Source organism: Pezoporus occidentalis, unplaced genomic scaffold, assembly GCF_034315485.1.
Source record: "Pezoporus occidentalis ecotype Australia unplaced genomic scaffold, CSIRO_AGI_Poc_V1 ctg37, whole genome shotgun sequence".
In the NCBI taxonomy this organism is placed as follows: Eukaryota; Metazoa; Chordata; class Aves; order Psittaciformes; family Psittacidae; genus Pezoporus; species Pezoporus occidentalis.
Window position 1 is genome coordinate 5,844,882 of NW_026915691.1, and position 915,995 is coordinate 6,760,876.

The 915,995-nt window shown below is 44.2% G+C and overlaps 1 protein-coding gene and 5 long non-coding RNA genes across 31 annotated transcripts in view; 4 read left to right on the forward strand and 2 right to left on the reverse strand.

The window, feature by feature from the left end:
* The window catches only part of LOC134170260 (uncharacterized), a 14,015-nt gene extending 8,283 nt beyond the window's left edge, over positions 1-5,732 (reverse strand). Inside the window, exon 1 of the long non-coding RNA XR_009967179.1 lies at positions 5,619-5,732. This is a non-coding gene — a long non-coding RNA (uncharacterized LOC134170260). The remainder of the gene's footprint in view (positions 1-5,618) is intronic.
* Positions 5,733-25,993: 20,261 nt separating this feature from the next.
* Positions 25,994-559,976, reverse strand: FBRSL1 (fibrosin like 1). 26 transcript variants are annotated; one of them, XM_062631515.1, is made up of 20 exons: positions 559,038-559,976; positions 416,039-416,239; positions 323,513-323,614; positions 312,481-312,516; positions 205,040-205,069; positions 125,234-125,287; positions 84,498-84,543; positions 54,298-54,694; positions 52,510-52,763; positions 47,979-48,466; positions 45,744-45,794; positions 44,704-44,799; positions 41,339-41,410; positions 40,738-40,776; positions 39,814-39,885; positions 38,391-38,523; positions 34,263-34,340; positions 32,392-32,475; positions 31,136-31,376; positions 25,994-29,126 (listed from the first exon to the last, which is right to left on the reverse strand). In XM_062631515.1, the coding sequence occupies exons 1-20, from the start codon at positions 559,329-559,331 to the stop codon at positions 27,893-27,895; spliced, it is 4,002 nt and encodes a 1,333-aa protein (XP_062487499.1). In that variant the 5' UTR covers positions 559,332-559,976; the 3' UTR covers positions 25,994-27,892. The 26 variants fall into 26 exon arrangements, with proteins under 26 accessions (XP_062487499.1, XP_062487502.1, XP_062487501.1 ...); XM_062631518.1 differs by having other exon boundaries at positions 48,000-48,214; positions 559,038-559,975; XM_062631517.1 differs by having other exon boundaries at positions 40,747-40,776; positions 47,979-48,214; positions 559,038-559,975.
* A 4,746-nt stretch (positions 559,977-564,722) lies between these two features.
* Positions 564,723-567,763, forward strand: LOC134170324 (uncharacterized). The gene is made up of 3 exons (XR_009967234.1): positions 564,723-565,173; positions 566,421-567,133; positions 567,236-567,763. It is a non-coding gene; the product is annotated as an uncharacterized LOC134170324 (long non-coding RNA).
* Positions 567,764-657,710: 89,947 nt separating this feature from the next.
* LOC134170325 (uncharacterized) lies at positions 657,711-659,489 on the forward strand. The gene is made up of 2 exons (XR_009967235.1): positions 657,711-658,377; positions 659,174-659,489. It is a non-coding gene; the product is annotated as an uncharacterized LOC134170325 (long non-coding RNA).
* Positions 659,490-692,355: 32,866 nt separating this feature from the next.
* Positions 692,356-698,291, forward strand: LOC134170326 (uncharacterized). The gene is made up of 3 exons (XR_009967236.1): positions 692,356-693,009; positions 694,255-694,391; positions 698,188-698,291. It is a non-coding gene; the product is annotated as an uncharacterized LOC134170326 (long non-coding RNA).
* A 32,214-nt stretch (positions 698,292-730,505) lies between these two features.
* Positions 730,506-741,785, forward strand: LOC134170264 (uncharacterized). Its single transcript, XR_009967183.1, has 4 exons — positions 730,506-730,591; positions 732,967-733,089; positions 737,943-738,059; positions 740,792-741,785. It is a non-coding gene; the product is annotated as an uncharacterized LOC134170264 (long non-coding RNA).
* Positions 741,786-915,995: the final 174,210 nt, after the last annotated feature.

Genomic DNA, 915,995 nt, shown 5'->3' on the forward strand with positions numbered 1-915,995 from the left:
GAAATTTTAATACTGATGTGTAAAACTAAACCATGACAGCAGAACAGGCTTATCTGCAAGCGTCACGTTACTTCTCCTGGGATCACTACCTTCCCACTGGTGCTTCTGTCATCTTTTCCCTCCCCGCCTGAATCTCACTTGACCTGAATTCTCATGATTTGACTCCATAATCCTCTGGTTTCCACTGTATGCACACAAAAGATTATTGTACAAAAGCGAATTCCCAGGGCCTTGGGCTTTGCTTTCCATTTAGTTAAAGAATTATCCTACAGTAGTGTAGGTGCTGGGAAACTTGTCCTGTAGATTATTGCCTACGGGGCAAACGCTGAGGAGGCTGCTAACAAGAGAACAGATGTTCAGTGGCTTATGAGCCTGCTGAATGCAAATATCTTCAGCAAGTGCTTGTCAATAAGCCTCTGCCTGAGAATCACAAGCCGTATGGACAAAATTGACTCCCAGTGTAAATGCATGGTCTTAGGCAGAATTATACTGAGGGAGAAGCTGGTCCTTATCTGCACCAGAAGGACAGAGTTCAAAAGCTTGTACAGAAATGGAGACTAAATGTCATGAAAAGTTAATATTTTTACATAAAACCTTGCCTCTTTCCAAGAGAAAATGCAGCTCTGGGATCTGCTATGATACAGGAGTCTTAAAATAAACAGATTTCACTGAGATACTGGTATTAGGGGAAGCAAGATTTTACAGTGACTGGGTCTCTCAAGTTTTGCTTGCTGTGTAAAAGGTTGTTCTGCTTACAGGGCCTCGGTTTCATCCAGTGGATGTTGTTGTGCCAGGCAGCAGCAGTTCAGTGGCCTGTGGGTGAAATGTTCTTCCAGTCTTCAGAACACATGCAAACTTTCAGCTCCCAAAGCAGCACATTTGCTCCCCATCGCTTGATGAGTGACCTTCAGCGCATGTACACTTGAGTGATAGCTGAAGAGCAGATTGCAATCAGTTGGTGTTTCTGAGTAGCTTTTTCTTTCTGAGGCCTTTTGGCAGAAGACCAAGATATGCAAGGAGGACACTTGGCCCAAAGCTTTACCCCTTCCAGCCACTTTTCCTGTGGCGTGAGCAAGTTGACCTTCCTTTGTGCCTCATCTTTGCCATAGCAAAGCTCAGTTGTACCTACACTGCTGGAAAGCCACAAGCTCTTGCTGGTCATAGATTGCCACTTCACTGCTGAAGTTCAACAACTGCCCTCTCTCATCAAGTTGCTTGATATGGTTTCCTGGATCCACTAATGAATCCAGCTCTCTGTGTCTTTGCCAAGTTCTTTTGCAAAGTTCTCACTTAGGCATGAGAAGGGAAGGTGAGTGAACAGGATCTCTCTTCTATCAATGAGTCCATGAAACCATGAAGGGACTGTTTTTTTCTGAGAGTCCTTTGTTACAAGGGCATAACTACCGTCTGAAAAATAAACAAACTAACTCCACCATGTACAACATTTAATCGAGAAGGCTGGCTGGTGAACTGAAACTTTGGACACCTGGGTCAGCTACTGCACTGCTTTGTGATGTGGAGGAAATCGTTTTGCTTGCTCACTCCTCTGTCTCATCCCAATCAGATTGCCAGCTCTGCACAGACAAGACTGAGTTTTGTTAAACATGTATACTCTATTGAGCACAGTGAAGCCCTTGTCTCACCTGAGGCTTCTAGGTATTCTTGTAGCACGCAATAATAACACTTAACAGTTCAATCTCTTATGGTGGGAAGTCCCATCAAAAATATTTAGTACATCCCTTTGTGTATACAAACGTGCTTGGCATGAAAGGACGCCACAGAAAATACTGTAATTACAATCTATTCTTTTGGAGATAGGCGTTTACTACTGTAATGGGATCACCTCTGGGTGGGAAGCAGCAGCTGTTCCAGACCGCACAGGAACAGCAGCACACTGCCAGGACTGACACGCAGCATCTGCAGCAGGAGCACAGGCAGGACCCAACCTGCTCTGCCTTGCTTCTGCCCCTTCCCCTCTCCCTGCAGGCAAACCGCAGCTGGCAGGGCTGAGCTACAGAGCTGGGCCTGGCCAGGACAAGAAGGTTGACACCCCAATTGTCACCAGAGCTGCCATGGTTTATTAATACATAACCAAAGCTCTCTGCAGCATCTTGATGCTCCTGTGGGCACCCCAGCCCGCACCCCAGCCTGCCCTGCTTAGCTTCTGGGGCAAAGCAGTGCCTCAGCAGCCAGGCTGAGGTTAAGTAGGCAGGAGGTATACCAGCATGCAAACCTCTATGGAAATATATAAATATTAGATATTCAATCACTGCTGAACCTTGCAGCATTTTTACCATGAGATCATTAGTATCTAGAATGTTTTGAGCTTAAGCAAAGCTATTTGCCTGTTTCCTGAGTCCTTTAGCATCTGTGGGGCAAAGCAGGATCTACCGCAAAGTTGGGGCTTGGCAGAACAGCGTAGGATTTTCTCCCCCGCCTTCATCGTCCAAAATGAAGGGAGTTACCGGTTTCAGAGTGAGCGGGACCCCATGACCTGCACGGGGAGCCCCTGCTCGGCTCCCGGGCCCGGTGCTGGAGCGGGATGCGATCCCTGCGCCTGTGCTTGTGCTCCTCGGCACTAGATGGCAATGTGGGTCTTCAGCAGCTGTGGGAAGACAAGCCTTCGGGGAGCCCGGGGGCCTGGGTACCCCTGGGCACCCTGGGCATCACTGAACATCCCTCCCCATAACCCTCTCAAGACCTCAGGCGGTCTCCTAGACAAAATGCGGAAAGAAATGCTCCTCAGTGGCTGTCATTGTCCTGTGTCGCCAACAACTGTCTCGTTTCACAAATTGGATTTTATCCATCTCTGGAAATAAAAGCTTCAGCTAGCAGCTAGTGCTGGCTGCAGCACATATTCCTGTGGATGGGGAATCGCTGCCCAGCCTAACCTGCTTGTTTCTGGGACCTACAATATCCATTGGAGACAATACAGGACAGGAAATCTCATCTGCAATAATCACAATGTGGCAGCATTACATTTGTGCCCAAGCTGTTGTGTGCCCAAACACACCCTCAGTTCTTGCATGCAGCACTGGTAGGAAAGCACCAGTCTGGTCACCACCAGGAACTGCCAAAACTGGCTGTCTTCTGCGGCCTTTCTGCCCAGAAAAGGTTAATACTTCCTTTTCTGAGTATAAAACAACATTTTTGAGAGTTTGTGTCTGGACATTTTAATTACCCATAATCTTGTGACCTTTCTTAAGAAGAACCTTTTCTGTTGTTGCCTTTGAATGGAGTTCTAACCATCAGTCATGGGCAGGTTTTTAAGATGAAATTGCAAGATGAATGATTGAGGACACCTGAACTCTGTAACAGAGATGATCTGCCACTAGGTTTCTAGTCTTCTGTTTAGTTTTTACATCTGCCATGCGATGGAACACTTAACACTTCAGTTTCAGTATTAATGGGCTTATCTCCTATCTTACACCTTACCCAGTGGTAGTACGTGTTATATGAGTTGTTTCCTCCAAGCTTGTCATAATTCTGTTGTACTTCTTACAGTTGCCTCCACTTTGTGTTATCTCTGCCGATCGCACTGCTAGAATTAACATTTCATGAGCACAAGATTACAGCAGCAATGTGCTCTGCAGTGGCTAACAGTGGGCTGTCAGTGCACGCAAGCAAACTCCCCATCCTGATTTGTGCTGCCTGTTGCACCAGGGACTTACCATTAACTCTGTTGTCATTCCTTGTCTGCTTTAACATGATTGCTTTCAGGGTTTCTCTCTCCAGGAGAACATCTGTGTTTTGGATTAGTTTTCCCTAGACAGATTTACTTACAGTTTTTCCACATTAAATCTCCGTATTTTGTTGCTTTCTAGTCTATCTAGCTCCTTTTTTGGTATTATTCCTCCAGGTGCATTCAGAATCTCCCTATTTAATGGAGTCAGCAAAGTGCTCTGGTATCCCAATTTACTCTTTGTATTAGACTATGAATGAATTACACATTCCTGGATGTCCTTCTGTTACACAGTGCATTCATTTCTCGCAGTCCTTTGTTTACAGTTCATGCTTTTGTCATCTGCATGATTGTGCCAATATCCAAAAGGATTTAAATTACTCTTTCCGTCAGACACATATGAAAAAGCTATAAAACCCAAAATATTTCTCCCAGTTGTTCTGCTTATCAGCCACCTGTTTTATTTTACTAAATATAAGCTTACAGTAACTTCCAGACCACTATTGATTCCTGTTTGAAATTTGTTTGGATATTTAATTTTCACCTTGTTTTCTGTCTGTATAACATCAGTTTTCCATTGCTTAGTTGTAACCGGCAGAAAATATTTCTTGTCCTTTAATTCATGGACATAATACTATAAATATGCCCATAAAATGAATGAAAAACTTTGAATGGCAGCAGTCATGTCTGACAACAGAATGAAATCAGATGGTGAATGAATTCAGAGTCTGGTTTTCTGCCCTTTGTTTTATCCATGTACCGAATTCAGGGTGAAAGCATATGTAGACTGCATCCCTGAAACACACATCCCATTGTCAGCATTCCTGTAGTTCATCCAAATACGCGTTGGTGTTTTTTTTTTGACCCTGATACTCTCAGGTCAAATACTATCCAACCTCTCTTGGAGAAATAGCAGAGCTGGAGGCTTGGGCTGCCACAGCCCTAAAGCTCACCATTTAAATCAGATGAGAAAACTTACACTGAAGGATATACACACAGCAAAACTGCCAAGAGTGGCTAGCTAGTACATCCCAGTGACTGTCCAGCTTCATTTGACCAAGAAATTAGGAGAGAAGGAGGCTTAGTGCTAACTTGCTGTGCTGCCTGCTGGCAAAGCAATGAATGATGGCTATGCAGCACACTTGCATTATTTTCTACTTCCATGTCCTAGCATTGCTTTCAGTGAAAGCTAATTCCATTTCCCTCTGCTCTTTTCTCAATAGGGAGACAGATCCCTCATCTTATGTTCACTCTTATTCCTGGTAGGTTTGCAATTTGAGCACTGCAGTATGATTTACTCCAAGGACTTGTTATTTCAAGGCATTTCATCGCCCTTTTCTTTTGAACACACTTGAGAAACAACACCCATGTAGTGTATTCTTCTGATGAGTAACAGTAAGAGGATTTTTACCTCTACAACTAGGCTATTGACTGATTAAGTCCTTACAGCAATCACAGCAAAGACCATCCAGTTAGCAATACATCTCCCCTAACTCAGGTACTCCATTGCTTCACTGTCACCTGACATAGCCCCCCCCCCAGCCGTTCTGTGGTGAAAACAGACATTTAAATGTTCCTAAGATTCCTTTTTCCATTATTATTTTAAAGCTAAGTGTGGGATCAAGCAGCTCAGTTCCCAGTGCACTTTTGGGGAGATGGGACTGAAACACTGGTCACACTAATGCCTTCTGCTGACTGCCACAGACTTTGAATACACCCTTCATGTGGGAGAGAAGAGAAATGTGTCTCTGAAGACCTTTCTTAGCCTGATACTGATCTTTGAGGTCATTGTGCTTTAGTTTATGCTCGTTCTCTACATCCTCCCACCCTTGCCCCCTTTATCTTTACTGAGGATGATAGCCAAGTGTGGGCACAGTGGGAGTTGAAGATTCACTGTAATCATTTACAATAGCAATTAGCAAATGCTTGTGCTCACCTGAAGCCTCTATGGTGTGACAGAGCATCCTCCAAATCCCAGCCCTGCTCCAGGCTGTACAAAGTCCTGTAGGATCAGGACTCCCAACTCAGCATTGCTGACAGACAGACAAAGACAGAGATAGCAGCAGTATTCAGCCTTATTCAGCTGTGCCTCCTCCTCTTCCCACCTGTGAAGCTTTTGCTGTGTTAGAGCTTAGTGCATTCAGCTGTCTTCCACCTCCACCATTGCTTTGATAACTGATAGCAGGGAAGGTATTACTTAAAGAATCTGGGTGACTGTTAGCAAAATAAACAGGAGATGAAAGATAAGACAGGCTCCTTGATGCGTAATTACCTTAAATGAAGGTCTGTTTGCTAGTACTGTTGTTTTGATGTGCTAAATAGCTTGGTCTTAATGCCCCAGAAGACACTAAAACTAACTTAACCCCCAGTGATGTCACACCAAGATTACAGAGACTGTGGGGAGGCAGGAGGTAGGGGAGGAACATCCACAAAGCACTTGTGTGTAGGGAGTGCTCCCAAATCACCTGGTGTGGCAGGCAGCAGACTCATCTTCTCAGACAGCTCTGCTGTCAGCACAGGTTTGCAAACCCCATGCTTCCAGGAAGGCGAATGGCTCCCTCAAAGTCACCTGCTCCCTCCTGACTAGCCTGATCTTGAGGAGACGCCCTCAGGTGTGCAGCAAGGAGAGCTGTTTGCAATCCTGGCAGCACTTGCTCACCATTTCTTCCTGTAAAAAGCGAGACTTTCCCTTTGCTCTGAATTGTGTTGAAAAAAAAGCTGCAGCTGGTTTACCTGCAAGTATACATGATCTGAGCTGTGTGTGATTGCAGGGTTCCTCTCTTTTATTTAATTGTCTGCCTGGAAGCATCTCCTGACCTAATTATGCCTGCAGTTGTGTCACTTAACTTGTCCTGAGTGCCGAGTGGCATAGCATAGCAAGGAGCTCTGTGCGCACACTCTCACACAACTGAGCTAATAGAGACTGACAGGGGGTATCGGTTTTTTTAAGACTAAGAAGTCTCCTGGGGTGTTACTAATCCCCTAGAGGTGCCATTAGCTTATGATAACCACACCTTTGAAATTGTTTTATTGCTTTAATAATGTGGTGATGATGGAAAATGGGGAACATGCCACATTTATTATTTATGCTGGTAAAAGATGAAAGTTAGCAATTAGAAGCTTTAAACCACAGATTCAGCAGAACTACGTGCCTTACATTCATTTTTGAACTATCCAGCCCAGCACTGGAATGCCCTTACTGCCCAGGTTTGTTAAGTTGGGCCGCCTACATAAACCACACAAAGTGGCAGGCCAGCACAATTAACACTGCAAGACAGATACACATCTTAACTGCAGGGATGGGTGGAGATTTCCTGGTGGGGAGCTGTTGGAAGTGGAACAGTGCTTTATGATATCTGAACTAATCTTGCGCTATGATAATTCTCTCTTGCTTAAGTGCTTGCAGCCTCTCTGAGCTGCGTAGTCATGCTGTGGCAGCTGCTGTGTGCATCTGATCCAAACTCGCTGCTTCCCCACACACTTAATTGGTAAAATTGCCACCTATTGTTTATAAAAAAGCATGGAAAAAGTGAGTAGAATCTTGGTCCCTAGGACTGCAGTGCAGTGGCTCTGCTGCCACATGGCTGGGAATCACACTTTGTCAGCTCAAGGCAACACAGAGGGGATATATGTTGTACCATATGTGTCGTGACATCTATGTCTGGATGAAGCAGCTCTAGTGAAATAAAAGAAGCTGGTCCAGCTTATGGTAGAGTGCAACATCAGGCCTTTCATGGCTGCTATGCTTCTAAAGTGTGGGGTTTTATCCTGAGTGCTTTGAGAAGGGGACATTGACACCACAGCAAAACTGAAGAAAAGGGAGGAAAGTTAGGCTTGTAAAAGAAACTTGCCGAGACATCATATGTCTGTGCTTAGAGCTGTAATGGAAGCGATTTCACTAATCTGCCTTGCAGCCCCTTTTCTCATTCTGTGTGATCCTTCAGTGAGGTTGCAAGCTTGTTTGATCGCTTCACCTTAGGATCAAATAAGCAGAGGCCTGACTGGGTGTTTTATCTGCAGTTGGCAGAAAATGGAGGTGAGAGGGAGCAAGCAACTGAGTTCCTATTAAGAAGAGAGAGATTAATGCACCCAAATTTAATTGGAATTGCACAAGCAGGCAAGAGGTGTCACGCTCGGAGTTCATACATAGAATATGAGGGTGTCCTATGTACTACGTTTTGAACATCTGCAGCATGACTATCTAAGCCTTGTACTTTGGTCCTTAGCATGAGCTTTTATGTTGGTTCCCACATTTATACATCCTTATGTCTATTGTACATCCTCCTGCCCTTTGTCTCATTGCACTGCACCACTCCCATTGTAAGGCTGTGTGCAGACAGAAGTGACACAGGGACATTGTCCATGACTTGGTATCTCCCTGGCTCCAACATACCCATTATTATCAGTGTCACACCTGTACCCTTACCGCAGCCTGGAGAGAAGCCCCTTCCCTGAAGCAAATCCTGAAGCAAACTTAGGCCAACTGCAGGCCATGTCCAAAGCCTGGTGGTTTTGTGGGTGAGCACTGTTGGAGCACAGCAGCTGGCCATGCAGGGCAAAGCGAGACCCCTGGCATATCTAACATGCTTCTAGGAGGGATGGGCACTCATATCACTGTGTTGTTAACTGGCATCCATGTTCCTCCGGAAGGCTGATTCAATGGCTTAAAACAGGAAGATTACATCAAGGTCAGCCATTGGGCATCTACATTACTCAGGCAAGAAGAGACCATGTACGCAACTTGGATTCTCAGCCAGCATCCCACGCCTGACAAGCTCTCACTTCACAGGACCTGATTCACTTTATGGATATCTCTTTTTCTTCAAGCAAAGGCCTTAGGGCTGTACATCCCTTCCTGAAGAAATTACACATGATTGCAGCCAGGCTGCTGAAGGGTTGAAGCTCATACAGTCAGGACTGCCAAGTGTGAGCTGCTACCACTTAGAGAAGGTAATCAGTTTTAAACCCATTCATTACCTTCTCACATGGACATCGCCCTTTGACAAAACCCCATGCCTTTGTTTCAGGTTATTCCTGTAAGGCTGGAGCTTAGCAATAGCCATGGGCAAAGCTCAGCCTGGAAATGGGTTTCGTTTCTTTTCCTTGAGGCTGCTGTCAGCCTTGGCTATGCTCAGGGACCTTCCCCAGCAGCACAAGCAGGCCAAGGAGCCCACCCTCACTCAGAGGATTGTGCTGTGCTAGGAAAAATGCTTCTGGCTCTTCTCAAGTGTATTTGGGGCAGAAAGAAGGTGTAGTTTAGATTAGAGCAGTGCAGCTTTATCAGTGTTTATCAGTGTAGGAGTTCTGCTCCGTGTAGCATAACAGCCTCAAGTCCTTTTAAACCCTGACATCAATATGTGGTGATAAGATAACACTGGTTATCCTGTACCGGTTGCTCTAGATAAGATAAACCTTTTTATGCTTTAAAACAGGACTCAAAGTTTCTGCTATGTTTTCTTTTCCTTTTAATGTAGCAAACTCCAGAAACATTTTATTTCTAAGGGAGTGGTATTTATAAGAGCAGATAAAAATAGTACATATCATAAAGAAGACTTTCCAAACTTGCTCATGCAGCATTAAACATTTTCCTTCATAGACTAAATAGAAATGTGCTTGTAGGCAGTAGATTTCAATGTCTTAGAAAATTGTTGGATTAATTAGAAGCTAAAATTATTCCAAGTAAGTGGTCATACCCACATTTATTTTGTTAGAAGAGTGTCCACATGGTGATATTTCAACAGCAGTGATATTAATTTTAGGTAGTTACTTTTAATTAACATGAAATGACTTCTGTGGAAGTATTGCTTGAGACAGCATTATGGGGCATTTCCATTTTGCATTAAAAGCTGGGACTAAATCTCTCTGTGAAAGCCAGTATATCCATAAATCTACAGCACTGACTTTTCAAGTAGAGACTACATCTTTGGAGAATTTAGAAACACATCCATTCATTAGTGAGTTAAAATTAATAACTAGGTCCTTTATGAAATTTAGCACTTTAGTCTTGTTTGCCCCAAATGATTTTAACAATGGAGTAACAGACTCTTCACATTTTCCATATAATTAAAATTAATTGAAATGATGTGCGTTAGTTGTAATTAAGCTATGCAGCTAAGAGTGGTTGTATCTAATTGCTATGATTATATAGGCTACAAACAAGCTCTAGTAACAAAAGTGGAGTTATTGTGACACAAGAACTCAACCACCTGCCACCTTCCCATGATTGACGGTCTGCACAGGGGGATTCCCTGGTCTGTAGACTGTTCCCTGGGATGAGGCAGTGCTACAGCAGCAGGAGATGCTTTGGTGGTTGAGCTGGCTGCCCATATCCTAAAGCTGGCTGTCCGTATCCTAAAGCTCACCACAAACCTGAACATTAAAGGGTGCCGTTGCACCCTTTGCTCAATATGGCACTAGTTGGGGAGAAACTGAGGCAGAAGTGCAGCTCATGTAAAGCACAGAAGCCCCTGGTGCAGGGTCTGGCACAGTCTATAAATCACTGAATTAATCGGAAATTTAGCTCCATGTTCACCAATGCATCCCAGTTACATGAGGCACCCCCTCAGCCCAGTACCAGATGTACTGCAGGAGCTGTGCAGTATGCAGGTGACCTCTTGCATAGCTCTGACTATCCCCATGTCCCTGTGGAGACATTCTGTGGCTGCAAAGCATCTCCAGGCTGCTTTGTCCAGCCACTTCCCACCGAAACTGCCCACAGCAGTGCCACAAAGGAACAGGGAAAAAAACAAAAAATTCCCCCTCTGCTCCTTAAAGCTCAGTTTGAAGTAATCAGGCCTAAATTGAAAATTTGTGGTCATTATGTAGGTCACTACAGAGTCCGGTTGCGGTTGCTTTGACTGTCATACCCTTGCAATCACCTTTTTTGCATGCTCTGCTTAGACTTTTCTGAGCAGACTTGAGAGTGCAACTCTAATTGTGGGTTTTGTCCATTCATAATGCATGGTTTGGGGAATAACAAGTCCCTTATATTATTTTTTTGTAATTTTTTTTCCTTTTCTTTTCACTGCCCTGTGGATACCGAGCTTCATTTCATGGCAAACCCAGGGGATAATTGTTTGTAGGCTTCTTGGTACAGGTATAAAAACAAAGATTTGAACTGATGCTGTTGTAATCTGCCCTCTCACCACCTGCAGCTGCTTTGTGCACAATGGGCCCCAGAACACCGGGCTGTGTCATGTCTTGCAGGATGTTAGAAAAATGAACATTTCAGCAAGGTTTTGGCCTCTACAGCACATGGGAGGAGGAGGGACATGGCTTGGCTTTGCCAGCTGTTCACATGCCCACATTACTAAGCAAAACAGCCCCATTAAATCATTTGCCTGGTACACCAGCAGCAGAGCAGATGCAAAAGCTCAATACACAGTAGGCAACAAAGAATTATAAGCTGCCCAAATTTCCTGTCTTACAGTGCATTGGGAATGATTGACAAGGCTGCCAAGCAAAGCCTCTTGGAATGTATAGCACATGGAAACTTTCCTGTTAATTAATGGGGGATCATGCTTTGGGTGAGTGACTCTTAAAGCATTTCTCCCACCCCATCCCTAACTCGGGGCTGGTCTCTGCCAAGGAAGCTCTGTTTACTCCCATACTCCAAACACTCCAGATGAGGATGTAACCTCCAGGCATCCACCTTGGATGAAACCTCTTGGCATGCCTCAGCCTGCTCCCCCATAAAATCCCAGAAATCCACTTCCTGTTTTGTAGCCCAATGTTGCAATGTCAGTTTTATCCTTGAAAGACTCAGCTGTCTGCCTTCAGGCTGAGAAACATGATTGCAAGAAAATATTTATTCCTTACAAATAGGTGTAAATTAGTGACACACTCTCTCTCAAAAGTGTGGCAATCTGCTGAGTTCCATCTTGTCATTTCTTTGATGATCTGCAGGCTGTGAAGTTCAGTGTACATATTTAGATAGCCAAGGTGTAACCATAGAGCCCAGGTGTGCTAGCACTATTGAAGCTCCACTAATATTATTACAGTGGGGAAACAGAGCCTTAAAAAAACCAAACAAAACCAACCCCAAACCCAACAAAAATCCAAACCACTCAGGATGGACAGGCTGTGATATTGGCTAGGGGGTGCCTGGGAGAGTGCAGAGAAGTGAGAGAAACCCCATTAACACTTTGAAGCATAAGTCAGGAGCCTGGGGACCCACTATAGCACATAAAACCCCAGATAATTTAGTAAAGGGAATTCAGCCAAAAAATGGAGAGGTTTCAGTTTTTCAATGTCTTTTTTTTTTTTCCCCACCATTTAATCTCCTGTTTAACCATTTGAACAGATAATAAAGTCCTGTGAGATAAGGAATAATCAGAACTGAAGTAAAGAAATAATGCTCAGAAACATGTAGGAGTCATCCAGTATACTAGGAGGCAAGTAAATCGGGACAAAACCAGAGCCTCCTACCCTATCCCAGGAAATGTGAGGAACCTGCTGTGCATTTCCATCAGACAGCAATGCAAACCAGCACAGGGCCTGTGTACGCAAGATCCCATCAATAACCCCAGGCTTGCAGACTCTGTGACCTCCAGTCTCCAGCTATTGCTGGAGAGTTCAAGTCACACACTCAGCAGTGAGACATTGGACTGTAACAAAGGTGCAGCTCTTGCCATTGCCCCTTCTTACTCAAAAGGAGAAATTCAATTTGGGATTTTCTGCCACTGAAGCCAAGAACCTTAGCAGGAGCAGAGTCAGACTTTGATGTCCCATTTACTCTGTTTGAAAGTTAGTATTTTAACTTCTGTACAGCTTCTGTCTGTACTTATCTTTGCTAGTAAATATTTTGGAGTGAATAAGCAGCTGAGATTTAATTCCACCCCTCCTGGACATGTTGTGTCTTTGTCCTCTAGTTATAGAAATTTCAAGAGGCTAAAATACAGATACAAAAAAAGCTGAAAAATATAGGTTCAGGTATACATGGTAGTGTGCATCTCACCACTGCTCTGCTTGTGTGATAGGGCACGTGCTCACACACATACTCAAAGCCATGCTCCTCTTAAAGTCAAAGCCACAAATGAAGACACCAGTTAAAGCCCTATATTTCAAACAGAGAATTCCATCATGCATTTCTAAAGCTCTGAGTTGCTAGAATGTAAAGTTTGGGGTCAAAAGACTATGAAGGTGAGGAGATGGGGAGCTTTGGTTTTGCCCCTAGGAAAACCGAGGTGCAGCCTGGGGGGACAAGATGTGCATTGGTGTGGGACAGCAGGCACAGGCCAGCCAGAGCTGTCTCCCCAGGAACAGAACTTGTCTCCTCCACTTGCAAGAAGTGGTGCAGTTGCCCAGCCACTGGGGTTGCTTCCCTGTCCTCTGCCCAAAATAAAACTTCATTAAAAGGAAAGGCTGATGGTACACGAGGTCTAAATGCATTCATGTGTCTGGGGGGCAGAGGTGCACACCACCGATGGATTCATGAGGCTGAGCTGCCAACCAGTTTAGAAGTGAAGAAAAACATCGCATTAAAGCATTCAGTAGGGATTGGGGTTGGCTGAACATGAGACATGCTGCTGGAGCCCAGCCAGGAAGGGGAGCTCAGCACGGGAGAGCTGCAGAGGGAGCAGGCAGGGGCTGGCAGGAGCCCAGCAGCCATCCTATGGCACCATTGCAAGGAGAACCACGCCACCAATGATCCTGCTGCTGGCTAGGCTAAACAGAGAGGAGCTGGGAGTGTACTGCTACCGGAGAGACCTTGTGAGCAAGCCAGGGACACCAGGACAGGTAGCTGGTCTGCTTGTGGCAGCAGCGCTCCTCCCACTGCCTAGTAATCCCTGCCTACCTGTGCTGCAGGGAGGCAAACAGACCACAGCAACCAAAGCCAAGCCAGGCCTATCTTGGAAGAGCCAACACTGCTGGCCAGCTCTGCAGACTGAGGTCAGGCAGCCTGCTGCTTGGCAGCAAGGCTTGAAAGGGTCTGCTGTGGGGGGGGTGTTTTCCCCAGGCTCTGCAGAATATTTAACACAGCACCTCTGAGGCTGGGGTGTGCAGGCAAGCAGGGCTGCTTCTGAGCTGCAGGGACTGCTCTGACGTGTTTAGTGTCTGCCTGGTGGGAGCTGAAGAAAACGTTTTTTGACTTTTCTCTGTTCAAAGCAAACAAGCAAGGTGGCTCATGTCTAAAAAACAGGCACTTGAAAAAAGGATATGTTTTTAGGTATTAAAAGATGTGGATTCCTTAAGCGCACACGCCTCCTGATTGATCCTATTTCATACTCATTTAGTATCTGATAGTCAGTTTTCCAAAACATCATCTTTGTTTAATGATCTTTAAAGGCTGTATTGTGTCCTTTGCCCCTGAAGGATTTCACCCAAACTATATAGTTCTTAAACACATCCTAGCTAAGGTGTTTGGGCCTTTGGTATCCAGGCTTTCTACAAACAAATATTTCCTATCTATCTTCCTCACAATACTCCCTTATCCTCCCCAAAACATCAAATACATCTTGAGAGTAATCAAGAAGCCACAGCAACTGCTCCTGGCAGGAAGCTGCTGAGCTGTTATCCAGAAGCCTGACCGGCATTATTTGGAGCAGATGCTCTTTCAGCTTTGTAATTTTCAGCCAAAAATAATGGCAGTAAGTAAAAGTAAAGCTGTAGGTCAAAGGAAGGCTAAACTGTATGAGAATCATGTGAAAATATTTTTGATTTCACACATCCTCTCATTCACAGCACATGCTTTTGAAATGCTCTGTGAACTCTAATGTACAGCTGCAGGTTTGGCCTCCACACCCGTGACCTGGATTTGCCACCAAAACTCACTGGGAGAAGCCAAGCACAGGGTCACCATCCCACTGGAGCCCTGGAAGCAGGCAGTGCTGCAGGAGATGACCCATGCGCCTCTGTGCTGGGGAGCTGGGACAGACCTCAAGATCTGTTGCCGCTTGTACCTGTGACACCTGTCAGCCCATGGGAAGCTGGATGACACTGGATGAGCTTGGTGACATTACTGGCCAAGCAGGGGGATGCTCTTGACACCAGCCAGCATCTGGACGGCTGAACAATTTTGGCTTACCTGAGAGCAAAGACCATTTATCAGTGTAGGAATCGAGGTGGCAGCCTGCTCACCTACACGGCTGTCTTAGCACCCAGGAGCTCGTGTGGCCTCAGGGAGGCAGGCCCCGTCCTCAGGGGATCCCAGGGCTGCACAGGGCTTAGGACAAGGGCTACAAAGCAGAATGAAACTTTCAGTTACTACGACCAGGCAGGCAAATCTTGGTCTCCCCAGCTGAACGAAGGGTCTGCGGGCTCATGCCATCCCTCCTCTTCGCTGGGCATGTGCAGTTTAAGAGAGCTCAAGAAATGAGCAAGTCTCAGGAAATAAATGTTTTCAGTCTCTCTTTTTTATTGCCTGTAAAATAGCAGGAGGCTTTCAAAGCAACAGCAAATCCTGTTAGAAAAAAAAAGGTAGAGAAAATTAAAGAAATGTTTCTTGTCTCAGATCCAGCCCTTTTCACCTCAACTTTCCATCATGGTACATAAAATTTTGTATATTTTGGCAGAGCAAAGAAATAGCTTTTCCCCCTTCTCTTCCTTGCACAGCCCGGGAGCTCTGAGTGAGCTTTAAAACAGAGTTTTGCGCAAACACAGAATGGCCAAATAATAGAGCAAGAAAACAGCATTAAACTTTGTAGACAATCAACTTGATTCTGTGTCCAGCAGCTCGTTTCTCCTGCTCTCAGCAGAAATAAAAATTTACAAGTGTTCTGGGAAAGCATTAAAACCCAAACACGTCCAGACAAAGTCTAGTGCAAACTACTTGGAAATAGATCTGTGCATCACCTTCTGAAAGGCTCATTCCAGCTGCACTGATGTAGCTAAGCTGACGGCATCCAAAATAAATACACCCTGAAAGTTCAGGGTGGGATTTGAGGGTTGGGATTTTGATACCAGTCATCAGTGTGTCCCAGAGAGACAGTCACAGTTCTCTGCTCTTGTGAATCTTCTCATCAAAGACCTTTCCTGCACCATTGCTTGCACACTGCCACAGAGGAAGGATGCCTACATATCTGGGAGAAGGTGGAACCTCCCAGCACCAGGAGGAAAAACCCAGCTACTAAAGAGAAGGGATCAAAGATAAGATGATAGGATGCATTCACTGACACACACCTCAGCCCTTTCCGTAGGGAGCATATTAGGTTTGCTGTACACTCTTATTGCACTGAATGTCATCTTCCAAGCATAGCAAATAACATTTTTATAAAGCACTGCTTTTAATCAAGCACAACCTTCACATCCCCAAAGGAGCTATCTGGAGTCTATCCCTGTTGTCTACTGTTCTTTTTTTTTTGCCCCCTTTTAACTCCCTCCCTTAGAGGCTTGTGCCTCCAGCAAGGAGGGCTCCATGTGGTTCCCTTTGGAGCTCATTAACACGGGTCCATCCATCAGGCCATGGGGCTCAGAACAAGATGCACGGTGCCCACAGCCCCCCCAGGGGCAAGCACGCAGCCTGTGCACAGGGCTTGGCTGTCGCACAGCAATGCATCAATAACCACGGTGCTCACATGAAAACCCACTGCAGTACCTGATCATACAGCCCCCTGCATGCTGGGACACTCAAGCAGGATGCCAGGCTTGATGAGGCAGTGGGATCCATCACATGTGCTTATGCAGTATATGAAAAACACTAATTCAGTGTCATCCAAACACAGAGTGGATTATTTGCGTGCCCAGTCACTCTTGCAGATGGGATCAGAGGCTGGGGCATCTGGATTGAAACTGCCTAAAATGCATTTCATAATATCAATCCAAAACACTACTGTCATTACCGCTGCAGTAGTGACCAGTCCCTTTTCAAGCACCAACTCCATGACCTCATGAGTGATCACCAGCGAACCTGTTGATGGGCGAGCAGCATGTGGGGGTCAGAGCAAGACAAGCTTCCCAAAGAGTCAGACAGTTATTTCCTGTGTGGCAGATGCTTTCTATCCGACACAGAGAAAAACCTTCGAAATGTGTTTGTTTCTTTAGCAAGTACTAATGCCTGGGGCAAGAGGTTGAATTCCTCTTCCTTGCACAGTTTGCAGTAAGTGTTCCTGAACAGAAAGGCAGAGCCACCACCAGCTGTACAGAGGATAGGACTGATGTCTAATGAGTGGTCAAGGAACATTGATACAAGCACAGTCTTAGCTACACACATAGCACTGTGGTCAGTTTTACCTTTCCTCCTGGCTGGCTCTGGGCAGAACCTATGATGTCTGAGTCTTAGAGCACAAAGACTGATCAGGAATGTAGCAGACAGAAGGCTTTTGCTCTCAGGTGCAAATGGTTCATTATGGCCTTTCTCAGACTATGCTGATGAGAGGAATCATTCTTCATTGATGAGAAATCCTGCATTTTCTTCTCTGGGAGAACACAGCTTTGTTCCCTTCCCCCAGTTAATAATGCACAATTTATCAGGCTTAAATTGGTGAGCCTGGTAGCAAGTGATTCAAATCAACTTCAGCAGCTATGAGCAATCACATACACTTGAAGAAACCCACTTATACCACTTTCTGCAAAACCTGAGAAAAGCTGGCTATGAATGCACTACTGTAGCCTATTAATGCTCAAGAAAACCCATTTAAATGAACCTCTAATGGCTGACTGAGACACCTATAACGAAACTCCGTAAAGAGTCAGCTCCTTCCTTCAGCAAAGTGCCTCCCTGGCTCTCTTGCTAGCTGTGGGTAGGAAAAGCAAAAGGATGGAAGGACAACTGCTGTGCTGTGGGGAGAAAGGAGGGAAGTGTCCTTGTTTTTCAAGGGTTGACACTCTCAGATAGCCTCATCAGCAAGGTCACAAGGTTGTAAGTCTCGCCTGTGTCTCCTGATACTACGGGAAGCAGTTTATTGGAGTGCAGTGACCACTGCGCACAGGAGAGCTGTCTGACACCTTCGCCCTACACAAAGCACAAAAGTGTCTGAAGGTGCAGAAGGAAGGGCTGAAATCTCTCACAGTTTCGCAGGCTGAGCTCTGTCCTTGTTTCCATAGGAGACCTGCCAGGCCACATTGGCAGCTCTGATGGAGCCCTTCCCCTAATTCCTCACTGAGTCAGTGACCCAGCAAAGGGCACTGAACCCCTGAGGGTGCTCTGAGTCCTGATGATGAGCAGAAAAGCCTCCAGCAGGCATTTACTGTGATGGCACAGAGGGTGTTTAACCCTTGGGGGCTGGTCTGCATTCCACCATGGGGTCAGGACTGCCCTACCCAGCTCATTGAACACCTTTCCCCTCCTAGCATTTTCAATAGCTCAAGTCACAGTTTGTTAACAAACAACTATGCTTCCCTGCAAGGAAAAATGTAATCTGCAGACTGCAAAACCAGCCATTGTCCTGCTGGCAAAAAAAGGCATCTCTATGTTCCCTTATAGCCCATATTAGCCCAGTGTTTTAAGCCTGCCCAAAATCAGTGATGCTACATAGACTGAAGGTATGGAAGGGGAAGACAGTCCCTGCCAATCCTAACTGCTTATCTCACCTCTTCTCATCTCCTGCTGCTGCCTGTCTTTGGGTGCATCTGAACAAGGATGTGGTCAGCAGGGAGCTGCCTTGCCCCATCAGCCTTTTTCAGCATGTAGCAGGGCCCCCACATAGCAAAACATGAGATAAAAATGGCCACAAACCTTTCAAAAGCATTCATGTGCCAAACACCCACCTCCCCTTCTAAGCAGCAGCAGCACGACTGAGAAACATCCCTTTGCTCAAGAAAGAAGCGGCATGGATCCCTTCCCATCCCTATGAACCCTTCAGGTTCCCAGTGCCTCCCAGGTGCCTCTGTTTTGGGCAGATTGGCACTTGCCAGCAGCTGAGGGGGGATTTGCCAAGCACTGTGTCTGCAGGCAGCTGGCAATGGGATCCTGTGAGCCTGGGCTGTGGCACAACCCCCCTCCTGAGCTTGGCTTTCCTGTGCCCCCCCCAGGCCACAGCCACCGGCCCCGGTGGTCCCTGAGGGGTCGCATCATCCCACTAGAGATGTGGGTGGCCATCAGAGGGAGCTGGGGCACGGAGCTCAGCGCGCCTGGGCCCTCCAGCCTGGAAAGGCTGTGGGTGCCTCCAGAAAATGAGGATTGTCCTCCCGTGCCTGCTTTGTGGTAGCAACTGCTGTGCTGAGATAAAAGCTTTTGTTTGCATTTCCTCTCCTGCATTCCTCATCTCCCTCCGTGCTGGTCTCCCCTATAGTCCATCAAGCACTTTTAATCTCTAATTGCATATGACTGATGAGCCTGAACTCCATACACAGCGTTGCCAAGAACCACTTTTTTTTTCAGAGCCTGCTTTAGCTCTTTAGGCCAGTCATAACACACTGCAGGACCATTAAGAGTTTATAGTTTGTATACATAACACCCTCGGAGTACCAGAGGGTGGTTTATCCAAACAGAAAAGAATTGAGATGAATGAATGCAGAAATGACTTTTGGCCAGGAAATACTTTAATTTTAATTAGGGGGGAAGGGGGCGCGAGAGGAATGAAGAGGCTTTCTTCTCTCACAAAAGACAAGACTAATGAGTTTACAGCTGCAGGCACTGACCTTGGAGCATCCCGTATAATGCTAGTGCTGAAATGTTTGGATGTGATGTTAGACCCGATAACCTTGCTTCTAAAAGGAAGGAATAAAGGGAAATGGCTGAACGGGGAGGGATTCATTTCATGGGGATGTACGGATGTATTTATTTATTTTCCCCCCTCTCGCGTTCCCGTTCAACTGCCTTTGGCCACGCAGCCGTTTGCCCAGCTGCTGACATTCCTATGGGCCTCTTCTCTTTTGCAGGCAAAATACCCGCTTACGGCAGTTATCCCATATTTAGGACCCTCCCTCATCCCAAAGCCTCTCTCGCAAGTCCCCACCTCCTTGGAGCCGTGACTGGAGGGAACAGGGTGCCAGAGCCCAGTGGAGCCCCAGCGCTGGGCAGCCCCTGCATGGGGGAAGATGCAGCCAGGGCTGCTGGAGCAGCGGCTTGAAAGAGGCAGAAAGCCTGAAACGATCCTCACTGGCACAGATGCTGCCACCAGCTTTGCTGGGTCCCTGCCTCGTGGTGGTTGAGCCTGTGCCAGCACCCACAGCGCTGGGCTCAGCCAGCCCCAGCCCGGGGGGCTCCTCCTGCCCTGGCAGCATCTCAGCGCGGGGACCCCTGTCCAGGCACGGGCAGGCAAGGAGCCGCCCGCCCATGGGCCATGAACTGGCTTGAGTTGTCAGTGGGGTCATCCTGGGGCTGGTGTCGGAGCAGCAGCGACAAAGCCCTGCGCAGTCCTGGCTCTCCCCCCTCGCCAGGGCACTGGGAGGGCTCTGTCTCATGCTGGGCTGGTCCTGCTCCTCCATCCCTCGGCACCGCTGCACAAGGGTGCAGCTTGCACCTCCTCCAAAGCCTGCAGAGCTGCTGCTCCCACCTCGCCTGTCGCCTCCGGGCTGGGGACATCAGCCATAAAGCCTGCCAGCAGCTTCCAGGCACCCCGGCACCTCCTTCCTCCCCTGGAGCTCTTTCCGTGGCCCCATAAAGCCTCATCTGGCCCTGCAGATCCTCCCACGGATGCTGCCATGCTACAGCCGTGGCGATTATTAAACTCCTGCACCACAGCGTGAAGCTGCTGTGAGCTGTTGTGGCTGTGAGGCCAATTTTGCCTCCGGGGAATCAACACCCCCTGCCCTGCTGAGTCGGCAGCCAGACAGGCTGGAACAATAGTGCAAGTTAATGGAGCAAAACAACCATCGGTGTTTCCTATTAAAAGTATTTTTATGATGATGATTATTATTAATATTATACAGGGGCTGTAATTTTCTCCCGACTCACTGCAACATCTCACAAAATAAACAGTTGCTGTATTATCCCCTTGTAAATGAGACCACAGGATTGTAAACTTTAATTTGTTACTTTTGGCTGCTCTCAGGTTTGGCAGACAATTAAACCAATTCATTAGTTCACGAAGGCACATTTTTGGCCATGTCTGGCTGCGTGAAGTCATCCAGTGAACCCGTTGGAGGCAGGGTGCAGAAAACCCGTGCAGTGCCTTTGCCACAGGATCTGTCAGTAATGGTCCAAGTGGGCTGGCAGGGACTTTGCAGACCCAGGTGGGAGGTGTCTGGTTCCTCCTGTTGCTCTGCTGAGCCCTGGGCATGTGCCATTGGCATCCCCGTGCCCTGCGTGCTGGCCAGAGATGCAGTACTGGTCCTGTATCTGACCAGAAGCTGGGTCACGCCTGAGGCTTAACCTGTAAATTCTGCAGAGTTTGAGCAGTGAAGCTCCAGCTGGAGAAAATGCTGAGCTCAGCTGGCCATGGGGGAGGGACCTCCAGAGCCATCCCCACCAGCTGAATTAACTCCTTGACTAGCTGGACTGCTTTCCACCCCTGCCTTCTCAGCTGCACACACATGGTTAGCCTGTATAGCCCCATGACAGCAGTGCCTGGCTTTTGGCCTTTATGGGGCTATCAGGCAGTTAAGGTGTGTTTTATCAAATGGAAGACATAACAGTGTATTTTATGGCACTATCACCTCCCCTGTACAAAGGGGCTTAGTGCAAACCACCAGTCAGGTGAGGTTCCCTTGTCAGACATTTTTCACATGCTGTAGTTTCTTAGATGTCCATAAAAAACCCAAGGGGGCCTACAAGAAATCTGGAGAGAGACTTTTCACAAGGATGTGCAGTGAGAAGGCAAGGAGGGAATGGCTTTAACCTGACAGAGGGGAGATTGAGATGAGCTCTTAGGCAGAAGCTCTTCCCTGTGAGGGTGCTGAGGCGCTGGCACAGGGTGCCCAGAGAAGCTGTGGCTGCCCCATCCCTGGCAGTGTTCAAGGCCAGGTTGGACACAGGGGCTTGGAGCAAGCTGCTCAGTGGAAGGTGTCCCTGCCTGTGGCAGGGGTTGGAACTGGAGGAGCTTTAAGGTCCCTTCCAACCCAAACCAGCCTGGATTCTGTGACAGACAAGGCATGGCTGCCCACATCTTAATGTATTTATAGGAATCTACATACAATTGGCTGAATGCATCCTTAAAAGCAGGCAGGAGGCTTTCAGTTTGCAGCTCATATTGGTGAAATACACAGAATAATACAGATTCCGTAGGGGAACTTAAAATACTTCAGGTCAGTTTTCTTCCAGCTTTTTCACTCAACAAGCCATTAAGGACACACTCTTAAATCCTTCCATCCTCCTTCCAAAGCATTGCATTGGCCCTGTGTCCGTGACAGTAATTCAGCAAGACCCCAGGAATGATTTTACAGGTCATGGTGGTTCCTGCATGTCTGTTCAAGAGCCGTTGACCTGGATGAAAGGACTTTCCAAGTCACACAGGACGTGAGTCAGGAAGGATTTTTGCCTTCTGGTATAATTAAACTAAGAGGAAATTCCAGCACCTCCACTCTGCTGGTACCATTAAACCGATGTGGAAGAGACCCCGACCCTCTTGAGGCTTGGTCTCACCAGCACAAGCCTCCGATGTGGTGCTCAGCTGGATTCATTCCCCCTCAAGTTAAAATTAAACATTCCTTTCTTATTTCATCAAATTGCCCCTCTCTCAAAAATCACTTTTTTCTCAGGGGTTTTGGAGTCAAAATTTTGAGTGCTCTTTTACAGCACTCAGAATGAAAAGAAAGATTTTTGAATGACGAAACCTAAAAGCTCCCCCAAACCAGGTCCCCACCACTCTGTTTATCACTGCCCAGCCCTTTAGACTTGGATTTCCACAGAGTTCTCCTGGTCTGCAGTTTTCTCTGAGCGATCCCTCCACTGCCACCCACTCCACAACAGATGCTGAGGAGCATTGCTGGGCACTGACTCTCCATCAGCTGGCAATGATGGAGAGGCACAGCTCCCACATGTGAAAAGCTGGTGACTTCCTTCAGTGCCTGGGTTTTCCTTTTCCTGAAATAGTATTTATTAACAAAAGTGTTGGTAAACCAGCAGCAAACGCTGTGTAAGAGCTCATTGTGACTGCTCACATTGAGACAGCTCTTCTGCAAACCAGCAGCAGAATCCTGCCTGCCCCAGCTGAGCTGTTGTCCTCAACGGCTCCTCCTGCCACTGGCAAGGACAAGTGTGTGATGGAGGCTGATGTGGGTGTGAGCTGGGCTCTGGTCTCCTTTGGGCGTTTGATACATCCTCTGCTCCACAAACTGCTTTCTGGGGGAGTGATGAAGGGCTTCACCCTGCTGTGGGCAGCTGCATGAATTCATGTCAGGAGCTGGAGGATGAAGCTGGTTGGGTTTGGAGTCAAAAAATCCTCTCTTTTTCTCCTCTCAGCTATTTACCAAGGCTCAGTGCAAAGGGCCTGACACCCGGCCCAGCTGCTGTGATCTGTGTGACACACAACCTGCCACGGAGCCGGTAATGAGGCACCTTCTGCTGCCCGGCCCGTTGGGCAGCCGCTGCCTGCGCACAGCTCCATCGGCGGGAGGTGCGGATGGGTCTGTCTCTATTTGAAATGTCCTGGCTGAATGAAGAGCAGAACAAGCAGAAAATGGCTGATGATAAATGCAGCAATTAGGGGAGCTTAATGGAGCAGAAGGGTTTTTGTGAGAAGACAAAGAAATCGCCGTGCTGACACCTGCAAGGAGGTCCCAGCCGCTACCATAGGGAGGGCTCCAACTGTGCTGCAGCAGCAGGGGCTGGGGTGGGGGGAGAGGACCCTTTTCCTTCACACACATCCCTCAAAGGCCTTGGAGAAATATTTTCCAGGTTAAACTCCAAAACACCGCTTGATTTTTCCTTTTTCCTCATCATGTTCAGAAATGGCAGCCTGTAACCTAGGCCTGTTGCAGCCCTCCCCTGCTCCCTGTTACTGGGCTCCACATCATGCAGCATGCTACAGCAGCCCTCTTCCCAAAGCACCGTGCTTCCAAGCTAAGCCGTGGGCTACCAGCTCCCCAGGGTATCAGTGGAAGTGCTAGCTTTGCCAAAGCCCCCTTTAACTGTATTTCCTTGGTTGGCCTCTTCCCAAAGAAAAGTGCCTGTGCAAAGGGACACCAAGAAGCACTGGGAAAGCTCTGTAAGGGGGTGTGCAGGGAAAGACCCGGCAGCCCCTGGCATGCTGAAGCCCAAGTTTCAGTGATGGGCAATGCCATTTCGGTCTCTCAAGACCATTACCAAAATCCCCCGGAGCAAACCACAACACCGCTGTTTTCCTAGGACTGGCAAAGAGGAATTTCCTGAAGGAGGTGAAGGAAACGTTTCCTTTTTCTGTTCAGTACGAGCCAAAGCAAACACAAACCCTCTTTTCCCCGCCACCGAGGGCTTCTTGGCTAGAGCCTGAGCTGCGCGCCACTGATGCACCCCTTCTCTTGTCCAGGGGCTTGCTCTCCTGCTCAAAGCCAAGCCGGTGTGCCTGGCTCTTGCCTCAGCTCCCAGGATACTGTGTTTCTGTAAAGCTGGTTTCTTGCGCTGCCCCTCCTCTGCACCCAGGTGATACTGGCATTGCAGATGTGGTGGTGGCAGCTCAGGCTGCTGCAGAGTCCTTGAGTTCCCCTGAATCAACCCTTTGTTCATCTAACTCGGGGTCACCAGTAACTAAATATTTATGGTGTCTGTAAAGGCTGGAATGGACAATTGCCGCATGCTCATTTTAGGCAATAAAGCTTGCTTTTTAGGTAAGTATGAGATCTTTTTCTCACAAAACAGCTCCGAGGATTCATTACAGCTTTACAGATTGGCTTTTTCCCTCACTCCATGAGCTGGGTATTTGTCTGTTTTATTGACTAGTTCTCCATAACTGAGGTGGGTGCACACCAAACCCCATCCCACTGCACTGCGGTGGCATGCAGCATCCCGTTTCAGACAAAAGGTGACACAAGTACAGGAGCTGGTCTCCTTCCTTGTGCTTTCCTGAGCAACTTCTCAAAGACTGGTTGCCTGAGGCAAGCAAAGAGCCTCACAAATCCCATCCTCTTCCTTCCTCCCACTGCCATTTGTTTGCTAAATCCCACCCTTTGTCAGTGACCGAGAGAAGTCTCAAGGGAAGCGAAAGAATAAAAATGGTGAAAATGGCACAAAACAAAAGCTCAACAGTGGCAGAAACGCACAAACCCAGGGAGTCCTCGTGCACCAGCCCTTTCTAGCAGAAGGCAGCTCAGCTGGGGTGCCTTAAAGGAATAAGGCTGAATTAATTACTTTCTCTCTTTAGGTAATAAAACCATTAATCATGATGAACCATTCTGGGAGCAGGCGGGTACTCGGCACTGCGTAATTCTGCAGGAATCCCACTGTAGTGCAGCATTATTGATGGGTCATCCTCTGGAAGCTCAGAGCAATGCCTCCCAACACAGAGACTGGCAAGCTGCTGAGTCTCTTTTAATATTCAGGCTGCCACAACATCAGTCATGCCAAATTCTGCTGGCACCGGCGTGGCTGCAGTAAGCAATCCTTCAGGAATACCAGGGGAGCATGGCATCGATTTAATGCTCACTTTTAAAATTGCACACGGACCAAACACTTCCAAAGGGTAAGGTCGTGCATCGTTCTGAAGTGTGCAGTAACCACCCCTTGCTAGCAGTCATCTGCATCAAGGAGATGCAGCTCTGGGCACTTTCCAACAGAGGTTTGGGAAGCCCGTTTACATGGGTCTGCCTCAGCAGCGGTGTCAAGCAAGATGCCATGATGGACAATGGCACCAGGAGAGAATTACAATCCCCCAGGCCAGCATTACGGGTATCTTTATGCCGAGCCCAACACACTTTTCACTTCCACCATGTGTTATATGTTCCTCCGATTTCAGCTGGCAGAGCAGGTGCTGATTTTTAACGCCTATTTTGTTTTAAGCCTCCTTTCATCAGATTAAGGACCCTGCTATTTTATTTCATTTTTTTATGCTCGGTAATTTAGTCACATGCAAACTTAAAACCAGAAGCTGTGACATGGTGTTAAAGCACAGGCACCCACTGTTAAATCAGTTACTGAGAGCGAGGGGGCTTGGAGCACTTTTCCATCCCCCTGCAGATGTCTGCTCTCAGCCTGCGGGAGAAGCTGGGGAAACGAATGCAAATGCACGTGGGGACAGTGCTTGAGGCGATGCCGTTCCTGTGGTGGTGCCGGCAGCACCATCCCTTTAGCAAGCTGCTGCACAGAGCCTGTGCTGCCCTTTCCATCCTCTGTCGCCCAGCGGAAGCGTCAGATCAGTGCAGGAGCCGGGAGCACCTCTCTCCTCCCCAAGCCCTGACCCCACAGCGATCGCTTCCCAAGCACTTCATGGACCACACTCCTTGTGCCAGGCAAGACCCACCAACAAAACAAACCCCTCTCCCGGCACCGAGCCCTTCGCCAGCAGCTGAAGCGCTGTCAATAAACCGTTAGCCTCCAAGTCAACAGTGGTGGCTCTGACACAGAAACACTCAACTGCCTTTTTCATCCAAAATCAATGTTGTATTTATCTTCATTGATCTACAAGGAAACTGAATGTTTAAAATTACAGGGGGTGCAGGGGGGAGGATGGGGAGGGGGGGGAAACAAGAGTTACAGAGCCAAGAAAATAGTAGCGGATGGCTGAATTAACTAGAGAGAAAAAGCCCAGGATATATAAAACATGGACACTGAAAAATAAAATAAGGGAGGGGGGATGGTACAGCAAGTAAAACATGGCAAAATTTACATATGGATGAAAAGTAAAATTGGAAATAAAAAATAAATCATGCCAAAAAGCAGTTCAAGGCAGAACCACACTGAAACAAACATCTGCTGATGGTCTTCATGTACTAGAGAGAATATATCAGAATTGCTTTTTTTTGTTTTTTTTTAATCAACCATTAGACTTTTTTTTTCTTTTTTTTTTTTTTTGTTGCACTCCTAAAATTCTACTTTGTCTTGTATACAGATTCCAATAAGAACACTGCACGATTAGCACAAGGGGTCCACGGAAAATTGTCCTTTGTCCTTGCTTGCCAGCGATCCTGCCCACAACACAAAAAAAAGAGGAAAAAAAAAGAAAAAAAAAAAACAGGAAAAAAGAAAACCAAAAACCAAGGAAAGGGTCTGCCGCATGGGTCTGTGCCAGTTCCATCTGCTTTTGCCAGCTTGAGAAGTAGGAAACCAAAAGTCCCTTCCAGGAGCGTGTGTCTCTCTCTTTCCTCGCCGAACTGTCCCTTGTGTTTGTACAAAAAAATACAGTCTCTCTTTTAGCTTCTTTTGTTGAACACAAGCATCCCTCTTGCCGCTCACTTGCCATTCCCGTTCTGTCTCCAGCGTTGCGAGTTGGTTGTTTTTTTTGGGTTGGTTGTGGTGGTTTTATATTTTTTTTGTATTTTTTATTATTTTTTAAACCTTCCTCCCCCCAACATCCACTACGACCTGCCTCCGAGTTCTTGCATAGTTGAAGTATATATGCCGTACTTAGCTTTCTGAGTGTGAATTTCTGACTGTGACGAGAGTATGAGTTGTAACCATGTTAACAAATAACCAGAGTGGTTCTAGAAACCATTTTTATAAAGTCTACCTATGTTAAGAATTTAATATTGGTGTACATTTATATTAACAGACTATTTACAGTTTGCTTTGTTTTGTTTTTTTTTCTTTTCTGTTTTGTTTAAAACAAGAAGTCAAAAAAAATTCCTCTTAAATTTCTGCATAATATAATAAGGCAAAAAACAAACAGTTTTGTACATTATTATTATTATTAATATTTTAATATATATCTGTAACTTCGGTTCCAAAGTACCAAGGTAAGTGATCAATTGGCCTCAGAAGGGAACCTCACAGTGGACTGTAAAACTACAGTATTTCCATAAATAATACTTTTAAGAAACCCTGGGTATTTTTTTTCTTAAGGATCTGAGGCCTTTCAAATGCAAATTTAACTAAAAACAAAAGCAAAATTTCTTCTTTTTTTTTTTTTTTAAGTGAATAAAGAGCACAAAATTAAAAAAAATACAAATCCATTAAAAATGTTTCTCACATTTGGGAAAAAATGTACAAACTTGCTCTTTGTATTCCTTTTTTTTTGTTGTTTTTTCTTTTTTTAGCACAGAAACAAAAAAACAAAACCAAAAAATCAAGACCTATATATTAAATTCCCATTCTCAGCAACCTTCTTGTTGGAAAGTCTGCATCCCCGACCCCGTTATTTATGGAAATGTGCTTAACTTCTACAAATTTTACATTTAAAAACAAAAAAAGAAAAGTTTACAGCAGTGCATTTTGTAAAAGGTTTGTTGGTTTCTGGTGTTGGGTTTTTCTGTTTGTTTTCCTGTTTGTTTCTTTGTTTGCTTGTGTTATATACAGGCGAGTTGAAAATTCACTGGTGGGGACTATCGTGCCTCTACTTCTTTGGGGTTCCTAGAGGGGGAATAGTCCCTGGCCTCTGAGTTTGTGAGTGGAGTAGTCCTGCGTGGGGAGGCAGGTCTGGTGCTGCTCGCTGGTACAAGAGGCGGTGGGGCACTCAGCGCTGCGGTTGGTGGGTTCCTGTTTAAAATCCCATTGTGCATGGCAGCGGATGGACTCAGTCTGGGGTAATGCATCCCGCTTAAATGAGGCATGAAGGATGGCACGTGTGCCAGGTGACTTTCGATGGGGGATGAGTGCAAGTGGTGCATTCTGGCACGCTCAAGTTCTTCCCGTAAGTGCAAGCGCTCTCTTTCCTCCACTTGCCGCAACCGCTCCTGCTCTCGGCGGGCTTCAAGAAGGTTTTCATGGTTATAGTCGTGCGGTTCCCTGTCTCTATAAGAACGCTCATGGTCATAAAATCCGGAGGTGGTAGGGAACCTATGGATAGGATCTGTCCGGAGCTGGAAGTCCATTCGACGGTGCAGGTCTAAGCTCCGGTAGGCATCTCGCAGTGGGTCCCTCATTGGGTCCCAAGAAAATCCAGGATGCGGCAGCCTCTCTCTTCCTGACAACGGATTCATGCCTATGAGCGGGGTCATCATTCTGCTGCGGTCCAGAACATTCATGTTGTTCATCTGGTGCACACTACCCATGGAGATGGGCATAGAGGTGGCCATTGAGTGAGGCAATGATAATCCATGCAAAGTAGGCGGTGGGGGATGCTCCACTGATCGGGAGTGCTGTGAGGGTTCAGACCCTACCACCAGCACATCACTGTCTTCCTTCCTCTCCTCTTTGACTTTGATGTCATTCTTAATCTTCTGGAGGTCGCTGGGAAGCTCTGTCTTTCTCTCCATGTCCTTGCTCATTAGATTGGTAAGCTTCAAGCTCTCACTTAGTGCAGGTTTGCTGTATGGGGATACAGACTGGATTACTGGCTTTGTGTTGTCCTCAGAGGGTCTCTTATCATGGCTTGGAGTTTCCTTCACTGGGGAACGGCTCTCTTTAATCTTGTGTTCTGCTATGGGTGGCTCTCTCAGCCGGTCAGGGTGCTCTCGCTCGGGTTCTTTGGACCTTTCCCTTTCATTGAGGCTAACCTGCCTGATGGGATCACTGGAGGTTTGGCTGTTGCTGCGGATGAGATTGCTTATTTGATGTGTCACTGGAGCCGATGCCGGTGAGGATCTGTTTGAATGTCTGTTTTTATCCATGAGGTCTCTGTAAGAAGAGAGAACATACACCCTTGGTTTTGTGTGAACAAACGTGATGTTGGACCCGCACAGTGCTGTGTCTAGTTGTGCAATCTGAGATTGATCAGAAAACTATCTGAAAAGCTCTGCTAGCATCAGCTATAGATGTGATGCTACACTAAAAGATATGCACTACCCGCCTTTACATACTACATAGAAAATGTTAAATGTCCACAAGCTGGGGACTAAACTGGGGATGCATTTGACAGAACAGTCTATTCACCCTAAGAGAAAGACCACTTCACTGAGAAATGGAGGACAACAAGAACTCTAGACAGCTTATTTTAAAGAAATGATACTTATTGTGTGTTCATATATACATCTGGCTGCCAGATAACAATCTTCTTGGCTGCAACACTCTTAACTCAGGCTTCTTTCCTAAAATATCAGTCCAGAAGCCTACAGAAATGTATGTAGGCCCTTCACAAGATAGCCTGTTGACTGGAAGCAGTGATAATGCTTATTTTCCTATGGAGCTGCAGGGGAGTTTTTGCTGTTGCTGGTTTTGGCAGGTAAGCTAGGTGCTTAAGTTAGAAATCTGTGAATAGGCCACAAAAGTGAGTCATTGACCTCTGCTTGGAGGACCTGCTATGATGAACAAGGGGTTGATGACAATGACCATGGTTTAGAAAGAGAAGCATGAGGGTTTACATTTATAACTGCACCACTATCTGAGCAAGCCAATTAGTCACAGTTAATCCCACCTCTTTAAGAGGGGAATAAATAATGCTCAGCTTTTAAAAGCACTTTGCTCTACCTGAGAGACACTTTAAATGCAAAGTATGACGGTATGATTGAGAGAACTGCATTATGCAGCTGAGAGGCTCACTGATGCTGAAGTTTTATGCTGGGTTTGCTTTAAAGAGCTGTAAGACCCGAGTGCTAAAAACTGGAAGTGTTTTGGGGAGTTCTGTAAGTATTTATCCCTTATGATTACATTTGCTAACCCAAATTTCTTCCTCTGCGGTAGTCTTGATTGCTGGTGAAGGATGTGGTTTATTAAAACCATATCCAAATAGGGATGCTTGAGGACAGCTTAAGCTGAATTAATAGAAAAGTAATAGAGATGTTAACCCCTGTGTGAACACTCCTGAGAGTAACCTTGGTTTGCAGACAAATTACACTAAAGCCAAGAAGGGAGCTTCCTACCTGAATGACTATCCATGCAAAGGTGTCAGACAATTTAACATTTAAAGACGATTTTCAGCCTTTTGCTTCCATGTAATCTTGTTCACAGGCACTGACTGAAGATCTCATTAAAAGCACTCCAGGCAAACTATTCACTACGCAAATACACACATCTAAGACTTGCAGGCTGTTATTGCCTACAAAGAAATAGCCTGTTGGGGACAACTGGGCTTTGAAATATAAAGGGCTTTACATCTTCAAAATGATATAACTGGAAGCTAATGAAGTATCTATAGCCCAGGTGATCCAGTCCTGTCACTGTTAATAAGGGTTTGTCTACAATGCAATTTTTTAAGATCAGTTTTATTAATGGCTTCATGCACTCTGCTCCACATACAGGCATTTGCATTTTTATCTCATTAATGTCCAGCTAACATTTGAATTCATCAGCATATTTGTACACTAATGAGAACTATGACTGTCTCCAAAGGGTCTATCACAATGCTGCCTTCCTGTCTTCAGAACATCCAGTGATCCTAAAGCAGCTGCACTGAAAACAGCCAAGTATACCCTGAAAACACACCAACATGCTCATTTCCTCAGCCTGGTGCTTTTTATTAACCTACTAGCAGAGACTGGTTTACCGTATTTTCACTGAGGACAAATCCTAAAAGAAAAAGAGGGGTTTTTTTTTGTGTTGGTAGTCCTTGTACTTATCTGAAGAAGAGGCCTATTAGCTGCTTCAAAGACAAGCAATGCTTTGCTGTGAAGATCATTTTATGATTGGAAAAATTGGGAAAAATACAGAGGAAAAATAGGTCCAGAAAGAAGGGCTCAAAAGCTGCTTACCTCTCTTTGTCTCTGTCATCTTTGCTCAGAGAAAGATCCCTCTTCTCGGGCTCTCGCTCCCGCTCTCTGTCTCTGTCATGGTTTGTCACTGAGGAGCTTCGCTCAGAATCAGTGGGCTTGGGCCACTGTGGAGGTGTTGGGAAGGACGGTGGGGTCCGATGGAGTCTATTCCATGGCTCATGGGGATTGTTGAAATTCTGCAGGTTTGGGCCGTCTTTGTGAGTAAAAATGTTGTTGTGAGCTACAATAATGGCAGGGGGAGGAACAGTTAAAAATAATTCAAACCAAATAATTACATAAATATTTTTGACAATGCTAATCACAACCAGAACTGTCCTTTCAAATCTTTTTCATGTGGAACTAATGGTGAGGGGGAGCTACTAGCAGGAGGACACAGATACCTCCAACACCGGGTGCAAGATCCACCAGCATTTTTAAGGTGATGGGTGGAGGAAGCTTTAACTACACATCTGAGTAAGTCAGGCATGACTGAAAATGCCCAGCTCCTCTTCTCCCCCCACCCCAGCAAGGGTTCCAGCACAAACTCAGTATTTTTCCTCAGCTCCTCTCACTGGCAGAAACTTTAACTTGTGGATAGTTACAAGCAATCAGCTGCCTGCAGCTGAAGGATCAGGGACTTTTTTTGTTAAAGAAACAAGACCATTTGGTGGTATGTATGTGTGTGCATAAAAACAGAGCTTGGCTGTAGGCTTTTCAGAACAGTCACATGATTTTCCTCCGTCAATCTTAAGCTGATTTCTGTTGCGCCATGAGATGCAAAAGCATGCTCTCTTATGTGTGGCTCTCAAGCGTGCCTTGCCTACAGGTAAGATGTTTTTGAATAATTTTTATACAGGCAATTTAAACTTTAGACAATGGGTACAGAGGAAGTCTACACGCTGCATTAGGAGAGGTATCAATAGCTGTTCCACTATGCATCTTCGCTGTTGAAGGGTGTTACTTTAGATGCCCATAGGGACCCAGAGCTCAGTGGGTTCTTGCAGCTCTAGCACCTCTAGGAGCATACAAGGTACCAGCCTTCAACAGCGAGGAGACAGAGCACAGCTAGTGATATTTGTGACATGCAGAAAAGCTCCCACCGCAGAGACCTGGAAATCTTAGGTGCAGTGTTTTCAGATAGGAGAATGGAGGTTAGGAATTAAACTTCTTTAAAAACTACCACCAGCTGCTGTAAATATTAGCATGTGGCTTTTCTGGAAGGCATGTTTGTCTGCAGTAACCCAGCCAGTACTTACTCAGAGCATGACTGCCTAATCCTCCAAAGGCATTGCTGCCTAAGTTCCCAAGGCCGCTGAAGGTGCTTGACCTGCTAAATGGATCTGGAAAGGCAAACAGGGATTTAGCAGGCATTTAGCCAAGAATGCTGGAGAATGAAATGCACCCCTCCCCTTCTTAACGGTCTGAATCCAAGTAGGATTAGGCCAGACTTCAAGCTGATCCTTCTCATTGCAAGGTTCTTTGCACAGAAAATTCCCATCATGTTAAAATGGAGAAGGGATTCAGTGCTCTGCAAACAGGTGCTGTAATAAACTTTTGTATGCCAGTCAGAGGGGAGCTAGAAATTAAGGTCTAATAGCTGAAATTAGGGTGGTTGCTGCTAAGCCTTCCTTACCAGTACTAATAGTAGAAGCATTGCTGTTGCCTTGAAAGAAGAACCTCAGCAGGCTCCTCAGTCAGCATACTGAGGGGATGCATCGTTTCACTCTTTTCTCTATACAGCCTTCCACCCTCTTTGTAACAGTGGATAGAGACAGTCTTAAGCTAATTGCTATGGATATATACTTTGCTACATCCATCCTTACACCAGTTAACTCTGGCCTGTTTGTGCCAAAGTTCTCTCCCATAATGGCTTCCTTGATCCCAGTGGTGATGGAAATGATAGTGTAGTCTTAGGAGCTACTATGACAAAGGGATGGGAGGATTGTAGCCTTTGAGGCAAAAGATGAATATTGTCTTTCCTCATCAAGTATCTATTTGGTTACTGGCACTTGTTTTTATAAAAAGTCCTGCTTTTCTTTTTTTTAATATAAAGATTCCTCTCTGAGAGGAATCCTATCTGAGTGGATACAGCCAGACTCAGGTTTCTGCCCTCCAGAGATGGCTAGGGGTTAAATCATACCAGTGTATTTGTTTTCTTTCCTACTGGCCATCTCTAAACAACTCCTTCTGCCTACTGGCTTCATGACTGCCCCTTTAAAGTCTTTATCTCACCATATTACAGGAGCTATTTTGCTCTCTACTTCCTCATGGATATCGTTATATTTAAAATACCAGTGCAAATAGCACAAATAGCTTGGATCTTTAAGCAAACAGCTCTTTGCTTATTTACTTATTTTTAAATAGCCATTCTTGCTCTTTGCCTTTGACATCAAGTAACTGAGTGACTGTAGAGATACACAGTTAATTTTGACAGAGTGTTCAGGAGTTGATGTAAATCTGGGTATTTGCAATAGAAAAAAGTCTACCAGGTCATGTGGCATGCCACATGTACTGATTGGATGAGTGTTACTAAAACATTAATCAACAGAGCTTGAACTTTAATTGGCAATGAGCTGCTTGTGAGCTTCTAAAATGAGGAAATTTGAGAAAATCAGGCTCTACTTACTGCCAATTAGGAAACTGAAAGCCTGGCAAAACGTGCAGAACAGCTATTTGCCAAGAACTGTTCACTGAACTTTATTAAAGAACCTAGCCAAGAACTCTCATAGGTGGGAAACAGCATGGGAGGAGCCCATTTAAAGCTGTGGCTTGTTTGAGGTACCTTTGCATACATTTCCCCCATTTCCTTGGGCACATTCAGCAGCAAAGAAGGGCTCTGAAGGTCACATTTCAGCTCCTATGCAGTGTCTCAGCAGTGACAGACTTGACTGCTCTGCAATGCCCTCTTGCAAGAGAGGGTCTGCTAATCCTGCTCCTTCTTTGGAGGAGAGCAGAGGGAATGTGCTGGGAAGCTGGCATGGGTGAGAACCTGGCTAGCTTCTGGTTCCTGAGACAGTTTAAACCTCTCCCTCCCCTCGCGCTACAGTGCCTCAAGGCAGGACCACACTGGAGGGCCAGAAATGCGTCACACGTATCAAGGTATAAGGCACAATTTACTGACACTTACCTGCCAAGTGGTTAGTGGGCAGGAAACTGCTGTGGTGAGGTGAAGGACCAAACGGGGTGGTGGCTGGATGTGTCGCACCTGTGAGAACAAGGTCCCTTTTTAGTTCAGTGGCAAGCGACTGCTTGCATACACAGAGGTCCTGGCCATCACATTCAGGAACCAGATACAAAGGCACAGGACAGGCTTGAACACAGCAAAAGCAGGGGAAGACCCTGAACACCAGCTGAGTGAGATATAAGCAGGATTACTCAGAGTGCCCTTCAAAGGAGTCTGTGGGCACTAGGAGGCAGGAGGAGACCTTGCCTGATGTGCTGCTGCTCACCTGTAGTCATGAGGAAGTCAATCTCTTTGTCTGGCATTTTCAGTCATTACTCTGTGTTTATATTAAAAAAGGTCAGCCCAGGTTATGGGCCCAGACAGAAGGTGCTCGGAAGTGACTGATTAGAGTCTATATGGAACACCAGTTAATGACAGGCACGCAGGGAACATCAATCATGCCTCTCCCATGAGAGCTCCATCTACGCTCTCACATCTGTCTCTGCATCCACAAGCTCCCGCTGCGGTTCCCCCCCCCCCCCATCTCCTTTCCTAGACACTACTCATTGCCATGGAGCCATGCTACCTCGTGGGAAAGCAGCACCACTGCTGAGTATGCTGGATTACATTAGGTTGAAGCAAGGGGCAAGAATGGGCTGAAACAAGCTGCTCTGCCCTGTATTTCAAGGTGGACCAGGCTCACACAGAAAATTTTGCTCTCCTTTCAAAGCAGAAAATGAGAGATTTGTTTCCTTTGCAGGCAGACACATGCAAACCTGAACAGGCTTGCAACCGCAGTGTGAAAAGCACTGATGTCACCTGCCACTGGGATACACGTTTTTTGGAAGAACATTAATTCCCATGTGTCCTGCAAATGACGGTATGTCTGGGCAATCTCATGGGCCCAGCTTTTGCTCCCTCAAGTTAGTAGAGATGATTTTCAGGATGCACCTGAAATCAACTTTTGAATATTTATGTTTCAGATGTGAGTGACAAAATGTTTCTGTGGCTCCAGTATTACACTGACAAGACCAGCCCTCTCCAACTGTTCAGACTATGAATGTCCTTTTGGTGCCTCCTCCCTGCCAGTTCTTCCACCACTGCAGACGAAGCAGAATTAGCAACTATCCTAACTTTCAGATGCTGCCTGGAGGCAAACACAACTTCTGCCTCCTTTGCAGGAAGCAAGACTTGCCATACCTGTGCATTAACTATCTCATTTTGTTAGAAAGTAGTCATTGCACACAATGACAGAAGCAGCATTTTCCCAAGGATATGTTACATCATGCGCAAAACAGACCAACCCCTAAATAAAGATTTTCAGTGCTTGTCTTATGTATTTTGTTGGTGAAAAGTTAACTTCCCTTACTGGGAAGTAACAGGTCAACTCTAGGAAATATCAGCATACTAGGCATAAGCGTGGGCTCTTCACTAACAGCTCCCTTACCCAGTCACTGCTTTCTCAAATGATAACTTTCCACTATTGAAGAGAGGATTACAATCCTTCCCCTCCCACCTGGCACTCAGCAATCCAGTCACCTTCACCACAAAGACTTCTCCTTGTCTGTGGCCCATATGGGTGATTCCCACCAGAGGCAGACCTGCTCCTCCAAGCCACATCAAATGCATGTTTCCACCATATGACATCAGTGCTGGTAATGCTATGGAAGGTCACAGCAAAAGTGGGGGGAAATGGAGAGAAGAAACTAAAATGCACAGGACAAACTGTATCCCAAACACAGCCCGAACAGTGTTTTATGGAGGTGCTGGTCAAGTCCCTGATCTGGTCTTGGTGACAACCCAACAACAGACAGCCACTGTAAAATGCACTCGTGTTCAGAACATGAGCAGACTATAAAGCTGGAGAGGGAGACAGCGCTGCACGTCTCTCACCAGCTTGGGCACCACAAACCTAAGCAGCCAGAAAATGAGTTGAGGAAACTTAAAGAGAGACCACGGCAACGAGATCTGGAGTTATCTATAAACATTCTGACTGCTCCAATGCTTCAAGACGGATGGAGACTGTCATCTTTCTAATCCTTTAAGATTTCAGGAGGTGTATAATGGATGGGAGATTTCTTCAAAGGAGACGGCTTACAAACTCAACTACACGGGCTGATAATAAAAAATCCTCCGGAGAAAGCCAGGAGCAGCATTGCAGGCTGTCAGGTAGTTATTAAATATAGCATCTGCCAGGCAGCCAAACATCCGTCCTGCAGACAGGTGGCCCTAAGATAACTTATGTCTCCCACAGTAACTAGGCAATGCAGCAGAACCAATGATTCACATCAACTGCACGCTTGCTGGATAAGGTGAAAAGAATGCCTCGGATATTGCAGAGTAAAAGATTTATTCATCTATATATTACTGCTGCAATGTTTGTTCACTTTGATAGCACTCTTTACCTAGATGTACCGTGCGATGGCTCTTGTGATTAATATAGTCACAGACAAGTTGCTGTAAGGTTGTTTATCTCTTGTGAAAGTTTTTTATTAATTTGCCTTCTTTACTCTTTCTATTTCATACTATTTCCCCTCTTGCTTGTATGAATGGAAAAGCAAACCATGCTGGCATCTTTAGGAGAAAAATACAGCCTCCAATAGCAAAATCATACACAAAACAAGATTCTTGTAATGACAGCACAGGACAGACTAAGGACTGTGATTAGGAAAGAGCTGCCATATGAAAACTGTCAGAGGTTTTAAATAAGCTGTGCTTATGCATCCAACCAGATGCAACAAATATCTTGGCCCTGTACTATCAAAGTAATTTTACAGAGACCAAAGTACAGGGCAGCATCCTACAATGTACAGCTAGTATGAGCACTGATTGTATGTGGTAGAAAAATGCATTTGATGTTTCAGAATTTCCATTCAGATAAGGGAAAAAAAGACAGACTGAATCACTGGTGGGCTTCCTGAAGGCTATCTCATGACTGTATTTGAAACTCAGTCCTCACAGAGGTTTCAGTTTGATTCTTCTCTGTTGCTTTTCTGTCATACTGAGGACAGAATTCAAACCATTTCTACTCTCATTCATTTCAAGAAGGCTGAATCAAGGCTGAATATGACCATGTCTGCACTGAGTTAGAATAAGAGCACAATACTGCCTCATAAAAACAGATTAACATTAGAAAAGAAAATACATTATTTGCTAATTAATTATACACATAAAGAACTCAGTTACATCTCCATCAATTGATACAGCTCATTCAGAAAGCAGATTTTAGCATCTCAAACACAGAACAAAAACCTGAAAAAGTCTAGGGGGAAGATTAAGCCTGGGAACAGAGCAAAACCAACATTTGGTAGATTGACATTGACATGAATCTACAGTGACCTCCAAAACCAGAATGTCAGAGTTGCAGTCTCCTATGGTCAGAGCCATTGAGAAGACTGCAGTGGAGCTTACTGCACTTTGGTAATTACATTAATCGTAATTGCTTCTCCAACAGATTGGAAAGCAATTGATCAAGGTAAACTATTTAATTCTTTGGGGTTTTTAAAATCCAATATGCCATTTTAAGCCTTAAAGACTGCTGGACTTTGTAACACATAGTGGGTTTATATCTGAAAAACAAGCACTTCACAAACATGTTCTGTGATATTTTCAATGCTGTTATTGGAAGCTTTCCTTTTACAGAAAACCCTTATTTTCAGAAAACAAACACAAACTTGGTGAGTGGAGGAGCTGAGAAGAACATGGCAAATATAAAAGCAAGAAAGAGACCGAGGCCACTTCCAATCCTGCGCAATGGAAACATTTTCAAGTGTTTTGTCAAAATCACTTTTAAAAATCACTCCATAGCCTATTAATCAGGCACACAAGAACCAGCTGCACAGACTTGAATGTAAGAGCCAACTGCTGCAGCTCAGCGTCGTGCATAGGATCCTGCACTGGAGGCGGTGGAGAGCCCAGCCCAACTCTGAGAGCCCCAGTCACAACAGTTGTCAGTGTCTCCACACCCTCTGAACTAATCTTGTCTGCTTCCATTTCTAAGGCATACATATCTGTACAGATACACATCACATATGTTGACTGGTTTTTGTTTGTTTTTTTCTCTTACTTCTACAAATGATGATGTTCCCTTACCTGTGGTAGAAAACAGAGGCCTGGCAAGATCCTGTGGATAATGGAAGCCTGGAAACACTCCAGGGGCAGGAGGTCTGCTGAACAGGTCAAGTTTACCACCTATCTCTAGCTTGTGGGGATCCAGCTGCATTTGCTGTCAAATGATATAAAAACAATCTCATTATACACTTCCTTTTTTAAGGGAGAAACAGAGAGGGAGTTCAGGCTCACTCCTGCTTAGCCCTGCCAGGGAGAGTTAGCGAGAGTGACAGCAGTGTCTCTGGTCACGTACTGCAGTCATGCTCTGACAGCATTTGTAAGGCCATTTCGCTCCACAGCCTCTCAGTTGCCTGCCTCATTCACATGAATAAGGTCTGAAGTGAGTTCTCAGCCCCTCAGCACACACAGTGGAGCATGCAAGATGATACACTGAGTGTGCTGCACCCTAGGATCAGTTGGTGCTCTCAGCCTGACAAGAAACATTCTGCAGGCAGAAAGCTGCCAGCAGAAGTCTTGAGAGAGGGGTGATGGACTTGTCTGTTTTGCTTCTCCAGTTTGGAAAGAGTTCCTAGACTATGCCCTTCTTGCAGCTAGCATAGCTCAGAATGCAGACAAGGGACAAAAGGATAAAGAAAACTACGAGGCTCCTCCAGAGGCTATATTTATCCTTCCCTTACAGACAGGAGCATGGTCAGAACTGCACCCAAGTCCTGTAAGTCTCTCAATAGCTTAAATGTGATATACTTGTTTATTTTAAAAAAAAGGACATAAATCACTTGTAGAGACACTAATTACAATGCACCTACTTAAGCACTGAATAATCTTCATTAATGGGACAAAAAACTACAACAGGAGCTATGAAAAAAACATAATAACAGTCCCATTATCGACTATTCTGCCTGTCACAGGGAACTTTGAGTCTGTAACAGCACCCCAGAGTACCTACATCTTGTTACCTCTTGAGCTGTAACAAGAGGTTACAACTCCTCCCTCTGCCCATCATCACTGCAGTGCAGAAAGCCCAACACCGCCTAACACAGTAACTATCAATCTACTTGCCTGCTGTTTTCTAATATGCTCTTCACCATATTGGTCATTTCATTACCTCCTCCCAGGGAGGTACCAGTACAGAAGGGGAATGACGTTAAACATATATGCTTTGTAAAAAAGATTGATCTGGGGCAAAACTACCCTCTGCCTCCATCTCTTCAACTCTTTCTGGCTGTGCACTTAGTATCTCTTGCTCATTTTGTTACCCTTCAACCCAATCCCTCTGCCCTCAGATAAACTTTATGGTTGCTACAGTAAATGTTAAAGCACTGAAAGTGTTAGTTAATCAATACAGCCAAGCTTGAGAATCACCAACAGAAACTGCTTCCTGCTCATTACTCACTAAAACATAAGCCAGAAGACTTGGCTTTGTTCCAGAAACTGTCTGAATTACCTTTATCTTTTGCTGGTGATGGTAGATCTGCCAGGCAATCTGTACGTGAACCGCACACCACTTCCCGGGTTTCTGCAATGGAAAGCACAAGAATTTAGATTAATTTATACGTTAGCAATCTACATCAGATAGAATGTTTCATTTCCCTTACTGTCAAACAGGCAGCTAAGCAATGAGAAAGGCTGATTACTAAAATGGCACAATAGGTGATCAACACTTCTATGTGTACTGCAGCAGATGATGTTTAAATTCAGGAAACAAACAGGAAGAATGAGGGATATCTTTCTCATCTCATGGAGACCTGAGATGCCTGCCTGTCCTACTTGCACTCTCCACTTCCCAAATGGAAATAAATGGCAGCAAAGGCAGGTATGCCATGCTCAAGAGAAATCAAGTAATAGTTAACAGTTCTGTTTCTGAAAAGAGCCCTGTTCATTCATCCCTGCTGCACCACAGGCCAAGTCATGCGTGGTTATTATGGCTACTTGCATTTGAGGAGGAAAAGGGTACAGACAAACAATCACCAGGGATGAGCAGGGCCACAGCTGAACAAGTTACTGTTTCACAGCTGAGCTGTGGTTCTCGCTGCTGGGTGGTTTTTTTGAACATGAGAAGCACAAATAAAACTCACAGACCGAAGCCACCATAAATCTGATCACTGCTGAATGTCTGTCCATGCTTACAGTCACTTATTTCTGTGACCCTTATTTCATACTGTGGACTGTTAATGTACATAAAGGGATGCAAAATAAGGCTGGGATTCAACCTAGATGTTATTAATCAGAAGCAGTTAAGAGTTTACGATGACATTTTGCTTTAAATGAAGGATAAGCATGACATTTTCTACTAGGCATGTTAGATTTCAAAAACGCATGCACAATATTTGAAGTGCGTGTATATATGTATATAAAATCCCCCACAAACCTTACTTACTCTTACTGGAGGCCTATAAGGGTCTGACACCTAGGGAAAAAGCAGAAATAAAACAATCAGCCTTTCTAAAACTAGCCAATATACCAAAAGGCGGAGAACTTCCTTCCTCTAAACAGTAAAAGCATTTAAAAAGCAATGTTCCAGAGAAGTCCCCTGTGACACAGGAAACCTAAAAGGTTTAAAGAAGGCTTAAAACTCCTCTTTCATTCCTTGCACCATGCTCAGCAGAATTTTATGATAAACAAAGCAGCTTCATGCCAGCAACTGAACAGTGTGAGTGCTTTTCTGTACATTATAATCTTTCTGAAATGGAGCACGTAAAACTACGCTCCAAGCAATGCTTAGGGGAAAGACCTTGAAGGGGGTTCCTGCCCCATTTCCCTCTGACTTTGAAAAAGTCAATACATCTCTCTGTATTCACGACCAGTGGAGGCTACTGATGTCTCACCAGAAAAAGAAACTTCTGCCCTGACTGCTTGCCCCGAGTCTAGGAAGCAAATTTGCTCACCAGCTGCTCTCTTTTTTATGAGCAATCATTGTGTTTACCATAAATCCAGATAAGCTGAAAGGAAGGTTATATATTGTTGCCTACCCCTGGAGTCTTCTGCAGCAGTGTATGGTGGACTGTGCCTGGTCTACCTGCTACATCAATAGGGTTTGAAGTCTGAAAGACAAGAATAGAGCGTGAATAATACTGTATCACACCAGCGGTACATTTAACATCTCTATCTGATGTTAATGGCATTAATTAGTCCATGTTTGTACTGTGCTTTGAACACGCATATTGCTACATTAGTGCTAAATGTTATCTCTTACTGACAGCCAACAGCATTTAACCACCATGTCATCTATTATTCTTTAGCAGCAGTAAGAGTATTACAGCAGCACCCCTAAGCCCCAATGAAATCACAACCTCATTGTGCTATGCAGTATGCAAGTAGATGTGAAGGGACAGTCCCTGCCCCCCAAGCTTGTTCTTTAGACAAAACAGGCAGGCAGTAGGACAGAGAATGAGGGGTGGACTGACTCCCTCCATGTTTCAGGCAGCAACCAGTACAGCAGTCAGGAATGGAACAACTAAAGCATCCTAGTCCCATATTCCACCTACTGGACTGCAGCCCCTCTCCAACTGGGGCTAGATAACACAACGGCTAAAATGGCAACAGCCCATCTATTTGCTTTGACAAGACAAAATGAGAAACCTTAGAAGGTGCTTGTGGGTCTTTTATAGCTTTGCATTGTTTATCCCATCATTTTCCAGCAAGAATTAAACACTCCATTGAATGAATCCCTGTTCCTCCTCCGGATCCCACCTGCTGCGCTGCCCTGCCCTATACGATCCCTAAGAACTCGTTCGTCTTCTCACCCTGGCATTCCTCCATCTCCCACTCCCAGAGCAACTGCAGCTGGTGCCTCCACACAGCTGAGTGCAGAGGGGTTAAACCTTATTCCCTTAAAGATTATTTCACTCACATTTTAGGTCAAACTGTACGAGCCATGAATATAATCATGGGGGTGGGAAGAAAGATAGGCTTTAATTTGTCTAAAGCTATGTAACTTTCAGACTCATTAAAAAGAGAACTCTTGTGTGTAGGTAAGTCAATGAACTCCACAGGCAGATCTGTGCTCTCAGGGGCTCTCTGACAACTGAGGTATATATAAGTGGCAAATAAGTTACAGCTATCATACAGGCAAGAACTTTAAGATCACAACATGTTAATAGCATGGTGTCATCCTGCCCCTCTGTCCCCTGGAGAAAGATGTGAATGCTTCCTCCAGCAAAGTAAACTGAATACTTCTGACCTTTTCAAGTTCTTAGCTTGTGAGAAACGGCCTTCGGGACACTCACTGAGAAGTTTACCGTCAGCCTGGATTTATGTGCAGTGGATTTACATGCACAGCTGTAGGCAACTGACATGGGAAGGGGAAAAACAAAACCAAGACCTCTGCTTTGAAAAGCAAGAAGTGCAGGACTCAGTGTGCCAAAACCACATCATCAGGTCTGTAGAGATTACGAAGGCTTTAGTCAAACAGCTTGGGAGGGAGAGAGCATGAAAAATGAAGCAGTAATGATGACAAGAGTGGCTATGCCTAGCTGTTCAGCTCTGTTTCCTCTAGGAAACTGGAAAATAATGTGCCAAAGTGGCAGATCCATTTTTCAACCCATCCCTCTTTTTTTTCAGATGTTAGACTGCATCTAAACATAGCACTGTACAGAGATCAAGTGATGGTAGTGATTAACCATGGCACCAGAGCATGACCTTGTGCTCCTTAAACTCAACCTAGCACATATTCCATATATCTATCATTAAAATGAATTAAAAGCTAGTTATAATTCAGCACTAAGAACTGTTTAAAAATGTAATGGGTCTCTTTCTTTCTCTCTATGTAACTGCTTCTCTTTGTTCTAATGATATTTTGCAGTGAGATGGTATCTATAAAGCTCTTTAACGAAGATGGAAACCAGAAGAACATGCTATTGTATCAGAAGCTCCTCATTAACAGTAAGTAGCCTTACAGCAAAATTGAAGCCTATCTTCACATCAGCAAAAAATTGCCAATTCCACCTTATCTGTGCAGCTCCTTTGCTTGGAAAGTCAAGTTCACACCCTGACACCTCAGGGTCTGCAGGGACTTCCTGGCATCCCTTGCAAGAATAGCAACAATTAACACTGGTAGGCAACTCCATCAAGGGACAGCTATGTTCTGTCCCTCCTGCTCCCTCTGTTTCGATTAAACTACTCCTTTTCTATGCCTGTAGCTACTTCACACAGAATCTGTGTTGAAAAAAGCCATTTTAGAGACTGCTATTTGCAATGTATCCAGAAAATAAGGGATTTGATAGACACTGAGGAATACTCCAGCTTCCATTAAAAATATGAAGTGGGAAGGCTGCTACTGACTTCCACTGATGTCAATGAGACTGCGGAGGGAAGCACACCCCACAGCCCTGCTCGGTGTCACCTTCCAAATGAAAACAGAAACAGCCTGGCTACAGTGCTGCTCCTTCCAGGCTTCTGACACAGCAGCAAAGCTCTATGGAAATGCAGTTCAAGATAAGAAATCTCTAAAATCACAGAATGTAAAGAAACCAAACACATCACCTTACAAACAGAGTAAATGCTCCATTTTCAAACAAATATTACATAGATACAGTGCATATTTCTTGTTTGGAAAGATTTAACAGTTTCTGTACATTCAAAAATAGTTAATAAAAAGAACATGTTGGGGAGAGAAAAAAAAAAGCAGTGCACACCACAGAATTTGTCAAAAATGGTGGTTATCATGGCAACATTTCCAAATGCCAATCAGTGCTAGTTATAATGATATGTTACAGTTGCAGTGCACCTTTCAAACACACTATCTCAAAGAAGCTTGCAGGCATTAATCAACCCTTATAAAACCCACTGCAAGATCAACTTTATAGATGAGGAAGCTGAGGAACAGAAGATTTAAGCGACTTGCCCAAGGTCAGACAGCGTCGGAGGTGGGAATAAAGATTCAGTGCCTTGAAATTGCTCTACCCACTTACAGCAGTCTCTCCCTATTGTTCCCACACTTATACAGTCAATTTATTTTTTTTTTCTGGGAATAAACTCAGTTTATCTTTTGCCATCTCAGACCATTAAATTTATAAAACGATTGGGGACTCTTTGGTCTATCATTAGCTATAAATATTTCAATCAAATAATGCATTTGACTGTATGCTTCTCCTTCAGTTTCAGCTGACCTCCTGAGTGAACCACTATATCCTTTTCCAAGGAATGATCTGTAGCGCCAAGAGAAAATGCCTAAAGTGTTGGCTGGTTTGTGCAGAGGATGCTCATAGGCGTGCAGGGTGATCAGTTCCAACCCTGTGCTGCACTTGTGCTAGTTAAATCATGTGCTACAAAATCACCAGAGACACGACTCTGAATACAGTAAAAGAACAAAGCCTTCAGAAGAAGAAGTTTGTACCTTCGGTTGAAATGCTCCCTGAAGTGACCCAAAGGGACCTGAATGTGGAAGCATGGGTGGCATTCCAGGCATTGCTGGAGGATAGGTTGGAAAGAACTACAAAAGAAAAAGAGATGCTTATGTCACAGGACAACTTGAACAATAATGGAGGTAGGTGCCAATCCTGGCACACACAAAAATAGTACTGTGTTGAACAAGTGCCACGGTGAAAATACACACTGAATTTGCTTTCAAAATTTGTGAGAGCAAAGCCAAAACTTGAAAAATGCGCTCAACTGATGAATTTTCTAGCTAGTGCTGAACAAGTGTGCCTTTAAAATTGGTGGACTATTGCAGGAAGCACAGAGCATTCATTCACCATTTTTAGAGGAATCAGAATAATCTGGGTTTTATGTTCACTTCTTGTTAACTCTGCGTTTTTTTTGCAGTAGCAAACAAATTGACCCCGTTTTGAAATGTGCCCTGCTTTAATTGTCAAAGCAAAAAAGAACCACAAGATGCTGCATTGCACACTAACCACAGGCAACATGCACACCACCTTGTAGTTGCGTAGGCTGGGTTAAGTTTTGCTTAGGCCTCTCCTGAGCTCATACAGCAGTTTCACAAGTCCCAGAACATGTAGTTTTTGCGCTTTGGAGCAGTGGGGAGCACCAGGAAGAAACCACCAGTTTGACTTACTCCTGTGACCTGAGCAAAATCTTGTGAGAGAGCCATGCACTCCAGGCTGCAGCACTGTGAGAAGCACCAGCTGCAAAGATACTGCAATGACCACTGATTTAGCCGTTTGTGCGCATTCCCTGCCATCCCAGGCACAGCAATATAGAGCTGCAGCAGCAAAAATGCAGTAGGCAAAGATTAAAAAAACAAAAAAAATAAAGCCCAAAGAAAATTCTGTACCTTAAAAAAAAATAAACAAATCAAGACAGAAAAAGAGCTTTAGGAATGAATGAATCAAACCACTACCGATCAATCGAAAACAGGCAAAAGAAGTGCAAGCAGAACCATTAACAAAGACACCACCTAGAAAGGTAAGCACTCACGTTGGAATGTCGAAAGTAAGGGTTGTCTAATTTGGGAGCGTACTTGTCAAACTGGAAAGAAAAGAGAAAAAAAGGAAACACGTGAGTCGGGTTTCAATAGTAGTGGACACATCAGGATTTCAACACAGACAAATATCACGGCCCATCTGTACAGCATTTAACAGAGCAGAACTGACTGGTTATTCCATTCTCGCTCGTCAGGGAGCTGACTGATTTCCCAAAGCTAATGGAGACAGAAAGGTGCTAGCCCTTGGGTTGTGCTGGGTGCTGCCGAGCATCTCTGCAGAACCCTGTTTGCAGGCACTACATGAAGAGGATCCTTCACTATGAAGAGAGCAGTCCTGATAGCTACAGTGCAGTGAAACACAGTGAAGTTCAGCTCCAGGTCCAGGTCTGAGACTTACCCCTGGAACACTGAACTACATCACACACTAGAAGGTAGGGAATGCTTTCCACTAGACCCCAGCTTCTACTGTGGGGCAACCAATAGCAATTCCCCATTTCCTGAGTTCCTGTAAGTGCCAAAATTGTTTGGAATAGGGCTTAATTCCTCCGGATGCACTAGTCTCTCCATATTCCCCCAACCCCTGCAGAAGAAAGAGCACCCCAGAGAAAAGGTGATTGCTATCGTTTTCCCTTCCAGCATGGGGTTTTAACACCTCCATGTGTGCAGTCTGTGCCCCATATTTATTTTTATGACCATTTGTCCTGTACCACCTTGGAAACAAAACCAAAGCATATATACATTGCATTTTTGAACAGTATGTGCATTCTGCTGGGGAGGAGGGAGTGGGGAAAAGGCAGGGAAGGGAGCTGTAGGACCCCATGAAAAGCTGCTTATTTGGCAAGTCAGCTGCTGTTTCACACTCCTCTATGTGCAGGAGAGTAGATTTGTAATTTCATTAATTACAGTTATTACTGGAGCCATGTCCCCTCCAGTGTAAATACCATAAATTACCAAACACATGCAGCTGTAAATTTCAACACTCTTCTCTGGTGTTGGGATTAGCAGACCTGATCTAGTGGAATATAAGAAGATGTGAGTGAAATATAACAAAGGAGCCTTGCAAGTTGGTTTTAGTATGAAGGCTGACATCAACAGGACAGGGGTGAGAGGGGAGGGAGCTGTTCACAGGATCGGATATTATGATTCTGAAATAACAGAGGAGGTTTCTGAGGAAAGATTCAAGAGTGTTTTACACAGACCAAGAAGGGAAGGTGTTTACACATGAGTACACTGAGCAAACACCTGGGGCTGGATTTTGGGTGGATGATATTACTTCTAATTGTCTTGCTGCTAAGCAGATTACAACCCAAGAATGTCATCGGGCACTCAGCAGTGGGAAAGAAAAGTGAGAACCATTCTCCTCCTTGAATCCTTTGTAGTTCTTCCCAAATGCTGCTTTTGTTGTTACTCTTGGCTTTTGCTAGCCTTAGCAGAAGAGGGCTGTTTCTGCATTTTAGACACAGTGTGAAACTGAGAGGGGGGAAAAAGCTAAATCTTGTTATTTCAATTTCACAAAGTAATTGCCAGAAATGGGAAGAGTGCGTTTTAAAGCACTGAGAAAATCCATTTGTGGCAGACCTCTAACAATTCTGTAACAGCTGCAGCAAAGTCTCACTGTGTTACAAGCAAATTCAATGGTAAAACGCTAACGCTTACGACATGGCCAGGAGGATCTCTCCTGCAAGAAGAACCAGCCCACACAAATTGCTGTTTGTTGATGTAATCAAATAATAAATGCCAAAATTGATATAGATTAGGGAATTAGGAGGAAGAGGGGCAAAACTCGTATCAGATGAGATGCTGCATTGGTGAGAGTAAGTATGGTCTGGGTAAGCAAGTATGGTCTACCCCACAATCAACAGTTGTGGGAACTGTGTTTGGTACATCAGATGCCATTGATCTTGTGGTGTTTTGGTGTCATGGCACCTGGCTCTGGGAAAGGGAGAATAGAAATACATAGCAGAACACACAGAAAGGGAAACTAAAGGGAGTCTGGACTTGTCTCATGGGTGTGCTATCTGCCCACGGGTAGCAGCGTAGCAGACCCAGAGACTCAGCGTGGAGGCTCTGGATGGAAAAGGAGCCCCTTTGGGAGTGCTGGGCCTGTCTGTCCAGGCCTCCAGTCAGAAGGTCAGGGACAGCATGCCTGTATGAAATGCAGAGGACTGGGTTTTGTCTGACAAGAGTGGGTTAGGCTTTTTGACCAGAGATGCTCTACTTATCCTCACATTTTGGGCTGGGGTACGCACCATGGGAGGTGCAGAGGGCGGCATGAGCGGCGTCTGGGGCAAGCTGGATGGAAAAGGAGTGAATGTGTGCTGGTGGGTGTGTTGGTGCTGATGCGTGTGTTGGTGCTGGTGAAACTCCGCTCTCAGCAGCGGCACCGGGCCAAGTGAGGCAGCGGCCCGGTCCGAACTCTGAACCAAAAACCGGTTGTTCAGCTCTTGCCTGAGCAGTTCGTGATCTAGAGGAGAGAGAGAGAGAAAAAAAAAAGACACAGAGGCCCGTGGGCCCGTGAGTACCACAAAGACGGAGGAGAAAGAGTCAATATTCACCTGGCATTCCCTGTTTCTGCAGGTCATGCTGTGGTGGTTTTCTACGTGAGGACTCATTGGTGGAGGTAAGAGAGATGCCTGTGACAAAGTACCAATCAGAATCCCCGAATGAGGCTGGCAATACATGATTGGTTGGTTGAATGATATCAACAGGCTGGTATCTAAAGACAAGAGAGAACACCATGAGTCATCACAGCAGAAAACATCATGGGGGCTCAGCAAGCACCGCCCGCCGCCCCCCAACCCGCCCCCCGCGCGGCTCCCAAAGGATGCTCCTCCTCCTCCTCCTCCTCCCCGGCGCCTGCCGGCCAATGGCTCCTAGGTGCCTCCGGGAACGGACCTTGGAGGTCCGGTCTTGCGGCCATGGTGGCCGGACCTTCCCATGCCAGCAAGATGCTGGGGAGTGCCCTCCAGGACAACGGCTCGCTTTAAAATGAATAATACTGACCTGTTTCCTTTGGAGGTGTGAAAGGCAGAAGCATACATGTACACTGAAAACGGATGGTGGCCTAATGTGTGTGTTAAACTCTAATATATATACTTAGAGAGGTGAAATTGTGACAAGATCTACAATGCGGTGACATAACCATGGATTTGGGTGGCTGGAAACTACCTTCTTGGCCTGTACCATCCTCCCCCTTCTCAGCCCCATGACACGCACACAGTGATCAAGAACATCCATCCTACAAATTGAGGCCTTCTTTGTTTTTTTTTTTGAGATTCTAAATACTAAGCAGTCCTTTCCTAAATGTCTAACAGGTTATAATCATCACTTCTTGTCCTTGCCTCCAGGCTTTTCTCCTATGAGAAAATATGGAGGATCATTGGGAAGAGGAGGAACATTGAACTGGCTCAGGGTTGCAACAACTGCAGAAACAAAATTATATGTGGCCTCTTCTCAGCATCTTCCTCTGGAAGAAAAATCTGCACTGAACTTGATGTGGATTAGGGCAGTGGAAGATATTAGCACTTCAGAAATGATAGAAATGACGTGACTGAAGACAGTAAGGACAAATTCCAAAGTCCACTTCCCCAGAATGTTGGCTGGTATCAATTAAATCCATCTGTGCTTTTGCCTAAGAACTTCAAACAGGAATCAGCACCCAACATGTTATGTATTTTCTAAGCTAAGAGTAACCTCTGTCACCAGCTGTGGATGACATCCACCCAGTCCTGACTGACCTACTTGCTTCTAAATTTACATGAATCCGCTTCTTTCAGTATAACACCCCTTTTTAAACTACAGCACTGAATATAAAAGGGGTGAAAGAATACATGTGCTTTGAAGTTTTCTTTCATGTTCTATAGGCATTTCTTTTACTTAAATTTTCTAGAGTAACATTAGAAATATCTAAATCAATCACCTTCTGAAGTGACACAGTTAAGATCTATAAAAACAGGCACTCTGATGGGGAACTTCAAGGTCTCTACTACCACTTAGAAGCCTACATCCTATTAAAAGTAAATTCTGAAAGCAAATTTTAGGTGCTTTTCAGTAATATATGTACTGCTAAAAGCAACTACTGTGTATTGCTACAATCTTTGTAATAATATAAAAGCAGAACGTATATAGACTCGTGATACTAAAGCCTAAGGCACTGGAGAAAAAGAACCTATAATGGAGCAAGCAAACAAGAAAAAAATAGTAACTAGGCTTGAAAGCACTCAGGTCCAAACCCTAACCTCTTTAAAGAATATGAGTATTATTTCATGTGTGTGTGTTTACGCATTTAAATCTGGCATGACTTAAAGAAACTGAATCCTTCTGTTAGCATCAAGATAATCCACTTTTCTGGAGGGAGAGATAAAAGCAAGCTGGCACTTGTAAGTGCTCTGATATCCAATTTCTTTAAGAGACTTGAAGTCAGACTGATAGATTTGCAGCTGGCTCCAGCCCACAGCCCTGTACCACAACTTTGGCCTTTCTCAGAAGAAGAAAAGGCCTGGAGATGTTTGGAGAAGCAGTGTGGCACTTGGAGAGGTGGCTGCTTCATAGTAAGGATGGGACTGCACAGTAATAACCAGCTCTGTGAGGGGCTCTGGGAAATGTCAAGATCAGAACTGAGTTGTGCCTGCTAATGATGCCTTGTCCACCAGGTCTGGCTATGTAATAACACAACTAGGAGCAGAGCAACTGAGCAGCCCTCTGAAGGTTCAGACACTACTGCTCTGTGTGCACACATGGGGTGGGCAGGGCAGAAAAAGATCAACCCTGCTAATGTTGCTAGGTATCCTCATGTGCAGAAGATAAAGACACAAAGACTGCTGTTTCCTCTGTGTATCCTACATGAGGGCCAGACTCAGTGCCCTTGAGTAGAGGGCAGCAGCCCACACAAGGGTTGCTCCTAAGTTACTTGTATAAGCTTTAGGTTTCAAAGGGAAGAAATGCCACCAGAAGTACATTCCTGTTATTCAAAGACCTGAATCTGAATCAGTGAATGCAGAAGCTCTTGAGTCCTGCTTCTCTTCCTGGTAACACCAACAAGCGTGCCAAAGTAAATTTAAAGGAAGAGCACATTTTCCTCCAAAGCGGGGGGACAAAAGATGACAATAAGGAGACTTCAAAGGGTCATACCCTCTCCGGATGGCTTTTCTAAGCTGCGCTTTTACTGAGAGCACACATGCACTCAGATGGCACAGCAAGGACTATGCTGCTAGCGGCAGTTGGATCCTAGCTCTTCAGGGCTGCTTAGCAATATTGTTTGCTTTTAAGAAACTTTTATGGGAATGACAACAGAAGCTCCTGGCTCTGCAGCACTCGGTATTGATTTTATGATGTGCCAGTTTGCAGGCATTTCATATAATGCAGACAAGAGGCATTTCACTGTCTGCAGGGTTAGACGCCCAGACCTTTCTCTCCACTAACTTAGGCTTCTCCTGCTTAAATTGCAGGAGAAACCCTTTTAGTAGGAGCAAGACTGTTACCGTTTCCTGGCAAGCTGCTGAATGTGAATAGGTCACTTGATCTTGCACCTCCTGAAGTTAATGGTGAAAACATACTTGCTTTCAGTGACTGCAATATCACGCTTTTAGTGAGCACACTGCTATTTCCTTTTGCAGTACTTTCAAAGCCTCCATTACAGTAGTCCTTTGCCTTAAACAGGGGAAGCAATGAATAGGTCTCCCACAGTGCTGCCAACATCTTCCCAGCCATGTGGTTGAAATTCTAGATGGTGCCAGGGGCTGTGAAAGCCAGCAGCTTTGGCCTATGTGGTCCTGTTTCTGGCTGGAGCCCCAAGCACTTCTGTCTATCAACATTCTGAGAGCTCGCTTTGGACCAATTCACATGTTTCTTTCATTTAAAGAAGCAGTTATAAATAACGGGACATTATTTAGCTCCTGGGACAAAAATAAAGGGGATGCAAGGCCATCACATTTTTCCACAGCAAATCTGCCCTCTCCTTATTCCTTTAACTGGCTTCATAGGAAACAAGCGAAACGCCTGTCCTGTTTAAATCCCTGCTGAGTTAGTTGTGGAGTCAAATGCCAGATCAAAAGGAGGCCCCAGCAAGTCAAAGTTGAAGGGAAGTCTCCAGCTGCCAGGGTCTCTTCCAGGGACAGCTGTAGGCTAATGGATAAGCTATAAACAGGGCATTTAGGGCAGAAGTGACAACAGAATGGGGGCCAGGGTGAACAAAGGAAACGTTTTTAAAGGGTGCAAAGATAGTGAGAGCTGAACAGCAGAGCCTGTCAGCTTGTCTCTGCCTCAGACAGAAAGGCCACAGAGCCACAGGCACACAGAGACTTTGAGCTGCCACAGGCAGAGGTTCCTGCTCTGCCAGCAGGATGTGCTGCTTGTCTAAGGGGGGAATAGATGTTCAGTTACAACAGCTTTCTGGCATGATTAGAAAGTTTTTTCAAGTCATTTCTAACAGCAGAGCTTTCATTAGTGGGGACAAAGAAGGGGAGAATGGAAAACCGTAAATCAGTCCTTTCTTAACATAAAAAAAGTCCTATGACGGTAGAACGCCACAGTGTTTTGAGACTTCTTAAAGGAAGCTACAGTGCTGTCTGTGTGAAATCTCTCATCTGGTAAAGCATGTCCACATCTCCTACCTGTTTCACAAGCACTCCCAGTTCCAGTACACACTGCCTGCGGAGGAGTCTGCGTCACTATGTTTTACCTGCCCACCAGCCAGCCCATCTCTCAACACCCTCCAGTACATGCACAGAAGATGAGCCCTGAAAGAAGAAGGGAACCTACCTGCAGGGTGACCTGGTATCACGAGGCTGTTGGTAGGTAACGCTGGTGGAGGTGGCAGCGTAGGTGGGGTGGCAAACATGGCCGGATGGTGCTGGTGCTGGGTCTGCGATCTGAGAGAGAAGTGCGAGGTAGCGAGATTAGATATGGAGAGGGGCAGAGCTGGGCCGGAGGAATGGTGTGGAGGAATCTGGGGCGACAGGGGAAGGTGCTTCGGGAGGCTGATGCTTGTTGCACTGCTAGCACTGCTGCTCCGGCTGCAGAGAGAAAACATGGGGGGAAGAGAGGGGAGAAAGACAGTGTGTTACAAGATTGAAAAAGTGCAAGAAATGTACCACCAGAAACAACACAACAATGTAGCCCTGACCTCCCCAAGCTTATGTTTTTGTTTTTCATAATGGCAGTGGTGACGTTAACAAATCTCAGCGAACTTCTCCAGCAGGGCAGGACGGGGCTTGGGATCTCCAGAGTGACATTTCCTCTGGTGCTTGAACAAGTTACAATCCTCAGAGCTATCTATGAGATAATGATGAAGGCCACAGAGGCAGCTGAATTTTCCACCTTTATTTAGCCTCTGATGACCTTGCAGTAGCCATGTGCGTCCTTGTGATCATACGACGCAATTACTTCAATTCCGTTTTCTGTGGCTCTGGGTACACACAGTTGTATAGCGTGAGTGACTTTGGGAACACGTTGTATCTGCTGTGCACGCTGTGCAGTTATATTCACAAGCATGCAAACACACACCATCTTAATAATTTTTTCTTGCAATAATTTTGTATTTTACATCTTCTATTATTATTACTCCACTGTGAGTGACTGAAGCTTTTCTGGGGTGAAAGGCACTACCACTGCAGTTAGTATTCAGTGTAATTCCCACCATAGCAATTAGTTGTTGCCATCTAAACCTCTGACATATATTGAATAGTTTGCAATATTATTAACCATTTATTTTGTGGTGGCATTTACCGTGTAAAATCACAACAGAGCTTAAGTATGCAGGATACTATGAAATACACATTAATGGCAGCTCTCCATTCATATTTTGACCCATGTGCAGCCAAATACTATGTTTTAAATGATTTTTTTAATCTTGTTTAAACCAGCCTGGCTCTGGTTTGGGAGGCAAGGTGTGTTTTCTGTACCAGCACAAAGACTGGCTCCAGTCAACTTTTCTCTAGAAACATTTTATCCATACCATTTTCACCCATCCTACTTACTGGATGGAGGCAATTTAAACAGTGAAGCTAAGCCTCCTTCTGCATCTGAATGTGTCAGATTGAAGCAGATTTCTCAGCCTACACGGAAGCCCTGTTCTAAGGGACACAGCATTTTCCAATATAGATATCCCTCTTCTGATGCCGGTGAACAAAAAAAATCCTGTGATAACCATGAACAAACCTACTCCAATGGAAATCGTTCTTGATATGAAACAAGGGAGTTGCTCAGACTCTAACCACCTTAAATTTCTAAGGCACAAATTAGCTCAGACAAGACACTGTGAAACTCCACTGGAAACAGGACAATACAGGTTCAACCTTAACCATGTGTAACCTTGGTTACAGATGCCTTTTTCCTAGAAAGGGAGAATTTATCACCATGTTTCAAACAGTTATCCACCACTGCTGGAAAATCCAGCCTGTGGAGTCAGAAAGTCCAGTATCTAAAACCTGCAGCATCTTATACAGACAGAATGCTTGTCTTGCCTCTCAGCAATTTCTAACCCATTTGAAACAAGCTGTAGCCCAGCATCAGGACAGGCCAGATGACATGAGTATCCCTTTCCCATACCTGATATTATTGAGTCCGTTGTGGGCCACCTGGTGATGCACTTGGTAGTTGAGAGGTGGAGGGATGTGACTCGGAGGCTGGGTCCGAAGCTCAGGTATTAACTGAGGCTGCGACTGCGGCCGAGGTTGAGGTTGTGACTGTGGCCGAGGCTGCGGCTGAGGCGTGAGCCTTGGTGGTGCTGGTGCTGAAATCACTGGCTCCTTCTTCAACAGTGGGCTTGCTCTGGCACTTGATGTGGGCGCTGAGGAAGTAGAAGTCACAACGGCAGCTACTGGCTGGGGGCTGGGGATAGGCAGGGCGAAGGGCACGTCGGTGCTCAGTTCCCGGCTCCGCTCTAGCCCAGACACCTTTGGGACATTGGCTGCTTTTGCTTCTGGCTTGTCATTCAAGGTGGGACCTTAGAGAGCAATGAGAAAAAGAACAAAGTGCATGCTGAAAGGTCTGTGTTTGTTTCTCTCCTTGGTAGAACATATGCCTGAGACAAAAACAAGTCATGTTTCAGCTCGTGGGAGCACTGCTGCTACAAGACGGATGTGTGTGTGTCTGTCCTTCTGCTGTCCTTGACTGGCCAGTCTACAGTACTCATTAGTGTGTGTGTGCAAGAGACTTAGTTGTCATTAAACGAATGCATTCATACAATGAATATACAGCTCTATGACTTCTACAGAGTTCCAAGGTTACGTACAGTAGGAGTGTGAACCTATCTCAAGTTACTGTTACAGTATTTCCTGCTCAATCCAAGTTTTAAGGCTGATAATGAGCTCAGAAACACAAGCCTGATCATGAAGACATTTCATTTTCTCAACACTCTTTCAAGGTAATCTACACTGTGTTTAGGCTCAACTCCAGCTACAACGCACTCAGACCCAAGCACTAAATCATTCATGATAATCCCATGTGGCTTCTAGGGAGGAAGGTACCTGGAATCTTCGTGTAGCAAAGGATGGGATAGTTCTGCAGCAAAGCCACATCACTGCTGCTCCCTGGCCACATGCTTGCTTGGAAGAATGGAACAGAGAAGGCTGGAAAAATCCAGTCAGAAGTGCAGTGAGCAGCCAGGTGTAGTCCTGCTCACCCTAAGTATTGCACACGCCTGTATGCACAGCATACCAAAACTATCAGGAATGCTGCAACCTTGCAAAACGCACCTACAGTGAGAATTCCATATGGAATTACTCAGTCTACAATGCCAAGTATTTCCTTTTTTTTTTTTTCCTTCCAAATTAAGCTAAACAAAGCAGCCCAAAAGGCTGGAAAGAAAAAAGAGAAAAGGGAGGAACAGACAGGTATTTCAGATCAAACAGTATCCAAAAGGTCAAAGACAAGTGAAAGGACCAACATGAACATGATTCAACTCCCACTGTGACTCCCTTTTCGACATTATCTGTATATCCTTGTGTGTACAAATACTTTCACACAAATTACAAGACAAGCTGCTCATGGGTTACAAGGACTAGTACAGTTTCACATGCATACACCCCACTGCACACACAGCACTTCAATCTGACATTTAGGATACATACTTCTATTGTCCACCAAAACGTGTTGGGGGCTGTTTGTGTTTAGGTGGCTTGCAGACATGCAAGAGATGCTACCTACACTCATTAACATGCTCCCAACACCCTCATGAACGAATTCCACCTTTGAAATTTTCCCTTCTCATCAAAGGACTGAGCCAGTTCCTGATGTAGGAGGTGTGGAAATAACACACAACACACACCACAGGCTAATTCTGGCCGTGCAGATGCTCTAACCAGGCATTTGCGAACACAACCTATGTGAGGCCAAGAGTCATCACTGCTGCTGCTTGGGTGACTGGAACGCCACCCTGCTGGTGTTAGGTGAGAGGAGGACAGGGATCAATCAGAACCCGTAGCACAACCGCTCGCCTTCTGCACAGAAAATGCCTGCGTGGTGATGGCATCTCCTTCCTTGAGATGAAAGGCAGTTTCCCACAGTGCAGCTGGCTTGCTTGCACACTCACCATTGCACCATTTCCTTCATCAATCAATCAATAAATCAATTAATAAATCTGTATAAATTTGGAATGTGAAAAAAGAATGAATGGAAACATATGAACTGTATTTACCAGTTGAAGAAGGCTGAGGACTTATGGCCTGAAACTCATAAATAACAGGAGCAGAAGTCTTTCCAAACACTAGCACTTTGGCTGGCCGCAAGTATGATCAACCCTGTACTTTCCAGCACCTTATACATCTTCACAGGTTTGACACAATGTCTGGAGGTCCTAAATTATTCCCTACAACAAATATGAGGCTAACTCTTGTTTCAGTGAATTTCTTTTTTCAAATATGAGATCATGAGTCACAGGTACCCTGGTTTTGAGATGTACCCAGACTTGGTTCCAATGTTATTTAAGGTGTCAAAGAATTTATTTCTAAAATAGATTTCTCTTGTGCACCATTATTTTTTATAATGCCACCTATGTTTGTAAATTTTCCTGAACTGAAAAATTACCATTGACTAGACAAGTCAGGAATCCACACACTGGGTATTTTGGATGCCCAGTGTAGATCCCTCTGTTTTTCAGGAGCTACCCAGTAAAAGCAATTGTGTTTCACTCCTGTTTCATCCATAGGTTTCCCAAGAGCTTAGAATTTAGCCCAACAGTAGGATAAAGATGACATGAGTATCGCTTTCCCATGCCTGATCTTATTGAGTCCGTTGTGGGACAATGGCGGAGCACTTGGTAGATGAGAGGTGGATCCCACAGCTGTAGAGCCCACTGTTTTTCAGGAGCTACCCATTAAAAGAAATTGGCTTAATTGCTGATTCATTCATAAGTTTCCTGAGAGCCTATTAGTTCATTCCATCCAACAGGCCTCTTCCTACAGTTAAACTTATTGTGTAATTATAGACAATGTAGACAACTGGTATATATTCAAAACACACTGGCACCACAAAAATTAGTTGAATATAAAATCAATTAGATCCAAAACAAATCAATGAAGTCCTGTATTAAAAGCAGCTGTTTGACCAGTGTTATGTACAACTATTGATTCCCTGTGGTTTCTGCATTAGCTTTCATTTGCAATTTTCTCCAAGCAAAAGCTCATGCTCCCATGCTGACTGAATTGACCAGCCACCAGCCAGCCTGGTTGCATGAGTTCGCACTAGGGGTACTGACTGTTTTTTGCTGCTAACTTGCATCTCTCAGGTTGCAGTACTGAAATTTTCCTGTGTTTCATTCTTGACAACAGTGAAAATAGCCCAATGCCTTTTCCCCACCTCTGGAAAAGCTACAGGCATGAGCGTGTGTGAGTATCTTCTTTTTGTAGCCACACAGAGCAAAAGCAGAGGTAGTGAGAAGGGAAAGATACAGTGTGAATTCATAGGCAAGCATGGAGAAGTACGTGAGAGACAGCAAAATCCCCAAGCCACCGCAGCCACCACACAGGAAGGATGGTGGTGAATCCTGGTGTTTTGGTGACTTTGCTGTTTTATCTTCTGATGGTTGTGGTGCAATACAAGACAGAGAAGCTGCTTCACGTGGCTGACTTGAGGGTGAACTGCAATAGCTGAAGGGAAGGGAATCACACGTGAACAAAGGCAGGACAAGCTTTTTTCTTTGACACTTCTATCAACACTTATTCCTACCTGTTCAGTGCCTGTTTCCAGTACCACTCAGTAGCTAACCGTACCCAAGAGGAGTACTTTCCCTGTGCAACCAAAGAAACAACGAATTTTGAAGGCTATAATTACCTTAGGGTTTCTTAGGTACTTAACAAGATCCTTATGATACTTATCGCAAAAATCTCTTCTTCAAGACTTTCTTTTCCATTCACATGGAAGTCTCTGAGCTACCTTCCCTGAAATCCCTCAGCGAGTTAATTTTAATGATTTTAACAAAAGATGTTGCCCATTTTGCTCATGATCTCAACCTCTGCAGTTTCTCTGTAGGATGCTCAACTATCCCTCCTATAGGAACTATACTTTTGTTCCTTCCAACTGGCTGGGCTGACTGCTTGTCACATATGGAAATATCCCAAGGAAAGAAACAAAATATTCCTTTTTGTGCATGCTGGATCAGGTTTCATCAGGATTCTTTCAGGAATTTCTGTACTTTGGCTCCTCATCTGCCCCTTCTTAGCAGATGGAGCTGAGCACAACTGCCCCAACACACAGGCCCATCAAACCACACCTAAATGTTCTAGAGGCAAAACCGCATTTATTTTTACTGAGTCCTAGAGCAATTTTCGTGCTTAATGATAACAGGCTGAGCCAATTTGCCTAAGACTTGACAGTCGGCTCCAATAATTCAACCTTAATTAAACCTGAACGCATGTCAGTTCAGCTCGTCCCTTCACAGGAAATCTGACATTTGCAATGATTCATGTTTCAGCCATGCTATGGGAAGGCTGGATCACATCTGCCGTTTTCCACCATGCAGAGCGCTACCCCTTTTCAGCATGCCAACTTTGTTTATTTTCTAACCAAACACTTTGGACTTCTTCCATTGAGAGGTTTTCTTAAATGAACAGACAGTGAAACATGTCTTGATCTCACAGGGATGAATGATGACCAGGAGAGACAGGGAAGAAAGGGCTGAAACTGCTCTAACAAGAAAAACAACAACAACCTGGGATTAGTAATTCCTGCCTCCTTGATTGACTGATTCTTCATTTGGAGTGTTGCAAAGTTTTAACCTCTCTGTGGGTTGGGCTATGTCCCATTCCAATTTAACCTGGTAAAGGTGAAAACTTTCAGCAACTTTTAAAAGCACAGAGATCTTCAGCTACTGCTGCTGTATATCTGTAAAAACAAGAGTTTTTACAGTGAAGTGTAAGGGAAATGCCAACATCGACTACAGCTGAATTTGCTGCTGAAAGTATGTTTCAAAAGGAGGTACCTGCACCTGAAAGACCATCAGCACGGATCCAACATGAACCTTGTGAATTCAGACTCTGTGATTGGAATAAACATCCGCTGCCCATCCCCATGGCTGCACACTGCGACATGCTTGCCAGGGTATAACTACACAGCACTACAGGCTAAATACAATACAGAAAGTCCCAGACACAAATTAAACCTTTCTGTTACAGGAATTTGCTTTCAAGCTGATTAACAGCAGCTCAAGTGCAAGGGATTAAACATGTAAAGGCTGCTTTGAGAACTCCAATAAGCAGTTACTGCGTTATACAAACAGTACTTAGGGCACCAGCAGTTCCAGCCCTGCCTCTTGCTCTTTGCAAGCTGCTGGTTGCTGCTGAAAGGGGACTGTCAACACACGTACAATGTGATTGGAAATAATCTAATCTTGCTTGCACGCCTTTCCTTTGTCTCTTGAAAAAAAGAAAAGTGGAGTCATTCAGATGTCTTTCCGCAGTCTCCCTTGTTGTATTCAAACAGCAAGGGTGATGGGGTGATGTGAGAAAAAAATTCCTCTCCTACATCCATCAATGACATCTTTACCAATGGCAATTTCCCAAGAAATACAACAACCACCATCTGCAGCCTATCTATCCACCCTGTACACATCCTTGAAAACAGACACAGGCCAGGCTGGCTGTGATGAACCCTGCTCCATATTAGAATTCTAGCAAGAAACACTGCAAAAGCATCACCACAGGAATTACAACGACGTATGTGGCAAGAAGCTGAGTATTTCAAAGTTGGCTGATGAGTCCCAGAGACGAGTTTTGAACCATCAGCACACGGAATGAGTACAGAAGAGCATGATTTTACAGCAAATTACTACAGGAGTGTATTCAGTGAAAGCCAATAAACCCTCTTTAAAAAAAACCCCAGCTTTTAGAGTGCTGCATAATGTATTGTGGATATGCAACATATATAAGCACAAGAGAGAATGAAGCATTTTGCATTGGCAATGATAGCACTGACACTGGTAGAGTGCTTACGAGTGAAAATCAATATTTAAGTGCTAATTCTTTACCCCTAGCTGGCTTTTGCTTTTATATAGATCGCTTTTTCATTGCATTTTAGGAGGGAAGCACTACTTAAGACATGAGACAATTAGCTTTGTCTGCAAAGGTAAGGCAAGCGGAGCTACAACACAGAAGCTACCCAATATGTGGGACACCGAGTTCCTCCACCTATTTTAAGGCAAAACAGATTAAGATAAGAAATAAAGACTTGTGCCTTGTACACAAAACCGCTGTCTGGAAGGCTCCATGGTGTGCAACGTGAACCATTTTTAACATTATAGTGAAGCAAAGGCCAAATTTCCATCGTGACAGCAGTGTACTGCACATGTTATGTCGTGTCAAATAAATGCTCTCCTGTGACGAGGTCTCCTCAGAACATCACAGGCCGCTGGTGGATGTTCCACAAGTACCTGCAGTGTTTTTTCACTGAGAAAAGCTGAGAGTAAGCACAAACCCTCATGACTGGCCCGGGACCCGCGCTGCCAAGCGCAGTGCCTGCATGCAGGCAGCAGGGCTTTGTTCATGGCTTTCAGTGGGAGCTCCTCCGCAACCCGGTTTGGATCCAGCCCCTATCACTCAGTTCATTTATACAGAGCTGTCCGTCAAGTCAGATCGCCTTGCTGCAATCTGAAATACCCCCTGAACAGCTGCCACTATCAATTACTCTCCCAGACAGCCTTGACTATCAGGAAGAGAACTGGAGCGAGCACTTGCCAGTTTTAATAAAGTGTGTTGCCCAAGTCATTTAACCTGCTAGATTGCTCTACGCTGGGGCTGTAACAAGCCTTCAGCTTTTCAACCTAGAAGAAAGCAATGGTGGCAAAAAGCTGTCAGCTTAGTCCTCAGAATTAACATCCAAGGGTGTCTCCCTCCCCCCCCCCCCTTTCTGAAGCACCCAAATTTAGTAGTAAAATATCTTCAAGTCATTTTCATAAAGTCATGACAAAGAAAGCATCTCACATGTTTAACACAAAGCCAGCAAACCCAAGACTGAAGGCCGACATGCTCCACGAGCTTCCTGTTAGGAGAACACAGAGAGATCTCCTCTCTTCTCTCACACCCGTGTGGGCACACTCCAGCATCAGCTCTATCCATGGTCATCACCACCCCAGTGATGCTGATGCAGCCAACGGCTTTGGGCTCAGCTCCCCTCCGCTCCAGCCAAGTTCCTTACACCCTCAGTACAATTACAGTTTCCCATCCAACTGAAAACTCAAGCACGGCCAATTTACATTCACTCTGGTACTTTCAGGACCAGTAGGAAAGATTACCTAAGGAAACATTTACTTAAAATTAAAACACTTCCATCTGGATCAGTGTTTTCAGTTTGTGGCTCATGTATATACCACCATACCTGTGAACGTTAATGAAAAAGAAAAGGTCTGTTGTCATTAGGATTAATTTGCCATACAGGAATCTGCACTTCCCGTAGAAAGCTTATTGGACTCTGCAAATCAAGAAGATTCAAAACCACTGTGCTACATGTTCTCCTTAGCCAGCTATGTAGATAAGAGCCTTCACTGTGAAAGCTTGGAGCACAGAAGGATTTCACGGCCTCCCCTAGAAACTGAGAGCCTCAGCATTAAGACCTATGGACCTGATTTGCTGCTTTATGGTTCTTTAATGGGATGTTTTATTCCTAGAGATTTGGGAGCTTTCCATGCTTTATCCAGGCATGTTAGCTGTAAGCAATGCACGATGACACTCCAAAGCTGCAGGAGCTGAATGAAAATGGGTGCCAAACACAGGGACTGGGGCCAGAGCATAAGGAAGAAGGATCACCCTTAAAAACCCCCCCAAAGTAAGTCACACTGCATTTTCCTAGCAATGCTGCTTCTGGCAACATTTCAATGCAAAGCTGAAACTGGATTTGCAGCTAAAGCACCTACTGTGGATGCTGCTGTTGTAATGAGATTGAAAGTTTCATACAGGCTTTTAATCTAAGGCTATAATGGTGGATCAAACACTGCAGGGTTAAATCTCCTCAGCGCTGCTCCTAAGCAGATGCTGGATGCCTAAAAACCAGCGACGTAAGAGCCACTCTATTGCTCTGGCCATAAAATGCTAGTAAAGCTTCTTGTAGTTACTACTAAAGGTGTATTAGCCTTGTTTTGTTCTGGGTTTTTTGTGTGCAATGGCATATTGTACACCTAATCTGAGCAACACACAAGCAACAAAGTAAATAAGCTATTACAACTGCCCCCAACGTGAAAGCAAGCAAACACAAATACTCAACTCCAGATATAAGCTTTTAAACAGACAAAATTCCTATATACCAAGGAATCTTATGATTCTAATTAGTCAAACAATGGCAAATAATAAACCATCAAGTACTACATTACAGGAGAAAATGTACTACTTTTGCTGTTTGAAATCTGTATCGATTCCCATCTAGCCTGCGAGTGAGTTATTAATCACTTCAATTAAATCATGAACACAGGTCTTTACGCTGAAATTGAACCCCCACCAATAGATCGATAACTCAAACCTCCAAGAGCAATTACCGCTCAGCGTAATAGAGCAGCCTCTCACAGAGCACTCCATGCAGACCACAATTCTGTCACATCTTTCACAGGCAGTGCAAACAAACCAGGGAAAGAAAAGATTTTATAACTATTATTTTCACAATAAACAGACATCTGCTTAGAGTTACCTAATCTCTCACATCACAGGGGCAGAGCTGCCAAGGTCACACTGGAGACATGGTTACATTTTTCCCCAATTTGTTATTCTATCAAAGCCCTGATAAGATTGAACTATTGAAGTTCACACTCTGCTTTAATTTCAAGAGGTTAAATGCCAAATCCTTTTCTTATTGCTACAAGGAAGGGATCTGCCAGGCTGCATAATACCCTGTGTGGGCTAAGACAACAATTTTGTTTCATCTGCACAGCCTTATGAAGGTTTTGATTTTCTTTATGACATCAGAGAACTCCAAACTCCCAAAGAATCAAAGTAAGATCAGAAAGTGAGAATGTTCCGCAGGAGTGCGAGTGACCTTTCAGACCTTCCAGCTTGGAGAAGTTAAGTCAACGGCTGGCTGAGAAAGCACACTTGCTAACCAAAACCAGAGAAAGGCAAGAAAGAACATTCTCAAACACCAGATCATCTCTGCTGGGAACAGGAGATGATTACCCTAACCAGCCAAGCATATGCAGGGTCACAGAAATTACCATCTCTGCCTTGGAAGACAACTGATGCTTGTCCTGATGCAAGGAAAAGAGGAACTGCCTGCGCTCAATCTCTCCGAGTGTCGCCATGCTGCTTAGCTCCACCTCCCATGGCCTTTCCAGGTGAGAGCTGTATTTCTGCACGCATCCTTGCTTCTCATGGGTTGGACCCTTCAAGCAGGCCCCTGAGCACTATCCATCATCCTTCATTAGGGAAACTATTGGCAGCCAATTAAGTGGTGATGGACCCACACCATGAAGCTAATCAAGATGAGTTCATACCATACCCTTTAGCCTGCAGGCTCTGAATCCTGTCTACCATGTGTGTCACATTACTGCTCTTCCCCTTGCTGGCTCACTGCAGATATATCAAAGCAGCCTTCGCCAAGGCTAAGCATACACATGGAAAACTGACACCAAATCAGGCAACACAAGGAAACAAGCAGGCAGAGGGGCAGTGCTGGGATCTCTCTATGGCTTTTCATGACTAGACACACAAGTAGCTTTTATAAAAAAGAGGGTGGAAGACAGATCATCTGCTCCCCAGTGCAGCAGAGAGAGCCCAAACCACAGTTTTCTTCCTACCTAAAGACCCAGAGATTTTTACTGGGGTTTGAAAGATCAAATCTTCTTGTCCACTCATCTAGAATGTGGTATGCACTACTCATGTGAACTACATCAGCTCAAAATCCAACATCCCACACAGATTTCCCGAAAGAGAGCTCATCTCAGGTCTCCAGATGACCACTCGCATTAAATTCTGTGTTCATGGTTGGCTTTTCAAACAGTTTTACTGGAAACACACAACAGAAGCACACAACATATACTTTAACACATGCACATCCAAATTCAGCAACCAGACAGACACATGGATTTAAACTGGCTTCTCAGGGCAGAGAAGAATGCTGTAAAAACCGAAATTCTAAGGGAAAAAGCCCTCCTTCCTATAGATAAGGATACAAAGAGTCTTACTTAGAGCAGAGAATTGCTTGTAACAGTGTGTGGGATCCCCCTTCCCCAGAACTCAAAGGCCAAGACGCACAAATTTTGTTAGGTTCTTAACTGACACCATTCTAAACCACTGATCTTCAATGCTGAACAGCAAAGAGATCCAGATTTGCTTGAAGGCAGCTGTGATTGGCCTCCTCAGTTCCAAGTATAAAGCAGGAAGCTCTGTGCTAAACCCTGCCATTTAAATTTTCAGGGATGACAAAAGCAGCAGTAATAATTTCTGATGCTTAAAGTCTGCACTGTTTTGTTGCAAGATGTCAGAAGAGTGCAGAAAAAGACCTGGTGTGTCTGTGTGCAAGACAAAGCTGCTTTTCTGGCCCAGGAGGGTCAGAACTGAAAGATGTAAAAGGGTGGCAAACAGAACTGTTTAGATACTGTCTCAGGAAGTTGACTAACTTCCATACCCGATGTTACGGCTGGAGTCGTGAGAATGGAAAGTTCTGCTGCAAAGTGACTTAGTCTCTCCTAAACATGAACTGAAAGGAGTGACTGACCATGTAGAAATTAGCAAAATCCTGTCTTATTTATTTGTTAAGCGCAGCCCGCACAGCTCAGTAACACATCAGCACTAATATGCTTGTAATTGGGAAGATGACACTTGAGATTCAGTGCTTGTCAAGCGGGGCCAGTGCTTTCCAAGCAGCAGCTCCACATACACTGCAGGCTCCCACTGATCTCCCTCTCCATCCCCAGGCACAAGGAGGCACCTTCCATGCAGATCCTTCCCTTACAGTCAGTAGCAGCACATTACTACACCAATACATCTAGCTGTTACCAAACCACCCTCATTTTGCTGGCAGTTGTGCAGTAGCACCTCTTTCCCTGAACTTTCTTCAGAATTTAGAGTCAGATAAAGACAAACTGGAGGAATTTTCCTACAAGCTGAGGAACAGTAAGGTCTCCCACCTCATTCCTATCTGCCTGGTCAAAATCCAGCCCTAGTGCTGGAACAGCATCTTAAATAAAAATGGAGATATCGAAATTAACAGACTGAATACATGAGACAACATTTCAAACTGCATCACGGATAATTAAAATATTTAACGGACAAGCTGCAAGTTGTTAATCAGGGAAAATTTACTTGAATGGTGTGTGCCCTTTGGATTTGGTCCCTATGGCAACCAAATACCCACTCCAAAAGGATGCGCTGGAAGAAGCATGTCAGGAGCTGCCTCAATGTTTTAATTCACAGAGTGAGCAATGAATAACGCTGCTGACAAGCACAGCACAGGCAAAAAAGGTTTGTAAACAGCATTAGGAAGCCACAGATGGCCTTTTGCTTTTTAAGCTTGAAAGAGTCCACTTCTCCTCTAAATACACCCACTATAAAGATCAAGAAAACTGGACTGCATTGCACATGGGGTGTTGAATCGCATCTATTAGCTACTGATAATAAAAGTTTTATGATAAAGGAGCTTTTCTTCTCAATTCTTCAGAAATTGTGATGGTTTCCACTCTCCACGTCGGAAGATGTTACATCTAGCTCAAAAGGAGACAAAACTCCGAGAATGCAAGAGCATGCGAAGGACAGCTTGGCAGCATGCTCAAGAAGGAAAATGTGAGGGATGACTGGCCTTTCCTTCAAAACAGGAAGAGTGGCTTGCTATGCAATAAAGAGAAGAATACTTCATTGCACCGCAGAAGGCAAACACCTTCAGCGTGATCTCAGTGTGCACAGCTGTGAAGCTCCTTCCAGCTTTCTCCTTTGATGAAGTGTGAATTCTTCAATGGGCAGTAGAAATTTTGGAAACACTTTGGTGCCGGATATGCTTGAGGATCATGTAGGATCTGGCATCTAGTAAGATCTAACAGAGGAACATTGTGCTGTGCACTGCAATGGAATCACACCCCATTAATGAAAAGGTACTCTTGAATCTCTTCTTGCATAAAGGTTTATGGCTGTGGAAAGAAACCTTACAAGGCTAGAGGTGCGGAACTGCCGTGATGCCAGCCTGAATGTGCAAAAAGCCTGAAACAGTAACTCAAGACTTGCAAACCCAAATGCTTGCTCTACTCCTCTTCCTGTTAATTCCTTGGAGTCCCTTTCCACCCACTGTAGTGGCCCTGCAATGACTGTTAGACATAAGCACAATTTCTACAAGCTGCAGGTTGTCAAGGCCATGGAAAGCACTTATGATTCTGACATGCATGAGGAATACTCATTGTAGTGAGGGAGAGCCAGTCAGTTGAGCATTCACTGAGCCACCAAGTGATGTGTTTTCTTGGTGCCAAGGGTTTGCTGGGCGCCCCGCAGCATACAGCTCTGTTCTCTCTTACTTCCCAGGCAGAACCACAACTCACAATCCCCATGTTACCCTCTGAGATGGAACTGAGCTGGCATAACCTCCATCTTAGGCAGCAAACCAGTACACACTCAGACATCTGTAAGGATAATCACAGGAACTGTTTCATACAAAACTGCTGCACATTTTTATTTCAGTATTGGGTGAAAGAAAGAGACAAGTATCTGGGTTTAGCCTGCAGATACTTTCCCAAGACAGTAATTGCTGCGTAATTCATATTCTTGTTTTCACGTGTTTGCCATGTGTACCAACAATCCTACTGAATTCACTGTAAATTTTTCCTTCAAGCCTTCTCCATCTCACATTTTTTCATAAACAGCAGAAAGACAAACAAGCAGAAACCCGGTGTTAAGCAACAACTTGGGTTTGGCAATTTCCTGTAATCCCAAATTCTTGCACATTAGCAGGGGAAAGTGGGGTCCGAGCTAATACTTCAGAGTTTCCACTCCACATTAGCACAGCAGACAACACCTTTCACTCATTAGATCCGTATTTCCCCGCAAGCAGTTCTCTGTAAGGTCAGAACTGAGCCTTCATCTCTCTACCCAAAGCCACCTGCTCCCCATCAAATCCAGATCACACAGGCTGGAGGAATGCTGCCCCCTACATGAGGCAAGGCTCCTAAGTAGAATCATAAAACCATTTATGCTGGAAAAAAACCTTTTAGATTGAGTCCAACCATTAACACCACCAAATTATATCCTTAAAAGTGCCACATCTACATGCCTTTTAAATGGTAAGTATTTGTGACTGGTAAGAAATCTTGGCACAGTTAGAAGCAATTCATAGCTTCAGCACCAGAAAGGCTCACAAAGAAGTGGTAGTGATGATGCGGGTCCTCAACTCAGCCTTTCAGCAATGGTTTGAAGCAGCTTTGCTCATATTAAACAAACTGGAGATTACACAGTAGATACTTGCAGAGAGTGGACTCCTTCTGTTAGGAAATGCATTTGTTCTAATGGACACCAAATGGTTAAGCAATCCAATGATTACAAATCACATGCCTCATCTCTCAGTGGGTAGAATCCAAGTTCTGATGCCACTGGTTTTGAGGACACAATATGGTTTTGGTTTTGAGGACAACACTCCAAACTGCCAGCGGCGAGTTTCAGGGAGCCACCTCCTCCCACATCAATGTATTAATTCGCAAAATCTATTACATATGTTGCGTGCAAACTGGCTAAGAGTTTGATTCAGCTTTGACAGCCGAAAACCCTCTAGCCCAAATATCTGAAAGTAATAAAACCCACACCATCCTCCTGATTCCTCACCCTAACTGTGAATTGACTTAGGTTTACTTTGCACTATCAGTAGTAGGGAACCTACACAGATATGTAACCACAATTACAGACAAAACAGAAGGGGTATCAGTTTCTAACGTGTCTTCATTTTAGCTTCCTTCTCCCTTGGCTTGAAGTAGGGATACCAACCCTGCACCTAGTGTTTTGCCTTTCCACTGATCTTCCGCTTTAACAAGGGAAACAGGAAGCCCTGTTCAGCTCCCAGATGCAACTGTAACAAGGATGACAGATGAAGCTGAAGGACCAGAGCAGTGCAGGACTGGCACGCTGCAGTGCAGGAGAGCAAACCTGTCTGGCTGGTCTGCTGTGCATGGAACACTGCAGAGCATCTGCATCCCTCTGCCCTGCCTTCTTGTTTTCCCAGCCCCATCCAATGTGGTTTTCTTGGGTATCTAACCAAATTGCAACAGCAACTCTTCATCTTACGCAGAGGTACATGCTTGCTCCTAGGAAATGGCAAGCGGTACCAGTGGTTCATGGCTGTGGACCTCACAGTGGGATAACTGTCACATGAAATCCACACGCAATAGTGATTTTTGTTACAGTATATGCCCATGGCTAATGTTAATGATGGGACTACCACAGCCTACCTTATGATCACTCCACAAACAGAAATTAGGCCAGAAGGGACAGAGCACCCTTTATTTCCTATATAGACGTGTGAAGCAAAGAAAATCATGGAATAACCCCTTGCAGACAGTAGCTGTTCCTGTGATTTTTAAAACCTTCTCCCCACCCCTTCGGCAGGCAGGCGGGCTCAGAGCTGGGCTGTTCCCACAGACCCTGTGCTCCCCAGATCTGTCCAGCTGCCGCATGCTCCAAGTGGCTGCTCTAAATGAATAGTTTCTCCCCATTAAGCCACGTTTTCCTTACAAAAGGTGCTGCGTGTTTCTGAAAAATCTCATCCTCTTCCAAGACCAAACACAACCAAGAGTGGCAAGAAGGAAGCAAGGATATTTCCTGTCATGAAAGGAGGGAAAATGCACAGAGGGAGCAGTCAGCCTCCCTGATGCCACACCGCATCTCCAGGGACTGAAGCTTCACTGCATCCACAAGATAAATCCACCTTCTGCTCCTCTTCCCACAGCAGCAGAGAACAACTCCCCTGTTACCAGTGCTGCATGCCAGTAAAGGTCTCCCTTTTTCTTCCTTGTGTAAGGCATTTCCCACTCCTTTATTTTATAAATTACCAGAACAGACATTTAAATGTTCAAGAGTAATCAGAACAGAGTATTCATGCCTTGGGCATTTTTATGCTCTACAAGGAGAGAAACAAAAAGGCCTCATTTAATACCTCCCTACAGCATTCCCTGCTCCTGCTCTTCCCTTGTGAATCTCCACAGGCAAAAACTCTCAGTAGTTCAAGGCTTCTGCAATACCCCAGTCTTCCCCTCTCCCCTTTTAAGAGCAAGGTGGGCTTTTAACACAACTCTCGCTGGCTGACTGGAACAGGTGGTGGGAATGCTTTAAAGGACAGAAAAATCATTTGTAACTAATAAAAAGAGAAGGAAATTCATATTCCCGCTGTTCTATTAAGCCCCCAAGGGAGTCATTTGGACTATAGCACATCTGCTTCTTCTATGTGCTTCCGTGGCTCCCTTGGCACCCCAGCACCGGAGCTGTGGGACAGACGGGACGAACGGCCCCTGTGCACCTGCACCCTCTCCTCCCAGAATGCGGAGGAGAGGGGTGGCTCTGCCTGCTTTCTACTTTTATCTGGGGCTGATGCCAGCATTGTTATCAGTCCCAGAGCCTGATGGCCAGGGGCTGAGCCTATCTTCTGCCCAGGATTTTGAGATCTAGCTTTACAGAACCAGGAGAAACCTCTACATTCTCCAACACAGAGAAACCATCCAATGTTTGAGCAAAGTTTTGTGCTAGATCAAAAAGCAAAACCTGTAAAACCATCCCTGGGGCTTTGCTTTTGTTCTTTAACAAAACCCTCCCTTACAGTAACTTTCAGATTCTCAGCCTCAGAGAGAAACATCACAATATACCCAGGCTAACAATATACTTTAATCTCTTGCCTTATAATTGTCATGTAAAGAAGTGTAACTAGGAAAGGACCCCCAGGGCACAGCTGGCAAAAGGTGGGTCTGATGTATGACACTTGGAGAAAGCAGCTTTCCCAGAAGGTAGGGAAAGAACTGCAGCCCTGGGACAGCAGTTTGCTCCCACCTACCCTTTCCAGCTGCACCGACCACCTTTCTTCTTCCCTTATTGTCAAAACTGAAGAAGGGAGAGGCGACAAGCTGGAAAGGCATAGCCAAGACTCAAGAATGAGAATTCAAAGCACTCCTGCTGCACTCCAAAGTGTTGTTACGGCTATTCCAAGTGTGCAGGGAATTAGGATATGGTCACAATCCAGCTAACAGCAAAGGAAGCAGGGAAATAGATGTGCTTTCTGCAGAGACCTCAGGTACTGCTCCTTTTCTGTATTAGCTGGCAAGCACAAGGTACAGAAAGATCCATGGCTAAGAGCAAATGCTGGAATCCAGGTTTATCTGAATGTGATCTAAGGGATGCTTTGCTATGATGTGGCTGATACAGTTGTTAGCTCAAGAGCTAAAAGGAAAGGATATTTCTTCTACGGAGGAGGACCAGGAAATTAAACCCGGACTTCACTCAGATCTCCTTCCTTTCTCATATGGGTTTCTCTCCACAAAGAGGGGTGGTGCTGGGCTGGAGTATTCTCCAAATGTGACCTCCCTTTCCTCCACAAGTAATCTAGAGAGAAAAGGGTCTGAAGTTCCTGCAGTCTTCTACAGATAAGCCACATTCTTGAGCTCTGGGCTTCTCCCTGATTCTTTGTTTCTCCATATCAACTTAACCAGTTCACAACCTGCACTGTCGTCATTTCAAGATGCATGTGCCCACCGGTCCCCATGCACAGCAACTGGTGATGTCTCCATCTATGTCTGAAGACATGTTATCACTGAGCAGCTTTTCAGCAGCCATTCCCAGCAGCATCAGAAAACCTATTTCATTTGCAAGTCTACAAAACCTGGCATATACCTTTACACAGTCTGAAACACCACTGCAGCATTTATATCCCTTCCAAAGAACCACAGAACATTTATCACTATATGATCCAGCTCTAGTCACATACCAGCACTGGCATCCTGGAGAGGGACTGTACTGCAAACAAGTGCCCATCTCAAGCACTTCTGGAGTATTCAGCATGTTGTGGCTGCACTGAATTAGTTTCTGACCAGAAAAGGGAACGCTTTCTTCAATCACACCATAGAAATGTTTTCCTTATGGCCACACTTTAGAAATATTCTCCACCCCACATTGAGGTTAGTTTCTCTAAAAGCTGAAGATCATAAAGTAGCCACGTGTTTAAACAAGAGGTCATTATCCACCAGCTCCAGGGTTCAGTGCAAGCTTCTCAGCGAAGAGCAATTTGAAAATAGAGCTGTTAAAGCACTAACAGTAATTTAGAATAGTTTAAGTTTCTGTTTTACTGATTTTTCTGGCTAAGATTCACAGGGCTATCAAATTAGCATCTGGATATCTTGTTGAGGGGAGTAAAGTCAATAATCTAACAGGCCCATTTCGCTTCTCTTTACTGCTGCAATCGTGTGACTTCATTGATACTCAGACCTGAAGGCAAAGGACACAGGGACAATGCCCCATGGCAGGTGCCGAGCCCCTGTTTAGTGTGTCATACAGCACAGTCCAACAGATGAGATCTGTGAAAGAGCAGCCAGAAGGAAATGGCTCTACTCAAGATTCCATACCACCAAAGGTTTAATATTAACTTATTGGTTCCCACCACAATTACACAAAGGGAGATTTTTCAAAGTGTAAAGCTAGCAAGAGATTGAGGGTTTGACCCAAACCTTTAAAAGCCTCATAACCACACAGTCCATGGGCACCACACCCTGGAAACTTTTGAGGGCCAGCAACAGCAGCAAATGACATTTGTAATGTAAATAAATGTACCCTATTAACTCTGCAGAGAAATCTGCATTACCCAGTACCAACCTCCTCAGTCTCTCTCTAGCTTCATCTACCCAATGTGACAAGAAGGGAAGCTCCTCCTTGCCCTTCCCTCCTCTCCCTCTTCGCCTCTGGACATCATTTGCAACAGGGCTTTGTGCTGCACTCAGGGCTCCACGTCGACAGACTGGTCAAACTCGCAGATGGAAGGAAAGACGCCTTTCCATCCCCACCTCTGGAAAGACGCAGATGTGGTAGGAAAAGCCCTCGTTCCTTTTGAAACCCGAGGAGAACAGATGAGCAGCACATTTGAAATTAATTATAGCAAACCTACTGCATTGTTCTCTCCTCCCCTTCCTTTTTCCCCTGACCCCCTCATCGCAGAGCTCTCACTGAAACCTCTGTGCCGTGTATATTTTCCTTAAGTTGCCAGGGCCAGAACGGTACAGCTGAGACATTCACAGAAGTCAAAGAAAGTGCAGACCCGGGTTAGTGCACAGGGGTACAATAGTTCCTTAAGAGTGAGCGTCAACCCCGCCACCGCCCCCCTCCTCCCAAACCTTCCGTCTCTAATGAACCTTTGGTGTCTGTCCACAAAAAACAAACATCAATCAGGCAACAGGCTGTTCCTTTTCCCCTGTTGCTAGTCTGAAATAACAGTCATCCCCCGCTGGGCTGGGAACACCACTTCCCTCTCCAGCACACATACGGGATAATAAGGGGGAGGCGAAGGAGGGAGGAAAACCCGCTCCAAGGTGCCAGAATACACAGTGAGCTGTGCCTTTCCAAGCCAGAGAAAACTTGGGAACACAACAGCTTTTGATTCCTCCTGCCCCACTGGGTACGTTAATTATTTAATAGTTGGCCTGTGAATTGGTGGTGGTGGTAGGAACAGGGTGGAAGGGAAATCAGGCTTTTCCCACTCCTTGTGCTGGCAGTGTGTGTGTGTGTGTGTGCACACAAGTGCGTGTGTGAGGCTTCAGGTACGCCTGAGAGACTACTCAGAGCTGCATCCTTCCTCCACTGCTCTCACAAGACCCTCCTTGTTGGCTTGTGACCACCGTGGCTGCAGACAGCATGGGACAGCATCTGGATCAAATGAGTTATGGGGCAAAGAAACACACCCAGTCTGCTCTCCGTTTGGAGGCCAGTACTTTTCACATATCAGGGGAAGGGCACGTCAGAGTTTACATTGGATTTCGACAGAGTTGGAAACGGAGCTGCAAATCAGAGATTGGCTTATGATTTGCAACCAGGGCTTTCTAGGTGTCTGAAGCAACACTTTGGAAGGAGCATGGGGAAAAAGAGAATGTAACTACATCTCATTTGGATGGAGAGGACTCACAGATGTTAGGAATATTTTTGATCAACAGCTTTCCTGGCACTGCTCGTGGTGGAATCCACAACCTTGACGGCTAGCTGAGTAAGAAAGTGCTGGCAAGCTCCTGTCTGCATGCAGGCAATTTGCAATGCTGCCAGTCAATATTTCAGTGAAAACAAAATTGCAGGGATCATATTAAAAGAGGGGAAAAGGGAAAATAAAACAAAACAAAACCCAGCCTTGCCTTCTAAGAGAAACTCTGATATGACCTGATGGGAAAGACCTTCCCAAATCAGAACACCCTCTCTGTTTGTTTAAAATTAACACGCCGTGATGGGAGTCCTGCCGTGAGCATGCAAAGGCAAGCCCGCCAGCAGCAACAGAAGTAGGCTCAGCAAGAAGTGGCTTTACACGGGGACACCTGGGTGGCATGTTTAGTACAGGCTTGCAGGAAATGATGCAGAAAGAGGTTTATAGTTGTGTCCATTTGGTGGAGGAAATGTATGCAGCAGGCACGGGTCTGAGCCAAAAACCTGGAGCTAGTCCTCTCCAACTGTTGGGAGGGGAGGGAAAGGGATGGGAGGAAAAGAGTGGCAGTATTTTCAAGATCCACATCTGATGTAGCCATGCTGGCCTATTCTTAGTTTAAAACAACAGTATTCTTGGGGGAGACTGCAAGCAGTGTAGCCCAGGCAGTACTTCTCACTGGACCAGTCTTGCAATGGCTGACACAGGCTCTCCTCAGGGGCATCTAAGCTCCTTGTGCAGCTCTCACCACCATTTGGAGTATCTTTAGGGTGTCCCTGAATTACTGCATGGCTTGTGGAAGGTGTGCTCTGCTGCTCACCGCCACTGGAGTCAGGCCCTTTTCTGCCCTGGCCTCAGGACTAGGCCTGGCTGACTACACCGCCACTGCCAGTGGGGAGTCCTCAGACGTCTGCTTGCATTGAACTGCTGGAATGACACAAAGGGTCCAGAGACTGGCCTGTAATGCAAAAATATTCCAGGCCAAAAGGTACATTATGCTCAGAGAACTTTTTTCACTGAGCCAATGAAAGGTATAAAATAATCTGCTCTACTTTGGTTATTAAATCACATGGGATGAACCTATTCTAGTTGCTGGCTTCAGGTTTCTAGCTCAGTTTTGAAGAACGGTTCACTAATAAAAATGATGACAATGTTCATTATTGTATAAACATTCAGTGCTCACACCATAAATTTCTTCCTCTAGCCATTAAGCCCGTATTAAATCAGGTTGTCTCTGAAGAGCTTGCACTGTGAGCACCTCTCGCTGTGCTCAGGGAAGGCCAGCCACGTAGGAAAGCAACTGGCTGGGGACAGCTTAGCTGCTTGGAAGCCAAATCACATAGTACTGAGAAAATTAAAATGTTAGCTGCCTCATCCAAGGCTGGGCCTTTCCTGCCACCCAGCTCTGTGGATAGCTGCCCAGGGAGCAGGCTCTGGCTGCGCTTTCACAGTTTAACATTCACGAGCCAATGTGGTTTGAGGTGGGTTTGCTAACCCTGGTGTGATCTTTGGCGATGCTGCCTGGCCCCACACTTCCCAAGATGTCATAGGGACTCATAGGCCTGCAGGGACAATCTCTTCTTCCATGGGTTTCACACTGTGAGACAGGGAGACAGTCTCAAAACTAGATCATCAATAAACACGGAAATACAGAACAAACTGAGCAGACACCAGCAGCAGATGCAGGTTCATAGACGTCTGCTTGTTACCAAACCTCACTCCAGCTGAGACTTAAATAGCCTCCTTTATGCAAAATGGGAGAGGGAGTGAGATGGAAGGAAACTGGCAATTACACAATTTTATTTCCCTCCTAGCCCATTCGCTTTTCATCAGGTGGCTCTGTGCTCACATACGAAAGGCGCTTGTGAGCGCTAAGTTAAGCACAAAGCCAGCTTGATACTTTCCTTTCACTGGGAGGAAGTCTCCGTGGGCTGTTCTGCATGCAGTGGAAAAGCACAGTGCACACATTATTTTATATTACTCTGAAAGCACCAGGAGTGCCTGAGAAACAGGGACTTCCAGGCTGCCGCATCCTCTTTTCCACCTCTCCCAAACTCCATGGCACTCATAAACACATGCCAAGATCTAAGTTTAACCCCACGCCAGGATTTATCTGTACAGATCCATCTGGAGTCTTCTTCCTCCTCACCTTTTAAAACAAACTCTTCCCTTCTAAAACCCTCATCCAGACTCCAGAGGGCTGATGGGTGAAGAACCCCCAGCTCACAGTGCTGGATGACATACTTGGCTGCAATCAGGCTGCTCACCTTGCTGGTATCTTTGAAGAATATTATCTCCAACAGGGAAAAAAGTTAACATCCATTTCATTGGAGAGAGATCTGGAAGTCTGACTATTCCCTTACGGATAAGCGTTAAAGAATTTATTAGTGATGAAACCAATATGTTTCTTCAGAAACTTAATAGGGTTCCATAAAAATTACTTCAATAACTTTTAAAATTTAATGGCAAACGAGAACCTTTCCACAGGCTTTTTGAACTGTCCGACAGGATCCCAGAGCAGGGATTTAACTCTGCAATAAATTCTGCAGGATGGTTAAAAAAAAACTAGAGAGATTTTAATTTCCTATTACCTCCTGTAAGACTTTGCCATCAATTTAAAGCAAATAAATGAACCAAAAGCACTGCAGTCACTTTTCTGTCCCAGCGATTTACAAGAAAATATTTACTGTTTGGGAAGAAACCCAACAAACTAGAACAAGTATCCTTTTCAGAAACACGGACACGCAAACACAAACACTGTGCCAAGTCCTGCTCTCTTATACATAAATCCAGCGAAGTCAATGGAGTCAGTATGGCTTTACCTGGCTGAACTGAGCCCGAGAGCCGGGCCAAGCACAGAGCAGCAGAGATGGAAGGAAAGCCTCATGCTGCGAGTCCCCAGGCAGCCCGGCAGCAACATTAACAGGCTCCACGGGGAACTGTGTTCAGCCCTTGTTAGCAGGAAGGATGGTCAGTGAAGCACAGAGGTGAGAGCAGTGGCGAGCACATGCACGCTTGGCTTGAGCAGTTATTAAAGGAGAAAATGGCAGGAACCCTGTGGGCTGAAAGCAAGCCCCAACCCTGGCCTCCCTCCTCCCCTCCCATGGGACAGGACCAGAGAGCTACATCACTCACAGCAGTGATTTCAAATGGAGCTAATATATTAAAGCAAAAAAACAGCATGAACTACTACTGCTTGCCATACAGGCTGACCGGGACAGCAGGGTCCTGCTCATCAGCCACATCCCTATCCCAGGAGGAAGAAGTCCTCAGTCTATGTGGGGACAGTGAGAGGAGAGGAAGAAGCAGTGAGATGCTGACAGCATCCTCTTTTCCTGAAGTCTCCACTGCTGGATGCTGGGGCCTCGCTAGGACTTACAGACCCTGCCAGCACTGCACACAAAAGAGTAACCAGATCCATTTACAATTCAACAGCACGCCCTGGTCCCATTGATCACTCTCATTGATTGCCCAGAAGGAAACACAAGCCAGCCTGGGGTCAGATCCAGCTTTCCCCAGCACCAGCCTCCTTACCCCCCACTGCCTTGTCAAATTACTTGTTGACCGTCAGGCTGCCCTGTTCTATGCCGGTGACCTGCATGGAGCGTGGGGTTACCATGTCCCCAGGAGTTCCTAATGGGCTATTACACAGCACAGGATAGCTGCCCATCGGTAACCTGTCAACAGCTTCACTGAGGCACAAACAGAGAGAGCGGAGTGGACAGTGCCACGGAAAGGAGCATCAGAGAGCTTAAAAACCCAGCAGTGAACGCACAGTGCACACCTCCAGCACAGGCCATGGGGGGCTGCACATGAGGAGGACTCTACTTTGTGAGCAGCAAGCCTGATTTAAATGGGGACATGGTGGTCACAGCATGCTCAGACCTGTAGAAGTCCAGACACCTCCCCAGCATTACTTCACATGAAGAGCGGATCAGGTTTATACCCAGCATTTAATTTTCTAAGAAACTGGAAAATCTTACATGAATAAAACATGTCTCTGAGGGATTTTAAAAGCAGAACTGAGAAGACCTGATAGCTTTGTGGGGGTTGCGAGGGCTGCTGTTAACATCAGCACCCGACAGCATCCTTCTGGTGCTGAGATAGAACCTGTACTGACATCCTGCAATCAGGGACAGCAGCTGGAAACAGCACTAAGGCTTGGCTTTTGCTGCTCAGGAAGACAGATAAGCAAACTATAAACAAGGAGTAAAAAGATGGTATCTTTCAAATATCCTTTAAAAGTCCAGGCAATGTAAACTACTACATGCATTTGGAAGGAATTTCCTTTTTTTTCTTGATTTACCATTTGATGGTCCTTTTATCTACTTTCACATGAACCAAGGAAAGCTAGAATGTGCCTCCTCCATCAATACAAGTTTATGCTGGCTTTTAGGGTTTATTTTAAATAAAAAGTATAATTAAAGAAAATAAACCACCCACTTCATAACATTTATACAGCGAAGACTTTCTTTATTTTATTTACGTTTTGGTGGGCAAGGCACAGCATGCAGTTAGCTTGCCGTGACACTTAACAAAGCCGCATTTGAAATTGAAAATCTTGAAGGAAATGAACAAATTCTGCGGAGGAAAGGCAGCCGAGCAAAGAGACTTCTTACGTTACCCTAGGTAATTGTGCATATATATGTTTCTGCGTGCCTCCCTACTCCAAAAGCATAGCCAGAACTTGGATGCTTTAAATCAAAAAAGCAATCTCAGTCTGTAATTCTCAACTAAATAATTAAACACATTTTATCTCCTACAGTATTGCTTCTATTCATTTTAATCCCACTGACAGGAATGCAGCAACATAACCCACATCCTTAAAATAACAAAACAAACACAAGATACCAACCAGAAGGCCTGGAAATGTTTATAATTCAACTTTTCAACTCTCTTGGCTGCAGCCTGAAGCTACAAAGAAAGCTCTATGCTGGCTCATTTGGAGGAGACAAACCCGGAGATAGCTGTGCAAACCGCTCAGCAAATGGTGCAAGAAATCCTGCCCACTTGAAGAAGGCAGCTCTCACTCTGGGAGCCATACAGCTCTGTGCTGCAATTAACGAGCTATCTACTTCTGCAGCCTGAGTTTTACACAGTTCACCGGACAGTGTGGTTAAGGTGAATGGTCTCTTCTACCTGTCCATCATATTTTCACAGACAGCTGCTATGGATAGGGAACTTACTAATAAATACACGTAACATAGCTAACGAGAGACAGAGTACACTGCCATTCCCTAAAGAAAGGCTGAGAGCTTTCCAGAGCCTGCAAAATCAGAAACTGCAAGAAGACTGCGAGACTGCATCGAGTGCACTATTTTTGTGTTGGGCTTTGTTTTGAAATGCGGCTAACTGGCTGTGACTTGGGTGATTATCTCAGTTACCCACACTGTTTGGAAATCAAAGTCCTCCTCCTTCTCAGGCCGCTCTGTAATTCCATATCTGCATACGCAAGAAAGCCAATGTTCTCATCCAGGGTGACAAAATAGAACTTTTCAAAACGAGGGTGCCAGGATGGGTGCACATGCTGGATTTAACGGTGGTTCAGGGTATCAAGTACTGCCAACTCCCCAAGCACTTACAAATCACAAACCATCTTTAAAAGGTTAAAAACAAAGTATCTGGGCTTCTTTTTGACTGCCTCTGGCTTTGAAGCACAGAAGAATCAGAGTTCCAGGTTCTTCTCTGTAGCCAGGAAGACTAAAGTCTTGTGTAAAAAATGAAACTAAAGCACAGATTTTTGTGCAATCCTCCAAGGGCCTGGGTTTCATGAAAACACAGAACATTGTAAAGTTGTGATAAAATCACAAGAGATGCAACACAGGGAGTAGAGCAGCTGCAGAGCATCCTCAGCACTGTGTAAATCATAACAAAGTGGTTGCTATCTAAATAAATGTATTACTTATTTTATTTATTATTACAGATGCTGCTGTGGAAGATTTTGCATGCCTGTAATTATGGTGGACTTGTGTCCAAAGATTCAGCTGTAAATTATCATCCCCTCAAGGTCACTGACTGCGCAGGTAATCACAGAAAAGATGGTGACCTCACTGAAATGTAACCAACACCTGGGGATAAAACAGATCAGGAGACAGGATGCACCACTGTGTTTCCTGCATCTCAGATCCCGCTGTGGACCCACACAAGAAAACTCAGCAAATTTATGGTATCTCTGCTGACCTCCATTCATGTAAAACACAGCTAATTGCCTGACTGGGTGCTGTGGGACTTGTTTGTCTGTCTAAGCAGACCTTCTTGTGATGGAAAGCCCTACATCCTGCATGCTAAGGTGGAGGCCCTGAAGGAGAGGTGGACTTGATTACAGGAGATGCTATCTCAGCCCAGACAGGGAGCCTCTGACCCTGACAACTGCAGAGAGGGCCAGGGGAACAGACCAAAGCACGTGAGCAGCACAGCGAGCACAGGGGACACAGGGCTCTTGATTCCCCTGTCAGTGCTGAGCAACCATTAAGCTGTGCTGCTGCTGCAAACCTGTGCCAAGCACGTTACTTGGCGTTCAGCTGCATTCAGGTTGTTTTCTGCTTCACCAGGCACTCAGAGGTTCCTCCTGGAGAGCTCACTTGCTGCCCTCCCATCCTGCTCCTGCCCTGCTGCCCCTCTCACCCCATCTCACAGTAATAACCATCAGTTTTTAACAGCACGTCCTACACTGGAGGTTTTGTAGCTTCAGCTTTTAAAATGATTTAGTGTGACGGTTTAGTGCTGAATTAAAAAAAAAAAAGAAATAAAAAAAGAAAAAGGAAGAGAAGAAGCAGAGAGAAAAAGGAGAGACAGTCCCCTTAAGGCAACAACATTATGAAGCAGTGATCTCAGAGGAACAAGGGTTCTTCTCTGGTTCAGATGTGCTTGTCAGAGCTCAGCGTCGTCTCTGAACAAGAAATCTCCCTTGCTGGCTCAAGGCATGGTTTTGTGGTCAAGAGGACAGAAAATAAAGGGAGGGAACTTCAAAGAACCATAAGCTGCATTAGCCCGCTGGGGCGGGTGGCTGCGGCACATCCCATGGCTGACAATTACGACCTGCATGCCGAGAGAGCTTGCCTCCCTCTTGTCAGAGGGATAAGACACAGGCTGTGAGCTTTAGAGCTTTGAGGATGTGTACAGTTCATGATGAAAGATAGCACTTCAAAGCCCTCTGCCTAGAAACCAAGGGAGAAGTGAGAGCAGAGGGTAAGCAATCTTTTTTCCTGGGGGGTGCATACGTGGGGGAAGGATAAGACTTATTTTCACTGTCATTTATTATTGCCATGAAAATGGAGCCTTGCACTGTTTATGGAATCTCTCATTAAAAGGATCTCTTGATAAATTGCTTGATAAACATTCATTAATTAAGTCTCTCAGCGCACTTGGCTGACAAGCATTAGCCTTCATTTTGCAGGAAGGGGAAATTGAGGCATGGAGCTCAGTAAGCCCCCCATCAGCCTGGAGCGGAGCTGGGTCCCAGCCAGTCGTTCCATGCCACCAGACAGATGGATTACGCTGCTCCCTCCATGTCCAGCTTGATTTTGATCCAAGGATAGGAGCCATATACTTGGCTTCAATAAACTTCAAAGCTCTTGTACTGCAAGTGCCACGCAGGGCCACAGGGCAAATGTAGCTGTGTAGTTCTGGCTCCTCCATGGGAGGCTGATGCCCTGGGGGGGCCTTAACACCCCCACACCAATAGTCTGCTTGGGATTATGAATGGAGGAGACACCTTAGCTGCTGCCCAGCCTCTTACTTCCTGATCAATGTTAAAGCCATTTGGGAGACATATACTGTAAGACAGTCATTTCACCCTAACCTCGCCAGTGGCCATAGGTTCAAACACTGGCAACTCAGCAGGTCTCCTGGGTTACAGCTGCAAGGTTACTGTAGTAGCAGACACCACATCTCTCACTTTCCCTGGCATACAGCAGGGCTGGAACAAGGACAGGTGGGAGACAACTCAACCGCCTTCAGCCAGACCTGTCAGGGAAGCCCACTGCAGGAGGGAGCCAGCAGCAATAATGCATCACTCAAGTCCTTAAAACACAAACCATCCTGCCCCACACATACTTGAAAATCTCATCACGGCCGGTAGGCAGAGGTCCTCCCAGTGACATGGGGGTGAACATCCCTCTCACCTCCTCAGACCCACAACACATCTGCCCTCCTATCAATCATCGTCACTCCCCTTGCCTCATCCACCCACTGGGAGACAGAGGCACAGATTCAGCTTTCTCCTACACCTCCCCAGCCCTGGACAGCACTTGCCCTTCAGAAAAAGCAAAGGACTGGCTGGGAGATCCCTATGAGAAAGGAGCTGCATGAGAGAGCAAACAGACCTTTATTATTTGTTTATTGATTTATTCACCAGGAGGCGTAACACCTGGCCCTCGGCAGCAAATGCCCTTGTAACTCTGTGCTGCAGTGACAAGTTGGCTCAACAAATGCTTTTCTTCGCCAGAAAACAAAGACCTGTCAGCAGAGCAGATCAGGGATTCTCTGCTTTTACTTTTAATTATTATTTCCTTACACAGAGGATTTAATCTCTTCTTCTCCTGGAAGCTCAAAGTGCTCCATTCAGCCTGTTTCACAGCTGCGACTACCGAGGTCACCCCGGGTCAGGACACCTCTCTGTGTCACATAATAGCAACTGGTCCCCGAAGTGGACATCTACGTCGTGCATCTGTTGTTGCAGATGAACTGATGTCAAAAGGAGGAGCACCACCACTGCCACAGCCCCGGCAGCAAGGGGGCAAAAATAAAGGTTACCCACAGAGCCCCAGACAAAGGACACTGCTCCCCAGGCCTTTTGTGGAGCTGTGAAATACGGTCAAAGGTCATGTTTTACAGCTGTTCCAGCCTCAAATAAGCAAAACCCATCTATCTTAATACTTAATTGCATTGCTAAGCTGCTGATAAACTAGGACAGCATAAAACAAATACATGGGGCTAAATGCATCCCCAGGGAAAGTTTGTGGGAACAGGGGGAGTTGCACCAGACAATGAATCCACTTCACTGTGTTTTAAAAGCCTCGCTACCTTCAACAAAAGCTGTAGCATGGGTGCTGCAGATCGCTAGTTCATATCTCTCCAAAAAGGCCGCAAGTGTTTACAAAAGAAGGGCACAGTGCAAATGCCCACGGGAGAAGATGAGCACGTGCCGCACCACGCGTGTGCCCATCGGAAACCGTGCTGAGCTAATCCCCTCCCCAGGCAGCCACCAGGGCTCCAGCCCTTCAGAACACAGCCTTAAATCAACGCTCTTATCTCACAAAAGGAATTTAAGCACAACACTTTGAAAGTCACTTTCTCTTGGCCATATGGCATCACTGAGCCTGGTCCTGTCGGAGCGGCCTTCATTTGCATGTGCGAGAGACAAATCTGACTCTCGTGTTGAGGGAGTGGTAACAGGGCAAGGGGTAGAATTTAGCAACTGTTTGGGTTTCTGCACAAAATCTCATCAAAGCAAATTTCTCCCACCTCTCAAGCCAAGGGTCAAATGCTGATGTAGCCCAAGCAGAGCCTGCCCTCAGCTGCAGCCCATGCTGACCAGCCAGGCTCCACCAGCACAGGGCCACAGTGAAAGAAAAGTCTGAGACAAAAATCATGATCTGAACAATGTCTACACCCCCAGTACACCGAACAGGAATATGCTTAAACTACAGGGATATAAACAGCAGTGAACACAAACTTCAAGACAGCAAATTCACAGGCATTCACACATTTAACTTCCTGATAGGGAGGTATTTTGAAAACTCATGTTGCTGAGCTGCGCCATGATACGAAGGGGTGGGGGATCTCAGGCTTCAGCACAAGGAGGAGCCAACAAAGCTGCTAACGCTTCAGCATAAGCCTCTCCGGCAGATCTCTGTGCCGTGCATTTATGCAGGATGGCAAGATTTGTGTTTTGCTGAGGCATTGCCGTATGGGCAATCTGGTTTGCCTTATCAGTGAGCCAAGGCTGAGGGAAGAGAAATGCTCTTCCCCACCATTTGTTTAAACTTCCCTCCTTCCCCCACATAAAGCTGCATACTTTCATGAAAATATCTGCAAATGTAATAACATAATGGGCTTGTCATCGGTTTCCACATTTGGCATTGAAAATCTGCAAAGCTTGGAAAGAAAGAGAATTCCTAATACTTACTGCTGCTATAGAGCCCAGCTATACAATGGGCCTGGATCCAGGTAATGGAGCACACAAGCGCCAAAATGCCTTTCCATCTCCAGCACCTACTCCTACGGAACTCCAAACTAGTCCTTCCTCCGCCCTCTTGAAATAATGCAAGAAGTTTATTTCATCACTTCTTATTAATGGGCCTCATCTCTCTGCTTTGCAGTATGTGCATGTCCTTAGTACTCATTACTGCTCTGAACTGATTTTATTCTGCAGCTCAATGCTGGGAACACTGCAGAACAGCACCAGGACCTGACAATGCATTCAGAGCCACACCACCAACCTCCTCACATGATAAAGAGGAACCGTTCCCAGCGCAATGCTTTCCATCATGTACCACACTTTGCCCTTTCCAAGGCTGTTCCTTCAGTATTTTTGCCCAGTGAGATTATCCCTGGGAACACATGAAACTAGAGCAGCCCTGTTTTACAGCTGTACCGAGCCCTCAAAGGAGGGCTGGGTGTATTTAGAGATCTGTCACTGCGCCTCCCCAGGGGAATGGGAAATGGCACAGTCTCTTAGCAACACCCAGCACGTGTCACAGGTAACTCTCAATTAATAGGAATAGTGGGAGCTGTGAGCCGAGACCCTGCAAGGCGCCAAGCACCTTCCACCTCGCTGTGGAGAACTGAGACATATAGACACAAATGCTCACTGTGCACTGGCAGCTCTGAGAAGGATGTGCAAGCCCTTGTAAAGATAATACAGATAACACTGAAATATTGATTTGTTTAAAAGAAATGAGGATTTGATTGTATTAGAGGGAAAAGCATATCCCCTACAGTAAAGGCTGACTTCTCCTTTGTCAGTAATCCTTCTCTTGAAGACATTTATTACAAATCTCACTGGCAGGGAAGAAGTCCCACCCCACACTGAGACAATGCAGCTCTAAATTTTAACTTAATCATCGCAAGGCTGTAAAGCTGATCTTTATGACAACGTGTGTGGCACAATTAAAGGCGCTGGCAAAACCGATGTCCTGCTATTCACATGATATGGATTTACAGCTCAAATCTCTTGCTCTAAGATAAGGAAAGCATTTCTCCAGATCACTTACCTTTATTTGCTGCAGGGGAGAACAGCTTCTCAGAGCCTACAGAAGCCTGAAAAAGAAAGAGAAGAAAGGGATGAGCAATACTAAAGGAGACTTTAGGAAGGCTTGCTCACAAAAACACAGCCCATAAAACAAGTCGGTTATCTGTAGACCTGCAATTACACATTGCACCTGGAGGGTGCAATGTTGTGCCATTAAAGAATAAGCATGCATCCTAAGATGAAAGCAAAGCAGATACAAGTACTGTCCTAATCTCACCCAACTATATCCTCCTGTCTCGTTTATTTAGGCAGCCATGCAGTGCACAGCTATTTTATCCATGATTCCTCTTATAAAAACAAAACTAGTGAAACTGCTATCAAGCTGAGGAGAAAAACAAACCAAAAAACAACAACAAAAACCATTTCAAAGCCTCTCTCATTGAAAATAAGCTCTTTTCTTGCTGAACATGTAAAATTTAATTTGTGTATTGGGAACACAAGTTGCAACTGAACACATTCGTATGAAAGAGGGTGTTATTTAACATTATGCCAAATGATAGGTACGTGCTGCTATGCACTTAGTTGAGTATGAAATAGAATGACTTCCTCTTGGAAGAAGCCCATCTCCTTGCAAACTGGGTTGCACCACGCTGTTTGAACTCCACAGCAGTGTATTTGTGCTCCTCACAGCTCTGGGAAATAGTTAAAGAAATCCAATTAACCTGAACCTTGTAAACAGCTTCGTGATAATCAGGGTCACTGGGTTACAGACAAGACGATAACGACAGACAGGGAAAAAAGTCCATTCATCCTAAATAAAGCTTTTACGAGTTAATTTGATGGCTTCCTCCCCCTCCTCCCCCGATATGAAACAGTCAACGTATTTTGGCATGAGCTTTTCCTCCTCACTATCTGATAAAACAGCAAGTAGCCTCTCCGGAATCAAAGCTGGTCTGAGAGCAAAGAGCATGATCAACATTACCACCATCCACAAGATAGCTGAAAATATTGGCACTGCTGCATGAATAAAATGGGGTGAAGTACAGAGCTGAAGAGCAAAAGATACTGAAAGTGAAAAAGTCTTTCTCCCCTGGCTCTGCTTTAAAAACAATGAATTAATTCAACACATGGCTGAACGAAGTTGATTTTCTTTTTGATTTTACCGATTTTATTCTAAGGTGCCTTGGGAGATTTGCATGAAAAAGAGCACTATGAATTGCATCACACTGTTATAGATTTTAAATGACGACTCAGAAGGAAAAAACCAAACAGTAAAATGCAAGATCTGCATGAGATATAGTAAGGAGCAAAAAAGAGCGATTTATTAATGTTACTTCTAAGGAAAGTGGCACTGCAAGCGCTGAATGCCTTACTAAACACAAATGCATAAAAAAGAGGGAAAACAACATGAAAAATAGGTTAAGGTTGAGACACATAAAGAAATTCTGAATCATGTCCACGATAAAGCTGCATGTGTAGCTGTGGCATGTATGATCGTTACACAGCTCAGCAAAAGGATCCTGAAATTACCTGCACGATCCCTTCACTGCATGGATTAAAGAGAGGAAGAATCAGGATTAAACAAGGCTTTGCCTAGGCTGGTTTGCAAAGAAAGTGTAACAGCATCACACAGCAGCAACAACAGTGGTACATAAAACATTTGACAGCCAACTCTGAATTTACAACCCATTGTTAAGAGATTTTTCACTTATAATCACCACAAAGTCATCACGGATGCAGAATGCAGGCTCCAGGAACTCACCCGTACTAACAGCCCACACAAAGGCAGGACCTAGGCTCAGAGCACTCCATAAGCACTAGGACATGTGGCAGGTGGATAAATAAGATTCCCCCATTTTACAGGCAATGAAACTCTGGCATGGCTTGCACTAAAGCCCAAGCAGTAAATCGGCAGCTGAGGCACAAATCCTAAGCACCAGGTGTGTAGCCCATGAGAGGAGCCTGCTCTCTGGCAGCAGGACCCACTGGGAGAAGCTCTGTATGTTGCCTGGTCTGGAAAGTTGGGTCCTGCCCACAGGGCTTTATGGCAACCACCACCTTCTGTGTAATTCAGCACCAAAGATCCAATACAGACTGGCACTGTTTAATCATGAGCTAAAGGTCTCAGTGTTACAGGTCCAGACTACATAAAAACAATGTTTAAGGAAGTCAAGCAAGAAAACACACTTTTAAGAGAAAGTAAAACACACACGGATTATTGCTCAGTCTTCTGATATCACTACGTGGCACCGCCTTCAACAATCAGTCAACATTTGCAGAGCAGCGTTTTCAACATCACAGCCACAGTTTACAGACACAAACCTTCACACCTAGAGTTTACAGCAACTTTTGCTCTCACTTCTGGTGATTCCTAGCTCCAGATCTGAGCAGTTTTTGGCATGAGCACTGTTCTGAAACAGTGAATGCCTGTTATTAGGATATTCTGTGAGCTGCTGTAAAGGGAGAGGGAAGCTGGGGGAGGAAGAGCCTGAATACATAATTCAATTCCATCAGCCACCCTTTAAAGGAAGCGTACAATAAAACCTATGTGTTTGAGGGAGCCCACTAATGAGTGCAAAAATCCAGCAAACCAACGCATCTGCTAAAACAAGTCCCCTCCCAATTTTTCTGCTGTTTCAAGCAAATCATTTGCATATGTTTAAGAAGGGATTAAAAAAAAGGAATCTTCCCTTGTGAGCAAACCCAGGCGTTTGGAGTCCTTTATGTGCAGGGTTCAAGTCATCCCAGGAAATCACACTTTTGATTACAAAATGAAACGAGGAATTTCCCTTTCCCCTCCCTCTCACTGCCTCCTGCCTGTTTCCATCTGAAGGACCACCTCAGGGATGAGGGCAGCTGGAGCAGCTCTGTGCACCCCTTAAGTCTTCCACTGCTCCCCCAATTCCTTTTTGTTGCTGCATAAGGCAGAGAGGCATCCCCAGCATGAAACTCGGACAAAAGCCACCTCCAGCCTTCCTTGTACTGGTGCTGCTCATCTCCCTCCCCATGGAGTACCACCACAGAGCCCAAGGCAGACCTGTGTTCATAAAGCTGCCGCTTCCAAAGTCCCATCCCCAGTAACGACCACTGCATTTTAAACATATCTAACATCTGTCCCCAAAGTGAAACACACACAAATGATTTCAGAGAGCAGCAGATTCTGAGGCAGACGCATGTTACTGAAAGTTTTAAGACCCAGCACGCTGTTGACACACTAAGATCTGCACCAAGCCTTGCAGGTCCCCATTTGTGGTTTATTCAACAAAGTGAGCAAGTCTCTGTCCCATTTTGATTTTCTTTCTTTTCTACACCAGATGTAAAAGGCAAAACGTCTCCACCCAGTTCTGCGACGGTTTGAAACCAGGCTGAATACACTGCAGAGAAAACACATTTCTACCCTTTACTGCTTTGTGCAGAGCAGGAGCAGTGGGTGCTCCAGTCCCTCATCCCTCCTCCCCTTGATCACATACAAACACTGACTCAATTTTCATCACTATAAGCTTATCAAAGGCAGCTTTTTCCTCAAAATACAAGGTGGCAACCACAAAGGATGTAGCGCACACCCTCTCCTCTGAAGGTGAACACTGAGGTATAATGAAGTCCATGACTCATTCACCCTGGTTCCCACTAAGTCAAGGCAGCTGAAAGGTGTAAGAGCCCTTGCAGATTAATAATTTAATGATTATATATAACAGAACAACATCATCTGGCAGAGACAGCATTATAAACTATGTCAGGCCTCACAGTAATTACTTTTGTTCTTTCTTTCCTGTAGCCTATAGAATGGCTAACAGGGAATAAAACTGCTCCTTACCACCAACCACAGAGGCTCTGCAGACTTCCATGCAGTCTCCTGGAGCACCGAATGCCAGATCCAAGCCTGATACTTCAAGACACTGGAAAATTGCTAATAAGGCTGCAGTTCTGGTTCACAAGGAGCAAGGGCTTGTGGTGTTAGGGACCTGGTACATATGCTTTGTACAGGGCAAAAGCAGAGCATTCCCCCCAAATCTGAGTCCAGGATGACAGGCAGGAGGAAAAGGAGGCAGTAAATTACAGTTTGAATTTGATTTCTGACTAGCTGCCTATCTTCTGGACAGCCAAGAGCCAGTCTCAAGAGGGACTGTTTTGGAACTTAGCAAACACTAAAATGCTTACAAGAAAACCCTTCTCCAGGAGATTTTCTAACTAGAAGTGTCAGACCGACTTAGAGAAACCTCCAGGATAAAGCATGGATGCTACCTGAAAATTCTGGATGAATTTTCATTCATCCCTTTGTTCCGTTTCCCGTGCTTTTACCTACCACTCTCACGCCACTTGATTGCTTCTCTAGTGGAGAATTTCACTGCATGTCAGTATTGCTTTACTAGTTTCCAGTTGATTTTATACGTCATTCATAACAGACCCCTTCAGTAATATACAACTAAAACAGGAAGATATTGTTTGGCTTGTGATTCTTCTATAGGAAATAGAAATCGATACGTATGGAACGGCACAAGAGAAGCCTAGAAATCAAAAACACACACATACAAAAAAGAAACTGAAATTCCCCCTTAAGACCAAGAAAGTATTCAACACATTCCAGCATACAGAAGCAACCCACGGTAACACTGCCTGCATTGTGAGGGGGTGTTTCAAGTGAACCTATGGTCTTTTCAAAACTGGGATTATTTTTGGAGGGAAATCACAGCTCAATTAAAACAAAAGGCAAGTTAGACCTGTAAGTCAGCCACTTCATGCACCACCACTGGAAAAAAGCTGGAGTAAGGAGTACATGGACTATCTTCTCGGAAAATCCAGCACTGTGGTACACAGCTGGCTGGGAAAGAGCACAACCCATCTGTGTAAGGGATTAACCAAGAGGGAAACAGGATGCACGCACACTGGACTTCTACAAATCCACACTGCTTATTGTGATTACCTTCACCCAGAATTTATAGACCGGGCTTTCAAGAGGGCTCAGCACTCAGCAGCTGCCCTCGGGGCACAGACCTGATGGAGGTTTCCAGGTATGGAACATTTCCAAAAATCCATTTAGACACTTGAATGGTTGTCTATTTCAGACCAGGTTGTTCTGAAAAGTCTGGTTCCAGCTGATGGTCCAGATCCAATGCTGGCTGTTGATGTCAAATAAGAGCTAATAAGAAATAATATTCCCGAAGCAAGAATGAATGCCAGACATGTCCAGCTTTCTAGCAACATTCCTAATACTTCAGTTGTGCCTTTAGCTACACTATAACATGTCACAGTGAAACACTCTAAACAGACAACTGCTTATTAAAATGGCAATGCCTTAAATGATCAAGATACTTCTAGTTCAATTTTGATTCAATGCCCTCTCTAGGAGGTACTGATGGCTCCTCCTTATCTTGCACGAAAGCTCAGTCTACAGAAGGTCCACTAGAAGCAAAAAGCTTTTTAGACTGTACTTTCACCCAGCAACATACTTGTTTGGGTTCACACCTCACATTCATTTAGCACATGCATATTCAGTACTGCTGTAGTCCTGGAAAGGGCCTTTCACCATGCACCCCTCTGCGTCACTTTTTCTTCCAAGAACACTTCTCTCGCTCAGCAGTTTATATAACCAGGACTATTTTTTGCAACAGCCCCTTTGAGAAGCTAGCACAAGTCTGGGAACAGAGAATTAAATTAGGCCATAGAGAGCCTAGAAGCAGAGATCACTGGTCCCAATTCACTACTGAGTTACACTGACTTTACATGCCAGCAAACAGAAAACAAGGCAAACTGGATGATGACTGGAAGGCACCGAAGGAAACGCTGTGTAGACAGTTTGACTCAGCACAGGACAATGAGGAGCCAAGCCCATTGCTTCTCTTCAAGTTTGATGTTATGGTTTTGCTTTAGACCTTCTCTTCTGGCAACACACTGATGAGCTTAAAATAACACCATTCTAAATCCAGAACATGTTCCTTATTGTTTTATAACCATTTTGGGATAGATCAAATTAGTTTAGATTAAGCAGCAATTGTAATTCTTAAACATACGCCGCTGTGGTCTGTTGACTTATTGCATAGACGTGCCTCTCACCATGATGAAGGCTGACCTAATGCTCCGAAAGCAGCGGGATGCCTGACCTACAGCATGTCTGCTCTCAGAGCCTTGGGGCACAGCCTTGCTAACTCCTCTTCACTCTCTTCAAAAACCATCCCTTCAGCCCCTGGAGAATGGCTATAGCCCAGAGTTCTCCCCTTCCTATCCCCTCCATTAGCCATGCTTTATGATTCATCTTCCTCTGAGCAGTTGCTGTCTCCCAAAGGAGAAGATCAAACTCCCTCTCCTTCCCAGCTCAGCTCCAATAAATAAATAAATACATGCACTGAAAAAAACCTCAGTGAAGGAGGAGAAGGGAGGAAGCTGGGGAGCTCCTGGGCCTCACCAAGGCTGGTCATAAAGCTGCAATAGGTCCCTCGGCTGTTTGCAAAGACATTGAAAAGAAAATTTCCAGCTGTCCCCTATTAAGCCCAGCCAAAACACTTGCTTAATGTCATTGTGCCTGTGTGTCCTAATCTACATTAAGGTGCACTGTGTCCTTATCTCAGTATCCTCCTCCCTCAAACCTCAGCTCCTAAACTGCTACCAAAACCTACCCCGATTTTACACTCCTGGCTATTTTCCATATCAACCAGCACTGACTTCCCCTTTACTGCATGTCTGTGTGCTCCATATCCTGACTTATTCCCACCAAACAAGTGCCAGTTACAGTTAGCAGGAAAAAAAGGTAAAGCAGAATGTGAAGATGTTCCTGTTCTTTTTCTCACAATGCACTGTTTTTGTTTCTGCTTTCAGGGACATCACCACCAGCATAGCTTCTGGGCTGTCTGGTCTATGAATGGCATTCAGAGGATAGTCCTCTCCCTGTGTCACTGGATTAGGCTGCACCTCTCACCATACATCAGAGGCTGCAGCGTGTCTATGCTAAGGGCAGCTGACAGATGCCCCAGCCAGTGAAAAGCAATTCTCCATGATACACTTATAAAAGGGCTTTGTGCAACCTGCTGTTAAGCATCTCAAACATCAGAGATATCATGCTTCTTCCCAAGAGCTGATCCCAACCCTGAACAGACAGGCTTGCCAGCCTGGACTTTCACAGTTAAAATTCTTCCATTACCCAGGCACTGACTTGGGCAACCACAGATCTGATTACTGATCGAGCTTTTTCTACACATGTAGATGAAAGCCTGACTATGAGTAGTAAAGGTTGGGACCACTGTGTTACACACTACCACAGTAGTTTGTATTACTGTCGTTACAGCTTGAAACTATCTAGCCAGACCATCTATTTGGCTGGGATACGGGTTTTTATTTGCACTAAATCAAACGGAATGGCAAGTGCTCTTTGCAGAACTACCTAAAACTTCTTATAATTCAAAGGCTGCATTGTAGGAAGAGTGATGGGGGAGAGCAGGGACTGTACTGCAAATGACAGGTGGCAGACTGTTGTTTGGTACCTACCAAATTACTCTGCTGCTCCCAGGGCTGCCTTGGCATTTCATTATCCCAACTCTCTCCTGGAAGGATGCGGACATAAATTCACACCTCATGTCCTGGTTTCCGTCAAACTGAGTAAGAGTGCAAATGCTGGCACCAACTGGGAATGCCAAGCAGGGCCTGGCATGCTAGAACAAACTCTCAGCTCTGGTCTTTGCCAGCTACCTGCATTTATCATTGTAATGGCCTGCCAGACAGGACTTGGCAACCGACAGAGGAGGGTGGGAGGAGGAGGGCCAGGCTGTGCACTGCCAAGCAATTCATTCCTGTAGCTCCTGCCATCACTGTACCAGCGGGGCAGCCTTCATTTTGTTTTATCTTTTAACCAATTACGCGTCACCCAAATCCCACCTGCAGCCTTCTCCAACACAAATAGCTATAAATCACAGTTCAGAGACCAAGAGGGCTTTCGCAAGACATTTGATTTCATAAAAAGGTCACTGTCTGTCTGCGAATTGCTGCAGTTCAAAACCGCACTGAATAACAACCTGCATTGGCAGACAGGGAAGGAACCGCTTCCATGTCCTGCTGCATGTTGTCAGATAATATTAGAACAATTAGGAGGCCAGCAATGGCAGAATCATTAGGACTGAGCCGAACCAAAGGGCTGATACAGATTCAGTGAAATATCTCCTCCTTTCAATTTTTGATGACAACACAACTGATTCAGTAAAAAAGTGAAAATTGCATGAGCACTCCAGAAACACTGACATAACCACCTTGAACAGGCAAAAGCAATATACTCCTGTCACCACTGCAGCCTGCTCCTACCCGCCTGGGTGCTTCAGAGCTTAACACCATGCTTTGCTATTTCCCAGGACACTGCAATACTCCATGGCCTCAGACCACTCAGGCTGGTCTGCTGTCCAGGGGAAATACTACCATATCCATATGGTGGAGATGCAGTGGACCTTCATGTGAACACATAGCAGAGGTTTGGGGACACTCAAAAACGTTTTGACATTAATGGTGTTCTGGACGCCCTCTGTGTCCACCCCTTTTTTGCAGCTGATGTGTCCTGCCAGACAGCCCTCTGACAGACCAGCGCCCAATTCTCTGCAGAGGATCAGGCTAAGTGCAATAGATACATGAGATGCAGAGAAGATTGCACTGTCCTCCTAGCCTGGAACAGAACACATGACACACAGACACTGCTCTGACACAAGTTCCCAGTTAGGGATGGGATCCTGGCGTGGCCCTTTCCTGGGCTGGGTGGTCAGGGAGCTTATCAGGAAGGCGGCTCCTGTCCACCGCTATGGAAACCCGCTGTATTACTCGCAGCAACCCCAAAGGAGTGCCTCTGCAGAAGGCTCTTTTGTTGTTGTTGTTTCTAATTCACTGCTCCAAAATATTTCTTGGCTGCATCCCAGGGCTGAAGCCTTATCTGCCCATCCCCCCCGCAGACACACAGCAGCTGCGGAGGCTTATCACGGCTGCCTGTCCACTGAGTTTACAAATTAACACCCTATCGAGGCTGCACGAGGGCTGATTAATCAGAGAGAGGCAGTCTGAGGGCCTTTATCACCGTGAGCGGCTGCTGGGAGAGAAGGCACAAATCTCTCCGGAGGCCGGAGATGCCTTACAAATGAAAGAGCAGGAGGCCAGAGAGGAGGAGGGCGCAGTGCTACGGGAAGCAGATATTTTAGAGATAGTGGTGGTGGAGGTAATGGAGCGGTGGGAGGGGGCGAGCTGCAGGCAAACGCCAGTACATTATGACAGCTAAAAAAAAAGATAATTAACAGCCTATTCCTCATGATTCTAGCTTTCCCTCCCCAGGCTATAATTTAGCCTATTGCTCCTTTGCTCCAGAGGACAATAAACATTTATTATGTTAAACACATAACTGTGCTGCACAAAAGCACCGTTCTTTCCCAGGTCCACTCCTTTCACAGCTGTGCAATCCAGGAGGAGGATGGGGCTTCTGAAGTGGGTTCCCCTTTCATGCAGAAAACAGCTCTGCTTGGACACAAAACACTTCCCTGGCTTCACCCAAAGCTGCAGCATGCTGGGTGAACATTTGTAATGAAACTGGAGGCAAATCCTAAGAGACCAAGAGCGCTTAGATGGGTCTGCTGGTCCACCAGCATCTGATACCCAGCGTAAGGATGCTCCTGGGTGAGAGCATCTGCACTCTGGAGCAGCTCCCACTGCAACTGCAGAGATCATGTGGCTCAGGCAGGCTTCACCACCTCAGAAGTATCTCCTCCTTTTAATTCACAGCCCTGCTAAGAGGTTTACTGGGAAATTTCCAATTCCACCAGAATTACGTGTAGAAGAGATTCCTATTACAAGATGTGTATTACAGTTGTGTGAATCATTCTGGAGCAGCGCTGGCTCTGCCCCCTCTGAGCACTTCATCCACTGTAATAGCACAGAGATTCAGGAGATTTGCCTATGCTAGTGCATTGTGGTTCAGGCACTGCTCTTCCTTTACTTCAGTGCTAGTACCCACTGCAGCCCTCCAGCCTTGTGCTTGAGCCAGGACAATGAGAGGTAGTTACACAGACCAAGGGGTCTCACACTAAAGAGGTTTAAAAACTAATATATCTTTAAAGGAAACCAGACTGGCATCTGTTTGCATTGGCCAACATTCTTTTGTATCTTTAAGTTTTCAAGTATAATCCTTGCAATAAAAACACAGCTATCCTTTGAAGTGTAGTATATGTATCAGCTGAGATTCTCATGCAGCAACATGGCTCCAGAAGGCTGAGCTTTTAGGAATACATTACAAACATGAAGACATGCATAAACAATCACTGCAACCACCTCCTGCCCAGTCCTTTCTATTATCACACCAGTAAACAACCCAACAAATAACCTCTGGATAAAAACCTCATTCACTGCAGCTTTGCCACCAGCAGCACTGGGCTTGTGCATGATGTTGGGCAACGTCCATTCCCATTCTGCCCATGGAAATTGCAGAAATCCAGAGGAGGACTGCCACAGGCTTACTGAACACCTTCAGGCTAGCTCTGTCAGACAGCACCAGAAGGCAAAATCAAACAAGAATGAATCATCTGCCTTCTCCTCCTCTCCTGATCCAATGAGAAAGCTATTTCCTGAACCACCCCGATTACTGGTCTGTGAACTCTTGCAGATGCCCAAGTTTTAATAATATCCATTAGGTTAATTAGAAATGGGCAAGTAGATTCTGAGTATTAGTCTAGGAAAGGAATGACAGCTTTTTTTATTAGAGAACTCCCTGCCAGGCTCTGCGCAGTAGGCAGCTGCAGGTCTTCTGACAGCTTTGCTCCATGAGCAGACACCAGATTAACCTGAGCTGGGCTGGCCACCACGCATCACATCCAGCAGACCCATGGGTAATCAGACAAAGCAGCTACAAGGTGATGATACCACCCATCACCCCAATCAGATAAGAGCAACTCTATACATGAAGGAAACATCAAATATTCACTGGGTAAACAATACCAATGTGGTAATCCTGAAATGTGGTGAAATTCTAGAAGCTGTCTCTCTGGTGTTTATCAGATCGACTCTTTAAACTTCATTATCAAGTCTGCCCATCAGCCCTTCTCCCTCTCACATCTTGTGTTTCTATGTTGTAGGGAAAATATGCTCCTGTTGGACTAGCTGCTCCCCACAGCACTGTTCCTGCATGTGGATACCCCCACACTGCAGGGTGCAGTAGTATTTGAAGGCCCAACAGATGGGATAAGGAATACCTAAAAAAGGGAACCAGGACAGCACATAGATTTTCCTACAAATGGAGGCTGTAAGGGAAAAAATATGGAAGAAAGACTATGGTTCACATCTGCAAAGCATTTGGCTCCCTACCACTCACTCATTCAAGGACAGTGCAGTGCACTGATCTACATATTACAGGGAAGAGGCACCAGACATTTCTCCTGTGCTATCCAGTAAGTCAAGAAAGAAGCTCTCATCATTATACTTTGATTAAATATGGCATTAACTGACCTCATCTTCCGTGTAAGAAGGCGGTGAAGGGGGCAGTCCACCATTTGCAGCTAACATGTAATCTGTCTTCTCCAATTAGATATGCTCTGCAACAAGTGTGGTGGATCCATTTATTTCCATACTGCAATAATGCAGATAAATCCAACTCTGGCTCCAGGCCCACTGCTTTCAAAGCTGGGGCTCCGCATTTTCAATCCTTGCCCTCATTTTTTTTGTTCCCTTTCTGCTGTAAAATGTCACCAATTTACTTTAGCCTGGGGGCCCATTTCGAGTTTTACCGCTAATATACGAGAAATGCATTTTTCAAGCTGTTACCACTTAACTGTACTGATATCAGCCACTCAGGGGACACAATATTGTTTACACATCCTGCTCTATGGAATAAGCACGGATGCCAAAACTCTGCCTGGGTTGTGAAGGAGACGTTTACTCTCTGTTTTATGAGATTTCCTCGATTTGTGGCTGCCTCAATGGTCGTAAAACCAGCTGTAAATCAAAAGAGCACCACAAAATTGCAATAACAACTGTCGAACTCGGCTCTAAAGAGCATAACTCCCAGCAACAGAAGGTGGAAGGCTTTCTTCTGATTTAATACCAGGTGTGGGGGAGCCATAGCAAGTCTATGTGCAGCACCGTGTCTGCCCACAGTCACTCACACACAAGGCTCAGCCCAAACCCCTCTTTTTGGCTGATCCCCTATCACTTGCCCCTACTCTGCCCCACATAGTTCCTTCCGGTCTCTTTCCTCCTCTTTTCTGGAAAACAGAAGGCTATTTCAAATGCCTGGAGAACGCTTATACAAATAACTGCTGAATGCACAGCCCTGTTTAAAGCATTAAAATAGACAGAAAAGTCAGTCCAGTGTTCAAACACGACTGCGCTTTGAATTGTGGCTGCTTTGTAACATGGGAATGGCTTTAGCAGATTACCTCAGCAAGAGCCCGTCGCCTTGCTGCTGGCCTACCCGAGAGCCCAAATTCCTGCAGTCTCTCAGCCCAGTTTTTAGGGAGTGGAGTGAAGGAGGAGAGGGCTGGTGAGACATGAGTTATTAACACCCGTCTTCTGGGAGCTGATTCTAGCTAAAATGGTTCCAGAACAGGCAGCTCCATTTGCCCTGACAGTCTCCAGCAAGGACCGGCCAAGCAGCAGATGCACGAATTCCATCGTTTTCTGTTACTCTGTGCCACTGGCTACAGTCCAAACCAAAGAGAGAGTTTCACCTCGTGGGTAAAACAGCCTTCCTGGATTTTTCCATGCCCCATTCCAGTTGCTTTCACAAACAATCTTCTCATCCCTGTCTCCAAAAAAACCTAAAAGACTCTCAGTTCCTGCATCTCACCGCCCTCCCCAATCTAAGACTACCTCAGCCAACAACAAACTTCCTTCACCACCTCCCAGCTCTTGGAGACATCAGCTGCGGCACCGACAACCCACACTATAAAACCCAGGCCAAGGGTTTGCCAAGCTCCTCTGTGTCCTCTGTCCAAAGCACAGACATCTTCCTGTCCTCACCAACCAGGTCTTCACTCTCTTTTTCACGTTTCCTCTTAAATCAGTCGTCTTTCACGGCATTTAAATAGCCTGACTTCCTTACAGAAGGAGGTTTATATATGAATAAGCCAAAGTACGCGAAGAAACGGAGAGATATTTCAAAGGAAGTAAGTTTTGATGCTGTTCGTCTCAGTTCCCTTTCTATCATCCACACTAGACTAAAATACACTTGGGTTCCAGTGTGTCACTGTATCTGTGCCTGGTGGTGGTTTTTTCCAGATGCATATCCTAATTATGCTCTTCAAATAAATGTCCCGTGGAGCAAGGTAGTGGAATAGAAAACCTCTTTACAGTCACCACCATGCTGTGATCCATTCTGGACAGGAACTCCCCCCTGCACTGAGAGGGCAATTTAATTTCCACGGACCACCTGATGAGAACGAAAAAAGGATCTATATTCTTTTGTCTGAAGCCCACAAAGTGTCAGCCCTTCTTTTCTCATTCTTCTGGTAGACATGTACATTCACATTCCTGAGAAAATCCCCAATAGACGGGAATGGTCTTTCACTTCCATACATTATGCCTCCCTGCTATAATCTTTTCCTTCTTGTACAATGCCTCTTGACTTTCCTTTGGCTCTCTTCTTTGCATTTTTTCCTTTATGAATACAATCAGAGACAAAACAAAAAATCCCACAAATCCAAATGAACAGACCCCATCATTCAGAGCCTCTGCCAATGATGTTATTGGCTAATCCAGTTGAGAAACCATCTGTACAGACATGAACTGATCTGACATAGGGAACAGCTAGTTTGATTTGAAAAAGCTATGTGTTCTCAATGTTCTGGGTACAGGAACCCTACAAGCCAGCTGAAGCTAATAGGGTGAAAATGCAATCAGCTACACCCATGCAGCTCTTCCAAGTGTGTTTCTTTTGTACAACAGCAACTATCTCGGGTGGGGTTGCAAAAAAACCCATTAAAGCAGTCAAACATATACCATGCCAACTGCTGACCACAAACCAGGCCATTCCCTCATGCACAAACCATAAAGAACTTCTTCCAGTTACTGGCTTGTAACAGTAACCAACTATTTTCAACAAAAAACATGGTTCTGCTTGCTAAAAGTTACCAGATTTGGAGCCCAGTAAGTCTCAAGAAGGATGGAAGACTGAACTCTAGATGCATGCCTTGTACTGGGAAGGTGGCGTACTTTAGCAGGACAGTCCATCTAACAGCAGTTGTTATGATAAGGCTTAATTACATGGCTCTTACTACGTTTATTTTCCATATGTGCTGATACGATTTCACCTGTGAAGTTTCATTTGCCTGTCGTGAGTGGTAGATGTCTGCCAAGGGGTTTGGGCTCTGAAACCTTCTCCTGTGTTTGCTCATGGACCTGTGAATAAGCAGAGCACCACTGACCTGGCTTTTCTCTTCTCCCTTCATGGTGATGTCTAAAGGGTCTGTTTTTGAGTCATCAGCTAATGCTTGCCATGCTCAGACACCAACTGGAGACCTTCCAGGACACTCACACACACAAGGTTTGCAAAGGGCCACACTGGCTCTGGGCAGAAGCAAGCTGGCCAAATTGGAGGAGAGGGAACACGACTGGTGTGTGTGCTCAACCACCGCCCTTGCACAAGAGATGCTTTTAGAAGGAAGAGGGGAGCAAACTGTACTTGGCCTCTCTTTGCCCAACTATGTGCTCATTTGCCAAGACAGCAACAACTCAATTGTGCTGTCAGGTCTTTTACCCCCCCAGACAACTGCACCTTCAGGAGCCAAGTGCTGAGCTCCCCAGCATGGTCCTGGCTTATCTCCCGTTGGCCTCTTAGTGTCTAGGGCTGAAGCCACCAGTGCCCTTTCCCCACCTCCCTTCAAAAGTCATACAACAGCTAACAGTGCCTTTCACTGAAGCTTGTTTCTTGAACTGGAGGCGCAAATGTAGTGCTGTAAAACACCTCTGTGAATCTGTGCCTGCTTAGTAAGGAGATGAAAAGCCTACAGTAAGAAAAGAGGCAGAATAATCCTGCATGTTAATACACAGTAACTAACACCTTCCTGGTGACAATCTCCTTGTACTCACTGCAGAGGGATGCGTGTAATGATCCTCCAGAGACACTGTCTTGAAAATGCACAAAAGGTTCTGATCAGACCCCAGCATGTTCAGATTAGCTTAGCAAGAGCAGCAGAAGGGACATAAATTTTCTAGAAGGTGCATTCAGAAAAGCACTTGATCAAGCACTTAGCTCCATGTATGTGCTTAATCTTACTGTAGCTGAAGCACTTTCCTAAACCAACACCTTGTTTACTTCTTCTGCAAAGACTGAAGTGATGGAAAGGCCTCCAAAACTAAAAATGTACACTTGAGTAAGTCAACAGTTTAGGAAATTCTGATGAGGCTTTGGATTTCTGTGGCTTTCAGCTTATCTGCAAAACAATCTGGAAGTGCTGACTTTGGCAAATGAGAGGAGGAAAGAAACAGAAAATAAAAAGAAATGGCCACAGTGAATAAAGGTGCTATTGTATTGCAAAGATTGCCTGGATTAGTCCAAAGCAAACGTATATACTCTGTTGGGAATCCTCATCCTCAGATTTTACTGATGTTTTTCTAATTTTCCTAAAACAATACCAGACACACCTTTACACATCTGGCACGCTGCAGCCAATCCCTCTGCTTCTCTACATGGGGCATGCTGCAGGAAATGGAGTTTTTCTCTCCCATTTGCCTTCCAGTCTCACTGCTGCTGCTCCCCACTAACACACTCCCAACTCCTTTCCCTTCTCCCTTGGCTGGTGGCTGATTGCTGGACTTGGAGCAGATGGCTGATGGAGACAGGACTGCTGTTTCCTATGCACCTCAGTAGTTCCAATCTGACCTTGGTGTCTCCTGCCTAGCTCTGGAATAACACAAAGCAAAAGGTGCAGCAGTTCTATACCCAATGAGCCAAAGCCACTTTTTAAGCTCATTTCAAATACATATTTTGCTACATATTCTCAAAGTAGGCATTTGCAAATGAATAAGCTAAAAGCAGTGAAAAGTCAGGCACTTAAATAATTTGTAGTTTTAATCCATTCCCCCCCAACACACCTATTCCAACTTTATCATTTTGGACAACACAATCTTGTGCAAGACCATATGCACAACTCTGCAAGACTGACTAAGCTCCTCTTCAGCACAATCAAGGAAATGCTGGGTTTTCTACATTTAATCCAAGCTTTAAGGTCCCAAGACTTACTGCTGTACCTCATGGGAAGAGAAATGCAAAGAAGTCAATCCCTACACCACTACCTTAATCTCCAGACACGTAATTCTAGTGCCCCAAGTCCTCCTCCAGAGACACAGAGCAGCCTGAAGCTGGTTCTGAACTGGGTACTCACAAAAAAACACTGTGGTTTTTGTTGTCTTTATTGTGAACACTTCAGGGCAATGACCACCTTTAATTTGTGCCTTCCACAACATCAAACATGATATTAAAGCCTAAGAAACAGTTGTGCCTGTGCACTATAACCTGAAGGCTTTTTATTTGCTCTAAACCACTTCCAGCATGTACAGACAAAAGGAATAATGTCATCCTGCCTCCAACACTCTCAGCCATCAGAGGCAACGTTAGCCAGAACTTTGCTTCTGCTCTACATTAATGTTTCTGCGCATTAGAAATAAGCACCTCATTGAAAGATCTCTCCCCAATTTATTCCACTCCAAAACAGGAGACAGATGGCAGAAGACAGAGGGTTTTACAGTAAGAGGGGTTGGTTTTTTTTTTTCCTCTTCATTTGTTCCCTATGCTGTTTCTTATCCTTGGGGACCTGGAGTTTCTTTTGATAGCACCGTGCTGCCTAATAGACACACATACAAGCACAGTCACAAGTATACATCTATCATCAAAGAGCCCTTCTTGTCTCCACTCCCCACAAAGTTGATTAATGATTACGTGTTTAACACATACATTATACATGGGAGGGGGAGACGAAGAGAGTAAATCCAAGCCCCTGTATACATTTACATATATTTACATACTCATATAAAAAAAAGCAGAGGAAAGCAAGAGAGAGCCATTCCCAATAGGGCAAAAATCCATTTTGGTAAACATACCCTCCTGGTTCCCCTTTTAAAACACACAAAGGCATGGAGGGAAGGCTCTACCTGGCCTACGGAAGACACTAAAGAAGGAGCAAGCAGCCTTGTTTGGTTCCCGCAGTTCCATCTTGACACAAAACTATTAACTCCATTATCAGCAGGCGCATTACTTATGGTTTGTAAATGTGATCTTACAGCTGCAATGTGGTTTAACAGAAAGGGGTTAAGGTTTTAAAGGTGCTCTTGGTTTGTATTATTAATTTATCCAGCTGAAGTCCCAGTTTGGCAGGCAATAAATTAGATAATTAATTCAATTAAATGTCTCCTTTATGCAGAAAGAAAAAGAATGATCTATCTTGTCACATCAATCAATACCCAGAGGTACTGGGAGAATTTCATGGACTACAACCTGGGGTGACTGCAGCTCAGCCACAAAGCCAGGCCTGATCCTTAAATGCAGATGAAGGAGAGGTGGAGTGCAGAAGGGTACAATATGGCAAACTTCCTTCTACATCTTTCCAGGCTGAGCCAAAGCTTGGACCTGGATAACTGCCCATGTAAAATAAAGCAGCCTGAAGGCTGCTTTAATGATGCTGACTGCCAGTGGTCTCAAGCAATTGTTCTAGCAGCTGGGGTACCAGCACTATCGTAAAGGACTCCCCTGACAAAGTCCCTTCTGGCAGCTGGGACAAAGCTGGCACCGAAGCTGCTATTGTGGCTCTCTGCTCTCCAAAGTGTCCTCGTGCAGAGTTAATCTTCCAGCCACCCGTGCTGCTGGTTTTCAAACATCTTTGCAAGGGTCAGAATTAATACTGCTCCATTCAGAGGGGGTTCTTGTAGCACGCTGGTGACAGACAATTGTGTTTGGCACTAAATCACCACTGAACCAAGCTTTCTGCTGGTCCAGCTCCAGCAGGCAGGGCCACAGCACACGAGCTGGTGAACACAAAGTGTCCAGCAGCAGCCACTGACAGTATTTTTGTAATGTACCTGCCTAGAATCAATCCTAAAGAGTGGAAGGCATAGACTGGGGGAGCAACTGGATGACGCGTTAGAAAAGGAAACCTTCCATACCCAGGTCTAGCCATGTACAGCCAGAAAGCTCAGCTACCCAGGAGGCACAAATAACAAGCTCCATTATTCTCCCTCTTGTTTTTCACCCCATAACCTTTTAACTGTGGTCATGACCACTGACCCTGGGACTTCACACTTTCTCATTCCGTAAAGCACAGGGCCTGAACTAAACAAAGCAGTCCCCTTCTTACACCTTATTTCAAATATAAACACAATCAAAACACAAACATTTTCTTTAGCTTTAGAAGAGTGGAAGATATTTGCCTTTTTTAAATAGCAAAATTCACAGTGCTCAGGAAGCTGTAGCTAGGAGCCTCCACTTAAATTCAGACAATCACCAGCCTGCTTTGTCTTGCCTGTATCCTTTCCTCTGGATAGGATACAGGCCCTCCCAGATCAGGGTGTTTCAATACACTTCACCACACCGGGAACTGAAGCGGATGTAGAGCATTGCCACAAACACGTAATAATATAAATCTGCAGCAGCCATTCTAAAGTATTAAGCTAATTTGTGCTGAAATGAAGCAGTCCAGAGGTGAACTGTGTCACGATGCATGGCAGCACATCCTTCTGCTGTGTGTGGTCACTGTGTACCAACACCAACTGTAGGACCAGGGCTTGCATTGACCCAGCACACACAATTTCCTGGGTACACTTTATCACTGCCTTATATAAATACAAGCATACTTTTTTCTGCATTGCTACTAGTAGGTATTTTGGCTCTATCCTGGCTACAGCCACGAGATTTCATCTTTACAACAGTAAAGAAGTTAATAAATAAATACAGCTCCATCAAAGTACTCTTGGTTCACCTCCATTAGTATCGACTCTGTACCTGATCTCAGCCAGTGCTTATTTGTTTAAAAACCTAAAAACCATCTCCAACACACAATGGAAAGACATGCATAGTAAAAATACAACAAATACTAAGCCATCCTTTCCCAGTCTAGAGGTTTGAGAGCCACATCTAGTTTGTCCTAGCTGGCCTCCAAACCAGGGAGTCAGATTTCTGAGATGAGAGGTAAGAACGTAGACAGTTTTGATTCTGAGACAGGGAAAATGATCCCATTCAAGGTGCCGTGGCTCAAGCGAGATGTTAGCATCATGTCCCTTCCACCGCTCCTTGGCTGATGTCCAGATGGAAGTCACAGTGCTGTCTTTCAACAGCAGCAGTCGCTCATGCCCACTGTTTATGTACTCAGTGAAATGGGTTACGGTGTCAAACATGTGCTATGTGAGCTGGCTGAAAGTGCTGCCTGTTCCATTGTCTTGCATGCGGCCAGCGTCTGACAAGCACTGTAATGAAATTCACTTTTACCTTCACTACTACTAGATTGCAAGTTCTTTTGTTTCCAAACTGACAAAATGAGCAGGGCAGTCACCCTGCGGACTGTTCAACAACACACGGCTGAAGCCTCAAGACTACACAGCTGCCATCTCTGAGTAATGCCCCTTGCACAAATCTGTGCCAGCAGAAAAATAGCTCAACTTGCAGACTCTGGGGACTTCGGGGTTGAAGAAACCAACAAATAATGCATGCAATACCTGACTGGTCTTTGCATCTTTTAAAGCATGGAGATTATGGTAGAACAAAGAGAGAAAAGCCAACATGAAACTCTTTCTAACTAAACAGTGTGCAAGACAAGGAGAGAACCACAACTGACTAAACAGGGACCAGCATTCCTGCACCCGCTTGAAGACAGGATTACAGTCCCAGCTGAAGTGATATGACATTTCTAAATCGAAGAGATTTTGAACTATCTCAGACACAGATGCCATGAAAATATGAGGCATGACTGGAAGATCTCCAAATACCATTTGAAGAAAAGATTCTGCTCTCTGGAGTAGTTTCAAGCCAGTTGATATCTTTATCGTGTCATCTTGCCAAAACAAAAGCCACATAAAATTCCAAGTGGGATAAGGGCCATCTTCAACCTGCTGTCGGGTAGGTACCCAGGAATGATGCCCCATAGTAACCACACCTAAGACATCTTTGAACAGGCAGCAGTGAAGAGCAGGACATGAGAAAGCGAAGGAGTACAACAAGCCAAGAGAGAAGGTTTGGATTATCAGGTTCAAGGTCTGGGATTATTTCACTTTATTACACAAAGAGGCTTACGAGTTCATATTAAACACTCAAAGGGAAAGCGGTGGCTTCAGAGCTTGCCTTGAGGAAGCAAAATGTGTGAGTGACCAAGAGAAGTGTGTTCCACCTCCCACCCGGTGCCTGACCCTGTGCTTTGGAGAAAGCAAGCACCAGAAATGCACAGGAATGACATGCTGTGCTGCCGGCATGGCTGCATAGCTTCATCTCTTCAGCCATCGAACCAACAAAGAGGGAAAAAAATCACGTTGGACAGGAGGAGCAGAAGTTTTCCTGCTGTTAATGTCTTGGGTGGCAGCGAATCCAGTGTTGGACACCAGAATAAAATGAAGGCAAACTGGTAAGAAATAAGGAGCATGCAATGGAGCACTACAACTGAGATACTCAAGAGATTGAGCAAGGTTTAAAGCTCTTGTATTACACAAAGCGTAACATGATAAGAGTCGGCAAGCTTCTTCAGTACTGAAGTGACTCAAACTTTGACATTCTGGCTTTGAAATTCCTGTACCAATATGACTTTCTCTCCAGCTACAAAAGCAATGAAAAAACCCCATAGCCGCATCTCAAAAAACCCGAGTCTGGTGCACAGAATCCTTTTTCCCCCTCCATGCTTGTACAGCATGTAGTGCAGTGAAATCCTGGTCTGTCACTAGGGCTTTCAGGTGTATGCAAATAGCAATAAAAACCCCACCCCTTGAAATAGCAGTCTTGAAAAAACGTTACCTTTGGTACCACAGATACCCCTATAATAATCTCCACCGTAAACTGAAAATGTTACCATCGCACCAAGAGGAGCTGGACATATTTGGCACTACTGTTATCAACCTGGGTTTAGTTTCATTAGTAGTCCAGACGTGTGGTAATGAAGAACCCATTCAATTCTCTATCGCCGTTAGTGGTACACTTCATGGGCTCAAGGAAAGCACACATAAACCCGTTATCTCTGACAGGGACGGACACATGTGTGCATGTCCCAGATTTGGAAATTGCATTGCAGCGAGTGCAGCCTTCACGTCACTCAACTGCAGAGCTTAGAATTTTACATTTTAATTTTTTTGATGTCTGGGGAGATTAAAATGAGAACTGGCAGCATGTGCAAGGGATACTGCACTTTGAATGTGTTATCTATAGTGATTCAGGCTTCCCGGAGCTCCAGCTGAAGCAGGTTTTTCACGATGGAAGAAACCACATTACACTGCTCCCTAGGAAGTGAAACAAAACAATAAAGGACGGTTAATCTCTCCTCTAATTCTGCTCTGTGGGACAACTCCTTCAGCAAGCAGCGCCTGGCTGTATCTACCTGGGAGGGGGTCATTTTACTTCGGCTTCCTCTTCTGCTTCCCTCTGTCCCTGGGAGCACTCTGTCTCCCTGCTGCATCTTTCAATGGCTTTATCAGAGCTTGCACCAACTCAAGCGTGAGAAGTAGCTCTGGGCCCAGCAGGGAGAGGTGGGGGAGTGTGTGTCTGTGTGTGTTGCAGAGGGGGGAGAGAGGGGAAGACGAGGGAGGAAATGTTATTCTGTCCTTTGTCTTTTCAACAATTTCTTTTTAATGCAACTTGCAGAGCAGCATATAATTAGGGGTCTTGCGGAGCAGGCTTAAACTCAGGAGTAACCCTTCTAACGACCTCAGCAACGGATAATCAGGTACGCGGCTGTGGGGCACAGCACGCCAACCCACCCGCCGCGCAGCTCGGCCTCGTAATTAGAAGCCTCCACACTCCGCTGCATAAAGGCAGATTGCAAGGACAGCGTGAAGCCCTTGTTTGAAGCTGGGGGCACAAAGATTGCAGTGCTTGTGATGGATGGAGACAAAGACTCCGATACTGGAACGCTTCCAGCAGCCTCTGAATACTTGCAGCATCGCTGATGGACATTTTCAGGATTTCTTACAGCGGCAAGGTTTATTCTCCTGCATCCCCCACAGAATTCCTCCACAGTTCAACTAAGGCAGGGGTATGGATGTGCCACTGCTCAGGCACACATCTCCAGAGATGCTGCCATGGTTTTATCACGAGAAAAATGTGTTGCCCCCTTTTTCCCCCTTCTATTTTTGTTAGTTCGCATTCTGACTGGGAGGAACATGTTGACACTTAGAAATACATTGTGCTGAGGACATGGGGCTCAACATCCCCCTGAAATTCCCAAGCCAGAAGGGTGTTTTAGCTGACTATGTTCACATCGATTTGAAACTGTGGCAGCTAGTACTATGTTTAAGTTGTAGGTGCTGTTAGCGTAATTTCCCTTAACCCTTCAGCATGAATACAAAAAATTCCCCTTCTTCAAAAGGCACGTAAATCCCCTCTCTCTTTGCTGATCACACCTTGTTTTTCTCTCAGTATCTGCATAACTTTAAGCACAGGAGTAAATGAAAATTGATACTGAAGTGTATCCCAGCTACAGCAGGGAGAGAGGAGGAAGAAGAAAAGCATGGAGGACAGGATCTCGGATCTCAGGGTAAAAGAAACCTGAGAGAGGGGAGGGTCAGTTTGTATCACACAGCCTCTTACCAAACAGACACTGACTTCTCTTTTACCCCAATTCCAATGCCTTCGTCTCACCTTTTGGGCTGCCGCTGTGGCTTGTTTGTGCTGTGTACCTGACCTCTCCCAGCAGCATGGTAGCAACTCATCCCACCGTAGCCACAGCAGCAGCAAAGCAATGGGGAGAAAACCAAACAGCTCAGAAAAATCCAGCACAGTAACAGACTGAAAAAAAGCAGCAAGGCCAAAAGTGCTTGAATAATAAAAAAGGAGGAAGAAAAACCAGTAGGGCCACTCAGCAGCCGGCAATTGCCAGGCAGACAAGCTCCCCTGGAAAGAGATAGGAGCAGCTTCAGGGAAGAGCAATATCCATAAGGCAACATAGTGCCAGTGGTTTTTTCCCCTCAGTTTATAATGATGAGTTTAAGAAGGGCTGGAAGAGAACAAAACATGGAAGATTTCTGCAGGAGAAATGAGGACACCCTGTCACGGACAGCTGCCCTGAACTCACCTCATCCAAGAGCTCAACATTTGTAGACACTTAAAACCTAGGAAGATCATTAACAAGCTAGTAAGAACCACCAGCAAAAGGAGCATAACCTGGACTCGCTAACGTGTTTCGTTCTGAATAATGAAAGGGCAAAAGCACCCAGACTGAGCCACTGCAGCTACAAAAATAATACAATGTGCTGCGAGTCATGTTGTCTCCTACCCTACTCCTTCCTTCATCAACTGCTGTTGCGTGAAAACGGTCTCCATTCTAGTTCTCAGACTCTTTCCTGTGTTCTCCTGACTGCTCAAAAAGCACAGTGATTTCACATGTGCTACAACACTCCCCAGAACAGCAGACTGTAACATACTCTGTATAACACCGCTTAAAAATACCCTCTGCCTCTGGCAGAGACCACTGAAACACAGGGCTCCAAGAGCAGTCTCTGTTCTTTGGAAATCAGGAGATGCAACAGCATGAAGGAAAAGCAACCTTACAGCACTGGATCCCACAGGATTTTAACTCCAGACTCATGCTTACTTCCAATTGACCAGGGTATGGGGAGATAATAGCATGGTAGCCCTGATTTGGCAGTCCATTCCAACCTTGCACTCAGTAGTCTTTTGCTCTGGCTAGCTGCATTCAGGGGAAAACCTGTTCATGCCCTCTCTCTGAGGTGATTTTACAAGCTTCAGATCTACTTTTATGTGGGTTGTATCACATATTTCAGCAAAAAGAAGCATGGTTTCATCACACAGCAGCTCTGCTCTACTTTTTCTGCAGCAAGACATTCAGTCACCTGAACGAAATCTTTTCACCAGGATCTTCTGGGGGAACTGATGATGAATACAGATTTGGGGCCGTAGAAGGAAGGAGCAGAGAACTTCTGAATGTTTAAAAGCTGGTACAGATCTGTGACATTCAGAAATAACATAAAATAAACCCACCCTCGCTTCTTTCAGCTTCCCATACAATGCACTTGCTGCACAGTTTCACTTCATATATCCTGAATTTACTTAAGAAAGCACCTCTGCCAACACCTTTCTTCCAGCCCCATTAACTTCATATAGCTCTCCTCCCAAGAGGACATGCATTAACTCCCACTAAAGAGGTGGGAGAGCATGGCCTGGCTCTGAAGCGTGCAGCCCATTTCAGCACGGCCACAAGCAGGCTCCTACCCATCATCAAGCGGAGAAATCCCTTTCCCCCAAGTCCCATCCTGCAGCCCTCCAGCCTCTTGGAAAAGCAGCCTCCCAGTTTGTCTCCCTGGGCTGTGAAGCCATGCAGAGGCTGCTGCTGTCCTCAGAGATGGGGGCTCCTCACTGCAAACCATGTCAGGCAGAGCTGGCTGGGGTCGGAGAAGGAGAGTAATAAAACAGGAGCAGGAGATTCCAGAGGGCTCTTCTGCCTCTGAAGTCGTGTTACTGTTGACTCCTTTATTGTGATTAACTTCTTGACATCCTCCTTCTGTGACAAGTGGGGGAGGACAGACTGAAGATGGTGATTAATTTATCAGTGAATTACCTTCTTCCCTTTCAAACCTCGCCCCCACCAATAATCTTTATGACTTGGCTCTACCTCATGAAAGGGTTTACAGCCTGGTACAGGTTTGACAGTTGTCATTTCATCATCAAGAAATTCAGTTTGGGGCATGCCACGCTCCTTTGCCAGACCTGGTGGTAATACCATTTGTAAGCTTAGGCCCACCCCAAGAGCTCTATATGAGGAGAAGAAACCCTCTCCTCCCCAGCCTCTCATTCAAATGACAGTAATTAGGGAATCTCATCACTTCAGACCTGGAGAGGGAGGGGACGAGCACGGTAATTGGAGACATTACATGAAGCCACACTGTGCTTAGAAAAAAAACCCCAACCACCACACACAGAAGAAACCAGCCCCTTCCCCCCAGCCTGGCTGGCATCTCCTGAATAAATTGCCTTTTTTTTCAGGCACATTGGTGTGCTTTTTAACACTGGAGACTACTGGAAGGACTCCCGCAGCCCGATTAAGTGTAATGCAGTGTAAGAAAAATAGGAAGGAGGGGGGAAGCCCTCAGAAAGGCAATTGAAGTGAAAAATCTATCAACAGCGCGGTGGCTCCAGTGGAGCCAGGAGTCCTGCTCTGAACACGCTCCGACTTCCCAGTCATTTGCTCTGCCGGACACTCTGGGGACCCCAGCACAGCAAACTACAATTTCTAGTAAATATATCCCAGGGACACAATTAGTTTTTCAGCTGGGGGCATGATAAATTGGTCATGCATAATTCAAGGCCAGAGCAGGCTGGAGTGTAAACTGCTCCATGGCAGCTTCCAGCTCCCTGACAGAAGAATGCAAATGGGCTGCCTGGCGCAGGGGCTGCTGGACCCTGCGAACGCTGCCGGCTTCATCCCACTGCCTGCCTGCTCCCGTGTCCTCCTGCGTGCACAGAAGCCCTTCCTCTGTGCATCAATGGCAATTTTAATTTCACAGCAATGTATCCATCACTGTCCGATGGCCTTTTGGGGCTGAACGCACATTGTTATCACAAACACTGCTCTCCGCTCGCCCAACTATGGTTTTTTCCATACGCAGGCACAAGAGAATGGTTTTGGCACAGAAAGAGGCTGAGGGACTGTGTGGTCTATTGTCAGCATTAGGTGGCCTGGGGCAAGTAATTTCAAATCTGCCTCAGTGTTCCCATCTACACAATGGCGATAATTCCAACCACGCAACTGCAAGATTAGCAAGAAGGGCTCAGTCTGGTGTCTGATAAAGGTCTGAGGGGTGGCTGAGGAGATGCAGCATACCTGGAACAACAGCCAAGTTCTCTGAGCTTCTTTTAGGTATTTAAATAAATGCAACAACCTGTTCAGAGTGATCATGTAAAAGAACAAGAGAACTTGCTGCTTTGCAGAAGTTAGCTTAGTGACGAATGAAACAGCACCTTCCAAGAAAACTTTGGGAGTCCTTCACAATGATGTCCCAGAGTTTCTCAGTGCATGCCATACAGTCTCCCAGCTGGGCAGGGATCACCGTATACACACGGGAAAAATCTGGTTGAAAAATCATTCCAAGTAGTCTCACTGCAAGTGAAATGAGTTATCTGGGGTCTCAGGCACAGCCATGTGCCTCCATTTCACCAGCTACAGTTCTGCTTTCTTACACAACTCTGAAACCACTTCCCTGGATGCATTGCCATTTTCTGCTCTCCAGGAACAGAACAGGCATTTTAAGTCCAGTGTCTGGGAAATATTCTTAAGAAGCAGGGCTAAGGAAGAGCTGAGGTATTCATAAAGGAACACTTTGTTTCATTCTGGCAGCGTATCTAGAGATATAGCAGCCCTTTAATTTCATAGTCAGTTCCGCATACGCAAATAGGTGACTCTGGTTTGCCTAACAGTTACAGACAATACTCCATGCTTGTCTGTTTTAATAGGAATACTGTTGTTTTTTTTTCTTGAGCTTCACTGTCTTGTATAGAGCTGGGTTTTCCTAGAATGAGACCAAAATCCAAGCAGAGATACATGGGGTACAAATCCAGGGACCACAGATGTTAACCTTGGTAAGACTGGACATCCTCATCAACTTAACTGACACAGTTCTGCCAATACTCTATCACTGACAATCATCAAGTCCAGGATAAAACACGCTGGTTAACGCAGTAACACTGTGATTAAACAATTCCTCATTGTAATGTTCTGAATAGAAAACGTCAGTGCTCCCCTGTCCCATCCATATATGGCACTCTTCAGTTTTTGACTCAGTTTTCATTTTCCTAACTAAGCTGGTGTGCATCCATGTGCACACACACAAATTAGCTGTAAAACTGTCAGAGGACTAAGCAGGGCAGCCTGAATTTCCCTTTGGACTAGATTAACAAAATTAGCTCTTCAAAAATACACCACATCTTTAACTACACTTGCATAGTTTTATAGGATTCAGCAAGTCTGGCCTGTGGGGACACCTTCACCCTAAAAAGCAATCCTGCAACGACAATGCATTGAGAACTATATTTACGGGGCTTGTCCTACAGGTATGTGGGTGATGACACCCCTGAAGCCCAGACATTTGCAGGGCTGAATGTGAAGACTGCGTTTTGGTCCCTGAAGGTTTTTTGGTCACAAAAAGCTCTGCAAGCTCTGATGTTTGTCAGCAGACTGTGGGGGAGCTGGTGGGTGTGACAGCAATAATTCAACCAACAACTTCAAGTGATGCCAAGCTAAATTCTGGGCTGGAGCACAAGCCATTACAGAGCAGGAGGTGAGGGTGGACTGAAGGACCAAATCACTGCACTCTTGGCAAGAATTACATTTCCTCCAAGCCACCAAGTCCCTTCCTTTCCCAATTACATGAAAAAATATACAAACCTTCTCAAATTTAAGTAGGGTTTCAAAGGTCAGCTCTGTTCACATCAGCCCACAGGGACTACATTAAAAGAACCCGCCAAGAACAACATTTTTTTGCTTAGTGAAACCAGCAGGGACAAAACAGAGCTAACGAGGATTATTATTTTTATGCACATTGCTAGGCTTTTTATCTCCACACATGAATGTCTTCTCCATTAAAATAAAACTGACACACGTGGTGCACTAACTGTTGTCCCAGCTGAGGTTTATCTGCCTCATAGAAATTACACCCATGAAAAAAATTTGGTCAGTTTGGGGGTTTTTGTGTGTGTGTTTACTTAATTTCAGCATATGTTAAATCCTGTATCTGAACAAATGTGTTTAATTCAATTGTATACAAACCCAGGTGTGTTTGTGTATTCAGGTATGCAATTGTATCACTCACAGGCTGAAGTATAGATACAGCCAGAACACCTAAGTCAATACACAACTGGGAACACTGCAGAACACCAGAAGATGGTTAGAAAAAAAGTCGCAAGGGGAATCCCACCCAGAAGAGAAAATTCGGGATAGTCAAGTTTTGAAACCATTGTCCTCAGCTTTCCAGTGAACATTTCTAGATGAGAAGTGAAAAGACCCTTAATATCTGCTATCAGAAACATGACCATGAACTGTCAGTGTCAGAAGCCCATGTGAAGATGGCTTCACAAACCATCCGTTTAAGGATGATTTCTCTGTCCCTATCCGCACAGGGAAGAACAACAAAAAACCTGCAGTATTAAGTGGCACTGCTACATAGCCTGAAGGCCAACAAGCACTGGCTCTGATGAACCAAGGTGTAAGAGGCAATTGTGGCATGAAGGGCCCTCTGTGGAGAACTTGCTGCTGCCAGCCATTACAGTCAAGAGCCTGTCAAGCCTTGTGGCCCAGATGCTCTCAGCTGGCAAGGTTAAAATGAACAAGGAGGAAGCTTCAAGATGCTACAGCACAACAGTCCTCTGGGATAATCAATGCAGAAGGCTCCCCACAAATACAGTGAAACCTTTGTCCTGGTAACTCTATGTCCACACACAGGGTTATGGGATGATGATGTGCAGAGACCATCCTGCACATGCAACTCCACATTTCATTGACACAGCTTGTACGTACAACACATTGTAAACGGAGCCTCACAGGCTTTTACAAGGCTAGAAAATTAAAATTGCAGTTTGGTCAGAAATATTAAAAAGCCTTGATGGCTCCACGAGGCCAAGAGCCCCTGCTGGAGGCTGAACCAGCAACTCCTTCCTGGGTTTCCACTGGAAAAAGATTAGAAGCACATTAGATATAATATACCCATATGCTTTGTTTTGCTGGCTTTTTGTTTTGCCTTTTAAGAAAGGAAGAGCAAGATAGAAACTTCCCCTCCAGAATATTAAAAGTAACAAATTTCACATTTTTTAACAAACCCTCCCCTCAGATCATTAGCCAGCCTGGCAACCGACCAGAGAAAATTTATAGCCGACGTGCAACATCAGCTTTCATCCAGAAATGCTAATTTCAGTAAAATGAATAGTGTGTGGGCTTTTCATACTGCTTTGCATTTGGCTCCTCACAGCCCTGTTTAAAGCCTGGGAACCGGCCATATAGTTAAACTGCACAGATGTTCAACAATCTGTACTTGTGTTAATTACCCTAATGTGAGCAGAAACTCAACAGATCCCTGCTAATGAAGGAGAAAGTTTTCCAGTGTGACTACCGTATGTTTCATTGTCACTGTATTACCAAGCTTCTCCCCCTCCTTCCTCTGCCCCCCCAACTCCTATTCTCTCCATCTCCTTTGCATTCACATCACCCTCCTACCTCAGCATGCATGAATTGGACCAACTAATGACTGTGTATTCGCAACATGGCAGACACTATTAGGCTGATCGGAGGTGCGGCTGCTGAATTTTAACAGGCAATTTTAAACAAGGTAAGAAAAACAGATTCATCATGCTCCTGATTCTCTCATCCCCACCCATCTGCCATACTTCTGCCCTTGCCACAGCTCAAAAACACTCGCAAAGTGCAAATACACTTCCCCCTCTATAAAACAGAAGCGTACAAAGCAATGCAAATAGATGTTGCTGGGCAATTACTGGAGATGGAAGCCGGATAGTCGGGTGCATCCGGGAGGACAGAATAACAAGATGGCTCAGAAGCAAGGCTGGAGCCTGGGCTCGGGGAGGAGCACACTGCTTCACCTCAACAGGCAGCACAGTAGCCAAAAGAGGCTGTGGGTGATCCCGTCTGCTGCTCTGCTCCCCTATCAAGAAGTGAGAGTGACGAATTTCATTGTGGAAACCAGAGAAGCAGCAAGTTGTATGTTCAGCTGCAGACAGGAGGCAAGACGGGTTTTCTACAGGGCATGATGGGAAAGAGTAAGGCAATGCTCAAGTGATCAGTGCTGCCAGTAGCAATGAACCAATACTGCTGCGCAACTTAACCTGGCATTAAAACATACTCGACCTCCGAAGAACTGCTTCTCCCACTGAGGATCTTGCTTTCCCTTCCAGCATCTCTCTGCTCCGCTCCCTGCTGCCAATCATCACATCCAGTCACTGCTCTCAAAGCAATCTGCTTGGCAAGCAGAAGGCAAAGGGGACCGGGTAAGGGCAACTGACTCTGAGCTTGTTAAGCCTTAGGTGACCTCTGAATGATAGCAGCCCTGGCCTAAGCCAGAGTTCACATCTCCCAGGTGCCACCACTTCACAGTCAGGCCAGTCTTCACCAGCAAATCGTATTACGATGACCCTCATGGGAACAAATGTACTTGCCATGATCGACTTGACTGGCAGACTCCCCCCTACAGAGGAAGGGGGGGAGCAGACAACTGCTCATTTACTGCATCCATCCTTCTAGCTCAGCCTCCTTCGTCATTCACAGAGCCAACAGCCTGCAAACTCAGGGATGGAGCAGCAGCTGCTGATCCAGGGAACTCACCATTGTACACCACCCCTCCACATGGGACAGGGCACTAGCTTCCAGCTCTTTATCCACAGAAACTGGAGTTCCTTCTCAAAAACCTTGTTCTTCATGAATTGAGGAGAAACAGGGGAGAAACCTCACACAAAAAGGTGGGGAGGGGATGCAGCACAACCCAGAAAGAGTTGAAAATTATTTGGAGAGCACTTGGCTCTTTTCTCCCACCTCTTCATCATTAGCACTGGAAGCAACACAGCTGTCTAATGGCAACTTCAGGCACCCATGGGCCAGCGAAGCGACATTTTCCACACTTAAATAACACTGAGCTGATTTAATTACTGCACTTAATAGTAACAAAAGATGTCTCAATTTAATCTTCAAACGGCCCTCCAAGATCAAAACACAGCTGGCTGGATAACAAGATGGCCTAGGCCAGCAAACAAGTAGGTCCAATTTGCTCAAGAGCCACATCCACTCCTCGGTATGAAAGGCCAAGGAACACTTGTGTGTCGAACGAATCAAAGACAGCAGCAGTCCCGTCACCCTCCTCCCTCCCTGCCAGACTTCTGTTATATAGGAAAAAATTAAAAGGCAGCTGATTCACGGGTAAAGAAATGCAACATGATAAAAGAACAAATGATGTTGGGGAGAGGAAGAAAAGAAGTAAGAACTAACAGGTTCTGCTTTTATAATCCTTCAAGATGATTAGGAATGAATGGATCAGATTAAAATCACATGGAGACAAAGGAAGGTCTCTAACTCTTTTGTTTTTCTTTCCATACTGGACAGAAGGAGACAGCTCATTAAGGAAAGCCTTCAAGACACAGCTACAGTGAGGAACAACCCAGCTTTTTTCATTTAGGGTTGGCTGTGTTTGGGCAGAAAAAGTTGGAAATGAACCATTTACTTCTAACATTCTCTAATTGTCCCTGCTGCGCTGTGATTGTTACTTTGTGCAGGCTACTCTGAGAAACGTCCCTCCCCTGAGCAGCGGTCAGTGTGTACTGCTACCCGCACCAGGGCTGGGTGTCTCCAGGCTCCATGAAGGAATTGTTATGTTTTTGCACATTCCATTACAGCTAAACATGGAAAAGTTACAGTCAAGCTTTCAGCCACTGCAACATTCCTGTGATCCCCTGAGCAGTGTAAGAGTCCAAATTAACTTCCATGTTGTACACAAGATGTATGTAGCTTTCCAGCTCCCCCTCACAACTACTGATAGTAACACGAGGGGCACACAGCCCACGTTTTTGATCCAAGTTCTACTAGAACGAGATGCAAACAAGTTCAACAGACATCAGTTTGTTGAGCTTTGTGGAACTACTGTGGACTGACAGCCTGTGGGATATCGCTGCTGACAGCTTCAAAGGTTTTCCTAGTAATTTTTCCTAAACTTTCTCTCTTGATGGAGAACCATGATTAGGTAACTTAAGTGTTCCATTTTCCTGGAGCCCTGAATCATGTGTTTTGGGGATTATGGTTTCCTTGAGTTCTGTTTTTCATTATATACAGAGCTTACTCCATCAACAGCGGCAGTTCTTAAACAAGAGATGATGTCACTGGCCCGTGTACAATGAATATGGAAGACTTGAGGACAAAGTGGAATTTGCTACAACTCTCGTGACTCTCCTCTCCATGGCCCATGACATGGTAGAGGAATACGATGTCCTTGTTTACAATGATCAGACAATCGAACGGTTTGCTCAGATACCCTGGGCAGGCATGAGACATCAAACAGAACCACAGAGTCACTTAAGTGGAGGGACTTTGAGACATTGCCTGGCTCAACCTCCTGCTCAGACAGGGGTCTTATATGATCTTCTATGTTCAGCTGAATCTGCACACAAATTTTGGACTAATTCCCTCACTGTCCATTTAAGTGCCTTCTTTTCCAGTGACTTTGACCCTGGATAAACCTGTACTTTTAAAAACACATTAGTTTGCAATAAACTGGTGAAGAAGTACTCATAGTTTCAATTCATAATGCCGCCTCCCTCCTGATCTGTGCTGAAGCTGAGAGACTGAACCTTCACACTTCAAACGAGCTGGGTGGGGTTGGAACTTGATGATCTTAAGGTCCTTTCCAACCCTAACTATTCTATGATTCTATAATTCTATGATCTGCAAGTAGGAATAAAATTTCCCATCTCTCTGCTGAACTGGTTTCATTTAAGCAGGGTTGAACCTTAGCTTAAAACCACATTCCCAACCAGTTTCAGGTCTAGATCAGTAACAAGAGCTCTTGAGGAAGTATTACTGCTCAAGCTTGAGCTAGTGCATGTTTCCAGTTTGCCTATTTGTTTAAGTAAGTGACAAAGATGGGGGGGACCAAAAGCAATCCCCCTAACTAGAATTCACAAGTGCAACCAACTAGAAAATCTCCCACCTGCTTCCAAGGAGGGAGTCAGATTTTCTCAAAGCCTGAAAGCGGGCCCCGCTCACTGTACATACAAAGCGCCAAGTGTGAAATCCTGACCCCACTGCAGTCAGCAGCGAAATTCCCATAGATTTCCTCAGGGCCAGGATGTTCAAACCTGTTCAGACAATTCATAAACCACCATTTCAAGGGCACACCTTTGCATGAGATTCCCAAGGGCCTTTTGAGTTTTGACTTAAATGCCTGGATTATTTTTACAATTCCGGTTATGGGTTCTTTGTTCACAGGGAGTTAAGCAATACAAAGAACACAGTGAGAGAACAATGGAGGTATTACCATGCATGATTTGCCTTAAAAAAAAAATTCTCTTTCTTTTCATGAAGTTATAGATCCAATTTCAGCCTTTATTATCACTTTGCCATGTGAGAAAGTGCTTCTTAATTTTAATAAAGGAAGGGAGCTTCATATTTCAACAAGAGCTAAAATGCTTCATGTGATACAGAAGGTGGAAAGCTCTTGCTAGCAGCTACTGCAAACCAGATCTGGGGAGAGAAAAGGAAATAATCTGTCCACACCAAGTAAATCGATCTTGTCTAGGACATACCTAACGGTGGGCAGTAGCCCAAAGACATCTTGTCCAATGAGATCATTTCTGCCCCCTCCATTTTAAGGGAAATGAAGAGCTTGCTCTGCCAAGCACGTATTAACATGTCACTTATCACAAAACTTGGGGCCCAAGCAAGTCCATATCTTACTGTAGTCTATGGTGCACCACTGGACTACTAAGGATCCTTCCACTGTGTTAACCAATCTGGAGAAAGAGCCATAAACGATTCAGAACCCTTAAATCTACTTTGCCCTGAAAAAGGAGTCTGTGGTATATTTAAGGAGGTTCTCACCTAAAACTTAACTGCATTCTATTTTACGTGAAGAATGACTAATTTAACCCAATCCACAAAGGCATATAAGTGCCCCCAGTAGACACAGGCTTGTGCAGCTTACCTTGAAAAAACAGTATTAGAGGCCCACCACTCCCATTTCATGCTACTGTACACATTTTAATGCAGAAATGTTAGTTGTGTTTGGTCAGCCGAAGCTTCAGATCCATTCCAGTTTGAAGTGCATTATGTAAATTCCTTTTTCCCCAAAGATGACCAATAGCCCTATTACTTTATAGCCTTTCCCATTAGACCCTGTTTACACTAGCACTGGAGCTGTAATAGCAAAATCCATCTTTAAATATTGTCTTCAGTGGTAAGAAGTAAACATAGTTTAGTGAAATTATTTCTAATACTGTTCCATCTCTGTCTGTTCTAGCAAAGGAAATGAAGTTCAGTTTAACCAGAGTACCTACAATCTGCTTTAAACATGCTCCACATGCAGCAGGTCTGCCACAGAGTGGGGGGCAGAGCAGTGAAGCCCCTCACCTACTGTCAGGGCCCATTTGTTTAGTATGAACAAAAAGCAAAGCGAGAGAAAGCAGTTCACTCACCTCAGCTCTATAATATCTGTAGCCTTTTTTTTTTTTGCAAAAGGCTGAAAAATTCAGAGTCTCACAAAGTAAAAACTGTCCTCTGGTTCCAATACCAACGGGCTCCTTTCAACCACATGCGACTTCTTCTTTCACTCCTCAACCTTGGCAAGTACCACACAACAAAACTGAAGGCAATACAGAGTCCTTTGTAAAAGGCCCTACTTGGGCTGCAGCTACATGGTCATCTAAACAAACACTACCATGCACAGTCCCAGTCTTCTCATTTTCCACAAAAAATCCTCAGGCACAGGTAGGCAACGTGTCCTGCACAGCACGGTGTGCCCTAAGGGAACACACAGCACAGGTCTCAGCCCTGGATGCCCCAGCCACTGGGGCATGTTACATGGGCATTTGACAGAGGAGCACTGAGAGGGACAATATGCTATTCACTGCATGTGTTATCCATTGTTATTCATTCTGTACTCTGAATCTCAGCACAAGGGAAAAAGCAACCCTACAAAACTGGGAGCCATGTATGGAACACATTCCTACTCAAATGGCAGCAACAAAAAAATCAGCAAGACACCTCCTGACAAATTTCAAGCCAGATCCAAAGAGTGAAATGGAGAAACCAAAGCAGTAGAAGCAATTAGCATTTATATATTCCAACTCTCTTGCATACAATTCCCAGCAAAGGGATTTAGCTGTGATGAACAGGGCTGTAAGATACAGAGGCGAGATACAGTGTGTTTTTATGATTCTTTTCAGGTAGCTGAGTACGAAATTCCTACCCTTCTCTCTCCTAGGGCTATTCATCTTCTGCAGGTGATGGAAAGCCACTCTCCCAGCCGGTGGTCCTGCTCTCGCAGACCTTAATGTTTAATTGCCACAAATCAATTCCAACCTCGATGCTCAGGCTGCTGCTACCCTGTCCCCCTTTCTACCCCTTTCTCTTTACACTGATCGCAGCCCAGGATCCTCTCATGTTACTAAATCAATCTTCAGACACACCACCTAGGAAAAACAAAGAGGCAGCACCAGGCGCTGCTCACCATGACCAGCGTGATGAGTTGACCTTATGCACAACCACCAGCCTAAACCAAGAGTCAACCCCGTGTGTCTGTGCGTGCGCGCACGTGTGCACACACACATACCTCCTATTTTGGTTTTTTGTTCAACTGGAATTAATCAGGGATGATAAACACTGTTTTTCTCCTGAAAGCAGCAGCAGGGGGATGAAATATGCCTCTTAAGCTTATCAGCTTCAGCGCCACTGAAGAGAAAGCTGGCTTCTAAGCTCAGGGATAATGGGCTGTCCTTTCAGGAAGGTATCAGAGGTCTCAGGAGAGGGAGACAGCACAATGGTGTGACCTTCAGCTAATAAAGCCCACCCTAGAGTCCAAAGAAGCTTGGGGAATATTGACAAAAGTTCATATTTACAACAGCCTGGACTCTTTCCAGATACCATTACCAGTTAAGAGCTGCAGCCTCTGTACGTACACAGGCTTTTATTCTGCCTCCTCCTTTCTTTCTTTGTTCCCAGGCTGGCAAAAGAAAAAATTAGTCAGAAAATGGCAATTCTTCAGCCAGCGAGGCCCCACCAGCATCTTCTGCAACGAAGACACTTCTTTAAAATTTCAATTTCAACCTCAGCACTATCCTCTACTCAAAGGAGATTCAAGGCCTCTCGCAAGGATTCGCAGTGCGTCATCACGCTCACCAGGAAGAAAGCATATGTGTTTTTGTGGAAAATCTGCTGATGTATTTATAATTCTTTAAACAAAAAGGCAGCCAACATATTGTAAAATGAGAAGGCTGGGGTTTGGTTTTTTTGCTGCTTCTTTTTAGTTTTTCTTTCTTTTGGAAACAGGCACCCTCAATCAATGCAGCCCCAGTAAGAAATACAAACCCAAAGCTTTTTCAGGCAGAAACTGATCCCCCTCCCCCTGTCTGCATTGTGGTTAGCAGAATGATGTTTAGGCCGTAACTAGAGTGCATAGGCATGACTGGAATACAAATAATAAATAATATCTTTTAAACTGTTCATACAGTGAAAAAAGCCAATTTCAAAACACAAAAACTGTTTGAAGCAGAAGTTTTATTTTTTTTGCCTCCTAACGGAGTTCCAAAACAAATATCTAAAAGTAAAGGTTTGGAGGAAATCTGTTTTCAAGGGTAATTTCACTGAAATCAATAATAAATCTCAAAACATTTAATGGAAATAATGTCCTCAGCAACAGAGCTGTTTTGACCGCACTTTTCAATCCAGCCATGCCACTCTGCCACTTTTATTTATCTGCCTCATAATTCATCTTTGCCATCCTGAAACTAAACCTGCTGGGGTTCAGAAGGGATCCAAAAACTGGAATATGTCAGAACTTCTCCCAGTAACACCTTCTAAAAGGTGCCTCTGTATCTTGGCAGTTTCATTTACCACGCTGGTATTTACAGGCAGGAAAAAGGCTGAACAGACCACTACAAAGACCACAGTTTTCTTGCTTTTGCCTTCCAGTGAAGAACCATTTCCACCAACTGCTACAGTTACAGCAGCTACACAGGCTCACAAGCAGATTTCTAATTGCCTACAGTTTAGGCCCAAGCATGCGTTTCATCTGTTCTCCTTATCCTGCCCAGCCATATTCGCTGTCAAGAGAGTTCAGATGATTGATTACAGCCTGTCTGAATTGAAAGTAGTCAAATTAGGTATTAATGTTGTGCTTAATGTGCTCACACAAACAAGGTCACTGGTTGCATCAAGACTAATAGGAGATGACACACTGGGACTGCATGGCCCAGGGGACTGGTAACAGGATGAAGAGTCTTCAGTTTATGGCCACTATTTCAAAATGAAGCCCTACAGGCTGGAACAATTACTCAGCAACCTGCCCAAGATCCACTCAGCACAAACCCAGGGTCCTCCATAAACTCATGACAGAAGAACTGCTATCATCTCGACTGCAGCCAGATTTTGATCATTGTCAAAGATTAACGACCCTCTGTCCTTGCTCCCAAACACTGCTCCAAATCACATCTATCCTCCCTCTAGAGGTGAGCTAACAAAATCAATAAGCAGTACTGAATTTAGGACATGGTATAAAACACCAGGGAAGAAATATAGGGTCCTAGGAAGTCAATAGTGTCATCAGAAAGACGAAACCATGTTCCTCCTGGGAAAACAGAAACTAATTCATCTGTGGAAAAGTAACACAGAACCATGATATTCAGCAAAAAAGAGAAAGATGGAAAAGGGAAAGGTGTTGGGTTCTTCCAGAAGGAACCTGCTTGGAAAGCTAGCAGCCAGTAGGGCAAAATACCCATTACATGTATGGGGATGCAGAAGACCACTGAAATAAACCACAATTTTCTACGTACGAGAGAAGGTGCTGCAAATGATAACATGAAACACTTGGAATCCGTTTCCAAGACCACCTCTCTACACACCATTTCAAGGATGCGAGGTTGTGTCTCCTGGCTGCCACCAAGGCCCTAGCTGAGTGCTTTTCATTGCCTAACCTTTAAAACAGAATTGTTTTATTTTTAACAGTGAGTTCCTATTGAGAAGCTCCAGCAACAACTGTGTCTGGTTGTAATTTTATACCTGTTTTCCATGGCAGAACCCCCTGGCTCTCAGGAAGCCATGGGGTATTAACTGTATCCCAGAGAAACAGGCGGATCCAGGACACGTCTTCTGCTGCAGTGGACGGCCAACTGCTCAGAACTGCTGCCTTCTTCACTTCCAAATCCCAACCCTCAGAAAGTCTGTTTTTAAGGTATGAATTTAATAATGAGTATTCGAGATAAAAGGTTGAAAAATCAAGCTCTAGCCTGAGAAGATGTGAATCTTCAAGGATTCAGATGCCATCTGTCCTGGGCATGCTCTCCTGCACCCTGCCTCTGAGCACTATTATAGTGAGAAACCTACATGACCTGCTCGTGTTGTTGCATGACATGGCACAAGACTTTGTCTTCCTTGAGCCAAAAGATAAAAAAAGATCCAGGGCTTGAAATTGCAAAGAATTAAGGCTTAACATCAGCCAAGATGGTGACTGGATCTCAGAGGCCTGCTTCCCTCTGAATTTCTCCTTGCTGCCGTGACGTGTTCACACTGAAAATTCTCCCTTAAGCAACTGCCTGCCTAAAATACAGCACATCCTTACCATAAAGCCCTTTGTTAAAACATCTTTGCCATAAAGCTACAAAACCTTGGCTCCTAAGTACATTAAATCCTTATAAACCTGCCTTCATTTTAACCACACAGTATTTCAAGACACAAAGCGCTTCTTCTGAGAGATAGCACTTTAATGAGGAAAGGGGTAAAATATATAAACCATACCTCATTATAGCATAATTTCTAGGAGACAAGCATGCTGTTATAAAAAGAAGCCATGGCAATTGCATTTCACATAGCTTGAAGATTTAATACTTTTAAGGAGCCACTGCTACTTCCAGCCATTGGTGGTGTTTTGTTTTGAACATAACCGAAAGAAACTAGAGAAATGGGTCCACCAGCAGCTGTGTGTTTTGTATTCCGTAAATTGTTGCAAATGGTGGATTCAGCTCTGCTGCACACTCACAAAATGTAAGGTGGATTGGACAGTAAGAGACTGACTACAAGTTTCTGTGTATACTTTCACCTTTAAACCTCTGTGTTCTTAAAGGTTGTTGCTTTAACACATAGCATGGACATGGTAAATTACCCAAACCAGATCCAATTCAGACTGGATTGAAAGCACTTACAGTGATACAGCTTGTTCACATGTTAACAATGAAGTAGAAGAAACCCATCAACAAAACACTCTATAGGATATGTCTGGGGTACTGACAGACAAATAAATGAAAGTGATGGATATAATGCCCTTTAATACCACCTGCCAGATAAACCAGGGTAACTGGTGCATCCAAGGGACTCAACTGGTTTCAGAAAGTGAGAATACTCAGTGTTTTTAAACCTGAAACTCAGTTGCTTTCTACAAAATGTCAAATGCAACCCCCCCCCGCCCCCGAAAAACCTTACTGGAAAAAAATGTTCTCCCCAAGAACAAACTACCTATCAAAGGAGCATCTTGAATTACATTGGTCTAGAAGACTTTTAAACTTAATCTAATAATAAAAGCCATTATTGATTACAGTTCTTCCACATTAGTCTTCCAGTTGTAACTTCTGAAATAAAAGCTTAGCAATGATTAGGTATTTACCACAATCAGCAGAGGGAAATCGTGAAAAAAGATGAGCAGAAAGGTCACCAGAGAGACAATGAACCTTTGGGGGTTTTTTGAGAGGAGGAAAACAAAACCAAACACAAGAAACAACCACCCTCCTCCCAAGCAACCCTCCCCAAACCCCAACGACAGCAGGGGGATGCACTTCACGGCAGCTTTGACTTGAAGCACATATAACACTGATTGATGGATACTGAAAGCGAAGACACCAGTGGAAAATTAAACCCAACCAAGCACCAAACTGGGACACGTTTTTTTTTGTGTTTCTTGGTGGTACTTCACTAAATTGTGCAAGAAGAGTGAAAATTTCAGCAAATGATCCTTCTAGCTACTGTTACAGATCTGGGTCAACAGCAGGGTAAAAACTGACATGTAACTGACGCCTATAACCTGGTCAGGATAAGTATTTCCTCTTCTCTCTCTGCTGTAGCTTATAGTGAATGAAATTATGAACTGAAGGGTGCTTGTTCTCCCTGATTACCAGAAGGTTCAACACTCACTTCACAGCTACAGCAATGGAGTAGCACTTCTGATTGCAGTTCTGAGAGAGGACATCTGAAGAGAACATAATACACCAACCCTTTCTCTAAGTACAAAATCAATAACCTTGGCTTTGGGTCCTGTTTCAGAGATACTTCTACAATTTTCATTTCTACTGACTCTTCTTCTTTCCATGTTTACAGTGAAAGGATAACGGGTCCCTCCTTCACCATCATCACTCCCCTGTAAGTCACAAGGGACTTTTCCAGCTCTTATCAACTTTGCCACAGAAGACAGCAGACTGGACAAGTCTGGGCCAGCATGTCAGCACAGCACACAAATCCTCACAGCATGTCTGGCATTAAGGTAACCCAGCCTAGCACGTGCCTTCCCTGAACTCAACTTTTACTTTAATATGTTTTTCTGCTTGGCTGTGCAACTAAAGCTCAAGAAAGAAGATAGCTGCAAGCAAGAGCACGTGCTACTTTTGTTTTACAACCTTCCCACTTCCTCCCTTAATAACAGAGGGTTTGGGTTGCTAAAAATGAGAAGCCTTAGCACAAATGTGTAATGAGACCCTGAGCTAACAGGTTAGCTGACATGGAGCTGTTAACAGTGAATTGGCTTGGAGACAGTGGAGGGGAAAAAAAAGAAAGTAAAAAGGGGAGACAAAGCGAGAGACACAGAGACAGCAACCAATTCAGCTGCAAGAAATAAAGCTAAATCAGTCCCAAGTGCCCATGTTGGAGAGACTTGATCTCATACCTTGCTTGTTATCAAGGCACTCCTGATACGAGTCAGCTCCAGTTCCGTTGCGGTCTACAGACAAAACAAAAAGTTTCATTCATATCAAACATAAGTATTAGAAACTTCTCAAACGGCAGCCTTGCTGGAGCAACATGTTACGTGCAAACAGTGCTAGTTCTTTAGGAGGCCACGCTGGTTTGCTGACATAAACTGTGAGTTGTTACCAACAAGCTGCAATGAACTGACACCAGCCTGCTTGGAGGAATGTGTTTTACGTCCCGGGCAGTGAGTGCAGCCAGCCTGCCCATCTGTCTCCACAAAGCAAGTACCTTAAGCACATGGAAGATGAAATACTTGGAGTTAAATCTATCATTACCCTGTCTACTGTAGGCTCTAGGAAACCAAGCGTTTAAACCAGCAGAACCCAAACCATTGTCTGGAATAAACTTCCCTGTGGCTCATGGTGCTGAGCTCCCTTTTGGTTTTCGGCTGCTACATCGTATTAAAGGTAACTGAAAATACAAGAACATGGTTTCCAAACACTACTCTTCTATGGAAGCAATGCTTCCTGTAGTTACAACTAGGGTTATTTGATCCAGCAGGAGAGGAGTTGGTCTGTGCCATGAGAACAGGAAGAAGCTGAGACTCCTGCACTCGTCGGTGCTCCACACAAGGAAGAAAGCAGACAGCTCCCAAACACACACGTAGTCACGCACGTGGTTTTCACAGCCAGCATGGATATCACCTACCAAACCCCTTCATCTGCATTAAAGGTTCAACTAGATCTCACTGGCTGTGTGTAAAAGTGGTTTAAACTGCAGGTTAGAAGAATCAGGTTACAACACGCTCGGTCCTCGAAAGCAAACAAAAATAATGTTCCAGCATGGCTTCTCCTGCTTCCCAATTCAGTTCAACCACAAAAAAAAGTTTGGATGGTCCTTGCGAAAAATATTAAATACATCTGTAAGCCCTGGATAAGCTAGTGCTTTTTTTCAGCAGCTTACATGCACCTTACATACTTTGTTGAACATGAGGAATAAAGCCACTGAGCCAATGAGATAGGTGTTGGCATACACTGAAGGTCCTCAAAAAGTGAATGTCCTGTACATCACAGGCACAAGAAAGCACACAGTGCTAACTCAGTCCTGTTGTTTAACTACCAAGCCAGTTGATCAGCTCACCCATGGCACATACTCCTACCACACCAGCTCCAGTGGCACTGCAGACAGGTCCTCTGCCAAAACAGTCTTGTCTGTGTGGGTATCACAGCTAACAAAAAAGCCACCACTGTGGAACTGGGAGTTAGCAGCACGCCATGAGGCTGGATGGGCGGACAAGCTGTCCAGGAATAGTATTTCAGTCTCACCATCAAGAGAATCGGCACAAGAGCAATATGTTAATTTCTTTCTAAAGATGCTCTTCAGGCCCAAAAGATTAGGGATGCCATTCACAACAGGAAAAATGATGCTACTGAGAACCCTCCCTCCCAGGCACCTGCAAACAGTTGTATTTCTGCACCTCCAGAAAGTGACGGGCCCCTGAACATGACAGGGTCTGGCACTTCTCACGTGTGGCAAATGCTTTCCCACACAAACTGCCCTTCCATCCTTCCTCAACCAATAGCGGCGATGGCTCCTTGAAAGTACAAAGAGATCCAGATCAGAGTTAAAAGGCTTCACATTCAGCAGTACTATTTAGTGAACAAAGCAGCAAAAATTAAAGTTGCCCCAGTGTTTGTGTTGTGTAAATCCCAGATAACAGATCTTCTCCCTAATCCTAATGAGTCCTTCCTATTAAAATCTTTATTAGCTTTCAGCTCTGCAGATTGCCCAAAGGCTCATCAGTTTCCCTATCTCTTAGTACCAAGATCTGCTTTAACTTTTACAAATAGCTCTAAGATATTTCTCAGCTTATCAGCATTGCCAAGCAGTCTGTCTTATCATTACTATTGCAGATAAAATAAATGAGCTCACGATGATATGAATAATGGCATTTTCTGTAGGCTGGTTTCCTATTACGTTTTCAACAGATTGTAGATTTCAATTTAGGCACAAAAGCAAGAATTACAAGGAAGGGTGGGGGCTTTCTTCCCTGTCTTAGGGCACAAGCTATGGTTTTAGGTTCACCTGATGCAAGCTAGTAATTAGTTTTGAAAGGGAGCAGAAGCACCTCAGCTTTGCCCTCTCTGAAGACCGAAAGCGCAGCTACTTGTGGGATGTTTTTTCAGCTGCATTGGCTGGAGAGAAGCAAGGGCTAAACCACACTCTGCCTAATGAAGCCATCTTCATTAGTTTGCTCCCTTCCCTTGCAGACTAGGAACACCAGTCAGGTTGGGAATGGAAAGCATGAAAAGCAATAGAACTGCATCTGAATTAAAAGACGAGGCTACAAAGGTCTCTGACGCCTGCTCAGGGCTGATTAGCACGAGGTGCGTGTGGCACCACTGCGGCACACAGCGGATTCCACAGCACAGGCTGCGGGAAGAGACACAGCATCCACGGGAGACGGGGAAGGGGGAGGATGAACACGTCTCTCCCCTCGCTGACAGCGAGCAGGGAGGTCATGCTCTGGCAACCATTTTCTGGCTGGTCCCTGCAGCAATCACTACAGGGTTAACAGCTTCTCCGCTCCCCAAATTCCTCGCCCTGTCACTGTAGCAAGGTTATCTATTATTGGCAGTGACAGGTGAAAATTAATCTCCTAATTATTTCTTGCTGTGTAATCTGCACTGAAGTAGTAACGTAAAAGGATTACAGTACACCCTCTACGGAAGGCTTTGCTAGAGAGCCAATCATCCAGGGAGATAGGAGGTATGTGGTAAGGAGATATTTATGACAGATTTCCAACCATTTTGAAGGCAGACTATAACTTTATAACCTACAGTTCTGGAGTAAGGATCTACTTGCAGGTATCTTAATAGCCAAAAGGCTTTCTATTGTTGAGTAATCCATGGAGAAAAAAATCCCAAAATTTATACCCTTTATGTCCCTGATTCCTCTTTGGTACAGCAGTTACTGCATCATGTACAGAAGTTTTCTACCCCGACAACAACATGATTGCAAACAACGTACCCAGCTTGCTTTGACTCAGTATTAAAAAGCCTGTAGCTATCTTCCACAGCAACATTTTTTCCACAAGAAGCCAGGCTGAATGCTTTCAAAATTAAAAGTATTTCTAAAAAATCTCATTTTGTAAGCAAGCTAGAAATATCTTTGGTAACAGCACAAACAGCCACCTTGAAAAGCTGCCCTCATGTAAACTCTAACACTTCTCCTACCACCCACCAGAAAGCAAGGTTTTTTTTTTACAGTATTAAAGAATACACTTTTTTTAATCATTCACCCTTTCAATGCAGCCATATAAGGTACAGATGGATGTTCTGGAGAGCCTATTTTTCTACATCCATGTCAACAGCACCATCCTAGTTTAAGTTTAGAAAAACCAGCAATCACAGGTTGCCATTCTTACAGTTTGAAATGGCATTAGCTACCTTGAGAGATGCTCTCGTGCTAAATCCCGCCTGTGAGGTGGCTAATGCAGGATTACTGTTTGTAAAGCTCTGGCAGGGTAAGGGGCTGGGGCAGCAGGGAAGATGACCACCCTGGTGTCACCATCTACAGTCAAGCCCTTCCACCAGTATCAGTCACAGTTTTCAGTTCCCTTGATGGCAACAATTTCTACAGGGCGCAGAAACATCACTGATTCTACCCTCAGTGCTTAAACCTAGCACCATTTTCCACCTTTTTGGAAAGCCAAGCCCTACCACATACTTTGAAAGCCACACAGTAGTCAGCAGAGAGTGGCCACCACTCTGGTTTGCATTTCCAACTGAGTCACTGTTAGGTGAACCAGAACAGATAACTGACACAAAGCAAAACCACCAAGACCACCCCAAAACGGGTCCCAGGCACCCCTCCGGGCTGCAATGTGCGCCCGCAGCCACGAGGTGGCACACGGAATACTATGAAATATTATCAATGAAACACTGAAATCAAAGCCAGGACTTGAGAATAGCCACTGCACCTCCAACTTCCTCATGAAGAGACAGCGGTGCAGACCTGCCTCCCCCTCCAGAGCCTCCCTCTGGGGTCCCTGCACCACCTCGGCTGCTGGAACCTGCCCCAGGGCCATGTTCAGAGAAACCCGCGCATCCCTAACTCAGGGGACAAAAGCTGGACAAGAATTACCCGAGTCACCAGCATTCGGGTTTTAAACGAGCAGCTCCAATTAGGCAAATTCCCCAGCAGTGACAGAGGTGTTAAGGCTGTTCACCTTTTCCTCTGTTGGTTTTAACACCTCTGGGCCTGTGCAGCTCCGTGCTCACCGCTGGGCTCCGAGTGTGAAACGCAGTGAAGGGCAGGTGCGTGGGGATGAATTATTTTCCTGTTTAAAGCAACTGCTACTACAGAAGTTAAGGCTGTATTTAAGTAATTTTAAAGTGCTTTCTTCAGTCAGCTCCTAGGCAATCCTTCGGATATTACAAGGACTCTGAAAACACGTATCCAGCTACCAAGTTTTAGTGAATCCACAGTATCACATATATGCATTTCTACATATTTTATTCGCACCACCATGAGGATAAGGTCGTTTGTGTTTACACCATTAGGACTAGAGATTTTCTTGTCCTTAGGAGCTATTTTCAATATAGAAACAGAAATAAATTAATGCAACCTAGAACAGAACATAAGCCCTTAATGGCTTACCCTTGGTGTTAAATAAGTAAGGGAATTATTCAAGAGCATCTCTCATTTTGCAGACGTTTTAATCTTATGGTTACCTAATCTCTTACATAGTAGTTACGAGAACAAAAGAAATGTGTATAAAGGCAAAGCACCCACCTACTAACATATCAGTACTACTTTTAACAAGCCTATTTTTCAGTAATATGTTTTCCTTATGGAAATCTGAAGAACAAATTCCTATCCATAGGCATTTTCCCCAAATGCTCCATCATCAACCTCATTACGCGATACAGAAATTCTCCCAGGGGATATTATGTAATAGCAATCCCTCCTTCCCCTCCCTAAGGAATATATTTCTCATTACATCTCCTGGTAATTGACCACTGTAGGAAATAATTTCTGGTAAAACCATATGTTTCTTTACCTAGTGCAGAATTTCCGTCTTATTCAGAAGAATAAAAGGCTGCAAGAAACCCTAAAATTTCCATTTCTGATGCAGAATGCCAATCTTTGCTCAAACATGCTATTAAGCGAGGAGCAAGGCGTTCTTATACCTGCCTGACTTCAGATCTTGTAAATTCATAAAGTCATTAAAATTAACCAGGTTACATTTCCTATTCCAATGATACAAATAATTTGACTTGCCTACATCCTCCATAATGGCCTTCAAAAGACTGCTTCATATTCAAATGTATCCAGACAGCACAATCCCTAGCTATTATGGGTCACTTGACACAAGGACGCTGGGAGCCAAGGAAAAAAGAAGAAATAAAAGATTTAAGGCAGAAAATGACATACACATCTGTGCTTCCCCAAAGCAGTGCAGCACAGGGGCTGACTGAAGAATGCAGCCCTCTTCATTGCCACTTCTGTCAACATCTCACCACTAAACATCTTAACAGCTCTTGGTTTAAAAAGCAACAACAGCAAACACGGATATCTGCACCCCTTACCAAAAGTTAGCACTTTAAATTGCATCATTCTTGCAAAATAAATACCAACTACTGCTAAATATCTGTAGTTTATCACTGGAATTTGAAGCACACTCCAATCCCTTCTTTAACTTAAAAAGGCAAGAGCTACTTGTGACACCACTATTCGATTCAGTCAGCCCAGGCCACAAGGTCCAACATGACTGCGTGTCCTGACAGAGTAATACTAGGATGTATTTTGCTATTTATGAGAACAGAGTGCCACTCTCCAATAAACAAGGCTTTAGGTTTCACTCAGAATAACCCACCTTCCAATTTAAAATCACTCTGTACCAGCAAAAACTCAGTATCCAGCTACATAAAACGTGCCTGCTTGTTTTATACCATTAATCTCCTCTGGAAAAGAGGATCCGGCAGCCCGAGCTAGTGCCTTTTGGCTTTAGCACAGGGCAGTTTGAGGGAACCGTGTTCAGCAAAGAAGAAAATTCTTGAAGAGCTTTACAAGTCTGCCACTTGTAGGAAGTTAATGCTGTGTGTATAAATCAAGCAGCTCGCCCTTGTAAGTCTGTATGTGGGGAAAATCGGATTTATACGTAAACATAAACCTCTGATCAGGGATGACCAGAGATTTAACTCTCTAGAAAGAAGAATGGGGAGACTTTTCCTGTAATACCTCAGCAGCCATTTCCAGCTGAACGAGGCTTTCTGTCAAGAATCGATAACGAAGTAAATAATTCCAGTTTCGGCGGCGCAGGGGAGAGCGGTTAAGGACGCTCTCCAAGACCCAAAGCAATCATTCAGAACAGTAACTTACATAACAAGAAATTATCTTTGTTACAGAATTAGGTTAAAAGGACCTCAGATACTGTAACGTTACAAAAAAATCAGGACATGCCTTGAGAAGATTAGCTCGCGAGCAGCCTCCCGAGATAAATGCGCAACTTCAAGAAGATTTTACAAGCCTAAAAACCGGTTTAAATTCCAGAGAGACATACAAGCTTTTGCCATTTAAAAAGGTCCCCTCTTGCCTTCCCTCTGCCTTCGCCTTATTCCTAAGCTCTTCTTCCAAGCCATCTTTACCTAACCAGTGATCTGGAAATCTGCCTTCACCCCCCCTTTCCCCTTTCAAATTTGTCACTTTAAACACACAAGGTTTAGTTTCTTAATTGGATTAATTTTTCTCTGGAGCTGGGCAGAGGGGCAAAGCAGCAGCGCCTCCAGCACCGTCTGCCAGGCTGGGAGGAGGACGGGGCAGCTCTCAGGCCAAAAGACACACGGAAAAAATAACGCATGAAAACCATGTTAAGAGTTGTTATTTCTTTGTGCGCAGACGGGAACCGGGCCGGCTCCGAAGGGGTTAAATCGCTGGCTACAGATCTGGGAGTTTGTCACCGGTTTTGATCGCCAGCAATGCCGGACCTAACGCTGTCCTCGCCCGGCAGCCCCTGCACAGCTCCGCCTGCCCAGAGAGCATCCCAAGGAGCCGAACCGCCGCGTTCTGCCGAAGAGGAGCACTAACGGGCGGCGGTCACCGAGGGAGGGAAACCGGGTCCACACGGCTTGGGGGCACCTGGGTACCGGAGACGGGGGGGTGTCTCACCCTGGCCCCGCTCTCGGTCCCCTAACGGAGGCAGCGGTTCAATCGCTGTTAGTTTTGTGTGTGTATCCCCTCCTGGAAGTGGGGGCGGTAAGCGGGATGCGGTCGCACTGGAGGAATGTGCGAAATGGGGTGAAAAAAAAAAGCAGCTTGGGAGCGCAGCGCATCCCGGCAGCTCCCCGCGGCTGCGGCTCTGTTTTATTATGTTATTTAATTCAAACACACCCAGTCTTCCCCCAGAACAATCCTTCTCCATAATTCCGAACACAGAGCTTCTCGGTTCGCCTCCGGCAATGGGTAACGACCGGTTTCTGCTTCTCCGCGCTTCGCCCCGCCGCACCCCAACATCCATTCCCCCCCCCCCCCGGCAGAAAGGGACATGAACTGGCCCCGAAAGCAGCCGGGGCTGAGCAGGGGAAGGGCGGTAGTGGGCAAACGGCGCGGCCGGAAAAATCAAACCACCTCGTCGGCTGCACCGAAAAAGGCACAAGAAAAAGAAACAGACAAAAAGCCCCGCACGCACCCAGCGATCGCACCGGCGGAAAGCGCGGCGATTTCCTTCTCCAGTCTGCTTGCGAACCCGCCCAGCTCCCCGGCTCCCACAGCCCGGCAGAAAAGCGCTGCCCCGCAGCGCAACGGGGCTCCGGGTATGGAGGAAACAGCGCGGGGATCCCACCCGCCCCGCCGGTACTTACCTCGCAGGTCGCAGACCATGGCGAGCCCCGCCGGCGAGCCGGGCCCCCGCGGGACGATCCACGGGGTGAGACCGGGCGGTCCCCGCGGGCGCGGCGAGAAGCGGAGCCGCTCGGCCCCCCCCCGCAGCGGCACAACGCGGCGCCCGGCCCGGAGGTGCCCCGGGGATCCCGCCGGCCCCCGCCGCAGTCCTCCGCCGCTCGCTGCTGCTCCTTCGCTCCTCCGCGGCGTGCAGACAACGCGTCTCTTCACCTTTCTTTAGCCCCTTCTTTTCTTCCCCCCTGTTCTTTTCTTCCCTCCCCGGCCGGCCGAACCCAGGGCTAGAAGTTCGCGCCCGGCGGACCGCGTCCCCGCCGCCCGGTCAGCCCCGGAGGAGCCGCGCAGACGGCGCTACGGGTCCATCACCCGCGGGGCCGCGGCGGGGCCGAAAACAAGCGTGGGGGGAGGGGAGGGGGGGCGAAAAGCCCACGGACACACCAAAAAAAAAAAGGGGGGGCAAGAATAAAAAATAATAAAAAAAGAAACCAGAAAAAGAAGCGACCCCGGCGGCTCCGGCCGGCATCCGACGAGGGAGAGGGGGAAAGCTCAGCCCCGCAGGCAGCCCCAACCCGGCCCCATGCAGGGGCCTCCCCCGGCGGCGGGTGTCTCGCTCTCGCTGCGGCTCACGCCTCGGTAACCATTATTCCCACTCATGGACGAGGAACACCCGCTCCGCACCGCTCCTCGGGCGCTCCGCGGCGCGACTGCTCCGCGCCCAGCGCCGCCCGCCCCGCGCCCGCCCGCCGCCAGCCCAGACCAATCCACCCGCGAGACGCCGATCCCCGCCGCCGCGCGCGCGCGCGCCCGCCCCGCCCCGCCGCGGGGCACGCGCGGGACCCGCCGTCGAGGAGGTGGGGGCGCGCGCACCCGGATGAGGGCGCGCGGGCGGCCCCAGGGGGGGGAGGGGAAAGCGCGCGTGTGCGCGTGTGCGCACGAACGTGTACAAGGAGCGTGTGTGCACACTGTGCGTGCAGCGCGCGTGTGTGCATGGCTTACAGCTCTGTGCAGCCTGGGCACGAGCTGCGCCCGTGTGCACCGTCAGCATATGCCTGGCTCATGCATGCGATTTACATGTGTGTATGTGTGTGCACGTGGTGTGTGCACGCATGGCAGCTGTATCCATGTGGGCTGTGTTCACGGTGTGTGTGCACACAGCCGCTATCTGTGCGTGCGCTCATGGTGATGGGCTGTGCACGGTGCGTGTGTTGTGCCTGTGTGCACAGGGGTGTGCGTGTGCATGTGCACAGTCTGTAGCTCTGTGCAGTGGGTGCACATGGCCCCCGCAAGTGCAGAGAGTGCATGTTTGTGCTCTCTGAACACACAGACATGTGCACACTGCCGGACCCACTCAGTCCTTCTGGTGGGCTGAGGTTGGGCACCTTTGCCTTCTATACTGGTTGCAGCCTCCAGTGTCCCTTGACATGCATTTGGACCTCTGGGGGTTTGGATCCGGGTGGAAGGATAGAAGAAAACCAAAGGAAATGTTTGATCGTGATTAACCTTCACATTGCAAAGCAGTTGTTAGTAGGTACATTTCATACAATCACCACTGTGGTGATTCATAGGTGCTTTAAAGGGTTGATCAATGGCCACACTGCTCCCTGCGGTGACCCTCCACTCACCAGCAGCCAGCACAGCCCCAGCACTGCGGCTGCTCAGGGGTTGGGATTGGAACTGCCCGAGCACGGCCTTGAGGAGCTGTATGAAAACCTTTGGGGAGAACGGCGGTAAACATCTGTATACTATTAAACCCATTAGATGTGTTCATTATTTTATATTGATTGGTATATCACTACACAAAGTTAATATATTATGATTATTAGTATATTGTTAAATCATTAAATACGACAGCAGATGCAATAAATAATTTCCAGGGGATCTCTGCTGACATTTAGAAATTGATGGCTATGTTTTTCCTCTTGCATCCAGGCTGCCTGCAGGACTGCAGCAACGCACTGCCTGCTCTGATCTCCTTCCCCTGCTCTCCTCTGCAAGTAAAGGCAGATGAAGGAGCCTGCTCTGCCATGCCCAAGTTTGCATTTTAAAAGATGAAGCTGAACTATTACAAGCCCCAAAGAAACCTGTTGGACAAGGATATTCAAACCACTTGCACGGAAAGGGGAGCCACAAGAAGGATCTGCACTGGAGGCCGTATCTCAGTGTTGCTCAGGGAGAAGAACACTCTCCTGCAACACCGACAGGGTTTTCATGTGAAAACACAAGGACAGAGCTTGCCCTTCCACCAGCAGCGCTGCCACCTGCATCTTGCAGGTACCTGTCCTGTGAGCTCTCCTGACCATGAAGCACAGGAGCAAAAGCATCCCCAAAGCGTCAGCTCAGACTCCAGGTCACTGGGGCTCATGGATTTATGGCACAGCTCCTCATGAAACAGCAGATGTTGGAGAGCATGCACATCTGTATCTCTACAGCAGGGGAGCTGGATGCCAATCAGGGTTAATTCGGGATAAATTTACAAGAGCGCACAGCATGACCCAAGGTACCTCTTTATTGGCCTACTACAGGCCTGCTAAATACATTGGCCGACTACTACACATTAAAGCCACATGAGCTTATATGTTCAAAATGAATTTTACAGGAAGACACAGGGATAGAAAAAGGAGGAGAGCCTGTGTCACAAATGACATCCAGATGTGAAAACACTGTAAATACAAACATCAAAAGGCTCACCCCTCCAGATCTTGAAAAGACAACATTGGAGAAAGGACTTGCTGCATTTAAACAAATATGCTTGGCAAGGAAGCCAAGGAGTCTGCTGGCCCCAGTGCTCAGCAAACCCCCACGACCCAACTGGGAATTAATCATTCATCAAGGCAAACACACAGCAGATATTATGCCATCCTCTAGACAGTCCAACCTTGGTTCAGGGGCAGTGAAACGAGATGGATGGGGAGGTGTTTTCCTAAGAAGACCAGGAGTTTAATAACTCAAATCTGAAACCTGCGCACCACAAAGCATGTGAGTATTTAGATAAAGTCTCCAGAGCTATGACATACTTCTCACTAGAACTGCTATCATCCAGGGATGGCTCTTAACCCTTGCCAGCTGCATGGAATTACTAAATAAATAAGTGCCTCTTAAAGCCTTGCTATTTGCTGCAGTGAAGATATGACTGGAGTGATATCCTAGAAAATATGGGGTATCTAGTAAACTACTTGGCAACTTTGTCTCAAAACGTGGCAAAAGGCCATTGCCCTGGAAGAGCTCTTGAAGAGCTCAAAATCGCCATTCACATTGACCTACAAGAGGAGGATAAACCAGCAACTAGTCACCTTGAGTGATCCTGGACCAGGGACTCCACCCAATCCATCACCTGTCACACTGTCGCTTTGCCTTCTTACCTACCTCCGACTGCAGTGACCACCACAGGGGACAAGGCTGGCTTGAAGTGGGGCAGAGGAAACCTAGAGGAGCAGAAACTGTCTAACACCCTTCCAGGAAAGCAGGGAATGGAGGGGTGAGTGGAGCAGGAAGGGTGCAATCTAGGATGCTTATTTAGTGTCCTCGGTTCAGCCCTCGAATGTGCAAACCACGATGTCAATGTTGGGTGTTCCTTGCTTGAACTCTCCCCTCGGCGCAGCGTGGCCAGGCACGGGCTGGGGCACTGTGAAGGCGAAGCTTAGGTGAGGTGTATTCTTCTTTTCTCATCTTTTCAAGATGCTATCTGACCACCAACACCTTACACACGGTGTGAGAAGGCCACACAAGGGACTCCATACCAAGCTTGAACTAATCTCGTGAAGATGCTGGGATACCAGGGTGCGGGGATAGTGTGAGTACTTGCAGAGAGATGAGATGAGATGAGATAAGATAGGCTGCTATCGCTTTTACTCAAATCTGACTCAAGGCAGCAGGATCACAGCCAGGCTCTCTACCAGCATTGTCTATCCCAAGGGGAGAGTCCTCCCTCCAGACAGGCCTCCATCTGACCTGACTGGTGCTTGGAAGAGAGCACAGAGAACTCTCCTCACACTCTAAGGCAGACCATGCTACTTGTTTTGGAGCTAAAAGCTTCAAGCAGTTTGAGACTGGCAGCGCTAACAATAGGAGAAGAAAGCACTTAACCATAGCGCTGCATAAAGATGTCACGAGGAAATCAGGATTTTAAAGTAGGGAGAATAGAAAAACACTCAGGAAGAGCTTGGATAAACTCCGGGCTAGATTCAATAAGAGACGGCAGCCGCCTCCTGCACTGCATGCCCCCACCTGGACTTCCGCTGCGAGGCAGCCAGAGAGAAGTTTTACTGAATCTTGTATTGAGTCTGTCTCTAGGCTGGCAGCTGCGCCTGGTACCCTCACCAGGGCCTAAAAATAGAAATGGAGTGACACAGGAATTTGCAGGGAGACTGTTAAGATATGCTCTGATTCGCTTAAAGAGAAGGCGCTGGGAGCCAGTGTGGCGTTGTAGCCTGCTGGACACTGGGAGCTCCTGGACACCGGGAGCCGCGGGCCTCAATGCGGACTGTGAGGCTGAGCTCTCCATCCCGGAGTGCTGGTGGTGCACGCCTCTTCTCCCATCCTAACAACACTGCAGAATTATTTAGCCATTGGAGTATCACATTACATGCAAAATCTATAGCTGCTCAAGAGCTTAATTTCGACATACAATTTTCACTTGCTGAACAGAAAAGGGAGGGGAAGCCTGAAACTGTCTAAACAAAAGAATGTTTTTTTCCACTGCACTTTCAAATGCTCATGAACCGAACAGAATACAGTTAGAGACGGCCCTTCGCCTCAGGGCATCCAAGGCTATGGCTCCAATTAAACAGAACAAGGATACAGGAGGTGGTACCTCCAGTCTGATTGCTCTCGCCTGGGGCAGCTAAGCCTCATGAATAAACACCGTTGACTCTAACTCTCAACAAAACAATTACACATTTGTTTTTAGAATACATTTTCTTAGCCTTTCCACTTGCAATTTTTGCTACTATAAACTAGCCAGGACAAGAATAAATACCTTTGTGATTCTCTAAACATCCTTGTAATTGCACTACTTCACTCATGAATGTGTATTTCAACAGAAGAAAAGATCCCAAGTGATATGAAGAAATGCTTCTTTGAAGTAACCTTTCAGAACTAGATGCAAAATGTTTACAGCTTATTACTATTACAAGAACTCCTGTTCACGCTGCCAGCTACATGAGTGAAAACCTCAAGCACAAATAGAGTTAGACACAAGGAGATGGAAAGACTTGTCTTCAGTGGGACTGCCCCACACTTGCCTGTGTGGTCACCAGTGTGGGGCAGTCCCCTGGGCTCCACAGCTCCCCATGTACCCCTCAGCCCTGTGGGACCTCCTTCCTGGCCACCCCCCATGCAGTCAGCCTGCAAACAGGGCCCCAAAGGGATGCTGCTGAGCTGGGAGGGGGTGCTCCCACACCTCTGAAGTGAGGGCTCAACTGTCTCCTGGATGCAAATGAAAGGAGTGGCAAGACTTCTATTGTTGGGGAAAGTCTAAACAGAACAGGCAGATGAATCGAAGTGAAAGTGGGTGCCTAACTTCCACCCACCCCAAGTACCCAGCTATTCCAACAGACAGGACAAAACCTGGATTTATGAAGATAGCCCCAGCTGGCCCTTACAGGCTTAGGGTTCTCAGGTTCTCATAAAGATGAGTGCAGAGGTAAAGCAGAACTCTCTTTTCCTTCTGAGGGCAGCCTGGGAAGGAGAAGGAGGATTTACTCAACTTTCTAAGGATTTTTCCCAGAAAAACAAGCTATTTCTGCAAAGCTGAGCTGCCAACCACCAACCATTATTTCAAAATACCAGGCCTTAAACTGCAGTTTCTGTGCTTGGCAGAAAAGATTTTGGCCAATAAATGCACTTTTTTTTTTTTCCTTAGAAATGCTTCCTGGCTGGATTATTATCCTCCTCCTCACTGTTAGTGTACGGATGAGAAAATACAGAACAGGAAAGTAAGGCACAGCCTGCTACCCTGCATGGGCAACACTCATGCTGTGGATTTGGGAGCGACTAAGCGATACGTTAACGATACTGGTTCCACATCCAGAGACAAGCAATGTTGCCTGCTCAGAGATGTTATTTATATATTGTGTTAAGCAACAATGTGCAAATGAGCTGGAGAACAAAATATCAGACGTGGCAAGATGTTACAGTGCAGTACTACACAGCACAACAAAGATAAGTGACTCTCCGTATGGGGCCCTGTATCCTAGGAGTGTTTATACTTGATTGTATAATTGGGACCACAGCCAGCTCATCCTAAAATATACAGCATGAGTATGGTTAGGCATTGCATCTGTAACATATACAACTTTAGATGTCAAAGCATCTTTGTTTGAAGTCAACAGCAATAAAAACTGCATTTGTACGAGAGCTTAGCATGTGGGAATACATATTGCTAAACCAGGATGTTAACACATGGCCCTCCTCAGCCTGCTGCTGCCAAAAGTATGCCTTTCAAAATTGGGATGAGCATGCCAATAATCTGTAGGTTATTTTAAAACTTGGAGAGATGTACAGCAATCATCCAGTGTTGGAGGAGACTCTTTCTGGGCAAATCTGCCTTTGGTGGAAACTGGCATAACTCCTCTGCTTTGAAAGATTTGGGTCCTTCGCATATATGGTCACGGTATATGTAAAATACCCACACCAGGATTTTCCCGTCGTGTTTCCTATTGCAGACCCTTTGCTTAGTCACATAGTGACCAATTATTCACTTACATAAATGAAACTTTCAAATTTATATCAACTTTCAAATGCATACAAACCTATCTTTTGAAGGCCTCTATCTTGATATTACTTCATTAAGGCACAGAAATGACATTAGAACTGTGTTAAGCTTATGGGATTTCTGTGAATTCCTTTCCTGGATATTAAACTTAAAACAAATATTATGATTGTATTCCAAAAGCTTGAATGGGCTGATAATTTTGAAAGTGCTACTTTGGCATCAGTGTACAGCTCTGTTCTTTTATGTATGTTTTGTTAAAACACAAAGAAGCTCTATTTATGAAAAGCCAGTCTTAAATCTATAGTTTGTGAAGCCATAATTTGTGGTTGCAATTATGGTTAATTTAACAAAGAAAGCCTTTTGGTTCACAGTGCACCATACTTACTATTTTTCATAAACTATCAGAGCAAAAAAACAACCCCTTCAACATGTCAGATATATGATGATCCAGCAATGTTGCAATTTTCCAACTCCTATTTTGTGGTATACCATATTATAGGCACAGGAATGCTACATCATTTATTCTGGAGCACAGCCCTGTAATTATTGCTGGCAAACTACTAATTACATACCACCATCAAATCTAACAATTTTCCCAATAAAAAAAAATAACTACTTTCGTGTGGAATATAGCAAATAGAGTCGTGAGTGCACGCATGTTTTTATTTTAACACGCATGCCATATGGTATTGATCCTCCACTCACATACCCTTCACCTAAAATATCCATCCCGACCATGGGATTCTGCAAGCTCTACATTATGGTACAACACCATGGGGCATGGGAGGTCTCACCCATGAGCTCTGGGTCTGAACTGGCATCTCCCCACACACGAGGACCAAACCTCTCAGGTCACATGTTTTTTGGCTCGGTCTGTTTAAAATTCAGGCCGTGCCACAAAATGGGGGTCTTGATCCTGAGCTCCCCAAACTCAAGGATTGTCAGTTTTGGAATTTTGCCATTGGTTCATCTTTACAATATGGTTCTACTTCTGTGTCCCTCTGTGAAAGCAATGGTTAGAGCTGTGGAGAAAGCCTGTCAGCTGGGCAGAAACCTGCTTCTCTGCATCCCAAGGAGCTCCAAGAGCCACGGCAAATTTCAATTGCAGAGCCGCACAGCTTTGAATCACTTCTAGGAAAAAAAAGGAGTGACTGTGGGGAACAGGGAGCAAGCAACAACAATTCCCTGAAGATAATGCCCTACATGCACTGACATTTCCAGAAATCAGCTGCAAATTCGACAGCTTGGAGCAGCACCACCATTCCCTCGCAGTGCAGGAGGAGCACGGGCAGGAAAGCAGCAGACGCAACGTGGAATCTACATGCTTCTACTGGAGGCTGTCAGTGCCTCACACACTGGGGTGATCTGATGTACTGTCCATACCCGGGCTGCCCATGGGCTGTCAGGGCACGGCGGCAGGGACGGTGCTGCAGCCTCCCAGGGAGACCGTGGGTGAAGGGGGAGCCGCGGCGCTGCAGGGAGCCAATTACGGATGTAAGGCTCCAGGCTGCTCGCTCGAAGCATCCGTCCGAGCGGCTGGGGAGCTCCTGCGCTCACAGCACGTTACCTGCGGGGCGGTGCAGGATGCAGGGGATGCTCAGCAGCGTGCCGGGGTGCAGGGCACTGCAGGAGCCTCTTTCCTCCAGCAGCAGGTACAGCCCTGGAGGGTATCTCCAGTGCTCTGGGATGCCCAGCAGCCAAGGGCAGGGGGGAGAAGCCCAAACCGGCATCAGCACAGAACCCCCTTCTGGCTCGTGGGGGGGCTATTTTGACAGGAAGAAGGAAGGGAACAGCGGTGCCAATTCCCCCCGTGATACAAGCTCCCCTGTGCTGCACCCTCCCAAGCGGCGCGTCTCTGACTTGGCAATCAAACCATGTGCCAGACTCGCTCCCTTCTAAAACCATGACAAACTGCGTAGGTATGCGAGACAATTTTCTTAATCTTTCTCAATTTTCTCCTGTTTCAAAACTGCAGTTAAAAATGACTGTGGAGCAAAACCCTTTCCTGCTTGTTTGAAGGTATGGAGCAACGTAAAGAGCTTGTTGCACACTTCAATGATAATGTGTGAAATGAAGCAGCCAGGGGCGCTTGTGAAGGATGTCAGAAAAATCCCACCGGAGAACAGTCACCTCAACACCTCCATGGCAGCGCAGGGCACGTGCTGCCAGCACAGAGCTGCAAAATCTGGCACAGTTCTGGTAAAACATGGGCTATTCACTGCAGTTTCTGGCATTTACTCCTCAGCGTCCTTAGCAGCTTCAACACGAATAAAGCATGCTTTGCATGCCAAGCGAGTTGGCTGATCTTAAGTCATGGCCTTGGTCAAACACAAGTTGTTGCTTGACAAGAAAGAACTGCAAGTAAAAACATTTAAAAATGTTTGCAAGTTCAGTGTCGTATCTGAAGCCTGATGCTTTGGGAGCTACCCTCAACACCCATCTCAGCAGGAGTTCTCAGGCATCAACACTCCTGTTCCTCTTTATACCCCTGTTCTTGTTTATTTTGCAACTACAGAGATGTTCTGGTTATATAAAAAAAAGGGGGGGGGGGAAGAGAAGTGACAGGTATAAGACTGAGCTCATATGGATAACTCTGCCAAAAAGAGATTTCCTTCCCCAAGTCTACTTCCAGGTTTGCTGCTATCAGTCGAGGATTAGTCAGCTAACATGGCATCTCTGTTAACACATATTTTCTCCTCACATCTCACAGCTTAACTACTTTATACACCAGAATATGCAATGGTTAACCAGATGCTTTCAAAAAAGAAAAGTATCTCCTACTTATTCATTTCTAATTCTGCTTTTAGTATTAAATTAGAATCCACAGACAAAGAAATAAGCATCCAAACCCCTTGTGCCTCTACAATATGCGCACATGAAAAGCTTGAATTATGGTTAGATAAATAAATGAACAGAAGTAGTTACTTGGCTGGTCTTGCAAGCACACAGAATCCATTCAAAATCTTGCATATGTTTTCTTCTTCAGCATATACACATTACAAGGATTAAACAGAAAGGGAAACTTACAGCTTTAGACACACTTTGTGTCTCAATACCAACTGCAGCACTAGCTTCTCTGCAAGGATTATCAAGGCTACACCCCCATGCAGCTGTCAGTCCCTGGGGCTGTAATTCAGCTATCCTGCTCTCACTCTATCCATCACATTTACAGAAATCCCCAAGGTGGACTGCCTTCTAAATGTCTTTACCTTGTGCATTATCCTGGGGCTTAACAATCCAATATTGGTGCAGCCAAGGATAATTACTCTCCATTGATGATAAAACACCCTGAATCCTGTCAGGCATGGCAATTTGCATCTTACAGTGCTGAGGATCAATAGATACAACAAAGGAGTGAAACCTGATTAGATACTGCTGCCTCTCAATGGAAAGGGAAGAGCTGATTGTTTTGCTGGGTTTAAGTCCTGGTTAAAAGGGAACAGAGGTTTCCCATTACAACACAGTCCCCAAACCTGCTGCTCACCCAGAAACTGCTCCAGGGAGTGTGAGACTCAAGGAGAAAGTAGGTGAACAAACAACCAGGTCTCTCAGACTCCTGGTGAATAAGGAGTGGTATTTACTTGTGCTGGAGTGGCTTGTGCAGCTTCACCCAAGAGAATACAGTGGATGTGAACTGTCTGGAGCTCCCCAAGGTTCTACTTTTCTACCAGTTTTATAGATTTATAGTATAAAGAGGTCAAGTGACTAGTTCACAATCACACACTGCTTCAATAATGTGCCTGGGAGCTGGCTTTTGCCTCTCTGTTTCTGAAGCATCCTCTAGCAGTGTGGGCCCAGCACAGAGCTCCTGCCCTGCCGAGGCAGCAGAAATGTCATATGTATTTAAAACCAGGGCTTGCAGGATTTTTCAACCACAACTAACCAGGTAAGCAGATGTATGAAGGTGGAGGTGGAATAAAGAATTATCCCAACTCATTCAACAGTCTTCTAACATTAATCTAACGTTGAATCTGATGGAAGATAAGAAGAGCAGTGGGTGAACTTCAGTTCCCACATTTAATCTAGAGAGACATCACAAGCTTCCGCCTCTTCAAGTCTTTATTTGGAGGCCAGTAACACATTGACAGAAAACCACGGTTTGGCTCACAGCACTGCTGGGCTGCAGGCAGAGAACACATTCCCGTTTGGACGTGATTCTCCACTGCTGACACTCCCTAAGCTCAGCTGTGCCCATATCCCACAGCACGCCCAGATCCATGATACCAAAGCTCAGCCCTGGGCTGCAGACCAAGAGCTTCCAGAATGGATGTAGCTGTGTTAAATCTGGGTTTTTATTGGGTTTCTGATGGCAGAGCTACATTAAGCAGGGACTGCATCTCTCCATGCTCTTGCCAGACTGGAAGAAATGCAGACTTTTCTTCCTGGGAAATCAGTTAGTGAAGGAAAAGCGGAATTTGAGAGATTCTCAACCATGTGAAGGACGATGTTTCAAACAAGCCTCAAAACATGAATGATGCAGAAAATAAACCAACATCAAGAAAAGAACTGGGCACATCCTTTGAGAATGCATGCTCTGAGCCTGATGAAGAAGGGTTCAAAGCAAGAGAAGAGGAAAGCAGAGAAAAACTTCAGAAACCAGCTGGGAATAGTCTGTTCTTATCAAAACACACTGCTGACACAGACCTGTCATGGAGCCAACATCTGCTCCTAACTCACAGAGTCAGTCCGAGGCATGCTGAGCATCTACTACACAGGAACACCAAGAGTTGACTTGGCACATTGGACATAAATGAGAAGAGCTTCTGAAAGCACCAGTGAGCTCAATGGGAAGGAAACTTGCTCCTTTGATGGAAAAATGTTTTATTTTGACCTACAGGCAAACTTGCAGATTTTCTCTGCAGAAAGGAGTCTCTTCCAACATGGGAAATAGGCTGATTCTGGACCTCTGACACATATGGAAGTGTCTACTAAAGCCATAAGGGGGTTGCATATGGCAAGCATGAAAAACTGAGGCTCATTAACATTATGGCATAGGATTATCAGTATTTTATGGTCCTAAGGATCTGTCTCTTTCATGCTGATGGCTGCTCAGCATCAGTTGGTTCAGTTGCCCCATAACAGTGCCTAAGAATAAATTTAATATTGTTGAGAACTACCAACCCCTCATGTGAAATCCTTTGTCTCCTTCACTTGCGCAATGGAGTAGAAGCACGCTTTCTCACCCTGACCTTCTATTAACCTGAAATCTATCCTAGACCGATTGAAGGCTTTCACTCCCCTTGCCTGCTTCCATGTCCAGCATTCTAGGGGTACCAGGGAGGATCTGCAAACAGCCTGAGACATCACCACTACAGAACAGATGGCAACCATCCCACTTAGGGCAAGACACCAAACAACATCCGCTGGATTCTCACACAAGCATCCAGCTCCTGGCACCACCTGTGTCTCGGCAGCGGCACTCCAAACCTCTCCTGAGTTGTGGGAACCCATCACTCATCATGAAGAAAGGGATGTTATTATAGCTTTCCATCTGTCAGTACAAAGTGAAATGTAACTTTGTGTTGGGTTCTCCACTCTGCACTCAGGCATGGAAGATTTAGAGCTTGCTGCTCTGTGTTTGAAATGGGAAATTGGAGTGGAGCTGCTGAGCCATGAGAATAGGGGCCAGTACCGCCAGTCGTTTCTCCCTGGGGAAAACCACTAATCCCTTTGGATGCACCTGGGTGCAATGATTCCTCAGGATCACTGATACAATCTTAGACTGTTGGAGGTGCATTGATTTGTTCGGCAGTGGAGAACAGAATGGATATAATGGAGGTGATTTTTAAGGAGATGATTGCTATGGATGGGTGAAGATGTAACTGTACTAAATAAGCAGCCATTAGAACTTAAAACTGAGCAGCTCAGGTGCCTGCTCCTGCCCTCTGAAAGGAGGGTGATAATACTGCCACATGCATCTAACACAGGTGAGCTGGAGTGTAATGAATTCACAGGGTGTAATAAACCTGGTGGAAACTGGCTGAAAATAGACTTGTGGTAATAATGCATCCTCTTGCAACACAGGGCACTCAAGGACATTGTCCTCATCAAAAAGACGTTATGTATGGTGGAAGAAAACAGGAGACCATAAATGCAGGGACCTCATAAACAGCCACAACCAAGTCCTGGACAAAAGCATCCTATTAAAGACAATGATGCTGAACCCTTGAAAACAAATGTAAATTAGCAAAACTGCTAGGCAGAGATTGCCAGGAAAGCTTCTGGTCATTGTTAACTGCTCTGCACAATTGGAACAGAGAGGAAAAGGGTCAGCATAAAGACCTATTTCCCTATCATTTCATCACATCACTCTTCATATAAGCACCCTGCTGACCAGCCTTCTCCCAGAACTTCTCTAACCAGTGATTAGCACCATGCTGTTTCTTACTGTGAATTCGAACAAGAGTAGCACAAAGCTATCAGCAGGGACTTCAGTGATCAGAAACCGCTCAGCCAATTTTCACTATCATTTTTCTGTGTCAAACAAATGCCTGTTGTCACTGGGCCTGCTCCTGTGGCATGTTGAGAGCTTCTGCAAATTGCAGAGACCCCTGTCTCGGATTTTAAATCGCTAAAATGTTAGCTCTCATGTTATAGATCAACAGATGAGCAAAGGACAGGGAGCCAGGAGCCAGGTGGTAATTCTGGCTATTGATGTGCAGTATCCTAGGTACCCTGCCCCTGCCTCAACCCTACCTGTCTCCAGAACAGGGATGGAAAATAGCAGTATCTCCTGCCATGAGGCAATGGGAACCTAAGATTTTTTAAGATGCAAAGTGCTAATTGATAGTATTCAGACTGCAAGTCTTGGAATTAGAAGTAGCAAAACTATGCAAGCTACTGTTGCAGTCACCACATACGACAGGCCTGCAACAGACTGCCATTAAGAAAAGGGGCAGTGGGATTTTATTCAGCTGCTTCACAGAAAGGTTTCAACTGTGACCCTAGCAACAAGTTTTCTCCTAGAACAGAAACCTACTCTGCCTGCAGAGAGCCCCTGTTCAACCCTGAATGAAGCCATGAACTTGGACTTACGAGATCACAATCAGCTGCGATGGTCATGTCACACACTGATGTCATCATTCAGCAGTATGACTCAGGTGGAAGTGGAGAGAGAAGGGGCAGATGAACTATGAAGTGTAGAAGCCTATTTGATGTCACTAATGCTATCTGATAACTAGCAGAGGTGTTACAGGCCTTACAGAAGAACAAGGGAAAGAGAAATGGATTTGGGCAAATACAGGACGTACTTTAGAGCCTCCTCCAGACAGCAGATTTCTTTTCAATGCCACATATATTGCATTTTTTTCTTAAAGCAGCTGCTGTAGGGGCCAGGGCATTGTATAACAAGAAGAATGGTCAAACACAATTTTAATGTGTCTAGTAAGGCAGAGTGCAATGCTTATATATATATCAGAACAAGCGATGTGCCAAAGTGCCTGATGATAAGGAAGAAATGTGTCCTCAATCAAGAAAAAACAGTTTAATGCGCACACTGGGAGCAGAGTATTATACAGATACTGCTTTCTCCTGGCCATGTGAATTTAAGGAACCCCTGCTGGTAACTGAGATTCCTTGCAGACAATCAGACCAGAAGCAAAATGTTATAAATTCTTAAGGTACTGTACAACGTGAGATAGATCTTTACATTTTATACAAAACCAAGAAGGGAAAGATAGCATGTAAGCATCTGAACTCCCATACAACAAATGCCATTTCAAGCATCATTTATTATGCTGCCTTTCACAGACTTTTACAATCCTCAATATGGTTAGCAATTCCAGCTGACTCGTAAAACGCTTTTAAAATTCATCACTGAAAAGAATGTTTATCTCTGTATTTTCTCCAGTTCAGGAGTAAAATTAGACTCTTAAAACCTGGGGATGGTGTGTCTTTAATTTTGTTTAGAACAGAAAATAACTGCGATATGAAAGGTTTAATGAGGTTAGAAATCTAAAAGGAAATGGAGTGGGAATAGATTATCAAGAGAAATAAAGCCAACCGCTGGAGAGTACACTAATATTAAATATTAGGTTTCTAAACCAAATATATATAATCCATTTAGGGACTTAATGGTGGTTCTCAGAAGCACATTTATCTACAGCTTATGGTTCAACAACCAATATTATAACTCCATTTGTCATTGTTAGGCGAGGGGAATGGATGTCAGGGAGGCGAGGGTCAGCAGATGAGGAGGAGCTCGGAGAAGCCTCAGCTACCGTAGCTTACAGACAGCAGTTGGAGGGGAAGAGCTCACCTGCACATTGGTGGCTCCATGCTCAAGAGCTGCTGGCTGCCCCAAAACCATCTCCTTACAAAAATACTTGTTTCGTTTTCCTCACGAAGAACAAAGGCAGCACACTCAAGCAGGGATTTGCCTTAAATTAGGCTTTATACCCATTTTTCATTCAGCGAGATACTTACACGTGTGCCTAACTGAATGTGGGATTATGCACTTGATTAAAATTAGTGACATGCTTAAACTACTTGATGAATTGGGTCATTAGACACCTAAGTCAATACGAGATAAGGAGCTCTGGAAATCAAGACAAATGGAAAACTCAAAAATGGATTTTGGTTCTTAGCTTTTGGCACCTACGTTAACAAGTTTACAGGATAGGCAAAGATTTAACTAAACCTCCTGATATTAACACCTAAAGTGAAATCCCTGCTTGAGAAACACCTGTTCTTCTGGGTCTCCCAGACACCAAAGCAGTAAGATGATGAGCTGTGGGACAGCTCCACCCTCTGCAACTCCTCATCTTCAAGTAGCCCCTGAAGCTGAAGAAAAAACCTCCACCACTGAGAGTAAGAGACTAGGACATGGAATATTTAAGGAAAAAGTATGGAAAGATGCATGAGTTTTCAGACTTCTACTTTAGAAAAAGCCGAAAGAGCCCTATGTTCTATTACTGTCAGATACCCAGCAATACGACGGGAGAGCTGCTGGATGAATGATGATTCCTTATCACCTAGTTAAACCCTCTGTACCACCATGAGAACAGGCTGAGGTTTATAGGCAGAGGTGATCTTTTTAATTACATTAACCAGGTGGATAACAAATGCCAAGTGCACTGATCCCTCCTGAAGAAGCCTCTGCTGTGGCCTTCCTGTAAGGGCTGTGTCCAGAAAACCTTTTGCCCCAATTCCATTTGCTGGCCAAACACCAGGCACCCTCTCCTTCCCTCTGCATCCTTCCCTGCTGTGTCCCCTCAGTGAAGAAGGAGGCTGATGTTCCATTTCACACTTGGGATCACTGTGCTATTTTGGTTATTCATTGTGTTTTCCCTGTCTTTTCCTTTCTGAAGGAAGGCCTGCTGTCTGGGACCCACCACTTCCAAGCGAGCGCTCAGCCTGCCAGCTCTAGGCTTCTGGATGCAGTCAGCAGCTCACTGAGGACTCCCAGGCGTGCTTCCTTTCTGGTTTTGTGGAGAGGAGGGAAGCTGAGATGGGAGATGACACAGTAGGAAACAGAAGTGTGCTCCTTTCTCTTGAAAGGCTCCAAATCTGCTCCCTCTCCAGCCCCAGAGTAATTCTTGGGCCAATTCTCCATTGACTGAAGTCTTGAAATGTCACCAAGAACTGGAGCAAGCCAATGCAACGTGTTTGTTTGAAGTGGTCAAAATGAAGTAAAACATACTCCACTACAAATAACGCCTGGCTACTTCCAGCACAAATGCTTTTTGCTATCAATGAAACTGTGAGGAAACTCAGGGACTTCAGTTAGCACCATATGTTGGCTATCACTCTACTCCTAAGCTGGGCATTAGTTAAGTTTTTACTACTAACACCATCAATAAGAGCAACTGAATTAGCTGTAAGAGTCACAAACCCATCCCCTGAGTGGTATGACCAAATTCTTTCACATAATTTGCCTGAGTGACAGAAAAATATGTTGTGAGTGCAAAAAAAGTCTGGAGACTTAAAACGCTTTTAATTCTGACCAAAAAATATAATGAAGAATTTCTCCTTGACTTCAGAGAGCCCTGAATCAAGACCTCGCTTCAGAAAAGTGCTTACTTTTGATGTTTACCTTGAACTGAAATCAGTTTCACTGAATGAAGCCTGTAGACTTCTTTTTTAACAGTGAACTCAAGGAAGCAGTTTTTCCACATGACATGTCATTAAACTGTGGAATTCGCTACCACAGGATGTTGCAGAGGCCAAAAATATAAATGAGTTCAAAAAAAGATTAGACAAATTCACGGGGGATAAGTCCACCAGTGGCAATTAAACACAATGGTCTGGATATGACCTCTGGCTCAGGAAGTTCCTAAAGTACCGATTGCCAGACGCAGGGAGGATAAGACCGGGGAAAGGTTCACGCTGTACAATCCTGTTTCTTACATTCCTTCCTGAGCATCTCCTGTTGACCACTGATGGAGCAGGGATTTCTGTGCTAGACAAACTGTCCCCATATGGTAATTCCTCTGATCTTCACATTTGGATCTGAGCTAAAATATGCTGCAAAGCAGGGAATTTGGTAACATGCGGAATGCTGTTTTCTCACATCTTGAAAAGTTTTCCATGATTCTCAATAAAAACAAAGCTTTACTAATCACTTCAGTGCAAATGCATCTCTCACTTCTTGCCCCCCTCCCCATTTAGAAAGGAGATCCAAAGATACGAAACCTAACAGAATATACTGTTTATTCCTATAGGTATCATGCAGCTGTACTATAACTGGTTTTATTCTTTCAATTAAACCCTGGCGTAACAGCTGAACATATTCAGGAGTTTCTTGACTCATATTCCTTTTAGTAATTTAAACAACGCTGTGTCCAAATGTCTTGCAAAAGTAGAATTATTACAGCTTTTTATGCAGGAGGAGTCTGCTTCAATGAGGTGCAGATACACAGGGGTATAACTGAGGGCTAGAGCTCCTTCTCAGACTTATTTACAGTGCAATTCTTAAGTCTTACGATTGTTGGTACTTTTCGTGAAGCCCATCTCTAAATGTAATTCTGTGAGAATCTTGGTGTTCGATGAAATAGAAAATGATAAATTTCTAGCACTGTGAAGCTTAAAAATGTGATCTAAATGCATTCCCTCATCTCCAAAGGCCGGGGTAAGGTAGAGAAAAAGACTTCATTTAAAAACCAAGACCTCCTGCTTAAAAACAAAATATTTTGAGACCTATAATATTTGATGATGTGGCTTGAATCTCTTTACTAGACACAACTGAGTCCTGAAGTGCAAGCACCCAGATGTAGTTTAAATTTCCTATTCTGTGAGCCCCAAAGTAGCAAAAGTTCTCTGGTCTCATATCTCAATTATAGAGCATAACACAGATTTGGAATGAACCGGTATGAGTCTGTTGCAAGATGTAAGGAAAATGCCATGAACCAAAATCCTTGGTTAACCACTAGCCAGAGACATCTAATCTGTTAAAAAGCCAAATTCACAGGAACAACCCATCTATGTATAAATTTCCACTGGTTTAAAAACCAGTTTTGCTAATGTGTGGCAAAACTTACATCAGTTGTTTCAAATTCAATTTGATTTACGCTTAGTCAGATTTAAATGAAGATCAAGATAAATCTATTCAGCCCCAGTTTAAAAAGAAAGAAAAATGTCCATGCAGAGTTTCATGTAGTTGAAGCTCAATGATTTAAATCATGCCCTTAGTTACTGACTGATACGACTGTGAATACAAACAATACCTAGGGCAGGAGTTTTACTTTTTTACCACTTCTAAAATAATTCTTAGAAAAGACTTCTTTAAGAAGCTGTTTAACTTATCCTGTACAAGGACCTTCCAGAATATATTTAACATTATGTGTATACACCTGCTGAGATTTTATCCACTGTATTTATAACACAAGAAACTTCAGCAGCAGAAAGCCTAAACAGCATCATGAAAAATATTTTCTTCTTCCAAGCTTTCCATGTTGTGGTCCTTCATGGGTGTGTAATTTCATGGATTTCGTAGGTCTTTAAGAGCCTGCTGGACAATGCATGACCAGATGTCTAGCAGAAAATCACCAGGATTTAAAGAACAAACCAACCCCCTAACTTCCCCAGTCAGCCTTTAGTTTTTTAAAGCATGGAGAAGTACACCAGCCTCTCTTTTCCTTTCTAAAGGTACCATCTATAGACAAGACAAACATTGGTTTCTTTCAGTTTCTATTAGGCACAAATTTAGCAAAATTAAAGAAAAGGTACAAGAAGGGCCTGAGTGCTGAAGCCAGTTTGAAGCCAGAGATCAAGATGAGTGCTCACATAGCGGTGAGTTCCACACCATCAGCACATTCTTTAAGTAGATCTAAACTATATTTCAGTGCCATTTTATCCAATTTGTGGCATCAGACTCAGTTGTTTTCAGGTCAGATATCAGCAACCACTTGGTAACTGAACATCTCCTTAATTTCAATCAGAACTATGCTATGCTAATGCAGTTCCAGCCATTTTAATTTCTGTTGCCTTATCCTAATTTGCTTTTTGTCTTTTAGTCCCAGGAGAAGTCCATAAGTGATGGTGTTACCACTTATCATCCCCATCAGTTGCCAACATACTGGAAACTGCGCTAAGTTGCCCACGCTGAGCTCAAGGCATCTGAAATCAGTGTGGTGACACCAGGAAAACCCAAGCAAGGCCTGCTCCCCACTTCCAAACTTTTCCCTGTGGTCTAGTCTTCTTTCTTATCCCCTCCCATCCTACTTTTGTCCTATTGATTTCGAGGCAATGGGAAGGGAGGAAGAGGATTCTTCAGTGATTATTAGGAAAGGGTTTTTGCTTCCAACCTATGGCAGCTTCTACTAGGAGGGAAACAAAGAGAATGAGCAGATCCTGTTGTGGTGACGTAAAGCCTAAGAGATATTTCAGGGTCACCAGCTATCTTATGCAGACAACATCTGGCAAACCCATCCAGCAGCAATATGGATACCAGCCCCAGGAAATACTGGTACACATAGCCAGAAAAAAAGGAGAGTATTCCGTGTTCTACTTAAATAAAGTCCTTTTTTGTCAAGAATAAAAAAGCGACATATCCACAAACAGCAGCGGAGACTTGCCGGCGCAGGCAGTGATAGATGAGGACTTTTGCTCACTCTCAGATGATTGCAAGAGAATAGTTTTTTTGTGTTAAAAGTTCATTACAGCTTCAGCCCTCCTACTGCACTGTTTCCTCTGAAATCAGGGGCAAGATTAAATCTGTTGTAGCGGAGCGCTCCGTAATGGCTCTGACAGACGTTGTTTTTCCTCGGCCTCACATCTGGGAGTTAACCAGCAGAGTGCTTGAAACCAACCAGGTCAGCTCTTTAGTTGAGTTTCGTGTCTAATCAGCCAGGAAGGCTGAGGCCTCAGGTCACACATGGAAATCACTAGAGCTATTTAAGTCGCCAGAGGTTATTAATAAATCTCCCACTATTTCCTTAAGTAAATAATTGGAGGCCCATCTTTCAAACAAGTTATGTCTGGCCATGTTATGGTACCAATTTTATCCTTCCTTTTTTCCCCCTCACCAAGCAGGAAGAACAAATCTCTGGTGACAACAATGGCAAAACTGTGAATTATAAACATCCATGTGTCTCTCATTTGAATGCCTCCTCGAGTTTCCTTGACAGCTGGGGGAGAAAGAGACTCTTTAAGTCTTTCCACCGGAGCCTGAGCCACCGAAAGTGCTCTTACACCAGCAGAGATGCTGGGGGAAAGCGACTGAGCGCTGACTGCCAGGTGAAATACGAGCACGCTCTCTCCATGAGGAGCTGTTAGGTAGCCGGTTCAGGTCCTTCTGGGCTGCCACGAGGGAAACGAGGGGAAGAGCCTGACCGTGAAACACAGCTGGAGACAGGGCTTGGGGGGTTCTGGAAAGGAAGAAAGGTGCTGAGGGAGATGGGGTTCGCACGCCGCATCCTCCCTTCAAGTCACTCGCAGGCACAAGGCTTAACTGCGTGCAGGGAACTGCATCCAGGCCTGACACACACGGGTCCTGTGAGACCTGCAACCACTTGTCCCAAGGCCAAATTCACCCACAGCAGCAAAAAACAAACCCTGGCATACCAGAGACCCCAGTCTTTGCTGCATATGTTACCCTTTCAACTCTGGAAGTAACAGACCACTTTGTTTTCACTGTCACTGCACTAACTAAAGTAGATAGGCATGTGCTTAGATGTGGAGAAATTAACAGCAGCCCAGGCCATTGCTCATTGCCAGAACTGCATCGAAGCAACAATTCACTCCACTGGTGTGACCAGCCAGGTGAGCACCCAGGGGCTGTGACGCCTCCAGCACGTTCCATATCCTTTCTGCTCGCCCCAACTCACACACATTCAACTAGAGGTGGTTACTGTCTGCCTCTCGTGCCCCTACATACGCCAAGCCACTGCACCAAGTTCCTTGCAGGTCTCAGAGATATTTATGGCAGCTCTGATAACCCCAACACATCTAGCTGCCAGATCATCTCCACTGCTGCCCTGAGTTATGAGTTGTCTTTGTTTGAACTTCCTTCAAGATGATGCAGAGCCTCAGACATTAGGCATACAGAATGGGTGCTTTAAACGAAGCAAAAGCCTACATGCAAACATATATCTTGTGAATATACGTGTATACAGATGTATCTGCTCCTATACAATGAATAAACTAAAGTTTGCCTCTAAACAAAGAACACCGGCTCCATCCTTCAAATCACATCAACAAAACAGCAGGTTAGTAACCATTGCAACCCTCACACATATGGAAATATTTGTAATTTGCATAACAGACTTTTCTTGGCATTTTTTAGCAAATGAAGGATCTGCTCCCTCACATGACAACACTGTCTTTTATTTGGGATCTAAATTGTCATACTGGAGTCATGGCTGTTTTCCCTTCCTTTACCTCACTCTTGCAAAGATTAATGCCTTGAACCTAAAAGCCAGTCTTTCAGAAGAAGGATTCTCCCCACACGATCATCGCTTTGTGCCATTTCTAATAGGGTCTATCGACTTTATTAACTACAACTTTAGATCTGAATCTCCCAATGGAGAGCAAATCTAAGCTGTTAGCTATGCAGAGCTTCAGCGAAGCAGTGTCTTTCAAGCAAGCCATATTGAGGTATCATCCTGTAAAAAAACACAGCCTTCCATCTTTGGGGCACGCTCAGGAGATGCAGCCATGCTGGACCTGAGGAGTCCCCAGGCAGGCTGATGGGTACCTCAGGTCACCAGCAGCAGAGCTTTGTTCACAGGTGACATACTGAGTCCGTATGGGTAGGGGAGGATGGGGAGAGGTGGAGGTAGTGCAGCTCCCTGGCATCCGACTGTTGCCCAGGCATCACTGATGTGGGCACTGCAGGGAGTTGCTTGCCAATCCTTCTGGCAGAAGAAAAATTGCTACAGATGGCAACTCCCAGCAGGGAACGAACAGCAAAAAACAGAGGAATTCATGACAGAAATTATGGAGAGAAAGAGAAAAAAGCATTTCCAATGTACTCATTTCATCTTTCCAGTTAGAGGAAAACCTGTTATCAAGAGCCCAAATGAACAGCTCCACTAAAGCTGAAGGTGGAAATCACTGTAGAGCCATCAGTGCCAGTGGAGCTCCTTCAATTAAAAACTGCAGAGTGCTCACAGACACATATAATGTGTGCATTTGCCTGTAAAGACTTGGGTGCACTAAATGAGCGACATTATTTATGCTCATACATATTTTTGTGGCTGTAGCTCAAGAACTAGGCTGAAGCCATGCAAAATCTGTGGAACTTGCACATCTTTCTGTGTGACAGAAGGTGCCAGATGAAGATATTTGCTGTCCTATCCACTTTAGAGAGCAGAAGTAGGGAGTGGGAAAGGAAAAAGAAGAAGAAAAAGTGCAGCAAGCAGGAACACTTAAAATGAGTTATTATGTCTGGTCACTCAATCCTTTAAGCCCTGCCAACACTTTTCTGTGATTAGTTAGTAAATCTGACAAGGCCTGCGTTTGTTCACAGCTTATTGACAGAACTGTATTGATAAAGCAATATCCAAGCCTGGGGAAAGAAAGCCCACAATCTCATTTTACTTTCTCAAGTCTTTATTGCACAAAGGTGTTTTTCCTGGATGAATTCATTTTCCTGAAACTAAAAGTTTGAATTTTCTGATAGTGCAGCTCTTATATCACTGCTTAATAATTATTTATCAACTGGCTTGACATTAAACACGAGAGAGGAAAAACATGTCACATAAATTTTCTTGTGCAGATTTCTGACCTGATGATGCAGGGACATTTGTTCAGAGCTCATGAGAGACAGAACAATGGTAGCTGTGGGGGTTGTAATTTCTCCATGTCCCAGAGACACCCTGTGCCTTGGTTCCTCATGTCCCATTCATTCCAAGCTTCTTCCTAGAACCCGCCTCCATGTCCCCTGGAGGTTTGTGTCACGGTTATCGTGCCCTGGATGAGACCGCTGATAGGGTCCCTTGAGGACCCATTAGGGCTGCTCATAAATTAGCCAGATGGGGTTTGTCTTGACCGAGCTGCAGAGGGTTGGAGGGGAACCCAGGGCTCCCACCCCATGCAGAGGGAACTAACTGTGTTCTCAAAGATCAGGAGCACTGCAGTATGAAACAGTAGGAAGGGACAAGACTAAATGCAGAGATGATTTCATGTTAAAACCACGTAATTACTGAAGCCTAATTGCAGCATTTCACATCCAGTTGAATTTTACAGCTTGACAAATCCAGTGTCAATAAAGAAGTGGCAGTGGGACCGTTTAATGATTTTAAACCAAAATGAGGGGAAATGGGTTCAGCAACAACCTCAGGATATAGGCACTAGGAGTGAGCAAGCAGTGGTGCAACAGCTTTGCTCCAAGAGGCTGCAGAAAGTGCCAAACACTTCTATGTGCTCCTGCTTGAGACTGCAGAGTTTAAAGAGATCTAATGGCTACTGCTGAAGCTGGGAGTTGACAGAAACTGTTGAAAAACCCGAATATTTTGGTGTTTCATTTACTATTTCTTTTTCTCTTTGCTGTGAGTAGTGGAAATTGGCAGATGTAAGCCAGTGAAGAAGTGGAACATCACCAAAGCATGGAGTTACAGGGAAAATCTCTTTAAGTTAAACCATCATCAGATATCAATGAATTGGATCTCAAAAGCATACCTAGGCTTCCCTGGCATTACAAAACCAGAGAGTCCTCTGGGCTCTTCTGCAATCTCTATTGATTACGACTTTAAAACAAAAAAAGTCCTCCTCACAACAATAAAAATCACTTGTTCTAAAGAAAAAACAAAGCATTTTTCCAAAAATGGGCTGAAGGAAGGTACAAACATCTCTTCAAAGGCCATTTTCACTATTGTAGGCATGCATGTATTAAGCCTAAAATTTATGAAGTAAGGAATAAGTGGGAAAACTTTTCACTACCTGAAAAATAGGCTGTGCTAGGAAGAGGCTAATAAAATCTATATACTTCAAAGGGTGACATGTTTATTACTAATAATCTGTAACAGTAGTGTCCCTTTATTACACAATACTTATAAAAATAAAATATAATTCTTTTGCTTAAGGAAAAGATGGGAGTGTAGGTGATGTCATGAAGGCTGACCAGAGAACCTGGACCCAAGGAATCTCAGGGTCCAAGCATCACATTCATGTGACAGCATTCTTCACCTGGCAGGGTGTATCGTGTTGTATTAATAAGGAAAGTAGTAAGAACCTACAGATGTTACATGTGTTTTGAAAGGATACGTTCATGTACTACTGACTTTCTGAAGCAATGGAGGCATTACTACAGCTGTATTACCTCAGGCTTACGCAACTCCAACTTGACAGTGAAACTGGAGAAAGGAGCCACCTCTAAGTGTGGGTTTACAGAAATGATGTGAGGTGTTCACAGTGAGTGCCCTTATCTCTCCCTCCCGAGGTCTTGCTTCCCCAGAGGCAGATCCCCTCCTGGCTGACTGCTGGGCATTGCTGACACTGCCTGAGGAGAAACTGTGCTCAGACAATGTCTTTCAGGACAGTGGCTGTGGCACACTAGAGACGTGACTCAGCCATGTAGGCTCTTGCTAGCTTCCTTATTAATATGACACTGGTGAGACGCCACAGCTCTTGCTTAAGCCAAGTGTGGTTGCAGCCTCACAATTCTTATTTTGACTGTAAACAAAGAGCCCGGCCCTCTGTGGTAAGGATCTGGGGCTGACTTATTGTTAGAGCTCAGTGTTGGAAATTATTGCTGTGGCAACACTTTGTTCTGCATCAAATGCCATTTCATAGCATAATCATCTCAACCCCACCACAAACATGGATGACGTTCCATTCAGGAGAGCTTTTAGCAGTTTGTCAAACGGTATTTTACAACTGAGTTACCTCCAGTCTGTGCTTCATGCACTGCTGAGCTGGACAGAAGGAAAATGAAAGAACGAAAAATTAAGCTGGTACGTAAACAGTCCTTAGCAGTACAGTGGCACGAGAACCAATTCAGTCTTCTCCATTGTTGCCACTTCTGAGTAATGTAAATTTAATTTCCTCACTACTGCTTTTCAAAATACCCCCAGATTTGGAATTGAGAGACAGTCTTTTCCTGAAAGAATTTACCATTATGGTACAGGACACAACGTTCTTGCTTTTCAGAAAGTTCCAAGAATGCAGATTCTTGGAAGTGGAAAGTCTGGTTTTGTCAAAGACTTGCCACATGGATCTGGACACAAATCTCAGAATCACAATGGCTTAAGAAAAAGAACAGCAAAGTCATTCTGTATCCCTGAACTTCAGGATGTGTTTCTTGAAACACAGAATCATAGAATAATTAGGGTTGGAAAGGACCTTAAGATCATCTAGTTCCAACCCCCTTGCCATGGGCAGGGACACCTCACACTAAACCATATCACCCAAGGCCTCGTCCAACCTGGTCTTGAACACTGCCAGGGATGGAGCATTCACAACCTCCCTGGGCAACCCATTCCAGTGCCCCACACCCCTAACAGGAAAGAATTTCCTCCTTATATCCAATCTAAACTTCCCCTGTTTAAGTTTTAACCCGTTACCCCTTGTCCTATCACTACAGTCTCTAATGAAGAGTCCCTCTCCAGCATCCCTATAGGCCCCCTTCAGATACTGGAAGGCTGCTATGAGGTCTCCATGCAGCCTTCTCTTCTGCAGGCTGAACAGCCCCAACTTCCTCAGCCTGTCTTCACAGGGGAGGTGCTCCAGTCCCCTGATCATCCTCATGGCCCTTCTCTGGACTTGTTCCAACAGTTCCATGTCCTTTTTACATTGAGGACACCAGAACTGCACACAATACTCCAGGTGAGGTCTCACAAGAGCAGAGTAGAGGGGCAGGATCACCTCCTTTGACCTGCTGGTCACGCTCCTTTTGATGCAGCCCAGGATACGGTTGGCTTTCTGGGCTGCAAGCGCACACTGAAGCTGGCCCATGTTCATTTTCTCATCAACCAACACTCCCAAGTCCTCCTCTGCAGGGCTGCTCTGAATCTCTTCTCTGCCCAACCTGTAGCTGTGCCTGGGATTGCTCTGACCCAGCTGTAGGACCTTGCACTTGTCATGGTTAAATTTCATGAGGCTGGCATCAGCCCACCTCACAAGTGTGTCGAGGTCCCTCTGGATAGCATTCCTTCCCTCCAGGGTATCAACCGAACCACACAGCTTGGTGTCATCGGCAAACTTGCTGAGCGCGCACTCAATCCCACTGTCCATGTCAGCGACAAAGATGTTAAACAGGACCGGTCCCAACACCGATCCCTGAGGGACGCCACTCGTTACTGGCCCAGCTTCCCAAGGAGGTGAGCATCTGCAAACCCTCCTACGGTCACAGGAGTATTGAGTGCTCAACAACTTTTGCACTGGGTATTTCAAGGGACAGTTCTTGAAAATCAATCTCTGTACCTCACTTGCATCATCTGTTTCATGGCAATGCTCATACAGGTCACATCAGAGATACGAGATTTGCTATATTATGAATACCTAACAAACACTTTGCAAGTGCAGGTTGGAAGAAGCTGCGCTTTAAACACCTTCAACTGCTGAGTACTGTCATGTGAATACTGCCATGCTTCCACTGCTTCCAGCAGAAGCAAAACCATACCTGCAGATGATGATTTACTCTACAGCCATACATCCCTCTCTAACCCTTGGCTGTATGCACAGTTTGGTGAAGTAACAGTGGAGGTGGGATGTCTATTTGAAGAGCAGAGATGATGGGTGTAAGACAGGACAGTTTATGCTCTGTTGATCTTCAGTGTAATTATGTTCAGTCTACTCAATGCTGTTCTGGCTGCACAGGAGAATGCAACATGAGTACGAATACAGTTTCTGTTATACGTTATCTCACAGGGCCACACTAGGTATGAATGACCTTTAGTTTAAGTGAGAACCAGGCTTTGCATGCAAAAGAGCTGTCTGTTTGACCGTGAGAGCTATTAGGTTCTGGAATGATATCCTAAGGGGGCTGAGGAAGCTGTCATTTGGTTACTTAAGGCTGAATTGGACAAGAATTGGAAAATATATTTAAATAGAAAATACTATCTTGTCAGCAGGATGGATGAAGTGACCTAACACATGTTCTCTAACTCTATATGACTACCTGCAGGTTAGACCTTCTGTATGCTGAAAAGGGTCTACCAAGAAAGCTTTTGCAGAAGACAGAGACCCAGCTTCTGCTGAGCAAGAGAATACCAGTTTCCTAAAAAAAAACCAAGTTGAGCCAATGACAGACTTTTTTGTTGATAAAATTGTATCTATGCTGATGCTTGGTCTTCCATTTTTGTTTGGTTTTTATCCCTTTCTCTACATTGCTTGTTGACATAACTGTGCCATCCTAAAACAAGTGATTTGATCTCCAGCCAGGCTATATCTACACCACACCAAATAGAGATGGGCAACGCACACACACTAGCGGAAACCAGACCTAATCATGAAATGTGCCAGCTCACTGTCACTATATGCACAGCTACAAGCTCTGGTTATAACAATAAATATTCACTAATCAGTAACATGATTACTCAAAAGGCAGGAGGAGGAGGGCTGCAGAGGGGAGGAATGTGCCCCTTTTATTTTCACAGTTTCTCTGAAGCCATGACATATCTTTGCAGAGCATTTTCCTACCACATGTGTTGATCTAGAACTAAGCAGGAGATGGATGCTGAAGAGAGCCCTTTTCATCACCCCTAGAGAGATTTGTAAAACAAGAGAGAGGGGTTTTTACTCTCCTCTTTCTGAAAGAGGCATTGGCTCCTTTCCACTTCCAATTTCACCATGGCTGCACACGACTAAACATCCATTTTGACACTAATGTGGAGTGGTGCTCTCTACTAGGCTGGGTCAGCCAGCTCTCCTGCCTGACTGGCCAAGTGATTGTAAAATCATTAATGGTATATTTTACACCCCATATTTCTCAAAAAACACAATTACCAGGGAAATTATTCTTCTTTTACTCCAGGATTTTTTCCTTTATTTTTTTTTCCCAAAGACACATGGGCTCACTCTCTCATAACAGTCAAAATGAGGTCAGAAACTTGAACATATGTGGCTGTATGTGCTTTCTCCTCCAACCAGAAATGACAAAGAGTTTGGCAAGGCAATAAAGGAATGGCCACAAATCAGCCAGGATTATCTGACTTCCTTTAAGAAAGCCATAAATTGTTTACAGCAGCATTGGTCTTTAATGGCAGAATGGGGGGTGATGGAGGGGAAAGCTTTAATCTAACAATTTCAACACGTTGCCAAAGTCCTTTCCTGTAGTTTACAATAAAAGAACCTCCAAAGCATCTAACTTATGTTGGCTGGACTTTTTATTTTCAGGGAAAAGATCCTTCCCATGCTCCCTTCTCCTTCAATACAGAAATAGACTGGAGCCTAATGAGGTTAAGTTTTAAAGCACTAAGCTTTTGACAAAAATGCTTGCAAAGATTTTAGCACTAGGAAACCTCTAGAGAAACTGGACAGAGCCTGGGATAATGCACAGCAGACTCCTCCAAGCTTAATGCACTGGGAATTGGAAGTGCATTAGGATTTTGGCTGCAGCTGGGCTTTTTACGGCCACTGGATTCTCGGCACCACTGCTGCTAATAATATACACATAGGTGAGGGGACATGGAGACAGGCAGTTTGCTGGGACTGCTACTCACCCCGCACTGCGAAACAGTTCCAAACAGGAAAAGGCAGTAGTTAAACAAAATACTCTGGAAACAGAGCCAATCTGCACAATTCATATATATGAATTTCCAACACTGAACCCTCCTTCTCCCTGCAGTGCAATTCTAGATTCAAAGTTGTTTGGTTTTATCCTTTTGTTATTGCTTATCCTAGAGGGCAATTGTGAAATTCAGAACCATCACTGGAATTTGGACAATGAATATTTGTGAAGTTTGAGGGCACCCATAGTGAGATGTTTAGAGATAGGGTTTATGCCTCCTGTGTCTCTTTGTATATTTTCCCCTTCAGGGCCACTTCCCAGATGGCACAGTAGTACAACAGGAACCTAACACAAGTGGTGCAAGCATCTCCACTGCCTGGGATGGAAATCCCCAAAAATCCTTTCCTGCAGCTCCTCTGAATTTTGGGATCATCCCTGCTGCTGCACTGTACTTCTCTGGTCACACAACACTTTTGGCAAACACATTCCTACTGCAGGAACGATGTAAATAAATACAGCACAGCTCACGTTTTGAAGAGTTTGTCAACAGAAAATATTCATTCCAGACTACTGGCTTCTGAGAACTGGAATGGTTCCAGATCTATTTATCTCATCACTTTGTAGAAGCTCTTTCCTCCCTCCTCTTCATATTTCAGAAATTTATTTGCCTCCCATTATAAAAATAAATACAAGTGCTCTCCCTCCCCAGTGCCCAAACAGTAATTAGTTATCATGATTATTATTTATGTTGTGGCAGTGCCTTGGAGCCCCAGACACAGGCTGGGACCTGAGACGGTTATATGTTTATAATCCCTTCTCTACACACTGCTTAACAGCATATTGTTCGAAAGCCAGTAAAAGCAGATTCTTCAAGTATCACAAAGGAGACTGCCAGCAAAGTCTCCCCAAAGGTTTGGATAAAAACCCCAGGAAGATGAGTGGTTCCCCATACTCCAAACTTCAGCAGGAGTCGGTCATCCTAGCTAAGTTTTTGCTTGGCTGAAAACAAACACAAAAGGCTGGAGTACAAAAAGGCAAACGTGCAGTGTTTCAAGGGCAAGAAAGAAACCTTGAAAAGCTTCTCTTTAATAATTAAGGCTGAAAAATTACTTGCATTTTCCCACACACTGATGAGAAAGTTATAGGAAGGAAGGAAACACAGGAAGATCCGAAAGGCACAGATGCATAGGATGGAGTACTTTTATGGGTAATTGCCACGTAAATCTCTATTTTGCTTCTGGTGCCTAGATATTATTGAATAAAACTAATTAGAAATGCGATAGATAAACGTACTCAGAATTCCTCATATCCTCTGAGTGATTCCAATACCACCCATCGGGGGCTCTGCCTTTGCTGGGTAGGCAAATGATTTTCTCATAAAAAGCTGGCCGACTGTTATCATGGTTCATTTTCTCCTTTAACCTATACTCTCCCCGCTTCTCCTCCCCCAAAGTGAAATACAACACCCGTCAGCATTGTAATGATTCCTTAACTAGAGATGCAAGGCAAAAGCAAAGCAAACCCCCCAAACTCTCAGCACAAAGGCAAGATGAGCACAGCTAGTTAGCCCTGGCTCTAATTAAGGCAGTTTGCTTTCCTGCCAGGTGTGGTCCCATTTCTCACTCACTGGTTTCCCTCCCCAACAATTTATTCTTCAAAAGCAGAAGCAAACGATGGAAACAGAACAAATAATGAAGCAAATCAGTGTTGCTTTCTTTTTTTCCTTGCTGCTCCAGAACTTTAAAGACGTTTGGGCAAAAAAGCAACAAAAACCCCCAACCAAAACAAAAACCTTTCCACTAAGTAATTGAGTCTATGCTCATGTATCAGACATTCAATGCTAATTTGGAGTCCTGTCTTATCGCATTACAGACAAACACAAGGCCCCTTACATCAAGTGCAACAAAATAGCTACACTCGGCATTATTAATGAAGTAGATGGATTAATTTCCTATTTATGAGAAGCTAACCAACTGGCTAGCTTGCTGACAGCACTATTAATGATCCTTAATGCCCCACAGGCGGTAATGGGTCCCGCTGGGAGATCTGGGAGCGCTGCAATTTGTATTGAGGATTTAGACATAACACACAAAAAAAAAAAGCCCTCCTGGGAGCAGGCAGTTGATCAGCGGGCGCCCCAGCGGAACACAGCAGACAAATAATAAATGACAGCCTTGCGATTAAATCAAACCTTCTACTTTAAGTGTTAAAGTGTCTGACTGTCACTAACAATCTAGTGGTTGTTAAAGCCTCCCGGGGCCTCCAGGAACAGACGCAGTGAGCTGGAAGGTAAAAGCGGGGGGGGGAGCGGCCATGGCAGCCGCAGAGCTGTGCTATCTGCAGAAGGGAAGCTGCACTAAGGCAGGAAAGGCAGGAATTCAGACAAGCACCAAACCCTGGCTCTGCTTTTTGAGGGACCACAGACCGGGGGGCACAGGATCCCCCCAAAGTCTACATGATCCTTAAAAGAGGAAATTTATCTGGGAGTGAAACAGCCTGAAACTTCCCTAATCCCAGTTCTCCAGCCCTGCAAACCTGCTTACAGTGGACTTAACAGATCAGAGCGAGAGGGACTCCCCAGTGTAAGATCACGGCTTGGGTAAATGAACGGTCTTGCCCACTGCTATCTAGGAATTTCAGTTTCCATTCATATGTCTGTGCATTCAGGATTGAAACCAGAGGGTCCTGCTTCTAGATTCAAAAGGGATAGGTCGAGGTGTGAACAAAAGTCCTGGAGGCAACATGGATTTCATTCACTTAGTCTTCTTGATAAATACTGCCATACACACTCTGTCTTCCTTTAGTTTCCTTGCTGCCCTAGACGGATCACATCCCAGGGCTGGGTGACAGCTTGGAGAAATCTCAAAGCTTTCTCTTCTAGAGATCAGTGTTCAGAGATAGAGATGAAAGAGGCAAGTAGGTGAGATTAAAATGAGCCCTTTGCCTGTCACCCTCTCTCAAAACACCAAAGCAAGAGCTGAGGCTTAATGAGTTAAGGAGGCACAAGGCCAACATTTTGCTCTGATTGGGAACATCTCCCTCCTTTTTGCAATCCTCTCTCCATACCATGGCCAAGCACAAGCTTCTGTCTTCCTGGGTCTTCTCCCACCCTGTTTTAAAAGCCCAGTGCTACATATAATTAAGGTGACTAATGTGAAGGTTTCAAACAATGTTAATTGATTTTCAAAGAAACATTTAGAAAATCCAGGGGGGTTGGATGCTGTGTCCCTGCCAACAGCAGGAGTAAAAATACATTCTTGTAATCCAACTCAGGTAGTGTCAGATTCACTCAAGCCTCTCTCAGAGAGCGGAGGATGACAAACCTTTGTCTTGTGCAGGACAAAGCAATACCATTAAACCTGCTGGTAAGATTTCTATACATGACGACTGTATGTATCATTTGCAAATGTTCTTAATGAAAAAAACAAAAGCTAACAAACAGAGAAACAGCCCAGTTCTAAAGTCATATGCCGTATTTTATATTAAAAAGAAAGAGAAAGCTTTTTCAAAGGGTATTTCTTATAGTGAGAAAGAGCAAAGGGTAAAAGGGAAAACCATAGAAGAATTCCAACATACCTTGTGTGTTTTTTTAAAAGGAAATAGAAAACAAGTATCAGCCCCAGTCACATACTCATGAGTTAATTAATTCACCTTCAGAAATTATGTACAACTATCACAGTGAAATTCAACCCTTCTCTTCAAGTCCAATAGAGTTACATCAGTACAAAATCAGCATCCATCAAATCAGAAATCGCATTGGGCATCTGTGTGCTCATACAAGCCTACCTCATTTGGGAAGTATGTACACCAAGCACTTATTATACCTACCATATATAAATGAAAAGATCTTGTTTCAGCACATTGATAAATTCATTCAAAGCAACATCTCTCAGCTACCTTTGCAATACCTAGAGGCCATAGGAGCGTGGGTGGAGCTCCACCATGCTCTGGGGATGATAGAGCCTCATGTGATGCCTAAACTGGAATGAATGCTCTGGCTTGTCAGAGGCAGTGGAAGTGCAGTACTTCATTTTTTGAAAGGATGTTACTTGCCACTTACTGAATGACACCTGTTCAAGCTCTATCTCAATCCTGTTTTACTGATGAGAAGATAAGAAGGGCACATGAGTGATTTGTCTGAAGCTACAGAGGGAGTCAACCGGAGGAAAGGAGATGCAAGTCACAGCTCTTCCTCCTTCCTCCGCTCAGGCCACTTGCTAATAATAATATGGCCATGCCTTAGTGAGATAACCAGGAACACAATGCATGACACATGGCAAAGCTGTTCTCCGTTCTCACACACATGGCAAAGACTGTTCTCCATTCTCCTCTCCTGCAAGTGTCAGTGTACTTTTCAAAAGGACAAACCCCAGACAAGTCTAAGAATGAAGACCAGCAAAAATGAAGAGAAGCTTGCACAAGAATTTCCATGCCAGTCAACAGCACCTGAGTCCCAGCTCATACCCCTTCCATGCTGCGTTTCATGGACATCCTCAGACCCAATGCAAACTTTGAGGGAAAACCTACCGAAGCCAGCGGGACTTTTCCTGATGACATGTTGAGTCTCGACCAGGCTCAGTGTATTTTCAAAGTAACAATGGGCAGCTGTTCCCAGCCTGATCCAGCAATGCTTGGAGCTGGGATCCAGCAGGATCCCTTGTCCTCAGGCACAGTGTTAGGAGACACACCGCTGACAGCAGTTTGCTCCAGCCAACACTTTCCAGGAAAACAACCCACCCTTTGACAGACCAGAACAGTCAAGTGTTTGCTCAGCAAAATCACTGCCTACACACACCTCTTCATATCCCATGTTCTCTTTTGTGCTAATGTACTTGCAGAAAACAGGAAAGGTCCTTCCACCTTCTTCCTCCTCCTCATCTGCTATTCTCATAATCAGTTTTTCTTCTAGATGCTTTGTAAAACCTGTGTGGAGGTTTATGACTCCCTGAACTGTAGCTACTAGGTTTCAGGGGCACTGAAAGCCTGTCCACCTGGCAGGACATGACAGAGAGGCCACGCAGTGGATTCTCCACCCCATACAAGAGCCCTCGGCGCAGCCCCTGTGAGAAACAGCAGTTCAAGAGAGGGAACTGGAATTCTGTCTTGTTTTTATACAGACTCCCCGAGACCACCCCTATAGCCCATAACGGTGTGAGATGATATCTGCTCTGCTGCCTTGCAAGAAACTGTCATGCAATTTATGGCATGATCATACCTTGGTACTGCAGCCTGGGAAGAGAGCCATAAATAATCATCTCAGCTCATATATATGAATTTATTCTTTTACCAATCCATGTGTGTTCTCTGGCAGAATTAGTCTTTTCTGTTTAATCACGTAATTTAACAACAGGCCACTGAAAAGAACCCACAAAACACAGCAGCCAATTGGGATTTTCTTCCCCTTACGAGAGCTTCAGTAAAGAACATGTAACAGAAAAAAATACAGCGTATGATGGGGAACAATGGTGAGCACTGGCTGCCAAGAAGGTAGCATCTACAGAACCACACTTATTTATCTATGTTTCAGTTCATACAAGCTGCTCTATTATAGCCTCCAGGTGCAGAAACATCGATTTTTATACATCAAAAGCTAAAGAACAACTGATCTGACAAAATGTCAGAGTAGAACAGTGTCCTCCTGATGCAGAGAAGGCAAAGCACTGCCCTCACCCTTGGGTAGGAGCCTCAGTCCAAAGGCTGAGAGATGTGCCCAGAGGCACTTGAGGGTAAGGGGGGTGGTGAAGCCCCCCATGAGATCACTATCGGTGGTTTAAATATAGGGGCAACAAACAGGCCAGGCTCCACATTGGGTATCACCTGAATTAACACCATGGTCTAAAGAGCACAGGTAGGACTGGGCAGCATCACAGCAGTGAGGAGGTCTCTGGGTAGAAGCACTGACACCAGAGAGCAACAGCCTCTGAGTGGCTGTAGTGAGGACCCAAGTTTTGGATAAGGGTCAAGAACTGCACATCAGCTTCATGAACCCATTTAGGAGCTCCAGTTTCTCATGGGAAGACTGCCAAATTTTGCTTTGGCTGGTGAACTATCACCCATGACTTATGGTCAAGTGGATCACAAAAGGCGGGACTGCATGTACATCAGATGACAACAAAGTCACTATGTATAGAAAAAATGCTCTTCATAAGGCACCTTCCTCCCATTGTCCCACAAAGAGTTAAGACACTGCTAATTTCTTTAGCCTGTCCTCTTCTGTCTTCCAAGTGCTGGCATAAAATCAGATCCTGAGCCTTGTTTGCTTGATCACACTTCCCCTCCTCCAACCTGTCCTCACCCCCTGCACCTCCCCATCACTTTGCCCCCACTGTCCTCGCTCAGGTGGGGAAGGCAAAAAATAACAGTGACAGCCCCCACGGGAAAGCCAAGAGGCCCTTGCAGAGTGCACCACGAAAATGAACGTGCCTGCTCACTCATCACATTTCACATTCGTTCTGCCACTCGCTGTCAAATTAAAACGTGGCCAACAACTCATTTCTCCTGCTCTCACAGTTACAAATTAGTCCATTAAGCTGTCTGCAGCAAGCCTTTTTTCCTCTTCCCAGTAATGGCCTCCGAGAATTCCTTCATAATCGCCAAGTCCTCCTGGGATGCCCACCGAAAGCAGATGGAGAAGCTCCCGGGTAATACAAGGCACTTTTTAATGACACAACATGCTGTGGGGCTTTCTTTTGTATTTTCTTTTTTTTATGTCCCTGTTCTCCCTTCATCATCTTTCCCCCTTCCCTGCTTTTTTCCACCAGGATGATTAAGAATTAAAAGAAATAAATAAAAGAGAAGCAGGGATGGAGGGGCACGGATTCTTCTGTGCAGAGGCTGACAGCTACAGGAAGGGGTGGGGGGGACTCAGCTTCAACTCCCTAATTAAAACCTCCTAATTGAATTATCTTTATTGAAAAATTAGATCTTCCATTGGAAGCATAGAGATCTGGGAAGACAGACGACCAACTCCTCCTGTAGATGACTAATCTCTTTCATTTATCGTGTCTCCTCCTCCCCAGGCAGAGGCTGCACAGATGACGACTGTCTCTTCCGCGGGCCAGACCTGTCGCAGAGCGAATCGCTCCTGACAGAACAAGTTGCTTAATGCAGAATCTCCTCTCTTAAGGGATGTTTTGGAGAGCCAAAAGGACTTGAGTGTTATTAGCAAGTAAAGGGCTAGTATCTTCTGGGAGTTGTCTTTATTTATTTAAAAGAGCATCTTATAAAGTGAGGCTGTTACAGCAGTCTGTTCATGCAGGTGGTACGGGGAATGGGCTGATGACCCCAGCAATGGGAGGGCACTGTAACCCCCAGAAAGCTGCTGTGTATAGAAACATGGTATTTAAAATAAGGTAAACATTTTCTGTACATTGATGATGCACAGAAAAAAATCATAGTGACTAAATACAGCCAGCTGGTATTCATGCTGCCCTTTAAATAATAGCAACTACACACGAATCTTCTCTATCTGTTAACCCAAAGTCTTAGTCCTGGAGATGCTCCTTGAGAGCAGTACTGTTCGTCCACAGCTCATGCAGCAGATGATGATCCTGGTGAACACCTGGACTGGAGCATAGCTGTGCCAAGCTGGGACCTGTTCTGAGCTGCCATGGGCTCCCTTTCCCAACATGGGGCTTAGCAGCCACTGCCTTGTTCACAGCAATGGGTACAACTCTGAGGGACATCACCTTCCAGACACCATCCTGCACTGAAGAGGCTGGATAGGAGGATGGTTTGCTTTATACAGTAACAAAAATCACTGTTTGGAGATATAGTAGTGGACTTGGTCCTTACTTCCCACGATACTGACCCAAACTGAGTCCAGCCTCTATGTTTCATTTGATGCTTACTTGGTGGTCAGAGAGGAGAAGGCTCAACCTGCCTTTTACTCACAAAATCACCCCACAAAATCACAGCCAGCCTTCTCTGGAAGTCTCTGGAGATGGAGGAAAAATTACTGGTGCCTGGGAAGATTCCATCCTATCCCATCTCATCCTTTTACTTCTTCATAACAAGGAGGAAAAGCTCTTCCTAGTGGAAACTACTAGTCATATGTGCTGGCAATTCTTATTTACAACAAATGGGTACAAAACCCAAATCGATCTTTGCTCATTTATCTTCCTCCTTCTCTCCCCAGCAAATCAGGGAATTGTTTCAAAACAGTAAGATGAAAACCTGATTTAACAAATACAAGTATGCATTGCTTTACTTTGCTTGCTGGCTTTGCAATGGGGTGACTCCTACAGACAAATCTCCTTAGTGACTGCATGGGTTAATTTTTCTTGAACATCAAACATTTGACATGGAAGTCAAAAACCCTTTTCTCACTGCAGAATTCCAGGAGCTGCGCCTTTAAGGGAACATTTAGCAGTAAAATGACAGGATTCAGTGACACTACAGTGGTCCCTCTTCAGCCTCCTCCCACATCAAATAGCATTCAGCGCCTGGGCTGCCACCCTGCCGCTCCCCTCCCAGCTCTGCTGTGAGTGACAGCCATGCGTGCTCACACCATCCTGGGGAACAGCCAAAGGATTCCTGGACCTTATTGCTAGACAGGCTGTGATAAGGCTGTTCTCATGGCTACGCACCCCACAGACAGGCAGAAAGAGAAATGAGGAAGAAGGTGGCAACAGAGTAGAGTCCTCTCAACACCCTTAAGGAGATGCTGCGTGCTTGAGGACAAGAGGAGCTTTTTCATGGCAAGGAGCTGTGTTATGAATATATATTTTGAGTTGGGGAGGGGAAGGAATAAACCAGTTTCCTGGAAGTGAAATAAAACTGGCTGTCTTTGCAAAGGCTGGGGCCAGCTGGGAAGACAGAGGCGTGATTCAACTTTTTGTTTAAAGAAAACCCACAAAAAGTGGCAGAAATTTCAACCCCCCCCCCCCCCCCCCCCCAACCAGCCACAACCCCCTAGACCTGTACTAGGAGAAGGAAAACTCAACTTTCCTTAAACAGAGACAAGTCAGTGTGAATTAAAAAGTGTCCTTCATATATCATGAATTATTACTTTAGGAAGAAAACAGGCAGGTTTTCTTTGAACAGTAATATACAAATATTCCCACTGGCAGAACAGAAAAGGAAAGGAAGACTTCAATTACATCACTGCACCCCTGGATTTTGTTACCACTATCTGCTCATTCATGCTCTTTTCACAACATAAAGACTTCCTGATTGTATTATATTTATAACAAATAACGAGCCAACCTCCCTAGGCTATTTCAAACCATTCTTTTCTGTTCTTTACAATAAACGCTGTGAAAGGAAAGAAGTAACCTTTTATCTTTCCTATTTACATGTGTACTCTACACAAAGGTAACAGCTAGCAGAAATCAGCTAGAAATGCCATAGCGCTTAGTAGAAGGTGAGGGAAATAGGTACATGTAGGCTTGGACATAAACAGAAGAGCATCTGTCCATGCGGCCTTTGATTTTGGAGCAGGTAGTTAGCTAAAGAAGGCTTCGCCAGCATTAAAACCGACTGGATCACATTTGCAAGGAGGTCTGCTAGCTCTTCTCTATTTCTGGTGCACTGTTAGACCAAAATATAAAGAGAAGGGACATGCTTTGGAATGCTAGTTCATATAAAAAAAAAACCTTAAATCACTGACACATAGGTTATGCAGGTGCTTTTTTCAATGTACATCCTCAACACTGCACATAAAATCAAGGTTAACCAGCTGAAGTCCCACTCACTTTCTGCAGGAGTCAACACCTTTGCCATGGCCCAGTGGGAAAGATTTTGGTGTGGCCATTTGTGACAGCAATCCAACTTGCACACATCTCCACAGCCACTGTGCACACCCATCCATTTGCATACACATCTTTTTAACTGGCTCTCTGCTCTGCTTAAAACATCTCCTTGAAACAACGTTGAACCTGCAGTGTAAGTGCGTACTCAAGTTCAGTGGTACCATTATAAAAACGTTACAGTACAGTAATGCTTCAGTTAAGCACCAAAACTCCACAGCTTATAATTTTACTCCACTACTTGGGGCAATTTCTGAGAAATACTTCAGTATTTTTTACAGCACGTATACGAGAGACCATATACACTGCTGCTGGCCGCTGCTTTCCATAAATCTTTCAAGACCAATATTTATACTCCCATGAAGGAGTGCTGGCTGCTTATTTTCCATCTCCGTAAAAGTGGTCAGATCAATAGCTCTGTGTATGTTTCTTGGAAACATGTCACAGCAGCCTCTAAACCCTCTTTCTCCTTTGTCTGAAATTGGTTTCTGCAATATGCAAATATTAAGAAAAAGGAAGCTTTAAGTTTCCTCTTAGGATCCTTTGTGAATCCTGCAGAATCCAGACACCACTATGACGGAAAATGAACCCCCTGCCAGCAGTTTGCTGTCTCCCCTGAGCGCCAGGCACGCTGTGATCCCAACACTTTGCTCCAAGCTATGAAATCCTGAAATCTGCATATTCTTCACTTTGGGATTGTTTCAGCGAAAAGGTAGAACACCGTGGAGCTGCCCGCAGCCACAGCCCTCTCCTCGGACAACCTGCCGCCATCTGAACATGACAAAAGAGGAGGAGGAGGATTTCCACCGTTCCTCTATGCCAATGCAAAGATAACACCACTCACTCTATTGCTTTAGATGTTGCTGCACACCCAACTTTTTAGTTAATATGCAGAACGAGGAAAATTAAACTTGTGTTCTGGAGCCTTACTTTGAGAAGGAGCAAAGAGACGTGCTATTCACTGGAGCTTTTTGTGAGAGACTTTCCCCCCTCAACTCCCTTTTTTTTTTCAGCACAGCTTGAGCCCTGAAGCTTTTATTAAAAAAATAAAAAAGGGAAAAAACCCCAAACCAAGCAACGTACAAAAGTGGGGGGAGCAGAGAAGCTTTAACAAGCTCCAAGTCATAGATTATAAGCCGCTGCTAAAAATTTATGGCTGTTTGGATCTTTGCCACACTGAACAGATTGGCAAGCTGATCAGAATCGCAGCAGGCTGCCTAATGAGTCCCACACAATTTTTCACCCCATATTTTTCCAATAAAAAAGCAGTTAAATACCAACCGCAGCCACAGCAGAGCCTGCCATCTGGCTGCTTTTTTCTCCAGCCATCATTAAAATGGTTCTTGGCAGTTTACACCTCGCTTTTTTCTGTACAGATGTGGAACGAATTTTCTGACAACCCTTGGATGAAACAGGGGGCTTTATTGAGCTTTACAGATTAACTGCCTAACTTCTGGTCCTAATTTTAAGTGTCTTAGCACACCAGAGGCATCATTTTAAGTGAGCTAATTGTACGTATCTGAGCCCACCAGCAACATTTGGTTAAGTTAAAGTGAGATTCACAATCAGCATTTTGAGGAGCTGTAGTGTAACCCACGCCATCATGGTCACCAGCGTCTGGCCCACGCTGTGAGTCCGCAGGGATTAACTATAATAACTGTAAGGATGGCATTTGAAAGTGTCTACAGAGGAAACCAAAGAATTATGTTTTAAACCCATTTATTGCAGCAAAATGACTATGAGCAGCTTTATTTCTTATTCTTTGTTTTTACTGTTATTCCCATGCAGCATTCTGGTTAGCCGGGGAGTAACAGAGCCCCGTATTTGTGGTTACTCCACTGACCCGAGCACAGCGGAACGAAGCTGCAGCGTATCTCATCAGATGTGTTCAAACCATGGGGCAGCTTACTTAAAAGAGGCTCAACTCGCCTCTTTGTCAGCAGAGGAAGAAGAAAGGAGGCACAGTATTTATGCAGAGAATAACTATCTATTATAATCAATTTTTGAAACCAGAAATGCAAAGGGCCTTTAGAAACCTTGAAAAATCAAAATACAGCTAAGAAGCACATTTAAAAACTATTTAAGGGCCAAACAGAAGCAGGATAGGCTGGAGGTGGATACAACTGGCTGAATGTCTATGGACAGCTTTGATTAATGCAGTCTGCAAGTCTGGGCAGTCTGGGGGATGGGAGCAGGAGGGCAGCCAGCTGAAAGCACAGTTAAGATGCTCAGAAAACAGTGTTTCATTTTTTCCCTAATGACTTGTCAAGGCCACAAAAGGAGCAGTGGAAGTGCAGGGACTGGAGCCCAGGTCCTGCGAGGGCAAAGCTGGAGGTCTGTCAGAGCCCTCTTTCTCTCCAAAAAGATGACAAACAGCAGCAGAACATCAAGGAGGCTTTTTATCATTTTGCTTTCCCTCGCATCCCTAACACAGATTATTACTTATGCCAATCATTTTATAATGACCAGTGGATTTAAAAAATGAATAATTTATAGGAATGTTGATAACATTTATTTGTTTTCAGCAAGGACTTCACAGAATCATACAAATGCAGTACAGAAAGGGACCTTAAAAGGTCATTCTAGACCCCCTGCTCTGAAAGAGATTATGGTGGAGGTTATGTGCATAATAATGTAAATGACCCTATAACTGTACTCCAGAATCAACATTCTCATTAAGAAATATATTGCCCTTGTAATCCTACTGGTTGGGTAGATAACCTTCAGAGTGCAAGCTGATGCAAGCAGACTATCCAAGCCTGGAAACAGGCAGAAACAGTGGCCCTGAGACAGCATGAGTGGGCATCTATTCAGAAACCCACCAAACACAGGCTGGAGATGAGTACAACTGCCTGACTATGTAACAATGGCTTTAATTAACATATATTTCTATGGCTGTCCAGAAACACCAGCAGTTTTGGGGGACAGGAACAGCAGAGCAGTCAGGTGAAGCTGAGAGTTGGTGTGATAAAGACAGAGGGTTATACTTTTCTTATACTCTGCTGTTGAAGTCACCCTTAGCCCCCAAACTGTAATGTGTCCTATCCCCATTACTGGAAATGGCTGGGCCAATTGCTGACGAAAAAGAGAAAAAAATTACCTCCATCTCTTTAGCGGGTGCTGAAAGCTCCAATTTGTCTCCTACCGATCAACCTACAACACCAGTTCACCCTAAAAGCACTGATGCACTTTCAGTGCACAACCCTGCAGCCCGCTGCAAACCTCATGGCAATAATAACAAGAATTGACTTGAGCATCAGCAGTCAGGTTAGACAGTTGTGGGGTTCCAAACCCTGTAATTTGGGCCTGGCGTGCACTGTAGGGTAAAGGACCTTGTTTTGTAGCAAAGTAAATTAAAACCTAAGAGCATCTGCCAAAGCAACTTTTTGTTGTATTACACTTGTGGTAAATTTTGCTTGTAAGAAGCACTGCTGTAGGAAGAGGTGTTCACATCCACACACACTGCCTTGACATTTGCACTTTTTTATATAAACATTTTTACAATATTCCATTACCACAGAAGGCACCAGCTAATAGCCAAATCCCTAAAGCTGCTAACAATGAAGTCTGGCTCCAAGTTGCCTCTGAATAACTTCCATTTCTTCAATGCTTTTGCACAGCAGGATCGCTAATAAACAACCGGGCAGTAAAACTACAAGACAGCCAGTACTGCCTCTGTCCTCTCCAGTTCAGGGAATTGCTCTAATACAATGTGGAAATACATTCTGTGACCAAATAGCCTCTGGGAATTCTTACATTTCAGGTTGGGTTGTCTTCATTTGGGTTATTTTGGGATATCCACAAAAACAAGTCCCAATTCCCTTTCCCTTGCTCTCTACCCCCCACAGTCACACACTCCACCAAGCAAAACATTCTAGCTACTTAAATGTGGTCAGGGAATAAAATTTTTTTTCAAGGAGAGAAAAGAAAACAGTCTGATCTTAAATGGTTTCCATCCAATCAAATAATTTAGCCCAGAGGCTAAAATGATTTAGCCTTACACAAGTCTAACACAATAGCGTTTGCATAACTTACTTGAGCTCTCTCTGTCCCATGGAGAGTTCCCAGCTCATAAAGAAGACACAAAGATAATTGGGCATTTGATGCAAGGCTAGCTGTCCTTTTAGTTAGGACTCATTTAAAGTAAAGGTCTGGTAGGTTACCTGTGCATGGCAAACATCTCTTTGTTTCAGACGCATCGCCAGCTATATCCTTGGTGTTGCATGAGCATTTTCTAGCCATGGGGCTAATGAAGAGCAGGAGAAAGGGCAGAAACCCTGAATATAGGAGCCTTTTGTGCCCTGGACACGTCCTTACAGAACATCCTAAAATTCACATTTCAGGGTTTCCACGCTTGGTTGGGCCCTGCAGTGTGTTTTATTTTTATTGCTTATTATTGCTAAGTCAGTGTAACTGACATGTTGCCTTTACAGATAATGTTCTTATGGTGAGTCTCAAAACTAGTTTTAGGGTTATTAATGATCCTTTCTTCCTCACTATTTTTAAGGGTTTATGGTTTAGACTTGAGATTTTAGCTGTAGGCAGAAATACGGTGCAAACCGATCTGAGATTTTTTCCCTTCGATCCTATTAAAAATAAATTCCCTTTATTGCAAACGTAAAAGAAAATTCAAAAGGAAAAGGTAACAAATGGTTTGGGGGTATTTTCAAGTCATTCATTTTCAGTCAAAGAAAAGAATAAACCACATTTCCTTCCTAAGAAATAAAGCTTTGCTCTTGTCATTAAAAAAGGCTCAGCACTTCAAATCCATGGATGCATGCAGAAAAAAGGAAAGTAAATAAGCAGAGCTGCTCTCAACTCCTGATGGAAGAGCTGGACTAAGAGAGAGAATCATACAGCAGCCACTTGGACGTCTTGAGGTTATACAGTTCGAATTCTGCATTTATAGGCATCAGCAGGAATTTTGCCAATGACTTAACTGACTTTTATGCTACAAAGCTAGAATGATCCATTTTGATTAACTGCTCTGACCTCCTGCATACAGCACAGGGCCAAGATTTCATCCCAAATCTGGACAGAAGAGAGATGCACAACATATGAGTCAGCAGGACAAGCACAACAATTTTGATTTTCAAATGCCAAGACGGGCTGGCAGGGGAAAACAGGCTGGATGATGGACAGTTCTGGATACTGAGAGGTTTCTTCAGTTATTGGGAGATACTTGGCTGTGTCAAGCAAGCTGAATGAGCTAGCTTTCATCTCTTGCTTTTAATTATCTTTACTCTTTTAGAATTTCCTTGTTGTGCTAAAAGTTGTCCTGCTGTAAGCCTCCTCCCCAGATCTAATCTTTCCGCTTGCGGCAATTGGGGCAGGGTTATTTTGACATGCAAACGAAGAGGACATATGTTGCATGCAAATGAAAGGGCCACAGCTTAGAGCAGACAGATTTTTTTTCCTCTGCCCCAGGCACTTCTGTTGTTGCTTAACAGGATTTCCTGGGGATCTAGATCAACACTTTCACATCAGGGTCTCTAAACTCTGGCTGCCTGTCCAGCCACCCCAGGGCAGCCGTGGGAATCAGGTCAGGCTCCCCTGGGTGCTGTGCACAGCCCAGCCACAGTTCCTGCTTTCAGAGGGGGAGGAAATGGGTGCTGGTTGCTTGCAAAAGCTCAGTCCCACCGAGTAGCAAGTTCACCTTCACCAGGCTGACTTCAGAGCCCTGCCTGGGGAAGAGCTGGCACCAGGCCAGCAGCCTGGCCAGCCTCACTTGCTATTTGGTGTTCTCAGGTATTAACATTGGAAAATTGGCTACTGTGGCAGTAACTTCTTAATGTTATTTAGTACATGTTATTGTATTCACATTGTAAAGGGCCCACACCCTGTTCTGATTCAAGACCTAGATACAGAGTCATTATGGTGCTATAAACACCACTTTTAAAAGCCTGACTGTATTGACACAGTTTTTTATATGTGCAGAACAGACTCCCAAAACCACTTTCAAACACTGTGATGATGTCTTACACTGGGCTCATGTGTCCCCAGGATGGCATTAATTGAAATAGTACCATGAAAGCAAAGGGAAACATACGAAACAGCAAGATCTGTGCAAAATAATTCTGTTTCAGAGATAAGAAATCAAGGCAATTTGGACAGGAGAGCAGATTCTGTGCTTGATCCTTCATCTTTGCTTGCCAAGTTTGTAACAGTCATCCAAGAGTGACTGTTACCAGGGGAAGCATATGAGAACCTGCCTTTGCTACTAAGAAAAGTGCTTAAATTTCAAAATACCCAGAAGATAAGTACCCATCCCCAGACAAAAGTACTGGCAATCACACTGTAGGGCTTAAATATGTGAATATTCAGGAAAAAAAGAAAAAGAGGAAAAAAAGAAAAAGAGAAAAAAAAAAAAAGCTGGCCTCGTAACACTTGGCACAAATCACACCATTCATTGCAAGAAATCACTTCTGGCCAACCTATCCCCATGGGGTTAGAGGGCTGTCAGCAAACACAACCAGAATGAACTTGCAGGTCCCTCCCTTTGGTGGGTCTGCTCCAGCCAGGATGGGACTGCTGACTGTTGGGGCTTGGCTTTTCCAGGATAAACTAATTACATCAACACACTTGCCCACCCCCCTAAAGAAGGCGGATCTGGAACAGAAGCAGAGGAAGAAAGTCTTACAGATGGTACTGCCACTCGGCAGTTTACAAGGATTTGGTGCCCTCCTGACCTTTGTGCTCTCCCCAGAGAGAAGCCCCACAGGCACATGCAAGAGCAAGTCAGATGGGGTCAACAGATGGCTGAGAATATGGTGCACATTAACACACATTCTTCATGGGCCTGTCTCTGGCCCAGAAATAAGCAGGAGAGGGATTTGGCCCCGGTACATTCAGCAAAACTATGGTCATACTGCACTGAAACCTCTACTGGCATCCACGAGGTAGACAAGCACTTGCTGCCAGAGCTAAATATTTCATTCTTAATGCACCATGGCTTTGCTTTTGTGGTTTTGAGAGAGGCATGTTAAATTCTCTTCCAATGTGTTAGGATAAACCCTGGTGCATGATTTGCGTTCAAATGGATGCCATGGTGTTGCACATGTCAAACTGTGCATATGGGTAAACTAATCATCAGATGATTTGCCTTGACACCTCTCTAAAAAGACGTCATGGTCCCTCTAAGTTTGATTCCTCCTAAATAACCAATCAATCAATCAATCAATCAGCTAATCTGCTCCAACACTCCCACCCCCCCCCCTTTATGTTTTCAATTCAAAGTGTGAAAGGCAAGTGCAGACAGATTTACACGACATTCCAGAGGCAATGGGTATTTTTTTCACTGATCCTATCAGGTGCCCTTTAAGTATACTTGGGGTTTCTGGTGATCTTCCCTGCTAAGCAGTTCTGAGCATTCATTTTTTCTCCTGATGGAAGACATGTCTTTATGGGTTGCCTTTTGGGAAATTCCTCATACAGACTGTCCAGCAGATCACTTAGAAAATAGTCTTTTCCTTTCAAAAGCTTACCTGTGCAACCACGACGACTTTGTTCTCCTGAAACCTTTAGAATGTGCAAACTGATCCTTTGAGGAGTATTCTGACTTGGCTGGATCTGATGCAACTTTTGCAGGGATAGCAAAAGGCATCTGTCTCACACGAGGCTAAGCCCCTGCCAAATTTCACATCCTTGCTCCAAGACATGGAAGTGTGCAAGCTTCTCATCAAATTACTTGCAAGTGCTTATAGGATGACCAAACCAATTTATTTCCCTCCCATCTTATTTTTTTGAGGGAGCCAAATCTTTTTATTTGAACTTTCAAAGAAAAGGAAATCAGCTGCAGGCAGACATACGACATGGAAAATTTCAGCTCCAACAGCTTAAGTTTGGCAAAGCTACAAGCAATTGACAGCAGCCCTGCAAGGGGAAGTGCCAGACAATCCCAGAGCTGGGAAGGGTTTCCAGCTGCACCTGTAGCCTGGCCAGGGCTGCATGGGCATTGAGTCAGGTCCATGCCCTTTCCCAAGCAGCTATTCTTAAGGAGTCAGTGATTTGTGGTGTGTATTGTGAGTGGACTGCTAACAACATGGAGGCTGGAGTGTAAGAAGGCACAGCCATACAGCTGGGGAACTTTATAGTAGTGGAAGATGAACCCACCACAGCTACTCTGTACAACATGAAAGACTTGCTCATTATACGTATTTGGAATCTGCTTTAGATGCTTCAGGTGACACTTGCTGCAAAACATTTTTTACATGTATTAAATTGTATCGTCAATCAAAAGGAAATGGAAATTCCTCAAACTGCAAAATAACAAGTCAAGACCCTGACAAGATAAAAATCAAACAAAGAAAAAGAATTAGAACACCACAAAACAGAGCAGCAACTGGAAAGGCACAACACTTTCCCCAAGCCAAAGCTTGGGGGAACAAATAAGCTTGTTATACAAATATGTATAACATATTCTTTCAGGAACTAGCCAAAGATTATGTTTTTAACTGAACACAATCAAGCTTATCATTAAATTTTACCCATCTGTAAGTGGCAAGGATGTATTTGTCAGCATAAAGCATTAGTGATCACAATGATCTCTGTTTTTCAGATGAGAAGTGGATTAAGAATGGCATTGCAGGTAAGATGCATGCAAATCCCCATAGGCTTATTAATTCCTGGGAGCACTGAGGCAATGCCACACTCACTCATTTCTCCCACATCACTATCTAATATCCTTTCTGTGACACAGACACTGCACTGGAGCTGGAAGGAGAGCCACTGGTACTTTAAAAGCAACAGCCAGCGAACTCAGTTATTCCAAGCAAAGATCTAGTTGCACTGGGGTCTGTAAGAATTTTGTTAATTCTAATGCACTAGGATCTCACCTTTGGTACCATTTTTCCCCTAATAAAACAAGGATGATCACACTTGCTGATCTGTTAGAGTGGGACAAGGACAAGTTAATGTGTTCTGCATTCTGAATGTGTAGCATAATAAGTGCATGAATTATTTATGTGTATAAATTTAAACTCTTTGATTGAAATGTAGCACCGGTTGATTAGAAAGAAACTTCCTCCATCTTTGATACTTAGGTGCTCTGCCAGAGCAGCTTTAAACAGTGTGGGCTCCCTGGTTGCATGTTTCCATCTCCTCCTCAGTGCTAGCACTGGTTTTCATGAAGTAACACAGAAATCGAGAGCAGACCCAGCTGGAGAGAAGCCATACACAAGTATCCCTAAATCCTCAACTTTTCAGCTAGATGAGTTTACTGGACTAGCTCACTGCACAAATACAAGTGGTGGCAGTGCCAGGGGAATGGCTGGCTACAGCAACACCAGCTTAGACCAGCCTCAGTTGCCATCAAACCTCACACCAGGTTAAACACCAGTCACTATTAAATCTAACTCCTCCTAGAAATGTTCCCCTTGAAAACATATATCTATATTTCTAAGTATCAATCCCAGTAGTGCAGTAGCTTGAGAGGCCCATTAATGGTATCCTGCATGTAACATTTAAACATTAATAATCATTTAATAATCTGCAAAAAGGAAAAAGTCCCAGACAATGAAGTGACAGTGATTTGTTATCAGGGGGTCCCAAAGGTAGACCTGCAAGAATAAGAAATGTGCATTGAGAAAACAAAACTGACAATACTCTGTGCAGATAAGGCCATTCAGTCAAATATGTTCTCTTGCTGATGAGTCAGAGCTTTTAATGCTCTTTTCTCCAGTAACCAGGTAGGTATCAAAGCATAACTCTTAATCTGAAGAACTGACCTCTCACTACCCCTTCCCTTCGTCATGAGCAACCAGTGCTCTAAGTTACTGGGAGAAAAGTTTTCCAGCAACTTCAGTTGCTGTTGATAAAATTTATGTCTGTGGTACAGCACTAAACTGAGTCCCCATCCCTGACGTCAGAGCAGCATGCTCAGTGGGGGAATGTGTGCAGTTCTGTCATCTTGCCCATTCTAGCTGCAGATGTTGAGTGGGGAGTTTGTATACTATATGAAATGGGGTAAGAGAATGTCTATTACTAATGCAGTTGCATGAAACAATTAATTTCTAGGTTACTGACCCACTATCTACTCAGGAATTCTAAAATCCCACAGCAGAAAAATCCTGTCGTGAGTTGGGCTGAAGGCACATTTTGGGCAGCATCTCCAAAGCCCAAGGCCAAGACCTGCAGGAGTTTGCAGTGAGTCTCATGCTAGGGACCAGTACAAATCCTACCATGTTTACTCCAGTAGATCTTCATGACCACCTCAGTGGAGATCACCCATCACTCCTCTGCTTAGTTTACAGCTGCCCTCGTTAGGCTCAATGCATATTTACTCCAGGTTCACATAACCCATGATTTACACTGAGCAGAAACATCACACTTGGTTCATCTTTCATTTCTAAACCACATTTGCTCACTGTTTTGCTCACAAAGGGTGGCCTTTGCACACAGGCACACCAGGCTAGACTTTTAATACATGTGAAGTCTTTCAGAGCAGCTGTATAACAGCGCTGACACCACTCGGAGCTGAGGCAGAGGAAGATGAAGAGAAAATACTCATTTTTGAAATAATTTTCAATCAAATGACAGCTTTCACACTTCCCTGGCTCCAAGGTAAGACATGCTGGCTTCTCTTCACCTAAGGCAGCCTTCCCTCCCAGCCATTATCAATAATCACTGTTCCAGCAGCCTGATGCATATGCTGGCTGGCTTTGCCACATGAAGTCTCTCTCTGCTGGAAGAGGCATTAATTATAAGCAGGCAAGAAGAAACTTCTGCAGCATTGATAGCTGCTCTGCTGGGTGCTTTTCCTTGTACTAAGCTTGTTTTCATTAACTTTCCAAATAAATGATAAAAGGCACAGGCATGGGCAACAGAAAGACAAAACCGTAATCAATGGAGTAGCTGGCAGGCTTCCTGTATGTATATAAGGAGCACTGTTTAGATCTGTGCAAGTGCATGCATACACAGGCTTTCCTGCCGAGCAGTTTAACTAATCCAACCATGAGTATAAAATAGTGAGCTCCAACACTTGCCTACCTTCTTGGTACTGCTGCTTCAAGCTAAACCCAAACTCACTTAGGGTAGGAAGTTTTGTGTTCTACCAGACTTAGATAAAAATGAGTCAACAAAGGGGCGAATCAATGGCACCCTGTTCTTACGGAGATGCAATGATGAGAGCACTCAGGATTTTAATATGAAGTATTGATGACTGTTATATTGACGATTATGTTGATTAAAATGATGGTTGTTGATTGTGTTGATAATTATCACATCTCACATACAAGTAGGTGTTCAGAGCCTGGGACAGGAAAGAGACTTCCCTCCAAGTGCTGCCCAGACAAACAGCAAGAATATGTGAGAAACACTGTGCTTCAGATGTACCCTGATTAAGTTTTAAAGGAGTCCCGTGCTCGAGCATGAGTCACAACTTCCCCTGGCAACTACTGACCAACCTTCCAGACCTTTTAGATACATTAAAAAAGAGCCTGAAAAGTACCATCAGCAGAAACATTGCAAGGCAGATTAAAACCCATACCCCTAATTCAATGCATCGTTCTGAATGATGATTTTGAAGAACAATCACATTATTTTCTGGAGCCTGACTCATGATTTTAAAGCATCTGGGGTTTGCCAAACTGCTGGTATAAATCTGGAACCGCTCCACTGACGCCATTGAAAGTGCACCAATGTAAAAATGGCATCAGGGAGAACAGAAACAGGCTGAGAGAGTTGGACAGCTGTGACCACTAACACAGGCTGCGCATTAGGCAAGATCAAAGACTAATTTTTACAAAACATTTTGGCTTGGGTTTTATTTTACTGAATTAGGGTAAAACATGGCCCGCATTTACTCTCAGTAGCTTGATGGGCTAAAAATTCCTCACTGACTTTTGGACATAGCATAATACTGATGGGTATTCAGCAAGCTGTTCTTTTGAGAGGTATTTTTTCTCCTGTTAGGAGGCTTCACTCACTCGAAATCCAAGATTATCTTTCCTCCCAACTGCATGACTGCGGTGAGGATGCCACAGCAGATAAACACAACCTTCTGGTCTGAAGTCCCACCCCACTCCCAGACTTCATTACTCAGAAACATCCCCATCCTCTTGGCAAGGGGAAGAGAGACCAACAGGAATGCCTCTAAAGGTTAAACACATGAACCTTTTGTCATGGTAAAAAACGAGAAAAGGGAGAGGGAAAAAAAGAGCGCAGGCAGAGGAGAGCATTACAAATCAGCCAACTGACTGCTCAGCAGAAACAGAGGGCAAAGGGTGGGTGCACCATTATGGGGCAGGGAACACACTACCCAGAACCACTGCTCAGCCCGGCCTCTGCCGGGAAAACAACCGTCGTAATCGAAAACCCTCAGAGCTGCAATTTTTAGGCACAGATTCTGTATCAGGAAATGCTGGATCTCGGCAGCGAGCACGTTACTGATACAAATGACAAAACTGCAGGGTTATATGAACATGTCTATCTCCGAGGCCACAAGAAAGGAAAAGCTAAAATCTCCAAGGCCCTTTTTGGAGAAGAATCATAAAAGCTACAGACTGCATTTCCCAGGTATTTTGTATCATGATTAAATCTGTTTCTAGCATTACACCTTTAAGGAAGATCAAAGGTAGGCAGCGAGGGAAGGAGGTGCACGCTGACTTCCACTAATTGAAGCAAGCTGAAGCCTCCAGCACCTTCTGGGCTCTCCCAGGTTTCCCTCTCTATCTCAGCATTTCCTCTGTCCTCCCCTGCGGCCTCCCTCCCTGCCCCAGCCTTTGTAAAAGTGAGTGCATCCAGATGACTGACACAACAGAGACGCCTTTTACAGCTGCCTGGGTACAGGAGCAGGAATAAAAACATCCCAAATCTCAGTATAATCACTGGCAGAAACTCGCTGCAGTTCTTTCATTGTTTAATGTCTGTGTCTCATTTTTTCCACCTCTAAGAAAGGACATCTAGGTTTAGGAGCCATTAACAATGTATGTGTGTCAACACCAGCAACAGCAAAACACGGCATGCAACTCATCCAGCAGCCAAACCTATCAAAGCAAAGCTGTACTGGAAAAAAACTTGTTTCTCAGCACAACTGCATGTGCAGCAAGGGTTTTTGCCGATCTCCTCCTACCCCAGACCAACTTAATTAAGCTGCTAGAACCTGTAGTGTAAAGATAACCATGGCATCCCACATGGGGCTTTGTAATAACCTGACTGACTCAAGCGTGATAACGCTAAGAGCATAGTGGATTCTGCACTCAGCTAAACAAGCATACTTGGATACCTCTTTTCTTACCATTTACCTTCTCCTGTGTCTCTGCTTCCTTCTCTCATGCATCTGTACTTTGATTATAAGCTCTCAGGAAACTCCTGAGAGGCGCTGGCTTCCCTGGAAAGGCTGCAAGTCAGGGTCTGCACTAGCCTCTACGGAGGCTACAGTTTCCATCCACTCATCCCACTGAGCTTGTGTATTAGCAAGGAAGAGTTCCTTGTAAATGCCTCCAAGGGTCAAGCACAACTTTTCCTTTGATGCTTAATAAAGTTTTGAAATCAAACCGACTATGTAAATGTCGCTCTTATTATCAGGTAGGCGTGCTCTGGTTTTCTTCCAGGAGAGCTCAGCTGCTGGAAGTGGCTGGTATTAAAAGCAGGTCTTGGATGTTCGGCATTCAGCTTTGCAGGGGGAAGACTGACAGAAGAGCTTGGCACAGAGCAGTGAAAGAGGATGCAATCTGATTTGGCAAATTAGCCCCTGGGATGATGCAGTTGCCATATGTACCTAGGTGCCAAATTTCAAATGGAGCAGAGTGACCTGACCCTGACCTTTGGCTCAGAGTGCTAAATTCCCTCTCCAGGGAGCCTCTCTAGCCTGAAGCCTGTTTCAAAGCTGTGAAGAGAATAAACGTATTCACCCGGGGGATATTTACAGCAGAACATTTGTTTTCACTTATGCTGAAATCTAAGGAGAGTTTTGGTAGAGTCCCTGCATATCATTCATTCCAACAACAGGTTTTGCAACTCTTATGCAGGTGTCTGAGGCCTGTGCAAATCTCTCTGGCTGACCACAAGTATCTGATGAACTCTCTGTTCTCGTCAGTAATCTGCCCAATTTAGGCTTTTTCAAAAAGAAGGAACCACCATCTTGTTTCTCACTGCTTACCAAAGACACTGGTACAAAATAAGGAGCCTGTCAGTTACAAACCTTTGCTGCTTTTAATAAATACACTCAAGAAGGTTACAAGTAGTACTGTGAATAATTCAACCCGCACTTTCCAGAAGCTGAATGTTTTATTTTGCTGCTGAATCCTTGCATTGCAAACCAGTTGTTTGCTTGCTAATCACAAACAATTGCTTAATGGGTCATCAGACAGCAAGTTAGACATGTTTGACAGAAGAATGAATGTTAACTAGAGGCAACAGTCAGAGCTTTCTGAGCTTCAGACTAGTGTTATGATATCCAAAATAGAGGACCAGTAAAGAAAGGTAAGAGAAGGCAAGTAAAGGTTTAAAGACAGGCAGATTAGTTCAAATAGTTCTACAACACAAAACAGCTTTGGATCTTTATAGTCTAGTTCAGTAATTAAATGCCACTTGTGCTCAAAAGGCAACCTCCATGTGGACATGCTTTTACTTGGCTTTATCATTTTAGATGACTTGCGTTAGTTTTTCTAAGTGCCCTGGTAGACACAAAGCCAGGGATCACCTCAAACACACCCCTACTCTTCTGGAAAGCAGCATCCGGCCTAGAAAAACCTGCTTTCCTTTTTTCCACCCCACTCAAATATCGGTGGTTTGAAAACTTATCCAAACACTTTCTTCAGATTCGAGTTGTACTTGAAAGAGATTGTAGAAGTGTTCAGGGAAAAGTTGAGAGAACTCAATGCAGCATTATGGGCTATGAAGTAGGCTTTGGGCAAGGCAGCAGTATAGATAAACTAGGCTTCCACTTAGCTAGCAGAAACACATCTTTATTTTAAGGAACTGAGTCACTTCTGAAATGTATCGCCTGTTTAAATTACAGGAAATAAAGGTTTACAATCAGGGACAAGCTTGGCAAACCTTGTTAGGAAAAAACAATGGCTTGTATGATCTGCAGAACATGAGCTCTGAAAGGCTGATACATCCCTAAAAGCAGCAGCAAAAGTGGAGAGAAGGCTTTGCTAAACTGTGTTGCTATCCAAGTTTCACATACAGAACATCTGTTTGCACCCTAAAACATACATACGAATTTGATAAACACTTTCTTCTCACTTTAGGATGGCTCTTTGGCTCACACAAAATTTAACACATTTTATGTAGTCTCACCCATTTTGAGTGCCATACAACCAGGCATGAAAAAAATAAATGCTTAAAGATACAAAGTAAAGCATTAAAAAAAACTGTAGGGAAAAATACTGAGGGCTATCCACACAACCTGAATGTAGCTCTCCTTTGCACATGTTTTAGTTGTGCAGTAAACCCCTTTTTGTTTTCAAAACTAGCACCCCCGTTTCCTCAGCAACCCCATCACAGGCTCTCGTTCCCCTATCAGCACATCAGGCCCACACCTCCGCCATGCAGCATCTGCCATCTTCCTCCCCGCTGCTGGGTGCCAACAGGAAAAGCTGTAAGTGTAAACGGGATGTGCTTTTGCCATCTACCATCTTCTCTGCTCCAGAACTTTGCTGGCAGCAAGAAGGAGATGTAAGTGGATGAACATCCTGTGCTGAAGTATTTCGGCTGAAATCCACCCAAGTTATTCAGTCTCAAGAAGATTCTCAGCAAAGAAATTCTCAGTGACAAAGTCTGGCCAGACTGCAAGCGCAATAAAGCAAAGCCTCATGTACCAATTGTAAGACAACCATAACATCTGGCTTCCCTTCCTGTCCTGTTTACAGGAGGATGGGAAAGACCTCTATATTTTGTGACTTAGAGAATGAAGAGAACACACCTCTCAAGATCCACCCATATAAACAAGGACAAGTTGTGTATCCAGGATGACAGTAGAGCTTTCAGTAAAGAAGCTTCTAGCAGAGAATGAAGTCTCTGCATATGACAGAGACAAATGCCATTTCAAGGGAAAAAATAGTGCTGAGATGGGACAAGATTTTCCATAGTCATCTTGCCTTTAGAAAATAACCCTGAACTTAGACTTACAGAAACACACTGAGACAAAAGCATCCTCTACCTTGCCTTGGCAGCTTCAGAAGAATGCTAGGAATAAATCATAGGGACAAACAAAATCCTCATAAAAATCCCCTCGTTGCATGACACAGACTGGAGCAGAGGATGCACTGAAACACTGATTCATGAGCAGTACCTCTGAATCTGCTATTGTAAATGTCATTTCCCAATACCTCCCCATTCCTACCAGCAGGCTAAAGCAGCAATTAAAGAAGTGGGAGTGCTTTGCAAGCCTTCCCTGTCTGTAACAGACCCACATCCAGCTATTTATTAGGTAATCCAGTTATTCTGATGTGACCTTACGCTACGTATTTATGTCTCGTCAGACTACAGGATAGCCTATCAACTGGGTGTTTTTCTTATGATGCAAACCTCTGTTCCTCTAATAACAGAGGTTATTACAAAACACAGCTACTGCATAAAACACTGCGTCTCCTTTGCATCTCCCCTTCTCTCATGATTTTCCAGTTGTCTGGAGAGCAATTACACCCTCAACCACCAAGGAGAACAGGTTGAGACCAGTCTCCTGCACCCACTTCTTGGGCCATGCTTTGTTCCAGGCCTCCCCTCACACCTGGGAGGAGCTTCCCACTGACATCTACAGAGCTGCCTCATTATTCTCCTCAAGATTTTCCTTTATGGCAATAGCACTGATGGCAGCACAGCCTATTGGGTATGATGAGGTCACTGCTTACCATGTTGGCTTATGGGACCCCTTTAGAGCCCATGCATACTCTTCTCTTCCTTTTCCCTTGGAACATGAACGCCCTACAGTGGGGACAGGCTTTTCATGAGGTACGTAGCCCAGCGTGGACACGGTCCTTAGCCAGAGCTCCTGGAGCCTTTGATACAGCAAGTATGATTTCCAGCATCACAAACAGAGCTTTCTTTGGAAACCAATGACAAAGTTGCAAGACTGACTATCAAAGCATTTAATCCACAGCCTCTTCTGCAAGAAGGGTTCAGAAATCTGCAAATAGACCCACAAACAAAACTTAGAAGAACCTGGATTCCTAGCCAATGTGTGAGGCAAATCCCAGTTTATACTCCATTTGAAACAGGCTCTTTCAAGGAGCGTGGGGCTTTTGCTTGGAAATATGCCAGAGGAGGACCTTGGCCTGTATCCATTCACTTCTGATGACAGAGATTAGATAACAAGCGAATGGAAGTGCTTTCAGCAGGGATGGTGTGTGCTGAGAGACATAATAAAGAGTATCATGGCAATACTCAGCATACAGAATTGTCTGGAGAGATTACCCAGCAAGAAAAAAAGGCTTTGGTATGCTCCTGTTCGTTGCACTGACTTTCCTGAAGTAAAAAACACTTCCCATCTTTCTCCTGCTCTTAAAAACACTACAGGCCCAACAGGCTCCTGAAGAAACCTGCAGTTCTGGATGTTCAAGGGTCACTTCTAAACATCCCCTATTTCCTTCTCTTCAATGCTGTTCACACTATGCTATGACACAAGAGTGTTTGATAAAATAAGACCAAAAAGCTAGGGCACAGAAGGTGTAGAAACGGGCACACCTATTACCATGTGAAAATGGTAAATAAACCCCAAACCAGTAGGGGAGTTTCTAAAAGCAAAGGGTCACAGTGGCCTGTCTAGAGGTTCATGAGGCAAGGGCTCAAGGCTAGATTGCTCACTAAAACAATCAGCTTTTCTTATTCTGGGGGCCACTGTTATGCAACACAGCCCGTAAAAATCTGTGCGGAGGCCAAAATTCTGAGGGACGGAAACTTTGCCAGCCTGTGCTGCCCAAAACACACTGGGCTTTTCTGGTGCCATGTAAGTAAATCAGTAATCAGTGCTGCTTAATACCCCAATGAAGCCTGCAAACCAGGAAATTCTGCTGTATTAGTGAGAAACAGGTATCCAAGGCAGGGTTCACTCTGAATAGACACACTTGCCTATGCGAAATACAAAGCTGTGCAAAATGTAAGAGGCTTGTTTCATTAGCTAAAGCCTTTGATCACCTACAGGTAGAGGAAAAGCTATAGTGCTTGTACTAACTCACACAGAGATTTTGTCATGCCTCTGACTAAGCCTGCCTGGTTTTACACTCCTCTCCTCTAACTGAACACAACTGAGATCACACCTTTGGGCCTGCAATTATTTCTAATTGTATAATTTTACACCTTTCACCTTGCTGTGTCTTAATGTCTCTCTTCCAACCTTTGCCTGGGTCAAACACATGTATAAACCTCTGCTCATGAGAAAACTCATCTCAGGTGGCTTCAACAGAGGCAGAAATTACTGTCCACCTCCTCTGTGCCTGGTGGTGCTACTGGACACAGGGTCTGCTACAAGCTGGATATCATCCAAGCCACAGGCACCATCCACGTATGGAGCCCACAGCTATGCTCCTGTTGCGTGTCTCCTTCACCCTATGCAGGCAGAGGCAGCTGCTACAGGGAATGGCTCTTTCCTGTGTGAAGCTTTTCCAAGCCCTGGAAACATCACAGCTGCCTCTGTGAGCAGCTGATTTGCACAGGAACCCCCGTAACCAAATCACGGTGGTGGCTTCACTGCTATCCCTCCACCACTGTACGAAAGGCAGAGGGTGAGGATTACCCAGAACGATTTAATCATGCGCAAAAACTGCTGCAAAGCTCTGTAGGGTTTGAAGGCTGTGGCTCTTTGGATAGGAAGGGGGGAAAATAGAAGGAGTTAGATGTGGAGTGAGCTGGCTCAGGCTGACCTGTGATCACAAGGAAGCACAGTCACACGCGAGCCAAAGATTAAGGACTGATACATACTAAGCCATTTTGTTCTAAGGATTTGCTTTTCATGACTTGTCACCTGGAACAGGGTCACTGTGACTCCCTCTGTCTCCTGCACTCTCAGTGCCATGAGAGACGACCGCTCATTTCCTGCACCCAACTTCTCCATCAAATCAAAAGACTGCTTTGCCACTATTTACCTATACTTTTGTGTTAAAAGACCATGGTGGCCTAAGGGGAAGCGAGGTGTATTCTTGCTGATATGAGCTGAAATCCCGGTCATATTAAATAGAGTTTTAGAACTGCCTCTGAACACACCAGAGTGTCACCCATGAGAATACAGTGTCTGGAGAACAGAAGGTAACAAAGTCCAAGGAAAAGCTACACATTATCTTTTGAACCACCTTGCCTGAGATATTTTGCCCTCTCCAATTCCATTAAAAGGCCTTTGTGCCTTGCAAAATATCTGTAGAGGAAAACAAACCACCACAGAGAATAATTCACTTAGTATTAACTTTCATCGGGCCCGATGAGAGCTCATCAATGCAAAGCTGGCTGATTTGAGGACTCCCCGAAACATGTCTCGCATAGGAATTACAATACATGTGGTATTTGTTTGTTTTTCTTTTTATTTTAATTTTATTTCTGGATTCTATTTTGCTTTGTAAGTTGTTTTTCTTGCATGACAAGCAATATCCAATTATTCATGCACTGCCTTTTTTTGCTTTGTTTGAAGCTGACATTTTGCCCAAGTTTGAGACCACAAGATGCTTACTAGAGTGGTTCTGGCTTCAACCAGGTCTCCTGTACTGCTGGCTCTTAAAAATTAGTACATACTAAACCTAATACACATAAAAACATGGCATGCAGTGAGTGACATCAGCCACAACCTCCCCTCCACATGTGTGTGTGTATTTGCTCCATCTATGCACAATGGTGTTTCCAACCTGAAAACAATGAATTCAAGGAAAAAATATGGGTTACTATGATGGGATTTCCAATGGAGCCTGAAGGACTTTGGTACCCCCAGACTATAAAGAAAGTCCAGAGAACAGAATGCTTAACATCTCCAGCCTCCTTTGAATTCCCAGCTTACTGAACCAAGAATAAAGAAAGCCTGGCCCATAAGCAGGAATCCACTAATTAAAGAGAAATGGGGCTTATTTGTCTTGGTTTCTGAAGTCACAGTTCTCCACTTCTGAAAACACAAGTTTCTCACCAGTTCTTTTCCGCCCTAGGGCTGTGACCTAAGAAGCTTAAATGATACACAGATTTTGGTCAAAATCTGGTCCTTATTTGCTGGACTTCAAATGTGCAAGCAATTACTGAATGGGTCTCGTTTATTGAATAAAAGTATTTAGGCATTATGTTTACAAAGGCCTAGAAACATTAAAATCTAGTGAAAAACAATTATTTTTACAGAATACATCTGCAAGCAATATGAAGTCATTTTGTTTTTGTAAATTTCTCCGTAATAGACTTATTGTTGATGTGGAAAATGTTCACATTGCAGCAGTGAATTATTCTGAAATGCCAAACTTAATAAAGGAGAAATTATTGCAAAAAAATATCACAACCCTGAAGGAAAAAAACTAAAACCCAAAAAGCCCAAAAAGCCAAAATACCAGTGGTTTCCTGCGTAGTCAATCCTCTCCAGATTGGCAGACCTCTTCAGACTAATCAGGAAGAGTTAGACAAATAGTTACTTTATTACGGAGGCTGTCAAATAAATCAGAATCTGGCAAGCAACTGTTTCTGAGCCCTGCAGCCTGCCTGGCTTCTCCTCCTGTAAAACCAAAGCACTTCCAACAGAGCCATGGATATACGGATTTGTCTGCACAGCAACATGTAGGCTTCAGGCCTCTAAACAAAACTTCTTCTCAATTTGGGCCAGCATTTTTCTTGGCTTCCCCAGGTTTTGTTGTGGAACATGGCTGAGAGAAGAAATGTTTTCTAAGCAATTAATTCAAGTCACTGCTGTTATTTTAATGGAGATCTCTGAAGCTCAGCTCACAAAGGGTAATGAGAAAATAATGTTTTAAACAACATCACGAGAGGAATTAGGCCACGGACTTGAACTGCATTATCCAATTCTCACCGCAGAGTTATTTTGCCCCCCAAATGTTTCTCTTTGCAGAGGCATGATGAATGGGAATTTTGCCTAAGGTACAAGCCTGAGACACAGCCACAACTGAAGGTCCCAGAACAGCGAGTTTCAGCAATCAGCCACAAGAAATAGTTGCTTCTGCCACCACATCCCGGACTCCAAATACGCTCCTAATGCCTGTAGGCTTTGCAAGTTTGGGAACGAGTGAAAAGAGAGGTCTCGTTTTAGCAGGGCACTGGGGCACATTTAACCCCCTCTCTCACAGCATTTCAGCATGTATTTAAACCAACGCAGAGGAGACTTAGGTAAATAATCAGACTTCAGCACTACTCAGTCATTATCCTGAATAGAGGGAAGAAAGGGTGCTTCTCCTCCAACCTCCACTGGTGCAGGTCCCCACTACTATCTGTGCATCCTGGCCTGTATCAGAAATAATGTGGCCAGCAGGACCAGGGCAGTGATCATCCCCCTGTACTCGGCACTGGTGAGGACGCGCCTTGAATACTCTGTTCAGTTCTGAGCCCCTCACTACAAGACATATTGAGGTGCTGGATTGTGTCCAAAGAAGAGCAACGAAGCTGGTGAAGGATCTGAAGAATAAGTTTTATGAGGAATGGCTGAGGGAACTGGGGCTACTTAGCCTGCATAAAAGGAGGCTTGGGGGGACCTTATAGCCCTCTACAACTACCTGAAAGGAGGTTGTGTCTCTTCTCCCAAGTAACAAGGAATAGGACAATAGGAAATGTCCTCAAGTTGTGCCAGAGAAGGTTTAGATTGGATATTTGGAAAAATTTCCTCACCAAAAGGGCTGCCCAGAGAATTGGTTGAGTCATCATCCCTGGAGGTATTCAAGAGATGTGTAGATGTGGTGCTCAGGAATATGGTTTACTGGTGGACTTGGCAGTGCTGGATTAAGGGTTGCACTTGATGATCTTAAAGATCTTTTCCAACCTGAGCAATTCCATGATTCTATGATTGTTTTGACTAAACACAGAAATACACACCAAGAAGCTGTCGCTGCTGTCACTTCTTCCAACCCTGCTCTCCCTCCCTGGAGCCACCTTTTAATTTGTTGCAGTTGCACAAATGATCTCTGTGTGTTCAAAGGAAACAGTCATCCAAAAAACATCTTGATACTCCACCGCCTTAAAAGACACTTCTCCTGTGAAGTTTTGAAAACAGTGCCCCAGAATAAGATTTCCAATGTAATATATAAAGCTTTATGACTTCTTAACAAAGCAAAACTAAAACATATTCCAGTTCATCTAAAGGTAATTATTTTTTTCAGGAACCGTCTATCACCAGTGGAGACAGTATAGAAAGCAAACATCCAATGGTTAGTGTTGGCTGAGACAGCACAATCTGGCATCCAGACCTGCATGGAGAGGGGTTAGAGCAAAGAACAAGACAACCAGGAATCTGTGTCCTGCAATACTTCTGACTGATTCACCGCAGGACCACAGGTAAGTGACATTTTATCTCAGCCTGTTTCTTCAGTGGAAAATACTGATAATGGTGTTTATTCAATCTCCTAACAGATTTTGGATAAAACATCCTCACAAGTAACTTCTGTGTGCTATTTGTACTCCAGGAATGATCATGAAATGCTAGGTCACCTCCTTCATAGGAGGACACAATCTCTGTCTTACAGATCCTAAATGTAGTGTTTGCAGTAAATACAAACTACCACTTCATGCACAACACCTTACACGTAACATTTGGTAGGCTTTGTGGAGAAGAAACTACAGCTTAGTCCTTGTAGACAGCCTATCTCCCGGAGAAAAGCTCCCATGAGAGATTGCAGGCTCACAGCCCAGAGGCTGTAGCATGGGCAAAGCAGAGGAAGTGCAAGTGATGCCATCAGATAAAAAGAGAGATGGGAAAAAGTAGCATGGTTCAGGATCTGGAAAAGCAGGAGGAGAAACTCACATTTCACAAAAAAGGGGAGACTAAAAATGGATAAGGATGGGAGAGAGACCTTTTTGGTGGGATATACAGTGTCTTTTTATGGGGAGAAGCTGAATAACCACAATACAAGAAATTTTACTTAAACTGCACCTTCTCCTGGTAGGGTGAGGTTATCTAAGGATTTACAGAGGGTGAAAGTGACTGCAGTCACTCAGTAATCAGGATCTGAGTGTCCATAATACATAGTGTATAACATGTATAACACATTGGTCACTCCAGCCACCTTTGTGGAGATTAATAAAAAGAACAGACATTGTTCGTTATCAAAGGTTACTCTGCAGTTTTATCCTCACACGATACCCTTAACTCAGTTTATATATAAATGGGATCCCTTTCAATTTTAGGTTAATGTTCTTTTATATTTATAATATTCAGGATAGCTACACAAGCTTGATTACCTTTAAAACACCTATCATGATTCCATTTAAAAATAAATGAATCCCATTTAAAAGTGACTTGTCCCTATCTTCTAGTATTTATGGACAAGGACATATGGGGCTGATTTCTCTCATTATTAAGCAGCATGTCTGAGGCTTAAATCATTTAAATTATTCATTGACAGCAATTGGGCTACTCCTGCAAACTCCCACTTACATAAGGAGTCCCAGTGACAGGACCAGTCAAGTGGATGAAGATGGCTGAGCACACTCTGGGATGCAGTGAGCATCCACAGATACTGCTAACTTTGATTAGGGTGAGGGGTACTTTTGAAAATCGAGCCCCTTCTTCACTAATAAATATAATTTAACCGGGTCTTTCAATGTGGTGAATCTGAATGATATTTTCTTCAAAGGTTACCAGGACTGCTGATCTTAGTGGTGACTGCCCACAGCTGAAGGAGTATGACTGAGCGTGCACTGAGTACCATGACAAAACCCATGCCTGCTGCAAGACATTTCTAGAACACTGAGTTACCTCTTCGGTGCTGGCTACAGGTGCTCCCGACAGTGGCCAGACACAAGGGGGACATCTCTGCAGAACCTGGGCTATGAAAGCTTTCACCAAGAGCAAAACTGACTCTAAGCAAACGAAGAAAAGCATCTCCAAGCAGCAGAAACTGCCCATCTCTACTATGAGTACTACTGTTCCAGCAACACTGAAATCTGAGACAGGAGATGGATAAATCAACTGCACTATTGAGCCTGGACTACAACAGTCCAAGTGACAAAGGCTGCAGACATTAAAAATCTGCTATAAAGAGACTTTCCAGCCTATCAGAGATTACTCTGCTCTCTCTCACCACCCCCACCGGTGGAAGACCTTAAGCTAAGCATTAGTGTGTTTTTCATCAGTGGGCTCAGAGTGAGCAAACAGGAACCGTCCTTCATGGAAAAACAAGTTATGGTTATTATTTGCAACATTTTCTTTTTAATTAAAAAGCCATGTTTCTTGTTCTCTTCAGAATGAGCCCAAGGAACATTTGTAATCAATTTCAGGTTACTTTAGATTGTACGTAATGCAGCTGATTTCACAGCTACGTGGTCAAATTACTGGTTTTCTGCACAACCGAATCATTATCAAGGTACCAGCAGACAGCGAGTGTCACCAACAGCTAGTGGTTACAATGCATTTTAGGAAAACATGATCTAGATCTGGGAAGAAGAAACCCCCATATTTCAGTCACATCTTCCCTGCCCAGCCCCACCTCCGAGCCCCAGCATGTCCCGGACTTTGTCCCTGTATGTGGCCTTGATGGCAAAGATTGTTTTGTTTCTTTTTCCCCTAAGAAAGGCAGAAAGGTTAGTAAGTCTTTAAACTCTCAGTTCTTAAGGCTGTTAATATTTCACATTGCCAGCAGGGAAAGGAATTAAAACTGCCAGTAGCTATCCAGATAGATTTTAAAATCCCCTTCCCTCCCCCTTCTCTCTGCCTCCCTCAGCTTCAGAGGATATTTTCCCCGCAAATTGGTTTTAAATTAAGGAAGGTGATGAAGGCAATGTGCCGTCTCAGCATTTTCCCAGGTGCACTTAATCTAATTTCATTAAGGAGATCAGGACAGATGATCGCTACAGTCGAAACATTAAGTCTGTCCATTTTTGTATAAAAAAACCATTAAGTCTGTCAAAGTGTCGGCGGGTGGGCTGTTTATTATTGGAGATGAAGGCGCGCTTTGCTTCCCCAATAAACTGTCAGGAGTAGTAAACCACAAATTAAGTCAGCTGCTGCCACAGATTTAGGCAAAGATCTCCAACTCATTTTGACACAGGTGTATGAAAGGCCAAGGAAATAGAGGCTGTAAGTCGGGCTGTATGCTTTGGAAACCAAAGGCTTTTGTGTGTGTGTGTGAGATGTTTCAATCTGACCCATCAAAGAGTTGAAGACTGAGCATCAGTGGATAGGATCAAGCAGAACTGCTGATGCTAATGACACTCTGGACACAGTGCTCATGGGAGTGTGCAATGGTGTGTACTGTGGAGCCCAAACCACAGAGTCTATCTTTGCTTTAACCTGCACTCATCCTGCCCAGACTCATCAACTTGTCTTATGCAGGGAGTGGAAGACATGGGAGGAAGCCAGCCTACACCATGAAAAATGCCTGGCTCAACCCTGGGCAGACCCAGAGCTGAAGGTTCACAGGTGAATGAAAGACAAAGACTTTTCCTTGCTGCTGGGGAAGAACTGCATGGAGCCAGTGTGTCTCTACCACAGCCAGCACTAGAACCAAGGGGTGACCCTGCAGGGAGCAGAGGGAGACTTATTTACACAGTTATTTCGATCTCTCTCGCTTTGAGTTTTCTCTGTTCCAGAAGTATGTCACTTGGTTTGTGTATGTGGAAAGCCAGGACTCTGGCTCTGGGGGACTCTGTACAGCAAAGGCTGGGCAGCATCACCTGAAACTTCTCCCCTGACTCAGGGTGCCATGGCAAGCCCCTTACTGATTTTGTAGACAAAAGCAGCGGTTGATAAGCAGCTGATAAGCGAAAACAGCAGCTGATAAGTGTTAGGAGACTCACTTAGACAAAGGAATACCCATTTCAATCATGGTTTGGATAAGGGTGAATTCCCAAGCAAGGTCAGGCAGACATTACTTCCAGTCTTTACTACTGATTCAAATGCTGTTGCTGCCTCATACATATCTGGAAAACTCCCACAGTAAAACCTAGACTGGATTTTACTGCACACTGGACCCAGAAGCAGGAACCCAAAGCTGACTCTTGGGCCATCCTCAAGTTGTATCCTTTATGCCTGCACAGAACACACAGTACTGAATGCTGTGTTTTTCTGTTTTATTTAACCTGGTAAAACAGTTTTGGAATACAGTGATGAGAAACTCTGCAAGCCAAATGAGGGCCTGCAATTGCAGCTATTGGAGTATGTGTTCTCCAAAATTCCCATCTTCTTGGCACCTTTATAGTTAATTAAATCATTCAATGTAATTAATGGAATTGCTTAACTCAACTGCCAATTCCCATCACCCACCTGTTCTATCTGATCATCTTCCAAGGAGTTACTGCTATTGCACAGGTAGCCCTTTGGATTTGACTACGTTACAGCTGATGTGGGCAGAAGCTGTACAAGACTGCTCTCTTCCCTATTGCCTCAGATCATAAAATGTTTCTTCAGAAGGTCCGTGCTAAGATAAAAAAAGGCTTGTGAATGGGGAACTGGAATAGGGAGATGTTAAATAATAGAGAAAGCAGACAGTTAGGGACATTGTGACTGCTAGAGGCAGAATTGGTATTATCCTGTCTTGCTCAAGACCTCGCCATAAGATCTCTTCAGCTCTTTTATGTGAGTTAATGATGGAGTTTAGTCAGCAAACTAGAAGGCTCTTCTCACTGTTTGCTCTGAATTTTTTTCCCTACATTTTCAAGAATGAATATGGACACCACAGCCCGTGATGACTCAGCTTGCCACATACAGACCAACGTACTTAAAATTTGAGGGTTTTGTCTGGATAAAAGAAAAACAAAATCTCAGTAGGAGGGGAGAACATTGGTGCTGAATCTTTGAGTCTGATTAATCTGTTCTATTGCATTCTTGCTTGACTTAAATAAGAAGATCATGAAAGACCGTTATTACTAATACTTTTCCTGGAGCTGCAGACTCTCTTCTTGGGAAGGACAACTTAGAGGGCTCCCTTCCCTCTGGAAGGGCTTACAGGGCCTAACTCAGTTACCCCAGTTCTCAGTGGGAACCTTTGCGTCTGCTCCATGCACATGGTGGGTGGAACAATGGAAGCTAAGGGCATGCCAAGCCTCTCCCCCATCTGGCATTTCCTAAAGAGCAACCGAGTGAACTGGGTGTTCAGTGGGCTTGCAGGATTCAATCTCTCTGGTAAAACTACTCATGGAGAATGATGAAATAAAAGAAATTCACTGAGTAGTGAATTTCTGTCCTCCTGCCAACAATGTTTGCCTGTTTATAGCACCCAAATGTTTCAAGGGCTACAAGGTTATTCTAAATTCAGTATTTTCATGTTGTTTAGAAAGCAGATCTGTTTAATAACAACTTGCAGCTCGTCTGTCGAACTTTCTTCCATTAAGAGAACTAACCACCTCTACCCAGTTATTATTATATGGGAGTCAGGTTTCACACTGATTCTCACTCCCTACCACTTGAGTTTTAGTCTGCGAGAATTAAACCTTAGAAGAAATACCAATTCTGTGCATCTATGTGTATGCACATGTGTATATGCTATACTACTGCATGCTGCTAAGCCTGCAACATAGTCCAGGAACATGCTTCTGCAACTCCATTCAGCGTTGCTCTCCATAAGAAAGACCATACTATGGTTAAAGGACCACTTAAATACTGTCTGAAAACCCAGCTGGGAAGTAACTGGCAAATGGAGGCTTCTCGTTGTTAGTCACAGCTGAAAACTGTCATAGATTGAAGAGTAATGCTAACAGAAGTGCAAATACTGCCATGTGAAAGCCCGCAGTTCAATTCCATGTTTGATCTTTCCCTTCTGCTGCAACTAGTAAGAATTGGGATTGCTGGAAAAGTACCAAGTTTCATTTCTCAGAGAAAGGGACTATCTAAAGATGAACAAAACCAATTTGTGGACCTTGGTTTGGGTAGGCTTCAAAAATAGCAAACAGCAGATTACCTGAGGTGGAAACTAAACTTCCAGCCTCACAGAAACAACAGACAGATGGAACCCAGTTTTTCCATCACTAAGATAAAATATGAGGACAAAGAAGCCTCTGGCAATAATGGCCCACATGGACTTCAAATGAGTGGCATTGTGGGGTCCAGGGACTGAAGGCTTATTCCAGCATCATGAAACAACACACTGATGTTGTACTGGTGCATTGACAAATGAGGCCATGAAAGCAGGAGTGTAAAGATTCAACAAAACACATGGAAATTTAGACTGATGTAGGATCTTTGGGAACAGACACTGCGCAGTTTGGCTTCCTCTCCCCCACTGAACTGCATCTCAACTTCCAAAGTCTTTCATAATCCCCTTCTCTGGATCTCACCAGCTATAGGACACAGCTCTCTGGGCTTCAGCAGCTCCTTTCTCCTCTGTTCCTGCCTCTGCAACCGCTGCTGTAATTCTGAGCACTGTTAAGACCATCTTCCTTGAGCTTTTCCATCTGGTGTCATGCGGCTTTATGTTATTTCTGGGTAATCTCCTACACAAACACATACACGGAGTGACCACTGCTACTACAGCAACTCCTGCATTTCTCTTCATTATTACATCTCCTCCTCCTGCTGCCTAAACTATGAGTTTTCCTGTGTGCTTGTAAACACCCTTTCAAGGTTAACACAGCTGAAAGAGAAGTGATAATTTCATCCCCCACATCTTTCACACAGTTTACTCTCCTCATTGCTTCCACTCTTATCACTTCCACCTCTCACACAAGCCCATAGTTCTCAGCACTCTCTCTAACTCACACCACTCCCAACATCTTGACATCCAACCTATGTTTAAGTTCCCTATATCCTCTTTCCTTATTACGACATAATGAGCATCCTCTGTTCATGCATACAACTGAGTTCTTGGTCAAGCTTTCACTACTCCACCCTTTGTTTATCATTTTATCCTCTCCTGTGATGATGGCAGATCTGTCATCCTTGCACCAAGGAAAAAGCTGTTCCAAGATAGTTTTCCTAGTCCATGGCTTTGCTCCCTACATGGCTTCCCACTTCCCAAATTACAAACTATCATTCTCCATGCTTTGACTCTTTCACAGCTTACCTCTTCTTCCCAACACTGACAGTATGGATGTAAACTCTCATCTCTCACTAGTCTGACTTGATCTCACCCTTGTTAAACTTTCAAATAAGCAGTAGCAGGGGAACCCAGCCTGTGGAGCGATCACAGCCCTACTATGCTCTCCTAGGTATTAAGGGGTAAATCTCTACTGCTCATGCAGTGCTGCAAGCTTCCAGGCACCTACTGGGACTCAGAAATTAGCACAGCAAACGACAGCACAGCAAGGCTGAATTCACACCGCTGCAAGCAGAGCCTAATAAACTATTTGTGCTGGTGCAGAAAGTAGTGGGAAAACACCTTTTTAGACACCTGACTTCAAAACTTTTTTCTTCTATCTTGGATATAACTAAAAAACTCCCATAAACTACAGAACAAATATACAGGAAACACTCATTCAACTTAGAAATACAGTGTCATTTTTTTGTACATCTCACTTAGCAGCACACAAATGAAGGAATGCCTGAGATCTAACCCCTGATTTGGAGACTCATGCAGCGGGGCCATGTAATTAGGCTGACAACCCACAATTTGGCACACAGCAGACAGAAGTCCAAGATTGAAGGAACATGAACACTGAATTACTTTTAAAGAAAGCAACAGACTTTTTTTTCCAATGCAATCTTGAACACTCTTATTAAAGAAATGAGAGCAACATTTTGGAGTAACGAGCAGAGATTACTCATTCCCTTGTTTTACACAAGTTGACTTTTGGCTTTCTGCAGAACACCATTTAACAGGGCACATTACCAAGCTGCTAGCCACTTTTCACAGTGATGCTAAAGCAGGTAAGAGACAATAAGTGGAACTGTTGATGGCTTATATTACTCTATTATGTTAATGTTCACTAAAGTATGCCATAAGCTCTCTCATTACATGTGTATAAACCAATTCTCTGTGGTGTTATTCCTGTGCTAAATGCTATAACTACATAAATCTTGAATTAATGGAGACTTTATAGTTCCTGAAAATGAAGGGTAATTGCTATCTGTTAATGCTGTTGTTGCTATTAAAGGAAGTATATATTTTCAGTAACAATGTTTATGGACCGTGAGCCTCACATCACAGCTATTGCACAGCGCAGAGACAGTGTAATACGATTATCAGACTAACTCCCTTACTCTCCCTCCTCCTTCACAAAAAACACAGTATCATTTCCACAGCTTCCACAAACTATTCTGCAATCCTCCTAACAGTAGCAGAGTCCAAACTGACGTCGTTCAATGAATATACAGTAAAAGAAACAGGATTTGCATTTCCTTTTCTGGGAATGCATGACTTGCTAAGTTTCTCGCTTGGTTAAATGGCTGGACAGCTCACTTTATTAGTTTGGTATCTCAAACAGTTGGAGAAGCGCGTGGTGACAGAATGATAGGTGTGAGAATGTATCATCCCACTTACTTCCTTTGAGATTTCAGCAGTGATGCAGAAGTGAAAGGCTACACTTGGCCAGAGACAGTTCTCAGAAAGCAGATGAGATAGACAAGTCCCCAGCTTTGAGCTGCTCTTCTCTGATTATTAAAACCAGCAGCACACTGGTTGGAAATGCTCTCGCAATCTGCTGCAAAACTCTGCCTTGCACTGAAGTAACGGCTCCTCAATTTGGACAGACACTAAGTACAACTGACTATGCTCAATTACTTTTCTCCCCTGGAGTCCTGCACAATACTGTGCAAGTTAAAAACCAAAACCATCAGGAGTGTGTTTATATTTTTCAAAGCAGTGAAGGTAAAGCCTTAATTTTACTCTATGTTTTAAAACATCAAGAGTTCCAATAGCTCATATAGGAACGAACTAAATGAATAGTGGATAACTAGTCACATGGTATAGAGAGAGAAGTAGGAGGTAGAAAATTCCAGTTTTGCTTCACTGACTCAATTTGTACTTGCACATGAACTTCTTTTTTTGTCTGCTTTCCTCATAAGTTACACACAGACGACAGTGATCCACTGTTTATGACTAACAAAAAATGTTAGGCAAATCAGAAGTACATTAGTACTGCCCTGCCCTTCATTAGTGCCAGTGTGTAGGTGTACCTAGAGAAAGCTGCTTCTTGCTGAATATGCAGGAAAGCAGGATTGTTCCACAGTGAAATGAAGCCAACTCTACATGTCATTTGGGAAGTCTGATGCTCGGCTAGACCAGAGTTGAATAATCCATCCAGCTGTAATAGCCAGAGAGCATTATTAGATGATACATTTTGCCAACACATGGAAGTGGGAAAAAACACTCAGGTAATCCCTCGGGACATTGACACCAATACTTTTATAGCTTCTTGTTCCATCAGCCAGGTTAAGTTTTAGACAAATACTGAATGTCCTTCCAGGGGAAGTAGCCAGGTCGCCCTTGTGTTCCCCAACTGGAAGGCAATGTTGCATTTACATTATCCTCATGAAAGGTTTGAAGTCTCTTCACTTCAACCTTGGTGAGTTTACATGCATGTGCACATGTTTTTGCTGACAGGAAAAGCAACCCCACCTAATTCCAGAGACCTGTTAAACAGAACCAATGACATGTCTCATATCTCTACAGATCAGGAAAGAGAAGGATGATGATCTCGTGCTGCTCTCCTTATGGAGAAAATAAATGTTATTATTAAGGTGGAGTCACCTTAAGGAGAAGGTAGCTGGGAAATATGTGAGCCTAGAAGGTCAAATTACAGTTATAGATATGTAAAGAAATGCCATATTAATGGTAAAGAACACTGTAATAGCCTTTCATTGCTGTAAAGGACAGTAAGTTACCAGCCAAACACAATGCAGCTTCCTCTGAAGGTAACCTCAGATCCCACATTCTGAAAGCTAATCAATGCTGTTCAGATTTCAATTTCTTCTCTACAAGGTGAAGTCAAACGTAATCTAACAAACGTCAGTCTCAGATGTAATGCCGCTAGCTGGGTCTACCAGTGTAATTTAGATAATCATTAATAGCATAGCTGTATAATAAAACTACATGTCACTTACAACTTCATCTGGGGTTTGACTGGCAGATCTTTAAACAGTTTTCTAAGTGATTGCTTTTACTTTCTTTGATTGGGCAGTCTAAGAAATGTTTTAACCCCATGGTATCTAAGCTTTTAGGGAATCATTTTTCACCCTCACCATCAGCTCTGCTGCTATGTAGCCTTGTGAGAAACAGAACTCAGGGAGCAGGGGTGGTTTCAGGGAGTGACTTTATACATAAATAAAATAAAATAAAACAAAATAAAATAAAAATAAAACAAAATAAAACGAAACAAAACATGCACAATATCTTTCACTCAACACACATGATTTAAGTGTTTCTCTTCAATCAAGCTTTCATCTCGGAACACAGCTTATGCCATACTCCAGGGATATTTGGTGTCTGATGGGATTTTAGAAGAAGCAGCTGAAAAAAACTTAATGCTTCCCAAACTGTAACAATGTTAAAAAAAAAATAAATAAAAAAAGACTTAACCAGAAGAAGCTTTTAGCGTAGTCTCTTGAACTCATGGTAACCTCCGATGCATGTATGGCTGCAGCCAAGTGCGCTGCCAAGGAGACAGGGCTATCTGAAGTCAGCCTTTACTTTTGTAATGCTGATCCAGTAGAAACCTCCGTGCCACAGCTTCTCATGAATGAATGCAAGAGACTGGACAGCCAAAATATGATAAAAGTTTGATGAAGATCTAACCTGAGACTGCCAAGTTTGATCTGCCAAAGAGAAGTCAGCAAGGGATACTCTTTGATGCTTAAAAGCACGGTGCATCTGTTGCTACATAGTGGGACTTCTCTGCCTTGCAAAGGTGAAACAAGGAATCCCTATAGAAAACCACACAACTACAGCCTTTCAATGACCAACCTCTGTATCCAACAGAAGGTCAGGGAAATCATTGCTCTGTGATAAACATGCATGCAACATGACAAAACACTCCTTGACAGTTACCATACTGCCTTTGAGGGCAGGTACCAGTTGTCCCATCTTCTAAGCTGATTACAAAATTGACATCTTCAAGGTTACTATAAATAAAATATGTGCTCCTGACAAGTTATGGGAGGAGACTTCCTCTGAAACAGCACTAAACATTATGAGCTGGGTCTCACCAATTACTCACATACTAATCCAGAAGGACTATTACGTTAATGGGAGTTCCCCTCCTGTAAACAGAAGCTAGTGAAGATCACACACTGCCAGATCCAATCTTTTTTCATTCAATCATAGGTGTTTTAAATTTGACATGAAGACTGGAGGAAAAATATTATTTTCAAATTCATCCTTATTTTGACTATGAGGGATTTTCCAAGCTAAGTAAAGCACATGAAAGAAGAAAATTCAGTCTTACCTTATCGTCAATATCACTCTCGCTGTCACACTGTGGATTAGAGAGAGAAAAAAACATTTTGATAAACACCTTTATGTATAGGGATCTGTTGCATCATCCTCTTAAAGTCTTTAGCATAGCTGTTTATGATGTTCTCAGTTCAATAAAACACACTTTTGATGTCTGCAGTAATGCCTTCTAGATTGCTAGCATAAACCAGACAAAGCCAGATTCTCCCTTCTTATACAGAAATATGGAATAGTCTTACTTGGATGGGGAAAGTGAACTTTAAACAAAAAAGACTATCACTGATGCATTATAGTAACGACTGTAATGAATACCACAACAAAAAGCATGCCTTTTTATCATCTCAAATTGTGGAATATATAGTAACAGTTTTGCATTGCTTCACCTTGATAAGCACTTTGTCATCTAACAAGGAAACTGTGAAACTGGCAATCAATTTCTAATTTAATGAGTGGTACCAAGAATAGTAATTAAAATACATCATAAATTCTGATACATTTTTTAGTTTGAATGAGATCACGATCCCAGGAGGAAGTGTTTACTTAAAGAGTTTTGGAGTGTAATCTCTTGCAGCCTCTGAAAATGAAATGCTCGATTTTCACAGCACAAATGATAACTTGAGCCTCAAACATATCAGGACATGCATATCTTGTTGGCTAGAGCTGAGAAAGATTCATAATGGGCAACAGAAATAAATCTCTTGGTGTCTCTTACACTGACAGAGAGTAGCCAGTGTATTTTGTAGCTTTTGTGCCCAATGGGAATTTTCTCCTTCAGCCACCCACTGATAGGGATGGATGGTCCATGGCTTTCTGTAACTGGCAGCACCCTATTAAGTCCCTTGTTTCAACAAGAGGGGACTTTGCAAGACAATAATGACAAGCTACAGATGTGGAAATGGTCCACAAGGGTGCACATGCTTTGGTTTCATGAATGTAAAAGAAGGAATAGTTTGCTCATTTTGTACAGATCCTGCTCCTCAGAGCAGGAAGGGGAAATGTTCCTGTCACATCCTTTTATCCTAAATTATGAAGCAGAAATTTCAGCTGTTCCATTCTCAGTTTTCTGTAGATTTTTGAGAGATTATTTAATCTCCTCTTCTATTTGGTACAGGAAATGATTGACCCCAAGCACCTGAACAACCTTTTAAATTCCCTGAAACACACAAAGCATGTGAAGAACCATGATACAGTGAAGGGGGTCCCCCATGGTGATTCTGCAGTGAGGCTGCTCAGCTTCCCAACTAACTCCTTATTTCCATTTAACTGCAGGGAAAATGCTTGGTTTAAGGCACCTGGTCTTCTATAGTCTTGACTAAGCAGACCTCTTTTTCTTTCAAAATTAAACCATTTTACACTGCCCCACCTGGTCCACAGCATGTTTCTGCACAAAGAAATCCAACCATTTATATCCGCACACAGATCTAATCGTATTTGTAACCATTTGGGAAAAAAGAAGCAGAACTGGAAGAAATGACAGGAAGGCAGGACACTACTCTGCAGGGGCTGTGGAGCCCTCAAATTAGACATTCAGATCAAAAGTAATATCAGTCCTGACAAATCACCACCAGCAGCCTCTTGCTCACTCTCCCAACCCCATGCCACGTAACCACCAACAATCAGAAGCCACTGCTCTGAGCCTGGAATGGGACTAAATGAACATCACCACTGAGACACGCTGAAGCAGGTTTGGTGGGCAAAGGCTGCTCCAGTACCTGCTGCATTTGTGCTGGCTCAAGACAGCGCTAATTTATGCTGAGGAAGCAACACATTCATCAAAACCGAGGTGGGGGGCGGCAGAAGATGCAGGCACAGCAATACACTTGTTATTATTTACAGGCTCCAAGAAACGCTGTCTGGCTCAAGGGAAACCTTTCACCTCCACCCAAGGGGCTCAAATCAAGTCAGAGTGCTGCAGGGAGTGCGCATCCCCTCAAATTACCAGCATAATTGAGTGGGTCATGAAGACCACGTTATTTTACCCTTTAAACTCGTCTATGCTAAAGTATCCTAAGTCACCATTTTAATCATGGTGCTCACTCAAGCTGCACACTCCTATTTTAGAGGCAGAATATTTGGATAATGTGATTCAACCTGCACAGTTCAGACTAAAGCGTGTTACAGGGGAATTACACCTATCACGAAACAGCATAAAACTTAGAGTTAGTATACTCAGACCTGTGTTGCCTAAAATAGTACGCTTAGGCAATACAAGCTTTAATGCTTACAGGGCCTTAAAGAATGATACACTGAGGTAATAAAAAACCCAAATAAATTAAATTCAGAAATATATTGACTAGAAAACATTTAAAATTATCATTAAAACTCAGACACTTTTGCCTATGAGCCCTGATTTAATAAAACCACAGTACTGTAACCCTTAATCAGTTTGAGATTAAAAATATTTGAGAGCAAATGTAAACAATTTTGGGGACCTTTATTATTCAAATAAAATGCAGCATTTCAGTCTTGCTCTCTGGTTTTGTAACAATACTTGTCTTCCTATTAAATAAAAAGAGCACAGGCTTTTTCTTGCTGAAACTAGATTTGACCTCAAAAATTAATATAATGAGTATAAAACCCAACTACAGATGGGTTACATTACTAAAAGGTGCAGAGTTGCTTTATTTAGATGCCTAATTTTGCTTTGTACCAATACGCAACTTTGTCTCATGTAGGTAAGTGGAAGATGCAAAAAGCCAGTGAACCATCAAATCCACATGCCAAATTTCAAAACAGGCATACGAATGAAGCAAACATCTGCTCTCTGAGGATGCATTTTTCCCCATGCAGGATCTGTAAATAGTCCGTAATTAATTGTTTTGAAAATGGAAAGAACAGCGAAGAACTTTGTTTCATTTTAGCTTACATCTTCCTTACTTTAATCATGACTGCATCAGTCTTGCAACTGAAGAAGCCAGTGGGGCTGTGGATGCAGATCCACATGTGAATGCAGCGCTGTGTGGACACGGAGCCTGCCGTGCAGCTGTGACTGCAACATGGGTGCTTTAAAACGTATTTCTGACAAGTTGCGTAATTTCTTGTTTGCTGTATGAAATAGCTGTCCTCTCACACCTCTCCAAGCTATGCAGTGCTTACGCACACAAAATGTCCTCATCAATCCCCACCACGTGGCTTTTCATCCACCAAAACACCACATCTTAACCCATGTGAACGAAGTCCCAGTCCAACCCAAAGGCAGTCTACATGATGAGAGATGCTGGGGAAGAATTAACACACCATTATTTATAACATTTGGAGTTCCACCTAACGTACAGCATCCTGGAAAACGGAGAGCTTGAGACTCATGGCTGCCAACCCATGCTCATCCCCCACCGCCTCCTGAGGAAAATACAGGCAGCTTTGGTGGAAAACCTCCCAGGCCTCATCATTCACTTAGGTTTTCTTCTTTTTGTTTTAAAGAAACAGGGTCCCACATTCACATCGAGAAACAGGAACTCACAGGCTGCTGAATACACGACAGTGTCAAAAAAAAACCCCAACCAACTACAGCAAAACTAAACCCTCCTGGACAGCCCTGTGAAAACGAGAACCGCTGCTGACCCCCTCCCAAAGGGAGGGCGTGTTAAACCCCACCATTCACGGTTCTGGTTCAGTTTCTGTGGTAACAGCCCTCGGTCTCTACACACCCGCTCTTCTCCAGCTTTCCTCGCCCCTGCAAAGCCCGGGGTCAACAAAGAGAGACCGAGGCTGGTGCTGCGTGGCTGGGATGTTTAAACGAATAATGAAGCCATAGGAGAAACTTCTGCTTTGACCCAGAGGGTTTTCTGTGTCTTAAAAGACAACTCATTTTGGTCTGGTGAGGAGGAGGCCGGTGGTGCTCCCGGGGAAGGCCACTGCCTCCCACACAGCTGTTGTGAAGGGACAAAAGCCCTTGTCAAAACAAAAAAGTTAAAGAAAACGTGGAGAATGGCAACTGTTGACAGCTACGGGGGCTCATTGAAAGACAAAAGCTTCAATTACCTGGATTTTTCTAAAGGCCTGTTAACACTCCTGGTCTATAAGCGAAACTGTAAACAGCCATTGTGCCGGGTTCATAAAGGCTCCTAAAAGGATTATTCACTGGGCTGTGCCAATTGCCTCTCAATTCCACAAGAATGTTTGCAAAGCCGACCCCTAATTGTGCTGCTTTCTGGAAACAATTTCTTGCAGTGACAGATTCCCGTCAGAAAAAAGCCTCCCGTGAGGAAAAGTTAAGCAGAAACAACACGTAATTCAGGTGGAATTGGCTCAGTGAGCTGTGCAAAGGCTTCCTCCTTCCTTCTGCCCCCCGCAGAGATGGGGGTGTTGAAGATGTCGGCCCTCCACACAGGATGACTTGGCACCAAAAAGCCTCTGCCCAATGGTGACCATGGGTCACCAGGACAGGGCAGAATCTGCCTACAGATGAAGGTTCGGGCTCCAGATGAAGCAGGGAGTGAAGCAGGAAGAGAAGCTGTTGCTTTTCTAATCTCCACCTGAGCAACTGCTGCAAGTCCTTCATTCCCCTCTTGCACCCAAAACACCTGAGAAAGAGTTCCTGTAAGTGTAAACCAAGCCCTGTGGCTTCTTTCTTCTTCTGATGGCTGAGATGGAAATTCACATTTCAAGACCCCCATCCATTACACCAGGCTCCTTGCAATGTGTATTAAAATCGTTTGTCCTGTGATTCTGAATGTTTTCTTGTGACTTTGAGAACCATGAAAACATCCTTTGACTCTTTTCTTACCCCCAATGTTTTAACTTCCAGATTTTCTTCACATTGTAAAAGCACCACATTGGTTAACATGAAATCAGATACTTGCATCGACTGCCTCATGCCAGGAATGAGAGCTCCAAGAAGCATAAATAAAAACAACCCAAGACTTGCAAGACTGCAACACTGGCAACACTTGGGTGTTATGCCATCGGTGAGGTGCAGAGAAACACTCTTATCTGAAACAGAGCCACATCCTCCAAGCTGTTGAGATTGCACAGAAGTCACCTCAGCTTATTCACATCAATGTGGTATATCCTATTCCACCCAAACACACAGGTTTATGATGTAGGTTGTGCCTACACAGCCTCAAGGCTGCAGGGCCCTGTTGTGTCAGACTCTACACGGCACTGAAGTTACAGGTTCCTGCCCAGACAGCTGACAGAAAGGCTTGTTTTTCCTTGGCACACACATACCTACAGATATTATTTATATTATGATTAAGCAGAGGGCGATAGGCATCTAAGCTAAGCCGTGTGAAAAAACAGATCCTTGCCCAAAGGGACATGTAATCTAACCAGTCTACCTGCAACTAAAATTGTCTGGGGAAGTGTAAGGCTGAGAGGAGAGGAGGTAAAAATGTTAACTATACAGTCCATAATATTACAGTGCACTCTGGCAGGGTAGAATATATATGTAAAACGTTGCACAGAACATGTGAACAATGTAGATACCTATGGAGTCGGCACACCCACGCACACAGTCCCAGAGGACGGCCATGTTACCGCTATCTTATTATTTCCAACCATATTTAGTTACTGAATTTTCCTTTAATAGCAAGGCTCAGGGAAGCATTAGGCTTAAATCCCGGTCTGTTAATGTTTCTTTTAAAGGAAGAAGTAAAGTCAAGCCTATTTATAAGAGCCCTCCCCCTCTCCCTGTACTCTGAGCCAACTTCCCAGGAGCAGCTCGCAGCATCAGCAGCGCGTATGGATGCGCGCTTGTGTGTGCAAGGGGAAGGTGTTGTTTCCTATTAAGTCTGGCATTGGATTCGTGTCTGCAGGGGCTTGCTTAAGATGATAGGAAGAGAGAGTTTTATCATGAGCCAGACTGACAGAAAAGCCTGCTAATGGGACTTGAGGCATACACAGGAAAGAAAGTGCCAAAACATTAAGCTACCGCCAAGTGTCAGAGGGCCACTGATTTATTGCAGCAATTTTGCCACTGTGTCCTTTATAAGGTCCCACAAGTCCTTCCTCCTGGCAAGAAGCTGTGAGCTGCTGTAGCTCCGGGAGAAGTTTAGATCCAGAGCACAGAAAGTGTCCAAGCGAAAGGCGGGGGCCGGGGGGAGGATGGAAATCGAATGTTGACTTGAACTTGCCCCAGGCAGCAGAGTCCTCTTAGCTCCACTGCCTCCCTGACAGTTTGATGAAATGAGTCAGGGCCTCCCTATGGCTAGACCAGCTCAGGCTTCCAAGTGCCGGGGTAGAGCTGTAAGAAACAGATTGAGCCTCAGGGCAGCAATTTTTTTTTTCCCTTCCCTTTCTCTCCTCAGCATTTGGCTGGGGGAAGGGGGAGGTTATGAGCACTACAGATGTATAGGCTGAGCCTTTGTCTGCGCAGGGGGAGGGTGAAGGGGAAAGAGAAGAACAGCAAGAGAGTATTAGCTATGGCAGCCGAGAATAGCCCTGAGCACTATAACTAATTTTGAGGGGCAGTGATGCATTGTACGGGCTATGTGCTGTTTGGTCTGAGGGGGCCCCTGTTGTGAAGCAGCAATCAAGAGGACATTTTGTTAAGTGACCAACAGCTGTCATCTGCAAGCCCAGAGTAGGGAAGGAGGGAGCAAGGGGAAGGGAAGAGGGAAAAAAGGAAAAGGGGGAAAAAAAGAGCATTTGTCCCTTGGAGGCAGAGCACATTAATCCACCAATCTGCCACAGTTTTAACTCTAAAAAGGCTTGGTGCCTGCGAAGAGACAAACTCCACTCCATCAGCCACCAGGAGAGATAGGTACCTCTCTCCCTGCTTCAGCCTGCCAGACACAGGGAGCTTCCCTACCTCTGCAGGTCGAGGAACCAATGCTAAAAATACTGTTTAAGTCTCTTTTCATTCCATAAAATTGAGTTGATCTGCTGCAGCTTAGGGTCAATCCCTCAAGGACTGTTTTCCCCCCCCCCTTCCCTTTTCCTTAGCACTCATAAATTAATCAGGAAGACCCTGACTAAGTCATTTCATGCTGTACAACATAAAAGAAAGTCCCCTGATGATCCATGCAAGGATCTATTAAAGCGGGAGGAGGGAGGGAGGAAGGGTTAGGGAAGAGGGAGAAAAGGAAGGGGGGGGGAATCTCAACCTTTTTGATATTTTAGGATAAAAGCTGGAGGACTTTGTTACAAATTCTAGCCAACATCAAAACACCTTAAATAATTCAAAGAACATGTTAAAGGGAAGAAACTGTATGTTGCTCTGATGTTCAGTTGATGCAACGCAGAATATTACCCAAAACAGCACAGCCTGTTAAGGGAGACAGCAGCCTTGAGCATTTCAGTTCTTTAGAAAAATGTCAGAACCTGTAAAAATCATAATTTCCAGCAACTTTTTTTTTTCCCCTTTTTTTTTTCTTTGCATGATATAAACTCAGCGAGACTGAAATGTAGGTTTCTGACAAACTGTTAACAAGACAACTTTAGAAATCTGTCTGGAGCTCTCAGGGAGATGGGCTGCCATTTCACTGCTTCGAAGAAGTTCATGACATGACAAGCAAAAATCAGGGAACAGAGACCTAAAAACCACGGTGTAATTTTCATTTGCTTCTGTCGTGAAAGAATTCAAGCAGAAATATTAAAAGGCTGCGCAACTAAAAAAGCCAGCAACTGGAAAATCATTGCTGTGGTTTGACAAGCACATCCTTAAAGCTGAAAATGGTTTCTTTATTATTACACCTATATACAGGAAAGCACTCTTGGAAAGGAAAAGCGATAATCACAAATTATTCCTTGAGATCTACAAAGTAGAATCTACAGCTGCCTACTTTAAAAAAATGACCTAGTTCACAGGGAGTGACCAACCCATCTTGAAAAAGCTGTTAAAAGCCACCAGATCCCTGCCCTTCCCCCCTGTAGGAAAGGTAGGAAATATCTTTCCATAATGCAATGTTTCACTGGAGCCTACACAGATGAATATCGCTACACAAGCATTTAATAAAGACACGTTCATTAAAAATAGAAATGTCAGCATCCAGGGCCATCTACACAGCAATGTTTGTACCACATTCAAGAGAGGCTTTCTGCCTGGTTTACCATATGATACCTCCTACTTTCAGCCTTAATATACCAGTATAGTGTTTTTCCATAATTTTTGGATGATTTAATGATGCCTTTTCCAGGATCAATCTATTCTGCTCTATGGTTAGAAAAAAAGTAGACTGATTGATTGATTGATCTCCATATAATATATCTCTTCCAATATATAATCTCTCCCTCCCTCTATCTGGACTCATTCTAAGTATGTAATGGTAGGTTGATACAGCTGCCTTGAAGTCAATTTACTGATTGTGATTGACTCATTGTATCCACGGTTGCAGAATCTTGGTACCCTTGGGATGAATGCTTTGAGAAACCCAAAGACAGCCATTTCATACTTACAATCTTATGCTTAATTTCAGCCCACATTTGCCAAGAAAGAGGGAGATCAGACAAAGCGGGAGGTCACTTTCACTTGTAACACCAAGGGGTAATGTGAATTACAGGCCAAATTTAGCTCAGCATTTGCAAGGACCACACAAACAATGAACTGAGGCTTTTTCACCTCTTCCCCATTTCAGCTGATTTCCACACAGCCCTGGTGGTGCAATCCTACAGCCGTGCTTAGGTAATTGAAAGGAGAATGCACACGAAGTTGAATGTCTGACATTGCATTTCACCAATTTACGAAATGGAGGAGACTCTGACAAGAAAAGAGATGCTGTTTGCTTCTCCTGTGAAGTGCTCACAGGTTCTTTTCATTCTCCCCTCGCTTGGGCATTGTGTCACCTGTCACTCATTTTCTTTTCATTAGACAGACACTCTTGGAGACATTTACAGCTTCAATGCTGTATGCGGGTTCTCACGAAGGAACCAAAGAAACATCCATTACTTTCTTGTTGTACAGTTTTAAGCTATGACCAACATAATTTGCTTGCAAGAGACATCTTGTCTTGCTGCCTGCCCTTTATCATGAGCCTCCTGGCTTTTAGCTATCTGGACCCCTTTGTCCAGGTGCTTTGGTCCGTCATGCTCTCCAGGGAGGAGCAGAAACCAGGAGAGGATTCGCAGTGACTCCCTGCACAGAGCAACTCCGATTTTGTTTAATGCAAGGATGCTTAGACAGGCCATCCAACAGAAAAAAAAGTGGCTTCAAGCCATTATTTACAATGATGAGAGGCTGCTGCAGTTTGGAGGGAGGGTTATAAGCTTTCTTTAAAATTAAGAGGAGTTTAGGACTTCATATGCATATAGCCAAAAGCCACTTTAACCATAATGGTCTGTCTAGTTATTCTCCACTTACTATAAACATCAGTTTTCTTCTTCAATTTGGACTGCAAATCTAGTCCATTACTATGCCATGTTCATGTCACTAAGGAGTGGCCAAAAAGTACTCGTCCACTATGAAACAATAAGATTTGTTAAAGTAGACTTGCTTTAATGGAAAGCATTTAGTTATTCTCAGCTCTATGACTCCACTCTGTTTGGAAGTTTCATTTACATATTTATTTAGTGGAGCACATGCATGGCTGTCTTCCCTCAGTGCAGAAACATTATTAGCTGCAGGAAGCTGTTAGAGGGGATTTCAGCATGGAACTCAGGAGGAAAGGCACTTCTTAATACTTTAGCATCCTGCTTAGTAACAGTCACCCTCCAGAGTGAGAGTGATGGATTTCTGGTTATGAAACTAGCTGGGGTTTGTTAGAGCTGATTCACATGAATGTTTATTTTATTTCATTTATGAATTTCAATCTTTTATATACATTTATATACATTTACACACGCTTTTTCTGACAACCGCTTTCTTCCTTACTTCTCCCTGCAAGTCTAAGTGGTGCAGTGACAAAATTACATACCGGACTATGCATGAAGACATCCACCAGATGACTCTGAAGTACCCCCCTAAGTGTATCACAGATTTTCCCATTCGAATGTGAGCTGGACACCCCAAGAATTCCTAACACAAACACTCAGAAGCAGGGATTATTTTCAGAATCAGAACTGGTATCTTTTAGGTATGAAGGCAAATACCTGTTGTCCTTGTAACCACTCGTTCTGGACCTGGCAGGATGAGTGTGCTCAATTAAATTTGAATTCAGGTGGAGTGACAGACTACCTTGAAACATAGCACTATGATGCTATATGTAATATTTTAACACACTATTCATTTAGGAGCTGTGGACTTGGAAAACAATCTAAAGCACTTACTGTGTTCTCAACATAAATGAATTCAGTAAAATGAAGTAGAGTTCATTCTTAACTTAATGAATCTAGGAAGTTATGTGTATCAGCTGCTTTGTTTTGTTGAATGCCTTTAGCCACTGAGAAGACAAGCCCCTGTTGCTGTCAGGGACAAGATTTACAATACTTACATATAATTAATACGACAAAATTATTTAATTCCACTGCTATTTAACTCATATCAAGGTTATGTTGTTGCAGCTAAAAAATATAAAGCTTATAATGGCTCCCATTAATGTCTGCATTATTGAACATTAAAATTCAAAGCTGGTAAAAGATTTAGCACAAGAATTGAGCCATCTATGGAAGACCTATTCCTCCAAGGAAACCCTCAGAGCATGTGCTTGCAGATTTCAACCACTCCTTTTAACATAAACCTTGAGGGATGGATGCCCCACTTGCCACAGGCAAGCTACCCTGCAACAAAGAAATTCACCAAGATAGAAGGAAAAGATTTTAAATATGAAAAGTAAAACCACACCTACCCCACAAAAAAGATCTCCAGCAGCAGTCATTAATACAATGCAAATTAAATCTTTTTCTTTTTCCTTTCATTCCATTTAGATCTTAAAAATATTAAAAGTAGGTAAGTTTCGGAAGTGAAGGACAAGCATTGCCCAGGGCATACGTTTGGGCGTCTTCAATATAATCTAAGGAATATAGCAGAGGCTGCAAGCTAAACGGATAAGAAAATAACGTAGTTGGTTATTCACTCTTACAGAATTATGTCTTGACAAAGCTAAACATAAAAGCTTCAAGGTCTATGCCATTACCTGGAAAATATTTCTTTGGACCACTAAATGACAAGCCTTTAAACATTAAGCAATTTTAAAAAATATATTTGCTCTTTGAGGTGAAATTGTAAGGACTCTCCACTCTCTCAGTCCTGCTCTAAGTACTACTGCTCCTCTCTTCTGACCCCCTGAGATACTCATTTGTTCTTGTCAGCTCCCAAAATGTCAATGATGGATGTAAATGTAATGATTTACAAGACGAAGCCTCCTACCTCACTGTTCTGCTTTCACATTGCAAAGGTAGTTTGACCTGCACTGACCTCAGAGATCAAGCCATGGGCTGGTAGTACATATTGAAAGATGGGAATGAAAGTATCTTCAGCTAAACTATCCTGAAGCTTTCTGAACAGGCTTGGGGACATTTATCCTTCCTGTTGTCACTACAGACTTCTTTAATTAGCATTTTTCTGCCAGGACTGAAGTGGAAATGCTCAGTTGTATGGATAGACGTCATTTATGAATAGAAGCTCCAACACACTGAAGTCTTTCCTCGGTAGTGACAGCCCCCGCTATGGCTAATGCAGACCAGAGTGATTAGAGAATAAAAGAAAGAGGAAACATATCAACAGGAGGGGAAATAAGGAAGAAAAGAATACTGAAGAGCAAGAATGGAATAAACAGCTTACTGCCCTGTGGGCCAACAATGAGAGGGGACTACAAACATTGTTTGAGAATGAACTCTGTCACCTTTAATCAGAAACCATTATTACTAGCACAAAGATAAAACTGCTGATAATTAGATGGAACAAGCCACTACGTATTCATCATGGAGTGAATTATAGAAACTTTTCATTTTCCAATAGGTTATTATGAACAAAGGTGAACGTGAATTCTGTTTGAAAAACTGGAAAATGCCTTGACCACGGTGTTTCAGCCCCTCTCAGTCTGTGTGCACTGGCACTATGCAGTAGGCAGGTCTTCCTGCTCCAGAGGGACGTGCAGCACAGCCAGTACTTCCTTTGTCACTTGTGATTTTTGCTGCATCAGCTGTGATAAACCAACCAACTCACGTGCGGTTTGCAGCCACACGTAGCAATAAAATGCATAAACAGCAACTCATGATAATGCTATTATTAGTATGTGTCACTACTGCACATATAATAACAACAGGAGCTTTCATGGACTGCAGAGTAATTAGGCATCTTTAAATATGCTTTAAATCCTTTTCACACAGCTGGAGTGTGGGAAGGTTCTCCTCAGCATTTATGTGAAGTACTTACACAGATAACCGAAAGCTCAAGAACTTCTGGCCAGCTTTTAGCAGCACAGGTTGAGAATGACAGGGTCTCATGCTAATCAATGTGCATTAAAGAAATTCTTTTGCATTCACCCCTAGCACTTTTGTTTATGAAGCAGAAACTGCATTCAAACAAAGCACTTTGTTAGCTCAGCTGGGTAATGAAAAACTGACACAATTACAAAACCAAATCTTTGTTTTCAATTTTTAGTAAGCAGAGTTTTAAAAGAAGAAGCTGCTCTTGAAAGCATGATTGGTCTTTTTTCCTAAAAAAGGAAAGAGAGAAATCCTTCCTAGCAACTGCAATTATGATACTTTCATGTCAAATGAATTATATTACTGAAAATAAATCTTTCTAAGATGCACAAGAGGGTTATCTGGCTCCAGTCAGACTTATGCATTACTGGTTTTATATGTTGTACTCTACTTGATTAATATAGGTAATCAAATTATATTGCCTTCCACTGTGCTCTCAAATTCAAGGCTATAATGTTTTCAATGACAAAGTTCATAGAGTTGTATAAAAATGTACCTCATGCTGTACCAGCCCTTTATTGCTGTAGTAAAACACCATTTTCAATTTAGTAATAAGTGATATAAAACAGAGTGTCTTGATTGGCAGGGTCGTATTCATTATGCAGTGCCCTATGACACAGCACAGTTCAGAATGAAAATTTAAGGACAGAATCTACCACAACCTCAGATGCTGATACTTCAGGGAATGAGATTATTCCCTTTTCATGAATTGTCCAAAGGAAGGACAAGGAATCAGACACAAACACACACATATCTATGGATGGAAGGGACAAAGGAGCAGTAAGAGACTCATCATAGCTTGCTACTATTCCATACAGGCTTTCATGTTCTGGAGCCAATCCTATGCTAATGAAAAAAGGAAATAACAGAAAAAGAGGACGCACTACACTCTGATTAGCAGCAAATACTGGAGAGCTCTCTCTGGCTCTGCCCCTGGCCTGACTTGTGACCAGAAGAAAGATTTCAGGGCTTTGCGATTCTGAGTATTTAACTTGAGGTGCCTTAATGGGAGTTGTGTTATCAATTGCTCTTCACTTTACGAACATCAGGATTCTCTAAAGGCCTGCAAATTAGACTGTCAAAACTGGTAAAATCTGAAGTTTGCAGCTACCTCTGAATATGTAAATCTTAACCCTTCCCTTTGTTCTTTTCCCTTCTGTATATCAGGAATAATATTTGCCATATCTGTAAGCCATCAAATGAACCAGTCTGAGTTCTATAGAGGCAGAGTGTTCTGGTGAGCCTTGTCATCACTACAAACACTATCTAGAAAAGCAAGAATTATAAAGCCATTTTCTGTTGAGCAATTGGCAGAGATACTGTTAGCTGGTATCTTTTCTAAGCATGTATGTTGAGCAAATGATATGATCAGGAAAGACAACTCTTGGACTCAGGAATTAGCAATGTTATCTTAGTTTTGTTTCCTTGGCAACTTGACCTTTCATAATTTGCCCAAAGGCAAAATATGGGCAGCATATCCCTTTCAAATCATACCTCAATAATCTTGTGATTAAAAGCATCACCAGAATGTGGCCTTGCCGTAAGATGGAGAATTAACGACTCTCTACTAAATGATCCACTGATGTTGAATCTAATTTAAGTAGCCTTGCAAGAATATTTAACACTTAATGATAGGCTCTGTATTAGAGTAGGTTTAATCTAGGATGCAGCCACAGATGTCATGAGAAGGAATTAATCAGCATTGCTTCCACTAAAACAGAAATGCAAAATTGCTGAACAGAATGTATTAGAAACAGATTAAAGAACTGGGACTTAAACATAAAAGAAACAGAGCTGATGCCACCCTCAGAGAGCTAATTTGAAATACAGGAAAACTTAATTCGCCTTTAACTGAAGAATTGGGGTGTTTGAAGTTACTAAAGAGAAGCCTGCGTTATCAAGAAGGAAAGAAAGGCAGACAGTCTTTTCCCTCATCAATTAAAAATGAAAGCCCAACCCAAATATTAATGCCTGCCTCAAAATCCCAACAAAATGAAGTTATTGATGCTCTAGGGACTGTTGATGCATCCTACACAAAGCTCTAGACTCAAAGAAGTGCTGTGGAAGTTTCACTGATTTGGAAAACTCCTGCCCAATGCAGGTAAGTTACGTTTCAGAAATGCGAATCTGGGAAACAGGGAAATGTAGCCTAGGGTTATTCAACTGCTTGCAGTTGGGATTCACTCCATATAGAGAGAACTAGTCCATTCAAAAGTTTGTGTAAAGATCTACATTACAATTACTAATTGTTGCTTCAGACAATTTATCATCTCCCCTATTATTTGAGGACTTCATGCTGTCCACAGGGTTTACGCTGCCCATTAACAAAGACAGGTTAGAGTATAAAGCCAGAAGTGACCACAGTCCATCAGTTCAAAGCACCTACATAGCACAGGTCATTAAGTTTCAACCAGTTCTTGAGTTAAAGATATTGAGAGTGAATCCCCTGATCTTACAAATTATCAGAAGCACATGTCATGCATTAAATACTGCAATCTTCAAATTTGTGAGTTACAATTAATGATCCTGGTAATGATGAGGACAACCTAAGTTTAGCACACTTGTATTTCTGCTGAAAACATCTGGGAGTATGCTGAATATTCCAGTGGCCTGATTCAACTAGTGCACTCCTGATTTACTATCACTGCTATTCAGAAGGTTTTTGGCTGGATTGAGTGGACATTCCTTGAAAAATTACAGAACAATCTAGTTCTGCTCCTGATTCTCATTGATAGCCTAATAGAACATACAAATCACCTCAGTGCTTGTTCCCAAATTAATGAAAAACTTATACAAAGCTTTGATCTTGATGGAAGAATCCATCAAGACTTCCCATTTCTCTTCCTAATTACTTGCTTTGATGCTGACGGCTTGCAATCACTGCATAAGTTAATGTCCTGAGGTTGCCATAGCTACCATTAGTGAAGCAGAACAAGAGGCATTGCTCTGCACATGAGCCACCTTTGCTACATGTTTGCTTCTTTACCCTGGCCCTTCCTCCGCCAGTGATGGTACAAAGGTACTCCTCCACTGCACCAGGAGTTGATAAAATAGTTCCTATTAATTTTATTACAAATGTTACTGGTAAGGTTCATTTTTCCTTCCTCTCTGCTGCTGCTCAAACACTGGAGGTTTGAGCACTTCTAACCACAGTGAAGTGGTTAGAAGACAAGAGCGCAAGCAAGAACTGAGTTTACTTCCTAACTTGAACAACGGTTTGCTGTGTGATCGTGTGCCTCAAACTTCTTGACTCCTTAAGGATAGCAGTGATGTATCTTTCGTCACACAGTCCTGTTCTGAGAACATTCTGCTCAAGAAACTGATGAAGAAAATGTGTAACTATTCACCTTCCATAAAAAATCTGCTTGAAGTGAGTGCCTGCTATTTCTGCAACTTTCTGATTACCTAAACCCTTTCATTAAACCTCTACACTTCTCCTTTTTCAATAAGGACACTGAACAACTAATGATGCATAATATACCTCAACATTACTAGTAATTACTCATTGAAAATAAGAAATGAGAAATCACTTTTTTATTTGCTTATCTGATGACCTCTAAGGACAATGATGTGCATGGTAAATGCACAGTGTACTGTATTTCCTGCTTTACTGTATTGATCTGATTTAATGTAATGTCAAGAAATGCAGTACTAAGCCATTAAATACCCACAAAAAGTATATTTTGCTGTAAAGTGTATTTGTAACTTTGGTCCACACACGTTTTTGTACTTTCTGCAGTTAGTTCATAAAGGTTTTCAGCACAATCTGTTCTCAGAAGTTCTCCATGCTAAACAAGATGACAAACAAATGAAATATATGAGTGGGAACTATCATCCTAACATATTTCAAGTAACTAACCAAGGCTGACTGAAAAATTCCTACAGCAGCAACACAATCCTGCTTATTTTGGATATTAGGAAGATACATCACTTTAATATTCTATCCCTGACTTAGTTTTATGCATTCTTCTAAGTGTATGAACTCTAAATCTTTTTTGTTCTGAATGCAGTATTTTCCTCTGGGAGGTAGAGTACATGGTATGTATGGGAAGTTAACATGTAATTAGCATGGTAATGTCTAAGCAAATTACATCATGCTAGAGTTAACAGAGGTTCAGATCAGAAACAATCCCCTGAGCACAGCCAGCCTGAATTACAAGCTCCTATGATGCTCAGTAACCTGAAAGCCTACAGGATGGTGCAGCACCCACAAAACACCCTGCCAACTCAGATGCTCTGCTGCTCATTACCAAGCCATGGTACTGAGCACTGCTCCTGGAGGATCTGTCTGAAGTTTGGAAATCACTTGGGCACAGCTTTTGCAATGAGCTGTAGATGGTGGGAAATGATGAACTCGTATCCTGTATGACCAGGTTCTAAATATTCACCCACAGTGTGAGAGCAGGCCACTTTATTAGATGCTCTCTTGCTAATTTTCCTCACAATTAAATTTGCTTATTTTCCTCAAGGAGTGATTATTAAAAAAAAAAACCCTACTGTGGTTTTATTTTTAGCAGATCCTGTAACTAAGTCACGCCTGACAAGATGTGAATCAGACCCATTGCACTAGCAACAGGGCTGCATTTATACCAGACAGACCTAGCACAGCGCTAATGCGCTCACTGAATGACCCACTACGGGTATCCTAACAACTTTTTACTATTTTATTTAGGAACAAGTAACGAGGAGAGAGAGGGAGATTCCAAATTAATTAAATGGGCTTAGTGAAGAATACTAATAGTAATCAATTTTGGCACAAACACTACACATTTTTTTTCTTAGATTAAACCAATACTACATACTATTTCGCTACTCCAGAACCCACATAATGACAGAAAACAGCAAAGGGAATCAACAATCAGAATAAGCAGAAATCAGAGTGAAAGGATTACGGCAATCATCATTAATCCGTAGAAATAAGGATACTCATTTTTCAAATGATTAATGATAGTACCAAATGTTAAGGACAATGAAGAGAAGCAGTAGCAGTTATTTTGAGACAGTTGCCTTTTTCTGAAGAACACAAAGCTGAAGAGCTTGGATTCATCTCTCAAATACTATGGCTTATAATATGACAGGTTGTAATGCGCAGCACACGAGAGAGAATACATAAGCCAACATAAAACTCAGCATGATTAATATATGATTAGTTCCCCATTTGTACAATGCTTTGAAGATGTGAAGTGCTAATTAGAATTTCTGGATTAGGCTGGTTGATGCCCCAGTGCAATCCAGATCAGTAAATAAAAAACCACGCACAAGTTTAAACTAACTGCCCAAAGATTGAAAAACCCATGAGACACTAAGAAATGCTTTAAATTTCAAGTGGATAAACAAATGTATTAAAGAGAGAGAGAGGGAGAATTCAATGCCCCAGTGAAGACATTTACGACAGAAACATACAGCTGGTGATTATATGAAAAACACAGATTCACCTCCCTATACCATCACCAGAAATACTCCCGTTAGCTCATGAGATACAGAGATATCTCAGCACAGGAACTTGTAAACATTTGTGAACCAAAACTTTAAAATCTAATGACCTCAGTGGAACATAAACAAGTATCTTCCCAAGAGTTGTTCTGTAGTAATGAGAAGGAAAAAAATAACTTAGTTTGACAAGTGCAAAGGAGACAAGGATGTAGCCTCAGACTGGAGAGTGGAAAAGAGAGAAAAAGATCAAAATCCTCTCTAGCTTTCATCAGAAGTTTCAAAAGTGAACTTGAGGAGGGGGGGAAAGAATGAAACTTGCAGCACATGAACAATACGTGGCTCACAGCATCCAATTATTTTTAGTGAGCAGAATATGTAAAATCATTTACAGCAAAAAGGCCACCCCAATACATCACTTGTATGGGGCCAATATAGAGCTCAGACTCAAACCAGAAATGCCACCCAACAGAGAGATGTTGACTCTGCTACTGATCTGGCCTTTTCCTGCTTAATTAAAGCTCCTGAACACTCAAGCTGGAAAACCCCATTAAAGTGTCATTTTAGCGGTAGGTGATCAGACCTTTCAAGCTATACTAAGTAATTTTGCTAGCAGGAACCACGTGTAGTATTAATGCTCCCATAGGAAGATGGTTACTGCACAATCTCGTAACCAGCTAAGGATTCCCAGGCAAACTAGTACTTTCAGCTCCAGTCACGTCTGGATTGAGACTGATGTCGCAGGAGGCAGCTGTGCTCTGTGCCACCATTGGAGACGTGTGGCTCCAATTCTCTATAGGTACCAAATACCATTGGACAACCATATCTGTGGGAGGAGAGACTGCATGTAATGGTCCTTTACCCTTCAGTTTGGAATCAAATAAAGATGAAATGTACTAAAACAGTAGGTGCCAAACAAGGGAATACTTGGCACATGTATATTTACTTTTGATCTCCATTACGATGCAGAAATAGACGTGGAAGCCTACAGAACAAAAATTGGTTTTGTATTGTGGTATGTTTTAGGGAATAAGAAATGTGACTAAGGAAAGTCCCAGTAATACAAAAAACATGTAGACTTAAAGCCACTCCAGATGCAATGGAGTTGCACTTCAAGCTTAGCAAATCCTTTGTGAGCTGACTTCAAAACCAGCATTTGGGGGACAGGGAAAGAGGGGTCCGCTGGAGATGCCCAGTGGTTAGAAGGCATGTTGTCATGATGCGGAAACCACATTAAACCACTCATCCTCCAATGCCTGAATTACTGGAAGGAACTGAGACAGAAGAAAGCCAAAACAAAGCAAAGCTCCTAATTAGTGTTAAAATGAAACAAAGGCACTTTCTTATTAAGCAGGAGGCACATTTTTCTGTAGCGTGCTCTTGTAGAGGTCTAGGACTATCGCTCACATAATGTATGAACAGATGTAATCCCTAGGTATACACAAATCTTTTCCAAGTGTTTTTAAAGCTAGCCTTGGTAGCAACACATATTTTGCAGCAAATATTTAGAATAAAATATTTCATAAAGTACTTCAGCACTTCTTTGAGTGTTTAATTTATCTGACATAAAAGAACAAGAGTGTATAGCATTTTCCTGTAAGTGGATGTAAAATACGCATTGCATGGATCCCTATAATTAAAAAAACAGCAAATCATTGTCATTAATGCATAAGCAAGATCATAAATGAATACATTATTAAGTCCTACTGAATTAATGTTTAACTGCAATAGAGTTGAAATTGAATGAGGCAATTAATCAGAGTAAGAACTGGGAAAAAAAAAGCCACATCTGTCTCACTTTGAATACATTGAGCACAACGACCTTCAAAACGGTGCTGCCAATCAAACCACGCCGCCCACCGACTTGACAGGCTCGGTGCCACCACAGAGAGAAAGTGTAGTCAGTGTAACAGATACAAGCTTTCCATCTGAGTCACTTCATGGGTACATCTCGCCCCGAGGGAATAAAACACTATGTCTCAAGGGTCTTATTTCATAAAATCATGAATGTTCAGATGGTGAAGATCATGCTGGTTATAAATGTGAACTACATCTGCTCAAAGTCTCTAGAAAATGAAACTGGGGGAGTTGACATACATTAATGCTAATTTTTAAAGGCTTAATGCTCTTCAACATCTAAGGGAGGTGAAAAGAATTATGTTCAGAAGCTTTTGTTCCATGGGTTGTGCTTTGATCAACTAAAATACATTAAGTTAAATTTTTCCTCATCAGTCTTAAACTGTAGTGGAATTCTCTTTAACGGGTTAATTAAACTCCATCAGGTTCTTAACTGTTGAAAAGTCTTAGTTCAATTTATTTCAGAGTTTAAGGAGGAATAAAATGATAATACTGATGATGATAATGACCCTTATCCTAGCTAAAGCTTTTTGCACTTCCCATGTAGAACAGTATCTATTGTTCACGAGTCCTACCTTTGACAGATAGGCAGGTATATGTACTTTTCTTTGGTATAACAGATTATGAATATTAAACAATATTTTAAAAGAAAAAAAAATCCATTGGTATTTTTGTAGCAAGTTCTTAAGCAATAATTATCTTTGAATAAAGATTTTTTTCTCTCTTAATGCAAATGAACTGCAAATTTTCCAAACCATAATTGTTTTCCTACACTGACTTGATGGAGCAACTGGCATGTAGGTAATCAGCATACTCATTTCCCTTTCAGCAGCAATAAGGACTAGATTCAGGATTTTCCATTTAAAAAACCCAAAACCAAATGCTGAGATATTCATTGATAAAGCAGCTGATAATTAGGGGTTAGGAGAGTTTGCCAGCAAGCTGAATGGTGGTTAACCTGTTCCTACACTCCAGCTATCATATCGTGGATCACGCTAAAGCCACTGTGCTACTTTGTAATGCACAATAATTTGTCATCTGTGCACAATCCATCACTTTTTGCACCAAAAAAGCCAAGTGAGGTGATACAGTTCTTTACATAAACACTTGCACATTTGCGCACAGTGCACAGAACAGGTACCATCGCTTGGAGATCTGCACAACTGGGTCTACACAGCACGTATCATCTCAGTTCATCAGAGGAGAGATGGTATCCCAGGCTCCAATGTACCCGAGTTACTGCAGTTTTTATGGTGCATTTGAAACGCAACTCCCAGCACTGGAAAGTTTAAGAACTTCTTGGGAAGCTGAAGCCTAGGGTGGGGAATGACATCAGATTGCAGGATGAAAATGGCTCTGGGCCAGAGAGGACAAGGAGGGTTCCTGCTCTCTTCCAGCTTTAGGACTTTGAGGAGTTGTTGCTTCATTTGCAGTTCCTCACCCCTTAAGCAGATGAAGTCCCATCAGTGATAAGGGAAACTATGCTTAACTCCTGGGTAGTAGTCTAGAACTACTCTTGTGTGCTGCTCCACACATCCCTCTCTTCAGTAATAGTAACTCTGTAATAACAAATACTGCAGAGAAGCTTACTTACTGTTATTTGGTTTCAGACTCAGTACAAAGAGATGGTGGGCTTGGTGGGAATGCACAACAGTTGTGCAAACGTTTTGATTTTCATAATCCTCTACCAAAACCAGCAACTCAAAGCCACTGTCACAGACTATGAGGAACATTAACAAGATGAAAAGTTCATTTCAGCTACTATAGAAAGGCTGAGGAATACAGATCTCATGCATCTTCTCTCTGGTCATACTTACTAACGAGTGTAGGTCAGAGAAGGAACTGGAAAGTGCAACTCTAGGAGGCATCAGATCTCATTTCCTGAGAAAAGTGACACCTGGAATGTGCCAATTCTCACACTGGATAAAGATTATTCCCTGTAAGGACAACGACCCTCTCTCTATATTTTAAGGGCTCTTCCATATTTTAAGGGCTTTTAGATAAACTTTAGACAATTCCCCAGGATATATTTTCAGGCTGGCAGTATTATAGTGGGATAGCAGTGTGAGATCTAGGCATGTCTGGATACATGCCAGTGTGTATCAGTCTACCCTTCTCCAACACAAGATTTGTTCTGACTGTAACTTCAAATATGAAGCTTTTAACAGAACTGTGATACTGGGTATCATCCTGATACAAACTCGGGATGGAAGAGCACAACAGGATGGAGTAATTGCTGCACAGACTGTTTCAGTCTTGGCTGCCAAGTGCAAGATACCATCGCTTTTACTAAACCGATCATGACAAAACAGTTTATCAGCACCTAATGCAAAGGAGAGCAACGGTCTGCAGGGTTAGAAAACTAATCCTGTTTTGTGAGAAGATGCAGGATTCAAGACTGAATCCTGACCTGACCATAACCAATGGTCTACAGACTAATGCTGACATCTGTAATTGGAAGGGTGAGCCAGGAAGAAGGAAGAGAAAGAAGAAAGGGTGAGTGGGGGCAATTCACGAACAAACCCAAACCCAAAAGATAAAATTAACAAAGCAATTAAGCTTCAACAGAAACAAGAGAGTTCTTTTTGTTTTGTTTTGGGTTTTTTTCCCAGTGTGAATGTTAATTACTGTGCCTTACAGCACAGATAACGAGAGGGTTTTACTGCAGAGCATTTTTCAGACAAAGACATGAAAAATTCATGAGCAGGGAAGACCTTGGTGTTGAGCTTCGGTTTTCTTGTCAAATATTTCAGCTCTGGAGGTCCTTGGGAAGGTTACACAGCAATATTCAAGTCTAAAGGATGCCTGTCAGCTGGATCTAAAGCAACAGGAATTTTATAGGCTACATGTGACCTTGTCAATGTATTTTCACTGGCCAACAGTGTCTTCCAGCATCATTCACCCAGCTTACAATAAAACCCAAACACTAAAATGCCTGTCCTCCTAAGGACAGAGCACTTGCAACACCAATCTGCCCACAGCATAGCAACTAAGATGGTTCATCTGATGTCAAGAAATGCTGATGACCACACATCACTCCAGAATGGTCCAGATGGACCCTTGTGCTGACAACCAGACACTGGGCTCCAGGGAAGCTTTGCCAGTTGCAGATTGTGATTGGACTGTGCAGTCCAAAATGTCACCCTTTAACTGGGAGTAGAAACCCCACCATGTCTGGCACGGCTTCTAAGATCTAAAATCTCTTCTCAAAGAACCGGCTTTAGACATGTGGCTGTTTTGCAAGTTGGCTGTTCCTCTACTAGATCTCAGCTGAGGGTTTTTTTAAAGGTTACAAAAAGGAGCTGCTGTTTGCTGACATGTAGGTCAGGCACAGATCAAGTGTGAGGAGAATACGGCTGTTTAGTGGACTAACAAGAAACAAGTGTAACACAAAAGCTTTTGGGATCATGTGAAACTCCCTCCCTTCCCTAATCAAATTCACCATAGCAGAAGCAGGAATTTGATGAGGTCTTCGCAGTCTGAACCGCTCAGTGTTTTCTTTCCTTGTTAGTTTAATAAAGAGAAATCCCTCAGGTGAGTCACGAAGAATCATTCTTCAAATAAAAAACTTCTTTAATCCATGGCCCCACACTTCTAAAAATGATTCTGCCCCAAAAGTCTCAACATAGCACCTCTTCCAGAACACAGACTATTGGACAAGACAAGGCGATAGTCACAAACATAATCTCTGTGCTCTACCTGCACTGATCTTCACACAAACACGACAACTCAGTAGCACAGAATATGCTGCAAGATAAGAATCCTGAACTGTGAATTTAAGACAATTTTTTATTTCATTCCCTTCCCAGAAAGCCTTTTGGTAACATATGCTGAAGTCTCTGAAGTTAGGCAAGTGTCAGCTAAAAATACTAACAAACAAGGAGAAACCTCTCATAATCATGTCAGTGTTTAAGACCTCACTGCAGCCAAAAGCTCACACACGTACACTGATTCTCTCCACACACCTACACTGATTCTCTCCTCAAGTAAGTTTTGAAATTAGACTGTTCTTTAGAACCAGTTTCCTAGTCTGAATGGTTTGCAGGTGTTTCCTATACCTGTGCTTGGCTCATATTCCTGAGTTTCATATAGCTTAGTTTCATATGGGACACCACACTGCTGCATGTACCTGAGAGATGTTTCTCTCACTAGTGTTGGCATCACTAAACCCAGAAGGGTTTTCACAGTCACAGAGGTACTTAGCAGCGTTTTCTAACAAGGACACTGGAACTAGAAGGCAACATCCATTTCCCAGTACTAACTGGAAACTAAGGAGTACTTTACTCCTAAGCCTTTAGAAGTAAGGATGCAGCCCATCAGTTAAAGCAGGAGACTCTGAACACTCACATCACTCTCAGATGAGTGATGTAGACAAATATATCTAGGCCTTTTTTTCCCCCAAGTTGTTGCCACCAAAATCAAGAAGTTCCAGGTTCCAGGGAACTACAAACCATTACAAGCAGCAAACCCTCCAGTCAAAAAACTTTCTCCTTCACATCTGCTGAGATGTCACTCAATTGTTCTCACCATCTTCCTGACTAGAAGAGCAATGGTTCAGCTTCTAGGCTAAAAGCAAGAAGTTATTAAGAATATTAAGCCTTTGTTTTACAATCGAGTGACAGGAAAGAATGCTAGCAGCTTCCTTCTTTTATAAGCCATTGCTGATGAATGCCATTCTGGTCTTTGAGAGATAACTGTTGATGTTTAGAGAAAACACAGTAAATAGAGATGAAAAGTCAAAGGAGAAGTAAATAAGCACACTGGTTTCATCAGTGCTGCGTTTAGACCGGTGCTAAAGAAAGATACAGTGTATTTAACCTCAACATGCTTCTCTGGAGTACCCACACTGCTCTGTGTGCTGTGAGCACCATAGCTCTCAGCTAACCACATTCAGCTTTCATGCCGCAGCCTTCCATCACTGCCTCCGCCACCCCCCTCAGCTCTTCTGGGTGCAACAAGGCACAATATTGCTCTTCCCAGCTGTTCTTTTCCACACTTTGCTCCCTGGCTGCACTCCTCTGAGCAAACAATCCTCTCCTACTTGGGACACATATTTTTGTTGCAGGAAACATCTTTCAGAGATTTGCCTTACCAGCAAGATTGTGAGGAGGGATTCTCAGCTGCACTCGAAATCTGCTGGGAACAGTGAGAGGGGAAAGAGCACTGATGTAAATTACTGCTTTTACTTTCCTAAGGCTCACTGTGTCCTTTGGACAGACCATGCTAGCAAACCCCATCCATACATGTCTGTTTCAGTGCTTATGGACCTGGCAGAGAGTTCAGCATGAGGTGGGGAGCATTTAAGTTGGATTTCTGGTCCCAGCTTGAGCCTGATTCCAGCATGACCCAAGCACAACAAGACTTCGCGGTTCCTAAGAAACTACCTGGCCTGATAAAAGAACAGAATAATCCAAAATCCAGTTCTTCATCACACAACACTGCTGTGACCCCAATAGGGAAAGAAAAAATAAATATACATCTGTAAGAATTTCTGACTCTGCACCTGGGAACAACAGAGCCGACTTCAGGAGTCACTCCTACACTGATGTAAAGTTTCCTTCTGCTGGTACAGGCTCCCTCTGAGGTTACTGAGATCCTGACCAGCTTCCTTCTGAAATGAGTGTTTGGGCTCCACCACTTGCTTTCACTGTGAGCAACCGTGAATCCTCCACAAACCATTTTTTTCCAAGTTCTCACTCCTGCCAAGTGCCTTCCTTTTTTGCTTGCTTTAAATCAAAGCAAGCTGTCTCTTCCCCTGCCTGCTCTTGCCTTGCAATCCTTTTTGTTCCTGCCATGGTGGGAAGCGCTGTCTTTCATTTCAGGTCACTGCAGAGTTGCAGGTGAAGTCTGCCAGGCCACAGAGCAGCGAATGCAACAGAGTGCCCTGTAGATTTTCGTATCAGTATCTCGGGTTTACCAGTTTGTAGTTTGGGTTGTGCCCTGGGGCTCCTCACTGAGAACATCATGGGGTAAATCAGGGCAGGTTTTGTCCTTTGTTCCTCACCCAACACATTTATCACACTGGAGCTGCAGACACAGCAAACTGCACCACTGTGCTCCAGTTCTGAGTACGAAAGTGCCTAGATATGAGTCACCAGTACTACCAGCATGACCAATTTGGTTTCTACCTTACCAGAAATCCTGTAATTAAACCTCCAAGGGAGCAGACAAGCCTAATGACTTACATATTCAGACAGTGGGTCCCTTGTGTTTTTCCCAGATACCCTTGGAATCGGAAAGATTGAGCTGAAACAGCTCTGGAAATGGCTTTGCAAAAGATTAGTATGTCTCAGTATTCAGAAAGTAGAGAGGGAACTCAGAGCTGGTGTATCATGTGCCATTTAAAAAGGCATTTGCCTCAGATATGAGGGGAAACTTACATGGTACCAAACTACATGACACCTTGAGACACCTCTCTTTGCTTTTGTGTTTTTCCATTTCAGCTCTGGGTCCAATGTACAAGATAAACTCTGACTGAAGATACAGAAAGGAAAAATCCTTGACCGAAGAAGAGAAGATTTAAAGCATGTCTGTTCCCAGAATTCTTTCATTTAAGAGGTTTATTTCCATTTATTACTTGCTAATAAGTTTAAACTGCGCTAATATCCAATCCTGACATTTTAAAGATCTAGGTTTAAAGAACGATCTGTCTCCACTAGCAATGCAAGTAAAATTCATAATCACAGATTCATCTCTGTGGTAGTGTGTCAATACCCCTCAAACACCAGACAACTGGGTACTGCTGAAGGAAGGGTGCAGTTACACTTGAATACAGTGGCAGTTTCGGGTCTAAACTGAGGTGCAGAGCGCGGTTATGACTGGAGGGCTCGTGCAGCACCTGCACGCACCAAGCCTGGCCAGTCTTCACTTCTCACTTTCATGAGAACCAAAATCCAGCCTCCCACACACCCACCACAAAGATGAAACTCTCTATACATACAGCCCAATTGAGCGTGGCTGCTGGTGAAATGGAGGGGAATATAACCAGGCAAAGCCACTAGAGCAATGACTAATGTGCTGCGTGAAACAGTCCCGTGGCAAATCTCCACCATTTTGATCTTGCAATCACAGCATCCTCCATCCGATGGTTATTTACCCGAGAAAGTAATGCAGCTGCAGGGTCAGTTTTTATCATGGCTTAAGCTATTTTCCTGCTGAGCTTAATAAAAGATGGAGAGCACTCAAGTGATTCAGGCATGTCTTACACTGGGTTAGTGACTCATCTGGGTTTAGAAAAAACTGAGGGTTTTTCCTTGCTCACAGGCCTATATTTCAAACACAGTGTTTTCTTTTGACTATTCCTGTTTTCATTTCATCTGGTTTCCATTGAGTAAAATTAGAAGCATAAAGTTTAAGCTATATTGTGGACTGGTGAAACATTCAAACACACAAGAGAGTTTATACTGAATGCAGGCCATTTGCTGAGACTCATTATCAGCTAAGCATCGACTAACGAAGGCAGCCAGATTAACTGTCCTCAGCCATGCAATAGTAGGACATTTTCCTTGTCTCCAGCTGGCTATCCAGGGGGGGTTTTATTCATGGATGTAGCTTATAGAACAGAGATTACTAGACACAGGCAGGCTGCCTTGGTTGTACTGAATGTAATCCCAAAAGAGTTTTTGAGCATGTAAGCTTGATACTTGCTATTTCACCAGCATCAGAAATATTGCAAGGTACAGGTAACACAAAAAGGAAGCCATATCTTTGTGATAAGAGAAAAGAAAAAAACATTAAGAACAAAGTAGGTTTGTTTTCAATAAAGCAACTTTACAGAGTTTAGAGACACAATTCCTTTATATCCATCTGCTAGATCATCTTCATAGCAGGATAAATGGTTTCAGTTCGCCCACATATTCAGATGCTAGATCCTAAACTCTAGATCCAGGTCATTCACTGGATTAAGAACACATGAAAAGACAGCGAAAAAGACTTAAACTGGAGAGGCTATCCAGTATTACTGCCTCACATTAAGCATTGTTTTGTATGCAATGATACAAACTTTCAAGCAAACTCATTTGGGGGTTTAATTCAAAATAGATCAAGCTGTTAAAAGTCTGTATTTGTATGCAGTCTACTTGATTACTGTGGGCTTTCATTAATGAAGAAATGGCTGCAAATTGGATTCATTATGCCCTGTAGTGTGCAGAAAACTTCTTGTTGAGAGAACTTTCTGCTGCAGGTAACCATGTGCCCACTCGGGAAAACAAAATTAAGCCAAAGAAGAAATCAATCAGGATTGCTCAGATGTTTGTCTCAGCCATTGCAGTCCATGGCGGTGCATGACCATAGGCACAAGCGCAGGGTGCCATCGCAAGGCATGACCTTCAAGCACTGGCAGAGCCTGGCAGTAACAAATTGCTCTCAAGTGATCGTGGTAATGCCTCTGGGATAATATATTTAAGAAGGAGGAAAAAAACACAACAGAAGAAGCAATTGCAGCTGGAGAGAAGAGTGAGAATGTTTGAAAGGAACTCACAGAGCCTCACAGAGATGCTCTGCAGACACCAAGGTTGGTGAAGAATGAGGTACTCCAGCCTCTGGAACAGAGACTCCCCTGCAGCCCATGGTGCAGATTATGGTAAGGCATGCTGTGCCCCTGCAGCACATGGGGGTCCATGCTGGAGCAGGGGAAGAGTGTGAGAAGTCCTCCTCTGAGGAGGAAGGAGTGGTAGAAACAATGTGTGATGAACTGACCACAGCTCCCATTCTGCGTCCCCCCTCGCTGCTGGTGGATGTAGAGAAATTGGGACTGAAGTTTAGCCTGGGAAGAAGGCAGGGGTGGGGGGAAAGTGTTTTAAGATTTAGGTTTTTGTGGGTCTTTTAAATTTTCTCATTATTCTACTCATTTCCCCCAGTTGAGCCTGTTTTGCCTGTGAAGGTAATTTCTGACTGATCTCTCCCTGTCCTTATGTTGACCCAGGATCCTTTCATTGTATTTTCTCTCCCCTTCCAGCTGAGGAAGGCATTGATAGAACAGCTTTGGTGGGCAACTGGCATCCAGCAAGGGTCAACTCACCACAAAAAGTTTGCTGTGAAAAACACTTTTAGCCACATCTGAACTACGAATTGAGATTCAGAATCAAGGCGGGGGGGTGGGGGGGGTGGGGGTGTCATTTCTGGTCTACGAAACCCAGAACTGCTCGTCGTGGAAGAAGCTCTTTTACCAAAACACTGAATCATTTTTGATGTTAGCAGTATAGGAATTCACTGTAAGAGTGATCTATATTCCCATGCTGCTTTCAGATTGGTTTAGCAAGCAGAATTTATGGATGCTGAACTATTACAACAGATATATCCACCACTCCTGCTCTTCTGAGAACAACAGCAAAAAATCACACAGCCAGGCAGGCAAAATCCTGTGTTTTCTACATGAAAAAGAACCTGTCAGAAAAAAATGTTCATGTTTAAAGGTCCAGATTAAGTCCCATTTAGACTTAGGCCTATCAACATAGGCCTATCAACATACTAAACTCTTGACAATTAGGAAGAAGTCCTTATCCATTTGAAGAGAACTAAGACTGTCCTCCCTGTTATCACACTATTAAGCAGGATATTATGCCAGGATTTCCACATGGGAATGCTTTTTTTTTTTTAAATAACACCACAACACTTCTTTAAAATGGTATGACAAGTGTCATGCCTCTTAATGACACTTTGTTATCTGAGCAGCTGGCTTTTCAAACGACACGTGGCACAAGAGGCTTGAGAGGCAGAAGCAGGCTGCCAGTCATGGCTACGTCCCACAGACATCTCCACCGCTGTCATAACTCACCCTTGCCCTATGTTGGAAGAAGGCAAAGGAGTGTTCAAGACCAGGTTGGACGAAGTCTTGGGTGAGATGGTTTAGTCTGAGGTGTCCCTGCCCATGGCAGGGGGGTTGGAAATTAATGATCTTAAGGTCCTTTCCAACTCTAACTATTCTATGATTCTATGACTGGAATCTGTTATTTAGACGCTATCCGACAAGCCTGTTTAGCATTCATGGCGTTCTCCAGGGAATCAGCGCTCGGGGATCCAGCACAGCAGTTGGCTTTGCTCAGCGCTGCTGGTGGCAGGTCCCCGGCTGGTGGCTCTCGCTCAGGTTGAGCGGAGCCCAGCACAGGCATACAGCCCAACTCATTATTATATTTAAAATGTTTCAGGAACCTCAAAAACAGATTAAGTAATGCAATAATAAAACTCTCAGTGAACCTGTGCAATAAAATCCATCAACAGAGGAGATGGGCAATATAATCTCTTTAGGAAAAAAAAAAAATCCTCTGCTCTATGCCTGAATTACCTTGTGCACCAGAAGATAGAGGATTTAGACTATGGCAACGGATTGAAATCTCTCTTCAGGGACATCCTTCTCATAATTGTACATTCATGCCTCTCTCCCCAGTAGTAGCCTAAATACAATTTACCGTTGCACACATTTTTATGGGGTTTCTGCAAATCCGCCACTTTATTACCACCCTGGTTATAAGGGGCCACACGGCAATTCCTAAGGGTTCACTAACTGAGCAAGATATTAAGCTTGAATAAAAAGAATCAAAAACGTCTATCTACAATTTATAGTTCTCTATAAAGGACCTTGGGGAACCGCAATTTGAAGGTGAAAAGTAAATGGAAAGCAGATTTCAGCTGAAAAATTCCTTATGATCGATGGAGAAGACTTACGGAGAATTATCCAGAGAGATTTTTAAGGTGTGCTAGAGGTAAAAACATACAACTCCAAATTACACACAAGGCACACAACAGCCCGGTGTGGATACATCTGATTAATCAGGTCTATTCAGAGCTTGGTAACAGCTGCTGCCTTTATGCACTCCTCGTGAAAGCAATCCTATTTAACACCTTTCTTCAGAGGAAAGAAAGGTAAAAAGATGATTTGAAAGCCTTTGAGGAGGCCCACAGAACCTAACAGCTTCCCAGTTTGTCTGAGAGATCCTGAGGAGAGACCTCTGCTCCTAACTGAGCCACAGACCACTTGGTTCAGCTGTGCCTTGGTTTCTCTGTTGGGGGGGTTTCAGTTCCTTCACCACTGCTGGGTTTTCCAGAATTGGAATGAAAATTCTACAGAAATGAAAGCTATTATCTCATAATAGCTTTATAGGTTTTGTCTTCCTAACATTATAAGAACAATAATATGAAGTCACTGTAACATGTAATTACAACTGGCAAAAATGGAAAGAAAAACTATGGAGTTATTTATAAGTACCTACAGAAACCAGGGAACAAATTAAACTATTATTAGGAGTAAAAAGGAGTAAAAAGTAGATGAGGTGGCTGATGCTAAACCCAGAAGGCAGGTGTCTGAATATGGCAGTCCATCACTAACACCATAATACCTTGTAACACTTGAAAATCAGGATGGGATATTTTAGTGAAAGATAACCTGCCTCCAGAGCTCCAACATACCTCCACGTTTGGCTGACTGCACATTAGGAACCAGGCAATGGAGTCAGGATAAGTGATTCTTACTTCTGAAGAGATGGCCCAAAACCTCTGCTGTCCTATTTCCTTAATTGCAAAACATCCAGTGATGAGTTCAGCCACCAAATCTATGAACCAGAATAAGCCTACAGGAATGACTTGGTTCTGAAATGCTTTCCTTCCTACCCAAGAGTGTGGTGCAATGTTCCAGAGAGGGAACTTCCTTGTTGATTAGGAGCAAAACATTTATCTTTGAATCTCTGGCAATTTTTTTGAATAGTGTCATAATTCCCAGAATCTGTGGATTCTGATGCACTGATATGTGGTAATTAACCCTCTTTTCACCTCATTCTGATTCAGTTGCAGAGGATGAGTACAGTAATGCAGAACAGGTGGGAGAACCTGTGTGTTACTTATTTTTGCTTTGAGGAGATGGAGATAAGAATTGCAGACTGTATTTGATGCTGAATCAAATTAAGACATGGTGCATTTGGACTGCTGTATATCCACTACTGCCAGGATGTTTCTATTACTTCTCCTTCTAAGTCTACCAGTAAGTCCATGAATAATGGTTAGGAAACCAAGCTGTGAAGGTGACACTCTTCTGCATGTGCTGTGACCTTCATCATGCTGGTGCTATGGACAACAGTACAGCTCCACCAAGTTCAGATCCCATTATTTATGGCATTTCAATTTGAGCCTTAATAAAGCATACTCAGAGACAGTATGATTTCCCAGCTAAAGAAATGCACAGAAGGAAGAGGTAGGTGCAATCAAATGTCTTGGGAGTTCATGGATGATGAGCTATTAAAGGAAGATGTGTGGGGAGGCAACCTTGGTTTTATTCTGCCTCTGCTGCAGGCTTTCAGTGGAGGGTTTTTTTGGAAATCCAATTCTCTGTTGGTTCTTGGTTCATCCTCCAACCTCCCTTTCCTCCTCCTCTTCCATACATCTTCCCACTTCAGCTATCCAGAAGGGTCTTGGCAAAGACTATCTCTAATATGTGCTTGCATATGGCAGAACATCTATCTTGATTGAAGCAACCAGTCACTAATGTAAAACGCAAAGAATGAACAATGATTCATCTGAACAGGCTTGATATGAAGGGCTGCTTTTCTTCTAATCTGGGCCTCAGTAAAGCTTTGAAGACTAATTTCCACTAAAAGTTGGATCAGCTCCACCAAGAAGAACACAAATCCCTGTTTCCTCCAGATTGTTTCACTCGATTCACTAAAATGTTTATTCTATACTCAGAAAAAAGTTGCTGGAATTTCTAAACTGCATTAAAATTAATCCTTTGCTTCTTTACAGTTGCCTTTTTCAGTGCTTCCTTTGTTCCAAGCTGGCGCTCACGGGAGCTTTCATAACCAGCAGGCAATCACATACATCCTTCCTATTTGCAGCTTTTACTGTACTTTACACAAACAAAAAATGTAGAACAGTCCAAAGTACATCTCAAACATCTGAGAAAGAAGAAAGTAAATGCTGCTAATAGTTCTCAGCAGAAGACAAGAAGTAGATAAAGACACCTAGGCTTTGAAATGGAGCTACCTTATGAACTCACTTTCTACCTTGCAAAAGTAAGTGCACAGGATGACGCAGCAAGACTCCAACAATCCCGCAGTGCTCCTGAAGCACAGGTCTGCTCTGAAGGGACCATTCAAAAACCAGGATATGAGCCTTACAAAAAAGGTGGAAGTTAGTTCACAGAAAGCCCATTGTAACAGCATCAGCCCTGGCAACTAGGAAAAGACATACAGCATTTATAACAAATTAACACGTAAAATACCATGAGCCTTCTCTCCCTGCAGTGCTGTTCAACTACCCAGCCCATACTATGATCTAATTCTAACCGAGTTTTAATTAAGGGCTCTTTCCAGTGCATACCTCAAGCACGTTTGAATAGCTTTAAGGTAACAGTGAACAGTGACACTTTTCTGTCCCTCTTCTTAATATGTGGGGAACAGATACAGTGAATGAGCAGTGTGTCACAGCACTAGCCAACAAATGTCCTTTCCCATCAGCTGACACTGAAAACAGACACCTACCTTTGCAGCAAGCACTGCAGGATGGTTAACAAACCCTTATTACCTTTTGTGAACCTGTGTCTCATCAAAATTTAAACAGACACATTGTCACACTTCAAAAACATCTTATTTCCTGCCAAGGAAATAGCGAATTGCTGCTTAATGTTCTCCAGTGGTATTTGTTATAGACCGAGAAGCTCGGTCTCTGTGGTCTCTGGTACACTACAAAACATACCCATTTTTCAACAGCCATGTACCTGAAAATAGACAGGGCTCAGGTGTTTTCAGTACAATGTCATAAGAAAAACTTAAGAGTGCACAGATAAAATAGGCCTTGTCTACATGAGCATTCAGTTTTTGCTAGCCCTGCTACAGCTGTACTGCTATTGAAAACAGTACAGAATATTCAAGCATACTTGGAGGTGAAAAGAAGCTGCATGGTTTTATGCACTTACATGATACACACCAGTGGGAGAGGGCAGTCTAACTGCTGCAGCATGAAACAGAATAAATATTTTTAGTTGCATCCTTATCTATCTATCTGGTGGTAGAGCAGGAAACAAGAGTTCTTTCTCACTTGCCCATCCTCAGGCACTGTAGCAACGCGGCATTAAGACTTTTGCTGCTCCAAAGCTAAAGAAGCTGCAGGGAATTGCCCTTGCCGAGGATTGCAGCATCTCTGGAAGTGGAGCTGAAGGCAGAGTCCTGCTCTTCTAACAGACCCACCACATCCTGCCTAAGGCTCACGCTTGGTGCTTGAAGACAGCTCTTTATTCTCTCTGGGGTAATGCAACCAGCTGCAGAGGGGGTGGAAGGAAGCCGAGTCCTATAGTGTACTAAGCGTCTGGATGGCAAACAGCATCAGAGGGCAAAACTGCCTTTGGTCTCACAGCAAAGGTCTCTGAAATTACCCTCCCACCAACACACAAGGTTTGCTGTCACACAGCTACTGCTTGGCCATCAGCCAGTTGGTAACATGCTTTACTTTTTTTTGAAGGAGAACGATGCTTTTAATAGCAAAAAATAACAGTTAAAACGTCTTTGCAGACAATTTCAATTGGGGAATAATAATAATGAATATATGTATGAAACTTTAAACAGTCACAACGGATTAGAGACAGTCCTTTGCCAAGAAGGCTGCAACTAGAACAAAATGCAGCCTAGATGCTTTTTTTTTTTTTGTGTTTATTGCTTGAAAGAATGATGTTCATAAGGCTTCCCATAGCCGCTCAGAGTACTGATTGATATCAGTGCCATGCTACACAGGTCAATAAAGAAGAGAATTTCTCTATTACCACAATGATTCATGAAAGTGATTACTCCCACTTTGACTTGCTTTCCAAAAAAACCTGCATACAGCAAAACACTTGCCAAATGCTCCTTGTGTGCCCCTGGTGAGCATCCTGAATGTGCTGCAGACACAGAGTTTTGCAACAGGACTGGAAATACTGAGAAATGTGGAGGACATGGAGCACGCATGGGCTCTGATGTAGCTAAGAACAATTTCCATGCCCCCAGACTGACCAGGAACAGTGGAGTGTAACAGCTTCCCACTCTGTCACACCTCTTGCCACATGGAATATGGAGAGATGGGATGAAGTCAAGTGTCACATGAGAGCTCTCAGCTCCCGCTCCAGTCCCACTTCAGGATTTCACTGAGGAAAAGCATCTCTGCAGCTGTAACCCAGATCCTGCCAGCCACACCCTGCATCCTTCTGTCCATCTCCCTCACACACACACTCTTGCTTTCTTTTTTTTCCTGCTGGCAGGAGACACCTTATCTGGAAGGTTATGCATTACTGCCATACATTTGCTTTTGAAGTACTGAGTGGCTTTTAGACTCTGGCATTTTGAACTTTCAGGAAGGAAGAATGTTACTCTCACAACAAACTTTGAAGTCTGTTTCCTGAACGCGTTAACTGTTTACTCTCTTCTCTTTCTTGGCCGCTTTAAGCTCCTTTAGAGTAAACACAGTCCTCACACCCAAAAAATCTTATCATCCAGGAATCAAATAACATCCCAAACACAAGAAATCAATGCAACTATTTAGAAAACATGGAGTCTGAGAGAGGAACGAGACCACTGCTGTAATGGAGACTACAGCCCCTCTTCACACATTTGTCACTGACACTGTATGAATGTGGCATTTTTGCCATGCAGGTATGTACTTCACAAGAAGCAGAAGCTATAACCAAGTATTTCCCCTTTTCCACATCTCCTCAACACAAGCAAATGTGGGTCTCAAATGCTCTTTCAAGGGCAAGCATTTTGGTTCCTAATCATCACCTTTGTCTCACAGGTTTTAGCAAAAGCTTATTTGCATGTTTAAAAACTGTAACTGCAAAAAACAAAGACCACATCAAAGGAACATTTGGTTGTATTGGTGTATTCTCCCACTTCCAAAAAACTAGGTCATAATTTCACATTCAGTTACACAATCCCGAAATCTAGCAGTGACTAGAGAGGAACCCAATCCTGTAATTCATTCTATTCCAAACAGAAGTTTAGAATAACAAAGATTCAGCCTGATAACTTCCCCCATTTAATGTAATTCTTTGCCATGAAAACAGAAACAAAAGCAAGTTCTTTATGTTGGGATGTGCTGTCAATTTAAATACCTTTGAAAAGTCATCTGTGGTCGAGTGACCTGGGATGGCTACGTGCTAAAAACATCCAACCCTCCATTTAGGAACAAAGAAAGTGTGCTTTTCATCTGATAAATTTACATCCTCATCTGAATGGGTGAGACAGTTTTGCAAGATTTAATTTCTTTCCCATTAAAGAAACAAAATTTCTTACTAGTGTCAGATTATTTAATTAAACCTGGCAATTTGTAGGCTATAATGTCAACAAACATTAACCCCCAAAACTCCACTCAACACAGACACTGGAGTTTTGTCAGTGAGTCACCCTTCCCTCCTTCACAGCAATTAAAATATATATTGATTCTTTAGCTTCTTTGCAGCAAAACACATTCAAAGCAAGCGTTAATAAACATTTCTCAGTTCCTGCTTCAACCTGATCTGCTTCTCGATGTCCTTCTAAGAAACAGGAGGAGGAAACTTGCTCAACTCACTGAAAAGAAATGGCATTTGCATAACTGTAACTTCATGAGAAAGCTGGTGACACAACCACCCTGCAGGAGCCTGGGTGATGATGTAAACCAGGCAGTTTCAAAGCACAACTCTCCTAAAACTGGAGTGAAGGTCTGAGCTGAGGAATCCAACAGAAAAAGTGTACCAGGAGGGTACAGCAGAGAAGATACAAGCATGTCTTGCTCATACTCGTTCTCCTTTTGTCCTCGGTCACAAATGCACCCAATGAGAATTCATCAGGAAAATGCATCTTGTGCCGAGAGTTCTCTCTCTAGTGCCTCCATCTTAAGAGAACATTCCTTCCACATGTGTATTCTCAAGTTACTGTACCATTTTCCCTGTGAAAGCTTACGAGAACATTCTGTGCCTTATTTTTGCTCCCACCCTTTCCAAGAACAGAGAGATCTGAGAATCTCATAGCTTTTCAGTTCATGCTTACCCTCCAAATTTGGGTGGAATCCCGATGGATGATTCAGGAGCTTCAGAAGGCAGAAACTAGAATTACATATATGCTGGACACCCAAGGGCTTCTTTTCTTTAAGCCAAAGCTAGGGCCACAACATCTCAGTTATTTCACAATTTCCTTCACTGGGTTTGAAGATATTTATTGCTAATATAATTGGTTTTATTCCTTGGTGAACAGAGAACTTATAAAGAAGAAATGGTGGGATGGTAAAGCTGGACAAATTCAGAAATGTGGTGCAAGATGTTGCTGAGTCACCACTGCGGACAGCATACACAAAAAAAAGAGAAAGAGAAATGGTGGATTTGGCCTGTTCTGAAGGATGCAGCTGTGATATGCAGTGTGTGTGATATGCAGGTAAGAGAGATCTGTCCAGCTGTTCCCACTAAGGTGCCACTCAGAGCAATTCCTGCCCCAGCTGCCAGCCTAGCTGCTACACTGCATCACTGCCCAAAGTCTTCTGATCCAGACTAGGCGATCTGATGGATGACATGAACTGGTTAAACACAAGCTAACAGGCTCACTATAAGACTGAAAGGATAGTATTACTTGGCTTGGGTAATACATAAGCTGAAGTGGCTGAAGGAGCTAGTTCCATCTGGCCCTAAAAACTACTTCCTTTGAAAGAATACTTTGCTATGTTGGCTTAAAACTCCCTAAAGTTTCTAGCCAAATATATTTGATCCCTGCAGTCTGACTGCGAGGTGACTGCTTGGCATCACTCATCTAGATGCCCTCCTAGTGCTCAGTCTGCTCTCATGCACCTCCCCTTTCATGCCTTCATAGCTGCTCTCTGCATCACAAGCACCACTTTAACTCTGAAATTTAAACAGTTCTTTGAGAAACCAGGACATGAAAGAATGGTAAAAAGAATTCATTAAAAATTGGCTTGAGGAATCAGAATTGTACACTTCTGTGTTGACTTGCCTTGTTTTCCCTAAAATGTCATTACTTCTGCCCCGAGAACTTGCTTTTCCTAAAAAGAGACTTGGAAGGCTCTTTCCTTTGGAAAGACCTCACTGCCACCAATACTGGCTGCTTCCCTGCAAGGTAAGGGGCTCTTTCGCCATAATGACTAATTACCGCGTCTCAGACTCTGCTGTGCTCACACTTGCTGGCCTCTGGCCTAGAAGCTGCACTCTGCTTCCTGGCTGCCATTTGGCATGTTTTCCCTATTTTTGGTTTAACTCTTTTTCCTTTCTTAGAAGATTTTCCAGGCTTGGAAATTCAATCGGAGGCTGCCCCCAGCAGCTTGGCTGCCAGCAGGGAGGTTTGCCAGCCGGGAGCTGAGAATTGGATGCTTCCGTTCCTGTCTCCCCATGGAGCTCGTGCCCCTGGCTCGGCCTGGGCACTGCTGCTAAAGCAGTGGCGTCTGTGGTGTCTCTGCTTCCCCACTTCCCTTGCACAACCACCAGGATTCCTGTCTTTCAGGAACTTGACTATTCCTTTCAATGACAGCATACTGAGGAAAGACAGGACATGTTCTCATCTTTGCACTAACAAGTCAGCAGCAGTGGCTCTTGAAGGCTCATCACCATGGAATGATCTCAGTTTCAAGAAGGCAGAAACAAACCCAAAAAGGCTCTGAAGTGTCACACGCCTCCATCACTTGACTTTCAAGCTGCCACCACTTTGGTGTTTTCACTGCCACAGAAAGCTCGGAAACTTCATACAAGAACGGATTTGTCTTCACATGAAAGATCTACATATAAAAGTTAAAAATCTGGGGTGAAACTAAAGGACACAGTCAGGAGGGGAGGGTGGACTGCGGTTGCCATGCTGTTGTGCAGATCACAGAACTGATGGCATGAAGAGTACAGCACTCAAAAAACCGTAAGTAATATAAAATACTGGAATTCATCCCTTTGGCAAGAGAACTTACTGTAAGAACATCAAAATCTTCATGTTGACAATAAGTTTCCATACAATTTTGAATCAAGTTCAAAGCCTTGGACCTTTTTGCTATGGCACTCCCCGGCTTACATCCAAGAGATTATTGAGTGTTCTGGGATGACAAAGAAAACGTTGACATATTTACAGTTAGCTTTGCTAGAACTTTTAAGTTACAGAATCGATGTCTGGTATCCACAGACAATGTGCATGATACAGACACTGGAAAAAGAAGGTATTTGCTCGTTTGCTCCTTAGACCTTTCGCTGCAAGCATTCATAATATAAATAACAGCTACAAATATTATCTCACTCCCAATACAATTATTTATGTTCCCCTACACAGCCTAATAACAAACATACTTCTTTTTGGGGAAGAGAGATCTCAAGGGGTTTAAGGACTATGCTGCTTTTATCAGAATGGCAAAATGAACCGCAGCCACGTCGTAGCACAGGCGCAGTCAGGATAACCCTTCAGGTTATTGGAAGAGTTATAAATACATTTAGGCCACAGAAAATCCATGTGTGTGTATTTTTCTTTTGGAAGGAGAGATATCTGTCAATAAGTTTCAAAGGCCCAAGATAAGAGCTGAGTTTTCTTCCCTGTCACCAAGCCAACATGGGGGAGCACATGGTCCATCAGGAGGGTCTTTTGCTGGGGATGCTCACAGCAAGAGGGGCAGTTCACCCTCTCTGCTTTCAGCATGGGATAACTGCACCTCTCTTGTGCTTCCTAACCCACCCATGTCTGAAGGATTTCCTTGGGGAAAACCCTGGGAAGCACTTCTGGCCCTTGTGCCTCCTGCTGCCTTGGAAGGGTGTCTCCTCCATGGAAAAAGGTGGAATTTCCACCTCCTGCAAGCACAAAGGGGATCTGGACCGACCTACAATAGATGTATGGGCACTTTGTGTCCCCACATACGGTGATACTAGAAAGAAAGTATTTGCCTAACTATGTGCTGTTTCTATCAACACAGCATGGTACTACAAGGCAAGGCTGAATAAGTATTGCAACATATGAAGCAAATACCACTTTTTCTGCTTCAGCCATGATTCGTCTCCAGCCCTGTTTTAACTGTGCGTGTGTGGGATGCAAGAGAATTTCAAATAAATTATTTAAAGCTTTTTTCTTTCTTCAAAAACCCACCCAAACAGAAACCCCAAACACTAACACTAACAGTTTGACAGTTAAGAGTAACCCTCCAGTTCACTGCCAGACTTAATGGAAGAGAAAACATACGGAAACATTTTCATTTTGAAGCTCCCCAGAGACTCTTCCAAACAATACCAAGAAAAAACATTTCAGAAGTGCCAAAAATCAGGGGAGTGCTCCATTTACTTATTTTTATGGTCAGTCACTGATCATGCTGATATCTGACTTTGGCTCTGAAATCTTAGCTGTGTTAAAATTAAGATAATACACAACTCACTCAGGGTAAATCCACAGACAAACCGAGGCATCCACAGGACTTCAAGAGAACTGCAGACTGTCGCCATCTCTAAATGCTGACAGAAATTTGTAGTTCATTTTGTTATATTTTTACCTTACAGATTACTAGGCCAGCCTTCTGTATCTTTCTGCACTATATTCCATGCAGCAGTTAATTTTCTATTTGATTTTCACACAACTTTGTGTGCAAGTGCCTAAAACACTTATTCTTTTAGCAGCAGAAGAATGAATTGATATGTTTAAACTACCATGACGCTTATCACAAGTTTTAAGCCTCTCAGTGACATCAAAAGGCTTTAAATCAAAGCATAAGGTGCTATAAAATACAAGAAATAACAGCAAGTGGCCAATTAAAATGACTTCCAACCTTCCCATATGCTCCTTCAGACTATGGCAATTACGTATCTTCAGACAACAGCTAACACTGAAATCACCTTTAAGGTACCAGCAGTTTCACACACTTAAGCCTCCACAACATCCAGGCTGTGCAGTGACTGAGAAAGCTACCGACTCCTGGACGCTATCCAATAGCACATCCAAGCTCTGCAGAGCCCACAGGTTGAAGAGATTACAGAGGCAAGACCTGTCACAGATAATGTGCTCTTCCATAGTACCTGGTGATGTATTATACAAAAATCACTGTTTCTAGTGTATTTTTGAGCCTTGGTGCAATAGGGAAAACGTATCAATTCTCAGATTAGGTACCACCCACCGAACAAAACACTCCAGGGTGCATGCTCCTCAGGGGTGAATTCAAGATTTTACAACATTCCAGAGATGAAGCATCTCACAACACCTCAGTGCCTGTATCTGGGTTTATTTGACACTGCCAAATTCCCTCCTCCAATCCCATCTATCTCCTTTCTCACTGGCCTCTGTATCAATGAGACCGAGGTAACAGATTGCGGCATGTCAACATGCTGAGCTGACATCCTGCTGCCCCCTCCGTGTCTGTCTGACTTTTAAGCTTTTTCTTTCCATTTCCCCTCTGGATTATGCGTAACATGCACTGTAGTCCAGGAATGTCTCTTGCTTTGGCTGCCGTGTCTCTCTTTCTGGCATGCTCATGGAGCCAGAGGGAATCTTGCTGAGGCTGGCTAAGTCACATGCTTGCCCTTTAATGAACATTAAAAAGAGAGCAGAATCTATGGCATTTTGATGTTTCCATTAATGCAGGCCACAAGAAAGCTCAGTATCCTGATACAAAGATCACAGAAACACAAAGGGATTTGTAGCAGTTGATGCACAGAAGGGCTTGATCATGTTGCAAAGAACAATTATTAGGCAATACAAGGCACGTGTATATAGTTTAAATTTGTTCAGCACAGCTATTTGGTATGTTTTGCTGTCACTTTCTGGCATTCCTGAACTTCCTCTTGAATGACCTTTACTTAAGGGTTTATCTTCACTCACTGATGTTCAGCATGATGGGAACATGTTTGTTAAAAGTCATTTCATGGGATACATCTTGAGGCTGGAAGCTAGGACACTAATGTTCTGCCATAACCCTTTCCTGCCCTCTCTTGGATCCAACAAAGGTGGAAAACACTTGGGGGATTATAATTTGTTTTTCCATAGATGTCCCACACAGCAGGGTCTCCCAGAGAACAATAAATGCAGGTGCAAAGACCAGGGGAAGGCAAGAAGAGTGAAGGACAGCATCCACAGGACCCCAATTTCAAGTTCAGCTATGAACATGTCTGAGAAACTAAACCTCAGGTTCCTGAGCAGTGATCTGCTGTGTCAAAAAAAGCAACCACCAAACCAAAAATACAACAGTGCTCAGTCAGAGTGACCTTTGTAAGAAATCCAGGGAAAAAGAGAAGAGCAGGATCTTTCCTTCCTAGGGAGGCTTGTGAATTGTCTCCCAACTGCACTCCTGAGCGTGAATCAATTTTCTTCCAGTCGATAACTAGCGCAAAGGTTCTAACCTTCATTTGTGCTCCAAATACTCAATCGGGGATGTAGAACACATACCAATTAAGCAATTCAGCTAAAATAAGAAGGCCGTGAACCAACATCGTTGCTGCAGCTGCCCCTGAGGGATCGAGGGTTAGCAGCTTGGGGAAAAGGTAATTTATTGAGCTTAATACTCTGCGAAATGTTCTCATGATAATAAGATTGTAAGATCGTTTTAATATCTGAGGTAATGTTGAAAAGGTCATTTCTCACTTTTTACGCCTACCTAAGTCATGTAAATTAGAGCTACTCAAACAGAGTTGAGGATGTTTCCAGCCTAAGTTTTTCTGTATTTTTGAACGCCAGAGAAAAATATCACTAATCCCAAGTGGTGGACACAATCAGACAGTGCCCACGAGTTTTAGAATAGCAGCATTAAGGGAGGCAGCTAATTTTGCTATGAATTAGACCAGCATTTCATCTCTGACCTAGCAGATTTTACTCACACTTTTAATGTTACGGTTTGAGGAATGTTTATAAAAGTATTTTAAACGCTATATGTAACTGACAGGGGTGGGGAATACAGCTGATACATGCCATAAGTTTTATATCCCAGGAAAATGGGGCATTGGCAATTTCACAAGGTACTTGCCTCTTTTCCAACGTGCTTTTTTTTCCAAAAGAGAGAATTAACTTTGAGGGCTTTTTATTTCTTTTTTTTTTTCTTTTAATGCTTTCTAGGCAGAAGCTTTGTGGACTTTTCCAACATCCTTAAATCACAACTCGCAGCTGCCCTTGCTTCCATTCCAAGCAGCCTTGGAGCTTCCATTTGGCAGAGCACCAGCGTCATGCCAAGATGTGATGTTTCTGTGATGTGCGCAATTACCCAACAGGGATGGAGCTGAGATCCCCAAACGCATTTCACTAAGGCCCCTGAATCATATTTGAAACTAGGTCTTCAAAATTTATAACAGCATTAAGCTATCTAGGCCCTTAGTTTCATTTATGTTTTGAAGCTTCAAATCCATCACACAACTGAGCTAAACGAGGGCATTATTCAGAGTAGTAATGCATTCAATCCCATATAGTCTGAAGGATAGAAATCCCCTCCTGTTCTCTTCTTTTGCTAACAGTTTCAGCATCTTCCTCCTTCATCTTTCAGTTACCCCAATAGCCCCAACTCCTGTCCTCTTCCACAGCCACTATATAAAACAGCCCTCTCAGGAAACCCTCTTTTGCCATCCCGCTTCCTAATAACTCTTCCGTCTCCTCCTCACTGTCCCACTTGTGACTCTCCACCGGTCAGGCTGCAGGCTTTTCAGAGGAAAAGTGGTCTCTATTTTTCTGCTGGCAGTGTGCTCCAGAGGTGCTATGCAAACGATTTACTGTAACAGACTGCAGCCCACAGTAATTTAATAGAGTGTAAACCCCAGCTCAGGAGAGCTGGCCATCCAGCATTTCACAAAGCATGCCACGCTTGTATGTTTCAATACATAATACATAAACCTCTCTGTTGCTGTGGCTCTGTTTTCAGATTTGCTGGGGTTTGTATGTGAAATTTTCTCACTATTTATCAGCTGGATCTTCCCCATCAGCCTTACCCTCCCCTACAGTCCTTCTGAAAACTCCGTGAGACAGAGAGATCGAGGCAGCTTCCAAACAGTATCACAGCCTTCCAAGGGTGGGACTCTCTACAGAGGGCTGTATCCCCACCAGGACAAGACTCTCACCCTTATATTAACGAAAATAATGATGATAACATCAAGCTGAACCACTCCGTCACAGCAGAAGAGCTGGGAAGGAGAAGAAACGTCTGCATGCTTGTCTTCTGGTTTTCTTGGTTTGGTCCAAAAGCTTGAGGGGAGGATGCTTAAAAACAAGAATCCCACCCCATCATTCATCTGACATCTGGGTGATTCACTGACAAAGGCTCTCCTACAGTAAAGCTGCACCCCACTGCGATCTCTCTGCTTTCATGACTGGGTGGCCACATCTAATAACAAGCCTGCCAGAAACTTTACTGATCCCTGTTACAGCTAAAAGTCAGTGCCAGCTTCCAGGTAACAACTCCCCTCAACTCTATCAGTGCTCACTTTCTTCCTTAAGCTCAATTTTGGTAAGGAACACATGGCATCCACTAAAGGGTTTTTCCACTATGAACTGTGCTTTCAAGGAAGGTGATTCACAAATGAAAATGAAAAAATATAATCCTGAAAACCAGAGAAAACGTAGCAGCAACAAAGCTCTTGAGCAAAAGTGAGAAGATTTTTCATTTGGCCAGTGAGTTAAACCCACTGAAATGGCTTAACCAAATGGGTAAACCTACCTTTCGCTTGGTTAGATATGTGTATGAGTGTGTATATTGTGTGCTTCATCAAAAGCAAAACACACAAGAAGCTCAGTTGCAACGACTGTATTTACTGGAGGAGTCCCAATTTGGATGTTGACTGCTACTAATAGACTATCACATCAAAAGAGACAGAAAGTGCACAACTCACTGAGCACTGATGCTTACCAGGTTGCCTCCTCCTTTTCCCATCTTCTTCTCAGTAGCTACCGAGCAAGTGAAGTTTCCAAAACACAAGCAGAACCTACACAACTGTGAAACAATAAATCAAGTTTGCCTCACTTCAGCAGCAGTCTGCTTTGCAAATCTGCACCCTGTTTGGGGTGAACATGGATGTGTGTATTTCATGCGCAGAGGCAAGCAGTGGTAAACGGGAAACCTGCCGTCTACTCAGTGCAGCATGTGCCAGACACTGCAGCCTGCGTATTAATAGATGATAAATTGCTATTTGGTAGAAATATATATTTTACACATAGCTTAATATGTGCTCATATAAAAAGGTTGAAATTTGTTAATCTCAGGCATTTAAACCTTCAGCCAAGTTCAGAAATTCCAGTATAGTTTTGGAGGAGCCAATATTTCACTGTAGACTAGAAAAACCTCTGCAAAAGGGAAAATTAACCCTGAAACTAAATGAATAGTACAAATTATTGAATGCATTTTCTGCAATCCCCCCAAACTTACCTGGACTGCTTCTTAAAAGGAAAGGTAAGTGTGTTAAGATTACATGGAAAAAAAAATACACACTCTTTTTTTAACTGTTTTTGTAGGGAATTCTGCAGCACAGATAATAAAAGTGCATCAGAGACAAGGTACTTCAAATAGCTTCAATTTTTTTCATTAAGATCACTCATACAGTTTTCCTCTAATTCTTTTCATACCAGCAGCCTGTCTCTTTCCTGCGTTTTTATAGGTTTTGCATGGCCCAATGCCTAAAGAAGTAAAAACAGTAAGTGATGGTCTAGTGGACTTACTGCAGTCAACAAAAGAGGAGCATTTACTGCTTAATTAGTGACTTCAAGAAAGGCCAGGTCTGTAAGAGATGATCAACACAGGATTCATGGGGCTGCTGTAGCTCCAGGCACGCAAGTTCCTACACCTGGTCAGGCCTTCCTTTTATTTGAGCTGTACTCGTGAATGAAATGACCATATCCAACTGGCATTTTGAACAGTCACACCAGCAACTAACCATCACCATGCTCTAATCTAACACAGCACTGTCTACATGGCAAAATTCTGCATGTTATTGACAAATGGGTTTTAAGTGAAAGCACACACCAAACCAGATCTCAAAGAAACTCTGCTCCCAGGAGGCCATCCGCAGCCAACCTACAATATTGAAGGGAACAGCCTGGTGCTCTCCTTCACAGGCCATTTAGTCCTTCGTTAACTGACGACCATACAGAGCACAGCCAAGAAAGCAACCATAGACAGTGCTGAATCTGGAAAACGTGCTGCATGAAAGAAGTGCTTAACTTTATAAGTATTCAACCAGATCAAAGATTTCTAACTTAAAACTTTCTATGCATCAGACTTCACAGCTGTTCCCTTTATCAGCTCCATAGGAAAAAGTCTCCGTGGATTGGTTCCATTCTTCATAAAACCTCAATTGCTCTACAATAAAGGAGGTCTAATTTTTACAGTAAAGTTCTGCTTATATTTAGTATCAACATCTGACCACAAGTGCCAAATATAAAAGTTACTAGGACTCGCTTTCACTGCGTTTTGTGCTCTCTTTGTGAGCCAAATCCTTTAGCTGTACTCAGTGCATGCTCAGGCAACTATGACATTAGCTTCTACCAGCAAATACTTAACCTCCCTTCAACGTGGAAATCCAGCATTAACTTCCATCACTTTATATTGGAACCAAAATGTCCTTTACATGTAGAATTCTACAAGCAATATTATACTACATGAGTAGTATTCTATGGCAGCTTCCCTCCTTTTAAGTTCTTCTCTAAAGCAAGGATAAATATTAAAAATACTCACACATTCCTTTCTCTCCAGCTCTCCTCCTCTGGAGGAGTTCTCAAAGCCAATTAAGACATCATTAAATAGTCAGGCCCAGCAATGTAAGAGCGAGCAGCATGGAGCACCTACAGCACTACTGCAACTGCTCCTCGGAGCAAAGGCTGTAATCCCAATTAAGGACACTCACTGTTTAAGCAGTGCAAGCAATTGCAATCCTTCCGGCATTCAAGACCCTGTGTGCCCCTGGCAGAGATGGGGGGGCTGCAATCCTGTCTGGGGGCGTAAATTAAGCCTCCTATAGTTGGGTGCAAACAGGCTTTCCATTAACTTTTCCCTCTTCCAATATTTAGTTTAACTACCTGTGTTAAAGCTGGGAGGAACATTTGCTGCAAAGTGCATTCATCTGCGGGCCCATTCTCTTGCCCAAATACCTAAAGTAGTACAGCAACAGTTTCGTGTTAATGCACATCTTGGTTAAATAAACCAGTTTTCCAGGCTGCTAGGTTTTCATTTACATTTCTGGTAGATTAGTCTGTGTTATGGAACTGAACACCATGTACGCTGGGAAATGGGAAGAGGTAAATGAGTCCTTTCTTGTGCAACATCCCACCTAAGAGCCACTTGGCTTCACCAGGTCCTGGCCTCTTGGGCTGCCCATGAACCTCTCTACTTCTGGGGGCAGAGAGTGGTGCTGGGACTTTATACAAACCACCTTTGACTGTGGAATACAGGTATCAGCCTCAGCTTAATGAGATGTACTCGGGATGCCTTCCTTGGGGTTTGAGCTGGGATGTTTACCCAGCCTACCTGAGGCAGTCACCTCAGGAGGAGGGGGAAAAAGGAATGATAATAAAAGGTTGATTAATTATGTGCAATATCTGGGACAGCATAGCATGAACATTCCATTCTTGTTTACTCAGCTAATTCACTTTTTATGAGTGTTTAGGCTTTAAAGCAAAACAAAGCACTAATTACCCAATTAACGAGCAATTAAGTTACTGCAGCCTAATAGCCTGTACAGTGGCTGCCTTTATGAGTCTGATGGTGAGTTAGAGACCCATTAAACAAATTTATACACAGCTGTAGCAAACATTACATTTCCAGAGATGTTACATTACATGCTAATATTTTCACAGCCTTGGAACATCATTCACTGCTTTAGTGAATAGAGTTTGCCAGCTAACTCAGCCAAGGCCTGCCAAAAGGAAGGGCTCTCACACTTTACCAGCAGCTGTTGCCCAGGGGGTGAAAAGAAGTGGGACCCTGTATTTTAAAGCCTTCTTGAAATATAAGGTGACTTTTAACCAAGGTGAGTGACATTTACCTTTAAAGTTCTGCCTTAATTTAGGAAGAAATCTTATTCCATTCCTTTTCAACAAATACGTGTACTTATTTGCAGGAGTCTAAGATGCTCTGGAGCAGGTGACATTGTGCTGGAAGCTTCAGGTTTGCAATCAGGTTGTGAAGGTTTTATTGTGTGAAGAGACAAGAAGTTTTAGTAAACTCCTTCAGGCAGATGGGATTACCTTTGGCAAAGCATGATATCCCCAAATTATGGTCCACTGTTAGAAGTGGGCTCTCCTCTCACACACTGAGCAGTGCCAAGACACAGTGGCATGAAAGTGAAGGGCAGAATTTTGGTCTCAACTCGTCTGCTCTCTTCTCCTCAATGATGACATCAAACCCATGGTATTATAACGGTATTTCAATGTGGCTCAATTTTCACATCAATAGTGGGTGTCTCTTTTAATACTATTTTGATTGCATGGAGAAAAGCCTTATTTTTAAAACATTCATTTCATCTTTGTTAAAGAAAATATAATTTTTCTGAGCGAGACTAACTGAAGCTCAAAACAGATAGGTCATATAGCTCATTTATTTCTGCCCATAGGTTTTCATGTACCTACTAATGCACATAAAACCTTAGCTCACCTCTTTCACAGGCATAGTATCACTTCAAAACACAGGCTGCACTATGTAAATAAGTTATGTTTCACAGACCAAAATAACGTAAGCAGTGCAGTTCTGCAAGCATGTTTTACTTCCTGAGTAACACCATAGAAACCTGCAGTAAGCAGTAAAGATTATTGGGTATATTGTTGGCCTGACTTTAACCCGATGTTAAAGATAAGCCGTTATCTGGAAGTCCAGGAGCTAGAAGTGTGTATTTTTCCAAGTTGCATCCACACATCAAACCCTCAAGCTGGTATCACCACAGTCCCACTGAATCCCATGAACTGCACTGATTTATAGCAGTCACTAAAGATCTGGTTCCTGCACATTAATAAATAGACACACCTATGTTAATGAATTAAAAACCATGAGGCTCTCTTACTTGTCTTAGGGATAAAGAGAGTTCTGCTTGTGCCCTGTACCTTACAGACACTTCCTCAAGCAGAGTTGCTAACGAGGCCCTGTTGCCTTTGGCCTAGTGCTTAGAGTTCCTTCTTGCACAAATTCTCTGATATCTAATAAGGCATAAGCTTAAGCTTCCACATTTTGCCTCGTGGGAATACTGAAGATGAGCTCTTTTCTTTTTTCCCCATAAACACTGCAAGAATTTACTAGGTTTGAGATGTTTATTGTTCCAACAAATCTGATGGACCAAGTAGCTTGATGGCCTTAACAAAATGATTAGAATGGGGAAGCACAGGGAGAGACACAAGGACACGTGACTGTATAAATCTAGTTTTCTTAGGAAACCAGGCTAAAGGAGAAAACAATCTCCTTTTAGGGTAGATTGCTGCAAGGTCGAGTGTATCAAGGTAGGTTTTGTAAGGTATTTAAAACCAACACGGCATGGAAAAAGTATGGAAAAACATCAGGCAACAACAGCACTATGAAAGAGCAATGCTCGTTTGGAGATCATAAACAGTGCAGGAAGGTAAATGGTCAGCCAAGATGAAAAATGTGGAAAACAAACCTGAAGGCAACAAACAAGATTCAAAGCAACTACATCTCACCTAGAGAGGGCCATCTTTTAATCATGCCTATATTAATGCTTTCTTAGAAACTTCATCACCCACCAGCCACTCAAACTTGCAACCCAGCAACATCTGTGTTTTGATTGAATGTCTTCCAACTCTATCTTTAGTCTTTCATTTTTTAATTTTAAGTTTTATTAAAGTAAAGGTCTTACCTGGCCTGTTTTGTATTGTTCTCTCTGCTCTCTCTTTTTTTTAAATCTAAAGTCATTTCAAAGAGTGAGCGTCAGATATCAAACCCAATATCCTTTTTCTCATTAGCACTTTTCCCGTGCAGACCTTCAAATGCGGTAATAATTAATGAGTCTGTGTCAGAAAATGAATAAAAGATGGCTCAGATGCTTCACTGTTCAGGGCTGACCTTTAGCTGAGTCTACTGTATTAATATATTCTTGTGTTGTCAGACTCAAAGAGCTAACTGCCTTATGAATTATTTATCAACACAAAAAGTCTTAACCAGAAACAGTGTTAACATTAATTTCTAACCCTCTGTGTCACAGCAAAGCCTGCCTGCACTGCATAATTGAATTTTAGTTTTAGACAAGCAATCAAAGCACAAGTCGCTGTTGTTGTAAGTGTGGCTACCTATGATAGCAAGAGGAACGGCTGCTCTTTTTGCACATCTGGTGCATTACAGGCAGTTCAGGTTTCTGTAAGCAATAAGCCCAACTGGAGACAAATGTGGAATGGGTCTGCAGCAGTGAGAATTGCTATGACTCCCTCCTCCCCAGAACAATTCTAGATGCTGAACTGCTTATTGTCCTGATATTATTTCTAATTGGGTCTGGTATGGACATGTGTTACGCCTTCTCCACTTTCACCATGCTGAGGGGTTGCCTGGTACACCTGAACCACAGGGGATATAGGGCTGGGAAGACTGTCGAAAGGCTCTGGCACTTGGTTCTGCTCTTCCATCTGTCTCAGCTGAGTCCATCAATCTCCCTGCTCTCCCCTGGATGCTCCCCAAATGCATAAGCTTCTGCAACTCCATCATCTGCAGCCACAGAAGTGGGTTTCAACTGCTGTCCCTTGCCTATTTTGAGTAATGCTCAAACTGATTTACAGGTTAGGCTTCATTTATGTCAACCCAACCCTATCAAGTCCTAAGATATAAGGGCTCAGTTAGGACTTAAGGCTTGTATTCACAATTGTTCCCCCAGAAGTGTCTTGGGAAATTACGTTTGTGCTGGACCAAGAGCAGAGATGAAACAACATGTGCAGGAGGGAAATGCCTCTGCACCCTGGTGGAATACACCAGCCTCTGGTCACAGCTCCTGCAAAATCAGCACTAGCCCACTATTTGTTTTTTTTTTTTTTCTGTTCACACTCAACGACCACAGTTTGCTCATCCCCAAAGAAACAGTTCAGAGATTACCAACAGAGCATGAGGGCCTTACAGAAATGAGACATGACTTTAGGCTCTAAATCCTGGGACAACTCAGCCAAACAGCAGCTTTGGCAGGTTTCTTTCTCCATTCTCAGGGTCAGCAACGACAAGGAGAGCAGAATTAAATCCTTTCTCATCTAAGTGAAGAATGAAGTGCGAACTCTTTAGCCTTGCAAAGGTTATTTTCTGTTTTCCTGGGAACCTAAACCCAGAGGTTGAATGGGAACCAGGAGAGCCCAGCACAGGGAAAGGCTGCTGACAGACCTCCAGAAGAACAAAGGTCTGAACACTAATGACAGAAGCACCAAGAGCTCAAACAAGTGACCATGCTGCTAAGGAAGAGAAAGGCAGGCACTCTATGAAGCATGTAATCTGCAGCTCATTGAGCTACTTCAAGGGACAGCAACCACACCTAAAGAAAAAAGGGAAAAAAGGGAAAGTAACCTATCACTCAGCTATCCATCGTCTTGTTGGTCTGATAAAGGGAATAAGTTTGACTACACCTGCTAAACCTGCTGCTGCTTCACGCTGAACCTCTCCTCCCTGGCTCAGGAGCTACAACTGCTGCTGGGGATGTTGAGATCCACACAAAAACCTCTAAACTAGAGGAACATGAACTGTGAGACAGGAAAGCTGTGCTTTCACAAAGCTGCCAGCAGGATCTGGAGCCTTAAATTAATGGAAATTTGGTGCCTTAATCCCCAGAGGGCTTTGAAAAATTTTAATAAAGAAGCTCTCCACCATCTCTGAAGTGAGGAATGAGCACTGCCCCTTACCTAACGACCAACCTGGTAATCAAACGTTCATTCTTCCCAGGAGCTGTGTGTATCACACCTTTGCTACAAGAAAGCAGAAGACTACAAGTGCTTTCATCTGAGCTGAAAAGTGCTGAGCTTTTCGGGTGTCAGGCTCTGTGATCCTGGGTTTTGTGTCCGAGATTGCCAGCCAAGTTTCAATGGAAAACAAGACATGACATTTTTCAACACTCTGCTAACTCTTCTGAAGACTGATCTTTTATAGGCGCTGGGATCTTCAGAGCAGACTTTTTTCTGTAGTTGTTTTTATTTTTACTCTGGAGCCTATGATGGAATAAATCAGTCTTTGCCAAACCAGATACTTTTCTTTGGCAGACATTTGCATATTAAATCTAAAATTGTTTGCCATGACACAGTGAACAGCAACTCTTGAAAGCCACTTCACATCCTTCCTGCAAGATCTCACTAGCACCTCTGTAACACCAACCTGTTTTTCTGGAGACCTGATAACCTGGCACATTCAGCTGCTCCTTGTACTGTCAGTGCTCTGAGCAAAACCCATGATAAAAGGTCTGGAAGACACGCACTTCTGCAGTAAATCCCTAAGACAGCTCAGGTCTCCCTTCAATTTGGTATTTATTAGTTTTTTCCCCAAACACAGCAGAAGATGGTGACAACTAGTTCCCATCCGTACATGCCTGCTCCCGAGCTATGGAAAATGACTCTGTAGGCCAACTGGAAGCTGAATAGTTTATACTCGAGCCAAACAAATGAGGTTTAAGGATGACTGATACACTGGGATTGACTCTTTGCCCCCACCAAAGGCTCATGGAAGCTATATCCTACACAAGGCGTCACAACGTTGGCAAACAGATAAAAATAGGTCCTTGCTTTACAGCTCTTCAACAGCACGGTGACCTGCTTCCTATCCCATTGCTTTCTGCGTCCCAAACTCTGTCAGTTGGATAAAATATGTTGCAATTGGGGATATTATGACTTTTTTTAATCTTCCACTTCAATATACCAGACTAAGCTAGTAAAAAAATGAGACGGTCATGCTCTTTTAAAATAACAAAACACCCACCCTGGCAGTTATGACATAACCCGGCAGATTTTTCTTGTTACTTTGCTGTTTTAAGTGCCTCACTCAATGTGAATCCAATTACCAAGGCCTTTGTTTTCTCTAACAAAGGGACTGTGTTTCAGGGCTCTGTCTCATCTGGCTTTAATCACCTCTCATGAGGGGAGCTCACTAACAACCACCTTGGGATACCTTTTATGACAGATTTGGGAAGGCGCATGAAAGAAGGGGTGGTTTGAAGAAAGAGGAGACGAGGTAGGTCCGTCCCCCCCTGGTTTTTGGTTGTTTTTTTTGACAAGTGCACAGGCTTTGCCCAGAGCTCCAGTAAACCCCGGTGTGACATACCCCCGACCACGCATGGAAATCATTTTAGAGTGGCTATTTTCTTGGCCTCAAACCTGGCTTATTTTAGAAGTCTCCAAAGTCTTCTGAAAGAAGGAAGCAAAAAAGCCCAGCTCTGGATCTTCCCTGGCCCATGCGGCTGACAATTACCCATTTTACTACTATGGAGGCCTGTGCCAGTTGGCCAGCCTGGACAGACATGTTTTCTTTTCCCTTTTAGGCTTATTCTGTAACAGATTTTTCCTCATAAAACTTACAACCGGTGCAGCTCTTCTGAAGTTTAAAAAGCAAACCTCTTGGAATCAGTAGGACTCAATTAATGCGGCCGAGCACGACAGATCCTTCAAGCGACACAAGGAAAGAGACTTTCGTCTGCTAGAAATGGGAATTTCATTCTCTCCCCCTTCATTGCACGAGGCAATCATGATTGCTCAAGTCATGCTTTAAAAGTAATCATTTCAATACCAGCCTAGTAAACAAAGACTTATTCCATCCCGAAATGTTGTATTTAAAAGGGAAAACCCTTCCCCAAAGCAATCTTTCCCTGTTAATTGCAGTGTAAAAGACCATCAAACATACTGTTAGTATTATTTTCTCAATGTTGCATGTACAATTTACAGTGCAATTTCCATTGTATTCAATAACCAGCACAAGAACTAGTGCTAAGCCTAGAAAAGCTTGTTTTAATCACATATTAATCTAAATTGTTTTGGTTTTATTCAGTTTATTTTTTTCATAGGGCCACAAGCAGGCAACTCCCAAATACCTGATAGGGAAAAGCATTTGAGGTTTCTGGGTCAATCCTTTTTCACTGCATGTGACAAGGACAGGAATCTGCCAACTTTCCCCTCTCTCAACATTTTGGTAACCCCAGTTATACAAAGCCTTCTGAAGATTGGGCTGTCGTCTCAAAGGTTCCTGGCTGTTGCAGCACTTGCTCTCAGAGTCCATCATTCGCTTGGGTAATAGGGAAAGAGAAACCTTCAAAGAGCTGCCATGACAAAAAACTCATTGGGAATAAAAGAGGAATAGAGAACTGCCCAACCTTTGGTGAGAATCCCAGGTGCTTCCTGAAGCCCCAGGAAATGAATAAAATGAGGCAAACGCTCAGTGAGAAGTAGCAGCCTCCAGGCCCTGCCACGCAATTTTGGCTTTTGACTGGTTAAACCGGGATTATTATTTGGGAAGAACTTCATCACCCTGCACTGTTCACAGCACAACAACTCCAAATGGGACAATCTAGTCCTTTCTTTAACTGAGCAGGATCAGCCACCAGCTGCTCTTTGCTGGAAGAGCAGTGATCCACCCCAGCACATCTGTGCCCTCACCTTTGCAAAGTTTTTCATAGTGTCCTCATGTACTTTTCCCTCCCTGTTTGCCTCTGGGTTTCAACAGCCATTTTAGATGAATTCCCAAAATACAGGGGAGAATTTTTTGCTCTGGAACAGCCTAATCACAATTCCTTTTTGGTCTGCAAACAACACATAGACCTGTACCAGACACAGCCCTGCACTGACAACCCATACAAATCACAAGAGCTACTGTGTTAGGCTAATGTGGGCAATGACCCAGGCAACATGATTTACCAGTACAGTAAGTACCATACATTTCACGTTGATTTACTAAGTTCTTACATGACTGCTGGAACTAAAACTTACGTTGGATGTTGCAGAACTCAAATGATAATTGTTTTGATGTACTCAGAGCTCCCTGGTCTCCAGCCGAGCTAGAGCACAGGCACCCTATCTCCTACCAATCCATAAGGCCCACCCAACAGCAGGTAACACAAAGGACCATACAAAGATAATAGAGTGAATCACAGACTGTGGAAAAAAGTAGCATGTTCCTCCTGGAACAAAGGAAAACGTTTACCTACTTATGTGCTTTCCCATCTGGCTTAAAAAATTTGTTGAAATGGGACTGCTCTGCTAGGCTTGCAGAAATGTAATGGGATGTGAACCACTGGGTTCAAAACAGTAACTATGCAAAGCTTGACATCAGTACTAAAGGGTGTAACTGAGAAACATTCAAGTACTGTGAGCTGATGGGTGTACTGAGGTTAGTCAAGACGCTGCAGCCAAGACTTCATGAGAAACTAAGCTGCCTTCCATAGCCTATCATTATTATTTACTATCTGCTGAGCTTCAATGGACTGGCTTCTCTTCTTCATAAACGTATCTGCAGGGTTAAACCCCACCATTGCTCCAGAGCACAAAACCTGTGACACAAAACCACTGGAACCCCAAGAGTTTATGGGCTTAGGCACCTCATGAGATTTTGACAAACATTCCTATACCATCACACTCCTGCTGCCACCCCAGCCCCTGTTACTTGTAGGTAGTTAACATCAACTGGACAGCAGAACCATCCAGGCACAAGGAATTTATGCCTTGGGTTTGTGTGGGTTTTTTTTTAATATACAGAAAGATCAGTGCATTTTTTTTCCTAAAGCACTCATCATTCCAGCTCTCACTATGAATAATTAAGAGCATTAATCATATTTCAGGCAAATATTTCAATTCAGTTTATTAATATATCCCAATCAGATCAGAAAGACTTAAGACCAGTAATAACTGAGCTTCTAAGCCCTGCTAAAAGCAGCCTTTTAAGACATACTGTGGTTCCAGATGTTTTGCACTGCTATTTATTTAGCTTGTAAACAAGCCACCAAAAACATTCCACATAATGATGGGAGAACCGCAATTACATTGTTGTGGGGATTTACAAAGAGCTCAGCATACTTTTGTGATTTAGAGAAGAGAAATCTCTCATTCTTTCTGAGAGCTGATTTCCAGATTTATGTCTGTGCTGTGAAGCACCCTGGGAATCATTAAAATGGTGACAAAGAAAAGTGATTATTAAAAGACGAATGATGGAGGGGAGGATGAAATAAGAGAAGCCTCCCTGCTCTCCCCCCACAATAGATTACTTTCCTCCTTGTTGGGGATTTTAAGCAAATGACCCTCAGGTAGCATTGATACTCTTTTGTTTCTATTTTTATACATATTTATTAATGGTACATTGCTAGAATAGCAGCTCTTCAGTTTATCATACAACAAGCACCATCCTCTGCCTTATCAAACCCTGCTTAAGGCAGGATACCACTAGTGCAACAGCACCAGGACCTTTTGTCCATGTGGCACCTTAAAGTTTCTAGTTCCAGAACTTGGAGAAATGGCACAAAATTCCCTACACACCACAGCAGGTTCCTGCTCCCTTACTGCCATGGGGTCATGTTTGTGCTAGCTAGCCTGGGACTACCACAGCTGCACCTTGCCTAGGCTGTCCCCACTCTGGCTGATGCAAAGGTGCATGCAGGCTTCAGAGTAAGATCAGAGCCCGGCATCCATGGGGCCAGCTCCACTGCAGAGGTGTCTGGATAACACCCACCACTAACTGCAGGGACACAGTATGCCATCATGCAGTCCATTTTGGACTGAGTGCTAGCCAGCCATCAGGTAGCTACAGTTTTTAACTGATACTGATTTGGGCTGGTCAGTGAAAGTGGAAATCTCTGCACACCACTAGCGGTTCCCCAAGCCTGGGAGACCACATCATCACCTTCTCTCATTCTGTAATGTGTAATACAAGCTAATCACTCCAAGCCAAACTAGGCGCAGCCTTCATCTCCAGATACTGTCCTTTGGTCTTGCAAAGAGGCACTCCAGTCCGACAGTCACACCTGATTCTACTTCTACAGCATGAAAATATAACTATATATTCCTTAGCAGAATAAAGGCCAAAGAAGCAAATCACTGTTTTCAGCACTCCAAAGATGTGCTGCTTTCATTCAAATACAGCTTAATGGCTGCAACTCCAACTGCTCACTCCAGGAATTCCTTGTTTCCCTCCAAGCCCCACACTCTGTGTGGCTACAGGAGCACAGCTCACCTTCCTGCTGTGGCTTACACTGCCTGCCTGGTACTGTGAGCAACGAGGAACACTGAATCCTCAAAAACCTGCCCTGGGGCTTGGATCTAAAGGCAGCCACCTACGGAACCAAATGCTGCTTAATTCAGCCTACAAGGACATAAAGGTCCTTTTTTGCGTTTAATTGTTTTTACTATTTCACCAAAAACCCCAGATTTTATAACTGCTAGGTAGGTGGTTCTAGCTGAAGATCAAGCCCCAGGGCACTGCTAGTACCTGAGCTGCAGGTGACCTCCTCCCATGGGTGGAGATCAGTTATGCCCATGGGCTGGACAGCATGCTCCCTATACCCCCCATGTCTCTGAATGAGCACTCACTGAACAGGTAAATTCTGAGCCTGCCTGCAGTAAATTAATGAAGAAGTGACATCCCCACCATAATTTCTAGGGAGAGAGAGTGACGAGAGGCCTTAAATGTGATTGCTTTCCATCTGTATATGTGCTTAAAGACTGTAAAATAAATTAATGGGGAAATCTAAAGCATAATGATAAGGATTCCCCACTGAACAGGTGTTTTTTCCATCCATGAAATTACAAGTTGCCAAGAAAAGATACGGGCCCAGCTCAGTTTTATTTCAGTCTCAGCTCTTTCCGTTAAAATAATAACAGGCTTTATGTTCCTGAAGCTGTAATTAAACAAGTGCTTTGGAAGGAAAACCTACAGCTTGTTGTACTAGAAATAAAAGGGAAGCTGCAGCAAACTGCTCAGATTGGCCATCCCCACTTCTCCTTCTCCCTGCCTCCTCGTGTGACCTTGTCCCCCCATGTCCTGTCCCCCACACTTTTTAAATGGAGAATATATAATCACTGAAGTACATTTAAAATGTAGCCAGAAAACATAAACTAGAAATAAAGTAGAACCTCCAAGATCAGCACAGACACAGCCTTTGCCTCCATCCTGCAGAGGCATTTGCCACCAGTATCTGACATGGACAAACCCAAACAACTTGTGCATGGCACTGAGCATCCTTCCAGTCAGAGTGTAAATGATGAATTCTGCTCTCAAACATGTAACATAATGTATGGTGTGAAAAAAGAGAAAACCCACGAGTGCTGTCGCTGCATATTTATGATATAAAATGAGCATTAGCATATGGGAGAGCTCTAAAGGGAAAACAGAGCACAGCTTCCTCCAAATTTAGAACAATTGAATCGGTTTTAGAATACAGGACTTTCAAGAGAAATACGGGTTTTTACTAAGTCAGAAGTTAGTTAACGTGTCTGTAACCCCTTTAAATAAAAGATCTATCTTTGGCATACATGATGGGAGAACAGTAACATAAGCTAAAGATGCAGTTCAACTTGTAATTCTTAGTTTTAAAATACAATTGTAGAAGATCAGGAGGACTTTCTGACTCCTCTGCCATTCACTTATCTAAGTAGTGAAATATAACAATGAAGCAATGGTATAACACTTAGAGAGAACACTGGATATGGAATGATGATAGTTACTAATAAGCAGCTACAGTGAATTTTTTATTTGCACATGCAGTCCAGAATTTCAGATTACAAAATAAGACACATTGATGATGGGTACTGTCTACTAGTACATGCAGCTGACGTGCAGCAAACATCTACCTCAACAAGGTCACTATTTACTAAGCTTTATATGATTTAGCAATACAATTGAAATAGAGAACAATTTAACATTGTGAGAATACAAGTGGCTCTAGCAGACAGCTCCTGAACTATCAGAAGAAGTCCATGGCTGTGGAAGGAAGAAGTCACTCGACTGGCACGACCAGGCTAGATACCCAGGACAGCACTGGTGTCCACCTCCAATTCAATTCAGTTCACAGTTAGTGCCCGCTGGCTCTAAGTAGTGTAAAGATTTACAGCACACAGAGGCTCTGGCTACAAGGAGCCCTCAGTGAATGATAGCTGGTGGCAGCACGAATGCAGTTTTCCAGCCATTTGGTATGCAGAGGCTGATTTATTTCTAGACAGTGCAAAATGGACATTAAGGTCTTTTTATTCCAAAACATAAAATGCTTGGCCAGAGCAGGAAAGCCATGAAAGACAACAGTGGTACAGCCATCACTAAGACACTGATGAACCCTAGCTGCTTGCCACATCTCTGCTGTTTCAGCTACAGAATGCCCAGAGCATTACTGTAAGTTTGAAAAACATTATCTTCTGGTGCTTCCTTAAAGACATACCACATAAGGAATTTCCCCCCCCTCTTACTGTATCTTAACTGTTGTCCAAATTGTTTCCTAGCAGATATCTCCATGCAAATGCAATGTTTTGGTTTTATCTTTCAGCTTCAAGATTAGAGTTCAAATTAAAACGGAAAGGTTGCGTTCCAGACTTCAAGAAGTGAGGTATAAATAACATTGAGTTAATTAGCAGTGTGCTGATAGGTGCCGGCACGACAAAGACAACACTCCTGCCTTTGTGCCTTAGCATAAGAGCTCATCTACTACAGGAGAGCACTATGCTTCCCACCAGTCCTTCAGAGTAAGGTGCTGATATGGTGTATTTATGAGAGCTACAAAAGGGTAGATGTAAATGAAGGTCCTACATGTTGATAAATGCTCAGTATCACAGAAGAAAATGTAACTTCAGGCGACTGACTGTGAATTCATCAAAGGTCTGCGCAAGCTTCACCCACAGCATGCAACATGGAAATACAGGGCAGCCTCGTGCCAGATGGGAGGAGAGGAGGAGATCTATTCAGACTCTATAATTTAATGTTGTCTTTTTCAATAAAAGTTGAAGATACTTGGAAGCTCAGGGTACATAAATGCTGGAATTTATAGCTGTCTCAGAGACAGCTGTGTGATATACAGTTCAATGGGAAGGCCACCACAATTAGCCTGGCTTCCAGGATTATTTTATTGGAGGAAGGGGGTGATAGGCACTGTTTAGAAAGTGGGAAGTAACAGAACAAAGTCTATCTTTAGGGTCATTTTACAAGCATACGTAAGTGTAAGATACACATACATGCAACTCATTTGAGGAGGGAGGGTCCCAAATCCAGGACCCAGGCAAGGGAGGGACTGCAACACAGCACTTGTAATACTAGAAGATATTTTGCTGCTGCAGGATTACCTTTCTTTTCTTGTGTTGTCCATGACATTGTAAAAACTCACAGTGCCTAACTCCCTTGGGAGGGTCATGCACAACACGACACACATTTCTTTTCTGGTGCCTGCAGATGGAATCCAATGTGCTGCAAGGTATTTAGGAGCCTTCATACCATGGTAAGATCACAGTGTACAAATAAAAGCATGTAGGTCACATAAAGTAATTAATTGTTAAGACAGCTGCCTTTGTAAAGCTCCCAACCAGAATCAAACAGCATTTTGCAAATACTGTCAGCATTTGCCTAGGAGGTAACAGGCACAGATGGTAGGTACCTGCCTAAGGTCATACCACCAAGATTTTACGTTTGCAACTGAGGAAACACAGAAGTGAATGTGCAGATAAAGACTGCATGCAGAACAGGGTGTTTGATCAGTTTGCATGTCCAACTTTATTTACTGATTTTGTAACTCCATTAAATTGATATTATGTTATGTATCCAACTATACACCTTGAAGTGCATTGTAATGCAGCACTACCCTAACCCTAACCCACACCACTACTATAGCGAGAGACCTCACCTGGAGTATTGTGTGCAGTTCTGGTATCCTCAACATACAAAGAACATGGAACTGTTGGAACAAGTCCAGAGAAGGGCCACGAGGATGATCAGGGGACTGGAGCACCTCCTGTATGAAGACAGGCTGAGGAAGTTGGGGCTGTTCAGCCTGGAGAAGAGAAGGCTGCGTGGAGAGCTCAGAGCAGCCTTCCAGTATCTGAAGGGGGCCTCTAGGGATGCTGGGGAGGGACTCTTCATTAGGGACTGTAGTGATAGGACAAGGGGTAACGGGGTAAAACTTAAACAGGGGAAGTTTAGACTAAATATAAGGAGGAAATTCTTTCCTGTTAGGGTGGTGAGGCACTGGAATGGGTTGCTCAGGGAAGTTGTGAATGCTCCATCCCTGGCAGTGTTCAAGACCAGGTTGGATGAGGCCTTAGGTGATATGGCTTAGTGTGAGGCGTTCCTGCCCATGGCAGGGGGGTTGGAAATGGATGATCTTAAGGTCCTTTCCAACCCTAACTATTCTATGATTCTGTGACTCTATGATCATGGCCAAGGAGGAATGCTGTCGACAGGCATTTTTGTGGGAAAACAGGTATTTCAGCATACAGAGCAGGTACTTCCTGTGTCACTTCACAGTAAGCACCTCCCTGTCCATGCTAGGTAATTACTCTGTTTTCATGAAGAGCTGATCCCTCACAGATTGAGGCTGAGTTGAGGGTTCTGAACAATATGCCACACGTTTTGCCTAGTGTTTGAAATACCTAATGCCTTCCAAGAACATATAACCACCCAGCAAGAGAAAAACATACCACATTGTGAGCCTCAACAGGATGAATTAAGCTGGATTTGCTTTTGCTTCCCCATATTTTATATTTCTAACTAAGACTAGAGGTGCTTGAACACAATAAGCTCATTCCATTTACCTGTTCCCAAGCTGCACTCAGCATGAAGTCTGATACTTCTGCTCCAGACCTAAGGAAGGGCTTGTCTGTTTTCTCCAGCTAGAGCAGTTTGTCCAATAAAAGATTGTCTGGGTACCTCACCTCTTCCCTAACCTTTCCTGAGGAAGCTTTTTACTGAGATTCAATGGCAGGTAAAGTGAGAAAAGGATAAAGCTACAGCTGCTGACTTTTAGAGGAAATCACTGCACCACCATTTTTAAGGAAAAAAGAAAAAAGAAAAGGGTGAGGATGAAGCCAGCAGTGTTTCAAATGCAGGAGCTGATGTGGTTAAACATTATCATCAAGGGATGAAGACAAGTAGGATGGTCTGTGCTCTGAGTGGAGAAGTATCACATTCCTGGCCTCATCCTCAGCGGCACCAAGGCCGTCCCTGTTGTACTGAACATGCTCCTCAGGGGAAAGGGGCAAAGAGAATGGAATTTCAGGTTTCTTATTTTAACTGTCTTTCACAATAATGGGCCATACATACAAACAACTCAATTTGTCCACAAAACAGGACTGATCTACCATCCCTCGCCTTTGAATCCAAATTACGTGTTAATATCTGTAGCATTCTTTGTCTCATTACCTATACAGGTGAGTAAGAAACCAGGATGCCCAAGACCAGTTCCCAGCACCAAGGAGTTTTGTCATCTTCCACAAAAGAAGCACTGGCAAAAATTTCCCTCAGCTCATGTGAAACTTAGGGGAGGAGTAAATGAATTGCTCTTGTATCATCATGTCTTATTAAGAATGCTCAGTATATAACCCATTCTCCAAATTATGCTCTGTTGAAACAGTCAGATAATCATATTAAAAACGTGAATGGAAGAGGAGAGCAGCACAGTTAGTACCTGTCACTTTAGTAAAAGCAGAGTGTGCATGCCTAATAGGTTTGTTTCTCAACCAGGACTCTAAAATAGTGTACGTTAGAGCCTTATATTTCGCTAAGTAACACCATGTACTGCAATAATGCACTGTAATGGTACTCAAATTGCTGCCACAAATGAAAACTCAGGTTCTTAAATACAGCTACTGTACTGCAGTAGTATTTCTTCACCACCGTCACCACCCCCGCTCCCCAAATCACTACAATACGAGGGAGGCAGCAGGGCTCTGGGGGAAAGGAGCTCACAGAAGGTCACACAAATGCAGTGGCATCACAGAGAAAGCACATCCAGCCATTTGCAAATAGACATTTTAGGCGCTGGAATAAAACATCTTCACCTTTGATTGCTATACAAGTATCAAACAGTAAAGTACATCTACATAGTACGTATTATGCAGCTTTATTTTTATCACAGGGCTCTTCTAGCTGAATGCAGCAACCACTTTGACTCTGCTGTCATGGTTTATTTTATCACCCCGAAACCCCAGTAAAAGGGAGCCTGTTATATGCAGTTTGACAAGAGATGGTCTCTATTTATTTCACACTACAGCACATCACAGGGGTGTTGTGTTGCTCCTCTGTGCAGGGGACCCAGACTGAGCTTTACGGCTCTCTTCTGTCATTCTCATTTCTGTATTTCCCCATGTGAACACTTGCTATGGTCCTACTAGCTGCTCTCTGATGCTTTGCACAGTGGCAGCAGGAGGGTCACCAAGTGACTTGACCCTTCTTGTCTTTTCCCAAGAGCTGCTGATGACTCAAATCATGATCTTTACTCAGTCAGCTAATAAAGAGCTAGGTTACACTGCCGTGCAGGATCTTTTCAACAAGAAAATACATGCAAACCTGACCTACTGGCTAAAAAATTCACTCACTGTGTAACACCACAGCTCTCACTATGTAAGTGAAGATTTTATAATGTGATGTCTCACATTTGTGCTCACAACATCTGGTTTAGGAAGAGAGTGTTCTTTCCAGTGCTTACAGGAATGTTCTGACAGCAAAAGAAAACAACCCGTCTGTTACAAGTTAAGGACTCCTCAGACTTCTAGATTTGTCACTTAGCATGTTCAAGGCTTTCCTTATGTCTTTGCACTTCCCAGCAGTAGAGATCCCTCTCCCACTCTGCAGTTCTGACCAAGGCATCACTTTATTTCTTTTTCTGCTTCAAGAACTTTCTTTAAATGATCACTGAATCATGAAATGCCCTGGGTTTGCCAGTCCTGGGCACTCCACTGAAGTGTTCCCACCAGATTTGCTTATCAAAGGTCATAAACCCTATGCTGCTGCTAATAACAGCAGCAGCTCTGTACTATTGTTCTGCCAAATTTCTGTACCTAGCTGCTGGCTGCAGTTAAACTTCTGATCCCATGTACAGCAGATAAAAACATGATACCATTTCACCTGGAAACAGCTATGCAAGAACTGAGGTTTTGGGGTAACTTTTTCTTTTCTTAAAGTTTCTTTCTCCTTCCCAAAGTAAAAGCTTCTTTTAGTTACAGCTCTGATGTGGGAGTCAGGAATTTTGGTTCCTGTACCAGTGCTGCTACTATTTTCTGTGCTAACAATCTGCAGGTATCTACATAAAAAATATATGCATTAGCATGTAGATCTGACATGCGCAAGTATACATGTGTGAACACACATACATACACAAAGCTGGCAGGTTAGAAACAGAAAACTATTTGGAATATGTCTTTTTTTGTCTAAATCATTGACAAACCTCCTTAAGAAGTCGCCAGTAAGGCAAGTAAGCTAATCAGTCTACTGCTAGTATTAAGTCTAAAACAATCTCCAGCTGAAATGTGATTAATCCATGCATGACAGCTTAAAGGTCAAAGCTAGAATGCAGAGCTTCTTGACTGCAAAGAAAGAACTGACTTATTTTTATCTCTTCTTTAAAAATTACAGCAGCCATGAAGTGGCTCAAGGAGCAGAGTAATGAACATCATAAACCTGCCTCATAAAAATGGCATTCATGCAGTAATACAGCAGGTCAGATGAGCAGGGAACATTTCATTAAAAATTCCCCTTCTTGCCTACCCAAGAGAGACTTAAAACTAATCATATAAAATGGCTGAGTGACACCATTAACGAGCATTAATATTTTAAAGCTTTAATAGTACAACAGAGCTAGGCTGTTATATCAAAATTATACAACCTTATTAGACAGGGCACTTGGCTGCATTGTACTTGAACTGTCAGTACCCCTGATTGGAAATATTAAGGTGGCCATGAACCACAGCACAAATACTGTGGCTGTTGTTTTTCCATACTTTAAAGGCTTGGTAGTTTCCTGACATGTACCAAATTCTGGACAATTTGGCAAGGAACCAGCTGATTTACCTTACCTGTACCAAAGGAGGGACCTTCGCTGTGGGAAATGGGAAAGGCTGCTTTCAGAAAGCTATTCATTTTAAAAGATGCCAATTAGAATTCAGATTCTTTGATCAGAATTACAGCTTTGCACAACATTAGCACAACCATGTGGGTAGGCAAACATCTTCTAGGCTGCCCCTCAGCAGCAAGAAGTGATACAACTGGAGAAAGCAGACTGGTGTATGCATGTATCCTTAACTCCAAAGACAAAGGTAAATGTCATCCATATTACCCTTCTGGGGACAACTAAGGATCTAGTTGACAAGCTCGACTAAAAGCTTCACTGGGGATCACCTGCAGTCACACGCAGTAATCCTGCAAATTAGAACCACTTGCTTGATAATTTCTAACTTTGCCTCTTTTCCTTGTGGCAAAATCCAATCTTGATAATAGCTCCTGGACATGAAATGCTTAAAAGGGAACTGGAGGAGGAGATACAAATACAGGGTTTAAAGCAAGAGGTGTACATTTTGTTTTGTGAGGAGCATAGATGCTATCAAACCTCCTCAATGTAAGAAACGCTCGCTGCCTTCACTGCTGCTTTCTTCCAGGATGTTGTAGTTTGGAACACACACAAAACTAGCAACAACCAGCACTGCTCTTCTTTTAAACTTTAATGATTTGTAGGGCAGTAATTAACTGACTCTGACAATAATGCAGCCTGTACATTGCAACCTTAGCAGACATCCTACTTTAGGAACATCTGAAAGCTCAGCAAAGTTGTCATTTAAGAGAACCTCTTAATTACTCTGGCATTATAATGAATGTTTCTCATAGGCACCCAGCTGTTTTGTTTCCTCTTGCATAGAGGCAGAGAAATGAATTGCTCAACAACTGCCTGAGTGATAAGACACTGGTATTCTTTAGATTGAAGAGATAATGTTGATAACTGTGAGCTATTTCCCTCTCCCTAAATGCTACAATTTTACTGAGCAATTTAAGAAGGGATTTCTCAGACAAGAGAGGAATGGAAGGAGTTGGCTCATTGTTGGTTGCTTAGGCAATATTTATAGCAAATCGATGCTATGATTTTCAAGAAGAGAGACTTAAGGAAACTGCAATAATCCAGTACTGGACAGTCTTGTTTTGTTAAATACTGCATATAATCCTCATCAGCATTGCTTTCTGCATTGCATAAATGAGAGAGTTGAAAGAAATATTAATATTCTACACCTAGAAATGCCATTGGGCTCAGGTAACGAATTTTCTTGGCCATATGTAATGACAGATTACCAGCTCTTGAGTTTGCTGAAGGAACTGCATTTAATAGCCTCCCTCCCAAAATGTATGAGCATCTGACAACATGACAATTCATGAGGTCAAGTAATAAAATGGTACCAAGCAAAGATGCTTCAACAGACCTTCCTGAAAAGACCTAAGACAATAAAACCATGAAATGGGCAGCAGTGAAGGCTGGTTAAAACATCAAGGGGTTTATTACATTCAGTACCACATTCTCAGCATACCCATACAGTAGCCTCACAGAATTCTGTTCCTTTGCTCATCCAGAACAAACAAGTTGACATCTACATGTACTGCTGCAATATTGCTGTCTTCTGTTTCCAAATCACAAGCATTAATATCAGTGTTAGTTAAGGCTAGCTGGTTGGGTCATATGTTTTCAGTTCAATACACTCATTTAAAAAACTTACAGTAATGATGTATCACCGTGTCGTATGACCAGCACTACATGACAGAGAGGAGGAAGATCCATCATTCTGTGTCTAACAGCTTTGACACTGCTTGAAGACCACGGTCAGCAACAGACCTTTCTGAATTACAATGATGTTACTCAACTGGAGAGAATCAAACAGCAAAAATAATTAGGGAACTGAAGCAATCTGCTCATGAGTTACAACAGAACAGACTGAACGAGAAGGGCCTGACAGCAATAGGCATGAAAGAATGCAATGGCGGAGTGCAAGTATGTTGTCATTAAAACAATGCTGAGAAAAACTACAACAAAACACTGAACAACGTAGGCACCTAAAGAGGGGAAATATTAATGTAGCACGTGCATGGCAGGGCACATCCCAGTTATCTGCAAGAGGATGAACTGAGACAAGCTGTCTTTTCTATCTCTATCTTCCACAATCATTTGAAATTCAAATCTGGCTTGCCTGTAAATAACCTCTCTCACAGCTAGAAAATAAAATATGATACAAAACAGAACTTTTCATTTATCAGTGCTTTAGGATTCAGACTCCCCTGAGAGTCTCATACTTGGTTACACAAGCAAGCTGCAAAAGCAGAGAGAAGCTGCTGCAAAGCAAGCTGACAGCAGCTCTACTCGAACGTCAAAAGAAACATAATTGATAGGACTGTTTGGAAGGCTGAGAAGTATCTCTGACAACTGAAACTGTGCTAGAAATATGCAGTAATTTGCCAGATAGGGTTTACAACCCATAATCATTTCAGAAGTTCCTCTCTTTCAATAGTGGAGCTTCACTGAAAATTAATATGAGACCTGCAGGGAGCAAACATCCATTATTAGTAGCACGTAAGTGTAAGGTAATTGCCACAAAGCAGGTGCAGGGCTGCTCTGAACTGCAAGAAGGGATGAGGGAGGTGGGGTAGCACACCTGAATTCAGGAATCAGCGCAAAATGCCTGGCCTTAAATATGACATTTCAGCCCCTGCCAAGCTTGTCCTGTGTTACCAGTGGTAAGCAGCTGCTCCTCAAGCTTTTCATCCATACCTCAAGGCTCTCTACCCCCTGGCTGGTAAAGAAGAAATGGCAAGTAAGAAAAGAGAGAAAGGAGCAACACACAAAACAGGCAAGCAAAATGCTAAGGCTTTGGGAATCACGGCAGCCTATAGACCGCTCTGGAGGGCAAAACTACCTGGTTTCTATTAGCCTTAGCAAACCGCTCCTCATACAAATGCAGAATGATTTCAATGCTGTCATGGGGGCATGGTCTCGCTTTGCATTCCAGAGTATTTACAGAGTCATACAGAAAAAGAAATCTCAGTACCCAGAAGGTTAACTGAGGAAAACTGCACTGAGTCTGATGTACACCAGCAAAAGGACTAAAAAGAGAGACCAAGTCATCCTACCTCTCCTGCCTGTCAACCTCATTTCCAGCTTAATCCTGCATTCCACACCACATATCCTGAAAAGCTTCCAAGCCCCCCACTTCCCAATTTCACCTTTGCTTTTGCTGCTTTGTTCTTAAACCAGGAGATGAGCGAACATGATGATGATTTTAGTACTATAAACATTGTGGATGGTACAGTTAAAAAAAAAATAAATAGATCAGCGCTGAACTGTTCACTTGCCCGAATAATTACTGAGGATGCAGAATCCCCTTCGTGGGATACGTTCTTCTGTGGCAGTGAGGATGGAGGCAGAGACAGTCTATCAATCAAGCCAGACAGAGCGAGCCTGTCCTTTTTATTCAAAAAGGATTTTGCATTTCCAAGTGTGTTGCTCCACTTTAATGAAACCAGCGATTGCAAGCTCCCATGTAGCACTTCAGCTCCGTGCAAGGACACGCAAAGCCTTCCAGCCTTTTACACAATTTATTTCTTTATCTAATAAATCAAGTCAGGCCTTTTTGAGTTAAGCATCGCTCCTTGTGAAGGGAGTGAAGAACCGCCTCATTTGACAGTGCAAGGAAGGGGAAAAAACCTAATGGGGGAGCCAGCTTCATTTCAAGGTGACACTAAGCAGAGAATGAGGAGAGGCAGCAGATTGGTATTCTGCGAGGCTCCACGCAGGCGTTGGACATGAGATTCCTCTGAATTGAGGGAGTCTCACTCCATTAATTCAAAAACCGATTGAGGTGGAGGGAAAATAGAGCAATATGCATTATGTATTTGTTACAAAACTATTGTGTCAAAGCAATATTTAGTGGTAAATTATGGCACTATCAGGAGTAGGATGCCACATACATAAATCAATTTGTCTCCTCTGCTGGCAGGAGTGTGACAAAAAGATAAGAGCTCATCAGTGCCGTTATTTCCCTGGGCTGGCGGAGGAGAAGGGATGAGGGGGTGGGGAATAGCTGCCAGGAGAGCCAAACACACCACTGATTGTAAGTGACAAAAGGAGGAAGGCCTTTAACTTTGAGGAGCAGAGTTAAGATGCTATCGCCAAGTTAAAACAAAGAAACCAAACCCCTGCTAAGGGAAGATTGTTCAGTACAAACAAACTCATCTCTTCCCTACAGGAGAGGGAAGGGGAGAACACAGACTGACTCCTCATCCCCATTTGTTTTTCTAAAGTCAGCTTGAAAATTTGATGAAGATTGGAACAATAATATTTTCCATGGCAGAAGAGGATAAAAAAGGAGTAAGGGTTTATTAGAATAAAGGGAAGTACAAATAGCACCCTGCTAAACGGCAATTATGCCTTTATGGAAATATCCTGCTAATTACTAGGTCATTTTTTGTTTTACAATTGAGTTGTCAATTTGCAGTTAATTTAGGCCATGCCAGTCTAATAGCTATTTACAGATCACACAATTGCCTATACAGGAGGAGCATGTGGCCTCCGGGCAACAGATGCCATTTTGGGAGTGCTGGAGGTAAAGTATCATTGAACAAATGCAAGCTATCAACCGAAAGGCTTCTCTGGCGGGGGGAGATGTGCACAGGAACAATAAACACAGCAAGTGGAAGAGCGAAGAGGCTTCTTCACTTCACTTAGTGCTTAGTTTATGGTAATAAGATAAAGCAGCATGTTAGAGGAGCTGTTAAATAAAATCACAATTATCCCTCTCTTTAAGAACACCAAGCAGTTGTTAGCTCTTCTCTAACTGTAACACATCTGAAGTCAAACCCAAAAATAAAAACACTATGAGCTACTAAAACACCACCAAAATCAACATTTGATTTATGGCGTGTCCATTTACCTGTTCACCATGGGGATCTTCGTATAAGCTTGGCCCTGAGATAGCTGAAAGCATCTTTATTTCTGGCATCTCTTTAGCACATGTGTGTTCACATCAGGGTAATGGGCACAGAGAGGAAGACGACAAAACATGAATGTGAGAGCCAGAGATTTAGTTTGAGAGGTGAAGAGGTAAAAAACCACCCAGAACAGGTGTTAGCCAGGATGCAACGAAATACTGGTCCAAATGACCAGTCTGCCACGGTACCAGGGAGGCATCATCACTGCTATGGAGGAGGAACACAGAGCTCTCGGCAGTGGAATAAAGTGCACATAAAATATCTCCAGAAATGGCCTTCCCCTCTGAAAATACAAAGATCTTTGAGGCATCCACGAGCATTACATCTACAAGTCATTTAGCTATGTAAAATACAAACCAAATACTTGATGCTTTTCAACATCCTCATTTGTTTGTTCCCAAATACAGCTTTACATATTTCAAAGGATAAACCTCCACCTGTGTCCATGTAATGACTGGAAATACAAAAGCCTAGCATAATTGTCTAGTCATGAACTTCAAGGAAGGCCAAAAGTTGCTCCTGAAGTTCCCTTCCTCAATGTGTTTGAGGACAGTGGAAACATGCTTTATTGCTCAGTTCCAGCTTTCAGGTTTTAGGAGTTTAAAACAGGTGAAGTCAGAGGACTTCTCACCAACATATGTTTGAATATAACTAAACTAATGATACAAGGGATCTTATGCACTACAGTTTACATGGAGACCGTATCTGAGACCTCCTGAGGTGCTGCCATGCATATTAGAAGTTAAAGCCCTGATTTTGTTCGATGAAATGAAGGAAGGGAGTCTATTCTTAGTATGTTGAGACAACAACATGAAAAGTCTTGACAAGCCATTGTACTTTCAGTTTACTCCAATGCGTATCAACTTCCCATAATAACTACAAATGGAAGTAATGAAGGGCAAAGAGGAAAAATACAAACTAAAATACAACAAACAACTCAAGCAGATTAGCAGGCACTTTATGAAATTATCAGTTTGCAACAGTATAAACAATTTTAAGTCAATTTATAAAAAATATTCCCAGAAGGCAATCAAGTAAATCAGGTAATTATATCCTGTAAAGGGAGATAACATCAGGAAAATTAGAAACACTTCTGCACATAAATCAGAGGAAGGAAAGCCTTCACACTTCATTTACTCATTATCACATTTTATGTGTTTCTTTGCAGAAGACAGAGAGCTGGCATGGTTAATGTTGGCTGCTGGGCGCCCTGATTATCATCTGTGCTTATGGCAATGGCTTGAGGTCAGCTTACTTAATACTGCCCATCAAGAAAACATGGAAAATTTGATAAAGAGATGACAGAGCAAAGTGACAGGACCTTATCCTACAGGAACAGGGTTTGCACTGTGAATACACAGGAGAGAACCTTAGACTTCAAAACTGAACCTTGCTCAGACAGGATCCATGACATCCAAGGCTTTGGAGGAGCTTGGAATTTCAGATCCGGGGTCAGCTCATACATCTGGTGCTGCAGCGATCAGACCAATGAGCAGCCTCCAGTAAAAACAGAAGTCTAAAAGAAGAAGGAACTCTACGAGTTTCTCTGGTTTCTTGTCTAGAAGCTTGGGCCTGTTTACTGGCCAGGCTAAAGGGTTCCTGAAGTCTTGGCTTAGACTAGCCATCAAAGGACGGACCACTGACTGATTTTTAGATATAACACTTCCAGCACAGCTCTGTGTTTGGTGTCCTTAGTATCACATCTACCTACCACAGTTCTATCTTCCTTAGGATGGAAACAGCAAGCAACCTTCATAAGCAGATTGAAAGGTGGAGTCTAATTCCACTTCAGCTTTTGTCAGCAACACCTGCAGTGTGTCATTTTGCTCTCTCTAACTGCAATCAATCACAGCATGTCTCAATGTCTTTTAGTAATCGGATCCATGGGGAATTATTGTTTCTTTTCACGAGAAAAAGAAGAACACCAGTGTCACATATCTAAAATGCAGCACTCCACCAAGCTGCTAAACATCTATTTAAAGTTAGACACATGCTTAAATTTCATTAAAATTAACAGGACTTAAAGAAAGTGCCTGGAGCTAAGCATGTTTTAAGTGCTTTGTTGAACAAGAATGTACTTAAGCAAATGCTTAAATGCTTCCCTGAATTGGTGTCAAACTTATATTGAATCGGGGTCCTTGCTGTTTTTATTCGAGCATGTCACAAGTCATGCAGAAGAGATGGTATTTAACCAGATCTTCCATTTTTTTCCTTAGGATACATAAGAGCTGTCCTGTATCCTGCTGCAAGCACAATACATAAAAAAATGTCAATGGGGAATTTCTAGTTGCCAAAGCATCTCTAAGATATTATGGCAGATAAGCCTTTTAGTAGTTAATATTTGTCCCCAGCCACATCCCTACTTTATAGATTATCATTTCTCTTTAATAAAGGAAAACTCTAAATCCCGCAGCTTCAGCTGGAGATGGATTTTCATTTATTTGGTTGCAAGAAACCAAATTAAGAAAATTACTTTCTAACTAATTTTATAGTGCTAAAGAACATCTGATGATGTGCTGGGGAAAAGCTTCAAGCTTTCTGCATGAAGCCGTTAAGACATGAGTAATAATTGGAAATTTACTGTGAATAAATCTTGATGAAATTAAACCGCATTTAAGTACGTTCTATAAAACCCAGGTCAAATGGCAAATGACAAATGCCCTGTGTCACTCAGTGTAGGGAAAGGTATTGCAGAAAACCAGAATAATTACTTCCTGCAAGCACTAAGCACAGGTAAAGTTCCCCCCCCATTTACAAGAAATCCAAGCATAAAATTACCAAATTTTTCTTTGCCATTCCTGACTCAAACTCAAATCTGGAAGGAAATGGCTGGAGCTGCATGTGGCACAGTACAATAGGAGATAGAGCCTCCTTTAACATCACACTCACCACCATCCACCATTACACAGTGCTTTGTAATAGTCTTCACCGAATCAGCCCAAATCTTTTGGCACAGCGGTGGGATTATGTACATCAAAATTCTTCTGTGATAATTTTTATAGGTTGATCCAGATTTCTAACTGATGTGAAATAAAGACAGTGCTGCCCATTTATTCCGGCTGCTGACCCTGTCTATTGTACTAAGCCCCCAAACTCACAAGCCCCATCACTGTGCATTACTGGCAGATAATGTGCAAGTGCAGTACAAATCATACCCAGTTATTCATGGGCAGAGGTTTAAAGTGGTAACTATAAAGGAGAAGGTCCAATTCAAGTCCCATGGAGCTTGGATTTCACCAGCATTTGCAAAGCATCCTCACTGTGAAACAAATACTCTGAACACAGAAAGAAATCTCTCTCCTTAAGAGAATAAAAAATAACAAAATTTAGAAAGAAGGACAAAAAGATAATTCAATCATGAGCCGTCATCCTTCTAAAGACTGTCACAGTACATTAAAACAAGAGAAAACTACAAATGTGATAATCAAATGTTTTTGTAAGTTAATCATTTCAGCTTACAGGACAGATTTTTCACTGGGAAAGCTGACATACTCGGTTGAAATCAATGGAGCTATGACAATTTACTCCTGCTAAAGGTCTGGCCCATTGGTTTTTGAAATTCAAGCAGAATTGGAGGAAGAAACCATAAATTCACATGAAAAAAGATTGAGAGAGGCAATGAACCATCCTGACCCTTACTTCCCAAGTCACAGACCAGAAAGCACAGCCCAGAATAAGGCAATGGGGAAGAAACTGTGCTCTTCGTTTACTTCACCTGTATTTCCTAAAAGGGTAGAAGAAGAAAAAGCAAATCAGGATCAGATTTGCTATGTAGAAATGCAGTTCGTGCAACAAATTAGTAGCTATACAAGTAAAACATGCTGTATCACTTCAGCATTAATGACACTAGGAACAGATAGAAAGTTCATCACAATCTAACTCCCAGAACTCAGTCTATAAAGCTCAGAACCTTGGTTTTACAAAATCTGGTCAACAAGTCATCTGAGCAGAGTTAGCAGCAAAGCTAGAAACACAACATACACCTCAGATTCCCAGGCCCCCCCTATTCCATAGCTCACCTATATTTCCCTTTTCATAATTCCTTTCCCCAGTAGTCTTTCGTGCCTACAAGGAATTTATCCCATGTCACCTTTTCAAGCAGGAAAATTCAACCCATTTTATGGGTGGACAAGTAAGTATAACCAGTGGGAATTTATCAGCTCAGTGCCTTGTGGATATAGACCACAAAAGTTAATTGAAACTGAACCCACACATCGTCAATCCCAGTTCAGCATCATATGTTATGAAAGCATCCTTCTAGAAAGCCTAGGCTGAAAAGATATAAACTAGGACAGGAATGTCAGAAAAAAAGTGGATACAGGGAAAGAAAATCAACTACCAGCATGAAAAGCACCTGCATTTGGATGGAAGAGACAATGAAGCTGTGACTAGCACCTTCTCTGATGTTAACATGGGCTGTGGGCAGGGAAGGGGCAGGCCAAGCACGTGGCTCAGAGATGCGGGGAGGGAGGAAGACATGGAAAATCCCATGGACATAGCTCAGACTTCAGCATGAAACAGAAATAACAGGCAAAGGTTCTTCCTAAGGAAAACATTGGGAAGAAGGACCTTTTCTTGCAACCCTGAACAGAAGCATACTGTCCTTTTATGAGATTATACAGCAAGTATCTGCTGGCAGGTATGTTATTAAATACTACTAGTTTTTCCTTTACAGTATGTTGCATTTATCACCATTCGGTTAAAAACAAAAACCCTGCTGATCCAAACCCTTTCAAGTAATGTTTGTTGTGGTTCCTGCTGTTCCTATTTGTACAGTAATACTTTGCCTCAGAACTCAGGCAAGCTTGTCACAGAAAGCGTTTTGAGGTCCCCACAGCAGCTGGCCCGGAGCCCTGCGCTGCTCTCACACCAGCTCGGGGGCCTCCAAACCGCAAGACAGTTTAGTTTAATCTAGAGGAAAGGAAGATAGGACTTGATGTTATTGATCAGCCCAGCTGACCATCAAGACCTAGCAGCTATGGCTGCTACTAATCTATACTTTCTGGTTCACAGTAAGGTAACTGTACATCACATATGTGCAATTCATCTCTGATAACGCACTGAGAATAATTAGCTCGTGATGTTTCTTTGTACCTACTTATCTTTGTATCTCTGCCTATCTCTGTTTTCTTTTTTGAGACATCCTTTTAGACTATCCTATTTTTGATATTTATTTGCCATGAGCACACCACTGGCAGACACTGTTATCTTTAAGGCATCAAGAAGAAAGCTCTACGCTATTTAAATTATTTGTAGTATTTCTTGGCTGAACGTGTTTTAAAATCAGAACATCAAAGAGGAGAGAGAAGGATGAGTTACCTGGAAAGACTTTATAAAGGGTTCAGGGTAGACTGATTAGGTAACATCTGCTCACAAGGAGGTTGCAGCTCTTTTAGGAAAAGGTGGAAAACAGCAGCTGAGGCTGTGAATTGCATGTTGTACCCTCCTGAATACAGACAGCTTTGTGGAAGCAGAACACACTGTCAGCACAGCTTCCTGACAGCCTCAGGTAGCACTTGCTAACAAGGATGAGCTTTACTTACTTATTTTTCAAGAAACTCATTTTTACAATTACTCCAAACCAAAGTGAGATTGTGGGATTGAGTTTGAGAACTATTATCAAGTGCTGCACAAATGCAGGGACCCTTTCTGGAAGGTCACAGCTCAGCCAAACAGGGAACCAATTACCCACGTGCTCCCACAGCTTTCACTCAGGCTACACTGAAGTCCAATGCCAGTTTCCTCTTACAAGCACTGGGGATAAATCAGATCTGGGAATAGATATCACCACCTCTTTAGACAAGCAGGGCTACAGCTTCCTGGAGTGAACTGTCCAATTCTTGCTGCCTTTAGCAGAAAGGACGAGGCTTGCGTCTTCCCCTAGGGCCAGTGTTACTGCAGCCCCTGGAGATAAGGATGCTCACTGAACACACAGCTCTTGCTGCAACAGAGAGAAAATAACTTCTGCTTCAGGCCAAAATATGTCTTGGTGGCATGAAACAGCAGCACTCACTGCCTTTTGCCCAATTATTCATCAGTACCTACCACCAACTGAGCTGGTCAAAGGCTGCCTCGGACTGTTTGTTGTCCTCCAAGAAGTCAGCAGCAGGATGCTGCTTTTACACTCCAGGTTAGGTTTCCCCTCCCATCTGGCCTCTTCTATGTCTTCAGAGAAAAGATTTCATTTACAGGCTGTCTGCCATGAAGGAAGGAAGCTGTCTGCTACTTCGGTTCTCCACAGGGATGATGATACAGCATGCTTGCTCAGCTAACTATCTGCTACTGCTTTGTAGCATACAAGAAAAACATATACTGACTGCCACTGGCTGTTACTAATACTCATGAGAAAGACACCTATCAATTTTGTCATGAATATGCTGCTCTTGAGTCCCCACTCGGGTTGAAATTGGTACTTTCAGAGGCAAAACAATGAGATGGGCAACAGCAGTGGAGAGGGACAGGACTCTCCATTACTTGTAATTCAGCTTTGCATGGAAGAGATGAATACAAGCTTTTCCTCTTGTCCTCTCCAGCTGTAAACCCCAAGGGACTCCATCATGTTCAAGAAGACAGCAAATGTTGCTGCTCTTTCTTCTTCATGCTTTGTTCTTACTTCCTTTTAAAAATACATTTCACCAGGATGCTGCAACTCAGTACCCTGGATAGGAGGAAGGGGAAGAAAGCAGATCTCTTACCAGTGAAGGTTTTATGCATGTGGCATAGCCTCATCACAGGTCTCTTAAGGAGCTGGTATCATTCCCCTATGGGTATCTGACAACTATGATTTTCTCCTGTCTTTTTCAGTCCAAAATACGTGAAAATCAGAGAGCTACACTGCAGCCTTCCCAGGTGGCATTCCCACAGCACACAGCTGAGGCTGTGCCCTGACATGCTGGGCATAACTGGGCACACTGGGGTAGTGCGGGAACAAGGCCCAACTCTATGGGGCTGGTCACCTGAAGTCACCTTCTGCATCACTTGTACCCAGATAACCTCAGGAAAGGAGCCAGCCAGGCCCATGCGGACCAGAGTCCAGAAGCAAACTGAGAGGCAGGCTGGCGGGGACAGCTGGGGTCCCTCTTGTGACACACAGGACCAAACACTCTCCTCAGCTACAGCTTTCCATGGCTCCAATCCATGGAGCCAAATTCACACAAGCATCCTGCTCACCATGAAGACAAAGGGATTTTAATGACTAAAGTCTCAAGAAACAAAGAATATTAGTTTTTTTCCCAACAACCTGAGCCTCATGTTTATGGTTCAAGTTCAGGCTTGGGCTTGTGTGTTTTCTTAGCCCTCCCTCAAGCTTGCAACCCTCAAACAGTCTTGTTATTCTCAGCTCAGCTGAGGCACCTGCAGTTAAGCCATCAATACCCCCCCTCCTTCCACTGTCTCCTTTTAATTGCACCAAATTCCTTTGGCACTGATCCCTGGGTAGTACATAACTCTGCAGGAATTCCACTGTCATGTAGCATTAATTTAATGTCCACTTATTATAAAGTCTTATGGAGAAATAATACACTATTCGTGGATGAAAAGATTACATTAGAAACCTGACTATAATGAAGATGACGCTTTGAAAGGTGCTGCCTATTGTTCAGCATCTTACACTCCCTAGAAGGAAAGTGCTGCTTGTTTTGACAAGCAACTGAAATTTCCGTTTGCTGCTTTAACAGCAATGTTTTAACTGTCATTCTGCAAGGCTAGAGATGTTCTGTAGCTCAAAACACACTTCTCAAGGGTTGATTTGGACATACTTACTTGCCTGTTTATATATATTTTTAAATGTCAAATTAACTTGGAAGTCTAATTTTCTTGTCCTGCCTGATAAAGGATTTCAGGGCACAGGACCCAGCGGCATTTCAGACCAGACCTGTTATATGATTAATGGGCAATTTGCAGCTCCTGGTTTTATTTTACTTCAAAAGACAAAACCTGTCTGCTGAAGACAGGAGCTCGCACCATCACTCTTTAAAAAACATGTTAATCTACTTAGTTGGAACAGATACCGGTGAGAGTACATAGCTGTGCTACAGGGAGATAGCTCCTGCTGCAGTTCAACTAGGATGCTCGAATTAGCACCCATGGCTCAGTGAAGGCCCTGCATGATGACCAAGGGAGAGGACAGCTCATAGGACTGTAACCCTCTGGGGGGCTGTGAGCACTGCTCTGCACCATCGCTTCTGAACTGGATTTGGTGTGGACCAGAGGTTAGTAGTGTCATTTTAACATCTCATCTGTGCCCCATCTGCACTGGCACTTTGAAAGTAGCTGCTGGTGCTTCTGCAATGATAAGCACCTATACAATTATGAAAAGGTGCTAATGACTTGGCAGCCGGTTTGAAAAGTGACAGGATGAGCAGTGGCTAAAGTTAAGCTGAACTGAACAGAACGCAGGGCTTGGCATTTAATGCAAGTGTGATCCTTACACATTGCCATAATAAACATAATTACTAAAAACAATAGGAACATAAAAATACCGAAATCCACAGGCAATGTTTAAATAAATCCAACTGAAGGAGCACTGAAATTGCTGAAACAATGCTCCTTCATACCGTATTTCCCTGTTTTCATTTGCAAAATTGCCTACAATGTGCATTTCACAATAGGCAGGGGGTTACCATCCTGCTAGTTAGAGTATTTTCGTATTTGATGCTGTGAGACATAACTGAGACACAAGCTTTCTCCATTAAGATGCCTCAGTTCGAAAGCTGAAAGTGTTTTGCTAAAGCAAAGATGTTTCAGTGGATGCCATGGGATGGTGAACATCGACAATCATGTAGCAAACTCACCACATTGCTTCCAATGTCCCCTTTTGTGCCTGTCAACACTCTGTTTTAGTCTCATAGCTACAGAACAGCAATGAAAAAGTACAGACAGAAGCTGGAACTAACGTAATTAAATTAGTATATTTAATCCTCTGGGTCAGTGCAGAGGAGGGAAGACTGTGGGCATCACTCATCAGGACACAGCAGAGCAGGGACACCTGACTTTGGTGGCACTTCAGCCATTTTGCCTCCAAAAAAGCAGGAATAATTTCCCTGTCATTCCAAAGATCAGTTTCACGCATAAGATTACAGTGTTTTAACTCGGTGAAGTCGATGGCGTGAATAATTCAAATTAACCAGTAAAAGAAAAATAAAAAAACCCTCTTTTCTCCCAAGTTTGAAACAGCTGTGGGATATTAATTAAAAAGTAACCAGAGGGAAAAACCCCACAACATTATGCTCAGATAAAACTCTCTGAAATGAAGGGCTGAAGTGTAACTAAGCAGATCCAGGCAAGACAATACAGATGGCAGGTAGCCCTTTCCAGTTTCTCCACAGTAGTTTGTGAGCAATATAAGGTAGTGTTGGAAATGAAATGTCTGCAACTTTTCTAACAGAGTGACAGTGACAAGGCACATGTGTCTGTTTAGCTTCAATGAAAGCACTGTAAATACTGATGGTAAATAGACAGTTGTCTGAACAATTAGATCGGGGAAATCATTACCAAACCTACTGCTAAAGCTCCTGCAGCATGAGGCAGACCGGACGCCTTCTCCCAGCACTCATCTCCCCTGCACCAAAGGTGGAGAGCAGGGCAAGAAGGAGCCCAGAGAGCTGACAGACCTACCCATAGCATGGGGACAACCTCGTGTCCTAGAGCACACTTCCAGGGCTTTTCCTCTCACTGCTCCACCAGCTCAGCCCTAAATTAGGCACTTGAACATGGAAACGGATTTTTGCCCAGATCCCTATAAACATCATTGCAAGGTCTTGTACCAGCACAGCTGTCCCTGTCCCCCCTGCACCCGAAAAGCAAAGCCTTATCCAGGGCAAGGCAGTAGTTTCAGGGTAGGCTCTGGCTCACACAGCAGCAGGGCTTTGAAAGAGTGGATTGGCTGACGGCTTCAGATGCTCACTGACAACTTACATTGGAGTATGGCAACAATCCACCAGCACAAAACTGATATTGCAAGTTATCAAGACTATTTAAAGATGAGTGGCAGCTAGGAGAGCTCTCAGCAGAAGGGATGAGGTAAGGGAAAGTTCAACAATGAGAGAGAAAACACAAGATGGGGAAACAGAGAAGGAAAACAAGAACCTATTCCAATCTGTTGTTTCCTCTGTTATGACTGATACCTCTCCCTGCTAAAAATGCAGCAGGCTGTCAGGGGCTAAAGACTCATAACTTATTTGGTCTAATGAAATTGAGGGAGATGCTGTGTAAGTTGCCAGGCACAAGGCTATGCAGACGAGCTGCTGAGGATACAGATCCAACATGCTCTGCTTCCCTGCTCCATCCCAGCTACACGAGATTATCTCAGTGACATACAAGGACTTGTATTTTATATTAAGACAATAATCACTTTAATCCTCCAGGATAACATCAGAATTTCAATTATCACTTACAATAACAAAAATTAGAAAGGAAATCACTGAAGGAAACATTTATTTTGTAGTTTAACTGAAGTCACTGGGTGTGTTTATTGTTTCATTTGCATATCATATGATCATGATGGGATGGGACAAGATGTCAATCTGAGAATAAGTACCAAGGTCTTAAAGTCTTACTGTGTTCCTTCAAAGCTGATAATTTCTATATCCATCAAAATTTTGCTCATAGTAATATTATTCCTCTTGAACATGCCAGGAGCTGCTGCACAAGTGTTGTTATTTACTGAAAGCAGGTCATGAAGGTGTTGCACTTCTTATACAAGAACATTCTGTGTAAATGAACACAAAACCCTTTGGTTTATCTAATGTGCACCTCGTGACAGCTCTGATTTCACCATCCCATGGGGCAGAGGTCTCATTACTGCATTTAAAGGGAGATTTGGAGAAAACTGGAATTGTCTTGCAACCATTTCCATGACCGATGTCCAGCTATCCTGCACTTTAAACATGGGTGCCTCTCTGGCTGCATTGAATTACATCACTTTTCAGAGAGGGAGAGGAAAAGTGAATGGTTCAGCTATCACATGAAGGTGAACCTCAGACCTATTTACTTGGTATCAGCATAAAGCCTCAAACCTTCTGTTACACATACGTGCAACATTTTTTCCATTAAGTGAAAATTTACAGCCTCTGAAACAATATATGAGATACAGTTATTAGGCACCAACTAATAACATCTACAGCTAATGGTCCCTACAGCATTTAAGTATGAGCCAGCACAAAGATCATAGAGAAGAAATAGTGAGACTACTGCTCACAGCCCCCACCCCCAAGCAAAGAATCAGTGGTAATGACTTGCTTAAGTTTCTGCCTTGTTTTCATATGGAGTGCTGTGCTGGCATTTGATTTAGGGGTGGTGGAAGCACACAGATAACAGGGGATGAAGAGTTGCAGGGAGACAAGCTCTTCGTAAAATCCACATGAGTAGAGAACTCTGGCATAGGGAAGGACACACTGTGAGGGTGGTTGTTGCTCTTTTAAATGGATGAGGCAGTTTTACCCAAATCTAAAGCCCCACCTATAGCACTTTGGAGATCCTTTGCCATTCAGCTTCTGCTACCACTGAGTAAACCACATAGGAGCAGAAGGGACTGGAGAAGCAGCAAAACTGATAGCAGTGGCTCCAGCCAGCAGCCATGGAGACAGGTTTTCTGCCTCACCATACCATTCTCCTCTGTTATTGGAGGGCTATGTACATCATACATGCCTTTTGCTCTACCAGTTGTACCTTGGCAACACAGAATTCACGCTCTTTTTAAAGGTCAGCCTTTAATCATGCAGCTGTGCAGCTGTAACTGTAATGGTGCACAGAAGGCTCACAGTGTTCTCCAATATGGGTAAATAGCAGCCAAACCTAAATATTTCAAAGTTCCAGATGAATTATCTTCTTCCATACCCACTGTGCTATAGTCCAGTAAAGTCCGTTTCAACTTGTATTTAATGCAAGACTCCACAATGGCTTTTTCAGCACACCTTTAAGGCACATGGGTACTTGCCAGAGCGGACTGCTCATGTGCATTCCCTATATGATTACTTCTAAGGCTTCCAGTGCAGATCACTCCATAAATGTATTTTTCAGTGCTACAAGGCAGGATTCTGATCTCAGTCACGCTGGTGTAGATCTGTAATAATTTCATCATCTAGGCTTTAGCATTTTTAATTTCTAAGAATGCCACTGGGATATATTTACTTCCTATTTTCTACAGCCTGTTAGGTGAGAATTATAGTCATGTTGTCCAAAGCACACTCTAATCTTATATGCATCCATTAGTGGCTTAAGAAAAATAATCAGAGTGTCCAATCAGCCTAACAGATAACGCAGAAGCCATCATTTACATGTTATCCCTTTCTACAATCCTGTGACTTCCACTTGGCCCCAGGGTAATACGCTATAGGTATTAGCAATTTTCCTTGTAAATTAATCAGAACCACCTAGCAAATAATTATAAACTTCTCTTCCAAATCTATTATCTTCAAGTTTAAATGTGGGCAGATGGTAGGCCTCAGGGCATGTTTTATTCCAGGTATGGAATTAATTGATGATTTCTCACATTATAAACAGAGAACTTCGAATTATTGTTGAACCTGTAATTTTTTCCCCTCTCATCCTATTAATGCTCATGCTAGGTAAATGTCTGGCAGCAATGAAATGTGCATTTTAAATACTTGGCCAATTTCGATTCAGGTATGAGAATCACAAGCTTCCTTCCCACCAGCACACTGATATTCAAAGCTTCTCTATAATACTCACTCTCTGATGGGTAAGAATTAATTTATTCCTCAGGCTAACCGCCCTTGAGTGAAGTTGGGCACTTTTCTAAATAGCACAATGACATGCACAGGAGTTCCAGAATATAAATGGTCTAAGTATAAGACATTTGGGTTTGAAAATCAATTTTTCCTTCAAATTGATACCCTAGAGCTGAGAACTGATTACTCATTAATTAATTAAGCTTTCAATGAGCCCAAGACCTTTGGAAGCCAAGACAAGGGGGAGGGGGACTCCTGGAATACCTGGTCCAACACATACATGGAGTATCTAACCTTCATGGTTTAGAAGGCCTTTTCTTACTAAGCCAATGAGCTGAGATACCATCACCCTTAAAACCAGTATGTAAGGACAGGTTCATGAAAAAGGCTTCCCTTGCCTGTTAGACGAGTTCTGATTTTCAGGATTAGACATCCAGGGACCTGGGAAGTCTCCATTCAGTTTGAACACACACCTAATACAGAGTTAGACAGGCAGCAAGGTTTGCCTTGGAGGCAACAGCATTGTACTGCATCATTTGAAGCCATCAGATCAACAAAAACAGTTTTGTAATTAAGAATGTATTTTATGCTAAATACCTTTTCCTCAGAACAGGGTGGTACTTGTTACTCCTCTCAAAATGGGGATATACCAAAAATAAAACTATTGCCTATTGCCTGGACGTCCAGCATCAGCACTATTGTCCGCTTAGAAATATCTAGTGTATAGTAAATAGAATCATAGGCTCACAGAAGAAAATGAATGTGAGCTGATCACAGACAGCCAAGGTCCAGGATGGACAGACTAATACTTTATTTTTAAACATTAGTATTCATCTTACGCTATGCAGAGATGGAATTCCTTCAGCAAGAAATAAATAAATACCTCTTTATAAATCATAGCCATACAACAAAGCATTGGGACTTTAATTCATTGCTTCCTTCCTTTATTATTTTTCTTTATGACTTCCTCATTTGGAACTTCTCCTATTCCATCAGTCACACGAGTAAAAACAAGCTTATGCAATCATACATCACATTTCCCTCCCTTTCCTGCAAGGAGGGGGAGGAAACCAGCTCAGAACAACTGAAACCATCAGAGAGCTTTCCCCAGTTGAGACAAGTGACAAACGTGTAGCTGGCACAGTGTCCCCCTTGCTATCGTCTCCCTGTGACAGCCTATCAGCACTGCACATGGAAATACCTCAGTCAAGGAAAACCCCAGCAAAATAGCTATTAAAGAACATTTGCTCTTAGATGTTCTCAAGAACTACATAGGTATTAATATAAAGCCAGGGTATGACGGTATGAACAGAAAGCTTTGTTCTTGCTTTTCACTTGAGGAATGCCTGTTCTTTGTCAGCAATTCACGATGAGCAAAATGAAATCAGAACAACTAACTGGGTAAAAGACTGAAAGACAAACAGCTTTTAATAATGTATAAGGTTGATCACAGTGCATTCCCAAGACTGAGATCCAGTGCCAGTACCTAGCAAACAAACCATTATGATTGCATTAACAGAAGATGCCTGATGTACAGGGAACATGATTAATTTTAAACAAGGAACTTCACTGGCCAAGGTTCTCAGAAGCAATGTATCACTTTGAATATCCAACCTTTCCCCTAGCCGTGTCTGCAACTTGAGCCACTTGGAAGAGTAGCCTTGCTTTCAGAATATGAAGCTTAGCTTGAAGTATCTAGAGTTATAGGTGGGAGAAAGGGGATGTTTGGCATTCAGAATCATTACTGGTAGCCAAAATTACAGGCTTTCTTTGAAACAGCTGGCACTGAGTCCAACCGGAAGGGTGTTAACAGAAGCACACGTTCTGCTGCACAAAGCGAGAGCCTTAAGTGGCACAACCAAACAAATCAGCCATCACAGTGCGAGTGGTGATGGACGCTGTGATGGGAAATGCGGTCTCAAATGATTACTTACCAAGCAATGTATCCTGAGGGGCTGGAAGAAGGATGTATAAAGAGCTGAAAGTTTAAGAAACAGGCAAGGAAGATGATCAGGGTTTCCACAGACCAGATTCAACTTCCTTGAACTGGAAAAATCTGATTTTGTTTATCTTAGTAAGGAAGCTTCTATTACCTCTGTTGGCTTCTTCCCTGATTTGGAATTGTTTAGGTAATGCTTGGAAAGGGAAAGGCAAACATGGTATAACCAGAAACCATGAACTGCATTCTCCCAGTGACACACTAAGCTCTTTGAAGACAAACAGAAATATTTAATAATACGTCTTTAAATAAAAAAGGAGGATGGATGCAACTTAATTCTATAATTAAAGGGTTAATTATATGCATGATAAAAATAAGTTTTATGTTTTACTGTGCACACCCAATCCCTATAATCTGGTCATAAATAAAAGGGCTGGTGATAAGGAAAGCTGCAGGCAGGAGAGCAACTCACCATCTTTAATGGGCAGTTATATGACATGCTGCTAGTACATTGGCAGTAAATCAGCAGAAACATCTTTTATAGAGTTCTAGTTTTTATGATGTCATTAACTTTCCTCCTTATACTTAAGGGATAATGAAATAAAGTCATGAGGAGGGATCAAAGGATGAGCCTGAACTGTGTAGTTTGAAACAGCCACAGGGGAATGAATTTTGCCCACGCTTTCCTGCAGACATTTTGACGGCAGAGAGGAGTGAAGAGTGGAGGAGGCAAGACAGACCACAAAACTTCTGGCAACCCCTTAAGAGCACACATATTAATGAGCTGTTTTATGAGAAGAGTTCTTTAAGCAATATTCCTGTGGCTTCAAAATCCTGCAATTGAGCAATAATTTAAACACACGAGGTAGCGGGATCAACACCACGGTCAAAGAAGCGGCAAGATAGGCCCCAGTGTTAGCACCCCCATACTGGAAAGATGCCATGTACAACAACTTCATCTCATCCTCTCATGGATTAGAAACACGAGTCGGATGGTGATCAATAGGGTGATGCACAGCATACAATAACCAGCGGACACCATTAAACTAAGGCAGTAACACTGGAAAGTTATGACAGTTATGAACGTCTAGGTCAAGCCAGACATCAATCTAACACAAATGGAAGCAAACATTGCCAGCAGAACTGTATGTAATTAAAAGAACTAAAGCAAACCTCCCTCTGTCTAGCAGTGGTCACTGTGATTAAAATGATTCCCAAAATGTACCTATCAAAAAGCCTTAAAAAACAGGATGAAGCTTCCTGGTTTTCTGTTTAGAAGCAGCTTTCAGAGGGATCACCGAAGGGGACAGGCTCTGGATTCCCTTTCGACAATACACCATGTATGAAAAAGAAATAGAACCAATATAGGGTGGGTGTCAGGGCCCACTTTTGAGCAACACCTACAACAGGTCTGTGAGCAATACATTATGTCAACACGTATTAGCTGCCATTCATAACTCACAATGCTGTTCAAAAGTCATGGCCTAGTTTGTGTAGAAAAACAAGAAAACTCTGACATCTTCTACAAAAAAAACATTTCTTCTATCCCAAGGACTGGCATCCTATTAAGGCAAAAGGACAACGGGTTTTTTTCCATTATCACAGAGTATCTTACATATTAGCTTAGACTTGCACAGGAAATGCCATTTATTCAACACTTCTTGACTGTTTACAGTTGCAGAGCTCAGATATGATCCAACCCCCTGTGAAGTGCAGAGCCTGCATGGCCTGCAACAAGCAACTGGAGGGTGCCTGCAGCCAGCGAGGCGTGACAGCTCCCTGGGTTCAGGTGAGCATTTACTCCATTTGCTCACCGCAGTGATTTGTTCAGCTTCAAAGGAACTATTTCCAAGATTAAGGTCTGCTAGATCTGTTCCAAACAAGACCCCATGCTAAGCCTAGGTTAAAACTACTGCTATCAGCTTATTGAGGGCAAATAAAGCTTAAAAAAATGCCAGTATTACTGAACAATTGAGAGCTTCAATTCTATTAAATGACAATCAAAAAATTGGTAGGGAAAACATAATCCTGACTTTCTGATCATTCCTTACTGTCTATTATACTCTCATCTACCCACTGAAGAGGACATTTTGTGTCCTTCCACTGAAGGAAGACACCCAGCATTGGCTGTTTCTTAACACACTAACTATATGCAACCTGGGTCTCCTCCTCCTCATAGCCCAATGTTTTCTTTCACTTGTTCTGCATAACCCTGTTAAGTGGGTTTTGCCATGGAAATGAAGACGGAGAAGTTAATTAGCCCATCTCAGGGATTTGCACGAGCATGTGGGAAGCTTTAGGTCAGCACATCTGTCTGCAAACACGGTGGTCAATTAGCACAAAGAACATTTATCAACAAGTGCTGTTGCATTTTCTACAAGCAGCCTTTCAGCACAACACTGGCCTTGCTGTACAGCAAGGACTAGACATGCTAGTTAAGATTCTGGAAGCTGCTCTGCCCAAGTATCACGCGTCTTGTAGCAAAGTACTGACTCCACTCGTCTTCCCATTCAGACTGAAACTGTCTTGTGTCTGATATATGCGTGCAGCGGTGCAATGGAAGAGAAACCCATCCTGTCTGCCATGGAATAATCATGGCCATGTCAATGTGCCTGTCAATCTCCTGCCCGGGGATCTCTCATGGGCCCCCCCATCCTCCTCACAACTGCAGCTACACTGGAAGTTCAATACTGACAAGGCAGTATTAGAGATGGAAGGAAGCTCTACTGGAGTTCTTAAAAGAGGGGAGGGGAGGGAATGGAGGAGCTAATTGTATGCACTGCAACTCTTCCTAAAAAGAAGAAACTGAGTTATCACAGTGTTTCTTATAGGGCTTTATGCATTCAAACTTCTCTAAATGAGGGACTACACCATGCACTGCACATCGCTGTATAGATGATTGTATACCATTACCTAAAATTGAACTGAGCCTGTTCAACCTACCCTGCACTCCAATTTGTCAGAGAAACAGTTTCCCGGCCTATTCACATAATGGATGTGGATATGAAGTTAATGCCAAGGAAGATAAGCACCATCAGGGTTATTTAAGCCTATACTCCTCTGTCATTCTCTGCATTATTTCTTAGGCAGCATTATATAGGAATTCAAAAAAAAAGGCAGAAGGAAGAACAGGATAGTGGAACCATTCAGACCTGAGGCAGGCATTTACAGTGACCTTGCTTGCTGAAAAATATTCTACTGTTGCCTATTTCAAAATTCACCAGGATCAATCTTAACATTTCTTTTGTCTTCAGAGAAGATACTGAAGGACATAACTGCATGAGTGTACTTTTTCAGGCTGATGTCCCTCCTGTTTCTACAGAAAACTTCTCAAATTCTTCATCGTATTCATCCAGTGAGGTATGAAACACCACAAAGCAACAGTGCTCAGTGCTTTGTTAAGGGCATTCTGGATGAAGTCTTGTCTACCTGAAAGGAAAGGCTCACCTCCCATTAGTACCAGCCAGGTGAGAATTTAACTCTTTCTAATTGTCCCTTTTAGAGTAAACATTACCATACAAGCAAGAAGAAGGTAACGTAGATCAGCTTTTGGATTATGGTTTCAGCCAACCTCTCCAGCTGCTGCTGGAACCCATGATCCAACTAAGAAATGTTGAGCAGGCTGTAAAATTCTCTAGGATTCTTTGTCACCTAATGAGCAGCAGTGCACATGCGCTGATCCAGCCTGTACTTGGAAGACACCAGCAGAATCGAGGTGCCTTGAAATGCAAGGCTTGTAAACTGGGAGGTTAAAAGCAGCAGTAGAGAATTAGGTGTCCAATTCCCACTGAGAACTAGTGGTAATTAGTATCTACAATAATACAAAGGCCCGTGCAATTAGTATGCAAAGATGCTTGTGCAGGAGGCACGCTGACTGAGGTTTAATTTTTAGGGTTTCCACAGAGACTTTATTTGTGACCTAACACTTGATTTTACCTTCAGCATCCCACTATATCCTACCTAGCCTATCCTTGCAGCACCAAGCAGCAAGATTGCAAACCAGGGCTTATCTACAGAGAGAGTTTCCCTGCCATAACCCTGTGATGCCGCGCAATTTAAACTGCACTGGTTTCTTCTTTGAAGGATTGCTAAGTGGCAAGAACAAAACCTATGACTGTCAGGCTCTAAGCATCACAATTTCTTACGGCTTTACAGCAGAGCATTAAGACAGGATGAAGAATTAGCTGTGTCAAGGAGAAAATTTGCTACTGTCAAATTTGTTTAGTTATTTGGAGTTACAAATATGATTTGCTGCTACCAAAAAATCAACTAGGCTGTATTAAAAGTGTAATTTGATACTCGGCTATAAATCTCTTTAATAAAGGTGTGGTGGAAATGATGTTATCCATATATAAAGATTAATCTCTATTTAAATATATATAAATTCAGGAAGCTGAACGCTGCTGAAGCCAAGAGAGGCGTCTTCTAAAGTGCCGAGTTGCTTTGTTACTCCTAGTAAATGCTAATTCCTTTTGCTGCCTGTTGGGCTGTACTTTACATTTAACCACGCAGTTTTATTTATTATTCTCACTCTGAACTTCCACGGCATCCCTTTCATGGGGGAAATTCCCCCTTTCGAAACAAACATCTATTTGAACAAAAACAGTCTTCTAAAAAAAAGAAAAAAAGGAATCAAAGCATTTTTAGTGAAATGAAGTTTTCTGGACTGAATTACCCAGCCTACACCATAGCATGCTCAGCCACTGGAAATTATTTAGAAACAACCGAGGGATAGGGCCAAAGGCCCGAGGCCTTTATCTGGGCCAGATGATTGATGTGCTGTGGGCCCCGCTGTGGTTAACAGTGATTTTTATCTGTTGCTAGCAGCAACAGTCAGGGGCGCAGCGTGAGGCCAGCAGCCGGCCGCGGCGCTGCAGCAGGCCCGCACACAGGGACAGACAAATAGTCTTTTCAGCCGGACAGGTCTCGTGGGGGGCTTTGACATAAAGGGCCCTTTGGAAAGGCTGGAATTGTCAGCCCTTTGATGGCCGCATGCTGGGCCATTAGCTTCTGTTACTAATTAGCGGTGCATGTGAGAGGGCAGATCCGCGGGAACACCTGCGAGCGGCTCGGGTGCATTGTGGGATGGGTTTTGTAGGGAGAGCCGAGGAATAAAGGACGAGGCATAACCCTTCCATCTAAAGGGCAGATGACACAGGCTATTATCGTTTCCAGCCATCAAAAGGACTTCTCTGAAGTAACATCAAGACAGCTAACTCAAACCTGGAAAAGCAAAGAAACTACGGAAATTCAGAGTTAATAAGGGGCCATCTGTAACATGCTGTGCCAGGCTTCTGCAGGAACTTTTACAGGGAGAGGTAACCTTACACATGGATACCCAGGCGGGATTCAAGCATAAGCCATTACCTGTGCTTTCACCGATTCCAAAATTCCCCTTCTTCTCAAGTCTCTCTGTGCAAAATATAACGGAGGAAAATAATATTGAAGATGAAGATGTTCAGGGCAGATGTCAGCCCTGGATAGAAGTGGAAGAAACTCCAATTTTAATTCTTGGGGTTAAATTTAAACCCACAGATTCCTGCACTTTGAACAACATCACATTTTTCCACCAGCAGATCTCATAGACCATTAAAGCCTTCACACAACTGAGCCTGTCAACGCACCCGAAGGTCTCCCTGCCCCACGCATGAGTTAACTGAGGCACAACAAACAGCATGCCCGAGATCGCAGGGCAAGATTATAGGAGTACTGGGAATACAACACAGACCTCCTGTCTCCTCCTCCTGGCTTTGAACACAAAACCATACTTCCTTTGTTGGTTAACATTCAGGATGCTGAAATTATAAGCATTCAAGGCTGCAACTTTAAAGATTAATATAAAAGCAACTTTTGTATTGCATTTGTGCAAGCAACCAGAAAAGCAGCTACCGTAAAATAATCCACGAGCCATACTACTGTAGGCCACTTTAGTGGCTAATGAACACGGTACCTTTCTGGCTTAGTTTCACTGCAAAGCAATTTTCCAACCAAATTCAAAGTCTACTTGAGTAACAGGATCATTTACAGCTCTCACGGCACCACACTGTCACAAAAATACCACTGACAAAATTAAGTAGGAGTCGAAGTCCACCACAACATCCAAACCAACCTGACCCTACTCCAGTCAGAAGGAGGAAAGCCCACTGCAGCAGAGTCTGCTCTGATGCTAAAGATACACTTTTATAGAACACAGTTTCTGTAAAAGGTGGTTTGCAGAGTCTATATACATGCTACAGCAGTGCTCAGAGGCAGGGGCCAGAAACAGGGCCCTACCGCATCAAGCTACCGGTTTTCAGCCCTGGGACATCAGACCTCCAGCTTTGCTGAGTACTTCCTCAATGAGCTGTAAAAAGGTAGCAAAGAAAGCCAAGCCTGTGGTCAAGATGGCCTTAAACTGAAAGTATGGGGCTCTGCAATTTCCCTGGTGTTTCTCTCAGGGTGTTTGCAAACTGGAAGAGGTTGAAAACCACCAAGTGAGGTATGAGAGAAACCTACCACGAAAAAGGAGATTTGGGTGAAAGAACAACAGACTTTGAGCAAACTGAAACCCCCAAAATATTAAAAGCCCACTACTGAAGTCTGAAATCAAAAGATGCCAACAGGAAGGCTCCATGGAATTCTGAATCTGGCTCCTCACAATGCAACTTTAATTGCCAGTCCTTCCTACCTGTGCTCCCAGCTTTACAGCAATTGAACACATTTAAATGTCTGAAAACCTCAATTCATGAGATCTTGATCAAGCCATTGTAAGCTTATTTTCAGTGACATGTTTGCCTTAGGTTTCACAACTGCTGATAAGAATTCACTTCTTTTACCTCAAATTCTGACAAAATCAATCAATTTGATTGAGAAAGTACTGGTGAGTGAAAAACACCACATGCAGTAAAGCCGCAGGTCACAACCACTCTGTGGTCCTGCTTAGCCAGCGAAGACCCTCTCCCTCCATATACCGGGCTTTCTTGGGACTCCTGCAATTTCCTACAGTTGCCACTGATACAGATGAAAGAAATGCTACTGTTCTCCCACTCATTGTCTGAGGCCAGTGAGGTAAAGAGCTACCTGAACAGAACAGGCACAAGGATGTTTGCCCAAGGCAAAGACAGATCAGAGATAAGGTTCTGATCAGATCAGGTGTAAAACATCCGTGAGGTGAAGCAGAAACTAGACCTATTGAGGATCTTTCACACTTTACTCCTCAAGTAAAACAAAGCCAAAACCTCCAAAACCCCCTTCCTTGCCCCTCAAAAACTCTAGATAAAACCAGCAGGTGCCAAATGTGCTGTTGTTCTAGTCTCAACATAAGAAGGAGATGGAGCTGTTGGAGCAAGTCCAGAGGACTCAACTCTTCCATGCAATCACCATCTCACTTTCCCTGGCTGTGCAGCATAGCAATGAAGAAAATTAATGTGAAACTGCAAACTGCCCTTCTAATTTTTCTTTCTCTTTTGTGGACCTGCCCTCCTCTTTGATCTTCCCAGTGAGCCTGTTTTGATTGCTGACCCAACTACCTGCACTGAAACTTTAAAGCACAAGTCGCTGACGCACACAGAGTGTGTCAGAGCACTTTGGGCCAGCAAGATGGGCAGCATGTGGACACTTGAGTTAAAAACATGTCAAACTCCTCCTTCCTAAGCACCAGGTTAGTCTAAAGTTCATTTGCATTGCTCTTCATGCATGTTTAAACATGCACACTTCATTTAAACTGCAATGCCTAGAACAGGGTCCATTATTTCTCTCATTCAATGCTGCAGTAGTACTGGAAGCTTTTGAAGAACTGACTTCCTCAATACTTGCAAGACTATCAAATTTCAGTATTCAGTTCTAAAAGGCAACTGCCACATCAATCCTGCCAACCCAACAGCTCAGTAGCCATCATTCAACGGAGGAACTCAACAGAAACACTTTGCAAAACCTCAGGGTTGGTTTTCTGTCCCTCCCTTCCCCCAAGATGCTTCAAAACCTACCAAGTTCATGGATGAAGCTGGGCCTGACAAACCTATGCTCTCTGCACCAACCACAGTGAAACCCATCAGTGATGCACAGACTGTCTGCTTGTGCTTACATCTTTCAGACAAGATGATTAACTTTTTCATTGGCCATTACACAAATAAACCCACTGAAATAAAACACTGCTGCAGACATTTCTTTTCGTTTTGATAATGAATGCGTTGGCTCTTATTTCCCCCATAAATGCCTATTTTTTCCTATATATATCAAGAACCCATCATACCACAGCAACGTAACAGATTGGCGTGTTTATCTTGTTTAGTGTCTACTAAGGATTTCTATATAGTGCCCCTCATTCTGCAGACTCAACCCAGTTCCCTAGGTCTTCTGCCCTGCTGCTTAGGTCCTCAGTCTCTGCCTCAGTGTGATGAAGGAAATAGTGCAGAAGAAACATTGAGAAGAAAAAAGAAACAAACAAAAGCCTTTCTTCCACGGAATTACTGTAATTTCTTTGACATATTAACTAACTTTTACCCCACCTTCTTACATGAAACCATATACAGTGTTTGTGGAAACAGCCCCTTTAATTCCCTTCTCTCTCATGCTCTAAATAGGATCCATAAATAGGATTCATATAATGAAGCTGATTCTGGCATGCCTGAAAAAGTTCTACTTGTTAAGAAAAATATTTGAAGAATGATGCACTGGGAGAAATATCACTGTTTGTTTGTTCCGAAATGCAAATATGCAAATAAGGACATAATGTGTTTTAAAAAAATAATAAAAGTCTTTAATAGCTGCCCCAAAATAATGCAGGCAAGCTTGAGAAAAAGATGTATATCTGAAAGTCATAATTATCTAGCAGTAGGACTAATCCAAAGAGATTAGTTGGAAATAGAAAATGAAAGAAAACAAGGAAAGTGATAAACTCATGAGACTGCAGCATTTGGTTTCAAAGTGGGCTAGGTGGCTTCCCTGGCACTTTGGCAGCAGAGAGTATTTCAGGCTCTCAGCACAATCTGAAGGCAGAGAAGCGGCCTGCTCCAGCCCCAGCCTGCTTGGTCAGTGCAGGTTCACAGACCATGTTCACTCTCCTGCAACAGCAGCTGTACTTGCCCACTAATGGCCAGATTTAGATGCAGTGGCAGATATCGTCATACTACCATGTGTCTTTGCAAATCTGGGCACTGACTAATGCTGCTGCAGGCTGCAGGTTAACCTAAATTAGGTATCTGATACTCCAGTTCATCTCATCATCAACATCCAGGTGGGTGATAGTTGGACTGAGCAGTGGCTTGTACTTTGAGAGTGTCACCAGGACACCAGACACCAGGGCAAAAGAGAGATGCCATCAGCACTTCGTTCTGCAGGTTCACAGTGACCTGTTCTTTTGTCACTGGAGCTGATGACTCCTGGTCCTGTCTACTGCCAGTGCTACTCTGTTTTGCCCTTTAAGTCTCAGCTTACGCTACACACAATCTCATCCCCTGGAGCATGCTCTGGGCCACAGGCTTTCGAAGACCAGCAGACAGTTTTGGATATGGTGAGTCCCTGTTGCATCCAAGGGATGCAAACAGGTGAAGTTATTGACCTGATATCATCCAAGACAAAGGGCTGGGAAGAAGAGGTGAGAAGGAAAGAAAGAAAATTAAATATAAAAAAACTCTTTCAAGTTTGTGGGCAGTGTTTTAAAAATTAAATCTTTTCTTCTAGTCCTTTCAGGTGCTCTCTATCCCACACCCTCCAAACAGGCCCATTATGCTGCAGGAATGATCTTCACAAGGCCTGGCATTCTAGGAAGGGCAGCAATTTAGCAACCTTCTCGGTGTTCTGTGCAACAATTAGTAGGAGCTTCATCACTATACATCAAAGATATGGTCTTGCCTTGGATAAGATTTCATAGGAACTCTTAAAAGGGATGTGTTAAATGCATTTATCAGGAAAAACAGTGTAACAACAACAAAACCTGCAAAGAAAACCCACAAGAAACCAACCACACACGCACACACACAAGCTTCCAGACATTTAATTACAAAATATATGCGTATGACAGACATCAACAAGCCTACAGGAAGATTCCTGCTTCAGTATTCAATGCAGCCTCAATAAATATTTCAAGGTTTCAAATGGATGCTTTGCAATAGCACAGTTTCCATTTGCACAAGTGCCAGAAGGAAGATTCAACACAGGCTTAAAGCAAAACCAGAGTATTTTCCTGTAAAACTTTAATTGGGAAACTGACACTATATAATCTGTACATCATTGCCCCCGAGCTGTTGTTAAAAAATTAAAGCTGTATCAAAAGAACTGCTTTGTTAAATTAACACATTATGCATACCAGACATAATCTGCACCAGGAAAGGAAATAGCTTTGAGTCAAAAATGCACTGATTGTTATGGTTGTCATTGACAGAGGCTGAGCCAAGCAACATCAGCAGACAAAAGCATCCTACATGCCTCCTGTACAGACACATGCCCTTACAAACACATCGGCTTTATTTCAAAACCTGAACAAAACCAACAGACAAGAGGATTTCACTATGGGACTCATTACAGCTACAAATTATACGCCAGACTGTGTGAATTCAGTAGGAAGTTTTGACGACGTGCAGGTACAGGGTGAGGCTGTGCTGCCAGAGCCCTGCTGCTGAGCCCACCTTTGCTTTTATTCTAAGGCTGCCAGCAAGGAAGGGTCTAGATCATGGCCTCAGTGGGTACAAGGGCTCTGGGCCATGGGAGCCTCTGCCCCATTGGTGTAAGACATCCCAGCCCCTCGCTCCAGTGGCAGGCACTTGGCCTTCCCCATGGATGCTCAGCAGGGTATCAGCTGCTGCCATGGTGTGCACCTACAGCATGGGGAGTGGGGCTGCACCTGAGGACAGGAGCTGAGGAGAGGGGTAGTCAGATAGGGACACAGGACAAACAGCAGAGCTCCTTATGCTTTAGGCACAAAACACAAAAATTAGGAGGACCCTTTATTCAGAACTAACTTGCCTGTTTTAGTAAACACTTGGTAAAATTCAATCTGTGCATCTCATTGTACAAAGGAGATGAGTACCATACCCCATTTTAAAGCTAGAGAAACTCAGGCACTGAGGCTCAAATCAACCTGCCCAAGGCCACTTTGAGAATACTAATTTAAAATCTCATTTGTTCAAGGTCTCTTACTGAAACTTGTCCCTTCTAACCCTGAGGTTTGCTCATCAAATATATGATAAAACATATGATAAAACCAAACCCTAAGTGGTCCCAAGGATGTGACCACCTTCCCTGGTTTAACCCTTGCAAGCCCATGCCACAGTCACCATCATTTTGGCTTCAGATTAGTTCAGGCTCATCAAACAGGCTATGCTTTAAAAAGTGTCTTTTCACTTTGCACCCCTAACTCCTGACAATGTGTCAGCCTGAAAAGAGGCTGAGTTCCCTAAAAATCTGGAGGGAAAACTCCCTTAGAAAACACTGGTTCTTCTGATATGTTTTAAGTTGTTCACCTCTGAATTTGAAGCACTAAAGTAAGTTTGGAAGATCTGAACTATACCATTTCCTCAGTAAGATTTTACAGCTTTGCACGCAATGGTCTGTAGGCTTCATTCCGTGCACCGAAAGTCTAAGGCCCTGCTGTGGTCTGCAGCAGTGAAGAGAGGTTAACAGTTCTGAGGCTTTTAAGATAAGCAAAATTTCCCTTGACGTTGTAAAAACTCCTCAGGTGGTTAGAACCAACAGATTCTGCTGCTTTGATATCTTCTCAGAAAAGAGCTAACATAATTTTATCAGTCTCTGGGGTGACCATCAGATAACCAAGCTATTCCTGTCTGAACCACTCAATGCATCTCCTTCCTGTCACTGGCAATCCACAAGACAACCAGGGGATTCGAGCTAACCACACAGCTCACAACTTAACTGATTAAGTAGGTGGGAACTGATGCCAGCTCAGCTCAAAGTGTCTTTCTCTGCTAACCAGAAGCCAGCCGCAAGCTGGGGAGGGGAATGACCACAGATAACACACTGATACCGAAACTGTTTGGTGAATTTGCAGCTTCCTGTTTGAGTGCTCTCACAATCTCTTCAAAATGAATCTTCAGCAGGAAACTGGCTGCAGTTAAACAGGCTGTCTAGGTCCTCACGTGGTGTGCGTTACTGACTCTTGTTTTCAAGGGACCATTTACTACTCTCTCCCGCCCTCTTTCCTGGCTCTCTAGAAATGAGATGAATTAGAGCTCTTCAGAGCACAGGAAGTCTGAATATGGGAGGGAAAGATGCTTACAAGTCTGTGACCACCCTCCACCTGTTACAGCTCAATGCCTGCCAGTTACACTGTGCCTAGTGGCCTTGGGCATCTTCACCGCGATACCCTAATCTTCATGCTTCAAGCTCTTTGTCTCTTAAACCAGTGTGCCACTTGGCCTAAATGCTATTAAGCAGCTTTAGAAGAACATCATAAATACAGCGGGGAGAATATCTTCTGCAAGGGGAGGTTTTATCTAACTTTGATCACGAGCCTTACTATCATGCTTGTGCTAACAACTTCTTGTATTTTGCTACAAAGAATGCTTACAGAGGAAAGTCTTTTAAATAAGTGATTTTGAATCTCTGGTTCATTACAAGTATCACATTAAGTTTAGCTTCTCAGCTGCTCACACTTCTGCTCCCAGAGCCTGTGGTGCTAGTCCTCACCTAGTGAAGCCAGTCAGAAATGTCTCTCACTGCCACCACTGTAACCGTTTCTCCTTTGGTAATTACCGACTGCTCTGAGTATGATGCTGCATGAGTTAAAAGCACACGCTACTAAGCAGTCTATACCATCCTTCACCTATAGCACCCCAACTGCTACGTCATGTCCATCATCCTGCTTTGGTTAGCCAGTTTCAAGGGTAGTGTGAACCATTCCAGCATCGAGCATGACCATGTACAGAAGACTCCAGACCCACACTAACAGCTCCTGAACCAAACCAAAAAACTTCTTGCTGCTTACAGATAGCCAAGTTCCAACAGAACTGAGGTTTGCAAACACATAGCATCTACATAGCCCTAACATGTTTCTCAAAGCCTGCCAATGTCATGAGGCTTTCTGGAGAACATGTGCTGAATTAATCAGACAAGAAAATTCCTCATAGTACTACAGATCTAGGCCCTAAGTGTTCAGGCACACAAGGTCTTATCCATCATATAGCACAGGGATGAAATGCAGACAGTAAAGGTATCCTGGGCTGCATCAAAAGGAGCGTGACCAGCAGGTCGAAGGAGGTGATCCCACCCCTTTGCTCTTGTTAGACCTCACCTGGAGTATTGCGTGCAGCTCTGGTATCCTCAACATAAAAAGGACATGGAACTGTTGGAACAAGTCCAGAGAAGGGCCATGAGGATGATCAGGGACTGGAGCACCTCCCGTATGAAGACAGGCTGAGGAAGTTGGGGCTGTTCAGCCTGGAGAAGAGAAGGCTAGTTGAGACCTCATAGCAGCCTTCCAGTATCTGAAGGGGGCCTCTAGGGATGCTGGGGAGGGACACTTCATTAGGGACTGTAGTGATAGGACAAGAGGTAACGGGTTAAAACTTAAACAGGGGAAGTTTAGACTAAATATAATAGGAAATTCTTTCCTGTTAGGGTGGTGAGGCACTGGAATGGGTTGCTCAGGGAAGTTGTGAATGGTCCATCCCTGGCAGTGTTCAAGACCAGGTTGAATGAGGCCTTGGGTGATATGGCTTAGTGTGAGGCGTTCCTGCCCATGGCAGGGGGGTTGGAACTGGATGATCTTAAGGTCCTTTCCAACCCTAACTATTCTATGATTCTATGAATCAGGCTACATTCCTGTAGAAACCACTGCAGGTGTGTCCACAGTCATGGAACTGTGTGCTGATTTTCCATCATCCTGGTTGCAAAACTCTGAATATTCACAACCAGTAGCACAGTAGTAAATAATTAAAGCAGTTAATTCCATTAATCTAGGTGTGATCCCATTTGAGCATGTCACTAAGCAGCACCATGTAAGAACCACCAGTGCTTGCTGGATTTCTTGATTTTTTTCTGAGACACATACTAACACCATAATCAAAAGCAATTTTGAGCTCAAAACTGACCCTAAGGTTACAAGAATCTATGGCAGACTGCTTCCTTTCATTGGAAGTGCATTGTACAGCCAAGACGTTAGCACATACACACCGGATGGACCACAGGGCTAATTAAAAAGCAGCTTTGGTGGTTGTATCTGTTCCAGAAGCAAGTTAGTAAACCAAACTTTAATGAAACCAAAGGTCTACAGAAGCAGACAATTCCCACAAAAACAAAGCAGAGCTCAGAGTGAGGAACTGTTGCTTCACTCAACCTCAGCACCTTTCAGTTCCTGACCTGTGATAAGCTGAAAAGTGAGAGAACAGCTACAATCACTTGAAAACTAGGCTGAAACACTGGGTATTTGGAACTGGAAGTTAAAAATGTCTCCAAGAAATTAGTCTCATTGATCAATGGCTTTTAAAACAACTTTTGGGTATGGCAGTGCCTGAATTTTGGCATTACATCATTGTCTCCCTAAAGCCATTTAATAAAACAAAGAGTTGAAGAAAAAGCAGAGACTACTTGGCCTTACCAGTTGCCAGATGGTATTGCAAAGGTCTCCCACCCTGCATGATTCCTATCTCAAGCACAAGTTATGCATAATGCAGTCGCCTACATTTCTGCCTTTGCCCTGCATTCCCTGGCTTTCTAGAATTGCAGTTGGTACTTCTGCAACAAGATGAAAACTCTAAGTTTCACTTACTTATTTGCTATAAAAAGGAGAAGTGACACCTTTCTAACACAATACCAGCAAGTCACGGTGACTAGGGCTGGAGCTGAGCATGAGGAACTCAATGCTGAAATGCTAAGGTGGTGGGAATTAAAAATGCTGACCCTGTGCTAGAAACATTTCATGCGGCTGACCAGGGCTTCCTCCTGAACACTCCTCTTCCAGCAACGTGAACACTGCAGATGAGAAATCCAGGCTCTTCAGCAGCCATTTTACTCTTCCAGCAGGAACTTAACCATTCCCAGAAAGGCAGCCCATGAACCCTGGGATCCTTCCTGAACCACCTTCTTACAGAAGGAAGCACAGAATCATAGAATGGTTTGGGTGGGAAGGGACCTTAAAGCTCATCCAGTTCCAACCCCCTGCCACGGGCAGGGACACCTTCCACTGAGCAGGTTGCTCCAAGCCCCGTCCAATCTGGCCTTGAACACTGCCAGGGATGGGGCAGGCACAGCTTCTCTGGGTACCCTGTGCCAGCGCCTCAGCACCTTCACAGGGAAGAATTTCTTCTTAATATCTAATAAAATCTCCCCTCTGTCAGTGGTGTGGTGCCACTTCTCTGTTCTCTCACTCCTCGGGAACGGGGGAGGGCTGCCTTTCCACTGCAGATGCAACTACATGCCTCAGTATATTTACATTTTAGCAGCCAGGTATATCACAGCCAAGCTGAAACATGAAGCGAGAAGGAGAGAAACCTCAGCCTACACCAGATTTCTCCCCATTTGCAGTTTTCACAGCAGAGCCACCACACCTTCAGCATGTTACCGAAAGCCTTCTTTGGTGTGAGATCTGACTTAGGATTGCATCTGTTGTTTTGTTAAATTAAAGTTGCATCTTTATCTTCTGTCAGGACAGGGAAGAAACTGAAGATGTCTCTCCAGCCTTCAATACATATCCCAGTTAAAGAAAAAAACAATGAGGAAAAAACACAAGTGATGAAATTGAGTAAGGATCACTGACCCACAGGGAACCTTCCTCACATTCAGGATGTGTAGTGAGCAGTTTTATCAGTAACCTAAATAACTTACCCTCTCCAGACTAACTTTTTTCGGTGCAGTTTAACACAGGGAAAACCATTTTGGGACTGAGCAGAGATTACAACAGGGTATTCCACTGAGACACACAATTAAGTATTTTAAATCTTATAATGCTTTAAGACAATGGACAACGTTCTCTAAGCCACCACCACCCACAAAGTTGATGCACTCAATCCCTTTTCCTTGTTCTCTTTTGTTTACCTGCTATAAGGCCAAGGAAACATATTGTTCATCTTTTTTTTCTACAATAGCATTCAGAGTTGGTGCTGCTCCCCTTACACTCTGTGGTTTCGGGTGCAGATTTCTGCAAGAGCACACTGAGATATGAGAACAAACAAGAACAAAAACTGTTTCCCCCCTCCCTCCCCAATGAACCTACCACAGCACCCAGTACAACAAACACTGTGCTCTGGCAGCCCTCAGAAATGAGCTATTTTAACACCTTCTCTTGTTATAAAACCCCAGCACTGCCAATTCTCACTGCCCAAGACTCAGAGAATTAAAGAAAAATCAAAAGCAAATCCCCCAAGGGGCCCCACACTTAACCCCTGCTCATCAGATAAGTAGCCCTGATTCTAATCAACCCTCTGCTTTAATCATCTTTTTCTTGGGTTTGGTAAAGGGAAAAAAGAATTAAAAGAAGGCAATGGATTGTAAGGAAAGAGAGCCATCAGAGCAAATAACAATGTGAAAACAGCTGAGACAGACAAGCAAACACCTAGCCCTATTACACAGAGAAAGCTACAGCATATCTATGACACAACTGCCGCAGGACAGTCTTAATCAAAAAGGTCCAGAAAAAAAGACCAGATACTCTCCAAATCCTTTGCCTTCCCTCTTCAGCAGGATGTAATCCTTTCCAGGCTGGTGAATTCAAGATGGATTTAAGACAACTCTTCATTTTAACATGCAAGACCAGTGACAGCAAGGTTATCCTACCCCAAAAGCTATGGAGCACTGGGAATTTCAGGGGCTGCATCTGTGTAACAATAGTGTCTTTCTAGTCAGATTAGAGAGCTGTTCCACCACTACCCTGAGCTGAGTTGAGGGCTATGGCAAGGGAGATTAAAAAAGTGGGCAAAAATCACACAGCAGTCATATGCTCCATTCCCCAAGGGGCTCGAAAGGGCTTGTGGTGTCAGCTGGCAGTGCTTCCCCCTGCAGCTGGGAGGTATGGAAATCACCATCATCCCATAGTGCTCCAGCTGCAGAGACAAAGGGGCACTGCTGCTGGGATGGGAGCCCCTCAGCAGCCCTCTGCCATGGCCATTGGTTCAGGCAGACAAATTCAGCCAGAGAGAGCCCTTTGTGCTGACTTACAGCTGTGGAGAGGAGCAAAAACTTATCAGACTTTCTGTCCTAATTAAAAACAGAGGTCATCTAAGAAGAAACAGACTTTCAAAAAAAAAGGAACTTCAAAAGGAAAACGTGTTGTAAGGAAGTTCACAGACTTCAGTATTTGTAAAGCTGAAGTATGTAGTTTATTTATGTTGGTACTTCTGCTCACGCTTTTCATGGGACATTTCAAAAACCCTCAAGAGCTCCCACAGATCTGGGATAATATGTGCACTAATTGCTCCAAAGCATTTGAGTTCATGGGTTATGGGGCAGCCTCTGGAGTGAAGGGGCCAGCTGCCTGGTTGGTTTACAGCAGCCTGGCTCCATTGCACACAGCACTGCCAGCAACTCTTCATTTCTTCAGTGAACTCAGCTTACCCACATGAATTCAAGCATGGAGATAGTTCTTGTAAAGTTAAGCTTAAAAGCTGTTTAGGAACACATGAAAAGAAAACCAGCAGAAGTTAAGTGCTTTGCATTGACACCCACCATTATATGCCTGGCTCTCTGAAATTCCTGCTGTCTTAAGAGGGAGAACTCCTTTCAAAATTCTTTATATTACATATTATTATTTATCTATTTTATTTTAATCTTTTTTGCTGTCATTGCTCTTGCAGGCCACATCACTTCATTATAGTCCCTTTTTCTTTTCTCTAAGTATCTGTCTTCAAAGAAGACAGAGTATTGTTCCACCTCAAGGAGACATATCTGCTATTCTTCTTCTTGTCCAGAAGAAAAAGACAATTATAGTCCCTCTTTTATACTTGGCATCATGGCAAAATGAGATTGATACTTATTTTGGAATTATTACTTCCCTGTTCATAAATCTCATCCAGAATGTCTTGCTCATGTTGCCAGCTCACAGGCATGCTACTGTAGGAAATACATATTAAATTAACTTTTATCATTTAACTTTGGCTTCAGATCAAGGATTTTTAGATTCTTAACAAGAGCCCTGTTTCCAATATTGATTTTTGGCAAGGAAAAATGCTAATTTATCAAAGGCCCTAAAATACAATGAATTTTCCAGTCCAGCTAAGAAATGTTACCTTCCTACCTACAGAGGAGAGATTTTTCATTAGTGGAGAAATCCCATTAGTTACAATTCAGGTTTGCCTCTCATCACCGATCCTGCTTCCACACCCATGAGCTGAAGCACACTCGATTCGCAACCAATACAGCAATAATTTTGTTGATCTTCATGTAGAAATGTATCCTTTTCAGGACAGCAGTTTCTCCATTGCAATCTCAAAGACAGATAGGTACCTGAGGGTCTTGGACCATGCTCCATATAGAAAATGGTACTGACTTAAGCTCTGTAAAGGAAAGATGCTGTTGAAGGTGCTTTTCCAAGACTGTCAATTTGATCCCCAGCCTAAGACCACAAAAGCATCCTTGAAGCACAGAGTGGATCAGGGGAATGCTGCTGGCATGATCTTCAGCAGGCTTCTGTAACCATTACACTGAGACAGAGAACCTGCCTGTGCATGCACCGAGGATTTCTGGCATAGGAACAGCCTCCTTAGCGGGGACCATCTGCTTCAGTGTTTCACAGAACTGCACTGAGCTGGCACAGAACTAAAACAGGCCGTAAGAAGAGCTTTGTAGGGTATACAAGGGTATATAAACCTGCTAAGAGTCAACAGTTCCTAGGCTGATGATTACTCACTACTTTGCAGTCATTCATATCTGTGCTGCTTCCCCCTGAGCTCGTTGCACTGGACACTACCTCGATGCTGTAAATCAGGTGAATTACAGCTCAGCACTTGCTGCCCTGGCAAGAGTGCTCATGGGTATGAGCTAAAAAGATGTGAGTGGCACATCACAGGCAGCTGTTTTGGGTGACAGCCCACTGTACAGCAACACCAAGCACACAGCACAGCACAGGAGTCCTGGGAGGCTGTAAAGATCATCATTAGCAACTGCAAAGCCAGTCCTAATGATCAACAATATAATTCAAGAGAAACACCAAGGAAGGAGCAGACTAGGGTGAAGGCAGAGGCTCAGGGTGCTCACTGCTTGCCTGTACCACCTCAGGTTCCAGCTTCATTGGATAAGGTGTTAATCACTCTCGGGCTACATCACCAAGCAGAAGGCAAGAAGGATGAAGAGAGCACTAAGTTGATTCTGGATGACCCAAATGTTTCTGCAAGCCTTATGGTGCTTTGCATGTTCCTCTCTATCTGTGAGCTGCAGTCTGAGTTATCCGAGACACTGGTTTCCGGCGCTCAACAAGGAAGATGTAAAATCAACAGAATTTGATGAGCTGCCAGGGATTTGACTAGGCTGCAAAGACTTTGATATTTTACAGAAGCTCGGAATAAGAATCAGCTGCTGCTGTTGCCAAGTGTGTGTTACTGTTTTTATTAAAAAAATAATCTTCCAAGAACAAATAAACCCAAACAAAGACATCTCATCCTCCTATACTTTTGTTCCAAGATACAGGTTGCTTCACTGGCTTATCCATCTGCCATATGCTTTCAAGTTTATTCTTTCATTCATTCCTACATTTTAGCCCCTTCCATTTCAGCAGAGGAACAGCTGCACAAATGCTCTATAAATAAACTACATAATTTATTGGAAGAGGTTTTTTGTTTATTTTTTTAAGCTACCACATATTCCCAGTTCTATCCTGGTCTGTGCTCTCTACAAAACTGAGCTGAGTTCAACTGCAGCTTGGGTTTGTCTATACAATGTGCTCACCCTTATAAACAATTGCAACTTTTCAGCCACTAACAACAAACTGCATGTACTGATTCTATGTTCATTGTAACTACTTTCTAACTTTGTTAGGTCCTAAATTGACTTCACTATCAGAAATGCATTTGAAAAATGCTCCACAGGATGGGTATGTATCAGTGATCTATAGAAACCTCAACATATGGCTACTTTCTAATTCTCTGTGTATTTGTAGGCAAATTGGTGCATTTTCAGGTACACAGGCCTCACCCTGTTACCATAAAGAAAATCTGTTTTGCCTGCTCATAGGACAGACCAACCTTTCTGACTAAAATCATTAATCTCATTTGTGCGTGCAGGAAGTGTGACAAATGGCTGGAGTAGTTTATCACACGTATGTAACCATCAAGTCATAAAGGGAGTAAGATACCAACCTTCATAAACAAACTAGCATCTATTTCTCAGCACAGTGGAACGATACATTTAATAAGATAAGGAGATGAAACATATGCTGCTGATGAGATAAGGAGCTTACAGAAACAGCACAGGCTTTGGTATGTCTTATATTATCCAAGTAAAAGTAAAAGCCACTCAAAACTTTATTTTGGGAGATAGATTTATAAGAAATGTTGTTGGTGATATCTGCAGATACTGTGAAACAATGTGCCAAAAATCTAGGTGCAGCTGAAGTTAACCAGAGGTTATGTGGTAACTTCAATCAGACCAGAATTTCATGGAGTTATTTCAAGCATGGTCTTTATTTAAGCACTTAACATTCCATAGGGAGCCTGAAGTCAATGAAGTTGCTGGAATATTCAATGCTCAGGAGTTATTATTTAGACATTTGAATTTAGTTTTCTTTTTGATTCTAGCTCCAGTGTCTGTACCTTATATATGTGCAATTTGCCAAGGTTTTCAGTAATAGCCTGGCTGTACAGACAGGCCTTGCCTGCACTCTCTCTGCAGCCCAGCTGGATGAGCTGGACTTTTTACTAAGATCTTTCATATGAGATTACTCCTACAGGGTTTAAGACCTCCTTTTGCAAACGCACATTTCCTTTAAATATGCATTTTCTACAAATGCTTCTGAAGCAAACATCTCTGCAAGGACGGCTGAAGCGAGTGGATGGTGAAACGTGCAGATTCGAAACGGGCTAATTAAAAAGGAACAGGCACAGAATAGTTTGTGGTATTTAAACAGCTGCTTATGAAACCCAGTACAAGAACTTCGACGAGTAACGATATACATCATCACTCCACAAGTGACAGTCTTCCACACCACAAGCCCTGCACAGATATTAAGAGGAGCACTCAGTGCAAGAATGGTGTCTCCATCATGCCTCCTGCTAGCGCTATTTTCTAGGATGCTTTCACCATGTCTGGCAAACAACTTATTTGATGCAAACAGGGGTAGAGCCAAAATACTGACTTAGTGTTTCATATACAGCTGCTTTCAAGAGAGAAAGAAAAGTGTTACAAGATATTATGGACAACCCCTGGTTTGGGCCCACTTGTCTTGAACTGGTGGGTTTGAACACCTCTCTGCCACCTGGGAGAATCAATTTCCAATGCAGGTTTGGGCCAGCGAGGTCTGGTAGGGCTGGAAATGATAGTGTCTGCCTTATGCTAAATCAATTTAGAGCAGCATCAGAGTCTTAAGGGAAATGGTCAGCCTCAACAGCTCGTACATGGTAAGGCAAAAGGCAGTTTAACAGGCAAAATGACAACCCATAAGGAAAAGCAACCCAGCTCACACTGCTCATGATCTCAAAATGCTGCCTTGGCACACAGAAAGCTCTTACCTCCCTTGAGAAGTTATGGGTTGGCTGAAGAAAAGAACCTTGTCCCCACACATGCACAGAGAAGGAGCTAGAAATTTTCTCCAAATCATTTCTCTGAGAGACAGAAGTAAATTTCTTAACAGCCAGCAAGGGAGGAAAACAGCCCTATGATTTATTGACCTTGAGACTGCAAAAAGAATTCTTTGGCCTTTTTCCATTGAGATTTTGCAACCTATGTTATAGCCAGTGGGAAACTGTTTAATTCCCAAACCATGCCTTCAGCCATAAAATCTGTGAAGATGATTCATTATTATTTATGTGGTGCCACAGGCATGCATGGCATTTTACAGACAAACAGAAGATACAGCATCTGCCTTTAGAAACTTAGGTGAATCCAACTGTTCATGTGTATGGGAGGCAGCGCTCAACTGGTCCTAGAACAAACATTCCTCATCACTCAATGAATTAAACAATGATACTCACTTGGGAAGCTGAGAAGATTTAGATAGGAGGATACTTAGGAGACGTGTCATTACTGTCTAAAAATTTGTGACATTATTTCATTAAAAGCGTAAGACTTTCCAAGTCATATGTTATCCTGTAATGGCTTTATGATTCAAATGTAGTCTTGTATTATGGATTTCTGACAGTATGTATGATAGCCCGCAACAGCGGCACTATGACATAAGACCATAAATTCTGCACTGCCAAGTAATTTTTCTCTGTGCACACAGCACTGGGTAGGAGCTCACAGGTTCCATCACACAACTCTGAACATATGACAAATATTGAAAGAAAAATCATTCATATGATTATCACCAAAAGTGTACCAGGTCTCCACATCAACTTTATGCAATATATAAAAGCCAGCCTTGTTCTGCTCTATGAAAAGTGAAGTTATAGCTCTAGGTTAAGAAACAGAGTTTGGAACCATCCATCTAGGAGGCCAAACTTTATCACATGAGAGGGGGTGAAATGGCAACTGTCAGTAAGAGCAGGCAGGAATTGTAGCTGGACTGAGACATTCTCATTCAGACCTGCGTACGAGGTTAGCATTACGCCTTCATCTACAGTCTTTCCCCTAGCAAGTACATGACTTACTGGCTGAACAACCAGGGTATGATAACAGACATCCACACACCATACATTTGTTATGAGAGTCAGATACAATGTGATTGCAGGAATTTCCATGTTGACATTACTAAGCCACTCACACCCTCTCCTGTTTCCTTATTAATACATAAAAAAAAGTCTACGTGCCTGCCTTTGGGACAGCTGAGCAGCAAAGGTACTCAAAGCACACACAAAATTATACCACCTCTATGTGAACAAATGTCATTATTGCACATACAAATAAGGTACATGTGAACAGAAATGGGCAATTAAACATCACAGTTATATCGCATACTCATGCAGACATGTCCTGGCCCAGTAACACTGGTATCTATAGCACTCCTGTAAAGAAAACACCAGCAACACCCTTCTCTGAAAACAAGAGAGCTTGTTTTCTAAGTCACAGCTTGTAAATAAGAGAATATTGACCTTTTTTTGTTCACACTGGTGAGGGTCACAGTTCTCAAAATGCAGTAAATTTGATCCTTGTATTTAATGCACAAATGAAAACCTGGATGGTGGAGGGAAGAGAGGAGGGAAGCACCTCCCTCCAATGTTGAAAACTCTCCCTACTCTTAATTCTAAGCAGGTGACGTAGCTAAAGTCCGCTATTAAACAACAAAAAACCCTTTCTAGAAGTATAAAGCTAAACTGAAGAAGCCCCCAGACTCTCTTCATGTGCTCTTGCAGATTAGGGCTGTCCCCTTCCAGGTGCTGATGGTCCTGTGCTCTAACCCTAGTTTTTACGTTCCACCTTTCTTTCATGTCAGTGGATATGCAACAGGTAGTGTAAACCTCTGCAATCAACATCAACAGAAGTGAAAGAATTAGCTGTAAAATGACTTACGGAGTAGCCTCTTCCTGAAAGCGACTGAGCAGAACTCTGTGGGAGGAAACAATATGCCACAGTAAGTAATGCAAGAGATTCTGTGTAATGTAAGATAAGAATCATTTTGCGATTCCCTCCCCCAGCCCAATATTCCTTAGGGGAAAACTTTACAACCAGAACACCTCAAATGATCTTCTGACATTCTGCATGCTGCCACAGGAGTAACAGCAAAAGCATTTCCAGGTGAGGGCTCTGGGGCTGTATCAAACAAGGGTTTCATAAGCTACAGCAGGGCTTTGACAGCACCTCCCAACTAAGGTGAAAACTCTCAGTGTGGGATATGTCTTCACAGCAGCAGAGTACATGATCTGAACAGTCCTTCTTCAGCTTCCAAGGAACAGCACACGTGTAAGGATGCTCTCCTGAATCAGGGCTGCACATTTTGCCTCATCAACTCCAACTTTCAATCATGTAACCATATATCCCACTTTCATTCCCCTGTATGAATTCATGAGCCTCCAGCTTTCATCACTGCAGTATTACCATATGACAACTCTATCTGGAACAACAATAGCAGCAAAGCTCTGATTTATCATCTCTCAGAGCTTTAATAAGCATTCTGTCCCTTTTGAATAAGTTAAATTACATTGTTTACTCCTGCTCTTCATTTCAGCTCCTCCTGCTCCTTTCTCTACCACATCCTTACCTCTTTCACATGCTGCCAAATCATCTGGTTCTTTTCCTTTTCATTACACCATCTCCAGTCATTTGGATCCCTTTCCCCTCTCTCAGACCCAAGGGCTGTTGAGCGGCTGTTTTCTGCTGCCAATGGCTTTCTCAAAGCAGCTAAATGAATTCCACCTCTATCTCCAGCTGCTGCTATTTGCTTTGTTTTCAGAAATTAAAAAGAAGCCAGGAACAGTGGTGGCATATGACACCATATGACCCAACAAGCACTCTGCAGGGCAATTTCCAAGTGTGATTTATAATCATGATGAGCTTGCTTTGTGATTTTACTAAACAAGATTTGGGGAGCCTTAGCAGTTCTGTTTCCAAGACTGATGTTCAAGAGGGTACCAAAGCCTGAACAAAACCAAGGAATTGTTGCAGGCTGGTCTTGACAATTATTTGTCTTTTTGTAGCAGTGCCTGAAGTTACAGTGTTACTAAATCAGCATAACAGCACAAAACCCTCAAAGATTGATGCACACTGATGGCAGGCTACTACACTTGTAATTTTCCACCAGTAAGATAACAGCTCCTTTGTACTACCAGTTTGCAAAGCTTTTGATCAGAAGATACCTAGATAAATGCTGAAACCTTTCCAGACTCCTGCTCTCAACGGAAGATGTGATTGTCTTGTTGGCCTGCTCGTGCATGCTCTGTGCCACTGTCTTGCAACTGCCCTGGGCATCAGAGAGGCGATTTGCCAGCCAAGTGCCCAAGGAGGAAAGTTTCCAAAGCGAAGAGGAGACAACAGCAAAGCCCTACAATTAAGTGAGTGTAACCATAAACCCTGTCAGCAGCTGGCACAGGAACCAGGGTGCAGCAGAAGGAAAGCTGTGGCACAGCTCTTCATGGGCCTTACACCCAGGTCTGCAGCCAGTGTGTGGCTGGGTGACAGTCCCCATCCCTGGCATGCAGCACCTGCACCTCTGTCCTGCTGTAGCTCAAGAGACCTCTGTTCTGCAGGGAAAGAACGGCTTCCACAGGGTGTCTGAGATAGCAATAACAAACTGGTGACAGCATTTAACTTTCCACCTTTTCCATATTGCATATTGATTTGGCCTCTGCCTTCAAACACTACAAAAAAGTAGAGTTATTTATAAGCCTCTTTAATGTAAACTGGACAGAAATAAAGCCACAGAGTGGTGAAATGAAGGGTAGTGCCATTTATCTGGTTTTGAGAAACTAAGACAAATCTATGCCTCCGTCTAAATACTTCTTAAAAAAAACCCAAACAACTCATGGAATTCAGCCTTGCATAGAAAAAAAGGTTAATAACAATATCCTGCTATCTACACAAGTATGCTGAACAGCTGAACACAATCATCTGTTCTGACACTTTGGATAGCTTGATCAAGCAGTTCACCTAAAGCACACAGAGAAATGAGGAGAAGGCAAATTACCTGCTCGGAGAGGCAGGAAAGGAGAAAGGGTGGCGGTTCTCTTCCCCCATCAACTCAGATTTAACAAAGATTGACAATGTCTAACAAATTGGAAATAATAATCAAAACCAGAAACAAGAGGTTTCATTAGAAGCTTCTCTCCAGGGAAACAGCCTCTCAGAGCATTCTCACTGTAACAGTTATTTTCAGTCTCTGAGTCTTGTGCACGCCCAAAATATTTTCCTGGGATGGAGCAGAGCCTTGGATAACACACTCAAACACACTAACAACAGACCTGCTTTTCATAGATAACTTTCAGGCATCCCAAGCTGTCCAAGAACCCCAGGAATCTCCAGACCACTGGTTTAAGACCACTGAGTAGAAAACAATAAAAACAGTTGCTGAATAAAGTGTTACATCAGAAATAATTAAAACTGAATGGCAATTTACTCTGGCATTTCTCACATCTAAGAGCTTCTTCCTCCCTTTACAAACAATAACATTAGATTGCCTGGAAATCAGGGGGGGAAAGGGGACTTCCCCCCCTCTCTCCACAAATTTTTATTGCATGCATGAAGTTAGTAACTGGTGAATACTTGGATTCAACTCATAAAATCCCTTCCAACAATTAGGTTTAGGCGCAGCCATGTCCCGAACTCTCCAGAGCTGTTTGCATGCATTTTTCTGCACATCTAGCAAATTGCCATTGCTTTCTTGGTTAGCTGGGAACACTGCGGGCTCTTTAGGAGGATCCACACCAACTGCCACATGGAGAAACTTTGAAAGCCCCAGCTAATATGAGCTATGAGTGCCAGAGCAGAACAGTTTGCGTGCAACTGTGATGGATGTTCCTAAAGAAAAAAATCTTTGGGGGTTGATATAAACATAGCTCAATCCATATGTCTCTGTATCAAGATCAAATAATGAGAAAAGTAATCAATCGTGGCTGCAAATACAAGAAATCTTAGTGGAAGTTTAACTTGGCATCTGCCCAAAGTTGAAGAAACCTCCTTTGACTATGAATGAGTGCTTGTCTGGCAAGAGCAGTTACTAGGGCAGATCTTCAGCTGGAATGACTTAACAGAGGCTCTTACCTATGGGATAGGAGCACTTACATGGAGGGCTGTTGTAAAATTCTTCTTAAAATAGTCAATTTGTTACTTTGTCCAATTTTTTCCTTGTCTGAAGGTACCTCAAGCTGCAAGGCATGATGGTCACTGTTGTACCCAGGAAGCCAAACACATGTTAGTGCCGCACTGACCAGCACAGCATCTGCCTAGTAGCTTTAGTCCACCCAAGAGCAAAACCCAAACTAGCTCTTACTGTGTCGACCCAGGCAACAAGCAGGCTCAGCTCTGGTCCTCCAAAGAAGAAAGCAGCCAAACACACCATTCAAAGACTGAGGGTCCTGACCCCACCTAGCCAACTCTACAGCCAGATGCAGAACAGCTGCCACATCAGGCCTTTCCAAAACCTTCACATCTACAAACCCCAACACTGTACAAGTGAGATAAGCGAGAGCCACATGTCCATGAACCCACGTGCTTCCCACTCAGAGGCGGCAGAGCCAGTGGGCAGGGGCTGAAGTTGCTGCAGCAGACATCCCTGCCAAGCTTACAGACACTGCTCCCACTGGCTGCAGCTGCCACTTGAAGTGATCCTCAGCAGACCCTCCCGCCTGGCTTAAGCACCGGCTTTTGTGCCTCCCGCCTCTTTCAGTGCTGGGTTTCTAAGGGTGACTGTTACTAGTTAGGGGCAAAATGAGTGTGGTCTGTGCATTTAACGATGCGTAAGTGGAACTACAGTGCTAGATGGCATTTGTGCATAGAGATAAATGGCTCATAATACTTTGCAGATGATGTGCTCTTTTACAACTAAAGATTTTTTTGTTCCTTTTAAGCCCAAGGTTAAAACCAAAACCAGACAGAACAGACAAGACATTTCAGTTATGTCACAGAGTGAATTATTTCTACCCCGGGATAGCTCTCGTGTTAATTACACTGGATATAAAAAATACACCTTTCTGGCAGCAAAGACAAAATCTCACTGTTGAAAGACTCTACTATCCCCCGCCCCGATGTCCTTGAGAGTTTGAGTTACACTGCAATCTGCAATAGTATTTAAAAGATTTCTTCCTTTATCCCCGATAAACACTGTAATTACAATTTAGGAAAGAAAATCATACAGGTTTTCCAAAGATCTAGTCTATTAAATTGTCAGGAAAATTTATTTCTCTTGTACAAATAAAAGCATGGCTTTCCATGGTTCTCATGATGCAAAAGAAATCAAGACACCCTCTGTTCAGTTTCTTAAACTAGAAAGACAGTAGGAAGGGCTTTAAAATCCAGTAATAATCAAAGTAATAGCCAATTCACCACTCTCAATGGGTCAGTCAGGTTTCAACTTGGATCCTCTGTATCCCTGATATATGAACTAACTGTAAGGGGATTAGATGAAAGGAGGTGACGCATCATGACAACAGAATTAGCTCTTGGTTTTAGTATACGCTCCCCTCCTTTTTAGCTAAAAGACTCAAATTCACATATTCCAGATGTGTCAAGAGTTCATTCCAGCTTTTCTGAAATGTGCCACTTCTGTTAGCTCAAAGGAAAAGTTCATCAAGTGACTCCAAATCAGCTGCTGACACAGCCAGTTTCAGCAAGCAGCTACTCCTACATGGGCACAGGACCATCCCCCAGAAGAGCCTCCCAGCACTGCTGACAACACCACCCCCATGGTAATGTGGAAACTGAGGCAGAGAAAGACTGAGACATGCCCAGTGTCACCTGAGGAGACCCCAGCAGAGGGAACTGAGGCAGACTTCCCAGCTCCTACTTAGTGCCAAATCACAGGCCTAAACCACCATATGGCCTGATGCTGCAATCCTGACTTGGTTGACGAGCACTCGGCAGAGTTCAGCAATAATACAGAGAGAACTAATTTGCAGTTATGTCTTATAGCATTGATGAAACTCATGATGAAAACTCACCTCAGCTGCACCTGTCTCCCATTATTTCTCAGTTACTACAATCCTACAGCCAGATAGGACCGAGGCACAAGGAAGCATGCATATTTACCCATCCAGTAGATCATTTATAGAGTATTCAACAACAGAATACCAGGTCATCTTTAAATACTGAAGAAATCTAGTATTCACTTTCCAAGCAAGTCCCTTATACAACTCAAGTGTCTTGGAATGAGAGGAGTAAGTGGGAAGGAGGGCAAAAAGGGCCAAGGGCAGAAGATATCCCAGACCTTAACACCGAGTCCCTTAACACAATTAATTTCCACAGTCACACGCCTGTCTGTTAATACAATGAGTTCAACTGACTTGGCAAAGGTCACAGGGTGCATCTGATGTTCAGTTAGATTAGAAGCCAGGACCTGACAAGATAATCACAATACATGATGAATGATTTTGGATGTCATGCAAAACTTTAATATGTTCCTTCTTTAATTCACTTATTATTTGGATAAACAAAGGAGGTTATGCTTGGAAATACTGCAAAACCAGTTAAGTAAGACAGCAAACTATACAAGGTCTAAACATGTGTAACTGGCTTGATAAGCTACATAACAGCTTCCAACCAAGACAGTTTGATTCCTACAGCTGATGGCCCTAGACAGTGGAAGAAAAGATGGAATGAGTGAACTGCATCCAGCAACCCAGGAACAATATGAAAAGACCTCACATTTTCAAAAGATAGGGAACACGCATAAGTGCTGCTCCTGTTCAAATCATCACCCCTCAGACAACTTCACAAAACCTTCTCCAGACTTCCTTTCTTCCTATCTATGCTTCACTACCTGAAGTTTCATGCAAGTCTTAACTTCTGCTGCAGCAGTTTTCATGCAACCTTTTGCTATTTTGAGGGCCACAAACATAAAAGTAGATAGCATGCTCAAGGGACATGAATTTTTTGCCTCCAGAAGAATGTGACTTGAAAGGTTTCAGAATCCTTGCATGTATATTCAAAGCAGTTTCCCAAGACTCATGGTTTGAGGGGGGGGTCTTAACACTATCCTCTTGCTGCCTTTATTTCACTAAGCCATGCAATGCTCTTCAAACTGCAGATGAGATTCTAGTGTGTTATACATGGGGAATAGAGACAGCATGTCCCACAAAGAATTTGTAGCTCACATGTTGCTCTCTCCCAGGCTTTCCAAAAACCTCCTTCAACACACTTGGTAACATCCCTGACTATTGCACTGGCCTGACACATGCCAAGCTCTGCTGTCCCACCACCACCCTGCCCAAAGCCAAGACCAAGCATCCCACATGTGCCAAAGTTTGCAAAGTACATAAATATGGACCTTGTGGTACATCTGTGGTCCAGTTCTCACTTCAGAGGCTCATTTGATCATGGCAAGGTACTTCAGCCTGAGGCACACACAACAGACCTGCAGCTCTGTATCCTGCTGCTGCTTTAATCCTTTTGCCCCAGGAGAGGAAGCATAATACAGAAAGTAGGAAGGTAGGAAGAGATAATGCCTGTGATGGCACACAAAGAAAACCAGATCACTGTGAACTGTTTGAATTAGAAATCACAGAAGTTATTTTGCATTCATCTACCAGAGAGAGAATTTTATATCTAGTCTATACAATATGCTAAACACTTATCAAAGAACATTTAGAGAGAAGAAAATCTCCGTGTTTCCTGAAAGACTGCTTTTCGTTTATTATGGTCAAAGAAAAAAACAAACAAACATATGAGGATATGGGATGATGGAAAATTAGAGAAGATAGCCTGGGGGATGGGGGACAAGTAGGAAAAGCTCTGAACAACTTAGTAGCAGCGCTCGCTGCTTTTACGCGCAGTTGAAGCCAATCCCTTGAAAAGGAGAGTTTTGACTCTTAAGTGGCCAGCACCTCTTGCAACATATTTCCTAATCAGTGAGTATTTATGGTCGATATTTTATATTTCCAATTTCCCCCTAAGGGCTCGTGAGAAAGCAGCACACCTGCCAACCTTTTCAGCTGGGCCAATAATTGCCAATTTGCTCTTTGCCTTAGTATATCACTCAATTTAGCCCTGGCTGTGCCCTGCATACATCCTCATTCATCTCTGTGCCCCCATGACAATTAGAGTGTTAGCTTCAGCTAACTAGGGCAACTATTCTACTAGGGTTGGAAGACAATTATTAGTCTATTTTCCCATCTTGTGGCAACAAAATTGAGAATCCATGACAATTACATTCAGCAATTCTGCACTCTGCCGCCTGCTCCCCCTCCATGCCCCCACCTTCCGAATATTTCAAATTATCACAGCTCTACTACCACATTCAAATCTTCCATGTTCACAGGGAGTGAGGCTTCTATTTAAATGATAATGAGGGACGATCCATTCAATTTAGTGAGGGAGAAAATCCATTAAAAAGCAGGCAGTTCTTAAGCTGATGGGTCAAGAAAAAGATAAAACCCTTTTTTTTCAAGCCATTATACAAGGCTCTGTCTGGATTTTTGGACTGTTCAGGACATCAGAAGAGATTAGGTCAATTATGGAACATGGGGAAAAGCCAAAACAAAATGCCCAAGCCTTCCACTTTTACTTGGGTCAACACAACAAAATAGCAATATGGCTTATCTGGCTCTTAATTCTCTGGCAACTTCCAATTACCTCACTATGAAAGACAGCAGAGGAAAATCCCATTTTGGTAAAAGGCTGTTGACTCTATGTTGGTTGTAGAAGACCTGAGAGTACATGTGTAAGAGGGATGTCAGCTTTGTAGTAGATTTTAAGGGAATTTCACATTGACACTGGGAACATAAAGGACCGTCAAATTCCCACCCTCTCTCCCCACACCACACTGTCTGCTGTGCAGACCTGTGCTAAAACTTCTTTAGTTTTCGCTCTGAAGTTGCATCATCCCAAAGAGGAGACCTGCCTCAACAAATCAAACCTCTGCAGCCAGAGATGATTTCACTAGATCGTAATAAGCATTTTTTTCCCCAATGACCCATAATAAATGGCACTCAGTGTAATGTCTGTGAAGACATATTATACAAGACAGACAACTGCTGCCTTACTATGAAGTTGTAGCACTCTCTCCCCACAGAAGTTTCATTGTGGCAAAGAAGCAGCAAAACGCTCTGGGTTTTGTTGTGGACAGACCAGTGTCTCTGTGTGTGCTTGTGCAAGACATAATCAATCATTTGCTTCAGTTTTCTTTAGAGTGCAATTATTTCATGACAGACCAGGCCACCTCTTGACTTCATGGTCCATTAGAGACTAATGACATGCATTAATGTAAATAAAGAACAACTTGCTGGCATCCCATTGAACAAGTCACCTCAAGAAACAAATCACACAGAGGAGCTAAGCTGTTCATAATAGTGCCTTCTAAATGGAGACCAACAAAGAAGCCAAAGGGAGGACTCCAGTGCTCCTGAGATGGCAACACTGAACACTACAGCCAACACTTTCATACACACACATTTCCCACCGTACCTGCTGTGTGCTGCCATACAGCAGCCAAACCTGCCACCTCCTGCCTCATTTACTCCATTGTTCACCCAAGCTAATGGGGAAAGAGATGGGAGGGAAAGGCAGCATGAAAAACAGTCCTGAAGGCCAAATGCACCAAGAAACAGCAGGAGAGCTCCTCGGAGGAGAGCGAGAAACAGCCCAGGTGCCTCCTGCCGCAGAGCATGGGCCTGCAAGGGCGACCCTGGCACAGCCATGTGCTACATCTTCGATTTGTAACTGCTACCACAAGGAAAAACCGTCCCTGCCTTCCCTTTATGCCCTTACTGTGGCTTTTTTAATCCTCAGTACCACATGTACAGGGCTGCCTCACTTCAGCTGCACACAGCACGCTGCAAAGTATCCTCAGAGCCATGCAGAGACCAGGCATGACTGGACAGAAATCCTGCAGGAATCAACACTCAGTAGCATGTCCTCGTCTTCTTACCCCTTACCTGCTCCCTCTATGAAAAGCAAAAGCCTGCTGCCTTATTCCTGTGCACACAAATGGGGAAAACCATCTGACTGCACCCGTGGGACTTTCGAAGACTTTCTGACAGTCACTAAATAGACTACAGAACATTTACTAGTACGCGAGGAAGCGTTATACGTAATTAAAGCTAAATTGCACTCATCAAATAATGAACGAAGAGCATTCTGTGATTCATGAACCTTACTTTTCAAACTGTTTAATTACTAATTTGAAAAATTCTCATTTGCAATGGGTCGCCAGGTCATGGGAGCAGCTTCAGCAAAGCTCTGAAGTGTGCCCCGGCCTTCAGGCACTGCCTGCATGTCCCCGTTGACTAAAAAAGAATGGAGTGCCTATTTTCCACTGAATTCCACTGGCTGCTGAACTACCTTTGAAGATTTTGCAGGATTTAGACACTTAGACTCAATTCTTGCCTGTTCAGCTGCAACTCTGGGGGCAAAAGGAAAGGAAAGAAAAAAACTGCAAGTGCATCAGCTTGACAAAAAAAGTCTCCAAGACCACTTACTGCTTAGACCTGAGCTAACCACGAAGTCTGAAGATCTTACTCCTCTCCCACAGCCCCATGTTATGGAACAGCAATGCTACCAGATGGCCCTGCTCAAGTACCTGTCAAGAGTGGCCAAGAGGAGGGGAAGGAGAGAATCACGTAAATATATGTATATATAAAATGATGATCATTACTGACTAATAACACAGCCAAGACACCCCGCAGCAAGGGGATTTGTCTAAAGACACCCTCCCCCCGCTGACTTTCCCCACCACGGCGCGTGGGTTTGCAATCCTGGAAGCAGATCACAGGACAACGTTATTTTTCTCTTCCTCCCACTGCGTCGGCTGTTTACAGCGCCCCATTCGCACTCCAAACATGTAGAGAGAATTTTCCCCCGTCACATTTCCCTGTCAGAGCTGTCAAGCTGAATCCCGCTTTAATCTGCCAAAAGCACTTTTCTGCTGACATTTTTAATAAATACTTTCAGCTTTTAAACACATTTGTGGGAGCCATTTTTTCCCCTTTTTCTCCTTTCTCCTCCTGTAGAATGGGCTCTGAAAGCCTTAATAGCAAATACATTACACTTATCAAAGGCTTCCCCCCCCCCTTCTTTTGCATCCTGAAGCGGATGTAGTGTTTTCAATTTTAAAGCTAAATTAACTGTCCAATTGAATTTAGCTGGTGTGAGCCGTTTTCTGTGACAGGTTTTAGTTATGAAGCATATTTTACATTAATAGAACTCAACATGAAAACCACTCGCTCTGGGATTTCTGTGGCCTGCCATTGAAATGGCAAATTTAATATTTCAGACATGCTCGTGCCAGCGTTTGATTATTGTTCTTCATTTAAATCTCTCCTAACGGGAAAGGTCCTAATTAGTAAAAAATCATGTTTTAATGAAGGCGAAATGCTAATTGCTAACACAAAAAGCCTTCATATAAAATTATCCCAGCACTGCCATTGATTTCTTGGTGACTCAAAAGCCCATTTGTGTGTTTACACACTAAGGCACCGTTTGCTTTTGTTTTATCATAACATTTCACTCAACATACCATAGAATTTCCTGAGAGAAAGCCAAATTTCCCAAAAAAAAACCTTCTTATCTTGGAGGCAGGAAGCACAAAATTAGATGAAGTGACTTTGCACCCAAACTACGTGATTATGTGCAGTAGCTAAACCCAAAGACACTGTAAGAAGCTTTTTAACACAACTTCTTTGAGAAAACAAAACATCAAGCCATTTCTCCCCAAGGAATAACAATTCCATTTTGTTTTCCCATCTCTGATCTTTTGCTTATCATATTATTTGCACCATGATTATAGTGTTTGCAAGGCAGCTCAACCACTTATGCCATAACACTCAATCATGACATAAAAAAAAAGTTATTACACAGTGACCTCTGGATGCCAACATTTGTTCAGCAAGATTTATGAAACGCCATGTCAGCAGCGGGAATTGCTGCAATGAAGCGATGCTTTCTCCTGAATGGTACTTACATCACTGAGACGGTCCCTTGAGCTGCTCCGCTGAGAGCTTGTGGCCTCCCTGATGCTGTCTTCCTCGCTATTTCTGCCACTTCTGCTTGTAGGGACCTTCATCTAGAGGGAGAAGAAGGAGGGGGAAAAAGGAGATTTTCAAGCACTGCTCTGCCACCTGTTTCCGAAGTTGCCAACAGTGGTTTACTCAATGTCTCGCTCCTACACCCATGGCATTGTGGAGAGGATGCATTTGAGTGCATGGGGCTTCTCTGAAGTTGTGCTTGACCACATGTGTCCATACTCCCTTTCGCTCACATGCAAGGGAAGGAGTGCTTTTAGCACTCCTGGAAGCAGGCAGGGCTGTGCCGAAGTCCTGGGGCTCAATGCAAGAGGGAAGCAGACAGACAAGCCCCCTTCACTCTTTGTTACTAGCAAACCTTAACTATGATGCTGGTGTTTTAGCACTGTTATTTGCTGACCGGCCATCGCTGACCCAACAGCCAGGTCTCCAGTTCCTAGTCCAGAGACGTGCCTTGGGGCCAACCCCTGGTAACTGCACTGGGAGGTGAGTACCAGCATGATGGGTGGGTGCCTATATGCCATGAGGGATGATGGCCTGAAACAAATTGCTTGAGATAACACAAAAAACTATAAGTAGAGCATGATTAACTCCTATAGCCAAGGCCAGTTTTCTAACCACTAAATCATCCTTCTTCCTTCTCTTGAAGTTGTGCTTGTCATTTGTACATAAGGACAGGTGCCAATGTTTGACATCACAGCGACTTTCCACTTACATCTGCAAAGTTTTACAGGGGGAGGAGAAGGACAGGATAGATGTCATTCACAGCTTCATTCCTGGGCTCATTTACTAACAAATTATTCTGCTAATTCCCTTGTGAAATATTGGGTGGAAAGAAGTGTTTAATTTATTAATAGGTTCTATTCATATCAGTTTGGTTCCATTAAAATTACACTATTTAAAATGTCGGCTTGTACAAATTGGTACTTTAACTGGCAATAAAATCCCCTTGTTTCTTTCTGTCCTATCTCCCTGCAGTCTCAGCAGCTAGTAGGGTTTGCTATGGTGCTCTGATAAAACCCGCCTGCCCCTGCAGCCCAAGGAACCGTGCTGGGTGGGCACACTGCCACAATCCACACACTGCAACCTCACCCCCAGAGCACACTGAACGCTGCAATCCCATGGATGTTTGACATTGCTGCCAGCTAAGATCCCCACAGCCTATTCATATTTTAATACAATATTCAGAATACTATATGGAGAACAAGCTCCAGTACTCATCCGCTCTGCAGTACACAGCCCTGTAGAGTAGAAGACAGGGAAAATACCATGTTCATTTTCAAGCAACAGTACATTTCTGATTGAAGTCCTTCCTCTGCATGCTTTTCTGCCACCTTACACCTCATCAATACACTTCTTTCCTACGGGTAAGACTTTTAGACTCAGCCACATCAAAGTGTTAGAAACAGGAATTTGCTCACAGACTTGTCATACAACCACTGCTCTCACCATCAGTTGCCTGTCTTAGCCATTGTAAACCATCTTTCCAATATGTTGCCCACCTGCAAACTTTTATCAGGAATAATTTTTTTGTCTTTGCCCCTACATCAAAATATGCAAACAACACAGCAATGGGAGGTAATCCCTGCTGGGATCTGCTAGGAGCACTTCCAACCAACAGTGAGCCTGTATTCACAACTACCAGCACCAGGTGTAAAAGCAGGAAATAATCCACTTGAAATTCAGCATGTTGAATCCACGCTGTTTCCCCAATAAAAAGGTCAACAGAATCAAGCACAGAAATCTAGTTATACTACATCAATGCTGTGGCCGTTATCGATCAGTTTTTTAAACCCACACTTAATTCAATAAATTTGGTAAGATTTTTTCTAAATATATGATTGTCATTAACTTATTTTTTTCTGTCTTAGGTCTTTATTAACCAACTACAGTTTCAGCTATCCTCTTATCCTGCCAAGGATTGATGCCAAGCCAATAGGCCAAGTGGTAATACCCCATTAATTGCAGCCTTCCAAAACCACTGGCACACCAGCTTTCTTGAGTCATGTGGGTCTTTGCACACTTACTCAAACCCCAACTATACCAGTTCCCAGTCATCAGCCAGCTCTTCAGAAAACTCAGACACGAAGTATCTGACCTGCCAATTCCAACGCTTCCAGACACAGCAGGTGCTGTTTCTCCCTGAAACAGGAGCCACTTCACCATTACAGTAGAATTACAATTTTCCTAAATACAGTACAGCAACACCCACCGAGTTCTGTGGCTTACTGATTTCTGATCCATAACCCCACCGCTCCCACCCAGGAACACGTCAAAGCCTGTCAAAAACATTACACGTTTGACTGAAACAACTCGTAGACACCTGCTTAAAGTTAGCACAGAATCACCCAACCTGTTACCAGACTGAAACCTTTTGCTGTTTTCCTTGAGTTACAGTTGGCTCCCAACACCACCTGTTTCTTTTCTCCAAATTTCATTAAAAGGAAAACTACACCTATGCCCACGGTAACAAATTGAGACAATTTGACCTGACAAGGTCTTGCACAGGCAAGCAAATTAGAAGCATCACTGCTGCCATTAACCTTTCCAAGTAAATATCAATTATTAAACTTGCTGCACTACCTCTGTCCCCAGTTTGCTGCTGTGAATTAAGAGGGTCATCAGCCTTTTTGACAGATCTTGTTCATTTACACCTGCTGCCTGCCAGCAGGGGAGCCCGCACACCCGCTGCCGAGCGCTGAGCCAAGCTGCCTTAATTCATCAGTAATTACCCTAATGAGCCACATGCAGGACCCAACCAGGGGCACAAGTTGTTCTGCTAAATGGATGCATTGGTTTCACGGGCACTCTCTGCAGACCTAGGTATTAGCAAACTGGTCAAAAGCTTCTTTCCCAAAGTTGCTTCTGGCTTGGCTGCTTGATTTCTAGTGATTTTCTCTGAGTGTTTTTCCTTGAGTTCCAGGAATTCCTCCTGACCATGCTCCCTGATTGAGCTTTACTATTAAAACTTTTAATTCCTCTCCCTTTGGAAAGGTCACTGCTTTTCCAGAGCCTACAAAGTCTCTGAGGGCAGAGGCGAGGCGCGCTCCCAGCCCCAGCACGGGCACAAAATGGCCGCCACACCTCACACCCAAACAAGCACCTCCCTGAAGCCACCCACAAAACACGCTGTGTCTCCTTGTACAACACATTACCAGAGAGACGTTGCTTACCAGAGCAACCAGCCGCCATTATTAATTACCTCAGGTAGAGCAGCCAAATAACCCAACTGAACATAGGCTTGGGAAGGAGAGGGCCATCTGAGAGAAGCTGCCTCCCCACTTAGGTAAAGCTGCCCAACTACTGTGTCAGCAAAGCATTAAAATCACCTACGAGCAGCGTTTCGGAAGGAGCCCCCTTTCTCCTCTCATGACTTTGCCCATCTGAAAGCACCTGGAGAGCGCGCTGCTGTTTTCTGCTCTGAGGGCAGCGAAGGGCCCTCCCCGGGCCCTGCCATGGCGCCTTCCAGTCAGCGCAACAGACACGGGGGACGCAGCAGGTAGAAACGTGTGTGGGCCAAATGGGAGCGTGTTTGGCGGTGCTGGCTTCAGGTCTGCACAGAGTATTTCAGGAGTCATCTGAGAAACAGAAACTCTCAAAATAACCCACAGCTCAGCAAGAGACAGTGTGGGGAAGGTGCTCCTCAGCCTCGCCTCCTGAGGGCAGGGGTGGGAGGGAATCTGTTCTTAAACGTAGGCTGGCTGCTGTGTCACTTCAGGACAGCTAAGCTGAAGCAACGCAAAAAGGCACAAGGGGGCAAGGGAAGTTTTCTGCTAATTTATCTCTTCCAAAGGCCAAGTCCTGTCCACATCCAAACCCTAAGCCAGCAAGACATTCACGTCAGTATGTATTCACTGAAACATTAAACAGGTGACCAAGTTTCACTCAAGCAGAGCCTATTTAATCACTGAAGTTAACAGAAGTCTCCAAAAGCATTAATTCAACCCAAAGCTGCTTTAAATCAGACCAGTGCAGCCTCCCACAAGATAACTAACACACCTCACACCACAGAGAAAAGCTGGTGGTAAGCAATCCCACCTATGTGCAACAGCTTCTGTTCAGCCTCTACCAGAAACTGCACATTCCTGTTAGAGAGTGGGGAAGACGCCATTTCCAGCTCATGTGAGAGTGAGCCAGCACTGCAGCCTGGGCTGGCTTGGCAGGGAGCGACCAGGGGCAAGGTTTGTAAGGCCATGATCAATTTGTATGCTGCAGGTGCTCACGGACAGTCCCAGGCCATGTTCGGAGCCAAGAATTATGAACCTTGCGCTGTTGGACATCATGTAGCCTGATTAAATATCATAACTCATTCCAGTAATAACTCCAGCTCTCATTAAAGTCCAGCTCTGCCATCCTGGATTGCTGCTGCCTTTTCATCTCTCCCATCCAACTTCCCCCTCCCTAGTTCATCTTATGGGGCGGGGGTGGAGGAATATATGAATGGGCAGAGCAGGTCTTGCTTCCCTAAAATGGCTTTTTCATTATTGCTAGGCTGGCTCTCAGCCCCTGCTTTTTCATCATAATAGATCAGCCTGCTCACCATTTATTTAAGCTTTTCCGATGTCAGAGGAAAGCGCATTTTTATTGGGCGCACCTATTTTCAAATCACGAGCACGCTGCCCCTGCTCATTATTAATAAATACACTTCGATTTATCACAAGCTCTGTTTGAGTGCCACGGGGAGCCTGGGGCAAAAGGAGACAAATTCTTTTCTTAAGTTGTTCTGAAAGGTGCTGGGCTTCCTGACCCTCACCCCCATTAACCCAGCACAGCTAGTGTGCTCCTACTGGGAGCTCCACGGCTTGCGCAGCGGCAAACTTGGACTGATCTTGTGCCATCTCAATATATTTGTTCATTATCTTGCGCACACACAGAAGCATTTGGAAATGTACTCGGGGCACAGGCCAAATTGAATCATCTGCCTTCATTTTCCACACGATCTGAAGCTACAGCTGCTACAACAGGCTGTGGGATTTTTATTTTCCTTCCTTAACAGTTTTTTTCCCTCACTCTTAAAGTCACAGCAGGCTGATTTTAAACCTCTTGTTGGTGCTTGGATTTGTGTCTGCATTTTACTAAACAGATCTTGCATATACACATGGTGGGAAACAGATTCTCAACAACCTCCCTCCGTTCTGAAGGCAGGAGAGAAAGCAGCACCCTTGGGGAGAGACATCATTAAAACATTCATCTCGGAGATGCCTTCTCCAGTGCCTCAGATGGGTCTATTACTCGACTAATCCTCTCACTTCTGCGAGTGGACAGGCACCAGCAGGAATGGCACCCATGTCTTTGTGCTACACTTGGGAGCAGGGAATAGTTCCATGAAAACAAGCAGCCCATCCAGATCAGAAAGGACAAAGACTCCACTCACAGCAGTGACCACACTGCCTCTTTTCAGGAACACATTAATTCCTCAAGAAGGAAAGTTTAATTCCTTTCTTTAGAGCTCTGGGAGATCAACTTTCATTTGTCTTGTGAGAAAGGACAGACCAAACACAACCTTCAGATTTAGGACTTTACTGACTTCATGGCAAATCTGTTTTGGCAAAAGCTACTTGGAGATAAGCAAGTACAGCTGAGAGGCGTCCAAGTCGCAGAGTTTAGGTCCAAGCTTTCAGATCACCAGAGATAGGGATGAATTCACCTTATCAGGCTCATCTATCTAAACTAATGCTGCTGAACGCCACTTTACATCTCATCAGTGTGTAATGACTTTATCATCTGCTCTGCCAAAGGATTCTTTTCCAACTCTTTCTATAGGGTCAATCTAAGGAAGAAAAACCTACTGCAGGCAACATTTCCTGCTAACAAAGTTGATGATTCCCCATGGCTATAAGGATTGTTAAGAGCAACTGTTCCAAAAACTTACCAAACTAATTGTATGGCCTGTCCCCTTCCCAACACACATGACCATGATGCTTAAACAATATTTTGGGAAGACGTTTTTGCTAACATGTGCCTGTGTTTTATTATCCCAGATAAACTCAGGTTTCTACTGGTAGACTATCAGCAGTAGCAGCTTTCTGCAGCAGGAGACAGTAAACTGCCTTAATAAATACAAATGGACAATTTAATTAAAATATATTGGAGACTTGGAAAAAGTACTATTTGTGGACGAAACAGTCTGTTAAGGGATTGCACTCAAGGCTAGTTCAGTGTATTTTAAACAGGCAACAATAAGTGGCAGTGAAACATACTGCACAGAGCTCTACCCTGATGATTAAAGAGCATGCTGAAATTATAAACGTCTGTTTTCCAGCAGGGAGAAAAACAAAAGTCACCCAGTTGCCTCTGGTTTTAATGTTTGAAACAAAACAAACCATTTGGCTTTAAAAATGTACTTCTTTAAACCTGAAAAGACCCATGTATCAAAACAAGGTGGAATCAGCTAAACACATTACTTCTGATTTGTTTCCTTGAAAATCCAGCCTTAATGCATTCTAACAAAATTTATCTATCCCAAGCATACCTCATAATGAGATCAACTGGGAAAAATATCAGGCTTGTTTGTATATTTTATACTTGCTCTAACTTGGCAGTTTGGAGATTATGTATTCCCCAGGTCCCTTCTTAAATCGTTTCACACGCTGCAATTTGATTTTCTTTGCTTGCCCTTTTCCACAATTTTTTTGATACATTTTATTGAGTTCTGGCTCAGAGGGAAATGTTCCCTTTGAATTAAGGGTGCAATCATTTTTTTTCCTCTAAATAAGGACATATGGTGTAGAAAGCACTGTTATGGTCCGAGTATTTTATGATTGAAGTAGGACTCATTTTAAAAAATGACAGCAGCATCAGGTTAGATTAGAGCAGTTTTTCTAATTGGGTGGTGCTGCTGCGGATGCTGTGACCTGCTACCTTTGCTATAACTCATTTTAAATATGACATGACCATTTTTACTTACAGTGATGAAGAAGAAAACAGCAGCAGAGTTATGAAACTGAGGAAATTTGTCCTTTTCCTTTTAGCATTCATTCATTCATTTTGAAGGTTAGTGTTTGAGACCTCACCTGGAGTATTGTGTGCAGTTCTGGTGTCCTCAACATAAAAAGGACATGGAACTGTTGGAACAAGTCCAGAGGAGGGCCACGAGGACGATCAGGGGACTGGAGCACCTCCCGTATGAAGACAGGCTGAGGAAGTTGGGGCTGTTCAGCCTGCAGAAGAGAAGGCTGCGTGGAGAGCTCAGAGCAGCCTTCCAGTATCTGAAGGGGGGCTATAGGGATGCTGGGGAGGGACTCTTCATTAGGGACTGTAGAGACAGGACAAGGGGTAACGGGTTAAAACTTAAACAGGGGAAGTTTAGATTGGATACAAGGAAGAAATTCTTTCCTGTTAGGGTGGTGAGGTTGCCCAGGGAGGTTGTGAATGCTCCATCCCTGGCAGTGTTCAAGGCCAGGCTGGACAAAGCCCAGGGTGACATGGCTTACTGTGAGGTGTCCCCTGCCCATGGCACAGGGATTGGAACTGGGTGATCTCCAGGTCCTTTCCAATCCTAACTATTCTATGATTCTATGATTTATACATTTAACTGGCATGCAGACTTCTGGTTTCTAATCCTGGCTTACCTGTTTCCTCTGGTTAAGCTGCTTCAATAACCTGTACTGCATTCAAGCAGTCTGTGACACTGTGGTTAATTTTTACCTCTCCCTGGGATGCAGGGAGGTTGAATTAATGTTAGCTAAAGGATTTCTGTGCTTAGAGGCTGTCAGAGTCAGCTGCTGCAGGAAGGCAAATACAACAACCTACTGTAATAAAAAGTATTATTAGTGAAAAATCAAAATACTTGAAAGCTATTATTAGTTTCTCAGCTACTTAAGCAATGTTAACTACTCATTAAAAACCTGTCCTTGCATCCTAGCAAACATGTGGGCCACCTTCCATTTTTAAAACCAAACGAAAGCCAAGCTCATTTTTGGGAGGATTGCTAAATAGGGCTCTGATTAGCCAGGGTAACATCCTGCAACAAGCACAGCTTTAGCTCTCAAAGAGACACTTCTCCAGATCTGGTGCCATATTCTCACTATAGAGGAAATATCTTTGATCTCATCATTTCTGAGAGGTGTAGCCAAATGAGTGGGCCCATGCCCTCAAGGACTGGAGAAGCCTTTTGCACTAGCGCCCAGCACAAGGAGGCCATAAGGACAAGCGGGGTTGGTCTTTCTGCAATTCAATGGATGCACTGGAACTGCTGCAAAGATTTTCCAGAGCTTCTGGGCTGGCAGGTGGCCATGGAGCAGAGCCGGCACCATGTCCCGCAGCAGCCGGTGCTCTCCGGAGCGGGAACGCATTGCCATGCGAGACCTAATGCTTATTTTGGAGAAAAGCTGGTGCTTAAGCAGGCAAAACTGCTCGATTTTACAGCTGCCATCAGGCCTGCATAGCTAACTGCACTCTGCATGCCCCCAGCCGTACTTGGCAGATGGTAGTAGACAGCTGGGAAAATCTGGGTTTGACATACGTCAATGATAAACTGTGTCAGTGTAGACCTGCTTAGGTTACAGCTCGCTAGCATGTGTGCAGGAGTGAGACTTTCACTGGCGAAGGGTAAATAGCATTCCTAACTAATTTAGCTAAAACCTGCCATCCACAACAGGGTACACAGACGGCACCAATGAGCCCTCGGGGCTGTCTGGAGCTGCGGGCAGGGTGATAAAGAGGTAATATACTGGGTTTGTGTGGCAAGGTTTTGGTAGCGAGGGGGGGCTACAGATGTGGCTTCTGTGAGAAGCTGCTAGAAGCTTCCCTCATGTCCAACACAGCCAACACTAGCCATCTCCAAGATGGACCAAGGCTGGTGGCCAAGGCCAAGACCATCAGCGACAATGGGAGCACGTCTGGGATAATGTACTTAAAGAAGGGGAGGAAAAAACCTGGGCAAACTGTAGACAGGAGTGAGAATGTGAGAGGAACAGCTCTGCAGACACTGCAGTGAGCGAATGAGGAGAGGAGGAAGTGCTCCAGGCTCTGGAGCAGATTCCCCTGCAGCCTGTGGTACAGACTACGGTGAGACAGACTGTGCCCCAGCAACACATGGAGGACCCCATGCCAGAGCAGGGGCATGCCCAAAGAGCATCTAAATAAACAAAAGCATCTGCAGTCACAACGCCCCCCCCCCCCCCAATAACAAAACAAAAAACCCAACCAAAAAGACACACATTACTTGGTGACTGAATAGAAGCAGCCTGTAGAGCTGGGAGATGAGAATGAAACCATAGGTGGGCTAGGACAGACGTAATCACTATCAACGAAAAGCAGCACTCAATAATTATTGTACCAGCTGTAGTGCTCTGCCGGAATTAGATGCCCAAACTACACTTTAATTTAGTGACAGGTTTAAAGGAATAGCATCCAGTGAATACTCCATGAGAGAGCTAAAAGCTTCTGAGCAAGTTACAACAGAAGGTTTGTAGTTTCAAGTTTCACATTAAGGTGATTCAGACCCAAGACTCTCAGTTACACAACGCCGTCCAATACGCACCAAATTAGAAGTTGATTTTGCACATTTTTTTGATGACGGGAAAAAAATGGATGCACTAAAGATCAGCTCAGGACTCTTAAAACAGATGCATCAAGTGTTACCGACACCAGTGCAGCTGCCCATATCGAAAGGATCACTGTAAGGAAAGTAACTGAGCAGGATGGAGGTATGATTGACTTAAGCATCCATTTAGCAAGGATAGAGCTGTGCTCAGTTGGAGCCAATGGCCTAAATTAGGTTGAGTTTACAAAGCGCTTTTAAACATCATGTAGGAGGCAATCAGAATTGACAGCTTTAACATTGCTACCATCTATGCATACAGATACCATCTATTAAAGGCTAATATCAACAGCTGTGATGTTCAAAGCAAAAGTAGATTTAATATACATATGAAATTGTCCAAAGCTACAGGAAATGCTTTAAAATATATTAGGAAATCCAACCAAGAACAATCTGTATCCTATGATGTCTCTTCTAGAGACATCCCTAGATGCCTCTTCTAGTAATATTACCCACCAAAAGCAAGGGTTTTGAATCCAATACAAAAGGTGATGATAACCTTTAGAAATGATTCTAAGAAGAGAAGATCCCCAAAAGCAAGGTAAATAGATTACTAATGATGTCAGATGGGCAAAACATTTAATCCAGTTCTGCTTTGTCCTGGGGAAGGAAATCAGTCTTCTGATAAGAAAAGGAAGATATTAGACAACATCTGCTAAGAACAAAGTCCAGACCTGTTGCACAAACCACAGAATGGGAGATCATGTGCACAGAGATGTTTTAATAGATCTTGGAATAGTCACTGAGGAAAGTGAAAAAAGACAAGTGTTGGAGAAATATTTCAAAGGATCAATCAGGCCTGGCTGGGCAATGCTGTGAGACCAGGAAAAAAAAACAGTTCTGGATTCAGCTAATTGAATTAAACTATTCCAGTCAATGAGGTTTTCTGGAAAATTAATCTTCTTGAATAAGCCTTCCTTTCTTTGACAAGTTTGTTTGAAAACGGAGCTGGATAGATGTGATAACATTTAGGGTTTTTGATGCACTCACACTGCAAGACATTCTGATAAAAATTAGTGCTATATAAATATCAATAAAACATATTTTAAGTGGGGAATGCATCAGCTAAGTTATCAACAAGTAGTGTCAATAAATAATCATTAATGCTTGCTACAGAAAGTAAAAGGATTTAAACAAAGCTTGCAGTTACTCAATAGCTCCATCAATAACTGAGAAAAATACTACCAAAGGCACTGCAAACCAAATTCAGATGCCAACAATACCTGTTTAGAAATAAATAAAGAAGAGGAAAGAAGGCAGTTTTAGGCAACAGCTTTGATTCTTTGAAAAACACACCTCATCAGAAAAAAAACTATCCCAAAAAGAGAGCTGTACTATGATCATGAAGAACAAGGGTGGAATCCTGCTGTTACTACACAGACTGACCCACGGCAGCTACGCTCTGACCTGTGGTACAAACTTGGATAGTTGTCTTGAATTGCTCAAGTCCTTCTTACATGGACCACAGAGATCAATCAAACTGCCATTAGAAAGTGCAAAAATTGCCAGCAACTACCCACCCATTATGAAGAGCAGATCTCTTCTTACTGAGAGCACGGAGTAAAAGTTGTCTTCCTGACACTGATGGTGAAGGAGGATTTTGCAATGGCAACCTGCAAAGGCTGTGGGTTCTTGTCTGTAGTTCAAAGCAAGGACAAAACCATGCGCACATTCTCACTCAACAAATTCACTCAATGCCTCTAAGCATCCCATGTGGAAACCCATGCTCTGTACAGTAGGGTTTCAAATTCATTACTAGGACTCTGAGGCACCACAATAACACAATTAAAACACCACCAGATGTGTGTCATATAATACATGTTAAAAAAAGAAAAAACATACTGTGTGCAGATACAACAACAATTTGCTGTTCGAATTAATTCAGGAATCAGTACCATCCCTGTAAACCCCATATATAAAACATATGCTACTGTAGGCATGCATAAATTGCATGCAGTTTTTTCTAGATAAAGCCACACATGTGATTAATAAACTAAAGTGAAAAAATAAAAGAAACAAAGTAAATAAATAAATACAAAGGCTGCCCAGAGAATGCTGAATTTTGCAGAAACTGCTGTCAAAGATCATGGAGCTGAGCACAGAGCCACAGGCAGGAGCAGTGCGGGCACAGCCTGGCCTCAGCTCATCCAAACAGGGACCCCACGTGTAGTGGAAACAGACACCAAAAACAGACCAATCTGTTTTTTTGCCCATTGCTGCCATAAGGTCAAGCTCCAGTGCAGGGTTTAAATCACAAGAGACAGCAGTCAGTCTTTCACATGCACAGGATCAAGCCTAAATCGCGTGTTTTCAGCCGTTCCACAAACCAGCTCACAATCCCGTCCCTCTTCTGTCTGAAGACCCCGTAAAACCTAGGAGCAAGGCTCCAGCCTGGCAGCAGCTGGGGGAGAGGCTGGGGAAAGGCAGGAGAACCGCCACTCCAGTGCAGAGGGAATGGATGGATGGTTGGCACAAGCTGTGGTATGATGCAAATTTAGCAAAGCAGAGACAAGCCCCCATGCCAGCAACACAACCATGAATATTTTTATTCCAACTTGTTCTCGTGAGACCTACAACTTACTTTTATTGCTAATTCAAACTCTATCAAGCCCCTACCTGTACTCTGAATAGACTTCCTGGGACCTGTCCTTTCCCTGGCTGGTCTTCATCCCCCAGCCAACTGTCCCTCGTCACCCACAGGCACTGGAACGCTAACCACAGCTGCTTCAGCTAAACCCCAACAAGAACAAGAGCCATTTTCTCCTGGCTCCCTGCACCAGCAGATGAACCAAGCCCTCTGGCAAAAATCAGAGCAAACCTTACACCTCTCCAGGTCTGGAAAGCAGGCCCCTGGCTCTGCACTTGAAGCAGAGGCAATCTGAAACACCACTGCTGTCTGGTTGTGATCAGTCAAGACATCAGTGTTGTCAAGGAAACTTTCAGTAAGGCCATGAGACCCTACCCTACTACTGCAAGTCTTCTGATTTGAGAAAACAGTGTTATAACTACCAGAGCAAGCACAGCCAACTCCACAATGAAACAGAGAAGCAATTTCCTCTAAGTGCCCAGGGGACATCCTGTTTGCTGTCTGACATCCTGAAGAAAACAAAAATCTAAGAATAATTAAAGCCAAAGCAACTAAGGTGAAGCCCTTTGGTAATTTTCAGCCCTGAATAACTGAAAAGGGGTAACAATTAATTTTAGCTAATGATCACTGAACTTTGAGATTAACATCCGCAGCTGAGGAACAGGAAGCAGCTCTTTAGAAGGCAACACTGCTGCTTGGCAAAGCCCAGAGCTCTGTGAAATAGCTGGTTGACACTTGCTATCAAGAGGCACAGTGCATTGCCCAAAGATGCAAGGAAGTATACAAAGCACAGAAAGCTCAGTAAAGATGGACTGGGAGCCAGCCCTACCTTCTTCCTGCAGAATACATCCCATAACGTAGCGTCAATTTATGGTGGAGTAAAATGCTTCCTGTTGGCCTGTACTATACACTCCTGATGTGCAGCGCAAGAATGGCTTGGCACTACCTATATACACCCCACAACCGCAGCTTTTAACATTTCTCAGACACAAAAGGACTGGCCTGAAACACTGTAGCTGTGAGTGAAAAACAGGATCTGGATTTCACACAGTATTTTCTGTCATGACAGAACAGCTAATTCAAGTGCCCTTGTGCGTGTGGAGTGTCAGGAGTGCTCTTCCTGGCTTGGATGCGTCCAAAATCCAAATGCAAACTGCTCAGGTTATTCTTCTTGTGATAGTTACAGATAAAAATTGAAGGAAACCTACACACACAACACACACACACACACTAGCATGTCCTGATCCTTCAAATGTGTAAACTACAGTCTGATACAGTTGAAAGGGCAAACTGCAGAAGTAGCAGATACTCACACTATCTACTGAAGGTTATCCAGCTGGTCTGAATTGCTCCCTGTGAGAGGAGACATCCTCTCCTCACTGATTCTGGAGAGCAAAGCTGTGCTGGTGCCTTTCAGAGAGGAGTCAGGCTGTGCTTGGGGATGAGCGAGGGTCAGAGGAGGGGAAACCTGCCTAAGGCTGGCCCAAAGGTAAACAAGCCATTACAGCTGCATCACTTCACGGAGGGCACAAAGTCTTCTCAAGCATCAAAATAAAGTCCACTACTTGAACTAAAAGCCTGATTTGAAGCTCATCTAAACTGCTGTAAATGGTGTATAGCATGCTTACTGACCTTTAAGGCAAACCCTAGCTTTGTTCACGTTATATAAGTCTAACTTAAACTGCAAGAAGCAGCTTTTAAAGCAAAACTCAAGTAACAGCCTAGTTAAGACTGCTGCAGTCCTTCCTGTAAGAATGGTCTTAGCTGCAGGAAATGCTTATCTTCCATGTCACATTCAGTGCAGAAAGATATTTTAAACAGTAATAGGTATCTGTTTTCTCTACTTGTTCAGTGGGATGTCTAGAGTTATACAAAGCACCTTAGAGAATAATGTAGTAATAGCAAGATGCATTTATTAATGATCCTACTAACACTTCCTGAGAGCATCTCCAACACTCTGCAAATGCCTGTCAAGTTTAAACAGCACGGATGTGCAGTGAGCAGTATTATCATCCTTTCTCAGCAGGCACGAAAAGATCAGAACGCCAAGCAATGGACCTAGGATAAGGCTAGGACTACAACTATAGTGAAAACTGGATGGCTAAAAGCACTGCAGCTTTTAATAGCAACCATCTTGCATCTTGACCACAAATTGTTCTCCCTGGATGACGTGCACGTAATTATTTCTTAGAAAGAAAGTATAATGTTAACTGGGAAGAGCTTATGGAAAGCAAAAAACAACCCTGCTTTTTGGATTCTGCATGGAAACACTGCACATTCACAGGAAATGTTTTAGTAAAGCGGCACAGAAATAGAGTGTGAAAAAAAGAAGCCATCACATAGGAAGGTTTTGTGGAAGAGGGGTAGGGGAGCACACCTCTGCTTCCTGGGAGGATACAATGGGATCCAGGGCTGCTCTTGATACAAGGGACCATGAGGTTTTACACTGGGTATAGAAAGACCTGTGTCTGAGCACTTCAAGGTACCATGGACATAGATATGGGAAGTGTCCAAAGTCTGCCACACCACAGGATCTTTACAAGCAGCACTGGGGCCCAGAACTGCTATAGCCAGAGAGAACAAAACTGAAAACTCAATCCAGAGACCAAGAGTCAGCAAAAGAACTTCTCTGAACTGCAGCTCTTCCTGTAAGAGCAAGCGCAAAAGAAGGAACAAAGCCCAAAATAGCAGAGTTCACAAAGGCAGAACTGTGGGTAGGGCTGGATAACCAGGTAATTATTCAGATCTTTAACATTCTCTTGTTGCTGCTTGTGGATGAGCAGCAAGAGGACAGCAAAGTTAGCAAGTGGGAATGGCAAAAGCCTCTAAAATTGTGATGCAAAAACTGAACAAGTCTCCTAGGATGCAAAACTGGTCTCACATGGAGCTTTTATGCTAATAGTTGTCTCAGTTAATATGCAAATTGTATATAACAGTACATGTCTAGCTACCATAGCACTATAAACATCCTTGCTCAAAACACTTCACCTTACTGCTGTTCACAATATACCTGACAGCTTCCTATTTAAAACAATATTACTGCTAAAGGAAGCCATTAACAGAGGGCTGAAGGAAACAATCTTATTCACTGAACCAACACTGTTGTCTCGGCTAAACAAAGCAATTAACATCTGACTTCACAGGAAAATATATTAGCACAACAGATGCATGTGCATGTATTGCGGCCCTTTGGTGAAATGCACTGCTTTGGGGCCAGATGTTTCTGCTCATGCCAAAGAAGAATCCAGCTGCATCAAGCTGTGAATATTTCTTCTGATCTGTCAAAATCTGCTATGAACTAGAAGAGAAAAAGCCAGCCCTGAAGTTTGAAATAGAAGCCTGTTTTCCACTGGGGATTTTACCACCATCTGTATTTTCAAAGCTTCAGTACAACTTGACAGAGTCTGAAAAGTTTGCAACACAATAGGTAAAGCACATTGAAATACCATTCAAGAAAGGTTTCTGGTAGAGTTGAAACATATGGTAAAAGACTAATTTTGTGCACATTTTTTCCCCTTAAAAAAATCCATTCATACTTATTAGTTGGATTTACAACATGTTTAAATATGGCCTTTTTTGTAATGTGCTGCCACTACCAGCTGAACTCTCATTACTAGGATGACAGAGCAATATTGAATTACTGGGCAAACAAAGTCCTTTTCCAAAAGCACCAGAGGTGATTCTTTTTCTCACACTTTCTAAACCCAGGTGTTTGGGTTTCTTTCCTTTCATTAATAAAATTAGTATGGATTTGCACTGATGCAAGAGTAAAATTATATCCTTTGCCTGAAACCACAAAACAAGGAGCCAAAATGGAAACAGAACAGCTAAGCATAAAACATGAAAGCATCTTATACAAACTATGCCATGGTTGTCAACGCTTGGAATTGTCCTTACGAGAAAATCATCCACCCAGCAGGACCAGCATGCTCCCACCTCACAGCCCACAGCTCATCTCACAGAAATTTGTTGTTTTATCCCCCAAAACAGCTCCTTCTGCCCACAGTGCAGGAGCAGGATCAAACACTGACCTGCTTGACTAAGTGGCTGCACCTTTATCTTCTGCTGAGTCCCAGAGCTGAGATTTTCTGACGTGCCTCAGGTACCTTGACTCCTAAAGGTGTTGAGATTCCAAATCCCTCATGTTCTGCCTCAAAATTTCAACCTTAAAAAATACACACACCTCCCAGAGCAGACAAATATATATGGTACAGAGCAAAGGAAGCAGAATGCAGGTGGATATATCCAAATTCAGTTTAAATTCTGATCTCCTCCTGCTATTGCCTGCTCTCCACATTTGTACACCAGCACACAGGCAGCTGTGCTGCCTTCCAGGTGTGCAGCACAGCTTTGCCACTGACAGGGTTATCTATTTTATAAAGAATTATGCTAGCAGTGAAAATCACAGTAGAATTGTTTTGAAAGAAGCAAGCCTCAGATGGACAATTTAGATTTCACAGAAGTTGAAAGAGGATTTGCAGGTTCAAATTATTAATCAACACCCTGCCAGGCAGGGGCCAGGAGCAATCTGTCGGTGCTGGCTTTCCTTGAACTTAGACTGTAAAATCTGGATTTTAGATTGACTCAGTGGGGAGACAGGGTTTTTTGTGCCTACAGCCCTTTCCTTCTGAAGCATCCAGACTAAACCAATACATTTTAGGGGCAAATATGAGCTTATGGATGGTGGGGGAAGTTGTTCTTCCACAAAATTGGAGATTCAGAGGGTTTCCAAGCCAGGGAATAGCCCCTGCCACTACTGAGTGGATCACTGACTGTGGTCAGGTCAAGCAGTGGCATGGATTCAGACAAACCTCTCAGTGATGACTGGAAGGTGTATTTCAGAAGAGCACCCCATTTGTGCAGATACTTAAAGTGCAGCTCTCACATACCAGAAACTGCCCCACGTCCCATGTTTCTGTGCTCAGAGCACAGGAGGCTGGGAAGCGGGGAGTCCACAGCCTGGCCATGCCAGCATTTGCTGCAATCCGAGTTCATAAGCAGCTCCTCGTGTTCTCACATCTGAAGCCCAGCAGTGTGCACGGGTCAATGTTTCAGGGTCTGGGTGCACTGTGCTGCTGGATGTGAGCAGCAGAAGAGTAGGGGGGAAGGTGCAAGACCAAGTGAGAGAGAAGGTGCACAGACACCCACGTGCAAGAACAAGATGGGACTGTCCAACACACGAGCCAGACAGCATCCATTCCAGGTCTGACTTCTCTTTTCTCCTGTACATCTTTATTACAAAGAAGTGTTGCTAGATGAAAATTTGGAGCTTGAGGCCAAAATCAAAATAGAAAGAACAAGATAAGCTCCCAGAGACTCTGACTGAAAATGGCGGTTTATCTTCCCTTTATTGGTACCTCACCTGTCTCTCAGTGATACTATCCACACAAGTGTTACAGCGCTGCTCCTGTTGCACTGCATTCTTATAACACAACTTGCTTCCTCCTGCCAGCTACTCATTACGGCTTACCCCAGCACAGCCCTCTGTTCTTGCAGTTCTAGTCAGAAGGCAAATTAGTCACAGCCTGATGGGGGAGTGCTAAATTTTTCATTACAATCTTTCTCCGGAGGTTTGGTGTTTAATAATTTGTACTGTATAAAATTTCACATATGGGAAAACACGGCACCACACAGCCTCTCCAGATGCCTTTTTTTTTCATTCCTTGCTGCTAATCATGTGAGCCCCCCAGCTATGGGAGTGGATTTAGGGCATAATTAAAGCTTTAGACTTTAATAGTAATAAGGGTAAAGCTCAGTTTTATTTTGGAGAAGAACACACCACATTTGTAAATTCCCATTTTACTGAGGATCAATTTTCAAACAGGCTTTGTACCCAGGCTGCTTTGTTCCTGATATACCATGGAAATATAAACCATGTAAGCAGCTTGGGGTACTATGAAAGATGCACACCCCTGCTTAGCTGCTGTGAAGGCTCTTTAATTCCTTACGATCAGTCCAAGAGCAGCGGTGGCTGTGCTGGGGACATCTGTAAGAGAGCCTTGACATCATCTGCTCTGGTTTTCATCACGTCATTTGGCAGGGGAGTCTCTCACATTGGACACATGAACTTCAAATCTCTGCAAGTTTTAACTGCAGCCCTAAGTAGAACTGAAGTGATTTAACTTTGCTGCTGCTCTCCCAAACCTTCCCCCTCCAGCCACCACCCTTCTTCCTTCCTCACACAGCCCAGAAACCGCAGAGCTGCTGTCACACGTGGGAATGCAGAGCCTTCTCCCATCTTCCCACAAAACTGCTTTCTTCCCACATTTCTGACGAGAAGAACAACCTGATGAGAAGAACAACCAATCCACTTTTGGGATTATCTACAGCTGTGTGCAGAGGACCAGCACAAGGTTTACATACTAAGACATCCAAAAGCCTTACTGTAAAGACTTAAGTGGAACCTAACTAGGGGACAGGTTCTGCAGTAGGTACTTCACGGCAAAGATGTAGTCATATACTGTAGACTACTTACTGCTGTTAGCTACCAAGTGCCATACCATTCCTCATCTCCAGACATTTTCCCCAGATCTTACAGATCTCACTTATCTTCTCAGGAACACGCCGAGAACTCAGTAAGACACACTGCTGCAGAGCATGACAGACAAGAAGGGTAAGTGAAAGGGAAGAAGGGGTGAGGGCAGAAAGGCAGGAGACAGATTCCCTGCATGGTTGAGACAGGAATAGTTATGCAATGGTCAGCATTCTGAGGACTAGTTTTAATTACCTGATGAACTTCCAACCCAACCCATTCTATGACTCTGGAGTACAGTTCCCTTAAAGAAAAAAGCACCCCAGGGACTATATTCCCAGCATGAAAACTTGAAACATCAAGTCCTTTCCCTCTTCTCCTAAACATGCCCCTAAATAAATTGAGGAAACACACACAGAGTAGGACCATGCTCACCCTTCACAATATGGTTTTAATTCAACCCAAGTCTCTCCCATCTGCTCGAGAGACCCACAGATGCCTTAAAATGAAGTGCTTTGGTGTTATGATGGATTTCTGATTTCCCACGGAGAAATCGGGTGATAAAGAGCAAGTCTGAATGAGTGTGGTTCTAATTTACGGTATTCTTTGACAAATCTCACGGTTAAACACAAAGGAAGAGATTCCAGTTTTGCCATTAAATGTTTCTGTGTCCCTATGTCGTGGTTGAAAGCCAGGTTTTACTGCACCAATCAGCAGCAATACTAGGTGGGGTAAAATAAAACTGTTACCATGGATAAGCAGCTACTCAGAGCCTGCAGTACACTGGCAAATGCATCAAATGACCTAGAACTGAGCAATAATGACCTTGAAAGCAAAAGCTTATTTCTGGTTTTATCCATCTTTAATATCACAGCTTGAACTAAACCAACCATGCTTTTTAAGATCTATATTGTGTCCTTACAAATCTATTTGAGAATGCTGAAGTCTTGAAATGTTATTTGCTGATGTACAGGGCTTGTTACAGGCCAAAATTCTACTCGCTTTCTGGCTAATGTTTGTCACTTAAGTGAGTAGAAGCAATACAGGCCAGACAGCTCCCCAAACTTAGTGAACCTGCTTAGTGGCCATGAAACTATTGAGATAAAACCTATGATAGTAGTCAGATTTAAATATAAGAAAGGAATATATGTACTTAAAGGTGTTTTCTAAATGTCTTTGAGATACAGTTTCTGTGGCATGTACAGGTCCTGCTGGGTGAAGACTCAGCTCTGTTACGTTTTTCACGATGTAGCTTTAGGAAGACTCGGCCACTCACAAGAGAGGCAGTGCAATGCTGCCTACTCACACAAGAAAGTGACCTTGAGGAGGTTCACTCAGCTCAATGTCTAGCAGTTACTTCCATGAAATCCCTGGGTAGGAAAATACACATATGGAGACATAATAAAGGCAAAGCCTCCATGTCAAAGAGCAGATTGCACTCCTGCCATCAGGCCATGACAGCAGTCCCTAATTCTCCAAGACATCTGCTTATCCAGCAAAAAACAAGATGGTCATCCAGCAGACAGGACAGCACAGGAATTAGCATAAGTGACACAGACACAAGTTCTACCCCTAGCTCTGACCTTAGGCATGTTCATCTGTACTCCCTCCTCCTCCCTTTTTATTTTCCTAAATACAAACCATGTACAACTGGTTTGTATTTAGGAAAGCGTACATAATGTCAACACGCTCAGTTTGCGAGGCAGAGTTTATCTGTGACTGCCAAAAGCATGGTAATCTTCAGTGCAAAGTCCCATTACTCTGTCATCATGCATCTCTGCAGATAGCAGTGCTCACGTTATCCTTTGAGCAGAGAGAGGTCAAACCACTGTTGTTAAACCCGTGAGGCCTGAGAGCTAAAGGACGAGCTGCAGTATCAGTTTTTGCCAGAGGAAGCTCATCCATGTTCTGAATTGGCAGGAGAAGGATTTATATCAACTAACACCAGATAAGGAGCATGGGAAATAAATACATAAGTCAGAACTTACTAATGGGTATTATTTCTCAGATAGTAGCAAGTTAATGGTATATAGCTAGGCAACAAAGCCATCCCATCCTTGATAAAGGCATAAACACATTAAAGGAATAATCCCTGTGTGACACGAGGTTATTTGTGCATTTACAAAATCTTCACTGCTTCTGCCAGCACTGCCTTTTAAAAATCACTGTTCTGTCCTAGCTCCATCAAACCCTGCAGCCCGTGATCTGCTTTTCCTTCTATATACACAAGCATGCAGAGAATCCCATTATAAATCCCTTCTGAAGAATAAATAGAAGTTTCCTGTATCAGAGACAAACCAGCAGTTTGACCTAACTTCAGTAGTTCTGGATTATTTCCAGTATCAAACTTATCTATCAATTACACCCTGAAATTGCTATGAAAACACCAAGGTCGTGCTTTGCACCCAGGCCCTGTTTCAGAGGAGGAACTACAGGAAGCAAAGCCCTATCATCTCTGGTGCCTGAGGGTCATTTAACTTGCCCACTGAATCTGTAGGACGTTTTATTTTCCGCACATATAGTGGGTATTCAGTCCTGATCCCCACAACTTACAGATTATTTTCCTATTCAGAAGCGGCAATTCAACACTAAGAGTTAAGAACATGTTTGCTGCCCACTATTGTAACAGGTCACTTCTTTTTATCAGTTGCCTTTGAAGACAGTACAGATTACAAAGTACATCACAAGTAGCAGACTCCATTAAAAACAAGCAGTTAGAAGTTGCCACACTATGAGCTAGAAAATTGGTAGCTCTTCTTGAACTTGAGAATAAGCAGCTAACGAAGCATGAAAGAATAATGTGACTTCATGACAGAGAATCCAGCTTGAACCAACTCCGTATTTTGTGATCTTTTTCTTCCCCTTAAGAAAATTCACACAGTAAACCCAAAGCTCTCAATAAGAAGTACCTTATCAAAACCATTTACTGGGGGATAATTTTCCATTCTTAGCCCAACACCCAACGTCCATTATCATTTCACCATTCTGGATGTGGAATCTGTGGGTATTTTGAAAAACGGATTGATCCATCTCAATTTCATAAGCATCACTTCCTCCCACAGAAAGAGTTTGGGAACTCTAATCACCTCAGAGCTCCCTGTGCAGAGAGGATAAGCAGCAGAACATAAACTATGAAAGTGGCTATTCATGAGAAAACTTTATCCAGTCTCTTAAGGACACTGAGAAAACTTGCAGTAAGATCCAAATTAGCGGTGAAAGTTCTCATGCTACAATAGCTTGTTATGCTTTTCCTGACTAGAGTTAAGGCCATAATTATCCTTCATTATAGAAACACAAAATAGAGCACAATAAGACCTCTTGAAGTGTATTTCCTCAACTTCAGTGTAACAGCACAGTTGAAAAACTGACAGTTTCCAAGGTTTGGACTCTCTCCAGATATATTCATCAGTTATTGCAAAATACAGGATTGCTTCATTACTGGCAGGCACATTTGAAAATAAACACTCTGCTTCCTTAGAAGTTCAGGAAAGCCACACTTGAGTAATAAGCCAAGATTCACACATCAGGATACAAGTTGTCAGAGCTCTGCTTAAATCCCTGAAGTTCTAACTGCTTCAATTACAAGGAAGGACAATAATGAAAGGAGAAGCCAAAAAGAAGGCCCCATCCTGGAATACTGAGTATGAAATTACAATATAGAGAATTTAACAGAGCAATTGTTATTTTGAAGCACCTTTTTCTTTTGGGAAACCACAGAAGATGGTAATGTCTAAATGTGATTTAGAAAAACCCCTAATGGTTAGTGAAATGCAGGGAGGGGAAAGAGACTATTGCTCAGAAAAGTAGGGAACCTCCACTGCTGTCATCTCTGCCTACAATCCTTCCACTTCCCTGAAATCAGTATCTTGGGGTGAAAGAGACAGCTCTTGCTGGAATTTTAAGTTTCACGAATTGGTTTATCAGCCAGTAGTGACCTAACACTGAATGTGCCTCCCTCTTCCAGTGAGTAAGTTGCTAAAAACAGAACTCTGAGGCCAATTGGTAAGATTTAACGAATATGCAGACTGTTAAATGAACAGATTATGCCCCAGAGCTGCTCATTTAGGATGCTGCTGTTATAATAAAATTAGTTCAGCGTCCAATGAAAGCTCAGGACCCTGGGCTGGTGCCACCTAATTGAAGTTTACAACTTCATTGGAGATTCCTTGCATCTTATATGTTTGCTTTGTAGAGTGTAATAGCTGGTGGCCTTGACTCTAACTTAATTACAGATCAGAAAGGAAGGTTGTGTCAGCATGATAACATTTGGCTAAGCTGAAATGTCAGTTTCAGGCATATTTCACCTGTTCTCATCTTAATTTAACTGGGCTAATAGGTCCTAATCACACAAAACAAATGGATCTTTAAAATAAAGATATAAAATTAAGGGCCGGGTCCTCATGTCCCTCATCGCCAGTGAAAGTCCTGGGGGTCAGCGCCACCAAGGGCCCATCAAGCAGCCCTGAACTGCAGCTGATGACAGACAACATGGTCCATCCCAATCACATGGACCCAGGAAGGCACAAAGCAAGGAGGGGAGCAAGTCGCTGGTTAAGCCTTGTGAACAGCCATGAGATTAGAGCTCGAAGACATCCTGAAGGTAGGTGGGGATGGAATGAAAGGTGGCACCCTGTACCTGCCAGCACTTAAGTCGTCTTTAGGCAGTATCCCTAGTGAAGGAGAGCACATTTTATCTGGTATCTGCTGCAAGGAATGAGGAGGGAGAGGTGGGAGGGTTTCAGCACATTCTGAGGTGGTGCATACCCACGGCTTTCACATTCAGTTTTCAACACTACAACAATAACCTGATGGAAAGAGCTGATTGGCAGATGCCAAGTAAAACACTCAGAGAAGATAAAACAAAGCCATGGCAAAGTAAGACTATACAACTTTGCAGAGGATAAGACAGAGTGCGTTCACTATAAACAAAACCACCTCCACATCCCACATACACAGACACGTACTATGCAGTTGTCCATTAACACTCAGTGTGTTCCACTGATTAAAAAGAAAGTTTAATACATCTGTCGGAACACACAGAACAAATACCCTTATCGTTCCATTTACTGTAAATAATACTTAAGTGCAAGTCAAATATTAGCTATATTCAGCACAGCATCATAACAAAACAGGCACTGCTAACATTATGGTCCCAAACTGTGTTATTCTTAATTAACATCTGACATATATCTGCTTTTGCAATCACCCATTACTGATTAAATGACAAAGCACAATGTCAGATGCATAATCTGATTGGTTACTACTCAGTTACCAAGGTGTTACGTTTGGAAATTGCCTGTGAATTGATTTCTTTTATTGAATTAATAAGTGTTATCATACTGTACAGAAGGTAAAATTGCTACTGAATGTGAGCGATAACATATAATTACAGAAAATCAAATCCTAATCTGCAGAGCCAAGCCAGGTGTCAACATTTTAATTGTACTTAGGGAAGCACAGGAACACCAGGAAGGGGAGAAATATCTCAAGTGTAGGAAGGAAAACATATAGTGCTTAAATACCAACTTTAGTTAGTCATGATAGCAACCTTGAGGGATGTCAACCACTCATGTATGTAGAAAGATTATACTTATTTTTCCATTTTTGACTCTGTTCCCACATGCTGGGACACCTGACTGTCATCCAGACCCAAATCTAGCTCTCAAAGAGTCTTAAGATTTGTACTTTAGGAAGAATGGTTCTGAAAAATGTTAGGTGATACAAGCTTAAAACACATCAATTATGTACTTCCCCTAATCTTTCCTTTCTTGAAAAATAAACAGCATTAAGATCCCTTCTTTCCCCAGAAAGATCAAGTCCCTCTGAGAAGTTACCACAATTTCTGCTCTAAATACTCAAACATTTTATTAATTTCACTAGCTTTACAAACTGAGTGAAAAATACCTCTTTCAAGCTGTTTCCTAGTTGCTCTCCCTGGTAGTCTGCATTCACACGCTGCACTAATGCAACTACTGGCGTCTAAATTGATGATGTTAAATTGGCATAACCCCCACGCATGGACACTCTCAAATTAGGCAGTTCCAATACATTTGATCTCTATCAGCCACTGTTAAACCAATTTGAGTGCTCCTGCTAACGGAGCACACCAGTTTAAATATGTGTACTCAGAAAACGAGTGCTTAAATTGCTGTAATTTCTTTGGATTAAGGAGACCTGGGAGAGCCCCAGATTCCTCCCCACACCGCATGAGGAAGGAGCCATTCAAGCCACTGTAATCAACTTTGAAGACTTGGATTCTCACTCATTGGTGCATATCCAAAACCTTTCTGTATCATCCCCCTGTCTAGGCAACACCACACAATTCCAGGCGCCCATATCTCCACCCCTTCCTCCTCTCTGGTGCTGCCTTCTTGCCATTAGCACCCAAGAGCCTGGCTCGTGGAGCTGCTCCTCCTGAGGGCTCAGGGTGGCTGCCCACCACCAGGCACCATCTGCCACCTTTTCCTGTTGTCAGCTGCTTTTGTTTTGGGTTCTCCCTGTGATTGTTGTCCTTTGGAAGAAGGACCCACCTAGGCACAAGATGAGGTAGCACACAGACAGGAAGCACTGAGGGCAAATGACAAAGCTTTGCTCAAAGACCACGCTGCCTCCCTACTGCACCACGAGCCAGCTACCAATTTGCAAAACATCTGTTCAAATCATGAGCTTTTTCTTTTGTTCAGGGATAAAGAGGAAGAGGTGAAGTCATCCTGTTTGTATACAGAGACAGAAGTTAAAAACCATGCTACCACCACCCAACTGGCAGGATATCTTGGCAGCAGGATGGCATATAAAATTTTTACATGAAGCTCTTTCCGAATTAATTCCTTCCAGGCTTCTGTTTTCAGGGTAATAGTGGAAGTTTCATTCTTGAATTGCAAACCACTCAGCTTAGCTGTGAGATTACCAGGCCAGTAAGCATCTTATTAACACAGTCACACAGCAAAGTAATGCAAGAGTGGCTTTGTGTCTCAAGAACTGAGTGCATCTTGCACATACAGGGCTCAGGGGTGATGAAGAAAAACAACATCCCAGGCAGCAGGACACAGTGTGGCAAGGTGGAGTGCCTGGGCAAGCCCATCACTGCACGGAGAAAGAGCAGCACCTCTGTGGTGTGAGTGCAGCTTAACTGCAGACACTAATGCAGTTGTTGGAAAAAACACCAAATCTTATTATTGGAGTTGAAGTAACATGTTTTTAAAAGAAAATTTCTAAACCATGAGATGTATAACTTGACTCTGCAGTGATCACAGTGGGGAAAATAACTGGGAGCACTTGTTATATGCCTGAAGAATATGAATTCTGGAGAGTAGGAGGAATTAAGAGTAGCAGAAGAAGGCTAAACTATTATAATGGGAAAAGAATAGCTATATAGAAGAGAGGCCCTTTCTCAAACAATTTCTTTCTACAGTTAAAGGTAAGTACCAGGGAACATCACTGCAGGAGAGTGAAAGCCTGTATCGATTGAGATGAACTGCACCAACTTGGAGGCCTTTGCTATGACGAACATCAGCATGACCTCCATGCAGGGACTCTGGAAAATCGGCACACAGCTAATTGGGTTTCCTTTCCAGCCACTCAATTTACGGCTGCTTCCTGACCTCAACTTTCAGAGGCTTGTGGTTTAATGAGCTCAAATTCATGCTTCTTCAGAAACACAACCTGTCCAGGTACGTGCCTGGATCTCTTCTAGGTTCTGACCACTGCCATGCAGCAGCAGTTGCTTTTTGCTCCCCAGCCAACCCAGTTTTTGGAAGAACATGACAAGGACGCTGCCTCCAGCACTCCTTCACTGGAACACACCGTGCAAAAAGCACAACAGCAATGACACTGACAGAGAAGAAACAGACAGCACCATGGAACAGCAGTGGTCTGTGTGCTGCCATATGCGAAACAGCTTCACCACAGCTCCATGAGTTTCTCCTGTTCTCAGGAGACAGAGGTCAGAAACGGAGGATCTGAAATGTACCTGCTGTTTCAAAGGCATGATGTCAAATACACAGGTTTTTTGCTGTAATAAGTTCTTTGAATTCTGCTCTGCAAAACCAGAGCTATGACTATCCCAGGTCTTACTGCTCTGTGCGAGAGATTCCCGGGATGCATCTTCCTTCAATCATCTCCTGTATATTGCTGCAACCAACTTGGGCACCTACTTAATCTCTGACATTACAGCTCCTGTCAAGCAGACTGTGACCCCCTCTAGACTCCTATTATCCATTACCAAATCTTCATTTTTATTAAGCTCAGCAGAGACTCCTTTCCTTCTCCACTAGGAAGCATGAATTCTCTTGTGTCATTTATTCACAGATGATTTATACCAAGAGCCTGTCAACTACAGGAGGTACTTGCTTGGGCTTACTACACCTGCAAGTAGCTCTGTCCTTTCCGGGTCATTACTAATAAAGCACTTATCCCTCATACAAGCACAAATGCCTCCCTGTGCTCTCGCAAGTATTTATCTGAGCACTTCAGAGTCCTCAGTGGATTTATCCTCACAGTGCTCCAGCAAGCTGGGCACTGGCATGATTTCTGTTACACAGATAAAGAGCAAGGCTACAAGACTGAATTCAACTCTTTGTTGTTCTGAAGAGGCTTAATCTGAATCAGGACACTGCAACTACCAGCTATTCTTCCTCCTACTCCCCACACCTGTTTCCCCATGGGACAGCAGGAAACAACCCATGGATCATCCCAAATTCTCTGCTTTATCAGCCAGCCCCACACTAGCAGAGTACTGCTGACCCACTCTGCAGGAGAGAAGGCTTCATCCTGTGACCACTTCTTGTTGTTGAAGTGCTTATGAAAGAGAATATGGAAAACCCCATGGCCCAGCCTGCATGACCCAAATCATCACCCTCCCATCCTACTCTCGGTTCACAGATGACTCATGAGATGAAGCCTCCTTCTGCTTAGCACCACTCACTACGCAGCCAGATTGCACCAACAACACTAACACAAATATATTTGTCTTGCAACTAGAGCGCCAAGACAAGCAAGGAGCAAAGCTGGGGGCCAACTGTAACACCACCGAGTTTGGCAGCCAGCCCTCTTTCCAGCTCCTTATATATTTTTGTCCCAACTTTCCACCTCGTGCTCCCTCTTTGCAGTATTTCTGGGCAGATCATAACACCCACCGAGGAGTGACAAATGGCTGCGTGGCTAAGTGCTTGCCCTCGACAAATTAAGGCATCTCCACGCTCTCTCCTCTCCCACTCTTTCCAGCGTCACTTTATCACAGGCGAGGCTGAGAAACCTGTTGCTGCTGTTCCTCTTTCAAACCCCAAAGCCAACTGGCAAACCAGAATTTAACCTTGCAGCTGCTGAACGCAGTCAGATTAATACACACTGGCCAAATAAAATATTGCTTTTAAAATGCAATTTGCGCTTGGCACACCGGGAGAATTCAGAGCAATCTGCAACACAGACCAGCTTATAACCCGATGGAGAAAGTGCTTCAGTGCCTCCAATGTACATCTGACAGCCTTAACTCATTTTGGAAAGAGGCGGTAGAGTAGAAAGCCTTTGCACTAATCACAACTGATGTAAGAAAACTGGAAAACATTAATTGCTTCTAATCTGGTGTAAAATTCTATGCATGTGCACCCTTACTTCCCAAAAATCTGAAGTCACAGCAAGATGGTGGAAAAAGTGGGGCCGTTCCGGCAAGTTATGATGATTCTTTTAGCTTAAAAATGCTCCTTATTGATCCTAAATATACCTCCAGTTTATTTCTGGTGGGGTAGGGGAAAAGAAAGGCATAATGAAATGCTTTTACCCGCTATTATCTTGCCTGACTCTCACACAGCTTCACACTGCTGCACCACGTGGCAGATGTATTCATCTGCACAGGTATTTACAGTCAATCTCTTGCAGACAAAATGCATATTTCCCCACCACAGTAAAAGTCCATTCAAAGCAGGCTGCTCTCACTGAAGTCCATGGGAGATATTTTTCCCTCCATCAATTTTAACAGGGTTTTCCCTCCATCAATTTAACAGGTTGGGATGGGCCTGTTGAGACAGTTTGCTTCAGGAAAATCCTCTCTTGTTGATTAGGGCTCAGCAGGAAAAAAACCCACAATGAATGGTTTATTTTTATTGATTACGCCCATTCCCCAAATAATTTGAAATTAATCCCCCAATTTCATTTCAAGCTGCTTTGCTGCTGTGCTTGGCTGCTGAAGAAGAAAAGATTCCAGGGAAAGCAACACAGGTGAATTACATTTGCTCAATGTTTTCAGCATTAAATAATCTGCACATAACTCAGGCTCACTCAAAAGGGACGCTACAACGATCTGACATAAAATATGGCTCTGCAGAGCCAGAAAAGATAAAACAGGGGTACCTTCATATTTAAAGGAGAAACAGTGAAGGATTTCATATTTTAATGAGATACAGATGCTGACCACTGAATGAATCACTCTGACCATAATTAAAGAGTCTTCTGATGTCTGAAGACTCTTCCTGTCATGGAAACACTTGGATGCTATTTCCTCTCCATCCCGAGCCTGATTTCAGACTGAAAGAGGGGGATCCAAATGTTGATGTCACCCCAGACACCACTTACATTCTCCATTTCCCTTTTGAAGAACTTGGTATTAATTTCTGCCTATTCAGGTTTGCATGTTTTTATAGGTCTTTGGGCACCCTTAATGCTAGACAGGAGATATGAAAAATCAACAATGGACTCAGGAATTTCCAGCACCATACTTCAGCATTTCATGCACAACAGCAGGGTTTAAATTAGGGTCTCACTAACATTCAAACCACGATATAATAAACTTAGAAAATTTAACTTTCAAATACACAGAGAACACAAGAATATTTTACAGTTTTGCTGATGCTTTAACCGGAACAGTCTATGGATGCAAGTGACAAAGTTACAGGGAGGAGCTGGACCTTTATTGTTATTATCCATCTGGGGCCAAAGAAGAAAAGAAAATGAAAAGCCACTTCCAGGTACACAGCCTTTCCATGAGGTGCCCCAAAGCTCAAGTCTTCCCTGGTTATTTGCATGCTTAAAAAAAGCTCTTATTTTCCAACTATGTTGGAATTCTGTATTTTCATTTACTTCCCACTACAACTCCCTGGGCATGAATAAATCTCTCAGCTTTTCTGCTACAAGGTAAAAGGATGGTTTAAAATAAATAAATAAATCTCATCTTGGGTAGAAAAATCACCTGGTTCATTCCAGCTGCAGCCTCCTCAGGGAAGCTGGTGCCCATGCTTAACCAGCCTTCTGGTGGCAAGTTTCCCTAGTATCTCTCTTGACAGCCAGTATCCTCCTTGAATGGTGACGTTCCGAATGAAACATTGCACCCACCACCAGAACTGAATTCAATGAACAGAATGCCTTGCATATTTTATAGTAAACCATATTTCTATGTCCCGATGACTTACTTTTTTCCCTTATAACAAGATGGCATTGCAGATCCAGAGAGATCTAGTGATCTGCTGTAACCCCAAAACCCTCCATGCACACTGCCTGTTAGGATTTCTGGCGGAACAAGTACCTGACCAGTTCTGGTCTTTTATAGTCGTTCATTCCTTCTCTGCTGAGCATGGATAAGCTGTAAGTACTCTTTTCCAGACCATTTCTATCATTTCAGATCCCCCTGAATTCCTAGTCCTGTGCTTGTACCTGTCTCAGCTTAGCATGCTCTGCAAAGTGACTAAGCGTGCTCTGCAATGTCACCCAAGTATTAACGGAAGCAGTGACTACAGCGGAGCTGCAGGTCTCCCGCTCTTCCAGACACCGCTGCCTTCTATGTGCTTAGAAACAATTTGATCATCTTTATAGTACTTTTCTGAAAGAAATTCTCTCAGCTCCTTCCTTCCTCCCGTTTTGAAAGAGAGCCCCATTAAGTTTTCTTTCCTCCACTTTTCTCAAGCCTCATTTGTCCTCCACAGATTTTCAAAGATTATCACTAATGGCACTGAAATTGCTTCAGCCAGTCTTCTAACTACCCAAAGCTGAATTCCTCCAGGCTCTGCTAACTTAAGCATTCAAACCTATTCCTCCGCTATTCCCTGATAGCATGCTGGCTGCAGGGCTGCAGCTGACCCTCTCATGAAGAACAGACAGGATAAAAAAGTCAATTCAACACTTCTGCTTTCTCACTTGCAGCTTTTGAGAGCTTTTCTTTTACACTGAGCAGTGGACTAACTCATTCCCTGGGCAGGCTCTCGCTACAAATACATTTATAGAAACCCCTCTGGCTGCCCTTTATGTCTTTTGCCAACTGTAGCTCATTTGGACTTTGGCCCTCCCATTTTTCTTTGCATGTTCATGCTAAAATTGTTCTCAATAGGTCGACCTACTGTCCAATTTTTTTTATGTTGCTTTTGAGTTTCAGGTCATTAAAAAGCCCGTGATTTAGCTAAAGTAATCTCTTAACTACGTTTCCCATCTGTCCTCTCCATTAAGGGAGTTCATACTTGCGCCATTAAATTTGCTTCTCTAAGACACTTTCAACTCTCAAACTTCTTTTTCACTCCGAGCAGCTTGCCAAGCCCATAGCTCTGAGCTGACTGAAATCCACTTCCTTGAAACCCATCATCTTCCCCGTGCTGCTGCTCTTGCATTTTTCTTAATAATTAGCAGTCTGGCAATCCAGAAATGCTTTTATTTCAGAAAAGCTGTTCTGCCCAGGAAGAATTATTCCCTAAATTTCCCAACCAAGGACTGATTTTGACTTACAGATTAGCTTCCACATGTTCTGCTTCGGGTTCTGGACATGAATAACAGTGTACTTCAAGCACTTTGAATTAATTCCCCTGCCAAAGTCTCACAGCCAAACTTGTCCTGCTACAAAGCATCACCCCAAAACAGAGGAAAGTGCAAAGAATTAAGGGGGTGATAAATAAATCTCAGACTTTTCTGGAAGGACAGGCACATCATCCAAAGCATCTGAATCTCTAGGTGAGCGTCCTCAGAAAAGGCTGCAGAATCCGCCTTGCCGCTGGCACAAGATATAATGAAGGATTTAAGTACAGGTTGTAAAATTCTGTGTTGTCCTAGATAATTTATACCTTTCCAAATGATGCCTCTCCATTCCTTAAACATGGGACATCACCCTCGAGGAGGCAGCCCTGACCCCAGTCCTTTCAACATCCTCTCTCTGTACAAGGGATACTTATATCTTACTGTTGTGCTTAGCTGCACAGTAGCAGTCAATAGGAAAGAGTGACTTACACAGAGGAGCTAAGAAAGAACAAATATTTTTATAGCAGCCCCTAATACTTCAAGTAGGGAAGGAAGACGACAGCCTGTACAAGGGAGCCATTGAAAACAGCACTGCTCCTAACATGTGCTTAGAAAGATATCTGTTATCTGGGGTTTGCCAGCTGGCTCCTGTATGCACAAGATCACACTGCCTTTAACTCTGTTTGCTCCACCATTCCCAGAAAGGCAGTCTTTGGCCTCCAGGAAAATCCCCTCTGGCTGTGTGCTGTGATTAGCTGGTCCCAACCAGCCCCGTGGGTGCCCCGCTGCACCTCCCCACACTCAGGGAGCTGGGAGCTGTCCTGAGGAGGCCTGTTCAAGAAATGCATTTCAGGTCCTCTAAATCCCCATCACCACTATCACACATTATCTCTGCAACAGCAAAAAAAAAAAACACGTTTTAGGTAAAATCCCCAAACAATCCTAGGGAACAGACTGTACCCTGCACTCAGAAGGAAAGGAAGTCCTCTCCCCAGGGTCCCTGTTAATCCTACTTGCAGGAATCCACCTTGCTTCCCAGCATCAAAGCTGTCAATTTAGCTAAGACCTGTGATCTTAGCAACTAGGCACCAAGCAACATGGCTGGGAAGACCAGCACCCCATCTCTAGCTCCACCAGCAGTCCTTCAGCAAAGGCAATTCTCCTATCCCCACTCCTTAAGCCCAGTTATTACACAGTCCAGAAGAAATCTTGCTTTCCCCTTGCAGAGAAGCTGGAAATGTCAGCCACAGGATTAATATGGTATAAATCTGGTGCGAACAACGAGTTATCCACAGCCTGATCTGTATTAAGGATCCATATTACCAGCTGAATTTCTGGTAATATGGATCCTTAATACATACGTTCCCTATTGGGATGTACAGCTCCTTTTGCAAACGTTTCAAGCCCCATCTTAAAACAATTTAGGTCCTTGCTCCCATACTCTTTGGCCAAAACCCACTTCTAAGAACATCTGGACACAGTATTGCCCTCTCACAGAAATTAAGATTATAATGTTCCCTATAGAAGCAGTCTTCCTCCTTCTAATTTGCTTTTATCTAACTGCTTGTACCTCCATCAAACATTCTAAGCTGTCTGTATTAATATTTGGATTGTTGGTTTATTTTTTTCTTTCTAGTTTGTTTCCACTTATGGTGCTGCTTCTCCATTTAATACTAAATCTACAGTGACAGATCATCACCCTTCCTCCAAATTCACTAAATGGTTTAATAATATAATTTTTAGCAGAGATTTGTGGCTCACATGCACACACCCACACCCCCCACCAAGGCAAAATAAAGATGACGGCACATTTGAACAAGGCAGCAATAAAACAGTGATAGCAATAAAGAATAAAAATGCTATATCAGGTTGCCATGGGAACCAGCATTCAAGGACTCCAGGTAAGGCTGTAAAACATGCCACTGAGCATAAAGCAGCTAAGCAGGTTAAGAGGTTATTTATTAGGCTGCAACATGTTGTGCAGTGCCCTCTGGTGAGAGCGCAAGAGACACACAAAGGGGTTCGACACCCAGGTGGAAGATGTGAGGACTTGTGCCATCATCGCCCCAGAGCCCTCAGCTTGGCAGTGGCACGGACAGAAAGGAACCACGTGTGCCATGGGCGGTGCACAGAAGGTTTGGCTGCAGGCAGAGCCATGGAGAGGTGACACCAGGACACGTGTCTGTGCCAGCATTCATTGCCCTCCTGGACGAGCCAAGAGCACCAGAGAGCACAAAGGAGGCTACCAAGGGCTCCGGGAAACATTTCAGACCCAGGGACCTGCTGACCCCTGTGAAGTGCTGCTTTTCCTGCTGAGGGTAATGGGACTAGCTAAGATGAAAGCTGCAGTAGGGATGATTAGGGCCAATAAGTGATCCTTGGTCACGGTATGTTTTCTTTAGGACTGAAAAGCATAATTGTTCCACATCCAGAGATTTCACTAAAATTAGCAGCAGTTCACCATGTGGCTGTAAGACCAGGCTCAGATTCCCTGGAGCCCTGGGGCACTGCATGCTACAGACCTGGCAGATGAACACAGAGAAACCACTCAACAAAGTAGGGGCCCATGTGAAAAAACCCAGAAGAGCAATTCAGTAACTCAGCTCAACTCAAGGTAAACCCACTCTAAAGTGTCCTTTCCTATATGAGACAAAAATACATAGATATCAGTGGAATGCAAGATATTCTTAAGCATCTTGACAAGACAGAACCTTTCCCACAACCACACTGCCTCTGCCCTGTACAAACCAGAGGATGCTCAAAGCACTTTGAGTGCAACATGCTCCACTGCAACCTTGCAGTGACAGTCCAAGCTCTTGTGGACCTCTGCGGCTGATGGCCATTTCTTTAACTGCAACCAGCAGACATCCATGCCTCTTTTCAAGGTACCCTTAGCATTCATTTCTGGGGAGTAGAGTAGGTTTTATAGAAACATCACAGCACACGGTTTGCTTTTTTCCCACAGGCCCTTCTGTGGGGAAATCAATAGCAAATCTAGTTAAATGATTTTGAATAAACACTGCTAACATCTTGTATGGACTCACTCCTCCAAAAGTAGAATCTAAGCTAACACCATCCTATTCCGTCATCCTTCCTGTTATATCTAAAACTGTGGAAATCATAACACACAGAGAGAGTGACTTTTAAGCCTGCCAAAACCTTGTGTAACACAAGGCATTGCTGGATTAACTTTTTCTACCAGCAAAGCCAGACTATTTAACCTAATATTCAGCAGTGCTTGCAGTGCAGCTTTCCTGCTGGGACAAGGGTCACCACACATCCAGTCTGCCAGCACCACGACAGCCACTCCCAGTGCCCACAGCAGCTCTTGGGTGAGCGGAACATTTGAATTTGTCTTTCAACTGCAGAAATACTGCTGGTGGGGAGAGAGGGGGCTGCAACACGAACCCCGGCTCTCCTTGTTTTCCCCTGCACTGTTAAAGCTGTCAATTCAATTCTCCCCCCACTAAGTGGCACCAATGCACCGCAAACCACAACGAAAACATCTGTACAGACAGCTTATAAATAACTATTCCCTGGTCTCCTGCGCCTGGCCCGCAGCGGGGGGATCAACCCACGGGGCTGCCAGCCCAGCTCGCCCCGCAGGGCGGCCACAGGCGCAGTGCTTCGGGGTTGGCTCTACCCCATCAGTGTTTTCATTACATTAGCCTGAAGGAAATGCAGCTTACAGGGCCACAAGGAAGGAGGAAAAGGCAAACAGGCAATCTTGTGTTAACTGTACACCCCAAAACCTGCTCTCGCTCAGAAAGCATGCAGGGACACCACACACATCAAAACCCCAGCAGGGCTGAGCCAAGCCCAACCCAGACTCCCTGCAGTTGAACTGCATGTAACCTGCACCACAAACCAAACCCTGAATGACAAAGCAAGCACTGCCGTTGTTCTTTCAGACAGCCCTTGCGAGGCCCTTTGGCTGAGCAGAGCTGTAAGGACAGCCCCTCAGCTCCTGGCTGAAGCACCCATGGCTTCACCAGCTTTACTGGCAACACACTTGTGACAGCACAGAGCAGATACATGAGGCAGGGACAATTCCACTGTAAATCAAACCTACTGTAAGAAACCAAGTCTGGGAAAAGGTTATAAAGGCTATGCAAATCACAAACCCCATTTACGTTAACCATCATGCAAGATTAGAAAGCCAACACAGAAAAATGTCTATGAAATACCTTCTCGGCAGTGCTCTGAGAGAAGTGATAATTGACCAAAAGCATATCAAAGAACAAATTACTAAGCAAAAATGTACTTCACTCATATCAATACAAATGGGAACAACTGAGCAGTTTGGGACATCAGTTTCCCATGTCATCGCCTGCTATTAGGATGGGTGATGTCAATGGGCCCTTCTAACTGGGAAAGCCAGGCTGTACTGAGCAAAGGTCAAAGGACATCTTGTCCAAACTGGCACCTCTGGATTAACACACAAAATACCTTTAAGACAACTTATTCATGATTGCATATTATAGATATTGCAGCTCAAGTGCAACATCAAGAGGTGTGACAATCACAGAGGCAGACAAGACACTGCAAGCCTACATCTCAGAAAGGATCAAAAGATGAGCACTGAGTTCTAGAGGAGAAATACCAACTCCACGCATGAACATGGCATTGCCCTTGCGGCAGCTCTTTTCATTATTGATCTGTGGTAACCTCTGGTATTTCTACAACCATGGTTTGCCCAGCAGGTAGTGAAGGCACGGGTGACACCAGAGTGCTGTGTTGAAGAGCAGAACCTGGCAGCGAAGGAAGATGTGTCTCAGTGGCTTCACTAGCATGTGGCTCACATTTGCTTCAGCAGAATGCTGCTAGAGGAGAGCAGCCCAGCAGCACATTCCCATGCAGACCAGCCTGGCCAGACACCCAGATCCCAGTGCTGCAGGCTGACAGACACTGCGTGCCACAGGCTACACAAACTGCCTGTGGCTGATGGTCACCATACTCCAGCCCAGACATACCAATCTGCCCTCCTAAATTAGCAACATGCAATGGTCGCAGAGGAATAACTTCCCCTCATCTACAACAGAGCTAAAGAGCCACAACCACCAGCTTCTGATTCCAGCAGATCTGAGCAGTTATCCCCAAGGAGACAAAAAAAGAGTCCATAGGTGCCTCCTTAATATGTTTTTAGAACTAGTAGTACTGCCATTAAACCTCCAGCGCACTGAATCCAAAACAGGGAATAGAAGAATCCCATCCTATGCTGAGCACTGGGCATCGCATCACTGGCTATAGATGTTGACTTGCTGCTTTATGCTCCCTGCACCTTCCCCCATGCAATATCCAACAGCTGATGATGCTGTTGTTTGTAGTAGACTGAAGTAATTAAGCTTAACCTTAGTCCTGTGGGAGCCCCAGAGAAGGTTAGTGATCCACAGGCATGACATGCTGTTATTTATAGCTGATTAAGTTCTATTTATCTACATTTAAATGTTGCAGGAGATGGGAGAGATCCCAAAACACATCTGTGTCTTATTAGAAACACCAGCTGTGTGTGGTAGCTTAAAGTTTGCCTTTCTTGAGAAGTTATAAGGGAAAAAGGCAAGAAACAACCAAACCAGAATAATTCAAATTCTTCACTGTAGGAAATAAACTGGTGTGGTTTAGTCGTGAAGTTCAAATGCAAGCCTGACATCCCATGCAACTGAACTGGTTCTGGCATCAAGCTCAACCCCAAAATTAGCTCGGCCACTTTGAAACTGTTCTGAGCACTGTAATTGCATTTAAATTTTAACTTTAAGATCATTCATGTCTTAAGAGACACGAGAAAGGTGCCCAGCACGTCTTTGTACAGAGTCATAACTTCTGAGCCTCTGTGCATTTAGGAACAGCGCTGTGGTTTCACTACTAGGACCATCTTTGTATATATGCTCTATTTTCACACACATACACAAAGGAAGATGAGCAAACTGAGGGCTGCAGTTCTGTCACCACCCTTTCCTTCAGAGAGATGTGGTGTAAAGGTCCACAGCCACAACAGTGACAGGCACTGTAATTTAAGTTCCTGCTTTTCTGGTGGTAGAGAACAGTAACTGAATTACTGGTATGTAGGAGACACAAGTATTTTCAAGAATAGTGTAACAGTAACTCAAAGTCAGGCTCTAGAGGAAGGGACACCACTGTCCTGTCACTATTAGCACGCATCAGACAAGAAGTAATGCAGAGTTTACCTCCTAATTGCCAAAGCAGCATGTTATGAAAGGAACAGCAAGGTGATGTCTCCTTCTGCATGTCCTGAGTCAAACCATCCAAAAAGCAGCAAGTGGATACAGCAGGTACATCTAGGTCTTTGTAACTCTCCAAAAGGTGCTTCTCAAGAGCCAGAAGAACGATCTACCATGTCTTTCCTATCCTGCTGCTTTGCATGCACACAAGCTGCACACGATTTGTGAGAGTCTTCGGTAACTGTTCCAGCCAAGAACATCTAGCCGAGTTTCGCATTCAGCATCCCTTGAAATGGAGCTGAGACTCAAAATGAAACTTTAGGGTAAAAAGTGAAACCTCGGAGTTTTACAAAGAAATCTTTCAAATGCCCCTCCAAAGCTCTGATCATATCTTGCACAGGAATCAGCGAGACTGTACCCTCAGGAGCTCTATGAAACTATGCATCTTGAAGGGAGGACACCCACAAGGACTACTTTGACCCAAGCCATTGACTGCAAATTTCTAATGGAAGATTAACCAGCTGCCAGTCACCCCACAAGAAACTAAAACTGTCATGGCAGCTCACACAGGGCTTCATTTGCAATCCTTGTGCACAGTCTGACCTGGGTGGTAAAAGCCACCCAACTCTCTCTTTGCAAGCTCCAGGCTCTGACCATCCCCGCATAGCTCAGTGGCCAGCAACTCCTCTTTCTTAACCAGTCCCAGCCCACATGCACTCAAGCGATGGACTGGTATTAACAGAGCGTTAAACCTCAAATTACAGTATGGCTGGATGGAGCCTGGGATATTTCCAGTTTCCCCAAGAAAGGCAGTGCTGCCAGCTCTTTGTTTTGTTGTGAGGCATGTGATAATTCAGCATCATCCTTTAAGTTCTGAAATTTGCTGGAACAAAAGAAATGTCGAGCTTTCATTAAGAGGAAAAAACAAAGTGTACAGTCTCAAGTCATAAACACAGACTTGAAAATACAGCCCATGAGTGCCTGAATGCAATTAAGCAGCATCTAACCCAGTACTCATTAAGTATCTGGGTTGCTGAGTAGCTTATTTGCTCATTCTTACTATTTGATTAGATAACTCAAATACTTTGGAGTTGTATTTCTGCTGTGGTTCATCTTCTGCTTAATTGCTCTTTCACAGGCCTCCTGTATGACCCTGAGGAAATCATGCAGTCACCCTACACCTCAGTCCAGCTTTTCTAACAATAAAAGATGATCATTTTTATTCTTCCAACTTTGACAGCCCTATTTACCCACTGTCATCTCTTCTAGGGCTAGAGATAGCTTACACTGTGCTTCTCAAAGTCTCCAATATGAGTACCTAACTAATACAAAAATCAGCAGATCACATTGGAAACCTAATCCTTACAATCTCAACCTGCTCCTGAACAGGAATCAGAGCCCCAACACATGTGCTGTCCCATTAAAAACTTGCCAGGTATATGCTCTCCCCCACATATGAGCAGCCTCTTAAATCTGGATTTCTCTTACCGGTGATTTAGACAATGTGTTCCAGCAGTTGCAAGCACACATGGGCGTACATTCAGTAAATCAACTGCCAAAAGGGTTCCTCCCATATTACAGGAAAAAATGAAGCCTTTTGGGTTAAAAACTAGGAAAATAAAACAAAACAAAACCAACAACCAAGCAAGGTCTGGTTATTCCAGAGTACCTTTTCCCCTGATACTTTGTGTTGCAATTATTTACACATCCCCAGATAGTCAAACTGATGTGGTCCAAAGTTTTGTTGTGGACTTTGTAGAACACGTTGTGCCTGTGCCAACTAGAGTGTGTTATCAGTCTGAATGGTGGAACAGAGGATACTCTAGATTTACTACTAAATAAAAAAACAAAGAAATCAGTAAGTGACATGAAATCAGCTCATCACAAACACCAAGTCAAAAACCCACAACAAAATATGAAAATTCAAGCACATTACACAAAGTAGGATGTAGTAACCCTCTTGACATCTCAAAACCAGGTAGTCATCTGTAGTATGCTGTTGAAGGAGGTAATGCTTCTAGGTGAGAGAACAAGCGGTGTAACGCAGCAGCTCCACTGCCAGCCAAATCAAGGAAGGTTTAACTGTGACCAGTCACAGATTATTTCAGGATTTTCTAAATACAATACACAAGATGTATCATTATCTCAGCAGATATTTCTTCCCCAGGGTTATTTCATAACATTTTAAGTTTAGCCTTTTGCTGGACAGACTGAAAACCACATCTGTAGACAAGGAATGCCTGAACACACTGCTTTACTATTAAGCCTAAAGAGCATGAGCAAAATCTAAAAGCAAACAACACTAAAAAAGGTTGTCACCATGAAAATTCATCCTGAATTTCTATTTTCTAGCCATAATCCTACAATTTCAGTATTTTCCTACTGTTCATCTGAGCACCGTTGTTCTCAGCTTCCTCATTTCAAATTCTACTTACATGAAAAACAAATCAATTTAGATTATTTTGAAAAACTAAGCAGCAGCAGTAGCACACTGTCAGATGTGCAAGAGCTGCGGAGGGCATCATCTATTACAAGATAGGCAGAACCAAAATAAGGCCATACTGACATACCATATAAACCGCCTTCAACAAAAACACCAAACTGGTTTCTGCAACCCTGCTTCTGTCCCATACAGCACATACATATGGGATGAGGTTTGTTATTAGCCTCTATCTAAAAAACCCCACAAAATCACAATCCCCAAAACATAACAGTCAAAACTAGGATAAGCAACAAAAAGGTACTGCCAAAAACATGGTATAGATTTTTAAAGACTGGTATTTTACACCCCATTAAATGAATTGTCATAAAGTAATAGAAGTAAAGACAGGAACCTTGTATTTTGGGAAGTACCAGGAGAATGCTACCAAGCACACTGAGCCTTGTGTGTCTTCGTAGCCTCGTAGCTTCTGAAAGCCTGCATGCAGCTCAGCATCTGATTAGATCAGATGGCAAGAGGTGCAGGAGTACCTTGTTTTTCTTCTTCCTTTCAGCATTCACTTCCACTCCTCTGCACAGGTCCCTCCTCTGCATACACGCACCGTTCCCAGAAAGTGCCTCAGAAGAGGCTGCGTGTCTCAAAATAACAATGATCCAAACCAAGAGCTTAAGCACTTAACCAAAACCATGAAACACAAGAAGAAAAGGGGAGCAGAGTTAAAAAAGGTATGCAGTGGAATAAATCCAACTGTAGCTTCTGGGCAGCTCAGTGAGCCCCGAGCAAGTGCCAGCAGTTTCAAAAGAGCTGTAATCTCTAAACTGTTATCAAGGTTTTATCACACTCCAGTTCTTATCTAAAACAAACAATCACTAGAACAGCAGCTGATAAGGCATCCTGACAAGGTAATTTCAGCAATTTAAATCCACAGCTACAGCCATCATACACGGAGAATATTTTAACACTCTTTCCAGTTTAACCTCTAATCTCTTTTCCTCTGCTCTTTCCAAACACGGGGCCAATTTTTCTCTCTTACAGCCGGGTGTACTTCCTGCCATCGCCTGTGTTATGGGCAGGTGCCCTTTGAGCTCTCCCCTTTGGTGTGTGCGTCCCATCCACCAACACTGGCTTAATCAAAAGGATCATTATTTTCTCTCTGAATTCAAGTGGCCTTTTTCCCTGGCTTGACAAAAGTCCATCATTAAAAGCGGTGGCTACATCTGTCACAAGCTGCTGTGTAGGAATGGAGAGGGAAATCAAAGGCAGCAAACACGAGGCAGAATCAGCCTTGGCCCTGGTGTGACTGGGTGTAACACAATACAAATGTTATTTGTAGCCCTGTGGGATTTTCACCTAGAACATCTCACCCACAAGTCACAAAGCAGGATTGGCTCAGGAGCCTTTTAGTTCAATGTCTCCTGTTCCAAAATCATTAACTCACCAGAAAATCCAGTACTTTTTTCTCCATTTTTGCTTATAACAGACTTTTTTAATCAGGCCAGACTTTGATTTATGGGACATCTGAAAAGGCTTATTCATGCTGAATGCAGCTGGCAAGTGACATCCAAAACCAAAACAAAACCAGCTACCACAACTGGACAGAAGATTCAGTCCATCTGATGCAATTTCTTCTGGAGGCAAGACTCTGCCTTGACACAATTCCTCATCATTTCTCTCCTTATGCTGGAGCAGAAAAGTGATCTTAAGCTACTAACACATTTCCTGCTCTCCAAAGCTAAGCAGCAACTTGCCTATATCGCATAACGTTTATGTACATAAGTCAAGGCAGAACAGCTTTAGAATCAAAGGAGTTTACCACTGGCTTTTCACTGCTCCCACGAGGCTCTTGTGCAATCACCCTGGGCACACCCAGCATCTGCAAGTGCATCAGCAACAGCAGCCAGAGCTACTAAAGCTACTCAAGAAACTAGAGGAAAGTTCCTGGAGCAAACTGCAACCGGGTCCCTTCTGCGGTGCCATAACTGTGTCAGAGCTGTTGTCTTCGTCTGGACAGAAAGTGAACGGTGCAAGCAAGAGAAACTGCTCAATTCCCCCAGGTTGAACTTACAAAATCAGGAAAGACAATTCAAGATTCCTTGGCATATGCACAGAGGGAAAAAATATCCTAACCAGATGCTGCAGAAACCAAGAAATGCCTTCACTGAGGATGGAAAATTCCTTTACACCCTAGTTCAAAAACTTTCTTCAATCAAAACTTAATGAATCAAGAGACAAAACAGATGCAAAATCCCATTTTCTTCTATAAATGATTGTGTGTGACATGTGAAATACAAACTAATTTATTTAAATTACAAGACTTAAATGTGGTTATAGAAATAATAGAGTGTCTTCAGATTTTAATCAGAAAAAAACATCTTGAGTTTCAGAAAAATCACCCAGCTCAAGTAGGAACAGAACATATAAATACAACATGGAACCTTCACTAACCCAAGAGCCATGAGTTATTACCTTTCTCTTATAGTATGAAGACTAATAGTTTCTTCATAGATTCAATGATTTGGGTTGGAAGAGACCTTCAGGCTCATCCAGTTCCAACCCCCTGCCACAGGCATGGACACGTTCCACTAGAGCAGGTTGCTCCAAGCCCCAACCAACCTGGCCTTGAACACTACCAGGGACGGGACATTTTCATTCCTGAATACCTCTGATTGGGATGGTACTTGGTCTCTGGCACCAGGGAAACCCACCAGATATTAACTGATTTACTAGGTTTGAGTCTTGATGTGTTTGAACATTGCTCTGAAGGAGGCTAGGTCATGATCCAGATTGCATCTTCAACATAAAGGAAGAAAACAATCATCTAGTTCTAAACGGACGTGCAGTTTGTACCAAAATACATATCATCGTGTTCTTCCTCTGTGACTTTTGGGGGGTTTATTTGAGTTTGTATTCAAATAGACTCTGTTGCATACTTTTTGCAAGGACTGTGCTTTTCTCCTGGGTCCAACTGCTCTGCTTCAAAAACAAATGAACATCAGAGTTCAACCCATTTTGTCAACCAACCCAAGTACCCAGCAAACTGGCCTGTGAAAGCACAGTTATGATACATCCACTCAGCATTTAAAACATCCAATCCAACCTGTCATAAACTGTCACTTCAGGCATTTATGGCAGACAGTAAACACATGCTTATCAGGGAACAACTACACCCTGTGAGCTCAGCCAATGGAGCAGCATTTCTTATCAAATCAAGGGCTTATCAGGGAACCTAACAAAAATAAAGGTTACACCACATGGCCTCCTCCTCTTTACCTCTGCTCCATCGAGACCCATGACTTCAATTAAAGCTACATAGCCCAGACTTCATAGACTTGCTTCCTCCTTGTCTGCCCTTGAAAGCAAAGTCCTATCTTTAGAGCTAGGCACATGGGAACAATCCCCTACAGAACCTTGCTGAACTGGACAAAAATCCATAGACCCAGTTTGTGCCACCAGAGGCCCTCGCCTGTGCCCACCTGCAGGGATCGATGGCCACCAGGGCAGTGTTTGCTTGCGCCAGCCCTCCCCGTGCATCTGCCTGCACCTCAGCAGCACAATGAAGGTTGCTTGCACAAAGGGCATGAACAAGTTGCGTGAACAAGGACATTTCTGAAGCACACAGAAGCAAGTATTTTTGTTTGACCCATGCAACTATTAAAGCTCCCTTCAAAAGGCACATTTCTCCATGCAGAATGAGTTACTCCTTCTGTGGTGGTGGTTAGACTCCTGCTCTCTTACTGGCAAAGTAACAAAAGCCCCTTCAAACAGAACAGGTTGGATCCAACTTACTGCCTGTAACTTAACTTAATTAACAATTGTCTGATTAACTATAGCTTAACAGTTGATAGCATTATTAGATCACCTTTAATGCACAAGTTTACAGCAGTGGCACTGGAAAGTAACCCTGTAAACAGCAGCCAGACTGATACCGAGAAGCAGGTTTGTTGTATGATTATTCACGCTTTCTGAAACAACTGTTATTAAATGCAGCTGTTTGTATTTGCATGCATACCATTAGGTTCCTAAATTAAAAAGGATCAGAAGAATTTCAGGTGCTGAGCTGCTGACAGCTGACTTTACACTACCCCCACACAAAACTGCACAGTCCTGATGAATCCATGCTCCTGAGACATGCAGAAGTTCCTTCGAACACATCTACCTCATCAGAAATGATAAATTAACCTGAAAAATGGAATTACCCTATGAAGTGTCTGTTCTCTCTGCTTTTGATAGGATCTAAGAATAAGACATTTGGCATCTATAACCTGTTGTTGACAACAATTTTATTTTGCTGAGCTGTATGATCTGGAAGAAGGAACATTCAGTTGCACTTCAGAGATTGATTTTAATCAGTATTATCCAAATTGCTGCAGTGATATTTGCCAGGTTTTGTGGTGTACAACTCAGTTCTCTCTGTGCCATCACCAAAGGTAATCAATGTTAATATTTTTCTGACTAGCTGTAAAGACATCTTCCTATTATTCTGCTGCCACACAGCCAAGCACACACTCTTCTACAGAGCTCTTGCTAAGCCCAACTTGGCCATTGCCGCTTACAACTCTTACAGCCTCACTACAGACAGAAATTACTCCAAATTGAGGCAGGATATGAATTTCTATGCACAATATTCCTTCCAGAAAAAGAGCCTTTTCCAGTTCACTTTACTGAATTAAGGTAAACTGCTGAGAGAGCCACATGGTGAGCTCTTTAGGTCCTTTCTCCTTGTAAACAAGCCCTAAAAATCGGGGGCTGCTGAAAATGCTGCATGGGAGAGATATCAGTTCTGCCCTGAGGAGCATCCTTCCACTGCAGCTCCTGGTACCTCACCTCCTACCTGAGGTGCAGCCTGAGCTCCTCCGTGGATGACTCCGAGTGGTCTTGATCTAGAAGTTGATTAGCTAATTTTTTTTTTTTTTTAATTAAAACCTTTTTAAATAGCAACCTCTCTGGGGAAAAAAACATGAAAGCACTTCCAATTTTTTATTGCTTCTTCAAAAATCATTGTCATATAAATCTGTTCTATCTTCATGGATTACCTGTGTATGCTGTTGTTACCAAGCCAGGTTAAATTTAGTTCTAACGTAATGCACTTACAACTCGGTGAACTCATAAACACAAGCCCTCCTTGATAAGCAAGCTATAAAAACCTGTCCTTTATTGCCACCAAGGCAATTCATACTTTAATATATCTATTATTTCAGTACTAAGATTATTTTACTGCAGCAAATTGAATTCCTCATGGAGGAAATAAAAGAAAAATGCATGAAAGACACTGAAGCAAAACTCAAGATTCTGTGAGAGACCAGAAGAGAGAAAATATCAGAGAAACAGGAATTAATGCTGATATTACAGGAAAAGATAACTTAGAATAACATTATTTCTCATAGCGTTGCTGGGATAATTTCAAGAATGTCAAGAGAAAGCATTTCTGTATTGCAGTTCCCCCAAGACTATCAGAGAATTAAACAGCTCATTTCACAGCCACCTCAAGGGCAGGATTCCCAGCTTCCAGAAAAGCAACCTGCAGTAGGCAACATGCTATCAGAATCTGAGGTCTTCTGACTCATGCTTTGTCACTATGGCAAAATGCTGCCCTTTCCACAGCCTGAACTGATTTGCAAATTATTCTTTTACTAGTGCTCAAAAAACTGGGAACGGGTTGAAAGATCACGGGTAGTCCTGAGAATTTACTCAATTTGTCAAAGACTTAGAAGGCAAGTTAACCATCTGCTGTATGTTGGAACAGCTGAGCATCAGAACTCTCATTCCCGTTCGTGATCTTAACTCCGCAGGCTCCAGAAATGTTTTCATTAACACAGATTTGGTATTCAGAGAATCACAAGCTGCAGCCATCATTCAAAACCCCTACTCAATGCTTTGTACCACACGCCATTGCTTGATCAATACTAATATGATTCACAAATTGGTAGAGGATTTGGAAATATGGTTTGTATTTTATTCCTTTGGAGTTCTCTAAGACCTTAATTACAGGGAGGCTAATCTTTTTTTCAAAGAGGAGCATGTTAACTAGTTCATTCCTATTCACCAGTCAGTGCAATATAACTGGTATTTCAGTAACGCCGCTTTACTATGCCTTAATAGGAGACTTGGAATACAGATGAAGCAGCTCAACATGAGCCACAGCCAACTCAGCCTAAAACCTTTCCACTCCAGGCAGGTATGGCACAGCTGTGAAGTGGTTTACATGACATGGGTTGCTCTCGAACTCGCAGCAGACAGATGTCCCACGTCAAAAGTCCCACCACCACCATCAGTATTGCTCGATGGCTGCACCAGCAGGTCAAGCAGAGAATAGCCCACCAAGAGCTCACAAGCACAGGCAGAGGGAGAAACAGCATCATTTGTTGCTGTTATTAGTGTGTGTAGCATGGCAGCACACACAGGCCAGGATCGGGACGGAAGCTCACCAGATGGTGAGAGAACATCCTTCCCTAAAAGCCCTAAGTCTACAGTTTAAAGATGCAACGTAACACTGGCAAACCTGGGCTATAAAGAACCGAATCGCTTTGTAAACTTCAATGAACTTGTCTTTTCTCATTTTCTAAGCTGAAGGTACATAAGGGAGAGAAAAGGGAAGGCAGAATAATCCCAGCTGAGCTAGCATGGATTCCACAGGGAAAGGGGGAGTTTGGAAAGACTGCAAAGGAAACTAAAGCAGCATCTGTTTTGCCTTGAGATGGAAGGCTTCCCCACACATTAAAAACCAGTCAGATATGTTTTATCTGAGAGTTACAACCCTCCTTTGGTGCTCAGTAAATGGCTAGGACACTTGTGATGGAAAAACAGGGCTGATGTCTGCACTTAGCAGATGCCAGATGAAAAAGATAGACGTAATCAATGGTGGTAAAAACAAAGGACCCTTTTTCTACCTATAGCATTACACTACAGAATCTCCCATTGGAGTATGAGTCTATTGTCATTGAACACTTCAAGCTTCTCCTTCAAACAGAGATCTGCCCTATGCAATAATGAGGCTCTAAGCAGTTTACAGTGTATTTTCATTTTCCACTAAGAAAACTAGAGTGGTTTCTCAGTTACACAAGGATTGAACACAGAATTGGGATCTGCACTCAGTACAGTGCACTGTTATAAACAACAACAACCACCCCCACCAAAACCACAGAAAGTTGGTTTTGGAAAATAAGGAAAAGAAAAAACTAAACAAAAATAAGATCAAAGTACTTGTACCTTCCATTACCCCACTGAACCAACAGCAAGCAGCCAAACATGCTGGCTGCACCCACGCAACAGAGAAGCTAAAGAGAAAGGCAGGACGAGAACCATTTCCTTCCTATCTCCCATCTTCTGCTATATGCAACCATGATTTGTTTTCATTGACTGCCACTTAAAGCCCATCCTGCCAGCCACAGTCCAACACCAGAGCCCAGGGTTACTTGGGCTAACACAACCCCATGCTGTTCACTGGAAAGAGAAAGCTTGTTCTTCACTGCAAGGAGAACAAGAAATGATGGGAGTCACCACGATTAACAGCCACAGAAAAATGCAAAGCTCGGAGAAGTGAAAGCCACAGTGGAGGACAGTTACAGAGACAGATTAATTATTAACACTGAGGACTTACCATCCCCTACATCTTTAAAAATGTTTAACCAGCAGTTAAAGCCACAGTAAGGAAAGTACATGGTTGAGTCTTTTCTCCATTTTGCAGAGGGGGAAACTGAGGTGAGGAACGAGCTTAGAGCCACAGAGAAAGGCACAGCAACCTGAATGAAGTGTGTCTGGCTTCTAATAAAGCCTCGTAAAGTCCTCTCCTCTGGTTTATTCTCTTACAAACCTTGATGAGGTAAGTGGAAATCAGTCTCTTTTAAGCAGCAATGCTCTTGGTTGTGAACTGAAAAGCACTAGCCACATGGGACAAAAAAAAGGACTGACCTTTGACATTTTTGAAAGCTCAATAAATGACAATAGGAAGCAAAATTGTATCATGCACCAATAAACTGTAAATTATTTTATGATAGAGAGGTTATTTAATCTAAAACTGTAACTATTAAGGAGAGTGATAAGAGATAAGGAAGGTAAAGACTCAGGGACTTTTCAGTCTCCTATCTTATCATTTGCAGTGTAATATTAACTAGCTTGATTCACAATATCCCCGTCACTTTGTGATCTTTCCACAGTTGAAAACAATTAGCAAATGTGAAGCCTCCAGAACTTTGTCCAGTTGTGCCACTAAAAGAATACAATCTTGGGTTTGATCATGCATTCAAGTTGCAGCAGCACCAGCAGAAGGAAGATGTTAATCCTGTACATTTTTCCTTCATTTTGATTTTACTCTGCAGAGGAGAGTCTGAACTGTTATGACTCCTCTGCAGACAACATGCTTTTTAATCCACTTGGCAAAGATTAGTAAATTGCTGTCTAATATATTGCTTTGACATCTCTCTAACCAATTATGTGATGTTTTCCAGCAGGCATTGATTTATGTTGGAAGTCTACAAGAATAGTCACATTAATAAAGCTGATTGTGCCTCTCATCACAGAAGTTATTTAATGATGGAGGTACCGCCATCCACATTCACCTGCACCTGACGAAAAATCAATTTACCAGCCAGGCCACCCTCCTGCCACTAAATCTTTTATTTAGCTTACACCATTATCGATTTTAATTGAAGAAGTCATGATTTGTCATAGCTTGTACTGCTGGAAAACTAAAACCCCTTTAATGTGCTGCTAAAATTACAGGTGGTTTTGTCCACAAACAGTGGCAGAGTATTGCTGAACTAAACCCTCGCATGACAAACCTGCAATCATACACCACAGCCTGTGATTGTTTTAGCTCTTGTAAACTGTTGTGGTTTGATAAGGCAGCTCCCAGCAGAATGCTGGGGCTTGCTGGTTGGAGATATATAGATATGTATATAATTTTGTTAAATGTAAGTTCTCCTCCTCTCCTTTAAATCCTCTGTGCTGTCAAGGTTTATTCATCTCAATAATCCCTCAACTTCAAGAGGTTAATGAGTATAAAACATCAGTGTGTGCTGCAACCTTAAGGACATAATTTCACATGTGCTTCAGCGTGACACAAGCCAACAAAGCAGCCAGAAGTGTGGCACCTTCCTGCTCTGGGTCACTGCTGCTCCTGCACCACAGCAAAAGGGATGGTGCACATCAGGAAACTGGTAAAAACTGGTGAAAAAAACAAAAACAAAACCCTAACAAATAGAACCACAATAACAAACCCACTATGATCCTTACCCACAACAGCAGGCATCAGGAAGAAACTCCAACTGGAAAGAGCGCTTCTTTGCAGCAGTATGAGCTCAGAGCCCATACAAAACCTTGCTTCAAAAGTATATGCAGTAAATGCACCCCATAGAGCATTAAGGAGCAAACTCTGGAGGTGGCTGTTAGGTGGCTATTTTGGGCCTCCAAAGCAAGAGTGTTTTTTTCTCTGGTGACAAGAGTGTTCTGTTGAAAGAAAAGGCCAGGGAAATAAAATACAATCCCCACTTGCACATTCTCCTCCCTTCTAACACAGAGCTGTCTCCAGCCATTTTAGGTACTGATAGCTGCTTGGCCGATCCCCACGGATGCTGGCTAAAATGAGGTGTTTCAACACATGCTTATGTTGCAAACAACGTTCACAAACTTTCTTTTGTTGCAACATTAAACCAAAACAAACTCTGCAATCTCAGAAGCTGCAAAGAAACAGATTTGTCATTCTTCAAGCCAGTTTTAATCCTCACACCACAGGAGCTTGAAAGCAGAGCCAGGGACGCAGCCCTGAGCAGAAAGTATGAGCTCTATTTCAAGCACGTTCTTGGAAGCTCACCATCCAGTTCCTCCACAGACTGTACCACCAAGAGCCGCTAACACAAGGAGATGGGTGAGGCCTCAAGCATTTGATATTTCTCAAGGGAAAATAATATCCTGGTTTACCCCACTGGAGGGTGCATGGCAAAAAACAACCCATGAAGGCAGCCTGCAGCCACCACTGCACCTACAAAAGCACAGTGAAGAGCACAAACATCTCCCACCCACATAGCTCACCCTTAACCCCATGTCCTGAGCAATATTCCTGTTTATCTTACTGCATCTGCTTTGTGAAACTACACTGCCTGTTATTACAGCAGCTATAGATATATGGAGGAATGGATACATTACCTCATTAGATTGAGAATAGATATTTTATAGCAAACATTTTAATGCACCTGCAGAGCAGGTAGAGAGATGAGAGCTGACCTACTCAGACACTGCTGCTCCCCCAACTCACTCACTACTACCTTTAGCTCTGCATGGCAATAGCAATTACATATATTTCCCCCTCCTGGTATAAATATTAACTTAAATCCAAAAGCCTGGTCAGGTTTGAGCTGCTCTTACACACCTTGTCATTTGACACACACACGTCTTCAAGGACAGGGTTCTTCTCCCAGAAACAGACCTATATGCTCTGTGGGTGGGGGAAATACAGTCACCCCCTGCCTCTGATCAGTTAACCAGGGAGGCAGTAACCCTGAAAAGCTATGTCAGCTCTTCGCACTCTCTGACAAAGCATGCCTGGAGCAAGCGGCTGTAAATTAAGAGGGTAAGAGACATTCTCCAGCTCAGAAAGAAGCAAGGGGAAAACAAAGCTGAAGAGTCCCCAGGCTTTCTGAAAGGTAAAAAAAAAAAAGACTCCAGCTCTAAAGATTTGAAGGATGGAAATCTCCCAGCATCCTGCAGCAGCAGCCAGATGGTGTTTCTTCACTTACTGAGGCCTGGAAGAGCCATCTGAGCTAGAGGGCAAAGACAAACAAGCACTTGTAATCACACAGCTTACTAGCACCTGGCAGATAATATATGCTACCACTTAAGAAACCTATAACATAAGCTACATTTGGCTCCAGAGCCTCAGCTAAAGGTAGCTGAACAGCTATGAGTACCAGCCTGTAACAGCAGCTCAGGACAGTGCTTTTCTATATTCTTTCCCATTATATTTGATGAGGAAACATTTGGGAGCCAGAAGTCCTCTGAAAACCCCCAAAGCTAAGGATTTGGTCAGGAATCTTCTGCTTAAGCAACATGATAAATTCAGGACAGGAAATAAATACTTACCGAAAGCCTGCAAAGCCTCCAGAGCTGTTTCTGAGCCCACATGGCATGAATACTACCCCGTGTCAAAGCATGACTAATGACAATATGATGGTGTAGAAGACTTCCTTCTCCTCTTCCCTCCTTTCTGTACTGTGTACCTCCTGTTACTACCTCTCAGGCTGCTTCTTCAGATCCCTCCCTCAAGCTGCACATTTGACTTCTTCCCATGTGGTTTCCCTGTGCTCTAACTTTAGTTATGGGAGCAATTTCCTCTGTTTTTGCAGCGAAGACAAAACCAAGAGGTGACCAGGCCTGTTGGCCATCCCATCATGATACAGGGCACCACTGCACCCAGAGGTTTCAGAGAAACTGCCCCTGCTCTTGCATGGATGTAATAAGATGCTGAAGTCATATTTACACCCAATAAAATTAGTATGAGATCTGAAGGTTATTAAACTTTCCTAATACACCAGTGTGCCTTCTCCATTGACTCAGCAGCAGCTCTTCTAAGGGTCAGACTTCAGCTTCATTTTCTCTGCTGAATTAATACTGGTTTCTCAGTTAGGACTGCCAAAAGAAAAAAGGAGCCAATGAGTGCAGATGTTGGCACTCTGGGAGCTGGACCAGATCCATCACCTCATTCTGTACAGTCACTGCACAGCTGTCAGACAGAACAGTTATGGTCATTACCAAGCAGTGACAAGAATGGAGCCAGATATCTACACAGAAGCTTCTGTATTTTATACTCAACTTTGAGCCATATGTTGGCCTTTACACCACAAAACCATTCAGAGATACTCTAGTGTGGAAATATGAATTAGCAAACTTAAGATACTTCTTTGTGAGACCCATTTTTCATATAAATTACTTACCTAACTAGTTATTATTTGTAAGAATATACCCAGCACAATAATGCTAGAACTACCTGCAACTTTCTTCACAACAGGAAACTAGATAACTTGGAAGTATGGATGGATCCACAGCTGACTTTGAAAACTATTAATCCATCTGACTCTAGTTCATCCTCTCCAAAACTGAGATTAAGAACACTTCTGCCCCTTAGCTCAAAGAGGGCTCTGGGCCAGATGTGCACTGGCATGCCGGGAGCAGAAGCAGAGACACAGATTAAAATGTGGGTTTGTTGCATTATAACATCAGCTCATAAGCACTCGACATCGCCCATTTATCTCCATTCATCAGTTATGTGGAATCCAGAGAACATCCAATACAAGCCTTTCACTTTTTGATTCATACTGATATAAACAAATCCACAGCATCCCTTCTGTGTCTTTCACCTGTGCAGCACATTTGCCCTTTATAGTAGAAACTGTTTCCCTTGTTAGACGCTGCTTGAAATAGTCCTGTATTTTATGCTCCTAATCTAGAGCTGCATTTCTTCTGGGTTTCTATATGCTCACAACTGGCAACAGCTATTGATTACTGCAAACATTCTCCTCCTCTTTACAGTACATGAACAAATGCAGAAAAATCCTAGATGGCGTTTCTCAAAACCCAGGCTGGTAAAACCAGGAGCTATCTTATCTCAGTGCTGTATGGAGTATGTACAGCCATGTGCTCCCAGGGAACAGTTCCAGCTAAAGATGGTAACTGCAAGAAAATTATTAATGCAGGAAGCAATTCAAAGCAAATACAGAGATTTCCATACAAGTGCTAACCTTTTAAATAACCTCCCTCCTGCTCTACAGATTTGCCAAAAGGTGATTTTCTGACAGCAAAGAATGAAGTGTCAGCATTGCAGAAGTAACTGGGTTGGTATTTTACATTTGCCTCCCTGTATTGATGTGCTTTTATACCAGGACCATTCCGAGATAAAAAATACATGGATAGTTTCTAGAATGTTCAAATATATACGTTAAAAGTCATATACGTATATACATATACTCATAGATCATACATATGTACACACACACAAGCAATATTTATGGCTATTTTAAAATCTAAAAGAAAAATTAAGGCAATAGGTACTTTTCTCTACATTCAGTATTTGCTATTTGTAGGACATTAGAATATTGTTTAAAACTGTATTTAAGTGTTACTAGAAGAAAATAAGCCACAAATTTACATCCTCCAAATCTGTACTATTAGTCTGCTAGAGATTGTATCACTTTAGGCTTCCATGAGGTATACTGGATAAATAACAAGTAAGGGAATGATTGACAGATCAGGACATTTAGCAGGACAGCACGTTCCTCAATAAATGTAAAAGGCAAAACAGGATTATGAAAAAACTTCAGGAAAAGATCTGGAAGTAGTGATTTTTCTCTCATGTTACTCATATCCCACCGACAGCAAAATCATCAAAGACTAGTGGTGATGCACTGAGGCAAATGATTTGTTTCCAGTGAGGCACCCATGTCCAGGAGATTGGTGGTTTCTCACATACCTTTACTCTGATCTAAGCAGTGCCCCCGCTTTGTGTGTCAGTCTGAGCTGAACAGTATCCCGCTGTGGTTACAGTGCCTGCAGTGACAGGTTTCAGTTCAGGAAATAACTACATGGTCAACTGAGCTGGAATTCACAACATACATGGGGATAAGAGAAGCCAACAAGAAGTTCACCCGTATCTCTTAGTGCTCACACTGAGCCCCAGATCCTGTGAAACCTGTTTCCATACCACACACACAGAGCTGCATTAGGCAAATTCCCATAGAAAAAACAAGCCAGAAATAAGCAGGATGCCATCTACCATGGCAAGTGCAGGGTCCTACACCTGGGTTGTATTAATCCCAGGCACAGCTACAGGTTGGGCAAAGAAGGGATTCAGAACAGCCTGGCGGAGGAGGACTTGGGAGTGTTGGTTGATGAGAAAATGAACATGGGCTGGCTTCAGTGTGCGCTTGCAGCCCAGAAACCCAACTTTGTCCTGGGCTGCATCAAAAGGAGCGTGACCAGCAGGTCGAAGGAGGTGATCCTGCCCCTCTACTCTGCTCTAGTGAGACCTCACCTGGAGTATTGTGTGCAGTTCTGGTGTCCTCAACATAAAAAGGACATGGAACTGTTGGAACAAGTCCAGAGAAGGGCCACAAGGATGATCAGGGGACTGGAGCACCTCCCGTATGAAGATAGGCTGAGAAAGTTGGGAGAAGAGAAGCCTGGAGAAGAGAAGGCTGCGTGGAGACCTCATAGCAGCCTTCCAGTATCTGAAGGGGGCCTATAGGGATGCTGGAGAGGGACTCTTCATTAGGGACTGTAGTGACAGGACAAGGGGTAACGGGTTAAAACTTAAACAGGGGAAGTTTAGACTGGATATTAGGAAGAAATTTTTTCCTGTTCAGGTGGTGAGGCACTGGAATGGGTTGCCCAGGGAGGTTGTGAATGCTTCATCCCTGGCAATGCTCAAGACCAGGTTGGAGAAAGCGTTGGGTGCCATGGTTTAGTGGGAGGTGTCCCTGCCCATAGCAGGGGGGTTGGAACTGGATGATCTTCAGGTCCTTTCCAATCCTAACCATTCTATGATTCTACTCTCAGAAACGCCACTGACTCACTAGGACATTGCCTAAAAGATAGGCAGGTTTTTTTCCCTCCTCCATGGGCATGGCTGTGACTGAGATTTATTTAAACCCACCCAACCAACAACAACAAACCCCAGTGTGGAAGGAAGGAGGATTACCTGTAATTGCTAAAGAGCAATGCACTTACTTAAGTCCAACACAAATATGGCAGAAGCTTAGGGACAAGACAGTTGAGACAAAATGACTCAGAGACACATTTAAAAAACCTTTTGAACTCTCTTTCTTTCTGTGCAATCAGCCTAATTACGCTTGTGCTGAAGTCTAATTACACCTCTGCATTAGCTACCAGTGAAGTGTTTCTTGGGTTATTTCTGAGCAGCCTACAATTAAACGAGCCTCATACATTAAGTGACACTTCGTGTGTGTAGTCTTACTGCTCCAATTATGTACCTCAAATCAGCCCCTGAAAATCCTCCTTGCTGCCAAAGATATCCCTGTGAAAAATGAAGGATATTGGAGGTGCCTTGAACAACACTGCCACAGTAAAACCAAATGCTGCTACACAAGCCCTGTGTTCTATTTAGATTTGTGCTGCTTGAGATGCAAACAAGATTCATTTCACTACAGGGCTCTGCTATTCATTTATTAACTATTCTGCATGAAATCCATTTCTAAATGATTTCACTAAAGTTCATAAGCCATTTTAAAACTCAGAAACTGATGAAAAAGGAAATGATCCAGCAGTTACAAACCCCGAACTAAAAGCCTGATGGAAATAATTTTATTTCTCAATTTAAACAGCATATGAAATGGATTCAATCCCAAAATCATTACATGCTCCTTTTAATTAAAACTTATGAAGGCTGGAGAAAGCGGCTACAATTCCAGAAAGAAGGAACTCCTTTCTGAGTTCACTGCTGTAGTAGCCTATGACTAACATCTGGCAACAGACAACAAATGAGGCAAATAGAACAAAGTTGCCACGTTTTTCCTTTGGTGATACATGCTTTAATATCCAAACCCTGCTATTAACAAGCACCATGACTTTAGCTGTGACAGCTGAGCTCCCTCCTCTATTTTCTAGACATCGGTAGTTCAATGTAAGCAAGAAAAAAACCTGCAGTAGGCAGCGATTTGCTTAGTGCCATTAGCTCCCACCTTGAGAAGGGTTCTAATACACTACTCTACAAGTAACACTCACAGTAAAGGGCTTTGCAGGGTGGGTGACTTACTTTTGGATATTTATTTACATTTTAATTTGTATTTTTAAATAAACACTCTATTTAAGCAGGTTCCTGGGCAAAACAGTACACACTTTCTCACACGCCCAGCTGCCCAGACTAAGGACAGGCTTACAAGAGTAAGTGGCTCATGCGCTCAGCTGCTCTCCAAGCCCTCCACAGAGTGGGTGAAGAGCAGGGAGCCGCATTCCCTGCAGAGCTCAATGAAGCACTTGAACCACCACTTGTGGTAGAAGAGACACAGTCATGCCCTGGCTAGGTAAGCAAGAGAGCAGAGTTGTGCCTCTGCAGACCTGCCTGCCATGTAAACCCAAAAGGATGACTCCACAGGTAGGGTAGCTCAGAGTACTGCTACCACAGTGCTGACATCCCAAAGCTGTTCTCTAACCTCATTATTCTTCACTTCAGTTTCCAGCACCAGCCTTTCCACAGACTGTTGTTTTCAGCTGAAGACCCATGTTGTGTTCCCATAACCATGGTGTTTTTAAAACATTTTCCACTTTACTAACATCACTTTTCTTTCCACAGAGGTGAAGCACTTGCCCAGGACTGCACTGTGCATCCTTTGCTATAACCACATTAGCATCATTTACCTACTCTGTCATTGTAGGGTGGCTACAAAGCTCCCTGCTATTTCCCTGCTCCCAGTTGACCATCCTTCCCTTCCATCGCTTCAACACATGACTGGGTTTTATGACACTAAACCTGAGCAGCTTTTCACTTCCCCCACAGCCTCCAAATACCCCATTCAGATTTGATGCAGTGATGCCAACTACCATGGCCTTGTCACCCATTCACTCTTTAAAAAAAGAAATAATACCATCATCCAGCATATTTCTTGGGCAAGACCCCTAGTCACAATGTGACCCATGTGTGTTTGCACTTACAGAACAGTAGGTTGCCACAATGCAAATACTCCCCCTCTGAAAAAAGTTAATGGAAAGTGCAACAGTGCAATGATGAATTTCTCTGCTATTCCCTGAGCTGTACCTAAGGGAAATGTTGGTCTATGTGACTTGGCAGGAAAGACCCATCAGCCAAAAGGCAACAAAAACCTCAGTCATGTACCCCTTTTTCAACAAGTATGCTGCATGCAAATTAAACCCAACCGAAGAGAATCACTACAATGTTAATGAAACCCTGAGCACTGAACAAGTAAGTGTCAAGGGAGCATGAACATGTATTTTGAAACCAGGGTACATTATTACAGAAACATCTTATGACTACCACGGTCACCTTTACCCAACAGCTTCTGCACAGTACAGAAATATTTGCCATCTGCAGTATTACTGAATAGGCATGTTCTCATTGCTCTATTAAAAATGACAGTTGTACTTGCTTGGGTCAATAAGACAGCTGTTGAAAATCACATCATGCTTTCAGAAGGAGATCCTTTCAAGACATAATTTCTTCTAGTAACTTCTGTTTCATCTGTGAATAAGCTGTTGCCTCTAGACCTGAGCCAGTGCTGCCAATTCCCATTTGCAGGATACTCCACTTGTATCTGGACCCACAGGGAGCAGATTTAAAGATCTCGATCCTGCATTAGCACTTAACTTTACAGACTACCAGTAGTTCGACTGAAATTACCACCTGGAAGTTAAACAGTAGAATAACTCCTGAAGAATTAAGCATTACATGAAAAGTATCAATCGACAGGATTGCTGGTACACCGCCAGAAACAGAGGGACATTCCTTTAACTCTTGGTTTGACTCCACATCCACTGACGGCTTCACTCCTGTCAACTCTGAAGAGTGGAGGGTCATGCACCCGTATCAGGTACAAAAAGAGGGCCTCTCACAAGATACTCATAGCTACCTTTCTTCTTAGGTACACTGAATGACTGTATCTGAAACTTTCAGAGTGAATGTAATGGATATACCAAATCCCAGAAATGACAAAATTCTGTGTAACCTGGGACCGCTGTGTTATAATTATAATATGGAGATTATTATATAAGATCAAAGTCAAGGAGCTGGTTAGGGTAAAACATAGAAGACAACTGTTTGCAAACTGCTCCCGTTATTATATTTGAGTCTTTCCAACTACTGAATATAAGACTGGAATGTTCCTTCCACATCTGGTTTTGTACCCTCCTTTGCTCCATTAATCTGCTTTCTCAAAGAACATTCAAAATGGTGCTATTCCACAATGCCATTTCACCTTACTAATGGTGCAACTTACCCTGTAAAAAACCCCTCAGAGAAGAAGAATCAGCATTGAGCAGTTTTTTCATTCTAATGCAGAACAAAATCATCCAAACCAAACACCAGCAAATTTGCATTTCAGCATGCCAGCAGAGATCTCAACAGCAGACTGCACTGAGCACGAACAATTGGGTTTGTTGTCAGGCTTGGACAAGTATTGCAAATCACCTCTGCAAAATGAGAACTTCACAAGAGCCTTGCTTTTAGGACAAAATCTCCATAGAGCATGTAACCTGGGTACAAAGGCCAAGTGGGAACCGGCAGGACTCTTCCCTCTCTTCCCTGCTTGACCTCATTATCCGCTCAGAGCCCACTTAGCAGCTCAGTCTAACCACTGAAACCTCACAAATTAACAGCACTTACAAGAGTGCAAGAACCATAAGTCACCTGGGGCAACCTTCCAACACAGAGGAGCTGCCACATGAAGTCTCACGGTGGAGCCTGAAATGAGGTTATTCTAACAGCAACGAAAAAGCCTCTCTCAGAGAGCTTTTCCCAAGTCTTCCCAGCATCAATTTAAAATACAGTTATTCACTTTAAGTGAGAGAACAAGTGTAGTTTAGCATACTAATAGCTTTCTTGAGCTGAGGTTTCTGTTCTATAATCAGTAGCTTTAGAAGGGTTCAAGCATCTTGTTTTAACTGTGCCCTGACAGCGAGGATCCTGCCCAAGGTGTGCTTAAGCACTTCACCATGTGCAGGGCAGCAGCTTTTCCCTCTGGGGGGAAAAGCTCTGGAAATCACAACACTGCTCTGGAAATCACAACACTGCTTGTGTTGTGATTTGCCTGAACGTTTGCAAATACTAGTTCAACCAGCAGCAGAACAAATCACCAGCAGGACTGGTTCCCACCAGCACTCCATGTTCAGCAGCAAAGGCAGCCCCTGCAGCTAAACAAGGTCATTAAGCAGGAGGTGCTTACCAATACAGACATCAATAGGTAGCTCCAGAAACACTTTGTGGCTCTGGCGATGCTTAAGAACCAACTTGAGATAAGTTTCTTAATCAGTTTCACACTCAAACATGCTTAAACTCAGTATTAGATTTGCTGCTTTCTTCATTTCACTTTCCAGCATTCTTCTGGTAAATGATCTCCATTCCTCCAGCATTTGAGGCTTTCTACACACATGACAACTCCAGGGCACACTCACAAGCTCCCATTCCACTGGCATGCTTTGGATGATGGGGCTTCATCCTGCTCAGTTGATGGCACACCTCCAGTGTTCATCAGACACTTGGTTTCTCTCTGACCACCCAGCTGCATGTTTTGCTGCAGACCAATGTACATGTTCTGGGGGGACACATGGGGAGAATTAGGAGAGCACTGGTATTTGCAATACCCTACCACAAGCAAAGCCTATTATTTCACTGTAAGAGGAAATTCCTAAAATTTAACTTCCTCTTACAGTTTATTTTTAACAACCAAACACTGTTAAACTCCATGTATACAACAGGACTTATCAGAAAAAACTCTTTGAAAAGCACCATGATCAAAATAGCGAAGACTGCTGTATGGATTTTTATTTTCCTTTTTAAAATACTAGTGAAATATGAACAAAGTTCAATAGGCTGTTTTAGAAACAAACCACCCAGACACACCAGGAGTACCTGGCATTCCTCTCTGTCAGGATGGCCTCATTTAATCCCAAACTGGAAAAAGGAAAAGCATTGAAAGGAAGAGACAAGAAGGTCTGACCTCAGAAGTGCACACTCCAAAGCTGCAGGCTGTGCTTGCCTCCCTGGCAAGGGGCAGAGACAGCAGCACACCCTGCTTTAGCTGTGGGGAGTTTGAAACATTAAACTTACTCTGTGGAGAAATCCCACATGGAAACGCTGGCAAAGGAGCAACAAAGCACTGATTTGCGATCTGTTACTGTCTACACAGAGACAAGCAGTTGTTTCTCCATGCAGAAACATAGGAGTAAAGTGCAAAGATGAGGAATATAAATGGAACAACTGCCTTCAGGGACTGTTTCTGCACAGGGTATTTTGTTTCTTATATTTAGACATCACTAAAATGGAGAATAACAGAAATGGAACACTGCATCACGTACAGCCCCCCATCTTGCTAATGAGACAAATTAACAGGAGGAGTCATTTTACAGATCTCGCTTCACACGTCAGACCCATGCTGAGATTGCAAGGCAGTTCTCTCAGCTGGGTTTCCTTTGATTTGTCAACTAAACACGTACTCCGAACGAATGGATCAATCCCTTGAAATGTATCCCCTTTCACTAACGTGTTAAGAAAGCAATGTGCTGCTTTTCCAGATGAGAAGCCTGCAGGAAACAAATCTGTTTTTTAAAAAACCTCTTTCAATTGTGCCTGTTTCCATCACGGGGAGCAGATCTCCAGGCTGATGATGTCTGAGCTGCAATTGAAAAGCACTGCCTGTACCTTTTCCAGGCAATTCCGGTGTGCATTAAGAAACCAAATTCTGTCATAGTACAAGCACATCAGCAACCCTGAAGCCATTCCTCCTCATCACCTCCGCTTTGCTCTCTCGTGATGCAAAGCCACCCACTCAAGCACCCATCCTGTTGACCTACAGCTGAGGGCGCTAAGCTGCTCTGGCTCTGCTTTGTCCGGGGAGGTGAGGCCGGATTGCCCCTCAGGCACTGCCAGCTGCTGTTTGTCCTGTTTAAGGCGGACGTGACTCATGAATTTTTTATGCTCCAGTTCCAACTATCCAGAAAGTTTCCACAAGGAAAGAGGAAGAGCACATGTGGTCCCAGGACACTGTGCTGGAGAGGCTTTCAGCAGCAGGTGCCTTTTTTCAGCAGCCCACTGTAAGCCTCTCTATTACACTATTACCAGATCCTGGCTCTGAACAGAGTACCAAATCTCTCTGAAAACATTATTATCCTCACTCTTCCTTCTGAATGCAGTGAATACTACTTAACAATAAGCATCATATATGAGGGCTTTCCCTTATTTTTTTTAATCTCACTTTTCTGATTCACATTCACTATCTGGAAGGGGTGCCTCGAATCTGTAAATTCCATGTTAAAAGTATAAAACCCTCTAGGAAGCATGCACGGAGATACTGGAAGAAACTGGAGTGGATTAAAAAGTAGCTATAAAAAGGCAATTAAATTCTCCACTTCTGAAGGAAGCCAATTGCAGAAATCCAGCATTCACAGCATTTGAACTCATGTTTTGTCTGCAGTATATTTCTCTATTCCTGCAACTCCTAAATGGTCACTTCATTAATATCTGGATCCAAAAGTCATCCACAGCATTAAGTGCCCATACAGGCAGTGATCACAGCCAACAAACATCCAGTAACTAAAAAACCAAATGCTGTTAAAAGCATGAGTATAATGTAAATTCTTCCTGCACGATCCTCATTTGACTCAAGTCCACCATCATACCAAGCACACCATGCACTCTTACAGTTAAAATGACATTTAACTGTCAGTAGGTTTCAGAGATAACAATTCTCTACATCAGAAGCATTTCACATTGTTCAAAACTACCATTTCGAGCTGTAAACAGAAACAGACAGAAATTGCCCTGTCAATTCAATAAACGATTTGAATTAGGCACCAAAACCCCCTGTGTCTGAATTCCCGGGTGTTATGGATTGCAAGACTTAGCTCTGTGAGTCTTCTGAAATCAAACTTGAAAACAGGTCAAACGATTACTGTGCACCTGAAATGGGCTACATTTACTAAGAAATCAGCTCAGAGTGCAGGCAGAAGCTTTGGGTGTCAATTTAATGGTACTGGGAGAAAGGAATGAATAATTCACCGGGTTTTGACACTCAAAACGTCCCACTTTTGGTGAACTTTACCTCTGAGGTTTTAGATTCATTCAGACCCAAACCACAGCTCAGCAGGTGCAAATTCATAAAAGCACAGAGTTTGCATGACTTGCTTCTAACTGAACCCACTATCTTTTTTGCAAAGCAGCAGCTGTGGCAAGAGCTCTGAGCGAATAAATATTTATTCCTCCTTAAATAAAGCTGCTTTCCCACCCATGAGCACAGGCAGAACAATCAAAGGCTTCTCAAGGACAATTATAGGAAAAACTCCTGCCTGCCAAAATCAACCATTGCCAGCACAGTGAAACACAGGACACCAGCTCTACAACTCCTTTGAGGAAAAAGGCTTCCGTTACAAATCCCTGAGGATTTCAAGCTTGTTTCATGGCCACAAGGATTATTTCCCTCTTTTCCTGGCCAGCTCTTCCTTCAGAATTCATCAGTATCACTCTTCGCTGCTACATAACATCAACACGATGCATCACGCAGCAGCTTCTCTTCCCAAGGGGCATGAACAGCGTATTAGTACTAACAGTATTTTTAAGTTCGATTTATCTATTTGCTCTGATTTCTGCTATTTTTATATCTCTGACTATTCATCTTCTAAAATAGTCTTTTGTGATGAGAAATAACAAGAGAGATCAATTCCTTTTTGTTCCAGATGTGAAGATAAAGTATTTTAGATAAGAAACAGCCCTTATCACTGGAATTCCTGAAGATACTCACAACAGAGTACCGAACAGGTGAAACATGATACACTGAAGTTGATGGGTTTAGTTGGATTTTTATTGTTCTTGGTTTGTTTTTCCTGCTCGTGCTTCTACATACTCCTCAGAGGCCAAGGACTGATGGATCAGAACAGCAACACCTAGTTGAAGAAGGCCAGCAGCTAAACTTACAGCAAGGATCTAATTGGCGAGAGCTCTGTTTTTGCATTCTGATATAGTCCATTTTGCAGAGTAATGGGTTTGTGCCATAGGATTTGCATGAAGACAGAGTCTGGACTCTTTTCAGATCTGAAGGAGGTCCAGGTTGCAAGCAACTTTGCAAGAGCCATGCTGGCGGGAAGGCTGGACAACCACAGAACCCCATGACACCTGCAGAAAGCATCTGAGCACTTACCTCCTGACATGCTTTATGGTCACTCACACCAATATATTCCCCAAAGACCTTCATTCTCCACTCTTGAAGCCCGCTCTATACAGCCCCATGTAAGAGACGAACGAAGATGTAGAAGCAAGAACCACTGGACTGACCAGCAGAGCTCACATGAATATTCCTGCTATGGCAACAGAATCACCTGCAGGTTCAGACTCAGGTAGTGTCTGTACTTAAGGTCTGGTGCCTTGGAACAAGAAGGGCTTGCTGGAGGAGCCTGGCATAGACACTGCATGTTTCATCAACGCTGCTCATGTAAAACAAACAAGAGTTAAATCGGGGCTACTGAAGGCTCCTTCCTAGCTCCATCCCTTTTTTATCACTTGTTTCTTTGCCAAGAGTGATGCTATCTGCACAATATTCACACCCAGATTCTTATCTTTCATGTGGCAATATTGCAAATGCAAATTCCTGTTTTCTGTTCATAAGGAATAGAGTAGTGACTGAGCAACCATGCACACGTGATGTCAAACCCTAATGAAATCACAGACGCCACTAATACCCAGTGACATGTTCAGACTGCAATCCCTACTGGGCATGTAATGGCAAAGGCAACTGCTGAGAGCGTCCTGGATGATATCCAGCCTCTTCCCCAACAAAAGAGGGTAATTAAGCTTTTGGGTATCAGCTGGAAGGACTGTCTGGAACCGCTCCTCCATGCAGGGTTTTCCCAGCAGAGGGCACTTTTGATTCACAGACCACTTCAGATGCTGTTGTTTTTTATTCTCCATCACTATCTCAAAGAGCTGAAGCAGAGGTGGTGCTGTCTGCTTAAAAATAAAGACATCGTTGCTTTAGCTCCACTTTCCTTCCTCCCTCTCCCCTCCAACAAGTTTTATTAAGTTCTCATCTTTAATTCATGCCTGCAGCAGAGCTGATGTCACATTTTTGCTATTAAAAAAGGATCCACAAAGCGTAAGCCAAGCTTGCAGTGGTATCTCACCTACATTCCTTCTCTATTTTTATTTTCAGTGATCTGCTAACATTCATTATCCTCAAAAACAGAAAAGGTTTTCCAACAGCAACATGACTATTCACTCTGAGAGGAAGCAAAAGCCACACCTATTAGATTACACACTCCATCCCCTGTGAGAACAGGACACAGCCCACCAGAGACATAGCACAAATTAAACCCTACAGTTGTCTGGGGGTGGGGAAATGGCAGGATCTTGGGGACCCAGGGAAAGAAACAACTTAGCAACGGTTAAGGTGAATTCCCCTTTGGGAAACTGTCGTTTTACAGTGGACGCAAAGTGAGAACGAGGGAGGACGTGCGGTAAGACAGTGTCTGGGGGAGATTTTCCCAGCAAAAGCCCTGGGAATTGAGATGTGCTTAACTGCTAAACTAAAAAGCAGTATTAAAAGCTAAAAAGCAAAAAGGATGTTTTAGTCAAGTAACAGACACATCTGTCCTAAGTTAAAACACTGGGAAGCACTGCAGTTCTGCCATAATTCTGCTTCATTTGCATACAGCTGGGATGTGGTTTTTAGGTTGGCAGCATCATGTAGCTGATTGAAGGCCAGACAGACTATTTTAGGGCGGTAAAGATGCCAGGAGTCCTGTCCTCAGGTTTCCTCCTATGCAATCCTATGTCTGTGCCTACCAAGGCATCGTGCTGGATACTAACGACTAAGCAGAGTCCATCAGAATGTGCTTGGATCCACCAGCATCCACATCTGGCATTTCAGGTTCTACAACAGCCCTCAGACACCTGTGTGTAATAGAAATTTCATAGAGGTTGATCTATGTCACGCTGCAGACAAAGAGAAGCTGGTTCAGTAGTAAGTAGCCCAACTGAACAAGTCATTTCCTCTACAAGTTATACAATTTAGAATCACTCTGGTCCCTCTTGGCTCATGGATGAACAGTTTTGTTTTTCAAAAGTCAGAGCAGCGGGTGGTGTGGTCATGTTGTGTAAGATAATACAAAGAGCAGAACAATTACTGCCAAAGGAAAATACACTGTGCCATAGGCTTTGTATTTGTTACCATGTGTTTAAGTAGGACTTCTTGCAGAATCACTTGTTTGTTTGTGTCACTTTGACTGGAATGTACGTTATTACCAACCATCGCTAGAGAGGAGAAGCTGTCGTAAACATGCTGAAATTAAGTGCAAGAAAGTCATTGAAGATCTCTGAGATTGTGCAATATTTCTATAATAGTACGTTGGGGAGGAAGGTTATGGGAAAAATCAAACTCCGAATCACAGGGACTGTTGCTTTTGGAACAACAAAGAGCGAACCCCAAGTCAGCAGAGCTAAGCCAGTTTACATAATAATTCTCCAAGTATTTTATTCATCTGTTGCAGAGAAGGGGCACATTATTCAGCCTATGCAAGGCAGTGAGAGGAGCTCTGCACCGAGAGGGCAGCACAAACACAGCGTTAAAAAGTTGAAGTCTGGACTCAAAAGCAAAAGAAACTTGGAATTAGGCCCTTTCTACAGTTCTACACTTTGCCTTTAGGGCTTGTAATAGGATATTTAATTACATGATACCGTAATTTCTTTCCTATTATGTTACAAAAGTTGGAACTGTTGATACAAGATATTTGAAGTTAGCACCATGCACCACTCCAATGCTGTGTAAAGCCCAGCACTGAAATGCCTCTCCACATCAGCCCCAGCTTGTAAATCGTTAACAATATTGGGAAAAGAGGATATTTCCTTTTTGGCTGTTAATTGCTAGCAGGTCTCAACATATATTCAGTAGCAATGATTTTAAGAAAAATACATGAAATCTGCAATAAAATGACGTTTGGCTGGTTTCCAAATCCCCCACAGGCACTTTTCTACTGCTTCAGCATGCTCTGAAACACACAGCACACTACAGGCTCTACTATGGGCCTTATAAAAACAAAACCTACCCAGAGAATCCTCACAGCCATCAATTTCAGCTCACATACACATAAGTATCCAAGCTATGGCCTTCACATAAGCTACAAGAGCTTGGTGTCCATACCTGGATCCTGTAGTTCAGACAAATGAAGTAACAAGGAGCACAATGGTCTGAAGATTCATGGCAAAAAGATGAATATTTTAATGCAGGCATAGCTCTTGACTGTGCGGCCCACATACTGCTCTGGCATCAGCACTGAGGGCACTATATTGGCACTATCACCAGAAGGAATCTGTATCCCATTGCAGGCTCCAGGAATAACAACAACAAAAGCTAGCAACCAAACTTTGGGCAAGAATGGTAAAAGGCTTCTGAGTAAACTTTCTAACACAACCTACAGGCCCAAGCCCAATCCTCCTGCTTCATTTACCTCTTCCTTTAAAACACTGCTTATCCCAGCAGTCAGCCAGTGTGCCAGTGCCAATTTAGCACAAGGAATAATACATCCAGCTCCCAGCTCTTGCAGGACTGCAGCAGCCCTGAAGACTTTGGCTGCTTCCACCTACCAGCGGCTTCCCCAGTGAAGGGAGAATGAGAGAATTGTTTGCATCTCTCTACAGCCCTGAAAAACTTTGTGCCACCACTGAGCTTTTGCTGAGTAGACACAGTGCCAGGAAGTCAGTGCCTATGAGCTCCTGCTTGTTTTCAGGCCTGGCAGTGATGGATTACGTACAACCACAAGTTGGGCACAAACCAGCTGTCTATCTGTCTTTTCCAAACATCTTGCTTCAGTTTCTGTATTATAGAGGTGCCAGTGCCTTGTTTCAGGATGCCTCCTGCATAAAGAGCACATATTTCTCTGAATATTTTACTGTCATATAGAGGAACTGGAATTTTTTATTTTTTTTTAATGCTATTGCTCCTTCCCTGGCACATTCCTCATAATAAAAGTCTCTCTGTTCCACAGACCTGAAGCTGAAATGACAAAATGCACTACAGCTTTCCTCTGCACCGAAACACACACAGATCCCACTGTCCTCTGACACACAAGAAACCTGTGCCCCCCCCCCCCCCCCCCCCAAGCCTTCTTCCACCCCTGCCATGGCACTTGTCTGCAACAGCAGCAGCTCTGAATGTCATGGTCCTGCTGTGCTTCCATCATGGACTACAGGGGAAAAAAGGAGAAAACTCCTGGCCCTTCACACAAACACTAAAGGGCAAAGCAGCATAGCAGCTTTGCTAAGAGTCTAAACCCGCCATGTCCAAGACTGTACGTTATCCTTTGGATTTATGTATACAGACACTACATGTACAGGCATATATACAAGTTTGTGTGGAATTCAGTTACTCCAAAGGATGTCTGGGGGAAAGGACTGTAAACAGCATCTCTTCAAGACAGCTCACTTGTGGTGGGGAAGATAAAAAATACGAGTTACTGAATCGGGGTCTGTCAACCACCAAGACTAAGTGCTGAACACACTTTGAAAACCTTCCAGATTTGCGGCAAAAGCCACGGTAACAGCTCCTTGCTGTCCTGCAAAGTCAAAGCAATTCCCTGGGAGCACCCTGGATCTGACTGCAGCACTGTCTACACAGCAAAAGCAAAAACCAAAACACAGATGAAAGATGTTTCCCCTCTTCTTTCCCTGAAGGGAGAAAAAAAACCCAACCCAAACCAAAAAACAACATCCTTCTTAGGTTGAGGAGGAGATCACAGAGAGGAAACCATGTAGGAGTCCAGACGAAAGGCTAGAGCTGCAGATCAGGCATCGTGCAGCTGCTCCAGCTACACACAGTTGTTTAAAAAAAGCATTATGCATTTTTCGTCTCTCTTCAGATGTCTTGCCTGGATGCTTTAAAGCAGCCTCGGAGGAATGTGCTCTTGGGTCTGAATCCCATAGGAAATTATCCTTTGTGGTGGATGGTCTCCCCTTGGGGCCTGTCTGTGTGTTTTGCTTTCATGTAATCCTCCCACCTTGGTTTTCTAATGTAATGCTATCCATATTATTACAGCTCTTTGATACTCTCAAATGGTACTTACTCATGATGTCGTATTTTCAGCTCTTCCAGACTGGGTCTGACTGGCTTGGCTGGCTTGTGGTTCACGCAATAAATACTGAGTTAAGTTACCAGAAGATAGCACGGAGCGGTTGCATGCCAATGGCAGGCATCGCACACAGGAGTGCCTGGGCCATTTGCTCTGTCCAAGTGGGACGTGCTGGTGATGTGTGCGGGCATGTGCTCTACAAGAACAACAGAAGTCTAAAATACAAGCACTCTGGTGTCAGAGTTTGCTGACAGCTGCTAACTAGTTTCTTGTCCTAGTTCCCTTTTCTTTCTGCAGCTTCTGTTCCAAGAAGGTTCAACAGATGACATGCAAATTTTTAAGGCAGTTCATTACTGTGGTTTAGATCAACTTACCAACAGCCCGCCATGTCCATCATCCTGACCTGTAGACAAGGCTCCCTCTACACTGCCTACAGCTGAAGCGTTCTCAAAAGACATGAATCTTCACTGCCACTATTGCTCCCATTTGCACTGAGAGCAGGGTTTTGTGGTTTCCTTTCTAATTCCCCTGCATCACACAACCTCAGTATTAGGTTTGCATCATCTTCATTGTCTCACTGATGCACCATGGGAATTTAACCATAAAGCAGCAAGCCTCCACTTCGAGTTCTCTCTTTTCTTCATTCTGGCATGAATTTACACCCTGACAAGCTGGATCTTTAATAACCCTCCTACACACATACACAGAGACAACTTCAGTACCTCCTCCGCTCACACAGTGGATACCCTTAAAAGCATGAATCAACGTTTACCCGCAGTTTTCCTATGGTGCTATCTAACTACCAGCAGTTATCGCCAATGTGTACGAACAAACTCAAATACCACTATATGGCTGACTGCTCTCCTGTGGTTTTCCTCTTGAAAGTTATCTCGACTTGTAATGCAGTGAGGAAATGCAGTCCCATCAGTCTAACAATATAAGGGACCTGGTCTCTAATTCATTCCCTCTGAATGACATCCAGAGGGACCTTGACACACTTGTGAGGTGGGCTGATGCCAACCTCATGAAGTTTAACCATAACAAGTGCAAGGCCCTACATCTGGGTCAGAGCAATCCCAGGCACAGCAAAGAAGAGATTCAGAACAGCCTGGCGGAGAAGGACTCGGGGGTGCCGGTCGATGAGAAAATGAACATGAGCCGGCCTCAGTATGCGCTTGCAGCCCAGAAAGCCAACCGTATCCTGGGCTGCATCAAAAGGAGCGTGACCAGCAGGTCGAAGGAGGTGATCCTGCCCCTCTACTCTGCTCTTGTGAGACCTCACCTGGAGTATTGTGTGCAGTTCTGGTGTCCTCAACATAAAAAGGACATGGAACTGTTGGAACAAGTCCAGAGAAGGGCCACGAGGATGATCAGGGGACTGGAGCACCTCCCGTATGAAGACAGGCTGAGGAAGTTGGGGCTGTTCAGCCTGGAGAAGAGAAGGCTGCGTGGAGACCTCATAGCAGCCTTCCAGTGTCTGAAGGGGGCCTATAGGGATGCTGTAGAGGGACTCTTCATTAGGGACTGTAGTGATAGGACAAGGGGTAATGGGTTAAAACTTAAACAGGGGAAGTTTAGGTTGGATATAAGAAGGAAATTCTTTCCTGTTAGGGTGGTGAGGCACTGGAATGGGTTGCCCAGGGAGGTTGTGAATGCTCCATCCCTGGTTGTGTTCAAGACCAGATGGGACGAGGCCTTGGGTGATGTGGTTTAGTGTGAGGTGTCCCTGCCCATGGCAGGGGGGTTGGAACTTGATGATCTTCAGGTCCTTTCCAACCCTAACTATTCTATGATTCTAATCCTCCTGCTTGCTTCCTGGAGGCGCACAACTAATCCAACACTAATCACAAACCTGCTTTCAGTTTTGCCACCTTCCACACAGCAATAGTAATTCTGTACTTTTCTGCAGAAGACTAAGAAATCAATGACAAAAGGTAAATTTTGCAGCTAGTTGATTATTACCAACAAGTGTGTGCTGCACTCAAGCTTTTCATCTAATACGGGGAAGTATTTCATGCACAGAAGGCAGATTATCTCCACACACGTGAAGAGGTGACAGCGATCATGCTCATTAATGACACTTTCCCCTAAATTTTGAAGGCTTCTCTGAACAAGAAACTCAGTGTTGGCTAAAGAAAACCGTGATCACATCCCACTCAAGTTGGCCCACTGCTGTATATGCTTCATAGCTACAGTTATGTGAATTTCTGCCTTTAACTGGCCTAACATTAAAAGATGTGGAGAAGAAATGCCACCTCACTGTGTCACTGCCCCCCATTTATTCTATTACAGAATATATGTTTTCATTATATTACTAATTATTATATTATTCTAATTCTATAATGTAGTAATCCACAGCCATAGGGTTAAGTAAACCTTCCTTATTTTTCTCCCTCCCTTCCCTAAGGAGAGTAGATACAAAGGAGAAATGTTCAATTCTATTTAGAAGATGTGTCCTGAGCCAGTACTCAAACCATGTTGTGTGGCAGCAGTCCTCAGGCCATTCCACCAGAGAAGAGCTCTCACAACAGTAGCACAGCAATTCTGCTTTGTCTTATTGCCAACTCGGTTGAAAAGCAGCAAAGTCAGAAGAGGTTTTGCTTCATTCTCCACTGCACAGCAATAAATCGACACAGCACAGCTGCAATCTGCTCAAGCTTAAGGAAGGAAGAAAACAATTTGGGGCTCACATCTGTGCAGCAACTATTAAGAGAACCTACCCACCTCTATTCCACCAAAGAACTGACCTAGCTGTGCAGTTCACTTCTGTTGATGACATTAGCTTGAGGAAACTCTCAGCACGCTTATTTTGCAAACAGCATTTTGCTTGGAAATTACAAAAGAATCAGAAGTGCCACTTGCTGTTAGACAACATTATAATGCAAAATGAAGCACAACCATTGTGATGGGAGAACACATTCATTAACTCAAGAGAGTTGGCAGTCTTCTGATAGTTGATTTTTCTCAAATTCAAGCCCCTGGACTCACGTGATCTGAAAATCTGAATTTTCTTCCTTTATTAAAAGCATTTTCTGGCCACCCTCATCACTGCAGGGGTTCAAAGTTACTCACCTAAAGGGCAAGGATAAAGATTTACAACTTTACGTTGAAGCATCATCTATTTTCAGGGCAGTATTATCATTCTGAATCACAGACTGGTTTGGGTTGGAAGGAACCTTAAAGTTCTCACCCCCTGCCACAGGCAAGGGACACCTTCCGGTAGAGCAGGTTGCTCCAAGCCCCGTCCAACCTGGCCTTGAGCACTGTCAGGGATGGAGCTTCTCTGGACAACCTGTTCTAGTGCCTCACCACCCTCACGGTGGTTACCAAACATCAGGTTTGGTAACTGTACAAACAACATGCAGGGTTTCTGTTCCTTTTCTCTATACAAAACTTTGATCATTCTCAAAAGTCACAGGCCCAATTCCCATTTTTGTTACAGCTACACAGTTGTGACTGATGTTAAGATAATGGAGCAATCATAATCCATTGATTCTTACATGATATAATGGCCTTATTTACTTTTTTGAACCATCTTTGATGTGGAAATACCTCTGAGGATATCCACAAGGTGTATGTTACTGTAGAAGCAACCCAGCAGTATTCTTGGAAAACTTCCTTTCTGGAAGATGAGTTTTCCAAACAGGGCCCCCTTAGAAGAGCACAAATGGGTCTATGCAAAGTCTACCACTTCTGTAAGAAACCAAATTGGACAGGACAAGTTGCAGAGGAACAAAAGGAGATGATCACATCCTTTGAAGATGCACTAGTAAAAAAAACAAAGACAAAACACATTTGGCTATCACTTAGTTTCTTCAGGTACCACTTGTCAGTGAACCAGTAGCTCAGGAGAAGTCATAAGGAAGGAAAAAGGAAAAAAGCAAATGGAAAGAGAAACTGATGGTTTACTACCTTGCAGGACATTTGGGAGCCCACCCTTCACACTGATGCACACACAATAGCCTCCCTGGGCAGGCCACTGACAGAAAACATCAGCAAGTTGACAAGACTTAGATGAATGAAGCTTAATGACAAATGGGGAAAAAGACCAGAACAACACTGAATGTGGTTTTCTTCTGCTTCCACAGTTTGCCACACACCCAACAGAGCCACAGTGCTCTCAGGGCTGCTAGCACTAATTAGATCTGCACAGCCAGAATGGAATACATTAAGGTTAAAAAAAATGACCCTCTGAACCCACTAGTACATATCCACAGGAGCTATTCATTTAAACTTCAACTTAAATATGTATTTATCTTTGTGCTCTGAAGCCCAATATACCTCATTTTCATTTAACCTCTCCTCTTTTACACTTGGTAAAAGTTGTACGAGATTTATGTAGAAATTTAATATTTATTAAAAATTCAAGCAATTGGAAGAGCCAAGCATTTCAAAGGGTTAGCAATCAATGCACACAACCCTCACACCCCGCCCAGCCGGAGAAAGACAGGCAGAAACTGTCAAGTGCACGTTAGGAAATGTTCTGCGGTTCACATCCCTGGCAGAGCATGAGAAGACATAGCTGCAAAGAGGGAACGCGGGCCAGATCCTCCAGTAATGTAAACTGTAAAAATAACTCCTCTGATTGCAAGCTGGCTTGCAGTCGGACTCAAATACTCACTGAAGTCACTGGGGCAGCTCGTAAGGCAAAGCAATTCCCAGGAGGAGGAGAAGGTGGCAGATACAGAGCCAAGGGACGGGGGGGAATATATAATTCAAAACCCACAACCGGAATGGAGACCTGGCTACGCACTGCTTCCCTGGAGCTTCAGATCCATGTGCTTGTCTGGGCCATGCTGCACTTCCCAAAGAGAGGGCACAGTTGAGTGCACGTTATGCTGACAGACCTAATTCCCCTGCATGTTTGCTCTATTATTTTAAGAATTATTCAGAGGATCCATCATCCAGGGACATCTTTCAAATAGAGACAAAATCCCCTACACTTCCTGCAGGCTGCATTCAGCCTGTATACACAGTTGTAAAGCTATAACCTCTCCTTTGCTAACCAGCACTGAGTAATTCCATGCAGAAGCCCAGCATGAAATACCCCTGAAAACATATCTAGCAAGACGCTCTCAATACCTTTGTTTATTCAAGCTTGATTTTATAACGTTTTGACAGGATCCAGAGGCTGCCATTTGTATCCTTGACCCACCATCAAGAGCATTTACACGTTTTTTATCTGAGATGCAGATTTAATACCTTTCTATTAGGTCTGTTCTGATGGGGTCTTTGAAAGTCAAATTCCTGCTACTAGCACAGGAAAGGTTAGAATGTTTTCCATTATACGCTATCCAAGCCTCTCATCCATACTAGAGTACCTAATGGTCACTGAATGTCAGCTTGTAACTTCTGTGTGCAATAGGAAGATATTATGTCTAATTTTAGACATGAAACAGAAAGGAGAAAAGTACCTTAACCAACCTGCCAAAGGTGGTATGTGAATCTATATATGAATCTATATTCATATATCTATATGAATCTATGAAACCCATGAGCCTTTCATACCCTACTGCGTATTCAAGAAACAGCCCTTCTTCCTTGTATGACTGTGTTAGTACCTAAAGGGGATTTTTACATAGCATAAAATAGGGTGAAACATTTCTTTCCACTGGAAAGACCCCAAAACCACAACTACGCACAAACATCAACTTTTAGTCATTTCAAGAAGCCTTGTTTAGAGGTATTATCTTAGCCACTTAGTTACAGGAATAAAACATCTTAAATCTATGTAATAAGCCAAAATCATGTTAATTAAGGAGAAAATCAGCACATAGTGCTCAGGGTGCCTCAGAATTAGAGAAAAACCCATTTCAACTTGCAAACTAAATGCTAGAAACTTGCAAACTAAATGCTAGAAACTTGCAAACTAAATGCTAGAATTAGAGTTTAGTAGAAGCTTTCTGAATTCCTCTGCATCATCCAAAATCTTCTCCCACCCTTCCATTCCTTCTCCTTTACATACAACCTCAAGTAACTTTTCTGTGTTAATATCCTCAGAGAGCTGCAAATTCTTAATGAAAGCCAGTAACTTTTCAAAGCCTACATGCAAATACAAACTATTCTGCAACTACAATGGGCTTCTCTCCCCAAGGAGAGTGCTTTTTCAAAACAGGATCTGAATGCATGCCCCAGCTTGGCTCTCAAGAACCCACTATATACTGGGTTTAGTGGCTTGGATCCATTTTAATACTCAAATACAGTACACGAGCAGCATTATCTAAGGGTAAGCAAACAAAACACACCACCAAACACTGATAAGCTTCTTGCTAAACCAAAATACAACTCATGAATGTATGTCTGGCATGTATGGACAGCTGGTGACACCTGCATTTTGCTGTAGTCTCACCTACTACAGAGATCTGTGTGAGCAGAAGGACTGCACTGATTATTTATTTTAATCATACACGTGAACATGTATCCAAATGTATAACAACAAACAAAGCTTATTAAATCTCTTGTACATACTGCGAGGAATAGATCCCAATGGGCCATAGAGATAAAAATCAAGGGAGGTAATGATCTAATGGTTCATCGTATCTTAAAGGTCTTTTCCAACCTAAATGATTCTGTGATCCTGTAAGTAAATAACAGAAGTAAAGCAATATGCCTACCTTGTCTGAAGAACTGCCCACCCCAAAACCTGCCTTCCGGGGAAGGTGTACGACAGCTCCCAAGCACCTGGTGGAGCAGCAGTATAGCTGTCAGGTAGCAAACACGTAGCCCAGAGCTTACTCAAGCTTTGCTGATAAGAGATAAGCAATACTTTATATTTCACTCAGATGTAGATTATGAGCCAGGGAAAAGCAAGCTTAAAAGGTGAACAGCTTCTTTTGGCATTAGCTGAAATCTCTGTATAGTCTCCAAAGAAAGCCGACAGAGAGGTCAAGCTACAGTGAGGGAATTCTACAGTCAATAAAAACCCTGGTTTTTAAGCTCTGAGTCAGAAAAATTCAATGTGGATGACCACTTACTGAAAGGGTCATCATCCAACAGAGAGAAAATTGCTAGAGCAACAAAGAGCCCAGAAGCATTCCTCAGTTTATAGAAACCACAGAGAAGGGCAAATTCTAAATCTGTCTCCTCCTAGTATTTATCTAGTTTGCCTCCAAGGATCAATTTATCCAGCAGAAACCGCATTGTGATGATGCAGTCAGGTTCCTCCTTCTCTGAAATCTGAGCTTAATTCATAAAACACAACTATTGTTTTATGGCTGCACGCTGCCATTTAAATCCTTCTCTAGCACTGAATGCATAGCTCAAGCACTGCGTTGACAAGCAAGCAGGGCAGATGTGAGCTCCTGCCCCAAGCTTTCATTCAGTTTTCCTCAGGGGAGCAGCTTTACTTTCTACTATACACTAGGTGACTGCACTGTGCGTTGGCACTCTCAGGGTATTCAGAGTCAAAGCTTAAGAAGAACATTTACAGATTTCCCTCTACTTCCCAAAGCTCCAGCTATTTCCCTACCAGAGAGGATTTCACAATGCCACTGGTCTAAAATGACTGTGCCCATTAGGCTATGCCTGCACCGACTGCAGGACTCTAACCCAGCACTAACCTTGTCCAGGCACTCCTGTACCACAAACATCGAAGCAAAGCTTGAACGGGCTCCTCCACAGATCCTGTAGCAGGACTTTCCATGCATTAAATTAATCACTGTGAGATAAAGCCAGCTCAAAGAGTCCTACAATAGAATGTCCCACTGCAATGCTATTAAAAGCCTTTTATATGTAAAGGCAGAGAGATATCCCTCCTCTACAAGTCCTCTGCAACTGTCCTCCTTTCTGACATTCATTCTTAAAGCATCCAGTTTTATTCTTTCTCTCTTCACTGGGGTTAAACCACGATACTCCTATTAGCGCTCCCACAGCACTGAATTTGGTTTGCTAATTACTGCAATCAGGGAAGATGGGGAACATGAGGTGCAGATTAAAATACTGCTCAGGCTGGGTTCTTTCTTAGCACTTCACCCTTTTGATATATCTGTGTGGTAGCTCAACACTGAACAGCACTTGACTCAGCCTCAGTTTGGAGTAGGGAGAAATTAATTGCAAGCTAATAGGATTCAAATTGGTACAAGGGATCCCATCATTATGGGACAAGAAAGAGTGAAACCGCAGTACATCAGCCAGCTAGCAAAGGGCTTCGGTCAATGCAGTGGAACAATCAACACCATTGCTGAGACATGATGAACTGATACCTCAATAATCGTAATTTATTAGTTGGTGGTGCTGAACTAGCACAAGGACCAGGTGGGAACGGACCAAACCTACACAGTGTTTGCAGAAGGAACAGCATTCCCTCTGCAAGGGCTAACCTGAACTAATTTTACACTGATGTGAAGATGTGTCACAGCTTAATTCAAGCAGCAGTTATGTGTACTGGAGGATGAACACGTAAATCAGGCTGGGAAACAGAAGGCTCCTGGTATCAAATGTCAGTGGAGTTGCTCCCTCACTCTGCAACCTTGACAAGTCATCTGACCTCCTGGTGCTTCAATCCAAACAGATACAGAGCTGTGTTAGAAGCAAGATTCCCATTATAAACCACATTCACCTTCTGAGCGTAGAACTCGGGTAACCTTCATCCCCTATGTTGCTGTATTTCAAATCAGCATTGGAATTATTACTTGAACTGGCCTGTGGATTTTTAAAGCCATGTGTGACAAACAAGCTTTATGTAATGAATTACAGTTAAGCTGTGAGAGTAAACTTGACAGACATGTGCATGCATCTGCATTCACACAAAGCCCAGCTGCCCCACTTCCACATGAGAAGCTCCAAGGAAACATCTACAAAGCAAACTGAAGGTTCAGTTATGGCATGGATGAATGCATCTGCAATGATTTCCTTCCAGGTAGCACACAGACAGGGTAGCAGAGCCGAAGGCAGCAGAGATTAACAAGTGTGGATCCCTGCGGGCTTACATTCCTGTTCCTCCTCTCTGCTGAAGCCTGTGCCACTGAATAGTCATAACTTGTTGCTAAATGAAGCAATCATTCACATGGCCAGTAATGCCACACTTCCCCCTCATTCTGCTGGGCAGGCAGAATTTTAGGAATTTGGAATATTCTCCAGTTAGTTTCAGAAAACAGAATGTAACCCACCAGCACTGGAGGTGCCAACACAGCTCACTGGCAGCTGCTATTCCCCTCACATCTTCTGTTAGGGAAAAATCTTTTGGATGCCAAACCCCCAGAAGCACAACTCCACCACCCTCACACCCAGCTGGACCTTAACAACTCCTTTTGTCTCTTCCCACCTGAGGTCAGTGAGGGAAAAGCAAAGTTCCCCTAGGCAGTGACTCCAGGGAGGATCGGAGGAGCACACTGGAGGTGAAGGTCTGCATCTCTGGGCTAAGGGCAGCACATAAACAAATCCTACCACTGGGAAGAATAAAAGGCATGAATTCATACTGAATTGCTAAAAATGTTTTGCTTGGCAAGCCAGGGCTTTGAAAGCCCTTTTTATGTATATCCTATGCTCCAAACTGCATAATCGAGTGGGGCTATTTCAGAGTAATAGATACCTGAGCCCTTTTTCAAGCATGCCTGAGTGGATCTATTCCCTGCTAAAGCTTCCCAGGAAGCCAGTTACTGAAGACAGAAAACCACAAAATTATACACTCTGTATTTATAACCAGCTATTCACCCTAGAAGACCTCTGGAGGATTTATAATTAAGAAAATGCTTAGGCTAGAAAACTGGCCCAGCGAGTTTGCTATCAAGATCCTTCCCTGGGTTTGCACAGTGAAAACACCCTCAGCATTCACACCTAGTTCCCATCGTCAGATAATGATTAATACCAGCATTAGATCATCCTCAGAAACTGCCTCAGCTTTCTGCAAGGCTCTTGGTAGATTGAATTACTGAATGGTGCTCAGCAGCTTTAAGCTAGCTGTTTGAAAGCGCAGCTGGCATCCATCCTGGGCACCTCATGTGGCACATTCACATGGCATGATGCAGAAATACTGGCTGGATGGAGAGACTTCTCTGATGTCCTTCATCTGAACCGGTTTGCTGTGCTTTGGGTCAGCTCTGAGCTGATGTGGCAGTGCTGTTTACAGATCTACTCATGTCTCTGTGTGATGTTCCATAACTTCAGGCCAGTCCCTTAAATCTTGCTAGCAAGACCAAGACTCTTAAAGCGATGACCTCCTCCCTTCCTTCTTGAGCTTGAAAAAACAGTCTTGTATTTTCCTGTATGGTCATAAAATAATCATCATGTCCCTATTACTTTTCTTCTGTATATTGCACGCATTTTAAAAAGGAAGTAAAAATTGTTATCTCCATGTCAGAGATAAGCAATCAGATGGTGGATTGCTGAGTAATTCACCATGTTGCCCAATAATCTAGCACCAGAACCTGGTAGCATAAATCCCTTAACCTCAACAGCTCCACCAATTAGCACTACTGGCAAGAATACAGCCTCTCCTCTCCCAGTTATTTTTTGAGGAGAAAAAAAGAAGGTTTCAAAATCATGAGTCTGGCAGCGTCTGCAAATAGAAAAAAAAATCCAACTTGGATAGTAACATGCATCATGCCAGGGATCAAGATTCCCATTCAATTCAGAAATAAAAACATCACACACAAGTTAAGTCCTTCTGGAAGGACTACGAGGTAGAAGCCAGTATCTGACAGTGGAACAGATCCTACCACTTGTTCAATTTTTAAGTTAATATACATAGTTCAGCATTGGGAACTACTTATTTTTTGATTAGTAGAAGGAAAAGATTGACTTTTACTGATTAAATCCTAATTCTGTCAGAAAAAGCTTCAAGTCAACAAGTACATCAATACTTAACTAGGAATTAACAACAGGCTCTCATTGGGGTACTTGTATTAACAACCTTTGTTGCATAAAACAACAAAGCTTTTCAGACTGTTTCAGCAGGTACATCTTAAGCACTTACAGCACATCTCAGTCTTTGAACAGCAGGATACACCTTCCCAATGTAAGTCACAGGGTGCTGAACACCCCCAAAAAGTCTGTTCTCTACATTGTGCAAATGAATACAGTTGAAGCAGTACAAATTCCTGTCATTACCAGTGTAAGTTATTCTGCCAAAATAAATAACAACCCATAGGAAAATAAGCACAGGATGCTACAGAAGGAAGCCTCTGAAATGATCAGAAATCCTATTTTGAGTCCCATTAATAGAACACAACATACATCTTGCAACAGCTTGCACATTTTATTTGCCTGGATCTATCAAAATAGAAGAAACACATTTATTCTAGTAAGAGGTATCAGAATACAAAAATGGAAATAAGAGTAAAGTGGTAAGCAGGATTTATGCACATGCTGAAGTGAGGAGCACACTGTACCAACAAGTCACTGGGATTTAGGCTCTCAACTAACTGAATCCTTACAGTGGTAATTTTTTTGTAGGAGCATCATTTTTGTTTGCTTACAAGCAGAGAGCTTACTTATTTCCTGTTTTTCTATACAAAACTGCCTCTTACCAAAAGAACACAAGTCTGGAAGAGCTCCCACTTCTCACCCTCCTAATCCAGCAGGATGACACTGAGGAATATCCAAGAGCTGCCTTCCCAAGCTCTTCAGGACCAAAAGCCTCATATATGTGAGTTCTCCTGTACCCGATAAGGGCAGAGCTATGCAAGTGCAAGCTTCCAGGGTACACATCACTGCTCCTTTCCTGACACAATTCACACCTTCTTGTTCATTCTGCAGTTGAAATAATTTTTCATAAACCCAATTTTTCCCTGGGCTCTCAGTTTCAATAAACAATAACAAGCAGGTATTTGTCAAGTTTCCATACAACTTACTCTGTCACCCATTTGCCTTTGGCTTTGCCTTAGGCTTATGCTTATCTGAAGTGACCCAAGGTTGGCAGACAATAATTCAGCTCCTACCAAATAACACACACGCACACACACAAAAGGACCAATACTCCCCACAAAACATACTTCCTTTTTTTTCCTCTCTGGGACAATGCAGACTTTATTACATCTGCTATTACAAGTGCCTATAATAATGTCCTCTAACAAGCAGCTCTAAGGTCAAATGTGTCCCTTGATCAATTTACTAGAGGTCCATGGTGCTGCTGCTGTGTGAAGACTGTCTGGGGAAGAAAAAAATATTCCCTTTATTCCTTTGCTTCACTGCAAGGAAACAAAAAAAGCTGCCACAAAGACGTTTTTCTTCTCCCTCTGCTCTTGACAAGTCAGGTACACAGGGAGGGAATATCTAGCTGCAAAGGACTGTAAGAGACCAACGTTTGTACAGGCATATAAAAACATACTGTTTATTTACCAAGCTGTTCAATGCATGAGGATGATTCAGAACAAGGCTAAGGGGATTGGAAAGATGTCTTAGCAAAACACCTGCAAAGCTATTTTGCATGAGGACAAATAAAAGGCACTCTGGATGTGAGTGTCATGTGGTCTTCTTTATACAGGAATTTAGCAATTCGGTACGTTGCCAGAGTGAAAACACTCTGACAAGCAATAGCACTAATTCAGAGATGCTCCTAGCAGCGTAGCCATTGCATTAACCTACTCCTAGCTGTCCGTACAGCTGTGACTGTTTATCAACTTTTGCTCAACAGCTCCGTATCAACCATTAAGTAATGACTATACCCAGCAAAGCAGACTCAGTGTGAGGAGATTTCCTACAGAAACTGCTTCCTGTTTGCAGACAAGCAGCAGGGAAGGAGTTAGACTCATTGGCCAAAAGGGCTGAGTATCACTCTTACTCATGCCCCGTGGCATGACTTTTGTTTCATATGCTGTGATTTGTTTTCATCTCTACGCGTGGGTTTTAGTCACAGACTGGCACTGACGTTAATGGGAACAGCCCTATTCAGCCCTGCAACTGGAGAACAGCAGAGCTTCAGGTACCTCCAGCTATTAGTAGAGGATTCTTAGGATTGTCTTTGCTTATTCACTATGTGCAGATTCCCATCACTTCTGATGAAACATGGGAATTCCTGCAAACATGGAATGAGCAGCCCCGTTAAAAAACACCCCCTCAACAAAACAAGAAAAAAGTCCCCTTTGCAAATGACCTATAATGTGTCTAAATAAAGCTTGAGCTGTTCCTTACTCATGCATAACTTCATGGCTTCTGTTCCCTCCACACCCTGCCCAGTTGGCATAATGTGCAGAAGGGTTTTGGCATGGACAATTGAAACACCCACATGCTGCCTGAACGAAAAGCTTGTTCCCAGAGTCCTGTTCTTTCTGAGCGACAGCTAAATGAGACTTTTCTTTTGATAACACAGGTCCCATCTGCACTGTAGGTTTCACCCCATGAAGACTAAACTCCACCGCATTCCCATATCAGAGCAGCTGCAATATCTCACCCCATACCATGGCTGGAGGAGGCTTAAAACCTGGCAAAACTCCAACCTCCACATTTCATATGATCAGAATAAAACTCCCCCTAAAATAACAGAGTTCATCTCTGAAACCCCAGAAGTCACCACACATGTAATTAGCACACCTTGGCGTGGTACAAAGGTAAGACATGAACAACAAGCACAGGCACAAGGAACTCTCACAAGCTTCTTGAAGGAGCAAGCATTCCCTCTCCACATCTCCGGTGCCATATCCCGTCACAATGTTAATCCATCTGTCTCTTTAAGCAGAGACAGCACCGCCACTGACGATGATACGACAGTGACAAAGGAGGGCTGGAATTCAGACCAAATTGTTATTCCCCTCAGCTAGGCAGTTATGCACAAGAAACACTGCTTGTAAACACTTCTTTGTCAAACACTCAATTACAAGCTGCTTTATGAACAAAACGAGCCAGTCGCAAGGAAAGCAGGAGAGGCAAATGGGGAAGTGATGTGCAATGGCATGCAGCCATCACACCACCGCATACCCGGTACGGCTCTGTCCGTGCTGCCAGCCCCTCATGCAGGGCAGCACAGACACGTGCTGGGGAAACACTGAATTCAGCTCTTCAGAATGGGGTTCAGGTTTTGTGGATCTTTATTTTCTGCTGAAGGGATTACTTCCTATGTGGTAAGCAAAGAATAACTTCTGTATTTTTACATTATTGGTTTTGGCAGTATGCACCTGGATGAAAAAGAGCACATGTACAAATGAGGAACAAGTTTTAAAAGCCTCAATTCAGGCAACGCTTGTAATACAGCTATCTTGGTACATGTCATCCCTGTGTACATCTTTATACACTGAAATTGCTAATAGGAGATGAAAATTAACTGGAAGTACATTTATTTTTCATGTTAAAGCTGCAGATGTACTTCACAGCAGCCCTATCTGATCAGCGAAACTATCTCCATCTTTGATTTTAAAACACTTGAGACACTAACTCCAAAAAGATACCCATGACTGACACTATAACCAATAAATGTCATGTTACATTACAAGATGTTGCCCTACGGCCACTCCAAAGTTTTGAGAGCCGACAAGAAGACAAGTTTATGAGATCCAACATCACCTTCCAGGAGGCTGCAATATTACAGCATCAGAGGACTGTTCATCATAGCAGTGTTATTTTAGCTGCCCTGGACAGCATCCACTTGACCCATTATCTAGTCCCTGAATTCTTTTTAGCAATATTATTCCAGTAGATAAAGTTTTGTCTGGAAAAGGTGTTTCCCTTGTTTTTACTATTCAGTGTCCATGAGTCAAGCAGGGCTGTAAGGAAACATTAGAGTGCAAAATGAAACCTATTACTAGCCTTCAACTTTAACTTGCATTTTGGATCTGAGCTCAAGGAAGAACCAAGCCTGTGCTCCTTTCCCTAGTGCTGAAATCAAACCCTTCAACCAGAAGAAAGTGGAATGTGGAAGGATGAAGACAAAAGATTAGTTTTTAAATTAAGAACAGCACATATTTATGTAATTGAGTTTAGACACTTATATTCAGAATCCAGCAGCCGCCCAAATTATTTTGCTTTGTGATCTCCACAACTCCAACTGCAAAGAAACAGAACTGAGAGGAAGCTACCAGAAAAAGAAGGGGAAAAGACCACTGAAACTGTTACATATAATAAGAATTTATAAGTGTAATTCCTAAACTTAACATCTGAAATACCCTCCTTGCTAGGATATTTGTTTTTCTTTAAACAAAATAATTTCAAGGCTCAGCTTCAGAAAAATATTAGAATCAATTTACAGTGCTAACAGTTGCTACACATAGAGCATATTTCAACTGTTGAGTTAAACAATACCTACACACCCAACTATGCCTTAGGACCCCTTCAACCACTAAGCTTGGAAGAGCTTTAAATCTATCACAAACCCCTGCTGGCTTTACTTAATTCTTTAGTTTCTTTTAGACACGATGTTAGAGAAAATAGCATGGGTTTAATAGACTGATTTTGCCAGAGAAATAGTGCAATGGCATTCACCTGAATAGCTACTTGTAACCTTGCTTGAAGGTAAAAAATAAGTGCTTATTTTACTTAAGAGATGTCTCCAAACCAAAGACATGCTTACTCAAGCTGTGTATATTCTCAACAGTTCGTGTAAGCCATCCATCAGGCAGAAGTATGAAAATTAGTTCCCTTCAGAATCCACAGAGAAAAAGAGGCCGAGGGATGTGGGTAATGCTGCCTAAGGCTGCAGTTTGCAAGGCGAGAGCAACCGAGAGGTGGAAAACAGCATCATCTTTGATACGCTTCCACATGGAAAGCCAAGTGAGCTGGACCAGTGCCACTGAATGACTTCAGGCTGAAACTGGCAACTGCCAAAGTGATTCTGCTACAGCTCCTGGTGCACTGATCCTAGCAGTCTCTTGCAGAAACGGAGATCCATGGCCAGCAGCAAGCAAGGACAACTTCTGCATCTTAAAAGTAATGGTATCTCACGACAAAGATATCTATTCTGCCTCAACCACAAATGACATTGGGATGTGATTTTTGTTTCAAATCAGCTCAGATTTAGACTGGAGCTGTGCAGATGGTTTAGTTATTATACTGATAAGCATGCAGGAGAAAGAATATTGTGATAGAACATTGTCCATCCGCATCTACTATCCTCGTTTCACACACACACAAAAAACCCAACCTGCAATCATGCCAAAAATGACAGGAATGTTCACAAGGAACCACACTCTACCTGCTGCCATTCAAAGACCTTGTATTTTACTGCAAACACTTGGTACAAGCCCAAGAACAGTGACTACAATCAGGTAACAGATCCCAAACCCTTATGCAAAGGTAGCTGAAGTATTGGGCGGCTGGTGCTTAAACCAAGCTGGAATAACCCTTTAGACACTTCTTGTCCAAACCAGAAAAACAATATGCAAAAAGGCCATGGCTGCTTCAGCTACTTCTAGGTCCCAGCCTCTTCTGTGGCATCTGAGCTACATCCAGGGAAAAGGGCTCTGCACAGCCCACAGGAAACCTGGAACAGGCCCTGTCTCACTGTCATGAAAAGATGTTCAAGAGAAACCTCCAGCCAAGGCTCTGAATCTCTTCAAACAGCACACACTAGCAAGACTAGCAGGAGACAGAGCACCATTCAAACACTGCTGTGTTTCACCATTCTTCAGTTTGCTCAGATCACAAGATACAACACAAGTGCTCTATCTTAGTGCCTTCTCTTCGCCAAAAGAAAATATACAAATAAACCAACAACAACAAAAAGAGAGCAGGGAAGAAGGAAAAGAAAGAACACTTTGTGCATTGTATCAACCAATTAAATTCAACAGAGGAAAAAGATACAAGTGGTTATAGCTGCCTGGAAATTACTTCATGCAATTAAATCCCCCTCTCTAAATTACAAACCATTTAGCTCTTCTTTTATAACAATGTAACCAATGACCACCACCAACCTTTTTAATAGTGTCTGATGCCATATAAGTTGTCAGCAATGAAATTTCCTCTTTATTTCTTCTTTTCAAAAGAAGCGATTGTATGAGATTCATTCACAGCGATTTAGAGAACATCAGCGAGAAGAGAGGATTGCTTTGTTTCTCCTTATTCTGCTCTTGTCTGAAACTATATTTAAGCAAATGTGACCTAAGGTCCTTATCAGTTATCTAACTGCAGGCAGAAAACTTAAAGATGACCTGCAAGAGTTTTATAACATGGAGCCTACAACTAGTTTGATTCTTCAATACACGCAATCTAACTTCCCTACACCACAGGAGTGTGGCTTAACAGCCTTTCTATTACTTGAATTTTCTGGCCTTTTTTAACTTTGACAACACCAGGAATGTCAGATCAAACCTTGTCTGCCAGGAAGGAGTCTTGTGAGATGAGAGCTGCTCTGGGCAGCTTCCTTCACACTGCTCCTTTTACGAAGTGTCTGTGTGTCTTGATTACAGAGGTCTGCTCACGAACCTCACTGGGTCTGCAGCTATTGCATCTTCTCAGATGGGCAATGAAATGGTGACATAAGGCCCTGAAGACACTCTGTTTCAGCTCCACTGCTGGTAGTGCAAGAAGTCCCAATGCACTGGTAGGATCCAGTGCTTTCATTACCGTGCTCTCTAAACCTGCTCTAACACGTTAAAAATGCCAACAGCCACCTGAAGGGCTGAACACATTGCTTCTGCCCAAGTGCTATGAAGTGGGAGAGGTGAATGGGGACAGACAGGGAATTCTGGAGAAGAGGAAAAGCAGAAACAAGGAAGGTTGAAGCCAGTCCTGCAGGCAAAGCCTCAGGGTCCAAATCTCAGCACAGCAGGATCAATACCATCACAGCATTATGATCCTTAAATACGAGGCAGGGAGCAGAGTACATGTGTCAAAGCACTGCATCCCCAGGGCCACCCAACCTCTGCTTTGCCTGTCACCCACCCAAGGAGGCGCATGGCAGTAGGGTGCTGGCTCAGGTAAGCCCTGCAGACCCAGCAGTGAGCCAGCATCCCCCAGCTCTGCTCCTTAGCTGGGGCACACTGGAAGCTGTGCTCAGAGGTGGCTTATCCTCTCTGGGAAGATCAGGTGAGTCCTACAAGAGCAGGGACAAGTGGGGCACATTAAAAGCACCAATATTAGCAAGTGAGGGTCAGCTATGAAAGGGAAACCCACTGGTACAAACGAGTAAGTATTTCACTACATTAGTGAAAAAGAAAAATTCACCTTCTCCTGTGAATAACACTTTCAGCAGCCAAAACACAGTTTATATCACTTCATTCAGAAAATAGTATTTGTGGTGTAGTGAAACCCAGCCTATGCTTCTGTTTCATGCTTAAGCATTAGTCTAAAAACAGTTGGATCCCCCCAGTTCTAATAAACATGGTCTCCTCAATTTCTGTTTCTCTACCAGAACTGCAGAGGGTTTGGAAATCCATTTTTCCAGCTTAAGCGAAGGCCTTCTCGTGCCACAGTTCCCAACGGTTTTATGGCACTACTTTGCAGTACTCCTCCTGAAGGACAGCATGTTGCAGAGATCTGTTATGGAGGCTGTGTTGTAGCTCTCAAAACACGGCTGCAATGATGAAGTTACCTGTGCCACAGCTATAATGCAAACCTTCAGTGTCTAAGATTTGTAGAAGGCTTTAAAGAAACACTGAACTAAACACACAGCAAAGCCCTCCCTCTCTTGCAGAGCGGGTTCTGCAGCCACTTCAAGAATCTCAATGAATTCCTGGATAAATTTAGCAGAAACAGCAGTTCTTTGTAATAGCAGGGCTTCATTTGGGAAATAAACATCCACCATTTATTTACAAAGGATTTTTCCTCCTCCTGCCACTGCTGTGCTATGCCCACTGCTTCCCCTCCACTTTGATGCAGCAAACAGAACACCAAGTGCCTAACCAGGACTTAAAGCAGATTTTTAAATTAGTTCCTGACAGTGCAAACAGATTGCTGTTGATTGAAATGAGGCTGATTTTAGGCCTTGGATTAGCAAACCTAATGACTAAATACTGTATTGCCCGTTGCAGTACTTTGCACTGTTAGTCCCCAGTGATTTCCCAGGCAGCTGTGAAGCCTCTGCACTGGCAGATTAGCGTGAGAGAGCAAGGCAAGGCCATCTGTGTCTGTGTGTGCAGCACTACTCAGCCGGAAATAAGGACCTCCTCCGAAATCCCGTGGGACAGGGCCCCCAGCACTACAACCTCAGTAAGAGCTTTGAAGCTAGCAAGAAACTGATCCCATGCTGAACAGCAAACACATACTTGAGAAGGGTTTGCTGGAGCAGGATCACACCTCAAAGAGCCTCCACTGGAGCAGGCCTCCAACACTGTCCTTGTCTCAAGCTGAGGGGACTCCAAGCACCAACCTAAGCCACCTCCCAGGCTTGCAGACAGCTTGGCTGGAGTCAGTGATAGAGGGACTTCACCCAGACAACAAGCACCATGTTAACAACCATCTCTCCCAGGAATAATAAATGTGTGCTTAAAACTAATTGGCACAGAGCTTTCATGTTCAAATTGTAAGTTCTTGTACTTACAAAGGTAGAAATGGATCCTGGGTTTAAGCAATACATGAAGCAACATTTTCCTGATTAAAAGAAAATGGACTTTTTTTCCTTTTGCTTTGTTGTTTAGTTTCAAAGAACGTTTAAATAACAGTATCTGCTAACAAAAAGGGTAACATCAACTAGAAACAAAAAGAAACCCGTTTCTATAATTTCACCGTTCAAAAGCAGTGAAATGCAAACACCAAAGCAGCACACACCAAACCAAACCAATCCCCAAAACCCACATTAAAGGCAACATTTCTTGAAGGCTTTTTTTGTAAGCTGGCTGCCTAGAATTCATTTGCTTTATAGTCTGAAATACTGACAGTAACTGAGTAAGTTACTAATATGTTTAGATCCTCTCAGACACAGTTAATTTCTAAATGCTACATTATTAAGTCATAGAAGGACAGACATATCCATACCTGTCCTCTGGCCTATAGACAAAGATTCCAAAGGTTATTCTCCTACGTAGCTGCTGAACCTCAGATAAGAAAGGTACACTTCAGGCTCTCAACTCTGCATCACCAAAGGAACAATCAGCCTCCAGCCCACAAGCAGCTTCAATGCATGTCCGAGTCTTTGATTTACCATTTACCATTATCTGGAAAAAATAAAAATCAAGCAGCTACATGCTCCCAACCATCAGCACAAGCAGCATGATGCCAAAGGAGATTTCCCACACAAAGTACTTCATTAGCCAGGTATGTTTCTAGACCATTGCTCTCTTGGTAAGAACCCCACAGCCTTTCAGTACCAGCATCACACACAAAATGAGGCTAAGGCTATGTAATTAGTTTGAAGACAAGCTATCAACTTTCACCTAGACATCAGAAGAAACAACATGCATCCTAGATGGAAAAGGCCTTAGTGTATCACCTTCAGCTCAGATCAGCAGTCACCTAGAGCAGTGCTCTCCTAGGGGAGCAGAGAGAATGTTATATTCATCAATGAATGTTGGATAACAAGCTGGTGAGCATCACAGAAAAACCCCATGAATAGGTAATCAAACATGTTAATGTAATTCAGCAGTTCCAGTCCAGCAAGAGCCACAGCAACAATATACATGAATCATCAACAGTGCTGAGCAGTTTGAGGAAGGCTGAAGAGTGAATGAGACACAGGCATTAACTCTGCTTTCCCTCCCTCCAGGAAGCTCTGCTGAAGTCACAGAGATGTCACACCTTCAGAGCAACGTGACAGCATTAGCTTTCCTGCCCTTTCCTCCCATGCTCCAAACCCAGCAGGCTATTTATGAGCACTAAATACGTGCTACACCACCCTGTTCTCCTCAGCTTCTTTGAGACTCTTCCTCATCTCAAGTGATTTAAACAGTGGGTGAGAAAAGGAAGGAGGAGGTGTAAGACACTCATCTTCGTGACAAATCACTACTTGCAGAACAGAGTGTTATTACAGCCACATTTAACATCTAAACATATTCAGTACACCATGATGCTCCCAAGCTGACTAAACACAGAGCTTGAGGTTAAGCTAACTTGAAGTATCTGCAACTCTTTCCCATTACTCCAACTCCTTACAGAAGGAGGCCAGCCCATTTTTAGTCCATGTACAGAAAGGGCAATGGGTCCCGAAGCTCAGAAACCTCCCACTGTTCCGCACCCAGGGTGGCCCTGGGCTGCTCATACATTCAGAGGAATAAGCAACTCCAAGAATGAACGCAGAAAAGAGAAAACAGCTCAGCTAAGGCTAATAAAAGACAGACTCAGAGCTCTAAGGGTGTCTCTCACAAAACTAGACTGACTTAGGACAACCCAAGGAAGCAAAACTGGAACAAAGAAGTTTCATCTTATGTCTACCTCTTACTTCATTTAAGTGACTTATACACCCAACTATCAAGGAATCTTTTACAGAGGTGATGGGGTCTTCACCCCATATCTGTCATTAATTCTCATCATAGAGCAGCAGTTTCAAGTCAGCCCCTTTCCCTGCACAGACATGTTGAGGACAGCCCCAAATCCTGACAAATCTTTGGCCAAAAGACTTAGAACTATTTGAAATGCCCTTTTCCCCCCTCTGCTTCGTTACAGTAGCAGATAAATGTGTTTGAATGCTGTTTATATGCAGTTGTAATAATAGGCTGGAAAGGACAGACTGGCTTTTGCAACTCTCTCCCCACAGCCAGAGGTACAACAGGACCAAATATTCAGGTGCAAATCGTAGTGTGGATGCTTTGTCAAAAGGAGTGAAGTATTAACCTAATTTTCTAAACAAAGCAGACAACCTGGCACTCCAATCAGCTTGCCACTTTGCACTTCTCTACAAGGATTAGCAGAATGCCATAATTATAATGCCCAATTTGATTTATTGGAGGAGGCTGTGTAGAGAAGGTGACAATCCAGTAGCCTTGTGAAGAGAAAGAATGAGAATGTAAGGAAAGCACCAAAGAGAATAGTAATTTCTAAGCAACCTCTCGATATAATTAGCATTAATTACAGTAAGCTTTCCAAATTAGGTATAAACCTACATTTAATAAGGCAGAGATGCAAAAATCACCCCCAAATTCCAGGAAACTTCATATTACAGCCAATTTGTCTAGACAGCTTGGCAGAAAATGTCAGAACTCTAGGTGTGAACTTTGTGGGTATTAAAGAAAAGGAAAAATTATTGAACTTGCCTATATCATTTACATAATGAGTTTGAACTAAGAATAGCCTGGTTTATCCAGCTTCAATTTCCCTGCTACTTCCATCAACCTTACAGACCTGCAAACTTGTCTGCTTTTCACAACTCTATCAGGTAGGATAATAAAAAGTATTTAAAACCTCTCCCTTTTCAATAAAAGATGAATTCAAGTGTGACTTGTTTAAAGAGGCATCATGTATTAATGAGTCACTCATCACAGGCTTTATTTTTTATACTCTTTGTGCAAATCCTCAATCTTTTTGGCGTTTGTTACTTATTCTTACAGGGAAAGAAAGATTAAACAATGAAAGATGAATTCAAGTTTTCATTAATATGGCAGCAAATACCCTATTACATCATGATGGCAGCCAAATACTAGCCAGAAGAAACAGGTAACAAAGTAGATAACGATGTCCTCAGTTTTCAGAGCTGAAATACAAACAATCTAAATGGCTGGTAAACTGAGGCAGCAGCATATCATTACAGGAACCCGTGTTTGGTCGGTGTAACAGAACTTCTACCCCAAAGCTTTCTAAGGAAGTATCATGAAATCCCCCTACTGGCCACAACTACTTGAAACATAAAGGTGTCACTACTGACAACCCTTCCGTCCTCTGCAGGGGGTGAGGAACCAGCTGCCCCCAGCTCCACGAAAGGGCCTCCCCACTACCCAGCAGGGCACAGCCTCCCACATCCACAGCACTGAACTCTTGCAGGGAAACACTGCACCTGAAGGAACAACTCTCTAACCCGTGGAAAGGCAGTTATCTACTGAAGCCAGGCTTTCATGCTAGAGATATTCAGGTGGCAATCAAGACCTAACGACCTCCCGCAGTGCTCCTTGTTCCCATACTCCAACTACACACACTCTCAGTTGCATCAACATGAGCATGTGTAAGGTTACTCCCCAGACTAGAGCGGAAAGTGAGCCAGCTCCATGTATGCTTTGCAAGGGTCACTGGATTGGTGTTTGGGGCCTTTTCACATAAATAAACCCCCCTGACACAACAGCAGCTTTCAGAGGCAGAGGAGCTAGTGAAGCACAATACCACATTCCTAGCATAAGCAGCAGGCAGCAGGAGCATCCGACATCACCATTCAGAACCACTGCTTCAAAACATTCTGTATGAAAGCCAGGAACTTCTGGTGAAATACGTGCTTAGCATTTTGTGGGTTTAGATGCCAAAAAGAGGATCCTATTTGTTCAAACTTCCATCAGAACTAAAATGTGCATCTATTCACCCATAATAAAAAGTCATTTTAATTTGCAGAGTGAACAGTGCGCAGACTCCTTGCACCTGTAACCAGAGGGGGAACTGAAACCCTATCAATCAATTACTAGGAAAAACAAACAAGAAACTCGATACATTTTAACTACATATACACTGATGAGCCTAAAAACAAAACATTTGGTATCACTTTGGGGAGTTAAAAGAAAACAAACCTGGCAAATATTTTACTAGGAGTGCACGGTTACATGATTTGCTACCTAAATGTTTGCAAGCAGAAAAGTACTGACATCTTCACTGAAGTTATTCGTATGGAATTATTCCAACTACTCTTTTTAAATCAAGAAGAAAACAAAAGCCTCCTAATTTGTTAATGAGTGGGGCCATGAACAGACCATTAGAATTTCTAATGTTAAATGTGATGGGCCCTTCTGAACCAATATGCTACCAAAGATTGTGTGTGGTGGTGGAGTTCTGTGGGGGGTTACATTAGGTAACCTTAATGATCCTTTCAAATCCTAAAATATTCCAAGTCTGAAAAAACACTGTCAGTAATTGGACAGTTCAATCCTTCACAGTCTGGCACACACACAAAACTAGGTTCACAGAAGTGAAGGTGTGCTTGGGTTAAACAGCCCTTTTCTCTGCATCACAGAGAGCAAAAGTAGTTTTCCATCATAGTGTACTTCTTAGCCCAGAACAAATGCTGGAAGGTCAAGTTCATTGCTCTTCCTGCTGGCTGCCATTTGGCACCATGTTAACAGACAACTGGGAAAGTGTTTGTTCATAGCTATATGCTGCTGTGCCATGCGGATTTCAAACCAATGAACGCACACTGAGTCACCAACAGCTCTCCCTGCTGAGCAGCAGTTAAGTGATAAACAGCCTGCCAGGCATACTGCCTCCTCTTTGTCACCTCCTGGCTCTCCACATGCAGTGGTTCAGATGGGAGCCGGCAATCGTCCCCTCCAGCATAACAACTCTTCATTCATTAATGCTCTACCACGTTTTAGAAGGGCACAAAGAAAAGACTCCCCAGAGCATGACTTCCTCCAAACTGACTTTCCACCTAAAATACTCTAGTATTTTCTCCTCAGCATACTGTTTTAGGGGCACATGAACCTGACTCATGGGATGGACACACTCATGTTTGCAAATTCCAGGCACACATTAACAAGCACATCTTCACCAAAGAAGGCTATGGTATGACTGATGATTTCTGTTTGCATTTAAAATTGTAAGAGCCACAAACTAATGGTGTGAATTACCACGCTGTCACAAAGCTGCAGGATACACGGGAGGTCTGCTCCTTCCTTCCTACATTACCCAGTACATCTGATCTTCCGTTTTAACTTATGAAACTTCTCCACAACGCAGGATTTGTGCACATAGCCAGAAGTCTTGTAAAAGACATTGTTTTCACCAGCACAAGTTACCAGAGAAGCCAGTCACATTAACAACACCAACCTTGGACAACATTTCACAGTGGCCAAAGCCACAGTACAGTCGCTACAAATGAGAAGTAATTCCCCTACCTGTTTGGACAGCTTCAAGGGGAGCTTCTTCTTCATCCGTTCTTTGCCTCTCTCTGCCTCTCTCTCCGAGCTCCCAGCATCATTGTTATGGCCATTTTCACCTGGCTCAGCAGAAACACAGTTTTCAGATTCTCTAGGTTTCTTTCCTGGATGCCTCTCCCATTTCTCCTTCCGCTCCTGAGGCTTTAGTGACATGTCCTTCTGTAAAGGAGGGAAAAAAATAGTACATTAAGTTCTCTGAGACTACTTTTAAGCAATAAGCAATATAAATATTGAACAAAAACACAAACAAGACAGCATGTTCTTTCCAGAGATGACTTAAGATGAATAATTAGGCACACACAATGCAAACAGTAATTTTAGATTAGATTAGGATGAATACTCTCCAGGCTATGTGTTTGATTAATTTCAGAGATGCTGGAACTGGTTATGAAAATGAGATTGCTTCAGATTAATTCAGGACCATACGTCAACAGCACATGAACAAATCAGCATCCTAAAAGAAAGCCTTTAACTGTTCAACTGAAACAGAGGTGGGTTTTATTTTGCTTCTGATCTCAGAAAGCAACATATCAGCCCCCCTGGGCCTGACAGTCTGATTCACAGTAGCATTCATATGGAGAAATGCACTTCTAAAGCCTACCATGCATTCAATAAGCAAGCTGAGATCAATGGGATCTAAACACATAACAGAGGTTGAACACTTCTAAGTGTTAAGTGTCTGCCCTGAATCAGGACTATAACATACAATCTAAGCACACTTTAAAAGCGGGTATGTCATGTCAGAATGATTAACATCGGAAGTGAGATCAGAGAAGGGAATTACTGCTGCTATCCCTGGCATCTTTGAGGACTGAAAGCTGAACTCATGGTGACAGTGTCAAACTCTCCCCCTACACACACCACTTAAAGAGAGTTTAAGAAATAACATGCCAAATCACTATGACGTTAGTTCACAACAGCTAGATACATTCCCCCCCCGCCAGTGCTTTTTATTAACTGCTCCAGGGTAAAAACTAAACTCTTTTTGAAATGTTCCACAGAATCTCTAGCCCAATTAATTTTTCATGAGAGAAAAATATATCAGATTAGGAGATACTTTAGAAAGCCCTGTTTACCATGCCAAAATTTGTCAGCTTCAGCCACAGCATCTCCCCTGCTCTCAGTGCCTTGCTTCCGACTCAAGCCATTACATCATGGAAGGAACTGGCAATACAACTACTCACATTAACACACCTTCAGTACTGCAAAAGAGCTCATGAAAATCATTAGCTCTCTACTCTTTCCAAAACTAAAGCCCAACAACAGACAATGAAGAATTGGGATGAAATGTCCTGCTGACTGCTCCAGATTACTTCCTCCCCCTCATTTAATTAGTGAATTGACTGCTCAGTGTGCAACAGGCTGATTCCACTCCAAATCACTTGCTACTTAAAGTTACCCTTCCCTGTGAAGCGAGATGATGTACTGACACTTTAGGATCACAGAGACACTGACATTTCGATCACAACAACAACATACATGCAGCTGCTTCTTAGCCCAACACAGGCTCAAAGACAATCAGCCAATATCCAACCCCTAAACACCCTGCACAGAGGTCCTGTGGGTCTGGCAAGCTCCTCTTACAGCACATACATACACAGCAAGCTGCAAAACCCCCAAGATAAAACCCCCACTCCAAAATTAAAGCCAGTAGCACTGTCTCAAAGACGTCGAACACACCAGAATACAGATCAGCTCACCAAGGCCTTAACTAATGAATGAGCAAGCAAAATGATTGTCTGGCATTATTCTCCATGAATGATAAAATGAGGAATTCAACTAAATGTTTAGTTGCTCCCTTTGGTTTTTAGCTTTAAAGTAACACACTAAACCACCAGCTTCAGATGGCACTTACAGAAGGTCACACTGATTGTTCTATTTACTGGGAAGTTGCTGAGGTAGAAATCTAAATGCTAAGCTTTAGTATCTAATCCAAAACTAGTGCAATGGAAATGACATGTGTTAACTAATACTCAGCAAAATATCAGAAACAGAAGTCACCAAAAACCTGCACTTCTTTATAAAGCCAGATGCGGCTGCAACGTGACAGCAGACACATGGAAGATGTTGCATGAGGTGACAGGGGCCCCAATAAGGGAGAAAGCAGGAATAACCCCACCTGAAAGCACCAGCAAACAACTTGCTCCTGGCTCAATGTGTAATATTCACTTTCAGAGATGCTTTCAAAGGCAGTAAATGGCCACTTTTGGTTTAAATTCTACCTGGCTTCACATGGTTACTGGTGACTCAATGCCTTAGGAAAAGCCTTCCCTCGGTGCCCACAGCACATTCACTGCAGGTTTTAGATAATTTGCTTCACTGCGTAACTAGTCTGGAAAGCTGTGGTTTTCCCCTTACTGAATCCTATAAAATTCCCTACTTAATAATTTAGCTTTTTATCCCCGTTTTGTCTGAAGATTTAAGGCCTGTCTCATCACTGAGCTACTAGCAAAATTAATTCAGGGAATATAGTCATAGCTGGATTAAAGCCAAGGAAATAATGCATTCACTTGTAGTGCCACTTGCATCCAAGAATCTCAAGCACTTTCCAAACAGCCGTGAATTAAGCCCCAAGCCCTGGTAGCCAGGCTGCTGCTTGTCTCCTGCAGGAGGAAGGCAGAGGGAGTCATTCTCAGCTCCGCAGCATGGGGCAGCTGGGGGGAAGAAGCCAAGTTTTCCTGCCTTGGGACAAGAAAAGCTATTCCATGTTCCTCCCCACTTCAGCAGAGGATTCAGCTCACAGGACTTGGCTTTTTCTGGGAACTGAACTCAGCTTCTCGTCACTGACAGAGGGTGACAGCGGGGCTGCTTTCTATGCTGCTAAATGCAGACCTCTTTGCAGCCTCAGGCAGAGAGCAGGAGGGGGCTAATGGGGTTTCTGTTCCTGCCACCTTTGTTTCCTTTCTATTTACTCCGCTAAAAGTCTTCCAGCAATTGCTCTTTTACTCAAGTTTATGACCTCCAAGTTGGGGACCTCAGTGCAAGAGCTTACTATTTTGGGATGTGCATCTGTGCTTGTGCACAGGCAATCACTGGAAAACTTAAGCACATACAAAATATACAGTACATCACTGCAGTGAACAATGTCTATTGACACACCTTGACTTCAATCCAGAAATGCCAGTGGGGAGGGGAAACTGGCCTCTGACAAACTGCTGCACTGGAGCCTTGCCCCCAGACAAGCCCAGACTAGCAGACAGTTTTGCCTTTTGCACACCATGTAAAGCCTAAGGGCTCACATAATGACAATGTCTGAAGTCAGGCCCTAAAGTCAAAAGGTCTCCATATCCAGCCTTTCAGTTTCTGCCCAACCTCGGAGCCAGCAGACATGGTTACCTTTGCTGTCAGGGCCAGTAAATGCCCTTCTCCAAGGAAGGCTGGTGGACCCAGGCCCATTCTCTCTTCTCAGTTCCAGTAAGGAGATTGCCAAATTCTGTTCCAGAATATACACAAAACTATTTTGTTCCTTATTACTCACTGCTTCCAGGGCTCTCCTACCTGTCCTCACTTATGAATCTCTCTTACACCGTCCAGGTCAGGCTGCAGCCTTCTGTCTGGGCTGCAGACGGAGAGCAGATGGTTCTAATTGGCTGCATGGGTACAGATAAGGAAGAGTAGGCCTTTCTTTAGAGCCTCTTTCTTGGCAGCTACTGCACAAAGCATACAAATTCCACCTCCCCATTTTCCTATTCAGATGCACAGATACCAAAGAACACTTCAGCTGAAAATGTAATTGTGGTACCACCTCCTCGAGCTCTACCTGACACTACTTGCAGACCCCTAGCTGTGATGATACACTGGCAAAGACCTCAGCACAGGCTGGCAACCCAAGTATGCAACCTCAGCTGTGCAACAGATTTTGAGAGTCCAATAAAAATCTGAGGTCTTTGATCACTATTTAGCCCAAGCTAAAGTTATGCAACTGCTCTTCTGCTTGCAGCAAAGCTGGCAGCATCCTTGATCTCTTGGAAGACTCCTTCCTGAAAAGCCATTTTTCTTCTGTCACCGAGGCACAGCTGCAATCTCCAAAGACACTCAAGGTGCACGCACCACTCTGCGTATAAATAAAGCTGTGAATAATGCCGGTGCACAGGCTTCAGCTTTAGAATGAGACTGTTCTTACCCCCAAAATGCCACAGCCAGAGACTTCTGCACAGTGGACTCCACGCTGTCTGTTGGATCAAGAAATAATGATCAGCCCTAAAGGACCCTGATGCAAGATCCACGTTGACAGCATCCATGGCTGGAGGTACCACTGTGTATTTGCTCAGCCCAGCTCTAACTCTGCCTTAATCCTCCAAGTTTACACAGCTCTGAGATGTCAGAAAGCACGTGAGGGAGGCTGGGGTTGCAAATACCTTTCAGACACAGGGAACGCTTGCTGAACCTGAAAAAAAGGTGGAAAACCCACACAGGTAGACGAAAAACCTCGAGCATGCTTGCAGGGGTGCAGAGGCCAAAAATACACCTACAGTTAATAAAATAACTACCCTCAGCCCTCAAGCATCCATTCAAAACTCAGCCCTGGTGTGAAATCAAGTCCATTACAAGCCCCGGTCCCCAGGGCCTGTTGGACATTGCAAGGCTCAGGCAAGGCCTGGTTACAGTGCTCCTGCCAGACGGCCTCTGCCAACTGCACAAGATTATATGGGCTGATTTCCCAGTAGGGAAACAGCCTCCAGCTTCTCTCTCCACAACTCTTCACTGCAGCACTTACTCCTTAAGCTGAGGAACGTGAAATGTCCCACTGAACATCAAACAGGAGAAGGATCCACACAAAGGAAATAAAAACCCCACTGCTGTCTCTAAAACAGACTGTGCTTGTCCCTGTTTCAGCTTCCAACTTCTCTCAGCAAAACAGCAATGGAAAAGGCTCCGAGGATCCAAACACCATCTACCCTTATATCAACTTCATCATGCAATTAGCATAGGGTTGTCAAATGTGTTTGTTTAATAGTTCAGGGAGAGATCCTGGCTCAGAGATGAACTGAAACAGATTTATTTTTAATTAGGTTACTTCTAAAATATTCCTATTGACCTGATACCTAGTTAATAAAGAGCAACATAGAAACAAATGCTGACTTCATATTCTCATGCTTTCTACGTAGACAAAGCACATTACAAATACAGACAGGACCCCTACTAAGGGAAATCTGCTGTTCATTTATTTACATAAAGGTGGCACAGGAGACACTCATTCAAATGGAAAGTTAATATTAGAGATATACAAGACAAACATACATCAAATAAATTAACTTTAAGGCAAGGATTTGAAGATGGGTCCGTAGAGAGAAACCACTGCAAGAACAGGAGCCAGCCAAGAAAATTAGCCAACAGGCAAACAAAATGAGGTGAACAATATGGAGAAGGGGGGAAAAAAAAAAAAAAAGGAGGAAAAAAGGAATGGGATAAGAGGTAACTCTACCGGAGGGTATTAGTTAGGACCACACCAAAGTGATTTAATTTGAACTCAATGTGGTGAGCAGGCAGCAAATGCAAGTGGAGATCTAAAAACAAGCAGGAACACACTTGAACAGTGGGAGAGGAGAAGTTTGAGAGCTCTCTCTGGAAAGCTGGGAGAAGGAGCATGCAGTGAGGCTGCAGGAGAGCTGGGACTGGCTGGCAGCATGGCACAGCAGCTCCGGCTGGAAGGGCAGAGGGCACTCAGGGAGGCTGCCTGCTGGAACCTCCAGCCGCACGCTTGTCCTTCTCATGGACAGGAAAGTTGTCATTTTTCCTCCAATATAACAAACACTTGGTTTACTTCCCTTCCCTCTCTTCTCCCTCACTGCAAGCTTCACTGAAGATGTAACTCAAGCCCCAACCCTTCAGCCACAGCCAACAAAGCGCTTTTTAAAAGGCAAAAAAATTCATCTAGATTCAAAGTGACTTTCTTCCTTTGACCCTACATTCAAGTAATGCAATCAATATCAATTAAAATGATTCCAAATGAAACCCTTGCTTGTTTAACCTTAGACTGCAATTCTCCTTCCAAAGCTGACATGTTCCAGATGAATCTGGGTCTCACTTTTTAAAATGCACCACATTTGCTCTGACCCTGTCACATGTTTAGCTCAAGAATAAGATGACTTCCTGACCAGACAGCTTTGGAAATGTTAAGACATTTGAAGCAGCCATTGGTTTGCAGGTTTATGATACATAATTTAACTTAAAAATAAAAGTGGATGAACCAAGAAACTCGCTGTAATTGAACCAGTCAAATTTATTACCAGAGGCTGTGCTCCTGTCACCTGTGAAGAGCTGAGGAGCAAGCTGCCACCACTGTGCTAAATACCCACTTGTAATGACACCCAAGAATTAAGACTTGCTGCTAGGACCTTGAAGACACAACACCAAGTAGAGACACCTTGGACAGCTGTCCAACACAAAGTAGCCAAAAAATACAACAGAAAAGGTCAAAATCACTCTGCTTTTAGATGTATTTCAATCACTATGATTTTACAAAGCTTTGAGTGCTCTTTTAGTTTGCATGAGACTTGAATAAATTAAGTGCTAAGCAGTAACTGGTTTTAAAAGCTGGGGAGCAGGGGCTGGTACTGTTCCCCTCCTTCTCAATTACTTGAGGAAAGAAAACCAGGAAAAAAAAACCAGTACTGTCCCACCCCGGTAGCATCAAGTTCCTGGAAACAGTGTTTAACAGTAATTTTGGGAACAATAAAAGGAAAAACACATAAAGCAAATATCTTCTCTTTAGTAAGAGGTCAAGGAAATCTGCACGAATGCACACATAAGGTTGTCCACTTCTTTGGTAATAAATCCTTCCCCACCACCACCCATTAGGGAGATGGATACACAAAATCTACTGGTTTAAGCTGCACTTTGCAAGCTCAAGAGGAAGCAGGGTGGCTTTCTCCCTCTCCTCCAATTTCCTCTTCAGGGCCTGCAGGAACGTCACTGCAGAGAGCTGCACCCATCTTCCTCGCTACTAACAGACATACTGTAACAGCTATTAAAACTCCCACAGGTGCTCGCTGTCCATCAGAAAGGAAATGATCCCATTTTAAGCCATCAGTATTTCCTCTAGTGATGGCAGTAAATGCCCGACGAGTGCTCTAGAATTACTGTCAGCGGAAAGTGTGTCAGAGCAAGGGAGCTTGAATGATTGAAAGGAAGCTGGGGCACCATTTGCAGGTAGATGAAATGAGGCATACTACAGGCCCAGCCTGCCCAGCTTTCACAGCCTTCAGGAGTGCTGAAAGGTGCTGCTGGGGGTGCATGGTGAAGCCAACCTGCCCAGCTTTCACAGCAGATAAAAGCACGTTTGGTTGAAGCTGCTTTCAGCCAGGACTGGGAACTCACCCTGCCCACTGTATGTAGTGCATGATGGAGCTGGGGAAGAACTTGTGCTTATCTGACAGCACCTACTTGCGCTTATTTGAGTAGCATTGCTGCACTGCTGGGTATGAATGCAGAGCATGTGCCTCCTGCAAACTCCCTCTGTCTCGGCAAGTGCCCTCCCAAGCAGTTGAGATGGCAACAGCACCAATGAAACCCATTTCCCAAGTGACAGGCTATGTATAACACCTCCATTTTAAACAATGCAATCTGAGGGACATCAACCTCAATGAACTTCCAAAGGTATCCAGCAAGTAAGAGGCATGGGCAGACGCACACTCCAGGGTCCAGTGGTTTGGGAAGACATTCCTCAAGCATACCAATATTCAATGACACTGCTGGGCCTACACTGCTGATAGGCAGCAACCACAAGCTCGTTTACAGAACAGCTTTTAACACTTAATCTCTACTAATTTCCCTTCTCCCCAGATTATTTAAACAGACACCCATATTGAATTCAGATAGCTCATGGTGACAGAATCACGACCTGAAGCAGCAGTTCTTTGCTTGAAGACAGATGTGGCCATTTTATCACTCATTTCCAATCTTGCCAGGAAGGTAACGCAAGCCCCAGTTTCCAGCTGCACCAGCTGGCCCCAAGCTGCTGAAGGAAAAGGCAAGAGGGTCCTACCAACACAAACTGGTACAGCAGCTGGATGCTTTCACCACTCATAATTTTCAGCTGAACTAGTCAGAAAAAACAGGAAGGCACTGTGGAATAAAAGATGTCTCCAGCCTATTTGTCACTATTGACAGGAATGCTTAGGAATACTGTCTCTCTCTCTAAAATTAATAACAAAAGAAGACACAACTGTTTCAAACTCTGCTGAAAGGGGGATGTCATGCTTCCGTGAGCTGGACTCTGGAAATGAAGTTCAGCCAACCTGAGGCTGGACAGATGGACTGGGCATATGGCTCATCTACCAAAGGCAGGGGCCTAAATTGGTCTCCTCCATCTATGCTTCTGCATTCAAGGTTCTGATCTTCATAGCACAAAGTATGCAGCAACCACATTATGATGGTACTGACTGTCATATGAATAGGTTCATACTTGAGACTTGAAAGATACTGCTATAACCTAAGGTAGCTCAGTCATGGATTCAAGAATCTCAGGCCATACTTCTTGAGTAATTCAAAGCTTCTACCCACTAACTACAAATGTGAAGTTTTATTTTCTAGGATTCCTGATTCAACCACACGTGTCATTTCCACTCATTTGGTATCTACTTTTAAAATACAGCCATGAAACTGTACTGCTCTGGAGGCAGTGGCACCTATGGAACGAAAGCTCCAGACGAATCTCCCACGTGGTGACAGCCTCAAGCACATTCACTCCACAAGTAGGTGCGGACGTTTTTGAGACTCTGCTTCCAGCCTACACTCTTTATTAGCACTCTCTTAGGAAAGGTGCCATTCCCAAAGACGTTGCAGTACAGCGACACGACGTTCTGCAGCAGCAGAGCAGTCTGCAGGCTTAATTTCAACTGGGGTTTGACACAGCTCACACAAAGCCAACGAACACTCACAAATTCCCTTCTGCCAACTCTATTGTAGGGGTGAGAGTCCCCAGAGGAAAAAAACGGCCATACCCTGACCCCTGGTGCTGCATGAGAGATTAATTTATGTTTAAACACTATGACACTAGAGGCATCTTTTACCAACTCTGCAGTTGCCCTCAGTGGTAGGCAACAATTTTCAGTTCAGCTGTCATGAGGTCTACAATGTGTATTAAATAATCAGTCCTCTGGTAGTTCCTGTTGGCGAGGAAACAAATGAGAAGAAATATAAACGATCCAACAACAAGAAATATGTCTCCAGAAACAGCTGTCCACAGCACACTGCTTCAACCTAAGGGGAAAACCGAGAGGTGACTTCTAGCTGGTAAGAAATGCTTTTCTAAGTATCTAAATGTCACAGGGGCTAATAAAAAGTCCAGGACGATGCATCTGTGCCACCCTCGTCACCCTCCTCCTCTTCAAACATGCTGCTGGAGACATATATTGTACAGCAGAGGTCTACAGCTGTCAGTCTTGCCAGCAGCTATGTTCTCCCATGTCAAGAGGCTTAGCACACCACATGCTCAGGAGCAGCTCATCTATAACTGGTTTGCTAGAACAAACAACAAGCGACCAAATGTTTCCATATATCCTTAGGGCTTCCTAGAACAGTTCCAAATATTCTGATATCTGTGTCAGGAACGAAGCATTCATTTATATCCTAGGCAAGTGCTGAGAAAGAGGAAACATGCACAATAGTAGCAGCCAATTTTGATGTATTCTATGTTACAAAACATTTTCAGTCAGAGAGCTCAAAGGTCATTAATAGATTTTCATATGTTTACAGACAGCAGCAATTTCAAGCTCTGTAATTTTAGAACTACATGTCAGTCTCTCAACTTCCAGCTGTTATTTCAACATTAGATAATGAACACAATGCAAAGGTTACACAATCACTTGAACTGGCTTGTGCTGTAGATCCAGTCGCACAAATCATTATTAAATTCTAATTACACATATATTATTTTACAACTCTTATTAGAACAGCAGGGCAAATCCTCTTTATGAAAGACATCACCAGTTTAGAAAAAGAGGCCAGGAAGGTTATTCTTGTAACGTGACAGAAATGCTCCTCTCTCTCCCTCCATCACCTAAACCACTGCTGATTTACAAGTCTCAGAAACAACGTGCACCTTGTTAACACCACCCCAGCAGAGCACAAACAGCCATCAGCCCATATTTTGTTTAAGTGCTTTATAGATCCCTAACACAGACATTGATGCCTCCTTAAAATAATCATCTTTGATCAGAGGAGGAAGAAAAAAAAGCATTAAGGCATTTAGTGGTTACCCAGTGAAATGTCTAAATATGCTCCCACTTCTTCTTTATGCAAGTACTTAGAAACTGACACCCTCCAAAACCTAGAGATTTCTCCTAAGGAGAGTGTTGCGATCTAAGTTAAAGCTTTGTAAGACATCAGGCTTCCACACTAGAGATTCTTATTTTATTTTCATTTTGGACCAGAAGAAACCATGGTAATCATCTAATCTGAGCCTTTTATCATGCAGTCAAATGAGCAAAACCACCCAACTGGGAAGCAGTTTAAGGGAAAGACTGGAAGTGCCTTAGCAAACTACCCCCTTCCCAAATATGAAAATCAGCAAATTAGGTTTTGCTCTTGCCTCTTACTTCTACCCCTCTATTCCCAGGCAGTGGGAAGTGTTACCCACTCTGTCAGTCACACAGCATGTAATCTCAATGGGAATTGAAGAATCTCATCCCCAAGATTTAGCTTTGAAGCAGGACAGACCAGCAACATCCCTTTGTGCAAGTGAGGTCTCCTGTGGTGACAGCAACGCTGTGCTGTCAGTGATGTCTCTCTAATCCCCAGTGCATCCTTAGCCAGCAATGAATCTCACACTGGGAAATTCCATGCTTTGACATTAAATAATTCCAGCTGGGACTTTCAAAGGATAAGAGATAGAAGCCCAATCCCATCACATTCCAATAGGAAGCCCTTAAGGTTTGGTTTATTTTCTTTTTGAAAAGGAAACCCATATTTCATTCTCATTTCCATCCCAGTTTCCTCTGGGAGACGAAATTCAAAGCAAAGAACAGAGGGCAAGAGCAGTGCTAATAGGAAGAAAGACTTTTCTAAGACAAATTTCTTCTCCAAGACATTTATCAGACTTCTCTGACGAATGACAACACCAATTCTTGGGTACATCAGTTTGCAACATGTGACACAATAAGGAGCAGATAAATCAGCACATTCATTAACGTTCCTGAAAGGAGATCTGTACTTTTGTCTGGTTAGTCTGACTTGGCACTACGGAAGAAGCAACCAAACAAAGTCCACCAGGGCAGCAGACAATTAATGCTCAAGAGTGAACAAAACCAGCAAACTGCAGAGAGGAGAACATGTGCAGAATCAAAATGATGCGACCCACTTATCCAAGCATATCAAATAAGGCCTCAGGCAAGCAGAGCTGACAGGACAATAACCCACTGCAGAGAAAGAACTCAGCAGAGCAGGTGCCATCAATCACTCCTAGCTGCCTCACCAAAGCCAGAACAAGTTTTCATTGGCTTTGCCACTCTCTTTCCATTATGCTTAGAGGATTTGTGTTTCCCTCCCATCCAAGCGGGGTTAAACTAGGCCTCTGCAACCACCTCCTCAATCCATGATAAATGCTTAATTTTCAGATCCAGAATCCTCTATTTGCACTTCACAGACCTGGAACCAAAGGCCAGCTGTGTCGTAGGACCTGTTTTCTTCCTGTCTGGAACAAGGCTTTACCAGTCACAGCTGAGAGAAAGGGGCATTCATGCAAAAGTTTTCCATTTGCTGCTAGCCCTCAATTTTGAAATTCAATAGGGAATTCAAACATGATACAGAGCAGCAACTTTCATCACCGTTAACCCACCCAAATTAGTTAAGAGCCCTTGCGCATCTCACAATTCACATCTCTGGAGGGCTTAACTTTGCTTCTCATTTATTGTTCACAGCACCTTGTCAATGCTAAACATCACAGAGTGAGAAATACAGATGCAGCACACAACATTTACTTGTTCAAATGGGCATAACCCTTTGGTGAGAACAAAAAAAAGCCCCACCCTTCTATGTGGAAAGGGTTAAGACAGAACAGATGCAACCAGAGACTCTGGAGAACAGTGTGCATGGAAGCAGGGTTTCTTGTGATTACTTCTGTCTTGTAGCTCTTAATAAGCTACATCACAGCTGACATCTCCACCAGCTATCTGCTTCCTTATGTAGATAACCAGAAACAGAAAAGCTGACATGACAATTATATTACAGACACAGGCTACCTTAACAGCCCTCACTGCTACAACAGCACGGGCTATGGAGAACAAGCACATCCTGAATTCTCATCCAGGCTCTAACACCAATTCTCTATGCAACCATATGCAAGATACCCACTTTATAAATGGTTCTAAAAAGCACTAATAAGATCAGGTAAGAGCTGCAGCACATCTCAAAGGCATTATGATACAAAGAACTTTCAAGATGAAAAACAGAGCTAGAAAAGCATTTCACAACTGCTGTTTATTATGAATAAAGCTCTCATCCCACCACAGGTGCAACCCAGGGGACTCTTGGTGCACACCTATTCCCACTGCCTATCGTACAGGCAGGCAGAGCAGGGATATACTCAGGGCATCCATCCTCTGCCACCTCCATCTCGGGAGCCTGTTGCTAAGCGACAAAGTGCCGCCGTTATCTGCAAAATCCTCCAGCTCTGCCCACCCAGACCTCGGCCCCATTCCCAAAAGCAGCACCCAATGGGCCACAGTGTCTCTCTGGTAGCCCTTGATAATCTTGCTTTCATGTGTAAAGCAGCTCTTGTCAAGGCATTCAGGGAGCCCTCTGATAGTAAAAATCGCAGATAAAAAGATAATATCAAGAATACTACATTTCAAAAACAGATAAAAGGGCAGTAGGGGAAATTTCACACATCAGAAGTGCTCCCTAAAAAACAGGAAGGTGTTTAAAACACAGGAGTTTCCAGGTATTTGTTTCCAGTGAAGGATATGGATTTCCCAAGGTCCCCACCATGACCCAGCAAAATTATGTGTGTTAGTTGTCAGGCTGCAGCAGAATCTGTAAAAGCAGATGACCACGTCAAAAGCACCCTTTTTGCAATGATGCCAGAGGCAAATGTCTTGCAGACACAGACAGTATAAAGGCTTTAAAAGCCAGAAAGACCAGCTCTAACATCCACCCACCCCACAGAACCTGGGGAGTGCAGGACCATGTTAATTAATGTCTGCTTAACAGCAGTTCATCCCCCAGCTCTCTCCACACATACTCTCATACTGATAAACGAGGTCTGTGGTTTTCAGATCCCATTAGGAAAAGCCTCCATCAAAGGGAAAAAAAAAATTAAAAAGAGGCATGCTGAGAAGGTGGGGGAAAAATCTTCCATAATTTATAAATAACATCACTATTTGGCTTTTATCGGGACTTTTTCATTGGCAATTCTTATAGCACCAGACAAAGGGAATCAGCATTTTGACCACTGTGTTACAGAGTGAGAAATCAGTAAATACAAAGCAACCTCCCCAAAAGCAACCATCAGTCCTCTGGCAAATCTAGGTGGAGAATCTGCATCTCCCAACTCCTAGAACATAGAGCAACAGGAGAACCCACAGTTAAACAGCACTGAAATCTCCTTCTGACACTAGTAAGGATTCCATGGTGGTGGAGAGCAGATTTTTCTAGGACACACACTAAATGCAAACACAGATACTAGCTACAGAGGATGCAACAGGTGGTATTTGTACAGCTTCAACCCTATATCCTTCTGAGAGCCTTAGATAAAATCAGCTTGAGGATAGCGAGGACAACATGATCAATATATTAAGTCAAGCTGTTTGTTACCAAAAGAGAAGAACTGGCAGCTCTTCTTGGCTTCTGAAATATGACACATAACCCGGCCTTTCTAATGCGCTGCTTTGGATAGCACCCAAATCCAGCACCATCTGGCTAGCATGGGCATATGTATACAAAGAGGACAGAAGAGACTCCTGGTTGACAGATAAAGTGACATATCAATGCAGCAACACGGACTTGAAATCTCTTCAGAGTTTTCAAAGCCAGCTAAGCACACTGGAAACACAAGGCCAGTTTAGTGACTTGAGGGCAATATGAGGGCTGAGAATGTCTTGCACACATGTGGTCCCGGTAAATGTTTGTAGGAAACACTGCCAACAGCACAAAAAAAAAACAAACAAAAACACCAAAACTAACCAAACAAAAACAAATCCCAGCAAACTGCTTTTCCTGGTGTAAATCTGAAGCAGAGTGCATCACATTTCCTCCCATGCCTCAAAGCTAATCCCTAAATTCAAAAGCCTGATTTTTCCACCTCTGTTTTCACATTCACTCTTGCATGATGCTATCCTGGCATCACATGCAGTCAAAACCAACATGTTATTCCACGGCTTAGAACTTCTGAAAGTTCCACTATGGCACAGGCCACTCTCCTTCCTTCTCTCCGGCTATCAAAATGCAATGCACAGATTCTTCTATTCATTTTCTAGCATTTAAGTGATGACTTGGCAGTAAGGAAATGACAGTACTTAAGTAACAGGACAAATGACAATCTGTCCAAGAGAAAAAGTGGGTTGTCTCCTATCCAGCATGAACCATGACACATGGGGTGGTGCTTCCTTCCAGAGCCAAGAAACATGGGGACAGAGGCATAAGGAAAGGGCTCCACTGCTCCCTGAGCCTGCACAGCATTCTGTAACCATGCAAAGGTTTCATTTAGGCAACATCCACTAGCTTTGCCCTCAGCACACAGTTGCTACTTGCCCTTATCTAATCTTACTTTACAGTACTTCATAGTATCACAGGTCTGGCATTTAAAGCATTTGAAAGAAAAACAGACTGCAGAAGCACCAGTGAGATTAGAATGAAGGCGCTAATTGTCTGTGCTGGCCAGTGAGGAGGTGTTGGTGCAAGAGCCCCACTTTGCAGCAGCAGGCCGGGTCCCCAGCCCTGCTACCCACCCCAGATGTGCCCTGACCTACCGGGAATGACCTTGGGAGAGCTTTTCTCCTTCCTTCCTGGGCAAAGGGTGATGCAGTCACCCATGACACAACTCAAATAGCTTTAGCAGTCCCTAACAAAGCACCAGCACAAAGATTTGGGCAGCAGCACAGTGAGCTGGACCCGTTTGCTGAGCCAGCTACAGGGACAGCAGCACTGACACATGCAGCAGACAGCAGAACCTGAGGAGCCGAGGACACCGCGTCCCCGACTGCCTCAGTCAGCAGTCACCAAAAAGTTCTAAAACAAAGATAACCCTGAGCTCAAGTTGAAACATAGTGTATGAGGAGGGAATGCAGAGACAGAAGACAACAGGGAACTGTAAAAGGAAGACTGAGCCCCTTCTCCCCTTAGCACCAAAGTATAACTAATAAGAAAACATAAATTAGCATTGCAAGAGGATGCAAGGGAAAAACCCCAAAACACTGAGTTCTACTCAGGTTTTGCGCTTCTGAAACTGCTAGACAAACACTTGAGGCTGATACAAATATGCAAGTAGAAACCCCTGATGATTAAACTCACATCAGTCACAGAACCCCTTACTTGGGTTGGTTTAACCCTTACTGCCCTCTGCATTATTGCACAGCACCTCAGTAATAAATCAGTTTAAACTGCAGTGTTATCAATGAAATGCAGATTACCAGGACCCAGCTTCACTTTCTGTTTCAGAAGAAGCACCAATTATGATTATTATTTAGGTCTTTGACACACCTTCCCCAGCTGGTTCCCTGTCCTTTTCTATTTACTGCATTACAAACATTTTGGAGGTTTGAAAAGCACAGTATTTAACATTTTATAGAAACACCTGCCAACAGAGCTGCTAAACACTCTTATAAGAGAGGCAGAGATGTTTATTTAGACATGCTGCTGATGTTTCCTGTGCGTTTTGATCCTAAGGCATATGTAGTCCTTCCAAACCATTTAGCATGTACTGTGGAAGCACAGTTCTCAGAGAAGTGCAGCTGAAAGTAATTGAGATTGAAATTTCAGGACCATTGCAAGAAAACCGTTAGCAAAGCTCCTCCCAAGGCTGCAAGCAAAACAAGCACCTGCAACAAAGGCAGGTACCTGCCTTCTGGAGTACCACCATCTGAAAGGAGCAAGATTTGGGGTTCGGTTGGGACAATTTAATGACTGAGTAACGCTGGTTTTGCCAGCAGGCACCAGGGGACTGCAATATGCAGTGATCTTTCAAAGCTAGCCACGTCATCCACAGGCACGGGACACCACAGCATCCTGTGCAACAAAGCACAAACCTCACACCTGCAGCAGCAGTGCAGATGTCCTTAGCTGGGTGCTGCTGGTAACCAGCCAAACTAAGCTGGGTTATCCCTTTAGCTGTGTGAATGATGTATAGGTGTGTCCTTAATCCTCTGGACCCAGGATTTCTGTTGGAATTAATGACAGTGGCTGAAAGAGCCATCATGTGCCTCCTCCCTGCCCTTCTGCAGGAATTTACCACTCCACAAGTACAGCTGACAGAAGAGTGTATCCAGCTCCCAGCCCCTGCAGTTCATAACCTGATGGATTACTGTAAACTATAAATTGATCACAGCTAAATCACCTTCGGCTACTGCAGCAAAACCCCACAGGGATAATGACTGAAGCCCTAGTGTCTTTGCATTTGTTCCTTATCTGTTAAAAAGAAGAGTAACCCTTCATTACAAAGTTAAAACCATTATGCTGGGCTGCTGAGTTTTCAGAGAGGCTGTGCAAGTCTTCCTCTCTTCAGGAAGATTTATCCTATATCCAATAAAGAAGCAAACTGTAACATCAACAAGCACTACAGCAATCTGAAGAAAAAGAGAATTCCAAGCTCACTGCTTTTGACATCTGATCCTTAAGAGCAGAGGATAATACCTCCAACAACAGATTATTAATCTATGTATACAGAAAGGATTAATGCATCTTGTTGGTTACAGAGATGGGAGAAATAAAAGAAATCAGAAAGGAGAACTGTGAATTAAATCTAACTACACAAAATTAAGGGGGTTATTAAGACTTAAAAGAAGCAAAGTACTTGTGTGCAGCAGAGGAAGGAGAAATAATCTACTCCAGCTGAATTCATTCACTCAGCAGTACAGATTTCATTCTCCCTCAAAAGAATGCTTTTATAGAAGTACCTGATTTACCTTGTCTTTGGGCCTAGAAAACGGTGAAGAAACTGTATTTCACTGTTCTAAGGCCTCTGTAACTCCCTCATGGGCACGAAATTAATCTTTGCCTGCAAAGCTTGATCCTGCATAGTAATATATAATGCCACAGACTGACTTCTCTTCTGCTGCGCATTTTAAGTTACTTGTGTAAATAATCATGCTGGTTACCCCCACCTGGTTTCCATAGGGAAGCATTTCAACTGTGAAGAAAATAAAGACAAAACCTGGTATATTGTGGAAAATGCAGAAATTCTCTTTCACTTCAGCCTGCTTTAGTAACGCTGAGACTCTGCACATTCTTGCGTAGAGCAAATGACTCCAGTTAAAAAGAAATGGTTCTGCTGTATCTAGCTACACACTCAGAATTACTCTGAAAGCAGTAGATTCTTTTTTCATTCTTCTTTTGAGTCCAGAGGTTTTAAATTCCTGAGAAAGGTCAAATCATCTCACTCAGAAGAAATGATGAAGCTCCACCAGGGCTGGTCTGAAAAAGGTCACCAAATCCAAATGCTCTCATATTCTTTAAATAAACTCATAGGCCTTTGCTCAAGTGTAAAGGATATTTGAGGACACTGCAGTAAAGTGTATATACTTATTTCCAGTCACTCTTATCAGTCAAAGCTGATAGTAAGTGGCTATAAATCTGAGTGAGGAACTATCACTGCACCTTCTAAAAAGTTCCACCTATAAGAAAGAACCACGAACTCCTGTTGCTCTGAACATGATGACTTATGTCAAGGATGCATGAAGGATGTTAATTTTAAGGGAAGGACAAAAGAAAATACACAAAACTTCAGGTTTGAATCTCTTTATAACAGATCACTTGGAGATTCATAGTGATAACTAAACAGCAAACACTGTTTCAGAAGCAGCAGATGCACTTGCTGTCACATTAATCAGTTAAGATGTACTGCTGTGTTTTCTTCTTTCATCACAGACACCATTCCTAATAGACAAACTCACTGAGTTTAATCTGCTAAATAAATGAACCAGTACGTAGCCAACTGCAAAAAACACAGCACTCAAATCTGTTCTGTCCAAAAACTGCAAGGAAGAATCCAGGTATGTCAGTTCCTAGCAATCACCATCACACAGCTGAGAAGTGAACCTCTGAGCCAAAAAGACTTGCAAAAAACAAATTAGGTGTATTAACAGGTTAAAAATTAAACATGACCAACCATCGGAGCAGCTTCTGATCCCAGTACAGAGCAGAGAGTCAACCAGTTGCAAAACTGCAAACTGAAGTTGCAACTTCCTAAATCAGCTTTTCTTCTTCATTCCTCAGCACTGAATATTCACATTCACACTGCAATTTACCAACTGACAGAGTCAGGGGGATCCTGAAAACAGCTCCATGCTCACCACCCTGGCAGCAGCGGGTTGCTGTATCACACAGTTTTTGACAAGTTGCTTGGCCAGCCAGCCCAATAAGCTTTCCCTGCCTGCTTTCCCTCCTCCTTGCTGCTTGCTTCCCAGAACACTTCATTTGGGATCTATCTCTAATACTGGAATATGTAATTTGAAGCTGTTTGCACAGTCCACACACACAGAGTTAATCTCAGCCTTCAGCCAAGGTAAAAATGGGTAAGTCACTGCAAGGGAAGTGCTGAGAAGAAGAAAAATACAGATATTGGGAATGAAACAGTAAAGAAAATAAAGACTATTTTTCAAACACCTGGGCTAAGAAGGAAGTACTTCTTTTAAAGGTAGTGCAGGAATCTGATGCAATTCCCATCCCTCCAACCCTCAGTTTTCATGCACACTGAAGAAAACATCTGGCCTCTCCAGCAAGTTTGCCCACAAAGAAATCCAGCTGTTGAGAAGCCAGAAACAAAGACCCTGGGCAGGTACGCCAGTGCAGGGACTGGGATTGAGCACTCTCCACATCACCTCTGCAATGTGAGGCAGCAGCACCCCCATAGCTTAAGGTCTCAAACATTTATTGTCCCAAAAGCTCTTTTTTGCATAAATTATTTTAGGCACAATTCAAATGTCTTCCTCCGAAATCGCTTCCAAGAATACAGAAACGAAAAGCCTCAAGCAGGCTCTCAAGTAATGCACTCATTTTAAAGAGTGAGTGCAAGCGTGAGCTACCTGCCAACTGAATTACTTCAGAGCCATGTGCACAGTGCTCTCAGGCATTCCTTACTGCTGCTGGAGTAGTCCCTTCATAGCCCCTTCACTTTCAGGACAGACAACTTGGTGTCTGGCTCAGACTGACACAGAAAGGAAAAGATCCGTTTGTGCTGGAACAGAGGCTCTCTCGTGGCAAAACTGATGAGGTAAAGAACAGAAATACAACACTATGTATAAAAATCAAGACGGCACAAACACAATCATAGACTCAGGATGAGACACTCTGCTTTCTATAGCAAATTAGAAATATACCCCCTACTAACAGTTTGTGTGTGTGTCCCAAGCTTACTCCAAACTTAGTACTAATAAAGACAAGTGATACAAAATTGGTCAGAGGTTGATCCAGACAGACACGTTTCCCATGAAGCCTTATTAAAACACATTCAGCCTTTACTTGAGGAAAGTTTCCAACTGCCAGATAAGCCACACATCATTTGTAACGTGCACAAAAATCCACCAAGAATTAGTTGAAACCCAAACTCATTTCCTCTTCAAGCTTGGGCTAAGATTTGAATCGAGGTCTCTTGGAGGCAAACAAAACTACAGTACCATACATCACCACTGCCTGCCTATTTGCCTTCCTTGCATATTTTTACATTGATTTCAAATCCACATAGGTGTAACATTAAGAAAAGTGGTGGGGTATTTCAGATTATAATTCAAGAGACAATAGCAAATGGTTGCTTTGACGGTGTGTGAATTGAAACTTTGGTGCTGTTTGCATTCATCAGTGGATTTGTTATAAAACAGAAAAACTGAAATTAATTCATAGTCATTTAATCGCAGCAGCCCCAGAATATAAAAGAACGCCACGACTCTGTACTCCCAGGGCTTAAACACCTTAAAATCCCTGGATAAGAGTTAACACTTTTGCACTAACTGAATAGTAATGTCACTAAGAAACAGTCACAAGTGTAGTTTCACACCTCTGTGTATTATTTTTACAGGAGTGAGGGCACTCACCACTATGAGCAAGGGGTTTTATTTGCAGGGTGAAAGCTACCCAGGATATACAGTAGGTAATCAATTTTAATTATCATTTCTGGTGGGAAAACTGCATCCAACATGGTCAGACTACACACAAAGTAGCCAAGTCATACTCAGAAACAGAGCTTTCGGTGGTGCCACCTTTAAGCCTTGCTCCTTGGGACACTGTCTCAGAAAATTCGGCTTACGTGAGAGGAAACTACCTTAGGATAGAAGATCAAGTTAGCAACAAAATAAAGCTCAGCAGCTGCTCTGCCTGAAGGATGCCACTTGAGTCAGGAAAACATTTAAAATCCCGCTGAGGGGATCCAAGAAAAGGTCTCAGTGGCAGAACAGGTATTTCCTGGGGAAGATGGCAGCAAGGAAGCGTGCTTCAGGAGACGGGTGGTAAAGGATAAATCAAGTCTCAGCAAAGGCCAAAGTCCCCTCTGCCATCTCAGCACTTCCCAAGCTGTCAGTAACGAGGCTGCTGCTGTCACTTACCCCCTCATTCACTCTCTCCCATCAGACACTGATAGCACGCCTGTCACAGGCATCGCAAAGCGGGAGTCAGAGATGACAAATCACAGGGAATACGTGTCAACACAATCAACTGGCCTGAAGACAGACAGCTGGTGCGCAAATTCCACCACAGACAGTATCGCTTGTGAAATCCTTCCAAGGCATTTTTAGCATCGCAAGCTCTCAACAACAGCCCTGAGTGCTAAAAATAGCCTGCTGAAGACTTGTTCCAGCATTAATAACAGCGCTGGCTAAATTTGAGTCATGACCCACTTGGTGACATAAAAGTAAAACAAGCACAAACCTCATAAAGCAGCAAGAGATTAGAGTGCTTAGAGCCCCAGCAATTTTAGTGCACCTACATTACAATGGTTTCTCAACAACATTAATGTCAGTTGCTAATATATTCCCCTGAAATCAGAAGAGGGAGGCAGGCAGGCAGGATCCTTTACAGCTAGGTAAAAAGTGAAAGCTTAGATAACTCTTCAGCACAAACATACATCAGTGTAGCTCAATACAAACCCCGCAAACAAAAGGGAGCAATTCATCAAAGGTGCTAAGTGTCCCCATCTCTCCCATTTCCAAAGTTCCTCCTAGACATCCATCAGTTTACAAAGTACCACTGCAACATTCTGGAAAAAACAGCACATGCTGTTGCTCCAGTGGTTTTGAATCTTGAGAAGTAGCAGCATGACAGGGAAAATGAGATCCACTTCCCTTTGGTGCACAACTAACCACCAAAAAGCACTTTTCCTAGCAAGAGTTGTAGCAGCACCTGCAAGCTGTAACTGTTCAAGACCTCTGAGAACAACACAGGAAAAGGACTAGGGCACAAAGCACTCTTAAAATTCACATAGTCTGGCATCAGCATTAGCTCCTCAGGTGTAAACAAGGACAGAATTCATCCCCAGGCTGTTTTAACAGAAAAATACACTGCCTCAAAACCCCTCATTGCAGGCACACTACCATGCCACAAGCCACTGGACCGGTCTGAATTGATCCCAGACTGAAACACAGCCTCTTGTTTAAGAAAAGTTCAGTTCAAAGATATCTAGGGATGGAGGAGTCATCACAACCCTTGATAAACTTCTACAGTCATCCATTTTTTATCCTGGTAAAATTCTACAGTTTATCTCTAGTCTAAACATATCAACGCTGCAGCCTCCCAGCCACTGGATCTCATTACAGTTTTGATGCCAGACAGAAGAACTCTCTATTATCAAGTTTCTCTTCCCTATAGAAGCTGTTATAAATTAAAATCATGTCCCCCCTTACCCTCTTACAATAAACCAGACAGAGCTCCTGGAGCCCTTGGATCCTGGGCACAGCTAAGCTGTGAAAACTCCATTAAACTCCATTTTAATCGGTTATCCATCTTGACACCCAAGCCCTTTCAAGTTAGCCATTTCTCAGGCCACAGCCATCCCCTCCTCCACCTCCTCATTATACAAGAAGGGCCCTTATTTTGTCTCTGGAGTAGGGCATTTTATTGCATCAGAACACACTGTTCACAAAGCAATCCCAGTCACTCAGGTCCTGTTCCTTATCTTGCACTCCTCCTAATCTGAGTTATCTGAGGACCTTATGAATAATGGTTTCTTTTTTCTTTTTTTTTCCTGGGTCACTGATTAAACGAAGTTAAATAGTGCTACGCGAAGACCTACTATGAAACACACCTTCTGGAAGCTGCTGCTTTTTTGCCTGCCCTATTTTGAAACCTTCCAGTTACACAGTTTTGAACCCAGTTTTCATGCTGCTTCTAGAAATACCTGCATTAACAAAATAATAAAGCTGAGACAAAACTACCCAACTTCAAAATATATTAAATCAAATATCTGGGGCTTTCACAGCTGATTGGAAAAGATCTCAGAGAAAAACACATCTACCAGCTACCATGTAGCTAGCATAAAACTTATTTTAAGAGTCCAGGGGCCCATATCCAGCTGCCTGCTCTGCTGCTGTCCCTCTAGAGAACACAACTAGTGGTTGCTGCTGGAGGTGGTGGCACACACCTGACACACTACCCTGCATGAGAGGAGTACTGGCAGCGCATCCAGCAGAGAAAGGGATAGCTGCTGCTCCCAGAACAAACTCCTCAGGGTTACATAGGTGCCCTTCTGCAGATTAGACAAACCAGGGTTGTGCCTTTGAAGCACAGAGCAGCTGGTGCTCTTAACTTCTCTCAGTGAGGCCCCTAATCCTAACATGATAGAATTAGATTATCTGTAATGCAAGGAGATTTAAGTGCAATGAGAACAACACTCTCCAAATGAGTACACCAGCAGAGTTACAAGACCATGCAAGACATGCCCCATTGCTTGCACGGCACTGAGTGGCCCCAGCATGAGCTCAGCCTGCTCCACCGTGCAGCTACAAGCCTCACCCCACCCACAGCATGCAGCTGCACGGGACAACCATGCTGTGCAGCTCTGCTTGAAGAAAATAGGGTACTTTAAGAGCATGCCTGCTGATCTATAATATTACAAGTTATTTTCTGGGGTTACTCCATGATTTCTTCTAAATCCTAGAAAAATGTGCGCTGCAAATGAGTGCTCGCTGCTCTGGTGGAGAAGGGGCAGGAGGTCATGCAGACAAGATGGTGAATGCAGTGATGAAATGCACCCCCCTCCTCCCACACCTCCACCAAATGACAGAGCAGGAAACCAGCCAACACCTCCACTTGCCACCAGACCTCACACTCCCCATTTTGTGCTTAACTTACATTTCTCTACATCAAAATACCATAACTGCCAACTCTTTCTTCTGCTTCACAGCCTCTTGGAAAAGCCACAGCCACAGACAAAATCGTGTTTCCACAAGCCCTGTTAGAGGCAAGTCCCTGATGGACAAGCAAACATGAGAAATGGGATGCAAGGAAAGCTCTGAAGAAACAGCACAATACCTAAACATATACCGTTGAATCCTCTGGGAATAAAACTCAGAATCCATCCTCGTGACACCAGTGCCTGCCACTGCTCTGCTCTTCCTCCCAGCAGCACCACTACCATGCTTGCACAGTGCAGAAGTCAGTGATAATTTCTATCATTTGTCTCTTGGATTGCTGCTAGTTCTCAATCAAAGCAAATTTTATTCTTTAAGAAGTGCTCCTGTTGGCATAAAATCATAAGTAGCTTAACCTTTGAAATAACTTTGATCATGAGCCACTCCAAACCTAAGATCTGGAAACCACAGACTTTAAATGCTACTCAGGGGTCTAAACAGCCAGTGCAAGAAAAAGTGAAACGGTGTTCTTGCGGCCTGCATGTGCTATGAAGAAAAATGACCATTTTCTGCATTAGTGAGACATTTTTTAAAAGGATTTCTGCTCTGAAGTCTCACCTGCACATAGAAGCAGAATGACGTAGGAGCAAGACACCTTCCTCTTTGTCTTAGTGGGCTTCATCCTTCCTTGTGATGACTGATGACCCAAACTGGGGTCCCTGGATGTTTATGGTTAACAACTTAATTCTCCAAAGTTTATACCATGACACAAACCCCATGTGATGCAGAATCAGGAGAAGAAATGCGGTGCTTTTGAAGCTTGAGTTACTACAACATCCAGGTAACATTAATGGATCAATGACACCAGTGAAAATAAAACCAACTTCACCTAAAAATTAGTGAGGTTGTGACAGACTAGTCCTTGTCAGTGCTGAGATTCAGCACTAAGGATAGAAATAAGAGGCATACAATTAAATTAAATACAAAGAAAATCTATTATTAGCTGCAGAAAAGGTATGTCTAATACCCCCACATCTAGAGACATTAAATCCCTGCTTAGATTCCCCTTCCCACTCCCAAAGCTTTATAAAGATAGCCCTGGATAAACTTCCCAGGGGCAACAATCTGGAATTTCTCACGAGAACAGCATGATAAAGCTGTTAGTGATAAATTCATGCAGGGGTGTAGGAAATCAATATAAAATGGCAGTTTCATGGGCAACACTGCCTATTACACAGTAGCAAGTGCCTGAACAGCACCTTATCCCCTCCACTAAGCACATCCTGAGGTGGAAGGAGTATGCTTTTCTTTGTACTTGGCAGGAATAGCCTGGAGTAAGGCAGAGAGCAGGCAGCAAGCCTGGATAAGCAGGTCCCAGCAGCAGAGCCTGGGAGCTCTACTGCAACATCCAGCCCTGGAGAAGCAGGCAGCTGTGTCAGTCCCACACAGCTCTGTAAGCAGTTTGTCTGCTCACTGAGGATTTTTCTTCCTTACATTTTCTCCACCACTACTGTCAGAACACCAAGGGAACTACCTGACAAATTTGGCTGTGGCATCCTTCAGTGGCTTTGCAATTTTGTGCTCCTGAAACTGAGAAGCCCCTTATCCTGCCTGACAGGAACAGCCACAAGGACTTCTTGAAGCAAGTCTGCACTACCAGCCAGGCAAAGCTCCTCATTTTCCTTTTAGCTCTGAAAGTGCTACAACTGCATGTCTGCCCCATGCAAGTTTTTGTTTAAACACCCCTAAAAAGATGATTTGACTTATCTCTGCAAAATGAGGTTTTGAACATATTCATACAACAACTTATCACCAAAATTATATAAATGAGCTTTTCTGATGCTTGTCAATGTTTTTAGCCAAGTCAGTGTAAAGCCTTTATCTCGTCTGCCAAAAGTTGGCAGGTTAAATCCAACATAGACACTCGAGACTGCACAAATGATTGCTGCCAGTCAAGAAGCCAACACATCCAATCACTCTAAGTGCAGGCATATTCTCTCATAATCATTTAATACTTCAAGGCAAACAATAAACACGCCTCACTTCCCCGCAGCCTTTACACAAGTATCTCCCTGAAATACTGGAATTTGGACTAGAGTCACCATCTCATTTTCAAGGAATCTTTCTTTCACCTCCATTGCCAACAGATTTCCCACCCCTCTCAATGCCTTTTTCTTCTTTGTTAATAAATAACTAAATAGATAAGTAATTCCCAGGTCAAAGAGCCCTCTCACTTTGTGCTACTTATTATGTCAGGATCCACACAATAAATAGAGAATATACCATGCAGTGAGGGTAGTACATTATAAATATACAATAGGGAAAATCCATGAATAGAAAACTTACTCTGAAGAGATGCAAGTGAAAAGAATATTAAGAGCAGATCAAGTAGAGCTCAACCAAGAAATACAATCTTTTCAAACTTCAGAAGAGAATTGGAGTGGCCATAAATATCTGCCTAATGAGGCCTTTAATGGGATCTGTGTTAGTAACTCCTTCAAACTGCTAAAAAAAAGCAGCTCTGAATGTCAATAGTGCCAAAATCTTCAAGAATTTTGTATCTGCTCTGCTTATACAAACCTCAGACATTCTTATAACCATCCATTCCCTTTGCTCATAAATATTTATCTAGTTGGAGCCAAGTGCATAAATGAACCTTCCATCCCACTTATGGCTGTTCTCCCTTTAATCCCTAATCCCTTTGCACTATCTTTCTTGTCTCTAACCTGCAGAGGACTCTGACTGTTTGCATTTAATTCTTCTTACACATGCCCTGGAGCACAAATGGCTTGTCAGGTTAAAGATAAAGCAAACATGTACTGCCACCAATAGAGTAACCAGTCTTTTTGATATCAGAACACCTGCAGCCAAGGCAGGCTGGGTAGTGGGAGAATGAACAAGTAAGTGATTCTGCTAAGATCTCACCACACAGCAAATACCTGGACTTTTCTAGGACAAACCTCTTGTCTGCTGCTCACACTCACTAATTCTGAAGGTGGTTCCTTTCGTCTTTTTAATACAACACAGTAACACCAAGGATGGCACAGAGAGATTATGTCTAAATTGCATCTTCAACAACTGTGCAAGCAGAGAAAAGAAAGGTATAGTATCTATGCGGAAGAGGTCAGCAATGAGAGGCTTAAAGCCATCAAGAGATGAGAAGGACCTGGATAGTGTTTTATCAATACAGGCAGAGAGGTCAAGTCAGGAGGAGCACTTGGAAGAAAGTAACATTTAGGCTTGGAGAGGGTCAGTGGAACAAAAACACAAGTGTTTGTCAGTGAAGAGCTCTGGTTCCTGAACAAGTCCTTTCAATCTTCCTCCTGACCTGCATTTCCTACTACAAAACCTTCCTTTTTTTTTTTTTTTTTGAGCTACACTTGAATTAGTCCTCGATTTTAGAACAAAGGCACAAATGAAATCCTAACACACTTTTCTTCAGTAATAAACATCTCTCATTGCTGCTGAGGACTGCAAGACTATCCACCTTCTTCATTCCCTGAAAAGCCTTCCCCTCAGTCTAAGCAATGCGCTGGCTGTGAAGTCTGCCAGCCTAGAGTTGCTGTCTGTAAATCTGATAGACCACTGCCCAAGGCAACTCCATGGGATGATGCTGCCAGAACAAACAAGTTGCCAAGGCCCTGCCCACACTCACTACTAGGACTCTGAATGGATTTTTTAAAGGGGTGTCTCCTTCTGTTGTTCTTTCCAATCAACTTGTTACTACTTTTCCTTCAGAACAGAAAAATTTAAGGGTTTGGAAAATGTATCTAAGCATGCAACTGCATCATCTGGCAGATGAGGCATTTAACTGCAAGGATAACATTACATAAATCACTGTGATGAGCCCGTTGAAGCACAATGTTTCCACCCTGCTTCCATTCTGAAATGTCAGATTGTCAAAAAATGTATCAGATTTTGACATCATTTGGAAAATATTTACCCTTATTTCTTTCAAAAATCCTCCCTTAGATCACACCCACCCACCCCACCCACCCCCGGCACCCTTCGGCCACAGAGAACACCAACAGCAACAAAAACAAGGAGAAAAGGAGGGAAAGGGGTGATCAAAAGAGAGTAAGTCCAGGAGTGCCTGGACAATGGGGCTGTATTGCAAACAATGACCCCCCAGTCAGCCCCAAAGCTCTCACACAGATCTGCAGTACATGTACATACACTGGTGACTCTCTGATATAATTAACATTGTTTGTCTCAGCATCAGTAAAAACAGGCTTTTGCCTGCTAGCAAATTTTTTGGCTCTGCACACTATTGTTTACTTCAATGAGAGGCCAAAGAGCTAACTGAAGCTTTTTTCTGTTGCAAAAGATTCCAGTATTGTGGAAGTGTCTCCGTTTATGAACAACCCTGTTCACTGACACATACAAAGCATATCCCTTAAAAAAATAACAACCAACCCCCCCAAAAAAGCCAAACCTGATCTAATTGGTTTCTTCCAACATTTCTCACATACTTTCAAACAAAGCATACAACAATCGCTCAACATCTGCTTATAGAAAGCTGTTTAAGGAGTCATGAAAACTACCACTGTACCTACATCCACTACTGCATATTTACGTAGCTTCTTGGAAACCTTAGCCCTGTATAAATAAATACTTGAAAATGCCTCATTTTGGACAAATGGTTCCTGCTGCTTCAGCCATTACAGGAAGATTAAGCTGTTGTGATCCGCCTACCAGCAGGTAGGAACAGAGAGGTGATGCCCAGGACAGGTAAGGCAACAGCTCCAGGGAACTCCAGTTTCTGGCAAATACATACTGCAGCAGGAGGGGATATGTTCTTCCTAACGCTGGAACAAATCCACTAAAAACTGCTAGAGGTGACCCAATTACCTCCCTCTACTCCCCAAACTTGGGAGAAAACCCAGATTTAAACCTGTTAATTTTAATTTACCTTTTCCAGAATTTATACTTTTGTTCATTTGATGGCTGCTTCCCTTATAAGGGTGGAGATTCAGGACTAGAGGAATTAGGGTGAGAAATGGCTCAGTAAAGTCACTGTGAGCTCAGTCAATGGGTTGAGTCCTCTGCAATTACTGCAACCAGCATCCATGGCCAAGGAGTTTAACACCACTAAAGAACACAAGCACCAGAACCAAAGGGCCAGGTTCACAGGGCTGGCAGCAAAGTGCCAGGGCAAACACCTGCCCAAATCTGAGACTGCAGGCACCAACTGCAAATTGCAGTAACTGATTAGCAGACAGGAGCAGCAGGCTCATTTAGAGAGACAGGATGTGCATGAAGAGATATTCTAGATGTTAATAATATGGGAAAGAAAAACATCCATAGAGTACTGGGACTTTGAAAGTGGCCTTTTTTTCTTCTTTAATGCAATGTTTGAAGTTCCTTGTAACAAAATAAAAGAGGACTACACAAACCTGACAATAAGCCTTGACTTCACACAACTGAGCAACTACTAAATCCTCTGATATTTCCTGAGTAAATAAAAGCACTTCTCTGTCCCTCATGCCTCAGGTGACCTGGGAGTTAGCCAAGTTTAAGCCTCCTCTCACATAGTGAAAGTCTGGGGTGTTTTCAATCCCCCCCCCCCGACAGAGGTACTTATTAAAAACACATCTCCAGTAACCCCACTGAGCATCCTCTTGCTGACACTTCACTACAGGCTGAAACAATCTGAGCATGCCACAGTTACAAAGCCACAGGACAAAGTGTCTGCTGCTACAACCACTCTCCCAAACTGGTTATTAAAACTTTCAAAAGCTGAAAGCACCAAGGTCCCAGGACACTGTTTGCCCACAGGAGCAGCCAGTCTTCAGGCATCTGAACACTCTACTTCCCACTTCACGCCTCCCCCAGCTGCTTTCATTTAGATGCAGGTCACATTCACACCGACTAGAAAGCATCACAAACCGGTACAAATTGCTAACATGGGAATTCAGGTCCTTGAAACTCCTGTGCAGCAGCCAATGGACACTCTATCATTTCTCCATTCAATCTTTAAATAATAATAACACTGCTATTAATAGAGTGCCTTTCTTTTTAGTACAGTTACTGATGTCTCAAATAACTTTCTACAGATTTTTAATTCTTTTTTAACAGACTGATAAATCTATTAAGCGGCCATAAAATACAAAAGTTGGGTGGTCTGAGGAGACGGGAATTTTCTTTTCAACCCACTGGTCGCACTTCATACATAACTGCAACAGTTCAGGAGTGGGGGAAGGAAATGTGGGGAAGAGCATCAGTTGAAACTATTTTCCAATGGCAGACCAGAGAGCACACAGGCAGCAGCAGAGAAACATATGTTTGAACCTGAGCCAAAAATCTGGCTTCCTTAAGAAGTGTAGGATGACAAACCTCTTGTAGTGGCTAATAGTAGGCTGAAAAGTGGGAGTGGAAAAACTCCCTCTGCTCATGCAAAAGGCAAATGCTGTAACATCTACCTAGCAGTATTTAATTCAGGACAGCTAGGGTTTGGAGAAAGCTGTCAAAATGACCCATTAAAGACAGTAAAAAGCTTGACATTTTGTGCTTTGGTATCATTGTCTCTACACTCACCACTGCTTTAAGAGATATTTGGGAAAATGGTAAATAACACATCAGTGTCAGAAACCTAAAGCACTTTGCAGGACATACACCCATACATTACTGGGTTGAGAGCTGATAAATGTCGATGCCTTTGCTACCTTACATTAACATTTCCATGGAATCGGGCATATGAAAATTGATGGTGATCAAAAGTTAATTACAGTGTTTATGTCAAAAATCAGAAGAGCAGAACGGTGACTTTTAGTTTGGATGTTCCCTAAGCTCAGCTACTTCCAGCATGAGACACTCCAAGGGAACAGTATTTGCTGTTGTCAGCAGGTCTGATGGTCTGTTATAGCCATAGTTCACAGCAGACCAATAGCACCAGCCTAGAGCTGAAACGTATTATGATGAAGCAGCCCCTCTGTTGCCATCAACTGAAATTCTGGGTGCAGCTGACTATTAGAAAACTGCACAGTCCAAAAGATAATATCCCTGGGGAAAAAAAAACACCACCCCACCCCCCAAAAAAAAAACAGAAAAAAAGACACAGTGTCTCAGATGGCAGCAACTCCAGTACCTCTGCTATAGAAGGCCAACAAACTTTGACCAGGGCCATGTCTCAACTCTGTAGACTTGGTAAAACCCACCACTTCGCTGTTTTTCTGCTGCATGCCATCCTTCTTCTTGAAATAGATAGGGCTGATTAACAGTTTTGTGCCATTTGATGAAAAGATACTCTAGCAACTGGCTTGCATAGCTGCTTATACAGCAGCAAATACCATTATTTGTGGAATACAAGTGAGCAGAAAGACATCTGCTTGCTTGACTTCAGTAGGTACAAGCAGCTCATTCTTCAGGACACGCTTGCTTTCTCTGCTTGAGTGTTCATTGCCTGAACTGCCTTGTCTCGGATGGTTGACTCCAATCCGTTTCCTTTTTGCATATCAAAGAGTTGATTTGAGGAGGACTGCAGGCAATAGATGCACAGAGGCTGCTGTCCAAGATGCCCCTTTGCGCCTGCACACAGCTTATAGACTTCAGCTCCACTACCACAACTGAACAGAAATTATTTCTGTATTCCATTTCTTTTTGCTGCTCCTCAGCTTTAGCACCGTTCCCACATTCACCCAGTGTTTGAAGGGACTTCAGAGCAAAAATAGTCACAGTTCTTTTAAGAAAACTCAGTGCACTATAGCCACTACTCCTGAATGCAGTGGCAACTGTCATGGATTAGCACCCTTAAAAATACCACAAAACCCTGGAAGCATAGAACAGGCAGCTCCTGAAGTGGGAGGCAGTGTCCTGAGGCTGCTCCTCTCTGTGCAGCCTGATTTCACAAGGGAAAGAGCTACCTCATGAGTTGCTGGAATCTGCTTCCCTACCTGCACATTTCTATCTCATAAGCCTGGCCCACCTCAAATATCAAGATATGATTTGTTAAATAAGAACAAATATCAGCCCACTGTTACCTGGAAGCTGCTACTTTGTGTTCCTTGAACAAGCAGCATTGATTGCTATCTACATTTCAAGATGCCCCAAAAGCAGATGAATTCTCCTGAAAGATTGTGTTTTCATGTTAGCACTCGTGGAAGTAAACAAGCAAACAGAGAGAAATGCATCATTTGTATTATTTCTAGACAGCAAAGCTTCCTGCACAGTGCCAGCAGGTCTGGCTTTTGTCAGCTGGTTAGAAAAAGAAAAGCAAGCCAGCCTTCACATGTTTCTTCTTGGTCTCAGTCAAAGTACACATGCAAAATGAGATCAGAACTAAGACTGCCATTGGTATTTCTCCATCCAAAAAGTGACCAGATTGAAGCCTGAAAACTAAGTTTTCATAAAGTAGCATTTTCCAAATCTGCCAATTCCCACTCCTTCAAGTGACAGCAGCTTTGACAAAGAAAATGTTTTTCTGCTTTCCTAGTAAGCAGAGCTACTGCCAAGAATTAAGAGAAACCTTCTTTCTTAAATTGAAACTGTTTAGGTTCCTTGCTGTGGGTCCGGAACCTGAAGGGAATGCAAAGAGAACACAGCTGAGGAGTAAGCACAAAACTGATTACTGGAGAGCTTTTTCTTTAGGTTTTTTTTTGACATCAAGGAAACAGCTCAAGGTGCAAAATATATATAGACTGATTCGTAGGGGTTCACTGCCCAAGAGCAGTGCAAGGAAAGCCAATTTACTCCTCATTTTGGGGTGTGTGTTTCTTTTTATATGCAGTAACATTTCATCTGAATTTTAGCTTGCAAGACTAATGTGCATGGCTCAACTGCTGAATAATCCATGGATTTAAGTGTCCCTAAATACACAGTGAAAAGATGGATTACTCATTAGGATAAAATAATATACACAAGCCCCTAAATACATATGTACACTGTAATACACATTTTAAATAGTCTCTCTGTGTGAATTTAAATGATAATACGCATGCTAAAAAGTTTCAAAAGACATCTTTACAAAGGAGCCATTACCACTGTGTAAATAATACATCATTTAAAGCAAATTCTCTGAACTCCCATGAAAGGTTCTTATTCGGTCAACAGAAAAAGAATCAAAGAAACTAACACATATAAGAAATACAAATGGTATTATAGGTTCAGTTTAAATTCATAACAGAGTGCACATGTGAGTGAGGGGAAGGGATTTGGTTCCTAACATGACCTATTTCATATTCCTTTACCAAGAAATCTTGCAAAACATGAAGGGCCCGATGGATGAATAAAGTAATGATTTACAGCCTTTGCAAACTGGGACCTCCTGCCAGTTTTCAGGTGAACACCTTAAGAATTTTCATACACAAGCACTGCTCTACAGCACACACAAACTTGCTTTCCTTATTCAACTTGCATGGAGCCTTAGATTCTAGCCCAAAAAGGCTAAAACATTTCTTCCAGACGTTGAGACAGCGCTGTGTGGAAGGAACAGAAACACAAACCAGTGCCTTGGAGGAAGCAAACTTTGATCAAGGCTTGGGAAGGTGCAACAGTTGAGACACCAGTTTTAAGAGGGTGAAACAACTATGCAAAACAGGAAAGCCTTAAACAGGAATGATTTTTTACCACTCCCTTTTCAGTAGTCTGTTTGGCATACATAGTTTTGGCAAGGCTAATACACTAGAATTTGTTACTAAAGCTTACATTACCGAGGACCAAGTAACAAGGTGTTTTAGAGTGACACTGCAATACACACAACTGTATTCACACATGGATCCTACAGAGTTTGCACCACTAAATTCACCAATATATTTAAAGACACAGAATGAATCCATAACAAAAGCCCAAAGGAATCAGGCACCTGATTTTCTTCACGGGAATATTCATACGCCTCATCTGCACATACTGTTCTGAAAACCCCAGATCTAAATTATTTCTCATCACGTCTCATTGCTGAAAAGCAAGCATACTGTTAACTATCCCTAGCACATTTGTATTTGAAGGCACACCTTCACATGCTAATTCCTACACATGATATTGAGCACAATGATAGACCATCAAGAACGCCAACATGACAAAATCACAGCTCAGCACTGAATACATGTAGGAAAGGGAAAAACCACTTCCACCCACTGCAGCAATTCACAAAGGGTGACACATAGGAGCATGGTTAAGAGTTGAGCAGCTCTGCTGCCACTGATGTAGGAATATGTTCCTTTTTGTTGTTTTGCATCAAAATGACACGCACCAAGCCCTTCTCTCCTGACCTGGCCTTCTCCCACACAGCCCAGACAGGCCAGAAAAAAAATCAGGTTTCACACTTTCAGGGACAGGAGATGGAGGAAAACAGCACCCTGGGGGATAAAAGCAGACAGAGCTGTTTGAACACGATCCTGCCCAGCTCAGCTCTCAGCATCAGAGGAACTTCTGCAAGGTTCAGAACTCCAGGACTGGCCCCAGGATCATGACACAACCCCAAACAGAAGTGGCATGTGCTTTTACAAGTCAAGATGTCACTTGCCTGGACACGTGCCTGGGCCAGCTGCTCCTGCTGCAAGCTTACTCCTGCAACTGTTCTGCTTCATTTTCCTGGCTGCTCTCAAGTTAGTTTTTTATTCCCCTTTCCAAAAGTGGTTTAAAGGAGAATAAAACCAACACAAGTACACAAGAGCTGGTATACTTTCCTCCAAGTGAAGCTAAAGAGCAAAGGCACAAACCTTTTAGTCTAACCAATCCCTAATGAAGTTTTTAAGACACGTACAGTCTTACCTAGACAGTGCAACTTGAGCCTATGGCCTGCACTCTGCACTCACTGTCAGCACCTGCATGTCCCGCTCCCTCTTCACTTTCCCAGAAGTTATTCCTATTTCCCAGTGGTTTAGGGTGGAAGCAGGGCAGCTGCACCCCACCCAGAGTCAGCAATAACTGCTGAGTGCTCCCTAAAGGGCTACAGCACCTGGGAGCTGGGTGGGGAGACAGCAGAACCCAGCCCACTAATAAAGGCCCCATTTACATGGCTAACCAAGGATGCTTTGTATGCTCCACCAGCCAGATTCATCTAAACCACATATTAATATAATTAGGCCTAATATTTAGCAATTAATTTTTGTTACTATGACCTGGCTTCAGTCCTGTCAGAGGAAACCCTGTGTCCCCAAAAGGCAATGTTAAAAAGAAAAAAAACAACAAAACACACACCCAAAGACCCAGTGAATTTGGAGCAATAGGAAAAACTGATGCATAGTGTCTGCTCTGCAAGTTATTTTCCACATGACATTTCCCCCCACCCCTCCCTGAAGACTCTCATTCAGGCACTGCTGTTTGGGTTACTGGAGAAGCCAGAAGCAAGCTCAAGGACCCGGTCCTGAGAGTACTTTGCCACACAGCCAGGATGATGCAGCCATCCGGGCTTCTGCTGCCAGCCCTCCCACCAGGGGACACAGCCATACAACACAGAAAAATACTTCATTCCCAAAAAGCACGTATTTACATCCCTAAGCAAACTCTTTAAAAGAATACATCCATCCACACAGTGCTGCTGAGAAGCAGACAAGAAAGCCACTGTAAGAGCTCTTTGATTTGGAATGTAAAAGTATCAAAGGTGAGCTTGGTTATTAGATTCAATAAACTATTGCTCCACTCTTTGCTCTTAACAGTTTGGCCTGCAACAATCCCAGGCAATTCTTCTAAGCTGATCCTGATTACTTCATGACATCTTGCTTCAAAATGATTAAGGCTGAGGAACCTCAGAGCTTCACTTAGGGCTCATTCTAGAGAGGAACAGTCAGCTTCTGAAGACAGTGTATTTCTGGGCTTTGGTTTAAATCCATTTGCCAAGTTCTTTATTAGCACATGTTTGGAAGGCAGGGGGGAGGAAAGCATCCCTATCATCTTTGATTTTTCTGCTGGTGTTTTGGGAACAAGCTGCTTACCCAGCCAAAGCAGAAAGGCTCAAACTGCTAAATGAAGCCAACAGCACAACGATGCTGCAACACAGAAGACAAATTTGGTTCTGTCAATGCCAGGGCTAGCTTGAAAAAGTGGAACCCTTCTTCAGGGTGAAAGAGCAAATGCAGAACAAACAAAAGACTACAAAAATTTGGTAAATGAACTGAAAAAAAAAAAAAAAATCATTAAGGGGATTTCTAAATCCCTGTTTAATGAAGCATAATAGATTGGGTTGTTTCTGCTCTTGGCTTCCTGTAAGGTAAGAAAGAGTTTTGGTGCTTACAGTTTTTCTCCTGTTTCTGTAATTTTAATACAGCACAGCTTTGCACAGAACATTCAGACGCCCACAGCATTCACACACACCAAGCACATCAGAGCGATTCTGTAAGCAAAGCAGTCTCACTGCTAAGAGACCTCAGAGAATGGCCATACAGGCACTCCTTAAATCAGTTCGGTCACCAGCTGTCATTAAGAAATGATACCAACCTGCAGCATTTCAGCAGAAATAGATTTGTGCTGCAGCTCTAGAGGCAAACAGGGCTGGGGAGAAGGGGAGCTGCCCACTGCCACACATCTTTCTACAACAAGCAGTATTAATTGTTAACATAGTAATAATAAAAAACATACTTTATATACTTCTGTTATGCAAAACTCATGACACTTTCTGCAGCCAGAACTGGCAAGTTGATAACATTAATAAATCATGAGTAGGCTGAATTTCCAGCCTACAAGAGAAAAATGCTATTATTCACATTTTCCGTGAAGACAGGAACCTGCCATCTTTCCTTTGAAAAAATTTTAACTTTTCTCCAGAACTGGAAAAAGCCTCACTCCATATCCTAATGTCAGTGCTGGGCACTAAAATTAACTTGCTGGTTTTGCTTTCTTACAGCAAGTGTTTCAGTGAATGCTTCCCTCTTTGGAGATGGAAAGCACAAAAGAAACTCACTTGATTCAAAGCTCGTCTTGTGCTGCATTTCTTTATCCCTAGAGTAATGCATTCTTTTTTTAAGCAAAGCAAACAGAGGATTTAGTAGAATACAATTTCTTTTGTTTTATTGCTCCATTAATTTTATTTATGTTCAAATACGTTGCTTTTATCAATTTGGTATGAGGGAGAAGAGATGCATCAGGAGAAAGAAACATGATTGTACTTCACAATGAGGCACTGGGAAGGACAGGAGCAGGAGATGCCCGAGCCACCTCAGATGATCAGTCATATTAATACAATGCAGTTTTGATAGGTAGCAATTGCCGGGTAACAGATAGTCCAAGCATTATTCTGAAGTCTACTGCAACTCTACATTTAGAACTGTGCCTTTACATTGCAGATACAGTCTGTACTTATAAGCAGTCTTATTTATTCCTTTCTTAGCAGTATATTTTGGATTTTCTAGTTTGTGTTTCTTGAAAGCCTGCCACCTCAGGAAAAATGACCAGTTCCTGCAGATTTCTTTCTTTATACTGTTATTTTTGATCACTCAACTGTGCCTCAGTCATTAAAGCAATACTCTTATCTTAAGGAATTGTAACTATGATAACACCTCACCAAAAGCTAATTAAATCCTAAGTAAAAAGAATTCAGAATGAAACAAATACTCTTGCTAAAAACTGAGCACACTGCACAGGACAGTTCTGGGTTAACAGGCTGCCATAGAGCTTTTTCTTATGTGATACAAAGGACAAGAGATTTTTTTAAGGCACCATTCTTGACAGCAGGAACTGGATGGAAAAGAAGAAAAAGCAAGGCACCTAGCTACAAGAAATGAATGATGACAGAGACCCTGCAAAAGGACTTTCCTAATGACAAGATATTACTCCACAGGTTAATGAAAACCAAATACCAATTTAACATGCTAACCTTTGAGCAAATTGAGTTCAACTCATCAAGAGCCCTCCAAAAGGGTATTTTGAACTAAGAGAAAAGACTGGAAAAATCATTTACATAAGGTGGCTGGTAATGGTGCATTTAATGGCATTGGTGATAGGGAATTATACTAAGGAAATGAACACATCATGTACGACATATTCCCTAAAGCATTTAATAGGAGGTCTCTGAAGAGCCAAATTCTACTCACTGGTAGTGAAGCACAATTCCCTTTAACAAGTAAGGCAGTAAGAACCTCTTCCTCAGGACACCCTCCCAAAGAAGTTTAAACAGAAACAATACCAAACCCTGGCTGGACAACTTCACTGCACAAATGGCTCTCTACATCATCTTTGATAACTAAAGGACAGTCCACCTCTGGATCAGATCATGCACTTCCCCCTAGGAACTCCTCTGGCAGAGAAGAATATTTATTACCCATGATCTGCTATTTCTTTTTGGACTCTAGGAGGATGTGACATCCATCTCTGAGTTCCTCTGCCTGAAGACTACTGGATAAATAAATCTTCACACACTTCTTTTTAAAAGATTACCCTGGCAAACATACTTAGAAAAAACCCTGCATTTGTGCATGTGTATTATGCACATGTTCACCCCTGCCCTCACCTTGTCCCAAGTACCAACAGCAGGCTGTATTTCTCATGTCTACTTAGCACAGCTCAAGTACAAGAAAATAAATCTCCTTCATCCCTCCCTAAAACAGAAGGCAATGCAATTCTTCAATATTTATCCAGTCAGCTAAACTAAAAGTGGTATTATGCCACATAACAAAAAAGCCTAACTCCAGTAAAGGTGGAAGATGCAACTGGCTTTCCAGCCCCTATGCACACGCACAGGAATGATGCTGAGGCTCTTCCTCTGTTGTTTCCCTCTTGCCTCCACCAAACCCTACAGTCCCACAAAACCAGATCTGGAAGTCGGCTTTCCACCACCACCTCCACATACTCTGGAGATTATGGAAACAATTCAGCAGTCCCCAGCTAAGCACCACACCTATGATTTATCACTTGCCACTTACACCGTGGCAACTGGCAGCTACATACCTTTGTTTGTCAAAGAAAACAGCATCAAATTACATGGTTAGGAATTTGTCAAGCATCCCCTAACAATTCCAGGTCTTAACAGATGCAAGATGTTAGTTACACCACAACAAAAATAGGAGCACATAATCTTCAGAAGAATATTAAGCTCTGTAATGTTATCTTTGATAACACCAGATAACACAGCCCTTAAACCAAGTCTTTTTGAAGAGGACTGAGGAGAAGGCATTTCTCCCCTACTCTAGCAGGGAATAGCTGGCAACTGACAAGTGCTGGCTTTGCCAAAGCATTTAACACCTCTGGTCTGCGCTTTTGCTAATACTTTCAAACTCCTTAAAAATGACCCAACCCATCTGGCACCTTCAGCTTTTCTAGCACACCAGTGTTTTCTTCAAGCATTCTCAGTCTTGCTCAGTGGAAAGACAACATTGTCACTTGAAGGCAACATGATTACTGAAAATCTTCTTTACAAATGTAAGGGAGGCAACTCTAAGGGAGCAGGTTAAGACAGGTAAGAGGAGGTCTTTACTCAGAAAAGCATCAGTGAACAATGGGGCCTAAACTTGTAACAAATGCACTCCAGGATCTTCCACCCAAGAGCGATGGTGACCTTGCTTTCAGCGACACTCTTGGCCAGGGCTGTACTCACTATGGTTTTAAGTCTTTCATCACTAGGATTTTATTGTTATTTTTAAAGTATCACCTGCTGACTTTCACTTTGGACAAGTACTGAACTATTACATTAAACTACTTAAATCTCCTACTTACATTTCAATGTATCACACAGTAATTTTTCAGTCAGGTGCCCTCCTCCCTTTCAATTCAGCTAAAGTTTAAGTAGTGTCATCCTTGCTGGCTGCACCAAAACCACTAACCCAAGATTTTTGGCCAGCAGCTGCCCTTCAACCCTGTCATTCTTCTCTTCATTACTGATTCCTGTTTCACTGTCTGAACAATAAGAATCACATGATGAAGCTGAAGTTCCCCACTACTCCGAACTTTTACATTCAATTGAAAAAAAAGATCCCATGGAAATGTGCCTACCAGTAATAAAAGACCCAAACCTTTGGTGAAACTATACCTTTCACTTCAGGGATTCTGTAATTAGAACATAATTACTCAGCCATATAATGTGTTAAATTATGGAGAATGATTATTTGTTAAACTACAGATAAAGAGAAGAATGAATAAATCTGGAGCCACAGCTAAAAACAATTAAATCAGAGTCCTTCCCTTTAGCATTCTTCTGACACTTTGGAGACCATCTCCGTACCCAGTACTAGTTTACATGTACAACTGCTGTGATAAAACTTTTACACCATATACATAGCATAAATCCCAGTAGTAAATAATTCAGTACAAGAAACTGCTGCAAAGAGGGACAGCTGGTGCTGACAACACTATCAGCATCTTTGCTACTACATGACATACAGTCACTTATGAGTGGAGTAAGCTTATGGAGAAGCCAACACAAATTCCAGGTTAAGCTTGGAGCTGTTACACGATTTCACTTATTACTTGAATAAGAGCCAGCACCCTTTAAAGCAGTGTTCCAAATAAAACTACCTGTCTTCAAAACAGACTGAGAAGGTCTTTGCATACAAATTCAAAGCACCAAAAACAGGCAGAGAAAAATGACACTCCCCTATGTTTGGTGTAAATCCTTCAACTCAGTTATTGCAGAGAATATAATTTAACTAATGAACTCAGTCAAACCTACCTCATAACATATGGAAGAGTAAAAGAGAGGGTAAGAACCACATAGGCAGCCCTGGTGCCCTGCCAAGCAGGCAGCACTGTGGAGTCAGTACCACAGACACCTCCTGGAGCAGCACAACTGCAGCTTCTCCTAAAAGCAGCTGCCTGCCCTTAAAGTTGCAATAAGCCTTGGCAGAGTGATGACATACAGGAAAACTCAGTAGAAATAATAAGGAATCATAAGAACAAAAGATACGAAAACAGCCTCAGAGGAAGCACTTACTTCAAATTAAAAGCTATGCATGCTGTCTTTGCACAAGGATTCATCACCCCTAAGCTGGTCTGGTCTTCAAATTCATGGATTTTACCCCATAAAAGAACCTTCCCACCCACGCATCTAGAATTAGAGGTTTTACCTGACTTCCTTGCAAGTACATCTTGATTTTTTCCTACTCCCTACAGCTCATTAAGTCACAAAAAGAAACTGTCAAGTTTGCTACTTGATCACGCGACACACAATGCTTCTCCTGACTCACCACAACATTCACAAAGAGTGCTTGCAACTACAAAAATCAGACCTTGGGTCACCCACTCTTCTCTGCCCCTTCTTTACACAACAGTATGATTCTTGCCTCAATATAACTTCGGCAATGCACAATCCATCCATAAGCTGAAGAGTGACCTGTAAGAACAGCATTACTATTCTGTAAGGCATAGATTAAAACAATCAAAAAAGGAATTAGGTAAACTACACTGAGAACACAGCAAGTGATAAATTAGGGATCTACCATCCTAATCGGTACCAATAAGTACATTCCCTTTCAAGGAAACCGAGGTGTACGAGACACTAATGGCATCTTCTCCTGCACAATAATATCACATTGACTTTTTTAAACAAAAGAAAGCACACTGTCTGACCAAATCAGAAGATGAATTATGGCCGTTTTAGAGGCCCTGAATGTAATATCAGACCACAGTGCTCACACTGTTGCAACTTTAAATAAAGGTAAACCCAGTCAATGTAATCTTTTAACTGATGTGTGAGACTGGGAATCAACAGAAAAGGGTCCTGGTCTCAGCACCAGACCCAGGCGCACAATAGCAATATTTATGTAGCTTACAGAAGTGCTGAACAAAACAGAAACATCAGGTAAAATACTACACATGTGAAATAAAAAGTTCTATTAATATCACTGCTTTTAAAGACACTGATTCACCAGTATATACTTTTTAGATAATATATCGACATTTTAATTTGACAAAAACTTTGGTAAACTCCCTAAAAATCCAGATTTTGTTATCAAAATATCAATCTAACAGTGACAGAAAGTCTCAAGGACTATTCAAAGTGAGTAAATGAGAAGAACTCACTTGTCCAGTAAATGCCTAAACTAGCCAGAAGAAACAAAACAAAAAGATCCCACTGAAAGCAAAGAACTCCACCCCTAAATTACTATCACAGGAATGAAATCTGCTGGTGCAGCATCCATTAGTCACTGGGCTTCCACCGCAGCATTGCGCACTGACTCGCAGCCACCTCCTTGAAGCTGACAGCTGTAGGGCGATTCCCTACCGAAGGGGCTCAGGGGACAGGAGTAGTTTTGCTGTTCCTCACAGACCCCACACACTGATGAAGCACACCCAGAGCGCTACAGCTGTACAAAAAAAGTGCATTTTAAATTAAAAGCGATTTGTAAGAATGTTATATTTAAAAGCTTTTTTTTTTTTTTTTTTAAATCTCATGCTATGGAGGCATTTTACTGCTGCTGTGGTGACCAGTGTTGTCTTTCCACACCTGAGACCACCAGCAGACCCAGAACCACTAAAGGTTTGCTTCCAAAACACGGATTATTTTCAGACAACTGCATCTCCAATCCTCACAAACAGCATAGGACACGTTATCAAATGCTGAACAGCTTTTCAGTTACATCTAAAGGACCTTAGAAAACTCATGAATCCAGGGCCCTGAAAATGCACTTCTTATTATTCTGGTTAGAACATCATCAAAATGCCATTTGCCTTTTTACAAGCCCAATTAGCCCCCAGATCCCTCTAATGACACTTACTTTTTCTGGCTGGTATCAGAAATCATTATATTTAAACTTGATGCATTTCAGCAGGAAACCAGAAGAGCTGATTTTTTTTTGTATTTATTAATACTGAATAAAGACATGGGTACCTCAGAAATGCACAACTAAGATTATCTGTTCTCTTTATGCAGGAAGCATGTCTCCACTAGACAAGAAGTGAATATACAATCAGCTAAACTGCTGCTGAAACTCATGACATTTAGATATTTTACTTAATGTGAGAAAAGCAGCACTACAAGCTAAAACAGTTAAATCTCTATTACACAACTTGTGCCATAATACAGTATCAAATTCAACAGCACTGAGCACACCATCCAAGCTTGATTTATTGCAGCTAATTGCTAATTAGGGTTATTTTTGAAGCACTGCTGTTTGCATTGCACCAGATTTGCACTTGGGGAGGAAACAGGATTTACAAGGTCAGAATGAAGTTTAAACATTTGTATACAGACTGCTCCACTCCCCTCAGTATTGCTAAAAGGTCTTCGCAATCTGAAGACAACAGTATTTACACATGTGATGATATTAAAACCGGGCACTCCCAACGCTGTATAAAGCAGTTATTAACATGCAAAAATTCAAAGTAGGATTGCAATGGTTACCCAGACAACTTTCTAATTAAATAATGGCAGTAATATCACTATGCTGCCATGTACCACATTAAAAATTGAACAGTGCCTTGCTAATAATGCATTGGTCATTTGCATAAGCTAAAGACGCTCCTGGCTGCCAGTATCAGCTATGGACCAGCACATCATCTACCACCAACACGCAAATCCCATGCCCCCTCCCATGGCCAGCAATTATAAAGATGAACATATCAGTAATTCACGGGGGCTCCTGTTTCAAACTCTGCCTATTAAGGTCCATTTAAGCATTGTTAGTAGTAGGATGATCCTCAAGATCAAAACGTGGCTGGCTTTTTCAGAAGGCTAACCGCTCTGTAGACTATACTATTTTACCCTCATTCTTCTCATTCCCCTAGCAGACACCTGGCTGGTGTTTTAGGCACCACAGCAGCACATCTGCAACCAAAATACCATCGTGCTAACTGGCGCTCAAACGATCAGCCAGTTGTGCTGGATTCCCTGGTGCCTCTGCAATGTCTCTGCCAATGCCCAGCACAGCTATATTCATCTGTATTGCAGGTGAGCTATGATAAGGCAAGGTATAAAGAAGGGAAGAGGCATAATCCACCTTCCAAAATTCAACTATAGCTGTCAGTAACTATAAAAGTAGGCTGTCAGAGTGCTACAAAATATAATCCCATGAAAAATAAAGGTTTATTTTGGTTAGACCAGATAAAGGATGCTAACATGCAGGATGTACAGAATTAACTAACTATGGAAAACATGATATGCCTGGACTTACCAAAGGCTCCTCCTGAATTATTACCTCAGTTCAGGTTTAGTTTTATGATTTGTTATAACTCTTCCCAAATCTTCTCCAATCATTAGCTGTATCATCAGTATGATCCCCGTATGAAAGATAGCACACTGTTATTTTTGGTTTCAAGAGACCAATTGCATTTCCAAATAAACTACTAGTGTAATCCAGTCAGTCTGTGGTTTCATAAATCCAGGGAGTTTTCTTGGTATATTATCCCAGAGATGAAGACAGCTAGTAGAAAGCCTCAGGGGAGTGGGGATTCACAGCTCTGATCTCGTGAACTGTAGTACAGAGTCGTGCTTAAATGTTAAAAGAAGAACCAAAAATGTAGTTCTTTGTGTTGGCTTCTCCTGTCCAAGGAGACGGTTCAGAGAATTTGCTTTTGGTAGGAATGAAGAACTTGAGTCTTTCCCATGTCCCTAGAAAAACATTTGTATTTTGGCAGCATGCAGGGGCCTGAACAAAGGAGCTCCCAAAGCAGAGTGCTATGGAAACAGGATAAAGTCACTTTTCCAGCCCCAAAGCATCAACACTGCAGCACTGGCTCTTCCCTTAGCATGGGTACATGGTTCCCAATTGTGTCTTAATGGAAAATGTATTTGCATCAGTAGAAGGCTGCTTACAGACCAGCTGTTCCTTCCTGTCCTCCACTCTGTTTTTAAAGGAAAGCCGCACTTCTCCTTCCTATCCTCCCCAACCAGACTTCTACAAGTACAAAAGGACAGCAGCACATGCCAAGGGTCAGACCTCTTCAGCACTAGGTGACAGGAAGGCACTGGATGCCACAGGAGTTGGTGTTTTCCTCCGTATTACATCACATATACAGATACGTTGCTATTTTGAACAATCCTCCCCAGTCAACACAAGCTCCCAGAAAAACTGCAGTATAGAAAATTTGGCTTCCACACTCTTGTTTTTTTGCATCAGTAGTTTCAGCTCAAGGGACAGAGATCCACAAACAGCTCAGCCTCTACCATAACCGTGATGCCACGCAACACTACAAACACATGGTGGCCAACGGAAGCCCAATCCTCCCCATGAAATGCAGAGCATGGGCTCAGCCCACACACCATAGGGAGACCTACTCAGTGGATTACATCTGACCTCAGGATCTTTCAGGAAGAGTCGTTGGGGAAGTACTGGGAGGTGGGAAGGGTAAAGAAATACATTGCAAGAAACAGTTATTCTCTTGACTCAAGGAAAACCAGCTCTGTTTGGAACTTTTGAGTAAGCTCTGAAACTCATTCACTTTTGCTCACTCCACCCTGTTCTCATGCACTATTTTAGCACTGCAAATATTGTCCTTGAGACAGGCTGCACATGTTCAGACAGCATGCAGCAGCATAGCCTTTTATGAAAATCTTGTGGACGTTGCTACAACATAAATGTTCAGACTGAGCAATTGTGACTGCACTAATGAGACAAGTGTGCTGTTTCTGTACTATATATATGCACATTATACACAAATCTCATTTAACAAGTATCTTAGCTGTGATGTAAACCCATCCCTACTTAATTTATGTTTGCATATATTTAGACTGAAAATTAAAATTAATAGAAAGCTAAAATAAATAAAAGAGCTCCTGCTGCTCTGCCTGATCAAGAAAGCAATGAACAGAAACACTTCATTCCCTCATATCCCAAGCACAGAGTTTGCCATTTCCCAGTTACTAAACAGCCCCACCAGACACCATCGATTGACTTGGTGTGGGGGGGTTACGTGAGGGGTGCACAGAATAGAGGAATTTTCTCCATTCATCCGGCAGTCTTCCCCTCTGGTACAGAGTGGGGACTAACTCATGTAAATCCCTGGTTCATCAAGAAGTGAATAGACCTTTTGTTGCAGTCTATTACAGTTATAAAGATTCTGTCCACGCTTCTCTTACCACCATCATCCCCTCCACCAAAATGGAAGGTAGAGCTTAAAAACACAGAAGCAGATCAGGATTCAAAACACGCTGGAACAGCCCGGCTGCACCAAGAAAAAAAACCTGCCAGCCCCCTTTTCAGGGCCTTACGACACCACTTTTGAGAAGTTTTGCTCAGGCAGCTGACATCCAGTTTTCGCCTTCCACTGCAGATGTGCGGCTTTCCTGCACAATGGGCGCCTGCAGCCCTGGCGCTCTTCCAGGTCCCGCTGTGTGACAGTAACAAAAGGCGAAGCTGGAAGCCCTCAGCTACAGCACAGCTCTAAATGATTTAGTGACCAGGGCGTCCAGACCTTGGCAGCAGCTGCTGCTTTAAAGGGACATTACCCAAGGAGTCAGTAAAGTGCGGAGGCAGGCGTTTTTTCACATTAGATTTGAGAAGTTCTGTTAAAAATTGAAATGCTCCTGCCACAGTTCTTTCAAAACCCGAGGCAGAGAGTGGGGAGATGGGAGAGAACAGGACAGGCAGCGACTGTCTTTGGAAGTTGTTAGTGCAATACCACAAAGCCTTAAAGACCCTCTATTATAGTATCCTCCACATCAGAATTTCAAGGCACTCTGTAAAGCATTAGTGATGGCAACCTTCCACCTCCATGGCCATGTGTTATTTTCACTTCAGAGTTATTTTAACTAACCCTGAGATTAAACCAGCCACTGGTGACCAGGACTACTTAAACCTAGGACGAGCTACACGGACATCTTTTCGTCTAAATATGTGGAGAAAATTAACTCTTCACATCTTAACATCTCATCCTGTTATGAATTTCTGTTTTCTTTAGTGCACAACTGTACAGCACCACAGTGTGACAAAAGGGGTTTTACAGAGAATTTTCCACTGAACACCATTTCTAGCTTGTGAAGGGGAGATATTTATGAGCACCAGCAAGCTCAGGACTGGACATCATTGCATACCATAATTTAATGCCTAACTGCTCTTGGAAAGGCATAGTGTCAGTCCCCTATCAAACTCCTCAGCAATTTTGAGCAGCTATTCCAGAAAGTTGTGGTCTAGAAGAGCTGGAGTAGTTTTTAACACAGTGCAAGATCCAAACAAATCCACAAATCCCTTAAAAACCCATGAGGTATTTTACTTCCCCTCCAAGCTGTAGAATAGTTGAGCTTTTGCTACAAAACTTTTGATGTGCATCAGAGGATTAATGAACCAAGCTACTGCAATCTTCCAAAATAACCCAGAGAAAACAAGGAGTGCCTTTGCGCAGCCTTCAAGTCCCTCTGCTCATCATTTCTGCCTCTGATAACATGCAGTGTTGAGGCCCTGACACAAAATGGGTCCTTGTTTAATTCTGAAGATGAGTCCTGTCACCTTCTCTCTTTGAATCCTCCTTCCAGCCACCCTGGGTTCAGTCACTCTATGTTCATGATCAAGGGCTGCACTGAACCTCCAAACCTCTGTTGGTGCTACTGCAAAACTAGGTGACCTCAGGTTCTTTCCAGAGCTCAGCTCCCCTGCTTCAAACCGCCACAGTCTGTACTGTAAATACTGCCTATGGGAACCCTGCAAGCAAATGGAGGGCAAGTGACTGGCCAAAAAAAAGCCACTGAGTGTCTGGTTGCACAGGGGAATCAGTAGGCAGCTGTGCTAAGCTGCAGCAGTAACTTAGTGCAAGAAATAAACATGTTAATTCAAGGAAAAAAAAAAAAAGATTTACATGAGCAGTAACTACTGTGCAGTAAATACTCAAAATAATTTGTGTCAACAGAGCACTAATTAAGATGGATAAACACTAGTTTCATTAATCTTCCTCCTCCTCCCTCCAGAGTCATTTAGTTGCCCACAGGGAAAAAACGTACAAGAAAAGACTGATAAAAAAGACATATCAAAAGGTGCACATATTTCTATATGCCAGAAGCAGGTAACACAGCACTGCTAGAGCTCTGCTGGAAGAGGGAAAAGTACAATTTTATATTTCTTTGTAGAGTCTGAAAGTAATTTTAAAAGGACATTTTCAAGCCATCCTTCACCACCTGCAGTCAAGTGGTCATCAAAAAAAGCACTGTAATCAAAGTAAGCACTAACTGCTGAGAAACACTATTAATCCACTAAGCAGCACTGCTCCATCGCTTCACTCTGCAGCCATCCCAAGCAAGTAAAACAAAGCCTCCCTCACTCACTTCGATTTCCAGCTCCTGTGGGAGCAGTTGTGATGAGGGTGGGCAATGAATGTGAAGCAAAGACATCACTGTGTTAACTCACAAACAACGGCAGATTTAAGTGGTACACAGGACAGCTCATGAGGTTAACCACTTGGGCCAGCTGCCTTGCCCCAGATTTTGGAGCTTTCTGCTGGACAGCAATGCATGAGCAGGTTCGGTTCTGCACCTGAGCTCTGGCAGTTTTCAGTTCACAATATTAAAGTGCTGACTTTTTCAGTGACTTTAATATGCAGGGAAGGAAAACGAGCAGGAACTGGTAATGTTCTGTTGGACCTTTCCTGCTTAGAACAGTGGGGAGAGAAGAAATGCCTTTGCAAAACATATGGTTTGAGCAAGTAGGGTCAGTAAGTGCTTTGCTCTACCAGCATGCTGCTACACACAAGAAGACACAAGTGAGAGGCGGGGAGCACAGCAGCAAATCTGGTACCAGGAAATGTTGCGTAATGTCAAACACACAGAACAAAAGAGTGGTTTCCTATTCCCCCAATGGAATATATCATATCTACATTTATGTTGTGCTTTGAAACATAGCAGCTGTCTGATAAACATAAACAACATGGATTTGGTAGGACTGGTGATGTTTTTACCACCTCACGGAAACAAAGCTCAGGTAGAGCGGTTGGAACTTGATGATCTTAAGGTCCTTTCCAACCCTAACTATTCTATGATTCTAAATGGAAACAAGAAGCCCAGGTTTCTATAGCACCAAGCTGCAAATCAGAAATCAATGCATCTTCCAGCCTCCTGCTCACCGGAAGCACCAAGAATTTAAGCAATTAAGACCTGGAAATGGGGGAAAGGAGAGGGAAATTAGAGAAATTCACAGCATTTGTTAGGCTCTAATTTGTCTTTTAACAATCCTGGATATGGTGCTGACTGACCACATTAAAGAGGGTGCTTCCCTAAACTGAAGAAGCACTGACCCTTAGGAACAGAAATCAAGAGCAAGAAAAAAATCAACCACCAAGAGGAGAAAACAGCGGTTCTTGCTTGCTACTAAAAATCATTTTCTGTTCCATAGGAGCCTGTGACTTCAGGTGACCAGGCTGGGTGAGGATCCAGCCTTATGCTCTTAAACGGCACTGCTTTCAATTGCACTAACAGCAAAAGCTGCCTTCTGCAACGCATGGACCAGATCTCCCAGTAGTTCAAACAGGCTCAGGCTGTGTCAGGAAACACTGCTGACTGCTGGGTCACAGACGCTGCCTACCTGCTGCCTGCCACCACTATTTGACAGGAGGCATGGAACAGCAGAGCCATCACTGGTATTCCTGCACAACATGGGGCAGATTTATCCAGGATAATTTCACAGCATTCTCTTGCTCCATTTCCTGGTTGTTTTCCAGGTCCATTTTGTTGTGCTGTAAAAGCATTACATGCCTGTGATCATGGTGACAAGACATACCACCATGATAGTGCAGATAAAGGCAGCACGCTCTGCAAAAACAAGCGGACAGGTCTGCTTTGTTCTTGGCAGCCAGTTCCAGAGTCCAAGCTATCGAGAGACAAAACAGGGTTTTCAGGGACAGGGTGGCAGGTATCCCATGTACTGCCACTGGCTTGTTATATCATAGATGACAAGTCACTGTCTGCTTTGCATTGTATTTATTGTTTTGCAGATGCAAAATTGGTCCAGAGGCCCTTCATGTGTACACTGAGAAAGGTAGCAAAGATTTATTTCAAAAGACTCTGAGCTCTTTCAGTAGGACCAGGACTCTTCCTGGACCACAGAATTAGCAAACTCTCAGGTTTTTACATTTGCTAGGAGCCCAGACTGACTGCAGCAACTTAAACCCAGCCAGAAACACATGCAGAGACTCTCAACTCACCACCCACTTTCAGAGCTGAAAGAAGTGAGGACTCCAAAAGGTTGAACTGTAACAGGCAAATGTATTTTTAACAAATTCTGTTTCTATAAATATTACAAAGCTTTCTGCTCTTCCAAGGCTGCTCTGCTCCCAATGCTGCTGACATTACGGTGACATTTAGGAGGCCTTCACATTGCCTTGCTGCCTTTCGTATGCTGGTTTTGTTCAAGGGATCAGAGAGACATATGAAGGCACAAGGGCTGCTTATTCAAACTCTGCTCACTCGCTGACCTGCTGCTCAGGAGCACAAAGGGGCTCTCCATGTCAAGTGTGCTGACTGCAGCCGCTTCCACCACTCTGGAATGCATATAAATGCAGAGGACACTAACCCCGAGGTGCCACCAACAAGGCACAAGGGTGAGAGAATGGGGAATTGATTTCTGAAGCTGTATGATGGCTTCAGGTAGTCCAGCTGGTAACTGTACCCTGTCCACACAACATAAAGGCTGTTCTTTTATCAACCTGTGCATTTGCTCTCTCTCTTTTTCAAAGCTATTTTCCCTGCATCCTCTGCCCTCCCCCTCCATTTCTTCACTTTCTCGCACTCTCTGTGCAGACTGCTGCCAGCACGTTGCGAGGCCGACGTACAGCATGAATGGCACTGAACTGGCATGCACCCGAGATGCTGACATCACCTCTTCTCCTGCCCTCAGCCTCCACCAAGCTGGGCTCCAGATCCGGTGCCTAATTCACTGACTGCTGCCTTTACCCCAGCTCCCAGCTTCATCTGTAGCAGTTCTGTTATTAAATCACAGCAAGAGACAATATATATTTAAAAAAAAAAAAAAAAGAAAAAAAGAAGAGGGGTCTTCCCAAATCAGGGTAAGACAAGACACTAACATTTGGGTTACTTTCCCAAGCCCAGAGAAACACCTTGTATACAAGGTAGGAGATGACTGCCACGTAACTAACTAGGTGCCAAGCGACCAGTTACCAGGATCCTATCTGTACATCAGCACATATTTTAAAGAATGCTGCAACTATTAAAAATCCAGCTTAAAAAAAATAAGATCAGAAACCCAGTTATCCCCAGCATTCAGCTGCTCAGCCTTATTCAGGGTGATCTGCCACTGCAATATCCAGTAACACTTTCAATTAAGATTACATGTTCTTCACGTTACAAAAATTCAGTATAATGTACACAGCATCCTGTTACCTTCTGGTTATTTTGAACAGAAGTTACTTTCATACTTAAGGTGCAGAATCCCTGTTCTCACTGAAGCAGGTGCTTAATTTTAGGGATGAAGAAAGCTCCAAACTAACACAACAGAACAGGGACTCACTGTACTGTATGTTCTTTGGACTGCGTTTTATTTTGCATAGATAGCCAATGTTTTTCTTAACAGGAAACTTCCACAGACTTTTTTTTTCTCATTACAGGATATGAAACCCTTGACAATGGTGGTGTTACAGCTCCAAAACAATTCTCCCCGTTGCAGACAAAGGAAAAAAATAACACATCTCACTTAAGTTTGCACCAGAAAAGTTTGGTTTGAAGATTTGTTTGAACAAGGTGGTTTTGGCCTCCTCTGACATTCAACACAGGTTTTGTCATGCTAAGAGGATTGTGATTCACAAGAACTGAATACTTGATAGGATCATTCCACAAAAATTTCAGTCTACCCTAGAAGATTGCCCATCACTTTTTTGTAATTTGATGAAAACACAGAGCACAACTGTAGTTATTTAACCTTTCATCAAAAAAACTGTGAATATCTAATAGCAATAAGTACAATCTATAAAGGCTTCAAGTCAACACTTTTTATAAGCAGATTTGTAAAGTAATAAATTTTCCATGACTTAACAATCAACTTTGCCTATGAAAGCCGATGTTGTAACTCCCAATTGATTGTAGATGTTAATCTTGCAAGATTCTTGTTCTTATGCTGTGATTTATTAGCTGAATTAATGACAGATTGCACTGTTTAAAACAAGCTGCTGTTTTACACAATGACCCAGGAAACGCTGTCCAACTGAGTCACTGCAAGGATGGGAGGAGGGTGGTGTGCAAGGTGAAACTGCTCAGATACCTGACCTAATTTGTCTTACTGCCTTTGAAATGCAGCAGTAATTGTCTAACAATTAACCCTATGAACACCAGGAGAGTTGAATGGCAGCACCTATTCAGGCTCTCTGCAAAGTTTGGGATTCAAATACAATCTCTGCAATTGATTTACATTGAGACATTCTGCTTTCTCACTGAAACCAACAGAAGATTCCCCCAACCCCCTCCTGCCACACACACTTATTCCTTCATGTTTGATGACAATGGAAAAGAAAAATCCTATGTGCTATAAAGACAGATATGATTCTTCAGGCCTTATCTCATTGCTACCACAAAGCAAAGGCCATTGTAATCAAAGTTAATAAAGTATAATAAAAGTTGTAACCTTCCTCCAGATTATTTATTCTCTACTTCTACAGCAACATTTCTAGTGAAGGAGGGAATGTGCCACAAACATGCTCTGACAATGCAGTCACACTGATGGCCAACACTGTAGTGGAAACAATGACAGTTCCTTGATTAGTTTTAGTCTGCAGGTTTTATGAATTGTGACGCTGTAATAAATTCACACCTTTTCCTGTCAATTCTGCCATCGAGGCACAACACAGGAGATGAGAGCAGGAGCTCTGAGCTGGGAAGGGACACCCAAACCCTACAATCACAGGGCAAGTACTCAGAGCAATTTAATTCTGATGCAGGAGCCCCATGTTCTGCAGCAAATGGCTTCCCCCCTTCATTTGCTTTTTAAAATCTTGCCTCTGAAGGGATTCCTCTGTTTTGCAATGAATTTGAACTTGCTTCTGTGCTTTTTTGCAAGTGCTTCAGTGACTGGAGGCACTTCCTGTGCCGCAGAGCACCAAGTGTTGCCAATTCCCATCCAGCCATCGCTTGCAGCTCCAGTGCCTCACTCGCTCTTCCCTGCTGCTCCCTGCCTAGCGAGAGCAGCGGCATATGCTGCTCTGTGGTACGGGCTTTGGAGGCGAGCACAAACTCAAGTAAGTAAAATAAAATACAGGAGGCAAAAGGATGGAGCCTTGCATGGCTGCTTTTGAACAGGTGTAATTCACAGGCAGTCACCTCTGAGGAGTTACACCAAATCCCTTGGACCACTGCTGTGATCAGTTATTAAAAACTGGCCGCAGCCATCTGCTGGTGGTCAAGCTCCATGATGTGGCAATCAATTACAGCTGTTATCTTGTCCTAGCTTTGACAGATGTTCCTCTCTTTCATTGTACAGTAATTACTAGTGAGCTGCCAGCAGGCTTCACACTTTAATCGTGGTGCTAATTTGAGACAAAGAAAAAAATAGGGAGAGACAGACAGGGAAAGGCAAAAGCTAAGACAGCTGTGGCAACTGGAGCACCCATGCATTAAACATTTCTTTACAAACAAGAGGTGAAGGCAACCAGTTACCCCAGTAAGACTTCAAAAAGCAATAGCCGAGCACCATCCAACCAGACCACAGCCTGCATGCCTTGTTCCTTTCAGGGGGGAAAGAGGGACACTTTTCTCTTTCCTTGCCAAACAGGCTATGCTAAAAATACCTGCCAGCCTTCTGGCAAGGCATGGCTTCATACTGCCACGCAGCGTGGTGCCAACTACTTCACAGCAGTGAAAATTGGATGGATAAAGATACAAGGTGAGGCTTTGATTTTCAGGGTATTTTTTAAACCTTCTCAGAGAACAGGGAAACTACTTAAATTACCACACAGACAAACTACTGCTGCAAACCACTAGCAAATGCACTCCATCACCTCGCTACAGAGCAAGAGTCACATAGCACCTGCTCTGCAATCTGGTGTTCATTAAGAGCCTTTGGAGATGGGCAGAAGAGAGCAAGTGCCCTAGTTGATCAGACCAGGAGCCAGCAAGGAAGAAAACCTGGCAACTCGATCCTTATGTAGCCCAGGGCTTTAAAGAGTCTTCAGAAAAGGGACCTAACCAGGTTTATCCTTTTCTTCTTGCCCGGTTTAGATGCAGCATTTCAGCATGATTTCTAGAGCTGTACCTTGGCTCAGCTCACTACCTAATGATGTACACCCCTATACCCCATTACAATGACTCAACAGCCTTAACAACATGCAAAGACCCACAGTAAAATCCTCATCAACTGCTTTTTAATGACATTCAGTAGTTTAAGATGTGCTTATCTCCTCTGTTTAGACTGCAATGGAATTTCCCTCCCCACCCCTCCAAGGTGTTAAACAGCCAAAAGACTGTCTTTAAATAGGTTTCAGAAACCAAATATCAAACTTCCACTGGAAGTCCAAACAATAAGCAGAAAACAATTCAATTGTTAAGAGCAATTCTGCAGCCAACTACAGAAACCCTCCTACCGGATGTCCAAATCTGCATTAACTATTTTCTTTTCAGTTTAATTCACAATGGACATATTTCTGCTGTTGAATATTTATTAAGTCTTTCAGTAGCACTTAAGCTGTGGTTCAGTGATGTGATGTGTTTGGCAGTAACAGTGGCTTACAGCAGTTCCTGTCACACTCTCTCCCTTTCCTCTACTGCCCACTACATGCCCGGCCTCATGCCACTGTGTGCTCCCTGCTGCAAGTTGTGGCAGCACAACTATTTCAACATCCATTGAGATCAGGAAATGAAGAATGGCAGAAAGAATTAACACCCTCCTTTCACATTAGAAAATAAAATACTGGGGGGGAGGAGACTATCTTGTCCTGGCACAACTGACAATGCGGTTTCATAGAACAGATCACTGCCCTCAAGGATCTATCAACTGCCTGAACTGGTGAAGGGGAGGGGAACCAGACAGTGTGGAAGAGCTCAGCCATCTTAGAAACCTCACACTGGTTCAGCACATCATGTGTGTGGCAATGAGAAACACAAAACCACTCATACTGGTATTGCTGAGAACTGCCTACCAGCAAGACATGTCCCCGGTTTAATTGGACACAGTCAACTGCAGGCATCTGGACTGGAGCTCAGATTTCTGGTGTGCTCAAATCCACGGATGCTTCCTGTCCAAAAATTTATTTGTTTTTATATGGTCTCAGATTTTACATCTCAATGCCACTTACCTTTATTTTTCTGACATGATTTCAAGTAGTGTTTGTTGATTTCATATTTTACTACTTGGTTGTTGGTAGAGCTTCTGAAATAAAATGGTTGGAAAAATGTATGAGGTTTTGGTGGTTGCTGAACACAACCAGCCAGCTCCTGCTGATAATGGCAGTGTAAGTTAACTGTCTGGGATCACCACACAGCAGCTGTCAAGGGAAAGAGGGGGAAGGGACAAAGCCGTACACTTTTAACATGTTTCTAGCATTGCAACTAGCAGAAGTAGCGGTTTTACAGAAGCAGAACTGTGTGGTTCATTGACCAATGATTTGAAATGGCTTCTCTGCAAGAACTGCCATTTATATGGATTACTGCCTTTTGAAAAGGGACTTTGGGACAGTATCATCTGTAAACATCTGCAAACATCTGCCTGACAGCGAGATGTTATGCAGATGGGCAAGAAAAGTAGGTTGACCAAAACCCACTAGGGTCATCCTACCTGACAAAGTAAAATCAATGACTTTGAACAGTATCACAGGAAGCATAACTGTACCTGGAATAATCTTCACAGTCTGCTTACCAAATGATGTTACTACTTGACTTTTACATGTCCTGCAGGCAAGCTGTCTTTTCCCTTTTTTTCAATGCACTGGTCCTCCGCTTCAGAGACATATTCAAGAGTGAGTTTACAAAACACGTTCCCTATCAGCTGAAATTCTTGATAACATCCCCTACACTACCTTCCTAAAGACAAGCAAATACCACCTTTAAATCTCCAACTAACCCAAGACATTAACTGACCATGTGATTGCTCCTTGAAGCATTTCCTATGATGACATGCTAGCCAAACCAGCCATGATCCCACAAAGTCCTACCACTGCCATTCTTTTCAAGGACACCATACCAGTACAACAAGCAATACAAGTTAAACTACACTACTCTCCCCTCCTGTATCCGCCAAAAAAGAGCCACATGTTCCTCAGGGAGTGGATCCCTGGAGTCAGAGGGTGTTGACCTCTGAGCTCTGCCTCAACCAGAGACTTGTTAAATGCAAGGCAATCTCTCAGCTGTCATCAATGCTAAACAGGCAATTACTATGCTGATTGATTGATTACATTTCCCTGTCTAAATTATATCAGGAGAGAGGTAAATCACTGCAAAACCAAGAAAAATCACAACCTTACTTTGGGCAAAAATGCAGAGAACAGTTTTTGCCAGTATGAATAACAAGCAGGTGGACTGGAGTCAAACTGAGGCCCTGAGCTAACAGTCCTGAAAGCATAAGGATCCACAACCCTCCTGAGCAGGATTTTGCCAATCAGCCATGACCACAGCAGGCCATGGCCTTTTGTGTGAAATTTACCGGAGGAAAAAAAGAAAAACAAAAGAAATAAAGGCCTCCAGAAACAGATGTTCCCCAAGTGCCACAGAAATGCATCTATTCCCCGTACACTCTGCAGAAGCGGCACTACTCCAACAGCAACAACACACCCTTCCTCTCCCGGTTGCACTGCTTTTCCCTCTGCCAGATTTTCACTTTGTACCAGTTGACCTGAGTGTCCTTATAGTGCTTCTGTGCTTCATCAACACTTTCTCAGAGCCCTTGGTCTGCAGCTGGCAGCTCACAGGCACCTGCTGCAGGCATGGAGGAGATGGTTTGAAACCTCCTCCATTTTGCAGAGCAACATGGCCTCCCCAACACAAGGGACCCTATGATCTCTGAGGCAAAGCTGCCCTGCCAAGCCCTGCTCCGGGCACCAAATCTGCCTGGCTCTGTGTTTCTAGCAGCTCTGTGGCAGTTTGCCTGCAGGGCTGGCTCAAGGGTTTTACCTCACGCTCCCGCCTCCACCCATGTCTGTTTCCACATGCACCCCATCATTTCCTGAGGCCTTCATTTCCCAGCACTGCTACTTCTCTCCTCCTGCAGGCACATTCACACTCTACGATTCATCCTCAAATAAAATCCCAACAGTTTTTCCTCACAAACTTCATATTTCATCCCAGCCACCACTCAACTCACCCGCTGCCGCTCTCCTCCCCGCTGCCGCTCCAGCTCACCTCTCGCTGCTCTCCTCCCCACATGCTCGCCACAGCCTCCCAGACAGCAAGGACCCCTCATGGTGTTTCCAGACATGGAGACACAGGCTGGCAAGCAGGACCTCTGAAGACAGAGGGCACTGCAGAAAGCAAGCCCCGTTTGCTGGGGATGGGGACCCATCCTGCAGAGCCAAACTGGGCCACTGCTGCTGATGAAGAGAGATATAGGACAGGTTGCACCATCCTCGGCCTCTCTCCCCAGCCTGAACATGAGGCAAGCTGTGGAGACCCCCTCAGGGAGGGAACTCCTCAGGCAGGGGCCACACTGGCACTGCTGGGTGTCATGGTTAAGCTAACCAGGGCACCAGCACAGCCCTCCATCCACCACCAGGCAAACACTAAAGAAAATGTGGTAAAACAGCTTTCAGGGCCTTTCTAGTAACCCTTTCCTTCCTTCAATGAACAGATAAAGGAGCAATGACAAAGGGATGGGCTACTCCCTCCTCCCCTTCCCCAGTGCCCATCATGGCAGCGGCACATCCCCACAACAAGACCCCATCACAACCCGTGTCAGCTTTTGAACCACATCCCATCGCAAGAATAAGCCTTCAATTCTTATTAAGGGCTCCCTCACTCATGGCAGGAAAGCCAGTTACAGCTGCTTCACCACAGAGCAGTGGCATTTCCACTCACCCAGGCATTGCTGAGCCCCCGGCTGCTCTGCGCCCATCCCGTGCAGACAGTGAGGCCAAAACTCCACAGGGAGCGCTTTTGAGGGGAGGGAAGGGAGCAGCGGATGAAGCCCAGCTGCCAGAACTTTTAATTCCTTCTCACAGGATCAGAGCTAAAATGTTTGAAACAATTTCTTGACAAAAAACCAAGAGGCTGCTGAAACGAATAACATTATGACAGCTGCTGGGAAAGCCACCAGTGGGTGAGCACCGGTCGCCACGCCGATCCCTGTCCCTGTGCCACTGCTTACAGGAAGGAAGGGATTTTCATATCCTGAGCTGCAGCCTGCACTTTTTGTTTACTTTCCCCTTTCTCCCAAAGCCACCCTGGCTCCAGCTCACTGCTCTCCTGTTTCCAGCCTTCAGGATGGCTCTCACAAGTCGGAAAAGGAGATGAATTCAGCAGACGCCATGCCATGCGTTTCAGCAGTGACAGTCTGGTGGCCACAGGAGACAGGACAGGCATCTTGCACAGGCTCTGGCAGTAAACATGAAGCAGATGATCTATTTAATTCCCTTCAAAGTAATGCTACACAAATGGGATGTTTGGTTGGATAAGACAAACTTTGTGTCATGAGGAAACCTTTCCTGCAAGAAACACATTATTAAATGGAAGGTGTTTTCATCAGAGATCTTCACCCTCTTTTTAAGACCAAAAGCTCTGCTGCTTTTACATTTTAGGACAGACTCACTTGCTGTAAGCATACTCCTAAACCAAGTTTCCACAGAGCAGAGAAAACCGGCCTGTACAGTCATTATGAGAAATTAAACAGAGTTTCAAATGAAATTAAGTTTAATTATGTATACTTAATGACAGGTATGTGCTTTTAAAGTAACAGATGTTGCACAGATGTGGTTCAGGGTAAAGACAACAAAAATGCTTCACAAAATGTTTCTACGGAGCAGCCCTGCACTGCACCACCCCACCTGCATCTTTAACCAGTTGTCAGTTTGCTTTTATTTCTTGCCTAGGTACAGCAAACCTCCCTTGCCCACAACCTTATTTCTGTATATTTAGGGGGTGGGGGGTGCTCACTTTTAACCACAGAGGCAGCACTGAAAGATTTCCAGGTGAGAATTTCCTTATCATCCTCTCTGCAGCTGCCTCTGAGGCTATTCCACAGGCTTCTCCTGCCTCATCACCATCTAACTTGTACACAGAAAGCAGAGAACATCAGAAATCTCTGTCCTGCATTTCTCCTTGGTCAACTATTCTTTAGGAAGTAGCTGAACTGGCCTGCAGGATATGAAAACCAAGTTCAACCACATCACTAGACGGCTGCTAAGAAAATAATAGTACATCTGAAGGGGAGGCCAAGAGAATTAATCTGAAGGGGAAGTTATTTAGGATGAAGCTTTGTAAAATGGGAACAACAGCGCTGTTATGTTTCACAAGACCACTCGCCACATCAAAGACACTGTGGCTCTGAGGTACACATAACAAGGGACATACACATTTGTAATAAAGACATTTACATACTGCTGCATGTGATTATTGCTTTTATTCTACAGTCACTGGCTACATTTCCAGATCCTTTGATTTCTGTCCAACACAAAAACCTAGCTTGCCCTTGCTCATGAATTTTGGAAGCCAGCATGAAAATATTCCAACTATGGAGAACAGGAGCTTGTATGAATGTGCCAGCAAAAAGTAGCTCCCTGTGATCTTACACATCATGAACATAATGCTTGCTTTTTTTTTTTCTTTTAATGCACAGAAGCAAAGGGTCACTTTATGAATCACAGAAGAAAAGGAGGAGAAAATACTGGGGGGAAAGTGCCTTAGAAGTTTGTAATTTTAAAACAGGATTTGAGAAACGTTCCGACATTTTAACTTGCATTTGGCAACATCAAATTTGATTGCAGTTTACAGCAGCTTTGAGCGGTGCACTGGGAAAAAACAGAGCCAACCGCCAGCAGGTGAAGAGGAGCAAAAGCACACATCTTGGCTGCGACTCTCCTCACTATACCACAATTCTTCTCTGCCTCCTCACTGTTTGAGTTCCCTGCCTGACTCGATAGATTAACTACAGGACGCACACCTTAACCAAGCAGCAGCTCCAGGCTACCTGCACCTTCATCACCCCAGGTCACCCAGACACGCTCCAGAGGAGCGGGCAGGACCATGGAGAGAAAGCCATGCTGGAAGGTGTGGGGAGCAGCTCCAAGTTTGCTCTGTCTCCCACCCAAACACAACAAGTCTCTCACCAGACCCTGGCTGAAATTTGGCACCTTTGCTTCTCTGCATGCAGTACAGATGGCAGGATAGACGCGCCTGCTGCTGCAGCAAAGCTGTGCCAGTTCTCGGGAGGTGGCAGGGAGGGAAGGCATTAGCAGAGAGGGGTCACCAAGATCAGTGCTCGCTTCCCTGATCTCAGTCTCTTTTCCAGAGGCTGCAGGAAAGATTTGGGAAGAGGGTGGGTGTCTTTCACTACTGAATGCCACTATCCAGGTACTTAAGGGATCTCCCCTCTTCCCCACAAACCATGTATCCTACTCCATGATTTTCTTTTCTCCTCTGCAAACAGCTGCTTATGTACCACTCCTTCCCCTGTCCATTCCTGTTGATTTAATTAATGTTCCTCTCAATATTCTCCAAGGAAACTAATGGCTTTGTTGGTCACTGAAAGGTGCCAAGTAATTTGCATGACTATTTCCAGTTAGGATTCCTTAGAATATTGCTGTCAGCTAGCCTTGTTTTACAACAAATTAGTTAAGCACATGAAAATGTTCAGCTACTGCAATCCGTAGTCTATACTGTGCAATCGGAAAGAGATAATACCCTTCTCCTCCTATTTCTCTTCTAATACCACTTGTACTGCATTCACTGCAGTCTTGTACCATACTCCTGTTCCACCAGAACCCAAGTAAGCCTGCACTACAAATAAACAGAAAAGCTTCACTGATTTTATTTTTCTTTGTTTAGCTTCTGTAATGCCTGCCAGAGCCAAACAGAAAGACCAGGCTTTGGTTTCAACTGAGATATTAAAAGTCCTCCAGAGGCTGAAAATCATGCAAAGGAAAATTGGATTTTAAGGCACAGTAAACATATTCATGAGATACTAAAAACCTTTGCAAAATAAAAATAAATGTTCATGCAAACCAAAACATCAGACATCATATATCTCATCAGCTGTAGGCCTGCATGCCCAGGAGAATAAACATATACAATCCTACAGACTGCAAGACTGGGTTTTCAGGCAAAGCAGTTGCTATTTGTACCTCTATTCCCCAGCCCTTCTGGAAATGAAAATTACTCCCTCTTTCTCTGTCTCCACTCCCAAGCCTAAATAACTGTTCTCCAGTTCCCACTCCCACCCCCTGTAAAATGAGGAAATTGAAACCAAACCTTTAAAAAGCCTCAGTACCCAGAGACAAAACACGCTGTGTAAGACCCAGGTACTACCATACAGTGAGCTTGCTTAGGTGCTCAAGGATTTTTATGTGGATATAGTCACATTTCAAAAGCAGTCTTGAGAGTGCCTGACACAGCACACATGCTGTGAATCTGAAAACTTTTTAGTGGCCATTTGCACATTAAAAAAAGCATGTTTTAGAAATCCTCCAAGATCAAAGCACATCAGAACAGAGTCTTAGATAAAAGGAAAGATACCATGGTGCAGAGATCCCTAGAGTCAACCCAGCGGTTTGCGTGACATTTTAGTTGCATCTTTATTCCCTTCTATCTCAAAAAAAAAAAAAACCCAAAGGTCAATTTATTTAAATTGGTTAAGATCAGCTGGAAAACTGAGGAACACTAGAAATAAACAGGGATTGACACACAGGGCACTTGAAAGATGCTTTTCAGAGAAAACACTTTTTTCTGTATTTGGCAAACACATGGTGCACTTGAGGCACTAAATACCATTGCAAATAATCACCCGGGTAGGTTTGTTGAATTCAACTCAGGTACATCAGTGACCAAGTACTGCAAATGAACCTTGCTTGCTCTGTGACAGCATGTAAAATTGCTCACATGAAACAGAACTCTCATCTTGTATGGGAACCAGAACATCCTTCTGACAAGCACAGAATATGCCAAATATCGAAGGTTACCATTCACTAGAAATAGCTTCCAGGAATATAATTCTCATCGACCACAGAAATGACTTCTATATGCACAAAATCTGAGTACATTCATGCAACTGTATAACTACATCCGAAGAAGACATTTCATCTTGTGCTGTGGTACTCTGTACTTGCTCAAAAGTAAGCACAATTCTCCACAGTTTAGCCAAAAAAAGAAAGCATCTGAAAGAGACATCTAAAGCTGTTGCTAAAAGCTGGAAGTATGTCCATAAGCCCCATTTTTTGTGGCTTTTGCCATCAAAATGGTTTTGCACCACTAAATTTTAAGAGAATAACCATTAAAAAGAAGCTTGTGTGAACTTTTACAACCTTTCTTGAGATATCAGTCTTGTGGACTGGTGGTGGGACAGCGCTAGAAGCATAGTGGTGTATCAGCCCAGGGCTGGAGCATGACATGCCATCTCTAAAGCAAATCCCCTGCTAGAAACCACTTACAAGAACATGATGCTCTCTCCCTTGCAAAGACAGCACATCCATATCAAATCATTTAGCCTTCACATTTCCAAATCCTGCCTAGCGGTCAAAATCTGGAGCTGGACCACTGTCAAGAGTGAAAAATGCTCCCTAGCTCATTAATGTACAACACCACATTCAAATTCAAGATTTTATGGACAGCTACAAACAGTCAGCCAGACAACATTACTTCGCATTAACCAAGCCACTGTTGACACTTGACAGCAGTGAACACATGATTTGTCTGGTTTGTTTTCATACAGAATACTGTAAAATTACCAAAATTATTTTATTAAGCACTTTAGAAAACCCTGAAGTTCCTTCAAAACCCAGACGTGCTGGTTCTGTAACAATTCACTCTGCTGCTTTATAAACCAAACTGTTACCTTAATGCAGGAAAAGAGAGATGGACTCATCATGATTTGAAACAAATTTGGCCATGGTACAAAAGAAAGTAACAAGAAAGGTCATATATACAAATCGGAAACCATAAATCAAATGGACCCCTCAGCTGAGGATGCAGTGGTTAAGATGAAAGCTATTTTAATACCAGATGGCTATTTTCCACCAGTGTTAAAACAGCTTTGGCCGTTTTTACAATCAGGGACCCAATTTTCTGAAAATACCTCCTGTGAAGATCCTCTTAAAACAAATCACAATTTGACCACCTAAATAAAACACACGCATTTATGAATCATCTGTCACGGTCACAGGTCACTTCACAGCACTGGTTAGGATGTTAGAAAGCAGATGCCTGACGGTCTAAAGCAGAGCTGGGGAAAGCCCAAGAAACAGCAGTAGGTACTATCTATGCTGTATATAGGCTTGAACGGCTCGAGGTGGAGGCAGAAGACGAGACCTCTCTGTAGTTTGCAGAATGTAATCCACTCTATATCATCAGTCATCTCCTGGCTGTTAGCCACTCTGCATTTTGCTTTTTTATTACAGTAAGTAATACTTAATTTTTACCAGATGTTCATTCATCAGTACCCCCAGAGGCTGCTTCAAGCACATTCACTTCGCCCCCTTAGCCTTTTCAAACTGGTAAAGTCTACCAGCAACCCTGTGATTCCCCCAGCCTTTTCACAAATCCAAAGCTGGGATGGACGGAAAGACAGTAGAGACAGCCTATCCCTTTCTGAGGGTACAACAGCCATGTCACTGCAGCAGTCACCTATGTTTCCACAGCAATGATTTCTAGTTTATGGTATTTTGAGTACTTTCTAGAAGAGTCTGCAAAAGGTAACTACGAACAATACAAGCCAATCACCAAGTAAGCCTTAAATCCCTCCACTGGGACTAGCACCTCACTGATTTCTTTTGACTTAATTTTTTTCAGGGAACTCAATAAAGTTGAAAGCCACTATTTTAACCATGAAAGAATTTTCAGGAGGGTGTCCTGAGTTCAGCAGTAGCAGTCATTTTTCTCCTCCTTGGTAGCTGGTGCAGTGCAGTGTTTTGACTTTCGGCTCAGGAACAGAGCTGATAACAAGGATGTTTTGGTTTGGCCAAGGACTTTGTGAGCTTCATGCTCTGCCAGGGAGGAGGGGAAGCTGGGAGGAAGCAGAGACAGGACACCTGACCCAAGCTAGCCAAAGAGGTATTCCATACCACAGCACGTCATGTCCAGGAGGTAACTGGGAGTTACCCAGAAGGGCTGGGAGACTGCAGGGTTGGAGGAGGTATGGGTCGGTGCTTGGTCGGGCTGGGGAGGCGAGTTAGCGGCTGGCTGGTGGTAAGGTGATGTATTCTCTTCCCTTGTTATTTCCTTTAATATTGTTACTATTGGTGGTAGCAGTAGTGATTTGTGTTATACCTTAGTTACTAAACTGTTCTTATCTCAACCCGTGGGAGTTGCATTCTTTTTGATTCTCCTCTCCATCCCTCCGGGAGTAGGAGGAGGAAAAGAAGGGGGGGAGTGAGTGAACGAGTTACCTGACTGGGTTTAAACCACAACAGAGGGCAGCTATGCACCCCCATGGGAGAGACTACAAAACACAAGCCATACAAAACCTTTCCTTCTCCCTTGTTTCAAAGGTAGAGTGGGTGAACATGCAGTGTTGCTCTTGGAAGGAGGACCCGTTGGCTCAAATTCTCCAAACATAAAATTACTGAGCTTGCTTGGGAAATCTATGCAAGTTGTACTATTACTTCAAATGCTAACAAGATGGCTGGGGTAGTGCTAGCCAAGTGTGTGGGTCATGTGGTGATTTTATTTGGTCATGAACATCGAGAGTGGGTTGGCCCTGGGAACAAAAACCTGAGAAGCATCTTAACTTGGCTCAGGGCATGCTCTCTGATAAATGCTGGGAATATGTATTGGAAATAAATATTTTAAAGGTCTGCCTGGAATAAAGCTCCCTCTCATACCAGCAGGTCAGGCAGAGTTTTTTCCACTTACTACCTACCCTCTTTGAAACTGGGGTACAATTTCTATTTTCATTTAAGTTCTCCCTCCAGCATAAATGCAAGCTGGGATCTTTACAGCCCTCAGGAGGCAGGGGATGCACCAAAAAACCCGGGCTGTCACCAGGTGCTGCCACAGCAGCTAAATGGCTCTGGTTAGGTTTGAACCCCCATCTTGCTGCTTGGGCTGGATACACAGCAATTCCACCCCACCTTAGACTGCCAGATCTTCACATCCATGCTGCTGAACTCATGTTTTCAACCTGCAACTCTCTCCACCATACCCTCCCTTCTTTCAACCTTTTTTAACTATAAAAGTTTGTTTAAATAAAGAGGCACTCTTGGCCTCAAAGATATTTTAACTTCTTTTCCCATTCCCTTCCCTTGCCCTTTTCCCAGCAGAAATCACCCTCACGCGCTGTGTTTGTTCCACATGGAGGAACTTCCCTTTGCCCCTGCTCACCTCTCCTCACCACGGCTTCAAATCACAAGTTTTATGGTGCCCCTTGCACTGCAGCTGAGACAGAAGAAAGAAGGATCAAAGCAGCTGTGAATAAATAACACTAATAATAATGGTTGTGTTATGAACACTAATTATTAATACACCTTATTTCTAAACCACCATGACAGTCTAGACCACCCTGCAAAAGATGAGGTACATCTGTTACATACTCTCCTCCCTGAGAGCAGTGTTAGAGCGGTTTGTGGATTTGAGAGGTTTGAACAGTGTCAGCAGTCAGAAAATACCTCACTTTATATAAATTCAATAGGTTAACATCCCAGCAGCCAGCAACCAGTTCAGCAGATAGCGTGGTGCAGAGACCAGTCAGTAAGAGCTTCCTGCAGTGCATGCATGGGGGCTTTAAGTGCTCTCTGAAACAAGAGACTACAGTAAGTCTGTAAGAAAATTTAGGCTGGAGATGTCTCTAGCCTAGTTCTGCTCAACTGTCATACACCAATAGATGATTTTGTTATGTTTTCAAGAGATACTTAAGCTATAAGTGCTAACGTTTCAGTCCTTTAAAAAACTCTGCAAGTAGAATGGGCATGAAGGTGACAAGAGGCAGGAAAGTACCGTGATGACGTGATCAATAATTTTAAAAACTCACTGCTCTTTCAACAAGGTGCTAAACACGATCAAGCCTCAGCACCTTGGTGTACCCTGCATTAAGTTTCTGCTCTCTTGACGGCACCCCATAATACTGACCAGCTTTGTGGCAAAACAGCAAACCCCAGAGCACCTGCGCACACGTTCAGCAATAACACAAACCCACGCCGAAGCCAAAAAGAAAATGGAGTCAAACCCAACCATGTGGCTTTCTGCTGTTACTGGGCTGAGGACATGCCCATCGCTGGCACCATGAAGCCCAAGCAGGATCTGCATGCCAGAGGTTCAACTTCCACTGCTAACTTTCAACACTTCAGTCTCATGAATAATCACCGTGTGTGTAGTTACAGACCCAAGGAAAGGTGCTATTTTGCATTTTTCTCTCAAGTGCCAGGAACTGCCTACCCCATTAGGTATTCCAGAATGAGGACTTAATGGCCCTGGGTTCTCCACAAGTAATATCTATTCTGGAAGGAAGGCAGCAACCCCGTTCCTTCCTTTAGAGCTGGGGCAGATCTGAGCTTCCAAGTCTCACACAGACGCTCCCCAAGAGGCAAAAAAAAACCCAAACAAAAGCAAGAAATCTACATGGATTTGATGGGAAAATCACAGTTTGGAAGACAACACATTTCCTGCTCCTCTATCACTAATGCATTCCCTGAGAGGATTTTTTCCTACCTAGTCTTTCTGTTTGAGTGAAGGCCCTAGGAATATGCAAATGTATAAGTTGTTGGGTAAAGCTGTGATGTTTGTCACCACACCTTACACTTAATTTTACAGAAAAGCAAATTGACATTTAAAAGGGAAGTCTATACAGGCAGAAGAGATTAGACAGAAAATATCTTAAACACTGCTTAGACTCAAAATTAATGCAAATGTTTTTCAACAGTTTCTAAAACCCCTCTACTAGTACAGAAAAGAAATTCAGATGTTCCTTCCTAATCTCCAATACAATGCCAAAGACTGCTGAACTGATTTTCCTGAATATTTTTGACCCCTAACTCATCAGTCTACTCAATTATCAATGGGGATGCCAAAACCAGTTCACATTTCTCTATGACAAGAAGCCTTTTCTCAAGTACTAGAGATAGAAACGAAACCCCAACAGCTCCAGCCTACAGAGCTTTGGGCTGTAACTCTATTTGGACACAGACATTCTTGACAGGTGGAGAATAATTACAAGGCTTGATCCAGCCATGCGGTTCCACCTACTCCAACAGAAAGGTGTGATTTTAGAATAACATAGTAAATAGGTGCAGTCTCCTGTGGACAAGCTCTAAAAACACTTCAAACGGCTTGACCTTAAGTGGCCTTATAATTAGGGACTGAGCTGGTTTAGAATGCCCATGTCAGAAAAGAAGCTCCTGAACTCGCTGTGTATGTGCAACCCAGGCAATTGGAATGCCCCCAAAACTGACTTAACCCTTTAACAACTCGTAGCTTCTAAGTAAGGAAAATAAGAAGGTGGCGGTGGTGGTAAGGGGAATCAGGATTAAATTTTAGTCATTTGGTACAACAGTTTATTCCAGTGTCACCATTTACTGCTTCTTTTTGAGCAACAAGCTTTTACCACAAGGAAAGTGAAAAATCTAGGTGGAAAAGACCAGTGGAAACAGTTTCACACCCGTTTTAGCATATCTTTAGATTTTCTTTTTCAATTAAGATTTATGAATTCTGTTCACTGGAAGTCTTTCCTGAACTCACAAAGCTCACGTTAAGGGACAGAAAATCATGTACTCTACAGGCATCACTGCTGTGTCAATGCTTGAAAAACGATGTTACATGGACTAAACTTTACAGCAGTGAATATTAAAGATAATGAAGGTTAAATCTGTTCAATGCACACACGCCTCTGACTGTGTAAAAATAATACAGTGTCCTTTCCCAGCATCCCCATGGCCTGTGCTTATAGCCAGTTCAGTAGCTGCTTCTAATCATCTTTACCCTTCTAACTAGTCCTCACACTAACTCAAAGCACACTATCTTTTCCATTTCCTTTTTCGAGGGCAGCAAGAGGGATTAAGCTGAGAAAATCTAAAATGTAAAACAGATGCTCTAATGTTTGTGATCTTTAACGTTTCCCCAGTTTTCACTAGCATGTAATTTTAAGGGCTAATTATGAAATTACTCTCTAGGTTCAAAAGAATTTTCCTCCAAACCAACATGCGAGTTTCTTACCAACATCCAAGTCACCCACAGAGACATGTGAGTAGGGATAACAGTCCCAGTTTGAGTGGGCTTCTTGGCTAACCCTTCCCCTGTATTATCTGACTTGGTCTCAAAAGCATGATGCATTTGGTAATCTTCAATCACTAAAGCTGAAACAAAACAGATGCCAGACTGTGTTAGTTTTACAGTAAGCTTTATAACCCTAAACACAACACAGCAATAATGTGGTAGATGCCATTGGCTTGTCTTCCTGATGTTCGCATTTGAAGAAACCAAACTAAATAAAAACCCTCTTTCCTTAAATTGAACTTGACAACCCAAGTTTCCGGACTGGTCTGATCTTGCACTATGCAGAGACACAGTTTGATGGTTCACGCCAAGGGAGACAGCGGAATGATTCAACAGTCAGGAGGAGCAGTGGGAAATAAGTTTTACTTTCAAGAGAGTTGGGACCTAAAGAAGCTCTGTGAGGGTAGAGGGGACAAAAAGCCTGGCTCCAACTTCAGGCAAAAAACCAGTTCGTTTAACCCATACACTCTCTTTGCTCTTCAGTTCTTCACTGCCTGCCTTTTAGTTGTGATTTACTAAAGGCTTTACACAGGTAGTAGGTCAGCTGCAGATGAATGATCACTGTAAGAAATGCTCAAAATCAAACTGTAATGATGAAGGAAATATTTCACGCTCCCCTAACGAGCAGAGTCAGCTTTCAGAACCAGTTTGTGATCTGTAATCGTAGTCTTCAGCTACAAGCTTTCTCACTGAAAATATATTTAACACTTCTGTTTTAACCAATACAACTACCAAGTTAGCTAGTTATTTGCTATCAGGATCTTTGTATTTCTAGTAGCTGAACCCAAGAAGCAATTAGTGCATGTATAGTCCAAAGATAATCACTTAAAAGTGCACAAACAAGGATGCTGTAGGGGTGCATTAACAGCCTGCTGCTTGCGTTCAGCTCCTTGACTGTTGTGCTGCCTCACTGCCAATACACACTGCCAATTCCAGTAACCACATTTTATAAACCAATTGTTATGAATAGGAATCATAAGCTGCATGTGCACACACAGACTACTCCACACACAGAAAATAAACTTCAGTTTCTCTTAAGAGTTATATAAAGTTCATGAAAAAATTCTACTGTACTTGGAGTTTGCAAGAAAGGAGTAGGAAAGCAGAGAGTGCGTGTACTGAGCCCAGCTCCATCCCCATCGTTTAATCACCCAGAGTGAAGTCTCTTGGAGTTCACCAGTAGCTTCGCTGAGCATCTATGAATGTGATCGTTTTGGTTAGGAACAGAACTGGATGCTACCAAGATAAATGTAACCAAGCCAACTGTTCTGAACATTCATGTAAGTAAAATAAGCTTTGGGATTGTCCCATGCACCCCTACGGTGCAGAGCTCTGCAGAAATAAAGATTTCTTGGTCATCTTCACTATTACAGTTTTCTTTGGGGATCTGTGGCTGCTCTGTAATTACATTCCATCAGAAGAGCGTACAGTCGCTGTCACACTCACATGGCGAATCAACTAATTGTGTCAACACAGATAAAGCTCACTTCCAGCCCCGGACAGCACTCACAAACACAGGCTGAGAGAAAGGGGGTGAGGGGAGGAAAGCTTTGAAAGCTCCAAAAGTAACTGAGTTTATAAAGGCACACTTTCCAGTTGCAGGATGTATGGCAAGCCACAAAAGCATGTTTAAAAATTCAGTCAGAGAGAGGAGCAAAATTCACCCAGGTAAGGTGATGTGTCATAAAATGACTAATGGTACCACTAAGACTCAATTGACAGCAAGGCGACAACAAGCAAAATATATTGCTTCATTTCATTTTTCCCCTCATGCTCCCTCAGTAAATTTAAGGCAGGGAAAGAGAGCTTTGAAAGCACAGAATGGTGTTCATGCAACAGAGAACATGAAAAAAAAACCAGTAAAATCCAAGCCTGAATCAGAGGAAAACACACAACAGAGAGATGGAAATAAATTCAACTTATCTCTGCGAAACCATGGTTGTCTTCAGAGCAACGCTGTGCACACTCCTGCTTTCCCAGGGAATATACCACAAGTGTATCAATCCTTAAAGTGCTGCAAATGTTATTCCCAAATCCAGGAAGACTGATCTCTGCAGCTGGGGAAAATGGATAGGCTTCCCTGTGTTCACTGCACACAGCTAGGTGTCACAGGTATTTTCTGAGCCCATGCCCTAACTTGTTCCATGCTGATTTCTTCACACCCCTGTGTCAAGTTTCTTCTTCCCCTTCCCCCAGAAAGGATTTTTCCAATTATTGGTCAGCTTTTGCTCCATTAGAACCCAAATAATTTACCTTTCAGACACATCAGAGAGCACTCCCTTTCCGACCCCATCCCAAGGATAAGGTTGTCCAGGACAGGTATTTGTGTGCCTCTTTTTCTATTACAACTTGAAGGAGCAGACCGCAGAGTTGGGAAGGGTCACCTGTGGTTAGTCATGTAATGGTATCAAACTTCTCTTTGCCGCTCCTGTTAGTTTAAAATAGTAAAAGCACTGCTCTTGCACATTCTGCCATGCAAAACAGGCAGGAACAAATGCATTGAGCTTTTCAATGGAGATTGTTTCAGCGGATTTGGCATGCAATGTTTTTGAAAGGGTCGCAAAACAAAGCTAATCCATTGATTTCAACTTCAGCCTAAGTGCTTCAGTAGTAAACAAGCCATGCTCGAAATTCACCACAAATTCAAAAGTTAAGGAGTTCAGACTGAAGGGACTACAGTGTCCACATCCATGCCATCCAAAAGGATGGAACATCCTTGACTGCTTTCGCCAGAACTAAAATGCCAATTACGTTTTCTAGGATTAGTTAATTGGAAGGTTTGTGTTTCTCTGGTTTTAGCTCAGATAAAAAGCAAAACAAACTCATCCTTTTACCTATTCACCAATTCAATTAAATGTCAGAAACACACAGGATCACTTGGGCATGTAGATTTCACTCCATTATTATACCATATAATTTCAACAGCCTGTGGTTTTATTGTCCACAAAAAGCAGTAACTTACTGAAGTGAAAACTACAGCGGGTATTGCATTTGTGGTACAGCACCACAACACACCCACAACCTTGAAGCTGAAACTTCTTTCTATTTCCTCATGTGCAGAAGTCACCAAGGCTTTTTTGGAACAAACAAATATTTGCTCTTTAAAAAAAGTGAATAGGTGCCAATACAGCTTCATACTTCATGAAATAAACATGGAAAGTCATCATATGCATTACAAGAATTGCTTTACCTAAAACGACTCAGCTCTGTCAGGTCAGAGGCCAGGCAACGCTGATAGCACTCCATGAAAACCAGATTTCATTCCTTACCTTCCCTGCACCATGTATCTCTAATATTTATGGGCAGTCTGGTAATGGGAGATTAGACTATGACTTATCAGGCTGCAATAAGGCATGTTAACCTGGAATTATGGCCTTTAAGCATAACCAATAATGATGGGTAAAGTTATTTACCTGAGGAGAGAAACATCGTTGTCACAGCTGCAGCTCATTCTAGTGAGTATAATTTAGTTCAATCATCTATAAATGCCTGGTTATGCTTTCCATTTTAATTTCCTTGTACTCCTTTAGCACTCCTAGTACTATATCTCACCATATTTAGAAAGACACTTTGGATGTCCTACATAATAACCTATGAAAGTAACCAAAAGGCAAGCCTGACACGCACTACTGTTTCACCCAAGTGAGATCCATTGACCAGTCACGTCAGCTGAAGACTAATCCTGCAGCCACAGACACACACCTGAGGCACAGCCCGTCCTGCTGATTGCCACACCATGACCAACACCTGCTCATCAGTGTTTGCAGAACAGATGGAAACCTAACACATACAAATAGGTCAGAGGTCACACTTCAGGTCCCTAAGATTTTTTTCCCATCTCTTCCTCTTCCTTGATGCAGCAGAACGATCACATTTAGAGCTGCATGGTATTCTGCACCAACAGTATATGCACCCGCACTCACCATTTAAGACAAATTCTGTCAATTCTGTCATTTCTTCTCTCCCAAAGCTAAACTCAAGACCCCGTGTTTAAATCATCCATCATAAAACACAGCCAAATGCTGTTAGCAGAGAAGTCATTCCCGAGCAGATATGAAAGCGCTCCCGAGCCCCCAGCAGCAGCTGGGAACACACACACGGGATCTCTTCTGGGATTCTCTTCCCATCCATTTCCACAGGATGGTTTTCCTCAACAGGGCCTGATTTGCAAACCAAGGAAATCACGGCAAATCACAGTGAATCAGTTACACCGCAAACATGAATCACAATTTCCCTACAGTGGATTTTTAACTCTCAGGCAACATCAATTCTTCAGAAAATCCTTCTTATTTCTACACAGTGAGCATTCAGGGGCTGCCCCACAGCTCTGCCAGGAGGGACATGCACATGTCAGGCCAAGCAGGCCACAACAAATCTGTAACTATATGGCAAGATTAATATAGCAATTCTATACTTCTAAACAGTTTACTACATATTACATGATTTGAGCAGCCTTCAAGACTTAAGACTATCAAGCTATTATGTGCATTAAGACAGCTGATTTGAAGCCTAGAACAAGGAATTTCACAGGAGAACAGGTGGACAAGAAGGAGTTCTTACATATAACAGAAAAAAGCACCGTGATGATGACTAAAAGGTGATAAAATCTCTGAAAAACATGCCCTGGATTTTCCTTTCAAGCCTGCAAGCTCTCTGACCGATTTTGCTAGTGATTAACAAAAGAAGCCCTTCAAAAGCCTGTTCATTCACAAGCCCACTCAGTTATTCTCTGTATGCACAATGTGATCTTGGCACGCACGCAGACACTTGAAAAGAGATGATTTTCATCCACCAATATAGTGACAACTTCACTAATATGTCTTCCTTGTCCAGGATATTTTTAAGCAATCTGAAGACTAATGAATCATATGGAAGAAGAATGTTACTGGGCAGAATACGTGAGGCATGAAGAAAGCAGACAGACAGCTGAACAATTCCTTTTCAATTACAATTAAGCGAGGACATCTTCCGAGAACATTTACTCAGAGAGGACATTGCTGGGACTTAGTCACTTTCTGTGACACCAGCAAGATCATTCAAAGTAGGCAGGTTCACACAAACAGAAAATAGATGGTGAGTTTTACGCAGTAAGCAAGCTAATCCCACATATAGGATATGAATACACTGAGAAGAAAATGTAATTCGTAAAACTGTATTAATTGCAGACCTTAAAGCACTGTCTGGATATAGGTCTTTCAGCCTGAGCTGCTCATCGAATAGGCCTATTCTGCTAAAGCATAATTATCATCATACACCATCATGGGATTGACCTGAGATGTTCTTAGAGTGGCTTGTAAAACTCTGACTGTGCTAAATTACTGTCAACCTGGTGTAACGCTTGCTTCTGAAAATACAGAATGAATAACATATCATCTGTCTGGAGAAGGGGGAAGTTCCTTGGATCTATGTGACAACTTCCTATTTTACTTCCACACCGTTAACACATGGAGAAAAGAAAAGGGGAATTCATAAGCCAGCTGATTTTAAAGAAAACAAAACCTGGATTACATCCATGAGATAGTTAAAAGACAACACTAGACTTCAAGCGCAGAATTGCAATGCTCAAAGAAAAGCAAGCTAGAACAAACTAGAACAAAAACAACCTATGGGCCATTAAGTCAGCAGTAGCAAAGGAGAAAACATGTTTCAGAGAGCTTTTTAATTACTTTGCAAGTATTAATACTTATTAAGTATTAATTAGGGAGGGTTTTTATTAAGTATTAATTAGGGAGGGTTTTTTCTGAAGTGCAATACAGTGTATGAAATACTGTACAACAAGGCTACTCCTTGGGAGAAACAAAGTGGTTTCTTTGCTTTTTCAATCTGCCACGTTACCCAAGAGTTTTATGGTATTTCAATCACCAGCTATGGTGAAAGTGTAACTGTTGTAACAAGAGGAAATAAAAACACAAGTGGCTCTGATTAAAAGCTTATACAGAAGAATTAAGCATTACAGAAAGGTACTGTCTTAGCCAAAAATAAATCCTTCATAAAGAAGAAAGCTGCTAACTTGGGATGAGTGCTTAACTACCTCTCAGCCTTTGCTCTTCCCTTCTACTAAGTCAGTAAAAGGGATTCACTGGCTGTAGTATCTACTCAAGCATGCTAATAATGAGACCAGGTGGAAAGGGACAGGAGGACAGACAAGCTCTGCACTATTTAGCAGTCTGCATCCAGGCTCTACAACTCTGTGCATACGAAAGGACAAGCTCTTTTTAAGGACATGCCCATTGAAACCTTCATTATACAAACTGGAGGGTAAAAACGCCCCTGGAGAAGAGAAGTAAACATCCACAGGAGAAGGAGCATTACAGTGTTTCTTTATTATTGTTACTGTAAACGGCTTTCAGCAACTGAGGAATTAACTCATCTGCTTTATGCATTTAATCTATTCATACACACATCCTGTTTGTTCATCATAGCACTCTTCCAACCACGCACATACACACAAAGTTCATCTGAAGCGTGAAACAACCCACCTCTAAGCATAAACTACACAGGGAACCTGCTTCCTAAGGGTGGGAGGCAAAGGAAGACATACACCCAGAGACGGCTCACTTCTTGCTTTAACAGCCATTTGTAAAGGCAGGAAACTGCGAGCAGCAATAAGTTTCAGGGCTAGGCAAATAAGGTTGCTCGGAAAAGGCAGCGGCCTCAGTCTTACTACTGACTTTCCAATCCTTCAATATAGAAAGAATGGGCAAGTTTTGAAACACTTTACATACATTCCAGTAAAAGGGAGCTGTGGAAGGACACTGGTACCAGAGGGAGAAGCTGCAGGACATATTTTATCCCTGAAACAAGTACAGAAGGATCAGCACAGGAGCAATCTGCAAGAGATTTCTGGGCACCACCCAGGCTGCCACTGCAATTCATCCCCCCCCCCCGTCTCCCAAGAGGGTATTTGCTCATGCCACGCCTGTCTGTCTTCAACACAGAAACCCTCTCAAACACTTCTTACCACATCACATCAGAAGCCCTCAGGACTACCCCATGCCCTAAAAAAACCTGCAACCACCAACCAGCTCCTCACACTCCATGGCAAAGGAAACCCCACTGCACGCAGGGTGAGATGGAAGGCTTGCCCATTTCTGGGGCATGGCCCCATTCACAACACGACCCAGAATAAGCTGGGTGTAAAGTAGGTAAAAGCCTAGAAAATGTTTTCATCTCCTCCACTTGAAAAGCAATTAACGTTGCACCAGGGATGTGACAGGCTGCCAGGGCCTCCTCAAAGAAATCACTGTAATTCATCTCACCCCACATGCCACAGAACACCAGGGAAAGGTTAAATGCTCCTCACTTCCACTCCCAAACCCAGACAAGGCTCACATCGGTGCAGTGCACTGCCAGCCCCAGGGCAGCCAGCCCCACCATCCTCCCCTCTTGCAACAAGTCATCATTGCCCCCCCCCAAACCTCTGCATCTGCCTGGTACAACCCCACACAGAAGCGGGTCTTCACAACAACTGTATTTTCCAGGGTTCTGGGGGGCTGTTTTGTTGGGTTGGGTTGTTTTTTTTTCCACGCATGTTTCAGAAGCTGCATTTAGATCCCAGGCTCCTGCTTTGGGGGAGCAAGGGGAAGCACGTGAAAGCTTCTGGAAATGCCAAGTGAGACCCTTTCAAAGCAGCCCCTACCACCCAAGAATTGCACCTACCAGACAGAGAAATAAAAGGCTGTTAAAACTTGGCAGGGCCGCTCATCCCTGCTCCAGTGTCAAATGACTTCTTGCGGCACTGCGTGACACTTCCAGCATCCATCACTCGGCTGTTGTGGCACAGCTTTGTTTTTGGAGAAACATTCAAAGCCAAGGATTATCAACACACATCTTCATCACCTGGTGCTTCTTCCCAAGTACAGACTGAGGGGACTTCCCTGAAGCTGTGAGCAGCACAGGAGTACAATTATTCTAATGGCAACTTCCCTCCCAGAAGAGTACACCCGTTTTCCAAGAGGCACTAAAAATAAATGTAACTCTAAATGAGGTACCCAGTGAACAAGCTGACTTTTCTTAAATGAGAGCAGTGAAGTACTTAAGAGTATGTAGCATTTAATAATATTTAAAATATAGAGGCAATAGCCAGGCTTTAACAGCTCAGAGCTGCCATTAAAATTAATAGGGCTACCTACTAATTACCTCTGAGGATCAAACCACTGGGCTCCTTGAGGATTTGCACTCCTCCACTTTAAAAACACTGCCTTATTCTCTGTTCAGTTTTCTTCACCTTATTTTATATAAGCACACAACATAATGGTCTTCTTTTGCCCCCCCTTTTTTTAAAAGCAGCTATGTATTTCAGATTGCCATCCACAAAGGAAAGAAACCAAACAGGACCACAAATACTGCCAAGCAAGTCAGTAACAGCCACCTACATGCTGATGTCTCATGCAGAGACCAGCGTTAAGTCGAAGGCCTGAGATTGCTGCTGCCTTGCAAGAACTCTTCTGGCTGAATACATCAAGCAGTTCTGCTCAAATAACAGAAACTGTGCCCTTTACACAGTTTTATAGGCTTAGTGAGATTCATTCATCCACTGCTTTGAGCTCCCCAAAAGATTCTGTGTTACTGGGTATGAGAATTGCTCCCATGAAGGAAGAACAAGCGATCCGAGCATTTGGATGATGTATATTTGTATTCACTTTCCTGCCACCAGTTGCCTCCAGAGCTGGAGGACTGCTATGCTGTAAGCACTGCTCCGTCAGTGATGGCACGTGCTTTGCTACTGGGGGTACTCCGAAGTCTGGTGCCTAATGGACCATTAGCAGACAGACAATTTGGGAATTCCTGCTCCTGCCTCAAACTGCTGAACTAATACCGAATTAGAGTGAACAAGAGCTGACGTTAAAACCTGCCTCCATGGCACAGAACCAGCCTTTTGCTCAGCCATGCTCACTCTCCCCCAGCCATTTGCCTTGGGAGCTGCACTAACATCCAGGAAAGCACAGGCCAGCTGTAACCCACTGCAGCAAGTAGTGTTTTCTTGTGGTTTGTTTCATTTTTCTTTTCCTTTCCTCTTTCTTTCAAAGGACCAATATGGGATTCTGTCAAAGGATGTGAAGCAAACATGACCTGACTCCCTGCCTTCTCTCCCAAAACCTCTCCGCTGTGCGTTACTCTGTCAGCAACCCTGGCATACCTGCGGCAGTCTGCAGTCTCCCCTGCCAGCTGGCCTGTGCTGGAAAGGTCAGCAATCAGAAACTCAACCTCTTGCTATATCAAATACATTTGATCAGTGATACCAAAACAGGATGCCAGGAAAACTATGCTGTGGTGTGCAATAAAAGCAGTTGTTACCCATGTTACTCACACAGAACTGTCCTGGTTAACCACGATACGTTTTATTTAAGTGCTGCTTTCCCCCGCGCCCCTCACTTCTCTGATTCCTGTACCAAGCTACCCAGGATTTACAAGGAAAAGCAGGTTCAGTGAACACAGGAAGAAGGCTTCCCCCATCACACGGTGAAAGAAAGCTTTGCTGGAAACTAAACCTCTATGAATATACAAGTGCTGCTCTGCTTCCATCCCTCTGCAGGAAGAATGCTAATGCTGGAGGGTCCACTTCATTAACTCAGCATCAAACCCAGAGCATTTCCTCAACCGATACTCAGAGATTTCTGATGACAGCAGCTCTAATCAGCAGGAACACACCCGTAATGGTGAAAAAGCGCAGGATGTTTGTATGAAACAACAATCAAAGAACATCCCTTCCCAGACCTGACAAACCAGCTTCAGCGCAATACTGGTAAAGGGGGAATCTTAACAGGTGGTTTCTGGTGCCCAGCCCTGTGTACTTCAGCAAGCTCATGATTCCTGGCTACAGCAGCAACAAGCACCTCAGGGCCAGATCTCTGCATCTCGAACATGCAGAGAGGTACCTACCCAGGAACGTCCAAAAAATGTTCCACACTTCGCTCTGAGTGACTTCACTGAAGATTTAATTATACCTTTACCTAGTTATGGTCTGGCACTTCATCTGCATCGAAGCCATATGACAAAATACCCTGTTGAAAGTTCCCCACAGAAATCGCACACAAAATGGATTGCTTTCACGTCTGAGTGACTCCCCTCCTGTTCAGGAGAGGGCTATCATGTTCTCCATAACTTGCGCAGTTTATTGTCTGCAGTGAGAGAGCACTGCTAGCATTGTTACTGCCAAGTAAACCATGATATTATTATTCTCCCGAGACTTAATCCACAACCCACTGAAGACAATAGAAAGCATCCCCTTCACTCCCACTGGCTGCACATCAGCTCTCTTAGCCGTGCCGCTGCTTAAGTACACATTTAAGACACGAAAACCATCACGAACACCAATCAGAAGAGGGTGAGTGGGCATCCAGCAGCCAGCCCCAACTGCTGCTTCGTGCTGGTTCCGCAGCCCACCCATGGGCTTGTTGGGCACCAAGAGCCCTCTCTTAGCAGCACGGAGATCTGCACATTTTCACCTCACACACTTCAAACCAAGCCCCTCCACAAATCGAAGTCCTGCGGGTTAACCCAAGGGACTCTTGTCAGGGCTGTCCCCAGCCCGGCACAGCACTGTCAGACCCAGGGAGCCAGGACTCTGCACCCTCCTGGGGACAGAATGGCTCAGGGTATCCCGGAGGAGCACCACAGGCACTGGATTAAAGCCTTTGTGGAGATTCATAGGAGAGAAGAAATAAAACCCTCCAAGTTTTGCCATTGCTTCTCACTTTTGTCCTGCTAAGAGGCTGCACCAGCGTGTTTTAAGGGAGAAGAGAATATGCACACTCCCGCCCCAAACCTTTTCCTGGCCACGCTGCTCTCTTCAGAGGCACTTTTGTTCTACCAACCATCCTAAAAGCAGAGAAATGCAAGCTTTCTCTTCCCAACAGAAATGCCACATGTCACTATATCAGAAATACACTTTCTTTTGACATTTTCTCATTACATAAAAGAAGGAGCAAGGAAATATTTAAAAGGCAGCAAATTAAAGACTGATAAAGGCAAAACTTAACCACCCAATGCAGAGCAAAGCCCATGAGACTTGACTCAGTGCCCACAAAGTTTAGTAAAATTTTTTAAAAGACAGAATATTTATATCAACAAGAGCATCCAGATTTATAGCGGCAGGAAGAAGAGGGGAACAGTATGCAGCGAGGCTTGGAAGGGATATAAATCTGCCTGCTTCAAGAGCAATTTAAGCTCTGAACTGTTATATAAATATAACAGTTGGAAACTTTCTGTGTCAACACAGTCACTCCCTTCTCTCAGTTGGTTTATTTCTCCTCCAAACGCCATGCAGCAGAGCTCTCTCTCCTCCCCTCTGGCACAGCCACCAGATACTCTCACCCCCCTTGGGGACTCTGGCTCCAAGTCCCAGCACTGGCCCAAGATCTCCAAGCTGTGTGTCCTACCAGCACCACAGCAAAGCAGAAGGGAGAGGGCAATTTTAGCACTTCAGCATTTTAGTCTTTGACAAGCTGTGATGAACCCTCAGGCATGCTACAGCCAAGTGTCCATAACCCTGTGCTCAATCCAGAGGAGCTAAGGGGTGAAGACATTTAAGAGGTGTATAGACATGCAGAACATAGTAAACTCGAATTGAATTAGCACTGTCTGAAGCAAGGTCACGTCAGTGTCCTCCTCTGGCAGGGAGGCAGCAGGGCTCTTGCTGCAGGGTGAACACTAAGGAAATGTCCCTGCTGCCCAGAGGGTCTGCTCATCATTCAGCAGTTTCAGGACGAGTGCTCCCACGCTGCATCATCATCATCATCATCCCCATCTATTTACCCAAGTCACGGATGAGAACTTGGCAGGGGAAAGCACTGCCAAAACTTCCCAATGTGGAAACTAGGACATCAGAGACTTATCAGAGACACTCTGTTTTAGAACAGCAGGAACTTTCCAATACTAAAAGAACAGAGGTCTTCTCCAAGTCCCTCTGAGCTACCGTCCTTGCCTCCACATGCACATTGTACAAAGCTGCATATGCCACGACAAAGCTGTGTATATGTGGATGCAGCTTTCCAGAAAATTCACTACGACTGCAATGAAAGGATCATTTTCAAAGCTCCAAATCCAGGTGCTCGGAGCTAATTAACTCCATTATTACACTTCAAAGGGGAAAAATATAGTTTTAAAAAATCAAAATGAAAATCATTTTCTTTCCACAGCTATAAAGCGCTACACAATCCACTCTATCTTTACACATCCCACATCCTCTTTACAATGCTTTTGAAAGCTGCGCATGAAATCCTATTAATTTATAGGTGTTATTAAAGGCATCTGAATTTAATATCCAAATGGCCAAGTCTTCTTATTTTTGTCTTTGTGTATCTTATCATAAAGCAAAAGCCCCTCTCATTATGTCTGCCTAGTGAAGAAACACAGCTAAGCAAGGCCTGCATCTATCCATCACCTGCAGCAATAAACATCAGAGACAATACTCCCTGAACCCTAAAATGAACACCATCTCTTCCTTAACCACCTCCTTCCTTATGATGTGCAGCTGATGAGAAACCAAGCTACTTCCCAGAACTTCCCCCAAGCTCCCCAACCAGAGAGGTCTAAGGTTCACTGCATGCTGCTCCATACCGCACTTCAACCCTTCCTCCCTCCTAGGAAGGGCTGAATCTCCCTCTCCCAGCTGAGCACCATGGCTGAGTTCCCTTTGACCAACAGATCCTGAATTCCTGTATTATCCCATGACTGCCTAATGATTGAGAGAAGATGGCATGGTGGAGGCAATACATAAATCATTCCTCTCTGAGAAATGCAAAACCACTGCAGGCAAACTTTCCACTGATGTTTTGGTTGCTTCATTGAAAGCAACTGTGTGTTTTGTTCAGACAGTTGTCTTGCATGATTCATTGTGAGGCCATTAGAAGAACTATACCCTTACATTTTAAGATTATTTGCACTAAAGCACATAACCATTCCCATTTTTCTCTCTCCTCTGCACCAATACCCCCTTAACCTTACCGCTCTCTCAATCATATCAAAGAAAATGATGCATAACAGAAAAAGCATCCATACTGTCCCATCCATGCATTAGCCTGGCAGGATGTAATTCTCACAGGGCAAGAAAAGGGGGAAAATTCAGCTGCTGGCAAATTTTCAGCAGCCAATATTCCTTAGAAACATATAGATTTGATTAAAAACATTTGCTTTCTGTCCAAATCTGGTAGAGGAAAATGAATGGTGCTCTTTGTTAGCCATCAATCTTCCCTACTTGTCCATGTGCCAGATGGCACTGCACTTCATAGGAGAAAGAACAATAAGCAAAGAGTCAGTTGTGCAGTAAGTTTGCTTATTATCATTTAATCTCAAACAAAAGGAGAATAAGGATGGAAAACGGGAAAGAAGAATATTAACTCAGTGCTCATTCACTTTATTACTTAAGTAAAACCCTCTCCTGACAATGGTAATTGTTTGTTGACGTTGCTGACATTTCCGTTCCCCCCAAATGGATTTTTGCATTTTTAAGAGAGTTTCAAACGGACCGTGACCACCTTGTTATTAAATAGCAAAACGGAAATCTCTATAACCTGCAAGAGCAGTCTGAATCCTATGGCACTGACAAACACCCCATTTCCCAGCCCCTACAGCTTCCACACCACATAGCTGAGACGGCGAGAGGGTGGGAGGACAGGAGCTGTGAGCAAGGACAACAGCAAGGACAGGAGCAAGAAACATGCACCAGCCCTGCTGAGACCTCCCTTAGAACAAACAGGTTGAGTTTGTGGAGACTGTTAAAAACAAACAGTCAACATCTTCTACTTCTTAAGAGAGAACTTAACGTGCAAATCACCGGGACGCACAGGAGGAACCCTACGGTGCCATTTTCACAGTCGCACTTCAGAACATAGCTGCACTTTAAGATTTGATACTGCTTAACAGCATCTGTTGGTATTGTGCCAATAGCATATGTTGGGAGCAGATACGGATTCGAATGCCAGCAACAGCATATATTTTAAACCCAGCTAAAGAACAACAGAGCTCGGGGAACAGCAAGACTTCTCGAGTGAGAAGCAGAGCCTGGATGAACTCCCAAAGCCAAACTCAAACCCAAAATTAGCTGCAGTTTCGTGATTAACGGTGAATCAGTGCCATGGAAAAGCTACATGAGATCAGAGCCCCAGGAGTACGGAGGCAGGGCAAACTGAACTGATCTGCCCAAGCACAGACAGCAGGAGAGCCAGGAGGAGAAGTTCCTGGCTTTCCACACCGTCCAGGATGCACAACTGGCTGCCTCCATGATTTATAAACCAACAGAGCCCTGTTCCCATTACTCCCCTTTCTAGACCTGCTGCAAAACATCACCAAGGGTATGGAAAAGGTGACCAGCATACTGATCTGGGGCTCAGTAACAGTGCAAGGATCAGTGAACTAGGAAGCATTTTGCTTTTGCCATTTTTTATCATAAACAATGCAATAGGTACTGCAAAGATTAGACTTGCTGCATCCCAGCCTGAACCAGGGGGCCTCAGCGGTTTGGAAAACGTTGGACATACATGCATAGAATCATAGAATAGTTAAGGTTGGAATGGACCTTAAGATCATCCAGTTCCAACCCCAATGCCATGGGCAGGGACACCTCACACTAAACCATTTCACCCAAGGCTCTGTTCAACCTGGCCTTGAACACCACAAGGAATCTCATTCACAGACACACACACATTAAAGAGGGGGGGGGAAAAAGAGAACTAAAATAAAACCAAACCCAAACCTTCACAATTTCGGCCCTGTCAGTACTGCAGATGAAATAATCCTTGGGGGAACATCACTGCCTCGGCTCTGACAGATCAGATTTAGACAGCCGGGATTCATTCTTTCAGCTCTGCTGTTGACCTGCTGCTTGAGCCTATTCATCTCCCCTCTGTACTTCTGTTTGCTCATCTGCAAAATGAGCAAGATACTAATCTCCTGTTCAAAGCATTTTAGAACTGTGGATGGAATAGCTAAGTGCTGCTGGTGTGCAGAATCACATCACTCCCAAGCTTTTTTCCAGCTGTTAAGTAGTTAATTGCTCCATCTGAAGTGATCAGATGGTTTCCTTCTCCATCCAGTCCTTCCTATCAAATTGAGATCTTGAAGTATCTCTAAAAACATCTTGCAGAATTAATAGTCTAACTCCTCTACCAAATGTATTCATTCCTCATCTGACAGTCTGGTGAAGTACAAAGTCAGGCAGCAAAGAAGCTCTATAAAACAAGAAGCAGCAGAAATAACACACACCCCCCACCCCCCAAAAAAAACCAAACCCAACCAACCCACAGTAACCAACTCACCTGAACTTCAAATGCCATAAAGAATTACATCTGCCTAATACATTAAAGATAAGAGCAATAGCCCTGTGGTTACTGTGTTATCCAGCACCAAACAATTTCATGCTCTTAAACTACTTCATGGGGAAAAAAGTCACAGGAAGTCTTGGCAATATCTTAAGTGGAACAAAGCGAAAAAAAGCCCGAGTTACAATACAGGGAGCTGTTCCTGTTCAAAGTAACTTAATCTCCTAATACGCTGTGTACTTTAAATGCACAGGAGGAAGGAGCTTTGAGGCATTATCTGCTGCACACAGAGGATCCAGTAAGCAATCCTGGCTGGTGCTGCTCAGCTCGGCAGTAGATCAAGCCTGGCAACAGCTGGAGAAGGAGTAAACCGAGACTAAGGGTCAATGACTCGTGCTGTATCATATAGGTTAAAATAAACTACTTCTATTGGTATGCGCCCGAGTTTTAGGGAAGAAAACTCTGACCCTCTTTGAGGCTCACTGCACAGTGTGCAGATGCAATCAGTAAAAAAAAAAACCACACACAGCACTCCTGGATTTAAATATCTGTTAAATGAAAAAGGCTGAAGAGCTTCAAGTGGCAGAGGAAGATTTTGTTACTCCTGTTGAAAACCTTGGGAAAGGAGCCACAGAGAGATTAAGGTAACCTGTGAAACATCAGAGGTCAGAACTGGATTTAAGTGCCAGTCTTACCCACGTAACCAACCTCTTCCAGTCTTTTGAGCCTGAAATTAAGCACTGCTCCACACTCATCATGAAAGATAATTCAGTTTCCCCAAGATATCACCTCATTTTCTATCCTCACACGAACAAAGCAGCAGCATCTTCACTTTCCTATGAGTTACAAGCATTCCCATGAAGGAAAAACTTCTTTTTCCTTTTTAAACTAATTTAGTTTTAATGAGCTCAGTTCCCATTTCAGTTTCTCTGCAAGACACAAAGCTATCACAAGAGGCCTGGTAAATTATGCACCTTTCAGGATAAGGTGAACTCCAGACATTACAGAAAATCAGAATCTTAAACCAAGATAAAGCATTTTGCAGAGTAGAAATGCTGAAGACAGCCAGTGCTACGGTGGGACTCCCTCCCCTTGGAGGGTGAAAAGGGAAGTATCAAAGAGTGACAAACAGAGAAGAAAGGGAGCATGCCTATCAGGTTGTCAATCTGCCAATAAATCCCAGAGCTCTGCTAATGCCTTCAGTTCCCCGACACGTCTCACACTGTTTAAAGACACTGTGATGTGCACTCTGAAGAACTCAAGGAGGTGGAAGCAAAGCCCAAGGCCTTTATGCTTAACTGCTGAGGAAGAAAAGGGAAGAGAAGAAAACCCTCAGCTACAAGGATTTAATAGACTCCAGCGCCGAAGTGCACCTGCAGCCTCTTCCAGTTATCAGCATGCCTCTGTAATTTATAGATTCGCACTTTATGCTGATATCCAGTCTGACATGTGAATTCCTGTGCATGGCAAAGGCTGAAGGAAAGCCAGAGAACACCTGCTTGCCCAATATTCACTACCCTGCATAAAACGAGGAGGAGGAAAAAGCCACCACTGCATCACAAATTAAACATTCAGGTTTGGTTTTCCCTCAGCAGAATAAAATGCAGACTCCCAAAACACTGAACTCTTGGGGTGAAACAGCCTCAGTCAGATTACAGATGTTGAAATGGGCTCCAAAAGCACTGCTGCTCATTAGAGCAGACTTACACAAACACCAGCACTGCGGCATTCCTGCTGTCCATCTTTATCACCACTACTTTCTCGAAGTGCCAACTGAGGTCAAGACCTTGCTTCTTTTTATACTTCTTCCTAAGACCCAGTAGCCTGCTCCATGGTGAACCCGGCACCCGCGCCTCCAGGGTGGGTTAACAACCACAGTAATGTATTAGTTACACTGCATGGATTGCGGCTCTACAGCAGCATTACATTGACACCATCTTCCAAAAAGCATCTTTTGCATCAAAACCAAATGAAATCATCTTTTTCCAGCACCTGCCAGGGCAGTATGGACATGGATTCACTTTGGTAGAAGACAGAGGTGGACACAGGCCATGAAACATCAAAGTGCATCCCAAAAATCCACCCCCTTGCATTTTCCATTTGAAATCCCCAAAATGGTTACTTCAGTCTTTTAAAGCACGTATTAGTTAAGGTGCATACTCTTTATATATTTATTTGTTCATTTCCCTTGATAAATCTTTGTGGAATTCTTCTTTTTCCCTTTTTTCAGTCTTTAAAGCTGTCATTAACAGCCACCACGGACAACTCCAGCTGTTTAAAAAAATCCACCATGCTCTGGTTTGTGCTTTTCACCTCTTCAGGCACAGAGGCATTTCCTGCAGCACTTACATACACATATAATTCAGGAGCCAATTACTTCCCAGCACACAGTGGTCAGTGCTGCCGTAGCATTCCCCAAGCACCTATGTTATCCCACAGCAAGCCTCCAGAGCAAAAACAGCCAGGCAGTGATCAAACCTCATTACAGCCAGACTCTGATATTTGTGTGCTGTATCAAAGCCAAAGAACAATTCATTTAAATACATTCACCAAGGGCCATTTTAAATTCATTTCTAAATTTATAAAACCATAAGAAATGGAGATTTCCTTTTTATGAGGTTTTTTTTTTTTTTTAAATCATGGATGTTAAGAAGGGGTAAGGAGAAGAAATACCTGTTTTAATAAGAATACAATTTTAACTGCTAGAAATGCACAGCATTTGCCCGATGAGTCTCGGAGCAACCCTTAACCACCCTGCCCATCCCGACATTGATGGATTGCATGATTCCAGGAAGTAAAATATAATTATGGAGACAGATGAACAGACACCCAAGAAACAGAATAAAAAGATACTGCACAGCCATAAAAAGCAATATTTCATATATAACATTATTAAAACTAAGAAAATGTTATCTGATAAAGAGTTATCTGCATAAAGACTCTTTGCCTATTTAACCTTGTAATGGATAGGTGGAATTTTGTTCAGTGTATGATCTACCCAGAGTTTATTTGTGCAGTGATTTTACAGAGGTATTTTAATATATACCTATCATTAAGTAGGCACAATTTATGAACTCAGAAAATACAACACATAATGAAGCTATCAGAATTTATCTTTTCCTAGTAGCTAACATCCAAACATCTTCTGTATTACCTATTTGGGAAGGTGATCAGGCTCTAATTTCCAACACTGAGTATCTGCTTTAATCACCTAAGAGGAAAGGTTGGACAGGAGGGACCTCTGGAGACCACCCAGTCCCAACCCCACTCAAAAGCAGGGGCAGCCAGAGCAGGCTGTTCATGACCATGTCCAGTGGGGTTAACGCGATGGGTCGCTCAAGTTATGCACAACTGCAACCCCCAATTAGTCAAATAATGATCAAGAATCTGACAATAATTAAGCCTTAAAAATCTCTCCATCTTAAACATCAGAATATTCTCATTTCTAGAGCTAATGCATGAAAAGATGCCACCTTCTCTCCATCTCTGCTTCATTCACACAGTGTCACCTTTTCAGTCCATTCTTCCCAACTGATATCAACAGTTCATCAACCAAAAGCCCTCCAAAAAGAAAAAACCCTCTCCCCAAATTTCTTCACCTAAAAACAACACAGACTTAGCTCTTTCTGGATCAAGAATTCCACGACAAAGCCTCACATTGTGGCCTAAAGGTCAGCGCTGAGCCTCGCTCAAAGAGGGAGAGCAAGTTCACTGACTGAGGGCTGATCAAGGCAGCCAGATTAGGTCTCTTAAAAGCAAAACCCAGGGGAGTACACGAGCTACAGGCACTTCCCAGAGGTAATTCCTGAACTGATTTCAAAGCGATGGCACACATTCCTTGGCAAAGCAGAGCACAAATATTTCTTGCACATACGAACTGCTGGGAGCCACCAGAGAGCCTGTTCCTCCTCATGATGACCAATTAAGTTTGCAAACCTTTAATCCAGACTTTAAGCACTTTAAAACACAGACAGTATTTGTTGCTCTTTTCTGTTCCTTACCACAACAGGGCTAATCCTTGTGCAACATGAACAACCTCCTCCTCAACATACAGTTAATTCTTATCCTAACACTGGAGTAGTTCATTGTAAGTAGAAAGAAAATCTCCTTTTCTTACTAAAGAACTGGTCTAAAAAGCTGTACTATAAGGTGCATTTTCTATCTGTATTTCTAAAAGACTTTAGTACCTAAAGGATGGGAGACCACTGAAGAAAAATTCCCCAAACTAACCAAAAAGACCCAAGCAGCACACCAAGCAACATGTACATGTATCTTCCACACACAGCCTTCCCCTGCAAATCACTTAAGAATGTTTTCTAGACAGATGGTGTTTTCCCTGTCTTGACTCCAGTTCAAATCTCCTTTTTGGAGAGACCAAGTTTTCCACTGAACTGCACATTATACACCAACAAAGAATAAAGAGGCTAAATATAGCTTGCAGCCAAATTGCTGCAGTCTTGCAATGCAGCATATTCAGGAGTCCTTTAAGGACAGCCAGCATGCTGGCAAATGCAGCCTGCACTAAGTTTAGGTTCTCCGCTTTATAAATCATTACCTCCACATCAATCAGCACCATCCCCTTTAGAGCTCACTTGAAGCATGCTGCTTCTCAGACTGCAGAAGTAATGGGATACGGAGCTATCCCTCTGCAAGCTGCCAGTTCCTTTATTATGTTCTCCTCGCCAGTAATGACTAGAATTCATTATCCCACCGCTGCTCTGCAATAAATTGCATGGAGCAGCTAGTAGGACTCTGCACCACTGGGGGATGCCCATCTTCTTTTGAGCAGATAGCCCACCGAGGGAATGAAGACCCGAAGGGGGAGAAGGCAGCTGCTTATCTTCTCACCCTCCAAAGCATCTGAGCGGGGTCATAGCTGAGGCTACCACTGTCAAACACCAAGGATCAGCACCGCTGCTAAAAAACAAAGATAAACCCCCCAAAATAACCACTACATGCACTCAAAAATGCTGTTTAGGGAAAAGCAGAGGGTCCATGTGCTGTTTGTGATGCTCTCTGAAAAGTTTGCACTTCTTTTCTGCCCCATTAGGAAGCACTGATGAATTTGCGGTTTTCCAACCTCAGCTGCCTCTTCTGTGTGTGGCAGCTTGTCCAAAGCACAGGACACATTATGCCTTCCAACAGTACAGCACTTGTGTCCCACAAACAGCACACCATGACATTCACAGACCAAGCCCCTTTTTGCAGGGCACAGGACTCACTGCAGGATCCACCAGGCGCATGGTGGAGAACGTCAAAGCACACAATCATAGTAACAACACAGAATCATAATAATTGGCTCACCTAGCATGAGAAATCCCTTTCACTGGGAAGGAACTGGGCCAGTGAAAGCCTTATCGATGTTTTTCTGGAAATCTCTTAGCAAAACTCACTCCACTTCTCATGCCTGCTACATGACACACATCCCTCAGCAGAAGGGGAGCCGAAACACAGCAGAAAGATTCACTGTTTGGGCTAACCAGGCACTCACAAGAGACCTTCATTGCGAGCTGCCCCTCACACACTTGCAACTAAGCCCAGAGGCACAGCGAGGGGCTCAAACTCACCAAGGTTTCCAAACCTTACCCAAACCAGCATTAAATTGATGGCGCAGGAGCTCACGCAGCAGAAGCAGATGTATGGTGCCAGAGGCTGGCAGCATCCCGATCATCTTAGACCATCTACATATAGCTGGAGAGAAAATGAGCCAGGACTTTGCATTCAGCACTGCTTGGTTTGCAGGCACAGAGCAAGCATTGCTCTCATATGCATGTACCCCACAACCTCATGGCTTCAGAGTGACTCTGTTTTAGGTCCATCTTGAACACACTAATGCCCATCTGCTAAAGCTTTGTGGGAACTCAGGTACACCCTGAGATGAGCAGCAGATGAGGGGGTGTTTGCAGGAGAGAACAACAGTGGAATAGGGGAGGAAAAGATGAGAAGGGGGGATAGAGATGGCCAGTGATGAAAAACAAATTGGGGTGGGTTTAAAAAATAGAAATCTGGGACTTTCCTACCTACAGAGGAGGTTTCATTGGTTTCTATTGGGTTTGGGGTTTTTTCATTGTATCTGCTCCCTGACCCCCCAAGAGCCATCTGGCTCCAGGTGAGCGGCTGCCTTTGCACACATTTATTCAGGTTCTATTCCAGCAGGCAAGCTCCCTTGTCGTGGTGGCAGCACAGGAAATGCTTATTGTTTTACATGTTTACAAACAGCCCCTTCAGATCTCCCTTCCCTCGCTGTCCCCTGAGGGAATCTGTATTGTAATAAATTCATAATTCGCATTACGATGATTTAAACAGCTTTGGAGTGGCATGTTTTAGTGCCTTGATTCAATTGTCTGCCTCGCAAACTGACAGCCTGCTCGCTGCAACTCCCCGGCGTGCGAGGCTGCTCCCTCATGCAGGCGGGGATGAATATGCCGGAAGAGTCACACTTTCTAGAAAGGGAATTAGTAACACAATTGTTTAAGCTCTTCACCAAGGACATGGCATAAATGCTGCTGTCTCAACCCCAGCACATTACTGGGCTAGAAAGCTTTATGCCTGGGGATGCTTCTGGACTGTGCCATCAAGAAGCACCTTTTCATTACATTTATTAAGAGAAATTCGTGCCATCTGGCAAAAAATCCCATCAAGCTTATTAACACCAAACCTCCTTTAACTGCTACAGCACCCTGTAAGATGTATATAAAGGAATGAAGGCTGGGCCTCCACAAGTTCTTCCCAGTGAGGGTGCTGAGGTGCTGGCACAGGGTACCCAGAGAAGCTGTGCCTGCCCCATCCCTGGCAGTGTTCAAGGCAAGGTTGGATGGGGCTTGGAGCAACCTGCTCAGTGGAAGGTGTCCCTGCCCGTGGCAGGGGTTGGAGCTGGATGAGCTTTAAGGTGCCTTTCAACCATTGCGTGAGTCTATGAAGGTGTGAGGAAATAACTCTGTCAGAGGGAAGTGTCACCCAAGTCCCAAACTCTGTTTAAGGATGTTGAGCACTGAAAATCCACTGACAAAACATCAGCATTTCTGCTGCTGTCACAACACAAGGAAATTGTCCTACAACAAGGTGACAGCAAAAGTTAACTTTTAAATATTAGAACAATTATTTCTAAAGGTAAGCAGCTGCATGTAAATACATAACAGATCTTGGGTAACTGCTTAGTCTTTTAACCTTGTACTAACCCCAAAGTACTCTCATAAGTATTCACAAGCTGTTAGTCACTACCTGCTTTCCTATAGATGCAAGAACACACAAATGAACAACAAAAGAACAGAAATCAATGTCACAGATCTGCTTTGATGTTTTTAAAACTGCAAAACTTAGTACACATCCTTTCTACATTCATGTTGCAACTTTCATAAGCCACAGTGGTGGAAGTATCAAAGCATCAGCAATTACACTTACGACAGGAAAACCATTATAAAAGGGCCCCACTGTGATTAAAGCGTATTTTGCTATTACAATCTGGATGCCTTTTTTTTTGTTGTTGTTGCTTTTAATTAGGTGCATTCCAGTTAAGATAAAAATACATTTGATTTGTTGAGGTTTGGGGTTTTTTTTTCTTTGTTTTCCTGTTATTAAAGCACCCAACACAGAAGATGCTGTTCAGCACAGTTGCCGACAGACCTTTCTATATTGCTATACCTACTTCAAGGGACAAAAACAGTCATGAGGATCACTGATACTTGGGCTTAGAGGAGCTGGTTTTTCCTTAGGAGTAACTAAACACAGATTACTAGACAAAGTAATCACTCTGCATCTTCATAAACACAGAGGAACAAGAGGGACTGTCCCATGCTGAATCCAATCCCTTAATCTAGAGCTCCAGGCAGACAAGGGACTATAAGGGTTTGGGACCAGATTGTTTTTTCCACCACCTTTTCCAGATCAGCTGCCAGGGAAACTGGGACTCCTCAGTTTCCCAAATCTAAGGATTATTTAGTGTTATAACACCTATACAGTCACAGTTACCACAGCAAGGACAACAGCTTCAAGCCACTTCCTTTATGAAAAAGGCTTGTGATGCCCCTCCTTAGTCCTAACAGACCAGTCTGCAAGACAGATCTTTACACACAGAAGACATTAAACCTATGATTTGCTTTCTTAAACCAGAAGTATTAAGTCACCTTTTCTAACAGACTGAGATGAAATATACTGTTTGCACCAGAACAGAAGGGAATGGCCAGCAAAATGCAGAGATGTGCTGAAGCAGAAGGCATTTGCTTTCTTTCCCATATCCAACCCATCCCAGAGGACTAGCCATCCTTGATCAGTTACCACAATCATCTTTTTCTGTCTCTCCACATAATTCCTCAGTTTGTTTTTGTTTTCAGTCTCTAATCATGGCATTTGGTGCTATTAAATTTTACCCTATTTGTTATACTTCTGTTCTACTCCAGATCATATTATAATTTTGAACAGCAATAGCAACAAAATTACTTACTGTACTGCAATCAGCCAACTACACAAAGATAAAACTAATCATTTAATAAGTCATCCCAGGGATTTATTTCCTCCGTAGCAAAGGGCAGCAAGGCATCAGATCATAAATTAATCAGACTCCAAGACATCTTCATCTTCGCTCTTCTTTCAACCATGGAAGCGATGTTTTCCACTGCCTTGCAAATTACTTAATGCACTTGTTCTAAACCCAGCTGTCTTCAGAGTAATTTCAATTACAGAATTCCTCTTTTCTCTGTTATGACCCTCACAGATTTGAAGCCTGTTGTACTCTCCATGAAAACGCTGAGCTGTAACACCCTTGGATCCCATTTATCTCAGATAAGCCAAAGCTCCGCTTTGCTTCCTTCCCCTGGAGCCTCGTGAACGGGAGGGAACATCAAGCAAGGGGAGGGATGCACAGACACTGCAGTAATCATGGCTCCACTGCCAGCTCCAGCACTCCTCACCCCAATCCTCAGCATCTTTTCAAGCACTACAGACACCCTGCACTTCGCTCAACAACTCAATACCAAAGCAAGCACTGACGATCACAGAGCACAGCACTTTCTAGGTCTCGAAGTCTGGTGAACACACAAAAGAAGTTGTCAGAGCAGGGACAAGCTTTCCATCCTTGTATCTCTGACAAAATGCAAGAGCTTGGACAGAGTAGGATATATATTCTACAGGATATATTATACAGGGAGTGTATTTCAGCACAATCCTCCTGCAAACCTCGCAGCAGTCTGTCACACCGTATCAGCACAGATCTGTCTCATAACTCACTTGGGATGCACCTCTCAAAACCTCTAACCTCAGACCATATGTACCCATTGAGATAGGGCATAAAACAAAGAAACTCAATGGAAAAGTCAACAAAAGTTTATAAAGAAGGATTACGGACGCAAAGAGATTTGCAGCTGACATACAAGCAAATCCAAGTGATCTGGATTAAAGCAGGAAAGCCCACTTCACACACCCAGAAAGTCAGGGAGGGAGAAAAAAAGAACAACCAAAGTTCTACAGGGGCATCACTTGGGCCCTAATGCAAAACAAAGTTTCATTACTGCAGGATGGAGTTCAGTGGACTTAATGCCTCCAGCAGCTTGAAAAGAGGTGTTTGGGAATACCAGGAAATGAGAATCAGTTTATCCAAAGAAAATTAAGGAGATTATAAGAGGTTCAGGGAATAAAGGAGAAGCCACACAGTCCTTTCTACTTTCACCGCCTGGCATCTCTCCTTCCCAGAAAATCAAGCACCAGCAGTGCACGTGGTAGAGAAGAAATGGCCCTTAAAAGATTCAGACTGGAGCACTCAACCAAAAACTTCAGGTTTTGAGAAAACCTGGTTTTAACCAATGTCTCCAGTAATAATTAAATTTGGGTTAAAGGCACGAGGTTGAGTGGAAGGAGAGCCAGGCTCTGCACACTGTCCCCATCCCTTTGCTGGCAGCAGAACCTGACCTGAGCAGAGCTTCACTAAGGAAACAAGATGGCACTTGCCATCATCAGCTCCTACAGCAAAGGGGTGTTTTAATTAATGCAGTGTCAGGCAATAGAGGAAAAACATATTTAGACCCGGATCAGCATATGCCTCACTTAATAATCGCCGTGTTCACAAAGAGCTTGACAGATAAAGCACACACTGATCCAAGTCTCAGCAAGCTTTCTTCTCCTGTAGTGCTTTGCATAACATCAGTAAAAAGGTTTGAATTCAGAAAAATATTGTCTTGAGCCGACTTTAGTACCTGTTAAAATTATTTTATTCCCACATCCTATGGAGCAGAGCTCTCCCATCCAATTCACATGATGCAGACCAAGACAAGCTCTGACTACCCCTTCACAAACTGTATATTCATTGTGACAACTGGTTGTTTTCTAAACAGAATAAAACTAGTTCCATCTGCATTTTAATGAAGAAAAGACTGCAAAACTGTTATCCAAGGAGGTTCACGGGGACTTAACTAAAGATAAACGGTCTTTCAGCCTCCTCGCCCTCTCCAGTGCCTTAAGAGGAATGAGCTGTACAGCAAAGCCAAAGCAAACCTGAGCTCCAAATGCTCCCCCCGATTGACCTAATACTTAGTTACCAACACCAGCACATGGTGAATTTACAGAAAGGAAATAATACCCTTGCTTTCAAACTGGCCAAATACTGAATTAGAGAAGAGTTACAAGTTACTTGATAATGGCAGCAACCAGTGCAATGCTTAACCACTGACAGTAAAAGGTAGCTAAGTAAGCCTCTGAAACTGGGAAATTCTCCATTCTTCGCGAGGGGAGGGGGGGGGCCAAAATCAATCACAAGTTGTCATGATATTCCATTGTTCAGCACTGTTAGCATTAGAAAACAGTCACTAGGGATTAAGCAGGCAGAGTATGTATAGTAGTTACCAACTGTTAAGCAAATGCAGGCTGCCTGGTAACACATGGTACGAAGCTGTGATTAATCATTACGATGTGACAGAAGGCGTACTACTGTGAGATAATGTCAGGAACTGAACTGTGCCCTGCCTCTAATGACAAGATGCTTATCCTAACATGCTCCACACTGGTATGACTAAGAAAGCATCCTTGACTTACTTCCTTCTGCCCCGTGGCCAAAGGCTGAAAGATGCAGCCAGGGTACCACTGGACAGGCAAAACACTCAGGGTTCCACCCTTGATGGTACCTAAACCAACAGCATCTTTGGTGGTAGCTGGTGCAAATTGTTTCTCTAGGAAACCACTGAAAACCACTGTCTTTTACACCCAAGTCACATATGAGAGAAGCTTCTCTGGATTTTCAACAATGCTATTTTTTAGGTAAACTGTAATGGGTGGTAGCTTGTGGTGAAAACAATGCTGGTACTTTTATATTTGTTTTATATAATATTAAAAAACATCAAGAAGGAGCTCAAGCTTCAGATCTTCAAAGTATCAACATTCACCTTCACAAAATACTTCACAAAACTAAATCTGTATTCTTTGCTTTCCTTGTAACCTCTGCAAACTGCGCAGATGGGCTGTGAATGCCGTTTCAATCTATGCCCAGGACTGATTTATTGTGTTTGGGGGCTTAAAAACATGAGGCAAGAGAAATCCAAAAGCTCTGTACCATCAGCAAGGGAAGGAAGGAGAACCTACTGCATCCTTCATACTGCCCACTGCAATGGGCAATTAGTGAAGTTCTACTTTGCATTAAGCTGTGTTTCATGGAAACAATTATTTATTAAGGGTATGGACAATAGCATTGATTGTTACAAGTTTGATTGATTAAACAGACAAACTGGCACAGTTTCTCCTTCCCTGCCTGCCATATGTTTCTTCTTAAACATCTGGTAAAAGTCTTTGTATTTCCTTGAGTAACCTAACAGGTGTTGAACCAAATACTTAATGCTTCAGTTTTCCCATTGGAAGCAGATGGGTGAAGGAGACAGAAAGAACATTGCATTTCCAACATCTCTCTCCTTACTCCTCCTTTGTGGTGGCCTCACTAATAGCCTGAGGTTAAAAGCAGTAAAGGAGATTTCAGATTAATCATTAAAGTGATCTTCTGATGTGGAGAAGACTCTTTATATGGAGGCAAGGAAGTCAGACCTTATTTCATCAAGGCAATTTTCCCCTCTTCCTTTTCATAAGTGTAAAGGCTACAAAAAAAGACTTTTACATCAGCCCTTCACATTCCTGTCATTAAAAATGTTTAAACCCTGCCTCCTGTCTGAAGGGGGTTATTTGTACATAGGACTCAGGCCATGGGGTAAATGCAAGCCTCAGCCCCCTCTCCTCTGCTGCTGGAAGCCACTGAATGCCACCAGACAGCAGCCCTCGCTCGAAGTCATATGTTGGGCTGAGTGCCAGAGATGTAATTCTAGCTGAAAGAGCAGAAACACAGGTGCCTAACATTGAGAGGGCACTCTTTATTTTGAAAAACGCAACACCACTTTAGCTAATTAGGTCTTATCTGTTTAAAGCTACAGGATAGTTTGATAACAATTAGGAAGGACTCCCAACAGGCTGCTGGGATCAAAGGCCCTTTCTGCTACGACGTTTAACAAGGAAATTAACACTTTTGCCAAGTAATTTGCACATGCTGCCAAAGTTGTTTTAACTTGCTGTAATATTTTAGTTTTAAATATGTACCTGCAGAGATGCTGCTTTAATTCGAGCCTTCAGTGTGCCAGCTATGGGCTCCCAACCACACCACCAACTCCCATTTACTGCTGGAGGGGAGGCTCTGCAAATGGTCTAACACAACACAAGCGCTTGCTTCTATTCACTTGAAAGAGAAGTAAAAGAGTGGGGAAAAATAGTTGGGAGGCAGAAATTCCCTCACCGCTTTTTTTTTCTTCATGGAAACTGGAGTATTTCCAAAAGACTGCCTGTGGGATCCCAACCCTTAATGTCACCAAAATTAATGAGAGCTGTGATGCCGAGATGCCATGAGTGCTTGGGAAATTCCAACTGGACTCTTCTGATGGGCTTTTAATACTGGAGACTGAGGAGCAACCATGACTCCAGAGAGCTGTAATGATGAATGGCTGGGGGACAGGGAATATAATGGGGAAAATACAAATTCAACAGCTGTATTTCATAAAGAGACAATAAAACTGTGCACAGCAGTTTTTCTTTTTTAATTCAGTGCAATGTTTAAAGAGACCTTCTGATACCCAGTAAGTTATGCTCATATCCACTGCTGATTACTCTGTAATAAAATCAAGCTTCCAGCAGATTCTGGTTCCCTGGGATCCAGGGCAGACACCAGCAATCACAGCTGGACTCCTGTGCTCCTTTTAAGTATAGCATGCTGCATTCTAACTGAGAGTGACCCTCATAGCTCATACCCCCAAGCCATGTACGTGCCACAGCCACTGCACTTCAGGCCACTAAAACTGCAGGATCAATCCTGGAAGGAAAGTCCTTCCCCAGGCTGCTGCTGTATGGGGATGATTCATTCAGCATTACTCAGCTCAGGTTAACAGCCAAGAAGGCAAAGTTTATCAGGGGATTTCCTCAACACAGTTCTGTCCAGCCAGGAGGCTGGGCACCAACTTGAACCTCAAATTATGTTTATTTCTTTCAGTCAATCAAGAGTAGACCCAATTAAGAGAGACAACAGCACTGTGGTTAAAGCCATGCTGTGAAATGTGGAGGGCTGCGGCCAGCCTGACACTGCTTTACTTCAATTTCTTTCAACGAGGAGGGCAGCGATGGCTTTCGCTGAGTGGTGACAACCAATGTTGAACATTAAAGCCTCCAGCCTTCACCATCACCCCACCCACAGCTATGGCATCATCCAGCTTCTGGACAGACATGAGGCTGCCCAGCCACAGCAGACTTCAGCTGCCCACTGCTCCTAATTAAACACCGGTTCCATTTCATGAGCCCGTCATATACAGATATTTCCCCCCATTCCCTCAGTGGCACTGCAACTGCTGATTAGAGCAGAGAGAGCAGAGGTACAGCTCCTGCAGCACACCAGTTTACAGGGGCAGGATGGAAGTGCCACCCTTGGATCTGGAGGCAAAGAATGAACGGGTTTTCATTCTGGAACCACTAAACGCAGACTCTCACCATGCAAGCATACCACTTCCACACACCAGATGCTAGCGAAAAGCACTTTATTTTTACTAACACTTCTTCTGTTCACCTCAGTAACTCGACCACATCACAGGCAGTGACCCACTGCAGCACTGAGCAAAATACACAGTCAAATTAAGATGCTTCTGACTCAGTAAGACATTTAATGTACCAAGACACCCAAACGTGACGGTTGGAGCTGCCGAGGTGGCGGCCAGGTACAATCAGCACAGAACCACATCCTGCCCCTGCAGCAAATCCCACAACAGCACCGCAGGCTTGTCCTCTGCAACCAGCTTTCAAAGCTACCTTCAGATTTGTATGGCCCTTCAAAGAAAGCTTCATTTTTTCCACCACTTTTAATTAGAGTGCACAGAGTGCACCAGGTTCTCACATTTTTAATCATGTAAGCTTCGAGAATTTATTAGCAAGACAGCAGACAGCACAAGAAAAAGAATTAGAGTATTCGCAATCCTTTATGCTACTTCTATCCAAATGATGATCATTACATGCTGAGAGACTCCAAGGGCTCAGCATTACCATGTTACAGTAGCTCCCATACTCTTAAATCAAAGACCAAAGGCTTAAATCAAAATCAGACTGCTAGGTGCTAGGTTTTTCCTGACAAATTTTAAGCAGACAAGGCAAGCAAAGAATAAGGGGACACCAGTAACTGTACCTCTTATTTGACCTCAGGCAAATTGTTTACCTGTGCCCTGGTTTCATACCTGCAACAATCTCACTGATAACACTGTCTGTATTTAGAGCGCCCAAGCTCCATGCCTAGGCCAATACACTCCATTTCTAAAAATGAAGAATAATGTTGCAGTCAAGTAAGACCCATAGTTCTGCATACTTCTGGATATGATTTAGTCACTTCAGGCTACCTGTTGAAATGTAAAACATTGTTTTATATGAAGGATTTTCTCCCTAAAATTTAGTTATGAAGGTGGACACAAACCTGAATTAATATCTGATTTCAACAGTGATATTTAATATTTGGCATGAAATACGTGTACCTCCCCCAATCCCTAAACACAGCAGCATCTATGACAAAACCAGTGTACATCAATCTGCCATTACGCAGAGAAAGCTGCACTCATAGATTTGGCTCAATATACACATCAAGAGACACTCAAATCACCAGAAACCTTGCTCTTCACATGGCTCATTGAGTTTCTCAGAGTGAAAAGCTCTTTCCAGCTCATACATACAGTAAAGCATAGCCAAAAAATTATTCACTTTTGAGGACAGGTATTTTTTAGCCCAAGCCAGAGAAGGTTTCAAGCCCTGTTTCAGATGACTAGCAAGCGAAACCCAAAACCAAACCCAAACCAACCCTCCCTTCCCCAAGAGTAACAAGAAGCCACCCCCAGAACACAGTAACTGGAGCCAGTTTTGCAAGGTACTTTCTGACAGGTGGAAATCTGGAGAGGTTCCAAAGTTGAATTTTCTTCCAAGGAGCTCACAAGCTAACTGCATGGATGGGTGCCCTCACCCTTGTGGGAGAAAGTGGTCCCCACCCCCTTGCACAGGGACATAACCCTCAGTTTATTCAGGAAACCCTTTCAACTTCAGTTTTCTTTCACTTCCTTCAGATAGCTCCCAACAGCTTCTCTGACATCCAGAACTGTGTTACAGAAGAAGCATCCTTCTAGCCCTTAAAAGTTAAGGATGATGTGATCATGTCACAGGCAGCCAACACACATCCAGGTAATGCCGCCACTGGATAGACACACGCTGAAGTGGTCACAGGCTTCTTCAGAGCAGAGATTAGAGTCAGTCAGTTATAGGAGGACAAAGGTTGTCCAAAGTCAGTTTGATGCACATTCTCCTTAAAAATCCTGGCTTAATACTGAGTTGAAAATAGCCTGGATTAATGCAATGGAACTGTTCAGTCAGGTCTACTGATGGCACCAAAAAAAGTCACTGGGAACATTAGCTGAGAATGAAAAATAAACTTATAGGAAATAAATCAAGCCCAGAAGGTTCACTTCCATTTCTAAGAAAATAAGTTCCAGATTTAACAGCATAAAGAGTAATCAGGTACAGCCAAGTCCCATTGACTTCCCAAAGCTACTAACGAAGACTAAGGGATCAGATTCATCCAGTTTTGAAAGCAGGCTCTATTAGCACAAGATTTTGATCCTCTCCTTCTATTGACTGGAAAGGGAAAAGCTTCAATGGCACAGAGAAAACAGACTGCGGAAGAACAAATAAGCTGTGGGGATCATTCTCCCTATGCTGAGCACCTCTGGGTGACCAGATTCACCTGCACGCCAACAGCTCAAGCTCTCTCCTGTCTCACTGCCATAGCACTGTATATGAGCCCTGTCTCACTGCTCCAAGAAATACAAGGAAGCTTTAGCAAGTACGAGAGCAGCGGCAGGCTATGAAGCAAAGTGAAAAGCTGCCGTGGTGAGGCCTGCCAGATCCCTCAGCCTCTCACTGTGTGCCAGAACAAAAATAAGAGTTTAGACAACCCTGCCTGGTGTGGTCATTAATCACCATCAGCAGCTGAACAGGTTCCACACCGGAGGGACGACCAGCACAGCAGATGGGGAATTACTCTTGGAAAGAAAGGGACTGCTCGGACTGAGAAAGGTAAGTCAGGAAGTACAAGGCAATACAAGTAATTGAAATACAGGTGCCACATGAGGAGGGAAGTAATGAAAACAAAAATGAAAGCACATTCTGAGCAGGCAAGGCTGCTAGATGTGCTAAAGGAATACTGCACCTTGCCTTCTGTTCTGATACACAAACATGCAACTCAGCCTTGTGTTTGACCAGTGCATTATTACTGTAAAACCACTCCCACCAGTTAATTCTACAGCCAAAACCTCACCATCCAGATCTAATCCTTTTAAATGGTAGGGGATTTCTGCTGATCTTCTGTATCTAGGGGTCAAACCTGCAATGCAGCAACAGGAGGGAAAAGAATTGAGTTTAGTTTGATTTAGCACTGGGATCTTTCCAGTTGTGCAATGAAGTTAAACATGGCATAGCTTTAAAATAAAATCCATAATGCTCTTCACTGCAAGCATCTTGGGAAGCCTCCTCTAAGTATTAATAGGAGCAAAAGAATCTTATCTTCTAGACCTTCCCCTTTATGGTTTATAAGCCTTCCCCAGGCTTATACATGCTTAGGAAATCCCCACTGCAGACTTGGACAAAAGCTCTCTTTTTCACACTGCTTTCCACCTAGAAATGGTGCCAGCACATAAGCAGAAGTATTCTGCTTCCACTCACATTTATGAAAGCCTCAGAAGGGGAACCTCTGGTATAAACAGCACAATTCTATCTCCCAAGCTGCAGGCAAGCTGAAGAGATGCACACTTCTGCACTGCTAATAGCAGTTTCATTATGGACCTTTTCGGCATCAGATGCAGCAAAAACACACCCAGGTCTCCCACCCGTAAAACTCTTTCAGACCTAACAGTAACTAGTTCTAGAGTGACTGGTTTTTTTTTTCCCATGGATCTCCTGTGCACTGAAATGTCAAAACTGAAAATTCAGACCACATGAAATAAGTAGGATTTATTCAGGAAACCCATTCCACTTCAGTTTTCAGACCATGTGAAATAAGTAGGATTTAATAGTAACTGCAAAAAGGACAAAACTAATATTCTCCCATTTCCACACTTCCATAACAAAAACTTTTAACTTCTGGAAGACCAGAGCATCCCTGGTGTATCTGATACGCCCCATCAGCTGCCAGTTTGGAATCAATGCTATCAGCCCGTGGCTGGTTTCATTATTTAAAGACATGAATCAAGACAGCAGCAGAGGGTCCTTGGATCACTACAAGAATTCAGGGGTCCCAGGCACAGGAAAATACACATTACAACTAAACTGTACACACTTGTCCAGTAGGACATTTCAGTAACACCCGTGACGCAGGATCGGCTGCGTCTGTACTTTGCCCACCGACAGTTCAAAAGCCGACTGCCGAGTCATTGGTGAGGTTTATTGACACTGCAAACTCTATTAAAGCCTGATTTATAAACACTGCTCAGCAAGTTGGGGATAAACTTCTGAGTCATTACACAAACAACCCTGTAGACTCAATCTAGAATTCAGCTCTACAGTTTGAACAATTCCTTTTTTAAAGTATAGTTCCAAGAGCCTGAGGGGTTTGATGCAGTTCAGCTGTGTGGGACACCGTGCCAACAAAATACATCTGTCACTAATAAAAATAACAAAATGGAGCCTGGGTAAGGCCTATCTGTACTTCTGCATCAACTTCCACTCATTCCTACCAAGTTAGACTATTAATAGCACCATCAATGCAGCAATAAACTAAATACTTTTAATAGCAGTAGTAGAAAGTTTACCAAACAAGCAACAAACCGTGCAAGAGCAGCAGCAGACTTTAATACACCATAGCTGCAAAAAGAAGCTTTATAAAACACATGTATTGCTGTGCTACTAACTCCTGTTCTTCTTGCAAATAATACAGCTTTGTTCCTTACTGAAATCAGCCTTGTGACAATTTGGGCAGCTCCTTCACCCTGTTTCAAGGAAGAGCAGAAGTACAAAGACTGCATAAAGACAGTGTGGTATGGGAGGGGACATGATGGGCTGAATGACATCAAAAGCTCTGAGCCACCAGGCCATCTCAGGGTTGCAGCCATAATCACACCTCTGAGAACTGGCAGAAACAGAAACACTGAGGATCTTATTTGTAACATAAGAAGCAAACTTTCATGTGCTTCACTATGGCTGGAGTCGGGAGAGCTTGACTTTTCCAACCTTTGAGAAAGACCAAGTATTCTCACACACTCTCCCTTCTAAACCCACTGCTGGGAACTGGGAGCGATGCAAGACAGAGGGGTACACCTTTAGAGACAGAAGTTGATAATGGTACATCACAACACAAAGCTTTTCTGTTCACTCAGCTTACACTGCAAACTGTCACACATAATACACTGGGAACTTCAGATAATTTCTGATCCACGGATTTCCTCTGCCTTTTCAAATCCTTATTTTCTAACCATGTGGAAAAGGCCTGTAACTGCACAAGGGAAACTCCTCAAGGCCTGTGGGCATGTCAGGGAAATCAATTAAAACTTTCTAGTTTCATTTAGGAGAAAAAGGGTCATTCTTCTTTAACCACCTTATCAGAGGAGTGAATGCAGAAACCAAACTAAACCAAGCAAGACAGACAGCTGCCATTAGGAAGTGCTGCTAACATAACACAGCTGCCATCTAAAGCACTCCTAACTGCATTTTACTGTCGTGTAACTACTATCTCAGAAACAAGCAAGTTTTATAAAGAGGTTTTATAGCACACAAGTTGCCAAAACATAACTTTCTGTGTCCATAAGAATTTATTATGTGGGGGGCATAAGTCAGCCTGGGTTCCCAAGTTCCCCCCATCAGACTGGTTTATATACAGCAAATTATGCCTGCCAACTTCACTTGCCCTCTCAATCTCTATCCCTTATGATACTCTTAATTCTCTACAAATACCACATCTCCCTCAGGCATACTTTTACCTATTTAGCTTCCTTACCGTAGACTGCAAGCAAAGAAGTATATTCACTGCCACCCATAAATACACTGCAAGATGGAGGGGTGTGTGTTTAATTTACACGCACACACGTAACCATGCCACAAACGAGGAAACAGGTTCAAACCCCTGGGAAGCCTTTCAACACAGCTTCAGAAAACTGTACCTGCAAACTGGGGACCTGAAGCACAGCCCCCGCAGCTCAGGGTTAATAATCTTCCTTTTCCTTTTTGTCCATCGCTTTTGCTCTGCAGACCCCTGGGACACAGCTCTTGGGGCAGCTGAGTAAAACACAGCCCTGTCACGCAGGATTCAGCATCACTGTAACCTCACCGGGATCTCTACAACCTACGGCAGCAGCAACAAAATATTACTGTGTTTATTTATCCACTTATGTGTATGTTTCGAGCCAGCATCTACTTTAAGAGGTATACACACATGTAAGTCAGCAGCAGGAAATTGGGTCTTCTGGGAGATCATTATCTCTCAGCACTCACAGGGACAGGATCCCTTTGAGAAAAGCACCAGCTTCTAGAGCATAATGCCAAGCACTGGCGGTCTTCATGATGCACCTACAAAAGGTTCATCCTTCCACCTGCACACCTGAGATGTAGAGTAACTAATGCACATTCCCCCCGCCAGAATCACATGTAAACAAGCTTCTCTTCCACACCAGGCTCCAAGCTTAGGATTCAGTGTCTGCAAGGAAACAGCTCCTTCCTCCCCCACTGCTTTGGATACAGGAACTGACTCATCCATGTGTTTTTTTTTCTTTTCCTCATTCCAATGCAGATATGAAAAATAATAGTCTTCATTTCAATATTTAATCATATGCTTCATTTACTAATGAGTCCAAGAATAATTTAATCCTGGCTAACAACATAAAAGAGATACTGTTCCTTTCACTTGATTATGTAAGAAAATAAACCCCCCTCCGCTCCCTGGCTTCTCGCAGGCCAGGGTTTTGCTCACAGTGACTTATGTCATACATACAAATTATACTCTATTTTTGATTACGTGCACACAAAACCTTGACCTGCATTTGGAATGGGGCATGGGATGCTCCTCCTAGCAATTTCACCTGCCTAATTACAAATGCTGCCATCTCCCTTGAACGAACAAACCCGCTTATGAAACGGAGAGGGAGCTGACATTTCATGGCACGTCGCCTCGTGCCTCAGCGAAGAAAAACACATCATGTGCCACAGATTTCTGGAAGCATCACCGCTCCCTTATGGTACGTGATCTCTTGCCAGGAATAAATAGGACAGAGTCCAGCATAGGAATCACATAGCTTTTGGCTCACGCATCGTTTTTCTGTTATTGTATGTTATTATACTAAATGCACTGTTCAGGTACTGGCCACTCTGGAAAAATCTCATTAGCTATGAAAAACTTGGACTTAAGTTAAGGTGATTAATAATCTGGAATGTCTTGCTTAGATACTCAATGTAAAACTTGAATAGAGTTCAAATCTCTGAAGGGGGCAAGCACTTTCTGCATATTACCTTTATGTGATTTAAATGACCCCCAAAAACATGCTCTTTTGAGAACAAACGGTGCTTGTTCTCTATACGTTTGCTAATACCCTGGGGACTGATCTCTAAGCATTCTGTTCATCTATAAATCACAATAATGGCAAAGCCATTAGCTTAGATTAAAATATTTTAACATAAAATTACTTCTAACTTGGTGATATTTACGCCTGTAAACTCTGTGCTTTGTTTTGCTCTTAAAAGCTTTAATTTCCGCTCCCCAATCTTTTTCCTTCTAAAGCATTTCTGCTCAGTATTACGCGTGAGCACTCCCACACTTCAATACCTCATCCTCCTCTATTTCTCATAGTGCACACTTTACTTTGGAAACAAGAAGTAGAATTTATCCCTTATTTCTAGAAGAAGAAAGCATTTAGAATTTGAATATAAGTCCTTCAGAGATAAAGCATCCCAGGTTAAATCTAATGATGTCCAGGGGAATTCCGTGCAAGTGATGAGCTGTCTGCTGGGAAGTCAATGCTTTAGGGAAGAAAAATATCAATTAAATTTCATAGCATGCAACCACATACTGACCTTGAAAGCTATCTGCAACTTAGTTTAAACTTGAAAATTCACACTCTAAGTCAGAACTTCTGCCCTAATTGGGTTTAAGCTCACTGAAGAACAGCACAGCTCTATAGAGAAACCAGAAAAATCAAGAGAACCAATCTAGAGGGGAAAAATAGAATTCCCCCAAATCCTATTAAGTGTTTAACTATGACATTTGTGCATGCCTCTGGCCTCCTTCCCTTGGGTTTTGGCCATTGTTTCAAGATATATTAGTGGTTCCTTTCCCTTTCAGCCTTCTGATAACACTAACAAAAGTCAACAGTCCCGATAGCCCAGGTCTGCCACAGCGGCGTTGCGCCGGCACTTGTGTGACCATTTCTCCTATGAAGTATTTTATTACCAAGAGAATTACAATCCTGCAGCAGACCGTACAGCCCTTGGAGAGTGAGGGCAAGTCAGATGGAGGAAATCCGCTATTATAAACTGCCTCATGGGTCAAAGGAAATCCAGAATTCAAATCTCTCACCTGGAACTGGATCTTTAAAGCTTCTCCCACTACGTGCCCTTTACACTAAGCAAACTGTAATTCAGATTGTGCCAGATCTTCCACTCTAATTCTAATAGTAGGACTTTCAATTATAATTTTTATCTGCACTGATGTAGCTTCTCAGTCTGAGAAAAAGAGTATTTTTGTCTTTGGTTAGTTAGCATAGTGTTTTCCCCGTCAGGAAGAAATAGGATAGTAGGATATGTGCTTGTCTTTCCAACACAAGCAAAGAATAAAGTCTTATATACTTATCCAGAATAAACCACTTAATTTCATCAAATATAAGCTGGACACTCAAGCCGCCCCACAGGAAAAGGAGAAGGAAGTCATATTTTGTATTTATTGTACTTGTCTACCAATGCAAGCTCCTTGTTATCACGATTCAGTCTGCCTTCCACAGAAGTTTACAGAGGGCAAGCAGGAACAGCAGGACCGAACGCACGCCTGGCTGTTGGAGGACAACCAGGCATGCCTTCTCACTGAAATTTTTCTGGGCTTTGTATCAGGAACAAAAGATTTCGAAATTCCTCCAACATTCCTTGGAGGGTGAATTAAAATCGGGGACGCCTGGGCTGACGAAAGGGCACGATGCTGAAACTCCCTCCTCGCCAGCTGACAGCACGCACTGCAGGCGGAATGAGGCAGGAGCCATTCACTTTCTCTAAGAATTGATGTGATGACTGTGCAGGTGAGAAGTTCATTTACAGTGACTGGCAGCCTCTTGGACCCCCAGGTCAAGTGAGCTGATAGAGCCATTCACCCTATCAAACAATTAATCTTTACACTGGTGGTTTCCTTCCCCTTGCAGCAAGAGGAACCTAAAACCCTGCACAATTAAAGAAGCAACCAAGTCTGCTTCAAAACTCATTTTAAAGTTGATTTTAAAGTTTAAAAAAGGTGAGAAACTAAAAATGTTTTGTTTGATCACATTTGATCAGACCCCTGATAGACAGATCTGATAGATCTATAGATTTGATAATCCCTATGATCTCATAGAGACACTTCTCACACCATAGCTTTACAGGCCATAGTTTAACAAACCTCTTCCTGCACCTTCACCAGCTCAGCAGACCATGGCAAATTCTGCACTATCCTGAGGCATCCACATCCCACCTGACATGCAGGTATACAAATATAAATATATACCCATATATATATACATGCACATACACACATTTTTTCCCTCTGCTCTGCAACATCTTGCAGAAGCTAAGGCACAAACCCTTCCTGCAGAACAGCCTGGGCTCTCTAACGTAAGAGGTTCCTCCATCATGAAATCTGCACTCAGACTTCTTGCAAGTTTGAGGAATTATCTGAAGAGGAAAAGGCAAACCAGACAGCTCCTAGCACTGCATTAAGGATCTCAGAAGCAACACAGCAGCTCTCTATCCACAGAGCATGAGCACCCGGCCTCAGCTCACAGAGAAGCCTGTGAGCAGACAGAGCAGGAACCCATCTGACTGAAAAGTAATGCCAGAAATCCACATCAGAGGCTCAGGCAGATCCTCCCAAAGCACCACTCCGGTCCAGCCCCAGCATGGCTGCAGTACTCGGATGGCTATATCTTTCTTGAGTCTCTGTATAACGGGATAAAATGAGATGCTGCGGTTCAATGACACAGACCCGAGGGAATTAAGGTCTGACACGTCCCTGCTTATAGGGGATAGAGATAAGCCTAGAGAGAGCTCTTACCTAGAGCAATACCAATAGACAAAGCTACTGTACATGCTTTTGGAGGGCTGTAGCGCTTTAGAAACAGGAATATGTAACATAAGCAGGACTGCCTGATATGGACACGCAGCACAGCTCTCCTGCTGAGACACGGACCCCATGTATTTGCCCAGAGACCTGCATCATTCAGAATGAAAACAGACCATCTTATTGTCAGAAAGGTGTTCCTTCCAAAGGCCACCCATGGTAGTGTATGGACAGAGCCCAGCTTTACAGACTCTCCAAGGTGACATGCGGCATCGGCTCCCAGTCCAGTGCTGTAACAAGCTCCAAGTCGAGAGAAGTGGGAGGCATGAAGAGGAAGGGTATACTGAGCATCGACAAGCCCAGGACGAGCTGCATTTGTGGCAAAAATTACTATAAGAGCTTTGTACCTCAAGCTTCTATTCCAAGATTGTCTCCAGTGCCTCTGACTCCAGGGAAGTAACGTGGCTTTGCTTCACTGCATGGGCCACGAGCCTCGATGCAAAGTTCATTCCCTCAGCTCCAAAACTGGTATCAGAAGGGAATTTCACACCTTCCCCAAGGCATCCATCAAGTCGTACATCAAAAACAAAAGCCTCCTGGAGCAGGAATTGGGTAAATTACACTGGATTTTCACACAGCTGCTTGTGGCTTGGATCAGACACTGACATCTCAAAGGGGATATAGTTCTTTGGATGATACTTAACCCTTTGGAAGGGCTTTGGAGCTACCCTCAGCCAGGGTTTCCCTTAAAAGGCTGCTGGCACTGGCCTGCACTGTTGTGGACTGTACATAGCTCAGGAGGGGACAGGCCAGACCTGGCTCCTCAGTACCACTTTCACCTCAGCAATAAAACATCAAAAGTCTGCATGTTTCTAAAAGCAAACATTCAAGTTCGAGCCCCTTCCCTGATCTCCCCAGTCATTGACAATTTTACCACAACAGGAAAAAAATTACCAAAACCAAACACAAAAACCCCTTTGAGCATTTCATATCTGGGTGGGGGTTCAGTGTCACTAAAGCCTCTCACTGATTTTCAATACAGCTTTATTTTAAGAAAGCATCTATTATATGAAGCTCGGGCTTTGGCAGGCACAGCAGACGCCTGGCCAGTGCAGAGAAGGAGACAATACTCAAAGTGCACTATTATTTTGTCACTTTTTCACATTTCTAAATACCAATTTAGTGAAAAACTTCACTACTTACTGGAAGTTACTTACCTTAGGATTTCTGCATTATTCTGCAGCCAGGATATAGCCTCTCCCTCTCTATCCTCCTACACAGATTTAGTAGAACCATTTTCCAGCAGTTAATCTGAGCCAGCTATTTAGTTTTGGCTTGGCAATATTTTCAACTAGAGGCAGGTCCAGCCTCCAGGAAAACAAGTTACGCAGCAAGAGGGTGGGACACTATCAGAGAACACATAATAAAGTAAATAGCAAGTATGACCTATGAAAGGAGGGGAAAACTCAGATCTTGTTTCCATAACAGTGCAAATTAAAAGTCACTTACACTGATGTAAAATGTGGAATTCCTTATGGGCTATTATTCATTGTTTGGCCATAAAGGTGGAAGAACAGCCTCACATCCAAAAGGAAGTACACTCCAAAAGGCCAACACCAAGCCCGGCCATAACCCAACATCAAAACAACATCCCAGCAGGCTGAAGCTCATCAACGCATCTCAAAAACCTTCCACCAGATTTCTGAGCAAGAACAACTTCACAGCAGTTTTGCCTCTATTGCATTCAGAGTTCTACAGACCTAAAGTGGCTCCTTCATCAATCAGGGTCCTGCTGCCATGGATGGAGAGATATTGCTGTGCTTCTATTGATTAACTTCAACCGAGAATCTTCCAGTTGCCTGAGAATCAATTTAATATCATGGCTGAAAGCAATAAGGATAAAAAGAAGCTAGATGGATACCTTTGATCTATGCATTTCTACCAGGCACCAGCAGCTGAAGCAATGCTGAGACTGTCTTTAAGACATTTTCCCCTCCTCGGGATTATTTTACAGTCCATTCAATAAAGCAGCAAAACAATTTCCTGACAAACTCGGAAATGAGTGTTGGACCGAATTCAAGAACTTCATAAAATATTAGAAACAGAGGTTTAACAGAAAGCACTTGGATCCCACTGACCTCACAGACAAGTCACGCTGTCATTTCCTCAGCCATCAAACCCAACCTGTTCAAAGGCAGGTGGGAGGGAAAATAATCCTCACTGCTAGGCACGTTCCACTGCCCTCCACCTCAGGCACACTTCCAAAAGCAAGCCTGACGGAGTCGCATACATGGCAATCCTCATCCACCCAGCCTCCACCACAGTATTTTGCTGCAAAAATAATGCAACTGGCAAAAAAATACATTCGAAAGCCTGAGCAGCCTCTAGTTGTGCAGACAAGTCTCTATGGAGTAGGTGGGCAGGGAAATCACAACTCCAAATTCAACCCGCAGTGGCAGACAAGTTATTTCAACTGAGTCCCTGACTTTCTTTGCTCTCCTGGAAGCAAGGGCAGGAATACCAGTGTATCCACGTGGACCACAAGCTTCTTGGGGGAGAACTTGTCCCATCTTCAACAGCAGAGCAAGCACAGCAAGACCCTGGACTTGGTCACAGCCAGGAGGCACCGACTGAGTAGTTCAAGTAACAGCTGCAGTTTTCTGCCTTAGTTCAACACCCTCTGTTTTCCCAAACATGCCATATCATCTGCACCGCATGACGCCTTTCACGGACAGCTCAGTTGAAAGCAAAGCTAGGCAAGCTCCTCAATTACTAATGCTATCTCCAGAATATGTGCCACTGCTACCAAAAGAAAACCCACACAAAACCAGAGAACCCCAAAGAACTAAGTAAGAATCACTGAAACTCCATTTTACCTGCTGCAAATGAAGAATAACTGCTCTTATTTATTTCAGCTCAATAGCTCACTTTTCAATCTAGTTTTGACTCCGAGCAGTGCCCAGACAAAGCAGTATTTCAGTGAAACACTCTGCTTTGAATTTAAGACCCAATGATGAAGTTAGTGGTTTGCTCCACTGTAGCTGTCAGACATCTTCTCTCTCTAGTTACAGCAACCCTAAAACCATGAAACCAAAGAAAGCTCAAGTTCATTCACATTCACTGCTCTAGAAGCAGAATCTCTGCTAAAGGAATGAGGTAAGGTGCTCATAGAAAATGCACTACATCACTGTGTTTTCTGCCGACAAACCACACCATTTCTTGAAGTCTTAATTCTACTTTCAAAAGGCCCAGAAGTGCTTTGAGCAATGGCCAGCACAGACCCTCCCTGAGCATTGCCAGGCAATCTCCCATCTGGCTGCAAGGAGTGGGTGAAGCTCACTAAAGGGAATTAAAAGATTACACAGGCTCATTTATAGGGCATAATATTGTAGCACAGTTTATTCCTCTTCATAGAGGAAGTGCAGTGTACAGGGAAACTGCAGACAAGCACAGGGACGAGAGACCCAGCACAACATGTGTGTGGGGAGAACAGGCAACTGGGCTACTCCATGAGGGTTTGGGGTCAGGTCTTGCAGGGACACCACTGCAGTCCATCCAAGTCCAGGTAAAGCAAATTCCTGTTTTGTCTCACTAGCCAGGTTGATATTAGCAGCAATGAAATGAGGGTCATCCCAACAGCTTACCAAAAAATCTAAGAATCACTCCAGGACTTTGTGAACAGGAGTTCAACTGGAAGCACCGCTGTACAGTTACAGTGCAACGTGTAGTTTTTTGGCCAACACCACATTAGTAGAAGGGGAGAAAGAAAAAGAAGGAATAAAAAGAAGGAATACGGCATTAGCCTTGATCCAGCGGAGATCCACAGCATGTTTCCAAGTACTTCCCACAACTTCCCATGGGACTTCCCATTTCCTTAACTGTAAACATGCGAGAAGTCTCTGCACGACTGAACTAAAAGTAATACATCTGCTTCCTCAACAGTTACACTTGCCCATTAAACTTTAAACTCAGTTCTTAAGTACGCATATATCCATGTGCTTGGTTAGGAGCATCAGATTCCCTCACACAAGCGTCTCCAACATGCTTCTCTCCCATCAGCTCTTCCAGCAGACACTTTGAAAGGAACAAATGTAGCTGCTGGTTTTTCCAGAAACAGCAGTATATTGTTTTTTTCCAGAACCAGACATTTCCATGCAGAGCTTCCACACGTTTCCTTTGAAAAGGAAATCATCCAAGGGTTTTTTTCCAGTCGGAAAGAGCAATTGTTTCAGTATTTCAATTCTCAAGTTACTGCTCGGTCCCACCACTCACAAGGGGCACTGCCAATGCATTTGAATGAAGTGAATCAAGTCAATGAACTGCCTCTATTGGCAGCTCATCTCAGGTATGTGTACTGAAGGAAATGCACCAGTGTGTTTATTTACTCTCTGCCTTTCCTTCCCTTAGTTTACAAACAAAGCAGCTTAAGCCAGCAAAGTACCTGTTAAACGGGTATAACTATTAGCATCTGTGTGACCACAGCCTAGTCAGGTTAATCTCAAAATGTAAGAGCCTCCAGCGCTTAAGGGTATCATTCAAAAGGCCTCATCTTTGGAACTCCTAATCTTTGGGAAAAAAAACGTATTATTATCCCAACAATAATACAAAGTGGACACTACATAAGCATTTAGGAAAACTCAGTCCCTTTATGGAAAACTTTCAGTAGTCACAATAAAAGGTGGGTTGAGAGTAACCCATGGCAGGAAAAGCTCAGCTCTGCTGGTGTTAATTCCAGCTTCAGTGCCCAGTACCAGGGTTTTGCCAGCCAACTGAGCTAAAGGGGTTCACCGCCACCACTATCAAGCGTCCTTCCCAGCAACACAAGTGAGAGAAGTGAATCGAAGTCCAGCTTTGTATGGAGATGGTTATTATCGATTCTCATCAGACACAGCTAAGCAGACAAAGAGAATAACTTGAGCCAAATAAACCCTTAATTTTCCCCCCACTGAGATAAAATTACAATAGCCTTCCAATACGTAGCTGCTCTCCTTTGTGAGACTTGCACATATGTGCTTTTTATTAGTTTTTGGCTTAGCAATTAGATGAATTTTCAGTGACTTCCAGAAATGCTGCAGGATGACTGAGCTGCAGCTAATCTCTGCTTCTCACTAAATGGGAATATGAAAAATGCAGCAGGGCTCTCCAGCACTACAGCCAATGCATCTCAATTCTGCACTTTCATACAGAAATGTAAATGCTGTATTTCATAGCTGAACTCTTGTGCAGTTGCCAGAAAGGGAACCATAAGGCAAAAACTAGTTATAATCATTGATTTGTAGGGAGGGGAAAGAAAAATGACACGGACATTCCCTGCCAGGAGATGACCAATTTTCCAATAGTTCTGCCACACAGAAAGCAACTTCTTCCAAAGTGGGTTGGTGGGGTTTTTTCAAAGCCAATAAAGCAAAACAGAAGATTACAGCTGCAACAAGCTATCCATTAACTCTAATTAGCAAGTATTTGTTGTCTGGATTTAAAACTTCCCAACTTGGTGTTAATGAACCGTAACACTGTAGCAAAAGGTATTAATAAAACCAGACTGTGGGCTAGATAATAGAGCTCTGCCCCCAGCGGAAGCTTGGGGGGGATTTTGCTTTGCTGCTTCAATCCAGGAACTGTAAAACAGGGAATACAAGTATTTAAAGCAGTTGCACTGGAAAACTGAGGGAAACTATTTACCTTACAAAATTCTATTTAAACTTCTATGCCATACTCTCTTTTGAGAGGAGCACATCTCTTGTAACCTACAAATGCAGACAAATTACTCTTTGGAGTTTTGCTCCTTGAAAGAAAGCAAGCAACAGAGCACGTGGAGAGAGGGAGACAATAATGAAACTTGGGTTTTCAATTGTTTGAGGGCTTTCTGCTGTTGTTTGTGGGCTGGGGTTTCTTGTTTGGCTGGGTTTGGGGGGTGGGAGGGGGGGTGTGTTGGTTGGTTGATTTTTGTTGTGGGGTTGTTTTTCAGTTTCAACTTTATCTCCTTTGATGATTCCATAAAGGAGCAAACAAAAAGCAACCCGGAAATCCCTGCATCCTGTGCCAGTTTTAGAGATGTTCTACCAGAAGTCAAGTCCTTCTGATGTGACAGCAACACCCCATGGTGTCAAGTCCTCAGCTAGGTAGGCCCACAGGGTCCACAAGCTCACTCAGCCCCACTGTACACCCAGGTCAACCACCCACATCACTCCCCATGCAACCAGGGTGAGGGACCCCCAGGCAACCCCTAACTCAACATCCCAGTAAGTGAAAATCTGCCACTCAGAATAAAGCCATCTTCAGCGAGCTGCACAGGAAAACAGCTGCTCTGCCAGTGTGACGGGATGCAACAGCAGAAAAATATCTAACCCTCAGGTTCTGATGTGAGGAAGGAAGTCTCACCTTCCCAGATCCCTCTCACATGCAAGGAAAGCTCTCCTCTTCCCTGGGTTAATTCTGCCCCACAGACAGCAACGACCACCCAGCTGCCACAGGTAACAGAGGCCTGAAAGGCACTGGAGGACCAGCATTAAGCAAAAAAAAAAGCTCCCTTCCCACCCACCTGCAAATGCATTTTTTTACCTTCCAGAAGATGTCCCAATTGTTTTCTAAGGAAATCCTCTACTTATCTTTCAAAAGGGTATTTCGTTCATATCAAAAGCCTTCATTTCTGCACGTTGCTGTGATCAGACTCTTGCATTACAAGACATGATCTATTTAATACACTGCATGCATGCTCATTTCATACCTGCCTGGATCTGCATACAGACCTGATCTCAGTGGCCAAACAACACCATGAAGCCACAGCTAGAAGTGATTTCAGCAGCTCCTGCCCTCTCTGCCAAAGCTGTACTGGCCCAGTTCACTGCATTGGCCCAGTCTGGCTCTCCCTGTAAAGCAATGCTTTGAAACACAACCAGCTCTCAGGGTCAAGATCAGTACAACAGGCATATTCAGACTTGTCTGCAATGTGCAATAGCCTCTAAACGGCTTGGGTTTGCTGGAAGTCATTTCACCACCCCAGCATCTTCCTCCTAGGGCACCCAGGGCCAGGGAGGAACAGAGAAGTCCTCCAAAGATCTGCGCAAAAGGAGAAGGGGAATAAATGAAGAGAGAGGGAAGAAGAGGAAAACTATTTACTGGTCACTGAATCAGAGCTGTAACTTGACCCTGGCTGCGTCTTGCCACCAACAGCATTAACTACAAGCAGCTTCCATTCAGCAGCTCCTGCCAAAAATAAACAGTGCCGGCTTTCCTGGCTGCTCGCTTGGGTTTGCTCTCAATGTTTTAGTTCTTGCCTCCTCTGGCTAATTGGGATATGCCAAGTTTCCTCCAACCAAGTCGTCTCTGAAGCTGGTTTTGACCCACCACGTTAAGAAAATTGCTCCAGTTTCTCACATTAAAGAGCAAAAGTAAAAGCTGTTTGATCAGAGACGGCCACATCTCCGTGCCTGGCACTTTAGTTGAAAGATGGGAGGCGGGATAAAAGGAGTTAAAACAAGTACACAACATCCCAGTGAAAGCACTGCCACTGCTACTCTCCCTCCACTGTTCTCCCCTTTTTACTGCAGCATCATCTATTTACAAACAATATTGTCAGCTACTTTTAATATGACCAAAATAATTCAAGCTGCCCATCTTCATTAGGCACTGGTGGGGTTGTTTTTAAGGGGGGCATTGCTTCTTATTATACAATCCACTCAAACACAGGTGAACCTCAGATCACCTCCAGCCTTCAGATACCAACAGCTACACCCAATCACTTGCACTCACGTCCCACAAATTCAGGAATATTCCCTTATTTCCCTTGCAGACAACCAGGCATCACTCCCACAGATACCATTCCGATTCCCCACCTTCTTCCCAGCTCGTGTGCTCCTCCTCCTGCATGGCAGGGAGAGGCAAGGGACAGTCCTCTTGCCCATTGCCAGGGTTTACTCGGTAGCTGCCTCTTCCCCTGGAGACATCCATGATCAGCTGGACCACAGCATCACATGAGGAGCCAGCACAGCAAGCTCCTCCAACTACAAACAAGCCCTTAGAATCATAGAATGGTTTGGTTTAGAAAGGACCTTAACATCATCTCATTCAACCCCTTCTCCTGGGTTGTTTTTTTTCTTTCCCAGCACATTTTCATGCACAAGCAAAACAAAGAGCTAAATCCTCCTGCCTGTAGAACACTTGCTCTACGCTTTTTAAATTCAAAGTAGATACTGGTGCACAGGGGCATTCATGAATAAAACCAGCTTACAGCAGTAACAAACTGAACTGCAAACTGCTAAAGATGATGAAGATGCTCTAAAGGTGTTACGCAAATACATTTACCTTCTGGAAGAAGCTCCAGTGGCCAACAGCACCCACTGGAGCAGAAGCCTTCTGAGTTGTGGTGGCAAAAGGATTTAATAATGGCAAAGCAAGGCGCAAGCAATACATGATCAGTGCTAGCAGTGCTAAAGAATATTTAGGAAACCCCAGCAACAAACCCAACTGATTTTGCAAGCAGGCTTTTGCAGCAGCCTGCTTATGTAAAATCTCCTTTCTTGCTTCCCCTCAACCCAGCAATGCAAGCCAACAAAAGGGGAAAGAACAGTTTTGTCAAGATAAACGGCATGTTTCTGACCCAGCCACTGAAAAATAAGTTCAAAGGCCCTTTAAAACTGTGCCATTTTAATATGCTGCAAGAAGCACTCACTGCCTTCTAATTTGTTCAGTTCTTTGAAACACCTAATTTCCTCTGCACTGTCACTGCACAGCACTCTGAAGCCTTGTGGAGTTCTGCCACTTGATTCAACACCAACAGTCACATTTCAATAGGCAATTCCACTTGAAAGGCTATAAATGAAAGGAAAAAAAGACGTCTTCAAACTAGAGAATGCAATGCAACACCATTTATTTATATCCAAGTCCTCTTTTCTGTGGCTGGCTGCTGTAGGCATGAGCCAGAGAAGGAGAGCTTTAAAGCCTAGATAATTAATTCTAAGTGGTTTTAAAATGGCTAGAGATTTAAGGTAGACAAGATGCAACACTGGAATCAGAGTCAAGTTGCTGCTGTGCTCTTTACTCTGCTCCGGAATGCACTGGCATCACATAAAATATATAATTGATTTCTCAAGGAAAAGAAAGAGAAAAACAGCCCCATAAGCCTCATTATTCTACAGAACAGAAGTAAAAAGGTGTGTTTCAGGCCAAATCAGGACTGTATTTCAATAGGGTAGGGGAAGTGCAACAGAATCATAATTTCTTATTTATTAAAATTCATTTACTGCAATTGCCATCAACAGGACCACAGGGCTGTTAACAAGAACCTCCCTCGAGTCACAAGAATCCACTTCTACCAGCATATACAGATTTAAAGAAAAATTAAATTAAAAATAAATTTAATAATATTACTTTGGAGAACATTTATCATTCCTGAGTGGGTTTCTTTTTCCCTTTCCAAACTTCCTTATTAAGATTTTGTGAAATTATAATGAAACTTGACAATAAACCACATGGTGCCTAAGTACACTTCCAAATGAGTCAGTTGGTAATTCCACCAGCTGCGCAGGAACTATTTGTGTGTCCTCAGACTGCAAATACTCCTCTCCCCCAAGGGCCAAGCCAGGCTCTCGGGGGAGCTCCAGAACATCCTGAGACAGAGACAGTGCAGAAACCAGGGAGCTGCTCAGCACCATCCCACTGCTCTGCAGGGAAACAAGATTTAAGAGGCTCAGCAGGTCATACATTAGGTTAGAAAGAGAGGGAAAAGCAGCATTGAGAATATTTTGACTGGAGAAAAGAGGAAGCAGAGACACAGAGAAGAAATTTCAAAAGGGTGAGCAGATAAAGCCATTGTACATATGCACGACTAGCCAGGCATGATGATCAGTAACAGAATGATTATCCTCCACTTCGTTGGCTTCCAGTAATACCAATTTATTCTCCTTCATGCTTTGTAAGACAGTCTTACATGTATCACAACACTTCAGCAGCCAGAGCCCAGCCCTCCACAGAGATTTACCCTTTCAGAGCTATTTTAAAGCAGCTTTTCAGCCAGGAGTGTTAACATCACCTTAAACACTTCGAGTGAGTGCGACCAAACTGCAGTGCTCCTACCATTACAGCCCAAAAAGGACAAACTGGTCTGATGTTCTCCATCAACAGGCTGACGCTAGGCATCCCACAGCAGCTTTAACCTCCACCCTTTGCCAAAACATCCATCCATTCAAGTCTCACTGAATATCATTTTCTAAAAGGCTGCTACTCAATTTCTCTATAGGAAATATACTGTATACTCTATATATTATACCTTAGCAGCCACCTCACTAAGCGGAGGAAATCAGAAAAACAAGGGAGCTGTACTGTATGCAGCACTGAACAGCAGGTGAAAAGCCACAACCACAAACCACTCCAGGGAAGTTAAAGCTGGGTGATGATGCAGTGAACTACAAGCAACTTGTCCAAAAATGAAAGACTACAGCAAATAGATGCAGTGGCCAGGAACAGCCTTGCAGCTCCATCTATCATTTCTCCTCTCTGTTCCTGTTTCTGCATCTTTAAGCGTTTGTCTACCTTCACCAGCAAGACAAAAATAGGAAAATAAACGCTTTTGAGGCAAGCAATGCACTGTGCTGCTCAGTTCTGGACAAAAGAGCAAATAGCTGGTGGCACTCAAAGCCACAGGCAGGCTGGCAGCAGCCAGAAACCTTTTCTCTTTGCAGCATGTCTGACACACCACTAACATCTTTGCAGTTGTAGCAAAGATAGAAGGGCTGATTTCTATCTTGAAAGGAGCTGGAGCCTGAGGCCATTACAAGCACAGCCTGAAGAGAGGCTGATTTCACGGGTTTGCTGGTTTGCAGCACAGCTCCCAGTCGTACTGCCACCACACAGCACAGCATCCTCAAAGCATCCTAATGACTCAGGCCATCGGCTGGCGCTTTTGCTTGAGTCTGGGGACCAAACTACTACTAATGGTTTTCTAAAGTGATCCATGCCCATCACCAGGGTACTAGCGACATACAAAAAGCCATGGACATCAACCACATCCTCACCCCTGAAGTCTCCAGCATGAGCAAGCGAGGAGTCTAAATCATAGCTTTGCTTTTTACTTCCCACAGCCAGAAAGGAAGTAGTATTAAGTGCATTCACAGGACTCACTGAAGACCCTGCAACTGGAGGACATGTACCTGTTGGGCTCCCCAGACCCAAGGGAGGAAGAGCAGCTTATGAGGAAGGTGAGGGACCTATCCACACTGCATCCCATAACCTGGCCCACAAGGAAGCTGTGACCCAACCTGCTCTACTTTCACCCACAAAGCAAGCAAAATGTGTTTGTCACTCAGCAGAGTCTCAACTCTCTAAGTGAGATGAGTTCTTCAAACATTCCAAGAAGAAAGAAAAAGATCTGTCAAAATGCAACCAAAGAAATGCCACCAAAACCCCTACCACAGCAAATTAAAAATCAAACACACTAATAAATGCAATTAAAGTACAGAGTACAACAATGCTAGCAAAGGGGAGGGGGAGTGAGGAGAGAAACTTGTCACCAATAGAGATGATAGTTTTTGATTTCTTCATATATTCAGGAATAATAATTAAAAGTCAGAACACAACGAGACCCCATTTGTCACACAACACCTGCCATCAGCTGAGTGAGAAAACCTACATAAATAAAACTCCAAACCAAAAACCCCACTGTTCAGCTCCTACATTGCAAAGTATACTTCATGATTGTTTAATTAAAGTCATTTTTAGCTTTGCATGGCTGCAATCACCAAACATTGTCTCCCTGTCAGCCTTTGAGGGGCTAACACACTGTTGCCAACAATTAGCACAAATCTGGCTGACATTGTTTTCTCTAAAAATAAACCATGCATGTTAAGTAGCTTGAGAACAAACATGAAAACAAGATTTTAGGATAACATTTTTCTTCCCAGTGGAAACACAGTCCTGCAGGAAGCCCAAGTAATCACGGCAGGATCTATTCCACCACCACCACCACACCTTTGCTGCTGGTGAAGTACCACCAGGTCAATTGGAAGTTCTGGACAGCTGTGATTAAGAAACCTTTCTAAGCAGAGGGAACGCATTAACTCCAGTCTCTTGGCCAAAATCTCTGGGAAAATTCCCGATTTCCCTTCTTTAGCAGCAATGGTCTGAGCATCACAAGAGAAGAGTGTGCGGGAAAGCAGCCTCTGTGAAGCTCTTTTCTCCTGGAAAACTGACTTTTCTCTAACCTGAGGCATCCAGAAGAAAATCAGCAACACCAAAATAATGCCATGAGCACACAAGTACACATGGCTTGGGAAGGATGCAGTCCTCTGCATTAGCAGCATTTGAAAGGCAAGCATGCACACACCTCTAACGGCTGCTTTATCCACTACCTTCACCTTCAGGACCCAGCTGCTCACCCAAGACATGCTGCATCCCAGAGGCGGCTGCTGAAAGATGGTTAAACATGACTCAGTGAACAGAGGCGACTCTTTAGTTCTCCTAAAGAAATAGTACTTTAACTGCCAAAAAGGGAAGAAAACAGCTTCTTATTGTTCTTTACACTGAGGGCTATTTGAATTCCTGCACTGAAAACCGAAATTGTGAACCTCATCTGAAGATTAGGAGCAGAGACACACTCCAGTTTTGAAGCCAACACACTTCTTTTCCAGCACTTGCCTAACACACTGAATAGAAGTAAAGGTGGCTTTGGGTGGCAGAGGAATAGGCAGGGGCCTTGTTCATATCCCAACTATTCCCTCTTACACTAAATATAATATGTCATTACAAAACTAATGCTGGAAACCCTTTACCACACTGAAGAAGTTAACATTTTCTACTCAGTGGATAGGAAGTCTGTAACTGCTTATTTTATACCCTGCTCTCATCTCTGAAGGCTTTTATTCTCTAGAGCAAATTAATCAGGCAGCTTGCATTATATGTTCTTTTTCCAGGCCTGGCTCCTCTCAGCATCTCTATTGATCTTCACTCAGTGAGCCATTAGCAGAAGGTTTTGAAAATTTGCTGGGTTTATAGTTCCTAGAGAAAGCCAAGTCCAATTTAGGGGGACTGCCAGAGCCAGGTTGGAGAGCTCAATCCTTCAGGGGCAAGAGCACCAGTTTTCAAAACATGTAGCAACGTTCAAATCCTGTTCTGCTGTTTACTCACATTTGCCTGTGTCCCTGCTGCTTGGTGCTCCTTCCTGCCAAAGAAGGTTTTAGATGACCGGGGAGAACCAGATTGAGAAAGAACGGACGAGTGGCACACATGTACAGCCAGCAAATAAGCCAGCAACAACAATCTACAGGATTGAGGCAAAAAAACAACTGGAGAAAGATATGAAGAGGGGGTAGGAAGGTGACAACTTTTAATAAATAACTGTAGGCTTTTGGACAAATTCTTTTTCCCTTGGACTCCACAAGGTCACCTCTCCAATATATGTCCCTCGGGGTCCCGTTTCCTTTCTAGTCCAATAAAACCATAGCAGTAAAGAAAATCACTTCAATTTCAATGTATTTTTGCCATGCCTTTTCGGTGTGTGTGCACAACAACCTTTATTCCTTCTCCTCTCGCGAGCTGTCTTCTCTGTGCACACGTGAAAGCAACTTCAAATAAGCCAAACTAAAACCGATCATCCATCCTTCCCACTAAATATTGCATTAGACCCTGCGCACGCGGTCAGACTTGCGGACTCAAGCGAACAGACCTGGACTTGCTGAAGCGTGCCTGACCCCCACCCAGAAGGCAGAGGACCACACCAGAAGACAGGCAGGCAGACAGAAGCGCCGGCTGTCCCGAGGGTTTCACGCACCACGTGCATGTGCACACTGCAATTCTGTTGTGTCAAGTCTCCAGCTGACTTTCACACTGTGCAGACATTATCCCCCCGCAAACAATGGCGCTCATTCTCCCGCCTGTTCCCAACAGGCAGCAGAACACCGTGTGTCCTGCTGAACCCAGGGAACACAAATGCCAGCCCGGGATAACGTTACCCGCTCGCAGCCTCTGCACAAAGCCTGGCTCACTGCTCGGCCCAAGCCCGTTAAGCGAGCTGCAGCCCGGCCCTGCATCTCCACACCCTTCGGAGGGAGAAAAGCAGTGGAACGAGTTCAGCAGGCAGAGGAGCCCAGGCAGGGGTGGCAACAAGAGAGAAGTGCCAGAAATGAGAGAAAAGAAGATTCTGCACTAAAATAAGGCCTCAGTTTTACACCTGAACTTGCCCAAAGTCAGGGATGTGGGGATCTAAATCAACAAGGAAGTAAATTTACTTTCAATTATTTGAAGACCAAGCACCTACAGGACTATCACACTGATGATAACCTGAAGCGAAACACCTATGTCAACTGCTCCTCTTGCCCATACAGTACAGCATCCCAGCCCTAACTGCTGTTCTGAGGAGTGCATGGTTTTAAAACACAACCTGAAACCTGAGATTTAGTTCCTTTTTAGCTGCTGCAATAGCAATAGGAAGACCAGGCCCATGTGCCCCCAGCTCACCCCCACTGAGCCAACCACTCCTGATTTCTCAGGCTCAAACTTCTTTATGGCCAAATGCCAGTAAATCAGGACACATAGCAAGAGGGCTGACCAAGTGAAGCCTAGCACTAGGTACATATTAAAGACAGAACTGCTGTCTACAGCCCGGCCCAAGGAACAGTGGCTGAAGGATGACTTGCTCACCAACCCCTTCCCTGGCTCACCAGATCTCACAGCAGGCACCATGCTACCTCTGGGAGAGCTGGCCAGGAGCTTCCTTGGAGCTCAAGCCCATGGGGATCAGATCCATTTCTGCTTTTAGCCTACAGCCTTGAATGTTTTATTCAGGCTCCTTCATCTCCCTCCTGCTCCTTGGCAATGGGAGCAATGCCCAACAGGAACCAGACCAGAGCCAGCTCTCCTCATACGACCAGTCTCAGGGTGAATGAGGTGATGGTGGGGGGACCAAGCATGGCTAGTTCTCTATTCTTTCAACATTTACTGCAATTCATCTCACTGTCCCTCACTTTCAGCCATGGAGAGTACATACACCCCCCCAGCATACCCACCCCACCTCTGAAGCCCTCCTGGACCCCCTGGCAGCACAACACATGCCTCCAGCCATGGTGAGGAGGCAGCAGCAGGCGGAGGAAGTGCAGCCCTGCCATTTCCTGCAGCTTGCTCGTTTGCACCATGCAGCTGCAAACCCCTGGGCAGGGCACGGCTCAGTGGCATTACTGACCCCACACAACAGTAAGGCTCTGCCTGGCCAGCCCCAGTCCAGGGGAGGCAGGACTGCAGCTCCTGCAGTCAAGCCAGGGAATCCCAGTCACAGTCACACCGTGTGTTCTCCAGTTCTCATGAGACTGAGCTGCCCAGGCAACGCAAGCCCAGATCAGTCTGCCCATGCTGAGGGGGTGATGACTGGCCCTGGCTGGTCAGCTCCGGAGAGAGCCTGGAGCAGCATCACAAGCAATTAATGTGATTTAGGAAGTCCTCCGCCCTGCACCAAAGTCCCACTAAAAGAAAGGCAAGAGAAATTAAATTAGAAGAAAAAATAAGAAGAAAGAAAAAGGCAAAACACACCCTGCAGGCAGCTCCTGCAGCAGCCACCGGTGGGGAAGGAAAGACAGAATCAATCCCCTTTGTCAAGAGAGGCTTATAACTCACAGGGCATCCCAACTCGCTTGACAAGGGGGATAAATCTGTACTCGGGAGGAAATTGAGCTCTTTCCACTATAGATCCGATGCAGATTGCATAATGAGGCGCTTCCTTGCCCACACCACCACAAACACAAGCCGCCTGCATGCAGAAAAATAAGTATACATAGTTTTCTTTAAAAATCCACCACCCATTTCACCTCCCCCTCACTTCACGCAGTGAAAACAGCTTCTGTCCAACTGTCACGTGAGATTTAAGCAGAAATGACAAGAAAGGCAGCTTTGTGCAAGTCTCCCTGCAATTTCCCCATCTATGATGTCCATGGAAAGCAAAGAGAGACAGAGAATTCAACAACACACAGAGGACGACTAAAATCACCAGTAACAAATACTTCATGTATACACCCCACACACTGACCAACCACCACTGCCTGCTCTGCTATAGCTGGGCACTCTGCTGCTTGTCGTCGTGATTTATTAAAAAGGTATCAGCAGAACAATAGGAATGAGGTCCCAAAGGAATATTTTCTCCCTGGTGCTCCTCTGCCATTGCCAGTTTCCCTCTTTAGGCAGTGCTCTAGAGAAAGTGCCCTAGCTCTGACTCAGCACTGATTTGATGCAAACATGGTAACATGTGCATGTAATTTCCCCCCACCCCTCTCTTAATACAAGGACTTGTGAGGGATGCAGAGCTGCCCTGGCAGCAACTATTACAGTACCTACATGCATAACACTCCTGGTTATTCCAGCTACAACCCCAGTACTATGGCCCTCTGCCTTTCACGCAGCTGACTAAACTATAATTTGCTCATTTCCCAAGATCTAAGGCTTGTGCTAGCACAAGCTCTCTTATGCATAGTTAACCCACATCGTGGGTTAAGTGGTGCACTAGTTTGAATTCTGGGGAAGCAAACTGCTCACAATCTTGATGATATGCATTATGCAATCTGGGGAGGTTTGGGGTTGGGTGCTTTGGGGTTTTCAATTATTACTTTTCCTTTTATTTCTACTTTTGATCCACCACTGAAAAGCTTTCCAGGACATCTGTCTCCAGCAGCCCAGTGTTAGTAACAAGTCCCCTAAGCAGGTATGAAAAACCTTTGAGATTTTCTGGCTCAAAACCACAAGGGAACAATCCATGGCACAACAAAACGATGAGCTGTGTTTGCAGAAGGGGCTGGGAATGAAGAACAACACACAGATACACATCCAGGAATAGGATTCATCTTTCCCCTCATGAATGATTGTCACCAAAAAGCAGTGGCTCCATTAGAGAGAAGGGAAGAGACATCTCCAGCTGTCGGTTATAAAATCATACCCCAAGGCTGCCAAAACAATTTCCCCCTCCAAAATTCTTCAGCACCCGCACAAACACACTTCCCCCCTCTAATATTTACACAAAATCCAGAAGAGCTGGGGATGGGGAGGGGGGAAAGTGGACCCTGTGTGTGCACAGCAGGGTTGGTACTGCTCTTGGCAGGCCTCCGGAAGATGAGACGCAGAAATCCCAAGGGCAGCATGCGCAGGAAGGAATCTGCTCTGGGCAGCTCTGCTCTCACGTGCTTCAGCGGTCCCGGCCACATCAGCAGGCAATGCCAAAGCTGTGCACGCCTGGGAGAAAGGATGAATTCACAAGCATTTTACAGAACCAAGGAGAGGCAGGAAACAGTGGGGAAAATGTGATCATTGAGAGCAACCTCTTGCATTGCTATGCTGCTGTCTGCACTTTCCAACTGATTAAGCCAAAGGATTGCAGTGGCGGGGCGGGGGGGGAATTTCACAAGCTAAATCCTGAGAATGTAGAAGGTGGCAGGGGAGGAGAGAACAGCGACAGCCGAAGGATGCTCAGCAGTGAAAGATGCTTTTCAGTGCTAGTCACAGAAATTCACAGTTACTAAACAGGTGGAGAGAAGGCTCTTAACAGGAACAGCTGAAAGACTGATTCGAGAATGAGAAAAAGATCACTTTTACAGCGTGAAAAACTCTACCCCACATAGCTATCTGTGGCTGGTGGAATACACTGGATTTCTTGCCTTTATCACCACAAACAAGAGCCTGTTTGTAATGTAAAGCTGTGAGTTACACAGCCAGTACCAGTGCCTGTTCCTTTATACTTCATCTCCCAATTTTATCATAAACAAACACACATCTTACGGTTGCCTGTAAATTTCATCTTCAAACTCTTCAGAACAAAACACTATGTACTTTAATCTTAATGTACTTCCTATCAAAAAGATCATGCACGCTGGGTTTACAACTACTGAGCAATAGAAGTACGGGAGATGAATTATCCTTGTTTTACAGAAGAAACAGAGGGACTGAGATTAAATAACTCATCTAGACAAGGGGGGAAAAAGGACATGCCCCAATTTTCAACTCTCATTTTTGCAGCCCCCACCCCAAGCTGTGCTTAAAGTCCTTTGGAGGGGCTCTTGAGCAGCTACTGCAGAGGAAATATCTGCAAAGAAAAAAAGTCACACTGTTTAATACAATTTACACACTGATGCTCAATCAGTAGGACATGAAAAGTCTCCCAAACTGAAAGAGCTCAGAGAACTCAAACTAGGTGCTTATGCACCTGTAATTATGTGAACAGTAGGTTGCATGCAAGGCCAGGAGACTTCACAGGTGCTGCACTGTTCAAAAATCAATGTACAGTGCCATGAGAGGCCAGTCCCAAAAGAACAGGCAAAGGAACAAACATGAGATTACAAGAAAACTGAGACAGGTCCAACTATTGTAAGTGCATGAAAGAGAAAACATTTGTGCTCACGTATGGATGTGCACACACACACACTTTATTCTAGCTAGTATTTGGTGAGTATATGACACAAAAGAAGAAACTCCCTCAGCTACCAATGAAGTTGGGTGACAACTGCTTCCTTTGAACACGCCTTCTAATGTACAAACTTATTATCAGTTTAAGATGAAGCTGACACAAGGAAATAAATATATATATTCCTTAAAGTACTTCTCAACCTACCTTTATTCTGTGAGTGCAGCAGAAGACTGCTGAATGCTCGATGAGGCATTGTTTCACAGACCCTTGGAAAGGTTACATTTATAAAACCCTCTACCTTCATCAGGAAAGCAAATGCTTAAGCAGTTTACATTTGCATAGCAAGAAACTTGAATACAGAATAGCTAATTTATTTGCTATGATGTTGCGAGATACTGTTTTATTAGCTTAATTTGTCTTTAGCAGCACTGGAGACCAAGGTAACTACAGCTGAGTTGCTAGAAAATGGGGAAAAAAATGGCTTTTGAGAAAGTATCTTGTTATTCTTGCACTTGCAAACTGTTGTTTGCTTTTTAAAAAGGACTTGCTTATTTGAAGCAAATGAAGCTTTTAAAGAGCTAGCTGGCTGTTGGCAAATATTTTAGACCATTTCTCCACTTCAAAGACTGTTCATATCACAGACTCTACAAAGTCCACAGCACGCCAAATTGACACAAATCCCCGACAGAAAGAGAGCTTATATTTAACCTACTAACAAATTTCAGCTACCTGAATAATTATATTCTTCAAATTCAGACCTCACTTGGCTCTCTAGGTGCACAGTGTTAAATCCAGTACCATTTGCTCATTTTTAGCCCACCAGTGAAGATCAAGATCAGAGAGAAGGCATGGAAACTTGGCACCAGTGAAGACAAAGCTTTGACGCTGGCTTCAGGGAAGCAGGATCTCACCCTTGGCCACTCCATGCTGCTTCAGTTTATTTTTCCTTCTTTCCTCCAGCTCTTTTTTGTTTTCTCCTTTCACAGCTCTTCTGAAACACTGCAGCTCCAGAGAGTTCCCAGCCCGCAAACAATGTGTTCTCAAACTATACAGCTGAGAACACCAACACAAATGAAATCTGGGCTGCAGCTTCTACAGAGCTGGGGCCACTTTATAGCGTCCTGACAGATATTAAAAGGGAAAAAAAAAAGAAGAAAAGGCTACAATAAAAGTGAGCCATCTTGTTTCCTTCGAGTGTGAAAAAAGCTTTCAGACTGAAGAAATACAAAGCAGCTAATGGTAATCAGTTACACAGAAAGCATCATCCGTGCATTTTGCTTCTAAGGAGCACCAAGCTTATGAGACCAAAATGCAACATCAGATGTACGTGAAATCCTGCACCTAATCTGCAAACCAGTTACCATGACTGCACATGCAAATTGGGCAGATAAAAGCCAGTCAGAGGAATAATTGGCTATTTGGAGGTACAAAACGACTAATCTATCACAGCCACCACATAAGTGTTTTCTCCCTCTGCTTCATAATTGCACCACTTAATTCTCCAAGTCCAACTTACTATTTTGGACGCAATATGGTACAGTAAGTACTGCAACAAAGTGAGAAGCAAAAAAATTAGGCTCCATCCAGAGCTCCACCACAAGTACAGACTTTAATCTGCACCCTGCCATTCCCAGAGGGAAGTCGAGGGACAAAAAACATAGCCATTCCCAGCAGTCTTGAACAAATCATTATAGGAACTAGATCTGCTGAAGAAGCCTTAGAAGCCACCAGTGTTGAAAGCCCCAGCATGGGTTGCACTGCTGCTTTGTGTCACCAATGCCACTCTTGAGCCCAGCTATCTGTCAGGACAGGTGCTCTCTCCTAAACAGAGCACCTTCAACGAACAACCTTCCGCATTGGTTTTCTGATGTTATTCCAACAGCACTTTCTAAAACTCACAACTTTGCAGAACTCCCACGTTTTCCTGCCTAGCAAAAATTCAGCACAAGTATAAAACCCCATCACCATTTAGACTTTTAGTAACTACAACCAGCTCCATCAGAGATCCTCACACTAAGGCAGGAGTAAGGCATTAGTCATCTTTCCCCTCATCCAGGACGCAATGGAAACCAGTGACAAATGATTTCTGTTACTTGCAAACACAAAGACTAGCTAGCTTCAACTCCAACACCACTTTTATCTGCTAAGATATAAGCTATTTTCCTGTTGGAAGTATTGACAATTTTCTTTTAATGCTGCCTTTGTGGGATATGAAATTAAATCAACTAAGGCAGAACTACAGAATAACACAGGAGGCAAAGCGGAACAAGTCCATCTAAAACCTCACACTCAAATCCTTGGACTTCTACTTAGCTTTCCACTAAACACCTGAATAAAGCAGGAAAGTTAAAACCTTGAATAGTCTCTCTTCTAGGAACAGAGCACATGGATCAGTTGCTAGTAATTATTAGCCTTCCCTATGCTTCAGGCATTCCCATCTGTGGAATGGGCCTAATATATCCATCAATCTAGACTTATGTTTTAGTCCTACATAGGAGTTGATATACCACTGTTATCTCATTTCTTATCTTCTGAGACTTACAACAAGTCTTCATCCTCTGTTCACGTTTTCAGCCCAAAATACAAACCCTAAAGCATACACAAGTGAATCACCTGCACAAAGCTGTACCTGTTCAAACCAGACCAACATGGCAGGATGAAAAAGAGCCTTTGTACATGTGAAACTATAGGGGAAACCAAGGCAAAAAGACAGTCATGTGTCCAAGACTGCTCAACTATGAGATTACCAAGGGAAGCTTGCAGGTTTCTTATCATTAAATTCCAAGTCCATCTTCTAGGAGCTGGGGGTCTGGGGTATAACCAGCTGCTCCTTCTCATGCAACTAGGCTCAAGAGAACGCCTGGCTCCAGACAAGTTTCTCCCACGAATTTCTGGCAGGAGCTTTCCTATCTTCTCTCTCCTTGTGTTTTCTGATGAATCCATATGCACTGCTGGAGATGGGATTTGGCAAGCATGCTCAGATGTAAAAACCCCCTGCCCAGATGTGCTAATCCCCTGTGGCAACCCACTTCACCACAGATGACCTCCAATGGCATGATTTGACAAGGTCAATGACTACTGCGCCACAGAGGTTACTTATGCTCACTGAAGTCTCCAATGTGCACACAAGAGGGTCCCTCCCCCTCTTTTAATGCAATTAAATGCTTTTTATTTAGAAATGTGCACAATTTGTGTGCCATTTTCTCACCCTCCCCACACAAACAGCCTCCACTAAAACCATTTTCTGCAGCAGAGCCAGTGCTTAGCTGGGCTCAAACACTGATTTTATCCTCCCAACACTTTCTTCAATCCCTCTGTGGGATTACAGCAGGGCAAATGACACTGATGAGAAGAGCTGCTTCTTCCCCTGCTTGCTGGATTTAATATCCAGTAGAGACTTCTCCTTTATACAACACATGCACAGGATATAGTACAGAAAGAAAGACAGGAGGATAAAAAAAAAAAAAAAGGCTAAAAAGAAGGAATTCCTTGTGTGAACTGAGCTACAAATGCCATTTGCAGATTGAACTACTTTCAACCTTCTGCCATCAAAAGGCTTAGATACCTCATCCACTCCAAGCGCCCAACCAAGCACAAATAAAAGCTTGTCTCTTCTCTCTCCCTGTCACATTGAAACTAATCAGTGAAAACAAGGTAGAAACTGGGTTTTCAGAGCAATTAAATTACAAGGGAGGTTTTATCTTTCCAAGTAACCCCTTTTATCCTCAGCCACTCTCTGCTACTCCATATACGACCACATCATCCCAACTTCACAAGCAACACCAGAGTCATTCCATCACCATTTTACACCACCCACGGAGCCCCTGACTTAGAAGATTACCTGAAACACAGGAAGAACATGCAGCTATAATCCTGCTACAAGGGCTCAGGCCATATTTGAAGGGTTTCCTTAATCAATAAACATCTGCTTCACATCCCCCTCTCCCTGTGCCAGAAGGACATTTGCGTGGCTGCGCAGCAAGCCAGACCACGGAACCAGGGAATTAGTCTTCCTGGCAGCACAAATGCTAGCGCTGGCACAAGGGAGGTAATCAGGACAAGCAGCCAGGGCAGGAAGGGACCATCCCCTTCAGCAAAAACACATTCTTATGTCAGACCCAAGTGGTCACAGCCCCAGCTCCCTCTCTCCCTATTTCTGCAAGCGTGGGAACTACCAAGCAGCATGGAAGATCAAGTTGTTTAGCTTTGCAAAAGGGTGTCTGTCTAAACACAGAGCTATTTTCACAGCTTGTTTCTTCTCTCAGCAGCTTCCCCTCCCTTTAAAAACAAAGTAAAGACTGAATAAAGGGATTTGGACCCCATCAGTCACCATGTTCCTGTAAGCAGGTACGCAGCGAAGGCCACGGTGCTGTGCTGCAAGGGACTCCTAAATGGAAGGGTGCTAACGTTTTCTCTGGCAAACAAGCCCAACAGTACAAAGATAGAATGACTCCATGGAACAAAAGGGAAAATAAGGTCAAACAAAAAAAAAGAAGAAAAAGAAAATGAAACAAGAAGCAGCGAGATGAGAGAGATATGACAGATACAAACACACAGACCGAAGGCCCCAAGAGGCTACGTGTTAGCTCTGAAGCCGAGCACATGGAAAAAGAGAAGAATTTACTTCTTCCTCAACCGGAATGTTTGCATAATTGTCACTTTCAATTTTACATAATTCCCTTTTCTACACATTTGTTTCATGTCTAGGCCACCATGCATGAAATAAATCCCTGTATCAGAGCACGGCCTGTCTGTGTGACACAGCGCTAAGGAGATTGGGTTTCCCATTTATTCCTGTGTGACATTCCAAGAAGGTGTGAACAATGCTTCATCAGACTTAAAATAATATCGACTGAACAGACATCTGCCCGGACATGTTTGCTTAGGCAGATGTTCCTAACACTATAAAGCTCAGTAAGTAAGGCATCACTTAAGCACTAATTAACTAGCATCTCCCCCCTTCCCTCCATGGGGCACCCTGAACACAGGACAAGCACCACACCAACCAATTCAGTCTGAAGTTTTAGGGTTCTTTCTTCCCCCGCTCCCAATTAAAGTTATATGCATTCACTTTGGGTATAAGTTCAATTTTCTTCACATTTAGTGCTGATACCCAGGTGTCCTATTAAAAAAACTAAATTATAAGTCCAGATAGTGAAATATCAACACTAATTAGGTCTTTTAAACACATTTTTAGATGCTGTTTAAGAAATTCCCTTAAGAAGAGTGGGGGAAAAGGATGAACTTTCAGCATTCAAAGGAACAGCTGTAAGTATCTAGGCACCCAAATTCTCATTCTTTATTTAAAAATACAGACAACCCATTTCAATTACCATAGTCTGAAGAGAACACAACACAGAAAAATTAAATGCTGTTTAACACTGATGATATTTAAAGTTCATTCAGCTTTAAAGCTTGACAGGGTATTATTAGAACTAGAAAGTCTTAAAAAAAAACCACTCTTATTTCTGTAGTCACTGCAAAGGTTTTACCTTATAATTCAGCTGCAACCCAAATTCTGACCTTCTTGAAAGGTACCTGCAGCTCCCAGAAAAAGACATTTGAATTATTCTAGTTTGGCAGCTGTCTGGGAAGCGTCAGCACTGAGATGTCAATTCAGTGGTCAGGAAAACCTCCAGCCTATTTCTGCTCCTTCATCAGCATCAGGAATACTTTGCAAGACACCAGCACTCACTCTTTGAAAAGGCTGCATCACCATGAAGACACAAAGCCTGCTGATTTATTTTCTTTCACATGCTTTTTCACTTCCAGCCCTCCTTCCAGAAGCACTCTGGTTAAGCTGCAGTGCCGCAAGCTGCTACTCTTCCCAGAGCATCTCTCTATCACTGGGGGAAAGCCCCATCTCGCATCACTTTCTGCTCCTGGCATCAGAAAAGCCAGTCTTACCCCATGATTAACCCCTTCCCAGCCCCAAAATAGGTACAAGGATGCTCCAGTGAAAATGGTAAAATAAGCTGCACTTTGCATCTTCCCCTCCCAGGTCTGCATTCTTATTGGCATGCTTTTTGTGTCTGGGTTTACACTTTAGGCACAGACTCATTATTCCTACGGTATTCAGCAGAGACTCAGTGAATAATCACATTTTGCTTATGTTCTTAACATCACAAAGGTAATACTAGGAAAAACACCAGCAACTTCATCTGCTAAACATTTATAAACAAGGAATGGGAATTTTAACACACAGATGCACAAAAGGAGAGAGATGTAAAAGAACAAAAAGAATTAATCTATTGCTTGAGACAAAAATCTATTCCCCCTTCTCGGTAGCTGCTCCTTTTTGCTCAGGTAAGAACAGTGAAACAGTGACAATTCACCTACTGGTAATTAACAGAAAACCAGAACTACATAGAAATCAAACCAACAAATATCCCAAATGAAGGCATGCTTTATTTATTTGCACGAAACACCACCAGAAGCTGCCCATTTACTAGCCCTAATGCTGAAGCACACTCCACATTACAGCATCTCATCACACTCACAAGAACACCCCAGGAGCAGAGGACAGGCACACCAGGGAAGCAGATGTCCACCCAACCCAAGGGGGCACGGCCAGGGACAGCAGGACCTCTCTGGCTCCTGGCCCCATGGCAGCACAACCCACCAGCAGCCTCCTGACAGCTTCTGCTGCCCATTTCCATCCAGCCCAGATCCGGCATTTCCTGAACTCAGCTGAAGTTTGAGGCCAGTGTCTGAGCTTACCCGTGTTATTTCAGTGACTCCACATCATTCGCTTGCTTCCTGACAGCAACGGGTTTCTTTCACAAACGGGTTGTCTCTCAGTCCTGCTGGTGCAGTGCACAAACCTCTCATCTCCAAGCAACTGCAGTAAGCGATGGCAGAAGAATCTGCCAATTGCTATGTAAGTGTTAAAAAGAAAGGACCCATCTTTTTGGCAACACACACAAACCACAAAGTAAACCAAATAGCTTGATTGTGGATGACTTGTACTTAACACAGATGAACACCAGCACTCTACATTCCGTTCTCTTTGAGGTCAAATTAATATCTTCACAGGTTGTAGCAACCTTACAAAGTTACAGAGAAGTAACACAAAACATTCCCCTGTTCTGGCTACATACCCTTACACCAGAGCCACACTGAAGACATGCAGCCACACATGTGTACCGGTGCAGACCACAGACATACCACAAACAGCCATTTAGTAACAGTCACAGCTAGCTGACCTTCAGACAGAAACTCAGTAACCCGATGATGATGACATTCCTGGCCCTGGATTATCTGCAGCATTTATTTTGGCAGCGCTATAGAAAATCCACTGGATATGTTTTGACCAGGAAGCAGTGATCAGGAAACCAAAGACCTCACTCCTGTCCAACAGAGAGGCTTTAACACCCTCCCCTGGAAACCCACACATCTGAGCAGCACAGCACATTTCAATCATGAAGAGAAATAATTTTAAGATCTTAAAACTCAGTAGCATGGCTTGCCTCAAAACTGCATCAGAAGAGCAGTACTTCCCTAGAGACCAGGAACTTCATAAGCCCAGGGATGACAGCCTCCTGGGTGGAGGAAAACCAGGCAATACACTCAGAGACTTCATGACCCATTAATGTATTCCTCAGGACACCTCACGGCTGAAGCTAAGAAACCAGAGATGCTCTGTCTGGAAAGAGCTTGTGTAAACAGTCTGGTCTTTTAGAAAGGACTAACTTCAGATATAATTTCTGGGAACCTGTCAAGAAAACAAACTACATATAGTTCTTTATCCGACGTATCACCTGGGAGTTTACATTACTTTACATAGGCCCCCATTACAGCAGTTCATAACCTCTGTTTTGGAAATGGCACATCCTACACTCACCAAAACACAAGCTCATTTTCTAACTGAGGTAATCGGGTTTGATGTTAACAGGAGGCTCCAGACACCCTCCTAACCAACAGCTGCTAAAAAGATCATCTTTTCTCACAAAAAGCCTAAAACTTGTACAGATGACTTAGCAGCAATCATGGGAACATTCTTCTGATCGAGCCCTGCAAGCACTTCTGCCTAGATGCAGATAGCAATTTTTTAAGTCACACAGCCTATGTGACTTAGCGTCATCCAGCGATGTGGAAGAAGAGTCATGAGCTGTATGAAATCCAGTTACAGACCATGTGCAGCCCAGAGGCTCTCATTTCTCTTTCATTAACCCTCTTCCCAATAGAAACAGCATTGGAAACGTCAGTGCCTGTATTGAAGTCATCTCAAAATGGTTCTCTCTACACAAGTTACATCGACCCAGCAGATGCAGCCATCTCCACAACAATGGAAAGGATCTGAGAAAGCAGCTCAACTCCAAATTTCCATCTAGTACCTGGAGGCACAGCCCAAACCCACAGCAGGGGGGCTGCCCAGAGAGCATTAATAGGCCTTGAATCCAATTATCAGTTTGTTTGTTGTAATCAACAACATTACCATGTGCACATTATAATGAACATACACACATCTGTGGAGCTTGATGGATGAGCTGATAGCAGGCAAGTTACAGAATCCATCTGGTTGAATAACCATTGTCATTTTCAGCTAAAAATCACATTAGCAAACTCACATCACAACTTGGTACTGTTTAGCTTCAAAGAAAATAAGGGCAGGAGGATTTTGCATATCTTGCAACATAGCCTCTGTTGAGATATATGTCTGTTCTGCATCAGGAGGGTTTCACAGTAAATGCACGAATGAGTGCTCTATGAGACACAAGATTATAATCCATAGCATCAGTAAAGACTGATGAAACCCAGGGGAACTTAAGAAGTCCTGAGTCAAACACCTGTACTTTAAGAGGAGATCGAGAACTAAAGCTTGGGAAAAATCTCATGCTAAATTTACACTTGCAGCAGTACCCTAAATGTAGCTCACTCAGCAGGGCACTGCACTGGTCAGTACATCCCACATGATGCTTACACACCACACGTGAACCTGGCTGGGGCAGAGGGGACACATTTCACTAGCAGTTCACACAGGAGATACCAACTTTGGCATGAAGCTACCCAAGTGACAAATAAGCCCAAAAGGCACCAGTGAATATACTTGCTCCCCATCGTAACATCCTGCACATGGCCAGGACCCATCGCTTGGAAGCATCCAACCATAGACAAGCACATCGCTACGCCATAACATGGCAAATACAGAATACTGCTGTGGCTCCTAAGCACTGACAGCACAAGCAGCTCTTTCATCCAAGGCTCTCCCATCACCTCCTTCACAAACACAGCATGCATTTCAAGTTACACATACCAGGGTTGAGAGACAGCTCCCCTGAGTCAGGGGGCTGACATGAGATTCCCTGAGCAGCAATTCCAGCCTCCCATCAGGTACTCAGCAATGGCACTGGCAACTGAGGCAACACAGGCAGCGATGAAAAGACTTTGCCTGCAGCTCAGAGAGGAAACTTGTGGCAGAGTCAGAAAGAAAACCCCATTATCTCAACTTCCGGACCCCTCTGCTAACCACCAGACCACAAAACACTTTTATTGTAGGATAACATTTCAACAAATAGCTATTTTCTGTTAGCAGAAAACCCACTCTGCAGTCCTACTGAAAAAAATCCATTTTTACTCCAACTCTGCGGGATTGCAAGCCAGCCCTGTGACGCAGCATAAACAATTTCTCCCTCCTTTGCATGCCCCAGTTTTATTAAGTAATCCGCATAAAGGCAATTACTGAGCTTTAGACTGAAAAATAACTACCAAAAGGAGAGAGATGGCAAATTCTGTGTATCTTCATTTGCATACAGATTTCCTTCCTCCCCCTTTCTAAGTTTTTTGCCATGAGGTCTTTTATGTCTCTTTCAATAATCATATAATTATATGATTCCTAAAGTACACGCTGGCAACACTTCAGGGGATTTTAGTCATTACAGGTGACAAGACTTTTCTCTCATGTCTAATGCTGGCTAGGATTTCCTTCCACTTCATTCAAAGATACGATGAAGAACTGAGCGACACCCAAAACCCTCTCCCAGACAGATTTTGGGGCAATCAGCCCTCTTCCTTCTCCATTATGGATACAGGGAAGCAGGCAGAGCTGAACTGCAATGAACTTCAACTGGAACGAAGCATTTTTTCAATTAAGCAGCCCATCATTTTTCCCAGGCATCACGTCCAACTATTTTAATGGCTTTCACATTTTTTCTTTAATTTTACAATCCGAAAGAAATGCCAAGGTTCCATCAAGGACCAAGAACGCCATAATTCCATTTCTTCCAATGGCTGCAAGTTATTAACAAGGTGTCAAAACAGCATAATTATTTTATATCAAGTTTGACTGATTCTATAAACATCTCTTAGCTACACACTATCTTGAGCCTTGCTCCCCCTGAGTGCAAGTATGTGCTCAGGCTAAGTGGAATAAAGAGGCTGCACGTCCTCTTTGACAGCAGTGCAAGAGACATTTATGAGCCACCAAAAAATCAACAGCAATAATACATTTACTAGCTGATGCACTCCATGTTATTGTAAAGTTCAAGACATATTTTAGCTCAAAATTCTTTGGGGTTTTAGCTCCTCTGTAGAAATAAGAGCCAGCAGAAAAGAAACTGCAGCCTCACTAATCAACAGGAGGGGTTAAAGACACGAGCTCGGTGTCCATCAGCACACTACAGCCCACTGAACAGCCAGAAGCCCCAAATTATCATTTGGTTCCCAACTTGGGCTGCATGCTTCCTCCTAACCTAAGCACCTATGCACTAAGTACAGGCTACATCAGGGATACCCTGGCATCAATCAATCTATATTTAAAACTGAAAAAATACCCCAAACAATTATAGCTATATTTTTATGAAGCTAAAAAGAACATCTGTTGAGATGATGATAATGCAATGATACCAACCACAAATACTGTAGAGTACAGGCACAAGTGCATCATATATATATTTATACACACACACACTTTCTGAATGTGTCTCTATTACAACCTGATCTGAGCAGACCAAGGCAGGCTTTGGACAGAAGAGAGGAGCTCAAACACAGCTCCTTTACCCTGCTGACAGTGCCCAACAGTCCCCAAAATAGAGCATTTGACTTAAATTGCCATGTTTGTATGGCCCAACTATAGATAGCCAGCACAAGATTAAAAAAAGCTTTGCTCTGAGGACAAAGGGAGAGACAGGAATGGTGCCATAAGCTCATGTTTTGCAGCCAGCAGCGCAGGGAAATAATTTTGATCCCTTCAATCCCCTTATCCATGCCAACCGCCGAACTTGCAGATCCAACTTTTGTTCAAGTTTAGTCCCTTTTTGGCTTGAAACAAAACAGAGCTACAAAGGAAATACTCTCCCTTCACCTCAGATCATGGAAGTGCTATGCATAGACAGAGCTGCCCTCAGCTCCCTTTCACCAGGTACTTCTGAACTTCAGACCCAGTCACTCAGTACAAAATAATTAGGCTACAAAAATTGATATGCCCTTATTTGCCTGTCATTAGGGCCCAACACAGCTGCTGGCCTGGCTGGGCACAGGGTGGGAGAGCCCTGCAGCCGGTGCAGTTTGTACCTGCCCAGCTTTCACAATTGCTTGCACCAGAGGAACTGGACCAACAACTAAATGCTGGCAGGTCTAGGCGGCTCGGAAGCTGTTTAACCCTCTCCTCCATTTTAAACATTTTGGATTAATAACATAAAGGCTGATTCTCCTTTCAGCATCTGCGCAGTATCCTTAAGAGTTCATCCGTTTTGGAAAAGAGACTGTGTTTCAAGGAGATGGAGCAAGGCCAGTAAAACAGTGCTCCAACTCTCCTCTGAGGAGCACGGCTGCAGCGGTCACAGCCTCTGTTGTGCAGAACACAGCAGAGCCAAGAGATATTTAAACAGCAAGAGCCACTTCACCTACATAAAACTCTTTTATACCTTTACTGTGATAAACTGGAGGCATTAAAGTGCAGTGAATTGGAAATTGTTCCCACTTAGAGCTGGATGTTCACATACAACTGATACCAAGATGCACATCCCACACACTGTATTTCAAATCTTCATTTAAAAAACCTATTGCATCAAGCAGGACACAGTGTTTCAGTTCTGCTGATACTGTTGGCTCTCAACTACTTGCTGCAGCAACATGAACTACGCAATGTTCCCCACAGCCTTTAGCACCAGGATAAAGACCAGACATGAGAGAAGATGAAGCAATGAGCACATTTTGGTAGCACTTTCCCCAGTCAAGGTGCACACAGGTTTAGACTCTAGAAGCCCACCAATCCCAGCTAAGCCTGATGCGGGGGGAGCCACCTGCAGTAGCAGTGTGAATTCAACACTTGACACCAAGAAAGAGAAAGCTGGAGCATAGCAAGATGTGAAAAACAAGTTCATACCCCAAAACCTATCAGTGTAACTGTCTCCAGGCCAGGTATCATATCTCTGTACCTCTATGACTTTTTAAACAGTTGTGTGATACATCAGCCCTTCTGCAGAGCAAGCAGGAATCTCTCAGAGAATAAGCGAAATAACTAAGCTGATCTTGTCCTGCCCGGCTCCCTTGGCCACTGATAGCATTTCCCAGACAGTAACACTGCGATAGTCAGTCCCATTCTGCAAAATAATTGAGATAAATGATAAGAATTGCGCCATTTTATCATACTGAGAGGACAGTGAAGTTTTCAGTTCTTACTAGACAAAAAGCCAAATGCACTACTAGAAGTAAACATGAATTTGGATCCTGTATCATTTATTATTTGGGTGAAGTGGAATACTAGTTTTATTTTATCCCTTTGATAAAAAGAATCTTACCTGTTCAATACAGAGCACCTTACATTATCAAATATGATAGATTCCAGTTTTCAATTTACTATCATTTATCTTCTGAATTTCTCTGTGCTGGTTGGTCCACTTGACATTTCAGCAAGCTTCATCTCATGTTCTACCCCAGGTTTCAGACTGCTAAAGAAAGGCAGAGCAGTTGTGCTACAGGAAACCATTTTGGAAAAATGAGTATGATACTAAAGAGGTCTTTCAAAACACCCAGACAGTGTCAAGTGCAGTGCGAGCCAAAAATGAAATCTCAGGTGGGGATGACAGTGACCCCTGAGCTTAGCTGGGATTTCCACAGCCCAGGCTCAGGTAAGCGACCTGTGTCCTCTCTCCAATACCTTCACAGCCATGTTAAAACCCAGCAGGTTTTATTGATGAGGTAGAAAACTCCAACAGAACAGCTGGATCATTCCTCATTACTGCCGGTCACCCAGTGTGTGCAAGGAAAGTTAGGTGTGCAGGGCACCTACCTCTCCTTAGTGCCTGGCCTAACCAAGCACATACTTCAGGCTTTCCAGAGCTCTGTTTTAGCTCTGCATTAACCACCTCTTGCTCCTTAACAACAACAATAAAAATACCTTAAGTACCTGCTTTGCACAAGATGCAAAAAAATCAACAACTAGGAGAAGAAATCAATGGAGACTAACCAGCCTTAGGGAAAACCAAAAGGCATTTAGTGCCTTTAGGGCACCATCCAGAAAATCATTAGCTTTCCTGAGGTTAAAAGCACCTTTTTAAAGGCATAACCAGCCATCAGAAACACTAACTTGTTACACCATCACTTGACAATTAAGTAGAAGGTGAAATAACTAGGAACCTGGTTTAAAACATGAAACTAGCTATGGAAAAAACTAAGCTGCAAGATACACAAAGATACAAGGATAAATGAGAAGTTACAAAGCTGTATCAGTGGAACTAGAACAAAACCTTTGGAACAGGAAGCTGCAGTTAAATACACCGGTTTTCTTATCAATGAGAGATCAGAGCAACAGAAACAGCACAGTGTACAACATACATGTGAAAACAGTCTTATCAAGATAACAGCCAAAGAACTTAGGGATTCTGTCCAGAAGTCTACTATCACCATCAGCTTTCTAAATTCTGCTACATTCAAGGGCAAACAGCAGAGAAGGGACTGGGATTTAGCACCGCCAGACCTCTGGAGAGGAACAAAAGTAAAAGTGGGTAAAGCGTTAATCTCCTCAGGGTTCGCGACCAGATGCAGCTGGGCCCTAACTCGGCTTGTAAGGGCAGCATCACCGCTTCAAGAGGACATGCACAAAGTCAGGCTATGCACTTCTCAGCTCAGGGATCTACTTCTAGACAACACCTTGCTCCTCACACATTTGTGAGTGGATTCTCCATGAAATTCTATAAATAAGTTAAACATTCCTAAAAAATCCATATGCACACACACCAAACCCATCCACACAGACCAGGAGAGTTAAAATTTCCATACGGCATTCCAAAGCTTTGCTGGAATCTGTAAAAATGGCAAACAACAGCCAAAAAGAAAACACAACCCCTTGTCTTTCCAACTACTTCGGGAGAACAATTGCTCTCAAAGATCGCATTCATTAACATTCTGATGAAGTTCCCTTTTAGTGCTGTTTTTCATACTTGAAAGGAACAGCTATGATCAGAGAGAGCCCTCAACTACCGACTCACTCATTTAGATTCTCTCCCTCTGATTCACCAATCACCTTCAAGAATAATTAGCAGCTTCGTCTGAACGTAATGAATATACACACATGCTCACATCCATACCATTCATTTCAGAAGGCGGTGAGAAATCCCCTGTTTCTCAGCTTGCCAGCTTTTCTGACCCCAGCACAGGAACCATCACCTGATGGTGGTCCAGCAGCTGCCAGTCCCGCTGACCACCTCAAGCCTGCAGGTCAGGGCAAACTAAGCTTCCAGGTTAACTCCAAAGTTGTATTCAGTGGCTGGCTATTATAAACCAACAGTACACACACCCCAGCTGCTTGTAACCTGAGTTGGAGCTGGATTTATACAAGAAGATCCAGGGGGAGGAAGGGAAAGTTTTAACTTCTTCGGCACAAAGGGAGGCTGCTGCTGGCTTGTCTGTGGGCTTTATTCAATCTTTTCCCTTAATTTAAAAAATGCATATATATAACCAACTCTGTCTTTATGTGAAAGATGGTAGGAGAGAGGATCCGTAAGTCAAGTCACAAGTGTCACTGAAACAAGACACATTTTCAGGTGACAACTGCCAAAGGAAACACTGCCACATGAGTTAAATCAAAATCCGGAATGCTTAAAATTCACACCAAAGTGCTAAAGGGGACTGCATTAAAACCATTCCTCAGTATTAAAATTAAGTGCTCATACCCTCAGGTCAACAGAAAGGAAGAATGTATATTTATTTATTCTTTAAAGAACCCTTTATTTCCAGGAACACCAGTGGCAAGGATTTTCTTCAGTGGGGAAGGGGAATTCACAATATTTTGAGATCTAAAGAAAAACAAACATAAAGCCACTATAACCCTCCCGAATGCTTCTACCATTAAGTTCTGCCTAACCACCGAGAAAACTGATTTCCAAGGGGAAGCCCAGAGCTTAGCTATACGTAATCACAGGCCACTGTAACGTCAAGAGACAAACCAACCTAAGAACACCACTACAAGAAAGGATCACAACTAATTACCGCACATGCAACAAAAGCTCCTTTTAGGATTAGAAATAAAAGTCCTTTATGTCCAGTACTGTCCCTAGGCTGCATGCTCTTATTCTCTCTCCCCCCTCATAAACACAGGTTTCCATTCTCATTTATTTTCAATCTATCATCCCAGATTATTTTAAGGACTTTTAAAAAACAAACACACACTGAAATACAAATCTCCAAAGCAGAAGAAACCCACTTGCTGCAGTCAAGTTCCTAAGAACACAGCTCCACACCACACAAGATGACCTTGCCATTCCTGCCATTTAAATGGGCATACATTGCTTTAAAGTAGTTTTGCCTTAACAATCCCCTTGCCCTGCTGCTGCATCAAACCTGCCAAACATCACTTATGGTTAAGCACAGCGCCGCATGGAAAAATCCATGTAACACAGAATATGTTCTCCTTTTTACTGTTATTGGTATTTACAAAATGCACACTATCATTAGGGGCCCTCCAAGAACCTCCAAGACAACACACCTCCTAGTTCAGCACCTGAAACAGGTGAATCCTGCTCACACTATTCACCCTCTGAGGTGCCTGCTACCATCCAAGATGCCAAGGCGCACACAGTCTCTTGGTGCTGGTGAATACAGTAGTAACCAATTAATTTTACTTGGTACTTCAGTATTTTGTGAATCTGAGAGGAGACACTTTTGTAAAAACTTTCAGTTATTTATTTAGTTTTAAGAAAAAACAGAAGTGCTCCCACAGACTTTAGGGTGGCAGAAGTTTAAGGTCACCTTCTATCCTTGTGCGCCCTGTTATCATGGTTATGGTTTGGTTGATTTGATAACAAGGCTTATCCCATTTGAAAAGCCCAGAGTTTTCCATGTCAGCCCTGGAGGGACTGCACTACCATTTGAATTCTATTTCCTGATAATGTGCTCATCATGTTGGAAAATTTCTACAGGAAGATGAATTTTACTTTCTCCACTGACAGCTCAGCAGAGACTCAAGGGTTTAATTGGACCTACCTGCTGATGCATATCTGACTAAGAGCATAGCATACCCAAGGAAAAAAAAGAAGATACAGACACGTCCATAGCTTGTTTCAAAGGCACACAAATTACTCTCTCATTATCAGCAGTTGATGTTCCTGTTGGGACAAGACCCCAAAAATGATGCTGTGAAAGGCCAAAGAATAACCATCACCAAGCTCACACAAATCGTCTTCCCATCCCAGTACCTGCACACCTAGTGCTGCTCGGGGACTGCCAGGGTAAACTAAAGGTCCCTCCTGAGCAGGAGCACAGGATCTCCAAGCAAAGGTTTCATCACCCTGGCACCAGGTTAGGTGACCAAGGCCACCGCTGACACCTCCATGAGAGCACAGGGAACATCTCTGGGACTTTGAGAAGTTCATTCCATGAGCAAAAAAGTTGGTTCCATGACGCCAGATCCCAGAGGCCTGCATGCAGGAGGGGTGAAGAGAAACAAAGCTCATGGAGAAAATGGGATCTCAAAGCCTGAGCCAAAGATGCTGGAGATTCCAAGGCAAACCTGAGAGTATTCATCAGCCTGCACAGAAGCCCTCAACACTGGAACACTGGTTAATAGACACACAAGTGACAGGAAACCTGAAGCAAGGGAAGCACCCAAAACTTTGCCCACATTCCTACCACTGCATGCCAAAGAAAGTGGGCAAAAGCACCAGAACTGCTCATATTTACTGGGAATCCAAATTATTGCGCCCATCAAGCAACTTGTTGGGTGCCTTCTCTCAACAACTTACTTCTTCCCCTCGTACACAACCAAAACAAAAATCCAAAGCCAAAGTCTTAGTTTGTCAATGTCCCTCTGAAAATATTAAATTTCCTGCTCTGCTTAACTTAGCTCAGACAAGGCAGGCAGTATTTGCTCAGCAAATATTGTTTGTAATAAGTTAGACAAGCAATATTTTTTGCCAGCCTATTAACATCAGAAAAATATGTACAGTCAACAAGAGATGAAGAATTTGTTCAATTACTTCAAAAATGGGAATTACAACCAAGGGATTATTATCCATTTAAACATCTCTTTTCCACAAAATGTCAAACACTAGCCATTCGCTAACAATCTCCGGAGACAGATAAAGTAGCATTTTGGCAAAGCAAACACAAACTCCTCGAACCGGGGGGGGGGGGGGGGGGGGGGGGGAAGGAAGGAGGGCGGGAGGGGGAAGCTCCACCATTCACAACACCACCGGACCATCCCAACACGCCAGGAATATTTTGCAGCCCTTCGCCAACCAATTAAAACCCCAAACAAACATTTGACTTGCCCTAAGTGATCGCTAACACCCGCCGGAGCCGGTAGAAGGAGGGAGGGGTGAGTAGGGGAAGGAAGAAGGGGAAGGAGGAAGGTGGGGGGCAGCAAGCTGCCAGCGGGGCTGCGAGCACCCGGGCTTGCTCGCCACCCTGCCGACCGCAGCCCGAGATCCCTCCGGGCTGACACCAGGATTAATGCACGTTAATTGCTATTTGCAAAATTCAGCAGCCTGAAAGCACCGCGCTTTTTATATTTTATTGTTATTATTTTCTTTCTTTTTTTTTTTCCTTCCATCCCCCCCGCCCCAGCCCCCGCCCCGCAGGAGGTCAGAGCCCCCCGGCCCCCTCCGCTCTTACCTCCAGGGCTTCCAGGGTGTTGAAGCTGGCTATGGCGAAGCCATCGATCAGGTCCTCTTCCTGGGAGCTGGACTCGCGGCGGCGGCGGCGCGGGGGCCGTGCGGCGCGGGCGGCGGGCGGCGGGCCCCGCGGGGCGGTGCAGTTCTGGCCGCCGTTCTCCTTGCCGGGGCTCGGCTCCTTCTCGGAGCCCGAGGAAGGGCTCTGGTTCCGCGGGTCGCGGGCCGCCGCCTCCCGCCGCCGCACGCGGTCCCGCTGCGACCTCGACCTCCGGCTCTGCCGGATTTTCCCATCCATCGCCGAAAGAAGCAGCGAATCAAAAATAGTATTTAAAAATAATAATAATAATTAAAAAATAAGAAAATAAAGAAGGCCGGGCGCGCGGGGTGGGGGGAGTGGGGGGGTGGCACGGAAGGAGGGGGGGAAGAGAAAAGTCGCCCCCTTCAACTCACCGCTTCCCTTCTCCAAACCCCGGAGCCCTTCAAAAATAATAATTAAAAAAGGGGAAAAAAATAATAATCAAACAACAACAAAAATCCTGCTGTTCAGACCCTCGGATCCAGGGCGATGATAATCCACAGAGCAAGGCTGGGTGGCGGTGGGGCGAGCGGCACACACACACACAAAAAATATTAAATCCACGGAATGACCTTGACAAATTTCCACCCCCCGCCCCCCCCACCCCCCCCCCAAAAAAAAAAGCAGAGACGGGAAGAGGAGGGGAGGAAAAAAAAAAAGGAAAAATAAAAAAAGGGGGGGAAGATCTATCTGGATCAGGACGAGGACACCTCGGCTTCACTCGGCGCGGAAGAGAGAGGCAGATCCAGGAGGCTCGACCCAGCTCGGGATAATCCAGGCGCGGCGCCCCCTCCCCGGGGGCAGCGCCGCTCCGGGGCCCCGCTCCGGCCGCCGCACACCACGGCGGGGGGGCCGCCGCCGCCGCCGCGCTCGCCGCCCAACTTTCTTGCCGCGGAGCGAGCGAGACAATCCCTGGGCAGCCCCCGCCGCCGCCCGCCGCCGCCGCCCGCTGCCGCCGACCCCTCCTCGCCGGGCGCCGCCGGCGGCTCGCAGCCCCCCGCGGCGCCCCCGCGGCCGCCGCCCGCTGCCGGATGGCGCTCGCCCGCCCGCCCCAGCCCGGCCGCCCGCGGCGCGGCGCAGCCCCGGCCCCCAGAAGCCGCTCAGTCGGCGCTGCCCGGATGCCGCCCCATTCTCCCCGAGCTGGGACGCGGCGCTAGCACCGCCCGGCCGGCCGCGCATGAGCAGGGCTGCCAGCTGCGCGTCATTCCCCGGCGCAGGCCCGGCCGTGCCCCCGGCCCCCCCCCTTCTTCTTCTTCCTCCTCCTCCTTCCCGCCCCGCCGCCGCTTCCCCCCCTCGCCTCAGCGGGCAGAGGGACAGAGGGAGGCCCCAGGCCCGCCCTCACTCCGCCGCCGGGAAAAGTTTTCCCCCGGCCCGGCGCCCGCTTCTCCTCCCTGCCCTGCTCCCGCCTCACGGCGCCGGTGGAGTCCCGGGAAGTGGCGGGGGGCGGGCTGGGGTCGAGGGCCAAGGGAAGAGGACAGGGGGCGAGCTGAGGACAAGGGATGAGCTTGGGGTGGGCTGGGGATTAAGGGATAAAGCGAACTGAGGGACAGGCTGGGGGTCAGAGGATGAGCCGCGGTGAGGAGCGACCCGAGGGATGAGTTGGGGGTTAAACGATGAGCTGAGGGATGAGGGACGGGCTGAGGGATGGGTTGGGGGTTGAGGGACAGCTGAGGGACACAGGGGGAGCTGAGAGAGATGGGAAGCGCTGAGGGATGAGCCGGGGAGCAACCTGGGAGTCAAGGGACAAGTTAGGGGACAATGGTTGTGAGGGCACAGGGGCAGAGGAGCTGGGCGTAAGGAGCCGCAGGTGGGATATGGAGCAGGACAACAGGGCCAAGGGTGAAGGCTGGGGTCACAGAAACAGAGGCAGGAGAGCCTTCTGTCCTTTAGCCCCTGCTCCCCATCCGTCCACCTTGGTGAGGCTTACTTCAGGCTCTGCAACGCCTGCAGTTCTGGCGTTCCCATCTTGTTTCCCTGCTGTTTCAGGCCCTCTCTCCAGAATGACCTCCACCGAGGCTTGGTCCCTGTACACTTCACAGGAAAGGGCATTGCTTAGTGGGGAACTGCGCAGTGCCCAGCCCCAGGGAGACCACTGATGAAGGTGTGTGGGGTTCAGGGCTCCAGCACAGAGCACTGGCTGCCTCACATACCGCAGTGGTAGCAGGACCTAATCCTCCTTGTTATCATCTTTTATTGCACCCAGTCAGATACTACCACACGTTACCATTGCTCCTGCATGCTCCCTTCCTTGTGTGTGGCTGGCTTTGCTCCATTTGACAGTCTTGGCTTCATTCCTTATGTCTTTAGCTGCTTTTGCCTTCCCCAGGGGGTAGCCTCCAGTTCTGAATGTGAGAGAAGCTAGAAGGATGGTGTGAAATAAAACCTGAAGAAGTCCACCGAGCTTCATAAATAAGTAGGGGGAAAATCCATTAAGGAAATTCAGTGTTCATGGGAGCTGTGGAAGTAAGGGAAGCCAAAAAGTGCCTCTTGCCACCTACTCCCAGTTATGTTTCAGTTCAGTCACCACCAGGGATGGCGACTTCCTCGGGCCAGTGTCCCCCACCGTAGCAGGCTGGTAGGTGGGTGTCTAACGCAGCCATCAAAGGCTTTAATGGAAGAAATGCAATGCCTACCTTCCGTCCCTTTTCCTACCTTCCTGATCTAACTGCAGTAACAGAGCAGTCAAAAATCAGCCTTCTTCCACCTGGTCCCAACAGGCACAGTTAGAAAGATGTGTGGTGTCTGGCAACACCGTTGCCCTGCCTTACTTAAACAAGAGCTAAAAGTATCATCCTTTTAAAATATAGCATAGAAATGTCATTTAAATTTAAGCAATTTAAAACCAAAGGTAGAAATCCCATGAGTGGTACAAAGCCTCTTAATGCAAGCAGTCAGTCAAGCATTGCATGCCTCAATCACACTTGTATCGGTGTCATTTGTATCCTAATAAAATCCTATAATCTTTTCCATGCCAATTAAACAGGGAAGATAGCTGAGTCTAGTCACTTCCTTGAGTAATTACAGGCTAGTTGGGAGTCACAGTTATCTGCTGTGGGGTTTGTTGGACTGTGAATTTCCAACAGGGTGTTTCTCTCCTGTTTCTCTAAAGGACAGTACTATAATTTTTTAGATGTATGGTATTTTAAAGCTATAGCCAAAATCTAGGGGATGGTTGTTAATGAAAAATCTGGAGTTTAGATACACCCAGTTAAACAGTGGATTGAGCTTAACTGTATTTGCTTCACCAATACTTGAAGAGTCGCTTCCTAGAAAAGAGCATTTACACCGAGTCCAATAAGCTGTTCTTACATCTGTGAGTCTATCCCTTCATTTACAAGGTAATTTCTCTGTTGCTTAGAAGTGCATCATAAGAGTAAGTCATTAAGAAAGAGAAACTGGGGAATTTTTAGGCTCATTCTAGTCCCATTGTGCTTTAGGTCTGCCATCATTAATATGCATTTCTAGCTCTCTTTTTTTTTCATTCACTTCCAAATTTGCTGACCAACAAGGACAGTGGAAATTGCCTGTATAGTTCTTTTCTTTATTTCCTGTCAGCAGGGTCATCAAGATTCAAATCCCGGATATGTTTACATTCAGGAGTTTAATGTCACTGCGAATGTAAACCAAAGGTGCCTTCTGGGGAAAGTTGTGAATACAATTTCTTTTCCAATTAACTCCACACCTTCAGCAGCTCTGTGATATCCATCGTTATCCCCAATTTTGTGTATATATATATATATATGTATATTTTTGTTGACTCAGCAGAAGGATCATCCAAAGGAATTAACAAAATCAAACTGTCCACCTGTGAAAGAGCTCTATTTGAAACAGCATCTCTTAATCAATCGTGCTTTTCCTTCCACCAAGGCAATTTCACGTTTTCAATAGAAGGCAGACCTACAGTGAATTCCTACCCCTGCCCTGCATCAAATGGCTTTTTGCACAATGATATTCATCGTGTTACAACTCTAGGTGAATGGTAATGGATCAGAGGGAATGAAAACAGATGGATGTTAGAACAGGCAATTCCCTGCCACAAACCTGGGAGCCCTCCACTGCTGCCTGGTCCGTTCATTCAATTCATAATTGTATTAGACATTCCAACAATAGAGAGGCCTTCTTCATTAGTTCTGAATTTATTGAAAAGAAGCTTTGCAGACTATAGCTCTTGTGGTGTTTAGACACCACCAGGCAAAATTTACTACGGGCTTAAATGGATAAAACTCAACTAGATAGAAACTAGCACAGAAAATTCCAAAAGAAGCAAAAGAGATGGGCCAGAGAGACAAGGAGGAAAGATAGCCTGGCAGCAGCACCAAAGGCAAATAGGAGATACTCAGGGACCATTGCAACAGAGCTGCAACTTAAATGATACTAAGGAGATCCGTAGAAAAGCTTTCCTCTTCCAGGAGCGCAAGTATAGCTGAACTTCTCAATACTGCACTTGTATTTGATCTGATTTCCTCTTTTTAGCCCCCAGCTAACCACACCAAGCAGTGGATGCTGATCCCTGCCCTGTACTGGGCACAACCTTTTTTGTAACCCTGGTCTGCATCAGGTGACCGGGGCTAAGCAATACAGATCAGGTCTCTTACCAGCTGTCCTGTGAGTCAGACCTTGATTACAATATTGACATTAACATTTTAATCACATGCATGCTGCTGCAGATTTTAATGACCAACTTGCTCTGCCTTTGTTTTTTGAGGATCAGAAATTAAAGCCTTGTTCATAGTTTGAGCGCGAACAGCATCAAAACAGCAGCTACCATAACAGTAAACATGGCATTGCTCTCACCACCAGCTTGCCCCTGGACATTAACCTTGCTGGCACTGGAACACCTCACTGGAACGGGGACTTTGTTCTCAATTACTCTGTTCCTGTGTCTAGGGTAGGACTGGAAGTTATGAGGAGAAAGGCGGTGCTTTTATATTCTCTGTACCCTGAGGCAATATGAAAATCGATCTGGTCCCTGTCTAACTATCATTTTCAGATTCCCAGGGACTTTAATCAGAGCAGTGTAATCCAGAGACATTTCCTTCATCCTGTGGAGCTGGAAGCAGGGCTGCTATTGCACTTTCCCTGCCTTTTGCTCTCAGAGCAAGGTGAAGAAACTTCAGTGCAAATGAGAATTAGTCTCCAAGCCTGTTGTGGTTCTTCTCACCCCAAATGTACTTTACAATCTGTTGCAAACACTCCAGGCTGAATCTGTGAGGCCTTGCTCTATTAAAGACCATCATGTCCAAGGTGGAAAGACAACTAAAAGGTCATAATAAAAAAAAACCAACCCAAATTCAAAATTGCTTAAGGCTGTAAAATGAGACCACGTTACAGTTCTGGCATGCACCAGAACACACTTGATGTTAAATAAGCTGGGTTTTGCATCACTGGTCTTAGCTGGTGTCTGTTGTTTCTCCCCCTGCTACCCCAATGATTGGCTGTAACGATCAGGCCTTAACTGCTTGGTATCCCTTCCACAAACATAGGCTGCCTTTATCACTTGCTTCAGCATGGTCATTTGCACTGAAAATACATAATCACTGTCAGAGTACAAAGAATCATTACGAATAATTAGTTACTTCCAATATGGCAAGTCAGTCTCATAAATCTTGAATATTTGGCTTTGGTTTTGGAACGAGATTCCTTAATGGCTACACTTGTGAGACTCTGTTAATTGATATAAAATTGTATTCAAAATTAAATTTGTTTTAACTGATCTAAATCACCCCAATAAATCAGCTTCAGCCTGTCTGCGTTAAGGGTTCAAGTATGCCTTTCTTTTTTTTTTGCTTTTGGGAGAAAGTGTGTGCTTGCAATCAATGCATAGAGGGCTGCATCTGACCCTCCCCTCATTTACTAACCGCTTCCATATGCTGACGTGGTGGTGATTTTGCTGGCCTGTGAAGGCATAAAGGAGGGGTAGGGGTACTGTTCTCAGCTATTCAGCTTTCTTGCCAGGCACTTGAGGGAACCCAGTATGGTAGTTGGGAGTTTAGCTGGTTTTAACTCACAGCCTCAGTTATGGTACAGCCACTGTGTAAGAGGAGTTGGCTCTACATTCCAAGTGGGCAAAGGAGAGGGAAGGGAATTATAATAAGAAAAAGAAGGAAATCACGTCTATCTATAATAGCCGGATAGCAGTGTTTTGTTTTTATGAGTAATAATAGTATGAATGGTAGTTCTTATGATGTTCTTTTGTTCAAAGAAACTATCTTCTTTTTCTGATATCATAGGTGAGAGAAGGTGGTAGTTAATAACAGCTTAATTTCACTTGACCCTATATACTCTATTTAGCTGCTGAAATTGTTTCAGGACAGGATGTTATTATCTTTAGTCTCATTTTAAATTGGAGAAATAGAGATACAGGGACAAGCCCTCAGTATTCTTCTCCCATAACTTCAGTAGGCTGTCTTTCTCAGCTATGTGGTGGTGAGCACAAATGCTTTCCGAGATCCTGTGTGGTAGAAATCTGTTGGAAGAATTCCCCATTTGCATCCTGTCTGCTGTTACTGTCTGTTATCTTAAATCTCTATTTTTTTTTTCTCCCCCAGAGATTCCTTCTTGCCTACTTCATCTCAGTAAAACTTTCCCCACCCTTCTCCTACCTAACTTGTTGCCTGTATTTTTTGCCTGTCTGATCTCCCTCAGGTTCTAGCTGTCGAACTTGTTCCATGTGGGCAGGCTCTGACTGCTGCCTGCAGCCTTATGAAGTTTGATGTTCTCTGCCTGTGGATTTGCATATGTATGGGTCAGATTTCAGGAGGCTGTACCCCTTGCAGGGTATGCACTGCCTCTTGCTTCGTATGTGTGAAGTCTGAAAACTGCTGTGTCTGTTGTCAGGCCCTGCAGCAGAATGATCAGTACCTAATATTATGTCTTGCTTGACTAGGTATGCCTGAATCCTGTTGGGCTCAGTAATCTATTTAATGATTCTTCTGCTTGCTTTTAGAACGTTGCTGGTATACAGCCACCTTCTTCAGTGCTCAGTGTGCTGTGTGGTACATGGTGTTTTGGGGTGAGTACAAATTAAAATCTTCTCAATCAGCATTATTAAGTGCTACCATTGGAAATTTTCCTTGGATGGAAGTTGCTTCTAAGTGTGTTGTAGGTTGTGTTCATTTTACTCTTAAGTTTGTTGAAGTAATACATTTTATTTTAATCTCTTGGTGTATATTATCATTCAGCTAATGTTGGAAAGAAAAACTCTTAAAAATCCCAAACAAACAAAAAAAAATCAACACACCCCCCCCCCCCCCCCCCCCCCCGTGAAACCTGAAAATTTAGACTGTAAATATGTTTTTCTGTTCTAAGCCTGGAAACTGGGGGGAGAGCTAGCAAAAAGGAGCTCAGAAGATGTATCTGACAACCTACAACTTCCAGAACTCCCCTAATAAAGGAGGATGTGCAAATGTAACTTAACAAGTGGCCAGCTACTAATGATAAGCAGGTGCTAAAACATGTTAGCAGTATTTCCGGCATTAATACTTTGTCTCTTTAAAGCAACCATCAGGACGATGTGTCATCTTAATTACAGTATCTGGGAGCAAGGAGTTTACTAGTATGTGTGTAACTTGTTAATAAAAGCTTCTGCACTGGGGATTTCAGCTCCCTGTGTACCAGCAGCAGTCTAAACACAGCTGTAGACTCGCAAAATCACCATGATATATAATTTACACTGGGTCAAGTTACCCTTTGTGGAAAGTAGGTGAGCTGGACAAGTGTTAAACAGGGCTTCAGCTTCACTGTTGTCAATGGTTATAATGGGGAGTTTTTTCCCCAGAATGGACAAGGCTTAACAAATCACTGCACAGTTACATGTTCTAATGTCTTTGGGTGGTCAGACCAACTTTGCATGAGCTAAATCAGAAGTGAGTTAAAAGATATTAGGAGAATACAAGAGTTAAAATGTTGGCTTGATCGTCTGGAATTATTTTGATTCCAGAAAGATTTTAAAGAGAAAGGCAGAACTGGAAGCTAGATGAAAGGAAAACAGGGGAGATTGAAATGTATTACTCGCTATTAGAGTGAGTGTAATAAGGACCGAATTATTCTTAATGCAGAGGACTATTTTTTGCATGCTCTTCCTACTATTGCTGATCTTTTGTTGTTCTTCATCTGATTCACAGACTTAATTTCACTTCTGCAAAGGAAGCAAGGAACCTCATTTTATGAGGGGATTGTGAGGGCCTTTGCAAGGGGCTGTATTGAATTTCAGAAAGCATTTTACAAGAAGGAAGCCTGCCACAATCTTGTGCTATAGGACTTCCTTTGGAAGCATATATTTCTTCCCCATAAGTCTTTTGAACAGTTTTATACTGCACATGTTTCAAGAGAATTAAATCAATAACAATCTGTACCTTTCTAACCTGAAATGCAAGCTCTGCATGGCAGGAGATCAAGCTATGCAATTAACTGTTGTCCTTTCAAAGGAATTCTGACAGATATTTATAGTTTACTGTATTCCTTTTTCCTGCCATTGGAATATAACAGTACAACTGAATGCAGCTGACTGGAACTATGAAATAATTATAGCAATAACTATTTCCTTCTCTACTGGGGAAATCTTGTAAAGTGCTGAATGTGGGAACTGCTGATGTTCTTACCCCTCAGAATTCGGTCCTTGCCTCAAGTTTATCATGCATCCCCTGATAAGTCACTTGAGAGAATTTTTGTTTTCCATTACCTTCAGCCTTTTTTGATGTCTTGTTCTACATCTGACATTCAACTTGATGTTGAATGAATCAACTTTCTACAAATAAATACACTTTAAAAAGCTTTCTAAATTTGGGCATGGTCAGTGTATTAAGTAGAAAGACTTCTCTGTAGTAAAATAAGTCATACTTTTGTGTGGGAGTTGGGAGCAGTCTATTAAGAACAAACTATGCAATATTACAAGAAGTGACTAGATTGGCATTTGACTGCTAGCACTTTGCAAATTCCAATATAAAGGCACTTATTTTATACCCTGAGCTGTCACTGTAACTTATGTGCTCATGCTGGTGACTTAGTAGCATAATGACAGGCCATTGTTACTAAGCTAATTAATTTTAAGCAATCTTTCCTAACAGTATGCTTGAGAGTGACATTCATCTGCTGCAAACTTATGAGACATTGATGCATCAGAAAAATAGTAATGCTGAATCTTTGCACTACCTCTCTTGCTGGCTCAGTATGAATCTCATATCGGAGAACATTTGCTGTGCTGGGTGCTTTAGATGCCTTTTTAACCAATAATGATATCCTCAGCTACTTTGTTTTGTGGCTGTAAACCAGCAGAGGAACCCACACCGTGGGTTCCAACCACCCCTTATTTTTGCCACTCAGCCATTTTTCAGGTGAGTTGAAGGTATGCAGATGGCTCACCAGAACCTAGCAAGCTGCAAACCAGCATCAGGTACAGCCGATGCTTGACCAAGGTGCTTTAGAGGAGCAAGGTGGTAGGGAGTTGTGGCATCTTTAGGTGAAGTAGTGGAAATGGCTCTTCAAATCAAAGTAAGTATTGGAATAATTCTCCTAACAATGCTCTCAAAGGGGTAGAAAAGAAGGAATGTCCAGATGCCCTCCATCTTTGCCCACATGGACTAGGTATGAAGTTAAGCCCTTCCTCCAACAAGGAAGGAATAAAAACAGGGAAGAGGAACTATTCTCACAGGTGGCACACAGACTCCTTGTGGCTGTTGAGTAATATTGTATTATATAGCTGCCTCAGAAAGTGATGGTACTGACCCATTTCTAGGTAACACTTTTGATTTGGATTCCCCCAAAATTGTATTAAGACTGGGTGGATAAGCAGTGGTACTGTAACAGGAGAAAGAATCCAGCAACCAGCTTCTCCCAAGCTTCCATTTCCTGGGAGTGTTGTCAGAATGTCAAGTCCACTAGGAGGAAAGAAGTGAAGGAAATGGAAGATGTCTTCTACATTAACCAGATCTGGAAATTCCCATGATTAGGGTTTTTTTTTCTACATAAGGCTGTTATCCAGAGTGCAGCTCTGGCTCCTAGGTCTGGTATGATAAAGCAGCAGTCTGCAACCCAACCTGTGCAGCTCAGCTTCTGGAAGTTACTTCTGGACGTAGAGAAGATGATTTTGGGTTTCTGCACAGTGAGCTGGAGTGTACGTGAGGATATATTATAGCTGAGAACTCTCCTCCTGAGACGCCTGCAACAAACAGTACATTATTTATGTGTTCTTCTTGTGTTTCTCTGTGCGTTATGTAAATACTAATCAAGATGAAATTGGACTCGGCCACCTCTAACTTTGAGTTCAGTTTATTTTGGCAATATCCAAGCAGAAGTCAGTTGCTAAATAGTCTTCTAGAGGGGCCTTGAGGTTTTCTAAGACTTTGCATGGGATTAGGGCAGAGACCCTGCATAGGCATATAACTGACTGTTGGAATTCCAAGAGCTGGTGCGCTGTTGTTCCCAGGCCTTGCGCTTTCCTTTGCTTATATAAGGAATGGGTAAATACCAAGTCCTGTCCAGCCATTGCCCTTTGACTGCAGCTGATGTTACTCATTCAGGTAAGTGGCAGCGTGTTTTATTCCCTTGATTCAACATTTTGTTAGCTTTGCATCCTCTCCCCATATCCTTGACTTTTTGTGTTTATGACTCGTCCAGTATGATTTTATTCCAGTTCATTTGGGAGCAGGGAGTTTCTTTGGGAATACTTAGTAGTTTTCTATTTGTCTTGCGGTTCCAAAAGTCTAGTTTTGGTTGTTTGTATTTGCTTACTTATAACATCATTATATTTTTTCATGTCATTGTAGATGTGGAAAAAAAAATATGCCTTGCTCACAGTGTTGTTAACCAGTCTCTTGTTCATAGGTGGTAACAGCTGGAGCACTGCAAGGCTTCCTTAATGTGCATGGGTGTGCCTGCCAAGCAGGGCAGCTATTAGTTCTGTGCATGATGATAGTTTCTGTGATGAGCATGACTTTCTCTATTGGGAAATGAAGTGTGAACACCTACTCATTTTTCATAGGCCAAATTACAGTGATCTTTCAGCTCTCTGAATTGCCTACACCTCAAAAAGAAAGTCCCTAGGACCTTTCAGAGCACTGCTAATGAAATAGCTGGGGCTGAGCAGTTGTTCTGCAAGCAGGAATCAGCTCTATGAATCTAGCTATTTGTTTTCTGCCAGGCAGACTTCTGATGTGCTTGGTGTACTTCACCCTTTTCATTTTACACTTGGGTTTGAGGTAGGTTTTAAGTACTTGTTGCTCGAGCTTTTTTAGCTATGATTAAACCAAAGGAAGAGAATTTCAAGTCAGTGAAGCTTTGCTTAGACTTCTATGTTGCTCTGAAAAGCTCAAAGGTAGCAGCTAAGAGAAAACAAATTAAAGAAGGCATTACTACTTTTTCTTGGGGGAAGGAGGAAATCATTACCAGTAGCACTGCTGCTAAGAAATATAATACAAATATAGACCTTGAAAACAAAGGAGCTTGACTCAAAGAGTTTAGTCCTAACATTGGAATTCAAATGCTTCCACAGTTACATCTTTGCATGATTATTAAATCTTGTTTGTGCTTTCTAGCCTAATTGTTCCCCAGTGATACTTCTCAGGCACAAGTCTTTGAGCTGATATTTTGTTTTGCTTTCCTCCTCCTGTAGTTCTGGGGTTGTTCCTGACTTAGTCTAGCAGAAAAAAAACAATGCTTAATGGAGCTTTTGACTCTCAAAATAGCAGGACAAGGCCAGTAATAAGCTTGTAATGGAGCAGAGCCCAGCAGATGGAGAGGACATGGCCCTTGATGGAATGGGAGCTGTGGGATCTGTCTTATCAAGCAACTGTCGCAGCTGTCTTCCTCCTCTAGGATGACCACAGAGAATTCATGCCAGTGTATTAGCTTCTCCTAGTGAATCAGGTGTGTCTGTATACAAAGAGGACTTCAATCTATCTCCGATTTTCCTAATGTTACATCACAACATGTGTGTATACACAGCTGTCTTTTTGTTGTCTTCAGAAAAAAGAAAAAAAAACCTTTTTCCTCAATGAAGAGCTCTGTATATTCTGAGATTTGGATGCTGTGGTCAAAACAAAGGTTTTCATTAAAGCCAGGCATTCCAATGCAGTAGTACAGAAAGAATCTTAAAGAGAGCCAGTTTGAGCTCTGGAGCTATGCAGATGCTTGGAAGTGCAATCCATCAGGTGCTCCAATCTACAAGTCTGGCTGAAATCTTGCAGCCGTCAGCATGACATTACTCCCAGTCACATCAAGTGTGTTGAATAGCTAATAGATGTTTTGAAAGGAGGAGTTAAATTAGCTTCCCAAAATTCACCTCAAGAATACAGGCTCTGTCTACAGCTTGAATGTGGAGGTGTGATTTCAGTCCACTTAGAGAAATCACTGACACCTGAGGTTTTGTTTCTTTTTCCCTGAAGCTGCCATTTTAATTTGCATTTAGGTAGCTGTTAAACAATCCTGTGTTCTTCTCTAGCAAACAGTGTGTTGGCAGGTGACTAAGATAGTAAGAAAAACTAGTTAAGTTTATTTTGGTGGATGTGCCTTTCAGTTCAGAGCAAAGGCAGGCATTTTGAAGTGTGTAATGAGTGTACTATAGGATGAGTGTAGGTCTCTAGTCAACTCTGATTAACTTTGGTTATACATATAGTTCAAAGTAAACTGCCACATGGTCAGCAAAATTAACCATTATGTCATTCTGAGCAGTAAAAAGGATTTAATAATCTGTATTCCTTGTGGAAGATTGCAAAGCATGTTCGTAACATGTTTCCTCAAAGCAGAAAAAAGCAGTCAGTGTCTGCTGGGTGCCAGATTCTTTGCTGAGACAAAGTTGCTCAGCTTTAGCCTAAGAAGCTGTCCCTGAAGAAACAAATGGGGATTGAAAAAGTGCTTATGAAAAGGTTGATCCTCCAGTAAGCAAAAAGAATATGGAAAAGCATATTGCCAGAGAACATGTGTGCTGCTGCTGGCTGGGTTCGCTGCTATGCTATGCATGGTGCTCATGGGCTCAGGCTGGGGTTCCAAGCACAGTTTGTCCCCCAAAGTGTGCTTGTTCATTATATGTCAGTCATTTACGTGCCTCAGTTGTCTTTTTTTCCTCTATTCAGTTTGCCTCTTCAGTAGGGAGCTGCTCTAGGGGACAGTAGGACTGAGGGCTGGAACTTGCTTTTAAGTACTTGGTTTATGCTTTGTGAGAGCAGCTAGATAGAAGGTATAAATTACTATAAATTGCAGGTCTATGCGAAAAGGTGTTTGCATAAATTATTGGAGAGCCCACTTGAACTTGTTGAGCAGTGCTCCCACAAACATTAAGAGGTCACTTAACCCTCTGTGCAGCCCTGCTGCAGAGCCCAGTCATGCATTGCAGAATTAAATGAGTTCCACCATTTTTCTTCTGAGCATTGCCCAGAACTGATGCAAAGTGACATCTGACAGCGCAGGCAAAGTAGTGACAATGCTCTGAGACACTAATAATAGCTGTAGAGCTAGAGCATTTTTCCTCTATCCTTATTTTTTATTAGATTCTCTCCAATTTGGTGAGGAAATGTTGTCATCCCTGGCACAGTTTATCCTTGGAAACCACCTTTGCTGAGCCATTTAATTGCAAGGCTGGCTGCACAGTGGAGTCAATGTGCTAGGAATGCTCCCACTATAATCTCTCTAAAGAACAGCTGATGCCTCATTGAGAACTTTAGGGGGAAAAAAAAAACCTATTCCTCTTGGACGATCTTTGCCAGAAGTTAGGAACAGTGAGGGGTGCTGATGGGGGAGAGGCTGAATGATCTCTGGAGCAGAAAGGTAGCAAACTCCCCTAGAAAGGCAGGCTGCAAATTCTGTGCAGACTTCTTTCTCTTTCTCCCTCCATTTCCTTTGTTACTAAGGAGATTTACATTGAAATAAGCTCTGCAGGAATCCTCAGCTTCCTATCAAGGGGATCTTAATATTTCTACTCCTTTGTAATTAGTAAAGGAGAGAAGGTATTAGAAAAGGTTCCTGTGAGGCATTCTTGGGGCCAAATTACAGTAAAAAGGGAAAAATGACGAGTAGCCCTCTCCACTTCAATTGTGTGGCTGTGGGCAATTTGATGAGATCCCAGAGGTAATCCTAGGGTCAGCAACAGTGGTGTGATTTACTTCACTGAGGCAGAAGTAGATCAGCCTTTTTTACCTTTTTAATATTTTTTGGCTTGAGTCCTCCTGCTGTAGTTATTTGTTCCCTGCACTGTTGCCTGTTTCTGTGGGATATTTATCTGTTTAACTGTTGTTTATCCTCTGTTTAATGTTTGAACTTGGTCTTAAAGGTCTTTTCCAACCTAAGCTATTCTATGATTCTATAATATCACTCTACTGCACTGAAGTCAGCTGCGAGACTATGAAGAGCAAATGAGGCTTCAGATGCCCGGATTTATTCAGATGTTCAGGTATTTTTAACCTGTGCTCCATGGATAGGGAAAAGAAGGGACGGTGATTTTTGAGTGCTGGATTTACAGAAAGGAATAGGTGCCTAAGGAGGAACTTGAGGAAGGTTTTAGGCACCTAAATCCAAAAGGATAATCCTCACAGCTCCCACCTACCTCTGTAAGCAGCTGAGTATCACCACCAAGAGGGTTCCTTAGGTACTTAAAGCTCTTCTCTATATGTCTAGAATTATCCAAGTCTTGTTGATGATGAACTGTTCAAATCTGATCTCTCTCCTAAGCCCTGTCAAGATTAAGAAACCATGCTTTCTCCTGGCTGCCTCCTGAGAGGCCCTGCTGATAGCACAGACAGAGCATGCCTACAGCATGCCTCTGCACCAACAAAATACAGACAGCTGCTATTTACATTCCAAAGCAGAGGAAGAGTCAGGGATATCCTGCTGTTACAAAATAGCACTGAATATTAAATGATAAAAGAGGAGCTGTTGCACGAGCTATGGGGTTTTGACCAATGTCTTGTGTGCTACTCCACTGCAGCAATCTCTGTAGCCTTTTCATATTCCCTATGATTTTTCCTTTGCAGTATCCTCAGCTCTCCCATCTTTCCTGCTGTCAGTCTCCTCTATCTCTGACACCATTAGGCATAGTTCTACCATGTTTCTGACTTCTTCCTATGCCCTCTAGATTTAGCCATGTCATAGCTTCTGCTTTCTCCCGTGTCCCCTGTTTGGCCTGCTGCTGGGAGTGACATGGCTCATGATATGGGTTGTTGAGAGCAGCTTGTGCTCTGCACAGTTGGGTATTGTGTGTGTGTAAGTTGAAGTTCTGAAAGAAAGTGGATGCTGAGCAGTTGTCCGGTACTGTCTGCCTGAGTCCATGTGGCAATGTGTAAGCGCTTGAGTTTCCTAACAACTGAAGCTATTTTGATGCAAGGCGTAAGTGGTTAAAATTTAGTGAACATGGTGGACAACTTGCAAAATGCTTCAAGAATGGAACTGTTGGAGATCATTCAGTGTGAAAGTGAATGGAAAGAAAGTACAGAGAAGGGAGAAATTGGTAGGTTCCCGTAAAAAAAATGGTTGAATATTAGAACAGTAATTCCTCCCATTTAAACCCCCATCTCCTCTGCTTGTGTCTTAATATGTATTCAGCAAGTTAACAGCATCAGGTCCTCTTTCACCTTGGCAGCACTACTGGTAACACTATTATACAGCTCTATGGTTGCTGGTTCTTTTTTCCAACTGTTCCACGTCAATCTTTTTTTCCCATGTTGATTATGCAGATTCTTGTGACCTTTGGAAATATGGCACTTCTGACTGCTGCAGTGGAAGCCAGCCTTTCCATTTACACCTCTCCTGAATTCCCAGTGCGTTGCTATGATATGGTTTTTTTGTTTTCAATATATTATCTTCGTGTAGAATTAGCCCTCAGGAAATCGGCATCTGGTACCAATTATTGTTCTTTAGCTGAGGTGGCTGAATCTTCTGCCTTACAGAAGTGAAGGTCTAGAATTCCTTTACCCCGGAGTGCATGGACACCATGAGGAAAAGCAGAAGCTATTCATGAGACGAGGGACATTGGCATGTTTCCCAGCACCTGTTGGTAGCACAGAAGTGTATGTTACATGCTGGGCTGTACAATCCCATGGTAAAGAAACACTATGAGGCTGTTAAACACCCACTTTAAATTGCACCATTGATCAAATTGCTAACCAAAGGCAGCATTGCTGTATAGTTGTGTTTGTGTGCCTTGCAAATTACATCCCCAGATGTATGAGATCTCTGGAGACCAGAGGGAAAGGAATGTCATGCACACAATAGAGGTGGAAAAACCTTCTGTCTTAATGGTGTCCCATCAATGCTTATCTGATAATCTCTTCTTTTGAAGGCATGTGGAAAGCCAAAAATAAGAACAAAATGAAGCATAGACATAGGCTTTGCCCTGACCTGTCTTCTAGACTATGTCACTCTGGAGCTCTGCTTGCTTGCTGTACTTGTCTTGCTGTGACCTCTCTCTCATCTTGCTATCAAGCTTGCTTGCTGATGTGAGAAGCTCCTCTCCCTTCTTCCTTTCCCTCTTTCCAACCACTCCTCCAGTTTGTAACAGTCTCCTTGTGCTTCACTGCCTTATGCACTTTGTCTTATATTTTCAGCAGAGATTAGAAATATCTTTTTGTCTGAGTCTCAAAGTTTTGAATTTCTCTGTCTTCCTGCCACCGCTTATCTTGTTGCTGTATTTTTAAACTCTAATACACTCCAGGATATGTCTGTCACAGGGGACACTTGAACAAAGTCAGAGTTGTGTAGCAACCTTCCAAAATTCTCAGCAGAAGTGCTTTGTCAAAAGGAGAAAGTTCAAGGCATAAAAATATGTATCTATTTCTTGTTGCTGAGTAGTGACAACATATGATAGTGGAATGATTTTGGAGTGTGTTAACTGCACTCAACCCCTGTCTAAGATATCTGTGGCTGCTTTCATGGGAAAATCCATTCTGCTATGATCTATCACGCATTGTATCACTTCTAGTTCAAGGCCTCTATGGAACTGGGAAGCCTGCAGTAGATGACTACAAGTAGTCTGGAAGTTAAAGGATTACTGTTAGCACAGTCTGACTGCACAGATGAGATACCCAAGCAGAAGGAGGAAGCGTGAGTCATAGCTGCTTGCATTGGGGAAATGAACTCTGACTTCCCTGTCCTAGCAGCACAGGCTTTGGGCCATCCTTCCTCTCTCCTCTGGTTCTCTCCAGATACTCTTGGAAGGTGTGAGAACAGCTTTACCTTATCTAGTGAATAGATTCTTATCTAAGTGCTTCAAACCCACTGTCAGTGAATCTCTTTGTGCTCGATGGAAAGGTTCTGAAACACTACCATTTTCAGGGGCCAAAAGAAGTACCAGATCATATTGTGTTTAACTGGGGAGGTTGGATTCCAGTTGCCCTGCAGCCTCCTTGAAATCTTTATCCTAGGATCTTGGACTGTGTCTTAGGAATCTCACTCTGACTGTAGGCAAAGGTACTTGCCATTGGAAACTTTCTGGTTGGTCCTTGAGACAGCTTTGCATGTTTTATCTTAAAGGAGGGGCTGTCGGGCATTGTCAGGAGAGTAGTAAACAATTTCCTTTCTTGTTGCTGCTCACTTGGGATGGTAAGTTGCCATATCCAAGCAAGGAGATGGCTCTTGGTGGTTATTTTTCTTCTCCTTGGTTTGCTTAATTATACTTGCCCTAAAGACAGCTTTAAAATATGTATCTAGCTTTTCAAGTGATGCTCTTGCAGTCTCTGAAGCTCACTATCCCCTTGCAATGTCCATAACTGTTTTCAGGAACCCTGTCATTTTTCTAGGGATTGGATATTAGTAGTGTGCTACTGTGTTCCACTGTCTCCATTGGAAGTTATTTACGAGGCCATCTTACTGTCTCCCCTTTGTCTTGTGCTTTGTGGGTTCATCTCTCTCCCCATTTTCGGAGAAATACAGGCATAATTACTCTCTTTATGGAAGCAAACCATTTTATAAATGTTAAACTTGGCAATTAGTGAATTGCAACAAGCCTGTGGCTCTGTGGTGGCTGGGCACCTACAAAGCACTTCCTTTCCGTGGGAGGAGGAGGATGCCCAGGCCTGCTCTAAAACTGCCAGTTCCTATTCTAGCAAAAGGCAACCTTCCACCTGATGTTAACCCTGTACAGCTGATGAGACAATCCAACAAGCTACATCTAGTGCTACATGTGTGTACTAGGAAATTAATGACATTATTTTTAAACTGGTTTTGTTTTAGGGACAGTTGGTTTGCTATAGGGGAAAAAATGAAAAGGCACATGTTTTCTGCTGCTTCTGAAATCTTTGTATTGCTATGCTGAATAGCTGCAAACAATTTGCATTACAATGTAGCATAAATAAGAGATGCCATGAACTGAAGTGTAAACTGAGCAAAAGGGAGCTTTCAGTACAACTGAATCTAAGTGTTTTGAGGCAAGACTGGATATAACTCAGAGGTGAGAATACAAGGTGCTGTTTGTTGGTCTCAGATAAGTCCTGTGGTCAGCAAAAGTCCTAACTTTAAGATGCCCACTTGATCTTAATTTTCAATAGAAGTAGCACAGGGTGCGAGGTGTAGATGCCAAAATTGTCAGGCAGAGAGGACAGGGAGGGGGGCGGAAAATGAAACCCTGTAGAACAGGATTAGGCAGGATTAGAGTCTGAAATGATCACACTGCACTGGGTAGTACATACTGCCAGAGCCAACTCAATAAAACTCAGTGGGAAACTTGACATTGCACATTTTCAAGCAGCAAGTCATAAATCTGTATTCATGTGAAATCTTCTGCACTCAGTCTGATGGGAACAGAAACACGACACAGCTTCAGGTGCTGGCTTAGGGGAATAAAGCACAGGTTACTGCCTTGCAGGGACACATCTCTGCCAGGGAAAATGGAAAGCAACTTGAATGATGTATGTAATTACGCTTGCTTGCGGGGCTGTGTAATTTCTACAAACCCACTGAGAATCCTTAAAACCTGAGATTAAAACCAGCTACAGATATAGTTTTAACAACAGTTGTCTATATATAATTATATATACGTATCTAGCATTTGGTATAGTAGTCCAAAGTCAACAGTCCAAAGCACATAAACATTTTCTTACCTTTTAAAAATTAAACCACATGTTTAAGTGCTTTGCTGTATAGGAAAGTACTTTAGTATTTTGCTTAAGTGTTGGGCTGAGTCAGATCAGAACGAATTAGAGTTCTTCTCTCAGTGTTGGCATGAAATAACCTTAGAGCTAACCCGTGCTTTGAAGACCAGTGTCAAAAGGTGGTACAGAGATGTGATTTTTGCACCAATGTTGTTTTATTAACTCTAGGTACGTGGTGCACTTGCTACTGGTGGTGCTTTGAGGATGCAGATCTGTGTAGCAGGGCTGGTTGCAGTCTGCAGATCTTTATTTATCCCAGTGTTCTTCAGGCTTTGGATCAAATAGATCTTTGAACTGCTGCAGACTTCAACTCTGCCAGTCCCTAACCATGAGGTAACTGTGTGCTAGGTCCAGTATGAGTCATAGATGAGGAGGATATTTCTGGTTTCCAATTAAAGAGAATATAATGGTGAAGCTCATAATCATGAGCAAAAGGTCTCTGTGCTGTAATGGGAACCAGCTGGTGTGGTAGGCCATTTCAGACTAAAATCTGTCTTTGTTCAAAATGTGGTCCCACCATTATCATGGTTGGAAACAATCCTTGGTGCTGACACAGTAATGACAGCTTCATGTTTTAGACACATCTAATGGCACTAAGTCCTGATCTTAGCTGGCATTTATCAAGATAAGCCAGCCAGTCAGGCAAGAGCATGGTGGGCTGACTGTATTCCTTTCGATAAGGACGTGCGTATTTCCTCTCTTGGAAGAATAATGAACAGAATATGACTGTCAAAATATTTCTCTCTGGAGAGACTCCAAAATAACTGACACTCACATGAGCTCAGTGCCATCAGCAGCGTGAGCTTCCTCACAAACCTGCAAGAAGTGGAGCTGTGGCCAAGAGCTGGGAGGGTTTCTCCTTAAAACAAACCAGAACCTGGGAGAAGCATTTTCTTACAGTTCCCCATAGTTCTCACTTGCAACCGGACCTCCCCTGGGAATAGCTCCATCATCATGGTTACTAAATGAGATGATATGGTATGTTCTTTAAGTCTTTTGAAGCTGATGGACATGGTCCCGGTGGTTTTGTTGAGGCATTATCTTACACTTGCTTTAGCTGAAATTTTCACTACAGTTTTACAAAGCAGCAGAGAGTCAGGGCCTGAAACGTCAGCTTTATGACTCTTGGATTTTCCTCTTAATCGGACTGGAAAATAGCTCTGCTAATGACTTGTCTGCAAAATAAAGTGCATGCACGGATTCATGCAGAGCTTAATGTGCTTGTCTGGCTTACCCCCTCTTCAGCTATTTGCCTTTGAGAATTCTGAGAAATGCATCTAAATAGCAAAGAGTCTGCTTCTAGAAGCTCTTGTTGTTTTAGGGACAAGCCATTAAAAAGGCATAGCTGGGATTTTGAAAGGTGTTTAGAGTGCTAGTGCACTTCTGTTTGACCCGAAGAGGAGCATGGCTGAGGTGGTTGGAGGCAGCCAGTGCTGCTTTGGGCTCAGAGAGCTAATGGGCCATGCCACACAGGACACACTTCTCCTGTGACAGAAAAGCGTGCTGTAACGGTAGAGTAAGCTCCAGCAAAGCTGCAACACAGGTCAGAGCTGGAATGTGTACATAAAGGGCTCTCCCTGTAGAACAGGTCAGGTCATGCTGTTGATTAGATGTGTCCTGCAAAGGTGTCATAACACTCTCCAGTCTGGGCAGCTGTGAAGTATGAGAGCAGAGTTTTGCAAGACTGGATTAAGGTGAATTTATTCACTTTTCATTCTTTCAAATGTAGATCTGTCCCTGTTGAGTTAGGCTGTGATGAACTTCCTTTTTACTGTAGGCAGAGAGCTGGCAGTCATGCTGATGAAGTGACTCTTGCATTTTTGCTGACCTCTGTTCCACACTATTCACTGCAGATTTCATGAATATTCTGTATGGGCAGCCAAGAAAATTTCTTACAGCTGGAAGCAGTGCATGTGTGGGGCTGTGTCAACTGTTCAGCTGCCAAGGTCCCACTTTTCCTGAGTGTTTCAGGGTTGTCTGTGGGATGCTAGAGGTGATCAGGACAGCAGCATCTCTGATACAGGATCTGCTGCAAGATGGACAAAAGGATGCCTTCTGCAGATGTTCAGTGGAGTCAAGTAGGAAAGATCTTCTAGTCTTCACAGTAGTACAGGGATAATACTGGAATCAAAATTTATCCATGTGTTCTTTGGAAGCAGAGTAAGATGCTGGCATAGGAATTGCTCTTTGTAAAATGTCCCATAGCTACAGAAAGCATGGAAAAGAGACAGCAGGGTGCAATGGTCAGGACAGTGTTGGGGGAGCAGGGACCACAGCTGGGTAAGGTGCTCAGGGGATTGAGGAGGCAGAAACCTGAACTTTCACCCGAAGCACGTTACCTTGTTCTTACCTACTGTATGCTGCGGGGCTACTCACCGGTGCTTGTGATGCTGTGCTGGGTGGTGAAGCTGATGGGACAGGGGCATCCTCCTGTCCACACCACACAGCACCCTGGGCTTCTCATCTGCTCCCCTGCTGCACGTGTGGAATCAAAGCAGACAGCAGGAGAGAAGTAGTTCCTCATAACTGAGAAGCAATGAACGGTATTGCAGGCAAGACAAATGTGCAGCTAAAAGTGGGTGGGAATAAAACCCCTGCATTGTTCTTTGGGTTTTTTAGCAATTGGTATTAACAGTCAAGTCTAACCCTTCCCTCCAAGTAAATGTTTTTACATGAGATGGTTTTACCAGGAAAGGATAGTAAAACATCAGCAGTAAAATAATATTTATAGAGGTATGAATTTGTGAAAGTGACTGTGGTTTTCTAAGTAAATAGTTGCTGGATTATCGAAAACACTCTGTATGTCTGTCAAAATCCTTATGTCACGTGGAGTATTTCCAACAGAGATTCAGAGATAGCATTACAAGTTTACCACCAGCAGTTAAAAAGAGGCTATGTTAGGATTTTTTAATAGCTTGCAAAGGTCTCTGATTGATTTTTCACACCTTTATTTCCACAGCAATAAGATTTTGCATGCTGAGATGTGGGAAGGAAAGGGGGAAAAAAAAAATAATCACAGGATGTTGAATGGGTTTCAAAACCTGTGCCTAATATATGTCCTTAAAAGGCTCTCAACCTGGGGGTGGTTAAACTAATTACATGAGCAGTACTTAAGGAGAGCTGGGAAGTTTGCACTTTCCCAAGTACAGGATCACTTCTTTTCCTCAGAGATGAAGCAATTTGCACAAACCCCTCTGTAAATCCCTTGCTGAACTGTGTGCTGATTGCTGCAATAAGGATGTTTCTCCTTGTGGTGTTTAACAGTTGCAGGAGCTGCATGTCCTGGTGTCCACAGTAAGGCTACGGTGGCCAGGACCATGCTTGGCATGGGGCACACAATTTCTAGTTGCAGAGGTTGGCTATGCCTTGCTCTTGCCTGGCTGCTGGCCTCCAGGAGCTGTACTGTACACAGAACAGAAGAGAACCCCTGATGTGACATGAGGGACCATCACGACCCAGAACCCACCCTAGGAATTGTCCTTACAAGCTAAACTTCAAATATCTGCAAAGTCTTCATGAAATTTAATGGGCAATTTTGTCATTTACATAGCAAACATCATTATCGGTGACGTTTCCTTCCATATCTCATAGCAGCTTGTCTAAAGACTGGAGTCCAGCCTGGCTCTTGAGTAAATAAAGAAGCAAGCATCCTACTTAAAATAAAAGAGAAAAGACTGGCAATTAAAAAAAGACATCTTGCATGGTATGAACAGGAAGGATTGTAAAACACACTTTGCAGGGAGTCAGTGGAAATGCATTCAGTCTAGTTTATAATCACAGCACAATGAAATACCCTGAACATAAATAGCAAGAAATCAATTTTCTTTAGAAAAAGTAAAATAAAGAACATTAAATGATCATTTGACTAGATAACTGCAGTTTACTCAGTGGTATAACTGTCAGCTTGCCTGTGCACAATAATGGAATTAATGCAGAGGGGCTATGGTTTAGATGTCTCCTTCTTTACAGTGACAATAACTTCCTTGTTTTCTCTAGTGAGTAGATGTTTATATTCTAATTTTGTCTCTGCAGGCTACACAGAGCCTTAAACTTGCAAAAGGGATTTGTGAGCAGCTTGCTTGTCAAGAACAAATAGTAGTCAAAAGAGATGCATGACTTACTGACCTTGAGTTCACTGAACCTTCATCTTGATGCTTCCGTACCACTAAGGAATCGGCTTCTCCGAAAATTAAAGTTCCCAGATTAGAATAGAAGCTTCAACAAAGGACCTGTATGGCTTTACAAATACACATCGATTAGAGGACTTGAAAAAAGCTTTGTTAGAACAGTGGGATTATGAAAAACAAATGTTTGAGGGCAAAATTGATGAAAACCAGGCTTTGAAAATATGGAATTTCTTATTTGCATTTTGGTTAGGAATCTTTGCTTTTGTCCTTCCCTATTACGTTATTCATTTAGAGATGCAGTGACAGTATCTGGCTGCCCTACTCACCTTGGCAGTGTGGTGATATGAAAACAATGACTTTCACAAAGACCTCATTTTGAGTGTGTGCCCAGTGTTTATTTTGTGATACTTGATTCGGATCACTTTGTTGCATCTTCCAAATCTGTTTAAGCTTTTAATGAAGCTTACAGAAATGTTTCAGTTTCATGCTCTTTTAATATCTGTGCTTAATATTTGGGTTAGTATCTGTCTACATAGCCATGACATCTTTTCCTGTAGAAACATCTCTTCATAAATCAGCCTAATTTTCTGTACAGTGTTAGGGCTAAATGAACCTTTAATAGTTTTAACCTGGTTGCCAGACTTTTTTGACGTTTCAGAACTGCGCCTCTTTCCAAGGCACAAATGAGACTTAATGTGAAGAGGGAACTTTTGACAGATTAGTAGTTCCTATACAGAACTGTGTAAAGGAAATTATTTCTTCCACTACAGAACAGTGCCTTTGTGCACATTTGTGACTATGATGTGGATGTGTTAAATACTTCTGTTGTGTGTATGCATGTCCAGAAAACCAGAAAAGATTTTATTTAAAAGCAGATACATAATAAAATTGCATATGCTTTTCATATGCTCAGGAAACATCCTCTGTGTAGACGGTAGTTACTTTCTTTTTCTAGCCAATTTATTACATTGGTTCCAAGGTTGTAACTCCTGTATATTTTACTTGTTTAATTACAAAGATATTTGTATGATGAGAAAAGTTGGAAAACCGAGAGAACTTGTTTTGCTTACTCCATAAGCTGCAGAGTTTGCTTTGATGATACTATGTCATAATTCCTCCTGGGTGCCAGTCAAAACAGACTTTGCCCTGTACACAAGCGGTTCTTGTTTGGATGGTTTTGGTGTTTTGAAATGTGGAGTAAAATCCAAGATAGATTATTTTCCTTCCTGTAGCTGAATAGGGATAAGGTTGAAAGTGTGAAGAATCTTTCAGCTTAAAGTAACAGAGAGGTTGATCTTCTTAACTCGGGATGCTGTGCTGCATCATGAACATTTTAAAAGCAAAAGTAGGAGGGGAAAAAAATGAAACTTTTCCAACTGTTTTGTTAGCAATGAAACTTCATGGAAAATATTTCTTTAATGTTCTGATGCTTCTAGGGTTAGAGTACATTTTAGGTGCATGCCTATTTTCATGTCTTTTTCTACTCCCTCATCCCATTTGCTTGAATTAATAGGGTACTTTTTTAGCTGGCTATCAGGTGGCATTGTAATGGTACTGTTGAATTATGTCACCTAAACTCCAATTGTTGCACTTGTGTGCGCTTACTGCTATTTTTCTAGCTGGAAGAAAGTTTAAATTTGTCTTTTGAAGCTAGGATGGATGGACAAAGCACAGTATCCCATGAAATTATATATCACCAAGAAAACAACAGTCAGTGTTGTGAATTACCATATGCATGTGTTGTTCATGGCTCAGGTTCACTGGTGCAGATGACTTGTTCTTATATTCCTGGAGGAGTATGTTTGGTTGAGTCTGAGATTAGGCTTATGTTTAAAGACAAGCTTCAGACTTTTGATTTGGGATATCAATTAGAAGTGTGTGTGGGGAAATGTGTGGAGCTGCAAATTTGGAGACCAGCTGTTTGCTGCTTGTTTTTTTAACCAGACTACTATGGTTCTAGGTCAGTAAACTGGTGCCAGCAGTGACAGAAGTGGCTTATTCAAAAGGAAGCAGATCAGGGTCTTTATGCTAGGGTCTTTCTCTGTTGCCTTATTGCAGCTTTCCTTAGACAGAAGTTGAAGGTTATGTCACGCCTTGAAAGCCTGGTAATTCATTTGTCCTTTCTTGTCTGTAAAATGGGCATAACTTCTAATTTTCTGAATTGGTTTGAAATCTGGGGGTGAAAAGACTCAGTTATTGTAATTAGCTGTCTCTTTAGCGAGTCTGGTTTAGATTTTACTGAATCAAAACCATCCAATCTCTTGCTCCTGAGTTCAGAAATTACAGAGAGTTAATTTTTAGGCTGAGATAGTTTTATGGCTATCCAGTAATCTGAACTAAGATTATCTACTTTCTCAAGTAGAAGACATGAAAAATAGTGAATAGCCTCAGACAAGACACACAATGAAGTTTCCAGCAACGTTCCAAAAGTTAATCTTTTCCCTGCAGCACCTCTTGGTATCTAACCACTATCTGTCATGCATTAATGAAGGGACTACACCCACCACAGAAGGGTAAACAGGGGAGAACATCAGCATGCACATGCTGGTGACCATCCAACCACTGTTATACCCAGAGCTCTGCAGCTTGCTTTGTAATGCAGATTGCTCTAGCTGGAGGTTGAAAGTATATCAAAAGCAATGGAAGTGCAAGCTTATTTAATAATGCAAGTGGAGGGCAAGTCCCAGGAGCTGTTAAAAATACCAGCACAGAAGCTTTTCTGTTGACCATTTTCCTTTGGGACCATTGCCAGCACCAGTTTATTTTTTTTCTTCCTAGAGCTACAGATTGTATTTCAAGTGGCAAACTGCTCTATTTTAAAGGTAACTCAGTGTTCACTGGAATGACAGTGGCACACAGAGCAACCAGCTGCAGCTCAGGCTGCCTGTGGTACCCAGGTGCTGCAAAGGCAGGCTGGCTTTTAAGTTTGCAATGAGGCAGGGGTGAAAAAAGGTCAAGAAGAATCTCTCTGTTCCCAGTGTCTGTCAGTAAGTAATCATGCAGATAAAAATCACACCACTCCCTCAGCTCAACAAAAAATTTCTTTATCTATATATCCATATAACATTACAATACAAGCCTCGGGGCATCTCTTGTCCTTATCAAAACAAAAGTCTTCTCTGAAAACCTTAGTCATGCAAGTTATGGCATGAAATCACCCTTTCAGCAGAAAAATGGTAATTTTGCATCTGGAGTCAAAGGAAGACTGGCTTGGTGTACAAAGCTATTATGTTTGTCAGATCCAATCACCCTTAGTAATTTGGGAGCAACTCACAGATCAGTCTATAAGGGTTTTTTTTCAGTGCAGGTATCTATCCTGCTGAAGCTGTACCTGGATTTTCCTTTGCGTCCTGCTGGCATATAAATTCTATGTAGTGTTCTCTGCCCTTTCTGTAGAAAGTTAAGAGAAATGACAGATGCAAGATATTAAATGGGAATGACCTGCAAATAAATGCAAGCCCACAACAATGGATCCTTGTACTGTGAATTGAAGAAGAGATGGGGTATCCTGGAGAAAAACAGGAGGTTTGCATAGGTCAACATGCAGTTTCTGTGAAAGCACTTAGAATTTTCATGGTGGGTTACTTATAAATTAGAAACTGTTGCATGTAATTATCAGTTGCCACTTTTTTCTTTTCCAGATTTGGTGCAGAGCAGAAGATGTGTCTTCCCTCTATGGTATGCTCTTCTGCTCTTTGATCCCAGTTGTCTGTGGGCCAGCACACAGAATATTTTTGCAAGCCAAGAGGAGGAGGAGGGAGCTCTGTGCCTTGTTTGGGTAGTGTCTGTAGTTCTTAGTGGGCCATGGAGGATGCAGGTAGGTAAGCAGATACAGCTATCTCCTGGGAAACAAATCTCTCTGTGAGAATTCTTTTTCAGAATGAGAAACTTCTGTGGGCTCCTCTGCTTGTGTAGCATTAGCTTCACAGTTCACATTGAAAAGGACATTAAAATAGTTATATATAATGATCCTTTTCTCTGTCTTCATGCTTTAAAAGTAATTAAGTTGTCCTTATTGGTTAAAGCACAACATGGAACTGAGCTAAGTCTTCCTTTAAATAATCCTTCTCTCAGCTGGCTGCATTGTTCACACCGGCCTGCATATGAGCAGCAGTTTAAAGGCTTGGTTCCCATTCCTGGTATAATTTAAATGAAGTGCCAAGCACCCCTCTCCCTGTGTGGGTGTTGGGATGCTGGGCAGAGGTACCTGGCTCCATCCTGGGGGCGGCAGCTGTGGGAAGGGGGCTGTGCTGAGGGCTTGCTCTGGGGGAAGAGGCGTAAACCCATTCTGGATAGCTGGAAAAGAGAAGGAAAATAGTGTGTGACCTATGGGATGGCTGCTGGTGTCTGTAATGGCTTTTCTACTTCTTTTTCTGTTCCTGATACATCTGCAGTGTGCATTACTCTGGAAAAGATCCTATAGTATTGTCTCCTTCCCTGCTCCAGGCAGATGTTAACTGGTAAGCCTTGATTTCTTTCTTTAGTTATAGTGTCTCAGTGCAAAACTTCAGAAAGATCTTTAAAATACTGATGATTATTAAGAGCTGCACTTTGTGTGCAATGATTTCTTGACATCTGTCTTGATTTTTTTTTTTTTTTTTTTTCCTTCTTGGAGAGGAGAAAATCAAGCTTTTATAGTTTTTCCTCTTGTTTAGATCTTAAGCAATATAATGTTTCTGCTTTAGTTTTAAATGTTTGCATTCCTTCTCACTGGAGACAGGGACCTCTACACCCTCCTACAATCCCTAAATGCACGGGGACTTTGAAAGTGCTGTTCATGCTTCTCATTTCACTGTTTATGATGCTGGGCAGTGATGCATTCAGATTATCATAGCCAGGATAAAATAATACCCACTTCTTTGCTTGCATCCTATTACTGCACCTCAGAGAGCCCTGTCGCTTAGATTACTCAGGGGAAAGTCAATACATATGGTCTCTTGATTTAAAATACAAACTGTTGTGAAGAGACTTAAAAGATACCCCAATTTATTTTGAAATGGCCTGTAATGTGCTAGTACTTTTCTGATGGTTTTAATAGACTGACTTTTCCATCTAGCTTCTATTCCCCAAACCTATCAAATGATCATGATTTACTCTGGACATCTGTTAAATGCTGGGCTGTCTCAGGAACAAAGCAAGAGAGCTGCAGTCCTGATGGGAATATTGAAGGGGAGCAGTGAAACCGACTGTGAGCTCCCAACAATAGGGTAATTTGAGCCACACAGCCTTGCTGCGATTCCTCTAGCTTGCATGGGTTTTGCACATCAATGTGTTCATCTCTGTACATGTTATGATTAACTGTTGTTATTAAATATATTTATCATGTTTAAGACCACCTCAAGCCTTTCCCTTTCAGATCTATTGCTCTGTTTTTTTTTTTTTTTCTCCAACAAGAACAAATCTGGAGCAGGAGCAGGAGCATTGGCAGGATGCTGGGACCTGTTTGATTCCTCCACCCACAAATGCTGCGAGATTTCTGTTTTCAGCTGTCACTATTAGTGTATTCTCAGTTCTCCTCCCTTCCACCCCCTGATGCAACCAGTACTAAAAAGATTTTTTGATTCTTTCCCAGCAGTTGAAGCAAACCCTGCTGCATTTCAGCTTCCTCCTGAAGGGGAGATGTACTCACTGTGGTTATCCTGTGGTTGCCACATGTTAGTTACATTAAAGGCACTGCTTCCTAATCTAGTGAAACAGAAATCCATGAGATGTGTAAAATCATTCTATTATTCTCCTGTTTTTGAGAACATTTCCTGTTCTCCCCTTCCCCCCCTCACTAATTTCACAAACATGGCTTCAGTCTGTTGGAAGGGAGCTTTCAAAGAGTGTGTAGTAGGCTGGGTTGTTAAAATATTTCCCCCGTGTTTGGATTTCGGTAGTTGTGATAACCAGGAGCATGGAGGTGATATTCCTGTTTGAAGAAGAATAATAGGTATTTATCCCTGAAATATGAGTCAGTATCTAGGGTTCCTAATTGCTTGATAGCATTGCAAAAACCACACTGCGAGTCAATAAAAGTTTTACCTGAATAAAGATGTTCAAAATCCTTACCAAAAGGTGATCTAAGGGTGATATTTAATACCATTAAATACACAGCCAGAGATACTGAGAGCTATTTTAGTTGTCTATTTGTATCTGAACAACAAGCTATAACCTATGTAGGGGTTTAGAAAAAAGTATTCAAGACAATTTAAGTGTGTTAAAACATCAACCCACAAAGTGTCTAAGAATCAGCAGATGTTTAGACACTTCAGCCACAAAACAACCAGTGACATCTCTCAAACTTGAAATGGTCTCTATTCTGCTTTTGCGTTTATAAGTTTTGCTGTTGTCGTAATAGGAAGCTTAAGAGCACACAGGGCAGGAAAAAAAAGGTATTTTTTGCTTATGAGTTTTCAAGTGGATGGATCACTTGTGTAGGAGTCCTCAAATGGCTGAGACCTGGGAACTGGAGTTGGGAGTGCTGGCTCCCTCCGACTGCTCACACTGTTCATTGAGTCAGATCATTTTGTATCTGGACTTCAGTATGAGGTTTAGTCAGAGATGACAGCAACAGAACTCCTTCATGAGTCATCTACTTAATCCTGCTCTAGACAGGGCTCTTCCTTTTGCTTTATAAGTCAGTCTGTGAGCTTCATTGTCTTGCTGGTAGATGTGTTGGTGGCTGGTTTGGTTTTTTTTTAATTTTAAATCTAAATGATGTTCTCTGTTCCCTGTGCTTTCAGTTCTCCTGGCAGTGGCATTTTCAGCCATAGCAAGGATTTTCTATCTCTTCAGGTTAGCCCTGGCTTGTGCTGTGCTCAAGCAGATTACTTTCAGTCCTAAAGGAAAAACTGTCTAGGAGGCTTCCCATGAAGAAGCTGATCTAATCCATTTGAGCTGGTAAAAGACTTCTGTGAGCTTTGAAATGTGCTAGACTGTACCTTACAAGTAATACATGTCACTGTTATAGCAAGGCAATGATTATTTAAAGTGAGGATGATATCTAGAGGTCTGTGACCCAAGAGAAGCCCTCCTAGTGGCTGCTAGAAATTTCTCTAATGAAATCCCAAACCCTGCAGGAGATTCCAGGCTTTGCTGCCAACCTGAAACCTGAGTTAGGGTTATGGAGGTCTATGAAACTTTCAAGAGAACCATGGCCCCGTTTTGGTTTCAGCTGAGTTTGTCAGTGGTGCCATAGGTTCATTTAAATGCTGAATATGTGGAAATGAGCTCTTCTCCTTCCATGTGAATGTTAATTTAGTACACTTTGTTTAGCTGCGATGGCAACACAGTTTTTGGAAACGTTCTGTGTGCATTAGTCATCAATATCTGAGCTATGTTTCTATTGTGCTCCTCTGCCAATGGTCCTAAAAAGCATCAGCAATTCATCTATTCCAGCTGGGACAAGAAAGACTGACAAACTGCAGCGCTGCATTGAAAAGCGACTAAAAATGGAATCATAGGGCATGTTTATTGTATTTTCGTGACTGCAGCAGCTAGGGGCTGATTTTCTAGCATACTGCAGCATTTGGGATTACCACTGTGGGCTGTCCTGCTTCATCCCACAGGATGACTCAGTCAGAAGTCTACTCTTCTGCAGCCCGTGTGGAGGATCAGCCTCTCATAGCTGTACTGGTGAGGGGGAGCGAGTTATATTTGTATCCAGCTACCTGGTGTGGTGGTAGTTTTACTTTTACATCCTCGTGCTGGGATGGCAATCCTCAGTAAAGTTGAGGACTTTGCATGTGTAGCACTGAACACTTACAAGTTCAGACTCAGGGGATCACATGAGGAAGAAGATAAACTCGCAATTAAGAGCTTGCGATAGAAACTCTTTAATCTGGGCTTAATTTTTGCTATGAGATCCTTGCCTGATCTTGTGCTAAAGGTGATACCAGAGGCTTGGTTTCAGTCTGCAGGGTGGAAATACTATTTCTCGATTTGTTTGCCCTTTGTTTCTCTACAGAAATGATGTGTGAAGAGAGGTCTTCAATGAGTGAAACAAGAAGAGTGGTCTCACCAAGCTGACTTCAGCTGAGTAAGACTAGTTCTTGCAGTGCCTGTATCAAATAGGCACTTCCAGAGACTGAATCGGAGCTGCTAAATGGGGAATGCTACTCTCAGTTGCCTTGGTTAAAGTTTGTCTTTGTGAATCCCCACTTTGCTGTCACACACAGAAAGCCCTGTCCACCAGGGATTTGAATGCTGCTTGCATTTTTGCCATGTTTTCAAGGCAGCCACTATGGAAAGAAGCAACTTGCTTCCCCGCTGCAGCCTGTGCCCTGCCTTGTGCTCCTGTGCTGGTGCCTGTGCTGCTGACACTCCTGAGCCATCTGCTTGCAGATGAGTTGATTTATCTGTAATTTGTCAAGAGGAAAACAAGGAATAAGAAAGCTCTGCAGAGCAATGATGCCCTGCATCTCCTCCTGGGTAGAACTGCCCCAGCTGGCTGCTCCATCATATGCTTATGAGGAGGGGAACTGAGTCTAGGAGGTTTTTAAGGTCAGCACCATCTATTCCAAGCAAGAGTAGAAGGTGTGACCTTTTGCAAATGGTAAGCTTTGTCAGTGCTCCCATTGGGATTTTCCCCCAGGTGACTACTTAAATGTCACTTGTGGTAAACCAGGGGGTTGGAAGCACTAGGAGCTTCCCTTTCTCCTTCATGAGGCAGCACTGAGAGCTTCTAATGAGGTTCTATATTTTTCCTAAAGTTGAAATAGCACTTTCCTAAAGTGAATAGCAGTGCATTTTTCATATCATATGTTTTGTTCGTAGTTCTTGAAGATGTCTTCAGCAATGCATAAAAAAAAAACAAACCAAACATCTTGTATAGCTACAATTAACACTGCAGCAATAACTCAGTGGCATGCATTCCTCGTGTTTATTGATTAGCAAACAAGCCCCCTGGGGTTTACATTGCTTCCAACACATTTGGTTCCAGCTGAATACCTGCAGTGTGCATTGATCTAAGAGTGTGATTTCTCCTAAATACCAGCCATCCTGTCCTATTGCATCACAGCTGTATATGTGCTATTGTAGCTGTGCAAAACCAAGTGGCTGAAAATGAAAAATCACCATGTGAAAAATAAAAGGGCACCTATTCCAGTTGCTGCTGACATCCAGGAGCCCTTTCTGTCACACTGAGGTTACACCTGCATAATTCACTTGGCTTCAGTAGAGCAACTTCTGATTTGTATTTGCATGTGTGAGAAACTCAAGTCCCTCAGGGCATATAGCTGCCCAGTGCTTCAAAGAATCAGGTCCCTGCTGCAGAAGAGGACCAGATACCAAAGTTCAAAGTGAATGGATGCTTATTTCTTTACAGCTTTTGTTTTCTTTGTGAGCATAAACTACAAATCATTGCACAGGCATTTCCAGTATAGGTGTGGCTGCAGTAATTGTTGCTTATTCTTTTGAAGGAACCTGTGCTTACAAAACAGAGCAGGATATGAAAGCAGATGAAGGTGCTGTCTAAAAGGACCCAGTGTGACCAGATGAAGTTCAAAGGTTGGGAAGAGCAGGATAAGTTGCTTGGCAAAATAAAGGGGGGTTACTGAAAGGTGTAGCTGCTTGCTTGAAGCACCCCACTGTGTCTCGGTGCACTGGCTGAGCAAGTGCTTTGTGCTGATGCTGAAGGGACATTGCAGATGGTGAAGACGGAGACAAGGGGAGGGTGGTGCTAGTGCTCTAAGAATAATGATCTGGATTTGTTTCAGCTCATCAGCCTCTAATCTATTTTAAAGTTGATATTAAAGTATGAAATAGTGTGTGGCAAGGAGGATGGAGATACAGACAAGCTTTCGAACCAGCATTGGGGTGTAGGCTAATTTTGTATTTCTATTCATAGTTGTATAGCAGAAAAAGCACAGGCTGCATGTGGAAGAGTGAGAAGAGACTGATAAGCAAACCAGGGAGCATTAATACATCAGAAACAGGAAATTTATTCTTTCAGCTCACCTACAGAGAGTGCTGTCTTTGCTTTCATCTGTCATGGTGTCCTGGTTTTGGCCTCACCCAAAGCTTGCTAGGAAGGGTCATGTTGTGAGGACTCTGGCTGTGCTGCTCCAGACATGAAGTGGACTGGTCCTACTAACTGTAAAGCTGCTCCATCAGGACTCTGGTACCTGAGCTCCCCTTGCTGTAGCTGAACAGCGATGAGGTATTGACCTCTGAAGTTCTCTCTCAACCCTACTTTTCTGTAACTTCAGAAAGAGTGTCTCTCTCCCTTTGCTCTAGGGGACTTGGTCACACCAGGACTCTTTCCTGCAAAATCTTAAGGAATGTGTTTCTCTAAAAGGCATCTTTTCTTTATCTTGTGCTGTATTTTAATGAATACTGCAGCCAGCATCAGTGAAAATGGCTGCAGCAGGCCTGCAGATGAGGATCTGAAGATGTTACTCATGCTAAGAGAAAGGGCTGAAGTTTTGGTGGTAAGAGGCTTGGATGCAGAAAGGAAGGAGGGTTTCATCCTGAGCTCCCCTAGCTGTGCTCACCCACAGCAATCACAGTTGTTGCTTCAGAGTGTGGAATAAGAAGCAGTCTCCAAGGTTCATTAGGCTCTTGCCTATTAAGGGCTTTAAAAGCTAGGGTCAGGACCTTGAAACGGATCTGCAGGCTGGGACTGCATGGAGTGTGTTTGCTATCTGTGCAGTGAGGGGAGCAGTTTTGTTTCAGCTCCAAGCTGATCAGTGCCTGCGGTACAAAACCACCTGCAATTGATTGAAAACACTGGTGACTGTTTTCAGCAGAGAGGCAGAAGCAGGCCAAGAGACTGGGAACATGCTGCCCTTATCCCCTGGTTACACTGGTGGAGGCATGTGTGGGACGCTTATGCTGACACTTCCCACACTGTATGTGCTTTGTGAACTTTCAGTTCCGAGGCTGTCAAGATAAAGTCTTTCATTGCAATTACAGACATGTTTTATTTTCTTGTACTAGAGTTACACACATTTATTTTTACTCTAAGCATACTGTCCCAACAAGAAGCCATTGCTTAGAATGACAACACCTTGCTTTCAAATCCTGCTCTTCTGCTCATATGTCTCTTTCCATAGGCCATGTGCATGGTAGAGTAGTTGCGTAGGTTACAGGACTCTACTTGTTAAACCCATGGAGATGATCTTCACTAGAAAACTCAGGTTTGGCCAGGATTTCCAGGTGAATTCCAAATGTCATTAGAAAGATTTGATTTGTATCTGATAAAGTGTCCTTTGTTTCCTTTCTATTCTCTAGCTTATGATTCTGGAAGAGTATCTAGTGGAAAGAATAGTTGTTCACAGCTGATGACTTTTAATAGTCCCTTAAGGAGGGCTCCATGCTCTTTGCTGATGAGCCCATTGATATTTTAGCACATGGAACAAAGTTAGGATGCTCTGGGTGTTTACAAATGTAATCAAAGAGAATTATCCAGATGTCCTGTACTTCATTTGGGAAGTACAACTAAGTATACGTAATAACATTAATACATTCCAGCACTGATTTTTGTCAGCCTCAGGATTTTGGAGGAGATGAGAAACTTCCTGCTCCCAAAGTGTTGTGACTGGAAACCAGGTGGGACTATAGCTGCAAGTCTGAGGATATAATGTGGAAAAAGGATGCTTTAGTCAATGTGTAAGAGGAATTGATTGCACCTTGCCTTAGGAAAATAAATTTAGGAATAAAGACTTATCTGTGCTGAGATGCAACTCGTGTAGTGTGCTTTGGTGAGAGGGAGTGATATGGCAAAACAGGGTTTATCTTGCCGGTGGCAGAAGGAAGCCTCTTAGTTCCAGCTCTGCCAACAGACTGTTGATGGCCATGGGTAGTTTATTCTGCCCCAGGTTTTCAGTTGTCTGGCCTACTCTGTCCTCCCAGCATCTCCTCTAGCTCTTTGTCAGGCCATGTTGTTCCTGCAGGAGAACTTTGATTCATCATTTCTCTGTGGAACTGGGGCTTTTCTCTCTGCCTTCCATCTTTGGCAGCTCTTGCAGAACACCCCTGGTATCACTGAACCTTCTGACAGGACAGAGAGATCTCTCATGCCATGATGCAGCCAGTTTTTCCAGTGCTGATGCTCCTGCTTCAATTAGTTCAGGCTTTTCCATGTGCAGTATGATGATGTCTGGATGAAATCTGGGACTGCAGCTCATACATATACAGATATAGCTGCTGGACCAGTAATTCTTCTGTCTCCTTTTCAGCTTATAAAACACAGCTCTAAATAGAATCTCAGTAAAACAAGGTTCCAGGTCCAAGAAGTAGGGTAATGATTTGGAATTGGTTTTTCTCCTATTTTCTGTTGTTCCACCCAGGTGTGGTGGTTTTCTCCTCACTGCAGAGGAGGTAGGGGCTATGTTCTTCAAGGGGAAATTCCAGTTTGGGGTAATGCAAATGAAAACACCATGTGTGTCCTTTTTCATTCAAATTATGTACAAAAAAAATTAAATAAATTGGTGATATGAGACATGAGCAAAGGCAGAACAGAGCCTAGAGTCTTTAATCTTTAAAATCTATTTTACATGATTAAAAGGATCCTGCCTGGAGAAAAGCAAGACAGGCTATTTATATCTCCATTCTTCTCCCCACTGCTCCCCCTTTTTTTTTCCCAGCAAATACTGTTCAGTCTTTCACATCTGAAAGACCACGGCTGGCTGCCATTAATTTTAATGCTAAGTCCTCATCAGCATTTCAAAACATTATGAAAATGTCTAAGAAACTGTCTTCTAGTAGCTTGAAAATATTGCAGGCAGCAACCTAAATAATACTGTAAGTGCCTTGGTAAGTACAAGAGCACATGCTGGAAAGGAAAAGAGAAAAATAAAAGGCTTTAGACCACCAAGCAAACGTCAGTTCTACAAAGCAGGCATAAATGGATTGCAGGATTTCATGGATGCTGAGAGTTTGAATTACTGACTGAGCTACACCTCACTTACTGGAAATGTGGTTTTCTTTTTAGAGAATGCCTCAAATATTGAGTGCTAGTTTGCTGTGCAGTCTGTCCCATGGGCAAGTACACAAATAACCCCACCTTTAGGGTTCTGTTTAGGCTGACAAATGCAGTTATATGGATGGAATATGTCCGGGACCCCAGTATTATCACTCTTTTACACTTACTGGTGAAGATGATGGATGCCAATTAAATTGAAATCAATAGTCAAACGTTAATGGTGACTCTGATCAAAGCACTTCTTCAGCAAAGCATTAAATTTATCCTAAAGTTCAATACATGTATTTAAGTCCTACTTCAGATTGAGCATGTACTTAAGTAATGTCCTGCTTAGGGAAGGGCTTGAGCATGCACTTTCGGGTTCATTTTCTCAATTGGGAGTATTCATGCTTACCTAGTTCTCTATGGATAGGTTTCATCAAGGCAGTTAGCCATACACCTAATTTCACCAGGGTGTCAGGGCATGCTATTGCTCTCTCACACTCATTTGTATTTATAGTGTTCTAGTAGGCCTGGGGAACTGTATGAGGATTTCCAAAGCTCATGCTATTTCTGCTTTCATTTACAATGCTTTCACCAGAGCTCTACCTTGCAATGGCTTGGTAGCAGGGGGCTGACAAGTGGTCCTTCTGCTTTGGTAGTAAGTGGTAGTGAGTTGCCAGTTGAGGATGATTATCTATATTGTTATGTTTTACAGTAACGATTTCTTTTTTCTTTGGCTAATTATTTTTAATATTGCCAAGTCTTTCTGCTTTTGTAAGAATAAAAGTGATTTTTTTTTTTAATACTTCTCTTTTTAAGAGATCTACAAACCTGTAGCTCTGTTTTAGTAATAATTAGAAGAAATGTCACTTTTTCACAGGGGAAAATAAACCTTACTGTTTTTCTGAGTTCACATAGGACCTGGGACATGAACTCTCTCCAAGCAAATAGAGTGAAAATTTCAGCTTTACTCAGAAATCCTAGGCTTTAGGAGAAAATGTAGAGTCAAAAATGAAGGAAGAGATGGGAAGCTTTATCAGTCCCTGAGCTGCTTTTTCGCTCTTTGATTAAATATCAGGTTTAAGTATCATCAACAATGTGAATTGTGAAGAATACAAGAGAATGCACTTCAGGTTGGAAAGCATGTCTCTTATTCAGGTATTTAAAGAAAAAAAGCCACTAGACTATTCTTGAAATAAATCACTGAGAGGGTTAGACAGAGGCTGGAGGTGCACACTACATTTTTCATTGCCAGCTCGTTGTAGCCAAGGTACGTTGTCGAGACTAACCTTGGAAAAGCACTTCTCTCTTCTGCCTGCACAGCTCTCCATGGTGATATCATTAATGTTGATAGCTATAATTGACCACGAAGAGCAGACCTTTAGTCCCTACCTGATCTTCCAGTGTTTATACACTGCTAGCCTGACCACACCAGCAGACTAATGAGCATTACACTTGACAAATACTGTCATGCCTAAACAGAAGATAGTGATTCTGCTAAGCCAAGCAGTAAGCCTAGGGGCATGTCATGCTCAAATAAGAAAGTTAAGAATTACTATTAATTCTCTTCCACTCACTAAGGGCCTGATCCAGATCCCTAATGTCAGTTAAGTCTTTCCACTGTGAGCTTTGCATCTCTCCTATGAAGTAGCCCTTTAAAATACAATACAACAAAATAGAATAATAATAGATTTGACAGTAATAACAGATGGTGCAAACTGCTTTTTAACTAGAATCAGGGCTGTTTCAGTAGCTCGACAAGATACCACTTTGAGATGAAAAATGCCTACTTTCTTCTAGTTTTAAATATGTGAAGTCTTGATATGTGTTGGATAGAGCTCCAAATTTCATGTGCTACAGCAAAACATGATGAGCAATTTAGAAGAAATAAGAACTTGTGATTTGATTTGCGTTGAGCCTGTCATGTAAAACTCCTCATGGCTGCTGTATGCAGTCTGCATGCAGAGCTTTGGGGGAAGCTCCACTCTGCCCCATACCAAGCCTGCTCATAAATCCCAGGGAACTGTAACATCCCCGTTGCTGACTTGCCTTCTCCCTGCTTTGCATGTGTGTTTTTCTTGATTATAAACAGCATCAAAAGTGTTAATGACAACTGGAGGTTCTCTTTCTAGATGCTATCATTTATTTTTATTTTCTATAACTTAAAATAGCTCTTGTGAAACAAATGGGGTTACAAATTATGTTTGCATCTAAATATCTCTTTGGTCTGTTTATCTGGTGTCTAGGCCTCACTGTGAGGTTTTTGTCATAACTTGCAATGATTTACTTAGCAGTTGTCTCCTTTTGATTTTTTTTCTCCCTGACAGAATCCTTTCTATCAGGTAGAGTCAGCAAGTTTTGGGCTAAGTTAAATAACTGTGATACAGCAGAAGAACATGATGCTGAATAGAGGGGCAGCCAGGTCTCCAACCTGCTGAGAGCTGGATCTGCTGTGCTGGCACTTGCTTTTTTGCTTTGCAAACTTGTTTGTGCTCAGAAAACTTCTAACTTTGAAGAGCTGAGTCAGCCAGACCTTCTGGGGTGCTCTCCTGATCTGCTCGCCTTGCCCTGGCCCTCAGCTGGTGAGACCAGCATTGACTGAGCATGGTGTCTTGCGGATCTGAGTCTGTGCACCACACAGATCCCGGTTCTCCGTTTTATCATCTCTCCTTTGTGTCTGAAGCACACCACTTCAGCCTCATGCTCTTGACCAACTGCGGCATGGTGCTGCCTGCAGGCAAAGGTCAGATGCTCGATCTGGACTTCTGGAGCCTAGAAGTGCTGCCTTTAAGCAAGGGCCAGAGCAGGATTTCCAGCTGGGGAACGGCAGGTCTGTGCTGACTTGCTGTTTGCTGGAGACTTGCACTTTAGCAATGTGATCTTGTAAGACAAAGTTTTGCTGATCATTCCTGTCACCAGATATTCATCTAGGTCAGCAGAACGCAGCCCACCCCCCTGAAATGGGAGGGAAGGAGTGTGCCACTAGATGTACCTTCAGGAGATTGTCCTGTTGACAGGGGATGATTTACTAGGATACCTATCCAGGGCGAAGTCAAACTAAGACAACAGATCAAGTGGATCTTGATTTAGGTCAGGACTAAATGCAGCCCAGAGTACATAGCCTGCCTTGAATGCAAGCAAAGCTTTGGCTGTTGGTGCAGAATTACTTGGAAGCAGCATTTGAAGGCACAATCCTGGGACGCAGTGAACATTCAGAGGCTTGCCAGTGCTGCGGGGGGCACGCAGTGGTTCTGTGGCATCCCTGTCTCAAACACACCCCACATGTTCAGTCATCAGACAGATGTGACCCTTTGTATCAGGTTCTGCTAATTTGTGTTCAGAATCTTTTGGGCTAAATGAAGGTGAAAAAAAACCCTGTCAAGTTTATAATCTAAAAACGGGAGGACTCCCTTTCTTCTCCATGCTGGAAAGCAGGAGCAGAGAATGCTTTCCACCAGCCCTGCTCACTTCCTTATGGGAAGGACATGCTCAATGCACCCATCATAGCCCCAGATCCTCAGGACATGTGGCCAGGCCCTCAAACCACACTCAGGGGCAAGCAGTGTGCAGTAATTGAGCTGTGCATGCTCTTAGACTGTCTTGATCCATGATGTTTGCTGTCAGCAAGATCCCAGTGGGAACTGCTGCAGGCTTGTCAATGTTCTGCTTCCCCTGCAGAGAGGCCCTAAGCTGCCAGGGCAGTTTTTTATCTCAATATCACCAAGCTGCTTTCACCTGTGTACTATTAAATTGTTAATATAGCAAGGAAAAATACTTATCCAGGAGAGTATATTAGGAATACCTAAATGAGGTAGCTGTGTTATCTTCCGCAAAATATTATTGTTATTAAATGTTCCCACCAGATACTTGGACAGCTTGCATTTCAACTGCAAAGCTAACATTTCATTATAGGAAGATATATATTCATAATGGATTGCAATTTACCAAAATACACAGAGGGCCCCAGATTTGTCAGTGTACATTTGCTCTGCAAGAAATGCATCTCGCTAAAAACCAGATGTCAAAATTAACGGTAGAGCTTTTACAATGTCGGGAAGAAAGTTGACATTTCTGAGCTGGTAGTCCAGCTGTGTTAACAGTGACAGGGAGCTTTTGTGTTACTGAGTACAATGTTTACCAGTAGAACTGCATTAGTAGCTAATTTAAATTGTAAGTGGTGGGAAATCACTGTACTGTGGTGGTGGATCCTGGATCCCCTCCTCCTAACAAAATTTCCTCTTTCCATTCACTTGCTATGTTCTTGAAAGCAAAATTTCAATTACTTCAGTTCTGAGGAAATTGCTGGGGATCATTGTCAGGGTCAAGTTTTGGAGAGGGATGAGGGGGACAGGCATTTGGAAGCTCTTGTCTAAGTAACTGTTCTGAGATGTAAATTATTGATTCATACCCTCCTGTTTCCTAATGTGCTTTATCTTTGTGCTAATTTAACCTAGTTTTCAGCATATTTTTATCTGTAGCGTTCTAGAATCTGTATTGCCTATGTATTTTATATCGTCTTTTTCCTGTTCTTAGATGTTAGATAGTGAGTCAGGACACTGATTAGCTTGATTAATTTGTTGGCATAGATTTCTATAAGGGAAAAAGGGCGCACATTTTTAGAAGTGAAGATAATTAGCCACTGGAACAACAAAAGCACCAGTGGGCTCTCCAGTACTAGCAGTAGTAAGGTCAGGAGGTATGTTTTCCTAAGAGCCGTCTCTGGTTTTCCACTGGCATTAATTTTTGGAAGTTATATGGCCTTTACTACGTGGAAGATGAATGATCTTGATGGTCCATCATGTCCTGTAGTTCCAAGACCTGGTGCTTGGGATCTGTTTAGCTCTGATCTTACTTGCAGGAAAAGATGGAAGGATTTGATCACATGTGCAAAGTCTGTGCCTCAAGAAGCTGGAGATCTGTATCTCAGGTTACATCAGACTAAGGGTAATGAATTACTTGCAAAGTGGGGGGTAATGTTGGCTTCTGGAAGGCTCCTGGGGTCTTTATCAGTGATTGAAATATGGGTTGCTATCTCACAAAGCCTCCAAATGTGCTCACTAGAGAAGACACTGCATTAGAGGGTGCTGATATGGATTTATTCTGCTCTATGGGAAGGTGGGACAGGGATGATGCTCTGGGGACCCTCTCTAAGGATACTGCTATGTGCAGGCATGCAGCCTCCTGGGAGAACATCCCCTCCCTGCCGGGCTGAGAGGCAGGACAGGACCAAGTACAGAGGTTAAAAAGGGAATGCAAATGTGGGAGAAGGAATCCTGTGGAAGTCAATAATAGGTCAGATAATAAGACCTAGTGTATTTATCAGTAGGTGTTGTCTTGGTCCTGGCCACTCATATTTGAACACCTGCAGAGAAGTATCCTTACTGGTGCAGCTCTGTTGGCTGGGGAAGCAACATCCCTTTTCGTAGTGAGCAGGAAGCACTGACTTACCTGCAGGCCAGGGAGATACTCAATTTCAAGTCAAGGCCTTATTTCCTCTTTAAAATCCAGATAGACAGAGATTGCTGTTGACCTCAGCAGCATTATGTGACCTTATCTACCACACAGATATTTTCCTGAGGTTTCCTATTAAGAGAGGCAGGCCCGCAGCTGCAGGGCTTTGAACACACCCACGCTGGGCAGAGGCGCTTGGTGGGGCAGTGTGGGGTGCTCTGCGTGGCTGCCTCAGAGAAATAAGGGGAGAAACACTGAGTGGAAAACAAGAGCTCCCAAAGCCAGCAGAGACAAGCTCAGCCCTCTTCAGTAAATCACCTGAGCGTGGTCTCAAACATTAATTGCTGTGTTTTGCTGAACAGGGGCCCAACAGAGGAAGTCCTTAGGCAAATGAGTGTATAAATACCTCTGCTGTGAGTGTAACTGAGGCTGTGGAACTGTCACACAATGCAGTCGGCAATAAATAGGTTCCTGAATTAGAGAGAATCTCTGCTGTATTTTAGATGTGACTGTTCGAGCTACGTGTAAAAAATGTCTTTTGAAATAGTAGCTGTGTCTGCGTTATCTTCCTCTAAGAGATAAGCAATTATGAGAATGTTATAATGATTTCTGTAAGAAAAAAATTGGATCTAAACAGCAATTGCTTCTTAGTGCAGGAGATATTTAACTACCAGTACCTTGAATTGATTAAAAAGAGCTGTACTGATAATGCAATTTTGTAGCTTGTGACTTACAGTGAATGGCACAATGAATCATGATGAAAGGCTGGGGAGATTTCTGATGGGACTTCCTGCTGCATTGGTGGCTCTGAGGTGGTGTGTTCATTTCACAGAGAAACCTGTTCCTGCATAAAAATTCTCATTGCTGAATTAACGCTAGTGTGGTTTTAGTGGCATGGTTTTGTTCATTAATGGTGAACATGGGAATCCGTTGCTTTGCTGAAGGGCCTCTTAGGAGAGCTGTGTTTCCAAGGGATACTCTGCGTTCCTCTGCACACTGTTATCTTCTGTACTTATACCTGGAAGGATTTTGAATATCATACTTCTATGAAGTTTACATTTTTCTTGTTTATTAATCATAGCAATTACATACGTTTTGCAAGCTTTCTGAAGCGCAAACCAGCTTTCTTCAACTGGGATAGCTAACAGCTAGAACACAGGATCTTCCCACTAACAGGTAATATCAGTGAATTCTTGGGTTGTAGAAGAATTTCTATTTTCTCCTTAAATCACCAGGCAATTTATTTATTCAAGCTCTCTTGGAATCTGTTCCCTTGCAACGTTTAACTCCAGTGCTGTTTTATGAGTAAGGTTAGCTGAGAGGTGCTTGTAGCTTAAGTGTGTTCATGTATCTAATGGGCAGCATCAGGGTGTATGTTGCTGTAAGTAGGTAGAACAGTTACCAAGCTGAGCTGGACTCTTTCACTTTGATATTTTAATTCTTTCTTGCATGGTGTATGTAAAACAAAAACAGAAGGGGGGGGGGCGGGTGTTCAGTCCTCTGAGCTGCACTCTGAGCATCACAAATTTCACTTCTGCTTGAGGTGGCACTTAGGTCTGAAATCCTTCTTTACCCTGGCTCCTGTAATTAGTCTGGTACCTCCGCAATGGGGTCTCAACCGTCTGAATCCTTGTCTTCAAGCAAGTACTGACAGCCCCCTCGTGTTAAGTTTTGTAAACACTAATTTGTGACATCTCCTGTGGCTTAAATCAAAGCACTCAACTAAAAGTAATAATACCACTGTTAAAGTGAACGTTGCAGAAGAAAATGCCTGTCACCCGACGCTAAATGGATATGACACAGAGCGTGTTTCAGGAGACATTTGTAATGAGGAGGTGCCAGGGGGAGTAATGCTGCTTTAGCAGCCCTGAAGCTATCTGTTCTGTGGCCTGCTGGGCAGAAAACAAAAAGGAAAACTGTTGCTTGTTTCTAGTCTGCTTTGTCTTTTGCTCAGGTGCACATAAAAGGGGGAGAATGACCTGGCTCCTGCAAGTCTTTATTTGAATTGCAGCTGTGCAATCTGCTGGTGCATCTGATCAAAGACACCAAAGCCCTGTTTGTGATAGGTGCTGTACAATCGGGGGACACAGGTTTCTCCCTGTCTGGTAAAATTTGCAGTTTAGCAATCAGGGGAGGCTATTATCTGAAATTATGCCTAGATTATACAGCTCTTTCCTGTTTGTCTCTTTTAACCAGCATTTTTGTCTTCCTTTCATATCCATGTTGGTTTAATTGAATGCATCATTCCTCTTTTCCTTTGTAATGTACTCAATTCTGTTGTATTACATGAACTTTTCCTGTCTGGCAATACTGGAAACAGTAGAAGCTCCTGAAACCAAAACTTCAGTGTCACACTTGTTAATTTTCAAAGAACGTTCTGTAGGCATTCATAGTGTAACCGTAATACTGACTTTCAAGCCGTTACCAGAGCTGGTTGTATCCATCTGCTGTGTTTAAGCAAGTTGAAGGATATAACAAACCTCTGTCAGCATGTAAGAAGCTCAAGCAAACTGGGAAAGCAGACAGGGTTATCAGTAAGAGACACATCACATTGTGTAAATTCCCATCCCATGGGAGGAGTAGGGAGAAGGGGAAAATGCCTGGAGATGTGGCCCGTGTGCAGACTCTAGGCTGGGAGTGGGTGGATATCAGTACTATGTGGTAGGTGGCCACTGGCTATCACCAGCCTGGAAACCTGACAGGCAGGCAGTCTTCTCAAGTGCTGAGGTTTTCCGTCTCTCTCCAGAGGGATTTCTCTGATTGTGCATAATCTAAAGGTGTGGAGCACAGGATGAAAGTGGGAGGGAGAGAATGGAGAACACTCAGGTGAAGAGGTGATACCCAGGAAGCAGTCTGGGCAACTCAGCTGGATCTGAAGGTAAGAAATGGAGGCAGGAATATAAGAAACACCTCTGTATCTGCAGTAGAGTAGGAGGAGGTTGTGTTGCTTCATGTGAACCAGGAGTGCACTTGGGCTGTGTAGAGACCTCAGTGGGCAGTAAAAAATTGCACAGAGGTACATAGCAAGCGAACACATGGGACTTGTGAGGCCACTTCTTCTTTTACTTCCCCCAGGTTGTAAACTGGTGCAGTGAGAACACAGCTGCCATGCTCACCATGATACCCTGTGATGGAAGGAAGCGACTGCTTTGTGGAGCTGGTGGCAGGGTGCCAGTGCTCACCAGCTGCATCCCTGACCCACACTCCACTTCAGCTGAATGGACATTGAGCTGCTCTGCCATGGGTTATGTGGGGACCAACACAGCTGGCCCTAGTAGCAGCCCAACTGCACCAAGTCCAGAAGAGTTGGACCTTGCAGAGCCGCTGACAAGTCATAGCATCAACTAGGTTGAAAAAGACCTATGAGATCATCAAATTCAACCATTACTCCAGGTAAGACCATCACTGAGCCATATCACTGAGGGCCTCATCTACACAATTTCTGAATGCTTCCAGGTATGGTGATTCCACCACTTCCCTGGTAAGCCTGTTCCAATGCCTGATTACCCTCTCCATGAAGAAATTTTTCCTAATATCCCAGTCTAAACCTCCCCTGGCACAGCTTGAGGCTGTTACCTCTTGTCCTATCTCTTGTTACTTTGGAGTGTGTACCAAAAACAAGTCCAAAGGTTGAGGTCTGGTTTGGAGCCAGGGTGCAGAAGACTGCAGTGCCATGTGCTGGCTAGCTCTTCTTATTTCTAGTGTTCAGTAAGCCCTTTTTAAAAGGCTATAAACCTGGGCAGGTGCTGCAATGTCAAGTACAAGTTTCTAATATATTTTATTTCTTTTTTAATTTATTTTATCTAAAAAAAAATGCACTTCTAAAATTTCTCTATTCCTTGTAGAATTAGGGAAAGCCCCATCTAGTGCATCTGAACGCTTCGACCATGGAAATATTTAGTACCAGCCCTGGCATATTTATGTTGGCTCCCTGATTAGACAATGTGCCAAGCTGTCCTTTGTGGCCTTAATTATCGCAACTTCAGGCCAGCACTGCCTGCTTACAGCATAATCCCACGGCCTAGAGTGAACCCTCAAAATGCTTAATTAAATGACATTCCACAGCAGATTAAGGAGTCAGAAGCCCAAGATAAAGAAAAAGGGACACTGTGACCATAGCAGTGGCCGGTGCTCTTCCCTTTCAGCATAATGCTCCTGACATGGGCCATATCATTTTGAGCCTATAAAAAACCAACATTAATTGCTAGTGGTTTAGGGTCTGTGCTTGGCTTCTTGCATTTTCAGTGCAAAGTGATTCAGAGACATCTTTGGCTGGTATATGAATGGGATATGTGGACTCTCACTGATTTACATCAGCTGAGGGTCTGCTCTGTGCTCAGCGTAATTTGACTGTCTCTGTAACCACTTGTGAGTTATGGCCTGATTGTGAAGGCTGCTCATGTGGGCAGGCGCTGCCAGCCAGGTTGCAGAGCGAGGCTCACAGTTCACATGGTGCTGCTCCATCTTCCTCTAGCCTGGAGCCAGCCTGCACTGGGGAAGGGCTGTGGGATGGACCCCCTGGAGCAGCTTTTACAGCAGTGACCAGAGACTTTGCTTTGGCACCTGGATGAAGCCCTTTGGCAAAGTTGGTGGATGCCTTTGCTGCTTTGCAGTTCTGAAAATCCAGAGTGAGTGTCAGGGTCAGGCACCAAAAATGAGTTGCTATTTTAAAAATGATTTTTTAAAAGAAAAACCCTTTTCTTCATATAAAAACTAGCACGCAGTTATTTGGAACAGACATGATTAAATTGTGTTAGGGAGTCCCCCTGGGAGCAAAAGCCTATACCTAACCACTGGAGATCAGCATACAAATACAGATGCTGTAGATAATGTTACATTGCACAGATTAGGGCTCAAATCTTGAGCAAACCTGTTTGGAGCAAGGAAATGACAGCAAGTGGGGCACATGCGGCACACTGAGCACATCTCAGTCAAAAGCCCATCACTAAAGGCAGCTATCGATAATATTGTGTTTTATCATATTATTCCTCAATTATTTGCTCCAACAGCTCTCTTGTCTTTTTGTCTTTGCTGAATAAGCTGGCTGTGTAGAAGCTGACCCAGAGTGATTTCTTCTTTGCAAAGAGAGGTGGATTGGGGTTGGGTGCTGGGGTGTTTCCAGGGCTTTGGTTTGTATCGTTTGTGTTCTCCAGTTCTATAACATGATTTCAGTAATTAAACTACAGGAGAGGGGAATGAATTAAATGTCCCTGCTAACACAGGGACAGTCACTGAGGGAAACAAAATGCAGAGAGCGCTTGGAGGTGGCTGTAGCTGCGCAGCATGGGGGCAAAGCTTCTACCTCCTACCTCTGGGGACCTGAGCTTTACTATCTCTTATCAACCAAGTGAAAGGAGTTTAGAGGTCCCAGCCTAATCCCCAGTGCATGTTTTGCCCATGTTACAGAATGTACCACATGCTTTGACACAATTGGAAGCTTCGGGTGCGTAGAGGCAAAGATGTTTTTATATTTGGCAGTAGAAGCAAGGCGGATTATTCCTCAAGAGCATCAGCTAAGCTGTGCGAGGAGCTGTAGCGCATAATTTCCCTATCTCTGAAATGAAGGAAACATTTTGCTGAGCAGAGCTATTCAGGTGGTGAGTTTTTAGCATGTGTCGTCTCACTACAGCTCAGAGGCTGCACACACTTGCTGCATGTGCTTAATCCCGTGCCTCGTCGCAATGGGGTGCAGAGCAGCAACCTGGAGCATGTAACAGCATCAAACCAGCCCTAAGCCTGATCTCCCTTCTGAAGCTGTTTTACAGAGAGATATCATCTGCCTGATGCTATATGACTTTACCCAGCGCAGTGCATTTACCAACATTAGCATTTATCATCCTCTATTGCAGCTTTCCTTTTTGCAAATGAAGAGTAAAAGAGTTTAGAAGAAGCATACATCATCTTACAGCAAAAACCTCTTTTTAGGTATTCCATGGAGGAATAACCCAGGGCAATACATGTGGCATAAGGATTTTTATTTACCCAGAGGTATTTTATGCTAGGAGACAGCAAGTCTGCACGGATTCCTGTTCAGGGCTTTATATGTGATAAAAGACATCAGCTCAAATTTGTTTTCTTTATTATATGTTTACTATTGTTCCTCATACTGAAGAGTCATCTTGTTCCAGTCTGAAGACCCAGTTCTGCCAGGCTTAGAGCATCCTCAGTTTCTCCCATGACATCTCTTAAGTCATCAAGCAACATGTAGCTCTTGGATGCTTTGCTCTTCAGCTGAGTAGAAGATCAGCCACAGTGAAAGCCTAAAGATCGTACCCCAGTTTAGTCTTCCTGAGGCTTGTGTGCTCACAAACCAGGACTCTCCTCAGCTGCAGCAAAGCTTTGTGCAAGTGAAACCCCAGCCCAGAGCCCATCTGAAGGCCTCCTTTGTGCTGGAGCAATATAAAGGTCTTTAGATCTAGTCTTCAGCCTTGAAAGTGCTTCTTTGAAGTCTCTGGGCCTTCACGTGTCTTCCAGACTTTCATTTAGTGTAGTGTTCTTTGGGGTAGGGCTTTTTTTAAGGTTTCACGTAAGATTTCAACAAGCTGGGGATGTATCAAAGTATAAAATATTTGCTTGGGCCTTAATCAATCCAAACTGTTCTCTTAAAAAGGAAAAATAAAGGCTGTTAACGCAGGCCAGACACTTACAAGGCAGCAGATGTTTCTCTTTATTGTCAGAACAGCAGTCTTTATTAAATACCAAAGAAAGCCCTGTAAATCCAGGAAGGCAGTTGAGTCTATGCTGAGGACACCTCTTCCTCAGGCTAAACAATCTTTTCCAAGTCATTTGTTTTTCCTGCTGATCCTTCAATGGTGTTTCCATGACATAAAAGCAAAAGGGAAAATGAATATTTAACTGTGGAAATAACCCGATAGTTAAAGCTTGAAAAGAGAACTTGGGAAGTGAGGTAAAGAGCTGAGATGATGCGTTCCACAGCTGTGCTGTCTTCTCCTTGGTGCCAGGACTAATGTGGTCCTGTTCCAGGGGATGCCTGGAAATGCCCTGTGTTTGGCAGTGGGCTGGTACATCTGGTCATGACCCAGGTAATGGTTAGGCATATCATCTCCCAGGAACATGCATGATGAAAAGCAAGCAATGTGTTGTTATTGCCTAGGAATTGCAGAGTGAAGCCTCTGTAGTACGGAGCGAGATCTTTTGGGGTTGTCTGGAGAGCACTGGCTATAATGAGTCTGGTAGTTTTCATTAGCATTGCTAATGGCATCTTCCACTTTTAAGAAATAACAACAAGGTTTCGTGAATTAATAAAAGGAGGATTGTGATTGACTAAACAAAGGGTGTGCCAGTCTATGCAGCTGCTCTGCTTTAACTAGGTAATGTCCAGAGAAACGGCCTTAATTTAATTCTCAGTTGAAATACTCCAGAGGAAATGTCAGATCAATAACGTAGAAAAGGGCAAAGATTTGCTAAGCTTGGCTGACTTGTGTATGTTAACTACCGTGAGATAGATATGGATAAATGCTGAACATTAAGGTGAGTAATCACAACTGTCTTGGGTGTCTGAAAAATTTTTCTGCATAAACACTGTACAAAGCAAACATGTTTCAGGCACGAAGCTGGGTGTTAAGGTAACAGACTGCTATTTCACACACGACACCGCAGTTAAGATCTATGGGTTTGCTTTTTTAATGGAATAGGATAAAAAGCCTCTTTGCAGGCATTTTCCCATCCTCCATAGTGTGGTGCTGAGTTTCCCCATGCCTATCCCTGCAGTGACACAAGATTGCATACACCAGCACCAAGCTCTTGGTTTGAATCTGGATTTTGCCAGCATGTTGTCTGGATGCATCTCCTACTGGCTTCAAACTATGACCCAGAGGAGATGCCAAGAAGAGGAGAAATCTTATGTCTGTGTTCCAGAGTCAGCATGAGATTTGCTTGCATTAGGGTTTTCTGCTCGGCTTTGCAGGCTATTCTGCCTCCCGAAGCCCTTGTACCTGCTGGTGCTCTGACACCATCCAGCATCACCAAAGCTGGGCAGGACCGTTCAGCTTTCTGAATTCACTGTTGAATGTCCAAATCTGGATCATTATTCTGACTTGAGCCCATTGTGGTCCAGAGATGAATCACGTCCCATATGTAGATGGCCATAAAACACCTAAGGGATGAGTAGGTCCCACGTTACATGAGATGCTTCCATGGGACTGGGTAGCAAAGATTGACCCAAAAGCAAATCCCACCTTTTGTGGAAGCTGCTTCTGTAACCAGCAGCTGTGCTCAGCTGTGGTCATGGCTGCATGTTTTCCTTCCAATGAAGATAAGAACAAGTAACTTTCTTGGCCTTTAGGCCTGAATCTCACTGTTTGACAATTGCAGAGCAGTTTTTCCATGTAATCTTTGTTAAGCCACTCAGAAACCTTGAGGATTATTTTACATAAATAACACTATCTCTTCCTGTAAGTTCTGAGAGTGAGGGCTCTCCCAGTGCTGGTGCATGTGTTTGGAGTCCATGGGAGCACTGTGATTTCAGAATTGCCAAAGCAAACAACAGGTGCCTGTGTTATTTTGCAAGTAGGAGCTCCTCAAATATCAGACTTTGGCAAAGGAGATGCTTCCTTACAACACTGCTCTTCTTATCCCAAAGGCCCCTGGAAGCCTGGGTGGTGTATTTACGGTAAAGGATGCTGAGTTGGAAAATAGTTTTAAATCAACTTTGATGAAAAAGTCTTTAAAGTGCCTTCCCAACTACTTGTTCATCTGCTTAATTTCTGATTGCAACAAAGGTATGGGTCAGTATCAGGTTTAAGTACAACTGGAGAAGGCACACAGTGACTCAGCGAACCCATAATAGCCTTTTTCCTAGGGGCTTGGCTTACCTACTCCAGAGAATTGAGCATGGGTGTAGCTACACTGAGGTCTCTGTGCCAATACAAACCTGTGGCTCAGAAACATAATGAGATTGGAGAAAATGCTCACACCGATGCAATTCATCAGTGCAGGTTGCACTGGTGTCCAGGCAGCGTTTGTCATATTGGTGACTACTATTAGGTATGCTATAGTGGAGTGAGACTGGACAGAGCAGTTTTTCGAGCGGGGCTGCTTCACTACTTCAAGGTTTAAAGTACCAGCTGCTGGCTTTTGGGGGAGCTGGTGAAACCTTAAAGTGATTTCTCCCTACTCCAAAGGACCAACTCATGCCACAGGGGCAGCCCACCCAGTATTTGCTTCTGTAGCTATACCAATAGATGCTGGTTTCCTAGCAGGATGGTGATATACAGGATCTGTCCCCTTAGTGACAATAAGCCCCTGACTGGGCAGGATAGTGTGGGAGATGTGTGGTGCTGTCTGGGGATGTGGGGTTTGGAAAGCAGCTGAGGGCAGCCCAGTGCCTCCGCCCCAGTGTCAACTGGCCTCTTACTGGGATGCTCACAGCTGTGTTTTAAAAGGAAGAAAGAAAAGAGCTGATAGAGCTGGAACTGCTTTAAGGTGGAAATGAAACAATAGCTTGTGGCTGGCTGAATTAGTTCCCTTGTTCCATGAATTTGACTCAGAGCTGAGTATTTCAGAGCCTCAGAAAGAAAAAGGCTTATTTCAGTTTTGGTTCTAATAATGGGCAAAGGTCACAGCAGCTGGAAGGAGAGGGGAAACGAAAGGCATGGGTTTGGCTATTTTCCCTGAACCAGCTTCACCCATTCCTGGTTATAATCTCAGCAGAGTAAGAACTGATATTAAGCAAAGCCAAGAAATGAAATTAACACATGCAAAATTACATTAGAGCCGTGTCAGGAGTCCTGCTGCCCAGCAGCATTAGCAAGGCTTCCTGGTGCAAATTAACAAGGGCAGTGAGGAGCTCCTCACTCTGCCATGCATAGCCCATACCTACAGCGGTGGCAGGGCAGGGCTCTGCTCTCGCATCTGCCTGCACCATAGCTGGGGCACCCGCAGCTCTGCCCATGGCTTGCAGAGATGCTCTGTTACGTGTGCACCCAGAGCTCAGCCTTCTCTAAGCCCCCCATGATGCTCTAACATGCCATAAAACATGCCAGCAAGCTCAAGGCTTGATGTGCAGAGCTGATGCTTGAGCTTCTCCAGGGATTTGGCCATCCTTCAAGACCAGATCTTGGCATACTGCAGGAGTTGTACAAGAGGAGCAGCCAGGATTCTGGCCACATGGGGTCATGGCCAGGCATCATCACACACCAAGACAAATGACATCACCTGCCCACAGCCTTCTCATGGCTCCAAGTCCCAGTTCTGGTCTCTGAGATGCTACAAATCTCTGCCTACTCTTGAGATTATCTATAGCCTGTTATCTATCTGTCCATCTAGAAGTGAATGCCTTCACTTCCAAAGTGTTATCCCTAGAGACTGCCCCTAAGGATTCTGACAACAGTTTGGCTTGCAAATGCATTAACCTGGGGATGGTAGCCAGAGGAACCAAGAGCTTCCTGCCCTTGTCAAACTTTTCATCATGCCTGCTGAAGTACCTCTGCATCTGTGCAGAAAATGCATAAAACACAGGCTGACATATGAAACAGGGAATGGCACAGAAGGATGCAGTTTATGTACATTAATTATAACAATAAACCTCCTAAGGAACAATTATATTTGAGGAGATGAGAAGAGCTGATGGGATACAATAGCCATGGAAACCTTTTTTTCATTGCTTCTTGGCAGTGATAGCGTTGCCTCACTGGGCTTAGTATAGCACTGCGTGTCAGAACGGTTGTTAGTGCTGGGATGTTGCCTTGCACAACTCTGAGCTTAGCCCCTGGGGACACGACCGAGGGGTTAAGCTTCACCAATTCACCTGTGCTCATCTCTTCTACCACCAGTGATGCAGAGGCATGTCTTGGTGCTGCCTGGATGCATGTACAGGCAGCAACAGCAAACACAGGCTGGTAAAGCTGGGTGCCAGGGAGGTGAAGGCAGTGCTGCTGGGGGGAGTGGGTGAGTGTTGCCCACTGCTGTGCAGGAAGATGCTGCCTATGCCCTAAGCGCGGCTCTTGGCAGGCTTGTGTTTTGGCTGGGAACCAGCCAAACCCGTGCTGCGTGTCATCCGCTCTCTTTCCTGAGAAATCCCATCGGTGAACACCTTGCCCCAGAGCCAGACACCCACCTGGAGGTGTCGTGGGTCCTTTGGCTCCTGTGTGCAACACCTTTCATGCTTCCTCTGCCGAAAATCCCCAACCCCTGGGGGCTCTTTTCCTTGAAAAAGACCCAGGTTTTCCATGCACTGCCCTATATGAAGTCTCGGGGAATAACCCATCAGCAGGTACCTGTCTGCATCTGGTCTGGGGTTATCTCATAGGGCAGGGGCTCAGCCCCAGGCTGATGTGCCACACTGGCTGTGCTCTGTGGAGCTGGAAGCATGGTGGCCAGCACTGGGGGGAGATGCTGGAGAGTGAAGAGGCAAGTGCTGGCTGTGGGGAGCCCTGGCCAGGGTCTCCCACTGCTTCTCCATTTGCAGCTCAGTGGGAGCCAGCAGCAGGTTCTGGCCTCACAGCATTCCCGCTGCTGAGAATGTGCCAACACACCAAGTTTGACACCTGTGGCTCTGGCGCAGCAGCGCAGGTTTGCACAGAGCTGGGAGATTAATACGAGTATTCCCATGGCGTGGTTAACGACATCATTTACTTCAGAGGCTCTTGGGACGGCGCTGACACTCGCTTTAGCAGCTCAAGTGTTTAACGTGTTCTCCAAGACGCTCTCTAAACATAGATAGAGCTGAGCGACACAAATGTATTTGCAGAACATTTTAGGGCTAGCGAACTCTAGAGCGGTTCAGGCGAATGACGGTGAGGGTTAGGAGCCTTTGAGAGGAGCATGATTCTGTGAGGGCTCATGCTTCTGAAATACATCACAAATCTCCCTCTCTGTATTTTTCATACCTTTTTTCTCAAAGTATTACTCATATAATTTTCCCTCTGAAAGTTATTACGAGTGACTCACCTTTAGCTCGAGTGAGCAAACATGACCAAGTGTTGATTCTGTTCACAGCTGGGCAATTTTAAGCCCAGATCCTGACCTTAAGAAAGTCCCCGAGCAAGTCTGGTGGATAAGACAGCACACCACTGGTCCCTGGAGCATTGTGACTCAGAGGCACGCTTCTTACAGAAATGTTTCTGCTTTTAGCTGGAGGCAGTCACATCTTTGCTGACTGACATCCAACTGAATTACCCTGTCCCACCCCATGTAGCATGTGCTGGGCTGAGCTCCCACTGCCTCCACAGGTGCCTGCTGCTGCCAAGGGGACATCAGCCCAGTGGCCTTTGCTACCATCCCACCCGAGTGCAGGAGGAGAAAAGAGAAGGGAAATAGTATTTTCTTCCATAAGCAATTAATGTAAGTCATTACATATATATAATGACATATATATGATGGGTGCATGTGTTGCTCCAGAGGGAGAAATAAAAGTGAGCATCCCCAGGGCAGGGTGGGGAGCAGGGGCTCAGCTTCTCATTGTGGCTGGGAGAGCAGCTCCTGCTTTGCCATCCTATCCCATCCCATCCCGCCCCAGCCAAAGGCCAGCTGTGGAAGGATTTTCTCTTGGGATCGAGCTCTTATTAGTGTTCTTTTTCTTGGCACCTGAGATCAGCAAATTCATGTTATTTGTGAATAACACAAAAGCAGCACAGGGAAGGCAAAGCTTGTGCTACTGGCCTGCCTGTAAGAGCCTCTTTGTCGCCTGCTGTTAATCTGAGCAGTTTTTGCAGCCTCTTTGAATGCTTTTGTCTCGAGTTTTGTTTTCAGTTTGGGTCTCACCACCGATCTCACATGGTTTCCTGGCTGGCAGAGTAATCTCTAAGCTTAGCAAATAGACTGCTTATAGCGCGTCAAACGAGCAGGTGAGGGAAACCACACACTCTGTGAGAGGGGAGCATGGGCAAAGACAGCAGATGCGATGGAGCATGGATCAGGGAGATGCAGAGGGCTTGGGCTGGGGAGGGCAGGATTGAAATAAGAAAAAAGAACAGGAAGAAAAAAGGCAGTGCAAAGGCTGGTGTCACAGGCTTTCTTCCGGGCAATTTGCAGAGAGGAAGGGACTTTGGCAGGGGACCAAGAGCACTGGTTCCTTGCATTGGTGTTTAGCTGTTGCAGCAAGGAGAAAGAAAAGGAGAGCTGCAACTGAGGTGGGCATCAAGCTGGGGAAATCGCAGCCACTGCATCATGAATTGCCCTGGAGCTGCGAGAACAGCGAAACCCCTCGGAGACAGAAATGCATGCTATACTGAAACACATGGGAAACAGGCTGGAAGGAGGTTTAGTCTTATCTTGGGAAGCGGTACCCTAAAAGCTTCTGGGCCCTGGAAGTTAGGTTTAATTGCTAGCTAAGTGGCTGGGATGCATCTCATTTGTAACAAATGAAGAGGAAAGATGAGAGGCTGTGGTTGATGTAAGAGAAACTCCTATCTAAGGTGGCAGAGGAAGCTGTTAGCCTGGGCTGTAGGTGATAAATGGGTGGGCTTTTTGTGCTGGTGCATAGCGATGCCTTTCCCAGGTAGGTGTCCCTAAGAAGTGGAGGATGTTGCCTGTAAGCTGTCACAGTTCAGGCTCTTCTGCGTGTCGAGAAAGCTTTGGAGATTGCTTGCTATTGTGTTTCATGGGCTAATGCTCATAAGAAGACAGGAGTAAGGTAATGTGTTACACTTTAGGTGGGTCTATAACCTGGGAAATTGCCTTTTGAGAGGGTCAGAGGGGGACTAAAGCAGAGTAACTGTTATTCTGTGAGCCTTAAACTTTGTGACAAAGCTGCTGTAAAAAAACCTGAATATTTCTGTTGGGGAAAATATGAGTAGCCTTAACCTTGCATTGCCTGCTTTTATACTGCATAATTTAAAAACACGCTAGTATTATCTTTGCATGATATAGGAAGCAGCTGTGTAATACTGTCCCCTTGAAGGTTCTATTAGAGCTCCCTCTCTTTGCTCAAGTAGCCACAAGGTCAAATCTCAGTTGATAGAGGAGTTGGGGAACAGCTGAATTGATGCTAAGTTGAGCCTATGACTTGGGGTGTCCCTCTCTTTGCTGTGCTATAGATACTTATAATAAGCTAACCAAATTAACTTGTCTGTGCTCCAGTCCTTGCTTTGCAATTAGAAGAGCATCAGTTTGTATCTTACAGATTCCATGTAGATCAGTGCAGTAAAAGTTAGGAGGGAGTGGTAATGGGATCCATAGCAGAGCACAGGAAAAGCGCATGTGTGTGATGGGGAACAAGGAAAGCAATAGGATTGAATTTAGGTTTGAAATGCAGCAATCCTGGGTTCAACATTTGTAATACTTCTGAAAATACTGATCTAGTGGCTTAGACACTGCATATTGTTGAGCAGAAATATTTCAGTGAGGCTACTAAGATGTAATTACTCCATACTCCAGTTGAATTGTCTTTGCCACCAGCCCTTGGAGCTGCTTTGCTGTACTGTGTGCTCCTGACATGCTGCTGGGAAGGTGCAGAGCCCTACATCTGCCATTTACCTCCAAGCTCTCCAAATCAGGCTGTATCAGTTGGAGACTGTGCATTGGCACTCAGTGTGAAATGCTGGCCTTGTTCTCTCACTGGTTTGGCCTATCCATATCTGAGACAGGATTATTAATATGTTTTTACCTCCCAGGATGACTGAGGTTAATTGAGATTTGTGAGGTGCTTTCACACAGCAGTGATGAGCGTGGCAGAAACTGGAGGCAGCAGGAATGTTGGTATTTGTGGGAAGGCTTTTAAAAACAAGTCTGGAGGTATCAGGAAATCTCTTAAAAATCCCCCTTTTTATAACTAAAAAACTTTAAGAGTAATTGTTGAGGGGATAAGTCATATTTTGTTACAGTTTTTAGGAAATTCCTCTGCTTTTACTCTTATCTGATGGCAGAACAGATAAAACAGAACACTTCTGATAAGAGCCATGTATTTGCTAATTGTTTAAACAAATATCAGCAAGCCTTTGCTTCAATATTTGCCTTTAGAGGTTGCTAAGGACAGTGGCTGCCTGTGGCCACAAGTCTTGGGGCTTGGTGAGAAGAAGGCATGGGGAAAGCAGAATGGGACTGGATAATCCTTTGGATGTGCATTTGAATGGAGTTCATTTTCTGGTAATGATGGAAACAAATCTTGAAATGGAGTGTATTGCACTGGAGGAAACACAACCAGTTTCCAAGAGGAACTGGGGAGGACAGAACGTGCTTCAAATACCAATGGGTGTTTCATGAGGCCTAGCAGGCTGGTTTCTTACTGCTGGGGGTCATTCAGGACAGTTCTCAGAGCCCCAGCTGCTTCTCCTGATACTTAAGTACCTTCAATAGAACTGTCAGTGACTTTCTGCAGTACTAATTGTGGAACAAGGCTCAGATGTGTCTGGGGCACTGGTAAGTGCCTGCTGATCCCCAGCTTAGGGGCAGGTGCCTTCACTGTGCTGTTCTGCTTTGCTTTCTTGGTCTGTTTTTAGATAAAGTCTGTGATTTGGATTCCAGACATAGGTGTTCAAATGAAAGGTTTGCTCCAGATAGAATCCATTGACAGTAGCATGGGGAGAGAGCAGTATGTGCTTGAGCTACTGATGTCAGATTTGTTTGATATGTTCTTCTGGATGGCAAGGCTAAGTATGTGTTTGCACATGTTGGTATTTATCTGCCTCTGGTTTGCTTTCTGTAAGAGAAGTGATATGAAATGGAAAGGCAAAATGCAAACTGGGAAGCTCAAAGCTTGTGTAATTAAAGTGCAAGTCATTATGCCATAATCTAATGGAAACCTGTATTACAGTAGTTGCCAGCAGGTAGAACTTCTTGTCCTGCTCTGCAGCAGACTGATTAACATCGACTGGCATTTCACTGCTCCATCTTCCTGCTCCTTCAGTGTCTTTGGGCCACAGTTTCTGACATTGTGCAGTTGTTTGTGCAGGCAAGGAGCATCCCCTCTTGATGCGCAGACACCCATCATGCTCCTTGTCCTGAATCCCCATTCCAGCTTCATCACATCCCAATCCCATCCTTCCCTGGAGCAAAGGTGCTACAGCAGTGATGTACAGGGAGCACCAAAAGTGAGACAAATAACTGATATTAGGTACCCCCTTACCATCCTGTGCACTGATTGCTGACCCTGTGTAGCTGTGCAGGTGTGCTAACTGGTGTGGTGCTCCTCAAAACCACCACAGGGAAAAGCTGGGATGAGCCCCTGGACCTTGGATCCCTGGTGAGTGCCTGGGTGGCCAAGGACCAGCACCTGCCCCTCAGCTTGGGGCACTTCATCTCAGGGATCACTCTGGGATGTGTTTGGTTGCAAAAGGCCAGCACTGCATCCCTGCAGGCTTCCCTGGGGTGATGCAGTCAGGAGAGCACTGAGCTTTGCAGCAAGGATGGAGTGGTGAGGCTGCCCAATCATCCTCATCCCCATTTCCTCTCCTTCAGTAGCACAAAATGAATCCCTCAGAAGTTAACTAAATAAACAAATATGGAGCTATTTATTTTCTATTGTGATAGAAATGCTGTGGGCTCAGGCGGGATTTTGTATTCACTGTTCACATCTGCAGCCCTGCTGTGCGCGGGGTGGGGGAAAGCCGATTCCTTTTATTTGCGCTAGCCTCGCCTGTAAATCAGATGGGAAGGATCCCGCCCTGAAGCCACCCCTCTCCAAACACTCTCCGCTTTCTCTCCAGTCCCAAGGGAGCAGAGCTGCACCATCCACACAGTAAACACTGGCCCTAAGACAAACAAACACTTTTTCCTCTCTGGTGGGGGGGGGGAAGAGAGAAGAAAAAGGCATTAGCAAATGTAACTTGTCCCTCCCAGCTAAAATAACACAGCAGTGCGGGCTGAGGATGCGGCTGTGGTTCAGAGGGGGGTTATTTTGATTTTCTTAATACACCACAGGGAGTTCAAACAACGTGTCAGGGATGTGTTGCCTTTTGTAGAGAGCAGCGTCTTTGTCTCCACCCTCTCTTTTTTTCTTGAAGCATTTTAGTCATCCTGTTGAACTCACAGCTCATCTGGATAAAAGCCTCTGCTGTGACATCCGCAGCCTGGATGCACGGAGTTGTTTGCTTCAAAGCAATAGTCTGGGAAAATTTATTGAACTGGCGTCTCTGCACCCCCACCTCCCTTGTAAATTAATGAAATGTATGTTCTGTGGCACTTGTTAAAAAGCAATAAATCCTCTTGTGTTTATTGCTTCGAAGGTAAGGAAAAGAGAAGGTGCAGTTTAGGTAGGACAGCTGGAGAAGCTCTGCTTCTTCTGGTGCTTCAATCTCAGAGGCAAGGTCCTTTATTTTGGCAGCCAAAGCAGTTTGAGGAACCAAAGGTGCCCCTGGACCATGGAGGCTTTGTCCTGTCGGCTGTCACCCAGCCAAAGCCCCCATCCTGGGTGCATTCAAATCATAAAATCAACTGGGTTGGAAAAGACCTTCAAGATCATCAGGTCCAACCATTACCCCAACACTGCCAAGCCCACTACTAAACCATAGCTGAGGACTTCACCTACACCGTTTGTGAACACTTCCAGGGATGGTGACTCCCTAGGCAGCCTGTTCCAATGCCTGAGCACCCCCCCAATGAAGAAGTTGTTCCTAATGCCCAATCTAAACCTCCCCTGGTGCAGGTTGAGCCATTACCTCTTGTCCTATCACTTCTTACTTGGGAGAAGAGATGGATCCTCACCTCCTTTCAGGCTAATCCCTGGAGCTTTCATCTGGAAGCATTGCATCTCTTTGTAAATCCGCAACCCGTGCTCACACAGGTACCTCCAGGAGCAATGAAACAACTCAGGGAGGTTTAAATGAGGTGCTTGGCCTTCCAGGGGGCCTTTTGTAGGCTAAATGCCTCCTTATAGGCAACTCTTTCCATCTTGACACTTGGTGATTAGTGTGTGGTGATGTTAGTCTGCACTTAGTGGTGCCTGAGTATCTCTCCGTGCTTTGCAAGTCCTGATTAAACAAACCTTAGTTAATGGCTTTTTAATGTGTTTTTTAAATCCCTGTTTGTCAGGATGTGGTAAAGCCACTTTCTTAACCTCTCTCAATGGCAGTGCTGCAAATAGAAGCAGGTGCCCTGGAGCTGGTTGCTACTCTTCTGGCTGACTTACGGCTGAAAACAGCCACAACAGGAGGTCTGAGGTGGCTTTGTTCCTCTCTCCCAGTGCTTGTCCTGAGCTGCCCTGTTTGTGGTGGGATGCTGGTGTGGAAGAGCAGTGGTCTGGATTTGTTCTTATTATCTGGGCTGGCAAATGACCACAGTGTAGGAGAGAGGTGGGAGTCCACCACTGCAGCCCATTTGGGTTCAGTTCTGTGGATGCTGGCAGCTCATACAAACAAAGGCTTCTCCTGGGTGCCAAGAACCCCTTTGCATCGTATGCACACATGGGGAGAGAGACCAAGGCTGCTGGTTCCTTGTGCAGTGTGAATTTAAAGGCAGATGTGAACATTTGTCTTCAGGGATGCTCAGCAGATTGAGGGAGCGAGCACAGGCAGAGTTGGGATGGTGGGCAATGGAACCTGGGGTAAACATAGCCTCTACTTCTCCTGTGGTCTCTTTCGCACTGTCATCCTGACTCACAGCAGAAAGGGGTATGTATTCCTCCTTCCACCTTAACCAGACAGTGTCTTTGACTTAAAAACTTTTTCGTGGCTGGCTGACCAGAGGCAAGAGCACCTTCACGGGCTCTGTGTAAGGGCTGCTTTGCAGAGTGTTGATAACATCAGCTTCACAGCAGGGGAGGAAAAGAAAGTGATGGGGGGCACCTGCCCCTGCAACATCCCGAGCCCCTGAGGGAGACTGTGCTGCAAGGGGACTGCAGCAAGGTTTAAATGTATCTGACTCCTGTCAGATATGGAGAGCAGAAAGGATTGTGACGATGTTGTCCATAGGCGCTTAAGTGCTTCTTTCAAAGCCACAAACCCTGATCTTTTTCCTTTTTTTTTTTTTTTCCCTGGGATAATACGAACCCGATGTCTTGTGGCCTTTTCTGGGGCTAAAACCGAGTTAAAGGCTGGCTGTAAATACCATGGAGGCTGGTGGGGGTTCAGATGCTGCACTTGGAGGTGTTGTATTGAGGTGCTGCAGTTGTTTCCCATTCCAGCTGCTCTTGTGGCTCTGAGGAAAGCACAGAGCGACCAGTCGAGAGTGACCAGGCTCTTCCAGATTAGCCCGTGGTAGGTGCAGTGGGGTGGCAGGAGCCTTCCCGCATGAATTTGAATAGACAGTGAAAACAGATTAATTTCTTATCACTGCAGGCAGAGTATTTTGCAATTGGGTTTTAAGTCTTCTTGTTGCAAAGTGTGCTTGGCACTGCAAAAACGTACTTAGATGCTCAAATGCAAGAGATTGGGATAAAGGTCTCTCTCTTGTCAACATCAGTGCAGTTGGTGTTACCACTTGGCATTGAAGATGCTCTTCAGGGTGGTAGATGCTTCTACAAATGTGAGCTTTGTGTTGGTAAGGGTGTGGGGGTTTTGTTTAGGCTTGGTGATTCGGAAAGTGGTTCCTCACCACAAGAAGTCTTTTAATCCATGTTTCCCTGCACCAGGGCACCTACCAGATGGGATTTTCTTTCCTTCTCTGCATCAGAAAAGGCCTTAAATGGCCATGGGAGCTGTGTGCTGTCTTTCCCTGCTAATAAACCCCTGATGGTAGTTGTAGACACGTGGTCAGTGTCCTTGATCCGAAATTTGTCATCGCATGTTACAGCTCACAAAGCCGTGGCTCGGTCTTTCAGCTGGAGCGTTAAAAGTGGTGACAGATGCCAGCTCTTCCAGTTCCATTGTGGTGTCTAGAGTGAGTGGGATCAGGAACATTTTGCTGGCTATATAAGGGCTTCAGTGTAGTGTTGGGGAAAGATGATGGCTTTTCTGCTGAATGTGTTTGCTTCCAGTGTGAGATGGGCTTGAGCACTTGATACTGGTGGCTGGAGCAGTTAATGTGGAGATACAGTGGTGGGCAGGGGCAACTCATTTTCCATGGAGCTTGTGATGCAAGTACCTAACTCTGCTTGGCTTCTGGGACCTGAGTGCCTGTTGGCCTCAGATACCCCAGGCAGGATCTCAGTAGGATTCATCTCTTTTTAAGGACGTTATATACCTAGCAGCAAAGTGTGTAAAGTGATGTTTTCTTTAACTTATTTACTCTGGGAAGTGACCCATTCCTTGTGTTTTTATGGGACAGTGGAGTTTTAATCCAAGTGCCTGAGGATTTAAAGTAAAATAAACCCCTTTTTGAAAAAGGTGGTGAAGGAGGTTTAATTCTGTTTAAAACATTCTTGTGTTTAAACAACGTAAGTTGGACTTCTGAATAGTTCTGTGGAATAAATTATTACCTGGTAACAGCAGGAAAAATTATTTCAATCTTTTCTAGGTATCCAGAATATCACAAAGCAGCATTAAAGCCTGAAACTCAAACCTCAAACCACTTCTGAACAGTAGGTTTAAAAGTAGCTTGGGTGAGAAGATGCCTGAACATGCATATTGTAGGTGGATGAGCAGCAATGAAGTGTGGCATTTCCTGTCTTTTGGAGGGTTTTCAGTGTGTTGGCTGATTCTATTCTCCCAAGGTAATGAATAAGTTGGGGAAATGGTGCCTGTGGCTCCAGAGAAGGAGTGGGGAGAAAGGAGGCAGGAGGAGAAATAAAATAACAGGGATTAGAGACTAGAGAAGTGTGGGTCCTGTGGTTGATGACTTGGTAGGAGGAGGTCCAGCAGCATTGTGTAAATGCTCTGGAGACCATTCTATGTCTGTTTCCACCATGAACCCAGGAACAACTAAAACTTCAAGGTCTGGTTTTAAACCAAACATATACTATTGCCCTATACTATCTCATTTTCTCTAACCTAAAAAAGATCCTGAAAGCGATATTTGAGTTTCATGCTTTTTTTTTTTTAAACTAGGTTTTTTTGTTTTTGTTTTCGTTGTAAGAAGATAAAGTTAGGACTTGATCTTTATTCCCTGAAGGATTTATTGAAGTCCTTGTGCACTGGGAGCTCACACACCTGTCTCATCCTTCCCTTCTCTTTGGAGACAGAGGCCGTGTGCTGTTAGATAGCATGGGAAAGTGCAGCATTTCAGCTGTGATGGAGACCCCTGAGCTTGCACGTTAAAGCTTCACTCCCTTTGGGCCTGAAGCAAGAATCCTTTTTTCACCCTTCTCATGAAGGTGATTTACAGCCTGGCTCAGAGTTGCCTGTGATGCTATGATGTCATGGTGATGAAATCTGTGCTCCGCTTCTCAGTGCTCACCTTGAGCCTCCTCTGCACATGTACAGACCCTTAGATATTAAACCAGCAAAAGGTGTCAAAACACAGCTGAGCTGCTGTGATACACAGCACTTGCAAGCTCTTTCTGGTGCTGTGGTTCCTAACCTTGGTCACTTGGATGTTGCTGCAAAATGAACAGCAAAGCACAGTATTGGTGGATTTATAGTGGGCAAAGCTATCTGCAGTATCTTGTAGAGTAAATGTTCCAGAGGGAGAAATAAAAAGTAGTTCTTCTGATCTGTTTCTCCAGCATCTTCAGTTTGGTAATTTAATGTTTTTGATGCAAAGTTTGTGCTGCAGAAATAAATTAACCCCAAGATCTTTGCTTTTCTCCCCAGGAATATGGCTTCTGGAGCCATCTTGCTTTGCCAAGAAAGATGGACTTGGTCAGTGACACTTAAACCTTTTGTGTCCTGTCCCTTGTGAGCCATTGATGAGACTTGGGAATTAATGCCTCTGGGGTGCCTAGAGCTCAGTGCTTAGATTGCATGTTTTAACTAAATTGGTTACAAAACAGATCTGTCTAAATTGGTGTGAGTCCCTTTGTGTGGACACTCCTAAATCAGTGTAAGAGTGGCTGGTATTGATTTTAACTTAATGTGGTTTGTTACTGAAGTAAACTGGATCAATAGTGCTAAATAGGTGCAATTTCTTGTGTTGACTATGCCATGGAAAACTTTCATAGAAAAGATGAGAAAGGGAAATAATACTGAGTTTGTTCTCCTGTTGCTTCCAGTGATCATTTATCAATTCTTATGGTGAGCTTTGGGGTTTCTCCCTGAAGAAGAGTTGAGCTCTTTGACTGGAGCAATTGAGGTGGGAATAAGAAAACTCATGAATCCAAATCCACCTTAACAGGGGATTTCTAGGAATGCAAAGCTTTGTTTCACTTATTTGCCACCTTTACCTTTGAGTTAGGAACCCATGGAGGGAACCAGCACCTAAAGTTGTCCAAGGGCTGCAGGAAGGATGCTGCGTTGTCTGGGCAGTGCTTGGAGCTGTGCTTTGCCATAGGCTTTCTGCCTTGGAGAAATCACAAGGACCTTTGGTCTCATTTACCCAGGAGTACTTCTGGCTGTGCATAGCATGTAAAGATGAAATTAGGAGAGCACAGAAGTGCCTTTGGATCCCAGTGTGCAGGCTTATAGCCCTTGTGCCAAAAGACTTCTACAATCTCCCTTAGGGTGAGCAAAAGGAGCCAAGATCTGGGGTCCCATCAGGAAAGATGGAGTGGATTAATGCTGTAACAAGAACAAACTGCTCTGTTGTCTCATTAAGACTCGAGCTCCATTGAATCCAGTGAGGATCTTTTGCCTCTCTCTAACCAGTTTTCAGCTCTTGCTGTCAATACCATGGTTTTTCCCCTCATATATTATGCAGCCAGCCTTGCTTTCTCACTGCCTTTCCAATGATGTTGTGTTCAGTGCTGTTATTATAACCCTCTGAGTTTAGCTACTAAATTTTGTTTATTATAACCATCAATTACAGATCCATGCTGGCCATAGGAGCCTTTTATTGAGTCCCTTCTGGCCCCTGTGGAGTAAGTGTGTCCCTGTCTGATTAGTCGAATGATGCCTGTGGTGCCCCAAGGCTGTTCCCTGCCTCCAGAGGGGCTGGCACAGGGGCAGTGCTGGCTGTCACTTCACACCCCTCTTGCTCTCATAGCCTTTGCAGCAGGAGAAATCCAGATATTTACATTATTGCACCTACTGACAGATCACCTGTGCAGAAGTATTTGGTTTCCACTGGGTCTTGGTCAGGTTTCCCTTTTTTTCCCTCTATCAAATCTCATTCCTGGAAGAGGCGTGATGGAGGTGCATGCTCGGCTCATTGCCATGCACGTCGCAGTCAAAATCTCATTTTCATTCCAGAAACAAAAGGTCTGTCAACTCGTTTAACTACACAGAAAACACCAAACAAGAAATAAAGCTCAATTAAGAATAAAGAGAAAGAAGAGGCTCACTATAATAGATTGTTTTGGTAAGTGGTTTCGTCAGCTCCATTTGCAAGCTGTTGCTATGCAAACCTGCCGCAGGACTGGGGCTGGCTTAGGTGCAGGCAGCATTCCTGGGGGGCTGCCGTCTCCTAGCTCTGGGGGTGATGGAAATGTGGATTGTGTCTCCCAGGAGGGGCAGTGCTACCAGACTCTGTGACCCCTTTCCTTCTGCTGGTGGGTATGATGAGCCAGGCTATTGCTCTCTGCCATCACCTTGTTTTACAGAGGCAACCCCCCTGTGTGCTGCTGTTGGATGTGCTTTAGAGGCTCTGTCTCGGTAGCAGCAAGACAGGGGATGGAGGAGGCCACTGCCATCACTGCTGGTGTCCTTCATGCAGGCTGTTTTGGGGGTGGCCTTGCACTTGCAGGCTTCTAGCAAGCTTTCCCTTGACTTTTCCCTTCCCTTCAAGAGATGACCACTTCAAACAATAGTTCTGCTTTCTGATGCATTAAGACTTGGAAATTTGCCATTCATCACAGCTGCAAGTTTGAGCCTGTGTGATTATTTTGGGAAGTGAACCATGGTGATTTTGTGTATGTGTTTTATTGGTGAGCAGGATGTTCCCTATCTACCTCTCCCTGGCTGTATGCATTTGCATTGGTTAATAAAATGGATAATGTTCAATGGCTTTCTGATGGGTGAACAAGATTTAGCATACAGGATGTAGCAGCTTTTCATGAAGGCTAAAATTTCATCCTGGGAGACTGAACCCTCTGTGGCAGTCATACACAATCCATAATAACAGAAGCTTTTAACCCATCTGTAATTGCTTTCATATAGAAAATGATTGCTGTAAGTTAACTTCATAATTCTAAATCAGTGGCTCTCAGTAGGATTTCAGTTGCTTTAATTTGCCCTGAATTATCTTTAACTCACAGGCAGTTCATCTATGCTCTTTTCTGATTGTGTTCTGTGTCACTCTGACCCAAACTTTGTCTATTTAATTTCTGTCTCCTCTTTCTGAAAATAGACCCATTTTCAACAGTATCTCACCAGTGCTAATGATACTGAGTGGTGAATGTTGTGCATGATGAACTCTTCAGCTGCCTCTGTTGGAAGCCAGCCCATGATTTGAACCTGTCATGCATTACTGACATGGTTGGGAGGGACCCAGCTGGAGTCCCCACCCGGGGTTGAGGCTGCAGGTATCTACCAACATGGCATGAAAGTAACCCAAGCAGGGTCATCACAGTGGTGGCTTCCAGGTTGGGAAGGGTATTGTGACCACCTCCGTGTACCCAGCACATGGGGGTTTCCTGAGCATGGTGTTTGATATATGGTGAAGGCGCACACAATGTGGATGTGGTGCCAAGTGGGGGATGTCTCCCTAATGAGAACAAGCTCATGGCTGGGTTGTTTGACAGCCTCAAACCAAGGAGAGTGGCTACTCCTTGCCTTATGGCAGCATTCAGTCTGTGCGATTGAGTGACAGCAGATGAAGGGGTTGCATTACGGCTTGTCTCTAGAACTGTACATCTGTGTCAGCTCCCTGCTAAATCAATACACAAGATGCTGACGGAAAAATACTTCTAGGTTTCTTACGTCTTTATGCATCACACTGATTGGGCAATGAGAAGCTTGGCTGGTAGCAGGCATTGCAGTGTGATGGGATGATGGATTTTTTTTGTCAAATTATAAGGGCTGGGTCTTGGAAGATGCTGGCAGGCTGCTCCCCCAGAGGAGGCGGCAGTCATGTGGATTCCTCTTCAGTGGTAGTTACTATGCAATCTGGATAGAAATCTTCAACCAAGGAGCCTGAGGTACACCATCAAGAAGTGGAGAAAAATCACTTTGCATGTTCCAACAGACTAACAAATTACCTATGGAAATGCACTTGAGAATATTCCTTCAGTAATTGGATTTCAGCTGTTGTTTCAGTGTATGTGCCCCCAGGCTGTGAAGGTAAAAGGACTCCACTGAAATGCTTTGAAATGTTCTCTGGCACCTACAAAATGTGTTTACTATTAAAAAGTGAAACCTGCAAGTCAGAACGCTGCTAAGTGCAGTTTAAAAACAAAATTGCACCCCTGCAGCGTAGCTGAGGGTGCTGAAGCATCTGGTTTATCCAGACGGTCTCAACCCAGAACATTCCTGTGACTTGAGAAGAGAAGCCTTGTCTGCTGCCTTCTGCCGGGGTAACATAGACATGTCTGCATTGTGCAGCAGGATGTGGAGAAGGAACCCTTGAATATAAGCTGTTCTGACCTGAGGAGTCCACGTGGCCTGGAAAAGGGTCAGAAATGCATATGAGGGTTTGCAGGATGCATTCTTCAAGGTGTGATACCTGTTGGATGCACTGACCCTACCCCTGGACCCAAAGTTGCTCTTTACAGGCTTGAAATACATGAAAGCTGCTGTTTTTGCAGAGCATGAAGCAGTGGCTCCTTAAAGTACCTGTAGTGTGTTTGATGGAGACAAGGTGTGCTCTCAGGAAGCTGACCCTGCATGTTTGGCACGTCTTCCTTTAAGTGCCAGTGACATCTCTGGTCCTGACCTTGATGCTGAAACCATAGATGAAATCTGAAGGAATAAGCTGTCACTGCACATCACATGGTGACTACTGAGTTTGACATAGAAATGGAGGGCAATTTGAGGTGATAAGTTTGACAGAATTGAATCTGGAAGCTGAAAAGTAATTTTCAGTTTGGGAGTAGAAGGGAAGCAAAGCCGTTTTCCTTTGTCATATGTATGTTGTAAAACTGAAGCTATGGTTTTTGTTGGTTTATATTTAAAATGGTGGTGTGAGTTGTCCAAATCCTGATTATCAGTGGCCACCCTCTGCAGTCATATGCTTGCACTGGGCATTGCTCAATCTCTTTCAGTGGAGGTGTATACTGAGATAAAAAGGATTAGACTTGCACCTCAAGAGCTGTATGTACAATTCCAGACCTAATTGTGAATTTAAAACATGGTATCCTAAAAGGATGCTGATTTTGATAATGGGAGAGCTCCTTTGGGAACTTTTCTTCAGGGGTTGTCTTCAACTTGTTTTGCACAGAAAGACATTTCTAAAATTCTATAGCACAATAAGACCCAAATGTCCCTAACGTGTGAAAAGCAGGACTTCTTTTCACAAGAGTTTTGAGTGTAAAACAAATTGTTCTGCATACGTTATATCTGTCAGGGCAGGGAAATTGATTCCTTTTTTCTCTATTAAAACAGTGTTTAGAGAGGCTACTTCTAGAGCTGAAGTTCTAGACCTGGCTGTGGGTCACCTATAAGCAGAAGTGATTGAAAATCACCATTTTTTTCTCTTGGATTAACTCCTTCTGAATCTTTCACATCTCTCTGCTCTTTGCAAGGAGCCAAAAGCAAATCTGGACCTGGCAACTGCCCTGGTTTGCTTTGTGGGAGCTACGTGGAGGGAAATAAATCTGCTTTGCTGACTGTGGCAACTAGTTCTGTGGGTTTATAAATGCTCCAATTGAGTGTTTTGACACGGCAGTCAGGTATAGTTAATCTTTCCCTTGACCTCCCAGTACGGGAGAGCGGGCTGAAACCACTAGTTAAGCACGTCCGTCTCCTGTTGTACCATTTGCGCTCCAGCGCACCGCCTAATCAAGTGTAATATATCTCTGGGTAAAACACACACAGTGCTTTTCACAGCTATTTAAACAAAAACAGACCTCTGTGCATTAGTTACATACACAAGCCACACAGAATCGCTGTTCCTGTGGTTAGGGAAAGTTGGATGGGCTGGGTTTGCTCCAGGGAGGAGGTGTGGGAAAGGTGTGGGAAATACTCACTTCCATCTGCCTGAATACAAAAAAAATACCCACTTACTGTCATCGCAAAGGATGTGCATCCTGATGGGAGAATGGCTTCGTGCCTGTGGTCCTGGACTGAGATTTAAGGCAGGTGGGATTGGCTCTGAGTGAGGTCAGGAGGATCTTGTACAGAGTCTGCAAAAATGATCTTGTGTCCATGTTTAATGATAAGCCTTTCCTATAGCACAGGGTAGCTCAGGAGACTGTCAAACTTGGGGAGGATAGTAAGCTATAAGGCTTAGAGGCATAGTGTTTATTTGAATGACTGGGCTTTTCTGTTCGACAGCATAGCTGGATCTGTAAAACATGCTGTCCACAGAGATTTGAGGACGACTCTGGTATCTCAGAGCAATCTTTCTTTGCAAGCCTAGTAAGACCCATTCGCTTTTCTTAGACCTATTCATCCCAACTTTGCCTGGAAGAAACTGGGTATGTTTTGACAAGAGGTGTGTTAAGAGATGCTCTATTTTAAAAAGTATATAGTAAGACAACATCAGAGGATGTCTGTGTGCAGTGACCACAGAGGTGAGGCACGCAAACCACAGGAGCCCTGAACTCAGCTGCATGAGCTGTTGGATGGATGTCACAGAAGGGAACGGTGTTTTGTCTTAGGCTGGTGCAGGTGGCTTTGGTGGGACCTGTGATTTTAGAAGTGAGGCCAGGAGTGTCCACAGGGCAGTTCATAAGACAACCATAAAAGAAAATGGGAGAATTAAAAAACCCAGTGTTTTAGCATTGATCCTAATGTAGTTTATGTTTGCAAGTATGGCAGTAGTGCCAACAGTGTACAAGGTAGTGTGTGACTTCTTAAATGAGTGAGTTAGTTAAGTGATTTTTAAAGGTTGAAAAATACTGGACTGGATTACCCCTTGATACCAAATCAAGCTTTATATTTTGCTATGATGCTTTGATAGTTTTCCCCCCAAAAGATCCAAGATGCTTTCTCCTATGTGTTTTTTCTATCGTCCTGTTTAATCTCCCTAGGATATCAGTGGGGATTCACTGATGTGTGTCTGTTAAAATTCAACAAAGCTACTGTTTGAGAACTCTGTTTTACAGAGCAGCTCATCCTGTTGGATATTGAGAAATTACACGGCTTGGGATGAAATAGATCCTAAACCACCAAAAGTCTCATATGCCCAAGTACGGGGCTCCTCCAGGCAGTACAATGCATAAGCCCTCTATAAATGTCTGTGTGAAAATAAGATACTTAAATCTCTTTTGAATCCTGGCTCTCCCAAGATCATTGCAAAACCTGTCCGTGACCTCCACGCCTCCCCCTGTTCCCCATGAAACGGAGCTGAGCCCTCCTTCAGGAGACAGAGGTGATACTTGCCAAGCTAATGTTTATAAAGCTCTTTGAAGGTGAATGTTAGCATGTACCTGCAGCGGCAGCCTGCCTTGTGTGTGCTTATTAACATTCAGGGCATGCTCAAATAGCAGCTCTGTGGCGGTGTGTTAACTGTACTGATAAATCTTGTGTTAAAACAACACTCCACTGCACAGTTAAAGCTCCTTCCACCCGGGAACATCAAAGCCTGACACAAGCATGGCTTGATCCTTGCAGCAGTTGGGGTTGCTTCGTGCCATGGTGCAGACAGTGCTGTGGGGACACCCTGATTTTGGCAAGAGAAAGGCAGTTTTGGGGGGCCACAAAACCCCAAGTTTTTATAACCATGAATATGCTGGTGGGAGCTGACTGGTGCTCCCAAGAAGGAGGAGGGCAACCTGCAAATCACTGCAAGAGAATTTGGGCTTTAGCAACTAGGAAAAATATTTCTAGCGCATTTAAGTCTGTGTCTCCCATGCTATGAAAGGGAATTGGATGTTATAATAAAATGAAATAGCAATGCGTGTGAAAGCAATCGTGCCAGCACTGGAACCTGGTGTTTGCCTTGTGCGGAGCACCACAGGATTGCATCCTGTGCCCTCCTTTAAAGGCTGTGATTCCTTTTAAATGTCTTTACCTCCCCTAAAGCTTTGAATCCAAAGAAGCTTCAAAGCAGGAGGTACCTGTTATTACACTTTTTCTCCTTGTGCCTTGCAATAAGTTCCTTCTGTTAAAAGGAATGGAAAATTTCTGTCAAAATCACAGGATCAAAGAATAATTTAGGTTGCAAGGGATCTCTGAAGGTCCTGAAGTCCAATCTGCTCAAAGTAGGACTGACCTCAAAGTTAGATCAGGTTGCAATTTAAATGTGATGACATTTATTTATACAGCAATAATCACGTAACACTTGAGTGTGTCAGTTTCTATTTGCCCTGGGCCTTCTGAATAAAGGGGTAACTGGAGAAAATGGACTGGGATTTTTGGGATTGGTATCTAGATAGTAGCCTAACCATCACTGCCTTGGGGTATGTTTTCCTAGCCTGGCACAAGCCAGGACCTGAAGGATGTTGTGTAGAGCAGGAGCAGCCCAAGGCAGGTGACAGATGTGGGCACAGCTGTTGGGAGCCAAGGAGGGTTCTGGGTCTCCCATGAGCTCAGTTGCGTGGGTACCTCTATGCCAGGTTAAGTTGTCCAGGCTGCCTTTTGCACAGCAAAACATACCCTTAAACTTGCACACAGCAATCTCAGCTTAACTCTTACAACTCTGCTGCTTCCCATTCCCCACCTCCCTTCTCTCCCAGCATCCAGGAGGAGCTGGATGAAGAGCAGAGATAGGAAAGCGTTAGTTCAGCAAATCTGTAAGTCATTTCATTTGATGATTATTTATGAACTTGATCACAGGCTTATGACAATAGCTTTTAAGAGTTCCTGGCTGCTGAGCAGTTGGCACAGCTCTCCCCTGAGAGCATTAAATATGCATTCAACACAGGTGACTCTAGTGGTTCCATTAACCTACAGTTTCCAGCTTTCAGCCATTGCTGCACATATAATGCCCAAACATGTTAGCACTTTGTAATTCTACCCTAGAGACTGTGTTAGGAGTGCATTGCCTTCTTGCCGAGGTGTAGCAAAGGTCTTGCCTTGGTTGTATATATGTTGCCTGTGTTGTCCAACCTCTGCCTAGCTCTCCTGCCTTGCCTGTTTGAAAGCTTTCCCTTCAAACTATATTTAGCACTTGGGGATGGAGAATTCAGTGGTGGGGAAGGACCAATACAAGTTGGTGTTCTTGGCTGCCAAGCATGGCAACAAAACAAGACCCCCTCCTGTCCTCACTGCTTCTGCCATCTTTGGAATGTTTTCTGACTTTTTTATGTTGGGCTGATGCATTCTCACAGTGCTGTGCCCCTTGTCCCTGTGTCTGTAAGGGGTGCAGCAGCCCCTGCAGCCCTGCATACTCTCACCTCTCTGCTCAGTGAGGATTGACTAGCAGCAATGCACTGGCTGAGTGTGAACATGAGAGGCGTTAATGTTGAACAGAAAAGAGCTGCAGGGTCCCACTGCAGCTCTGGGGCAGGTTTGGCACTGTCACTTCATGGTGTCACTTGACAAAGCAAATGCAAGTGGTGTTGCAAAGAACAGATTAATTAGATTTGACTCTAACACCAGGAAACAACTTAATTTCACAGTAATCTGTTTGGGGAGGGAAAATATTTCCATTGTTTGCTTCTTGGCTTTCACTTTAAAAATAGACGCAGATTTCCAGCTCCCGTGTGGGAGTAGACATCCTTCTTGTGTCAAAGAATGGTTTTAATAAGTGAGTATTTTAGGTACCGCTGCTGTGGCACTTGTCACTCGTCACTCAGCATGGATTGGGGAAAAGTTGCTGGGTTTTCTAATATTTGAGAATCCTGTGCAAAAATTCCCCCCTAACATGGGAAGTTGGGTGGATCTGAGGAGCAAGGGTGCTTGGGAAGTGCCTTCCTTCCTGCCCACTCCCACTGGAGAGCTCAGTGCCAGTTGTTGGTTTCACCTTCACCTTCAACTGAGTTCAGTGCAGCAGCTTCTGGCTCCTGCAGAGAGACTGGGTGATTTTAATTGCGTTTAATCCTCATCAGTTATTCTTTTCTGGGACCACTTTGCCCTTAGTGGCTACATAAGCACTGGAAATTGGCGATGTATTTCTAGTAAGGTGGACACATCCACCTTCACCGTGTCTTCCCCACCTACAGCTCCCTAGGTCTGCTGTCTTACTTCTCCAGCTGTAAAACCCTAAACAGCCTCAGGATAAAATACATTAAGTGTAAAACTCCTCTCAATTTCCTTCTTTTATCAAGAGCCTCATCCTTGTGCAGGCTTTTATACAATGAGCTTCATGGTATAAACCTACTAGTACGGATTTACACTTCAGTTTCCTTTAGATATTAGCATTTAGTATTTATATAGTGCAAACAATGTGTGAAGTTTAGTATAATTGTCTTAGTTATAGATGGTATAAACCCCTGATTGTTATTTTTGTGGCTTTGTAAATCCAGAACTTCTGATGCTCTGGTTATCTACCTTTGAAATGTGGCATCTGCAGTGCTTTGGCAGTATTTGTTAAAGGTGGGAAGTCAGCTGATGGACTTCTGGATGACTGTACCTGAATCACAGTGCCTGTATGAACAGACTCAGATGTTGCAGTTGTAGCACTTCAGTGCATTTTCTTGCGGATGAAGGATTAGCAAACGATGGATTAGGCAAATTAATCTGTGGTTTGTCAGGAGTACATTACACAAGGTTCAATTTAGGTTGATGGATTTATTATTTATTATTTATTATTTGCTGTTGTGTGTCAGTAAGTGGCTCTTCCTAACATTATGATGTATGATAGGAGCCCATGCCTGAGCTGCTGTATGTAAAGGTCATTGTTTCTGTAATTAACCCCATTTTTCATGGTCTTTTAATGCCAGTACATTAATTTGTGTTGGTCTGGAATGTGACAAAGAAAGAAAGTACTTCCTTGGGTTAGGTTTTCTTGAGCTGAGAGCTCCAAAACACATTGGACCACAGGTTTCTGGGGTACAAGCACACGTGTTCTTCAGTGGAATGCCTGTAGCTGAGTTTCTATGACTCAGGAGTACTCTCGGGGAGAGAGGGAGGACTTTAAGGTGCTGTAGTGCTCATTTTAAAAAGAGGTGTGAAGTATAGGACTTGAGCAGTACAGCAGCATGAACCCTTCAGTGAAAGGTGGGGATCTGGACCATAGCCACTCTTGAATCTTTTTCTCTTCTGGGCCCCATGCTAAACATTGCAAACAGATCTTTGCAACAGAGAAATATCCAAGGGTGCAGACTGTCCCTAGGGATGCCCAACAGCTACTTTACAGTGTGGTTTTTTTAACATGGTATGATCCCATTTCCCTCTGCCAGCTCATCCCTGCCAAGCTGGGTTTTTGGGATGTGCCTGGGACTGCATTCTTCATAGGGACACCTCTTTGAGTTCTGCCTGAGGCTCTGGAGACTTATCTCATAGCCAGCATTGCATAAGCAGACTCTCAGTGATAAAGTCACGGATCTGGGAGCTTCCCCCTTGCCTAGCTACTGCTGTCCCTGTGCCCAGATAGTGCCAGTAAACAGGAAAATGCTCTTTTTTCCCCACTCTGGGTGCAGGAACTGGGGCCAGCCTTTCCTGTAGAGCTTAGGCTGTATCACCTGTGTGCAGCACCATCTCCCCATCTGGCTATGAGGGCAGGGAAGCAGCAGGGTCTTTCTTGCCTGGCTGGTCCCGTGCACAGGCAGCAGCAGGTTTTGCACTGAATTTCCCTGTCTTTATGGCTTAAATCAGAATCTTAAGGCTGGCAGAGCGCCCTGCTCAATGATACCACAGGCTAATCATTTACAGCAAAATACAAAGGTAAAAAAGTGTGTTTTTTAATCTTTACAACTGTATCTAGATAAGCCAGGAGACAGACTTATCTTCTGTATGACAAGAGTGGGGGGAAAATCCACAGCAAGGAACATTGCTGTACCATCCTTGCCCTTTTCTTCAGCCTTTGTCTTTCTCTCTGTATCTTGCACTGTTGGATTAATGGGATATGAACCCTGAATACTTAAGTGATGTATTCATTTTAATTAGCTTCCTAGTAGCTTCTGGACAGTGATTGAACATAACGTCAGGGACTGTGCTGTTTACTTCCCAAAGTGTGGGGGACTGGCGAGATGCCTGATGGTGTGCTCCTGCTCTGCCTTAGCTGCTGAGTGCTCTCCAGGATTGGGGGAGTTCTGGGCAGGTTACTCTGATGCAGGGTGTGAATGTGAGGGGGTTGAGGAGCACAGCTGCGTGTTTTGATGGCTGCGAGTGCCACCTCCTCTTGGGAGGCTTCATTTCCCCAGCACTGAGCATGGGTGGGATGTCTGGTCTGCCTTGGGCTGAGCAGCCCTGATGCTAGCTCAGCTCTCACCAGTGGGGTGGGCTCAATGCAGGAATTGCCTATGAGGGTCACCTACTCATGCATGCAGAGGGCTGCTGATGCTCCTCACCGCCCTGCCAATGCACCAGCCAAGAGCTGCATCATTCTGCAGTCTCCGAGCTGCCGATACTGCAAAAGCAGATGGGCCTGTCTGGATTCTGACGGCATCCTCAGCAGGAAGCATACGGCAGGAGGCTGGGGACGTGGAGGTGAAGAAACCAGCAGGGCTCCTCGCTTCTTGCTGCGCGCACATGAAGCTGTGAATGGGAGAGAAGTCAGGAAGCTCTCAAGCAGCCAAGACTGGGGGCAGAGAAATTCTCACTGTTCCAGTTTACCAAAGCTGTGAAAGATGTGATAGATGAATCACTTTTGCAGCAACCTCCTCTGCCACCAGATTCCCTGAGATGTTCGGCTTTGCTGTGTGCAGCGTGTACTTGAGGAAAAGATAGAAGGGATGTTCTCTGAATCAGGGGAGAGTCTGACGCACAGAGAACGTTTTTCAGGGGAATAATTTACATATGCATTCCCTTTCTAAAAATATCAGTCACCGTATTGCCTCTGTTTCTGCGTGTGAGGCTCTTCAGGCTGCTAGGTGGATAGAACTTGGAATCTGCACTTACATGGATCTAAATACCAAAGGTCCACTGGGGCCGCAGCATGGGATGCCTCATGCTTTGCTCAGGAGGCAGAGCTTGGAAATGGCTCAGCTCCAGATTGTGGGGAAAAAAGGATGTATTTGGCCTGACAATGCCCCAGATGTCATCTGCATGTGGTCTCGTGACTGTGGTGTGATGGGCAAGCGTGAAAGTCAGTCTTGGCCTGTTCTCTTCCGGAGAAGGTAGTGTGGCTGAGCGGAGGGCAGTGAGCCCCTCTGGAGCAAAGGAATACGTAAGAATGTTTCATTTCCTTGTGCAGTGGCTAAGAGAGATGGTGAGAAACTGTGCAACACTGTGGTGATTTCCCTGGTGGGTAGACATGGTCAGCTGAAGGGCCTTTCCCACCACAGCTGCCCATGCATCACTCCATCTCCATATTTGCTCATGCTGGAGCCCCGTGGCCCCAGCCCCACACTGAGGGAGAGGAGGGTTATCAAAGATTTGCTCCAGCTCTGCCTCCTGTCATGAGAGGGGAGCTGAGTTTTCAGATGCTTTTGGCATTGTCCTGCTCAGCTCTTGCAAAGCCAAAGGTGAATTCTCTTTGGCAGCAGCAGGAATGCATCTGGGTCTGCACTGAGCTCAGCTCATAATTTATGAGTGCTGGAGTTTCATCTCAGTGAGGGAAGGGCAGTGTGGGGTCGGAGCTCACCCTGTCATTTCTTCATCTGAAATGGTCCATTCTTGTGCCCTGTTTGTGTGTCTGGGGACCCCCAAAAAAAAGCATGGTCCCGGAATCTGAAGGGATAGGACTGTCCTTAGAGTACATCCTGGGGCCAGGCAGGACTGCAGGGTAAGATCACCTTCCTCCCAAGATGCTTAAGGCAGAACCTGTGTCTTGGCTTTGTAATAAACAAAGTAGCTCAATAGAAACAGACATTTATCTTGAACTTCTGTCATGTAACATCCTACGGAAACAAAGTTGGAGGAGTGCTTTGATGTCACTCCAGCAGTCTTCTCCCATCTGGGATTTACCTTAACCTTTGCCTTGGGTCTGTGAGGGAATGGTGGGAAAAGAAAGGAAAAGAAAAGGAGGAGGGCAGAAAAAGGTACGAACTGGGCATTAATAAACTGGAAATAAACCAGGTATTGCTACCACTGGAGGGGTGAGGTTATGAAACATCTGTGCAACAATAGCGTGTCTGAGTGTGTGTGTGGAGCCTGTGTGGTTTTATGATGGAGGCTGATAAATTTATGGAGGGGATTACACAGCCCAGACTTTGTTAGCAGGGACTGGCCTCTGTGGACCCACTGCTGGGAATCTTGCAAAGCCAGAGCTATGCTGATGTACAAACTGTCTTTGTGGTGAAGATGTGGCCCAGCGTGGTTTTTTCCTTGGGGTTACAATGACTGATCTGAACTAGGGCAGATGCTCTCCATCGGTGTCACAGCGTCCTCAAAATGGGCACGTAGGACTCTGACTAACGGGGAGAGGAGAGAACAGGCAGGGCTGCAGCTAAAACACTGGGGGAAAATGTATAAAGTTTCTTTCTCTCTTTGCTCTGCGGGTTTTGTTAGTATGCTCAGGAAGTCCCATTAACTCCCACTCACTCCAGTAACACACATCATTTTGCACCTTATTGTGCCTTCTATGAAAAGCTGGTACTGAGGAAGCAGTCTTGTGCTTCTTTGAAATTGTCAGGGAAAAAACCATCACCCTGAACAAACAAACCCGAGCCTGCTGGAGGTGGAGATTGATTTGTAGCACTTTTCTCCCCCACCTTATCTGTTCAGAAATGTTTTGGCAAGCCGTGAAAAATCAGAGCCCTTTGCTGTCAAATGTAATCTATTTCCGAGGGAGCTGCGTTAAGGGCTCTGGGTGGGTGTTTGGGCTCTGCCAAGGAGCTGAGCAATTCCCATTGAAGGGATGCTTGTCCAGAAGAGCAAACGCAGCTGGGAAGTGTTTTGCAGACTATGAATGGGGACAGGAGAAGAGTGGTGAGACTGGACCATACGGGCTTTGGAGGGAGCTAGGGGAAAGAGATGCCACACCAAATGCAATATAAATGGGAGATAACCTGCCTACTCATTTATATCTAGTATTTTTCTAAGTGTTGCTGTTTTTCTACATCCCGTTAAGCTTTTTGATTTGTTTCCATCTGTTCAGTATAGATCACTTCTGCAGTTTACTTAAAACACAAATACCCTTTATGAATCTCTACAGATGGTTTTCAAAGACTTATAGAAAGACAAAGATAAGATCAAGAAAATCTTGAGTGTTTGCCTCAGGGGGGAAAAATGGGACAGTCGCTTTGCCTTGCAGCTGCAAGCCACGTCAAATCAGACACTTTGATATGTTTCATTTTCTGTCTGAAGTCTACATCTGAAAGGCAGCCTGGCTTATTTCAGTCAATGCGCAATTTTTGTTAGTTGGGGCTCTTTCTCAGCTTCTAAAAAAGATGCTCATTTGCATCCTAGAACAAAGACAGCCCATACATTCAGTGTGTCTTCGCCAAAAACTAATCATGCTGCAAAGTGTGTGTGTGTGCAGGGGATGTGGTGGGTGCTATTGAGCGGTTCTCTCCTGCCATGCTGGCCTGGGCAGCAGGGATGGTGCTCATCTCCTCTGCAGTGGCCTCAGTTGAGGTCTGGTTGGGTTTGTGCTGATGCTAGAGTCTTGGTAGCTCAAAGTGAAACCCCAGAGCAGAGTTGATTACGTAGGGCCAGTTGGCAGGAGGTGGTGCAGCCATTGGCATCCCCCTGCATCCATGGGCTGAGTGAGTGGGGCTGGTCTGTGTCCCCATGCCAGGGCCCTGCTCCCGGGCCCTGTGGGATGGGATTTAAACCCCTGACAGCAGTGAGCAGTGCGAAGTGTAGAAGCTGGGAAAATGCAGCTGCTCAGGACCATGCTCTGCTTGGCCAGTTTCACCTGCTCTTTGCATTAGCTTCTCCTTCAGGCCAAGGCTGTGGCTGACATAAATGGCATTAACTCTGCTGGCTTCTGCGGGAGACGCTAAACCCTGTCTCTGTGTGATGCACTGCTCGTGTACTTAAAAGAACCCAAATAGTTTCCCAGAAAAACCACATGAAGTAGGGTAACTGCTAAATTTCTGCTGCTCTTCATCTGCTTATGTTCCTTGCTAGGGAGTGAGGGGGCACTCCCACTTCTTGCCTTTTCTATTTAGTGCTGTTGGCCCTGTCCCAAAGCCATTGGAAATCAAAAGGACTCTCCCCTTGGGCATTTGTGGACACTGTCGTGGGCTCTTGGAGATTTGCCTCAGGCAGAATCAAACTCTTTGCAGAAATGTATTTGCATTGCAGATAGGGAGCTGTCAAAAAGCAGAACAGGTCCACCTTAAATGTACAGCAGTACAGAGAGCTGATTGAAAAGAATCCAAACCACCAACTTGTAGGAGTCATGCACGTTAGCACTGGACTTTATGTGCAGAGACAAGGTGTGTATTGTTTGCCCAATTAAAAAGATAAAACCTGTAGACCACAGTCAGCGAAATGAGCTGTGAAATGAATGATGACTCGCTGAACAGGCAGGTGCACGCACAAAAGCATATGCAAACTGTTCTACTTATCTAAAGACAGGTTTATTGCCTGGTCATCAATTTACACTGAGGTTGCTTCGGAAATTCATGGCCTGCCTTTGTGCTGCACTCTCAGATAAGCTGTAAAAGGCGTATCATCCCCTGAGCTTTTCTTGGCTTTTGGAACGGATTGGTTATCAAAGGTGGAAAAGAGAGAGAGGTGAGTGGAAAAGCAGGGCTGGGCATCGTCTGGGACCAGCTGAGATGCCCAGCTGAGGTCTGGTTCAGTGGTGTTCTCGGTGCTGAGTAAGAGAAATGCATTCAGTCCCAAAGTGTGGGATGTGAAGTGAATGCCTTGTATGACCCTCGTTCCCAGACATAAGGAACTAAATTAGGGAGGCACAGATGAGCAGTGCAGTTCTTTTGTCTGGACCCCAGCAGAGATTTTAGATTGAAGTGTGTAAAAATTATAGATCTATGTTCTATATGGATCCAACCTGCCTCCTGCAGCTTTCTGTAAGAATGGGTGCTTGCAACAAGTAACCAGATAGGTGAAGTTTGCAAGCACGGTACTGAACCTGGATCTGGGGCATCTGGTCACTTCCAGCTTTGTGTTTCTTTGCAGGGGGTTACTCACCCCAGAGTTCTTTGCTGCGGGCTGTGAGCCCCCAGGAGAGGGGGCATCTCTCACACATACTGTGTGAGCAAGAGGTGGCATACTAAGTTTAAACCTTGGTATAATAGAAATACCAGCAAGTTCTATAAATATGGGCACATATGCAATGTTGCTTGGCATGATGATGTTAAAAATCATTTTGCAGGGAAATCAGAAGACAAGAATGCCTAATTTGCAAATGAAGCAGGCTTCCTCTTTACAGCTTTCTTTATAAGTCAAAGAGCGTATGCTTCCTACAAGAGTTTTGCAGTCATATAAATCAAGCCTTTACCAATGCACATGTGTGGCTTAGGGATTTAGGATTTGCCCCAAATGGATAATTTCACAGTTTGCATTAGAAGTCTGTGTTTCTGGGGATTAATGTGTCTCTTAGGCTCAGCCGTGAGACTTCAACAGAAGACAAGTTTGGGTCCATTACGGAATTTTTACAGCCAAAAATACCCATATTAGATTATTTTGCATCCAGGTAGTGAGTCTATGAGGCAAATAATTGTTGGAAAATTACTAACTACTTGAATTGAGCATGTAATCCATGATAAATAACCTCATCTGATGAAACTTCTCAAGAAATCACTTCGGCTCGATCGTTACCCACTGAATTTGCTGCTCCCGATCTCAAGTAATAGGGACACATGAAATCTGAAGTTCATAAAGCAGGCACATCTGGTGGCTGTGCTTGTGATGGATTTCACACTTCAACCCAGCTCACTGACATTTGTCTTGAAAGAACATTCATATCAAAAGCAGGGGTGAGAGCATGGCTGAGACAAATTGGTTTTCAAATTAGACTGATTACAGATTTCTTCTTTTTGTAACACCATTCTGTGAAATTTCCTTTTCTCAGGCTTCAGAGAGTCTCCCGCTAAAGCCTCACATTTACGTCCTGCCCAACCTCCTATGTTTTTTCGGTTCAGGCCCCTGTCAACTTAAAGAAACTGCAGTGACATCCTAAAGGGACCCTTGCCAAACATGAGGCAGCAGAGAGCTGCTGGAAGCAACGGCACTTCTGAAACAGGGAGAAGAGAAAGGCTGTAAAGAAAAAGGGATAATCAGCCAAGTTGAAATTTCAGGGGTTTGTCCTTTGGCTTGCTCAACAGTTTTATTGTAGAACATACAGAGAGAAAGGACTTCTGGTCACTGCCTGTAATGCTCTTTAACTGGTGTGGATCAAACAGGAGGCTTTTTAAGTAGATGAACGTGTGCATGTGTGCCCATGTGCATAATGCAGGGAACATGTCTAAAGACTGATATAATAGAAAAGAGGGGGAATACAAGATATGGAGTTGATATAAATATTTAGTTGCCCTATGATGGGAAAGGAAAAACCTTGCCATTGCCCTGCAGAGGATCTTGTAACGCTTACCTGCTCCTTCTTAGTGCTCAGCCAGTGTTGCCACAAGCTTATCCTTGTGAGAGGAGGGACAGCCCTGCAAGTGCCCAGAAAATCCCTGACTGGACACATGGATACAGGAGAGCTCAGTAAGGCATCAGTTAACTGAGATCTGTGGAAATAGGTCACATGTACCAAGTCTGCATGAATTCTGTTGTGATGTCTTTGTGTGTCAGTCCAGACAGAATGGTGATTTTATGAAGTTCACTTTATAAAGGGTCGATTCTGTTATCCCAGGGTAAAGGCTGCCCCTGTGCTAAAGCAGTTGGACAGTGAGGACACGTCTCTAATGTTGCACATAGTCATTTTCTGAGAACAGAGGAAAGGATGGAGAAGAGAGAAGACAAGAGGGACTGTGTGTGTGGTACAACCGTGTGGCAACATCAGATCCTGGAGCCGTTCAATCTGGGATCTGTCACTGATGTAACATACACCCATAGCTACATTAATAGCACAGACCTTGTACTTTCAGCACTCGTATTTGCTGATTAGTATATATGTATTTTTTAGTGTTATCTATAGACAAAAAAGTCTCTTCTTCTGATGGGCCAAAAGTGCATTAAAATTAAGAAACTTTGACTTTGCATGTACTTGCCTGTAGCAATGTACTGTGCTATAGACCTTGAAAAAGTTATGTGCCATTGCTATTGCTTGTTCCTAGACACTGCAGGTTTTTGGTGCAGCTGAGTTACGACTGCAGCTGCAAAATACCGTATGGTGTTCATAATGTAGGGATGTGGTTCTCATAATGAATTCAATTAAACCCTGTGTTAAAATGCATGGTGTGCAGCACCGTATCCCCCACTGGCTGCAGTGTTTCCAGCAGCTGTGTTCTGTTGACTCTGTGCCCTTCGCTTTGGAGGGTTGCTTCACCTTGTGTTTGGTTGTCTCCATCTGGTACCCACTGTTGGTTTACTGCCGTTAAAGTGTTGTAGACTGACACATAAAAGGTGCTACCTGGTACAAGTGCAGGTCTAGGGGGGGGATGAGTGAAGCACAGATCCAGGCTGGGTCTGAGGGATGCATGTGACCTTGTGTGGTGGAGAGGATGTTTATGTTCTCAGCAATGATGAAGGGAGGGACAGGAAGGATTTGAGGGTAGGAGGAAGTTTTGGCTGCACTAAGAGTCAACTGATGGCAAGACATTCACAAAAGGAGACAATTTGTGAGCTGAGACTTTTTACTTTTGCCTTTCTATTCCTGACCTTTGCCATTGGGAATGGAAGAATGCAGTCATCCCTTCATCCCTCCATCCCTCCACATGCAAGAACAGTTTCCAAAATCTGTCCTTAGCTTTTGGGACCTCTGGGGACTCCTCATAGCAGCGTTTGAAACAAGTCCCTCATGCATTAAGTAATCAGGTTTTTCCATTCACCTTTTAGAAAACCCCTGTCAGTACCCCACTGAGCCAGGATGCTCCACAAAGGGGCTGTGCCCCAGGAGGGAGTGTGAGCACAATGGTAACACAACTGTGCTGTGATCACCCTCTTCTCCTTTATGATATATGAAGGCACTTGTTTACCTGGTAAAGAGGGAATACCAGGTTGGGAGTGGGGGGGAAGGAACTGAATTTCACTGCTGCAGAGAAACTAAACCAGAGATTTTCCTCTGAATAAGAAACTCGCCAACTAAAGAATGCTCCTTGAGATACATGCTCACTGTGTCTGCAAAGGGGGGAATGTGTGGCATGTGTATTTATTTTTAAGAAAGCAATAAAATACCTTGAAAGAAATGTTTTAAAATGTTCCAACAATCCAGCAGCTGTTTGCAATTTTGCTCAACTGCTAGAAGTAAAATGCCAGTTGCACAGTGCACTGCTGTAAGGAATTAGCTCCTTCAGATGTCCTTCTGAGTCTTGATGCTGGCTTATTCAATAGCCATCTTCAGCTGAGAATTCCTCAACTTGAAAGATCATTTCTCTGTTACTAAACACTCAAATAACCTTTCACAGCATAAGCAGTCTCCTCTCCTGCAGGTGAGCTCAGGCACTGTTCCCTGTGCTCAGATTTTCCTGGCACTTCAGCTATAACCTGGGGTGATTTGTTGCAGGTCGCTTGGTATCTGTCTTGGAAATGTTTTGGTGAGATGCACTTGGATGAAAGATTGCTATTTTCAAAGCGTTTAACTTCAGTGACCCAGTGGAAGGGCTCAGATTCCCTGTTTCGTTGGTTTTGCCTCCAGCAGCTTGTTTTATTGTGAGCCCTCAAAAAAATCCTCCTCCCTAGGAAACACCTCCATCGGGTTAGACAGCGACCGAGCCTCCTCCCAGCGGTACAAACGCAGGCTGTTCTCTGCACAGGCAGACCGCAGCCAACCTGGCCCAGGATTCCCTTGCCCTGACAGGCCCTGGCATGGCCCCTGTGTGGGGAGATCACCAGAGCCTGGCTGTGCACTCTGTGAAGTGGGGCTTAACTCGGGGTGAGCTCCTCCATCGCATCACTCATACAGCGGGAGCTGGGCAGGGCTTTGCGCAGGGCCTGGGTGACCCCACACTCTGGCAGTTTTTCCAGTCGATGATGTAATGACACTGGTTGCATAAGGAGCCTCTTTGGGAAGGCTGGTCCTTGGCACTGTGTTAGGAGACACAAGCAGAGCTGGGTTTTTCAACACTTGTTAAGGTGGCTGGACTTGCCAAAACCTTCTTATTACAGATTGGGAAAACCATGCTATGGGCAGTGATTCTGTTTGTGGAGACTCCTCTATGCTGGGCCACTTCACCAGCCTGCTGACAAGCAGAGTTTTGTCTGATGTGAATGCATGTTAACAATATTTATCCTGTTAAAAACCTGTGCTGACTTAAGGAGCACCCCTGTGAGCTGGGACTGCTGCTTGTGAGAGGATATCAAAACACTTGATTGTTGAGGGTCATAGGGATGTTTGTCGCTGTGTGTGTGATGGGTTAAAGCAGCAGTGAGTGTGGGGTTGAGCAGTTATGGTCCAGACACACAGCTGGGCTCTCAGCCAGCAGCAGTGCAAGGAACAGCGAGTAGGGAATGGTATGGAGGAAGGTGAGCCAGGTCTGGTGTTTGGTATAGCTGTTGCTGGAGAGCAGTTCCCAGGAGAGGCATTTGTGGGTGCACCAAGAGCAGTGGGAACTGAAGCTGGATGAGAGGCAAGGCAGAAGCACGCACTCCCCAGCAGGACATCCATACAATCCTGTGGAGGACCCTGATACTTGCCATGTAGCTGGAAAGATGGTAAGTTGGAGACTGCTTGTTTGCCGAGAAGCAAGTGGCGTGTAGGAGTATTCACATCACCCAGACTTTGATGAAGGTGTTTTGATAGAAACACACAGGCAAACTGGAAAAAAAGGTCTGCGATGGGTGTTACATTTGCTTGGAGCCTTTTATTCACTGCAGTGGAAACTGCAGCTAACCAAAGCTCCATCAAAACCTGGGTGGGGCCATGGGTGAGGGCTGGTGTGGCTCTGGGTCTCATACAGGTCCTGCTAATGACCCTGGGCAACCTGTTCTTGGTTTTTGATGTGTCAGGTCTCTGGCACAACCCTGCTTCTGCGCACACACACTTCAGGGTTTCTATCACAAACCTCTTCATGTGAATGAGCAAGATGAAAATGGTTTAACATGAGCATTTCTCAAATCAACAAATGCATTTCTTTCCCCCAGTCTGAATCATAGAGCAAAGAATCTGTCAGAGCTTCAGCTACAAAGGATATGAGGCTGGTGTTATACCTTGTAAAACAAGTGCTGCAAACTAGAGCCATGTATAATGCTGAGTGAGCAACTCTGCAGCTAAAGTGCAATAGATTATCTCAGCTCGAGCATTGAGAACCATCAGTCATGTGGTTTCCAAGAAACTGAAGATTTAGACTGAGAAATGGTTTGCAGAGAAAAACTCTGTGACTGCATGAGGGAATAAAGTGCATTTAAAGTGAGATCTGTTAACTAACATGGCCTGGGCAACGCACTTCTAAAGGGCACTTTTTCTTTTCCAAGGTAACCAGATCTGCTTGGTTTAGCTAAATATCCATCCTGCCTCCAAAGTTAGTTTCTTTAATGGGTACTGAATGAGAAACAAGTTATAACTAGGTTATAAGTGGCTGTCTTACAGAATTCCCAGGGGTCTTGGGCCTTTTATCTAGCTACCTTCTCTTTCCCTTTGCAGAGGCAGACTGCTCAGTACAGCAGAGTAGAAGAAAGGCTTTTTACCCAACAATTAATTTGCATGACAAGACGTGGTGCAAAATAAAAAGCAGCAGAAGAAAGGAGTTTCCTTTGTTGTTTGTTTGTTCTTGAACCACACTCTGTGCACCTGACACCTTTGCTGGCTTCATTCTGGATCTAATGCGAGAAACTGGCAGAGTCCTACTGCTGTGGTTAATTTTAAATGCAACAAGATCATGCTGTGGTACTTGACACATCTCTGAGTAACATCATGACACTGTTGACACTGAAAGTTCGCTAATGGCATCCTCTGCCAACACAAATGTAGAAGGAGTGGGATAACAACAGCAGCGTTTAAAAAACCCCAAACTTCATCCAAGGGAACATTTAAAATTTTATCAGTGCTAACGGGCATAGGGGATTTGCGGATGTGGAGAATATCCAGTTTCTGTTGCTTACTCATAAGCTTCAATGCGCAAGCCAAGTACAGCTCCATCCCCTGAGGGAAGGATACCCATAGGTACAGCAGCTGAGATATGCAAGCATGGAAGCATCTGTCCTAGAAGAATTGTGGTGTCTGGTTGGACTAATTCAAGGGCCGAGCTCCTGGTTTTTTTACCTTACTTCTAAGCTAAAGCTTAGTTATGGAGTTATTAATGGCCTTAAAATAGCTGTACAGGTATTTTAGAATACATTGCTTTAGCTTTTCAGTCAATAAAGTGAAAAATAATAACAAAATGAAAATCAAAGTTCTATAAATAAATATGGCTGAGTTAATCATTAGCTAATGATCTGTTTGTGAGGATGGAAGCGGAAAAGAATTACTCTTTTCTGTGCTATTGCTCCGAACATGTCAAAGTGTGAATGCAGTTATATTGGTTTAAATCTCCACAAACACAGCTATAGTGTAAACATTTCATACAAATATTACTTCATTCACACTTCTGCTAACACAAGCTACATTACTCAAAAGCACTCCTATTTAAAAATCTATATAAAAGAAAGAATGGGGGGTTTTAAAACTCATACTTAGTTCTGAAACTGTTACTCATTCAAATCAGCAGGACTAGGTATAAGCAGGGCTCCTATTTTTTGGAGATGGTAGGAAAAGAATCATAGGGAAAGATATGTTTTTATACTGATGTTTCAAACCTCGTTCACTTCCAGTAGGGAGCTGTGGTAGAACTAACTGACATGGTTTGAGTCCTGGCTATCTAATTTCTATATCAGTGGCATTTGAAATTTAAGCATTTTAAAAGTTGACACTTTTATTTGGGGGATGTCTATGATTTTTGATATTTTTAAGTGGTTCTACTCACAGAAACAGGGCTTGCAGGACTTGGGGCCAAAGGGTAAGAAAGGGGAAAGAAGAGTTTTCTCTCTGTACAACCTGCAATGGAAATCCTGAGTGGGGCTTTGCTGTACAACTTCAATTCAGTGATGATGATAATAAGTTCCTCCAGTTGTTAAGTATGGCTAATAAAGTTGAAAAACACCTTTTGAAAAATGATTAGGTAGATAATAAAGTATGTCAACTTGAAAATATGCATTCTTCATGTGATGACTGGAGATAGTTTATCACTTTATGAGTGACACATCCATTTATAAATATTTATTCTCTCCAGTGGTACTGATAAATCTTTTGAGCCTATAAGCCCATCGATACATACACAGTAATATCATTTGTCTTTCCAATGCATTTTATTTATTATTGACTAATTGCCTGCCAGATTGTAAATATGATAGGGGTGGCATTGTGCTTTGATTAACTGTATGTTAAAGTACCCAGAGGAATTTAGATCTAACTCTGAGCAAAGACATCCAAGGCAATAAATTGTATAGTTTGAAATCAGCTATGCAGTATGGAGCTGCAGCGCTAGTTAAACAAGCTGAGCAGAGGCATTTTCCAGAGCAGTTTATTTTGATTAATGGCCTCCCAAAAGCCTCTTGCTGCTGTTTACAATGGATTTGCTGTAATATTTACAATAAACAGGGGTTAGTCAAGAGAGTTTTAATGTACTTCGGCAGGTTACTTGCACTTCACAGACCTGGAGCAAGAAGTATGGTGCAAAGTCAAATGGGTAAATGTTTTGTCCTTCTCTTTTTGGCACACATGGTTTGTTGGTTGGTTTTTTAGCCTCCTTTCTCCCCTTCAATTCCCCTCTCAGACATTTTCTTAACCAAATGTTTAAAACCAGCTTAACACATCTCAAACCATCTATGTGATGACTGGAGATAATTTATCACATTAGAGCTGACATGCCATTTATAAATATTTATTCTCCGTGGTGGCACTGATAAATGGCTGAGCACTGGGACCGCTGATGGAGGCTCACTGCAATGCTCCTCTTTGCCTTGTCCTCTCCAGGCAAGTGGATACAGCAGCAACAGTCTCCTGGGCAGGCTGGGAACACAATCAGGGTGGCAGTATCTCTTGATTAACTCAATCAAAGTATTTCAGATTAGAGCACCAAGACCTTGTTAACCGGCTGTTCCTTAACATCCCAGCAGTGAAATCCAGGGTTTTCCATAGTACAAAAGCTGTAGCAGTGGGAGGTTTTTGAACTCTTGACACCCACCACAAACACATGCTGTTGCTCACATCTTCATTTTCATATCTTGAAACCATAAAGGCCAAATAAAAAAATCCCTCTGTGTAAGATGCTTGCCTGAGATATGGCCTGAGATGGGATATGTGTTAACTGATGGCAGGGTTTTGCCCTGCCTCTGCCTGAGAGATGCCTGCCAGCAGCATAGGCACTACCAGCCCCTCAGCTCACTCCCTCTTGTCTAAAGATTGAACTAGCTTGTCAGGCCGTATTTATGCACCATGTAATTTGACAGAAATTCCATTGTAATTAGCACCCACTAATCACTGTCAGTAATGTTAGTTAGCTAATTGTACCTTGGGCATTAAACACCAAAGCAAACCCAAACCCAGTACGTAATTTGGTCACAAGAGATGAAATAGCAAAACGTGTGTTCTCTACAGGGACACGGCCAGGGGACTGGTGACGTGCTGTCATCTCCTTTTGAGTCCTGCAGAAGCATCTCCCTTGGGGACCTTCTGGACCTTCTCCAGAGGTCTTGTAACCTGAACTTGTGGGGTAGTTTGTGGGTGGTGCTTTGTAAGCAGGCAGGAGGAGGGGTAAACTTTGCAGGACTGGGACAAAGAAATCCCCAGGATTAGAGAGCTCCAGAAGTGAAAATGAAAGCAGGAGCCAGGGATATTGTACTGATGGATGGGCTAAGTCAAGGAAGGGTTTGGTGTTCCCAACTAAGAGAAATGATATTGTTCAGATTTTGGTTTGGTTTAAGCACTTATTCCTTTACGCTTAAAGAATAAAGGAGTGCCATCGTCCAGCACTGTTGCAGCAGCCTTTCCTCCATGGATGCAGGATAATCTAGCTCTCTTTGATTTCCATTATGCTTTCCAGTGGATCTGAGATGTAATTAATTAATTGATTTTTGCTGCCAGTCCCCTAATTAACACTAAATAAAAATTCATGCCAGGGTTAATAGCTTTAAAGGTTGGAGGCAGGAGGTTCTGCTGCTCAGGTCCATTGTCCATTCAGCAGTGCATTTCGGTTATATTCTCTGCCATGCTTTTAATTCCTAATCAATTGAAAGTTAATTTTGTTCTTAACGGAAAGGGAGCCAGAAATGGGTTACTGTTATGCAACTGGTTTTGGTTTATGGCATTTACAGGGCTGTGTTCACAGCACAGTTACAGCATCGCTGTGCAAACTGGGATAGCATGGGAGGGGCACGGTCCTGGTGTAACACAATCCCCCAAACCAGTGAGAGTTTTACTGTGGAGAGGGCTAAATCTTGTGCTTCCAGTGCTTACTGTAAATGCTGTGCTCTTGGCTCTTTATTGTACTGGGCAATTACCATGTGGGTCTGTTACTTGGTATTTGTATGATGCTTTGAGGATATGAAGAGCTAGGTAATCATAGAATGGTTTGAGTTGGAAGGGATCTTAAAGCTCATCCAGTTCCAAGCCCTGCCATGGGCAGGGACACCTTCCACTAGAGCAGGTTGCTCCAAGCCTCTGTGTCCAACCTGGCCTTGAACACTGCCAGGGATGGGGCAGCCACAGCTTCTCTGGGCACCCTGTGCCAGTGTCTCTCTAGCTTCCAGTAAAGTTGAGCTAAAAGCCCTGTTCCTGTCCCTTCTTTTGGTCTGTGACTGGGCATCTGCAGCACTGAGCAGTCTGGAAAGAGAAAAGAGCAAAAAAAACTAATTTCAAATAACTGAATAAAATGTATTTTGTCCTCTCCAACCCTCACAGACTTTAAAACTTTATGGTTTTTAAGCTACAGGGTGGTGCAAGTTGCAAGGTGTTTGAGAGTGTAGCAAGCTCTGTCTCGGTTGGGATCCCTATAGCTAATCCTCAAACATTCAACTCTGATTTTATCTTTATTTTTATCAACTTCATTCTTTGGTCCAATTGGAGCATTATTCCATGCTCTTACTTTAATGATCTGTTGCTCATTTGCTTCTCTGTGCAAATACGGTGCTCGGGATACTGCCAGCATTTAGCCTTGGCCATACTAATACATAATGCAGATGATAAAAGCCAGTGTAACAAAAACGAGGTCCCAGGGAGAATACAAACCATGACAAAATAAGAAGGAAGCAGATGGTTAGGTATTAAACTGCAGTAATAAAATAACATCTGGCAGAGTATCACACACACGCGCTGATGCCCATCTGAAGAGTGCACTGATTTAAGTAATATGTTTCTCATTTTGGTGCAATTAACACCAAAATTTGCATCGCAAACACTGACACAGAACCTTCTTTAGAAAAATACAATCCAAATATGCCTTTTCTACAAGGAGATTGGCCATAGCAGACGCTGATATCCTTCTATGCTGCGGTGTAAAGCAATTAATGAGTCATACCATCCTGCTGGCCAGAGAACCCATTATTCTGTTTACATGCAGCCTGGCAGATGTACTTGTTTGCAGGGCTGAAAATTAAAAGACGAAAGAGGAATAGCATTTGACCAAGTGGAATGTCACTCCACCCCGCGCCATAGAGAGAAGGATGCTGTACAGACTAGGTAGATGTCTAAAACCCCCCATGTAGGCAAATCTGACTGCCTCAGATCCTCTCCCAAGTTTCCCTTTGTGCGAGCTAGAGAAAGAGAAACCTTGGGGCTGGGTTTTTCAAAGGAAGTTGAAGGGAAGATGAAATCCTTGCCTGGTTTAACAAGCCACATGGCAGCACCAGATACCCTGCAGTCAATTAGGTGGTGTCTTTCACAAGCCTTGACCTGCCCACAAACCAAGCCCAGGGCCAGACAGGCCTGATGAAAAGAAGTTTAATTTGTGTTTCTGAGCACGTGGAGTGCTGATGAAGGGGTGTGCTGGGAAAGCTGCTGGTGGGAGCTCTGGGGAGGTGCAGGGTGGCCGGGACGGAGCTGGCCATCAATAGAGGCATCAGCACAGGCTGGTTTCAGCCATGCTTTCTCTGGAATGGGCCCTGCTGCTAGCCTGTGCCATTAGCAAGGGGATGGAGCTGCTCTGTGGCAGAGCTCAGAAGCCCCTTCACCACCAGCTTGCATAACACCTCACACGTGAATATTGTGATGGGGAATGTGGAGAGCTGTGTGAGGGTTCCCAGGTCCCTCCTGCTCTAGATGCCTACTCAGCACTGGGGGACAGCCTACAGCTGCCTGCTCACCGCATGCTTCACTGGATAGGAGGATTTGAAGTTTGGATATGGAGAGCTACTGCATCTCTTGCATGCTGGAAGCTATGTCTGGTGCGCTTTGGGATTTTGCCTTTCTCTGCAGTAGGATGAGGTGCGTTAACCTCCCTGACTAGCTTCAGCAGAAGCACCCATTACTGGCATGTGGGAGCAAATACCTGATAAAGCAGGCAATGGTTCATTCATCAAAAGCCCATAAAAATAATAGCAGGTGGCAGATATAAGATTGCCAGTGTGATATGCTGTGTGAAACAGAAGATGCTCTACACTCTCCTCCAGCAAACGAAGCAACAGACTTCCAGCTGCTGAGGACCAGTCTGAACCTGGAGCCAGGCATAAATGTCATTGTCATTTGGAAACTTCCAGTCTAACTTGGAATGAACGTAACCTTATTTTGGAATTCTCTGGGAACTAGAGGTTTGGAAAAGAAAAGAAGTATGGGAAGAGCTTTGCCTCCATATATCTGCTTGTCCCTCGGAATGCAGGCTGGAGGTGGGTAGCAAACATCTGTCCTCAACTCTGCCATAGAGGGAGGGGAAGGGTGCAGACCTCCTCTTCCAACATGGGGAAAGGCTTTGCCAAGTATCCAGAAAGGTTTGACCACCCGAGCTGGGCCTGGATGCTGTAAAGACAAGTATATTGAGTTTTCTCAGTGTAATTGGCCCTCATGGTGTGGTCCCAATGTGCTGCAGCTGGCAGCCGTTTTGCCTGCCTTTTGCAGAGTGGCGAGGCTGGCTGGTATTCCAGGGAAGGGAAAGTGTATTTCTTTCTGTTTTGCTATGTTCAGTGAAAGGCCTGATCTTGCTGCTTTTGAAAGTGGTGACAATAGTCCCATTGATTTTCTTAGAAGAAAAGAGTTAGGAACACATCTAAAGTTCTTATTCTTTCAATAAAATGGAATAAAGGTGTGCTTTCAATGCACCTTTATTCCATTTCCTTCTGCTTTTTGTATAGGGGTTATCTGCTGGAAGTCCGTGTCACCCCTTACACAGAGAGATCCAGCTTCTGACATGAGCCCGTGAATTCCATCATATTTTAAGTGATAATGTAGTGATTTATTTCCACCAAGTACAGTGTTTAGGTCATGTGGTATCTACTTTCCTATGACAATCTTTACAAGTAAGAATAATAAGGATGCTGCTCTAATGTGTGTTTTTCGTAGAGCAGTAGCAGATCCAGGACACGAACAGAAAAAGCTGAGGGGTGTCTGAAAGCTAGACGGATATTTATGGGTGGAAAGGGTTATCTATATTAACAGAAATGTGCAATACCACAGCATCTCTGAGGAATAATAGCAGGCAGAGTTTTGCAGTTTTGGGGACGGTGATGCGAACAGCAATCTTTTTGCAGTTGCTAATTGTCTTGAAATCTGATTTCCAGAGGTAGCAGCCTTAATTTGGCTTGTTCTTTTGCTGGGAATCCCCTGGGAGTGTGAGCTTCAGTCTCCAATAAATCCGGAGAGCAGCCTGCACTGTAGGCTAAGTCTCGGGCATGCTGGGGAACTCTCCTCCTCAGTGGGCTTTGGGTGGAGCCTTTGACTCTAAACCGGATATTATTACAATAGCCTTAATTCTTATTTCTAAGGAAATACTGCATTCAAGGCAGTATTGCTGCCAAAGCCAGGGAATGAATGCCTGCTCTGCAGTTTGCTTGCTCCTGCCCCAGACCATCTACTCTCTATGCCAAACTGCAGCCCTACAGGGATGTGGCATCTTTGATCTCTGCGAACCAGCGTTCACGGTTCAGGGTACCGCGATCCCACGTATTCCCAAACACGCATGGCTGCACGAGCACAGCCACTGAGAACAAGCCAACATCCTTCCTGGAATAACTCCAACCAAATCGGTACAAGTGTATCTCTGACCCAGGGACCCCTGGAGTCAACGAGCTCTTTTGGCTGCAAAATCTCACACTGAGCACATAACCTTTACTTTTGCTGGATTGCTGCTAGGTTTAAACGCTCCACTGTAGTGCAAAATGGGGCTCTGCTTGTGGCTGAGGAGCGGGTGACGGGGTGAATGTGACATTTGCAGATAAATTGCCTGTTCCAGCTAGTTGTACTTTGGTTTTGCATTTCGCTCTGTTTCTTTCTGAAGATGGTTTAATTTCCTGTGTGCTGCTTGTATTTTGCTTGTATTTCTTCTCTTCAGCCTCCCTCAATGATATCCTAGTGCCTGCCTTCCCAACAGTAATAATAATAATAGCTGCAATATATTTAATATCTACCCACTGCCAGCCTCTCTCAGCCTTCTCCATAGATTCCCCAAGGTACCAGATGCATAATGCATTTCCCAGCTAGAAATCAGACCTCACTAGGATCTGCTCTCCTGAAAAACCTCCTTCCTGGCAGGCTCCCCGGCTCTGTGGGAATTAGCAGAGGCACTGGAAGAGGTGGTTTCCTTTCTCTTTGTGGGTGTGAAGCACATGGCTTGGAGCTATATCAGCTGCTGCCGACACACAAGGTCGTCCTTGCCACCCAAAGCACTGCGATAATTGCCCACAGTGCAGAGGCGCTGATGGGACCTTTCCTCCTGTCCCCAGCTATCCAGGCCAGTAAGGAATGGGGGTGCAAGGATGGAGCTGGGTGATGGGAGGGAGAGTTTGGTATGAGAAACAGGAAAATGCAGAAACCAGCCTGAATGAGGAAAGCTGTTATATCTTCTGTGCTGAACTGAACACAACTAACCCAGGCTGACCAAAAGCACCTTGGTGTGGCCAGTGTGGCCTTTCAAAGGCCCCAGTCACACCAGCTTCCCTCTCTATCCTAAAAAAACTGCTGGATGTGAGGGCCTTGGGAGCGGGAGGATTACATTTAACTTAAATTTAATCTCTTCAGGAAGAGGTAACTAATTTCATTATTAATTTTTCTGGCTTTATATACAAACAAAGAACAATTTAAAGCAATTTACTCAGATGAATTCCTGCACCTTCTGGTGTCCTTCAGGACAGGCTTGTTTTATAGAGGAGAAATTCATCAAATGACTCGCTGAAGCTTTAATAAAAAAAAAGAGAAGAAAAGGCCATGGTTGAGGTGGGAAATGAACCCAGGAACGTTGACTTTGAACTACATGAAACCAGTTGCACTACAGTAGCACGGTCGGTACTTTTTTGCTTGGTTTTCAGCCACAGCTTTAAAGTTTGGCCAACAAAGTTAAGAAGTCAGGAGGGGGGTAATTTTTATTCTTCAGATGAGAAGGCTGAGAAATCTAAAAGCCTGGTGCTCACAATAACTTATTATTGCTCTTTATTTGATGGAGTGACTCATATAGCACATAGCTTCAGGAGCAGGTTTGGGGAAAGCTATAGCTGAAAACACAGCCAGCTGTAAAAAGCTAGCCATTTCCTAACAGCATCTACTTCAAAAGAATAAAATAGATGTCTTCTTTTTTCTATCCAAAAAGTCACTGCAGAAGCAGCTTTCTTTTGTTATCTCCCAATAAATGTGTCTCTGTAACAGTGGAATTTACTGCTGGGGGTGTGTGTTTCTCACCACTGCTTCCCCTTACAAAGGGTCTAATCTATCTTGTGCTGGGAGAAGGCAAATGATGTCATGTTTCCTGTATTTCAGCCTACTTTCCAGCTGCGGCAGAAAGGCAGGGCTATAGGTAAACATTTCACCCTGCAAGAGCAGAGCAGGAGTTCTCGGATTGAGCTGGGTTAAGAGCTCTGGGAGCAGACTGATGGTCACAGCGTTTCTACATAGAACAGTAAAATCAGTTGGGTTGGAAAAGACCTTTCAGATCAGGAAGTCCAACCATTAGCTTCCAATGCGAGCTGAGGTTAGCTTTACTTTTCCCTTTGGACTACCTGACTTCACCCCTGTGGTCAGGGATGATCCGGGCTGGGATGCTGCAGCAGTGGGGAGCCAGCATCCTGGTCATGGTGTGCCCTGCCCCACTGGCAGCGCTGGCTGGGGCAGGGAGCTTGGCAAGTCAGGACATTCTGCCTTGGCACAGCCAGCGTGGAAAGTTTGCAGAGCACTGCCTGAACTAGTTTTACTTCCAGTGAGAGAGTCCTTGACATTCATTAAGGCTAAATTCACTCTCACATTTTAATCAATGAAATGGAAAAACAACAGAACAGGAATGCGTAAGCAAGTCTGACTACTTTGTCTTTGTTTTCCTCTAGTATCAGCAGCCTAACAAGCCCAGGATAACACCCGCCTGCTGCCGGATTCGCCCAGGCAATTATCACAAATGCAGAGTGAATAATTATGCATGCAAAGACCCGTCTGGTACCTGCCACATGCAATGACTCAATCTGGTGCAGGTGCATGTGTCTGCCTGGTGTGTGCACCACCTCACACAGCGGGACCAAGGTGCTCTGGACCACCCAGTGGAAAACTCAGCTCATTCCACCATGTCACCATCTTGTCTCCCCACAGAGAGTGCTGAGTGCTCGGGGTTTGCAGTGGGGAGGCATCGAGCTATGTGCTGGGTGCAAGGAGGTTCCCTGGGGTGCTGACACCCTCTGTGCTGGTATGGGGTGCTGGAGGGCTGCAGGCAATGGCGCCCCGCTTTCCACTGACCGCATTCCAGAAGTGACACTGTTTGAAGGTGTGATGTGAAGCCTCACTTTTCCCCGTTGCAATGACAACAGCCCTTCCTTGGTGAATTTACCCTATCGGTGCTATCCCTTTCCCCAGGAGAGCTGCCTCCAGCCTAGGGCTCTGCTGCCTGCAGTTTTGTTTCTCTGTAATTCTGTCCCTTGCCTTTATACCAGCCAACTGTGGCTTTCCTTATATATTGTACCTTGAGTGCAATACAAGGAGATAAAAATGAGTAACAGCTTGTTTCCCAGCCCTGGATGGAGCAAAAATGTTGATGAATGAGCAGACTACTTGCATGAAAAAGAGCAGGAATAATTTACAATGAATAATATTCAGGTGTTACCTTTTTTTCTCTTCCACTCATAAATTGCTTGCAAATTATTCCCCCCCCCCCCCAAGCTGTTAGTCAGCAGAGTAAATACAGAGCAGCTTGTTGGAAGCATCTGTTTTCTGCTCCTCTGAGCTGTGGTTAGACATGCTGGTCACTCTGATTGATGTGAAAACTCGTACTAGCATCTTTCGCTGGTTGACACCTCAAGGCTCCTGGGGCTTTGCATATACTTCTTCCACGAGCAATGGCAGATGCTGAAAAAGCTGTTTATTTGCTACTGTTCATAATTCATCAAACATTGCTTCTGCAAGTCTCAATCAACATCACAGCTTGACAGGGACCTGGGTTAAGAATGTATGATTTTATGAAAGATATGTGTAGATCTTTAGGTTGCTGGAGCGTCACAGTTCACCATTTCCCCCCATTTCTCTGGAGCTTTGCTGTTAAAAAATAACATGCCTATCTTTGAGGCCGTCCCTCACCTCTGTCTTTACTTGTTCTGCTTGTATTAATCCAGGAGGTTGCCTTCTGCCCTGCTCCATGTGAGCTGCACACATGGAGGTTTGATTTTGTCCTTCTAATCCCTTATCTGTCATCACCTTTGGTGAGGGACACACATAATTCAGAGGAATGAGTCCTTACTTCCCCCCTTTTCTTGCCCTCCCCCTGCTCTGTCGAAAAGAATCACCTTTGGTGAAGGTATAAAACACACACTGCTACCACCAATAATAACAATGATAAAGGAAATAACAAGGGAAGAGAATACATCATCTTCTCAGCCCGACCAAGCACTGACCCATACCTCCTCCAACCCCGCCGTCTCCCAGCCCTTCCAGCTAACTCCCAGTTACATCCTGGACATGACGTGCTGTGGTATGGAATACCTCTTTGGCTAGCTTGGGTCAGGTGTCCTGTCTCTGCTTCCTCCCGGCTTCCCCTCCTCCCTGGCAGAGCATGAGGCTCACAAAGTCCTTGGCCAAACCAAAACATCCTTGTTATCAGCTCTGTTCCTGAGCCGAAAGTCAAAACACTGCACTGCACCAGCTACCAAGAAGGAGAAAAATGACTGCTACTGCTGAACCCAGGACAGGAATGCATTGTAGAATTTAAATAGCCCCATCTCCCAAGTGTCACCTCTGTCCCTCTCATGTTTTAGCCTTTCTCTCTGGGCCCTGCATGGGACAGGCATGTGCAGGGTGAATGTGCCGCAGGGCCAGGCTGTGGGAAGGGTGGGAGGTGGGAGAGGCATTTCCCACTCTGTCCCCCATCCCTGTGCATCTCTGCCACTCAGCACAGCGGAAGGACAGGGGTCAGCCCCTGACCAGTGGATGGTTATTTGCACATGAGCTGTTTTTCATCCTCATTTTTCACCTTGAAATGCTAACAGTCATGAAGAAAAACTTAACCACTGTGCAAAGCTGACGTGTTACCCTGCCCTGCCTTCACCTCAGCTTCTTAGCTGAGGCCAGGAGAGGCTAAGTGATATGCTGGTGGTCACTGTGTCATGACCAGGTTGCCTGGCTCCTTGTGCTGTGCGTCGTGTGGACACTGCAGTCTGTTATTTTGGGATCTCTCCCCCCCTCTCCTGTTTTCTACTCCTTTTCCATTGACCTATTCTAATCAGTTTCCCTTTTTCTTCTGCTGCTTGAACTCAAAGCGGTGTGAAGGAATGACCTCTCTTTCATGCACATGATTGCATTTTAAACTTTAATAGCTTCCATACCCTTTCCTAGGAGGTGCTCTGCTCAGCTGAAGGTCTGTGCATTGCACTCACGTTTAGGGAGCAGCCAGAACATGATGGAAAAGTACAGTCTCTGTATCAGGTCTCTTTCTGCATGATGGACACTTCAGATTTAAGCTACACTTCTTTCTAAGCTGAACGTATGTGAGGTTGGGGTTCATCCCATAGAGCACTTATTGACATTATGCAGCTCTAAAAAAATCTGGTTTGCCCATGAAAAAATGGAAGTGTAATGCAGCTACTGTTAATTAAGAGATATCTTAATATCATGCAGTGATTTCTTCATAGATACCAACAGAACAGGCTTACGAGGAGATAGTGAAACACACCCAAAACCACTTTTGCTCTGTCACAATCTCTCCTCTCAAGTGCCATGGAATGTTTGATTTGTGTGTGTGTGCGTGTCTGCAGAGCTGGCAACGGAAACCAGAGCAATTGAGATTACAACAGTTCTGCTTATCCTAAACTGAATGTGGCTTTTTTGAATGTTTTGAGTTTAATGACTTATTTCCTCTTAGTTCCTCCTTGACTAACCATTGCTTTTCTCGCAGTAAAGGGCCTGGATATACAAGGAATGATCCAGAAAGAGTGGTTTCTTAACATGGATTCCAGAATGGAGAGGTTAAAGCCCAAATTACTTCCTGGTTGTGAAATATGTGAATTATTAGCTCCTGGGTGGATACCTCTGTTATGAACTTTGATGTTATGAACTTTGATGTGACAGTAGCTGTTCAAAGGAGAGGAAAAAGGATGTGTGAGAAGTCTGCAAAAATCAGAATACAGGCTTTTAGCTTATAGACTCTGTCTTTTTCTCTCTCAATGGAGTTCTTTCTTCTCAGAGGCAATTAACTACATCTAGGACAGGGATGAGCTGAGGTTTCTTCTTTGCTTCTCTTGCTGGAAGAGCCTAAATTGCCAGGTTTAGAAAGAGTATTGAAGTACAAAGTGTGAGGGAGATGCTGGTCCAGAGGTTCAGACCATTCCTAACATCACAGGAAAAACAAGCGAACAATACCACACTGAAAAATAACTGGTTGTTGCCTGAAGCAATTGCCATGTTCTTAAACTGCCTTTATTTGTACCAATAATGCTGTGGTGAAAACTCACTCATCTTTGAGGAACCCCTTCTGGTACTGAACCTGGGTCTTCTTGACCCTGATGTTACCCACCACCGTGGGGAAGAGCCACCATGGCGTGGGGAGGACACCCCTGCAATGAGTAGGACAGTGGTGCTCTGTGGATGAGGGCACAGGGGGAGTGGGCATGGCCATGTTGTGGAGCTCCTCGCCACCTCTCAGCAGCTTTCCCCTGTTTTCTGGCCATCCTCAGAGGGCATGAAGGACAACAAACCCAGCTGTGGAGCGAAAGATGAGACCTGAGGCTGGAATCCAGCTTGTGGCAGATAAATGCTGGAGAGGTGGGCTGGTCCCCACAAAACCCTCCAGACCACCTCTAAGCAGCAGCTGGCTTCACTTACAACCCCAGCTGAGATGAATGGCATTGCAGCACTCGCCACCAGCCCACTGCTGCTTCTCCTTTTACAGCTGTTGCCTGATTACATCAAGAGGTTTAGCCTCTTGCTTTTGCTTTTGATGTAAATCCAGCCGGGAGGGTGCATTGGGCTGGGAACTGAGGTTATTTGCTCAAACCCCACCTTCCAATGTGAAAGCCTAGTTGAAGGTTAGCAGTGGCAAGCGATGCCTCTGTGACCTCTGCTTCCTCTGCCGTAAGAGTTTGCATTGTAGAGTGATGAATACATAATTCATTCCCACCCACCAGGGAAATGCCCTGGTAGCACGGCACAGACATCCGCAGCACAATATTGCAGGAAGAAAGGAGGTGGTTATACAAGATTTAAAGATATGGTGCACAGCCCTATGGGAGGGAGGCGTGAGATGGATGTTGAGTGGGAGCTGAGTAATAAGCCTGTGTGGTTGGATTCTTAGCAACTTTTATTTTACCACAAGCATTCAGCACTATTGACACTTTTCCACCATTTCAAAACACCTTCACTCTGGCTGCCAAAGTCCAGTGGGGCTGCAGGGCACAGCAGCTCTCCCAAGGCTTTGTTTAAGGGGTAATCCCGTCAGTGCTCCCCACACTGGGCAGTCACTGTCAGCCCTGCAGATGGGGTAGGACAGAGGCTGGAGCGGTACTTTGCAGATCTTCACCTTTGCGATGCTCATGTTTAGCTCCTGATTTTTTTCTTCTGTTTTCAAATGAGAACAGACTTCAGGAAGAAAATATGCATGCCAAATGAACCACCATCAGGGCTTGTACCCAGCTCCCCCGGGCAGTCTCTTGCCAGTCACTGCCTTTTTCAGCATGGTCTTTTCTAATGGTTGTGATGGACTTGTCACTCGTCTTCATATTCCTCTGCTGAACAGTGAGATTGGAGGAAGCCCAGAGATGGCCTTTAGCCTATCCTGCTCTTCTGGGACATGAGTCATTTTATACCCAGGCCTTTCCTGATGGGCATTTGTCAACCCATACTAAGGGAACCCGGAGAGGAACATTCCCCTTAACCTGCTCACAATAAGCACATGATAGGAATTAGTTCATGGTGTATTGGTGATTTCTCCACACGTCAATCTTAAAAGGTCTAATCTGAAATTTATCCCTTTTTCCTGGGCAGATTGGAAAGCAGAAAAGCTGAGTCATCCCCTGAGAAGACATTTCCCACAGCAGATGTTATGCCATGCGATCCTGCTATCTTTTGCAGTCATTGCTGGAGGAGCTTCTGTGTCACTCCAAGACCTGAATGAAGATAACATGGTCCCATTCCTCCAGTCACATCACTACAGCAAAGATAAACAGTGTTTGCTGGAGAACAAGCGTCAGTAAATCCTCTCTATTTGAAAACATCCCTGTCTGTACTGAGACCTTACCTTTGAAAGGCGATAATGTGAAAAACATCCTGCTACATTTTGCAATGAACATCTATTTACATATGTTATCTGGGAGCTGTCCTGTCATTTCTAACACTGTGACTTCTGGGTGACTTTTCCTCTGGCACTGAGTGCCAGCTTTGTGCCAATAATCTTCGATGACAGTTTATGAGGTCTAAATTCAGTCCCCATTTCCCCTGTATATTGTGCAAGTCACTTAATTGTCTTGTTCCTCATCTGTAACACAACATTGCCTTTCTCTCCCTGTTGCCTGCCTGGTTTCTGTGGGTCAGATGGTGGGCCAGGCAGGGATCTCCTGGATGCAGACTGTTTTAAATCAGTAAAGGACTTTGGGTGATTAACTTTTGGATTTGGAGCTAAAGACATTCCAGTTTCCCCCAGTTCACTGCTAACCACACTGTGAGCTTTGTGAGATCTTCTGCAATATTTAAATCCTAGCTTCTGGACTTCACTGATTATGTGAGGAACCTGTTGTTTTGGGGTTTTTTTTGGTGGTGGTGGGGGTTGCCTCATCTTTTAAATGTACCTCATTAGCACCAGTGCAACAAAGATGCAGAGGGTGATGACTCCAGGTGGCTGGAATCTGTTATTTCTTCAAGTAGGAAGAAGTTTGGGCCAATCTCATGACTTGACCCAGGCTCAACTCATCAGTCTTGTGTGTTGGAATGGGCCCGTGCAGAGCCAGTGCTGAAACCAGGAAAGAAGCTACTTTTCCTGCTTTATATGGGTACATTCCAGCTGAAATCTGCATGTGCCCATTCAACACACAGTGGAGGCACAAAGAATCATCAGTGAACCACCTAACAAAAGTAAAGTCCTGCCAAAAGCACCAAATGCTGCAGTCTGTGAGGCAGCCTTGGGGGATGCGCTCAGGGCAGGTGTGCAGCAGTCAGCACTGAAGGGCTCAGAGCTTCTTGGAGCTGACACTATAAAAACTGAGTCCCAGCAGTTTCTTTGGACAGCCTGCTGCTGCAGAGTGTGTATCTTAATAAATGGTTCTCTGTTGTTACTGAATCTGTTTGCCCAGTGGCACAATGCATATATTGGGTATTAAGAAATAGCATCTGCAAAAAGTAATATATATTTAACAGAAGCATTTTAGAGCCCTAAAGAGTTTAAACCCCCTGCTTGGGTTTCCCTCTGGGTGCTCCAAGACAGCTATGAGAGTTAAAGTTATGTATATGTGCTGTCCTATATTGAAGGAGCTACATTGATATATTTCATTCTCAGCCTCTGCCTCCTCCTATCCAATTTACAGTCTAGACTGTTTAAAAATATCTTGTTAGTGCTTTATTTCTATGGCAAAAGGGCACTTACGAGACAATGCACTCAACTGGAGATTACACAGGTTTGTTGCAAGTTAGTGCATGATAACAGGAGAGGTTCCAGCAAGCTCCAATATATAATAAACTGTGAAGGCAGAAATTGCTTATGATTAAACCTTTGATGGTGGGCTGTTAGGAATTCCCAGTGCAACATGCCACGCCACCTTTTACATCAGCCCTAACAATGACACTGCCAGACTTGTTGGCTCCAAGGGGTTAATTATACACTCTGGATGAAAACAATGCAAGGATGCTTGTTAATACTCAAATCATGGCATGGTAACCCTGGGTGACTCCTTTACCGCTGCTGCCAATTTGCAACGTTCACCTGGGGCAAGATAGGAAGAGGCTTGTCATCCCTCACCCCTTCTGCTCTCTTTGCCTCCTTGCTGGTTTTTTCCTGTTTGCAGCATCACTTTGCTTGTCAAGGCAGCTGACAGGCGGGAAGCCTACCTGATTATTGAAATAGTAAGGTCAAAAGAAATTGAATCCACTTGCCACAGGTGGCAATTTATAGCCAGTGCTGGTCCAGGGCAAACACAGATAAGGAGCAGGTGAGGCAGGCAGAGGACTACTTATGAGAGTGGTAAGGCAGAGGTAATAAGAAGGATTAAAGAAGAGGTTTTGTTTTCTGGGCTAGTAGTGGGGTGAGGAGCCTGAAGCCTTGTGTTTTGGCTGAAGCATGGGTTGGGGAAGCTGCGTGATGTTTTTCTGGTACACCAAGAAGCTGCTGCTTGTTGTTCATTCTTTTTGCTGTCCTCACTCTAGGAGCCTGAGTGCTTTTTATCTGCCAGAAGCCAGTGCTGATATCAAAGGTGAGGAGAGATAAGGTGTCTGTCTAAATGTTGGAAACTAAGTGGAGATGTCATACCCCAAGGAAAATACTTGTAGAACTTTTGAGTTTTCTCTTTTGTCAGAAGACTGTAACAAGCTAAATTAGCATCCATAAACCCAGGGTGCAGTTGTTGTGCTTTCAGCAGTTGCAGGCTTTGTATTTTTGTTCTTCTAAAAATAGCTTCAATGAAATGAAAGTCTAGAAACTGCTCTGGTTCCCTTTCCTGCCCTGGGTGAATCCTGCCTCACTCTGTAATCATAAAGCTAAACTGATGCTGTTTATGCTGATAAATTTTCCTGCCTAGGTACATCCTGAATGTAACCAGAGTACTTGACTTAGAAAGGTCTCTAAATGCTGGCTACAGCAGATGTATTGCTATGTAGATGTGGCATGCTTTCAAGCTGGAGCTTTTGAGCCATGAAGCGTATAGAAAACTTGATAACCCAAGGGTTTTCTTCTTTTCCTTACATCTTTTCCTTATATCTAACCTGAACTTCCCCTGGTTTAAACTTAAACAGGTTTAAACTTAAACAGGGGAAGTTCAGGTTAGATGTAAGGAATAAGTTCTTTAATGTGAGGGCTGTGAGGCACTGGCACAGGTTGCTTGAAGTGGTGAATGCTCCATCCCTGGCAGTGTTCAAGGCCAGGTTGGACAGAGCCTTGGATGACATGGCCTAGTATGAGGTGTCCCTGCCCATGGCAGGGGGGTTGGAACTGGATGATCTTAAGGTCCTTTCCAACCCAAACCATTCTGTGATTATCACGGTGTGAGATTTGCCTGGAAATCTACTGTTCTGTTCCTGGAGAGCCCCTCTGCTGCAGGCGTGCAGGGGGGCCGCTGCTTGGGCTGGCGTGTGCAGGCTCTGAACACGAGTCATTTTGGCCTTGCATAGTTCACAAAATCAGTCTGTGCCGGTGTCTGTGCTGCTCCAGCAGGAGCGACTCGAGTGCCAGTGTGTGCAGAGCCCAGTGACTATTTGGGGAGCAAGTATTAATCTTCTAAAGGCGAGCTAGTTGAGCATCGCTGGTGTGTCTGTGCCCATGTTCTCATGCAGTAACAAACCCCTGGCAAAACCTGTCCTCCTACAGTCTTTTCCCAGACTGAAGGAACGTTTGATGGCTTAAGGAAGCAAATAATAAATAAAATGGGGGGATGGGGGGCCAAAGCACACAGTAAATAAGACTTTGACCTTATCTGAAGTATTCCTGTGCGCTGAATAGAGCCAAGGACTCTTGAATAAAACAAACTTGAAGTTTCTAGGCCAAGTAGGTTTTGAGATACGGCTTTAGGATAAATTGTTAGAGGAATATTTCAAGGGCTGAACTGCGCCTCATTTTTCAAAGTCCCACATCTCACAAACACCTTGTCTGATCTGCCACAAACCTTGTCAATAAATTATCCCCTGGCTACTGATTACGTATGCAAAGTTTTAAGCCAAAAAGCAGCACAAATCTTTGCTCTTATCTTAAACACCTCCCTCCCCAGGATACATCCCCTGCCGCCCTAAAAATGCGTGGTTTGTATGAGCTTAACTGTGGAAAAGCACGGCCAGTTTTGAATGGGGCTGTGTGGTTGTGCTGAATTGCTCCATCCAGTAGCTGTCTGAAGAGGCCGTCTGGGGGTCTCTTGCCTCCTGGCCAAGCCGGGATACAAGGAGAGAGCTCCACTGGCAGGGTGACACAGCCCCTGTCCCATGGGAAGTGGGGCTGAGACCCTGTGAGCTTTGGGGCTGCCTGTGGGATCCCATCACTCCTGGCCCTGCTTTCCCAAAGAAGAACATTTTAAAGGTTTGTACCACCCATGTCAGACCAGGAAAAGGAGTGAATGAAGTGATCATAGGGTTTGGAGCACGTCATTTTCAAGTTCTTTATTATAGGGAACTCAGATAAAACAGGAAGTTAGGAATTAAGTAGTTTTAGGCTCTTATTTTGTGGTTGAACTCCAGGTGAAAGTAGAGCAAAAGAAAAGGCAAAGGAATTGAGGCAGGAGCAACAAATAAGGCTAGGACATCAAATGAGCAGAGATTCAATACTGCTTAGTGTCATCTTCCATAGTTTTTATCAAGAATAATTAATCTCAAGGCATTATGACTTTCTGGCAATCGCATTCTAAGAAGAAGGGCTTGATAAATCTGTGCTTCTATTTTAGAGACTTGGATAAGCATTCTTTGTTATTTCCCCCCATTTGTACACTTGCAAAGATAAGTCTCTTTTCCAGTATCCGCGTTTGGATCCAGGAGGGAGTTATTCACTGTGCTGGCAGCAGTATCCAGCAACGATGGGACAATGACCCTGTCCTGCTGGTAATTTGTTCTATGACATTATAAGGGTTCAAATGAAGTAATCATTTTATAGCAGACTAAAGAAATTTTGCATGCCCATGGTTATGATTATTATTTCCTTTCACACTTGTCTTCCTTTGGCTCCTAAGGAAATAAAGCAATTGGAGATTCTCCCGCTCCTCTCCTCAGTTAGATCCTGTCTGAAGCCCCTCAGATTTTCAGTGGTAAAGATTTCAGTCAAGGTTCACAAAAGTAACCATTTCTCAGACATAGATATTTGATCCGTACTTTTATTTGTGAAACACTTGTAATAAATATAGAAAGAAATCACTGAGGAACCCACTACACTAAAGCGTGAAGGAAGAATTTGGGATGTTCTCTTTTAAGAGCTCAGTAACTTGTTGATGTGTTTCAAAGTCAACATTTCTCAAGAGCCAACAGGTAGCTGACTCGGAAGTGTTTTCATCTCCAGTTATTTCAGCAATTGGGTTAATTTTCAGATTGAAATCCTATCACACAGATGTAATCAACATCAGTCATCTAGAAGTTAGGGAATATCTTCATTAATATCTCCTAAGTGTGGTTTAAAAGTCATTGCACTCTTAGCCAGCTATTATTTTGTCACAGTCTGAGACTTAAAAGCAATTTTTCAGAGCTCTGATAGGCCTTGCTAACCCGTGCCAAGCTGGCAGCCACCTAAGAAATAGGTGAATAAACAAGTACCGCTTAAAATGCTTTTTCACCAGACATTGTTCTTCTTCAAGCCGCTGCCTCAGAGCAGCGCTTCTGAGCAGTTTATGTCTTTAAAATACTGCTCTTTCTGATGTGCATTTCCCGCTCCACCAGCTGAAGTGGCTGGGCTAAACTTATCCCTGCTGACCCCCATGGTGCTGCTGCAGTGTGGAGAGGTGATGCTCCAGGTCTGGAGCGGGGATGCAAATACCAGTTGCTGGAGGTGCTGTGGAGCAGATATGAAACCATGTTGGTGCGTGATAATCCATGCAAGCAGGCTGGCCTGAAACTAAAGCATGTGGGCTCAGATACTGGGGATCTCTTCTGTGCTGTTGATGTACAACTGCTGCAGGACTAAAGTTAAAATCACAGGGTGAGGAGGAGTGTGAGCAGAGGGGGCTGATACCTCAGGGTGCTGTGGTCAGAGTCCTCATGAGTAATGTTTTTTCCACCTGGAGAGTCTCTTTGGTTCCCCTTTGGCTACAACAGTCACAGAATGACTGTAAGTGGGAGTTATTGGGTAGCAGAGGGGAACATGTTGTTGGCAGGGTGTATCTGGAAGCTTATGTGGGAAACCATCCTACGCTCTGAGATACAAGAAAAACCCTGATGGAGTGAGTGTGTGGTTTTCTGGGAAAGCTCTGTATGAGTGGGACTCCAGTGATGGCCCCATCCATCACAACTCACGGCTCTTATCTCTGCAATGCATGGAAGATAGAGCTTTTGAAAAGGCTCTAGGTGATTTTCTTTTCCTCCTCCTCTGCATATGTGTCAGGAGTTGCTTGGAGCAAGCTTTCTGTTTGTTGGTGGCATGTGAAACAGGATCTTCCAGGAAACTTCAGAAATCTTTTTATGAAGTGTAGTAATAAAAATATCCATGTGGTGCAGCCCATGCAAAGTAACACTTTTGGCTAGGAGCAGTACGTACAGTTCCTACAGTGCGCAACTCTTCCACAAGAAACTCTTGCAGATGGATTTCATCTCCCTGGTATTTGAAAACCCATTGCACACCACCAAAAACCTTTTCTAGGGCAGTTGTAGAAGTAGTTATCTGTGACAGACCCTTCCAGCTCAGATCAGGGGCTGGGCTGCACTCACGCTGGCGCTGCCAGGTTGGATTCAGCCCAGTGCTTCTGGCTTTGCTCCTGGAGGGACCCCACCAGCCGTGTTGAACCAGTTAACTGGGGGCTGTGGGCCCCATCGCAGGGCTGGAGCAATGCGGGCGGTGGTGCTCCTGATGGGATGTGCAGGGCTGAGGCCGTGGGAAACTGCTTGAGGGGACGCAGGGAAATCCTGCAGGAGAGGCTTTGCTTCCTGGGAGGACTCTAGCACAGGGATGATCTGGACCACCTTTGAAGAGAGAAGATTAGAATGCACTCCTGATATAGCAGCTAATTAATAGAGCTCAGATACAGGTTCTGCTTTGTAGCTTTTACTGCTGTGCTCTGTAAGGAGCTTGCTACATGTTTGATAAGAATCCTCCTGTGGCGACAAGTACCTTGCCTTTCTGCTGGCGTTTCGAGGTCTTTGGATGTAAGGTCTGATGGGGTATGGGCAAGGCTAGTATGCCCAAAGGACAAACTGGGCAGTTCTTCAGGGTTGGCATTGCTAGATCTGATGAGGGATCGCATGCGAATTACCCCTAATGAATGTTAATTACTGGGAGAGTTACATGTATTTCTTGATTCTTTTTTGGCAAACCTGTGCTACTGTGTTTTTATATACCTGGTACTTGAAACTTTTGATTTAAAAAATAATAATCCTCTGTAATTACAATTGCTTTATTAAAGGTTGCAGGGCTTATATGATCTCTTATGAGTTCTTCTATCTAGACAGTGATCTTCTGGCTCTTTCTCCTAAAGAGCAATTCAGGGTTTGCTAACCACTCCTGAGTTTATTTGCCAGTTTGGATCCCATGATTTCTAGTAAATGGAGATCACGAGGGCTGACTGTTTTGCCCAGGATGTCTGATGTCTGTGGGTGGAAGACGAAACTGTCAGCTTGACTTTGTCCTGATGGGTGACACTGGAGGTAGCTTCCCTCTGTACAGCTCAGCTTCCCATGATTTGCTTAATGAGCAGCTTGAACATGAGCTGAATGTTGCAGAGCAGAGCTCCAGTGGAGTTCCCCTGGTCAGGAGCATGGAGTGCCCCAGGATGCAGAGGCAATAAGGGTCTCCTGCTCTTGGTGCTGTGGGAAGCAGGAGGAAGGTCTCAGTCTGGGCTTCACTGAAGTACCCCAAGTTCCAGTGGAGGCCAGGGACCTGGTTTCCATGAGCTTTGAGGCAGTCCTGAACCATGATTCTGCTGAAAGAGAGCCAGGATGACTCCACTACTGGCTGCTCAGACAACATGTCCTGCAGTTAAAATCCTTTTGTGTCCAGACTCAAAAGGACTGGAAGGCTCAGGGTACCCTTTACCTGCCTGTTTAGGGGCAGCTGCTTTGTATCATCACCTTAGCCTTGTGGGTGGGCAGGAGGGAAGCACTGCTCTGAGATCAGCATCTGAGACAGGAACAGGTCAGCGTCTGGCCTTTCAGTGCAATCCCTTCTAAAAAAGCTGTGCCCAGAACCCTTGCTGCTTTCCTATTTAACTGTGTGACCTGTGGGAGTCCCAGCTGTCCTGGCTCAGCCTGGCTGAGCTCTGTGGTCTGTGTGAGCAGTTATGTCTCCTTTCCATAACTCATCTGGAGGAACATCTGACTTTCTCAAGCTCTTCATGGCGAGCTTGTCCTATGTGGTTTTGCAGACAGGTCACACGCTGCGTTTGGCAGCGTTGGTGACGATGACCTTGCCAGAGACAGCAATTCAGAGCCCTCGTGCCCCTTTCTACTGGAGCTACAATCACTGGCTCTGTGTCAAGCTTCCTGCCCTGACTCACAGTTGCTGAGTCATTTTTCATTTTATCTGCCTTTGAAGGGAAATGGCGTTTGGTCTCACATTTCTTTTGTTATTGTTTTTAATGTATCACAAGGTTTAATAAGTTTTGGTTCACACTTGACTTTTGCTATTAGCACTCTTCCGGTTTCAGTCTGGCTGCTGCAACAACATAATTGCATGTTAGGCTCTGAGCTTGAGTAACTGTTGTTGAAATAGTTGGCGTAAGTACTGGATGTTTTAATATAGCAATTCCTGCCTGTCTTTCCTCCTCTCCAGCCAGTGATAGATGATCTGGGGAGAGGTATAAAACCCACACAGTGGATCTATCCAAAATGTGCATGCGAAGGAAGTCTTTTCTTCCCCCGAAGTAGGAGGTTGTGTATCCCTCATGTGCTTTTGTGTCTGTTCATCACACTGATGAGTTTTGCATTTTAGCAACATATAAGAATTGTAGATTTGGTCTTAAATGAGTTACCCAGCCCCTGAACAGCATCTTCTGTGTGCTTTGATTTACAGCACTAATGGTGAATGGGCTTCTGTATTGTCAATTGTGTGGGAGAAGACATTTAAAGCTTGTTCAGAATAGTTTTGCCCGGTGATTTTGAGTACTGAATTTCCATGATGCTGTGTTGACTGCCAAAGGATGCAGTGCTGGAGCTCAGTGAGTGAGTGGAAAGATTTTCTTGGTTCAATGGACCCTGCATCAGGTACATAAAGCCAAGCCACTTCAGGAAGCCACTGTGCAATGTACCTCTGTAGTTCAACATGGTATATTTTTCAAATAGCAGTGGTTTTCTTCTTTTTTGTTAGCGTTTGAGGCATAAAGGCACCGAATTCTAACTCCCTTTGGGCTTGTAGCTGAGATAAGGTGGGTAGGTTTTACTGCTGCTCTCAGATAGAAGGTAAACTGCTCGAGATGTTTAAATTGGGAATACGCTAAACATTCACGAGTGAAGAGCTCTGAGCTCAAGGGAAGGTGCTTGGAAACTGGAATAATTCAGCGAGTGGCAAAGCCAGAGGCTGAGCTCTGCCATAGCTTTTAATGCAATGCCATCTGGGGAGAGAATGAGACAGAATAGTACAAGCAGCAAGTGGAAAGGAGATGGTAACAGCCAAGGTGGGGACATCTGGGGTCGAAGAGAGCAGTCTGGCTCAAGCCCAAGTGACTCAAGTGCTTCCCAGTCCATCCTAAGTTGCTAAAATCGTGGCTGTGCTGCCAGCTTGCCTCTGTCTGAACTCCAGCGAGGTAAATGGTGGCGTGTGCCAGAGCACAGGCATCGCAGGTGGGAGCGGGATTGGACCCTCTCTTGGAGGAGGCCACCTCCTGCTGCTGCCAGCTAATGAAAGCTCAGCGCCTTCCCTGTCAGCCAGCGTTTTAATGGGTTTGAAAGAGCCGTTCCTGTGCGGCTCCAGAGCCCAGCACAGTCGCGCGGTGAGTGATGCCGGCTGCAGAGCTATGGCAGTACTCATACAGCGCCTGGCTACCTGCCAAGAGCAGCAGCAGCAGCTTTTCTTTCCTGGCTAATCGCTGATAAAACAGGAAGACCTTGATCATCCCTTTTGACATGAATAACGATGTTATCTCCTGTGATGTATGACCCAGAGCCAGATAACGTCCTCTGGCAGGCCTTTTTTCTCATGAGATGTAAAATACAATGATTATGTTACAAGGGGGAGATAAAGTGGCACAATCTTCACTAGTTCAAATAACTAATTGAAGCAGGAACTAGTGGAAATGGCTTCCTTTGTTCCCCAGCCATTGTTGATATAACAGTGCTTATAATGAAAGCCGAAACCGTTGCCCTCTTTTTATTTTTTCTTTTCCCTTCTCTATTTTTTCTCTCTTTTAAGCTCAAGTGCCTTCACTTTTGCCTCTCTCTCGCGGTTCCCCTGGGGAGCTGAGGACAGTGGTGATTTCTAGCAAGGGGTCCTGTTTTCCAGCAAGTCTTGTGTTTGAGCGTCAGGAAGATGAAATCAATAAGTAGCTCTCATTCTTTGTTTCCCTAGAGGACTTTTGAGAAGGGAAAAAATTGAGACCAGTGCTCTCCAAACCATAATTACACTTCTTTTATTTTATTTGCTTTCATTTTTGTGAAGGCAACAAACCTAATTACCTGGCAGGGATGGTCACCAGGGGTATATTGATAGTTCAGCGAGTGTACAGTTCTTAGCACAATTGAGTTCAAATATTAAAAAAGCCCCCCAGCCCTCAAGCAGGTTGGTGTAAAAAGCAGGAGGGGTAACAGCAACAGCTTCACACAAGAAGTGATACTGCATGGTTGTGGTAGGTAATGATCAAAGGTGTTGGGAGGTTTGATGCTTCGTAGCCTGGTCTGAGCACAAGAAAATGTGTGATGCTGCAGTGCCTTTCCTCCCAGGTGGGGCAAAAATCAAAATAGGCTCGAAACGTGAAACAAAAATTCCTTGCTTTCTTAAAAAAGCCCATGATTCTTGAGATGATTTATCACTGTCTACATAAAGACCAGCATTAAATATGAGACTCTTGTCAGAGGCTATCTACTATGGGCTTTACAGCTGTGGCAGGTGTTGCACTGCTGAGGAACGGGCTGTGATCTGATGGCTTGATAACCTGGACAGATGAAGTTGATAGAGAAGTATCTTATCATGTGGTAGAGACAGAGAATTTAAGAGACGTGGTCATATTCCTAGATGACTATAGTGGTATCATAATGAGATTTGACTTCTTCTCTTGTGGTCCCAGACCACTGATGCTGTGCTGTCTGATGTCTGTCAGAATCACTAAACTTTAATCTTATCAAGATTCATTTTATGGCCCTTTCAGAAGAATATTGGAGTTGTGTGGTGCAAACTTGTTCTAGCTCTTTGTCCCTGGCCTGTAGCCTCTGCAAAGCCCGAGGGTTTGCAGTTGGTGTTTTTTATTTCCTTGGGGTCAAGTCCTGTAAAGCTCAACTCCCCCAAGCTCCTACAACTGCAGAGCACAGAAACCTTGCTTTGAGCCCTAATAGGTGAGGAAAAGCTGACCATCAACAGGCTGAAAATCTTTAACTGAGTGCCTGGGCTTTGCTAGGTATTTGAATGACTCAGTCTTTTATTATATTGATCATAGAAACACAGAATGGTTTGGGTTGGAAGGGACTTTAAAGATCACCTGGTTCAAACCCCTCTGCCGTGGGTAGGGGCACCTTCAACTGGACTAGGTGGTGGAAGCTGGTCCCATCCAATCCAACCTTGCTTGATGGATGATATAGATGTAAAAAGCCTGTAAGTTAAAAAAGTGCTATGGAGCTGTTGCCTCCAGGTTACATGTGATAGTGAAACCTTTCACCTGACAACTGGATTTGTGGCCTCTTTGGTAGAACGTTTTGCTGGAGCCATAGAAGGGTATTTTGACCTGCAGATACCTCCTCAGTTTATTCGCTTCCAAGTGCCCCTCTTGATGCACCTTTTTGGACCCATGTGGGAGGACCCTTACAACCTCTTCCCAGCAAGCAGCAGCCACCCATGAGTGTCTGACAGTCCCTCTGCTGCAGTTTGTGCTGTTTGCTACGCATTGCCATGTTCACGTTGCTATGATGCTTGCTGCATCTCACCCAGTGCACGTTACTACATGTTTCCTTTACACCAGTGCTGTTAAGGAGATGTCTGTGCTTGGCTCAACCAGCTGAAGACCAAGAGGTGACAGGAGGGCAATGAGTAACAGGGCACCATGGGTCAGAGCAGGCTGGGTGAAGTGGTGATGAAGCAGATGCAGGACAGGGCAAATACTGAGTGGGTTCAAAACCTCATTGAAGCTGAAGTCACACTCCCAAAATACTGTTGAAGCAGTGTGAGAAAGCTCAGAGTTAGGCAAGAGCAAGGCACCTGGGTGCTATTTATGACTGAGATACTGTGTGACCTTGAGCAGCTCGCTGCACCTCTGAGTCATAGCTCTGCTTCCCTAACTGCAAGATGAGTGGTGCAGTAACACCTACTTCATTCACAAGGGGATCACCTGGTACAATTTTGTAATTAGTTGAATATAGGGAAATGGTGGGGTGTTTTTCCTGTGATATAAAGGCTGCAATGCTATGTCTGATCCTCCTGATGCTTGCTTGCAGGCAGGGAGCGTGACTGAACTTGGGCTTCCAGAGGGTGCTTTGTTCTCCATGAGTGCAGGAGGAAATACTTGCAGAGTTGGGACCCCGGTGCAAAGTTTTATGGGTTACCACATGGCCACAGTGCAAATCAATTACTGTAGGAGCTCTGTAATGAGACCAAGTTACAAAGAGGTTACTGGTTCTACAGCAACTTGAGCATATGCCAGAAAATGTGGCCAATAATTAGTGACCGCCTGACAGATCCAGGGTTTCTGGGCCCATGGTTCACGATGCAGCTGATGCTGGAGATGGTCCCTCTCACAAGGTCAGATTAGCTGTTGTTTGTTTTGTGTCAGTCTTTGTTGGAATGCCAGTTTAAAAACCTTTCAGGTGTAAGTATAAAGCTTAAAAGCTTTTCCACAGCTCCACCCTTAAGAATGGGTTTAATCCTTTTAACAAAGCTCTGATCTGACAGTTTATTTCGCTCTAGGCTTTAGCTTCAGTGGTTGCAGCCAAAACCTGACAAGTTCTTCTTGTTAATTCTGAATGTATTATCCAGTGACAAATGTATCTCCCACTTATATGTGACACTGAGAATGAAATGCATATGATCAAATTTCTTATAGCTGGAGTGGGGCTGGTTGTTAAGAACATCTCCATATCTTTGCGGGATGACAGTCAATCTAAACCCATTCTTTTTCAGCAGCATATCTCAAGCCTAGTTTGGGACACTCATGGTGGGTTGCAATCTGCTGCCATACTCTGCAAAGATTAAAGAAAGGCTAAAAATAAACCTGTCACTTTCCTGGACATTTTCTTGTGAAAGGCAGAGAGATACGTCACTAGAATGCAAGATAAATTCATATGGATTTTTTTTAATGCTATGTTCTTTTATGGACAGATGGAGTCGGTGTCGTTTCTGGTTTCTCATTTCTAAATACAGTGCTGTTATGTACAGCCTTCCACCTGAAAGCTTGCCTTGGAAGCCAAAGAGAATGAAATGGATGAATGGAAAGCCAAAAAAGTTCTTAATTCTTCTAAGTTTGCCAATATACAGGATGCAGATAATGTGTTTGATGAACTCGGCCTCCTTCTCTGCTCATAAAATATTGGCATGATGAAGAAATTTATTTTCTGGGATATAGTCTGTGTCATGAGCTGGGGTTTTTCTTTATAGGATTGATCTTTTAGTAGTGATGGATTAACACCTCCAGGAGGATAATGACTGTGCAGTGGACTGAGCACCAGATCTCTGCCCATAGTCGGTGTGACCCAGTCCCTCACTTAATCTCTCTTAAGCTGATCTCCTCTTGCTGTTCATCTTCCGTGTGCTTGACTATACCAGCAACCCTCAGGCCAGCGCCATCACTATTTGCTCCCAGTCCTTTCGAGCAGCTGCATCTTTGAAGTGACCCTCCTGAGGCCTTTGCATTTCCTCTTCCCCCCAAAAGGGCAAGGAACCTTGTGGCTTTTGCAAATAGATGCGTGAAGGAGAAACACTAACGGGCAGGATGTCTTTGGCCAATGCTGGCTTGTGTCGCTGCAGTCGAAGACATGAGGGTGATGGAGAAAGTCAATTTCCTGTTAAATTAGCTTGGCTGTTTCTCTAAGAAGGTGGAATTTTAATGAAAGTGCTTATTAATGGATGAGCCCAGAGGGAAGTGGATTTGTGGCGAGGCCAGAACTTTATAGGGAAAGCCTTACCTCGTAAAAGGCCACAAAAGATGCTTACAGGACTGAACGTGGTCTGCTCAGGAATCTGCTGCTTGTACAGAGGGACAGTCTTCCTTTTCCCATAAAGCATGCATTAAGGGTGCCAACTAAGTTGGTTCTCTTTTATATCAGTCACAAAAACAGTGGGAGGTTTAGTTCCTGTCAAACTTTATGGGCCATTTACGAGAAGGCCTTCCCTGAAGTATTTCACAGGCCAAATAAAAATAATGGCACTGAAAAATTGTATAACACAATGCACGAACTGTTGTGGTGGTGGGAAAACATGTGCTGGAGACCTCCTCCCTCCCCTGCACGGAGGAATTAGAATGGAACTGTAATTACTGTAGCTTTTACAGGCTTCTTCATTTTCAAGCGTCACTGTAGGCTCATGGTTACCTTTGGGAGGGAGAGAGCATGCCTGGCTTAAAGCGCGACACCTTTGTATAGGGGTGAGAAAATGTGGTGGCAGAGGTGCAGCCTCATGGCCCCAGTGAGAGCTGCCTTGCAGAGAGACAAGGAAAACCACAGGAGATGCTGGATGTGAGGAGGGCAGGGTGATGACTTGCAGTGCTGTTGGAGCTGGGGGTTGATGTCTGATGTGCCTGGGCATCCTGTCTGAGAGGAGAGAGGCAGACGTGAGCATGCAAGTGCCTGTTGAGCCCGTAAATCTGATCTCTCTGAAAACCTGGGCTTAAAGCTGGGGGCTTGGCCCAAGCTGTTGTGGCAAAGGGGAGGCACTTCACACTGTTACTTCGTTTTTCTATTCAAAATAGGGGAAAAGAAAGAAGGCAATTTCCCCCACTGCTAGGAACAGCTACAATATTTGTGGAGGAACAGCGTGGTTCAGCTTACAGTAAGAAAGCTGTTAACAGGAATAGCTACAGTTCCCACCTTACACATTTATCCTCTGCTCTGAGCTGTAGGGAGGAAAACACCTTTGTCAAGGGAGGAAAGCAGCAGCTAAATACCCATGTGGAGAGGGAGCAGAATATGTTTAATAGAAACGGGTTGAGCAGTCGCTTCTGCCAGAGCTGTCTCCACTGACGGGTGTGCTTCACAGCTCGCTTGGTGAACTGTTGCACTGTTGAACCCTCTGTATCTCGATGCTGGGTTTACCATACCAACAGCTTTATCGGAGGAGTGAAACAACAGCTTGCTTCGGCGGGAAGGGAGAGGAACAACCTACCCCTCAGCAACCAAATGGGCAGCAAGCAAAGATGTTCTCCAAATAGTTTCTCTTCCCCTCTTGTGCACATGTTCTTGGCAGCTCTGCTCAGCAGAGGTCAGGAGGTTTTCAGGCAGTAATGCAAGTACACCATGGCTGCTTCAGATTGCACATTTGATAGAAGATTAACAGTTAAACCCCTTTGTTGCCCTTACAATGGTAGAGTTGCTGTTGTTTTCTTGTGTTCTTTTCCCCATGAGGGTGGTCAAAGATTGGAACTGGAGACCAGAGAGGATTTTGGATCTCCGTCCTTGGGGATGCTCAGAATTTATCGGGACATGGCTCTGAGCAGCCCGATGTAATTGGAGCTGCTGTGAGGAGCGATGTTGGACCAGGGACCTCCAGCTAGCCCCTTCCTTACGTCATGCTCTGGCTCTGCAGTTCAGGCTATTCAGATTTGGAACAGCTTGAATGACTCTGAATCTAGTCTTGCTGCCATAAGCGTCTCGGCAAGGGCAGCTGCCTCTCCCTCTGTCCCAGCAGAGTCCTTGATTCTTCCTCTGAGACACATTGTGCCATGCAAGGTCAGGAACAGCATCTGCGATTAGGTGGATGTGTGGATCTGATTTAACCTGACAGTAAATAAGTTCCACTGAATGAGGGCAAAGGTAAGATTTGGTTGCAGGTACTAACTTTATTATGATGATGGACTTAAAATGGAACAAGCCCACAAAGTCCTTTGTTTAAGTGTAAAATTGAGGTTAGATGAACTTTCTCAGTGTGCAGTTTTGTGACTGATGGTGGAATGCAGAGGCAGCATAAAGAAATTCGGAGCATCTCTGAAACCTTACTAGGAAACAAAAATCCACGTATCTGTGCTTGGTTTGGGGTTTCTTTGAAGGCAAGCAAACAGGGTTTGTTTGGCTTTGCCTTTTTTCATCTCCTCTCTTGTTTCCATCCCTTTCTGTACTTTCTACTCACAAGATCTTCTAAAAAATGTTAATTTTCCAAGCCTTTATTAATCTGGCAGTCTGCTTTAGTGACACATCCATGTAGTTCTCTGACAGGCTGGATTTGCGTTTGCTGCAATGCTGTATCGGTTCTGGTTCAAAGTCAAACTACCAAACAACAGGACATGGCACTGAAATAACCCCCGGGATAATCAGAGCTGTAAAGCAGTGATCTCAATAATTTTGCATAACAGTGTAGAACAGGGAGACGTTATTCTCCCTCCTCAACTACCTGTGACTTCATGGTTTTGATTCGAAGCTTTAAGGCAGGGTTACTAATGCAGAGGATCTGAATGCTGTAACACATACAAATATCCAATTACTTTCTAGATTGTGTGTCAGGCTGCAAGGAAATAATATCAACTAGATACTTAACACGAAGACATTCTACTCTAGAAGTGACTAACTAGATTAATTCAACTTTTAATTTGTTCTGGGTAACATCAAAGTAACAAAAATGCTGTTAATCTTCCTACTCTGCATGAGACATCTGCTAACAGGGAGGTGTGAGGGAGGGAGACGCCTATTAGGAGGTTTTAAGTGAAAGTGGCAGTATTACCCAGGGAGAAAGTAGTCTTTTATTCCTAAGTGGTGTCTAGTTGAAGGCAGTCAATAACACCCTGTCTGCCTTAGCTCTCCTCTGAGCTGAAGAAGTTTGTAGGAGTTAGATACGGGATGTTTGTGATGATGTTTGGGCTGTGATGAGCTGCTTAATGCTGCAGAATTGTGCTAGGTTTGGGGGGCTGGTGGGGTGCTGTGCATGCTTCATGAACCTGGTGAGGCTGCTGGAGTCAATCAGCCCACGCTGCACAGGGCTCAGCTGTGTGGAGATCATCACTAGCCCCAGCAAGCACTCCCAAGGCAGATGCCAGGCCTTCTTCCAGGTCCCTGCAGGTGGTGGGAGGTGAAAATGTCTGACATCCTGCTGTTTTCTTCTGCTTCCTGCTAAGCTCATCATCTCCCTGGCACTGATAGGCAGAAGAATGGCAGGATGGTCAACAGTAACAAAACACAAGTTTAAGACCCTTCCTGCAGTGCGCATGCAGCCCTGCTGATGAAAGAGGGCTGCACATCTGTAAGAACTGGAAGCAAACCTGCAAAAAGCAACTGGATGGGGAAGCTGTCTTCCTCTTCTTCACTGCATGTGTGTGACTGTGGGAGAAGGCTGGTGGTTCTGTCTGGTTTTACAGCCCATGGTCATGTCTGCTTCCAGCCAGCAACTGCTTTTCCTAAATTACAGCCCATGTGAACGGAGGATAAATTAATGTTATGACCTAGCAGATTTCCTAGTGCACAAGAATGCACCAGCTCTTGAACAGGGGTTGTGGTGGCCCTTGCACAGTACCTTCCTCTTGGGGAAAGCACCCCTTTGATTGTAAAGTGTTTTGCTGGAATGGGCTGAATAAAAGGGACCTTAATTCTTCAGTCTTAACTCTGACAGTTAAGTTTTTGCATTGCATCACACAAATAATAGTAATCAAAATGAGTACAGCAGAGTAAAAAACCAAATCAAAACACCAGAAAACCAACAGGAACCCTCACAAGCCAAATCACTGCTTTTACATAGGAATTATTTTGAAGTGTATTTTTGTCTTGCTTAGAATGGCTGGAAAAATATTTGCTCATCAGTAAATTGCTGAAAGGCTTTTCTCTGCCAGCAGAATGAATTTACTTGTGTGTGTGTGTGTGTACATGTATTTTTCAACCTCCCCCCCCATAACATTTGAAGAAGAAAGCTGTCATTTTAAGGAAAAATAGATTTTTACCAAAAAAGTCATTATCACAAACACTTCTAAAACTTGTTAGTTTTTGATTACTCAGCATGTGTATTGGAATTAGTCTACTCATGTGAGTCATAGGGTCAGGTCTTCCTACTCAAATCACCTTTCCAGACCACAGGAGGCAATCCCTTTAGGACTTATGTCCAGCTGGGCAAGATCTGAGTAGGATTCTTTATGCTGCTACACAAAAATGGTGGTAGTTAATTGAAGTTAATATAATCTCAGTAATCACTGGCTTTATTGCTCAGGGAAACTTCAGACCTTTCAGGCTCTTCATTCTGCCAAAAGCTGAGATCATGGTTTCTAAACTTTGCTGCTTTGTACCGACATGCAGGTGCTAATCATTTCCATACAGCTGAGCCATGATTTGCTGGCCTCCTCTATAAAACCTACCAGCTTTTCACAGAGCCCTCTTATATACACTGCTTTACAAGGAACCTGTAACTAACAATTAAACCAGCATGTAATATATTATTTTCTTATAGAAGATTGTTTTATGGGGCAGCATATTAACAAGAGATGCCTGGAGGTATATGGTTCATAGTGTCCAGTCCTTCAGTGGTTTAGGTTTATGCACAGATATGAACATACAACCCTCATTGATAATCAGGTTGCAAGTGGTTTTGTTGGGTAATTGCAGCATTAGTCTTCTCTAACTGAAGCTTCAAAGTAATTTCAGCTTTTTATAATTACAGAGCCAGCAGACTGTAATAATTTCCAAATGTTTTGGAGCTGATTTTAAAGCTGATCTGCAGCATGTAGTTAAGATAAGGCCCAAAGGCCAAGATCCTGAAGGAATGCTTTGGCAGGTGGGCTGGGACGCTTGTTTTTAAACAAAACCTATTGGGGAAATCTTCACTGATGCATGTAGACTACACTAGCCACAAACTGGTCTGGGTAAAGCAGCATCTCTGAATGGGTTGGGGGAGAAGGAGGAGATGTGCAGAGGGGATACGCAGACATGACCAAATCTGTGATATTGGGAACATTTTAATGACAATTTTGATGCAAACCTTTTCAGAAAAATAGTTTTTCTAATAAATTTTTCTAAATGTTTTCCTAAATATTTTTCTTTCACTAATATTTTCTAAGTATTTTTCGCTTTCTTTTTAAAGCGCTTTAAATACTACTGTCAGTCTAAATCTTAATGTGTCTCAGTGGATGATTTTGAAGCAAGGTTGTTTCATTGATTAGAAACACCTTATCTAGGAAATTTAGGTGGCTTACGGGGTTTCTGTGCACCATATGCGAAGAAGAACTTGTGGGTCAAGGCTTCAGGGGTAGTAAAGGGCTTATAGCTGGTGATGAGTGACTTAAGGGGGTTCTCAAAAACACCTGAGCATGCTGACTCACTAGTTCATTCTTGGTATTTGTGCATAAATAAGCCTGAAAACTGGGCCTGAGGGACACAGAGGATGGGCATCATCTCAATTTTCTCATCCTGGTGACCTAGTCTTAATATCTTTCCCAGTAAAGCTTCTCATGGCTGAACCTAAGGCTGGATATATTGATGCACTTGACATATTCATTCAGAGAACAACCCTCAACTACTTTTCAGTGCTGCAAGGCTTCAATTACTGTGTCTAGGATTATAAAAAATAAATCATGATCTCCATTGTTTCTCAGACTGCCTGAAAGCTATAGGAAGCTCTATTACAGGGGGAGAGCTCGGGAACTATTAGAGAATACCTGGGAAAGAGGGGAAAATGATGTAACTGGTTCTGGCCCAGCAGTTATGTAACTGTGAGTCTGACTTGTGCTATGGGGAGGGAGTTGAGGAGGTTCCCGGCCAGCCCAAGGTAATAAGATCAAGTTAAAAAAATCTTTGCATTGGAAATAAAACATTGGATTGGGAGGAATAATTAATGTGCAAATGGCAGCAGACTCCAGAACTGAGTAGAACTAGCACAGTTTTGCTCTATTCCGTTTTCATGGTATTAGAGCAGGGCTTGGTCCTGCTGGTAGTTAAGCTCTTTGCACTTCTCTCTCAAGGAATATGTGAATGTTTCTGCAGAAGTCATGAGCAAATCATGCATGTCTGTGCTGCATGCAGGCTCCTTGGCAGGGCAGATGGCTCTATCAGCAGCTTCTTGGTTCTTCTCTTTTGTGCCATGGAATGTCATTTGATTTCAGGTGAGTGAGGGCTCTTTGATGCAGTAGATACTGGTCTGGTAACAGAGGCACTAACTTTCTGAAAGGGTGAGGTTCTCAAAACCAGGAGGCATTTAAGATTGACTTGGAAGGTAAAGGTCTTCAGCAATCTCAAATAAGAGCAGAGCAGTGCTAGTGGTACCTTATGGCCCTCTAGCCCCAAACTCTGCCTGTAAGCAAGATGGATGATGATGAGTGCTAATTAAATTGGTGAGGGACAAGTGTGTGCCTACTGCATGGCTTGAGCAAGGCAACGTTGTTGAGCCTGGTTTCTCCTGCCTTGTGCATAGCACCTTGAAAATCAAGTGCAAAGTGTCTTTGCCTCCTTACCTCTGAGCCTTCCTTGCCTACTGCATCATCCTGAGGTTTGTACTCCGAGATAGGATCTTGTGTGTGTGTATGTTTTCAATGTGAAAACTAACTTTTATTGGAAACCAGAGTCATATTTAAAATAAGAGAGCAAAGAATTTTTACCCTTTTATGAAGCTGATCCAAACCTTTAAAGTGTTTTGGTAATCGTGTTTATGGTTTAGAGATTGATTATTTAAGTCTGCGTTAGAGTACGCTTTTTAGTATGAAGTAATGGCTCATTACAAGCCAGCTCAGGAATGCTTTGGAGTTTTTCAGGAATTTTTGAAAGCTGGATGAGGAGGGAAGAGTGTGAGGCACTAAGTTTAGCATTTCAAAACATCTGGATCTGCTCTATGGTTTATTTTTTAATGTGTTTTCCATGAGGCTAGTTAAACAGCCACATGGCTTGATGGCAGAACAAATGGAAGTGCAGTGTTTGGAAGGGGACCTCAGATAAAAAGTCAGCTAGCTAACTAGAGTCAAGTGACATGCTCTTGTTTCTGGTGAGGTCGTGTGGATTCACAGAAAGAGCCCATCTTGGCTGCTGCTGTTCCTTTTCTCTGCCAAAAGCTGCTAAATATAAAGCAGGCAAAGGAAGTACTAAATTACAGAACACCTAATCTTTAGTCCTTTTGTTTAATGTCAAATGAGTCTCCCAGATCTCATAAACTAGAAATGAGGACAACACATAAGGCCAAACACAGGATGGTCTGGGACCTGCACTTGAGCAAAGGGCCTGCTATGGCTGCAGCAGCAGGAAGGATTATTCTGATTGTGCCTCTTTTAGGTTGTGCTATTACAGTGCTGTTGAGAGAGTTGTTCCAATGGGCTGCCTGCACTCAGCAAGGTGTAACAAGACCTGGCCCCTGCTTAGTTCCTGCTAATTTGGGGCAGTGTGATACATTTTTTGCTAGTAGAGAAAGATGGTGTTATATTGCTATGAAATTCATAAGGACCTTGTTGCTGATAGACATCGGCAGAGATAATGACTTAACTCAAACTCTGCTTGCAAGTGGTCTTTAACCATTGCTCTTTGCCATTCTTCCTTTTCCCTTCCGACCTATTTTCCCACCTTTTCTCTCTTCCAAACATGTGTTTTTATTTTCTTTCTGTTTCCAGCTTAGCCCAGATGCTAATGAGGCCTCAGGTCTTCAATCCTGCATTTGCATTAGGAGAATGGGGCTGACTAAAGTACAACAGGGGCAGCTCCTGAGGACCGTGGGGTCCATCTCCACCGCAGTTTTATGGCCTTCCCTAAAATCCCTGTCATTCATTGCCATTCTGTCTTAACAGTGACATGCAGTGGCAGTACGGTGCAACAGAGGCAGCTGCAGATGCTGTACAGGCTTGTTACTATATCACTTTTTTGCACTGATATGTGAACACCTTAGAGGATCTTAGTGCATTTTGTGTCCCTGTCTGTAAGGGTTTCATTGCAGGCCAATGCAGGCTGAGGGTGTGGACAGGCATGGAGGCAAGAGAGATAGTATCCTTTAGAAGGCAAGGATGATTTCCGTGTTTTCCAGCACGTAAGGCTAAATCTTCTTGTCCTACTTGATATTATTGTAATAAAGAATTATCCACCCTGTTCTTGTTTTGTGTGATATTTTTCTCTTTTTAATCGCCTGTGTTTTATGCATGTGCATGCATATGCAAAACTACAACAAATGTTTCTGTTGTGGTCCCACCATCTAAGAAGTTTTCGCTGCTGCTGGGTACAACCCAGGTTTCTTTGTAGCTGGGAATGATTTATAGAGGTCATTCTGCAAAACGTGTATTTCCCAAGGAAGACTGGAAACTGTGTGGAATCGGTCTTTAGAGAATTGATCCCTTGCAAAATGTTTGCAGGAAGGCTTGGATGGCAGTGTTTGTACAGGCAGCGAAGGGAAAAGATGGATTCCTCTGGAAAGAAAGGAGGGTGCCCCAAAGGAATAAAATGACTGGTATTAAGGGCAGGGGTAAGCTCCAGAAGGACAGAGAAAGTCAGGTGTTGATATTTCACAGTACTACTTTTGGGGTGTCTATCTGCTCTGTTTCAGGGATGCAGCTAGTCTACATGCATAAGAAATAAGGGATGTTAGTGTGTAGATGTGAAAAGAACGCTGGAGATGGAGCCAAGGGTAGTGTTATTTGTCTTCCGTGACTTGTACAGATCCCTGAGCTAAGGCGTCGAAGGGTTAACCACTGTGTGTATTAAGGCTACAAAAAGCTTTTCAACTGGGAACATAAATTACTGAAGCTGCTATTCACAAAAACACATATCAGAGATAAAACAACTGCCAAAGCTTTTCAGATGTCTTATTGTGCTTCATCTCATGGTGATGACTGGAGTGCTCTGGGACTACTTTTCAAAGTATTCTCCTTTGTACTGCAAGAATACACAATGGCTCAGCCTTGACATCTATCTTCATATGTAAGGAGACTGATAGGTCATTCGTGATATAGCTGCAAACGTACTATCAAGCATCTTCTGATTGTTTCCAAGCAAGTGTTCTTGTCCTGTATAACACAGAGTATTTAGACGTTTCTTTCCTGAATATCTTACTCGATTGTTATATACTTCGATTTACGGGAAGAACAAGCATTGCACATATTTTTTTCCCCTATGCTTAATGATTTGCAGGGAGTCTGAGATCAGTGTTTCCAGTGGCCGCTGGATTCCCTTATTCCCAGCAGGGTCCTACCCTGAGGTGAATATGTAAAAATCCCAAACCCAGAGAGCTGCTGAGGTCCAGATATAGAGGGATAATACTCAACTAATCAGATATTCATGCGCTTCTGCCCCCTCTGTTTAAAAGCAGCCAGATGCTGCCATGGTCTTCATCAAGTTGAACTAAACAAACAAGCAATTAATGTTGCTGGACCAGGATCTTTTGTTCCCTTCCCAGTCACTGTGGACAGAGGCTGTTCAGCCATCTAGCCGGAGTGATTATCAACTTGCCAGCCTTCTGCCTGTCATGCTTTCATGCTTGGGAAGCTGCAAAATTGTCTATACACAGTTTATAATGGATCAGTTAGATAACTCAGTTCACTGTACGGACACACAAAACACTGGCACAGCTGTTGGTGTGACAAACTGGTGTGTGGCCAGGCTGAGATTTGAGAGCTGGAGGGATTTCTCCATAGAGCTATCCTTTCCCCTCCTTCTGCCTGCTTATTATGTAGTGACCTGAGCATCAGGCCTCTGACATGGAGAAAGTCTCACCTTTTTCCTGGGCAGTCTGATAGCCTGTGGTGCTATAAAGGCAGAATCCAGAGCATCAAGTACATCCCCTCTCTGCACTCAAAAAATAAGCTTTTCCATGTATTAGTTCATGTCTTGTGTCCTGATATAGCTCAGCCACAAACTTAACCCACAAATGCTGCCACATGTACACAAGGGTCAGTTTGAAATCTGTTCATTCATAATCCTGGAGAGATTAGCTACTTGTTCGCACTGGTAACATGTCTACTTTCACCTTGCTGGGAGGCAGAGCTGATTTTGGGCATCTCTGCTCAGTGACACCCAGCTCCAGCAGGTTTTCCATGCCCTGCAGGTTTTCCAGCCTCTGTTTCTCCCAGTCACTGATGAAACAATCAGTCTGAAACAATGGAGTTTCCACTGTGGTGGTTGGGGAAAACCCCTTGGAGGATGTTTTTTGTCTTGGTGTTGGAGTGCTTTCACTTAGGTACAGGACCTTAAGGATATCAGAAACCCATAAAGCTTTTCTCTGGCTGTTGTTTGGAGCTTAACTAATTTTACAGCTGGCTCAAAGGAGGCTGCATGCTGCTCTCTGGGAGGGTTTTGAAGCTGAATCATGTTGAGATGAAGCAGCACAGTGGTGGTTGGGATGGGGAAGGCTTTCTCTCTTTCACAGACAAGTCAGAGGCTTCCTTTCTGCAGGGAGTGATGGATTCTCCCAGAGGATGGTAGATGTCCATGTGTAGTGAGGGATCACAACTGCGGAGCTTTTATGGAGGTTATTGAGCTAAAGATCAAGGAATTGGAAAAGCTAGGGAACATCTCTACAAGCTGGCTTGAGGCGGCTTTTGGGACAGGCTCAGCTGGCTCACATGAGCCAGTAGTGTGAGAATGTGATGAAAATAAGTAATATATTGGGTGGAGAGTCAGTTGAGCAGTGAAAGGACAATTGACCTGCTGCATTTGTGATGGGTAAATAAAACACCTTGAGGAAAGAGCTTGAGGTCAGTTCTTTTTTTCTGGGATGGAGAGACTGAATCAGAAGCGTACACCTTTCATGGAAGGCAATCAAGTTCCTTTTCACCAAACATTTGGATGTCAACATGAGCAGCTTGAGCCGGTGCAAGATTATAGACTTTTTCATGTGTCAGTCAAAATATCCTGGGGAGAAAAATGTCACATTCTTCCTCTGTGTTACTGGCATTCATGTTTTGTAAAGCACATAGCTTTTTATTTAAAGTAGATCTGCTGATAAAAAAGCTGAACACAGAAGACCAGGAAGTTGCTGGTCTCTAAAAGGGATGCCTGCTGAGAATGTAAAATTAATTTGCTGCATGTGAAAATGCTGGTTGTGGGGACAGATGACAGGGAAGGTGTCTGAAGGAGAATAGCACGGATATGTTTCCTCTATCTTGCCAAGCAAAACAGCCCAATTTTGTTCACAAAGGGCTGTTTCTGGGCTAAGTTGGTAACCTGATCTTTACCCATTTCACGCTTGTTTGCTCCTTTCCTAGTCTGTCTCTTCTAGTACAAAACATTTTTGCCTATCTTATGTAAGGACAGCAAATATGTGGAGGGTCCTGGTCTTTGCCGATGACAAATGCCTCTTTCACTTGCTGAATAATATTATTGCTCTCTGCAAGGTGCTCAAGGTCTTTAGGGGACACGCTGGTCCAGGCTTTCCCCATGGCAGAGCCCTGCTGTTAGGATTTGGTTCATAGGTACAGCTTAACAGAAACAAAGAATGGATATTCTTGGGGTGAATTACTTGTTCCCCTGATTAAATAAACTAAACTACATGTGCAGGAAAATTGCATAGGATGTCCTAAACATCCCAGACCCAAAAGCGTACCAGAAACGGAACTGGCCATTTCTCTCAGTTGCTGCCTGTGCCCTCCATAACACCTTCCTTGTTTCTCTGGCACCCAACTGCATTTACATCTCTAGGTTCAAGGACTCTAATATTAACAGCAGATCCCGGGATGCAAGCTTGCATTTCAGGCATGGACTGACTGTTGGCTATGTGACCTCGGCTGTAAGAAGATGCAGTAGCTCTGTGGTGCTCAGCTGAATTTCAGTTCTGGGTTAAAACAAGCCCTCATTATCCTGCTCTGCACTAGATTTACCCTTACACACAAAACATGGAGACAGATGGGGGCTTCATTGCCGATTTCAGCCGAGACTGCATGAGGAAAAGCACATTTGTATTTCTGCTTTCAAAAGATGATTTGAGGTGCGTGCTTCAACCTGCCTCCACGATTAACACCTGTGGGGTCCAGCCTGGAGGCAAGGAACCAGGAGATCCAAACTGTACTTTCAGGATTCCTAAAGCTTCTTGGTTGAATTGAACATGGCTTCAAATTGATTGTTAGATCAGGGAGTGTGGGTGTAGCTCCCTCCATTATAATCCCCACAAATTGCTTTGTAATCGAAAGCTTTTGTTCCAGTGTCAAGTGGTTAAGCACCAAGTAAGAAGATCTATTTTACAAGACCAGACAAGATCTGACAGACAGCGGAAACTTAACTTTCAACAAATATAACAATCAACATGAGAGAACCAAAAGGTCCTCATTAAGCACTGCTGTTTTTAATTAATTGGTCCTTCAGATTTACTTCTTTAAAGCTGCTAACAGCCTTAAGCCTTTCCTAGATTAATTACAAAAGACGAGCAAATCACAATAATTAGTTTAGCCTCAGGCTCTCGCTAGGCCTCTGACCTATGTGTGTAGGTTTGCTCCATGCAGCGTAGACAGGGGGAAGCAATTTGCCTTCTTGTCTTGTTTCTGAATCAGAATTTCTGGCAGGAAGTGGTTTTTTATTTTCTTCAGTTGTTGAAAAGTGTAATTTTCCTTTCCCTAATATATTCTTGTCACTTAGCTTAAAATGATCCCTCTGCTGTAACGACTCCCACTTGGGCTGGAAACCCTCCTTCACCAACAACTGCTCAGTCAGTGATGATGACTTTCAAGGCTTGTAATTCTTGGCTTATGGGGCCTACGGACTCGGGGAAGTGTCATTAAAAATGAATCATGCTGCTCCCCTGGGGATGTGCTTGCTTCCCGGGATGCACATTAACGTGAATCCATCACCCCTCCCTTGCTGCAAAGGGCTGGTAAGTCAACAGTGCAATGTAAGAATGAATTTCAAAGAGGAACATATATATGTATCTGTTCATAAAGAGAGAGGCTTTCTGTATGTGTCTGTAAGAGGCAGAGCCACTGCTGCACCGAGGAGCTGGTGTTCTTCAGGCCTTTTCCTGTCCCTGTGCTTTCATCTGTAACTTGATGCAGACTTTTGGGGCTGTTTCTATTCCCTTCATTCGTGAGACAAACTTTCCCATTTCAACAATCATCCCCTAGGTTGTAACGAGTCTGTTGACAGTGTAATGGGCAAGTATAGTTATCTGTGCTTGGAAATTGTGTGCCTCAGTTTCCCTACCTCTAAAATGGGCACAGTACCATCCCTTGGAGAACAGCTCCGTGTTTTAACTTACACGTTCTGTAAACTGCTTTGAGATCCTAGGCTGATGTGGAGATAAGGGAAAATTATTGCTGTTTGTGCTCTTGATTAGATAATCATCTGCTTAATTTCCTGTGAGTTCTATGAGACTTATCAAGGCACCGAAGAATTATGCTAAAGTGAGGTTTAAGAAGTGACATCATCACCGTGCTGCACTGTGACAAACCCCACTGTAACCACGGATAACCGCTAAAACCCGTTGTTCTGAGATACCTGCTCTGCCCTTCCATGGGACTTTTCCCCAGGGTGAAGCTAAGTGGGAGGTCCCAGGGTGAGGATGGGAGGGCTGCCTGCTCCCTGTGCCCCGCTGCAGGCAAGAGGATCCATCGCTCCAAAACGTTTTAGCACAGAAGCGGGGTGAAGTCCTGCTGCCAAGAGGGGAGAATCCCCTGCAAAGGTACTTTTTAAGCAGTGTAGTGCTGTATTAGCCCAATATACTGTGGTGTGTTTTCCATCTGAAAACAAAAGGAGATTTAACTTCTTCATTGGAACTTTTGGGTCCCCTCTTGCCACCTACCTGACCTCTGTCTCACTGCTTCCGGGTTCAGGTTTAAAAGGGGTTTTTGTATTTATTTTTTATGCTCTTAAGATGTTGTCTTCCAGGCCAGAACAGGCAGCTGAACTGCTGCATGCTGAACATGCTGCATGCTGAACTGCTGGGCATTGCTTTATTATCTGGAAGCTGTAGAGTGCCATCAGCTCACTGCTGTGCCCCAGCTAATAAATCTGGGCTATTTCTTGCTAAAAAAAAAATCCCATCTGATCTGGCACAAGGGGTAGAAACTAATGATTATTTTTTCACCTTAAATACGGACTACCTGCGATGGAGTGAATCCCCACTTGGAAAAGACTTTGCTCACCTCTAGGACAGTCGTTATCATGGATTTCACAGCAGCAGCTGGACAACGGGAGCAACAACTGAAGCTCGCTGCTTCCTACTCCCTCCAGGTCCGTGAGGAAAATCCTGGCCAGCACAGCAAATCCACTTTCCTTTTATTGCTCTGACAAAAAAAAAAGGGGGTCCTTATCTCTCTAAACTAGAAGTGTAATGGGAATCAAACAGGGGCCTTCCTCTTCCTTCTACTTATCATTTCTTTGTCCCTCTAAATTTGTCTCTGTTCCTGGATCTTAACCTCCCACCCCAAGGGCAGGACAGAGCAGGCTGATAAGCTGTCTGCAACCATTGGTATTGAAGCAATTATTCAGCAGCTGCAGCCCTTTGCCGCTGAGCAGAGATTACCATCTCTATCCCTGAGAAAACTATCTCCACGCCTCCCTAATGCATCCTGGCCTGCAGACCTCATTTGTGTCACCTCCTGGCTGAACGACCAAAGTGATGCAGTCCTGAGATCTTTACTGCTCTTTCTTTGAACTCTGTCCTCAAAACAAATGTATTTTTCCCCCTCTTTTTCCTGTCTTGCTTATGTTTAATTCTGTTCATGGGATAGCAACACTCCCACTTGCTTCAGAGAGCTGGTCCTGTGTATTTTCTGTCCTTTGAGAATATATGCAGTGACACAGGCAGACTATTACTGCAAAGAGCTGCTCTGCTACATGTATGCTAATATTGCCTTAGTTAATAGCTCAGATTCATAGCTAATTTCAATGCAGTTGGGGAAATGCCTGCAATATTTCTATGGATTTTTAAAACGATTTGCCTGTAGTTTCTAGGCAAAAATTGTCGCAGAAAGCAGATATTATATTTCAAGATTTGCAAACTCGATAGCCTGGAAGTGTGATCAGTCCCCAAGACTGGGAGTGCAGCCTCAAATGTTTGCATTCACCCTCAGCTCAGAGTTGAAGAAATGTGAGGATCAGTAAATTGTCACCAGTTTAAGCACTGAAGGCAGGGGAGTTCTGATGCATTCCAGAAGTTAAAAGCAGAAATGAGGGTCATCTTTTGGGGTATTGTTTTCAGAATGTGTTTACTGGTACTGTCCCAGTAGCTACCACCATGGACATACTCAGGCAAGAAATAAGAGAACTCACAATAGCTCTTTTCACTTCTATGAATTGATGATAGTTATCCAGCATACGAAATGGGTGCAGTAATAGAGCAACCTGCTGCACTCTCCAGCTCTCCCTCCTGTGACTGCATGGCTTTAAGAAGGTCTTTACCTCTCTGCTTCATCACGTTTGTTTTGTACTGAGATTTCATTATCAAGCTGTTTGGATAAGAACGGGGTGATGAGAAGTGTGAGGAGGCTGCATGTGCAGAAACAGGCAAGACAAAAATCACTCCTGCAGAACTTTCCAGGCAGGAGTTTCCTCTGCTTGAGGCAAGAAAAGCCCTATGGGAATGTCAAATATTTCAGCAGAGAGATTGAAAATACAAATAGTTTCAGCAGAGCAAAAAAGCCCCCTGACACCATTAACACCAAAGCCCTCAGTGGTAACGATGGCAGCTCTGCAGGCAAGATACAATGGACGCAGAGGAAAAAATGGGGTTTGCCTCCCCCCCCCCAAAAAAAAAGCATTTGAAAGACCTTAAATCAGCAATTGAGCTTCTGCTTTCCTTTACACATGGCATGACCTAGACCTGCGCTGCTTTTGGTGCTGCTCCTCCGGACGTGTGTGCATGGGAGCACGGAGGGGCCTGTGCTGGGGCAGGATGGATGGGAAGATCAGATCTCTTTTCTGAGTTATGGATTTAGCAATAAACAATAACAATTTCCCCTTTATACAAGCAGCAATAGGGGAAAAGAAACAAAACCTTTGCCTCATTTCCTGTTGAGTTTTGAGGTTTCTTACCAACACTGAAAACCGCAGTTCATTACGGGAAGTTTTAGTGGTCTGTATCTGCCAGTGTTTTAAATCAGTACTCGCCATCAGCAAATGAGACATTTTTCCCTTGAAGTAGGAGGGGAATTTCACTCTTTTATGTGTGTTTTGTTTGAGAAATTGTGTATTCACATTTCTTGTCAAGTTCCTCATTTAGAACATTTTGAAAAGCTACACCAACCAAACCAAGAATGTTTTGAATGCTTTTCCCTCAAGTCTGGTGAATAACACTTCACCATTAGCCTGCGCTTTTGCTAGGAGCTTGGGAGTGTGGTAGTTTCTGGTCTGTTGTCAGCTTGGTTTTATGTAGCAGGCTCTTAATAGAGACACTAGTTTTCAGTAGTGCACTTGTTCTGGAGATACTTGTGAGATTGAGATGCTGGTAAATGTTGATAAAGTTCGTAGGCTTATGTTTTATACCAGTTAGGATGCTGGGATGGCATTGCATGAGGTGCTGTACAGGTATACGGGTAATGGTGCCTCCTCAAAATGTGCTGTAGACTGGAATTAGCAGGCAAATAAAACACAGCTTCTCCAGGGGAGTGGGATTTTCTTCAGAACTGATGGGAAGTGGCAGTCAAGCAGATTACCTGCTTATCTTCAGTTTGCTCTCTGCGTGCGTAAATGGTATGCAGTGGTTTCGCCCATGCTTTGGAGAAGATGGGTTGGGATGCTGTGGGTGGGGGGGGTGGAACACCACCTCTTCCAGTAGGGTATCAAGCCTGAACTGAGCCCTGTCTTTTTCACTGCCTTGGTTGTGATTCAGAAGAACCCTGTTAGTCTTTACCTCCCGAGCTGCCAATCTTCAAAAGCAATAGGACTGGTTGTATTAATCTAATTTTGTGGAGTAACCCAAGATGCTCAGGTGAGAATAAGCACAAGAAATGTAGGGCTCCCCCAATGGCTGTGTGTTTCTGTCTAGGCAGCCAGGCCCTGAGCAAAGCCAAACCTCCCTCTTGGCCTGCTCTGAGAGTTTTGCACTGTGAGGAAGCCAGTTTATATGGTATTATCCCTACAAGTTATAAGAACTGTCCTGCTCCCAACTTACTGCTAGCAAAACAGAGGCTAGCAGAAGTTGACCAGCAGCACTAGTTTGGGCTGCCCCAGCTGGATCTGGGTTGTTGGCCATGCCAGCAGAGGATTGCTGGGAAGAATGCCCCTTTTTGTGAACTTGTGCATGGACCACACAGATGTGGAGGTCTCTGTTACTCACTCGCTTGGATTTCCTACATTACAGGGTTTCTCAGCTCCAGTCATCCAAATCCAGCAGTGAGGCTGACAGCTGCATGACTGGCACATCTGCAGTGTGCATGTAGGAATACATCTCCTGGCTTGTTGCAGCTCCTGGTGCCCCCTTCTCATGCCTGATCCCTCTTAAGGGATCATGGCTCCCGTATACAAGGGAATCGGACAAGGATGGATTCATTTCGAGGAACAGCAAGTGGAAATCTGTGACAAGCTGGTGGGGTCCTGCACTGACTGTTTGTGGGACTGGTCATAGCTTGGGCAGACCCATCCTTGGATTTCATAGTGTTACCGTTGTGGAGTTCAGGTGAGGAGACGGGAGCAGAGGAAAGCAAAGAAGGCAGAGCATCTCTCTGAGCCTGGCTGCTTCAACACTTCTCATGCACACATGCGCTTCTATTTTTCCAAAACCCTTCTGCTGAAGTAGGAGTTGTTATTCTTGACAGAAACCACAGAAATAGCTGGTTGCAGTCCTGCTTAGTGCCACTCCAGTCAATGGACCGGTGCCCACTTTATGAAAGAAAATAGATTCATTCTATCTTTACTTTTTGCATAGGGATAGCAGAGCTAAGTTCAAATCACATCTCTTCTCCAGCCTGAGGTGGACAGAAATGTGAGTGCTGTAACATGAGTAAACTCATGGCAATTCTTCACAGCTTCACCATCTCTCATCTTACCTCAAGCACCATGTCAGAAAAAGCTGTCTCTGGGTCAAAGCCTTCAGAAACACAGAGCTCTGGGTGTAGTTTAAAGGTGATGGAAGCATCTCTTTGGAGGATGCAGGCTCCCAAGGGAGATGGCTTCCTCGCTGTCCCTGTCTCTCTATGGAGACTGTGCGAGTCCCCAGGGAATGTGCTGCAGGCCTGGGCTGTGGGTTAAGTGCTTTAAAGCACAGGAGACATAAAACAAACAGGCTGAGTGTTTCCGTGTGCCACCGAGATCCATTTAATTTGGTGACATATAGAGGACTGCCCTTTGGCACCCTCCCCACCTCCCCAGCTGCTCACAGAAGGGATTAGCAGGGATTTCATTAATAAGCATGGTCACTTTTTTATAGCACAGCATGTCCTACCTGGGCCTTGCCCTATGTGGTGTTCAGCATTCAGGCTAATACCCCTTTACCTGAGCACAGGGAATGTCACACTGAGCTCTGTGTAACCAGGGCATGTAACACTGTGAATACATGGTCCAACAATCCCATTTCCCCTTCTAAAGTGGCTGTGGCCAGTATACATATAAGGGAAACAACAACAGGCTTTAGGAATGAGGAGGAAAAGGTCACACTTCCAGCCTCATGCTGCCTGTAATACGTTGATCCCTTTGCTTTAAAAGGGGATAATGCAAAACACCATCTAATGCCCCTTGAAGATGCAATGGGCTAGGAGCCCTGCAAGTTTTTCAGTTGAAACTTGTAACATCCTTGGGGTTCGTGCCAGATAACATGTTGCTGTGCCGCACGCTGCCAAGGAATAGGAGCTCTCCGAGTGCGAGGACACTGAAGATGCCACACAGAAGGCTCTGCATGCTTGCTGTGTTTTTCCATAGCAACAAATATGCCTGATTACAGCACATTCATATGCTCTATATAATGAGTATCCCATAGGAAATTTATTACTGTGCATCCTGCATCATAATTAGAAATCAGACCTGGGTAACTGAAATGAATTCCCCAGGCATAGGATGGTGGATATGCTCTCTGTGGAGAGGATGGTGGGGAGCAGGAGAGGAGGGTTGGAAACAGGCAACCCTGCTTAGTGCTCTGCTCCCGTGCATGTTGCTGAACTTCACAGCTGATCATGACGTGTTTGTGCTGTCCCTGCCGGCAGCGTTTGCATGGGTGAGGAAAGGCGGGTTTGAGGGGTTTATATTCTCTTCTTCTAGCCTAATTCCTCTTCTGCTCCCCTCTGGCGGGGAGAAATTGAAACCAGCAGCATTTAGCCTTCAGTTTTGTAGGCAAAGCATGTTCTCCTGGGGGGGTTCTGCCATGGCTTAGTCCAATTGCTACCAATGTATCACTTGCGATGCTCTTAACTACTTCAGACAAATGCAGCGGTGCTCTAATGAAAACTAAAATTCGCAGGCATGCTTTCAACCACACAAATTTAATAAAGGATTTTATTCACCTGACAAATCTAATCAATTTTCACCAAATAAGGCAACATTCAGCCTCAGGGCTAGGAGTTCACTGCATGTGTAGTGTATACATCTTTCCAGGTTCAAAAGACTTGGGGTTTGTGGCTAGTGCTGAGTTCAAAATGAAATGTTACCTGCAGGTCAAAAGCTGTTTTCTAACACAGCAATTGTGTTAGGTATTTATACGGTTTATTCAGTGATGACAGGTATTAAGGTATCCACTAATACTTGCCATCAGCACCACATTAAGTTTTTTGTTTTTCGTGTGACCAGGTCTGTTCAGATTCAGATAATGAAATTATCTTTCTTCTCTATTAACCTGTGTCACTTCAATTTATGCACAAATGCTGCCCTTGACTACAGTCTGATCTGAGCCCACAGGTTTTCAGTATACCTCCAAGGACAGAATTTTGTCACTATTGGTAAGTAAACTCTCAAAGGAGAGGCACAATTACATGTGAAATCTATGCTGTATATGTAGACTGTTTAATATTAATTGTGCCTTTCTAATTAAATCAGCTGGCTTGATACCAAGAGGTTAATTTTCTGAGGCCTCGGTGAGATCATGGCCAGAAGTGGGCTGGAAATCATGCAGAGGAGAGATTTACCACACTGAGATTTACCATGTTACATCACCTGCCATTGCCAGGGGTATGTGGGAGTGAATCAGGTGCCCAAATGTAGGCGTCTTGTGACATTTGTGATGCCCTAGAGCATTTGTGACATGCCATACGGTTGGCATCTAGGATGCAGGAGACTTGTGCCCACTTGCAACAGGCGCAGTTGAATGTCAGAGTGGCAATAGCTGCTCATCAGGTACTCGAACTGTTCCCCTGCATACAGAAATAGCTATATTCAGTAAATGGGCTAATTTAATTTCTCAGAGATTGAGCTGACTTTAGGCACGGTAATTTGTATTTCAGTGAAATTATTTAGGATGGGCTCACAAAGGTTCACGAGGCTTCTAGCTCTTCCTTTCTATACTAAAAAAAAACCAGGCAAACTGCCTGCTGCCAAATTGAACTGCATAATGCTCATGTAATGACTCTAAGTGATGCTGTTACAGCATTGGGGAAGGATAATATTTCAGACCATTACTATCAAACAACGTGCTGTGTGTGCATGTGTACGTGTGAAGCAGTTGCTGAGACTTGCTTCATCTTGGTTTGGGTTTTAATCTCCATTATTTATTTATTTATTTGGACACTACTTGGACACAAACCAGGCCTGGATCTGGGGCATGCAAAGGGCAGCCTGCACCTAACCTTTGCAATGACACGAAGATTGCTATGGCTGCTTTATTATTTCATAGGTGCTTGAGTGCACACAGAGCTCACTTGCAACTCACTGTCATTAGTGAGCCTGGGGGATTCAGGGCTGGTGATCAGGGAGGAGAACTTGGCCTTACCATGGCTCTCATTGCAGTTACCTTGGAAATGACTGATTCACATGGCTGTGTAAGGTAAGAGAAAGCAATGCCAGATTTCTGGGAGTGACACTGCAAACGTTCTGGTAAATTAGCAGTATGTTTCATTTGCTATCAGCTGGGTCTTTTAACTTGGACTCACCCTGCTGATAAAGTCCTATCACAAGTGCATCACTTCTTCCCATAGCCTCCACGTTGGAGTTAAAGTTCAAATGAAGTAAGCCTCTTTTCTCCTGTCCAGGCCTGAATGCCAACATTTGCGCCAGTCCCACAGCTCTGCAGCATTAATGAAATCATTGGATGATATTCCATAAATTGAAGTGCCCAAAACACTCCATTGTAAACTTCAGATTAAGCCCTGCTCATCAGACCCCTGAGGTAAGGCAGCTTGGCAGCCAGCCCTAGTGCCCAGGAGGCACTTGCTGGGCACCAAATGGCATTTGTGCACTGTGTCCATAACTTCAGCTGCAAAAGGTCCTGCTTTCAGTGCCTGCCCCTGAGTGAATGTTATTCAGGCTCTGGAGGGGATGCTACACCAGTTCCCTTGCCATTATTTCCCACTTTCTCCCCAAAGCAGGCAGGTCAGGTAGAAGTGAGTTTTCATCAGGAGGCATTGCAGAAAGTGCTAGGGTCTTGTTTGGCCCAGGCTGGAAAACCATGGTTTTTAGACTTCTATTTCTCCCTGCTTGCAGGCTCCCTGGGCAAGGGACAGGCTGTCATGTGAAGGGGAAGAGTAATTTTCACCCTCAGGTTTCCTGTTGTGGGGGCCAGCAGGCTCCCTGCTGCTTGACAGCAAATCTTGCTGTGATTTATTGTAACTGAGGGTACACAGCTCTGAAAGTTCCTCTCTCCACAGTCCTGTGAGGCTGCAAGTGAATTTTAGTCCTTTTCAGGGATTTTCTTGATTACAGGCAATGAAAAGGCTATTACTGTTGGTCGGCACCTCTCCTGCTCAAGATCCAGGCAGTGACTGGGATGGGTCCCCAGGAGTTCTTCCAGGTTTGTGCTGCAGTGTCATCTTCTGAACTTGAAGTGACGAAGGGATTATCATCCTAAGTGCTCCCTGGGTTAGGTTTTCCTTTGGGAGTCAGCTGTTGTTCTTAATAAAGAATGGCTAAGGCAGGGTGTTCAAGTGGCATCTTGTGCTGGTTCAAGGTGACTGGGTTGACACACCATAACCTCCAGCACTTACTGTGACGCTTATCAGGGCAGCAGAGCAGGCTTTAAAACCATCCACACATGAAACAAGTTTGGTGCAGCAAGAATAGATCAGAGTAGCAGGAGAGAGATGAGTAAGGAGGAGAGGATGGGAAACAGACTGATGTGTCTTTGGAAGGAGGAAAAGGATTGTGTAAAACAGACAGAGGAACAGTAGATCAAAGTAGCCCAGCGGGAAGAGGAGAAAGAGCAAACTAGTCATTGCATGAACAAAAATATCATTGTGAATGAGACATGAAGGGAATGACAGGAGGAAAGGAACAGATTGAGAGTAAAAAGAAACATTTTCCTTTTTAGATAAGAATAGAAGAGTAATGAAGCATAGGAGTGGGAGGTGAAAGGGAATTAGACGAAGAGGAGGAAGGTTGGAAATGAAGACGTACCAAAATGGTGTCTGTATGACCCCAGCGGAAGAGCAGCAGCTTGGAGATGTCTTGAAATTCACTTTGGGTGAATTATGAGACTTGGCTCAAGCAGGAGCTTTTTACTTTTGGGGAAGAACAACCCGTGTCTGCATTAACGTTGAGGTGGTGTCGGCGCAGGCTGCAGAAGTGAGTATGAGGCTGAAGCCCTGAAAGAGGGAGCTGGGACTTGTTTAAGGTAAAGAAAAGGAGTCCAGGGAAGCACGACCAAGCTGCTGAGGCTCAGTGAACTAGGCGGTGTGATGACATTTGCCTTAAATCCTTGCCTTGTGATTAGGTTGCTCAAGGGAAGCCAAGATGCTTAGGGCTCACAACGGAGCCACGCAGCACCCTGTGGATGCGCCTGGGCTGCCTGCCCTTTCAGAGACAGGGTCAAGGGGACTGGAGCAGTTGAGAGGTTGAAAGTGATCCTTGGGAAATATGTTGAAGAGAAAGTAAATGAACCTGTCTGTGCACTCCTGGTGTTCGTGCCTTAACCCTCAGGCTCCTGCTCACATAGGCGACCCTCATACTCCTTCAAGAAGGGATGGAAATAAATCAGGTATAAGACAGAAAAAGGAGAAGGTAGGCAAGCAGGGAGAAAGATGGGTCCTGCAGTGATAGGGCAGGGTAGAAGAGAAGGCGAGCATGGACAAGAAGATTAAAATATGTTTGTATGGTGGCTTTCCCTTTGAAGGTGTTTGGTCCTGTTTAGCAGCCAGGTGCATGTGTTTGTATAAAGCCCTTTTAACCCCCTCTCCACTGTGACCCCTCAGTTTCTTTGGGTTGTTGGAGAACCACTAGGAAGTGGGAATCGGCATGCAGCTCCCTAGAGGCTGGATATACAGTCCTGGCTCTCTGCTGGGGATGGTGTGGGGAGCTCGGGGGCTGCACAGCTCTGCCCTTGCAATGTGCTTCAGTTACCCCGGTGAGTACCAGATGCAGCCCTCTGGAGAGCTGCTCAGGACAGCAAGAGGTGTAGCCAGCATCCTGCCAGCATTCACTGAGCAAACAGCACTCGGGCCAAGAGCACTGCTGATGAAGTTTGTTAAAGAGACAGTCTCCCAGCATCTGCTTTCCATGTTATCCATGTCTTTCATAGCCTGAGCTCATTTTTCAAGTTTGCCTGTTTATGAGCTTTGCAAAGCAGCAAAAAAAAGCATTACACTCTACTCGTATTGACGTTTGGGTTAGGAATCTCAGTGTGTGAGGGAAAAAAGCAAAAGACTTCAGGGAAGCTGATGCCAAGTATGAATACATCACTCCAACTCCAAACCATGTCTGCCACTATGCTGCCTGAAGCTGTAGCAACTAGAAAGTTGTGTGATTTATGTTCATATTGTGGTAGTCTTGCATTTAGCAGGATTTGAGCTGAGGCAGACAACTCAGTGAAAAAGCAGAGCTGATCTGGGGCAAGGACTTGTGTGTGGGCAACTGGTACCGGTTCAGTATGAATAAAAACTCACCTGAGCAGTGCAGCAAGGGTAAGCCTGGTGAGGCTTCACTGAAGCTTTCATACATACTCAGTTCTAGTGGTCTCCTGCCTGGCTTTCCCTGCCTCTGGCTGCCTGCTCAGGGCATCCAAAGCCTGCCCTTTTGGCAGCTGGAGAGGTTCTTCCTCATGCTGCCCATCTCCTGCAGGCTCATAGGGTTAATGTGTCCCTCATTCATTAATCTCAGTGCCCACTGCTCAGTGGACCAGATTGCTTCGTCCCCAGTTGTAACTGGCATTGTTAGTTTTTTGGCTCTAATAACCTTCATTTGAAGCTCTAATGGATATCCTCACAGATAACATGCTAATTTATTAGTTCAGCTCAACTGGGCTGCAGGATGAAAAATGATCGCGGAAGACTTTTATTAAAATTCAAAGGGATTTTATAGGTCTCAAGCCACTTTTAAAATGCAAAAGAAAGCCAAGAATAATACTTTGTTAACCCACATAATTCTATCCTGCCTAATGAGGTCTGGAGCTAATCCTCAGTGTTCTGCCCTGGGATCAGAATTATTGGAGCAGGTAAACACCACTAAGTACTGCACTGCATCTCTGAGTTTTGGTTGCATTGTCACTGTGCTCTCTGTTCCTTCCCTTTATGAACTTTTCATAAATCTCAGAATAGAGATGGTTATGTAAAAACAATGACCTGGCTTCCTGTAGTGACTTGCATGCAGGAGCCTCCTTTCCCCTCCGCTGCTAGGGTTTAGGCAGTAAGGAAAGCACAGTGTGCTGGCTTGGGGGAGCGCACATGTGTGTATTTTCAGATTGCTTCTCCAAAGGGATGTAGAGAGGTGAGCTCATGAGAGCACTCTCATGAGCTGCAAAACTCATGCTACAAGCTCAGTTTAGGCAATGTATTTCTTTCTTTTTCATGACAACTTCACTTTTCTTACTCATTTTTGCAGAGATATTTGCATTTGAGGGAGGGAGGGGAGTGGTATACACGTACAGGAGAGAAACAGTCTGCCTAATCCTGTTCAGGAGAACACAAAATCTTCTAATCTGAATCTGGAAGGAACATTTATTCTCCCCTGTATTTTTTTTTTCTTCTTGCTGTTAGAAACAATCAATGCAGTTTAACAGAGTCAGTGTCATAGAGGACAGAAAATACAGGCCAAGACTACCAATTACTATAAACTGTTAACTCCATTTGATTCAGTGGAGATACCCTCCCCTCGTCCATACTACCTCAAAATCCGCTTCCTATCTGAGAAACTGTAATAAACTTTGCCCCTGTCAGTAATATTTCAGCTCAGACCTTGCCACTAAAAGCAAACAAAGCATTAAAAAAAGCCAGTCTTGTTAAAAGGTTCTACTGGATGCTCACGCAATTCTCCCCTGCCCATACAGATTGTGATGAAGCTTATTTTGGACTGAGTTACAAACAAGGCAATCAAACCCCAGTTCTTAGAATGGCTTGGAGAAGCTTATCTATGTTTCCAGAACGCTGTTTCACAGTAGGCTCCGGTTTGCTGGTTTCACAACGTGCACAAGGTCATAGCCAGCAAGAAAACAAAAGTAGATGAGTGGTAGAGTTCATTACTACACTCACTAGCTCAATCCAGCAGCGTATGTCCTGTGTTCAGGGCAAGATTTGTTAAGAGTTTTAGGAATTATAACACTACCATTTTTTTCCTGGCTCTAAGCAGTGCTTGCTGCAGTGAGCAGCACAGTTCCATACGTGATTTGGATGCTAGATGGTTTTGTTGAACCAAGTGCCCTGGCAATTCACTTTGGTCCCATTACTCAGTGATTACAGTGTGACCTGGGGAATAGCAGCCACAGTCAAAGCAGAGGAGGTTAAGGTGACCACTTATCAGAAAAATGTAGCTTCCCTGTATAATTTGTTTACATGTATTTAATTGCAGTAAATGAGCCAGGCAGAAGGTGGGGAAGATCTGAAACACAGAGGAATAATGAATGGACTCATGTTTATTTAAGCATTTCTATCTTTTGAAGCTGGGCTTGGCTTAGCCTGAAGACTCATGGGGATTAAGACATGTTTGCAAAGCCACTGGTAGTCTTCCCTATCCCACTTTTCCCCCTATAATGCCAAATCCTGTATCCCCTTGCAGTGGGGTCTAAGCACTTCTACATCATTTTCTTTGCCTAAAATATTCTGCCTTGTGGTCTGTGCTGTTCACTCCTGTGAATCCCTCTCCCAGCCTTTTCTGTGGGTCTCAGTAAGTGTCACTCTTTCAAGCTGGTTTATCTTCTACCTTCCTTTAATTTGAGTGCACTCAATGCCTGAGTATGTAAACTGGGTTGTATCACTGCAGGCCAGCTGAAACCTATACATTTCACAAGGGTGGAATTAATTCAACAAATCCCAACCCCCAATTAATTTTTGGCAAAGTTCTGAATGTTCAGCATAAAATGAATCATTTTCTTAAGTTTTCCTATTGATGAATCTACATTTAACATTGAACTACCCCTTGAATTGAAGCCTGGGTTAGGTGCAGTAGGACAGTTCAAAAGGGGAGAAGTGGCCCCATGGCATGGTGGCTTATACCTTGCATGGGGTAACTGCTGTGGCTGGGATGGATCTTGCATGGTGGTTGCTTTGGGAGAATGGTGTAAGAGCTTCACCTGCACTTGACTGATAGGCACTAATTAGCCTTGATTTCTCTGATGGGCCTCATCTGCAGCTCTAGGAGCCCATTTCAGCTCTGTTTGGAGCTGTTCTCTTTTCCTGGTGATGCTGCAGAGTGTCTCCAGCTTTGCCATGGCTCTGCCTGGCCATGGGCCCTGCTGAGACAGGCGCTACCCATGGGTGATGGTTTGTCTCAGCCTTAACTGCGAGGTGTCTGATGCCCAGGGCTGGGGCTGTCTCAGCAGCTGCCTTGCTTGTTACCTCCTGAGGCAAGAGCCTTTGTTTCTCTGAGTATTGCTTGAGTCCCAAAAGATGCTCCTGACCCAGTAACTGAAGACCCACAGAAATGCTTTATCTGTCAGGTAAGGGGATATTGTTATCCTTGTTTTATGGATGAAGATAGGAAGCGTATTTTCCTGGCTGTTGCTGATTTTTATCGGTTGTCTTCATTGTTATGACTTACTATGGTTGTCATTTTCTGTTTATAGAAATTATGCTTTCAGCATGATTCTCATATACCTGCAGCTGAACAGCCCAGTATGGGCTGTGCTGCACCACCCTGTCTCCCTCTCTCCACCATATGCTTCCCATTTGGGCCCCTGCCTGCTGTGCTGGGAGGTTGCCTGCATCGTGTCCCTCACTGCAGTGCTCAGGCACGCAGGATGTGATGCATCCAGCTTGTTTTACATTGCTCCGTAAGAAGCACGTTTGCTGCCCACAGATCCCAGTTAACACCTCTGAGGCTGCAATGACATATCATGGGCTTCTCCTTTCATTTCCAAGTCCCCTTTTCTCCCCATCATGTAAGACAAAAGGAGAGCAAGCAGTGAAAGTTGTCAAGCATGTTAGTTATGATTCGATCAGCTCTATTTATGATCTCATGATTCATGTGTCTGGCTTGGAGAGCAGCGGTGCTTATGGGCTTGTTTTGTTAACAAGCTCTTACAGGGTGGCTGCTGGAGGGAGAAGCCTTGTGGTAGCTGTGGCTGTTGAAGGAGCTGCACAAGGTGACTTGTGAGGTGTCTCGTTCCTGTGATTTACCCTAGACCCAGGTAGACTTTCCCCCTTGATGTTCTCTCCTGCGGTTTATGTGGTCTCTGCAGTCAGGGATGAAGCTGGGAGGAACTCATGTTCCTGAGGAGGTTTCCTACTCTCCCTTGGTGCAGAGCCAACCCTCACTGGCATGTGTGAGGCTGCTGGGCTGCAGCCCATGGGTGGTCTGCAAAGCAATCCGCCAGACCCTGGCACGTCGTTAGCTGTGGCTCCCATAAAAGGTGCATTGCACACATGGCTGGTGTGTGCGTGCCCTGTTTGTATTCATTTATCGGTCAGCCTTGAGGGGCAGCCACAATAATTAACCCTTGAGACCCTGCTCTGTTGGATACAGCTCCTGTTTTTAGGTGCCCTACAAGCGGCTGTGCTGGTCAGACAGAGCTGGGAGTATCGCTATCTGGGTATGCAAAAGGTCGATCGTCAAGGTCTGTTCCTAATGTCTGGCATCCCAAGCATTTACTGTGTCTGTCTCAAGTCAGGGACTGTTCCAACGTCTTCAGTTAACCCAGGGTTGAGTTCAGTTCCTATTAAAACTCACAAGAAGATTCCCATATGTTTCTGTCGTAACTGGACTTCCTCGTTTGCCTTTTGCTTTCTGAAGAACAGATTAATCACATGGGATTTGCAGGGAAAAACTAAGCTGTGCCAAAAAATGTAGACAGCTTTGCAAGAGCAGACATTTCAGATTGCTGGGCTGCAAACGACCTGGAGCAACTCGCAAAGCTCTGAAATAGAAATATTTTTCCTCCTTTTAGATAATGATTTTTCTCTCCCCCCCCCCCCCCCCCCCCCCCCCCCCCCGGTTATTCTGGAAATGCAAATAAATAAATAAATGTGCTGTGATAAGGGGTTGTTATTTGGTTTGGGTCGTGGTGGCAGTGGTTTAAGATAACTGGTGTCTCCTGGTGTTGGGAAACTCTGTGCCCCGTTTTGCACAGATTCTGGCTGTTGTGCTACTCCTTTGGTGTCCATTGCGCTCAGACAGGACCCTCAGCCTCTGTCTGATGGTTTCCTGGTGGAGCTGGGGGAAGACCTTTCTGGATCAAAGTAACTCAGATGTGCTAGTGTACATCAGCATGCTTGCCACATGAGAAGAGCACTGCTTATACAGGGAATTATCTGAGGGGCACTAAAGCAGTGAATTTCAGACCCCTTTGGATGTTCCCTGCTGTGGTGGAGCAAATGGTGCTGCAAAAGCTGTCAAGCCAGGCAAACACCTGCTGGGCTGTGAGTGGGAGAAGTGAGCTGAGCTTGCCTGGCTGCTGGCTCCCGGGTTTTAAGGTCCTGACATGAGGTCTGCAGTGTCAAAGAGCAGGGCAGAGAAGGGAAGTGAAACAAGAGATAGAGAAGCTGAGGGAGTATTTTAAACAAATGGGTGGCTCTCTTATGCTGCAAGAGGCCATGACTGGACTCAGGGCAGTGCCCCGCTCTGATTTCCCCGATCCTAAGACACGACTTCTTTCAGTTCCTTCTAGGCACTTGAGAATAGGGAAGACTGAATACAGGCTGCAATGGGCCTTGTAGTCACCTTCCTGAAGACCTGCGTGCCCCAGGCTGGTCAGAAGTCCTCCTGTTGCATGCACCTGCCCTGCTCCCTGGGATGCAGAAACTTCAGATAAAGGCAATCTGAGCAGCAGAAGGCCCTGAGAAGACTGTGTCAAAGCCAGGCAATCATCCCACTGCCTTACAGGCTGTGTGGGTGTCAGTGTCAGTTTGTTCCCACGATTGCAGTGAAGGTTAGCTGGACTTCAATGTGATTCATCTGGTGGGGTTTTTTGCTGTTGTCATTCTGCTGGTGAGTGAACCCCTGCAGCAGTACATGGGGAAACTCTGCCATGCCTGGCAGTGCATGACTGTGACTTGCACTCCCCATTTCTACAATAAAGGATGTCATCCCTCGCTGAGGGCTGTGAGGAAAGCTGTGTAATAACTGCTCATCTGCCTATTTCTGAGTGTGTCTGAGAAAGGGAAACAGCATCTGATCCCTCTGTTCTATAGACTTTTGGGTGAAGTTTTTGTGGGTAGAACTGGATCCTACGGCACCTACCTGAAATAGATAGGAGACTATTTTATACTTTCAGATATCCCTGCAAAGAAGTAGCAGAAGTAGACCTAGGAAAGCAGGATGTAATTTAGGGGTGTCATTTCCCTAAGCACATGTCCAGCTTGCCTTAGAGTATTCTCCTAGCATTTATATGAGCACATTCCCCTTTATTTATTTTTTATTGTTTGCCTAATGGTTTCAGCCTTATCACAAAGTATGATAGCAGCGTATCACTGAAGTACAGCTTCCAGTCTGCTGTTGCAGTCACGAGTAAGTAGTAAATAGCCCATTCTGAAAAAATTAATGATACTTTTATCAGTCTGTCCATGGCACCCCTATGTCCAATTTGGGATTGATTTCTCATCAGAAAAGCTAATAACACTAAGCACTCTGCTCTTAGACTCCACAGAAAGGTAGGGTATGTGACCTCTGTTTGCCCCACAAGCCTGGTACTGTGCTGCTCTATCTGTTGCCAAATTTTGTTTGTTTTAAGAAGATGGCAGATGTGGAGCAAGAGACAAGGAAGGGAATGGGATAAAGAATTTTAGGCCTGGTTAACAGAAAACAAAATCTAGCTTTCACCTTACAAAGCTATAGCCAGACTATGCACAATTCCTTTTCAGGGCTCACACATCAGACCTGAGAAAGGGAACAAATGCTTTTGGCCTAGAGGAAACCAGAAATCTGCATTGAGGTCCCAAACATTGGCACATTTGTGTGTAAAACAGTGTAAAAACAAGAACAATCTACACTGTCTTACCCTGGCTCTTCTGAGGAGCAGCTGTATCCTCTGAATGTTGGAATGAATGGTTAAATAACCCCTACCTTGAGTCTTCATTTCTTGACTTTACCGGCAAGGGAGAGGTTTAAACCTCAGATTCCTCAGTGGTTTCTGGTCTGTTTCTGGGCTTTCATGGTTCTGGGCTGTCCAGGTCTGTTTCTTTGTCATTCAATGAACTCAAATGGAGATCTTAGTTTGGGGGATTTTTGAGCTCTGAAGTGACATGCAAGTCGGGTGGAATTTTATGCTGCCGTGTTTAAAGAGGGAAAATAAAAAGAAGCTCCCCTCTCAGCATTGCTAGAAATTACAGTAAATGATATACCTGTATCAGCAGTTTATTTGACAACATAACTACAGATTGGTGACAACTAGGAAAGAAGAAAGAAAAAGGAAAAAAAAGACATTTTGATTATATGTTAGCATCTCCAGGAGTTAGAATAGGAGAAGAAAAAAAGACTGAGAAACCAGATATAGCCTGGATCTCTCTGAATGTTCTGTAACAGCAAAGGGCTAAAACCTTCCACTAAGATCCCTGAAACCCAAGATATCATTTCCTTTCTCCAGACTATGTCTCAGTGCTGAGAATTGGACACTTCAGAGTGACAGCTTCTTGGTAGCTCTACAAAGACCAGGGTGCTGTGGGAGGAGGCACAAAGGCACAGGGTATGTGTTAAGAATAAAAGTGCTACTGCCAGCTGCATTAATCTCCCTAGGATTTTACAATGTGTAGAACAGTGCTTGGGAATAATAGAGCTTCATAGTAAATGGCCGGTCTCTTGACCCTGTTGTATGCTATCAAACAGTGGGGAAAAGTGAAAATAAACATAGCAGTCCACTCTAAATTTAAGGTATAATGAGAGTTACAAGGTGTTGCCCTGCCCTTTCTGTGGACTGGGGGATCCATTGCCAAAGGGAAGAGCAGCGTGAACCTTCAGGAGCTGGAATGGACATCTGTGAATTGAGTGGTTTTGAGGTGGGGAAAGCTGTGTATTTTAGCTCTTGTAATCTCAGTGGCTCATGTATTTGTAACAGGTGCCATAGGAAGGCTAGTAACCTCGCTAGTAAATGTGTTAAAAAGAAACACCATCCAACAGCTAATAGTGCAAAGATGTTACTATAAAGGGCACCGTCTTAGGACATTTATAGTTTTGGCTGAGTATTTTCTCTTCTAGTAACACACCATTTCCCTTAGGTTTTGTTGGGCTAAATGGCTTGGATGTCATAAAGGATCTGGCCTTCTTCACGTGAAAAAGAAAGCTAAGATTTATCTTCATGAGCTAGGGGAAGATTTCCTTTTTATTTCTTAATAGACCCAGCTCTTTAAAGCCTCTGAAAGAAAACCAAATATCTTTAATTCCCAGGGGATATCTCAGAGGATCAGAGCTAAAGCGTTACTCTGAACTATCAGATAGAGAGACCTCTGCGTGACCCTTTGTGTTGCAGTCTCAAGGCTGTGGATTCTCCAGGAGAGCCTATTTCTTCTATAACCAGGGGCTGAACATGAGTGGACTGTTATAGAAGCTTAAATAAACCACATAAGGTCAGCTGCTGCTTAAATCCTTGCTACCAGGTCTGTAGATATTTTTGCCTTGTTTCTAAGCAAGCTGAAAGTCCCAGTGCCAAAGGGCAACATGTAAATTTTGCTGTTATTCTGAAGCATGCAAGGTAATAAATGGTGCTGTCAATTGTTTTCACTCAAGTGACAGATTTATCCCCTGCAAAATGAATGGTCAGGAATGGTTATTATTGCAAAAAATTCACTGCGTATCATCTTGTGCCTGTTGTTTAACAAATAATGCTGAAGTCTAATTGCCTTCCTCCATGGCCAAGTATCTATGACTTAATGGGGTTTTTTATTGAAGATGTGTAATTTACCATTGCTTTTGATGTGCCATCTGATTGAATGTCTCTGTAAATCACATCTGCAATCTAGCACCACGTGTCCCAAAGGGAATACTCCTTATCCCATTGTTTTCTAGTGATCTGGGTAAAAAGTCCAGGGTTTTTTTTGTTTCTTTACATAAACTATTAAGCTTCTTATTCCCAATTTCTAGGCTGAAAATCCAGCTCCTGGCAGATGCACTGATGTTTAGTAAATCAGTTGCATGTGGGAATGTATGATCCTTATACTGGTAAGGAGGGGGTTTAAATTTCAATAGCACTTTTTCCAGAGCAATCCCTGAATTAGCCTGGAATCTGATCCTACAGCTCTGTCCAAACTCCCCTGGAATCCAACCTGTAGCCCTTTCTCATAGCACCTTGTTTTTCAGCAGGAAAACACTGCAGTCGGTTAACAAGCAACCTCGAGGACACAAACCTTATCACTTCTTTAAGATTTCATAATTCAGCAAAGCCCTTTTTTCTCTAAGTCTGTCTTCTGTTTTTCCAGTCAATGCTGCAGCCTTTTTAATGTTTTAGGAGGTTAGAAAATAATAACCTGAAAAGCTTACAGAAAGCTTGTGCTTCAACAGTATGCCTTACAGCTGATTGCAGACAACTGGTGAAGTTAAGCTTTGCTTCCCTTTTGAAACACTACATCTCCAGGTGCCAGAAAGAAGGTGAAAATAAAACTTCTACCTGCAACAAACTTCTCCCTTGTAACTATTGAAGTCTGTTGTGGTTGAATGCACTGAAGTGGTCCCAGGAAAGCCTTCAGAGATGTGAACAGAGGTGGCAGAGACAGCTTGTGGGACATTGGTTGCTGTGCCACCTGAGGCTGTGTGTTTCAAGCTTCCTCTGTTACTGAGATTTAGAGCAATGTAAGTTTTGCACTGGTGTAATGGGCTGAATTAGACATACAGTGATTTAATCTGAAGCTGTTCTGAACATTCATATTGACACATTGAACTCTCCTCTAGTTAAAGGTAACTAATGCTACTGGCATAGCTTATTTGTTCTCTTTAGTTGTGTTGTCTTTAGTTGTTTAGTTGTGTTTTTATGACAGCATCAAACTATATTAGTCATCCTGGTGTAGTTACAACAGTATGACTTTTCCATGGAGATAAATCTTTGGCAAACACTGCCAGAGCTTGTGTTTGCATTTCTTTATTACAATAATGCTTTCTCAAGCAGCAAAAGCCAACGTCGGTTTGCCAGTAGATGGGAGTTAAAAAAGGGGAATACAAGTAGGACAGGAAATGTGACTTGCATTACACTCATTCAGAAGTCAGTGGAAGCACTGAGGACAATCCCTGAGCTGATGTGCCAGTGCTGTTACCACTCCCTGGGGCTGGGAATGGAGTCTCTCAGGTGAGGGGTGTTTGAAACCCCATCAGTGAGAGTGGAGACCCCAACTTGCCTTGCACCTCAGACAGTGCTCTGGTGAAGCTGCTTGCTCAGCAAGCTGCTGTTCTTCAGCTAAAGCAATTTGCTAGCAAACCCAAGCATGGGTTGTTTTGTTAAAGCAAATATCCAGGAAATTCAGCTACAGACTTCTGCTATCACTCGGCTCTTATCTTGCTCTATTGCAATAACTATTTGATGACCTCAGCAGAGGCCTTGAATCCAGTAATCAGCTCTTCAAGTGTGCAACCGAATCCATTCCTTTTTCTAAACAATTACAATTAACAAGAGGTTGTCTTGACCTTTTATCTGGTTTGGCAGACTGAAGACCTAGACCCCCACCTCCACAGGCTGATCTGCTTTTTCAAGGTCCAAACAAAGGATGTGGTTTAGCTTTTCAGACTCCTGCCTTGGCTGAGATATGTTGGATATGTTGTCTCATGCAACTGCCTGGCAAAGCAAAGGAGGGAACTATATCCCAGCCTGAAAGGCAGCGCAGGCTGGTTGGTTTTACCTGGGCTACACTAAGAAGTTCATCTGGTTGGTTTGCAAAGATACTTTTTAGCTCCTATTTAGCCTGGACATGGAAGGATTTGGAGAGTAAATGATCTGAATGACTCCCTTGAGGAGATGACCAGATATTTACCGTGATGGTTTAGCACCAAGAAGCCAGTGATGCTGGTACCGTTTTGTCCCTCTGTAAGTCTGTTAGGTGTGGAACAGATTAAATTGCAACCAGTGACAACATAAACTCAGAGCCCTGCAAAGCATTTGAGGGCTGGGACTGTGCTTATCTTTACAGTGAAATATTATCCCTTCATGGTTAACAACTAGCAGCAAACCTGCTCATTGTGGAAGCAGTTTGGCATAATTAGCCGGTTAAAGAAGTCTGCCTATTGATTAACTGAACTAAATGACCCATAATTAATAGCACAACTGTGGAGCTAATCTATTTGGTGGTGTTTTCGTTCCCCTTAAAGATTTGGAACCTGCAGGTCTGTTCATTATTAGGGGATGGGTTGGTGAGGAGTCCACATCGTGCAGTAATTGAGTTAGTGTGCCCCTGCGGGGCTTTAAAGCACACACTGATGCGTTATAAAAGGCCTGCTGGCATATTGCTTTAATCTCTTGGACTGCAGAGGTACCAGCGTGAGTCCTGCTGACTCTGGGTGGATTTGTTGGCTTCCTGAGAACTCACAGCAGCACCTGCTCCAGATCACCTCGGATTTATTGGGGCTTGGGGAGAGTCAGCTTCAGCCCTACAAAGGGCCGCACAAGCATGGGCTTCTGTGCCCTGAGTCGTGCTGCCATTAGAGGTCCCTGTGTGCCACAGGGAGACCCAGGCAGTGGTTAACATGAGAGACGAAGTTGTGCGGAAGCCATTTGTTTGGTTAGCTTGCAGTGTTATTTCCTTGCTAAAAGTTGCCTATTTATAGTTGTAGCTTATGTCTAGCATGATGCATACTCCCTATAAAATGTATCCAGACTGGAGCTTAATTTGGATAGTTTAGAGGAGCTCATATTTAGACCAGAATATTACTGCATCTCTCATTACTGTCTCTGTGAAATGCTGCTTTCTTCTCAGTTTTTCCTCAGACGTCCTATTAAAGATCATGCCAAAATGAATTCGTTGCTCTGCCCTCCCTTTGATGCGATGCTATAAACCTGGAAGGATTGCACTTCGGTGGTGAGACCAGCCAGCCTGTGCAGTATGCTGGTACCGTGGCTGTACCAGGCTGATACTGATAAAATTAAGCTACAGTTTCAAACAGAAAGAAAAGAATGATCAGTTTTTGACCCCAGCTCTTATCTGCCTCCTCTTCCCAATCAATCCCCCAGAAAAACACAGGAATAGAAATCTGATCAGACTGGCTCTTGGAGAGTTGAATTTAGGGTTAAAGGATCCTTCAGCACTGATCTTTCCTCAGGTGGGCCCGCTGAAGTAATCACAGAATATTTCCACTGACTTTACTGGGTATTACTATAGGCCCCCCAAATCCCCATCCTCTCCTGCATGGTGAAAAGCTTTTGGCTATGTGTTTTTCTGGCACAGAAAGGAGATTCTTTCTCCGTGTTATTTCCCTTAATCTCCAAAATCTTTCAGCCAACCACAATGGAAGTCACTGGCCCCAGCGTTTGCTTTGCTGGTGTCCTCAACCTGAACCAGTGAAGGAGCCTTTCAAGAAACTGAAGACTGAGACCTTTGTCTCTGCTCTGGTCCCACAGTAGTGAGTTGCTGAGATACCTACTGACATGTAGGCTGAAGCCTCTGTGGCCATATAGCATCCACTGGAGACCAGCTGGGCAGCACACCCAGTGTTTGTGGTGATTTTACACATCTAGAGCACATGGAAGTACTGGGAACAGTGCAGGAGATGGATGTGCACACCCCTTTGGCCTGGGAACTTCATGCTCTTCGCTTCATCTCCACCTTGCTTCAGGTCTTTAGCTTTCTTCGTCAAAATAGCTTCCAGTTTGGGGAGGCATTTTACAGACACAGACCCTACTCCAGTGGTCTGAACCGTGGTTTTGGAAGCTGGACTTGAAACTCAGCTGTGAAGCTGGTTGAGGATAAAACCCTACAGCTGCCTTTTAAAGCTGATTTTTATCTCATTCTGTCCTTTTCATCCTGCCTTTCATCAACATTGCCATGAGGGAATAGTTAGTAACCTCCTATTAATAGTCTGACACTTTCATGCAATGTCTGAACAGCAGATACGACTCCTGTCTGTGCATCTGAGTATGATCCAGGAGGTTGATTTGAGCATGATGGTGGAAAGCGGGGAGACAGCAGAAAGCCATAGTGCCAGTCACATCATCTCACTCCCCCCCAGCTGGAAATCCACACAGCAGCTCACACATTTGTCTGCCTGTAAGACCTCTAAAAGGCAGTGAATCAGCTCCCTGCAAAGATGCAAGAGAGCATTGCATGAAATCTGATGGGGCTTCCCCTATATCTGTATGCCTGAGGGATCAGACCCTGGGAAGGCAGGGATCACTGAAATACCTGTTGCCAGCTGGTAAGGCAGCCCTCGGTTGCTGGGAAGAGATGAGATGTCTCCTTTCCTCTTCCTTGTAAGAGTGGTACTTCTTGCTGCATTTGGTGCTGCTCAAGAGTTTGGATTTGCCCAGTACAGTGTAAGTGCTTTTGATGTGGTGGCCAGGCACTGACAGACCAGTTGCTTTTGGTAGTCTGGCAAACTTTGAACCTAAACGTTTATCTTCTTTTTATAGATATATATATATAAGCCCCTATTATTATAATTATATCTAATACATAAAAATATAATTTATACATTACAAAAGAGGCTATGATTGTATCAGCAATCGCTTCTTAGCAGATCATGTTATACCTCATGTATCACTATGGAGCATGCAGATACTCTTAAGAGAGTGCCTTGCTTGCATAATATAGCTTTAATAGCTGTAACAAGGCAATTAGTACAGTGTTCCACTTGAACTTTAACGTGGTAATTGGCAGTGTGTAATCCCCCTCTGATGCTATACACAGCCCGTGTTGTGAACAAGTCAGAGCAGCCCTGTTTACAAAAGGAGGTGAAAAAAAGTCACGGCTGCTGATTATGACCAAGGGGGTGGATTTTGGGTTGATGTTCTGCAATGAAAAACGTGTTGTAGACACCAGACGTGGTCCAGGAGCACGGTGAGACCTCTCACTGGATGTGATATCCAAATCTGCTGTGTCTCCGTGATTCTGGATGCGGAGGTTGTATTGCTCAGTAGTGTGGCTGTCCTCTGAGCAGGAGGTAGCACAACACTGCTGTGCTTTCTTCTGCAGGAGAGAGGACAGGGATGTTCTGGCTCTGCTTTGGCAGCTCTCCTGGGACGACTTCTGCCACTGCTGCCCTAAGTCTGGCCAGAGTGGGATCAAAATGCCCCATCTCACTGGTGTCTGTCAGCATAACTATCACAGGAAGCACTTGTCCCCTGTGGGTGCTTTAGCCTGGATGCTCTGCACTTAATAGTAGCTGTGGTGGGTCACACCACCTAAACCAGCTCTGTACTCAATGCCCCAGGGGAGAAGACAGATTTATCCCCTAGGCGTGGCAATGAGGAGTACAGAACAGACTCTTCTTTCATCCTCCCTGCCCAGAGAGAGAACAGCTTTGAATAAATGACATTTAGATGTCGGAGATCCTATTTGGTACCAAATAAATCAGAGAGAGCCTCAGGAGAGGCCAGCAAAGGTGGGAGCAGAATAATGATTGCATCTCTCAGTGTGCAGTACTTAATCCCAAACACATCTGAATTTCCAAACGAGTTTCTGATCCTCTGTTCCCATGAGGTCAATGGGGAAATACAAGCTTTAATGCAGCTTTGTGATTTGAGGCTCAACGTCTACCTTGTGTTCTAATGCCTAATACAACTCGTATCAGGGGAAAGAATTTTTTTCCCATGATAGATGAAGTGGATGCCACTGGCCTGCTCCTTTTGCACCCAGGAGGTGAGCCAAGCTGCCCATCAGTGTTCCTGGTTTTCCTGGAGCTGCTGCTTGTGTCAGGAAAGCTCTTCCAGGCTGCCTTAATGATGTTCACGTCTTGCCTGATCTCTCCCGTGATCACGTCCTGTGATCCTCCCTTCTGGATATATGAAGTGTGGTGGTTGCTATGTGCTTGCTAGCAACTATGTGTTCAGCTCTGTGAAACACAGAGGTATGAAAGGCTGCTTGCCACGGGGAGTTTGTGATCTGGAGAAAACAGGAAATGGTATTTTGGGCAGTACTACAGCAGATGGGGTTTTTCTTGACCTCCGCTTTTGAATAGAATCGGTTGCAGTATTGTCTAGGACCAGATGCATAGTTAATGATTTATCCTATTTTTTGTTTTGCAGATTTCTATGATGTGGGCATTGTAAACATGCTTCCAACCTAGAAAGATAAGGAATGTGTTTCCCAAACTTCTGAGATAATGCCTAAATGCTCGTTTTGATAGCAGAGAATGTTTCCCATGGGATGGTTATTTGACATATGCATCATGGTGACGTTGATAGAAAACAGTCCCTGGTGCTGGGTATTGAAATGGTAGCACAAGAGATGCCTTTGTCTTCTGGAGTCTGTGCTCAGTGGGGAGTAGGGACAGTTGGTCAGGGCCATGGTGGGGACGAAGCCAGCAACATTTGGGTGAGAGGAGCTGGGGAGTCCCAGGATACCATGTCCGAGTCCAGCCTTACCCCTTGTAAGGAGCTTCTCTGCTGCACTGAGACTGCGAACAGGCAGGCATGGATGGAGAAAGTGTCTCCAGTTTGTAAAGCCCCTGACAGGACTGCAGCATTGCTGGGTCCTGGGGCATAGCTTTAACCCCAGTACATCCTTCCCTCCTCACTGCTGGCCCTGCAGTCCTGCCTGGGTGGCTGATGCTGTGCTTGGCCACGCCACCACCACCAGTGGACCCATAACAGCAGTAGGATGTGCCAGCTGCACTCCTGCCACGTGCCTCAGAACAAACTCCAGTGACTACGTATTTCCCATCCCAGCATGGGAGGACCTGCTCTGGTTGGTGGCAGCTCTGCAGGTGGACATTAGGTACAACAGGGAGCAGGTGCTCTTCTTCCACCCAGATTCCTTCGGCAGCTGGATCCCCCACTGCTCCTGTTCATAAAACCCAAATGACTCCTCAGATTTATTAGTTACCTCCGGGTGTAATTTATCAATCCCAGGCTGGGCTCTGCCCAGGCAGCTGGGGAGAGGCCTGTGTCTGCTCCCAATGTGCTATCCCCCACCAACGTGGCACGTTTCTTACTGGGGTTTAATTCTAACAGATCCTGAAAACTAACAAGAAGCACATTCAGTGAGCGGTTTGAGAGGATGCAGAGACAAGGTGAGGTTGGTTCTCTAAAGCTCTGAAGAATTTACAGAGGGACTAGTAGGATCTTCATAAAAACTGGGAGGGTAAAGGAGGATCTTGCTGTAGGATAAATTGCAAAGGGTGGAAAAAGGGAACAGATACAATAACTCATAATGGAAACAGGAGACTGAAGGGTTTCTAGATAAAGTGAAACAATGGGAAGTGAGATGTCAATAAGCAAAAAAGGTGAAGGGTTGGGCTTGTGCAAACAGAAGGGATTCCTCTAAACAATACAAATTTTGTTTCTGAGATTGTTGTGAAAGGGCAGAGGGACACTGAGTGGAAAAAAGAAAAACCAGGAGGATGAGGGAAAAGGAGAAGACCCCAAACCTTGAGCTGTGGTATGGAAAAACTCTGAAGCTCCACTGCAGCCCTTTCCATAAGGCTGTTTCCCCCACAGACATACAGGACTGCATCAAGAGAGTGCCTTTTCCTATCTTTAGTTTCTTCTCCTTTTAGCCATGGCTAAGAACAAAAACATCACCTTTTGGAGTCAGTCATGAGGAGCTCTTGAGCCTTTGGCCCTTTTTTCACAGGTGAAATTAAATTAACTTTTCCCTCCTTTTCAGTGATACCAGAGTTCTTTTCTCACAGTTCAGTGCCATGCTGGAAAGCAAGACAGGCCCACACCAAGTCAAGGGCAGAGCAGTTTGCTGCTTTCAAGTGGGATTAAGATGCTGGACCGAGATGGTTTGCAAGAACTCCACCAGCCAGCATCATCTTGTCCCCTCTGTGCCTGCGTCAGCTGCTGACAGCCCTCCTAGGTGCAGTGGTTTAGATTTCAGTGTGACAAAGTGTTTTCACACCCTTGTTTAAAGAAGAACATCATAACCCAGTTAAAGGGCAGCGTACTCCAAGCTTCCAATGCATATTTATACCATCTATTTTAGGTATCTACTTTCAGATCTTTCTATATGGTCAGTTCAAAACCAGATACATCTCTGGAAGGTGACTCACACCACCTAAAATAGACTCCTGTTCTCAGACATCACTTCTCTGCACTAATTATAGAAGGAAGCTGGAGATGTTAAGCTCCAGGTTTCAGCACGTGAAAGTTGATGCATGCAGGAGAAGGCAATAATACCCACTTTGTTTTCCTTGAGGCAGGGAGTGAGATGGTTGGATGCGGGTGATGCATGCAGGTGATCTGCCTGCTGGTTTCTGGCTTTGCTGTCCTGTTTCTGTGTGCTCCAGAGAAGGGTGTTGAAGCCCAAGCAGGCACTCACAGGCTTGTTCAGGCTGATGGTCTGCTCTGCTCTGTTAATGCCATACCTCTGCACAGTCATCAGGGCTGGAGGGGCTGCTGCTGGCTGGAGTACTTTGGTAGTGGTAGTAGCAGTGTGGGTTACAGTGTCCACCCGTGTCACACCAATACTGCTGCATGATGCTGTAGGAAGTGTGCTCAGATGCCTGACTCCATCACGCTTCTCCCTTAAAGACCTCTGGAGGAGAAACCCACTGTGGTCTCCCCTTGTGCTTTGGCACTGTGTTCTCAGCTGTGTAGCAGCAAAGTTGGCTTTGAGAAGGATGCATAAAAACCTTACCATGTGGGAGTTAGCCTGAGATTTGCCATTCACTTGCTTTTCTGCTGATGGAAAAAGAACAAAATGGTGTGCCTGTGGGCAAGGACACAGGAACACGAGGTGGATTTGCTCCATGGTGCTCATCCCTCAGAGTAGGGATGCCACTGCTCAGGGTGGCATAGGGTTTCTCCTGCCCCTCAACCCCGCTTTGCATAGCAATCTTGGAGCCACAGTTGAAAATTAACCCCACAGTCAGCCATTTGTAAACCAAGCTGACAGAAATTGCTGGCTTTGTGCTGAAGAAGTCATTACCTTAAGCTTTATTGCCGCGTGCAGAGTTTACTTGTGACAAAGTAAATGTGCAGAGATGTCTGTAAATAGGGCTGGGATATTGCTGTGTTAACAGCTCCATGGTAAGCTATCAATCAGCAGAACACTGTGTAAGAAGCCATTAAAAGCCACTGTTGCAAACAGTCTCCTACTTGTGCATGTGTGCGAGCTCTGCATCCCACCATGTCCTGGGTTCAGCTTAGGGGGAGGGAAAGAAAGGGGGGGGAGTGAGTGAACGAGTTGCCTGACTGGGTTTAAACCAGGACGCACCAGCATGTTCTTCCATCACTGCTGCTCTGGCTGACCAAAGCCAGCATCTCGTGGTTTTTCAGAGGGTGTTTTATAGCCCTGATGTGTTACCAGAGATGGCGATGCCATCTGGAAACAGAGGTACCAGGCAGTGTTGGGCTGAGGGTGGACATCTGAAAGAGCTTGCTGTGATCTTTGATACCCCTGCCACTTTGGAATATATATGGATGGAAAGTTGTAGAGCTGCTGTGAGGACCTGGAATTCTTTGGGCTCTTAGTCCTGTCTATCAATGCTATGGCTGTGAAAGGGGGAGAGGTTTGTTTCTTTAATACCAGCAGAAAGCGCAGTTAAGGTAAATGAGGTAGCAAGATGCACCACTCATGCTACCTGAACTGCAGGAGGAGCTGTGCTAGGGGGAAAACACATATATTGAGAATAAGCTGGTGTCTGTGTGATTGGTGTGTGTCTGAATGACATACGTGATGCCTTGAAAGAGCATCTCTCCTGAACCCGGCTGCTGGTTGGAAGTCTCTGGCAACCAGGCAGCTCTGGCTGCAGAGAGGCTGAGCTCTCCAGCTCACAGAGCGCTGGCAAGCAGGAGATGTGGGTTTCTGGCTTATCTGTGTTTCCTCAGGGTGGCCGGCAGCCTGCCTTCACGTCGTCTGAGCGCTTCAGGATGTCTGGAACATTTTATGTGCTTCTCTCCTCGGAGTCAGGCCCCTGCTCCTGATGCTGTTTTGTTTTCTGCCATAGCTGAGGCAGCCCAGACAAGCACATATTTCTGGCCTCTTCTGGCTTCTGCCACTTGTGAGAGTGATAAGGTCAGGGACTAAAAACTCATCGCTTAGGGGTCACCAGAGGGGCAGACCAGAGGAATTTCCCAGGCAGTGCAGGGCTGGACTGTGTGCTCTGGCGAAGGGCAGCAACTGAGGAAGCCGGAGCCCTGGCCTTGCATTTTATACTGACTGTTTCCTCTGGGACAGCCAAGCTGTTTTGGGCCTTTTGCAGGTGCTACAGCTTCGGGTGGTGTGGGAAGGGGAAGGGGACCCCTGAAAGGTGACAACAGAAATCAAACGGTGCTGCAGATTTCCTCCTCCTCAGGCCTTGTTCTCACAGCTCTTGCCTCTCCCATGCCCAGATGTTGCAAGGTTTTGTACAGGCTGATAAAACCGCGTTTCCCCATAATGAACCCCCCTTGCTAGCCTGAGAGTGCTGCTCCCACCACTCGGTCTATGAGGGGAAGACACAGAACTATGGTTTTTGCTGTCTCCCAGCCTTGGCTTGGGAGTGCCTGTGACTCTGTGAAGGGATTCATTTTTTACCCACTCTTCAGTGGCCCTTTTCCTGCAGGCAAGGCCCTTTGGCATGCACAGTGAATGGCACCCAGCCACCCTGCATGAGGAGCATCGAGCTATAACTCTGCATTGCCTTCCTCCATCCCTGGGCTCTGGAGCAGAACTACTCTTGCAGCCAGACTCCTGGCTCTCACTGCAGAGTGAGCCACGGAGAGCTTGGCCCAGAGTGTGCAAAGTTCCCTGCTGACATGGAGCAACTCCTTTTCATCCAGAGCTGCAGCGATCCTATGAGCTCAATTACCCTGATTCCCATAGTGCCAGCCTGAGAGCTGCATCCCCCTTCCAGCTTCTCCTTCCTGCAAGACTCCCTGAGCCCTGCCTGAGTTTGTGGCTGTGATGCTGGCAGCCTCCGGTCCACTCAGCCCTTATCAGTGGGAAGCAAGAGGGCTCCCCGGGGCCTCTGCCAAGCTCAGAGGATCTCCTGCAGTCGCTGTGAGTTGCTGGCAGAGCGCACAAGCAGCTTTGAGGGACCTAAAGCAGAGCTGAAGCTCTGTGGCATCGGGAACCAGATGACAGCTCCCCCAACATTCCCTGCTCAGGGGGTGTGGGAAGGACAGCCAGCAGCTCCTGGATCCCCACCTAAAGCAGGGCCATTGACTTGCTGGTGCCAGCAGTGCCAGCTGGTGCCCAGGCAGCTGCTGTCCCAAGGGGTGAGATGGCAGGAGCTGGTGGGGAACCTTCCCATCAAACACGTTAAATGAGAAAAGGCTTTCCTTTGCTTTCCAAAACTCAGCTCAGTGAAATAAATACCCTGAATTCACACGTGTGACACTGCACTTGTAACATTTAAACAGGACTGTCTGGGTTTTAATTTGAGGTGACTTTGTGCACTCAATCTTCAGTTGGCTGTTAACCAAAACCACTTGGAGAATAGTCCTGGGGGTCCTAAGGGCGCTGGGTTAAACTGGGTTTGCTCTGTGGCTGGGCCTCTGCGTTGCTGAGGAATTCAGGAAAAGTGTCCCCAGGGTTAGGATCTAAGGGATCTGCAGTGACTCTTTCCCTTATGGATTCTCCAGTGTCTAATCATGTCTGAGCACGCACTGCAGCCTCTTGTTCAGTTGAGGTTACTCACAGCATCTCCCTCCTTGTGCGTGGATGTCTGTTTTTGCGAACCCCTGAGAAACTGACTCGTCTTGAGGCTGTTATCTCTCTGTCAGATTTGGCTGAAATTGCTCAATGGGTTCAAAGATGTTGCGGGAGACTCAGCCAGTGTGAATGTGCGAGCCATAGGAAATCAGACTGACAGGCTGAAATGGGAAACGCTTTAAACCTCTCAAAACAAAACCCCTTCCCAGTGGTCTGACTTTTTGTCCAGATTATTGCTTCCTAAAGCCTCACAAGATCCTGCCCGCTACCCCAAGGGGCTCCTGAGAGCCCAGTGTTGGAAAGCACAGCACCAGCCCTGCAGACAGTAGAAGGGACTCTTGGGAGTAGCAAGAGACTTGGCACCAGCTTTTCTTGGGGCCTCTCAGGTCTGGGAGAGTGGAAGCCCATGGCCACACTCCCATCCATGCCATTACCAGCCCACCCTGAGAGGAGATGGCGTGACAATCCTGTTTGATTTGTGGTTCCTTTTGCCAAATGCCTTTGAAAAGGGATCTGACACCAGCTAATTTGACACAGGAGCAGGTTAGAAAAATAGTTGCAATAATGAATCTCCTTTTACTGTTCCAGTAGTACTATCACAGCCATTCACAGGATGGTTAATCTTTTAGCTAGTGCTTGAAGCGTTCTGTGCAGGGAGCTACGCACCATCAGAAAGAATGAATGACCCTGTTTCTCTTCCCTATCGTGGCTATCAACCAGAGCTGTCTTTGGCATAGCTCGTAGGTTGATTTCTAGTTGAGCATTAGAAGCAGAATTCATCTGTCCAAATGTAGACATCTAATTGTGGATGTCTACATCTGAGTTACTTGTCTAGACTCTTGTTTATAGGAAAGAAATGGGCACCCCAAGGACATGAGTCATTGTATGCTAGAGTAAATGTTTAAAATAGGTCAGATGAATCATTCTGTAAAAGGGCCTCTTTCTCTCCTGTGACTATAAAGGGAGTCCAGTGTCACCATGCAGAGGAGAACAGGGAGATGTCTCTCAAGTACAGTGAAATGCATTCCATATCAGGCCTCTGGGTATGCATAGCCATCTGCTTTTCTGTTCGCACATCTTCTGACATCCTCTGTTCACTTCTTGCTCTTCCCGTTATAAATTAACCTGGGACAGAGATGCTGTGTTGTTGCTGTAACTTCCACTAGAGTTACATTAAGGACAGCTCCCAAGTACCTGCTATTCCATTCTTCTTCCTGGGGTCATCAGGCTGGAGTTACCTTTATTCCAAACCTATCCTGGAACTAGGGCTCTGCTTTATCCTCTTGTGCATCCCTCCTTTTCCCTCTCCAGTGAGATGCTGCTGGGGGTATGCTTTCCCTGCAGCCAGGTCTTACTGTGCACTGTCCTTCCACATGAGCCATCTGCAAACATCTTGGGTGTCTTCATGCTCCCCAGGCCACCACAACCTACCCTTACTTACTCACAATCTCCTTAAGCTGCTGGGAAGTGATTGTTGCCTTTGATTGTTGCCTCTGTTGCGTCTGCTATGGTGGGCACTGGCACCTGACTGAGAGGGACTCACGGCAGTTTAGTGTCCCCACTCTTCAGATGCACTGCCATGGCTGACTCCTGTTGGTGCACAGTCTCAGCTGGGAGGTCAGGGGTGTTAGCCTGAAGCTCCTTCACTGATTTGTTCCCATCTTATTTCTGTTCGTTGAACAGAGGAATGCACAATACTTCCAAATCCTTCCATGTAGACTTGGAGCCTGGTCCTAGAAATGTAGCTTTATTTTAACAAAACCAGTGCTGTGCTGATAAACGGAGTAAGTCGGAGGAGGGAAAGAGACTATTAAGAACACATGGTGCAGGAGATGAGCGAGGGAAGAAAACTGAAGAGCACAGGTAAGACTTTTGCTGCAGGTATTTTCTCAAGTTTTGTCTAGGAGACAAGGGAAAACCCACAGACCATCCAGATAAACCCATTAACCAGGCTAGCTGAGCACTGTTTCATCACTCAGTAGTTACCCAGGCCTTTCGGCCTCAACAGATCCCAACTTTATGCTTTTCTCAAATAGTATTTTATTAAAAAAAATCATTTCTGTGTGAGAGGATTAAAAAAAAATAAGTGGTTTAAAAGAAACCCAAACATGTTAGAACCTGGGAATACTTTCACATGCTGGCAATCCTTGTGTGAATATGAATAGGACACCACGTGCCCATGGTCTCTTGTCTCAGTGGCATTGAGACTCTTTTCGAATTGGTTAGATCAAACCCTGGATCCACAGGTCCAGCTCTGACCTTTGTGAGACTCGGCTCCCTGCTCCCAGAGCTGACAAGGGCTGAGGGACATTGGACCAGGTCACTTGCTCGGGAGGCAAGAAGAAAAGATCCTCCCTCCCTGGAGACCCAAGCAACAGGAAAGGCTGTTTGGCAGCAACTGCCTTTCTCAGCATGCGAAACAGCTGGGTCTGGCAATCATTAAATGAGGTGCAACAACCGTTCTGAGCAGGCTGGATGAGTGCTTGAGTGAGGAGCCCAGCTGCACTTCCTACCGGAGAAGTTAAATTATGGATCATAATACATATATTCCTGAGACCTGGGCACGCAGGGGCATTTGCTGGAGATAAAAGCCGGAATATGCAAACTGAAACCACAGCAAGCCTCACTCTGCTCTGAACTGTTTCCCACCAGGAAACTGCTCACCTCAGCAGACAGCCTTTCTATTTGCTCTGAAAGTGCTGCCCATTTGTGGCAGGAGGCTGCTCCTTTCCCAGCACTCACTGCTAACAGTAAACACAGTTGGGATGACTCAGAGGTGTTTTCCCTTTCACTGCATAGGTTCAAGATCAGTCAGTGTTAGTAACAAGTGAGTGTCCTTCATTCTCCTGATGGTGTTCAGTGCTTTGATATGAGTTGCCGATTCCTGCCTAGTTGCTAGTCGGCTGACAGCTCCTTTGTAGAAAGACCTGCCCTGACACTCACCAGAAAGGGTGACATTTGACTGCATTTGCTGCCCAACATAAGGTCATACCTCCCACTGGATAATGATGCTTGTCAGGACAGATGTCCTCTGCCCTTGCACAATTCCACACCTCTTTGTGCAACCCAGCTCTTCTCCTGGTATCTTACAGGCCCTCTGTGTTTTCTTCTTATATCCAGAGCTAACCTTAAAACTAAAGCTCTGCAAATCTCTTGAAATCCATTTGTTCCCGGAAGCTTTCTCACTGTGATGATACCCGTGTGTGCTATTGTCCTGCAAATACTGAGTCCGAGATTTCCACTGAAGCCAGGAGTTGTCATTACAGAAACTGAAGCAGTTGGTAGAGTGGGATTGAAGTGATGCTATGGAGATTTTTCCCAAGGTGTCACACATTTTCCACTAATATGAAGCACTGGAAGGAGGCTGCAAGACCTCCGCCTTGGAAAGGTCTTTAAGAACAGTAAATGTTTGTCAAGGATGACTTCATTACCCAGTCCTTCCCTGGGGAAGGAGATGAACTATGTGGTTTCCTGAGGTCCATTCCAGTCCCAGGAAATCCCATCAAAAAACCAAGCAGATACTGGAAGTGGTGTAAGGTTCAGCAACCAGAAGAAATGTTCAAAGAAAAGAACATTCTCAAAATTAGGGACTGTAGTGACAGGACAAGGGGTAATGGGTTAAAACTTAAACAGGGGAAGTTTAGATTGGATATAAGAAGGAAATTCTTTCCTGTTAGGGTGGTGAGGCACTGGAATGGGTTGCCCAGGTAAGTTGTGAATGCTCCATCCCTGGCAGTGTTCAAGGCCAGGTTGGACAGAGCCTTGGGTTGCATGGTTTAGTGTGAGGTGTCCCTGCCCATGGCAGGGGGGTTGGAACTGGATGATCTTAAGGTCCTTTCCAACCCTAACTATTCTATGATTCTGTAACACATCTCAGACTTTGAGCTGATTTCTCGGCAGTAGTACTGAGTTTAACTAGAGCAAATCTTGCAGCACTTGGCATTTGAAATGCTTGGGCACACATTATACCTAATTCTTAGGACAGGAGGAAATCGATGCAGTCCCATTGAGGCAGAGCGTGTGGGAGTTTGCTTTGTATTCTGTCTGACCCACACTGGGGCAAAGTACAAGCACCACCACTTGAAGTTTCCTCTCAGCATTTGTGTTCTTAAAACCCAATAATGGTATTGGATAGAGAGCAGATAGGCTTGATCTGATCCTGGGTTACTTTGCATTAAGTGGTTTTCAATTCTTTCTCTTTAATATCGTTCTCATGCCTATCCTGTGTGTTGCTCATTTCCTCTGGTGGGGAAGTGAGAAGCACATGCAGTGGAAACCAAGCAAGCCAATAAAAATGATGTGGCAGAGGGAAAGAGAGGAACATTGCAAACAATCCCTGTTTTGCCTGATAAAGGCATCCTCAGGAAGCTTGCATGTTGTAGGAGTCTGTCATTTTGCTGGGCTGCGGAGAGAAATAGAAGAAAAATATATGCACAAAAATAAGCATTTCCCTTTTGCTTTGATTTCTATGATAGTTTAGCTGGAAAGGACCTTAAGATGATCTACTTCCACCCCCCCTGCTACGGGCAGGGACACCTTACACTAAATCATATCACCCAAGGCTCTGTCCAACCTGGCCTTGAACACCACCAAGGAAGGAGCATTCACAACCTCCCTGGGCAACCCATTCCAGTGCCTCACCACCCTCACAGGAGAAAATTTCCTGCTTATATCCAATCTGAACTTCCCCTGTTTAAGTTTTAACCCATTACCCCTTGTCCTATCACTACAGTCCCTAATGAAGAGTCCCTCTCCAGCATCCCTATAGGCCCCCTTCAGATACTGGAAGGCTGCTATGAGGTCTCCATGCAGCCTTCTCTTCTCCAGGCTGAACAGCCCCAACTTCCTCAGCCTATCTTCATACAGGAGGTGCTCCAGTCCCTGATCATCCTCGTGGCCTCCTCTGGACTTGTTCCAACAGTTCCATGTCCTTTTTATGCTGAGGACACCAGAACTGCACACAATACTCCAGGTGAGGTCTCACAAGAGCAGAGTAGAGGGCCAGGATCACCTCCTTTGACCTGCTGGTCATGATCCTTTTGATGCAGCCCAGGATACGGTTGGCTTTCTGGGCTGCAAGCGCACACTGAAGACAGCTCATGTTCATTTTCTCATCGACCAACACCCCCAAGTCCTTCTCCACAGGGCTGCTCTGAATCTCTTCTCTGCCCAACCTGTAGCTGTGTCTGGGATTGATCCGACCCAGGTGTAGGACCAGGTTCAGTACTTATCCCAGTTTAGTACAATGTGAGGCAGAGATCCAGGTCTCCTGATGCTTTGACAGGGATGCAGGACTTTAGTCTCTTCTCACTGTGCTTTCCAGCTGTGGAAAGCTCACCTGGAGTGAAGCAGGGGAAGAGGAGGCTCCTGCAGTTTGTGCTACTTTATTTTCCAGATTGTTGTATTTATCCATACCAAGGGACATGCTATCAGAAGGATGTCCTTTCTGAGCTCCTGCAGTTATTTAATAGCCACAGCTGAATGTAGTCAGTGAAATCACATGCTGAGGCATCATAGGATGCACCGCAACCGTGTACTGCTGAGTCAGGACGCCAATAGTGCTGTGCTCCAGGCATCCCACCATTGCTGGGCTGGTTCTGGGCCCTCACTGAACACCAAGCCCCTGGATGGACAGGCTGCTGTGTCACCCACCTCAAGTGGTGTAAGTGGCAGCGCTGCTTGTAGTGACATGGCATCAGAAATCCCCGACATGCAACTGCACGAGAAGGTCACAGCTCAGTCAGAACAGCACATTAAACATTAACCGCTCCATTTATACACACTAGTGGCGTCATGCCAAGATGAATCCAAAACGATTACATCTCCAGCAGTGTTGGTTCCTTTCACAGCAACATAAGGCATTTTGCTCCACTAGTCAATGTGATGATGTTGCGCCGAGGACAACAGACTCAGGCTCTGAGCTGTGTTCAACCCAGTGATTTGTCATTGAAATACATCTCTGGCTGAGACACACTACTGGGGTTCCCGGAGGTTCAAGCTGCCACTTGGTTAAGATGCATAGCAGTTTCCACTGGCCAGATGACTCACCTCAGCCTCTCTCATCGCCCGAGCGAGACAAAGGCAATTGGAAGGCAGAGAAGACAATAACAAACTGTTGACCACATCGTAAATCCAAAGACGTGGCAACAACAGGGCTTAGCTCATTCATGCAGGAAATATTGTAAATGAAACCACAGTGTTCAGATACACTGTCTGCTGAGAAGGAAATCTCTTTTGGTAGCCTGCACCTGCTAGGTATAAAAAGGAAGGGACTGGATTTCTTAATTTTGCAGGACTCTTTCCTCAGAAGGCAGCATATTTATAACTCCAGTAAATCTGCAAAACTTGGGAAATAAAAAGAACCCCGCAAGAAGAAGAAATTGATTTCTGGATCTGATCAGAGAAAGCTCTTAATCTTTGTTCCTCTTTTATAGAATTGCTGCCTGGGTGCTGCTTCTACGGGCTCAGGACATAATGCATTATTTGGTCCACACTCAACTGGAAAATGCTGGGAAAGGGAAAGAAGCTGAATTTCTTTTTCTTGATAGAAAAAAAAAAACACAAACCAACAAAAAAAAACAAAAAACAACTGAGAAAAGAGATGTTTTAATCAACTGTTTTGCTTTGCTTTTTGTGCTCCTCAGGCGAGGGCTGTCTCGTAACCCCTTAACCAGGCATTTCTTCACAGCACAGAGGCGGGTTCCCTGATCCTGTCCCTGCTCCAGGGCAGGGAAGGTGCAGTACAAGGTTGAACAGAAGGGCAATGGGGGCATCGACCTGAGCAAGCTCCAGCTGCCCACTGATGGTATGGAGATTGTTGCCAGCGGGCACAGATGAGCGCAACTCTGACTGCTCTTATGCCTAAGAGTTTTATGCAGAGTGGCAGTGAATGAATCCGAGCCAGATCCAGCAGATACGAAGACAATGTGGTGGAGGAGGGGTTAAAACTGGTCCTGGAGGCTGTAGGTGATGTACATGCACTCATGTGGTTCTAGATATCCAGAAATCTCAGCAGCTGACTTTCACATGACAAATAGAGCTCTTTACAGATCAGTCCACTTGCTCTGTGGTATGAACATGTAGCAGAGGGAATTTATTCACAATTTCATTTTTAAGTTAAAGGCCTTGGGGCTTTAAGTAGCAGCAGAAACAAGTTCTGCAAAAGGCTCTGGAATTGCCTGCAGAAGTCACCTGTGGTGGCACCCTACATGAGACAGAGCTTCAAAGAGGACCTGCTCCATCTTCAGTTGAGGTCCCAGAGATGACTGAGAAGCTTTAAGCTTAAAGAAAAAAACTACAATAAAACCTCCTCTGATTGTTTAATTAGAATAAACCCAGGCCCACTGAGCTTTGCAGAGTAGCAGTCTCTGCTCTCCCTCCCCTGTCTGCCTGCAGGTGTCTTTGCTTCCAGAACTGGCTTTAACTTGATGATTATCTGAGCTGCGGCAAACTGCCACCGAGCATCCCTCTATTGCAGGCAAGGCCTGGATGCCCGTCCTGGCAGCCTCTGCCCCCTTGCCCAGGGCACTCTGGTGTCCCACAGAAACTACTGCCCTGGGGCAGCAGACATTGACATCCTCCTGGGTGCCCAGCTCACCTCTTCTTCACCAGGGAGAAAAATACTGTCATCAAGGAATCAAAACCAACCCCCATGCAGCTGCAATGGAGTGCTCCTGATGGGAAACACGTACCACAACAACACACTTAGAAGTAGGGTGTCTAGAAATTTGGCAGGAAACCTCCTCTGCAGGCTGGCACGAGATCAGGAGATAGTCAGGCAAGCATCAAAGGGAGGGAAAATTAGCATCTGGGTTTCATTTCTGCGGCTGTAGTTGAGTCAGCCTGGTACGATGCCCATGTTGCTGCTTCAGCACTGGAGAGGCAATGGCCTCCCCATGTCTCTCTCCTGCACCGAGGTCTCACAAGGGTCTCCAGCAGTGCCTCAGCATTCCGGTTTCCTGTTTGTTGATAAAGCTAGAGGCTTTGAAAAGTCCTGTCTGACTTAATCCCTATTGATCACGGATCCAGGAGCCCTGATGTGAAGGCATTTTAAATTTCCAGCCACTGACTGCTTAACAGCTTCTGACTTCAAAAGCTCTGGGAGCCGTCTTCTCCTTTTAAATACACTTTTAAGTAAAACGTAGTTGGTCCCTCATTAACGTGCACCTTTCCCATAATTATACAACTGTTTGCAGTGCAAAGGGTCAGCTCCCATGCCATGTGCACTTCCTTCATTCATGAAATCAATGGGCAATAAGCAATGTCCATTTCTGGTCTTTATAGAAGTCATTTGCTGCAAGGATGAGATTAACTTAGCTTCTCCATGTAGATATCAAATAGATGGTCTTAAAAACCACACAAGCCTCCTCTGCCAACAACCCCAAATAAACCAGTGTATGTTTTCCAGTACAAGCTACATAAAATCCTAGGACAGGTTTTGTCCTCTCTCTAAGGAGGTTACGCTGACCATGGGCAGGGAGGTTGTCTGTAGAGTGCTGCACTGCTCCTGCTGCACACCCTGGCAAATCAGGGGCTCATTAGGGCTGTGTTGGGGGTCTGACCTGGGGTAGGTCACAGCAGCTGACCTCTGTCTCCTGGTTTCTGTTCATGGGGGTCTTACATGCAGAGCTCTTGCACTGGCAGCTTGGAGGGCACTGCTGCACCAAGCCACCATGCATGGCACGAGCACCCCATCCCTCCTGCCCAGGACACGGGGCTCTGTGTGCAGGCTGGTGCCCAGGCAAGCTAAGGAGCTACCAGAGGGGCCTCTTGAGCACAAAGGGTGACAGCTTGAGTTATAGCCCTGAGTCAGGGAGCATGAAGAAAGCTGGAAATGATTATGGAGCGTACGGGGGAGCTTGAGTAGCAGAGAGACTGCAGAAACCATGCTAATCCCTAGGGAACTCAAACCGTATGATTTACATGGGTTTAAGCCTGAACTTACCTTTGCAGTCATGCTCTTGGAAGAGAGCTTACTTAAAACAGAGGGGATACATAAATCTCTGGGGCTAAAAGAGAGGCTGAATGGAGTCAGGTTTATAGGCCAGAGATTTGCATGCTTTCAAAAGCATGCAGCCTTCCTTCGGGCAGGCATGGGGGTAGGAGAGGGGCAGACAAACCCAGCAGCTTTGTCCTGCACTGGTGTGAGCACTGCGTGTTGGGATGTGAGTGCAACTGCAAGGACCACAGGGCACATGGTGAGGTGATACTTGGTGATGATCAATGGGAAGTGGTGTGAGTGGCTGTTACAGCCTCCTGGAGACAGAGTTATTCTGGATGCAAATGCTTGGGGGAGCTTTGTGAAGGTTCCTGCATAAAACTGAGACTTGGTTCTTCTGGGTTTTGTTGGGTTTTCTTTTCTGGTATTGTCAAAAAGAGAAAAGATTCGCACGTCCCCATTGCCAGATCACCGGGGCGACTAAAGAAAGTGAACTAAAAATGCATGCAAAGCACAATGTGCACCTTCCAGCTTCTGAAACAAAGGAAGTGGGGGTCCCAGACACTACAGCTTTCTTCACTGGCCAGCTCTGACTCACCCTGCTTCTGGAGAACTCATGAGACATAGTGAAACCCCATGGTCTGAAGCTGTTTACAATGTGCTGGAAGGCATCAGTCCAACTGACTTAATAATGGGGTTTGGTACTGAGACACACTCAGCTGTGCAGCCCGAGACAGAAAACCTGAGCTCTGTGGGTGGAGCGAAGCGAGAAGCTGCATCGAGCTACACAAGCCACATCAGGCCTGGGACTAGTGCTGGGCAGGAAAAAGATGTCCAGTGATCCTCAGTCACACCTTTCCTTGAAGGTGGCAGAAAACTGGCACTGGGCTGATACTTGTTTTTTCCCTCTGATTACATTATTTTCAGATATATATGAACAAAAGGCGGGGGGACACAATCCAGTGGCTTTTCACCTCAACCGAATGCTGTGGTTTAGGATGAAATAGTTGCAACGCTTGCATCCACATGAGTAGGAGAGGACGCCTCCCTGTAGTATGTTGGAGGGGCAGAAACCTGCTGGAGTTACTTCCATGCTGGTTGTATCTTCTGTGGACAAGGGACGGTGGAGCTGGTGCCTGCAGCTGTAATGAGAGTCCCTCTGGCGATCAGGCTACTTGTGTATGCATGCCCCTGCCCTACGTGTGCATAGCTGCTGCACTTGTGCCAAGCTACTCTGCAATGGAGGTCAAGTTTTATTCTATCATGCAGCATTTTAATGGCCTTTGGATATGTTTGTAAGCCTGAGCTTGTGCCTTGATGAAACTTTAGACAGGCAATTAGACAGGAGTGTTATTTATTCATGGCAGGTGGAATGGAATCATTCCTGGTTTCTTGTTAATCCTGCCAGAATGGTAAATGAAAAAAATGGACTTTCTCTTCTGGTTCGTTCTGTAGATCCCCAAAAAAGAAAACATCTCAGCAGTAAGCGTCTTATTAACAGACAGCATCCGCAGAAGGAAGAACAATGTGTTCTGGCCCAAACTCACAGCTGTGGCCACCAGCTGTGACATCCCTGTTACTCCAGCTCTGCCTTTACTATGTTATTTCAGTGGTAGCTTTAAAGAAGAGAGAGAAGACCCCACAGAGAGTCTGGCTTAGAAAAACCTGCTGCAACCTACAGGAAACCTCTTGGGTCTGAGAAGGACTTCAGCAGCCCAGGGGATAACCCTACACTTGGATCCAGGGCCCTTGCAGCAAGCCAGGGAATGCTGGAAAGCCGGGGGATCTGGCAAGTGAAGACGCATTTGGTAGCAGAAATGAAGTGCGTGCCTTCCAATCACACAAGTTATATAAAGCCTTTGGCCAGACTGGAGACATCCCATTGGAGATCATTACTACTCTTTCTTTAACTCGGGTCTTTCAGACTTAAGTTTGATTTTATACACTGGGAAGTGTTCAAAGGCCTTTGCATGGATCTTTTATGGCTGTTTCCCAAACCTGCTCCTCAGGTTGTCTGTGACTGCTGGGGGGTTGTGCTTTAAGTAGCTCTTTCCAGCATTGTTCTTCTTCGAAGCAAGAACTGTGTAGACCAACTGGCACCTACTGAATATGGGAACATCTTACTATCTGCTGATGATTTCCCTAACCTACTCCACTGCTTTGTCCACATGCAGACTTTCTGCTGGGGACCTAGTTTAAAGCAGGTATCAGGCAGTTCTGCTTTACTGGGGTCTCTACCCTGGTAGCTTGGCATCTTGGGCTGAGATGAAACGATTTTCTGCACCCTTTGGATTACAGCTGCTCTTTACAGAGTTTGGGAGTTGTTCATGAGCTGGTCTTTGAACATGCCTCGAATAGCACATAAATAAATAAGAAAAAACCCCATTCCCCTCACCTCCACCCCAATAAAACCTGTTGTGTACAGCTTTCTCTTACATAACCCATCTGACTCCAAGAACAAATGTCCCTAATTTCTTCTGGATGGTAGGCTTTGTAGAGATTTAAAGGGCAATTTCTCTCTCTTTTCCTTTAGCTCTCACAAAGTATTACAATAAGGAACTGCAGTGACAGATGATACTTAAAGGCATGGTTTAGAAGTGATTCATCTGTGAAACATGGTGTAGCATATTTTATTGTATTTTAGCTAGTAAAAGCTGCGCGTTTTAGCCCAGCTATATCATACTGCATGGTAAATTATATTTATAGGAATCCCAGCCACCATGCTGAAAATAAGTACCCTCTATACAAGAGTTAATGCAGTAGATTTGTACTTAGACATGTATTTGTAAAATATTTAAGCTGCATGAAAAGGGCATCTGTAGGAAGATATGATTACAGGATCACGTAAGTGCAGCACAGTGCTGTCATATTTTAAGGTTAAAGAGCCGTAATTAGGCATTGGCGGCTGTCACTGCATGCATGGAGGGAGGGAAGCCCTTTCAAAGGCTAAGTGGGGCAGGAGAGAATGGGGAACAGCCTGAGTCTTGCATCTGCTGCTCCAGCTGCAAGGCGGCCCCAGACTGAAGGATGGTGTTTTTACTGCTTCTGGGGCCCTCCTATATCGTCTTCTTATGGCAGGAGAAAAAAAAGCTATGGGAAATGCTTTCTTGCGGTTCATGCTTTATGCCTGCTACTATCCAGGCAGGAAAGCACAGATGAACAGGAGATGCTCCCCTCAACTTTATAGCAGTAACTTGTCATTTCAGGGCTCCTACTGCTTTCCATACGCACAAAGCAGTTTCCACAAGCTTTCCAACGTATCTGGGCAGTGCCTTGTAGCCTCTTGGCACAAAGCAGTTCGGTCAGCGAGTGCAAAAGCTTTCAGGAAAGCAGAAAACCAGGGTATTGAACCTTACTGCAGAGCAGCTGATTTAGGCTTGCAGAAAAAAACACACATCTCTGTACCGTGACCACAAAGCTCTACTGAGTCTTAAGCAAGCCCATCTTCCTTAGACATGAGACTTACTTATTTTCACAGCACTAGCAGTTTTACAGCCACAAAGAAAGGAGGATGTGTTCAGGTACTACAGGACAAGGTAAAGGATAGGGAATTTTTGATTGCTGATGCCTATTCCTAAATCACACACAGTCTAAATAAGCTCCAAATCACTGAAGCATTTTAGCAGCCTTCCGCTGACTTCACTGAGCTCAAAGTGCATGTTTGAACTTAAGTGCATGCTTGAGTTTTGCTGAATCATACAGCAAATAAAGTATGCAGAGCTGGTCTTTAATATAACTTCATGTGAAAACTACACACTTCCCGCAAAGCCTACTTCAAGTTAATTAATGGGCATTAAGGACTCACATTTTCCTAGCAAAGAAGGGCCCCAAGGGATCGCAGCAATTTATGTTCATACCCTGAACGATACCAACACAACCTTCCCATGGAGACAAAGCCCCAAGCACTCCCTCTGTGATAACCAAGCACTTACATTTGATGGATGGGTTTCAGGTCTCCTGACACCACATGGGTCAGGAGGGAGGACCTGGCCTCTGACCCGTCCCTTTCATCCCTTCTGGCTGGAAGCGTGCCCATTGCCTCACTGTGTTTGTTGGGGCTGAGGAGTGTCTGCAGCCTGGGGAAGCGAGGAAGGGAGCGGAGGGTCTGCCTTCTTGAACTGAAGTTCCCCACTTTTTACCCACTGGCACCAACTCCCATTGCTGTTGTTACAACCCTCTCCATGAGCCTGACGAAACAAGGCTGTGATCTGTATCCATGGCCATGCTAACCTCGGGAAACCCTGGCTGCTAATTCATCGCAGGAGCAGAGCCACATGAATCAGAGCAGTTGGGTGGGCCAGAGGGAAGCAGGCTGAGTGCCACTGGGACTGCCAGCGCTATGGCAAGGCACCCCAGGGCTTCCTTAAGGTGGGACCGTCCCAGTGTAGCCCCTGCCGCAGGAGGGAAGGGAGTATTCCATCAGGAAATGAAGACACAGTTCCCAAAGTGCGGGGAGCACAGCGGAAGCTCAGTGTTGCAATGCAATTCTCTTGATTACCGCTTTGGTGTCCCAGCTTTGTTTGTTTGTTTGAAGAAATGAACCTTGGCAGCTGCAGGCTGCACAGCTCAGTGCTTTCAAGGAAGCTGGAGGGAGCACCGGGCTGGAAAGACCTCTTTCATCAGCAGGTGTGATCCCATGTGTCCCAGGCAGCCATTCCTATCGATTTATCAAGCTCCATCTTAAAACTACATAGATTGGCTAAGGGGTCTTTTTGTCCTTGATTTTTACCCCCCACTAGTGCTCTCCCAGGTCTGTTCCAGAAGCTTGCTCTGCTGGTGAGAAACTGTTTAACTTCCACTCAGGCTTATGTCAACATTGTCTGGTAGCTGTTTCCCTTCTTTCTATTTATCCTCCCAGGAATCATCGCTCAGCCCCATTCCCAGCCCTGTGTGGTCCTCCTTCAGCTGGAAAAGCAAGGGAAAAGGAGGATGTTGTTATGGGAAGCACTGGAGCAATAAAATTGGTGGTGCGGTAAGGTGTGTTTGAGGAGTGAGCCCAGCAAGGATGCACACTCAGAGCGCAGGGCTGGGGGAGAGGGTTGTCTGAAGGAACAGTCCTGTGTCCTCACCAGGTGAAGCCACCTCACACTTAGCCTTGAACCAACCATTTCCACAAAGGGGCTAAGAATGTGCTGCTGCTGTGAGGAGCAGTAAGACAAGGTTGGTCACACTGTGATACACTCTTTCATGAGGATGTGGAGTGCTTGAGCTGGACTTGAAGCACAGAATTATGTTCACCAGTTGTTAGCTCTTTGGCCTGGGGAAAGCCACATTTCAGCCTCTTCGTCCCCATCTGTGAAAAACAGGATAATAATAGGCAGTCACCTCTCCCCCGGGTATTGCGAGGGTCAACGTCTGTAAAGGGTGTGGACCACTTAAAGCAATAAATAAATGCTGAGTATCATTATTATTAATCTTCCTGTGCCTCGGTTCCCCATTTGTAAACTCTCACCTAGTGCGTTTTGACTCCTGTTTACCCACGGAGCTGCGCCCAAGGAGGTCTCAGTTGAGACGAGCTCTTCAGCTTCTGCCACTTGTAACCATGGCCCACTTGCAAAAGACCCTGGAAGTGCTGAGAAGCTAAAGTTTTGATGTCTTGGAGGGTTTAAACCTATTGATGATGCAGATTATGACCAGTGTTGTGTTTTCATGTCATTGTTGCAGAAGAAAGCAAAGCTACTGACCCACTGGGTGCAAACACACCACTGTGTATGCACTCTTCTGGTGACCTGAGGCTTCCCCAGTGTCTTCTCTGGTCATGGGCCCTCTCTGTCATACGCCTGAAGTCCAATTCTTTCTTTTTTCAGATATTTACACTTTCTGGTGTCAAGTTTATGGTCTTTATCCGTTGGCTTTAAGCCCATTCATGGTGTAACCATTGACATCTGAACTGATTTCCAAGACAGAGCTGCAAGTGGCCTTACAAACAGTTGTAAGCAACAGTTGTAATTAAAGAGTAGACAGAGCAAACAGAAACCACAATAGCAGCCTGCAGGAGTTACACTGGATCAGCTTTAATGTGGAGAAGCCCTTAGGGCCATATCAGTGCTTACAAGGGCTTGTTGTTGGTTTCATGTCCTCCCATCTCCCTCCCCTCTTCTGAACGGGACAAAACCAACCCTTTTCATTAGGGAAGGCCAAGGAGCTGGTAGTGTAAGAGATGCCACGTGCCTGTTTGACAGTGGCTCAAAGGGCCCTCCTGCAACAGAGATGGGACAGAGCTGATTCATCCCCCTTCCACAAAAGGATCCCCAGGGCAAGAACATCCATGTGGACCCTGAGCATCAGCCATCTCACCGGGGTGGGAGGTGGAACAAGCTGAAGGAGATCAAGACATGGGAGGGTATTGCTAGGGATGGATCCGCTGGCCCCAGAATCCTGAAGGGGTGTTTGCAGCAGAGATTACCTACACCAGGAATTGGCTGCAGGTTAGTTTAATATAACCCACATCCACCCCTTTGCTTCATCTGGATGTGGATCATTTGATGGTTTAGTGCATGCTATTAAACACACTCTGGAAGTAAGTCTGCTCAAATTTGCCTGCAGCAAGAATGAAGCCAATCCCAAGTAGCCATTGAACCTCTGCCAGCTCCTAAGGAGAACCCACACCCTTTTGCTCCTCAGCTGGAAGCAATGGTCTCATCACCTATGTGGTCTCTCCTGCTGTAAGACCTCACAGAATGGACATCACTTTTCCATTTAAAAGGAAGTTCTCAAGCAAATGTGGCCTTTTCTGTGTCTAGGTCCTGGGTGATGTTTTTTGCTGAGAATGGACTCACAGGGCTTTGTCTTCAAGCAAATGCATCCATTGTAGCTGGGAGCACAGCCAAGGTGCTGTGGGAAAGCAAAGGAGTTTGAAATATGTGGTAAGAATGGGAAAGGTAATAATGGGATTTGTGGGGCTGTGGGAACTGGGAACGCTCCTATATGGGATATTTTGGTATTTCCTATCTTTTCCTGCATCCTGGTTTTCCCAGGAGCGTGAGGCATCCCTGCTTTGAACCAGTTCAAAATGTGAAGCTGATTTTCAGACACTTCACAGGGATTCAATTTTTGTTCTGTTCCTGCTGGATTCTATTTATTTTTGCAGTGTCTCCTATTGCCTGTTTCCTCTTTAATTTCCAGCTGATTTCTTATTTGTGGTTCCAGAAAAAGAACTTGGAAGATTAAGGGAGTGCCTTGTAGACGGTATAATTTCACCCACCCCTGCAGTAGCATATGGCTTCTTTCAGGAGAGCAGAGGTGAACCTCCTTTTCCAGCAGCATTGCAGGTTTAGGTTGGTAACCGCTCTTGATTGGTAACCACTGGGTTAGAAGAATAAGAAATGCAAGGTAAAGGGAGCAGACTTCATGAGACCTAAGCCTGTGGATGGAAAGCCGAGTAAAGCCATGGTTTTGTAGCTGGATGCTGATTTGCATGTCTGCTTTGTGCTGCTCTAAGGAGGTGCAACTTTGCTTCTGCACACTTCTTAAAATACAGCGTTGTCAACTTTGCAGCTGGTTCAGAGTGTGGGGAAAGGTTTTGTGGGTTTCACGTCTGTATGCTTATCTGCCTCGTCGAAAGCCTCACTGCCCTCTTACAGTAAAATAAACCCTGTGTCTGGTGGGCCATGTGTCACTTCAGTTCTCCCTGATCCCTTCTTGCTCTCTTAATTTGGCAAAGTTGGTTTCTTGAGCTTGGCTTGTTTGTCAAGTGAAGCATCATACATTGCCTGGAGCCAGGATGAAACTCTTGAAATCAAGCATTTTGCATGCTGCTGCTTTGGAAAGCTCCATTTACTTGGGATGAGTTATTCTGAAGTAATATTTTTCTTTTTTGTTTATTTTCCCTGACAGATCTTCTGCTTCCCCCATGCCCTGTCACATTAAACCATTTATGCTACAAAGTAAGCAGTTTGAGTCTGCCCTTGTGACTTCACTGGAACTGGTTCCTTCTTCCTATCGCACTTCTGCCAGCAAGCGCTTCAGCAAAAGAAATGATAAACTACCCACTGCAGCTACTGCACTTCAGTGCCGAATTGTAAGTGAAATCACATCCTCATTTTAGGTTAATGGTCTGATACATGAATGCTGACAGCTCTCTTTGAGTTCCATCTTGCGCAACGCTGCAGTGTCCAGAGCAAGGTGTGAGTCTGAAGGATAACTCTTCCTTTTCAGCAGTGAGCTCAGCAGCGGTGTGTCTTTCCGCAGAGGCTGTGAGGGTGGTGTCACCACTGAACACAAACACAAGCTGCACCCAGCCAGGCAAGAAAAGCAGATCTTGAAATCCAACCAACTCATGCCTGAGGCCACCTCCTCTGTCTTTCTTCTGTGGGCTGCAAAGAAACATTCCTTAATTCACAAGTGGTGTTTGAAGCATCCTCCAAACGTTAGTTTCATATCACTTGACAGCACTGGAAGTGTTGTGGAACACAAGGCTTCCTTTCTAATGTTGTTTCTGTTCTAGACTACCATATCTGAATGTCTCTTCAATCTATTATCTCTTAAGCAAAGAATTACTCATGGGACTATCCTTTTTTTTTTTTTAATGTCTTGAAGGCAGTCCCTGTTACTCCACAGTATGGAAACCAAGTGGGAAAGTAATCTGTGCAAATTACATGCATGTTTCTGGTTGAATCATGTTCCCTTCACTCATGGTAATGAGTCACTTGGCATAAAGTAGACTGTTACTATGAATGGAGAAAGCATATCAGGGTTCTGCTTCTCAGGAATCATTTCCACTTGCTGAACCTCACTCAGGCTTGGAACCATAAGGGGTGAGATTGTCACTGGTATAGCAGGGGAGAATTGATCCCAGACTCTTTAGCCTTTGATGCGGAGGATAAGGTTCAAGAGCAGTCATCAAAGCTGCCTCATGCAGTTCCTAATTGCTGCCCATGTAGTCTTTTTCCTCTGGGAATACTGAAACTAAACAAAGAACTGACCTCGGTGAAGAGGAAGGCAGAAGTGAATCTTATCCCGTATGCAGCGTCTGAAGCGCACTGCTCAAAATGCAGCCTGCCTAGCCAAGGGACTGATTACTGCACAGTCAGCTGTCTTCTCACAACCAGTCCTGTTTGTATGGAACAGAGCACCCTAAATTACATTGTCACTCTGGAAAATCTCGTTTTCTTGTATTTTTCCCTATATAGTAATCATCCCAATGACCAGATGGTGTAATCTGCTGCGCAGACCGAAAGTAAGGGTGTTGCAGGGCTTGGATTTCCTGCTCACAGGATCATAAGCACTACTGCAAAAGAAACTCCCATGGGCAAAACATGCTATGCTCCCACCCCCTGACCTTACACAGGATTACAATGCTTCTTCTTCACTAGAATACATAATCCTTATTTACTGTAGTGGAAACAGACAACTGACACTGAAGTATTATGACGCCACCAATTGATAGTCAAATGACAGGTTGCAATGTCACTTCCTTACAAGAATAACTATTCCAAATTATAAGGGCAGTGAATTGAAATGCATCCTTTACAACGATGCCTAATCTTATTTTTAAAGCTCCAAGTGATGGTGAGCCCCCTATCTTGTCAAGGTGTTAATTGCCCCTACTGCTAGGGTAGTGCATCTTATTTCAAGTTGTTGGTTTTTTTTTCTTAATCTAATGGCATTGACTTGCTGTGTGACCTTGGATGAGAAGGGATGGATCAGTTGTTTCAGGCTAAATTGATCTTGGAATTTATGTAGTAATATACCCTCTCCAGAGAGCCTCTAGGGTTGTTTTAAAGGGGTGAACCCTGGATGGAGTTTCAGGTTCAGTTCTTATTTTTTGTGTGTGCTTTGTGGGTGTTTGTTTGCATTGCCATTAGCTTAAGGTTTACATTTTGTTAGCAGGTGACCTGAGCTCTGTCTGTGCAATGGCAGCTACCATGCTTGATCCGGCCTGTGCCTCCTTTCCGAGGCAGTACTGCTTCCAGACTTTTAGGAGGAGCAGTGAGGATGAATCTCTGCGTGCTTTTGCAGTTGTCATGCCATGGTAAGCACAAAAGACAATAAATGCCACAGTCACGGTTTCACCAAAGCTGTATGCTGGTTAGAATACTGGCTGAGAAGAAATAAATACAGTCTGAATGACAGCCCAGGTGAACCGTCACACATCTGTCATCAGAGTAGCATTTAACTAATTAGGAGATAAACGACGATGCCATTAAGAGTATATTGAGACCAGGCAGAAATGTACCAGTGTTGATGGAAATCACATAAAATAACAGTCACTGAAATAGCTTGTCAGGTCTACACTGTTTTCAGTGTGTTACTTAACATAGGGGAGCCCCATAGCTTTAAAGAACCATCTTTCTACCCTGATCTAGACAAATTACCTTTGTACCTTGATCTAAACAAACTCTGATCTCTCTGCTGCCATTGAACTCACCTTGTCTGAAACCTAATCTGACTACTTTATTCTACCTCTGTGCTGGGAATTCACTCTATCATTAGCATTTCAATCTATTTAATTCACTGAGGGTCGCTGAGCAATGTAACCGAATCCATGCTAAGCTACCACTGGCAATTTAGCTGTCAGATAGTCTCACCTGCTATTTTTAGTTGCACTTAAATGCTTTGCTTAAGGGGTGCACACTGAATTTCTGGATTAGCTTCCCCCTGACCCCTCTATTGTATCACTGTCAGTCATCTTTGAGTTAGAGTCCTGGTTACATTGTTCTATTATACTAATTACAGCTTGTCAAAGGTACGGACAGTGTTCTTGGACACTTGTCTACAGGCCTGTGACTCTTGGGATTAAGCCCTTGTGTTTAGAGCCACAAGTAGTCTTCATCTCTGCAGTAAAGAAAGTCTTTGCTAAACCCAGCTTTTTTAAATTGCAAAGCCAACACCTCCAGAACTTAAGACCTTATGCTTTAGGCTAGTTGGTCATTCTCACTTTTGGCTCACCATAAGGTGCTTTATAGGGCCTGATCCTTATGTTTGGGTAGGGGAGGAATAGCACTGCCAAGGTTCATGCTTTCAGAGGCAGGGGGGTAGGATAAGGCATGCAGCTGTATGGTTTCTGTTTGAATTATTTCAAGCAGCTGTGCTCCTTGGCCTTCTGTGTCTTTCACTTCTCTCTTGCACAGATTCCACTGCATCTTATTCTTGTGTTTACTCTCTCCTGCCACACAGCTCTCTATGAGCTCTATGTTCTAATGACCTTCCTAGCAAGCGCATATGCTGTGGCATATATTTAGTTCTGAACCAGCTTATGGCTCTTCTTAGGTGCAATTCAGGGCAGGAAGCAATTTGTTCTTGTTAACTAAGCTGTGTACACTCTGCTTGCATTGGCTACAGTTTGGTTGCCTGTTGAACCTGCTTTAGCCTCTATATTTGAGTCATCTTGAAGTATAATTAAGAAATTAAGCAGACAATGGTAAACCACATGTACATAGGCAGAAAGCAGGATTTCTTGGACGTAAAACAGGCAGGCTGGACATTTATGTTGTAACATTCATCAGTAAGCTTACTAAATGATAGCCTTTCACTGATTATTTCTCTTGCCCTTTGGAGATCAGATTTCTTTTTCACCTTTTCAAATGAAGTTGCAAGCTTCTCTGAAGTCAATAATTCAACTTTATGGGAAAGAGAGAGATTACAGCCCTTTAGGGTAAATGCAGGATGGTGATAGCATATAACAGAATATCTGACTATAAGGTCAGAGGCTTGGCTTCACTAGCTCTATTGCAGATCTGCCCTGTGACTTTGTGGTCATTTCTCTTACCTTCTCCAGGCTTCAGCTACCATCCAGCCTTTGAGTTCTGGTGCTGTAATGGATGCTCAGCACCTGCACCAACTGAGCTGCCAGTGTGGGGCTGAGCAAGGCTGCTTTGGGGGTTGGAGCTCTGAGGTAAGCAATACAAGACTGCCTTCCTTCCTCTGATTCCAGCTCTACCTGCCACTGCGCAAATATCTTCCTGTGCAAGTGCTGTGCAAAGATGAGTAAAGAGTTGTGTCTGCTCCCTAGGAGGATCATTGCTGGGGATGAAACCAGAACGTTCATCAGGAGCCTCAGTAATATCCAATTCAGATTGCTGATGAATACATCCTGACTTTGGGCACATACCTCCTGTTAATACTAATGGGAATGTCACACATGAATGCTGGAGAATATTGCCCATTATTTTTGGTCCCAGAGCTCTGAGCTGAGAGATTCCCTGAGAAAAATGGCCATTTGCTGTATGTTGCAGGCTGCAATTCATTACATACAGTGCATGGTGGCTGTTATTTACCTTACAGAACTGTAATGTGATAAGGAGTCTATGTAAGCCACTTAATGGTCTGTCTACCTTAAAGAAAATGTGTACCTGATCAGTATCTGATTTATGCCACTTTCATCCCAGTGCAACTCTATTGGCTTCAGTGGTGTTAGCGCTGATTTATGCTAGTCCTAGTTGAACTTCATGAGTTTATGTACTTTATATGACACATGTACAAGAGGAAAATGTAGTCTAATAAAATACCTGGCTGTGGATCGTAGCTCAAGGTTCTTTGCAGTCCCGTTAACAGGGGTGCTACAAAACCATGTTCTGCTCCTCTGCAGTGCCTATATATTTCAAGGAGTTCTATCCTGTATCTATAGAGATGTTACTTAATGGTCTTATACTTGACTAACATGCTGCCTTCTTGGCATGGTGGAGTGTTAGAGCTACCAGCAGGCACAGTAAACCTGTAGGATGAGAATAAGAAATTGACTGGTAATTGGGACATTTTTATTTTGTACTTGGCAGACCAAGTTCCCTGCCTAAAACCAAACAAACTTCCCACAGATTATGTCTCTTCGCTCTGAAAACAACTGTTCTTATCGCAATCGTCTAGCTGCATCAGCACTTCTTTTCTAGCTTTGGGGTGGGAAAGCAGTCCATTTATGATGTTTATATTGCAGTAAGAGCCAGGGCACGGTCTTAGATGCAGGACTCCTTGTTCTACAAAGTATGTAAACAGACCGGGAAACTGCTCCCCATCCTGATGATCCTGTGCTCCCGTTCATGAAGGCCTCTCTGATAACTGTGGCAGCTTTTATCACATGGCCTTGTCTGCACGGGAAGGGATCCTTCCTCATATCTCTGGAGCTGGAGCATCAGTCTGAGGTTGCTGGAGAGAGATCCATTACCACCGCTGGATTCCAGGTCAGCTCACCTGGTACTGGATTCTCTGGTGCATCTGGGTGCTGATGGTCAGATTTAACACCCCAGACCCCTCTGGAGTTGATCCTTGTTTCCTTCACCATCTTTCCTTATAAACATTACCTGCTTTCCTGTTAAGCTCTCAAGCACATTTTCATCTAGTGAATAGGAGTTGCTGGTACACTCAGGTGTCAGGTGTAAAATACAGAGGCTGGCTCAAGTGCTTGGGGAAAATGGCAATCCCTCTTTGGGATTCGCCCTGCACTGCAGAGACAGTGTGATACATACTTAAGTTCCAGAGAGATGCACCTTGGAGACCTCAGTAATCCTAATCCAGTATCCTAGTTTGCCCAGGTTTGTGGATAGCTTTTGTTGAGCAGCGTGGCGGTAAACTGAGATACTTTCATGTTGTGTTGCAGTATTTCACTTCATATTGGCTTGATCCATTAAAAAACATAGTAAGTAAAGCTGCCAAGTTCTTAAAATGCACTTTTTTTTTTGCACTGTAAAGCAGAAAGCTGCAGGGTTGCTCTGCCTCTACACAGCTGTAGTTCATGCTTCTGCTCTCAAAAGGGGTTTGCTTGCCCTTGATGCACATATGCAAGTTCCATTAGGTTAAGAGGACCTTAATGCAGGGAGGTTTAGATTGGATATTAGTAAAAACGTCTTTATCAGAGGAGCTGTCAAGCATTGGAATGGGCTGCCCAGGGAAGTGGTTGAGTTGCCATCCGTGGAGGTATTTAAAAGATGTGCACATGTGGCACTTGGGGATATGGCTTAGTGATGCACTTGGCAGTGCTGGGTTAACACTTGGACTCTATCTTAAAGGTCTTTTCTAACCTAAACAATCCTATGATTCTATGATTAGCTGAGGCTGAATTCCCTAAATGCTGCCTTCAGTTCTAAAGCCAAGAGCTGGTCCCTGCCTCTGCAGCTGATTAGCTTCTCACCGCCCAGAGCTGCTCTCCCTCCTCTCTGGCCACACAGCAGCCAAACATGGCTTTTGTCAGGGCTGGGGCACTGCAGTTGCCCTCCCATAAGGCAGGCTGAGGGCAGTGCACAGGGGTGGCTGGTGGGAGGTGTCCAGCTTCCGTGGAAAAGTACCAGAGGAAAGAGATTCCTAAGCAAGGGATGTTTTCTGCTCAGCTGACACTGTAATGAGCTCAAGTCCCTGGGTGGAGAAAAGAAGGGTGACAGGAGGAGATGGGGAGATGGGAGTGGAACAACTTGTTTCAGGCAACAAATCAGTTGCTAACTGTAATTCAAAGCCATTTGCATAGATGAAGTTGGCCCGGGGTGGGTTGGAAATACAAGGCATTCTGTAGACAGCTGCCTGAGGGAATGCTAATTAGCTGGCAAGCAATTAATAATTAATCAGACTTTTGTTCATTGTGAAGACAGTGTTTTCTTTGGCAGCTTCATAATGTTCCGAGTTTGCCTTGCTTTTCTTCCACAGGCTGATATCATCGTGCTGGAACTAGGCTTTGCGGGGACATGCTTCTCACTCCCTCTGGCATCCAGCTCACCCTGTCCACATGTGGAGCCCAGGCCACGACCTCAGCACTTGGCTGGGCTCTGACAGCCCATTTAACAGTCAACGGCTGGAAAGGGAGTTGCTGGTGTGCTATTTTTAGCCAGCTGGACAGTTAAATAATTCAGATGCAGACACACACAGCGGTCTGGGCTGTGCCTGAGATTTGAGAGGGGAAAAGAGCAGTGGATCGCCCCTGCTAGGCTTGCTTGACCTTATCAAGCACAGGTTCCCAGGCTCTTTAACAGCAATACGAACAAACCCCAAGCCTCCAGGAGTGAAATCCCTGCCTCACTGATGTCGGTGGGATTCCTAGCTGTGACTGTGATGGAGTTCGAATCACACCCCAGGGCAAGGTATGCACTGTTCAGTATTTCCATGCTTTCTAATGCTTCAGAACCCTTTTTTTTCCATGACAATAAAACCCAGTTATGGTGTGACCAGGAGTCCAGAATGGGGAATGTCAAAACTTCTGGGGGAAAATAAGCGTAACTTCTCTTTAGAAACAGGATGCTCCGTGTATGGCTACTCCCCTCCATTTCAGACTAAGAAGGAAGTTGCACAGAAAGACAGTTCATCCCTTCTTTCCAGCTCAATCCTCTCCCCAGCTGTCCTGTGGAGTGGTTCACAGCTCATCGAAAAGCCATCCATCTCACACACGGGTGTCTCTGAGAGCACATAGCCATGCTCTTCCCACCAAATAGACTTCATCTGGAGTACCAGAGGCAATGCTTCCAGAGAAAGCACGGAGCAGTGGTTTGGTTCTGAAGGAGAGTGAGCATTTACACCTGGAGTTGTTCTGTAGAGCAACAGAGGTGTCTGTGTTACTGAAGGGCAAACAAAACCAGTGGTCACCTGCTCCAGTTTGGGCAACTGGGCATTTTCTAGTTTCTGGTCAATAAACAGTTGGAGCTATTCACCTCTTTAACTTGTTAAGGAGACATACATTGCCCTGGATGGGATTTTTCCACTGTGGAGCTGAAATGAGAAGATTTACTACCATTGAAAATTGATTTGAACATAAATTACCTAGCCTGGTCTGCAGATGCTTTTACGAGTATTACACTCAAATTTCATGATACCAGTGTGGAGTAGGGTGATACTATCCTTGTCTGACAGATGGGGCAGTGCTGGAACAGTCTATAATAATTCACCTGCCCATGTACCCAGGAAGTCTTTGATCCAGGAACTGTGTGAGTGAAAGACCTTGAACTTCTATAAATAAGCCCATTTCTTGCTCTTTTCCTCCCAGTCTGTTTGCCTTCGCCCATGGATAATGCTCACTGTTTCCAACAGAGACACAGTTTATTGTTAATTCCAAGCAAATCTGATTTGGGGGTGGGCTCAGCCTTGGCCAGCTGTGGGTCCATCTTGGAGCTGGCTGGCATCGACTCTGTTGCATATAGGGGAAGCTTCTAGCAGTTTCTCACAGAAGCCACCTCTTTAACTCCCCTGCTACCAAACCCTTGCCACACAAACCCAATATACTTGTTCATCACAGAAAAAGCACAAACTCGGTCTGTTAGGCATGAGGGAATCCACAGAGGAGCTCAACTTTGAAAGATAAATGCACAACAAACCAGGCTTCACTGATTCTGCTGTTAAGAGGACTGCTTGTTTCCTTTGATTCCTGTATGTTAGCTCAGCTGTGTTTTGGGACTGAACAAGATCTTTCCACTAGTTCAATTTCAAGCACGTGGTAAATGACTTCGTGCCTGAAGCACCTGAGGTTCCCGGGTGGTCTCTGTGCAGAGACCAGGGCTGCTTCTGCTGCTGAGCAAAGGCAAAGCGTGGCTCCTTGCTCTGCTATAGTCAGTGCCCACTGTGTCACTGGGAAGCTGGTTGACATGAGGAGGAGGTTATGAGTCCCTTGTGGATTCCAGGTTTGAGGTTCTCCCTGTGTCTCCAGCTCCCAAACCATGACAAGGTTTTTTAATGGGGGCGTGTGAAGTCTCCTTAAAAGAATGTGGCTTGTGAGGATCCTCGGTGGCTTTAATGAATCACTTGTGGCCAGGGTGACTCAGCCAAACCCTGCTGGCAGCCAGCAGCTGCTCAGAGGAGGCTTGCTGAAGGCAGAGGCTTGATAGCATTTGTGCTAAGAGTATAGCATTTTCTAATGGCCAGCTGTGACCCGTGCGAGGTCTGTGTGTTTCTGAAAGCCCATTAGTGGAACACCAGTCAGGAAAGTGAATTTGGCATCAGAGGTGCCTTTTGCTAGCCAAAAGCATAGGCAAGTGGATGGGAAGGCTGGACACCCAGAATTCCGATTTGCAAATGGAATTGATAGAGCACCTAAAAATGGGACCCTGGGTTTACCAAATCCCACTTATTTTTCTGCAGCTGCATGATGTCTATCTGTCCTTTCTTCCAGGCTGTGAGAGGTTATTCCCCTGGGAGGCAAAAGCCCTGCTTGTTTTAGAGTGCATGCAAAATAGGATGCTATGCCCTGTACAGTGCAGAAGTTCAATTTTCAGATAATATGGAATGGGGATGTCTTATCTAATACTGCTGACAGACTCTCCCGAGAGTCCACACAGCAAAATTCACCTGCTTAGTACAGTGAATTTAAATCACCAGAGCCACACAGGCAAAATTCTCCTGTGCAGAACCTCATTCCAGACTAAAGTCCTTGAGTAATTATTCTGTAATAAAGTCACTTAAACTTTAGAATAGAGCGTCCATGTGGAGAAGTTATACAGGCACAGCTATAACAGGATAATTATTTTGTTATAGCTATGCCAGTCAATTTCTCAAGGCCTCAGTCACATGGGAAAGGTGAAATGATGTATTTTTTACAGTCTCCAGCAATTCTGTACCTTTTAATGTCCATTAGTGCTCAGCTAATGCTGAATGAGAGTGGAAATTCTCCAGGACAAAGACTGGGCTCACAGTTTCCTCGTGGTTATCAAAGGAATCTGGATCTATCCCATTAAAGCTGATATGTAACGAATTGCTCATGATTGGGGGTTTAGAGCTGAATTTTCTGGAAATTATGAAGCTACTGTTCGCTAAATTCAACTGAAACAGCTGAAACCCAGAAATTTGCAGAAAAAGCCCTTATTTATATGTTAAGAATCAAAATTTTTGAAGAGAATACACTGAAACAGAACGAGGATACAAAATTCCCTTATTCCCACACAGTATTGGAGGTTTGGTATTTCAACATAGGATTTTATGACTAAGCTTACCAATTTTGGGGGTGTCTGAAATAGTTTAGTTCCTCGGTAAGTTATTGCAAGATATGTGCATTATGAATCATTACTACTTGTGGTGGAAATAGTACTTTAGGATAAAACTGCACCTGTCAGAGGACAATGACATATATGAGATTTCTAGAGATACGCCTGAGCTAGCTTGAGTCTGGAGACTAAAGCAGGGTAGGAACTCAGAGCCTGGCCCCCTCAGAGCTGTCTGCTGACATGCTAGATGTAACAAACAGGTGCCAACTGAATTTGTTGCAGTCATATTCAAATCTATATTGATGAGTTACCAGAACAGGAAAGGCAAAAAACCTCAGCGCACATGAATTCACTGTGTGGGTCCTGCTTGCCAGCCTGGGCACACAGCAAGCTACTTGGAGACCTAAGGAACCAGACTGGATGGGTTCTTAATTGAAAGTGTGACTCAAAATGAAACCTGCCTATGGTTGTCAGCTCTCTTACAGCAAAATGTTGACTACATGTACAGCTTCTCCCTTCCTAGAAAAGGAAATAGGGTTGGTTTTGAGGTAAAGGATGCCATCTCGCATGTCTATGTGGATGTGTCAGCTGGGATGTACAAGAGGACAAGAACTGAGCGTGGGCTGTAAGGCCACATATTGCATGGGCACTTGGGTAGTTGGACCACTGCTCCTATTTCTTTTGGCCCCAGGTCTCCCTGAGCACAGACTGTTGGATACCAAGGATGCTCCTTTGCCATCCTCTCCCAGTATCCCTATGCCTGAAGGGAAAATGCTTTCCTGACTCCAGCGTTTCTTGCTGTCTTGTGAGCCCTATTAGAACATGTAGGGCAAAACCACACAGTTTTGATTTCACTTTACCTCCATGTACTCATCTTTGACTGTGTATCTAAGTTTGGGGTTTGTACATGTGGCTGGAGGGGAAGGTCTGTTTTGCAGTGTATGGGCACAAGGATAAAGAAAGGACATCTGTTTCCAGGGGTTCAATGCAAAGGCTTAATCATGTTTCAGAATGACTGGAGTTACAAACTGATGGGGCATTTAAAATGTTATCTGGTTCCAAACATCAAGTGTTCAAATTTTGCCTTAAGGGGACATTAGCTGATTATCAAATCACAATGAGATTCTTATAACTTCATTTTAATAAACAGTTTTCATAAATGTTAACATTTTAATGGATGATTACATTCATATTTAGCTAGCAGATGCATTCATTTTGATTGATGTTATTTCCATGAGTACCAAAGGAATTAAATAATGATTTGTCACTTATGGTAAAGAGCTGCTCAGATATCTTTTAAATAAACAACTTTATTTGTAGTGTTTGATCAGACGGCGATGCAGAACTGCAGCATGCTGCGGCGCAGCAGTGACTGGGTAGGTGCTGTGCGGCATCACACCATGCTTTTCCACCTGGCTGCATCTCATACGGTTGGCAGGCAGCTTGCCAACAGAGGCCCTAAACCCAACACCCGAAGCATGTAGAGGGTAGATTTAGGTTAGGTATTAAAAAGTTCTTCCCTGTGAGGGTGCTGAGGCGCTGGCACAGGGTGCCCAGAGAGGCTGTGGCTGCCCCATCCCTGGCAGTGTTCAAGGCCAGGTTGGACACAGGGGCTTGGAGCAAGCTGCTCAGTGGAAGGTGTCCATGCCCGTGGCAGGGGTTGGAGCTGGGTGAGCTTTAAGGTCCCCTCCAACCCAAACCGTTCCACGTGGGGCACAGAGGGGATCAAGGCGAACCTCCCCTCTGCCTTTCATGGCTCCCATTATCCTTCGCCCTGGCCCGGGGCCGCGGGGGCAGGGGTGTGCCGGCGGCCACGCACGGTGCATACAGCGCAGAGCAGTGCAGTGCTCTGTCCCCCTCTTGCGGCAGGCGAGCCGGAAGCGGCTTCGGCCAGCGGGCGGCTGGGCCGGGGGCTGCGGTAGGGAGCCCGCCGGGGGGGATGGATGCTGGTGCGGGCAGGGCGGGGTGGTTGTACAGCATCCCAACCGGGGTGCTTCTGCCACCAGGGCCCTCCCAGCCCGGGCTCTTCCCCGGGTGCTCCCTGCACCCCGCCCGCCCTCAGCTGTTGACCCCGGCAGTTAACGCTCATCAGCGCTAATGACCAAGCCTATGGTCATCAGCGCGAGCTAACGAGCTAGCTGGCGGCACGTGCGGCCATCGCCCGCCCTGCCCGGCTCCCTTCGGAGCGATGGCAGGCACAGATCTTTCCAGAAGGAAGCAGCGCAGCACGGCTGGGGTTCGCTTTGCTCTGTGGTGAAGAGTGGAAGTGCTGAGGGATGCGCATCCGGGCCGGAGCTGGCGCTGGACGAGGCCCGCGTTTTCCTTTGGGATAGAGATGAGCAGAGGCCCGGTGGCAGTGAGGACTGGAGGTACGTCGGAGGCCCGGGGTGCTCGGCCCCGCTCCGCAGGGGAAGGGATGGATGGGCTCTAGGCGACTGTTGGGCTGGTGTTGGCGGTGCTTCACGGGGGATCTGAGGCTTTGCTGCGCCGTCTTTGAGCTGGGATGGCGAACGAAGCCCTGTGTTAGGAGCTGGCCGCTTTATTCGGTGTCAGTTCTCGGTGGCTGGCTTTTGGGTGGCTCACCCGGAGAGCCTGCTGGAGTTCTGTCCTTCTGCAGTTACTGCTGACCGAGCTTTTCCTGAGAGACCTTTGGTATCCTGTAGATCTTTGGTTGCTCCTGCCTGCCTGCAGAGTGAGGAGAGATGCTGCCTCTGTAAGAGGCACAATTAAGCCAGTGTGGTTTTTGCCTGCTTTCCAGAAGTAGTTGTTAAGTTTGATGGATTAGTTACCTGATCCAACATGACAGATGGATGCAATGTTTTTGTCTATGAGTTAAACCTATAGAGGTTGCATAAATAGCTTCATAGTAAATGTTCCAATTTCGTTGTAAGTATGTTTACATGTGGGTGTATATATATTATATGTATTTTTTTAGTGTGAAGATAATCGTGAAGATCCTCTGCCATAAACTGCTTTGAAAACTCTTCCTTTTGTTTGCATCTGTGCCCGCACTTCTCTGGAGTGACTGCAACTAATGTATCTGTGAATATAGCCTGTGGTCCATGAGCTGTCTGAGACTTTCTGGAGACAGCTCCAAAGACCAAACCGATTCTGCCCTATTATCTGCAGAGGTCTTGGGGGAGCCCCAGGTGCCAGCAGGGATGCTCGCTGTCCTGGCTGTCTGGCTCAGGGGTGGTGTGCACCTCTCTCTGGCTTTGGCAGAGTATGATATATGGTATCCAGTTCTCTGGTGCATATAGCTCATTTTTACTAATGAAGTTTGCTTAAGGCAAGTGCATTCAAATACTGCTTAAACATCTCAATTTGAAGAAGCAGCTATGCATACACTGTGAATGTCAGGAGCTGTTTGATAAGCACTAGTCACATCCTCCTGGCTAGTAGCCTTGCCTGGGCAGTAGGAAGTTGCTCCCTGTGTGGTATTACTTTACTTAACTGTGGAGCTGTGAATCCCATGCTCTTAAGCATTTGACTCCTGTCATGTATTCCTCTGCAGTTATACTTGTGTTATGTCTTTTTTTCTGATCATATACTGTGGCATTTCTACTGCTCGGTGAACTTGTGCACTGTAGACAGCGGTTGGATGTGAAGATATGTGCTTCTGAGGATTGACTTGTATTTAGCAGTAGGCCAATAGGAAATTCCCTGAATCAGCAAAAAATGACCTGGGCTGTTGTTGTCTACTTTAATGAGCAAAGGTACCTGCTGAGACCCCTGCTAAAAGCAGCCATGAAAGCATGGTTCAACTATGAAGTGCTTCTGGGAGACACTCCTGTTGCGAGATAGCTGCAGACCTCCAAAGTCACTGGAGCAATTCTGACCCTCCTGGAGATCTTATCTAATACAGGCAGGCTACAACTGTTGTATGGCAACTGCCTTGCTGCAAAGGCATGAGTGTCTTGGGGAACTAAATGTCCATATTATAAGAGGTTCCCAGGCTGGCCTCTGGGAGCAGTTGCTGCCATTGCCTTCTTTTGCCAGCAACCACCTGTTGTGGTGGTTGAGTTGCATTTGGTATTGAGCTAATTTATAAAGAAATAGCGATTGAAATACAAAAAGGAATTTCTGTTTATTAGTTTGCCTGTGAAAGCAGTTTCTATGCAAACAGTTTTTACATAGATTCTTGTCACGTTGATCTCATAGGGCATCTTTGACGATCTTTACACGAGTCATTAACAAGTCTTGACTGCTCATTTTAAGTGGCTCCATTTAGCCATGAGGAAAGATAGATTTTAAACAGCTAATTGGGCTGTCAGTATGGGATGTGTGTGTGTGTGTTGTGGTTTGTTCCACACCCCCCCCTACTGTTTCCAAAACCAATCCCTGTTACTGGATGGGGCAGAACTGTTTGAGATAGGTGTCATATTGGCCACCCATGATTTCCAGCAGAGTTGGATATGTAATGGGCTTTCCTGGATGGTGGACAGAGTAAACTTTATATCCAAGACAGTCAAAATAAATTGCAAACCAAACTCTAACCTCTTAAAGGAAATCAAACATTAAACCAAACAAACTTCAACCAAAAGTCACAGGTCCCATAGCTATAAACAGCATGGTGAAGATAGAAACCTGATGGTGCAATCTGCTGTGAACAAGAGCAGGGTGGACAATTTGTCTGTACTGATCTGCTGTACTTTTGAGACCAGCAGGTGCCATTTTGATCACAGACTTTCTCTGCAAAACCAAACATTATTAAACGAATGCTGGCCTGTATTTCTCCCATGCAAAACTAGTTATGCTGTGGGCTCTTTAGAGTGTTTACAGGGCAGGTCTGTCTATGCCTTGGAGCTGTTTCTGATAGAAGTCCTTATAGGAGCCAACTGCAGAAACTATTTCCCACACACGTCAGGGGGATTAGCTAATGCACACTGGTGCAGTGCTGCAGTGATGAAGAACAATGTTGTTGTATTGTTGGCAGAGTTAGTCTTGGACTGGAAAATCCATTGAGCAAGGATATTGTGGGTTCCTGCCTCTATCATACAGTTTCATGGGTACTCTTGAGTGATGATTGGTCCTAAGGGGAGGTCCAGGAAGGATTTGTCTCAGGAGCTGGCTCCTAAGCCAGGGACCCCCAACCCTCTCAGATCTGGGTAGGCAAAGAGCACTGGGGCTCTTTGCCTGCTGATGAGCTTGCAGGGTTTGGCACCTTTGATTATATTTGTCTTCATGACCTCCTTTATGTCCCTGTTGGTATCTAATGTGACCTGTTACTGCAGAATATGGTACTTGGCAGTTAAAACTAACTTTCCACATACTGGCTGACAAGGTCTCTGGGCTGTATAAGCTGTATGTTCACAGGGTGTAGCAGCGAGTGAACAACTCTTGGTGCCAAAAATAAAATGAGAAGCAACATGCACCCAATGGTGAAGATGAACCAGGTTTGCAAAATAGTTGTATGCCTGTGGAGGTTATATATGGGGCCAGTCAAGAGAAAGGAGTATCAGGTATTTGGAGACATAGCAGTTGTTAAGGCACTACCATTATTGAAAGCCTTAAAACAGACATTGGAGATGTTCACAAAAACTGATCAGTGTGAAGCCTGGTCTCTTTGAAGCAGGCTGGTCCAGCTGCCTCGCACCGGGTCCTTTCCTCCTCCTATCACCTGTGAGTAACTTCAGCTCTGTAGTTTGTCTCGGCTGTTCTTGACATATTTCATGCTGGGAGCTCCTCAACTCTTGGTGGCCAGAGGTTAACTCAAATGAAAGCTGGCTTCCACTGAAATGTGCCTACTTTCTCAAGACTGGGTTTCTGCTTTTAACAGATGTCTAATTTTCTTTTCCCTCTAGGCCAGGGAGGTTAATTGGAGGAAAGTGACTGTACATCGGGCCCAAGAGCCTCCTACAGAGATACTTGGCACAAATAAATCAGCCTATTTTTGATGAATAACAAGGCCCCAAAGGCTCTAGTTCTTGCTGCCTGCACAAATTGCAGGTATAAATTTCACAGCTGATCACAGGGACTCCAGAATTCAATTAACTCTCTGCTCATTTAAAAAAAGAGAAAAGCTGCCTGCCTATTTAATTATGAGTGTCACTGATAGTACACATGCTGTTCAGGAAAACTCCAATTAATAAAGCATTGCATCATTAATATGAGTGACAGCATGAAGCCTGTGACTCTCCGGAGCCTGCCTTGACCCTCTGCAATGACAGACTTGGGATTTATTGGAAAGAGCCAGCCTTCTCTTCAGGCTTGGGTGATGCTGAGGGAGCTCAGACTGTCCATGCTTTGCAGGCTGTGCTCCTTGCTCTGTTTTGGGTGGTGGTTGGGATGTAATGTAGTGCTGACAACTGATGATATCAACCTTCTGGTACTTGAGTAATCTTCTGGGGTCTCTGATTATGGAGATGGGGCCTGCACAGAGGACAAAAGTCTACCTGTGTAAGGCATGGTGAGAAGAAGACAGCAGTGTTCTTGTTCTGCCTTTACCACATTAAAGCTCCTTTCACTGCCAGGAAGGGTGTCAACCAAAGCTGTACAAATAACCGTGTCTCTGCAGAATGTTTCGTTTCAGAGTGTTCTTGATCTTAAATTTAGCTCAGTTTCAAATAGCTATCAATAAACAGATGCCTTTCGTTTTGACTTTGAGTTATCTTTCCTTTTAAGCTGAAATTGATCTGACCTGCTCATTCTGTGCCTCTGCTTGTGCCCATCCTCCTCCTTTCCTGATTTCACATCTTGTGAGTTGTGTTATTGGAAGTGGTCTCCAATTTTTGCAGTTGTGTATTCCTGATTCAGGAGGGTGTCTGTTCCCCAGTGGCTCTTACCACAGCTTGAATACCAGCATGATACATAAAAGGTACTTGGCCTTTCTCACCCAAACTGTGTCCCTGCTTCCTTAGTGTAACCCATGAGGATCATAGCCTAGCTTTGATTGCCTTGGCTTTTTCGAGTCCTCTATGATAAACTGCTCGCCTTCTCACCCCTACATGCTCTACATGCTGCTGTTCCCTGTTGTTGGTCAGAGCTGCAGCTTTCAGTGCCTGTTACATTTAACTAGAATAACTCCACCATTTGCCTTTCAGGCACAGGGTCGTCATCTGACAAATGCCTGCAGGACCACTGTTGTCCACAGTCTCATCTTAAAAGCAAAACCAGAAAAGAAGCTTTCCCGGCCTCTTGCATGCCTCTGCATTTCTGGTGCACCTCTAGCAGCTACTTTACTGCTAGCAGAGGGAGTGGGTGTTTTGTTTGAGCTTATTTCTGCTCTATGAATGGCAGCACAAGCCTCAGAGCTGTTCCAAGGGATGCAGTGAGGCCAGTGCCTCTGGCACTAATGAGAGTTCAGATTTAAACCTATTCTTGAGCTGACACAATCTGCAAATAAGTGGCTGCTATGCTAGGACTGCTCCTTTCATGCTACCCACTTTCATTTTGTACTCACTTTGTTTCTCTCTTGCCTCATCTTCAGCTGAAATAACCTGTGTCCTGGGCCTGGAGCTGTCTGTCTTGTACAGCCTGAGGCTTAACAGGACTCTTATTTATGACATGAGGCCTCAGGGCAGTGCTAAAACACAGCTGTTGGATTCAAACACTGTTTCTTGCCCGACCTTCCTTGAGCAATATAAGCCTGTGCTGTCAGTAGGGCTGTTGCTTGGTTGTGACCAAACTCCCCTAGGACTCAAGTGTGAAAACTGTGTTAAGAAGCTGTAACCCAATTGGAGCAGCATGGGATGGTGGTTGCCGCTACAGCCTTAAGATGGTGACTTCTAGTTTTCCTTTTCCAGCTGTGCAAGCTCTGGAGATCACCAGTTCCTACCTCACTTTCTCAGCTGGGACTTGGTAGCTGTATCACAGTGTTCACTGTGGAGACACTGGCTAAGGCTCAATGGAGACGAGGGCATAGGATGTTTCTTACGGAAAGGCTGAGGTAGTTCTTGTTTTATCCCCTGTTGTTATCTTCACACAGCTCACTTTTTTTTCTAATTATGGGATTTCAGGATAAAAGAAAATCAGGATAGCACTGTAAGCCACATGAATATGTGAGCTTTGATTTAATGTGAATAGTGACCATTGTGTGTGCAGTGGTTGCCAGTGATTTAGGAGAGTCCTTGTTTTGGACAGAAGTGAGAGAAGTAAGGCTGCCCTATGGGAGAATAACAGGCTGTTTCTGGTTTTGCCAACTGTAATCCCTGTTCAAACTGTTCTGCAAAGTTTTGATTGTTATAAAATGACACTGCAATTAAAAATTGTGGTCAGGCTTCCTGACCAGCTGCAGCTGGGCATGTAGGTTATTGCCATTTCTTGTCTTATATGATGACAAGGCAAATGCTCTGACCTTCCTGCTGTCTGTCATCTTCTGGCTACCTATGGGAGTGAGGGACGAGTAAATGTTGTGAGCAGTTTTAATGTGTGCCCCTGGAACAGCAGTGAGTGAGCTTGCTGAGCCGCGATGTTGTTTGTGCAGCCTTCCCACACATCTGTCTTTCTGAAAGCATCACTCATCCGCAGTGAAATTCCTTGTAATGCTGGAGGAAATGTGAATGTGAGACTGCAGCACAGTGATGTGCAGATATTGTGAGCTCCCTGGGAAAGGCTGAAACCCTCTTAGAGCTCCTGCCTCCAGCTCTCATGGCTTTGAAGTTGGAGTCTTGCACGCCAGCCTTGTGAAGGTGTCAGTTTCAGTCTTGATAGTGGGTTTCCTACACTTAAAAGGCTCCTCCTGGCTTTTTCCCACTCCTCTTCCTTCTTTGAAACATTCAAAGCCCAATGCAGCTGAAGATGATTCTCACACTGACCGCACGTTTGGCAGCGAAGGAGGAAGATACAGGGCTCTTCATGTTGCCTTGTAGCTGTGTCTTGCCCTGGTGAGTAGTGCTGGCCCAGTCTTTGGTGGTAAATGCAGTTAGCGATGAGCTACCCCTCATCTGAGGTTTCTTCCTGGCTGGGGTACCAAGTCTTCCAGCCCCCTCAGGATGAGCCTGGGATGCCTTGTTCCCTGCATCTGTCAGGCTGTCAGTTCCATTGAGTATTAGGTGGGTCTTCCACCCTAGCATATACCCTCATCTTTTCATGTCCTCTGAGGATCTCTAAAACCCTTCCAGTGAAGACAGAGAGCCCTTCAGATGCTTCATGTCTGCGGAAGTGCTGTGTACTGCTCCTGTGCAATGTGTGCTACAAGGGACATATGCCTTTCAAGGGCTGCAGCCTCCTGTTTGGAAACCTTTATTGTACGATGTGTGGGAGCGCGTGGCTGAGCATGGAAGCAAGACCTGCAGCATCCTGGGATTTATCAGTTTGCGCTGCTGTGGAAATATGTTCTCAGTACCAAATAGAGTACTTAGCCCTGTCTTTAGGGAAACAACAGTAAGACACGCTAGACCGAGATCATGTCTAGGAGAAGGAGGCATATGCTCCACACTCATAGGTGCTTGTTTCCTTTGGTTTGATGCCATTTACCACTTGAGGGATAACCTAAATAACATCATCTCTAACTGCTATTGACCAAGTTCCACCACATCAACTCCTAGGTGACTACATGTATGAATATAGCTGATAAGCACTTCATTACTATAAGCCAGCCCTGGAAGATTGGGATTTTGGTCTGGTTTGGCATCAAATTCAGAGGCTGTTCTGAACCTGGAGGATAGGAATCCAAAGTGTGAGTGCTGGCTTTCCTGGGAGGCTTCTAAAACTTCTGCTTCTGTGTTGAGGCTGATCTCCGAGTATTTGCTTTTATTTTCAGCATCGTGTTCCTATTCCAACCTCAAATCAGAAGTATAAGATGGGCAAAATAAACAAATGATTGAGTGTGTGGTTGAAGCCTGACCTCTGCTTTCCTTTGGTATCTGCACACTCGGCTGTGCATATCTGCGTTTCTCTTTTTCTTTTAGAGATCTGCTTTTTCTAATCAAGATCGACCTTTAGATGAAACAAAACTGACTTGAGAACTTGCCCATGCTCTGGAGATTTGAGGTTTGAGTTTTGATGAAGTGTGCTGCAGTTCTTTTTAATGTTTCCGCAGCTCTGGGGTATCTGGCTGCAGCTGGGATCAATAGCATAGGTGCCAAAATAAAGCAGGAGTGGCTGGTCTTGGGCTTTTCCAAGCCTGACAAAACAAGAAAGCAAGAGGGCCTGTTGTTAGCTGGGGTGTTCTCTTACCTCATTGTGTAACAATTTGCCTTGAAGGAATCCAGTAGTGGAGATAGCACAGAGCATCTTTTTCCTTCCAGCCCTTTTGGGAAGCAATGTGAGGATAATCAGTGAGCTTTATTTGAAATATTAATCTATGGTGGAGGTATTAGGCCCCTTAGATAAATTGCTGAGGAAGGGACACATTTAAGATGCTGTTGTTGATGTGCTGCTTTGAAAGAGATGTCGCAAGTCATGGCTCTCAAGGAAGATCCCAGCTCATAGAGATGTTGCTCAGGAGAAGCCTAAATAATCATTGTTGGCATTTGAGAAACTTCCATCACTGCACTCTGGAATATTTGCAAACAAAATGCCATAAAAATCTCAAGAGAAAATTAGCATTTCTGAGTTCAATTGTAACAGCATTCCTTGATGGGTAAGAAGGTGACTCTTTGGTTTTGGTTGGTTGGTTTTAGTCCAGTGCTTAAAGTAAAAACCTTTCAGCTTTTTCACTCACTTTTTCCTGGATTCTAGGCAGAATTCCCCCTTTCCTCTCCCTTGTCTATGTTATCTGAAGAGTGTGGTGTCGGGAGGTGGGTTTGTGTGCAAATTCTCCTTGATGGACTAAATCATCGAAATCCATCATATAACCCTATTCTGCCTGTTTCTAGTGCTGGCTAAACAGTCCCTAAAGAGTGCAAGTAAATAAACTGTGTCAGGGCCTTATCTTGAACAAACTCAACTTCTCTCCTTTGCAGAAATTGCATATTGTAGTGTCAGCTTTGCAGGGAATGACAGAAACCAGAATCCTGAATTCCCATGGCTTGTGGCTAATTCAAGCGTTTTGCTGTCAGCTGGAGCTGAATTTCCCCTTATTCTAATTAGAAATCCTAGCTGGCTGGGATGGGATGGTTTCCCTGGAAGCATTGGCAATGCACCTAAAAAAGCAGATTTGAAATGCTGCTGGTTCCCTGTATAGAATTTTCTTAGTTCTTGTACTAATGTACAGGGGAGGGAGGAATGGAGTGCCTGGCCGCAGTTGCAGATGTAGGGAGCTGGGTTATGCTGAAGATAGATACCTGCTGGCCTACCACCTGTCTAATGGGCTGCTTGGGTTTGGGACTCTTAGGCTAGTTCATGCAAGCTGGCATTCAGTCAGCGCCTGAAATGACTATTGGTATTAAATACACAGATGTAGAAATATCTTGTGATACTGAGCACGAAGGGAGGTGGCATCCTCTGTGTTTCTCCCCTGCTTTTCTCCTCTGCAGGCATTTACTTTATTGTTCAAATAAGAATGTGAGTTTTGCAATGTACAACCAGAATTACTGGTTCAGCATATGCTGTCAGTTTTTGTCCAACTCTTGTTATTCTTACTCCAAGTCCAGAAGGTTGGCCTTTCTTATAGTAGTCTCAGCTTGATGTTTTGACGTACTAAATACTATAGATGACTTTTTGCCATTTAAGTGCTCTGGTTGTCAAATTGCAGTATCATAGAATCGTAGAATGATTTGGGTTGGAAGGGACCTTAAATATTGTATAGTTGCAAGCCCTCTTCCATGGCAGGACACCTTGCGCTAGACTAGGTTGCACAAAGCCCCATCCAATATCTTGGTTTGGTGGTCATGTATAGTATTTTGCTCTTCCTGTACAACATCTCCTCACAGAGAGAGGCTAACTATGCACCCTTCAAAGGTGCATCAACCTCTGTAGGACCTTTGTAAATAATATATTGCAATATATTCACTCAAATTGAGCATGTTGCTTTGCTTAAGCAAGGCTGTTCATCTGAAGATACTCAAGGAATATCTGGGCATGCAGGAGGCACAAGAAGTTGTTGTAGCTCACTCAACAGGAAAGTTTGGGGTGAAAGCGCCAGTCTTTGGGAATGATGGTTATTTCTGCCAGTCATGGTAAAGTCAATATCTATCTCATTGAGTTACACAATATCTGGCTCAATTACACCAGTGGTGTTGCAAGCATGTTCTTGAAAGCTGGACTTGGCGCTTATTACCACCTTGCCATGATAGCTTTGTGTGCTCTGGCTCTTGGCATTGAGTTTCTACTGCTGGAAGTAGGGTGGGTAAATGCTGTGCAGCAAATCTTTTATAACCCAGTAAATTTAGGAGGTGGAAAGGTCTTTAAAGTGGCTGATTGAATTGTCTGGAGCAGTTATGAAATCCTATTTGGAGCCAGAGTAGGCTAAATAGGCTAGGTGTTTCTCCTTCATCCACCTGTATTTCTGTGGGGAAAACAATTTGGAAACCCTTCAGACTAAACAGAACTCTTTGACCTCTTGATATAGCCTCTCTTCCCCCCTTTAAAAGAATCAAATAAAGGTAACAATTTGGCTATACAATAATTCACAAACCCTTTTAGCCCTGCCAGAACTGCACTCTCTACTCCCACTCCCCAAATTCACTCTGCTCCATTTAGTAGAGTTTGTTGGCAAAGATTACCCAACTTCACGCTGTGGAGAATATTTGTTTCTTAATAGAAGATGGAGCAGAAGTGGAATTGTGCTGGTTGTGTATATTTTGCCGTCTCAAGATTAGCCCCAAGCAATTATCTGACTATGGCCTGTGCCAGAAAAACACAACAGAACAATTTTAGCAGTGCCAACAAAAACTCCAGAATGTGTTGCACTCAAGAGTGTAATTTTAGATTCTGTTTTCAAGTAGTATTTCTGTGACATCATAGACTTTAGGAAAAATAATACCCTAGGGCTTGCTTTACAAACAGGATGGAGCTTTATGATTTGGCAGCTTTCCGTAGGCAGAAATACAAATGTTCATCACTTACAAACCTCTGCACGACAACAGGCTTTGCTTCCTCTCAGAAGTTAAAAGTAACAACAAAAAGTTAAAACTGGTGTGGAAAGGGACTTGGTAGGCACTTGTCTGCTGCCCTGAGGATGCTCAGATCACCTTCAGGAGAACCTGAGCTCTGAGGCGATTTGTTCTGGGAGCAAGAGCTGAATCTGGCTGAATCCTGGGGTTGCCCTGGGCAAGATCTTGGAAATACAGTTGTTACTGCTTGTGCTGCCTCTGGTCTGTGTTTCTGACATAGGTGTACTCAAATCTGGTGATAGGATGGGAGGGCTCTGCTAGTCTCCTGAGCAGGCTCCAGCTGCCTCTTGGAGCTCTGTTGTTCAGATGCAGCCTGTCTGGTATGTGCTTGTGCGACTTGGATGTAGTGGAGACTCTCCCCATGTGCCTAGCCCAGAGCTCTACTGTCAGGAAATGCTTTGAATTTCTGTACTACTGTTTTTTTCCGGGAGTTCTTTGTTGATTGTAGGGCTGGAAGGGACCCCATGAAGCTGTCTAGTCCTTTTTCCCAGCCTGTGTGGGGCCATGTGCACTTGAGCAACGCTTTGTAGACCTCCAAAGCTGAGGTGCCATGGTCTCGAATTCACAAACTTTCTGTCCGGTAGAAAGGGTTTTCTTCATTCTAATCCACATTTTCCTTTCTGTAATTGTAAATCCATCACTTCTCTATTCTGCACGTGCCCTGTAGGTAGGATAAGGTCTTTCCAACCTGCAGTAGGCTGCTGTGCACTTGACCCTTGTTGAGCCTTTCCCTTCTTCCCCTACCCATCCTAGGCCTTTCCTTAAACTGAATAACCTATGTGCTTCCCCCCCCTTCTTTGTAGGTAGATATATTAGAAAGCTCTCATCATGTCTGCACCAGGCAATTCTGGGCAAATACAAAGTGGATTAAAGGAAAATTAATGTCTATATAAGCCTTTTCACTCCTGGAGGCTCGGTAAGCTCAGTGGGTGCCTTCAGGTGTATGAAATAACATTTTTCCCTTCAGCAAAGGGTTTCTTATGGGGGGGGGAGGCGTTCTCTGGCTCTAGGGCAAACCATGCTGCAGCTTTCCTTCCCTTTGTGCCTCTCAGCACATGCCAGTGGAAAACTGGTTACGTTAACTGCGGTAAATCAGTTGAGGCTTGAAGAAGTGATGACACCAGCTCTGTCAGCAGCTGGTCGATTCAGTGTACTCTCAGGAATCCAGCAAGTTCATGAAATCACTCACATTGCACACAGATTTCTTTCACAATAGGCTCCAGTGACTTCAGTGGAGCTGCTTCCAGGGTGGATTGGTGCATCTGGCACAGCGTGGCTCTTCTGTTGCTCGACCACAATCCCGTCTGGCAAGTTTGGGCACAGCCACTATGATCTGAATGAGTAGGCTCATTGTTTGCTAGAGTGGCCTGACGCAGGCATCGGGTTGCCTCTGGTTTGTGTGAACTAATAGCTCTATTCTAGAAAAACACGTGAAACTCATGCTGATTTCCATGGAAGCGAATAATTTGCTATGAGCGTGAACCCTGCCGGGGAGGGGCTGCATCTTCCCTTCAATTTTGGGCTCTCTTGTAATATAAATAACAGATCCTCATAGTCTCATCAGCTCCTAGACTCCCTTGGGGAACTTTGCATTCTTCTGTAAATATGAGCTTTGTGGGAGAAGTCTGATGCTACACAAGCATGTGAGAATTTCCTTCCCAGTTGGCATGAAAAGGCTATAAATCTGTGGAGACAGAAGCCCTTCCCCCTACCCCGTTCCGATAAAATTAATGGGTGTTCAGTTAAGCCAAAACAAAGAGTGGTTTCCCTCAGGCAAAGTTGTCTTAAAGGAAAAAAAGAGTCATTTTAGCATACAGATAGAAAATCTTGTATAAATCCATGTTTAATAATGCAGTAAGTGTCCAGGGAAAAGAATCATATCTCCTGCTCTGCTTTGGGCTTTCAGTTTCCTGGGAGTAAAGGTTGGAAAATAAACAAGGGCTAATGCTGATGGAGATCAAGAGTGACCTTGGCCTGTGTGGTCATTTGCATGGCCCAGTATGGGTTGAGTTGTTGGATAATGGAGACTTTCAGACTCTTACCTCTGTCAGACAGGGAGAGCTGTGTCACTTTGACTGCAGTCTTCCTCTCTCCTCACTTCCTACCTCCATGTTGTAGAGGTGTTTTAAAGCATAGTGACAGAGAACTAATAACAAAGTCATTAATTCTTCAGTTCTCCTCTAGAGTCCCTTTGGACAAAGTGGTGGCAATAATCTGGAAGAGCAACTATATGCAAAATGCCTCCTATTCACCGTACCTGGTTCTGTATTCCTCAGAGTCTCGCAAGAAAACTGAAGTTACAAATCTCTGTGGTCAGAAACAAGCTGAGGTTCATATCCCTCAGAGCAAGCAAAGAAAAGCAATTGAAGAATAGTTAAGTTTGGATCACTGCTTGGCCAAGTAGCCAATGATGGCTGCCTCCAGCTTTGGTAGCAATGAGAAGCCTGCAAAATGCAACGCACGCTGGTAGCTGGGATACAAAATGCCTGCAGGCTCATCTGGATGTTCAAGTGATAGGAGTTGTGAAGCGTTTTTCATGGTGTGGGTTTGTGTTTAATAAAACAAGGGGTTTGTTTTTTTTTTTTGGACTTTGTGGCAATTTTGTTTTTTCTAGGAATATCTAAGCCTGAGTGGATGTTCTGATGGAAAGGGGCTTTATTTACTTATTTTGGATATGTGAAGCAGTGCCTTCCAGGGCTTCAGATACTGCTCAATAATTTACAGCAATGTAGAGCTACAAACAATTTCATAATAGCACTAAAGGCAGCTTTAGTGCAGGTGAGAGCCCGGTTTGTGAGGAGGTAACTGCACCCAGAGGACCAGAGGCACAGCTGCATTTTATGCTTGGTAATGCCCTGGGGATGTGATTATCTCCCGATAACAGAACTCCCCATGTACCTTTCTGCCTGGCAAGGGCTGGGGAGGTGATGGAAACGGCTCCTCAGTGAGCAGGTTTCCCTGCGGAGGATCCTTTTGGGAGTGTTTGGGAATTTGAAGCAGCTTTTTGTTGTATGGAGAGCTGGACAAGAGAGATCAGGGTCCTGAAAGCCTGGTGTGTGTGAACCTGCTGCCTCCTCTCAAAGGCTGCTGTGTGGGAGGGAGGACAATGCCATGGGGGCTGCCCAGTTCCCTTGTCTTCTCTCCTTCCCTCTAGCCTTTTGCCTTTCCTCCTGCTTGCAACAGAAGCCAGGCTATCGTATCGTGCCTGGAGCAAGACAACTCCGTTTTACTTATATGGTTGCCCTCAAGCCATCTCGATTCAAAAAATCCTCTCCAGGCAGAGTGCATGTGATGATTTTCCTCTCTTTTTCTCTCTCTTTAGATTTGCTCTGCAGCTGTTCTCCTGAACGCAGCTCACTGCTGGAAGTAGCTGCTGAGAGCAATGTGATATGGCAGGGGTTTCATTTTTGCTGCCATAACCTTCTGTACCCTGCTATTGATGGAGTTTTGATGTGTTTGACTGGAAGTAAGTATGGGATTCTTCACCTTCAGGCACCAGTCCTGCTGGATCCCAAATGTGCTAATGCTCATTTACAGCAACATCGATTGGCACATTGCAACTGAGCTTTGATCCTACAGCAAGGGTTTATCTGCTAAATGACTGCAAGGGTGTTGGTGTCCCTAAGGGTTAGGCTCAGCATATGTGTGCACAGGGAAAGGGCAGATATCTCAAAGTGGTTTTCAGCATTTTCTTGGATGGGTTAAGAAGGGAGACAATGTTACATACTGTTTTTGGAAGGAGAGAAAACCCTTCAACCTGCACTCTGTAACCCATGGTTTCCAAAGCCTGTTGCACATTCCCTTTTTAGACAGTTCTCTGGATCCTGGGAGAGGAAGTGAGGGGTAAGGTCATCTGCCTAATTCTTCCTTTTTGTCATTCTCTTGCAATGAGTTTTTGCTGTAGCGTGCAGACAGAGGGAAGAGCTGGGTGGGTGGTGATGAAACAATCATCACTTAAAACTATTTGCTGATAATGAGTCACTCTTCATGGAGTCCCAATCTGTTCTCCCTTCTGTCAAATACTGAGAGTGCAGCAAATCTGCTTGCTTTGCTGCAGATTATTTCTTTTCCCCGAAGGATGGATTCTAGCAGGAGGATTTGTTGAGAAAGAGGAAAGAATGAGATGTGTGTTTGTGGGGGAATATTAATCAAGAGGCTCTGCTCTTGTGCCAAACCTGAGTGTGAACATCCTGGTAGCTCAGATGAGGAGCTGTGAGGGTTGTCTGTAGGCTGCATGCTCTGGAGCTGGCATGGGTCTCACCAGATCCTCATGGCCATTATTCTGCAGCTGAAAGTGATGTCTAATGCAAAAGCTTTAGATCAGGTGAGACACAGGGCTTTCCCTGGCTGATGGGATGGTATTTAAAAGAATATATGTAGAAAATCTTGAAGACAAATCTTGCTATGTCCCACCATAAAGTAAAATAGAGCCTGCATGATCCCAACAGGCCCGTAGGCTTTTCCTTCTCTCACAGTTCCAATCACAATGATTTATAGTCTGTATCTTGATAAATGCCATCCGGTGTGTTACGTGTGGTCTGGCTTGTGTTGTAGTAGAATGGCTATGATGTCTTCCCTGATATGGTTCCTGCAGTAATAGACAGTCCTGTAGATTTCAATGGAAACTCAATTTTCTTGTAACAAGGTTTAATGGGAAGCTTATTGGAGTATTGATAATGGAGAATGCAAGAGATGCCATGTTCCAGAGTTAATATACTGTGAGACATGAAGGTATACACCACATGTTTATCGCTGTCAAATTCAATTAAGATTTTAATTATAAATAAAAAGAAGTGGCCTTTCAAGTACAGGAAAGAATGTGCAAGCGAAGGGCCGAAAATAGGTGCAGGGTCAGACTGGACTGAAGAGGGCTGAAATCAAGAGGAGAATTGAGATATTGGCATTTCTTTCCAAGTACTGCCTGGACCTCTGAAACTTGGGCATAAGTTCTGTTCAGTAAGCTGTAGAGTTGAGCTGGGGGCTGGTGGTGAAGTGGACCCATGTCATGTGCTGAAATCATCTGTAGGAGGTCCGGGGTGTTCTCAATGTGTGTATGCATTATTGCTAATGCCTGTGATAGATATGCAGTTTTCCATCTACGCTGTCACAAATCCAGTGAAACCTTCCACCAGCGTATTACTGCCTTTCAGTTTATCCTGATTGTACTCGACCCACTTCAAACACAATAATCCTTGCAGATCAGATATACAGTAATCCTCCTTTACAAGTGAGAGCACAATGGGCCTCTGCCATCAGACATGATGTAATCCTGCTGCATCAGATAGAGAATTTCTTTCCTGCATCATGTGAAACACTGTCCTCTGTCTTCTTGCACTAGACTGCAGCCTTTTTCTGTCCGATGACTTTCACATCCATGCACTGTAGTTCTTCTCTAGGCTCAAAGCAATAAACTCCATTATTTTCTTGCCATGCTCTGCTACAGCATATGTCCCTAGGAATGGCAGCAGTGGCTGAAATGGGAATCTCTACATTGCATGTGACATGCTCTTTCAAGCAGGGACTCTTTCTGCCTTCTGCTTGTGCAGGAATTAATGCTGTTGGAGATATTAAACCTTGGGTGTTATTGGAATATAAAGAAAAGCTGACTGCAGTCTCTCTTGCTTGCAATTCTCTACACTGCACAGGCATTTTAAAGCTTGTGAAGCCTGTCTTGGAGCTGTGCTCAAAGCAGGTGCTGTATTCTTACAGTCGACACAGTGCAAATGGTTGGCTGTGTGGCATTAAGCATCTGCCAGCTCTTCCAGCTGCACCCTCTTCTCCTCCTGGTGGTTCAGGTGTGTTGGCCCTGTCTTGTGCAGACTGTTTTATAATCCTTCTGCTGGGGATGATACAGGGGAGTTGTCTTTGTATGCATGTTCTCTGTAACCTTTCTCTAATCCTTTTTGTGGACCCTGAGCATTGCAAATCCTCTTCTCTTTAAGTACAGCCTCTGCTAGTTTCTTGATTGAGGAAGAGAGCAGAGGGAGATGCTGTCATGTGGAAGGGAAGCATGTATTCTATCGCTCTCTTAATCCTCCAGTCTGTTAGAAAGCAGCTACACATCCTGTTTGATTGAATACCTGCCTTGTAATTCAATCTAGGGGTTCTGCTGCCATTCATAAATAGATTACATTGCTCTGCTGTGGTGTGCTGGAGGCAAGCAGCTTGATTGAGCCGTAGGTTTGTGTATTCCACCAGGCAATATACAGTAGGGATTTTTCCCTCTGCTGTAGGAAGTGGAGTAACCGAACAAGATGTTGAGTTGGGGTGTTAGAGGGCAGGAGTTGCCAACCTTCTGGGCTTTAGGGCATGCATACCCAAATCAGCCCAGGTCAGTCAAGACTTGGGGGTGGAGGAATGCCCATGATAGCTGGTCCCAGTGGTTACTCAGAGATCCTGCAGCTCCCTTGTACGAGCGGGTTAGTGTGGCTTGCTGCTGCTAGACGTGAGACAGCAGAACAGCTGGTGACCTGACAGCTGCTGAGTCAGCACCTCTTTAGTGCTGTGTGATGTGTTTGCAAGCTGTGCAAGGCTCCGAGGGAGCTGCCCTCATAGAGGGATGTAGAGAAAAGTGATGGCGTTTAGGGCGTGCTGTTCAAAGTCTAGATATTTAGATATTAATGATGAGATGGGTGCTGTCTTCATCTGCTTTTAATTTGTCCTGTTAATGGGATGTTTGGTGGCTTGTGTAGTACTGACCTTTGCTTCTGCAGGAAGGACTATGTGGTGAAATGTGTCTCAGTTCCTCTGTCTTTATCATCCAGTGTATACAACACTGACTGGCCCCTTCTTGGTAGCATCAACACAAGCGCCACGTCAGATTGCGTGGTGCCAATAAGCACTTGGAGAGACAAAACAGTCAGTGGTTGCAAAGTACATGTCTGTCTGTAGTCTGAGAATAAGAGAATGGCATTCAGTGCTGACGGGAAATAATTGGATTTGCTTAAAACCCAACAAAAATGTGTTTTGCTGGGATCAGAACTATGAAACAGTGTTTGCCTGTGAGTTCCTCCTGCATTTTCAGGGTCTCCTGCTATTCTAGGCTTGTGGCATGGGGAAGACTGACCAGGGCAAGCTGGCTATGCAGCCTGCTGCATGAAGGTGGGTGTTGCTCATTTCTTGGGGAGAAACTTGGTGGTTCCTTATCAAGAAAAGTCTTCCAAGGCACCTTTTCAAGCAGCATGGGTTGATCTTGCTGCAGTGTTGTTTTTTTCTGCTCTTTTTATGTTCATTAAATGCTGTATATTCACATGGAGGCTCTAAATAAATCACTGTTGCAGACTCACCTCTTAAAACTTGTCAGCTGTGGGGTTTTTCCCCCAGTACCTTTGCCTCTTAGGACCATAAATGGCTTCCTAAAGCAGGGGAAAGCCATTATTAATTACACTGCCTAATGAACTCATTTGGCTTTCTGCCCAGCTTCCAAAACCAGCAGTAACACCAGGCTGGATACTGTTGTCTCACTGTAATTATGTTTATATGGAAAGTTAATTTTTGTTTTCATAAATTGATTTGAGGCTTCTGGAAGCTATTTGGAGGTAATTAACTTTGCCCACACAGACCTACATAAGGGCATTTGTTTACAAGGCAGTGCTCATTGCTGGAGCATGGAGGTACGTTCCTGGGTTCATCTGGAAATATTCAGTTAGCAGCTCGGGGCAGCTGTTTCCAGGCTTGATTCCCTCTTTTTTGGATAGCAATAGCAAGCAGGCAGCATAGTCTCGGGATTGTTTGGTCTGGTAACAGCCCTCAGGGTGGACCTGCAGGTCCCTGCTGCAATCCAAATGAGCTGCAACCCAAATAATTCAAGCACTGCAAAAGTTAGTGCTAAAATCACAGACGCCCTTAATGTGAACAACAAACATGACAGCTCCAAATGGAAAAGGCCTGTAAGGAATGAGACCAGACCTCCACAAATAAGTCGTTGTGAAGTCAAAAGCAGTTCCCATATATCTTTTATAATGGTGGAGTGGAGAACAAGCAACAGAAGTGGAAGGTGATTTAATGGGACCTTCACCAGCAGGATGCAGGATGTGATATTGCAGAAGTGACTTATTTGTTCAGTTGTAGGTGTGTGTCTTTGGGTTCCTGGCCCCTCCAGTGAGCCCTTCCTTCAAATCAATTCATTAATGAACTAATTTATTATGCACGGGGATCCATTAGAGTAGTAACCTCAGTTTGCAGAGCCCTGCTCCTGGCACATGGCTACTGAAAGGAAAAAAGAGGGAGAAAAATTGAGGTCTCTTTCGCAGCTCTAAGCCTGTTTGGAAGCTCTTGTCTGATCCCATTAAAATGTAGGGGAATACGTAAGACACTGTGGGTCATGTCTAATAAAGCAGTGGATGGCCTGACTGAGTGGATGGCAGTCTGCTTAGGTCAGTGCTCAGGGTGTTAAGGTTTAAATCTACATTTCCAAAGTTCCTGTTTTGTTTTTCTTCTTTAAACATAGAAAAAAATATTCCCTGAAAGCCTAAAAATGTGCTAATTCCTTACTGCATACTTCAAAACCATGGAAAAACTACATCAGGCCTTCATGCTAGGTTGGCATAAGTGTGTCTTTACTTTTGCTGGGAAGGGGTGATGGACAACTGGTTTGTATCTGGAGTTCATAGTTTGGGGTCTACAGGCTGTTCTGGTCTGTACCAAAGGGTGACTTTTCCCAGCCCTTGCAGCAGACCATTACCCATCTTGTAGCCAGACTGGCAGCAAGCCCAAAAATCCCAGCTTTGCCTCCTTGAGTCTTCGCGTTCCTGTCTCTTGAGCAAATCCCAAGGGTGTTTTGGAAGTTTTATCTAGTGCTTTGGCCGGGATCAGGAAATATTTACAGGCTGAAGGTCAGCATACTAGAACAACAGGCCTGGATGAGATCACAACAACAGGAACTTCCAGAAGATGCTTGTGGTGTTTCATCTGCAAATCATATTGCTGTAGAACAAGCAGCAAAACGAAACGTTAAGGGAGAAGCTGTAGGTTTCCAAAGCTTGTTGATCATCTTCTCCCTCTCCCCCTATCTCCCTTCTTATGCAGAAGTGTGGCTGTAAGTTTTATTCCTAATTTGCTACTGCACTTTCCAGCAGGGAATATTTAAGTGACTTGGGGTCCAAGTACTTTTACATTTACAACGCTGAGAAAAAGGAAACTTAACCTGCAGAGGAAACGTACCCTTTCCCTTTTGTTAATAGAGGAGATGTTCAGAGATGCTTGGGAAGGAAAGGAGAACTTTAGCTTTGTCCTAGAAAGGTGGGTAGAGAGGGGAATTGGTCCTGCACCAGCAAAGCACCACCTGGGTGGCTTTTCTAGTTGTTGGGACACCACCATTTGTAGTAACTAGAACACAGTGATCCTTTCAAGCGTGTAAAATAGCCAGACATTGCCCATGTGAAATATGTGCTGCATCTTCCAATCATTATGCGGCTGTATTAAAGATGTAACGGGAGGCCTGGATGAGTGTCAGATTCTGGGGTTGCGTGGGAGAATGAATTGCAGCCAGGTTTGAACTGAAGGGGGTTAATGCCGATTTCCAGCAAAGCTTGCAGCTGGGAGAGCTTCTCTGTTTGCTTAGCCCTAAGCACTAAGGTGCTAATCCTCAGCTCTAAGTCAAATGCCCCGGTAGGGTCATGTACAAACTTGGACAGGAATTCAGCTGGAAATTTAAGCTGACAGCCCATGACTCCAGTGCTGGGTGAGCACAGTGTGCTGGCTGCCTGGGCTCTGCCAGCTCTCTGTTGGAATGGCTGTGTTCCAGGAGGCTCCTTACAGCCCCTGGGGAGGAGAAGGAGGCAGCAGTGATGGCTGCTGTGCAGTCAGACATAGCCGTGGGTTGTTCCCGGAGCTCTGTGTTTGCAGGCTAAATTCCGGTTCATAACACAGGCACTCAAGTGTCTCAAGGTCTTCCATTTTTGGGTGGCTGCCCACAGTGAGGGTGCAGCAGGGGCTGAGCCACTTGCATTGCCTCTAAGGTGCTCCTGCAAGGTAAGGTGAGGTAACTGCAGTGAGGACTTGATGTGGTCTGAGGCATGTCAGCCTGCTTATGGGGCATCTGAGCTGCAGTGAGTGTGTTAGTGCACTCAGCTCTTTGCTTCCAGAAGTGCTGGCGGCGGTTGTCCTGTCCATCACCTCTGGATGGGCCATCTGGTGTCACCTCGTTGGGCATATGCCTTGATGGTGTTGCATGAGGTGTTGTAACTGATGGGGTGTTTGTTCAGCCAGCCACGTAAAATTGCACAGTGGATGTGATGATATATGTGGTCCTGCGATTACATATCCGGTGTATAGCGTTCACTGATCAGGCAGCTTAACTGATACTGTTTCTTGCTTTGCTTGTTTGGTATTTAAGCCAGACAAGTACTTGCGTACCTCCTTAACCCGCATAAGCACTTGTGCTGACCAGAACTATTTGTGTTTAATTAGCTGGATCAGGGCCTGAACTTCCACTGCTAGAAAGAAGTGTTAGGATTCTGTTGATGGTTCTGACAAAGAAACCCATGTAATATTGCCTGTCTAATCCTGCCCCTTTAAGCCAGCCCTTTTCTCCCTGTCCTGAGATTAAGCAGCGCCTTGGGAGACATTGCAATTCAAGGCTGTAAGTGATGAGAACAGTTAAAGTGGAACTTCTTTTGGATTCCCATGGCTCTGTCACTGGGTGGTGAAATGGTTGAGTATATGTGTGCAGTGAAGGCTTAAAGCAGTGATGTTAAAACAAAAATCCTGGAAGCAGGTGTTCCTCAGACATGGATGAAGAATTGTGAATTGGAAGGGCTGCTCCCTCTTCCTCAATCTGCTGAGCTCTCCCAGTGATAGGTGAAGGGCTTACCCTTCATCTCCCCAGTTATTTGCTTCTGTGTTTTATGGAGGCTGTTTATTGTGCACTACAGGCTTCTCCGGAGCTGTGTTCCCATGCCAACCACCCTGCAATATGGTGTGCACGCTCAGTGAAACAAAGCAACTTTAATCCTCAACCTTTGGATGTCTTCTGCCCATCGGGGCCAGGCCTCCAAAGAGGATCCCTGCTGCTTACAAAGTAGAGCTCCAGGTTCCAGTTAATTGGGCCCAGTCATTAAGGGAAATGCAGTTTATGTCTACTGGGACTGTGAATGCAGTTGGTTTTTAATAGCAAATATCTACAATGTGCATTGGTTGTCCTCAGGTTAAAAAAAAATAGGCAAACTTTCAGCAGAGAAGAAATACTTGTAATTACTTGCCTTTGGCAGAATGGCTGCCCTGCTCTTCAGAAGCTGTATTTATCTCCTGTAAGAACCAGCTCATTAGTTCTACTGCTCACACAGATAATCAACAGCATAATTAATAATTATTTATATGGCACCCATGGCAGAGGGCTTTGGATCACATAACAAAGCATTATTTCCTTATGATCACTCAGGCATTTCTGTGTCTTTTTATCCCTTTTTTTTCCTGCCTGTCCTGACTTTTTCTAGCCTTTCAAACCAGTTTCTAATGCTTGTCACATGTTTTTGATTAACTCTGCACCGAGTGCCTTCCTCTTCTCTTTTAGAAACCTCTCTGAAGTCGCACTTGACCCACAGAGAATTTCAAGTGCCAGAAGTCTGTCACCGTGCAGAGCAACCTGGGTTGGCATGAGCAGCCATAGCTCCTTTGGCTTCAGTTGCATCAATTTACACTGAATTTTGGACTGATCCATGTCTGCATCTGAAATGTCAAAAAGCAGGATTTCTCTTGGTCAGATGCTTCATCTGTTCTTCAGCATTTTCCCAGGCCAAAGCAGGATTGTGGAATACTATGTTTGGGCTATACCTTGGGTATCTATCCTGGGTGAGGACTTTTAAGCAGTGCTTAGACACTGTTCCTAGGGTGAGACTTTATCTGTGGCATGTCTTCAAATAAAGCTAATCTTCTAATAGGTTTCCCTGGAGTGCTTTGACTCACATTAGGCAAGACAGCTACAATATCCTGACCTGCAGAGTGACCCACAGGGCAGCTTTCATTGTGTTTCCCTAATGTGGTGAATTCTTGCAGTGCTGGCATCAAGGATGACATGCATCAGAAATCCTGCAGGCAGATCCCATAAAGCCACTGGATCCCTCTTTCTCTACAGTGCTGTCAGCCTGTGCTGTGCCTCCCTCTGCACAGCATCTTCCCATGTGTGACCTGAACATGACAAGCCAGCAGAGCACTGGTGTGGGGCAACATAAGCGAGCCTCATTCTTTGTCCAGGGCAGAAAGGAGGTAAAGGAAAGAGAGAGAAAACTGCTCTGAGCTGAGCCTTTTTGGGACAGGCTGGCACTGAGAAAGATGAAAGGGCTCACTGGGAAACAGGAAGGAGAACATGAAATCAGGTAGCACCCCAGCATCTGGTCATCTGCAAGGCATAGCTTCATGCCATAGAGATTAATTTCTTATGCAGCTGGTTTTGGAGAATAAGATGTCAAAATGTATTTGAGAAAATCTGAATACATGTTTTGGATGGCCAGTGAGGAGGGAGGAGTGTCTGATTAGAGATGTTCCTCCTATGTCCTAGCAAAGGTGTGCTTACACAGAGGATCCTTGTACTGAAGGAGCAGAGGAAGAGGGTGCATCTGAATATCATATTAAGAAGATAGAAGACTGTAAAGCAGGTTGTTATGGTACACGATGCTGTGTGTCCTGCTGAGCGCATCTGCCTGCCATGGAAAGGCCACTCTTGCCATACCCCCTATCTGAATGCCTGTCTTTGGAGTTGGGAACCCAATGTGACTTTGCCGTATCCACAGACCTCAGCCTGAGGCTTAGAAACAGTGTTTGCTGGCACCGTGTGTTGCTAAGCAGATGGGCTGCTGCATTTGTACCCACTGAAGTTTTTTGGAGAGGGTGGCTTTGGTGTGGCATTTCAGTCATGGTTGCCAGCATGGAAGAAAGAGAACGAAAAGCATCTCCAGTTCCTTACCACCTGCTTCTCCTCCCTCCCTGTGGCCCTCATTCTGCACCTAAGTGTAGGTACTTGCCCACACAAAATGCATTGAGAATAAAATGAGAAAGGAAAAAGAACCCACCCAGACTGATTGTGAGATGTGACAGGTGAAACTGTGCTGTGAGGAAATAGGAGAGAAATCCAAACTAAGCATGTTAAAGATATGAGAGTGAGGCAGCTGAGTCACTAGAGGGGAAACTTGAACTACATGTGGTCCATGGAGGGAGAATGAGTGTAAATGATTTGAGTGTGACTTTCCAAAGCATGTGCTGTTCCCTTTCTTATGGGCTGGTACCAGCTGGTGTTGTGGCAGGACTTCAGGACATGCCATGCAGTCCTTGCCCCCAGAGACAGGCACTGCAGACAGCTGGCTTTTCCCTTCTTCCTTTGCTGGGTCCCGTGGCTTGACCTGAGGACCTGGTTGGGTCTCCCAGTGTGTCTTCAAGAACCGCTGAGCACACCAGAGGAGAACAAAGGTTCAGTTTATTGCTGTGTTAAACATCTCTGAATACATGAATGGAAATTGCTTCCATTAAAGCTAGATGCAAATAAAATGCTTTTGAATGTTCTACTCTAAGGCTTGGATAAGAACCTCTTGTAATTAAGGTCTGGAATGCTGATGTTGACCTTTGTTTCCTGGTGCAGAGCTTCACTTTTTGTAGCAGAGGAAATACAGGGTTGTCTTTTGATTAACCATAGGGGATCAGTTTGCTGTGTGATACAACAGTGATGCTGTAACCCGTCTGCGCTGTCCTGTCCTTTTTGAACGGAGTGAAAGAATGAAGAACAACACTTTGGTGTTAAAATAAAAATACACCTAAAATGTTTTGGGAATTCTTACCTTCCCCCATCAAGTTTTCACAGCCTTGGTACTTCTGGCTTCTCCCACCTGGTTAAAGGGGTTATTCTCCCTGAAACACATATTCTGACAGATTGCCTAGGCCTCATCGGCACATCGGATACAGACCGACTCATTTCTCGTGGTTCAGGTGAATGATCCATCTCTCTTATCCATTGATTTTTCTGTCCTTGTGTCTTGAAACTTATGGAACTAAATGTATGAAAGAGCAGACTCTGTCCCCAAACCCTTTAAAGACTGAAGTGGTTTGTGTTTCTTGTGTTTCATGTCTTCCATGTCTTTACATACAAAAGCTGGGCTGCTTTGGCACCTTTCTGCATGTCCATTTACTCCTTGCCATGGCTGTTTAAACACTGTCATGGTTTGTGAGCTAACAGGCACTGAGCAGATGGAAGAATTGAGTTTGTATCATTTTACTTAATGTAAAATTTTTATCAGCTCTCTAGCTGATGAAGAAAAAGACATATTGGGAGAGAAGGTGTGGGTGAAACAAGGACAACATTTCCCTGTACTTGGCCACATGGTTTGGTTTGTTTTTTTGGAACGCCCTGTCTTGCAGATGATCTGCCCATAAGTATCTGCTGCGCTTTTTGGTGATATTTCCTCCCCAGCATTGTTTTTCCTGTCTCTAACACACAAATGCTAAGACTTTTTTTGTGTGTGTGTGACCACGTTAACCATTTGGATCTTTCACTTTCCCATCTGGGAAGTGGGAAGAACAAGATAGCTTTTCCTTCATCCTTTGTCACGACTACTTTTGATTATAGTGTTAGGGTGAAGATTTTTCTTGCAGTGTTGATGAACAGGACCCCTGTATCACTCCAGGTGTTGCTAAGAAATAGGCTGATTTAAGATACATTTTAGAACATTAGGTCTATGAGAAATACCACTGTATTTCTGCTGCCTTTGGGAAATGTAGCTGTTGCTGCATCGCTACTGGAGGAGTGAATGTGCACCCTTTATCTGATCACCACTTCCCCTTCCTTGATCCTTTGTGGCAGCATCAAGTGTGTATGCTATGCACAGCTGATCTTTGATATGTTTTGCTGAAAAGCTGAATGATGCATTATATTGTTGAGTAAAGCCTGTTGGTGTGTTTATCTGGCTTATTTCATGAGCATTTGGAGAGCCAGAATCAATAACATTTATGTAACGCTCCTGTCATCTGCTTCAGTCTCTCCTTTGCAATTGTGGATGCTCTTCCTGAAATGAGTAATGAAATGTATTTAATTGTACGGTATGATGCCACAGAACAGCAGCTCTAAAGCTGTTCTGATCACCCCAATGTACAGTAAATGTTTAAGTAATTTTCATGTGCAAACAAGCATAAGTTAGTGCAGTGTCTTGATTGTAAATGAGCATGAAGAGCTGTGCTAGTTTCACATTTTCATTGTCAGGAATATTATCCCTCTGAAGGCGTTGAGTCACTTGTTGCAGATGTTTTACTGTGCGTCCTGTAGAGAAGGTCTTTGGCTGAGCAGAGGAATCCTGTGCAAGGCAAGACAGTCATGGTGCTGCTGCTGAGGTCATGGTGTGTCTTCAGTAAATAGTACTTTTCATTCTTCTATAGGTCTTGTTGGGTTAGCAAGGACTAGATAGATCTTCATGCTGAGTCTTACTAGTTGAGAAACTTATCAAACACTTTCTCTTCTTTATTAATTTGCATGCACTTACTTTCTGCCTGATGGCCAGAGCCTGTCCTTTGTGTTTCACTGGGCATCTTGCAATCAAAGTTTACGCATCCTTTCTCATCCGTAGTGACTACAGACCACTTAAGGTGAAAGGTTGCTCCAAAACCTGAAGACTGAGATCTTCCTTTAGCAGTGTGGTTGCTTTCCACTGCATGTCCCTGGCTAAGGAATAATGTCCTGCCTCTCCAGAGTGTGATGTGTTATAGGGACAATTTAGGCAATGTCTCTGTCTTGCATGATCTGTCTCCATCAGGAGGGACATGTCTGCTTCAGTGTGTGGTGCTGTTTTTTTCCTAAGCTCCTGGGAAGGAGGAACTGCTAATTTTCATGGGGCGTTTTGTGCCTGATCAACTTGGTGACCTACATCGACTAGGGGATGATTATTTTGCTAAGTAACAATTTAAAGTACTGTGGCTGCTAGTTTGGATTGTGTTACCGTGCGAGCTCATTGTGTAGCTTGTTTACTTTCTTTTAGTACTTTAATAAAGCCATTGGACATTGTGATGTCTTGCTTCCTTACAGGTAGGTTTTAAAACAAAGTAAAACCACCAGCAATTCAATACAGAGTAAGTTTACAGATGTAAATCTAGGGGAGGTGATGCTGATGGAGTCTGACCAACTGACTGCTGATAAACACCTTGGGTTTTAACCTGTTGGACAAAGTGTGGTGAGCAGAATTAAAGAAGGAACCACCATGGAAAAGAGCCAGTGGCTTTGCTGTGGGGTTTGGGATGGAATCTACCTGTAGGAGCACTTTGATTTTTGTCTTTGCCTTTCCTGTGTGTAGATATGTTTGGGTGCCCTCTGCTATGACTGTCTGTCTCAGGAGGGTGCTGACAACTCCCCACACAGAGGAGCAGAAACTTAAAGAAATGGTAGGGTTTGGTTGAAAGCTTGGCTAAGGACCCATGTTGTCCATGTCTTGTGCTTGTTCTGCATTTGAAGCAGCCTGAGGGCCTGGAGAGGCAATACTGGGACCTGCTCACATGCTAGTGCTTAGTCAGAGGCCTCCATGAGGCTTTGAAGGCTGGGAATTTACTGAAATGTGTGTGCCGCAGGACATCCAGCCCTCTGCTCTTTTGAGTTCTTTCCTCTTATAAAGGTTCTCTGATGTTCCTCCTGGGGTGGCTGTATCTCTTTGAACACAGTAATTCCCTTGCATCTCTGTGAATATGATACCGTTTTCTGTCTCCTCTTAACACTAAAGTCTGTGTGCTCAAAGGGTGGGATGATTGCTCATTTAAGGGCAGACAAGGGACAAAAGCATCCACCAGTCTGTAGGAACGAAAGAAATGTCTCATTTTCTATTCAGGGATGAGCCATAGATCAGAGTCTATTGTTAATTTTATGTCTTTTCATTTATGAGTTTGTCCTTCCTGAAACTGCAGATAGAACCTCAGTAAGACCAAAACTGAGTACATTATGCTGGTTCTTTTATTTTATTTTAATTTAATTTAATTAATTCTATTTTATTCTATTCTAAGTTGACTTTTTAAAAAGTCTCTTTTAATTTTGGTTTGCCTCATCTGGCAGTAGAAACTTCTCTGGCCACTGCCATGTGCAAAGCGGTAACCCCCAAAGAATAGTGTCAGTTCAGGCCCATGGAAATGTTTGCTCCAGCCCCATGAGGGACAGCTAGAAGACTTGGACTGGCTTGCTTTGACCTTACCTCCAGGTTGCATGCCAGGAAAGGAGCAGAGAGCCCAACTTCATGTCGTGTTGGAAGAACATAGCGGGGCAATTGATGGAAACTGCACACCCATCTCTCCCTGTGGACCTCAGACCCCATGGCAGGACCCCCAAAGAGGCAGGGACTTTGCTCTTGTTTAGTCCTTTTGTAGCTGCACAGCTGGCTTAGTGCTGGGTCCCTCTGAAACCAGCTGTGTGTGGTCGTGGCAGCGTACCCAAGAGGATGGGTCATCTTGTCCCCTTGTGCTTTAAGCAGGCCAAGTGAAATAAGCTTTTCTTCACTGTAATAAGTGCTGCTTAATTAGTTAATCCCTCCAGGCCTGCAGCAACACATAGATATTCTTGGTTCCTTCCCAGCTGGTCTGACCTCTCTCCTCAGAGGTAAGAGGAGAGGAATTTACTGGAGTCAGACTCCAGCCTTGCTCTGTGTGTGATGGGGGTTGCTCATGCACAGCTGCATACCACCACCAGACTCCCGGGTAGCGCTCAGGGAGGGAGCAGTCTGGTCTTATTGTATTTAAATTGTGTGCTGCTGCTGCTGTATTTATCAGTGTGTGCCTGTGGCTGGCTTTGGAGTGATACTAGAAGGAAAGAGCCTTTGAGGTGTAGGAGTCATTAGGTGTGCCATTGGCTGTGGTACATTTCCCTTTTCCTCCCCATCTTCTGCAGGAAACTCTTAAAGCCAGTGATTATTTTCCAACAGAAAGGTGTAAATTAACCCTTTGCCCTCTACCTCCTACTGTTCCTCCCCATTGGCTCCTGTGATTCACAAGCTTTCTTGTGCTGCCTGCCCTTGGGACTCTTGGTGTATGTACAAAGTGTGTAGAAGCTGCAGGGCTGCACATGAGAGCTGTAGTATGGACTAAAGGATGTGAGGAGAGGGGCTGTTTTGTTCATCTCCATCTCCACCCTGACCATTTTAATAGCAGTACCTGAGCAGGAGGCAATCTGCTGTACCATGTTACTCATTGCTTACAGCACTGGCTCAGACTGGGGCTTTATGTGGGGCTTTATGAACAGTGACTTCTTTCTTTTCCATTGGCCATTTCTGAAGGAGAGGCAAGTCAGCCTAGGGAAAACTTAAAAGGGAATGGCTGACTTGGCACAGCTTGCCAAGAGCAGCAGCCCAGAACCTTACATTGGGGTGGGGATTACCTTACTCAGCTGCAGAACCAGGGTCATTTCAAGGGGGGGGGAAATGCCACTGGAAACTTAGGTCCCTTAAAAGTGGTCACTTTTAAACTTGGAAGGTGATCTGTGAAGCTGGATGCAGAGGAGTGTGTTCCTGGATGGCCATTTGGGATAATGGCATGATACCTGTTGTGATGTCATGTACTAGCAGTTATTCTGGTTCCCCAACCTGAAACCCGAGGGTTTTCTTTTTCTCCCGTGAAGCATGTTTTTTGCCTTTTTGTGCGTGTTCTATTACATGCCTCAAAAATCTGGTGTGTCACTTTGGAATTGCAGCTTGCTGGGGAAGAGGTGACAAGTGGCTGCAGTTCTCACTCGCCTGCACAGAGCAGCACATGCTGTGCTCTTACAGTTCACCTCTGCTGTGGCAGACACTAAATGGTAAATAGACTTCTTTTTTATGCCCAGGAGGGAGCACACTCCCAATATGTTGTTCAACAGAAGTCTTTTTACAGCAGAGATGATTATACATTTGTTTCAATCTCAGGTGGGTCTATTGCATTGCAGAGAGCGGGGAGCTGATGTTCAGGTCATCATTAGGTGGATTGTTTTCCTAAAATAAATGCATCACCAGTCTAGACTAAATTTTTCTTCAGTGACCTGTAACCAAGTGAAACTCTCATAAATGAGCTAACGGGTTGGTGTAAGTCAACGATGTGGGTCTGTAACGCATGTCAGCCTGCCAATCAGTTTGCTTTTCTTGGTCCGCTCAGAAGTCATCTGTGTACTCAGGCTGAAAACCACTGGGTAGATCACACTGAGGTCCAGTGACAGGTCATGGAAGGCAAAGAGGAGAGGATGAAATCAGATTACAAATATTCTTGGCAGTGCTCTCAGCTCTTTGATTGTTGCTCATATGTTTACTAGTCGTTTGTCTTCTCTCCCGATTGCAGTGTAGGAGCATCTGATTATTATAGAAAAGATGTGGGATCTCATGCTGAAGCAACTAAAACAGAGTGGGACTTGTTCTTGGCATAATCCAAAGCCTGTTAGAGCTGGTAACAGTCTCTGCTTTCATTGCTCAGCCTTGCATAACACTATCCTCCAGCATAAGAAACACTATGTTGGAACATATAAAGAGTCTGGTGGGTGCGTGTAAAGAGCCACAGGCTAAACAAGCCTGTGCAGTATTTACCAGAGGCTGCTTATGTGCACTGAAGCTCCTTGTGTAATGCTATTGCAGTCAACCTGGCAGGAAGCAATGTTCTTCCCTGGCTTTGGTGGACCAGCTGCTCACCATCCTGTACTCCAGCCAGGGGGAACTGTGGCTGAGACAAGGGGAGTAGTGCAGGATCACGAGGTTACGGCATATGCCATCCCCCTGAGAGTCCCACAGAGGACAGGCAAAGTGAACTTGCAGTCCAGACAGTTTCTGGATTCCCTGACTTGGGTAGGGGTGGTCAAAAGGCTGGGTAACAGCAGTCCAGTGGCTAATGAGAGCTGGAGTGCTTTCCCTGCAGGCTGAGGTGCAGAGTAAAGGGGCTGTGTAGGAGAGAGCTCTGCATCCTGCCTCATGCAGTTTCAGCCTGAAGGTGTGATGAGAAATCCTGCAACTCATGACATCTGTCTTAGCAATGTCCTTAATCACTTCACAGGCTTTTCCACACACACACACCTCTTCTTGCTGAGGAAGACGTGCTCAGGAGGCAACTTGCTTCAAAGTGGTTTATGCTATGAGTTTATGCAATCTGACTCAGCTCTATCTACTACTTTGTTCTGATTCAGTCCCTTCTTAAGAGTACCATGTTCATTATTACTTCATTAAAGACCTTTGACTCCAGTTGAGCAATGCTGTCAGGTTTAGGCTTGGAGTCATGCTGTCAGGGCTGTGCATACAGAAGATTGGGGACCTGGGCCAAGTGTTGGGATCTGACCAGTGAAGACAGCAAGTACCTCAGTTTGGCTGGGAATACCTGCCTGGGATGCATGGGCAGTCCTTACTGGTGGGAGAGCCAGCTCAGAGTGTGTCTGTGGTATATGGTGGCCATGGCTGGGTTGGAGATATAGGTCTCCTGAAATACATTGCACTTGAAGACCCATCTCGGCAGAGGTTTTGTCGGAGGTCCACGGGTCCACAGCTGATATTTGAGGCTCCGCATGCTGCAAGCTCACCCAGTCTATACTCCTGTTTGCTGAATTAGCCGGAGCACTGGAGGTGACTTGTTATGCTTCTGCACCATCTGTGGAAGGACAGGTTGAGCTGGGACAAAGCCAAGCAGTACAGTCAACCTGTCATCATTGCTTTGGACCAGCAAGGTGAGTTTGTCCTGGATCAGCAGAACAAGCAGAAGAAGGCTGAGGTAACAAAAACCTCCAAGAATTACCTTGCCCTATGGGGAGCTGAGCAGTCCTTGGCATTATTTTATACAAAACACTGATCTTGACAGCTCCTAACTGCAGGTGATTTTCAGAAGCCTCTGGGGACTTCGTGTGAACATCTGGCTTTGTTAAAGCAGCTCCTTCTTAAGAGTACAGCCATGCAAACAAGTTACTTCAGTGTGGAGGTTTACACTGCTTTAACTGCACTTGCCAGGCAAAACTCTCCATTTCTTTGTGCATAGTGGAGAATGCCTTCAAGGAACATTTTGGTACCATTGTTCTTGCTTAGATCTACAGCCTCCTGCTAGCCTCAGTTGTCTGACACATTATGGAGTGTCACCTTAGCCTTTCCATAATGAAGATATTCTTTGCCTGTTCGCTCATAGGTCTTCCCTGCCACTGGAGAGGTTTGAGAGATGGAATGGTTTCAGGTTAAATTACATTAACGTGGAAGTATGAACTGATTTCATCTACAGAGCCCTCTTGCAGCTTCTTCCCCATGGCTGTAGAAACAGCAGCAATCCTTACCTCCCTGGACCTCATTAGTCACCAACCAGGTCTGAAATTCTGAGGCTGAGGTGGTGAATTTTCTGTGGGACTGGAAGGTTTTGTTCCTAGGAGTGCAATGCTCTGTTGCTGGTGCTGCAGAGTTAGGTACAAAGTGTAGGGTGCTGGAGGAGAATCTCATTCCTTGTTCCCCAGGCTTATCCTGATCTACCCATTGAACACCACCACCTGTGTGGCTTTGCTATAGCACAAGAGAACTTCATGTTAACTCCTTCACTCCAGGCACTGGATGTGCGGGGAGGAGGACAGAAGCTGTGGTGATGTATAAAGCAGAGCTAAGTTTGGCTGCTGAAGAGAAGTTCTTTGATAGGCAGCTTTCATTTCATCAAAGGCTTTTGACATATAAGAAAGGAAAGGCTTAGCACCCCAAGGACACCACTGCAATTCTGTGGCATGACATTCCTATTGTGGCCTTCCAAAGATGGAAGCAGCAGGTTAATTTACTGTGACTCTTTCTCTATGCCTATGCTGCTCACCAGCTGGCAAGGAAGGAATCCTGCTCTTGCCAGCAACCCACAACAGGCAGGCACATTAAAACACAGCAACAGGAACAAGTCCTTTCTGAATGTGCCCTAAAACCAAGGCTCTGCCTGGGGTTTAAAGCAGAGATGGGCTTTCTGAAATACAAGGATGTGAGTAAAATTGGGACAGCAATGGAAATGAACACAAAGCACCTACCTTTTGGTATGGAAGCTGCTAAGGTTGCTCTCACCAAAGCCCAGACCCTGCTGTTGATCTCAGCAAAACCCATTTATGTCCTGGAGGCATTTCATGTGTCTGTTTAATATTGCAATTATGCTTGTCTTTGCAGGTGAAGGCCAGGGGCGTGCTGCACTGAACTTGATTGTTTTAGTACGTGCTTTATCCTCTCTAAGCCTGCTGTAAAAATGACTGTGTTTTTATTCCTGGAGGCTGAGGAAAAGGACTGGGGGCTAAAGATGTTTCAGTGATGCAGGTGGGCAGTTTGTAAAGGTGGAGCCTTCCTTGCTGAGACACCAAAACTGGTTATAGATGTTGATGGGTGCGACCTTAGCTCTGGCTCAGGCAGGCAAGTCAGCACACTTTAAATCATGGTTTCTTCATATAGGTTATGTTCTCTGCCTCACTTTCCTCGTGTGCATATGTATGCAACCCAGTATAGTGGTAAATGTCTTGAGAAAGCTTTTGGAGAGGATTGCCTGAAGCCTGAGCCATGTGGAATCCAGGAAGTGGTATTTGTTTTAGCATCTCTGCTTTATTTCTACTGACCTCTGACTTTCTTAGTGCTGAGGGTGACCCTGTCAGGTAGAATGGCCACTTAGTGAAGAAGTGCAGAGCAGCAGTAAGACTTCTTCACTGTTTGGCTCTTGTATCTCTTACTATCTGTAAGCTGGATAAAAGCCTCAGAGGAATGATTGTCTGAGCCAGATTGAATCTGGAAGAGAGGCTTATGGATCCCAGGAATAAACTGGCTGTCAGAATGTAGTATTGACTTGAAGAAAGCAAGTCCTTGGAGGCACTAGTGACTGTCATTACTGATGTAGTGGAGACTGCCTAAAGTGCCATTTCTTGAGAGTGGCATTTTTTGTTGTGCTTCTTTTTTTGTCTTCTCTTTGTTAGTTTTGAAGAGGGTGGGCAGGAAACCAACACTAGCACGTGTCATGAGTGAAATGAAAATACATATTGATCTGGAGCCTGCTCAGGGACTGGTTTCAAAATGAAGGGCAGAGAGGAGATCCTGAAGCACTGGTTCCTCTCAGTGTGTACCCAAGCTGAAAGTGTTTCCAGTCCTTGTTTGCAGAAAGCAAACTCCCTCCCTTGCATTCACCCAGAAACAGCCTTCTCACAGCAGTGACTGAGGCTTTTTCTTTCACCTGCCCATAATAGATTTTGCCCTCAAAAGAAGGGGTCCCATTTAGAAAACACAGTGCCAGGTCACAGACAACCTGGGAGAAAGATGGCATCTGTGGTAGCAAGTGTAGTGGGAGGAGGGTGGAGGATCTCAGTATTATTTTAAGGCTTGGCAGAAATAGCCCTGGGGAAAGTGAATACAGCTGCTTTCCTCATGTTTGTCGCTGTTACTCCTCCTTCACTTGCTCTGCGGATGCTGAACCTAAAACAATAGGGGAAAGAGCTGGTGCCCTTTGAGAATGTTGGCTGTTTCCAGCTCTTACAATTAGGTGGGACAGAGCAGCAGTAATTGAAACAATGCTGTCCTAGCCCAAGGGGTCATCTTGGTGTTTGGGATGGAAATTTGAAAGCCACTTGGTGGCAGGGACTTTTCTTTTTAGGTTTGTTTTGGTGTGGCTTTTCTGGTCTTCTTTTCTCTCCCAGGAAGCCCATCCACATTGCTTTAGTGGCATGCCCAAGGGGACCTTTAAGTACTCTGGCTTTACTGATGCATTTCCTGAATGCCAAAAATCCTTCTGCAAAAGCTGTTATTTTTGGTTGGTGTTGTGTTTTCATTTGTCTGTTCTCAGGCAACTCAACAACTGCTTTGGAGCATAATGGATTTGTGCATTCCACAGAGCAGCATCCATAAAGTCTTCTAGAAAAGCATGTGGGCATCTATTGTAGCCATACAGCAACATTCCAGTTTCTCATGTACTTTCTTAATGGCACAGCCTGGAGATAAGGAAAAGGATAATGTGATAGGCTTGTGCATGTTGATGCTCTCCTTATCCAGTGTTTAACTTCGTAGTAAATAAGTTCTGAAGTCCTTCACCACTTAATGTGGTGCCTTTGCGTACTAAGTACCCTGTTAGTAGCTTGCTGACTTGTTCTTGCGTCCCCATCTAAAACTGGGGTAGAATGGCTATATCTAGTCAATGTCCAGTAGTGTGTGCACACAGATAAGTATTCTTAGGATGTTCGATAGAAAGCTGTATTTGGGAAAAAGAAACATTCCCATTCCCAATGTAATGGGGGGGGGGGGGGGCATAGGGAACAGATGCTCCCCAGGCTGCTGGGAATTACTGGGTAGTATGAAGATGAAAAAGCAAGAGAGATTGAGAGGGTGAGGTACATCCCACCTCTTATCCAGGGATCCTCACTTAGAATGGCACTGCTTTGAAGTGACTCTGCCCCTGGAGGGTGTCTGGCATTGCGGGGTGTCCCGACTGAATGTCTGGCTTTTCCCCCATAAGGACACATTGGCTGGGATACCAAAGCGACTCAGTGTTTGAAGGTCTGGACATTGCTTTGGACAGTTGATTTATTGCGTTGTCCTTGACAGAGGTGGTTTTGGATACTCCTGTTGTCCAAATCTAATGAAGTCCAAGATGTAGGTAATCGTTGGTTTGTTCAGGTAAGGAGGTTAAAGAAACACTACGTTAACATTACATTCTTGATTTGAGGTGCTTTTCCCCTTTTCTTCCAAAAGAATGTTTTTTTTGGAAGTGATTTAGTGCTCATCCTTGAAATCTGTCATCTCTCATTTCCCCATCTGGATGCAGTTAGGCTTTACATCCTCTTCCCTGTGACTCAGCCACTCCTCTGTAGCCTTAACCCCCAGGGTTCTGCTCCAGGGCTGCCTTGGAAGCACCATCCTCTATAGAATGCCTTCCTGTCTATTGGAATTGGGTTTGGAAAGCTGGGTCTCACCACCTTCAGCAGCTGTCCCTTATCTTCAAGATATACCTATCAAGGTTTTAACTCAAAGCCTTGGAAATGGTCCGAGATCCAAGCTGTCTGTAGAACTAACCCTGCTGCCCTGGCAGCTAAGATCATTTTTTTCAGCCCTAATCAGAAATACTGGGGAGAAATAACTGAGAAATACATGTTAAAGACTTCACCAGCTCTGCTCATGGCCTATTTGGGAGCCAGGGAAGTATTCCATCAAAAGGCTGTAGGGTCTCATTTGTTTGCTTCTTTGCAGAGGCTGTAGTGACTGACCTGAGGTGCATGTAGGTAGGAGGCAGAGTGGGAGGGTGGCTCCATGGGAGAGGAAACGGGGGCATGCAAGTCAAAAGGAGTTTGCCAAGGTCATTGGGTGGCTTAGTGGCAGAAGTGGAAGTTATGCTGAGTCACCTGAAGTCCTTGCTTGGAGAGAGATGGAATATCAGCTGTGAAGGTGTAAGGAACCAAAGCATTGCATGATGCCTCAGTCCTGCCACTGGTGGCAAAGAGGCTGAGGCTTTGCATCCAGCTCAGGGGAAGCAGCTCAGCAGGTGTTACCTCCACCCTAAGACAAGCCTACTGACTGCGCAAGGAAGCTTGCCAGAACCCTGGCAGTGACTGAAGGAGTGAAGGCAGTGCCAGGGTTGTTTAAAACACCGCTGCTGTTGACTTCTGGAGAAGGTTGACAGAGGGGAACTGAGTGGATACTTCTGGGAATTTGGTACCTGACTCCCCTTTGTGCCTTTGAAAAATGTCCATCCTGGATTGCTTTTTCCCCTGAAGGGGAAAGCTTTGTGCTCAGCTGTCCCATTATACTGCAGCAGAGTAGGAGATCTGGTTAATTTAGGTGCCTCTTACTTCAGCTAAAACATCTTTGCCATCAGAAAACCATTCCTGCTCCCTGAGCAGAGCCCTGGAAGCCCTAGGCTTTTGTGTGAGATCCAGTTAAAACACAAAATAGATGAGGTGAGTAAAGCTCTCCCCCACACTCTGAAAGGGATTTCCTGCATGGAGCCAACCTTGACCTTGAGCATTTCCAAGTCCTTTGCCTGTGATGCTGACCCAGTGTTCATAACTCATTTGAAGCATGAACTGATCTTTTTATTTAATAATAATAAAAAAGAAAGTAATTGGATTGACATAAATTAAAGCTGAGTTAACCTGTCTGCAGTAATTGGATTGGTAATAATGGACCACAGTGTGGATTGAAGTAGGTCACAGTTTAACCTGGGGGCCTGGAGAGGTCTCCCTTTCCCCCTTTTCTCTTTTTTCCAGTCTGAGAGCACAAAGAAATGTGAAGGGAGGGAGAAGATCACCAGCGTGTGTCATGTGCACAGGGCTGCTGATGGCTGGGGAACTGCTTTAGGGGAACTCTGGTTGCAAACTTGGATGTTCCTGGGAATAAAGTTCCCAGTTTCACTGCTGGGAAGAGATGGACAACTGTGACAGAAGCTGTGTTGTCCATGGTCGCAGGGATAAATCCTTTCACAGGGATTAATCCTACATCCCTTCTATACTGTTCTCACATACCAGTGATGAAGAAAAGGCCGGAGGAGCTGCTTTTGAGTTAGGGCTTTCCAGTGGCAATGTGATGTGTAAACACTGGGGTTTGGGGTCCCTCTCTTCATTAGTGTATCTGTAAAGGCTCCCCCAGATATTCCATGTGTTTAAGCTTGATTGAGCTCTTCTTATGTCCTTGGGTAATAGCAAAAATGATAAATTATCCATAGTGTTGAATAAAATCAGGAGGTTTAATCTCAAAGTAGCTTCAAGCTAGTTTACATTGCTCTGCTGCTGACTTGAGACCTTTAACAGTCTTTGAGTGCTGGTTAGAAATGATGAGTGCTGCTGAAATAACATCCAGAAGGAGTCAGGCCTCCATCCCTCCTCCTCACTTCTCCCCAGGACCATTCAGGTCTTGTCTGCTTTATTTTGTAGGAAGTTGATGATGTGATTGCTTTGTTAGGAGAAGGTAATTGGACTGGCTTCTGGTCTTGTAGCCAAATCCTGCTGTCTTTACAAAATTGCCTAAGTAGTTTAATTGTCATATTAAAAACACTTGCTGCAAATAGCTTATTTGGAACAGTGGTCTGCATAAAACACATTTTCAATCTCGCTGTATTACCTGCTTTGCAGGAAAAATAGCTTTTGAGGAATTACATTGCCAGCCTAGAGATTCCTGTCTGATCTCTGTGGGCCAGACCCTGACTGGGTTCAATGATAAAATTGCCTGGGTTTTTGGTGGGATGCTTGCTACAAGCAACACTTTGCTGTGGACTGGTAAGTGCACCTATGGCAAGGATCAGCCAGCATTGGGCTTCCTCAGCAGGGCTGGTCTCACACTGCCCTGCTGCTCCTTGTGCTGGGGCTGGCTCCTAGGGGAAGGATTCAGTCCCAAAGGGGCCTGATGTGGATGAAGGGCTGCTCCCTTCAAGGGCAAGGGAGGACTGAGGGAAAGGGGATGCTTCTGAGTCACCATCTGCTCAGGGGCAGTCCAGCTAGATGCTTTTCTTTGCCTAGAGCTTATGATAAAGCCACAGCGTGGACTTTAATAATGAAGAGTTGCCTGGGTTTGGAGCAGAGTCGTTTCTTTCCCTGCTGACCTTTGCTGATTAGCAAATATTTGGTATCGTTTGTGGAATTCTATCAAAGCAGCCCAGAGGTATTCATCTGCCTAAAAGCCTCTGGGGGATCTCTTCTCCCCCATGGGGGCACAGCCCATCCTGGCTCTTCAAGGCAGGTTTTTGATTAGCTGACTGGAGATGCTTGTCTAAGATCTTGTGTGTTTTTTGATGCCTTTTTTCTTTTTGTTCTCCCCACCTCCTTTCAAAGAAGGGAGAAACTTAACATCACACTAGTCCCTTTGTGGCAGTTTGGAAGTTAAATTTACCAGGACCATTATCTTTAACAGCTGCTGCTGTCTGACAGATTGAGTTTATAGTCGGTCTTATAGGCACTAAAATCACTTTTATCCTTCTGGGTCCAATTTCATAGCTATTCAATTTATTATCTCTAAGAGCTTAACAGCTGTTCTCCCCACTCCCTCGTATGCCCCTGCCCCTCAGTGCCTCTTGCTCCCCAAAGCTCAAACCTCAGGGTCACCCCTTAATCCTGGAGGTAGAAGCAGTGATGTGTGCATGCTCTCCAGCCGTGGGTGGAACTTTACTGTAGGCAGGCAGCCTCCACTGATGGAGAAGTCCCTGCTCCTACATTTTTATTCCTGTGTCATGCCAATGTTGGGTTGTCTCAGCCATGGCGATGGTCAGAAGAGGTGTTCCTTTCTACGTACCTCAGCAGAGATGAAAGGAGTTGCCAATGGGGATTGCAGAGAGGTGAAGCGGCAGCCTGGACTGTTACAGCTTTACTCCTGAGCAAACACAAAGTTTAAGGAGTGATGGAGTAAATTGGAAATGGCACATTAAGATGTTTCCCATGTGGATCTTTTAACAGTGGCAGCTTGCAACCTGCTTGGCTGTTGTTGGCTGCTTCAAAGTTCTGTATTTCTACCTTGTAGCACTCTGATCCCTGGCTGACGTGCTCCACTCTGCGCAACCTCAGAATGAAAGCTTAGATTTATCCTCCTTGGGCTGCTCTGTTTTCTTTTGCTTCTGGTGGCACTTCTTCCCCATGCTGAGCAATGATGCTCTCTAATCTAGGAGTTAGTAGGACCGGGAGCTCTTTCTACAAAGGCACATTCTCACCCCACATATCCCGCCTCTGCTTTGTATATGAGCTGACCCAGTTTGTGTGTCAGCTCTTGCCCTGCTGCAGTGTTGATTAACCTCCTCATCTGTGCCTCAATTCCCTTTCAAATGGAGATAAGGCTTTGTCTCTGTGATTGGTGAGGCCACCTTGTACCATTGCAGCATGTAGCTGTGTTAATGGACCAAAGGGGAGCTTGTTCTCGCTGCTGTTACTTCTCAGCAATGGCACACGTTTTTCTCTACCACGTTTCTCATCTGCCCCATCCCCTCATTTTACTCACAGCTTTGCAAAAGCATTGATTTATTGTGTGAGTAGACACTGTGATGATGAGAGATATTGTGAAAAATTGCTGGAAATTAGTAGTGAGAATTCCAAGATGAATTTCACTTATTTCCCTGTAACTGTGGAGATGATCTATTACACCTTGGCTTGGGCTAAGTTTCCCTGAAGTTTAATGGGAGGCTTCCTGTTGACACGTGTAGTCTTTGGATCAGACTTGTGGAGTTTTGGACTTGTCAAGTGATAGCAAAATCTCAGCAAGTCTTGTGGCACAAAGGAGACTGTTCAGACCTGTCACTGAGTGCCTGTTCCATTCTTTTCATCTTCTCCTCGGTTCTATTCAAGTTCTTATGCTGTTCTTGTTCCAGTGGTGCCTGAGTGCCCTCCAATGGTGCTAATGCTCCCACAAAGAGATAATAATGATACCCGCCTGCTTCAGAGGGTCCCTTTCTGCTCTGCTTCGTTTCCCTTCCGCCTTGCAGACAGTCTGATTATACCCCGTGGCTATTCCTACTCTCTTGTCAGCTTCAAAAAGGAAGAAAGAAGTCATTAGAAACCAACGAAAATGTTAATTGTATCATAAATCTCTGCACAGAGCAGCATTTCAGCAGTTTGTTCTGATTTGGGTGTGTGGCACTGCAGCTAAATCTGCTTTTCTGTTTCCTCTAAATCACTGAAAAGCTCAAGAAAAAATGGAGGAGGCAGCTTGGTTTGCTAAAGCGATATGCAACATCAAATAGGGGTGCAGAATCCCAGCATTTAAACCTTAGACCTAATTTAGAAGCAATACATGGGGAAGTACTGAATAAATTCCGCAAAGGAAGAAATGGCTTTCTTTATTAGGCTAAAATAAGCGGGGTTGTGTTTTATTTTTGTGTATGTTTCAAGGACAGCTTTACAATCATATGGGACTGAGTGTACATCCAGTGTAGTAGGCTCTCTTCAGAAGTGTTGGCCTGACACATCTCCCTAACAGAGGGAAGGCACCAGTAACAAGTGTGGCCATAGGAATTGCTCATTATGCCAAAGAAACTGCAGAATTCTGTTAAAAGTCTGGAGCTGTAGCACAGAGCATGGAAGAAGAAGAAAGGCTCAGAGCAGAGGGGTGCTGCCAGCTCCCCTTGCAAAGGTTAGGGGAGCAGGTCATAGAAACAAGTTGGTAAGCTCAGAGAGCCTTTAATCCATGATGTAAAAGGTATACAAGGGAAATGACTGAAGTGATTTCAGACACATTAAATGGGGAAATGCAATCTACATGAGCTCAAGGAGTGTTGTTTGCTCTTAGCAGTGTGATTATGGAAGCAGAGGATTCCTCTCCTTCAGGCCATCCTTCAGTGTCCATCTGGAGCTCCTGTCCATGCTGAGACTCTACCCACTGCCCCAGCAATGCAGTTTTAGACTGGAGCCAGCCCCCAATAGAGGGGAGGCAGGGAAGAGAAGGGTTAATCCAATCCTTCTGTCTTGCCCTTTGTCTAATTAAAACCACAACAAATGGCACAGTTTAGGTTTAAATGTAATTGTGTTTAATGAAACATTAAGGGCAATTAAAGGAGTTACCGTGGCAGCCTCTCTATACCCTCCAGGGTTATAATGGTCTGATGAAGTGCTCTTACTGGCTCTCTTGGCAGGGGGCTGTTAATTGCATTAGAAACTAATAGTGGTTTTCGTTTAATACTGAAGTTTCTCTGGTTATCCATCTCAAGGCACTTGCATGGGATCAGTTGCTGGAAGTTGGGAGCAGCCCATGGGCACGCTGGCTTTCCAGGAGGATGGATGGGGCAATGGGAGGCTGCCGAGGTGGTTCTCTTTGGCAGAGCCCTGGAGCTTTGGTCCAGACTGCCACCAGGGCTGGGGGCACCCAGTGAGGTCTGAGTGCCTGTCCTGGCTTAATTATTAGTATTATGGCTTTTATTATTAATGGGAAGCAATGCTCTATGTTGTGTGTTTACCCTGGGAAAGGATGGCTTGATACAGTTAAGTTAGTCTGAGAGTTGTCAGCAAAACTGCACTTATTTTGTAAACCCATGATTCATGCTTGTAAATATTGTATATTTGCTATCAATCTCAGACTTACAAAAGGAAGTCTCAGCATCTAGAGGTCATTGCTGGAGATTTCACATACTAAAAAACCCCAAACCAGACCCAGCAACACAGCATCTTCCTCTTTAAAACAGCCTGAATTTAAAACCAGATCCTTAATTTTAGGATGTTGATTCATGCCTGTCTCATGCTATTTTTAAACATACAGATGGGAGTTGGCAAGAGTGAGAGAAACTGAGGGCAAGGGCAGCTCCAGTGCTGCTACTGAGGCACAGGAGGTCAGGTGTCCCCCATCACCCCCAAAGGTAACATGGAGGGAGCCAGGAGAGGGGCTGGGAACAAGGATGCTCAGCTCTAATGGTTTTCTGCATCTTGGAGAAATAAACACTGCCAGAGCAGCAAAATAAATACTGGGTTTAAAAAACGATGGTGTGACTAGACAGCAAATAGTCCTCTTGTAGGTGGAGCAAACTGGGCTTTGTTGCCTCTCTAGGTGGCTTGAGGACTGGGCTTGAAGACAGGGTTAACTGCTGCCTCCTGACTATGGTGCAGGCTTGACAGCAGCTTTGTGGCAGCAAGGCTGCCTTCGCAGCCCTGACAGGATGGCTGCTCTGTAAATCTTAGTAAAAGATGTCACAGCAACACATGTCCCTCAGAGACTGGGAGGGGAAGGAAATGATATATGGGCAAAACCTCTCTCTAGAGTCCTGCCATCTATTTCTCACGTCTTAAGAAAATGCTGCCACTGTGCTATTGCCATTTATCTCAAGTAAATACAGAGAGAAACTTTTAAAATCAGAGGCCTTTATTTTATTCTTTTTCTGACAGGTTATTTTTAACACCAAGCACTTTCAACTCCTCAGCACATTTTCCAGTTGCTTTCACAAATAAATAACTTAATGCACCTCCTTGTCTCCACCTGCTTCCTGCCCCATTCAGTAAGCACTTCCTGAGACTGTGGGGAGAGCTCACCAGTTATCTCAACCTCCAAAAGCCCCTTGTGATGCTCTGGCCTTGCTGCAGCCGTGACAGGTAACAGATGGACTCTTATCTCCATCTTGCAGCCAAGGAGCCAAAGCCTGTGGAGATCTGGGACTTAGTCATTGCCACTCAGGAAACCCGTGGTTGAGCAGGAGCTAAATCCTATTCAGTGTTTTAGGGACAGGGGTAGGGAATTGTGAATTTGATGTAATAACTGTAATTTTGGGTTGTTGCTTCCCTTATGAACCATTGTGGACTGACTTGCTCTGAATGGTCCTTTTACTGGGGCGTGTTTGCACCTTAGGTGACAGGTGCATGTAGCTTGTGATGGTGCATAGATGTTACACAGCTGAATGTGCTGTGGGGATGAGTGGTACTGAGGCCAGTACTGATAACAAGCTTCATCAACTTGCCCTGGTCCAGTGTGATGGAAGGACATGGCATCCTTTATAGAATCATAGAATCATAGAATAGTTAGGGTTGGAAAGGACCTTAAGATCATCCAGTTCCAACCCCCCTGCCGTGGGCAGGGACACCTTACACTGAATCATATCACCCAAGGCCTTGTCCAACCTGGCCTTGAACACTGCCAGGGATGGAGCATTCACAACCTCCCTGGGCAACCCATTCCAGTGCTTCACCACCCTAACAGGAAAGAATTTCCTCCTTATATCCAATCTAAACTTCCCCTGTTTAAGTTTGAATCCGTTACCCCTTGTCCTATCACTACAGTCCCTAATGAAGAGTCCCTCCCCAGCATCCCTATAGGCCCCCTTCAGATACTGGAAGGCTGCTATGAGGTCTCCACACAGCCTTCTCTTCTCCAGGCTGAACAGCCCCAACTTGCCCAGCCTGTCTTCATACGGGAGGTGCTCCAGTCCCTGATCATCCTCATGGCCCTTCTCTGGACTTGTTCCAACAGTTCCATGTCCTTTTTACATTGAGGACACCAGAACTGCACACAATACTCCAGGTGAGGTCTCACAAGAGCAGAGTAAAGGGGCAGGATCACCTCCTTCAACCTGCTGGTCACGCTCTTTTTGATGCAGCCCAGGATACGGTTGGCTTTCTGGGCTGCAAGCGCACACTGCCGGCTCATGTTCATTTTCTCATCGACCGGCACCCCCAAGTCCTTCTCCGCAGGGCTGCTCTGAATCTCTTCTCTGCCCAACCTGTAGCTGTGCCTGGGATTGCTCTGACCCAGCTGTAGGACCTTGCACTTGGCATGGTTAAACCTCATGAGGTTGGCATCAGCCCACCTGACAAGTGTGTCAAGGTCCCTCTGGATGGCATTCCTTCCCTCCAGGGTATCAGCTGAACCACACAGCTTGGTGTATCATGATGTTGAGATAGGCAAGGAGGTATATTAGGGACTGTCAATCTTGTCCATTGAAAAAACTTCCTCCCCAGACCCAAAGCATTCTGAAAGCACTTTTACCTGATATTTCTGTTACTTCGTTACCGAACTTGGTGGCTGCCATGTGCCCAGACTGGATATCGCATGTGTCTGCTTGTCTCTGGCAGCAGGAAAGCAAGGAAAACGGAAGTGTAAACCTATGCTTTTCCTCCCGTGGTCCCTGGGATGCTGTTTGGTAGTCCTGCCCCTGCCATGAAGAGGTGTTTTGAACAGCCGTATGAAAATGTTCTTTAGACGACTCCCTGTGTTGGGTACTGAGCGCCATCATCACACCTGCCCGTCTCTGGCAGCACACCATTTCTTCTGTGTGCTCCTGCAGTGGTGCTGTGGGGATACGGATGGGGCATTCACAGTGCTTAAGTAAAAACATAATGATTTAAGTTTTATTTAATTTAAACAATAAAATGGCCATTAAACAAGTTATGCATTGACCACCTTACCATGCCCTCTAGTGCTAATCCTGATTAAGTGGCTTTATTACTTGTCTCCGTTGGCCTTTTTTAAATGACAACGGAACACTTGATAGCACGAGTGCAAACTCCTTCCCTCTTGGCAATTATCTCCCTTCCGACTGAGTTCTGCAGGAGGAAGGAGAGAGAGAAAGGGGAAGGAGAAGGGAGAGGGGGTTGGCCAGGGGAGAAATCCAGCAGCACCTGATCCGTTTATCACATAGATATGCCATAGTGGAGGCTTAATGGAGATTTAAATAATTCAGAGCACTCAGCCCCACTAAAGCTGTATAATGAGCCTACTGCACTGTGAGCCACTGCTCAGCTGAGCATACGAGCAGGGAGGTCGTGTGGTTTTTTCATGCATAATTAAAGGGATAAAAGGGGATTTAGAGCAACAGTGTTACAATGAAGCATGCGGACAGAGGCTTTGCTTTTATTTAACTTGGAAATGCCAGGCTGTGTCTGACTTGCAGAATAAGCTTCCCTCTTTCCTTTTGTTTGTTAAAATGCTTGTTTCCTTCCCCTCTTCCTTGCTGAGCTGTCCCATCTCCCCTGTGCCCCATGAGCATGGGGTTGTCTCTGAAGAGGATTCACAGTGATTCTCATTTCACACTGAGACGGTAACTCTCGGCCCTGTGGCTATTCAAGGTCTTTGCTAGAACAAGCAGGCATGAGCTGTGTAGCTTTTTCCAGCACGTTTCATGTCCCCTTTGTTTCTGCCAAAGGGAATGGCTCCACGTGAAGAGAATGAAAGGGGAGGTGGGAAGAATACAGGGAATTCCTTTATCTTTATGGATTTATCATTTTCTGCTCTTGTTTGCAAAATCTGGGGCAGAATGTTCTCCTTGGATGATGGGTCTGAGAAACTTGGTCGTTCCTGTTTCTTCCTCCCGCCGTTCTTTTGTCTTGCTTCTTTCTGCTTCTCTGCCTTGTTCTTTGTCAGGAGCCACCAACCTCCACAGGCCCCTGGGTCCATGCAGCAGAGAGGAGGCTGTGGCAGGCAGGAGTACCCACTGCTCCCCATGTACCGTGGGGACTTGGGTACCTGCCTGCTGCACAGTTGAGCCAGGAATAGGGTTTCTTACTTCCCTTCAGCAATTTGCTGTGTCTGATCTGCCCCTCAGCCCATGCTGTTGACAGAAGGAGAAAATGGCTTTGTATTCTCCTCCTCCCAGGAAATGGAAGATCATATTTTAGTGCCAAAAGCTGTTCTCAACCACATCTCAAACTGTGCAGGTCTGTGGTGGTTGTGGTGGTGGTGATAATTAATATGTCTTTCATTAATCCCTCATTACTGACTTAATCTGTTGTGGGAGAGTTTTCTCACAGCAAACGGGTATGACCTGCCTGCATTACTGTGGGCCAGTTCTGCCTCTCGCTGTTAAAGTACGTGTTTTGATCACAGCTTTCCAGGGCAGGAGTGAGTCCACCTCTGTCCCTATGAAATGGAGGCAGTCTGGAAAGAGATTCAGTGCTCTTAGAGGTTCCTGAGAAGGTGGGGAAGGGCAGGCGTTTGCAAGGGATTAACTCCACCTGCAGCAGGACTTGTACCAAAACCCTTGCTGTGCCATGGATGTGGTCTGCCGCACTGAGCCCTGTTGCAGTGTAAATCGGACCGGCATCCCTCCCTTTGCCACACAGATGCCCATGAAACTGGGGACCATCAAGATGTGGGGAGGAGTCATCAAAGGGGAGGTTATGCTGATGCAAATCTGTAATATATCCAATATGGTGTTGCTAGCAGAAGCAGAGATGTGTTAATGCTGCAATACAAAGATGTTGCCCCAGGTGACTAAGGAAGATGAGCTCAGTTTGGCATGGCTGTAAAAGGAAATCACTTGGGTTTTTGTTATAAGTGGAGGTTGAAGAGATTGGGATGTTCAGCCAAGCAAAGCAAAGGCTGAGAGAGGTTACAGGGCTCCTCAGACATATGATGAAGGATAAGCATTCACAGGGAAGAGCCATCCCCTGCAGGTTAAGATCAAGACAAAACAGAGCATAGCGAGGGTGCATAGCGAGAGTGGTGGGGTTTAAGAACTAAATTGGATTTAAGGTGATACGTGATAACTTGGAGAAAGGGATTATCTGATGTTTCTGTCTGCAGGGTATGTGGACCCCTATATCAGGAGGTCCTTTCTGGCCTTTAATCCTTAATAACCCCTTGGCGCAGGGCTGCAGCAAGATGCTGCAGCAGCTCGTGGCTGACTCCCTACACACGTGTGTGCATGCCCCTTAGGGTTCTCCTGCCCTCACCACCTTCTCCAGGTGGAGCTTCAGAGCTGCTTGTCAGCGTGATTATACAGCCCGGAGCACAAGCTCCTGCCAGGCTCCTGCCACCCTTCATCCTTAGAATAAATTAAATCTCTTTCTGTAGATAAACAAAATGAGGTGAAATCTGTGGCCACCATATTCACTGTAATGGCGTGTGTCCATCGGTTGTTTGTTGCTGGGTGAGAAGGGGGGGACACCGTGACATCCAGCACAGTCACTGTAATGGGAACATCCATCTTGTCTCCCCCAATGCACTCTCTCCATTTAGGAATTTCAGAAACACTTTTGTCAAATATCACTCTCTGCACAGTCCTGTTAGCAGGGCTGATGAATGGAGCCTCAAATTAAGACTGATCCCTCTGATAACCACAATGCTGTAGGAGAGTCATCTGCTCAGCCAGAGCTATTTATTATTTTTCATTAGCTGGGATGGCAATCTTCACAACCCACTGTAAATTCTATTAGGGGCACTCTGAGGCCCAGAAATGCAAATCAGACATCCCAAAACACATCCGCATACATATAGCCTCTCCTAGCAAATGGGTAATTTCCTCACATTCATTTCAGTGTTGTTTCAAGAGAGATGTTGATGCTTTCCCTTCCCTTTGCTAGGAGCAGAAGGAGGGGAATGACAGAATGCAATTGGGTGGCAAGACAGCCTCACGTTCTCTTTTTGCTCTTCCTAGTGAGACCCTGTGTGGCAGCAGCTCCAGTGGGATGTTCTGTGAGCACTGGGCTCTCTACCTCTCATCTCCCGTTAGCCTATATCCTACCAGTATTCCCATCCATATGGGCTCTCTAGAGAAACCTCATGGGAGACTTGCTCTAAAGATAGGTCAGGTTCTTCATCTGTTTCCTCCCTCCTTCTTCTTTATAATGTGATGCAGGCAGGCCCCTGACACGTCCAGCTGGCTGTGTGAAATGAAGTCAGGTTGGAAGTTCAGGGCTGGCTCTCCCTCTGGCACAGTGATGGCAAAAGGAACAGCATAATTTCAGCAGCAGCTGCGTGGCCGGATTGCTGTACGGCTCCATTAATAATTATTGATCAGGTACTCTGAGACCTGTGGGTGGAAGGCACACTTTAATCACACTGTTCTTCTGGATGACATTAGTACAGGTGTGAGGTACCTCTGAGTGAGCATGACCTGTATGCTGTCAGGGAAGGAAGGGGTCTGCCCCATAGGCTGCTCAGTGAATAGTGCATCCAGAAGTTTTATTTGTGGCAAGTAATTCAGCCAAGAAATCAAGAGGTTTCTTAAGGGAAACAAAGCAAAGATGATTTGGGAGTTTTGCAGCACTGTTGGTGGTTTCTTTCTTCTCCTGGTCATCTTTTATTTTAAGAACAGTTTTCATTGCAGCTCATTAATTTTTGCATCACATAGTCATTTACTAATACATGCTATCTAATAGTGTGCTCTCTGTCGATCTATGGGTTAGGTTCATTTTAACTGATTATTCTGCAGTCAGTAGCTTTTTAATAAACTCCTTTTAAAGGGTTAATACACCTTTTAAAGAATAACATTGACATAAAATCTGAGCGTTATCTTTTTCCCACCTTCAGTTCCTGTAGCTGTTCAGTATGAATCTTATAACACCTCTATCCCTTTGATGTGCTTTCCATTGTATGTGTTTCCTTGGGATTTTTATTGAGGCAAGCTGCTGCAATGATGCATGGCTAAAACAAAACCCTTGTAGAGCTGGAGGTACCTGGCAATGTATTTGAATCTGCTTAAGCAGTGAAAAAACCCCAACTCCCAACATGTTGAATGAAAATCTTATCTGGGCGTGATAAGGATCCCTTGGTACCTGTACTATAATACAGTTTGTTTCTTCCAGCCTCACAAATGCTTTTGTTATCTTTGCTTTGATATTTTTTTTTCCTTCCCTCTGTATCACTGTTTTTTCTTTTCTCTTTCATCATTGTTGCTTGTAAATCTTTCCCCTGGTAGAGATTAGAGTAGGAATGAGTGATAGATGCTGTCAGTAACAGGAGCTAATTTTGCCCCTGATAATGGCAGATGCAGACACGTACCCAGGGGCCCATCCTGTCTGCACTCAGCTTGGAGGTGCACCAGACTTGGCAAGGGGGATGCGAGCTGCTGGGGAGCATGTACGTTGTGCTGGCAAATGGTTATCCTGGGAAGAGTCTCTGAATGCTTCCCACCAAAGAATTCCTTCCGAGCACCCAACTGCGGTGATAGCAGTTTGGGGTTCTTCATGAAGAACATTTTGCCTCCTGCAGAAGGGTGTGCGTGTGGCTGGGGTGGGGGGAGATGAGAGAGCTGGGTTGGATTCAGATCCCATTTTTGCTGGAATGCGGCCATCCACACTGCTGTCAGTGCAGCAGGGAGGATTTCAGGGCTTTCAGGTACCAGGTAGGTACCATGGCCATGGTGCCAAAAGGCTAATTTAGTAACACCACCAAACAGTGCTCTGGGTGGTATTTAATGCTGTTTTTTTATTTTCTCCCTAGGAATGTGATATTTTCCTCTGCACCAGGGCTACCAGCTCACATCTCGGCTTGTCTTACAGGTTGTATTTTAACACCCGCAGCAGTGACTGAATGGATGTAGTAAGGCAGCTTGCTCTAGTGCTGTCCCTTCATCACTGCTGATGAAATAGAGCCAGGGCATCCCTTTATTTTGAAGTATTTCAGGTATAGCAAGGATTATTCTTCATGAAACTGTCATTAGTTAGAGAGGTGGAGGAAGGATAATTGTAAAAAGATGTGGCACAGCTGTTCCAGCCCTGTTTCATTATGGGCTGGGAGCAGCTGACTTCCTCTGATTGCTGGTGATTTGCTCAATTATGGCTGGAGAGAAACAGGGGATGGATGGAGAGCAGATGCCATCTGTGAGGCCAAGTCTTCTGCTACTTGCAGAGCCTGTGCTAAGGAGAGCTCTGGCTATGAAATAGTTTGTGCCTATTGGAAGTGTTTGGGTGCTAATTCAGTGTGGCTTTGCTGCCTTTTGACGGGGTATTTGTAATCGGTTTAATTACAGGGTAGTTCCTCATTAAAAACTATTTCAGTCATTCTCCTTGCCCTCTCCACCAATTTCTTTTATTCTGCAACTTAGAAAGGTATTACTCTAGATCGTAAGTATTTGTTTTGTCTAATGGAAATACATACAGGGGTAAGCAAGGTAGTTACAGGACCTGAATACTTGAGCGAGTTGGTCACTGGAACAGTCAACAGAGAAGCGCATGGGTGTTTTCCAAGCCACTGATCTTGTCTCCTGTAGCAGTCTCCTCATCCCTGTGGAGCACCACCAAAGGCAGGTGGTTTTGTGCACCATTCTGCCTTGCCTGTGGTTGCTTTGGACCCAAGCTTGTATTAAGAGAAATGCAATTTTTGGCCTCTGCCTATGCAGGCTCTTTCCTCCTGCGTAACATCCTGTCCTTCATCTCCCTTCCTTTTTTTCATGCTGTCTCTTTGCATTTTCAATCATGTCTTCACAATGAGCTAAAAAGAAAATCAAGAATCTGCCAAAACATTCATCATGCCTTTTCTTTTCAAAATAGCATTAGAATTCAGGCCTGTTTCAGGGCCTGTGCATCAAAAATGATGCAACCCAGAGCTGGGAAATTGAAAAGTCCTGTGAACACTGTATGAATTTTTAACCAAATTCCTGTCAGCTGCATTTTTTCCTTTTAGATATTTTCTTTCTATTAATATTCTAGCGAATGAGTTTACAAGAAACAATGAATTTTAAACAAAGCGTAGAACACTTTTTCCAGAGAATTAACTTCAAGTCATAAATGTGAATATTCTCGCTGGGTCCCGAGAAACTGCTCCTTGCAGAACAGAGATGTGACATTGATTCTTCCATCCAGAATCAACCAGAACATTCCCTATTGTGAATATGTCCAGCAAACAGCTTAGGAGAAGACAGGCATCTTCTTCCCTTGTTTGCACCAGTGAAAATAGAAAAGAGGTTGGGACAGAATAGACTGAATGGTTTATGGGGAAAAGGTTTTCACTTAATTTTTATCATTAAACAAACCTTTCTTAATATCCTCACAGTTTCTGGAAGGACTTTCTATTTAAGGAGGAAGTGGTACCATGTGTTTCTTAAGAAACATCTGGCCTGTGTCTGTGAGTTCCTAGGTGACTTACAAAACTAAAAGCATATTGCTTTGAGAGGCACTCTGCACATACAGCTCCTTCTGGACTTGGTGCGAATCAGGCTGGTGGCATGGACGCTGCTGTCATCTTGAAGGATCTCCCTCCCTTGCTTGCTTTCAAGTAGTCTCCTGATGAGCTTGAGAATGTGTGGTTAGATTTTTCTACTTGGTTTTCATTTCCTTTCTGCGGAGGAACAGTTTGTGGGTTCTACATCCTGTCTCTTCACCGCAGGCTTGTCACAGATTGGTGTGGGGAGCCAGCATCCACAAAGGTAGGTCTGGAAGAGCCTGTCGCTGCAGTGGTGGTCCTGGTACAGGGGTGTTTGAGCCATCACACAGGCTTTCTTATTCCCAAAGGTCTCCAAAGATAATTATGGCTTTCCCAAAGGCAGAAGGTGTGTGAGAGGGTCAAGGATACAGCTCAGAGGTGAGGCTTGTTAGGAAGGAGAGCTGCTAAAAGCCATCTCCTTCAACAGGTTTGAGGTCACCTGCTGGAAGGCAGGGAAGGAGGATCCTTCCCCATGACTCCAGCTCTGGCCTTTGCCTGAAAAGCAGGTAAAAATAAGGCAGGGCTATGACCTTCGTAGGTACAAACTCACATAGACCCAGCCCATGGAATCCAGATGAAAGGGTGATGAGGAGAAGCAGTTATGTCCTGATACAGCAGCAAGCAGATGTGGAATTGCTCGGTCCTAGTATCCAGTTCATGCTGGGACTTGCAGACTATCAGAGTTTCCTTTAGGAACCACTCATGCCATGGGTCGACCTGAGGTGGCAGACATTCACAATTTGTATCTCCTGTTGTGTTCCCAGGCTGTTATTAACTTCAGAACTTGTATTGCTGCTTAAGGAGTGAGGGGAAGTTGGGTGAGATGAGACCCTCCCTGTGCTTGAGGAACGAGTTACTGTGGATCTGTGTAAAACCAGATCTTTCTGGCTCGTTTGGGTGGATTCAGGCAACCCACCTTCTTTGTACAACAACCCACTGAACCTGTCATGGCCGAAAGATGCCACAGCCTGAAGGCCATTGGTTTTTGGTCTGAAAGCGGCACATTGCCGTCTAACTGGAAATGAGAAGCTTGCTGCTTCCCCCCTTGCAAACAGAGGCAACCTGTGCTAATACGATGCAGGTCCCATGCTGCTGCTCCATTAGATTCCATTTGCTGGGACTCTTGCTGCTTTGAAGGCAGCCGTCGCGCTATCATGTCAGAAGGTAATTAAATAGACCCCAATTCTTTTAATTACTGCTCCTTCCTCAGTACATGCTTGCATCCAGGGGTGACGTGAAGGGTATGGAAATAATCACTGACAGATCCCAGCTGGAAACCTGCGGCACCTTGGATAAACACTGAAGCGAAGGCGCTGCGTGCAACCCGGGTGGCTCAGCTTCACAATGACTGTGAAATCTGTCTAAAGAGATTGGGGCATGGAATTGGAAAACACGGCAGGCTCCTTCTCTGGGGAGCGGGATGTAACACAGGCCTGGGTGATTGCGATCAGAGGCGTACCTAATGCACAGAATGGGTTTTGTTGTTGTTGGCAGGAAGCTTCAGGCAAAGGTGAGGTGAAATAAGCAGATTAGTGCGATGCTGCTCGCTCAGGGGCAGCAAGGTGAAGAAATGCTGAGACCTTGCAGCTTATTAGAGATACAGGTCACCCTGACATCCCTTGTCATTGTCGTGCTGATGGGGTTTTGATGTTAAGGAGGTGGATAAGCTCTGGCCTGGGTGTCACAGTACTTTTCTCTGCCTGGAGGCTATTGCTGGAATTAGACAGAAGTGACACCAGATCCTCCCATGTGCTGTCCTTTATACAGGGCGATATGAGCTGATATGAGCATCTTTGTTTCACACCTGCACAGCTATTGCTCACATAGGTGAAAATGTTGCTGCCTCTAAAGCTGCTGCCCTAAAAGTCAGGGAGAGGGGGCTTTTTGGACAGCCCAGCATTTGGAGGTGTTAGAGGTGGTGTTGGGTTGTAGAGACATGACTTTCATGTGCAAAGCATAAATGCTCCTGAAGTGCCTTGCTGAAGACAATGTGATGTGTTGCTGCTTGTTCCTTTGTGGCTGTGCCAGAATCTTTACAAAATCATCAGCTGCTGGTAGCCAAGTGCATTTCTATTGCGGAGCTGGTGGCAGAGTGAATGTTTCAAAGATATAACCAAAAGCATCTCTGGGGGGAGTAAAGCTTGTTTGTCTGGGAGCTCCTTCTGCTTTATTTCCTTTCCCTTTATCTGTCATTCTGCTTCTGAAAAGCCCCCGAATGCCTCACGGGGTCAATAAACCAGGAGCGGAGGCAGGGTACTTCATTTTGAGTCCTATGCGATTTATGGGCTGGGGAAGTTGCTGATTGCCAAGCATCTGGAAGGTAACAGAGCAAGCAATGCCAACAAAGGGTTGTGTGCAGCTTGTCTGCTCTAATGTGCTTTGTGGCATCAGCCACAGAGGAGTCTGAAGACGTATCTGCTGTGGTTAGAGAAGTGAACAGGTGGGAGAGCTGGGAGACCTCTTACTCCCCCGTTACCTGTTTTTTGGCATAAAGGATCAAGTGAAGCGGTTTCTTACTTTGGAAGATGAAAAAGCCTATTTTGAGCTGTGGGGCTTGTAAGGGTAAAATAGAATAATACCTGAGACCCAGTGGTACCTGAAGGTGCAACAAGGGCAGTTTTAGCTCCTGCGCATGGAAGGTTGTTGGCTGAGGTTGGGGGCAGGAATCTGAGCTCAGACTCTTACTTCCAGGCTGGTACAAAAGTGCCTGCCTTGGATGGATGGTACCAGCTTGGTACCAGTCATGGGCAGAGCTGCTGGTGTTCATTAAGAGTGCAGGCAAATGCTGGTCCCCTCCCTGCAGCGTTTCATGGGAGATGCTTTCCTTCTCTGTGCTGCAGTCACATTGCATTGTCTTTTATTCTTTTGGGGTTGGTATTACTCATGTCCTCAGAATCTGCTTCCAGGCAGAGCTTACGGGGGACTCAGGCAGAAAATCATTCAATTTTTTCACTGGTTTTTGGGTGTTGATTGTATTCTCTCCAGTTTTGTTTGCTTCCAGAAGCTGCAATCTAGTGCCTGAGCCTAAGGGGAGTATATCAAAGCAGAGCTGTCTAGTTCCCATGAGAAGTCAGCTTGATATTATGCCTTGGAATCCTGCTAACCTTAATGATCTCTCTGGGCTTAATCCAAGTTGATCAGATTAGGGCTTCTGCAGATCAGTGATGCTTTGTGTACAGCAGGTACTTCCTTCACAAGCTGCCCCTGCTTTTTGAACCTGCGCCCGTGCCCACCTCAGTACATTGTCCCTGGGGGGTATATGCTATCTTGGTGAAGGTTTTTCCTCCTTCAGGGGATCTTCTGGGATCTTTCACTCTACCACCTCCTCAGAGATCAAGGTGTAGTTCTCTGGATCCTCTTTTTTGCCGTTCTTGAAGGTGTCAGTGTCATTTGTTCTCTTCAGTCCTCAGCAATCACCCCTGATGTGCCATGTCCTTTCAGAGGTTAGGGTGGCCTCCCAGTGATGATATCATGCAGGTCCCTCAGGACGCATCCCATCAGGTCCCAAGCCTACAGTGCCTGGTGTTCCCAATCAGTCTCTTGTCTTTTGGATAGACCAAATGTGTGGTATCAGTGATGGGTGGGAAAGGGTGGCTCAGCAGGATAGGAGTGGGAGATCCTTTCTGAACTGATGAATCATGCTACTGTCATCCTTGGTTTTCAGTCCGAAGGAAACAGCCTGGTTCATAAGATACAGTCTCACAGATCAGTGGTACCAGCTAGGATCCCAGAGGTGACATGGAGTATCTTGACAGTATCGAAAGTAGAGTGTCATGGAGACTTCCATGGCATGGAAGTGGCATGGAGACTAAAGACAGAAAACAGTTTATCTGGTCTGACCCCTCAACCTCTGCCTAAATTTTATGGGTATTATTTATCCCTGCATAGCACTACATGCTCAAGTCCTAAACTGATTTTAAATCAAAGAAATTCTGCTGTCATCTGTGGAACTACATCAGTTTACAGCTGCTGGTGATCTCAGCCAGTTCTGTATCTTCTCAGGTTCCATATAAACCAGCTTTTTTTTCAGAAGCTGACTTCTTAGCTGAAGAAGCAGCAATGATCTTTAACAACTCTATTGTGCTGTTCAGTATAGTGTTTTTATTGATCCATGTCCTTGATGTGACAGAAGGATGGCTCAAATTTTTCATTACTTCTATGTATCCAGCCTTTGGTGTGTGGCAAGAACTCCTGCTTATCAAAACCGGTTGTTATGTTACAGACTGGTCGTCTGCCCGTGACAATTATAGAATGAGAGTAGTGTTTCTCAGTTGTGACTGTGTTTGAGTAGTACAAAGTTAAAAGCAGCCATGGTAATTCTCTTGCTGCTGTCTCAAAGCAGATGGAGATGGACAGTGAATTGGGATGGAGAAGTTTGCAATAATGTCCTTTCGCCTTACCAGTGGAATGGAAAAGTGTTTGGGATAATAGGAAAATAAGAGTTGATCATTTTGGGCTGTCACTGCAGAGCTGATCAGTCTTGAGTGGAAGGATTATTTATCCTGTCTAGGCTTCTGTCTACCCACCGGCTAAATGACTTTAATAATGGCTTCAGCAAGGTCCTTGTGACACTGATGTTTTTAAAGAGCTTTGAGGTCTTCAGGTGAACGCACAGCATGGGAGCAAAGTGCTACTGCTTTATGGCTTCTAAGCCACTTCTGCGTTTGGCTCCAAGGACTCAATTATTTCAAGATGCTGAGAGGGGAGTGTGTTGTGATTTGGCGCAGTGCATGTAGACGTCGGATATCCTCTTGTGCTGGAGCAAGAGGTGGCAGCAGGCAAATATCTCTGAAAAGTAGTACTGCATATCCTCTCCAGATACAAATCTCAGTGAAGCAGGTCTGCACTTTGGGTTAGAGGCAATGATTAGAGTGTGATTAAGCCTTCCACACTAGCACTGCATTGTGGTGATGCTGAATTTAATGGATTCCTTGAGGTCTTTGCATTCTTTTTGCAAACATTTCCTCCCTAGGCAGACATTCAGAAAGCGCTGTACATTTCCTCCCATCCCTTTCCTCCTCTGCAAGCATGGCTTTTATGTTTTTGATGGGTTTTGTTTAATGGTTTCTTCATGCTGTTTAAAAGAGTTTTTGTGCTGTGGGTTAATATACGGTAGTGTTGTCGCAGATATGTATCAAAAGGGCTTTTTGTTTTTAGCCCTGGACTTTATGAAGCCTCTTTGAGTAACTCTTAAATGGTCTCTGGTGTGTTGTTGGCAAACAGGATCGTCTGACTCCTTCAGTTCTGAGGTTAGACCTGAGAGTAACAGCACCTTAACCGTAATCCTGGGGTCCTGTTATGGGGCAGCATGTCCTTTGATGGAGGTCTGACTCTGTAATGACATCCTGACAGCCAGCAGTGATTACAGAGAAGCTGTGTAACTTTAGGAAAGTGAATGTGTGCTTACCAGATCCAACAGTCAAGTTCTTGAGGCCTGAACCTGTGACAGCACATCTTAAGTGGAGAGAAGCTGACTGCCCAGCTACCAGCACATCTTGCAACATTGGCAGGCTCCATCTGTTTTTCTTCTATCTCCTCTTACCCTCTTTTTCTTCTTCCTTTCATCTAAAGGCTTCATGTCTCTGCAGGGAAAGCATTATCTGGTGCCGGAAATGCCAGCTGATACTGCAAAGGGTGTCTCTTCCTCTAATAGCCTTGCCTTAATGCAGAGGAGCATTTGCCTGCAAGTTGGGCAGTGATGTGCAGACCCATTAAGACTTGTCTATTAGCTCATGACAGCACTTTAAGCTGTTTCTTCATGTAGAAAAGGTATACTGAGTGCTGTGGGACTGAGGCAAAAATAGTGAACCGAAAAGTTGCAGATTGCTTTCAGAAAATCTTGTATTTGTAAGAGTCGTCCATGGTCTCCTTGCCTTTGGCAGCAGAAATGAGATTCTCTTTCCCATACCACCTGCTGACAGCTGCAAATGGGAACTGTGTAGAAATAGCCTGGGGAATGGTAATTTCATGTTTCTGCTCCGTATCTTGCAGAAAAGTCTCTTGGTTGGCGATCAGGGATTAGTCACCCTTAACATCCATCTGTCTGTAGAGCGATAACAAATCTGAGCCTTGCTCTGCCCTACCTTGTTGATAAACTTCAGGAGTGGCACCACTCTGTAGGGATGCTAGTGGGACAGCCGTAAGGATCCAGCTGAAGTGATCTGCTGGGAAGATGTTTGTTCTGTTTTGGTGCTAGGGATGTGGTCTGAGCCACTGCAGAGGGATCCTATTAGATTCTGTTTTCTTTCACTGACCCCTGTTGTATACATTGTGGCTATGGGGTTTGCTTTGCAGTTGTGATCTGAGAATTGTTAGAGAATCTCTGCTACAGTAGTCTTAGGTAAATCAAAAGGCAAATATCCTTCTTTCCTTAGTGACTTGGATACTGCTATTGTAAAGCAAAGTGACAGCTCTGCCCCTGTTTGACTGAGCAGTGCCTGCATCCTGTGCTGTGGGAGTACCTCCTGTTGGTTGATACCGATAGTGAGGAAATGATAAACCCAATTGGTGTCTTTTGGCTTGTTTGATTTCAATTTAAAGAACCTAAGACTGCATCTCCAACTGTTCCCCGAATTGTTACACCTACAGCTCCTCTCTTCACCTGCTCTGCAGAGGAACCCTATGAAACTGATTTCTCCTCTTCCAGTTCTTGGACGTTCTTGGTCTAATTTTGCAGCATGGCTTGGTTAGGGGGTCTGAGATCTAGAGATATGCCATGAGATCAGGGTATTCTGACTGTGGATATGCAAATTGCTGGAAGAAGGCTTGAAAAGTGGAGACAGTTTCTAGGCAAAGACAGCATGCAGTAATCCCTGGAAAGTGAATGGAAAAACAGATTACGTTTGTTCTTAGATCTGTTCAATAATGGAGCAGTAGGCAGCTGCTGGCCTGCCTCCTGGGGCCCTCGCAGGAGCAGACAGCCACTACATTATTAATTGTGTGCTGCTGGGAATCCAGCAGGATGGAATGTGGCTTCTGGAGAGTAGCCTGGTGCTTTGGGAAGCAGCCCCTTCCTCCTGCCTCCAGGGTTATTCCTATAAATGTGTCCCTCTCCCTTGGAAATGCCTCTTCACAGTATGGTGTCCGTGTGGCTGTGGTCACAAGCACTGCAGCTCAAGGCAGGGAGTTTGCTTAGTGTTCCTGATTTACTGTGTCCCTGTAGCACCTCTTCTGCTCTGTGCATCCTGGTGCAGAAACCCACAGTAAAAGGCTCTTCGCTTCAGAGAGCAGTCAGACAAAGCAAAGGCTTGTGATGGGGAAACTGAGGCACAGGTTTACTTCCATGGCCTTTCTATCTGTGTGACAGTCAACAAGCATCTCATAGCATTTCTTTCAGTTAGAGCTTATTCTGATCATTGGGAAGTAGTCTGAAGATGGAGGCGAGTCAGTCTCACAGCTTGTTCTTTAGCAGGGATGCACTAAGTCACACAGTGGAGACTGTGACTGCAACACTGATCTTAATCTTGGAATTCAAATGTCAAGATGTGCATTTGGTAACTTTTACAATTGTGTCCTTAAAAAAACCCCAACTTTACTGCGAGATGTCAAACAGAATCATGAAAAATAGTGGTGAAACTTGAGAGCATCCTTTGGCTTTTTCTTTCCTTGCATCCTTTTTTGCTTTCCCATAACCCCTGAGCTGCTGATGGTGGTGTATTTGTGTGAGGAATTCTTGCCACAGATTTCACCTGCCCATGCAGCTTTTGTCTTTTTCAATATAATATCGCCTCACAGTGGCTTCCTTGATAATTTTTGCATGGAATTCTGGAAGGTGCCTCCTGCAGAACTGGCCTTCTCTCAAGAAACTGCCGCCTTCTGCTTTTTTAACTGAAACCAGCAAAAGAAAATGTTATCTTTTCCTCTAGCACGTCTTGTAACTGAAATGTTGCTGTGCTTGCAGTGGGATGGGGACTGCCTTGAATTACAACCAGTAGCCACACGTGCTTTTGACTGCTTCTCACCTAAGCAGTGCTCACATTTAGAAAGCTTTAGTGATAAGCACCCATGGATTTTTATTTTTTTTTCTATCTGGAAAAACTTGTTTGCTGCTTCTGCCTTTTTTAACTTTATTTTCCCTCTGGACAGGGCTTTTCTTTTATTGCTGGGCTCCTTTCTCACCACAAAGTGACAAAATACACCCTGTCGCCCACTGCCTGTAGCAGAATTGCAGCCAGAGGGGGATCTGTTGGGAACAGGTGTCTGTGGAGAAAGGGTCGTCCCAAAACAAGGTGATCAGAACGAAGTTATCAATGCCACCACGACAGTCTCAGTGGGGCAGCATCTTGTCATCTGCAGTGTCTCAGGACTAAACCCAAGATGAGCGCTACACCCCATGAGAATGACAGTTAGGTCAATATACATGTATCCTTATACATCTGCTGTCATTTAGAGGCTACAGCTTCAGGTCCTGGAGACCTGTGAAGTACAAGACAAGATTTTATCTGTTCTTTATTTTCGCAAGCCACTAATTCCTTGTTGTGGATATTCATCCCCATTCTGCCATCAGTCTCTTGGGTCTGCGGCTTCCCTGCAATGTAGGAGGAGACAGAGTCAGGCTTTTCTTATTGGAAAGAGAGGAGAGGACCATTTGACACTGTTAGGAGGCCTGTATGCTTGCAAAGGGGTGTGCAAACCCATGAACATCCCTGGACCTGAGAGCTGGATGCTCTGTACTCCTTTTTATTCTTTGCTGGGGGGCAGGAAGAGTGTAGAGTACAGAAATAAAAGTTAGAGCATGTATAGGCACTGCACAAAACCAATATTCTGTTCCAATTAGCACTAAAGTAATGATATAATAAAGAAGCAAGGGCCACTTCTTATTATTTTTAGCCTTGCTGCCATCCTGGACAGCTTACCAGGCCCAAGTTAATTTTGTGATGGGGAAGGAGAGAGGGAGGCAGCTTAAACATTCGGTTTTCTGCTGTGCATCTCCAGGGAGAAAGCTGGTTAAATGGAGATGTGAAACTTGCCTTGCTTCACAAGGAAATAGTCTCTTTTATGTGTATCTTGCCTGTGTTGATATTTGAAAACTATTTTGGGCCACAACAGCAAATTTAATCCACGGTTTGTTCTCTCTCTAAAGTATTGTACCATAAAAACTCAGATCAATTTTGACAGCTCCGACTATTTAGATTGGAGAGAGAAGCCAAACAATGAATCACTCTGAATATTTACAGTTGAATTCATCCCAGGGTACCTGTACCCACCTCGCACTGAAATGAAAGCATTATCTGAGATACGAGCAGAGGCTTAGAGGCTCCCAGCTATTTTCCCAGCTGGTGTGAAGTGGCGTAGCTGTATCACCATGACTGGGCTGCCGGGAGCAATCAAGGGCTAATATCGCAGAGAGGTCGAGGAGTTCAGAGTGGTCCATGCACTCCCTTTGGGAGGCTTGGGGACTTATTCCACACTTGCTCTGCTGAGAGGCAAAGCACTTGAACTAGAATAAATACAGCTTTCTCACCTCCTCCGAGCTGGTTGAAAACGTGGGAAAGATGTGTTCACAAATAATTATACAGTAGTCAATTTTCAACAGACCACAGGGAAAACCCCACAACAAAACAAAGAACACACCACAAAACCCCCCCAAAGCCCTCACAGTAAGTTATTGAATGAATTCTCTTAGAAATCTTATCATGTTGTAGCCTATGGCCATGATTCGATATGCAGGAATCGGTGTTCAATTCTCAGCTCTGCTCCCTCTACCTTCTGTGGTTTTTAGCTGAGAATGTTCCATTTCCCTCCTGTCTCAGCTGGGAAATCTGTTTTCAGGTTTTTGCCTGTTGCCCATCATCACAGCATCTTCTCCATTAAATTGATGGCAATTGCAAAGTCCTTTGCAGCTTTTATAGGCTTCATAATACTTCCTCGCAGAGAGCTCAACAGTCTATATTGGCTATCACTGTCATCCTTTGAAATATTGCTGTCATTCACATATATAATGTCCCTAATCCCAAAGGATCTGCCAACCACCATGCTAACTACAAATAAGTGCAGGGATTGCTTTGCTGTTAAAATGCAGCTGTCTCCTGAGGATAGAGAAGGAGCTGCATGACCGACTTACCTGCAGACAGCTTTCTGCCCTTTTCTTGGGCGATATGACCAGCTTTTGGCTGGAAACAGAAGAAACAAGTCCTTCTGTAGTCTTTCCGCTGTAATGCTCAATGCAAGCAGATCCAGGGATGGGCCTTCAGAAGAAACAAAGGGGTGTGTATACCTCAAACTCATTTTCTCCCTCTCTTTTTTATTTGGCCACTGATCACCATTCACCTTCCTGGGCAGAAGGCAGACCTGGGACCAGGGCAGTGCAATGAAACAGGCAGGTCTATGAGGCTGGCCAGCCCCATGTGCCTATGCATCAGTTGCAGCCCAGTAATCCTCCAGCCTCTGATTTGGGAAATAACATTTATCTCTGCTCAAGTCACCTTCAAGCCATGTCTAGGGAAGGATGCAAGTAATGCTTCCTGGACCAATGTGCAGGAGGAAGAAAAATCACATATATTTGGTGTTTTCTGAGTTGCTTATCCAGAGTTAAGCCCACAGTTCAGTGGGAAAAATACATCAGCCTGATTTTCATGAGCATCAAGTGCTAACCATGAGCAGAATGGCTTTTGCCTGCAGGGCACATGTCCATGGCTGCAGAGGGAGAAGGAGGCAGAGTCATCCCAGTATCATTACTTAGTCTCTCACCATGCTATCTCCTGTTGGCCACAGCACCCTGCTAGGAGGCTGTGCAGCCTCTGGTAAAGCAGAAAACATCTGCCTCTGGTCCTTCCACTGCCATTTGTTTCTCCAGGCAGCAACCTGCTCTAGCAATGAGGTGCAGCCGTGCAAGCACACGTGTTTGAACAAGAGCAGGAGGTGGTGATGTGCTGACTTTTGGCCAGGCTGTCAGGACTGTGTCTGGGGTGCTGTTCCCTGACTTGCTGTGTAAATTGCCTCCCATCTCAGCCTGTCCCTGTGTGCACCTGTGCACTGCATCTTTGGGGTTACCGCTGTTCTTGTCAATGCAGCATCTCATACTGTGGTCCTCTGAGGTCCCTGATACCCAAGTGCTATTAAGCTGTAGCTTAAAGCAGTCATGTAAGATCTGACCAGCCTGTCTCCTGTGTGACTGAGCCACATCTGACCCAGAAGCAGGGATTACAATGGTTAAAGTGAGTAGGGACGAGCTGCAAGACCGACAATAGCAGCAAAGCTCCTGACGTGCTTTTCCCTTAATCCAGTGCCTGCCTGCAAATGCCACAGATAGCACAGTCAGGACAGGGGGCTGGAGCACTGGGAGTGAGGGTGAAAGTGGCAGCTCATATGAAAGGAAAAGGGGGTGGGGACAGAAATCCCTGGAAGCATGGGTGAATGCTGTGCTTATTCTGCACTGTTTATGTGGGGAGAGGGGCTTATTTGACTTCGTGGTGTTGGTGGTTTATAGGAGTTGAGGTCTCACCTCTGCAGTAAAGGGACACGTATGCATGTTACCAGGAAATCATAAAAAGTGCCAATAAAAGGCTTGTCACTCACACATCCAGAGGGTGGGAGCAAGGGGAAGTATCATTAGACTGGGTTGAGCTGGGGCTGAAGGTGTTTCTATGGGGAACAGTCTGAGGTGTGGGGCACTAGTCCCCTGAAGAGCTGGAAGCAGAAGCAGGGTGTGATCCATACAGTCTGCAGCAATGCCTGGACCAGCTGGGAGGTGGCTGGAGGATCAGGTCCTTGGTACCAGTATCAGGGGTGTTGGTGGTGGATGCTGCGCAGCCTTCCAGCCAACACAGGCAGTACTGAAGCATCTGTGAGCCATCAGCCAACTGCTCACTGCCTGAAGCAGGAGCAGAGCAGGGCTGGAGCAGGCCCTCGGGTGGGTGCCTCCATGTCGCAATACCTCGCAGGGTGGCACAGCTTGCTCACCAGCTCGGAGTGCCAGGCGGCTCCTCTGGCCACAGGTGAGGCTGGATATGATGAAATCCAATGGCAGAGCTCTCTGATGCTGGCTTCGCATCCAGGGAAGAGCCTTGCTGCATGCAGCATAAACCAAATGCTTAATTTACAGCCATTGATTTATTGTGCTGCTTTCTGAAATGATATTACAGCTGGCTGCAAAGTGGTTTACATCCTCTGACAGTGAGCTCCTGTAATGTCAGTGTTGTAGAAGCTATTAGCGCTCACCAAGAGCAATGCCAGCAGGCTGAGAAATGCCAGCTGCAGTTCACGAGAAGGGCTCATGGCCTCAGCTGGTGTAAGCCAGGGCAGCACCACACCACTTGGTGTTTGCCCAGGCCTGGTGTGCTGCAGTGGAGGGATCTGGTCCATTTTCTGCATAGAGAGAAGCCCTTTGCACCAACACAAGGCACTTGCAGGCTGTGCGGTGAGAAAACTGGGTCTTGCTCCTTTTTATTGATGAATATTGAAAAATATGTTGTCCTAAATGCAAAGCAATCTGGAGCAAGAGGCACCGTGTTCTGTGCCTTCTCTTATATCCAGCTCAATCTCTACACCACTGAGGGGAGGACTCCATGGGCAGCAGCTTTTGTTTCTGGTGCCCTCATTGCTGTGGCACCCTAAACCTCTTGGGCACCACGTGCATACGGATTAAATAAGAGGAAAACAACCCCACCGTGTGTGGCTGGTGATCAAAGGTAGGGAGCTCGCAGCCTAACAGGCATTTAAAACAACACTTGAAGTTCCTGTTGATCTTTTATCCTTGCTGGCTGTGCCTGCCAACTCTTTGGAAAGCTGTGGTCTGTGTATTAAGTTTATTGTGGCTCCATTTGTGACAGTTTCTTGGAGACAGAAAGCAAACTCGTGGGGCAAACACTGGATGGTGGCCAAAGAAAGGCAGTGTATGTTAGGAAGATGCTACAACTCATTCAATGTAATCGTAGCAGCAGGAAAACATTGATGGTGGGAGGAAAGCTCGCTGAGGTCAGTGATGAGAGATGGCTTGTCAAATACAGTCCGATTTTGAGATGGTTTCTTCTCCCCTTCCCTCTGTGGGCAGCTGCCCAGGTGGGTGGATCTCTGAAACGCGCTCTTCTGTAACATGCCAGATTTGCTTTGGATGACTGTAATGGGATACCTTGGAGAAAAGGGACATTATCCTTTGAAGCGCTCAAGGGTGGATAGCTCAAGGGAAGTCCCTGAGTGGCAGCTGTGCTCACCAAGCGTCTCCCAGGTACATGAAACTGGGGTAGGGCAGGAGGCTGATGTGACACACATCCCACACCAGCAACACAGACTGGTGACAGCTCAATCCCAACAAACTCAGCCCCGGTGTAACTGCATCCTGCTCCTTTTTTTACCAGTCTGGGGCTCGGAGTCATCAAGGGACTGCTGGAGAAAAACACCGAAGCATTAGGGTATCCTTGGCAAAGAGAGAGGGGCTGGAGGGCAGGCAGACCCCGTCTCACTATTGCCTCTTGCCTTGGATTATCTGTGCAGTGTGTTGAATCCAGGGTGGATTTATCACCTGGGCAGGATGCTACTGCAGCATTTAGCCCTGGAGACCTCAACTGGATAAATTAACTCATTGCCTATCCCTGCTGGTCAGTGCATGGGGGAGCCGGGGAGGCAGCGACGTGTCTCCTCTCCTGGTGCAAAGGGCTGCTGTGAACCAGCATCACCAGACCTCCAGAAATGCTCTCTCCCCTTGATGCCTTTTTGCCCCTCAGGGGAGGCAGGTTCATTAAGCGAAGAGCTTTGTGGCAGCAGGGAGCTGGGCTGCTGCGGGGAGAGGATTGTCTGGTGCTCCGCTGCACCATGCGGGCTGCCTCTCTTAAATCTCTGCCCTGTTAAATGGGATTGGCTTGTTTGCAAGCAGGCAAAATGCCCTTCCAGCACATGGGCATTAGTGTAAGCGGGTGAAGCCGCCAAGACATCATTGCTGATCATTAAGTGTGTTTATAAAGGCAAGGCCAGGAGCCAGGAGGGCCCCACTGATCCAGACCTGCTGCTGTAGCTGAGCCAGTGGCAGGGGGATGAAGCCTGGGTAATTCTGCTCCCAGCTAGGTTCTCTTTTAAACTACAGAAGCCCGATGCAAGTCAGGTCCAAGGACTGGCTGTGTGCCCTGCTGGATGCAGTGCTGTGCTGTGCGCATGGGGGTCCCCTCCATGGGGCCCCATGCTTTGCCCTGGGGTGGCAGAGCCCCTTCTTGCTCTGCAGTGCAGGGATGGGTCTGCAGCCCGGAATGGCCCTCGGTGGTACCTGCTCAGTGCTTTGGTTTCAGTGCTCCTTCAGCCCAAAGGCCAGAGCAATTAAATATGGCAATGCTGGAGTTAAAAAAGACCAACTTTGGCAAGAACAAAACCTTTCCCCGCTATCCTGCTCCTAGGTTTCCTAAAGGGCCTAGTGGCAAGGGTTTGGGGAAGGAAGGAGCCTTTGAAACAAACCCACATGTCTGTATCAACCACTCCACATGGTGTTTCACTGTTTCATGGCGTTCTCCCAGCCCAGCTGAGGGTTGGAATTAGCTGTGGGCACTGGGAGAGGAAACAGCAACACCAGCTTTGTCTCCTTGATGGAGGAAGGCCCCATCTGGAAAAATCATTTGGCTTAAAGTCAAAGCTGCCACTTGAACTTTTGGGGACTATTAGTAGAAGCTGAGTAAACATCTCCTTTCCCCTCCAAGCCATTATTTTCTGGTTTATTTGGGTACCAGCCAGCAGCAGAAATGCTGAAAATACAGTAAGGTGAGAAGCTGGGTTATCAGCACCATCAGAGGCAGAAAGCAACAGAAACCATGTCTGAGGAACATCTGCTGTAGCAAAACCAACTGCCTGCCTAGGCTGCTATAAAGCCATTACTAAAGAACAAACGAGTTTGTTGTTTTGCTGGGCTTGTGTCACAAGTGATGGAAGAACTAGTGTTCCTGTTGGGGCTGAATGCTAATGGAAAACAATCTTATGGAAAGGACTCTGTGCCCACTTTTTCTTTCTGATGCTAATTTCCAGATTTCCCAGTCTCTGCCTTCCTGGATGTGCTCTGGGTGGTTGGCTTAGGAATGGCTGGTTTGTAATAGCTATTTAAATAATTGTGCCTCGGCTCTTTGCCAGCCTGAGTAAAATAATCCCCTGTTACTTTGGTAAAGGACATGGGTGTTTATGGGAACCTGCTGACAGTGCGTCCCCTGGAGTTCAGAGCGAGTGCAGCATCACCTGATGAGATCCTGGAGAGTGCTGGCCATCGCTGGAGTGGGGTGAGTGTCCTGCTGTCCTCATGAGGACATCTCTAACTTAGAGGAGCACTGCCCATGACATAGGGTAGCAGAGAGATGCCTTTAGCCAGTGCAGAGGTCCTCTGCCTGCCCAGTGTGTTGTGTATACTAAGTGCAAGCTAACTTCTTACCTCATTCAATAATGGAAGGAAAAGGGCTTTGTTTCCAGCTGTGCCTGGCAGTGGAAATCAAATGCCCCTTTGGTGAGCAGGTAGCGTGGCTCTGTGCTGAACATCTGTGAGTGATGCATGGTACTTGGAGGAGAGGTGTCACAACCCATCACATGCTTGAATCATGACAACAAAGGGTTTCTTCTTCTATGCCTGTCTTCTCTGCTCTGGCAGCGTTCACACATATCATTCCTGAGGTTGAGATCCGTCATACTGGAATAACTTATAAAGCATCAATGTACTATAGGGATTTAAACTTCTCTTTCTCTGCAGCCTTAAAAGGAAGGAGCTAAAGGCAGGATACACAGTCTGATGAAAATTACTGATTTTATTGACTATTTTTACCACATTTTATTCCCAGAATAAAATTGGATTGGGATAATTTAATAGTCCTGAAGTATTATGGGTGGGGATGCAGAGCTGAAATGTATCAGCACTCAGCACTTTTGAGAACCATGCTGTGTTTCTGGTGTTTAGGGACTGTTTTGGGATTGAAACTCTAGTTGATTAAGACAGTTGACTCCAATACATTGCTTCTACCTCATTTACTTCACTTTTTTCATAGCAGTCTTTTTCTGCAAGCAGCGTAATGTAAGCAGACTCTTATTACGCTAGTTTCTAAGGAGTGGACGTGCAGAAATGAGACTGAAGTGCAGTGGTCCTTCCCATCCCTGCCTGAGCAGTCAAGGGATGGCATTAACTGCATTTAGAGTGTTTGGGGACTGGATGAGGCTGAACATCTTTCCTGGGCAAAGTGGAGTTTATCTGCTAGGACCTTGTAGAATACCAGGATTGAAATAAAGCCGGAGATCTGATTTGTGCTGAAAGAAAGAGATGGGAAAATAAAAAAGTCAGATACTCATATTGCTCTGGGCCAGATTTGATGGTAGGTTTCAGGCAAATGGGCTAGTGAGTCGGGAATCCAGGACAAGTGACTAGCCCAGCCTGGTGGGCTCGTAGCCCAAAACCAAATTACTGTTTCTTCATTCCTTTAGCCTGCGCTGTTTTGTCCCTGCCGCTGCTGCAAAGCGGTGTTAAATACTACTGCCTCCGAGAGAATGGATTTGCCTCTGCAGGAGGCAGGTAAAATATGTGTTCTTCAAGACACGCTTGCTGCCAGCCACCTTCCCTGAAGGTGGGATGTTTGTTATTATCCTGGGAAGGTGAAGGATGTGCTACTGCGAGATGTAATTCACGCCAGCAGAGGCCTCCTGCCAGAGCCATCATCCATCCCTGCAGCACAGTGGAGCCCTTGGCTATGAATAAGTAGACAGAACTGTCATCCTCTTCCGGGTGACATCGGAATGGCGCAGTGCCAATGTGCTGGATCCTTGCTGGCAGACAGTCAGGGCTGGCTGTGGCTGAGGGGACAGGAGCCAGTGGTGTACCTTGATGTACCTGCCCTGGCCACTCATCAGAGCCAGCCCTGCTGTCACTGGATGATAGAAAGAAAAGCCTTAAGGTCAGGTTTCACTGGGATGACCATTCCCGCATGTTTAAATCATGTTTTAAAGCAGGGCTTAAGTGAATAAGTAACGTCAGCACTCTGATTCTGTAGTAATCCCCATGTCCACTTGCTTAGTGGATAGGAAAATGACTAACTGGGAGATAATTTCCCATCATTTGCAGGTTTCTTTATTTTTTTCCAAGTCTGGGCCCATGGCTCTCTCAAGGGTGAGCAGTTTCTCATGTCCTTGACAGTAAATGCCAAACTGCTCAGGCTTGGCTGTGGCATTAGCTTTATTTGCCAAGGACTTCAGAGCGTGCCTGAAGAACAGAGCAAGAGGAAAAACAGACAAGTAATTCTGACACACTTTAGTATTCCTGGCGGTGCTGCTGCCATCAGCTGTTCTATCAGTTTTCACAGCCCATGCTATAATTAAGATCTGTCAACACTGATAAAAGGGAGAACATTCAGTCAACTAATTAAGGATCGCTTTAATACTCTAATATTTAAATTCAGGTTCCTAAAATCAGCAGAATAATAAAATGTTTTATGTCTGCTTAAATGGCAAGGGAACAGAATGTGAATATCTCAATAGCAGATTTAATTATCAATCTGCCTTTCCCCTGCGGAGCAGAGCAGATCTCGGAGCTGGTGAAGTGGAACCAGGATCCCTGACGGTTAGTGTGGAGGTGCAGAGGTAGCCTTGAGCCGGAGGGAGCTGGTTACCCCCAGCAGCGTGGCTGGGGTGGTGAGGGCTTAGAATAGACCTGAGGATGCTTTGGAAGAATTGAGGATGGCTGGCTAAGCAGGGGGAGGGAGGTGGCTTCCAGCACTAGAAAGAAGATGGCAGTCATATCTGGGCTCACTGCCTGCAATTCTGTGCTGCTGCTCTTCATTTTATGAGCAGCATGGTGTCAGCTGTGTGTGTTTCTGCCTCCAGCATCACCCCTTTGTGGGGGTTCTTTGGAGCCAGTGTTGGAGATGTGCCCCAAGCTGGAGATGTGCAGTCCTAGCTGGGCAGGCAGGGCCAAAAGGGCTCCACTAAGCACCCGTGTGAAAGGCAGCTTGTTCTGCTCTGTGCTGCAGACACATTTGTGCTGCTTTGGTCTGGGATTGTAGCTGATGCTGGTTTTCTGCTGTTATTTTTAGCTGATTGCTCCTTGGGTCTTGGGTTGCAGGTCGTGCTCAAGCAGTAAATCTGGATGAGATGCATATGCTTAACTGCAGTGTGCAGAGATGCCTCTTCATCGTTTCCGAGTTTGCATCACTGTGTCTAGTGATGGCTCTGCACATCAGGGAGGAGGGAGCAATGCGCAGAGCATGGAGGGGAGCATCCATGGGCTGGGATGCTTAGTGTATCATCTGTGGCTCCCAGTGTGGGAAAGAAGCTGAGCAGGGAGAATTGTGTCTTGAGCTGGACCGGGTATTAAGTTGAATAAATGCTTCAGCAGGCCTGGCTTCTATATTGCCTTTGCTTTGTCCTTTTTGTCTTAGTGGTCTGTGCACATCTTAGCAAGCATGTTTTACCAGCAAGAATGTTCATGAGGAACTGGATCAATTAATCTCCAAGAGGATGTCAAACCTAGATATTCTACCTGTTTGCATTAGAAACCTAATGGTGACTGCTGTATTCATCCTGGCAAGAAACACAAGCAGCTGAATGGCTCATACATGCTAGTAAACCAGGTAGGACAACCATGATGGTAATGAGTTGATTGCTGCTAATGATGGCTGTGGTCAACTGTGAGCTGTGGGCAGGCAAGGGTCCTGGTTCTGGAGTTCTTTAGGGCTTAAAGCTGTTCTCAGGTATTGCATAGAATGGAAAAAGGCTTGGGGAAAAAAACCCACCCGTGTGGAAAATCCCGCTGTGTTCAAGTGTAATTTGTAAGCTGAAAAAGAGGCAAAATTCATCAAGGAAATCAATTGTTACAAATGATTTGTTCAGCTGTTGTAGGGAGGTGATTTATGAATATTGATCTACTTGTAATTGTGAATAACTCCCTGTGGAAGCTATGTACTCTATGAAACATTGGGTATCTGAAATCAACTGAATAAGTGCATTTCTTTTTAATATTGCAATTACTCCAAAAGGCTTTAGTCCAGATTGCAGCCTTCTTGTGCTGCATTTTTCAGATTTTACTCAATGATTACTTGGTCCAAAAAGTTTCCAGACAATATCATTCCTTCCATTTTACAGCAGGGCCTCAGCAGTACAAAATGACTTGCCCAAGGTCACTTAGCATCTGTAGCAAACTTTGGGAAAGAATCAAAGTTGACCTAGTCCAAGTCAAGTGCTTTGATTTATGTGAAATAATCCCAGAGCAGGAATTATTGGTAAATCTGCAATAGAAACCTCACCTCTGCAACGCTGAAGATTCTCTCTGAACATTTGAGTAGGCAGTGTGAAATCCTGTGCAATTTGCCCTCTCTGTAGGAAGCAGAGTGTGGCTCCTCCAAAAGGTAGCTTAGCTGTCGGGTAAGTGTGTAAGTTGGGGTGGACGTCCTGTTGCACCTCACCTGGAGGTTAGACATGGACAGTAGTTATTCTGAATTGAGCAGCTAAGGAGAAAGCATCTGCAGAGAATTCACAATACAGCGTTAGTGTGCAGCTCAGGGGTTGTTATCCTTCCTCCTCCTGGCAGCTTCATGCCCCAGTTCTTTTGGGTGCTGTTACTGTGTGACTCTGGCATGGGTGCTTCACAGCAAATGACTTTCTGGCCATGCTGCTCAAGTGTTTCTGCCCAGAGCATGGCACCGGCTAAATGGAATGGGATGACCAGCAAAAGCGCGGGGTTATTTGTTCTAAACCAGGGAAATGGGGCAATTTCATACCCTGCAGCTCCTTCCTGACAACTCATCCTCCTGCATCATGTTGCAGTGAGTGACAGCAACCAGAGGCTATTCATAAGGGTGGCATCTTGGCATGTAATAATCATAATTACATGAAATAATAACTATCTAAAGGGCAGCACGGTGAGTGACAAGCCAGAGAATATACCTTGACACCTGCCAAAGATGTACTAAACACACAGAGGAATTTTCCCCAGGATCCTGTCACTTTGTCAACTAACAGAACCAGCCAGAGTTAATAAAATTACTCCAACAAAGTCACGCAGGGCTTTTTCCCTTGCTGTCAGAGGCTCACCGCTGTAACACGGGTTCAGAGAGTCACTGAGGAGTTTGATCTAGGTCTGGTAGTGCTTTTGTTGTTACTTTTTCTGGCTGTAATTAATTGGAGAAGTTTCTCTGCATGGAGTTTAATCTGATAATTATTAGTGATAATACTCAGTAAAGTGCAGGCGGCAGCAGGTTTTGGGGACCCTGGGAAGGTTTGACGTTTCCTTTGTTACCATTCCTTCTAATGTTTAATTCTGCTTGCGCGTAAGGGCTGGAGTCTGGGATGAGAAGCGCTGTGTGGCAGCTCATAGCACTAACAGTTTTTATCCTGATGTGCAGCAGCAGGTGATTTTATATTGTGCAATGTCTAAGCCTTTCTGTAAAGCAAATATGGAAATTGTTTGGACAGATCCCTTCCCCTGGTAAAAATGCTTACGGGAACAAGGGAAAGGTGGAGTGTGTGGGAGCAGGTAATGTCTGTAGGTAAAAGCTGGAATGGCAGATGCAGGGCTATTTTTGCATAGCTCCATAAGATTAATGATGTTCTTTTTAAGTGTGTCTTTAGCGCTGTTCTTTGTCACCTTAAAAACCTCATACAGGACAGTTAATATTGGTGGTAGGACTGGTTTTGTTCTGCATGGTTGAGAGATGTGGTGTTTGACCATGTCTTGTTACATTCCTGGCTGTAGTCCCTCGCTTCCTTGGGATCTGGTGCCTCTGCATTGAGGTATATGTGGGCAGAGCACCATGGTGGTGCACCACAACCACAGAGGCGCCCCTGTCCCCAAATAAGAGTGTTAGACATCGCAGTTGTAAAATGACACACAGGATGAAGTTCATCTGAGAGGTTTATTTATACTCCTGGCTGGATGCACCAGTGGTTTCCATGGGAATGGGAAGGGCTGCACAGTAGGATGGCTGTTCTTTCTGCTCATGATAGAGAGCTAATGGGGAGGGCTGCAGCCTCCTTAAGCCCTCATTAATCGAACCCCCCACCAAGTTCTCAGCCATACGTACCTCTGTACCTACGTATTGCTCGAAGCAGGTGGCACTTACAGCCAGGTCATGGGTCATGATGTGAAAGATGCAGTTTTTAGGAACAAATGTGTGTTCCCATTGCAGTGAAAGGATGAAGATAAATCTCTGCGGCCTTTGGGTAGTGATTATTCTGGAGAGTGAAGGTGAGGAGGGTTGGTGTGTTTATCTATTTATTTCTATTTCCATAATGAAACTGCCCTGGGGGAGAAGCAGAACTGCAGGTGGAGTTTGCTTCCTTATCACTGGCTCTCAACTTGTGTGTGGCTGCATGGATAACCCAGGGGAGAACGCAGGTGAATTTGGTGTTAGCTACTGTGCTGGGGCAAGTTGTCTCCCCTCTTGAGAGGCTGTCAGCCAAATTCTGATCCTGGGGCTTTCCTGGGAGTTTGCTGCAGGTATTTTCCAGGTCTGTAGTATGACCTGCCTCCTGCTTAGTTTTGCAGGGAAAGCATCCCAGAGGGAAGCAGTCCCAGTAGCCCTAAGCTGGACTTGTTCCCAGAACCCTTATAGTAACTGGATGGCTGTAACACCTCCCCTTTGGGTGCCTTAGCAGGTTTTGAATGCCAATACGAACTCCAGCCCACTCCTCCCTTCCTTGCAGTTGCACTCTGTGGGCTGACCAGAGTGGAACAGTGGGTGCTGTGTCCATCCCCTAGCTCAGACTGCTCCATGGAGGTCTTGGGGTGACTGCACAGCACCCACCCGAGTCCAGCAGCCCTCCTAGCAGGGAGCAGCTGTGGCTCAGGCTTCCGTGCACTAGGGTCCCTGCACACAATCTCAATCATCCCATCACTGGCTGGGTGGGCAGGCATTTCTGGAAGCGCGTGGGTTTCCCAGGAGCCACTGAGTGCCATCTGCCGGGCTAGGGGCTTTGGTCTGGGGGCTGTGACATGTCAGGAAAGCATCCACAAGGAGACAGAGATAGGGAGGGAGAGGCCGAGGGCTGTTAATAATACGGTAGGTGAGGGAAAGCAGGGGATGGAACGCACCGAAAGTCGCATTCAGACAGCACAGATGACAGTTATTTTGATTTGTAAATGTCTACCTAGTTGGAAAAGCTGCCATAAATAATACCCAGCTGTCAGGCTGTGCTGATCCGTGGGCTGTGTGCTCAGGCGTGGTGCCCATGGGGGGGCTCTATTTTTCACGGTGTACCTACAGGATAACCATACACTCTTCTCACACACGTTTGTCATTGAGAAATCCCTGCTGCACCTGCACTGTGTCATTACTGTGCTCAATCACTTGAGTCTTACTTCAGAGGGATGCTGAAGTTTTAGATTTAATAGTTTTCCTTCTTGTCCCTCAGTTAAGCAAGGAAAATCCCTCATCCCAGAGCTCTGGTTTTGCTGTAGCACAAATTGGCTCTTCCTCATGGATTTGCTGTATCAGCCAGCAGCGGTGTTAGTGCTAGGTGGCAATCACTGGGTAGCCTATTAATGCGCCGTGCTGCAGATTTCTTCTCTCCAGGCTGGGAAAGAGCATAAAACAGAGCCATTTCCAGGAAGATACTTGGCTGTTGCCAAGATTTCACCTGTTTTGTGGATAAACAGAGCACTTAAATCTTCAGGGCTATCAATATTTATAGATTAATCTATTTGAAGGCCAAGAGGGAGCCTTTATCATTATCTGCTCTGCCCTCCATAGGCTGCAGGACAGCATCAGCCCATCCGCAGTCTGGCACATCAGCCAGGGCCTGCAGCAGTGCAAACATAACTGTACTTGCTGTTATTTCTGACTGCAATTCAGGGCATGGAGATCAGTTTCTTGACTGGAGCAGGAACAAGCACAAGGGCAGGTGTTTGCTGGGTGGGATTTGCCTGAGTTTAAGGTGTCTGCTAGCCTGTGATGTGATGCAGACAAGTTGCTTCCCTACAGGAGCATCCCACAGCAGCTGCCCATCAGACACAGTACTAAACTGCTGTTCCCATGCCTCACATCAGTTCTCTTCTTGGTTTGAGGCTGAACTCTAAACCATGTCTGAACTCCTATTTCTCTTGTTGATAAAGTAATAGCTGAGCCAAATGGTTGCTATAGGGGGTCTACACCCAGGGCTAATGCCCACTTACCCCCCATTACACTGTGGCTATTGAAGCTCCAGGCTTTATATTTCTGCTGCCGCAAACCCTTTTTCTCTGATTTTTTAAATATATATATTTAAATGTGATCCTTTTGGTGCTTGATTGTAGGTTCAGAGATGACCAGCATCATCTCAGTACATGGTACATATGGCATGTTGAGTATCTCCACAACACACTCAAATCACATTGTGTCATGTTAAAGGGAAACTTCAGCCTGTTCTAGTTGTGTTGTCCAACATCAGCTGGTTCCTGAAACTGGCTTCCGTAGGCACTGATCAGGGGGGTGGATTTATGGTCAGGTAATCGTTGAGAAGCAAGAGAGAGTGAGGAGGATTTCTGCTTTTCCCCGTCAGCTCTGAAAGGCTCAGGAGCAAGCGCAGCACCCTGAGAGTGTCACCTTCGCTGAGCTGCATCCCATATCTGAAATCCAACCAGTAAATAGCTGAAGAGTCCCCTAAAGGCTTGGGAAACATTTAGGGGCAACCCTAGGTGGATTTATAGCTTCCTGTAAAGGAATTCAAGGCTGTGTGCGGCTTTGCCTGGGTATTTGAGTGATTTTTGCTTCGCATTCTGAGCTCAGATTGATTTGCAAGAGAAAGTCTGCTGCTTGAACATATCCTGGGGAAGCAAAGCTGCTGGGTGTTTGCACAGCCGTGACCCCCAGACTAAAGGAAATTTCCCTGTTAAAGATGCACAAATCTTTTACCAGCCCTTTCTTTCAAGGTGCAAACCACTACCAGTCAATGCCACATCTGAAAATACGCTTTGCCCTGTATTCAACTTTCCTGCACTGTTTCAGCCTTCCTGGGATAGCAGAGCAGGATTTGCTGTTAAACCAAAGTGCCTCTTCTATTTTCTTCGCTCCATGATTGATACGTCTCATCGTGTCACAGAACTATACATAGTGTCTCCCTTCTGGGAGACGCAGTGGCTGCTCCTGGCCATGTCATCTCAGGTCGGATTAATTAACCCTGACATCATCCATTTTCATGGACAGAGATCCCATTCCCTGCTGCTTGTAAACAGAAGCTGCTTACAGGGTGAATGCAGGCAGGAGGCGATGGGGGGGGGGGGGGGCTGTGTAAACAAGATTGGTTCACAGCGAGCCAAAGCATTTCCAGTGCCTACTGAAAAGGGCAGAAGCCAACTTTTCATCTCCTTGTTTTTCTTAGGGCTTAGCAAGGAACCAGTAAGTTTGCAGCAGCTCTGATTACAAACATTTGCTCTTTTCTTTAGCCCCCGATGACTCTGCTGTTGGCTTGGTGACAGCATTTATCCAGTGTCAGGCTCTGGCTGTTTGACAGCACTTGGCTATTCAATCCAAAGCCAAGATGTCCCCAGCGAGGCTGCGGTTTCCTTTGGAGGGGCTGTTTAGGGTGCAGTGTTAAGGGGGATGCTGGGGGTGAGGAGTCAGGAGCAGGCAGTCAGGGGAGGGTCAAACCACCAGCTCTGAAAGGCTGTAATTGCTCCCCCAGCTTTCTGAAGGGGTTAAGGAAAGGGGAGAGGACTGTTCCTGCTCCGTAATACCTCTTTGTCTTTAGGAGCTCTCCAGTGCAGCTGGAGTCTGCAGCACGGCTGCTGTGCCTCTTGCTTTAGTATTTTTCTAGCTTGTGCTGCTGATTTGCACTGACATCGAGAGGCCCTATTTTGAGAGCAAAAGGACAATCTGTGCAGTTGCAAGGCTGAAATTGCTTCAAAGATCAGCTTCAGGCGACCATTGTACTTATGTGTTCAGGAAAGGCATTTCCTTTCCCTCTCTTTCCCCTTCCTACTGCTGTCTCAGTTTCTCATTTCCCTGCCTTATCTCCCAAGCTAACAGCCTCACGCTTCTCTGCCCTAACCCCACTGCCAGGAATGGCCCCTGCCCTTGCAGTGCTGAACCTGCCATGAGTGCTGGTGTGTTTGTGCTTGGTGCTGCAGAGCAGATGCTAAGGGAGAGCCTTCAGTGCGAGGTGAGAGCACTGATGGGCACCCGTGTGGGACCAGTTGCACTGAAGAAGGTGTCTTCATGAGCTCAGGGGGACTTTTCAGGAGGCTTCTATTGAGAGCTGAAGTGTCAAGTTTTTTATATGTGGTCCTTTCATCCTGTCTGTTCTGTACCTTCCTGTGAACTGGTAATGGCTGCGTGGGGGATTTTTTGCTGTCTAGCACATACCCTCATCCACTCAAAGCTGACAGGATTTTCTGATGATTCCTATGGGACTGATTTTCATGTTAGGTCTGAGCTTTGTGCATGATGTCCCATATTTCTGCTCTGCTTTTTAGGACTTTTCACTGACAGCTCCAGAGCTGATCGTATGGATATGAGGGAGCAAACCCAGTTCTCTGTCTTCAGAGCCCTGTAGTTAACTTTACCCCTTTCAAAGGAGCTCCTACCTGACTAAAGAGTGAAAACAGCATTCTTCCACTGCTTGCTTTGCTGCATTTTGGGACCTTATCTCTAAGACCCACTTGTGCTGCTCTGGTCAGAGAAGTAGCCAAACAGGGCTTACAGAGTAATGCATGACACTTCTTTGCTCTCTGTTTTCTCTTTTGCAAGGAGGTTTTTGTGAGCCCAGCCCTTTGCAGGCTGGTGTATTGCAACATTGCCAAGACCAAACACAGAGGGCTGCTCCTCTTCAGGTTTGGGCTCTCCTCCATTCCTCTGCTGTGATTTTTATTCTTCCCTGTCTCATTGGTGTCATTCCTGCTGGGAGCTGGCAACCGAGGCAGCTATCAGCCAGTGGGAGTGGGAGGCAGCGGGGTTAAGACATGCTTGGTAGGTTCCTCCTGAAGTTGTGAATCTGCCAGTGCCTGTGCAGGACAGCTCTGAGGTCACCCCGTGTTCAGGAATGGTGATGATGTTAATTCCCCAGGACGGCAGCTGAAAAGGCTCCATGCAGGTCTGGGGATGCAGGATGTGTGAAGAAGCAGCAAGCTGGAGGTGAGGACAGGAGTGACACAGCCAGGTGACAGGCGTGCTTCTGGAGAAACAGCATCCAGCTGCAGTGCAACCAGCCCTGAGCATCCTAGGTTCATACGGGTTCTGGTCTACAGGGATGAAAGGGGGCAGGTACCCGAGGTCCCAGCAGAGCTCACCCTGCAGCGAGCCCTTGGCAGATGTTAAAAGGTTGGACTGAGGCAGCTTTTACAAGTTCAGGTATGTGTGGCTGGGATTGAGGAGATCCGGGTTGGTTTGGTGACCTAGCCCCAGCTTGCCTGGGTGACCATAGGATGATAGCTGCTGTAGCTGAGCCTGCTGCTGGCATCACTGAGCCCTGCCTTCGGTCTTTCGAAAGCTGGCATTGTTTGGTTTGTTTTATTTGGAGCACAAGTGCTTTCATTTTGTTAGGAAACACTGCTAAAGGGTGGCAGGGGGAGAGAGCAGGATAGATTAAGTCTACTCATGGGCTGGTTCAGAGTGGGATGTTTTGTCTCCCACTGTGCTACCAGCTGTATAAGACAAAAATGTCAGAGATCCTGCAGCAGGCAATTGCAGCCCTATGGCACGCTGCTCACAGCCTGACCTCAGGTAGCTCATGCTTGGTTGTAACCTGAAATGAGGAGGCTTTCTCCCAAAGTTCTTTGCCTTATGTTTCCTTGTTAAAAGCTTGAACTGCCTTTGTTTCCCTCAGTATGTCCCTTGGAAAAGCTGAGGATAGTGGGAAGAGGGAAAGAGCTCATCAGCAGTGTTGTGCTGGCCCCTCGCAGAGCACAGGCTTGCTGTCAGCCCAGAGTGTTCCCCTCATCGTGCCTCATGAGCATCTTCCTTCTCCTCAGACTGTTGCACGTGAGATTTATTTCTCCAGCCTCCACCGTACACATCAGCTCTACATTTTCCTGGCTGGAACATCATTTTGCTACTCCATCCTGTGTTGTGTGAACTTCCCTGGGCCTCTTACTTTCCTTTTATTTCCTTGCAACACATTTCATTCTGCATTGATCTGAACTAATTTGTGTGCTGTTTGCTCTGTGCTCTGCTTTCAGCGCATTAATAAAAATAATTTAAATTGTACTAGACTACAGACAAATCCCTGTAGTATCCCATGAGTATCTCCCTTCAAGCTGATGCATTTCTGGTCCTTGTTTTTCCTTTGTTCATTAAAGCAGCATTAAACAGGGATGGAGGTGTGTGTAGCTGAGCCAGATTGGAAGCTGATGGGTAATAAAAAGTTGCTGTACATTTGTGAAATGAGGTGTAGAGTAAAATAGCCTAGTGAAAACAGCCCTAAGGAGAGAGGATGGCTCATGTTAGTGTTGATAAGTACTGAAGGTATCAATCCAGCACAGCTCAGATGCTGGGATCCTCGAACTGAGCCAGCTCTCGGTCGCTGGCTGCATGACAATGTGGCCGTGCGGAACCAGCAGCAGACAGCAGTGGAGGGACAGTGGGTGCGTGCCTATGCCAGAGCAAGGTGTGAGACCCAGACACTGCCAGGGTACCTGTGATGTGGCCTTAGCATACAGGTGTGTGCATCCCTGATCACCCAGCTATAGGGAGGAGAGATGGGTCTTACACTGGTAAAGATAGTTACTGCAAGTGAGGAGCATGTACATACCTGGGCATAGCTGATGTACCAGAGGGCTGGCAGTATCTGAAGGTTCATTACCAGTCACCTTTAACCACAGATGTACCAGTCTACACGGTGCCAAACTCAGACTTTACAGACATTTCCTAGGAGGTCTTGTGGGAGAAGGAGCTGTCTTTTAAATGCCTTGATAGTGCAAAGCAGAGGCCTGGCTAATTGCCGTTAATACTTGCCATAGAAATACCTTGCCTAGTCTTTCTGACCAGCGGGGACCAGGTATTCCCAGGGAGCTGATGAGCCTGTGCCATCTCAAGACCTGAATGTGGAGAAGAGCATTTCTCAGTGGGCATGTTTTCTTTCTTTATTCAGTGTACTTTGCTGAAGCACTATTAGACGTAATAGCTGAGAGAGATGGGGTTGTTCAGCCTGGAGAAGAAAAGGCTCCTTAAAGCAGCTCCCTTACCTTACAGCAGCTCCAAGTGCCTAAAGGGGCCAACAAGAAAGTTGGAGAGGGAATTTTTACAAGGGCATACAGTGATGGGACAAGGCTTTAAACTGTCAGAGGAGAGATTTAGATTAAAGGAAGAAGTCCTTTACTCGGAGGGTGCTGAGGTGCTGGCACAGGGTGCCCACAGAAGCTGTGGCTGCCCCATCCCTGGCAGTGTTCAAGGCCAGGTTGGACAAAGCTTGGAGCAACTGCTCAGTGGAAGGTGTCTGTGCCCATGGCAGGGGTTGGAACTGGATGAGCTTTAAGGTCCCTTCCAACCCAAACCATTCTCTCATCTATAATTGCTTCCGGATTAAACTGCTTTCAAGTAACACCACCTTGGGCATAGCCAGTGATACGTAACAAACCAGCAGCAGCAGCATGCTTGAGCTGAAGGGCCTTATATGAGTGTATATTTTGTCATCTTTCTGTTTTTTAAATGTGTCTCAATAAAAAGATGCACATTTTGAGCAAGCGCTTTCTTGCACAGATCTGTTTTGTTTTAAAGCATAAAGTGTGTTCCTTCAGTGGGTCAACATTATTGTGCCGCCCTTCTGATGCGGTGCCAGTTATGTTTGTTTTCTTAGTTAAAATTATGTCCTCAACAGATTTGCTTTTGAAAGGACACTGTTCTGCGTATATCTTGTTCAAACCTAAGCTTTTCAAACTACCACTCTACTCTTCTGATTCATATCTTGCAGATAGGGAACAATGCTTTATTATTAGAAAGCAAATGTTCATGCTTAAGCTATCTTAGAAGTACTTCAAAATCAGTATGAAACAAACTTTAAGCAAATGAACTCTAAAATCCTGGGTTTGATTATCTCAGAGAATCCCTGCTGAAACTAATAAGGCAGCATCATGCAAAAGGCATGCGAGGCGCAATATTACTAAGTATTAATTATTGTTATCTCTTTGCTAGCTGGTAGCAGTGGTTGCAGCCCTGCAATTTAGCTTTCCAGCAGAAAGAAATGTATTGGAACAAAGCTAGAAAATAAAGCTCAATATATAAACATATCAGACCTGAAACAAAAGCTGTCATGGTGCACTGTGGTTCCTTCCCCAAACCACAGCCTAGCATGCCTCTGCTTTAAGAAATTAGCTTTAAAACCACCCATGCCAGAGAGCAAACTTTGCTGCTGCTCCCTCTGTAGAACCTTTTCTTGGACTGCTGAGGGCAAGGAGAGCCCTGGAGGGTAGGTAAGGGGAAAGCCCAAAGTGTCTTTTCAAGTCTGCCATGTGCTCTCCCAGAAATGCAGCTTGGATGACTTTGTACAACAGTGACATCTGGTGATACCCATCAATATTTACTGTTTCCGTCTGCTTTTAAAGAGGGTGGAGTTAAAGTCTGCAAGTTCCTTATGACTTGAGAAGTAATTTAGAGCGAAGCACTTGGGTTGCTCCTGGCAGCCAGCTTTGGTTTGGGTATGTCTGTGCTACAGTCTGCTGATGTTTCATGGGCTAAGGCTGGATGCAGAGCAGTGGCACCACAGGGAAGGGTGCTGTGCTGCTGTGTGTGGATGAGGCTGGCTGACAAACTGACCTGTGCTACTAAAGTGAGAAGAAGGGATATAAATTTCTTGATTCTTGATGCTCTCCCATCACTGGTTAATGCATCCTGAAGGGCACTGCAATCCCTGATACAGGTGCATTATTCCTATTGCAGGCCTTGAGCTTTGGTTTTACCCAAACTGGTTCATCCTTTCTAATAATTAGGGGAAACCTGTTCAGATAAGATGGAAAATGCTCTCTATCGATGAAAAATATTTTGCCAATCTCTCTGTCAGTTCTCCAGAGTGAAATAGTGACATGTTAATGGAAAGTCTATGGTTAAAGCCACGGTTTGTTCCCTGCGGGCCCTTCTGCCGCAAAGGAAATTGGCAGGGGCAGGTTGTCTGCTGGCCACAGCCTCTTCACAATGAAGAGGGAGAACAGCCACCACTTCTGGTCTCCCTTCTTCCTTACTGAATGTCCTGCAAGAGTTAACGTACCTTTCCTCTTTCCTTCCCATGGTCTGTCCCTGCCTTGCTTGCTTCAGGGGGTGTGATCCAGGGAAAAAGGGTATGTTTCCACTGAACAGTGGTGGAGGATGTTTGCTGACATGTCTCTAGCACCTGGAGCTCTATGTCCCATAGAGCTGTGTGTCACCTCTTTTCCTCCCTCCGTCCCAGTATTTGTGCAAATTAGAACAATTCAGAAAAAGAGGTTTCTGTGGGTTAATTCAGATACGTAGAGTGTTGGAAAGAGATCAGGTTATTTCACCCCTTCGAGGGGTTATAAGTGGCTTTAGGCCCAAATCCTGGCAGTGTACCTAGACCACCTCCCGGGATCAGTGCGTACATGAACACTTGATGCCTGCTTTTATGTCTCTTGAAAAAGGAGATAGCTGTGCTCCTGAGGGCAGGACTGGGTACTCCCCTGTACTGCATCAAGCATATAAATGTTGCTAAACAAAGAACTAATAGGAAAAATGATGGTGTGGATGTACAAATAGGAGCCCAGAAAGCCAACCGTATCCTGGGCTGCATCAAAAGGAGCATGACCAGCAGGTCGAAGGAGGTGATCCTGCCCCTTTACTCTGCTCTCATGTGACCCCACTTGGAGTATTGTGTGCAGTTCTGGTGTCCTCAGCATAAAAAGGACATGGAACTGTTGGAACAAGTCCGGAGAAGGGCCACGAGGATGATCAGGGACTGGAACACCTCCTGTATGAACATAGGCTGAGAAAGTTGGGGCTGTTCAGCCTGGAGAAGAGAAGGCTGCGTGGAGACCTCATAGCAGCCTTCCAGTATCTGAAGGGGGCCTATAGGGATGCTGGGGAGGGACTCTTCATTAGGGACTGTAGTGACAGGACAAGGGGTAATGGGTTAAAACTTAAACAGGGGAAGTTTAGATTGGATATAAGGAGGAAATTCTTTCCTGTTAGGGTGGTGAGGCACTGGAATGGGTTGCCCAGGGAGGCTGTGAATGCTCCATCCCTGGCAATGTTCAAGGCCAGGTTGGACGAGGCCTTGGGTGATATGATTTAGTGTAAGGTGTCCCTGCCCACACCAGGGGGGTTGGAACTGGATGAACTATTCTATGTTTCTATGACAGAGGGAGAGGCTTGTAGTGAGGCTGAACTGTGTTTCTTTAATACCAGGTATTACACATGCATAATAAGAACTGGTGTGCTTATTCTATGCTCACTGCATTCCAAAGGATAGAATATGAATTAAAAGACCCCTTGGAGAGCAATAATAAGATAATGTTTTCACACCATTACTCAGATGCTAAAATACTTCTCCTTGGTAATCTAAAACTAGAAACAACAATCCAACAGCAAAGTAACACCTCGTGTGCTGTCCAAGGAGTTTTCTTTCAGTTCTGGAACCTTTGCTGTAATTGAAAGCTGCAGCCACAATGTTTCCAGAAAGTCCTGGTTCTCTTAAGGGGATCTGTAGTTTACTGCTTTCTCTAGTTCATGTGTGCCTGGAGTTTCTGATGTGATGCTGATGTGACCAGGTTTAGGACGTAAAGGACACCCAAACAGCTCTGTACTTGTTTTCTGTTGAGCTGTCCCGGTGTGCTGATGAGGTAGGATGTGGGGAGACAGGACGGAGGGAATGAACTGACAGTGACTGTTAGGAGGAGCAATACTGGGGCTGCACAGGTACAGGAAGTTGTTTTAACTTACTAAAGACAGAGAGAGAGGCTCCATGGGCAGGCTCCTCGTAGGGATTCATGTAGAAACTTCCCAGCAAGTTTTCCCCAATGACCAGAAATGTACAGGCTTGCTTAGGAGAGGATGGGGAGAAAATCACTGCAGCCTGTTCAACAGACTGCTCATTTATATGATGTTCATCCTGCTGCGTGCTCTTGAGCATCCTCTCAACTCCGGTTCATCTCGCCAGCTTTTCTGAGCCCGGGCAGGGCTGTCCCAGAGAGCTCACTCCTTGTGTGCCTGGGCTCCTCTGCTATCTATAGCATCAAGGGGCTGTGCCTTATTCCCTCTTTGCTCCTAACTCCTGTACTCAGGAGCCTCCAGAAGCTGCTTCTGCGCCTGGGAAGCCGGGGCCTGTCCCACAGCCTGTGCCTCCTGTATTTCATCTCCCTAAACCCACTGCTGTGTTGGAAACCAAAAGTTCCCTTGTAATCCCTCAGGGATCCTTATTGACTTTTATGGTCTTTAAAAGACCTCTGCATGGATTTGTAATCATTCTACGTGTACATGGAGAAACACTAACATAACTGGTAATTAATTTGTTTTAATTGTTTTTATATAATCCCCGCGAGCGACCTCATGTTTTGTTTTGCATCTGTTATGTTTCTGACTCAAATTTTAATGCCTTAATGGGAACAGTGCCAATTGCTGTTACACTGAGCTATGAGCAATCTCCTGGCACACTTCCAGTCCTTTATTGTGGAACTAACTATACAGCACTGTAATTTAACTAGCAAAATGTGGCAAATCACTATTATTAATAACAATAAATCTATTTCTGCAGGTTGACAGCATTAAAATAACAAATTACTTTGCAAGGAAAGATGGTAATTTTGGGTGCTTTCCACTGTGATCATTGCAGAAGTATAATATCCATTATTAAGAGCCTTTTGGTGTCTCATGAAAGAGCTGTTTGCACATGACAGTGCATCACAGTACTTACTACAGGGGAGGATACAGAGGCCTTGACCATGGCTATTCCAGTAATTCATCATTTCAATTTAAATGTTAATGGCAGGATGGGGCAGGTTAGGGAAAATTGTGTGTCTTTCCCGCTTCCCATCCCTGAGTTTTTAATAATCCTGTCTCATCCAGTTAGTTAAATCTTAATGCCCAAGATGTTAATTTCTGCTTCTCTCCTCCCTTCTCTTCACTCTGTTGTCATCCTCATTCTTGAATCCACAGTGCCTTGCAGTGTGCAAGCCCCCTGAGGTTTAGCCAAGTGCTTGGCTTGTGCAGGGTTTCAACCATGAGAGCAATGCCCACCACATGCTCTTGTTTTAAAACGAACTGCAGACTGGCACTGGATTGCAGCAGCCCCCAGTTGTAGCAAAAAGAACAAGCCAAAATCACAGGTTTAAGATTACTTTAGACTGAAGTTTCTGGTGGAATTCACGTACCGCACCTGGAAGCTTTCCTGAAACTCTTGAGGCAATCCACATCCAGCCGCATCAGGGGAAACCTGAGCAGTAACCCTTGTTCTGTGTCACCCTGGTACAAAGCAACCCTCGTTTCTACAGCCTAATTGAAGAAAGCCACATCAACCCCTTCCCATCTAAGCACTGTAACAAGCAGTGATTGCGGGGGGGGAAATGAAGTGTGTTTGCTGGCTCCTGGGGGTGAGGGTGAGGAGATGTGGGCTGTGTGTGGTGAGAGGGAGGTAACTGAGGTTATGATTGGGAACTGGTGATTGTATGGGAGTTGGGGCTTGACTGACTTAACTGCTTATTTCCTTTGTTTCTGTACTTTGCGTTGGTGGGATAGGCATTCTAGTGAGCTTAAATGGGAGTTCACATATTATGGGAAAGTGAATACTGGAATTTTTGCCTCATTTTTGCAGGCGCCGAAATGTTGTTGCAGTCTGTTTGTAAAGTTACTGTTTCTTTAACTATTTACAACATACCGTGGGGTTTACGTACTTTCCGGTTGTTATTTCAGGACAGTCTTGTCCAAACTCACTGCAGGTAATGAAGAGGTTGTTGCTGGTCATAGAATGGGCAGAAAGCTTTGAGGTATCATTTATGAACAGGGAATGTGGGACAAGAGTGTCTGTTGCTGCTATTTCTACAAGCTGATGAATGTGTTCTCTTGCTGTGTAAGTTCTTCCAGCCAGACTGGGAGGTGTCAGTCTGGACGGGGTTAGAGTGGAACTGTGCTGGAGATCTGCAGTGTCTTCTGCAGTCTGTCATCTGCTACTCACTAGGTGATGCTAATAAACACCTCCATAATTCCAGCACTGGTTACAGTGAGTAACTCACAGCTCTTTAAAATACAGCTTTGGGAAGAGCAGCATATGCTTAAAAGAATGTAAGGAAGAAAGGGTGCAAGGTGGTGAGGTCAGAAGGAGTAAATACGTGATGTGGGGATAACTGAATGGAAAAGAATGGTAAGGGAATGGAAATAGAAACATTTTGGGAAATTAAATTGGAAAGACACAAAGAGAACTGGTTAGTGAAACTGCTGGAAATATCAGGCACTGGGAATCAGGGAAGAAGCTGTGGGTCAGACCTTGGTCACCCTGTGTTTGCCTCTGCATCAGTCTCAATGAATGTGGAGTCAGGGTGCTGAGAGCTCTGTTGGGTGAGCAGGAGGAGACTGACACAGTTTGCTAAATGGTGTTTGAACAGTGCAGTAGCGAGTATGAAGAAGCTGCTGAGACACCCAAATCTAATTGTTGGTGCAGCTGAAGAAGTTGCCATGGGGTGGCTGCCATGCAGTGGGCTGCCACGTTTCTGCTTTTTGCATGCATAAGTGGTGGCTTAGAGCTGGTGCCAGTGTTTTGATGGGCCATTTTCTTCATTTTTCCAGTTCAAATTGTGTGTGTGCAGTTAGGAAAGGGGGAGGCTGGAAATCACTGTGTCTCTTTGTGCCTGGCAAAGATGGAGGATATGCATTTCCTCGCTCAGCTGGCTTGCAGCAGGATGGAGCCTGCCTGCTTCCACACAGAGCCCACGTCTGTGTCTGCACGGTGACTCGAAAGCTCCCCTTGCAGAACCCACACTTGCAGGCTTCGGTGGCTCCAAGTGCTTAGTAAGTTTTCCTAGAGATCAAAGTATCTCCTAGGTAGCCAAGTGGACTCAGCAGGGTTTAATGCATGCCTGTCTGCAGCTAAGGTACCAGCCATGCCATAAGGCGCTGTTTAGAGAGATGCAGCCCCTCGTGAGCACTAACAGTTAAATATGGCTGTGAGCAGTTATCCAGCATAAGCTGCTGATCAGCCTGTGGTAATTCAGGCTTAGTGAGTTTGAGACCAGCTGCTGCCCTCCCAGACCAGTGCCTGCATCTCCAAAGGGCAGCAGTATTGATGGCTTTCTGCAGGGGCATGTGGGCCCCAGTTCTCCTTCAGTAATTAAAAATCCTAGTTTATTCTCTGCTATTTTTGTTCTTTGCATCCCACCCTTTGCTCTCAGCCAAAGATCCTGTGACACTTGACAAGCAAGAAGAAAGCACTTAACCCTTCTGAGTGTTTTCATCCTGTTGGTTTGCAAAGCAGCCAAATCCTTGGCCTGACATGGCACTCACAGGCTTCACTCCACCATTGGAGCATTCAGTTTGGTGTACCCCAGATTTGCTGTTCTTCCAAAAGTCATGACAATTTCAAGGCTGTGTTTGCAGCACGAGCCTGGCTTTGGTGATCTACTTGGTGTTCTTCTGTTCTTCCTCTTTTTCCCTTTGATGCAGCACTAGACGATCTTAAGGTCTTTTCCAACCCTAACTATACTGTGATTCTATGAATATGCAGTTGTCTTGCAGGCAGACTGCTTGGGGCTGTAAAATCTCATGTTTTATATAAAATCTGGAAAAGCATCAGGCAGAGGCACATGCATGGGTAAGCCTATACTGGGAGACCTATTTTTCTTTACTTAACTCCCCCACTAAGTAAACTCCAGTTTCCCACCAAGCACCGCACACTGTTTGTATGAATAATATTCTGCAGATGTGTGTATGTTATCTTTGGGAACAAGTGTGGTTATCGACTTCAGATCTCAATTTCTTTGTTCCTGGCCTTTAAGGATGAGAGTAGTGAATTTATAAGCCTCGCTCCTTGGTATTGCAGAGCTTCAGCTTCTGGGAAGCAAGTTCATGCAAGCAGTAGGCCATATACTTGATGAGAGCTCTGCTGTCTGCAGCAGAACATGGTTAATTTAAATCTGACGGTATTTCCAGCACCTTGTGATCTGAACTTCTGTTTTCTGCAGGAGTAGAGATACAGAGGAAACATGCATTGCTGCGAAACTGCACTGAATGGAAAGCTGGCAAGTCAGAAGTGATGTGATTTATGTCTCCAAAAGGCTGTTTCACAGTGATAAACCTAATAAAGAAATAGCTTTTCTTAGCTTAAAAGGCAGAGGCCAATGATATTAGGGAGGGAGAGCATTGGCTTCTGTGACTGGAACAGTTATCTGCAAATTAAGCAACTGATGCTGCTGTTTGTGACTAGATAGCGAGAAGTTAAAATAATGAACCAAAATACAGACTACCTGGCGCTGATTCAAGTGCTAAGAGCTCCACTTTTAAAGATAATATTCCTTATGGAATCTGCAGCAGGAATTTGAAGCAAGATTGTACGTCTCTTGGGACATCATGGTCCTCAGATCTCCGCTGTGCAAAATCAATTGGTCTTTCCCAAGGGGGAATATATGTGAGATCTGTGCACAGCACAGGCACTGCGCACACCACCCCATCACTAACAGCAGGCTGATGGTGCGGTCGTCTCTTTGTGCACATGGCTGGTTTGGATCCTGTTTCCCAGCACTGGAGGAGCTCTAATCACATGATTTATATGGATTAGGAGCTGGCAACCAGAGCTCTACCTTTCCTGTGAGGTTTTTTTTTTCCTTGTTAACTTTATTTTCTATTGCAAGTAACCAAAACAGATAAACACACTGAAAATTGTCCTTTTTAACTTCATTGAAACTGCTCTGTGGGTGCGGGACATGGTCATGAGCAGACTGGTGGACTTGAAACTGCCTTTTGGAAAGAGCACAAATGTGGTGGTGAAAAATGAACCACTGACCTGCAGCTCTCTGAGAGCAGCTGCCTTGGAGGCTAGTTGAAGTGGAGGGGTGTGATAGCAATATAAGTGATTAAAGACTAGTTTCTTTCATCTGGAGATACTTGAAGAACTTTCCATTAGCTTAAATTGGGTTGCAAATGAGCATCACCTTTGATCTATAATGGGACTTTCCAATCAGTGAGGCCTGAACTCAAGAAATGAAAAGTGGTTTACATTGATGAGACCAATAGAAAGATGTGAATCCCTATGAATCCCCAGCACTGCTAGAAACAAAAGTGGAGGTGGATCTTCGGGAGGCAGGAGGAGCTGAGGGTCAGAGAACTGAGGTGGATTGCCCCCGTGCAGGGAAAGGCAGTGACACTGCTGAGGTTGTTCAGGCTGTGAACTCTTTCATGGTGGTCCTCACTCCAGGTCTACATCATTAGTGAGAGGGTCTTGACCAGTCTCCTAATTTGAATGATGAGGTATTTTGGGTCGATGGAATGACTATTTTGTGTGTATGGCGGAGCAGGATGGGAGCAGAACACTGGGTGGGTGCGTTTACTGCTCCTATTTTCATTAGGGGACTACTCATGCAAAACCAGAACAGGAAAAAAAACAACTTCTTTCTTCAGATACTGACAAAATATTGTCTTTATTTAAAAACATCTGAGTCCATAAATAGTGTGGTTTATTTTCTTGGTTAATATCTTGAGGATATTCCTTATCATGTTTGGCAGGTCAGCTTGTTGGCCTAAATTATTTAACAGAGCCTCTTTAATGCTGAATTCCCAGCTTTTGTTGGCCTGTATTTTAGCCAGGCTGTTATCTAGCGTATGGAATTTGATTTATTTCTGTGCTGGCATGTCCAGAAGAATCCGTGTAAAGAAAACAAACTGCATGTCCCCTTCACAGGAGATCTTGGCTGCTGTTTCTCTACCCACTAAAAGCTTTATCACTCAGCCTTGTTATTACCATACTAAACGGAACACTTCAGAGCTTAGCGGCTTAACAAGATAAAAACACGCTTTGCGGTTAATGTGGTTACTGTAGGCATGCACATGGGGCCGGCGAGGAGAGCGGCTCGCTTCCTGCTGCTGCAGCTGCGGATAGGCGGAACATAACTTGCCTTGATAAAGCCTATGAAAGCAGGCAATTCAAGAGAGATTTTAGTGTTATCAGGGTAATGTGCTGAAGCCTGACCTAAGGTAGAGGGAAGTATCCCTTCCTCCCCAGCCCCCCTGCAGTGTAATCTGTATCCAAACCAGATTTGCTGTCTGCCAGGATCTGTTTCTGCAGTTCGTTCTCTAGACAAGTACTATTGGATGTTTTCCAGTTCAAAGGGACAGGCTGGGATTCCCTTCCTCCCCTCAAAATGATCCAGAAGGCTTCCATTTGTAATGTAATGGGTGTCTTGTATTGTCTGAGATGTGCAAATTTAGGACAATTCTCTTCTCTGTATCACTTGCTTTTTGGAAATCCATGAGTTTGGGTGTATGATGAAGGCAAATGTCAGGTTCTAGCAGCTGAGAATCCAAAGTACTTGATTTCTGGTGTTTCCTTCCCCCAGAAATCCAGGTTTGACTCTTCAGGATAACACTGGAACACACGCCTTCTCCTGAAATACTTCTGACAAAGTAAATTTACCACTGCAGCTCTGGGATCCTTTTCCTGGATTTTCATGGATGGACCTTCCCGGAATTTCTGAATATATCTTGGTTTTATTTAAACCTTTGTTTTCATTGTGTCTGTTAATGTTCTGCTTTTATTGCTTCCTTTCTCAACTCTACCTTTTGTTCTCCTTTCTTTTTTAGTACTGTCCTCCCATAGCACATTTACTCTCCCAAGGCCCTTTGCTTTGACAAGGCAGCCGTTTTTAACCAAAGATGTTGTAAGCAAAAAGAATCTCCATCTTCCAGGACACTGCTAATGAGGACGCTTGTGGTTGTTATTGCTTGTTTGACTTCGTATCAACTGGAATTGCTGTGAGTTGAAAGACAGCCCAGGCTGTTCATGGACTTCACAGCATCGCTTCGCTGTTTTTGCATCTCTTCTCAACTTGGATACAGAACAAACAAGCATCAAGATGAGAGAGGTGGTGACATGTCATGTCACATTATGCCATCACCTCCAATCTGTGCTCTGCACATCAACCCATTTCATGCTGAGATACCAGGCCTTCTCTTACCAGCTCTTGTATCTTAATGCTGTGTTGCTTCTGCTAAAGCAAGCAGTTAGTTAAACAGTACACAGATGTGTATGTTTAAGTGTATGGATTAGCATTTGGAGCTATAGTTCAGTTTGCTGTGGAACATATTTTTCATGCACAGAGCATGCAATAAAAAAGCAGTTTCCAGAGCACAGTTCCATCCCGATAATTATGGCAATCTTTCACTCACCAAATGCTTAAACTCACTCCTAAAGGTTCCAGTGTGGAAGGAATAATAACCAATTAACAAATATTATTGACGGTTACAGATAAGGCAATGCATGTGCTCTAATCACCAGGAGCAGGTGTTGCAGGTAGGGTGAAAGGAATATTGATGAGCAGCCTCTTGAATTTTCTGCCTTCTGACCTGTCTAAGGACTTAAAGAATTTAGTCATTAACTATCTGTTGGTGCTTTAGATTATGCTTCCATATATAAATAGTTTATAAAGTGTATTCAAGTGTTTCATTATAGCTCCCATGCAGTGTTGTGATCCTCAGCCTCTTGGCATGCTGTGTGTATGTAGTAGGCTTGCTGAAACTCTGTGTCATGACTAGAGATACAGCCTAATCACTCGAATAGTTTTTGGACAGCATTGTGCCACATGTGAGAGCTTTGTGATTATTCTGTGTGTTACAAGTCAAACTGCCTTGCTGTTCACTCAGAGATGTATGTACAGCTGGTGTGTTTAGAGCTTTGGAAGCCTAAAAATGCTGTTTGATATAAAGACAGACATCTGCCTGCATAATCATGAGCCAGTTTGAGAGGGGGTGCGTCTATTCTAATTCTGGTGGATCCATATAGCACCCATTCCTTCTGAGGGATGTACATGAGGAAATGGTTAAGAGCTGGTGTTCCTGAAACCTACACATAACCCTTCCCCAGCACTGTTGTAGTGCTCACTCACAGCTCTGCAGATCTGTTCCAGATCCGACAGCATCACGCTTAAAGAGCAGGGATAGTTCAGTGTGTGATGTGTTCTGCTCATTGCTAGTGGCTCCAAAATTCACATTCACAGATAAGTCCTGCCAGGAGCGTGCCTGCCACATCAATATCTGCAGTTTATACATTATGCAAGTTGTTTGCAACACTGAAATGCTAAACCAGCTGAAAACATTTGAATTTTGTACAGAGCATGCACTTTGCATTACCTGTGCTGATTGCAATGTATCTTATTTTAATGAAATAAGTACGGAATGTAAATTTTAATAACTTGTAATACAAAGTAGCTCACTTACAATATTTATGTAAGCCTCGTATTTCATAAGCATTTGAATTTCATATTAATTGGGTGTTGGGGTTTTTTGCAGTTATTTTCTGCTTTGGACACATTTGCTGTATCTCCAGTGAAATTTGTCTCACTGGTCGAAATGCAGAGGTGGACTCCATCCACATTTAGCTGCATAAAAATTGTTTTGGCATCCATGAATCTCTTTTTGCAGAGAATATGACACAGGAGTTGGACGTTACCCTCTGCTCACACTGGGTAGCATCTCTGTTAAGTGTAGAGAAGAGTGGTCCTCAGGAAGGCACTGTGTTATTATTCCAGCTGTTGACATTCAATTATCAGACCTTAGGTATGTGTTTCATGCTTAGCTAAGGTTGCTATGTGTGCTTCAAGGTGTGATCAACTAGTTAGACTGAGCTTCAGTATGACTGTGATGGATCTGAGCCCACCTCCAGCTCATCTCCCTGCCCCATGGAGGAGCACTTGAGGAGATCCTCAAGGCACTGTCTTCCTCTGTGCTTCACTCCCAGCTTGCCTGGAGCCTCAAGTTGCTCCGGCAGTGGCAGTGTCATTGCATTCATGTGGTGCTGAGGGCCTGGAAGTGCCTAGTGGGGTGTCAAAAGGAGATTTTAGTCAGAATGAAATAAGCTTCTCAGGACAGAGAAAAAAAAGAAAAGGGGGGGGGGGCACAAAAAATAATCTAGTGAAATAATTGCTATCTCTGGAAGTTTCAATTATCAGGCAAAATATCCTGAAATCAAAACCTTACTGACATTCAGCCTCAATTATATAAAAGCCACTGGGGATATGGAATATGTTCATATAAATGAGGTCTCTGATAACTGAGGGAATTTTCAATGTACTTAATGGATGTCAAGAGACTTGACCCTGTTTTGAATACCAGGGAGTTTTGGATAATTGAAGTCTGGATAATCTGGGTTGAACTGTAGAATTTAGCAAATTAAGATAGCATTGAGAGTGTGTGTGAGTTAATTTTAGTTCTGACAAATGGAACCGGTTTAACTAGCTTGGAGACTACAGCCAGCAGACAACAGGCAGTGTGCCACAGTCTGCAGTTATCCAAGGCATCACGTACAACCTCATTAACGCGCTCCTGCCCAGCCTCTGGAAGGATCCATATGTGGAGATGAAGGGTGATTTAATTTCTCCAGATTGCATATAGCACATGCTGTCAATAGGGCTTTCAGTTAGTACAAGTGTGACTTCTGTGATGAGGATTTGTGTCTGTTTGAAAGTGAGCAGAGTAGTGAATGCTGGCAGCACAGCAGGCTCTGCAGTGGCTATTGATGATAATGATACGGCTGATGAGAGACGGGTGCAAGACAGAATGCAGTTCTCCCCAGACTGCAGTTCCCAGTGTTGTCTCATGTCCCCCAGTGCACATGTATTCATCCTCCTCTCTTCCCTTGCCCCTCAATGAATATAACTTGAATAGTTTAATAAATTTCTAGGTTTCCAGGAAGGGAAAGGAATAAATTATTAAAAATTAATTACTTACACAGTGGTTTAAGGGTACAAGAGGGGTAAGTTTTGTGGGGAACATACTGCCTTGCATTAAATCAGCAAACAGCAGGTACCAGATCTGACAAGTTCATAGAAATGTCTTTATCTGACAGGTCTGAACAGGCTCCTTTCTTGTAACAAGCAGCAGTACTTCTCTTTCCTTAATACTTTTTTGTCTGAGTACTAGACCCTGAAATATTTCAAGGGAGAACTATTGAGGGGCAGGACAGATGTTCATGAAGCGGACTGCTGGGAGGTGCTATCTTGTCTTGCTTAGCTGTAGCTCTTGGCCGAGACAGTTGACATCAGTTTGTCCCCTCAACTTTTTAGCAGTCTACATCTTAGCATGTCTTCACTGTAATGTTGAGGGCTTAATTCTTTCTTTACTGGCTGAGGAGGGAGGAACATTAGAAGATGTTGTGTAGAGGGAGTACTTAAATGCGGGTTATATGACAGGCAATGGAGGAATTTTTGGTGGAGGCATATATGAAATATTTGGCCAGTACATTGTGTATCACAAAATCTCCTTCTCATCTTTCAGATAGGAGAGTAATGACAACGTGGTAACCAATGAAGGCATTCTTTGTGAACATTTTAACTTGACACAGGCTCCGTCTGTCTGCAAGAGTGTTTATCAGAAAGCATAACTGCTTCATAACATCAGTGGAAGGATGCTCTGCAAGTGAACTGTGTTAGTTTTATTAGAGTAGCAGCTGGAAACCCCAGATCACCCTGGGGCTCCACTGTGCTGGACTTTGTATAACCCTCTACCTTTTCAATAGTCATCCCCATCCCTCCTGCCCCAAATAAGTGGAATAAATGAAAGGATTGTCCTCTTTTTTTTTTTTGGATGGGAATAGAAGCATGGTGTTGTTGAGTGACGCACATAAGGTTAAACAAGAAAGTAGAGAGAAAATTAATCTCCCCAGCTCTGCCCTAGGGTCTTAAACATACAACTGTCCTCCCCTCTTGGATCTCAATTTGAAAGCCATTATATTTGAGTGGATGGAAAATTAACCAAGAAGGGTTATTTAATCCTACACTGAAAGAGCAAAAAATGCTCAGTTATAGAGAAGCTGAAAGATAAGACACAGCAACGCTTCAAACAAGCACTCCAGAGGATACTAGCTAGGTATCAGAGGGTTGTTGGGGAACTGATAGGAATTCAGTGTGTATCAAAGCACAAAGGGGAAGCTGCCCTTACTATGAGGGGTAGTTTAGACCTAATGTTTATAGACAAGAACAATAGAAATAAAAGCAACAGGATTACTGTGTAGGTGTGATAGCTGCAAAGATCCTCTCACCCTGACAGCTTTATTAGAGGTAGCTCTCCTTGCAAACATCACCAAAAAAGGAGAGTAGACAATGCCAGCTCTTTTCTACAGCAGAATTACCATATAGAGAACCACAGGGAAAGTGCCTGAGACCGCAAACTGTAAACAAGCTGAGCCACTGGCAGGCTTAAAACCCCAATGTTGTTTTAAAGTGTATGTTAACCCCAACTTTGTTTACTTAATGGCAGTGGAACATTGTATTTTCCTTGAGAGAAAATTGAGAAAACCTGGAGGGTGATTCTGTGGCTTGCAATAAATAAACACAAATGTGAAATCGAACACTACCCAAATTACAAAAGCCAAGTACATGAAACGCCCCCAGTGCAAACTTGTCACTCAAGTGGCAACTGTCAAGAGCTGGATGCTTTTCATAAAGCATAGTTTTAGCCTTTATCTTAATGGCAGTGCTTTGTTATGATTGACCTCCTTCTGGCTGGAAGCCCACTTAAACTAAACAATACTATTCTGTTCTGAAGAGGGCGAATAGAGAAAGCATTGTTACTTGGTAAAATGTCTTTGGACTGAATCCCAGATGGGAAGGAAGTGGTGTAATTACTGTACTCAATACAGAGCGCTGTAGGGGCACATAAGGCAACCGGTTTGCAGTGAACAAGGAGGAATCCTACACCTCTGCTGACTGTGAGGCTCCGCTAACTGAGCAATTTTCATATTACTGTTTTATTTGTTCTGCTTAAGCAAAAAAATCTGCACTTGACCACTGTAAATGACAAATTCAAACCAGGCTCCCTAAGCTAATACGGGGAAAAAGAGCCTGCTCAGCTCACAGTGGCTTTTTGGCACTGGTAAGTACAGTCAGATTAAGCTGGTTTTTGTTTCTTCTTTACCTGTAGAAGGTAAGCCATGTTCTGTTCCACATCCTCCCACATTATCTTCTGATTACAGCTCCATTAAATATAGTCTGTGCTATGAAATGTGTCTGATCCCACTGCTAGAATCTCTGCTTTTGAACTTCTCACAAAGTAATGTATAAATGTCATTTTAACGTGTATTTATTATGATATGCATTTCCCCGAGCACTCTCCTTATAAAATAGCATAGGAAGTACATTCATTACAAAGCTTTACCATATTGTGATGAGAGACTTCTAAATGGAAAATGAAATCAGTTACAATGTTCTGATTCAGTTTTATCTTAAAAGCATCTCAGCAGAGAAGTGGGGAAGGTGAGTTATTCCACATGTTCTGTCTACTCACTGTGAGAAATGCTTTTTGCTGTGCACAGCTCAGTCTTAACAGAAATGGGCAAAGGACATGGGAAGAACTATTACTGCTATTTTAGAAAGAAGTAACACAGACATACAAATACCATCACTCAGGAGGCTTGGCATAACCAGGAGCTGAGTGCAGCCTCCTGAGGGGCAGTCCAGGTGCTTTCCTCCCCAGAATAAGCTCCAGTGTAGACAAAAGCTTCACTGTCCTGAGTGCTATCCAAAATCAGACACAGGCGAGGTCCCCATCCCAACAGAACCCCCCAGGACAGATGACTGCAAAGCGTTTTCTCTGGACTTAGTTTTAGTTCAGGAGCTCTGTCTCATGATGTAAGCCATACAAAATGAAGTGTATCCTCACTTGAAAGAGGTGAAGTGCAGCATGTTCAGGATGAATCTTAATATCATGGGAAGCTAGTAAATACATCCTCAAGTATGCCTGTGCCTTGCTAGACTTGTGTGGCTTGATTCAGTTGAAGAGCTAAACCAACTGCTTCTTGTTAGCCCCATACCTAGCTTTTTTGGTATTCTAGTTGGCATTTTTGCTGCTGGTTTGTTTGATGTCTTACATTGGCATGCTTGGTGTGTCTGATGGACTGGGTAGTTCTGTGGATCGTATTCATTAACATTGATCTTATGTTAACATCAGGGCCTAGCTATCCTTTGAAAATATGTAAGAGGTAGTTTGTAGCCCTTGCCTGACTCTGGCATCAAATGCATCCTCTAACTCTTTAAGTTACTCCTTTCTAGTTGGAAACGTACAGCAGGAGCTTTGCCTCATTTTTATGCCATCTTCATTAAGAGCTTCATGGTTTTTAAGCAAAGAACAGCCTGAATGGGTTAACTCCAGAGGATGTGGCCCAGTTGAAAAGAGGTTCCCAACCAAAATACTTTTAATGTGGCTGCAAAAAGTGTTGGGAACCAGTGAACACCTACAGCCCTTCCAAGGCGGAAAGACAAAGTGGTCATAACTTGGAAGAAAAATACTCTGCCTTGCCTATGAGGTGTAGGCTTCTCTTCTTTCTGAGGCTGAATCATTTGGTTTTTGAAGAGGAAAACCATAGGATTCTCATTTAAATAATAAGCTCCCTGGGTCCCATTTGTTTGTCATGCAACTTTATCCTCTATAAGTAACATGGAAAAACTGGAAGTGCCATGTTTTGAATGGGTGCTTTGTTTCAATGTGAGAGAGGCAGCTCCAGCAGTTTTCTGGATCCCTGATGTGTTTTTGAATGGCATCCAAAGTTTGGGTCAGGATAGACAGGAAGCCAGATGGGAATGTTTCTGTATTTTCTGAGTCAAATTGCTTCCCATGCTATAAGGAGTTTCAGTCTCTGGAGAACCCAGCTGCGATGGAGTCAGAGCCTTTAATTCCTGTAATGCTGACAGATCTACCAGCGCCTGTGTTGAAGACGTGTTCTTGCCTGGTGGAGCAGACAGTGGTATCCTGCGTGTTTGGATGGGCATTTGTTCCTGGAAAACTTCTGTGGAGGCATACGTGTGGTCCAGCAGGAGTGAAGGGTTTGGTGCCATATGCAGAAAGATGTATGTTTTCATGCATATGGTGATTATTTGAGACAATCGCTGGCTTAGTGCTCAGCTTTCCTTGGGGACCAGTTTTTCATGATACCTGGTGTTTTGTAAAGGCCCATTCGCTCAGACAGAGGAGCTGGAAGTCAGCCACAGGGATCAGACTTAAATGGAAAAAGATGCAGGTTTTTCAGACTGGGTTTTAGGATACTCACTTTACTGGAACAGTTTCTCAGAGATCATCATTGATGGGCACAGAAGCATTTTAGCAAGGAAGCATTCTACCAGCATGGCTGTCTTTTATTGCTGGTGGACTATTAGATTAGGGAGAAGATTGCAGCCAAGGGAGCGGGGGAGTTCAGTGGGAGCTGGAATTTGGATAGGTCTGAAGGGGACAACTCATTGCTTGGATTGCTTCTGGTAATGAAATCGCTTTTGACAAGTCAGAGGGAGGTGCTGGCCTCCAGTACACTGGCTACATCCACAGTGCTCAAGTTGCTATTGGATGAAGATAGGGAATTCAAAAGGCTCTATCTTAACTGGCTTTACTTAGGCTGTAGGTGGGTTATACTTGAGCAATAACACATAGAAAGTAACAGAGCTTTGGGCAACATGGTCTAGGGTGAGGCATCCCTGCCGGTGGCAAGGGGGTTTGGAACTAGGTGGTCTTGTGGTTCTTTCCAACACAAACCATTCTGTGATTCTATGTACATTCCTAACAGCAGTGTTTGGGGCACTGGGAAACCTTGTCATGCAAAACAAAGAAGAAATAGATTGAAAACACCAAAGATAGTGTTTGGTGCGTTTCGTGTCTGTCCCATGCAGCTGAGGACTCTCCCCTCCTTCAGTTGCCGAGGGGAGAAGTGGCCAATTCTGTCAAACTTTCGCAGCTGTGGAGGCTGAAAGAGCACCAACCCAGGGGAGAATTTCCAGAGCTTTGGAAGATCACCCCCAGCTCCCTGAGGTGACTTGTGGGTGGCTTGAGCACCCAAAGTGGGGTGGATCCTCAGGGCAACGGGCCAGCACTGCCCCATCCCATACATGTCACAGGCAGGGCCATGCCATGCAGCTTGGGCAAGAAGTTGAAGGGTTGGGTCCAACAACTTGGAAAATAACCTGTCTCTTGCTAGCACAGCCTCATGCAACAAAGATGAGGTTTTAATTACTGTCCCCTCTTTCCGTACTGGCCCATTACAAGCAGCTAACTCCTTTTGAATGGAGAGCATTGGAGTGTGATTTTATTTTCCTTTTTTTTCCCCTAACCTACTTTAACTAATTTCCAGGATGCTGGCAATTGACATGAATTATTTATACTGCTGCAAACCTTGTATTTGGGATGAGAAATCCTACTGCCAGGCTTCCTGCTTCTAATAAGCATTCCTTTCACTGCATTATCTCCTCACACAGCCCAGGGCTGCTCTTGCCAGGGCCCCAGCTGGTGTTACTTGATGATTTTGTGGCGTGGGGAGCCTGACTGCTGTAGCGGATCTGCGAGCTCCTGCGTTGCTCATCAGCACGGAGACACAGGCTCCTACAGCAGCAAAAGGAGGGGGAAGCAGAGGCGGAACCCGCCGTGGGATTGAGTGACAGAAGTTCCGATTTTCCATGACCTGCTCTCTTGTGTTGCTACTCGAACCTGTGCAACCTGAATGTAAAATGCTTCCATCTTCCTCCCCCCGCCACCCAGTCTGGATGACAACAGCAGGTGAAACGGGAGGACAACCAGCGCAGCCCCTGGAACAAAATGCTTTGAGGTTCCTAAATCTGTCTCTGTCACACTGGATCAATTGCCGGGGCTTACGCCACCACCTCTTTTTGTTCATTTGGAAGATAACTCATTCCTTAACAGCTGAAATGGCTTCTGACAAACCTCCCCTTTGAAAACTCTGCTCAAGGACACTGCTCTTCCACTGTTTGCACAGGCAAAGATATTCTGGGGAGGATTTTTTCCCCCCTCTCTTTTATCTGAGGCAGCATAATAAAATACCTTAGATAAACAAATTTATTCTTGGAGGGATGTTTATTAAGCGCTGGCAATCCCTATGATAAATAATTTCTCTGGGAGGAAAAAAAAAAAAGGAAAAACCCAAGTAATAAGTAGGCCAAGGAAATGATGTGAGTGCAGGGGATAACACAGGGAGCAGAGGCTGCTCTTGGCTGCAGGGAGCTCAGATGCTCCCGCGGTGCCATCTGCGGGGGGGGGGTGTCTGCGGCAGGAGCTGTTCTCCCATCATTAGCTGCTCATTTTCTGAGGATTTGGGAAAAGCAGCTAGACAGTGTGTGGCTGTGTCCCTGTGGGAGACGCTTGCATTCACATGGTAGATGGTCCCAACCAGCTTAAGCTGTATGTCACTAGCTGGGTGAGCAGTGCGAGAAATCAACCAATAATACATGAGAATCACTGGCTTATTCTGTTAGTGCAGAAACCAAAGATGGGTTCCACAGTGAGAGGTGTGAGGGGAAATGGTTTGTGTCAGTTTGAGACAGTTATTTTGTTTTCAGTTATTGCAGTGAAATGAAAACCACTAAACTTTCATTTTGGGTCAACCCGAGATGTCCCAGCTGATGAGTTGGCTCCAGACTGAAATGTTCTGTTTTGATTTGGGGGTTATTTAACTCCTGCTTTTCCTCTTTCTTTCAATTTAAGTGACTTCTAATGTGTGGAAAAAAAATCAAAAACCCCCCACTTCAAACTGAAAAGACCAAGTTTCTTTTTGAAAATATTGAAGGGATACACTTCATCCTTCCCAAAATGAGGCCTGTCACTGTAGCAGTCATGAAACAGTATCTTGAACTCTTTCTTTCCCTTCTGCCCAAGTCAGACTCTCTTTGCTTCATCGACAGCCATTCACAGAGTTCATCTGCCATTTGGTTAGATCTCTTTTAAAGATCAGTTTCTCAGCAAATTTATTGTCTGTCAAACCCCCAATGTCTTTTACTGAATGAACACACCATTTTACTAGTGAAGAACTGAGGTACAAAGTGATGTGTTTCAGATTACAGTGAAACGTGTGGTGGTTCCCGAGACTGGGTCCTCAGTCCTGCAGCCCCTCTTTCCTTAATAGTTGCCATAGCAGTGCTTCAGCAAGCTGATGTGTAACTAGCTGTTAGGGGCTGCATAGTTGTGGGAGGAAATTGGGTGACTCTTTTTCCTTGGAAGCTACTCTAATAAATGATGTCCATTGCACAGCAGAGTCAGCTCTGTAATTTGGTTTGGCCACTGAACACAGCTGAGCTCCAAAGTTTTGGAACGTGAGAGGTGAAGATGATCCTTTCAGCTGTACTGTTATTGACTGGTTTTTACATTGCCTGAGGTTCGAGAGAGCTCCAAGAAGGTATTTTGGTCTGTGTGTAGGAAAGACTGGTTAAATTTGTCACACAAGGTGTGAACCCCAAGACAACTGGGATAAGCAGAAGCATGGCAGCAGGAGGATGTGCTTTCTCTGTGCACTTCAGGATTTTTAAAGAGGCTGATGGGATACCAAAACCCCACTGAAATTTATTCTCCCAATAGGACTAGGTTTTTCTGGAAGACCATCCACAGCAGCTTCATTTCATCTTCTCACAGGTTGCTCTGAACCTCTGCACTGTGCCTTTTGTAGGTGTGGGGCCGCACACAGGCTGCTTCTGTTCCGGATTCTGCTTCAATTCTTCTGCTGTCTCTGAATTTTGTTGGTAACAACTGGGCAGTTGCTGACTGCAGTCTTAACATCATTTCTGCAAGTCTTCCATCTGTAATATGGTTTTTGTATCATGTTCCTTTCCAAGGAAGAGCCTGGGTTTAACACCAGTTAACCAGGTCTATCTAAACAGCCACTGCAGGCAAGAATGAATAGATGAGTTGTCCTGGCTCTGGTTAAAACTATGCCTAAGCTTAAAGTACAAAAGGGAAGAGTGGTTGCGGCCAGAGGGAAAATTCATCTTTTAAAGGACAGAGGATGAAGTTAGAATGCTTTAACTGATAGAAACAGGTACACAGGCAGACTTCTCTTCAGTGGATTTCAAATACAGAGCAATTTGCTTTATACAAATGGCAGCTGGAGCTCCCATAGGTCAGGCTGGGACAGATCCTCAATGAAGGTGAAATAGCAGCTCCTGCTGCCTGCTGGTGAGCCTGCAGGCTGCCTAAATGTCGCTGGTGATGCCAGCACTCATGAAAGAGAGCTTTCCACCTCCATGTAGATGCGAAGCAGTGGGAAGACTGTTACTGCTGCTGAGACACTGCAAGCAATCTTCATTCTGGGAGTGTTTTGAACTTTCAGGTATTGAAGTGGAGAGGAAAAGGAGAGAATCAGAAATGGGAAGAGATTAATTCTTGAAGCCTGCCTGCATTTTTTTACATAAATTCTGCTCTGCATCCGGACGTGTAAGGCACAGGCAACAAAAATCCCTGCTTCTGCTGTAGGCAGAGCAGAGGATAAATCTATATGGATGAATAAACAAGGCAAGTAATCCAATCTCATTGCTAGTATTCAGTTCCTGCACTGTTGCTCTAGGCAACCAGCTTGAGTGGGGATATTGTCTATAACCTTAAAAACTGATTATAGGCTACTTCACTGCCTCATACGGTCTTAAAGAGGATTAGAAGAGAGTGTAAAGCTGGCTTAGGCACTATGTTAACAAAGCCTCAAAGGCATCTGCAGATCTCCTTGTTCACGAAGTGATTAACTTATTTAGTAACTGTGGCAAAAACGTGACCATTCGGGGAGCCAGGCTGGTGATAATTAAGAGCCGTTAACTGTGCCTTGAGCCTTGCTTGGGCTGACAAGTGTCTGTTTCACACCGACACATCCGGCTTTGTTTCAGAGCGCGGGGCTGTTTTGTATTCAGGCTCGTACAGGTTCCTCCATTGTTTTCCAGCGGGAGGGGAAGGAGTGTGTGTGATGGAGAGGAGGGGGGCTCCCGCTTGTCGGGAGTGCTTTTCACTGCTCATAAGCGCCGTCTTGTACCCTGTCTGCCTGTGGTTGAATTCTGCGCATCCTGGTGCGATGGAGGCATTTCAGCTGAGCGGCAGTGGGTGTGCTGGGGCAGGGCTGGTGACCTGCACCCATGGGAGGAAGCGCACGCCAGCACTCTGCTTCCTTCTTCAACTGCTTTTAAACCGAAGAATAGAAATGGCAATTAAAACCAACACCCTTATCCTGAGCTGAAGTATGCTGGCTGGGGGCAAACATGGAGCAGCCAAAGCAGGGGTGCCAAGTGATTGTAAATGGTGGGTGGGCTAATCCTCATTTGGTTCTCCACACGTTGACAGCAGATGCTTTTCTTCCATGATGAAGGCCCACCAGAGAGGGTTGTGATGAGACCCTCATCTCAGATGATGCTAATGAGGAGGATGGACTTAGGCTCCACAAAGCTCTCATGCTGTCTTGGCACCCTGGCAGCTCTGTGTTTAGATTGGCACTGGGATCCCGTCAGCAGGTTTGGACTGGGGTACTGCTTCCTAATGGAGAAGTCCCATGAGACTGGCCTCTGCTCTCATGGGATCCGGTTTGCAGGTTTTGAGATTGGCAGGCATTTGTGTCCCTCCGTGGGTGGGAGGAATCACCTCTCTCATGTGATTGCCCAGAGATTGATTGCGGTCCAGAGCCGCATGTCTCATACAGATAAAGCTTTTTAGAACTGAAAATACGCAAAAATTGTTGGGTACTGCTGGGTATGTTGGCTTGTATCTGTGCCGAGAGTAAAACAAGTAAAAGCAGTTTGAAATGATGCCAAACCAAAGTCTTCAGCTTCAGTGTGTTCTCAGTTTATGAAGATCCTCAGACATCCCGAGGATGAAAGAGAGATCTTGAAAGTGAAGACCATCACCAGTGCTTCTGGTGTGGATCCTTCGTTTTTGTCGGCTCTGACCTGGATAAGCTGCCAGAACTCTGGTAGTGATGTAGGCCCATAAATCAGTTACCACTTCTAACTTTAGTTTTTTTCTCCAGGTCGTTGTTTTGTAGTTTAATGAGATGATTTCACAGATTTAAACAGCAGTTCCATGTACATCTGGATTAGTAATGGGAAAAAAAAAGAGAAAGGAATTCCCTTGTGTTTATAGCAGACAGGAGTTAAAACTGAAGCTCTTTACCATCGCAATCTTAGATGTGTGTGAAGCACCAGGAAGATGAGAGCAACGCCTTCAGAAGGGAAAACGGACACTGAATAGGTAACATAAGAACTGTTTGAAACCAAGAATGGTCTGAAGACAGTGAATTAAGTGCTTCATATTGAATTAATATGGGGTGGTGCACAAGGCCTGTTAATAGTCCATGTGCTTTCTGCTTGTGGATGGAGATATGTTTTGATATGAGAAGAGTGGAACAGCACTTTGTATTCCATCTCTCCACTTGTTCTCCTCTTATTACTTCATCCCCAGATAAAGGATGGGATTTTCAAAGTCACACAGCCTTGACCTGTTCACTTTGTCACCAAATCCAATTCAAACATTGAAAATTCTGCCTGCCTTTCTATTTTTGTCTTTCCCAGGAGAGGGGAAATTCATGAAAGTGGATGGAAAGGCAGCATTATTGGTTTAAGGAAAACAATTGGGGACCTATGTGTGCTTCCCCACTTAGCTTCTTGCAGGAAAATAGGTGCTTTCAGATGCTGCTTTGGTGTTAACAGCTCTTCTAAATCTGTCATTGTAGCTACATGTGTTTCATTCAGCATCTCAAGAAGAAGCAGAAGTAGCATCTTATGGATGAAGAATCTCCATTTTAACCTCTACAGATGTCAATTGTTCTAAACCTATATGCAGCACTTAGCACCAGGGCTTACTCACCAGTTAGTAACAGCATCCCTTGCTACACTTGAAAATACATTCTCAGTAAGTGTTGGCTGGAAAACAGCTTAAGTACTTCATTATTCCAGTCCTATCTGGTTTCTTCCCCTTCTCTCCTTTTTGTTGAACTACTGTGCATTAACAGTTTTCCCATAATAATATAATTTTATCCACTTTCCAGCAGACCACAAATACTTAATATGTTTAGTGGCTCCCAGGGTACGACATGAATTCGTCTGGATTAGTTGATCTTCATCTTTAGAAACCCTACAGTAGGTAAAGTGTCGGATGGTTCTATCTTGATTCACTGGGCCTGTATTTACGCACAGCAAAGACTACTCTGCTCCTTTCACGTGTGTCCAGGCAGTGTCAAAAGTCAATTACTGTTTTGTTTGGTCTTGCAGAAATGCTTGTGTTCATTTACACAGACTGTAAGAAGTGTTTTCACAGGAACATTAGCCTGAAAGAGATCTCTTGACATGAAATCTGGTTCCTTTGCTGCTGTGCAAAATCTCTCCTATGAACTCACTGCAGAGTGAACCCTTGTGTTTTCCTTGAATATCCCATGCTAAATAGCAGCAACAGTAATATTTAGCTCTTATAGCTATCCTTGCAGTTCTTATGCATGGTCTCTCTATCCAGTATTCCTCAAAATCTTTGTGTTTACTTACTTGTAAGCTGTGACAGCTTCCCAAGGAAACAAGTTATTTCAGTAGCTGGAGTGTCCGTTGCAGTTGCATTCAGTAACACTGAAGCCCAGGGTCCTTAGGCTGGGATAGTTGCCCATCTTCTGTGAGCAGGTAAAAGAATCCATTCTTATGGCCCAGATGTGTAGGAAAGGAGGCCTAGATGTTTTTCTAGCTATAACAGGCATTTCATGTGGCATTGGGTAAGTCATTCAGTTTCTCTTTACACTATCTCTTTAATCTGCAGTGTGTATCGCAATCTTTACCTGGTTTTGTCAGCTAAGAACAAGTTCTTCAGGGCAAGAGATTTCTTCCTACATTTATGTGTAGTTGTGTCATAATTAGGGTCTCTGGGTGTTGCCCTAGTTCCCACTAGAACATCACCAAATTATACTTGAATAAATTACACATCACGGATATTAAACGCTCAGCTCAGTTCCAGTGCAAAATAAAAAGCTCAAATGATGGTAACTTAAACTGGCAATAAAATAGCCAACATTACGCTTGTAAATACTTAATTTGCAAATGTTTAGAGAATTAGGCACCTGCTATAAATCCTTATCGTGGGCTCTGCACCCTGTTGGCAATCGGTGAGCTGTATCTCGCTTCATTATGCATGAATGTGTAATTTTCCAAAAGCATAAACGTGGCCTCCAAGGGCACGCACATTAATAGCATTCGAATGAACCAATTTGTTTCCTACCCAATGTGTTTATCTTTCGGCTCTTGGTTGTGAGTGCCAATGGAAAGGTTAATGGCTCACAGCTCCCTGTCAAATGATGCACTGATTTAACCTGCGTAGCGTCTGGATTTGTCATTGTCTTTGGCCTTTAGCATGCTGAAAGTTAAGAGCCGCATCCCGTGTGCTGGCTGGGATGTGAGAGGGTCTTCTTTAAATTATTGTGCATGTCCAGGGTTAAATGGGATCCTGTTTCCCTCTTGCGTGACGCGTCCCTGATTCATTGGGTACATGATGCTTTGGGAGCAGCACATGTGCTGGCTCTGGCAGAGTCTCTATGCCGTTTTAAACACACCAATAGTCACCAGCACAGCTGGGTCTGGTCACCTGCCAAAGGTTAAGCAGCTCTTACCTGAATGAAGGCACACAGTTCCCAAAGTCAGTAGGAATACCTGGGCAGGAGTGAAGCACAGCCTAAAAGGAAGTACAGTCTAATGGAAGAGATGAAGTGTTAGATGGGGCAAGGTAGGTGCTTTCAATGATAGCAGAACTACTGTGGGAGACAACTAGTTTAGGTCATGCTAAAGTCTGCTAAGTTTTGGTGTTAAACAGGCTCTATTTTGACAAACTGGACAGAAAATCATGTGTTTGAAAAACATTATATGCAAAATTTTGCCCAATTCTGTTGAGAAACCAAATGAAACGTGCCTCTACAAATACAACCACCTTCCCTGTGAACCAGTGGCCAATGGAGGTGTGTGCTTTTGAACTCAGGGCTCATACTGATCTCTGGGACACCACATCTGCTGCCAGTGGTCAGCAAATAAGTCACCATAGTAGAACATGTGAAGGCCATTCCCAAGCCGCCTGCATTTCCCTTGCCCAGCAAGGAGTGTTTCTGGATGCACGGGCATCCACTCAGTATCGTTGCCTGAAGTAAATTGCTAAGCAAAAGCTGAGAAATATTAAATGCACTCAGTGAAATTAGGTTTAGTTCTGAATGGTGTGGAAACATGGATAAAGGGAAATGAAATACATGAACATCATTTCCAGATAGAAGCTATCAATATTTACACACACAGATGTCCATTTTACTGAGGATGTACATTTAAAGATGCGTAGAAGTTATCCTGACACTCATAGGTATCAGGCCCAAGATCATTTGACATTAATATTTAGCCCCTCCAGAACGAAGATGTCTCTTTAGATGTTTAAATACGTGCAAGTGTGGCATTTTCAAGGCAACTTGAGTGAACTCTGAGCAGAGCCATGTTCAGTGATAATGCACCTCCTTAGGCACCCAAATTTGAAAACTACAACCCAATTAGATATGCTCCAATTATTAGTGTTATTTGCTACTTAACAGCTGTCATTGAAGGCTCAGGACCGCTTTGTGCTGGGTGTTAGGAATACATACAAGAGGGAAAGAAAATAACCTGAAGGTGCTTAAAATCTCTGCCTGAAAGACAATGAATAATTGAAATGGCTGAGAAACCAGAGGTGATGGGAAGATAGCTGTGAACATTTGATCAGGTCTCAAAAGAATTCAGTTGTCTAAATCTGGACTTTGAGCTATTACAGTGAATAAGTAGCATTAAGTAGGCAGGAATGGCTGTCTCTGAGCAGAAGGAGTATTTATTTCTAAGCCTGAGTAATAATTACAATGGTGAAGCCAATGAGTTTTAAAGGAAATAATTAGGCCAGAATTACAGAGGTGGGATGAAAAGCCAAACCCCAACCACGCAAGCTCCCTCTCCCTCCTTCAGCCTTCTCTCACTTTCTTTCCCTGCTGTCCACTTGCTGTGTTAATCTGGAATTTGAATGAAAACTTAAGTGTGTCTAAATGTAGCCTTGTCCCTGGGAGAGGGGATGGCTATGTCATCAGGGATCTGTCAGAGTCAGTACCATTTCCCCTGCAGCCCGGCGCTGTGCCTCAAGATCTAACATTTCTGTCTGAATTATCAGCTAATGCTCTGACAAATTGCCTGTGATTTTCTTTTTTTCTCCCTGAGTGGATGTGCCTGGTCTGCAGATCAGGTAAACACCGCCTGGCCCTGGGGTGCAGCAGCGGCTGAGCATTTCCAGCCAGGCATTTCTGTCAAGCCATGAAAGCAGGCGGGTGTCAGGGTAGCAGCCAGCTGGATTACCCACACTGGCTGCGGATGCTCTTGGGTTTAGGGCTGTGATGGCTACAAGCCCCTGTTTAGGAGATACCCACTGGCCGTGACAGCAAGAAGTGATGGAGCTCAGGACCTGATAGTTTGAGTAGCAGGGCTGCAAATGAGGGTTTGCTCTAACTGAACAGCATAAGATATGTTGCTAAAATGAGTGGCAGTGTTGGATTTATGGATGTTTTAACTTGCAGAAGGAAAGAGTTATTGGTGTCTTAGTCCTCAGACACAGAGGACTTCAAAACTACCCGGTGACTTTGCGCTTGTAAACTGAAGTCATCTTTGAGAGGAAAAAAACACATGTAAGATGCTGCAGAGAGGTACCAAGGTGTTTGTTTCTCTGGCCGTAAGATTCCAACATCTCTTGAACTAAGCAAGCCATCACCATTGCCTGCCTCTTCTCAGGCTGCGTGAGATCCGAAGTGTCTATTTGTGTACTTGCAGTAGAAGTGATTTTCCTTGAAGCATGAGCTGGGTTTTAAACAACCGTGGGCTTAGTGACAGTCTGTAATTCAGATCATGAAATAAGATCATGAATGAGGGAGAGGTAGGAGGAATTCTCATCTGAGCTCTCATCCTCGAGATTTACATTAGCTGTTGCAAGTCTCTTCTCCATAGGTCAGGATATACTCTCCCTCCCTGGCCTTTTCCCAATTCCTATGTTCATATGCAAATCCTTGGCAGTGTGACACCCTTTGCTGCTGCTCCTACCTGGAGCAGCCCTCCCAGCCCCTCTGCAAAAACTCATTTTCCATTGCATTTTAAATTCCAGCTAAAAACATGCTTTGCTCAGCCCTTCCCTTGCTAGTTATTAATTGATGTGATAATATTATTGGCTCTGCTCTGAAATCTTTGGGAATTCAGCAACACTGCAACGTTCCTTTTGGCTGAGAGTTCTAGTCTCCTAACCCCATTTTTCACTGGTAGAATTTGGGTGCCAAATTCCCTTCTGCTCACTTTGCAAATTCCAGTCTTTTATAGGACTGTGGAGTAGGAAAAGCAATTTGGATTATGTGGCATTTTTGTACTGCCTTCTCTAGGGGTGCGTCTAAAGGGAAATAAACCCTCTGGAAGAGGAGAGTTATGGGACTAGATGTACACACACCATAGAGACACTGAGGTGCTTGACAGATGAGTGGTGGCACCAACCAGAAATACTCCTGTATAGTTCTAGGAAGCCAAATGACTTAAAAGTCAAGATATTTATAATCTTTTTCAGACATCCATATAAACGTGCACAGCAGCCAGTAGTAGAAATGCAGTTCTGGATTCTTCCTGAGCATCTCAGGCTAGGCACACTGCTTTTTTATTGCATGCACTGCAGAGATGTAAAGAGGGACGGATTGAAGAGGAAGGAGAGACAAAGAGCTTTGGTATTGCACTTAAAATAATGATTAGTCGTAAGTAATTAAAACGATACTTGTTATCAGTATTTGGTAATTAATATGTAATATGCATAAATGAAATCATTAAAATGGAAATTAGTTGTAGAAGTTACCGTTTCTAGTAAAAAGTATTTTTTCACCTGAAATTCCTAATGGCTATATAGAACATTTGAGCTGCCCAGAAGGAGATCCCTTCCATTTTCACATAGCAGTGTATGTGTAGAAGGCACATAGATAAAACCTTTAAAGTCCTGGAAGACAGATTGCATTTTCAATAGACTGGAGATTCGGCAGTTAATAGATACAGCAGAGGCCATCTGAACAGATGGAGGGAAATGAATGGATCATTCATTCTGAAGAGTCCCTGTGTATGGCCAAGGTTTGTCTAAATATAGAAATAGTGGATGGCTTGGGCTTGAGACTTGTGTGCTTCTTCAGGGCAGCTGCATCCTTTATGAACCCCACCTCACGCAGAGGTAGACCTTCGGTGAGCCCTATTGTGGGTCACTTTGGTGAGGGTAGAGGGCTCTAGAGAAAGCTCTGAGCTGGGTTTTTTTTACTTCCTTTGAAGAAAACACTGCCTTTTGCTTGGCTGGAGTGTCCCAATTGTCCCTGATCTAGGAGAAGGCAGAGGTGCTGGGATGAGGAGGGGAACTGTGTCAACAGCCAGTGTTGGTAAGCAGTGCTTCCCTGAATCCAAGCATAAAGCAAGAGGGATAATACAAGACCCAGAACCCAGGCTTTGGGGTAGGGAAGCCCGAGAGTCATGGACACATAAAGAAATCTTTTCTTGTTTCTGCTACCTGCTTCCACATTAACTTAGTGTAGGCAGAAATGCAATAAAGAATTTGCCAAGTGCAATACATTAAGGCTGTTTCTCTTACCATTAAAGTTTCATGTAGAAGTTCCACAGACAGGTCTAGGTCCTATTTATAGGCATCTTTCTTGCCTTCAACAATATTATTAAACTCTTTTGTTCTAGAAAGCTAGTCTGAAAATGAGCTGACCTGGTAAATAAAACATAATGCTTGCTTTTGCTAGCATACTTATCTCCACAGAGCAATATACGGAGGAATATTTTCCCCATACATTTCTGTCAACACGTTATTGCATATGCCTTTTTAAGCAGTAAACCATTCCCAGAGCACTTGCTTTTCCCATTGATTTGAGGTGGGGATTATGGAAGTCATGAGCAGCCAGCACTGGGTGATTTCTGACCCAGTGTCCTGGAGGAGCATGCAGGGGAGAAGGGAATTTTATTCCCCATTTATTCTTAGGTAGCCCAAGTGTCTGCCTGGGTCTTGTGCCTTTGAACTCTTCATGGCAGGTGCTTTGCAAAGCTGTTTGATGCTGGTTTGGGCCATGGTGTGTGTGAGACAGTGCAGAGATTCTTCCCACCCCACATGAGGAGCTCGGCTGGGTGCCTCAGTGGCAATGCAGGGACAGGCTTTCAGAAACTGAAAGTACTTGCATCTCTGGCCTCATCCCATTGTATGCACCTCAGGGTGCTGCATGAGGACCAGGGTCACGCAGGCAGGGTGATGGAGGAGAGCAGTGTGGCCATTCCCATGCTGGTTTGGCTCTGCTGAGAAGCAGATGGATGGAAGACCTGTTAGGGCCAGAGTATGGGTTTGGGGTTCATTTTGGATGCATGGGCCTTGCAGACCTAACATTAAAAGCATGGGTCCTTTGGGATGGACTGGGAAGAGGAAGCAGGCACCTAATTTAGGAGGGGATAGATCGCTTTAGGTGTACATGTGTAAGTGTATGCCCTGGAGTTTCCTCAAAGTGTAAAGTATTTTTGCCCTTCGCCAGCTTTGCTGGTCAAGATATATTATTGCTTCAACTATACTCCAATTTTACCCTCCAGTTCAAAGAGTCAGCCTACAGTATCTGCTATAATGAAACATGCTGCCATAAAAAAAACTAAACAACTTCAAATGCTTGTTAATTATTTTGTTAATCAGGGCTTTCTGCTCTGTATTATTAACAAGGCAAATTAAAGCAGGAGTCTGCGGTGCCCAGAAAACATCTGCTCAACAAAACCGAAACACTAAGCAAAATGGGCCCCCCTCTGTGGCTTGTTTCCATCCAGCTGTGCCTGTCTTCAGGAAGGTCTGAGGATGCTGCCCTCACCCTTAGCAAGAGCACCAGCATCACACACGATGTGTGCAGGGCAGATGCTCTTGCGCTGTGGTTTGCCTTGTTGTACCGTGCTCAGCCCTGTGCTCTGCAGTAGGATGATGTAAGCCAAAGACCAGGTGCCACTCACTGCACTGTAACTTTATAGTCATGTTTTGACCTTGGTTTTGACTCCTTTTCCCTTTCCTAGGCCATCCTGAAATTGTCATTTTCATCTGAAAACCATTGTAGCTGGTCTCTGAGCGAGTACTCAATCACCCTGTTTGTGGAGGTGGTTTTGCATTTAGTGGGTGTATTGGCCTTAACCTCAATTCTAGGATCTACTTCTAATGCATATTTTTGTATTTGAGTTTCTTCTCCTCTTGTCTGTTTTGAGGTGTTTTTGGCTGTGAGCACTTAGGTTTCAAAGCAGAATCCTCCTGTGTGGCCAGGATCTTTATTAGTTGTGGCTTCAAATGGTCCATCCTTAAAAATCCTGATGCTCTGCTCACTCGAGTGAGCATCTCACTGCATTGCTGATCTGAAATACCTTTAAAATGGCACTGCTATTGATGGTTTGAAAAACTGCTAATACAATTACTTTGGGGACTTTTTATTTGTAAATGAAACATATCCACAACCATCATCTAACCTACACCAAACCTGGTTAGTGCTCCGCCAAGGTGCACGTTGATAACTGATAATTAATAACCAGGATAATTGTTGAGAATATGTTATGGCTGCTATAGCAAGAGTAAAATAAGCCCTATGCAGAAAATCCAGGAACAATTCTGAGAGTTTTTTCGCAAATATGCATGAAAATGTATCTTTAGTCAAGTCTATAGCTCATAAAAGACAGAGTTTTATCTGCTCATCCGGTTTTTATAACAGGAAAGCACTCTGGATACTTTTGAAGTAAGAAACCAGTAAGAGGTTTTGATATTTTCTATGTTTATAATAGGAATTGAGGAGCTCTCTCCAAGATGTTTGAAGACAAAATCCTTTCTCTGTTTGCTTATTAAGCTCTTTCCTTATCTGACAAACTGTGGATAGTGTACTCCTGTTTCTGTCGCTTAGCAGCTTCAGGAAGTGTGATGCAGTATGTTGAATCTGGAGGTACTGGAATGGAACCAGATGCAGTAGATAAGGTATCTTATCTCCCAGAGGAGGATATAAACAGCTTTACTTCAGGGCATGCTCCAGCTGTGTGTTATGGTGGGAGCTGGGCACGAAAGGCTTTATTTTGCATGTTGCTTAGTTCCTTAATTTGTGTTACTTCTGTCTGTTTAGTTCCTTACTCTGGCGTTTTCCAGAGATGAGACATGAATTTACACAGACCTCTCCTGCACCGTCAATTTTGGCAATGCTAATACTCCAGAATTGGTATTATTTAGTTCTTCTTGAGTCTGAGCCTAAATCTGAATTTGCCGACAATGATCATAGGTAATAACCAAGTGGGCTTTCCTGGGATTTATACCTAAGTTCAGGGAATTCAAAAGCAGAAGTGCATGTTACTGCATTGACCAGATTTTCTTTAAGTCCTATATTATGCATGGGATTCAAATATGGGAGGATCAAGGGCTCTTCCTGCAGTTTAAACTCCCTTATGAGGAGTTGGGCCAGTCTTGGAGAAAAACACTCTCCAGAAAAAGAAGGTTGTTGCGCAGCTTTGGTGCTTTGCTCCCCTGGATAATCAGCAAGTGCTTTAACTAGTTCCAGCTCTTTAAATAGCTTTAAAAGAGGAACCTCCTTTTGTAATTATTATGTCTCAGTTCGTACAAACAAAAGTGTGGATTTTATGATCTTTTTACATTCAGAGCTTCCAAAAGCTCTCATAAAAGGAATTCCCAATATCACAGCACTCTGCAACCAGAGAGGATTGTCCTTTACCAAACACAGTAGAATGGAAAACCTGTCTGCTGCAGATTAAATCCTCTACCAGTTTGTGTGAACCCCACACAGATTAATGATGTTTTGGCTCAGGTGGGAAGACACCAGTGAATTTTGTTCACAGCCGCATGCACAGGGGTGCACCTATTTTTCAAAGGCACAGAAGAAAACTGCTCTAGGTGGTTCACTTACAAGTTGAGCAAGTTGTGTTCAGTGCTGCCTCATAAAGAGCAAAGATAAGAAGTAGAGAAAGTAAAATTAACCAGGGAGGGAAGATCATCTCATATCTCAGCTGAGCCCTTGTCCACATTCCTGTTTTCGGTGGTGGGGCCGTCGGGGTGGCTTCGCTGTGCAGTTGGCAGTAGGCGGTCCAGGAAGTCATGGCAAGTGAACCACCCTTAGCCGGTCTGTGTTGTTTGATGGAATGCTCTCTTTATGTGTGTTTACGCTGTATTTCTTAGTACCTGTGCACAGTGTTAGGATGGAGCTGAACGCTGGATACTCCAACACCAGAGTGGAAAACAGAGGAACCTGTGTGGTGCACATGTGGGATGTAGAGGCCCTTTGGGTAGATGCTGAGATTCCCCTCAGTGCCTCGATCAAATGCCAGTTTAATGTGTTTTGCTGTGGCAGTTTGAGCTATGGATATATGCAAGGAGGATTCCATCTGACTCCAACCTGGTCTCTCTGGAGAAGCCATTTGGCAGTGTAGCTCCTTGTGAATGTTAAGTGCAACATGCCACAACGTGCAAAGTAGGAACAGGGACACAACATTCAAGCTGGAGCATTGAACGTTGTTGTCTTGACTAGTGCATCAGTGCCATCATCAGGGTGGCTGAAAAACAGGAATTCCACATGACTAACTCTGTATCTGCAGTGGAACAAAGCAGGAATAAAATTCATGAAATAACATGAAACATGCTTTTCAGGGTAACAGCAGAGCTGGCAAATAAGAGAGTTGGGAATGTGAGAGGCTTCGTTCAGGCCATTGCACTGGGTACTAGCTGATGGTTTCTTGGGTTGAAGCTGGGAAATGGCTGTACTTCACAAAGCTTTAGTGAGTTAGTTGTTCAATGTAGAGATGACGTTTTCTTAATAGAAGAAAGTACGTGAAGAGCTTGAACTTGCCACCAAAGAGGTCCATAGGAAGTTCTGATTTAGAACTTTTAACAGGCCCTGTACTTGGTAGGGTGAAGCAAGAACCAAAGAGCAGTGCAGCAGCTCTCTAGTGCAGCAGCTCAGTTTAGTAATTGAGAGAGCACAGCTTCCAAATAATTGTAACGTTACAACCATTAGAGTTATAAAAAGAGCCCAGACAGCATCTAATCTAAATCCGATCTTGAAAGATCAATCAGTGATTGTCCCTATCATCAGTGGCAACATTGTCTCATTCTGAGTTGCTTTGATGCCTTAGATGCCTGATGTAAGAACCACACATCTGAATTCAAATGGGGGAATCAAGAAGTTATTTCTAGCTTGGCTTTTCCTCCTCAATCTCGGGTATGGATATGTTTGTTAGAAACTTGTTCACAGCTTCCTTGGTGATAACTCAGAACTCCCATTGATTCGGCGTGCTGTCTATGCCTCTTGCTAGAAATTACCCTTTATAAAGTTTATCAACCAGGTAATTTTAACTGAGAAGGTTAAAACAACAACAGAAACAACAAAATCCATCAGAGATGCTTTGGCTATCTGCCCAGTCTGCCTGGCTGAAAGGAGCCCCTTCTCAGGCTGTCTTCTGCTTTCTTGCCCTGTGTATATGCTGCAGTACCAAACACCCATTGACACCCTTCACAGCCCCTCACCCCCAGCCAGGCTCTCCCATGCAGGGTGCAAGGGATGCTGGTGCAGCCAGTAACAAGCTGTACAGGGCGCCCAACAGCACTCTCCATTTCCTCAGGGGGTCCTAAAAGACAGAAAGTTAATATATAACCACAAGCGCAAAAAGTTACTGAGCGCCTCTGCTGTTGTTTATACATTTAGATGCTGTGATTAAATTACATACATAATGCATAGTGTTTGTAATACATTATTAATAATAATAATACTGTCTTGTGTTATTCGGCTAGAAGAGGCATGCTTCGAGTGATGGTTCATTGGTCTATTCACACACAATTTTCATACATCTCTAAAGATTACCATTTTAACAGCTTTCTCTATGGATACTGCCAGGCAGTTACATTTAACAGTGCATAAATCTAATTCCCTCCGCACTCAATTTTCTCAGGCAGCAGAATCAATTTGAATCTGTCAGGATTTTATTCTAAAGTCTATTAATGCCTCCTGCCTTTTTCTGTGTGCCCCCCTCTCTCGCTGGCTCCCTCCTAACAATCTCACTCTTTCATGAATTCATTCAGCTGCAGAAAAAGATGCCCTACTGATACAAACACTCTTTTATCTCTTTACAAGGGAAACCTAATTAGGTGTGAAGGAGACAGAAGGAAGGTCACAATTAGCCCTCCAGCAATAAAGGTTAACAGTTGTGAAATGCGATAATAATGCTGTTGAACTTTGTTATTATCAATAATGACGGCCTTTGACAAGGTCAAGTTCATTATTCTTAACAGCTATTACGGAGGCGCTTACCATCCCCACCTCACCAGCCTGGCTGTGCAATACTTTCCTTCCCTCTCCCTTTCCCTACATGCTCACACGTGTGTGCTGGCTCCTGACACGGGACCTGCGCACACCTCACCCAGCAGTTCGACCCCTTGGGTTGGTTTCAAGGCAGGCTTTTTCATTATTAGTTAAAATAATAACACGAGTGGGTTTTCTTCTCATGCATGAGTAAAATGTTTCGGCCCAATTAAGAACGTACATGGAGATGGGAACAAGAAAATAATAGGACATATATCCTGGTTACACAGCATTTCAGAATAGAGTGGAAACAGTTAGATGCTTTGCTGTTAAAAGCCAGTGGATCTCTGACATCTTCAGGAGGTTTCTGGGGAACAGTGCCAGTGTTGGGTACCTGCATCCACTCTTAAATCCATAGAAATGAATGTATTGTAAACCAAACATCTTAAACAACCCTTTATGGGGTTTGTTTTATGCCTGTTGAAGGCTTCCCTGCAATGTAAATCCACCAGAGATGTTAATCTCTCTGTTTCTTTTTAGTAGGGCTCTAGCAGGATCTAGCTGGATCACATCCCTGACTGCTAAATCTGTGACTTAGTCCTCAAGTTTCCTTTGCACTCAAAATGTGGTTCCACAATCATTAAGATCAGATCTGTGCCCTGCCAGAACATCTTGCCATAGCCCTGTGTGGGCATGTGATTTCATTTCCTTTTCAAGAAGTGGAGCACATGATGGGGATTTGATGCTAACTTCACTCTTCGTGCCTGCAATTTCAGTTTGGATCATCCCCCACATGGTGGAAAGTACCCAGGTACACAGTGAACAATGTACGCTGTTCAGCTGGTGTTCAGTGTACAACTGGTGTTGTACAGGGAACAAGCCGAGCAAGCAGTCCTTTGGGCCATCTGATAATGCTGGTTTGGGTCTATCATTTAGATTTAGGGGGCAGCTTGCCTGAGGTACTCAAAAATGCCCCAAGTTGTAGTTTGCTGCTGTTTCTGTATGTTTACTTGAGTCTGAGCTTGATGGTGAAAAACATGGTGCATTGAGCCTGCCTTCATTCTTCCACCTGCTCGCTCTTGAGTTTTTAAGGGTCAAGAATCATATTTAACCTTTATTTTCTAGTTCACCTCGAATTTGGACAATTACTCAGTGATGCATAAGTTGGGAAACTCTTCTTCTAGGCTACTCCTAGAATCAGTGGAGGAAGAGAGAGAGAGACAGGGAGAGGGGCAATTCAGATCTTAGCTGGGTTGAACGGTCCTTGGAAGTTGCCTCTCCCTTTCCCTGTCCTTGAGGGAGTCTTGGATGATCACACTTATAACTTAGACACCTCAGGAAAGTACTTACTGATGCTTAACAGTAAGTGTCAGTCTCACAGAAAGTAAAGTCACAAATTGTGTGTTAAGGATAGAGACCCAGAAATACCAAATACTTGATGTGCGTATTAAGGAACAAGTTACAGGTGAACGTAGATGTTTAGTTCTCTCCCTTTAACTTCTTCTCAAGGCAGACTCTTGTCTTCTCAGGTACCATGTATCATGATTCTTGTCTTCTCAACGCAGACCTGTATCATGACAGGCAGCAATTGCTGCCCCCTGCTAGGTCTCCAGGTAATGCTGCGTTTGGACTTCCGCTGGCATTAAGCCACATCCCATTTAGTGTTTTAAAACATCTGTAATATTCAAAATACTCCATCTGACCAACCTGATGGAAAAATATCACTGCACCAGGATGATATGGAGATGATCTGTGCCTTCTAGAGAGGACTGGGTGCTTGCAGAGACAGTTGTACAATTTCAAAAGCTTGTGGGAGCCGCAAGCACAAGCAGAAGTGTAACAGCATCCATGCTGCCCAGGAGCTCCAGGGTTCATGCAGTGCTTGACAAGAAAAAACATGCTGTGAGTAGTCCTTAATTCATGAATTGAGGCTGAAGTTCAAACCACATTCTCAGAGCGCAGGCACAGATCACTGAATGCCTTAAGGATGTTCTTCCATTATCTTGCTTCATTGACTCTCTGCTTCCAGGTGCACCAAACACTCAGAAACCCATTTGAAGCTGGTGTAGACTGGCTCTCCTCCTCTGATGTTTCCACAATTGTGCTGATTTACACCAGGGGAGGGTCTGGCTGAATAAACACTGTACAATTGAATGGAAATACCTGAATGTGCAAACATTTGTGGGAAAATGGATAATAGAGCCCAAAGTTGCTGAGTATCTAAAATTGATGCCAACAACTGTCCCATTATTGAGTTAGAAAAAGGAATTAAGAACCTGCCAGGAAATGTGCTAATTTGAGATCGTATCAGTCACATCACTTGGACATAAAACTTGGTGACATGGTCCCTGATACTTTTAACCCCCAATTCTGAGAGTAGCAGAATATTGTATCCCAAGCCCATTAAGTGACAAGAATCCTCCTGTCTGTACAGGTGCTCAGCCATCATTGTCAGTGTATCTTACCCATGGCTGCACTGTCCTGCACCCCTCCCTCTGACAGAGTATACAATATGCAAAAACTTGGAGAAAGGACATGTTATGGCAGGAAATTGTGACTGGTGTTCATTAAGTGATTCAGCTATGGAAGGAAGATTAAGCTGTTTAGCTTCCCAAGTTGTCCTTGTAGCACTCACTGGGCATTTTATCTTGCTGATGTTTCTGTATTGCTACTGCTATCCAGTTGGTAGGACTTTTTATTTGCATAAGGCAGCAGATTTTTTATTTATAAAGCCAAGGATCTGTCCTTGCACTTTAGCAAGAAGTTTGTCAAATGATTGACATTAAATGCCAATTTTATCAAAATATTGATTGGAAAAGTTCTTATGCTTCCATTGTATAGATCTATCTAATCGCAGCTCTAGCCAGCCAGTGCAATATGTTGCTTGCCAGACTAGAAAATGATATATTAGCCATCTGGGCAATGGGCCCAACCCTGGGCAAGATTAGTGCTTCAATTAGCTGTTGATAGCATTCCATTAGAATATCAGTTTCAAAGAGCACTAAACAAGAATGATTTTCAGATTTAATTACTTCCATCAGGGCTATAAATGAACTCATTAGTCTTAGTGGCTCTAAAACCTAGAGACAATAGAATGTTATTGCTATTGTTCTTATGGTTTGTGCAAACATTACTTTCAAAATGCTATTAGGAATGGCTATCAACCTTTCTTCTCTTCCTGATGTAGCTGGCTGGTGGGCCCTGCAGAGCAACTCTAGAGTAAATGTGAGCTTGAGTTCATTACTGTGGTCTGTTGTGGGGATCCAGTGCCCATTAGGAAATGGCAGCTTTATTTGTAGGGCCATTACATACAGAGAAAGTTACCGCACATTAAACCTATACTTTGGCAGTACATGGCTTCTCCTCTTTTCAAAGTTACTTGAGTGTTCTCTTTTGTGATACAATATTCTTTTCTGTTTATTTTCTCTTGTCTTTGCCTGTTCTTCTTGGCCGAAGCAGACAGTGCACTGTGTGCCGCAAATACTCAGTTTTTCTTTGAACATGAGTTTTGCCCTATTCCTCCCAAAATAGAAGGAAAAAAATGAATGGAGAAGGGGAATGCAGACACTGGCAGTCACTGCAGCCCTTCTGCCCCACAGCACTTCCACTCACCTGGATGCCCTGAACTGAGCTGTTTGTCCCTTTAAGAGAAACCTTATCCTGAGCAACTCAGGCCAACTCTGAAGTCAGCATGGCTTTGAGCAAAGGTTCATTTAAACTAAATTGTACAATAATTCTGGGAGGAAAAGGGAAAAGTGAACAAGCAGCCATGGCGGGGAAGGGGCAAGGCAGCACTGCTCATGCAGGGTTACCGAATCACATTGGTGTCAGCTATCAGATACCACTGACATTTATTAAATTAAAGCTGTAATCAGTACAGTATGTCTTAACCATAATATTAATGTGGCTAAACCAGTAAATGCTATCATGTTTAAAGCCTACCACCTGTTTTGAGTTAGCGTCTGGATAGTTATTTCATTTTTCATTTTAATAGAATATTCTTTGATGGAATCCATAACTCGGCTGTAACTTTTAGCTCCCAACCCTGCATAATCCCAGAATATGATTCAAAAAGGCTAACCCTCACATCTTAAGTAAGTTTTTCCTAAAATTTGCCAGACTTTTGTGATAATATTGGGAGTTTAGGGAAGCAAATAAAGATGCTGAATCCTTTGACATCACTCAGGATTTTACCCAAGTCCTCTGCAGTTCACAAGGACAGTGTGACTCCATCCTTCCTAGGCTTCTGCTGGTCGTGCACTTCTTCCCCCCTAGGCCTCTCCTCTTTCACTCTGCCCTGCGGTTTGATGGGAATCTGGAGCAGGGATGCCAAGGTTCATAGGTCCTGGAAGCAAACTGAAGGAGAAGGGGAAGGCACGTGGGGCAGATGGAGGTGCATCGGTGTAGAGAAGGGGGATGAGGTGAGATGCTGGGGAGGAGAAGAAGCCAGGTGGGGCAGTGCAGCAGCCTCTTCTCAGGTCTATGTTCTTTCCTCAGTTGTCCACCGCAGGGCATGTGAGCCAGCCCAGAGAGAAGTAAAGGAAACGTCTGGTTGAGTGCAAAGCCCATGATGTAGTCAGTCAGAGTTTGGGTGTGTACTTGGGTCGTTTCTGTCTAGCTAAGTGCTTTCCATGCCATTCTCAGGAGTTCTGGAGCCATTCTCAAGTGTTTAAAAATAGACCAGTGTCTCTTGCTTTTCCCCTCTCTTCTTGTATTTCCTGTCTTCAGGGGAACAGTTGGGTGGATGTGTTTGTTTTGCTGGATCTGTTACGCTGAAGAGTTGGGAAGAACGAGAGTGAGGAGTCTTTCTCCACGGTGACTGTTTTGTCTAGTAAGCTTTCTGTTCTCTAGGGCCAGCTCCTGTGAAAGCTAAACTACTTCTATTTTTAAGACTATTTGTACTAGAGAAAATCAGGCAGACTCTGCACAGCTGTCAGAGCTTCTGTCAGCAGATGAAAGCAAGATCACTGTTGGCTTCTGGCAAGTATTTCTAACCTGGCCCTGTTCTGCTCCTCCTTTCCTGGTATATCCTGCCCCAGCAGTGCTCCTGCAGTCAGACCTCATGAGGCTCCTATCTCCCACCATGGGCATGCCCTGGGCTGAGTTGTGCGATGGAGAAGGGAGAATGGCCATACTGGGATGCTTTCCAGTCCCAAAGGAGGGACTTTGCTTCCTTGTGAGCCCAACCCCGATGATTTCTTGCAGCTGGCTGGTGCTCACAGCACGTTTCATATCTAGGACATACCAAGCAGAAAGGAGGTGTTGTGCTGCTAGTACATAAAGCGTGATCCTACCAAGTGTGGGACAGGACCATGAACGCAGTGCAAATACTTAAGTGCTGTGCTTAGGCTGTCCTAACATCAGCTGTGGCAATAGGCCAGTCCTCCTTAGCATCACCCTGCTCAGTGATGGCTGCTAGCCGTGAATGAGACAAGTTTAACTGAGTGAATGAATTAGCAGAGAACCTGCATAAAGCTCATCAAAGACCTCAGTTCTAGTGTTGCCAGCCATAGGTTTGGACAGTATTACCCTAAATATCCTGAAGTAACTTAGAATGAGCCCAGGCTGTAGTGGGTTGTCCCGTTTGATGTACAGATCATCCAAACAGTGCTTGCTTTCAGTGTGTCACAAATCATGGAAGTCTGAGGAATAAACAACAGATGTTGAAAAGGAAAGATTTTCCTTGAGCAGTCTGTTGCCTCCAGCCGGCCTGCTGCTGCTCCGGAGTCACGTTCAGCCTTGGAGCAGGGCTGCACCGCAGCACGGGCTGGTATTGCGGCTCTGAGACCTCTCCAGCCAAATCACTCAAGAGCTCCTGTTTCCTCACGACAATACAGCAGTGGTTTATTTGAAGGCTGAGCCAACTTTGTATCAAAGCCAAATATGTCTGGCTTGGCAGCGGGAGCCAGCACCGGAGCCAAGCAGCTGGAGCAGACTGTACATGTATTTAAAAGAACAAAAACAGAGAGACTCTTAAGTTATCTCCTGTAAGAGGTCAATCGGAGTGCCAGAATGCAGTGCCAGGTTTTGCATCAGGCTTTCTCTGGTCTATCCCCGCATACCTACAGACCCAACTCCTAGGCTATGGTTTGATCCTGCTCTGATTTCCCACCTCTCCTGGCTTTCTTCTTGCAGCCTGCTAACTGCAGGAATGACACCCTGTAAAGTGCAAGTATCTTGCCCCTGTACCACGCTTTTTCTTCTTGAATCCAGGTCATGGTCTTTGCAATCCACATCACCACAAGGGGAAACCGCTCTAGGATATTCTGCATGGACTTGTCTCAAAGCTGTGTCTATCTGAGAGCTAAGGGGATGACTTTTCCCACTGCACAAAGAAGCAGCAATGACTCTTCGGCCTCCAGGTTCAGTTATATTCTGTGAGTCAGGGATCTGCTGCTGCTCTGCTGGCCCCAGTCAGTGATGGCCTATCAGATAATTAATGATGATTAAGGCTGTGGCTGCCCCATATGACTGTGGTGGAGAGGCTGTGTTCTCTGAGCTTAAGGTAGTCAGTCGCTGACAGTCTTCTGCAAGCCAGCATGTGGAGAACCATCCTCTCCTGAAAACCGGACGTGCTTCAAGAGCACAGAGGGCTCTAATGAGGATGCTCCCAAGTGGGACAGCTGGCTGTAGATGTCTGCTCTGCTTTACCCTTCTCCCAGAGCCTGCCTCTCCTGCTGGGGTAGCTCAGCTCTTTGTGGAGTAGCTGCTGGGATGTTGTGTTGTATGAGCCTATATACTGAGGCTACAACTGAAACACCCTAAGCAAAGTTGTGCCATCACCTGAGCGGTGCACTTAAGAGCATACTTTCTACTGTAGAGAAGGAATAAGCACAATTACTCTGGGTATTTTTTATCTTTCAGTCACCTACTAATTTATTACTATATCCATTTGTTACTGGGCCATGCTTAAGACAGAGCTGTCAGGGAAGCCTTGTCTTCCCAGTCACATCCAAGAGGTTCAAGCCATCTTGTGAGACACTGGCCCTGTTGAGAGACTCAGGGTTTTTTAGATAGAAGCATTTAAATTTGAGTGAACTTGACTGAAGTTTGCTTTCATTCAGGGTGTCAGTCATCACTAACTTAACCCCTTTTCCGTGAACTAGGATGTATTCAGATCCTGGATAAGATAGATCCTCTCTTCCTCCTGGGCACCAGAAATGCTTCAAAGTCTCTGAGCCATAAACTGAGAAGGAATTGTATTGGATCACAAGATATTATGAACTCAAGGCACACTTTTTGTTGTCTAATTAACAATTTTATCCATATGTTAAATCCATGTGTGCTCATAACGCACCACAAATGAGAAGTCTGGAAACCCGTTTTCAAAGCACTTTCCATTATGCAAGTAGCAGGAGATGTACCGTCGCTTTTCAGTGAATTGGTTGGTGAATTGTTTTCTCTCTTCACTGCTATAACAAAACCACGTTAGCTTCAGGTCTCCTTTGTTTTGTTTTCCCTTGTTTACTTATTTGTGCTCCTACTTGCTAACTTGAATCAAGGAAATAACACAGATAAACATGTTTTGACCTGTAAACAACTGCATGAACAGTGGGTAAAGCGTGTTTACTGAAGGAAGTCTTGGAGAGATTTTGGTGGCCAGGTGAACTCTCCCATCCAGTGGTCATTCAGGCCTTGCTTCAACTTGGGTAACTCCTCAAACTGCCATTGGTTTTGTTCAAAATGCCTCGGGGAAGTGCTCAGCTGCCAGCTCGTTCCTTGCCCTGAATTCAGAAGGGAATCGAGGTGCAACCCAGTCAAAGGTAATTGCCTCTACCCCATTTCTGTGCTCTCTGAATTGCCTGTGAGATTCACAGCCCTTGAAATGAGAAATCCAAGACCTTTGCATAAGATGTTTGTTCAGGACTCCCTCTAAATGAGGGAATGTGATTGAATTGGAGCCCTGGTGAAGGCAGGCTGATTTCAGTGGCACTGCATTAATTTTGCATCAGATGAATTCTTTGCTCCAAATTGCTGCTGCAAAGCTAATGTCCACCGATAGCACAGACAGATGTTGAATGAGTGACTCAGTCTCAGCACCCATAGGGTCCAGCCTGGGGCTCTTAGCCGTTTTTATGAGGATGAGATACACAAGGGGAAACCATAGTGACTAAAGATCTTATTACTGCATGGCAGAGAGCTGACAGGGCTTGACTCCTACCTCCCTTGCACATGTTTTACTCCCGTGTCCAGTTTAGCTGATATGCAAGTGAGGAAGACCTGCACTGACTGCACATGGAAGCATCAATAATGCATGTCCACATCCAGCTGTGAGGGGCTGGACACGTGGTTTGTCTGACAGCACACGGACACAACTGAAGTTTTTAAGCACAAGCAGATGGCTACTGTGAAAAAACCAAATTGTTGCCAACAGAGACTGGGCTGGGGGCAACCAGTATGATTTAGAGGAGCAGGGATGTGACAGCCGTCTGTGATTACATTGTGATAATGGGTGGAAGCTCACGAGAAATAGGAAAGCCTTTTGCTTTAGACCTCTTGGTCAGGGTTCCTTGGCCAACTCCTTTCCAAGGCACAGCTCGACAACACAGGGCGAGCAGCAGGAGCAGACCTTTTGTTTCAGGAGTGACTGCCCGGGTTCACAAGGAGCAGTTGCTATGCAGCGTGCGCCGCAGGCATCTGTCTTACCAGAAACGCTTGCATTGAACAATGCAGAGCAGAGCTGCTGGGGCTGCCACTGCACAGGGCTTGTGTCTGCCCTTGCTCCCAAGTAGGGGAGGGAGCACACGTTTGGGGAGTGCCTCCTGGGGGTTATCCCTCGTGTTTGCAAGGCTTGAGCTGCCGGAGTGGTCCTGTGCAATCCTGGTTTTGCTCTCGTGCTCCTGTTCTAATTGGGTTCTCTCTGTGTCAGCTCACGGGTGTTGAGGAATTCACACCAGCAGATAGATCATCTGCATGGAGAGACCCAGCTCTGGGCCTTGGTGAACCCGCTTCTCCCATTGTGCTCATCTGGAAGCACAGTCTTAAGGTTATATTACCTTAGAAGATAAATGGAAATGTCACCAGCCCTGGCTATGGTGCTTAGTATGTGAAATACCCTTTCAAGGTTCCTTATTCTGGCAATAGTGGGCTTTTAATGATTATGTAGACGTGCACAGGAAAATACAGGAAGAATGTGTGTATAGGGAGCATTGTGCCTATTATCTAAGTGTATGCAGCATTGTGTGTATTATCTGTGTTTGTTTAGCAGAAGTAAAATGGGCATTAACATTCTGTTTCAGTCTTAATTAGTGGCTGATAAAAGCACAAGGTGATACTTAACAGTCTTGACAGTGCAATTTATCTAAAATTTCCTAATAATACGGTTGCAGCAGTCTTGGAAATGCTGCTTTAATGACTTTCACACACTTAAGGTTTGGTACCAACAATACCCAATATGTTGGTTGCTTAGGAGACAAAATTAAACAAAGCTGAACACATTTATTTCTCCCCTTTTTTCCTGCACAGAGGATTTTCTCACTGTAATATTTTTTCTCTATTAAATGCCTAAGCTTGAGGTGTTTATAAGAATGAAAGAAAATAACCCCTAACAATCCAGATCCCCTATTAAATCAGCAGATGGCTCCTAGAGCCAAATTAGGGACCTGTGATAGAGCAATAAAGGCTCTGCTTTATACAGTGCACATGTTCCGAGTTGGCAGTGTTAAATGAGACCTCCATGCAATCTGCTCTGAGAAATAGCCTTACTGGCATTGACCTCTTCCTTTGTATAATCCAGCACTGTGAATTGCACAGACGTCTTTGCAATTTAGCAGACTTTGTATGGACTGACTTTCCCAATATTTGTTTAAGATGAACTGTATATACTTGTTATTAGTAGTCTGCCAGAGTGAGGGAGATAACAGTGTTTGCATTAGGCCACATAAAACACAGCACCTGGGCAAGGTGCGCCAAGCATGTTCATAGCAAATGTTCTTGTTTCAGGGTCTGCTGCTGATGCTGCTGAAGGCAAAGCTAAAACTCCCAGCAACTTAAGTCAGAGCAAGAGCATGTCTGGCCTCGGTTGTGCAGAGGTTCTGAGCTGTTGAATTTACAGTGCTTTTAAAAATTCTCTGAATTCACCTCAGAAATGCAGGCAGCAGAACACGGCTGCAGTGGGATCCCACTGATCTCATCCCTGTTGTATGTCTGTACAATCCTGCTGATTTCATCATGTCTTAGTCCTGCTTCTCAGTGGCTTATATGATACAGAGATACAGCCCTTTTGGAGTCTATTCTCAGGCATATAGCCGACCCACAGTGCAGACTGGGAGTCATTTTACCCCTCTGCGCTGCCATTGCCCCACCTGCAGCATTGGAGCAGCAGCCTCAGCTCACACTGGGAAATACTCTGTGGTGGATAAATGATGTCCCTGAAAAGTTGCTTCTCAGCCAAAAGGCTGCCCCCCATGTGGGGATCCCCTGCTTGGGGAATCACTGGGGTAAGCAAAGAGGAAGTCTGATGGGGAATCACCAGTACTGGTAACTGTAGCTTCTAATTGGAGGTCAGGAAAAGCATGCAGACATCTGAACATATGGAAACCTTTCCTAAGCAATTAATCTTCACTGTTTGATCATTAAATCCGCCTAAAGATGGACCAAGGAAGCTGTCCTGGGTTCAGCAGTAGCAGTAATTTTTCTCAGTCTTAGTAGCTGGTGTAGTGCTGTGGGTTTGACTTTCAGCTTGGGAACAACGCTGATAACACTGATGGTTTTAGTTGTTGCTCAGTAATGTGCACTCTAACCAAGGACTTTCCTCAGCCTCATGCTTTGCCAGGGAGGAGGGGAAGCCGGGAGGAAGCAGAGACAGGACACATGACCCACACTAGCCAAAGGGGTATTCCATACCACAGCATGTCATGCCCACTATATAAACTGGGGGCAGTTACCCGGAAGGGCTAGGTCACTGCTCGTCGGGCTGGGTATCAGTCGGTGCATGGTGAGCAGTTGTATTCTCTTCCCTTGTTATTTACCTTATCGTTATTATTGGTGGTAGCAGCAGTGATTTGTTACTGGACTGTTGTTCTTATCTCAACCCGTGGGAGTTACATTCTTTCGATTCTCCTCCCCATCCCTCCGGGAGCTGGGGGAGGAAGAACGGGAGCAGTGAGAGAGTGGCTGCTTGGTTCTCAGTTACCCGCTGGGCTTAAACCGCGACAGAAGCCAAGAACGCCACTAACCTGGCAGTAGATTTCTCCCCTTTAACCTAAGCCCTGTCAGGGCATGGAACTGATTTACAGCTGTAAGTAACAGAAAGGGCAAGCGGTTTGTACCCAACAGTTGTTTTTCAGCTGCTCTGTCCCGATCCTCTTGCAGCGGAGGGACCCGCTGACAGCGATGCGCAGGGACGCAGTGCCCCCGTCCGTCGCCTCACCGCGCGACGCTGCACAGGCAGCATAGTGCAGGCAGGGAAAAGGAGCCTGCCCAGAGCTGTGCCATGTGCTCCTGTCGAGCTGGCGAGCCGTGCTTGCTGCGTACCGCGTCCATCCAGGGCTTTCTCACAGGCGCCTGCTCACATTCATTTCGCAGGATGTCCTGAAACATCGCAGTGATCCTGGTCCGGGCCAGGTTGTGAGCACTGATTACTGCAGTTGAGGGCAGCCAGGGCTCCAGAATGAAGTTATCCCAAACCATCTTTGAGTTTCCAAATGTAACCTTAGCTTAAGGAAGGAGGCAAAATCAGTGTCAATATTAAAACCATATTGTTTCTTATAGTTGATCATAACAAAATGTTTGGGTTTTTTCATCCTGCACAGAAAGCTTGGGATAGGGAAGAGTACTGAAAAAGCCTTGGAACAGCAAGGCTGGTGGTAGCTAACATATGGGCACTATTCCATTTTTCATTGAGTTTGTCTTTTCTTTCCCTGCTCTCTCTTCCTCCCCACAGTATCTCTGCATTGATTTTTCACTCTGCCTGTTTATAAATGTTTATAAAGCATTTAGGGAGCGTAGGGAAGGAAAGGTCTCTAAGTGCTTAGCAGAGGAAGAACTTAAACACTGGATTGCTATATTCTCGCTGACACTGGACAGTATTTCATGCCATGCAGAGTCCTGCTCCCAGGATATGCTGCTGCATGGGTGGGCATGATCTAAAATCTTAGTGCAGCCCATCAACAGCCACTTCAGCGCGGGTGATGTTGCAGAGAGCAGGAGGACTTGAAACAGCACTGGCATTTACAGCTTCAGCAAAACCAACACTCCAGTAGATGATAAAGGAAACAAGTACACATTATTCCACATTTACCATTTGCTTTGGGCAATGAACTTTATTTTCACATGAAATACTAAATGACCTCCTTGTCTTCCCTCCTGCTGAGTGGAGTCTACTTGATGAAAAAGGAATGGAGATGTTATTAAGCCAATAAATACATTTATTAGTACTATCATGCTGTTTATTAGAGAAATGAAACCCATCAGGGTCTTCGTTTAAACTCACAGAAAGATGCAGGAATTCATATCCCAAGCATCCCGACGTTTTCGATAGCTGGAACGTTAGCACAGCAGTAGCCCTCCTTTTTCACTAGCATTTCTCTTCCTCTGACACATTACTGAGTGTTTCTAAATCCACACTTGACTTTGGCAACCTTACAGCACTCATGTCCTTAGCAAGGATAGAGAGCTGCATGTGCAAAGGTGTAAATCACCTCTGCCTTGCACAGGTGCAGGAGGCTCCACAAAGTGCTGGAGGAGCTAGGTTCAACCTGGTTTGCATCACTCATTTCAGTATAAGCTTTTAGCAGTGTTGAAATAAGAGTCTAAAAGGGGCTGAGAAATCATAAAAAGTTGGGTTTTTGAAATTCTGATATCCCTGTTTAGGGGGAAACATCATCCTTCTTAAACATATCAAATGGGGCATCTTTGAAACCACTGAGGCTTGGCCGATGCTCTCTTCTCCACCCCTTTTCACACAGCTTCATCTGATTCCTCTTCCAGGTGCCTAACAGCTAATGAGGAGATCCTGCCTTTCATTCCTGCTTAGTGCTGCTGCCCTGCTTTCCTGCTCCGGCATGTGCTTACCTGGGCCCTTCTGGTTATGGAGTTCAGTGGGATAAAAATCAGGAAAGCAGCTACGTATCCATGTTGGAGTTGAGTGGGGTGAACAGCTGAAGATGAGACAGCGAGAGCCCGAGTTCCTCCTTCTCCTCTAAGCCTGCTTGCAGTGCTGTTCCTTACCAGAGTAGTACAGCGCAACTGGAGCTGGGTAAGTTATAAAAGGGCAAAGTGCCAGTGGTGTGTTTTGAACCTTAGCCAATGTAATATTTCAAAGGGATTGGGGTGTCTTAAGGTGGGAAGCTAAAATGAAGTCTACAGCAATTTCCTTCTGTTACTGCATGTTGAATGCTCATTTTTTTTATACTTGAGGGTTTAATTTCAACAAAGTGCTTTTGGTTGAACTTCGGCTGATCCTTCTGTTGAAATATTATGAGGTTCCATTCAAAGAGCACTGTGTTTTATTGGAGGCTTGGGTGCTGAAGGTGCCTGGATAATTACACTGCCTTAGCTAGGGGATGGCGGGGAAGCCACAACTTTTAAACCACAGTGAGTGACTGTGTGTTATGGATCTGCTTCTAACCATTCCACAGGGCAAGTTAGCAGAGTCAGTATCTCTTGTAAAGCATCTTTTTCTGCTGAAGGTGAAATGTTTTGCAGGGAGGTGTCTGTTTCAGGATGTTTTGTTGTGGGGCTGTGGGAATTGGAAATGCTGGTGGAGAAGGGAGTTACCTGATCTCTGTAGTGTCATGAGTTCCGTCCCAGATGGAGCAGCATGGGTAGACATCATGTATTTATGCTGAGAGTCTGTGCTTTAAATGGATGAAGCTGGTTCTTTTCCACACTAATATCTCAAAGAGGATATATCTGCATGGGCATGGGCTGGTCTTAGTAGGGGTTATATTCAATTTAGGGTGTTTTTTGGGCTGCACTGCTGTTTGCTCATAGCCGCTTGCACTGGCATTGTGGAGAAGTACCTGTTTTCATGAATGCCTTAAAATGACTGGAATGACAAGTGTCGTATCCCAGTGGGTGGGACTGGGAAAGCCATGCTGGCAGGAGGCAGAGAAGGGGCTGCTGCCCCAGGCCACCCCTTGGGCTGCTTTCAACGCTGCTGGTCCCAAACGGCAGGACACTGCACCTCTGAGAGCCCAGGTGCTCCTTAGACTTTCATACCTTTATTGTATTCTGATAAAGCAGTGAAGCCCAGGATTATTTTGATTTAGAGAATCCAAAGCTTGAAAACAGCTGGACTTACACAGTCAATAAAACAAAACTGTCTCTTCAGCACTGCGCTGACAAGGCTCTGAAGAAAGACACACAGAGAACCTCTCCACTAGTATTAAACTGATCTGGCCATTTTTATTCTATAAAGGAGGCTGGTTATGAGATTTAAAAAGACTCGTATATCATGCTGCCTCATTAATTTTCCATTTGGGCTCAGCTGTCAGAGGATACCATATTAAACTGCTGCCTGGAGTAGTCTTCGGTGGCAGAAAAATGATGTTTGATACCCTTTGCATTTCACATAGTCCGTATAAAAGGTCTCCTTGATTTGCCATCCCTATTATTTTCTGTCAGAGAACCCTACATGGCCTCTCCAAAATAGTATCACCTCTCCAAAACCCTGAAGGTCTATTTGTGGTTTCCATGGTGACAAAATGACCCATAACATTCTTTGACTACTTCAGTAAATGAAGGACACAACTGGGCCTTTGACGGATAATAGATTTCTTTTTCCCCCTTTTCCTTAAGAAAAGACATACTTATGAGCTCAAAAAAGCAAGGGGGGGAGGAAGAAAAAGATATTAAGGGGAGAGATTTGGCTTGTAACTCAAAGGGCTTTGTGTCAGCAAGTACAGCAGACAGCACTTGTTGAAAAATAGACCTTGAGCCATCTGGTACCAAACCAGAAGTGGGATGTAGCCCTTGTGATGACTGCGATGAAGGAGCTTTTGCTGTAACTCATTTTTACAATAGCTGTGCTACTTAATTGTGCATTCGGTGACACGCAGGGCCCGGCGCTGCAGGTGCAAGTGTGTGGTTACAGCATTTTCCTCCAGGATCTGTCAAAACCCTGCTCCGTGCTGTGCAGGAGGGAGGATGGGATTTTCCAGCAGAGCTGGCCCGGGGGAGAAGTGGGTGGGAAGGAAGCAGCGAGGCTGTTCTCAGCGTGTTTGCAGACCTTGTGGAGAAGGCAGGTTTCCATTTGCAGCACTGTTAATGACTGCAGAGCCTGTGCTGTGTGTGCTGGGCAAGGTTTGTGCTGTCTGGAGCTGCTGCTTGCTTATCTGCTGCTTCCTCCCACCGTTGTGGGGCTGTCCAGGCTCTTCTCTCTAGGGTAGAAAGCATCCCTTTCTATGTGATGGACTGTAAGACCCGTGTCTCTTGGATACTTCACATAGAACCAGAAAGAGATTTGTAAACTCCTTAGTCTTGTGCTACCCCAAGAGTGTTCACAGCATGCTCTGGAAACAGGGTTTTAAACAAAAATACATCTTAGTGGTGAAGGAGCTGAGAAGAAAAGCAGATAACTGTGCTCAGTGGAGCACCGCAGGAGTTCTGTGGGTGCATGCAGGGCTGCTTGTTCCTTCCCCAAGGTACTTCGGGATAATGCTCTTTCTTTGCATGAACTATACTTCAGTTTTCTTCAGTGCATGTTCCCTGTCTGCCCAGTGATGCTGTCCATGATGGTAAACTGTGAGCTGCATCATGCCCTGGGTCAGATCTGAGTAGTTATTAGTTTAGAAATACGAAGAAAGGATGACTGAAATGCCTGAGAATAACAAATGTGAGGTTCCTGGACTGCAGGAGCAGGCACTTCCAGGTGCTTTATGTTAGCCAGGGTAGGTAGAATCCAAACATCTGAATTATCTGAGCATTGAGGGGGCTGCACTGCAGAGCAGGAAAACTGGGGATCTTCCCAGGAGCCTGTCAGTAATACCTGCTTCTGGAGTTACTGAGCTTTCTTTGAGGTGTTTCTGGCCTTTTGGGTGTATTCTAGCACTTTACTTCCCAGTCCTGGAAGAGGCAGGGAAGTACAAAGATGACTAAAGCTTGAAATCTAATTCCAGAGTGTCCTGGTGGTTTGCAGATGTCCCTGAAATGACTTTAACAGCTCTTCCTTCAGTGTATGCTGGTGCTGCAAAAGGGGACCAAAGTCTCGTGCCATTCCTTACTGTTTACCAAACATTTTGATGTTTTTTTTTTAGCTTGGATGGGGCTTTTTTGGCCTGAAAATAAATTAATACCATTGAAACAATAAAAGTAAAGGTATTTGTTAAAATTGCATGACTGGCTGCTTGCTTAATGCAGGAATTGAGGCAATTAAATAATAGAGATGATGGCAAGATTAAGCCAAAAAAACAGCCTAAAACCACATTTGCCATCAGCCATGACAATGTGAGGCAAAGTCTTGCTTGGTTCCTCTCTTTGTTGCATGCGCATGCCTTTGGCAGGGATGATTAAAGTCTCTGCTGCTTCTCCTCTAATGTGAACAAAGCCCTTTAGAGCCCTATTCTAGTTTCCTCTTAGCATCGTATTTGGCTTCCTTTGGGACTGACCTTTTACTGCCCACAGCCCACCTTCATCCTGTTAGAAGGCCTGCAGAGAGTTACTAAGTTAAACATCATAAATCCCACTATAAATGATTACACAGAGCTTTTCACTAACAATCTTCTGTGGGGATATCAAGCTTGATAGAAGCATAAATCATTTAAAGAACATCTGCCTAATGAGGGGTAACCTGGAACTGCTTCCCTGAGCCTAGTGTACCAAGGGGGGAAAAAATGTAGGCAATTGCACTATTTTAGCTCATGCTTGCTGGATGCAAGTGGTTGATTTCTGTTGTCACAACTATGCCTTGCTGGACACGTGGGATTTGCCCACGTTCCTTGACAGTGACATTTGCTTTACTTGCAGCCCATGGCACTAAGAATGAGGGATATAAGCTTAGTTTAGTGTGTGTGTTTGTAAAGAAAGTCTAATAACGTGTCTAGACCAGAAGTTCTACAGCAGTAGATGAGACAGAAGAGGAAATCGAAGCAGGTGGTGTAGGGGCAGCACAAAGATGTACTGTGGTCTCGGAGCTTTGGTTTATGAAATGGCAAACAGAACTGGGGAAGCTGAGAACAGAGCCATAATTTAAGAGGTGAAGAGGGAATGCACTCACACTTACCGTACCAAGCTCTTGCTTGAAACATCATGGCAAGAGACATAGCATCTGTTGATGGGAATATAGGAGGGTGTTGAACACAAGACTTGTAGTCAGTGTAATGATTGACTACAGGGGGGAAAAGGGTGAATTTTGAGGAGCAAGACTAATAAGCTGAAGAATCAAAACATTAGTAGATAAGGAAGTTGCTGATAAATGTGAAGGGTGATTTTGCAAGAGATTCTGATGTGTTCCTTAGGAACCATCAAGTTTGAATCGGGGCTGACAAGTCTGTTTACAGATGATCCTGCAGGCACAAAACAAACTCAGCACTTGAAAAGCCCTTTCTGTCCTTTCATTAGGTGTGCTGTGAAGAGTTTGAGTTTCCAGTTGTCAGTCACAGGTAAGCGCTAACCTGTGACTTTGACCATCTGAAAGATACGTGACTGTCAACCAGATGAAGGGAAGGATTAGTGGCAGAGGAGTAGCAAGTGGAAGCTTTTTCCATTTAAAATCACTGAATCATCAGGAAAGCTGTAAATAAACAGCAGCACTAACCTTGGAATGCAATTGAATCACTCTAGCAGTGCAAATTTTACTGCCAGATGCTCATAGCAAGCCTCCGTAATGTGGTTTGAGGCTGCTGCTCCCTGATGATAGATTTAACAGAGATGACTAGCAAGGAGCAGGGTAATTTTATTAAACTAAGGTTGTTGTCACACAGAACTGGCCATGAGATGTTAAGAAACTCATTGCCTCCTTGCATAAATAAACTTGCTGAACGTGTGAGCTGTCCATCACCTTACGGTGAGGTTGTTGTTGGGTGTTACTTCTCTCCATGACCCACAGAGGTGGTGCTTTGGGTCTTACTACTGTGATTAGAGCTGAGACAGGGAGGTCAAGAATAGTTCAGTCTTTTCCTTGTGCTGTTTAGGATGAAGTCAATAGGAAGTAAATATTATTGACTGCTGGTTTCATTCAAAAATCAAGATTCATTGAGGTGAATCTGAGGTCAGTAGAAGCTCTACAGGGGGAGGAGACTGATAAATCATGACACTGAATAAAACAATATTTGTAATGCAGCTGATTTTGGATATTGAGCGTTATGTGATATAGTGGGGTATTGGGGTTTTATTTTGCTGGTTTTTCTTGTGATGGTGTTGTCCTGTTAACTGCAGTAAGACTGAAAGTCTTTAAATGGCACAGCCTACCAAGTATGAGCCTTTTATAGTATCTTTTTCATTCGGTTGAATGTTACAATACGAACTAGACAGTAATCTCACTAGAGATTTTACAATGTCTTTTGGGCACAGTTTCCCTTTTCTCCTACATGTGTATAACTGGCCTTGATCAGTGTGGCTGTGTGCTGTGGTTGAGAGCTGTGTACCTCCTCTTGGTCCAAAGCAGGGTAACTTGTTTAGATTGTCAGCTGGTCTAAATAGCTCTTGCTCCACTTGAACTCAGTGGAGTTGTGCCAGATGATGCCAGCTGAGAATGTGACCATCATTTTTACTGAGTCACATTTCTAACCCTTGCAATGCTCTTAAATTGCTGAGCTGAAGCCAGCCCTTGCGGCTGCTGCAGGGTAGGGTTTTCAGAAGCATCCAGCCTGGACCTAACTCCACTCTCTCGGCAGTCAAGGGATGTTTGTTGTGTTATTGCATCCAGCCCCAGAGTCAAATTAGTTGGATTCAGTTAGACTGCTGCTCCAAGCTGAGGATCTGGTCCTACACTGAAGTGTATCAGCTTCTGTCCACTGAAATTGGCAGAGCTGGGCTGGTTCACAGCTGCCTGAGGATCAGTCTGCTTGTTGTATTGGCAAAAGAAGGTTGCAGAGTGGTAGTAAAAGCCACCTTCTTTACCACAACACGGCGTTTCCTTCCCAATGTGGAAACGTTGGTTCTGGTTTGGCTTCCTCTGGGACGGCTCTTGAGAACCAGTGCAGCACTGAAGGAGTAAAGCATTGGCTCCAGGATGCTTTCCTGATGAGCTGGCGCTATCAGAGCTCCTGGGCATGCATGGATTGATCTGTGTGCACGTGGCAGCCGTTTGGCCCTTTGTTTGCTTTTAAGGAACATTTCAGCCCTACTGCAGATGGTCAACTGCCTACTGTTGCTTTGTGTGGAAATGTGCAGGCTGCCTTTGTAGCTCAGAGCCCTGTGTTCTCAAACCAGATTCTGCTCTTCTGGGACTGCAGTTACTGGTTTGGTTTCTCTTTGCTTTTTTTGGCTAGGGGATATTTAGGGTTTGGATATGTTACTGCCAGTCACTCAAAGCAGGAAGACAGAGGAAGGGCTGGCCTTCTGGTTGGCTCTCACTAAGGCGTTTGCTGCAGTATTGCCAAGTCAAGCAGGGATTTTGGAGGAGGAAATCATTATCTGCACACTCCTTCCTCAAATCTGCCTCCTCCTCTAACATTAGAGAGCATCTAAAAGGAGCTGCCAGAGCAGCTACAATGCCAAGTACAGCATTCCCCAGTGGGGCCTTCCTCCAAAGCAAGCTTGAGCCTATGGTGGGAATTAAGGCCAGAGATAAGGTGCTTGTGTTGACTGACTTCCCACTACTCTTCCAGCTGGCTAAGTAGAAAGGACTGTGCATAACCCTCGTCTTCCTTCCTAGCTAAAGCATTTCTACCTTTTCCCCCACCATGCTCTTATCATGGTGCTTGGAGGGTTGGAGGTGCCAATGCAGCTTTGGCTCAGCGCTGTGAGATTTGTGTCTGAAAGAGGGTGGCAACTTGCCAGACCCTGTCATGCCTCTTGCAGTGTGAAATTGGAGTGGGTAAATTCCAGCTACTTCAGTGGAAAATGGGAGAGGTTCCTCTGCAACCAGGGAGAGGTGCCTGGAAGCACCATCAGGCTCCGAATAGTTAGTGGAAAACTATGTGGCTATAAATATAGCACACGTTCGTTCCTCTGATGCATGGGGATTTGTGCGTGTAGCTGGGAATCCCAGCACGCTTATCTGTGAATAAACCCTGAACTGCTCAGCTTCATGAGCTGACTCTGCACTGTTCGGCAGCATTAAGGTTGTGCTAATGTATATTTTGTGAATTCCAGAGATTCGTGTTTGTTTTGTTCCTATTCATCCAGTGCTTTAGATTAGGGACTGATACTTGATGAAATCTTTATAGCTGCCAAAGATTTACGTGGTTTTTATATTGCCTAATTCTGTATGAGCTAGGGCAATATGAGAAAACAGGTTAAGCCCTGAGATAAATACTACATTAAAGATGCCTTTTCTCTCCTGTAATTGCCAAGCCCTCTGACCTGGGGCTGGATCTTGGAGTGAGTTGGATCTAGGGCACTGTCTAAGCAGGTCTTTGCTTGAAGCATAGTGTTTGGTTCATTCTAGTGTACAACATGGCCAGCCTTGTTCTGCCACTGAATCCATGGGGCATCTGCTGCAGGACAAATGGGCCCTGCTCTGGCTCCAACATGGTTCAGTAGATCTAGAAAAGGGCAAGGGCTCTGCTCCTAGGAAGTAGAGAGCTGAAGAGGATGTAACTGAGGGCTGTAAAATCCTGAGTGAAACAGGAAAACTGAATGGGGAAAGACCGTGCATATTCACTTCCAAGATGTGTTCTTAAGGCATCAAATGAAACTGTCAGATGGCAGATCCGAATCAAGCAAGGATGTCCTGCCTCACCCAGTGCCCTGCCAAGCTGTGGCCCTGCCTTGCCACAAGATGTTGTAGATGTTGAATTTTCATGTGGCTCAAAAAGCAATTGGAGGAATTCAAGGAAGAAATGTCCATTGAGGGCTATTAAAAATAAAAGCTTTCATCAGCTGTGGCCACAGCGTGGGCTGGCAGCACAGGCACGTGGTTAACAAGTTCCAGCAGAAGGGGCTTTGGGGACTGCACTGATCATCGCAGCTAACTTCATCAGGTATTTGTCAGACCACTGAGAAATGTTTCCAGCGCTAACCTACATACTGTATCAGCAACCCACTGCTTCTGCTGCCTTTCCTGCCTGCGTAAAGGTCAAAGATAATGATTAAAAATAAATAAATAACCCGAGAAAACCGCATTGCTTCCCTCTCGGGTCATTCAGCCTTGAAATAAATCATCTTTCTATTTCTGAAGGCACAGATGACTTAAGCCAAATTGCATTTGGAGCTGTTATCCTCACACTTATTTATGCTGTCTTGTCTTGTGCTAACACTTTGTGAAATATTTATTTGCTCCTGGCCTCCTGCAGCTTAGCTCTGGATTCATGAGGCTGTCGCGTTATGTCTCAATTCTGTGCAGCTGCATTATGTCAAGGAAGGAGAAAATGAAGACTCCAATCTGTGTTTTACATTATAACGACACACTGCACATCACCATGGGTAATGCCATTCCAACAGGTGGACATTTTGTTTGCCTGTGTCAGGCACGTGGGCTGTGTTAGAGCAATGGAATGTATGGGTGGTTACAAGGAACAGTTCTTTGGTATTTGCTTCCCAAGCCTGCTCCTGTGCTTGATTTACAGGTCCCAGGTAACTTGCATGGGATGAATCTGAGAGGAGATGGGCATATCCTAAAAGACACTGGTACATGATTTAATGGTTCAAAGGATGCGTTAATTATGCGTATGAGGTTCTCTCTGTAAGAAACGGTCTAAATACCTTGATCTTCTGCTCAGGGTTGAAAGTGTGTGGCCAGAGTCAACCCAGTAAGCATCTGAAATGGCTTCCCCAGGCACAGTGCCACTTTTCCTTTCCTCACCCTGGAGGGGGAATGAGCTGCAGCAGTGCTCTCTGCAGCTCCTCTGCTGCTTGTGAGCCAGGAAGGGTGAAATCTGTGTGCTGGGCTTCCCTCCCTCCCTCCCTTTATCAGAAACATTAGTGCAAGGGTCTGTCTGAATCTCTGCAAGAAGATCAACTGCGTTTGCAGTGTTGGGATCAGGATATTGGCTGATTTAAGACAGTGATAGCTTTGATTTAGTGATAGCTCTGACACTTGGCCCAGACAGCAGAAGTCTGCTTGAGAGGAGCTGTTCTCTTGTTCCCTGGCTAAAACCCAGACTAGCAGTGACTGGCTGTCATTTGTGTGGAGTCGTTGAGTAGTTAGTATAAAATGTGCAACCAGTTCTCACTCCCTTTATGGATGCACAAGTTTATCTAGTCTGAGAACCGCTGGCAGGGCTGGTGCCCTTGTCTGAGCCAGAGCTGCCAGAGGCTTAGCCAGCACTGCCTGTAAACTGCCTGCACCTTTAGAAACAGCATCTGAAATATGTCTGGGCTGTGGCACCTGATTGTACCGTGTAGATGATTTTACTTCTGTAAATTTGAGCTTGGCACCCTGATGTCATCACTGGAAAACCTTTTGGAGTCCAAATCCCATCTTAGATAAATATATTTTTATACATACACATGTATGTGGGGAAAAGAGCTGCTAAGCTGCTGTTGCCACTTCTTGCTGAATTATACCAACAAGCTCCTTCTGGTGTTAGCTTTAAGTGACATTTACTGTGTAAATGACACTGACATTCAAGATGAGATGTTGGCTTTTGCAGCGGCTTGCTAATTCCTCCCAGGGTCTCCCCAGAGAAGAGCTGCTGCCTCTGCAACAGGTGCTGCTTTGGCCTCCCGAGCTGTGTGCTCTTTGGGAAGCAGAGCCCTGCTCTCGCTTCAGCACTTTCTGCCTCCTTCCATGTCTTTAGGAAACCTGGGGATGCATTGATTCAATTGTCGCGTTTCCGCAGTCACTGCCAGTGAACACTGCGTGAGCGTGCAGAAAAGGACCAAGGATGTGTGGCCTTATTTACTAACTGCCTTTTGCTAACGGTGGAGTGAAGGTCGATGGGTTTGTGTTTAAAGGATTGATCATTTAAGGGAGGAGTTAAGGGAATAGTGCTACCAAAAACTGCTGTGCAGTGATTGCGCACCGATCCTCTAAAGGATCAGAAATTTGTATCAAGTGGTGCATAGCTTTGCTGGAAGGAATTGGGGTTTGTTTATTTTTAATCTGAGGAGAAGCTTTAAAAGCTGTGAGCAGAGATTTTGAAGGACAAGTGGGAGTCATTTGGCAAATTCACATTGATTTTGGGGGAGATCTGGCTGCTGAGCTGCTCTTTTTGCCTTTCAGAAATCTCCCCTTAGTCTACATAATCTCTCAGTAACCCCTTTTTAATTAGGTTGTCTTTCTGGAAGAGGAGACCAAGAACTCATGTTTGAAGATTATTGCTCTATCTAACAGCTGCTAGAATTGACCAGTTAATGCTGCAAAACCTTACTCCAGGTCCCAGCAGCATGTCTGGTCTACCTCCCCTGTCTAATTTGGCTGGGGGATGAAAACTGCCCCCAAACTGTTGTCCAAACCCGTTTCTAGCCAGTCCTGCTGTGTGCTGTAGCACCAGCTGATCATTTATCCAGATAGCCTAGTTTGGAATCTCTTGGCAGAGCAAAACACTGGAAAGGAAGAGAATTGAGAGACTGGGGGTGCTACAGAAAACAAATGCCAAGAGCATGTTTGTGCCAAGCAGGAGATAATGGTACTACCTTTACGACACCAGGCACTCCATCTGCAGTTTGTGCCGTGGCTATGCTCCTGCTGCTTGGGATCAAGAGGAAAATGTCAGTCCTGCAGGTAGTATTTGAAGATACCACCTCAAGTTGTGTAGAGAAAATCAAAGTTGTCTAAATGGGAAGTTAGGCTTCCCCAATGAATTTGGAGTGTTGATGAGGAGAGATTTTTTGAAGCTATTTAAATTGGGTTTGCATCTATAATAACAAATTCAACTTGGAATTGGTATAATGAATGGTAAACATCAAAGGTAGGAGCCTGGTGGATCTGGACCCTTGAGGGAAAATTGTCATGAGAAGACAGTCCCCTGAAGTAGATGGGGGAAGCAGTCCCAGGGGCTGGGAGAGGCTGAGAAAGCAGGGAAGTGGTGAACTTGTAACTGGAAAAGTACTGGGTATTGCAATGGGGAGAAAAAGCCGCCTTCTGTTTTCCTGTATTCTGGACCTTGCCTGGATGCAGAACTGAATGATGGTTGTATATGAAGTTGAATCAAAAACAACTCCATTTTAACTTTCATCCTTTCTTGGAGGATGGGAGAAGAGAAACAGGGACGATTTGGGGGATGGGGAGAGGGCATTGAGCAGCTATAATTTCTCCTAATTTTTTCCTAGCTCTTGCCATTGATGTGCCACTGATCTGGTGACATTAGGAGCGGTTATGTTAACCCCATTAACTGTGTCATAGGGGATTAAAAGCCCAGCAGTTGGGTTTTTGCTTGAGCTAATTTGGAACTAGAGATGTGCATGGGATACCCTTCTGGGCTTCCCTCATACCTGCTGAGCTCTGCAGTCGTGCAAAATCCACACAAAAGCAATTGCACCATAATCTTTTAGGACTTCATCTCAGGTTTTGAGTACTGAAGGTTTAAGGTCCAGTTCCTTACTTGCGAATGTGGTTACCAGCAAAGACAGTATGGTCAGCCTATATAAGATCATGTTCTACAGTGACATAACCTTCAAGCAAGGGTATCTAAGAATCGCAGTGGAGTTTGGGAGTGACTTAGTTGTCACTAAGTGTAGCAGCTCTGCTCTTGGGGATCTGGGTCACCTTGCCCCTCACATTTGGGAAGCATTTTAAGATACTTAGATGGAAGCACAGCTTTAACAGAGGTCACAAAAAAGAGCTACCTTTTGGTTCTTCTACTATAAAAATAGTGCTGAGCATTGTCAGTGACCACCCTAAAGGAGACCCTTCAGGTTGAACCAGCTACTGTCAAGCTACTCTGAGGGGAAAAATAAACTTTCCTATATCCTTGGTCTCAGCAAGTCCTTTAAAACATCACCACATCCTAAGCACATGAGCTAGAAAAACAGCTGCCTTCTCTACTCCTTCTCTGCCTGATGAGGTTAATAATAACTTTGAATGCATATGTACAGCATTAGCTTTCATGGTAACATGCATAATTCAAATCCCCCAAAGAACAGTAGAGCTTTGAGGAAGCAAACTTCCTTAATGTACTGGGCAAGGATCCAGCTTTTACCAGCTGTTGAGGGTTGATGTACAATTTTTGGTTAAGTGAATAATTTATCATGGATATTATCTGTAGTGTATCACATCCCGACAGTTTGGAGGCCTGTGCATATGGCTCTCGAGATGCCACAACACTGCCATATGCTTCATGGCCCATTACCACTTCAAACTCCCTTAAGATGTTTTCCCCGATGTTAAGCATGTTAGAAGTACAGTGGGGACCGCTGGCTCAGTGCAAATGCTGTCTGGGTTTCCCAGTTTTAAAATAGGACTGTTCAGACTCTGTCCACAGCCTTGTCCCTTAAAATAAGCTGCCTGCTGCTTCCTGATAGTGATGGGGGTTATAAATTGTGCTGAACGCCTGCCCTGAACTCATCCCCAGCTACCCCTGGTAACATGGTCGTGTTGTATTCTTCTAAATCTGTTCACTGTAGCTTCAGTCCACTGTCTGCATAAATCAAGGCTTCTCCAGTCAGGCTCTGAGGCTCCTCTGCCCCTTGTATTCACAGCACCAAAGCAGAACTGGGACATACTGGCAGCCTCTGAGGGAGGTATGTAATACTGTATCCTGAATTCCAACTGCAGATGTCCTGTTCCTTGGTCAGGAGAAGGAATGCTGAAGTTGAAGAACTTCAGGATTTCTGTAGCTGCTACAGTGCAGGAAAGGGAGAAACATCTGGGTTGTTTGTCAAGTTGATTGCTTATATAGGAAGCAGCTTTGTATGACAAAAAAGACTGAGTCAAGATTGAGAGTAAGCAGCTGCTTAGCTGTAATTATAGCAACGTGTCCATCATAACGTGTCCATAGCTTCTTCAGCTACAGAATGTGCTCTTTTAAGTTCGGTGACTTCATGTCCAAGAGAAATACCTTTGTTCAGCTGCATCTTGAGCTCTCATGTGGTGCTGCTAGTTGGCGGGCACCAGGCTCTCCACAGCTGATGGCTGTAGCTTACAATAGATGAATCAATCCCTGCATGAGAGCTTTTCACTTCTGAGTATGCCTCAGGAGAAGAAGCATTGGAATGGGACTTTTAATGCTGGATGAATTAGTTTCAATTCAATGTTACACATTTCTTTTGGTAAAAGAAAAAACAACCCACCCTCTCTTTCCAAACAGATCCTGTTTTTTAGATCTATTGCTCTCCAGTTGTCTCAGTGTATAAAGATGATGTTCAGACTCTTGTGAGTTGCTTTGGTTGTGCGAGGTTGTATTTTTTCCTGTTTCCTGACTAGATTAGAATTACTTTTTCTTTCTTCTTTTCTTAGTGTGAGTATTGGTCTTTAGATCATCAGTTCCATATGTTTAAACGTTAGACATCTTGTGGGAAGTGAAACAGGAAAGGGGTGTCGTGACGGCCAGCACAAATGTGATGGGTTTCAGGAGCACATCTGCTGTTTTACTGACAACAGGCATCCTCAGGTCTTTCTGGTAGTGGGAATCCTCCTCCCCCTGCACTTCAGTGAGAGGAAGGCAGCGTATCTTAGGCATGTTGATTGTTGCCCTCTCCTTAGTTCTGTGGGGAGAAACAAGAGCTGTGATCAGTGAACTCCTGCTTGGCTGCAGAAAGCAAAAAAGGACCCAGAGGAACTGACCCCAACTGAAAGAGCTGGCAGAGATTTCTGCTGGTTTCAAGGGCAATTCTGTGTGATCCCTTCCCTCAAAGAACTGAATGCGAGTGAACTGCAAGGTGAAGAGCTGGGTTAATCCCGCCAGGATTGAAACCTGTGCTTTACTGAGATCTAGTCATGTCAAGGCTGCTGCCTGGACCAAGGCAAGGCTGTGCCTGGAGAAGTAGTGACCTTTCCTGGCTGGGATCAGCTCAGAGGGCACATTGTTCTGCGGCTAAGTACACTTGCTGCTAGCAAGGGAATGTTTACCCAGTGTGTTGATTAATCAACCTTGGGACAGGGTCAGATGGATTTACTCAAGCATCTAAGTAACCTTCATGGCAAAAGGTATAATCCTGTGTGTATAAAAGGACTGTCTGTAGCCCTGGACTTGGAATAAATGCTCTCAGGAGTTTCCAGCTTTTATAGCATCATGGTCTGGAGCTGACACTTTTGTTTCTGAATACACCCCAGTTCTTCATGTTGTTCTCCATGACCACATGTAGGTGTGTCTTTCCTGAGGAGTCATATTCTGGTGCTGGCAATCTTGCGAAGCTTCTCCTCAAATACTGCTTTCCTCTAGTGTTTCTAGAGGGATTAAACAATGCTGAGGATAAGATCAATATTTAAACAGGAAGTTCTTGAAGCTGGTGTTCCCTTTTAGGAAATCATGCACTGAGCTGAACTATGAGCAGACCAGTTCTCATCTCATGCCATGTCTTTCCCCATAGGCATTAGGCTCAATATGTTATTGTGGAGCTATCATATTAAATTAAGATGTAAAATGATGGCAAGGTTTTCATTCTTTCTGGCAACTGGCATAACAGCTAAAGGGGGAAAAAAACCCACCAAATGAAATAATGGCTTCATCTGGAAGTCCAAGAATGACATCTAGTGGCTTCAGGTGAGACTTCTGGGATAGTCTTGTCTTTTAAAACAAGGGTATTTTAAAGCTTAATATCAGTGATTTGCTTCACTGTTTTCTATGCTAAAGATCCAGCTCCTCATTTTGAATTCCTCCCACCTACCCATTTACAATAATACTGCAAGCTGAATGCTTGTTCTTCAGGTTTGCTTTGCTGTTACTGGCTTCAGTGATCACAACTTCATTTTAGCTTCAGTAAAGTTTATGTAAACTTAGAAACTCTCTATAGCTGAATGAATGATATTCACCCCACGAAGTTAAACTGATATTTGTGTTTTCTTGAGCTTCTTTAAGTAAAAATGAAAGTAAAGGCAATGTCCATGGCATTTCCAGCACCAGATTTATCTGATGAGAGCAGAAAGAGACGGAAGGACTTTTCCACAGTGGGAAGAGTAGAAAGCACCCATTCTGCAGGTTCACAGTGAGCCTGCTGTGACTGTGTCCAGTGATTTGAAACTTAGAAAGGTGAAACTTGGGTAAATAATTTTTTAAAGGAAGCAGTGCATCTTTTTTTGGTTAATGGGAGTCAACTATTTGGCAAGAGGTAGAACTCAGAGGATGGATATTGAATTGGTATTTGTGATGGTATCCTTTTACTTCAAGAGAATTGGGAAGTTTCTCTCTAACTGATACACAGAGTTATCTGAAAGTGAGACAACAGCTGACAAATCTGTTCAGACCTGGAGGTATTTTATAGGTACTTGTAGCCCTCCAAAGGATGTATCTGTAAAAGCAGCTCACGATGATGTTTGAGAGTGTTCCAGTCTCTCTGTATACAGTGGAGAATCAATTGCTCTGAGGATGATGACAGCATGTCTGACCTTCCTGTATCTTAAAGGCTCCTAGAATCTGATGAGGGTCATATATGTTCATCATAGCAAACTTGGTGATCCCAGTGCAGCACAGTTAATCTCAGTGGGTTAGTTTGTGTTACATGTCTGCCTTGGAATTAAGGTTCCACCTTTTCTTACACTGTTCCACTTTTAAATGTAGCTCCATCCTCCTCTGCTGGGAATGAACAGTTTGGAGTCTCATTAGCAATTGATTGCGCTCCCTCTTGTAGAGAAAGAAATAGAGAATGGATTTTAGCCACTTTAAACCCGGAGCACATATGTGGCTGTAATGCCACATAATGAGGTAAATAGTTGCTGGCATAGATGCCCTGGCTCTTTTTATTAGGAGAGAATTTAAATTGATGCAGGCAGAACCCTTTTATCTTTTTCCCCAGCAGGCAGCACATGAAGTGGGTTAATATCTTTGGAGAAGGGGTGAACTGTGTTATAAACAGAAATCTTGCCAGTAACTGAAAGGAAAGAGGGACTACTAGGAAAATTAGTGGGAAAATGGAAGAAACCCTCCAGAACACAAAACTAGGCAGATGTCTTGAAAGCAGACTCAGCTTTAAACAGGAGCTTGATGCAGCATGTCTAAGACTCATAAGTGTTGTAACTTCCGTGTGACATTCCCAGTGTTAGCTTTATCCTCATCCAGGCTCCAAATGCTGCTGAGAGGGATTACAGAAGGAAGCCAAAATGTAAAACTCTAGTAAAAATTCATTGCTTTGTTGCTTTTGCTTCCCTCAGCTCAGGAGAGGGGAGGCAGCCCCACTGCTAAGCATCGTCTTAAGCAGGGTCCAGTGATGAGCAGTTAAAGGCAGGGCCAAGTGACTATACTGTCTTAGGAAAAGAGGTGGGAATTGGAGGAAGGCTGCAGAGTTGAGTTGGAGGAGTAAGTGTTGGAGGATAGCTGATGGACTCAGTGGTGAACACGCAGAATAAGGTCTGGGTGCAGACCTAAAACTCTGCAATTCAGAAGCAGCTGCAACCCTTCTATGCCTGGTGGTTTTACTGTTTTCTCCCAAGAGAGATTTTAGTGATGGGTTACTGTCACCGTTAAGAGAAGTTCCTTGCTACAGCTTTATTAGGAAGTGTTTTCCTGAAGAAAGTACCTTTTTAAGGGGTATATCTCTAAGCTTTAATTAGACAAATACCTCCAGGTATGAATGTCCATTATTTTCCAGCCTGAACTCTTCACTTGTTACTGGAAAGGAGTCTTTCTACTGATTGCTGAAAATAAATACCCTGAGAGTTGGTAGGGGAGGGTACAGTAGGGGCAGCTTTGTCCCTGAAAACCTGGCCATGTACGTCTGGAATTCCAGAGGGAACTGCTGTGTTCTAGATGGTGATGGAGGAGCTCACGGAGCAGCCCTTGTGTGTGTCCACCGAGGGGACTCTGAGCTTGGTTTCCCGGGAGTGCGGTACCAAATCAGGAAGCACTTTGTGCGGTCCCAAACCAGGAGGAGGAGCTTGGGGGGAGAACGATGTTATGGTTGTAGATGCCCACTAGATGACGGTGCTGTCCCACAGACTCGCTCTGCTCTACTCCAGGCTGGCCGCTGTCTGGAGTAATTTGGCTGCACCCGCAGTGGAGAACGCGCTCTGCTAAATTAAAAGCAATCATCATCACTTTTACCCTGCTTAAGTTTCTTGGTTTATTTTTATTTTCCCTTCCGAAATGAGAGGCAATTTTCACAGCAAATATTAAACAGCAGCGTGCTTGTTTTCAGTTCATTCATTCTGTTTAATTTGGGGTGTTAAGCCTGCAACACTCAAGATAAATGAGGCTAACAGAGTTGTGGCAGCAGCACTGAGGGTGTATTTTGGGTGCCTTCACTGATTTTTATTATTAGTAATTATACCAGTAGTTTGAACCATGAACACTTGTTTAGAATAACACGCAATGCTCCCTGATGAACAAAGCTAAAATCTATATGTGGTCCATTGGAGAGCTGCTGGACCATGCTGACATAATGCTGCCTTATTCAAAGGGCTGTCTCTTCCCTCTGTGTTGCTCCTTTGAAGTCAGTGAGAGACTGATTTGTATGAGACGTATTCCAGGCTCTTTTATTATCAGAATGGTGGCTATGGACGACCTTGTTTCCCTGCCTTCAGAGACTAATAGCTTAAACTCTAATTGTAATAATCCTCTAGGTTCCCTATAGATTTAAAGCAAAACCAAAGCAGTGAACAAACAAGAGCAAAAATCCATAATAATTCTCCACATAGCTGCCCAGTATAGCAACAGAGCTCGCTCACTTGTTGTGGGAGGAAGATTTACTTTGAGAAAAGAGTGCTCTTTCTTCATAGTGGCTGTGAGCCCTCTATCATCTCATTCTGATGGACAAGTATAAGCCAAGGAACCAGCATCATACCAGTTGGTTATTGCATGTCAGCAGCTCATTGCAAAGACAAGCAGTTGGGTGTTTTTCTACTTGGCTACTTGCTGACTGTATCAGGGAGAACAGTCTCCCAAAGGTTCTTGGGTTTGGGTGGCAGAACATCCAGTGTTGTATCTGCCCTTTTGAACATCAGTGTGGTTACAGTCAGGATGCCTCGACTGTTGAAGGAAAAATAATAGTCCAGAAAACCATTGCTGTTGATCCCTAAGTTCCTTGGCACCGGTACAGGGCTTTTGGTGTATTGGTACAATTTACAGCCACAGTAAGGCACCAGCAAGTTGTGAGAGGGCTGGAAAGTACCTTTTATATAAATGAGATTCAGGGCTTGACTTTGCAGAGATTCCACTGCAGAAATTTGGCAGGGTTTGCTCGAGAGATTTTTTTTCTCTTTGATTATTAGCATTGATCAGGAAGAGTGTGCTGAATTTAATATCTTGGTGGTGTCTCCACATGATACCCTGAGCACTAGTCTAGGCATCCCACTGATTAACATGGAATGATGAAATGCAAGCTCAAGCAGAACCGAACTTCCATGGTACCCACTGAAAGGGCTTCCCTTCAGCGTCAGCCAGATGGACTGAGTGGATATCACGGTTCAGACTCATAATCAAACTCAACTCCATCTGGCTAAGAGTTGAATTTCATTCCCAACGCAAGTCTCACACCAATCTCCCTCTATGTAATCCATCCTTCTCTCACATGTACACACACACTTGTTTCTTTCACCGAGTTGTAAATGGAAAAGGTCTGCTGTGCAGCTGGAAAGCACAATGCTTTCCCACTCTTCCTGACCACCATTTCCCTGCTTCCCTATAGACTGCAATAAAGGCAGAGGTTTGTGTTCCAGTGGAGCATTTCCTACATCGCAGAGGGGTAAGGAAGGACCCAAGGAGAATTCCCTGCAGTTCAAAGCCTTTTGTTTTGCAGATTTCTCTAATAGAAGCCTGGTTTTGTAATCTTATTTAATATTGAGGTTTTCTTTTCTTTTTTCGTCTGTCTTTTCATCATTCAGTGTTCTTGCCACAGGAGGATTAACTTGAAATGAGCAAAACCTGTTTTCCATCTAGGTATGCTGCAGATGCTGGTCTCTCAAAGTTGCCCTTGGTATAAGATAGGAAGGGAATGCAAAGGTGGCTTTGTATCTAGTATGTCTTTGCTTCTTGAAAGGGCTGATGTATGAAGCTGCAGACCAATGGCTGGCAGAGACATATCCTTTAATCTGGGTGATTTGGACCTGCTGCACCTGTTGCTTGTCTTGTGGGGAGAAATTTTGTGCACAAAGGTACCCAAGCAAGCCAAACTGGCTTTGTAGCCCTTTGCAGCACCATGGATAAGCCCCAGTCCCAGTGAAAGTATTCCATGTGCTTAGTCTTCCCTGGCAGTGAACAGTCCATTTTCAGTGCAGACGCTTCTCCCCATACCTCTGATGCTCATTGCCTGCCTTCCGTGTGCTTGCATCCGTGCAAAGTGCCAGTGAAGGACTTGCGCAAGAGCTTTGGAACCCGCCTCCACCGGGATTAGTCAGATTAGTAAAACCACAGTATGTTATGTCTTCAGATGTTGAAGTGAACCAAGTTAAAGAGGGCTCATCCCAACAGTTAATGGAATAGGCAGTTGGAATGATCCTGAAGTTAAGAGTTCACTTTTCTAGCCGGTATAGCCATCACCCTAAAGGGATGCCTGTACTTTCAGAAACAGAAAGCCACTTTTTCCTCAGTACAGCTGGTCCTGGCTATGTTGTCTGTCCCCTTTAGGCCTTTTATTCAATTTTCTCATTTCAGACAACCTTTTGTTTCTCTTTCTGCCTTGTTGCTTGTGGTTTTTCATTTGTTTAGGGTTTTTTTCCCCCTCCAGCTGTAAATATTTGCCCCTTGTTCAGCTGAGAGTACAGCTTGGACATGCAGGAACTCATGTGCCCCGGTGAACCAGCCCTGACATTAAAACAGGATGACTCGCATCTGTGTGTCCATCTGTGGTCTTTTAATTACCTGGCCAACATGTTCCATGGGAGAGAGATGGTGTGCCTGGAGCAAGGGAAAAGGTTATTTGGTGTTTTGTCTTTAAACAGCAGATTCCAAAAAAGGAGAAAGAAAGAGAAATGCACCTCAGCTTCTCAGCTCATATCCTGGATACCTCCGATTGCACTGGTGATGCCCTGGTCTGACTCAGCATGCGTTTAACGAAATGCCATGTAAATTATTTAAGATTGATTTTAATTAAAGCCAGACCTCTCACAAGGCAGAAGTCAGATGTGTTATGTGAGTTGGGTGGAAGCTACTTGCAGATTCACTGCTGTGGTTTTGTGCAGTACCTCTTTAGCACAACACAGCCCCCACCTGCGTCATCTTGGGAGGAGAAATTGTGATAAAATGAAGGCTAATTTTGCTCCTGCGCTCACATGTGTTCCTTCTGAAGTCAACAGGAGCTCTCTCCCTGTTTTCAGCTTCCCTGTGATGCCTGCTGTGCTGGCTGGAGCAGGGCATGCCCGTTGCTTTCCCTCTGCAATTCCTGCTCCATACATTTTCACTGTTGCTTTATTCCTTGGTGCTTTCCCTTATTTCCATAATAATGCTCTGTTCTCCTCTGGGTAGAAATCCTCAGTTTCTGTGAGAGCAGATAGACTTAATTCCTTCATTCTGAGTGGGAACATCTGGAGGAAAGTTACTTCTGTCTCACTGCTGATGGCATCTGTATTTGCAACAGCACCGATTGTGGGTAAGGATCTCTGCGTATCAACATCTGTGTCTCCACAAGAGGATCATGTTGGAATTTGTTTCCAAACAGCTTGCTTGGCATATTTCACACAAAGGTTGATGTTAATGACCAGAAAAGCAGGACTTTGGTCTTACAAGCAGCAACAGCTCTGGGTCCTCTTGACAGTACTGCACAGTGTAGTTAGTGATGTCCTAAGGTTGGCAGAGGTAAAAGTCGTCTATGCATGCACCTCTTGCAGTGCTCCCTGGCTTAGGCCCTTGTGTAACTCTTTGGACCTCTGTGAAGTTTCCAAAGCAGCTACAGGAGTGGGAAGAGGACTGCGACCACATCTGTTGCACTGCACTGAGAAACAATCATCTTGTCCCACTACTGACATTCCTTTTTGACTATAGCAGGGAACTTCTTATGGTGACCTGCCAGAATCAATTGCAGTGTTTGAAGGAGTAATGTATATATTTATATAAAACAGAGAAAAGCATTTCATTTCAAAGCTTAGCATAAATAATACATTAGGTTTCCTGCCTAAGCTGTGGTTTACCATCATGCTGGGACACAAATGTAAGGAGGGGGGGAAAACCTGTTATACAGAGCTCAGCAGGCTTCCATCTTGTTACTTACACATCAGCTGCGGGTAGGTTGCCCCTCTGCTCACATTGAGGTGATTAGCATGTTGTTTAGCATCAATTATGCATGTTCCGTGTTAGCAGACATGTTAAATTATGCAAGCTGTAGTCTTTAGACTTATTTAATCTGTTAAGAGGGAAAACAAGCTAACATCAAAGCAAACCTTTTAGTTTGATGGCCTTCCCTCTCCCTTCTCATCTGCAGCCTGGTTTTTACAGTCTGGGCAATGTAAGTAAACGAGGTATCCTCCCCATTTCTTTCTGCTGTCCTCCATCTCTTGTGGACATGTGGCTGCCAGCCTGGTGCAGGGGGTGGTGGTACCCGAGGTGCCTGGCTGAGCAGCAGCAGCAGAGATCTGTCGAAGTAGGCACCTGACCTGTTGTTGAAGGTCGTGACTCTTTGGGCAGTGGTAAATGCAGTGTCTGGAAGAATCCATCCTCCATGGCTTCACATAGTCATAAAGCACAAAATACTTCCCTGCACAGATTGAAGACCTGCAGTAAAAATCACAAGCTACGGCTATGCCGTGCTGTAAGAAAAGAGCAGGGCATGCTGAAGATCATAGGTCCCTGCAACAGCAGGAGGTAGTGAGGTGGAATTCCCAGCTGAGAACTGGAGAAGAGAAATGCATCCTTAGCTGTGAAAAATTACCAAAGGCTGGAAAGAGAAAGCGGATCTGGTGCTGTGTTTTAGTAAAGCAAAGCAGCTGGAAATGCAGTCCGTGCATCCTGCTTTGTGGTGTTGGGGTGATCATGCAGTGCCTCCGTGAAGAAAGAGCCTTATGTATCTTCTCTTTAAGCCCTAGCCAGAACAGTGACAAGTACAATGCTGTGAAGACAACAGTGTGACAGGTTACCGGCAGACAACACTGCCTGCTGGGACCAGTGGCTTGAGCAGAATATATCTGGCTGCTGCTCTCTTCAGCTAACCAAAGCACACAAAGCCATCATAAGAACACTAAAATAAGCTGTCGGTTTGCATCCTGTGCTTATCACAATAACAAAGCAGCCCTTGGAACTGGAGCTTGCTCCTCTGGCTTTGTACAGCTGCTGGGCTGATGTCCACGCCTGGACAGCAGGATGTGGAAGGGCTGCTTTGAGGGGCATGTCAGTCAGCTTTTGGTTACTATTATGGACATTAATGATTTTTTTTAAGGGGTAGAGGATTCATTTTTTTCAGGACCAAACTTGTCTACAACTGACCTTTATTTATGTGTATAAGATGCATCTCCCCAAGGTACTAATACTAAGCAGGAGGGTTTGGCAGTGCAATAAGATTCCTAACTCGGTATTTCAACGTTACATGTTATTGGCAGGCAGATAAAGAGGAATGTGATGCATAAAATCCAGAATAATAACGGGCCAAGAATGGAGTCTTAATGCACACAAAGAGCTTGTAATCCCCAAACAATCCATGTAACACCAGGGAGAGATGTTATGTTGCAGGCTATGGTTCAGTAAAGAGAAGCCAAGATGTCCGGCATAATTCATCATGGTCACAGATATTAAGTGGGGAGCAGGATCAGCAGAGAAGCAGATTTGGAATCTCATTTTACAGCATTGTCATGGCAGCTCCTGACAGGCTTCATGTACGTGCTGTGCAGTCAACAAACACACACCTTGTCTGGGTAACAGCTAGATACAGAGATACACGGGACATGCAGCACATCTCACAGAAACAGATGGGGAGGCTCATAAAGTAACTTTATGGAAAGGCAAGATTAAGCTGGAGAGGCAACAAAATGCTCCGGGACCTAAAATGAAAAATCCGTGTTGGCAATGGGACAGTGCTTACAAAGAACAGAGAAATCAATTATTGTTCAGCTGCAGTGGAGGATACGGATCATTGAGCAAGGGCTTTTAGAAAATATCCCAAGAATAGTAACATCACTCCCAAGGACCTCGGAGAAGCTGGTTATTCCGTGAGTTACAGTTCCCAGTGACACATCACCACCTGCCGTACTGCATGGAGAGCAAGTCTGCTGAACCCAACTGGAGGTGGATTAGGATATACCGAGTTAACAGGGAGGCAGCTCTCGGGACCTGGAGATCCAGGATGCTGGGTTTGTGTATCCTCCGCGTTTTGCAAATGATTTAAAATACGAAACAGCTTTCTGAGGAAAAAAAAAGTCTTATTTTGAGAGCTGTATCTTCAAGACCCAGCTCTGTGACATAAGATTCAAGGCAATTACTGATAATTTCAGTGAATTGAGCAGAGTTTGTATATATGTTTTTCAGAGAAACTGAGGGCTCAGATGGTTTTAAGGTACCAATCTGTACCTATAGCTACCGCCTACCTGCATGGTGTCCCTTGACATGCCTTTCACAGAGACTACTTACCCTTGACTGTGTTTGTGCTAACTTGAACCTCTTTTGTTATAACTGGATTGTGAGGGATTCGCTAAGTTTCATATAGACGGACATGCAGGGTCTCTGTTATCTACCAACACTTCAGTGCTACTGCTGTAGAAGCAAATGGGAGCAGCGATGATGCAAACAAATTACTCTTATAAATTACCCATATAGATATGTATCGTGTTGTGTGTGCAAACCAAACCAGTAAAGGACAAGAAACACTAAAGACTTTGATACTGCTCTGAGAAAAGCATCTCTTGAATCTGAGTCAAGCATTTGCAGAGTAAGGAAGAAAAAGCAGCCTGTGCATCTGATAAGGAGCAAGATTTATTTTGTTGGTTTTCTTGACTAGCTTTGGATACGTGTGTTTAACAAACTGAAAATACCTCTAGTGACGCAGCCTCTGCTTAATATTCAACTGTTCAAATACCAGAACTCAGTTTTCAGGTTGCTCCCTGAGAGCACTGTGCTGCTCTCTTGTCCTTTTGATTCCTTACTTCTACCTAAGCCAGCAAAAGTCAGTTCTTGTTCTCCAGAGTCTTGTCATGCGTTGTCTTTTCAGGGTTCTAAAACAAGTGTCAGGAAATCATATTCCTGCAAGATACTCGTGGTCACTTGTTCTTTCCTTGCATGGAATGTTGGTGGGTGTGCTGCGTGGTGTTTCATCTCAGCAGGATGTTATATAGCATTTACACTTACAGTTTATCATCTGCAGGCATGAGACTGCTTCCACCCAAAATGATCCTGCAACGTAGGAAAGAAAACTGTGTTAACTTTGATGTCATTTTTAGAGGTACGTAAGCCTTGGCATTAGATCAAATGCTGTGGACTCTGGGACAGGCGTTTTTTGACCCAGTACTTGAATTCATAGTTACAAAGGTGTTTTAGTCGTGTTATTAATATAGCTGTTCGCTTGGGGTTAGTCCTTAAACTTCAGGTTTCATCCATGTACTGCTATGGTTAGGCATGTAAAAATTGAAGTGATACAACAGCAAAACTAAGCAGCTGACCTACAGATATGACATTGCGAGGTTTTCCCTCAGAGAGCAAAATACACCCTCAAGTTCCTATTTTAACGCTTTCTCCCATTTCCTCTGCTCTTTTTCCCAGGTGATTGCCATCTGTAGCATACAGCAGTGTGCTTTGCCTCCCAGTGCATTCTCCTTAGGCAAGACAAACTTTAACTGGCTTATTTCTGAGACACATACAGTGGGGTCTTGCTCCCTGCTGTAAAATGGCTCCTAGCTCAGCATTGCAAGCCAGTGTTTCCTTGTTGTTCCCAGATGTCTTTGGGATCTGCTCCTAAAGACAGTATAAGAAAAAGAACTATGCCTTGCATATGGAGTCTGCTTTGTTCCTTTTGTTTGTGCTGCTGACACTTGTCTTCTTTTCTTGAGAACTGCTTCTTCTTGTGAGCACTTGATAAATATGTGTGAAATACGCCTGTTGTGATCTGACCAGACCTGATCAGATGTCCTTCCACACCAGTAATGCATGTGTCACTGTGACAGACCAGCTTTATACTGATACAAAACCATGTGAATTATGCTAGAATAAACCTAGTTAGTGCATTACTGAGTCTGACCTTAGTGGTTTGGTGGCCTGAGGAAACAGCAACTCAACTCACATAGGTATTTCAGTAGTCATCACAATTTTCCACTCCCTTTTTCTTCGGGAGGAGGGAAGGGGAATCTGAAGCTACTTGAAAAATGAAGCCTATAGAAGAAACAAACAAACTGCCTGCTTTGGTATTAGAGTCATCGATCTTGGTCAGGCATTATTGCCAAAGGAGAACTGGGCTGGAAAAATATGCTCGTCAGTATTCAATCATTATGTCCATTAGACACTGGATGGCATTGATACATATTAAATAAAGGAGTGTGAGTTGTAGCTGCTCCAGTTTTCTGTGTGTGGAACACCCAGTGCAGTGATAACAGGCTGAAGATGCTCTCAGCAGCTCTATTTATTTATGTGTGTGGCAAAGGGGGATTGGCAGCTGCACAGTCTTTAACGCTATAAAGGAGAAATTTGGTCATGTGCTAGGAGATCTGTAGTCACAATCAACAACATCTAAAGCATTCAGCTCAGGAAGAGTGAAGGAGTAGAGCTAGGACCAGTTGAAGCATTTGCAAAGTGACATGAGCAGGTTTTTTTTGTATTAGGGCAAGAAATAGCCATGAATGCTGTTGCCTAGAAGTTGGTTGGAGCCTCATAGAAGTTAACAGCTATTGATAATGCTCCCTAGGAATTACACCTGCAAGTTTGAGCTTGAAGGGAATGGTGCCATGGATGTGGTAGGAGCTGGGATCACACTGGTACAACTAAGAAAAAAATACAGTTAATGGGCTCATTGAAACTCATGCAGCAGGAGGAACAAATACTGTCAGCAGTCATTGTTATATGGCGGTAAAGGACAGCACACAGGGGCCAGCGGTGACAGAAGACAAGCGCAATTGCATACAGCAAGGGTATGGGTTGCTTTCCCATTAACAAAGCAAACTGTATAATATGGTGACTGCTCCAAACAAATGTCATCCTGCCATCCTCATTGTAGCTGCTTTAGAAATACACAGACATAGGAGTCTGCAATTGCCAGGAGAATTGCTTCCCTTCCCAGGAATATAGCTCTTACTGGTGATAGATATAGCAAAGGTGACCTGCCGCCTTCTCGGCATGTTGCAAGGCTTAAAAAGTACAGCATTGCCTTTCAAAAGCTTTCCATGGCTTCCTTGACGCTGCAGCTCTGGGCTGTAGGGATCCTTGGCTAGGGAAAGGCAAAGGTCTGAGCAGAGCTGTTCTCTCCATAGAGAAGATTGAAAGCACTTTAGTTGAAAAGCAAAATTTTCCCTTTGGAAAATGAAAGAAAATGTTTCTGAAGTTCTGATCATCCTTAACAGAAATACCTCATTCCTGCAGAGCCAAATGGAAGCTCTTGTTTGAAGGTCTTGTGCTCCTCTCTCCCTTACAGGCTGCAGTTCTCTCCCTGTGCTGTGTCTCAGGCCAGCCAAGGGCTGAAGAAATCAGAGTAGGGATGGGATCCTGCACAACAAAACAGAACATCCCCAGGCAGTACATACTGTAAAGTGAGAGTTTTCTTTTCTAGCAGCAATGTCCCTGCTCTCTCAGCATGACATGGCAGAGGATCACTAGGCAACTGGGTCTCATTACTTGGGTACCTCTTTCACTGTGTGATCCCAATCTGATTTCAGCAGATTCTACATCTAGATTGGCACAGTCGCATTATAAATCGTAATGCATTCAGGATCTTTGGACACTGAAGAAACAACTTTTAACCACACCCAATGCCAGGCACTGTTTGGAATCAGCAACTGCAAAAAAAGGGTTATATCCAAGTGCATGAACTACTTGGGCCCCTGGAGCCCATTTCATATTTACTTCGATTCTATTTTGGGATGTAAAGCCCACATTTCTTGTGTTTCTCAGGATTATAGAGAAGGAGTCAGTCCACTCTAATTGGAGGCAGTCCAGGCGGCTTTGTCCGAGTGTCTCCCCTGCAGTGCTGGGAAGTGCACGCTGGGTTGTTGTTCTCCAGCTGTCAGATGCTGCAGACTCCATCCGACGCCTGTGAAAGTGTTGGAAATGACAGGCACAGAGACTTTAGCTGTCTACTGCTCAGCGTCCTATGGCGGTTCTTTGACATGCTTGAATTGTGGTTGTACTTGGGCTAAATCCCATTCTGGCCGTGGTAGGGGATGCAGCTCATCAAGCTTGAGCGATTTGGATCGTCAGGAAGGTGAACACTCTAAAGTGAGTGGAAAGATTCAGGTAAACACTGCATTTGCACTTGGGCTTTGGCTTCTTGTGTGTGATGAAATTCTTACCCTGCACAAAGTGAGAAGGGTATTTACAGAAATACAGGAAAGGTGTAATGTAGTGTGTCCTCACAGCTTCCTCCCATTCAGACTGAGGTTGGACCAAATGTTGACCAGCAAAGAGGTCCTGGTGATTTCTGTAGTGTTTGGAAAGGCTCTTATGCCAAAATGCAGCTGGATGATCACAATTCCTGAGGTGCACTGGCTGTGAGTGGAGGAACAGTGTTCTGAAAGTTACAGTAAGTAGTTCTAAACACCAGTACATTGAGCTGAGGTTGCTTACCAGCTCTGTTAGAGTTATTTAGTACTTTATCCAAATTTAATTGTCTTTGATGAGGGATGCCTCAGGCTGACTTGGTTAGATTCAGGCCAAGGAGCAATGTCAAAGATAAGGTACATAGGATAATCTGTAGAGGGCTATAGGAGATGCATGTATCTTTGGTGAGTGGCACTTGAAGGCTTAGACACTGTTTCCTCCTTCCTTTTTTGAAATGTATGAGCAAGTTTTGACTTAAGGGAAATACGGTTCGTTCTGGTAACTTCTATGGGTGGCCTCCTGGTTTCTGGGACCGGGGCAGCTGTGCAGGCGAGAACACTGCTGATTTGCATCCAGGCTTTAACAGGAGTTCCTCTCCCAGGGGGATGCAGAGCTGTTGTCGTGCACATGGACACTGCTTGTCCAAGCATGGCTATTTCTCTTGGAGGATTGCTCTGCTATTTGTCTGCCTCTTTTTAGACTTTATGTATATTAGCAGTAGAGAACGGTGAGATTTATAGTTAATTAAGAATTAGTTTTCTAAGCTAATCTTACCTTTTATTATAATTCAGGCTAATGATCTTTGCTGATTCATGTACTTCAAAATGGGTTCTGCCTTTGACTTGGAAGATGCAGCTGAATTCACCACATCCTTCTCAGTTATGCTTGTGATATTTGAGGATGCTCGCAGGGTGTGAGAAACACATCTTTGTGTCTGGTTTCTCCATGTGCTGAAATACAGCAGCTTGTGCTGGGTGTGCAGTGCCTGCCTCCTTGTTATATCCCTCCTGAAACGTTTCTGGTGGCAAAGCAGAAACGTGGTACAAAACTACGTATCTTGAATTGCATGCTGCTGAAACGGACATTTTAGTGAACTGCCTAAAGTCTGGAAATGATTCATGATGACTATTTGGGAAACACTTTCAAATAATGAATAGATTTGCAGGAGTCAGAGATGGCTCATGAAAGATTAATGATAGTAGAGAGGACCTTTTCTTTTTTCCCCCTCCTTAAGTTTTGGCATCAGGTCTCTGGTTTGTACTTCTGCTTTTGAAGTTACTGGAACAATGCTGATTCACTCCAGAGGAGAATTAGGCTCAGAATAGTTTTAGGAAGCACATTGTATTTATAAGGAATGGGGGGCAAATGGGGACAAAGCCTCCTGTTTTCTCCAGGAAATTATTTTAACTTCTGACTTCAAATGTTTTTGCTTTTGTTTTAATTTACCACTGCATTTTCTTTGACTGGTTAATTGATGCTATACTATTACTAGAAGCTATTTCCTTCTCATAATTAGAATGTGATGTTCATTTTATTAGCCTGTTTTATTATGGTCAGTATTCATTTCAATGCTTAATCATTTCTCCTCCTGTCTGCTTATAAATTTGGCATTTGTTTAGAAGCACTTGCCATTGGCCTGAGTTTGTTTTTCCCCCCAGTGTACAGCACAATCACCTTTGCTTTGCGTTGTATTGGGCCCAGAGCATTACAACCCGATAATGGGTTGTATTATTCTCCAGTAATGGAGAAGCCTGATATATAGGACAACAAATGCCCAACCATCCTGGCTGAAAGCAACCAGAAATTATATCTCCTTAATGCTGGCATCTGTGGGAAGTGTAGCTGTGGATATGTGATGCTGTGTCGTATAAAATACTTGATATCCTGTTGCACAGTTTAAGGTGGGCCAGAGGAGGGAAACAGGATCTGTTGAGAGCCTTCTTGTAAATTATTACTAGAGAAACCACAGCCAGGAGAGCCTGGTGGTCCCAAGGGAGAAGGACAGCCCTAAATAAGCTGTGGGGAGGGCAGGTGATATGGCAGGGGCTCAGGGTGGCAATGTTCAGGGTGACTCTTGACTGTTAACCAAGGTGATGCTGAGGGGTGAATCCTGTCTGCGTCTGAAATCTGTGCTGCCTGTGTCTGCACAGCTGCACAGTCAGTAAAGGGCCTTGTTGATCAGATTGTGGGATTTGTAAATCGGAGAGTTAAGTGCTGCTCGACACGGTTTGTTTCGTTATCCATAATGATAGGCTGGACCGCTGTGTGTTTCCAGCTATTCTTTCTTTACCCTGAGCCATGTTTGAAAGGGTTGGTGTGGCTTGGCTGATAACTGTGAAACAGAAAGAAAATGGTTTCTTAAAAATAGCTGAGCCTGCACTAGGGAGCTCATTATTTTCACTGTACTGAAAGACACTTCATTCACCAAGACAGGCTTCCATCAAAGAAGCCATCAATGCAGCCTGCCATCATCTGTCAGAATACCTTGTTCTCCTCTCCATAATTAAAATACAATATGGCCTATTCGTTACCCCCTTGGCAGCATGCTCCCCACTGCTTGGCTTATGCAGTCTTGCTGAATACAGGGCCAAATGCTGAGAGAATTCTCAATGAGCTGCCCTGGGATTGATACACAAGGGAATTACAATTCCTCAGTGAAGGCAAAAGTGTCTTTGAGTGTTAAAGGGGAGCTACAAATACATCATTTCAATTCTTGCATCATAAACCTCTCATTCCCATTTTGCATTGCACTGCAGAGGGTAAACCTAAATGGATGTAGCTTATCATTACTTGCATTTCTGTGCTGTTTGAAGCAGCAGTCTTCACTGTTTGATTTCCTTGGCTTTACTAGTCACCAAGGGATGCGGCATTCTGTGAAACCAGATGGAGTGTGTGTGAACGGCCGGACTAACCTCCTAAGCAGATTTAATGGATGGCAAACATTGAGCGGGAATGAAAAATGCTGCTCCATTGTGGTAGACAAAACATAAACAGAACTTAAACTCCTCTGTGATCTCCTAGCTTCTGCTATCTTCCTATGCAATTTAGCTTTTAGCATCCTAGAGATGAAATTGTCTGCAGTACAAATTAGAGGATGCCCATTATATTAAAATACTCAGCATGGTGTGGGTCGTTTCTGCAACACTGATTTCTCTAGCGATCCGAAAGCCAGTGCCAAAAGAGAATCTCCTCCTCCCCTCCAAATAGAATTTATTGGTTTGTTCATTTTTTAAGCAGACAGTGGTGCTAATAAAGATAGAAATCAAGTTTTTTTCAGGAAGCAGCTGACTGGGTTGACTGTAATTTATTTGCAGTGTAGTGGCAGTCCATTTTCTTTGCATATGTGTATCCTGAAAATCGTTATTGCTGCAAAGTTCTTACAATTAACCTTTAAGAATACACATTTAAAATACAAGTATCTGCAGAAAGTATTGTCTGTGTGTGCACTGAGATTAAGTTTAAAGCATCAGTAAGTTTTTTTTCCTACAAAGCTTATTGAAGCATAAATGGAGAAGGGAAAAATGGACAGAAGAGAATGAAGCATATGGTTTGTATTTTGGAAACATAAAGTTCACAGAACAAATCTCTCAGCAGAATTAGAAGGTGACAGTGGCAAAGGTAATTCCATTGTCCAAAGTGAGAAAATTGCCGCTGATAACGAATGTAGTAATGGCATATCTGAAATGAAATTTACCTTGTGTTGATTATCTGGCATGCTAATTAGCTGCTCTCTGCAAATGGCATCCAGATCCAATTAATGATCCTTTGCTTTTGATCCCACTGTCCTTACATGCACTGCAGCTATATTTGTGTTTCTAAAATACTGTATTGTTGGCGCAAGGGTTGTTCGTCATAGTCACCCGTGCAGCTCCCCTTTCTGACACTCAGCACTGGCAAGAACTTGATACAAAAGATGAGCATATGGGTTTTGTGCTCGAGTGTTCCCCAGAGAGTCTTTTCTGAAGTGGGAATCTACCAACCAGCTCTCATTTTTCAACTACCCGTGTAGCTGCACTTATTTCTGTAAGCTGCAGGTTTCCACCAGGGTAGCACTCCCTGTTTTCATGCTGGGTAAATGGCTCAGATGTCTGCCCCAGTGATTTGTGCTGCCACAGCTATATCAAGATTTGGCTGTTAATGAAAGTAGTCCTAGGGGCAGATGATCCCTTGTTTCTATCAGGGAATCTGCAAGACCCTATTGGCAGAGATTGAGTCAGTGATGCATCTGGCCATCTCCTCTTTTGCAGGCAGTACCACTGGGAGACTGTTCCTGCGGGCATCTTTTGGTGAGAAAGCAGATGGAAGGACATCATTGCATTGTGAGCCTTGGGAAAGACTTCACATCTGTTTTGAAAATAGGCTTCCACTGCCTCCTTTCTTAAAACAGTAATCTGTGCTGTGTGCCCCGTGGACCCTCTGCAAAACACTGGTTACTTTAGGCATGCATGAACCCCAGGTTGATGGCATGTGATCCCAGAAACATGGGGGAGGTATGTCTGGCCATGATAGCAAATGGCAGAATTGGACAGAAAGAGCTGACTGTCATGATTTTTTACTTCCTCCCCTTCATACCTCTGAGATTGTCCTCTATACCCTTGGAGGGTACGAAGCTTAGAATGAGGCCTTTGTTTTCCAAAGCTCCCTTTTCAGATGTGAGTGGAAAAATCCAAACTTTTTCATAGCATGGAAAAGGAAAATACATTATTTTTCTTTGCAGGTATGTTGGGCTGCCTTGCTTGCACCTTTCTCTCAGTCTGAGTTATTACAGAGAGTGGTATCTGGTAGTGTGAATAATGCTGTGCTCCTGCCAACAGGCACAGAACACATTGGCTATAGATCTCATACATGTCAGAGGTATATAAGGAAGGTAATCAGGGGTAGTTCAAATCTGAAAAACAAAGGGGCTGCAGTGCAGAATTTGGCTTTGCTGATGTTCATGCTGAACTTTTATAGACTTGTGAGAAATGGGTGTTCTTGAAAAGCAAATTGCAATTACAGTTTAGCACTGATTTATCGGGAAGCAGCTTAACGAGGAAGTTTCACCAAATGCTTTGTGAGCAGTTCCTGAAATGCAGCCTTAAATCTCCCAGGGACTTTTAGCACCCACACGTGCACACTGATGCAGGCCTCTTAGCAGCAGTTATTCTCTTACCCAAGAGAAACCAGAGACAGAAAGCACTTGGAGGTTCTGAAGCAACTGTAGGACTGTAGTGAGCAGACAGCAGGTACGCCTGGTGCTTTTCGTGAGAGGAGGAGTTTGCCCAGTTAAACCTGATTAAATATTTCTACTTTTCTCCATGTTTATATACTAATGATTGCAGCCTGGCGAGCATTGAGGTCTGTGAAGGGGCACTGTGAATTTCTTGGCATTCCTGTGCAATACCTGCTGCTTTTGAGTATGAAGTGATTGTGGTCATCCAAACTTTTCTCAGTGTGTAGGTGCTTCGGTGCATTTCTGATCCTCTTCTGGAGGAACGTCCAGAGAAATCCTCCACAGCGTCTCAGTTCTTTAGGGAAAAGAAAATCTTGGCTTTTATTTTGTTCTCCTTATGTTGTCTTGAAAGGTGTCACAGTATTTGCCTCTTACTTACCCATTTTTTAACCTCTTGCTCTCAAGGCATTGCTTTTCTGTTTGCATTTATCATCTTCTATGCCACAGTTCTCCCCTTTTCTACAGCTGCAACCTTACCATGCCTCTGATTATCTGTAGCCAGTAAACTTGCTGCTGAAGTTCTTTCTCAGGCTTTAAATCTGTGCAGCTTCTGTCATTTTTCCCATGTGGTTGACCACGGGCATCTCAACAACAGAGACATGACAGCTGCGTTTCCTGTCCCATCAGGATGTGTGAGAGATGGAGTTGACAATGGGATCCTGTTATATTCACTCTGAATGTAAACAGGGTTTGTGCTACCAAGAGCTGCTCACTCCTCTCTTGTGTCAGTGACAGTATCTGCCTATCACCTTTCCAGCTAAACTTCCTCATGCCATGAAGTTCTTTAATAGGGCCCATCTTCCTAGCACAGCGAATGAATGCCTCTGCAGCTAGTGCTTCTACTGTGGTGTTGGTGGAGCAGAACCGAATGGCGGTAGTGTGACTGGCACCTGGCCGCAATGCCTTAGAGCACAACAGGGAACTGCAGTAAGAATTTCTTCCAGTGTGATGGGTTTGGTAACTGTTAGAAGTCATGCTCTGTTCCTAATTATACAGTGACTCATGATAACTCTACCATCCTCCAGATAAGTCTCCAATTAACTTGTGTCGCTGCTGTAGTTTGTTAAGTATGATTTAATAAGAAGAGACTGATTTTTGCAGCTCTGTTAAAGGCACATTTGTTTTTTCACTCTACAGACTCACAGTGACACACTCTGTTTTATTTCAGGCTAAATGAAATCTAGAAATCTCATGAAACATAATGGGCCCAATTACTCTGGGAGGAATCCCTAATGTTTCATTTCATATCCTTGTGTTCTACTGGGGAATGTACTTCACCAAAGGAAGCTGCTCAGAGAAGTTATTTTAGGGATGAGTAAACCTTTAGACCACTGTACAGGTGGCCTCCAGGATGTAAAGATGCTGATCCTTTCTGTCTTTAGATGGAGCTCTCTTGTGAATTTGCAGTGGTATTGTACTGCCAGGAAATAGATGAGGGGTCTGATAGACAGGCTTTTCAAATGAAGTGCTTGACACTGTCTCTCTAGGTCAAGATAGAAGCAGACTGGTAAAACAGTTGAAAGGAACTCGCTCTGCCTCAGCCCATAAGGTACCTGCACTGTGTAAAAGTGCTGAGACTCCATTAAATGAAATAGTTGTTGAATTGGGCATCAGATTCTTACTGTTCTGTTATCTGAATGAGAAGCACCTTCAGACTGTGCAGCATGAGTAGATGAGAAAGCAAACTGAATCCCCTACAGATCAAATGCCACCATTTCATCACTGCTGCAGGATTGATCCTTAGGGATCTACCCTGGCTGCAGATGGGTGTGTGTCTGTGTCTGTCGTCACAGAGAGGAAATGGGGCTGCTATTAGTATTATTCTGCTCTTTCTAATAAATCTCTTTCCACTTGCTTTTACCTCTAGTGGTTTGTTCTTATTACAGAAAGCATATTGAAGAATTAGAAAAGGTGCAGGAGAGAGTAACTCATAAGATAAAAGGTCTCGATGGTTTAGAGCTGCATGGAGAGGTTAAGAAAATTAGGCTTGAATTCATTAGAAATAGGAGATTAAGAGAGGACATGATTGAAATGTAAAATTCTGAATGGGGAAGGTGGGTGGAGCTGAAGCTGTGTGGGAGCAAGCTGGAAACAGAGTATGAACTGAAACTAAAAGATAGGGAAGAAGGTAGAAAAACTAATGCATCAAGGGGATTGTTAAAAGGAAGTGCAAGCATTAATTTTTAGGCAAACGAAGAATGAACTAGAAAACCTGAGAAAGTTGGGAGACCAAGGGGAATGTTGGTGAGCATAAACTGACACAGGCATAGTACTGCCTGGGTTAAAACAGGACTGTGCTAGACATAATAGTGACTTCATTCTTCTAGATACGGGGCCTGGCCTTAATGGTCTTAAAAGGTCTATGGCAGTTGTGTTCCAAACTCCTCTTGGCTTGTCTCATGTGAATACATAAATGTGCTCATGTCTTGCTGTGAGGCCAGTTCCGTGTCCTTGTCTGCTGTGCGTTCAACTGTTGGATATGGGTAAACCCAGCAGTTGGGCTCACAGTGGTTTTGGGTTTGTTCCATCTGTGCTCAGCAAACCTTTCTCATTAATCAAAGCCAAATGGCTGCTTTTCACAGACGCTGCCCAGCTCTCTGTGAGAAACCACCAGAAACTAAATGAACCTGTTTCTCACCTGTGCACAAGTCATTTCAGAACCCCCCAGGTGATCTTGCAGCAACTCATGAGATTTAAATTGCAGCCAGACCAAAACCCAGGCGCTCGGCTTTTTGTGTAACACATCGGATTTTGCCCTAGTTGTAGTGGAGTTCAAAGATGTGCATTGCCAGGGGCTGGCACTAGAAGGAAGGTACGGACACAGCTGCTGAGCATGTGCTGCCTGCAGATGCAGGAAGGAATATGCAAAGCCTGGAAGGATGCTCTTTGGACTGTCATTTGCAGAAAGACGTCAGAGGGAGCCTACAAAGAATTGAGTGTGTCAGATTTCCCAGCCTCTCTGGTATTTGGAACAAGGGCTGGAGATAAAAGTCCCATGGGGCCAACAGTACTTACACAGCTGACAACTTTCATTGTGAAGCTACAAATGGACAGTTAACTCTGCAGGCAAAGCATCCTAGTAAGGTGAAAGGGCTGCTGTAGTCACATTGGTTGGCAGTCCTCCTTGCCGGAGTTGCAGTGTCCTGATGCGTGCTATTGATTTTGAAAATGGCCATGAAATAAGGAGGAGCTCACTGCAGGCAGTGCTGCAGTTAGTGCTGGGGAAGTGGCCAGAGCGTGGCCTGATCTTTAAAAAGCAATCTCTTTTGCCTATCCCCTTCATAATCCCTGTAGGGTCCAGCTGCAACTCCACCAGTTGCTCCAGAAAGCAAGCATTGGAAATGCCTTCCTTAAGTGCAGTTTGTTCTGCAGAGCTGCCATAAAACCGCCTTGATCATGTAAGTTCACCGTAAGGGAATCCTAAGTTGCCATCCAGCTGCTCGAAACTCTTAATGCTTGCCCATGCCGATTCCCTCAAGCAGTAGTTGCTTCTGGAGTCAAGAGTGGCCCCTTAAATTTACACTGATTGCCGTTATCCTCAAGTGGTCCCTGGCACAAGCCACAGCATCCAACCCAGTGCCTGAACCCTTTAGGTTAGGTGTATGTGCAACTGTAGCTACAAGATACCTTTGTATTGTCCTGTTGCCCATGCTGGTTTCCATCTGGATCAAAAGATCTGCTGGGATTCTCCATAAAGCAAATGTGAAAAACAGTCTTTTATATGCCCTTTTGGGTCATACTTGCGCTTATATTTTATGCTTGTCCCAAGATAGAGATTAATATCCTGTTAGCTTATTCTTACCACCAGCCTTATCAAGTTATGAAAAGTAATGCTGGATTGCTATTGGTTCTCACCTGAATGAGAAAGAGTGGAGTTTGGAAAAGGCTGAGGATCATGGAGCTATCCTGTATTCCCACAGCATCCTTCCTTGGCTTGTACTGGCTTTCTGCAGTGTTGAATTGTCATTCTTCAGAGTGAGACTCCATGCTCTCTGTGGGAGGGAGGCGTTCAGACACATAATGGCCCACATGTGCTAGCCTGGGGAAAAGGTTGCATCTTCTTCCTAGCATCTGCCTGGTGCACGAGCTGGATAAATAAATATAGCCTGAAGCCTCTCATTGTAAAATATGCTTGTTGCTCCAGCTCTTCTGCTGAGTTACAACTTTGGAAGTCAGCATAGCCTCTGCATCTTCTGTATGAAATCCATGCAACTGAGGCTTGTGGCAGAGCTGTATTTTACGTAGGTGAAGCTCCTGCTGTAAATTGTGCCACATTAACTGCTGAGCTCTTTGCTTCGAGGGTCTGTTTAACATTTGGCAGCACTGAAAGAAACAGCAACTGAAGGTGAGAGTGGGAGCTATTTTCAGGACAGCTAGAACTGTGCTGTGTTTTCCACTGCCTCAGTTCCTAACACCAGTATAGTCGCAACTACAAATGTGAGTCTATCTGAAAGAGATGATGTGATCAAACACCTTTAACTAGTGGAAGTGCCTTTTATTGGACACAAATCAGTCTGTAATTTATATATTCCTACACTGCTTTTATTCTGTTAATTTCATGCCTATTATTGTCCAGCATCTTTATAGCTAATGAAAGCTTCGGTAAAATTGATGAGCTTTTCTGCATGCTGTTATTAGTATCAATGCAAATCAAAGTGACTCTGGTTAATCCTAGGGTTCCTGGCAGTATTGACTCTGCTTGCGATGTCTGTCTAGATCTGGGAATGCATTGTGAGTTTTACCAGTGTAGGAAAAAAGGGGGCTGTAACAGATTCTCAGCATCCTTTGGCTGTTTTGTGTAGCCTTGGTCACATCACTTAACCTGGCCACGCTTCATCTGCCGTAATGGTATATTTGTTTTGCTTTTGGAGGCAGAGTTTGTGGGTAGCACAGCTGGATTCCATCTCTTGCACTATATAGGTGCTCTTTCCTATCAATATCAATAATAAATACTGTTTGGATGCTAGGAGAGACTTATTCTGTGCAGCAATATGTATATGGAGATCTGGGTGCAGAGTGAGCAGGGAAGTGCTGTGCTTTATCCCTCATTAGAATCAGTGTGTTGTTTCTTGGCACTGAAGTTCTCTAGCCTGGTCCCTGTTCATTGAGTTTCCGGAGTTAAACAGTAGCTGTTAATTACTTTGCACATATGCTGGGGCTTTACTGCAAGAGGGGGACACTGCTTAGCTCAGCACAGCCATGTGCCATTGATGAGGAGAGCTCTTTTCCTCTGGTAATGTGTCATAAGCACACTTTTCCAATTGACCTGTATGGTCACGGTGTCCTATTTGAGATCGCTGGGTCTTGCAGGACCACAGCCTGCTAGAGCGTGTCTCGTCAGTGCACCAAGAAGTCACTGCAGTTCTTTCCAGAAATGGAAACACAGCACACAACTGTGCTTCTGCCACGTCAGAAAAGATCATCCCGTGCTAGGAAAAGCTTCCACAGGCCAGTAGGCAGGAAAACTGTTCCCATCTCCTCAGGCAGAAAGCCGTCAGTCCTGTGCTGCTGCTAATTAGCAGGATTCTGATGAAGTCATTGGAGCAGTGCCAGCTCACACCAGATGAGGAGCTGGTCCATGTGGAGTCGGTTGATATGGTATGATACAGCGCGGGCTGAGAGCCCCCCGGGGATGTGATAGGTGTGTGCTGAAAGCAAGGGCCAGAGTAGCAGCTATGCAGTCCCAGTGCCAATTAGCCTGGGTTTCTTTTCTGGTACTTCATTTATTTACTCTATATATCTCTATTTGTATTTAAAACCAAATCTTTCTATGTGCACACAATATATGCATGTACCTCCCTTTCCAGGGTGTAACTCTAGGGATTGCTAAAACCTGCAAGAGCCAGCAGCGTGAGGTCGAGCTGTTGGCTGCACACAGACATAGTGGTTGCCTTGGGGGGATCCCAGTGGGGAGGAGTATGGGCACTGGACTTCAGTCCTAAGGGAGCTGGTTAGGTTTATTCCCCTTTCAGCTTACCAAATGTTGCAGTTATAGGAAAATCAATCAAATACAGCCAAAATGAACTTGTTAATTAAAAAAATAAATAAATTGGAACTCTCTTCAGCTCTGGTAATAAATACATGTTCTTAATATAGCATCTTAACATTTCAAATTATCCATCACTTTAGTCTTCCAGTTACCCCATACCCACACAGTATATGTTATTCCACTTCAGTGTCTGAAAATGTTGCTAGATTTAATGTGTGAATCATCCTCTGTGGAAAGACAGATTACAGTGTTTTAGGGTTTCTTGCATGACACTTTTAGCTCTTTCTCTATTTTCCTTCCTTGATCATTACTGATACTTACATTCAGGCTTAGATGGAAGAGTTCATGGGGCAGTATTTTTGTTCTTGCAAGTTTGTTACAGAGGTGTATGGTTCAGCAGTATTATTTAAATGAAAGTAAACATTGTAATAGTGTTAAAGCACAAAAGGTTGACCTATTTCTCTTCCTCCTCATCTAGCTAAGCCCACACAGTTATACACTTGATACTCATTCAGTGCAAACACTCAGCACATTATAGGCTTGAGCTTATTCAATAAATAGAAACTAATGTATAGTTCTCTGTTGTCCTAACACGCCGGAGAAATGTGTCTTCAAAGCAGATGTACCTAACAGTGGACGAGCATGGGGGGAACTAATAATATTTCTGCTGCTGACAGAAAATCTTGCTCATCCCATACTGTTCAATGGCCAAGTACTACTCTTACTAGATACTTACCTACCAGGACCTCTGATTCTAATGGCAAGCTAGGCTGAGTTAAGAGATAACATTCTTCAAGCTAGGGACTGAAGAGCCTCTTGTGCAGCTGCAGTGTCAATGAACACATTTGCCTTTCCCAAATAAACTGCGTATGTTCCCTCTTTCTGGGGTCAGATGCACAAGCAATGAGATTGCCCCAGCCTGAAAAGCCAATCTGTGAAGCATCATGAACTCTGGTCATCATGATCTCCTCAGTCGCATCCTGAGCATAGAGCTGCATAAGAATCCCTTTTCTTGTCATGTAAACAGTGAAGGCTCTGGGGTGAAGTGCAGAAGCTGTTTCAAGGCTCTGTAGCAGTGCTGCTTGGTACTTGGCTGCAAAATCATCCCTGTACATTGAAAAGATGGACTGTAGGAAGAGAACAAAAGCCTGATCGTGCGGAGTGACGGACGAACTGTGCGAGTTTGTCAGCACATCTCTGGAGATTGCTCTGGTTTTCCTGCTCGAGAAAATGAGCATTTCATCTTCATTTGCAATCTCTTGCAATTTCTAACAGAGACAAGAGGTGTCAGTCACTGCTGTATTGTCATGCTGGAAGAATGTCGGTGGCTTTTAGACTGAAATTATGGTTTGGGTTATTCCCCCCCTCCCACACACACTTTTTGTGATGGATCCCAACCAATTATTTGACCCACTGAGCACTGTGAAGGTCCAGCAGGTGTGTAAATGCTCCTGAGTGTTCACGAGGAGTTTAAGAGAACCTGATGAAGTGAGGAGGGGGAATAACACGAAGCGCACAACTGCTATAGACATTTTAGAGTGCTTGCTGCCATCACAGCTCTGCAAAAAATAGATTCAGAGTCTGTATGCACTATTTATCTCGGGCCGTGGGACTATCAGCTTAGGGTTGCAAAGCTAGGAGGTGTGACTGGCTAGAGAGATGCAATGGAAAGTGCTCTGGGAATGGATTCAGCAACCGAAGAGCCCTTGGATGCAGTGAAGCTAAAGGTGTAGAGAGACAAATCAGTGACCCTTTAAGGAATTGCCTTTCCAAATCGGATTTGAAATCATCAGAATGACAGTTCCCATCTCATAGGCAGCTGGTGCTTGGGAAGTATGGAAAGCTTTAGAAACAGATTCCTTTTTTGTTAGTTCTGGTAGGAGGAGAGCTGGCTGAAGCTTGAGATGTCTGTAACGTTCAGCGAGAGGTCTGCATGTGTCATGTCAAACGAAATCAAAGGCCTGGGTTTTAGGTAAGCACTTCAGTGGAGCAGGGTTGCATTGCTATGATATCATCTCACTTCTTGGTTAATGAATAGTTCTTTTTGAGCCAACACACGCTGGCTAGCAAAAATATATAGCTGATCTTCTGAGCCTTGAAGCTGCATCTGCTCTCAATGGTGTGTTGCCGAGGGAGGGGAAAATGTTGGCAGTTCTGAAGATGGTAGGAGATTAAGCTTGCAGAAGTAAATGTGAAGCATCACAAGGAGCACGCATGGCTACCACTTCTGCAGCAAAGAACATCCCTCAGTCCCATGTCTTGGGAATCAACCGCGTTAGGTGTTCCTGCACTGATTTGACAATGCAACTGACCTTGTTGTTTGTTGCAGCCTTACAGACTCCTTTTGAAGGTTGATTTGGTTGATTGGTTGAGGATTTTGTCCTCTTTTATCCCTTTTTCTCCCCTGGCAATTGCATGAAACAATTTTCCTCAATCCTCTGGCTTTATTTGAATACTCAGTTGGGGTTTTGCTAGGAGGAGATGCATTTCGTGTGCTGCTCTCTGTGATGAGTGTGGTGGGAGTGTTTGTCTTCCCCAGCTGCCTTCATTGTGGCCAGCTGCAGAACAATTGGTGAGACACCATCTGGCTTCCCCTGATTTTCACCAGCTGCAGGTATAATTATCAGGATGATTGCAAAGCCCCTCTTCCTTCCATACAAAAAATGCAGTGATGCATGGATGTGTAATGGGAGGTTGAAAACATGCCTTGGTTTTCAGAGGGATATGAGACCTGCATTAAATTATTCTCGTGCAAGTTTAAAAGCATCTGGGTTAACATGCGTTTGGTGAAGGATCTGCTGATGTTTGCATGTTGAAGCTTATCTGTGCTTGGCATTTCTCAGTGCAGCTGTAGAGGTAGGAAAAGGACAATGAGGTGTCCTGGTTTTACCTCCTTGTGCTCACTGAGGCACAGAGGGCTTTATTTCTACAAGTTTTTGCCTGTTTAGATGCATTTAGGTTTTAATGTCTTAAAACTGGGAAAGTTTTCTTAAGCATACAGCCAGTGAGGACTTAATTGTGTTTTGGGCTGAGAGAGTTGAGGTTGTTCAGCTTGGAAAAGAGAAGATGCCAGGAAGACCTTATTGCAGCCTTAAAAGGGGTCTAGAGGAAAGATGGGGA

Bases quoted from the DNA above. Each gene is read 5' to 3' on its own strand.
- FBRSL1 (XM_062631515.1), bottom strand. From the start codon at position 559,331: ATGGATGGGAAAATCCGGCAGAGCCGGAGGTCGAGGTCGCAGCGGGAC. The intron at 312,517-323,512 runs GTAAGTACCATT...TTCCTCCCACAG, and splicing joins CAAGGGACCGTCTCAGTGAT to AGTTCTGCTCAGTCGCTTTC. The intron at 54,695-84,497 runs GTAAGTGATCTG...TTGCTCTCTAAG, and splicing joins CTCCCCTGCAGCAAATAAAG to GTCCCACCTTGAATGACAAG.